Source organism: Labrus mixtus, chromosome 7, assembly GCF_963584025.1.
Source record: "Labrus mixtus chromosome 7, fLabMix1.1, whole genome shotgun sequence".
Taxonomy (NCBI): domain Eukaryota; kingdom Metazoa; phylum Chordata; class Actinopteri; order Labriformes; family Labridae; genus Labrus; species Labrus mixtus.
Window position 1 is genome coordinate 9180400 of NC_083618.1, and position 1143857 is coordinate 10324256.

The 1143857-nt window shown below is 39.5% G+C and overlaps 69 protein-coding genes and 6 long non-coding RNA genes across 138 annotated transcripts in view; 43 read left to right on the top strand and 32 right to left on the bottom strand.

Annotated features, from left to right (window-relative positions):
• The first annotated feature begins 13191 nt into the window (after positions 1-13191).
• On the top strand, positions 13192-20993 carry pfkmb (phosphofructokinase, muscle b). The gene is made up of 22 exons (XM_061042613.1): positions 13192-13418; positions 14684-14757; positions 15181-15258; positions 15551-15740; positions 15864-16029; positions 16118-16162; positions 16543-16651; positions 16749-16844; positions 16927-17019; positions 17462-17587; positions 17743-17807; positions 17894-17957; positions 18063-18209; positions 18332-18402; positions 18506-18593; positions 18714-18866; positions 18955-19119; positions 19205-19266; positions 19354-19465; positions 19596-19695; positions 19803-19908; positions 20740-20993. Exons 1-22 carry the CDS (start codon positions 13334-13336, stop codon positions 20876-20878), a joined length of 2334 nt encoding a protein of 777 aa, XP_060898596.1. The 5' UTR covers positions 13192-13333; the 3' UTR covers positions 20879-20993.
• Positions 20994-21800: 807 nt separating this feature from the next.
• Positions 21801-34897, top strand: espl1 (extra spindle pole bodies like 1, separase). Its single transcript, XM_061042614.1, has 32 exons — positions 21801-21954; positions 22086-22174; positions 22422-22727; positions 22826-23578; positions 23694-23795; positions 23937-24048; positions 24147-24274; positions 24512-24705; positions 24834-25076; positions 25274-25418; positions 25676-25835; positions 26389-26528; positions 26621-26755; positions 26849-26965; positions 27076-27247; positions 27351-27479; positions 27594-27750; positions 28574-28683; positions 28841-29985; positions 30081-30489; positions 30781-30912; positions 31106-31319; positions 31489-31694; positions 31833-31960; positions 32293-32415; positions 32536-32685; positions 32813-32980; positions 33119-33223; positions 33328-33443; positions 33556-33639; positions 34068-34232; positions 34394-34897. Exons 2-32 carry the CDS (start codon positions 22094-22096, stop codon positions 34593-34595), a joined length of 6531 nt encoding a protein of 2176 aa, XP_060898597.1. The 5' UTR covers positions 21801-21954; positions 22086-22093; the 3' UTR covers positions 34596-34897.
• A 958-nt stretch (positions 34898-35855) lies between these two features.
• pfdn5 (prefoldin 5) lies at positions 35856-38200 on the top strand. Its single transcript, XM_061042617.1, has 6 exons — positions 35856-36000; positions 36371-36473; positions 36782-36813; positions 36934-37008; positions 37105-37213; positions 37958-38200. The coding sequence occupies exons 1-6, from the start codon at positions 35935-35937 to the stop codon at positions 38041-38043; spliced, it is 471 nt and encodes a 156-aa protein (XP_060898600.1). The 5' UTR covers positions 35856-35934; the 3' UTR covers positions 38044-38200.
• Positions 38201-39297: 1097 nt separating this feature from the next.
• Positions 39298-50856, top strand: larp4ab (La ribonucleoprotein 4Ab). 2 transcript variants are annotated; one of them, XM_061042616.1, is made up of 15 exons: positions 39298-39683; positions 41402-41540; positions 41858-42095; positions 42446-42582; positions 42981-43084; positions 43282-43392; positions 44019-44072; positions 44744-44956; positions 45180-45283; positions 47096-47323; positions 47473-47524; positions 47640-47804; positions 47914-48041; positions 48130-48304; positions 48535-50856. In XM_061042616.1, exons 1-15 carry the CDS (start codon positions 39681-39683, stop codon positions 48910-48912), a joined length of 2229 nt encoding a protein of 742 aa, XP_060898599.1. In that variant the 5' UTR covers positions 39298-39680; the 3' UTR covers positions 48913-50856. The 2 variants fall into 2 exon arrangements, with proteins under 2 accessions (XP_060898599.1, XP_060898598.1); XM_061042615.1 differs by lacking the exon at positions 39298-39683 and having other exon boundaries at positions 41396-41540.
• A 9703-nt stretch (positions 50857-60559) lies between these two features.
• atf7b (activating transcription factor 7b) lies at positions 60560-70301 on the top strand. 5 transcript variants are annotated; one of them, XM_061042618.1, is made up of 12 exons: positions 60560-60693; positions 61749-61810; positions 62169-62265; positions 62419-62546; positions 62667-62804; positions 62964-63121; positions 65723-65819; positions 65926-66045; positions 66234-66383; positions 67846-68034; positions 68130-68235; positions 68370-70301. In XM_061042618.1, exons 2-12 carry the CDS (start codon positions 61763-61765, stop codon positions 68603-68605), a joined length of 1467 nt encoding a protein of 488 aa, XP_060898601.1. In that variant the 5' UTR covers positions 60560-60693; positions 61749-61762; the 3' UTR covers positions 68606-70301. The 5 variants fall into 5 exon arrangements, with proteins under 5 accessions (XP_060898601.1, XP_060898604.1, XP_060898603.1 ...); XM_061042621.1 differs by having other exon boundaries at positions 66261-66383; XM_061042620.1 differs by having other exon boundaries at positions 62667-62792.
• An 891-nt stretch (positions 70302-71192) lies between these two features.
• Positions 71193-116314, top strand: dip2bb (disco-interacting protein 2 homolog Bb). Of its 2 annotated transcripts, XM_061042624.1 has the most exons (39): positions 71193-71500; positions 88222-88293; positions 89130-89282; positions 92540-92665; positions 92762-93124; positions 94249-94395; positions 95042-95161; positions 96040-96237; positions 96480-96571; positions 98372-98482; positions 98576-98699; positions 99011-99120; positions 99259-99361; positions 99464-99528; positions 100449-100542; positions 100629-100748; positions 100837-100951; positions 101294-101433; positions 102589-102725; positions 102852-102932; positions 103075-103202; positions 103410-103524; positions 103743-103944; positions 104983-105095; positions 105389-105412; positions 105899-105979; positions 106112-106235; positions 106340-106461; positions 107001-107112; positions 109026-109135; positions 110083-110213; positions 110307-110475; positions 110566-110736; positions 110895-110956; positions 111328-111385; positions 111484-111558; positions 111681-111855; positions 112043-112166; positions 113104-116314. In XM_061042624.1, exons 1-39 carry the CDS (start codon positions 71416-71418, stop codon positions 113354-113356), a joined length of 4905 nt encoding a protein of 1634 aa, XP_060898607.1. In that variant the 5' UTR covers positions 71193-71415; the 3' UTR covers positions 113357-116314. The 2 variants fall into 2 exon arrangements, with proteins under 2 accessions (XP_060898607.1, XP_060898608.1); XM_061042625.1 differs by lacking the exon at positions 105389-105412.
• A 707-nt stretch (positions 116315-117021) lies between these two features.
• atf1 (activating transcription factor 1) lies at positions 117022-122703 on the top strand. 3 transcript variants are annotated; one of them, XM_061042626.1, is made up of 8 exons: positions 117022-117200; positions 117954-118057; positions 118806-118928; positions 119065-119165; positions 119248-119381; positions 119568-119750; positions 121228-121366; positions 121852-122703. In XM_061042626.1, the coding sequence occupies exons 2-8, from the start codon at positions 117959-117961 to the stop codon at positions 121994-121996; spliced, it is 924 nt and encodes a 307-aa protein (XP_060898609.1). In that variant the 5' UTR covers positions 117022-117200; positions 117954-117958; the 3' UTR covers positions 121997-122703. The 3 variants fall into 3 exon arrangements, with proteins under 3 accessions (XP_060898609.1, XP_060898610.1, XP_060898611.1); XM_061042627.1 differs by having other exon boundaries at positions 121234-121366; XM_061042628.1 differs by lacking the exon at positions 117954-118057 and having other exon boundaries at positions 117023-117200.
• Positions 122704-122785: 82 nt separating this feature from the next.
• Positions 122786-124359, bottom strand: LOC132977789 (N6-adenosine-methyltransferase TMT1A-like). The gene is made up of 2 exons (XM_061042630.1): positions 123763-124359; positions 122786-123105 (listed from the first exon to the last, which is right to left on the bottom strand). The coding sequence occupies exons 1-2, from the start codon at positions 124258-124260 to the stop codon at positions 122869-122871; spliced, it is 735 nt and encodes a 244-aa protein (XP_060898613.1). The 5' UTR covers positions 124261-124359; the 3' UTR covers positions 122786-122868.
• A 1486-nt stretch (positions 124360-125845) lies between these two features.
• LOC132977790 (N6-adenosine-methyltransferase TMT1A-like) lies at positions 125846-128756 on the bottom strand. The gene is made up of 2 exons (XM_061042631.1): positions 128247-128756; positions 125846-127016 (listed from the first exon to the last, which is right to left on the bottom strand). Exons 1-2 carry the CDS (start codon positions 128739-128741, stop codon positions 126783-126785), a joined length of 729 nt encoding a protein of 242 aa, XP_060898614.1. The 5' UTR covers positions 128742-128756; the 3' UTR covers positions 125846-126782.
• A 3957-nt stretch (positions 128757-132713) lies between these two features.
• Positions 132714-189156, top strand: scn8ab (sodium channel, voltage gated, type VIII, alpha subunit b). 2 transcript variants are annotated; one of them, XM_061042633.1, is made up of 28 exons: positions 132714-132850; positions 136572-136909; positions 147497-147615; positions 147884-147973; positions 148072-148200; positions 149527-149618; positions 154591-154812; positions 154967-155030; positions 156233-156374; positions 158543-158749; positions 158842-159123; positions 161092-161415; positions 163273-163402; positions 163720-163958; positions 166339-166512; positions 166956-167312; positions 167428-167601; positions 167762-168055; positions 169902-170019; positions 170982-171136; positions 172074-172247; positions 176954-177076; positions 178849-179133; positions 179220-179273; positions 179359-179496; positions 179935-180039; positions 180158-180428; positions 181629-189156. In XM_061042633.1, the coding sequence occupies exons 2-28, from the start codon at positions 136628-136630 to the stop codon at positions 182792-182794; spliced, it is 5910 nt and encodes a 1969-aa protein (XP_060898616.1). In that variant the 5' UTR covers positions 132714-132850; positions 136572-136627; the 3' UTR covers positions 182795-189156. The 2 variants fall into 2 exon arrangements, with proteins under 2 accessions (XP_060898616.1, XP_060898615.1); XM_061042632.1 differs by lacking the exons at positions 132714-132850; positions 136572-136909; positions 147497-147615; ... (1 more) ...; positions 148072-148200; positions 149527-149618 and having other exon boundaries at positions 152141-154812; positions 161092-161448.
• Positions 189157-195383: 6227 nt separating this feature from the next.
• Positions 195384-209154, bottom strand: si:dkey-195m11.8 (fidgetin). 2 transcript variants are annotated; one of them, XM_061042634.1, is made up of 3 exons: positions 208960-209154; positions 208014-208211; positions 195384-199315 (listed from the first exon to the last, which is right to left on the bottom strand). In XM_061042634.1, exons 2-3 carry the CDS (start codon positions 208036-208038, stop codon positions 198150-198152), a joined length of 1191 nt encoding a protein of 396 aa, XP_060898617.1. In that variant the 5' UTR covers positions 208039-208211; positions 208960-209154; the 3' UTR covers positions 195384-198149. The 2 variants fall into 2 exon arrangements, with proteins under 2 accessions (XP_060898617.1, XP_060898618.1); XM_061042635.1 differs by lacking the exons at positions 208014-208211; positions 208960-209154 and adding an exon at positions 201966-202177.
• A 10335-nt stretch (positions 209155-219489) lies between these two features.
• Positions 219490-252295, bottom strand: slc4a8 (solute carrier family 4 member 8). The gene is made up of 25 exons (XM_061042636.1): positions 251926-252295; positions 236962-237043; positions 236142-236294; positions 235561-235696; positions 234492-234652; positions 230245-230421; positions 229840-229928; positions 229165-229322; positions 228964-229051; positions 228714-228860; positions 228501-228601; positions 227260-227434; positions 227038-227171; positions 226701-226946; positions 225771-225876; positions 225247-225408; positions 225053-225166; positions 224809-224970; positions 223897-224148; positions 223708-223776; positions 221704-221877; positions 221492-221623; positions 221293-221396; positions 220744-220849; positions 219490-220564 (listed from the first exon to the last, which is right to left on the bottom strand). Exons 1-25 carry the CDS (start codon positions 251962-251964, stop codon positions 220559-220561), a joined length of 3273 nt encoding a protein of 1090 aa, XP_060898619.1. The 5' UTR covers positions 251965-252295; the 3' UTR covers positions 219490-220558.
• A 6513-nt stretch (positions 252296-258808) lies between these two features.
• On the bottom strand, positions 258809-262597 carry LOC132977795 (class E basic helix-loop-helix protein 40-like). The gene is made up of 5 exons (XM_061042637.1): positions 262178-262597; positions 261985-262048; positions 261620-261727; positions 261067-261190; positions 258809-260863 (listed from the first exon to the last, which is right to left on the bottom strand). The coding sequence occupies exons 1-5, from the start codon at positions 262246-262248 to the stop codon at positions 259971-259973; spliced, it is 1260 nt and encodes a 419-aa protein (XP_060898620.1). The 5' UTR covers positions 262249-262597; the 3' UTR covers positions 258809-259970.
• A 2553-nt stretch (positions 262598-265150) lies between these two features.
• Positions 265151-336339, bottom strand: LOC132977796 (inositol 1,4,5-trisphosphate receptor type 1). 4 transcript variants are annotated; one of them, XM_061042639.1, is made up of 60 exons: positions 335905-336339; positions 334854-334966; positions 331901-331971; positions 320926-321035; positions 320262-320348; positions 319526-319684; positions 317785-317883; positions 317042-317125; positions 316285-316431; positions 316036-316131; positions 315768-315812; positions 314562-314716; positions 313014-313113; positions 312512-312672; positions 312278-312419; positions 311970-312128; positions 311213-311385; positions 310487-310606; positions 308829-309023; positions 308459-308710; positions 308202-308343; positions 307941-308094; positions 307664-307854; positions 307409-307541; positions 307269-307323; positions 307010-307175; positions 306567-306740; positions 306329-306403; positions 306055-306192; positions 305842-305967; positions 305543-305743; positions 305197-305448; positions 304834-304959; positions 304613-304741; positions 303088-303208; positions 302797-302981; positions 302560-302708; positions 302346-302457; positions 301556-301591; positions 294843-294887; positions 293097-293229; positions 291093-291280; positions 286201-286384; positions 285786-286039; positions 284675-284875; positions 284475-284585; positions 284086-284181; positions 283826-283969; positions 283621-283728; positions 283301-283493; positions 280486-280608; positions 277427-277602; positions 275781-275945; positions 274952-275141; positions 274753-274845; positions 273158-273297; positions 272159-272324; positions 269400-269560; positions 268269-268430; positions 265151-266501 (listed from the first exon to the last, which is right to left on the bottom strand). In XM_061042639.1, exons 2-60 carry the CDS (start codon positions 334943-334945, stop codon positions 266415-266417), a joined length of 8232 nt encoding a protein of 2743 aa, XP_060898622.1. In that variant the 5' UTR covers positions 334946-334966; positions 335905-336339; the 3' UTR covers positions 265151-266414. The 4 variants fall into 4 exon arrangements, with proteins under 4 accessions (XP_060898622.1, XP_060898621.1, XP_060898623.1 ...); XM_061042638.1 differs by having other exon boundaries at positions 294843-294890; XM_061042640.1 differs by lacking the exon at positions 294843-294887.
• A 264-nt stretch (positions 336340-336603) lies between these two features.
• sumf1 (sulfatase modifying factor 1) lies at positions 336604-342795 on the top strand. The gene is made up of 9 exons (XM_061042644.1): positions 336604-336859; positions 337610-337783; positions 338677-338751; positions 339681-339763; positions 340139-340261; positions 340359-340473; positions 340942-341055; positions 341137-341196; positions 342176-342795. Exons 1-9 carry the CDS (start codon positions 336638-336640, stop codon positions 342275-342277), a joined length of 1068 nt encoding a protein of 355 aa, XP_060898627.1. The 5' UTR covers positions 336604-336637; the 3' UTR covers positions 342278-342795.
• Positions 342796-343238: 443 nt separating this feature from the next.
• On the bottom strand, positions 343239-353721 carry LOC132977797 (leucine-rich repeat neuronal protein 1-like). Its single transcript, XM_061042643.1, has 2 exons — positions 353320-353721; positions 343239-346354 (listed from the first exon to the last, which is right to left on the bottom strand). The coding sequence occupies exon 2, from the start codon at positions 346148-346150 to the stop codon at positions 344003-344005; it is 2148 nt and encodes a 715-aa protein (XP_060898626.1). The 5' UTR covers positions 346151-346354; positions 353320-353721; the 3' UTR covers positions 343239-344002.
• A 31042-nt stretch (positions 353722-384763) lies between these two features.
• Positions 384764-389768, bottom strand: si:dkey-28n18.9 (sorting nexin-6). 2 transcript variants are annotated; one of them, XM_061042646.1, is made up of 14 exons: positions 389536-389768; positions 389149-389259; positions 388881-388988; positions 388210-388270; positions 387928-388052; positions 386716-386799; positions 386554-386628; positions 386413-386443; positions 386110-386197; positions 385940-385979; positions 385736-385822; positions 385536-385625; positions 385258-385323; positions 384764-385141 (listed from the first exon to the last, which is right to left on the bottom strand). In XM_061042646.1, the coding sequence occupies exons 1-14, from the start codon at positions 389539-389541 to the stop codon at positions 385004-385006; spliced, it is 1110 nt and encodes a 369-aa protein (XP_060898629.1). In that variant the 5' UTR covers positions 389542-389768; the 3' UTR covers positions 384764-385003. The 2 variants fall into 2 exon arrangements, with proteins under 2 accessions (XP_060898629.1, XP_060898628.1); XM_061042645.1 differs by lacking the exon at positions 389536-389768 and having other exon boundaries at positions 389149-389268.
• A 245-nt stretch (positions 389769-390013) lies between these two features.
• On the bottom strand, positions 390014-391371 carry zgc:152986 (uncharacterized protein LOC101884054 homolog). The gene is made up of 2 exons (XM_061042647.1): positions 390773-391371; positions 390014-390425 (listed from the first exon to the last, which is right to left on the bottom strand). The coding sequence occupies exons 1-2, from the start codon at positions 391026-391028 to the stop codon at positions 390142-390144; spliced, it is 540 nt and encodes a 179-aa protein (XP_060898630.1). The 5' UTR covers positions 391029-391371; the 3' UTR covers positions 390014-390141.
• Positions 391372-394578: 3207 nt separating this feature from the next.
• Positions 394579-398563, top strand: zc3h10 (zinc finger CCCH-type containing 10). Of its 3 annotated transcripts, none has more exons than XM_061042653.1 (3): positions 394579-394778; positions 395441-396735; positions 397764-398563. In XM_061042653.1, the coding sequence occupies exons 2-3, from the start codon at positions 395581-395583 to the stop codon at positions 398274-398276; spliced, it is 1668 nt and encodes a 555-aa protein (XP_060898636.1). In that variant the 5' UTR covers positions 394579-394778; positions 395441-395580; the 3' UTR covers positions 398277-398563. The 3 variants fall into 3 exon arrangements, with proteins under 3 accessions (XP_060898636.1, XP_060898635.1, XP_060898637.1); XM_061042652.1 differs by having other exon boundaries at positions 394579-394764; XM_061042654.1 differs by lacking the exon at positions 394579-394778 and adding an exon at positions 394785-395140.
• Positions 398564-399358: 795 nt separating this feature from the next.
• On the top strand, positions 399359-416200 carry esyt1b (extended synaptotagmin-like protein 1b). 3 transcript variants are annotated; one of them, XM_061042649.1, is made up of 53 exons: positions 399359-399529; positions 399644-400017; positions 401144-401185; positions 402193-402327; positions 402426-402499; positions 402607-402679; positions 402853-402942; positions 403118-403173; positions 403319-403439; positions 403537-403713; positions 403983-404065; positions 404291-404339; positions 404434-404523; positions 404649-404744; positions 405249-405320; positions 405406-405492; positions 405605-405754; positions 405911-406024; positions 406112-406288; positions 406380-406465; positions 406552-406600; positions 406720-406809; positions 406897-406992; positions 407100-407171; positions 407275-407361; positions 407471-407617; positions 408147-408250; positions 408343-408511; positions 408612-408788; positions 408903-408985; positions 409236-409284; positions 409374-409463; positions 409665-409760; positions 410125-410196; positions 410595-410681; positions 410788-410934; positions 411021-411157; positions 411457-411592; positions 411679-411770; positions 411877-412018; positions 412124-412300; positions 412395-412477; positions 412803-412851; positions 412964-413053; positions 413147-413242; positions 413342-413413; positions 413506-413592; positions 413713-413859; positions 413958-414106; positions 414493-414624; positions 414707-414809; positions 415068-415117; positions 415397-416200. In XM_061042649.1, exons 2-53 carry the CDS (start codon positions 399655-399657, stop codon positions 415422-415424), a joined length of 5520 nt encoding a protein of 1839 aa, XP_060898632.1. In that variant the 5' UTR covers positions 399359-399529; positions 399644-399654; the 3' UTR covers positions 415425-416200. The 3 variants fall into 3 exon arrangements, with proteins under 3 accessions (XP_060898632.1, XP_060898631.1, XP_060898634.1); XM_061042648.1 differs by having other exon boundaries at positions 399647-400017; XM_061042651.1 differs by lacking the exons at positions 411457-411592; positions 411679-411770 and having other exon boundaries at positions 399647-400017.
• A 666-nt stretch (positions 416201-416866) lies between these two features.
• Positions 416867-420901, top strand: LOC132977803 (E3 ubiquitin-protein ligase DTX3L-like). 3 transcript variants are annotated; one of them, XM_061042655.1, is made up of 10 exons: positions 416867-416988; positions 417301-417341; positions 417443-417484; positions 417896-418076; positions 418219-418385; positions 418517-418588; positions 418722-418790; positions 418878-420062; positions 420170-420387; positions 420490-420901. In XM_061042655.1, the coding sequence occupies exons 2-10, from the start codon at positions 417315-417317 to the stop codon at positions 420557-420559; spliced, it is 2031 nt and encodes a 676-aa protein (XP_060898638.1). In that variant the 5' UTR covers positions 416867-416988; positions 417301-417314; the 3' UTR covers positions 420560-420901. The 3 variants fall into 3 exon arrangements, with proteins under 3 accessions (XP_060898638.1, XP_060898640.1, XP_060898639.1); XM_061042657.1 differs by lacking the exon at positions 418517-418588; XM_061042656.1 differs by lacking the exon at positions 417443-417484.
• A 1525-nt stretch (positions 420902-422426) lies between these two features.
• On the top strand, positions 422427-423947 carry LOC132977805 (uncharacterized). Its single transcript, XR_009673849.1, has 3 exons — positions 422427-422523; positions 422622-422770; positions 423781-423947. It is a non-coding gene; the product is annotated as an uncharacterized LOC132977805 (long non-coding RNA).
• A 1086-nt stretch (positions 423948-425033) lies between these two features.
• LOC132977806 (uncharacterized) lies at positions 425034-425588 on the top strand. The gene is made up of 3 exons (XR_009673850.1): positions 425034-425053; positions 425220-425400; positions 425490-425588. It is a non-coding gene; the product is annotated as an uncharacterized LOC132977806 (long non-coding RNA).
• Positions 425589-429893: 4305 nt separating this feature from the next.
• LOC132977804 (E3 ubiquitin-protein ligase DTX3L-like) lies at positions 429894-433065 on the top strand. Its single transcript, XM_061042658.1, has 6 exons — positions 429894-429969; positions 430282-430322; positions 431421-431601; positions 431763-432226; positions 432334-432551; positions 432654-433065. Exons 2-6 carry the CDS (start codon positions 430296-430298, stop codon positions 432721-432723), a joined length of 960 nt encoding a protein of 319 aa, XP_060898641.1. The 5' UTR covers positions 429894-429969; positions 430282-430295; the 3' UTR covers positions 432724-433065.
• A 1513-nt stretch (positions 433066-434578) lies between these two features.
• LOC132977807 (uncharacterized) lies at positions 434579-436068 on the top strand. Its single transcript, XR_009673851.1, has 3 exons — positions 434579-434680; positions 434746-434894; positions 435905-436068. It is a non-coding gene; the product is annotated as an uncharacterized LOC132977807 (long non-coding RNA).
• A 1089-nt stretch (positions 436069-437157) lies between these two features.
• On the top strand, positions 437158-437712 carry LOC132977811 (uncharacterized). Its single transcript, XR_009673852.1, has 3 exons — positions 437158-437177; positions 437344-437524; positions 437614-437712. It is a non-coding gene; the product is annotated as an uncharacterized LOC132977811 (long non-coding RNA).
• A 4228-nt stretch (positions 437713-441940) lies between these two features.
• Positions 441941-445101, top strand: LOC132977810 (E3 ubiquitin-protein ligase DTX3L-like). Its single transcript, XM_061042663.1, has 6 exons — positions 441941-442017; positions 442330-442370; positions 443457-443637; positions 443799-444262; positions 444370-444587; positions 444690-445101. The coding sequence occupies exons 2-6, from the start codon at positions 442344-442346 to the stop codon at positions 444757-444759; spliced, it is 960 nt and encodes a 319-aa protein (XP_060898646.1). The 5' UTR covers positions 441941-442017; positions 442330-442343; the 3' UTR covers positions 444760-445101.
• A 62-nt stretch (positions 445102-445163) lies between these two features.
• Positions 445164-538843, bottom strand: LOC132977808 (low-density lipoprotein receptor-related protein 1-like). 2 transcript variants are annotated; one of them, XM_061042660.1, is made up of 90 exons: positions 538268-538843; positions 522460-522582; positions 509780-509917; positions 505945-506064; positions 505299-505427; positions 504913-505176; positions 497664-497826; positions 496261-496483; positions 494279-494468; positions 494039-494182; positions 491633-491869; positions 491104-491284; positions 489923-490145; positions 489100-489289; positions 488842-488967; positions 488088-488228; positions 487530-487655; positions 487320-487436; positions 487101-487181; positions 485958-486125; positions 484430-484612; positions 484143-484340; positions 483739-483984; positions 482682-482879; positions 481083-481287; positions 480746-480910; positions 480388-480632; positions 480062-480193; positions 478922-479149; positions 477880-478054; positions 474899-474993; positions 474071-474220; positions 473811-473951; positions 473471-473596; positions 473206-473337; positions 472952-473086; positions 472238-472367; positions 471805-471931; positions 471559-471710; positions 471316-471440; positions 470842-471216; positions 466964-467153; positions 466667-466871; positions 466277-466469; positions 463192-463317; positions 462764-462892; positions 462559-462678; positions 462343-462456; positions 462102-462251; positions 461728-461850; positions 461508-461624; positions 460959-461087; positions 460740-460862; positions 460473-460613; positions 459911-460098; positions 459617-459800; positions 459450-459535; positions 459224-459343; positions 458850-459037; positions 458002-458207; positions 457706-457894; positions 457450-457598; positions 457260-457353; positions 457038-457154; positions 456540-456659; positions 455813-455935; positions 455447-455572; positions 455240-455356; positions 454478-454584; positions 454257-454389; positions 454025-454147; positions 453806-453928; positions 453492-453632; positions 453267-453404; positions 453033-453152; positions 452107-452372; positions 451797-451978; positions 451554-451660; positions 451344-451463; positions 450389-450565; positions 450142-450282; positions 449877-450050; positions 449489-449650; positions 449130-449313; positions 448850-448957; positions 448372-448445; positions 448178-448271; positions 448016-448054; positions 447114-447258; positions 445164-447014 (listed from the first exon to the last, which is right to left on the bottom strand). In XM_061042660.1, exons 1-90 carry the CDS (start codon positions 538362-538364, stop codon positions 446874-446876), a joined length of 13710 nt encoding a protein of 4569 aa, XP_060898643.1. In that variant the 5' UTR covers positions 538365-538843; the 3' UTR covers positions 445164-446873. The 2 variants fall into 2 exon arrangements, with proteins under 2 accessions (XP_060898643.1, XP_060898644.1); XM_061042661.1 differs by lacking the exon at positions 448016-448054 and having other exon boundaries at positions 538268-538842.
• Positions 468450-470486, top strand: LOC132977809 (delta-type opioid receptor). Its single transcript, XM_061042662.1, has one exon. It carries the CDS (start codon positions 469288-469290, stop codon positions 470296-470298), a length of 1011 nt encoding a protein of 336 aa, XP_060898645.1. The 5' UTR covers positions 468450-469287; the 3' UTR covers positions 470299-470486.
• A 13574-nt stretch (positions 538844-552417) lies between the features above and the next one.
• Positions 552418-583531, top strand: LOC132977818 (RNA-binding motif, single-stranded-interacting protein 2-like). Of its 3 annotated transcripts, none has more exons than XM_061042698.1 (14): positions 552418-552593; positions 562701-562861; positions 569945-570003; positions 570234-570325; positions 573382-573539; positions 573646-573725; positions 573846-573955; positions 574136-574179; positions 574382-574475; positions 575017-575067; positions 576548-576658; positions 576847-576927; positions 577721-577808; positions 579891-583531. In XM_061042698.1, the coding sequence occupies exons 1-13, from the start codon at positions 552522-552524 to the stop codon at positions 577799-577801; spliced, it is 1194 nt and encodes a 397-aa protein (XP_060898681.1). In that variant the 5' UTR covers positions 552418-552521; the 3' UTR covers positions 577802-577808; positions 579891-583531. The 3 variants fall into 3 exon arrangements, with proteins under 3 accessions (XP_060898681.1, XP_060898679.1, XP_060898680.1); XM_061042696.1 differs by having other exon boundaries at positions 552419-552593; positions 562698-562861; XM_061042697.1 differs by having other exon boundaries at positions 552419-552593; positions 562698-562861; positions 579894-583531.
• A 1027-nt stretch (positions 583532-584558) lies between these two features.
• faim2b (Fas apoptotic inhibitory molecule 2b) lies at positions 584559-588798 on the bottom strand. 2 transcript variants are annotated; one of them, XM_061042700.1, is made up of 12 exons: positions 588598-588798; positions 588050-588095; positions 587654-587721; positions 587508-587572; positions 587349-587402; positions 586431-586481; positions 586201-586240; positions 586063-586100; positions 585882-585969; positions 585670-585765; positions 585373-585426; positions 584559-585270 (listed from the first exon to the last, which is right to left on the bottom strand). In XM_061042700.1, exons 1-12 carry the CDS (start codon positions 588610-588612, stop codon positions 585121-585123), a joined length of 765 nt encoding a protein of 254 aa, XP_060898683.1. In that variant the 5' UTR covers positions 588613-588798; the 3' UTR covers positions 584559-585120. The 2 variants fall into 2 exon arrangements, with proteins under 2 accessions (XP_060898683.1, XP_060898682.1); XM_061042699.1 differs by having other exon boundaries at positions 588050-588098.
• Positions 588799-592846: 4048 nt separating this feature from the next.
• Positions 592847-602784, bottom strand: nr1d4b (nuclear receptor subfamily 1, group D, member 4b). Its single transcript, XM_061042664.1, has 8 exons — positions 602194-602784; positions 597271-597582; positions 597078-597166; positions 596807-596951; positions 594794-595374; positions 594507-594692; positions 594188-594398; positions 592847-594094 (listed from the first exon to the last, which is right to left on the bottom strand). Exons 1-8 carry the CDS (start codon positions 602210-602212, stop codon positions 593898-593900), a joined length of 1740 nt encoding a protein of 579 aa, XP_060898647.1. The 5' UTR covers positions 602213-602784; the 3' UTR covers positions 592847-593897.
• Positions 602785-616876: 14092 nt separating this feature from the next.
• On the top strand, positions 616877-653487 carry LOC132977814 (retinoic acid receptor gamma-A-like). Of its 2 annotated transcripts, XM_061042665.1 has the most exons (9): positions 616877-617099; positions 628650-629044; positions 647710-647858; positions 648727-648868; positions 648998-649161; positions 649289-649465; positions 649634-649838; positions 649956-650114; positions 650511-653487. In XM_061042665.1, the coding sequence occupies exons 2-9, from the start codon at positions 628876-628878 to the stop codon at positions 650828-650830; spliced, it is 1485 nt and encodes a 494-aa protein (XP_060898648.1). In that variant the 5' UTR covers positions 616877-617099; positions 628650-628875; the 3' UTR covers positions 650831-653487. The 2 variants fall into 2 exon arrangements, with proteins under 2 accessions (XP_060898648.1, XP_060898649.1); XM_061042666.1 differs by lacking the exons at positions 616877-617099; positions 628650-629044 and adding an exon at positions 636363-637150.
• Positions 653488-654079: 592 nt separating this feature from the next.
• Positions 654080-663198, bottom strand: calcoco1b (calcium binding and coiled-coil domain 1b). Of its 2 annotated transcripts, XM_061042694.1 has the most exons (13): positions 663047-663198; positions 662249-662397; positions 662055-662157; positions 660384-660586; positions 659549-659761; positions 659294-659442; positions 659139-659208; positions 658076-658330; positions 657870-657995; positions 657454-657549; positions 655684-655771; positions 655027-655596; positions 654080-654718 (listed from the first exon to the last, which is right to left on the bottom strand). In XM_061042694.1, the coding sequence occupies exons 2-12, from the start codon at positions 662378-662380 to the stop codon at positions 655415-655417; spliced, it is 1617 nt and encodes a 538-aa protein (XP_060898677.1). In that variant the 5' UTR covers positions 662381-662397; positions 663047-663198; the 3' UTR covers positions 654080-654718; positions 655027-655414. The 2 variants fall into 2 exon arrangements, with proteins under 2 accessions (XP_060898677.1, XP_060898678.1); XM_061042695.1 differs by lacking the exons at positions 654080-654718; positions 655027-655596; positions 655684-655771 and adding an exon at positions 657658-657772.
• A 953-nt stretch (positions 663199-664151) lies between these two features.
• smug1 (single-strand-selective monofunctional uracil-DNA glycosylase 1) lies at positions 664152-667916 on the bottom strand. Its single transcript, XM_061042667.1, has 2 exons — positions 667458-667916; positions 664152-665910 (listed from the first exon to the last, which is right to left on the bottom strand). Exons 1-2 carry the CDS (start codon positions 667758-667760, stop codon positions 665344-665346), a joined length of 870 nt encoding a protein of 289 aa, XP_060898650.1. The 5' UTR covers positions 667761-667916; the 3' UTR covers positions 664152-665343.
• A 4772-nt stretch (positions 667917-672688) lies between these two features.
• On the top strand, positions 672689-673351 carry LOC132977821 (uncharacterized). The gene is made up of 2 exons (XR_009673853.1): positions 672689-673012; positions 673075-673351. It is a non-coding gene; the product is annotated as an uncharacterized LOC132977821 (long non-coding RNA).
• Positions 673352-673523: 172 nt separating this feature from the next.
• Positions 673524-694237, bottom strand: znf740a (zinc finger protein 740a). 22 transcript variants are annotated; one of them, XM_061042670.1, is made up of 21 exons: positions 694087-694237; positions 691346-691508; positions 690965-691147; positions 690302-690448; positions 689486-689606; positions 689161-689244; positions 687035-687118; positions 684081-684164; positions 683582-683665; positions 683142-683225; positions 682740-682823; positions 682013-682096; positions 680325-680408; positions 679891-679974; positions 679411-679494; positions 678883-678966; positions 677325-677408; positions 676798-676881; positions 675475-675558; positions 674945-675063; positions 673524-673784 (listed from the first exon to the last, which is right to left on the bottom strand). In XM_061042670.1, the coding sequence occupies exons 2-21, from the start codon at positions 691388-691390 to the stop codon at positions 673611-673613; spliced, it is 1965 nt and encodes a 654-aa protein (XP_060898653.1). In that variant the 5' UTR covers positions 691391-691508; positions 694087-694237; the 3' UTR covers positions 673524-673610. The 22 variants fall into 22 exon arrangements, with proteins under 22 accessions (XP_060898653.1, XP_060898655.1, XP_060898652.1 ...); XM_061042672.1 differs by having other exon boundaries at positions 690332-690448; positions 694070-694216; XM_061042669.1 differs by having other exon boundaries at positions 694070-694216.
• Positions 694238-696394: 2157 nt separating this feature from the next.
• LOC132977831 (LIM domain and actin-binding protein 1-like) lies at positions 696395-711652 on the top strand. 3 transcript variants are annotated; one of them, XM_061042711.1, is made up of 10 exons: positions 696395-696531; positions 699304-699443; positions 700306-700351; positions 704033-704449; positions 708198-708252; positions 708854-708948; positions 709273-709351; positions 709499-709530; positions 709633-709766; positions 709913-711652. In XM_061042711.1, exons 2-10 carry the CDS (start codon positions 699325-699327, stop codon positions 710961-710963), a joined length of 2028 nt encoding a protein of 675 aa, XP_060898694.1. In that variant the 5' UTR covers positions 696395-696531; positions 699304-699324; the 3' UTR covers positions 710964-711652. The 3 variants fall into 3 exon arrangements, with proteins under 3 accessions (XP_060898694.1, XP_060898696.1, XP_060898695.1); XM_061042713.1 differs by lacking the exons at positions 696395-696531; positions 699304-699443; positions 700306-700351 and adding an exon at positions 702917-703055; XM_061042712.1 differs by lacking the exons at positions 696395-696531; positions 699304-699443; positions 700306-700351 and adding an exon at positions 702925-703152.
• Positions 711653-712545: 893 nt separating this feature from the next.
• LOC132977832 (SPRY domain-containing protein 3-like) lies at positions 712546-726292 on the bottom strand. The gene is made up of 11 exons (XM_061042714.1): positions 726194-726292; positions 724657-724803; positions 724406-724481; positions 720988-721112; positions 720409-720541; positions 720097-720285; positions 718345-718494; positions 716228-716285; positions 714763-714882; positions 714545-714666; positions 712546-714453 (listed from the first exon to the last, which is right to left on the bottom strand). Exons 2-11 carry the CDS (start codon positions 724782-724784, stop codon positions 714319-714321), a joined length of 1236 nt encoding a protein of 411 aa, XP_060898697.1. The 5' UTR covers positions 724785-724803; positions 726194-726292; the 3' UTR covers positions 712546-714318.
• A 1907-nt stretch (positions 726293-728199) lies between these two features.
• On the top strand, positions 728200-730102 carry LOC132977822 (insulin-like growth factor-binding protein 5). Its single transcript, XM_061042701.1, has 4 exons — positions 728200-728657; positions 728949-728977; positions 729075-729194; positions 729290-730102. The coding sequence occupies exons 1-4, from the start codon at positions 728345-728347 to the stop codon at positions 729389-729391; spliced, it is 564 nt and encodes a 187-aa protein (XP_060898684.1). The 5' UTR covers positions 728200-728344; the 3' UTR covers positions 729392-730102.
• A 1730-nt stretch (positions 730103-731832) lies between these two features.
• LOC132977824 (phosphatidylinositol 5-phosphate 4-kinase type-2 gamma-like) lies at positions 731833-739580 on the top strand. Its single transcript, XM_061042705.1, has 10 exons — positions 731833-732082; positions 732171-732268; positions 733674-733770; positions 734320-734469; positions 736966-737112; positions 737310-737348; positions 738620-738733; positions 738824-739079; positions 739180-739283; positions 739466-739580. Exons 1-10 carry the CDS (start codon positions 731933-731935, stop codon positions 739544-739546), a joined length of 1236 nt encoding a protein of 411 aa, XP_060898688.1. The 5' UTR covers positions 731833-731932; the 3' UTR covers positions 739547-739580.
• A 1765-nt stretch (positions 739581-741345) lies between these two features.
• Positions 741346-761753, bottom strand: LOC132977823 (arf-GAP with GTPase, ANK repeat and PH domain-containing protein 1-like). 2 transcript variants are annotated; one of them, XM_061042702.1, is made up of 20 exons: positions 760915-761753; positions 759167-760403; positions 754008-754066; positions 753813-753900; positions 752976-753061; positions 752720-752861; positions 752506-752640; positions 752302-752423; positions 751950-752225; positions 751174-751257; positions 750797-750901; positions 750528-750696; positions 749483-749611; positions 749259-749396; positions 749029-749088; positions 748323-748474; positions 746617-746707; positions 744922-745144; positions 744416-744719; positions 741346-743045 (listed from the first exon to the last, which is right to left on the bottom strand). In XM_061042702.1, exons 2-20 carry the CDS (start codon positions 760314-760316, stop codon positions 742764-742766), a joined length of 3795 nt encoding a protein of 1264 aa, XP_060898685.1. In that variant the 5' UTR covers positions 760317-760403; positions 760915-761753; the 3' UTR covers positions 741346-742763. The 2 variants fall into 2 exon arrangements, with proteins under 2 accessions (XP_060898685.1, XP_060898687.1); XM_061042704.1 differs by having other exon boundaries at positions 751950-752111; positions 760915-761751.
• A 1700-nt stretch (positions 761754-763453) lies between these two features.
• cdk4 (cyclin dependent kinase 4) lies at positions 763454-776166 on the bottom strand. Its single transcript, XM_061042706.1, has 8 exons — positions 775898-776166; positions 767735-767969; positions 767513-767648; positions 767223-767390; positions 766228-766337; positions 765208-765258; positions 764965-765100; positions 763454-764308 (listed from the first exon to the last, which is right to left on the bottom strand). Exons 2-8 carry the CDS (start codon positions 767950-767952, stop codon positions 764207-764209), a joined length of 921 nt encoding a protein of 306 aa, XP_060898689.1. The 5' UTR covers positions 767953-767969; positions 775898-776166; the 3' UTR covers positions 763454-764206.
• A 3711-nt stretch (positions 776167-779877) lies between these two features.
• LOC132977826 (E3 ubiquitin-protein ligase MARCHF9-like) lies at positions 779878-788432 on the top strand. Its single transcript, XM_061042707.1, has 4 exons — positions 779878-780461; positions 783272-783427; positions 785376-785568; positions 787583-788432. The coding sequence occupies exons 1-4, from the start codon at positions 780096-780098 to the stop codon at positions 787894-787896; spliced, it is 1029 nt and encodes a 342-aa protein (XP_060898690.1). The 5' UTR covers positions 779878-780095; the 3' UTR covers positions 787897-788432.
• A 2682-nt stretch (positions 788433-791114) lies between these two features.
• Positions 791115-793510, bottom strand: LOC132977365 (axonemal dynein light intermediate polypeptide 1-like). Its single transcript, XM_061041889.1, has 7 exons — positions 793482-793510; positions 792646-792736; positions 792261-792400; positions 792014-792183; positions 791652-791830; positions 791258-791422; positions 791115-791150 (listed from the first exon to the last, which is right to left on the bottom strand). Exons 1-7 carry the CDS (start codon positions 793508-793510, stop codon positions 791115-791117), a joined length of 810 nt encoding a protein of 269 aa, XP_060897872.1.
• A 263-nt stretch (positions 793511-793773) lies between these two features.
• Positions 793774-800539, top strand: mettl1 (methyltransferase 1, tRNA methylguanosine). The gene is made up of 6 exons (XM_061042708.1): positions 793774-794000; positions 794285-794412; positions 794524-794708; positions 796680-796793; positions 798679-798780; positions 800022-800539. The coding sequence occupies exons 1-6, from the start codon at positions 793924-793926 to the stop codon at positions 800136-800138; spliced, it is 723 nt and encodes a 240-aa protein (XP_060898691.1). The 5' UTR covers positions 793774-793923; the 3' UTR covers positions 800139-800539.
• A 10334-nt stretch (positions 800540-810873) lies between these two features.
• On the top strand, positions 810874-817814 carry LOC132977828 (25-hydroxyvitamin D-1 alpha hydroxylase, mitochondrial). The gene is made up of 9 exons (XM_061042709.1): positions 810874-811161; positions 811818-812008; positions 812447-812637; positions 814023-814223; positions 815000-815163; positions 815280-815446; positions 815546-815627; positions 815980-816177; positions 816646-817814. The coding sequence occupies exons 1-9, from the start codon at positions 810949-810951 to the stop codon at positions 816757-816759; spliced, it is 1521 nt and encodes a 506-aa protein (XP_060898692.1). The 5' UTR covers positions 810874-810948; the 3' UTR covers positions 816760-817814.
• A 2226-nt stretch (positions 817815-820040) lies between these two features.
• Positions 820041-825890, top strand: mcrs1 (microspherule protein 1). The gene is made up of 14 exons (XM_061042710.1): positions 820041-820222; positions 820837-820991; positions 821130-821268; positions 821369-821533; positions 821654-821763; positions 821866-821974; positions 822370-822508; positions 822973-823048; positions 823144-823172; positions 823318-823410; positions 823501-823583; positions 823680-823767; positions 825251-825378; positions 825468-825890. The coding sequence occupies exons 2-14, from the start codon at positions 820837-820839 to the stop codon at positions 825552-825554; spliced, it is 1401 nt and encodes a 466-aa protein (XP_060898693.1). The 5' UTR covers positions 820041-820222; the 3' UTR covers positions 825555-825890.
• Positions 825891-848641: 22751 nt separating this feature from the next.
• LOC132977321 (axonemal dynein light intermediate polypeptide 1-like) lies at positions 848642-850428 on the bottom strand. 2 transcript variants are annotated; one of them, XM_061041855.1, is made up of 6 exons: positions 850279-850428; positions 849890-850029; positions 849643-849812; positions 849283-849459; positions 848888-849054; positions 848642-848780 (listed from the first exon to the last, which is right to left on the bottom strand). In XM_061041855.1, the coding sequence occupies exons 1-6, from the start codon at positions 850357-850359 to the stop codon at positions 848745-848747; spliced, it is 771 nt and encodes a 256-aa protein (XP_060897838.1). In that variant the 5' UTR covers positions 850360-850428; the 3' UTR covers positions 848642-848744. The 2 variants fall into 2 exon arrangements, with proteins under 2 accessions (XP_060897838.1, XP_060897837.1); XM_061041854.1 differs by having other exon boundaries at positions 848642-849054.
• A 379-nt stretch (positions 850429-850807) lies between these two features.
• Positions 850808-859044, top strand: suox (sulfite oxidase). Its single transcript, XM_061042716.1, has 5 exons — positions 850808-851190; positions 854326-854396; positions 854724-854895; positions 856122-856394; positions 857280-859044. The coding sequence occupies exons 2-5, from the start codon at positions 854338-854340 to the stop codon at positions 858489-858491; spliced, it is 1716 nt and encodes a 571-aa protein (XP_060898699.1). The 5' UTR covers positions 850808-851190; positions 854326-854337; the 3' UTR covers positions 858492-859044.
• Positions 858398-868725, top strand: mmp19 (matrix metallopeptidase 19). 2 transcript variants are annotated; one of them, XM_061042718.1, is made up of 10 exons: positions 858398-858537; positions 863039-863137; positions 863246-863331; positions 863506-863636; positions 864735-864944; positions 865037-865282; positions 866429-866554; positions 867055-867219; positions 867308-867435; positions 867991-868725. In XM_061042718.1, exons 2-10 carry the CDS (start codon positions 863045-863047, stop codon positions 868219-868221), a joined length of 1416 nt encoding a protein of 471 aa, XP_060898701.1. In that variant the 5' UTR covers positions 858398-858537; positions 863039-863044; the 3' UTR covers positions 868222-868725. The 2 variants fall into 2 exon arrangements, with proteins under 2 accessions (XP_060898701.1, XP_060898700.1); XM_061042717.1 differs by lacking the exon at positions 858398-858537 and adding an exon at positions 859738-859778.
• Positions 868726-868983: 258 nt separating this feature from the next.
• Positions 868984-882495, bottom strand: LOC132977835 (transmembrane protein 198-like). 3 transcript variants are annotated; one of them, XM_061042721.1, is made up of 5 exons: positions 882003-882495; positions 871464-871705; positions 870786-871361; positions 870321-870398; positions 868984-870130 (listed from the first exon to the last, which is right to left on the bottom strand). In XM_061042721.1, the coding sequence occupies exons 2-5, from the start codon at positions 871615-871617 to the stop codon at positions 870078-870080; spliced, it is 861 nt and encodes a 286-aa protein (XP_060898704.1). In that variant the 5' UTR covers positions 871618-871705; positions 882003-882495; the 3' UTR covers positions 868984-870077. The 3 variants fall into 3 exon arrangements, with proteins under 3 accessions (XP_060898704.1, XP_060898703.1, XP_060898702.1); XM_061042720.1 differs by having other exon boundaries at positions 870309-870398; XM_061042719.1 differs by having other exon boundaries at positions 870250-870398; positions 882003-882493.
• A 2124-nt stretch (positions 882496-884619) lies between these two features.
• timeless (timeless circadian clock) lies at positions 884620-895569 on the bottom strand. The gene is made up of 30 exons (XM_061042722.1): positions 894625-895569; positions 893729-893859; positions 893493-893646; positions 893237-893351; positions 893032-893094; positions 892848-892949; positions 892554-892709; positions 892340-892473; positions 891735-891822; positions 891453-891629; positions 891081-891298; positions 890884-890987; positions 890031-890200; positions 889821-889943; positions 889517-889668; positions 889336-889433; positions 889121-889256; positions 888800-889001; positions 888566-888705; positions 888308-888387; positions 888059-888182; positions 887850-887932; positions 887560-887714; positions 887170-887398; positions 886906-886974; positions 886668-886786; positions 885846-886101; positions 885492-885531; positions 885340-885386; positions 884620-885188 (listed from the first exon to the last, which is right to left on the bottom strand). Exons 2-30 carry the CDS (start codon positions 893808-893810, stop codon positions 885058-885060), a joined length of 3747 nt encoding a protein of 1248 aa, XP_060898705.1. The 5' UTR covers positions 893811-893859; positions 894625-895569; the 3' UTR covers positions 884620-885057.
• A 139-nt stretch (positions 895570-895708) lies between these two features.
• Positions 895709-902414, bottom strand: prph (peripherin). Its single transcript, XM_061042723.1, has 9 exons — positions 901770-902414; positions 900306-900366; positions 899819-899914; positions 897953-898117; positions 897738-897863; positions 897425-897645; positions 897172-897224; positions 896557-896630; positions 895709-896437 (listed from the first exon to the last, which is right to left on the bottom strand). Exons 1-9 carry the CDS (start codon positions 902312-902314, stop codon positions 896366-896368), a joined length of 1413 nt encoding a protein of 470 aa, XP_060898706.1. The 5' UTR covers positions 902315-902414; the 3' UTR covers positions 895709-896365.
• Positions 902415-910307: 7893 nt separating this feature from the next.
• pmela (premelanosome protein a) lies at positions 910308-918142 on the bottom strand. The gene is made up of 12 exons (XM_061042725.1): positions 918040-918142; positions 916667-916762; positions 916417-916563; positions 915978-916112; positions 914731-914892; positions 914346-914630; positions 913486-914247; positions 913269-913388; positions 913038-913140; positions 911980-912185; positions 911805-911895; positions 910308-910886 (listed from the first exon to the last, which is right to left on the bottom strand). Exons 1-12 carry the CDS (start codon positions 918101-918103, stop codon positions 910742-910744), a joined length of 2316 nt encoding a protein of 771 aa, XP_060898708.1. The 5' UTR covers positions 918104-918142; the 3' UTR covers positions 910308-910741.
• Positions 918143-921982: 3840 nt separating this feature from the next.
• Positions 921983-925939, top strand: cdk2 (cyclin dependent kinase 2). The gene is made up of 7 exons (XM_061042726.1): positions 921983-922244; positions 923354-923431; positions 923526-923646; positions 923758-923928; positions 924026-924127; positions 924223-924426; positions 924915-925939. Exons 1-7 carry the CDS (start codon positions 922129-922131, stop codon positions 925017-925019), a joined length of 897 nt encoding a protein of 298 aa, XP_060898709.1. The 5' UTR covers positions 921983-922128; the 3' UTR covers positions 925020-925939.
• Positions 925940-926474: 535 nt separating this feature from the next.
• Positions 926475-930582, bottom strand: olfml3b (olfactomedin-like 3b). Its single transcript, XM_061042727.1, has 3 exons — positions 930399-930582; positions 929171-929456; positions 926475-928639 (listed from the first exon to the last, which is right to left on the bottom strand). Exons 1-3 carry the CDS (start codon positions 930495-930497, stop codon positions 927855-927857), a joined length of 1170 nt encoding a protein of 389 aa, XP_060898710.1. The 5' UTR covers positions 930498-930582; the 3' UTR covers positions 926475-927854.
• A 3579-nt stretch (positions 930583-934161) lies between these two features.
• Positions 934162-942817, top strand: avil (advillin). Its single transcript, XM_061042728.1, has 20 exons — positions 934162-934315; positions 934514-934619; positions 934773-934847; positions 935073-935269; positions 935349-935457; positions 935698-935808; positions 936836-937041; positions 937142-937220; positions 937418-937516; positions 937766-937919; positions 938044-938144; positions 939022-939159; positions 939268-939426; positions 939538-939717; positions 940308-940465; positions 940566-940710; positions 940948-941136; positions 941229-941297; positions 941701-941808; positions 942166-942817. Exons 2-20 carry the CDS (start codon positions 934560-934562, stop codon positions 942277-942279), a joined length of 2451 nt encoding a protein of 816 aa, XP_060898711.1. The 5' UTR covers positions 934162-934315; positions 934514-934559; the 3' UTR covers positions 942280-942817.
• On the bottom strand, positions 942818-949352 carry si:ch1073-456m8.1 (leucine-rich repeat flightless-interacting protein 1). The gene is made up of 6 exons (XM_061042729.1): positions 949105-949352; positions 948774-948848; positions 946356-946391; positions 945963-946124; positions 945711-945794; positions 942818-945403 (listed from the first exon to the last, which is right to left on the bottom strand). The coding sequence occupies exons 1-6, from the start codon at positions 949195-949197 to the stop codon at positions 944900-944902; spliced, it is 954 nt and encodes a 317-aa protein (XP_060898712.1). The 5' UTR covers positions 949198-949352; the 3' UTR covers positions 942818-944899.
• Positions 949353-952689: 3337 nt separating this feature from the next.
• On the top strand, positions 952690-974925 carry LOC132977843 (growth/differentiation factor 11-like). 2 transcript variants are annotated; one of them, XM_061042730.1, is made up of 3 exons: positions 952690-953535; positions 965741-966114; positions 970563-974925. In XM_061042730.1, the coding sequence occupies exons 1-3, from the start codon at positions 953121-953123 to the stop codon at positions 970941-970943; spliced, it is 1170 nt and encodes a 389-aa protein (XP_060898713.1). In that variant the 5' UTR covers positions 952690-953120; the 3' UTR covers positions 970944-974925. The 2 variants fall into 2 exon arrangements, with proteins under 2 accessions (XP_060898713.1, XP_060898714.1); XM_061042731.1 differs by having other exon boundaries at positions 952691-953535; positions 970566-974925.
• An 18035-nt stretch (positions 974926-992960) lies between these two features.
• On the top strand, positions 992961-996422 carry gpr25 (G protein-coupled receptor 25). The gene has a single exon (XM_061042733.1). The coding sequence runs from the start codon at positions 993070-993072 to the stop codon at positions 994183-994185; it is 1116 nt and encodes a 371-aa protein (XP_060898716.1). The 5' UTR covers positions 992961-993069; the 3' UTR covers positions 994186-996422.
• Positions 996423-1001779: 5357 nt separating this feature from the next.
• Positions 1001780-1017653, top strand: inavab (innate immunity activator b). Of its 4 annotated transcripts, XM_061042737.1 has the most exons (11): positions 1001780-1002048; positions 1003808-1003861; positions 1008907-1009021; positions 1011140-1011273; positions 1012639-1012761; positions 1012859-1013090; positions 1013266-1013319; positions 1013604-1013901; positions 1014560-1014715; positions 1014896-1015595; positions 1016134-1017653. In XM_061042737.1, exons 3-11 carry the CDS (start codon positions 1008967-1008969, stop codon positions 1016224-1016226), a joined length of 1845 nt encoding a protein of 614 aa, XP_060898720.1. In that variant the 5' UTR covers positions 1001780-1002048; positions 1003808-1003861; positions 1008907-1008966; the 3' UTR covers positions 1016227-1017653. The 4 variants fall into 4 exon arrangements, with proteins under 4 accessions (XP_060898720.1, XP_060898717.1, XP_060898719.1 ...); XM_061042734.1 differs by lacking the exon at positions 1003808-1003861; XM_061042736.1 differs by lacking the exon at positions 1003808-1003861 and having other exon boundaries at positions 1001780-1002043.
• Positions 1017654-1018454: 801 nt separating this feature from the next.
• Positions 1018455-1025876, top strand: adipor1a (adiponectin receptor 1a). The gene is made up of 8 exons (XM_061042738.1): positions 1018455-1018560; positions 1020016-1020231; positions 1020315-1020428; positions 1021750-1021921; positions 1022035-1022221; positions 1022849-1023036; positions 1023187-1023380; positions 1024117-1025876. Exons 2-8 carry the CDS (start codon positions 1020085-1020087, stop codon positions 1024243-1024245), a joined length of 1131 nt encoding a protein of 376 aa, XP_060898721.1. The 5' UTR covers positions 1018455-1018560; positions 1020016-1020084; the 3' UTR covers positions 1024246-1025876.
• Positions 1025877-1028253: 2377 nt separating this feature from the next.
• rabif (RAB interacting factor) lies at positions 1028254-1029652 on the top strand. Its single transcript, XM_061042743.1, has 2 exons — positions 1028254-1028453; positions 1029157-1029652. Exons 1-2 carry the CDS (start codon positions 1028304-1028306, stop codon positions 1029406-1029408), a joined length of 402 nt encoding a protein of 133 aa, XP_060898726.1. The 5' UTR covers positions 1028254-1028303; the 3' UTR covers positions 1029409-1029652.
• Positions 1029653-1032120: 2468 nt separating this feature from the next.
• kdm5ba (lysine demethylase 5Ba) lies at positions 1032121-1049038 on the top strand. Its single transcript, XM_061042739.1, has 27 exons — positions 1032121-1032419; positions 1036132-1036209; positions 1036660-1036782; positions 1036888-1037097; positions 1037634-1037759; positions 1037951-1038044; positions 1038135-1038238; positions 1038393-1038551; positions 1038677-1038796; positions 1039459-1039617; positions 1039958-1040139; positions 1040294-1040456; positions 1040806-1040925; positions 1041453-1041647; positions 1041932-1042113; positions 1042480-1042604; positions 1042720-1042870; positions 1043325-1043445; positions 1043605-1043960; positions 1045116-1045254; positions 1045362-1045541; positions 1045633-1045791; positions 1046538-1046957; positions 1047101-1047185; positions 1047282-1047469; positions 1047581-1047844; positions 1047989-1049038. The coding sequence occupies exons 1-27, from the start codon at positions 1032267-1032269 to the stop codon at positions 1048124-1048126; spliced, it is 4494 nt and encodes a 1497-aa protein (XP_060898722.1). The 5' UTR covers positions 1032121-1032266; the 3' UTR covers positions 1048127-1049038.
• A 1499-nt stretch (positions 1049039-1050537) lies between these two features.
• Positions 1050538-1056714, top strand: nelfcd (negative elongation factor complex member C/D). Its single transcript, XM_061042740.1, has 15 exons — positions 1050538-1050755; positions 1051682-1051791; positions 1051954-1052063; positions 1052150-1052259; positions 1052348-1052455; positions 1053124-1053276; positions 1053636-1053766; positions 1053940-1054105; positions 1054202-1054336; positions 1054500-1054639; positions 1055125-1055239; positions 1055322-1055417; positions 1055510-1055650; positions 1055955-1056084; positions 1056302-1056714. Exons 1-15 carry the CDS (start codon positions 1050699-1050701, stop codon positions 1056334-1056336), a joined length of 1737 nt encoding a protein of 578 aa, XP_060898723.1. The 5' UTR covers positions 1050538-1050698; the 3' UTR covers positions 1056337-1056714.
• A 130-nt stretch (positions 1056715-1056844) lies between these two features.
• On the bottom strand, positions 1056845-1063493 carry ctsz (cathepsin Z). Its single transcript, XM_061042742.1, has 6 exons — positions 1063246-1063493; positions 1061448-1061611; positions 1061081-1061260; positions 1060839-1060989; positions 1060258-1060420; positions 1056845-1058152 (listed from the first exon to the last, which is right to left on the bottom strand). Exons 1-6 carry the CDS (start codon positions 1063371-1063373, stop codon positions 1058027-1058029), a joined length of 912 nt encoding a protein of 303 aa, XP_060898725.1. The 5' UTR covers positions 1063374-1063493; the 3' UTR covers positions 1056845-1058026.
• A 1065-nt stretch (positions 1063494-1064558) lies between these two features.
• npepl1 (aminopeptidase like 1) lies at positions 1064559-1073911 on the bottom strand. The gene is made up of 12 exons (XM_061042741.1): positions 1073728-1073911; positions 1072443-1072628; positions 1070942-1071112; positions 1070736-1070825; positions 1070550-1070631; positions 1070066-1070208; positions 1069654-1069731; positions 1069477-1069577; positions 1069177-1069300; positions 1068825-1069001; positions 1067869-1067979; positions 1064559-1064874 (listed from the first exon to the last, which is right to left on the bottom strand). The coding sequence occupies exons 1-12, from the start codon at positions 1073875-1073877 to the stop codon at positions 1064716-1064718; spliced, it is 1572 nt and encodes a 523-aa protein (XP_060898724.1). The 5' UTR covers positions 1073878-1073911; the 3' UTR covers positions 1064559-1064715.
• LOC132977853 (uncharacterized) lies at positions 1065307-1067862 on the bottom strand. The gene is made up of 2 exons (XR_009673854.1): positions 1066573-1067862; positions 1065307-1065886 (listed from the first exon to the last, which is right to left on the bottom strand). It is a non-coding gene; the product is annotated as an uncharacterized LOC132977853 (long non-coding RNA).
• A 2583-nt stretch (positions 1073912-1076494) lies between the features above and the next one.
• Positions 1076495-1090601, bottom strand: LOC132977854 (serine/threonine-protein phosphatase 6 regulatory ankyrin repeat subunit C-like). The gene is made up of 28 exons (XM_061042745.1): positions 1090250-1090601; positions 1089221-1089304; positions 1088972-1089050; positions 1088278-1088348; positions 1087979-1088179; positions 1087611-1087698; positions 1087046-1087188; positions 1086210-1086422; positions 1085983-1086061; positions 1085729-1085843; positions 1085421-1085503; positions 1085219-1085321; positions 1084151-1084219; positions 1083921-1084061; positions 1083752-1083808; positions 1082705-1082816; positions 1082545-1082616; positions 1082234-1082435; positions 1081926-1082013; positions 1081535-1081652; positions 1081190-1081409; positions 1080721-1080808; positions 1080545-1080628; positions 1080076-1080221; positions 1079694-1079776; positions 1079183-1079265; positions 1078567-1078658; positions 1076495-1078452 (listed from the first exon to the last, which is right to left on the bottom strand). Exons 1-28 carry the CDS (start codon positions 1090274-1090276, stop codon positions 1078262-1078264), a joined length of 3132 nt encoding a protein of 1043 aa, XP_060898728.1. The 5' UTR covers positions 1090277-1090601; the 3' UTR covers positions 1076495-1078261.
• A 982-nt stretch (positions 1090602-1091583) lies between these two features.
• LOC132977855 (natural resistance-associated macrophage protein 2-like) lies at positions 1091584-1107898 on the top strand. 2 transcript variants are annotated; one of them, XM_061042746.1, is made up of 17 exons: positions 1091584-1091742; positions 1094999-1095083; positions 1096529-1096665; positions 1096877-1096996; positions 1097242-1097361; positions 1097575-1097681; positions 1097780-1097850; positions 1097936-1098003; positions 1098103-1098258; positions 1098657-1098815; positions 1098979-1099065; positions 1099505-1099624; positions 1099720-1099869; positions 1100017-1100090; positions 1100763-1100916; positions 1101509-1101562; positions 1105275-1107898. In XM_061042746.1, the coding sequence occupies exons 2-17, from the start codon at positions 1095050-1095052 to the stop codon at positions 1105344-1105346; spliced, it is 1683 nt and encodes a 560-aa protein (XP_060898729.1). In that variant the 5' UTR covers positions 1091584-1091742; positions 1094999-1095049; the 3' UTR covers positions 1105347-1107898. The 2 variants fall into 2 exon arrangements, with proteins under 2 accessions (XP_060898729.1, XP_060898730.1); XM_061042747.1 differs by lacking the exons at positions 1091584-1091742; positions 1094999-1095083 and adding an exon at positions 1095476-1095569.
• Positions 1107899-1109066: 1168 nt separating this feature from the next.
• On the top strand, positions 1109067-1112685 carry cnpy2 (canopy FGF signaling regulator 2). Its single transcript, XM_061042749.1, has 6 exons — positions 1109067-1109246; positions 1109453-1109559; positions 1109647-1109762; positions 1110443-1110640; positions 1110869-1110965; positions 1111095-1112685. Exons 1-6 carry the CDS (start codon positions 1109194-1109196, stop codon positions 1111136-1111138), a joined length of 615 nt encoding a protein of 204 aa, XP_060898732.1. The 5' UTR covers positions 1109067-1109193; the 3' UTR covers positions 1111139-1112685.
• A 7101-nt stretch (positions 1112686-1119786) lies between these two features.
• Positions 1119787-1122587, bottom strand: LOC132977856 (EEF1A lysine methyltransferase 3-like). The gene is made up of 3 exons (XM_061042748.1): positions 1122239-1122587; positions 1122034-1122145; positions 1119787-1121218 (listed from the first exon to the last, which is right to left on the bottom strand). The coding sequence occupies exons 1-3, from the start codon at positions 1122398-1122400 to the stop codon at positions 1120830-1120832; spliced, it is 663 nt and encodes a 220-aa protein (XP_060898731.1). The 5' UTR covers positions 1122401-1122587; the 3' UTR covers positions 1119787-1120829.
• A 1848-nt stretch (positions 1122588-1124435) lies between these two features.
• Positions 1124436-1131396, bottom strand: stx16 (syntaxin 16). Of its 4 annotated transcripts, none has more exons than XM_061042752.1 (9): positions 1130955-1131396; positions 1128261-1128272; positions 1128044-1128151; positions 1127731-1127871; positions 1127352-1127514; positions 1127121-1127209; positions 1126643-1126786; positions 1126262-1126342; positions 1124436-1125948 (listed from the first exon to the last, which is right to left on the bottom strand). In XM_061042752.1, exons 1-9 carry the CDS (start codon positions 1131033-1131035, stop codon positions 1125847-1125849), a joined length of 921 nt encoding a protein of 306 aa, XP_060898735.1. In that variant the 5' UTR covers positions 1131036-1131396; the 3' UTR covers positions 1124436-1125846. The 4 variants fall into 4 exon arrangements, with proteins under 4 accessions (XP_060898735.1, XP_060898733.1, XP_060898734.1 ...); XM_061042750.1 differs by having other exon boundaries at positions 1130910-1131396; XM_061042751.1 differs by lacking the exon at positions 1128261-1128272 and having other exon boundaries at positions 1130910-1131396.
• Positions 1131397-1134747: 3351 nt separating this feature from the next.
• Positions 1134748-1143857, top strand: part of dgkab (diacylglycerol kinase, alpha b) — a 10126-nt gene continuing 1016 nt past the window's right edge. The window contains exons 1-24 of one of the 2 annotated variants that reach the window (XM_061042754.1): positions 1134750-1134906; positions 1135676-1135757; positions 1137330-1137406; positions 1137698-1137842; positions 1138198-1138272; positions 1138363-1138412; positions 1138626-1138700; positions 1138951-1139067; positions 1139245-1139362; positions 1139554-1139642; positions 1140118-1140228; positions 1140307-1140405; positions 1140517-1140567; positions 1141190-1141263; positions 1141403-1141477; positions 1141562-1141647; positions 1141728-1141817; positions 1141901-1142061; positions 1142165-1142229; positions 1142323-1142413; positions 1142526-1142706; positions 1142860-1142980; positions 1143263-1143323; positions 1143536-1143857. The exon at positions 1143536-1143857 is cut by the window's right edge and continues 1016 nt beyond it. In XM_061042754.1, the coding sequence (XP_060898737.1) occupies positions 1135685-1135757; positions 1137330-1137406; positions 1137698-1137842; positions 1138198-1138272; positions 1138363-1138412; positions 1138626-1138700; positions 1138951-1139067; positions 1139245-1139362; positions 1139554-1139642; positions 1140118-1140228; positions 1140307-1140405; positions 1140517-1140567; positions 1141190-1141263; positions 1141403-1141477; positions 1141562-1141647; positions 1141728-1141817; positions 1141901-1142061; positions 1142165-1142229; positions 1142323-1142413; positions 1142526-1142706; positions 1142860-1142980; positions 1143263-1143323; positions 1143536-1143616 (2166 nt within the window). In that variant the 5' untranslated portion in view covers positions 1134750-1134906; positions 1135676-1135684 and the 3' untranslated portion in view covers positions 1143617-1143857. Of the gene's footprint in view, positions 1134907-1135675; positions 1135758-1137329; positions 1137407-1137697; positions 1137843-1138197; positions 1138273-1138362; positions 1138413-1138625; positions 1138701-1138950; positions 1139068-1139244; positions 1139363-1139553; positions 1139643-1140117; positions 1140229-1140306; positions 1140406-1140516; positions 1140568-1141189; positions 1141264-1141402; positions 1141478-1141561; positions 1141648-1141727; positions 1141818-1141900; positions 1142062-1142164; positions 1142230-1142322; positions 1142414-1142525; positions 1142707-1142859; positions 1142981-1143262; positions 1143324-1143535 lie in introns of those variants that run through there. The other variant, XR_009673855.1, reaches the window with a different exon arrangement.

The window sequence follows — 1143857 nt, forward strand, 5'->3', positions numbered from 1 at the left end:
TGAAGTGAGGGAGGAGGGCTTGGATGCTGCTCACCACACCACACAGCTCTCTTTCTCTTTCTCTCTTTCCCTTCCTCGCCTAGCATCCTCTCAGTCTGTAGAGACCCCATGTGTGTCAGCCAAGCAGTGGAGCATACCTTCTGTCTGTTTTCACCTATTCTTGTTGTTTCTCTTGCTGTCTCTCTCGTTTCCCCGTTTTCAGTTTGCTCCTTTATGTTTTCCTTATTTGTGTTATATTTTATCTCACGAAAGCAAGTTTTTTGTTTAGTCTGGTTCAGAGCAAGCAAAATCTCGCAGTCCGCAGCTTGCACCATAAAGTAAAGGAGGAAGAGGAGGAGGAAACTGAGTGTTGTAAGGGCACAAAGGTTCTTAAAAGACATGTTATGAAGACATTGCTGGGGATTGAAAAATTTAGAGCGAGTGGAATTTACCAACCAAAAAAACTAAAAATCTATTATTCAATACCATGATTGATTTAGATGTGATTGTTTCACACAGTCATTAACAGGTTGAATTAAGAATAAGTAAGATTGTTGTGGAGAACGAAATTTGGTCCAGTCATGTATGTGTAGATTTGTTGCCTGTTAAACTTCTCCAGAGCAGAGTTAGCTGAAGACGGAGGTTTGTTGCCGGACAAGGTAGAAGAAGGCAATTACTGTTGGGGAGCGTTTTGTTTTGTTTGTGGAAGCAGCACTGTGTGGCCTGCTGCTAATGAGGCCCCGCGAGCTTGTTAATAATGAATTGGGAAAAAGGTGACACAGGGACTGACTGAGTGTGTGTGTGTGTTTGGTAATGATGGTTGGTGTGGTCATCTCACCAGAGAGTGCTGACATTCTCTCTGATAGGCCTCCAGTATCACAGCACTGTTTGATATTGATCTGGCCACACACACACACACACACACACACACACACACACACACACACACACACACACACACACACACACACACACACACACACACACACACACACACACACACACACACACGCGCGCGCGCACACACACACACACACACACACACACTTTTCACACTTTTCTCTGTATCTCATTTTTCCCCCCAGCTTAACCTTGAGCTTTTTCTATCTGTCCATGTCAGCCATGCTCTGATTTACCTTTCTATCAACTGCCTTTACAAAATAAATTCTTTATTAAAGAACATAATGTGAACATACTGTTTGTAGTGAACTCATTCTTCTCAAACTGTTTCTGTTTGTAGTAGAAATCATATTTTGACTTCTAACAAAGATCTCTTATACCAGCTCTATCAATACTTTTAAGTAAGTTTTGTGTGTTTTATGACAATAACCTATTTTTATTCGGTGGTTATGGGGACTACAAGCTCCAAAAAAAGGCTATAGAAAAAGTTTCTAAGACTTCCAGAGTTGCAATGGATCAAGTTTACCAAAGTGGTGAGTCACTGAGACATTTTTGTAAGGATAGCAATAAGTAACAGTTTAATTATAACACCTTATCTTTGCAATACAAACTAATGTGAGTGGACAGCACTTAAACAATCAAGACATCTTAGCTTACAGTCTGCAATGGACATGACATTCTGCAATACGAAGGCAGAAAGGAAAGCCAAAAATCTCCCAGAGGAGCCAATTCAGAGAGACTCTAGGCAAAGATAATATGTGAGTTGAATTGGAGTTTTAAAAACAGACTTCCTTCCTCACCAGCCACATCTCAAATCTCAATACACAAGCATGATGCATGGATGGTGACTCACACTTTCCTGTGATTTGTAAAAAAAGAACCGTAAATGTGATTAGGAAAAACATTTCAGACAAATCTTTTGATATTGTGAGATTGCATGTATGCACTTGATGTAGAAACTGATCAAGGGAGCTAATAAGAGAACAGCAGTATAGCAGCTCTTACTCACAATGATGTTCAGATATATCTTTTTTAAATTGATAAACTATTGTTAATCATTAGGCCTACTAAGGTCGTGTCAAAAAGTATTAGCTCCGGATGGGATGAAATTAACTAGCCTGCATAGACAATGATAAAATCATCCAATATTATTTAGCATATATGTTTGCAATTCATTGTGTTTTTCTTTAAGATATGTGACCACACCCTGCTGGAACAGCTCATGTGATACACTTGCTGACTATCTTTCCCTTTCTCCTGATTTGTCATTGCTACTAGCATAGCAGCTGGTATCTCCAGACTTTGATGGTAAGTTATGTTGGCATTTACATAACATTACTCTCTAGGTTTGATTAAGTGCAGTGTTTCCCCTACCGTTATATTAGGGGGGCGGCCCGGCCCCCCAACGGCCCCTCCCACCCCCCTTGAAGGTCAAGTTATTTTTTATTCTTTTTAGATTTATTATTATAATTATTATTATTATTTATTTAGGCTTTTTGTGGTTTATTGTAGAGATAGGATAGTGGATAGAGTCGGAAATCAGGGAAAGAAGTCATTTAAGGATACCTTTCCGATAGAAAAGCAGCTGTCATTAAAGGGATACTTCACCCATTTGCATTAAGCGTTGTATCATTAGAAACCTGGTAGTATTTTTGAATGGTCGTGCACCCCACCCTCATTTTCCCCTGAGATTGGAAAGCTTTGTATTTCCTAGTCTGAAAAGGAGCTTCCAGTGACGCAAAATGATGATTTTTGCGTCACTGGAAGCTGTTGCGGTTAGCGGGGTGAAACTACAACGCTAGTTCCTCATATTTTCGACCACTGAAGCTACAGACCAATCACAGATCAGTGGGTGGGAACTCACACCCAGAATTGAAACTTAACGTCCACCATATTGCTTGGAAGCTATGCTAACAGGTGTATTGCTGTCACGCTATAGAGGGGGCGGACCTTCCTGCCTGGTCTTACGGCCAATGGCTGGGGAGCCACTGTCTTGATTAGCTGAGGTGGACAGGTGTGCAAGTGGAGGAAAATGTTTGGGACTGTAAGCTACTTCTTTGGAGGTTGGACGAGAGACAATTCATTGCTTCCCCTTTATTCTTTGTCACTCAAGGTAAGGTCACATGTTTTATGTTATAATGCTGAACTGTCATCCAACAGGAGAGAACGGATTCTCAGAAGGAAGTGGGCAGTCACTGTTGAGCTCTTTTGGGCATGGTGCGTGAAAGCCCAAGCCATGCACCTTAGTGGTAGAACACTGCTAATTTACATTTTAGGCTTGACACAAAAACAGCATGTTCTGAGCTGGGTTCAAATTGGCATGCTAAAATAAAGGATTGGATCGGATTTTTAGCAAGAAACTTCACAGACATGTTTTGGGGAGCTCTGAACTTATTTCAACTTCTTGAATAGGAGGATAATATCTGACCTTTGAACACCATTTGTATCAAGGTTTACTCTTGTCTCCGCACGTAACTTTGTTTTTCTTTCATTTAAGGATGGGACTTTTTAACCTCTTCTTTTTAACCTCTTCTTTTAGCAGCTTCCCTCCACATTGCTGCAGTGGAATTCGTCCTGAAATTTATAGTATAGCTGATCATCCTTGTAGCAACACTCTTTGTGATGCATTTAAGTGCGCTTTCTAAAAAGTCACTGTCCCTTACACAGTGAGTTGGGGGGGGGGGGGTCCCTGTCCCAAGGGAGGTTTCACAAATGCAATCTTGAAACTTTCTAGAAAATTTTAGGCAGACATGCCCGTGCCATCTTCCTTACTTGCTTGTTCACACATTCACCTCACAGCGGGAGCCAATCCCTGCATGTCTGAGGGGAGGGGGGAGGGTCTAAGCAGGCAGTACATATTGTAAAAAGAAAGACACTGAAGTGGCTGTCGAAGCAAAAGAGTCAGAAGCTATGATGACAATTTTTGCCTTTATATCCAAGATATCAATGCTATGTGTAGTTTGACATATTCACAAATTAAAGGGGCTATATGTAACTTTCAAAAATACTGCGTTTGTAGCGATACCGCATGGCCGTTAGGCGAACTGCACCAGTAACCTGTTGCCAGCATTCCCTCACGTGCTTGTCATACGTGCTCGTACGTACACAAACGAGCATCATCATCGGCCGTGAAACACTTGATATTTACCAGCATAATGTTTACAGAGGAGGTAAGTGGTCATACACATGTGAACGTCTGTGAAGGAGTCTGTGTGTCTGTATTCATTCTCCATACTACAAACAACAGTCTCGGCAGGCACTGGCTGAGAGCAGGAGTGTGTGATGAGTTTGTACCGTTGATCTCTGTAAGTGGGGCGGAAAATACGGGAAACACAGATAGACAGTGGACATCTACTTTTTCACAGGAGTTAACCGTTCGCTTATTAATGGGCGATTAAAAAATGATTTATACATGTAAAAAGTTACATATAGCAACTTTAAATTCAAATTAAGAGCACAGAAGAACATTACTGACCAACAGAAGACATAATGAAGCAGTCTCAATACGTGCATGGAGACCATGCGGGGCACAGTCAGTGGTCATGCTCCAGTTGCAGGACATCAATGTCAACAGCACCTCCCATTTCATGCTGTGAATTCTCCTGAATATTTCCTGCTGCATGCTCACATCTTCACACAGAAAATATACAAGGGGGCAGGCAGGTAAAATTACAGGTCGGGGTGAAGTTTTCAGGAGTTTTGTGCATGTGTGAAATCACCATAAGTGTGTGTTTAGGTCTGGGCTGGTATGTCTGTGATGAGTTCTAGGGTGGAAAGAGAGAGAGGGAGAATTATTACTCCCCTCACTTTGGTGTCCAAACGAAGACCCTTAGATTCCTCCGGACTAACACCTCCCAGAGGGATAAGGATCAGACAGGCTGCAAGAGCAATAAATCCGTGTGTGTATCTGTGTGTATCCCGCGTGTGTCCCGCGTGTGTGTGTGTCTGTGTAACCAACAGCCATGTTGGGAGGTTTGGGTAGCATAGACCAAAGGATCAAAGACCAATGACAGTTTGGCTACGACTCCTCCATTACATTTCCTCTCCTCTCTTTGCACTCCAGCTCCTCTTCGACGTGCTCCATCTTCATTATAAATACAGCAAGATTCATCCATTTCCCCTTTTAGTCTTTCAGTGTGCTGTCCGACTGTTTATAGCCTCTGTCAACACCAGCAGTCCTTTCTCTGGCTGTCTGTCTGCTGGTTTTTTCAGACTACCTTTTAAAAGGTGAATACTTTCAGCATCCTGCTTTTGTCTATGTAGCTGTCTGTTTTTGACACTTCCTCCCGCTGCTTTATAAACCCGCTCCACTCTCTTGTCTCTCTTGCTCTCAGTGACCAAAATATACAGTCTTCTTCTTAAAAAGCACACTTTGCCTCTCTCCAGTCATTTAGCGCTGTTCTCTTTTCCTATCTCCCTTTTATTTCTCTCCCTTTTCTTTTACTGGTTCCTATCCAGTTGGCAAGAGCAGGAACGTGAGGTGAATTCTCCTCCTACCTTATCACTGGATGTATTTGTCTCTTCCTATCATCCTTTTCCCCATCTTCTATCTCCATCTTTGTCTGCAGACAAATGGATGGACAGATATTTCAGAGACATGTAACTTGTATTGTCTTGTGACATGTTTATTGTGTCTATGTTATTCTATATCTGTGGCTGGCTGCTTGTCAAACAACTTACATGCAGTAACCCGGTGCGCTTCTTGTTATCTCTTTCTCTCTCTAACTGTGTTTTCTCTCTCTCGCCCTCTTTACCAGCCTGTCCCTCTTGGGTGGGGCAGAGGGGAGCCCAGTGGACCACAGCAGCCCTGTCTATTTCCATTCCCCCCCTGCGCCCATCTCAGTCCCCCTCTCAGACGGCACAGGCGGCCCCCGTGGTACCATGGATGACCCCCTCAGTCAGCTCTCCTCAGCTGCATTGACAGCTGTCAATCAAATGTCGGGGCTGTGTCGTGACAAGGGGAAGCATTGACAGGCAGTCGCTATGATTGTGTCTCATCAACAACAGCCTTAGCATTTTAATATCAGAGACTTTAGAAGTAACATTTTCAGTTTATTAAAAAAAAAGTAATAGAGCACACCTTCTATAGGGATGTGCGCCTCAGCCCCTTAACAACATCATCCTGGCCTTTTTAACAATTAATAAAACAAACATATATTTTATGTCCAGTATCTTTCAGTAAAAATCCTTGTCTATTGGCTGATACTGAAGCAAAAGTAAGTTCATACATCAACGCGGTGTGTGATTATAAGGGATGAAACTTTTAGCTAGACAATTCATTAATTTTATTTAGCACAATAATACCTGTTTTTTTGATACATGGATTTTGATTTTCTTAAATAAGAAAGCTCATTAAAGACATGTGAAATTCAGCTCAGTCCCTCTGTTCATTTGAACAGGCTTCCTGTCTTGTATTATGTGTAAGACAAACATTTACAGACCTTTCAATGTTTTGTGTAGCCGGTGGCAAAAGAGCAAAGTAGCGAGGATTTCTCAGCTCGCCTCTCTTTGTTGTGTGGGAGAAGACACACCCATTATTTATCTGTATTATTATTCTCCATCGCCACCAAACCACTAATGACCTAGCATTCACATCAGAGCCCTCTATTTATGGCAGCCAGGTTGGATCTCAAGCCTTTTCTGCAACTGTGTGGACTAAGTAATGGCTGAACTGAGTGACCCCGTCATGTAAAGGAGGCAAGAAAATCACAGTTTGGTTATAATATATCTCTACTAGAGATAAATTGTTGTAAATAAAAACTTGGTTTGATTAAAATTTTGCATTTAAAACTACACACAACATGAAGGGTATGTCTGCTTATATCACATCAGTGTAAAAATGTTGTCTATCCAAGGTAAAATTCAGTAGTTTAAGCATAATAAAAGATACAAAATGGTTTGTATTACAATTATTTTTCTGAAAACAGCTGCCCCCCCCCCCCCCCCCCCCCCCCCCCCCCCCCCCCGCCCATCCCAAAACTGCTGTCCATTCAGACCTCATACCTGTAGCTTTAGGGCAGCTGTAGGGGTGTAGGAAATAAAAAGAAAATGGAGAATTTGAGTCCTTGGAAAATTGACTCCTCCCTTCCTGTTCCTCTTCTCTTGATAGTATTTGGATTTTTTGAGGGTTTTTTTAAGTTTATATTTGGGAGAGGAAGTAATAAAAATGGCTTTTGAATATCCCACCAAGAACAGAAATAAAGTCAGTTTGTATGTGGCTTTGCTCTTTTTCTTCCTGAGCAAACAATTTGTCTTGGTTCGACTCAGCTGGCTTAACAATTCGTCATTATGTGTAATGAAAAAATTATTATCTGAAGGCAGTATACAATTAAGACTGTGATATGACTACAAATTAACATATCAATAAGCCTTATAGGAAATGTCTCATTAATTAGTCATCCCTTAATTGGCCCTGAATGCTATTAGCACGCTGTGTGTAAACCAGGCGTTCATTAATAAAATGACGACCCCGATCTCAGCAGCCGAGTTAAGATTACTTAAACTGTTGTTACCACTTCAGCTGTTGCACTGCAATGTGTGTGTGTGTGTGTGTGTGTGTGTGTGTGTGTGTGTGTGTGTGTGTCTGTGTGTGTCTGTGTGTGTGTGTGTGTGTGTGTGTGTGTGTGTGTGTGTGTGTGTGTTTGCGCGCCTGTGTGTGTGTGTGTGTGTGTGCGTGTGTGTGCGCATGTGTGGGTGTGTGCGCGTGTGTAAGAATGATATGACACCCATGCCCATGCTGAGGCTGGTTCTGCTTTGATCAATGGAGCCTGGCATTGAGGAGTAGGTGGGGGGCTGGAGGTGAGTTGGGGGGGTCTGAACCTCCCACTGGTGCTGATGAAGACGAATGAGCTAACAAGACATGACGGAATTGCTTTTGCAAAGAGGGGGGCCAGCGCTGTATGGTGATATTGTGTTGAGGCCGGCTAAAGGAGCAGGTTGATTTATTGTCCCCGCCGCAGATAGCCACCGTTTTACCTCCCCTCCCTCCATACTTATTCATAGAGACCCCTCTGCTCTTTAATTACAGCCCCCAGCCTCCACCATTCTCTCATCCATGTCCTTATTAGAAGAGTCATACCTCACATCATATATCCAAACTGCCAGTGGACAACAGTATATATGAGACGTAGCCTGAAGGATGGAGGGGGGAGTAGGTACCCAAAATGTCACGGCCGTGTTGATTTTGCATTCCATTACCACTTTATGGTCAGGAAAACAGGCAAGAAATATAGAAAGGGAGGATAGTAATGAAGCTAGGGAAGTGAAGGTCAAAGGGAGACATTGGGGGGGAAAAAGGAAACAGGGAACAGATGAAACCAAGGAGAGAAGGAAAACAGGACGATTAAGATATGTACAGAATGGGAAGGAGGAATGGGGGATGACAAATGGAGAAACAGAGCAATCCTCAGAGAGAGGAGGAGGGTTTAAAGACATGTTAAATGGTGTGGGAGGCCTGAGAATAAGGTGGAGCCCGATAGTCCAATCTGATGAATTCATAAACGAGGCTTTGGAGGAAGGAAGAGGAAAGCGATATGATAAGAAAATGCAGAATTGATCAAAAAGAAAAGTTTGAGCATTAGCAGTCAGAGAAAGCTTGACCAGAGGCACCGACCGCCCTGCAGGTAAATTACAAATTAGTCTGTTTGTTTTGAAATGAATATGGATAATCTAAGTTTATAAGACAAGTCTCCCTTGCATCCACTAAGTGGACAAATAGCTGTGCAGGTCTACATTAGTGATTCTCTGCAGCGAAAAGGCAAGAGAGGGGGAGAGGTAAGGCAGAGGGGGCCAGCTCACCCCATATAATTTATCACTGCACTGCCATTCGCTCTCTGAAATATCAGCCTATTAAAACATTCATTGAGATGATTAAACTGCAATAAAATCTAACAAAATTTGCACTGACACTTTCAGTGCGTGATTTATTAGGCCAAGGCTATGAATGTGCCGATGCAGCCCCGATGAACAGAGATGGGGGGGAAAAAATCAGGTGCTGCTGCCACCTGTTGGCTGACTGGGAGAAGAGTACTACAGTTTTTCTCTATTGCACAAACATAGTTCCTAAAACTGAGGCCCTGTTTGTCAAAACTCCACATACAAACACCAATAAATACAATACATCTTGTGTCTCTTGCACTACATTTAAAACAGTATAAAAATTGTACTTTTCCTTTAAAAAAATTACACACAAATGCCAAATCAATAAATCGTTCCATTGCCAACTGCACATGGCCATGCTAAATCTAAAACATATCTTTTTTACATTTCTACTCTTCTAATTATATACAGTACGATACACTATAGATGTGTCTTCGGCATTTTCATTTGTAGTCTGCTGTAAATATGAACACAATGCAATGTGGAAACAAAATCTCCTTGTTCTCAATACTGAACTGAAGTTGAAAATACAGTAGTAAGTATTGCTATTATTGTTTTTTTTATCATTGCTTTTACACTAAAATAAAAACGTCACCCTAATCCTTTTCCAACATGTTTGCTTTGTGTTGTAAATGTTTCCTGAGTTTATGTTTAGATTAACTTTAGTACAATTTATTGCTTTTGTCATTTATTTATTTCCCTAGGCTTCTTTTTATTTAACGTGTTTAATATTTATATATCAATCAATCAATCAAAACTCAACACACAAAGAGGAAAACATCAACCCAGATCTGCACAACATCATATAGGACTGGATACGCCAATCAAGACGGTACTACCCTCAATGATTGGCCAGAGAGGAAGTCACTTGTGATTTCTGTGGGATCTGATTGGTTACAGGTGTCTTCACATGTGCATTCTCAGTTCAGGTCATTGCTTAATAAGTGTGGTGTTTCAGTGGCAGTGTTTAGCAATAAACACTGACTGTCATTTTTGAATGATGTGTCTTAGAGCAGTGTGTCTGGTAATTCTATATGAGTTTGTCACCTGATTACACATTTTAGCAATATCATGACTCCCCTATTAGTATTTCTTTTACATTTTCATGTAAAATCTAAAAACTTTTATTCAAGACCATTTCATTTGGTCTTACTTCTTGTTCATGTGAATAGGATACACAGATTGACTATAGTTGTTAAAGCTACATTATGTGACTCTTTCAAGGTGTACAATAAATAAAGAAACACTTGGCAAGTACATGTTCACTTTATTACAGCTGCAACCGATGGTTTTTAAAGGTAAACAGAAGGCATGAAAAATGGTTTGGTATAATAATATGTGATATGTAGCTTATGATTTAAATGTCAGAGCTATTATGTTATGCTAATTAGATTAACATACATTTAGAAGACAATTTTCAATCATTGTCAATCGCCTTACCATATTACCGTCATTTTCTTTTAATCCTATTCTATTTAACACAGCGCGATCTAATTACTTCCTGTGAATGTCCCATAATTGGAGACTGTGCAGGGTCAGATTGTAACAATATCCAGTCCACATTTCACTGTATTAGACGTGGTGGAAGTGTTTCATGTTGAACTGTTGTTGTATTGATCCAAATGGTTTATTACAGGCTGTATGAGTGATAATACTATCCCTGAAGAAGGAAGAGGGGGATTACCTGGAAATAGTGCTATCGATTCGGGTTTGCCTCAGGAGAGAGCTACACGTTGTTCAACCCACCAGGGGCACGCAGTGTCAGCAAACAAACTCCTACTGAGACATGTGTTTATGACAAGCTGCCTTTTGTCCACAGTGATGGATCTTCTTTAGACGTCATTCTGCTGGTCTGGGAGGGTCTTGGAGTAAGGAAGGGCTGGAGTCATGGCCTCGACAGAATTCATGAGCTGATAAATCAAAAACATATTATTTATGTACTCCTTTTTTTAATTGCATGATGCCTGTACTTGTATGTGTTCTTGCTTTTGTATATCTTTAAGGCTCCATTTGGTTTTGAATGAGAAGACTTTGAAAGAAGTGAGGGAGGGAACACTTTGGCTTCCTTATAGCAGGGACTAACAATTTATTTTTTGGGGAAAAAAAGTTTTACTATTAAATTCAAGATTCACTTCTTCCAGATACATAATTTATTACTTGATGTGCAACACAAGCAGAACATAGTTTGTGTTTGGCGCCTAGGCGCTTTTATCCAAAGCGACATACATCAGAGAGGAAGTACAACACTAATCCATGCATACACCGCCACCAAAGCAGCGGGAGCAATTCAGGGTAAAGTGTCTTGCCCAAGGACACATCGGATCGAACCTTCGACCTTCTGGTTGAGAGGCGACGACTCTACCAACTGAGCCACAGCCGCCTCTCCTCAAAATAATAATTTACATGCAGAAATTTAAGGAGTGATGGCCAAAACAAGTTAAAACATGTGATTACTGTCATTATCCATCATATTCATCTTGTAGTTATGCAATAATGAGCTATATCAGAAACTCTTAACAGTCCCCTATAAAGATGATGACTTATCTGTATCAACAAAATAGAATATAAAGCAAATACAGGAGTGCAAGGGGCCACCCATCCATTCAGTTACTATCGGGAAGCCTAAGTAAGGCTTATTCAGAGCATTAATAAATGGTTAATTATGGTTAATTAAGGCTTATTCAGAGCATTAATAAATGGTTAATTATGGTTAATTAAGGCTTATTCAGAGCATTAATAAATGGTTAATTATGGTTAAGTAAGGCTTATTCAGAGCATTAATAAATGGTTAATTATGGTTAAGTAATGCTTATTCAGAGCATCTATATATCTATCTATCTATCTATCTATCTATATCTATATATATATCTCTATCTATCTCTATCTATCTATCTATCTATCTATCTATCTATCTATGGGTGTTTTTTAAGATCCACAAGTCCTGCTTCTATTCAAAGTTAAGCCAGCTGCCTGCCATAAATGGTTCCCCTTTATTCACTCTTGTCACTTTAATTATTCAGTTGTTTTTTTCTTTAATCTGAAATCAATGTCTTCAGGTATTGGACATAAGCACATCCTAAACTGTGTTTTTATTTTAATTGCAATAGTGATTATATTGAGCTACTTGGTATGAATGCTTTTTTTGTACTTCTCATATAACATAAAGTGATGTATTTGGTTGTCTTGAACATGAGGATCCATACATTTGGAAAACAAAGTTTTATATACTGTACTCAACTTGAACTAGATTAGCTGTAATAGTCACAAACCCCTCCAGACAGCGTTTTGTTATCCATCTGATTCTTAACTCTGTACATGAAAAGCCATTGAACAAGACTTGTGGAAGAAGAGTCAATAAAAAAGGGACAATAACTGACATACATTATGGGGGTTTTGGGGGTTAGTCTCACAAAGGGAGATTACTTAAATTACAAATGAAAGATTGGAATTAATGGAATTTATATCTTTATTGAAATTGGTTTATTTGACTTGCTGGGTTAATATGATATATTTTGTTTAGAAAGGTATACAAGCTATTTTAATGCACTTCCCTCATACACACTCCTCAGTGACCAGCCTATCAGCTGCAGCTCACAGCCAAAGGCATGATAAGAACAGTGGGTGTAAACCAACCTGTTTGTTACAGATAGAGCATGTTTCACCACAGTGACACATGCTTTCATTAAAAACATGGAGCAGAGAGAAAATCTAAGGAATTATGTCTGAGCATGTCTTTTGCAGAAAAGGTGTACCATGTGAGTGATGAACTTCCTGATTCTTTGGATGAATTATAGGAGGAGTTTCTGTAATACCAGTTTATTAAAAACCTGGTCAACTTGTTTTGGTTGTCTTTCCCCAGTTGGTGATGATGACCTCTCAGCACCTGAATGCAACAGTGAGACAACCTTGACCTCTGATTCAGAAGGGGATGCTGGTGGGGTAAACAATTTAAAGACTGTCACTATGATTTCGGAAAGTGTCCCAAATAGTGCAGCTGTAGAACACAACAGGATACCCAATTTTAGAGATCCCTTCATTATATCCTTCCATAATGTAATGTTGCTATTGGTTGTAAAAAGGATATGATAACAGACTCAGAAACAAGGTATTAAATCTGTTTTCTAAATTCTAAAAGGTCAAAGACAACATAATGGAGACAATAAAAACTTTTAAACAAACATGACGTAAGGAAGCAAAACTGAAAAGAAAACTACAACCAAATGCACATTTGATTATGTTTCTTAAAACAATATTTGATAGGAAATTTAACAGGATTGGCGATCAAATGGGCTGAAAGTATTTGTGTGTGTGTGTGTGTGTGTGTGTGTGTGTGTGTGTGTGTGTGTGTGTGTGTGTGTGTGTGTGTGTGTGTGTGTCTAACTCTAAATCTAAATATGTTACCTATGTGTGCCTCCTTCTCTGCCAAGCAGATAGTTAAGCTGCATACCCCTTCTCCTGCTCTTACTCTGCATAGCAGCAGGCTGTGTTACAGGTGAGAGGCTCCATGCTGTAGCAGGGTTGCAGGCATTTTATTTTTAAAGACCTTTTTCCCTCAGACAGCTCCAGCTCCAGGACCATGGCACAAAAGGCTCCTGTGGACCCAACCAAGATAGGAGAGGGTCGGGCAATCGCTGTGCTGACATCGGGAGGCGATGCCCAGGGTGAGTGGAGGGTCTCTAGGGCATGTGCAAGCGCGGAGTGCCAATGTGAGCATGTATGCTGTTTGTCTTACTCAGCAGGTGTTGAGAGGATCGAATGTGTGAAGTTGCTGCTTAGTGTTAGGGGTTCTTGAATGAGGTAATATTTTAGGGGTTAAGTGAGTCAAATCTGGAATACAAGTTTTGATGACTCTTGAATATAGCCTTGGTTGTTTTTGAGAACTGACTGCACTTTAAGGAGATATTTAAGCTAAAAATGTATCATTAGCATTTCGACACAAAGTAATAATTTAAATGATCAAAAACACCACAAGAAATATTCATTTTCGAAAAAATTAAACATTAAACTTTGTGTTTAATTTCATATTAAATCATGGTTGCACTGATCTTGTCCAGTAAATTTGCCAACTTGTAATTTTCATGACTTTTAATGATACATTCAAGACTTCTCCACTAGACAGATGTATTCATTTTAAAAATCCAGCTTATTAAAAAAAGTGGGGGGGGTTATCACATAGAGCTGCTAGGATCACTGAGTGGGCTGAATCTCCTCTGACCTTTAACTTGATGAGGAATAGCTTCACGGTGACCTTTGGGATGTGTGTCAGAGACCCCACACAACACTGTGTTAGTTTTCCATCTGTCAGTTTTCATGCCTATCTTAACTTCATAGGTCCCCAATCAGGTTTTATATTGTAAAACTGCAAAGCTCACTAACCCTATACCCATAGTCCATACTCCATTCACTCTTCAAATAATAACTGTCTCATTACAAATTCACCTGAGAGTCATCATTAGACCTTTATGTCAAAGTTATTTCTCTCTGATACTTCTTGTTCTCTCTCTAACGCGTTATCTGTTATGAGGGCTAAATTTAGAGGTATGACCTTTCAGTCATGTTAGTAAAGAAGTTTGGTGGAGTGAGATAGCCATCCTGCTCCTCCTGTCTGCCCTTTCGTCTCTTACACTGTAAGCAGAGATACTTTTGGCAGTCTACAAGCTAATCCATATCTTGTCCTTTAGGCGACCTGCTGAGTGTTGAGTGTGGCAGTTCATGGAAAGACTGCATACTCAAATATAAAATCAGGCATAATTCACTCAGAATCCGTGAAAAAAATATTAATACTGCAATCATTTTTGCACAATTATGAACACAGCTACGAAAAATAATATTTCCCAATGCTTTTATAGCAAATCTTTCTGTGTGTGATCACAAGGATCTTGCATAAGGATATTGACTTACTTCTACACACACATTGTTCTTTCAGGTATGAATGCAGCTGTGAGGGCCACAGTTCGAGTAGGACTTTATACTGGAGCCAAGGTGTATTTTGTCCATGAGGTAAAAACTATTTATTTATTCTCACTCGTATTTTACATTTTTGTTCCAACATCTGCAAAATAAATCGGGAAAATTGTCAGCCATTAAATTCACAGGGCTCAATTTAGAGTCTTTTTTTGCAGGTTCATTCTATCCAGTAATTCCAAACACAAATCAAACAACTGAGAACCAGCGAATGTCTGCCGTTTTTCTATGAGATTAACTTAAGTGATAAATCAATAGCAACATTTGCTTTTGAAGGACAATTTCCAGCACTATTTTATTGCCTAAAAACACAAAATCACTATTACCTTTAAGTATATTGTAAACAGAAACCATGTGGAATCAAAGAAATTGCCTATATGTCAAATTAGACGAAGCCTGAAGGTTTTTAGATGACCTTTTCAAGAAGGTGATGTGTGTTGCCGCTCTGTTTGTTGTCAGGGTTACCAGGGTCTGGTGGATGGAGGCGACAACATCCGCCTTGCTACTTGGGAGAGTGTGTCAATGATGTTACAGCTGGTGAGAATAAGCACATAGATGAAAAACCATGTTAACTTGGATGTTTATCATGTCACTGCTGTTTTAAACATTTGTTCAGCTTACCAAGACGGATGGATGATCTGTGTAACTGTAGCAACCCATATGGTCCTATAGTGAAACTCTGAAGGTCAAAAGGTTAATTAAATGCCAAGGTTCTATTACAATAGATTTCATGGATCTTAAACATTTGAAAGCTTATAGGTTACAGGTCATTCTCCTTCTCCTATTCTGCTTCTTCATGATTTGTTGTGTCCCGTTGTCCCGTCATGAGGGTGGGACGGTGATTGGTAGCGCTCGCTGTCAGGATTTCCGCACCAAAGAGGGACGCACCAAAGCTGCTTGCAACTTAGTCAAGCTGGGCATCACCAACCTGTGTGTGATTGGAGGTGACGGCAGTCTGACCGGTGCCAACCAGTTCAGAACAGAGTGGAGTGAGCTGCTGGCTGACCTACTTAAAGCTGGTGAGAGGCAAGACCCTAAAGTTCACTTTTCTGAGAAACATAGTCTAAAATTAAGCGTACGTGGAACAATCAACAATGCAACGAGGGAAATAGAAAATAAATGCGTTGTTTTAATGTGTTCAGGCAAGATCACGTCAAATGAGGCCAAGTGCTCCTCCCATCTCAACATCGTTGGCATGGTGGGCTCCATTGACAATGACTTCTGTGGCACAGACATGACCATTGGCACAGATTCTGCACTGCATCGCATCATAGAGATAGTGGATGCCATCACTACCACAGCTCAGAGGTTTGATGCAACTTTTCATATATTTAATTTATGGAAAGAGCTGTTATGCAGTTTGAAGAATCGTGACATGAAATGTCTTATTTTGCAGTCACCAAAGGACATTCATCCTGGAGGTAATGGGCCGGCACTGTGGGTAAGTAAACTCTTTGTGTCTGCTTATTAAGCACAATTTATGCATGTGGACACATAGTCTATGGTACTGTAATTGGGTGTTTATTAGATTCATTAGAACAAGGTTTTCTGCTGTACTGAAGACCATGAAATGAATTGAGCCCATGCCATTTGACGATGAAGGGTAGATGTTGACTGTTTTATGTAAAACAATTTTTTTATGTAAAAATGTCATCTTCTGCCACCATGGCAACAAGGCTTTTAAAAAATATTCCTGTTTATTTCAAGATTTTAAGACTAACATAGTTTTTTGGGTTTTTTTTTTACATTCAGCTTCAGGTTCTTGACTTAATAGGTTATTAGTTTTGCTAACTAACCTAGCTTGTTATTCTTTATCTACAGATACCTGGCTTTGGTGACAGCTCTGGCCTGTGGAGCAGACTGGGTGTTCATCCCTGAGATGCCTCCAGATGAGGGATGGCAGGAGCATCTTTGCAGAAGACTGGCAGATGTAATTGTCTTGTCCCGCATCATCCTCACGACTAGTTTGAATCTAGCTAAAATAAAGGTCTGCATGCCAGTTTTAATGGTTTCCTTATTCCTCTCAGCAAAGAGTCCGCGGGTCCCGTTTGAATATTATCATTGTTGCAGAGGGAGCGATTGATCGTGATGGTAAACCTATTACATGTGACCTTGTCAAACAGGTCAGCAATGGCAAAACAACAGCACATATATATTGGCTCTTCTTATGATGCAGACTACTACAAATATCACCTTTCTGTCCAGCTGGTTTCAAAGAAGCTCAGCTTTGACACCCGCACCACTATCCTGGGCCATGTACAGAGAGGAGGAACACCTTCGGCCTTCGACAGAATCCTGGTAAATTGCATCCATGTATTTAAAACAAACAAAAGTTCACCTTTGAATATTGTTTCTTTGTTAATTTTTTTCCCCAGAGAGGAGTTTGTTTCTAAATCATGCAGTGGTCTATATGTATATAAACACAAAGAGGCAACAAAGTTAAGCTTGCATTCAGCTCAGCTGCAGGATTTTACTGCAGGGCTGTCTTTTGGGGGTTTCTAACAAGATATGTGCCCTCTGGTGGCCCTACAGGCTTCTGTTCTTTTAAAACATATTTTTATGCAAATTGTTATTTCTTGACAACCTTTTTAACCTCTTAATAATCTTCCTTTTTTAGCTTAACACTTTATGCATTTTTATGAATTATGTACACATTTTTTAACTCTTTACACAAATATTGTGAATAAACATCATGTATCTGCTTTAATAAGTGTCTACTTTTTATATTATCATGATTCAGGCTAGCAGGATGGGGGTAGAGGCAGTGATGGCTCTGCTGGAAGCTACACCAGACACTCCCGCCTGTGTAGTCAGCTTATCTGGAAACATGGCTGTCAGACTGCCTCTCATGGAGTGTGTGCAAGTGGTGAGACAAACCTTATCCTGCAGTCTGTACAAAAAATGAAGAGGACCTTAGCTGCATGTGCTGTTTTTTAGCTTTACCAATAGATGGCAACTATAAGTTTGGCATTTCCCGTAATATTAGGAATCAATCCTCAACCTTACTTTCTTTTTCACCAGACTAAAGATGTCACTACAGCCATGGCTGAAGGGAGGTTTGAAGAGGCTGTGAAGCTCAGGGGAAAGTGAGGCATGCACATTTGTGTTATCCATGTGAAGTTTATGAGTTTTGTGTTCTGTTTTTAATTATATGCATGATGTTTGCCCATAGGAGCTTTGAGAACAACTGGAACACGTACAAAATGCTTGCTCATGTACACATCCCAGATACAAAGGTAAGGAACTTTACAGTCTGACTGTACATCAAACTGTCTCTAACAGTAAATTAGCCCCACCTTGAACCATATTATAGTGACAAATATCTCATGTGCTTGTGCCAGAGTAACATCAACATCGCCATATTGAATGTTGGAGCTCCATGTTCTGGGATGAACGCTGCAGTTCGGTCAGCTGTCAGGATCGGGCTCCTCCAGGGCCACCAGATGCTGGCAGTGCATGACGGCTTCGATGGCTTGGCCAATGGAATGGTGAATTGTAGTTACACACACATTAACAAACAGGAGGGCTTCTTCTTTCATTACAGTAAAGTAGATTTACTAAAAATGCATAGCAAAGCACGTTATGGAGTGAGTCATTTGTCCCCACACAGATTGAGCCTATTGGTTGGTCTGGTGTGGCTGGATTGACAGGAAAAGGGGGCTCCATGCTGGGCACAAAGAGGTGAGCAAACAAATCTTCTGTTTTGTATTGTAATCATAATGCATGTGTAAGATTTGTAAATGGCTGAATATATTTTGATTCAGTGTTTTTCACTTTATTAAAGATCCCTGCCGAATGAGTTCATAGAAGAGATCAGTCTCAACATCACTAAGTTCAACATTCATGCTTTAGTCATTATTGGAGGCTTTGAGGTAAGCAGCTCATTTATGACTACAATAGTCTATCAGGTACTAACACTGAGCGCACTAAGGAAGCATGTTCATGACAAAATCACTCACTTGCATTTTTCCTCCTCCCTTCCTGTCTTCTAGGCATTTGTGGCTGGTTTGCAGATGGAGCAGGCCAGAGAAAAGTATGAGGAACTTTGTATTCCCCTTGTAGTGGTTCCTGCTACTGTCTCCAATAATGTTCCTGGATCTGACTTCAGTATCGGCGCTGATACTGCACTCAACACTATCACTATGGTAAAGTTCTCAAACAAATGTAACAAATGACAGCCCAACTTTGACCGAAAACGAATTCTTTCTCTATCTTTTTTTCATCTTAATTCAGACATGTGACAGAATCAAACAATCTGCTGCTGGCACCAAGAGGAGGGTGTTCATTGTCGAGACCATGGGAGGATACTGCGGATACCTGGCAACCATGGCTGGTTTGGCAACCGGAGCTGATGCTGCTTATATTTATGAGGAGCCTTTTAACATTCATGACCTCAAGGTCTGTCTTTATGAACATTCTTGATAGTGGAAGTAATGACATATATCTGTGATGGATTGAGGGTTTAGAGTTGATTTGTCTTTAGTTGAACGTAGAACATCTGGTGGAGAAGATGAAGACCACAGTGAAGAGAGGACTCATTCTGAGGTTTGCAGGAATCAGTGTAATTGCTTTTCTGAGTACAATTCAATTCACAGCCTGCAGCTCAAGGCAAATATTCTACTTTTGTTCCAGAAATGAGAAATGTAATTCCAACTACACTACAGACTTTATCTTCCAACTGTACTCAGAGGAGGGCAATGGTGTGTTTGACTGCAGGAAAAACGTGCTTGGGCACATGCAGCAGGTGGGCAACTAGCAACTATTTTTATTTTGCACAGCCAACTAATAGATCTTCTTTTTACTTTACACAGACTCATTACACTTGCCATAACATTCAATTGCACACACCTAAGGACAGCTATCTTTTTTATTAGGGTGGAACACCAAGTCCCTTTGACAGGAATTTTGGCACCAAGATGGGGATCAAATCTGTGTTATGGTTGACTGACAAGCTGAAGGAATGCTACCGACATGGTGAGGACATGATCTCCAAGAATACATTAAATATTTCACACGATTGAACTTCTTGTGCTCTTTGTTCTAATATATAGCTGTCATTATTTTTTACCTTAAACCCCCAGGTCGTATCTTTGCCAACTCTCCAGATTCAGCCTGTGTGCTGGGCATGAGGAAGAGGTCTTTGGTCTTCCAGCCTCTTGCAGAACTTAAAGACCACACTGATTTTGAGTAAGATTTCTATACTGTCTAAATATTTTTCATTTCTTCTCTTATGTTAAGTATACACAATTAAACATTTAAGTTAGCTTTTCTAAACTAGATTAAGAATATTATATATTGCATCACCATGGTCACAGCAAGCAAGGAGAGGAAAATTCAAAATTACAGAAACAATTGACCAGAATTATAGGACTTGCAAACTGGAAGGCAGTCCAGTGCACATTTTTTCCGTTGAAAAGACAACTAAAGCCAACAAAAGACATTCATAAGTCGTTCAAATGTGAACATGTTTTTCCCCTACTATTTAAGATGATAGTTTACTGAGAATTCTGCTCCTGTCACAAGATTCATGACACATTCACACACAGGGATTGCCAAACTGCTTCTAATAACTATGGTAACTAATTTGATTGGAAAGTGAGCAGTGCATCACAGTTGCCAACCATTATCAAATTTACAAAACAATAAAGTGTGTTGTGACTATATTCAAGCCAGTTGAAAAATAGTCGAAAAAAAAGGTCTTGAATAGCTTGATCCTATTTCACCCTTTTTTTCAACCAATTTTCAACACTGAAATCCAACTTTAAGTATTTTAACATTGTCACACATTTCGAGCTTCCCAGCATGAGCTTAACTCCAGAGAAAATGGCCTCTGTGTGACCATGGTGGACAGATTCTTCTTGTGGGTTTGATTTGAAGTCGTCTGATCCCTTGTGGTCAAAAGAACTTAACCCAACTTGGATTTGAAATATGTCACTTATATTACTTGGTTACCTGGCACAATTGTTTTGTTGTTGTATTTTTTTTCTTTGTGCACTGGCATTTTTTTGTCCTCCACAGACACCGTATTCCAAAAATACAGTGGTGGCTAAAGTTGAGACCCATCCTGAAAATCCTGGCTAAATACAAGATCAATCTGGACACCACTGAAAGAGCTGCAATGGAACACGTCATTAAGAAGAGGGGATTAGCTCCTTAGTAGACATGAATGTCCTTTTCTTAAAACACTGTGTAAACCATCTCTCTGAAAAGTGCAATATTAATAAAAAAGATGATAATAAAATCTCTGGGAAAAAAAACACTTTCTCTTAAATGTTTGATTTATTCACACTTTGTACATTTGTTTACTCACTCAATCAGCCCTTGGAAGACTGATCTGACATAAGAGCAATGAAACACCTATTGGTGGAGGGGGGCGGGGGGTCATTTCTCTATTAGCTCTGCACATCTTATTCTGAAAGTTTTCCCAATGCTTCTTTGAAAAAACTGTTTAAGCCCTGTCATGGTTAATGGGGAGTGGAAATGAAAAGCACTGTAAGCATTATTTGTCACGCACGTGGTTTGTCCACAGTGAAACATTGAAATACTTTTTTGAGTTTGTCATCACTGGAACAATAATTAACCAACATTGGCCTATCTTGTTGGTCCTTGACCTGTACTTTGGTAAATAATGTATACATTTATTGTGTAATATAAGCCTATAATAAAAATTGCCAGCAGACTCTATACACTCAGATGATCTAGCTGATTGTGGGGTTTGCTTTATTGGATGGGAAAGCTGACGAGTGAGGAAATGTGGGATGAGAGTGTGGGATGACATGCAGCAAAGGGCCAAGACCTCTGTACATGGGGTTCACGCTCTGACCACTGAGCTAAACCCACGCCCCTATTAGCATATCCTTTAATGTCGGCTATCTTTGTGATTATAAAGATTAAGGATTAAGATGACTCAAACCTCCAATCAATATAGCTGTCCATCCAGCTAAGCTTCACTTCTGTCTGCATAGTGGTTCAGGGGTGACAATAAAAACTACAATACCCACAAGTCCCCATTTTTCCGGTTAAACCGGAAGAGCAATCTGATTGGTTAGCAAACACCTTTCAAATGCAGTGCGCGGCGGCGCAGAGTCGATGGTTGTTGAAGATTTGAATATTTTACTTCACAACACAAGTTTAGCAGCGGCCGAAAAGCTGCTTAAATATGATATTATGAACAACGAATCTCCTTTTTATCATTTCTGAATAAAAGTGTTGCTACGGAGCTTTCCTCTGAGAGTAAGTCACAGTTCAATCTTTGCGTTATGAAACGTTAACGTTGCTACGTCATGTTGTGGTTAATGTCGCTAATGTTAGCTAAACTTTTATCTTTTAGTGTCAAAGTAACACGACTTTTGATTTTGTTACAGTTGTCAACATGAAGTGTTTGAAAGCGGAAGAGTACATCAAACGGACTGCCTCTGTGAAAGACACGAAGCTTTTATTTCGTGAACTGCAGGTTAGTATCATTAGTAATATAAATCACGTGTATACCTTTAACGCTTTGAGGGTTTATAGTTTCACCAGAGGACATGGTTAAATGTGAAACTTCAAAAACGTGATTTAAAAAAAAAAACGACATTTCAGTTCTATTTTCTGTATTTAAGTTTGGTGTGTTTTATATATAAACGATATTACAGTGACGTATGAGAAGAGACACTGAATCTGACATGTTTTCTTAATTTTCATATTGTTACATTTTGCAGGAGTTTGTAAAGAGTAACCCAGGCATTCAGGGCCGCACACTGTGTGACAGGGTCATCAGAGCCTGTAACCATCACCTTGGAGCTGGGTCCCCTGACTATGACCATGTTAGTCATTTGGTACAGCTGGTGGAGCTCTCCCTTCAAGGCTATGATATTTCTGCAGCAGCTGTTGCCCAGAGCAGTCCTCTGTACATGGAAAAGATCATTTTCCATATTGTCAAGAATTTAAGCTCCCAAGGACCTCAGAGTTTATGCAGCCATGTAGCTGGGTTACTTTACAACAGGCTTACAGCCCCAGCCCAACAGGTGTGTATCATCTTCTTTTCAACAGAATTCAGTAAAATGTGATTTTTCTATATCGTTAGTTTTGGCACTAACAAAGAAACCTCTTGTCTGGTTCATAGGCTGAGGACTACTGCGTCCTCGTGCGAAGCTGCTTCTCCGTGCTCTGGAACGGACTCTCTGCCTCCAAAGACAAGAAAATATTGAATCCTCGAGACCAACTCCACTGCCACATACAAGCCCTGGGCTTCCTCCTGCTGTTGGACACAGAAAATGCAACTACCTCTATCTCAAAAGCTCCTATTTACACAGAGGATGCCATCAATGAATTTGAGACCAGTTGTGGAGTGATAACAAAGGAAGATGCTTCTTTCCTTCTGCAGGAAATGCACGCACTTTTCAACAACTGCTGGACCAGTACTCAAGACTTTGAGAGGGATAGGCTCAAGCACTCTACTAAGCGATCATGTTTGTATGTGCTTTCTGAAATGGTGCTGGTTATAGTTAAGATGCTTTGTAAGGCCGGACACCACGATCTGGCCTCCACCTTCATGAATGAAATTGAGAGCAAGATCAAAGACCATGTTGACTGTCAATGTACCGCTGTGGTGCTTGGGAAATGGGCACTGAAAATTCATTCAACGATGAAGGCTGGTGGAGAGAGCGGCCAGGCTTTGAAAGAATGTGCAAGAGCCTTGAGGTCTCTTTCATCTGACCTGGGGGACCAAGAAGCCCATGCACTTCAGGAGGGATGCGGACTGGTCATGTGGGCTGTGGAAAGTGGCGATTCTAAGGGGTTAAGTGGGCCTTTGCTTCTGGCTTGGTTTTCATTTCTTGAGGAGTACCAAGAACTCATATTGAAGATGTTAAAGAAGGTGAGAGTAATTACTGACCAGGAGAATAGTTCAGAATATCTGTCAATGTGTCATTCTTTAAAGTCAGAGTTGTACAGGTTACTAAGCCTGTTTTTGTTCCCTTCTTTTTTTACAGGATGGGAAATGCCAGGCAGAGAGCAGCAGACTTCAACAGGCTCTTTGCTTCAGTATTTACCAGGGGTTCGTTTTCGCTTATGAGAGCATGCTCGCATCACAGGTGAGGCTGATTTTCTGTAACGTCAAGTTCCACGATGGCAATGATTCAAAGCTATGCAAGGCAGATGATTCACACAGTAACAACTTGTTTTCAGAGTTCTTGGTTTAGGATTTAGTGTGGAATGTGATTTCTTGTTTACAGCTGGAGGACGGTGACACGCTGGAAAGAGTGCTGCTGTACTGCCAAGCTACTGTTGGACTAATGATGACAGAACTTCGAAAATTGCCCAGTGAAAACCTCCTTATCAAAGCAGGTAACTTGGTAGCTTAGCTTTCATGTAAATTCTAATATTAATGTATATCAATCATAATAATATCAAGTGTCAATGTGTTTATTTAATCTTCCATCTAGTGGTCGCTGTCAGCAACTTGGCTTGTGGATTGTACAACCGGCGTCTCTACAACGAGGGCTTCACCCTGGTTGAGATCCTCTGCAGAGATTTATCCAAGAATGTCCCCGTCTCGCTTTCTGTGGACAGAGTAAGCGATTTAAGTGTTTTGTTTGAATACGTCTAACGTTGTCCCTGTTTGACAAAATACACATTTTCTATCTTATCTGTTCGAAATGACTTTGCTTTGCTGACACAGGATTACCTTATGGTTGTAATTGGGGTTTTGGTTTTAGATGAGCTACATTCTCAATTGATCCCTGAAGAATCAGTTTTACATGAATCTTTTTAGTCATTTATATCATTATCATGTCATTTGATCATTTAGCTGAGCAGACTCTTCATGCTGGCCGTGCAGACGTCTCGGCGGGCCGGACATCTGGCTCGAGCACTGGACTGGGTGATCATGTGGCTGAAGACTCTGGGGGACAAAATCACTACTCATATGGCTGAACCGGTCTCTCTGTGGGTGAAAACAAAGACTGACGCTGCCCGAAATTCTGAGGAAGACATCCGTCTCAGGTACAGACAAAATTAACTTCTTTGTTGTTATTGTTAAAAAAATATATAAAGTTATGAATCAAAGTTAATTAACGGGATAATAATGGAAAAGATCATTCTTACAGTTGTTTTGTCCCATCCCGAAACAGGACTTTACATGACGGTTTTTGTCCTGATGTCCCTGATGAGCGAATAATGCTTTGCCTCTTGGAGGAGGAGCTGCGTGCCTATAAGGAGGTGGCAGGAGACACATCTCAGGAACGTTACAACACTCTGTGTGATCTGTTGGACATCTGCCACGAGGAGAGCTCTCACACTCACCTACGTGCCGTGTACCTCTGTGAAATGGCCCAAGTTGTGTGTTACCAGGATTTCAGTGAGCAGACTGACTGGTAGGAGATTTGAGTTTTCTTTTCTTTTGAGCATTTTTCATTTGTAGATACAAATCTGCTGATTTGTACGAGATTCAAATGTTGTGTTTAGAGTTCTAAGTATAAAACACAACAAATCAAATACTCATTCCTTCTAAGCCAGACTGTGCAGCAATTAACTGTTTTGAGTGTTGATATTCATTAATTTTACTACACAGCTCAGCAGTTGATTTTACCCATGAGGCTTTGCGACTCCTGGAAGAAGAACCAGAAACTCCAGAGAATTCTGATAGACTGAAGGATGACAGAGCCCATGCTTCACTTTGGCTCTTTATCTGCACCCTTGAGAAGAATCTCCAGGAGGTGAGCTTTGTTCAACCTGTCGATACATAATGGACATATTGTGTAGTTTATTCATCTTAATGTAATGAAATACATACAAATATCATAATTCAAGAAAATAAATGACAGCATGTATTCAACATGTAGTATTCATGTTTTATGAACAGCTACAGTAAGAATTAATGACTGTGTAACTTCAAATCAACTATCTGGGATTTAGTATCCATTCCGTGCACTGACCACATTTCTTGTGATTATTGATGCGTGTGTTTTTGCAGGCAATCGAGAGAGACAAAAAACAGCGAGAGTTACGTGAGCAGATCCGATGTGCAGCCAATCCCATAGGAACCAATGACTTTGATTATGAGGACAAGCAGAAAACACAAGAAAGCTTCATGGTCTATGAAGGCCTGCATTTCAACCTGGCTGCAGAGAACAGTAGGAATCTCCTTTTTAAAAATATATTGTTTGAACTTTAGAAACATGTTTGATATGATGATGATACATTGTATCGTTGTGTGTTGTTCAACACTAAGACTACTTTTAAATGTAGATAAAAACATATGCTTTTGTACAGATACTCACCATTATCCGATGAGTCATGCTTTTAGAGGTTGTTTTGTTTTACCCAAATCAAAAAACCACATCAGCTCAAAGTTCATTAACATAGAGGGAAATGCTTTTTATGCTAACACCTCTTATCCTTTAGATATTCTAGATTTCATTGGAGCCTTTGTGACGTCTGTTTCTTGAGTTTTTGTTTTCTTTTTTTCAGTTGTAGATGAGTTGCATGTTGTGTAATGTTGGTGTGTTGTGTTAAATGTTTGTGAATGTGTACATTGCTGTCTAAACTGCAGGAAGAATAGCTTCTTGCTTATGAGGATCAGAACCAAGAGTAACGTTTGTTGGTTGATCAAGAAGAGATGTTGTCCCTTAATGTCTGTTGACACTGTTAGAGATACTGTTAGACATTGTTTTCTTGTCCTTAAAGAGTTGTGCAAGCCTTTGGAAAGAGCCCTGGATGAATGGTCAACACTTCTGCAGAGTGAAGTCCTTCCTTCTGTCAGAAACCCCAAGCAGACCTGCAGCTCCATTGCTTTGACTGCGACTCTCTTCAAGCTTATGGGAAAGGTAACATACACAGAAGCTGGTTAGTGTTGTGTATATATTACGGGTTTGGTGAAGACAGTGTTTTCATTAAACCTCCTCTGTCTCTTGTGTAGCCTCTGAAGGCATTGGAAGCCTACCAACTGACTATTGGACTTTCCCGACAACTTGCTGATGCCCATGGATGTGCCAGCTCCCTCTGTCAATCTGCCAGTATTCTTTTGGATATCGGAACCCCTGAACTGGCTTTGGTAATGCAATTCTGTTATAATTATTTCTAGCAGACTTGCCACCGCTCACATGTAGTAAAGGATTTATTTTAAATCTTTGTGTCGTTTCTTTAGGCACAGCTTGAGCAAGCAGAAACCTTCCTTACCTCGGACTCCACTGCTGATGGACCCTCTTCTCTGTCTATGCTGACCGTTCTATTGAAAGCTCAATACTGCTACATCACAGGACAGGCAGGAAACTCAGCTTATAGCAACATATCTTATTGGATTGTATTTTTATTTTTTGCTTAAAGTGGAGATTCTGTAACAACATTTGTCATTTCTATCTCACCACACAACAGGTTAACCTTGGGGTGCCTTATCTGTGTAAGGTGCTTAAAGAAGTGAATGAGCAGAGGCAGTCAAAGAGTTGGTACCTGCTGCGGGCTCGAGTGCTCCAGACCTGCAGCTCCTATCTTAGTTTGGACACGACTGCACTGCCACAAGCCCAGAGAAGTCTCATCACTCAGCCTGGTTAGCACACAAGCATTTTCTACAGGATTTCCTTCTTGATTTTGCATTTTGAGATTGTAGAAGTGAGGTTTGGAGTCATAACTAAGTATGTTCTTTTTACTAGGTATAAACGGCCCAGACACTGCCTTGTACGAGAGTCTGAAGCTTCTCTGCAGCCTGCTGGTCACTTTAGTGGGGAAAGGCCTTTACGGGACAAACAGCGGCAACGCAGACATGCGCTTTATTGACCAAGGTGCGTTTGTTCAACACTTGTACTGACAACAAAATGAAAGTATTCAAGAGTTTCTAGATGATCCTTTTAGGGCTGTGTGTAATGTAAACCCCATCTCCTTTGGTTTGTGAGCAGGAGATAACCTGGTGCTGAAGTGGCAGCTGCTCTCAGAGCTGTTAAAATGCTCTATGAAGATGGTGGCCGTGAGGAGCAGCTGTGGGGCCATCAATGATGCAAGGCTGCAATGCCTAGAAGCTCTCAAACTTGCCATCAAGCTCCAAGCACTCAGCCAGTGAGTACATTAGCTCTGTGTTGGGTTCAAATGTTGGCAGTGAAGCAAGAAAAGATTGCTCATGACCTAACCTGTGTTGGCCATTCTGAATTGTTGTTTGATGCTAAGCTTCCTGCAGGGTCACTCACAGCCTCTTTTTGTTGCTGTTGAGACATGTTTAGTTAACTAGAAGACTTTATTGGGGGTTCTATGTGCTGGTAAAATGGGATTCGTAAGGATACAGGTCTGTTTTATATCAAATTAAAATACTACAGTCAATGTTAAGCAGAAATACAGTTACTAAACTTTAATTGACCAGTATATTCCACTTTAGTGCTGGGCATTTAATGAAGTTCCAGTTTCAGTAACGATTTAGGCTTCTTACGATCATGAAAACAAGATATTCCAGATTAAAATATTTCTCTGCTGGATGGTGCTAGTTTTGTCATGTGTGATGAATGTTTCAAAGTTTTATATTTTGGCCACATGAGTACATCACCACTACCTCTAAAACATAGTTCATTTATTTACATTTTATTGTGATTAAATATGATTATTTTAAAACATTTTAATTAATTTCACTTTTTTATTACATTCATTGCTTGTGTTCCCAATGTGAAAGTCTTAAAAGTGTTTAAATTCCATAAATTCATGGGGTGCGCATGTTGTCAAATCAATGAGTCATCGTGATCTCAATATTAATCAAAATACTCGTGATTATGATGTTTGCAGCCGTAGTCCACTCCCCTCCCCTCTAACAAATCCTACATTTATTTTTACTTATCTCCCGATTCATTATTTGCTGATCTTATCGTAACTTTTTTTTTGTTTGTGCCATTTCTAGATGTGCTGAGCTGCTTGTGATGAAAGCTGAGTTAGAGCTGATCCAGGGGGAGGAAGAAGAAAGTGGAATTGATTTAGACAAAGTCAGAAACCTTCTAGAGCTTTGCACAGGTCTGTTGATTGTACAGCTCCACCACTTCAGCTTGACATGATTTAATGTTGTTCGTTGTGTTTCAAATACAAACACTTCCAAAAAGTATGTGGTTGTATTCCACTGTTTTCCATTGTTTTATTAGGCTACTCAACTGACTTTTCCTCTATTCCTCAGACTTTTCTGATCAGATACAGAAGTCAGAGGTGAAAATCAAACCACGGAAAGGTCGCCCAAGGAAGAAAGCCGAGTCTTCCCTTCCCAATTTAGAGGATGATGAAGATAAGGGAATCCTGAGCACTAGATGGATTTCCAAGGAACCTATAGTGAGGGATCTGGCCAACTCCCCGCCTCTCAAAACTCGGCCTCGCCGCTGGCTCTCCTCCCTGGACCATGACTCTGACTGCCAGTGTCACTGCTGCTCTGAGCCAAGCCTGGGACGTGTTACTGCTCGGTGGGCAGCTATACAGGCAGATCTAGTTCTGAAAATGGATCCAAATGAAGCCCGTGTCAGTTTGAAACTTCAATGGGCAACATTAGCCCGCTGTCAGAGTGTTTCTGCTAAACTTGGGGAAAAATTGTCTAAACTTTACCCAGCTAGTAGTCCTGCCAAATGCCTCTATAGACCCTCCCTGATGCAGGACATAGTGGGCCGTGTGTACCTGCGCATGGCCCTGTCTTGGCTGGAACCAGGGCTCAACAAGGTCAGTGGTATATGGAAAATACTGGAGGCTGGTTTAGCATTTGTTGATTCCAAGCCCTGTCCAGACCTTAGACCTGTCAAAGCAGGACTAGTGGCGGCGAAGGCTCTAATTTCATTGGTTACCTTTGCTGCCAAGAAGGACTGCACCCCAGAGGAGCTTTTCTCAAATGTTTGGACTTGGAATGCACCAAAAATGGATGAAGAGCTAAAATTGGAACAGAAAACAGTGCCTAACTCATCCTGCATTAAGAAGCCTAAAGAGACTCTTAAAACCCAAGACATGCCTGAAAAAACAAAGGACGCAAAGAAGGTCAAAGTTGTCAAGCCCAAGACTCAAGTGACAAGCTCCTCTACCAAAGGAAAGGGACTGGTTCCCATGACACCTGTACCAGTCAAGTCAAAGTCCTCTAGGAACCTTGGCTCTTTTGACTTTAACACGGTGGTTCCAACTTTGGCCTGTACTCCTGTTCAAAGACTGAAAGCCCCTGCTTCAGTGCAGAAAGCACCAAGGACTGTCCCAAAGCTGCAGTTTCAAGTCTATAAAGAGTTGTCACCGGTTCAAGACAAGGCCCAACCTGTCCCTGCTGCCCCCAGACGCACAAAGAAATCACGCTACAAGGTGAGTGTTTTATTAGAGAAAAATATATTTTTATTTAAAAACAAATTGCTTTAGTGTTTTTGTTAAAAGAAATCTCTTTTCATCTGTAATTACAGATAGAGTTTAGTGACGAAAGTGACTCAGAAACAAATAACCAGGCAGAACCCAAAGAAACTGATATCCCTAAGAAGCGAACCACAGCAAGAAGAGCCACCCAAAGCAGTAAAACATCTTCGGATCCTCCTGCGGAGAAGGTCCAACTCAAGAGGCAGGCAAAGGGTAAGAAGAGCTCTGCAGTAGCTCGGGCCACCTCCTCTGAAGATGACGGGGCCTCACTTTGCCAGTCTGCCCCAACGACAAGAGGAAGAACCAGAAGGGTGCTGTCCAGGGCGGAGGCAGATTCAATGGAAGAGCCGGACACAATGAGGACCATCGATGAGGAATCTACAGAAGTCCTGGACATGAGCATTGAGCAGCTTAGGACATCAGACACTGAAGATAATCCTGCTTCAAGTAAAGATATTGGTAAGTATTTTGTAGACACGTGCAAACCTCCCATTAGTTATGAAAAGTCATGTAATACTTGAACAGCTTCTAATATAATGAGTTAAATTCATACTATCCTTTTCTAACATATTGAAACATTTGATTTATTGGTGACTACACACTTTATCATTGTAGAATAAAAAAAAAACTGAAAAGATTCAAAAGATTGAAGAAAACTTAGACAAAAACGTTGAAGCATAATATTGATCTCAGTGTGCACTGCAACAGCATGATGGTCTGATTGTTAACCCTTTGCTTGACTCTCTGAAGACATCGATTTTGAGGTTTTGAGGCGGGACATGTGTTGTCATCTGGAAAGAGACGACTTGTCTGAACTGAAAAGCAGAGGTCACCTGAGAGAAGGTCCACAAACTCACCTGTCTCATTCAGACACCAGACCAGGTGAGGCTTTACACAAAAAAAAAACCATTGGTCTGCAATGATCATGTTTATTTTATTGTGCAATAGCCTGCTAAAACTAATAATGTAAAAAATCTTCATACGTTAAAGCAAATTGAAATATGATGTGCATACTAACAGTTTCAATCAGCCTTCTTTTTATCCTGTTGTAATTTTTTTTTTCTTCCCCCTTTAGACAATCTTTCTCTGGAGGATGTTCAGACTCTGGTCCGATCAGCCTGGTTGGCCCTTCAGCACTTCCCCAACCCCACCATCTACACCACACTCAGTTCTCTTCTGGCCTTGACCATGGGACAACAGGACCCCATAACTACAGCGATGTTGCACGCCCAGTCCTTGGGCATCACAAGTCGCCATCGCACAATCAGGCATTTAGCTAGTTGTCTCAAGTAAGCACATGCGCTATGTAGTGTCAGGTCAGGATTTCTCTTTTGAACAAAACCTTTTCCACATATTCACACGCGGGACGGATGAGGAAAATGTTATAATTACCAAGTCATTTTGAAAATAATATCTAAAATTCAGGCATGTTTTGACAGTCATGATCATTTCTTACAGAAAGTTGAGAAAGTCGTCTGGTGAGCTGGCGGAGAAGATGGATACTCTGAGTCTTAATGAGCTCAGTCCAAGCAAGACCAAGAACTCAACCGAGCAGAGGCTGTCACAGTTGGAGAACATCTTCTCCTTCCCAACTGCTGATTCCTCCACTTTCCCCAAGAGCCACTGTCAAGAGTTTATGCAACAAATTCAACACCTTCCCCCGGGTAACAGTTAACGCTGTAAAACTTGCCTGTAACTTGCTTAATTATAAATACTTCATACTTTTGTGCTCCGTCAGGTAAGGAAAGAACAATGTGAATTGTCCTCTATGCATATTTTGAACACCTGTTTACCTTTTACAGGAGTGACGGTGTGTGTAATGTCTGTGCTCGGAATCAAAGCTGGTGAGATGGGTGACAGCATCATGCTGTCACGCCTTGAGAAAGGATCTGCCCCTGTCACTGTTCACATCCCAACCTCTAAACAGCAGGTGAGATATGAAAGGGAAAAAAAGAGAGAATGATGGCCACAGGCTGAAAGTAGAGTGCAGGGAATGCATATGGATTTAGCAAAGTTAGAAAAAGGAATAGCTTTGACATAGTGGTCAAATGTTCATATTTACTTTTCATCAATGACTAACTATGTCTTAATCTGTAAATTCAACCATTAAAATCAATAGAATGACTTTATCTGGAAAAACTAATGCCATAGTTTTTATGTTATACTCTGTATAATTCATTTCTCATTTCTCACTAATTTCTCTGAGGTTCAGAAGGCATCATTAACATTACATATTATAACCTTTCTCTTTTTGTTACCCAGCACCCCATTAGTTGGTTGGTTCAGGAAATCGATAGTATACAGGTGGAACAGAAGGCTGTGAGCTGCGTTTCTGAGAAAGCCAAGTGGTGGGAGGGCCGCAGGGCTCTGGACTCTAGAGTTGAGGTAAGTGGTAAAGAACAAAGGGTGTCTTTGGAAAGTCTCTGTGCTTCACAATCTCTGTATTATTGTGTTTGACTCAAATCAATGTCTCATAAAGGTTATACCTTCTTCATCTTTTTTCAGCGACTGCTAAAGGAGATGGAGGGACTGTTGGGATGTTGGAAGAGCTTTTTCCTGCCCCTTTCTTCAGACCCTGAGCTCTCCAAACAAGCCCGGCACCTTCACAAGTCGTTGTCTGCGAGAGGAGTGACAGCGAGTGAGGAGATGCTGAAGGTGGGTGATGTTTTTTTTTTTTTTTTTAACCATTTTGCAGCAGCATCTGATTGAACACTCTGTCTTCGTCTCTTAAGCCGCAGTAAAAGAAACCAAAAAGCACCAACCCTTGTCTCGTGTGTTTCAGGCTCTGCTTTCAGCCTCCCCTGTGCTCTCCGAAGATGACCTTAAGCAATTTTCTCTGGGAGTTTCTCCACAGCTGGATGTGGAGGGTGACCAGCTTCTGCATACATCTGTTTCCCAGCTCGTTGACAGAGAGGAACCCAAAGGTCATGTGGTTCTCATCCTTGACAAGGTTGGCTTCCTTATCTATATGTAATGCTGAATTTTCTAATATTCTGAGGGGGGGAAATCTACAGTTACAATATGTTATTCTGAATTCAGACTGTTCCATAAATTTGAAGTCTCGCCCTCTGGGATTTTTCCTCTGCAGTACCTACAGAAGTTGCCCTGGGAGAGCATCTCCGTCTTAAGATCTTGCTCTGTCAGCCGGATGCCTTCTCTGCACTCTCTCATTGGACTAATCATTCAGAAAGAGGTGTGATTAAGCTCCATTACTGAGCCCAGTGGTGCAGATGTCATTTACTTTCGGAATAGTTTCTGTTGTGGTTTTGTTCATTTGTATTTAAATGTTCCCTTTAGGCTGACTCCAAGTGCATCCTGAAGGATGGGGTGGATACAAGGCAGGTGTTTTATGTGCTGGATCCTGATGCCAATTTGGGGAATTCTCAAGATCGATTTAAGGAATGGTTCAGCAGGTGAGAGCAGTGCACAAACCATTTAATTTGTATGCTGTTGTTTTTTCTTCTTTTGTCATTGCTGTTCCATGTTCCCGTTTAAAAAATAAACAAAAAACTGTTCTTGTTAAAGTAAACTGGATTGGGAGGGTGTGTGTGGAGTTGCCCCTGACTCGGGTCGGCTGGAAGAAGCTGTTGCAACCAAGGATCTATACATGTGAGTCTATGATGATCTTAAGTATCTTTATAGAAAATCATGTTCAGGCTCAAACCTAGACTGGAGCCAAAAAGTAACATTACAATAGAATTAAATATGTTGGTATCAAAGTTTGCGAGTCGTTAGAAATGAGACATACGAGTACAGTAGCTGTGGGTCAGACAACAATTTTGAAGTTGATTACTTGATAAAGACATTTTCAAACTGCTTTTTAAAAGGTCATATTTGCTTGTTTTCTTAGTCTCTACTGCTAGTTTCTGTTTTGCTTTTCTATTGCTATTTTATTGGCAAGAAATGTGCTTATTAAGAAAGTTAAACAATATATTATTAAACAACTATGATACAATGATGGTTATTGTTTAAGCTCTTCGATTAACTTTTTTTTGTGTGTGTCTTATCCATGTCCCTCACATCCTCGGCTGCTTTAGTTTTGTGGGTCATGGTGCAGGCGCACGATTCCTGGACAGCCAGGCGGTCCTGAAACGGCAGATGAGAGCAGCCGCTCTGCTCTTTGGCTGCAGTAGTGCCGCTCTGGCAGTGCGAGGAGATCAGGAAGGACAAGGCATCATCCTCAATTACCTCATAGCAGGATGGTGAGATATCTTTCTTTACTTCCTTTCATTAGCTTTCTTGTTAATACTTGTGTATGTTGTCTTAATGGGACAATTACAGCAGCACAAGGATTACTATTGGATTATAGTACTACAAATAATGGTCCTGAATTTTCCCTGTCCTGACTTTATTTCCACCGTAGCCCATTTGTTTTGGGAAACCTGTGGGATGTGACGGATCGAGACATCGACCGCTTCACAAAAGCTTTGTTAGAGTCCTGGTTTTCTGCCGGCTCTGGAGCGCCCCTCCTGGTTCACATGGGTCCATCACGTCAGGCCACACACCTCAAACACCTCATCGGAGCTGCACCTGTGGTCTACGGCTTACCAGTCCACCTGCAGTAGATCGTCTGAAAAGCCAAGAGTCTTCTAAAAGCAGGATATAAACAATCCCTACAGAATCTAAATGTTATAGTTTCAGCCAAAAACCTGGACAACTTGTATTTAACTTGAAATTTAATACTAGTATTTTTTTTTAAATTTTTGACAGGATTAATTTGTTACTTTTCTTTTATTTATACCAATGTTTCCATTTTAAACCAATGTTTTTATATTGGGAATGATTTTTAATGTGTATATGCTTGAATGCATTTTTTAAATGTTGATTTAACAACATGTTGTGAATAAAAGTCTTTTCATATACAGTCCATTAGTCTCATTTGACTGAAAAGTGGGGTGAAAAAGTGATACTTATTGTAATTGTAAAATGTTGTTGTAATGTTGAAAATGAACAAGTTATTATCATTTGTATTATTATCAGTTAATAATTAGAAACTATTGAATATCTTACACAACCTATAGATATATGCCAATCTTGGCCTCTTTATTCTTATTTCAAGGTGGGAGGGGCCTTAACTCTGAATATCAATAATTACATTTGATTTTGCTTTATAGGTTTTTATATTAATAAATAATTGAAATGTCCATGGTCAGCTGGATTTTAAAGGTGTTTAGAGCCAATATTGATGTGATTGTTTTCATTAGTGCATCACATTGTCATTTAAGACGCAAATAGATTGTCACTCCAAATCATAATTTCTCAAACAAGAGAAAAACATATTTGGAATAAACTTTTTTTGTCCAAGTTTGCATTTAGAATTTGAATTGTTTTCTTCTTTCTGGTAATTTAAGTTGTCAATTTTGATTGGAAAACAAAAATGTGTACTTTTCCTCTTTACTAGTTTAATAGTAAAAAGACATTTACTTACATCTTTTCACATTATGTACCAGTTTAATCTTATAAAGGAGTTTTAACAGGTATGTATAAGGGTATTCACTTTGATTCACAAATGGAGTACAAGTTTCTCTTCAATTTCACATTTGAGGATTACGATAAATTCACAGCATGTGCCGACAACTTCCACACAACATGACTATTGACTAATGCCTGTATTACTTTTACAATACATGCAATGCAAATCAACAAAGTTAAGTTTAACATAATTTATTCTTATTTATTTTAAAAAGGGGCACTGATGCGCTCAAAATAAGCATTTAAAAGAAGGCCTCCCGATGAGAAGGTCTGACCCATAGAAACTATTAGGTTTGGTCCAGGTCTGGTCTGACCGCTGCACGTGCTTTTCCTGTCGTGGCCGCAAGAGGGCGTGTCTCCAGACTGATCCCCGCCCACCTCCACCACCCGGAAACACTGTCTGCTAGGGTCATTCGGCATCACGCTTTCAACATGGCGGTGAATCTCACAGACCTCTCCCTCCCTCAATTAGAGGGACTTAAGACTCAGTTAGATCAGGTAATCTTAAATAGTGGGGTAGTTTTAGACGTGTTTTTGTTCTATGATTTAATTTGGACGAAAATAAAATAATTCAGCAGGGTGTGGTTACTCACTAGCACCCCCAATGCTAACGATACCAACGCTAACATCTGTCTCATACTCTCGCTTGGTACAAAGCAAAGAAACGTCTCATGTTCAGCATTTAATGTTAAAACTGTGTGAAATGTACATTTTAAGATTCAAGTCTTGTTAAATTCGCTCTTCGCGTAGATAGCGACTATATTCCTGTTTGTAATGCCTCTCTGAGCCATGGATGCATTCATGTAGCTCAGGTGAGGTGAACATTTCATATAAAAGATATATATTTATATATATAATTTTTTTCCAGGAGCTAGAGTTCCTGACGTCTTCAATAAGTCAGCTTAAAGTTGCTCAGACCACATATGTTGAAGCAAAGGATAGCTTGAACGTCTTGAACAAAAATAACAAAGGTGGGTAAAATTCTTATTTTATTGCCAAGTTTTAGAAAACCTATTTAAATTATTTAAACAATTATTACGTTTCCCTTTTCCCTAATGTTAAAAAAGGTTAATATTAAATTTTTTTAAAAAAAACAGAGCATCTTCCGTTGTAAGATTGATTGTCTTAGAAGAGCTCAATGTACTTTAATTGATGCACACATTAAAAAGTAAAAGTTTGCATTATTGGCACAAAAGTATATTTTTGTGTGAAACCATCCAGCACATACTAATATGGGACTGATGTTGAATAAACCCACTGTTCTCTTTTTTTCATACAGGAAAAGAACTGCTTGTGCCACTTACCAGCTCTGTATCCTCCAACAGCTCAAAAACAACCTGTGTTTCATGTTCTACTGTTTTTGTTTTAATGTGGTTCAAATGAAAAGTCTCTCTTGAGATATGTCTATATCCTTGACGTTCCTTTTCTCAGATGTATGTTCCTGGATCGTTAAATGACGTGGAGACTTGTTTAGTTGATGTGGGGACCGGATACTATGTTGAAAAGGCAAATATATTTACATTAAATCTCCATACATGATTAAATATAGTACAAATATTGTCAAACATTTTTATAAAAACTAATTTTCGCATGTCTCTGTAGAGCGTTGAAGACTCAAAGGCATTCTTCAAACGCAAAATAGACTTCCTCACAAAGCAGATTGTTGAGAAAATTCAGCCAGCCCTTCAGGAAAAACATGCCATGAAACAAGGTAAGATGTGCTGCATTATTCTCTCCCTCTCACTACATTTATCTATATATCTTAAGTCTCTTTTTCAGTTGATATCATCATGTATTTCAATTTCAAAACCCACATATTTAAATGCTGCAAGTTTCAATTAAAAGATAAAATATACTAAATGTTAAAATAATAATAACAAATGTACCGATACCGCAATAAATAATCATTAGTAAGGTTAAACTGTGCATGTCTACCTTTTTTCTTGAACATTCACATCCGTATTTGGTGATCAATACAAAAAAACACTTCCCCTGCTAACCATACACTCTGCAGTTTATATTACAACATGCTACAATAAGGAAGGAAGTTAGTCTGCTGGTCAAAATGCCCGTGCAAAACATGCTGGAAGAGATCAGAAAGTGGAGTATTTCAACATTATGACTGAGGCCAAACAAACATTTTTTTAAAAACGCTTTTGACTGCCTATTACTCTGCAGACTTAAACAACCCACTGTCACGAACCAGACTAATTGGTTGTCACCTCTCTTCTTTATTTTTTTTGCGGTGTTGGGTGTATAATTAAGAATTTTACAATTTAGAGAGAGACTATTAAATTAAAAGAAATGCAAAAGAAATCAAATTAATTTATCTTTTAGATATAGAAATCTATATTTAGAATTTAAATCGGAACAAATATTCAGTTTTAGAAAAAATCAACAGTAACCTTACATTCTGTTCAGAAAGCATGTTAAACAAATGTGCTCTGTTTTGCAGCTGTGGTTGAAGTCATGAATGTGAAGATCCAACAACTTCAACAGAGCCAGCAGTCATCACAAGCGGTTGGGACCACCAACGCTTAATGGGAACACCTGTTTGAATTCTTCATGACTGGGAGAGGGGCGTTTTAAGTTTGTGTACATCTGCTGCTGTGGGTCAATAAATGCCCTTCACTGATATAAAGCGTCATGTTAAAAGCTGAAGAATAAAGAATGTTTTTGTTTCTGTCTGAAGAAAGTACTCAAACCTTGTTGCCAGTACTTATAAGAAGGCTGTTGTTATGGTAAACCGGTCAGGTGTTATTTCTCAATTTTAAATTTATTTAAATGGGTGTTCAATTAGTTTGTACAATAAAAGAGGTTTTTGTCTGTTCAAAAAAAAAATCCAAGTTTTCTCATGGTTTTGTATCAGCTAAAGTGCCCACCTATATACCTCTATTAACTATAGTTTAACAAATCTAAGTAAACATGTTCTACACAAGTTTTAAGGCACTGCACACATACACAATTGTTTTCAGTTATTCTCGTTATTGCGGCTACAGGTGGGAATAATGAAAATGATAAGAACCACTGGATTCATCCAATCTGTTCACATTTAAACACTCCAGTGAGGAAGTATAATCAGCTACAAGTGAAATCACCTGTGTGGGTTAACTTTAGATGTGAAAGGGCTTCTATGCATACATGATTATAATCCAACATGTTTCTAACATGGTATGTTCATTACCAGGGGGTTTCAATGCACTACTATTTTATTTATCTATCTTTATTTAGTTTAAACAGCTGTTTTCATGAATGAGTACCAAAATTTCAGGGATATTTAAGCAGAATTTCATTCTGTTCGTTTTTTTTAAATATTGAAAAAATTGGCATGTTTTTTAAAATTACATATGGGACTACTATTTACTTAAACTTCTAATTTCCAAAATGTAGTTATGTTTAATTAACAGTCTACAATATCAATGGTATGACTAGCTGAGAACAAGAACTAAACTTAATAAATAACTATTAATAATATCGCCGTTTTAATATTGTATTGATTCACATTTTTAAACTGTTAGACTAGTAAGAAGTAGTCACAGCTGTCCTGGGTGCTTCAGGTCATATTGGCCCTGTGTATTATGCATGGGGTCATTTCATTGCATATCCACGCTGTATGGGAATAATGCCAAACAATGTGCAGAAACTAGTCACTCAGTTTATCTGCAATGAGCTGCATAATACATCATTTATGGAAGAGATCAAGGGCTTGTGCATAAGTGTTTAAAAAAAAAAAGGTCAAGAAATGTCGACCTATAAGTGTCCCCTAGGAGAGCTCTCACAGAGGCTGGTTGTTGTTGCCGTGGAGGCGGAGAGCAGACGGTTACAGACAGAGGACGCAGCTGTCACATGCTGGATGAGCGGTGCCTCGAAGCTGAACTGCGGAATGAGGAATTGAGCAGAGGAGCACATTTCGACAAATAGGAAATAGTCGCTAATGTGACAAATTAAACAGGGTTTTTTTTGGTTTTTTTTAATTGTGGTCCGCGGGAACATAGGGTTTGTGTTGGAGTACGTTCAGCCGTCTGAATTACGTTACCGTGGAGACAGTCGTTCAGCGGAGAAACCAACGAGAGGACACGAGTTCTGCTACTATATCATTAGAGTTCATTTACTCGCAGGACGATTCACCTGCAGTCCGTTAAATTTCCTGGGACTTGAGAAGCGAGGATCGAGGCAGCATGGTGAGTTTTTGGGGCCTGGGAAGGGGCACGACATGCGGCAACCTGTTTGCGTCCTTCCTCCTGCTTGATTCCTGCAGTCTGAAATCCTGACCACGCTGTTTGTGGTAACTTTATACACTTAGTTGGCGTTCATGCGCCGAACCACGAGTTTTGTAATCACCCGGAGAGTTGCTTAGGAGTACCTTTTCTTTTAAGCATGAAAACAAATAGGATGTGGTAAAGAGAGGCCGGTTCTAACTGGTCCGCTAGTAAACTTAAGCTAGTTAGCTTGAGGCAGGTATTTCTGGAGTCGTTTGTTTTAGCATGATAGACAGTGACTCGTTAAACCTTAGTACTTAGCTAACACGGAGAAGCTTAATGGCCTGGATACGTTTGTAACATATTGCTGTAATAACATTTTCAAGATAATAAAACTATATAAAACGCTGCCTGGTTGCAACTACTACACGTGATGAAAGTGTTAGCCCTTACACAACTGTAGCTATCCGGCTAAGAGTTCCTTGATAAAGGTCATGATGGCAGAGAGCCACGGAAACATCAACTTTTACAATTAAATAATGTCTAGAACGATTTAATGTGATATTAATCAAAATCAACCTTTAATTGTCTATCGAATTGGACTTGGCTAACGATATATGATTATTTAAGTTTGCCATGTGCTCTTTATTCCCGACCCCCAAAATGACGCTGCAAGGGCTCACTGCACACCCAGCCGCTGGATTAAGACCGAATTATGGTTGGCAGAAAGGTTGTACCCAAAAGCACAAGATTTCGATACATTTAATTGATAAGCACTGGTCGATACGGAGGCACACACGAGGGTTTGCAGGTCAAAATGCCGTGTTGAAGTCATGCCGCAGCTCGACGGCGGACTTGCGCCATTTACGGAGACATGTGGTCGTTAGACGGGCGGGGTTAGGTGACAGCAGCTCACTCTGTAAGGACTTCGGTTGGGAACCGGGGTAAAGTCCCGGTGCGGAATTATGAAAGTCTGGTTGTTGCTGCAGAGGTGCCAGGTCACCGCCTGAGTACTGGCAGGTGCCCTTGAGCAAGGCACCAAACGCAAACAAGCTCTGGACGTCTCTCCATTAATGCATATTCATAGGTCCTGTTTGTGCATGTGTGTGAGACGCCTATTTCTCAAACCTTAATTTCCCCTCCTGGAATAATGTAAAAACCCAATTGAAGAGACTGAAGTTAAAGGCTTGTACACCCAGCGGGTGTTTTCTAAACTGTAGTACGTTTTTATCTTGTACATAACTAGACTGAAATTAATACTGATTTCTGTAAGTGACATTTCAAATAAATCAAGACCATCAGAAGAATATTAGTTACTTCTGTATTTTAATGCTTGTCTGTCATCACTGCCACTAGATCAATGTCAGATAAAGATTTCATGACACACAACAAAAATGGTCCAGAGCTACCGGTATACCTGGGTAGGCTGCCCACTGGAACAGTTACAAATGAATGCTACATAATTTATTTATTTTCTTTAAAATGATATGTGTTTTTCCAACAAACCTTTTTTTCTCCTCTATTACATACCAATTGCTTCTTAAATCTTATTGTGTATAGTCCTACCAGTTTAAAAAACAGGACTGTGATTGACGCACTGCTTTCTTGCTGTTTTGTGTTTCACTATTGTGTTTTTCAAACAAACTGTAAAGTTCATACACTACTATTCAGTAACTCAACATTTTCTTAAAACTATGCAGGTAACCACCAAGGGAACAGGTCTGAACCCCAATGCCAAAGTGTGGCAGGAGATCCCTGCCCACCAGAGTGACATCCCAGAGGTGACAGAGGACTCTCCTTTGCTGTTGACGGACTCTCATTCTGTTGCGATGACTGGAGGTAAGAGTTGCTTAATTTCTGAGTACATCTTGGATTATATCCTCCCCAAGGCATAATGTAGAGCAGACCCTGTCCCTGCTACACTGATACAACACTTCAGTTTGGGGAAAAACTTTTCTTTCTTTTTTTTTTTTTACTGATACTTAACATCACTGATACTTTGTATTTGACAACATCTAAGCTCTTGTCCTTAGTGTTGTGCAGCAAGGCTTATACATGAAATGCTTGTTTGGAGCATTAGATGATGCTGTCTAAATATGACTCTTATTTAACAATTGTTTTCTTTCTGCTTTCCCTTCATATCTTACGTGACTCAGACATCCCCTCCTCAGGGGTAAAAGGATATGACACTGAATATCCCGACAGCACTGCTGACTTTGCCCATGTACCAGCAGAGGGCATTGTGAATTGCATTGACGATGCTGATCTGAGCTATTTAGTCCTAGACTCACAATGCAATCCAGCAATGGATGGTGATGTTTTGGTGGAACAACCAGTGTCTGAGGAGAGCCTACGAGAGTCATTGAAAAAACGGCTTGAGTTCTGCTTTTCTAGGTGAGTAGTGTTAAAAAAAAAAAAAAAATTCACAACAATGGATAGATTTTATTTTCTATATTTGGATTGGTGTATGTATACATATTAATGAAACTGTTTCAGTTATTTATAATGTAATAGACAGCATCACACTTTGAATTTCTGTCCAAATTCACAGTTGAAGCAATGAAGGGATCGGTAACATCCCTGTTGATAGGACAGTTTTCAACTACTTTAAGTGGTGTATGTTGAGATCAAGTTAGGAGCGGACTCTTTTTCTGCCAGCTTTATCACTACTGAGTTGGTAGAAAAGGGGTAGCTCATTCATTTTGTTCGGGGTTTTCTATAATCCAGTGTTTTGGTATTTGCAGAGAGAACCTGACTAAGGACCTGTACCTGATATCGCAGATGGACAGCGATCAGTTTGTTCCCATCTGGACCATTGCTTGCATGGAAGACATCAAAGCTCTAACCACTGACATGGACCTCATTCTGGATATACTGCGAGGTACAAGTGATTCAGTAACTGCCTATATTTATGAGAAATGCTTGCAGATTCACTGAAACTTTAGCTCACTTACAGAATACATGTCACTGTCTTTCTTATATTTGTTTCAGCTAGAAGTGTTTAAAAGCTTATATTGGCTGATGTCATTTAATGTACTATATTATGTACTTCATGTAATGAAATATCTTGTTTAAACCTGAAGCACTGTCTGCTGCCTTTAAAAATATATATACCGTATATTATTTATTTTGGGGGTATTTTTCAGTTTTGAAGCAGTGAGGCTGATAACTGTTTTTGGTTGAATATAAAACCTGGAATAAACGTAATCCTAAATGCTATATATGAGCAGCTTTCAAGTTGGTGATAAAACGGGTCTCTTTATGATGTTTTTGTTATAGCCTCCCCCATGGTGCAAGTTGATGAAACTGGAGAGAAGGTTCGGCCAAACCACAGTCGCTCCATCATTATTCTGAGAGAGGTACCAGAGACTACACCAGTTGAGGTAATGAGCAACATTCAACATTGCATGGGGGACAACTGGATACTGCGCCACATTGAAGCTTTTTAAAATTGCAATAAGATTGAGATAATGAGGTGTCAATAAGCACCATCAGAGCCTGCTGCTGTGTAAGAGTTGATGTTTTGTGAGATCATTGTGTTAGACTAATGTCTAATAAGTGCTTTGTGTATCTTTCACAGGAAGTGGAGGCTCTTTTTAAGAGTGAGCATTGTCCAAAAGTGTTAAGTGCTGAGTTTGCTCACAACAGCAACTGGTACATAACATTTCAGTCAGACATGGATGCACTACAGGTACGTTTAACCACATGGTCTAATTTTTGACCACCTTGCTGTTTAAAACCACCGTAAGAGAAGTCATACATAACTATAGCTTAGCCTTGAATATTTTGTTATCTACATAAACAAGGTACAAAATAACTAGTTGTCAGAATGATTTGTCATTTTCTTTTGAGTCCTCCATACAACAGCCTGCTCACTGTATTTGATCTAGTCTTGTATACATAGAGGATTGTAAGAATTAGTGCTCATTGTTATTTTAGATTTAAATAAAGCAACATTTATAGTAGGGCTGGGAATCTTTAGGTGTCTCACGATTTGATTCAGAATCTATATTCCATTCAAAACGATTCTGGATTCATTGATCCATGGATTCAAAGTCTATTTATTAATAAGTACATACTTCAGGATCTACTCCAGTCATCTGTTAGACTGGAATTTCTTGTTGCTCTATTTGGTATTCCACTGAGTTAAAGGGCTAGCTTTAGCACTTAGCAGGGAGTGACTGATTAGCCCCCCAAAAAAATATATAGATTTTTGGAAGTTATGAATTGATTTTAAATCTTTGAATAGAAGAATCTTAATATTTTTTTCCACCTCTAATTTTACAGTACTATTTTTTTTTCTTTCTTGCTCCTCAGGCTTACAGATATCTAAGAGAAGAAGTGAAAATGTTTCAGGGAAAGCCAATCATGGTGAGTTCTTTCTTTGTCCATGTATCTCTGGCTGGATTACTGCTTATTATTGGACCTACAGTAGTTTAAAGAGTGTTATGGAACCCAACAAGCCTTGTGTTATGCAAGAACAGTTGTGTTGTCAGCCGTTATATCCCTACCTCTGGGCTGTTTAGCTAAGCCTTAGCCTTGGGAGAGTGACCTTAGAGATTTGTGTGTACAGAGACTTCATAAGGTGTTTGTGTGTGCATCTTATCACAATGTGACATTTGCCTTTTAGCATTTCAGTTCCTTTTTCAGCTGGACTGTTTTGACCTTGTGTGCTTTATTTTGTGATAATTCAAATAAAGCTGTGATGCTTAAACCCCAGTGATGATCAGTATCGCGCTTGGAAGGACCCATAGGCACTGTGGCTGGCTGAGAGGAACTGTTCATTTGTAGCTCTGTAATCTCTGCCTCTCCCCTCTCCTCATCCTTCATAATTCTTCCTGTTCTACCCCCTACCCCACTCTCTCCCCCTTCTTTCCCCTAGTCAGTGCAGTGTTTAATGGCCTAATGACCGTGAGATTATGAGATCTGAGGGGACTAGAGGATGATGCACAGAGCAAGAGTGCTCCTCATCAGATGCAGGTTGTGTCATCTTCACTCCCAGCAAATGTACCTGATCCTCTTTCTCTTTTCTCTCCCTACAGGCCCGAATTAAGGCTATCAACACATTTTTTGGTAAAAACGGCTATCGCAGTGTGGACTCTTCTACGTACAGTCAGCATGCCCAACCACAGGCTCAGTATGGCTCCCCAGTGTACATGCAGCAGTGTTACAGCCCTCAGCAGCAGTACCCTGTTTACCCTGTAGTGTCACCCTCCTGGAACCCTCCAATCATGCCTTACTTTGAAACACCACTGGTAAGAACCTGAATTTGTTGTTCAAAATGACTTTTTGAAAGGAGATAATTAAGTTCACTGTCAAAGTACCACTTTTCAGCTTTACACAGATGTAACAGTTTCATGTGGTCACAACAGTTTCTGTTGCAGTTGAAGTGATATTGTGATTACAGATGTATTGCACCAGACAGATCTTGAAACGACACACCCTTTAATTTATTTTCCCTCTCCTGTTGTTATATAGGCACCTTTCCCTCACAGTGGATTCATCAACGGTCTCGGCGGTGTTGGAAATTACAAAGCAAACTCGAGCTCCATGAACACTCAGCGACCCTTGAGCAGAAACCGGTAAGAACAAGTCATGACACAAAAACAATTTCTTACTGAACATAGTTTCATGAAATGTACATCTCATTTGGAGCACATGTTAGGGATGTGTGTAAGTTGTTTCTTTCTGTCTTGACAAAATTTACAGAGACTGGTGTGTGATGGAATGGTGTTTAAGACATCAAAGTTGAAATTGATCTATTAACATAGTTTGGGTTTGTTTGAAATGGATGAACCTACCAATTTTCATTACAAAATACATGCACATTTTCTTCGTAAAGATTAACTACTCAAGATGCATGCAATAAAAAATGTAAGTATATTCAGTTATATGACATGTCTACCTGAATACTTAAAAACACCATAAGGTTACTAACTGAGCAAACATTGATTTCTATGGGGGTGGACTTTGTATTCAGGGTGAACATGCCTACTTCCCTCCTTGAGGTACAATCACAAATTAAAACCGCAAGCAGTGATGAAGGGCCCTCGCACCCCTGTGCATGGCAGGGTGTGTCGCTACCACAGGAGTGCAGCAGCAGCAGGATTTGGCTAAGCAGCAGGCCGTACAGTTCGATTTTTATTTTTTAAGTCGTAGTACTGGCAAGTTCAAAAATGCGACACTGAGATTCAGAGAATCTGTAAGGGAACAGCTTTTTGACGCAGGCCTTTAAACTTATCGTATGGTCGTATGGCCAAGGTCTTCGGATGGTCAACAGTGATTTTGAGGGAGATAAAAGCAACTGTGTAGCAATGGCTAGTGCAAAGGAAATAGTGCTCAGAGATAGTGATTTCCTGTTATCAACAGGTGGCGCTGTGACTAATTAAAAAATATCCACCACGGATGTGTTCATGGCGGGCTCCTTGTCATGCATGAATTTTTTGGTGATGATTGAACACTGCATAGTAGAGTTATATGCATTTACTGTTTTTGGCGCAATGCCATCACGCCACGTCCACGTCTTATTTTGAAACCTCGTGGTTTGAGCGCAACTTTTATTCTTCAACTTGTCTACTTTCATTTGATACCAAATTTGAATTGATCAGATAAACGCTCTCAGGCAGATGCTTTCAAACAGGTACCCTTTAAACTGAGAAAATATGGCCTTTTTTGACCTGCTGACTTTAGATGATGACTACCACTGACTTTTTTGTAGGTCTCGGCATGCTTAACATGTGCCGAAATTTTCGTGAACGTAAGCAAAAACACCTATTCATAATAATCAAAAGGGGCCGCCATTGAGCCATTTTGTGAAAGTCGTGTACGAAACCACCAAAATATAAAATTTTTCACCAGACCTGATGACCGTGCCAAGATTGGTGAGTTTTAGGGCATGTTCAAGCAGTGCAAAATGCGATTCATTTCGGGCAAGACAGAACAATTTTTGCAACAGGGTTCCAAAAGGGTCCTACGCACTTGTCAGTGCTTCGGGCCCTAATAAATGTTGTGTATAGATCTAAATGGCAGTGACAAGGAAGCACAGACACAAATTAGCCACTGCTAACACAACCTAGAGTGCATTCTTTTCTTTAAACAGAAACACTAGGATACTAAGTACTTAGTCATTTCTGAAACAAACAAAATGTCTGAGAGATTTTACATTGTGAGAAGTGTATTTATCACTGGTTCATTATTAGATTTTATTGGCTTAAATCACGTTGGTGGAGTCCCACTGGTTAACTAAAGAGAAACCTTTTCACAGTCTGTTACACCCACCATCTGCTTGTTTAAAAAAAAAAAAAAAAAGATTGTGCTTGCCAATCCCTAAAGAAGAACATTGTGCTTTTTCAAGACAATTTTCACTTTAGAAACGTGTGTCCTTGTATGTGCAGAAACCATGTCAAGAGTCATCCTTGGCCTGGAGACGTGCCCTCTTCTTCATTGACTCCGGGGACCCACATGGATGGTCTGTCTGGTCACTTAAGTCCACAACCCCTCCTGACATCTGGGACAACAACTGGCACCTCTTCATTAGGCTCTCTGCCATCCTTCAGTCTTAAAGACAGTCCTGCACAGGCCACTATTCACACTGGATATCTCAGTTGGGCTGGACGGGGGAGGTAAGTGAACACATCCTGTCTATATATGCTTTTAATAGAGTTGAACAAAACAAGTATGGCTTGTGCTAAATCATTAACATTTTTTGTTTGTTCTGCTGTGGACAGGAAATTTATTTTTTAACCAACATAAATATTCTTTCTTATTGTAGGAGAGGCAGCCAGAGAGGCATGAGGAGGAAACGAGAAGATGAACATGGCATGGTCAGCAGATTCTTTTCTTTTACAGATTTGTCCAAAAACTTTTTTTCACAAAACAATTATTTTTTTCTCCACATTGTGTTTCTTAGCTTGACTTAAACTGTATTTAAACTTACAGAAGCCTGTCCCTTTGATGGAGGCCAAGGTACCCCCCCCACCTAAGTTTGACCTGGAAGCTTCCAGCTTTCCACCTTTACCGGGATCTGTGGTCGGTATGCGGGAAGAAACTACACCAGAGATGCGCCTGTCTGATGTTGTGCGTGGCCTTAAGGTCACCAACAAGGTACATATCTTGTTCTCTTAAATATCTTATACTCTTGGCATTCCTTTATGAGCACCATTTGTTAGAATTCTATAAATGTTAATTCTTATTTAAAAATTGTTTGTTTTAGTCAGTCAGCCAAGAAGTTAATGACACCAGCCACACAAACATCGCAGAGGATGATGTGAGCAAAGCCGATGTTGTTAGCGCGGATGCTCCTGTGACCCCACACACAGACGTGACACCATTGGTTCCAAGGTAAAATATTTCTTTCAGGATTTTGAAATGTGAAAATTATAGACGGATGGATGGAAAATAACCTATCTTTAAATTTGTGTATGTTTAGTGTCTGCCCATCAGCAAAGGAAGAGGATAAAGCTCAACAGCCTGTTCCAGAGAGGAAAATCTCCTTGTCCTCACCGAGTCCCTCTCCAACCTTTGAACATGCCCCCTCCACCTGCAGCCAGTCTGTTTCTACAGATGCACCTTCTCTATCTTCCCCCACTCCTACGTCAGAGCTGGTAAGACCAGTCTTCTCATCTGGAAAGCCACTTAAGCTCAAAGCGACATCATCTCAATGTTCCCTTTTCTTACATAAGTCATTTCAAGGCCACCTTAGACTGTGCCTTGTTGTACATGTCATATCATTTTGGACGGCCTTGGACAGAGCTGTTCTGTTAAGCACATGTTTGCTAATTAACCTTTTTCTTAATCATTGGTTTTAAATCGTGTTTTTTACCTCTCCAACCAGGGCTCAAGGAAGCTCAGCTATGCAGAGGTGTGCCAGAGGATGGCTAAGGACCCACAACTGGTACCGGCACCGTCTCCCTCTCCTCCAGCCTCTTCAGACAGCCAACCGCTCCAAGAGCTCAAGGTCAACAGGGCTGAGGAGGTTCGACCTAATTCCAGGCGCACTGCAGACAAACCAGAGAAATCCAGACATGGCTGTCCTCCTCGTCAGCCGTTGCGCTCTTTTGCTGGAGCGAATGGCCAATACAGAGCTGGGGATGCAGGAAAGAAGCTTCGGGAGCATCAAAGAGGCCTTAATACTGGCAAACACTTTTCTCCACAGCGAGGAGCCAGACGCAGTGGCAAAGAACAGAACATTCCCCCAAGATCACCAAAATAACTAAGGAAAAGTAAATTATGAAATAGAGCCAAATATATGTGTAAATATGTAATATATGTACATAGACAGATGGATATATTTTGTTTGACAGATGGTATCACTTTTTTGATAAACTTTTTTGGGTCAAAAAATCAAGTAGATACATCTTATAAGAAAAATCATACATTCTGCTTAAGAGTTGCAGACTTGTATGATAAAATATACTCAACCTGAAGTAAATTGTTATGACGTCAAAGACTCATCCATTAATTGGCATGATCTGTAGTGTGTGGTTGTATATATGTTTGACGTGGGAGAAATGGGGATATTGTGACTTTTGAGTTTCAGAGTAACATTTGGTAAGTGTAAAAATCCATAATGTCTGTAAGGCACATAAGATGTCTGTGAGTTTCTTTTGTTGTGGACGCAACTTATGTTGAGCTTTTATGAAGTATTTCTTTTGAATTGACATCAAGAATGCATGACTATAAAATAGAAGCTGTTGGATTAATGGAATATTATAGAAACAATGGTGTAGGCGGATGGTTAATCACATATAGTCTGAAACAGTCCATGTATATTCTTCATGTGGAATCTTCTACAAACGATGCTGGCTAATACTGCTTTATATGTCCTCAGAAAAGGGTGACATGAAATCATTTGTATCCTTCAGTGTTTTGGCAGTAAATGTCTTAGCAATGCATGCAATTAATTAAAACTGCTAACATTACAAGTAAATGCTGAAGTGTTACTGCAGTACGTCACTTCATGATGTTAATGTTCATTTAGAGTATTTGCATAAACAATGTTCAATTAGGTAATCTTGTAAAAGTGGTAGATCATGTCTTGCTTTGAGAAGAGTATTCTCACAGCTTTTCTAGTGTATTTGCAGCATTAAATAGATTTACTTCTGAATAAGATGTTTAACATACACAAGGATTATAAGTTAGATATTCTGCCAGTGTATCAACTTTGTTCTGTGACATAGATGCCTTTTTTGCATAAGTCTTCAAATGAATGTATTTCTTCTGACATAAAACCACTTTGTTTAGAAAATGTCTACGTTAAGGCTTTCCTAGTTTTAATATAAAGGGTATATTTGATTGGGGTTAACTGTAGAAAAGTTTCATTTTTCTATCAAAGGTTTTTTTTTTTCCTACGTGTTTAATGTTTTTAAATGGTTTGCATTCTGAAATTATTTTATTGATGACTGAATTGGAGGCCTACAAATTCTTGGCATAACAATAAAACACGTGTATGTGTAGTGATGTGAACTGAAATGTGTTGTCCCATAATTTTAAGGCTTTTGATTATTTCAGCAGTGAGAATTTGAAAGGTGTTGCAAAAAAAAAAAAAGGTTTTTGCAAATTACTTTTTTTTTTTTTCTTTTTATAGGTGGGATTTTTTTTTTTTTTTGCTTTAGTAATTGTGTTGAGCCGCTCAAATTCTCACATGGTTGCATTTTACAGTTTGGTGTATAGTGTAATCAGTCCAGTTGTCTCCCTACTATGTCTGCCTAACATGGTAAAATTGTTTAATGGGGAAATGCTTCTGCTGAGATTTCATGGAACTATATCTCAACCTGCAATGCCTTAATATATCACTGGAGTGTAAAGGGCAAAAAGTGAGCACATCAGTTGTCACACTGAGTTAGGTTAACTAGTTAGTTCAAATCTGTGAGCTTTTGACACTTGGCAAATTCCTGTCTAATGTAAATATCAATTTATACTAAAACCACTGCAGGGCTTTGGCTGTTTGAGTGGAGCTTATTTTGTGTGCATGCTTGTTTGTTCATTGTGTGGTACAGATTATGTTTTAAACTTGTCAATTCAGTTTCAGTCTTAAAATGTGCTTTAAAACCCACTATCAAACATGAAAAAGTAATATGCAGCAAAGTACACAATGGTTATTTAGTGAATATGTTATTGTTAACCTGATGTATGGAAATAAAGATTTATTTTTGAATATATGTCTTTATATCTTTGCACACTATCATGTTAATGCACATACTGCATTTCATAAAATACAGGAATAATGATCAGCAACGTTACACAATAAAACTTTTGTTATTCATGCTATTTGTTGTATTTCTCTTAACTGACCGGACAGTGGAAAGTTGACAGACATGCGCAATGTCAATAGTGTGCCACAGTATTAAGAAGGAGGGTTGTTACATGTCTGCTATAAAACTGCCAGGATGAATGGAAAAAGTGACTTTAGAGAAGTCATGTATGCTCTTTCATGGTTGATAATCTTCTTATCTATCTTGGTAATGAAACATTTGTTCCATTTACTCTTGTCGTGTCAGCAATCAGAGATATCGGTAAATATGTAATCTTATTATGGGACTATGTTTGGTTTCAGGTGTTCCATGTCTTTAAGTACTTAATGACGAAGAATAAACAAAAAACATGGAGTACAGAAAACTTTCTATAATGTTGATTTAATAAGGAATCACTCTTGATTGCCAACAATTTGTGATTGGAATAATCAAAATGTCTCATTTTAGATCTGACTAGAGACAAGGCATAATGCCATGAGGATCCTTTCTGAATAGAAAGTATTGTATTTAGTGAATTATTTAGAAAAGCATCAATTCTTTAACACGTGAATTAGACTTTGACATATATTTCTAACACATGAGAATAAGAGTCACAACAATACATGTATACCTTTTAATAAAACATCAAAGGAGGCTGCCCACTTATAGAAGACATGCTGGAGTTTACTAGTATTAGCCCGTCCGTTACTTCCTGTTGATGTTTGGTAGCTAACATTAGCTCCAGGCTAATAAGTATCCATCAAGCAGCAACAAGTACAGATTGTAACATCCCGCGAGAGTTAGCGATACAAGGAGATTCTCGCGACGGACGGTGGGGTTACAACGGAAAAGATGGCGGACAGGTTAACACAATTGCAAGGGGTGGTGACGTAGTTCCGGTAAAATCTCAGCCAGCCTCATCATATCCGGTTATTTTCCGGTTTCTGATCACTTCACTGCTGCTTCTAAAATCCGGTAATGTCGGGGAAAAGCTATACATTTCAACGGACTATTAATTGTACAGCCGAACATTGTTGTGTGCCATTATGTACTGCATCCAGTAAATACAATTCAGTTTTCACACGTTTCCAACTCGAAACAAGACGAACATGGATTTCTGCTATTAGGCGAGATCACTTCTCGGTTAACCCCCATACCCGCGTTTGTATGTTCGTGAGCCCCTATCTGAGACAGCAAGAAGATTGCTGAGGAAGGGAGCAGTCCCTGCCTTGTTCGAGTGGAACAATTTCTCTCTTCCACTTTGAAGACAGGCGGGGGTGAGGGAGAGGAGGGAGCGGAGAGGAGAGGAGAGGAGGGAGAGGAGAGGAAGGAGAGGAGAGGAGAGGAGGGAGAGGAGGGAGAGGAGGGAGCGGTCAGTAGAGGAGGACACATCATGTGAGGGAGGAGAGGAGGGAGAGGAGAGGAGGGACAGGAGAGGAGAGGAGGGAGAGGAGGGAGCGGCCAGTAGAGGAGGAGGACACATCATGTGAGGAGGGAGAGGAGAGAGAGGAGGAGGACACATCATGTGAGGGAGGAGAGGAGGAGAGGAGGGAGAGGAGGACACATCATGTGAGGAGGCAGCTAGCATCACAAACGAGCTCTCGATGAAAACAAGGCCCTAAGAAGTGAGATCGACCAGCTGAGAAGTCCAAACACTTCACTTGAAGGTTTGCTGGCCTCGAGACAAATTCACTGAAAAAAAACTGAACGTGCTTGATGTCAGCTGAAAAAGTATGCGATGTCATCTTCAGAAACACTGATTTATTTGAGGAACTCTCTACTGAAGCAGAAAGTTCTGTCAAAACTGTCTTTTTTATGTTCTATGTACAGTTTATGTTTTATATTGAATACGTCTGTTTTTGTGGATATCTTGGAATTAATTTCTCATTTGGAGCATCTTCATCCTCCCAACAATGTTCAACACAGTTTAAAAAACGCTCAGTTTATTGTACATTAATATTAAATAAGTCTTGTTTGTCATAATAAAGCTTGAACAAACTCATTTGGTCCAACCCTTTTGTATCTTTATGTTAGCTGATGTTTAGTTTCACAGAGTTGTTTTTCCTACATCCTTGAATTTTTTTTATGTTATTAGTGAGATGAAGCAATTACAAGTATTTTAATCCTGGAACATGCAGGATGTTTATTGTTGATGTTAGTGGGGGAAAAGCTCATCTGGATACTTCTTTGTAAAAAAAAAAAACAACAACTACTAAACTCATTTAAAATCCATAAAACTTGTGAAGTTCACAAGAAAATGTGAAGGCAACTGGACTAAAGCTAGTTGTAGATTTTGAAGACGTTTCACCTCCTCCGAAAGGCTTCTTCAGTTCTAAACTAACTGGTGGACGGATCTACAAAGTCCCAGTCCCACCTTGGGACATGTGACCCCCAACGACCCACAGATGACCAGGAAGGTTAACATCTCCAGGCGAAAGTCAACGACTCAGCTAAGCCTCTCTGATCATTGGCATGCTAATGATGATGCTAATGAGGCTTTAATGTCTAGCTCCGTCCACCAGTTTGTGTAGGACTGAAGAAGCCTTTCTGAGGAGAGGTGAAACGTTTTCAAGATGTTCAACCAAGTCCAGTTGACTTTGGATAAAGCTTTGAATGTATGAATATTAATTATTTTATTTTCAATCCGACCTCACTTCCGGGTTTAAGGGAAGGACATGTCTCTTTGACCTGCATCATTCTTACTGTTAACTGGTAATTAATGACTTAAAATAAAAGCCCGTCCCAATTTTAGGCCCAGTTTCTCTTTCTAGCCAGAGGCCTCTGTGCATTTAGTGTCAAAATAGTTTGTGGTTCAAAAATGAAGATGAACTATAATATATGTCCAAAAAAGACACAATAATGCTTGTCTATGTGTGAAGGCAATGAAGCAGGTTTACATGCTGTTTTACAAAGCAATAAAAAATTAGTGATTTAATTTGATTATTTATTGTCTCATTTTGTACACAGTTAAGTCGCCTAATCTTTCTGGTGTAAATATACAGTTTTATTGTCTTTCCCATCTTTTCTTTGCACAAGTTTTGTTTGAAAATAGTTCAAAGTCTGTCCCCAAATAAAGGCTAGATAATTTCATAGACTTATGTGAATAAAAGTCTAGGCTATTAGTAGAAGTTTTACACTAAGTTGACACTCTTAAAATGTTTAGGAACTAAACTCTTATTTTTGGGATAAGGGGATTTCATAAGGAATGTCAAAATAGCTAGGGGAAACATTGACGCAAAGCAACAAATTAGGGAAGTGAGTAGCTGAAGACCTAAAGATAAACCTAATGGGAACCTTAGACTAGAAAACTGTAAAGACCAATTACAACTGGATACCAAACACCGTTTCCCAGTGTAGAAACCAGTAAAATAAAAACTAATCATCCATCTGACCTAGAACAATAAAATGTTGTTTCTAGATGAATTCGTCTGTATTTGGCATAGAGTTTCAGGTCGAGTTGTAAAGGCCAGTCTTGTCACTTGACGTTTAGCTGTTTTTTGGGTTGTTTCCTTTCCAGAAGCAGATTTATTCTGCTCAAATTCTGAAAACCTGAGTTTAACCTACATGGTATGTCAGGACACATCCTGCATCCTTAAGTTGCAAAGCACATGCCGACACTATTTCTGAAATATTAAAATGATAAGGAGCTCATCTTCATCTTTTAATAGTATGTGGAAAATGTTGTAACTGTCGTATGTAATACAGTTAAGTGACAATTTTAAGGTTCAAGTAAAAGATTTGGACCAATCAGATGCTCAGCAGGGTTCTTGAGTAAAACTCAAAATACATATAGGCCTACCACTGTTTGGGATTCACTGTTTAGGACAAATTTAGATTCAGTATGAAACATTTGAATATTCTAGATAAAAGGAAAAATCAAAGATGATTTTTTTGGTGAGCGCTTGGGATGTATTTTGTGCTCTTTTGGCCAACCCTGGCACTTAAAAAAAGATTTACTTTCCCAAATGTCTGTTAGCCAAGTAATGTTAGTTTAACTATAAAGATGAGTAAAGGTCTATATTAAAAACATTTAACCTACCGTTAACAATGTGGATGGTAATGGTTGAGCTCCTTGGAGAGCAGCCCGCACACCGGCCAAAACCTCCCGCTCGATTTCTCCTGCTGTGAAGGAAGCGGCCATGCTTGGGTCTTCCCTGGTTTCACCTACTGATCCAAGGTCAGGGGTGTGGGCGTGGCCGTGCGCTGGTCTGAAGCTAATTCAAGGGGCGTGGAATTACATGATTTGCATATTTTCTAAATATTTAGCTTTACACTTGGGGACACATTTAGATATACATTTAGATTTAACATATAGATTTAACATTTAGATATAGATTTAACATTTAGATATAGATTTAACATTTAGATTTAACATTTAGATATAGATATAACATTTAGATATAGATTTAACATTTAGATATAGATTTAACATTTAGATTTAACATTTAGATATAGATATAACATTTAGATATAGATATAACATTTAGATATAGATTTAACATTTAGATATAGATTTAACATTTAGATTTAACATTTAGATTTAACATTTAGATATAGATTTAACATTTAGATATAGATTTAACATTTAGATATAGATTTAACATTTAGATTTAACATTTAGATATAGATATAACATTTAGATATAGATATAACATTTAGATATAGATTTAACATTTAGATTTAACATTTAGATATAGATATAGATATAACATTTAGATTTAGACATAACATTTAGATATAGATTTAACATTTAGATATAGATTTAACATTTAGATTTAACATTTAGATATAGATTTAACATTTAGATATAGATTTAACATTTAGATATAGATTTAACATTTAGATTTAACATTTAGATATAGATTTAACATTTAGATATAGATTTAACATTTAGATATAGATTTAACATTTAGATTTAACATTTAGATATAGATATAACATTTAGATATAGATATAACATTTAGATATAGATTTAACATTTAGATTTAACATTTAGATATAGATATAGATATAACATTTAGATTTAGACATAACATTTAGATATAGATTTAACATTTAGATTTAGATTTAACATTTAGATATAGATATAACATTTAGATGTATTATTAAATATTTCTTCAACACTTCAAAACTTCAATTATTTATGTGTAAAACTAGCTAAATGTGAAGGATATTAACTAAATATATCTAATATATCTAATATATATATATATATATATATAACAACGTTTTTACAATCGGCACCCCATAGTCACATACATTTCTAACACAATATTTCGAATTTCAATACTTTGTACTCAAATGTCGAGATTTGGACTTGAATTGATCCATAACACTACTTAATACTCAAATACAGAGGTTTATAGTTGAAAAAAGTGGTTTTAGGGTTTAGTTACTCTTTAAGAAAGCTGTCTTGAGGGAATTGGCACAGACTTTTCCACTGTTACCCAATTCCCTATTCCAACTTGAAGTGTTCATTATCATATTTTACTCAGTGTTTGCATCACTACCTCTTAAATTAGACTGAAATGTCAAACTGTGATGTAATGTGCTTTGCTTTATTACTGATATCTTTAGGAGCTGAAGGAGGAAATCACAAGGACATTGACTACAAACAACCCACATGCTCCCCAAAATATTGTCCGCTACAGCTTCAAGGTAAGAACATTTTATATAGGCTGATTACTTCACCTCACACTGTTTCATGAAAAGTTTCTAAACTAGTCCTAATGCTTTATTGTTCCAAAAGTTTGTTTCATACCATTAACTACTTGATTACCTTTTTTACAGAACCAATGTTTTCCCACAGAGAGACGGGGTGGGCAGCCCAAGTATTTATTTATCAACAACATTTTTAATCATAAAATTGCTCCGTACGCAGAGAGAGAGAGAGAGAGAGAGAGAGAGAGAGAGAGCGGGGGAGAGAGTGAGAGTGTACGAGAGAGTGCAGGCTTGTGCTCCATGCAACCAGAGCCTATATACGTATTATGAGGCTCTGCGTTCAACATAGAAAAACTCCCGTAAAGAAAAAAGTCCCTCTCGACTCCTGTGGAGATATACGACGCAGCAAAAGACATCACATCAGCTTAAGAGAAAGAGAGAGCGAGAGAGTGATAAGGTCCACTGTCCGTACACCTCTCTTGTAAATGCACCAAAACTGAAGCTTCTCATGGCTCCGTTTTAAAAATGTTAATGTACAGCTGCTTGCTGCTGATGCTGTGGTGAACTCCAAGAAATAACGGAATGTTGAGTGGAACTTTTAAAAACGGGATGCGTACTCTTGGTGTTTATGTCTGTGTCAAATTGAGCAGATTAAAGTTGTTTATTGAAAAAACTAAATTAATTTAGAGGGGAAAACAGATTTGATATAAATATAGACCTAATATTAAAATATACACTGAGATAAGAGTAGGACAAGTACAAAACATTTTTTTAAAAATCACCCCCCACCCACCCAGGGTACAGGTATGTCGTCATTCTGTGGGAAGCACTGACAACATAATGCTGAAAAAGATTCTTGGGGTCTTTTTTAGAAATTGTGGGTTGATGAGATAGTTTGTCCATCAGAGCACATTTTAGGATAAGAACATTCTAATCCTAAACATCTTCGATGTCATAGTGCCGGAACTTTGTTAAAGCCTAGGAGTCCTGTGGATCTTTATATCTGTCTATTCAGTTAGTTGCATATTGACAATAGAAAACCATTTCTGTTTAAAAGGTTAATTTAGGACCTTGACAAAATAAGGGATTTAAAAAAATGTATGTACCTGGGGTGGCAGTGTGTTCGTTGAATTCAGTGAGAAGATTCAATGCACTTCTCTCCTTACTTCTCACAGGGCGGCTGTGGCTCAGTTGGTGTATGAATGGGATTAGTTACTTCTGATGGATGATACTACATAGCAATCACTACCATCAGTGTGTGAATGGGTGGGTGTGACAGGCAGTGAAAAAATGCTTTGAGTAGTCAGAAGACTAGAAAAGCACTATAAAAGCTCAAGTCCATTTACCATTAACTGGCCAGCTTGAGAATATTCTCACTGAATTGCAGTACCCAGGTTTCTGTCAGCCTTGAAGAGGCCTCTGGGTGTAACAGGAGGAAATCTTGGGCAATCTGCAGAATGTAAACAAAAACAACAGGCATGAGTATATTAAATATGAAGTTAAACTTTTTTCTATTGTATAAAAGCAATAAAACACTTGAGCTTCTATGATAAAGCGTAGTACATAACATCATGGTTGTGATGATCTATGGCATGTGGCTCATGCCTATAATCAAAACACGGCCTCTATACTGCCTTAGGGCCACATTTAAGACCTACCATGTCTGGGGTATCCAATAAGCGTGGATACTCTCACAATATTCACTAAGCTTTTGGCCCTGTTGTCTCTTATCCACCTTGCCCAATGAATTGCCGTTTCCTTCATGTATTCATACGCCTGGTTGAGAGGCCAGATGTTCATGTTAACCATGCCACCATTTGCATGGCCCTCTCAGTAGAGATGTCTGACACTGTTGAGAAAAGTGGAACTTTTTATCTCAAGTAGTTTTTCACTTGCATCTTTTAAATTTGCTGGCACATTCATGATCACTATAGGAAGAAGCCTTTTGACTTTGGCGACCCCATGACCTTTCCTCAAGTGCCATGAACAGGCCAATGTTACAGTCCAAAAGTAAGGGAATGATTACTTTTAAGAGCATCCTTTTTTTTAATGTATGCATATTGTTACAGTAAAATCTATAAATAAAAACAAAAACACAAAAAATTGCGAATCTGTTGAACTATTTCATCTCTGTAATTACTCTCCAATTAAAGATTACTCTATTCACTTACAATAGGCACAGTACTGCTTGGACCAACATCTTCAACTGCAGAGCAGTCCCGCTTGCTTGGTCCATGGGCCCGCTTTCTACGGTTCCTTGGCTGTACCAAGCTTCCTGACAAAAATAAATTAAATAATATATTAACTCCTTCCTATGTTAGCAGTTCAATATAGCTAGCAGGGTTCTTCCATTGGATGATATTGGATGGATGAACTGAATGTTACTAAAATCCACCCAAAGAAAAAAAATGTTTAAATCAGCATGCAGGGCTTAAAGTAAAAATATCCTGAGCCCTCTTTTGGGGTGGGGGGCGACGACGATGCTACACATATTCACTTCTCTATTATAGAAGTATATTAGAGAACAGACATTTTTGAGCACTGAACATTTTCTTGTATTCTGATCACTTTTTATGCACCAATATGTGCCTTTTCAGCAGAACTTTATAATCATGATCTAATCTTTTTATAAAGGTTTTAAGTGTTCATCAAACAATAAAGAAAGCAGTCATTTTAATTATTTTATAAACATGTGGTAGTGTTTTTGCACTTTTCCAGCCCTGCAGAATTTCAGAGTGCAGAGTTTTTTATTATACAGTTAGTCTGTGCATAGCTGATGTGTAATTGTTACACACCTGTACAGCGTACTGTAAGGGGAGAAATAAAGAAGAAAGAAACAAACACCTTGTCACTGGCATGAATGACGCTCAGACAACACGCTCCCCCCTGCTGGCGTAAAACCGGAAGTGTAAACCAATCAATTACATTATATGCTTTTAAACTTAACCTTAGCAACATGAATTAACATTAATTTATAACTAGCTTTTTAGCGTTTTTAAAGCATATATAACATGTTAGAAAGACACTAGTTTTAACATGTATTATTAATTTAACTTAGTGTACAATCTTATATCCATTACATACTCCCCTCCAAGACAAATGTCGTCCCGACATCACCAAAATTAACCATTACCACCTTTATCAAGTGCATGAAACAGCTTTCTAAACTATGAACTAGTTCACACCTTTAGTTTAATCACGTGAGCACTCAAGTTTTGTTCAACAGTCCTGTCTGCAAACTCTCTGCTCTTCAAAAGTCCATGAGAATGTTATATGATCACTTTTTAGCACGGCAAGTTTGAAAACGAAAAGGTCTACATAGAGAGCAAAAGTATAATGCAAACTGGATGACTGAATATTCATTTTAAATATAGGTCAAATAATGCACCTATATTCTGAAAGTTAAAACGTGTTTCTTTTACTGTATTTTCATTTTAAAATTAGCTTTTTCATTTGAATTATGATACAGATTTAGCGGGGCATTTTTTTGAGAATGATAAAGCAAATGTAATTTTCTTCCTCATTTTAATTTAGTCAAAGAATGTGCATTTTTAAAGTTGAAAACTAAAATTCAAATTAGATAAATTAATCATCATTTTATTTTTTGAGTCAAATAATTCACCCATATTCTGAAAATTAAAAAGCATTTCTGTTAATGCATTTGAATTTTCAAATTAGCTTTATCATTTTAATTCTGATCACTAATCGCTTCCATAATCTGCCAAGTAACCATCCGGAAATAGCCTTAAATATTATGTAACTGTTGTGGGCGTATGTTGGCTTGAAAACCCTTCTGAATATGTTTAATTAATTACATTGACACTCGAAAAAAGCAAAAAGCAGTGGAATTGGCATAGCTTTGACGTGGAGCACAAAGGACATGAAAATATGTATTACGACGTTTGAGTTTTCCCCTCTTTACAGTTTATGTTTTTTTCCCCTCCTAATCCTGTTACGTAACACTTTGTTACAAGTCGCAAGTCTCGCGTTGTTTCGCTAATGGAAGTGTCAGAGTGTCAACAACGGACAGGCAGCAGCAGCAGCGCGGCAGCACTGTCCGGAGCAGGGAGGGGGGAGTCAAGAGGCTGTTTAATCGTCGAGTGAGTAAAATGACATCTCGGATTACATAACGTTTAATGAGATATATTGTGAAACGTTTTCAGTCATGGTCCCGCGGCATGATATGGCTGCAATGTGACAGGGCTTCGTTTACAAGCAAAGCTTTATTTAGCAGTAGCATGCTAACGTTGAGCTATTTGCTAAGTGTGAACACAGAGCTCGGTTAGCAGCTAGCGTTAGCATGGCTAGCGATGTTGTGACTGGTGGCTTCAGTAACATTTCGGCTTTGTGAGGCGTATCCGTCCGCACTCAGTCTATAATTAGTTTAGTAATGGTAGCCTACACATTCGTTGTAATGACACAGCTGTCACTTTCTCAAAACAGTATTTTTTTTAATGTGACCGCGACAAAGTTTTGCTAGTTAAAGGCCCCTCTGTCTTCATGTCAGAGCTTGACAGACAATTTCCCCTCTTGGTCAACCTGTCCACCATCCTTTACCTAAGACATTTAGCTAGCTACGTAGCCGAATCGACCTCGACCACGGTAGTCAGCCAATGACCTGACACTGTAAGGTAGGTTGCATGGTAGCGTTAGCTTCCTTTGACCCTGCTGCTTCATCATCGCCCCCTTTAAACGCGAGTCCTCGATTATCCTCCACCAAGATCCGTGCAGATGCTTCAAACAGGCCAACATGCCCGTGCCCTTTGAGTCTAACCAGCTGTGTGATGATGATGATTCACCCTATTTTCTACCACATTGGTGATGGTGTTAACATTTTGTTTATGGCGCTAAACGGGTGGTAGTTCTCCACAGACACTTCATGTGGATACTGTACATTACAACACAAGCTAACCTGCGTTAATGATACACATTGAAACTGCAATATTTTGGTGTTGTCTACAAATCAATTGTGTCAGTCATCTAAGCATTTGTAGATCAATAAATAGTTCCTCTGTTAAAACATTAGGCATCAGTAAACTGTTATGAGTAAAATATTTTGTCATTGTAACTTCAGCATCAGCTGTTTAATAGTCTCTTAATGCATAAATGGATAATAACAATAAAAAGATGCTCTGTTCTTTGCTCTCTTTTGCAGCATACTTGTCTGAGATGGGGGATGATCGACCTTTTGTATGCACTGCCCCTGGATGTGGGCAGGTATATTTCCTCAACCTGGTTACTACACATGCGTATCTAGACAACACTCTCCTCCACTCTTCCTTTGACAGCTTTTAGCATCGAGGCCATAAATCAGTAACCTTTATTTACCTTTTTCATTAGAGCTACATTGGCACACTGTTATTCCGCTTACACCCATCTTTAAAGTCAAGGTTCCTTCACATTTGACTTCTTTTGTTGTGCCATATCTTACTGCATCAAGAGCAGGTGTTATTGGTCATCCCACAAGATTTTTTTCGTTTAGTTTTTTTTAATGTTTTTTTGTAACTTAGCAACAGCAGAGTAGACACACTGATACTACACTGTTGTTTGATATTGTATGCTGTTGTTTTTTCAGAGATTCACAAATGAAGACCACCTGTCAGTTCACAAACACAAGCATGAAATGACATTAAAATTTGGCCCTGCCAGAACAGACTCTGTTATCATTGCAGGTAATAACATTGCAATCAGTGTTAGAATGTGTTAAATTAAATTCATTTAAGGAGTCAATACAATTGTAAAATCATGTTATTATGTTCTAATGGGATGTACAGAAATTCTCTGTCCAGTAACCTTTTGGACTTTTTTTTTTTTTTTTTTTACAGATCAGACCCCTACACCCACACGTTTCCTTAAGAATTGTGAGGAGGTTGGTCTGTTCAATGAGCTGGCCACCTCCTTTGAACAGGAGTTTAACAAAGCACACGACGACGAGCAAAAGACAAAACATCCGGTAAAAAAAGGACAAATGTATATGTACAATGAATGTAACACAGTTGTTTTTCCCTGTGTTCAAATACACTTTACAGTACTTTAGCTGCACTGATTTTAATTATCTCATCCATGCTCTTAGGCTGCACCTTTACAAACACCATCTGAAGTAAAAGATGAGGATGAGGGGCCTTTACAAGTCGATTCCTCCTCTCCTGGAAGTCCAGATTCGTCATCCAGCATGTCAGATGACAGCATGGACTCAAGGGTGAGAGGCAAGGTACATGCAGAAAACTTTCTTTGGTCAACAAGCTGGTTTATAGATTGGCTTTTTATATAAACCATGTGCTTCTTGAACATGGAAAATCTGTTTTCTGTTCATGCAGACCAAACACACCCATTGATGGAAAATAAATTTAACTCATTGATTTGTGTACAGGAGATCCCAGCAAAGCCCGTGGCAAGCTCTGCTCCAACTCCAACCATTGTGCGTCCAGTTTCTCTTCCCCTTCACCTGAGTAATGACTCACTTCATCCAACTCTGCCTTCTCCAACATCTGTCATCACGCAAGCTCCACCCTCCAACAGACAGCTCGGGTAAACCACTTAGTGTTTTAGTTGTGTGCATGTTTGTTGGTGGGGGGCGGTAATTGCAAAACATCTCGAAACTCAAGTTTTGTACAAAAAGTTTAAAATAAAAGTCGACCTAGGGGCTTTCACCTTGTCTCCGCAAAATACTACAATGATAAAATACAAAAATAGTATATATTATTCCTGATTAGTATTAGGTTTTGCAAGACCATCTCTCTCTCTTCCCTCTTCAGGAGGTCTCCAGTATTTGTATTTTTTCAGTGTGGTGCTACATTTAACAGTCTGTAAAAGTGACCAATGAAATAAAATAAAAGTAGGGCACCGGAATATTAATGCCACACTCGTCAATATTGGCCTGTAGCTTCAGTACGGCACTCTGCTAGCAGTCATGGCGGAGGTTTCACAAAAGGAGGCTAAAACTTCAAATTTCCGATTGGGAAGAGGAATTTATTTTTTTATTTTGGTGAAAGACAAGTGTGCACGCATGCCACCAAACACAAGCATTTTCAAAAGGAGGACATTTTGAACAGCACGACTACACCAACCCCCTGAAATTCAAAGACTGCTGCCCCCCAAAGGGAAAATTGATGACCCAGCCTAACGTACTGGCACCTGAAACACACAGACGGCACAACCAGAGAAAACAAGCAACTGCTCGGTTCGTCACAGCTAAACAAGGCTCCCACTGAAGCATCTTTTCATATTTGCCAACTTTTAAATTAGCACAAGAAGCCTTTCACAGATGGGGATTTACTCAAAGAAGCAACTGCCATCAGCGCAGAGACAGTTTTCAGTGACTTCAGAATAAAAGACAACATAAACACCGCTCTGTGGTTCACCACAGAGCCCTGCAACTGTGACAAGGAGGGTCGATCCACTGTCGGAGGATGTGGCTCTGTAAGAGGCTTGTCCCTCTGTGAATAATTTTTCTTAACAGTTTGATGAATCCCTGGATGTATTGGACACAGCCCAGCTTGTTGTGTTTGTCAGGATAGCTATAGGATTATACCGCAAAGGTCCTCACTCTTTTTCACGTAAAGGAGAGAACGAGAGGTTTGGATGTTTGCAATGAGTCCAAAAAGTTTGTCCATCAAACTAGTTATCATTGCAACTGATGGGCCCCAACAATGCGCAGTGTGAAGAAAGGTTTCTTAGTGATCTGTTGTAATGACCCAGATTTGTCATGTATTATCACTGTTATACATTGGCAGGCCTTGGTTGGCAAAGTATTGGACTTTTCCCGTGTAATGACACTGGTGGTCAAAGTGATAAACTGTATAAGACCAAAAGCACTTCAGTGCTGCGTATTTAAGGCGTTATTGGATGAGCTTGATGCCGCCTATGGAGGCCTACGTCTTTATGTTGATGTCCGGTGTTTGAGTCGCGGCGAAGTGTTGCAGCAATTGGTTGATTTGCTGCCTGAGATAAAGATTTTTTTTTACAGTTTCACGAGGAACTGTCAGATGATGTGTGGCTACTGGATCCGGGGTTTTTGACCAACTTAACAGCAAAACTTAGTGCACTCGAAAACGAGCTGCCAGGGAAAAGGCCAACACCTGCCACATGGATGCTTTTCACCCGGAAGTAGTAGTGTGCCTGTCTGGACAAAGTGGCAACTGAGTTCATTCAGCATTTTGGTGAGTTAGATGTTGTAGAAGAAATTGCTGCATTTGTGTCAAACCCATTTCTGCCCACTGATATAAAACAGGTAACAGCCAGATTCCGGCAAGTATTTGCTTTGCCAAGTGGAGTTGACATGAAGCTACAAGCTAGATGAAGGGACAGTGACTTTTGTGGACTTGTCAGCGATAGAAGTATCCTCTCCTCGCTGCATGCTGACTGAGGGAGAGTGCTGACTTTGGATCCACTTATCTTTGTGAAATGGCGTTTTCACAAATGAAAATAATCAAAGAAAAAGTACAGGAGCCGCCTTTCTGCAATAGACGTCAGACTGGCTGTGGGTGGCCTGACTGGAACAGTTTTGCCTTTAGGTTGCGTTGTACTATCTTGTCTTGAAAAGGTTGATGAACACTGGTCTGGGAGATCATACAACAGGATTTCTGCGAATCCTTAAAAAGTCTTAAATTAGATTTTTGGAAAAGTAAAAAGTCTTTAATTTTACTTGTGATAGTCTTACATTTTTATGGCACTTTGACTGGGATACTGTCTGAATATATTCTCATTTTTTTCTGTATATTTGCTTGTTCACATGACAATTCACAGCATTTCCTCATGCGCAGGCTGTCAAACAGTAGACTAGTCCCTTAATTACAGCCGGCAGTTTTTTTTCCCTATTGTGGATCTAATGACATTGTTGACTAACAGGAGGCAGCCCGCTTTTCGGTACATTTTAGCAGTACTCGCCTCCATTTCGAATCCCCAAACCCCTGTGCTGGCCACTGTTTTCGGTTCTGTTGTTTTCTGTTGCCGTTTTGTTCAGGAGTTCAGGGTCAAGGAAAAATTTGATATTTGCGAGAGAATCTGTAACAAATAGGCAAATTAAACACTCCTGATCCTGTCCCACACCCTGTCAAAATGGTTGTATTTCCTCAGTGGGAGCAGAATAGAGCAGCAGCCACTTATAAGTGTCTTGATTTTTGTCAACAGTTCCCCAACAAGCTCTTATCCACTGGTGAGGCACCTCCCTAATGGCCAGACAGTCCCTCTTCTTCCTAGTCCTGTGCAGATGACCTCAGTCATATCTGTGAGTAATAAAATGTATTTATACTTGTAAAATTGAAGTGATACTTTTTTACAAGTGTATTTATCATGTCTTTTTTCTGCCTTTGTCTATGTGTTGTGATGTTAAGCTTGCAAGGCCATTGAACTCAGTGCCTAACATCCCTGGAATACCAGGACCTCCATTGGGCGGGGCCAGCAGCGGGTCATCCTCCCCGTCTGGGTATAGTCTGCACTCTGAGACAAAGATGGTGAGATTCTCACTCTTGCTAGCACCATTGTGTTGGCTTCAGACTGAATGGACTAGCTTTTTACACTGTAAATGTGACTTATTAGATGTCATCAAATCTACATTTGTGTTTTTTGACAGCTTATTTTTAGAGCCTGACATTAAACCCCTTTCATGGAGTTTTGTCTGTGTATTATTGTATTATTGTAGCGACTGAAGGCAGCTCTGACTCATCAGGGCCCAGGAGCACAAGATGGGGCTGGTGGGGGGGCAGGATCCATCCCTGCTGTCCCCCAGCGGCAAGAACACAGCCAGCAGTTCTCTCAAAACTCTGATGCACCATCACCTGCCCAACCCCAGGTAGCCCCCCCCCCTCCCCCCCATATATTCTCTTTACCAGAAACAGTTGGATAGATACTGTACCTACAGTGTACAAGAAACCCTTGACGGACATTAGCATCCAACATCACCTTTCAAAAAAGACACTCGTACATTCTCCAAATGAGTGTATCAGTAACATTTCTTAATCATTGTCATCATGGTAACACATTAATGAATAAGGCGTACCCTGGTAAAGTTTTGTCATTTAAGTTCTTATTTATTTTAACATATAAACTTTATACGGGAACACAAATACAAGTGATAGAGATGTGATAAAGAAGGATTCACAAACAACGGAAAAAAGGGCCCAACACCAAAAAAAACCCACAAACTTGAATGCCAACCACAAAATTCCCCTTGAACCTAATTTTCCCCCAAGAAATCTTCATATGTGTCCACACCATCATGCAGAGTTTGTACACCTACACACAAGCTTTGTAAACACTTGCACAAAACTTTTTTCGGGTTGAGCTGCAAGTGTGAATGCAAACGGCTAAATGTTTCACTCAGACTTTATCCAGAGTTTGTCCTGCCAGCCCCGTTTTTTATCTGCATGAAGTCCAAGTGAGCTGATGTGATACGACAGCAGGATATAGTCAGGAGAATTCACCATGAACGGATGAGAGAGGGTGGTTAAGTTTATTCCCTGTAATCACTGAACTACCATAGACTGTATGCACACGACCGGTTGCGATCCCAGTGCACATAATTAAACTGCTGCATTATGTTTTATGTTTGCCCATATGTTCTTCTCTGCTCTTTTATTGACATTGTGATTTACACATAGCATTGATCTGTCATATCTTGCTACCGGTGTCTCGTCTACCCAATCGTCCGTCCATCAGGGATAGTATGATGTATATGTTAACCACCTCAGAAAGATTTCAGGGGAAATCTGCCTGAAATCCTCTAGACATTTTTGTGAGTGGAGTGCACATTCAAATCAATTTTGAAAATGTCTACACACACATTCAAATCCTCTCCACCATTTCTCTTTACCCTCTCTGGGACACCTATAATGTTTGTTTGTCGGTGCGACATCTCAGATGACTTCCAATATTGGCTAGTTTTAGTTTTTATTGGCCACTCTGTGAACTGGTTTATGTGGTCTCTCCGGTTGTGAAATTAAAGTCTGGCTGCTACAATGAAACCCATTATTGTAAGCCCAGGCTGTGCTTTCATGGAAAAGGGTTGTTTGTACCATCCTTAAGGTTGTTCAATACCACCTTGTGTCCTGTTGAGTTACACTTTTAAATTTACTGGGGTTCTTTGTTGGTCTCTGTTCAAAGCTTTGTGTACATTATGCAGTAATTTCAAACTTTTTTTTGCCACGTTGAGATTTTTAAGTGGGGAGAACCACAATTTGAATCTTCTCTATTTTTCTATAATTCCTTATGTAAAACTCTTGCTACATGCATGTAACCCCTTCCTAATTCCCCAGGTGTCCCCAGCTCAGCCGACAGGAGGCAGGCGGCGGCGAGCTACAGAGATGGATCCGGACGAAAGGAGGCAGCGTTTTCTTGAGAGAAACCGTGCAGCCGCCTCACGCTGCAGGCAGAAACGAAAGGTCTGGGTAAACTCTTTGGAAAAGAAGGCTGACGATCTCGCAAACATGAATGTCTCCCTTTCAGTAAGTCTTCCATTTCCCTGTTCACCATAAAAAAATATCAGGGAGGGACATGCTGGGAATAATTTGTGTTCTATATTTTTTTTTGTCATCATCAGAATGAAGTCTCCCTGCTGAGGAATGAGGTGGCACAGTTAAAACAGCTCCTCCTGGCCCACAAAGACTGCCCTGTGACTATCATGCAGAAAAAGGCAGCTTTCTTAGGTAAGGTCATGAACTGACTCTTCCTGTACTGTTCCACCTGTTCTGTCAGGATCCATCCATCACCTCATCCATCTAATGCGTTCTTCTACTCGCTCACCTCTCTTAAGGGTGAATGATTCTTTCTCTGTCCCTAGCTGCAGGAGGAGAAGAAACCTCCAGGGATGCTCCCACCGAACCCACCGGCTCCCCAGCTGCAGTCATTCAGCACGGGCCGTCACCCCCTGCCTCCGCCCCCAGTCCAGGGGCCACCATCAACGGCATGAGTGTCCGTGCTGCAGAGGCAGTCGCTATGTCGGTCTTGGCCGGCATGGGATCTGGCCAGCCAGGAGGGATTGTCATGGTAACACAGCCACAGTCGACTTCGAGATGATGTGCTGATGCAGGTGGAAAGTGTGAACTTGAGTGACCAGACTGGTGCAAAGTGATTGAAAAGAGGAACCCACCCCAGACTAAGATTCCCTCCTCCCATACACAGGCAGTGATAATCACACACAGACACTGCACAGTGCCTCCGTCAACCCTCCAGTCCGCCAGGCTCCCTGCCCAGAGAATCTTAGTCACTCTGTATGTACATATGAATTACACAGCGGAAAACAACTCTGCAGGCTCTGGGGTCATTTCTTGTTCAGTTATGACGGTTGAGAAATGTTTTTCAAGGTATGATACGTATGAATGGAAAATCTTTGTCAGATTTATCCGATTTATTTTCATTTCACCTGAAAATGCAGCTTCAGTCCGACTTTTTCCCACACGCTGGCTGTGATGAGGTTTGTTGCTTTCCAGGCTGACAATTTTATTTGTATTTTGCAGTTGTAAAAAAAAAAAAACAACACATTTTCATGCCTGATACTGGTCGTTCACGTAATGTTCTGCTGATGTAGTGAAAGTATAGTGAGAGATTGGTTCGGAAGATTGCAGTAAAAAGCAACCTGGAAAGCGTTTCTAATGCATCTTTTTTTGCTTATTTTTCAAACTGTCCTTTAGTTTTCTCACATGACGGCTTGGTCAGCTGAGTGTTTTAACAAACCAAATTCTAGATATGTGCACAGTTTACCCTGTGAGTTTGTGCCTGACTTTTTTACCACCATTTTTTAAGCCATTTGGAGTGGATGTCATTACATTAATCATGTATGTATAGAACCCTATTGACTGCATGGATTACTCAAGGCTGAAATATACCACTGTGTGTTAGTGCTTCATCATACTATCACTGTTTATTGATCTGCTTTCCTCCTGTTTTAGAACATGAAATTATAAATGCAAGAATTGTCCTTGTTCTGTAAGGATTCCATCCTCAGTCCTAATGTAAAACACTTGAAATGATTAGCTTGAGAAGGCTTTTAAATGATAATCAAACATACGAGATTTGAAATCCTTTACCCTGGTATTTACGTTGAGGAAATAGTAGTGCAATATATTTTTCTCTGTTTCTGAATTTCAATGTTCTTGCATTTAGCTGACGTGTAGCCCGGGGATGAGAGCGGTTTGGTCTGTTTAAGTCGAAAGCTAAAGTTATGTGGAGACCAGAGAAATGTGAAGAGAATTCTTGAATGAATTAAAGATCAGTGATTAGTGCACATCTGTATAAAATACCAGATGTCCTAGTCTTGGGTGCTTTCCAACATTTGAAAAGCTGTCTTGTTTCATGAAGTAGACTTGTGTAAGGTGCTTCTTTTAAAATTGGAGTTTTTAAACTGCACATTATTTTTACCGCATTGTACTTTCAATACTATCGTGTTGTTTTTTTCCCTTTGTCACTTTGTGTTTTTTTTTTTTTTTAAATAACATGTTGTTCTAAGATGTTATTTTGTCTCTTTGTGCATGTAAGGATTGTTTCTCCATCATGTGACAGTATGTCCTTTTGATTTTGTTTTCGAGAAAAGGTATCTCTTTACTTTTCCGAGGAGATTTAACCACATGACCAAAATGTATCGAAGATCACTGTACGGAGTGTTTGTCAAAAACTCAGGCTTCAAGATGGTAAAAAAAATTACTTGTGTATTGTCTCAACTAATGGATACGTTGTGTCTTGGGCAAATAATAAAGTAAATTAATGTAAAAGAAAAGCCTTTGAACCTCTAAACATGTGCTTACTGTATTCTTATAATATTACAGCCATAGAGCCAATCATCTTTTTTTTTACTGAAAATGAATACCCAGTGATCTTTATAATAATCCCTACATCTTTTAACCCCTGTGCCCTCCTTGGCCATGCAGTGGTCATTTGAGTTTTATTTTCTGCCTTCATTTTGGCTGTGATCATTCCCTAGCCTTCATACTACGTAGAGATGGGTAGTTTTTTTTTATTGAAGTTTGGATTTCTGTGATTAGACCCTTCTACGCTGTGATTAAAAAAACAAACAGTTGAATCCCCTTTGAGATGAAAATTTGACCTTGAAAAAACCCATAATGCATTAAACTCATTTTTGTGGGTTATCATTATCAGACTGGGATAATAATAATCTTAATATCTGTTAGTATGTTGAAAATGATTCATATCGGGTATTTTTAACAAATGCAAATTAGGGGTATATGATACAAACTGACATGTAAAGGGTTAATCTTTAAGTTTATAATGACCAAAATCAATAAAAATTTTTTAGTAAAAGCTTAGAACAATAGCATTCAGCTAGCCTACTACTAGTATTTGATATTTACGTTTGAGAATCAATGAGAGGCTACAACATAAGTCATTCACTATTAATGCTTATCTTGATCACATTCTCATAACCCTCAGGTAATATTTACAGTCTGTGGGTAAAACTCAATGAATGTTTTACTCTAAAAATGTAGCCTATACGCCCAGTCCACCTGAGGAAGGGGATGCTGGCAGGTGAGTTGGATCTTTAATAGGAATGCTGTAAAAACACAACAGCAGAGGGAGCAGAGAGACCGCTTCCCTCCACCATCCTGTCACAGCAATTACCATCAGCTGTGGTCACGTGACTTACAGACTCCTCTGGCGAGTTGTTCCCATCTCCAGCAGTCATGGCGGTGTCACGGACTCGCGAAGATGGAGTAAACACCACCACTGCAACAACATCTACATCTTGATACATATGTTTTTAAACTGTTTGAATCGTACCTTCATGGTGGACTGTACCCACTGTCATCCGAGCTATCACAAACATCCCGCTGGCTGCTCCTGCCGCTGCTGCTGCTGCTGCTGTGCTTCCAACGATGGCCGACCGCGGCGTTGATCTGTCGGCTCTGCCTAAAGAGGTCAGGGACCAGCTGGCGGAGTTGGATCTGGAGCTATCTGAAGGTAATGTTTTTCATAATAACACAGGGCTGTAATAGTTTAGGCTGTAGAGAATTCAAACAAAACTTAAGCGTGGCTCTTGTGCGTGTTTATTGGAAAACAAACACCGCTTCGTCCTGTGTCAGCTGGGTAAAGAGCAGTGCTGCAGTAGATCCGGGCACGACTATAACAAACGATAAAAACACACTGACCTCCTTTTTTTCGAGCTGGCATTTCTCCATCGAGTATCAAGGTTGCCTTTACTTTAGGCTTATGTAGAAGTAGCCTACTTATTAGTTTAAATTGCATTGGAAAAAAACAATGTGAATGTTAAAGTCTGTCGTAGCTTAGTCTATTTTCCTGTGGGCAGTTTTCTTGTTTTAATCCATAGTATATTTCCTCATAGATGTCATATAGCCTACTACTCATCATCTCTTCTAGACAAGCGAATACACTCTAGTCGAGGAAAATGGGTCAAGTTTGTCATCCTTTAGGCTTTGTGTGTGTCTGTGAGAGTGTGCAGCCTCAGACATCACTGGACACTGAATGATGCTGTGGCCCGTCCTCAGCTGTGCTGCTGCTTTATAGAGCCAAAACCCTGAAACTGCTTCAGATATGTTTGTTTTATAAGAATGACTGTGGGAAATGGGAATATGGTGCTGGATGTTATGCAAGTCTCCTCCTCACATTGTGAATCACAGTGCAGCAGCCTGATTGGTGCCAAGCAGTTCCCAGGTGCCCGGGGGTGGATGAGTAATGTTGTGTTTTTCACATGGAGAACAAATCAGAGGTGATATACAGACCTATAATGATGCACTACATGCATAAACACAGATACCTGGAAGTGTCATGCCCATGTTGGATGACAGGTGAAACTGAAGAAACACAGGTGGAAACCACCAGTATGCTGCACTTGTTCAAGTTATTAAGTTTGAGCATGCAGCAGTAGCAAATATAGACAATGAATCTGACATGACAAGTGTTTGATGATTTGAATAGACAAACTGACTGTCAGGCTGTACGTAGATCTCTTTGATTTCCCCCGTCGTTCATCATATTGTCATTTATTAGTCAAATGCACAGAGTGGAGCTGTGATATGCTGTGACCTGAGCTGCTGTGGATTGGAGTGTGTGCTCTGGTTTAATAATAGACACTAATTAACTGTGCAATAATGCAGCTGGATAATAGAGGAGGGGGTGTTCACACTCTGTGTTCAACTCACTTAACATAGGGGTTGATGCAATGGATGATGGGAAGTTGATGTGTAATCATTTGTACAATATGTACTTAAATATAGTAAAACATTGTATATTAATTACAACACATAGATGTATGGCAGATCTTGTGATTTTATTTGTTTAGACTCTCAAGTCTGTCTCAAGTTTTCAAATACAATTTTTATGTAAAGTAACAAATAACCAATCTGCTAAAATTGTTTGCTTTAACTGGATTATGAAAAATAGAGCAATGTGATTTTGTTTAAACATAAAAAATTGAGCTGCAACATATAATTATTTCCAAGTCTCTGTTATTCTGTATGAGGGACAAAAAATGACAAAAGTATAAATGAATAAATAAATGTTGGGAGAAATACATACAATAATGTATAAATAAATAAATAATTAAAGAAATGCATCAATAAATATATAAATAAATGCAACAATTCATATAAAAATTAATATATAAATAAATATATTCATATATTTATTTATGTATTTCTCTCTCCATGTTGTACAAGGAAAAGTAAATATGTAAATTAAGTGGGCCGTCCTAACATTACTGAAGTAGGATTGGTCAATTTTGAAAAGCAGACAGAAGCAAATTTACATATAAATAAATAAATGTAAATGTAAAAATACGGAAATAAATTAATAACTCAATTAATGTGGAAATGTATGCATTGATACATATATAACTGTAGAAATACGCTAATAAATGAATAAATACATACATACATACAAAAATATATAAATAGCCTTTTTCATTAACAAAGTGTATTTATTATTTATTCGTTGATGTATTGTTTTCAGCATTTATATATTTATTTATATATTTATTGATGCATTTATTTAATTATTTATTTATATATTGTTGTATGCATTTCTCCCAACATTTATTTATTTATACTTTAGTCATTTTTTGTCCCTCATAATTCTGTTGATTTTTCTCAATATGGTGAAAAAACATCAAACCAAAGTCCCTAAAGGTTAGCTCTTCAATGTGCATTTAAAAACACTTGTTAAGGTCTGTCGATCAGTTTGTTGTTTGATTATTTTAACAAAACAAATTAGAAACCTGTCGTCAAATCCAAGTTAGGTCCTAAGTAAATCACTTCATGTCAGGTCTTTAGGTAATTGACTCAAATCAGGATTGAGTCGAAGTCATGTGACCTCAGTGTCCTGCTCTTGTATTGACAGTCTTCAGGGTTTCTGCTGTGTCACAGTTTGTGTCGATCAGACTGCAGCAGCTGAAGTCCAGTCAGAGTGTCCTGTGATGGTGTCAGTGTTATAACGCTTAACTGTGAGTGAGTGAGTGAGTAGAAAGGTGATATCCCCACAGTGACTGACCCTCTGCTGGGGACTTGGCCTCAGAGGATGAATGCTCTATCAATTGTAACCTTAGATCAGAGGTGACTCTTTTAGGAATAATAAAGCTCACTGCTATCCAGATGCTACGCTTATGCCCACTTCTGAGGTGCATTTGCAGTCTGCTCAACAACAGTCTGCCTGCACACCGCGAACAGGCGACAGCAGTTGGTCGCCCAATGGGTATAAAACTTTCTCATAGATATCTTTTACACAGCAACAATCACCCCATTGTTGTCCTGATACATGGGACTCCCCGAGCAACAAACTGCAAGATGGCTGAAAATATGCATCGGCAGCTTATTTTAGTTGTGGTTTTCAGTATGTGCATGTGTGTGTATTTGTCTGTGTTTGTGTGAGCATGTGTGTATGTGGGAAAGAGAATGAGAGAAACTCCGCCTCCTTTAACCTACTTGACTGTAAGGGCACAAAGAAAGCCATTGAAGGGATGAAAGACTGAGTAATTGAGCTGGACTGGAATTTAGAGCACTAAACCACAACTGTTTAATCTGCTCAGTGCAGGAGTGTGTGGGCACTGTAGTGTCTGGGCTCTTTTTTGTGTGTTGTGTATGTATGTGTGTGTTAATATTAAAGTGACCAGAGAAAGAGAGTGAAAGGGACCCCAGTAGATCGTCTTTTTACGGATGCTGTTGTTTGCACAAGAGAACAAGCAGTCAATATAAATACAAAATTGTCTTGTTTAATCTGTTTGCCATCTTTCCACTCGACTGTCTTTATGTGTAAGATCTCATAACCTAAAATGCAGTATTTTGCCTATGGAAAAGCCTCTAAACAAATGATCTGTTACTAAAGATGGACTTCCAAGATCATAAATCACTTGCTCAGGTGCCTTACATTACGTCAATATCAGTGCAGCCACCTGCACTTTTTTAACAGTAGGCAGTTTAAGGTCTGAATCTCTGCCAAGACTTGGTGCCATGATAGAGTCATACTCGCAGTTCTGTGGAAATGAATGTGAGTTCAGTGCCTAATGCTAACAATAACAAAGCTAACAAGCTTATTTTTTTTAGCAGGTATAATGTTTACAATGCTCATAATTGTATTTCAGCGTTTTAGCATGCTAACGTTTTGCTAATAAGCGAGGAACACAAAAAACATCTGGCGCTGACCATCGCCTCACCTCCTGTCTGCGTTTTCGCAGAGGAGATGCACGTTTTCATCTCAGCAGCCTGCTTCATACTGAGCGAGCTAGAGAGAGAAGTGACAGATTATGGTCCTGCCTGTGACTCTCAATCTAGGTCACAGAGCATCAGGGGGCAACACGCCTGGCTCATTTAGCCTGTGAGTCACACAGGGCCAAGCATGCTGCTGGGGATGTCTCCCTCTCCCATCCACCATGACACCACAACTGTCACGTTACTTTTACCACTATTACCTTTATTTACGTTTAAATGCCTCAAAGCAAAAACAATGCATAAGCTTCTCTTTAAAAATTAGATCCTAGCCCCTGTGTTTCTCATGATGTTTCCAAATATATAAAATCATACATTGTCATGTAACAGATTTACACTGATGTTTATCTTGTAAACTCAAAGAGGAGTTCACAGGACATTTTTTTGGAACCTTTGTCTGATGTGGATTAGTTTTATACTTTATAAAGTTAAATTTTTGGGGGTGATTTTGCTTCATTTGATTGGACAGTTGAAGAGAGACAGGAAACTTTGGGAGGAGGTTGTGGGGGGTGATTTGAACCTGCGACTGCTGCAGTCTCTGTTCACGGGGCACATGTCATACCCACTTGGCTATCAGGCACCCTTAGATTTATCCTTGTGCACTAGTGACTATTTATGGCAACTGGATTGTGTAAGTTGGATCTATAAAAACAGTCAATTGATTGATCAATATAAAATGAAGTTGATGTTTTTCATAAACTCATGTTATAAACTCAAAATTGTTCAGTGTTTAAAATTTCTAACAACAAACCTTTCGGCCTTTCAATTGTGCAGCTTTGAGGCCCTTAATCTTAAATGTGATAGGGAGATTTAAACTGGAAAAAAATTCTGAAAAAGAAACCGTGTTACATCTCGAAATGGTAAACACAAAGAGAAACGGATTCTTTTGCAACATAGTCTTTATTACATTCTTGCCAAATAGCACATTATTCCATTCCAAATTAAAATATCTGGCTTTGTACTGGGAAATTTGGCAATTTGATAATGATTTTATCACTGTTTTTTGACATTTACATTATACAATATAACATACAATATTTACAATGGAATTCCAGAAAAATAAAGAATAAAAAAACATACATTTTAAAATTCCAAAATTGTAAATGTATGTATGTAAGGAACTGTGAAACGATCCACAGGTTATCAGTAATGAATATAATTTCTAGTTGCAGCCCTAGTGGAAAGTAGGAAAATGGAAAGGAAAGGAAAAGTGAAAAGATGCGACTCACTGATGTGTCTTTAATAGTTTAGCAACAATGGAAGGCTCTGGGAGAGAGGAATGTTATATAACCTTTGGTACACAGACACACCATCTAAGGATAACTTGAGTGCTGTTTTTCTATTTTCATGAAATAGAGGGAAATATATAAGATACATCTCTTGGTGCTGATTTGCTGAAAAGAACACTGAGAGTGTGTGTTAACGTGATTGATCTGCTTATGCGTCCAGTAGTTCTTGCAGTATTGACAGGGACCGGTAGGAAGCGGATTTATCTATTTAAAAAATGATTTACTGTTTCAGAGGAGTCACACGCAGATCTCCGAACACACACTTGGTTTTCTGACAAAAAGGGGAACTCTGCTGCGACACATGTCACACAGAAACACGACAACAGGATTATTTTTTACAATTTTGATTATATAACACCCTTTAATTTTAATTTCATCATGCACCCACTCACACATAAAACAGGGTGCATTGAAGCCTGTGTACAAAAAAAGACTGAATAATTTAGATGAGACTGCAGCACAAACACAATCGGCTGGAGAGCTGAACCATCTCACTTTCATGTCCACAGTGAACTGCAGGTGGTCTCATAACCTCTGCTGACTCTCAAGTTGAGCTTCACTAAACCTGAACCAGCCTGTCTCTCATCTGTTTGTTGTTTGACTTCTGTGTCTAGTATTAAGAAGTAACACAACAGAGAGAAATGTCAGAGAGGAGTAACTATTACTCAGGTCACTGTGCAGTTCACTGAATTATTAAAAAGTGCCAAGTGGAAGGAGCTGCAGTCAGACTGCATGCAGCACATGCTTCAGACACATCAGAGAGTGTGCTGCCATTTAAAGGAAGAATGTGCTCAAAAGTTGAGCAGAAATCAAGTATATTCTATGTATATGTCTCTCTGAGTCATGACTCTCTACACTCAACAGTGTGATCCTTTTATGTTTGAATACAGGACATTACTGTATTATAACGTATTTTTGCAATGCATTTTGGGAAAAAGAAGTTGAGACCACATGGTTGAAAGGACAGTGGAGTTGGCTTTGTCAGATTGTCATCCATCTCCATCCTGACAATTAAGAGGTGAGTGCCTTACTGCTTTGCTAGTTAGAATAGACAAAAACCATCACTTAGTCATTTGTAAGATTAACTTTAGCTAGATTTGGAAATTACACAGAAACACTGCAGGCAGACACACTCGCAGTGAGTGAATTCTTTGCCAGCTAACATTTGCTTGAAATACAGATCTTAACAGTTGCTAAATGGGAAAAAAAACAAAAAAAAAATCTTGTGATGTGGTTAACTAAGTGGGCTATAATAAACTTGACTTGCTTGACTGGTTGTACTAGAATGGTAAGGTTAGCTAACATCAACAGTCACTTTTTCTTTGTTTCAGCTTCAACTGACTATAGATTAAATATTGAATTAGAAATGATGATTAGCTGGGCCTACTAGGCAATATGGCCATAGTTTAAATAGTATAATATTACATTTGAAAATGTATAAAAGGAAATTTTAGTGAGACTGTCAGAATGGACCTGGAGCATGTTTTTTGTTTTTTTACTATTTTAACATATAAAGCTGCTGCCATACATCCTGAATTCATGTACTCAAAGTAATTCCAGGACTTATTTTTAATCATACTAGTTCTACTTCATACTTTTACTTTACTTATTTGTATATGGAGAATATTTAGAATGGATTGTCGATATGATAATGTTCACTGTTCAGCTGGAGCTGCTTTTGTTCTAATGTTGTTTTTTCCCTTTACAGAATCCTTGTGGCAATTTCAGTCTGGAAGGAGAAATCAGAGGGAGGTGCAGGTCCAGGGACCCAGTTTCCCTCCGAGGACAGGTTGTTTATTCAGTTATGAAAGTATAATTTTTTTCACTTCTCTGTTTAAAATGTATCTACCAAAACTCTTTTATGCACTTTTTATACATTGGAAATGGCTTTTGCTAAATGTCTTAATGTAAATATTTCTGAGATTTTTTGCCTATTTAACCTTCATGTTCCTAAAGTGTATTTTCTTTGTTTTTGTCACAGTTTCAATAAAGACAGATGTGGTTTGAGAAGACAGTTTGAAGTTTTATTATTTGTCTTAACATTTTAAGCTGCAATTTTAAAGGCACTGTTTACTTATTATTTTAAAACATGGTGTGTTATAACCTGACATGCAAGGAATCATTTATCAAATCACTAGGTTTAGAAAATAAATATATTGTGTCCATTTTGATAGAAGGAAATTAATCTATAGCTAGGTGTAGTATTTACAATCTGTAAATATACCTCTTGTGAAGAAGTGTAAATAAACAGTATTAAACAGTTAATCCTTTCAACAGTATTTTCCTGTTAACGTTTAAAATAACAGCTTGTTGCTGTATTTACAAAAACGGTAGAAAACTCAGCAACAGCAATATACCGTTAATTTTACAGTAACTTCCTGGCAACCCTACTGCCAGTTGTTTACCGTTTTTTAACAGGGGGGATTTCTAAGAGTGCACAATGAGTGAGAAGAGTCCTGCTGGCTGTATTGTGCTCGGCTCAGTGTTTACATGGACGGGACGGCCGGCTCTTCCCCTGCATATAAAGCTGTTTTAGTCGAGGACTAGGGAAAAGAAGAAGAATATACTCACTGCTTATTTGGATGTCACGTAAGTGTGTTTACATCACGCACATTCAGTGTCAATACACAGTATGTGCAATGTGAAGCTATGAGTTAACCAAAGTTTGCTAACATTAGCCTGCTAACACAACAATGCAGGCTAAAAGAGATTGCAGCTCCAGCAAAGGACAATTTTGTCCGCTGCTTGCAATAACTGGTGCTTAATTATGGTGCGTTCTAATTGACAGAACGCGAGTGGAGGGGGGTTGGAGGTGTGACACTGGAGGAGAGCACAGGCTTCAGAATAGCGGAGATGTCACTGTACAGCAGTTTGTTTTGGTTTAATGCTGGTGCTCAAGGGCTACTGGATGAAAAAGTCTTCCTTTAATCCAACTTTTTTGAGCTGACTTTTCCTTTTCTACTCATTGTCAAAATCTTACTTTGTTCTGTTCGAATAAATTAACAAGGTCCCGATTATTTATGTCTTTTTTACTCTGTATATGAATTATATTCAATGAATCTAATAAATAGATTATGTTATGTTAAGGCTCCTGTGAGGATTTTTTTTAGCTAGATTCTAAACAGACTGACATTAGGATTGATTGACAAAAGCAAACAACAGCTTAAAGCATGAAGATAGATTATTTCTACATAGTTGTTTTTTTAATATGTGAAACCACTGCTGCGGGGTTAGGTGTCAGACAAAGTGATTCACAGCACGCTGAAGACACAAACATCTTTTTACATTTTCCAAAGAATCCTAGTGAGTGATACATTTGCCTGTTAAGAAAAAGCAGGATAAGATTTTCATCAGAGAACAGTACTCTCAAATGCAAAGAATGAAATCAGCACAGTGCTTTGCCCACAGGGGGCGCCAAAATCAACACAAACCAAATGTTTCTCATAGGAGCTTTAAAAGACATCGAAAGACCCCATGTCAACACAGATCGAAACCAATGGTTGACAAAAGAAATATTTTGAACATTTCTTATAAACAAGTCAAACTTTGATTTAATTTTTTTCTGATTAATTAGTTTCCTCATTGATCTCTTAATTATTGTAAATTCTTTCATTTAAAGGCTTTATATGCGATTTTTTGACCCAGTAGATGTCGCCCTTGAGCACCAGCATGAAACCAAAACAACTCGCGGTGCATTGTGGGTTAGCATGCTTATGCTAGCGATCTTTATTATGCTCGTATCTTCACACTGCATGTAAATTTACCCGAAATAAGCGTGATCTAGAAACACAGTTAAGCAGTGAGTACAGTATGTTATTCTTCTTTTCTCTAGTCCCTCAATTAAACAACTTTTATACGTGAGGGGAGGAGTCATCTGTCGGGCCGGCTATGTAAACATACAGAAAAAAAACTCTGAAAACATCACAGACAGTGGGACTCGGGTGTTACACCCATTGTAGACAGTCATTACTCACTCGCATATAAAGCCTATAAGAGAACATAAAAAACATAAATTAAAAGTTAGTAGCTGAATCCATCCATCCATCCGTCAGAGTGTTTTACATGATACAGAATTTCTTGATCTATCCTCTCTAGATTGATACCCCAAATGCAACTCTATAATGAACTAATGCACTCATATTTTATCCCACTCTTGTGTCATGGTTGCTCCCTGATGCATTTCATGTGTCATCAGCCCCCCTCATGGCTGCTCTGTATCATCACCATGGTTTTACCTCTCATATTCCCTCATGCAGTCCCACATGGGCCTGGTTGCTATGGACACAACCCATTTTGTGCCCCCATGCCCTGCCCCCAGTACCCCACTGCTTACACACACACTTTCACTTTGTACATTTTCCATAAACCCTCCCCAGATTAGACGGGCCATATGTTAGCAACACATACAGTAATACAATTGAATGCACTGCTAAGCTGTTGAAACCATCACAGAGGAAAACACGAGGTCTGTGAGAGCATGTCCCAACGTGTCGCCAAGGCTGCTTCAAATGTGCAGCAGTGTGGTTTTTTCTTTTCCCAATATGGAGGGCAAAAATTGTGAATTTTATAATTCACCAAACACTGAAGAAGCAGAGGATTTTCTGGCACAACTTCACCAACTACCAAGGTGCATGAAGAGTGAAAGGCTTAGAAAGGCGTCGGTCTAAATTGTTAATAAAGTTGACCTTACTACAAGTGTTGCTGGAGCTTTTTGACCTCCCATAATTCAGCAAACATTAATGAAAGCATTTCAGGGTTTCCAGGCAGTCTATCTGCATATATCAGTTCAGGTAGTCTTTGTATATCGTAAAGGCCACTAAGGATGTAATCGAATGGAAGTCAGGTATAAACTAAATAGAATAAATATTTATAATAGAAGTAACTTTTTTTTTATTTTAGACTTTAACTTGCACCAATTGTAGATTTAACTGCCGTAATGCTAAACGTTCTCACTTTGGGAGGGGTTGGCAGGTCCTGCTGGACTCTGTGGTCCTGTGTTAAAGTCATTTTTATGGACCACACAGTACATCTTAAGTGGTGCTCCATTCAAAGACCCTGACAGCATACTGGACTCCTCAAACAGATATAAAAAAACAAATCCATTAAGTTTTCTAGTGGACTTATTCCAGTTGTATTTTTTTCACTATATCCATTTCCTAGACTTATTTGATTGCCGTTCCTGTTTTAGATTAAATGCATTATTGATAGAATGTACTGTTACACCTTTCCATTCACTTTTGTGAATGTCTTTTTGTGTCTCTTTTATGTTCTCTCAATTTTTTTAATAATTTCTGTTGCATTATTGACTGTCTTTCTAAAGTGGCTGGGCTGGGTCTGCTGGTATTGTAGACCTGTCTGCAAGGCGCTCTGTTGTATTGAAAGTGGACGTTGGCTGCTCAAAACCTGACTTGACTCGACTTGACTGCAGCATCTGCTCACCAGATAACCTTCAGAGGCAGTGCCAAGAAATTAAAGTCTAGTCAACTTTCAGGCGGAAATATACACCTTTTTTTATGTTAACATGTAATTTGATGTTTAGAAATGGAAAAAATGTCATTTAAAAAAAACTCGATGTTGGCAACGGCCTGCATTATGTCATAGTTATAATGGCTTATTCACGGTATACCTGAGCATAAATCCCACAGGACATGCTCTTGTTTGGTGTTAATATAACAGCGTTTCCCCTAAGTGTTGAAGTGTGTGAAGAGTAGTGTGTCAGGTGTGTCAGCTCTCAGCAACACTCTCCTCTTTCGTTCTTGTGCCATGTGCACACAGAAAAAAAGTTGAGGTTGAAACAGGAGGTGGAAATGATCCCCAAACGTCCTTCTTTTGTGTTAACTCGCTGCTCTCCTTTGCTCATCTGCTTTGTAACCCCTGTAATTACTTCTCTTGGCCCTTAAGGGTTTGTGTGTGTGTGTGTGTGTGTGTGTGTGTGTGTGTGTGTGTGTGTGTGTGTGTGTGTGTGTGTGTGTGTGTGTGTGTGTGTGTGTGTGTGTGTGTGTGTGTGTGTGTGTGTGTGTGTGTGTGTGTGTGTGTGTGCGTGTCACTCCCTGTTGGAGTTCAGTTTAACTGTGTAGTGAAACGTGATTCACTCTGTTACCTGAGTTGCCACACCCTGCCTGCTCTGCCAGCGAGCAAGATTTGAGACCTGCACAAAAACATGTGCAGGTGTGTGTGTGTGTGTGTGTGTGTGTGTGTGTGTGTGTGTGTGTTTGTGTACTACCCAATGCCTGTTATACCTGATTCATTGTCTGAGTCAACGTATGTGTACGTATGGCGGAAGCAGAATGTGTACTGTCAGTAGTTAATAGTTAAAATGAGTTTTTTGAGACGTTTGCTTCTGCAGATCTTTTACTTTCACAAAGCAGACTCAATTGAATAATAAGATTGGGATATCATCTACTGTATATACATATCTATATAGAAGGTATTCAGAAAAATGCGTTGTCATATTCAACATCAAAGCTTGAATAAAGAGCTGGAACAAACTAATCCTTAATCCTTATGAAGAATCTTGGTACAAGTACAAGATAAGTGGAGCCTCAGGGATATATCAACGGGGAGAAGTGATCGGCCGATAGATGGACTTCACAAATGTAGCAGATTCAGCATCACTTATTTTCTAATTATATCTTTTAGTTTGTCCTATCATAGTTTGTCCTGCGAAGTGTGTTTCCGCTACAAACATGCAAGCCCTTTTTTAGATTGAAATTCTGCAACACCGTAACCAAGTTCAGCCAATAACATATGCCTTCTCCTAAGAAATAATATTTGTGTCCCAGTGTGTGATTTCAAATTGCTTCACGGTGTTGCGGAGGCGTGAGAGGAAGGGCGTGTAAACACACAGTGGGGGCTTCACAAACACACACACACACACACAGCTCTGTTCTGTCTTGCGAGCTCCGAGGTGATGCATTGCCATTGTCTCCCCCCATTATCCCTCTATTACTACCTTCGATAGCATCAGCGAAGGGATGACCATTCCACCTCAGTGTGTTACATATTGCACATGATGTGTAACAGGGGCGTAAATAGTGTGGCTATAATTTACTTCACTTGACACTCAGCACTGTCTGCAGGACATGTAGCAGAGAATCACAGCACAGCACAGTATTACATTTTCTTTAGTAAAGTTGTTTGTATTTAGAACACTCCTCTCTAAATTGTCATGTCAAAAAATGTTATCTGCCATCATACCAGTAGTCAGTGATTTGTTTTATTACTAAAATTGGCATCTTCACAAACTTTGTGAAGTGGTAGAAATAAGACACCATTCCCAATCTAAAGTTACCTCAGAGGATATTAGAGTTAAGATTGCATATGTTTTGATAACGGTCTCTTCTGCTACGTTTTATTGTTCTAAGCACAATCAACCTGCGTTCTCCTGTTGTTTCCTCACTTGCAGTCGTGTGTGCACTTTGAACTGTTAGCTCCACCAAACAGCAAGTACAAACACGCTTCAAAACCCACTTTTCACGATGCCACATAGATACAGTACTACGTTTTACTTGTCAAACTCTATTAAAAATGAGCATCGGCTTTTATTTCAGAACAGCCTGTTATACTGAAAATGTAATACACAACAAACTTTAGCTCATATCAGCTAATGCACAAATGGAACAATACCACACAGAAGGGGCCACATGTCTTTCAGTAGCCTACCTAATGTAAGCCTGTTGCTCTACCAAAGTCTACATTTGAACTGCCTTGGTTTATTACAATGTGAAGATCTGATAAAAAAAAAGTCTTATGTGGTGTTGTCACAGTGCCCTACATTCCAGTGTCTTATCTTCAAACCACCTTTGGAGTTGCCTGTTTTCAGTGAAATAACAGATGGAAGCCCCTGTTGACCCTACAATATTTTTATGTGTTTGGGATCCTTTTCAGTCAGCAGGTGTTTGACATGTGTTTACGGTGTTTTCCCTGAGCAGTCGAGCGAGAAAGATGAGATGAGGAAGAGGAACAGAAAAGTAGGGAAAGAGAATAGAGGTCGGTAGCTAATTACTATTCAGCCTGTGGGGTAGAAGGAGAAAGTAGTCTTGCTGCAATTCAAATAATCCAGCCAGCGAGAGTGAGAGTGTATGAGGAGGCAGGGCTTTGATGTATCCGTTGCCAGGTTGTGAGAATAAAACACACACCTTTTGAAATGAAGGAGGTGAGCTTGTGCAGCTTTGTGTAGAGAACTGGTCAACGTAATGGTTTGATGGTGACCACCTCCATTTCATCAGACATGACTTGGGTCACTGTGAGAAAGTGGATTAATTGTGAGGCACTCATCACCTCAGCAGAGCTGTATCCTGCCTCTTAAACAGATATCTTTGAATGTTTACATTGTAAACACCTCTGGAAGGGCTTGGACTGTCTTGCACCATGCCCAACTGTTTACAGTCAGAGGGCAGAACAAACACCTAGCTGCAGGAGTGTCACCCGCCTGGGGGAGGGGTTACTTCCCTTTGTGATGTCACAAGGGGAAAATCTCCAAACGGCCTGTTTGAACACTTATTTTCTCAGAAGTGGAGCAGGCTAAAGAGGAAGAGGATGGACTTTTATCATAATTGGGGGTTTGTGGACAGGCTAGGGACACATATTAGTGTTAGAAAACTATGTTAAAGTGTATTGTAAGTGTACCTTTAAGGTTTTTGGTGAATAACAGTAAACATGGTAATATAGTAAAAAAAACAGTAGAAGCCTACTACTATTGTTGAACTCAGATAGAATTACATAAAGAGTGGAAATGTAAAAGAAATTCACATATGTATTTGTACAGGAATATGCAATGTGATAGTTTCGACTTTTTCAAATATAGCTTTTAACTATTCAGCTTCCACTGCTGAACGTTGAGTCTGTTGATTTAAGTATGAGAAAACCTAAACAGATGAGTTTAAAATCATCCAGATGGAAGAGTGATTACTTGGACTTTCATTTAATGCCACGCCAGCCCCTCCCCCACAGCTGACTCCATTCCTCTCTTGCATTTGCTCCCTCTCTGTGTTTTCTGCAGAGAAACAGCCTGTTCACATGAGCTAAAAATAAATCATGTGACTGAGCCAGGCCAACTGTACCGTTCATGCATTACTTATGGACGTGTTTGCCTTTCTTCCATTTTTTTCCTCTGTAGCAGAAAGAAAAATAGAGCTCTCCCTCGGAGTTGATATTGTGTTCGAGTGAGCTCTCAGGGGATGTCCTCTGAACGTGAGCTCTATCACTTTAGTTAGCTATAGATGTTAACTTGTCAACCCTACTGTGGTGATTGTGCATAATGGTGCATTTTGATGAATACAGCTGGTTTGTTATAGCTTGTCATTGAACTGTGATGTATGCAAAGATGTTTAGGTTTAAACGTAGCTGTTTGATCAGTACAAATGTAGAATTGGATCTGTGCACTGAGTATGGAGATGATACTCCTGCATTATCAGAGTAATGATTCAACATTGATTTTTAAATATTAGAGATTGAGACTTTGGGTTTATCCTGGTTAAGTAGTTGTACAAGGGCCAAAAACTGTAAACACACTACAGCAGCCCAAAACAAAATAAATCTCTGCAAAATGGTGTTCTTAAAATGTACCAGAGAAACAGTGATAATCAGACATTATTAGAGTCTATCCAGGCCTCTCCAAGATATGCAACAAACAGGTTTGTTTGTTTAAGCACTAAGCATTGTTATACGTGCAGAGAATCTCAGAGAAAGTTGCTGCACCTTTCAGCAACTGTTCTGTGGCAGTTTCTGCATGTTTGCCTTTTAAGCCATACAGTGATGAATTCATTGAATAATGACATTGTTCATCTCACAAATCTTATTTCAACGTGTCATAGTTTTTAAAATCATAACCATTCATAGTCCTAACAGGGGTATTGACTTAGTTTGAATGTATTGCTGAGATCCGGGAATATGGCAGAGCTACAAGGAGGTTTAACACAGTCAGTAATCTGAAAGGTTTTACGTATAAAGTGGTTTAAAATATAAACTGTTGAGGTTAAAGATTAAATCTTGTCCTGGGAAACAGAAGTTTGTCCCGAAGCAGGGGTTCCCAAACTTTTCAGCTCACCACCCCCAAAATAAGGGTGCCAGAGACTAAGGACCCCCACTGTCACTGGAGGTGGTTAAGGCATATAACGCACAGCCACACACACACACACACACACACACACACACACACACACACACACACACACACACACACACACACACACACTAACAAACCTACCCAAACACTGGCAACTGTCTGTCCTGTGCATACTTACATTTAAAGCATTTTTACTGATGATGATTTTATTTGAAATTTTACGATTGTGGCTAAAATATACAAGTTTCAAGTTTAAGGTGTGATAATATCCCAAAATATGGCTTACACTTAATCAAATCTCGTTTCTCGTAACCACACTTGAAAAGTGAACTTTTTGCCCTAACTGTTGTTTTATTTACAAATTGCTGCGATCGTCTGACTGTTGGTTAGTGCAGCCTTATAAGAGATTTTTCCCTATAGGGCACCAGGAGACAAATCACCTGCATAGTACTTGGACAACCTGTCCCTGTTACTACACAGACTTTGACGAATCCTTTTACTTTTCTGTATATATTTTATTTTCAGTATCCCACTTTATTTCCTGATGTAAGTCTGTGTGATTAGAAAAAACAGATAACCAGTCACACAGAGGTTAGAAAGGGACTTATTGAATGAATCACCACAGCTTGACCACACTAACTAGAATAACAAATGCAGTTTTAGGGTGTATTTTTATGTCTGAAAATCAGGCTGCTTTTTCCCACAGAGAAAGTTGTGTGAGGAAGTCAGTGCGTTGCTTGAGGGCCAGCAGGGAGCTTCGTCAGCCTGTGTTGTGTCTGGTGGAATAGAGGGAGATGCAGATGGGCTTTCGGCGCGGGGATAGGAGGTTTTTCAAAGGGACATTTTGCTGTTCCTCCGCTTGTGACTCAAGACTCCTTTCTTATGTGCTCTGGATGCACGGTCACTCACCTTTGCCATCCCTCCCTCTCTTTATCTTTCTCATTTTCATGCATCTGTGTTTCTCTCCGCAGCTCTCTGAATCATCTCTGAAATCTCTCACCCACGCTTCCTTATGTTTCCAAATTTAGTCCTGTTAGTTATGTTTTTCCCTTCGTGTCATCTCGAAGCTGGAACTGAGCCACATCTTCTACGCCCTCAGCCATCTCTGGAGATTACTGCAGCACTGTGTGCATCCATCTGTGTCCCTATCTTCTCCTTTTACTTGTCTCTATCTTTTCCTTTCTTCTTTCATCCTTTAGTGTTGGCAGAATGGGAAAGACCCCAAACACACATGGTTCAGAAATGCACAATCCATTACTAAACAATCTAGAGTTGACACCGTCTTGTTACTGTGTCCACTTTGACCAGAACATCAGAGTCATTTAGGTGGGGTGGAAAATGGCCTAGCGGTAAGATTGCTGCCCATGTGCAGAGGCTGGAGTTTTCCAAGCAGCCAGCCCGGGTTTGAGTCCGATCCTTGGTACCTTTCCCCCATTTCCCACTCTAGTCCCTCTCTCTTCTTATAAAGGGACAAAAGCCGAACATACTTTTTAAAAAGAGTCATTTAGTTGGGTGTTTTGCCACTTGAGGAAAATGTTTGCTGTTTAATTACATTATCAGTTATCATGCTTGGATTTTGATTGAAGTCCCTCATTCCTTTATCTCTTCCAGGTGATATTACACAGAAGGGCTATGAGAAGAAAAGGACCAAACTTCTGGCTCCTTACATCATCCATACTCCAGGTAATAATCCATCATTCCTTTTATTGAACAACACAAACACAAGGGCATATCCCCTGACTCGCAGAACATAATCTTTGTGTTATGAAAATATGATTTGGATTGATTTTCTGTCTTGCAAACAGTGACCTCCTTTCTTTCACTTTCACAGATGTTTTATACATTTTATTTCCACATGTTCTTGTATTGTGGTTTATTTCCCAAAATGTCGATAACATAACTGCATTGTAGCATAACTGAGTAGTGAAAAAAAAAAGTGATGTCAAATGCATCAAAAGTTTTTTTCTGTAGATGCAACTTGCTTGAAAATACCCAACACTGCCTCCTAGTGGCACCATCTTTCTGCTAATCTCCATTTGTCCCACTGACAGTGGAGAACAGATTGTAAATTGTAAACTGTAGGCCTATAGAAAAAAAGTATTTAACAGAAAGTGATTCAGCTTATGGAGAAATGGATAGCTGATCAACCAAGAGTTAGTGAAAGTTATTAAAAACATTTTGATGGTGTGAAAATGTTTCCTGTTACTCATCGTGTGACACTGAATGTAAATGTGACAATGTCATTGGGAAGAATTTCACTTGTCCACAATAGCTGTTGATTTTGATATTTGTTTATATTACTCTTAGCTGACAGGAGGGTACATGTTGGCCTGTTAAATATTAAGTAGGTTAAATATGATTTTATTTGTTATTGTTCTGATATTTCGCACATGCTATCATAATAGTCAACTTTCATCTTCTCTCTGAAAATTAGGTTAAAATGTTAAGAAGATAATAAACAAGACTTCGATTTTAAAAATTACATTTATGAATGCATGTTTGTTGTGTTTATTTGACAGTGGAGCCGCCCCGTCAGAATGACGTGCTGCCTCCCGCTCCCAGTTCCTCCTCTAGCCACGCCCCTCCCCCCTCCAGCTCATCCCGTTACCGGGAACGCCGCTCCCGCAGGACACATCGGGGCGGAGGAACCAGGGATGACCGCTACAGATCAGGTAAGAAGAACTCCAAAACAGAAAAACAAAGAAAACCATATCAGGGAAAGATACTGCATTCACCTTTAATGCACTAATCACTCAGTTTCATCTTCTATCTCTGCAGCTCATTCATTAGCTTACATGAGTTTCACTTGTTAAGCTCCAACACTGAGCTGTTTCAAAGGGACCAATTAAGTAAAAGTGTGTGTGTGTGTGTGTGTGTGTGTGTGTGTGTGTGTGTGTGTGTGTGTGTGTGTGTGTGTGTGTGTGTGTGTGTGTGTGTGTGTGTGTGTGTGTGTGTGTGTGTGTGTGTGTGTGTGTGTGTGTGTGTGTGTGTGTGTGGGGTGCTGAGACAGACGACTGTGCAGTCCTGCAGCTGGGGAGCCCCTCAGTGAGGACCCCTGCTCTGTGAAAGCAGAGTGATGTCACTGACTGGCTATGTGTGAGGAGAACAGGGGGAACAGTGATGTGGAGGGAAAAAGGCGAGCATAAAAAAAAAGAAAACAGAGCAGTAGAGGAGGAAAAGTGCAGAGCATGTGCGGAGAGAGTCAGACTGTCTCTTCATGAACGTCTTTTCAAAATTCTTGCCTCTCATATGAAACACCCTCACCCTCCAGCAAGCTAAATATCAGGCTGACTCATGTAAAGTCAGGCATTTTGGCTGGAGTTTGCTAGAATGCACATCATTATCATAGAAAATCTGTCTGGAAACAGAATATTTTTATCAGATTGAAGGATGATTCAGAAGGAGATTGAGGAGGAGGATTCAACACAGAGAGGATTAGAGCTGTAAAAATAGAGTCAAGGCAAAATTGAGATTGAGAAATCCAAAGGAAATGAATGCAAATGAAATGGACTGAGGGAAAGTAGCCCTTAATTGTCTTCTGGTTTGAACAAAGAAGTGCAGAAAAGAAGTTCTGTATTCAATGATGAGTGTGCAGCCTATTGTATTCTGTTAAACATACTTGAGGATGTAGCTAATATGTGTCTGATATTCTCCCTCTTCTCTGATATTATTCTAAATACCATGAATACTTACAGTACTGTGTGTCAGTCTAAGCAGGATGATGAGATTTCATTTCAGACACACAGAATTGTCTTACTTCTGACATTCTCCATGTTAAAACTGAGCAGGGTGTACCAAACAAACGGACTAATAAGTATCAGACACCCAAATAATATCAGTGAATGTAGTATTTTAGGTAAACAACCACTAGCTGAATTTAAACACATGAAGGGCAACGACACTAAATGTTGTGCTAACCCTAAAAATGCTACAGCGCTAACTCTGACAATGCTAACTGCATGTGTTATGCAGATAAAAAATGTTTACCTCGTTTGAAATAAGCTTTGCTAAGCTCAAAGACTGTAGGTGAAGTGTTTTAGCATGCTAACATTTGCTTATAAGCACTAAACAAAAGCTCTGAGTGATGGCAGCGTCTTTACAGTCGCAGCTAATTAATCATAAACTGAAGAATCCGACGTGTCGTTGCTGATGAAGGCACTAGAGCGAGGACCTTGGATCGCTATAAACTAAAAGATTCTTCTTCTTGGATTCATATATAATAGTATATATATATTGTAATATAATAGTTGAAGAGATATTTTAGTCATGAGCGACAAACAGACAGTGACATCCCTAGAGCGTCTGGCACTGCTTAAAAACAGATAGTTGAGTTTAAAAATAAAAATAGAGGCACTGCATTGACAAATAATTGATTAATAGAAAAACAAATATAAAACACAGCAGCAATGAGACCAGAAGCATTTTAAGTGATTATTCATGCGCTGCAGAAAAAGCAGAGAACAACCTCAATGTAATGCTTCCATCTCCTCTCGCTTCATGTAACCATTACTTCCTTTAAACACCTTCATGTGTACCGCTTTCACCAGAACACAAGAGTGACTGTTTTCTCATGAGGCTGCTGTCTCTTTAGGAACACATGCACAGGGTTCTTTGTAAATTATTCCTCTACTTCAGATTTGTAATGCTAAACCAAGTGGTGTGTATGAAGGATTATACTGTATTAAAGTCTTTAGCTGTCCGTACACATCAATGCTAATTTAAGCCGGTGTAAATCACACCGCTAACCTCCACACACCCCAGTGTGCTTATCGCCACAGAGACAGCCCTCATCCTCCCAGACATGTGTAAGGAGTCATCCTCTCCTGACGCTCCTGTGTGAGGGTGGACATTGGCACACTATGAGAGAAGATGATTTAGCTGAGAGCAGTCTGTTCAACAAAATGTCAGTTATGTAATAATGGTCCCCGCTGCTGCGTCTGCTGCTGCTGCGTCTGCTGCTGCTGTGTAATGAGCCGTGCTGATGATTTTAATAAACGTGTTAATGTTTGAACGGAAATTGTGTCCCCTGACTTTATGGATGTGATTTGTCAGCGAGTGGGCTTTTTGTTGCTCATGTTTTCTTTGTAGGACTGAATGTGTGGCTGTTATCGTGGTCCTTTGAATTGCATCTGTGGGTGTCATCAAGTGAAAGTGTCTCTGCATGTATTACCAATGTGCATGTGTGTAGGCAACTGTGTGGGCTAACACACAGCTCGGCTCTCTCCTTCCGTCATGGATTTCTGTGTCCGTGGGAATACACAGTCATTTTCTTTTGATTCTCTCCTGACTTCTTTATTATTTTTTTAACATCCTTCTATCCTTAAAAGCCTCACAGAAACAAAATCTAAAGAGTTGCTATTAAGAACGAGTGACACGAATGAAGCAGTTACTAAACTTATAATTTACGGAGAAGAGATTTGTCCTTTCATCTTTCATACACATGCAGCCTGCAAAGTAAAATCTATTTTCATCTTTCATTGTTTCATTTTTTTAAAAAGAGCAATTTAATGTATTTCTTTGTTTGTTATATGTATTTTCTGTTCCTCTAATCTTCCAAACCTTTCAAAGTAAACCTGCTCTGTGTAAAGGTGCACCAGATGAGTTTTTTCTTGAATTTAAAAAGAACATTTACGTAGTTCACCTCACTACATTTCACTTAACACCTCTTACCACTTTTGGATAACAGTAACTTAATAGGAACCTTTTTTTTTACCTGCCTTTTTACTCGACGACAACAAATACATTTAAGTATGAGTAGGAAAAACTGTTAACTCTGGAAAAATAAACTGTAAAGGAGGAATAAAACCTATACCTGTATAAAGACCTACATATAGAAATGAGTTGTAATATGAGTATTATTGCATTCTCTGTTTGAATCAGATCCAAAGCTGCCACGCTTAACTCAAAGTGTCTTCTTCTGTTCATCCAGATATTCACACTGAAGCAGTGCAGGCCGCTCTGGCTAAGCATAAGGAGGAGAAGATGGCCCTCCCCATGCCTACCAAGCGACGCTCCACCTATGTTCAGTCTCCCATCGAAACTCGCACACCACCAGGTAAGATGTAAAGAAAATCAATCCTGCTTCTCTGTTGTAAACTTAAACCGACATGTAGACTGGTAGAAAAGATCTTCCTTTTTCTCTGTTGTTCAGACTCTTCATCAGGTTCTGAAGACGAGTCCGCTGTACGCAGGCAGTCATCAGTGGTCGCTCCTCCACCTGTGGTCCATCCTAACCTACAAAGTCCAGACGCTTGGATCAACCGCACCGTCCAGGGCTCCTCCACCTCTTCCTCAGCCTCCTCCACCCTATCCCATGAGAGGGAGGCCAAGCCGCAGCATAAGAGCCAGGCCCAGCCCCAGCCACAGTACAAACCTCAGTACCAGCCTATGTTTCAGCCTCACCATCAGCCACAGCCCCAGCCACATCCCCAGCCCCAGCCCCAGCCCCAGTACAAACCACACGAACAGCCGCGCACTGCAGCGCTGACTGACATGATGGCTAACAGTCGTATTGGTGAGCCACTCCAATGATTTTTAACAGACTTTTTAAAGTACTTATGGACACCACTGACAGTTATCATTTAGAAGAACATATGAGAACTTTTTAAGTGTTATTTCATTTTCCAACATTAATAACTTCTCCCATGAAGCTGGTGTTAAAGGTGCACTATGTAGTTTTAGTAGAGAAATTTGAAAGTTAGAGAAGTGTACAGATTCTATGGTATATGTCCATAACTCTATACACAAACTGTCCTCAGAGGAAAATGAGGTCCCTGTAACACTGTTTGAAGATAGAAATGATACATGAGAAGTAATGGTGGGGGGGTCTGCAATAGTGAAACCGTAACTCTCCTGGTAGCATTTAAGCTCTAAACAGTGTTCTATGCACCCATTTTTCCTTTGAGTAAAGTTTGTGTATTCAGTTCAGAAAATTTCACCACCAAAACGCCATAGTGGGCCTTTAAAGAGGACATATAATACCCATTTTCCACCTTTTCAAACAGTCCCCCTGTGGTCTAAATGAAACATCTGTGCTGTGCTTTGGTCAAAATATAACATGAATCAAGCACCAGAGGAGGTTTGTGACCCTGTATAAACCAGGTCTCCCATAACGCTTCGTTTTGGTGTGTGTGTCTTTAAATATAATGACCCCCCCAAAGGCTTGCCTATATGCTGTGTCTGATATTGTTATTGCTAAGCTATATAAAGCATCAGTGTTAAGAAGGGTTCAAAGTTGAGGTACTATCACCATGGGGCATCGGGTCAGGATGCAGGAATCCAACAAGATTTGAGTTTAGGTAACAGGTTTATTCCTTCAAATTAGGTAAATCATGAGGGTAACAGAAGACACACATGGGATTGAACATCCATGCATTGCTGAACTGCCGCCCCATGTGAGGATGAAAACATGAGTGCAAGGGAGTGCAGTCTTAAATAAGGAGTAGGCAGGTGAATTCAATCTAATTAATTCGTGACAGAGTGCAAACAACAACCAATCAAGGGGGAGAGGAGAGAGTGAGAAACCAGGAAGTGTACTAAAGGAGGTGCAGTAGGAAAAGAGAGGAAGTGAAAGGAAACAAAGAGTGATCTTTACTGCAATCAGTGTGTTCAGACTGTCATCCCTTTCTCCTCCTGCAGCTCCCTCAGAGAACCACGCCCCGCCTCCAGATGTAACGACTATAGCCCCTTCATCCCGGGGTCCACGGGTGGACCTGCCCTCCAATGTGGCGGTCCGAGGGATGAGCCGGGGGCAGAGTCGCTCAAGCATGATGGAGACCGCGGACGGTAACAACTACATCATGATACATAGATCTGATAGCTTTTAAATGTGTTTGTGTGTCTCCGTGGGGAGCTGACTCCATTCACAGATCTTTTCTCTTTACAAAAAAAAATGTCCACTTCCAGCCATGACATTTCATTAATCAGACTTTACTGCTTTCTTTTCTTCTTGACCTTTCTCTGACACATTTTGATTTGACTGGCTGATAGGAAGAGGTAATTTCCAGAGTAAGGAAACTCCTTCATTTATTATGTCCCCGAGCCTTCCGTGTTTGCTGTTGTTCCCTTATTCTCCCTCCTGTTTGTTATGTATGATTAAAGAAGTAAATGCAACCAAAACGTCCACACACAGAATGAGTCCTCACGTGTGATCCCAAACCAACAAAAACAACATTGACCCCAGTTCTCACTGTGTTTTCCTCGTGTTGTTTCCACCTACCTATGCTGCTTTTCACTCTCAAAAGATATCCCAATCGGTTGTATACTTAGCTTCAAATACGTTTTCTTGTGTTTTGGGATGGAGAGCAGCATGGTCAGAAAATGGGCAGAAGTTTTAGCATTTTGCGTTTTGACACTATATGTACGATGCATGGTGAGTGTGACAGTATGTTTGTCCTGCCACCGCCTCTCTCCACCTTCATTCTACGTGTAGGAGTTCCTGTGAACAGCAGAGTGTCCACAAAGATTCAGCAGCTGCTCAACACCCTGAAGAGGCCAAAGAGGCCGCCACTCAGCGAGTTCTTCACTGACGACTCTGAGGAGATCGTAGAAGGTAGGCAGCTAAATGAAACAGTTCAACCCTACTTCATGAACCTTCCCTTAAACGACACTGAAACAGCTGGAGGTTTTTATTTGAATTTTTTTTAATTTTTGTAAACCACATGAACTAATACAGTTTAGGCTGAGTGTGCATGCTTAAGCATTTTATAGCTGATTAGATGACCCCAGCACATTTAAATGTTTAATATGCTATTTGTACATTACATTATTAAATCAAACAACAACAAAAAATTATAATATGTGTTTTTTATGTCACATTGCTACGGAGCCCCAGAAGTCCCAAAAAGTAAAAAAATATATCTTTGGCTCACAAGATATATATTTTACTTTTTTGGACTTCACTGCGGTTGTTGTTTTTTTTTTTTTATCTAAAATTATTGTTAAATTTCTGATAATCATTTTAGGTTTAACTCAGGGAGTGCCATGGCTATGTCATTGTATTGTTGTCTTGTACAGCCACTATAATGAGAATAAAGCTTTATATAAGATTCATCATTTATAAAGTGATTACACAGTGTAATAGTTTTATGGATGATAGTAAATATATAGATGTTTAATATACAACCTGATAAGAAGTGATATTTGTGCCACATATTTTGTAAAGTTGCAGCAGTTTACAGACAAAGGTGTCTCTCTTTTCTCATGCGGAAAGGCTCGTGTTCCTCAGTAACTCATTTAAGATATTCAGGCAATCAAAAGAGCAGAGAAGAAGACACAGGAAAGGGAGAGGCAACCCACAGTTGACACCAGTGAATACAACATGCAATGAAGTCCAGCAGTGATGTATTGGCGTCAGTTGTTGTAAAAAAATAAACACTACTATTCGGTTATACACCTGACAGTGTTCTGTTGTGTGTCTGTCTCTCACAGTGCCCACGCCGGACCCCAACACACCAAAGCCTGAGGGCCGTCAGATCATCCCTGTCAAAGGAGAGCCTTTAGGAGTTGTCAGTAACTGGCCACCAGCTCTGCAGGCAGCGCTGGCACGTTGGGGGGCCACTCAGGGGAAGAGCCCCGCCCTCACTGCTCTTGACATCACAGGCAAACCGCTCTACACCCTGACGTATGGTGAGATACTAGACTGTTGATATTCATGCATTAACTGTGGAATCAGAAGCAGTCAAATACGCCTGCTGGGAGTTGTAACTGAAAGTTGGTTTGTCATGTTTAGAGTTAAGTTTTAAGTTCAAGAGTTTATCTGGATAGTAGACTTATGCTTGCACTGTGTTACATGAGGCTTTTCTGGCAGTAATCAGACATATAACCCACTCTCCTACACCCTCCTCCCACCTTCACCTTCTGTCTGTCAGGGAAGCTGTGGAGTCGCAGCGTGAAGCTGGCGTACACACTCCTGAACAAGCTCGGCGCCAAGAATGAGCAAATCCTCAAACCTGGAGACAGGGTGAGAGAGCTGGCACACAAATACACAAACAACAACAATCTGTATGTATCATGTGATGTCATCCTGTGGAGGAAAACCTGTGCATTTTCCAACCTCCACCCCTTTGATGTGCCTTTGTGCAAAGCACCTGATTCCAAAGCAGTTCCATTAGATATTGATTATAACTAGAGAAGAAAAAAATATCACAACATTTTCAGCTGTGTCAGCGACATCAGAATATGTGTTTCGCTCTTTGGTTAAGACTGTGTCAGCAACTGGAATAGATTGAAAGTGACAGAACTAGAAACATTCCTGTCATCCTCAGTTGTACTTTCTGTTCAGTTGCAATTACATGTTACACTTACATGGGCAGCACATGTAAGCATGCTACTATGGGAAACTTGAAACACATGGCAATATACCATAGACTGTATGAACATGGACTTAGCCTCGGTAACATCATCCCTTGGTTTCTGAAAAGGTGTTGTAGGCCCAAAGATGGCAGTCACCGTATTGGAAATGCTGACCCCAACTAACTTCCAGCCAATCGAGAAGCAGACAAAGAGGCGGAGTTGTGACGGGCTGAATGAATATTTTGGTTGATGAAACACGCCCATCTAGCTCATCATCTAGCTAGCATATTCCAAAAGATGAAACAACCCGAACAAAGCCAACAGTTTAAGGTCAGTAATGGGATTTAGCTAAACTGAAGCCCAGCCTCCTGGAAAACAGGTACAATGCGCCGGCCTGTCAGTCAAATCATTTACGCCCATTATCACGCCTGATTATACCTAACTCATAGCCTTAATTTAATGAGAACGGAGCCTTAATTTAATGAGCTCTAGAAAAAGTCCATATTTATCCAGGCTGTTAACATGATTTGTCCGTAAAAATGGGCATTTTAAAAGGACTCTCATGGGATTTTTTTTAGCAAGCTTCAAGTGGACACTCGAGTAAAAGCCAATTTTTTGCACTTTTGCATCGGCTTTATTTTCACAACGGAGGTTGCTGCTTATATAAAATATCTTAACACATTAGCAGCTTTGTTGTAAATAATGGCATGCTAATCTTCAGGCATTCAGCTCTAAAGTCCTCAATGTCTTGGTACTGCTGCACAGGGCCACTACACTAGTACTCTTGTTATTAATAGAGATGGGACAGAATCAATCTAATATGGCTATAGGGTCCGATATTGACATAATTTAAAAAAAAAAACGATATCGGGCTGACGGCGCCGATCCACAGCACCGATCAGGACAGATCGTTGGCTTCTTTAAACATTCTCATTCTCCCTCTCGCTTTAAAGACATTCAGGCTAAACTTCAAGCGTCTCTTTCAACACGTTCAGATGAGATTTAACAGCTCCCTCTAGATGATAAAAAAGTAAAATTCTTGCACTTCAGTTGAATATATTTAATTTGAAAACCTGACAGTTGTTGCTGCTACCTGTGTGTATGTGCACCCAGCTCAAAGTTCAAATTCATTTCTTTGGAATGATTCTATTTGTATGAATTTTTCAATGAGAGATGCAATGCTACGTTTACTACAACTTTGTGTAGCCTTACACATAATACCAACAACAACAATAACACTTTTATTATGATCATATATATCGGAATCAGTATGGGTATCTGCACACACAGTATGTAACGGAATCGGATTGAAACTGAAAAAAAGTGGATCAGTGTATCTCTAGTTTTCATTCAAACTAAACATGTTACATTTTACCAACAGCATTTATTTTTTTTATTAAATCATGTTTGTCTTTTTTGTTTTTCCTATTTGAAATGTCGCTTATTTCTGAGTTTTATGTTTTGGTAGGTAGCGCTGGTTTACCCTAACAGTGACCCCGGGATGTTCTGGGTAGCTTTCTATGGCTGCCTCCTGGCTGAAGTGATACCTGTACCTATAGAAGTACCACTGTCCCGCAAGGTAAGCAAACACTCACACGTGCATTTTGCAAGAACATATCGTTTTGTGGGGGTTTCTGAGCTATGAATGTGTTTTGTTTGTGTGTTGTTTTAGGATGCCGGTATCAGTCAGGTGGGTTTTCTGCTTGGTAGCTGTGGTGTCGGTCTTGCTCTAACCAGCGAGATCTGTCTGAAGGGTTTACCAAAGACACCCACGGGAGAAATACTGCAGTTTAAAGGTTGGTAAGCTCTTTCTGAAAGTATTGAATTGTATTCATAACTAGACTTGCTGTTTACCTTGATCAACAACAATGCTTAGTCTTTTATAAAATAGTGCTAGAGTAAAGAAAATAGAGTATTGGCTAAATCCCACGTCCCCTTACTCTGTTAAGCAGTTAGGATACAGTGTATTCTGTTATGAAGAAGAGACTATGGATTCAGGTTATAACTCCTCAACATCTGTGTATAGAAATGTATCCTTTTGATCAGTTTATCTTATGTCCCCTTTATTTTTTTAAACTTTACTGTCAATGATGCCTCTCTCTGATAGGCTGGCCTCGAATGAAATGGGTGGTGACAGACTCCAAATACCTGACCAAGCCTTCCAAAGACTGGCAGCCGCACATCCCCACCGCCAACACCGACCCTGCTTACATAGAGGTAACCTTCTCCTTATCTGCTGACAACTCATTTTTCAGGAAACTTAACTTGCTTGCCAGAATTACAAGAATATATATTATTTTGAAAAGTTTGCCATGGTTCACGTACATTTCGGTCCCTTGTTTTCTCTGTGTGTAGTACAAGGCAAGCAAAGACGGCACGGTGGTGGGCGTGGCTGTCTCTAAAGTAGCCATGTTGACCCACTGCCAAGCTCTGACCCAGGCCTGCAACTACTGTGAGGGTGAGTAAAAACGTGCAGTGTGATAACCCCCCCTCTGAAGGTGTCTTCATCAGTGCTGTTGTTATTCAAACTGAACTCACTCCTGTCTCTCTTCTCTTCAAGGCGAGACTTTAGTGAATGTTCTGGACTTTAAGAAGGATATGGGCCTTTGGCATGGAGTTCTCACAGTAAGTGTATTTGGATGTGTGCAGGGATGTGTTTGCACATAATAATAATAAAGAGTGAGGTCAAGTCCTGCTCTTTTTGTAAAGTGTCTTGAGATAACATATGTTATAACATTGATTGATGGATTGATGATTTGATGCACATGCACGCTAAAACAAGAATCTGACCAAAGCTTCAATTGACTTCCAGTGTTGTCCATTAAGTCGGCAGTGTTTTTGTTTTCTTGCCTTTGTGCTTTCTAAAAATGCTTTTAAAGTGATTTCACATCATCTTAATCGCATCAGATCACTTAAGCAGAACAGTAAAGTGGATAGAGTGTGTTCTCATCGAGTATCTGGTAAACTGATCAATTATCCAAATGGATTCAATAAAAGACAGAGGAGTCCTGTGGTTATATGAGACTAAGATACGTTTTTGTGGAGAGAGCTGTTCGAATTTATTTCCGTTGCTCCTGTATGTATTATTAACAAGGTGGATTTATTCCTCTCATATCCAGCCAAGCTCTTTTCTGTCATTTAATTTAAATCTTTGGGTGATTTCTTTTAAAAGTCTTTGTTTTTTAAATTGTGTTAATCCCTTAAAATGTTTTTAAAGGCCATTTAATTATTTATGTATTTTTTTATCTATAGTTTTTTATTATTGTTATTTATCTATTTTGGTTGATCACATTTGCATTATGTCTGCATTTCTGCTATTTAGTTCATTAACATTTTAAGGCAGTAATTATGGTTGTTCATCAAACTAAACAAAAACAAAATCATTTGACTGGGAAAGTACCTTTCATCCATTAGGACTTTTGGATGTACGGGACAATGTTTTAACATTATCTGTCCAAATATACAAATGTGTTTTTTTTTGTTGTGATGGAAAAATAGATATTATCCTGTATCAGATATTTTATCGGGGTTTCTTGCCTTTCCAGGCTGTGATGAACAGGATACACACTATCAGTGTTCCTTATGCTGTGATGAAGGCTTGTCCTCTCTCCTGGGTGCAGAGGGTCCACATAAACAAAGGTACATTTTACACTCTGTCAACTTGACTAAAGTCCCACAGAAAATTTGAATGCCCAACATGACATGTTGTGTTTTTTCACCTGCAGCTCGTGTAGGTTTGGTGAAGTGTCGTGATCTACACTGGGCCATGATGGCTCACCGGGATCAGAGAGACACCAGTCTGGCTTCACTACGGATGCTGATTGTTGCTGATGGTGCTAACCCCTGTGGGTACTCTATAACCCCTCCTAGCTTAATAAACTATAGCTATACAATGTAGATGTAGTAGTTGAAATAAAATCTCTTGCCCTCCAGGGTCGGTGTCTTCATGTGATGCCTTCCTGAACGTGTTTCAGTCACACGGGCTGAAACCAGAAGTTATCTGTCCCTGTGCCACGTCGCCTGAGGCCATGACAGTCGCTATACGCAGGTATGTAACCGACAGATCATTACTTTTTTAAATATTACACAAAATGAAACGAAACACACAAAAACTAAAACAATTTCTCCTAACAGTATCTATTACTATATTTTGTGCTAAATAATCAACAAAAGCTGACAAAGAGTAAATCACAACACGCTGCCTCCCTCACTTTCGTTGTTACTGGTTGTTACTGGTTGTTACTGGTTGTTACTAGCAGGTAGGATGTAGATCTAGGCTATATTTTCTGAATGTGGCAGTGTACATGGGTGAGTGGGCAGATGGCTTACTGTAAGAACAGATGGGATGAGCTAAGGTGTCCATGTTTGATCGAATCCCTCTCCTGTGTAGACCGGGAGTTCCTGGCGCACCCCTCCCCGCCCGCGCCATCCTCTCTATGGGCGGCCTAAGTCACGGAGTCATCAGGGTCAACACTGAAGACAAGAACTCCGCCCTGACTGTACAGGATGTGGGCCACGTCATGCCTGGAGGTGAGCAAAGAAGGAAGGCCGGATGAGTCAAGAGGAAAGCATGAAGACAAATGACAGATAGGTGCTTGTGGGGAAAGTCTTGACATAGAACATTTGAGTGTCGGGTGCAAAAAAAAGCACTCATGACCTATATTATGTTTTCAGACAGAGAAGCCCATTAGGAAAGAAATTATGATTTGGAAAGGGCTGATTTGAAACATGTTGGTGTTTACACAAGAAACAGCGGTGTTATCTCCACATCTCTTCCTGCAAACACCAAAACACAACAAGAATATTCTATCAACTACATTGACACAGAAAACTGTAGGATATGTTTCATCAGCAACATTATGTTTATGTTTTCAAAGAAACAATGATCTTTTCACGACTAATGCCCCGGATATGACAAGCCAGAATTTAAATTCTACTATATTTTTAAAGCTTTAATTTTTTGTATTTTTTAGCCTTTACCTATTGTATTTCCTCTATTTTAAATTTGTCAAAATCTTCCTGTGGACAGATGTTGCAAAAAAAACTGTTTCACTACGAACACTTTATAAAGTGCGTCTGGTTATGTGCAGAATTCTTTGTTGCAGTTGTACTGCTACTACTATGGCCAATTGTCTAAGCTATAATTAATCAGTTAAACAAACAACAACTCTGCAAGTTCATTTTTATTTGACACAAACTATCTTAATTGTTGCTCCAAAAGCATGCTTTTGAAAGGTCTTGTGGTATGTAATATGTACGTATATGGATTACAGAGTTTAATATCGAGAAACCACAAATGAATGATAAACAAAACCTTTAATTATAGGTATATTATAAAAATGTGTATTACGGTTTCATCTTTTCTCAGTTTTCACCTAAATTATCAACATCTAAAGTAAATAACTACATTTTTGTTTGTAGCTACAACAATATATTTCAGGGTTTTGTCAAACCTTTGTAGTAAATACTAATACTCTCATGTATTTAAAATATCTACAATACAAAAGAAAGTGAGCCTATTTCCATGTATCCAAAATCACAATGCTCACAAAATCTCTCTGATTTTATCTGCCAAACTCAACAGTTGCAAAGTGCTGCTGTATATGTTTTCCTACTGATCATGCTCGATGTACCTCTTGTGTTATGAAGTCCATGTTTTTTAATGTCCCCTTAATGTGTCTCCAGCTCTGATGTGCATAGTAAAACCAGATGGGCCTCCTCAGCTGTGTAAAACAGACGAGATAGGAGAGATAATAGTGAACTCTCGTGCTGGAGGCAACATGTACTACGGTCTGCCTGGAGTCACTAAAAACACCTTTGAGGTAAGAAAGCAGAGTTAGCTCAACTTACTTACTTAATAGAATCTCATCAAGTAGGAAATGTAATAAGTAGTCTTTTTTTCGTGGTAAACCGCTGTCCATTCTGACTATTTGTCCATCTTGTTTCAGGTGATACCAGTAAACGCTAACGGAGTTCCCATCGGAGAGATTCCATTTGTGCGCTCAGGACTGTTGGGATTTGTTGGCCCAGTAAGTCTGACTGCTTCATTACAGTATAACATATTTAGTAACTCAAGTCTACCTGGAAACCTTCCTCCTCTCTCTGTCTTTGAATTGATCTTAATAAAGGCGGTATCTTGACCCCACTGTGTGTGTCCTCCACTCTGTGCAGGGCAGTCTGATCTTTGTGGTGGGGAAGATCGAGGGTCTGCTCATGGTGAGCGGGAGGAGACACAATGCTGATGACCTGGTGGCCACTGCTCTTGCGGTAGAGCCGGTCAAAACCGTGTACCGTGGGAGGTGAGGAGACAAATACATTTAGTCTTGAAAGAAATTTGTTTATAAAAAGGATGAACTTCTCTGTGGTTCAAGTGCTGACATCTGGTGGTACAAAGGAAGCACAGCAGTACTGAAACATGGCTGGGGTGCAACAAAATGGTGCATTATAACAGCTAGTGTCAAGATTTTCAATATATATTCCTGTGTTTCTGTATGTGTCTGCATCAGGATTGCTGTGTTTTCAGTCACGGTGTTTTATGATGAGAGGGTCGTGATTGTGGCGGAGCAAAGACCAGACGCCAGCGAGGAGGACAGCTTCCAGTGGATGAGCCGAGTGCTTCAGGTAAATCTTTATTTTTATTTAAGGTTCCTATCAAATCACACGTCACAGTGTACATTGTACTTCTTTTTTTTAAACAATAAAAATAATTCTAGTGTTGTTAGTCTTCTTTTTTCCAAGACTAGTGAACTGCGATGATAACGCTCTCCATTCAGCACACCTCTTACAAAGTGTCAAAATTTGTGAATGGAGGGTACGTTCATTTTTGGTATTCTGTGTAGGCTATCGACAGCATCCATCAGGTGGGCCTCTACTGTCTGGCTCTGGTCCCGGCTAACACGTTACCTAAAACCCCCCTGGGTGGCATCCATATATCTGACACCAAGCAGTTCTTCTTAGACGGCACCCTGCATCCTTGTAACATCCTAATGTGTCCCCACACGTGCGTCACCAACCTGCCCAAACCCCGGCAGAAGCAGCCAGGTAAGTGGCACATATCTTTAAATCAGGCATGTGAGGTGTGTATTAAGCTCTTTTCTAAATGGTTACGGCAACAACCCATTATATCTGCAAGGATGAGGGAAATTGCTGTTTGTTGTGCATGTAATACAGTCATGGTTTAAGGTGTTTGCAAAATAAGTTTTTAGTGTTAAACATGTAACAGTTGCTGCATTCAGGAGATTGATTTACCTTCCATGTTTGCCCTGGCTGTGGAGGTTTTATTAATGTCATGGAACCATCTACACATTACCACTTTCTAAATATTCACTCAAACAGAAATGTACCCAACATGAGCGAATAGACACACAGAACAGCCCATAAACAGCACAGACACAATCAATCAATCAATCTTTATTTTTATAGCGTTAATTCATAACAGATGTTATCTCAAGACACTTTACAAAAGCAGGTTAAAGACCTTACCTCATTTTTATATTATCTACAAAGACCCAAAATGAATCCCTCATGAGCATTAAGCAAAGTTACAGTGACAAGGAAAATCTGTCTTATAAGAGGCAGAACCAGACTCATACCGAACTGTGCTGCGCTTGAAAAATGGGATAGAGGGAGATGCAGAAAGAAGGAAAGTGACAAGCAACAATGAATAAGATAGATTTATAGCTACAATGCTAGTAATAGACGTGAATGTTGGTGTGGTATTAGCAGTAACGACTAAGTATGGTAATTATAGAGGTTGAAGTTGAGCAGCTCTTTGCAAAGCAAAATGTGTCCACAAGATATTCCAATATATGTTTACCACTCATTTCCATGCTGTCCTTGCGTTTTCTGTAACCATTGTAAAACTGCTGATGGCACAGCTATGTTTTTTTTATGTACGTGAAAGTTGTAACATGCAGGTATAACACAGCAAAAAAAATAACTTGTTATATGTTAATATTAATTATATTCACTTCTTTATCATCTTTCCATAATCTTCTTACCACAGCAGAGCCATGTTTATATTTTGGTAGACTTCTGCATTCTTCCAAGCTGTTTTATGTACACTGCTTTCTCTCGTAGTTGGCGTTGGCCCAGCGTCTGTGATGGTCGGCAACCTGGTGGCAGGGAAGAGAATTGCCCAAGCTGCAGGGAGGGACCTGGGCATGATCGAGGATCAGGATCTTGTCAGAAAGGTAGTTTTGACCACAAACTTTCACTTGTTTTCCATCAAGCCAAAAACTCTGTGTGGGAGTACCTTTTAACCACGCTGCTGTTTTCAAAAGAGCCGCACACAAGTTGTTTAAAATCAGGAGGAAAGTGATGCATTTGCTCTTTATGTCTCCGATAATGGCAAACAGTTTAGTAAAGACTTTCCATGTTGCCTGTGTTGTACTGGCCCATGCTCATTTTAGGCTTAGATTTCTAGATTTTAAGAAAAATCTGGACTCTTCTCTTTTTCTGCTCTCCTCTCTCTCTCTGGATGTAGCTCTGTATGTGGCCAACTGTGATGGTAAGAATTATGGCCCCCTTCTGGCATCTTCCCCACACTTTTGTTTATTTTTGTCATGCTCTTATCTGTATCTGGTTTTAATTTTGTGTGCTTGTCTAAAAATGTGGCATGAGCAAAAGTGTGCATGGTTTATTTAATTTGTACTTAATCACCTTCTGTAGCCTTTGTACCACATTACTACTATATAAGTTACTGTTCATTATTTTAAGAGCTGGATTGGCACAGAGTCTATGGAATAAATAGTTTGCACGTTGGCAAGAAATACATTATTCCTGACAGCTTCATACTGAGACACACATTGTCTGAGAACCACTTGAGTTAGCTTAATTTAGGTAATTTAAATAAAGTTCTTCCATCAGCAAAACCTCCTCCTGTACAACCCCTCCATGGTTGTGTTTGGAACCATGTTTAGATGTGTGTGTGTGTGTGTGTGTGTTAATAAAGCACGTCCTCAGTACATCTTACATTTTTGTCTTTTTGTTTCAGCATCAGTATTTGTCAGAGGCTCTACACTGGAGGGCACAGACAGACCCAGACCATGTCCTCTTTGTCCTTCTTAATGCCAAGGTATCAAACTGATCTAGATACAAAATAAGTACACTTTGGCTGTAATATAAGACCTTCATGATGAGTTTTTGCTCCATTTGTTTCTGGTGACCTTGTGACTTAATGCCTCTCTGCCTTATCCTTGACCTTCAGGGTGTGACAGTGGGCACTGCAACCTGCGTCCAGCTTCACAAACGTGCAGAGAAGATTGCTGCGGCGCTCACTGAGAAAGGAAGCATCAACACAGGAGAGAACGTCGTGCTGCTATATCCTCCTGGTGGGTTCTGCCTCCAGCTTCCTGTCTGTGTCTATGCATTTCTCCTATTGAGCTAAATTATTCATTCTCTTCTATTTTTTTATATAACCCACCTCTGTTTCCAGGCATTGATTTGATAGCTGCCTTCTACGGCTGTCTCTATGCTGGATGTGTTCCTGTTAACGTCCGACCTCCACACCCTCAGAATCTGGCAGCAACGCTGCCTACTGTCCGCATGATTATTGATGTAAGTGTGTGTACTCTTTTTGTACATGTAAGTGTTTTATTGCATGCTCATTGGTTAGTGTTTACATAGTATATGTCTTCTTCTTAACAGGGTAAACAGGGTCTTTTTTGTGGCCTGTATGTAAAAACATTTATAAGTAACCTGGTGACGTTAGGATGAAGGATTTCATTTTTATCCCTGAGGGGCATTTTGCTTTACGGACAGCAGTACCACACAAATCATCACACAAACTGCAGAAAGACAATTAAAGGAAAGTGGGATACATCAGGAAAAAAAACACTTTATTGACTAAAAGGGAACCTCAGAGGATTTCTTTATATGGTAAGTAAGCACAAAGTATTATAGAGTCCTTCCATAGACAAGGAAGTCTATGAAGATGAAGAGTTGAGATGAAGCACCCTAAAAATCCAGAGTCAGTTGGTTGGCTGGATGTGTTATGTGAACACAGTTATGTGTGCTTATGACTGTTTTTTGACTCACTTAATGTTTTACTATTTGAAGCTGCTTTCAGTTAATTGACTTGTGTTTTTTCTTTGCAGGTCAGTAAAGCTGCATGTATCCTTACCACTCAAAACCTTATGAGGACTCTGCGCTCCAAAGAGGCTGCTGCCTCTGTCAACATTAAAACTTGGCCAACAATTATTGACACAGGTAGGATAACTCAATGTCAGCCTTTTTATGGCAGGCTTTTTGCCTTGTCACACTGGGAAAAGGACAGGTGTTATTTACAGCAGCTGCTGAGTAGAACTCCCCTGTCATCAGGTTTTGTTTTTTTTACTTACACCAGGGCACTGTTTCAGAAAGCAGTATTAGTGAAAACAGAAAGGGAAGTCAGTCAAACCCAAAAAAGAGGGGTAACTGAAGCCCACTTCAGAACGAGAGGTAACTCAAGCTCTGATTGGGTTACTTTGGTAACTGAGTGTGTGAAGCTAACCTGGTCAGGAGCAGGTTTTCTTCAATCAACCCCGGGTTTCTCTCTGTCTCCTCCCTACAGAGCCAGAAAAGCGGTTTCATTTCCTCATTCATTCATTCAGTCCACATCACACGTGTGTTAGTGGATATTTACTATTCGTCTGAATGAAAATCCAAATAATATTACATTATCTGTGAGGCATATTATATAAAAGATACTTTTAGTATAACATGTCTTGTCATTTACTCGAGGAGCCTCTTGATGAAGGGGCTTCTTAGGGAGTTACATTTTAATTTGATCAGTTCTAATTAACGAACAGCATATAAAGGTGATAGGACATTTATGTATGTGAAGCCAGCGTTATGTTGGGGATAAAGCTAATGCATATTGAAATGATGCCACTGAATGATTTTTTCTTTAATATGTCAAATATTATTACAGTGAGATATCACCATGAGCCTTTTACACCTTAGCCTTACCTGTTTGAACTCTTATGTTTCATTTTGAGCTCCTTCCAAGTCTGCTTTTCTCCCTAATTAAAAATAAATTTGATACCATATACTCATGCCATTCCACCAGTTTTCACCAGTAATATTATAGTTGTGATTAAATATTAAATGCATAGAGTACATTTACATTTCTGCATTAATTCAAGCAGCAATTTTCTCCTTTATAGCTTCTCCCTGCATGCTGCTGCAGCAGTGTTACTTTTTTTCCCCTAAAAACATGTCCATATTCGTTTTATGTTCGCAAGAACAAAGAGCTCTTTTTGTCACCTGCTGCCATGGTGAATCGTAGCATCGGGGCCCAATTAATGATTGAACTAACTCAAATCAGCTGTTCTGGAACTAAAAAATTCAAGAGTCCCCCAGCTCAGACTCAATCAACTCAGAGGTCCGGATAGGGCTCAGACTTTGTTGAGCCTGCTTTCTGACATAGGGAATCCCTGTGCTTTTTACCCACTGTGACAAGTCAAAATGTCTCTGTTACATTTATTTATATTTAATTATCAGAACATTTACTTATGTGATGACAACATGAAATGTCTACTTCATAGACTTGCAAAAGCTTTTGCTCCAGTGACATAACAAGTATAGCAAATAAAGAAACAGTGTACATTCTCATTTACTCTTTTTATGCGAGTGTTCACAATAATAACAAAATGTTTTTTTGGAGTTACATTACACACATAGTTTAAAGTTAACAGTTGCTGACTTTCTCATAATAATATCAGACAAATGTGAGCAGATCACAGTGCGTGTAAAGTTAGTGGTGTATAAAGTTGTCAGTTGTGTCAGAAACACTTGTGTCAGTTACTGTGCTACTCTTTGCTGTGACAAGGTTCGCAGCATTAAAACAAACAGGAAGTAGGACATTTGTCCAATTACACAAATCACTCAGTGGGTGGACAAGTGCTTGGTGCACTTTATTTTGTTGTTGCTGCTTGCAGCTGTATATCTATTTTCCTTTTACTTAACTTAATAAATACAAAACTCTTCCTATCAACCTTTGAATGTATAACAAACAATAAATAATAAATAAATCCATTATCTGATGGGAATAGTTCACTGTGTAGATTGCATTATAATCAATTTGATCATCAGTTAATATTGCTTGATATATTTTAATGATTCATTTATTTTTTTTGCAGATGACCTTCCTCGCCGCCGGCCTCCACAGATCTATAAGCCGCCCACAGCAGAGATGATAGCTTATCTGGACTTCAGTGTGTCCACCACGGGCATGCTCACCGGCGTCAAGGTTAGTTATAAAAGTGTCCTCTTGGTTCCTCTTGAAGTTACGAGGTATGCAGCGGCTGAGCTCTTGAATGTCTTTGTATTTATGTATTGCATTTTTATATGAATGATGTGTTGAATCACAAAGTGAAAATGAGAGAGCTCCTGCTCATTTTGATGAATCTACAGAAATAAAGCTCTTAAAACCCATTGTACTCCTCCTCAGCATCAAACATCACAGAGATAAATTAAGAAGTCAACATTTTTTCATGAACAGTAAAATAGTCGGATAGTTATTTAAAGAGTTGCTTGAGCCAAAAGACTGTGCCAAAAGTGAGCAAATACTGGAATGAGGGGGGGTCAGACACAGTATTACAAGAATTGTGTGGCTCTGAAACTTCCTGTGTTTATAAAAGATGAATTTTTTTACACTATATGAATTGAAAAGGCGGTGAAATGTCTGTTTCGTTAACGTCTTTCTCTGCTGCCCCCAAGTGGCCAAGGTACACTATTTGAACTATGAGACCATGAATCATGCTGCAACACCAAGACACAAAATAAACACTCTGTTGATCACAGTTCTTGTTCAAAGGGCAATAAAACTTTACAAAACTACCACAAAGAGACACACAACAACCTAAAAGATAAACAAGCAACCACACAGAGACACAGAAAAACCACAAGGGGAAAAGGACAACGACAGGAAGATACAAAACAACCACATGGAGACACACAAAAATAAAAAACAGAAGCAAAAAAAAAACACACACAAAGAGACACAAACTTCTACAAAAACAAGCAATAAGATCTAGAATGGAAACAAACAACAGAGATGCAAGTATTTCTCTGATGTAGTTGTGTGGGCCGTCTAACATGTCAGTGCATCTGAGGTCTGAGTGACAGGAAACATGTAGAACAACCTCGGAAAGATGTTGCAGTTGGGATTCTTATGTGTATTCTTGTTTGTTACAGATCTCCCATGCAGCAGTCAGTGCAATTTGTCGCTCTGTGAAGCTTCAGTGTGAACTATACTCCTCTCGCCAAATAGCCATCTGCCTGGATCCTTACTGCGGACTGGGCTTTGTCTTGTGGTGCCTCGCAAGGTACCATAAACCATCACCCATACAACATACAGCCTATATACCACAGTTCTCCTGTATTGTGATGTTCATTCTCCTTTATATCTTGTCCTTCAGTGTTTACTCAGGTCATCAGTCCATCCTGATTCCTCCCTTTGAGTTGGAGAGCTGCTTGCCTCTGTGGCTGAGCACACTCAGTCAGTACCGCATCAGAGACACCTTCTGCTCCTACTCCGTCATGGAGCTCTGCACTAAAGGGTTAGGGACTCAGACCGAGTTGCTCAAGGTGAGGAATCTATGTATAAAAGGAAAATCATCAATGACTAAGAGAGATTATTTTTCAAGGATTTGATGAAAATACATGGGTGTGTTTTAGGCCCGCGGAGTGAACCTGTCTTGTGTGAGGAGCTGCGTGGTGATAGCAGAGGAGCGTCCTCGCCTCGCTCTCACACACTCCTTCTCCAAGTTGTTTAAAGACGTGGGGCTGTCCACCAGAGCTGTCAGCACTGCTTTTGGGTCCAGGGTTAACCTGGCAATCTGCCTGCAGGTACACCAACCAAATTATCCTGATTACATGTTTTAAATACAATTGTAACTTTGATATTAGCAGGAAGATACACTATCTCCTTTACAATGGAGTTCACTTTGTATATTACCTGGAAAAGAACTGGACAGACTGTATGACCCTCTTCTTCTGTGTTACAGGGCACCACTGGTCCTGATCCCTGTACCGTTTATGTGGACATGAAGTCCCTCCGCCATGACAGGTAAGAACACAGAAGTTACATTATATTGTTTTTTTTTTTTTTCAATTACACTGCATGAAGCAACACAGGACGTATATTTGAATAATTATGTGTGTTCTGTGTGGATTTGTGGACTGATCATTTATTTATTTCACATTTTGTAGGCATCATTGATGGATTTAAAAAAAAAAAAAAGCATGATATTGTTTTATTAATAGATTCTGTAAACCTTTGTCTCTCCTAAACTTAAAATGATTTATATTGTGAAGCGGTGAATGAAATGATAAACTAAATAGACATCCCTTAGATCTCAAGTACTCTGAAAAAAGAAAAAGAAAATGTTATCTTTTCTATCTTGATTATTGTGTATGTCTGCTTGTGTGACTTTGCAGAGTGAGGCTAGTGGAGCGAGGAGCACCTCAGAGTCTTCCTCTAATGGAGTCTGGCAAGGTGAGTTGATACATTTTGCACGTAGCATTTGGTATTGTTCGATCAGTAAGTGTTTTGCTTAAAATAGTGCATACTGACAGCTTTTGTTTCTTCTGCAGATACTTCCGGGTGTTCGGGTAATAATCGTAAATCCTGAGACCAGAGGTCCTCTCGGAGATTCTCATCTAGGCGAGGTGAGAGAAAGCCATAATTAGGCCCCCTTGTGATGTGATGACAGCATGAAAGTGTTGTGTTAAGCATTCTTCCCTCTGAAACTAGCAGTGACCGTGTGTGTGCGCTTCTCTATCTCTCCTAGATCTGGGTGAACAGCCCTCACAGTGCCAGCGGCTACTACACCATCTACGGAGAGGAGAGTCTGCAGGCTAACCACTTCAACACCAAGCTCAGCTTTGGAGACCCGCAGACCTTATGGGCCAGGACAGGATACCTGGGTTTTGTGAAGAGGACTGAGCTGCTGGATGCTAGTGGGGGTAAATAGACCCTGATAGAGCTTTAGTTTGGATTTAATTGCATTTTAATGAGTTAATTATAAAATAGTTATAGTATAATGAATGAAATTAAATTAAAGTAAACACATTCCTCTCTGCTTCCACTTGTTTCTCTACTTTGGCCGCACACTTTTCTTGGTGAATAATGTTGTTGTGTGTCTGTGCTCAGATCGACATGATGCTATGTTTGTGGTGGGCTCTCTGGATGAGACCTTGGAGCTCAGAGGCCTGCGCTACCACCCAATCGACATTGAAACTTCAGTGTCCCGGGCTCACCGCAGTATTGCTGAAAGGTGAGATGAATCACACAATTATTAATGGTGTAAGGTAAAAATTTAAATGGACCGGTAATATCCAACACAAAATGTAAGCTCTTCCCATGGCAAAAGAGAGCATATTGAACATTTTTTTAGAAACTTGAAGTTAGTCATGGGTGCAGAGAGAAGTCATTCTACAACATCATACTTTCTGCTATGGAAATTCTTCTTTTATTATTTCATTTGAATGTTCAAGATTATAAGCGTTTTAACAGCAGCCCAAACTGCTTACACTTACAAGAATAATCAACTTAAACTCCAAATTTGAGAGAAAGATGTAGTTATGCTGCTCTGTCTGACAGGATGACCAGATGTCCTTGATTCCTTTGATTATGTTGAAAACTCCTCTAAAACACCTTGAGGTATGCGCAACAATGGAAAAGCTCCAACCTGCTGCAAGTCGTATCACTCTTTACAGGAAGAATTATAAACAAGCTACTGACTACTATAGTAAACTAATCACAAGTCACAAGTCTGCGTGTGCTACATCTGCATGTCCAATGAAAAGTGGTATACAGAAGTTAAAACATTTTTAAAAGTTGATCGTTGTAATTCTGCCTGATTTAAGGAGGGGTTACAGCGCCCTCGTCAACCCTACTTCCTGGGCAAAAGAGTTAGCATGTCTCTGTTTGAATGTAAAAAATACACCTGCCAGGACCTAGAAAGCCCAATTACTAACAATGTTCCATTGTTTGTTTAAAACCATGCCTTATCATTTTTGGACTTCAGTTCTTTTAAGGATTAAAGGGAGCTTAGCTGACAGTCTGCTGGGGTATACAAACATTAGAGTGTGATTAACCTTCTCATCTAACTCTCAGAGAAAGAAAGCTAACGAGTAATTGCTAAATGATCCGTTTACCATTGCTTTAGGTGACCACTATATTCTCAGTTGCCCTAATCTTGTTCCTCACAGTGCTGTGTTTACGTGGACCAACCTGCTGGTCGTGGTGTCGGAGTTGTGTGGTTCAGAGCAGGACGCGCTGGACCTGGTGCCTCTGATAACCAACGTGGTCCTGGAGGAGCACCACCTAATTGTGGGTGTCGTGGTGATCGTGGACCCCGGGGTCATACCCATTAACTCCAGGGGGGAGAAGCAACGCATGCACCTTCGTGACTCTTTCCTTGCCGATCAGCTGGATCCCATCTATGTTGCTTACAACATGTGAGGTGCTCGTGGTGCTCTAGGCTTGTTTAGCCATCATCCGCAGTGTGGATGCTTCTCCGCCATCATCCCTGCATTTGATCACAGCTTAGCTGATGTTGGAAAGGAAAAGCATGAGCCACATGTTCTGCCACCCAGCCCTGTGCAACACCAGCATATCTCGGCTATTGCATGTCTGTGATTGGACCTTCCATGTTTGGAGTTGTTCACTGTGTTTTTTTAGATAGAATTTTGCAAATGGGATAGAAACAATGCACTGCATACAACAAAGAGGAAAAAAAAACCCTGGTTGCACTTTTCTGGGTAGAGGGCAAAACGACTCATTCAACAGAAACACTTTTTTTCAATTAATTCCATATTAATGTCTTTGTGAAAATCCATCATCTTATTCTGTGCCCATCACAAACCTGTAGAAAGACTTTCCTTTGTGTTTGACTAGACAGACTCCAAGAGCTACTAAACCTATACCAACAACTTGAAATTTTACTTTTTACATGCAGCTTTTAAACAAGCACATAAAGTCATGATCAGAGCCTTTGTCATTCCTCACTAACATGGATGGTTTAAAGGGGGCAGAGGAAAGCAAACTATTACATAAGTAATAAAACAGCCATTTTTTTGTGCATTATTTAGAAAGCATATTTTGTCTCATGATAAAGAAGCCAAATAGAAATCAACAACGTTTCTGCCCAAATATATTTCCTGCCTTATAAAACTTCAGCCATACATTCCTAACTTATTTTTTAATGAACCTGTTACTAATGGCTGTTTATTCTTCTTTGTTTTTGACTCAAAGTCAAAATCCTGCAATCAATAGGGATCAAAATAGAAGAGGAAAGAGGCCATATTCTATACTGTATCTATAAAGGCCTGTTGTATTTTAGATACTGTACGCTACTGTATAAATATTTTTAATTGTACAAATGTATAAATGCTTGATGTGTCTCCCTCAGTTGTTGTTTAATGGAGGCAGCTGAGAGATGATAATAGTAGCAGAGAGAAGATTGTAAATAAGATTTTAACAGTACTTTTGAAGCTGACTATTAACTCTATGATGGAGGGTGAGGATGAATAACTTTAAAGCGTTGTTAGTCAGGATAGATTAAAACAATGCACTTTCTCAAAAAGTGTCTATTTTATTATAGCAATGAGGCATTATAAGAAATGGACAAGGAGCATACATTATTTTGTCAAAATAATTGGAGGAGGTGTGAGAGTTTACAGGGAGGGCTAAAGCTGTTAATGCCAGGGACCTTTCCTGTCAAAAAAAAAATACAGGTGTGAGAAGAAGTGACTGTTTTCATGCGACCAAGTGTTTCATTTTCATTTTTGTAAAATGTATAAGAAAGGCCCACAATCTTGTCACATCTAATATTAATTACTATTGTACTTTGTATTACTTAACACTCATACAATCCCGGTTTGCTATTGCACTAATCAGTAGAGCAAGTGCTTGAGAGGGTTTGGCCCTTTCCTTTTCCTCTCCACACTCAACTGTGTTTTGTCTTTTTGCAACTTTGTAAAAAAAAAAACAAAAAAAAAAAACGACTTTGAATTCAGACTGGACCTTTGTTGCCACTGAAGTCTGTAGGCAATAGAGGCAAGTCATCATTTATCTGGATTCTTTTCTGTCTTCAGTCACTGGATTTTTTTTAGCACTTGTTAATGCAGTTGCAGAGCTGAGCCACGTTGGAAACATTCTTTAAGGGCGAGAAAAGTAGTCATTTGAAAAAAAAAAGAAAAGGGTTGGGGGGGCATCACAATGCATTTTGCATTTGGTTTTCTGAAATCTTGTGCTCTCCTTTGTGTTCCTTGCCATGATGTATAGGTTCTTTGTACTGGATTATACTGTAATTCATTGATGAACCCTTATTGTCACCATGTAAATACTTGTGGTTTTTTTGTTTGTTTGTTTTTTATTTTATTTTGAAATTGTCCCATTATAGCACTCATGACAACGGCAATATGAAAAAGATATATAATACTTTCAAGTTAAACAGAAATATGATCTATTCAATGACTGCACTTTGCACTAGTGGGACTACAAGTAGGTTTATACTGTGTGGACTGATTGATTTATAAACCCTCACTTCATGGCACATTAAAAGTGGCAATCATTTAAGAAAAATGTATTTGACATTTAATTTTATCCAGGGTTTGTGCCCACCTTGAAGATCACTATAAGCAATTCATATTTGCTTTAACATTGCATCCTATGTTTGCATAGAATGTTTGCATGACTCAGCCAACCACAGAAGAAATCGGCTTGAGGAACCTCTCATCTCCAGGCACAAGTGGGTGAGACGTATGTGTATGATATAGTATATTCAGGGAACAAAACTTTCAACACAGGGATGGACCAGATGGTCCCTTGGTGCAATCTGTGAATATTACCCACAAAATGTACATGTTTTTTCAATAACATTCTTCTTGAAATTAAGGCAGACCCTGCAAACCTAATGAGCAAACCGAGAGGTTCCTGAGAACCATCCACCATCTGCCTGCTTTGCTGGGAAGTCTACAAGGGCTTCCTTTGGTTTCTGCTCCTTTTCACTGTCAGAGTTCTTACACACTATGCAATCCCAATGACAGTGCTATTTAATTTCAAAGCTTTCACAGTCTGGTGAAATATACGTGATGCTTATACATTTTGTACTAACTAAGATCAGAGGACTGACACTACTAGTGTACTTAAGACTGCATTGATCTCTCTTCAGTTTTTCTTTCAATAATTTGTGTATGACCCTGGTATGTTGTATATTAATGATTTGGTTAACTCTTAACTGCTCCTCGAGGGCATGATTAATCTTCAATGTTAGGGAGGTGTTTTATCTTATATAGTAAAGAATTCAAAGTGGTACACCCTTTCCCATTATTTTCTCATTTATTTTCTATTTGGTTTGTTGTACTTTGTTTTATACTTTATGTAAAAGTAATACAGAATAAAAATGCATTTAATCAATTCAGATGTCTTGATATTTTTTAGTATTGCTTTTAAAATAAATAAAATTCAGATGTTTTTGTGTAACAAGAATGTGTTTCTACTATAAATACATTTTAATAAAAAAAAAAAAATATATATATATATATATCTACATGGTACTAAAGTATGACATTTTGTACATCTCTGGTTTCAAGAAGAGAAGTCCAAACACAAGAGGTCTGAATCCTGAAAATCTGAAAAAAGGGCTATCATTATTAAGTAGGCTACCTTACAAAATTGAATGGCCCTAGGAATTAATCAATATTGATATAATCAATATGGTTAATAACAATACTATATCATCAATACTATATCATCAATATGGTAGATGCATAGCTGATTTAAGAGTATTGTTTACTGTTAGGAAGTCTTATCTCAAATAGTGCCATTTGATTTTTAAGAGACCCACAGATCAACCAATAATTATCTATTTGAATCAAAGTACTAGCTATCAAGTAATTACAAAAAGTAAAACCTATCGTATTGATTAATTTCAACAACGAGATGTAAATGTGAATTTAAGGTAAAGTAAAGTAGTAAAAATAAAAAAGTTATTGAGTAAAGTATGCTTAATGTAACAGATATGACTGTTTACTGTCTATGGTTTGAATCTACCAGTTGCTCAACTCTCTTAACCAATCACAACCCAGAGTATTAATTACGTAATGCGTCTTTGCTGAGCAGCCCCGCCCATTTCCTTTGGGAAAAAAAGTACTCAGCTATTTTTTAGCTGACATCTTTGTATTTTTAGCTGTTAGCCACTGCTACTTGGTAACTTTCCAACACCTCTCTTGTGTATAAGTATAAACACGAATTTCACCAAGTCTTCGCTGTGAACAAGAGCAGTTACGCGGTCTTTGAAAAGGTAAAAATTGGCTTGCTGGGCAGTACTCCGCGGTGACGGTAATGGCGGCTGCTGCTTCGTCAACTCGTCGCTGTTAGACGAAAAGGGAAGGTGTAGTTAGCTTAATGGCTCCCCGTATCGCTGACGTCTATTGACGCGGTAACTTGCGTGTCAGTGACAGAGTTACACATATTTGCTCATTGAAACAAAAGCTCGTCCATCCCGTGAACCAGAGTAACAAAACGCGTCTCGTTGGTAGTTCTTAAATAATTGTTTTTAATGGTTTAAACAGGTAAACATCCGTTTAACTGAACGTTAAGCTACAGGTAGCAGCAGTGTTAGCTGTGACTCAACAAACAACTTTGTGTTTCATGTCGAAACATTTGACTGAATTGGATCATGAAACTTTGTGTGTTTTTTTATTTATTGAAGTTAATAGTATTGACTGTCGGGCCTAGCTTTGTTCCGTGACCTTTCTAACGCTGGTTGTATTTTAACGAAACCAAAGAGGAAGTCGATCCTCATTCACCAGAAAGTGTCTCCTTTAACTTTCAAACTTTCTTTTACCTAAAGTAAGATACTGTGATTTGATGTCTCCTTTGCTGGACCCACATTGGTCCGGGAGAGTAATAAACTAACTTATATTCACACAAAAAGAAACTTGCTGCCCAAAGTGGTGTACATCTGTGTCCAGACATTGAACCCCGCTACAGACAGGTGATGTGCTACATTAGAGCCATTGTAAAACAGTAATATTTATTTATTTGTTCCCAGTTACTATGGAAGAAGTACACCAAGGCAGCAATGGCACTGATTCACAGACTGCCATTATTCCCACATCCATCACAACCTCTCAGTTCTCACAGATAGCCCAACAGGTAACTAATAGATCCCTTTAAAAAAGTATCTCATAAATACTGACTTTTTATATTGCCTCAGTTGCTTTTGCACTGCAAATACTTGTCCACTTTGTATATGAATGTCATGAAGACAGATCACTTAATATTGATTTATGAGATATTAAGCAAGTATCTTTTGATCCTCAACATATAAGTAGAATCTAAAAAGAAAGTCAAAAGACTTATGAATCTGAAACCTCATCTTAAGAAAATGAATTGACAAAATCCTTGTTGTTTTTTTATATTGTAATAATGAAAGTCACAAGTGTGTCCTGGGATAAGACAGATACGTTTACTCAATGGGGGTTTGCTCCTTTGTGGCTGTGTAACCTGATCCACATTGATGGTGACAGTAGAAACATGTATAGTGCTGTAAAATCTGGTATCTGATTTATCACTGTTTTAAAACTGTTAATGAACACATACCTACATATATAGAAACAAGAACCAATATACAGTATGTATACTCATCCCTGGGGATGCTTTGTCGCAAAGATTTGGTTATATACGTTATCTGATTCAAAGACACCAGCCCCCTATATTTATGGATAATTGAATTACACCCAAGTTGTTAAAAGAATGCGTTTCGTTTTAGCTATAGTGATTTTCATTTTTAAAATCGGGGTGATCCAAATTGTCCACACACAGTTTGAAAGCTATTACTATAATTAAACATACTTTGCTTTTTTGGATTTTAAATTCTGTGTTTTTTTTATTTTTTTTATAGATGTCGCTAGCTGGTTCTTCAGTGGCTCTTGTACAGATGCCAGGGGGTCAGTTTCAGGTCCAAGGAGTGATCCAGTCTGCACAATCTTCGGTCATTCAGTCCCCTCAGGGTCAGACTGCGCAGGTGAGACTACCTAACTTTCTTCGTATGGTTAACTTTGACTCTGAATGCTGGCCTCTGTTAATTAAGTTTTAATGCAGCTTTTTTGTTTTCATATTGTTTATACATTCATATTGTTTATACATCTCCCTTTTCAAAGATCAGGGACTCAGATAGTGAAGATTCACAGGACTCATCAGACAGTGGAGGAGTCACTGCCCAAAAGACCCGAGAAATTCTAGCAAGGCGGCCTTCATACAGGTTAAGAGAAAATTAAATTGATACATATCACACAAATTATAATTATAAGTTAATTACTAACCCTCCTCTTTCCATCTTGTAGAAAAATTCTGAATGAACTTTCTTCAGAAGAAGTGACGCACATTGAAGTGAAGGATAACAGCCCGGCATCCACAGGAGTGACAGGTGTTACAGTACCCACCACCCCAATCTACCAGACCAGCAGCGGCCAGTACAGTAAGAACTTTATCCTCCTATAGTTCTTGCCTGTAAGAGCTCTTAAGTGGAGTAGAATGGCCTTTGAAATTGGCGGTGTGTGTAAAGGTTTTATGTTTCTGTAGGCCACCAAAATGACTAGCAATTTGGATGATGTGTTTCATAATGTATGTCTGTATTATAATGCCATATTTATGATTATTCTAGTTACCATATCAGCTAATGGCACAATCCAGTTGGCGACTCCAGGGTCTGAAGGCATTCAGGGACTACAGGCTGTTGCCATGGCAAACTCAGGTGGAGCCCAGCAGGGTACTACCATCCTTCAGTATGCCCAGACACCTGACGGCCAGCAAATACTAGTGCCTAGCAACCAAGTTGTGGTACAAGGTGAGGATAACATGGCATGTTTTTGCTTAGTTTCAGAGACAGTTTTTTATTTTAATATAGTTACCTTTGGATTCCAGTATGAAATACAATTTACCCTAAAGAGCTGGGGTATTTGGTCAGCAAATAACAAAGTTTGAATCAGTAGAATATCAGTCAAAACTTAACAAGTGATTGCTTATGCTGGCTTTACACCTAACAACTTTTCAAGCAATTTCAAAGTCAAAACAAATTCCAAAGTTAGAATAAAATAATGAGAGTTTTGCTAGAGTCTGGGCGTTTGGTGTAAGGTGGTCATTAAATTCAATCTGAGGTGTTTTAAGGAAAAAAAAATTCACGTCTAAGTGTTATTGCAACTACTCAATGCCTCTCCACTTCTCATTCACTGGATCTACAATTTCCTCTGCAACAGACCACATGCCGTAAAAAGTAGGGACAGCAACATCATCAAAAATCAATATAAACAACGGAGCCCGCCAAGGTTGTGTTCTTAGTCCCTTCCTGTATACCACATACACAAATGACTGTATCAGTCCCTTACTTGTTAGAACATACTGCAAATACACAGATGACACCGCCATCTGATTTCAAGGCCAATCCAATGTCCAAGCCAATCCTGTCCACCCTTTTCCCTTCTCCACTCTGTTGTGGTACAAAGAGGAGGACATGTCAGAGAGACATTCTTGCTCTCTCCACAACACCACCAGTCTCCCCTCTTCAGTTTTAAGCTCTTGTGGTTTTTGGAAATACAGTTTCAGTCTGATGCAAATGTAAACAACATAAAAATTTGTCAACAAGGCCAACATGACAAAAAAACTGTAACACAACAAGGGAGAAGAAAGGCAAAAAAACTAAAAGGGAATTTTATAAATAAAGAAACATAATAAAGATGAAATTGTATTTCAATTGCTGTTTGGGGTCTGGTTAAGTGAAAGACTAGGAGGGCAATCATGAAAGTATCAGGGATACCTTAAAATTGTGGGGTCACTTTTAAGAATTTCATTCGTACAAAAAATACTTGGCAAGTATGAACAAGTTATTACATTTTTAAGAAATCCAACATTCTGTCCTCCATTACAAAACCGAGTCTGATATAAATATAAATCAAGGTTGGCATTATCATATTATTACGCAAAAACCAGCTTTGAAATTCACCCCAAATAAACTAGACACTTCTCTGCTCAAAACTATTACCGGTAGTTGTAAATTGTTAACAAGTGCATGATGGGAAATAATCGGAAGGAAGGAATATAGTTGTAGTCTTGCAGTTAGTGACCCTTCAAGATCCCAGTCTTTGCAAAATCTAAGCCTGTGACTAAAAACTCTGCTGACACATAGTCTGCAGATGTTAGTCTTTTAAAAGTCTTTCTTTAGTTTTTACAAAGTCCTCTAGTGTATGGAAGGCATTAGGTGATGCATGCTGTGTGTTACACCTGTTATAAGCCCTGTTGTCATATTTATACCGTTGTGTTCCTGTAAGGAGCAGGAGGTGAGATGCAAGCATACCAGATCCGAACAGCCCCATCCAGCTCGCTGCCTCAGACTGTAGTTATGACCTCTCCTGTGGGCAAATCTGATGATCCAACAATGAAGAGGGAAATCAGGCTTGCAAAAAACAGGTTTGTGTGCAATTGTTTTCTGCAAAAGCAAAATCCTAGACCTCCTTGACTTATAATAAGGATGTTTAACATGGCTCTGCCTTGGGCGTGGCCTTTGATGTTTGGTTGACATGTTATTAATGCTCAAGCTGAACCAATTGCAAATATCTTAACAATTCAGAGATTACAGGAGAGACAAACTGGGCATGGGAATAAAAGAGGGTTTGTGAGGCAGTGCCTGTATTTCTGGTATTTGCAGGGTACAGAAAGACATTTTTCCTCATATATTGTAAATAGTCTTTTTTTTTTTTTTTTTTTTTAAATCTACATGTTTTACTTGCATATATTTAACTCTGATACACCTAGATCTTTACAAATAGGGATGCAAATAGTCCACTATTTGTAACTTTCTTTTGAACCAGAGACAATGTTGTACTGTGATTTTGTATTCACACTTATTGTTATACCTTTCAGTTTGACTAACTGTACTTTTCCCCCTCTTTTAGAGAGGCAGCTCGTGAATGTCGACGGAAGAAAAAAGAATATGTTAAATGCCTGGAAAACCGCGTCGCTGTTCTCGAAAACCAAAACAAGACCCTTATTGAAGAACTCAAAACATTAAAGGACCTTTATTGTGTTAAAACAGGATAAGTCTTTGAATAGAGGTTGAGGATCGATACAGAATGTGGGAGCGTCACAGCTCAGCCATTGGGACACGAACAGGGTTTCTGGGAACACTTCCATTTCAGGCTGAGATCCTGCTCTTTTTTTTTACTGTTTGATATAAAAGTGACCAGTGACGGCAATACGATATACTCAGCAAACGAAAATTAAATCGGCCACTTTTCCACCTGCTTTTTTTAAATCGCTAATGCTATAACATTTATAGTTGTGTACATTTTTAATACTGGGAGGTTTGAAATTGTGAGCTTTAACTTTGAGTCTCAGTTTCTAAATGTGTCCCTTTCCTCTTTTTTTCTTGTGTTCTTAAAAATGTTACCATTTAATTTTTTTTTATCTTCCAACAGCATCTGCAGGATTTTGAATATTAAATTACCAAGCAGACATAATCCCTCCTTATTTTGTGAACCAGCATTTCCCATCATTTCCCTTCAAAGGAGATGTTACAACTGTCATTCCTTATTTTTGTGCAATGGAATATAAAGGGTAAGAGAAAGGCACACATTGAGTGTGCTTTGTTTGGTTGTTTCTTGGCAGTTACTTAGACAATCAGGGAAAAAAAAAGAAGCACAGTGTCCAGGTAATATTTATTATGTACATCTTGGGAGGGTTGGGGAAGAAGAACAATGTATGAAATGTTGCTGATTCTGTAAGTAAATAAATATATTTTCACTCAATGAATTGCTGCTGATGTATTTTTGTTCAGTGTATGTGAATGTGTAAGCAGATAGTGTACACTTAACAAGGGTTTAGGCAAAATCTTTTTTCTTTTACTGACAGCTTGAATGCAAATATACTTTATGAAACCCATCAAGCAACTTCAAGTTGTTGCTTTTTCCCAGTCATTTTATGGAGTATCCCATGATATGTGGTCTTATCATCAGAGTCACTTCTGGGGCCTCTATGTGTTTCAGGTTAAGTTCAGAGAAACCTGCTGCTTCTAGTTCCTTCCATGTTTCTCTGGTAATCCTGCACCCGTCCCCAAGATAATACCAGAAAGGCTCTAGCACATGCTGGAAGAAGTACGTCCAAGAGGAGGGATTAGAGATGACATGTTCCAAAAAGAAGAAGCCTCCACCCTGAGATGGAAGAGGCAACAAAAGCAGATTATTACGTCAAATCAGGTTTTGCAACTTCAGTAGTGATGCATGTTTTAGTTGAAAGTGAATGAAGAAGAGAAGCAACTTTAACTACCAACTTTGACCAGAGGTTATATGTATGTTTTTTAACTTTAAAATGTAACAGACACAGCAGAGTGGCAACATTTACATTTTCTTATCTTCATTCCTTAATGACTCAGAATGAAGATGCATGACCATATTCACTATACTAGCAAAAGAAAATGATGTGTTACAGTTCAGAATTTCATGTTTGCCACTTGGGTGGCCAATCAGATTTCTAGGATGGCCCTGACCAACCCTTACCTCCGTCCCTGTTCAATATATTTTAAACATTTCATTTATATTAAGCAATACCCTTACGTTTTGACTAATAAACTCTAAATATATTGAATTGATTTTTCAGTTGCTACACTTCAGTGCATATAAAAAACGAATGCCCATTATTTATCAAGCAAAATTGCCTGGCGGATTTTGTCAAATTGTGTTTTGTGCCCAAAGGCACCCTTAAATTTTAATCTTGATCAGCTCCTGTGGCCGGTAGTTAAGTTATTCATGTGCCTGAAGCCACAAATAGAATATTCCCTGGAGCACTTGAAGTAGGCATTTTGAACTTACTGGTTTGAGGACGCGCCGCACCTCGTGCAGCACCTGCAGCGCGTTGTTAACAGAGCACAGTACCAAGGTGCAGACTACCACGTCCACGGACTCGTCCTTTACTTCCTTCATGTCCTCCCCACGCGCCACTATAAACTCGTCATACGTCAGGTGCGTGTTTGAGCCCATGCTCAACCGCAGGTATTTCTCAAAGTGCGGGTTGGGGTCAGTGCAGATCACCGTGCATCCGTAAGGGTAAAACTTGAAGTTTGCTCCGCTGCCACAGCCGATCTCCAGCAGCCGAAGAGTACCATCGGTGTTTGCAAATTTAGCTACGTTTCGAAAAAGCTCTCTCTTCATTTCGTTCATTTTGTCGTTGTACGAAAATGTTATGTTATAGGCCAGCAAGGGGAATACGCGCTTGTACATACCGTACAGACCTGCGATCTCGAGCAGATGTAAGGGTAAAGTCATCACTAAACAAAGTAATCTGCATAATTTCATGAAGCAGGAGCTCATTTTGTTGTTTACTTATAGTAGGCCTAGACCGAGCTGTCCAGCAGGCATCTAAAGAGAGGCACCTTAGAAGATCAAAAGATTACTCCCCTAATACCTGAGGGGAAATGTCAGTGTTGCACTGTAACCACAAGGTGACGCTAACATTCTGCAGTACCTGAGGTGAAAACAAGCCAGGTCCAACTTTCCTGTCAAGATCATCTCTTCGATCATTGCACAGAGAAATAAAACATGCAACAAAATGAAACTATTTTATGAACTAGCCTATCATGGACAGCTTTATTACGATAAAGATGTGTTATGTGCTTTTTATTGATACAGTTGTCGAGTTATAAAATATACAAATAGGTCATATGCTAGCACAGAGATGGACAGAGGTTAACAATAGACAAAAAATCCTGATGATGGCATTGTTTTGAAAAAAAACAAAACATTGCTATATATTTTTCATTTACAACTGCAAGATCACAGTAAGGATTGTAGGCTTTGTCATCTATGTTAAAGTTTGATATAATGATAGATCGCTAGATAGATAGATACTTTATTGATCCCGAGGGAAATTCAAAGCATCCAGTAGCAGGTTACAAAGACGTACATGACATGAAACATTTGTTACAAATTAAACCACAAAACCGACGCCCCCCTCCCATACATATATATTAACCCGAAAAAAAGATTTAAAGAATACCCCTAGATGAATCAAACTTAAACTGTGCAATTAAAAATAGACTTATACAAGAAATGTTATTAAAGAGCCCATATTATGCCCTTTTTGGGGTTCGTATATTTAATCTATGTACCTACTAAAGTATGTTTACAATAGCTAAAGTTCGAAAAAAGTGTCTGTTTTCATTTACTGCTGCTCCATGCACCGGCTCGCTTCTGACTCTCTCTCTAAGGCTCTGATGTGCCCACGTTCAGAGTCCCCACGTGTGCCAAGTCTGATCTGATTGGTCGGCCTGTCGGCTCTGCCGTAATTGGTCAGTCGCTCGCGGTTCTCGGAAATGTCAAGCCCCTTTCACCGTATTGGGAATGCAGCCACTTTGGCTCCGAGGGGAGCAAAAACATTAGCACCTTAGCACTACTGTGCTACCGCAGGCTACGGCATATCGTGGGCGTGCTACAGAAGTTAATGGGCCTGCAACATGAGCTGCTGGGCATGCCACAACGAGCCAATGGACTTAGATCAGTGATCTCACACTGACAAGACGTCACACTGGCAAATCTTTTTTGAGGGGGGCTAGAGCCGAGCGTTACATGCGGCTAATGCTGCAGCTAACAGGAGGACGTAGGAGAAGCCGCGTTTACGTGGACTTTGAACTTGGAAAACACACTAAAGAGCATATAAAACCATAAAAAGCATAATATGACCCCTTTAAGTCAAGTCACTAGTCTACACTTAACATAGATTTTTTTTAGTAGCAGCCATATTGGATCTGAACTGGGGCTACTTTTTTTTCTCAGAGTCGTAATTACGACTTCAGGGTGCGTTAGAGTTGACACTTCCGAATGGGAACTGGGAATTTCCCACTTATGAGATCAACTGGAACGACCCAAAAATAGTAGCCCAAGTTCATATCCAATATGGCTGCTACTATTTTCGGTCAGAAACGTGCATCGAAAGGGATGTTTAAGATGCAACTGTTGAGTTTATTAGCAGCTTAGTCGTCTTTTTGTGTAATTAAATCAATTAAAGTTCTCTCTGTGGAGGTGTGTCACCAGTGGACAAAACTATTTCATTGGAAATGTATAATGACTTTTTATGTGCTGGTGCCCAACCACATAAAGCAGGTTCCATTTTTATTATTTTCACCCCTGCCCCTCAAACATCCTGAGTTTGCCACTGGTTTCATATGCCTCCCACGATAAACCCAACACTTTGCTCCCAGTGTCCAACCTTTGCATTAAGCAAAGTGAACGCTTTTCTGACTTCATACAGGTTAAAAAATACATACAATAATGACAATTAAAAGAAGCATTGTTATTTACCCAACCTCCCGCTCTCACCTTGTAGAAAAAAACTATGCTTTCAGTCAAGGAAGTATCACAAACAGTCTCACGGATCATAGGGACATGGCAATGAAGTGACAGCAACATCACCACTTTGGGATCTCAGCGCATGTTGGTAGACCCAGCAAATTCAAAAAAATGTCAGTGTTGCACTTTCGTGACAAGTTGACGCAAATAGCCTACAAAGCTCCAGGTGAGATACTGCTAGATGAAATCATGAGGCCCTGGACCAGCTTTTCTGTTTGTGTAATCTCAAAGGTCACTAAAAAGTAAATTTAAACATGGAATAGAATTCAATAATTTTACAATGATCACAATCAGCAGTAAGGCAGCCAAAATGTGTCTCTTTATTGGTTTAATTGTCAAGTGACGTACTGTATAATAGTAAAGTATATCAAAGGAAAAGGTGTTATCTCAATCAGTCTGGATCAATCTTATTGCAAAGAAAGACACACTAATGCAGCACAAATTCACACTCTGGTTTTTGCTCACTAATACAGTTAACCATATAGAATCTATTTGACAGCAAAGCCCATGATGTGCGGTTTGATGATGAAGATGAGAGGTGCTTCCACATGTCTAAGTTTGAGATCAGAGAATCCAGCTGACTCCAGATACTTCCAAGTCTCACGGACGACTTCACATCCGTCACCAAAGTAGTACCACGCAGGCTGGAGAACATGCTGGAAGAAGTATGCCCAGGTGGAGGGGTCTGCCACAACATGCTCCAAGAAAAAGAAGGCTCCACCCTGCAGAGAAAAGATACAAGATTTGTTGCATGACTCAAGATGTCACTTATTTAAAAAAAATACAAATCAAGTCAAACCTAAGATTCTGGATGGTGCATGTACGTATTTAAGTGTCTCCATTTATGCTAGAAGGCGGGCCGTGTCATATTTTCATTAGCCAAACAATTAATAAAACACCAAGAATATGAGTTAATGACAAATCCCCTGGTACCAATTTAAAGATAAGAATTCCTAGTTTGATGCCACCTTTAGTTAGTGAGGGACTGGGTGTAGTAGGGCTACAGTGTGCGAATCACTGAGGCTGCACGCATCTTCTAAAAGCTGTGACACTGTGTGGCAGGTATTGCTGATTACTTCCTGACTCTACGGGAGACTCCATGCTCATGCCCCACAGGGGGGTCTCATCACCAATCTGGCTGAGATAAGTAAACTATATTTTTTTATGTTTATGTTTATGTATTGTGTTGTGTTGTTAGTTTAGTCCTGAGTGATGGACGCTGTGCTGTGCATTGATTGCAGTGTGTTAGTGTGGAGTGTTTCCTAAGGGTGTGTTTATTTTACTCACTTGCTCTTTTTAAGGGTTGTCAGGTGGCCACCTTGGCCAGATTAGGTTTATCTCAGTTGGCCCCTTTTATACCAGGGTTTACATATTGTTTTAATGAAAAAATATTGTTTATAAAGTCTATATTTCTGTAACGTAAAGTGTGCTGTGAATTGATCTTGCATCTGACACTTCTACAATCTGACTATTATCTACAGCATGCAGCTTATCAAAAAGTCCATTGAAAGAAATTATTAATCGTTAAGTGTGGAAAATCACATAAAATGATGAAAATCTTCATTGAATATCACACAGCCTAAAAAAATCATCTTAAAACTATTTCCTAACTCACAAGTCCAAAGTCCCAAAGATCCTTTTTGAACTTTAAGAAATGAAAAAGTCATCATCTTTAAATTGAAGAAGCTAGGACCTGCAAATTTTGGACACACTCACTCTAGGAAAATATTTTTGAACAACTAAATCAAACAGTATTAAGACCATTACTTACTGTCAAAAATGGTTTTGTAAAACATATGGAACAATCGATGCAGCTGTAAGCCTAGGCTATTTATTGTGCAACTTTAACTGTTGCAGAACAGTAGCAGTGTTATTATAATAGTAGCCTCAATAACATTAAAGATGACTGCGAAACAGCGTTATATAAAATACGGAAGAAAGAAAGGACTTACTGGTCTCAGTATGCGGTAAACCTCTCGCAGAGTTTGCGGGATGTCGTTGACAGAGCAGAGCACCAGGGTGCAAACAACAACGTCTATCGATTCGTCCTCCACTGCCCCCATGTATTCCCCCGATGCCACAACAAACTTCTCGTACGTCAGCTGGTCGTTCTCGGCCATGCTGGTCTTCAGATATTTCTGAAAATGGGGGTTTGGATCTGTGCAGACCACCTTGCAACCAGGCGGATAATACTCAAAATTCGCGCCTGTGCCGCAGCCAATCTCTAAAACAGTGAGCTGCTTTCCAGGTCTTTTGAACTCTGAGAGACTGCGAAACAGCTCTGCCTTCTTGTCGTGCATTTTCTTGTTGTACGATATACAAAGTCGATATAGACAAATCGGGAAGACTCGCTTGTATAATTTGTATAAACCGACCGCTTCGATCAGGTGGAGAGGCAAGCATAAGACGTTTACCAGCAGAGTGCAGATTCGCATTATAAGAGCCATTCCTGCAAACTTACACGACTGGCTGTCAACAACAAACTGTCAAGTTAGCTGACAAGTTATTAATTCAAGGAGCTTGGAAAGGACGTCCGGCTATACTTTCAAAATAAAAGCAGACAACAGTTAACGCACATAGAGAAGTGGTCTATTACACTGTGTTGACACCATAGACTGTAAAAAGAAAGTTGACACTAGTACATTTTTCGCTTATTACAAGCTGTCATTGCAAATAAACTACTTATTGTTGGCCTACTCATATTATAGGTAGCCCTACTTTTTCATGACTTCATATGCTGTCATCGGAAAAAGCCTTTGACACAAAAGCCATTGGACAAAATGGTAAACTTCAAGTGTTGCAGTAGCTAATAGTACAATTGGTGGAATTAAATGTTTTAGGCCAGTTCCTAAATGTATCAGTGGCAAGCGTTATGTGTTATAGCTTAACTAGCCTATGTCTAAATTTCCCATATAGTCTGTAGCAGTCCTACTTCTTAATCTTCCTTGGGTTGCGCAAAGGCAAAAACACCCAGTTCCAGGTTAGCTCTTTAGTCATTTATTCTGCAAGCACCAACAGCTTCCACTTCGAGGGGGGATTGTCCCCCTTTGTGTCCTTATGTTCGAAAGAAACACTGCGAAAGTGCCCTCTTAGATGCACCTGTGGTATGTAAGATATGAATAAGAGCCCTCCAGTGTGCCCTTCCAGTGGACAAATCATGGTGGTGATCCCTCTTAGTGGACAAAACATGATTAAGCACTCTCCAGGGTGCCCATCCAGTGGATAAATCATGGGGGCGTGTCCTCCAGGGTGCTAGTCCCGTGGACCAAAAGTTGTAACGGCCCTCCAGTTGACAAAACTATTTAATTGGAAATGTATAACGACTTTTTATGTGCTGGTGCCCAACCACATAAAGCAGGTTCCATTTTTACTAAAAAGTAAATGTAAACATGGAATAGAATTCAATAATTTTACAATGATCACAATCAGCAGTAAGGCAGCCAAAATGTGTCTCTCTATTGGTTTAATTGTCAAGTGACGTACTGCATAATAGTAAAGTATATCAAAGGAAAAGGTGTTATCTCAATCAGTCTGGATCAATCTTATTGCAAAGAAAGACACACTAATGCAGCACAAATTCACACTCTGGTTTTTGCTCACTAATACAGTTAACCATATAGAATCTATTTGACAGCAAAGCCCATGATGTGCGGTTTTGATGATGAAGACGAGAGGTGCTTCCACATGTCTAAGTTTGAGATCAGAGAATCCAGCTGACTCCAGATACTTCCAAGTCTCACGGACGACGTCACATCCGTCACTAAAGTAGTACCACGCAGGCTGGAGAACATGCTGGAAGAAGTATGGTCTAGGAGGGGTCTACATCTGTTGATGATGAAACTGAGGAGCCTAGTCCCAGTGATGTGGTTTCTTGGGCTTTGACTGCTTCTAAGATCGTTTGGCTTGCAACCCCATTGGAAATCCCAAGCTCACCAGAAGGGGTCTGGGCAGGTATTTTGGCCCCGGAGGTAGTGTGATAAGACAGACTGTTTACGCCCTTCAATTCAGATGCTTGTGCAGCTCAAGCAGGAAATGCTTTTGCTAAGCTGTTAGCAGCTATAAGAAAGACTGCTAACATGTGCAAAGAGATGATGCCTTTTCCCCTTACTCCCAACTTACCCAAGACGTTGGGGCAGCTTTGCTAAGAAAGAAGAGGCCAATGTCAGAGTCAGACAGGGTCAAATTCATAAATCTGTAATCCAGGTTTTATTGATGCAATGCTGTATTCAAGTAGTCTAAAGTTCAAGGTACTGCATCTGAACTGGAATGTAGCTAAATGACTTAATGTGTAATCACAAACTGGGTTAACGTGATACTGTGTTGAGAGTACTTAGGCACTGGCTTAACCTGTCAGAAGAATACTGTAAATGTATTGTCCAGTACCCAAACATGACCATTTTCAACCAGAGTGCAGTCCAAGAGCCAAAGAATTGTGTCCTCTTAAAAACAATCTTAATGAGTATGATTGTAAGAAAATATTTTTGCTTTGCTTTGACAGGACAGCTGAAGATAACAGAGATGTGTTGAGAGAGAGAGTGGGTGGATGACGTGCACCACACAACGTCGAAACCTGGAATTGAACCTGGACCAGTGCAGGGACTACCATGTGTGAGGGGAACTGCAGCCTTTGGTATCTGCTCTACCATCTAAACTAAACCAGCACGCCTTGACTTTTCCTTAAAGCTGAATACTTATCGGCTTCAAATGTTGCTTTTTCCGTCTATTTTCCTGTAAGAAAAGATGTTCCGGTGGATTATTGTTTTGTGCTAAAAACACACAAAACAAGGGGGAAGGAGTTAGTCACCTACTGAAAATATTTCCAGCTGAGTCTTATTATGGCTGTAAATGACCAAATAATCTAGTCCTTGACCTTATTCTTTTTAACATCAAGCTCAATAGATTTGTTATGCCTAGTTGACCACACTGAGTATCTTTTAGTGTTGCGAACCATTTGAATTCCTGAACAACAAAGCTGCAGGTCCTAAAATGTCCACAAGATAGAGACATTGTTGAGTCTTTTTCAAAATACTGTGTTAGTTCCCCTAACCTAGTAATATGAACGTTAAAGGCTTTGAAATAAGGGTCACAACACAAGTCCATGTTTGTTCCCACTGCACAAAAGTTGTTCCTGCATTAGACAGTATTTAACATTTACAGTAAAACATTAACACTTTTAAAAATGGAAACATAAAATGACTCCCTGTTTGGAGAGTAACCCATATCCAATTCTTTATTATGTCTTTTATGTCTCTTATAAGTAAGTAATATTGTTTTTTAAGACATCATCTTGTAAAATGATCTGTATTGATTAAGTCATGAAGATTCACTTGATCCAGTTTCAAATACCACTTCCTCCTGAGTGAACAGTAAGGGTAGATTTTCCCTTTTTAGTAAGAAAATAACTATCACATACTACAGGAGCCATAGGAATGCCACAATATAACCAATACATTTGACTAATTTAGGATCATGATCTATTTAAAAAAAGGTTTAACAGAAAATGCTTTGCCTTGCATGCTTTTGAATAATAATTGCATGATTCCATGCAGTTTTGCCCACAAATGTAATTACAATTACAACAGTGGTATTATGCAATATCAGAGATTTTTATGGGAAATACAAGATCATGGCTCTTGATGACATCAAATCTGTTGTCAGCAGGAAGTATAATGTGGATCTAGTTACAGAATTACTGAGGTTTACACTTGAATTCAGAGACATTTGAAACTTTGTTCAGAAGGTTTATTGGGGTGGATTTCAGTCATCTAAATAGACTGTTTTTCTTTACATTTAGACAATTACAATTTGTACAGCACATATTAGGTAAATTTAATTCAGCTGCTTCAGTTTCAGGGTCCTGTTCATGTTTGCTTATACCTCAAATTATACACAAGTTTTTGATTAATGTCCGTTTAACCAGGCAGGTGCAACTCAACAAAAATCCAAGAACTGAATTAACTTTTAAATAACATATGATTTTTAGTCATGCATATAGACCATCATAGCCAACACTAAAGTTCAATTATTTTTTCTGTTGCACAAATAAAGTGCACATTCTTAAGGCATTGTAAGCATGGGTTAAGAGTGAGTGTTGGTGTCCTTTTACATTATATATTACAGGTTACATAAACTCTTATTATTAGCTCAAATGGTCCTAAATGTGTCTTATTATGGTCTTATTAGACATAAATATCAGATTATTTAAATTAATATGTAGGCTAGTTATACACAGGTTTAGGACACATCTAGATGAACAAAAAATATTTTGCCAAATGTAATACCAATCCCATCTCGAATATCAATGACTGCTGTTAGCCTACATGAACAGTGTTTTTTCTGCTTACGATGCTGCGGTCTCTTGTCCGTTATTGAAACTAAAGGCATTTACCGACACTCCCTAACAATTTGCTGAGAGTCATCAATTATGCAGGGTAGCCGCACGCACTGGGAAGGAAGATAGCAGCAACAATATGGCGACAGCCGCAGTTACTCTCTTCTCTTTTCTACATCTGCAGTTCAGAAACGGCTGTCTGGATTTCTGTTAATGCGAGAAAAAGTAAGTAGACAATCTGTTTTCTTTTTTGCCATGGATTTTATGTCGTGGGATGGATCGCAGTCCTACTTTGTCGACTGACTGCATCCGACTGCCGCAGAGCGGTCCCTCTCAGCATCTTTTCCGTGCTCTCGATGGAGGGCTCAATGCCAGTACATAATATGTATGCGAGAAAATACTAAGAAGTAGGTAGGATGTGATTTTCAGAGAGAAAACATGCAATTTAGGTGTGTTATGACAGAAACCAGTCAGACAGCTTGTTATTTTGGGTGTTGGCCTGCCGCTGGATGGGATGACATTTCAGTGTGTCAGTATGGGAAACATACGCATACGGGATGGGGAAGAAGTTAAATCACGTCAAACTTCTCTGAGTGGTGACAATAACTCGCCGACATGTTCCGAATGCGTGAATAATGCGTCGCTGTCAAAGTATTTAATGTAGCGATTTTTGTCGCTACCATTATTTTTTATAACTATGGTAGTTTTACACCCCCTCACCCGCCCCCATTCTCCACCTCTTCGCCCCCCCTCCTCCCTTCCTTCCCCTTGGAGACTGAATTGCGTGAGGAGGAAGGTGCGTCTTTACTTTGGCAGTCCTCAAAGGGGCCGTGGCACCCATTTCTGGTATTTTCTAGCAGTATCCCCATAAAAAATCCCTTTGTATGTGGTGACTTTGTAAACCCGCATTATATGGAACCCTTGGATCTTTGCTGCTTAATGATAATACATTGCTATAGGGGTGTGGTATAGCTTTAAGGCCATTTTAGTTTCTTTTTTTTCCTTTTCTTTTTCGCTGTAAATCATTGAACCCGGTTTATTGTAATAGTATGCATTGTATGGAATTGCTGCTTTGCGTTAAGGCTAAGGATTAGTTGTCAGTACACGGCTTGTGCATTCTTTTGACCTAGTAGTTTGTTAGCTTGAGAAGCTAGAGCCCATAGCAGCAATAAACCACACTGCAGTATTTCAGGCTTTGGCCCTATAGCACACCAGCGCCTCGCTATTATTCACTGGACTATTCTAAGGTTGAATGTCTGTTTGGCCTGCATGATACAAAGTTATTTTTAGCTTTACATGTGTTCACCTCTAAATTGGCCGTATGTCCCATGTTTCATCATTTCCCCATTTTCTCTTCTAACCAAATCGTGTTTTAAAGATATGCCATAACTCATCAACATTTCCAGTCACTAAATCACAAGTTTGCTGAAATTGACTCAGCTCAGACATGAAGTACGTGGCATCCACCCCAATATGATATGCGGGGTTATTTGAGGCCTCTTTAATATTTGCTCTCTCTGAGAGGAGCTGCATTCAAGGGCCTGTACGGCTCACGTAACATCAGTGATGCTGTGGAGTTGCACAGGACATACAGTTAAAGACAGGCACTCGCCTGTTTAGACCACGCTGCAGGAAATAAGGGATCTTACAAAAACGGATTTTCGACTCTGATGTAAGTTCCCTAGACTCCATCACCTCCTCACCGCGGTGTCTGCTTAGCTCCATCAGTTGTCAGGGTGCATATGAGCAGAATAGAAGATTTATCCAGTGACGGGACGGAAGCCGTGGTGCGTTTGGATGCCTTTTCTTCGTCACAGAGGACGCAGCATACAGGAGCATTTCTGCCACTCGCTGCTGATCAGAACCGGACAGCGACAAGCAGTTTTTTTTTTTTTGCCGAGGGCAAACGAGGCTGTCTGATGTGTTAGTTTTCTCTGTCATTCTTCAATTTGTTGTTATTTAATTTCCAGATTCACTTGATTCATCGCGGATTTAGGCTAAAAGAAAACGTGGGCGGTTATATGTTTCGCGCTTTTATTACCGTTTAGCCTACGTGCAAAGGCTTTCTAGAAATTGTTTTAAGCCTGAAGCAGGATAAGCTGTATATTTTTTTTTTTTTTAGCCTACATGTGTTTACGAGCCCACGTTTAAGGTCTTATAAAGTGTGATTTCATTTGACCTACTGAGTTAGTGGACATCGAAAGCATCATCTGCAAAATATCAGGTTATTCCCCTTTGGTCGCCTTTAAGTGTATCTTTTTTAAGGATCTACCCAATGTTATTCGTAAAGTCTACATGTAACCTACTGCTGGCGATGCTGTTGCACCCTGCTTTGAATCACCTTGACGGTCCAGTTGGTGTAGCATCGGCGGAAGGAGACTTGGAGGTTGTGCCGAGCTTCGGTTACGTGCATCGGACTTAGAACCTCTTCTGGTCGGCTGAGCTGCTTGTTATTATCGGAGATACTGTCTGAGCTCATTCATTCATTTTCAGGTCTGTAACACTGTCGTCAAGTCATGAATGTTGCACACACTGCCTCCTTTTTGAGAGCCCGAGTAGACAGTCTAATACAGTGTTATCGAACAGAAAACTAGGGGAAGGAATTCATTCGTAGGAGCCTGGAGAGATGCATCTGATAACGTTATTACAGCCCTTCTGTTTAAACAACGAGTCAGAGGTTAAATAATTAGCAGTAATATTTTATCGGCTAACCTTTTTTTAAACCACTTTAGCAGTCAATGTCTCTTAATTAGCAGTGTATAAATAATTATTTTCCCTGTCATTGTTTTGTATTCATACAGTAGGATAACCTACCTTGGAGAGCAGATTGGATGTCACTGTAGGCTAAAACATGGGCCAGCTGACTTCTGTAAAGGTTCAACATTTTCCCAATCCATAAAAGGAACATGGATGGGTTTGTTGCACAACTAAAAATAACAAATTTACAAGTTAATACGCCTTTAACTCTGCTCAGCATCTTCAACATATGTAGGCTACTGTCGATATTTGGTCAATTCTAATCCAATAACCCAATCCATACTTTACAGGGTGAACAATTGTTTTTTTAACATATATCAATTGATTTGATTTGTAGATGGCAGAAAGTATCTCAACATCAAAACAAAGTCATAGCAATGACTTGTTGTTTAATAGCTATGCAGCACTTGACTCTTGTCTAACTAACAGCTTTTGGGAGATACTTCTGACTTTCTAATTTGTTGTTTTACTCTCAACCAAAGAGACTTCTGTCCAAGACAATGAGCTGCAGAAATGTTGAAGGAGACCACCAACATAGTCCCATCACATTTGTTTTTTGTTGATTGAACATTCCCTGTATACATTTTCATTCGCCATTGTTAGTTACAAAGCGCCTGCAAGTAATGCAGGATGTTGTGTGATATAGTTGTGAAATGGCAGACAGAGGAGTTCCTGATAGGATGAAAAGCAAATGACGTGTGATTATATCCACAAGAAGAGACATGTTTTCGTGCTGTTAGGTTAACAAATTTGAAGAAATCAGTTATGTCTGCAGTATGTTTTTGATACCGGAGTACAGCTTTTGGTGCCACAGGATCAGAGCTAAAGTCATTAAGGCTGATGGACAGATATCATGCTTACTGGCCCATGTTCCAATTGTTTGCACTTTTCCAGCTTTACTTAGCTTTGTTTGCTTTCTGTAGCAGAACTAGGAAATTCCATCTGCGAAGCTTTGTGCAACACTAATACAGAAAAGGGTTGCAAAGCCTCTGGTTAGGTATTAAAACACCCCATCTATTTGATCATCATTTTTTGTCACTGGCTTTCATGGCAAGATTATTATTCTTGAAGAATGATATTTTCCCTTCTTTCTCCATCTTGGTTCACTTATGACTTATCTCTTTGCTCAGCACCTTACATCTTCTCTTGCTCACTTCCTTACTCTGTGTCCCTTCTTCTCCTCTCTCAGAGCTGGATGTCTGGGATGGAAAACCAATAAAAAGGCAATAGCTGCAGGATGAAAACATGGCCGCACCCCTTTTTGCACCCCCAGGACCTGACAGCTTCAAGAAATTCACCCCAGAGTCACTCGCTAACATCGAGAAGCGCATCCAAGAAGAGAAGAACAAGAAACCACCCAAGCCAAGGTCGGACAGCAGTCACCGTGACACGTCTGACGAAAATGAGCTCAAGCCCAACAGTGACCTGGAGGCTGGGAAGAGCGTGCCCTTCATCTACGGCGATCCTCCTCCTGGCATGATTGCCATACCGCTGCAGGACTTAGATCCATACTATCAGAACGAGAAAGTGAGTTTGCACACAGGCCCAATACACCCCCCCCCCCACACACACACACACACACACACACACACACACACACACACAATCTATCAGTAACACTTAAATAGGGAAGCATTTTCTCAATGTATTAAAGACCCATGTGAATTTGCCAGCAGTGTAAACATATCAAATGATAAACAAAAGTATTGACAAATTATTATTATTTAGGTTTATATCATTTATTTTAATCCTAACGTACACGGGTGCATGGGAAAGCCTCTTTTTTTTTTTTAGTTCATCTGTTCAATTAAAGCACAACTGAGTTGCAGTGAAGTAGTCAACACTTCAGGCCTGCTGTGGAATGAAAATCTTGTGCAGTGGTAACATTCATAAAGGATTTTGCCACGTTGATTTCTTATCTGTTTGATGATTAACTGTGAAGAGGATGTAACAGCAGCAGGAAATGACAGATTCACCTCTGTCATCGCAGGCTATCATTTAAATTACAAATTGTATTATTTGTGACGAAAGACACTAGTGACACACGCACAACCTAAATGTAAATTGGATTTGATGTGTGCAGTTGAGTGGAACAGTCATAGTTTAGCTATTATTGTGCTTTATGGCTGTTCCTGTTTCATTTAGCATCTGACTAGTTTAGCTTAGCTTATATTTTAGTTCAGCTTAAAAAGAACTCAAAGAATAACAGCTCTGTTCTGAAACTCGACATTATTACCCTGTGTCATTCATGCACTAGGTCAATTAACTCATCATCATCGGTACTATAGGCTCTTTATGTTACTGTGCTCTTGTTGTTGTTGTTGTGGTCTGCATCCTGATCTGCAGTGTTGCCATTGTTGCTCATATTTCCACATTGTTGTATGATTAATCAATACGACTAAATGCAAGTGATGTTTCATGCACCATTATTGAGATCAATACATTATACATTTATGATTATTTGCTTCTTATACATTACCAGCACACCGACCACATGTCCTTCTTTGCATGCACTGGACTTGTGGCAGTGCATAGATTAACACTGTTATGTTTGTCAGATAATCAGTAACTCCGTTTCTAGATTTGAGCAAAACTGACTGCGTTGATTGTGTGCCACTTGTAACAGGGTTTCCTTCCAAAGAACTTAAGTCCAAGATTTGAGTTTTTAGGAACGGAAGGGATGATGTGACCCAGACAACAAAAGGGTAGACCCATCATTAATCTAAAATAAAATAAAAAAGGTCTTTAGATAACAACAGAGGACAGCGTTTATGTCCATGTTTGGATGTAAAAGAAATAGAGTTCTAAAAGTGTATTTTTCTCCCTTTTTGAGACATTATTCCATTGTTTACTTGAATATTTTAAAGTGGCAGCCATTTTCATCTGACATCTCGCTCAGGGTGGGAAGCTCAGGTGGTGATTATAATGGCATACTCCTTGCTTCAGGTTGTAAGTCCTTTAAATGAATTAATGATTTATATTTATGACCAATAGCAAAAAAAAAAAGAAATGAACAGCCTAGTGAAAGTCAGGAGGGACATTTTGACCATGTTTTAAATTTAAACAACATTTGATAACCCATGATCTACCAGCAGACAACAGCTAATGTTCAAATTCAACCCCTTTTCAGCTAGTCAGTGGCTAAAGGCTAACATTGACTAATATTAACTTTTAATGTTCTTAGGAGGTAATACAAAATACAGATATGAAAACATGAAATAAACTTAAATCTGTTTCAATAACTTATTTAAAAACCAGTTGATTTCATTAGAGACACAGCTAAAGTAAGCATTTAACCACTTCCAAGCTAACATTACCAATGGTAAATTACATCTTTCCTAGCATTTGGGGTGAGTACAAGTCCCAATAGGGGCACCTTACCCTGGTTTTACTTTACCCGTCCTCTTTTTAAGATCTCTCTTCTCCCTCATTTTTGTTTTCTCTTGTGATCTCTCCCTGTGTAATGTTGGAAACAGGAATAGTTGCATTTTATTCATAGGGGCCATTTGGGTCCGCATCTTCCCATTCACTACCTAGAGCTTGCATGCACCGAGCCTGGGTCTGTTGAAGGTGGCGATGCTGTTGGGTTGTGATGGCATTGCGCTAAAGTAGGTTAAGCTATAGATGTTCTGTGTGTGGGTATGGTGGGGGTTGAGAGCTAGCGTGGAGAGGCGTGGTGGCTCTGGGAGCTCACTGTCAGGCCTTCCTGAGGTGTCATGCGACTAATCGGACAAAAGACTTTCCCACTCGACAACCCCCGGTGATGTCCTGGCTCTTTCTGCCCATTAGTCTACACGTTTGAGTTTTGGGGGCCAGATGGGGTCATGTGGTAGGATAGGTAGTTTCGGCACTGTCACTACCTATCCAGCAACAATAAACGGGGCCTGGGTCCATTGAAGGTGTTAATGCTGTTTTGATTGCGGTGGCAACTAAGGGCCATAAGGTAGTTTATGTAACTTATCAGCAGGGCATAATTGGAATGAGGGGCGTCTTCACTGAGTGCTTATCCTTGCATTAGGGCACAAGAACCTTGTGTGTATTTAAAAGAAAAAAGTAAGGGAGAAAATTATGACTAGAAATGAAGATAAAGCGATATGTACAAACACACCCATAGATCACTGTATTATATATCATTGTTGAAGGTCAACTAGCTATCATTCAAGATCATGTTGAAAACCAAATCGTTTTTGCACCTATCTTTGTTGTAATTAATGTAAAGCAGGTGCAGATGGCACAATCCCTCCTATTTTACTCTCTTAATGATATTCCATTTTATTATTTGGAGAGTTCAAGGTATTTTATTCTTTTGTCCCACATCACTTTAGCTCTAGCTTGGCTGTGGCCTGGCTGTGGCTTTTCATAAGCAAAATAGGAACGAGTTAAAGCAGAAGATGGCAGGAGAGCACAGGAAGTGGAGAGAAAAGGGCAGGAGCGTGTTGTTAAACCTTCAGCTGTGCAGACATGTGGAGCAGCCAGTCTCCTGTGTGGTGGCAGTGGTGATATAATGTGAAAGAGAATCTGAGGCCTGTGCAGCAGCAAGAAGCCCAGTCAGCAGGACGTGCATTCTCAGGCAGCAGCACTTCCTCATAGGGCAGATGAAACTATCAAGTGTACGTGCCTTTTATGATCTATTGATCCACGATCCTAGTTCAGTGGTGGCCACAGGAAAGAATGCATCCCTTTCCCATTATCTGTCCCGGCTTTGCTAATTGAGCAGTGGGACTTTATCTACATCTCCATACTTTCCTCTGTGATTATAGAGCATTTGCAACATAGTTGTTTTTGGCCACATACATTTGAGCCATTTATGTATGTGGATGGTAGTTTGGAGCAGAACAGCCAAACAGCTCAGTCTCATTATGCAAAAATAATATAATGAAACCAGGTGAATAAAAAACAGAGTGAACGATGTTTGAGAGTCACAAAGTTTCAAACTCTTTAGTGCGATATATTTCTTTTGAAGTTGTTCTTTTTAATTACAGTTAGTGAAAGAGAACAGTGCTAAAACATTCTAAATGATAGAAATGTTCAGATGTTCTAAATGCTCATTTCCATCACACCCATATCATTTGGAAGACAGTAATACAGTCTTCAAACAATGTCTAGTTTCTTTTCTCACTGCGGCCTCTGTGATGAATACTTTGATGCCCACATTATCTCCATGAAGGCAGAATGAATACTTCAAAGCCTATATTGGATTATGAATTAATTGATGTTAGAATACTTTAAAAAGAAGGTTAAACGAGCTAATGGCTGAATTTGTATATTTAGATTTCACATGTAAAAAATTTATAACCTGAACTCAAAATTGTTTAAACAAGCATGTTGCGTTTGGTTTTGAAATAGTAATTATATTGTACAAAAGTCCTATCATTGCGTTCATGCTGTACCATCCAGTTCTCTTAACACATGCAAATAGATTCTAGTTCTTCATTTCTCCTCAAGCTGTTCCTGATAACAGTTTTGATTTATTGCATGTACATCATTGTCAGTTTTGCGCTCCAAATTAAGCAGCTCTGCATAATTGAGAAAATTTAAATCATTAGCAAAATATTTTTTGCCGAGAATTGGTTGCCCATCTTAGAGTTTTAAAGGTCCAATATGTAAGATATCTTCTTAATGAAATCATAAAATGACCTGACTATGTCACCAGACATTAAGGAAACATGCTATGTTGAAGTGCTGGATTCTCTTGTCAACAGAGCAGCAGCCAGTTTGTCCTTCTAAGTAATTAGAATTAGATTCCGCTGCGAGAGAATGTAGCCGATTTTTAGACGCCTCTAGGTTTTTCAGGCAAACCAACGGGTGTTGCAGGGATGAAAGTGGGCAAGCCAACTGGTTCAGATATAACTGATTTTACCTGACCTTCAAAGCCTCTGCATTTTCTAATAAGCTCCACTACAAGAAACGTGGTAAAACCAGGGTAAATATTGGATATACTTAAATATAGACCGAAGCAGAGCTGGTTTAATACAGAACTTCAGTGTCCGCGACATAGCAACCAGTCGTTTTCAACTCTATGGAGGAGGGAGCGGGGGGGATACAGCTCTCTTCAATGTTTAGAATTTTGACTGCAGTACCAATTGAAAATGCTAGGTGTCAGAGTTACAATTGCTTGTGTAAGAGTATTCAATTTGCTAAAAAATCGAAAGATTTGTACGATAATGGGTAAATGCTGGTTTCTGCCAGCGTGCATATGTAATTGGGGTAAATTTGAGATCTGTTATGAAGTATGAAAACTGACTTTCCTTGCATTTGACCTTTACCATTATTGGTATTATGAAATTGTGTTAATGTTTTAAAAGATACCTGTATAGTGTATGAGCATAGACCAGATATGGTTCTCATCACAGACTCTATATTGTACTTGTAATTGTTTAATAGTTCTGGTGCTGCAGTGGGTTATGTATTCATGTCTGTGTGGACATGTATTTTTAAAGAAATATAAAAGGACCCTATGCTTTTAGACTGTCTGAAATATCTCATCTCACTGTTAGGCTATAGCAAATGCTCCCTATATGTGTTGCATATGTCATAGTGTGGGACCTCCCTTCATTCTGCCTAGTCAAGATCTGCTTACTCCATCATAACCATTCATATGTCGAGTCAGCAAGTTCAGTCAGAGTCACAGGCTACGACCTCACCTCTCCTCTCCATCTTACTATTATTCATCTCAATCATTATCCTAATCCACTAATGCCTTTGTCCTTTATCCCACCTGATGAGGTGCCTCTGAGTATGTTCACAGTTAGCATCCATTCCTGCTCTGCTGCCTCTGTCCTCACCTTCCAAGGCTGCTCGTCTCCTCTACTCCACCCACAGTCATCCTATCGCTCACCATTGCGCTCTATGTCAATGAGTGTGTCTAAGTGTTTGTGTGTGTGTGTGTGTGTGTGTGTGTGTGTGTGTGTGTGTGTGTGTGTTACCGTCAGCTGCAGGAAACCTGATCACAGCACTCATGCATCAAAAAGAGGAAGAGGGGGTAGTGGCGAGGAAGAGAAATGCAGCGTTGCAGTTCTTGTTTTCCCCTGTGATGGTCAGAGGACTGCCTTGGCTTTTCAAATGTCCGTTGTGATTAGGGAAATGTTAAAGCTGCTGTGGTCATACAAGAGGAGCAGGACAGGAAAGATGCAGGGCGTTTCACTATTCTATCTTTCGTTTTTTTTTTTGTCATGTAAACATGTTTGTGTTTGGAGAGAAGACTCCATGTGCAAACATGAAGATGATTCAGCATGAATTGGTTGCTGTGCAGTTTGGACAAGAAGTCGTTTGAACAGCTTTATGTTTAAACTTATTTAAGCGTGTGTTTTAGATACATTTTAAGGATGCATTTTTAACGCATATGTTCTATATTTCAGTCAAGTCATTTCTGTTCAGGCTTCTGCAGGGCAGCACATAAAAATGAGTGCTGCATTTAGCTTCCAGCTGAAGCAGCATTAGCCTCTGAATCTCAGCATGTAGCACTGTACACACCATTACATTATGCTCCCAACATCTCTGTCTCTCTCTCTATCTCTCTGTGTCTCTGTCCATTACACTCCTTTCCCCCTCTGTCTTTCCTTCTGCTGCCTCCTCACTGGCGCTCTCTTTTTCTTTTTTTTTTCTTCTCAGGGTGTAGTAAATTAGAGCGAGGGCCAGGCTTTAGTGCTCTGTCTGAGTCCTCAGTCTCTGATGACACAGCATCCTCCTGCGCTGGGCTGAGTGAAGCAGGGAGGGGAGGGGAGGGGTGGTTGCCTTCAATGCTAGCCAGGTTTGTATAAAGAAGGAGGGTGGGGTAAGGAGGGGAAAATGGGGTTTTGCAGCACAGCAGACACATGAAGCAGAGGGATGACGCATTTTTTGATATGGTAGAACATGCAGGAATGTTACAGCTTGTAGTTGTAGTTTGCTATAGCTTGAGGTCATATTTATTCAGTTTCTGACATGAACCAGTTATCTTGTCCTCACTGCAGTAAGCTGAAACAGAGTAGTACATGTTGAAGGCGGCTGCACTGATATTAAATTCAATCTCATCGCGAGATCTGTTCTGTTTAGTCATAAATTTCAAGTGGACTAACTGTAGATATATATGCATCCCTCTAGATTTAATCAAGAGGCTAAAGATTTGGTGTGTTTAGTTTATCTCTTCTTTCCAGTTTCGCAAAGAAGCTTAGAAAATTCAGATATGTTTTTACTAATCTTTTGTGAGAGTTCCTATTTCAGTATGTTTAGTGTTTATGAAGGTCACAACACATACTTTTCTGCTCTCTGTTAAAATGATACAAAAGCGATGAAGTCATCATGTTTATTAACTCTACATGCTGTTTTGCAATTCATGCAAATAACAGAGGGCTTTGTCGAACAAAAAAAACCTAAAGACCCTTATTAAAATCCTTATTGTGAAAACCCCTCCTGATACCACCCAACATGGAAAAGAAGCGAAACATTCAAAGAGAAGCTGAAGCAGGAGAGGGTTGCTTAAAAGTGTAATAAATGATTGATTTATTGTCAAATCTGCAAGTTTTAATGTTTAATTGATTTTTTTTTTTTTGCTAATGTTTTGATGCTAAATTAACAGCCATTTGTGAAGCCATCAGCTTGGTCAGTTTTGTGAGTTAATAGACCCGTTTGTGTCAGTCTGGGGTCCTAGGATTATTAAGAGCAGTACAGCATGCTGTCTCCATGATGTAGTCTCTATTGCTACCTTTGTCTAGATCTCACTCTGCTCTCTCTGGCCACCCTAACGTCTTCATTTCATTCTCAGTTTCTCTCTGCTGCATGCCTACCCAGTCCTCTTCCTCCTCCTCCTCCCTCTGTCTACCCATCATCCATCTCAGGTTTGGCTCTCTCCCCTCTGCAGCTCTATGGCTTTCTGTTTCTGCATCACTCCTCCTCCACCTCCTCATTTCTCTCTCTCGCTCTCGCTCTCTCTCTCTCTCTCTCTCTCTCTCTCTCTCTCTCTCTCTCTCTCTCTCTCTCTCTCTCTGTCTCTCTCTCTCTCTCTCTGTCTCTCTGGCCTCTCTTTCTCTCTATCTTTCGCGGCTGTCCCGTACCCCTGCAAGCCCCTTTCCGTATCCTGCTCCACTATTCCCCCTCCTCACTCACACACACACACACATGCGCACACACACACACACACACACACACACACACACACACACACACACACACACACACACACACACACACACACACACACACACACACACACAGGCTGTCCTTGCAGCTGCAGTCTCCTCTCCTTCTGGTTTCTTGCATATGTGCCTTTTTTTAACGCTCGGCAGAGTACAAGGAACATCAGCTTCGCAGCAAATACGTCTATCTCACAGTGCAGCTAGCTCTGCTGAGCTTTTATTTTTCCAAACGTGTATGGCCAAGTACAAATGTTTTTAACTATGGGTGCAGATTTAGTTTGCATTGTGATACATATGCACTATTTTGAGTTCCATTTGTCTGTTTGCTACCATAGCTGCTTTGTTTATGTCCATATGAATAGATGTTTGCCAGTGCATTTACTTGAAATTTCCAGTTTGTCAAGCCCCCAATACCCCTTTTTCTTGAATGTGTTGACCTTCTATCACGTGTTCTCTATGCCTTATAATTCAGTTATGAAATTGATATATTTAAAGGTCCATAATTTCGATGCTAACCCTTACCCTGAATGGACAATAAGCAATGAAGCTCTCATTGAGAAAAAGCACACATCTAGTATTGTAGAAGCTTCAATGGTTGATAAGCTATCGATTAATGTGTCTGAAGATCAATTAGGGAAGTTGCCTGACATTTGCATCCCTTGTTGAAGTTGTGCCAGGTCGCCAAGTTTGCGTCAACAGCAGATTTTCCTGCTTTCAAATTGTCACAGTCGGATGCATAACAGATGCCTCTGTTAAGCTCAGATTAAACAGAAGTGAAAGCAGCCATGTTTTCTATAAGATGGTGTCTTCATAGCTACACTTTACAAAATCTTTCATATTACCATGCTTACATTGATCTCTCATTCCTATCATAGTTATGCATGCAGGTCATCTCCAAACTGCTAATGAGCCTTTACTAATTTCACAACCTCTGCTTCCCTCTACTTGCTGTATTCGCTGGATCAGCAGAACTTCACTTGACCTCCAGGAGAAAGCTTTAACCTTTAAACATGACTCTACTTCCTGTGTTTAGGACAGGAAGTGGCATCGGGCTGATTAGCTATAGATAAGTGTTCTCTGCATGTGACAGGAATAATAAATAGGATATTTTAAGTAGTGCAGATGCTCGGTAGACAAAAAGGACCCTGAGAGGGGAGAGGAAGGGAGAGTCTTCTGATGCAGAGAATTCATTTTGTCTTTCCCCAGACTGCAGCCGCTATTTATAATTTAATTAGATTTCAGGACACCACTTGTCTTGGGACGCTTCTCGACGCTTCAACGTTTTCTTTCAGTGTTTCCTGTGATGTGAACCGTGAACTCATTATGTGTGCGCGTTTGTTTGTTTATCAGTTCAGGTACCATTATGCATAGTGACCAAATGCCTCTATCATACATGTGTGCACTCCACCAATGTGTCATTATTTGTGGATGCAGGGATTATTACAGCTGAACACAGAGACTTTGTAAGTGATATATGGTCAGCTTTTTCACCTGCTGCTTTTTAATGCATGTATTCTGCTGAATAGTTTTTTGATAGCAAGATGTAAATTGAAGTGCTGTTTGGTCAATTTGAATTCTTCTTTTATAGTTCCGAGTTTCTCAAAGCTGTAAACTGCAGTGAGCTATAAGTTTCAATCTAAGACCCAAACACTGTTAGTTCTGTTTCCTAAACTGGGTGTGGTAATGCTTGAGTATTCATAAGGCTAAATACAATATTTAGTTTTGTAGTAAGGACAAATGGTAAATTGTACACTGTGCGTTAGCATTGTTGATGGGACAGGGTTTTGGTTCTGGCTCTGGATGATGTATAAAAACATGAGCTTCATAAATGAACAGCAATTTTTTTTTTAAAGGGGTATTTTTGTTTCACATTACCCACACCTAAATTCTTCAAAAGGATAAAAACAATCTAAAGGTAAAATGAGGTCTTCATTATTCTTCATTACTAGGAACACAGCAAGCAGTATGTTCTCTTTAAAGACATGTCAGTGTTGTCATAAATACACACGAGGGGATGTGGTGAAAAAAGGAGAAAAACATTCTGCTAACTCACAGGTATTCATCCAAACCAACTCTATGTTTTGCCTAAAAAACAGGAACAATTCAATTCCCCGAAACCCAATTTGTTTGTAAAATATTGCTCATCTGTCTCACTGTGACTTTACATTGTCTACACAAACCCCTCACAGGTACAAAAAAAACAAACACACACACACAGTGCTGCCTCACCCCAGTGCCTCAGCCCCACTTGGCCTGGGTGCTGTTTATGGGTGGGGAGTGGTTGTTGAGAGCCTGGAGTCAGCAGTATCTGGCCCTGATCGATGACAGCATTTGCGGTTCTCTTCCAGTAAGAGCTTTAAACTTGGGCTAAGAGAGTCGTTTGGCCACGACGAGGGGAGAGCTTCCCCATGCACCTGTCTGCTGTCTCGGAGGGGGGAGGGGGGGGGGGGCTGGGGGTTATACAACTACTGTCATGGTTTCTGTCTGATGTAACCGAGATGGGAGGGGGGGTAACAAATAGACCTGGTTCTCATTTTGCTGGACACAGAGGGAGTGTTGTCAGTGTAGAAAAGCACATCTTACATCCTGTGTCTGTTTTTAAACCTTTATCTGTTTTCTTAAACTAATTCATATTTTGTCCTTTCTTTGTGTTGCATAAGAATATTACATCTGATATTCTGTACGCACCTTTCTCTCCGTGCTAGTCGGGTAAAGACTTCAACATGTGTTAAGTGTCAACACAGTAACTTATCAAAATGCCCCATGTAAGTAGATTTTAGTATCGTTTCTTGTGGCCGAGTAAAAACGGAGGCTGTGTTGTCCCATGACTCAGAGGTAAGCTGAGGACTCACATCAGCTCGTCAGTGAAGCTGCAGTCGTCCTGCACTCTTCCTGTTTTTTTAGAGACAATCTTCTGAATATCTTGTGACTTATAATTAGCTCTGATTATGTCCTAACTGTTTTGTTATCTTTCCCTCTCTCTTTTTCTCTCTCTCCACAGACATTTATAGTCATAAACAAAGGGAAAACAATCTTCCGCTTCAGTGCCACGCCCTCCTTGTACATCATAAGCCCTTTTAATTTATTTAGGCGAATAGCTATTAAGATTTTGATACATTCATATCCTTTCAAGAGATTCAGTTTCTGTTCTTTGCAGTAAATATTTAAACAGAAGTGTCAGTGCTTTAAACATGTGTCTTTTCTCTGGCTCTAAGATAGTAAGTGAAGCTAATGCACTGAAAGCTTTAAATAACTGTCTTCTTTCCTTTCTCTGCGCTCTTCCTCCTGCTTAGCTTCAACTCTAAAGTTTGATTTCAGTTAGGTATTTCAATACATGAAATGTTTCGGATGCCTCTGTTCAAATTTTTCCTTAACTCCTGTCTTGCACTTTATTCAGCATGATCATCATGTGTACCATTTTGACCAACTGTATATTCATGACATTTAGTGACCCCCCAGAGTGGTCCAAACAAGTAGAGTAAGTACAAGTTCATAAAGTTTTCACAGTTTTTTTTTTCACATCCTTTAATGTTCTGGCATAGTTGAACTCCCTCTCTCTCTTTCGTTTGGTACAAGGTATACCTTCACAGGTATCTACACGTTTGAGTCGCTCACAAAAATTGTTGCCAGAGGCTTCGCCATAGATGGCTTCACCTTCCTCAGAGACCCGTGGAACTGGTTAGATTTCATGGTCATCTCTATGGCGTAAGTATTTCACCTCATAGTCTTTCACAACAGACACATTGCAGAACAGTTACTTAAAGCTCCTGTGAGGACTCCTTAGCTGGTTACAGTAATACTGATGCCTTCTATATGCCTTACAATAGCAAACATGACCGTCATTGACAAGATTGGTTATGTCATGTTTTAACGTTTGGAACCAGTGCCGCAGGGTATATCTTCCATCGAAGTGAGTTACGGAAGGTTGCTATGGAAACAGCCTTTGTTTACATTTTCCACAGCAAAGATTTACAGTGCATGATTTGTTTGACTGTTAAAAGAAACCAGCAGAAGATTTTTCATAAAGACAAACACATTCAGGACAAGATAAGCAATAACATAAGAAGCGCCACAGGGGGGCATCAAAATGAATGGACACTGAACGTTCCTCACAGGAGCTTTAAAGTAAGTGTTGTCAAATGTTAAAAAAAAAAAAAATCTAATCACCGCAAACGAGGCCAAAAGGTTTGATTTCAGTGTGATAAATAGTGATATTACACTGCAACAGTTTTGCATAAGGATGTGAGACAGCAGGTTGAAAGGATTTAAATTCATTGACTCTTTAACTCTAGTGCAACAAAAATGAAAACCTTATGTATGTAAAAAACACAACATTTATATTTATCTAGAATTTCATCTTGAACTTAGCTTAACATTACTCCACATGACAATAAGCTGCTGCGTTTGAGTCATTTTAGACATGAGCACTATAGAGGCAGCTTAATGTTGACTCATTGGCATTGACAGTGCTGCCCTCAACAATGAGGACAGACATTTGTATAAGCAATATAACCAAAACCTGAAACAGTAGATTTAGTTTGTATTATATTCTGTCACAGACACAAACACAATTTGACTAAATCTTAACGTAACAGGTCACATGTTATATAAAATAATGTATTTTGTAAGCACTAGGAAAACGAATTCCATCATTCATTAACGGTACTTGTTTTTGAGAACTCTCTAAATGTTAATGAATGTATCTCCCTAAAAATGTAGTTGCCTGAAACTACTTCTGAATTTGGGTTTTGAGAATCGTGTCATGACTTTAAAATCCAGTGTTTCTACTGTTTGCAGTCCTATAAAGGATACACTTAGTTATACGTGTTTGATGATTATGGTAATAAGTTATTTCGACGTTTGGGGAAGGTGAACTTGAGTAGGTACAGAGAAAACCCCACAGCATCTTCAATCTACACTAGTCCATCCCACCGCACTGAAAATGTTGATTCAAATATTCTGTAACCATCTATTCTCTTTCTCCTGTGTGTGGGACGGCTGCTGAGTAACTGTATCTGATCCACCTTGCAGGTATATAACAGAGTTTGTAAACCTAGGCAATGTGTCAGCCCTGCGTACGTTCAGGGTTCTGAGGGCTTTGAAAACAATTTCAGTTATCCCAGGTAAGACAGTCCAGATGTTTGTGTTTGCGGGGAGGGCGAGTCCCGGGGTTGATGTTAGGTGTGGTTTTGTTTCAGTTCCTCTTCCTCTTCCTCTTCCTCCTTCGTTCTCTTCCCACTGGTCGGACAGGCGTACTCTCTCACCATGGTTTCCCCTCCTGGTCTTCGATGGTGGTGCTGGTGCTGGTGTCGTGCTCTTTCGCGTACATGCGTGCGTGTGTGTTGTGTTATCATGTGTGTGTTGTGTGTCATGGGGTTCTGTTCTGTGTGTCATCCTACCTTGTTACAGATATATAACAGAGTTTGTGGACCTTGGGAATGTCTCGGCGCTGAGAACGTTCAGGGTTCTCCGAGCATTGAAAACTATTTCTGTCATTCCAGGTGAGACTCCCATTTAAACACTAAGGCTGACCTTACTTTATCTAGTACCTGTCTTTATTTATACACTTATATTTTTCTACTTTTAAAAGCAGGACGTTTTAGATTTTCTTTTTTCTTTGTGTTACTTTTGTTTTTATGAAAATCAAAAATGGTAGCAATACATTTTTGATAGGCTTAGCAGTCTACTGGCAGTCTTGTGGGATCACATGTCTCATGATGACAGCTGGGTTTATGTAGCACCTAAAGGTCCACTACAGCTACCTGTCTGAGCATTTCTACCCAAAGGGAAATTTCTGAAACAGTTTGATAAGGGAAGGGAGACTTCACATATTTAACCAAGGAGTTGACTTTCAGGATGTTACCATGAGGGGATACAATTCCAAATAAGGAAAGAACCATTTATCAACACCTCTATGCACATCCGGTTTATGTAGAGTTTTAGTTTCCTTAAATGTATCCAAATTCCCACAATCTGTGCGGGCTATTTGATTCCCAAAGACTGCCAAGCCTAATTTGACAACATATGGACGCTGCATGAAGCTTTGAGACACATGCTTTAACGAGTTTGGCTTTGAGGCTTTTTGGTTTGATTTTATTGTCTCTTAGTTGAAAGTAATTATATTCAATCTTCAGAATATTTTTATTTTTTATTTTTTATTTTCAAGATCTTTGACCATCCTGGGAGTGAGAAGGAAACATGAATAGTAAAGAAACATACATAAGCAGAAATCTGTTTACATTTGTCCAATTCAACAGGATTGTAGTCTGAGGGGACAGTCACAGTACAGTATTTACTGTGTGTATTTGTTCATATGTGATGAACATATTTACGCTTTTAAAAAGATTAGACAGACACCATTACGTTTTTGTATTATAGTTCATGCACACACACACACACACACACACACACACACACACACACACACACACACACACACACACACAGAGGACACTTTAAATAAGATCATTCAGACACTTTAAACTTGCTGTATTTCAGTAAAAGTACACACACACACATTCACACACACATTCACGCACACACAAGCACACACTCTACATTCAGTCAGATACATTCAGTCTGGCCTCTAGCATACAAAGCTCAGCTGTACTCTGAGCTTACGAAGCCTTAGGGCTCATCCATCTCCAAGAGAGTGAAAGAAAAGGGAAGCTAAGGATGGTGACGGTTCTTCAGTTGAACTAAGGTCCCCTTCACAGTTTACAGACAGGTGATGCTGACATAGCGTCAATCCCTTCAGCCTTGGAGTTTAAATGACCTGCATGCCACCTCTCATTGCCCCGCCCCCCCTGAGCCGCCAACGTCTCCTCGCCTGTCCTTTCTTTCTGCTTTTCACTGCCTGCTTCCTTTGACTGATCCTGGTTGTGTTTGCTGTTTGTGAAGCTGACGTGTGTTATAACTGCAGTTTGTTAGAAATGTTCCCATTGATTGACACAAAAGATAAATGGAAATACTGTATTATTCGCCATGATACAATATCTCTTCTCCAAATAAATATCAAATCCAGCTGCTTCCTGAGTGAATTAAAAAATTCAGCTTTTTTTAATAAAAAAAAGGTTGTTACCGTATAAGGGAAGTAGTGTTTGTGTTCTTCTGATGGGAACATTCCACAAAGATGCATTGTTTGTTGTGGTAAATAATGCTGTATAAAACATGTAGATCTGTGGTTCAACATGAATGCACTGTTATATCAGAATCTGTGTCATGTTTTTATGCTTATTCTTTTTATTAAAGAATATATCTAGAAAAACGCTCTTTTCAATAACCAGCAGAAGTTAAGACTAAATGAATCAACTTGAACAAAGGTGTATCTTTAAAAGTGACAAACATCTGCTCAAACATGCCTCTAAGTGTTTCTATAACTTAGTGTAGGCTTTTTTATTTATTTTCTTCAATATTTATGCCAATATTTTTCACACACAGGCTTTTTCTGCATAAAAGATTATTAATATGAAATGAAATGTTCCTGAATTGAATGTCACGTATAAGGATTTATGAATGACACTTTAAGCATAAAAAAAGTGGATTTAAAAAAAAAACTTGACTTCTAATCCTTCAATATGTTTTTAATAATACATAGTCATGGCTTAAAGTGACACTTAAGACTTTCATATCAAGGATAAAACATTTCAAATGTCCGTCGACCTCCTCAGGTTTGTTTGCAGGTTTGCATAGCCTGTTTTCTAACTGACGCCCACCCACTTCAAACCACCAGAAGGAGAACAGGCAAAAAACACTGATACAAACATCTTGAGAGAAATAAAAAGTTACAAACATTAAAATAAAATGACGGAGCCCCTGAAGTCCCAAAAAGTAAAAAAAAACTAAAAAAAAAAAAAAGTGTGTGTGCACAAGTCAATATCTTGTGTGCAGAGTATCATTTCATTTTTTTTTTTTTGGACTTCAGGTGCGGCGTGAAAAAAAGTGTGTTTGACCAAAACATTTTAATTAGGCGTTGTTTCAAAAAGGGCTTCCAGGGCTTTGAATAGGGCAAGAAAAAAAATCGATTTATGTAAAAATCTAGCTTCTTATCTTCTGAGTATTTAAATAGATTCATAACTTCCAAAGTGCTAAGTGCTAAGGCTAGCTCTTTAACTCAGTAGAATACTAAATAGAGCAGCAAGAAATTCAGCCAGTCTCACAGATGACTGGAGTAGATCCTGAAGTATGTACTAATTCAAAAATAGACTTTGAATCCATGGATCAATGAATCCAGAATCGCTTTACATCGAAAATAGATTCTGAATCGAATCGTGACCACAAGAATTTAAATCAAATCGAATCGTGAGACACCAAAAGATTCCCAGCCCTTGCTCTGAATATGCAATATTTACTTCTAAAGGGTATCTTAATTGATAACAGGGTTGTTTAAGCTGATCTCTATGCACTGTTTATGTTATGAGACACACATTGCACACATAATGATGCAAAAAGACAGACACTTTTAATTTGACCAGCAGCAGGTTTTTAACTAAATTTGATTGCAAAAACATTCTACATGTAAATCTGATTCTGGCTGTGAAATCAGGGAGGGTTCAGGTTGCCTGCTTGTGACTGGTCTGTAAGTGCTTCTTCAGTGATTTATAAGGGGGTAATGACAAATGTGGTGCCACTAACCATTGTAGCTGATGATTATACTAAAAACAGTCAAGTGTTGCTTAAAAGGAAAGGGAGATAGAAGCATTGCTAATAATTGACTATTTCTCATTTAAATCCATAGTTTACACATTTACATGTGAAATCTTATGTTATTCTTTTATCCACTATATTATTTATTATATCCAAATATTAATAAAAAGTACAACTCACATCAGGCAGTAGTAGTGTAAGCACAGAAAGACACAAATGAAGTCAATAGGCAGAAAATTATCTTAAAAAACAGAGAGGGTTTCTCCTCTCAGGAGAGTTTTACCTGCAGACACTGACTGGAGATATAAAGCCCCTACAGCAACCCACAAAAAGGGTACCTTATTTTTTTTATTTCAGTATCACTGTGCTTACATTATTTATGTTTGGATATCAGAGGATTTATTTCTTTGCTCTAAATCATTCACAGCCAAGCGAGTTTTTCCACGTCCTTCTGCTAATTTCCTCTTTTATACTCTCTTTATACTCTCTTGTGTCTTGTGTATCTCGTGTTTTGACGTAGCAGCACCATTTTATTAAGCAATAAAAGATTCTGTATAAATGCCCTTTTTTAACTCGCCATAGATAATGAGATCAACTTTTTACATGTAAATTTAACTGAAAACGAGTTTTAAAAAAAAATCAGATAAAGCTTGAAATATTTAAGAAAACAGCGAAACAACCAACCACCCATACCTTTGAGTTTACTTTAATCATATAACTATTTTTCCAAACAGAAAGTTTGACATTAACTTTCCTCCAAATAGAGCCTATATGGCAATTTGAATCATTTTCAAACGCTGTTGAGGCTTTAAAATTACAATCTCTGTAAATGCTTATAAATATATTATAGGTCAAGCAGTATAGCAAATACTTAAATTATTAACAAAACAGAGACTTCACCCTTAAACTTTAGATTTCCTTTAAGTTGTAAGTGGCAGGAAGAACAACAGACATCTTAACACCAGTATTATATGTTAAAGGAATGCACAATAAAACCACCGAAATTCAATTTCTGGTCCAGAGGCTGACAGTATGGGCGTAGGTGTTGAGGAATATTTCTAATGCCTGCCAAGTTTATGTTTATGTAAGAGCCAGCACAGCACAGGGTTAAATACAGGATTAGATATATGTTACCTAACCTAACTATTTTTGTTTGTGACCTCAGCCAGCTCTGAAGTTCAGCTATAAAAATCAGCATGTGCTTTTTCAGTGACAAAAAAGTTTCAATTATTTTATTTCTGTCTATCTCGGTGTTTGTGTGAATGCTTGTGTGCATTTGAATTTGCACACTTGGGTGTGCACGTGTTTGTGTGAATGCATTTGAATTTGTACACTTCTGTGTTTGTGTTTGTGTGTGTGTGTATGTGTGTGTGTGTGTTTTTGTGTGTGTGTGTGTGTGTGTGTGTGTGTGTGTGCGTGTGTGTTTGTTTATCATCTATTAATTGACAGGCCTGAAGACCATTGTGGGTGCGCTGATCCAGTCTGTGAAGAAGCTGTCGGATGTGATGATCCTGACAGTCTTCTGTCTCAGCGTCTTCGCTCTGATTGGCCTACAGCTCTTTATGGGGAACCTGCGGAATAAGTGTGTATTCTGGCCAATCAACGTAACGCAGTGGATACTTTCAAATGGCAACAGGAGTTTAGACTGGGATGAGTACATCATGAATGACAGTGAGTGATGACCTTTACACTCAGCTGCACATTTCATACGTGAAATACAACAGAAACTGCATCTTTGTAATTATTTTGTCTATATGTTTTTGCATGTTTTTACACATATTGTCCCAGTGACTAATGCATCTGACTGTTGTCTTTTTTTTCTTAGCTAATTTCTACTTCCTCCCAAATCAGCTTGATGCTCTACTGTGTGGAAATAGTTCTGACTCAGGGTAAGTTAGTGCCCCCCCCCCCCCCCCCCCCCCCCACACACACACACACACACACACACACACACACACACTATTCCAAATTTGATGGACAGACTTGCTTGCTTGAAAAGAAATAAGGTAAGGTAATATATACTGGACCATAGAACGTCCATCTTGTTTGCACATTTAATCAAAAGGATCCAAGAGCCATTAAACCATTTATTGAGTTAGGCAGGAGTCAGATCAATGAATAGAGAAATTGATGTTTTTTTTTTTTTGGGAACACTTAAAGGGATACTTCACACATTTGCATTAAGCTTTGTATCATTAGAAACCTGGTAGTATTTTTGAATGTTCGTGCATCCCGCCCTCATTTTCCCCTGAGACGGGAAATCTCCTCCGATGAAGCAAAAATCTTCATTTTGCGTCATCGGAGGCTACTCTGCTTAGAGGGGGTGAAACTACATCGCTAGTTCCTCATGTTTTCAACAGGGGGGGGGGGGGGAAGCTATAGACCTATTACATTTCAGTGGGTGGGACCTCACTCCCAGAATCGAAACTCAACGTCCGCCATCTTACTTGGAAGCTATGCTAACAGGCTCTGTGGAGAAAGTTGAGAAGAACGAAAGTATGATGAAAGTATGTTTCAACATCAAACTGATATGGATGAAGGGGATTTTGAAGGTCTTGTGCTCGTATCGGATGTTCGTGGCTATCTCTACGATCCGCAATATGGCACAAGACCTGCCTGTCAGTGGCGCTGAAGACGAGGAGCCCGGGGGCGGCTCGAGCTGGGGCGGACTGGTGGTGTCGGTGCTCTCACTGTTTGCCTATGGACACGGACATAGAGTCTGTTTTCTGCCAGGAATTTCCAAGATGCCAATTCCTTTTGGAAGACATCTCGGAATCAGTTGAGGAAACAGCCGTATGTGTTGTAGAGAATGTAAATGTAAATAGAGCACCCTAGCTTCAGTGGGAGTGGCCTGCAGTGCTGTGCATTCTGGGAGTTGTTGTCTTTCTTCCACATGAGTCAAAAATACACTTTCTGCCTTTTCTCAAGAAGGCATCAACTTCAAAATGTATTGTTCATTACTGTTCACATTTCCACTACATATATGACCCAATGTCAATACAGATTCATGTTTCAACGGGTGAAGTCTCCCTTTAATATACCATGGCTCTCATAACTTTGATGCTGAGTCATTCTTCTGTTTTCCTTTCAGACGTTGTCCAGAGGGCTTTACATGTATGAAAGCTGGAAGGAACCCGAACTATGGTTACACAAGCTTTGACAGCTTTGGATGGGCTTTCCTCACCCTCTTCCGACTTATGACTCAAGACTTTTGGGAAAATCTCTACATGCTGGTAAAGAAAGCATTGTTGTTTTAATTCCTCCGTCTCTTCTCTGTTGTGTCAAATTGGCTCATTAATGTCCACATGAAGTTAAAAGCAGGGTCGTATATTCTGTTAAGGTATGACCAGTGGGTGTGGTATTTGACCCTTGAAAACACCATTTAGAGAGCTGTATTAGAGCCTCTACTCATCCTTTTACCTCAATGAATCAGCAAAAGTGCATCAGCAGCTCCTCCTTCTGTTCATTTGCCCTCAGAATAAAATGAAAGGAAGGACAGCTGATCAGATAAACTGGAGGTAGGAGTGTGTGACGAGCCACCAGAATCCAATCTGTCCATCATGCAGGAATAAAAAGAAATCTTGAATTCTGAAATATTTTATTTATGTTTTCACAGAAACAAAGTGAATTCCATTTTGTTATATGACCTTGTACAAGGATCACTCTCTCATTTCTGTCTCTCTTAGGCCCTGTTTACACGACAACCATTTCATCCAAAAATGTCAATCTTTTGATGCGTTTTGGCTGTTCGTCTACACAATGACGGTGTTATGGGCGACTGAAGTTTTTCAAAATGGGTTCCGGAGTGCAAAGTTTTGAAAACGGCATCGTGCAATCACCTTGCAGACTGCTAAAACGCCGTTCCTTCTTAAAACCAGATGTGCATTACGCTTCAAGTCAATTGCAATGCTCGAGTACATGGACGACTCCAACAATGAGGACCCAAGAGTTCTGTTTGTGCTGCTCACTTACATTCGATATTTCATTGAAATTGACTCTCTTTGTAGTTTAGGGTTACTTGGAATGCCAACCCCACCTCATTGTGCGTCCACATTAATGTTAGCTGGTTTTGTATGTTTACACCTCACCGCTCTGTGGAAGGAATGGTATATGCACATGCATGTGCTGTTTCTTTACAAAGTCACTGAAGATTAGCATTTCTTTGGTCCTCTTTCAGACCTGATATAATAGTGAACTTGTCCGTACTGCAAACCTTACGAGATGCACACAAAAAAATGCACAATAGGGAAAAAGTCTCTACAATACTGGCCTATACAAATTCCCTCCATTTATATCTTACTAATTGAACAATATGTCTGTTAAAAACAATTAATTTGGGTTTTTCTTTTGGATAGACTTTTTTGAAGTTCTTTTCAGGCAATCATTAAATTAAATGCTTTGAGAAAAGCCTCTTGTTGTAGGACCATTGCTAGACCACTCTGTTAGATAATTTCATTCAGACTAATGTAATGAATGCCTGCCTCTCTACCAGGGGCAGGACTAGATTTTCTCGACCTTGGTGTCCTGCCTCTGACAAGGCAAATAACCAATCATTGTTTAGGAGTTTGGGGTGACCACTGGGGTGGCCAATCAGGTTTCAAAGAATCCACCCACCTTCCTTCCTAGCGACCTGCTTAATTATTTACTCTCACTTGTGCCCTGTGCACTTATTGCATGAGCAGAGTCTTCCACAGGCCTACGCTTAAAAACATAGTTTTACAAGGCTGGAAGGGAAAGTTAGTTATATCTGGTTATCAAAATGCGCTGCACTGTTCTCCCCAACCTTGTCGACCCTTTCTTCACATTTAAGCCCCTTTAAGGAGTTTTAGCTGGTTCTAAAACAGACTGACATTAATATTGAAGCTTCTTTATGAGATATGAAATCAAATGAGACCATCAGTGACAACATGGTGTATTTCTTTATTATTATTATTATTATTATTATTATTATTATTAATGCCTGAAACCACTGTCACATGGGTGGCGTTTAATAAATTGAATCACAGCAAGCTTCAGAAACAGCATGTTTTATAGTTTTCACTGCAAAGATCCTCAATGAGTGATACACTTGGTTGCTTGCAGGGTTAGGGTGCCAGTTTAGCTCAGTCAGTAGAGCAGGTGCCACATGTATATGGAGGCTACTTTCCTTGTTACACTAGTTCCAAAACTCTTAAACATGTAGAGTACAAGATCAGGAAAGAGTTAAGAGTCAACACTTTGTCCACGGAGGTCGCACAAAACTGAAAGTTTCTAAGAGGAGCTTGAAGTTTGGCAGAGCACTTTCTATGTTTGGGGAAGCAGCTTAAACATGTCTGATCACATTTTTTTTTCAAAGTGACTGTCCACAGTTTTAAGTCACCCTATTTTTGTTCTCATTGCTTTTTGTGTGTTTTTCTGCCAGACTCTGCGTGCTGCAGGAAAGACCTACATGATTTTCTTCGTGCTAGTCATCTTCGTTGGTTCTTTCTATCTGGTGAATCTCATCTTGGCTGTGGTGGCCATGGCCTATGAGGAGCAGAACCAGGCCACCATTGAGGAGGCGGAGCAGAAAGAGGCAGAATTCAAAGCCATGCTGGAGCAGATCAAGAGGCAGCAGGAGGAAACACAGGTTGGTCTCGTTCCCTCTCAAAAACATTACACTTCTAACCATCTTTCATTCAGTTTATGGTTATCATGTGTCTTGCTTTTTTTTTTTTCTAGGCTGCTGCCATGGCGACTTCTGCAGGTACAGTGTCTGAGGCTGCATTAGAGGACGAAGGAGGAGGGCACCTGTCCCGCAGCTCCTCTGAGGTCTCTAAACTGAGCTCAAAGAGTGCCAAGGAACGCCGCAATCGCAAGAAGAAATGGCGTCAGAAAGAGCAGGAGAAAGAAAAAGGAGATAGTGAAAAGGTTGTTAAGTCCGAGTCAGACGATGGCAGCAAGAAAAGTACAATACGTTTCCCAGGAAGCCGGCTGGGGAGGAAGACATCAATCATGAACCAGGTAAAGTTAGACAGAAACATCTAACAGCATAGGAAGCCCTGTGTTTGATTAAGCATGTGCAAATACAAATAGTGATATTTCTGGACACATTATTGGTGACGTTCTAATTAGTGGTGGTAGTCTTTCTCAATGCTACGGCTCCCTCAAGGGGACCAGAAGGTCTCTTTTTTCTTGAGCTGGATCTTATCTTGAGGCACTCGTACTTCTTTCTTATCAAGGAGGGCCTTTTACACCTCTCTCTTGATGTAAGGTCTTGCCAGGGATGTGACTGCTGTAGTCAGGTTTATGGAGGTTATTCTTGTTGGCTGTTACCAGTTCCAATGGTTATGGTGATGGTTCTCCTACTTGAGATGGTCATCTAGATCTGTTATTGGGGGACATTGTGCCAGCAGAATTGCCCTTCTTCCCTGGAGAAGCAGCACAAGAAGATTTCCCTCTTTCCAAGCATAGCATACATCAACATTTGGGTTACACTTCTTTGCCCAGTAGTGAAAATTTGATAGATTTTAAACTACAATAAACATAGACAGATTCCCCAATGGGCGCTGACATCTTTCACCTGTGATGTTGTGTGGACACAGAGTCAAGGCAGGTTAATTACCCAAAAAAGGGTGAAGATCCCTCAGGTTTGTTCTGTCCTCAGCAGAGCAGATTCATGTTTCAGTTTGGGAGCAGTCATTCATGTAAAGTTCAAATACTCTTGTGTTAGGGTTTGCTACATCTCCCCTTCCTTTCCTTTTCTACTCTGCTCATCTGGTGCGCAGATCTGTAAACAGAGCCGTCAGTCATGGTTTTGTACCCTTTTTATATAGCATCAAATAACTCATTCAAGCTAATCTCCTCACAAAAAGCAGAGGTATCTCTGGTTATGTGTCATAACAGTGTGTGTCACATCAGTGTGAACTGGAGGACCTTTTGAGGTGTTGAGCCAAAATGCATTCACATTCTCAAGTGTCATGTGACTCCTCTGGTAGGTGTTCCCTGGTTTTCAAGTGTCTAGTCTCGACCCTCCTGTGGTTTGGTCCATTTGAGTGGTGTTCTTGATACTTCCCAAGTTCTTGCGCATAGGATGTAGATCAAATGGCCATACCATTCCTCCTTGTTTTTTTTCCTCTGGCTGTCACTGCCATAGGTTTCAACCAGCCGTTCCTTGCCATCACTGCAAAGTCTCTCTAAAACATCTTTTCCCGCTTCTCCATTCTTGAGCAACAGCCATTTTGGGTGTCCTCTTGCCTCGTCACTAGTATTGTGTATGGCTCTTCCATACTCTTTAGCTTGTTTAGAATAGAGATGGACCTTCACTTTGAGAAAACTTGCTCTCCAACTGCAATTCCTTCTGACTCACTGACCACTTGGTCATCTGATGCAAATGTAGTTGCTAAGACCCTCTACAAATGGTCTTCCTTGGTGACTGTTTGCTTCTGCAAGATGATTGGTTTTGTGGCTTTTGATAAAGAAACAATGGCAATCAAATTCACATCATAAAATGAATACATTAATTAGTAGGTTTGTACGTGGTTAGTGTTTTGTGTGTAACCAAATTGAGTTTTCACACAGAACTGTTCCAGAATGTTCCTGCAACCTGGGATTATACATAGCTGTTTATAATAGTGTTGTGACTCATTTTGTATTAAACAAGGTTTTGAGAAAATAGCTGTGACAGCATGGTACAGGAGGTGTATGTAAGTATGTGACATCAAAGCTAATGAACAGTTTGGGTGCGGGCCATTTTGACAAATTATAGTTTTAATATTTGTATTCCTCAAAAGCAAGAAACATGGTGTTCAACCTCTTTTCTCCATCCGTATGAAGTAATTCATTTATTTTTCTTCTGGTCCTTTGGTTTATTCTTCTCAGCTATGTGCTTAACTTGTTATTTTCACCTTTTTTTACACATCAACCAAGTCCAGCTGTTTTTTTTTATATCTGCCCCTCTCTCCCTTTCTGCATCTGTCTCTCAATCCCCAGTCACTACTCAGCATCCCGGGCTCTCCCTTCATGTCGCGCCACAACAGCCGGAGCAGCATCTTCAGCTTTAAAGGCCGCTCCAAGGACATGGGCTCAGAGAACGAGTTTGCAGATGACGAGCACAGTACAGTAGAGGAGAGCGAAGACCGCCGAGGCTCCCTTTTTATCCCTTACCGCCGCAACAGTTACAGTGGCTACAGCCAGGGCTCATCCCGCATCCACCCGCTGGCACCCCACTCTGGAGGGAAGAGGAACAGCACAGTGGACTGCAATGGCGTGGTGTCTCTCATCGGCCCTGGGCCCGGCAGACGGCTTCTGCCTGAGGTGAAAATAGATAAGGCAGCCACTGATGACAGTGTAAGGACGTCCATGGGACACCAATACAGTTTAGGCATGATGGTGGTGGCCCCGGTCTCTGCAGCTTCTCCTTTACCACCTCTTCCCCTTTGGCTCTTGTTCTAGCTCCCTTTCCTTCCCTGAATATCTAGAGTCTGTCTTTTTATTTCAGCCTACCACTGCCACTGACAGTTTTGCCCTAATCTTATAACCATTTTCAGCTGGTAATTTTTTTTACAGCTCTTAAGTACTAATACACTAAAAATAACAGTTTCCATAAACCAACAGCCTCTCAAGAACCACCATTACCGTAAAATCCGGTGTATAAGACACACTTTTAATACCTTCTTTTTCATCTTAAATGCTGGCCGCGTCTTATACACCGGTGTGACCAACATACCAGTATAATATGCTTACACAAGCGCCATATTTACTTCAGGTGCAGCAGCCACTATCACTGACGTGATTAAAAATACATCCCCATTCCTTGTGTGTTGAAAGCTGATTGCAGGCTGTGCTGGGGAAGGCTGCCACACAGACCAGTCTATGCGACATCTTGTCTTCCTCACTAGGTCATGCAATCATCACGCAATTACAGAAAGCGGTGGTAAATTGCTATGTTAAAGTTCAAGAGTGACCAGCGGAGCCAGGCAGAGAGGTCACAAGCTACGGGTCTGTGCTTCACAACTTTCACTGCAGGCTGAGAGCTCAACTACCGTACTGTAGCAAACTCCACAAAGTGAAAACAGAAGGAACTAAAAGAGCGACACAGCTGCACAGAATCTGCACTTTGTAGACTTCACCGAACACAATAGAGATTGTCACGCAGGAAGGCAATTTAAACTTTTTTTCTCTCTGAGAGACATTCAAAAACAGAGTGCGTCTTATATACCGGTGCGATTTATATTCCAGATTTTACGGTATATATTCACTGATTGAGATCTCACAAGAAGGACAAATGATATCAGCCTCCCTTTGTTCACCTAACCATTTCATAACCAGTCTTAAACATATCAGTCATTTAGAATCAAACATGACTATCAAAACTATTTACTGGGGGAAAAATTCCCTTCCTTTTAATTCTTTCCTTTTTAAAGGCTCCAGGCCCACCGATTCACTTCCGCCTTCCATTTCTATCACTTCCACAGTCTATTGGACTACCTCTCTCTCTCCTCCAGTCATAATTTATCCTCTGCTCCTGAGCCGCTGGATGGTGCAAGAACAAATCTCAAACTTCTTTTCTTTAACAATATTTCTCCTCATTCAAGGTAGCATGGTAGCCTCCTCTTTTATTCTCAACCAATATACCTGCTTTTGTCTTTGACCTCTCTTAATATGTCTGAATCCCCCTCTGTTCGTGACATGCATGCGATTGCATGCAGCTTAATGCTGTTGAACCAGGGATTGTAGATATTCAGTGCACAATAAACAACGGAGGGCTGAGAGAGTATACTGTAAATTCTCAAATAAAATCCAGTAACATAATGCCCACATACTATAATACAAAAGGAAATGGGAAAAATTTGAACAAAAGTCGTGGCTCACATACCTGTTCAAGAAAGGAACATGTTCTCCCCTCACTTCTGTTTATCACGGCAACTATTTGAGAATTTACTGTACTAATTTTAAGTGTGCCACGGGATATTTTTAGTTTGAACAGATCTGGTTATTTTGGGGAGTCATACATTGCATCACAGTAGATTTTTGTCTTAAGATCAGACGGTCGTCCTACAGTGTTATGAAACCCGGATGAGACTAAAGAGCATGATTTCAAAATGATGTCTGTTGCTCTGCAGCCATGCTAGTGCTGTCTCTGACTTGTATTACTCCTTTCTCTGAGTACAGACTACTGACGTGGACATTAAGAAGAAGCACTCCGGCTCGCTCATGGTATCTGTGGATCAGCTCAACTCCTTCAAAGGAAAGGACCGGGCCAACAGTCAGATGAGCGTGGTCACCAACACACTGTTAGAGGGTACAGACAATGCACATTCCTCTTGACTCCATTTAACCCTTTTTCCATCAAAAGTCTAATTATCTACTAGCAACACTATAGGATAAGTGTATTTACATGGAACAAACATGTCTAATGAGCCTTGCATTTACACACTTGAGTTAAATATGTTTTCTTTTTATGTAAATGCTGCCTGTGAATGTAAATGTGTCTGCACACGTTGTTTTGTGCTTGTCAGGAACTCGATGGTAGAAAAAGTACAGTTTCAAAATACTGTTTTGCATTTGTAGCGTTGTTGTTTTTCTGACCGTTTCTGTTTTTCACATCCCTTGGTGCAGAACTGGAGGAGTCTCAGAGAAAGTGTCCTCCCTGCTGGTACAAGTTTTCCAACACGTTTCTCATCTGGGAGTGCTGTCCCATGTGGCTAAAGATCAAACACATAGTCTATTGTATTGTCATGGACCCGTTTGTTGACCTGGCCATCACTATCTGCATTGTCCTCAACACCCTCTTCATGGCCATGGAGCACTACCCAATGACCCCACAATTTGAGGGGGTCCTGACGACTGGCAACCTGGTAAGAAACTGCAGCTCTTTTTACCTTTCTCATACCGCTAGTATTTATCTGTGTAACATTTTATGCCTGCATGTACTACATTATCTCTACCAAAGCTTTCCAAGTTCAGTTTGCCCCACCTACATAACCTCAAACCGATACATCAATGCATCATTTGGTATGTGCACTTAAGAATACACACGGCCAAGTGAATATGGGACTCTGATGGGGTCTCATTAAAGATTTAGTTCCATTTAATGCAGCCGGCCAGCCTACTCCCCAAACTCCCCCACCCCCACTCAGGTCACTCTTCTGCTTTTGCTGCACCCTGCTTACCTTGGCTCTACTGAACTCTGTCGAACTCACTCTCTTTCTTTACTCAAACACATGCAGACACATACAAAAGTGCAGGACTGGTTAGGCCTAGTACATATTAACGAAATGTGCAGCGGGCGTTTTGACTTGACTTGTGTTCTGCACTTGCTGTCCGTTCTAAACATTGCACAGCTGTCTGAGGGCAGCAGTATTGGCTTACAACCAATATTAAGACAGGAAATGAGGTCATATGGATTGGCGTCCTTTCAGGAATAGAACAGGAACTGAAGTCAGAGGAATCAGTCTAATGGACGGTGCAGCATGAATCATTGGGTGTTGCACTGCAGCACTGATTGGGCACAAGATAAGCTGTTGGGTGGACAATAGGGTAACAGTCAGAAAACTACAGCGCCCTACAAAGCTGACACATGGGAACTGTATGACCTTGCCCTGTCAGAAGGGTCCTCAATCTAAGCCAATCCATTTTTAATCAGCACCACATCAAATAAAATGCAATGTAAGCTAAGCCGTTTTTCCCGCTGCACTCAGTACCCCTACTAGAATAAGAAGCAAAATCGAGCTTTGAAGTGACATTGTGACATCGATTCAGGACATTAAAGAGAACTTTCAGATATTTAATTATTTCTGTCTCAGAGGCGGGCGGTGGTTGTATTTAGATTTTACAAAGTAACAGTCTAATGAAACAAAAATATGATCATGATACTGAAGGTTCCCTTTAAGCAACTAGCAGAGTGCTTTTTTGATTTGGTGTAATTCTGATTGTCTTTCGAGCTAGGGAGGGACTTTTCATATGTATTGATTAGCATTTACAGTTGTCCATAACGATAAATGTGAGCACTTTCAAAGGCTAACTCCCAAACTGCACACTCACAGACTCACAGACTTTGAGGCATATTCCTGGTCAGTGAAGGAATAAGGCGTGTCCCTAAGGATTTACACAGTTGAACCTGATTCGTCAGATTTTGCCTATTGTCGACTGACAGTCAAAAGTTTTGTAGTCATTTTTTTGTGCTCATTGTTCAATTTTCTCATTCGCGTTTATCCACATCATTAAACTTTTTGTCTTCTAGACTCAGATTATCAATTTGTTGATATGATAGTTTGTTAAAAATAAATTATTACTAAATAATTACAGGCAACTTGGAAAAAATGTAAGTTTAACTCCAAAAGTGCAGCATGAGTAATCGAGATTTACTTGATGTTTTTCAGAGAATGACAGACTCTTCAATAAAACATGGAATACCTCAATAAACACATTTTTTGTTGCCTTTTTATCGAGAAACGTGCATCAAAGAGGACATATTATACCACTTTTCCACCTTTTCAAACAGTCCCCCTGTGGTCTAAATGAAACATCTGTGCTGTGATTTGGTCCAAATAAAACATGAATCAAGCACAAGAGGAGGTTTGTGACCCCGTATAAACCAGCTCTCTCAGAACACTCCGTTCTCCGAATGCGATGAGCCCCTGAGTTTTCCCGGTAGACATCACTTTTCTGTAGCGAGAATAAAGATGGCAGACCTACGCAAAAGTTTTAGTTCTAGGCTGGTTCGAGGTGGAGTCCATGGGTGGAGATATCAGGGGAGGGGAGGGGATTCTTTTTTACCAGAATCCAGCTTGTGACATCACAAACTGAATTTTTTTTTTGAAACGGAGCACTTTTCTCTGTGTTGTAAGACTTATGCAGACTACAAACAAAGGACTGGATGGATTTATTTCACATTTTGTGGGTCGGTAGACACTCAGGTTACCCAAATATATGTTCAAAAACACTGTAAAAGTGGATTTTTCATAATATGTCCCCTTTAAAGTAAAAATCAGTGCACTGATCAGTCACTTAAAAAACTTTTATTCTAATGTCTGTGGAAATTTTACCAGTAGACAAGTAGCTGACATATTTGAACACAACTTGAATTACACTTAAGTCGTTTAATACTGACGTGGCAAGTGGACATTTAGTCCATTTACCATTCCATAAGATAAATTGTGTTTTGCGTCTACTTAAAAAAAGGCAGCAACAAAAACAACAACAACAACTGAACTTTGTATAATAATCTTTTTCCAGGTCTTCACTGGTATCTTTGCTGCTGAGATGTTTGCAAAGCTGGTTGCCATGGATCCCTACTACTACTTCCAGGAAGGCTGGAACTGCTTTGATGGCTTCATTGTGACTCTGAGTTTAGTTGAGCTGGGACTGTCTGATGTAGAGGGTCTGTCAGTGCTCAGGTCATTCCGATTGGTAAGTAGATTGTGTCTGCATTTGTTTACCCCCTTTTGCCCTCTTTTGCCCTCTTTTGCCCTCTTTTGCCCTCTTTTGCTCTCATGTCCAGGTGGTGAGGCAGAGTAGATATTCTCAAGATACATATTTATCTTTTAACAGTCCCATTTTGTGTCATGTAGAGGTCCCTTTATTATAAACAACTCAGAAAGTACAGAAATAAGGATGGGTTTGTAGCTTTAAAAAGGTCTTTAAGTAATCAACAATCATAATAGTGTGTATTTGATTAGACTGTAAACCCTCTAATTGTCTGTGTTATGTTCTTCATCAAACCAAATAGCAGACAGCTCTCAGTCAATCAGTTAAATGAATTTAAACTATGAGTATTTTAAAATGTAACCACTGATCATTGTCCTAATATAGATAACTATGAAATAATCCTCTTTTTTTTTCTTCTATTGTAGTTGAGAGTGTTCAAACTGGCCAAATCCTGGCCCACCCTGAACATGCTGATCAAGATTATCGGTAATTCGGTTGGAGCTCTGGGTAATCTGACTCTTGTGCTGGCCATCATTGTCTTCATCTTTGCCGTGGTGGGAATGCAGCTGTTTGGCAAAAGCTACAAGGACTGTGTGTGTAAAATTGCCCAGGACTGTGTGCTGCCTCGCTGGCACATGCATGACTTCTTCCACTCCTTCCTGATCGTGTTCAGAGTGTTGTGCGGGGAGTGGATTGAGACCATGTGGGACTGTATGGAGGTGGCGGGACAGACCATGTGCCTCACGGTCTTCATGATGGTCATGGTCATTGGAAACCTGGTGGTAAGACTAAGACACAGATAACATTCGAGATGCTATTGGAAACTAGTAGTAGCCTGCTGTGGTTGGCCACTTGTGAACCATCCATTTAGTGCTTTTGTGGTGTTTTTTTTGTGAGGTGCTGAACCTGTTCCTGGCCTTGCTGCTGAGCTCATTCAGTGCTGATAACCTGGCAGCCACTGATGATGATGGTGAACCCAACAACCTCCAGCTGGCAGTCGCCCGCATTAAGATAGGGATTGCCTGGTTCAAGGTTAACATGCGGCTGTTGGTAGCCACAGTGCTCAAGAAGGTATCATATAATTCCACATCTATATGCAATGATACTTGTTTGTTGTATATATTTGACAATAACAGTTATGTACGGTATGAATGCATATTTCAGACACTTTTATGATGACCTTCTTTTTACCTTTTTTTTTTTATTATTATTTTGTCACCCCGACATGCAGCCTATAGAGGATGAACAGAAGCCTCTGGACGAAATGTACGAGAAGAAGCTGAACTGCATTGCAAACCATACAGTGGACATCAACCGTGAGCTGGACTATGCTAAAAATGGCAATGGAACTACCAGTGGTATTGGGAGCAGTGTGGGAAAGTATATGATTGATGAGGATTACATGTCCTTCATCCACAACCCCAACCTCACTGTATGTGTTCCTATCGCTGTTGGCGAGTCGGACTTTGAAAACCTCAACACGGAAGATTTCAGCAGTGAATCGGATGTGGAGAACAGTAAAGATGTGAGTAAGAGGGAGTGGTCGGAGAGGGAGATGAAAGAGAGATGCTGAGCGAGTGGCTTGATTAGTGTGGGTACATGAATGATTGATTGAGGAAGATTATTTGCTTATTTTGGCTTAAGAATCTTCAGAGGAGAACTTGAAGAAGTCCAAGATATTTTGTGTATCTTTAAAAGCCATATTTAGAAAATGATATATTAAACCTTTTGATTATGACTCTCAGAACAATAACATGATATAGCTATGCTTCCCCAAAAATGACTTGATGACTTGAGAAATGATCTCTTAAGATACAAGGTGATGTAAGAAGGCTTTGTGCACATGTGTGAAGTGTGTTTGTTTGTGCCCTTGCAGCATATTTTGATGCATTAAGCAGAACGGGCTTGAGCTGCAGCACTGAAGACAGAGTTTATTTGACATTTTAAAAAATCCATTTAGACATGAGAGCTGTAACAATGAGTCTGAGTGCTGACTCTCGAGGGACTGATACAAAGGAAGTCCTGACCAGGCAACAGACAGAGAAACATGCCGTCAACTGTAAAGTACTAATGAGTGAGAAGGATAAGTCAGACCCAAAGCTTGTGGAGAAGTTGTGATTTATGGGTCACCTTGACCTGGTTTGTAGTAGGAAGAGAGGAGATAATGCAGCAGCATCACTACTGTACCTGCCTGCACCAGGTTTCTATTCCACTGGGCTCCCTCCACCAACCACACACCAATCCTCCCTGCACCACTGTCAGCCACAGGGTACCCTGCAGGGAGCGGACACAGACAAAGCTGCTGACAGCCAATCAGAGGAGCAGGAATCCACCCGGCTGTTTGGTAGAAAGAGAGAAGAAAGAGGGAGAGAGAGAGAGAGAGCAGAGAGGAATGTGAAGCGGCCTTTGCTGACGACATGATTATAAAGTGCAACATCATTCTCTAGTGAATTGAATCCAAGCGGCAACCTCCGGTCTTATAAAAATAAAGCCAAGTGCAAAATCCTGCAGTTCATCGAGTGTCCGCTTGAGGCTGGCTGCAGGAACACCGGAGGTCACATACACATGACTGGCAAAAAATATGTTTTTACAGCATGCATAAACGCGTAGCTGACATGATTGACAGATGGGTGCAATGTAATGGTTCATCAAGAGGCTTAAACACCGCCTCAGCTTCGGCTCTAAGCCTGTAGTTAGGTTGACTGAAAGCTAGGCTTAGACAGCATTGCCAACATGGCAGCGGCAGCTGCCGATGAGCCTTTGGAACACCCTACCGTAACAGAGGGCTGACGTCACTCAGACTTCATCCATTAATATTTACAGTCTATGATTGAAAAGTCAGAGTGTTTCTGCAGAGTGTGTGTGTGTGTGTGTGTGTGTATGTGTGTGTGTGTGTGTGTGTGTGTGTGTGTGTGTGTGTGTGTGTATGTGTGTGTGTGTGTGTGTGTGTGTGTAGTTAATTGCAATAAGGCTGCTGTTCTGCTGTACGACTTGATGTATTTGTACAGGTGAACTTTACCAAGACATTTAGAGAAAGGTTTTTCATTGTGCAAAATTATGATGACATATTTTTTATCTATACCTAAAAAAGGTAAATAAATAAACAATAGCTGACTACAGTAATAAAGGAGTTTAATTACCTCCTTGTGAATCTTACAACAGCACTGCAGAGTAGGTTGGGGATGTAGCTGCACAACACGGCTACAACATGTTTACCTTCAGTAATAAATCATGTCATGCATGTAAACCCAAAGGGGAATTAATGTTATGGCTGCACTGGTGCTGTGCTGTCTCCACATGCTTCAGCCTCTCACTGCTCGGCTGAAAGTCAAGAGGGAGAACTGATCTGTTTGCTGCTTTGTTTGTCCTAGCTGGATGACACCAGTTCGTCTGAGGGCAGCACGATAGACATAAAGCCTGATGTGGAGGAAGTAGCAGTGGTGGAGGTCGTGGAGGAGTACGTTGACCCTGATGCCTGCTGGACAGATGGTAGGTGGCGTTTACAGTTTTTTCACTATTGCATAAACACACTTCCTGAAAGCAGGACCCTCTTTAATGAACACAAAGGCAATGAGGAAACAACAAGTCTTTATTCTCAGTACTGACCTGAAGATTACATGTACCATGACCTGTATGACAGAACCTTCACAGACAAGATAATACAGTATGCAGTATTGTAATGACTGTAATACTTTTCATTTTAGTGTTAAAGCAATATTATATATTTCTTCCTACTCCTTTTAGAGGAGTAGTATCTATGTATTTGCTTTGTTTTGATAATGTTAGCTGAATATAATGTTTAAGTTCACTTTAGTATCATCTATTGCTTTTGTCAGTTATTTATTTTAATTAACTGGGCTTCTTTTTATTCAACATGTTTAAAATAAAGATATTATTTTATCAATCCAACTTTGGCACGCAAGAAGCGAAACATCAGCTCAGATTTGCAAAACTACTGTACACGCAGGACTGGATCAGCCACTCAGGACGATACTTCCCCCAATGATCGGCCAGTGAGGACGATCTGATTGGTTCAAGGCGTCTTCACATGAGCATTCTGAGTTCATGCGATTGCTAATTGAGTGTGATGTTTCGGTGCTAGTGTTTAGAAATGAGCACACACAGGCTGTCCGTTTTGAATGATGTGTCTTAAATTAGGAGAAGTGTGTCGGGTGTGTCCCGAAAATGTGCGTTTAATTGTGCAAATCTGATCTGACATGTTGCTCCTTGTGTGTTGAGTTTCCATAACTGTGAATCGCTTTTAATTTCAGAGCGTTGGCAATCATCAAAAATCATCAAAAAAATGTAATAACTGAATTTAAAACCGATAACAACGAACATTCATGAATGTTAACATCGTGCTTACACTAGTTAAAGCCCCTGTGAAGCATTTAGGTGGTACTATGCATCTGTCTCCTATTTTAGCATATGTGTTTGTAATTATCATGCAGAGTGTGTGGCCAAATACAAGTGCTGCGATGTTCCCATCACTCATGGCTGGGGGAAAAACTGGTGGTTCCTGAGGAAGACGTGTTACCTGATTGTAGAACACAACTGGTTTGAAACCCTCATCATCTTCATGATCCTGCTCAGCAGTGGAGCCTTGGTAAGAGCACAGTATGGGTGTTTGCACTTTTTTGATTTAGACCCATAAATACTCTGATTCTGCTACTTCTGGTTATAATTCTATAGAACTTTCTAAACAAAGGTGTCCAGTTATTTCCCAGAATAGCATAATACATGTAAGGAAAACCATGTGAACACAGAGTGAAACATTATTTCACATTCCTTTAGAGAAAGAGAATCTCATAAGGCTAGCCGCACATGAAATTCATCTCTTGGTTTTCCTCTGCAACCACTCTTGATATTATTGTTGCTAATGGACAGCAAAGTGCTGTAATGCACCAACCTTTTCAATCCGCAGAATCCAGCTTAGGTTTGCAGCTTTGTGGAAGGGGAGGCCTGTGGCTAACTCCAAACATGATTGCTGAAGAAAGCACACAGCCTACAGAGAATAGTAAAGATGAGGGAATGATCAGTTGACTTTAACTTGGCGGCGCGTGTCCATTCCAATTAGTTTTCCTATACGTCGTACAAAGACTATTCACAAAAAAAGGTAAACAAAGCCTACACACTGCCGTATTGAATATTACACAAGAAAGGGCGTTATTGGATAATAAAACGTATTCACACATTTATCAGTGAATTGAAGAAAGCACCTTGGTATACGTTATTGTTGACTTTTTTTGGAGTATTGCAGAAATCAAACATTTGGTAAAACACTGTAACATGTCTTACCACACAGTTTTAAAGGATCACAGGTATTGTGCTGCATCTTAAAAAGTTTGTCCTCTTCCCTGGTGCCATTGTCAGGAACAAACATACAGTATAGGAAGGACTGGCACACAAAGAACAAAAGTACAGTCTATTTTCGAGTACAGATCGAAAATATTCTCTTTTGCGACATGTGTAATGTTCAAATGACGAATGTTGAGAGAGATTAGTGATGCACTTGTCCACATGATGACTCTGTTGTTCTTTAGGCCTTTGAGGATGTTTACATTGAGCAGAGGAAGACGGTCAAAATCATTCTGGAGTATGCTGATCGTGTTTTCACCTACATCTTCATCCTGGAGATGTTGCTGAAATGGGTGGCTTATGGCTTTGTCAAGTACTTCACTAATGCCTGGTGCTGGTTGGACTTCTTCATTGTGGATGTAAGTATATTTGCAAACCAATTCTCACTTTCCTTTGTGCAGCAATGTTACTTACACCAGTAGATTTATGAAGATGCCTCATTGGTCAACTCAAACTGAAGCCCATGCATGAACATTTAAAGAGTCTTTCCTTTATTCTAAAAACAACTTTGTATCTCTGTAATTTCCAAAGCCTCTTTTTTCACCTGACAAAGCAATGAAAGTTAGTTCAGTGTTTTGGGCATGCTTGGTTAACACTTGCATATAGGAAAGGTTGGAGACATTTGAGCCCACAAAATAGATACCATATGCAGAGGTGGACAGTAACAAAGTACATTTACTTGAGTACTGTGTTTAAGTAAATGTTTTGAGTATCTCCACTTTATATACTTTGCTCCACTACATTTCAAAAATAATAAAGTATATAGCACACACTTGCTTTTATAGGTAACAGGAGTAGCAGCTTGAAAAAGGCTTTTCTAACATTGTGATTTAAAAAGCTTTGCTGCTGAACTTTTTGACCACATTCACAGTCAGCAAAATCCTGAAATGTAAATCTCTTATGTTATGAAGTCAGTGTAGCGTAATAAAACCGAAAAAATTTAACTATGCTCCTGACACTGAGTGAAAAGACTTGACTGAACTGTGGTATGTTTAAGAGCTCTTTGTCTCTCTGGACTGCTTTATCATTCAGTGTATATCTTCCTGATGATCACTATTACACATCTGGTTTATTTGTTCCTGTCATTTGTGCATGAAGTGTTATTTCTTGAATGCTATTTATAGGTCTGAATTTTAAAAGGAAAGTATATGTTACATCATTTGCACAAAGCTCCCATAAAACTGAGCACTGCAAGCAAGCAAAGTGACAGAAAACTCAGCGTGTGAAAGATGACATGCAGTGAGAGAGGCAGACGATATGGCAGACTAATCAATGATTTGATGAACAAGTCATGATGCAGTGACCTCTCTCACATGTCCCTATCATTACATACAGCTTGTTATTTGGCTGTCCAGCTTAAACTAATAGATATTGCCTTTTCTGATTTGTGTCATCTGTGAAACTTTACAATAAAATCTAGTGCAGCAAATATGTAGTTTTTGGTTTGAAACATTGTAGAACTTTTCACAAGCTGCTAATAATTGAAGGGTTCATTGGTGTCCAGCAGCCTTGCCTGTTCAGTCATACCCTTAATGTGATGTAAAGGACATTGAGATAGAACAACATCAGCATACATGAATTATTCTTGCAAGCCAAGGCTTTATCTGTTAAGATGGCAGCTTTATTTAATAGGCACAGTAACTTGATGTCTAATTCATTGCTGTAATTCTGAAGTATTCACTACTTTTCAGTGAGCTACACATTTTTAAATCTGACCGTTGTCACTTAATAATGACTTTAAAGGTCACATATTATGCAATATACACTTTACCATGTTTTTCTAACAGTAACAGTAACGCCTCTGTCAGGTGGTTGACACTCCCACAGCTAGGTGTTTGTTCTGCCCTCTGAGACTGCCTTCTCACAGAAAACACTGCAACTTTGTGCAAGAAAGAACAAGCCACCCAAGCTCTTCTGGTGGGGCGTGGTCAAACACAGCTTACTTGCATTTAAAGCACACAGAAACAGCCTGTTCTGAGCAGAGCTGATATGAGGGGTTTGTTGGCATGATCAAATACAGGATCAGAGTGGATTTTTGACTTATTTAAACTGGTTAAAAAAGGAGTATAATATGTGACCTTTAAATATTGCTATTGGAATAGGGCTGTGTTAATAAAAAGTTCTGAACTTTATCCCCAAAATCTAGAGAGAAAAGAGTCTGGTAAGTGGCAATTATAAACAGCATAATTGACTTTTGAGTTGAACCACTAGACAGTAGATTCAAATCAAGACACTATGCAACAAGTAAAACAGTAAAAAAAATGTATGGCTACCGACACTTACACATTACTCATACTAATTAAGAAGCAACATTGAACAACTTAAAAAGCGTCCACATTTTCTTACATATTATTTCCCTATACAGTATTGTAAACTATTTGAAATACAGCTTCTGGCTTTTTCTCTTAACTCAGAAATAGAAATAAATCAGAACTGACTTTATTTTTTGTCATCCTTAAAGTCTAACATGTAATTGACATGTTTTATGTTGTGCTGAGTCAGCTATGGGTTTGTAAGTCTTCCGTTATCCCTTGACCACTGTCCTTAACTGTGTGGAGCCAATCTTTCCAATATTCCCAGCATGTAGTAATATAAAATGTCTTTTTTTGTTGTGTTTTCTGAACTTGTCTTTGGGTCTGTGCCACTATCCACACTTGTGCTATCTGGGGATAGTATAGTGTCTACTGTGTGTTATTGGTGACTCCCACATTGTCCCCAACCTTGTTTTTTCCGGTACACAATGGATCGAAGGTTGAATGTTTCTTGATTTTATTTAATTTTCAAATAATGCACCTGAAGGTAGAATTAACCATGCAGGGACGCCGGATGGCCTCGCCCTAGCGGTTATGCTACGCGCCCCATGTACAAGGATATGATCCTCGTTACAGCGGCCGTGGGTTTGAAGACGACCATGGTCCTTCGCTCCATGTCATCACCCACTCTCTTCTCTCAACATTTCCTGTCTCTCTTCAGCTGTCTCATAAAGGCAAAAAGACCCAACTATAACTTCAAATAAAAAAGGATTATCCTTGCAGTATTTCAGTCTGATTCAGACTGATCTAAGAGTAATAATACAATGCATAATTCAATGTAATAAAGTTGCATAGAAGCAGGAAAGGTCAGGTCACAAAATACCATACAATAATGAATGTTTCCTACATGCTCACATTTTTATACGTTTCTCAAAAATATTGATGATTAATAAGCCTATATCAATATCAAGCACATCCCGAACATAAACTTTTCTTGATGTGTGATTATTGTTTGTCTTAAATTAATGTTATAGGCACATTTCTAACAACAACTGGACCGATGTTCAACAGAAAATCAAAAGCTTATGGTAACGCTAACTTTTCTTCCCTCCATTATTCATGGAAGAAGATTCTGGTGGTGTGGTATTCATTTGAGATGATAATTTGCCTTGCAAAAAGAAAGCTTTAAACTGAATTTGACTCAAATATACTTAGAATGTCTTTTGATATGACTGAATCTTCCTCATCTTATGCCCTTTTTGTCCGTATTGACCACAGACACTGAAATGTCCATGAAACGATATGAAAATGTCAATGAAAAAGCAAACCTATGACAGGAAAGCTTGTGAATCCCTGGAAATTGAAAAGGTTAATCCTGTTGGTTTGTGAATGCGCCCAGCAGAATTGACCACAACTGTCCGGTAGACTTCAGTGTTTCTTGAGCCCAAATCAAAACTTTGACTTTCTGGAACCTTTGTAGGGATGTGCATGTCTGAAAACATCTGGATTCATCCATAGGGGTCCTTAAAGTCCAAAGTTTCATGGAAAATCTGGACATTAGTTTTTCAGAGATTTTAGTAAACCAAATATATTAGCCATGGCCAACATGCTACTCAAAAGTCTGAATAGTCACAAATCAAAAGGAATTATTGTCTTGTGAAATGTATATATCAATAGATACCACTTCTAAGATTTTCCATGATCCTGCTCTGGATCCAGTTGTGTGTGACCCTGACCCCAGTTAAAACGTCATCCTCAGACCCTGGCAATAGAAAGGCAAAATAATTTCTTTGCCCAATTGTGCGTGTGTATTTGAAATTTCAGCAGATGTAGTAGTGCACTCAGAAAAGCAATAGAACTTGAAATTGTCCACGTCGTACCTGTGTAATTGGGTTCTCTCTTCTGAAATAGTATTGAAGGCAGCATCTTATTTCCCCGATGTATTGTTGGAAGCCTCATTTATGGATGTTCTCGGGTTATTGGTGCTTCTCAGTCCCCTGACAAATTCTCAAAAGCACACAATAATTATGCAGATGTTGGCCTATGTGTTGACTTTTCCATGCCAAATCTTCACCCTAATATCAACCTTTCCTCTCTCTCACAGCAGGGACCTCTAACTTTGTCTCTCTTTAAGCTAAGAGAGATGCTGTGCAGCAGTCGACAGGGCCCGAGGGGTCGGTGTGTGAGGGTGCAGGGTAAGGTTTATGTGCTATGTTGGGACTCCTACTTTCACAGGTTATCCTCTCTCTTCTAACCCTGAAAGTTGTCCTCAACCTTCTGCGTTTTTCTCTCCCCTCTTTAAGTGCAATGCTCTCTGGTGTGGAAACTGTACTGTTGTGTACTGTGTACCGTGTGTATATTATTGTGTCACATTGAGTTAGTGTTTGTGAATACATCTCTCCTCTAATTTTTTCCCTTTGTTTGACTCTTTATCTTCTCTCCCTCTCACTGTGTCAACCACAAGTTTCTTTCCAGGTGTGCTCACTGTGCTGTTAAGCTGGTTTTCACGCCAGACTGGCTTGCCAAACTAAACCAAACACAAACAGAAGCAAACAAATACAAAAAGAGAAAAAGAAAACTTGTGTCATGTGCACTTTATTGACCTTTGTCATTTGTAATCACCCCTGTTTAACCATATGTTACCGAGATTTACATACACTAATACAACAATACCTGTGCGGAAACACATCTGTATATAACCATTTAGCCAGTATATACAGGGCCCACCTTTCTCTTGATATCCCCTCTAACTTTGTGGGTCCTCTCTTCCTTTGCCTCTGTCTGTCCCTCTCCTTCTGTCCCTATCTGTGTAGGTGTCTATAGTCAGCCTTATAGCTAATGCATTGGGCTACTCCGATCTAGGCCCAATTAAATCACTCAGGACACTGAGGGCCTTGAGACCCCTCAGGGCCCTGTCACGTTTTGAAGGGATGAGGGTAAGACCCAAGTTACCAGGCAGCTGGTCCTTCTGCATGACGATTAAATATAAGCACCGAAGCATGCTAGAGATGGCAATATAGCAAATTTCAAAATGATCTCTTAAGAGAGTTTTAGAGGTAAAGCTTTTTTTCAGTGAGAAGCTTTTTTGCATGGATGCAGATCATCTCAGATGGTCAAAATACATCTGATTTGATTGATCATGTTTTCATTTCATATTTTATAAATTTAGTGCTAGAAGACATTTTTTTTGCAGTGACTTTTTTAACAACAGAAAATCAGCTAAAAAAATCAGTCCCATGCTTTATGAAACACTTAAAACACAACAGGGATTTTAAACTGGAGCAATGCCACACTTTATAATAAAAATCCACGTCTGAAACGTTCAGTCCCAGCTGAGAGAACAACTAGAGGTTTGTATGAGCCATCACACGAAACCTTTTTATACTCAATCAAAATGCTGGTTATGCAAGCAAAATCATAAGCTCTAAACTGACAGAAAAATTTATCTAAATTTTGTGCATACTGTAAACTTTCTGTACACTTGATAGTATCTGTACAGCTTGGATGTCTATTCATTCTGATCCAGCAGGGTGCTGTTCTGAGCTTACCCTGTTGAAAGACAGATTCTCTTATTTGGCTCTGTGGTAATTATTGGAATGTGTGATGGTTTGATCAGCCTCTCGTTGTTGCTGGGCAGAACAAAAACGAATCTTGTTGGTGTCTAAGCTCAGCATCCTCTGACTGTTGCGCTGCCTCTAGTGTTCTGATCCTATCACAGTTTGGCTTTGGCATTGTCACACTGGAAGAACAACAAACTTCTGGTTGCATACCCCCTTTACCCCTCGCCATCCTCGCTCATCACTCCTCAGTGAATGTCATTACCATGATTGTCATGATCACCATTTTGCAGTAGATGCTTTATATAAGCCTATCATGTGAATGCTTTGTCTCTTTACTATGAGGCAGCTTGTTAAAATGAGTAGAAAAAACCTAGAGAGTTTTGACATAATGCAGTTTGTTGTTTTGGTTTATTTGGCTTTTTGTTACCATGGCACCTGTGTGTTTAGAAATGCACATTCTTAAGAAGCTTAAAGCTTTCCGTCCCCCATATAACCACACTGCTGCTGTGCAACTGAAATATTTGGCAATATCAAAAGTATATATTTTACTTGATAGAGTATTTGAATACCTTGGTAAACAATAGTTTTGGGGGTGCAACAATATACTCTGATACAAAGGTTGTCATAGCTGAAAGTGGATTTCAATATCATCAGCTATAAATGAATGCCATATGTACTTTCAAGTTATACATATTAACACCAAATTAGCTGAGGTTTAAACTGTAAAATTCATATTGATAAAGCTATATTCTTAAAGAATGTCAGTTTCTTATTCCAGATATCTTATGTAATGATGATTAAATCATGAAAAATGGTAAACAAAGCTGGAAATCTTTTCATCCAAAAAGTGCTCTTATGGTCCATGAGCCAAATGTCATCAAACTATCTTATTGGGAAACTTTTTTGTTTAAAAGAAACATTATTACATCTAGCCACTATATTAAGCATATTGTCACACCTCCCTAGTTTTTTTCTATGAGATCATCCTGTGCCAGAAATCAGGAAACACACCTAGAGCTTTAATGGGGAGAGGGAATGTGCATTTCAATCTTAAGTGTGTGTTGATGTTCTTCTGAATGAACAACACAATGCACTTGGTGTGTGAATGCTAAGTTACAGCGGCTCCGTTTCCTTGCTGTTCTCCTCAGGTTGTGGTGAACGCCTTGGTGGGTGCGATCCCCTCCATCATGAATGTGTTGCTGGTGTGTCTCATCTTCTGGCTCATCTTCAGCATCATGGGAGTCAACCTGTTTGCCGGAAAGTATTACTATTGTTACAATGAGACTGCTGAGGAAAATTTCCTGAAAGACGATGTCAACAACAAATCACAGTGTTTTGAACTCATTAATCAAAACAATACTGAAGTCAGATGGAAAAATGTCAAGATTAATTTTGACAATGTGGGTTCGGGATACCTGGCTCTTCTACAAGTGGTGAGCAACATTTTCTGTCACGTCTCTCTCTCCTCTGAAATCAAGTGTGTAACTTCTTTTCTAACACAATGTGTCTGTCTGGTTAGGCAACATTCAAAGGCTGGATGGACATCATGTATGCTGCGATAGATTCCAGAAAGGTGAGCTTTATTTCAGTTCAAGTCTTACTTTGAGATTGATGTGCAGTTTTGATCGACTTTTAACTTCTTACCCCCAATTTTCCAGGTGGGAGACCAGCCGGTCTATGAAGACAACTTATATATGTACATCTACTTTGTCATCTTCATCATCTTTGGATCGTTCTTCACCTTAAATCTCTTCATTGGTGTCATCATTGATAACTTCAACCAACAAAAGAAAAAGATAAGATTGATGTTCCTTACTTTCATGTTCTCTAAACAAGTTGCTTCATGTATGATTTAGTTTTGGAAATTTTTTTAAAAAGGAGGTAGATGATGAACATTTTACAGCTCTTACTTCTGTGCATTAAATATGAAGCTACTGCAAGCATCCAGGTAGCTTAGCTTAGCAACAAAACCAGCGAGAGTTAATGTCAGTGTTAGTTTCATGGGTGGATTTTGTAAGTCTCAGTATAATCAAGCAGGCTATATAGCTTTATATTTACATTACACATGAGAGTTATGAGTGGTCTTACTGTTGGCAAGGCAGAAAGAATGTATGTAAGAAAGTGTTTCCTAAAAGCTTGTAAATATCTAACAATAATTAAATAAACAAACCCAATGTTTGGTATTAGAGGTCTAAATAATGCAGATTGTAACTAAATTGTTTTTGGTCCTGCACTTTGGAGGTCAGGATATCTTCATGACAGAAGAGCAGAAGAAATACTACAATGCCATGAAGAAACTAGGGTCAAAGAAGCCACAGAAGCCAATTCCAAGGCCTCAGGTTAATGTTGTTTAGAACTTTATCTTCACCACCAAATATGTTTTTTTTTTTTTTACTGTACCTTAGAGTTAATAAATGACTCCAAATACCTTCTCCCTTTCCCTCTCTTTCTCCTCAGAACAAATTCCAGGGCATGGTGTTTGACTTTGTGACGCAGCAGGTGTTTGACATCTCCATCATGATCCTCATCTGCCTCAACATGGTCACCATGATGGTGGAGACGGACGATCAGTCAAAGGAGACAGAGGAAGTGCTGTACTGGGTCAACTTCTTCTTCATTGTGGTCTTCACTTGCGAGTTTGTATTGAAGCTCTTTGCACTGCGTCACTACTACTTCACCAATGGATGGAACATCTTTGATGTGGTTGTGGTCATCCTTTCCATTGTGGGCAAGTATTCAAAGCAAAGTATTCACATGGCCTAACTGGGAGTAACTTAGATATTCTTCGATAATCTTAAACTATGCAATGTAATTTCATCAGATATCCACTAAAAAGTATTTTCTGCCACCAATATACAATGCATTTGCCACAGCATTGATAAATTACATTGGACATTTTTGAAACTGAAAATAGGTATTGGAAATGAAAAACCTCTTTACAAAAATAAACCATTTGTTATGACCAATAAATAAAGTACAATTCACAGCAAGAATTGTATGAGTTAGAGAAAACTGGAAGTAACACAAAAAAAGGCTTTAAACTATATTCTGCTTTTATGCTAATTTTTGAAATCCATGAACAAGTTTAAACAAAAGCATTATCCTCCATTGAATGCAGGGTTGGTAATTTTCTCCATATACACTTTTTAAGATTTTGGTTGGAATTGTCTTTAGGTCCTGACAGAAATGAATAACTCAGGTGCTCTGAAAAAGGAACGAAGAAAATCTGTCATCTGTAGCAGACATTGGTCAAAGATTTTACAGGCTTACCACTGCCACGAGGTACCAATGTGCTGAACCAATCACGCCTCCCTGTCTCCCTGCTCGATCTTTACCCCTTGCGGGCACTAGCCCATACTCAAAGTGTGTCACAGATGACGGATTTTATACTGTGAGTTTGTCGTTGGCCGTTGTGAGTAGTAAAATACTCAAAAAAACAAACATGTATTATGATAAAGTTTAGTGTTTATTCACCGCTGAATGAGACAGGAAAACATTGTTTCTAAACAATGCAAGCGTTGAGCTGAGGTGTGCTTCTGGAGCAATAGTGTTAATGTGTGTAAGTAAGGGGCGTGGCTTTTGAGGGAGCACAGAGGGGAGGGGGTGGGTGTAGATGGAGCACTGAGGGAATGCTACTTTCAAAATCCTGCTAGATTTTGAAAATTACCAACCCTACCTTTAATCTCAGCAATCAGTTTACCTGACTGCAATTTATTAACCATTCAAATACACTTGACATGAAATTATTTATTATTTCCTCTAAAACTGTTGATATTCTATTTCCTTGCCTGGTTTCTTACATTCTGGTCATACTTGTAGGCAGAGTTGTCTAAAGTGTATTTCATAAGATATTATGTGGTCAGAATATACGGTACTACATTTTTAAACCAAACATATGTTGTGTCCCTTTTTGTTTCTTCTACTTCAGGAATGTTCCTGGCTGACTTGATCGAGAAGTATTTTGTGTCTCCGACGCTCTTCAGGGTGATCCGTTTGGCTCGTATCGGCAGAATCTTGCGTCTCATCAAAGGGGCCAAGGGAATCAGAACTCTACTGTTTGCCCTGATGATGTCACTTCCTGCCTTGTTCAACATCGGCTTACTGCTTTTCCTGGTTATGTTCATTTTCTCCATCTTTGGCATGTCCAACTTTGGCTATGTAAAACATGGGGCTGGAATTGATGATATGTACAACTTCGAGACCTTCGGTAACAGCATGATCATCCTCTTTATGATCACAACGTCAGCTGGCTGGGACGGCCTGCTGTTGCCAATCCTGAACTACCCTCCAGACTGTGACCCCTTACTGGAGAATAGTGGAACCCCAAACACAGGAGACTGCGGCAACCCGTCAGTGGGCATCTTCTTCTTTGTCATGTACATTATCATTTCTTTCCTTATTGTGGTCAACATGTACATTGCCATCATCCTGGAGAACTTCAGTGTGGCCACAGAGGAAAGCGCCGACCCACTCAGTGAGGACGACTTTGAGACCTTTTATGAGATTTGGGAGAAGTTTGACCCTGATGCCTCACAGTTCATCACCTATTCCAAGCTTTCTGACTTTGCTGATGCACTTGAACACCCACTCCGAGTCCCCAAGCCCAACACCATTGAACTGATTGCCATGGACATGCCTATGGTTAGTGGCGACCGCATCCACTGCCTGGACATTCTGTTTGCATTCACTAAGCGTGTGCTGGGAGACAGTGGCGAGTTGGACATGTTGAGACAACAAATGGAGGAGCGTTTTGTGGCGGCGAATCCCTCCAAGGTGTCTTACGAGCCAATCACCACCACTTTGAGGCGCAAACAGGAGGAAGTGTCAGTCAGAGTCATTCAAAGGGCCTATCGTTCTTACCTGGCCAGGCGGGGTTTTGTCTGTAAGCGCAAACCAGCCCATAACAAAGTGGAGAATGGTGGGAACAATCAGGAACAGGAGAAGAAGGAGGGCACTCCCTCAACTGCCTCCCTGCCTTCCTATGACAGTGTAACCAAACCTGACAAGGAGAAAGAGGATGACAACAACGAGGACAAGGGAGGAAGGAAAGAGAAAGGAAGAAACCAAAAAGACATCAGGGAATCTAAATGTTAGAGCGTTGGAATACTAATCACAGTAATAACAATAAAAAATATAATAATGTAACTTCAAGCAAGGCGAGAGGAAACTCACCCACACAGATGTACAGATTATTTCATTTGCAAGTCAGAAAAAAATAGTATTCAATAATTTTGTTTACAGACTTCATTCTTATATTGATGCAGAGGGATGCAGCTTGGTCTGTTACAGCTTGAAGACTCTTGAACTTCAGTCAAACCAAACATAATCAGCATACTGTGTGACTTTGTTTTATCTAGACTACTGATCTTCACAAAAGGGAATGAAAAACAGACATGGTGTGTGTCTGCTGAGAGGCAGATTGCTCACTTAACACTGGTCTACAGATAAAACGAGTAACTCTACACCAAGAGCCAGAATCAAAGCAAGGATTTTGCACCTGGATGCAAATAATGGATTCCTATGGAAGACTGTGTTGTAAGAGAAAAACAAGGATGCCGCTTGATGCTGAAGAATTTTTCTCTTAGTGCAGCAAATGAGTGTTTCTGAGTCATTTAGTGCTGAAATTTATAGAGGAGCAAAATGACACACTCACTCTATAAGAAGGATGACTGGTGAGTGTAAGACACAAGTGACAGAGCGTTGGAAATACTTCTGTTTTATTAAAGCTAGAAAATGTTCATTTGAGCAGCAAAAATGCAAACAGAAGAAAAAAAACAACACAATATTCAACATTTTGCCCATGTCACTTAACTCTTCTAGTCATATTATCTTTGTTATACCCACATCAAAATGCTTTTTTTTTACATGGGCTTTCACACCAATTGGTTAAGGGTCTGTTTATTATGGGGTCAACTCGGGCCAAGGGCTTACATTTACTCAGAAAGATTTCCAAACAAATACATAAATAATTGTGCTTGTTCAATGCATAGAAATGACTTGCATGATGGCATGTTTTGATCAGAAATCTTGCATGAATTATCATAGTCCACAAGACACTAATACTCAGAGCACAACAGTGGCTCGACTGTAAGATTGAGAAGATTTGAAAGCTCAGAGTTCAGAGTAATATGTTTAACAAAGATAAGTGATGTTGGGGTTGATCATGTGAAAAAAAGGTTCTGAATTTGTATCTCATTACACAACACATTTCAAGTGACTATATGTTTGAATAGTTGCCTCTACAGACAGAAGAATGCAATATGAGGGTAAATGATACCACTGTAGTGGATCCGTTGGTAAAAATCCAAACAATGATATGCTGCTGAGGAGATTTTGAGTGTGGAAGATGTGGAAACGGATGGCTGTGTGTTTCATGGGACTGACATGTTTTTTCATTTGAACTGAAATGTTTTAAAACACGCAAAACTTTAATTCTAGAAAGCTTATATTTATAATTTGTATGCACCTATGTATCTTCCATACCATCTGCCTTTAGTTTTGTGTGAGCGGGCATTTGGGAGTCCTACTGTCGGTTCTAAGTGGTTTGTGGGGATTTCACAGGTTTGGCAAACTCCCTCTTACTTCTGATGTTTCTCTGTGGGTGGTTAGAGCTTTCTGAAAAGGGCTGAGAAGTCTTTTTATTATTTCGTTTACATCATTTAATGTTATGTAGCTTCTCTACGTGTGTATGTGTTTTTTTAATTCCCTGACGTAATATTTATATTTTGATTGTTGATTAGTCTTACTTTAAGCACTTTTAATAAGCCACATCGAAGATGATGTCGAGGGAACTGGTCTTGTGCTGGAACACATACTTTCGGGATTAAATATTATCCTCTTTTAATGAGAAACAGAAAATTATGAATGGGGGACAGAAACATTGTGTGTGGAGAAGCCAAAGAGATCTGCCTTGTTATCCCTTGTTGCCCTTTGTCCATGGAGTGGGATTGGGTGAAGTATGCCCTGCCCATTCAATTTTTTCGCTGTCATTACTCGACAGAGAGACCCTAGAAATGTATGCAATGCTTGAAAAATTCATCCCTTTTCTCAGGAGATATTATAGATGTACTATTATGAGCTCTGCAACAAAATGCAAGTGAATGTGATGGGAGTATTTATGAAATCACGTTTTAATCTTTTATGTTTTATGCCATGTTGATGGACAATGATCTCGGCTTGCTGCCCTATTTTGGCGGCCGCCTGGTCCGGAGCCAGTGTGGCACCTTCTGCTTACGACGCTTAGATTTATAGGGCTAGAAGCATCTCAGTGAAACAACTACATTTCGCTCGCTTGTATTGGCAGCGTTTCTATTGATAGCGGATTACATTTGTGGTTAAGTCATTTCAGTAAACACACTAGTAATGTTCACCCTGATAGCAATCAGACACAGGAAACACTGTGAGGAGATGTCATGAGAGTAAATTGGGATGTTTTGGTTTGAGCAGCAAACATAACTTTGTGGCTGCTCAGTTTGACAGGCCCGTTTTTTCAGTGTTTTACAACAGGTGCTCTGAGCCTCTCATTTGCCAGTTTTCTTCATCTTGCGCTACTGCATAACAAATACCAAATAACCAACAGAGCACTTGATGCATCCTTCTGGTACTATGAGCCTAAGCACCACAACACAGCTTTTGCACTTCCTGTTGTGCAGTGATGTCACTTACTATTAATGAATAACTCCCTCATCAGTTCTCAAAGTTTTATGGTCCAGCTGCTGCATGAGATCTCCAAAATCAGTGTGGGTGTTAACTTGAACCAAATAAAACTCTGAATGATAAGAATAAAAGCTACTGCCGTCCATTTTCTCCAGGATCACCATGGAAATACAAATGTGTATAATAGGAAGAAACCTAAAAATAGACACACATTCAGTAAAAGAAAAAAAAAGGAAAAAGAAGGAAATAACCACAGTTCAGGCTATGTTCTATATGGCACAAGCTGAAAAAGCTAAGAATGGACTTTTTAAGACACTATAAATAATGTAATATATTATTTTCTTTTAACGGCATGTGTAGTTTTCTGTAAATACAGGATTACTTAAAAAAAACTACAGCTATTAATCTAACACTAAATATTAATAACCTTAATAGAATGGCTTCCAGCTGACACCCTTTGTCACACTTGTTAGGCTGTGACACCTTTGTTAGATGAAGTAGATTTTTTTGAGTCACTTTTCACAAAAAAAGAGGGAAGTAAGCTAAAAGAATCTATATTAAAAGCAGATATTGTATTTAAAAGTGTATAGGTCAATACATACATATACAGATCTATATTACATATATTACATATATATATATATATTCTATCATATATATATATTTATATATATGTATATATAGAGAGAGAGAGTCTCCTGTCCAGTCCTTGCATTGAGGGGAAACCAGAACCACAGAGTGTAACTGATAACGCTTCTTTCTTTGTGTGGTACGTTCAGAGAAAAACCAAAACACTGCAAACTTCTGCATATTGGGTACCAGCGTACAATGCATGGTGTTGTACTGGCTGCTTGCTGAGAATTGTGGAGCCTGCCTTGGTGAGAGGATTGCACTACCAGCATACCCTTTTATACATGTGTGAAAATGTCTTGCCCCATAGATTCATATCATGTGCAAACAAAAACACACAATCACAGACAGACACATACACATGCACACACTCACAGCCTTATGCAGGTGACTTCCGGCTTATCAGTGTGCCCCAGTAAGAGCCACCGCTCACTCTTTGTGTAATTTTGCTTGTTTCAGCTCTAACCCTCCTCCATGTCTCCCCCCCCCCCCCCTCAAAAAACACACTGCTGCAGTTTGGAGTTGACCTTTAATTTGGCTGTCACTTTCACTATAAATAACTACTGATTTAAGGGTTAGCTGTCTTAACTGTCTATGTGTTTGTTTATGGTGCAATATCTCTTAACGGCACGTGCCTTTTTTAGCTTCCTATTTAGTCTGTCAATAAAAACCTGCAACAAGGATCTCAAAAACACTAGGGAGTTTTACAAAACGGAACACGAAAGAAATTGTGTACTGAGTTCAAAATTAACTTGTAAACTGAAAACACACCACCTAGATTAGACTGTCTGGACTAACATCTTGTAAAGTCATGTAGTACAAGTGCTCTCTCTGTGTGTTCTGCTTACTGGTTCATGGGCTAGTAAGAGAACAGCTTGCCTTTTGTTTTAACACGTTTGTTCATTTTCAAATGTTGGTTTAACGATCAGTATATGAGGCCATTTCTTTTGTAGCATGACTGAGATAAATTTCATTTTCTTTCCTGAAAATAGGCTAACTGAAAAAAATCCTTTTGACTGTCATTTTCTCTTGGCACTAATGCAGTCGGAGGGAGGATGTGTGTTGCACAACCACATGGGACAATTTAATGAGAACCAGTGAAAGAATATCATCATTTGAGCATGAATCTATTTCCAAACAATAAAGCAGCCTTCCAGTTACACCTCTGGCTGGTGTCGTCTTTATCATACAGTACATGTTCCACCATGTCTGGCAATGGATGTCTCCCCCCCTCCCCTTAAAATACAAATGGTTCAGCCTTTAAAGCCGTGTGCACTATGACACTGGAGATATTTTTGTTTGTGTGTGTTTCTTAGGTAATAATCAATGGGACTGCTTGTATAAGTTGCATAAAATGGCAGAGAAAATGTTCAAAGCCACACAGGACAGTGAGACTACTGTCTGTTGAAAACACGATGAAAATAATAACCCAAAATTACCTAAATACAATGTTTAAATAGTATTTGAATACATTAATGCTCTTGAATGGGTGTGTCATGGTGCAACAACACTGAAATGGTTGTAAAAGCAGGTGTGTGTTTGCGTGTGTGCATGCATGTTTGTGTTTCTTTCCTGCCTCCCCCCCCCCTCCCGTGTGAGTGTGTGTGAGTAAGGTGGCGCACTGAAAGAGGGAAGGAGAGGGGAGGAGGAGGAGGAGGAGGAGGGGGGGGGGGGGGAGGGGGGGATTAAGCAGAGACAGCACTGCAGTGCAGATAGATGAATGCAGTGGCCTGGGCTGAGTCAGCAGCATGTTCCCAATAGGCTCAGACTGTACAGTGCACTGTGTAGCACCTCCTTACCCACAGCAAGGAAGCAGAGGGAGAGCCAGCTACAGCAAGAAGATGAAAAGTAAAGGAGAACAATGAAAGGAGGCACACACAAAAAAAAAAGCTAGTCTGCTGCTATGGCTTTTTCCTTCACCTCCTCCCTGCAGTGCTGCATGTTGGGATTGCATCACTTATTTGGTATAGTTTGATGCTGTATCTTGCAGCTATCAACAGAAAAGAGGGATGATTTAATATTGATACATAGCTATTTAGTTATAATGGATGATTTTCGACAATTTAAACAGTGTAGAAAAAAACTCTTGTGAGGCTATCTTTATGGACATTGACAAATGGTCTATGCTACATTATTTATTTCCTTTGTTACCTGTTTGTTTCTGTCCTCGCTTCAGTTCTGGTTTGGTTTCAGAGGTGGGACATGGATTAAGAAAGACGTCGGTGAGATATGTCGGGCTGTGGTTGGTCAATCTGGTTTGAAGGAGAGGGGCGAGACTGGAGGACAGATAATAGTGTGAAAGGGGTATTACAGAGACAGGGAGATTTTATGTCTTTAAGGAATCAATGACATGTTGACTACAATACTACCCCTAATATTGGGTAAGATTGTGGTTTACAGTCTTTCTTTGTCTTTGTCAAGTAGGTTCTTCCATCTATACGTTAAGTGGGTTTGGATGGGTAGATCAAATAAATCAAATTCACTCAAAGATTAACCAGTCAACAGAGGAGAAGGGCCTGACATTGCATCATTATTTCAATAGCTTTTGGAGCAGCACCTTATATCTTTTTGACATTTTATATTTTGCCAATAGAGGCAAGGAATGATTTGGATTTAATTTGGACAAAATGGATTAACAACATGTGACAGAGATATGCCTCGCTTCCCCTTTTGGTCAAGAGTGCCTGCAGAGGTCACATCATTCCGCTTTTGTTTATTACTGTAGAGTAGACCCTCAAACAGAAGCTCTTCAAATGGCTTTCTGCAACTATCTTACACCCTCTAGTGGGATCTGGAGGAAACAACTCTAGACCACTGTGTCACCTCATCAGGTTAAAAAGACTGTTCAGATGGTATGAATGACTCATTGGTGTGGTGGTTAAAAAATAAACTGGACATAATCTTCCAGCAGATTTATCCTAGGTTAGAAGGGTGTAGATATTGCAGCATATCAGCAGCATGAGAAACAAAAGGGGCTTCGAATTAGACAAAATCCAACATGTATTTCTCTTTCCATCATTAGTGTGTATTATTTCAGTGTATTGTGTAACAAGATGTTCAGAGCCAGAGTAAGTGACATCATCAAAATGGTCAGATTGCAAACTCGCATTCCCTTTTTTTATTTTGTGTAATGACATTGTTCTTATGAAATAAAAGAAATTGAAACTCAATTGAGCATCAAATAAAGTATTGGTTTATATTATATGCTGTATTACAATCATAATCTTCAATGTTAGTTTGTAGCCTGACTACTGACAACATGGAGTAGCCTATTAGCCTATTAGAAGAATAGGTAAAGACACTAAACAATTGGTAAAGGTAGGCCTACAGAACTTGATTACATTTATTTAAATCATTAACTGAACGAATTGTAAACGCAGTTACGTTATCGTTTAGCAAACTTTAAAAAATAATAACCCTAAAACAAATCACAGTGAATGAATAAGAAAACCATTTTTACTGGTTAGCCTGAAAGACAAATTTGAGGGCCGACAGCCGCAACATTTTTAAAAAGGGCACGCCATCAAGGTTTAGACTGCTGGCTTGCTGTCGGTGTGTTAGTATTAAGTTCCTTTACAAGACCTTAAGACGATAATAGTTACATTCACAGTTCACCCTCTGCTGGTCTGTTCCTGAGGACACCGCCGTCCCCCAGTCCTCAGGTAGCGTACTTGACGTCACTGAGTTGTCAAACCCAGGTGTTCCTGGTTCAGACCGTGGAGTCCCCAAGTCTTTGCAATAGTTTAAGCTAACATCCATAGCTCCCCTGTATGCGGTAGGTTTGCTAACAATTGTGAAGTGTTGCTTACAAAACTAGTTAAAAGTGAGTGGGATAAATGAGAAGTGTTTTTTAAACACATGAAAGCATTCTTAACCTTACCCCATGTCTGGTGAGATGAGCTTCAAGCAATGGTGAACCAAAGGTGAAAATAAAAGTTAAGGTAATTTTTATTTTATATGAGGGAATGTTTGGTTTTAACTGAAACTACCCACAGAAAGCGCTGCCAGCTGTTTAAAGGTAGCCTTCATGAGGTCATCCAACTCTCCATAGCCTATTGAATGCTTTCATACTGAAGGGCTTAGGCTGCACTTGCACACAAGTGTTTTGAGGCAGGCTACTTGTAATGTAGTATTCACACAAGATACATTTGAATCTAGTTCACAACACTTATATTTGGTTTTACCAGTCGTGACTTTACTTTATTTAAAATACACAAAGTATGTGTCGTATTTGATTTATATTGTGCTTTAATGAAGTCATTTACCAATTATATCTTAAGTATAAAATCATGTGTACCTGTACACATTAATGCAGAAGTTATAATTTGCCAATATTGTGAAAGAAAACGGTATAAAAAACAAAAAAGTGATAGGAGTTGTTCAGTCAGGGTATAGGCCTACATCTGTCTAACTGAACTTTTAAATATCTTTCAGTTTCTGTTTTGATGAGTATCAATACATCAGTCGCTGCTGCCTTTATTCTCCCAAGTCTCACCCTCACAGTTGATACACATTCGACACAAGGACATTCGTGAACAAATGCTACTGTATTATTTTACAGCCTTTGTTGTCCCAGCCACCTCAGTGCTGGAAACACTGAAGAAGATCCTCAGCCTGAAGGAGGAGCCGCGCAAACCAGCCACCTGCAGTACGGACTCTTCTCTTGGTAAGATCCTGAAATGTGAACCAGGCGACTTAAAAATTAAAATGGCCATTAAGGTTGTGTAATGCAAAGTGTACAATATATATTTTTTCGTAACTAAAAGTTACCAAGTTACCAATTGTGCTATTCCTTTATATCCTTAAACCATACAAACACCTAAAGTACAAACTGCCTACATATAAATATCAGGAGACCTTTTGGAGAGAAAAGACACTTTTAAAAGAGAACCTTAACCAAACATTGAAATGTAGAGGAAAAAGGGAGCCAATAACAGCATGGTGAAAGTGAAAAGTAAAGACACAAACTGATCCTGAAAGCTCTTTGTCTTCTCATATCAAACATGTTATAATTTTGTGTTTCACCAGCATCTTTGCTGACATATACCTATTTTGTAATCATAATAACGCCTGCAACATCATTTCATCATGATCTTGATGTCAGTTGCATCAGGAAAATCAGGTAAATTCAAACAAAGAGTCTGCAATCTAAACTCAATTACCATGGGGAAGCTGGCATGATTCGTCTGCTTGGTTTATTTTTCGTCAAGTCTTACCTCAAAAGACCAGCCTACCTGTCTGACAGGAAAAGTCTCCCACTGTGAGGTGCATATGTGAACAGGCAGGTCAGGAGAGTATCTGGAGCAGTCCTGCTGAAATGATCTAGATATTTTCAGGAGTGCATACGTTAAAATGGCTTAAGTATCATATCTCTAGGAATGGTCCAGGCGCCACAACTTGAGGTTGGTTAACCTCCTGTAGGGGTCAGAGGGGGGCGACCCCTGCTCTATTCTCGAGATTTGGATTCCGGCGACACTGGGCCTAAAGCTATTCCAGAAGGAGTCCATGGTGTCGACCCAAGACGGGAACCCACTGCACCCCTGAGAACAATGAAGATTCTGAACGGCATGGGCAAGGTGGCTGTGTTAAGAGCAGTCAAAGCCAAAAAAACAAGTTCTCTACAAGGATAAACCAGAACGTTTCTACCCACACTTGACGGCAGGAGTGCACAAAAAGCAGAAGAAATACGAGTGTGAAACAGAAGCTCTGTGACATCAAACATGGCATACTCATTCATGCCAGACTGCTGGTTACCTACAATGACAAACACAAACTTTACGTACAACGTCAAATAATTTTATCAAATTTAAGGGACTAAAAGCTTAGAATACTTCTACGCCATGGTGTATTGATAATGACCCTAACCCCAAAAGAAGTACATTCAAAATGTGTGTGTTTCTGATGATTTATTTGGCAAAAAGCAAGCAAACGAAAGAAATCATAGATTCTGCTGCCTCTCCTGCACTGGTAAAAAAAAAAACATAGGCCCACCCAGGTGCATGCTGGACCTCTGCCTGCCTTCTTACCTATATAACCCAGAGTGTGACCCAAATACCTAAGAAAAAACAACAACTATATATATGTGTGTGTGTGTGTGTGTGTGTGTGTGTGTGTGTGTGTGTGTGTGTGTGTGTGTGTGTGTGTGTGTGTGTGTGTGTGTGTGTGTGTGTGTGTGTGTGTGTGTGTAAAACTAAATGTACTCAACAAATAACTAGCAAAAGAAAATGTTATTTTTTATGTATTGAGTTTTTGACTTGTCTTTTTGGGTACATCAATGCCTTAAGGTGTAACAAACTCATAATTATAATAATGTATTTCCAGTGCATTAGAGATTAAATTTGCTTCTTGGGATTGTAGGGGGTAGCAAAAATAAAATAAAAAAGGGTTATGCAGCAGATTATAGGAAGGTTTTAAAAAGTATTATTATTTCAAAACATTTTTCTTCAAGAAACCAACCTTTCATTAGATGACGACATCAGGATTAGGAGGAGGTGGCTAGGTAGCGTACTGCTCAGGCAAGAGGGGTCATGACTCTCATCCACAATTCTATTCCTTTAGCCTCAATGTTATGAAGGTAATTGATGATAAGGTGAGAGCTTATATTTCAAGGCACACTTAGGACATAATTACTTGAACTGGTTAACATCTATGCGTCAAATTACAATGACCCCAAATTCAATTTGTTTTTTAATTTATCATCCCTGAAAAATCAATACAAAATAGCAGGAGATTCCAATCGTACATTGGACTTCCATTAAAGATATATCATTGTATATAGAAAGGACCAATGATAAAGCAGATAAATAATGCATCCATTTATTCAGGGGCTTCATTCACGTGATGAATGGAGAGACAGACACCTCAAAGTTTTATTCTATTAATGTCTTTCTAATACACAAAATGGGTATGTTGTGGGACAACAAGGGTTTCACAATGTACAGAGAATTATTTCATATGGGGGAGTGAACATACTTGTTTGAACTACTTGATCGGGTTGGGCTTGGAGAAAATTTAAGCAAATGGGTGAAACTTTCACATTAAAGAACTAATGCTGATATAGTCACTAAAAGCAATTTATCCAATCCATTAAAATAAATAGAGGTTGCAGACAAGGTTGCCCACTATCACCTCTCTTATTTACAATCGCAATCGAGCCTATACTGCAATTGCAGTAAGACATCACGTTTCGATTTCAGGCATATTTGAAGGTCAATTTTAACATCCCATACCTGCGTATGCGTGTTATGTGATCCTTTTTCTCATACATCTGGATACTGGGTACGGACAGCCTAGCGGTTTGGTTGTGCCCCATGTTTGGAGGCTGTAGTCCCTCAAGCCAGCAGCCTTGGTTCAAGCCCGGCCTGTCGCTTCTTTCCCAGATGTCATTCTCCCATTCTCTCTCCTTTCTATCCACTATCCTCTTAAATAAAGACTTTTAAGCCGGAAACAAATCTTCTAAAAAAAGATTTCTGGATATATCTTATTCATCCCTTATGGATCTTACTAAAATGTTTGGCATTATCTCCCAATATTCCAGACCTATGTAATAGATGTAGGAAAGACAAAGGAACATTTTTCCATTATATATTGAAATTTAAAAAAAAAAAAGGAATTTTGGGAGGAAGTTGGACGCGTAATGCAGGATGTCATTCCAAATAAAAGTAGAACCAAAGGTTTTTGTTTCAAGAATCTAACCAAAAAGGACAATTTTCTAATAGCTACTGTACACAGATGTTGAATGTAGTTTGTTTCTCTCTTAACACTAATACTGTTGCAAAATTTAGTATTTGGAGAATTCTTATAATTATTTATTCTTTTATTACTTTCTTCCCCCCCCCCCCCCCAGTTTTTTTCTTGTAAATGTAATTTCTTTTTTACTAATTGTTTAACAAATGCTTTATGCACATTGCTATTTGTTTAAAATGTATGTTGACAGCGTTTCAATACTTATTTAACTATTGTTTCTGTAAATATTTAATTTAGCTTTAAATGTACTTTAAAATTATTTGTGTATTGTGTATACAATGTCTAAAACTCAATAAACATATTTACATACAAAAATATATGTTTATATTTGTATATTTATAACCAATGAAACCATAGTTTAATTTTTATTTGCGGTCTTGATAGAAGCCATTTTCCCAGTGTTTTGTATAATGAGTACCTTCTCTTTAGGGCCCTGTAGGTGTCACTGTAACCTTTATATCAGGCTCCTGCTCAGCTGCTTCAGCTACTGTAGCTGTTAAGAATTGAGAAAGTAGTTTGACAGGCATTGACACAGAACATTATGTGCATTTCACAGGTCAGATAGATGACCTTAAAAATACTCTTTCGATTTAACATGTTTATCTTGAGATGTTGATGCTTTTCTTTAATCATGTCATTTAAAAATCTGCAATAGAAAAAAGAACCTGATAGTTGCTCACAATGACAACTAAACCTGAGTCTGGGGGCGCTTGTGGCGCAGTGGTTGGTGCATGCGCCCCATGTATGGAGGCTGTAGTCCTCAAAGCGGGTGGCCCAGGTTCGGGTCCCACTTGTGGCTCCTTTCCTGCATGTCGTTCCCCACTCTCTATCCTAGATTTCTGACTCTATCCACTGTCCTATCTCTACATTAAAGGCACAAAAAGGCCAAAAATAAATCTTAAAAAAAAAATGAGTCTGAGCTGATGTTCAAAAATACTTAGCCAAAAATTTAGAATGGCAGGTTTGTAGGACTGTGGATCTGTGGCATGTTATAGCTGTTAATGTCAGGAATGTGCTTGATTTAAGATGCAGCATCATAATAGTTAAGACCAGTTGTTTTTATAAAAACAGAGTTGAGCAGAGAGTCTTTTTTTGTTGTGAAAAACTCAAATGTCACAGCAGGGTTAATTTATTCAGGATGGAAGGACAAGAGTTTCAGACATCTGTCACACGCCAGCGCATGCCCTCCGCCCTCGAGACAATAAAGCTGTGGAAGGGGGTGGTGTCTAATGGAAGAGGGTCAGGATCTTCTTCATTCGTCCTTTCCTTTTATTTTATGCTTTCTTGAGCTTGTTATCTGATCTTTACAAGACACAAATGGCCCTGTGGATTCTGACCAGTTGTATCTCCTTGGAATAAAATCTAAAAACAACTAAATGATGCAAACCAAAATAGAAATAAAGAAGTGAGGAATTTCTCTTTTCCATTATTTCTAAATCATTTGCCGTAAAGTTATTTTAAAATAGATTTCCTACCTTAACTTAAGTATTTAAACTGACAACAGCAATATAAAGTTGGACCTGGTTATTCAGTTTATAAGGAGAAAATATTGAGAGGGGAACAAATGTTAGGTTCTCGTCAAAGTATATTTTAGTAAAGGAATTGGACACTCAAACCTTTTTTTGTTTCAAACACAAAAACACAAGGCACGTTTTGTTTTTGGTGTGATATCTTCATTTCCATGACACAACAACCCTTTAGTGAGGTAGACTATTACAGGTCAAGAATTAGAAACATTGCTCCTTAAACCAGCATGTAAAATGACATGAAATAAATATTTCCATGTACGATGTCAAAATGAGGTAGAAATGGTTACAGAGAATGTACAAGAAACGAGAAAAGTACAACTGAAGTACAGAAATAACACTGACATGCCATTTTCCATGTGTTGGACATCTTCAACTCCACCTAATTTAATGAATCGGAGTAACACCAAGAAAAAGCAAACACTTTCCTTTCTTGCAGTACATCTGTTTAAAGTAGAGCGCATTCTTTGTGCACGCTGAAGAGCATTCAATTGTTGTAGATAAGCGCTTACATACTTAAAAAGTCTGGGGGTAAGAATACATTCTTATTGTATTAACTCCTACTCATTATCTGTATGTGCTCTTCAGCATCAAGGTGTTTTTTTCCATACTCAACAACATTCTGAGTACGTTTAATTATATGAATGTGCTTATATTTATTTATAAGGAGGCATCAATAAAATTGTTAATCATAGAATTTCAGAAATCTGAAGCTGCATTTCAGTCTAAATCTGACTACTAAAGGGGACGTGCTCCCTGGGCAAGTTTTTAGGCAAGTTTTATTATTATTATTTGTTTAATTCCCCAAAGGGATAATTTGCTGAAATGCGTCAGTATGGCAAAACTAAGAAGGGATGGCATATAAGTCACTCAAAGTTACAACTCAGTAGAAGGTTTAGAGTTGTAACTCTTCATGTTTTCTGACAGTGCACATACTTGTTTGAACTTCTTCCTCTTTCATGATGCCAATACATGTTGGAGTTCATTTCAACATTATAGACTGGTGCCACTGGGTCAGGAGGATTCAAAATACTGATACGAAAGATGGAAGTTGGACTATTAAGACATTTACTAAACAAACTTAGAACAGAGCAAAAACTGCAGTTTGTGTATATTTTGATATGTCACATCAAAAGTTGTATATCAGGAGTGCTTTGTTTGACAGTTTGTCCACAAAACCGTTTCCCCACTAACTACTCTAACACTTAACATGTCATTCATTCTTCACCGAAACCTATAAGTGAATTACATCTATACATGAAGAAAATAGGTTTCATATATCTAAAACATCATTGATGTACATTATGGCATGTATTGTCCTTTTAAAAAAAATATCTGAATTACATTCAACATTTCAGGCCTTAGTACAAAAACCTCAAGTTTAAGTCCCCAGAGCGAAGAAGCAGTGTGTGTGTGTGTGTGTGTGTGTGTGTGTGTGTGTGTGTGTGTGTGTGTGTATATGTGTTCTTATGTGTGTGCGTGTGTGGTTGCTTGCATGTGTACATGTTTATGTATGTCTTTTGTTTGTATTGAAGGCCTTTTAAGTTCTTTGTTTCCCTGAAGCGTTCAGAGTGTGTCTTGCTCTTAATAAAGCCATGGCTCCATATTTATCTTGCTCCATAAAGCTCCCTAAAAACACCCTAAGGTAATAACATACATTCTTTTTATCATTCTGAGGTAACGATATTCTTCCTGAGTATTCAATAACACTATAACTATTTATCTCACTTTTAGAGGCAAATGAAAATTGAATGCATAAAAAACAAGAAAAAAACAAGTAAAACCTATCAGACAAGCAAGCATATCTTCATAAAACTTAATCCTCCACTGCAACCTGCTTGCTTCTCAGTCTGGTTTGTGCATCCAACAGAAGCAACAATCTTGCCAACCCTATTGTTTGCTCTGAGTGAGTATTATCAGTATGAAGAGTAAAGCTTTTAACTTTCTTTTTGGTTGTTTTGTAGACTTGTGTAGTCACTATTTCTTGTAATACGTTGATTAGAAAAGACAAGACAAAGGCTTGACCAGCAACACTATTGCAGATTCTTCAGAAAAGATACCTGCTTGTGTGTGGAGTATAGCAGAAGCCTATGTAAACAACATTTGTCAAAACACTTTAAAGGGTTGCTTCAAAGATGCTGTGTAAAAATGTTACTTGATTAGCAGCTTAGTATGTGTAAACTGGACGAAAAGGTTGTTCATCCATAAAAAAAAAAGCAAAAACCGTGATAGAATTGGATAGAGAACATGAAACAAGGGGGGGTAAAGGAAAATGAATATAAAGCACAGAGTTAAGGCAGAGGGAAAATGTTGGATAAGCAGGAAATGTATCATTCCCAAAGGCCAAGTATTGCACGAAGCCTAGGAATCAGCTGTGAAAAGTAGCAGTGATTGTTCTGGAGGAGTGGCAGTCGCACAATGTCAGTTATTGCTCTACTTACTTTTTGGTCAGTAATGATTTTTGTAGATATGCATATTGCAGTCAAGGGCCTTTAACACACACATTGGCTACAAGTAATTACACCAACCTCCAAACCAGCTACAGTATGTTGCAGTGCGTCTGCCAAAGTAGCCAGAAGGAAATAAATAGGATCCTGAGATTGGCATTCATCCATTTTGACATTTTTAACACTGTCTCTGTACAGAATGCCTTAACCTCATCCCTAAGATTTACCTTAACCTTCCAGGGCATAATGCTCCCGTGAATCTTTGGAAAAACAACAATAATGATCATGTTAAAAATGCACAAGAAAGCTCTCTAGTGCCTCTGATGCTCAGAAGTAAAATTAAACCTTGCATTGACAAATCTTTTTCCCCTTTGGTTTGTCTTGGATAAGACCCTGATTGGTTTAAAAGAGTGAGAGAATTTCCGCGGATGCTGGTCAGGGTTGTCAGTGACCTCCACTCGGGTCCTCAGATCGTGTGTGAGATGCAGGTATCTTCATAGGCATTCTCTGTTGCTGAGAAAAGTTGTGCTCCGCTGACACACTCTCTCCTGCTAGGCCAGACGGTGGGCTGTAGTCCCTCGCCCCACCATAAGGGGGTGACATCAGGGGCTTTCCAGGTTTGTAGGACTGTGGATCTGTGGCAGGGCTGCTCATATCGAAACCATTGCTGTTCCCGTTACCGTGACCTTTGCTATGACTATTTCCATGGCCATTGCTATACTTTCTATAGCGTGATCCCTCCACCTCTGCTCCCTCCTGTCCTTCCTCTGCCATCTCAAAGGCCTTGCGTTTCAGTGGCACCCCAGCTTCAGAGCTTCCTCCAAGACTGTGAGATGGGTAGCTATAACTGCCCCCCACCATGGTAGGCCTTGGGGCCAGAGGCGTGGGTGCACTAATCCCAGGGGGCAGGTAAGAGGCACTGGGATGGCTGTATCCTGAGGATAGGGTGGCTTGTGGGTAGCACCCTGGAGGGTAGTTGTATACAGGACTGCTAGCGCTGTAGCTGGGCACTAAAGTGGGTGCGGCCTGCAAAGGGTGCAGAGGGCCAGGGGGAAGTGCTGCACTTGGCTGAGGGCAGTATCCTGAGGACAGGTATGTAGTGTTGTAGGCAGGAGGGTATTCCTGAGATGACGGGGTACTGCAGGAGCCAGCACCACTGTAGCCCTGCTCAGTGGCCAAGTTACTACTTACTACTGTAACACTTCCTGTGGCCGGGATGCCAACAGATGCAGTGCCCACCTTGTTGCCAGTCAATGCTTCCAGTCCAGGGTAACACTCCATGCCCTGACCCAGAGCCCATGGCTCAGATTCAGTTTTCAAGAATGTCCCAGGCTCTGAGTAAGCCCCTGCAGCAGGGCGATCATAGGACAACTCCAAGCCTGAGTACTTCTCAGCATATCGTTTGAGCAGAGAAGAAGCCGTTAGGGCTGATATGTCATCACTAGCCCATGGATAACCACCAGGGGCAAAGCTGCGGCGACCAGCTGTAGAATAGGGCTCGTGTTTATGGGCAGACGGTGGCGAGGTGGTAGAGGTGACATCTAGGTGCTGCTCAGGCCACTGAGATAAGGGGGCAGCATGCTCCGGAGACCAGTGCATCTTCAACAGACCTGAAAAAAACAAGACCAGAGTAGAATTAGTCCAACCAATAATAGTATTGGGTTTCAATTTTTTTTATATAGAAATACATATTTATCATTGGACAATAAAGATCGGTCCAACTAATTTAAGGAGTTTTGCCTCCCATATCTTAACGGCAAGCCAAGAGTTTGCCCTTTTATGAATATCTGCCCTCATAATCGGCTTGGCTAACTGACCCTTTACCAGAACCATGTCAATACTTACTCTGTGCTATTTAACACACTCTCATCTAAGCAGGAGACCATAGTTCTAATCTTTATGTGAAGCTGGCAACATAGCCTCCAGCCTGGTCTCCACGGCGATAAGCCTCTATCAGCCTACGCACTGCTTTCTGCCTTTGCTTCTCTCACATTGGGGCCATTGTTGCCTCTCTGTGACTCTCAGTCCACAGAGCAACCCCCACCGAGCGTGTGATCTAATATCGCCTAAACCTCAGGGGTCTGTTGAATAGGGAGGGGTTAGTGTGTAGAGGATGATCAGTAGTTTTTCATCACATTTCAAAAAGACCTTTACCAGTACATCTATGCACACTGTATCAAGTTTACAGATTGGTTGAGTGTTTAAAAAGAGACTGGTTTTCATGTGCCATGCACATTTACAGAAACAAAGTAATCCTCTGGTTTAGTGGTTGTTGGCTTTGATTGGCTTTTGCAGGCCTTGTCTTTTTGAACAGGCTTTAGGCTGACATTCCAGGCATTTCAGAGTATTATTAAACTGTCGTGACCCAAAGCCTAGGCCAGAGAGGCTTCCCTACAACAGCAGTGGACAGAGGAAGAAGCCAACAATTCATATTCACAAACAGAAGTAAACAATAAATTGTTATGCCACTATGGTTCTTAACTGAAATAGTAAAAAATTGGCAACATATTACATCAAATATCATGCTTTGTTGAGTGTATTTGAGCATGAATGTTTATATATATATATAAGTTTATGCTTTGCATTCATTATGGAGGTTATCCAATTCAGCAATAGTGAAGAAGGCCATGTAGCATAGGTGATAGTTTTTCCATAATCTGCCTGCAAATACTTTTCAAACCATGGCAAGTCTAGGTGCTGTAAAGAACAGACCTGTTTTTAACATTCATAAGGATATAAATGAAGGTGTTTGTGATTTTTTCCAGTATCTCACTCAAAACATCATCACTTGCGTGACTTGTCTGAAACTGTATACATGTTGACTTCGCCTTGTTGTGTCACATGTCCACAAGACCACCAGATGGGTCTCAAACAGTCCACATGTTGATCCCCAAATGAAATGATCCTTCAGCCCAATAATCCCACTCATCCAATCCAGGGATTGCAGTGCTCTTGTCCAGCATAAACTCCACCTAGGGTCAGAGAAACCCCCTTTCCTTCTGGGGATCCTGACTGGTTTTGTACACAGTCATTGCACAGAAAAAGTAAAGTAAAAGTAAAAGTAAAGATTTTAAGATTTCGAGTGCGTTGTTACAAAGCAGAGGTGTAGATGCAAGGGGAGCAGATTACAGGAAAGACAAAGACAGAGTGCAGTTATTCTGGGAGAGCGATGAACAACATAAATAGTGCAACTAACATGATGAAGCACATAAATGGAACTACACTGCAAAGCTTGAGACACCAAAACATATTAATAACATATGCTGAGAAGCAGATTTGAGCCCACGCTTGCCCAAACAGGAGCAAGCGCCAAAGAGATTACTACGTGCATTGGTGTTTTCAGGATTTGGGCTGATGGTTCACACCTTAGAGCAAGTTGTTATGACCCAACTTGATAAAACCTTTTAGAAATTGAGACAAAGTTAAGTAAATCAAGTGTCTTCTAAAAGCTACCAGTGCTCCACTTTCTTGTATTCTAAAAAAAAGTTTGAAAAGGTTGTTTTGGAGTCACCTTTTATAAAGTCAAAATATGCATTATTTTGAAAAACATACTACTAAATACTCATACATACTAAATGTATTAGGAAAATAAGGATAAGGGATATTTTACAGTTTTTATTCCCAGAGAAATTAAATGAAACATATATTATATATTATAAATTGACTTCAATCACATGTCTTTATAAAAATGACACCTTGAGAAGGATGAATGATGCTGAACATGAGAGGTAATGTCAGGGAGCAGATTTTAGCTGCACCTGCATGCAAAAATACCTGTATTCAGAAATTTAAAAAAGTATAAACCTCATCAAATTTAAGCATATTTGAATAGGATTACATAACAACTGAGGCATATTTCCTCATTTGCTTTACACAGGGACTGCTTTCTTGTCTATAGCTAATACCAGCTGAAACCCTAGTGCATGATGACATTCAAATTACAGAGACCAGATTGCTTCCAAACACCAAATATCCTGCCAAATGCCAAATGAATCTACACTTCCTTCAAAAGTATTTCTATAGAGGTTACTGTCAGTGTAAATAATATAACTGTTGCAAGGAGTTCACTGGGGACAGAGTAATTCATGATTTCCTGTTTTAACTTCCTCCTTTGTAGTTTTAGGATGAATAAAAACATTTTTGAAGTTACATGAGAAAAGCACCAGGTTACAGAGCTATTAACGTCACAACAACTTAATTAAATTTAATCTGGCATCAGGCATAAAATACACATGCACAGTTCTTCAGTTTCATACTCACTGGTCATGTTGATTGCAGGCATGACCCATTCGTTTGATGCGTTCCATTAATCAACTCCTTCTGCCCTGTCTTTACCAAATGGTCATTAATTTATCAGACATATTCAGCCTCATTAATCTGCTGGTGCCTGGAATACTCCTTAGAATTCAGTGGAGGAAAGTTTAAAAAACACAGCAAAAAACAAGGATCCCTGAGATCAGACCGATTGATGAGCCAACTGGAGGGTCGGCATGTATTAACGACCAGACTGTGGAAACCAGACTAATGAAGGATTAGATCATAGGGGGCTTATAGGAGTGTCAGTGCTTGGTCACAATCTGACCATCATGGACAAGACCTAAAGAAGAATAACCTCCGGGGAGCTTACTTCTTATCCTTGCAGTAAGCTTGAAACTTACAGCAAAGCATTACTCTGTGGTCATGTCCCATATATGTTTCCTCTTTGATGATTAAACGTATTGCAGCAACAATTCAAATATCCAGGAAGTTAATAAATGACATTTTGCATTTGCAGATTACCAATGTTGTGTATGTGGTTATGTGCACATTACTTTCACTTTAGCAAAAGTTTAAATTCACCTTTCCTGCACAGTAAAATTTAGACTTTGCCCTGATTTTACAGATACCGCCAAAATTAATTTAAATTCATATGACTTCCTTTCTTTCTTAGGAACTTTATTGGTGTTATAAATGACAACTGAAAAGTCAAAAGTTGTTTATATTCCTTAAAACAGTTTAAAATGTCATTAAAAGAAAGTATGCCTAAAAATGTACATATATAGTAATAAATTGGGTCACTAAGACTTGCTCAAGAATTTGTTACTCCGCATGTGTTTTTACATTGTAAGATAAAAAAAAAAAAATGTTTTGCCTCCCAGTTAGAGTGAATTTCAGCTTCAGATTAAAATGTCTTATTGCTCACGAGTGCTGTAGCATCAGACATCTGTGCTAAAGAGAGGATATTAGGACGCAGGTTTTAGGCATTAGAAGGGATGAGCGAAGGAGCCCCTTACGTTAATCTAGCACCTCATGTTGGCTTGGGGCTTGGAAACACCCACCCATTCTTTGCCATGCTTGGCTTACCAAGAGACAAAGATGAGTACTAAGCTGGCTTGGTGCTATGACAGCTTCCCTTAATCATTGTGATCATCATACTGATGACCATCATTTGTGTTTCCTCTTAGTCCTGCAGGAGTTTGGACACTGGACACATAAAATAAATACTAAGCTCTCAGGGGTTGGAAACAGGGATATGAAATAAGCTTTACTCTTTTGGAACAGTCTTTATATATCAACAATTGAGCATAAAAAAATGTTATTACTGCTCCTATGGTTTGCCTGAATCACATCAAGATGTTTGACATTTTACAGAGAGTCAGTCCTCTTCCTGGATTTTTGTGTTTTGTGTTCTTCTGGTGACTCGGGACGTTTCTGGGTGAGGAGCAGGTGGATTTCCCCCAGCCAATGAAATTAGCAGTTGAGTTTGGGAGTGGATACAATTGATCCATTGGATGCAAACCGGCGAATATGACAGACACCGTCTTAGCGGCAAAGAAGGGAAAATATCATCAATTGGCTTCTTTTTTTCAACACCTCAGGTTGCCACATGCTCAGAATATGTTGTCTTTCTGGTTTGAATTTAAGAGAGCATTCTTACTACTCACACTCAAGAACTATCTTCGGATTTTCCAGTCATACACTTCCTGAAGGCTTGATATGAGTCACAAAGGTTTTAGTCCTAAATGGGGTATGGTCAAAGAATTTCTAACCAATCCCTCAACATAACACAAGTCTCTGATGTTTTTGCATGGGCTAATTGTTTAAATTTAACCAAAATATTTTTCATAATTAGTTGAGCCCTAAACTCCCTTCCAATCAGATAATAATTGACCTGGTCTGTATCTGGCGGAAATTCATCATAATAAATCACATCATAATACAGTAAGTAAAGTTTCAGTCATGTTTTCATTTAAATTATGCTGACTATGAGACCGCACTTCTTGTAAACAAAGTGTCATACTGCGACGTGATGAAGTATGTACAAGAGGTAACTGTGCTCGGTTGAGCCTGGAGCAATATGAGTGCAGGTCATCGGGGGACGGGGGACACTCATGCTTCAGCACAGTACAGCGCTACTGAGCCCTGTCTGAATGCGCCCGAACAAAATTGATGCATCTAGGCACTTTTTGGTGGCAGCAGGCTTATTGAGTCTGTTCTTTGGTTGGTCTGAATTTTATGTAACCATCATGATTCATGAAAAAAAAAAAACGTAGAAACCCATCAAGAGAAAATCAACTATGATACAGATGTATACATCTTTCTGAAATTATGAAATAGAGAGACGAAAATTGTCCACAGCACAAACCCTTCACTATGTTGTCTGCAATTGGTTGTAACTGCTCAGATACTGTTAGTTCTGTCCCAACTCAGTTAAAGCAAAGCTTGAATACTTTTGCATTATAAAAATAGTAAAGTTTTGGGTAGATAGCAGTGCCATTTGTAGTAGTATTATGTGTGCTACAGTGGATAATAATTAATCAATTTGCTTGCAATATTGAGAAGAACAAGAAGAGGAGATTACCTAAGAGAAATTAACATGTCATGAGGCAAAGAAGCAGAACTAGTTTAGAAGGACGAGCTTACATCAGTAGAAAAAACAATCTTCTCTAGTATATTCAGTTTTGTAGTTTAATAGGCAGAAGCAAAAAAAAACACCACGGTAAGGTACAGTTTAGCTACCATGAAACATAAAGTTGTAGGCAATAATTTGCCTCAGAACAAGCAAGTAAAGTTGTTTTCATATAAATTCAGCACTTCATACAAAGAATTAGACCCTGACTTTGCCCAGACTTGCCCAACATAAAACACAAAGCCAGAGATTGTCTCTTAACAGACACATTCTCAACTACTGGAAGTGCTGCATTTGGTTAAGGCGAGGAATGGCACCTTGGTTAGGGGGAGGAGGATCAAGAGTCATCAAGAGTTATGACCCTTGTTTTTGATCATATACCCTACACACTTTAAATGAACGACTGAAAAGCAATATACAGAAAAGAAAAAATGAGAAGGAAGAACTCTGTGGCGAGTTGTCAACATGTTCAACCTTGTTGGTGCCCTGGACAGTGACCTGCTCCTTTCACACATCTTGTCAATTTGACATTTTAGAAACTTCCAAATAGGTTATGTCTTTGTTTCAGTACATGAAGCAGGGAATATGGTGCGTTTAAAGAGAAGACTGATCTGTCTAATAATTGCATTCATTTATTGTAACTCTCCCAGCTCTCTTTTTAGCTGGTAACATTTTGCATCAGTGCTCAAACTGTAACTTCCTGTTTAGCGTTATCATCCATAAGCCACACAGCAAACTCTTGAAATTAACATTCATGATTCATTTTCAAGGAACAAGCGAGTCATGGGTGTTTTTTCTTTGAATTGAGACTACTTCAACTTGTGGTCCACTGCATGGTCAGTATGAGTAATTAGGGGTTAATTAGATGAAAGTACGAGTGGGGGAAGGGGCTGACTGGAATGGGATTTGGAGGTTGTGGAGAATCAGAGGTGGCTGGCTGGACGGGGAGTGGATTCAAAAATCGCCCCTCTGTAGCTGAAAGGTCCTCTGTGCTTTTAGTGCACTCATAAACAAAGACTTACATTTCCTGAGGATGGAAAGACACTCAGAAACACCATACACATCAAGATGCACATACCAAGGCACTCGTATATTGTGCGTTCAGTGTGGCTCTTAGCTTCAGCTGGCCAACAGGCAGAAGATCTATTCGATGAGTCAGGCTGCTGGAATGCCAGGAATCTAACCTGAGATCTATTTACAAAGCACATATCCTCTCCACTGGCTCAACACACACTGTCCACTCCCATGCCAAAGCAAGCAGAGAGAACATGCTTACTTGCAGTGCTGATAAATGGCTGGATCAGCTGTTTGCCCATGACCAGGTGATTTATTTTAGTTCAAACTAATTCACACCCCTTCTTTAAGAATCAATACAGAGCTCATCAGAGGATATAATTGTGGCAAAGCACGAACGTCGAACTTCGATTGTCAATGGTCTTCTCACACATATTACCCAGCTACCTTTGTCAAGAGTTAATATGGGCTAGCTTGTTATGTAAGACATGACTATAGTCCCAGAACACTAAGCATAAAGCCAGTAGTAAGAAGGATCTGCTGAGGAGAGAACCCTCCCTCTACCTTCCTCTTTCCCCTTCCCCCTTTTCTCCAGGCTTGCACAGTCCACCAAACCACTGCTGTCAGCCAATCAACTACTTTACCATATCTCATACAGGTTTTACACGTCTCTAACCTCAAGTCATTTCCACAAACAAATCACATGACATTTAAAGCCAGATTATGCCTTTTCCCGCTAAAATACACATCCACAATTGCACTGATTTATCCAGTGAAAAACCAGTTTCCTCTAATCAATTTGTATCCTCCTTTTCTTTTATCTCTTCAGTAATTTATATCTTTCACTCTGTTTTTGCCTTTAACTTCTTCTTCTGTCCTTGAGCCCCCCTGGGTTTTTGTAAGGCAGGACCATGTGTCCGAGCCTGTGTGGTCAGTTTTTCCCCTCCCCCAATCCTTTAGCTTGAGCACACACACACACACACACACACACACACACACACACACACACATGTGGTAGAGGCTGGACTGGCCCCTCTTTGCTTATTGTGTCCACTCATATATCAGGCTGCAGCTGACCAGTCCCTCCTCGCGTCCTCCCCATCTGCCCTTCACTTTGCTCTTTCTGTGTCTCTGCTCATTTTACCAGCAGAAGCACGTCTTTACTACAACACCTAATGAGGAGCTAACGTGCGCTCCGGTTTACTTAACAAGCTTTCATGACTTCTATGGAGAACTAATGTGTGTGAGAGTGTGTGTGGAGGCGGAGGGCAATGTTTATTTGTCCCTCTATGCAGGACTAATGAGAAGCTCTTGACACCAGGTTACTAACGATCTGGCTTTATTCACACAATAACTTCACCCTGGTAACTGGTAGCTAAAACAGGGCTAAAACTACTCATTACTCTATTGATGGCACACCATCATCATTGTGGAAAAGAGCCCTTAATGGGCTGTGGGGGACTGGGATTGTATCTTTGCATGTTTTTCAAGCATAGAATCCTGTGCAGTCAAAGTTTCTGTGGAAAGACTTCTATTGTGACAATGCCAGTCCTTCTGAGGGAGGAATGTGACATTCATACGTTACAAAAAGCTCCAAAGAAGCCCCTCCTTCTCACAAAATGAGTTTTCTGTTTTGCACAGTTTGTCCCAAATTTCAGTCTAACTCTTAAGAATCTAAAACCCAAAATGTGAATCCCTGTTGCATTATTCCAATCAGGTTAGCGTTGTAATCCTGTTAAAGCTCAGTCTAATCAATAGCCCAGTCAATCAATATGAGCATATTCATCAGCCTGGATAGCAACCTCTTGTGATTAGCACATGTGCAAGCCAGGACTATACTGTGATGTGTCACTGGGATTTATGGGATTTCATTTGCTTTTGCGTTCTAAAGTGACAAAAAACAAATATATATATCGGTCAATTGTTATAAAAATTGTAACAAAATGACAGCAGAACCTTTTATACTTGAGATAAGGGTTAATCTGAACTGTTTCAATGACCTCTTGCATAGACAAATTGGTGTTTTGATACTAGATACCATGATAACACTTTTACATTGAAACACAATCACTTCACTATATGTTCATTCTGCCTCTTGGAAAACCCAGACATCGGTGTCTTGGCTGCTCTCTGTTAAAACAAATTGTTTCTAAATTCACATGGAGGGGCTGAAAAAAAGTGACTGAACACTTTCTGTGAAATTCCTCAATGCAAAGCCCGGAGACTCAGCTGGCAAAGCCATTAACATATCTGCGTTCTCAAAATTACTTCTCTGAGACTCCCCCAGCCCCTTTTTCCCCCCCTCAACTGAGCCAGATGAAACAATATCGGGACAAAAAGAGGAGCCATATGAAGAAATGGTGAAGGAAAATACTATATACATTTGTAAAAATGTAAAGACTTACTGTAAGGGGTGACAGGACTGAGCATTCTGCAGCCCTGGCCCCAAGGTGAAGAGGAGAGGACCAGGTCCACTTGGTGCTAGTGAGGGCCCAGCTGCATGCTGCGGGGCCTCCCTGGGCTGCTGGCTCGGCTAGTGACGGGCCTCCTGCACCCCTCCATGGTTCATTTCACAGTTCAATACTGGTACAGCACACTGCCACCTGAAGAGTACACAGAATAAGAGCCAAAACACATTAAGAAAGGAGAAAGTGTATTACTGTCTAACTTAATGCCTTCATGCAGATTTAGATTCCGGGACATGTTTTGAGTAGTAAATTGTAGAGGTTATTAAGAATGTCCTGACTTGACTGCATTTTGAACATATTCAGTTAAATATTTTAAAAACATGTTTTAGAAAGGAAACAACTGATATTGATTGATTCTTACCTACTTGTCTGTTTATGTTTTGCTCATACACGTGCACATGTTGAGACTAAACGATTAACACAGAATTCAAATGTTAAATGCCCTGACAGAGGGGCTTTTACCCTCTGACCACAAAACCGCACAGCCAGCGGAGACAAGTTTCTAATTATTTCAAGCCCCCCATGTATCAACACTTTAGCCACAAGTCACAACAGCATGAGGACCTTTGTACCCTCTGCAAAGCAAGGACACTACCCTGTCTAACGTAATACACAAGGACAAAATTAAGAGTGTAGAATTGGTGCAAAGTGTGTCACCTGGGTTGACACATAGAGGACAGACTAATGAGACTGCCATACAGGATTATTAAAAAATAAGCATTTACATAAAAAGCTAGTCAAAACCAAAAAAAGGTTATCACAGCATGAGAACAGAGAGGAGTTCAAATGACAGGAATGCGCAAGAAGCAGCAGAAACATCATCAACTCCTAAAGCTGACAAAAAAGAAATCAGTTTCAACAAGTGAGTAAATGTTTTACTGACCTGATCATGCCTGAATTTAGTCGATGAGAGTTTCAATTTGGAAAATAATCCACATCCCAAAAAAAGGAAGGATATCAGGAGCCAGCATAAATCTGTATGTGCGCTTGTGTGTGTGTGTGTGTGTGTGTGCTCTCTTCTGGGACCCTATCCTTCTCTCCTACACTCCCTCGCTCGCCCTCCAGCTCCCTTCTCCCTCCCCCATCTCTTGCTCTCCCTTCAACCAGTGACAAGAGCAGAACATACATCCCCTCCCCCCACCCACGCCACCCCTCCCCCTCCTTCTCCCTCTCTTTTGTTAAAACTATTTCAGCAGGAAGGGAGAGAGAGGGAAAAAGTGACCAATCATGCCGTGTCAGAGTAAAGCCTGTTTCCCCCCTCTGTGTGTGTGCGCGTGTGTCCATGAATTTCTGTTTGTGTGCATGTGTGCATGATCTTATTTGCATGTGTGTATAAGTGTGCTCTTTTTCATTTTAGACTTTCACAGATGAGCATGCACAACACACGCTACTGAAAAATAGTATTTTCTTCTTCACTGATCACATGAGAAGTTCAGTTATTGTCAATGACTTCTATTGATCTGGTACATTGATCTGAGTAGTGTTTGGAGGGTGGGGTTGAGTCAACCATGTCAATATTACCTAATTCCTATGGTACACCATCCCCCCCCTTACACATACACAAACCATCCGGGACACATGCATGGAGCAAATGACCTCCACATTGGCCTCAAATCTTTGACTAAAGAAGTGGTTGTTATTTCTTCCCAGTATATTTTATAAATCAGGTATCCAAAGTGCACACACTATTTTATATCATTATCTGCCCAGGGGCTAAAATAACTCTTGCACTATGGTCCTAAGGGGTTTTTGCTTAAACGCGGTCCCTCATAGAAACACAGCTGTGGTTCTGCATTTAGAGTTATGGGAGTGGGAGGGACAAGCTGGTCCACTCCTCATGTTACTCTGCTGTAAACACTCAAGTCCCTGCAGGACTTGCACTCCTTTTGCCTTTTGCTGCATCCAACACCAATATCTTTAACACACACAAGCCCTATAAATATTGCCAGTTCAAGGCTGTATATTCACGCCCCTGTTGCATAGGTAAGATTGGCTCAGCGGAGCCAGCGGGGAGAAGTGTGTTTGTGTGTGTGGATGGCTTTCATGTCGGTGTGTGTATGTGGATGTGGAGCTCCCGCTGGTTGTTCAACCTCTGTGCTGCTGCACATTGCTGTAACGATGTAACGCAATGTAAAATCGCTTGCCCTTTTCATAGTGCAACTCTGCAACAGCGCCTTAGCAAAGCTCTGCCATCATTACGACTTAAGAGATTTATTCTGCAATGGAATGATTTAGGTGTCATAGTCTGTAAATTCATTTTCTGTTTTCCAATATTTTTATTGTTTTCAAATGTTGTACAACAATACAATACCAGACAATAAATGATATAGAACAATGCCCAGCAAGGGCAACACTATCATTGCACATTTTCTTTGTTTACTAAGCGCGAGGGACATGCACACACACACACACACACACACACACACACACACACACACACACACACACACTGTCCATGTATCACCCCAGTAATGCCTCTGCTACTTCCTTCACCGGCAGTACAGAGGGGGATCACTTTGTCTCTCAACAATGCCTCCGCAACATTCATATTGAAGACCTTGAAACAGCAGTCTGAATAGGACTACTAATTCACCCTTTTCAGATTGCAATTCCGCAACTGTGCCGTAACAGAGCCGTCTTTGTAGTTTCATATGAATTCCACAACAGCATGATATTGGTGTCCCAGACTTTGATTTGGCATTATGCTTCTCTGTGAAATGTATATATGAGGAGAGACACCAAACGGCTGTAAATATCATCCATTGAACTGGCAGTCTGACTTGGGCTACTGCTGGTCGACTTTCGGGTCAAAAACCAATTAAAGAATCTTTGGGAGCATGAAAAACGCTGAACGATTTCAGTCGGACTAAAATGTTGACATGCATTTTAAAAGTCCTAAAAGACTATTGCTAACGGACACTTTGTGCTAACACAGTGGCATGGAGAATCTCAACACTTTCTGCAGATGCAAGGGGGCAGCTGGAGAGGGACATGACACAGTGCAAGTTGTTGTTGGGATAAGTTGGTGGATCTTCCAATTGGCCCAATTTGTGGGCTGGTGTTGGTGTGGTCTTTATTGGCTCTACATACATTTCAGAACCAGCTCTTTCTGACAAGAATGTCATGAGATTGAGAGATGAACATTTAAATGACTTTTAGAATAATCCTAAATGGGTTCACTCCAGCATACACATATTTTCTGGACTCAATGCAGTGCCAGTTTTTTTGATCTTGGAGATGATTTCATACAGTGATATGAGGACACAGAAAATATGTGATTAACTTTCCGATTGAATTGAGGTACAGAATACATTGAGGTGATACAGAAAAGAAAATAAGTTATTAAATTAAAATATAAATGTTTTCTTGGACCGTTACGTAAATGGAGGAAATGTGACAAGCTGATGTGAGAAGTAACTCTCGTCCACTTGGATTTTTTCAAAGTAACTCAGATTTAAAAAACAGATTGGAGATCCCTGAGCTACACAAACACACACACGCACACAGTCCGGCACATGTTTGACATGTGTGAGTCGTGTTTCAAAAGGTGGTTTCTCAAAGCCAAACTATAACTTTCAACTATAATCACATAGCTATGATTATAAAGTCAAGTTTTCATTCAAACAAGTTCTAGTTTATGAACTCAAGCCTCCTTTTTAAAGCAACCTTAAAGTAGGCTACTGGGCCACTTGAATTTTGGAGTTAGCAAAAAACCATGCTAATGTTTGTGAGTATTTTTCTGACTTAAATTGCTGCCAATAATAGCAGTGGAGGTGAAGGCATGATACAAGACCTTCCATCAGGTGACTCAGAGGACTAATGGCGTGTGCAACGCTCAGCTCTTTCTACCTTACCTGCTTTGCTGACAAACACTGAAAAAAAAAAGCCAGGCTGTTGTTTTGCAGGCAAGGAAACAATACATCTAAACAATCCCGAATGTGCTGCAGGGGCTGTTCTTTTCACTACGGATAAGGTGGGCTGTTTGATACATTCTCACTGCCGAGTCAAAGACCCCAGATGTGGTCTCTTGTTACATCAGGAACACCTCCATATGTAGCATGTGTGGCTCTAACCAGGTCACTGGGACAAGCCAAGGGACAAAAGGGCAGAGCGAGTGCTTATGACAGTAGCACAGAAAGGTGTGGCTATCAGCAGATTAGAGGACAAGGTTACTGGCAGGGACAGATCCCTTTTGAACTGAAATACTGGATACAATAAAAATGCACACATAAAGACAGATTTCTCCCATACATACATACACACAAATACACATCCACACGTGACGGCTATGCTGGAAATTGGACCCTTTGGCCCCGTGGGTGGGATAGGTCACATGATAGCACCCCAGAGAAGCTCAGCTGTTTGCCACTCTAATTTTGTCTCAAGCAGCTGAGCACCGGCCCATTGCTTCACGGAACTGTCCCAGTAATGATAATAGTGAGTGTGTGTGTGTGTGTGTGTGTGTGTGTGTGTGTGTGTGAAAAGAAAGATTGGGGTTGATCCTGAATATAGGTTCAGACTAGATATACTGTATATATCGCCTATATAAAGAGAGCGAGAGAGAGAGAGAGAGAGAGAGAAAAACAGGAACAGGAAATCTATGGGAAAAGAACAGGAAATGTGTGTATTGTCTCCCACAGGCCGGCTGAGGGCTGGTCTTGTATTGAATGTAAAATTCTGATGATTTTTTTTAGAGTTCTTATCAACAATGCGCTTTTGAGGGCCATGAATGAAGGTCAGCAAAAACACGATTTATTCTATGTTGAGGTGAAACCTCGTTTTAATTTAAACCTATAAACACAACAATGATAATTGCTTGTTTCAAAATTGAAACCCTGTATTTTAAATTTGTAATTTCAAAATCACCTACTCGTCTCCCTGCTCCTTTCCGAACATGGATTGGATAAAATTGTGTAAAAACTTTGTGTGTTTTGACGTGCGGAACAACAACAAAAAAATAAAAATGATATAAGCCGTTTTGTTAATGTCAGGGCCGGGCAACTTAAACTTTTAGGCCAGTAATATCAGACAGTGTTTAATCATGCCAGGACCTGCACAAAAGTTGGCATGCAAAAAAAAAGTTGAAGAAGCTTTTCAAATCCCGAAGGCAATGTGAATTGAAAAACTAAAATAATAATGGCCTGTAGAGACAAAGCCTGATCAATCTTAAATGCTTTACCAAAGAGCTTTATTGTTGCCCCCCCCCCCCCCCCCCCCCCCCCCCCCAACAATAATAATTTCACAGTTGCAGTGTTTACTTTTCATTCTTATAGTCATCTATTGCCTTGATCCACCTAAAACACCTCCTTCAGAAAGGAAGGAGGATGGATAAGCCAAATTAACATTAAAAGTTATCACTCAAAGATTTCCAATCACAGCACTACAGCAAAGGCCTTAACTGCACCTGAAGCCTTAAGTGGTGTGTAATATTCTGTAATTTACTAAATCAGTCAAGGCTGACACCAAGCGTTCAGTAAAACTACAGAAAAACAGAAATTGAGGATTTTGATTCACATTGTATCAAAAAACAACAGTCAGTTGAGACATTAACCAAGGAAGCTGACTGCATGTCCGCGCACATACAAACGCTCTCACACTCTCACACACATGACTGCACTTCACACACACACATGCAGGGTAGTGCTCTATGTTAGAGTGGCTTATTGTTCTCTGGTATAGAGAACACAATATCCAAGTCTAGTAATAGAGGTTAGATTAATTGCTGACAAATCTGTATTCAGCAGTTCCCTTTCTCCCCGCTTGACAGATTTATGACAGAGATTGATGGGGGGGAGGAACGAGCCGAGGGCCGCCACTGTTTAGTGAGAACAGAGAACCACCGCTCAGAGGCAACGGAAACAAGTAAAAGAAGAAACAGAATTGTTTCTATATCTTACAGACAACACTCACTTTTGTATTTAAGCTTGTAAAATCATGAGACTTCAGAGTTAAATTTAAGAGAAAATATTTCTGCAGAACACAAGGAGTAGAAACATAGACAAAGCCTTCTTTACAGCAGACATTTAAAGTAGCCCTTTTCATACTAAATTACCAAAAAGTGCTGTAAATAACCCTAGCCGTCATTACGTCTTTGTACATTCATATTTCCACAACCGCGAAATATTGGTGTCCCAGTCAGTGAATTCGGTTTTTGGCATTTGGGAAGCACAGCACAGCAGGAGGAATGTCTTGGGCTAGCTGTTTTTTTATTTATGTCACTGTTCTTAATGCTAGCTTAGCCAAGCTAACAGGCTGCCGATGGTAGCGCTCTTGCATTCAACACTTTAAATCTAAGATCACTGAAGTATTGCATTAGTAACTGAATAACAGAGTTGTGGAATTTGAGATCATAATAGGTGGTACTATACAGATAATCTATAACGTAATAATAAATTAAAATATGTCTTTATATGCATAATATTATTACTTTATCATTAAAGGCCCCATGAAATGAAAAATACATTATCTCTGTTTTGATCCAGCATTCCGTGTTAAATGTTCATTTATCTGCCACATATATTTCATCATAAATCATCATCTGAGTATTTTTACATCAGGATAACTGTATTTTCCTGTAAAACGTTTCAAATGGCTGATGACTCATTCTGCACTAAAGGGCGTTTACTAATTTTTGGACCAATAGAAAATCTTTGTAGAAGCTGGTGATCCAATCAAATACAGTGTTATGTCCCACTTTCTGTATTGTGATTGGTTCTATCCCGTTTCAGTTGATAATACTGTACGTCACATCACGGCTGTAAGATCCTCTCAAAGTTCTATTTCAATTGGGACTTTGAATACTTTCCGGCACCTAATGCTTATGAAGTTTTTTTTGGTGATTAAGAGACCATTACCTATTTCTTTGCTCCCTAAAGTAGTCATCTTCAGTTGTCACTAAAAAGCTAGAAGAAAGTGTTACTGATTTTCTGCGCCATTAATCTGCTCTTTAAGTCCTCATCTCACAGACTAACTCAAGAACCCAACAATGGATCAGCTCAGATACTTGATGTTAAATTAAACACATTGCAGATGACTGGGAATTCACTAATACCCAACATTGACTGCCAATAATTAAGCATTTTGCGTCAGTGCAGAAGAAAAAACATACAGTCCAGCCTGGAAACCAGCTCCATTGGGCTCCTCGGCTTTCCTTCACAAAAAACACAGGACATTCACATGAGCACAAAGGATTTCTTTGACTACTTAAGTCTAAGAAAAGAGACAATAGGGCCTCAGCTGGTTGGTCCTGTGCTGACCATGCGCCATTGTGGACCCACACGATGATAATAATCAATGCAATGCACAAACAGAAAGCAGATATTGAATAAAAATGTTGACAACATTTAAAACTCATTGTAGGGAAATACACTAAGCTAAATAATTCTAATAATAAACCATCAACCATTCCACTCCACCTCATCCCTGTCTCCTGATGTTACAGCAAACATCATCTCTGATTGGCTTCAGCCACAGCCTGTCAGCTTTTGTAATCAGGATCATTTGGGAATCGGTATCACATGACACCCTCAAGCCACACATTCACCCATATACACAGGGCACAGAGCATCTTTAACCTCACAGGCTACCTCTTTGCTGTCAGGATGACCTCCGAGCATGCTGTGTTCTCACCTGTGTTCTTGTTATACAAGACAATAGGGGACAGTCGGGGGGGAATGGAAAGATTCCAAGTGGTTGGAAAGAAAGGTTTGAACATCTCCTGTTGGTAATCATGTGTAAATACAATAGTCCTGAATTTAAATTAATATAAGAAGGACTGTCCAAGTAGGGAGAATCCAATTGAGAGGATTGGGACTATGCTGCCCTCTAGAGGACCAACTCATTAAATACATTAAATCCTTATTTTAAACATGTGAACATTACCTCTTGGTAATTTCAAATATTTTCTTACTGACAAAAAAGAAAGACTCAATAACTGTTATAGAAAATGTCATTTCAGCTGCATGTTTTTATTTTTCCATAATCAAAAATTAAATGACATATATAAAACATGTAGAATTACTTAAAATGTATCATTCATGGTGAAAGAGACAAGGCATCACTTTTTCTATGGCTCCAAGACTTGAAGATTGAGGGTACTGTAGTATGGGTGCTCTTCTCCCTGAAAGTCTTCTGCTTTCTGACATCGCATTCTTTCATCCGCCTCCTCTTTTGTTGAACTAGCATTGTCTTTGAAACAGACACAAGCTTTTTTCCTCAAATTCATTTGAAGGAAACAATTTGTATGGTTTTCACTTTTACGCACATAGAAATGAAGAACAGATTCTAACAGCCTGTTACTCATTATTGGCTTAACAATGTCTGTTATTTGGGCACATGTGATGTGGTCTAACATGAAAAATGACCAGCACTACAGGAAGAAGGTATGTATTCTATGACAGGCACATACATATAGCACGATTATTTATACTCACATCCATCAAAATGTGTGACTCTTCTTGGCCACATGTATATGTAGTCGCCTACAGTTTACTGAAGGCGTTTTACTGTATGCTTACCATAAATTCACATTTACATGAATGAGTTCAAATCAAGTTTAAGACACATAATGGTCATATATAGAACTCAGTTACTAAATATTTATCTTCTACAGTCATAGAACTCTGGATGGTTAAAAGCATTTTGAGTAGTTTTTCTTTACACAGCATTTTTGCACTCAATCAAGAGATTTTGAATAAATATTTACACAATGAATAATATTTAGTCATGCCAGTAATTCAAAGTTTCAGGTCCTCAGACACAAAAAGACTATTCACATTCAAAAGTCTGACCATCGAATCAGTAGTACATGACAGCAAATACAGTGTACAAAACGTTTGTACGCGTTTCTAAGAAGATATTACTGTATGAGATGTTAGAGTGGTTCATCACTGTACTTGTACACTTTGCTTGAAAGTCATTTAACAGATGACAGGGACTGTGGAGGACGTAACCTTGAAAGTATTTATAAATCAAGTTTTTAATTCAAATTTAACTGGACCCCAAAAAAGGTTTTCAATCAAGATATTTAACACAACCTCAGCATTCTTTACATAGATCATGTTATATGGATTCATTTATCAGTTTAGATTAGCCTGAGAGTAAACATACATCTTCAAGATGGCCCTCCAGATTATCTCTGTTCACTGTCTTTGCAGTTACTGCACAAACGAGATGAGGTGAGATGTTCATTTGACAGAAACCCTAAATTCAGACGAAATCAAACCTTGGAACAAAGCAGAATAGCATTATTACAGCTTCAACACTTCCCCACATGAGTATGACATCAGAGAGCAATGGCTGCTATGTGAATATGGTCAGTTGTGTGTATGTTAGACCCTTTACATTTCCCTTGAGGATTAATAGTGTATATATTAAAACATAGATTTATGAGTAGATTCAAGGCTCTTCCATCAAGGACAAAGGATGTAACAATGATGGTTTATGAAACATGGTCTCCTTCTGGAGTTCATCGCTCTCTTTCTAATAACCTCTGAAGGAGTTGTTTTCTTTAAATGTATTCTTTTATTTCTCATGTGCATTTTTTAATTCCAACATAACTTATCTCCTTTTGTACAGTAGACTATTTACAGAAAGCATAGAGAGCTTTTTTTTAAATTTTATCTAAAAATATTGTCATAAATAATTAATAAATAATACATTTTTAAATTATTAATTTCGTAATAGATCTCATGAAAATAAAATATTTCACAAACTCTTTATCTACAGAAAGTGCAACTACAAATAAAATATTAGTGAGGAAAAATCTTGCACACCATCATGTCTCATTCCTTTGGCTCCCCAAACCTTAAGGTGACCCTCATGTCTGAGACATAAGAAGGATCATCCAATTTAGGTTAATTTATGACAACTGCCACATGCAAGTCTTACAATAGAAAATGAACTTAAGAACAATACAGTACAATCTTGTTTATCCTAACTGACATGTCCCCCGAATCAACTAAATGAATTAAAGTGTGGCTATGTCTTTTTTTGCTCGATGTGTGTTATTATTATTATTATTATTATTATTATTATTATTATTATTAATAATAAAATGTCATTTTTGGCACAAAAAGTGTCTTTTATGCTTTCACTTAAGGATCAACAAAAAGATTGTACTGGTACAAAGTTATCCTGATAAATAAAAAGAAGCTGTACGTCAAAAAGGATTTGCTTTTTGGTTAAATTATTGCTGAAAGTAAGCCCCCCCATAAACTAATAGGCATTATTTTCCTAATCGTCAAATGGACACACAAATGCCCATCTCACCCGCAATGTAACACACACACTCACAGCGCTTTTCTGCTCCGTTCTCCCCTGACCTAACATCTTCCAAAGTGCCTTAAAAGAGCGTTAATGAACTTGTCTGAGGTAAAGAAATAAGACACTATCAATTGACTCTGTGGAACAATCTCCCTTCTACACAATCATTAGCACAAACATCCAATAATGGAAAAGATTGCATTTTACATTTTTTGTGCCACTGCTGTGGGTCTTCTCACATTTTCATTTTACATCACCACGCAAAACTGACACCAAGTTTGATGCTCCCCCAAGAGGAGAAGTCTATGTTTAACTGAACCTGCAATGTAGTTCTACAATCTACTAACTTATTGACCATTTCATCACTATTACAAAAAATAAACAGTCATGGCATATTAAATAAAAAGACACACTAGTAGATTTAAGGATCAATGACAGAAAAAAAACTATTCAGATAAATAAAAAGGACCTGTGTTGTTTTTTAAAAGGAGGATTTCCACTCCCATCAATGTACAGTGTAGGCAGGAAACCTTCATGTTGTGTCTGATGCAAAGGTGAAGAGGTGGAGTGTTGAGGTTTTAAATAGTTATTTAATTCTGCATATGCTCTCCTATCCTGATGAGGACCCAAGTCTGTCAATGGATCATAAATGTATCAGTTTTATTCACAGTAGACCTTACTAAAAAGGTTAATTTTGTTGAAGAGCTGAAATAGTATTATTAATCATATTCTGAGGTTTACCTTTGGTTTACAATGTTTTAGATTTGAACTCAGCTCTATATTTAGCTGCCTACTGATTTACTGCTTCTGAAATACACCTGATTTAGGCCTGTGCAGAACAGCTGCAGGCAAAGGGAGCGATTAGCCGGTTAAGCTAATGGAGTATCTAGCAATAATAAAGACAGAAATGTCCTCCATGTATCGTTAGAGGCCAAAGGCAGAGCTAAATGGAGGGTAGATTTTGAGCTTACATTCATTGGGAGGTAACAGACAATTATTGTTATGTGGCCCCAGATCTTCTTGATGTGTTAAGAAAAGGAAGTGTTTGCTAACAAGTTATAACATGTACTTTGTTTTATGGTGTCCAAATAGGAAAAATCTCTCCTTCTGCATTTGAACGGTGAGACAAACTTATAGAAGAACCAAATGTAACAGTGCCAAAAGCTACATTCTCCGAAAGTTAAATCAATACCTTCCTTAAGGATCAGAAAACAGTGGCCATTGTAAGCTTTTTGACGGAATAATTTTTCCCTGGCCTGTTATTTTAGAATGCTTTAGTATGATCTTATTATCTGTGCTAGATCAAGTCTATAGCCATGGTAAGCTCTGGCATTAACCTAAGGAATACAAAATAATTTACGATGGACTGTTTCATTGATGTTGGGCAGTAAAGACTATATTTATAGACCAACAGCAGCTGTGTCCCTGAGAGCTAAAAACAAACCAGCCACACTTTTTGGTTGACACTTTGGGAATAGACGGGTGACAGAGTTTGGCAGATTGAGATGTTACCTCCCAATGGGTATTAAATAAATGCAGGGCTTTCAGCTGTGAATCAACAAATGTCCCCATATCTAAGTGAATCACTGTGGCTGCCAGCAGTTGTCACAGTGTCCTCCATTATTTACTGCCAATGTAGGCGGATAAAATCCAGGATCTGTCGCTAGATTACATTACCAAAGCCTGTCCCATTGCTCTACACAATTTAACTCAAACTGAGCCATTCAAATACTATTTCATTTTTTACCAGCCACAGGGGAAAGTTTCCCCCTTTGTATCATCATTCAACCTCACATCTTAGATGGAAAGCCAAAGGCAGTGTACAAGCCAGAACTCATCACCAAAGGCTTTCTGAACATAGAAGATGAGGACAGTTAAGATGAAGGTTTTCCACTTTTTTACATGGCTGTTGTGTTTGGTTTAAAAGGTTGGTGCAATTAGTGTCTGCTCAAAGGGTCAGAATTACGGTCAGAGTTTTGGTTTTGGGAAGTGAGTCCTCACAAAGATAGAAGAGCATGCAGGTACGTCTTTTGTGTTATCAGTATTATGTGTTGCGTGTAGCTGGTAGAAATCATCAAGACTTTTATCTTAAGCACTGAAGTGGCTGACAGTCAAAGCCTCCAGATCACAGTGTCCCGTGGTCCAGAGCTGCAGTCATGTGACACAGCTGAGCCTGCCAGGCTGTGGATATCCTTTATTCGTCTATGAACTCCATCCCTTCAATCCTGCAGGGTAGCACAAACGAACCCAGAATTAACACAGCACAAATAGTAGTTTGACTGATGACATTTAGAAATCACCAGCTGGTGCTATTTCAAAGCACAAAAGGAGCAAGCGACCAAAATGTGTGGCAGGAGAATTTCTAGATGGCAGGGGTGAGGAAAAAAAGAGGGTATGGCCTTGCCTTCTTAGCAGCCACAGGACGAGTGTCCCTTTGATTGGAGGTTAGGGATTTCCACACGGTGGTTTTAGACATTTCATCAGATATATTAATATCAGAGGGGTCACACCTGAGGATCAGGGAGAGGAAAAGGAAGGACAGAGAGAAGATAGTTTTGGCAGTTTTTTTAGGTGTTAGGGAGAGGGTATCCGTGTGTTAGTATTGACTGGGTGCAACGCAAATCCCCACAACCAAACAAGACAAGTGTAAGCTTTATCAGTCAAGTAAATTCAAATATATATACATATTACATGTTTAACAATTTTAGTAGCATCTAGTAAATGTGACCAAAAAATATTGAATCTACCTCTGTGGTTGTCATAAATTTTGCCTTGAGTTCCATACTCCTAGCCTCTGATTGGCTAACTGACTGATATGTGTGGAGTAACAAGGAAGTGTTGTTGTGAAGCACATGCAACCATGCAACCCTCACGTTACACAAGCATTCAGATAGGCGTCTTTCAGCTCTGATAATCTGATGACCTGTCTGTGTAAGTGTGTCTGTGTTCTAACCTGGGGTCATGTGCTTTTGGAGTCTGAGCTGGCTTGCTGCTCTCCATGGAAATCTGAACAGAAGTTGTATCATCCGTCTTGGCACTGAGCATAACCTGTGATTCCTCAAAGAAAACCCCGCCCGCCACAAACAGATAGAGTAAATTCATGAATGTTTGTTTACTTTCATGTGTGCATTTCATAATGCCACTCAGACTACCTCATCTGTCTTTTTGGAGGCATCATCGAGGGTTTTTTTCTTCCACTCAGGCATCAAATCATCCAGGTAACTTAGCTCTCGTTTAGAGAAGCACAAGTCCAACAGCTTGCGGATAAAAACAAGAGCCAACACCTGCAGGACACAAGAGAAAAATAATTGTTTAAGCTGAAGACTAATGAAGAGGGAGGGGGATTTGGTGATGGTCAGCTCACCATCATGGGGAAAACGATAGCAGCAGGGGAAGTCTTGATGACCCAGAGCAGCACCAGACAGGTGAGCTGGGTGACAGTGAACAGGTGCACTTTCCTCAAAGGCACATGACGCAGGTAGATGAAGTCTGGCTGATGCTTGGCTGGCATGCCGAACAACTTCAGACGGTCAAAAAACTGAGGAGATCAAGGTGGGTGGTGGAGAAAGTTAGAGAGGTTAAAGAATGAATGAGAATAGAGCCGGGACACAGATGGTTATAAAGGCAACAGAAAGGAAGTGATTATGAAATACAAATTCAGTTAGATTAACTGTCGGGCCTCATTGAATTAATAACAAATTAATTAGATTAGGAGAGGGCAAAGACGGGACAGCCAAATTAATAACAGGCTGAGATCAAGGGAGCAAGAGAACAGTTTGGCACATTTTACATTTGAATTATTACAAGTTGCATTATAATATTAAAGTAAAGCTATTGGAAGACTTAAAAACTGTATCTCTGCACTTACAAATGTAATTAATTAGGAATGGGTATGATTTTGAGTACTTGTTGTTCGAGTACAAAAATACTAGTTGAATGCCTAAACATAAGGGCAGCTGTGGGTCAGTGGTAGTCAGTCATCTCTCCCTCTTTCCTTCTTTTTTCTCTTTTTGTTGACCCTCAACTTTTTCAGGTAAGCCTGTTATACAGATGTTGTTGCGCCTCGACCTATTTTCCAGGTCGTCCGTCTTAAATTTGAGAGTCTCGTTTTCTTTGGACAGGGTTAAGCAGGTGGACTCCCGTGTTGTTAATCTGGCCTCCAAGCGATGTTTCCATTTCTTGAATTGTCTGGTCATGTCGGTCAATGGTTGCTTGGTCAGCGGAGAGTTGGGCTGATAGCTTTTCAATGATGCGGTCTTCCATGGACTTGATTAGTTTTTCCATGTCTGCAAGTGTCAGTGGCGCGTTGCTAGCAGCGTGTTCAGTGTTTTGGCTAGCTAGCGTTCCCTCGTGTTGGTCATCTTCGTTAGACTGCTCCTCTGAATGTTGGTTTTGCTTTCTTGTAGGTTTTCTCATGTTGTCAAATGTTTGTGCACGCTTGCACAGTAAACTGAAAAGTAATTGAGTAGGTGTGGTATAATTTAAAGCAGAATCTTAACAGAGCTCTCCTGGTCTGCAGCCTACTCCGTCATCGCTCAAACCGGAAGTCGTCGGTCATCTCTCAGCTGGAAGATCAGGGGTTTGATCCCCAGCTCCAGCAGCCACTGTTGATGTGTCCTTGGGCAAGACACTTAACCCCAAGTTGCTCCAGCTGCTTCGTCGGCAGCGTGTGAATGTGTATAAATACAATTTGCTAATACTGATGGAAATTTTACATAGCAGCCTCTGCCATCAGTGTGTGAATGGGTAGCTGTGACCTGCGGTGTAAAAGCACTTTGAGTAGTCAGAAGACCAGAAAAGCGCTATACAAGCTACAAGTCCATTTATCAATTCACCATTTAACACATGCGCTGAAAGCAAAAGGAGCAACCTGAGCTGATGGCGTTTGTCGAGCCAGAATACAAGCTACCATTCCAGCGAACAACAGCTACAAGAGTGGAAAAGATGTATTTGGAAAGCGCGACAGAATTGAGGGCTGATTTGCGATGTGTTGGCAAAGTGTCTGTTACTGCGGACTCGTGGACAGCTCTCACCACAGTGTCATACTGTATGTTACAATGACATTCACTTGCCATTTTATTCAGAAGTGGGATTTAAAGACACTATCCTACAGACACAGTACTAATGAGCGGCACACGGCAGCGGACCACCGGGAGGCCCATGTGTGACATATTTACTTTACAGTAAAAATGTATATATTGCAAGTACTCAATCAATCGTTCATAAGCTAATGAGACTACTCATATATTGAAATTACTTTAAAGTCCCATCCCTAATTATTATGTCATCTTGCTAGTCAGTTAATCAGAAATTATTCTTTGCCATAAGGAAATGTTGTAACATTCATGAATGTCTGATTGCATGTTACCTGGATCCCTTTCAATGAAGAGGCTCCCATGTAAAGGAACACACCATACAACACTGGCATAGGAATGAACTAGAAAAAGAAACACACATTAATGAGCTTTAGTCACATGTTCTTCATGTTCTACCCTCACACCTTTGACTAAATGTTCCAGCCAGAGGGTAGCATTATTGCATAGCTTGTCTGACTAACCTGCAGGGCTCCAGTCATGAAAACAGAGCAGCCCATGAGCAAGAAGATGACCAGGCCTGTTAATCTCTGCTCTCTGATGCCCAGAAAGCGTGGCTGTTCTCCAGGTGCCGAGCTCCCTGATTCCAGCTTCAGGCTGTTGACGTGTGAGATGGATAGGACGGTGGCTGCTACGAACCAGGGCAGGCCCATGATGGAGCACACAGCCAGCATCACCCCCACCATCAGCAGGTCGAGATGGTACCCACAACCTTTCTGCACAAGAGAGAGAAGGACTGATAGATACAGAACTAAGCCTAGAGGGGAGGCAAGATTGCAGCGATAGAACTTCATAGATGGTAAATGGACCAAACATATACAGTATAATTCCAGTGGAATTCTGGTCTTTCAACCACTCCAAGCACTTTACAGTATTTTTTAATCATTCACCAATGAATACACACAATTAAATACTGATAGCAAAGGCAGCTTTGCAAGGTGCTCACCGGGGTCAAATCTAATGCCTAATTACACACTCTCACGCACCTATGTGTAACTGATGGATAACATTCTATGGCTAAGTATCTTCAGTGGTGTCTCTGGACTTTTTTAACTGGGATGGTCCAACTGCTGCACTGAAGGGTTGACAGGAAGCACACAAACGTCTGTTAAGTATATGTTTACCATTTCAGTTTCCTCTCCTTATCTATTTTTACTGCTAACATGAAGGTATCATAGAGGTGTTAAATTCCTGTGTCACCCCTGAAACACCTATGATAACCATGCCTGAGGACAGTTGGACATGCAAACCAGAGGCGCTAGTCGTAGAACCATAAATCTTCAAATTAGTGGAGGATGCTCTTTATCTTGCTTTATCTTGAGTTGCAGCCATCTCAAGTGCAACTGTATGATCTGGATTTCAAGTTGTAGTCTTACCAGTAGCTTGTGCTCTTTGCGGTTTATGATGACAGCAGTGATCTGTTGGTCCATGAAGATGAGGATGGTGCAGAGAACTGCAGGAATAGCTGCAGCCAGGACCGTCCACCATGGGTTGCGCCCAATTGGACTGATAAGCCAACCTCTATCATCTCTGGTGGGCTGACAGATCAAATCAGAGAGGAGTAAAGTCATGATTCAACCATAACCATCCAGGTCGATTTTGATGTAATTTCCTACATACCTGGAATTTGCTGGGAACCTTCAGCTTCTGGGAGGGAACGCCAATTGCATAGTCAAGCAGAACCATGACAGCAATGGTGAGGAACACTGCAAAGTCACTGATCATGGACCGCACCTGGACATGAGAGACAACAATTTAGGTGGTAACTAATGTGGCAGGCCTTTGTTAAGAGAGAAGTCATACTGATTATTTACCTTGGTGGGGAAATAACGACTTGTCTTAAATTGTTTAAGGAAGGCAGACATGAAGAAGGTTGAGAAGAACAAAATGGTGGACCAGAAGAGAACGTCTGGGGTGTAGGGGCCATGGTGGCCACAAGCTGTCCCAACGAACTGGCCTTGCAGATTTACACACTCCTGTAGACATTCACAGAGTGAGATTGAAACATAATGATATCTGATGATCCAAGAGAAAATAGACCAGAAGTGAGTTTTATCTAAAACATCTAATAGGCAAAAATGATCTACAACACACAAAAGATAAAATCACATAATATAAGAATGGAGGCAAGCCTTTGGTGTGCTCAGTGACCCACCAAGCAGTAAAAGTTAATCAATTGAATGTTCCCTTCAGTGTTTGCAAAGGTGCTTAAGATAGGTTCGCTGCTCCAGGGAAGGTGAGGGGGTTAGTAAACACGTTGGAGCAAAGGCAGCATGTGCTATCATGTGAAAGTTACAATGACATAATGAGTCAGCATGTTCCTGCATATTTACGTTACCTTCACAGTGAGGTTGGCCCAGGGTACGGTAAAGGCTGTGATATTTCTTTTACTCCACAGTTCTAAGGTTTTATTACTGGGATTATCAGGCTCTGTACATCGGCAGCTACAGAGAGAGAGAGAGAGAGAAAGAGGGAGAGAGAGAGAGAGAGAGAGAGGAGGTAACACCGAAGAAATATCAGTGGTCGACTATTTAAGGATGAGTTCACAGTCAAATTAGGCCAGACTTAAAGGGAACTGCTTAGAGACTGTTATTTGAATGCTTCAGAAGGAAAACTGGAACAAAGAGATAACAAGGAAAATGTAGATGCTCATAGAAAGTGAATGACTTCTATTCTTTGACATAACTATGAAAAAAATGTCCATGAACAATACAAATTTACTTTAAAAATACCACACAAGTTCAGAGTTTTCTCCTCAAAATAATTATCTTACGGCCCTCAAAGGATTGTTTTCAGACCGTTGCATAGTACCAACTCAACTGGGATTTTTTAGAGGAAAAACAAGAGAAATCATTGTGCCATGTTTTGATTGACTATTGAAAACTTTTATACAGTTGATCATTTCCTTCTCATTCAGACACTGCAATAACAGGTTTGACTCCAGTGCTTGTTAATGGTTTACAAAGTGTGTCAAGTCTGGATATATCCAATCAATCAATATATCCACCACTTAAATAAGTTGTTCCAAAAAATCCTTTCTGGGCCCTGAGTTATTTACATTTTGTATTCATTACACTCTGTTGGTTAACTTTAATTTGCACCTTTCTGCTGATGACACCATTCTGTATTGGTTTGCTGACTCTGTAGGACTCCCTGTTGAGCACCTACAACTTTCCTTTAATTCTCCTTATAATTAACTTATTAACCTCAAACTAGTAAAGCACTTCACACCAGCGATGCTGTCAGTGTGATCATTTTGTATACTTACTAAGCCAGAGTGAGTTTGTCCAGATCACTGTGTGCATTAAAGGGGTACACTTCTCCAAGATGAATAAGCTTCTCCAAGGCTTCGTAGATAAAGATTAGGCAGATGAGGGCGGCAAAGGCTTCCTCTGTGAACCGTGTGATGTAGCACACCAAAGAGCTAGCATCTGTGGCTACAAGCAGCAAACACAGCAGGGCCGTCCACAGGCCAATGCAAGTCCTCAGCGAGAGATAGCACAGGTCGAAGTCTCTGTGATGAGAGAAGGATACAAAACCAGTTTACAAAACAAATCTGAGGATGGTGATGGTAAAACTGCCAGAGTGGTTGTTGCGATACCTACTTGCAGAACTTGAAGAGGATTTTCTCAAAAACAAGCACAGGACCTGTGCTGCCGAGAATGGTGAGAGGTTGCCCAGCAAACAAAGAGTAGGCCACTCCAGTCATAGAAGCACCCAGTAAGGACTCTATGGCACTCTGCAATTATTGAGAGAAGGTCTTGGTTAAGCTGAATTGAGCGATTGCCTCAGTTTGAATGTCTGTCTTTGTGTGTTCATCCTCTTACAATGCGTCCCTCAGTTGCTTCCCCCAGCAGTCCTCCAAACGTGATGACAGGAGACATGCAGGCACAGTAAAGGAAGAGGAAGGAGGCCACACACTGTAGGCTCATGCCGTCCTTAAAGTCACTCAGATAGAACGGAGCTTTCCTTTTTATGTCCAGGATCAGACCGCCAAATAACCTGAATACACACACAACAAAAGCAGAGAGATGATGAGGTTGTTTGTTTGAAACGTTAAGGTTATAACATGATCATGTGAACACAAACATTTTGTTTACCTTTTTAAGAATAGGAATATTTGCTTATAAAACATAACTATGATTTATGGTTCACTTTGAGTCATACCTCCATTTGAGTTGAGGTAAAATTACCTTTTGGGCTTAAGCCAAGTGATAACAATCCCTTCATCTAACTTAAAGCTAAAGCTTGTAAAGCCTTTGCCATGAGAGTCCAACTCTTACATTTCAAAATAAACAACTAAAACGGTTTGATTTTGTGTTATCTCTGTAAAAAAAAAAGAAGGTAAACAACAACAAAAAGAACACAATTATCAAACTACCTCTAGTTTTCTAACATCCAATTTTAGAGAACTAATTCAAGCAACCTATCTAATGTGTTTAAAGGTGGAACTTTTCACTTTTTAGGTAACTTTTCAAATTGAAGGATAATTAAATGCCTCACTCTTCTGAGGGCTCCTCTCAAAATCTCTGTTATTGCTATGCTATATTTGGAGAAGTCATGTAAGTCATGTCAGAAGATTTTCCCTCATTCAACCTGTGGAGAAACACCTGCGAGGAAACACAGAGCTGATAAAAGATTTCAAGAAATTCACGTCTGACTACAACTAGGAACCATTCTGATGGGTTTTCTTATTAGTATCTGGCCGTACACTTTAACATCATTGCACTACTGCACGAAATTAAACATCTATTAGACATTAAATATGAAATTATCTTGTGTTGATTGTCTTTTTGGTCATTGTGTTTGTCACTTGATTATCTCACCTCAGCTTCACACAAATCTATTTTCAGATTTTGTGCCTCAAGAAACTGTCAAACATGGTGCAGAGTGTTAAACCCCTCACCAGGCTCTCCCACACATCCTTTGTTGGCACCTAATCCACAGGTAAATTTTACAACAGTATACCCTGATATGAAACACTTTTTGATGGGTGAATTGATTACAGCAACAATCTCAGAAACACCAAGTCTGTGTTGTCTGAACAGGATTGATATCAAAAGAATACCTTCCAGTTCTCTGCAGCTCTGGCCCGTGGTGCTCAGCATGTAGCTCTTCCTCCACCTGGCAGGCTGTGCCATTAGGGACTCCAGGCATCTTCCTCTTCTCCTGCAGACCCCAAGTGACAATCAGGATCAAACAAAAATCCAAACTTTACCAATAAAGGCAGTGTTACTCCTATCACAAAATCCAAACTTGTAAGTAAAGTCAAGCTGTGTACCTGAGAGGGGATCATCTTTGGGGGCTCGATACGGATGGAGGGGTCCCACTCTCCCGGAGGCAAGACCGTCACCTGATCCAGGAACTCGTCTATCCCAGCAAGTAGGTCACTTCTGTCCTTTGCCTTGTACGCTACATCGTGGAAGATCTGATTGAGACAAAAGTGAAGTACAGTGGAAGTGAACTGCCCTCTTTGCAAGAGCCAACATTTCATTTGTTCTGAATCCTGTAGCCAAATTGAGCATTCATACTTCATCTGTCATGATGGTGGCCATGGAGCGTCCAATCTCGTGGTATTGCTGAGCCTTTCCATCGGGGCCCAGGAGAATGAAGAGGAACCTGAAATATGTCAGCAGTACATAATCCTGGATTACTGAATAAGCAAGATTTTATTTTTTATTTTTTATTTGGACACATTATTTTGTATCAGCAAGGAGAGAAGTGTCTTCTACCTGGTAGGTATGGGGACCTCAGTAAGCCCTGTGAGAAGCACAGCGGGGGAGAGGCGCACAAACGCAACAATGGGATTCTCCAGGAAGTCCAGTTCTCCCACCAGGACATTAGAGGCCTCAGCCCCCTCTGGAATCTTCTTCATGAAGTGCATGTCCACCTGGTGAGACAAGGCAGAGGTTTGTATCAGTTAAGAATGCAAATGAATACCTACTTTAGTATTTATTTGTCAGGAATATCACTCCATCCTTTCACTTAGAATCAACAGGGAAAATAGAAATGAGGACAGCCTGAAGCCGGACAACCTTTCCTTGACTTATTGAATTAGGGATAATAAAACGTATAGATACTAACTAAAATATCAGGTGCAAACAAATGGCTAAATGTACCCTTTTATCTGTGTCCTATGGGGCTGTAACATTTTGCAGTGATGGTCCTAAGCTGCTGGATGCAATTTGATCAGATGTAGTTCTCCTGTTGTTTCCTAGGGGGCACTATGTGACCTATTTGATGTGTTGACAGCTCACCAAACAATGATTACAGATCTTACATAAATAGAACTGATATATGAAGAAATGTCTAAGACTGATGACGTTAGATGTGTCACCATGTTCAATGTCGACTCTTCTTTCCTACATTATCTTGTGGCTTTCTCAGAATACATCCGTACACATTACCTTACTGAGGTCCACCTGGTTGCTGTCCTGTCCGCCTCCATTTTTAGCTGACTCTGTGGCTGGAGGAGGTACGGGAGATGTGGCTGACCCTGCTCAGTAGTAAGGCATGTGTGTTTGAGAGAGACAGAGAGAAAGAGTTACAACATACAGGATATCCATTGGCAGCCAAAGTGAATTATTTTGTAGCTGAATCTTAAGTTGTCCTATTTCTTTTCTTCTAAAGTTTTATTTTATTCCCTTGTTGTTTTGCTTTCATCATTCTCTATATCTTTTATCTTAACTTAATAAACTCCATGACAATTCACGCTCATAGGACTTCAATCATAATTTTAGCCAGATGTGCAAAGTCAACATCAAGTCTATTTTGTGCCCTCATTTATTTGTGCCAGCACTTCAGGAAACCACCTGTCAGATGGGTCTCGGACTGTTTGCGTGTTCCCTCTGCAATGGAGCGTACAATGGGCATCAGGTTCTTCTTCTTCTCGTTTTGGTGGTGGTGTCTCTTCAGAAGAGCTTCACGCACCTTTACCCTCACACTGTCGTCCAGCTCATGGGACGCCTCCTGGTGGTCCAGCACCATGTCTGCAGCACACAGACAAACACATACACTTCTCAAATGATTGGAATCAGGCAACTTTTATCAGCTTTTTATCTGTATCTACTGTATGGATGTTTACCCCCCTGCTTTGACGGGACCTTTGATGCATTTCTTACAAATAAGCTGTGCACATAAAAAAGGAATTAAAAAAAATCTTGATGCTCCAAATATAGAGCCTTTCTTAAAATACCAGATAGAGCGTTTTTTCCCTTTTAACTGGTAGTTCTAATGTGAAATTCTCTTATAATAATAATTAGATCTGTCGATATATGAAGGCACAGTGTTGAACAGACCGTGACCGTTGGAAGGGGGAGGTCAATATGTGTTAGACATGTGTGGTCATGTGGGAACAGAGAGGATAATTAGCATCTCTCCATCCCTCTCTCTCCTTTCATTTTCATGCTGACTTGCTGAGTCAGAACAGGATCTTTCCTTCTGTCCTTTTCCTCCAGTCAATCAAACTGTAACACACACACACACATACACACACACACACAGACACACACACACGCACGCACACAGAGACACACACACACACACACACACACACACACACACACACACACACACACACACACACACACACACACACACACACACACACACACACACTGCAGTGGCTGGATTTATTCTTAGCACACTTCAAGGCCAGTGCTAATGTGTCAAGCTTAGCAGCAGCATAATCAGCCATGGACAGTGACAAGAGATCTGCACAAAAGGAGCCTACATTTAAGTCAAAAGTCACAATTAGTTAGTCTAACACAGCCCCCCCTTCTCACATTGAGTTCTTTCTCATTTGAGAGTACAGCTTCCACAAGCTTGTCTCTTGAAGAATGAGGAAGTTACTCATTTAACAAAAACAGTGATATCTAGTTTTAAAGGTGCATGCAGCATCCTTTATAGTACTTATCTCATAATTTGTTCATGTAAACTAAAAGTCCCTGGTACTGTTAATTAAGAAAGCTACATCTCAATTAAATTTGAGAGTCATTAGTCAAAATGTCAGACTTTTTAAATCCGCTCTTTGGTTTGATTAGTGCATGCTGACTGATAAGGGCATGCTGACTTCCAAAGCACAGTTTGCATCATTAATTTAGCTTTTTGAATTCTACTTAATTATCAGCTTAATGCTTTAAACATTGACGTTTGAATCCCTGAATATTCAGTAATGTTATGTTTAAATCACTGAATCAAGTAATCTCACCAGAACTATTTGTGCTCCAGAGAAGTGTTCATTTGTTTCAACTGAGTCTTTTTAAAAGTATGCTGTTGATAGCAACATTCCTTTATACTCCTTGGTCTCAGTTTGCCACTCTTCCAAAAATAAATGACTAAGTAAAGAAGTATGTCTCTTCTACCGTCTTGTCTGTGGAATTGAGTCCAGGTGCAGCTGGTAAAAGTCACATGGTGAAGAAGAGAGGGAGGCGTGAGGAGCAGTGGAGTGTTGGAGAAGAGGATTGGCTGCAGGCAGCAAGGCCGTTCAGGCTGTAAACTTGAAACACTGACAGTGAGGAGGGCTGATTGAACCCTGAGCCTTGAACCCTGCATATATTTATTTGTGTGTATGAATGTATGAGTTAAATGACCTCAAATAGGTCCCCACTCCTCCCACACACAAAGTAGACAATTCTCTAGATTTCATTTGGACTTGCTCCACAGCAAATCTGACTGTCACACCTCTACACATATCATGTCTACTGGAACTCCATCAGGCCCCACCAAAAATGCTTTTATAATACCAAAACATCCAGTTAGCTTTTTAATGAGGTCTAATGAAACAATCTCTGCTCCTTACTAGCCTCACCTCAAAACAAACTCTGCTCAGGGCATGAGAGAGAAAACGGCGTAAATCCAGAAAGTCCACTGACCTAAGCGATAATGAGTTACGACTTGCATCATTCTCCTCCAGTTTAAAAACTGCTAAGACCAAATATTATCTAAACAAGATGATGCCACAGATGCACATATATATTTTTTTTAATTTTAAATGAGTCCTCCATCCACCTCCTCCTCCACTCTCCTCATACCAGACATGTTTGCCTTGTACTTTACTGATAAGGTTTCTACCATCAATATCCTGAAAACAACAATTAATAACAACAGCATTCTTTGCCAACTTAAAAAAAAAAAACGCTATAGATTATTATTAATAATCATTTAGGTGTGCCTTGTCAATATCTCTAAATTGATGAAAGAACGCCACCTTCAATTCAACCTACTGAGCTCCTTGTCATTCCAGCCATGCAACCACAGATTAATATCCAGCTTGGACAACTGAACTCATGCCCACAGAGTCTGCCTGGAACCTAGTCGTCATAATTGATGACCAGCTAACCTTTGAGGTCTTGATTGTTTGTTTGTGTCAATATGCCCTATACAACAATAGAAAGATCAGATCCTACTTGTCAGAACATGGAACACAGCTTCTGCTACATCCTCTTGTTATGTCACACATTGACAATTGCAACTCCTTAGTGGTAAGTCTCCCTGCACTCACATTCACACTTCTGCAGATGATCCAGAACACAGCCGCACGACTGGTCTTCAACCAACCCAAACAGCTGCTGCTCCCATCTAATTCAAAATCCTGTTGAACACTTACAAAACAGCAATGAAAAGGGCTCTTCAATACCTCAACATCCCTCATCCAGGTCTACAATGCCTTCAGTGTACTAGCTCTGCCACTGAGGGGACCCTCATTCTACCTTCACTACAGCCCAAAGTCTCTAGCTAGACTTTTGTCCTCTGTGGCGCCCCCTGGTGGTGGAATGAGTTACCAAACTCCATTCGCTTGGCAGAGTCCCTTTGTCTCTTTAATAAACAGCTAAAGACCCAGCTCTTTCATGAACACCCATGCACATAATGATATTGATGCTACTGATGATGTTGATGATGATGATGAAGATGAAGATGATATTAATGATAATATTGAGGATGGTGTTGATATTAATAAGAATAGTCATTGATGATGTTACTGATATTGAAGCTTTTCATGTTGTTGCTGGTGATGATACACATTTCTACACACCCTTTGCACTCTGCTCTGCCTGTCAGAACCGGTGTTCAATTGGACTTAAAGCTCTTTGTCAGCACTTACTGACGTTGTTTCCTCCTTTCTAGATCCTTACTTGTGTTGTTATTGCTCTCAATTGAACGTCACTTTGGACAAAAAAGTCTGCTTGATGAAAATGTGACATCGTAGCATTGTTTTAACATTTAACTGCTGAATACAATTTAGCTGTAGTAAAAGGGAAATTTTGCATGTTAATATAGCGATTTCAACATAAATCGCTGAAATAACCGTGCAGCCTTATTTAGACACTCACGGACCTGGATGTTCAGTTCTTATCCAGTCGTGTGCCTGCATGCAAAATACAGGCGCATAGTTAATTGCACAAAGGTATGCTAATAAACCTGAACTGTGTGTGATACCTTTCTGAATATACATTTTGCAAATTTGTTTCAACAAAGGTTCAGCTGCATATTCAAGTTAAAACATCTACTCGGCAACAAAACCATTCAGCTTTATGTCACAGAGCGTCTGCAGCCACGGCTGAACAGAGAGCATGAAATTCTCCTTGACAATTTGATGCTTGTTTATGTTAACATACGGAGTAATTTTAAGTATCTCTAGACTTTTTCAGGTCAGATAATGTGTCTCTGTTTTGTGTTTTCCTGCATCCAGCATGATGACGATGCTTCCCTTTCCCCCGCCTGTACTGTGTGTGGATGTGTGTGTGACTCTGTCTCTCTATCTTAGAGCATAAATCACATGTAGCACAAATCCTGTCGGCATCTCATCTGAGAGATAGAGCCTGTTTTATGTCAATGACTGTAAAATATCTATTCAAGGACATGAGCAAGAAGTGGTGGTAGACAGCAGGCGAGCGCTAGACCAAATATAGTGTGAAACCATATATGTATTTGACAAAGTGACACCAGCCACTAACACATATTATAAAAAAGTTTTTTTTACACATTCTTGTAAAAAAAAGATCAGAAAAATGGCCTCTTTACTGAGGATAGGTAGCACTGTGGTACTGAAATGTCTTACCTGCGATCTCTTCGATGCTGTCAGCGTGCATATCGAGCAACACGCTGCCGTTGATGAGGCAGCTGCGGAGCTCAAACAGGCTGTGAAGGGAGAGAGTAGCAACATACGGCTTGCTCCACCTCTCCCCGCCATCCTCTACGTCCTCCTCAAACTTCAGCCACCTATGAGGTTAAGAAAGGCAAGACATAAGGGCTGTGATTTTTCAAATTTTTTTTTTTTTTACTTATATTATACTTTTATAATCCTAAGAGAGCTTTAGGGTTTTCTTCAGTTGATTAAGAGTAAATCCTTATCTGACCGCAGTGCAGACACAGAGAGGGGACAATATAATGATAAACAATACAAAGGTACATTACAATATTGATCAGGATGAATCCTACACTGTATAAAGAAGTACATATTATTCCAAATACCCAGTTTTGGCCTGTCCTCTGTAATTTATTTAATTGGATTATAGGGATGTAGAACATTGCTAAAAACAAGAATAAAGCTAACATTGATTTTGGTTCCATCTCTACCAATGTATTGTCAATACAAAACCACATTTTCTTTATAATATAGACTGGCCTCTGAAATACCATCTTTATTTATTCTGTATTTTATTCCTTTTTTTATACTAGGATTAACAATTAGTCATTTTACAGAATGCAAGGGAAATATGGATCTCTCTATTTCGTAATGCTTTAAACTGTTAAGTTGCGTTTTTGAAGAATAATCTATCACTGAGTACACCTTAGGATTTAAAAATAAAATATGACAGCTACTGCAAAACTAAACGAATTGTCATGTGATCATTAGAAACATGCTCTTAACTCAACTAGGTCTTAATTTTACCCAGCACTTCATATTTATTAAAGATCCTTTTATCATTTACAGAACATCATGTGGCTTTGACATGAGCATGTAAAAGGCAGACGGCAGTAATGCCCTCTCCTTGGAACAACTTCTCTATAGAAAAGAATGATCCACTAAGCTTCATATGGAACCAGCACTTGTGATGTAACAGTACAGGAGTAGAGCTGCCGGCTTGTCAGAGGCTTTATTAACGACTCCCAGGAGAGACCCTGACCTGGCTGTTTCCTTCCACTCAGCATCCTTGCCATCCTTCACACAGATCTCGTCCAGCTCAGTGAAAAGCTCGTGGGCCACATGTTCAGCGTCTTCCTCTGTGCCCAGAATGAACTGGACCCGCTGGGACGGTGTGTCTGATGAAGGGAGAGGATGTGAGGGAAGAATAAGAGGGAAACTGGTTGACTAAAGCATCACAAAGACGTACTTCACACCATGCTTTGTATTAACAAACCATTTAATAGTATACTGGCATACATACATATTCATATACATCCACATAAAAATCTACCACGGCATATGCAAACACACGCAACATGCTGATGTTCCTGTTCTGTGGTAGCTAATTACCAGGCCAGTCAATTTTAGCCCAGAGCACTGTGTGTGTTTTGTGCAAGGATGTGAGGTGCCCACAGAATCGATAGGCTTTGCTTTACAACCCTTTGCCTCTATGCTGGGAGGTACATTTTCGACACCAAGCATGACCTTTTTTTTTTTTTTCTCACACTGTCTGACGTGAATAAACAAAGTCACAGTTTCCAATGCAGCAGCCTAAGGAAAGGTTTTGTGTTTGTGTGTTACCGTGACTGGAGGCATTTGTCTCAGCTTCCTCGCTTTGTTGTGTCGCATGGCTTCCAGCCCGTCTGTCTCTCTTGCGATGGCGCGAGCCGTGGGCCTTGGAGTGACGGTGGCTCTGCCGGGGCATCCGGACCCCCACAAACAGGGTCCTGTGGCCTGAAAAGAAGGAGCAATAGTTTTACACAAGTACATGGTGTCATTATTCATTGAAAAATACACATGTTGACATAGTATTAGCCCTTCTGTGTTTGGTAAAGCTTTATAGAGTCTTTGTATTAAGCATGAGGCCACCTCTTACAAGAATAAGCCCTAATGAGTTCTTTCAAGATGTTTATTATACATTAAGAAAACTTTTTTTTTTTAAAACACATTATAAATATGTTAATTGTTATATTCAAATGGATTTACAGCTCTTAGAAGTAACTGGTTCTTAGCTACAAAAATCATGTTATCAATAATAAGTGCATAGTTAATTGCTAATAAATATATAATCAGGTGTAATCTTAAGCCTTGTTTCCACCAAACGGTCCGGTTCAGTTCGGTTTGGTATGGTACGCATTTATTGGTGTTTTCATTGTCGAAAGTTGGGAATGGTACCAAAATAACCGATCCCTACCATCCTACTTTTTTGCTACCCTTCTGTTGAGGTGCCAAGCGTACCGATCCGGCCATAAAGGGTAGAGCTAGAAACCCTGCAGTCCGTTGATTGGTGAGCATAAGAAACCAAAAATGTGCGCTAAAAACATTCCCTGTGAATGCAGGATTGATTTCTGATACAGGCGATATATATTATGAAGGACTAGTTTTCATGCACGTTACTCACCTTCTAGTTCCTCTTTCTCATAGTGGATGTTCAGTACTGAGCTGGTCCCTCCCTGGTCCACCACCACCTCCTCATCTGGCCTCTGACAAACAGACAAACCCACCAAACCCATGATAGTATAATGTGAAATCCATTGCTGTGCACATGAAGTGTATATTAAAAGGCCCTCTTTCCATACAGTTCTTTAGGAAAAGATGAACTTTGTAGACCACCTTCAGCCTCTCAGAAAACTTAAAAGGTCATTGTGTGCAGCAGTTTCCTTTTAAGACAAACAAGTGACGCTGTAACTGAGACACTAATTGGCCAAACTGGCAAGCACTTTTCAACCACTGGCATCAAATTCCAGACAGGCTATTCTCAGTCTGTCTTACACACACACACAAAGGGAGAAGGGCATGCAGGCACTTACACACACATATCCATTAAAATACACTCATGCCAGGCAAACAGCTGGAGAATGTGCAAGACTTTACTATCGAGGGGTAATCAAATCAAATGAGCAGATTGCCATATCCATCCGCAGTGTTGGCAGACTGATGCAGGATGGTTCTATGTTTTAATACCACAGTATATTAAAACACAGGGTAGGGAAGTTGAACAGTACTGACCAAAAACACTGTAGAACACAGACAGTGTGTGCCACTACACTGAAGTTTTAAAAAACTTCAATCAACCTCCCTGATCTGGGGTCACAAATGTAACCGTTGTCACATATAGGATTGTGCATGTACATGATCATGGCATGTGAAAGCTCGCTAAAGCTGTTACAAATCAATAGTTTGAATCTATAACTAAATGCGAAGTGTTTGAGGGATGTCAAGCACACACACACACACACACACACACACACACACACACACACACACACACACACACACACACACACACACACACACACACACACACACATGCAAACACTGCTATACAATTCCCTACTTCATGGATGTTTCAAACCACTCAATATGAACACAGGATCTGTATGGACCTAATGTGTATGGTCTGATGTGAATACAGAATTTGATGGTAAAGAAGATGATTTGGAAGAACGTTCATTTGGTAAACTGAAGCCCATCCTCCAAAATGCATAATGGTGAAGAGTTTTGAACTTCTTGGAAAATTGAATCAGTCTGAAAATAAACCGAAAGATGTAAGAGAGTTACCCGTGAAACTCAGGGAAGAGCTGTTGTAATTGAGGAAGTTAGTTAGTAATCCAGTTAAATCTTTCCTTGATTTAATTTAGCTAATGTACCTGCAACCACAGTGCAGACCTCCAATCAGCAGAATTGAATAAAATAAAAGTCTCATTTTAGAGTACACGTTGTTTATTTGCCTTTAGCTCAAAACATTGCAACTGACATACATATTTTGTGTGTCTCTGTGGGACGCATGGAAACGCTATCAAAAGATACAGTATATATAACAGTCCATTCAATATGTCTTCCTTTCAGAGTGGACTGAGGACTAACAGCCTGAGTCAGGCAGTCTTTTACAGTAATTGGTCTGTTCAGAATCCAGTGAGGGGCAAACGTAGCACGCACTGCGGACCGGGCTGTGACACAAAGCCCAGAGAAGCAAAAATCATTTCAATTTGTCTTCCTGAAGTGTGACCAGAAGAGTTGAGATTTTTTATTTTACTGGGGTGACATGAACATGTCTTGGCCTGTCAGAGAAGCATGAAAGAGCAGGATCCTCTTTTATTCTGGTGAAAATCAAACAGATTTAAGGAACTCAATATATGCTTATCATCTGTTAATGAGAAGTATTGATCTCTTAATTCACACTACAATTGCTCACCCTGTGTGTGTAGGACATGTTTTTATTTGCACTCTCCCTGAGTAGTTTTTTTTTTTTCAATCTTCTGTCTCTTTGCTTTACCCTCCCCATGGAGCTACACACTAAAGCACTAAGCATATTAACACAAGATTGTGATAAGTATAAACTAATTAACATGCAGAGCAGACAGTTGAATGTCTTACCTGATAAAAAGCAAAAATTTAAATCCACGTTCTAAAGTTTGTTGCTATATTTTTAAGCCCACAGCTCTTAAAGCAGACAGCCACTTATAATTCAAAACAGCTATGTGATCCCAAGACATCCACTTATACTCACAGGTGTGTGCGTGTGTGTGTGTGTGTGTGTGTGTGTGTGTGTGTGTGTGTGTGTGTGTATGTGTGCCTCCCTGCTTCCAGTCACACCCTCTTCTTGGGTGAAGTGCTGTGGGATTTCTTTAATTTTCCATGACTGAGCACTTCTTTGTCCCATGATATTTCTGTCCTCTGAAAGATTTAGGCCAGTTAATTGGGAAGTCATGCTTTGGCTAAACAATGAATGTGACTCTCATGGTTTTATAATGATGTTTATGCAATGGGTAGGTGTGATATGTCATCAGCTAGAAAAGTGTGTTGAAAAATGGGAAAGGAAGTTGAACACAAACAGAAAAGCCTTACAGTTGCCAGGCATGTCACATTGTCCTCAATTCGTTATCATAAATATCAATAACAGCTGCTTAAAGCAAACTATTAGGTACATACACACACCCACTGGCTGAATTTTTCTCTGCTCTCATACCCATACTTTGATTCACAGAAATACACTTTCACATAGTCTTTCATAGTGTTATCAGTAAGTGCAGCTGTGGCTGTCTCTTTGCACTGTGTTGGTTTGGGCTATTGCTGGAGGCTGTTGGCTTCGTTAGAGTTGGAGCTTTATCAAAGACAGACAGTAAGAGAGAATGGATGAGATAGAGAGAGAGAGAGACACTAAAAGCTCTTGTCCTAGAAAGGACAGTACACCATCAGAACATCAATTAGCATGGATCCATTTGATGCACACAGACACACACACAAATATATAAAAACACAAACAGAAATGGAGAGAAATCATTATCCTGAGACTCAATCAATTACTGTTACCGTGACTACAACATGACAACAGAAATATCAGGATGTATTTTGTGTGCTTGACCATATCACACAGCTGTATGTCCTTGTGACAGCGCCGTGTGACTCACAGCCTGTGGTCATCCCGGTCACAGTTCACTTAAAGCACCTTCTTAATGTGAAATTAATGCAGTATGTGTTTTTTCAACAGGTAATGGTTCCCTGTCAATCCCTCGTGTCACATTAAGTGCTTCAGCTAATTAAAAGCTCACATGGCACTTAAAGTTTTGTTTGCTGCCGCTCACTGTGGTAGAGCACATCTGCGACCCTCAGAGCATGCACGTGAGCGTGATTTTCCACTGACGTGGTGAATAATTTGTGTTTTTTGCTGCCTGTTTCTATCTCTTGGCAACCGTCCCCCTTTTTCTTCACTCTTGTCCTCCAGCTCTGTATCAGTCACAGTGCTCAGGAGGGTTTATGACTCGAAAATAATTTCCACACAGATTACCGCCTATGCACCAGAGAGGCGGTCTACAGCTAGGCCCCAAAATGGCTGATGTCCTTGAGGTTTTGTCCTTTGCAAGAATGTGATTTATAACACCGCTTTTGAAATAAATACTGGCGCTTCCGCTTGTTACATGAGAGTTTTTCATTTGGCTGCAAATACCAAGTGTTTGCAGGCAAAAATATTTGGTTTGGTTCTCTAGATGGTTCCAAATTGATGGTAATGGAAGGGTTTTGATATGATGTAAGACTGTCATATAATAGTATTGAATACCATTTCAGCAGGTCACAGTTTTGCCATGATTTACTACATCCTTAGCCCTTCTGATGATTGAAAGATGCCTTTCTTATACTGGGCTGGGAACAAATCCACTATACTTCCACTATATAAAATCCACAAGTACACAGCTAATATGAGGCTTCAAATCATGTGATATCTTACAAAGTTACAAGCTGAGAACCAGTAACAAAAAAGGAGGATTTTTATTCTGTAAAGACTATCTGTGAGAATCACACTTTATTTCTCTAACTTGGATTACTGAAGCCTCATAAGCTCTAGAGAAAATTTGGGAGGTGAAATCTACCAAGCAGATGGCCCAGGTTCGTATCCAACCTGTGGCTCCTTTCCCACATGTCAGTCACCTATCTCTCCATGATTTCTGGCTCTATCCACTGCCCTATCTCTAAATAAAGGCATAAAAAGCCACCCCAAAAAAACAGGTGCACTCAGTTCACCCAATTAGTAGTACAAGCGCCCCATGTTAAAAGGCTAGTCATGTCACACTGGGTGCAGGTTTGACTCCAAGTCCTGATGCTATTTGGTACATGTCATGATTCTACCCTTATAAAATTTTGACTACTTGATTTTGTAATTGATTAACATAAACAAACTATCTTCAATGCATTTGTCACAGATTCTCATGATAAAGCCTGTAGGCACTCTAGTTTAATGTCACAGCATGTACGGGCCAAAAATAGAGATATGCTTGCACTCTCATATGTCTCATAGCTTAACAAATAATGGATATATTTTCTGGCGGGGCAGTGGTACTCCCAGAACAGAACAACAAAACAGAACAGTGCAGAGAAATGTCAAACAGTGTGCTACTGCAGATGATGATTAACCTCAAATTGATTCAGAAATGGAAAAACACCCTGGTAAAACCTCATCTAATCAACCTGTCAATTACTAGTGGGAGTTTCCCCTGTAAATAGAATCAAGCAAGAGTAATGCCTTTTTTTTTAATCAGGAGAAGCTGACAAGGCATGTAACTACAGGACACTTAGTATCCTAACTGTATTTCCAAGATGCTTCAGACAGTGTTTGCTCAACAATTTGTAAATCAGTCTACCCCCACTACAGTTAGGATTCCGTCAGCATTACTCCAGAGAGAATGCAAATTGTTTTTTTATAGAGCAGCTTAAAGAGCCCATATTATGCCCTTTTTGGGGTTCGTATATTTAATCTATGTACCTACTAAAGTATGTTTACAATAGCTAAAGTTCGAAAAAAGTGTCTGTTTTCATTTACTGCTGCTCCATGCACCGGCTCGCTTCTGACTCTCTCTCTAAGGCTCTGATGTGCCCACGTTCAGAGTCCCCACGTGTGCCAAGTCTGATCTGATTGGTCGGCCTGTTGGCTCTGCCGTAATTGGTCAGTCGCTCAGCACGGTTCTCGGAGATGTCCCGCCCCTTTTACCATATTGGGAATGCAGCCACTTTGGCTCTGTCCGAGGGAGCATAATCATTAGCACTACAATGTTACAATTCATTTAGCAGATGCTTTTATCCAAAGTGACGTACATCAGAGAGTAAGTACAACACTAACCCATTCGTACACTGCAACAGCGGTGCAGTGTACGCTGCAACAGTTAATGGGCGTGCAACATGAACTGCAGGGCTTGCCACAACGAGCCAATGGAGTTAGATCAGTGATCTCACACTGACAAGACGTCACACTGGCAAAAATTTTTCGAAGGGGGCTAGAACCGAGCGTTACATGCAGCTAATGCTGCAGCTAACAGGAGGACGTAGGAGAAGCCGCGTTTACGTGGACTTTGAATTTTTGCAAATAGATGTGCCTAAATATGCACAGGATATATGGAAAACACACTAAAGAGCATATAAAATCAGAAAAAGCATAATATGGGCCCTTTAAATCTAGCTGGACAGAGGTGAAATATTAGGGGATGTTTTACTAGATCTCAACAAGGCATTTCATACATTAAATCATGAAATTCTTATCCATAAACCTGCCAAAGCGGTAGCAGTGGTTTACATTAATAACGAGATGTGTTGACTTTATGATGAGAAATCTTATTTTCTAGTGACTAAAACAGGAGTCCCACAGGGTTCTGTCCTTGGGACACTACTTTTCTGTGCTGGAGCAGGTTTTCAGATGTATACAGACGATACAGTCCTGTTTATATCTGGGAAAACCACTTCATCGGTCTCTACACAGATTTCCCATCATTTATAGTGGATAACAGCTTGGTTTGAGAGCTCATGTCTCACATTCAACATGAAGAAAAATGTGTCTGTCTGCTTATCTTTCAGGGTCCGGTCCTCTATAGAGGCCAATGAGTTAAATCCAAAGATTAATGGGCAATTTATTGAACACGTTCAGGAAATAAAGTATCACCTTAAATATGAGAAGCACGTGACAATGGAGATTGTAGGATTGAAAAAGCAAACTTACATTTAGGCTTATTAGAGACTGTTTACCATGTCATGCTGCAAATGCTGCAAATGCACTATGGTTTATTTCACATATCAGCTAATGTGTAACCTCCTGGTCACAAGCAGCACTTAAAACAATCAAGCCTCTGATGATAATATACAACAGAGCAATTAAAATCTTAGACAGAAAGCCGATAAGGTTACGTCATTGTGACCATCATTGTAAAAAAACAACAAACAATTTGATTAAATTTGCTACTCAACTTCTCCACAAATGTTTAAATCATCAAGCTCCTCAGATGTTTTGTGACCTTGTGGTCCCACTTAGATTGTCAGGCTCTGTAACACATAGCGTGTCTGATAGAGACAATAAATTGACATTTTGTAAACAGTGACTTGGAAAAACAGCCTTTTCTGTTCATGGGATTAACATGTGGAATACTTTACCTTCAGAGCTCAAACTGGATCCAGGTTGGACAGTTAAGACAATTCTTAAAAAGTTTTCAGTCTTTACTGATACGGTTTACTAATATTACCAGATTTTGCTCTGCAAGCATCTTCAGCCTGTTGTTTGCATTCTGTTTGCATGTGGAGTATGTGGCCATGTATTCAACTGTTACCATGATATCTATTGGCCGTGGCTATATGGCTACATTGGCTACATTGCAGAGGGTAATTAATTATACCAGTAGAGAAAGGTTTGTAAGGTTCAAAACTTAAAAAAGCTTACTTGAAGATTGACATGAAAGGGACAACTTTAGATAGATTTATTTATTTGTATGCAAACCTGAGACATAACTTGGTCAAAATCTGTTATAAATAATATCTGCAGGGATGTACACACCACTTCTTGCTGGGTCACTCTCTCTTTTCCTCTTCTTAGTTTCATCCCTCACCGTCTTTCTTTCTCTTAGCCTCAGCCATAGTATCAAACTGTACAGCGATGGGCTAACTAGCTTGTTTTTATGAGTAAAATAGTGTCGTAAAGCTGTACGTACTTCTCACCAAATGACCTCAGCCTACTGCCAGTTATGTACTGCAGTAAACGGGAAAATGGGCCATGCTGTGGACATATAGAAGAGACACCATTCTCCCTGTTGAAAGTTATTGTGCTGTTAATCTGACCTTTGAAACTACTATTTAAAGGTGGAAAAGCTACATATTGCTGCTTTAAGTTGTTGTATAATATATAACAGTAATTTGTTTCGCTATTCAAAGTTTTTGAGATAATTTTTTTTTTTTTTTAACAACTTGAAACAAAAATCACAGCTTTTATCATCAGTGCATTAGAGTGAAACACATTGTACTGATCATCGCCCTGAACAAATAGAGCAGCAATGATTCTTCTGACAGATAGAGGTAATCAATGTTCTGGGCCAAAGTGCCCTTTCACTCCATTAGAAATGTGACGGAGCAGCTGAAATGGAGCCAACTTTAGAGGAGTGAGGTCTGCTGGTGAATGTATTAAGAGTCTGGAAATCCAGAGGAATAACTGACAACAGATACATAGCAGACACAGTCTAGTTCCTCAAAAGAAAGACATGATACTTACGTGAGCACAGGTATCTGTTTCAAGATTGAGATAGTTATATTGTATGAATAGAATATTTACATCAGGAGTAAGGAGAACAGCCCTGCATGACAGTTAATCTTAGATTCCTAAAGTGCATCCATGATTCAAAAACACAGTTTGAGCTGTCAAACCTTTGAGATGTCTGTCACCAACGAGCACACTGACCTCTTTTCCTTTAACAAAATACTTGATCAATTCACTTGAGACTTCTTCCACTACTCCTCCTGATTGTGTTTCTATGCCTTCTATTTTTATCTGACCATGCCAACACCCCCACTCTCTCTTCCTTTTCCAGTAGCACTCTGAACTGACAGCAGGGACACAGATCCTGAATCAGACAACTGGGCCTGTCACTTCCAGACCGTGCTTTGTGTCTGATGTTGTTGCTACAGCCACGGGCTGACACAAACCATCATAGCAATGCATCACAGCTCATCATGTTGCAGAGACACAAGGCAGAGACTTCTGCAGAGGATGGGTTAACATGAATGGTTGAAAAGGAATATGTAATGAAACTAAGTGAGACAGGAAAGCAAAGAGCAGAAGCAGATAGGATTGGAGGGGTGGCTGTTTTGACTGCTTCAGCCCACACGCAGCATGAGTCATACACACCTTTTTCAATGCCACACATACAATTCTGCCTCCCAAAGGCTCTCACTCTCTAATTTTTTTCATTACAGAATGACTAAAGCAGCCTTGGACAAGTTCACTGTTGAAACAGGTGGTAACACACAGGATTATTTAAACGATAGCAGAGTTTTAACATTCTGTATCAGAAATGTTAGTTTGAAGAAGTTTTTGAGGGATATGGGTGATTGTGACTTATAATGTCTTTAAAACTCTGTAGATTTTTACTCATGAGTCTGCTTTCAAATTAAATTAATGCAATTGTGCCATGGGTATGCTGTAGTACAGTTATGGATTTCAAATATTATTAAGTGTACTTTTTAAACATTTTATTTGAATTATTGTGACACTCTTTACATACTCCAATATGCTCTAGTTCGGCTATAGACACTGTCTCTTTTTTTCTTCATAGCTGAATCCATCACTGTTCTCTTCTGTCTCTGTCAGCCATTGTATCAAAGAGTACTGAGCTGGGCTAACTAGCTTCTTTTTAGCTTAAGGCTGGTGTGTGAGCTAGTGCCGTGAAGCCATACGCACTTCTCGCTAGAGTGACGAAAGCAGGTGACTGGGGTGCTCTGTGGAAATGGGATAGACACCATTCTTCTCTAAAAGATATTGTACTATTAGATAGATCTTCAAACTATTTCCAGTTAGAAAAGCTACATTTATTCTTTTATTTATTAACATTGGATCCCCATTTATTTCTGCAATAACTATTATTCTATGACTCCATACAAAAGAAAACAAGACAAAAAACAATACAATCAAATACCCAACATGGTATAATAAAAAATAAAAATCCATCACATACAAGGGACTTAACGGGCTTTCAGATAGGATGCACTGCGCAATGTGCCCGCCGCGGGGATATGGTGCAAGGGAGGAGCGTGCAAATCACGTCCATCATCTGCAAAAGTCGCTAGGCGACCAAAACAATTGTTTGGAAAATGGCTACTCTTTGGATGAACAGTGAATCTGTCCATTATTAAGAAAAAAGCCATGGCCTTTCTTCTGCTTAGGAGGATGAGACGAGCATCAAAGAAGAAGAGGGTGCCACAGAGAGCGACACCCATGTTGACATTTTTTTACATTTCCATGCAGCAAGCACGAATGGCATGTGGGACCTTTGGCTGTGCTCAGCTCTGCGTGGCTCAGATACTCTCTTGCGTCGGGCAACACGTGAACAATGAACGGGTTCCACAGCAGTGCACAGCCCCCGCAGCATGCTGTCTTAAATCCCCTTAATGCAATTCAAAGGGTCATGAGCAAATAGATGGTTAAAATGGTAGTTTACCTAAAAGTATTAAAACTTGAATTTTTCTACCTAAATCAAATATAATTCATATTCTCATACTCTTTTTAAATCTCAAACTTACAAGTGATCTAGGTTAATTGTAGTGGCAGATCATTCCAGTTTAACATCGTCCTGTACATCTTTAAAGCATTGGATTTAGGCAGAGGTAATGTGAAGTGCCCAATAAAGGCTTGTCTCGTGTCATAATTATGTCTATGGTTTATTTAGGTAAACTGGGAGTATAACTATGCTGCTTTGCATGATATAAATGTTTCAGGCTCCTGTCACTCATTGAGCGGTGCAGAGCCAGACAGGCAGCTCTGTTCTGAGAGAGCTGGATCTTACTAAGCTTTTGTTTTTGAAGCATTAGACCAAACTCTTGTACAGTAATCAAAGTGGTATAAGACTAAAGATTGTATCACTTGGTTTATTGTTTTCTCTTAGACAATAGACGTACTTTCTGATGATTGAAATGTCTCTGCTTATTTTTATACCCATTCATAATGTGAGTTTCTTGAAAGTTTTTCCTCAATTGTTCCACCTAACAGTTTGGCCTCTTTAACCTGCTCAATGGTTTTTCCTTGTAAAGAGATGCACAGCTGTTGATCTGTCCGCAGAGCATGTCTAGAACCAAATATAATACTCTTTGTTTTTGAGATGTTAAACTTTAGCCTGTTTTCCAAAACACAATCAAAAACCAGCATCAATTATTGCTGAAGCATTTTGTTTAGATCCTGGCTCTTTTCTGCAGATATATATAATGTACAATCATCTGCATACAAAGCAACGCCTGCCTTTTCTATGCTTTTATGTCTTTTAAGTTTAACATACTTTCATTGCTGAGATAGGCTACCATGGATCACGCTCACTGAATGGACTCTGTGGCACCAAACTGATTAAAATGAAAGCTTGGGAGGGATGCCAAATAGCTATGTGCATAAAAGGACTGAAAAGGGAACATTGCAATTATGTGGAGTACCATGAGTTATTGTGAAGCATAACTAGTGTCACAGTAATACAGTGTAAAGGTAGGGTAGGTTTATAATAAATTCTTAAAAAGTAAAAGAATGCTCTTATCTGTAATGCGGTGGCACATACTGGTGGCAGTACTACAACTGGGTCTTAACACAGCCTGGTTTTAATGTTTGTTTTATGACAGCTTGTTGATTTCCAAGTGTCGCTGTATGGTTATGTATACAGAACAAGTCTTGAAAAATTAAGTCAATGCGGAAATCCTGTGGTTCATCGAGTGTCCGCTTAAGGCTGCCTCATTGATAAATAACTTGCTCAATTACCACTGAAAATGTTTGTCATATGTCTGTGTACCTGTAGTACAGTGTTATCTGGATCATTAGATTAGGATTATCTAAATAACAATTAATCTCATCAGTAGGAGTAATCAGTGGACATTGTATGACATTAACAGAATCACTTCTCAACATAATTAAGGCATTCCCCTGGCAGCTGAGAAGCAGCAAAATGGCGCTTATTGTATTTGCATTTACAATACATCTCTTTGACTTCACTTTTTGTACTTCAATTTATTTATTTATTTCAAAATAAGGTAAACAAAAGTGTGAGTGGAACTAAATGCTCAATAAATGTTACTCAATCATTCAAGAACTATATAGTACACGATGATGTTTTTCTAGTGAATAAATCTTGAATTTCTGAACTATTCGTTTTGATTAGCTCATATGTCAATCAACATGCCGACCATTTTCTTCATGAGTCGTGATCGGTTGTCTGTGAATGAGCCACTGAGCAGCACAAAACTAATGATTACTTAATCATAACCAGAATCATGTGTCCTCTGCCTGTAAATACATCTAACATTTACTCAACTCAGGACTGAACACTTTCTTTTAAACCACTGTTTAAAGGTACTTTTGTTTGCATCATATCATAATAATAATAAGAAAAAACAAAGATTTTGTCCAAGAAATTCTTTAAAAATATATTGCTAAATTATATTGTGTTTTTTTTACTGAAGTTCTTTCCACAGATTGATGTTATCTAATGGGCTCCTGAAATAAGTTGGATCAGAACTGCATCAGTAGCAACAGGCAGTTTTTCACATTAGCAGTCAGCGCTAAAAGAATTACATAAACATACTATAGACTGCTATAACTGACCAATCAGAATTAAGTGTTCAAAACAGCTGAGTATTAACATGATTAAATGCTAAATAGAAATGAACCATTGTTAGCTAAGGCAGGTGGTTAGAAAAACATTGCTACAGTTGATGCTGCTTGATGACACAGAATAATGTTAACAGTAACAAGGAGATTTAAAGCGAGTCCGGCCTGGACTTTGACAACGGGCATGAGGTCAGAAGTGCCATTTCTCACAGCTGCGTGGGTTTTTGTTCATGTAATGAAGTTGTGTTTATGCACAATAGACAGTGGGAGAAACACTGCTCCAGTGGTGTTTATCAGTATGTGGTTTAATTAAAAAAATGTACTTCCCCGTCTCCCTCACACATCTGTCAGTCCATCTCCAGAAACCTGAGCAGGGGTCAGTGAGAGCAGCCCCACGATACATAGAGCCAAACGATGTGCGTCCATCCCCCCTGGAGTCAAACTGAATGTCCACCGCTCGTAATGAGATTTACGATCATGAACAGTTTTTGAAATGTAACTCTCCCTCTTGGAGATACAAACGTTTTTTCTTTTCTTGGGGATTTTTGTGCCTATAATGGAGACAATGGATAGAGTCAGAAACCAGGGAGAGAGACAATGTGGAATGACATGCAGGAAAGGAGCCACAAGTCGGATTCGAATCTGGGCCACTAGGACGGGCCACTACAGCCTCCGTACATGGGGCATGTTTATCAGGGTGCTGGTTTAAGTTACCAGCACCCCTGTATATCATTTTTTAAATTATCAAGGGAAATATATAGTGTTTTGCCAAAATAAGAACAGTTCCCCCACCTTGGATTTTATGTGTCTCTACGTTATGTCCATTATAACTAATAGGAATAATTGGGGAAGAATAAATCATCTAGAATTCAATAAAAATGTAATTACTTGGAATAATAATACAAGCAACATAAAATGACTGTTTATGAGGTAATGTTAATTTCACAGCAGCTGTTAAGAAGCCAGAATTAACCTGAATGTGTTTGCAAAGTTTAGGGAATAAAAGATTTGTCCGATCACGTCTGTGTGAGATTTTTATAATTAATGTGTGTTTCTGATGTCATGAAAATAAGCGGATAACTGATGATGTACGTCGCTTTGGATATGTGTCTGCTAAATGAATTGTAGAATTGTAGGATAAAACTGAAATCTGCGATCAACATTTTCATACAGTGGCCTGAGTGTGTTCAGGTGCACAATATCTTCATTCAGTTTTGGTTGTGTTTTTATGGTTGCAGCCTGTTAACAATCATTTCTCATCACTGATCTACCCCCAGAAAAATTAAATTAAATGAAATGAAATTGCACATTGTCGTAAATTGTATTACAACGAGCGGCGCACGTTCCGTTTGACTCCAGGGAAGACCGTAGCACGGGGCTGGGTTTGGCTTCACGCCTCCCGAACTCTCACTGCTTCCCCGCTCAGGTATCTGGAGATGGACGCTAACAGATGCAGGAGGGAGACAGGGAAGTGAAATTATTATCAAACCACATACCAATAACTTTATGACATGTATAAAAAAAACCAACACAGGTTTAAGAAATAGTGTATTTGACAGGTAGTGTGGCTAAGTAAGCTGCCCAGCTACTGGTACAGGATTTAAGACCACCAGGAGATTGAAGCTGTCAGGTGGATAGCCAAGAGATCAATAGCGAGTTCAACCTGGACACCTGGGGTGAAAAGTGAAAAACCTAACAGACTGGTAATCTAATAGGAAAATATTTACTAAATACTCATTATCACCTTAGTATAGTTAATATGATAGCCACTTGTATCACCTACAAAAAAATGCTGCAAAATGTAGATTAAGAATGAACAAATTCATAATGCATAAAATCTGAACAGCAATCCTCCTGCATGGATGCCTGTCCCAAAGTATCAACAGCTGTACTTCTGCTATTCATACATTTCTTCTTCTACATTTCTATTTTATTATAAAGTATGGTTCAATTTAGTGTGGGCTAACTGTGCATTTATAGTAGACCTATTTTGTGTTTGTTTCTCAGGCATATTATCTGAATACCTTTTCAACTACACCTCAACATTTTTTGGCAAACATATAAACACGTTTCTGGAGAATGGCTCTGATCCCAGTCCGTGCTGATTGACCAGGACATCAGAAATGATGCAGAGACACACGACATGTTTTCTGGTAACATCGAACTGGCATAAGTTTGGAGCGAGAAGCTTGTAAGCAGTTTCTCCTCCCTACCTGAAAGCTATTTAATCATATCAGAGGCTCCCCAGCTCACCTCTGGTCCTTCTCCATCTGTCTGCTGGTCTGCCATGTGATCATGATTCACCATATTGGGGTATAAGCTACATTAAGTTATTTAAACCGTGCAGCTTGAATAAACATCCCTGAGCACTGGCGTGTTCCTTGGTCCATTTTTTCCTTCCTGTTTCCTTCTGTACCAGTCTCATCAGCTGACCTGGTATCTGATAATGGATCACACATCAACAGGACATTAAGGATCATCCCCCCCCCCCCTTTCAAACAGGCTGTCCTCCCCCTGCCGTCAGGATGGTCTTATATCGATCATATGGAAGTAGACACTGAGCACTGTATGGTGTAGGGATGGCGTCAAGGTCATTTGAGGGTAACTGAGAAAATAACACGTCTTCGTAGCAGGAGCCGTCTGAAACCACATTAAACTGTACTGTTTGTTCCTCACACACAGGGAGAGCCTTTACGTTTTCATTAAGGGCTAGCTGTGTTTAAACATGCATCGATAGGCTTTCTAATCGATAACCTGCTGCAATCTAACAACGATAGAGCCAATAGTTTTTTCCGAAACAGTACGTGTGCTCGAATAGAGTCAGAATAACTCTGAGTGCAGAGCGATGTGATACGCTCTCCGGATTACAGCACGTGTTAGCACCTCCGAATAACAAGAATAACAATGTCAACAACATCCTCCGCATACAGCATCACTCTGCAGAGAAGGAACCCCAATACAAATGGGCATCCTGGGATAACATTTATAGTCAATTTACACATAAAATGTGCAACAGAAAAAGAAAAAAAAATGAAAAAGATTGCAGCCTGCATGGACATGTATGGGGAAAAGCAACAGTAACAAAGGCAGGGTGATGTTGTGGTTGTTAATAGTTCTACAGCGGGCAACATTTCCAGTGAATTTCTTGGTAGCTGAGTATTTCAAACTAGGGTAACAGTTGATGGAGCTTGTGTACAGTCTGCACTTTACCATCATGTAGTGTCAAAGCAACACGCAATGCATTTATACAAATAAAGGGCATTTTACCTGGTAGCTCAGTATGCTTTCTGGATCGTTGATAGGCATGCTGGTGGCCTCTGGGTTAACCTGCTCACAGTTCCCGGGGTGTAAAGGTGAGACTTTCTAAGAGCTGATCAGCCTCTCAGCGCGTAGGACGTGTTGTTCCAGCAGTCACGAGTTGGTAACAGCAGCTACTTCTGTTTCTGCAGACATGTTTAGTTGAGTGTCAGTTTCTCTACCAAATGAGGAGAACGGTATAATGGATAATTAACCCCCCCCCCTGTGTTGTGATGATTTTCCCGACCGCGCTTCCAGCTTCCCTCCCTCCTGCCCTGTCGACGGTGGGAGCAGGATGCAGAGAGCATCACTGCAGCGTCAGCCAATCAGAGCACAGAGGCGCACAATGGGCTGCGACGCACTGCTGCTACCCAGCACAATGAAGCCAAGACTATTGCAGGCTTCTAGAGATACGTCACTTTGTACACTGTGGAGTTGAGCAGCTTCTTAACTTTCAGCTGTTAAGACTTGGTGGACTAAATGAACGCTGTGCAAATAAATGAAGTGGATCTGTTGGTCTCGTTTGTCAGTAGGCTAATACGTTTGCATGCTGTAATGCTTCAGATAAAACTTTGGTTGAATTTAGATTTAGGAAAAAGTATCAACGTAAGTGCAGCAAAAGCTCATCAGATTCCAAAAACAGTAACCTAACCAATAACAAATTCTGAATTCAGATCTGATCGGTTTCTTGAATGAGAGAACGGCTATATGATAGCAAAATATACTTAGACGTAAATATGACAAACTATAGGGTTATGTGTTTATTTAGCAAACTAATCGAATGTAAGTAAAGTGGTTACTTTCTGTGGCTGTGTTATTGCAGGCTTAAACATTTCCCATTGCCCATTGCCTACTCTATCATTAACCAAACAAGAAGAAATGATGAAATACTTCAGTATTCAAACACAAATGCAAAAGTGAGCTGTGTGCACATCGTATAGGCTAAATGAGAAGAAAAAAACATGAGCCACGTTATGGCATAGTAGACTAGATCCTGTAATCTGTAATATCCTGTAATATTCAGTAATATTTACAGTCTATGATCCTGTCACAATAAGCAGTAGAAGTCACTCGAAAGCCTACGATGCCCCCTTGTGGTGATGAAAAGAACTGGTATTCATGTGAACACCATAACATCGTGTGTTCATGTAGCCTATGGCATGTGACCGTGACAGATGCTTATTATTGAAGATGGAAGACAGTCAGATTTTCAAAGCTGATCAACAATACATCTGAACCTGACCAACAGTAAATTGCCTCAGCATTTACGATTACATTCCAAACAATTAGCCTGTAAAGTATTTTACCTGCTCCATTAACACTTGCTCAGATTGACCCTCCTCAAATAGTCAACTTCCTGTAACGCATGACTAAAAGGTTAAGATGGTAGATTTTGTCCTGTTCCTCCCGGGTACTGTTGCCATGGTAAACATAAACATGGAGTTGGAGCATGTACAGTTGAGCGAGACTACTTTACACTGGGGAGATTTGTACATTAATGTCTAACACAGGCTAAAATCTCTCCTGTTTTTGATCTGTATGTAGGCATAGGCTATTCTGAAGTCGTGTTTATTCATGTCTGACAGCTGTCATAAATTCAGAAAGTTTTTCGTTTGTTGTGTTTAGGATTTTTGATTTAAGTTTAAGTGCATCTGGGTAGGCTATGTAAATATGAAGCTATGATAACCTGCTCTGTCCAGCCTAAATTTCCATCCCTACTTTTTCTCTCAATCTCTCTCTCACTAATGTATCCCAGTTCAATAATCCACAGTGGATCCAGTGGAGGGAACCGCTAAAATGCTGGTGGAGAAAGCAGTGACTGAATCTTCAAGATTTAAATGTTAGAGGGTCCGAACCGGTCTGAACACCTATTCGAAGGTTCTGAGAGAGACTACAGGAGCTCTTAGGTATTGTGTAAAGAGTTGTATTATATATTTTTAAAAATGTTGATAAAAATGTAACATGTTGTTCAGCCAGTTGACAGAAATGTAAACATCCCTGTGGAAAGGGAAAGTGGTATATTCCAATTAGTGGAAAGATTTAAAAGGCTGCTTAATGCTATATGGGGTTGTTGCTGCTTGTGGGAACCACACTGTTTCTGCTATGCTGTTACACCAATAAATTCTAGCAGTTGATTTGCACCATTTTTTGCATCATGCCTTCATCACTAATATCCAGCTGTACAGTGGTCATTCCTCACAACAGTATGTATAGGGTGAATAAAGTGAGACACTTTCTGAAATGTTTCCTTCTGTGTCAGTTATAATTATGATTTAATTGCCAAATCCCCTCATATTATACTATTCTAAATAGCTTAAGGGCTATATATAGAAGAAAAAAGAGAGAAATAGTAAACACAGGACGGAAGGCTCTTCCATAAACACATATTGATCCAAAACTAAAATTTCCCTGTGTTTGCATTTAATTGCAAACACAGGCAGAAACAAGCGTTTAGCTGGACGCTCTTAGTCCACACTTAGTAACTCACTTTCTAACAGCATCCCAACCATAGACCCTAAATAGAAAGATCCCACGACCAGGGTCACACCTCTAGCAGTTTTATCATGATTGGCATGAAGCATGCGAAATTGCTCACTTTACTCATATGGTAAACCTGCGCTTTCTGTCTTGTACATGTGTGTTTTTATTTCTACCAGTCTATAGTTTGAACTTGTGTATGCATTCATCAGCTTCATGTCTCTATTAAAGCCAGAAATAGATGCAGGGTTGTGTGTGGGTAAAATGTACTTTATTTATAAGAAGGTTTTTTTTAGGGATCTTATAACATAAAACAAACCAAACAACGGAGCCATTTTTGTTTTAAATTTTTGTGTTCAATATATGTGTTCTCGGTTGTAATTCTCTTCTTGTCACAGTAGGTGGCATACCTACGGTGTATGGTGAAGGCTAGAGGAAGAGGTAATCAATAGCAGGTGAGCAGTCTACCGTGGGAAGTAGCCTACATAGTTTTTTTTTACCCCGTTGTAGCAGAAGGCTAGGACCAAAAAAGTTTCTCTGAGGTAAAGGCTGCAGGACAGGCCATGATTCGAAGAGTAAAAATTACTCTGATACAACTGCAACTCTTTGATGGACTTTGGTGATGGACATCCTCACTCTGTTGATTCAGGAGTAATCAACTTGGCTCTACGCTTGCATGAAGACTTTGTTTTGAGAGCACTGTGACATTGTTGTAAGTGGGCATCAAGAATAATCTCTCCTGTCATGTCACATAAAATGCATCTACATCAATGACAATCCAAGTCAGCTTGTCAAACTGATATAGGCCTATATGAAAGCTAAGTCAGATATATCTTATAGACAACAAGGTCGGAGAGATTTAGGCCAATGTCAAGTGTTTTACATACTTCGTGTCTCCAATTAGGTTTTCTGAATATTATGTAGATGCTACATCAGGACTCAGGTCTGGGTTTATTATAGAGTCAGTTATGTCTAGAGTTTGCAGTTTGGAGGGGTCACAGAAAGGCAGGATGATCCATTTTCCCACTGCTGTTGCTGTATAGACAAACACATAAGATATGATACCGTATGCCAGTATTTATGGTTAAAAAATGTGGTTATTGGTGCACAGGAAATATACAGCCAAAGTAATTTCTCCTTGTGCAGATGTAGAACAAATATTTTTCACATTCTAAATATTGTGGTTGACCTGTGGTATTTTAATGTTAACATTGCTTCCTTTTTCAAAATGTATTCTTAAACAGAAAATAAATGTTGCTTACATTTCCTTTTAGCCTTAGTATGATAGTAAAAGAAATATTTAAATCCACATCACATCAACCATTTGTGTATTATGTGTATGAATTGCCTGGATGAGATTTGAGCCCTGTGAGTGTTTCCTGCTGTGCAGCTGGACACACAAACGGTTACATCAAGCCTAAATGTCAATATCGTAGGGTTACATTTTAACTTTGTTCTCTGAGTGAGGAGAATCTCTCTCCACCCGTTACATTAAGTGTACGGGATATGATCCCAAGCTCGTCAGAGCCTGTGGATATTCATTAATACACTCCGGTTTTCCCGGTCATGCTCATCTATAAAGCCACTGTGCTGGCAAGCAATCACTGATAGTTTGATTGGAACATGTCACAGAGCAGCATAGAGTCTGGAGAGATAGTCTCTTCAGTCAAATAACCAAGGTTACAATGTAACCCTACTTTCTCTATCGTCTCGAGACTATCTCTCCACCTTGTTACATTACTTGTACGGGGTAACTCTTTAAGACATCCCACGAGGAAACAGTGCAGCCCAAAATCCAATACACACATGTGCACTGTTGACATGCCAACCACGGTAAGGCCCTGCAGGATGCAAGTACCACGCCCGATAGGCAGACGAGCAAGGCTTATCAGAACACAGGTAAAGGACCGAGAAAGCCAATGAACAGAGAGGCCACTTTGGGCAACCCGCAGTCACCAGACTGACCAAGGGGCCCCCCATGTCTACCAATGAGGTACACACAGCACCCCTCCACAAGGGAGGGGCTACGTCGAGATGATAAAGCTCGGAAAGTGTGGACTTAGATACACATAGGCAGCAAGTGAAGCTCCTTACCACAAGGCCCATGAGGTAGTGACACTTATAAGTCAAGTGTGCCGGAATCCTGGATGGGGCAGGCACACCACATTCATGCTCTTTGAAACATGCTGGATAGCATCAACAACCCTTTGAGACTTTATCAAGGGTCCACCAGGTACACCAGGTGTACTCTGTTAAGGCCCTAGCTGGGGACAAGACAAACTGGCACTACTGAACGTCATGGCCACCATCACAAGAGAGGACCATAGCTCTACTGGGACAGGAGGCCCTCAGACAAGACCTTAGGCAGGACTGTTAGATCGTGCAGAAGGACTAAGCTTGACCCCTCTGGGCGAATCTGCAGCAGTCACTGTAAACAGCCATGCATGTAGTTTGTATCCCCACGAGGCATCAGTGTTTCCTCTGCTCTGAGAGGTAAAGCATGGCCAATATACAGGCAGAACAGGAACACTATCAGTGTTATGTGTAAATATAATGGAAAGGAAATGGCAGAAAGCACTGAAGAGTTTTTAACACAGGAGTAATACATGTACAAAATGTGCAGAATTTTGTGTGATTGTAGAATCACTTGAACTATTAGGCTGGTATTGGATTTGTTTGTAGACAACTCACGACGATCTTGGTGGTGTCATATCATTTGAATTGAAATAACATCAAGGCTCAACAGCTATTATCGTCCTACATTAGATGTAAATTTTTTACTAAATATGTTTAATTTATTATAAATGTACCCATAATAAAGACTGTTTTGAAATGGATTTATGTGAAAACCAAAATACATGGAGATTCAAATCTCTCAATTGTGGCAGATATACCAAGGGGACTGGTAGAAGATAATATTTGGACATGTTCGTTGTTTTCGTGTTTAAAAAAAAAAAGAAATCATGTGTATTTGTTACCAAGAGACTTCTGTTGTTTTAAATGACCACCAGGTGGCAATAAATGCTCAAAGACTGCACCCCATGTTCATGCATACACGTTTACTGGAGAGAGAATTTGGAAGGAAGGGATCTGCAATCAGTCGTCAGATGTTGGTGTATCCTCAGAAACACCTTTTCAGACTTCTTATAAGCAGGGAGACCAAATGTAGTGTGAAGAAGTGCTGGGAAAGAGCTTTAGCAGTGTTAATGCTAATGACTCATTTGACGACTGCTTGATTAACCTGCTAAGACTTTTATGATTTAGACCCTATACACATTTATTTACATAACATATTTGACCAAATAGTCCGTTTTCAAAGAACAAATATCTCCAAGCATTCGCCTGATCTCCCATGTCTAATATAATAAATAACTGCTTTAGTCAAAAACAGATCGTCTTTCTAATGAGGGGAAATTGTATCCTGCTTATTGCTAAAATAGAAGCTGGAAGATAACATTGATGGTATGACATGAAGGGAAAAAAAGGCAATCTTAAGATGTCTGATACTGTAAATGGTATGCAGATGAATCACAGGCCTTTAAGTTCAAAAACGCTGACATTTGTTTAAAATGCATTATTTCAATCTTGTAGTACTTGCTGATATAAGGAGTCAGTTGTTTTAATTCTAATGACAGCAATAAAATGTAATTTCTCCTTATAAAAAAAGAAAATAATGCTCTTCATAACATTCATGCACGGCCTGCTCCGAACTCCACCTCACCTCATCAAGGAAGTGTGGACAACAGGAACACAAAGGAGAAATCCTTCCCGCATCTTATCCCATTTCCCCCATCTCATTTTTCTTAACAATGAGTATGGTCTTTTACATGCTCTTTTGGAAAGTGTCTCCAGATAACACTAGTTATGAATTGGCGCTTAACAAATAATGATCGATTGATTGATTGAATAACAAAGCAGATACAGTAGCACGCTGATGATGGTTACATGTAGCAGTTTAACTTGATATGCTGGGCCTTGACATTGGTAATTAGCATCTATTGTGACATTTTGCATCCATATGATATCCACATGATTCTCTGTAAATGTAGATGCACAATATTTAGTCACATCATCTCATGTCGAGTCAGTCATACAGCTTGTAAAAACATGTCTTCCTTTCAGGGCTGTTGACAAGAAACAGATGGACTATGATTGCTGCCTCATGTGATTTACAGAAACTGTTTATCCTCGTGCGGATTCACTTGTTGTTCTATTAGTGGGCACAGACGTTTAAGCAGCAGGGGAGCCCGGCTGCAGAGCCATCATTACATAAGTGTTCCCTATGACACGAGTGCAGGAACTAAAACTGGACAGATTGCATTTAATTGATAGATATTTCCACCCACACACACATTCACAGAAACAGTCAAAGCCATTTTCCACAGGAAAAAAAATACTTTATTTTTACACTTATATAATGTATATCAACATTTATAGACAAAATATGTACATCAAACATCTTTCATGTAGGTCCCAAAATATAAAATCTTAAGTACCTCTTTCTATAGAAAACTAGTCTTCTGGTAAAACGTTTTACATTCACTTCTCTTCACCTCGCTCCTTTGAATCCAGTATTCATAAGCAGTACAGAGAATAAACATCTGAGATTTATCAGCTTTTCACACGTAAAAGGCAACAGCAAGAACAAACACCAGGTTTGACTTGAGCAGAAACAGGTGCATGATGAGTATGCAGACCAGGTCCAGCACAGTGCTACAGTATGTACACAGTTTCTGAGTACACAACGTACAAATGTCCACTTTGTATCTCTCCGGACGGACAGACTGCAAGAACAGGTATCAAAAATAGAAATGTACAAGAAGTCTATGAACAATAATTACAGAAAAATCCATCTTAACTGTCTGTTTTTGTCAATGAAAAACAAGACTTCTCATTCAGTGTGGTCATGTGCTGGCCAATTCCGTCATTCGTGCATCAGGTGTACCCTTTACTATTGTCTGTACACACTTGAGGAAACCCTTGAACTTTATGGTTACCGGTTTAAATGGCGTTTTCAGTAATGACAATAGTGACCTAAAGGACATAGGCGACAAACTCTGGGTGAATTATTAACTCTAACATTTGGTGCAACACTTTTCTTAAGTACAAAGATGCCGTGTCTTGCAGCTACAAGTGAGTGCATCAGTGTCATCTGCATTTATACTTTTAACAGCAGCATCTAAAATCTTTCTTTACATTCAACCGAGTGTGTGTGTGTGTGTGTGTGTGTGTGTGTGTGTGTGTGTGTGTGTGTGTGTGTGTGTGTGTGTGTGTGTGTGTTTGCGCAGGGCAGGTCCAGTCTATATGATACATTTGCATTGAATAAAACAACTGAGCTTTAAACATTCAACCAGAGCTTTGTATCCTCTCCTTTCCACCTCCTCTTGATCATTTCTACAAGTCTTCTTGTTTTGTGAGGAACAGAGGTCAGGAAAAAGGAGGGATTATGGAAAGGCTCAGTCATGTTCTCTTTCCTACTATCGTCTTTGATCCTGGGTACTAGAACAGGATAGTCTCTTCACCCTTTATCTTATCACTCAGTCTTTGGTTTCCAGGTTGAGGGGTGGTACCTGCTTTAGTGCCTGAAGGAGGGCAGGGGAGTCCATGGGGGTCTGAGATATGGATGGTGCTGGAGAGCCTCCTCTTGGAGACAACACAAGCTGAGGTGGAGGTGGCCTTTCGCTGGATATGGCAGATGCAGAGCCTCCCATCCCAGAGTAGAGCATGGGCACTGCTCCAGGGTACCAGCACTTTTCCAGCATGGGCAGGTAGGCTGCAGCCGAGGGTGGAATGAGGTAGAAAGGCATACAGAGGGGATGTGGAGGAGGGGGTGGATGATTGGGAGATACACTCATGTAGCTACCGAAGCCACTTGAGGACGATGAAGATTCCCCACCTGAGAGCTGCTCATCCTCAGACGACTCCACCCGGGCTCGTTTGTGGCGGAGCTCATCATCCTCTCGCTTCAGCGCTCGCTTCAGATGGCTCTCGTGCCCGTAGTAATCTGGACGAGCCTGCTGAGCCCCCGAGTCGTTCTTCTCCAGCTCCCCTCCATAGCCGCTGTCTGTGTCTGTATCACTGCCACTCTGCTCACTGCTGGTTGGAGCGTAGGCCCGCTGAATGACGGGCACGCAGTTCCTCCTGTAGCCCTCACTGGGTTTGGGCGGGAGGCTTGTGGCCATCTCCTTGTTGGGTTGGTGCTGGTGGTAGGCGGGGATCTCCTCCGGGCGGGGGCTTGCAGGAGTGCGCGGTCGGACTGGGCCTTGCAGCACCTCTGCAGCCACCTTGTGGAGGTGACTGATGACATGGGATGGCGAGAAGTCTTCATCAGTCTCATGATTGGCAAGATACTGAAGAATTTCCTTGGCACACATATGGAAGCCAGAGCGGAACATCTCTTCAGACTTCTCTTGGCTGACAGCAGGCTGCTCTGTAAACACAAAAGAGGAACCACACAGTGCATCAGATACAGTCGTAGGTAAAAATCTTATTTTTTCAGATTTTTTGGACTAATTAACTTGCAGTTGTATATAATCCTGTCATTGTGCTTTCAACTAAGTTATCTGCATTCCGTCCAATAACACTATCCTGTTCCACATGCATTTTGATATGTGTGCAGGATCTTCGGCTCACCAATTTGCATGCCGTTCTGCAGGGCGAGGATCTTCTGCTGCTGCTGCTCCAGAAGAGAGTTGAGCGCTTTCACATGCTTGAGCGTCAGCTCTAAAACCACGGCCTTCTCCAGGTGTCCCAGAGTCTGTAGGAAACACACAGCGTCAGCATATCCTCTCCTCTTATATAACAGAGACTACACTGTACAATTCATGTATGCAGGATTTTGGCTGTTCTAAAATCACAGCACTACAGAAGCAAACATAGAGGCAAAACTAACCAAAAACTCATGTATTTCATATAATATTAGTCCATATAAAGTCCATAAATAATAAATGTCCTGTATGAGAAGTAATCATATTATAATTGCATGTTATTGTTAATAGATTAAAGGTTTTTTTTTAACCCTCCAGTTTAAACAATGACACACGTCCTCATTAGTTGTTAGTCAGATTGCTGACGCACTCAGCACAGATGGTGTAATACCCGGAAACAGCCACAAGGTGGCGCATGCCGCATAATGCAGTGAATCATATTCTCCCTCCCTGCAGCGACTCCAACAACATGAACTCACCGTAAGTTTCAGGTGCTCTGGTAATAAATCTTTCAACTGAGCGATGCACTCGTTTATCCTGTCACGCCTTTTCTTCTCAATAAGTCGATGAGGCAGCTTGTAGGTTTCCTGCAGCAAAAACACAAAAGAGCATTCGATGGGTTAATTTAGCGGATCTGTGAAAGCACAAGCAGCCCTCTGTGACCACAGGCAGACACACCGACATGGACGACTCTAAGAGTTATGTCATGGCAGGAATTAGGTCTGCCATTTCTGGGACTACGGGACTACTGCCAGCACATCCCCCCTTTAAGTTTACACCTTTTCATGAAACATCTGGTAACTGGCAACCAAAGAAGTATACAATACACAAAATAAGTACGAACCTTGCTCTCATCTCCTCTCTTCATTCCCCGCCTGGGTTTATACACATACATCGGGTAATCCATCCTATAAAAAAAAAGAAGAAGCGAACAGTGAGATATGGGTCGTCCAAGAAGCGGAAATAAAAATCAAGAAGAAATCTTTTCAAGCTACACAGAGCCGTTCCGTCAAAAGACTTTTCAAAGTAGAACTTACCCGTGCACGTCTGACAGATCAGCCTGGTGTTTGGACAGGGGAGGTGGTTGTGCGCTTGGAATTCGCTCCATTCTTTTACTCCAGTCACGCAGTTAAAGTCGGCGTACTTTTCCAATACAGTCACAAATAGCCTAAATTCGCATTTATTTACCCTTGTAGAGCAAGAGGTAGAAAAATGCACCAAAATGCTTTTTTTTTAAAAAACAGGTGAAATTTTCAGTAAATTTTCTCCTTATTCATTACTAATCTATTCAGGTCGTTTTGGTGAAGTTGGTCCCGGCGATCTCCACCCGTGATCAGTCCGCAGGAGGAAGGCAAGCCCTCTTTGGTGGCGCGATGGGAAAATGGGGGAGGACAGAGCGACGAGTTAAATAAACCCTCTGACTCTCCGCTTAGCATGACCTACCTCTGTCACATGAGGCTCACGTGTTAAACGGCGCTGTATCCTCGGCGGGAGGGACCGCCCACTTTGTAGCGATAAGGAGCCTCAGTGGGCGGAAGGCTGCGGACGTCAGAGTGGGGGCGGCGCGGTTCGGATCCCGTGTACCACCATGCTGAAGTGTATGGAAACAAGCCTGAGCTAGCCACGGCTCGGGCAACGTGCACAGATCCAGAGCAGGAGTTCAACAGGCCCGTGGCACGGGACCAGTGCGTATGGTACCGATGGTCCTGCCAATAAAAACAGACAATAACACAATTCAAACTCTGTGGTAGCCATAGGCGTATAGCTACATGATCCCGTGTTGTTATTGTGCAGAAATGATGTCATTCAGTGTCATGAAGTCAACATTTTACGGAGTGCTTTAAGAGTGGTAAATTAAGTTTTTTTTTTTTTTACTCCTTCATGAATGAAATTGTACTGCTTTTAATGTACTTATGACAAGTAAGCTTTATCTTTTTCCTTAGTAAACTACGATGTTATGCCTATAGGCTTACAGTCCGTGCAGCCCATGCAGTGTTTCTGTTCTGAAATATCGAAAAAATTGGAAAGAAAGTGTTCGATTATGAAGGGAGGTCTCAAAAATACAAAAAATAAATCAGACATTTATAATTTTGAGATATAATTTTTTTTTTTTTTGTAGGAATAGACGCTGCGTTAGCCTTTTTACTTCCAGTTAGATTTTAATTTCTTGCACAAATAGCCCTAAATCTACTTGCCAAATACTGCCTTAGCCCATACAATACTCATGCTACAAATAATAATGAAACAGTCGGCTTCATTCAGTAGTCTATATATTGATTTAATTGTCAGCAGAATGCAGGTGAGCTTTATATCGACAGTGCTGCCCCAGCACAAACACCACGTGCGTGGATGAGTGCGTGGAGATCTCGTTTGTTGTCATGAGGCGGTGCCGGCTGTCACGTTGATCTCCTCATGGACCCGGGAGCCTGCTGAGCATGCAGGGCACATCCAGCAGGTCAGTACATCCAGCACACAGCGGCTGCACCTGTCTGCTGCAGCCTGGGAGCACGTTCACATCACACCAGGGCTTACCCTTTAGAGACGCAGGTAAACATGAAGTCATTTTACTGTATCAAATAAAAGAGGCCTGTAAGGACCAGTTAACTGAAATTTACATGGACTTTACCATGACTCCTTTAATATTGAAATTCTAAGAAAATATATAGCCTACTATTATTTATTTTATAGAGTTTTGAAAGATGTAAATTTAGTAAACAGATGCCTTCAAACCTCTTAATATCAATTCAATATTCACAAGAAAGACTTAAGTGTCTAAAAAGATTAGACATCTCTAGCTTAATGATCTATAATCAGGATAATAACCCTAACACATCAAAAGTGCGTTTTTTTTTTTTAAAACTGTAGGTGATCAAAACAGAAAGTACAAGATTATAAGAGAATAATTGTGAGGTTTCAATTTTTCTTATTTAACAAATGTCTCATTATTTTTGCCAGGTAATCACTTTTAGCACAATCGCTGCAGTAGCTGAATCATAAAGTATTTACTCACTATTCTTAGTGTAATGGGACAATTAATTGATTTCAATGATAAGAACGAAAAATCCAGCTCTGCAAGCCTGATAAAACTCACCAGGTCACACAAACAAGCACCACTAACCTTTCTGCATGTATAAAATTTGGAAAGCAGATCCTGCATTCATGTGGATAGATTAAGTTTCACCAACTCTTTTAAGATTATTTTAACTATCTACACACAATTTACGGGTGTTGAATGTTGTATTTAAAATGATTAGTAAAGAAGTGACAACTGCCATATGACAATCTTTTTAGTTTTGGAAAATGATTCTCTTTCAGAGTAACAAGTGGCATCCTTCATTCTTAATAAGAGCATCCAAAGACTCACATGCTATGACCACTTAAATAGGTTAACTAAATTCCTAGAGTGTAGTGAATTTAATGCAATTGGGATGGGCTCCAGGACTCAGAAATTGCAATATGGGTGAAACACAGGTCTCAGTGATTTAACTGTAATTAGATAATAAACAATGATGGAAAGCCCCCTTGAAGATGATCCGTAGAACGATTCAGACAATGCTGCCCCTTTTTAGTTCAAGTATATACCTTAAACATTCACAGGGAGCATTGTGGAAACCCCCTGTTTGTATATGATGTTAATAATAAGAGAATACTGCACATAGTCTTCCCGTGCTGTGAAAAGAATTTAAAAAAGTCACATTAAAGTATCTGAAAATCCAGTTAGTTCTCAACATGCTAACACATTTACTCATTTAACTCGGTGATGAGATAAATGAACTTACTCATTTGTGACAGACAACAGATTAGATTTCAAAGTTCATCCGTCTTAAATTCTCAAACTGACTTCTCTGTCTGAGGCTCTTCATCTAATAGCAGCGCATCAGAGGGATGGCACCACACAAGTTGTCAATAAACAAGTGGTTACACAGACAAAGTACACTTCAGGAATAATAACAACATCCCTTTGACCATTAGTCCCACATGTTTTCAAAAACCACCCCAAAAAAAAAATCTTTTTACACACTTCTTTATTTAAATAGACTCCAGGAATGGAATGTACAATCAGACACAAACCATTTTATAATATAAAGTTCAGTTTGGTCAAGCAGCACGCCAACAAAAAAACAACAACTTTATCTTCTTTCTTTCTCCCTCACATGCACCCAATCGCTCAAACAGTCATTCTCTTGTGGATCTTTTACACATTTACCAACCTAAACAAAACTATGTGTGCGTGCTACAAAAAAAGAAATCAGTGCTTTAAGGACTAAATGTATGAAAGGAAGATTAAATAATTCAGTGCAGAGAAAACTATTCAACCTCATTTAAGTTTCTCCCAAAATCCTCTAATCCACTCCTTGGAGCTACAGTACTATTCCTATGTGACTTCACATCATGACTATAACAAAGCACACCATGAAACTGGCTTGGAAGTGAAGCAGTCATATGAATTCCTTCTGTTTCTCTGTAGGTTTTTTTTGTGATTTTATTATTACTCAAAATAATAGTAATGGAAAAAGTTCTATGAGCTCAAAATGATTTCACAATGTTCGAGTATAACCTTCATCTGAGATAACAAAGACTTACAAAAGACATACTTGCCCAAAAAGTTAATTCAAAAACACTGTTCAGATTTTTTCACAGTTGCCGTTTGTCTCCACATTTTAAATAAAGATAATATAATTTGAAATATAAAACCAAACAGTTACCAACAACAGTTTTTATCTTCATAAGATATTGCATATCATTGAACCTTCCTATTGCTGTCAGAAAAATGCTAAATATTGAATGTGTTTTAGAGTTCAAACAAACCTTGAAATCCACATGTGACCTGAGTTTGCTGGTGCAACACTGAGGGTTGAAACCTCAAATATTCAAGGCCACTTGAGAGGAACTGTCCCTCAGAAGAATGGCTGAGCTTTGGCATGTTGTTAGTGTGGTAAAACACAGAAAAGGCATTCTGGGTAGTAAAGCTGAAGTCAGTCTTATTAATCTCTGAAAACTTACAGGACTGGCTTCTCAGGTCCTGAGGCACTTGGTGCACACTCCACCCACACAGACACATCCTCACTACAGGCTGTGAGTAACACACTCACATAGCTCTCACTTCAGACACACACTCAGAGGCAAACATGTTGTAGGAGTGTCTGGACAAGTGTACAGTCAGACGCTGACTTAAATACAAACTGGGTGGATATGTTTTGGCTTTCTCCTGACTAACATGGGTTACACTGTCAGGAGTGTTCAGGCACTGGTGAAACTGGACCCCCGAGGCCTTCAGGCAGGCTGCTGGGGATTAATGTTCATATGAGGTGGATGACCAAGAAGACCAATTCTTTGTTTCTGTTTCCTCTGCTCTGTCATCTGCACAGAAAAACAAAAAGAACAGTGTTAAGTATCCAGCTGCAATGCAATGTATTATCCTTCGGTCTCTTCTGATTCATACTGTAGGAAAAGGGATCGTGTGAGGATTTTAGGACCACTAGCAGTGCTTAAGAGCAATATTTTTAGGACTGGGTCCCTGTGTTTGAATTTAATGGGGGTTACAGTATACACACTAAATCCTACAGTATCATACTGCTCTGTGGTATTAACAAGTTAGTAAATATGCATCTAAACAACGCATGATTTTTTACTAGAGGAAACCTCACATAGAGTTGATAAATTGTTAACTTAAGGGGAAAGCTATGTTATTCTTTACCTCCAGTCGATACATAGTCTGGTATGTAACCCCATATCTAAAACACAGATTAACATTTCGTTTTTTTTAAAATGACACCAACAAAATATAAAGTATGTATTAGAAGCAACAACCTCCTTGGCTGCCAGCCTTCACATGCATGTAAAACTGTAGATCCTCATTTGGCTACTTGAGGCTGGCTCCCCGTGAGTCAATTGAAATAAAGGCCACACTATATTGCTCAACTCAATAGAAGAATGAAACATGTTAACAGCATTCTACAACAAAAGTTAAAGTCTCTGCAGCTCAGTTCTTCCCTTCACAGTAGTGTACGCAGTTCAATAAAACTTTGATAGATTTGGGTCAGCGACTAGGGAGTTCACTGCATTCCACCAGCTATCTTAACTATTTGAGTCGAATGAATTAACAACCCCAGTCACCTAACATCACAAATTGAATCTCATCTGCTGTGTTTATTGGCCAGCTAATGAGTCTGCATTGAGCATCTACTGGATTACAGTATAACTTTAATAACTTAGTTGCTTGCTTAACTCCTACTCTTACCCCTCTTTGAAATATACGCACTCTTAGCTTAAAACAAACAAAATGGCAACCTCCATTATGCCACGTTCAAGGCTTCAAAACGGTCTTTCCCAAAACCGGTTCACCCCGGTTCCAATCTGTAGGCTAAGCTAGGCTAACTGGCTGCTGATAGCTTTATATTTAACTTTACATAACTGAGAGTGGTAACGACCTTATTATCTAACTTTTAGAAAGAAAGCAAGGAAGTTTGACGTGTGCTGCTGCCCTCTTGGTCAAGTCACCCTTGTGAAAGAGATCTTGATCTCAATGGGTTAACTACCTGGTTAAATAATAAAATAATTAAGTGTCTTACCCAGATGAGAGTTTAACCCCTTTCAACATTGAATTGTTCATTTTGAACTATTTGAAGAAGAAAGTCATTCAAGGCTAATGAAGAACAACAAAATAGACATTCAAATGTTGTTGGTACCTTGTGTTGTCTGGGTACAATGATGATGGTTGAACAACACTTCAAATCCCTTAACAATATTTTTGTTTTGTTTGCTTGTTTGGTTTGATAATGATGATTTGAAGATGGTTTTGATGCTGATTAGAGCTCTGAAGAACAGCTGTCGATGTTGTTCTGTGCCTCTGTTTTGCCCTTACTGACATTGTTCCTCCTTTCTAGATCCTTGCTTGTGTTATATTTACTCTCTGATGAACGTCGCTTTGGATAAAAGCGTCTGCTAAATTAATTGTAGACTTTCAGATTGTTGTTCAATAAAAACGTTGTGATCTAAAGGAAAAACTTTAGTGAAGAAAGTCTATAACCTCTTTACGACTGAACAGTTTTAGTAGGAAAAAAAATGAAACAAAAGAAAAATAAATAAAGACTGAGGTAATGTCTGATCTACTATCACATGACACACCTGCTCTTTGAGCTCAGTCAGCTGTCCGGACAGGTTCGCTACCAGCCTCATGGTGGACTCCAGTTTTTCCTGCAGATTCCTGATTTCATTTTGCTCCCCCTCTGCATCGCTGCTCACCAGAGACATGGCACGCATCCGTGGGAACCAGTCCAGGTTGTGCTCCTGTGGTCAAACAAGCATACCAGCCACTGACTTTTTTTTGTTTGTTACAGAAATGTTTACTGTATACACTAAGCTAGAAGTTAATCAAGCTGGATTTATGTCCCAAGACAATGTGATATTTTAGCAGGAAGTTGCTACTGTTTGGTAATCAGGAGCTTAAATGTGAACTATAAAGGAGAGGGGTCTGCAATCGCTTTTAAAAGGAACAGGCCTGATTTGTATGCGGGAAATCAATGAGAGGTTAATGTCCTGAAACTCTTACTAAGACCTTCTTCCATGGAAATCCCAGTGATATGACCAACATCAGTTTTTGGTTAAAACTCATGTGCTGTCTTGTTCCACTGTTTGTGTTCACAAGTGTGTTTGTGTCATTAAATGTGCATGACTGCTATGTTTATCAGTTTAGAAAAGAGGAACACACATTACTGTACTAAGGTGTGTGTGTGTGTGTGTGTGTGTGTGTGTGTGTGTGTGTGTGTGTGTGTGTGTGTGTGTGTGTGTGTGTGTGTGTCTGTACTAGTTAACCAGACTGACTCAGTAGTATAATCTGATGAACTCTATCTGGCCAGCAGTGATAAAAAAAAAAAAAATAACACAAAGGGAGAAAAAAATCAGGATTGGTACACAACATCATAGTCTATGAAAATGAAATTAACAAAGACAGACAATAATTGCACGGCTTTGGTGAATGGAAGGAAACCGTATAGAAGTCATCAAGCAGAGAGAAAAAACCCCAGAAAAGACCTCTTTAAAAAAAATATAATCCCTGTGAACTCTATGAACACTTCAGCTCCTCATCTCATTAAGCACGGTGGATTATTATTTAATCTAAAAAAAGTGCAGTCAATACCTTAATGAAACCCATTTAATAGGACAAATAAATCCCAAACAATGAACCGTGAAGGTAGATATGTGTTTTCAGGGTGTGTCTGTGTTTTTTATCAGAATCAGAATCGTGTCCTTATTTACCTTGATCATCTCAGCCACGTAGCTCTCGGGCCCTGTGTATTCAGTGGAATCCTTCACTTTTACCAGCACGATGAAGAAGAGGTAGTGCCACATGTTGTGCTCCTCTTTGATGTGCTCCTCGAAAGTCACGGTCTTGTTGTCAAACTTGTCCCGCTCCAGGCCTGCAGAGGGGCAATTACAGACTCTATAAATTGTACAAAGTTGTTGTTTTTCAGAAAAACAGAGGTTAATGTTTTATTACAAAGTACAGCTCTTTTTCTAAAGTGTCCTGGGAAAACTTTGGTTCCGAATATGCAGTTTACAAATAAAAAAATAGATACATTTAAACAGTTTATGTTTCAACATAACTTGGAGAAGGGAACGTTTCCACTTGTTGGAATAATGTCATAAAAGGTGAGAAAGTGAGGAGAAGTTAATTATGTGCTGTCAGGATATTTAATTGATTTAAAAGTATCTAACGTGGAGAAACATGAGAACATAATTATATTTCTAAAAGGACGAAATGAGTCATTTAAACTCAGAGGAATCATTATCTGTAGCTGCAGTATGTGTGAGAGTTTTCCTCCAGGATTAGAAGTTGCACACTTCTTCAGAACCACAGTTAGTGTTTCGTTCTGCACTTATTGGACTTTTTACTCTTGCCTTTGCTGTGAAATCAATTTGATCAATAAAATTCTCTATTATCTCTCTATTAATGCTGAGTAAAAACATCTATAAAAGGTATGCACCTAATATTCAAGACTGTGCATTTCCTCCACTCAATGAAAATAAAGGCTATTTAAGTGCACAAAAAAAAAAGAAATAAAAGGAAAAAGCACATTAGACAGTGCTGGTAGAGAAGTAGAATACAGACACCTTAATGGAACTTCTTACAAAAACAAGAGTATAAACACCAAATCATGGGTTTAAGTTCTGAGAAAATGTAGAACACCCTTATCAGGCGGATAAAGGGGATTGGTGTTGTGTCCTTTAATGAGATTGAACAGCATTTTCTCTTTTATGGTTCATTGTATTTAACCAGAAAAGAGGGGAAGACAAAGGATGATTTATTTTAAAATATTCTTAGACTGAATTGACGAGCAAAGTGTGAGCTACAGGTGGACTGTCTGCTACAGTTCAAGAATGTTCAAAATGGCACAAATCTGCATTTCAGTCTTGGTTGTTTTTTTCCCCTCTACATTTAGATTTTCTCATTTACAGCACGTAAATAACTGGACTGACTTTGGGCCTTTACATTCAGATACTAAGATGTTTGAAACAGAATTTGCTTACTTTATAAGTGAGTACATTGAAAGATGAGACTTTAGGGGGCTAGATTTATACAAACAGGGGTTATTATGTATGTATGTGTATTCATTCTCTATTTAATATAAAACCTGACTTCCAGGGATCTGGTTTCAATGTTTTTTCTGGAAATCTGTTTAAAAAAACAATTAAAGGGTTGTAGAAGGCCAAAGATTAAAAAAATATAGTGAAGGTGAGTTGTTTGGAACAACTCTCCAGAATGTCAAACACAGTCTGACAGTGGTTATAATGACTAAACAGAACTTATACTAATGTTCATTGCAGGTCTTTCGAGATATGGAGTCAATTATAACCAGTTGTTTACAGGAAACCTGTTGACTCCTGTTGAGTTCCTCTTCCCCTTTTCTATGCAAAATGGAGAGTGCATTTTTAAAGGTTAAGCCTAATTCATTTTTAAAAAATAATTTCATGTGCAGGTAAAAATCATCCAACCTGAACAGATAGCTCTGGACGTAGATCAATCTAAAAGCTAATACAAAACTGAGCGAGAGATCAATGGCTTATAAAGCCAAGCAGGAGGATGTAGAGCCACTTAAGCCCACGGAGGTCAGCTCCTAATCTCTGCATCTCCTGTTCCCTTGAGGTCTTTGTGGAAACCATGGAGACGGCAGCTCCCCCTGTGGCCTGGCCTTCTTTAACATGAGTGAGTCACAGCTGAAGGCTGCATGGTGACATAATACTGTTCTCCTTCCATATGTTTACCACTTGTCCTCACTGCCTGATCCAACATGCACACATCCTCACGTACAGCAAGTGTTGCTGGGCTCACACCAGTATACTGTAACTATACACACATCTGCACTATGTGCTTATATATGCACACACAAACATCATTTATATAAAGGGACATGCAGTTTCGGAAGTCAGCAAAAAAAATACCATAAAAAATATGGTATTACAGTTAAGTTTGTGTTTTTGAAAGTGTGGGAGAAAATGTGTGTTTGTGTGCGTGTGAGACAGACATGAATTATGGAGGCGAGCAGAGCAGCGGCAGGAAGCTCAACATGACTCAGCCTTCTTTGGAACGACAGCGAAGTGAAAAAAAGGGGAGAGAAGTGGGGTGGGGGAGATTGCAACAAACTTCTTAGACTTCCTACAGATGCTAGCAGAAACCACAAATAAAAAAAAAGACATTAACAAAGATATGAAACATTGGAGAGGGAGAACTTGGGAGGCAAGCAGGTGACCTGAGATGGATTTGTCAAGGGTAAGAAGGACGCACAGCCTTTGAACAACAGAGCTCTTCATACGCAGACTGCAGCCCTGGAGGACTGACCTGATGATTACAAATGTAATCCTTTCACTGCAAAGTTGGAGGTTTGATTCCCATGACAGAATTATTAGAAAAATATGCCACCATGGGCCACAGGCAAAGTTCATCCACAGAAGATTAAGGATAGAAGTAACACACAACCTTTTGAAGAATGAACAGCACTGTAGCTTAGTAGTCTCACCACAGATGAAGCAGGTCGTCTTCAGGACTTCCTCTTTCTTCTGTTTTTCACTCCTCAGGTCAGCGAAGGTGTCGATGATGACACCGAAGATGAGGTTGAGGACGATGATGATGACCATGAAGAAGAACAGCAAGTCGTATATCACTCTGGCTGCAAACAGAGGCTCCTGAGAATGGAATACAAACAGGGTTCAATGGAAATTTACTTCTACCACGGATCAAATTAATCATTTACTTATTTTGGCAAAGTGTCACTTTATACAAGTTGTGTATCATTGAGGATGAGTCTTTAAAGATTGCCCCATTTAAATGTGTGACCTAAAGGGCGGCTCTTTATGTTAACATGTGTTGGGGATGATGTTATGAGTTTCAAACCAGGTTAACCTTCGCCATCATGGATGTTAATGGTAACACAAGACCGCAGATGTAATTTGCCAGATGCTACAGTAACAGAGACGACAGCAGGACGGTAAACCTGCTGTAGCCTCGCTCTGTCTCTAGGTACTAGGACACAGTTTGAAAAGCTCCACAGCATCATAAAAATAAACACACCCTAACTGACACACTTAGTTAAAACGCTCATCTTTCAAAACAACAAACTCTGACAAATCCTGTCCCTCATGTGAGCAATGTCTGGCTGTCCGCTGTTTTTCTTCAGAATTTCACCTCAGCAGTTAGCAACACTTTATTGCTAAAGTGTTGCTGACTGTGTTGTGAGTATGTGAGGAATACATTCACATCCGCTTTTGACATCATTAGTGGTTGAGCCTGAATTCGGTGGAAATCTATTCAGAGGTTCAATTCTCAAAACGAGGTGGAGGCAGTGCAGCTGGGTGGAAACGTTGTGAAACCGCTGTGAGACAAAAACAACTTCAGCACACAATGGGCTCACAGCCAACTCTAATGACCCGTGCTGCAGCTGTGGGCTCTTAACACTCTCATCTCGTACACACAGGCACAGTACAGTACAGTCAGGGGGCTTTTATCCGAGTCGTCGTACCTCCTTGGAAGGCTTTCGGAGGACGTCCCCTACACCCCCTCCACTCCTCAGACCATGACTAAGCACAGTGACGATGCACATGAGAAGAGAGTCACAGGTCCTCTCCATGTCGCTGTCCTCCTCACCGTCATCCCCAGAAACTGACAGAGCAGAAAGGAAAGCTTTAGTTCAACAACTTCAGATGGTGTTAAGGCAGGAGAAAGCACATTTGTTTTTTATTTGATTTTATGAGCAGGCTTTTATCTGTTCATGGACTGTCAAAATGACTCCATCAACTTAGCATATGTACATAGCCATAACGGATGTCTGGAGGTACACCCGATAATTCCATATCTATGCATCTATCTGCTTAAATTTGTTTAAACTCACACTGATAGCTCTGTAAGATTTAGTTCATCATATTTCTTCTTAAAGATTGGGGTAAAATGCAAGGCAATCCAATTTTTTTTTTCATTATGAGTAGATCTTTAGCCACATTTATGACAAAGTGAGTTTATTATGATGTTGTGTATGCATTTTGACATGATGCTATCTGTGTTCACACATACAAAATTTACTCTAATGAATAATCTTCTGTGGTTTTTTGTTCATATCTGTCCTTGGCTCAGTTGCAGAACTTGATATCTGTTGCAACCTTGTTTGCATGTTTTGGTTCACAGTGTGAAGGCATCTAGCCTAAACAAAAGTGTTCTTTATGAGATGACATTTGACAACAGCTTTGGTTTAACTTGATCTGAGGCAAACAGAAACAAATAATCAGCATAGGTGCATTAGTTCTCGCAGCTAGCTGCGTTCTTCATTGACGCACGACCCGAGTGATCCACCGCTAAGAGTTGTCTAGGTTTTTTTGTTTGGATTTCATGGAGCGCCACAGTTCGGAGTTTGGATTTATGGGTTGGACAATATTTATAGTGAGTATGATTTTACTCGCCTGTACCCTGACATACATGGGCCTTTTCGAGGGTCGTATATTTAAAAGTCCTTCAAACCACGATTCTTTAGGGTGGTTTGAAGTGTAATTGAGTCACAGATAAGTGTATTTTCTGGTCTAATTATAAAGACACCACACATCCGGAGACCACAGACTTACCAGGCATGTAAACATTTTTTGGACTCCACATGCTGATGTCATGTGTGGAATGAAGAGGTCACATGTCAGTTGTTAGGTCAAATGGCAGTCATGTGATAGTCTGCAAACCATTTCTACTTGAACACAACTCTAGGTTGTTTTTTTGCACTCTTTCTCAAAAATGTCTTTGGGGACATGGCTACGAGTCTAGCAACTTGAATGATGTACGTGCTCAGTGTGTCGGTACCTTCAGGCTTCAGATTATCTTTACAGTCAGTTTAGGCAGCGAGTGATCCCAAATGTGTGTCCACTCCCCTATTCTCAAAAGTTAAATCTCTGACCTCACAACTAAATTGAACCATATCATAAAATGAGCTTCTTGCTAGAAATTGTCCAAACATTTTAAACATAAAAAAACAATTGGCACAACAACGCCTGCCATTATTTAAAAATTAACTCATTTTCAAGGAGTAAAACTTTTGGCTAAAGTCTTCATGCAATACAAAATGATTGCAGTGTGTATTACCTTCCTGCAGGGCTCCTGTGGTGCAGTTCTCATCAATTCCTCCCTGACACATTCCTGCACTCAGAAACTCACCGGCCAGACTGGCTCCATTTTCTAGAAAGTGTGAAAGGAGAGTGCATCCTTTTTAAAAGTGTTTTCTAAATAAGAAAGCTGGGGGGGGGGGGGGGGGAAGAAAAAGTTGACAGAAGTTTGTCCTCACTCAATGTTGTGTTTGGGATGCGATCAACCTCCAGGATGAAGTCATCTTTGAAGAAAATGTAGCCGACGATGGAGAAGAGGTAGACCAAGATGAGAGCAAGCACAGCAGTGAGCACAATAGAGCGTCCGTTACGGGTCACACTCTTGATCACATTCAGCAACGTCTCCTCTCTGTATACCAGGTCGAACAGCTACAGGGCCAGAGCACGCATTCCAAAAAGATATGCAAATATAAACAAGGTTATTAAATCATAAAAAATTCAGGTTCCATATTACTTTACATACTGTTTTACTTTGTAGCAAGGTGAAGGTGAAGTAATACAATCATGGTAAAGTCTTTGATTGGATATCTTTCCATTATGTAACTTTAATAGCCTTTTTCTTCCTCTGAATTCGAAATGTCTGAAATGAATCCCATATGTTTACAGCATCCTGTTATTACAGTTAAAAAGTATGGAAATATGTTTTGCTCCATCTTCAGGAGAGCAGCCCAGGCCTGTGTGAATGGAAAGCAGTCTAAATATTACTGTATCCAGTCTGACACTTTATAAAACAGACCTGAGGATCCTCTAAACACCCTAACAACTACAACAACAAAAGAAACATAACAACATCACCAAATAAGGCAAAATCAAGCATGCAAATAGGATATGTCCTTGAATGCACCATGATAAAAGGTATAAGGCTATATTCAAAAAGAGAGGGATTTTATTTTTACTCATGGTTTAATTCAGAATTTGCTGCATTTATATTAATTATTTCTCTCACCTGCCTGTCATCCCCTCTAAGTATGTGTGTACCCAAAGGATGTGTCTGTGTGTTTCTCTTACCAACAGACTGTAGAAAAAGACGTGGACAAACACCCCCAGACTGCAGATGATCAGGTAAAGGAGGTGGTAGAGGAACTCAAAGTCCAGCACCATGGCTTTGTAGCCACGTGTGAAGGTTCCTCTGTTCCCCACGAAACTCATCAAGAAGATGATTTTATTACAGACCTACAAGAAAAACAGTTTGGTTCCTTTAATAAGTAGAATCCTGGATAATTTGTTTATTTTAACGTAGAAAAATCCACCTGGGACACAAAACAGCTTTTTTTACAGCAAGATGATGAAGGTTGCTTTGAAGAGTACCCGAGTGTTTTTACATGTGTTTGTTGTCTTTCCGCAGAAACATTATTTCTTAAACCTCAAACAAGACACCAGGGGAAGAGATTAACGACAACTCGGGTTACCACAGCACGGTAGAAAAAAAACATGACTTTTTAGTTGTCTGTGTAAACAGCTTTCTAACAGGGTTTTTCCCTGTGTGGTGAAAGAAATCATGACAGGGCAAGTGTCAGTGTGACAGAGGTGGGGCAGGATGAAGTGAGAGGTTATGAGCAGAGCATTTTTATTGGAATAATGAAGTTAAAGCCCTACCAAGAATGGAAAGGATGCTAAATAACACTTATTTAGTCTCTAGTGCTGAGTTAGAAAAACAAGCCTTAATGATATAGCCTCAAACGTAATGAGAAAAACTAACAAGGTGATATGTGACCACTGAACAGCTGCATGTAAACTATATTTGAAAGCGACCAGGTTACTGCAGGCCATGGTAACGTGTTCTCTGATCTCCTGCTCTAACCTGCTCTCCTTTAATAACCCGGTTTCTTGTGCTTATGTAAACTGAACAAATAAGAGGAGTGATGATAGCTAAACGTTATTTCCCGTGTGTGTGTGTGTTTGTGTTTAAGAGCACATCAAGAAAATCTCTGGCGGGTGCTAGGGTGGTGTCACACTCTCTAGAGTCCAGTGACGCACTTCGCACCCAATAACACAGTGCACGAAAGGACTTCAGGGGCAGAGGGGGGCAGGAGTGGGGGGTAACACCATAAGTAGATGTGCAAGTGGGCATGGGTGTGAGAGAACTGGAACTGGCGTAAAACAGGTTCCAATTACTTAACGAAGCATGAATGTGTACTTGTGGTAAAATACTGTACAAGTTGAGTTTTTGGTGGTTCTTTGGAAAAAAATTCTGACATCACACTCAAACAGGAGAGATATTTGACTTGAATTCATTTGATCTGCTCACATCCTGCTCGAAGCTTCTGAGAAACACCGTTGTGTAAAAAATAGTTCCAGTGAAACAGTCAATAGCAAAGTCTCTAGATCATCCAGGAATACAGCATTGTGTCATAAAACACTTCACTGTTGATACTTTCCATTACTTTGTCAGATGCTTTCAGAGCCAATTGTCAGCTAACCTGCATTTTTTATTGTTCCACCCATAACACTTTGAGAAATAATGATTATTTCTATAGTTTTTCTTAGAGCCCAAGCTGACATTGTCAATTCCTTATGGGTTCTTATAAACAATCCAAAACTACAAAGTACTACCTGTGTAATTATGTCTTAATACCTTTAATAATAATAATAATAATAATAATAATAATAATAATAATAATAATGATCTGACCCTTACAAACATGTTTACTCACATTAAAAGAACCAAGGAGGAAGAGGGTTGGCTCCAGGCCAACGGAAAAGATGAGACGGAGGATGGTGATGATGACGAGGGCACGGATGCCCAGTGGTTGAGGCATAATAATAACGATGGCCAGCGTTGCCATGACTCCCATCCAAAGCAGAGCAGACAGGTGGGGGTCAAGCACAACTACAGGAGAGAAATTTCCATACACAAATGACGACATCAACTTTATTAACGAAAATATGAGCAAAAAATAAAATACAGTCAATACGTATTTGACCTCCTGTGAATTTAAAACGACATGTGGAGGATTAGAGTTGTGAGGATGACTTTGCAGTTTGCAGCTTAAATGAAGCCTTTCTCCGGATCAACAGATTTTTCATGGGCTTCAGCTCTGTTCTGCCTCTCAGGCAGGCCCCAGGCCTTCATTAGGGAGACTTTGAACTCAAAAACAGCCACTTACATAACACCCAAAAGTATATGACATACTTTTTTGTATGCATGCAATGTGTGCTAGACTCTAGTTAGAGACTCCCTGAAGCTCTCCTTGATCCTTAAAATCCAGGATTAGTCAGGAGTTTCATGTTGCAAGGAATCACTTAGGCTAAAACCTTCTACCAAGTTTGACCAAGCTAAAAACAAGGCCACACCTAACAAACCTGCTGATCTGTATCTGATCCCTCTTTGTTTAAACACATCATGCACAAGTATGTGTGTTGGATAGGGCTGTAGCTGTATCAGCACTTGGGACAGTCCTACCTCAGAGAACAGAAAAAAAAAGATAATCAGAAAACTATGTGGATGTTAAAATGGTAGAAAAAGAAAGCAAGAAGGAAAATGGGGCAGGACTGTGAGAATTAAAAAAAACAAAAAACAGAGTTCCTGTGGATTAGAAAGCAGAGCAAGAGTAATGTTGGCGAGGGAGCCTTCCTCTCCTTCCCTTCCCCTAGATTCTCCCCCCTCCCAATCCGTGTGGAGATCACATGACAGGTGCCACTTACATAACAGCAGTCTCTAAAAATACCTCTGCTGAAAGATTTATGAGGAGTGAGGAGGGAGCCGCACACAGCTCCAGTGATGTGGCAGCCTAAAAGAGGGGCGCTTACGTGCACTCACAAACCCTGCACTTATACCTCACACTTTAATGTGCAGGAGGATTATTGTGCGCTAAGTAAAATCAACAGTAGTGAAAGCTTTAAACACGGATGTCAGCATGTTTAATGACGTGAATTTAGGATTTTCATCCAAATGCGGTTAGTGATGCATGAAGAAAGAACACACTGACCCAGATCTCCTGCTCTCACCTCATTGTATAGCCCCGAGCAGAGGAGGACGAGCTAGCTAAGTGTAAATGCGTAAGTTAGAGAAAGGAGGGTGCCTGTTACAGCAGGCCAAAGGTATGCTCACGTGACGATGTCTTCAACGCAGAGCAAGAAACATCGAAGAGGAGAAAAGAAGACTTACTCCTATTGTGTCTTCTGTTTGTTGCAAATATGCATTTTTTTATGAATGAGTTGTAGTTTTGTCATAAGGTTTGCATTTTTACTGTACGACTTATTTAAAGTTGTACTTGGTGGTACAGTAGCTGTTCTTCTCTGCCTGCACTAATGACATATTGTTGTCATTCATAAAGTACACTCACACATTCACATTCACTACATCCCAATGTACTCAGTCTTTTTGTTTTTTACATTTTAGTTTTGCACAATGTTGGTTTTGAAATCTTTAACTTTCTTGAAGATGTTATTAGTAATAAGAGATATATGAAATGGTTGTAAAAGCTTGATGTCATATTCTCTCACTCTCATTTCGGCAGTCCCTCAGTCTGTAGGGACTTGGGTTTGGAAACCCCATTAGTACATGTCCATAGGATCCTGCTTGTGCATGTGTGTGTGCAGCATGACTCAACAACTTTAATAATGGATAATTTCTTCTTCTTTCTCTTTATGTACTCAATGTTTAATTAATTGAAAAAAACTTTGTCATATGATCACTACTTTTTTATATGAATAAATGTAGGATGGGAACCATTCAAATGGAAAACTGAACCAACTAAAATGAAATAGACAAACCTTAAACGAGGAGGATCCGGCAGCTGAATAGAAAGCCTTGTTCAAAGTCTTTGACATGATGAATTACTTTCTGTTTTTGATGATTTGACATGTTTGTTTGTTGCTACCTGAGTGATTGTAAGTTGTGTTTATGGAAGACTAAATTATAGTGGCCGCTCCTGTGTTTACTGTGGTCGCCATAGTAATGACAGACAAATATGAGCTCAAAGCCTCGACAACATGAGCTGTGGTTAGCCCATGTATTTGTGTGTGTTGGTGGTTGGATGTGGGGATCTTAAACGAAAGTAGAGGGCTTCTAAGGTCCTGCTTTTAATCTTAGGTCAGGTGATTTGAAGTCAGCAGGTCTGAACTTTGCAGTAAAAGGAGATCAGTAGGTCAATCGGAGCCTGAGTCAGATCTCTATCAGTGTCGCTCGCTGCACCATGTCACCTGCCTTTTCACATAGGTCCTTAAACCTAAGTGTGACGGAAATGTCAAAATCTAAATAGTGAGTACAGGCCTATTTTGGTGACGTGATATAGTAATATTGTCAAGGCTTTTTGTACATCAAGGCTTTTTTTGCTTGCTGCAGAATTTAGTGCTATACATTCAATACAGCCACTCTAATCACAGTGATATCATTCTATCCCAACCTATCCAATATTCCATAATAGTGTAGGCCATATAAGGTAATAAGAGCAGCTCGAGACTGAAAGCATTTCAGCAAGTCTCCTCCTTCCTGTTTGCATCATTAAGGGCTTAACCTTTCTTTGACTCTGTTTCTGAAGAAGTTGAAAAAAAAGCAGCACACATAAATATGCCTCTGTAGAGCTGCAGTAAATGTCTGACATGCACAAAAGCATCTCATCAGACACTTTTCAAACATCTTATTATGATTCAAAGTAGCTTTCGAGAGTATCAGATATTGAAAAGCACAAAATGATTCTCTGTTTGAAATGACTGAGCAACCAGATTTTTAAACTGATATTAGAATTAGGGTGTAACAGGATGCACTGACCTCCTTGTACCCCCTCCAGTGGGTAGAAGAAACAGACGAGCAGGTTCATGAGCACAGCCAGGTTGAAGGAAACATTACTCCACACTGTCATGTTTCTGGAGCACCAGTACAACACCTGCTGGGCTGGAGAGGAGGTGGACACAATGAAACAGAAGAATTCATTTCATAATTTGACTTTATAGTCATTTAGGTAGATTTATATATTTTTGAGAAGAACTGTAAATTTCAAGTCTTCTGACAGGATGTTGTTGTCCAACCAATAGGCTATAGGCTTAAGAAATGTAATTAAAATGGTATTAAAACAAAGAGTAAATAAGCAGTTATCACAAATGCAAATATGAACTGGTCCTAGTATCTTAATTGTGATAAGGGACCAATAATAAATCTTGCTTTTAACATACTATTTCTCAAGCAACTAGGATTTATTCCCCCAATAATCTTAGAGCATAAAAACGTTTGGGTTAATCTCAAAATAGACAAAAGACTAAATCTGCTTCTTTATAAGTCATCATTTTATATAAAGTAATACAAGGATGGAGTTTTAATGAAAGAAATGACAGCGGCCGAAAACTTCATTTTTAATGTATTTTAAAGGTAGAGCCAGTAACTTTTATCTAAAGAATTAAGTATAGACTTATACAAAGGTAATGCCGCTCAGTTATCACTTATGGGCCTCCATACATGTGTGGTGGTGACTGTGTCTGCAGAGACCCTGTCCTCTGCTTGGATTTGGATGTTTTATGTGTCTTGTTTGACTCGGGACATTTCTGGGTGGGGAGTGGGTGTGTTTCCCTCAGTCAATGACATTGGCAGGTGAGTTTGGGATCGTTACGATATCATGAATATTAGCACCCGGACATATCGGCAAAGAAGAAATAAACAAAACTTTAAAAAAGTGAAAACAGACACTGAAACACACTGCTACAGATGTACAATATTAATGTTATATTTCCTGTCGTGTAGTTTTGCTGAAAGCGGTAAGAGGGACTTTCCTCTGTCCATCTAATCCTTTGAGTGAGAGACATAATATGGCTGTGGGTGGGTATGCAGACATATTCTTGGGTTCGAAGTGTGACTGATTGTGGGTGCGGGTCAGTATGTATGTGTGTGTGTATGTGTTTGCATGCGTGAGCAACAGAGCTCTCAGTTGTGATTCATAAGGTTACAGGATAAATGTTTCACGGCTCAGAGAATGTGGAAATCCCCAGTCTGCTTTTAGGCTGTGGAAACATGCACATACGCAACTTGAGCACAGACAATGAGATAGTTAGCTGTGACCTGTTGTCAGTTTGTAATACACATCCATGTTTCCTTCTATTTTCCATCTCGATTATCCTGTTGAGGTGCACAGGTCTACCCTAAAATGGATAATGCACTGGATATGATATGCGTAGACATGTCGCCAAGTCTGTCACTGGCAAACCTAATCACACAACATTCATCACTGTGGTAGATTTGGGGTTCCAGTCCAGCCAACATCCCCCTCAGGAGTAGTAATCACACACTTGTTAAGCACTTTCAAGATACTTTGACCAAAGATTTTCCAGATGATCTAGGTTTTTATGTTCACCAGTATTGTTGATCCATTTTCAGTGTCCCTGGAACCCAAGGGTGGTGATTTGAGTGGGTCCTTGGAAAACTGAATGGGTCCCAAATTACATTTTCATTTGTCTCTATCATTCATATAATAGTATGAAAGACACAAAGACACTTTTTTTGAGTTGATCTACAGACATGTGATTTCTTTCAAAACAATCCCGAGACCTGAAAAAACATGTTTTGTTGATATGATAAAAGCCAAAGTCTGGAGCTGTATGGCTAAGATGAGGTGCTTCCCTATGGACTGTGAGTTTATTGTGTCCTTTTAGATTTTGATGCAGGGATGCAAGACGTGCAACAAAACTGAATACAATCGCAAAAAAAAAAAACTAATAATAATTTACTGGATTTTTTAAAGCCCACAACTTAATCAAAGATTGACATTTCTTTTGGTGGCTTTTCATAAAAAAATGGTTATATGTTTTGATTATGATTATTGACAATTTTCATTGGGAACATGTGGTTTGTGTCAATTCTGGCAACCCCCCCTGTTGGAAAATGTAAACAAATGCTGTTTCATTTAGTCTGAAACCCGCATCAGAAGTTTGGGGAATTAAAAATCACAAGATAGAAATCCCCAATCTTGTCAAATATGGTCTAAGTTTGCTTTTGCAAGTAACATAGAGGCATCAGTATTCGTTTCAGTCGGTTTCATAGCCATTTATAAACTCCACAAACAGGAACTTTAATACTCAATAATTTCCAGCTGAAGAAAAGACCAGAGGCCTTGCTAGTTATGAATGTGTGAACACGAGAAAATAACTCTGCTTATTTCAATTTCATTTTAAAGAACCCCCTGTTCATCACTTTGAGGGATGAAAAAATGAACAATTTAGCATGCTGTAATAGAGTGTCGGATATTCATCACAGTAATGAAGCATGAAGCTTTTCCTAGAGAAATAGACTCTGCAGTTGGTCAAAACATCAGCTGATCCTCATGAGGGGCCTCTTAAAATAAACAGTCGCAGTAAGTATGAAGTCGATGAAGAAGTCCTCATAACCAAACTGGCTCACTAAGTCGTGTTGCTTTTCCTTGATTTGTATGCTTCACTCTGACTTGTTGCGACTTTGCAAACTGTGTGTACTGACACCTCCTCAAGTGAATTGAAACATTATTGAATAACAAACAGCGGTTCTCTATCATCTGATGTAACGGTAATATTGACGTGTGTATTTGACCTCTTCATTCACCACACATGCTACATCCTGCTCCTACCTCTGAGCTTTTTCTGCCAGTTCATCTCGTTGAAGAGGTCCTCTGCGCTCAGGAAGAAGTCGTTGATCTTGCTGCCCTGCTCATCTCTCTCAGTGGTGTAGTACACTCGCAGCTTGGACTCCGAGGTCAGGAACTCACAGATGTTCGGCACGGGGAAAACTATCTCCTCCATTGTGCGATCGTGGCGCACAATCTGAACACAAAGACACACTGTCACTCAAAAGAAGCAGAATACCTATTGTTTCGTTGCATATATACAGTTAGTATGCTGGGTAATTAGCTCGCTTTGTGACATGCAAGAAGGGGTTTTGTATTTAAACCTCTATCTGAGCCGTGTGTTTAGCGTAGAACTCCAAGGCCTCATCCCCCTCTCCACAGGCCCCTCCAGGCTTTAGCATCATGGATAGCTCCTTATTGTGGCGCGCCAACTATATGAAGGAAGTACGGCCAAGAAGTACGTTTATTTTGATGATTTCATAAAACTGTATTATATTTAGATTCTGCAAAAAGAAAAAAACAGCCGACCTGATGAGCTAAAATGTAGATGTTATGTCCAACGTTTCGTGGTGAAGCAGCATCATGCTCCTCCTCTTCCCCGTCTTCCTCCTCCTCCTTTGTGTCCTCAAACTCCACCTCTCCCTGCAGGTAGGCCTTCTTTATCACCTCCACCTGTGGATGGACACACACACACACACACACACACTGTAGTTTCACAGTATATGTGACACCTAGAAAACTATCCAGATAGCTATGTAGCTTTTTGAGAAAAGGTGAAGTGTTATTACCAGCTCTTTGGGCCTCATATTGTAAAGGATCCTCTCAGCGTTCTCGCTGTCATGGCGGCTCTCCATGATGGCGAGCAGCAGCTTTGATGCATTGTTCTGAGATTTCAAAGGAAAAGAGGGAGAGAGCACTGAAATCTTAATCTCGGGCTTCATCCAAGAGAAACAGACAGGAACCCTGCTCACGTTTAGCTGTTTATCTTCCCCTGCGGGAGCTAATCTACATCAGAACCATGAATGTCCAACCACATGCTTCCATCCGGCTACTAGAGGAAGGTAAATGTTTTTTTTTTACATTGTAAGACCCAAATCCAGAACTAACCCATATCCTAATTTCTGAAGAAAGTGTAGCTCTTTCCTCCACATACTTACAACACTCTTAGACAACTCACCTTAAGCTCCAACACCAAGTCCATTCTCTTTTTACCAAGTGGATTGATGTCATTAAGGATCAGCGCTATTATGATATCTATTCCGTTGGACTCGTGGGTGGCAATGCAGTTCTGAAAGAAAAAATGAACAATGTCTAAAAAGCACACACTACTGCATTGCTACAGTCCAAGCAAAGCCATGACATGGTCTCTTTCTGTACCTGGTTTTCGTGGCAGGGGCCCTGGCAGTATTCTGTGAGGCTCTCCAGAGTTTGGTTGATAAGGGCCACGTTCTTCTCGTTGATGTAGAGCCCCAGCAGGCCCAGACCTCCTGTGGTGCTGCCACAGATACAGTCCAAGAACTGCAGAGTCTCACACACCAAGTTGTAGTTGTTCTTGTTGTTTTGACAGCGAAGGAAGTTCTAAGGAGATCAAATTGGTTGGTTTGGTAAGACATAGTATGTCTGTATTAACTAAAACGGATTAAAACCAATAATAAACCATTGGTGACCAAATGGAAACAAAACAGTAAAATAAAGGTTTAGCTACATATTAAAATTTGATTTGGTTACACAGAGCTTAAAGGAAGTTCAGGAAGACAAAATGCAGTGAATAACCACATTTCTATTTTAGAAGTGGACTTTCCCTTCTGAAGCATGCTGCTCTCCAGTCACAACACTAAAAGTAGAGCTCAGCAGACTGCTGTGATGTTCATCTTTTGTATTGCAGAAAATGAAAATTCCTTTAGGGTTTGCTCACCAACAGGAACACAACTTTTACATTCCAGAAAAAGCTACGTTATCACTTAGTAGGGGTCCAAAATAATGAGGTAAAACTTTAACATCTACATTATGATATTTATGTTGTATACATTATACTTCAGATCAACAAGAGTGTACAGCTTTCGGGTTGTCTTTTAGACTTGTTGACTTCTGATTAGACGTAATTAAGAGGACTGTTTGGTCAAGCCTTACTGCAAGAATTAAAGGAGCTTTTCCACTCACACATTCATCATTCTTGTAGAGGGGAGCACAAGAGGTACAGTAAAGTTTACAGTAAACAAAGACCAGCTGAGATGTTCCCTACTGTGTAGTAAAAACATGAAATAATATCTATACCTGCTGTATTCTTTCTGTAATAGATAAATGGCTAAATGGAAAAGAGGCCTTCTGCATTTCATAAAGAAGTCTGTCCTGACCTTCCACACATGGCGCAGGTGATGAAAGGATTTGCCATTAGTTATTAAACTGTGAGGCAAGTGTCTAAAGCCTGCAGTGAAGAATAAGAAACTGTGATCCACTCTAATCTGAGCCTGAAGCTCGATATGCCCACCTGCAGGTCTCGGTTGTGATTCTCACAGAGAAGCTGCAGGAAGCGAAGGATGGGTTGCATGATGACGATCACAAAACTCATTTCTCCCTCATCCTGGTTCTTGTCCCCAGAGCTTGACTGGCCGTCAGCAGAGTTAAAGTGCTCCTCTGGGTCTGCCTCTCGCCGGTAGGAGTTAAAGGCTTTCTTGGTTGCAGACGAGGCCTCTAACAGTTGCTCTCTCACGTCCTCTGTCATGGCCACTGCTGAGTCTCTTGCTGCATGGACAAAGGCAGCAAAGGCTAAGATTTAGTATACATACATTCTAAAACAAATAAATCTCTATGTATAAGAAACATCTTATTATCAAGTTTGTAAATTGTAGCAAGCCCTCTCATCTTTTGTCAGTAATTTCATATTTCAGAGAGAGATCTCTGACCTTTTTTGCGAACAGGAACATCTTTGTCCTGGCTGTCATCGTCTCTCTTCCTGTTTCCCAGGTCGCTGGTGTTAACTGTCACTGTGGCTTTGATCTCTAGCTGCGCCAGCTTCATGCGGTCATAGAAGACTCGAAAGAACTTTTCAGATTTCTTGTCGTCTGTCAGGCGGCAAAAGAATGAACGCTGGAGACAAAAGCAAACAAAAAGAAATCTTAAGGAGCTTATTGTCCGATCAATTCTGTAATTTTACAAGCAAAGTTGTTGAAGTCCCCTTAAGATCAAACTTCTCACGATTAAAGATTTCCTTCTTTTTTCATTTTTTAAGTATAAAAGGTTTCTGTCTATATAAGTAATGTGAAGATGTTACCGTGGAATTTGTGAGCAGTTTTTTCAGACACTTTCTAGATAAATCTTGTTACACTCTTAGTCTTCATAGTCGACATTATTTTTCTCTTCAAGTTTATATTATGCAACTACTCAGCGATTCAAAGTGCAGTGAACTTAGGTTAAATGACCATGCTACTCAAATCGTGGATTGGCTATGTTGCCATGATGTAGATCTGGTGTGGTTTATGTTCTTTAAATTTGCTCCATTATGTCATTAAAAAATAAATAAATTGCTGAATATGAGCAATATGGTCTTGACTTGACCCTCACAAAACAGAATCCACAGTGCAGAAAGTCTGGATTTACTGCCACGCCAAGGCTTTAACGCTGCAGTTCTTACTGTGGAATGGGGTCACGCAGAATTAGAACACTTTGGAGCCTGCGAGCACACCGTGTCCCAACCCACAGGGCTGTTGTTTTGGTTATGTAAGATCGGTTATCTGCTGCTGCTGCCGCCTATGGAAAGGCTTCGGCGAGCAGAAGCTGCCTCACCACACTAGCTGGGTGAAAAACGACACGAGACGAAGAAGCCTGGCCTACTTACACAGACAGAGAATCAGGGAGATGGCGGGGAGTGGAAAGAAGAGATGCTGGGGGGCGAGTAGCGGATACTAAAAGAGGGAATGAGGGAGCAAAAAGTAGGGAAAAAAACAGACGAAACTGGAGAGGGGGAAACAAGAGCAAATAGTAGGGTGGAAGGGAATGTTATCTGGCGGTATCTAGGCCAGTCCTCAAATTTGTTACATAACCGTCAGTCTTTCCAGGTTAGATGTAAAACCAGGCTACTGGAGGAAACAAATAGATAACAGTCATAAGTATAATATTAGGCAAACAGCCTTTTATTTCCTGCTCTTAGGTCATTACCTTAAGGTGTTTCCGCGAACATAATTACATGCGCTGGAATTTCTTGTTACACAATGCTTTATCTTTCCATACAACATTTAAAACACTGACCAACAAAGCGACGGTGTGTGCAGCTCGTTAACATGACACAGAGCTGGGCTGACCCAGATATGTGGCCAAGTTTCTTCCAAAGAATCATTTACATAACTGTGAGCTTGTGCCACAACGCAAATTCCAGAGCCTTATTGTGCCCCACCCCGGCCCTCCTCCACCACTGAGCAGTAGCTCTCCTGCACGTACGCACTGCCAACGCTCAGGGACGAGGAGATGGGAGGGGGGGGGGGGAATGTCCATGCAAGGCCATCATGCAAAAAAACAACTTGATGACAGAGAGGACAGTGCAGAGGGGGGGATTAGATGCACTGCCGGCAATTCACTTCAGCTAACAGCATGGACGGAGGATAGTGTGTGGAGGGGGAGTGATGGTCAGTCTCTGTGCTCACATAACTCTAGGTGTGAGGAGGGGTGAGGAAGACGAAGGTGAGGCATCAGGCAAAGGGCCAGGATAACACACATTGATTCTAGCCGAGCAAACAGAGAGAAAAGCACTCGACGTCACTACTCCTCCCCCCTCCCTTTACCATTACATAAGAAGCACAGATACACACACACATACACACACAACCGTACAGTATGAGCACACCCGAGCTGGAGAGTGCAAGAGCGCATAAGCTAATCCGCCCACTGACTTTTACACTTGAAAACTATGTCAGCTGTCTCCGACTGAGGCACATGCCAATTTGGCGGGGACACGCCACATATCATACGTGCTCCGCAATACAGTATTCTCTAGCAATCACAGCAAACTTTGTTGTCATGTAATCACATTCATTTTGCACTGCCTATCAATTTGATTAAACCTCGCAGCTCTCAGCTGCATGATGTGGTGTGTTAGAAAGGCTGCGTTCAATGTGAGCGTGCAGGATGAGCATCACGCCAGCGGGCCTGTTTCGTGTTAAACACGCGGGTTAGCTGAGCTATTATATTTCACTATGTTAGCGGCAAGTTTTTTTGATTAATGTTGGCCAGGAGGGGGTACATGTTGGTCATGCAAGAGTTATGAACTGCTAAGATCCAGCAGTGGAAGTTTTCAGCCTACAGCAGCAGACAGAGCTATTTTTTAAAAGGCCTGTTTCCAAGAACTGAGCTGAGTTCAGTGGATGGAGTGAGTCACTGAAACAAAGACAAAACCTTTACTTTGAAAGGGAACACCACAGCGAAGGAAAAACACCATAGCAAACTTTTATGTAATGGGTTCTCTAGAAATGATGTGATGTGTAAAACCAGAAGAGAAAACCTGAACTATCTCACTAACTATGGCTAACCAGTATCTGCCTCTGAAGAATGTCCTGCATCTTTATACACTCGACGAGAAAAAACCTGTGCTCTGGATCAAGACACTGTACACGTTTTTAAAGTACCCGAAAAAGCAAAGACAAGAGGGGTATAATGGAGGGATGATGTAATGTGTGGTGGCCATCGAGAGAATAGATTGATAGTAACAGAGGAGGATGAAGGAGAGAGAGATGGATGATCATCTCAGGGGCCCCCTGTAGTTTGGGTAAACACAGAGAATGTCTGTAGCCATGGTGACAAACCCTGAGTGGTATGAGACGGAGGAGAGCAGGGTGAGGTGGGGGCGGACAACACTGAAAAACAAGGTCAGAGCGCTTTCCCTTCTCTCCTTCCGTTCTGCCACTTGGCATCAACAAAGGGATGTTATACAACATCTATTTATACGCGCGCTCCCTCTGCTCCTCGCCCTCCCTCCCGCTCTAACAGGCAGCACCGCATGCAAACCAAGTGAAACAGCAAATGTGTTCTACAAGTCCTTTTTCCTCCTCTCCTTTGATCCTTCCTTATTCCCTCAAATCAGGCTCCTCTCATGTAGTTTTCCGCTTAAAAACGTTTCAGTACTCCATTGTTTTTTTTTAAATTCAAATTAAATACACCCTCATTGATTGATTGTGAGACGAAAACAGAACAGCATGCCATGGTGTTCCACTCCAGATGTCTAATAATTTAAATGTCATAGGTCGCTATGTGAGAACATCATTTACAGCTGAGATCTCTCCAAGCATTGCAAAGCAGGAATATGACTTAGATGTGATAGAAAAAAAAGGTTAACGCCAAGAAGTCTAGAAAGCAAAGGATAAAATGCATGTTAAATATCAGAAGTTCCTTGGACATCTTCACATCAGCTTTGCACGACAGCAGAACAAGTGTGTTTGTACATGACTAAGCACATAACCTTTGTGTGTACTTTTATAGGTCACGAGTAAATAGTTAACTGTGTTACATAAGAACAAGATAGTCAGGAACTAACAGGTGCTCATCCGAGCATTTCAAACGAAGACACTGACAACAGAAAAATAAAGTATTTTTAGCTTTAGTGTGCTTCTTCAAATAATGCAGAGAGAAGGTTGTGTTATTATGAAATGTAGCTACCAGTATAATGTCAAACCATTTTAATAACTATTTTTAAAAAAGGGCAGTAGGTGAGTTCCTGCAATAAAAACCAGGCGTCCCCTTAAATGTTTATGACATGATTCAATAGCCTAAGAAAATGAATATTTGTACTTTAGGGTATACAGTATTTGTGCATACAGGAGAAACCGCCCTTTGCAGAACACACTTGGGTAAGAGAAGCTCCGGCTTCTCTTCAATCCCCTCTGTGTTCCCCTGTCCCCCCCACCCACCTGCCCTCTCTCCCCACTGCCCCAGTTCCGGAGGCCCAGCATGACCCAGTTTGGGCCGGCAAGAGAGAGCGAGGGAGAGGCTGGAATGTTTTGAAGGCTGAGACATTCCTCATTGTTCATTCACACAGGCCTTATGTAACGCAGACTGATCACGTGATGCAGCTCTGCAGCAGTCGTGGGAAGGCAAAGCATTATCTCCACCACGGCGGCTTCCTCGCTCTAACCTGATTATGCAAGCAGAGCGGTTACACAACAGCGTGCATAGGGAAGGACAGACGGATGAAAAAGACAAGGACATCAACAGAAAGAGCAGCAGACATGGAGGGAAATACAAAAAGGGGAGAAGAAAGGACAACATGGAGGTAGAGGAGTCTCTTTTGTCAAAGCAAATAGGGAGAAAACAACCCCTTTATACTGCCTTAAGATAAGATAAACAGTACAAAGTGATAGAAAATAAAAAAAGATTCAATTACATACTAATCTTCAAACTCCTGTCATTATTAGCAGCTGGCTTGGCCTTTGAGCTACAAGATATAATTGCTAGATATGAGGCGGAGGAGAGATGCTTCAGTAATGTATATGAGCAGCTATGGTGGCACACTGACCCGCATCCTGCAGATCCTCTAGTAATGAAAAGACCCATCCATGACACACTAGTGTGTTTTTCCCCCTGACCTGATCTGGGGCAGATCCTTTGCAGATGCACTGTGGGATAAACTAAGCCTTAATGCAGATAACAGCAAATGACATTAAAACACTGTAGATCAGTTTACAGTTTATGGCCAGGTCAGTAGGTAAGTGAATTAGTTTTTTTCTTGTTGGATCATCCAACTCAGAAATCCAGACATGCTGGATATCTCTTTAGCTTCCTGATGAATGACAGATATCTGATGTAAACTGACCTGGATGGTTGTGTTTCCACCTTCCAGCAGTGCGATAGCAAGCAGGATGCTTTCTTGGAAGACCCGGTCACTTGTGGTGTTCATGATGAGGTCGATGACCAGGTCAGAAGCTCCTTCTTTGTCCAGGTGACACTGAACCTCAGCCAGGCTCATTTCCCCATGATTCAGGCCCCCCGGACCCCCCAACGCTGCAGGACAGAGACAGTGAGGCAGGCCAGATCAGAGTCACATGTATGAGGTATACAGCCTCGGAAATACTTCCTCCGATTAATACGATTATTTATCAAATCTAACCAAAAAGCTTCAGCTCCTATTAGTCCCTGCATTTGATTTGACAAGATTAAACGTGTCACTATTTAGCAACAAATAAAGTAGTGGCCAGAATGAGAAAGAATCCTCCCCAAAATGCATGCCTATGAAATAACTGACACGATTTTTTTTACCATCAACATATTGTAAAATGGACTCCTTATATCAGCATGATAACCATCACCAACTAACATACAAGTATTTGAAAAATCTCTGGTGTTTGGTTATTGTCGATTCATATTATTCTTTCAACGTTTTTTAAATACTGTTTCATCAATACAATTTTCTGCATTTACAAAAAGTCCTAAGAATATTTTACATCTAATGTTGAAGGTATTTGACAGACAAAATATCTCCAAAGACAAAAGCCAAAGAATAAACTGATACAGTTTAGTTCTTACTTTACCTGACCCCTAAGAATACTTTACAAAACATAAGCACACAATATAATGAATTAATCCAAAAAGGTGTTATTGGGGTTTGTGCTTGTTTAAGTTTGGTGTGTTTGAAACATTAGGAGTCAACCAATACTTTAGACAAACAGGCCACAACCTCTGTCATGTTTTCTAACCTCTGTGAAGCGATCCCTGCTGTACTGACCCCTGACTATCTTTACATTGTGTACAGTATGAGTCTGCTGCACATTTCCCCTCTGAGGCCTCATCCTAAGGCTCAACATGGAATCTCAGCTCGACTCATGTTTCTGCAACAGGTGCAAAGGCTGTTTTCACAGAAAGTAGCCCCCTGTAACCTAGTAACAGTAAAAAAAAAAAAAAAAAAAAAAAAAAAAAAAAAGGATCGCACTGGGGAGATGGTGACGGGTCGGGGGTGTTCTTGGGGTGTTCTACTTTCTGTACCAACATCTCAGTACCAACAGACAGGACAGAGATGGTAAACTGGGAAGCATGAAGATTTCAGTTCAAAATCAAACAACATCTGTGTGATGTACACAACCTCCTCACATTACAGTTTCACACTCATGTCACACTGAATGTTAAAGTGTACATGAAGCCGTTCTTGTTACTAAGTCAATATGATTGCACTGAATATTAAATGACCACCAGACTCGCATCACATTCATTGGCACCAATATGTCCTCCAGAATCTGTCTCCAGATAAAACGTTACCTTATGCACGCTACATTTCAAGACACAGAACTCAAATAAAAGCAGAAACACTGAATAGATATGCAAAGCTGCAGTATTTTGACTGCAGACAGCAACACAATGACCGTGTTATCATTTACAGATAAGAGTATTGTGCTCTGCGTGCTCAAAGGGCAGCTCACAGCACAACTGTGCAGCTGATAACGTGCTCAGGGCCAGACACACACACACACACACACACACACACACACACACACACACAGTCATATCCTTGTATAACATTATTAAAAGAAGCTTGCTTTACAACAACTACAGGGGCAGAAAACATTTTGGCTAACCAAAAAACCAAAAAGGTTTATCAGGACTTTGCTCCCTGATAGTATCCGCTGTCTTTACAGGCAGCAAAGTCAAAGCTCTCTCTGGCAGGGGCCTTTGGTTAATGCATTACAGACACATCAGCTCGGAGGGTGGAGATGTCAAAATTAGTTTTATCATGGATATGAATGCACTGACCAAGAAGAACTTTTCCCAGCTGTAAAGAATAAGTGGTGATATGAAAGCGATTGAAAACAACAACAACTGTGCCCACCTGATTGGTTTTTGCTGGGTCCTACCGGACTGAGGGGACCATTGCTAAATGACGTCAGGCTTTCCCTCCGCCCACCACTTTGATGAAAGTTGCCATAGTAACGGTTCACCAGAATCTGTCTGAGCGCCTCGCCCTACAGGAGGAAAAAGAAAGGGGAGGATGTAATAACATGATGTCAGCAATGAGGAGAGAAGCTCTTGTATAACAGGGGTAACACGCAGCATCAGTTATATCTTGTATATTTTGATGCATTCAAAGAGCCTAAAACACCCACAGACCACAGGAAATGAGAGCCTGCCTGTCTTTACGACCACGCTCTTTTATTTATACTTATGTAGAACTACAAACTTCAATATTTCATTTGCAGAATTCCTGGATGTCAATGTCCGTAACAGGACAACTTAGGTCATTAACACATTTCTGTGATCATTATTAGCATTGCGTTGACCCTGTAGTAACAATGAGAGGTCCTGGTTTTAACTCAGACAGACCTGCAGCCAGCCCTCCCACACCATGACTCATTCTCCGCTCAGCAGCCACTGCACGACTTTGTCGTCGTTATGGCAACTGAGGCCCAGAGCTACCTGACAGACCTCCCATGGGATAAAGTGAAGGAAATGAAAGAGAGGGGATGTGTTTTTTGTGTGTTTGTGCTTAAATATGTGCAAATCATTGTCAGCTGTAGGCGGTCCTTGACAGATGACAGCGATGTTATGTAAGCTGTGCTGCCATCATTCTACTCCGGAGGTCAGGATTCTAACAATACTCTCATCTTTCCCCGGCAAGAGACTCATCAGCTGTATGCAGTGTGTTGAACAACACAGCATCATGGGGAGATGATTCTATTGTCTCATAGGGAAACACTGCCCTTCAGATAGAGATAAGTATTGAGTCACAAATCCTCATGGTGTCTGAGCATCATCTAAACTGTCGGCACAAACCTGGTGTGTATCGAGCAATATCAATTAAATGAAACTTTAACGCAAATAAGTTATGACGCTTCAATCAAAGCTGGCTCCAACGACTTGTTATCTCTGCTGGTGAGGTCAACATGATCGTTGCACCTGTAATGGTACAAAAATTATATGTTTTGATTCTTAAGTTGAAGACAGGAAAAGTGTCACATCGATGGAGGTGTGGCTCAGAAAGGTTATTGTGTTTATATTCCTGTTTTTCTGCCTCTTCCGTTTAAAGAAAATTGTAATTTTAAGGGAATAGTTGTGTGTGTGTGTGTGTGTGTGTGTGTAAGTAAAAAATTAAATTGTTGGCACAAAATAAAAAATATTCCAAATTGAATGTTCACAAAAAAAGTTTTAGATAGGTTAAGTCCTCTCGTTAGGGACATCATTCATTGAATCTATGTATATGTTAAATAAAGTTCTTTCTGGAGATTATTCTAAAGTAATGAACTTTAATCAGCGTTTCATTCTGGATAACAAAGATAGAAAATGACTTCTAGATGGAAACATTTAAAGCTCTACAAAGTAGCATAAATACAACAGTAAAGAGACGGGTTGGGGGGGAGGGTGTGGAAGGGTTTGAATGAGAGTTACAAAAAACAAGTTCCTTCCTTCATTCTTCCCTTCCTTCTTTGTATTATGCAGCTTTAACGAGCAGTTAGATGTTGCTTAAAGAATTGAATCAGGTGATCAAAGCAGAAAACGTCACTAAAGGTTTACTTTTCATTGAAGTTGCATAACCGCTGCTTGTGTTGAGTTGTGCTGCCATGCTGCTGTGAGTACCTACCCTCTTCTGGTCCTCCAACAGCTTCTCAGGCTGGTTCTGATCCAGCTGCTGGGTTCAGTGAGGAGTGTGAACAAAGTGATCAACAGATAAATGCACAGGGTTAGTATTCATGCAGCACAGAATAAGTTAAATTTCAGGATAAGAAAAAACACCATTCAGAGGCCATTCAGCTGTTTTTAGTGACCATGCAAAGATTTGTCCAGTGTGAGCGGCCATGCATTCATCGCTGTGTTAGACACCAGGGAAGCAGGCAGGCTGAGACAGGAGATGAGCACACGTTGACTGCCTGTAGTTTAAGTATCAGTCTCTGCATTCACTCAAAAGCAATGCAAATGACTATTTATGTTGTTGTTGTTGTTGTTGTTGTTTTTTGACACATTACTTCCTATTAAGCTTATTTTTAATTTTAGGTTAAGAGAATTTTAGAGAAATTACTCTTAAATTGGAATATTGTTAAAACTGCCATTTCAGACGAAGCTAAATAAAGCAGGAGCTAATGAAGTAGCAGCCATTAACCTTAACTTAGCTAAGCTTAGTTAAGCTTGGCCCAAAGACTGGAAACATGGGGATGGTGGCGATGCTAGCTTAGCTCCAGCCAAACCTTAAAAAAAATAAAAATCTGCCATCTTTACAATAAATGCTTATTCTGTACAAAAAAAACCCCTGAGGAATAAAAAAGGACTCATTTGGAAGAGTGTGGGTATTTTTTAGCCAGGTGCACTTCCTTGAGTCTCTGCTGGTTACAGTGATTGAGACATTTTTTCCCCAAAAATGTCAAGTTATTTTTACAATATGTAAGTGAAAAATGAGTAAATACAGTTATTACACTGGCACAGTCATTTAAAGTGATGGATGAGTAAACACAAGCTGAGGGATTCTCACTTTGAGTGAAAGTCTAAGTTAGATGAAACACACTGTCATCACATTTATTCTATTGGGATCCCGTGCTTTTGTCTAGCTTCCTCAATAGTTTACACAGACAGGAATTTAGCTGAGACCCCTTTACCTACAGTGCCTTTTCACTGACGGTGGAGAGGAAACTGGTAAAAGGCAACGCTCCACATAAACTGTTATGTAAAAAGACACACTCAGAGGGGCGGGCGAGAGGAGAGGAGAGGGGGCGATGGGGTTAGAGTTACATAACCACTCCAAAAGGAACCAGGCCACTGATCTAGTGACACGGAGCTGCTTACTGTGGCCATCTGTCACCAAAAAAAAAACACACAGAGAGCAAGAGGCAGGGTGAGTGACGGACAGGAAGAGAGAGGGAGAGAGAGAAAGAAAAACGCAGAGTTTGACAGGTGAACTAGTCGCTCTTTGTTAGTCGAGGTCAGGGCCACGTTGTACTGCACAGTGTTTAACAGAGGCGTGGAGCCCTTCCTGGCACAGTTTCTACATGTTTCTGAACACAACACGATTCTTCCAAAATATTTTCCCTCATTTGGTGTTTTGGTAATGGATGTGGAAAGAGCTACGTCACATCCATTAAACCAAAGCACCCAAAAGTAATCCACAGGTGTTCTGAGATCTGAGGGGATTTAAATCCTTTCCATAAAAATCATTTCTTCATTCATTATCCATCTCTCCTTCACTGAATGGAAGCATTGGTTCGGTTTCTACATTTTTTTTATTAAGTGAATCATCCAATTCAAACCGACTACTTGTGTCACCAAAAGATGAAATGTGTTAACCAAAAAAAAAGGTTACTGACTTAGTGAATTCACTGGTTTACCTCAGTGGTTAAATTGCATGTCCCATGTACAGAGATTAAAGCCCTTGAAGCAGTGGTCTCAGGTTCGTTTCTACCTTTTATTGCATGTCATTTCCCACTCTCTCATCCCTGTTTCTGACTCTATTCTCTCTCCAGTCCTCTCAATAAAGGCATGAAAAGCCAAAAATTCAGTCGAAAAACAAATTCACTGGATCAATTAATCAAATCAGAGACAAACTAATGCTCAAATGCAACACATGGTTCTCTGAAGTTGTAGTTCTTCCACCCAGACATCCATAGGGTTTGCAAAGAAGACCACTGACCCCCATCTGAAAGGATATGTTTTAAGATGTTTCTCATTTGTATGTTTGTTTAAACCCATGATCAAAACAGTCACACTGTACTTTCCTTATGTGTGTTACACATGGATGGAATTAGAGTGAAAAGAAAACCCTGATCCCACTTTGAGAGCCACTGCCTGAAAGAGTACACTCTGGACCTTGTGTAGCTTAACGCTAAGGCTTCTTTATTTATAATGTAAAGCTGCCCTGACAGGAAACATCTGTGCAGAATCCCCTGCTCAAAAATGATATTACAGTGTCATGCTCAACACACAACATCCTTATCTCTAGGCTGAAGGCTTTAAGAACCATGTACACCGGAAACATCCCATTTTTTCAGAGTTAAAAAAACACATCCTCTTTTCAGATACTCTTAAGTTCCCTGAGAACTACACACCGTCCGGCCATGGTGATGGCTCACATGAAACTTAAAGTGACCTAGGCCAGCCAACAGTGATTTATTTTTTGTTTCAGTTTCTTCATCTTCTCACTGCACTGCTTGGCTGTGTGGTGGATACCCAATGTAGCAAGCTGGCAGGAAATACTTCAAAATATTTTTATACTCCGCTTTGACCTGTCAAATTTGTGTTCCTCTGTCGCATAAACACTCAATAATGCCTGGTGTTGGTTTATTTGTGTTTTAATCACTTTAAGAGTCTTGACCGACTGTTATTTTCTGCCATCCGCTAACGTTTACAGTGGGATTTTAAAACGGTGGTGGGTGGTACTGGATTGACTCTAGTTTATGACCAATCAACATTTATTTAGGTCACTCTATGTCCCTCTTGTGCTGGGAGAGTACCTACTCTGAAGCAGGAGCTACTGAGATTCCTCTAAACAGGGTTTTAGGAACTAAATTAGTTCATAGTTCCTGCATTGTGGAATTCATAAAAAAGGGTTCCTAGAAATATGAATATGTTCCTGTGGACTACAAACACCTATCGTCGGTGTTGCATAGCATTTCTAAAAGATTAATGGTGAAACAGAGAGATTGAGTTGTTTTTCTTAGAGCGTAGGTGCAGTGGGTGGGCAAAGTTGTAGTGAGATAGACTGAGAAAGTGAAAGAAGAAAGGGAAACACAGAATTTACTGCATTCACAAAACGCCAATAGTTCATTCATTCATTATTTTATTGATTTGAATGTCTTCTTTTCTCACCAGTCCCTTTGTTAAAAAGCTCAACTTAAAGGTGCACTCTGTAGTTTTGGTAGAGAAATGTGAACACTGTTTGAGGATAAATTGCGATGTGAGAAGTTGTGGTGGGGGGCCCGCAACAGTGAAAGCGTAAATCTCATGGTAGCTTTTAAGCCCTAAACAGTGTTCCAGGGACACATTTTGTTCTTTGAATACAGTTTGTGTATTCAGCTCAGAAAATAAAGCATTAAAATTGTTTTAATTCTCCAACTTTCAAATTTCACTTCTAAATGTACATAGTGCACCGTTAAAGTTTGAGTTGGTGTTGAACTCCTCGGTCTTCACATCATTTGGATATTCAAATTTTACTCTTGATGTGAAAAACACTTTTCCTCCCAACTGAACACAGAGTATATACTGGGACCGAGCTCAGCAGAGAGTCAGTGAGGTGCTCATGCTTACTGCTGCAGCGGCAACTTTCTTCTGGTGTCACCACATCAATGTGATATGCAGAGCAGAGCAGATACTGTATGTGCTGTTGAGCTTTCCCCAACCTGACCAGAGAGACCACAGCGTAACCTCTCACCGACGCCCCACAACAGTGCATCCCTGCACACTGGAAACTCCCCGGGACAAAACCCCCAACCAGTTTCACACCTTTCGGGCTGATACATTGAACAAACACACACACACACACACACACACACACACACACACACACACACACACACACACACACACACACACACACACACACACACACACACACACACACACACACACACACACACACACACACACACACACACACACACACACACACACACACACACCGTTAATTGTACTTTAATGTGTGGGTAAAAGGTGTACTGTAGGTGTGTGTGTGTGTGTGTGTGTGTGTGTGTGTGTGTGTGTGTGTGTGTGTGTGTGTGTGTGTGGGTGTGTGTGTGTAAATAAACATGTCTTTACAGGCTGACTCATGTTTAAACCACTCGGCAGTTTGTTATACGCAGACAGAAAAGTAGACTAAATTAAAAGACGCTAGTCTGACATTTTCCTAGCAGCTGACCTACTTTTAGACCGGCGCTGTAAAATGAATTTAACACTCAGACCGGAACAAGCAATGTCAGTGTTAAATACAATGTACTTAGAAGATTTAGACATGAACTAGATACTATCTTCAAACTGAAAGGCTTAAATAGAGGATTATCATTGTACATTCATCTGGCGACGAGAAGAAACAGAGCTAGAAACAGCTAGAGACGTGGAAGGGATGAAACATAACTTATTCCAAGTTCTTGCATAACACTCTGACTAGACCACACGCACATGAGGCCAGGTGAAGAGGGGGAGTCTGTGAGTGAAAAGCCCAACACTGTGTATCCTGCACTCCTCTGGCTCTTACATAAGACTGACAGTCAAAGAGCGATGGGTTATGCTGATAATCACCTCCCTTACATTTAGCAACACTGTGCTGTGTACACACTGAGGAAGTAAAAAACATATCTTCTGCTCTCTGGACTCCAAAATATGCCTTGATTAATCACACCTAATACTTCCTTCTGTTTCTCTCATATCATATGCTCAAAACCACATCAAGTATGAATCTTTATGTTACTGTCATTGAGGAAACGTTTTACTACAAAAGCAACATATAGGTTTGTTAAAGCAGTGAGTCTAAAATGATCACAGATTAAATCAAAGCACCCAAAAATGTATTGAAAATCTTTATTCCAAAATAAGGCTTGTTACTGACTTATTTTGCTTAACACTGCTTCATGTGGCCAAAATAATCCATGATTCCTGTTCAACGGGTTCACACCCTGTTGCTGTTGTATTATATAATAAGCTAGTACTGCTTTACACAAAGGTCACCAGAGGAGACAGGAGCCAAAGGCGTGTTTTTTTTATATAACACCTACACAAACACTAGCAGACTACTTCATTAGGTTGACACTGAAAGGGTGTTTGTTTGCAGTACTTGTGGTGCAGAAGAGGAACTGTGCCACAACGGTTTATTGGGGAAATAAATGGAAAAAAGAGGAATATGAAGATTAGCATGTGGGGGGAAGAAAGGAGCAGCTTTCCATTCAACTGCCTCATCTATATCAGAGCTTTTTGTGTGCAGACAGACAGACAGACAGACGGAATCAAACAGGTGTGTGCAAGGATCATCTTTCTCATTCTCACACTCTCATGTATAACCCCTCTTCTCTCCCCTTCTCCCCAAACTAGCGTTGATACACACAGGAGTGCACGCAGACAAGCACACATGCACGCACACGCACACGCACACACACGCACACATTGTGGGTAAATAGCTCCTCCACACTTTTATTGGCAATTACTGCTGAAGGTCACACATCAGCGGAGGGGCTGAGTTCCAGGAAGAAAAAAAAAAGCCAGGTTCTTATGTAACCTCGGCCCGGACTTGGCAGGGGCCCAGGAATCGTGCAGCTCCCAGGCAAGGAAAACTAGGACACAGCCTGAATGACTGCCACAGCCCTGCACATTCATTAATTCACACGCAGTCGCAGCACGCACAGTCACAGTGCCCCCTATTGGCGCCTATAGGAGATGCAGGGGAAACACCCTGTAAAATGTCCAACAGCTTTGTAGACAGTAAAACAAATCTATAAAAAGAAATAAAGAAGGCGAAGAAGAGATAGAAGTTTATGGCTTTACTATCTTCATCTATTTGTTAAACCAGACCTCATACAGATATGGAGTACAGATCTACATTATTATTACTATTATTATTATTATTATTATTATTATTAACATTTTAAAGCTTAGAAAAGACATCCCTATGAATTTCATTCATGAATTGTGTCATAATTTGCCTAAAGCTTCATGATACATCCGACTTTTTGTGTAAGAGTCAAATATAGAACTGTGATAATGCTAAGATAATGTTATATACAAACTGTGATAATGTTAAATGATCAGGCATATATGTCCCCAAAGGGTTCCTTCACACCTTGTAAGATCCAGTGCTTATAGTGGCAGGAAGTAGAGCATGTTCAATGCACCATATGAGGACAATGTGCAGACAGAGAATGCAGACCTGGAAATAATGTCACAATGTACAGCAAACATGTCCCAAAATGACTTTCCATGCGTGGTGCTTATATTGGCAGAAGGTAGGGCATGTTTAATACCCCGTGTGAGGACATTGTGCAGACATAAATGCAGCACTGGCAGGTTGCCAAGCCAGCAAGTTCTTCACCTTGGAATAACATCGAGCCTGTTGAGTAACACGCAGTCACTCCACAGCACTCATCTCCGCACACTACACTATCTCTTTTGTCTCTTAGGCAGCGTTTTCAGTTAAATTGACGTTAGTAATTCTAGCTGAATGTGCAGCAGGTGACACAGAATCAGTGACCCCTGCTTGTTACCAGCTGTGCCTCTACAACCTACAACACAAAGCAGCTACTATGGTACAGTTACAGAACAAACTAGTACACAAAACAGACAGCAGCTAGGGAAAATAAGGGCACGAATAAAAGAAAAAGAAGAAACAACCTTAGGCATATCCATCTCATCATCAAAGGCCCTGAGCTGAAAGAGAACACAGGTTTGACTGGGTTAGATAACATCACAGAAAGGAGGAAGCTGGAGAAGAGGTGGGTCATGTTAGTTAATGTGAGTTAAGACTGCAGAGATACTTCAGCAGCATAGAAAAATGTGTCTCTATGAATGGCTGTTACCCAGTGTGAGTAGAGTTAGTGCACTCTCAAACAGAGGTGAGTGTGGCTGAAAGCATTTCTGACACGTGCTCAGTGACTGCAGAGGTGAACTCAGGGGGACGTGCCAATTGTCTTTAAAATAGTGTTCCTTTTTTATTTTTGTGCTAAATCTGTGTGTGTTGTGTTTCTATCCATCTGATCCTGTTAATTATTAACAGAGCTTGATATATGATTTATTGAAATCAAAACATAATAATGATCTTTTATTGTTGTTTTATTATCGACTTATTTTTCTTTGCAACTGATTTTTTTTTAGCATCAATTTATTTTCCACTGAAATTAAAGTGAAATTCTATGAAATCGTGAGAAATAGAACACAAATTCATAACATTATAATGCAACAAAAATACAAAGCTCTATTATTTGTCAATAAAAATATATTGTATATTTTTGCATGAACATCCAGTTACTTTTGAGAAAACAAAATTAAGGAAAACAATTTAAGGAAAACTTTCTACAGCCGTAATAACTCATTAAACACAGTGCAGTCGAGAGTATAAGCTAAATCCTGGCATGTTCCTAAAGTGTATCTCTCTACTTTTTCTGTGCTTTGCAGCTCATCCTACCTTCTCTCCGTATCCTCGGTCTTTTGTCATCATTTCTCGTAGCGTCTGCAGAACTTTGATGCACAGTCTCTCCTCATTCTCCTCCAGCAGCTGCTTTGTATGTTTGATCAGCCTGCAGATTAGATAAAAGGTCTTAAAATATAATGCATACTCTTATTCATAAGTCTTTGATACAAAAAAAAAGTTAGAGGAGGATGATATTTGCAGTGCTTACTTGCATATGAAACCTCCACTCTCACACTTCTTGCGTGAGTCTGTGTTTTCAGGGAAAAGCAGCTCAGGCCGGTGAAGCACGTCCACCAGAACGGACAACTCGGCCTGGACCAACGGGCGCAGACGGTCCTCGAGAGCTGACACAATGTCCTTAAGTCAGGACAAAGGAAATGTAATTACTACTTGAAAGGAGTTAGCACACATATGTAAGCAAACAAAACAAGGAGAAATACTGCACCTGCAGCCTCTCAATGATGTTCCTGTAGTCCCGTGAAGCAGTCACCACAGAGTCTCTGCGGGTGGCATTACGGGCAGAAAGTCTCCAGCTCATGGCTGTCTTCTGGACGATGTTATTGGATTTCACAAACAGGTTGTTCACCTGGTTGTCCAGGTCCACGGGGATGGCTATAGCTCTACCTTTGGCTGTGTAGATAAATCAGATCATGGCTTGAAACTGTTAAACTTGGACTAGTCATAGACAACATTTATTTTAAGTTGATGTGAGTGTTGAGAAGAATCTTGGCCTTACCGACATCAGAGAGCACCTTGATACAGTTCTCAACAGAGCCTTTCTGCACCGGGATCAACCAGTTACAGTGGTAGACCCTGAACACAGCCTGCAGCAGCTGCACAAAGACTGGCTGTCTGGTCTGGAAACATTAGACAGGAAAAATAGCACAAAGGTTAAAATTATAGTATTTATATAACTTTTCTGGTACTTTGAGGAAAGATGTGTTCCTAGACAACATGAAAGATACCTATCTGTTATCTATAGCACCAACATCTGGACCTTATGCTTTGCCTTTACATTTTTAAAAACAGGCACATATTTCCACACAGTGATGCAGAGAGAGAGAGAGAGAGAGAGAGAGAGAGTGTGACTACACCTGTAGTCAGAACAGCTCGCTGACCCAGTGACTGTTTCTTACTTCCCCAGGAAAACCACAAATCCCTGAGCAGACATTTGTCCAACATAGCCCAGTTTCACCACAAAATATCACACTAACATACATTTTTAACAAGGCTTGTTGAAAATGTGTATCAGAGTAAGCACCCAACTCTGTGTTCCCCTGCTGAATTAAAGGACAGCAAATACCTGGAATATTTTCCCCAAGAGAGAGGCCTGCAGCAGAGGATACAAGCAGTGAAGACATAAAGTATGCATGCAAAATAACCAAGATGCATTACAAAGTTATCTACAAATACATTACTCTACATTTAAGAATCACATTAACATTCCTAGGTGACATGTTAAGTGCTCTGATGTGCACTTTTTTATGAATGTAAAACTATGTGAACCTGTTTGTAAAAAGTCTGATATCATAAGCCAAAATGTTTTTTCTTTGTGTGTGTTTGCACAGAATCAATTATACAAACAAATCTGATAATACCGGACAAATAGTTTCTAACTGAGCAGAGGAAATATTTTGTTTAACATTTATTTGTGTACATTTATTTCATTGTTTATGTAAAACACAAAAAAACGCTATTTTTGACTCCTTAAAGGAAGTGACTGATCAGAAAAAAAAGGCTTTCAACAATCTCGATACCTAATCTACACTGAAATTGTCTGAGCAGCTCGACAGGACTATGACTAAAGTAACTCTGATTAACACTTACTGGGGGGAAAGGGTAGTGATGTTAATCAGAGTAAACAATTCTCAGAAATTAAAAAGTCACTGATTTCATCACTCCAGGATGCACTCAGGGAAAAGGAGGGCTCTGTTCAGGTCTTAGTGGAAGGATTTTGTACGGGGAAAACAGCTATTTGGTTTGACGTCACATGGTGAAGCTGGTACATTCTTTATCTGTACTTACATTCTGTCTGACGGCCACCTAGAGCACAACACATAGTGAACATTACCACGCTGATTATCTGTTTGTCAACAAAGATCGAGCAACGTATCATGTTCCCTCAGCCACTGTTGTTCAAAACAACAATAAAATCAACGATTTGTCCTCGTCTTGTTAAAGACATATTTCCTTCAGCACGAAGTGATCATATTATTCCAAACTTGCTACTGTAGATTCTGTCAAACTTTGTGTAAACATACCTGCAGGCTGGTGCTCTGGTCAGAGAAGGGGGAGCTGAAAAAAGTCGTTATGATGCTCATGACCGTCTCCGTGACGTAGCGCTCCAGGATGATGTCGGCATGCTTGCGGTCACTGGTATTGTTACACACCTGTAAAATGCCGAAACGTGAGAAAATGACTCCTTATCTAACAATCCTCATATCTTCAGTGAAGTTTAAAATGTGCGCCTGGTATTCCTTACTCTACAAATGTCAACCAGGAAGTTCTCGAAGAGTTTCCACATGTGGTTGGAGGTGTAGATCTCCTTCATCTCCACCTCAGTATCCACATAGCAGTGGTTCAGGAAGTTGATGTAGGCGATCTTCACCTGAAAAGTTGAGACAACGCAAGAGCAGTTGACCTTACATGAAGAGATCGCTTGACTGTCAACATAATTCTGTTGCTTTTATACGTGAAAATGAAAGAAAATTAACCCAATTGTTTAATTTAACTTGTAATGATCCTTTCAATTTGATCATGTGTTTGCTCATGATGAATTAGAAATCGCTTTGTAAGCATCTGCATGTACAGAGTGTCAACCAAGCCTGCTTCATAGGGCTCTCACCTCAGGGATGCAGTCTTCATGGGTCACCACCCGCACAATGTCATCAAGCGGCAACAGCGAGTTACACTTGATCTCTGTGTAGACATTCTTGCCCTCAGTACAGACTGCCAGGAGCTCCACCAGGTGTATGTGGTACATCAGAGGACTGTTCTCATCCATGCGGTCTCGCTCGGATCGCATCATCTGCACCAGGGTTTGGAAGGAGGCTCGGTCGTTGTAGAAGACCAAAACATCCTCTCCAGCATTCACCAGCTGTAGGAGGACAGAAATGTGTATCAATATATCCGGGGGGAAAGGAAATGGTAGCCAAGTTCAAACATTAAATAGGAAGGTAATGATGCATGACCTCTGCCATGACGATGTCTTGACACTTTTTGATGAATTTATTCTCTGCTTTGACGATTGTCTGAAGGAACTTGAGGTACTGCACGTTGCGGCCGTGTGTTTCTATGCAGTGAACAAAGTGCTGGACCACACGCTCGTTGATCTCACTGCACAGCTGGAAGTTGTTCATGAAGATGTGCTGCATGGTAACGGCCTCTAAAATCTTTACAGGAGGAGCAAAAGAACAGAACCGCTGTGTCAGTGAGCTCAGTGGTAACACTGTGTGTTTTGAGTGATGCTTTGTGTGTCAGTATTGCTTACCCCTGGGTTTAAAAACAGGTTGATGTGCTTGTGCAACAGTGCTTGGTTCTGCTGGTTTCCTGCACAGAAGTTTTGTAGAAACTGGTGAGCCAGCTTCATGATATCCTGCATACGCAAATCTTCTCCCTAAAGCGTAAAAAATACTAAATTGAGAGTTCACCCACTTTTTATAGACAAGAATTAGGTCATTAAGCAATGTTTTTCTGATGAAACCTTCTCATAGGGGATCTGTAGGAGCTCCAGGACGACAGCATGAGCCCCCATGTTCCTCAGAAGCCTCTGCTGCTGTTTCTTGCTCTTCCTGCCTGACAGACCTTCCTGGACACACAGCCTGCTGAGCCGCAGCAGGATCTGATACACAACAGAGAGAAATGAAAAAATGAAAAAAGTGAGCGGATGAGTTGTTTGGAAATTTTTTATAAAGAAATGCAGAACAAAAAAAATGCAAGATAGGCAGATCCAGACTTGTTAATAATAAGAAAGTTACCTCTTTTACCACCCTGTAGTTGTAGCTGCTGGTGCTTTCTGCTTTCTTTGGTTTGTCAGTTCCCCCTGAGTCCCCCTGCAGAATGCATGAGAATCAAAAACAGATTGTAAAACTATTAATAGCAACAGGCTCAATGTGTGTGTGTGTGTGTGTGTGTGTGTGTGTGTGTGTGTGTGTGTGTGTGTGTGTGTGTGTGTGTGTGTGTGTGTGTTTTCTTTTGACGTTCTATGTAACTAACCCTATTATGCTCTGGCTCAGCAGAGAGCCCCTCTCCTGCATCCATGCCTTCATCTGGCCCCTGCCTCTTGTACACCCACAGCTCAGACTTCTCCACAATGGAGCGCAGCTGGTCCAGGTCGAACTTTATCTGCTTGTAATTTTCCACATCCTGACTGGTGACGAGCAGCTGGACCTGCAAACACATTCAATGTAAATGTATTTAAGAATGCATGCATGCATATGTATAAAATTATTTTGGAATTTCCCTCAGGATCAATCAATCAATCAATCAATCTATATATATATATATATATATATATATATATATACATATATATGTATATATATATATATATACATATGTATATATTATCTATGTGGAACAAAAAGTTAAAAAACCTAATGAAAATCACATTTCGCTTCAAAATGTTATTAATTGAATTGCATGAGATGGTAGGATACCTGCTTAAAAGCCTGTAAGACTTCCTGTCTCTGGCTGAAGTGCCTAAAGAGCAGGTGGAGCGCTCTGGACACCAGAGGAGGATAGTCATGCATAGTTAAGTGGAGAAGAACCCTCAAAAAGGTACGGCCTCCATGATCGTCTAGGTCCAGAGGGGTGTTCTCTTCGCTAGACACACAGAGAACACACAAACACACTTCAAGGAAAACATCCACCATCTCTGTCATTTTGTGACTCTTTCTTTACTAAAGCTGGGATTACCTTCCACCAAATATTCCCTCGGCCTGTTCTTCTATGTGCTCAAAATCCAAAGCCCCTGGAATCCAAAAGAAAAGTTATTCTTCACAAAAGAACTCAGTTATATCGTCCAGACATTTTCAAAAAACACAGCCGTTTCTGACCTGGCATATTGTTTGGCCCTTCCACCGCTCCAGTTATGGATAAATCAGTCTGGGAGTTACTCTCATCAAACTCCCTCTTGAATATAGACAGCAAACAGGAAATCCTGTAGTCCAGGCGAACATTTAAGATGAACTGCAGGGCAACACAATACAAAAACGTTGTTTGTTTTGTAGACTAGGAGGAAGAAGAGACTTTGTCTTTGATATTCTGTTTGCCTGTATATGTATTAAGGTGTAATAGTTCTTGTCTTTCACCTGCAGGATCTCAATAATCTTGAGCTTGGTGTCCATCACCAGTATGTCCTGTTTCTCAGGTTCTGTCTGGGTCTTGACCGTTTCTCCATTTGAGCTGTTGCTTAAAGTTGTGGGAAGGAAGCCCCCTCCTCTCAGGACCACTTGGGACATCAGCTCTCCTACTCCATGAATGGACCTCATCACATTACTGCCTGGAAACAAGCAAACACATTTGCAAATCAACTCTTTGTCCATGATGGATTTTTGCTCCTTCTCTGGCCATGCATTGTGCTCATACCTTTACTCTCGTCCTCTTTTACCAGATTGTTGAACGGGAAAATGTTGCTCACGTGGACGCAGTCAAGAATCGCCAACAGGATCTTTGTCAGTCTCAGCAGGTCGCTGAAGTTGTAGAAGCCGAAATAAATCAGGTTCCTGGCAAGATTAACCACCTGAACATGGAAGATATAGTAGATGTAAGATGCACGATTTTTTACCATCCAAACGTAACAAATAAGTCATTCATTCAATTTTTTTATCCAGAATAAGTCTGACTGACCTCAAAAGTGAGCTTGTTCTTCTCCTTATCTGCAAAGGGAAAGCTCTGACACACCACATCTCTCAGGTAGTTCTCTACAAACTCCATCGTCTGACAGAAACGCTCCTTAATTTCATCTTTAGATGTTCCATCATTGTCATAACTAATGAGACAACAAAAAGAGGTCAAATTAATTTACAACAATAAAAATATCAGCTCTCTGCATTACAGAAATGATCAACACTAACACAATCCACTATGTTTGTCTATGTACTCACTCCTCAATGTCAATCTCTGAGGGGATCTCAGACCAGAGTCGGGCGTATTTGACAGGTGTGACCTGCTCTTGAGGGTCACGGTCAACATGCATGTGCAGCATCATGCGGCAGAAGGAGGCTCGCAGGTCGTACGGCAGGTCTTCATCTGACATGCAGCGTAAGATCAGGTCCACATCCAGCTGGCCTGAGATCTTGTTGATGGCCAGGTACTGTCGGTCCAGACACATCCTGGCAAACAAATTCAGCTGGTACCTGAAGACACAGATACATACAAATAAAGTGACTGGGACTGTGCAGTGGCTTATATCAGATTGGACAACAGCATCATCTCCTTCAACACATTAAACCACAAGGAAAGTACAGTAACTACCTGTAATAGCTGATCACATCCTGGTCCTCCTTCTGGCCCTCTTTTGCATCCTGGGCCAGCTCCTTGATGCTTTTACTCCGGATCTCTTTATTGCTGTCTTTCCAAAACAACCACACCTCCTCCTCGTCCTCCTCCGATTCCACAGAGTTCTCCCCGAGCGGTGCTCCCTCGATCTCAAATCTTGACAGCACAAGTCTGCAGGAAGAGGGAATGTTTCTTAGGGCGCGGTCTCACTGGCCATCCGTACCGTGCCCAAGCACGCTTCAACCCTAAAGTCCAGTTCGTTTGACCAGTGTGACCGCTCCGTATCGTGCTCAGGCACGGTACACTTCCTTGGCTTTGGCACACTTTGGAGAGGTGTGCTTCAGCACGGTACACTTCATGCACGAGCACAAGCACGCGGGCACACAGCGCTGACAGCCTTCATTATGGAGAAATCCAGAGTTTCATGTCTGTATCTGACTAACATGACACAATATAAGCCACAAAGTAGCTGTCATGTTCTCTGTGTTGTTCTTCGATGTGCGGCTGCGGACTCGGCCGCGCGTCTATTTTTTAAATTTTTTTATTTATGGCTGTGTCTGATTAAAATGGCTTAAAATAAGCTGCAAAGTCAATAAAGTAGCTGTCATGCTCTGTGTTTTTCTTTGATGTGCAGACACGGACTCGACTGCGCGTCTCTTTTTTTCTCTCTCTCTCTCTCGTCCGCTTGTTTGTAAACTGAGCACGCTTCATAATAACATAAAGCGTGCATGTGTTGTATTAAGACGTTATGTACAAGAGGTAATCGCGCTTAGGCACGGATAGTCCTGACCAGTATGACCGCGGGCTGGGCCGGTCAGCGTGGGAGTGGCGCAGCGGGGGGGCAATCATGCTTGGGTACAGTACGGTACAGATGACCAGTGTGACCGCGCCCTTAATGTAACCACCAATGGAAATAAAAAGAACGCATTTGTAACAAATTTTGAAAAACAGATCAATATGTCATCACTTTTGCACACTTCTGTATTGCTTTACAATGAGCAACTTTTCATCTTTATTTGATCAGACTAAGGATGCAGCTTTTTATAAATTGATAATTTTCTCAAATTGCATTTATTGGCGGATGAAAATAAGTTAAACTAAAATAATAAAACACCCAATGGAAGAAATTCAGCATCCACGATAAGTTTATTGATTTATCAAACTAGCTGGTGTTCAAATTGTTTGTCAATCAACCAATTGTTTAAACTAGAAATGAGCTAGAAATGAGTTCCTTAAAAACCTGTTTAAACAGAATTATTGCCTTTATAAGAAGGTAAGGCAAAATTATTTGTATAGTATATTTCAGCAACAAGACAATTCAAAGTGATTGACACATGATAGAGCAAAATCAGGAAAAAAGGATATAAAGACACACACGTAAGCATTTAAAAAATATTAAAACAAGATATTAACAAAAGATGAGAAAATAAAATCAAAACAGCTAACACAAGTTAAAACACATCATAAAGTTGTAAAAGATTAAAGAAAAAGTTACAGTGCGATGTTATAAATAAGGAATAGTTTACTGTTGATAGAAAATAATGGTTTGATAATGATAACATATTTATATAACACATTTCTGTAAATGATAAAAACAGATATTTGTGTGAGAAGATCATCGTGACCTTACTCACTTCGTTTCTATGAGGATGTCTGCGTTCGCTGGATCAAGCACTGCGTTACAGATGAGCTCCTGAGTCACAGGGATAGACTTATTCATTGACACACACAGGTCTGACAGATAATCCAGGAACCTGGACAAAAAAACACACAAACACAAACACAAACACACAAGGTCTGCAAAATTCAATCGAACCCAGAGGTCAACCTCAAAAGTATCAAATCCTTTCAAACTGCATAGGTCTCATGTCTTAGGTCTGCTGACTTATTGACAGACTTTACTTTGACCCCCACACACATTTTATATGACTTTTAAGCATAAAACTGACTCTACACGTATGTTAAATTCTTCAAGTTTAATGACTAAATGTTGAATGTCCTTACTTGTCCACTCTGCCAAGAAAGTGAACTAACTGTGTTTAAACATGTACTTCGTTGTGATAATATGCAGATAATAGTCAGAATACTGGGGCGCAGATGGCCTAGCGGTTAGGTCGCGCCCTAGCCCTCCAAGCGAGCGACCCTGGTTCAAGTCCGACACCTGGCTCCTTTCCTGCATGTCATTCTCCACTCTCTCCCAAGTTTCCTACTCCATTCACTGTCCTATCTAAGTAAAGCCCGCCTCAAAAAGTACAAAAAAATACAGATATAATACTTTCTCTGAAAATGATTCTGTTTCTAATTGTAACCCAGATCATCGTGTTTATGGTGTTCACACAGACAGACGGAGTGACACAAACCTGGGCTCCCGGTTCTTGCGGACCAGGCTAACAAACGTGTCGATCTCTGCCGCAGTGATGTGTTTCTCCAACAGCTTGCGGTTGTTGTGGAGCAGGGCTGTGATTGTGTCCTCAGCCAAGACATCATAGCCAATCTGTTTCTGCATGAAGCGGAACTGTTTGGCTATATACTCCTATAGGGCAGAGGGATAAACAGTCTGAGCATATAGACAGCAAAATAGGAAAGCACAGACACACTATGAAAAAATGTCTTGTTTCCCTATCTACTTATTCTTTATCTTTGACCTTGAATTGACATTATCTGTTCCTGAAATCAATGGACATGGGCCAATTTGGCCCTTTTTCATCTTTGTTCAGAAAACAGAGCATGTTCACACAGACCATAATGCCTTCTACGTATATAATGAAATGAACCGTGTACCAATTACACTGTAACGAGATTAAGAGAAATCGACTCTTCTTGGAAAATGGGAATGTTGTCTTCTACATTCTACAGAGTGAGCTTGTTTTATGCTGCTATGACACTAACAGGAAATTTGATTAAGAACAGTGACCCTTGAGGAAAAGCATGGGACATTTTGCAACACATTTGTGGATTCTGTACTTTTGTTGTTTCACTAATGATGTTAGGGCAGCTACAGAGCAAAGGCCTCTTTCGTCAATGTTTTTTGAAATTCACTTTTTTTTACCAATTTGAATTTTTTGTCCACCCAGTACTAACGCTCATCAGGCAGGCTTTTAGACGGACAAACTGCACCTGGTTCTTGCGGTAGTCCTGCTGAGAGTGACGTAAAACCCGGTAACACAGGCGGCAGATATGTCTGAAAGGGGCATGACGCTGGTCAGCCAGCTCCTCCAGTCGGAGCATCGGCCCATCCCCGCTGTCTGTGAATGGAGCCTGCAGCAGCTTAAAGATCTGAGCACAGGGAGAAGGATGTAAAAGTTGAAACTACAGTAAAGTTTAAGCCAAGAAAGCATGCTAATAAAAAAAAGGAGGAGATTGTTTGGTAATGTTGAAACAAGTTCACATTCAATGAAAAAAAAGATCTAGTGCTAAGGATTGACCTGTTTGAGAATATTCTGCTCTCTCATGAGTTTCTGCCGTTCCCTGTTAGGTTTGTTGACCATGATCTCCAGAACATCCTGTCCATTATTGGGAATATCCACCACGAAGAACACCAGGTCCTCCAGCAGCTTAGTGACCGCTCTGATCGCACATTTGAAAGAAACAGATGAAACAATAACGACTTCATAAACCTGTTAGAAATGTAAACTCTGACACCATCAGGCCTTTCTTACCTTCTCTCATTCTGTGTGATTGTGCCTTTTTCCAGCTTTCCAGCGATGGAGGCCAGCACTTTACTGGCATCATTGGCAAAGTCGAGGTCTCTCACTTCAGCCGGAGAGACAGGGACGATGGCAAACGCCTCTTTGTCTTCCTTCATCGCTGACGTGCCAATCTTCAGTCATAAGGGAAATACACAATGTTGTCAACTATCAGAGCTTTTTTTTTTTTTTTTTTTTTTTTTAAAGATTTATTTTTGGCCATTTTGTGCCTTTATTGGAGAGATAGGAAAGTGGATAGAGTCGGAAATCAGGGAGAAAGAGAGTAGGGAATGACATGCGGGAAAGGAGCCACAGGTCGGATTCGAACCCAGGCTGCCCGCTTGGAGCTTTTTATGATACTTTTAAGTATTAAACATTTGTACTTTGGCCAACTTATTCCAATCCTTTCTTTGAATACTCTAACAAGCCATAATGTAAGCAGCCATTGGACATTTTCTTTTTTTAAACCACTTACACGTAGCATGACAGGTTTTTCCTCCTCCTTGTCGATTGGTTGGTTGGTGCTGTGGACCCATGTGTTTGTGCACAGGTGTCTCAGGCGCACATACGAGTTCCTGAAACACAAATTAACATTTTGACTACTCCTGATATGATTTGTGAATCAGAAATACTTGAAAGATACAAGAGGACATATTGAATATGAAAACGTTTGACTTGACAGTCAGCATCCTAAACCAACGGTTGCCAATTACAGCAAACACAGAGAAGTGTTTTTTTCTGAGGTCCACCTTAAAATTACAAGTTCAGATATAGAGCAAAGTAAAAACACAAGGAGTCAGTACTCGCTGGTAGTCCAATGTTAATAACCATGCTGCAAAAGGGCCCTCTTGTCTTTTATGGTAAATACAACATGAAAAAGTGCTTGAATACCCTAGTGTGCAAGAACACTGAATAGAGTGCTCTTTAGGGTGCCCTTAAAATGTGTATTTTTTTTGTACTTCTCTGCCTCTCAGACAGCCTGCATTTGCTGCTGCATGCACTCATAACCATGTTGCAACTAGGAGACACACATGTGACAAAACTGTCTGGCTCCATCTTAAATGAGCCTCATTACTTACTTCTTGTTTATCTCTGCAAAGAGCTAGATTTATAGACCAGGTAATCAAAGAGTTTACTCATTTTGGTTTGTCTTATGTCAAAATATCCAGAATTGTAATGCTAAATATGTAAACAATGTCCACAAGCAGCATCAGCTAGATACAAGCAAAATATGCTTACATGTCGGTGCTGCTTTGTGTTGCAACTTTAGAGGATAAAGTTTACAAAAGAAAAAAAAAACTGCTGTGTCCAATTCAACACTCATCACACACCTCTTCAGCTGACCTCAAGATCACCTCACAAAGCTGTTTACTGATAAACAACAAGCACAACTGGACCTTTGTACGTGCTCACATGAACACATCACAACACGTAGATCTATACAGCTTCCTCCTTCCTAAGAAATTCTGTTAAATTTCATAGTATTTCTCAAGAAATTACGTTATTTACACACACACACACACACACACACACACACACACACACACACACACACACACACACACACACACACACACACACACACACACACACACACACACACACACACACACACACACACACACACACACACACGCTTGAGTGTAATTTGTAACATGTGGAGAAGGAAACTTTCTCTACCACAAAAGTAACATCATGCCAGAAACATCATCTGTTTGCTTCCAGTTTATTAGAGTGAAAATTCTTATTCATCTGTGCAACTCCATGAAGAGAAAATCTACCAGTATAACCAGGATGATATATATTATCAAGAGAAACAGACGGTCACACACATCTTATGTTAACACACACACACTCTATCCTTGTTTTATAACCATTAAGATGACTTCATATCCCGTGGAATTCCCGGACTTCTGAAAGTTTGGATTTCAGTGGCAAGAGTGACGGTTAGTGATTAGACAGTGCTTTTATCTTTATCACAGGCCTGAAACACTTCCCCGCCTTCACATTACGGCCTTCCTACCTGGGTACTAGTGAGTCTCCACCTCTCAATGTGGTGGGGTCGAGCTCAAATATAGAAGAGATATCATTTCCATCCGGCACAGACACAAGTGTGTACATGACTTTGTCCTGAACATTCCTCAAACGGGCCCGTAAAGCTTCATGCTCTGTGTCCAGCTGGGGGAGGAAGTAATTACATAAATCAGCCAGAATAACAGATCATCTACATGAAAAAACTACATGATTCAAATTGTAAGCATGTCACTGCCTAGGTCAGATCAAGATCAATAAATGTCAGTGAAAAAATGAACTGTTACTCCTGAAAGATTTCTAGGAATTGACTTAAGTTTTCAAATGTGACATGCAGGATAAAATCGAATCCCTGATCAAAGTCCCTCTTCCTCAAAAGAGCACAATGTGCATTATCTTTTTGCACATGTCTAAGTTAGATAACAATGTTTTCACAAATTGACATATAATGGTTAACAGAAAAGACTCGGTCAAATTAGGGAGAGCTCTAAATTTGTGCATCGAGAGGAACATTTGAAAAAAGTTCTTCATTTATTTTTGGCCTTTAAAAGTTAAATTTAACTGAAAATTAAGAGCGATTTTTAAGTCCAATTTACAACAAAGCTTAGCTGTAATGAAAACAGAAAAGTGAGATGGTATTTTTCCCTCAAACGTCTACCACATTTTTAGCTTTTTGATTCTTATTATAGCTTTAAAAGCTACACAGTAAACTCACAGTCTGTGAGATGATTCACTTCCTGGTCAGCAAATGCAAAAATCTTTGCGCTTACAGCAGTCACAGTGAACTGCAGCAAAAACACCATGGCAGCAACACAGAAACAAGTATTACAAGTCAACTGCTGCCATCTGCTGGTTCAAGATGGTGCTGCTGCAACACCAGCTTCGCTGGAATATCAAGCAATCCACTGAAATAGTCCCTAATAATACCTTTAATGCACCTTTAGCCATGGACTGTTGATTTTTAGCAGACATTAACACTATAGACACTAACCAGAGCTGTAAATGTGTCATGAAAAAATGTAAAAGTGTGGCTACTGCCAGCCAATTAGAAATAAGTATCACTCATTGTGCCATAGTATCACTCCCAACCAGTCATGTTTTGTAATCCATTAGAATATAAATAGTAATAGTGTTGGTAGTTTCTTGCATATAAATGTTAGCCACTATAAACACAAGTCTCTCTGTTTGGCTCACTTACTGAGGAGCGAGACTCCAGGCACTCCTCTTCATACTCTGGATTCACCTGCAATGTTACATCATGATTCAACGGTCAGAATTATTGCTGAGAGCCAGCACTGCATTCAAGTTTTACACTTAATTAAAGACTAATGTATTAAAAAAAAAGAAAGCTTCAAAGAAGTTGTTGTTGGTGTTATACCATAAAGATAATTAAGATGTATAGAGATACAGAATCCTGCCACAGAGATAAATACAGCAGATACATGAACTGTCCATGGTGCACCAACCTCTGCAGCCAGGTAGTGTCCCGTGGCCAGGTGTTTGAACCTGAACAGGCTGTTCCAGTAGCCGGCTCCACCTCGACATGGATCATGCTGCACAACCTGATACCAGAGCATACACAGAATGTTTGACTCAACAGCACACCATTTATTTTAACATGTTCTTTGACTTAAATGACCTTAATGATATTACTACAACACTGTAACATCATCAGACCAAAATCAGCAAAGGAAAAATACACATTTCTTGCCCACCTCTATCTCCCATAAGGCTTTGCTGCTGGTTGCCGAGGTAGCTGACTGACGTCCAGTAGTGCGCAGAAAAACATATTGTTTTTTTCTGTGGTCATCACATGTTAGGAATTTCTCCTGCTCAGCATGAAACAGCCGTACCACGTCGCCCTAGAGAGAGGGAAGATATTTGCTACCATCAAAGACATTCAGTTTTATTATAAGTAAATATGAAATACATTTTTTCTCTCTATATTTATATAAACTTCACTCTAATGTGATCGACCCGACTTACGCTGGTTTAACTTCTTCATATCATCTGAAAAATCCCCTAAACAATTATTTTATTATTCTCAATTTTTATTATTTTTCAAACCAAAATATTTAGTATAAAACACGGACCTGCTGTTTTCAAACCCTTTTTAATAACTGTCAAAAATAAAATGCATTTGTTTGCATGTACAGTAGACAGATTAATTCTTATGAGTTCTGGAAAATAGCAAAGCCAGCTGCCCACTGAGGTCTGATAAGGGATGTTACACAACACCTCTGATAAGACAATAAGATAATGTAAAGGAGTTTAATACATTATGTAAACATTGTATTGATTATCTCAAGGATGTATTTGAACTTCTTCACTGAAACAATGTTCTGTTGACTGCTGGTCGTATGTTATTAAAGTCTCTACCTGCTGCTGTAGGTATAAGAATGTATTTGTGTCATAATCCCTCAATAAACAGATTGTAAAAACTGTTTGTCTGAGAGGTATTATTAGACAAACCCCTTTAAGGATGATCTCCTGATTGTCGCTCCATTTCATGAACAGGACTATCTTCCAGCTAGTGTTACAGTTGACAGAGTTCACCTGAAACACAAACAATCAGAGATGTGACTGTAGGTACAATCTCCTGGCAGCGGTCCAACACAGTGGGAGCACACAACAACTATGTTGATGTTAATGGGATAGTTCAGTGCTTGTGGAGTTTAATCTTTTCCTCATTACACAGAATCAGCCAAAGGCACAAAGATTATCTAAAGAAAGGATAGACAGACATATTTCATGGTCTTGGGGATAAATGCTTTTTTAAATAAACAAACAGTGACTCAAAATCACATTATATTTTAAAAATAGTAGTAGTTTGATAAGTCATTATAAACTTAATGAAAATAATAGTATATAGTAATAGAATAATTTCTTCATTGCTGATTTGTTCTCATATATAAATTGACTACCTCAAAACTGAGCAAACCCTTTAAGTACCCTCTGTGCTTTTGTAAGACAGCTGTAAGGCTCTCTGATATAATAACTGAGGTAATATGTTAAAGTAACTCAGAGCACTCTAGTGTTATGGGGAGAGACTACTCTAGTGTTAGCTACACTTGGATGACAAGAAAACAATCATGATGTGTTGGACATCAAGGAGCTAATAACCAAGAAGCAGTTCTGAGAAAAACAGCTATAATAAGGTTTTGCAGACACTCCCACACAAACATGTGAGGAGTGATGATGAGTTGCAGCCAAACCTCATTGCAGCCTGGATTATCCACGAGCTGGTGTGTGCTTGCATGGAGAGGCTGACCGGCATTGACTGGGTTAAGGACCACTTTGTCTCCAATCACAACCTGCAATAAGACAATAAGATGCAAGGATGAGAAATAAAGGATAAAAAGTTTAGCATTGCCATGTAGCATAAGCAGAGCTACCAAAGAGGCAGTGAAGGATGAGAAGTTAACTATAAGTAAGAAAGGGTAAAGTTATCAGCCCGTGATGTTTCTGAAAATCTATTTCATAATAGACATACTGAACCGTATTAGCAATGTTTACTAGAGTTTTTTTTCTCAGTCTATACGATAAGATATGCCTTCAACTGAGGAAATGCTGTTTTTTATTCACAAGGCAGTCAGATAAGTAGATGATTGTACACCAAAAAATTTAATGTTTCTTCTTCACCTAAACAAAACATGTAGCCTAATGCTTTTTTGTGACGTGTGCTGCTGCCCTCTTCAGGTTCAGGTCACCCTTGTGAAAGAAATCCTGATCTCGATGGGTTACTTACCTGGTTAAATAAAGGTTAAATAAATAAATAAAACCCTGCAAAGCAATAACATGCATTATTGCATGGCTAGCAACTACTCTTTAAAAGCAGAGCAGCAAAGGATAAGAGTGTGCTGACTCTCAGGCTAGCAAAATGTCAGAAATACTGTAAGTGTTTTTCAATCACTTGTTCTAGAGAGGATTTTTAAATGAATCTAAAAATGTGTAACTATAACTGGTAGAACTACAGAGTTAATAAGCTTTCTGATAAAACTTGTATTTTTGCATTTTTGCATTTTTTAGCTAACAGGATGTCAGAGGGCTGCTAGCCACGCTGACGCTAATGTTAGCTTGGCTTTTTTCAATGTGCTCAGCTTGGTTTTAGGTTAGCATTTCTCCACTGTACTGAGCCAGCTAAACCAAACCATTTTTTCACTTCAATACAGGCTAGTCGTACTACTAGTTTTTGATGGTACTCCTTTACTAATACCACAAAACAAATAATTAGCTAATACCAAGTATTGGGGCTGGATCCGTATCAAGAAGGTAAATGGTATTGAGACACCTCTAAATCAAACAAACTATGCACACATAATTTATATATATAGTAGAGTGCAACTCAAATGCAGTATGAACTTAACATTGACTCTAACATGCATACAGGTGACAGTGGAAGTGTCTTGTATCTTTCTTGGTACAAGTCCTGCTGCTTCGCCCATGTGCCATGCCTAATCTAAGAAGAGCTTAGTAGAGAAGCCCTTTTCCCTGCCCAGTTTATTCAGTCCTTTGGCACTAGCACATAGCTTCTTGCTGCAGGGTGGACAAGCTGGTGCCAACAAGAGCTTTGTAATCAGGAAAAGACCAATTGGGTGTTGGCACACTTCCATTCAGGGATAGATGTAATCAGATAGATCCCTAACACGGAGTCTAAGAATGGTAAAGAAGACCTGTGCCCTCAAGGTCTGAACCTTTATTCTGCGGTCTTAACCTTATAATACTGATTCACAACAGTAGACCTATATCAACTTGAAGCTCAATATTAAAGAATGAGACCGTCCATTAAGATACACATCTGCTACCTGTATTATTAAACGCACACAACTTAAAATGTTAAACACACATCATCCCAGGCACGATTCAGTCCTTTGCTTTGCCTGATGTTGAGTGACATACAGATCGTTGTTCCCACAATGCACCATGTCAACCGACATATGACACAAGATGACTCACGCTATCCCCGATTGAGCGTAGCTTGTAGAAGGGCTGGATGTAAAACCAGGAGCCTTCGTTCCCTGCAGTGTCCAGCATCACTCTCATGGCGTTCTTCTCTAAGAGAGCGGGCAGACGCTTGTTCACTGTCAGGTATTTGTTGCTTTTCAGGTGGAGGAGCTGAGCAGAAAGAAGACACAGCGTTACACAATACAGACAAATGCTGAAAACTGAAGTGAGGAGAGAGTGCTCCTAAGTACACTGACCACAGGATTGATGATTTTTAACAGCACAAGAACCCATATTCCTAACTAATGAATTGCAAATTACTTTTTAATAACTTCTGTGGCATACATTAGGAAGTGTGTTTGGTTTATTATTTAAAAATCTATATCCATTTATTTCCCCCCACATTTCTGCTTTGCTCAGGATGCATTTGTATATTAGTGTTGAATAAATTTGTTGTTTGACTATGACTGCTGCAAAAATGTTTTCACCTCCTTCTTTATCAATGGAACTTTGCCAAAATTCACAACACTGCAATATAAGAACATGCAACTTTTTAGTTTTTTTTATTTTCATTTTTGCACATGCTTTCAGTTTGATTTGTAGTCAGCCCTGATTTTATATTTAAGATTACAATTGTTAAAAAATGTGTGAGATTAAATCCCTTTCTGTGATGCCATGTCAGACCCATTTCAGTTAAAGCGATAGAATATTTTTTGACTTAATACCAAGCAGAAAATTAGGAACAAACCTGTATGACATTCCCGTATTGAATTACTGAGCCGAGCAGTTTTTTGTTTTCAGAGTCATTTTGCTTCTTTTCCAGGTCAGCTGCACTCTGGAAGTAAAGAATGAGATTAAAACTGGCTGCAACATTGTTCATAACACCAGTTAAACACGATAATGTGATCAAAGTAATCTGACTGGTTAGCTGCTAAATAGAGCATAGATGCAACAAACTTTTTCAGACAAAACGTGATGCTTAAACAGAAAGGGCTTTGCCAAAAACTCTGGCTCACATCTCCATGGAAACGTAGTAGAGATCGCTTTCATTTTATGGTCAGAAAGCAGATTGCTTTAAATGGTATTGTATCCAAGCAGATAAAGAGAAAAGGAGTGTAGAGGGCAGAAAGGTGGGACAGTAGGAGTAAAAGCCTTCAGAAATGTCTATAAAAGGACCTCAGCAGATATACATACTAACTCTACATTGCTCTTAAACACAAGGAACATTTGTGCTCCGTGCTTTGCATTCAGTTTCAACCAAAGCTATCTTGACTAAAACCACTACTTCTTGAAAAGTAATGCAACCCTGTGCCTTCTCTGGATCCTTTGAGGCATGAGGGCATGTCTGTATGTGCCATGCTGCTCTGTGGTGACTGCAGGCACTTGTTGTTACATGTTGTTACTTCACTCACATGGAGTTTGTTGAGCAACACCGTGTCCGTGTTCCCTCCGGGCTTTGCTGCTTTCCAGAACTGCTTCTGGGCCGAATAGCGGTTCATGGGACACAGTCTGAACAGACAGTCTGGACAGAAAGACAGAGACAATAAATAAAGATATACAAGATGCATTGATAGAGGGAGGAAAATACAGACATGGAGTCACAGAGATAAATTCATATTAATTTGTGTACACAAGGTGGGGGGGAAAAAAACAATAACATATAAACAGACAAAAACACATGCTGATAATCGAGTGTAATATCAGTTTATAGTTAAGAATGGTACATGGGTTTAAAGCTAAAAAGGAAATAAAAATAACTCAAGAAAAGTAGACAGAACATGTTGATGCACTTTGTAAAGGTCACTTCTACAGTGTGGGAGATGGGTCACTGCAACAACTTAGCATAAACCAACACACACTGAAGGACAGAGCAAACAAGATGATACAAGATATTCACCCATACAGAATGGACAAAAAAAGACATAGTCGTATGTCGATATGTCACTGAAAAAATCTTATACCTTATAATATAGACCTATGAGCTTAACGCACTACTCTGTCTTTGCTTGTATCTCTGTATGTGTTTGTGTGTGTGTGTGTGTGTGTGTGTGTGTGTGTGTGTGTGTGTGTGTGTGTGTGTGTGCGCGTGTGTATATGCACTTACACATTCATTATTCTCCTTCAAAGAGATCAAAGGGCGTTGTGTGTTTTAGGGAGCAGAGATGAGGTGCAGGGAAGCATGTGTGGATTTGTGTGTGTGTGTGTGTGTGTGTGTGTGTGTGTGTGTGGGTGGTTGTGTGTTTGTGTGTGTCTGTGTATGTGTGTCTTGTGTTATACAACTGAAGCAATATGTGGTTACATCCTGCGGTCAGGACAGGGCTATTGAAAGTAACTTCTATGTGTATGTGTGTTGTTGCCGGTCAGAGTTTGCAACCACAGCACCAATGAGATTCTGCAGACGTCACCGATCTTATTGTGCTGCTCATTTTCATAGATACAGTAGAAACATGCTGGGGGGGAGGGGGGGGGGGGGGGGATTCAGTCCGTTAATTTGCATATGGAAACAGTTTTAGCATCGCACAGTTCCTCTTCTGTCCCAGGAGAGTTCCTCCTTTGTGTCAAGCGCACACATGTGTTTTAAACCAGCTAATAGTAGTAAATGTGGTTTAGCCGCTAAAAGTTTACCAGAACAGAAACATGACAATTTTCCCCCAACTCCTGCACATCAGCGACTCCTCCCTCCGAGGCCTGGCTTTCCTCTGACTTCGCCTCTCATCAGACTAAATCCTCTGTTCTGAGAGAGCAAAAGAGCTGAGAAAAAGAACAATCCGTCCATCCTTCCCATTTCTCTCTCTCCTTCTTTCCTTCTGCTATCGCTGCAGTAACATGACCAAATAAGGCCAGCCAAGAGAAGGGGAGTGGGATGAGAGAAGTAGAGGGTTGGGACTCCCCTATCTTCCCCCCTCAATGTTCTGTCATCCCTCCTTCTCCCTCCTGAATTCCTCAACCCTTTCACACACTGCTCTCCCCGGCTCTCTATCTCGCTGATCTTCCTCCTAACCCCCACCCCTCCATAAGATATGGTTTACTTTAGTTTGACCCAAATTGCAGCAAGAATACCACAGAAAAGGGAAGTGAAAGAAAAATTAGGAAGACAGGAAGAGAGTAAAAGAATGAGAAACAGAGAGGGAGCAGTATAGAGAACTGAGGCTGTTTCATGCAGAGGGAGATGCCCTTTAAGTTGACACAAACATGTATCCCTCTCACACACAATCACAGAATCACAGCTGCTGTATTGGTGACAGAGGATCAGAGAACCCACTTAAGGCTAGCCTTTAATCATAAACAGCTTGAAGAAACAGCATGTCAGCTCAGAAATCTGGAGTGAGAATTCCTTCTGGGGTCACTGGGCAAGATGGGGAAGGGGGAAGATGTTGGGCGAGTCCAGAAGGCAGAAAAACTGCAATGATTCATTAAAATTCCTCCAGTTTAAAACGATCTTTACAACAACAACAACACCACCCCATGAACTATAATTTAAGAAGCACACAAAATATCCTGTTGAGTCGTCTTAGAAATGACCAAATCCTGCTTTATGGGTGCCAAGGAATCTAACAGTTTTGGTACTTGACCAATAAGAAATATATTTGAAATGAAACATTATTAAATGCTGTCCAATCTTGCCCGGATTTAGACCCTTTTTTTTACTACCATGTCTTATGAGCTGTCCAAAATTGGATGTGAAGTGCAGTTCTCTTAAACTAAAAAGAGAGAAAAGAAAAGAGAAGAGTTTTTTCCCCCACAGAGAGGAAGATAAGGAGATGAATTTCACTCTCACTTCTGTCTGTTAAATATAAGGCTTGACCTGCAGCCTCTTAGCTTGGCACAAGGAATGAAGTGTTACGTCTCAGGACAACTCAAATGAGGTTGCCGAGGTTTTCTCATTTAGGTGTCTCACTGTAACCAAAGACTATTGAGGGAAAATTAATTAAATTCTATCAGTCAAGAATTCTGGGAAATGGTCTGTGTTTATCCTCCAGTGTGTCAATGCCTCTGCTGACGGGCATACCTGTGCACCCTGCAGTGATGTTAGCTTGTTTGTGGCTGTCACATTAGTGTTTGTGTTGCTGTGGGCATGGCATGAAAAAGTTGAGAAAGTTGGCTGTATTTGTAAGGATGGGCCAATCACAGATCAGGTTCAAACAGGAGGAAAGAAGTCGATTCTGGTCACTAGCCGGTCAATCAGTGCATCACCGAGCTGTCAAACTTAAAGCATCTCAGTTTTTCCATCCATACAAAAGTCTAAAAGCTGCAATATCTACATGTTATACATCTTTGTAATGTCTGAATAAAAGTCAGGAGGGTTCAAGGATTCAATGAGGTTGATTGTCAAAATCTAAATCTAAATCTGGATTTTGAATATGTATAAAAATAAAAATAAAAATAGAGAACACTTGGCTAAGTACAGTATAGTACAGTTGACTTGGCAGATGCTTTTATCCAAAGTGACGTACATCAGAGAGTAAGTACAACACTAATCCATTCATACACTGCCACGGAAGCAGCGGGAGCAATGCGGGGGCCAAGTGACACATCGGTTCGAACCCTCTACCTTTTGGTTGAGAGGCGACGACTCAACCAACTGAGCCACAGCCGCCCCTAAGTAACCTCAGCAGTACATTTCAAACATTTAGCAATAGCAAAATAAAAAGAGAAAATAAAGAAATGAAAAAGAAATAAAGGTTTAGAAAAATGGGTAGCTTCTGAGCCCCTGAAAGCTCAGGTCAAATAACAATATATTTGCAGATCGAGTCCCGGAGTTTACCTAAGGGTGTTCACGGACTTGTAAATTGTGCACACAAATTTCAAAACCATGGGGATGGATTTACAAACCAGTTTTTTGTTTTTTATCTTATGTGAAACTTGTGCGACTCCTGAGTAACAGCACTGATTTGAAAAAAAGTCAATGTGGTCAGTAATCAGCGATTACACTATTTATTTGTTTTTCAACACTACTTCATAATTTGTCATGTCTGATTTTCATTGTATGTATTTAAATTGATGTAAGTAGTCCCTCCTCTTGAAATTTCTATGGAACATGTCTCACAAACTCCAATCTTTCACAGAGACGGTGTAAGACGCCATCACTGCCGAGGTTTTCCCTCACTTGATCATAAAAACAAATCAGAGTTCATCCAACAGGTGACTTCCTCTGCCCAATAAAAAATAAACTCTTCTCTGAATCAGCAGTTATACTAGCCTGTCAAACTTAAACTGATTTATGGTATAATTATACATTTTTTGTTACTTAAATCTATATGTTATACAGTATGAAGTCTCACACTATAGCTACCATTGTTGCTACGTCTATTACCATGTGAATGTACAGTAAGTCAAAGGACTCTGGACTAGGACTTTGTCAGTATGCTGGAAATTCTGTGAGAATAAAATACCTTAAATTAAACCGTATATACGAATGAGGAGTAGAATAAGGAAAATTTAAAAAAAAAGATACCATGAGCACACACGTTAAAACAAGCATGTCCTCATAATAATTCTCCTTCTTTAAGCAGCTCTTGACAGCCCTGCTCCTTCTCTCTCTCACATCATGTTAGTCTCAGATTCTGACGCTGCATTTTAGCATTAGCTGTGACTTACAGAAAACTACAGCGGCTTAGTGTTAATGACATGCGGGGAAAGTGTGAACACTTTAGCAAGTAACACCACAGATTTGATCTTTTGTGTGTGAATGTTGTGGAGACACAAAGAGCTTAAACACCACATTGATATGTGATAAACTGGTAGAGGAGAATAACTGAACTAAATATCACCATGATGTGTGTGAGTTAAGACAATAAACAACTGAATATTGCTTCAATGAGGAAACTTTTACATAGCAAAGATTGTATTAAATCACATTTGAGATACGACGATCTGATGATTGCGTCAAATAGTCATTTTTTCATTTTTAGATGTTTTTCTTAGAATTTTTCAAGAAATTCAAACAACATTTAAATGTAAATTAAGTAAATATAATGTCACATTTTCCCAAGCATGCGTAAACAAGCATGTTTTTAAGGTTAAAAAAAAAAAAAAGCAGGGCCAGTTCTGGTTTCAGTATAAAGTGTAATATTGAAGGAAAATCTGAAGGTTTATTTTTGTAGAGGACCTGTTGATGATGAATATTTACATACAAATATGTCAGATTCTGGACTTGTTGGCAGGAGAGAAAGGAATATTTTGTTTAACTAAAAATGTAACTTGTTTTTTTAGCTTTCAGACAAAAAGAGACAACTTATTAAAACAAGCAGAGTACATGTATACACTTTAAAACAAGGCGTCATGCATTACTGCTTCGAGTAGTTTTGCACAAGGGGCAACAGATGAGTCACAGAGATCTCTTATAGGCATGCAAAGAGCAAAAAAGTAGCAATAAAAAAATCCTGCAGTCACTGAGCTAAGCACCACATTTAAGAGGATCAGAGATGCTTGTAGCCGTGGCGACCTTAAAAACTACTGAGGGAATCTTAAATCCACAGAGATGATGAGAAAGTTTGATCGGAAAGCAGCAAATATTCTTTTCTCACTGTACTGTAAAATATATTTGTGACAGAAAATAAATAGCTGCATATTTCACAATTGTAACTCCAAATGGTCGTGGTTTTGCCTTGTAGAATTCAAGTTCCCCATAATAATGTCTGCCGCCATGTGATAATAGTAGCTGAATTACAAGAATCCCGACTTTTCTAAACACAAGAACAAAGGCCGGCTGTACCTCTGTGACAGACCTGAGCTGCTATTCCCTGCTGTAATTAAACCACATAAGCCTTAAGGAGGGCCTGGAGAGACACACATTGCACAATACTACGTCTTTGCTGTGCTAAATCAACAATATCCTCAATGGTGTGTCTTGTATAAACTGCTACGTATGTGTGCCAAGGTTCTTATCCTGTTGGAGATATTATAGAGGAAGCGATCAAACACGTGTAGCGCATCTGAGACAATAAATGGGTCTTGAGACAACAGCTTCACCTCACTGTTTCCTGCAAGACCTCTCCTCTCTGAAGACAGGAAAGAAGTATATGTGGATATTAGGAGAGGAAGGGACTAAAGACAGAAGTGTTTCTGGTGTTTATCTCACATGTACCACCCAACTAGTCTGCAGTGTGTCTCTGAAAGTAACGCTGACAGCAGATTGTTAGAGGCAGGTTAGTGCTACATAGCATGTTTGATTGTCTGATGTTTAAATGTTTCAATAATTCAAGATTAGATATGAAACCAATTTAAAAATGGAGAACCGGTGCATTTTTGTTTTTTATTATTTTTATATTGTCATTCTAATGTTCCTGTGTATGTTACCTAACATTGGATTATGGCTTTAAATCAGCATTCTTGCTAACTCAGAAATGACCCCATCTTGTATTTTTATACTGGAGTGTATCAGGGGCCGTGACACGTCCAGACTTTTCTGGATGGGGTTGCCCAGCCGGGGCACTGAGTAATGCAGGGATGAAGTTTAACAGAAAGCATTAATTTACCCGTTCTGTCACAACTAATCATATCTATTTAAACTAACTCTACAGTATCCTATAGTTGTTTTATCCTGTGTGTATTTTTCAAGTCCTGCCTCTGACAAATAATGTAATAAACAAATCATAGCCAATAATACTGAAGGATGTCAGTATTATCAGTTGGCACCAGAGCCTCCCTCCTGGACACACTTCATGATGTGCCAAGTCTCTATCAAATAAACGACACGTCAGGGGCGCAGATGGCCTAGCGGTGAGGTCATGCCCCATGTCTGGAGTCAAAAGCCCTCAAAGCCAGATGCCCAGGTTCAAGTGCGGCCTGTGGCTGCTTTCCCGCATGACATTCCTGTCCACCATGGGGTCCAGGGCCTTCAGCCGCTCTGCCCCCCCACCTCTGGAACTCCCTCCCACCACAAATCCGTAATATCGACTCTATCTCCATTTGCAAATCTCATCTCAAAACAGATCTTTTGAAACTGGCTTATTCAGTCTGATCATTCTCCACCTGTTCTCATAACTCCTTTTACATCCTGTACATTTCTGTTTTTTGTGTTTTTAATGTTAATTTTATCGTTGTGTTGTTACCTTGAGAGTTTTGAAAGGTGCCTTTAAATAAAATGTATTATTATTATTCCCCAATGTCTCTCCCTGATTTCCGACACTATCCACTGTCCTATCGAATAAAGGACAAAAGCCCCCAAAAGAAATATATATTTTTTTTAAACAACAAGTCAAACAAATGTAGTAACAACATGACTTTTTTTTCAAAGGAACACTCAACTAAAGGGTTAGCTTGAACAATAGGAAACAAGTCACAGTAATGGTCTTCACATGCTGATGGCTTAGTGATGAAATGTCAGGCTGATAACAAACTAGCATATGTCATTGTTTCAACATCTTTCTCTGAACACAGCGGACAATACGGTACCTTCATCTTTGTGTTTTGTTTCAGACATTATTGTAGCTCTAATCAAAGGCGTACAGCTCCATTGTACATTTATGAATGTCCTTTATAACTGCTAGGCCTTAAGAAAAAAGACAGTTTAAAACATTTTGAAACATTGAACCAATTAAAGTCTTTTAAATCATAATGATTCAGTGAAAAGCAAAAGCAGACCATTTGGAACAATTCCTTCAATGACTTCGACACCAAACAAAAACAGCAGCTGTCACAAGCAACTTCATGACACATGTTCAACACTTCAACAAAGTCCTCAATAATCCAATGTAGAATTATTTCTAATACAACAAGTGCAGCTGCAGTGCTTCCTCTGCTGACTGCTGAAGAGTATGCTCATCTGAACTCTGAGTGTGTGTAGGTGGATGTACGTGTTGTTACATCAAATAAAGATTAACTGAGATACAAAGTTCCTCAGTGTGTGCATGCAGGAAAGATGAGCAAGACTGTGATTGTGAGGAGGGTGCTTATGTTTACATTAAGAGGAAATGTTGAGCATACCTCAGCAGTGACAGTAAAAGGTCCTGACTGTGGACACATCTAGTCTGGCCCTGCGTGTGCCCTTAGTGTCCATAAAGAAGGATTATCAGTGCCTGATTGTGTCCCTCTCCAGCAGCTGAGGAGCCTCCTGAATGCGTAGGAACTGAAGATATATATACTTACTATATACAATATACTCTGCCATGTTAACGCTGAGGACTCAGATTTGAAGTGGCTACAAAAATGTAAAGAAAATAATTACAGATGTGTACACACACAAAGCAGTGCTGTGTTTGAGAAGGTAAAACCTGTTTCTTATACATGTGTTTGTTTTTTAAGATTACTTTTTGGGCTTTTCCGCTTTTAGTGACTGAACAGCTTTAGAGAAACAGGAAATTCAGGGACAGAGTTTGGGGGATGATATAGACCAAACAACATCGAGGATCGTGAGTCGACCCTGTCACCAGTGTGATGAGGACTATAGCCTAACCCAACTGAGCTAAACAAGCCCCCCAGGAGTGGTTTTAAAAGAAAAAAAAAGATTTTCTCCAAGCACGCGTCTGTATTTATACAAAAAAATAAATGTTGGTAGATTTGGAAAAAAAACATGTTTTCCAGAAGAATAAAACTCTGCCACAAAGAAATAATTGCAAATCCATAACCGCAGAATTTGATGTAATTTGCACAACTTTAGAGAGTATATTTCGTCACATGACCTCCGAAATTGAAAGTGATACAAAAAAATCAGTGCACTGTCCCTGGCATGGGTCAACACTGAAGCCTACATTTCCCATAATGCAACCACAAGTTATTTTTTATTAAAACCCCCTGTGTTTTAGAAGATACATATTTTTACCATAACGCCTCCACCTTACTTTTCAAAAATCTGTAGTCTCAACACCAAGGTTGACAACAGGCATCATCATTTTGTCACACTAGATCAAAAGGTCTACAGAACTACAGACAATCTCCACATGCTGAGTATACTAACTCACTATACTCACTTGCCACTGTTAGTTTGCTCAATAATGCCAAATGCTTTTCTCATGGTGGATTAATGTTAGGTCTCAGTCAATAATATGACAAAGATAGTTCCATAATATATGTTGTGAATTGACTCTATACAAATAAATCTGATGGATTGATTGATTTAACTATGAGTAGGCCTAAATGTTGAAAACAATTAATTGTCTTCATTGCCAAGCTAATGTGACAACAAGGTTACTGTCTCTTTAATATTTCAGAATGGCCATTTTCCATATTATCTTTCAGTGCCTATATTGACCTCTTTGTGCCTTCTGGTAGACATCCAGAGGCCTCTCACAGTGACATGAGGGCCTCTTCAGGTCAAAACCAGCTGACATGGTTACGGAGTTACCAAAGCCCCTTACACAACACGTATAGCTTACAGTATGTGAACGTGTGTTTATAAGAGTATACATTTACCAAAAAAAGGATCTTTAACAACCAGTTCAGCCAGTTTCCTTTTATTACCCAAAAGTATTATTGCACAGTGTCTAACAGAAAAAGTTAATGAAAAACAGCCGCTCAAAAACATAAGCACATATCTATCACGTAGAAATAATTTAACATTTTTCATGGAGATATACTGATCTGGGTCACGTTTAGAACAAGACTTTTCCTTTGAGTGCTCTAATCTCGTGATGAGTTTAATAAGTGCGTCAAGGAAAAACTAAGAGTGGGAGGCTTGAAGATTAAATACGGCATACTGATTAGAGATAGGCTTCTTGTATAAGTGAGCCATTAGACAGTTCCTACAGATACATGCTTAATGCTAAAAAATACAACCCATTTTTATTAGACTACAAAAAAAAACGTTTTAATGCTGCATATTTTAAACTTAGTTAAAATTGTGTTTTCATTCTCTAATCCTGGCCATTAGATAAACTCAATCCAAACTTGGCTTAATCTCTAGTGATGCTGCTATACCAATTCATCTTCTCATTTTAGAGCCTGATTGCAGCAGAGAGAGACCAATATGATGAATTAAACTTCAAATGTCGTGGGTGGAGGGATGGATGTAAATTAACATTCCAACCTCTCTCAGCAGGTCTATTACATTAAGTGGACCGTTGTTGAAACACACAAAGCAACAAACACAGGGAGTGTGAGACTCATCTTTCACGATGCCGCAGTAGGGGACGTATCAGTCGGCAGTTTGTGTTCATCTCAAAGACTGGGATTGTCTCTAGAGGGGAGATAACCTTGTCCCCGAAACATGAGAGAGCCCATTGAAGAGATGAGCTGTGTGAGCGCCACTCAGATCAAACCTTTCTATTTTCTAAATATAGTGCAATTATCGTTATGCTCATGAGACGGCCGATAGCATCTTAAATGCAAAGTGGGGGCATGTGAATGGGGAAACACTCATTATAGAACTGAAACAAACTGCTTTACCTTAAAATACCTCATATTGCACATAGTGCCTTACATTATTACTCAACCCTCCCTCAATATTCACAGAGCCTGCAGAGCCTGGCCCCCTTCTTTAATGTAACTTAAAAGTATCTTTTTCTATTATTATTATCATTATTATTATTATGCATATGTTTTTTACATTCACCTTGTCTAAATGTGTTGCCTTGTGTTTTACTCGCACCCGCGATCAATAACTGATCCATCAAATCTCCAAACCACAACAAAAGTGATCTCATGACACCTTAAATAAAGAGCAGGTACACATCATACTCTTTAGTTATTATCAATTAGTAGTTCTTACTCATTGGTTGAATAATACTGGGTGTCTCTACTAGAACAACTTCCTTTAACAGGCAGAAGCCAGACTGATTGTCCCCATTGTCTAGAGAACGTTAGAAGGGGAGAGGCAGAAGAAACAACATGTGTAGAAACAAACACACAAACAAAGAAGCAGACAGAAAAAAGAGAGCAGTACTGATGCAAAATCATTTCTCCATCAAGTTTTTCTTCAGTACTGAACAAGAAAACATCAGTTTTCAAATGTATTTTTGTACCATAACCTGTAAGCTATACAACACAAGCCTTCAATACACTCATACTCTTTGTACTATAATGGACCAGGCCTCTCCCCAGAGAATTAACCCTCCAGCCTGAGAACTGAGGGTCATGAGTTCTACTTCCTGTATGGGAGCTAATAATAGCGGGTTCACCCAAAGAGGCATCTCAAAAAGAAGCTCTTCAACTGTGTTGTTTTCCAGCAACTCTACATTAGAGCTCCCTCTCTCTCGCTCATCTTCCTTTACATCCACAAACAGGCAAGCACACACAGCTATCAACCCATGCATGCACACACACACACACACACACACACTCCATTAACATTGTCAAAGGCAGGCCTGTTTGAAGTCCTGTGGGCAGAGATATTGTGGTTGTCACCAAAGAAACACAGCATAACACATTCAGCAGAGCCTCTCAGTATAAACACACAGCAGTTAGTGTGGTGATGTCAGGCCTCAGGAGTCCGCTCTGTGTGTCTCTTACCTCTGAACTTCTTGGGAGGGTTGTTGAGGTCCCCTGCGTCAGGCTGGACCACACAGCGGTCATCCACCAATCTATGGATACACACATTCAAAAAGTATTAGATACAGGACACACACACCTGCAGTTAGTGTACTTTGGCAGGTACACTATGTATTGTTCTATTGATCACTGATGGCACAGTCAGCTGCAAGGTTTTTTTTTTTTTTTAAACTGAAATAGTCTAAGATCCGATATCTTTATCATGGAAACAAAGCATGAATTGTTTTAGAACAGCATTTGTTTTTACAAGCAACTTATCTTCAAAGACGTTTTCTTCAGCAAAACTTCAGTTTGACTGGAATTCTTGGAGTTTTTTACGTGTTGGTCGACCAAAACAAGACTTTTAAACAGTTAATTTTGACTCTATGTTGGGCATTAGGTTTAACAATGTTGTTGCCGGATATGGGACAAAAATATGAATCGGCTGCACACACAAAATAATCAGGAAACTATCCAGAGATAAAAATAGGTTTAAGCTGTAGCCTTTATTTATGATTTTTTTTTAAAGTTGAATGCAGTACTTTTTGTGTCAACAAATTGTAAAAATTGCCCTTTTAAAATATTCAAACTACAACATTATTTCATTTGTAGTAACACAAGATTTATTAAAGATAGAGATGCACTGATCTGCTCTTTTTCAGTTTTGATCTGATACATAATATGATGTACATTGATTCTGATGTTTCTTTTTGATCATGATTAAAAGTGTTTTGGATGTTGTTAGTATTATATGTAAGACTACACAAAGCTATAGGAAACCCAGCATTGCATTTCTTATTGGAAGAGCAAAAATAAATAAATAATAATACATAAAAATGCATGAAAATAAAATCAATCCAAAGAAATGTATTTAAACTTTGAGCTGGCTGCACAAACAAGCAGGTAGCAGCAACAACTGTCAGGTTTTCATATTCAATCTTCTTAAACTGAAGTGCAAAAATGATACTTTTTTTTTATAATTTCGTCTGAACGTCCTGCTGGAGACAATTTGTGAGCGCTCACAGTTCAGTCTGAATGTCTTCAAAGCGAGAATGAGAATTTTAAAGTGCCCAAAGATCTTTCTTGATCAGTGACGTGGATGTGCACCGTCAGTCTGTGATCTTAACATTTGGAAAGCTGGAAGCATTTCATGTTTGTTATATTTGCTTGATAAAGTACCAAACTGTTTTGATTTATGGAAATGTATTGCTAGTTTACCTTATGTATCTAAACGAGGGGTATGTATCTCTCTGAGCCCTGAGAGTGTGTTAAGTAGTAGCCGCCATCCAAGGTGTTACCAAAAAAACAGCTGAATACACAATACCTTGACATATCCCATTCATATTGAGAGCTCTCACATTTTTGTCCCCCACCCTCCACAATAATGAAATCATTCTGGATTAGATGACCTGCATGTGGGCAGGCTGGACTCTCTGGTGACATGCTTAGCTTTTACAAGTTAAAATAACACTTGTCTGGACACAAGCCAAATCCCACATCCATTTCAGTCCTTTTCCTGGGGAATGTGTACAGTTGTCCAAACAGACCTGTCTGCTTGTCCAGTCTGGACACCTCAAGGAAAGACTTAGAATAAGAAAACAAATTCACTATTTGTATGTGTTTAGTAGATACTACACAGTGTGTGTGTATAATCATTTGCATGTTTGAAAAATACACACATAACTTGTTGATCATTGCAGGACAGGTCATTCATTAACACTAGTTAGTAGTTACACATTTGAGCAAACAGGACAGTTCCTGCTGAAGTGCAAAGGAAGCATTTTTCACATTGTTAACCTTTGATTTGCTAATGGACCCCATCTCCTGTTACCAAACAGTGGAAGGGAATGCTGCTCAGCTGGAGATGTTATAATGCTCAAAGAGTTTCTCTCCCCTCAATATTCTCAGTATAGTTTCTTCCTCTGAGGGTCAGAGGATCTGGAGAAGGCTGCTGAGTTGTAGGTTGTGCGTGGAGAATATGGCTTCCTCCCAAAACTGTCATGACAGTTTAGTGAATACATGCACTTGTATGTTCGTGTGTGAGTGTGAATGCATGTGTGTGTCTGTGTATGTGTGTGGTGCGTGTGTGTGTGTGTGTGTGTGTGTGGGAAGCACTGGAACTCGAGAAAAGGCCACAATGTCTGTACAGTGACTCAGTCTTTGCTGCAGGTCATTCCATTTTTTATGAGCAGGGGTGGAGGTCCTGGACAGTGACAGTACTGACAGCATTACTGATGCTAGATACCTTCTTGTGACAACAAAACATTCATGTACGATTTCTCTTTTGCTCTCTACGTTTTGAGCATTTTGATTTTCAAAGGTCAAATGCAACAAGCTTCTTCTGTGATATGAAAGCCAACACATCAATTCCTAGGGCTATTTTTCAATCCCTACACAAAGAGTATAGGATCATTTTACTCCTAAAAATCAGCTCATACTTGACTCCAAATATGAGGTACAACTGATGAAGAAATACAACAAAATATAACTGTGCCTGTGTGGGTGAATGAGACGGTGTAAGCAGTTTAACCAATATTGTTGTTGAGCACTCCACACCCACTCCTGCCACACTCTCACAAACATACACACTTGTCATTATCTGTGCGTTTCCCTGCCCCTACATTTCCATTTCTTCCGGCACTATCAGTGGTAGGGTCAGCCATGGCCACAGGAGGACCAGTTCAAAAGGCCTCAAACTGTTCCCAGAGCTTTGATGTTTCAGATAAACTGCAAGGATGTTGTTGTTTTCCGCTTCATTACTTTAGTCCCAATTTGCCATGAATTCATGGAAACTTTGGAAAAATGGTTACAAAAAGTTGCCAGTACTAGTGTGACCCCCCCCCCCCCCTTCTAAATTCTTCCCAACTTGTGGTAGATAGAAGTGTGAAGCAGGAAAACACACGATACGTTCAGCCAATGAGATGGATGCACGTACCCCAGGGTGCTGATGAAACCGTTGGTGGATCCCTCTGCATACAGGGAGCAGATGTCCCCAATATGCAGGAAGCTGGACATCTTATCCGACATGTTGACACACGAAGAGGACACCTGCAGCAGAGAAAAGGGTTCAAACTGAGTTGCTTATACGAAAAAATAAATGTAATCGGACATGCGATAATGCCTAACGTTTAAAGAGGGTATGAAGAACCCTAATTTGAATTATCATGTTTAACTTAATCTATAAAATAATTATTTGGGGATTCATCTGGCACTTAATGTGAAATTCTTGCAGCTACAGAGTACCCAGTTATGTGAAGTGTCACTTTTTTTTTGTAAAAGCCCGGCTTCCCCCTCCCCTGAGAGGACTACACTACACTGATACTATACCTGTCTGTTACCTTGGATTTGCATACAAGCAGCAGGGAAATATTTTGGTTGATGACACTGTAACCTGTTTGTTTTGTAGCTTTCGACTGGACAGTTAATGATTCAGCTACAAGGAAGGTTTGTGCACCTGCAACAGGTCATCTGTGCCAAGGCTGGGTCTGTGTGTAAGCAACGCTGGTCCACTTCACTCAGTTTATCTGCCTGCTTTTGAAGCACTGCCTCTCACTTAGGTCGATTAATGATGGAAAATAAACTAACGGGCTTTGACTGAATATTGTTAGTGGGAAGCCTAATCCAAAGACATACATGAAGACTTTTCTTCTGTTGTAGTCTAAACTGCCTACATGGACGCTTTTCTGGACACTTTTAGCACATGTAACTTGAGTAAACGAGTCGAAAACTGTCATTTTCAGTCGCCATCCGCAATCACACTGTTTCACCGCAAACCGAAATAATCATCATGCTCACTGTCTTGCCGGGTTTTTTTTTTTTGGGTCGTAGAGTGTCACTGAAGGCATCACAAGCTCTGCTCATGAACAATACGCGTTTTTCTGAACTATTAAAGACGAGCAAAGCAAACATTTTTTCTCCCTTGTGAGAAGATAGAAAAGGGAAAAGAGGAGGATGGTGAAGTGAACAAGTTGTGCGCGCAACTTTACCTCGACTGTGATAAACGCTGGGGTGTTCAGCTCTCTCTGCAGCAGCTAGGAGAGCATGACTGCGGCTTTTCTCCTTCCGACGGGCCGAGGGCGAGCTTCAGCCGTCAGCGACTCTTAATAATCCTGTTTATGTCTCTTTTTTTTTTTGACAGCTGTCGCACCTCTCTGCGCCTCTTGGTGCTCCGCGGCTGCGTTCACTGAGGCAGGCAGCACACTGGTTGGTTGAGCTGCCTGGCTCACTGCCACTTCTTCCTCGTCTTCTTCTTCTTCTTCTTCTTCTTCTTCTTCGTCTTCGTCTCAGGCGGTGGTAGTGATGAAAGCTGGTAAATGATGTCCATGTAGTCACATCCCTCCAGTAAGGAAAATCTGAATTATATTATCTCGCCCACTGTTAATACTTGACTGATAAGGTGAGCAAAAAAATATTTTTTATCTGACAAAAGCTGCCAACAGCACCCCCTTCTTTTGTGTAGGCCTGTTAGGCTACTTTTTCAGTTTTCGAGTGAATAATTCCATTGGCTGTAAAAAGGTAATCCAATGTAGGCTAATTTAAATCACTTTATTGTCATTATTTAAGTAGCCTATATTTTATTTTAAAAAAAAAAATGCAGTAGGCTAGTCGGGCACGAAAGAGTCAACTTTTGTTACAGTGCACCCAGCTGACTGACCACGTGACATTGCGGAAGTGAAAGTGACAACAACATGAGCGGAAAGTAAGCCGTGTACCGCGAGAATGGTGCGTAGTTTGGCGTTTCTCTTCGCTTTTGGTTGTGTGTGTTTGTGTGAACCTGCAGCCCAGCAGGCAGGGTCGAGCTGCGGCTGTGACAAGCTGAGCAGAGCAGCTACTGAGCGGCCGGCGGAGGAGGAGACGGAGGCAGCAGCCCACAAATACTCCCAAGGCGCCAATGAGAGACTGTATGAGGCACGGGGGAATGGGAAGACAATTCAAAGTCAGGTAAAGATATCGCTGCTCTCATTGTTCAATCTATTGTACCGTCCAAACAGTACTGAATACATGGGAATAGAAGCAAAGCGATTAAATGCCCAGTTTTCCTCTTATTCGAGCTGAAAGTATGAGTGGATGTGACGATACCATTCAAACAATATCAGATAAAGTAAACATGAGTGGTTGTATTTTTGTGTTGTAAAGTTTGATAAAGGATGTTTGGATACCTGATCGCCCACTCTAAATGCTTTTTTTTGGGGTCTAATTTGTAATTCAGTCTGACAGCAGGTTACGTGTCCTTCTGAAACTGAAACTTTCTCGGGTACTGCGCAGTTTCCCTTCAGCTCATAGGAAGGTACAAGAGGGAAGTTTGATAAAATGATAAGACCACTCTTTACTACAGGTTGGTTTGGCTATATTGTCTGAGAGAGATACTGAACCTGTAGGCTATCTGTCTATTTGAAGAAAACGTGTGATTCTAGTACTTCGACTAGTACGAGCAAATCAGTGATCATTTTTGTTTGGTTATTTAAAAAAAATTCAGTGAAGTTAACTCCTGTACCTGGTTTCTGTTTATAATATGATATGTTGGATCTATAATTATTTGTGCCTTTTATTGCTGTAGGTTTTTCCCTTGTGTTTGTGGAGTTAATTGAAGCTTGTTCAGCCTACCCAAATCTATCTCTGTACTTAGAATAAGTCATTCTGGGACCTGATCAAAAGTAACTGGGCTGCTTGTCTGTTATACCTTTCATACAGATGGTGCTGATTCCTGGAGGAGAGTTCCTGATGGGAACAGACGACCCAGGCATTCCTGCTGATGGTGAGGGCCCTCAGAGACTGGTGTATGTGGACTCCTTCTACATGGACATCCATGAAGTCACTAACAGACACTTTCAGAACTTTGTTGAGGCCAGTGAATACAAAACTCAGGTATGAATGATCACTTCATCTTTTTTCTTTTTTTTAAAGATTAATTTGTGGGCTTTTTATGCCTTTATTTGAGATAGGACAGTGGATAGAGTCAGAAACCAGGGTGAGAGAGAGAGTGGTGAACGACATGCAGGAAAGGAGCCACACTAAGGCCTCTCACTTGGTGGACCACAGCCTCCTTACATGGGGCACGTACAGTCGCGCACTAACCCCTAGCCTACCGGCGTCCCCAGAATAATCACTTTATCTTAGCTAAAATACTAATACAACATGTAACATTATCATAAAGTCTCCACATTATATTGTAATAACACACGTGTTAAGGAATATATCATCTGTCAATTCTGTAGTGAACTTTTTACACATCCTTTGGTTAATAGCTACAACTCTGACATCAATTTGTACCTGTTTCTTATTCAGAAATGGCATGTTACACACACACACACACACACACATATATATATATATATATTTTTTTTTTTTAAATAATCTTTCTGTTTTTTAAATTCATGTTATTAGGCTCTTGTAGAATTTGTTCGTGCTGTATTGTTTTCTGTATCTTTATTGTCCTGCAATAATATGACCATGCCCTTTTGACATTAAGACTCTGTGCCTCTTTAAGATTATTTGTCCAAATTATGGTGAAAATGATCAAATCTATATATATATTTTTTAAATATCTAGGCCAATCCCTTAAATGATATAATTAAAATGTCCTGGTTGAGAATCAATTGAACACATGTATATCATAAGCTGTTTTTAATTTGTTAAAATTGCATTGAATATATCACTTCCATAAAAACCCAGTATAAAAAGCAAATCTTTGCCAATGGTTATTTAAATGTTGTGTGTCTGTTAAATGTTTTTACTTCCTCATGTTTTCATTCTTAAAGGCAGAGATATTTAAAGACTCGTTTGTATTCGAGGGACTTTTGAGTGACAGTGTCAAAGACCAAATTGCCCAAGCAGTAAGTATGACTTTTCAATCGTTAAATGACCTTTACACCTCAGTTTCTAATGCTAAATGAGTATGTAGCATTGGTAGTGTCACGTCTATTTAATAAATACAAATTACACATGTCTGGGGAAAAATACTGACTGCTAGTTCTGACAACTATATACTGCATTTAAAAATGTTTCCTGTAACAGGTTCATGTAGTGAACGATCTTCACATCGTCTTATAGACTGCCAGAAGTGTTTTATTCAAAACAGTTATTTTTAATACTATGGTTTGTTTAATTATATCACACATTTTCAAGTATTAGCACTGAAGAAATTGGAGTTATGTCAGATTTGCTCTGTTGCAGAAGTGCTTAAAGCACAATGTTATGTTTCCTGCCTATTGGAAAATATGTAAACATGGCAGTGATTTTCCAAAAAAAGAAGAAAGAACATGTTTTATTGTTCATTAAAATTATAATGTGAAATAAAATGTTAAATCTCTATAATGTCATAATATTTTGGTGTTTTTCCAACTATAATGCTCCTGAATATATCAAGATGTGCACTAAGCCTCAACCTGGAGGGCTTTCAAAGTACCCGCCCTGGGTTGCACATATTTTGGCTTCAGGCTCTTATTTAAGAGTTTTGAGAAGGTTCACAGATTGGTTAGAAGAGGCCTGAGCACAGCAGGCCTCCTGTAGACGAAAGCCAGACAGCAAGGAATTAGCTGCTTCATCTCAGCTGTCATGTGCAGCCTGATCCTACGGCTGAGGAGGTGCTCTGTACCCATTAGGTCAGCAACACTGGAGAACGTTAGAGCAATACAATTCTGTACAAAAATTAAGATTCTAGATAGGCATTGAAGTGTGATTGTTAGAGAAAAGAAAACAACAATTATAACAGAGATAATACTATATCAGTCACAAACCACTGCTGCTATCACTTTTGAACTAGGTTGCTGCTGCCCCCTGGTGGCTACCAGTCAAAGGAGCTGACTGGAAGCACCCAGAAGGTCCAGACTCAACTTCAGCTGACAGGTCAGAAGATGCTCTTTCTACACAGGAAACCCCATGATATTTTCAAGAATATATTTGAATAAAAAGCTAACATTATTTAACTTGTCTTAAAATATGAACACATTTCCTATGTGAGTGACGGAGTAAAATTCACTTTTTTTCTTTGTTATACCTTATTCACTTGAAGCATGTTTGAGGTTTCAGTCATCTTTGTCCCTAATCACTTGCACCATGGTGAGATAGATCTCTACTTCTAGACACAATTAAAACAAAATGAAAGAATTATTATTTTACAGACTTGCAAACATTTAATCCTATTTTTGAATCCAAAAGGAGGATTTCTGTCAGAAAAAAAATCAAGCCGAGTAATAATTTAAAAACCTGTTTTGTTAGTAGGCTGGACCATCCTGTGGTCCATGTGTCCTGGGAGGATGCTGTTGCCTACTGCTCCTGGGCCAACAAGAGGCTTCCCACAGAGGCAGAGTGGGAGTACGCCTGCAGGGGCGGCCTCAAAGACAGGTAAGATACATGTATGATATGCCACTATAAAAGAATTCTCTGTGCTTGTGGCCTTCATCGCATGTGGAATATCATGATGTACTTCCTCTTCATGTAGACTATACCCCTGGGGAAACAAGTTGTACCCGAAAGGAGAACACTATGCCAACCTCTGGCAGGGAGATTTCCCCAACAACAACTCTGGGGATGATGGATACAACAAAACCTCACCGGTAGGACCCAGAGGGAAAGACGTAGACTTACTTCAGTTGTTGCAATAAAGACCTTTCAGCTATTCTTGAGCCATTGATGTGAAACTGGAAACTGAATTATAATCAAGCTGCTGTCTACAGAGTCTACAGGAAATGAAAGGTGCCTGAGATAAAAGCTTGCCTCTGAAGTTGATAAAGTCACAACTGCAGCTACCAGATATCAGATGAATAATAATTGGATGGTATTAATTTTGTTCTGTACAATGGTGGACGTTAAGAGCAAATATAGAATTATCAATCAGGAGCGTATGCACATAATTCTTGAATGTGTGAGCTGTTGAGGGAAATTGTATTTTTGTGATTCTGCCAGCTAAAATAACACCAACTCCCATTCTTCTATATATCTATTTGAGCAAAAACTGGTTTGTATCAATATAGTTCTTTATCAGAACAGTTTTTATGTGACACCATTCCCACTGTACCCTGCAGGTGATGTCCTTTCCTGCTAATAGTTTTGGTCTCTATGACATGGTGGGTAACGTGTGGGAATGGACCTCAGACTGGTGGACTGTGATTCATACCACTGACCACCAACAAAACCCAGTAAGAAGACATTATCTTTAAGCTTTTGTGTTTAATTAGGTTTATTTTTTTCCCTGATGTTTCATCATATTTCTCTTTCAGACTGGTCCTCCATCAGGCACAGACAAGGTGAAGAAGGGAGGATCATACATGTGTCACAAGGTAAATGAGACCCCTGCTACTACATTGTAATTGTTATTATTGCTGTATTGAATCAATTGGTTGAAACCTTGAAAAAAAATTGCAGTCTGAATTTTTTGTGACATATTTTTTTTAGTTGTTTTCATTATTGTAATTATTTATTAATAATATGCCTAAAACAGGCTGACAAGACACCATTATTTAGCACACAAAAAAAGAATAGAAACCAAATAATACGCAGTTTAAAACCCTAGACAGAATATTGAGAATTAAATCAATGACAGTTTCTTTTCAATCTCTTGCAGAAAAAAAAGTGGCCATCTTTTAAGCCATTCCGTTCTGACATCCTCATTGTAGCAAACATTTCAGGCTAAAATAGCTCACTTGGCAAGCAGTGAGACTATTGTGTGCATATAGGTCTTTTGTGCAACAATTTAAATGAAACGGTTCTGACTAAATTGAAACATTTTTGTAGTATGTATTGAACCAAAGCAACAAAAGGCAACACACGCTCTGACAAAAACATTTACAAAGGATGCAGTAGAGCTTGTTGTTACTTTCCACCTGTTATTAGTGCAGGCACAGCAGCCTGACACAGTATAGTGCTCATACTAATGCATGTGGTGCATTTACTTTATGTGCTACACTGTTTTTACCGCCCACTGGTGACCATTTCAGTTTGCCTGCCACCAGCATTTGTTGCCATGGGAATGTGACCGAATGCATGCTGTACAAGTCCTGAGCACAGAGATTTGCTTGTTTCATTTGAATAACCCATGTGATTGGAGGGAGGATGACAGTTAGAAATGCTTAATGAATGCATCCAAACATGCTCAGTACAGAATGAGCAAAAAAAGAAACTGAAATAAAGTTGTGACTACAATAGGAAGTTACTGAGTATTAGTCTTTATACTTTTTGATTATTTTTATGCTTTCAAGCACAGTCAAGACAATAGATGTATTAACAGTATGTTCCCCCCTTCTTCTTCCTCTTCTCCAGTCTTACTGTTACAGATACAGGTGTGCAGCCCGAAGCCAAAACACTCCGGACAGCTCTGCCTCTAATCTTGGTTTCCGTTGTGTCTCTAAGGAACAACAGTGACCTCAGCTGTGTGTCCGAAACACTGTGTCCTTTATTTAAGCTTATCTCTGGCCTCAATGTTGGATGTGGAGTAAAAAAAAAAAAAGTGTGAAAGTGGATTCCTAAATGCCATCTCATTAATGTGCAGTTGAAGATGAGAACGACAGAGGACTGGCCTGAGGTGTAAAGAATGTCTTACATTCTAGCAGATCATCTCAGAAGAAGGGATTTTATAATGGTATTATTTTTGTATTTTTTTAAAGGAACAAACAGAAGACATAAAACATGTTTTTTTTAATAAAACAATTGTATTGATTATCAGCAAGGACTTGCTGAGATTTAGACTGAAAGTCCATGAGAACTTTTTTTCATTTACTGTGGGATTTCTGTTGTCCAAAAAGAAACACTTTTTTATTGAGCCTTGAGTCTTGAATAACAAGACAAATGTGGCTCTTTTTGGCATAATATGACTCAGAATGGTAATTTTTGCACTTGTATGGGAGACTTTAAGTTTATTAAAAGTAATGCCTTACCTCACCTATACTTTGTTATCAAAGTCACTAGCATTGTATATGTATACCAACTACAGCGTTGTAGGATAAAAAGGTGTAATATATAGTTGTAGTGACATCCAGCAGAGGGCAGCACATGCTTAAATATCTATCTTATCTTTCTAACAATCTGTCTCTGATTCATCCATCTGTCTGTTTGCCTGATGGTCAATCAAATATATGAGCATATTTGAGAAGTTAAGCTGACACAGTATGAGTTCTGTCTGTGAAGATGGTTCAGGGCAGTCTGGGCCGTGACAGTGAAAAGCTGATTCAGGCAGTTTTGGACTGAGCACAGCTTAAGTTCCTCTAAGTAAGAAGATTAAGAATCCAAATGAAACCATGTGCATGTATCCTCAGGGAGTACCGGTAAGTGTGCCTGTCAAAACGGAAAGATTAAGAATAGAGCAGGATTTTAAAAAAGACTACACTTCTTGAAAAAAGGCCAAAAAGTTATTTATTTGTAACTTCTTTAGTAGGCTATACATATTGCATGTGAAAATAATAAACTAAGCAGACAGCAAATAATTCTAGCAAAATTGGATGATTAAACAGGGAAAGGGAAAAAAGGATACTAGTGCACCATAAAAATAAGTAACTAAAAGTTTTTTAACAAGCATTTGTATTTCTAGCATTAATATCACAATATAATCAAACTAAAATCCTATTCTTGTAATTTAAATCAAATCTCAAAGGTATAGTTGATACAACATTACTGCACAATTGCTAACATTCAGTTGACAGTTTAAAAAGTCTAAACCCTGCTGTCAGCGTTAAATTGAAGTTCAGACAAACTTCATTACCTATCAGTGCACAACAGATTACCTGTCTTACAAAGAAACACTGATTCCACTAGTGCGACACGAGTTCCTTCAGTCCCCGCTGCTGTATAATTAACTCAAAAAAAAGTGAGTCAGAAATGCACCACATGGACAAAATGTTAGCAACTAAGAGACAACCTGCAGGCTAAATACAGCTGCTATCTTCAAGAGTTCAAAACCATTAAAGAGATAGAAAGAATCAAATAAATGCGATACGCTATACTAATAAAAATCATGTCCTTGATCACTCTGCCTCTGTAGCAAAGCTGAGAATACAAAAAAACTTTGCAATTTTACTTGACTTTTGCACCAAAATGGCAAAAGTGTGTCTTTTTGTGCTGCTGGAGAGGCAGCAAGGCCTCCTTACTCAATCATCACCACATGTAATAACTACGTGTTGTATCAACAGGAGAGGGTTTTCCCTCTGTGCCGCCGTCTTTGTCCTTCTCACTTTCAGCCTCCCACAGGTTGATGAGAGGAGGGTAGAGCTCATTCAGGGGGATGGAGGAAGTCTTCAGCATGTATTTCTTTAGAGAGTGGTGGTAGTTTTTTCTCTTCCACCTACGGGCCATGTAGACACCCACAGTGCCCAGACTGAGAAAGGCTAGCATGGTTGCCATGACAGCTAGCACAGCTACACTTGGATGCTGGTCAGAGAGGTCCAAGGCAAATGTAGTGCTACGTGTTGTGACGTTAACACAAGACTTGTGTGTCTGCAGGTGTACGTTGGAGACCGTGAGACACACCTCGTACTCAGTAGCAGGTTGAAGGTGTGTTAGGTTGTACTCATGAACGTCTACAGGCACGCGAGCTGTGTAGGTGATGTGTGGGTTGTCAATCTTCATGGTGGCTGAAGCCCATTTCAGGTCTGAAGACAAGACATTAGAGTTGACTTTCCAGGAGACCAGGATGGAGTGTGACTCAGTCTGCTTGACATAGATCTTCATCACCTGGGCACTGTCAAGAAGGGTTCCATTTACGCGGACAGTGACAACTCGGGTGTCCGCTCCTTCCGTGTTCTGCGCCACACAGGTGTAACGACCAGAATCCTCCACCTGAACGTGGGACAGCCGAAGGGTTCCCTCACTGCTCAAGTGATGCCGCTCTGACACAGTGTCGACTGTGATTTTGGACCCAAGAGGAGTCACCCAGTAGATCTCCGGCTCGGGCTCAGACATGGCCCTGCAGTCGAGACTGATGCTCATGCCCAGCTCGAGGTTCAAGTGGCTTGGGAAGGTATTGTGGGATATTAGGGGGAGGCATTGCTCAGGGGAATCCAGCAGCTTTAGCCCTCGAACGTGCTGGCCTCTGAGTTCTGGTGGAGAGCTGCACAACATGGCCAGAGGCTCCATGAAGCGTACTGTGGTCCTGTTGGAACTCATCCACTGAATTACACAGTCACAGCGCAATGGATTGCTATGTAGACTGATCTCTCGCAAATTAGGTAGCACTTCCACTGTGTGCTGGTAAAGGGCAGTGAGGGCATTATTGTTGAGCATCAGGCTCTCCAATGAGGGCATGTCCCTGAAGGCCAATTTATGCACATATGACAGTTTAGGATTGTTTGTTGCCTCCAGCTTAGTCAGTTCTGGTAGGTTGTCCATAGCATAGCGGTCAATCGAAACTAACTCCATCATGTTATTGATACCCAGCTCCTTGAGACGTAACATGTTCCTGAAATCTCCCTCCTGGATTTTGTTGACTGGATTTTTGTTTAAATCCAAGAATTTCAGATTTGGAACTTTCTGAAGAGCCAGTTGAGGGATTCTGACCAGTTTGTTGTCATAGAAAGAAATGCTTTCAAGGGTATCCAAACCAACAAATGCATTTGCTGGAACAACAGTGAGGTCCATTCCAGCCAGAACAAGACTCCTGAGGCTTCCAAGTGGCTTAAAGTTCATGTCTAGAAGGCCGATAACTGGGTTTTCCCCAATCATCAGGATCTCCAGGTTGGGTGTTTCTTCAAACCAGCGGCTGTCTATGACATGGAGCTTGTTGGAGTTAAGATGAAGGCGCAGCAGGTTGTGCAGGCCTGCAAATGCTCTAGGCGAGATGGAACTTATCTGGTTGTGGTTGATGTAGAGTTCCTGGAGACTGGAGAGGTTTCCAAGGCAGTGGTCTGGCAGCTGGCTGATATGGTTCTCTTCTAGATGCAGGGTGGTCAGGTGCTTCATGCCTGTGAGGCCTACAGCTTCCACTGTGCTGAAGTTGTTCTGGGATACATCCAGCTCTGTCAGGTTGAACAGCGCCTCCAGTTCTCCGCTGGTGTAAGAAATGGCATTACTTTGGAGTAGTAACACCTGCGTATCAGTTGACAGATTTGTAGGGATGCGAGTTAGCCTCAAGTCATTGCAATCCACTGTGGTTGCCTCCTTGTAGGTGGACTGGGGTGTGAACCAAGGGCGGACCTCGCAGACACACAAATGGGGACATTCTTTGCTGAGTATAGGCGACAAAGAGGAAAGAAGCAATCCCATGCACAGCCATAGCAGAGGAGGCCAGGGCTTTGAGCTCACTGCCATGTTGCTCTCTCTGCTCAGACAAAGCCTAGACAAGAGGCAGGGTTCTGGGGAAAGGCTTGCAGGTAAGGTTCATGAGCATTAGTCTTCTTTACTGCTTGCAAGATGCTGTAGGCACTCTCCAAAGCGGTGATCTCTTATCCAGGAGAAAGTTATTTGCTAAAGTCAGGGCAGAGGATCATCTGGTCCAAACGTCACTTGTTAAGCCTAAAAAAACACAAAAAAAACAGAAATGTTAAAGCCTGCAATTTGAATATGAGGTTTTTTTTTTATAATCTGCATGCCAACAGTTAGTCAAACACATAACAGCAAGGAAATGAAACTGCACAAAATGATGCTAGACAGTCACAGCGTCATATTTGGTTTCCTTGTTCAAGGGAGTTATTTGATGTGTCTGACGGGGCAGAATGACTCTTTCAAATGTACTATTTGTCCTGCAGTCATGTCATTATTTACAACCAATTAATGACCTCTTACACAGCCAGCCACGATTTGTGAATTGATAAATTAAAAAAAGAAGACAGATTTAAATGACATTGAGACCATACATGCTAAACGACTACTTAAGACTAGGGTCAGGGTTAGACTTTTTATTGTTCCACAAATGAAAATTAGAGGTTCTGTTTCTTTACATGATGGATAGAAACTAGTCTCAACAATGGCCTGAAATGTATAACTCCCCATATTAGCGTTATGAGAACGATGTAAAGTTTTGGTGAAATACGCTCTGTATTTATCAGTATCATGAATAGTTTGATTTAAGCACTGCCTCCCTGATGTGTTGCTGGCTGTCTCTTTAGAGATTACCAACATGTATTTCTCTATGCCCCGGGTAGATTATCTGCATATCAGCTTGGTATCAGTGATCCTCTTGAGCGAGTGTGGGGTGGGCACAGCCGGCAGCTCTGGCTGTGAGCCCATTACACAACAGGTTTAATAATCATGGAGTATGTGCTCTTCACTGTTAATCACTTACTACTCATGATACAGGCCAGTGGATAACAGTTGTACACATTTTAAGGGCAAGTGTTGAGGATGTACTGTGATGGGAGAATTCCATGACTGATATAAGACAAGCAGAGATAGACTGGAGTGCTCAGACAGACTTCATACCCATATGAATTGCACTATTTTATGCCTTCACTATCATTTGTGACATTATTTTACAAAAAAATACACAACTATATCTGACTCAATCATTTGTGTGTGTGTGTGTGTGTGTGTGTGTGTGTGTGTGTGTGTGTGTGTGTGTGTGTGTGTGTGTGTGTGTGTGTGTGTGTGTGTGTGTGTGTGTCAGTTATTGACTGTATGTATGTATGTATGAGAGATTTGGCAAAAGTGGTAATTATTCAACAACCAAAAAAATAGGCAGTTTCTGTGTTAGTTTAATTTGTCAAGGGGGACAGAAAAAGACACTCGTGGCTTTCTCTCACTCAATAAAACTAAGCACCACAGTGTCAGCTTGTAGTGAAACTCAGATTTATCCTCACAAATAAACTGAGGCTTTGCATTAATTTGGGTGTGTGTTTATGTAAGAGTGTGTGTGTGTGTGTGTGTGTGTGTGTGTGTGTGTGTGTGTGTGTGTGTGTGTGTGTGTGTGTGTGTGTGTGTGTGTGTGTGTGTGTGTGTGTGTGTGTGTGTGTGTGTGTGAGACAGGGAGAGATTATTTTTGTTTTACATGAAAACCGACAAGTTTCTCTTATATTAACATACAGATTGTTTTCTTTCCCTTTTCGGTTCTGTCAGTTCATGTCCTGCAATGTGTTGACATTTTTTTTTTTTTTTAACCAATGCAACTCTACACTATAGAGTGCAAGACTATGGTGTGGCAAAAATGGCATCAACAGATTCATCTGAAAATGTGAACATGTCAGAAGTGTGTCACTCACTGCATGGTCGAAGCAGCTTCGACCATGCAGTAGAAAGATAAAGCATCACAGCTTGTTCATGTTTGTTTCCCTCGGAGTGAAGACACATTTGATGCGTGATAAAAGGTGGCTACAGGGCCTTCAATGACTTGGTCACACTCAGGCTGATCTAATTGATTTCTTCAGTGTGACTAAAGTTTGGCAACGGCCCTGCATCAGTTCCTCAGGGCCGTAGCTTAGTATCTACACTGTGCTATGATAACTGCTAATCACGTGGCAACTCTTTCTGCTTTTAATTGTCCATCATTTAGTTTCTTCAGCGATACAACCAAATGTATTTTAAATGAAGCTCCCTGCCCGTTAATACACTTTGATTCATAGACATTTATGTATTCATATCCGTCTGTCTCTGTCTTTCTCCATGCTCAGGTATGAAATAGGAAGAGGCAGGCAGAGTAATCGCTGATTTCATACTGAGGCCATAAAACTCAGACACCTGGCACTAAGTTTCTGGCAGACTGGCAGCACTGTGGGGATCTGCATCCGTTCCCACCTACCTCTCACTGTGCGTACGTGTTGACCTTAGTGACCCAAGGAGGCTCTGCTGAGCACATATGCTCTTTTGATGGCCCACTTCATTATTAATACAGAACACTAATCCATATTTACAGGCACAAGCATACTTCAGGTACCTATTGTTTGGCACAGAGCAGCTCTACTGATGGTTGGAGTTAAGCATCATACTTTAGGATACCTTAAAGCCAAGCTATGCTGGCCGGATATGAGATCCCTCACTTTACACATAACCCATATTACCTGACTCCTGATAGTCTAGGGTTTACATAAAGTCTCCTGCTCTGCTTCCCTGGATTAAGTACTTAAAACAGAAATTGTTGACATTGTGAAGATAATAGCTTTCATTTGATGGCATACAACAAACTAAACTTCACAGCTCTATCACCAACATTTTCCTCAAAGCATCTATCGAATAAGTGGCATAACCTTCACACTTATTTTTTTTATTATTTTATTTTTTTTAAATACTTTATTGCAGGCTGTTTTACTACATTACAAGTTGTCATATTTCATCACATTTTGTTCATCCTGGCACATTTTTATATAGAATTATTTAAACATACAAGAATACATACAACATGAAATAAAAGAAAAATAAAGAAAAATCCAAAGAAAAGGTACGAAGAACCTTCATACAAGAATAACTTTCTTATTTAGATCAAATAAAACTAAAGCTGACTTTCATTATAAGGGCAAATATTACACAAATTATAGTTTTATCGAATTACTTAGCCCTATGTTTGGCTACACATGATAACTGTTGATGTTCACAATCTTTTACAACTCATCAAACACTTCCAAGTTTGCTACTATGTAAATCATATTGTTTGTGTTTGTTTGTTTTCTTTCTCACCAGGATACAAATAGGATTTATATTCTGTTCAGTTTTTTTCTATTTTGATCGAAGTCTATGGTAGTCTTGCGATGACTCTTCTCTCCATACAAGACAGTAATTACACCAGAGAAGAAGTGTATTCCTACAGGATCATATTGAAGAGGGACTGAGATGATGCTGTACGGAGTCACTTTGTTGAAATAACAATGTTGTTCTCTGGGATGTGAAACAGATTATGATTAATTCTCTCACTATCAAAGCACGATCTGACCAGTTGTGCACCAGGCACCAGCAACTGTATCCTGAAACTCTACCGCTAATCTCTTGGCCAGAGCTATGAAGAGCAATTACACTGCAGGATTCACATTAAAAATGCATGCATATACATATGTATATCTGCAGTGCATCCATCTCCAAACTGCCACAAAACACACACCGTTTGTTTTCCCACTCGTATTTGACATGCATGCATACACAAAGCACTGGAAGGAAACAGAAAAATCCCTCAACAGCTCGGCATTATCCAGTTGACTGTCTGATCTGACGCCTCCAGCAGGAGGGATTTACTGTCTTTACCCACCCAATCCTTATGAGGTTTTTAATCCATGCACACATTGCACATTAAACACACACGCATGCACACACACACACATACACAGAACACACACACAACCATACATCTACAGTATCTGTTATTTTAACTAAGTTTGCATTTATCCTCAGAGCATCACAGGCCTGGAGGATCAAAGTGAGACGGCGAGATGTAATTGTGGGACATAATGAGCTCAGTCTGCTTGATACTGCGGCCTCATGAATGTATTTATATGCCAGGATCTCTGGGAAAACACCGAGAGCAATAAACTTAAACAGAGAAACACGGTCCTGCAGTTAAATGCGGAGCGCATTTCTCTTTAAATCTGTGAACTCTTTGGTCTTTGTGTGCAGGCGGCAGTGTTTGTTTTCAGTCGAAGAAGCCAAAAAAGATTCCCTGTTTTGCAGGGCCTTAAATCAAATCTCTTTGGTAGGTTTCAAGAAATTGTCTTTAACTAAATGTAGTTTCAAACTTTCTCAGAATTCACATGTAACGCTGCTAATAAACACCTCAGCATGTGCCACTGGTGCAGCCAGGAGGAACCTCACTTGAGAGCAGATTGCATCTTTTTTTATAGGACTCTGTGCTTTGCTCCCCCTTTTAGTCCTCAGGCCCTTTTCATCGGGTGCAAAATGTAAGCAGTGTTTCTGAATCAGCAGCCCCTCAACAGGCTCACAGACATGCCGTCACCATAGCAACAGCTATGCCACTGGCATGTTTGTTTCATAACCACAGGAAGACAGCTATTAGTGGCATCAGGAAGCTAAAGGCAGTGCTTAATGTCCAAGAAGGTGACTACAGGATACGGCACCTTTGTAATAAGAGTTTTCGCTAAGTTTTTTCACCAAAGCTATCAGATTTTAAATACAACTTTCAAACCAGAGCTATGATGCAGGGCCTGAAAGCTAAGTACTCCTGCCTGATGTTTTCTCCATGTCCTTACTGCGCTGGCCTGCCTGTGAGATGTCCTGTTCTGCTCCATTAGTATGCAAGCATCTCCCTCCACATCACACAGAGCTTTGGTGCAGCTGCTGATGGCAGAGGTGTGGAGCCGAGGAGGAGGAGGAGGAGGAGGAGGAGAAGAAGGATGAGTGTCCACTCAGTCAGAGAAGAGAGAGAGAGTAAAGAGGGAGAGGATGGGGAGCTCTGTTTCAATTAGAAGGCCACAGGAGGAAACCGCTGAGCTGAAAACATAACAGGCCTGAAGGTAAAATGAGTAAAATCTGAAAACCACATATGGATTTAAAGAAGGCTAAGTTATGCATTGTGTCTTCAGACTCTATTAAGGTTTAAAAAGACAGAATAAGAATGCACTATTTAATTTTTCTCCTCTGGCTCTCTTTTTTCTCGTTTTCTCCCCTGACCCTCACCCCTCCCACACACACACACACACACACACACACACACTTCATCCGTCTTTACAGTTGCACTGCTGGTGAAAAGCCAATTTGTCATCACTGGAGAATCAATCAATAAAGCTGACAGTGCCAAGGTTACTAATCTCAGGGGAATCCCTTTTTGAAACAATGCAGGTTCGAGAGAAGAGAAACTCACACAATGAAAATTGACCTCCACCACCACAAAGGATCAAACTAAACCAGATTTTCATAAATGTTTCTCTGCTTGATCTGCTTCACAGTTTAGTGTACTAGTTTTTCAGCTTTAATCTCATATGAGTTCAGTGGGATTCTATTTCAAAATAGTTTTCTTTAAGCAGTGAGTCAAAGTATTTTTCTAACCCTTTCCATCTAGATTAATTTTTCATTTCATTGCTTAGAAAAACAAAGGATGAAAAAACAGCTGACTCAGTTTTCTTTTTTTCTTTTTTTTATGAAACTTCTAAATGCCCCCTCTTATTCCCATGTTCCCCCATTCAGATCACGCACACAAAAGGCTGAAGGTCAAGCTGTTGCACCATCGCCTCCGCCTCGATGGAAACCTCAGTACCAGCACATGCTTAGTAAGTAAGGCTTGATGACACAATGGCTCTTGCCCAAACACACACAAACACACAGTCTTTGTTTGTGGAGGTTCTCACACTCACTCACTACCAGCTGAGGAGATACGTCACTGTGTATTGTGAAGATTGGGGGAAGGTGCCATGGCCCTTTAAACTCCCTGGCTCATTGGGTGACATATGTATCAATTATCTGCGTTACTCCCAAGACAAAGAAGTCTACGTTTATTTGTAAGGTAGAAAACAGGAAATGAATAATATGCACCATGTCTTTACTGTTTTTGATATAACTTGATGAAACTAACTCCTATGTGAGTTCTTTGTGATATAACCTCAGTAACAGGTGCCGGTTTAATGCAGCAGCTGAAACAACAGAGCCCACTTGACAAAGGTGACCCCAACAATACCACCACACTCCCCCGATGTCTCAAACTTCTGAGTAGAAAACACTGGATTGCCTTTTTCTTTCTCCTCAGTGTCTTCACTTCAGACATCTGCCAATTTCCTGACCCTTAGACATGCAAATAGGCTCTATGGAGCAACTGAGCCCAGAGCTGCTGTTTCAGCTGCTGTCTGCACTGTGAGTGATGCTGCACTTTGTGTAAATGTTAGGTGAACCCTGTGTCACAGAGCGGTGAAATGTCAGGGCTGCAGGTTTAATTATGAGCACCTTAGAGAGCCACAAATCACACTGAAGTTTGGATTTTATAGCAAAAAAAAAAAGTATTAAAATAAAGTAAATAAAATAAAATAAAATCCAAACTTAATGAGTGCGGTGCAAATATTTATCTAGTCCTTTTTTTTCTTTGATTCCCTTAATCTGATATCTGACTAAATCATGTTTATCACTTGTCTAGAGCTGAAAAATACTGTAACACTCACGAGTTTAGTATCATGCAGAGGCGTGTGTCCTTGCAAATCATTATGTTCAATTGTCAATTTCTGATTCGCATCGCAGTTAAATGATGATTTGACATCGATTAACATGAATAAACTTGTATGGATCAATTTTCTATCCAAATGAAATCTTTCTTAGTTTATGCTTTAAAAAACACTGTAAGTCCTCTCTGCGGTATAAACACGCGGTGCACGAGGACCCACGCCATGAGGAGGAACGCGTTATTATTTCATTTTTGTTGATCTATGCATTTCCAAAAAGAAAAGAAAGAAATCATGAGAATGAAGACTTTTTTTTTTTATCTATCAGGACTGAATTTTCATCATTTTATCATCATTCTCTACTCAGCATCAATAAAGGTCACCATCCAAAATAAATAAAAGGGATAGACTATGTATCACAATTTCAGAAGCCTGTATGCATAACCCACGAAGACGTGTTCTCACCTTTAGAGCTCCGTATCCTCTCTGCGCGAAGCTGCTGCAGGCTACTGTGTTTGACCCATGCGGTATCCGCATCTCCAGGATTATGCGCGATGGGAGAAGAGTAGCCTTTATTTCAGAATAAAAATAATCAGCCGTAAGAACGACAATGAAACACATCGGTGGGGGGAAAAAAAGAAACCTTTCCCCGGTGCTGCTGGAGACACACTGACACTTCAGCAGTCGAAGCGCTGCAGCGGTGCACCGTGACGAGCAGCTGCCTGGCGCAGGTCAGCTGGACTCAAACGACTCTGACTTCGACAAAACAGGCAACCCTCACCATCTGTTCTGTCATCAACATGCACCATGGGAACCAGAGTCCCACCCTGCTGAACATCAGCTTCGAGGTGCGAATATTATGCTGTCAGTGATTGTGGAGCCAATGACATCAGACTGCACAGAGCTGATCTCATTGTTTGAATGTTTTTAATGTTGTTGATGACAGAAATGAGCTTTACACTGATTTTATTTTCATATTTAGAAAGGGAAAACCTTGTTTCCAAAGTTATTCTTCACTAAATGATTTGCTTATTAATAACGCATAGACTTTAAAAATGATCTTGTAAATCCCCCTCCTCTCTTTCCTCCCTCCTCCCACACACACATGCACAAGATGAGAGATAAATATTTTCTTTCAGACATGTCCCTTGTTTGCACCCTCCCCCCCCCCCCCCCCCCCCCCCCCCCCCCCCCCACCCTTCTCCAAGGGGAGCAGTGAAAATGACAGTGTTTCATCACTTGCTGTTTGACGAGCTGCTTTGGGAGCTGTCTACTTCTGCTTCTTCATCCGCTCTGTAAAGCTACAAAGAAGGAGTGTGATTGTCTCAGTGTCAGAACAGGAAAGTGCACCAGACAAGTTGTCACCTACAAGCTATATCACAAAGCAAGATGTATTTAAATGGTGAGGTTCCATTATAAGCCCTCCTCATGTTTTTTTTACCTCACCACCACAAGCCTGTCTCCTCTCTGTTGTATTTTATGTGTTGGACTATTGCATGTATTTTGTGCAAACAAACAAATAAATATTCGTATAGGAAATCTACATTTCTTTTCATTATATTCCATAGAACACATATTTGTAGCATATGGAGGTTCGACTTCCTCCATCTCTGCTGAATAATCTTTAAGCAGAATATTGGATATCTACATGAACCAAGATTATAGTCTTGGTGTGTTTTTTAGGGCGTAAAAGAATCCAGAGAAGCATGTTTGACACGTCTATGCCTTATTAATGAAATGCATGAATAGTAAATGCAGTTTGATGCATTTATCCTAAAGCTTTATCCGCAACACAAACAGGTTCAGCAAAGCTGACATCTTTTTGGGCATCTTGGGTCATTGGTTTTTATAACAAAACATTCAAATACTCAATGAACTTTTCCAGTTTTTAACTCTGGAACACATTACCAGCCAAGGTAAATTTAATCCCATATAAAATAATTCTTAATAAAGGTTAAATGTTCGCTTAAAGCTTACCAGAGCTGTACTCATGTAGAGTTTGTTCTCGTTTTAATTTGAGTATGGAATTTGTTTATTGTTACTGCCTGTAATGCAGGCATGGACACAGTAAACCTTTAGCACTGGTAAATAAATCATCGAGTTGCCTCAGCGTCAGTTGCAAAACAGGCAAAGTGCACCCTGTAAAATTACTCTCTTTAAATAATAGGAAAGAATACACAAACCATTGGGCTCATAGACATGAGACATAAAGTAAATCTTAACAAACACAACTCTAATCTTACAATCCTGAAATCTTTTTTTTCTTGAAGCAATAGCCAAATGAGGGGAAAGAGTTAAAAAAATAGCAAAAGCTTTCAACTCTTGGAGCAACACATCAGTTTCACACTCTGTATTGGCACAGAGTTAAAGTGCATCACCTTGTTGAAGAAGTTCTGTAGGTTTAAAGATGACAAAAGCTCGAGACGCTGGATATCATAAGCAGATAGGATCTACGTCTGTCATGTCAAACCTACTCGTTATTTGGTCATGCTATAGGCTACAATGTGTTACACACTCAATTATTCATATTTAAAGTCAAAGAAAAGTATTGTTTGAACAGCATCATTTTTTGTTTATGAAGACTTGAAGTATGCATTGACGTAGTAAGAGAAAATGGTGCTTTGTGGGTGGAATCCTCTCCCATCTTAGTGTAAGCCTGATTTATACTTCTGTGGAATCTACGCCAAAGCTATGTTGTAGTAGCCTACACCGTCGTGAGCACTGCATGTGCATGTCTGCGTAGCACTTTCTACCTAACGCTAGTGGGCAGCGTGAGAGTCCATGTTGCAAACTGTCACCTTAAGATGTCAGAAGAAATGAATTTTAGAAACTAAACGTTTAAGCTGTTCTTTCATACATAAACTATTTCACTCTTTCATTTCAAAAATATGTTTTATTCCATCTTTTTGGCAATGAACCTTCTTTCAGTTTTGGCAAGAGATATGACAAGACATGTAGGCTACATAAAAAGAAAGCTATAATCAGGAGAATCTTAACTTAGCTTAGCACCAAGACCAAGAGGTTATGTCATGGGCAAAGGGTTATTCATAACAAGGGCTGTCCGCATTAACTAGTTAATAGCGATTGATTAAGGTCTGAAATGAATGCATACATTTTTTAGAATCGCGATTGATCCCATGTTTTTTTGTCCCAAAGGCGCACCGTGGATAGTCACAGTGATGAAAAAGATCAACACTTCTGCATCTTTGAATAGCTCATTACCCTTTAAAAAAAACTTTCAGACAGCTCAGGGAACGAGTCAGAAGTAATATCCACTTCTTGACATCAAACATTTCACTTTTTACCATTCCTTTAAGATGTTTTCATTAAGTTTTTGATCCATAATGAGTTCCCTTTTCAGTGGTTTAATGTTGTAACCTTCTATCTACCAGAAGGGCCTTACTTTATTTCAAAATAAAAGCAGGGTTGAATTCAAACAGCAATTAACGTTGGCTACTCTCTGCTTAAGACAGTACAAAAATTCAATATTAAAGCCTAACAATTTATTTCTAAATGTGAAATAATGGAATTTCAAACATGCGATTTAGAATGTGATTAGTCGCAATTAACCATTGAAACTTAGCGAAAAATATCATATTGTTTGACAGCCCTATAAGTTAATAACTTTGTAAATATGACGAGTCTTTGTTTAAGAGCTATTTATATGTGCCTGAATATATCCTCGCTTGGAACAGCTCCTCTCCTTTCCAGTGTTCCTGTTAATCTAAGCTTACTGACTGCTGATGCCATGCATAAAATGGAAGGGATCTCAGTTTACTCATAGCAAGAAATCGAATGAGGCTTTATTTAAAAACAAGCCAAACTGTTTCTTTAATAAAGAGACTCATGCTTGGAGGACTTCAACCTCTCTCTAGGCTGCCGAATCGATATTCCATCCCTGTTGCTATGATGACTCATGCTACAGCGCTATTAAACTACAAATGTTATTGCAACCAGCAACCAATTGTGATCTTAAACTTCTACATAACTCAGTACACCAAAGTGCTTTTCTGTAAGCTTCAGTCATCCTTAGGATTAGAAACCACTAATAGGATAGCTCTTTGAAAGATTCAATCTGAGTACATAGCAAATAAAGATTACAAATCTTAGTAAAAACAAACCCCTGAGTGAAATTGAATTCATTTGGCTGGGAGACTAACTGGAACTTTTTCAAAGAGTCTGGTGGTGTCCAAAAACGGCTCTGTGGGGGCCGCTCGTATCACTCTGCCTCCCCCAGGAAGGCTCAAAGTGGATTCAGCAGTCACACTGTGTGCTAGTTGCAACCAGCAAATCATAATTTCCCACCATTAACCTGCAGCGCTTGTGGTATGGTTGCTATGGTAACAGCTCCCTCCCAGGAAAGGCGCTGCAGCATATCCACGGGTTTATTAGATCTCTGATCACACAGCTCCCTCCACATGGCCATCTGGGAAAAACAGTCGCACAGAAACGTATGCCCCCTGTTTTACCTCTCCTAAGTCTTCTCATCATTTTGCCGCATTACACTCTGCTTAGACAGGGTGTCAACTCTCCTGTCAGGGCTCTGTTTCAGTTGTTGATGTGGCATATATTAAGCTTTAAGTGTTGAAGAGATGCATGTTAGAGGAAAATAAAAAAGGCTGCTTAGAAGTAGTCAAAAACCCACACACTGTTAGTGAACTGGTTACACTTCTATCTTTATCAGAAGAGTTCACCGACAGCTTATTTGGGCTATGTTAAATATATCTTTATTTTAACTTAGGGAAAATAAGTTACTGCTAAGATATGGAGTACTTTTGATTAGATGGTCTTGAATAAATTGTTTTTGATTGGCGTTAGAAACAACATGCTGTCGTGAGCTGTAACCAGAGCAGGTGCAACATTTAGCAAATCTACCACCTTTTGAAATGATTTCACAATAACACTATTCTTGTTATCATCACCACCTTCTGCAAGATACAGCAAATACAGCTGATAAACAGCAGGCGTTGATCCAATCTCTGGCACACACTCACACACATACGCTTTCATGTAGGCCAAACGTACACAACAAACATTCCATCTGTGTCGGTTTCTCTTCACCTGCAGGATGACAGTATGCACAGTGCTTCTGTGAGCTGGACACAACAATGGCGTACAACAGGCAGTCTAAAACAACAATAACACAAATTATAGCCTGAGAAAATCCCCTCTGAGTTGTGTCAGCACCTCTGAGTCTCAGGACAAATTGAACATTATGAGCCTCACTGAGGTGGAATTTATTGTAAGGCTGTTGTATTTTATTGCTACAGAGTGTACAGGTGGGGTTTATAGTGTTTCTCATGTCGGCCGATGTGGTACATATATTTAACATCATATACACTGTATGATCACAAACTACTCATTCACTAAAAGGAAATGTTTTGGTAAATTCCTTGCTCTAATGTCTAAAGGCTTACTTCGAAGCCAGGAGACTATTAGCTTAGCTTAGCATAAAGACAGGAAACAGAGGAACCATTAACCTGGATGTGTTCAAAGATAGCAAAACATTTTACCATCTCATCTGAGTTCACTTATATATCACTTATATAAGATATGCTATATCTCATTTGTTCAACAGCACATTGTGGTTATTTATGGACCATGGGCTGGCATCACTGCTATGTGACAACCAGAGGAGACACCAGGGAGTTACCACCATAAAGATTTGTTAACATGTTGTTTGTACAGCTATTCAATTTTTGAATAGATTAAAATAAACAACTTATAACTTCTTCATTATTTTAAAAGATGCATTTTGTTAACTTTGAATAGAGCCAGGCTGTTTTCCCTTCACGTCCAGACTTTATGCTTAGCTAAGCTGGGCCAGAAGGAAGCAGTTTGATTTTGTTTTGACCTATTGGTGGAAGTAATGTTTGGTTTTGAACATTTTATGTGATTCTTGGATAGACTGATTAATTAATACATTTTTTTAGCACTATTTTTTTGGGCCTTTTTTGCCTTTACTCGATAGGACAGCTGAAGAGAGATCGGAAACTCAGGGAGGACAGGGGGACAACATGCAGCAAAGAGCTGAGGTCAGACCTGAACCCACTGCCACTGTGACAAGGACCACAGCCTCAGCACATCACATAACTGCTTGGCAGCCCTCAGTTGATTACTTTACTAAGACGGTGTGTAAAGTTATTTTAAAGATATATTTGTCAGTCATTATCTATCAATTATAAATGCAGGGCAGAGCTCCTCCATTGCTGTTGGCTAAGACTATTTACATCCATCCGTAAAGCCAAGGCTCAGATGAGAGTCTTAATAGCCACAGAGGTGATGAGGTCCTGACTCCTGTTACACATGTCACTTTGCATTAGTGTCCATATTAGAGCCTGCCAATCCACAACCAATCAGAGCCACTTCACAACAAAATCAACAGATCCTTTTATAATTGCTCCTGAGCAAAGCAATTTAGGGAGGCTCTAGGGACTGAGTTTCATTTGGGTTCGACAAACACAGGCCCTGCCTGATTTGTTTTGACCCAGTTCAAGATGAAAATAGTTTCTGAAGCATGTGTGTATGACTTTGTGAAGAGGTTGTCTGTACTCATTTGCCATATAAAAAAATAAATACAACTAAATGTTATTTGGATGTGGGACCCTGTGATACAATAAAAAAGGAAAATACATTTTATTTACCCATCTTAATGTTTCCTTTCAGTTCATCCTGACAAAACAAGCACATCATTTATATTTAGAGGATATTGCATCAGCAGATTTTACTTCACTGAGGTTTCTGCAAAAGAAGAGAAGAGTACACATTTTACTGCCCCCACTTATTAACAGTAACAAAAGCAAAGAGTAAGATAAGTCTTAACTATCTCTGTCTCATCATTCATTTATTTTCAATACTTTTAGACCATAAAACAAGACGGGCTTCTTGAGGCGCTGCAGGCATAGGGGCTAGGCTGCGCCCCATGTATGGAGGTTATGGTCCTCTAAGCAGACGGTCCTGGTTCAAGACAGACCTGTGGCTCTTTTCCTGCATGTCATTCCCCGCTCTCTCTCCTTGATTTCCTACTCTATTGCCTGTCCTGTCTAAATAACGGCAAAAGCCTAAAAGTAAATCCAGAAAAAAAAACACAAAAATGTTTGGAGTTAATAATGAAATAAGTTAACTTTGATTTTTCTATAGGTCAGATCAACACAGTCTGTCTCTGAACTTCATGCTGAGAACCTACACGTTTATAGATGTTGTTTGATGGGTTTGTTATTTACATTATAATGTTAAAAGTCAAAGATGTGTTTTCTTGTTTACTAAGGTTAAAACCATCCATACCAATGGATGAACCCAGGGATAAGCAATGTCAGTCTGTTTAAGTTAACTCATCTAATAAGTCCAGACTGACACATTTCAACACCAGACAGTGTTTCCCAATGATTCTGTTAATCACATGAATGTTTCCTTGCTTTATAGTCCGGTTGACATTTGCAGTTTAGGGGGAATGTCTCCAGAAGTTTTCAATTTTCACAAGCCATGAGAAATATGTATATCTCATTAATTTGAGTTATTTTGCTGATCCCCTGACTTTTCATGTGGCACCACTATCAGGTCGAAATTTATATTTGATCATTACCTTTGTTTATGACTAAATATCTGCCAGACTTTCTTATTAGCCTAAGCTGTTATTGTGTCTAATGCTAGTGCATTACAACAAATACTGGCATTGATAACACACTAAACTTACTGCTAAACATGACCATTTTATCAGTTTGGCATCAGCATGTAGATATTGTAATGAAGAATATATTTGCATGCTAGTGTAACTTTTAGCTCAAAGCTCGGCTGTGGCTGAGAAGAACAGAGTTGCCAACATGGCAATAAACTAATCTAAATTCTCTTCAAAGCATAAACTCTTTGTAAAAGCAATACAATACATATTATATTTAATTAAAGTGTTTTTCATGGTCAGTGCAGAATTTCCCTTGTTTTCGGAGAGACCCCAACTATCACTAATTTAACCGCCCGTGTATTCTACACAACCTTTCGGTGTTCTTCGATCATAGCCTCTTTCCCACCAATTTGACATTTGAACCTAGAATCCCAACTTTAATTTACTAAGCGGTTTAATTGAAAAAAAAATATATATATATAAAGCCTTGTAAAATCGCAACATGAACTGCAAATTTTTCAAAGGCTGCCATGAATTAAAGCGTCTTAGGTTGCACAATAATGTTCAAGAGCATGCAACTCAGGTTTCTGGGTCTTAACAGGTAGAATTATGTTCTGTATGTTGTGATGATGATGATGAGTGGATTTTGCTTTTCTGCTCTTTTTTGGGCTCCAGTAGAAAAGGGGAAATCAGAATCTCCCCCATCCTCCATCGTTATCCCCCCTTATTCCCCCTCCCTTTCCTGCTCCAGCTGAACAAAGACAACTCCTCTTTGTTAGCTACTTGCTCTGTATGATACATGAATATGTCTTTTTCGCTGATGCTGGTGGCAGATATTGAACCTGCTGCTCATGCGTGTCAATGGGAGGCAGAGATGGGGGGAGGAAATAATCCTGAAGATAATGTCAGGCCTCTTACCCACTTGGTTTTTTCTTTAGAGCATCCGTTTTTTTTTTCCAGGTATCTTCAATAGAAGATAGAGAGATAGATAGAGAATAGACACAGGGTGAAGAGCTGTCTCTTTAAAAGTGCTATAACCAGCACCTATTTCTTGTTCAAAACACTTCACCTTTTGTTTTGCTGCTCTTGGTGTTTCTACTTTAAAATATCTCAGATCTTCTGAAGAAAGCACAGCAGTTTTCCTGTCAGGGGGATGATTTGTTGTCAAAGGAACAGTAGCTTACACACACAGCAATTTTCTTTTCCCATCACCACACAAGCACTTAATCTTTGCAACTCGCCAGTGTTTTTCTGCATAACAAAATGCCCAGTGCTAATTAGGCTTTGGGTTAATGACAGGCTTGGTTGTCAAGCAAGGTGAATACATATTTTATTTTATTAATACAGGGGGGGGGGAGGGGGGGAAGGGATTTGCAAGAGAGAGTGAAGGAATTCCGATTCTTCCTGCCCCACCCGTTTCCCTCCGTATATGGCAGTGCTAATTTGCTGGGGGCTGGTGACGTGGTTTACCAGTCTGTTTTCTGGGGGTATTTGGGTTAGGGTGTAGAAGGGGGTTGGGTGTCCTCCTTTGCTAGTCTAGTCTAGACTGTTCTCCTTTGAAAATCTTCTTTGTCTGTGTTTCCTCTTTTTTTCACCTCGTCTTGAGATTGCCTTTTTTTTTTGCTATTTTTTAAGGCTGCTTATTTATACTGTACTACAATGTTGAAATAAAAAACCTTGCACTTTAAAAAGAATATTTCTAGGACATGATGATATTGTATGCATATTTAAACTGTTATGCACATAAGTAGATGTCAGTGGGTAAAGATGTGTATGTGCACTGCAAGAATGTAATAGCGTAGGAGAGTCCCATTTAGAGGTTAAATTCTATGGACTGTTAAGGTCAGCTGGTGAATGGGACGATTTAGCTCCATTTCCTGGAAGGCTAATATCAATAGATGGAGAGTTAAAGAGCATGAAGAGTGTGGGCGGCTATTAGCCCCTATAAATCACAATGATTCTAGAGTAAAGATAGAAGTGGAGACAGGGAGAAAGTAGTAAGTAGGAGTGAAGGATGTCAAAGGTAGAAAAAACTTCTTTGAATCTACATGAAAGAGAGTTTTATAGTCCAACAATATGACCAACCTTCTTTACATATAAAAGGAGATGCACGACAAGCTGTAAAACTGTCATTTTATTCAGTGGTTGCCTCAGTACTGCGCTCTTTTGTACTTGTCATGTTTGTGTTTCTTTGTGTAGTTTTCTGCTTCCCTTCTCTCCTTTACCAGATAAGGATTTCTTAACATTTGGCTACCTTCCACAAAACTTTTTTTTATTAAATTTTTTGTTTGTTTATTTATTATTATTAAATATTTTATTATGCTTTATTATTGTGCTATGCACAGTCTACAATTTCCTTGTATGTAGAAGCATACTTCTGATTCTAATTCTTAAAGATCAACCTTGGGCCTGGATATGCTTCCATATGAGCACATTACATACACAGATCAGTTGCATTATCTCTATTTACTCTTTTCAGCAGTGTTCGACAACTGAGGCATACAGGATCACAAAAATCTAAAATTGTAATTTTTATGTTGAGCATGTGTTTCTGTGGTAGGTAGAGATCCACTTATACTGGACATCACTGCACATCCCCACAGCCCTCCAAAAGCTCTTGCACGTATAGCTTCAGGATTCTTTGCAGTAATTGGAATGATTTGGTATTTCTTAAAAGAATACTTTTAACTGGAGGAATGGTAAAAGTAACATAACAAATAATTACACACGAGTCATTGAACTCTACATAAGAGTGTTTGCTTCAAATAGAAAGCTGTGGACTGTGCCAATCTGAGGGATCTTTGCTATTTAATTGGTAAGTCAAATGTGTGCTTTGGTTAGCGGAAAGGCTCTGATGTAAAATTCCATTGCTCAACCAGCCAGACCCCTTTTTAAAGACATCACCAGCACAATATGTCAGCATCACACACACACACACACACACACACACACACACAAAACTATCTACCTATAGTTATTAAGACATTTCTTTGTTCCAGACTCTGAAACTGTGTTGTCAATCTCTGACCAGACACTCGCTGCGTGTTTCCCTGCCACAGTCTTTGTTGTGACATCCCACAGTCAACGTCTGCTCCAGTGGAACTGATTTTCTCTGTCAATGCTGTCACATGGAGTTTATTTGTTGTCAGTTATTGTCTCACACCGGCAACTGTGTGATTCACATTAATCAAAACGAAAAAGCCGAACAGCCCACGGATCAGCTGTGATCCGTTTCTCCACTGCCACACTAACAATTTCAAAGTGTGTGTGTGTGTGTGTGGGGGGGGGGGGGGGGGGGGGGGGGGTGTACTGATATTACATTAAAGTTTTCACCTTGAAGAGAGATTCTGTCACTTTTTAATGTCATGAGATCTGAGGATATTGTCCAGGAGGTGAATGATGAAAGTTTATTGTTATTAAGGAGAATACAGCAGAGAGCTTTGGAAAGATAATTAAACAGTTTAGGGCTACTTTTGCACCCACAAGTGAGACAAACTTCACAGTAAAAGAAGCCTTTCCAGGAAACCCCAAAGAAGTAATGGTGAATGGGCAGGACTTTGAATTATTACAATTACTGGTTTAGGCAGCAGGAAGCCGTATCAGAGAGACTGAATCAGTTAAATGGTGTGCATGATGGTAGTGTATAATGCATGGGAAAAAGAGTATTTTCTGGTGGTGATGTGGACCGATAGAATGGATGGGGAAAGGTGGTGTGGTGAATGGACTGACATGAAATCATCCTCTACTTCTTTGGTGAGGATCCTGTCCAGTGCATCAGGTGCAACGAGGGCAGACTGGTGATTATTGCAGATGAAGCCGATGCCAAAGGTGTAACTGAGGCTGTGAAGAATTGGAAGAGTCTGGCTTCATTATTGTTTCGATAGAATTGGATATTCTTTTCTTTGAGGACATGCTGAAGGCATCCATTGTACAGTCAAAATGGATGTATTAGCCAAAACCGGCGGGTTTGTGTTGGCAGCTGTTTGGGTGCCTGAACGTTCAGAGGCGTAATGTTTTGGAGAGGGATGTCCTCTGGGTGTCAGGTGTTCTCAAATATCATAAAGTGACTGAGTCAGTCCAGTATGTCCAATTCTGAGATGGGTGATGACTCCCTCTTGTTTGGGGTTCCTGGCTATAGCCTTCATCCAAAACCCAATGGTTTGGTTGCTGTATTAGCAACCATATTATTTGTGTCACAGTATTCTTACCACTGTTTTCCTATTTGTTTTTGGATGATTGATTTACCTTCTGCTTAACTTAACAGAATTATCATGTTTACTGTTTGTTATTTAAGTGGTTGTTTAGCCATAATGTCATCAGCCTCGTTCCCTTCTGCCCCAAGATGAGTAAAACTTGAAAAGAAACATTTTGCTCCATGCCAGTCTTATTGCTGAAAAATGGTTGTGAGACCTGAGACAAACGAGAGAGAAAAGGGTTAGGTTGGCTTATATACACGCAGGTAATGACACATTTGAAAGAAATGATGTGCACAGTTGGGTGAATTTGTGAGGGAGGTGTGGTCCTGTTATGGAACTTGTATAATAATGTCCTTATATGGCAACTGTCATAAATTCTGAACCTGCTCACTAAAACACAAACCAGTGACTGACATCACAATTAGGGCCCAACCGATATAAAATATTTGGAGCCGATACTGATACTGATATTGGGGAGAGAAAAATCTGATACACATACAGTATATTGTCTGATTTCTTTCTTTGATGTAAATTTGATCAGTTTGGAAAAAAAGCATTACGTCGATCACTCAAATGCAGTTATCAACCACCTGTGGTAAAGATATGTAATGAGGACAAGATGTTCACTAAACTGGAAAGTAAGTGTGCATGTATGTGCTTCAACGCTTGACACTCTGGAGATTGATGATGCCTGTTGTAATCCATATAACACACTCTGCTGGTGAAAGAGAACTGCTAGTGTAATTCAACGATACTTAAATAAAATTCCTTTTGACTGGTGAATAAATCTACTAATATCGGCGTATATCTAAGACAGATTTAGCAGATACCGATAGTCACTTGATAAGTTAATATCGGCCAATATTATCGGCTGGCCGATTAATTGGTCGGGCTCTAATCACAATGGCAGCATCCACTTCTTTAATACATTGAACAGACTCTGGGAGGGAACCACTTGTAGCCCACAGCAAAAACAATGATCTCAGTCTCATATGAGTGAGACCTTCTGACTCATCCCTGACCCACCTGGAACAGCTGTGTTACCCCTCTCTTCTTTACCATCCCAGTGCTGTGGTTCTGGCACTCATCACAACATGAAATTTAAATATTAACCACCTCCTCCGACAAGAACTGACATACTCTCTGGGATGTTACAGATGGTGGTCGTGGTGGAAGCAGGTTGAAATGAGTTCAAGAAGTAGATCTGTAGATCTTCAATGGTTGAACCAAAGCCATCTCATTAGAAATGAATACTCCATTATCGTTGGAGTCATGTGACATGAATTGGCCTATCAGAAATCTCTCCTCTAGAGAAGAGTTAATATCATCTCTGTTGTTATGTTAAAAAAAGTGGTGAATGTAGGCCTACATACTGACCTGAAAAATTCATGATCTTTTAAATTCAGAGTGCTCTAGTTGGCTTATGTATGAGCCTAGTTTCACCAGTAAATTAACTTCACTATCAATCAGAGACTGAGGGCAATGCTGTGGTGCATGAGAAAGCTAAGTGACAAAATAAAGGCATGACTGACATCTGTCTTTCAGCAGCTGCAGCTGAGAGATGTTGAGTTAACATCAGGTTTAAGGTTTCATTAGATTACTGAGCTATCTTGACCTTATGCTAAAGTCAGTGACATGTTTGTTTATTCAACCTAAGGCAAAGGCAATGCACTCATGCCAGGGGTCTACTTTTTCGACAGCTGCGATATAGTATGACACCACAGTCGCACTGTCTTCCTGTGGCTTCCTGCTTTCTTCATGGAAATGAGGAAGTGTGTTCAAGCATGCCTGTTGTTCCCCAGTGGAGAGTGAGGTTCCATTTGGTATTTAAATGGGTCAAACTGTGGTGATTTATTCATGCTCTGAGTCTTTAGTGCCACTCAGCCTGAAAGCAAAGCTTTAGGCTCACAGACTGAAACATAAACTCTACATATACACATCAACTCTATGGAAAATATATTTACAATATAGTGTATCTGTTTAGGGTAGTTTAAAATGTATTTCCATGTCTTAACACAACTATACCTGATAACAAAGTATTGTTGTAGAATCTCAGCAATGTCAGTAAACGTATATTACAGAACAGTTGAAATGTAATTGTTATGGCATTGCACAATACCTGAGAGTAATTGAATTAATCTGTGCCCAACTTGTGGCTAATGAGCCACAAACTCATGTCGAATGATATTAAATGACTTTGAACAACTGGAAATAAAAAGGAAATACTCAAAATTCATTGTTTTGTAACTTTACAAATGAAAATATTAGCTTCTTTTCTTTAGTAAATTATCCTTTGTTTGGGACTGTTGGAGACACAAGATGTCACCTTGACATTTTCTAAATACTATTTCAAGTCATTGTAAAGATGACTCGTTTTATTAATCAATCAATCAGAAAGCTTTTGGTTGGTTGAGAATGAACATATTTTGTTGTTGTTGTTGTTGTTGTAGCACTAACCAAGGAGTGAATTTGCCACCAAAATGACAACAAAGAAAATATGATATTTGGATAATACTGTGTCTGTATGAGTCTTACAAGAATAGGACCCTTGGATACTACACTCACAACAACAGAGTCCATTTTGTCTCTTGTTTGTATTTCCTCCATCAACAAGCTCTCAGACGATACTGTCAGATGTGAAAGTAACAATGACCCCTCTCAATCTTGCTTTGAAATCTGCAGGCTGGCGCTTTCATTGACTCCAGGTAACCTGTATCAGTGAGTACTACAAACGAATGGGAGCATTGTTGAACGCACTCAAACATGAAGAAATACTCCAGAGACAAACATATACCCTGACAGCCACTGAGACACAAAGTTGCATAGTGTTTTTCCACTCCTGGGAGAGGGAAATGATGGAAAGAAAGAGAGAGGGGAGCAGAAGGATGGCAAGAGGTCGACCCCTGACTCGCCTACGGTGAGAGTCCTCACAAAGACTCCCAGTGTGACCGACAGAATGTGATTCTTATCAAGGTCACCAGACAGCTGGGTGTAAATCCATTTCTAACATTTATATAGCCTATAGAAAGGTCAACTCTCTTCGGTGAATGATACATGCAATTGTCCTGTATCATAACCTTCAGCATATCCACTCATTTTTAATGAGCTTTGTTTTGGCCTCTTCAACACAATGCCTCCGTTAAGTATGCAAATTTGAGTCCCTGAGTCCATGAGTTATTACTTTACCATGCTCAATGCTTTTACTGCAAACGAGGTTAAAAAATGTCTTTTAAAAAATAGATAGAGACTTGACTTGGTGCAAAAAAAAGGTCCACAATGGTTTAAAATCAGGGTTGTTGCGTTCATATGGGATGTACCTTAAAGGACATGATCAACGGGATTCCCAAGGAGATATATTCACAAATATGTTTAATAAAAATAATATATGAAGACTTATAAATGAATAGGAAAACTAGAAAACCCCTAGTGGTATTCACTGTTAAACAAATCCCCATCAGTCTTTCCACTGATTACATTTTATTAGTCACAGAACACATGACTCACAATCTCATTAAGATCCAACTCAGCAGAAGCCCAATTAAGTAAAACTAGAGGCAGGGTATACAAATGAATAAACTTGTAACAATTCCTGAATTTTCTGTTCATGAAGGTTTGGACATGTTTTTTTTTGTGTCAGTTAAGTCTCATCCACCTACAGATTCCCAGTGTAAAAGGGAAACCAGCATGTACTGAGGCTGTTGTTATTTAACTGTTTTAATTGATCTCAGTGGTTTTTGTCACAGATTCTGAGTGTTTGTTGTGTTTTTGCTTGTTTTACTGTGCTTGTAATCTCGACGGCATTGGAAATGAGGGAAACCTCAGTGTCCTTTCGAGAATAAATAAAGGTTTGAAATGTAGTCCTGGGAAATCCACAGTAGTTCCACTAATACTTTACCCTCTCAGCAGGCTCATTTGTTGAGCCTCCAATGGAGCCGGCCAGATGGTCCCCTGAGCCCGGCAGTCGTCCATATTCATGAGACAGAGTTTGACCCTGCCATCTCTGAGGGGCTGACCTCTAACCTGGACCCTTTACGACATCAATAGGATATGGAAGAGGGCAGAGGGAGAGGAACGGCACCAGGCACAACAACCCCCAACCACAGTCCCTTGGGTGAGCACCCCACCCATCTGACTGAAGGCATGGGATACATGTGAACGCCAGAGCAAGCCAAGCCGGGCGAGCCTTCACATGAGTTCCCAGGCTCTGAACATCTGTCCCAACAAACTGAGGAGTGGGTTGAGGTTTTGAGTGCAAAGACAATGCCAGGGAATCACACTAATGATGTCAGACCATGTCAGTCTTGTTCAAGAGCATGGCACTGACCTTTGAGCTCCCAGGATGTTGTCATGAGCTAACCCAACCTTTAGGACCCTTCAGTGAGTTTATCTAGTGTTTAAAAACTGTTATATGATCCTATTTCCACTCTTTGTTTACATGGTTCATGGTGGAATGATGTAATACTCCAAACAACAACAAAGGATGTTATTATTTATGGGAATAACAAATATGTCAAAATCTGAGCAATACTCTTCAAGGGAAATAATTAAAGTGAAAATACTAATCTCACATACTGTAGTTTAATAACAAACCTTACAGTGTCTAAAGAAGATATGTTTATTTTTGTGTGATAGATCATTCTTGCTCATTCATCAAGTGTAATGTCTTCTGTGAATAAGTTTGACAAAAAGGTAGATCAAATTGTTCTACACAAAGAGATGGACTGGAAAACTAGCTAAAATCTCCTAATTAAAAATCAAATTGATAGAATACATTAAGTTCCTGTAATCCTTAAACACTACAGAGAATAAAAAAAACATTATTAAGGAAGCTGCACTGTAACATTAAGTCAGCCAAAATCAACCCACACAGACATATTGTGCGGTGGAGCTCCTGCTGTGTGGAGGCAATGATCTGTTGACATAAATGTATAAGAAATACATGCAGCTTCTGTTTTTCATTCTGAAAGCACAGCCTGAAGCCAGATCTAATGACTACGTCTGTTTACTGGCAGCGACTCGGCTGTTACTCACTCACAGACGTTTTTGGCATTTTCTGTGTGCGAGCATCAGAGACTGTAGTAACCTTACTATTGTTAACAATCAGACGAGATGTTAAGAGAGTGAAATCCCAAAATAAACCACATCTTTAAATGACAGCCATTTATCAGTTTGTAGTTTCTTAGAGGCTTTTCTTGTTTCCTTTATGTGGATTGAGTCCTGCGACTATTGCATAAAGTCTTCTGAGGTTCTTGTCAAGATTTGTCAAATATCTCTGGTAATGTCATAGTGATGTAAGTGTTATATGGCTGACCTAATGAAGTGTTGTTTAGACCTTGGGAACCTTGGGACACCAAACAGATTGTGCAACCAGTGTTATTATGTCACAAAAAGCTTGTGTACAAGCTGTATTGACATTTGCTAAAAGCTAGTTAGCAGCTAGCAGAAACACTTCTGTTGTCTGTTTATTCTCACGTCCTTTCTCTGCAGCATTTCCCCCAGTCTCTCCTTTTCCCCTCATCTCCATCTCCACATTTATAAATCAGGTTATTAAAGCCCCAGGATAAGGGTGAGTCTTTCTGTTCAAAATAGATCATCACTCCTCTTCATTGAATTTGTGCTTACAAGGATGTGTCCGCCATAAAAGCTATTTATCGTCCATTCAGCAATGTTCCAGCTCTGAACGGTGTTATGATAAGGTTAGAGTATTTATGGCAACACATGCTGGTAACCTCTGTTATTTATTTTAGGGAAGCTGCTGTGATGGCAGAAATATTAACGTTGTGATTCTTTATTACTGATTTTATCTGGGCCTGTTCGGTCACAGTAGTTTACCGAGCTGTGTGTGGCTGCATGGTGGAGATGAGCCAGAATGCAGATAACACTGCACATCAATCTGACTAATTAGCTCAACAATGCACGCAGAGGTTAAAAAAAACAAACTCTGATTGATAGAGCTGGCGAATGCATTTTCTTGCTTTAAACATAACTATCCTCTATCCTCTTGTTCTCACGACTGACTTTATGGCCAATCAACCAATTAAAAATGTGGTCAATGATCTCATTCAAGACCTTCTGTCTGCAATGCAGGTTTATTGTATGCCTTTAATAGAGACTTGTAATGCTCTATGTCATTGTAGCTGCTTATTGAATGCTTATTGAATGTGAAAAAACACAAATGTGCAAAGCGGTGCCTCCTCTGGCAGGCTAAAAGCCTACAGAGACAGGATGTACAAAAGAGATTCATGCATATAAGCAGATTATGCACCTCCTGGAGATGATCATGTCACACTTTATTTTTTCAGTGGCCAAAGATGCTCTGCAAATTATAGGCACAAAGGGATCTAATTAACTATTCAGTCATAATTTGAGACCCTTCACTGTTATTGTCCTCATGCTCTAACAGCAACACTGCAGGCTTAAGCGCCTTTTTCACACATACTATACCCCCGGGGGGTTTCACACACAGTGCCGACATGCTATCTAATGACATAAGATAGACAAACTGTCCAGGCCTGTCACCATGAAATGCATGCAACTTTTTCCAACATCACACTTGTCACGGGGATTCCTGCCGCTGTCGATACAGTCACTGTCACAGCTGGTATAGGAAGTGACAGCAGGGGAGTTTGTGGAAAGTGAGAATTTGACATCAGTGATGTGACAGTATCAAGGATTTATCATATGTCATATTCATTCCAACAGAAACATGTATGTTTTAGATCTAATTTATTTTTTTCAAACAACAATTTTAAATGTTTTTATTGGATATTAATGTTTGCCACATTCTTGCTGCGTCTCACGACTCTTTCACTAAATTCAAATTGTTTGTTTTCAAATTTACTATGGATACAACAAATGAGCTAAATCATTGGCTAAATATTATAGTTAAAAATATTCATCTGGCTAGCATAACCTAGATGGTCTGATCAAGTATCAGGCCAGGATTGGAAAAAATCCATATCCCTCAGGAGCAAATATGTATACCTCAGTCGTCTAATAAAGAGCCCTTGAACTCACTGTGACTCTCCAGTGAAGCAATAATGTGAAGGTGTCCATGCTGTCACCCCAGCTCTGACTAAGACCCACTCTTCTCTCTTGCAGGAATCAAGGGCTGCACAGTCGATATCCCACAGATGGTGGCGGGAACAATGTGATCCACGCAAGCCATTGGTGCCACTTGACTCATTACTGTGAATGGGCAGCCTGGGGTAAATGGGGAAAAGCACAAGGTAAGGAGGTGGTAAATGATCCCACAGCTGTAGGAACAGGAGACGGCGCATTAGGCCAGTAATGAAGCACTGAGAGGCAACAGACGGCGGGAAGCTTTTCATTTCTGAGGGGAGTGATTGCTGTGTGACACAAAGTAATGTTAGGTATCCACTATTACCAATATTCTACTCTAGGGTCCTTGAATCAGCGGGTCAATAAGAAAATTGAACCATTGACCTCGGCCTATGACATTAATCAATTCATCTGCCATCGGACTTCCATGCTTCATTAACTCCGGAGTTGGTTTAATCAGTTTAATGACAATGAAACCATTAGGGAAAATGTATGAGCTTGTTTTGCATGTAATTTATCATCTTAACAATCCTAGTGCTGTTAGTTTTCAGGGGTAAATATTTTCACTAAAATATGTTTACAACAGCACAACATGTACCATGAAACAACAGATGCTTATTGATTAAAGAGGCTGCAAAGACATCTGTACACAGTAACAATAAAGTGTTAAAAAGGCAACTCTTTATAATGCAATCCAAAGGTCAGCTTGGATGACAAAATGATTCTGCTTTTACATCAACTGGCCTATTTCTTTGCCAACACTTCTTCACACCCAACCCAAGGTGATACCCTTTATACTAAAAAGAGTGACTGACCTGTCTGCCAATCATGTGCTCTCTCGGATGATTGATTGGTTCCACTCTGTGACCGCACACCATCAGTCAGAGGGAGGAGAAACACTCATCAATATTAATTCTTTGTCTTCTCATCTATATTCATATCCTCATTCATATGTATCACTGCTTACACAGAGCAGATTAGGGGGCTTTGTGTTCATGTCTTCAGATCATTGTTTGAGATGAAGAGGTGGAGAACCACCATGGTCTTCTTACTGACACCGACACAGCTCTGTGTCTGCAGGTTGAAATCAACTTTGACCTGAAAGGGAACCCTGCAGGAAATGAAAAGTTTGAGTTATAGATACCCTACACAAATAATTTTTTCTAGTCAGCTAAGTTTTGAAAAATATCCTACATTTACAATCATATCCTCACGACACGATTGTAAATGTCTACACACAATTTTAATATAATCCTGCAAGTTATGGATTGATGAAAGTGTTTTGCTGGGGACAAAAAGTGTCTCTACCAATTTTAATAAAAGTCCATCCAGTCCACTGCTAAGCACTAAGCCAGGTTTTCAGAATACTGTAAATTAATGTTCGAGAGTTCTTCCTGCTTAATCTCACTGGTACCTCTGATTTGCAAAATAGACGTAAACAATATCACACAAGTGGGAGTGATGATATAGGCTACTGAACATCAGGACTGCTGTGATTTTGGTCTTAGACACCATGCCTCAGGCTGAATGCCGCTTATCACAGTTATCATCTGTGGACGATATTTTCCACCACAGCTTTGTTCTTTCTTCTTCTCATACCTTGCCTTCTTCTGCCTTTCAACATTTGATGTTTATTTCCCCCAATCTGAATCTATAGTTGGCTGATACACATGAAAAAGGCAAAGCTAGAACAGTCTTACACACTCACACAAACATAGCCTATACTGAAAGGACGTGTTAATAGCGGAGAGGAAACAGAGGCAAAGCTGCTACAGATTGTTCCTCTCTTCCTGTGCTTAATATTATAATGCCTTTTGCAAAACGTTTCAACGACCAAATTATAAAGTAATAAAGTTTTAAAAATAAATCTTACCTAAAACTGAACGGTTGCTTAGCAACCCAAACACTCTGCCTCACTGTTGCTACTTTGCTTGTGTCAATGGTTACCACTGATCAGCTACTTAGTTTGATGAATATTTATTTGAATGTTTTCATTTATCATGCAGCGAGTTAAATAAGCGTGTGTTTGCCATTCAGAGATACCAGCTAGATTAAGCAGGACAAACTCTGTCTGCTGTGTAGTATACAGTATTCAGAACACATGCTTAGGTGGAGTGATGCACATTGTGAAAACTCCCAGTGATGTTATATTCTTTTAAATATCCCTCTTGTGACCCACACAAGCACTGTGGAGAGAGCTTTCTGTTTTTATGCTCCTAAATTGAACTCACTGCCCCTGGACAGCAGAACAGAAAGCTCTCTGGGTGTTTTTAAAACATAAACTGAAGACTGACTTTTACTTTATTCTTTATCATTGTCTTTACATTTCTTTTATGTAGGCTGATGTTTTTTTATTTCGTCAGTTTTTTATCAGTCAACTTTTTGCTTTGTGTTTTTAATTAACTGATATTTTCTCCATGTTATATTGATTTAATTGATTTATGTTTTATTTCACTGATCTCTTTTTAAATTCATTTGATCCTTTTTATTATTTTATTACTTTTTCTTATTGTTTTTATCTCTTTCAGGTAAATAAAGCTGAGTTGAGATGAGTTATATAAGCCCTTGTGAAATGCCTCTCGTCCAATCAGAATACCTGGTCGACACGAACTGTTGTATCTTATAGTTTACCATGTGCATTACTGAATAAACAGCTTGATCCACTGAGAGGTTTTTTTTAAATGTACCGTTCCTGCAACCAGAACCCTCCTTTTCTGTTTTCTGCATTGCTTTTGTTGCAGAGAAGGCTTAATGTTGACATTTTAAGGCCAAGTGTCATTTTCAGACTATAGATTTAGTGTTGTTCTTTTCTTTGTTTCAGCATGTATTGTAGCTGCTGCAATCAGCAGAAAATTGTTTTTCATCCTGTACAGTAAAAAAAAAGCTCTTTGTCTCTCCTACGCTCAGCTGAGTGAGGCAGAATCTCTGCCCATACAGCAGGTGGGAGAAACAGCGTGGTCTCTCAGGACACAGGACAAGTACAGGACAGAGAACTGTGAACAGACTCCTCCGCTGAGTCTTAAATACACATCACAAATGTACTTTCATGTCCCCTTCTCTGGCTTAATTTGTCCTGACCTCAATAAAAAAAAAAGAGTCCTGATTTGATTAATATTCCTCAGTCCTGAAGCATTGGCTCTAATGTGAGGACTGATTTTAAAAATGCTGGTCCCAGAGTACAGAAAAGCACATAGTCTTGCTCTGTCATATTCAACAAACCTCTAAACCTCTTTAAGATCTCAGCAGACAGACCTCCAGGTTCAAACGAAGTAAGAAAAATCCTCATGAAATACATCCCTTTCCTACCTTGCCCCCATCGCTTTAGCTTAAACTCACAGCTGCTGTCAGACAGCAGCACTTTTTCTGTGTGATTTTTAAATCCCGACCTAAATCCTATATATTCTCCCTGTCTTCAGACTGCTCATATCTGTCTACATTTGAAGGGATTAAACAGTCTCTGTGCAGTTCAGGCTTGTTAAGGCATATGCAGGAGCTGTTTTACAGTAACTGGGGTGAATATTTTCAACAGTAGTTTAGAGTATTGGGCGCAGAGTACAGCCCATGGGTCTTCTTTACACGACCTCTGCCTCTTCAATCCATCTCTCTTTTCAAGAAGAGACAAGGACTGCTTGAACTGAGTCTGAATATGCTCTTGTCTCCTGGACAGTTTGAAATGTCTGCTTGCAATTTTCTACATCCTTTTTTTCATTTCATTGGAAATAATTCTGACCTCTATTGATCAATCCATATTTATACTTAATAAAGCTTTTTTCTTTCTTTTTCTTTCTTTCTTTACCCCCTCTAGTCTTATCTCAGAATTGGTCCATCAGAGGTTTCTTCCATGTTTCTATGCTGAGGTACTTTGCTGTTAAGTTTTCTACAGAGCTCTTAAAACTTAGACACCATGGTGACTTAGACACCATGATTAGCCATTGTTAATATTCCTTTTAAAATCCAGTTTCACATTGTGTGGAATAATAAGCAAAATAAACCCACTAAAATTATCTTTGCTGAGAGAATGCTTTGCTTATAATGCTGGATGGCGGATGATAAATCACAGAATCTGATCATGCAAGAAGCACACAGACAGCAGCAGCAGATGTTTTAAAAAGTCAAGCTAGGAAAAACAGTTTATATATAAATATGAATGTCAAGACTGCCAGCATTCTCTGTGGGAGCTAAACACATATTCTACTGAAGACCTTTCAAACTGTAAACATCTCTCTTCCTATCTGAATCAGATGATCTGTGCATTTTAGTGTAACCCCATCTTTTCATTCTCACATGCTTGCACACTTAGTTGAGTGACCTTTATTTGTTTCTGAGACGCTTAGCCACAAAAAGCCATCAGTGGAATCAGGTTTGATTACAGTTTGTGTATCTAAGGTGTACCTGTGTTCATTACAGGCAGACTTAAAATAGTTTAAATACATTCCTGTTTAAAGGTTAAACTACTTTGCATTGTGTCATAATGTAAGTCATGTTATGCAAGTCACATACAGACTATAAATACATCTATTGGACAAATTGAGACACTAGCTTACCTAAAACGGTGCTACTGAAATGATAAACCAGATGAAGGACGAGCCCAGAAACTAAAGCCTTATGTTTTCTAAGACTTTAGGGACCCAAATATTCAATTTTGCCTAAAAGATTGATAGATTTGAACAGTAGAGATTAAACCAATATAATTTGTTTCCCCCCCACATTGTTTTTGTTCCATCAAATCAATAATTTCTGCAGCCACACAATAACAATGGGAAAGGATTATGTTAAAATCAACGCTCATGTACTTTCATTATGCCACAAACAATACACAACATTCCTCATTCGTCCTTGGAGAAACAAGAAATTGTTACTGCTTGCTCAGCCTCTTTTGCTTTGTTCCTCTTTCACCCCCCCCTCCTCTCGGCTCATGTTTGCTCTGCGGCAGGAAGTATCTGATTAAAAAGACTATCAGCACGACCGGAGGCCCCGTGCCTTCTAATCAAACCATAATGGGAGTTTACCATGTATTATCTCTGACGGGGATTTAATGAGACTTTAGCATGCATTATCTCAAAGTGAAATTTAACAGCAGTATCCTGGGGGTTTTGCGGTCCCATCTGTATCTGTTTGCCAAGTCTGAGTCAGAGGAAACAACAGCAGGAAAGGTGAGGCGAGGCTTGTCTTGGGAGCTTGGATACATCCCTGCAACAGATGCTCTACCTCTGTTTGCTGTCGGTGCTGGTTTGACTTTCCATCTGGTTGCTTTGCCCTTGTATGTTTGTTTGGAACATGAAGGTGGCACAGTGAGCAAAGAGGCTGTCCTTCAGCTACCAGAAGGCTTTAGTTTGAGCCCCCTTTGCAGCCAGAATCATCCTGCTGAGGTGTCCTTGAACAAAACTGTGAATTCTGTGCAGTTTCAGGGGGGCAAAGTAAAGAAGCTGACAGGTTAAAACAAATGAAAAGGTTTTCTTTGAAAACTTTTTCATCAAATCTTTGACAAACAAATTAAGCAAGCTGAAGAGATTTCCTTTTGTTCTGCAGATGAGTGAAGTTGGTGCAGTGCTTTGCGAGTATTACCCGCCCATGGACTTTCCACATGTTACAGTGTTACATCGATGAACATATAGCCTAGTTGTTGTTATTTTACTGAAACAAGAGTTGTCCTGAAGCAGACATCTGAGCAGGCATTGCTTGAATGCAATAGTTAACCTGAATGCACCTGAAGTGTTTGGGCCTGATCTTATGTAGACATTTGTTAATCTATATATAGGCCTACAGATTCTGCATTTTTTTTAAACAGAGCCTGGGGGCATTGGTTTATCTCAGTTGTTAGAGCATGTGCTTCCTTTACTGAGGTTGACGCCCTCTACGGCTCAGCACAAGATTCAGCTCATCACCTTGGCCTCGGCCTACAATCCATGTCTACAGGCTGTCCTGTCAATAGCGGCAAAAGGCCAGGAAATTAATCCAAATAAAAAAACAGAACTTGAAGTTGTGGGAACAGAATTTTGTTGTTTTTGGCTGTATCCAGGAATACAGTGAGTGTGATGAGCAAACGGGTCAGAACGCATTCATTCATAATGCAGGCCCAGAAGTCATTATCAGTCATATAAATTAGCTTTAGCTTGTGTTTCGTAACAGACATCGTCATGCAAGTGCAGCTAACAATCAGCTTTTAGACGTCATTTCTAAACATCAACCTCAATCGTGTTTCTAAAGTTGCAGTTCAGACTGTAATCAATGTCAACTAGCAAAGTCAAAGTCATTTTAAGTCATCTATCACTACCTGAGATCTGAAGCAGGAGCCCCAAAAGTAGGCCGTTGCTCCCAGATGTTGTATATTGTTTTCAGCTAATAACTGTTGGGATTTCATCTACAGTAGTCTCACGAAGCTTCAAAGCTTTTCATATTATATGTTAATCATTTTGTATACCATACATTATCTCGCTGAATTCAACTATTTTGTGTTTTCAATTATACAACCCAAATAAAAAAAACAAAAAATCAAATACAGTTTTAAAATGAAAAAATATGGCAAAGGTCAATGGGACTGAGCATTTATGTAAGGGAATGTACAAAGCTCTCCTGCCCAGTTCATTACATTTTTATAGTTAATGGCAGCAATTAGAATGTAAAGATGGGAGCATCTGCTTGGATCTCACTTAATTTTATGAATCTTTCCTTTTAAGTTGTGGAACAAACACTTGGAAATGTTTCATGGGTGAAATAATTTCAGCTCTTCCATGTTGCAGCAGCAAACAGCAGCTACAGTAATATTAACAGTAAGAGCATGTCACTGTGCAGCAGCACACAGTGTGCTGTAGGACACACTCTGACTGAAAGAAGGCCACATGCTCAAGCCATGTGACTGTGTGACCTCTGCCTGATTGTGTGTTTGTGTGTGGGTGTTTGCCCTGCTACTCTGGTCAAGCTGTGATGGAAACAATTGATGAATAATTGATTTGACTCTAATGGATGCATTTGTATTTGTGTGTGTGAGTGTATATGCACTATAAATTTGTTTATATTCACTGTACTGTACCTTTGCGTGACCAAACATCATCAGGAGTTGGTTTTTTTTAGTGTTAACCTTTAGTTGTAACTGGAGGCATTATAAATGAAAGATCATAATATGAGAATGGGCTGATGGACAGTTCTTCCTCCACGCAGCATGTCTCCTGTTAGTCTTTTCCCCATGTTGTGAATCAAGAAGTCATCACCTCAGCATGTCAGCCTGTCCACAGGTTCGCTGCTGGCATTATTCTTGCAAACCTAATTAACAATATCATACCATCAGCTGCAATCTCTTGAAGGCATGACAAGCAGCCAGGAGGGGAGTGTGAAAGTATTAATATTTATGGCTCCATTCAGTTGTGAACAGAGAACTGGACTAAATTAGCAAGTCTAATGCTTTTCAATGCTGTAATGCCCTGCAAGGGAAGGGGAAATTGATACAGTATAGGCTCTCCAAATCACAGGTGGAGTGCTGCCATCAGGGTTGATTTCAGACTAAGAGGCTCTATATTGTGGTATTTACTTCTAGCCATGCCGCACATTCAGAATGGGATTTTCCTTATGGTGCTGTATAAACTACAGATGGTTAGGGCATCTGCATTATGGCATTAATCTCGCTCTCTCTTTTCTTCTCTCTCTCTCCCCCCTCCTGTCTCATTCTCAGTCCAACAAACTTTTAATGAGTCATAATCTGTGTAGGCAGTGATTAGATTTAATGAGGTGCCAGTAACCTTGGGTTGACTCAACTCCGCCGCAACACAAATTTTTGATCGAGCACAAGCGAGCCGTGGACTTCATGACAGCAGCACCATGCAAGCGAATTCAGGATTACGTCTCAGAAGATGGTTGGGTTTTTTTTTTTTTTTCATTTCTGCATCTGTAGTAATTGGTAGCGATGTCAAACCTCGATTGAAGAGTTTGCAAAGGAAGGAGAAACTTTCATATTAGCATTCTGTAGTCTAATTCTGTTCCCACAGCAGCCCCAGAGTGGGAGATCCTCAAAGACTGCTGTGAAGATGGAGACGAGCAATGTTGACTTCTGAGGGAGGAAACAAGTCAGGGAAGAAAAGACAGAATTTCTGATCTATCACCACCATCATATCTCAGGGTTGTATTCAGCAAATTTATTTGTTTCACATTATTTTGCATTAAATCTAGTAGGCTATATAACCTAGAATTGTCATATAAATTTGAAATGGTAGTTTCATGGACTGCCATGAAATAACTCAGAAAATGCATAAATTACCTTTATGCCAACTTAAGTACAACATATACAAATCACCTAGCGCAGATTAATGACACAAGACACCAAAGAATGAGTGTAGATCATGAAACGCCTCCTGTGTTAACACTTATTAAGAAGTGCCAATCATCTGTGGCCTGCCTTCACATTATTTTAAGATCCAACAAGTTGTCATCCTCTTCAAACTGGTGAAGTGTAGCTTTGATGGGCTGGCTGAGTCATAAGGCGCTGTCATGCTGCGTATGCAGATAAACTGCCTTCACTTCAAACTTCACAAAGCGATCTCTGTCAGGCCAAAGGGCTCTGTGCTGAATGTTGCCTTTCCACCAGTAATGAGCTACTTTAGCAAATCAGCTCTGAGTGCACGTTTTCAATGGGATACACACACTCTCTCACACTCTCTCACAGACACACACACACAGTTGAGCGCACAGAGCGTTGCAACGAGCTCCACGTCCTTGATCTGGGTCACGCTCTCAGCAGTTGAGAAGTGATCTTATTTGTGTTTGTGCGTGTGTGTGTGTGTTTGTGCCCATGTGCACTCACCCTGTGAGGTAGCTGGCTGCTGCAGTAAGAGAATAAAAAATGTGGCTCCCCTGTTGTGGAATTCTCTGCTCTATTATAGTGACAGGGAATCTTGACCAATAATAATGACATGCAAGAAAGAATGCCATAATTATATATAATTACATTTTATGTTTGTATTGGCTACTGTAAGTACAGTATAATTAATTTTATTCAATATCCCACATTTTCACAGATAATCTTTTTTTCCAAGTAAATTGAAGCACTCTGAATAGGAAGTAAAACCATGCTCCATAAACTTCTAACATTTAATTTTTACTGCACCTCTTTAAAATCAATAAACCACAAAAATGAACACAAACTTCTAGCGGTGAAATTGTTGGATTTAATGACAAACAAATGTGAGTACTGTATTGAGAGCCAATGTCTTCTGTTACAAGCTCAACAATTTAAGATTCAGTATAAACAGCTACATGGCGATCAGGGATGGCGTGTCATAAACATACTGTAAATGTTTCTCTCCATTAGATTAGGAGGTATACAAGGGAAACAATTGCATGCTGTTAAAAAAAAAAACAGGTTTATACTGAGATTCAATTCGTTAGGCACAGTTAGGTTAGGTCACGCCCCATGTAAAGAGGCAATAGTCCTTCAAACGGGCATACCGGGTTCAACTCTGACCTGCTGCTCCTTTCCCGCATGTCATTCCACACTCTTTCCTGATTTCCTACTCTATCCACTGTATCAAAAAGCCCCAAAATACATTCTTTAAAAGTGACTTCTTACAAGCTGATTTTCATTTTTAAATTAAGTAGATTTAAAAAGCCCTTTTAGAAGATCTTGTGGTCATTTGACACTTCACACATTTGAAGTGTAGGCTTTATATTGTAACTGTTGTGTATCAGTAGGTCTGTGACTGAATTATCTTAACAGTCAGATAGAAGATATGACATACAGAGCAGACAAGATTACCATCCATGGATTGATATAAATATTTTTGGTGCCCAAATGACAAATCTGTCTTGGTTGATCCCCTGACTTTACATGGGAGTCTCCTGCAGGTCAACCTTTCGCAAAGATACTGAGGTTTGTGATTATTTGCTTTCTAACTATTTTCACCTCAGCCGTAAAGGTAAAGGCTATCATGCTTACAAGCTACACATGGTTGTACTCTGCTGCACTTAAGCCTGTTAGTGCATGTGGTAAGGGCAGTAGGGGTGTTTAATCAACTCTAAACCAGAATCTAACTTACTCAGCAATGCCACCTGAGGGCTTTCACCCCAGGAATATTTAACACACTTGATCATAAAGGCAACAACACTTCAATAACTGAAGCAAGAAAGACCAGTTTCCAAAGGAAATGCAAATGTATTAATAATTATTTGATAACTGATGACGAAAGTGCTGGTGAGAATAGAATTGTTACATAATGAAAGTCAAATATTTTATGAAAAGTATCAAAAGGTTTATTTACCATAAGTTCTTCAGCAATGTAGTTTATTTTGTGTGTGTCTCTAGTTAGAAATAATTCATTCATAACTGGCCACCAGTTCCACTGAAGGGAAAAACTAAAATATTGAAGAAAAAACTATCAGTCAGATAAAATCAGTCAGGCAGTTACGGAATTCAACATGTTATTAGTATATTTACACTACCTTAGAATTTGACTTACCTCCAAATAATTACATACTTATCATGAAGTAAATGCAAAATCACTTAACTAACCTTAATCAAAACCTTGAAACAATCTTTTGACCTCATTACCTACCACAGAGTCACAGACAGGGAACCCCATATGTCTACCTAGAGGCAGAGACAAATGAAGAGACAGCCATGTTGCCACAGGTGCTTTAAATAAGCTCAGGCAATTTTATGGAGCTGGACTACGGAAGGACTTGACCTACTTCTATGGGGATGCATTCAAAGCCAATAGGGAAAAATACATTGACCTAAACGACTGTTCTTACTACCACGAACCTGATAAAGCCATGCGGGCAAAACGTGCCGTTTGTTTGAGTATGTATTTAAATCAAAATAACTAATTCAGCCTTCTTGTGTGCGGTGAATCTCTTCTCATTTACTAGCACCATTTTAAACATGTCAGCACTGGGCTCAAAATATAGCAATGCCTAAATATATTTCTGAAGAGATGCTCCCATTGCTAAATACTATTGGTCTCTCACACTCTCCACACTTATTTTGGGTAATGATTAGCCTGACCGTCATGTCTTTTTTATTTTTGGAGGATTTCAAAAAATACTTTCCATTAACCCACATATACACATGCATGATCATCACAAAAAGGCCCTAACCAACCAGGAACTTCAAACCCACAACTTTCTTATAACAAGGCGACAGTGCTACCCTGTACACTACTGGGTAGTATCTAAAGTATTTTTTCTGCTTCAGTATCTATTTTGTTGCATTGTATTTTTTTATTTATTATTCTGCTACCTTTAACACCTCCAATCTACCGTGCAAGTAGATATTTTCCATTACATAATGATCTTTTTTAAAAAAGGCCCCAGCTGGGGGATTGGAGCACAGAACAATCACGCTGTGAGGCAGCAGTGCTACCCACCACACCACTTATCCTCTGTAAGTGCAAAGTAAGAGGGTCTCCACACTCTTGATGAACGCTCGGGGAGAACCTGCATGCTCTTCGCAGAAAAACCTCCTAGATAGTCAGCAGTTTCAAACCCTACAACCTTCTGAGGAAGAGACAGTCTTACACCTTGACCACCTTAGCACACTGTGGCATTTTCTTAAAAAAGTACATTTTGTTATAACTTTTAAGAAATGTTCCAGCCCCAGGGTTTCACACCCACAACATTTCTGCTGAAAGGTGCATTGCTAACCTTTACACCAACATGCTGTTGAAGTTTTTCCATTACATTATGATATTTCCTAAGAACCATAAGCAGTGGATCTGAACCAACAACCTGCTTAATGTTAGCAGTGGTGTTTCCCTTACACGACCCTGCAGTGCTTTCCTATAAAAGTTTTTTTTATTTTTAGCATTTCTTAAAGTTATGCAATCTTTGCTATCTTTTGGGGAAGTAGAGTGTGAAGCCTATCACAACAGGGGTGAGCTCTAGTAAACACGTTTCTTGCTCTGGCTCTGCCTCCCCTTTGCTCCTTCTAACATCTCTCTGCAGACTCTCCTTTCTGTATCCCTTTCCACTTTTTGTGGGGTTTCTTCACCGGGCTGATTTGTCCTTTGAATGTGCGCAGGTTCACTTATGTCTTATATAATGTAATATCAATTATTTTTGCCTTTATGTTTTTTTCCTTATTATTTGGTTTATTATTTGTCAATTTGTGTTCGTGTTTACTTTTTGTTGCAAGTTTTAATTTTATTGTTAAGTGTTACGTAACTGATTTTTGAGTGCATTTAAAGTGCTTTATAAATAAAAGTTATTGTTACTTTTATCTGGGCTGAGAAATGGTATAAAGCCAGTTACTATGGAGGAATATAGATGTTATATCAGAGTGTAAAAAAATGTAGGAAGCTTTATCCCAACCAAGAATATACCAAATATTCCAAAATATTCAGTTTAGGTGGATAGCAAACACACTGTGGGCCCTCAACGGCACGATTGCCCTTTATCTACTCCTACAATGTGTCAAATGAACGAGACCTCCTCTCTGCAGCTCTTCTTATGAGACCTGCCATCGATCTCTCTCTGACTCATTTCCTGAAATGGGAACCACTCCTCCTTATTCACCCAACGGAGAGATTACAGGCTGGAACAGATGAGATGAAGAGCTCAGCAGGGCTGAGATATGGACCTTCAGTCTATAGCAGACAGAGAAGGGGAGGATGACATTGGGCTTATGTGCTAGAAATCTCAGTTAATCATGTCGTAGTTTTGGACGAGACATCACACTTACAGGTTTTAGACTTTAAGGAAAAATAGAGCAACTGTATGTAAGATAATTAATAGATATTCACAAAGCTAAAATAGTTTTCTGAACTAAAAGGCAGTGCAGAGTGTCCTTGCTGCCACGTCCTTGAAGGAGCAGTCAAACAAACTGATTAATGCTCCAGGAGTGAGAAACACACACAAAGGCTAGCAGGTACTTTGGGAATCAATTCATCACACTTTATTTTGTGTGACCCTGGCTGGTGTAGTGGCTAGAGAGCTGCACAATACCACTCTCAGCACAAATGTATGAGCGTAGAAAAGCCCACATGCACACTCAGTCACACACCTGCAATGGCCTTAGAAAAGTCCAAGGCTGAGAAATCCAAACCATCACTTCAACTCAGGCTTTATTGGAACGAGTGCAAACACAGAACAAATATGGTTTTATTATCACAAAGGTTTCAATTCCTCTTCGTGACATGTTTTTTTTTTAACTGATTTTAAAGATTTTAAAAAGAAAAAAAAACCGCCTACAACAAGCAGGCCAAAACAAGCTGAAGGAAACTGTTTAGGTCATAGCCAATGCTACATTTAGACACACTGAGGATTAGGAGGGAGGGAGTCAGTGGGGTCACTAGGCCATCTCTTTAAAGGCCTGCAGGTGCTGGTTGAACAGGTCAGCATTTTCTTTGGCTGTAAGAAGCTGCTTTTCACACCACTGAACCAGAGCCTGCTGGAAAATCTCCACACGCACGTTCTGGAAGTGTTTAATCTTGGGGGGACCAAAAAAAAAAAGCATGTCAAAACAAATACTATATATAGATGTAAACAAACAGGGGGTTACACAACTCACTTGAGACACTGTGGAAAATAATTGTGACGTTTTACCTCATTTCTAGCCATTTCACAAATCTGAGCAAAGTCCGCCTCTGCTGCTTCCTTCGCCTCCTCCATCTGATTAATATGAAGAGCATGTCATCATCAGTATACAAGTTGTCCTAATCACAGTAAATTTACGAGCTATACTCAATTCTTACGTCTTCTTATCAGATTTGGTCTAATCTTTCCTCTTGCACAGAATTTTAGTAGAACAATACTGACACCTGCTGGTCACATGATAGTATTTACAAATTGTAATGCATTGGTTTGGACCATGGGACACTCACAGCAGCTTTCTTGGCAGGTTTGGCCTTCTCTGCATTCCTTCTTGCATTCTCCATCTCCACCAGTTTACAGGTTCTCCTAAAGAGCATTTCCTGTTTGAGAAATTATAGCCATGTGAAGTTTTAGAAATGACAAATGATCGTATTCAAAAGAGCTGCATGTAAAGAAAGCATACATTTAAAGAGAACTATAGCAGACGAACCTTTTCGGCCTCCTGGTAGCGTGAATCCAGGTCCAGGCCTAGACCGACAGTGTTGAAGTTGTTCTCAGCAACACTTGTCATATTTTTCTGCACACACACACACACACACACACACACACACACAAGCACATGACTTGCAAACCTCCTCTGCAGATGAGTATTTCATCATATTTATTTTTATTTTATTAAAGAGAATAAACTTACCTGTAAAGAATTAAAGACCTCGGATAATTTCACACAAGCCCTATAAGAAGAACGTGTTGTTAATTTTCTCTACTCATACTCATATATTTCATTTTGTATGCAGATTTCAGACGCATTTACTTTTACTTCATGTGATGTTTGCATGTGACTGATGCTACTATTTGTCTCACTTTGTGAAAGCCTGTTTGGCTGGGTCGTCCCCTGGTTCCACAAAGAGTTGCAAGGCAGCGGCGAAGTGCCCACAGGCCACCGCTATTTCTGCAAACAAAGAAAACAGGAGCTAAAAACTAACATGAGACCTGGGACAAATACAATTTGCGTTGTTGTTTTGGGTCACACTAATGAGCTACCTGTCCTACAACAAATATCAACCGCTAAATCTGTACAAAAATAAATCCAATATAACACAAACTGGTGAGCACTTCATGTTTGTCTTTTTAAACCTTCAAACTAAAAAGCAAAAGTCTCCTTACTTTGCTCAGTCAGCACCACATCCAGGAATTTCTGTATGAAGAACAAAGCCTTATTTGTATAAAACACAATCTGGTCTGCTTGTATAAGGGGGGAAAAGGGGAGGGGGGCAAGAAAATAATAAATAAAGTTGTCTGGCTCACCTCAGCTGCAGTCTTGGCGCAGCCAGTCAGAAGAATGTTATGATCACGCTCAGTTTGAAAGAACTCATCCACGTCCTGCGGACACACACAGTGTCACAATAAAAACCTAACATACAGGTGTAGAGGCTGCATCATTGGTTTGTTTGAGTGCCTGTTGCGTACCTTATGGCCATTTTTCCTCTTTTCCTCCACAGCATGGCTCAGCCGGTTGAAAATGCCTTTCCTTGCTTTCTGTTTGCCTGGAGGCTGCACACAAGATCAAAAATAAACAAGCAACGTTTGTTCAAGTAAATACTGCTTCTTTTGCAAAGTAAACAAGGTGCATGAAAGCTTCCTCACATGGGAGGATGCCTACAGGCCACAGAACGAGATGCTAACAACAACATGAAACTAATAATTAACATTTTTTTTTTTTTTTTTAGATTTATTTTTGGGCTTTTTGTGAAAGTTCTCTTTATTGGAGAACCAGGACAGTGGATAGAATTGGAAATCAGGGACAGAGAGAGTGGGGAAATACATGAGGAAAAGGAGCCACGGGTCGGATTTGAACCCTGGATTTGAAGCCCCCTTTGAGGACTATAGCCTCTGTACATGGGACGCGCACCCTAACCACTCGGCCAACAGCGCCCCCAAACGAATTAACATTAAGCATAAAACTTAATTCTTATTGAGTTCAAAAGTCTCAGGATGAGCACTGACAGACAAAAACTCTGACTTTTAAATAGTAAACTATAACTCTATGGACTCGTTCCTGCTTTCATAATGCATACATCTGTTTATAATAGACTCTATGAAGAATTAATTATATGTATTGCTTAAAAAAAAGTTACTTTAAGCTGATCATTCTATTTAGTCAGAATCCTGCATCTGATTAAAGCTGTTAACTTTATACGTGCACTTAAGAACAAAGTCATGTCTTTTTGCACGCTCTCTGTAATATTTGCAGGCACAGCACGCTTGTGTTTATTCAGTGAACCTAACTTCCCTTTGAAACATTTCAGTGCTCTCTTTTCATGACATTTCACCAGCCTGTTTGATATTTCTCTATCCAACAGTGGCACTGTATCTGTGTCCTAACCACTCTCTTCTAAGTTCACATTACAGCTGATAACAGACAAGCATGCATACAATAGGTATGTCCAAGTGTGGACATGAGGACACAACTGTTGTGTCACGTTGCTATTTTGTCTCTTATTTTCCCTACTGAAACAAAGTTAGTGAAAGTTCAGCCATTTATTGCTGGTCTTTTTCATAAAAAGGCATCACGTTGCACCTTTTTGCAATATAAAATGATTCCTTTTACCTGAGTTTAGTGTTAAAACATATATGAAAAAACAACAACTGATAAATAGCTGTTCATTTGTGTTCACTTACATCTGCGCTTGTAAGGAATATTTCCAGAGCTATATTTTTGCTGAGTGTGCTGTGTGCAGCAACCTGCCGGATGAAGGTTTCCAGAGCTTTACAGTACGGCTGCCACTCTCCCAAACCAAGGAGGCCTGCAGGAAAACCATCAACATTTTCAACACCTTGAACACCTCATATCACATTGACTCTTAAAAAGAGAAAACACACAGGAATGAAAAATATAGTCCGTTAATTTATCTTTTTGATCTTTCACATTTTTTTGTGGAGGTGGTTATCAGATGTACTCACCAAGCTGTTTCATCGCCTTGGCAGATGGGTTCACCTGGGCCTTCGGAGGAAGAGGAGGAAACTTCAAGAAAGAAGAGAGTAGACTTTTATTATTTCGTATACTGATGTTCAAAGTAAGATTTATCTATTGATTTCTTCATAATTGTTTGTCCCATTAGGTTCTTAGCCTGATAGATGAACCAAATGGCCAGGACTCCCTTGAAAAAGAGGTTTTTAATCTCAATGTGACTTTCCTGGATAAATAAAGGTTAAATAAAAAAATATATAAGGTTAGTACTTTTTTAAATGTAAAGTGCATGGATAATAATAAAAAATAACAATAACAGGCACAGAGCTTCTACCTATTTTTTGAACAGAAACTAGGGCAGCTGGCACAATGACTGAATGAATCAGTTTCCACACCATTAATAATAGGAGGAGGTAAAGAAGGCAGATGGAAGCCTTCAGATACTTGGTCTGTGTTACAGGACAACTTCATTTCAAGTTAGAACGTTAAGTAAATAAAGCTTCAAATTAAGAGCCTAAAAATACAACATAACAAAGCCTGACTCTAAACTGACAAGAGTGAGTGACAGACATGTTTCAGCTCTAACAAACCATCAGGGCGGAAATTTGTGCAAAGGTTTACAAAGGGGTCTGCTTGCAAAAAAGAAAAGAAAAAAAGAACTGACTATGATTCCCTGCAACCCGGGCACATCCTCTTGGGAGAAAAAATGCTGCTGCAGCCACTCAAAGTCATCGTAGATCCGAACCACATGGAACTCTCCAGTCCCCGACAGCTGCCACACAAAAGAGACGTCATGACACCCCAAACTTTCTGTGTTGACAACATTGTCATTCAAATAAATAAAACAGACTTGTCCCTCTGGTTTTACACATGTACACAGATCTAGTGTAAACAAAGTTGGCAGCAAACAAGTAAAAACAAGGTTTTCTTACTTTTTGAGATATAACAAGGAAGGTGAGAGTGTCCCCGTCTTTCAACAACTCTGTAACCTTGATGTTGTGACTATGGACACTCAGAGCTGATGTAGCCTCTTTAACCTCTTCCTGTAACATTGAACATGCAACATTAAGCAAGATGATATTTTGAGTAAGGTAAAACCACATTAGTATGCAAGCTAATTACTACATGTCAAGGAAAACAGCCTAAACAAACTTAGTTTGATTCAAAACACAACTCCTCTTACTTTTTTTTTTATTATGCAAACTGAGAATAAAGGAAATTAAAAACTTCCCTTAGCAACAATATATGTCTGCATGGAGTAAAAAGCTGTCACATGATTGTCAGAGGTTGGCAGAGAGAGCATTTGAAGGCATACTTACCATCATTGTATAACTTGAGTTATTCTTTCCAGTACGTCCTTCTCTGCTTTGTAAAATTCTTCAATCCCACTTTATCTTCCTAAAAACAGCAATAAGCTGTGAAGATCTTTTGTCTAAATGTTGGCTTTAGAGAGCTCACTCTCCAACCGCTGAGCAGGCACAGGATTTCCTTTCGGTCAAAGTGCACGCTGGCCCTGTATGAAATGAAGTCAAACAGAGCCAAATGTAAAGTGCTGGCTCAGAGAAAAAGATGTGTAACTTCTATGTTAGTCAGTAACTCAGGAGCTTGGACACACCCACTCAGTAAAACTAGCAAACTGATCCAATAAGTTCCCCCCAAGCTGTCAACTTTCCAGCCTAAAAACAAACAAACAGTAAACATCCACTGAACATACATTTTCCTATAAGATAAACACAGGTACTCAGAGGTTTGTTAACCTCAATTTCTACATCCTCAATGCAAGACACAGACACCGAGTTAACCATTTCAAATGAAAACTTTATTATGATCAACAAAAGACAATGCATTAAACCATAACAGGCTTTCTGTATACAGGACAACGATGCACGGCAGCTGGTAGCTGGTAGTGGTGCTGTTCTTCAAATTCATTCCCCATCACCAAAATAAAAGCTGAAGTCAGGCTCCTCGAAACTGTAATGTTCATAGGGACTGCCATCATCGTCCTCCACATCCTGACTGAAACTCCAGTGGAAGACCTGCTCCTCTGCAAAGGAACTCTCATCAAAGTCATGAAAGAAGTCTGCAAAACTGAAGCTTGACTCATGTCCGCCCTCAGGGTTATAGGAGGTCTCCTCATCATTTAGGTCAGCTTCATGGCCCACATTGTCATACAGCCACCTCTTCTCCTTGGTGGAAAGCACCTTGTAGGCTAGAAGAGTAGACCCCAGAGTTGAGATGTTTGGATTGAGAAATGAAAGTACAGTTAGCTGTAAGTTCATTACGTGCATTCAATTGTGCTATAAAATACGTTTATTTTTTTTTATCAATCATTCATTTTGGGCCACTATTGTTGTTTTGAAGGGCTGTGGTGCTGATAAACTGAAAAGCCTAATTTCACTTCATCAGCACCACAACCCTTCAAAACAACAATATAGTTGATCCATAAATAGCAGACAATGTATTGTAAAGCTTAAACCTATTAAGAAATCATCTAGAAATCAACGGTTGTAACTTAAACACATAAGTTTCAGCCATTGCAGGCATGTTTTAGCCTACCTTCAGCAATCTCTCTGAAAGTCTTCTCTGCATCGATGCTCTTGTTCTTATCAGGGTGGTATTGCACTGCCAGCTTGCGGAAAGCCTTCTTTATCTCGCTGTCACTTGCTGTGGGCTCAACTCTGAGAACATTGTAGTAATTTCTGCTTGCCTCCGAGGCACAAGCAGGCAGGATTTGAGATAAGCAGAGCTGCAGGACCACGCAGGCTTGCATCCAGTGGAAAACACCTTGCACTGCCATGTTGGGCGACTTCATGGATGAGGAACTCAGACAGTTTCACAATAAAGAAGTTATCGTTACCTTGTGGTTTGACAGCTCATCTCCATATGCACTGACAGTTATCTCTACACGTCAGCGCTCTCTAGAGCTGTAGGCTGAAATACTGCAGCTAGAGGAACTAGCTTACTCAAATGACCGCTTTGAGACTCGAGTTGTTTCGCCTGTTTCAACTGAACTAAACACAAAACGTGTTCGACTTGGGGAAATGTTAATGCATCAAATATTACCTCTTTTAATAAATACTTTGTGCGACTAAGCGATATGGCTGTAATCTTAAATCTGTGAAACTTTTAAACCAGTGAAAAAGCAAGCACGGTGAAGGCCACAGCCTACAGGTGAAAAGGTGATCACCTACCTGTTTAAGCGCAACTCGCCATTGGGACCACTAGAGGGAGACATTAACACTGACAAGAGCAGAAAACTGTGGAACATGTTATTGTCCTATTTAGTCTATGATTATTCTACACTGTCAGAAATATGAGGTAGAAAGAAGACGGCCTATTCAAAACCAGGGGAGGATAATGTGCGTATGGATTTAATAGACATTCTACAAAAGAACTATTGCATTTTATTTCATCAGCTTATACAAAGTAAGTTGATTGGAAATATATTATTTTTTTGTAAATTGTTTAATCTTTTTTTGTTTATAAAAAAGTAGTAACATAGACTTTAAATATTAAGAGTAGTACACATTAGATATTTTTATCCACACTCCATACCAGTAGGTGACGGAAATGAACCAAGTTGTTGTTTGCCAACCTCCATAAACCTCGAAGAACAAGAAGCACCGGTGCTGTTGTCTTCTTCTTTGTCGGATCATGTGGCAAACAGGAAATTCCAACAAAATGGAAGCAATCTGTTATTGTGCCTATCTTAAAACCAGGGAAAGTGTAATCATCACCATCAAACTACAGAACAATTGCATTGACATCTCAATTAGTCAAAACAATGGAAAGGATAAACTTCTAATTCATTTCTACAAAGTAAACATTTGTTTTCCCCATATCAGAGTGGATTCTGTAAAGGAAGAAATACAACTACAGAAATACAACAAGATTCCATTTTATGTAGACCTGTAGCTCAACAGCTACTTGTAGCTGTCTTTTTTGATGTAGAAAAAGCCTGCATGTGACATGTTATGGAAAGAAGGACTAGATAAATTAGGTGTAGGACGGTTATTGTGGGTGTCTGATTTTTTATTTGCGAGAACAATAGAAGTAAGGGTAGGTTCTGAGTACTCCAGCATGTACACAATAGAACATGGCACCCCACAGGGCAGTGTTTGTAGCCCTATATTTTTCACTATAATTATTAATTATACGTTTTGAACAGGTGGAACATAGTATAGCCTAGGCAAGTTGCTTTATGCTGATGATGGCCCTCTGGATCTGGGCTCAGAATATATTTTACATACAAAAGAAAATGCAGAAAGCTATTATGACAGTAGAACAATGGGCGAACAAATGGGATTTTAAACCATCCATAACAACATGTCAGGTTGTGAGTTTCTCTAGCAGCATAAATCCCTTTCTCTTAAGTTATATAATGAAGCACTACAACAAGTAAGGGTTGTCAGATTGTTATTGGTATTTAATGAAAGACTGATATGGGTACAACACAAAAAAGTAAAGACTAAATGTATGAAACTCAGTAATCTTTTACGTTGTAAATCAGGACAGGAAAGGACTTTGCTTCTTTATACCTTTTCGTTTTTGGATCCAGCACCAACTTAGGGATGTGCGTGTCTTTTTTGATTTTCCCGTATGAGAGCAGCCTTGGTTTATGGTAGTATTGTTTACATGTCAGCAGCAGAGAGTCCTGTAAAAAAAAAAAAAAAAAAAAGAACATGTGCAGGCCTTGTTTTAACTAATGCATGCAAAGGACCCGGACACCTGGCGTGCAGGTGTAGCATTTTCTATCCCACAGAACAACACAAACATAGAACACAGAAATAGAGCAACTGATCGGCCATCAGTTTACACTGCAGAGCTTTTAGCCATAGTACTGGGATTACAATGGATTGAGGCAAACAATACACTGATTGCATCAGGTAGCCAGTCAGCACTAATCAGCATTAAGTCAGGAAAATAATGCAGACAAGATGTCATCTATGAAATATACTGCATAATACATACATACAACAAAAGGGTTAATCATGTCAGCATTTGGGTTCCTGCCCAATAGGGTGTAGAAGAAATGAGGGTGCAGACATGTTAACCAAACAATCACTCAAATCACAAACAATGGAACTACAGATTAAAGATCACATATTATACATTACTCCCTTTCAAAAAGTTTAAATAAGTATCAGAGTTCCCCAAACCATGTCTGTGAAGTTTTTTTTTTTGTGCCAAAAATCCTTGTTGATCCTGTATTTGATCATGCCTATAAACTCTTCCATTTCAGCCCTGCTCCGAACAGGCTGTTTCTGTGTCTACAGCTTTAAATCTAAATTAGCTGTGTTCAACCTTGGGCTTGGGTCTCTTGGGCTTTCTCGTTCCATGCCCTATTGTTTATTGTGAGAAGACAGACTCAGAGTTAGGATCAAAAACCTATGGCTGTGGGAGTTCCACCCACCTAAGGTATGGGTTACTTACTTCCATTTGGGATGTCATAAAGGGAAAATCTGCAAACAGCCTGTTTGAACAAACATTTTCTGAAAAGTGGAGCAGGCAAAGAGGGAGAGGATTGACTTTTCTCATAATTGGGAGGTTTGTAGACTGACTAGGGACAAATATTAATGTTAGAAAACCATGGTAAAGTGTATTTTGCATAATATGTGACCTTTGAACCATGAGGCTAGGACTCAACAATACACTTTTCACATTATAGGAAAACACACAACCGGATTATTTACCTACATTTGTCAGCCAGAATCAATAAAGCATGTTTTAAGGAACTGCAGTTTTTATGAGGGGAGAGGAGGAAGTTAAGGGGAAAATTCAAACAATTCAAGATTCAAGATTCAAGATTTTTTTTTGTCACATGCTCATACAGATGTACAGTGAAATGTAAAGACTGTTCCGCAAGGCCATGCAATAACACTCAAATTACTAATACACATATATACAGTAAAATAGAATATAATGTAAAATTTAAAAAATAAATATTTGAATATACAAAATATAAAATAATGTAAACAGTGTAAAGTGTCCAGGGTGTCAAAGTGCAATGTGCAGATTGGAATGTGTGGTGTGTGTGCATCATGTAGTTACAGTTCTGTTTTGTTTAGTTCTGTTTATGTTTTTAACTGAGGAGAGTGGAGTTAACAGTCCGGACAGCCTGAGGAAAGAAGCTCGCCTTGATGTGTCGAAGCGAATTAATGATTGACTAATGACTACACAGTACATAATATTCTGGGAACTGGATCTTGTAAACTATACAATAAATTCATGATATTTGTAAAAATAAATCCCAATAAAAGACAGAAATTAAGGGGCTTATTAACCTCTTTTTTTCTCGTTTAGTTTTTACTGCCTCTCTACCAGTAGGTGGCGGTAATGCACCTTTACGCAGGTCGCCAAGAGCCATCTAACCGAAAAGAAGAAGAAACAGAAGAAGTGGTAAACAGGATTGTAAGAAATAGCTCACGTCTCTTGACAGTTTCAAGAGGGAGAATCAGAAGACGTTGTATGTTTCTGTGTGGGACTCACTCGGTTCTTATCCTGGACCCTGCTCCTCGCGTCAATTGTGGTCGTCTCACATTTAGCCAGTAAGCCAGAAAAGGTTCGCTAATCGCTAGCCAAACAAGCTAAAGTGGTGCTACGAGCAAGACAGGCTCGCTGCACCATTTCTGCTTTAATGTTACATATTCAGATATATGAGACAGCACAGGGGGCTTGTTTACCAGCGGATAACATGTGTAGTCGTGTAGGCTTAACACGACATGCATCTAATTGTTAGTATTTCTGTAATTTTAACCAAACATTGGCTGCTGCTCTTCATGAGTGATGAAAACGACACCTACTGCTTGTTGTAGAGAAAGTGTTGTTTACAATGACTAGTCTACTCTGGACGTACTGTGTTGAATTAAAAACATGTTGCTCGATTTGCAGTACACGAAAATGAGCATCAAAATATACTGAAAGGTAAAGAACGTATACAGAATATCAGAAGAACGTATACCCTTACATTGTTTTTTATTTGTTTGTTTTTTAAATAAATCATTTGACTTGGCAGAGTGACTTAAAAGTATGAAAGTAAAAAGTGCATCAACATTGTTCTGAAGTGCAGCACCTAAGTAAATGTTCTCAAATACTTTCCACCACTTTGATATGTAAGAATACTAAAAACTTGGTGTATTCAGTGTACTGTTCCCATCAGGTAATTTTCATATCATAGTTTTCCTGATTTCAAAGCTCAACTTTGGTTTATATTTTTTTCCACAGATCTTCGAACGGGAGATTGCACTTCTCCAAGGAAAAGGCTATCCTCCACTCGTCTGTCTGTGTATGATAACATTCGCCTGGTCACATCAGCCCCATCATACACATGAGTGCTGTTTTCTCCTCAAGCTGGGCCAAGTGCCATGCCTGACCGGGACAGTTCCTACCTATCAGGTGGTGGTGGGAGTGCTGTTGGTCTGGGTGAAGAAGGAGGGCCTGGGTCTGGTCTGGTAGGGGGCTTGGCGGAGGGCAGAGGGGGTTCAGGAGGAAGCGTTGGAGGCAACTTATCTGGCTCTGGCAGCATGGGGGGAGGAGGGGCGCTTGGAAATGGTAACAGTTGCGGGAACGGTGGAAGTGGAGGGCAAGGGGCAGGACTGGCGTTAGATGGTGTCTGCAGGGACTTCATACGCAATGTGTGCAAGAGGGGGAAGCGCTGCCGCTTCAGACACCCAGACTTTAACGAGGTGCCAGACTTGGGAGTGCAAAAAAACGAATTCATCTTCTGTCATGACCACCAGAATAAAGAGTGTATGCGCTCCAACTGCCGCTTTGTTCACGGATCTAAAGAGGACGAAGACTATTACAAGAAAACAGGAGAGCTACCCCTCAGACTCAGAGGGAAAGTTGCAGCACGACTGGGTCTGTCGCCAATGGATCTCCCCCACAGCCGTGGGGAGGTCCCTATCTGCAGAGACTTCCTGAAAGGCGAGTGCCAGAGGGGCAATAAATGTAAATTTCGCCATGTCAAAAAGGACTTTGAATATGAGCCTGCCAGGGTTGGAGTGGGTGGTGTGGTAGGGCCCGGTGCCAGCGGAATGGTGAACACAGGGGTAGGGATAGGAGGTGGAGGAGGAGGTACTTGTGGAGGAATGCAAGGACTCGTAGGAGGTGGAGGCGGAGTTGGCAGTAACATGATGGGGATGGGTTGCCCCAGCCTGGGTGGATGTAGAGATCCAGTTATCTCTGGAGTTGGTGGAATGGGTGGAGGTGGGATGAGTGGTTGTCTGTCTATAAATTCTGCAGGTCAGCGGCGGTATGACAGGAGCTCGTGCTCTGTGTATGACCCTCTGCTGGAGAGTGGACTGTTTGATGCTGGTTCTCTGGAGGCTTCAATGGACCACACTGCTCTCCAGCTGAAGAGGCGGCGGTTAGAGGGGCTGCGCTTTGCAGATGGGTTAGGAGGAGGCCACTACGAGCTGGGTGTTCAGGCCACCTTGCAACCCCGGCCCCTTGAGTTCAGGTTCTTGGAGGAGGAGAATTCCTTGCTGAGGAAGAGGGTGGAAGAGTTGAAGAAGCAGGTAAATAAGATTAAGATAAGATATACTTTATTCATCCCAGCAGGGAAATGTAGGTGTGCGCACAACACAACAGATATATACATACATATCCCACCCATACAAAAAAACATGAGCCCACAATACAGTTTGATATATGATATATGCAACTCAGGCTAAAGTTTAAAAGTTTAAATGTCTTCTGTCCTTACTTAAATGGGAGTCTAAAGTGCAATTGCAGTAGGTAAAAAAGTATTTTTAAATCTGTCCTTTTTGCAGCTTAGCTGCCGTAGCCTCCCACTAAAAACACTCTTTTGTTCACACGAGATTGTGTAAGGGATGCATGTTATTGTCCATAATGTTCAACAGTTTCTGTATCATCCTTCTCCCCATCACCACCTCCAGGGGCTCCACAGCGAGTCCCCAGCACAGAGCCAGCCCTCCTAATCAGCTTGTTAAGCTTTTTAGAGTCACAAGCCCTGATGCTGCTGCCCCAACAGACGGCTGCAAAGAAAATGACACTTGCCACAACAGTCTGATAAAACATGGATAACATTTTGCTACACACATTGTAGATACAAATCTATGTAAGATAAAAATGAGTAGAGTAGAGTATATCTCATTGTAAAATGACAGATGAGGTAAGGTTTCTCAGGCTTTACATAGAAGATTTTACATAAGCAATTTATTTTTTATCCAAACAGAGATATTACATCTTCATCTTCAGGCTGGTATGTCAGTCAAATAATTAAACTGGTTACACTGGTTGTTTAAAATGTTTGCCTGACATTTTTTTTTGAGTAAATCTTAAAAATAACAATTTACAACAATGGATGATTTCAACTTGTCTAATGTGACATTTTTATGCTGTTTTTTTTACACTCATGACAATTACAGTACTTGGTTTTTTTTTTTGTTGAGAAAATGTGATCTAAATTGTTTAATTTCTTGAGACATCCTATTTACAAAATGATCAATGGATTAAAAGAGAATTGTCCAGGTCAAGAACTCAGTCGATAGCTTTTCTAATCCATGTCTCGTGTGTTCCTCAGGTTTCTAATCTTATTGCCACAAATGAGGTTCTTCTGGAACAAAACGCCCAGTTCCGGGGCCAAGCCAAGGTGATGACGCTGTCCTCCACTCCTGCACCCTCTGAACAGAGTATGGCGCCCCCTGTTGGTGCTGTAAGTTCCTACAATCATGGCATCGCTCAGACCCACACCACCCTGAGCAGCGCAGGACTGCAGCCTCGGCCTGTCACGCAGCAAGACCTTGTTGTTTCCACTGGAGCTCCTTCAGCTCCCCCATCAAATGCTGCCCCACCTACAGCCCCTCCGCCCCACCTCAACCCTGAGATCACCCCCCTCTCTGCTGCCCTTGCACAGACCATCGCTCAAGGGATGGCGCCACCTGTTTCTATGGCACCGGTTGCTGTTTCTGTGGCACCAGTGGCAGTGTCCATGACGCAGCCTCTGCCAGGCATTACCATGAGTCACGCCACCACCCCAATGGTGTCGTACCCTATTGCAAGTCAAAGCATGAGGATCACCACACTGCCTCACTAACTGATAAGGTGCAAGACTGTAGTACCCACGAGTCAGACTGTAGCATCCTCAACAGGGATTTTTAGATGCTTTTCTTTTATGTGTCTGAAAATGACATGAAAAAAACATTGCCCATGTTAAGGGTTAAACAATACTTCTCCAGCAGAGGGCAGGAAAGACTTTTATGCTCAGCCCCCCACCCCCCACCCCCTGCCTGTGGGCTTTTTGTGCTTTTCAGCCACCATATGAAAGGTATCTGCTCTCACATAGATGCAAATAAAGCCCCAACTGGCTCATCTGTAAGGTCACCAATGGTGTTTGAACCATTTCTGAAAAACTGCTGTGCTGTCTTTATGGCTACATGAAGACTTTGAGCAGCTTGTGTTTATATGTTTGTGGATTGCTTTGGTGTAAATTAACTTTGGTACTTTGCACATTTAGAAAAAAAAGAATAACATCTCAAATATAAATTCTTGTGTTGTCCTTAGCTTTATTTACACTTGTCTTCATATTCACTGTTGACAGAGGTAAGGAAAACAAACCATGCCAAGGCATACAGGTTCTTGAGACTGGCATGACGTTATAGTGTCATTACTTGACTTGGTTGGGTGGAGTCACATTGTGTAAACTTTAATATTATACCCTCTGCCCTCTTCAGTAGCCTCACATCCGTGTGGCTGTTTAAACAAGAGAAATATGTGATGTTTGTGTGAGAGCAGCCTGGGAATCATGGCTCTGGCATGTGAGCTCCGGGGGATTTAGGGATTGAGAAAAATGCCCTGTCTGCTGTTTTAAAACAAAACGGGGATGCAGCAGAAACCAATTGATGGATTAAGAATTTGACACTAAGAGGTGTTCATATGACAAAATATTACCCTTGAAAATTGAGCTCTTGTAAAATCCACCGGACAGGTACAGTTACATTTCAAGTTACTATGAAAGTAGCATTTGTATGTATACATTGCCTTGGAAAATCTTAGAAGACGCCAACCTAATGCCGCAGTAATAACGATGATTACTTCAAGTTTGATGATTGTGGTGCCACAGCAGCGAAAGAGTCAAAGATGCGTTCAATGCTTCAGCCAGTGGGCGTGTTTTCATCCACATAACGGTACTCGTTGCGAAGAGCAAAACTTGTCGTCGGCCACTTCTCCCGAGCCTGCGCTTAGGACTTATCCAAATCAGCTACAGAATCAAAGTCGATACCGTAAGATGCGACATGGACAAACGGTGAACTAAAGGTGACGTTGCAGTAGCCTACATTTGTTCAGACGGTGAGTTAGATAGCCGACATTGGAAATGGGACATTAGAAAAACTGTCCGAACACACAGGAAGCTTAATAATTGTTTTTATCAAAGGAAACTTACTTATTATCTATTGATTTAAGAAGATACCACTATGCAAAACGACAAGTCGGAACCAAGTGAACCCAAGGGCGCCGTGTGTCCGAGCTCAGGCGAGACCGAGAAGAAAGCGTTGGTCCCCGCGGAGACAGAGGCTCCTCAACCCAAAGGGATCAGTGCGGTCGCGGTGCTCTGGACCTTCGGGAAATGCCTGGGAGCCCTGCTGCCTGTTTACCTGGCCGGCTACTATCGGGTCAGCACCAGCCTGCTGGTGTGTGGGATGATGGTCTACACTGGATGGAAACATGCCCGAGAAGCCAAAGAGGCACGACTGCAATCAGCCATCCAATTTCTCAGCAACGAGGAGGAGTACACATCCTCTAAAGTGTCCAAGATCAGACGAGATCTTCCTGCATGGGTAAGAAAAACACCCTACAACTGTTGGCGAGTGTCCGCTAAAGTAAATTTTCCTATCCTACCTGAACCTCTTTGACCTAGAGTAACCCCATAAATCACAACTACAGGATGTGATAGAGAGTTTGTTTTCCTGTAGTTAAATAAGCATAATCATAGTTCTCCACTTGTTGTCTTAAGTGCAAGAGGCGTCACTCCAACAGTTTGTGATTTTCTTGGGGGGGGGGGTTACAATCGTTCACTTTCGCATATTTAATAAAAGCCAAACACTGCTGTTGTAATTAGTATAATTTACTTGAAAGGGGATTTAATTTACTTGATGACTTTGATGTCATGCTTGCAACGGTCTGTGCCTGAAGTCCTTTTTTTCTTTTTTTTAAGAGTAACACTGTTCCTACTTTTATTTCCCCTTAGGCACTTGCTAAATCTGCTTCGAGTTTGATTCTGCAGTATGTCATGACTAAACTTGTTTGAAAGAATAATGGAGCATTGCTGAATGCACTGCAGCAAGTACAACAACACACTTAAACCGTTTAATCGCTGTGCAATCTCAGTCAAGGGTGTTTGCAACATTTGATTGAGATTTCCCAAATGTTGCATGGAGTATAACACTGCTTTGCATGTCATAAATCCTGAGAGTTTACTATGTACCTAAAATGGAAATGTTGTTTACCACATGGGGCTGTTTTGACTCGTGTAGCCACACCCTGAAGAGGTTCCTGTTTGTTATACTTTAATGCAGTGAGTGATTTCAGGGATTGCTTGCATATCTACCCAGCATGCATACTTCTCTTCTAACTCAAAAAAGGAGCATCTTCATGCCGCTCTCAAGCATGCATATCAAATGTCTTGTTAATGCAAGGATAAACAACATAATAACCAGCTAAAACATTTTTAAATGATCGTTGAATGGACATTAGCTGCACTTATCTGCCTTTCTTCTATTCTTTTAGAATGATTAGCCCCGTCTATGGCCCAGAGCAGAAAACACTGGGATGATATCAACAGTGATATTGATTATATTGAGAGACCTGCATCAGCTATGGCTTAATCACTTCCTTATCCTGCTGTGTCTATTTCGGGCTCTGTTTACAAGCTAACTGTGCCTACATTGTCTTTCTTTCTCCCAGGTCAACTTCCCAGATGTTGAGAAGGTTGAGTGGCTAAATAAGGTAAATATCAATGGATACTATTTAGCTTCTGCTTTGCATTATGTCCCCACACAAAGGGAACAGTTCTTCATCCTCTATGTTCTGTCTCCCAGCTGCTCTGCCGATTGACACTTCACTTGAGTATGCTCTTCATTAGCTTGTGTTAGCTGATAGATGGTAGCACTGCTGCTGTTTCAGAGAAGGCCACACCTCCCACTAGTGTATGCACTGTGTCTGTACCGCAGAGAGCAGGCCCAGTGCCAGGCAAGCCTCTCAACATTTCCATTTTATTACAGGCTCGCTCATAGGAAGGGGGAGGAGCTGCCCAATTCCCCCAAACTAAATACAACTGTGGCCATTGTCTCTGTGCCTTCCTTCTAGCCCTGAGATTCTACTGTAGGGCTTGTAATTTAGACACACTGTAATACAATTATTCCTGCAGGCAAAAACCATGAGATGAATTCGCCAGGGAAAGGAACAAGAAGAGGTTTGAGACTCTCTCATGGAGAGGGGGTCAGCAGATTGCCTTGTTGTTCAGGCTGCAAGCGGCTGATGACTCACGCTCCACTTATGCCAGACTGAAACCAACTCTAGGGATTTTTTTCCACCACAGTCTCACAAGCACACAACCAGACTGAGCTGCTGCTTTTTGTCTCCTTCCCCTATATGGATAAAAAACGTTTACTCGTTTATGTGGCGAATTTCCCGTTTGTTCAAACCGTAAATGTAGAACATAGAATTATGTAAGGACCTGAAGTAGCAAAGGAACAGCTGATAAGACTGAGCTGGTTACAGCTGTCTCTGCCAGTCCTCTTCTGCTGCTGCTAAAGGAAGCTGTGGAATTTAACAGATAGTTTCATTGCTATGTGGCCTAAATGACAACATTACTTTAAGCTGTAGTCTCTGGTTGCAGGCATGTGCATATGGTATTGTACATTGTATACTGTATGGTATTGTACGTTGTATATGGTATTGTGAGTCTTATTAAGATTCAAAGCTTATAACCATGTTGTTTTTGGCTTACATAGGTGCTGCAGCAGGTGTGGCCATTTGTGGGCCAGTACCTTGAGAAGCTGCTTGTGGAGACCATTGCTCCATCCATCCGAGCCTCCAGCACTCACCTCCAGACCCTTAGCTTCACTAAAGTGGACATGGGAACCAAGGTTAGGCCAGAAATAGCTCAGTCAGAGCACACCTATGTTAACTGATGCATGTCGATCATATTGTGTAAAAAAACAAATATTCTTTCTGTTTGCTCCAGGCCATGAAGGTTGTCGGGATCAAGGCACACACAGAGAACGATAAAGGACAAGTCCTGCTAGATTTGTATATAAGGTGAATCCATTTGTATCTGCTCTTTGGATTTAAAAGCCACCCTCCACACTTTTCGAATGTAAAGAAAGGATTGTTGAAAATCACATTTTTGGTTTTTACATTTTCAGCTATGTTGGCAATGTAGAGATCAATGTCGAGGTGAAGAGGTACTTCTGCAAAGCTGGAGTCAAAGGAATACAGGTATGTCTTCTTTAGAGTTCAAAGTGTTGTTTGACTTTGTTGCAGAGTAAAAAAAAAAGACATTCATACAGATATGTTGCCTTACTAAAGAGATAACTGAAAACATTGACAACAACTTGCCATTCTGTAAACATGTATCCATATTTTTTAACAAACATCCCTTCTTTCTTCAGCTACATGGGATGATGCGCGTGATCCTGGAGCCTCTGATTGGAGATGTGCCCATAGTGGGAGCAGTCACCATGTTTTTCATCCGTCGGCCTGTATGTCCATTTAAACTCACCTCTATATGTCCTTTTATTGTTGCTCCTCTACCCCCATCCCTGCGACTATCATGTATCTCAATATGGACTCGCCTGCTTTTCATTCTATTGATTTCTCATCAGTCCAGGCTGTTCTGCTACACACACAACATTCCTGTGTCTTATCTTCTTCCAGAAACTAGACATCAATTGGACTGGACTGACTAATTTGTTGGACGTTCCTGGACTGAAGTGAGTCGTACTGAAATAACCCTTCATAGATTTACACAGCAACAACCTTATTATTATAAACACCATTTTATTCATGTGTGGGTTTTATCAGACCATAGACCGGGCCGAAGATTTTCATTGAAATGCGTCCTCTCTTTTCTCTCAGTGTCATGTCTGACAGCATGATTATGGATGCCATCGCGTCCTTCTTGGTTCTGCCAAACCGCCTAGTTGTCCCTCTGGTTGCAGGCCTGCATGTGGCTCAACTACGCTCCCCTTTGCCCAGGGTGAATACACATGGATGTAGAGAATCATTTGATTTCATGTCTCAGTCAATACTGTTCTATTACATTTTTTCCCCTTTTTTTAATTTTTTTTTTTAAGGGAATGGTACGCATTCATCTACTGGAGGCGCAGAATCTAGCAGCAAAGGACAGCTATGTGAAAGGGGTTATGGCTGGCTTGTCTGACCCCTATGCCATATTGAGGGTTGGCCCCCAGACCTTCACCTCCAAACACGTTGACAACACAGACTCCCCTAAGTGGGAAGAGATGTATGAGGTAGGACCAAAGGGGGGTTATAAATAAAACTTTGATCACAAAAAACGACCAATGGGAGTTTTGAATTGTTGTCATCATTTCTCTGCATATAAAGGTGTGAGAAGAATTTAATCATTTATCATTTCATATTGTTCTGTGTTTGAGGGATTAAACTGTTACAGATAGTGCTGCGAATTTTCATATCATTCATGGTCATATGAGGCCACAGCCAGCTTCCATATGAATCGTCCTGTCAGTCCTCATGTCCCTGTGTGTGTCTGGTACATCAGGTCATTGTCCATGAAGTGCCTGGTCAAGAATTGGAGGTGGAGGTATATGACAAAGACCCAGACCAGGATGATTTCCTGGGCAGGTACATAATGCATAGTTCATGTATCTTGTGTGCATATGTTAAATCAAGCATTGTCACCTTTCATCTGCCACCTATTATGACCAAGATGAAAAAATAATGTTACCTTTTATTTTCAAGTTTTGAAAGTGAGTGTCTTCGCTTTCAGTGCTGAATCCTTTAATCAAACGTAAACATATGCTCTTACAACTTTTTACTTTCTCTGTTTTGCACTTTTCCTCCTTGTAGGACCAAATTGGATTTGGGCATTGTGAAAAAATCCATAGTTGTTGATGATGTAAGTAGAAAGCAGTTTTTGTTGTAGTCACCATGCTAATAAAGAAAAGTCTGAACTTTGAATAGTTAATGTACGCCTGTTGCTGTCTCTCCAGTGGTTCACTTTAAAAGACACAACATCAGGAAAGGTTCATTTCCGACTCGAGTGGTTGACTTTACTGCCAAACACAGATCGACTTGAGCAGGTTTGAAGCACCTATTTCCACTAATGCATCACAGATGACTTTAGAGTGTTTTACATTTTCATGTGGCATTCAGGGCAATTTATTACTTTGATAAATTATTCAAACTATTTGCAATTCTCCCACAGGTGATGAAGAGGAATGAAAGCATTAGAAGTAAGGCTGGTGATCCGCCTTCTTCTGCCATCTTGGTGGTGTATCTAGACAAGGCTGAGGCACTTCCTGTGAGTCAAATATCTCTACCCTCTCTGTGCCCACGATTGTGTCTGCTAAGTGCTGTTTCCTGCGTGCGGTCGAACTGAGGCAGAACTGTGACTACCACCTGTCTAACATTCCTCAAAGCTGTTGTCTTGGCCTATAACCCTGTTCACACCATTTGCATCTGCTCCAGTGAGGCTTTCTTTATCTAAGGCTATTAAACACTGATTTCTGCTGTCACATCATTCATAAAAGGGAACATTAGTGGCAGACTCTTTGAAAGGAAACTCAGTTGTTGTGGTTTAATACAATGCAGATTCATACTTCCTGATTATGCCATGTGCTCTGGTACTTCCTGTTGGTTATTTTTGCTGTTGCTATGGTAGCCTCGTACACACTATAATTCACGGCGACCACATGTTTTCAACATGGAAGATAAGTCTATTTTTGCTCTGCACTTGGTTACAGAGCATCATTGTCTACATGCCTAACTGTGTATTCATATTTATCTTTAACTCTGTGTCTTTTAGATGAAAAAGGGAAATAAAGAGCCCAATCCCATGGTTCAGTTGTCTGTGGAGGACGTCACAAGAGAGAGCAGGGTATACAAAGTGGGCATTTTCATTACAATACTGTAGAATCTGTTTTCACTTGTTTTTAAAGGATACTCTTTGTTCTTGCATGTAGACTTGTTACACAACCGTTGACCCAGATTGGGAGGAAGCCTTTACCTTCTTCATTCACAATCCTCACAAGCAGAACATTGACATTCAGGTAATAGCTCAGAAGATTCAACTCTGCACTGGACTTTGTGTTTGGGATTCTGATAACTGAAATAATTGTGGTCTTTTTTTTTTTGGTTTTCCTTCACATTAAAAAAAATTAGGTGAAGGACGCTGACCGTGTGCAGACATTGGGCAGTCTAACCATCCCTTTGTCCCGCCTGCTGTCCAATTCGAATCTTTCGCTCGACCAGTGGTTCCAATTGGACAACTCTGGGTCAGCCAGTCGCATCTACATCAACACAATTCTCAGGGTAAAAAGGCACCAAGATCATTTCACTCCTTCTGCACTACATAACAACAATTAGTGGCTAAAAGAACAGAATTGTTTTTAATAGCAATTTCATGATAATAAATTGTTGGATATTAATTTTTTTCTCTCTACGTCTCCTTAATTCTTTTGCACATAGGTCCTGTATTTAGATGAGGAGCGTATTCCATCTGATGTGTCATCTAATCTGGAGGGTGGACTGTACAAACAGCTGCCCCAACAGACCTCCCCACATCCTAGCTTTGCCACTGAGGTAACAAAGAGCCATGCTATTTTGATTCTGACTAATGGCTTTCTTTGCGAATTGGTAATTTAAATTAGTTTGTGATCTATTTTCCAGGGACTACTCAGAATTCACCTGTTGGAGGGGCAGAATCTTGTTCCAAAAGATAACATGATGGGGGGCATGGTGAAAGGCAAAAGTGACCCCTACGTGAAGATCAACATCGGGGGTGAAACATTCACAAGTCAGGTGATCAAGAGTAACCTCAACCCCACATGGAATGAGATGTATGAGGTAAGTAGAATAAGGATGTTCATTGGAAGATTGTTGTGAAATGAAGCGAGGAAGCTGAGTTTTGATAGTTGCTGTCTTGTTCACCCCTCAGGTTGTTCTCACCCAGCTGCCTGGCCAGGAGATGCATGTGGAGATGTTTGATAAAGACATGGACATGAAGGATGATTTCATGGGCAGGTACAGTACTTATCAATAGTTTGATTATCAAACATGATGACTTCATTCATCTAAACTACATTATACCCCCATTTCCTGACATGCAGACTGAAGATCAATCTGAAGGACATCATTGATTCTCAGTACACTGACCAGGTGGGATCTTCCTTGACAAACACAGTGCTGCATGATTGGCTTTAAAGGGTTTGGTCAAATGAAGTAATGTGATCTAACCCACATGCATGTTGCATTCATGTTTCTGTTTCTGTTCTCAGTGGTACACTCTCAATGATGTGAAGTCAGGTCGGGTTCACCTGGTGCTGGAATGGGTTCCAACATCCTCAGAGTCGGAGAGAGTTGACCAGGTGAGTATTCTCCAGATAAGTCATGGACCAATGGCCCTGTGCTGGTTAGCTACATCTATACTCACATGTTCTTTCCTGCGTTTTCAGGTTCTTCAGTTCTATTCCAGAAAGTCCTACCAAAACAAGGCGGTCCCTTCAGCGGGCCTGCTATTCCTCTTTGTTGAGCAAGCGGATGGCTTACCAGTAAGTCTTTTAGATTATTGATGCTAGGGATGATGTCATGATATGCAGTTCATGTTTATTATACTTATGCTTTTATTCTAATGGTTTATCTCTCTCTCTCTCTGCAGGTTAAAAAGAGCGGCAAGGAGCCAAAAGTGGGAGCTGATATTACTCTTGGAGAAATGTCCCGTAAAACTACTGTAAGACTTTAAACTGTTCTTTTGGCAGTGTTTTGTCTGATATTTCCAATTTACAGATCGTAATATTGTAAGTGTGTCACTATATCTGTCACTGTATCATCAGGTGTGTGATCGTACCACATCACCCCGGTGGAATGAGGCTTTCTGCTTCATGGTTAAAGACCCCAGAAAAGATATGCTTGTAGTTAAGGTAAGCAGACTTCAGTGCATATTAAAGATGACCAGAAAGAGTTTCACTAATTCAGATGAAACAATGCACAATCATACCTGTGCTAACAGCCTACAATACATTCCTTCAGCTTTCACACAGCTGGACTTTGCCCATTGGTTCCCTGGTGTTTCCCATCAGAGAGCTGCTCTCTGAACCAGAACTGGTCCTGGACCAGTGGTTCCATCTGGACGGAGCCACACCTGAGAGTCAGTTTCTTCTGAGGGCTGAGCTCAAAGTGAGAGAACTCATTGTCTGATGCTTTGTCTTGTTCTTTGTTTGTATTTAAGTTTCCTTCTCACCATCACTCTCACTTTATAGCCCTGATCACACATGCACCCAAACCTCTCAACACTTCCCAAAATGTCGAGCTGAGAACAAAAGATTTTCACCTCCAAGTACGTGTAGCATTGATATTAAGGCAAAAACGGTCATCATGGTAACAGACTGTGATGCTTCTCAGCCACCTTGAAGCATTCTTTATTTTATTTAATGCCCCCCCCCCCCCTTGTGAATAAAGAACTCAGGAAGATTTCAGAGGCAGGCTGTCTGACATTTTCTAGAAATTTTCAGAAGTACATGTGTGAGAGCAGCTCATATTTGTGTCTCTTCCCTCTGCTGTTGTATCTGTTTCTTTTAGTCTGTCTTAAATGTTGTTTGGCTGTAACATCTCTTTGAGACTTATTCTGTATTTCCTTTCATCTTTTTAACAATGTCTAATATTTATTTTGATGTTTTTTCCTTGTTCCTTTGTTTCTAAACTACAGATGCTGATTCCTAGCAAATGCCCAGTTGCCACTGATAAGGCTAAGGTCATTTCAGTGCCAGAACCTCCTGCTGCACCTGAAAAGGAAACAGAAACAGTTCTGAGGTTAGATAGTTTTATCTGAAAGTTTTTGCTGACTTACCGGTAAATATTTTTATTTTGTTTCCTGTAATTATTGCTTCTTTTACTGATTTTAGGTCAAGTTCAGTGGACGCTCCTCCTGTGGAGACTATAGTCTCCTCACATGAGGATGTTGACGTTAAGGAAACAGCAGCAGATGTGATTGAGGAAAAGGTTGAAGAATCAGCCAGCTCTGCCATAGCACTGCCTCCTCACACGTCTCCAGACCTCAGCTTCGCCAGTGAGGTATGATTAACACATAGTGGTGGATATATTCTACAGGACATCTCTCCTTTAAATGTAAAAAAGAGACAAAATGATTTTAAAGTTTGATATCCTCCTGTAGGGGCTGCTGAGGATCATCCTGTTGCAGGCCCAGAGCCTGGTTGCCAAAGACAACATGATGGGGGGGATGGTAAAGGGTAAGAGTGACCCCTATGCAAAGATAAGTGTCGGAGAGGTCGCGTTCAAGAGCAAAGTGATCAAGGAGAATCTGAACCCAGTCTGGAATGAGATGTATGAGGTTTGTAGGAATACGGGAATTTAGAGTTTTAGCATTACTTCAAATCAAGATGATTATGAAAACAAATCATGTAAACCACCTTAACAGAGATTGAACTGTTCTGTGCTCCCTCAGGTAGTGCTGAGGCCCCAGTCAGGACAGGAGGTGCAGGTAGAGCTGTTTGACAAAGACATGGACAAAGATGACTTCCTTGGCAGGTAATGGACAACAGCAAAGTTTTAGCTGTCCTACTATGTGGGCCCGTTTTAAAGGCCCAAACTGTAGTAACACCAAAAATAAATAGACAGCCAAATGACCATGTGGTGTATTTTTAAAGAGGTTGAATCTGCTTTGTGTTTTTTTCTTTAGCCATGATAACACCGTTTTAATAGTGTAGATGAAATGTAACAGATCATTGTCAGGACGGATGATGTGTAAAATGTGCTTAAATGTTTTCATTGTGAGCAGATTCCAAATCAGTGTGGCAGACGTCATCAGTTCCCAGTACACAGACCAGGTTAGTATTACATGCTTTACTGGATCTTATAATTACTGCTGCTGTGTAATTATAGTCTTTAATTCAATGAGTGTACGTCTCTGCTTCAGTGGCACACCCTGAATGATGTAAAGTCCGGATGCATTCGCCTCATACTGGAGTGGGTACCAGCAGTGTCCCACAGTGCAACCCTCGACCAAGTTAGTGACATTTTTTATCATCATTTGTTTATATTCCTTCTCATATTCGTGCAGAAATGAATGATCTTTGTATATACAGTATATATACTGTATATATATTGTAATTTTCAACGATTTGCTCAACTCTAAGCCTCATTCCCTGATGAGTCCACTGTGCATATCAGTACCAAGCCCTTCAAATGGTTTCATTCTGTGCTGCAGGTGATGCATTTGCAGTCGCTGCAGTCTTTCCAGAACAAGTCCGTTTTCACTGCAGCGCTGCTCTTCGTTTATGTGGACAGAGCACACTCATTGCCTGTAAGTTCTTTAGTAGTCTGGTGAATTGGTAACAAAATACAATGACGTGTGTACTTCCTGTTGGTTACAACCACAATTTAGCTGTCTCTGAATTTTATATAGAGTTTAGAAAGCACATGTAAATAAAAGAGGTTATGTTGCATTTACCAGTAAGTTAAAAAAAAAACACTCCTAAGATATTTTTTGAAATTTAACACTGGATTAAATGCAGCATGCTTTGCTACAAAATTCATATTGTTGGAAAGTGTAATGCTGCAGTTTGAGTCACGAATGTTTATTGCTTTAAAGAAAGAGAGGTGTTGCCTAGATTCTAATTACAAACTATTTCTATATGGTCATTTGTTCTGTGTCTTTCCGTGTCCAGTTTAAGAAAAGTGGAAAGGAGCCCAAGGCCGGGGTTGAGCTTGTTCTTGGTGACACAAGCTACAAAACCAAGGTATGTAACAGACAATGACAAAACTGAACAAACACACTTCAGCTTTCCCTGCTTCGGATGAAACCATTAAATATTTGTATTAATATTAACAATCAATAAATCATTTAGGTTATAAATCACGATGAACTCCTCATCACAAACTGGTGAGCTGGTAAATGGTTTAAAATCGAATTAATGGTCTACATGAAGTAAAGTTACTTCTACTTTGCTGCCCCCAACTGGTGCCACTCAAAAAGACACAGGGATTTATATACAGACAGCTAGAACATCATTACGCCCTTCAGATAACCTTTTGAAAATATAAAATGAAGATCAACTTGAGTAAAGATAATTTATCATTTGTTATTGTTATTTCCAGTTCAAAAGAAAACTTTCCCCTCCTCTTTTTCTATCTGAAGGTATGTGATCGCTCCAAATCACCTCAGTGGAGTGAAGCCTTTTACTTCTTGGTCCGTGACCCCAGAGAGGAGATGCTCATAATGAAGGTGAGTTTCTCACAACTCTGTATGCAAGCTGTATGTGAAGACTGTTGCCAGCGTCAGGGAAATCTCAGCCTCTGACCGACATTGTTCATGGTCCTTACCTCTGCAGCTGTCGAGTGCATGGGATAAGCCTCTGGGATCTCTTGTAGTCCCTGTGAGAGAGCTGCTCTCTGAACCCCAGCTCGTCCTGGATCAGTGGATGCCTCTCGATGGAGCTTTACCTGAGAGTGAGATCCTTCTGAGGGCTGAACTCAAGGCAAGGGAATACACACACACATACACACTAATATTACAAGTTATGGATTCACCAAATAACCAATTGTACATCAACATTGTTGGCAGATCCTCAGCTCAAGGATGAATGAAGTGCCACAGCCCTCTGTGGCTGGTTCAGAGAAAGAAGAGACGCTCGTTTCAACCGAACAGACATTTGAAGCAGCCAGTGAGGACAAGAAAAGCTCCGAGCTGCCAGCAGATGAGTGAGTGTTATGTGCCCAATTTGATAATACATCAAACTCTGCAGACTTAACATTTGAATTATTCAAAACTTCCAAACCACAAAATGAAGTATTTCTCCAAATCAAGTAAACACTACATTAAAAGTGCAGTACCTGTAGACTAGATTAGGAACAGAAGGATGATATGTGTAAGAAAAAGGCCCCGATAACACACTCCTCCTAACCCAAGTGAGACTAATCAAAGGTAACATTACCTCATTTTAGTCCCACTCAGAATGGTTCAGTTTTCAGTGTTTTGTGACAGCAGTGTGTATTTTCAGAGCTGTTTGTGCACCTAGCCAGTTCAAACACTTTGAAGCAGTAACAGCAGAAGAAGAAGAAGAAGAAGAAGAAGATGCTCCTCCTGCTGAACCTGCAGACATTCACAGCACTTCTGATACATTCCCTGTTGCCATAGTGAGTCATAGCACACGGTAGTCCCTCATTACTATGTTCAACCTGTCTGCTGTCACCATCATAACCTTCATGTTATTCCCCTGCATGTCGAGGAACCAGCTGATATAGAGGAGCCTTCCTCTCATTCAGACTTAGCAGCTAAAGGAGACTTTGAACCGCAGAAAATACAAACAGAGGGGTGGGTTTCACATTAAGGCAAATTAAACATGTTTTCCTTTTATTTCAGAGATAAAGAAGAAGAAAGATACCTAACAGGAAATCTTGCTCTGTGTTTTTGTGTGTAGAACTGGTTTGGGAAACCTTGCTCAGGCAACTGTGACTGGTCTTCCTGATAACACTGTGGGTCCAGCAGACGTCCCACAAATCCCAAAAGCCGGGAAAGTTCTTCCACCAAACACCAACCCCAGCCAGGACTTTGCAAAAGAGGTGGGGTTAGTTCCCACACTGCTAAGCAGAGTGGAAGTTGAATATAAGCCTTGTGCTTGGCAGACTCACTGTATAGTTTCAGCACTTACAATCTTCATCCTGTAGGGGCTACTGAGGATCCACCTGCTGGAGGCACAGAGTCTGGTTGCCAAGGACAACCTGATGGGGGGCATGGTGAAGGGCAAGAGTGACCCCTATGTGAAGATCAAGATAGGGGATGTTGCATTCAAGAGTCATGTTATCAAGGAGAATCTCAACCCAACGTGGAATGAGATGTATGAGGTAAGAAGAGGCCTAAGTGTTCAAATGTGTCCATATGTCACTGTGGGGTCAGTATCCCGTAAAAACATGGCCTTTTATTTTTATTTTTTAACAGGTTGTTCTTAAGGGAAACAGTTCCCAGGAGATCAAGTTTGAAGCATTCGATAAAGATTTCGATTCTGACGACTTCCTTGGCAGGTGTGTTTCCTAACCTTGTTTAATAAGTTGCTTATATCACTGCTCAAGAAATGTTGTCACGTGTTTACAGATATGCATGTGAGTAATTGAAACAAAGATAAACCAGGGATTCTAAAGAAGTCAGCACGTTCATCCATAAGTGCAGACAAAGAAATTCCCCCTTTGTTTTCCTCTACTTCATTTCTTTCTGCTTCATATAGTTTGTTTGTTTTTTAAATCAAGAAACAGACTAGGAGAGATTTGTTGTGCTGTTTTTCATTGTTTGTTTGTTTCTGGAAGTTAGACACTGAAGTAATTAAACAGAGTTGTGTTTTGTCGCTCCAAGGTTCAGTGTCAAACTTAATGAGGTCATGCGATCCCAGTACACGGATAAGGTTAGTCAACATTTCATAATCTGAGTCTTGTGATTTCTAAACTCTGTTCCTTTTCATTTCCTTATTTAAATGTTGTTCACTCGTTCTTTAACTGACTCCGTCCCTGTTGCAGTGGTTCACTCTGAATGATGTGAAATCTGGTCGGGTTCACTTGATACTGGAATGGGTTCCTGCTGTGGCAAATCCAGACAGACTGGACCAGGTAAATATTTACCTGTAAACACGCCCCAGTCCCCCGCCCCCCAGTCCCAACACCATGATAATCACACCTGACTCGCTGTGCTCTTCGTCACAGGTACTGCAGCTTCAATCTCTCCAGACTTATCAGAACAAAGCTGTCCCCACTGCCGCGCTGCTCTTTGTCCACATGGAGAGTGCTCATTCACTACCTGTAAGACCCCTGCTCTCTATTTTCATACTGTGCAGAAGTAAAACAAAAAGAATAGTTGGTCGTATAATGAAATGTGTATGCTGCTTTCTCTCTTGACAGTTGAAAAAGAGTGGAAAAGAGCCAAAAGCAGGAGCGGAGCTTATTCTCGGAGAAACAACCTACAAAACGAATGTAAGACTTGTGATGCACAGTCATGTGTAGTGAGTCAGATAGAAGAATTATCATTGTAATACTTTTTTTCCCCCTTAAAAATCTCTCTGAAGCTGTGTGACCGCAGTACCAGCCCTCAGTGGACTGAGTCTTTCTACTTCCTGGTTCATGATCCAAAACGTCAGATGCTTGTAGTTAAGGTAATAGGACATTTATTTACGGTACATATTTTTGTTCAAGTATCTGCACATAGACAGCAGTAATAATGAGGAGGTTTTTTTCCCCTTTTCTATTCTATCTCACTCTTTCTCCCGTTGCAGTTGTCCAGTGGTTGGGACCAGCCAATGGGATCGCTGGTTGTGCCTGTCAAGGAGCTGCTTGGAGAGCCACAGCTGGTTCTGGATCAGTGGTTCTATCTGGATGGAGCTTTACCTGAGAGTCAGATCCTGCTGAGGGCTGAACTCAAGGTTAGAATCAGAAACATCTCTGTTTACGTTTTGTTTTGTTTTATTAAGTTGATCAAAAACGATGACTGTTTTTTGTGTTCTACATTTATTGTCAATAGATTCTTGAATCCAAAATGGTGGATATGATCAGTGAAGGGACTCTGCCCTGCTCTGCCTTAAGATCATTATCTGGAAACGGGCAGGTGAAGCTGTCTCTATCATACGCCTTGCAGGAGAGAAAGCTCAGCGTCATCGTTCATGGCTGCAGGTGTGCTGATTAAACTTTGATCAGATAGATAGATCGTTGTCATTTACACACTTCAAACATAAGCTTTAACTTGTGACGCTTGCCTTCCTGCTGCAACATTTAATATGGCTGATGTGAAGTCCAGAGGAGGACTAATAAGAACGTTTGAAAACCTGACCTGTACATCTCAGAGTAAAATATGTCCATATGTTCTACTAAAAGGTTTATTTTACTTTGTATTTCTTTATGCAGCTGATAAAGTCATAAACCTTATAGGCTCATAAATAAATGTTTATTTATTAAATAAATGAACCTGTTTGTTGAATTATACTTAGGAATGTGATATACATGTATGCCTTAACATGTAAAATGATCTAATAAGAAAGGTTTTGTTTTTCTGTGTACAGGGGTCTGACATCTCAAAGTAAGGAGGGGGTAGACAGCTATGTCTCCCTCATGCTGCTGCCCGACAGAAACAAGGCCAGCAAGAGGAAGACAGCAGTGAAGAAAAGAGATCTCAACCCAGAATATAACGAAAGGTAATTCATAATCTTACTGGCTATTTGATTTTTGTTTTTTTCTCCAATTTTATAGCAAATTGTGTTTGTCAATGTCTTTAAGGTTTGAGTATGAGCTCCCTGTGGATGAGACGAGATTCAGACGCCTCAGTGTATCGGTGAAGAATAACTCCGCCTCCTTTAGGAGTCGTGACGTCATTGGACAGGTCAGTCTGAAGCTGAACTCCACCTGTGACTCTAATATGGCTTAAAAGATCCACATCACAAACATCCACACCTAACATAAAGATAATTTGAACTTGAACAGCTGCTAGCTGAGCCGGTTCACTTACATTCAGGACATGATTGTTTTCAAGATTGTCTATTTTTTTGTTGTATTTCTTTCACTCTGAGGTGCACTGACTACAATCAGTGAAATACTCTTTGTACTGTACAGTCTCTAATTTTTCATTTCTGCTCTTTAGGTGCAGGTTGAGTTGGCCCAGATGGACCTGACTTCTGGTCTTACAGAATGGTGAGCAGGCTGGTTTCCTCAAATGATTGCTATGTTCATTTCTTCAAGAGAAGCATTGAGGAAGCTGAAGCGGGGTTTTACTACTTCTAAGAAACATGGACTTTTTGTAAAACATTAAATATAGAGAACATACATCAGAGAAATTATTTATCCCTCAAGCTTAGAATGACAAGTTTCTGTGGACATTTGGAGCAGAGTATCACTTAAAATCACCTTAAAATGCAAATTGATTTAATCCACTGTTTTCTTTTACTAATTCTATCTCTTTATTTACTCCAGGTTCAATCTAAAAGATGAAGATGAATAATCGTTTTGCTCCCTGATCTCAAAGTAAAATGTCGATGATGATGCTGATGATGATGATGTCGTCCCTCTGCTCAATAATGTTCCACTGCTGCAGCTCACACAGATGCCTTCTCCTTCCCTCCTCTGCATACACAACCACTGTGACAGCCTTACCTGCATCCACCCAGATCTCTGTATTAGTACACAGTATAGTGCAGAAATCACTGCACTGTATATTCACACACATCAGTACTCTCACCAAAGATACAGTCAGTATGCTGAAGTAGCTTCATCATAAGAGTAAAGTGCAAATTCTCATAAATTTAAGATCACTGTATATGAAGACATGATGATTTTAAAATTGGGTTCAGTAAGTGAAAGATGGAAAAGTCAAGAAAGAACAATGACTTATTTTGTGGCTTTGTTTGCTGTATTTTTTATTATTTTTTGCTGCATGAATGTTTTTAATGTCTGCATATCTTGTTTGAAGTGCTGTAACATTCTTAGTGTTTTTATGTATTGATCATGATTGATCATGAAAGCTAATGCCATATCAGTATTTTGTTTACATTTGGAGTTATTTTATTTTCACCGCACTTTGCTTTGTTTGTTTGAGAATTATTTTAAAGGTGAACTTTTATTATGTTTCTTTTATACGAGGCATGTATAAGTTATGCCTTTGTCAAAGATAGATTTTTTTTTTCTTGTTTGATTGTGTGTATATTATGACAGATTATGGATCCAATCAAATGTGGCTGTTGAAAGATGATGACAAAAATAAACAGATTTTGCACAGCTAATTTTCTATAGTATTGTATTAAGTTTTTACTAATCATTTTTTAAAATCCTTCCTGCAGGGACTAACCCCGTTAATCTTTAATCTGCTGTGATAAATAATGTCTGTGCGTGGTAATATATATATATATATACTTTATGTGAAATATGGATGAATGATAGACTTTATTTCGGACAAAAAATTAAAACAGATTAAAAACTAACAAAACCAAAGTAACAGTGTCTGAAAAGGATTAAGTAGAAGTAAAACTTATAAATACCTATCCCTTTCTATTACTTTATATATTATTCCAACAAATCAAATGTCACATCTATTTAAAACGCGTATATTCTAAACACCCTTTGACTTTTCTGCATTATCGGCACAAGAAGCCTACTCAGATGTTTACATGAAGTAACAGTACTAATGACCATATCACTCACAGTATAGATGTGTATATGTTATGTAGATGTGTTATATTAGTGGGTAATGGTGGTTGATGCATAAATGTGACAAAATCTTTTCAATGTTTCTCTGTTTAATTTAAGACTTGTATACTGCCTGTAGCTTCATTTTCTTGAATCAGAAACTTTGTTGTTGATCATATTCGTAATAATAATGATAGCTGTAAATTAACCGAAGTGTTCAAATTGTTGCTTAGAACATAAGATATAGTTTTAATTCTCTTAAGACCACAAACACTTTTCATTAGTAATAGTGCAAGCCTTCAATGTGACGTCACATGTCTCGCGCAGCTTTCGCTTTCATTTAACAGGAAGAGTCAGCGTTTGAAGCGTGAAGCCTGGTGAAGGTAAGACAAATACGACAATTCAAGTTAAACCATCTTATGTATTTTCAATAAGTTGACAACACATTTGTGGCGCATTCCTTTGTTTAAATTGCGTGATACAAGAAAATGAAAGGCAAAGTTAGCCTTTAAAAGTTGGCATTCGCCTTTCGTAACAGAAAGTACAGTCGAGCTGTGACGTATATTTTTTTGTGTGGAAATCCGAAAGTTTCAGAGAATAGTCTTTATAGAATTAAACCAAACAACTGTTATACTTTGATGTGGCTGCTACAAACATTGCTACCATCGTTGTCACATATGTTATGTGTGTTCCAGGAAAAGGACTCAAAATGTCAGAAACAGAGGAACAAATGGACGTGAGTTGAACTTTGAAACAGTATGAAAGATTACAGTTCCTAGGTATCATTAGGTTAAGTGTTTTTATTGATTTGAATGTCTTATCTCATGGTTGGTACAGTGGAGTTCACAGGCTTCGACGTCTTGCGCCAATTGTGACGTGGTAAGTAGGCTATTTGTGTGTGTGTGTGTGTGTGTGTGTGTGTGTGTGTGTGTGTGTGTGTGTGTGTGTGTGTGTGTGTGCGCGCGCGTCTGTTGGTTGCCATTTTGGTCATTTTCCAGCTGGCTAAAAACCATAAAAATGTTGCATGTTTGTTGTCAGTTTCCTGTAGTGTGAAAGTCAAATTCTTTCTCTCTGCTGCACTGTGTAGCTCTTTACTTTCTCTATCTGCCTCTTCATATTCCTTTTTACTGGGTCCTATACTCAGAGCACATACAATTTTCTATCTTTACAAAACTAAAATGCATTTAAAAAAGATAGTTTAACTGAATGTCATAGAGTTTGTATGTGTTAGCTTTCTTATAATACATTGTCATTAACTGTAACTTGTATGCTTCCTCTGTTAAACTACAGGATGAAGCTCAAGTCACTCTATCTGTCCAGTGGTCAGAGGGACGTCAGCCACTGAGGAGTGATAAAAAACTAGAGAAGGCTCTCCAGACATGGGTCAATAAAAACAAAATGAATGTAAACTACTCAGTTTCCAAAGTCTCAGAAGATGGGAGAGCTGTGATTAAGATTAAACCAAGACCAGGTGCTGTATGAATAATTATTAAAGCTAAAGCTACATCTATTTAAACAACACTGTGTTCACTCTAACAGCATTCATTTTAAGAAGTATATACTATTATACCTGCTTTAAAAATTATCTCTTTTTTATTATTTCTTTTTTTTAGCCCTGAGTGACCTTGAGAAACTTTGTGGACAAACACTGAATGTCAAAGATGGCAAACAAGTGAAAGTCATGTATATTATACTGACACCACCAGGGCTGGAGACACAAATATCAGACAACACTTCAACAACCTCTGCGCCTCCCCAATCCAAGTCAGAGCCCCAAGATGTATGTACTGTGTGTAAATGAATCACATTCAATTCAGTTTAAATCATTTGTTATTTATGTCCCGGTAGCAGGACAACTAGGGGAACAAAGTTATGACCTGACTACCTCTACTTGTAATATCCCTCCAACAGATCGAGAAACAAATAGCAGAGGCGGCTTCAGACATCGCTCCTCCTCCCCACTGCAAGTCAGAGCCCCAAGATGTATGTACTGTGTGTAAATTAATCACTTTTAATTCAGTTTAAATAGTTTGTGGTATTTATGTCCAGGTAGCAGGACAACCACGGAAACAAAGTTATGACCTGACTACCTCTACTTGTAATATCCCTCCAACAGATCGAGAAACAAATAGCAGAGGCGGCTTCAGACACCGCTCCTCCTTCATCTGGGTCAAAGCCACAAACTGTATGTACTGTGTGGAGAATCATTGGGTATTAATAATAGTTTAAATGTAAGCCTTTCATGAGTTGAGTGCATTGTATTTTCATCCAGGAGCAACCTGTGGAACAAAGTAATACCAGCAGTCCAGAAGCAGTTTCCCCAGCAGATGAAGTGACGTGTATTCTCGCATTGGGCTTTTTCTGGTACTTGAACCACATCTACAACAAGGAAGTTGAACATATAATGACAAAGAATCAGGTTTCAATAACTTCAAATGTACATGTGACATTTAAAGCACAGGAAAATGGAAGCTTTCAAAACGCCTATTCTGACTTCCAAATCCTTGTCAACAAGTGTTTGAATGAATCCAGTGGCGCAGCGTTTTCTCTCAAGAACACAGATTCAAAACAGTTAATGCACGTACTGAAAAACGTCCAGGAGAAGGAGAGCAAGCTTCTTCTTACTTTATCCTCTGAACAAGTGAGCGTGTACGGGCCAGACCAGACTGTTAATGCTCTCCAGAATTATTTGAGTCCATCAACATATATGAATCCTTCTGTTGAAGAGTCTACAGAGGTGCATCAATACACATCATCAAGCATCCATATGAGCACCAAAGACCCTCTCCTCGACTCTGGGCTCAGCATTGAGGAAAACAACTGGAAGCTTATTGAAACTTCCTTTGGTGAGAAATTAGCAAAGATTAAAGATAAGTTTGGTGTCGACATTCAAGAATCAGTCATCAGTCAAGGCCAAGTACAAGTCAAAGCTCACTACAAGAGAAGTGGAGGAAATGCATCAATGGAAAGCCATGCTCTCAGAGCTCTTCTCCAACTTTACCAGAAGATTGCCACTTCCCCCTTCAACCAGCCCCATGGTGCCACGGTGCTCAATGGCTCGCTGAAGAACTCTGGTGCTGTTCATGCGTCAGAAGAGGCATCCAGTGGACCTGAATTAAACAGAAAATCAGGATACAACACACACAACACTGAGGAACCTAAAGGAGAGGGAGCCACAGCTGGAGACACCAAAGAAGAAAACTGTTCGATATGCATGGACCCATTCAAAAAGAAGAAACAGCTGAAGTGCAAACATGAGTTTTGTGAGGCATGCCTGGAACAATCAAAGAAAAGTTTGGGACCCTGTTGCCCTTTGTGCAAAGATGTCTTTGGTAAGATGGAGGGAGACCAGCCGTATGGAAAAATGACATGGAGATCAGGTCCCACGTCCCTCTCTGGATACTCACAGTGTGGCTGTATAATCATCAACTATTGGATTCCAGGTGGACTACAGACGGTAAATGCCTGATTTGGCTTATTTGGAAGTGTAGTGTACATTTTAAACTGTTCAGTTATTTTCTTGCACAGATGTCAGTTTTCGGGTATTTAACTCTCATTTTGCAGGAAAAGCATCCGAATCCTGGAAAGCGCTATGAGGGCATCTCCAGAGAAGCATATCTGCCGGACAATAAAGAGGGCAATGAAGTGCTGCGCCTGTTGCAGAAAGCTTTTGATCAGAAGCTCATTTTCACTGTCGGGATGTCAAGGACAACCGGGAAGGAGAACCAGGTGACTTGGAACGATATTCACCACAAAACTTCAACCTCAGGAGGACCACAATGGTAAGCTAGTGAAATCTTCATTCTCTCTATTCTATCTTTATTCTGTTAATAATGTCAAGTTTACCAAAATGTTAAATTAACCTTAGTGTTCTTTTTCCACAGTTTTGGGTATCCTGATCCTGGTTACCTGAGCAGAGTCCGAGACGAGCTGAAAGCTAAAGGCATCGTGTGACGGGGAAAAGTCTGATTAAACGAAGAAAAGCTAAAATGAATGAAGATATTACAATTCTATAAGTGAACTGTTTCTAATCTTCAAAATGTTCTTAAAAAGTAGGAGATGATTTAAGGTGCAGCGGGCCGCATTTACAGCTTTAAGAGTTTGTGTTGAAGCAAAATGTTGAATCTTTCATTTTAAATGTACTTTTCTTCATGAAGTATATCCATTTATTGCAGTTGATTGATAACGTTTGGTTGAGATTATAATGGTAGAAGAATATATGTTGAATATATAGATTGAACACGTAATATGATATCATGTTTGCCTTTTAATGATCATTAAACAAACCCACGCAGACCCATCTGTGTTCTTCTTTTCATCAGCACATATTGTGAGAAAATAACACAAAACCCACAGAATTGTTTTCTGTACAATTTTTTAAAATTTTATTTATAACAATATCTGTTACTTAGTTTGTAAAGTACTCCAGCAAAAATTAAACATTATTCTCTTTCCAGAAGAAAGACTGAGCCTCCATGCATTGTGTACTATAAAAGCTATGTGTCATTTTTCATTAAAAAACAAAAACAAGACTAATCAGAAGAAAAAAAAACAATTTTGAAAATGCATGTATGATTTTGCATTTTTATACACTATACCGTAAAGTTTGTATCCTGTGCAAGGAAGACAACACAATCATTTCATGAAAATTGTTCTCCAAGAAAAAATGTGGAAAATACTGTAGTTGCCATCTGGTATCAACATTGTACATGTGCTATACACAAATGGTGCTATCACAACTCTGTCTCGCACAATCTCGCGAAAGAAACCCAGCAAGACAACATATGTACCAATTTAGAAAACTTTGAGTCACCTTTCAGATAAGATAAGATAATACTTTATTGCTCCCAAGAGGGGAAATTGAGATAAATACAGATAGAAACAATAATAGGATGTATATACAAAATAACATAAATAGCTGAGCAATTCAGGAAAATTACGAATTATGTGTAGTGGATGGCAAGTTAAAGTGACCACTGATGATACAAAGTGACTTGTGTGATCAAAACGTTTAGGGTTGGGGCGCTGGTGGCGCAGTGGTTGGTGCGCGCGCCCCATGTATGGAGGCTGTGGTCCTCCAGGCGGGCGGCCTAGGTTCGGGTCCGGCCTGTGGCTCCTTTCCCACATGTCATTCCCCACTCTCTCTCCCTGATTTCCAACTCTATCCACTGTCCTATTTCTCCATTAAAGGCACAAAAAGCCCAAAAAGAAATCTTTAAAAACATCTTTATGTAAACAGCAGTATAAGAGCAGTATGATGTGACGATCTAAAGAATAACAGTGCAGTTATACAAAATTAAATATAACATAGTATAATATAATGTAGTGCAATAAGATACAGTATTCTGTTATATACATTGTATTGTATAGAATAGAATAGAAGATAATACTATATAAATTATTTCCTGCTCAAAGTCAACACAAACAACAAACAGTTGGCACTGGTGAAACAATGTTTTTTTCTTTTCTATACAATTCATACAAAAATAAAAAAATTAAATTGCTCAAATGATAGCATCTTTTCTTCTGATTTTTCTTGTTTCCATTTCATTTTGCACAGAGGTAGTGGCTATTTAGGTAAAGGGTAAGGGACAAAGTGTAAATTAAAAATCTCTCATAGAAAATGTTATTCATTTTTGACCAGAGGAATCTCAAAAGAACAAAATATAATACTGCAATCACATACAAAAGTAGTCCTTCATTTTTGTACATTTATACAGTGTATTTATACAGTACACTTTTTTATCAATTTTCTCTCACACTTATTAAAGTTTTTTTTTTTCTTTCTATTTTTGTTAAAGGCAAGAAGAGGGTTGTGTTTGGAATGGAAAAGAAGCTGACAGCTGGTTCTGGATCAGTGGTTCTATCTGGATGGAGCTTTACCTGAGAGTCAGATCCTGCTGAGGGCTGAACTCAAGGTTAGAATCAGAAACATCTCTGTTTACGTTTTGTTTTGTTTTATTAAGTTGATCAAAAACGATGACTGTTTTTTGTGTTCTACATTTATTGTCAATAGATTCTTGAATCCAAAATGGTGGATATGATCAGTGAAGGGACTCTGCCCTGCTCTGCCTTAAGATCATTATCTGGAAACGGGCAGGTGAAGCTGTCTCTATCATACGCCTTGCAGGAGAGAAAGCTCAGCGTCATCGTTCATGGCTGCAGGTGTGCTGATTAAACTTTGATCAGATAGATAGATCGTTGTCATTTACACACTTCAAACATAAGCTTTAACTTGTGACGCTTACCTTCCTGCTGCAACATTTAATATGGCTGATGTGAAGTCCAGAGGAGGACTAATAAGAACGTTTGAAAACCTGACCTGTACATCTCAGAGTAAAATATGTCCATATGTTCTACTAAAAGGTTTATTTTACTTTGTATTTCTTTCTGCAGCTGATGAAGTCATAAATGGATATTCAGTTAAAGTTGTTGAAATTTCATGAATTGGTTAATTACAGTATTCCACAAATGATGTGTAAAGCTAATCAGAAAACATTGCCAAAAAAACATCCAAAACAGATTTGAAAAAAGGGAAAGCCGTTATAATTTAAAAGAAACAGAGATCTTTAATAAACTGAGATTCAGAAATAAATTGAGAGAACGTTGTTTTACTATAAAAGGAATCGGTTTATGGAACAATCTCAACAGAGAAACTAAAGAATTAAAATCAAACATAATATTTAAAATTAAAATTAAAGCCAGTTTGTTGAAGAAATATGTGTAAATATGTCAATGAGATGTATTGTTCTGTTTCGTGATGCTGTGACAAAAATGTATTGTGATATGTTTTGTACGGTGTAAAATTAATTGTAAACGAGGACCTATGATGTGGCTGTGTTTGCCTGCAGCCAATTTATTTTATTTTGAATTGTTTTTGAATTAAGTGTTTTGTTTTGTTTTAATTAATGCTTTGTGAAAGAGGGGCAGATATTATAAGATTAGTCTTCTTTCTGCTTTCTTAAGATTTTAAGTTTTTTGTTTTTCTTGTTTTTTCTTGTTTGTTTGAATTAAATAACATTTACAAAAAAATAAACTTTATAGGCTCATGGATAAATGTTTCTTAATTAAATAAATGAACCTGTTTGTTGAATTATACTTAGGAATGTGATATACATGTATGCCTTAACATGTAAAATGATCTAATAAGAAAGGTTTTGTTTTTCTGTGTACAGGGGTCTGACATCTCAAAGTAAGGAGGGGGTAGACAGCTATGTCTCCCTCATGCTGCTGCCCGACAGAAACAAAGCCAGCAAGAGGAAGACAGCAGTGAAGAAAAGAGATCTCAACCCAGAATATAACGAAAGGTAATTCATAATCTTACTGGCTATTTGATTTTTGTTTTTTTCTCCAATTTTATAGCAAATTGTGTTTGTCAATGTCTTTAAGGTTCAATCTAAAAGATGAAGATGAATAATCGTTTTGCTCACTGATCTCACAGTAAAATGCTGATGATGATGTCGTCCCTTCCTGAAGTAGCTTCATCATAAGAGTAAAGTGCAAATTCTCATAAATTTAAGATCACTGTATATGAAGACATGATGATTTTAAAATTGGGTTCATTAAGTGAAAGATGGAAAAGTCAAGAAAGAACAATGACTTATTTTGTGGCTTTGTTTGCTGTATTATTATTATTTCTTGCTGCATGAATGTTTTTAATGTCTGCATATCTTGTTGAAGTGCTGTAACATTCTTAGTGTTTTTATGTATTGATCATGATTGATCATTTCAGTATTTTGGATCTGTTTACATTTGGAGTTATTTTATTTTCACCGCACTTTGCTTTGTTTGTTTGAGAATTATTTTAAAGGTGAACTTTTATTATGTTTCTTTTATACGAGGCATGTATAAGTTATGCCTTTGTCAAAGAAATTTTTTTTTTCTTGTTTGAGTGTGTGTTTATTATGACAGATTATGGATCCAATCCAATATGGTTGTTGAAAGATCATGAGAAAATTTTGAAGGAACGCCAAATTCTCAGGATTGTTCTAGTCTCAAATTATCACAGGATCATCTTTCTCTCTGCTGCACGGTGTGGCTCTTGACTTTCTCTATCTATTTTGGTCATAATCATTTTTATTGGGTCCTTTACTCAGAGCACATATGTTATTGTTATGGGTTGTGTTGTGTTCTGTGTTGTGTCTCCCCTCCCTCTTTGTTTCCTGGTGTCTGACAGGTTGGTGCTCCGCCCCTCTCTGGGGGAGATGGGAGAATTGGAATCACCTGAGTCAATCAGGCTGCATGCATCAGGAGAATAAAAGGCACTGTGGGCAGTGTTTACGAAGAGGAGTTCATTTTGTATGCTGGGATGCAGGCTGTAGGAGTGCCAGATTATCTAATTATCCATTCGGCTTCTCAATTGTGTACCTTTTGATGCAGTTAAAGCTTGTTTGCTGTTAGTAGTTTACGTGTGTAATTAAATCCATCCTCTCCACCTCTTCATTCCGGGTAATTATAATAACGTAACAGTTATTTATAATTTTCTATCTTTACAAAACTAAAATGCATTTAAAAAAGATAGTTTCACTGAATGTCATAGAGTTTGTATGTGCTAGCTTTCTTATAATACATTGTCATTAACTGTAACTTGTATGCTTCCTCTGTTAAACTACAGGATGAAGCTCAAGTCACTCTATCTGTCCAGTGGTCAGAGGGACGTCAGCCACTGAGGAGTAATAAAATACTAGAGAAGGCTCTTCAGACATGGGTCAATAAAAAACAAATGAATGGAAACTACTCAGTTTCCAAAGTCTCAGAAGATGGGAGAGCTGTGATTAAGATTAAACCAAGACCAGGTGCTGTATGAATAATTATTAAAGCTAAAGCTACATCTATTTAAACAACACTGTGTTCACTCTTAACAGCATTCATTTTAATGTCACAGGTATAAAACAAGACATGACCGAGGGATTTCATAACCCAGCACCTAGCTGCTGTTTTTAACTGTCTCAAAGATATTAAATGTTGGATGGCCCAAAGTTTTCTACAGTTAAATGACTCAAAATCATTCTACTCAACTACTAACCCAACTCCCATATCAACCACATATAAAGTTCCCTTGGTCCTATCTCCTCTAACATAACACCCACAGCAAGAACTCTACGGGTTATTTTTGATTCAGAACTCATCTTTGATTATCATATAAAAAAAGTTGTCCAGACATGCTTCATTCATCTCAGATCTATTTCCAAAATCAAAACCATTCTGCCGAGATGTTGACCCCCTATGTTCCGTTGCATGACCTCAGATCCTCGGGTGATGCCCTTCTGGTTGTTTCAGATTCGAGGCTCAAGTCTAAAGGAGACAGAGCCTTTGCAATCTGGGCCCCTCGACTTTGGAACGACCTGCCTGAGGAGAGAAGAGTCAGTAACGTCTTTTAAATCGCTTCTTAAAACTCATTTTTATAGACTTGCTTTGAAGTGATTTCACCTTTAATCATTTCTATTAATCTATCCCTTCCTTTTCCTTAATTTATTGCCTTTAACCTTCATATCCATCTCTTCTCTAAATGTCTTAGCCTTTAAATTTATCCCGTCCTGTATTCATTTTACTGCTCTTAGTCTTTATTGATTCCTACTCCTTTTAATGTTTAACTCTTCAGCCCTCTGTTGCTTTACTCATTTAACCATCTCTTGCTTATTCCTTCTGTTTTTAGAGCATGTGATGTGATGTCATCTCCTTCAATTTTAATTTTGTTCTCTCCTGGTTGACTTAAAACTAATTTGCCTTCACTGTATTATTTTATAACATTCACTGCCTCTTCTTACCTGCCTGTTATATCGCTCTTATTCCTGTTATTTGTATTATTTTTATACTCTCTGTTTGGCCCGTCTGTGGATGTCTGTTTTGTTGTTGCCCTGTCTGTTGATGTATTTGTTTTGTCTGTCAAAGCACTTTGTAAACATTTGCTTTTAAAGGTGCTATACAAATAAAGTTATTATTATTATGTTACAAAAAGCAGAGGGGCAGGGCCTGTTAGCTGAAGGCTCTACCTCCCATAGTACATTTAGAGACTGTACCAGGCCTACATTTTGTGAGTGTAATGTTCTCGAAGGATAATATGACACTTTTAGCTCTTTAAGATAAGATAGTGCCTGACCATTTAGAGCTTTGAAAGTGATAAGAAAGGATCATAAAATGATGTTCTAGATTTTATAGGGAGCAGGTGCAGAGAAGCCAATAGGCTACAGGGTTAATGTAGTCTAGCTTAAGGTACTGGCAGATCTTTCTTTCAGGGCCGGGTTGGAGTAAAGTCTACAGCTTTGGAGGTGTTCATGCACGGCTATTTCAGCCCATCGCTGGGTCATGTCCTTATCATCAGCGAGTGGATCAGGAAAAAACTCTTGCAAAATTTCAACTCGAGGCAAGCTTGATGGCCAGTTCAAATTAGCTTAAGTTATGAAAATTGCGTTCCAAAAATGATGAAAATAACTTGGAAAAAAAACCAAGCAAGTCCAAGTGGGCTGATGTGAGAACGCGGCAGGATATTCTCCGGAGAATTGACCTCGAGGAGATTGTGGTGACGTTTATACTGTGACTGCTGCACGGTGCATAGACTGTCTGCACACGACCACTACGATCTCCGTTCACGTTATTTAACAGCTGCTTTACGTTTTCTGTTCACCAGTATGATGTTGTTCTCCGCTCATTTGTTGATATTGTCATTCCGTTGGACTACAAATTGCATTGATAAAAGCAAATATTGTTATTATAGTGTTGTGTACCGGACTCTGACTGTTGCTCCGCCCGCTACTTCTGTGTCGTTTTTTTTACAAGATGAAACAGAAGTCGTCCAGTCTCTTCAAAACATCTGTAACAGAGTCGAGAGGCGACTCGGCTGCAGTTGGGGACAGGAGGGTCTTACCTAAGTTAACCCCCCTGCCCCCCTCCCCCCTCTCCCCTCTGACAGGGATGGTCTCCAGCTGTGAGGAGCATATGTGAACGACCAGGTCAGAAGATTCTCGGGAGCAGTCCTCCCAAAATGATCTAGATATTTTCCGTGCATATGTGAGAATGGCTTTAGAGGTGTTCTGGTTTTTCGGGTTGTTTAGTCGAAGTGTTTTTAAAAGTGACATCCCTTTGATCCTCTGTGAAAGGGGGGTCGTTGTCACCCTTTTGGCTGGTTCATGTCACAAGCCAGGGTGTGATTCACACACACAGGCTACACAACTCAGATGTTTACCTTAAGTAAAAGTACTAATAACCATATCACTCATCATATAGAAGTGTACTATATTAGTGGATAATAGTGATTGATGCATTAATGTGAAAAAAATCTCTTCAATGTTGCTGTTGATAAAGGCTCTGTGTAATTTAAGGTTTTTATACTGCTTGTAGCTTCATTTTCTTGAATCAAAATTATTGTTGTTGATCATATTTGTAAAATAATCATAGCTGTAAATTAACCAATGTTGCTTAGTTTAGGTATAAAAGGAGATGTAGTTTTAATTCTTTCAACCCTCCTGTTATGTTCGTTTGTCAGGTTCAGCAATAATGTTACTGGGTCAATTTGACCTGGTGCATGTTTACTCATCAAAAAGTTGTTTCAAGCTCATTACTAACACCATTACTAACTATGCAATGAATATTTAGTGCAAAGTTGTTGTTCCTTCTATAAGGATATTTCACTCGTTTTTCATACAAAAATACATGTTCAAACTATATTGTATGTATATTGGAAAATCCTTAATATAAAATACATAAGTTTTACGTAATATTTATTCCTTTAAAAAAAAACATTTGTTTCAAACTTTTTTTTTCATGGGGTGATAAAAAGAAATGAGACACATTTTCCTGTTCAGGGTCAAATTGAACCGTTTACTTAAAAGCAAGCGAGTCATAAGGATTAGAAGTGAAGGTAAACCTTATCTATGCAATGTTAAAAATGTTTAGAACAAGAAATGAAAAAATAAACAAGATATGACTTATATGACTTGTATGAACAAGTTGTGTATGTATGTGTGTGACATGATCAAATCACAAGCAATGAGCAATATATCTATCTATTTATCTAATTAATATAAACAAGGTGTTTGTGTGTCTACACAGCAAATACTAATAGACTTATAGACCCCAGCCAGGATGAGGAGCCCTAAATAATGCTTGTCATCCAGCTCCTTCCTCTTCAGCCCCAAAACACGCCTCCCTTCAAGATGAGTCATTTCTAGTATGATTTTCTGTATTGAATTGGGAATGAGGAGCTCAAAAGCTGACGTGTTGTCTGTGACACGAGTCACTGCCATCCTGGTGGGCCCTGGCACTGTCTTTATTATGTATTCTGCAGACAGTGTTGCCTGACATATATTTGTGGACGTCACAAGGTCCACTGTATTTCACCAATTTTCGACATGAATGTCTCACACATAATTTACTCATCTGAGCTCTGACAGTGAGTATAGGCTGCTGTATGCTGTATGTAGCTGCAGAGTGTAAGGTTCGTGGGACTCCCTTGCAGGGACCCTTTTATATGTTTCGCCCCTTGTGTGGGTGGAGTCTTCCCGTGGGAAAATAAAAGGTTCCCGTCAAAGTCATAATAATATCTGCAATTTCTGGCACGTTACAGGTGAGGAGAATAGGGAGATAGATGTGTGTTTGATTGGGGTGAAATATGGTGTGTGTGTGTACAAAGAAAGAAATGGTGAATTTGACACTTCTTCTTTAAGGTGGTCCTAAAGTGCAAAGCACAATGACAAATCACAAAACACGTCAGAATAAGAAAACACAATGACGTTAACTTCTAACGTAAAAGGTAGGTTCCTGCGTTCTACAAGGATCGTCGTTGATTGTAAGAACACACTGTCTGTCTTTTTAACCAGAAGGAAATGCTGCTTTTGCGTGTTTATTTCAAAACATGGGCACAATCAGTGATTCAGACTTAGTCTCTATACGTTTCTTATTTCTTGTGTGTTTGCCTATTTGTTGTTGTGTTTTGTGATATGTCGTTGTGTTTGCCTATTTGTTGTTGTGTTTTGTGATATGTCGTTGTGTTTTCTTGTTTCTTGTGTGTTTTCTTATTTGCTGTTGTGTTTTGTGGTTTGTTGGTCTGTTTTATGATTTGTCATTGTGCTTAGCACTTCAGGGCCACCTTACATTTAGCCTCAACTTTCATTGCCGGCTCAAATTGACCCGAACAGTGTGTTATAAACATGCAGGGGAGGGTTGGAAAAATACTTACACATTTTTTTCCTGGATTTTCAAACTTTAAGAAGGGTCAATTTGACCCGTAACATAGCAGGAGAGTTAAGACCACAAACACTTTTCATTAGTAATAGTGCAAGCCTTCAATGTGACGTCACATGTCTCGCGCAGCTTTCGCTTTCATTTAACAGGAAGAGTCAGCGTTTGAAGCGTGAAGCCTGGTGAAGGTAAGACAAATACGACAATTCAAGTTAAACCATCTTATGTATTTTCAATAAGTTGACAACACATTTGTGGCGCATTCCTTTGTTTAAATTGCGTGATACAAGAAAATGAAAGGCAAAGTTAGCCTTTAAAAGTTGGCATTCGCCTTTCGTAACAGAAAGTACAGTCGAGCTGTGACGTATATTTTTTTGTGTGGAAATCCGAAAGTTTCAGAGAATAGTCTTTATAGAATTAAACCAAACAACTGTTATTCTTTGATGTGGCTGCTACAAACATTGCTACCATCGTTGTCACATATGTTATGTGTGTTCCAGGAAAAGGACTCAAAATGTCAGAAACAGAGGAACAAATGGACGTGAGTTGAACTTTGAAACAGTATGAAAGATTACAGTTCCTAGGTATCATTAGGTTAAGTGTTTTTATTGATTTGAATGTCTTATCTCATGGTTGGTACAGTGGAGTTCACAGGCTTCATATCTGTGTAAAGGTTAGCAGAGGAACACAGTCAATGGTAGATAATTCAAATATGTCCATCAAGCGGCTTTGTCTTTTAAATTGTTAAAGCCAAATAGACTTTAAACTAGCTAGCAGAAGGGCGCCAGTTTAGCTCAGTTGGTACAGCAGTGGCTCCATACACAGGCGATGTAGTCCATTCACATGACTCCAGGTTCTGATGCTGTTTGGTGCATGTCAAACCTCACTCTCACTCCCCATATATCCTGTCCTATAAAGTCCTAATAAAGGCATAAAAGCCCCCCAACACATACACACACACTCACACACACACACACACACACACACACACACACACACACACACACACACACACACACACACACAAACCCCAACAACAACAGAACAACAAGAAACTAGCATCACTACTGCAGCACCAAGAATGTGTAACCTGATGTTTGTTTTATCTGTTTCATAACCTTGATTTGTCTAAATGACTATTTTGATAATAGTCATCCCCACACTTCATATCTCACCTTCTGCTCCATCAAAGTCTTACAAATGATATTGTTTTTGAAACATAGTAAAACAAAAAATAATACTTATTATTCTATGTGGAGGCTCTGATAATTAAATTGGCCTGGTTTGTGCATTCGTCTCTTCTATATCTGATATTTTTCACCACTACACCTTGAGTGGGGATGAAATATTTATTAAAGAAACATGGAGCGAGGCATGGAAGAGGACATCAACATTTCATGAACTTTCAAGCCACGCGCGTGCGTGCGTGTTTGGGTGTGTGTGCGCGCGCGTATGGGTGTTGCCATTTTGGTCATTTTCCAGCTGGCTAAAAACCTATATACAATTTTCTATCTTGACAAAACTAAAATGCATTTAAAAAAGATAGTTTAACTCAATGTCATGGAGTCTGTATGTGCTAGCTTTCTTATAATACATTGTCATTAACTGTAACTTGTATGCTTCCTCTGTTAAACTACAGGATGAAGCTCAAGTCACTCTATCTGTCCAGTGGTCAGAGGGACGTCAGCCACTGAGGAGTGATAGAAAACTAGAGCTGGCTCTTCAGACATGGGTCAATAAAAACAAAATGAATGGAAACTACTCAGTTTCCAAAGTCTTAGAAGATGGGAGAGCTGTGATTAAGATTAAACCAAGTCCAGGTGCTGTATGAATAATTATTAAAGCTAAAGCTACATCTATTTAAACAACACTGTGTTCACTCTTAACAACATTCATTTTAAGAAGCATATACTATTATACCTGCTTTAAAAATTATCTTTTCTTTTTAACATTTGGCAAATTCTTTGTTTTTCTTTTTTAGCCCTGAGTGACCTTCAGAAACTTTGTGGACAAACACTGAATGTCAAAGATGGCAAACCAGTGAAAGTTATGTATATTATACTGACACCACCAGGGCTGGAAGAGGCATCCAGTGGACCTGAATTAAACAGAAAATCAGGATACAACACACACAACACTGAGGAACCTAAAGGAGAGGGAGCCACAGCAGGAGACACCAAAGAAGAAAACTGTTCGATATGCATGGACACATTCAGAAAGAAGAAACAGCTGAAGTGCAAACATGAGTTTTGTGAGGCATGCCTGGAACATTCAAAGAAAATTTTTGGACCCTGCTGCCCTTTGTGCAAAGATGTCTTTGGTAAGATGGAGGGAGACCAGCCGGATGGAAAAATGACATGGAGATCAGGTCCCACGCCCCTCCCTGGATACTCACAGTGTGGCTGTATAATCATCAACTATTGGATTCCAGGTGGAATACAGACGGTAAATGCCTGATTTGGCTTATTTGGAAGTGTAGTGTACATTTTAAACTGTTCAGTTATTTTCTTGCACAGATGTCAGTTTTCGGGTATTTAACTCTCATTTTGCAGGAAAAGCATCCGAATCCTGGAAAGCGCTATGAGGGCATCTCCAGAGAAGCATATCTGCCGGACAATAAAGAGGGCAATGAAGTGCTGCGCCTGTTGCAGAAAGCTTTTGATCAGAAGCTCATTTTCACTGTCGGGATGTCAAGGACAACCGGGAAGGAGAACCAGGTGACTTGGAACGATATTCACCACAAAACTTCAACCTCAGGAGGACCACAATGGTAAGCTAGTGAAATCTTCATTCTCTCTATTCTATCTTTATTCTGTTAATAATGTCAAGTTTACCAAAATGTTAAATTAACCTTAGTGTTCTTTTTCCACAGTTTTGGGTATCCTGATCCTGGTTACCTGAGCAGAGTCCGAGACGAGCTGAAAGTTAAAGGCATCGTGTGACGGGGAAAAGTCTGATTAAACGAAGAAAAGCTAAAATGAATGAAGATATTACAATTCTATAAGTGAACTGTTTCTAATCTTCAAAATGTTCTTAAAAAGTAGGAGATGATTTAAGGTGCAGCGGGCCGCATTTACAGCTTTAAGAGTTTGTGTTGAAGCAAAATGTTGAATCTTTCATTTTAAATGTACTTTTCTTCATGAAGTATATCCATTTATTGCAGTTGATTGATAACGTTTGGTTGAGATTATAATGGTAGAAGAATATATGTTGAATATATAGATTGAACACGTAATATGATATCATGTTTGCCTTTTAATGATCATTAAACAAACCCACGCAGACCCATCTGTGTTCTTCTTTTCATCAGCACATATTGTGAGAAAATAACACAAAACCCACAGAATTGTTTTCTGTACAATTTTTTAAAATTTTATTTATAACAATATCTGTTACTTAGTTTGTAAAGTACTCCAGCAAAAATTAAACATTATTCTCTTTCCAGAAGAAAGACTGAGCCTCCATGCATTGTGTACTATAAAAGCTATGTGTCATTTTTCATTAAAAAACAAAAACAAGACTAATCAGAAGAAAAAAAATCAATTTTGAAAATGCATGTATGATTTTGCATTTTTATACACTATACCGTAAAGTTTGTATCCTGTGCAAGGAAGACAACACAATCATTTCATGAAAATTGTTCTCCAAGAAAAAATGTGGAAAATACTGTAGTTGCCATCTGGTATCAACATTGTACATGTGCTATACACAAATGGTGCTATCACAACTCTGTCTCGCACAATCTCGCGAAAGAAACCCAGCAAGACAACATATGTACCAATTTAGAAAACTTTGAGTCACCTTTCAGATAAGATAAGATAATACTTTATTGAAGAGGGGAAATTGAGATAAATACAGATAGAAACAATAATAGGATGTATATACAAAATAACATAAATAGCTGAGCAATTCAGGAAAATTACGAATTATGTGTAGTGGATGGCAAGTTAAAGTGACCACTGATGATACAAAGTGACTTGTGTGATCAAAACGTTTAGGGTTGGGGCGCTGGTGGCGCAGTGGTTGGTGCGCGCGCCCCATGTATGGAGGCTGTGGTCCTCCAGGCGGGCGGCCTAGGTTCGGGTCCGGCCTGTGGCTCCTTTCCCACATGTCATTCCCCACTCTCTCTCCCTGATTTCCAACTCTATCCACTGTCCTATTTCTCCATTAAAGGCACAAAAAGCCCAAAAAGAAATCTTTAAAAACATCTTTATGTAAACAGCAGTATAAGAGCAGTATGATGTGACGATCTAAAGAATAACAGTGCAGTTATACAAAATTAAATATAACATAGTATAATATAATGTAGTGCAATAAGATACAGTATTCTGTTATATACATTGTATTGTATAGAATAGAATAGAAGATAATACTATATAAATTATTTCCTGCTCAAAGTCAACACAAACAACAAACAGTTGGCACTGGTGAAACAATGTTTTTTTCTTTTCTATACAATTCATACAAAAATAAAAAATTAAAATTGCTCAAATGATAGCATCTTTTCTTCTGATTTTTCTTGTTTCCATTTCATTTTGCACAGAGGTAGTGGCTATTTAGGTAAAGGGTAAGGGACAAAGTGTAAATTAAAAATCTCTCATAGAAAATGTTATTCATTTTTGACCAGAGGAATCTCAAAAGAACAAAATATAATACTGCAATCACATACAAAAGTAGTCCTTCATTTTTGTACATTTATAGTGTATTTATACAGTACACTTTTTTATCAATTTTCTCTCACACTTATTAAAGTTTTTTTTTTTCTTTCTATTTTTGTTAAAGGCAAGAAGAGGGTTGTGTTTGGAATGGAAAAGAAGCTGACAGCTGGTTCTGGATCAGTGGTTCTATCTGGATGGAGCTTTACCTGAGAGTCAGATCCTGCTGAGGGCTGAACTCAAGGTTAGAATCAGAAACATCTCTGTTTACGATGACTGTTTTTTGTGTTCTACATTTATTGTCAATAGATTCTTGAATCCAAAATGGTGGATATGATCAGTGAAGGGACTCTGCCCTGCTCTGCCTTAAGATCATTATCTGGAAACGGGCAGGTGAAGCTGTCTCTATCATACGCCTTGCAGGAGAGAAAGCTCAGCGTCATCGTTCATGGCTGCAGGTGTGCTGATTAAACTTTGATCAGATAGATAGATCATTGTCATTTACACACTTCAAACATAAGCTTTAACTTGTGACGCTTGCCTTCCTGCTGCAACATTTAATATGGCTGATGTGAAGTCCAGAGGAGGACTAATAAGAACGTTTGAAAACCTGACCTGTACATCTCAGAGTAAAATATGTCCATATGTTCTACTAAAAGGTTTATTTTACTTTGTATTTCTTTCTGCAGCTGATGAAGTCATAAATGGATATTCAGTTAAAGTTGTTGAAATTTCATGAATTGGTTAATTACAGTATTCCACAAATGATGTGTAAAGCTAATCAGAAAACATTGCCAAAAAAACATCCAAAACAGATTTGAAAAAAGGGAAAGCCGTTATAATTTAAAAGAAACAGAGATCTTTAATAAACTGAGATTCAGAAATAAATTGAGAGAACGTTGTTTTACTATAAAAGGAATCGGTTTATGGAACAATCTCAACAGAGAAACTAAAGAATTAAAATCAAACATAATATTTAAAATTAAAATTAAAGCCAGTTTGTTGAAGAAATATGTGTAAATATGTCAATGAGATGTATTGTTCTGTTTCGTGATGCTGTGACAAAAATGTATTGTGATATGTTTTGTACGGTGTAAAATTAATTGTAAACGAGGACCTATGATGTGGCTGTGTTTGCCTGCAGCCAATTTATTTTATTTTGAATTGTTTTTGAATTAAGTGTTTTGTTTTGTTTTAATTAATGCTTTGTGAAAGAGGGGCAGATATTATAAGATTAGTCTTCTTTCTGCTTTCTTAAGATTTTAAGTTTTTTGTTTTTCTTGTTTTTTCTTGTTTGTTTGAATTAAATAACATTTACAAAAAAATAAACTTTATAGGCTCATGGATAAATGTTTCTTAATTAAATAAATGAACCTGTTTGTTGAATTATACTTAGGAATGTGATATACATGTATGCCTTAACATGTAAAATGATCTAATAAGAAAGGTTTTGTTTTTCTGTGTACAGGGGTCTGACATCTCAAAGTAAGGAGGGGGTAGACAGCTATGTCTCCCTCATGCTGCTGCCCGACAGAAACAAAGCCAGCAAGAGGAAGACAGCAGTGAAGAAAAGAGATCTCAACCCAGAATATAACGAAAGGTAATTCATAATCTTACTGGCTATTTGATTTTTGTTTTTTTCTCCAATTTTATAGCAAATTGTGTTTGTCAATGTCTTTAAGGTTCAATCTAAAAGATGAAGATGAATAATCGTTTTGCTCACTGATCTCACAGTAAAATGCTGATGATGATGTCGTCCCTTCCTGAAGTAGCTTCATCATAAGAGTAAAGTGCAAATTCTCATAAATTTAAGATCACTGTATATGAAGACATGATGATTTTAAAATTGGGTTCATTAAGTGAAAGATGGAAAAGTCAAGAAAGAACAATGACTTATTTTGTGGCTTTGTTTGCTGTATTATTATTATTTCTTGCTGCATGAATGTTTTTAATGTCTGCATATCTTGTTGAAGTGCTGTAACATTCTTAGTGTTTTTATGTATTGATCATGATTGATCATTTCAGTATTTTGGATCTGTTTACATTTGGAGTTATTTTATTTTCACCGCACTTTGCTTTGTTTGTTTGAGAATTATTTTAAAGGTGAACTTTTATTATGTTTCTTTTATACGAGGCATGTATAAGTTATGCCTTTGTCAAAGAAATTTTTTTTTTCTTGTTTGAGTGTGTGTTTATTATGACAGATTATGGATCCAATCCAATATGGTTGTTGAAAGATCATGAGAAAATTTTGAAGGAACGCCAAATTCTCAGGATTGTTCTAGTCTCAAATTATCACAGGATCATCTTTCTCTCTGCTGCACGGTGTGGCTCTTGACTTTCTCTATCTATTTTGGTCATAATCATTTTTATTGGGTCATTTACTCAGAGCACATATGTTATTGTTATGGGTTGTGTTGTGTTCTGTGTTGTGTCTCCCCTCCCTCTTTGTTTCCTGGTGTCTGACAGGTTGGTGCTCCGCCCCTCTCTGGGGGAGATGGGAGAATTGGAATCACCTGAGTCAATCAGGCTGCATGCATCAGGAGAATAAAAGGCACTGTGGGCAGTGTTTACGAAGAGGAGTTCATTTTGTATGCTGGGATGCAGGCTGTAGGAGTGCCAGATTATCTAATTATCCATTCGGCTTCTCAATTGTGTACCTTTTGATGCAGTTAAAGCTTGTTTGCTGTTAGTAGTTTACGTGTGTAATTAAATCCATCCTCTCCACCTCTTCATTCCGGGTAATTATAATAACGTAACAGTTATTTATAATTTTCTATCTTTACAAAACTAAAATGCATTTAAAAAAGATAGTTTAACTCAATGTCATAGAGTTTGTATGTGCTAGCTTTCTTATAATACATTGTCATTAACTGTAACTTGTATGCTTCCTCTGTTAAACTACAGGATGAAGCTCAAGTCACTCTATCTGTCCAGTGGTCAGAGGGACGTCAGCCACTGAGGAGTAATAAAATACTAGAGAAGGCTCTTCAGACATGGGTCAATAAAAAACAAATGAATGGAAACTACTCAGTTTCCAAAGTCTCAGAAGATGGGAGAGCTGTGATTAAGATTAAACCAAGACCAGGTGCTGTATGAATAATTATTAAAGCTAAAGCTACATCTATTTAAACAACACTGTGTTCACTCTTAACAGCATTCATTTTAATGTCACAGGTATAAAACAAGACATGACCGAGGGATTTCATAACCCAGCACCTAGCTGCTGTTTTTAACTGTCTCAAAGATATTAAATGTTGGATGGCCCAAAGTTTTCTACAGTTAAATGACTCAAAATCATTCTACTCAACTACTAACCCAACTCCCATATCAACCACATATAAAGTTCCCTTGGTCCTATCTCCTCTAACATAACACCCACAGCAAGAACTCTACGGGTTATTTTTGATTCAGAACTCATCTTTGATTATCATATAAAAAAAGTTGTCCAGACATGCTTCATTCATCTCAGATCTATTTCCAAAATCAAAACCATTCTGCCGAGATGTTGACCCCCTATGTTCCGTTGCATGACCTCAGATCCTCGGGTGATGCCCTTCTGGTTGTTTCAAATTCGAGGCTCAAGTCTAAAGGAGACAGAGCCTTTGCAATCTGGGCCCCTCGACTTTGGAACGACCTGCCTGAGGAGAGAAGAGTCAGTAACGTCTTTTAAATCGCTTCTTAAAACTAATTTTTATAGACTTGCTTTGAAGTGATTTCACCTTTAATCATTTCTATTAATCTATCCCTTCCTTTTCCTTAATTTATTGCCTTTAACCTTCATATCCATCTCTTCTCTAAATGTCTTAGCCTTTAAATTTATCCCGTCCTGTATTCATTTTACTGCTCTTAGTCTTTATTGATTCCTACTCCTTTTAATGTTTAACTCTTCAGCCCTCTGTTGCTTTACTCATTTAACCATCTCTTGCTTATTCCTTCTGTTTTTAGAGCATGTGATGTGATGTCATCTCCTTCAATTTTAATTTTGTTCTCTCCTGGTTGACTTAAAACTAATTTGCCTTCACTGTATTATTTTATAACATTCACTGCCTCTTCTTACCTGCCTGTTATATCGCTCTTATTCCTGTTATTTGTATTATTTTTATACTCTCTGTTTGGCCCGTCTGTGGATGTCTGTTTTGTTGTTGCCCTGTCTGTTGATGTATTTGTTTTGTCTGTCAAAGCACTTTGTAAACATTTGCTTTTAAAGGTGCTATACAAATAAAGTTATTATTATTATGTTACAAAAAGCAGAGGGGCGGGGCCTGTTAGCTGAAGGCTCTACCTCCCATAGTACATTTAGAGACTGTACCAGGCCTACATTTTGTGAGTGTAATGTTCTCGAAGGATAATATGACACTTTTAGCTCTTTAAGATAAGATAGTGCCTGACCATTTAGAGCTTTGAAAGTGATAAGAAAGGATCATAAAATGATGTTCTAGATTTTATAGGGAGCAGGTGCAGAGAAGCCAATAGGCTACAGGGTTAATGTAGTCTAGCTTAAGGTACTGGCAGATCTTTCTTTCAGGGCCGGGTTGGAGTAAAGTCTACAGCTTTGGAGGTGTTCATGCACGGCTATTTCAGCCCATCGCTGGGTCATGTCCTTATCATCAGCGAGTGGCTCAGGAAAAAACTCTTGCAAAATTTCAACTCGAGGCAAGCTTGATGGCCAGTTCAAATTAGCTTAAGTTATGAAAATTGCGTTCCAAAAATGATGAAAATAACTTGGGAAAAAAAACCAAGCAAGTCCAAGTGGGCTGATGTGAGAACGCGGCAGGATATTCTCCGGAGAATTGACCTCGAGGAGATTGTGGTGACGTTTATACTGTGACTGCTGCACGGTGCATAGACTGTCTGCACACGACCACTACGATCTCCGTTCACGTTATTTAACAGCTGCTTTACGTTTTCTGTTCACCAGTATGATGTTGTTCTCCGCTCATTTGTTGATATTGTCATTCCGTTGGACTACAAATTGCATTGATAAAGGCAAATATTGTTATTATAGTGTTGTGTACCGGACTCTGACTGTTGCTCCGCCCGCTACTTCTGTGTCGTTTTTTTTACGTCACGTCTTACCTAAGTTAACCCCCCTGCCCCCCTCCCCCCTCTCCCCTCTGACAGGGATGGTCTCCAGCTGTGAGGAGCATATGTGAACGACCAGGTCAGAAGATTCTCGGGAGCAGTCCTCCCAAAATGATCTAGATATTTTCCGTGCATATGTGAGAATGGCTTTAGAGGTGTTCTGGTTTTTCGGGTTGTTTAGTCGAAGTGTTTTTAAAAGTGACATCCCTTTGATCCTCTGTGAAAGGGGGGTCGTTGTCACCCTTTTGGCTGGTTCATGTCACAAGCCAGGGTGTGATTCACACACACAGGCTACACAACTCAGATGTTTACCTTAAGTAAAAGTACTAATAACCATATCACTCATCATATAGAAGTGTACTATATTAGTGGATAATAGTGATTGATGCATTAATGTGAAAAAAATCTCTTCAATGTTGCTGTTGATAAAGGCTCTGTGTAATTTAAGGTTTTTATACTGCTTGTAGCTTCATTTTCTTGAATCAAAATTATTGTTGTTGATCATATTTGTAAAATAATCATAGCTGTAAATTAACCAATGTTGCTTAGTTTAGGTATAAAAGGAGATGTAGTTTTAATTCTTTCAACCCTCCTGTTATGTTCGTTTGTCAGGTTCAGCAATAATGTTACTGGGTCAATTTGACCTGGTGCATGTTTACTCATCAAAAAGTTGTTTCAAGCTCATTACTAACACCATTACTAACTATGCAATGAATATTTAGTGCAAAGTTGTTGTTCCTTCTATAAGGATATTTCACTCGTTTTTCATACAAAAATACATGTTCAAACTATATTGTATGTATATTGGAAAATCCTTAATATAAAATACATAAGTTTTACGTAATATTTATTCCTTTAAAAAAAAACATTTGTTTCAAACTTTTTTTTTCATGGGGTGATAAAAAGAAATGAGACACATTTTCCTGTTCAGGGTCAAATTGAACCGTTTACTTAAAAGCAAGCGAGTCATAAGGATTAGAAGTGAAGGTAAACCTTATCTATGCAATGTTAAAAATGTTTAGAACAAGAAATGAAAAAATAAACAAGATATGACTTATATGACTTGTATGAACAAGTTGTGTATGTATGTGTGTGACATGATCAAATCACAAGCAATGAGCAATATATCTATCTATTTATCTAATTAATATAAACAAGGTGTTTGTGTGTCTACACAGCAAATACTAATAGACTTATAGACCCCAGCCAGGATGAGGAGCCCTAAATAATGCTTGTCATCCAGCTCCTTCCTCTTCAGCCCCAAAACACGCCTCCCTTCAAGATGAGTCATTTCTAGTATGATTTTCTGTATTGAATTGGGAATGAGGAGCTCAAAAGCTGACGTGTTGTCTGTGACACGAGTCACTGCCATCCTGGTGGGCCCTGGCACTGTCTTTATTATGTATTCTGCAGACAGTGTTGCCTGACATATATTTGTGGACGTCACAAGGTCCACTGTATTTCACCAATTTTCGACATGAATGTCTCACACATAATTTACTCATCTGAGCTCTGACAGTGAGTATAGGCTGCTGTATGCTGTATGTAGCTGCAGAGTGTAAGGTTCGTGGGACTCCCTTGCAGGGACCCTTTTATATGTTTCGCCCCTTGTGTGGGTGGAGTCTTCCCGTGGGAAAATAAAAGGTTCCCGTCAAAGTCATAATAATATCTGCAATTTCTGGCACGTTACAGGTGAGGAGAATAGGGAGATAGATGTTTGTTTGATTGGGGTGAAATATGGTGTGTGTGTGTGTACAAAGAAAGAAATGGTGAATTTGACACTTCTTCTTTAAGGTGGTCCTAAAGTGCAAAGCACAATGACAAATCACAAAACACGTAAGAATAAGAAAACACAATGATGTTAACTTCTAACGTAAAAGGTAGGTTCCTGCGTTCTACAAGGATCGTCGTTGATTGTAAGAACACACTGTCTGTCTTTTTAACCAGAAGGAAATGCTGCTTTTGCGTGTTTATTTCAAAACATGGGCACAATCAGTGATTCAGACTTAGTCTCTATACGTTTCTTATTTCTTGTGTGTTTGCCTATTTGTTGTTGTGTTTTGTGATATGTCGTTGTGTTTGCCTATTTGTTGTTGTGTTTTGTGATATGTCGTTGTGTTTTCTTGTTTCTTGTGTGTTTTCTTATTTGCTGTTGTGTTTTGTGGTTTGTTGGTCTGTTTTATGATTTGTCATTGTGCTTAGCACTTCAGGGCCACCTTACATTTAGCCTCAACTTTCATTGCCGGCTCAAATTGACCCGAACAGTGTGTTATAAACATGCAGGGGAGGGTTGGAAAAATACTTACACATTTTTTTCCTGGATTTTCAAACTTTAAGAAGGGTCAATTTGACCCGTAACATAGCAGGAGAGTTAAGACCACAAACACTTTTCATTAGTAATAGTGCAAGCCTTCAATGTGACGTCACATGTCTCGCGCAGCTTTCGCTTTCATTTAACAGGAAGAGTCAGCGTTTGAAGCGTGAAGCCTGGTGAAGGTAAGACAAATACGACAATTCAAGTTAAACCATCTTATGTATTTTCAATAAGTTGACAACACATTTGTGGCGCATTCCTTTGTTTAAATTGCGTGATACAAGAAAATGAAAGGCAAAGTTAGCCTTTAAAAGTTGGCATTCGCCTTTCGTAACAGAAAGTACAGTCGAGCTGTGACGTATATTTTTTTGTGTGGAAATCCGAAAGTTTCAGAGAATAGTCTTTATAGAATTAAACCAAACAACTGTTATTCTTTGATGTGGCTGCTACAAACATTGCTACCATCGTTGTCACATATGTTATGTGTATTCCAGGAAAAGGACTCAAAATGTCAGAAACAGAGGAACAAATGGACGTGAGTTGAACTTTGAAACAGTATGAAAGATTACAGTTCCTAGGTATCATTAGGTTAAGTGTTTTTATTGATTTGAATGTCTTATCTCATGGTTGGTACAGTGGAGTTCACAGGCTTCATATCTGTGTAAAGGTTAGCAGAGGAACACAGTCAATGGTAGATAATTCAAATATGTCCATCAAGCGGCTTTGTCTTTTAAATTGTTAAAGCCAAATAGACTTTAAACTAGCTAGCAGAAGGGCGCCAGTTTAGCTCAGTTGGTACAGCAGTGGCTCCATACACAGGCGATGTAGTCCATTTACATGACTCCAGGTTCTGATGCTGTTTGGTGCATGTCAAACCTCACTCTCACTCCCCATATATCCTGTCCTATAAAGTCCTAATAAAGGCATAAAAGCCCCCCAACACATACACATACACTCACACACACACACACACACACACACACACACACACACACACACACACACACAAACCCCAACAACAACAGAACAACAAGAAACTAGCATCACTACTGCAGCACCAAGAATGTGTAACCTGATGTTTGTTTTATCTGTTTCATAACCTTGATTTGTCTAAATGACTATTTTGATAATAGTCATCCCCACACTTCATATCTCACCTTCTGCTCCATCAAAGTCTTACAAATGATATTGTTTTTGAAACATAGTAAAACAAAAAATAATACTTATTATTCTATGTGGAGGCTCTGATAATTAAATTGGCCTGGTTTGTGCATTCGTCTCTTCTATATCTGATATTTTTCACCACTACACCTTGAGTGGGGATGAAATATTTATTAAAGAAACATGGAGCGAGGCATGGAAGAGGACATCAACATTTCATGAACTTTCAAGCCACGCGCGTGCGTGCGTGTTTGGGTGTGTGTGCGCGCGCGTATGGGTGTTGCCATTTTGGTCATTTTCCAGCTGGCTAAAAACCTATATACAATTTTCTATCTTGACAAAACTAAAATGCATTTAAAAAAGATAGTTTAACTCAATGTCATGGAGTCTGTATGTGCTAGCTTTCTTATAATACATTGTCATTAACTGTAACTTGTATGCTTCCTCTGTTAAACTACAGGATGAAGCTCAAGTCACTCTATCTGTCCAGTGGTCAGAGGGACGTCAGCCACTGAGGAGTGATAGAAAACTAGAGCTGGCTCTTCAGACATGGGTCAATAAAAACAAAATGAATGGAAACTACTCAGTTTCCAAAGTCTTAGAAGATGGGAGAGCTGTGATTAAGATTAAACCAAGTCCAGGTGCTGTATGAATAATTATTAAAGCTAAAGCTACATCTATTTAAACAACACTGTGTTCACTCTTAACAACATTCATTTTAAGAAGCATATACTATTATACCTGCTTTAAAAATTATCTTTTCTTTTTAACATTTGGCAAATTCTTTGTTTTTCTTTTTTAGCCCTGAGTGACCTTCAGAAACTTTGTGGACAAACACTGAATGTCAAAGATGGCAAACCAGTGAAAGTTATGTATATTATACTGACACCACCAGGGCTGGAAGAGGCATCCAGTGGACCTGAATTAAACAGAAAATCAGGATACAACACACACAACACCAAGGAACCTAAAGGAGAGGGAGCCACAGCAGGAGACACCAAAGAAGAAAACTGTTCGATATGCATGGACACATTCAGAAAGAAGAAACAGCTGAAGTGCAAACATGAGTTTTGTGAGGCATGCCTGGAACAATCAAAGAAAATTTTTGGACCCTGCTGCCCTTTGTGCAAAGATGTCTTTGGTAAGATGGAGGGAGACCAGCCGGATGGAAAAATGACATGGAGATCAGGTCCCACGCCCCTCCCTGGATACTCACAGTGTGGCTGTATAATCATCAACTATTGGATTCCAGGTGGAATACAGACGGTAAATGCCTGATTTGGCTTATTTGGAAGTGTAGTGTACATTTTAAACTGTTCAGTTATTTTCTTGCACAGATGTCAGTTTTCGGGTATTTAACTCTCATTTTGCAGGAAAAGCATCCGAATCCTGGAAAGCGCTATGAGGGCATCTCCAGAGAAGCATATCTGCCGGACAATAAAGAGGGCAATGAAGTGCTGCGCCTGTTGCAGAAAGCTTTTGATCAGAAGCTCATTTTCACTGTCGGGATGTCAAGGACAACCGGGAAGGAGAACCAGGTGACTTGGAACGATATTCACCACAAAACTTCAACCTCAGGAGGACCACAATAGTAAGCTAGTGAAATCTTCATTCTCTCTATTCTATCTTTATTCTGTTAATAATGTCAAGTTTACCAAAATGTTAAATTAACCTTAGTGTTCTTTTTCCACAGTTTTGGGTATCCTGATCCTGGTTACCTGAGCAGAGTCCGAGACGAGCTGAAAGTTAAAGGTATCGTGTGACGGGGAAAAGTCTGATTAAACGAAGAAAAGCTAAAATGAATGAAGATATTACAATTCTATAAGTGAACTGTTTCTAATCTTCAAAATGTTCTTAAAAAGTAGGAGATGATTTAAGGTGCAGCGGGCCGCATTTACAGCTTTAAGAGTTTGTGTTGAAGCAAAATGTTGAATCTTTCATTTTAAATGTACTTTTCTTCATGAAGTATATCCATTTATTGCAGTTGATTGATAACGTTTGGTTGAGATTATAATGGTAGAAGAATATATGTTGAATATATAGATTGAACACGTAATATGATATCATGTTTGCCTTTTAATGATCATTAAACAAACCCACGCAGACCCATCTGTGTTCTTCTTTTCATCAGCACATATTGTGAGAAAATAACACAAAACCCACAGAATTGTTTTCTGTACAATTTTTTAAAATTTTATTTATAACAATATCTGTTACTTAGTTTGTAAAGTACTCCAGCAAAAATTAAACATTATTCTCTTTCCAGAAGAAAGACTGAGCCTCCATGCATTGTGTACTATAAAAGCTATGTGTCATTTTTCATTAAAAAACAAAAACAAGACTAATCAGAAGAAAAAAAAACAATTTTGAAAATGCATGTATGATTTTGCAAAAATGTCCTTTAGGTAAAATGATTGTACTTATCTCTCCATTAAAGACAAACATAACAGCATAAAATAACACTCGCTGGCAAGTAAGCAAAATAAAAACTTGTTATTGTTGTTACATTAAGAGATTGGTGTTACTTTTCACATGCATTAAGATATGGCTGACACATTTCTGACAGAAGCAGCATTTTGGGACAGAGGCTGAGCGTGAGGACGTGCCAGAGCGACCAGAATGGTAGCATTAGCAGCAGCAGGGCGAAAGAGAGATAAGAAAGAGTAGAGAAATGCCAGAGAACACATGAATGGACATAATGCACTTAAGACTGAGTCTATACAAAACTGTGAACATACAGACATCACTCCTGTAAAGGTAAAAGATAAATGTAGACACAAATGCAGATGCTATCTGGTTTTTACAAAGGAACTGGACAGAAGAAAAAAAAGAACCTTCTGGGTCACCTTTTTTCCTTCAGTTTTACTGTAATTGCAGCCTCTTTCTTTCAGAGGAAGACCCCTTTAAAAGACAACAAACTGCAGACTAGAGAGGATCCATTAGAGTTCTGTATCTGCTGCAGACCTCCGATTATCAGCCACCTATGAAGTCATCCACCCTTACCATCTCTACACGTCTGTGATCTCCACCAACCACTCTGCCTGGAATGTTTAACACATTAACCAACCTCCTCAATCTCCATCATCTCAAATCAAAACACCACTCATCCAGCAACACGAGCTCCAAACGATCACACAATGTCATAAAAACAAACATACCTGTTTGACATCTTAAGGTATAAAGCCTACAGTATACACTATACCGTAAAGTTTGTATCCTGTGCAAGGAAGACAACACAATCATTTCATGAAAATTGTTCTCCAAGAAAAAATGTGGAAAATACTGTAGTTGCCATCTGGTATCAACATTGTACATGTGCTATACACAAATGGTGCTATCACAACTCTGTCTCGCACAATCTCGCTAAAGAAACCCAGCAAGACAACATATGTACCAATTTAGAAAACTTTGAGTTTTACCTTTCCCGCTCAAAGTCAACACAAACAACAAACAGTTGGCACTGGTGAAATGGAACAATGTTTTTTTCTTTTCTATACAATTCATACAAAAATAAAAAATTAAAATTGCTCCAATGATAGCATCTTTTCTTCGGATTTTTCTTGTTTCCATTTCATTTTGCACAGAGGTAGTGGCTATTTAGGTAAAGGGTAAGGGACAAAGTGTAAATTAAAAATCTCTCATAGAAAATGTTATTCATTTTTGACCAGAGGAATCTCAAAAGAACAAAATATAATACTGCAATCACATACAAAAGTAGTCCTTCATTTTTGTACATTTATACAGTGTTCACACTTTTTATCAATTTTCTCTCACACTTTTTAAAGATTTTTTTTTCTTTCGTTTTTTTCTTTCTTTTTTTGTTAAAGGCAAGAAGAGGGGTGTGTTTGGAATATCATGATTCAGGCCTATAAACAGTCTATGCCAGCGGGTCCACAAGGGGCTCCTCGTCTCCACGGGATAACAACTCCTTCTTCTCGTCTGTGCTGGCAAGAGAGTTGCGACTGTTCTGAGCCCCCATGTACAGAGTGGCATATACTGGGTTTGTGAAGTTTGTGGGCTGGAGGGTCAAAAAGAAACATATATTTGATATTACTTTAATGTGCAAAGGCTTTAATGATTGTGTATTTAAAATGAATACCTGGTGTCTTTCCCTTACCTTGTCAGGGTCAAGTGTGAAGTCTACGTCTAGGAGCTCCCCTGCGTCGTCATCAGGCTCACCCTCGTAGATCTTGTAGGCAGGGTTACCAATCTCGACATTCATGGCCCCGTTTGTCATCCTTTGGTGCTGGAAGCCTTTAGCCCTGCAAGAAAATATAAAGCACACTGTCACACCTTTGTGTCCTAATCGAGGTTAAATGATCCTACATGGAGCAAGCAGGGACACAGCCACATTATGTAGGGAGGGGCGAGGCATCACATGACTCTCATCATCATCCAGGCTGAGGGAACTAAGCCACAGCACAGGACACAGTACCAGCAGTCATGTAGCACACAAAATATCCACAAACAGTGAGCCTGAATACCACAATGTCAATGTAACGCATTTAAGATAACAACAACACATAGATACAACAGATGATCTAAAATGCTGGATTTTTCACATTGCATTTTCCAATCTGAGCTTGGAAGATGGCTGTTACCATTTCTGCCACACTGCCACAATACAAACCAAAGCACAAAACAGGAAGTACAATATGGAACAACTTTATGGTCAACACTAAGGCGTCTATCTACACAACTGGTAAGTGCAAAAACAGATCTATTCAATGCATATATTCAATAGATCCACACTGCAGCTGCTCTGATGCGGGCTGTCAAACAGAACTACAGCTCCCATGATCATCAAAGAGAATGGTGCAACATTCACCACAGGACCAAACACTGTACAGCAACCAAGACTTATGGGTAAGATAGAAACAGAGAGAGAGAGAGAGAGAGAGAGAGAGAGAGAGAGAGAGAGAGAGAGAGAGAGAGAGAGAGAGAGAGAGAGAGAGAGTATCAAGATGCAGAATTGAATGAGATTGTGGAAAGAAAGCGTGGAACCCTGGCAAAAGTTACCGCAAGCGCCTGGAGCCGGTTTTGCCGGGCCGGCTAGACCTGAGGAGCAGAAGACATGCCATTACAGGGAGGAGAGGAAAAGAGTAGACGAGAGGGAGGAAAGCAAGGAAGAAAAAGAGGTCTTCATCGTTGCTTGTTTTTAGATGTGTTGCTGTAACTCACCCTCTGATTCTTCTTCTGTACCAGAACAGAGCTCCTGCAGCCAGCAGAACCAGCAGCAACAGCAGCAGCACTGGGATCACTATGGAGGCCGTTCCTATAAGCACACATACATAAAATAATTGAATCAGTCATCCTCGATGATTTCAAATGAAGGAACTTCTGTTTTTGATGCAGTAATATCAAAGTCAACTTACGTCCACCTGTACCAGGCTCAACATCAATGCTGGCCACCGACTCACAGCGATGCCCCGCCCAGCCAGGAGAACATCTAAACACACAAACACACAGAAGAGAGACTTTACCACTTTTCTTCTTCACCTACCGTATCCATATTGATTTTAACAGCAGCTAAAAACTCCCTGAATAAGCATTATTTTCTTTTGGACGAGTGTTTCTGATTATACTAACTGTTTTAAGTTCTAATGCCGCTTTTTTTATGTCTTTCAAATGAAAAAACTAATCTTTCTTTTGCTCATCTCTTACTTCCTTCAGTATGTTTTCTATCTGTAGTCTTTTGAACACTGATATTTAGGTTTTTTTAGGTGATTTACAGGATCCACCGCACAAACACATGCTTTAATATCTTTCTGTGTGTTGTTGTTTTTGTGTGTGTGTGAAAAAAACAACAACAACCAACCCTAAACAGTCACGGTTGGAAACATTTCTCCTCACCTGCACTCTGGCAGCCGGGTCAGTGGGTTGATGGAGCACTGACCATTTGCACAATACTCATTTGTATCACATGTGTAACAGCTGGGTTGGATTCTACCATTGGAGCAGCTTTATTGGAGAAAGAAAATAAAATGTGAGTTTCCATGAAAAAAAAATAGCATGCTTTAGATTAGTTTGATTGTTTGTGTGTGTGTGTGTGTGCGTGTGCGTGTGCGTGTGCGTGTGCGTGTGCGTGTGCGTGTGCGTGTGCGTGTGCGCGCGCGTGCGTGTGTGTTCTTACCGGCAGGTGAAGTCTCCTGTAGATGTAAAACTGTTGCTGGGGATACATTCTCCGTCTCGACAGTAGTGACACTTGTCAACCTCGCACATGCCGCCAGTGTACTGAGGCAGACAGCGGCACAGTTTGGAGCCGTTTTCCCTCTGCAGACAGGTACCTTTGTTCAGGCAGTAGCCTTCACAGCTCCCTGCACACACAAACACACATACACGTATATACACGGGAAATGCTTACTGTACCAGCTACATTAAAAAATAGTTGTATCGCATATCTAACTGCATTGTTTTCTTTGAAAGGGGTTGGGGACGTTTTTCGACAATGTTTAAAAAAAACAATATTAGCAAGACAGTTGGAACACTGACTGTATTGACACTGGTCGCCCTGGAAGTCAGCGGGGCATCGGCAGGTTGGCTGGTTTCCCGCACTGACTGTGCAGTTGCCTCCATTTTTGCAGTAATCCTTACAGGTGTGTAGGTTACAGTTTGGTCCTGTAAATCCTATCAGGCATCGGCAGGTAGGAGAGCCTGTTGATGAACAGAAAATGTAGAGGTTAAATAGATGGAAGACTCAACAGAGAGGATGACAAAGAAACAATATACTACCACTAGGCAAAAAAACAAAACATTTTGGTGGCCTGCAAAGCCATATTTTAGCCGACATCGCGTTATTTTAACTTCCAATTTCACTACAGTACCATTTAACACATTACTAGCACAAGATGAAAAAAAGGTTGCAATGTCCTCGTCTTACCTGTAGGGGAGGGTGTACATGTGCCTCCATTCTTGCAGTAGTCCCTGCATTGATCAATCTCACACCGATCCCCTCCGTAGTTCGGCTGGCAGCGACACTTCGGCTGCTTATGAGCGTTCAGGAAACAGCTGCCCCCGTTCATACACTGAACCAAGCAGGGACCACTGGGGGGTGCTGTGGATAACGAAGTGTTTTAGTCTTAGAGGGTTTAGATACTAGTAACTGGGTGTGTCTGTACAGTAAGTGGAAATGTGTGTCAACTCACAGATAGGAGATAGAGTGGGAGGGGGCAGCTCCACACATGTTCCGTTGTCCAGCGTGCGTCCATTGGGACAGATGCAGACGGGACCACTGGGGCTCAGAAGACACAGCCATTCACATTTCTTCCTGTCGCATGGATTAGTCACTGAAAAAGACAGGAAGTGAGATTAAAAATAAGGAAAAAACAACTTCTTGCTGTTAAGAGGTCTCTGTTAAGTGAGAATTCCTGCTGCTGAATGTTTTCTACTCACTCTCAGGTTGCTTATAGCGGTGGTACAAAACTATATCTGTGGCGTGGTTCATTCCAGTTGTCAGGTTCTCAATAGGGCCTTTACCAAACTTATTCACCCTGAAAACATAGTTGTTGGTGTAGGTGACACCGTAGATGAAGTCCTCAAACACATCGATGCTGAACGGGTGATGGAGCTCTGAGTAGAAACAGAGAGGACACGTTAAAGGAGCTTCACATGTATCCTCACATTTCTTCTGCTATGTCTGCCTTCGTTTCATTGCAGCTCAGTCCATGAAATCAGTCTTGGAAAACTCTTTTAAAATCTTAAAGCTCCTGTGTGGGAGCTTCCAGATTGTATCGATTTTGGTGAACTTCCTGGACCAGGTGGTAACCTTTTTCTCAATGCTGTTCTTGTGCTCTACATTCTTTTTGTGTTTTCTAAGTAGCATGCTGTTAATGCCCTCTTCTTAGACCTACCTGGTAGGCAGAGGTGACAGGCTTACAAATGACTATACAAAATGCAAATGTAAGCTCATCAACCAAGTTTTACAATCCATTTTCTTACTTTGAATGACTTCGAACTGACTCAATATTCAACTATGGCAACCAGTTGACTCACTTTCAAGTGTGTTCCAATTTCTTATGTGGCCTTCATTTGAATGAAGCCAGTTTTGATATTAAATCAAATATGAAAATAAAGGAAATGTTGTTTCTTGTGTGAAATTTGAATAGCGCGCATAAAGAAAGAAATGAAAACACAATACAAGATACAAGGAAATCTTAGGAAGATTATGTCTTGGTGCTCTTTTAAACCCCTCAGCAGGCTTTGTGTTATTTGTTTTAGGTAGAAATGTTTTGGCCACTGATTAGGAGGGTCTGGCGGAAAAATATTTTAAAGGAGGTACATCTTAAAAAGTGTTTGAGGACCCTTTGATTGCACCACAAATGTCACCAATGAAAGTGTGCCACTCAACTGTTTTTAATGCTGTTTACAGCCACAGCGGCATCGCTTCCATTCAGCCTCACACTGCAGATCAGGGAGAGTTTAGCATCGGCCCAGTACAGACGCTCGTTAAAGTAGTCCACTGCTAGACCTTTATAAAGAGAGAGCAGCATGAGAAAAGGTTTGAACGATTATAAAATTACATTTAGTATGTTTTGTGTACAGTATGTGCATGTTTTACCAGTCGGCCACTGAATGTTTTCCTCTACCAGCGTCTCTCTCATGGTTCCGTCCATAGCAGCTGTTTCAATCTTTGGGTGGTTCCCCCAGTCTGCCCAGTACATTTTTCTTAAGAGGCACAAGTGAACCCTTCATGAATCACTGCTCTTATAACCATTTTATCAACACTCACATTCTTTTTGTTTTCTGTAAGTAACTACATTTGCTGCTGTTATCAGCTTTCAGTCTCTGTAGAACCACTTACCCTCTCGGGGGGTCGACTACAATGGCGTAAGGCTCATCGATCATGCCTGAGATGAGAGTTTTACGGTGGCGTCCCCCGTTGAGCTGGGCCACCTCGATGACATCTCGACCAGAGTCAGTCCAGTACAAGTTCCCCGCCACCCAGTCCACAGCAATGCCCCGGGGCATCTTCAGGTCAGGGATCTAAAAAACAGAAAAAGAGAACGAGAACTTAGACCCTCCACATTTAGAAACATAACCTCTCCCTATCTTGAATTATTTACATCATATACATACATAAGCAACATTGCATTCAGTGTTTACACACTCACCTCCACGTTGTTAACCCTGGAGTCACTTTGGCGGCGGTTTCGGTTGCTATTTGGTGACAAGGAGGACGAAGGCAAATCATAAGAAGAAATACGCCCTGTGTGCCAGTTTGTCCAGTAAATACGATTGGTCTTGACGTGCAGGTCCATGGCATCAATGCGCACGTTGGCGTCGCCCTGGAAGATCTGCTCATAGCGCCAATTTGGCATAGAAGGGTCGAGGCTACGTATCTCATTGTCGTCAGCGATATAGAGCACTTGCCTGGGAGCTGGGGATGTAAAGCAGGGAAAAGAGAAAATTATAGCTGGAAAAAAATGTCTTTGTCTGAGATCCCCTTAATATTTTCTACAGGCCATTTGGTTGAAATTCCCCCATTTGCCTGCTTTGTCTGGATGAGTCTTTTATTTAGGTTCCATCATGTTACATCTGTTTTGCATGATATGCACTGGTGGAGAAGAGCAACAAATCTTTCTTTCTATCAGCCATTGTTTCATCCATTTTGGCTTAAATAGGAGGTACAAAGGCTACAGTCCTCAACACATTGGCCGCAGGTTTCACTCCCTTTAGCACATGTCTTACAACATCTCTCCTTCCCTCATTTCCTGTTTTGTTTGGTTAAATCAGTCGTGATGTCAGTGTTGATGTTGGCCAGTAAATGTGCAATGAGCCAAACAATCAAAATAAAAAATGCTTTAAAGCTCAAATACACATCCTGTTTGTATAGTGTAAGGAGTAGAAGGAGAGTTATTGCAGTAAAAGAAAGGGAATATAGTGAAACATTTTAAGAAAATGAAAGTTAAGGCACAGATACTTGAAAACTACGCTTAAATACAGTGCTAACGTATAAGTTCTTTGTGACTTCCCGCCTCAGGTAAATACATAGAGAAACGTGTTTGAATCATGGGTTACATGTGGTAGAAGTACCCACCATCAGCCTTGCAGGTGTCATTGATTCTGATGAAGTACTTGTGGCAGCTGCACTTGTGGGAACCTTTGGTGTTGTTACAGATGTGGGAACAGATTCCAAACTGCTTACACTCGTTCTTATCTGTAAAACACCCCGAAGGCCACATGATTCACATTATCTCATCATTTCCAGTCCTCAAAAGCAGATATTAACAATCGCAATCAAAAGCATGTGAAAACTGGATGAAGACTGCACCTTCACATCTGTTACGCCCATTGGACTGGAAGCCCGGTTTGCAGGAGCAGAAAGAGTCGGTGCCGTTCACCACACAGTGAGCTTCATCCCCATCTCCACACACTGTCCTGTTACTGCGGCAGTCATTCAGCACCGTGTCTGCAAGCGAAAAGATAAACAGGCTGTCACCCTCGTCATCGTGTGCGTCAACTATTATGAAGACAATCATCGTGTGGGAGAACACACCTTTCTTATTGCAGTTGATTTCATCAGAACCGTAGTCCTCACAGTCGTTGAAGTAGTTACAGCGAAGCACGGAGCTGATGCAACGGCCATTGGAGCACTGGAACTCGTCCTTTTGACATATCGGTGTGGAAGGAGGCAGTACTGAAGGAGAAAAGGGAGTCAGAGAGGTTAGGACCCGGTTTATCAAGTCAACACAAGCTTATATTAGGAGTTATATCCCTTTGCAGTTCAAATAAAAAATATATTCTGTAACTATAAATATGACTTTTCTCAACTCTCTTTTTTAAATGTCAAACATGTGCAAACAAACTCACAGCAGTTGACTTCATCGCTGCTATCTCCACAGTTGTTGACCCCATCGCAGCGTTTTGATAATGGCAGACACACACGATCATTATGACAGCGGAACTGTCTTGTTGGCGGGCACTGGAATTTGGCTGAAAGGACAGAAGCAGAGAAACATTTAGAGACGACTTCATTCAAACAAGGTGCAAAAGAAGACTTAAGGACATGTAAAAATCACAAATTCTCACCACACTCCTCTGGATTCTCATCTGAGTTGTCTCCACAGTCGTCCTCACCGTCACACTTCCAGCCGAGTGGTTTACAAAGAGTGTTGTTGCACTGGAACTCATCCAGGGGGCAGTGTCTACCCACTGAAACACAACAGCAAGAGAAGCTATAATAGAGAGCGACTGATACATTGTAATCAGATGCTACATTCATCCTCTTCTACACCTGTTTGGCTTCACATGTGTTTCTTACCACCACTGTCACATTTCTCCTCATCACTGCCATCCACACAGTCAGCATCAGCATCACACCTCCAGCGGATGGGGATGCAGTGGCCGTTTTTGCACTGGAACTGATCGCTGTCACACTTTACATCACAGCCATTCTGGACCAAAGACACATCATTATTCTGTTATTGCCTGCAACCAGTCACATTCTTAAAAGCAGATTGTTCATGAATGGTTGAGGAATACCTCATCTGACCCATCGGCACAATCGTGGTCCCCATCACACTTCCAGCGGCCTGCAATGCAACGGCCATTTGTGCAGGAAAACTCGCTCTCTGAGCACTGACGAGGCACTGAGGACGGAGAGAAAACTACTTAGAAGAGGATTCTTTAGAACAGACAGAGAGTATAGGCAGGGAGCGAGGACAGGTGGAAGGGAAAGGAAAAGAGAAGAGAAAGGTGGGAAAAGAGCTGACAGCTAAAAGAACAATCAGTGCTCTGCTGAAACCAGATACACATGAAAAAAACAAGGCTGATAATTCATATCACAGGATTGACTCATGGGGCACAGAGGTGGGGATGGTACAACAGTCTGGGCTTTAATTAGCGGAGGAGCTAAAGGAGCTAAAGGAGCTAAAGGAGCTAGTGGGATTATAGTTTAGAGAAAAGGAACACAGAACAAAAGACAAGCCGGGGGAACAGGAAGGACTGGGTAAGCGGAGGTTGTGGATGGTGGAGCTGAAACTGTGAAAACACCTACCTCTGGCTCACATCAACAGGCCAGTGTGAAATGCAAAATAGACATGAGATGATGTGAGATGTGCAGATGGGCAGAACCAATTAACGCAAAAAAGAAATCAAAGTTTAACCCGACAAACACACAGTGAAATGTGATACAGTGCTTACCGCACTGCTTTGCATGTGAACATTCTGCACATAGATTTTTTCAAAAATTGTTTTCATGCAGACATTGGTTGATTAATATGAGAAAAAACTGAGAGATCTTACCACACTTGTCTTCATCAGAGTTGTCCCCACAGTCATTGTCGTAGTCACACTGCCAGCGGCCAGGTACGCAGCGGTTATTCTTACAGCGGAACTGGTACGGCTCACAAGTGCGCTCATCTGGGGATCAAATCAGAATAGTAAAGCACCAGCTTGGCTCCGTTTTCCAACTTCCTTTCATTTTTCCTTCACAATCCATTCACGCCTTACCACACTCCTCTTTGGGTTCATCTGACGCGTCTCCGCAGTCGTCTTCTCCGTCACACTTCCAGCGTGCTGGTATGCAGCGGCCCGAGTCCTTACAGCGGAACTCGTCGACTCCACATGTCATTTGAGCTGCGATAGAAAGGAAAAGAAATGTTGACACTGGATAGAGGAAAACAGACTTATTAACTCTGTTTCTGTCTGTCTGCATAAACACCAGTGTACTTTTCCTCTAAATGTATTTTTTTATCGAGCCTCCCATCAATACACACAGTGAGGTCATATAAGAGAACTATTTTCATGCTGTAAAGGAGAGAGACGTGTTTCTAAAGCAGAGGTGTTTCCTACAGTAACACAGAGGCTGTGTCTTACTGCAGTTGGCAGGCTCATCAGATCCATCCACACAGTCGTTGTCCCTGTCACACACCCACACCCGTGGGATACAGCGCTTGGTGATAGCACACTGGAACTGGTTTGGGGCACATGTCACTTCAGCTACACAAAAGACAGACAGACACTCAACTTAATATTGAAAAATCCAAAATTAAAGTGAATACAATGGAAAAAGGCCCTGAAGGCTACAGTCTTTATGAGATAATAACTGGTGCTGATTTTGCTCTTCTTATAGCCTTGTGGTCGAAGGTGCTAAAATGTAAATTTTGACTTTAGGATGGTGTGGGAAAACAGATGATTTAATATTCCCCTCTGTGCAGGATGAATGTGCTTAGCAAATGTCATGGCAATTATATTATGCAACATCATTTGGCTGGAGGATGTCCCTAAAGGAAAGGTCAGAATGGACAGACATCCTCTGGGGAGAATGACAGGGTTCATCTTTTTCCTATCTGCTCAGTGTATTTTAAGATTTAGCACGAGTGGAAACTTTTGCTTAAGGGAGGTGATAGGGGATAGGCTAAGAAGTCACTGTAAGCCACAGGGTTAATCCTGTTGGCACAAAATGAAGCCAAGATTTAAGTACAAGATATACAGTATATTTGCTCTAAACAAGTGTTTCATACTGTTCTAAGTTCATCATTGTGAAACTGACTCAAGAACTGAAAAGTTAACAGAGGGCCCAAAGGAGGGCACAGAAACTCACGGCAGTCCTTCTCATCCTCTCCCTCTCCACAGTTGTCCTGTCCATTGCAGCGGAAGATGCCAGGGATGCAGCGACTCGGGTGGCTGCATTTGAACTGACTTGGCAGGCACACATGGATGTCTGGAGAAAGAGAGACAACAGGAGATGAGTTGCAGTGCATATTGGTTATTCTGGATACACATAAGAACAGGGGTCTCCAATACATCGCTCAGAGCTACTGGTAGCTCATGGCTCATGGCTGTGCTTCAGTAGCTCACCAAGAACTTCACAGACTGCGAGCAAAAAATACATAGACAATAAAAGCATTTAAAGCCTCTTCCCACTTCAATTTGAACAAATACTCAGATTATCATTATGCTACATTATGTGACTTATTGTAAGTGATGTCGGCAAGAAGCTATTGGCCACATTAATCTTTTCAAAATAGCTCTCAGAAGAAGGGAGACCCCTGCCCATGAAGCAGTTTTAAACCATGTAAGAATGTCTAGGTGTGAGTACCGCAGTTGGCCTCATCAGAGTTGTCCTGGCAGTCATTGTCTCCATCACAGATGTAGGCAGGGTTGGTGCAGATGCCTGTACCACACTGGAACTGACCCGGTCTGCACTTAAACTCAGCTACATAGACGACACACACAGCTCATCATCAACCAAATTAAACAAAATCATTCTGCAAAGTCATGGTATCAGGACTATGATCGTCAGAATGCAATCATCACTCACGGCACTCTGCAGGCTCATCTGATCGGTCCCCACAGTCATCCTCTGTGTCACACTTCCACCAGAAAGGAATGCATTTGTCATTTTTGCAGACAAACTGAAAGAAGAGATAAGCATGTATTCATTCAGTTAGATCATGTTTTTCTACAGGCAAATGTCTAAATCAAGAGCATCGACATAATCTCTATCTCACCTGACTTGCAGTGCAGTTAGACAAGCACTGTCTGCCATCAGCTGCTAAATAGAAGTTAGTGGGGCAGGCACACTTATAGCCACCTCCAGGTGAGAGCAGACACAGGTTACTGCAGCCTCCATTGTTGGTTTGACAGGGATGCCCATCCACTGAGGCAAAGGGAAAAGACACAAGTAGAATTCAGAGAAGATCACACAAAAGTTGCAGTAGAAAAAGACTTACATGTGCTCTTGAAATAAAGGGGGTTAGGTGTTACCTTGAGGCTGGCGGTACGGGTGGTAAATGTGGACGTCCATGGGTCTGTGTAAGGTGCTTATCAGCACGGTCTTGTTGACTCCCTGAGTTTTGTGAGCTCTGTTGATTGACTTTGTCTCCCAGTCTGTCCAGTAGATGTACTCCTCAAACAGGGTCATAGCAAAGATGTGGGGGATATCCTGAACCATAACTACAGGAGCACAAAGCACATCAGCCAAAAAATGAGTAACAACACAAAAAAATAAAAAAATAATAATAATAATAATGGGAAAATAATAAATTGTGTTTTTTTTTTACGTGTGTGTCTGTTGGTTCCATCAAGGCTGGCGAATGCGATGTAGTCCTCTCTAGCATCAGCCCAGTAGATCCGATCGTTGACAAAGTCCAGAGTTAGACCATTAGGCCAGGTGATCTTATCTTCAACAATGACACTTCTGTTGGTGCCATCCATCCCAACCCTGCCAATGTGGGGGCTGTCACCCCAGTCTGACCAGTACAAGTACCTGTGGTGATGTGCTGAATTAGTTTGGTTTGATGGTCTCAACAGAGCAGAATTCTTTACATCCACTAGTTTACAATATATATATATATTTTTTAACTTAACAATACGTTTTAAACATATTTACTAAATCAGAACAAGTGCATGACTTACAAACAGTCTAACTCAGGCTGTATATAAAATGTGGCCAACGCCAGAGTGCCCTAAACTGCATCCTTTTGAAAGACCAGCATCGGATCGACTCCATCGTTTGCAAAAAAGGTCAGATTTTATAAAACCAGATGAGAAAATGAACCTACTTCTCAGTTGAATTATCACCCAAGCAAACATTTTCCTAAAAATGTTTTGGCCTCTGTCACTATTTCAAAGTCTTAAAATAGTATGATGGTATATGGACCTACTGTATATTAAGTGTAAAATCAACCATAAAGCAGGGAATGCTTTGCAAGGTGGCTACATCTACTTCTTTTATACACTCTTTGATTCAACTATATAGCTAACTCTGTTAGCAGTTTCTGAATTGACAGTGTTAATGAACTGAACCGACATGACATACAAAAAGTATGAAACAAAATCAGCTAGCTTAAAGGAACATTTCTTTCTACTTTTGACCCACATCTGTAAAGTCTCCCTGTGTTACTCTTACCCGTAGCGTACGTCCAAAGCCACCGCACGTGGCTCCCTCAGGCCGCTGTTGACCAGAACCGTCCGGTATGCTCCATTCAGCTTAGAAACCTCGATGGTGTCCCGTCCTTTATCACACCAGTACAGGTTTCCTCCCACCCAGTCAACTGCCAGACCATCTGGGTTGCTGAGTGATGTGCGATGAAGGACCTAACAAAAAAAGGCAAGCAGAATAATCTTTATGAATCTTAACCCTAACATTTTTATAGATTGTCGAACAACACCAACATAAGCATGAAGATAAATGAATAATTTTTAAATTGGTCTCTAACACTAACAAGGTACTTTCAGCACATGAACTGTTTACTGCTTTAGTCAAGATCCTCTAACACTGACCTGAACATCGCTGCCGTTGATGTGCATGCGTCGGATCATGCTGCCTTGTGTGGTCACATCGGTCCAATAAATCATCTGCTGGCGATAGTCAAAGTCCAGAGCCACAGCATTGTTCAATCCCTGTCAAAGGAAAGGAGCTGCATCAGTCCGGGCCAAAGATAAGCCTCTGCAATGTCATTTGCAGGATTCCTAAGCGCTTCTACAGAATTCTATCTGCTGGTCTGACCTGTTTGAGCAGAGTGTAATTGGAGCCGTCTAGGTTGAGCTTTCTCAGGTAGTAGCGGTTGGCAAAGATCAGGAAGGGTTCTTCATCTGCAGGGAGAGAGGCATAACATTTGAGTGAATTTACCTCTAACTTCTCCTTGGAGCCATTCATCTTGTCATGTTCCTTACCAGAGGTGGATTTGCATATGGTGGGGTTTTCAGGGCTAAGCTGGAAACCCTCCACGCACAGACAGTGGAAGCTTCCGTGAGTGTTGATGCAGCGCTGCGTGCAGGGATAGGTGGTTGTGCACTCGTCTATGTCCACACACGTCTTCCCGTCGTCCTTCAGACGGAAGCCAGGGTGGCATCTGCACTGTGAGAAGGCAAAGTGCAGACAGAGCAGATAAAGCAAACTGTGCATGCTTATTTAACGTCTCTCTATTACAACGGAACCCACGTCAGAATTCCACGCTGTTCTTTTACCTTGAAGCCGATCTTGAGGTCTTCACAGAGCTGAGAGCAGCCGCTCAGTTTGCTGTTCAGACATTCGTTAATAAAGCAGTTCAGCTCGTCTGAGCCATCGCCACAGTCGTCTTTATGATCACAGAGCAGTGTCTCATTGATGCAGTTTCCATTATTGCAGGCGTAAGCTGTGTCGTTACATTTCTTCTCTGTTTGATGGCAAAATGAAACAAAATGAGAAACAAATGAAGTGTAAATGTCAACCTGTGCAGCTTATATCATTTCAGTGTGTTAGTATTGACAGAACTTTCTTGTTGCCCAAAAGATAAAACCAAATAATGGTGTTATATATCTTATTGGATGTCTGTTTTCTGTATTAGCAATAATGTAGTTTATCCTCATTTGGCTGCAACTTTCTTGTTTACATCATCAAGCTCAAAGGTGACAGATCAAAATAGGAAACAGCAATTTGATGCAACCACATCTAATTCACTCTAATGTCAATGACTAACCAAATGCTGTAAATACAAAAAGATAAAGTAGGAAAAAGTTTTGTGAGTCTGGAGAGGCTATGTTGACTAACCTGAACCGGTGCAGCGAGGGTTCTTTGGGGCTTCATCTGAGCGGTCATGGCAGTCAAAGTCTCCATCACACTCCCATGAACTCTGGATGAGGCAGCGGCCATTGGCACAACGGAACTCGTTTGCTCCACATGTTGGATATTCTGCATCGGGGGGGGAAAAAAAAGGACAAAAGAAAGAAGGAGAGTTGTTAAAAGCATGGATGATGGGGTGAGAGCTTTTTTTTTATAATGGCCCCATCAGAACTGAGAGGTCATGGTTCCACTCACCGCACTCCTGAGACTCGTCTGAGCCATCGCTGCAGTCGTTGTCATGGTCACACACAAAGTGTTTGGGGATACACTGGCGGTTCTGGCACATGAACTCATTGCTGCTGCACGTGTTGTTGAACACTGAAATACAAATATTCGGTGAGGAAAATACATTTTACAACCCCTCCGATGAAGAACATTGAATAAACGTTTTTAGATGATGACCCTTGCACTCACTACAGCCAGCTTTGACGCTCTCGTCAGCCCCGTCAGGACAGTCTTTGTCTCCATCGCACTTCCAGCGCTGAGGGATACACAAATGTGACCCTGGACACTGGAAGGCCTCAGGACTGCAGGTTTTGGCTTCTGTGACGGAGAGAAGTTCATAAGATACCCTTTAAAGTCCCCATAGGGAAGTTAGTAGAGATTTTATTAAAGATCATTTTGAATCTTTTCTGTATCCTAGGTAACCAAAAGGCTATGAGCTCCAAAAGCAACCACATAGTTCTATCACCGCAACATTTCAGGGACAGAAAAGGCACTCCTAAGTTTTCATACTTTTTTTTTAGAATTACTTTTTGCCAAATTTTTGGTGCAGAGTATAATGCAGTATTCACCTGAAGAAGTGGCAAGAAGTAAGAAAACATTAGAATAAAAATGTCCACCAATGAGGAGATTCCTTTTAGTTTGAGAATAAAACGCAAATACATATATTTTTCTATTATAGGTAAATATGTTTACAGCGTTTGTATTTTTATTCACACACGCTTTGTGCACAACACTCACTGCACTTGCTGTCCTCATCACTGCTGTCCCCACAGTCGTCAGCTCCGTCACACACCCAGCGGTTGGGGATGCAGCGGTGGTTCCCACACTCGAACTGAGAGGCCGAGCAGAATTTATCTATAGGTGCGAAAAAAAGAATGAATGCAAAATAGAAGCAACAAAACAAAATAATCGTCCACCGCAGCTCTGCTTTGTTTAGGAGTTTTGAGTCTCGACTTACCACAGTGAGCCTCGTCTGCACCGTTCTCACAGTCATTCTCCTTATCACAGGTCCAGCTCATGGGGATACAACGCCCACTAGGACAGGCGAAGAAGGGCGTGGGGCACTTTGTTTTCCCGCTCCCTGGCAGAAAGACCGAAAAGTTAAAGTAGGAAACCTCTCAAACTTAAGCTAAGATGGAGAGGGATAATACTGAATTTCCTTTTTCCCCCTCTCAAACCACAATCTAAGGGATAGAAAAGTTCTTAGTTTTTTCCATTTAAATGAATTTCTCCTATAATTCTGTGAAACCCATCATTTCAATGATTTTCTTGACTATTGCATGTACATTAAGAAAAAACAAGTCATGTGTATTCCAGGAGGGGATAAAATACCTGGGCAGTTTCTTTCATCTGAGAAGTCTCCACAGTCGTTAGCTCCATCACACAGCCATGAGGGAGCATAGCAGAGTGTGGTGAACTCACACTTCTGAAATGTCACTCCCTTCACTCCCAGGTGGAAGTAGCTGGAACAGTCCGTGGCAGCTTAACAAAGAGAGCAGCGTGACTTTTTATTTTACTGAAGTCTGGAAGAAGGTTATAATAGTGAAAAAAAGGCAGATCATTTTGAACTTACTGCAGTTCATCTCATCACTGGCATCTGCACAGTCCACTTTCTGGTCACATTTGCTGGAGTTGGAGATGCAGCCTCCGTCTCTGCACTGGAACTGATCAGCTGAGCACAGTGTGGCTGTTAAACAGAAACAAAGGAGTCATTTAGGAGGATCTTCTTTAGAAAATATCACAAGACCTCAGGTGTGAGGAACCTGTTTAATCATTACACTTGACTCACAGTTACAGAAGACTTCATCTGAATTGTCTCCACAGTCGTCCTGCCCGTTGCACCAGGAGCTGTGCCCCACACAGCGGCTGTTCACACACCGCCTGTAACCCTTCTTACACACACGGTTTGCTGAGAACCACACATGAAGAGATACAGAGTCAATTAACAAGTGTCAACAAAACAAACATTACTGACACTGTTTATTAAAACTCACCACAGTAGGACTGTTTCTCATCAGACTTGTCCTTGCAGTGGGCCATGCCGTCACAAGTCAGTGTGTAGTTAACGCAGTCTCCATTTCCACACTCAAACTCATCAATGTTGTTGCATGTTGTGTTGAGAGCTGTGAGACACAAACAGAATAGTTTCCTTCAACGAGGCAATCGGCATGGAAAATTGGCAGTACTCCTAATCCATTCCACACCTAATCTTAGTTCTATCTTTTAACTCTAGTAGATTGTGATCAGCTTAACAAAAAGTTCATTTACACACACCAGTATCTGCATATTCAATTAAAAAACTTTAATACAATATTTTCATTAAATGCTGTGCTTGGGAAAACTTTTTAAAGCATCTGTGTGGTGTCACATCTGCTCCCTCTGAAGACATTTTTTTTTTAAATTCCCTGCCTTGTATTATTACCTATGCATGTATTGTCTTCCAAAAGCTTCCTGTCGCCACGGCAACTGCAGTTGACCCTTCCCTCAGAGGTCAGCAAACACAGGTCCTGACATCCGCCGTTGTTGACACGGCACAGAGAGAACTCACCTATGCAGAGATGAGGAGAGTTAGGGGAGGTTAGCCACATGCACACGCGCACACGCGCACACGCACACACGCACACACACACACACACACACACACACACACACACACACACACGTGTATCCACATCAGCAGACGGACAGATACACTTATGTGCCTCTGCTCAATGCATAATTCAATATGACTCAATCTAAATGGGATTTGCAGCTATGACTGCAGACTCTCAGCTTGTATGGTTGCTCTGGGTATTGGAGCGTAAGCGAGTACGAAGGAGGCAACTTGAGGGAGAAGATGGCTGTCGATATGGAAGAAAATAAAACGCAGGGTAGAATACAAATACTAAGCTGTGAACAAGATGAGGTGAAGAAAGAAAGTTTGGAGTGTATACAGTGCATCTGCTATATCACTCCTGTTCATTATCTGCTCTGTCAGGTCAGAAAAGCTGCTTTGTTCATGTGTTTTCAGTTTGTGATTGTTTCAGTGCAACTCTCAACTGAAACGGAGGCTATTTAAAAACTTTTCTGTGAAAGGGTACGATTTTTAATTTCATGTTACTACCAAGGAATGGCGATTTGTATTGTTACAGTTCACTAAACAGAACACATTATAAACATTAAAAAAATGTGTCCAATCTATAAGCTCCATAGTGATGTTGGTACATTTTAAGTTATATGAGATAACATAATGTTTTACATTTAAAATTGACAATACATTAATTGTTAATTTTTGATTAATTATTTTTTTCAATATGATCTTTTTAAGTGTTTTTTGGCACATGTGAAAATAAATGCTTCCACTTTGTCTTTTACTCCCTTCAATATTTCATAATAGATTTTTGACCGTAAATTAATTCTTTTTAAAGTTTTAAAATTAATTTAACATTCATGCAAGATGTCAATATTCATAAATGCAAACTGGTCACCTGTCATTTTAGTTGATCTTTTAATTAAATTTCATGTAGTGGAACTTTTTTAAATGTATTTATAAAACATTGAAGTCCATTTTATTGATCTATACATCCCATTTTTATATCTTATTCTTCTAGATCAGGGATGTCAAAGTTCTATTGGGTCGGGGGCCGGATTTGTTCAAATGAGACCTCAAGTGGGCCGGACTAATTTTGCCAACATCACTATAACTCAACACATGGATATATAGGCTAATGTATGATTGTATAGAAAACTTTAACATTAAGCAGAGGGGTTAACTGTCATTGCAAACTGCATGTTGGCATATGGAAATATTTCAATGTACACCATAACAGAAGAAAAAATCAATAATTATGTTTTGTTTGAGATTATTATATTATATTTAAATATTGCTGTTCAAGGTTATACAAACTTTGACACAGTGCATTAGAGAGAGAGAGAGAGAGAGAGAGAGAGAGAGAGAGAGAGAGAGAGAGAGAGAGAGAGAGACTTTAGATCTGTGTGTTTTCAGGCCACAGCACAGTTTGCACTCGTTAAGGTTCATTACAGATAAAACCTGCTCACATTAATAAGTTGTCACAAACACACAGAGTGCATTTGATGTAAGACCGAAGTCATCTTCAGGTATTTTAGTGTGAGGCATTATAAAATGATAACATGTTTCCAAACCAACAGACTTGAATTGATCCTTCAGCGTTGTGCACTGCAGTCTGATCAGCTCCGTGTGGAGTGCACGTTTTTCAACTAAGTAAACTCAGTTAAAAGACTTTTTATATGAGTCTGGCAGTCCGTTCTTCTACGTGTCCGCAATATTGTAATCTAACTCTGTCACTGACTTTTTATGCGCCATGAATCTGTGCCATCTCCGTGCGCAATTCGAGAAAGCATTTTAGCGATGCTCCTCGGTTAAACCAGCGGACGATGTATGATCGGGCAGCCTGTGCGTGATATCGTTTTTGGATAAGAATGAACTGTTCAGTAATAGTTATATTTTTACAGTCTGATGAAAGCTGGTGATAAAGTCGCATTTAGAAGTGATGTCGCGCTGAAACTTTTAGGTGATTAACACAACACGTTCACCTCTGGGTGACCTAAAAATGAACCATCTGTAAATAAAATCAGTTAATATTAATTTTAAATGTACTGTTTTTTACAATAACCAGAGGTAAAACTAGTCGGGAGATGCGTCAGGCTCAACGTCTGGATGTGTGGATACGGTCTGGGCCGGATTTTTTTTTTATTTGCACAAGCTGCTCTTTGTGGCTCACTCCATAGGAAGCTTTGTTATTATCAGCCAAAACTTTTGTTTTACATCAGTGAAGACAGGAGAAACTGGAAAGAAGTGTGCACAGAACTGAAGACCGTCAGGATGCGTGCGCAGTGCAGCGGTGTGCCTGCGGTTAAGTCCCGTAGCTTTGATGAAATTCTGGCAACTTGTGAGCAAATAAAACTAAAAGAAATATCGCTCCTTCGATCTCTCTTGAAAACCTGCATTCTGTGTCACCTCTCTCAGGTGTTCAGCCTGTTTGCTGATGTAATGTATTACCAGGGTAATGCAGGAGCAGCTTGTGATACTCCCTGCTGAGAAGATAGTTCAAAGTGCCCCGTTTCATTAATATTCGTATCATGATATCAACCTTTACGTTGCTCATTTTACATAGGTTTTAATACAATTCGGGGAAAATACGAGCCCACGGGCCGTATGTCTGACATCCCTGTTCTAGATGATCTTTTTGTGTTTTACTATATAATGTATGACCTCCCTTTGATTATCTTCTTATTTCGCTATCTTACATTTTTACATTCAACCTTAAGATCTGTTGTTTATGTAAAGCATTTTGTGTTACTTTAATGTTCTTTGAAAAGTGCTATACAAGTCTGAAACAGTGCTGTAATGAAGGATTTTATCATTCCCGCCAACAATACACTTTTTTAGTCACAACATTTCTTAGACAATAGTTATACTAATAGTTATGACACACACACACACAGGCGCATACACGCGCACCAGATTATCAAAAACTGCTACTCACAGCTGTTGGTGTCGTTGGCCACAGCAACAATGCCCATTGGCTGCTGGGGAATATCGGCTCGCAGCACCTTCATATCTCCTCCTGTGTATTTGTCGGCCCGGAGCACAGCCCTCCTCACCCAGTCTGTCCAGAAGATGTAGTCCCCGTACACAGACAGGCCAAACGGGTGAACTGGCTCATTCTTCAACACCACCTGCAGGGGGAGACACAAGCACAGACATGATCTCATATATTCAGAATATTACATATTTGCAACAAACTTTTAAGAATAAACACAACTCATAGCAGTTATTAGGCAACATCATATTACAATCATGCTGCAGAAGAAGTATTTCTCTGCAGCTTGATATGCGTGCCAACCACGTGTGTCTGCATGGGAGCATCACTCACATAGCGCCTGGTTCCGTCATACTCGCAGCGTTCTATCTTGTCCAGCGTGGCGTCAGAGAAATACAATTTTTCTGCACGGTGGTCAATAGCGAGGCCATTGGGGGTTCTGATGTCATTGCCTATGATGACCAGAACATTGGAACCAGTGAGGGTGGCACGCATGATACTGGGAGACTGCTCGTTCCAGTTGGTCCAGAACATGAGGCTGCAGAAGAGAATGCAGATCAGTGATGTGCACATGTTGAGATGTTGTGAATGAAAGGTAGGTGTGCTCTGATTTAATGTATTTATTCTAACCTCTGACACTCATCAAGGACAAAAGCTCTGGGGTGGTCGTCTCCAGACATGGTGACCACGGTGTGCCGGTCTACGGCGCCCCAGTGGCTCTGATCCACCGTGTGCCGGGTGATGGTGGAGGTAGTGTAGCTGGTCCAGTACAGCATATCCCAGCCCCTGTGGTAGGCCAAGCCCTCCACCGAGCCCACATCTGAAAAAGAGGCAGGGGAGAAAGATAGCGATGAATACAGATAAAAAAGGAACAGAGGGAGAAGACAGGAGAGAAAAGAGTGAAGGAAAAAAGCACGTCAGTCTCAGCGCTGTGTTAAAAGGCCAAGTGTGGATTCTCTCTCAGCAGCTCAGTGCTGGCAGACTGTTATGTTTCAGCACAGAGTCAGTGCTGCGGACATGACAGCTTGGTATTAATGACCAAGAACACAGTGTGATTCAAGGCTTTTATCCAGCAAATAGCTCACTAAAAAGGTCACATTAACAGTTGCTGGCTATCGCATTATTTTCCATCGCACTACCTCATTAACAGATGAGAAGTATAAAAGTCATTCTTTCTGCTCCTTCAGTGTTGAACTAAGCTCCCTGCCTGCATAGAGGCCAGAGGACAGACAACAGTCAGCCAAAATGGGGGGGACATAAAGTTCTGTAGCGGAGGAAAGAAACAGCTGCTGGAATTTAGAGAAACAATACTTGCACACACTAAGACTTCATTTGAAAACACATCAGTCTAATACTTGCCTTTTGACACTGTGATTGCAAAGGAACAGTGAAGGTCCACAGATTAGCAGCTTTCAAGGCATGAATGTGATCTCACTCTATCACAGCTGAGGCCGCAGGATCAGTGAGGTTCACTGCCAGGTGGGACACTTAACACTACACCTCAAAAACTCAAGTGCGAAGCAGGCCGGCAGACATGAATCAACATTTGTCTGGCTCGTGCTAAGAGGCTGTGAATGAAGCAAAGCATCTGGCGAGCCGAGCGAAGGCATGCAGTGCAAAACAACAACCACGTCTCTGCTTTTTGCACTCGTAAATCAATGCCCTGAAAACCAATGAGAAGACCCATGAAATCCATTCTCTCCTATTTCCTCTTTCTTCGGAGCTGTTAATGAATTGTAAATCTCCGGCTTCAAGCACTCTCCACTCAAGTTATTGCTTTTCACTTCTGTTTGCCTTCACTTTGTTGACCAAAGCCTATCTTGGTGCATGTACATTTTTGGCTTGTTGTTTACAGCTAACTAACACATGAGCTGAATTACAGCTCTCGAGCTCAGCTGGTTTTACTGACACTTACTTTTTTATTGCCTTTATGTGCAGTGGGAGTGATAGCAGTTCAGTGTTTCGCTATCAGTCAGGCAGTCAATAATTACCCTGATTTCTGAAGGCAAACAGTATTCCACTCAGCTTGTCTCTCATCGGTAAACTCTATCTGTGTATGTTCTGTTTTTTTTGTGTTGTGTGCACAGACACAACTTTTAGAAAACATAGGTATCCTTTCAGAGTGTGAATATAAACATTGGACCCTGGGAAATTAAAAACTATGTTTGGCTTTAATAGGCCCTCCCACAGAGAGAAGGCCAGCCCATCTCCTGCCGGCAAGCTGATAATCAGTCCAGAGTTCACCTGCCGCTTTGCTCAGTGTTATCGTCTCCTACTGTCGAGGTATTTGCCTCTCGTTTCTCTCTCTGCAACAATTGCATTTCTCGGTAGGTCTGTCCCTCAGAGGCTGATTGTGGATCGCTGAGCACAGGCCTGATTGAGATGTCGTGTGGAGTAACTGCCTGCTCTGAGGTGACAGGAAATCGCACGATCGGGGGGCATTTAGCCCTCAACGCTTGTGTCCTGGGAGAGGGCTGAAATCACCAGCAGCAGAGAAATCAGAAGAGGTCTTGACTTCCACAGAGACATCTAATGTTATTTCAGCCTCGTTACCACCCTCAGCCAATCAGAGGCGGGCCTGATTGCAAGGTCAGGAATGGATTCACATACAGAATATTTTCAGCGGCTTGAACAATGAAAAACAATTACAGGAGTGAACGAAACCTTATTCTATATGTTCACAATATAAGAAGCAAAGTGAATGTATGCTTTTTAAGTATTTATTAATGTACTTTAGTACTTATTCTTTATTTTTAACATCATCAAGGGAAAAAGTGACATCAGTGTGATGGAATGTCTGTGTAAAACTGCTAATGAAGCCCTGTATGAGTTATTATTCCCACATGTACTATCAGCAGTTTTATGACCTGCTTGGGCATATTTGACCCAACCCAAAGCAAACTGTGTTAACAGTGGCAGCTTGAGTGGGAGACATATCCATTACTAAACACAGGATGCTGCTGAGAAACTCTACACGTGCAGAGGATCTTGGGAACAGCAGTGGCTCTGGACAGAACAATGTGGAGCAGGTCCTTGTCCCGATATTAGATGTTCTGATTCTTCTGCTGGGAGTTGGAGGACACATGATGGTGATGGTGATCCTGTGTGGGAGGCGGAGACGCAGGGCTGGACAGTCTTCTCAGAGTTCCCTTACAGGCACAGGAACAGACGCCCTCCTGCTCGCTCTGAGTGCTGCAGACCTGCTCCTGCTCTCTATGCTTCCCTTCCACACCGTTGCCATAGTGATGCAGCAATGGCCGTTCGGGGACGTCATGTGTCGTCTGGTGGGCTTCTTGGGATCGGCCTGCTCCTCTGCCAGCGTCTTCACTCTGGCAACGCTGGCTGTGTCTCGCTACCTGACTGTGGTGCACCCTACCAGAGCGTACAGCCTGCTCTCCCCTCGGCGGGTGTCTGTAGCTGCTGTGATCCTTTGGGTGCCCGCCTGCTGCCTGGCTGCTCCACAGCTAGTTTTTCGCTTTGTTACCCAAAAAACCAACGGTCTTGCTTGCCTTTCTTTCATTTGCCACCGAGACCAGCTGATCTATGGATTGTTTCACTTCATCGTGGCCTTCTTGCTTCCACTGGTTACCATTGCAGCTGCATACGGCAGAATCTACATATTTCTGTGGCTCAGTCAGCAGGCCGGCAGAGCCCCTCAAGTCGAGCGCTACCAGAACAAAGTGACCCACACGTCGGCCATGTTAGTGCTGGCTTTCACAGTGTGCTGGCTGCCGTCCTACGGCCTGACGCTGGCATTATTGGCGAATGAAAGCTCAGGGGCCACAGGCGCCTCACCACGTTATGGACCCTTCACTGTTTTCGCACGCCTCATGGCTAATTCTTCTACAGTGATGAACCCAATCCTTTATGTTCTGATGTCCCAAAGATTCAGACAAGATCTACTGGGGCTCTTTAAGAGAAGAGGGCAAAGGGCCAGCGGGGCTGTGGCCATGGCTCCTGCATGACAGTAAAACTATGAACTATACTCTTATTTAACTGAACACTTGACACAGGAACTGATTAAATCACAATAAAACTATTACAAGCTGTAGCCCTGGAATGTGCTTCTCCACAGAGACCATGGGACAAACAGTTTTGAATCACGCATCTCTTGTAAACAGTTTAAAGTAAAGGCACTTTGGTAAAACATTAACAGTGCACTTGTGTGTTCTTGTGCTGAGATAGGAGGAATGAATGTGTTCTCCGAGCACTGATAAAAAAGGTTGTTTTTTTTTGTTGTTTTTTGTGGTTTGGCAACAGCTTCAGAATAGGGTCTTCTTGTTTCTGTTTAGATCAGTGGGAGTGTTATGGGTGCCTGTTTACAACGAAAGTTCTTTGTTATGACAAAAAAAGTAAAGAAACAAAAAATGACTAATGACAGGCCCACTATCAACTATGGGAGTGGGAATACAGTGAATATATTGTTTGTAATAAATCATGTGGAGGTGGATGGATGAAGAAAGACTATTATAAAAGCTTAACACGGCGTTATGTGTGGGAATACTCACTCTCTACGACAGTTTTTCGGTCTGATCCGTCATCACTGATCCGCTGGATGTTGCCGAAGTGAATATCACTGAAGAATATTCGATTAGCACCCTTTCCTCCCCCTCCTCGGTAATCAAAGGTGAGCGCTATGACATTCTTCATGTGCTCTGGGTCCTCGAAAGGTTTTATCGGCGCATTGAGGTTGTTTTCATCCGACAGATGGACACTCTTTAGTATGGTGCGTTCCGAGTAGAGCAGGTAACCGTCATAGTCGCGGCAGCCACAGCCGTCTTCTGCCAGCATGCCATGGGCGCAGGCACACGTGCGCTGTGCGTTGCCACGGTAAAGACAGAGCTGCTGGCACCCGCCATTTTTGTCTTTACAAACGTTTGTTCCTGGAGATGACATTAAATAATTATCGAACCTGTAGAATTTAGGAAGTGAAATGTTTTAAGTGACTTTTGATGAAGTGACCGTTACGCTCATGTGCTTACCTTGCTGTCTGGCCCTGTTGAAAACCTTGATATCTTTAAGCTGCACTCCAATACCGGTCCTCAGGGACACAGAGTCTGTGGCGTTGTCCTTGCTGCCTCTCTTTATGGAACCGTTAGCATGAGTCCTGGTTAAAAGAAGAGAGACAAAAATGTAAACAGAGAAGAGATAAATATTAAGACTACAGATGAATACCATTCACAAATAGTTCAATAGTTCACAAAGAGTATTTATCAGTGTCTGACCTGTCACTCCAGTAGATGTAGCTTTCAAACACAGACACAGAGAACATGTCCATGTTGTTGTTGGCCAGCACCACCTCCCTGTTCTCTCCCGTCTCCAGGTTGATTCGCTCAATCTTGTCCGTTCTGGCGTCACACCAGTACAGCAGACTCTCCTTCATGCACACAAACAGTTGTGGTTCAGATAACGCCCACTGTTTGCGCTTTAATACAGAGATAGAAATGCTTGGATGGTCTGTTATACTGCACCTCGTAGTCAATGGAGATGCCGTTGGGCCAGCTGATACTAGCATTGACCAGGACGGCCCTCTGAGTTCCATCCAGACGAGAGCGTTCGATACGGGGGTATTGGCCCCACTCTGTCCAGAACAGATAGCTGCACACACACACACACACACACACACACACACACACACACACACACACACACACACACACACACACACACACACACACACACACACACACACACACACACACACACACACACACACACACACACACACACACACACACACACACACACACACACACACACACACACACACACACACACACACACACACACACACACACACACACACACACACACACACACACACACACAGCCAATAGATAACTCTGTTAGTAATTGAAAAAAAAGAACAGAGGCAGATTAAGGAAAGCTAGAGTTTCCTCTTACCCTTTCTCAGGGTGAACAGTGATGGCTCGAGGTTTGTCCAGGCCCTGTGATATCACCACATAACGGAAGGAGCCATTCAGTCTGGCCACCTCAATCACATCGAAGCCTTGGTCTGTCCAGTAGATGTTTCCTGTATTGGATAGACGAGAAACGCTGATGATCTCATGGCAGATTCTTTGCATTTTTTTCATATAGATATTAAAAATAGAAAAAGGCTTCACACATCTATTTCATAAGACAGGAGAGCGTAGGAGAGCAACGTGTCCCATCAAAAACTCATGCACACTGTCTAACTTGCAAACAAACATTACGGTACTAGAACTTTGTCAGTGAATGTTTGTTTGCAATTAAGACACTGTGCAGGAGTTTACCTTTAAGCAAATAGATATTAACCTGCTTGGCATCCACTATAACAAATATCGTGACCTTAAAAATAAAGAAAGTCCTCATCATCGTTCAGGTGTCCCCTTGATCTTTTTTTCCTACTGGGTCTGTTTATGTTTCTCTTTACTGTTGTTAACAGTTGGCACAAAAAGTCCTTTTTTATTGCTTCTGATTCATCTTCCTTCGCTCTCTCCTCCTCTGGTTAATGATTATAGATACTCTGACAGTATGCGAAGTGAAGCACAGCTCATCTTTATGTATGAGTGACACTGTTTGGGTTGCACAGTTTTGATCGGGTGTGTTTATGCCACGTCTCGGGGAATCTCTTACCTGCTATCCAGTCGACGGCGATGCCCTCCACCCTACCGATGCCATTCGTGACCACGTCCTCTCTCCAGGTTTGGTCCCTCTTGGCCCTGCTTATAGTGCTCAGGCCCATGTCCACCCAGTAGATAGTGTCGTTGTCTGTGAAATTTGCATAAATGATTAAATATATAAGAGGTATTTTTTTTAAACATTAAGATAAAACTTGGGTACCTTCATGCTAGGGTAAAAAAAATTCACAAATGAGGGAAAAAATGTACCAGCATGGAAATCTATGCCCACAGCCAGCGATGTGCCGGACACTGGTACCAGAGCGTCCGACTTATCTGATGGGTCCAAAGGAATTCCACGTATGCCTTCATGCACAGAGTACAGCAGGAAAGAGCCAACACCTGCAGAAAACAAATAGAAATAAATCCCATGTTCTGAGCAGTTTCGAGGTTGTGTTGCATTACATATTTCTAGTTTCCATCAATTCTTTTGATTCCAAATTTTGCTAATTCAAGAAGGTAGTATGTGACTTACCCTCACAGGACTGTTGCCCCGTGCGCAAGCTGTATCCTGCAGTGCACATGCAGGCTCTGGTGGTCGGGGAGGTGGGGAGACACAGCTGGGAACAGTCTCCATTGTTATTGCTGCATAGGTTTGTGCCTGGGAACACAAAAGCACAAGAAAAAAAAATAAACAAAGCAAATCAAAGAGGAGTTAAAGAGACATTAACAGATGTGCTTTGAAATAGATAGACAGGCTAGGCTACACGCAGCAAGCGAAGTCATCCTTCAGTGATGCAATGAAACACATTTATTCTTTGGCTTAGTTATTTAACAAAAAACAAATGTTGCATAGGCTCACAAAAAAAGCCAACCTCTCTGTACAGTTTCGTTGTAGATTTTCATGTGCATCATGGGGGATGTGCTATTCCTCAGGACTTTCCAGCTGCCACCATCCTCCTTGTCACAGGTTCCAATCTGGTCAGTTCCTTGGTCCGCCCACCACAACTTGTCCCCTAAAGAATACAACACAAGGCAGGATGGCAAACATTTGAAGGCACATAGGAAACAAAACCGGTTGTAATTTGTCATGGCTGAACTCACTGGTTAAATTTAAGATTTTCTGGAGGCTTACCCATGATTGCCAGAGCAGTAGCTTTGGTCAGCTTGCCCTTTACCCCCTCAAGCACCTCCAGTGCAGAGCCGTCCAGTTTGCAGCGGTTTATGGTGCTGTTTCCTGAGCTAATCCAGTAAAGCTGCTCTGTGTCGAAGTCAATGGAGAGACCTGGAAAAAAGCAAAGTGATGAAGTGTAGTGGCTAGGGGTGAGCCCACATCGAATATTCTATGATTCGTTTGAAAGAGCTTCGAATCTCACAGTCGAACACCTGCTAATGAAACAAGGGTCATTCTAATCCAGCTAAACACACATTACAAAAAAGACATCTGCAGATAACAACTACCAGTAGTTGGTTTCCACAAATATTTCTATTTGGTGTTTGTAAAGTTGATGTCCTTGATGGAGGGCGTAACAAATACTGTTTTTAAAATGATACAGTTGTTTGTATTACAGTCTGTTGTGCTGAGATTTTAAAAGCCCTTACAAAATAAAGAGGGAGTTCAAGTTTTTCTAACTGTTTCAGTTATTGTTGTTGGATTACAGCAACATGTATAGCCTATTTTGAACGAAAAATCTGTGATTCTATCTGTACAGTGGGATTTGTGATCTGTGACACCACTATAAACAAATACATGTTTTCTATCCAGCTACTCTGTTTTCCTTTTTAACTTGAAGCTAACAACCTTCTTCTGTCACCTTAATGCAGACTTAATGAGTGTGAACGAGGATGGATGAAGTCAAAATCACCAAACAGATTTGCTGCATGTAACTCCTTAGTAGGGGACACCCAGAGTAGTGCCCTTTCACTAGGGTGTGGTCACACAGAGTTGGAGAATATAACTCACCAACAGGGCCTTTCTGGTTGCTGAAGAGGACGCTGCGGTTGCTGCCGTCAGTGTTGGCCATGTTGATGGTGTCCCCATCGGTCCAGTAGAGTTTCCTGAAGGATGTGAGGAGAAAGAGAGTCAGCTAAAATCACAGCACACTTCAGCATGAGATTTTTTTTCGATAATTCATGGTGACTTGATCACTAAATTCCCACCACAGGCCGTCTGATTCCACATAAAGGCCTCACAACACGGCCTGACTATGTGACTAAAGGTAAAACAAACTCATTATTTGGAGTTCCTGTTGCACTGAAGCCAACCCATCTCACACCTTTTGCCTATTTTAATCTCAAGTAAATCTACGAGACATCCCATGTTCTGGATTATATTATGTCATGGTTACATAAGTAAGTATTGTTGAAAGATCAGAAAGAGTTATGCAATTGTTGAATTTTATTTATTTATTTATTTTTTCATTATCATTTAATTCTTTCATCATTTAATACATAGGTCATAAAGTCATAACCTTTTTCTGCTTTCAACATTTCCTGTTAAACTTACACACACTCGTAGTGCCTACACTCCTGTGAGGTCAAGATAAGTGTGCCATACATTGAAGCAAGGCCACATAGGAGCTCGTAGGCGTATAGCGTTTCTGAGTATCAGCTCTTCTGTGTATCTGCTCGGTTCACGGTCTTCGAGCTGAAACCACATATGAACTTGGTATTACCTGTGGATGCATCACGTTTCTGCGAACGTGCATTGTTGAGGTGTTACAGGATCTTGAAAAAAAGAGAGACTTTTTGGCTATAAAAACCCTGCAGAAAATCTGATCGAGGTTCCTTTTGGCTTTGCTAAACGAATCCACGTCACTCTGACTTTTGAAATCCCATTTTGGGACTTAGTCTCTGAGCCAAGATCTTTTAAAACCTCAAGTGTCCACACTCACAGGTTTAGACTTTGGTCTTTGAGTTTTCATTCATTTCTTTTCCATTTTTTATATTTTCCTTTACTGTTTTGTATTTGCATTTGGAATATCATTTGAATTTTTTTTTTTTATACATTTTCGGAAACTTTTTGAAATCATTTTCTGACTGAAATCATTTACACCACAAAGACTGGAAGTTCCCCTTAAGGACCCTATGTACCTCGGAAGGTAAGTTTTGAGCAGTCACACCACGGCACACTTGTCTTACTGATTTATATTACACACTTCATACACACCAAATATCCTAGCGAGGGGAGTTCACAGTTATTCCCTCTCTGGGGGGTAATCTAGAGTCCTATACCAGGGGTTATCCTTGAATCTAATTATTCTAGAAATGAATGTTAGGCAGATAATCCTGGGGCTGTGATTATAACTTGTTCATCTGTCCTCCAAAGGGTGTTAGAGGAGTAATTTTACATAGCTCCTTCCACTAGGAAAGAGTAGACTAGCAGGTTGGTAGGGAGTGAGCTCTCATTTAGTTCAATAATTAGTTAACTAATGTGTGGTGAGCTTCCGTTAGCTATAGTAAAGTTATTCACCCCTTTTTGTATGTCCAGGACATGCTAAAGTATGAACAGTAATTCTAGAAACAAAACAGGAACAGTCTGTGTGGCATCTGGTCTGTTAATCACAACAAACTGAGTGACTTTAGTAGGAATGTTTTTACAATACAAGATGTGCTCTCAATTTAAGGCTGAAAATAGTTTAAACAAAAGTATAGCTAAGGTTGCACACTGGACTCAATTAACCCACTGAAAACCTTTTTAAACCAATCATTGAGGAGCTGAAATATGATACATGACTGGTCGTGGATGTCTAACATCCAAACCCTCAAATCTCTCACATACACCTTTTTTTAGCCTCAGGTTTTTATTCTCCTCATACTATTTTAACCCCTCGCACCCACAAGAGGAGGATACAAGACAATGTGAGTGTGCTTCTCTTTTTATAGACCATAATGTAGCGTATGTTTAAAGGGCATCTATCCTCTGCCCCCCTCACCCACTTCCTTTTACCACATCCACCACACCCTTCATGTGTTTGCTAACATGCCTTTAAATAAAGTTTCAGGCGCATTTAAACACCCACATGCTCGTGTTTTTTTTTTTTTTTTGTGCTCCCTGACTCTCTTTGCCCCCACCCACTCCTGGACATCATCTGGGCTGTGTGTTTGTGTGCTAGACAGAGGAGATGGCCCCAGCATGTGGATCCAGCATCTGCTTCTCATCTTTCCCCCACGCCAACTATGCTCGAATCGGAAACATTCCTCTGCACAAGTAGACTTGCTCTTTGAAAAAGAGGAAGGAGTACACAAAGAGGCAGAGACATTTCTTAAGGAAATATCCCATCTTCTTCCACCACAAATCCTCCAAGAACAAATACTCCTGCAGGACAGAAGTCAATCTATATATACAGATCAGATGGTCTGTTTTTGCTCTTTGAGGACAGGCTGATGTCCAGGTTCTGTTTGGGGAGCTGAGGGGGGGATGAAGTTTCCAGAAGGGCAAGGGGAGGGAAGAATGGACATTTGCTAAACAAGATAGGAGTGGAGAGGGGGAGCAGGATGTAAGATAAACACAGGCACAGAAATAGTGACAGAAAGCGACAGAGACACTGACTGTGAATAATTCATAGATAGTCTAAGAGCAGAAGCTTTCTTTCAGAATAAAAAGTGGAGGGAGATACAGAGTGAGAGTGACAGAGAAGAAAGATGGCATGAGAGGGGAAAAATTGGAAGCACTTCCTGAGTGAAAAACTGTCAGAGGTCAGCGACCATCAATAGCACACTACTCAGCCTGTCATCGCAAAACCGTTAAGCCAGACAGCCACACTTCATTTTTGAGTGTGTATGAGTGTTTGGGCACTACTATTTGTGTTTGTGTGTGTTTGAGTTTAAAATGGATATCAGGAGGTTGTCTCAGGGAAGTTTGTAAAAGCTTCATTTTTACTAAAAGTATTGACGAGAAGTAGTGAGTGTTTAGTGTTTTTTTGGGGGGGGCGGGGGGCTTACCCAAGTATTGGATGAAGCACGAGACAGTGTGGTTTGTCCAGGCCCTGGATGACCGCATTTTTGAAGGAGCCATCAAGTCTGGCAACATTAATCTGTTTCTTATTGGCATCATAACTGGTCCAGAACAGGTTCCTGGACACCCAGTCCACCGCCAGGCCATGAGCGTTTGGCAGATCTGAAAAAAGATAAACATATAAAGCCTTTCAACATATTTCTAACTCGCGTTGTTTGATATTCTAATACATAACATCAAAGCTAGAGGGGGGGAAGATCTGCATCAAAAGATATTGCAATTTACCCTTTGATAAGTCCCTTATGGACGATACTAACATTGTAGCTAATTAACTAATAAACGCTAACTCTGTGGGTTGTTTAACAAGTTAGCTGATGGCAGATGTTTAATGTTTTCAGAAGCATGGTGTGAAACATAACATTACGCAAGATGGTCTCAGGTACTTGATCATTACACTCTGCATGATGCCATGGTAAAAACTGATACTAAAGCTAAATGCCCAGAGAAAAAAAGCCTGTGCATAGTTTAGCTCTTACTTAGCTTAGGCATGTGGACTGCTTTAGTGAGAACAAAGGTCAGAGCTACAGAGATGTGGTCGGATACAGGAACTCTTGACAAAAACGCACAAAATAAAAAGATTTGAAAAATTCCGTTTTCAAATGAATCTGAGAATTTCTGAATTTCCTTTGAATTTCAGAAAGCTGAAAACTTTCTTCTCTACAAGAGGTTAACCTGAATGAAATTCTGATGTTAACAACCATACATTCCCTAAATATATTAGCACAACTGTGAGGAAGAACCCCTTGAAAATCAATTGCACTTGATGTTTTTCTTTCACTTTCTTTCTTTGGAGTTAAGAACAATGTCCAATAGGAGCAGGCCATCCAGCTTTTAAAAGCATCATTTGTTAGTTAAAGCTGTTAACTCATCTCTGCCTGTCTTAAAAATATTTTATTTTCATACAAAAAATCTGAGAATAAGCCTAAGTGCATATGGTGTGTTCTATTATGTCCTTGTGTTGTTCCGTACCAGCAGAAACGACTGTCTCGACTCCGGTGCCGTTGATGAAAGCTCTCTTGATGGTCTGTGTGCGGACATCTGACCAGTAGATACGGTGCTCCAGAGCGTCGTAGTCCACCACAGTCACGTTGTCGATGTCCGGCACAGTAAAGGAAATTATGTAGTTGTAGTAGGGGTTGTCGATGTCCACCCCTCTGATCTCGATCTGGCGAGCGTAAAGCAGGAACTGACGGGATTCTACGGGGAGGGGAGGGGAGGGGAGGGGGACACATATTGACATGCATCCTTCAGTAATTCACCAAAACTTCAGCGTTCAATGGGAGTAATCAGGAGTTAAATGCAGCTTCGAGTCAAACGTCAAATGCTTGAGCGCACTAATGCCAGAGTTTGTAGGGAAAGGTCTTTGCAGCATGGTTGGGTGCATGTGTGTATTGTTCCTGCCCACTTGAACAAACAGTTAATCCAATTGCATCGTTGACTCTAATGATTGTGTCTGGCCGGCTAACTCAATAGCGCAACCATGACAGCGAGAGTGAATTCAATCAGTGCTGATGCATTACAAATGCATTGGTCTCAACAGTCCCATCATCATTTAACCATGTGCAGCTTAAATGATAGACAGGCAGAACAGCAGAGAGACAGAGAGGGGAGGAGAGTAATGACAGAGTTGGGTTGCAGCGGCCGGGCCAGACTAGGTGGTGGATGTGGAGAGTCGTGGCTGATGCCTGCATCAGACAGAGTGGGGTTCTCTATTTCATTACCCCCCGAGATAATAGAAAGTGATGCCCTGAATACTAAACTCTTAACTGAATAAACAAGCCCGCTCTTTCGCTTCACAGACGGACACTTCAATGTGCTCCTAAGCTGTCACGGCAATAGCAAGTCAAAGTGAAAAAAAGTCTACATTGTTTCATCTGTTCTTTTCTCTCCCCTCTCTCTAACACACACACACACACTCTCACTCACAGACAGACACACATACAAATGGAAATATAGGATTCTGCATGTACAGGCTGAGACATAAATATGACAACGTTGCTGAAGCAGGCAGAGGGGAGCATTGTCTGCTGGTTAAAAAGATTATCTAAGAGTATCTTTTCAGATACTGCATGGAAGTACAGTGTGTGAACACTGTGTGTTCTTGCTTACCATAGCATGTGCGTCTGTCAGGGCCGAGCTTCATGAGGTGAGGGCAGGCACACGAGAAAGTCTGATTGTAGTTTATGAGGCAGAGATGTGAGCAGGGATCCTTGCCATCTTTAGCAGCACATGGGTTAGGAGCTATAGGGAAATAAGAACAGAAAAATATTACAGAGGAAAGGACACTCAAACATCTCATAAATCAGTGTCTACCATCATAATTCATGTATTTCTTTAATTTCTTATGTTTTAGGCTATATTGAAAAGCTGCACAAAGTCTACATTTAGACACTATAGTTTGACAGGATGTTTGTTCACGAGTGTTTGTTTCTCACCCTGCGGCTGTCTGGATGGATGGTACACCTGCAGGTCAAAAGGTTGTGTGTTGGTTCTCTGAACAACAGTGACGTTGCTTCCTGTCCACTTGTTTGCTTTAGCCAGCGTGTTGGTCCTCCAGTCCGTCCAGTAAACCTCTCCTCCGTACATCGTGACTGCGAAGGGATGTGACAGATACTCGTGCCCCCTTAGAACCTCAATCAGTCCAGAACCATCGTATTTGGCTGAATAAATGGCATCAGACCTGCGCACAACACAATTTTTCAGTTAGAATCTGGGCCTACCTTAAATATTTTGTACATGCATGAATTAATCGTGTGATTGTGTTCATGTCTGTGCCCTTTTTTTTTTTGTTACCTGGCGTCAATCCAGAGGATGCGGCGCTCTAGATAGTCCACAGTGAGTCCATTTGGCCAGCCTCCGTTGCCCGTTTCTTTATGGATGGTCTTCCTTCCTTCTCCACTCATTGAGGCGGCTTCAATCCTGGGCAAGCTGGCATCCCAGTCTGTCCAGAAGAGGATCCTGCAAACATTGATATGCAGATATTAAAACATTACGATACAACAAAGCATGTTCAAGATCTGTAGATAGACAACCCAGAAGTCATTCAAACTTTATAAAACACTGTGGTTCTTTAATGAAATGCTTTCTGTTTGATATCAGCTGGAGATAGAGCATGCAGTGTTGAAGTTACCCATCGCGAGGATCCAAGGCGATGGCTCGGGGGTGCTCCACCTCTCCAGCCAGTAGAGTGGTCCTCATGGTGCCGTCCAACTTGGCCACCTCTATCTGATCCAGGTTGCTTTCCACCCAGTAAATGTTTCCAGCTATCCAGTCCACAGCCAGGCCCTCGGGGGTCGCCAGCCCGTACTGGATTACGACATCGAAACTGGTTAAAGCTACAAGGATGGGAAAAAAAACAAGGAGAGAAATGGTCAGTTATAGTTTCTTTAAACTGCTTTACCTTCTTTAAAGGTAGGTCAACTTACATTTTCCCTATTATTAATAAGACAAAAGTAGAAACTGCATAATCATTTTATTGTGTCTACCTAATTATCTACTGTAGAAATGTTAGAACGAGCTGGTTCAAATCTGTGGGGTTTTTTCATTCTCTTCCTTTTGAAATAATTGGATCTCATCTAAATATCTTATTACTCAACAAAAAAAACCATTCCTCTGAGGCTCTTAACTTTATTAATGAATTAACAAAATATTTCAATATGTACGCATAAAGGCATCAACCATGCAATTGGCTGAAGGCGGTGTTTCAGATTGTACTGCGCTGATCTACTTTGCCTCTCAGTATTTAAAATTCATGAAAATGTGATCAAGCTATTTGGATTCATGGTGAATGTTGCAAAACAAACTGAGATTTCCTTGAAGCAAAAGGTTAGATGATAGGTTCAGGATAAAACAACATGTCAGTACAGTGAATAGGAACATAAACAAATACAGTAGAGGCTCAGCAGGGGGGTGTTAAGACTACAATTACACCGTGAGCTTTAAAAAAACTAAACATGTGGCGTACTGCAGGGCTGAAGAGACATTTCATCCAGCCTCTTCCTGTCTCTTTTATTTTCCGGTGGGACCCTAATCAGAGGGAAATGTCTAATTATTCCAGATGAGTCATTATCCTGTCTGGAGCAATGAAAACACACACACACACAACCACATGTACACACAAACACACACACCATTTTTCAAACTTAAGTTCAGACCTGTACACATAATGTTGTTTTTATTACTGCTTCAGTGATGATGTCATCATCTGACACTCTGCTCACATGAAGCCACGATAACACGACCAACACTGCTGACATTTGACATGCTGTGCTGGATATTTTCAACAATAGGGCCATGTCACAGATATTCTAGGCATAATAATATTGTCAAAACTGAACTCTTGAAAAGTCCAAATGGTTTACCTCAACAGAAATAAATATTAAACCCTGGTGTGCAATATCGTATTTAGAGATTAAAATGTTATGACTCATAAATGTCTCTAAGCCTGTAAAATTCAATATGGTAAATTGCCCCTGACACTCTGAGGGGCTTAATTTTTTTAGTAGAAAGTCACTTTTAATGCAAGTCTTGCATTCTAAATGTCCATCTTTTACAAAATGTGATGGTTCTGCATTTATTTCTAAATGTAAATGCCCTGTGATGTGAACTGATTTAATGCTATCTCAATCTATGAAGACCATGTCATGTGTCAGTGGAAACCATGTAAGTGGATCTTCATTTTATGTCATACTATCCAAAAGATCTGGTGATTGTGTTTAAAACGTCTCACCTCCATTCTCGGACAGCTTCCCGCGATATATCTTGTCCTCCACCACGTCCGTCCAGTAGAGGGCGCTCTCACTGAGATGGAAGTCGAGAGCGATGGTGTTTCTCAGTCCTGGTACCAAAACACTAAACTCTCCTTTATTCAGATCAATACGTCGGATCTCGTGGCGGTTTGAGAAAATAATAAAGGGTTTGAAGGGATCTGTGGGTATAAACCAGAGAGATCAGTGGCCAGGTGGTAAAGGGTTAAAATCCTCGGCTTAGTGACCATTGATTATCAGTGAAAATACTGCAGAGCAGCTTCGCTTCATGGCGTGGAAACCCTCACATCCACGCTCCACTGCGGACCAGGGAGAGAGGAGCTGTGTTCAAAGTGGCTCTAATCCCCGGTAATTAAAACACAGTGTAAATAAGACAGGAGTTATCACTAGCTAACAGGCAGCCAGACAGGCAGCAGGATGAATGACGGGGTGTTAGTGGCTGGTCTTTAAGACCTAGCAGTGCAGCACACAATCAGTATTTCATGTTTCCTATTGGCTAGTAGCTGCAGGCAGATATAATACTAAGATGAAATGTGACTGAGCAGTTTCCTCTTTCTTATACTTTTCCCCCAGACCACTCTAATGGAGCGCATATCTGCTCACCAGTTTTGATGTTTTTTCATAAAATAATAACAGCAAACAGCTAAAACATTTCCAATGTATTTTAATGTTTCCTTTGTGGACCTCTTCCCTCCATCTTATTCCTGTTTGAGAGGTATTCAAGCTAATCCTCTGTTTTTGTCTGCAGTGCTCTGTCTATTGTCCAAACGAGTATCGCATTTTGGCAGAGTGAGCCTTCTCCAACCACACCGTTTCCTGCTTGGGCGGTCTCTCCTCTGCTTGAACCCACACTACACTTCTTGATTCTGCAGACTTGAACTCTGACAAAGCCCAGAACACAGCCACTTCTATAGCTTCCTCCCTTACTGTAGCATTAGTATCAATCAAACTTCGAAATTCCTCACTGAACCTCCATTTTCATCCATTTGCCACTCTGGTGCTGCTTTCTCTTTTCCTTACCAGTGCTCTTGCAGTTCTCCATGTCAGGCTCCAGCTCCCAGCCCTCGTAACAGGAACATTTCACACTGAACTTGTCTTGTTCACAGCGCTGACTGCACTTCAGGTGTTTGGCGCAGAAGCTCTGGATATGACAGGTCTTGTTGTCGGCCCCTAACTCCATGCCCAGTGGACAGGAACAGATCACCCCCTCGCCAGGGGCCACTGTGCAGTTATGGCTGCAGTCACCATTGTCGAGTGAGCACAGGTCTGTAAAAGAGGGAAAATTAAAGAAGCAATGACACAAGTGATAAATACAAAGAACTGTTATGTTTCCACTGAGGACACGGTTTTAAGATGCAGAGTTTTGCTTGCTGTTTTTGGCATCCCCTGTACTAAAACCCAGCCTGTTCTCTGTTGTCTCTTACCGCAGAGCTTCTCATCAGAGCCATCTGGGCAGTCATCAGTGCCATCACAAAGTTTCTCTGCAGGCAGGCAGATGGTGGAGTCGTTGGCACACACATGGTGGGACAGCTTACACACCAGCGCCTCGCAGTTGTCCTCATCCGAGTTGTCCTCACAGTCACTGTCGCCGTCACACACCCAGGCTTTGCTGATACAGCGAGCTGTGGACAGACGGCGGCAATTACTTTAAGAATAGGTAATCAAGCTGAATCTAAGTAAACTGTATTAACTTGGAGTGCGGTATCCTCACCAGAGTCCCTGCAGCCGAACTTCACAGCTGGATCGCACATGTGTGTGACGCCCTCACAGTTCTTCTCGTCGCTCAGGTCCATGCAGTCGGTGTCACCGTCACAGCGCCAGCGCAGAGGGATGCACAGGCCATCCATTCGACACTGAAACTCATCTGTGTGACAACCTCCGGGTGGACGGGTGGCTGTGGAGAGAGAGAGACGTCATCAGACTCTGACAGGACCATCTTCTTCAGTCCCTTCAGGACACAAAGTTGTGCAACATCAACAGACACAAAACTAATGAGTTGTCTGTTAGAAACGTGGACGGCAAACAGTGTTTGTCACAGGAAAAGGATACCGATTCAAGTATGCATTCACACAGAGTCATTGTTATCATAAACACAGCTGCCAATGACTCATTTTGTTATTCTTTCAATGTTGCTATTAACCAGAGATAAATGACTCATAAAATTACAAGAAGGTTTATCAAAATCTGCCTTGTGTCTTAATCTAAAAGACAACAGTTATTATATCACTTACTAAATGAGATGTATTATGTGCTAGTAGCTAGGTTGTACCCATAAGACTGGTTTGTGCCTGTGTGACTAATAGCAGCCAGGGACCTCTTAAATCTACTGACTTAAATAAAAACACTCACCGTGTTTGTAGTGCACGGTGCACTTCAGGGAACAAATGACAGAACAGTGCACAGATGCAACCATCCAGCATGATAATAACAACCACCTGTCACAGCTGTGTTCAATCAATAAGGCCGATACAAAGAGGTACAGGTTTCCCTATGTGTTTCTTTTTGTGAATAAGGCCTTTCAACATCAGCTTTAGTTTTTATATTGTCAATATGTGATTGTTTGCTATGGTTGGAAGTTGTGGTTTATTGAACCCATCAAAGAACACCAGGTAGAGTTGCATGTTGCAACACCAGTGTAAAAAAAACCCACAACATCCTGTTACAACCAAACAGCTGTTAACTACTAACTCTGTACTGATCTGATATGACAGCTGTATGCTCTGGCTCAGTGCTCCGAACCAATACGAAGCATGGCTGACATTCTGCTGAACTTAAGACATTCAGAAAGAGCCACCAACGCCTTGATGAAAATCCTTTAATTTGTGTTTCTGCAGGCTTGCATGTCTTTACTTAAAATATTTAAAGAGATACCACTTTGAAATGTTTGATTGAAACACTTAAATTTTGCAACATATGACTTGTGTTGCTTTTGCAGCTCAGATCCCAAAATTCTTCTTTACAGCAATTAAAACCGTAGATGTTGGTTGTAGAGATACATATTTTATTGTTGCTATGTAGGCTAAGAGTTTCAAGAAGAATACAGAATGAGATTATGTAAGGATCTTAAAAATGTAGTATTGTTTCGAGTGCATGGAGCGGCTTACTCCAAAACGCCTGATACTGATTTTTAGGCTGTATTGGAGCCATTCCAGTTACTGATACTCGATTTCATCTTTCTTATATAATTTCTTTTTCAATTAAGGTAGGGAACTCTGCCTAATCCTCGGGCTAACACTCACCCTGATTGGTGCAGTTAGCATGGGTCTCGTCACTGTAGTCCCCACAGTCATTATCTCCGTCACAGGTCCAGTAATCGGGGATGCAGCGGCCGCTGTTACACTTGAACTGAGCGCTGGAGCACGAGTGACTACAGCCTGCCTCGTCGCTGTTGTCCCCACAGTCATTATCTGAAAAAACAAGCAGTCAGACAACACTCACTCTCTCACATTATGAGGCGCCCGCTGCCTCAAAGGAAACATATCAATAAAAATATGCAAACAGCATAACACAGAGACAGTGAAAACAATGGAATACAAATGGAACAGAATATGAGAGGGTAAATAATGGCAGAAACTGCATAGATCACACCATGCACCATGAGGGAATGTACCGAGCGCTGATACATTGAGCTTGGCAGCAGAGCATCATAAGCACATTATGCCCATACTAATGTTAAAGAAAACTTAAAGTATTACCTTAGCACTTTTTAAAGCAGTTGATTTCATATTCATTGGGGACAGGAAAATCTATCCTGTGGTTTCACTTTTTCCCCTAATTCAAGAATTGATTGCTTACACAACAACTACACCTTCACTTTCCCTGTGAATTTGGTTGCTCTAATAAAGTATTTACATTTAATTTTTATAAGCTTCAAACCCCTCTTGCAGAAACCTACAGGTAATTAATGGCAGCAGTTTTTTGGCCTCAGCTTGTGGCCGTCTTCAATTAGCAGAGAGAAGCAGCCCTAACAGTTTATTAGCCAGCCTAACTGGACGCTCCTAGAGCTCGGCTAGCATCACGGCTGTTTTGGTGCATGTTGATCTATGCACTAACCGGTCAGGTTCGGACAATTCAACTCATCAGAGCCGTCCCCACAATCCTTTTCTGAAAGACATAACCAACGGAAGACAGCAGAGTGGGCAAACACGGGACAACAAAAAAAAAAAACAACATAGAATAACAGAAGACAGGCAAGAAAGTAAAAAGACACAACAACAACAACAACAACAACAACAACAACAACAACAACAACAAGAAGGTGGCAAAAAAGTAAAGTGTTTAAATAACATGCACAGCAAACTGTGACAAAGGAAAGCAAGGGTGTTGCCACTTTAACAGGAACACAGAGAGAGAAGAGGACAGAAGAAAGAGCAGACACTAACCATTATCACAACGCCAGTTTATGTTGATGCAGCGGCCGTTGTTGCAGGTAAACTGAGTGAGGGGGAAACATGTGGGGTAGGCTGTGGACAAAACAAGAGTTTCAACATGTTGCTATTAAAAACTGCTCACTTCATATCAAAATAGCACCTACAGTAAGAGAACTACAAATCATTAAAAAACCTGAGACCAAACCAGACTACAAGAATAAGTAGACCAACCGCATGAGGCAGGTTCATCTGAGCGATCGCCGCAGTCATCGTCCAGGTCACAGGTCCAGGAGATAGGGATGCAGCGCCCACTAGCGCATGAGTACTGATTAGGAGGGCAGGTACGAGCTAAAGGACAACACAGAGGGGATCATGAGGAAAAGGAAAACAAGAAACAAACACCACGAAGATTTCAGTATGGGGATGTGTTTGTTTGTTTACCTGAGCAGGTGGTGTTTGATTCATCCTCGTCGTTCCCGCAGTCATTGTCCCCGTCACACAGCCAGCGCAGAGGGATGCAGCGGTTGTTCTTGCACTTAAACCTGTCTGTGGGGCAGGTGTGCTGGTCTGGAGAGAAGAAAGGATGCATTGAAGAGCAAGACGGACACGGGGGGGCAAAAAAATGTGAGAAGAAGGTGAGAAAGTGGAGGGATGTGAGGTGCAAATGAGTGAAAGATAAGAGTTATTTTATTTCATTTTCTGAGCCGTTTTTCTTTCTGGACGGGTCTTTATTATGTCTGGGAGAGGAACTTGTCTGCACCACAACCACAGGCAGACACACAGAGAGCTTTTCCAGATTTCATGTGCTCACACATACACAAAATGAGATGGCTTAAACACACACTCACTCGATTTCAGCTCTCTCATTTCATTCTGGCATCACCAGACTGTAAAATTCAGCTTCTCGGGAATCACATGACTCAGTACCAACAAGAGGAGAGCTGTTTTTTTCCAAAGAATTGATACATGAGATGAACGAATGCGTTTGTGTAAACTCACGGCACAGATCAAGAGCCTCGTCGCTGTTGTCCAGACAGTCGTTGTCTCCGTCGCACTTCCAGCGCTCCTGGATGCAGCGGTTGTTCTTGCAAGCGAACTCCCCGGGCTGGCACTGGGGAGGGGGCACATAGGACGGGTTGGCTGTGGAAGAAGGAGTTGAGAGAAAAAAAAAGGGATTAAAGAAATGTGAAAGACAGTTACAACATTTTGAGTTACAAAATCCTGCAAAAGTTCAAAAACCAAACTTATTGAAAAGAGCAATTAAAGGATGAGAAAAAAGCCTGTTGGTTGAAACCACCTATCTCGTATCTTAGACTTGAATATAAGTTCAAACATTCAAGAGGGGACAGAATAACAGATAAACACTGTGTAATATAGAGTCTAATCGATTCATTGAGACTTTGTCAGAGGTGATTAATTTGTGCAGTTTTTTAGTTTATAATCTGAACACAATCGAGGCTTTAAAAGGGACCTACTTACTGCAGGGGATTTTATTGGACTGAATTACATAACGCAGCTGCTTTTGTTATTTTGCCCACCTCTATGTGTTCATTATTTTTTGTCAAACACTTCCAACAAAAACCCACAGTCACACAGCCTGACTCATCCTCTCCAACATACCAAAAATAAAAGCTTGATGTTGAGAAAATGAAGTGCCATGAGAAACAACCTTTTAGTCTCACACACACATGCACACACACACACACACACACACACACACACACACACATGAAGCATCCATGTTTGCACTCACCTTTGCAGCTGGTGTTATCTGCTGGGTCGAGTATTTGGTCTTCTGCACAGGCACACTGCCGGCCGCCTGGAATGGCCAGACACAAACTGCTGCAGCCGCCGTTGTACACACGGCACGCGTTTGAGCCTGTAAATGAAGAAACATCCGCAGATGTGTAAGGAGGAATGCAAACACAAACTGGTTTTATGAATGCCTCGTGTACTGTATTTATAGAGCCATCATTTATGCTTGGATGGACAGAACAATAATCCCTTGTACCTTGCTGCTGTTGGGGGTCGTACATTCGGATCTCAAAGATGGGCGGTCTCTCGTTGCGCAGCAGAGTGGCGACGCCAGTGGTGGTGTCCAACTTGTAAATGCTGCCACTGCGATACTCGTTCCAGAACAAGAAGTTTTTATAGTGGCAGAGACCAAAGGCGTGGTTCAGCTCCTGACCTTCGTACACAGTCTGGTGATGTGGGAAAAGTTGGTCAAATATTCAAATATTCTTCCAAAACAGACTGCTGACCTCTGTGCCCAGAATGACAGTTCCAAACATGTTCATACAAATAAAGATAGAAGAGAGTATACACAACTTAAGATGAAGTGTGATGTTTTTTGTTTTCTCCCTTTGACATTTCAATCAATTATGCTAAAACTCTAAATCTCTTTGACTACCTTAGAGCAGAGATAGATTTGATAAAATAAATTAAAAAAAGGTCATGGATCTCTCTGGTAATAAAATACATTCTTCAGTATGTAAGTAACATTTTTGATTTTAGTTTTTAAGCATGAACTGTTAAATTCCACACACTGGATAATACATTGAAAATGCTTGAAACCCTGCCCATTAAAAAAAACAGCACAGAGACCCATTAAAACAACAAAATGCTGAGGAATGAGCAGTATTAAAAAGGCTAAAGCCCACAGTCTTCAGCCTGAAGGACCACACACAGTCCTCCACTGCTTTAAAATACATTCTTTATGAGCTCCCTCAGCAAATGCCAGACCCCGTCAAAATAATCCCCTGCCTCCATTCCCGTGCACCACTTCGTCTGTTTACTGCATGAAATAATCCTGGTGATGGCGAGCGAGTGCTGACCTTGCGTTCTGAGCTGTTGAGGTAGACCATCTCGATGCGGTCGTAGTAGGCATCCACCCAGTAGAGGACTCCCTGTGGGATGTCCAGACTCAGACCATTGGGCCACAGCACCGTCTTACTGGTCAGGAACACGTTTCTGTTGGAGCCGTCCATCCAAGCCCGCTCGATTTTGCCCCTTTTGCTCTCCTTAGGGTCCTCCTCCCAGTCCGTCCAGTACATCCACCTGAGGACACACAAAGGGGAGTGTAATGACTGACGTGGTAGAAAAAAATTTGGAATATATATTCAGTCATTTTGAAGAATATCTGGGCATTAACAGAGCCGATTGCATATTGGTAAATCTCTAGCTACCCTAAAGCGCAAAACAGTCATCAGAGCATCCAGGTAGCTCCACAGTTTTTCTCATCTGATCACCCAGAGGCAAACCAGGAACTTAAATACCTGTCAATCTTCTCCACTGATCTCAGCTCAGCCTGTGAGCCTCAGCTGTCAGGAATATTCCGCAAAACTAGACACAATCCCCCATACTGGAAGATGACTGGCATTAGCATTAACATTTCATATTCCCTTTTCCTTTCTTTTCTGCAGATTTCCCCCTCCTCCTCCTCTCTTCTCCCTGAGCCTGACTGATTACAGGCATTAGTGGAGGCGAGTGCCTTTCCCCTGGGGAGTGTGTGGACACACATCACCCTGTCACTAGCAATCCAAATAGCGTGTGTGTGTATGCCTATGAGAGCGTTTATTTTTTTTATAAGAGAGAGTAAGGTCAGGTCGATGATACTTATCCATAAAAAGCAAGATTAAGAGCTATTTGAAATAGTGCGAGAGATATGCCTGTGTGTTGCTTTTGGAGCTTTGGAGGAAATCTATCATTTAACACTGAAAATTATCAACATGTTTATTAAATAGTGTGTGATGATGAGTGTAGTATATAGTCACATTTTTAAAAGCCTAGGTGATCATGATTTACAACGGATACTGCAGAACATTGTGAAGAGACATGACAAACACCCCTTCACTGCAAAACAGCTATCTCAGAACTGGCATCTTTGAACTGCTGCCTAAATCTCTACCTGGCAGAGCGGCTCTTACTCTTGATCCTTCTCAGTGACCTTTATGTACTATCTCTGGACTAAAAACATCAAACTCCATCACTCCCTCCACCTCTTTGTCCTCCTTACCCGTTGACGGGATCCACTACGATGGCTCGAGGGTGAGTCATTTTTCCCTCGATGAGGGTTTTGCGAGTCTGTGAAGCCTTTTCCAGCCGAGCCACACTGATGGTTTTCTTAGGCCCATCATCTGTCCAGTACAAGTTGTCAGCCATCCAGTCGACGGCTATGCCCTCTACTGTGTGAATGCCTGTCAGAAAAATATACTGTTTTTTTAGAACACACATTAAAGCAATACTGACTGCAAAATCACTTACACCTTACACCTTAGTACACAATAAGCATGTATTTATTAGTATTTTCATCATTTAGGCTTTTAAAAGTCTAAATTTGTGTCTTCTCCTTATAGGGATCATGTGGACAAAAAGAACCCAAACCTTTTTTTTTAAGAATTTTAAGGCCTATGGTTGATTATCACTCAATGTTAACCTGTTTATAAACCTTACATGATTTCAGAAAATACACACTGGCCCTTGTACTGTATTTTCTATCCAGATTTTGTTTCCATCATTTTTGTTAGGCTAACTATATATCCTACCTTCCTTCACAATAGTATCTCTCTCCGTTCCATCAATCTTCTGTCGTCCGATGATATAGCTGGTGGCGTCGGCAAAGTAAATGAACTCGCTCTCTGAATGAAAGTCCAGAGCTCTGGGGTTCATCAGATTCTCAATTGGGATCATGTACTCGTCTGGCACCTTGGCATTCAAATCCATGCCCCTGATGACCCCTGGCCGACCTTTCCCATACACCAAGAAGAGTTCATGTTCGGGTTCTGCAGAAAAAACAATAAATCAGAGAGAAAAAAAAGACTGTAGGGTAGACCTGGATTTATGTGTACAGAATAAAACAGACATCTTTCAACTTCTTTCACCTGCCTATAGCCTGCTCTTTACAGATTTCTGTTGACAAAGAATCAAAAAACTAGCTGCTGACTCATGGTTTCCTCTTTTCCAAATAATGCGTATTGATTAAACAAGCAAATAGCATGCAAGACCAGCAAAAGGCCTAAATGAAAATTAAGTGATTTTCAATCATGGCAGAGAAAGATTAGCCGGAGGAGAGGGCTGCCTATAGTTGAATCAATTGTGTTTTTCTCAAGGACAGTTTATTCTCAGCAGGCAGATCGATGTGATTTCATTATTGGTTGATAGAATATGAAAACACCTCTCAGAACAAGCTGAATCAGCCTGACAGCTTTATGTGGAGGTCAGTTCAGAGGTAGAGAGTAAGACCTAGTTCTCTGCTCTTCTTTTTTTTTTGCATAGCTTTCTCCCAGCCCCCCGGCCCAGGGGAGAACCACATCCCTGATCCAACCTTGGCTGCCCTTGTCTTCAGGTCAGTAGAGCTGAATCACTGCAGCCCCTGACTTAATACTTACAGTTAGGCTGGGAGCACGCAGATATCAGCTCTGGATGTGCTGAGTCTACACTACAGTGCAGTAGTTCCCTTCTTTATCAGATATTCACCCATAGTCCTGTTAGATGAGCTTCTTCGCAGCTAAAGTGATAATGTGAATTTATTCTAAACTTATTTTTCTTGAAAAAATTAAAATACCAATGTTGATGTTACATCTTTTTTTTTTATCACAATTAAACTGTCAATGTTATTTATCAATAGTTTCACCAATGTATCCAAAATGAAGTTAGCTATTTTTAACCGCCATAATTTCCACTACTTTTAGCTAACCATGACGAATTAAACCATTAATGCATACAGCTACTTTACAGAACTATAACAAGCTAAAGTAGCCTTCAGCTACATGTTTTTCATTTTCATTTTGTTAATTTATACATTAGAAAATAAGGAACTTAAACGTTTGTTTTTGTGTGTTGTTTTCTTGTTAAATCTTAACCATAAAGCCAGCATTTTAAGCTAACTGTTAGCTTGATAGCTAGTTTACCAGATGTCACCAATGGTCTCCATAAGGCTCAGTGCATACTTTTTCAATTTCTTTCAATTCAAGGAAGTAAAAAGAAGGCAGGCATGAGACTAGTTGAACATAAAGATAACAAGTGTTTAGCTCTTCGTAACTTTAGCTAGTTATCTATTTCAACTATTGGGTCATTTAGCACCTTTAGGTCACTTCACGTTTTTTACTTTAAGTAGAATTCAACCAATAATTCATAACTTTATTATGCTAACAATGTTTTACCAGTGTGTTTTATCAAACAATAAATGTACATATTTTTTACGAGTGTTTTACCTTACTCTTAGGTCTGAGACTGGGTTCATTCTGCATCTTTTGAAAAATACTTCTAGGAAAAAAAAGGCCAACCAAAATACTACTTTTATAAAAACTGTTAAGCTAGTCATTACTTTGGTTAGCTAGTTATCTATTTTAAAAATGCAGCCACTTAGCCACTAAGGTACTTCTAATCAGATTTGTTTCATTTAAAACACTATTTAACCATCTGTTTTAGCTAACTGTTTTGCTAGTTTACTTGCTAATCGGTTACACAATTGGCATTAGCGCCAACAAAACATTAACAAATGTCTGCACCTTCACCCTCTGCATACTTCTGAAAGTAGTAAAGTAGTAAAAGAATAATGGGATAGGGCCTGGGGACAGGTTGGTTTTAAAATTTCAAATTGTGAAGTTTGGTTTTATTTTAAATATTAGGTGGCTAGTTAAGCCATTTATTAACTAATAAAGTGCCAATTTTTAAGTTATTTCAAAAACGTAAATAAGCGTAAGCCTTGATATGTTTCATCTATTAACTGATATTGATCTATATTTATATTCCAAACAATTCTGGAGCTTTTTACTCCCCTAAACTTTCTATATTCCCTTTAGGAAACTGCAGCAGTACCCTCAGAGATACCGGTATCTGAATAAATGTTCCCACTGATGTGTGAAAGAGTATTTTGACAGCTATCTCACAGTAACAACTGAAGTCTCTTTGTAGTCATCATTATTTCATTTCTCTGTAGTCCCACTTACTTTTGCAGGATTTGCCATCACTGCCTAGGCTGAATCCAGAGCGACAGCGGCAGGTTCTGGTTTTGTGGCCGTTTCCCAGCAGACAGATGTCAGAGCAGCCTCCGGCCTTCCCATTCTGGTCCACCTCACATGCATGGCTACGTACTACACACCACAGAGATCGGAAATTAACACCAAAGAACCAGAAGCACAAATACAGTTTTTACAAGTGAATAAAATAAAAAAAACATTTGAGTCTACCTGGCGGCTGGCGTCTCTGGTGGTAGACGTGCAGTGCTCCTCCTTTGTCTACCCTGGTCACCACTTGGTAGTCTGTGCTGTTGAAGCGGTTAACTCTGATCACGCTGGTTTTCGGCTGCATGTTAGCGTTGTCTGAGTTGGTGGCGTACAGATAGTTTTCAAACACAGTCAGCCCGTAAAGGTGCTCGATCTTTAAGTCGGGAAAATGGAAAGTCAGAATACAAAGGCAGTTAAGGGAGACTGTAACAGAGAGGAAGATGGTATTTGTACTAATGTTTTTTACTTGGTAAGCATAAAATATGTGTTGTGGATAAAAGACAGTTCTACACCCACTGATTTTCACTCTGGATGTTTGTTTCCGGATGTACTATGCCCTTATATAAACATATTGGACCATGATGGATAAAAATCTCATTATTCAATGTGATATTCACTCCGGTTAGTCTGGTGAGTCCATCCTATTTCTTATATGGAAAAAAATCTCAGTCCATTACTGCCATTATACCATGGCCACTTACCACAAAAATATAATTTATCCTCTATGTTCAAAAGAAATCTTTTTAGTAACTTTTTCCCCATGGTTAGTTATATTTTACAAGTGACTGTAAAATAGTAATGTAGCAACAAGATGTATCGTTGCCATGGTTTCTTTTAATTTAAAAACCTGCTGTGTTGTGGTGCACTGTTAACTGTTTACCAGAAGTCTTTTAGAGGTGTCCTGTTACACATCTCTGGCAGCTCTCTGGCTTTGGTTCTTCTATATTTATTTTTTGCTTAATGGTACACAATAGTGTTATATGGTGATGTAAAGGGTAGAACTGTGAGGAACCAGAATAGCTTCCTCTTCTCCAAAAGAAGGAAAATCACTGACAAATCAGTCCTCTATCTGACAAAATGAGGAAGAAAAGCAGGACTAGGACTTGATCTGACCAAACATAGTCAGTGACTCAGTGTCCCATGAGGCCGTGTCTGCAGCGGCAGTAAACCTGAGGTGTCATTGTGGTAGGCTGCAAGGAGCTCGCTGGACCAAAGAGAGACACGCAGAGGGACACGGACAGTGAGTTAGATAAAAATGTTACTATCATAGGCTGAAGTGCAAAGCTCTGCTGAGGTGACACTCTCTATGGAGACCTGCTGAGCTATCACACTGTCCAAAAAACACGATATTGGTGGGTGGCAGATGTCCTAGAGGTTAGGTTTGAGTCCAGCCTGTGGCTCCTTTCCTGCATGCCATTCCCCCCCATCCCTGGTTTTCTACTCTAACCACTGTTCTATCTAATAAAGGCAACAAGGCCAAAATAATTTTTTTTAAAAACAACACATTAGTTATAGGGTACTAGTTCAGCTCAGTTGGTGGAGCAGGACTAACATTTACAGAGGCTACAGTCCTCTTAGCATTGGTCGCATGTTCAACTTTTGAAGTTTCACCTTAACAAGAGAGTATGTCAGGCCTTTGTAAAGATAAACATTCTTAATAAAACCGCCCACACTAAGCCCCATCAATAACAACCTCCCTTTTAACCTTTACTTGAAGGATGAGCAAGTTCTAATGTCCTATAACAGGTGCTAACACACACACACACAGAGCAAGAGAAGTAGTTTGTTTGTCTTTGTTCCCTCAGGCTGGGTGAGTAAATGAAGCCATTACTTCTTTACAAATCACAGTTAAAGCCATGGCAACACGTTTAAGACCCTCTGTGCTTCACCAGCGCTGCAACATCTAAACAACAGCTTCAGTATTAGACAGAATTAATCAGCCACTTGAATGAAAAGGCAAATGTCCACCATCTTTTCTCTGCTCATTAATCAGTGTGCAAGAAGACATCATGGGAGCACACAGGATAAACATCAGGTGTGTTATAAATGTAAAGGGAGCAATAAAGCACACTTTATAGTTCTTCAAACATTATAAAGGATTCACAAGACAGCAGATTTAAGATAGATTATTCGATGCTAATGTTATGAACAGTAGCTGTTCTTACCAGCAGGCCTTGGATGATGGTGTGTCGGTTCTTGCCTTCGTAGTCCACGACCTCGATGTAGTCCAGATATGCATCAGCCCAGTACACCAGCCTGCTGACCAGGTCCAGCGTGATGCCATGCGGAAACACAATCTTACTGTCCACTAGCTTGGTTCTGTTCTGGCCGTCCATGTCGCAACGCTCTACTTTTGGGATCTGACCGTAGTCTGTGAAGAAAACCTTCCTGTGGACAACAAAGGATCAGACCTGATCAGGACACATGGACAAGATTCCATATTTGGCTCATTTATCTTTGTTATAATTGATTGCTTAGCCTCTGCGCAAGGAGACAATAATAATTAGGATTTTCAGTAGGAGACATGTCTCATGGTAGATAGTGGGAGTTATATTTTAAATCCAGTTTAGGAGTAATGATGAGGATTGGCTGAGTATCCCTAGTTATTTCAAGGCTCTGGAGCTTCTGGAGTGTATTTGTGAACATTTGTAGTTTTTCAGTCAGGGAATATTTTGAAGGAAAACATTTACACTGGAAACCAGATTTATCAAGTAAAGTTTGTCAGAGCATAATCTTTATTTTCCTAAGTTTAACACTGCTGCTAAAAACAAAAACATAATTATACTTATCAAATATCTTGGGATTTCCTGTCAAAACGAAACCTAAAAAAAACTTTGCGAGTCATTCCTAAACCAGTAACCAGCAAACAAAGAACAGTAGAAACTTCATTTTACTTCTTTTTTTTTACAGAAAAAAATGTCTATGTAAGAAGTGGTCATTGATCTTTTAGAACAACAAAGGATTTTATTTTCTGTTATTCGTTCTTATTGCTGTTTTTCTCCCCCTCTAATGACCCTGCAGACCTAACAAAAGAAAACAGCTCCTGGGAATCCACCTAACCTTGTTACTGGGAGAACCAACTACAGCCAAGGATATGTGCAGGAACGCACGCAGCTCCGAGCAACTTAGCGCACACACACAGATGTTCTCATTTTCCTTCGCTCAGACATATGTACACTCACAAAAACATGCACCACAGTTATACAAACACTTTGAGGAACTCAGTGATAAAGGCTGGTACCAAACAACATAGCTGTTACAAAATCATGGGGTTTTTTTCAAACTCAAAATCTACCATCAGCATACCACAGAGGAACAGAACATCTGTACTCAATTACTCCAATGTCAAAGCCTCCGTTTGGCCTCCCCCCGTTTCAACTTGTTTAAAAGTTTGGTAACAATGACAGATTGAAAAAACGGACTCTTCTTGCTCTCATGTAACTGTTAGTTTGCAAGGTTTACTTAGAGGGAATTTTAAGGTATGTGCACATTTATAGTATATTTCCTTTCATGTCATGTGTGTGTGCCTTTGTTATGCATTAGACAGATAGAAAGTGGTCTAACTGACCCCATGGTGGGGTCCAGGGCGATGCCTTTGGGGTTGTACAGCTCCTGGTCCAGAAGGGTGACACATGTCTGCCCGTCCTTGTCACACACGAAGATCCTGTCGTCCACGTCATCCACAAAGTAGAAGTTTCCGGTGAGCCAGTCAATGGCCATCTGTTCCACATCTGGAGAGAGAGAGAGAGGGGGTCCCAAGATGAGAGGAGAGGAGAGGAGGGGGTTCGACGTGGACACAGGAGATACAGGAAGAAGGTATACAATTTCAGTGTGTGATGTTTTTGTACACACTTGCACAGATGAGTAAGAGGTTTGACTCATAGTCATGTGATGAAGTACATTTGTCAGCAATACTGTGTAGAAGCTACTTCAAGAGCTGCAAAAACAAGCACACATTCATACACAGTCCAGAGTTTTAGGTTTGTATTTAGTGTAGTTTTCCTGACTGACAAATGAGATGACATACAACACAACTTAGCATATGTCTAAGTATCATGTCTATCATTCAAAGTTGCACAGATGGACAGATAGTGAGACAGACTGTTTGGTGCCTCAAGGTGTCAGATGTTGCAGAGATGTAGCTAAGCCATGACGATTGTGCTTTTTTTTGGTTATATTTCTTTTCCAAACTCTCAGCTCAAGGGGCAGGCTGGGCATGCATGAAAATCAAACATTTAGACTCATTACATGGCTTCACACACATTTTATGGAAAATTTACAGTCTACAGAATTTCAACAGAGACTAGCCTGTAAAAGAGAAAAAAAACCACTAGAATACCCCCGCTTCGTCGGAACTGTTCTCAATGCGGTTCAGGACCACATAGGAGGGTATGGAAGAAGAGAAAATAGTAAAAAAAAAAAAAAAAAAAAAAGGAATGACATGAGACATTAATATACCCCTCTCTGTCTCATCCCCTGCTCTTCCTTCCTTTCGTCAAACACCAGCTCAGCCACAGTGAGCTCGAGCCAAGGATCAGAGACAGAAAGCTATTGTTAAAGCTGAATGAAAGGAGATGTGAGGGAATTAAAGGTCCAGGATGATCAATTTACTGCAGCAAGTAAGTGGTGGAGAGCAACAAAGTCCGCCTTAACATTGTATTTGACGTGAGATTCTTGCTCTTTTCTGAAGTTGTATTCATTTATTCAACTCCATATTTTTACTCAAAGTATTTCACAGCTAGAGTAAGCGATTTCATGGCAAACTTAATGTAATTCATATATTTAAATAAATATGTAAGCAGTATATTAAATGTCATGCACTGCTGAAAAAAAAAATCAAACTACCAAACAGTATAAAAACTGTAAGAATAAGCTCTACAGGGGCTCAGTGTAGACTAGTGGTCATGTAAAGCGCCCCGTGTGCGGAGGCTATTGTCTTCTAAGTCGGCAGCCAGGGTTCAACTACAACCCCCTGCTCCTTCCCTGCATGTCATTCCTTACTCTCTCATCCCTGTTTCCAACTCTATCCACTGACTTATTGATACAGACATAAAAGTCCAAAGATAAACTTAATAAAAGAGTAAGCTCCTCAATTAAGCTAGCACAATGCTTTTCAATAATTTAAAATACGATGACAGGTACAGAGGTCTGCCTGCGTAGTTGATACTGTCAATACAAATGTAGTAATAAAAACAGATGGTTTTGGCCCCTTGAGCTCAATGAAAACATGCAGCATTGCACAAACAGACATCTTGTTGAAAAGTTGTCATTAGGCAACAGTTCATTTCCATTTCATTTCTGACTGTGGTTGTGCAAAGGGACTGACTCATACTTCATCAAGCACAGACTTTTTTTATTTAAATAAAGAAATCTTAAAAAGTGAAATGAAACTATACATGGACATTTGAATGGGCAAGAGAGTGAGTGAAGAGAGGGAGGAAAGAAGGAATGGGGAGGAGGGCTTTACAAACCACAGGATTTGTATTTTCACAGCTGCCACAAGCTCTGCTCTCCACATCCACACACAATAACATACTGACTCTCACACAACCTCTCAGACACCGGGTGAAAGTCGTGCTGCGGGGGGCCATGGTCGTGCAGTGGGAGGTGCTAAGGGTGGAGGTCTAATAAGGTGGTATGTTTACTGAGGCGACTGGGTCACTGTGATGATTTGGGGGAACTCAAGGATCAATTTTCTCCAGCCGGAAAGGAAAAGCTTACATTGGGGAAATGACGAAGCAGATTCCTCACCATAAGAGCACATTCAAAATAATTCAGAGAAATTCCAGAGGAGAACTCAAGGTTCCGAAAAACTGACACGCTTCTCTGCAGTGTGAAAAGCAAAGGGGGGGGGGGGGGGGGGGGGGGGGGCACTCAGAAACTTTTAGTCTGAGTCAAAGTGGAAAACAGATAAAAGAAAAATGCAGAGAAAAGAAGAAAAAAGAGAGAAGAAAGAGGGAAGGGGTGATCCGATTTCCACTCGGGCAAACTTGGTCGTTGTGTAAAAGCATTTCTGAGGTTTAGGGGAAAGGGGGGGGGGGGGGGGCGTATTCCCAAAGGTGTTCTCAATTCTTCAACTCCGAGTTCTCCATTTAAATGCTTCCAGCTGCCCAACAACATGCTCATTCACTGATTAAGCAACAGATAAACAAAAAAAAAAGGGGGGGGGGATTGTGCAATATTCTAAAAGTTTACTGAAGACTGAAAAAAGTTCATCGCCTGCTTTCCATTTTCCAAAATGGCTCCAGTGAGGTCAAAGACGTTTTCTATCTCCTCCCATTCTCCTTTTCTCTCTCTCTCTCTCTCCTCCTCCATGCATCATCCCCCTATCCCTCCCCTTTGTCTGTTCCCCAGAGGTGGAAAAACAGTCTGGATTCATTAACTGCAGCTCTGTCTGTCTGAAACTAGGCTATAAAAAACAACACGGCATTATTGAAAAAACAGAACCGACTGCCTTCTTCATTTTTTCCCCCAGCTTTCTCTAAACAACTTGTTGTCCGCATGTTTTCTTATTCATCCCTGTTGGTCCAAGGAAAACAACAGGCGAGTGAGTGGATGTCTAGATTATGTATTCAAAATGTAGCAACGGTAGTCAGAGTTTGTGAGAGAACAAGTGAGGGGCATACATTTTTACAGAGACGTGCTTGTACTTTGCCTCAAACACTGGGTATCCATAGTGTAGTGAGATCACTCGTATTACGTTTAAAGCACGATATTTTTAATCGTGTCGTTTTTTTAAACTGTGATTGAAGCATTAACCCTAACTGCCCAAGCACCCCAACCCCCACTACACCTCGCCAAACTCCCGCAGTCCAAAACACTCCCTAAAGCATCTGGAGAAGGCGTCACAGCAGAAACACACAGATGGGGGGGGGGGGGGGGGAGCATGACAAAAAAAAAAAACAACGCAAATTTAGTGTGTGGTTTTGTTCAGACCCAGAAGAAATACAAAGCTAGACAGGAAAAATTGGATAACTTGAAGCACTGAAATGTATTTCCTAGCTCAGAGGGGGAATGGTTTAAAGCCGAATAAAGTGTTGAATTGAGAGAAGATTTGAAAATGTGCTGACCGGCCTTGCCTTTTAACAGCACATGACCTCTTAAGGAGATTTCAGGCCAGTGTCTGTGCTAAGGAGACCGCTGTGGCTCGCTGAGCAGGTACTGGAGCTCTTTCAGTACAAGCAGAGAGAGAGGCGGCTTAGTGACAGCTCTGGAATCAGCCCTTCTGTGCATAGCTTGACATATAATACTTAATGTTGAGCTGTTTCACTTACACAGGGAGCCTTCTCAGCCCCCCTATGTTAGAATAACTGATTAAACTTAATGTCACCTTGACAAGCATATGCATGCAAAAGTTGCTTCATATAAATAATGTCCAAAGCATAGTCATGCAATTTACAATGAATTGCCAAGTTGTGAGGAAATGTTAATTAGATGCACCAGAGTCCCTGAAAGTAATCAACAAACAACAACAAATGTTTAAAATGCGCTGTGTGTGCTCTGCAAATGGTATTGTTTATGCAGTCTGGCTGTTCTTACATTTTTACTGTCACATGGGCCTAACATCACTCCTTTTTTTTTTCACGACTGACAATGACTTGTATAATTAGAAATGGCAAGTTAGAGACGGGGACAAATATAGAATGAGACTACGTGGATGTGTCATGTAATTTGGCAGAAGAAAGTGAGACTGAAAAAACAGCCAAAGGGAATGTAATGAAAGTAAGGGAGAGGGAGGGAGAGAGAGAGAGAGAGAGAGAGAGAGAGAGCGAGGGAGAGCAGCGGGGGGCAGGGACACATCTGGACAACTCATCGTGGCATACTGGGGTCATGAGTCACTCCAACCACAAGCACATCATTTGATGCATGTTTACCCCTGCCATTAGTTGCTTTGGGCTTCCTCTATGTTGACTGTGGGTAGAAACTTGCTCCTCCTATTCTGTCACACTCACGCCAGCGGCCGGTCAAAGAGACCCACTCTGCTGTCTCGACAGTCACTCCAGATTATTGACTGGGACAGACGACAAAATCCTGCACTTTTGTGTTTTGTATTTTCTTTCTGCTGACATGGGTTATGCTGTTTTTTTAGACATAAGACCTAAGACCTTTAGACATAATAGCTACAGTCATCATTAACATGAAGATTCATACCTGGGTACGCCTGAGATTTGGTTGCTTTTCTTCTGCATATATTTGTTTTTTAGTTTGTATCTTCCATTTAGATTAGAATTTTGTAATATTGTCAATTTGACACAAGACGATCCCTTCAGTTGTTTGTTTACATCATCAGTTCTGCTCTAATCGTTCATTATTAATGATTAGCATCCCGCCAATGCTCTTTAAGGCAGCCCCGTTTTGTCTGTCTGTGTGCACATTCTGTCTTTGAGTTTTGTGTTCAAGAAGGCTTTGCTGCAGTGTGTGTGGGAGTTTGCATGTGTGGGGGACAGCCGTGGAGAACCCAGCTAAAGCTGCTGGAATTTCCTGCAGATTTTTCTGCTTCTTAAATAGTCGAGTCCAATGTGAGCCAAGGTTTGGGTAAAGCTGCACCATTATAGCACAGCAACAAACCCTTGTTTTTCAATTACTCTGATCATTATTACTTTTAATAAACTCTGTATAATGACAGAATATTTAATTTTAAAACAGTCGGTTATGGAGCCTGATTGATTACAGTCTGTTCTGTATGATATGCTAATAACAAAAGTTCCATTAGCAAGGCTCAGAATAAACAGAGAGGTACTGCAGGCTCGATCTTCATGTTAATTCTGTGAGGGACACAGCCGCCTCATGCATAATTCTTATAGTTTGGAGCTTGTCATCATCTGATGTGAAACAAACATATTTCCACATGACAGCTCGACCACATTGTGCGTGCGTATGGAGGACAGAGCAGCTCGACTGTCATCATTCGGTGGTTTCATTTTCTCTGATGGTCAGCACTGAGAAAGTCATTTCTGCGATGTTAAAGCAATCGCTGTCCTTGTGGAAAAGAGATTTGAACGGAGACAAGCCACTGCACACTATGCTCCTAATTCTTGTACGCAAGTAAAAAAAAACGAAGAGCAAGAGAGAAGCGTAATAAATCTAAGGTGTTACTCCATGTCATTTGAATATGTCTGCAGTAAACCCTCTGGAAATTTGGCTTTAAATAATAAAATGATATCAAAGTTAACCACTCACATCTTAGAACATAGTGTCTTTCTAACTATTAAGAAACCTTAGTTAATAAAGAGGTCATTGAACTTTTTAGATCATTATAAAGACTGTGCAGGTGTGGCAGACATCCTCTCCCTAGCTCCCTGTTAGCATGAGCTGCTAACTGCGCACTTTGATATTTTATTAGAAAGTAAGTACAGTAGATGGTCACAAATGACATAGCTGTAAGTACTGACAGTTCCATTGGCTTTTGTACTATTTAGCAGCAGAAGCACAAAATACAATAATGACAGTGGACAGAAATGCATAAAGTATAAATTCCTTTAACTGATGTTTGCAGATAACTATGATAATGCCGACCATGTCAAACCATACGCAACCAACTTCCGAGAAGACACTGTAGGACAATCATGACGCAATTGTTTGTATAAATGTGTTGTTTCTGTTGCTGCTTTGCCTCTGAATCACCAAGACGACAAGCTGCCCAAAACTCAGGCCAACACACGGCCAGAAGCTCGGGGCCTTGAATGATGAAAGGATAAAGGAAGGGCAGAGAAGCTGGCAGGTTGTCTACGCTCAGTACACGCATGTATACTCATCTGTGTACATTCACGCCCCTTAAGATCGCCAGAGGCCAACTTTTAGTTTCAATTCTCCAGGAAAAAAGAACAAAATGTTTTCTGAAGAAACTGAAGTCATGGAAAAGCACAGCTGCCTTTAATGTGCAGCCACAACAATATGTCTGACTCACAGGCACAAGAGAAGAGATGTTGAGGACACGTCTATTCCACAGGTATTTATGCTCCATTCAGTCTGGCTACATTTTCCTGGAAATATATTTTTGAAAATCTGACAAACATTAGCATCCAGAGGTAGGATTATCGAAGGCCTGTTCCCGGGGACGGGCTCTATAACACCCTTTCCTGATGGGTAAGAAAGAATATCCAAGAACAAAAACCCAGCTGAATCACAATTACCTAAAAGTCTAACTCCTTGGTTGTATTTTAGAAAGACGGAGACACATTACAGATAGCAACAGGGACAAAGAAAACATCTGATTCCACCTAGTTTTACTGTTTTTAACAAACAGAAATAAAACATATTTCATGCTTATTCAATACATTCATGTTTAACTTTCTCCAGCTTGAAACGTATTACAGTTTACATTTCATCCATGCTTCATTTTTTGTCAGACCACAGACAAGAATAATGGAAGTATGGAACATGTTTTTTTTTTTTTTTTTTTGAGAGCATGCTGATACAGAGCTCTTCCTCTTCCTTATATATGAAATATAAATGTTCCTGCGTCTTCCACAGGATCAAATCAAGCAAAAACATGACTTGTGATGTGGCGATCAGTAATGTTTTTCATTTTAAATACAGAAGGTCTGTGTTTTTGAACTGTGTGGAACACTGACAATAGCAAACCCTACAGCCAGGACTAGAATATGTGGCATTATTACATCATGAGATGACATGTCACTATCTGCTCCTGGTACATGTGGCCGCCAGAACTAAAATAACCACACACAAATAAACACACGCTCACATGCAATCACTCAAATACACATTACTTGACTTGTTGCCGTTTCAGTCACCTTTTCTACTGTTGTGTGAATATATGAAGAACTACTTCATAAATATGTCCTAGGTTTACTTACGGTGCAGACTGAGCGATATGTTGATGACTCTCTCCTCTGTAAAGCTCTTCAGATTGGGGATCTTGGCACATTTGAGGTGCGTGGATGAGGGGGAGTCACCCACATGGATCCAGCAGACCGTCTCCTCTGCGTAGAGGAAGTCCATGGCAGTGGTCTGTTTGGTGCTGGTGGACAGCAGACTGTGGACCGTGGTGCCGCTCAGGGAGGTGGCCTGGATGTTCTGGGAGTTAGCGATCAACAGGACAGGCAGCCGGTCTACTGGCACTGAAAATAACATCGACATGACTTCAAGCTTGACTGAAGGAACATCTACAGAAAATCCCCACAGGCTCTGTCAAGACTGTTTTGTATTCAGTCCTGCTGCTGTCTGCTGGTACAGTACTCACCATTCTTGGCCTTGCAGGAGCGATTGTCTGGCTGGGACAGGTAGCCCTCCACACAGGAGCAGGTGTAGGATCCTTCAGTGTTGGTACAGGACTGACTGCAGGTCCCATACACACTGCACTCATCGAAATCTGAATCAAGTAACAAGTGATGGTTTTACTGCTCAGGTAGAGCAAATAAAAAAAGTCTACTTCTGGAAATGGACTGAAAACATGACAAATGACTAAAAATGAAAACACAATGATGCCACACTGTTAAAAACAAGTTACATTTTGGCATGTTTGACATTATTTCAACTATATCTGCCAAATGAATCATTTTATTTTAATTTAAAGGTTGCTAAGCTTTTAAGGTTTCTAATTGCGGGGGATGCTCCAATCTCCCAGGCGCCCTGAACTACCCACTGCATGCTCTCTACTTGATTCAGTTTGGAAAAAACCTGGGTAAACACTGCTGCAGCTTTGGGCTCACAGAAACTTCAGCAGCCAGAGGAGTTACCTGACAGGTTACCGAGGCTTACAGGATAGAGTTAGTTATTGATGAATTTTACATATATAAAGTGATGAACAAAAATGCAAAGACATATATTTGCAGCACATGCCTAACCACAGGTTTCATGGAGCGTGGCTATTGCATAAAGGAACTCACCTTTGCATGTCTTTCCATCCTGACTGATCTCATAGCCGCTCTTACAGTAACAAGCAGGTCCTGCTGGTGTTACCGCACAGCTTTCCTGACAACCCGCGAGAGAGCAGTTGGATATAAACTCTGAAAAGACAAAGAAAAGGAAGGGGGAGGAGGGAGAAGACAGGAGTGAGCTTTTAGGTAGCACATTGTGATTTCTGGCAGATGAGAGGTGTGCCTGTAGGTAAAAGGAGCAGGTGCTGCTCAAGCTATCACAGTAAACGCTTTACGGGGAATATTTACAGCTCAGCGTGGTGATGAAGTGCATAAATATTTGATGTAGGTGGCTAAATTGTTGACCTACACTCTCTGAGGCCTCTTTCTTGCCAATGAGGCACACACACACAAATAACAAACAGACAGCTTGAAGACACATCAGCTCATCATCAATCAGCATTAGATGAGATCCACACTGAGTCATGATGAATGTTGTTTAAATTCACGTCAGCACTTTAGACAAAACAACACAATATTCTACCAGGCAGAGCCACAGATGAGAGAAAAGAGTTCAGCATCAGAGCTCATTAACCAGACACAGACACAAGGAGTTAAACATATTAGTGATTTTAAAAGTTAACCCTTCGAGGTCACAGTATTATGTCACATTGTTTTGACATCTCTACCTGAAAACACAACACATTCTTAAATCTATATGACACCTACATTACTGGCTGGTCCTGAGTGACATGGGGGGAAATCTAACCGCTAGTCCATCGGCACCCAGTCTAGGCAATGGGTGACCCAGAATTTCCACTCATATTGGTAAAATCAATAAACTACTAAGGCCTTTTTAAGAGAGAGGATTTTCCCCCCAAAGTTTAACCCACATTAAACTTTAAATGGAAGAGACTATTCTGACAATGGAAATCTTTCTGTACCTCAACCACAATCAGTTCCTCTGCTCTAACCCTGACATCTCCAAAACTGCACACACATCAAATGAGGAAAAAGGCACAAGCACACAATGCTACTATTGTCACACCTTCCAGTCAGCTAACCGTCTCATAATTGAATCTCAGCAGAGTTTTCAACAGTGCAGTGCGCATCCTGTGAGATACAGTGAGTCATAGTCAAACAAACACAGTCGTGTCAACCCAGGCTGAGATCTATCAGTCACAAGTGATTCACTTTGCCCAGAAACAGGGGAGGAAGATTCACACTAACGCAACACCTCCGGAGAGAGAGAGAGAAACGGGACCAACAATCTCACCACACTTTGAGGATGAAGGAAACAAACACCCACAGTTTGGTGTTATACTTGACTGCACTATACCTACTGTACTCCTGCGGTACAGAAAATACATTCCCTTAAATCGATTGTGAAGTTATACTGCAGCCTGAAAAGTTTCAAACTGTTTTAAGTGCTGAAACAAGGAAAAAAGAAACCACAAGGCTCAGCAGATTTTCATTGTTTTGTGCAATTTTACCTTTTGTTATCCCAGACTTTTGGTTTCCTAATTTGCTCTACTTTTTTTTTTGCATATAACCAGCGCCCTGATTGTAGCTGAATCTGTGTCCATCGGGTAGGTAAGGTTATTTAATCAGGGACTTCAAAGCACTAAAAACACTGTTAGGCACACAGAGCAGATGAATGACCATTACCAGTATGTTATTTTTTTTTAAATATAATTTGTATCTTAAGTTCTTATTTGTGCCTAAAGTCACATTTGTTATATCTTTTATTTAATATATTTGATCTTTTAATGTCTTATCTTTTAATATTCTTAATGTTGTGTTTTTAACGTTGTAAAGCAATTTGAGTTTCTCTATGGATGAATGTTGCTCTATAAAAATAAACTTGCCTTGCATTGCATTGATACTAATCCATGTACAGTTCATTGAATAATGTAGAAAGTTAAAAAAGACTCTGCACACTAGAGTCTTGGCGAGACAACCACAGGTCAAATTACAGACCGGAATTTTCCAAAACAAGTCTGAGCACCCAACAACTGAGATGTGTTTACAGAACCAACATGGGCAACTATGTAAACAACCTAAAGTGACACATACCACACTAAATATTTGATCATTGGACCAAACTAAACTACATGAAATGACGCCTTAGAAAACAAACCAAAATCAACAAGAGGAATGTGACTGACACATATATACATTTACACACACACATAATAATTTATACGATTTCAACATACTCTGACATTTACCCTCAACCAAAGTTTAAACCATGAAAAACAGCCACACACGCACGCACACACACACACACACACACACACACACACACACACACACACACACACACACACACACACACACACACACACACACACACACACACACACACACACACACACACACACACACACACACACACACACACACACACACACACACACACACACACACACACACACACACACACACACACACACGGCCTGAAAGTTCATGAAATGTTGATGTCCTCTTCCATGCCTCGCTCCATGTTTCTTTAATAAATATTTCATCCCCACTCAAGGTGTACTGGTGAAAAATATCAGATATAGAAGAGACGAATGCACAAACCAGGCCAATTTAATTATCAGAGCCTCCACATAGAATAATAAGTATTATTTTTTGTTTTACTATGTTTCAAAAACAATATAATTTGTAAGACTTTGATGGAGCAGAAGGTGAGATATGAAATGTGGGGATGACTATTATCAAAATATTCATTTAGACAAATCAAGGTTATGAAACAGATAAAACAAACATCAGGTTACACATTCTTGGTGCTGCAGTAGTGATGCTAGATTCTTGTTGTTCTGTTATTGTTGTTGTTGGGGTTTGTGTGTGTGTGTGTGTGTGTGTGTGTGTGTGAGTGTATGTGTATGTGTTGGGGGGCTTTTATGCCTTTATTAGGACTTTATAGGACAGGATATATGGGGAGTGAGAGTGAGGTTTGACATGCACCAAACAGCATCAGAACCTGCAGTCATGTAAATGGACTACATCGCCTGTGTATGGAGCCACTGCTGTACCAACTGAGCTAAACTGGCGCCCTTCTGCTAGCTAGTTTAAAGTCTATTTGGCTTTAACAATTTAAAAGACAAAGCCGCTTGATGGACATATTTGAATTATCTACCATTGACTGTGTTCCTCTGCTAACCTTTACACAGATATGACTTCATGCAGAAAAGTTTTACTTCCCTTTAGACCTTCACTCTTTCCTGTAACAGCTCATCTCTCCGACACAGACACACTATATACGTACTGTTTTGCACAATCAAGATCTATTTTCTCTCATTATGTTCAACAAGATCAGCACATTTTTATAAAGGGCATTATATTCATCGGCCTCATCATAAATGTCTTTGTGGTTTCAAAATGACCACTTCCCTTATTTAATGCGTTAACAGAATTATGTAATGACAGCTTGCTTCACATATATCCACATACAGGATGTCACATATTACAGACTCATCATTAGGTCGAGTCTAAAGAGAGAGTGGAGAATGCGTGTGGCTTGATAAAAACCACACACACACACACACACACACACACACACACACAGAATTCTATAACACATAACAAAGCACAATCCAGTGTTGTTTCCATAGATCTGATAGACCAGTCTGTTGCTGTCACTTCACTGATACTTCACACAGTGTGAAGATTTCAGAGGTGAGAACTGTACGATAAGCAAGCCATAAATATAACAGGAAACCAGCCAGACACTCTCACTTTCTCCCATTTCTTTCACACAGACATGATCCACACTAACACAAGAGCTGTATCACTAACCTGCACGTCTGCTAAAAACAGATATGTGTATTTGTAGTTGTGTATTGTGTGACAGTGATACCTCTGCAGTGTGGTCCCTCATCCCAGCCATCGGTGCAGTCTGGAGCCCCGTTGCACAGTTTGCTCATGTGGATGCAGAGTTCAGTTCCTCCACACTGGTACTCGTTGGTAGGGCAGCGGGAGATGGTGCTGTGTGGACCTGAGAGAGACAAACACCAAAACGGATTACTGAAAAGGTCAGGACAGAATAAGTAGTGCTGTTGCATTTAAAAATGTGAACTTTTTTAAACACGCGTGTAGCCTTTTATAGTAATAATCTTACAAATAATAAGTAGTCCGTATCCTGTTAGATTAGCCTCTAAAGTAGAGCCAGATCAATTAATCGCCTATCAGAGATAATATCAGCCGGATATCATGGGAATCGGCTGATTTTATCTCTGATATGTGCTGATACAACTAGGTTTATTCAGTTAAGTTTATTTTTTTTTTTTTATATAGGCTAGATTCTTAATTATAGTTGTTAGTTTCTTAATAAAAAATAGTGTTTCAGTGCACTATTGTTATTCTGGCCAATAAAAGTTTTTGTTCACCCTGTAAAAAATACAAATAAAATAAAAAAGGTCTTCTTTACATATCTTGCTTGATTACAGCATTTGAGGGATCCACACAAGTGTGTGTCTATCTATCTAACTATCTATCTATCAATAAAGTCAAAGATAGATCTAAGAAAGATATCAGAGATTCATTGAAATCAGATATTATGACTTCTTAAAAAAATACATGTTACCTTCAATCCTTAAAAAATGCTTCAATCCTTGATATCTTTTTCATTAATTGATAAGTTTACCACTTATCCAAGTTGTTTACATATCACATATTGTCATCTCCTTTTTTTATATATATTATATATATACTGTATATAAATGTTGAACTTTCTCTAATGTATACATTAACGTTGTCCAGCAGCAAACTCTGGTTGGATTTTGGGGATATCTGTGAGCAACTCTTAACTAGATTTACTAGACTTGTTCTTTCTGCATGAGCTTGCAATAAGAGCTGCTCAGTCAGCAGGCAGAAACATAAGCAAAATGTCATGTCAAAAAAAAAAAATCAAAACTCAATAAACCCCCGAAAATGTTCACCCAGATCCAGCTGTGCCTCCTCTGTCACACACAGTTTGCGTGAAGCTTTGTAGTACCCACGTGCAGAACCATGAAGCTATGATTCCCTCTGATTGATCTCACCCTGGGATCCTTGTCAAGTGCCTACTCTCTTTGTCTCTTTCATCCATTTGGTTTTGACTATAATCTGTTCGGTAAAGCAGAAAAGCTTTAATATCAGTCTTTTATAAAATGCTCCCCTTTCATTCTGCCGATGGATGACAGACTTTCTGACAGACACTGGCCTCTCTGTGTGGCTGACAACATATTTATCAGAGGGAACAGACACAGAAATCTTTCTCCACCATCTCCCCCCCAGTGAGCGCACATCGAGCTATCATCACTGTGACGGGTCTCCTCACAAACCTTCATACACACAGACACACAACAACCTGTGGTGTGTGGGCTATGAAAACAAAACAGAGAAGATGTCGACTGACTGAGAACACTCACGTTCACCCTCGCTGGACATCGATAGGCCAGCTCGATCCCTTCATATAACCCGCTATTTCCCTTAAATATTATCACAAAAATATAAGAAATGTCACTTTGTAGCAATCCATCATGCTCATGGTCTTACAGCCACTTCTGATGAACAGAAGGGAACAAAAGGGAACAATCGATATTAGTCCTGTTCTAAGCACAAGATCAGGTCTGTAACCATCATCATCTGTCAGCACACCCCTCATCAGATCAGGAAATACACAACAGAAAGAGCAAAAAACAACATGCATCAAATATCTTCTCCAATCTGATCTGAAAACTCCAGTTAGATACTAATGTATCTAATGATACATTCTTAACAAACTGAGTGTCTGAGCTACACATCAGTCATTCAAATGTCTTCAGATGACTGCAAATTAGAAAACAGTCAGTCAAAGCTTTCAAACTCTTCATTTGAAAGCCTGTGGTACGCTCTCATACACAGACGTACAGAAATACATGCTTGTATGTGGAGATAACATATTCAGTTGTTGTTCATATAAACCCAATTCATAATGATATATCATACACTATAGGATCTATCTGAGTCAGCGAAGATCAATTATTTATCACTCCATGAGCACTTTGCTGTTATTAATCCAAGTTGCGTATAAAAACACGGGGAAAACAGACAAATTCCTGTGTTTCCAAAGTAGGGAAACCCTGTAGACAATTTGACATCCTCTTCTTGTACTTTGAGTTCTGACAAATGTTCATAAACGTCTTTGCTTTCATTGACTCTCTCTGCAAGAACACCACAAAGGCAAATTCATTTTCATGTTAGAGTGAAGAAACCCTAAATTGATTTCTTCAAGAACTGTACCTTTCTCATCCAGCATGAATTTAAATTCATCTTTTGTTTCCTGCCAAATAAGCAGGCAGAGCCAGCAAGGCACAAATTCAAAAGAACCAATGTGGCAGCAAAAGATGGCCACTAGAGAAAACTAGCTGGTACTACAAACACCCTATTATCCAAGCAGAGCCGAGCCAAATGACTACCTTCACTGCATCTGCAGCGTACACACAGCCATGCCAGAGGCACAACACCAACACTCCTGCCAGTGGAGTGGGACACATTTGGTATTGTAGTAAAGTTCTGAGAAAGGACTTTGGGATCCCTGGAGAAGAAAAATATTTATCTTGGATGAATCTGCGTTTGGCCAAAACTTTTCCCTCCATGACACTAAATCTATGCAGCTAGACACAAAAGCAAAGGCTTTTCTCCTTAATGAACTTATTACTGAACTTCCATCCACATAAACACCAATGACTCAGCACAATTCTTGAGTCCAACTAGCCAATGTGTTGCCCACAACTCTGTGCTGTACATCTAAACTGCTGCGCCACTTTCCCAAGTTTCTCTTGTTTAGTTGGTTGATGACCAACAGACCAATCAGAGACAGTGTTTGAATTTTGCTTCAATAACAACAAATATATCCCAATTAAGAACTCCTTATCTATAGCCTACTGTTTATGTTTTTAAATAATGTTTTCGTTAGGGCTATTTAAAAAGGATAGAATGATATTTGAAACATGGTAGACAAAAATGCTTTGACTTTTTGTGAAACACTGTTTCACTCTCTCACGAGTGAGATGAGAAGATTGATTTCACTGGCTATGATTAGCTTAGCTTAGCTTAACTTAACTTAACATTAAGTCTGAAAACAGAGGGAGTAGCTCTGTTCAATAATGATCTTTTTTCGGGTTATGCTTACTATTATTATGTTAAAAAAGATAACTTAATAAGGCAATTTAATGTTGTGCGTTTAACAAATGTTTCCTGTTTTAGGGAGGGTTTCTTGGCAAACAGTTTCTGAGCTAACTGATAAGTACGGAAATTTGGATTTATCTCTCAGCAAGAAAGCAACAAACAAGCGTTCCAAATTTTGTATGTATTCCTTTACATTCTAAATAAATATGTAAGTAAGAAGCATGGACGTCTTGCTTTCTTCTTTTTCATTTAAGGCATGAACTTTATTTGAAACCAATCACTCCTCTACAGAGTTCATCTCGCTCGGCCCATGTGGAAAGTCTGTCCCTCCTCCTCCTCCTCTTCACTCTCTCACATTTTTTTTTATCTCCTCCCAACATTTTTTTCCTCCAACATCTGTTGACCCATTTATAGTTTAAGTGTACAAGAGGAGGAGGGTGATATGTAGGAGAAAAACACGGAAAGAAATAGATCGAGAGAAAGAGAAGTGAGAGTGGCCGAGAGAGAGAGAGAGAGAGAGAGAGAGAGAGAAGACCAAGTGGAACACCTCAACCACAGGAAGTGGACGGTGCCCCACAAGGCCTCATTCTTGTGCGAGCTGGCAGCAGTCGGCAGGGCCGCAGTGGAAAAGGCATTGCTAATTTGAATTAAACAGGGTCTTTTATTTAACATTCCTTTAGTGTGAGTGAGCCAGTTTAGCTGGCCCAAACTTTGGGAAGTTTCTATTTGCTCTATTTCTTTTAGATCTACACAGGCTGGCCTGTACAGCGTCAACTGTTCTGTTTGGCATCCAGAGAGAAAGGGGAAAAAAAGTCCTGGTGTCTCCATCATCAACCCGTACCTTGTGACAGAGCTAGTGGCTAAAAAACTGAGGCTGAAGATTTGACTATTCTTTTCCGACAGAGAATTTGTTCCAAGTCTTGATTTCTCTGCTACGGACGTCACATAGACGTAACCAGATACCACAAGAGATTTCATTTCTTCCATAGGTCTAAATGACTCAACAAAATCACCTGAGGACATGCAAACAACTTCAACCTCCATGCAGTGCGATCACATGAACGTAGAATCCCCATTTCTATAGGCAACAAAGTAAGCATTAGACCCAAACAAAGGCTTTCTTCACTTAGCATATGTCAAAAGTTGATTGCAGCGTGCCGGATTCCAGACACCTTGCACGAGTCTTTAAGCTGCTGCACATAGATCACATGCACTTTTTCAGTCCGAGGGTGTGAGGGCAGAGGGGGTGGCAAAGGGAGGGAGAGGTGGGGGCTGACAAGAGAACTGCAGCCATTGTTTGGATCACACAAATCCGCTGTGGCCCCCTACAAAGCAGGCTGAGCTGCAGTCCCGTAAGCAGCGTCACGTGCCAAGCCTGATCTGAACTGTGGCACGGCCAGCGGCAGGAGGGAGTGCTGGGGAAACTGTGAGGGTCAGGGGCCGGTGATGGAAGAGGGAGCTGACCCTTTCTTGTTATGTGCTGTTTTAGGATTAATACTCGAAGATATATTTTGCTAAGTCCATGCTAGGACCTTTCATAGAGGGTTTTTTACTTTCACAAGAGACGTTTTTGCAGAGTTACTCATCTTGGAAAGCATATCTTGATCCGTGTCTCCTTTCCAGTAGTGAAAGGAGTCCAGATCTGGGTCTGGTTTTCCTGAGCCGAGAGCTTGTTAGGCTGTGGGGATTTTCCATTTACTTGTTCAAGTTTCCCCCTCCGCATGCCGGTCAACCCAATGCTTATTCACCCAACAACAAACGCACAAACAAATAACAAGATGCTGCCAGTGATGGAGCGAAACATAAAAGGGACTTTATGGGGCCCAGAATGAGGCCAACTGTAATGAGCAACAAGGCTGCTCGCTGCCTTCAGTTTATTTGTAACATGTGAAAAAATGTTAGAAGTACACATAAACATCCAGAGTATTAACTCACATTCTACCAACAAGTACTTGATGATTAAAAATAATCCTGCTACTTTTCCCAGACATCAACCATCCAGATCGAGTTGAATAATTTAAAATGTTGATCCACAAATACACCTCATGAATAAATAGTGCTGCACCAGTTTGCTGCCAGCACCTCTTAATGACACTCTAATACAGGGTTTTTCTGACCATCAATGACGGCATACTCATAAACCAGCTGGCCCTTCTCAACCCACATGACACGCTCTTGGACGAAGCAACTGAATCCTGACCAAGCAGCCCCGAGGTACCCCCCTTTGCCCCCACTTCTACCCCCTCCTTCTCCGCTGCCCTGCCAAAGAAACAAACTTCACACAACTAGGACACAGCACAACCACAAAAAAGAAACATTAACACACAACAACAGCAGAGCTTCATTGAGGCTAAGAGAGGACACGGTGGGAGGCAGGAGAGTTTGTGTTTGAAATTTTACACAGTCTTAACAAAATCACATGAAGCAGTCGAACGGCAAGCAGCAGAATAAGAAGTGGACAATGACTGCACTTCTCTGCTGTTTATTTGTGACCTATCCTCGAAATACTTCCTCAAACAACACATTAACCTGCAACTCCAACTCCTCCTCTGGATGCCTCGTAAATACTATGGGTTTTATTTAGGGCGCCACAACAAAATGCAATTTCATGGTTGTTGTGTTGGGAGAAAAATGCAATAAATACATCCCAAAATACTGTGTAATGAATAAAAAAAAATTATATCCAACATTTGACTTTTCAGATACATTTGCCAAGCAATCACTCCATACAGGTCACAAAAAGGTAGATAGCCTGCCAGATCCCTAAAAGTGAAGCCAAAGCAAGTCAGTTTCCCCCTAGTGGCTGCCTTTAGTATTGACCATAAAGCCTGCCTCCTCCATGTTAACAGATGGGTCACAGGTCTTACTGAAAATCTAAAATACTCTGCAAACAAACGTATCTCGTGCATTCTGTGTCAACCTCAGGGTTCTTTGTGTTTTATCGGTAAGTTTAAAAGAAAGTAACATCAACACCTCAGCTCAACCAGCCAATCTCTACTGCGACTATTGGGGTCCAAATGATGTAACCAGCAACAAGATGTCAGTGTCAATATTTAAAAAAGATTTTTCCCTTCCTTTTGTACAATGATACGGATTGGAGACACACTGTCCATTTTTATACACAGTCATTGATTCACACTATTTTAGCATAAGCTAGCATTCCGCTACACTCTGTGCCACCGAGATTTAACCTCGGAGAAAAACGGTGTCCTCTGCGCCAACCCTTGGTGGATGTTGGGTTTCATGCTCCCTACTCATCTCTTTCCTTCATAGTTATCAACGCCACATTTCCATGTCTTCCTGGGGGGCTTCTGGGGTGGCTGGCAGGGTGACAAGCAAAGCAGGAAGGCTAAATCCAGCTCTAGCAAGCACAACAAACTAAGCGTTCTCCAAACACTGCTCCCCAGGGCAGAGAAACCACAAAGCAAACAGTTCTATCAGCAGAGTAAATTGCAAGATTCATGCAGGACAACACCGCCAGATACTCTGAACAAATAAACAGATTGAGCATATATCAGTATTGCTTATGAAACGAGAAAAGTAAAGGAATATGCACACAAAGGAAATCAAAAAGTTGTGTTATTCACTTCGCGCACATATTTCCTTAAGAAAAACAAAATAAGACTCATTGCTGACTGAATAAGGCTCTTTCATAGCGACCCTTTTCAGATATGGAGGAGACTCACTATTTTATTCGTTCGCCTCTTATTTCCTCACAATAAACTGAGGATTAGCTTAAAACTATTAGTATTGTATAAGTGTTGTTTTTTTTTCTTGAAAGGGGACTATACAGCTGCCCCAGAATGGCTAAAAATATGACAGAGTCTGTTTTGGCTTATAGAGTTATTCACCCAGAGAGCAAGAGATTCACTTTAATCGTCACAAATTAAACACCAAGCCATCTCTCCTGACAGTCATCCTCGTTTGTTACAGAGTTGTTTGTCCTTTGAATTCGTTTTTTAATTATCACATAGATTAAAAAAAAGGCAGCTATGCTAATAACAGGAAAGGCCCAAGGGGGTCAGAGAGGAGAATGAGAGTAATCGTCTTTGTGAGTGCCAAGAAACCCGAGGAGACCCGAGTCAGACAACCACTGCAGCAGACAAGCTGTGTATTCAATAATGCAACCTCTCAAAGAGGATGTAGTCATTCATTACAGCTACTCGTCAGACACAAGTTAGTTTGCCATACGGAGAGAAAGATTAGGCACGCGCTACAGCCAGGTCTTTTGTTACTGCTTCCGTTAGCCAAACGATCATATCGATATTGTTGATGTCCCTCATTCTTCTGCTTCATAAACCTCCCTTTTTTAATCTTCTCTTAGTCTCAGTCTTGCTCCCCGTCCTCCCTCTTGGGTGCCTCCAGTCGGCCCCACCCCCTACTGGGGAGACAGCCCTGCTGTGATTACATAATGCTCTTTTTAAAATTTAAACCCCTGACACGCTTTTCTTGGCTGAACACTCTCGTCTGCTTCAAGGGGCCAGCTTTGCCCTCTTCTGCCCCAGCCTCAACTCCTCGGCTAAAAATGTCACACTGGTGGCCAGCGGATCACATCCGCCTCACCACACCCATAAATAGACCCTGTATACACATATTAAGTTTATATGTTGTCCGTCTGTCGTTCATACATCTTAACTGTAGCAGCAGCCCAAATTCCGTCTGAAATAACTCATTTTGAGAGCCTTATGAATCTTTTGCATACTTGAGTTTGAATATAACTTTATTCTTAATGTAAAAACTTAAGCTACAATATGTACGATTTTGGTTTGGTGTGCCTTGGCACCCAACAAAGGTCTCTGCCTGCAACTGCACTGCGGTAAAGACACAAGTGCATCTGTTGACAAGCAGAGGATGGGAAGGCTGGCAGACATTGTGAAAAGCCTAACAACCATGTAGACTGACAAAATACAGTAATATTACCAGACTTTGCCCAAATATGACTCTCATAGCGTCTTCAGTCTGTTGTTTGGAGTATGTGGCTGTGTATTTAACTGTTACCATGACGTCTATGGGCCTTGGCTACATGGCTAACATTAAAGAGGATAATTCATTTCTGTTCCAAACTTAAAAATCTAACTTGAAAATAGAGAAAGGGAAGACCATTTATTTGGTGTGAGATGTATTTATTGCATTTGTATGCAAACCTTAGACATAACTTGGGTTAGATGACTGTCTGCACCCGGTACAACTGCTAAATCAAGACAACGATGACACAGATATTGAAACAGCCTAACGCATAAAAATCTGTTATAAATAAATCTGCAGGGATGTACACACCACACACCTCTCTTTTTCTCTTCTAAGCCTCATCCATCACCATCCCTTTCCTCTTAGCCTCAGAACATTGTATCAAACTGCACTGGCTAATGGGGTACACAATTTTTAATTGTTTAAACTCTTATTTAAAGAAAGACAAATATTGCCTCTACTGTATGTAGAGCCAAAAAAAGAGAGGAGAAGGTAGAGATCGGATTGGCGCTCATGCTCTGACACCTGCAGCATGTTCTTGCAGGAACAAGGTGCTGCAGGGTGACAGACTCTTTCATGTTGAGCTGAGCTTGTTTTCTTTGACATATTGATAGCTATCTGGACTGGGTGGAGGCTGCCTTCAGGAGACAGTAACAGGATCAAACAGGTCACTTCCTCTTCTACATCTGAACAGTATAACCACTGACTGTGGGTCAACTGTCCGCTAAATGACACCACTGATCAAAACAAACACCAAACAATAAAGCCCCATGTCTCATCACAACTTCTGTGGGTCTGACTTCTGAGCAAGTAGATCAAAGAAAAAACATATTTCATTTCCACTTATTAGTCTTTGATTTCTATAGATAGGAGTCAGTGAGACTCGCATTACATCATGAACGATGAGCTTCTCCACTCTGAAAGTGGCTGTTACAAAAGTGCTTCATCTCCTAAAAGCTAATTGCAGCCTAGGTGAGAACTGTCTTTAAACTGCCCCTTAAACAGGCCAGACGCAGGGGACGTCATTGCAACGTTACACACTTCCTGTTTGCACTTACTGTACGTATTTATTATTTCACAACCCCAATAAAGTCTGCAGCCTGAGGAGGTGGAGCTCAGGAGCCTCTGCCCTACCTGCAGGCTATGGAGCAGACTCTTTATCTCCCCATGTAACGCCACTGCACTGTTTTCAATTATTCATTCATTAGGAATGCAGATCAAAGTACTATATAAAAGGTCATTTGCCCAGACAACCATTTTGTTTTTGTTTTACTCTTTCAGCATCCCTCTATGCCAGTCTGACCCAGCACCCAGGGGTACAAAGAACTGCATTGTGGGGGTGACACAGCAAGGCAAAGCAGCTGCACTGGACAGTGGCTGACTTCCCTGGCAATAGCCAAAGCGCTGACAAAGGCCACTGTGAAGCCCTGTCCACATGAGTGAATAAATAAACCTCTCTCATGCATGGTTCAATCAGCAGCATCTGCAAAAGTGACCTCCCAGAGAGCACTTTTATTAAACAATCAAAGTCAAAAAGTCAAAATGTTCATCAATATATTGGTGTTGTACATACAGTTTTTAGGGACATGTTCATACAACTCTCTTGTATGAGAAAGTTGCATTTCAATGAATTTTCAATCTCACTGTGAGTCCAGCTCAGAAAAGTGGATCTGGAATTGTGTATATTTGTATTTAAAAGTATATTTACAGTACATATGAGCAGGGTAAATGCAAATCAACCATATTTCACTAGGTTGAGATTTATTCAGTATCTCGGTACTTCAGCCCCAAACACCCGCTCTGCACCACACATCGTGTTTCTAAGCTTTTACTCAAAGTCGCATCTGATTTGATTTGACTGATAATTGACAGTACAGAGCATCGGTACACATGTGGAGGGAGGGCGATACACTTGAGACAAGGCTCTGAATGACATAATGGATGCTGTGGTGGCACAGTTTTCCTCCAAGTGCATGTCAGCGAACAAGATGCACACAAGAAAACTAATTTAATAATGCTGGAAACATGCTTTTCAGTTCTCAACAAATAACAGATTTGGACCCAAATTAACAAGTTAGTCAACTTCTCATTACTCTTCAATTGTCCTGTCTCTAACTCTCAGCCCAGAGTCTTTTGGCTTCAACTGAAGAAGCCAATCTTTAAGGTCACAAATATGTACCTTTATTTGATTTGATTTAAGTGTTACTGAAAGTAATAAAAACGTCATTAGTTTTGGACTATCTAAACCATTTATTCTGTGCATTAGAGTATGGAGTGTATGACTGATTCACAAAGTGAGTCATTGTCCAGGAAACGCCTGACCAACTTACAATATAATTATAATATAATTAGTCTCTCAGTTTAGTTGCAGTGGGGTGTTATCAAGAGGTGCAGCCCAAAATGTCTCTGGACACTACAATCAATCACAGCAACATAACATGCTGCATAGCCATATCTGCTAGACTATTGCTAGCATCAACCACAAATTCATCATAAGGCATAAACATGAATCAGTAGCCAACACATGCGATTTATAGGTAACATGAATTCATGTCAAGCCTGTGGATGGTTGTACTTGGCTGGTAAACAAACTGCCTCAAAAGCTATGAACACATCTCATAGTAGATCGATGGTGCTGATTTTCCCTACCAGTAAAAAGGTTGAATGGAAATCTCTCTGAACAGGAGGACAATATGGTATATACATGGAGTGCAAAATAAGTTAGTTTGAAGATTTGACTCCTTAAAGTTACAATTGTATGGTAATGAAACCTGTCACACAGTGCAGGTCACTGACCGCTTTGACAAAGTGGCAACCTCCGGTGTTGAAAAAATAAAGCCATTGAGGAAGTGCAAAAATCTGCAGATCCTTGAGGCTGACCGCAAAAGAGCCTGTTTACAGCCTGGTTCAAACACAGAATTTGGTCTGAGCAGATCATTTCTGCACACACTGATCAGGGTTTTTTTTTTTTTTTTTTTTTAAATCTGTTTTGATATGAAGGATAGGAGTTATTCATAAGTAGAAGCGTGTTTGTTTGCCCCGAGGCAAAAAAAATTGAGATATCATTTCCAATATGGCGACCTCCATCAAAGGGGCTTCAAAAATCCACTAGACGTCACTGAGACTACGTCCATGTTTTATCCTGTCTGAATAGACCTGTGTTTGCCACAAGCCTGAAAAACAATGTCAACAATCTTCACCTCAAATCAACAACAGCATTTAGAGAAAGTGAAGGACAATAAGGACTAGCATCTCTATTGTCTCCCTAAATTGTTTTTTTTGGGGATTTCCAACCACAAACTGTGAAACGCCCAAAACAGCAATGAGTCTTTTAGTGTTTAGGAATAACCTTGAGTGAGTACCAATAGATAAATCTTTGAGTTACTGTTGTTTCTGTCCCAGATAGAGACAGGGAAGGAGGCTGGCTCACAGATGACTGGGTAAAGAGCAGGTTGTGAAAAACAGCAGGTTTCTCCATTGCCTTGGGCGAGTCTCAAATGACTTCCAGACCTCCTCTCTGACAGTCTGTCGGCGTCTAGACTGCAGCACCAGCACTCTGCCCTGCCCTCCAAGTCGCTCGCTAACTCTCTCCCAAACCGACTTCACACTCACACACACACACACAGACACAGACACACACAGACACACAGACACACAGACACACACACACACACACACACACACACAGTGCCCCCCATCCACCCGAAGCCCTCTGTCCTCTTAAAAAACTACAGGCGTTTTGAGAGCCAACCAAAAAGACACTGTTGCTTTCATTCCCTCCCCAGGGTTTCTGCTCTGAAGTATCTCAACTCAATGAAGACTTTAAAACGACAGATGGATGTCTTTTTATAGAAAGGCTTTCTGCTTGTTTTTTTTTTTTCTGAAAAATGTAGCCACTTTGATTTCAAAATCACAGAAAGAAATCACATGAATCTAACAAGATAAACTTTGTACATTTCCTTAATGAGCATGAAATGACTGTGTAAATGCAGAATGACCTCTATCACTCGCTGATAAAACATCCCATTGTTTTCTTCAGCCTTGCTGTGGTTAGCCAAACAAATCTAATAGGTTTCAGTCTGTTAGCTCAAGACGGTTTTCAAGTCAATACAATCGAAAACATTTACACAATGCCAAAACCACCTTGTGCTCGGACTGGCTGAAGATGTTACATGATTTTTGTGACGACAAAAATCAAAGGTTTGGCACATATGGCACATAGATTTGTAGAACTAGTTTCTCTTGACCTGCTGTAACAGCTTCTATTATGAAAATGTACTTTTTTTTTTTAATGGGAGGGAATAGGAGATGTCACAGACCGTATGTAGTGGTTTGTATTATCTCTGTAGACTCCAATGTTAACCCTGTATGGTTACATTTCAACCAGGCTTCACTCTGTTTTATTTTTCAAACACTTACAAACATCAGGCTCCTCATCAGAGCCGTCTGGACAGTCCTTCTCTCGATCACAGCGCCAGCCCTTCGAGATGCACGTCACCCCGTCTTTACACACAAACTGCTTGGGGCTGCAGGTCTTTGGGGCTGAAAAGAGACAAAGAAAAAAGGTGATTTAATTAAAAGATTCTGAGATGAAAACCGCTCCTTTTGTGTCACTGACTTTGATTGCAGAGGTCTCATTAGCAAGCAGGGTCTGTTGTGTTCTGAGTCAATAGTGGCCCTCACTGGCCCTAATTAGGCCCTGGAAAACTGTTATTTGGCATAGAGGGAAGAGAATGGATTCACAAAACACACTCACTAACACACACACACACTAATGCAGGAATGGAAGAGCTTTACATAAACCTTCTGCACTTCAGTATCCAGGTCAACCTCCCCAAGCCAACTCCAGTGATGAAAAACGTCCGTAGGATATCAAAAGAACATCTTGTTCAGTAACCCCCCCCTCCCTCACCAATCATCCATTTATCTTTCAATCAAAAGCTTCCAGAAAAAGAAAGACTGCCCACTTCAGCCAAAGCCAGAAGGAGGAGGGAGGGGTAAGTATTCAAACCCACGTTAATTGAAGTCTTCTATGATTGGCATATAAACATTTTGACAAAACACACTCACAGGCAACCGAGCTGAGTCACCCTGAGGAATTCAGTTGAAGCTCTTGATGAGGGAGTCTGATAAAGCCTACAACAGCTTGAAAAAGCCAGTGTTGATCTTGACTTTTTTATGATGTAGTTAAAGATGCAATAGACCAAGGAAAAAATAAAATAAAAATATAGAAGACTTACACCTGTTACACCATTTATAATATTTGTTATTATACAGCAGTTAGTTTTGAATGAGTAGGCCTACTCCGATTAGACAAGCACCGAGGCAGTCCATGACCACTGGTATAAAGATCAACATCACTGGGACTTTTCACAATCTGTATCACTCCGCCTCAGCCAGGTGTTCTGAATACAGTAAGTTTACATTAAACATGAGTTTTAATTGGTAACTCCCTGCATGATAGGTTAAAACAAACAGATTAATGTCCAAAAATCTGATGTCTGGTCTGTGGTAACCATTGACACAAACAGTGAAGTCTTGCAACGGTGCAATAGAATGTTTGAGTTGCTTGGTAACACGTCAATCCCAGTTTAAATGTAGAACTAGTTGAATTGTTGGAGTGAAGAATTATAATCTTCTGCTTTCTACTGTTTTTCTTCTATGCTGGTTATTAACCTGTTGTATAAATTACATATTGTTTAATTACTTGATTCTGATTGGCCAATTACACATAGCAACGGTGTGCTATTCCTTGATAACAGACTGTTGTTAAAAATAAATAACTGATACTCTGAGGAGCAGACGGTTGCTAGGGAAGTGGCTCTAATAACAGACTCTGGAGGATCTGTTATCAAATCAATCCTCGGACAGAAGTCCCGTTAATTTGATATTGGTCTGTTTACTATGAGAAAAGGAGACGATAACAGCAAAAGCAAAAGATTATAAGCCACAAAAACTGCAAGAAATGAGAGAAAAATCGATAAAACTGAAGACTGGCACATCAGGAAAGCTGGGCCAATCGAAGTCAAATGTGAAAAATGGAATTCATGGTGATTTTAAAAAAAAAATTGTCAAGCTTTCACTCACGTCTAAAAAAAATTTCTTGAAGATTTTGCAGCAATCAGACCGTATGATTTAAGTTGCATGGCCCTTAGCTGGCAATCTGATCAAAACAGAAGCTTAAACTTTCACTTATGTACTTTCCACAATGTAGCGAGTTACTGATACTATACGATTCTATGCTGCTATTTTTGTGTTTTTTTATTTCTTGTTAACAGACTGAAACAAATGCCTACCTCAACACGTTAAGAAAAGTTAAGGCTATTAAGGTTGGCACTAAGGTTTAACACATTAGGAAACGTGCAAACACTTACGAGTTAGAAACGAGTGTTCTTCTTATTCTAACACCGATACATACTCAAAAATTAACATTAGCGTCAACTGTCAACAGCTAGCTTAAAATGAGCCTTGATTTTAAGTCTTAATTAAAGTACCTTTATAACTAAAAGTTGAGTTAACTTTGCTAGCCAGCTTAGCCACGATATTGAGACTGTTTTGGTGATATTAAAATTAATTCCCAGCTGGTAGGAGGGGTGGTAAGCTAGAATATGTAAAAAAACATGTGTAACTTCCAAACAAAGATTATTTCTGAGGCACATTAGATATCATGCAGGTAACAGACAATATGGCAAAGTGGTTTTAAAAAGACCTCTTAATATCATGTTGCACAGCATGTCACAATACTTTTTTTTTATTTCATTGAAATTTCTGATTGTAATTTATGGCGCCATCTGGAACCTTGTCACAATGTGTTTTGTAGCAGTAGAGGACATGGGGACTCTAAAGGACATGTTGATAAGGCACTTGTTGATAAAGTGTTTGTCTTTGTGTGCTGCTTTCATCAAGCGTTTCTTTATTCCAGAACTTTTCATCTGTTTAAACCACAGATCTAACCAGCTGACATTAAAATACAGCAACCAGCAATCCCAACCTATAACTGGATTTCAGTTTTCCATAGTTCAGAGTGTGAAGATCTCTCTTACATAGAGCTTTTTTTGTAGTTATTACCTTTTGAATATCAGTGGTCTGAGACCGCCTTTCAAATATTTTACACATTTTAATGTTTTATTTTTTTTTACAAAGTTTGATGTCTGGGGAAAGTTTACATTTCTCTTTCGAACCAACCGAATTTCTAACATTAGTCTGTTACTTCACCGATTGGAGATGGAAATGTTATGGTAACTTTAACATTCTGAAGGCATGTAGCATGACGAATAGGACAGGAGGAAGAAAGTGGTAGAAAAGGGGTGGATGATGGGATAAAGCAGGATAAACTGGCTTGCTGTATTTACATTATAACCTAGCCGCCAACTCCAGCAGTGAGGGGGATGGAGCTCAACCTAAATACCATGAATTCAACCTGACATATTGCCGCACACATGGACACACTCTCCACTTATCCCCCTCTATGTACTGCTGTGATCTGTGCGTGTGTGTGTGTGTGTGTGTGTGTGTGTGTGTGTGTGTGTAAATGTGTGAGTGTGTGCGGGCTAGTGAATGTGTGTGAAGTCCTAAGGATTTGAATTATTCATAAAATGCAACCAGGCATGTGTAAAAGATTTTTCTCTTTGCCCATCATCTCCTCATATTTTGTGCTTGTGTGCATGTTTATCTGTTTGTTTGTTTATTTGTTTGGTGTTGTCAACAACGGATATTGCAGGCAGCTAGATTGGGTGCATCTGTCTAGTGTTAATTGTTTATTTAGATGCTGATATGCTAGAACTTGACATGTCCGTAACCTGTGTGTGTGTGGGGGAGCTCACACCCGCCTCAGACTCAACCACAAGATGAAGCTGACAGAAACATATCAGGGAGCATAGGAAGTAGGTCAGGAGGTTAGCTAGCTGAAGGTGAAGGCAGGCAATCATAAGGGAAAGGTGCAACTGCCAAATCAGCTTTCTGCGATGGTTATTGAGTAGGAAAGTCAGGATACACAAAGAGACCGTGTACAGAAGTACCATTACAGTCAGTCTGAGGTCATCCAAAATGGAAGTACCACATACAGTACAGAAGTTAGATGTTGTGATTTTTAAAATTGGCTCACTTCCTTAGCACAGGACACTGGGGGTCCTCATATTTCTATATGTTATCTATCGGGAGATATCATCTGCTCTAATTGTTAGAGCTGCTGAAACTAATTCACACAACTGGTGATTTAAAATTGTGTAGGTATAATATAGTTCTTACTGTATTTTAATTGTGTTGATTTAAGAGTAAGCTGTAACTCTTATCCAGCCAAAGATACAGTATTTTCCCCTCATTTGTCTGTTTCAAGGTTTTTCAACGATTTTTCAACCGTTTTACTGACAGCAGGTATCACTTGTGTCTTTTGTTTGCAAAGGAAATGATAAATGGCCAAACGGATGAAGCCAAAAATTGTAAACATATACAGATATAACTTGGGATGACATAACAGAACCCTCTGGATGAACTGCAGCTATGAGAACAAATGTAGAGGGCGAAGTGAGGGGGAAGGGCTCCCACAGCTGGGTTCAGGGCCTTAAGATCTGAGAACCGACCAGGCTGGGCTGGGATACTAAGATGGGATGGAGGAATGTCACACATGGTATCAATGAGCTGCCTGTGTGTTTACCAAAGTGGTGGCTGCATGAAAATACTTTGGGTCATCGCCATTTTGGACAAATTACAAAACGCACTGCCCTCTGCCCCCACCGCTGTCTGTGAGTCCTCCAGGATGAGCTCAGTCTGGTTCGGAGGAAGAGTGCAAACACAAGCCTCGCCCCCAGCCACAGCCCCATTTCCTCCGACACCCACATCAGGGCTATAAATAAGCTGGAGGCCTGCCCTCTGAGATCAACCAGGGAACTACAGAGCTCAAGTGGGCACCAGCACCTCATCACACATCACTCAACAGAAGTTGACGTAAAGGTGGACTTAAAGTAGTGTCAACAGAGGTGCTGAAAGGGAGCCTGAGCAGTATGGAATCCAGCTTTCAAAGCTGTGTAAGGTATCCTATTGAGAGACTGTCCGTTAACTGGACAACAACAATTCAGGTCCCCGAAAGAAAGACAATGTCCAAGCTACACTGCTGTTTTTTCTGTTATTGACCAAGAGCTCTGACCTCAAAATAGAGGTGTATAAAACGCCTTTATTTAAGGGAATGTTTACCAACTGAAAACACAATAGATGAGACACTCAAAAAGAATTCAAAGGTCTCCTTCACACACGCAAAATCCAAAGAAAGTACTGGAGCACACAAATCACTTACAGCAAATGTATTAAGGTTCAAAGGACACCTTCCTCAGACTCAAACCTAGATAGAGACGCTCATTTGAAAACCAATTAGCTGCCATGAGACCAAGGCTAACTCAAGAATTACTAAGAGAAACAAAACAATATTATCTAGAACGTTTTAGTTAGCATAGCCTTCATAGTTAACAAGCTAACATGTTAAAGGCAGAATGTGCTCCAGATTTTCACTTTTTATTGTGTTGTCAGTTTCTGGTCAAATAGGAATTGGTTAAAATAACCGATTTCTTTCATTCTCCATTTTATATGATTAGTAACCTAGCACTTGTAGGCCGTTCAATGTTATAATTACTATTAAAAGGCACCCATGTGTATGGCTAACACACTGCTTTGAGCAAAGTTTAGCAAGCTACCCTGAAAAAGTGGCAATGCAAACATATTGATGCTAAGCATGTAAAGTAAAGAGCATCTTCATCCTCTTGCTTACATTACTAATTAGTGCAATTATCATTTTTTGCAGGTATTTACAGCATCAGACAATCTTCATATTTTTGTCCTTTAGAAAACATTTACATCTGTACTCATTTTCACAACAATCCATCAAAATTGTGTTAATATATCTTACTCAAAGCTTTAATTTTCAAGCACATGATGACCTTAGATAAAATACAACGGATCATAAGTACCATGGATTAATCCTCTGGGAATCATTCAAAAATCTACGATTATTCACCAAATCTTTGATCAAATAATTCAGTAAATTAGAATGGCAGTTAGACCAATTCATAGAGATATGCTGCAAGAGCATTGCTAATTCTTCAATACTCTTTTACACTGTGGATGATTAGTTTTGGGTTATGTTTGTTACACAAGTCTCATTTCTTAATCCTGGAATCTACCCATCTCTGTGCAATAACAAGAGTCTGGTTTTTCCTGAATGTTACAAGTAGGCTACATCAGGAAGAACAGATGTAATACAAAGCAGTCAGCAGTATGCCAAGGCTGAAAAAAACACCTCCTGAAAGTCTGTGTCCACACAGATCAGAGAAGGTGATCCTTTTTGGTTTTTAAACCTCTAGAACTGATTCATCCAAAACTGTTGAAAATAATACAACTGGCAAGCTGCACAAAAAGCACCAGGTGGGTGTGCTGGATGAAGGTTTTCGAAATGGCAACAGAGACTGCTGCAATGTCTGCTGGGAAAAAAAAGGAGTTTAGTCTACTGAAGATAATTTGTACTCACAATAATAAAACACTTCAACAGTTTCTCAAGGGTTGAGGATTTTCCTGCTATCCCAAATACTCCTGACTTTTGACATGATAAAGCCGCATTATCTTTTTAAATATTTAACAAAGGGAGGTTTATATGAGACAAAGAAAAACAATGTAGGATTCTGTGTGCTGTAAACCATTTTGAACAATGACGCCACTTGGCAAAACATTGAGTTTAACATGGACTCAGAGCTGGACATTTTGAAACAATGTGAGATAAATAACCAGCAGCAATGCAGCAGAAAATGAATGCTAAACAAGTTGAACCAGAGCACCAAAAATATGAAGGGTTAATGATAATTTGGTTCCAGTATTACTGGAGCCGCCTGCAGATAATGGCGCTATGATCTCCTTTTTAGATTTAAATGACACAAGGTGAAATCTGGCCAGTAATTAAACTGCAAAAAAAAAAATCCAGGGAAAAGATATAGGAAGAGACTGTAAGGGGGGCGTTAGGGTCTATTTTGCCAACCTTTGGGCTGACCTGAGGGGTTCTCTTAACCCCTGTCACCTCCTCATCCTTCTCCACAAACAAGCAAGGAACACTAAAGGACTTTGTATTGGAAGAGAGTGAGGAGAAGGAAGAGAAAAAAAGTTTTCCCATTTGTCATGTAACAAAAAAGCTAATGCACCCCAGCTGTGCCTCTTAAATAAACCCTTGAGGCAGGGTTTGAAGAAACTATGGAGGTCTAGTTAGCAGTTCAAGTTGAAAAGTTTTGAAAAAATAAGACATGATCATGTCAGCGAATGGACAACATAACCTTTCTATGTTTCAATAGCAGAAATTTGGTTTACAACTTATTTTGAAAGAAGATGTAGACGTTTGTGGGTGTTTCTGTTTGACTGAATCATGTTGTAAGATACATTATGTGTTTTTTAACACTCGTGTTTGTAGGACTACATAAGTTTGTGTTATGCATGAATTTACAGCTGAGCAGAATTAACATTAGGAATGTGCTCATGTCTGGTGCTAGTTGCCAAGTAAAATGGAGTGCTGGCTAGCAGGATAGCATAGTCCTGCCGTGACTGTTATATTTTACAGGTCAAAACTGAGTACAAACTCCTCCAGCCTTTGTGGTACTGAGAGGCAAAAGCCATTGAGTGAAGTAGAGTAATCAAATGTGAACTTCATTAAGAGCTATTTGGAAGTCTGGCTGAGAATTCACCATGTCTCAACCCCGGGGTGATAATCAGCCATGACTGCTATTTGGCTATAGTCAGTGTTAGGGCTCAGAGGGAGGAGGCTATGGCCTCCTTCACTTCCACATAAGGATTAAATCAAATCTGGCAGCGGAGTGGGGACAAAGACAAAAAACACAAGGTGTGATCCACCTATCAAGTTAGTCAGTTTAGACAAATCCCTTTGCTACACTAACACCACAGCACACACTGTTCATAGCTGCGCAGGGAGAAAAATGACAATTAAGCCTACTTAGCATGTTGCTGAGGGAAACATATTAAAGAAGATTATATGAAATTCTTTAGTGCCTTTTCATAAGACCCGGGCAAGTTTCAAGTCTCAGAGTGACGCACAAGCTCCACTTCACTCTCTAGAATGTTCTCTCAGATTCAGGATTCCAGTGCTTAAGAAACCTGAGCACCATTGACTGCACATAGCACCTACAGCTAACAAAAAGTGGTCAATACCGTACGTTTGTGATTATGAAACACTGAATTGGAAAATTTAATACAGTAAATGTAGTGGAAAATGTTATACAGACTTACATTTAGCACGTTAGAGGTTTGATTCCAGATTTATGAAGCCTTACATTTCAAAGCAGCAGACGTAAAAGAACACACTTTCAACTCTTAACTACAAGAGTTTGACTATCCAGAGAACACACCTATTTTCTCTTTAGCATAGTGTATTACGAGAAAACTGATGTCAGTGTCTTGTCTGTCCAATACATTTTAGGCAGCAGCTTAGCTTAACTTAGCTTGGCTAAGTTTTTTTTAAGCTAGCTCAGAGACTTGAAGGGGAAAAACATGTAGCCTAGCCAAAGATAAAACAATCTGCCAACAATAACCAAAGACACTGCAGTTTAAGAACAATTATTTCTTTTTGCTGAGGGTTCTGGAGACTAAACTCTAAAAACTTAAAAAAAGAAAAGAAAACAGAAAGTAACTGCTCCCAGCAAAGAAATAGTCAGTCATAACTTCCTGTCAACAACTCACGTAGGACAAATGTGACTTAACAGACAAAACCTCTTAATTAGGGAACTTTAAATGAGCTGGTGAACCAGATTTTCTCAATATTCAATTGACTAAGCAAACTTTTAATCCTTGATTCCAGTTTTTGTTTTAAGCTAAGAAAATAGAGGCTGCTTTAAAATGAATTGATATAGATGTATCTGTACAAGAAGCCACTATTTCATTAGGGGAAGTGCACATTTCATATGCTATATGAAAATTAAACAAACAGGAGAAAACATTACAATTTAAGAACTATATAGGTACTGGTAGGGCTAGTTTATAACCATTAAATCGACCAAGGCTGTTAACATTTGTTTCAAGTATTTGTGATAAGCTCAGCTAACCAGCATGTCTTACACTTTAATAGACATAGGAATGTGGCATATCTTCTGGTCTTACATTCAAAGAAACTCAACATCTCAAAGCTACAAACAAAGATGTTGAGGGACACATGCAAAACACATTCAATTTGCAGACAGTGTGTGAAGTCTTATAACAGTAGAGCATATTCTTTTCATAGAAACTGAAACTGCACAAGCACAGGGTATGCCCACATACATGCAGATGAGTGTGGAATAACCTCCACAGTACATGGTGCCATGGTGTACAATATTCAGAATTGCATTCATAGATTTATTGGATGTGATACACCCACGTGGCTTTTGTTCAGGCGGAGGTCAGAAATAACTATTGTGTGTCCACTACAGCCCATGTGAGGAGATTTCTGCCACAGAGTGAAGGGCGAATGCCTGCTTGAGGGATTATCGTTACAATTAGGCTTATGTTAAGGTTATGGTTGAGTACTTTGTGTTAAGGATTAAAAGTTTGAAAATAATTCTAAATCACAGTTGCATGAGTCGTGATCTTTATGCTGATGTGACTGAGCATGTGTGTCGCTATGCGCTGTCTGTAATGTAACTGAAAACAGAGTTTTGGGCACGGTCACACTGGCCAACCGTACCGTGCCGTACTCAAGCACGATTGGCCCCCCGCTGCGCTATTCGCATAACGTCGTTATACAACACATGCATGCTTTATGTTATTATGAAGTGTGCTCAGTTGACAAACAGGCGGACTCGATCGAGAGAGAGAGCGGTCACACTGGCCAAACGAAATGGACTTTAGGGTTGAAGCGTGCTAGGGCACGGTACGGATGGCCAGTGTGACCGCGCCCTTAAGGCTGGAAAAGGGGGTAGGGAATCTTTTTAGGGTTGTTAAATTGATCCCGGAAGAATGGATGTCAGTAACTACGTTTACATGATGATGATTAAAAAGTGAAGTTATTTTTTTAGTCCAACTAAAACTGGACTTTTAAAATACATGTTAACATGTTTCTCTGACTGAAATCAGTTTACTCTTGCATGTATGCACTTCCATTAGCCCCGAACTGTCATGGGAATTTTGCGCATCACCTACAGTTCCCACACCAGGTTTCAACCCAGAAGTCTAACAGCACAAAGAAAACAAGATGAAGATGTGAAATTGGTGAGTGCAGAGTGACAACCTACAAAATGTACAGAGCTAAAGTTGACTGCGTTTTCGCCATTTGACATAGTTATCAGCTGAAAAGGGGCATACTGTACCACCGCCTACCATAGCTTCAGTCAATTAATCGATTCACCTAGCAGCTTGTATACTAGGACAAGGACAGTAGCCCAATTAATTGGCCTAACCGAGCTAAAACCATAGCTCAACTTGACAGTGCATATAAATGTACTGAGGGGCTTAAAGGGTTTGAATGAGTTTATTTGTTGTGTGGGTTCAACTATTTCATTCTGTAACTGGACTAGAAACTCAACAACAAAAAAGGATAACGACTGTTGGAATAGTACATCTAATAGAGTCATTGATATGTTCAATGTCCTGCAACACATTAAGCGATATAGACTTATTTGTGCATTCCACTCCTTCAGTGTAGTACCAATACAACATAACATCTGTCAGAAAGCCATCCTATTTTAAAGTTTACTACTCAATATCCCAGCTTTGATGGTGATATGAACAGCAATGAACTTGCTAACTGAACTATTGTGAGATATTGATGCTAACAGGTTATTTGTGACTACTTTGTCATTAAAGTTGGTAATACGCAGGCTGACCAAAGGTTCACTTCCTGTATCATATTGATCTGTTGAACCAGTGTTAAGTTTAATTCTGACAAATACTACTTTGTCTGTCTTACACACATTCTTACTAATGAAGACAAGGTGTATTTACAAATTATTAAGAGAGTATGATCTCTAAAGCAGAGTGTTCCCTGACCAATGATTGTGAATGCTACTAGCACCAAGGAGTGACATTTGGCATGATTGGTCTATCAAGTGAATGGGTTCAGTAACTAAGTGTTTTTGACACTAAACTAAAGAAAGATATGGTAACAGTATCAAAGCAAATGTTTTATTTGCACGACTTACAATAACGTATGTTTTAGACATGAGATCTATGGCTGTTATTATCAATATATTTTGATTGCTAACAATGGATTACATGGGTGTATGTGAGTGTGTCAAAGGGGTCCCTTACATTGATTAGTTACCTGTCATTTGATTCTCTGAGCTCAGCTGAAGTATATTTAAGCTTGTTGTTTTGGTTTTTCACCCAACTGATTTACCTTTACTCTCACTGCTTTACAGAGTTTTACAGAGCTCTATAAACCCATAGTTTGACACTCAGATACAACGTATGTCCCCTCCTCATCTGCTTGATGCATTCATATACAACTGTTTGCAAAAAAGTTTTCCATATACATAAAAGGTTAGAATATGTCAGAGTAGCAACCACAACTGGTTTCGCAATTGGTGGGCAACCAATGATAACAAAAAGATCTGATATATTCTAAGTTTTAAGATGAACTTATGTTATCGTTATCATAAGTATACTTTTCTTTTGTGTATCAAATGGTTGTTGTTGGTGGTACACAATGAAAATGTTACTGACTTGAGCAGTTGACTTGTTTGATAAAACTAAGGAAGAGTGTGCACTCTAAACACAACTTGACAACATTTACAAATGCAGCAAAAATAGTGACCCAAAAACTTGTTTAGCATTTTGAAAAGATGGATGTTCTTGTTGGTGTTTTACCTCAACACTGCACTGTACCGACAGATACTGTATACCAACTTTAATACAGTGAGGTCCTTAAAATGATAATCTCTCTAGCCAATAGAATTCCTAATGTACGCCAAAACAAAAAAGTATTCTTAGTTTTAACTAATTTTGAAATTTTAATCATGCTGAACAGATTTCTTTTTTTTTCCAAATAAATGTAATACATCAGATTGTCCTGGCAGTACGGCTTCCCCTTAAGCATTTGATCAAAGCTATGAATGGAAGCAACTGCCAGAGAGGCCTTTGCATTTTACTCAGCCTTCCTTTTCCAAAGATTTTAATCTTTTCTTTCTTCCGGCATTGATAGCCTTGTGTCAACAGCTGTCTGTTTAATAAATTGTGAATACACATGATATACCCTAACAAGTTTCTGTTCATATATTCTTTCAGAGGGTTTCCTGAGACTGTCTTCTATCTCCAATCCTTAAATAGCCTTATCTTGATGGTGTATCTCAATCAGTGGGTCAAGACTGTAAAGTGGGTCACAGGGCTGGACTGCATATCCTCGCCACAAAGCACTTAGCAGTAAAAGACGTCAGCTTTTATAAGACTTCACCAGTGTTTTCAGATTATTAAAGATTATAGGGTACATTTAATTTCTGATTTGAATTGAACAAAGAAATTTGAAGGCATCTAATATTTATGTATACAATAGCTGGAGCCAGGAGATTGTCAGCGTAACTTAACTTTTGGACTCTTCTCTAGTTGCCTTAAACCTGCAGGTAGGTGAATTTAAACCTTTTACAATAGGTCTATGTAGTCAAAATTCTAAGCTAAGCTAACCAAACTGCTGACGGGCTACATACTGATCACAAATGATTGTGGTATCAATCTTCTCAACTAACTCTTGGCAAGAGGGTGGACGTTTATTTTGCTAAATGTGTAACCATTACTTTCAGGATCATAATACAGTATTTCTTTCATGACAGAACAAGACAAATGGAGGAACTTATAGTGATGTAAGTGTTTTCACAGATGGACAGAACTACTGTGGCCATTAGAAACAGAAACCTCCAGGACACTATGGTTTCAGATCTAGGTTAACGTACTTCTATTGACAATTGTTGTTATTAAGGCTTGTCAGTGGAATCTGTATCTCCAGAAGCGCAGCATTTCACATAACAATCAGTGTACTAATGTGATTGAACTTAACTTCGCCTCTGAGTTGTTTTTCCTGAGGGAAATGCTGCTGACCAAAGTACTAGATTTTATATCTGCTCAGATATGCAGCCGTGGCTGGTTTTCAGAGTGTCATAGAAGCTATTTAGCCAGCAACTGACATTCTTTCGATAATGCTCTTATTTAAAACCACATATTCATAGCAGTTTTAAATATACTTGTCTCCTGTTAAGTGCTTTTCCGCTTTTAAATCTTGCTAGCATGACAAACATTCAAGCGCAAAGAGGGACTGACAAAAGTACTCTCTTTTCCGTATCCCCCTTCGATGTCAGTAAACAGCTTAGTGGAAACCTTTTGGCCATGTGGATGCCGTTGTAAAGGCAGTGTTGCATCAACAAAAGCCAAATGCTGCGCCAGTTAAAGGACTTCCACCAAATGCTGCAGCAGAGGAGTCCACAGGGGGAGAGTGTCAGTAAGTGGAAGCACTGAATGGTGGGTTAATTAGGAGGAACTGTACCATCAAGTTAGGATGTGTTTTAAGTGAATCAGACAGGTACATTTCAGGCTTAGAAAACATGGATTGGAGAAACAGGTATATAAGATAGATACAACTTAATGCAAGTAAAAGGTTTGTTTTTAAAAGGGCAATTTTTTTTTTTTTTGTGATGTTTTTAAGGTCTTTACCACCATTTTTGCGTTGAAATGATCTCTTTTTGCAATGACATTACAGTACTTTCATGCAGTGGAACAATGCAAATTCTTTCATTAAGGTCTTTTTCCATCGGTCCCCCAATTAGTGGCGTCTTCTGAACAATTTGAGACTGTTAATGGAGGTCCCCTCTGGGAAACAAAGAGCAGTTTGGACCCAATTAAAGTCAGGGTTTGTTGGTGGCCTGAGGACTTTGCTCTGGCTACAGTACTAACATACAGTGAGAGAAAATCTTCAGAGGTTTGGAGAACGGAAAAAGAAGAGTTCAAGGCAAGAATGAAAACTTTACAAGTAACATATGTGGTTCAAAGGGGCTCTATGGATTAAAGAGGAAATTAAAGAGGTTACAAAAGCGATGTAGCCATGCTTGGGAGGAGGTAGCGTGCTCTGTAGCTTCCTCTACAAGTTACATGTTCAAGAAATAGGTGTTAAGATTACAAGCACCCAATAAAAATCCAAGTTATTGGTTAAATCTCCTTTTCAGTTTCAATGATTCATACGAACGAGTCAACTGTTGACAATTTCTCTGTGTTTCATATGTTTCCTCAGTCAAGCACAGCTGCATCTCAGAAGCTTTTCCAGTAAAGCAAAGGATTGAAAATCTGTTACACTGCACAGGGCTGACTCACCCTATGAAGGCATGATTACTGACAGAGGGGAAAATTTCACGAAAACAATAACAGTGAGTTGAGGGAGAAACTGTCTGATGGCGTGATGATTTCTCTGCTTTTGCTGTTAGACTGAGGAGGAGGGTGAAACTGCAGGTGATTGTAGGCTATCTAAGTCTATCTTCAAGGTGGTAATTTATGTGGATTTTGCTCCCCAAGAACCTCACAACACTGGATTGCCAAGTCGATGAGACGACTTCAAAGGCAGAGGCAGAAGCTTTTATAGCCTGACACATCTCCAAAACGCAGCTCAGTGGTTGAATTCAGTCATGCATGCAGAGTCTTACTGAATTTAATGAAATGTTAAATTTAGAACCCTGATTAGCTTTACAGCAACCATTCCATAATGGAAACATTTTCTTACCAGTAAAACTCGTCTAAACACTTTCCTAGACCATACATTCCCAAGATGAATGGTAGGCATTATGTGTCTTTTAAAAACAGAGTCCCTTCTTTTTTTTCACCTGTAAAGAATTCAACAAATCTGTGTGCAATCAGTCTTCTGTGATAACGCCCTTTTCCTTTTCTTACCAAACAGAGAAGTGTGTGAGTGCAGACTGCGCAGCTTAATAGTTTCCAGAAGTTGTTCTGGTCTATGAAGGTGCGTGTTAGCAAGGTGGTATAGGGGGGGAGCTGTTTTCAACTGTTCCCTATCTGTCTGCAGATCACAATCTGAGTGTTGGCATTCAGGGGGTCCTATAGCCCACACAGCTCACTGACTAATCAATCTGATACACAACAATGACACAGTGCAACACATGCCTGTTTATGGCAGCACTGAACATCTGAGCTTGCATGTGAGAGAGAAAACCATGGGGATCCATATAATGGACATAAATTGATATAGTGATGTGTAAAAAAAAAAAAGTTTTATTCAGCCCAAGTGTGAAAATCACTCTCCAACAACAAATAAGAAACTAGAGTTGTTTGTATCAGTTTTACCTACCAGGTAGGCCTACTGATCGTAATGTAGGCTACAGATACATTACTCTCTACTTTAGTATTACACTGTTGTTTGTTTGTTTGTTTGTTTGTTTGTTTGTTAGGCTACATGATACAACCTGTTGATTTTTGATGAGGCTAAAATATTGTGGTATCAGATCGTAGCATTGCCTGGCTTATAGCAGTTGTAAGATAGGTCAACCACATTCCAGGCAGTATCAGAGGATGACACTGCTACAGGTATCATATCATATGGTATCAGACAGTGTAGTGGAAGAACTCTAAAAAAAATAAAAAACAACCACAAACACACTTTCATTTCTCATCTGGGTATAACTAATATGGTATTGTAAGATTGAGCAATGGCACTGCTGTCAACCCATCAAGCCACTCATTAAAATCCTATCAATATGAACTGATAAAACTACAGCCCAATTTCAAAAAATATATATATATAACGCTGATATTTGTTAAGATATGAAGCCAGGCATGGGTTTGCCTCTCTGTCACTTAAGCAATCAAAACTATAGTAGTAGTGAGAAATAAAAGCATCGATCTGCATACCGGGGCCTTTGCTACAGTTCCATCACTGACTGTCAGTGGTGAATGTGAGATCAAGTGGGGGGGGGGGGCTTGCGGGAATGTGCGATCACTGCTGTGACATTGCAATATTCACATGTGGCAGTGGGGGGGGGGGGGGGGGGGGGGGGGGAGTGGAGAAACAAAAGAGCGCTTTAATTGTCTCGCCTCGGTTTCATCCCCTCCACGTAGCTTCACTCAAACGAGCAGTGAGTCCTTCAAGGTACAGACTTCTCTACTTGCACGCAGATACAAAACATAGTAAGTCTTACGATAATCCCCATGACCACAGTTATAGTTATGAGCAATTTTTTTTTTTTTTTTTTTTACAAGACTCTTTATTTATGGGCGAATCAGTGTTGCTTACCATCAATAGCCCTCCCTGGAGCGATTACTTCCAAACTGTGCAACAATCCCAAGAAAAGCAATCCAGTTGCCAACATGTTGGCCGTGGCGCGCAACATTGTAGCCTATCTTAAAGAAAATTAGTCATCAATCGCCTCTTAGTCCTGTCAAGCTGGAGGTTGCAGACAGGCGACGACGTGTAACCAACCGAGCCCGGGCTATGATGCTCCTCTGTGGAAATCCGCTTTCTGGGTGCGCAATGAAGCTGACAAGGATGCTGCTGTGTGTCCACTCGGGGTGGGGGGGTGGGGGGAATTTTCGCAGACTGTCAAGGCAGGAAAAAAAGCCGAGGCTTCTCCCAGCCCGGGGTTTCTTTAGGGGCTCCACGGATGCATGGACAGCCTTGCCACAAAGGCTGCTAGCAGGCTGAACCGAGCATCAAGCTAGCCCGGCGTGCAGTCGAGATGAAGGGGAGCTGGCGCCTCTGGTCGGGCAGTGCTCTGTCTTTTGTTCTCACAGTGTAGAAGCCGCAGGAGGGAATATAAGAAGTGGATATAATGTTGCTCTCCTCCCCACCAGCTCCACCACCGCTGCTGCTGCTGCTGCTGCTGCTGGCTGCAGATTGAGCCTGAAGCCTGCTGAGGCTCAGTCAGTCAGTCAGCTCTGAGTGACGTCGCAGCAGCAGCAGCTCGCGGGCCCTCCCCTCTATCCCTCTCTCTCCCCCAGCACCCAACAACCCCCATAAGGACCCATCCAACTCCCTCAAATCACACTCCTTCACCTGGGTCTGCAACAATGCTCTGTGTCGTGTGTCAGTCCCATTTCTTCTATATTTTTGTCATTTCGATTTAAGCTTCTTTTAACTTGCACCCAAACTTTTTGTGTTTGTGGTGCCAATAATGATGATGATTAATTGTATTGCTGATATGTTTATTAAAACAACTGCGACAGTAGTGAAACGTGATGGTAGGTTCTCTTTCTGTTTCTTTTTTTTTTTTTTATTTCGAATGAGCAACAAATAATTTGCACAAGCTCATTTTGTTCAACAAAGTATTTTTCCTCATTTGGAATCGTTAGCCAAAAATAATATGTTTTCAACCTTGGAATTAAATATGAACACAATTATTTTGAATCCTGGTCCATTTTTTCCCCTCAGAAGTTAAGTACGGAGGAGCTCCAGAACCTTGCAAATATGAACAACCAAACAATTATAATCAGTATTAAATTAATCACTAAAAAGAAGAAATAATTAAAGTTCTCAATAGAATGATAAAGCTATTCATAACTTCTCACTATTATAAAGTGTAATACAAAGCAACAGGTGTACAACACTGATTTTTGACCTTTTGAATGGAAGTCAAGAAACATCTTCAAATCAAATGCACCAGGGTTTTCATTGACCCAGGCTTAAGAGATTCTTTTTGCATTTCTAGCATTTATCAGGGTAGTTGGGTTAGATGAAGAGGATACTGATTTTAAATGACAATCGATAAACACTGAATACACTGCAGCTGATATTTGATTGATTTTGTATGAACTTATCTGGAACCTTTAATGGATGGTCGAGGGTTCGACCCCCAGCTCCTGCTGCGATGTGTCCTTAGGCAAGACACTTAACCCCAAGTTGCTCCTGCTGCTTCGTTTGCGGCGTATGAATGTGTATGAATGTAATTAGTTACTTCTGATGGTCACTTTACATAGCAGCCTTTTCAATCAGTGTGTGACTGGGTGGTGTAAAAACACTTTGAGTAACCAGAAGAATGGAAAAGAGAAAGAGAGAGAGAGACAGACAGACAGACAGACAGACAGACAAAGAGGTAGGTAGGTAGGTAGGTAGGTAGGTGGGTGGGTGGGTAGTTAGGTAGGTAGGTAGGTAGGTAGGTAGGTAGGTGGGTAGGTAGGTAGGTAGGTGGGTGGGTGGGTAATTAGGTAGGTAGGTAGGTAGGTAGGTAGGTGGGTAGGTGGGTAGGTAGGTAGGTTGGTAGGTGGGTGGGTGGGTAGGTAGGTAGGTAGGTAGGTAGGTAGGTGGGTAGGTAGGTAGGTTGGTAGGTGGGTGGGTGGGTAGGTAGGTAGGTAGGTAGGTAGGTAGGTAGGTGGGTAGTTAGGTAGGTAGGTGGGTGGGTGGGTAGGTAGGTAGGTTGGTAGGTGGGTGGGAGGGTAGGTAGGTAGGTAGGTAGGTAGGTAGGTGGGTGGATAGTTAGGTAGGTAGGTAGGTAGGTGGGTGGGTGGATAGTTAGGTAGGTAGGTAGGTAGGTAGGTAGGTAGGTGGGTGGGTAGTTAGGTAGGTAGGTAGGTAGGTGGGTGGGTGGGTAGGTAGGTAGGTAGGTAGGTGGGTGGGTAGTTAGGTAGGTAGGTAGGTAGGTAGGTGGGTGGGTAGTTAGGTAGGTAGGTAGGTAGGTAGGTAGGTAGGTGGGTGGGTAGTTAGGTAGGTAGGTGGGTGGGTGGGTAGGTAGGTAGGTAGGTGGGTGGGTGGGTAGGTAGGTAGGTAGGTAGGTAGGTGGGTGGATAGTTAGGTAGGTAGGTAGGTAGAAGGAAGAAAGATATTTGTATTATAATTTATCCTGGGAAATCTTTTACCATAGTTAACATAGGACATTGTCACTACCCAGTGGACGGGTTGACTTTAAATATTGAATAAAAAACAATAGTATCCTATTGGAAAACCTTAACCTAATTTTAAAAGATTATTATGACATGAATAATTTAAAGGTATACACTTAATCCCTGATGTGTTTTGTTTAGTCCAACTGCACTCCCATTCATTTTTCTATTTGGTAATATCTTATGTAGATTGTGGATCCATGAATTTTCTTAATATGAGAGTTTGAATCTGTATTCAGTAGGCTTCTATCTCAAGGATTGTCTTCTTTCAAAGATCCAGCCATTATGTGGCCTTCAAGTCGGACTGAATGTATGCCTCTATTGACATGACACAACAGAGGATTGTTACGTCATCAGATAATCCTGCTTGCAGTCACAGGAGGACCGGAACAGGGACCAGCATGCAAATTAATTTCAGAGTGGTTGGTGGCCAGTTGTGTCATTCAAATTCTAGCAAAAAAAAAGGCTACATTATGAGACCTTTGAATGAGTCTTTCAGATGGCCTTCTTGTCTCTAGCTCCTACTTGTAAGTCAGATATTCAAAGCAACTAAACTGTAAGAAGGAGCCAAATACACAAAGGTTTTCAAAAAAGAAAAAGAGTAAACCTTAGCAAGACAAGGAAAGCAGGTTTGTTTGTAAAGCCCCCTTTGAACAACAATGGGATTCAAAGGGTTTTACATAAGATTTAAAGAAAGGGAATAAAATAAACTCAAGACAAACATTGTCATAAGTATGTGCTACTTCAATGACACATGCTGTCTTGGCTCCATTTGTCCTACATGTGTTGAGTTTCATATAAGGCATCACGAGCAAGGGGTTCAAATAGTCCCTCTCAACTAAATCCCACTCACAAAAATGCCAAATTTTGTGTTATGGAATAAATGGTTTATAAATAAGTCAGGGGTAGTAATGCCATGGGGCAATCCGTGGATTTTAATCTAATTTAGATCTACACTGGTCAGGATCGGAAAAAGCAGGAGTAAAAGAATCCCATCTCTTGTTATTTCTTTTAATCCACATGACATTCCACTCTCCTTATTCTTCGGCAATGACTTGACATTTTATAGCTCTGAGACATAACAACTTTCTTGATTTCCTTCTGGCAGATTTATCCCAACAGACATAATTTATGGCTCTTATGATATGCTCACAACACCCAACTGTATGCATGTATGTACTGACCAATCCAATTTCAGTCGTATCAATTGTCTTCCCATTTGAAGGGTTATAAGGTTCAGACACTTCCAACCAAAAACACTGAAGATTGAGGCTCCGTATAGTAAAAGACATTACATCCCACAACCCATATTCGTGGTTCTCCAAAACTGTCATAAATCCTGGCCTAAGATTTGTCTTTCTACTAGCCTTTGTAAAACTCACTAAGCAGAGAAGCTTCATGAAGCCATAATGAGTAAGAGGTTCACAAAGTCCCTCTGAGATCCCCCCCCCCCTTAACATTCTTGTGACATCACCAACCTGTTTGGATCACATGTGCAGCAAAAATCATTTGATCCCTCACCAGATTCCAAACTACTTATACTGAAAACTGCGTCTTTTGGAATTGATTCTTGGACAGTGATACCAATACCATGGTGATTAAGATATCCCTTCATTGCTTTTCTATCTTGAAAAAACCCAATTTTACATATAAACTGAGAAACCCAACTTTAGCAATGTGAGATGTATCTCCCTTTAAGAAGTAATGAGCTACAGAGTCTTCCAACCAAACATCTCATAGATTCAGGTTCCATCGTTTGTATAATTCAATACTCAATCATCCACATAGCCTTTTGTGGTGACATAAGGTTTGGCTTGTTACTTTGGAAACCATGCTGGAAAAAAATTGCAAAACTCTTTGTCAGAATAAACATTTCCATTGAAAAAAAACCAGAAGATCTTTTTATTTAATTTTTTACAACTTTATTGCTTTCGTTGCTGTGATGAACGTCAGAAGACTCTGCATACCCTTCAGAATAGCATTCTTTTTCAGAAGAACACGTTGAAAGCTTAAACTATAGTTTAAAGGGAAGAACATAACGGCTAACAGTAAGATTGTGGTCCTCTACAGCAGGTCATCTCAATGGGGAATGGATAAAGGAAGTGAATCTGCAATATTTCCATGGCATTGTGGTTTGTTTTGTTTTCCACAACAAAGATTGATGCCTTGTCACCCAAGGTCAGGTCCATATTCTGAAATTGTAAAGATACTAGCATGAGTTTTTTTTCTGTGAGAAAGGTCTTTTCCAGATATAAAACATTTACAAAGTAATTTTAAAGAGTATAATCAAATCAGAAGAAGGTTATATAAAGGTTAAATGTTTTCAGCTAAACTTTTTACATCACTTTAAAAAATAACAAGGTTTCTCTATTAAGTTTCACATTCAGAAAGTCTCTTGTGCAAGAACAAATGAAACCAGATTTGTTCTGGTATTAAACAACACAAAAGCAAACAGCACTCAACAATTAAAGCCATGTATTACCAATATAGGCAGGCTTTACCCTTTCCTGTTACTTAAGGACATGGACATAAAACAATCCTGTTGTTTAGTTCAAATCAGTCACTCTGAAACACAACAAGTGTAACTGACCTTCAGCCTTCAAACACTGGCCTGATGTCTGCTCTCAATATGTTTTTATAGTCTGCTCTGAGGTTTGGATGAGTATGAAATCCTTAGGGACAAGTCCAAAGCTAGTCACAGGTTAATTGCTCTAAATGTAAGTTGGGAAATGTCATTTACCTTTAAGATATCACAGCTCCTCTTTTATTGGTTAGTTTTCACACCTATTTGTAATTTTACATGTGCCATTCCAGTGGAAAAACACAGTCAGGAAACATCTGGCATAGCACATAAGAAGAGAAAGAAATGTGTCGACGTGTCTCGAAAAAAACAGACTTTTCAATCCAATAACGTTGACATCTTCAATATGTTTCGAGAAGAGGAAGATTCAGTAATTCTGTACCTGAATAAATTCAGGCCAAGGCATTCTTTTGATACAGTTTTTAAGTAGTCTCCAGCTGTTTTGCGTTTCTAATTTTTCTGATGAAGTTAAGGAGGCTTATACCAACTGGTTTGGTTTACGTTAACCACCACTAACGGATCTCGTCTGTGAAAAGTTACACAGCACTGACCCCTAGTGGGTCTGCATTGGCTGTATGACATTTTAAAGAACAATAGATCCTTTGTGTCCTTTTTATTTATTTTTAAAGTAATAATAAGAGAAAAATCAGTTATCCCATAAAGAGTCCATCAAAACACATTACAGAGCTGTATGGAAGAGTGTAATCCAAACCATCTTCTCTTGATTTTAGGGCCTTGTTTTCATTGTATTTATTGAGCTCTTTCCTGCCAGGCTGCTGGAAGGGAAACAGCTCTTTTTGAGCAAACTACTTCATTATCTGAAATGAGGCTGTTATGCTTCCAGAGACAGACAAAGTGCCACTTTAAACGAGCTTTGTCGTGTGATATGACAGTTATTTTACTGATTCACTCTTCCTGATGTGTTTTTAGTTTCCCTTAGTTGTTTAGCTAGATTCTAGGTGCTTCATTTTGTTTTCTTTCAGTGTGGCATACAAAGTCACAGTTGCACAACGCTGATTCTCAACCTTGGAATTAAAAAATAAACCCTCAAAATAAATGGACAGGGTTTTCATTAAATTTTTGTTGTTGCATTTTTTGCATTTTAAGCTTTTATCAGGGTAGTTGGGTAAGATGTAAGAGGATACAGATGTAAGATAACACCCAATAAAGATTGAATTTAGCATCTGTTATACAAATTCCAAATGCTGGTTGTGTAGTTACTTAATTCTGAGACAAGTCTGCTTGTACTTTGATCATTGTCAGGATCTGAAAGAGAAAATTCATTTTCTTTTACGTTTCAACTTTTCCAAAAATGATGTCCCTAAGTGACCACTCCTCCATTAAAGACACAATAACTCATAGACATGTGACCTGTATGGAGGATTCACAAGAACATGACTTCATATTGAGATGTCACAGTTAGAAAATAAGTGTGGAATTTCAAAGCTTTGCTTGATTAAGGGAAGACATAAAACACACATTGAGCTGGATCTGAGCACATGAATAACTCTGCTGCTTACACAGACATTTCCTTTGGCTCATAGAAGAAGAAATGTGATCTTTCTTAGTCTGAAATGCAGTTGTGTTTCACACAAACTGCCAGCAGATGGAAGTATAACACAGATAACAGATATCCCAATGAACAGCAGTCCAAAATTCGTTTTTATTTTGATCTTAACTTCAAAGTCCAACCACAGATTTTTTTTTTCAAAGTGGAAGGTAAATTAGCATCTGTGTTCGAAATAATCTCAAAATCAGTTTCCAACAAGTTGTGTGTGTGTGTGTGTGTGTGTGTGTGTGTGTGTGTGTGTGTGTGCGTGCGTGTGTGTGTGTGTGCGTGTGTGTAAGAGAGGCACAGAAAGAGGAGTTGAGCTGTAGTTGCTCATGCTGATATTTGACCCTTCAGTCGATAGAAAGTGACTCACTGATACTATATATATGTGCGCATCATTCATTAATCTAGCACTGTGCCCTCCATTATTCAACTCATTTATCTCAGCTATTTGCTCCTCCATCTGCAGCTCATGTTTATTGATCTATTCTTCTGCAGAATCATGTCGTAACATCATCTGTCACATGACTCATGCGTTGCATGAGAAGGATTCATTCATAACAAAATTATATCCCTTAGTTACAGATTTGCCTTTTGATTTTCAGATTTCCCTCAAGTAACCTTCAAAATAAAGTATAAGAGTTGTATTTTAACATTTATATTAAAAGCGTAACAGGTGTTGGTAGTCCCCAATATGTAGAAAAACAAGACAAACGTATCAAAGTGAAGTATCAGTGAGTGTGAGACTGTCACCATGATGCAGTAGGACAACAGCTTTCACTTTCTCTTCACAGGATTACAAACTGGTAAACATCAGTTTCAGTAGACCGACAGCGAATGAGTGATTCCTCTCCCAGCAAGATTGATTTTCACACCTTCACTGTTACATTTCAGCAAAGTGCAGGTTATTAGTCTCCTGCTAAAAGAGCTCCCCTGCTCTGCGGGCGAGTTTCTATCCAGGGCGATTTTATTGACGGAGTAAATGAAAACACCATTCATCTGGTTTGTGTCACGACTGGAGCAACTATTTCATGCGTCATTCTTTCATCCACAGCTCGGGCCCATGATGCACCTCCGCCCATGCTCACTGCAGCTGTGATGGAAGCCAGGCTGGAGTAACAGAGAAACAGGTCACACTGCGTTAGTGTTAAGATACACGGCATTTCTAATTATCCAAGCAATCAAGGATAGACGGCTTAAAGATGTAATGTAAAAATGTATTTTCATCTGACCACGGACAAAACAGGCCCTCATATGCACAAAACACATCTGCCCACACACACATCCATAAATCTGTAGACTGCATCATGATTTGGGCCTATACATCATCACTCATCCTCTACACTCCCTCTCTCCCTCCCTCTCCTCTCCCTTCGTCAGTGCTCTCGTCCTCTCCTCCCTCGCTTCAGAGCCAGATGGATTACCTCATCAATCAAAGTTCCCAGAATCACATCCTGTGCGTGTGTGTCCCACCAGCATAGTCTCAATTCTGGAGGAAAATAGAGCAGGGAATTTACTGCAGCCATTTTGAAACAAAAACAAAAAAAGAAATGTATTTTGATTCTTTCATTTTTTTTTTTTACATCATGCTTCTCTTTTCAACTACTCATTCTGAAGATGACTCACAGAACACTGCTAATCTTGCCAGTGCATGAATTCCTCTTTTGCAGCTGTTGGAGTAACGGGCATTGGTTTGACACATAACAGACGTCAGTCTTGTGTAAAGGAGAAACTAGAGGACACTTCCTATTTTGTTTCTGGTGCATGTGTTTTAATTTGCTGTTATTGAAGCTTAGTTTGCGTATAAAATAAATGTTGAACATTTTTCCCCCTTCTATTAATAAGGACATGAAATGTTTAAGAGTCTTACCAAAGTGAGATGCTTTCTTAAGTGTTAAAGTAAAATGAATAACTATGATGTTATAAAATAAAACTCATTTCCAAACAAAAGAAGTTCTTACAAGTCTGCTGAGCTACAAGACGCTGAAAACACAAAATATTTCATAGACTTATTTAACAGAGGGAACATTTGAACATTTGAGTCACAACTTGATTGCAATCTAGAACAGTAGGTTATTAGGAAGCTTTTATCATCAATAACAGGGAGAAAGGGCAGAATTATTCTTTAATCTAAATCTTGAACATTGTAAGAAGAGAAAGGTTCAAAGGAGACATTTCAAAGATTAAAGTTACAGAGGCCCCGTCTTTAGGACTTCCAACAGAGACAGAGCTTTACTGGGTTTTACAGTCAGTAGTTTTTTTTTCCCTCTTCCGAAGGAACAATTATGGACCAGGCAATGCTGATAACACCTTAGGAATTCAAGGCATGCACAAACAGCCCTTCCCCCAAGAGCTTTGCCTCCCCCTCCCCCACCTCACCTCCCCCCCATCCCTCACCCCCTTCCCTCCTTCTCTCCTTCCCTTGCTCCATCACCAGACTTTCTCTATTTCTGCCTCTTTACACTCGAATCTGTTGCTCAGATTATTTCCAGCTGCAACCAGAATCTAACAGCGAGCTTCAGGAAAAGCTGGAAACCTCATTTGCCAAAAGAAAACAAAAACAAATGCTGGACAAATTAAGGTGAAACTTTGAGTTTAGCAATGTTGTGCCATAAAAGATATGGCTATGATCCAGTTTTTAGTTTTGTTTTCAATTATTACACAATTTCTTCAATAAAACTTGTTATTCATTCTCTGTGGTGGTTCGATTGCACATGTGAGGTATAATAACTGCATCCAAGAGTAGTGACGGAATTTCTATCATCAGAGTTTGGATAATCCAGTAAAAAAACAAAGCGTTAAGGCAGAAAAGCAAACACGATGTAAACCAGTTGACTACCTAATTGGATTAGACTTACATGAGCATCTAAAAATAGATATGGCTTTAAATCAAGTGTGAAATGTTTATTTGATTTGAACCTTGAAGTTTGTTGGAACTAATGTCAATGTAACAAGATGTGACCATTAAGTTTTGAATGTTTAAAAAAATGTCTGTTGAGAACCTATCACCATGTAAAATCATTTCATGGTGAGTGATTGTGTTTGCAGATGATGTTAGACATTAAAATTAATTTATTATTAGTCCTTATTTTTTGGTTTTGCAGGCCGAGGGTTCAATGTCTTAACTGCTAAGGGCACCAAACTTTGATCAATCTGCAATCAAGTTTCTCTTAAAAGGAAACAAATGAAATAAGACAGATCTCGCTTCAGATCTTGTTTTGCTAAATGTGCTTAAATAAAGAAAAACAATCACTGGGCGTACACCATGTACATTTTTACCACGCCATTTAACACATAATAAAACATTCTGCTATTTTCTGAACAGGGGAATTTTGACGTGTTTCCCCCACATACATACACATACATACATACAAAGTCACATTCACAAATGAAACAGACCTTTGTCTACACGCACAGTGTTTGTTTTGTTTATGTTCAACCATTCCCCTCAAGCCTTCCTCACCAAAACTTCTCTCTCTCACACTCTCCCTCACAAACACATTCCAACCACAATGCTTGACGGATTGTCTGCCGTCTGAGTGTGTGTGTGTGGTCTGCTCAGTGGACGTGTAAAAAAAAACAAAAAACTCTCTCACGTGAAGCATTCATACACATCCATCTGTTTGCCTGAAGCTGTCTTACATATCATTTCACTGTTTCGACTTTACAACAACACTGATGTAAGTAACGGCAAAACAGGCTGATTTTTTTATGTTTACAACTTTAATATGTGGTATTGCATGTTTTATAGTATAATTAAAAAGCTCTATTTTTAATATTACAACATTATTTCAGACATTAAACAGTGGACCAAAGGTTTATGTCTGATGATAACAATTACGGATAAACACTGATAAAAAGCAGTTTAACTTGAGCTCCACATGTTTGCGAAAATTCCCTCTAGGTTTTTAAGGTAAAGTGTGCTTAAAGATGAATTTAGAGTGTGTGTTTTTCTTCTTTCAGTGTGAAAAAGTGTGACTCCTTTCCTTACACAACTTTCAAAAGTGAACTTTTCCTTTTCCCCACCTTCTGTGTGTTCACCTACTGTTTGCTGTCTCTCCCCCTCTGTTAGCCACTGTGACCTTGAACCCCACACTGACAGTCTCAATGACCGAGTCCCTCACTCACACATGAACTCCCTGAACCCTTCCACACCATTCACATCCACTCACACACACACACACACACACACACACACACACACACACACACATGCACACAATCAGCCTCTATAGCGTGGGGGTTGAACCTCTGTCATCAAAGTGGGCTGTTGTTTGGGAGGAAGGGAGCCTGTCTGTGTGTGTGTGTGTGTGTGTGTGTGTGTGTTTGTGTGTGTTGCAGGCAAAGGGTGGAAAGGTGGTATTTCCTCAACTTGTGCTGTTGTCCTTAAATAGGTTGTGTTAAGGCTGCATGGTATTTGTGACTGTTTTGCTGTAGTGTTTTGTGCAAAATTGAAAACTAAGAACTTTTCTTTCAGATTATGTTTTTTTATTATTGTTATTTAAGATAAAGAAAAAAAAGAAAGAAGCATTTTTACCGGTAAAGATAGACCACGAAGCTCAGATTTATCGAATAACCTTTGATCTGTGTTTTGAAACCCACAAATGTTACGTCTAGGTCATATTGAATTCAAGCTGGAAAAAGGCGCAATGCAGCATCTCCTCTATCCTCATTAAACACCATTAGGCAATTCAGCGACTTTCACTCCCACATTTACACTTATGGGCAGTCAAACGCAGACGGCTTAGCTACCCTAGAGGTAATAAGGCCAGAACACTTGGGATGGAGGGGGCTGGGTTACTTAGCAACCAGCCTGTTGACGTCCAAACAATGTTCATGTCGTCAAAGTGGCGGGTCGTGCCAGACTGAGGTTCTGCTGAGTGCAACAATGTCACTGGTGTGTTCCTGAACGCAGCCCACAGACAGGCAGTCTGAGACTGAATGAAGCAGCGCTAATTTAATGAAATACTGTTTCCACCACTAAATTTGTCCAAAAAGTCAGAAGAAAATGAACAGATACACTGGAGGAGGAAAATGCAGATTCAATAAATTCAAAGTCATGTTTTTATCAAACAAAAAAAGAAGCTGATAATTGTACAAGAGAAAATCAAGAGATCTCTTTACTTTTTACAACATTTTTAGTATACTATTCAAAATATAAAATGTATTTGAATTTTTTTTGGAGCCACAGTCAAACTTTAGTTTTGAGGATTGGCAAGGTCGTCCAGCTCAGCTCTCTCATTTGAATAACAGACGCACACATTCTGAGGGAAAGTCAATTCTGCCCACCAGTTGTACAAAAAAATCAAAGTGCAGTGTGAGAATCATCCAGCCTGCTTGCTCTTAAAGAAACTGTGTTTTGTATCACCTCTATGTTTGAAGAAGATATGTGCTTAGTTTTGTGCATACTGGACTAAAAATGTATGCTTCTCCTCTACATTTTGCATTTTTTTGCATACCTCACCATATATGCCCTTTCATAAAATGTGCAAAAAAAACCCAACTTTGAACAACTGCTGCTTCGTAGTGTAACCAGTTGTGATAACTTTGAAAGCCACAGCATTTGAAGAATCAGGTTTCAGCAGCAGCCTGCAACAAGAGAAAGTGAAAAGGTTTTTAAATATAGCAGAAGTGGATAACAAGCCCGAGTCTCTGAGTAGTCTGCCTTGGATAGGATGTGAAAGGTAATGTCAGGACAGTGCTCATTCACACTCTGATGGCAAATGTTTAGGTTTAGTGCTCTGTGTGTATGTGTGTCTGCTGTTTAACAGCTTTATTAGTCTGTGACCTTCAGAGGAAACTGCAGGACAACGTTAGCGCGGGAACCAGATGGAGTGGACTTGCTGCATTATAAACCATGACTAGTCCACATCTTCTGATCACATGTTTACTTTACACCATTTGGAAGACATTACCTTTGTAGAGGTTCCCTCTGGCAAAATACCTCCAGAGTTTTCACTTCGTCTGATAAAGTGTTTTGCTGCATATTTTATAATCATGTTAATGAGAGGACTAATGTCTTCCATTTCAGGAAATCAGCAGAATCATCAGCATTTTCACGGATAGGGCAGCACCCAAACACATGATTAACTCTTGATTATAAAACAAGATGAGGCAAAAATATTTTGACTGGAAGTCAGAGCTAAAAAAAAACAAAATTATGAGAGAGAAAAAACACACAAAATCAGCTATATATTCGTTTTTGCAGAACTGAAAGGTTTAGTAACTGCATTAGACTGGAAAGCAGTATCCATACATTTGTATATCGAACATGGTTTATTAATGATACCAACATGGAACCTGGTGGAAAATATTTTGTATCGCTCACTCGTAGGATTCACTTTAAATAAAGGAAAATGTAAGGGAATAAGTGAGACGATCTTTATAAATCTTTTTTATGGCACTGATTAAACAGTTTAGTAGTATGTAATGAAACTGCATAGTGTGTGTGTTTTAAAGGTGCTCATTAAGGAGTTTAAAGACTTTTCTTGCTTCTACATGAACTGAATCTGAACTTCTATAATTTATAATAAATTCACCAAGGGAACCTGCAGAGATCTTTAACTAGGGCTGTGTTTTAACATTACTTGGGCAATTTTGTTTGGAGGGCAAATTTCTACTACAGAGGTTAAAGAGTGCTGAGCAATCAATACAAACAAACACAGAGAGAAGGTTAGACAAGCAAAGAAAAGGACAGTCGGAGAATCAAAGAGCACACACACAAACACGCACACACACACTCACACACTCCGGTCAAGTGTTGGAGTCCTTTTATGTTTCATTTTACCTTATCACAGATAGTCTCAAAAACAACAATGTTTGGCTTTATGAACCTGCTGATTGTCTCAATATTGTTGAAGTGGGGGCATATAAGCTATCATAAAGGCATGATTCTTGGTTATCCACGCTGATATACATTTTTTATGTTACTAACGTAGGTATGTAGGCTATAGGCCTAGAAAATCATGAAAAATGTTCAATTCAGTTTAAAAGTTGAAAGTGATGTCTTTAGATGTTTTTTTTGTCCGTCAAAAACATTTTTTTGTTTTTGTTTTAATATTGAAATGAAAAGAAATAATCAGGAAATACTTTTGTTTTACTGGAGTTAAATCATTGTTGCAAAATGGACATCACTTTTGAGAATACATTGATATCTTTAATTAAGTAAAGGAGCGTTTTACGGACCCCCAGCTCCACATATGCACCCGAAAAACTGACAAAACAAGTCTTCTGTTTTAATAGTCACAGTTGTGAGAGGCTTCTTTTTTTTTTTTTTTAGTAGGCCTAATTCTTTCTCAGTCTGTTCCGGAAATCTAAAATACAAGGGGCGGTGATTAAAGCCAATGCTAACCCCCTCGTCTCTGTGTGGACCCCTGAAGTAGCCTGGGGGCCAGCAGTGGGGGCCCCTGCCTGCCTGTCCTGCCGCAGCAGCAGCACCACTCGCAGTCAGTCAGCGGGACTCCAGGCTCTCACTTCCCCAGCTGCTGACGTCAGCTGGCAGCCTGGGCTGAGCTCACGGCTCCGGACATAGCGCCGAGAAAAATGCTGCTCTCCGTACCGCCAAGGGCAGGAATCAACCCTTACAACGGCTATAACAACAGAAACAGCAAAAAGGTAAACGCTTTGGGGATTTCCCCGTGTTTTTGTCTTGTTCGCCCAGCAGGACAAGTCGCCCGCGTCTGTCGCCACATTAAAAGGCTTGTGACAGTAAGCTGCAGTGTCCTTGAAAGCGTAACGTACTGAATTTAACTTAGGACTTGGTGGAGTGAAAACACAGCGTATGGCAGTCGTGCTCAGTGTGTGTGCGTGTGTGTTTGTGTGTGTGTGCGTGTGTGTGTAAGTGGGAAATTCGCTCGCGCTCGGTCCTGTCATGTTTGCCGCCTGTTATATTTAGTGTTTGTGCTTGAGCTTGTGTCTGTGTAGTACAGTGAAGGATGTCGATACGGCTCTGCTCACTCATTTGGAAAAAGTCAATGGTGGAGAGCAACTTTTATGGGTAACTGTGCCGCGTCGGGATAGCGCGTCCCTGCCGAGTCTGGATGTGTTTGTGGAAGTGGGGGTAGGGTGAGAGGCAGGACAAGAGCAAAAGATGGAACAAAATAAATTCGGCATCTTTTCTCCCGCGAGCCCCGGAGACACTCATATCTGATGTTAAATCAGGTCTTCATTGTCTCCGCTGCCGCGTAAGTTTGCAAAGTTTTTTTTTTTTTCCTTGTTTCCCATCTGAAAGCGGGATATGCCCCACCCCTCGAAAAACCCCACCAGACCTTCAGGACTACATTCTGGGAATTATGATTCGCGCTTTCGTGGTTGGATTCAATGTTGACTTTGTCACTTTTGGACCCATTAGACCCTCTGTCAGGGAAGGATAGGCTTCTTCTCTTTAAATCTACACCAAACCAGGTTTGATGGAAATAGGAAAACACATAAAATGCCTATAGCCTACGTTACAATCAGATTTAAATGTTATATTATTTAGCTAAACGATGCCTGAGCTGCCTTTTCCCTTTTTTAAAATAACTGTTGTGAATCTATTTTCCTAATTTTGCATTTAAAATGGGACATTCTGAGGATGCATGTAGCCTATCACGTGTATGCTCTCAATGGACCACAATGTCTCAGGGGTGATATTATGTGATGTTACATGCACTGGATTCCCAGCAGCTCTATCTGCTTTCACAGTGTGTGTTGCTGCCTCTGAATGGCGTTTTGAAAATGTAGGCTATATGTCTTCCTGTGATCTTGGGCACCGCCTGGCTGCTCATCCTCCCAGATAGGATGTCAACACTCGTGTCTGTCTGAGGAGAACAGCATTGTTTGAATAGTTTGCTCTACACACACACACACACACACACACACACACACACACACACACACACACGCGCGCGCGCACACACACTGCAATTTATTTTTATGAAATGATATCGCATTTTCTTCACTATACATTGAAAGACAGTTCTTCATCCGGGTATCAACTATAGGCTTGTCCTTGTTTCATTGCTATGAGAAAAGCATTTGAAAACCAGTTCTTTCCCTAAACTATCAAAGAGAACCATTTTTAGCTCATATGGGACAAATAAAGAACTTTGAACTTTTTAAAAGGAAGTTCTGTAGGAGCAGTCAGAAGAAGAGTCTGGTGAGTGTCAGCAATTCCTCTTTCATAGTTTTAATTTGGTCTCTGTCATTTCTGGAAGTCTTTCTAATAGATGTATAATACTTAAAGATGATACATGTATACTAATCTATGATTAGAAATGGTTTGCTTAAAATGAGCTGTCCTCATTTTGAACAAGGTTTTCTTTCTGTACTTGGTTAAATAATAGTTCTTCTACAATGAAAACATTAATTAATACTTTACATTTTTTTTCAGTTCAACAAGTAATTTGATGATCAAATTTCAGGTTGTATGAAGATGCGGTTGCCATCTTTCTAAATGGAGTCTTTAAAAAAAGTTACATTTAATAACCCTCATAAGCCTTGTGTCACTCAGGGCAGCATACTCCCTCTGACCATATATCCTGTGTCGACTGAACAAGACTCGGCCCTATTCCATCTCTGAACAGTTAACAATCCCAGGGCTGCTGTTGTGGATATTTCACAAGTTGAATCAAACATTTAACATTTCTGGAAATAGGCTTGCTTTGTTTAACTTCAAAATTCACCTATAAGAATTGAAAAATCAAGAACGATAAAGAGGGTATGAGGAAAGAAGTTGTTGCAGTGTATACTTAAAGCATTTTGGGGCCATTTGACTTGACTAATAGCCTATATTATTATGAAGAATTAGGGCCATAAAAAAGGACGTAAAGATGTCTCCTCCCTTTTTTTTAGTGGTCCCAGGCTCCTCTAAAGTTCACAAAGAGGTCAAGTTCCTGTGTTGTGATTTTTACGGTTTCCTCCTCCCATTTCCCCCACCTCCTCCCAACTCTGTGTTATCTCTTGCATGCAGTCTGCAATACCTGAGCTGCATGAGTACAGAAAAATAGTCTCATCACTAATTTGCTCTAAAGTGCTCTTTGGGTATGCCAGGTGATTACCGACCACGGCGATGACAAAAGGGTGTTTCGGTTTCTGTTGTGCTTTAAGCCAGCTGCTCCTACCCTAACTCGGGAACTCGTTTCCTCCTGAAACTAGAATCAATGTTCTCAAATCAAATTTGGTTGGTATAGGCTATGTGTTATGCTTCAGGAGGGTGGCGGGAGTCTTTTCAATAAATGGCCCATACAGCTGCGATTTAAAGATCTAATGCCTTAGCACACAATGTATAGATTCAAACAGATTCTAGTTCCAAAAGAAATACAAACGGGTGCTGTGAGATGTTACATGATGCAAAGGGCCTCACTTCTTTACCACCTTCAGAAGCTCTCAAACATCACCAGTGCTTCATAATTCTGGCCCCATGTGAACCACAAGTTTTTTTTTAGTTTTTTTTTTTTACATATGGGTCTTTACTCTTTAAAAACACACAGAAGCCATTTTCCACAACAGCTCCCCAACAAAGCTCCCCAACAAAGCTCCACAACAAAGCTCCACCGTCATTATGACTTAAGAAATTCATATTGATTATGCATTGGTGTAATATTGGTGTCCCAGTCTGTGAACTCACATCGCCTTACGGTGTTGTGGAAGTGCAAGAGAGCATAGCGCAGCAGGAGCTCCACATACACAAACAGCACTGCTCCGCTGATCCTGTCTCGCCCCTGTAACACCTTTGTAGATGGCACAGAGGGGTAATCAATTTGTCCCCCCATTATGCCTCTGCGACATTCATATGGAAGGCAAAACGCGTAGGGATGTTAAATATTACGCCTTGAAACGGCTGTCTGAAAAGGGCTAGAGTTTGAGTGCTGTGTATGACAGCAGTTGGATGGGAAACAGTGTGAAATAAAATAAGCTTGTTGAAAATATCCCATACCAAACCAAAGAAATAAGTGAAATAAGGAGAGCACCTAAAGGCTCAAATGTATGATTTGTGTTTAGCCTAAAATGAAGGTGTCAAATTGACAGCAGTTAGCCATATTAGCTGCTTGACTGTGCAGCATGTTCTTCATAGTATGATATGGCACCAGCTAATGGCACTGGGATGTAGGAGTTCTCTAACTGATGCCCATGCCATCACCACAGGTTGTTAATGCCTTCATGCTCTAATCCAACCTGATCACATGCTAAAAGCGCAGACAGTCTTTCTTGAAGATGTGATTTCAGAAACAAATCTGATTGCCTGATGTATGAACAAAGCCGTGAGAATGAGACATAATGTCTGTACCATTCTGAGATATATGATAAGCTAAATCCCACCCATATTTGATTTATATTCCACAAACACAGGTTTATAAATGTGTTGTGTGTCTGTTGGTGATTGCCAATTGCGAACATTGTTGCTGTATTAATCATATGGCTGTGAACTTTGAGTCTGTTTGGAGTCTGGTTTGTTTTGGGACTGTTGTTCCTGTGGTGATCAATAAACACAGTCAAAGTCAATAATTACAGGTTAAAGCTAGGAGCAAAGCACAGTAGATCTGACTACCACTCTTATGCTGTTATTTCGCATCGCCTTCGCCTATCTATATAACAGATATAGAGGCAGAGTAGGAGAAGTATGATGTTTAATGCCTTGAAGATAGGTGTGTACTGTCACACCTCTTCTGCTCCCATAATGTTGTAACCCTGAGTTAAATCTCACGCTGTGACACCAACATGATAGTGTTAGTTGGTTCAGTGTAGAAAAACGACAACCAGTTGCCAAGGGATTGAATAGCACTGTCATATAGAGTTAGAGCAACAACTAGTCCTACGAGGTACAAAACAGTGCAGAACAGAAATTCCAATCATATGATTTTTTTTTTACGGTAACATTTTCTGCAAAGTATGAATCTTGATCCCAAAAAAACAAAACATAAAAGGGGATGTGTATCAGGACTAAAACGTCTCTTTTGCTTTGTTTTAAAAGTCGAACCACGTTTAGCATGATACATGACATCTATAAGTCCTTTCCACCAACTTGTCTACTCTTGCACATGTGTATTCAACCAGCTGTTCCACTGCAGTGAATATATCCTTACTGGACTCTTCTGTACAGTCACCTTTGTCCCTATGGCCCCAAACCAGGTATGTGTTTATCTATCCCTTTGTTTAATGTGTCAGATGTTTTGGATTTGGACCCCAACGCCAGTGCCAGCCAAATGCACCAGCCAAGGTGAACAGGTAGAGAGGGAGATCAAGTCCTTGGAGAAAGCACAGCTGTCAGAAATCTGACGCCAGGTACTGCAGTGATGCCAGACAGTGTGCCTCATGGTTTGTTGGATCTCTAGCTCAGCCGAGGGCCGCTGTTTGTACATATCTGATTCCAACCTCCTGAGCTCTGGACACCTGACCTCATTTGCATTTGCACCATGCATTAAGTCGTGGTCAACATTAAGAGGCAGGCAGTTTGAAGATTAAATGGTGGATATAGAAAGACAAAAGAAAGGGGAGAGTTGCAGACAGAAAGGAAGGAAGGAGGATTCAGGAGCGAGTTTGGGCGTGTTTTTGGTGTCCCTGTCACCTGGTTGGAATGCAGAGCTCCTCATTCAGATGGCTGTGTGATAACATCAGGAGCAGACACAGAGGATTTCCTGTCTGCCTCTATACTGCAGCTTTACTGGACACACATGAGCCCTTTTCACATATGCACTCCTGAAAATATCTAGATTTCAGGAGGACTTCTCCGCAGATTCTCCTGACCTTGCTGTTCACATATGCTCCTCACAGCGGGAGACTATCCCTGTCAGATGGGAGGGGGGAAAGGGTCTCTTGAGCTAAGATGTGACGTAAAAATAACAACGCAGAAGTAGCGGACGAAGCAACAGAGTCCGCTATACGACGCTATAATGACAGTAACAAAAGATTAGTTTGGCAAATTATTCACTTCCTCCGGAACTTTGAAGCTTTTTAAAAATGTGCAATATAAAATGCTGTGTTTTAACTGTTTTCAAACCATAAAAATGTCAGTAACACTAGAACCTTGTTTTAAAGGAGAATCTTCTTGTTTTTACATTTACGCTGATGTACTTTTTTTATACGATTGATTAGAGAAGGGGGTCACCTGAAAATTGCATTCATAGGAGATAATAATTGTAAATGTTTGTTGATGCCTCTGAGGTGAGCTCAGCAGCTGAATCCTCATTCAGCAAGCCAAGCTTTACATCTGTGCATTAGCAGGTAAAGTCGTTTCTAGAGAATTTAGAGAAAGATTTGACCTGAAAAGGACGAAGTGGAAGTGGCAGACATAGCAACAGAGTCGGCTATTCAGCGCTATAATGAGACTATTTCCCTGTATATCGAAGCTATATGTAGTTAGACAGAATCAGTTCTGCCGAACAGAAAACATAATGCAGTAGTTTAATTACGTACAGTACATTGAGATCGTACCGGTTGCGTGCATATAGTCTATGGCCGTACACCGATCGCATGGAATAAACTTTACCTCCCCCTCCCACTCAATCCACTTCTCCTGATTATATTCTGCTGCGTTCTTACTTCAGCTCCCTCGGACCTTCTGCGGAAAAATTACCAAGGGGGCTGGCGGGGGAAACTCCGGATAAAGTCAGAGTGAAACATTTTGGCTGTTTGCATTCACACATGCAGCTAGTCAGTCAGCTGGACAGACTAGCATGGCTCTTTGCTGCCTGAAGAGAAGACGTGCGCAGCAGTGGGGAGCAGGCAGTCAGACCCCCCAGCAGCCAGGAAATCCATGGAATTCAGGGGGTCAAACTAGGGTTGACTGGAGAAACCCCACAGGAAGACACAGGCTGTTTTTAAAACAACCCTATACATACTGCTCTCAAACGTAGTGTGCAGTACATATTGCATACTACATCCGACATTAGTAGTATGACTGCCAGTCTGTGGTTATTTTGCAGTATGCCAGTCATAAGCTTATCTGGTTTCCAGTCTTGGAATGCGGACATAAACAAAAAACAAGCTAAGGGCAACACTGCTACAGTGTAGCATCCACTTATGGTCTGAACAAAACTGACAAGTGATGCTTTTTTCATGATTTTGTGAATTGATTGTATCTTTGTGTAGTTTGGTCTGATTGGGATTATTTCCCCTGTGACAATGACCTTCCCTGTCCGTCATCTCTGACCTATCGCTTTGAATTGTGGGAAACGGTATCTGCAAGGAAGACTGGTCTGGTGCATACTGAATGTATTTCCGAACCAGTATGACATTTGCGTATGTTTGGCATACTGCGGATCTCGCATTTGATCGCATACTGCATACAGCCAAATAAGTACGTACCACTAGTATAGATGTCAGTATCTTAAACGGCCACAGAGATTAAAACAGAGGTGGAGAGAGACTAAAAGGAAGGTGGAACATTGAAAGACAGAATCCTGTAAATCGACAGCATCTGGAAAAATAAAATGAAGTCATGACGTCATTCACAAGAGCCTTTTTAAACATGAATTATCATGTTTGATGTATTAAGAGATTAAAGTCAGTCAGTAACAGCTTGCAGTATTTATGTATCGGTGTTAATTTGGATAAAGAAAATATTTTATTTATAGAAGTTATTATTTATCTTAAGATGGGCCTAAAAATATCCTGAGATATTTTTGAGCCTTTTGTCGTGCATTTGAAGTGGCTCAGCAAAGGAAGATAAATAAAGCATCGACAGTGTTTATATCTGGACAAGTCATCAGAATTGTGTGAGACACTTCAATCTTAAAGTGATCTCTGAGAGTTAAAATTGGTTCATTGTAATTTTGTGTTGTCATAATCTCATAAAAAGTTCCCATGCCTTCTCCTCAGGTTTAGGTTTCAAATGCTTCGGGTGTCACGTCAACAGTTTGACACATGAGACTGATGCTGACACTGTCATGTCCCACACAGGATGTCCCAAATTAGCTGTCAGAAAACATACAATAACAAGAAGGAATTAGATTTCCTTACTTTCATGCACTTTAATCAATTTTGAAGTCAGCTAAAATCCATTTCTGGAACATTATTAAAAGAGACCGGGCTTCTTTCTGTCACAGCATGGACTGCATGTTGGAGTAAATTATGTCAGTCAATTATCAGGCAAAGATACCAAAATGTTTTACAAAAGTGTTCTATTAGGGCTTTCACACTTGCAGAAAACTCCTGGTAATTGCCGGAGGAACTGTATAGTGTGAACCTTATTTACAGTCTATGGTGTGAACACAAACAACCACATTTTTCGTTTGGACTCCACCTGGAGTTTCTCCCGCCAGACCCCTAGTTTCTTTTCCACAGCAAGTCGGAGTGAGCTGATGTGAGAACGCAGCAGGATATTCTTCAGAAATTCACCCAATGGGAGGGGGAGTGGCGTTTTAAAAGGCTCCATTAAGTCGCCTGTTCATCAGTATTTTGTTAACTCTGTTCGTCTTCAGGAGAGCAAGGTCCACTTTTAGCTTTATTACTTAAACTTGCTGTTTGTTTGGGATGTGGTTAATCATATTTCATAAGCGATTTAAAAGACGTATCATAATGTCAGCCAAGGTTTTATAATGTAATTTAGCTCTTAATACATTTTTAGACAGCTGACAGAGGGAGCAAAAGCTTGGGTTCTTCACTTTAGGATGGGTAAGCCTACTTGAACCTTTCTTCTCTTCCTGTTTGTACTACACTAAATTGAGCTTTAAAGTGTCTGTTTACATGCACATGCTTTTCTTCAATGGTGATACATTTGTTATTAAGCTGGATAAGTTAATGAGGTCTATGCAAAATCAAGTTCATTCATTAATTACTAAAGAAATAAAGAGTTTTAAGATTTGTTGTCGTAATCAAGGTCCGATGCACAATATTTTGATCTAAGATCTTATGCAGCTTTTAAAGCTTGTACAACAAGACTGGAGTGGTTTCCATTAGTGTTATTAGGCGAATGCTTGTGAGTGCATGAATGCATGTGCTGGTTACAGAGTGGTCATTTAAGGGGTGCTGCTGCAAAGATCTTCTCCTGCTATGGACTAAAGCTTGATTGGGAAATGGCACTTTGGTAAAGAGTGCTTGAATGAGATTATAGCTCTCTGCTGTTCTGTTCTTTCAGTCACAAATTAGCTGTCTTCAAGAACGTACTCATCATGACTTACACTGGAACGAGACAGATTAACACACATTTTCCCAAGCTGGGTTGTGCTGTTTTTCCCTGGCCTTCAGCATTGTGTTTGTTGTGATACCAAAATTTAAATAAAAGATTCAAATGTATAGTGGATGGAAAGATGAGACAGAAGAAAATTGACAGGATATTGTAGCTAAATTCAGTAGGTATGCAAACAATGATTTCTTTGACAAGCTAATTTGGGTCACTTAATTTCTTGAATCCATAAAAATATCAAATTGAATCTTTCAAATCAGGGTTCAGATCCATTTAACAAATAACAAAAAGTACTATTTATAAACACAGGTTGACAATGCATGTCGCTGCTTCTGTCCTTTTTCTCATTGACTAATGACTATGTAAATATAAAAGCAAAGGAAAAAACATGCCTTTTATACCTGCAAACTTTGCAGGTTTGCTCAGCAGTAGAGGAAGAGAGAGGCCCGTTGTTGAAGGGCGGCCATGCTGCTGGCAGAGTAGAGGTCAGAGGGGCCTAATGGGTGGTGTCTAATTAGCAGGATTGGTTGATGTTGCTGGTGGTCCTGGTGTGACAGATGCTTCCTGCTGGGCTTTTCCTAAACACCACTGGTCTGATCAGTGACCCTTTCTTTGCTGAAATTAACCCATTGTCCTCTTGTCGTCTCTGTCCAATCGCTCTTTTAAATGAGACGGCCTCACTGCACCAAGCTCAGGCAGCAACCACATTTTTTCTCATTCCTTTGTATCCAACATGGAATTAAAACCTTTGCCTGTTGGATTAAGAATATGTAAGCCATTTTCTCAAAGCAAACTAAACATTTGCCAGTTCAGGCATGTCTGGTCTGCACTCAAGTGCTACTATTTATTGCCTGAGTCTTGTTTGGAAAACGGCCAATAGAGCTATTCCTGGAAAGATTGCACTTTTAATGTGACTTCTGTGATAATGAAATCACTTTTATCCCAGACTGGTTACGGAGGTATCCTATCAGAACAGACATTCAAAACACAGGCATGTGGCAATGAATTGTCCTTTTACCTTTGATGTCTTCTTACTTATCTCTTCCTATTGTCCTCCTGTTACATTTTGATGAATTGACTTCTATAGTGTGTGGACTGTACTGAACAATACTTTTACATCTTGAACTCAGGATCTTGTTAACCTTAGACAAAGCTTTAGATGGGAATAATTTCATTGTGATCATTATTTATCCTGTCAGACTGACATCATGTTAGTTTTAGAGCTGTAGTTTGGAAATCCACCGCATGATTTTTTTTTAGTTCCAAAAGTAAAACAGAAGTTACTCAACACAGAGAAAGCATAAGAGGCCCCTTTTCACTATATAAGGTAGGCCGCCAAGAGGCCCCGCATTCCCCTCAGAAAGCAGTATTGGTGAGTGTTGACATGAGGGCTGTGTGATATTATTTTTCACAGCTCCCACATAATCAACTGCCTCTTGCAGGATTACCTTCAGATGCTCAATAACACTCCTTGAGTTTTTCCACGGTTTAAATTGAATATAAAATTGCTGTACTTGTCCAATGTTTGTTCATGTTTTATATACTTTTTTTTGGGCAATGCCTTTCAAGTGTCTTCATGCACATCAACTAATTCAAATGTTTCTTTTCTGTTGCAGCAGGCCTATGTGTCCTCCAGCCACCAGATGGCGCCCCCCAGTCCCAACACCAACAGTAGTAGCAACAGCAGTGGGGGAGGGGAACAGTTGAGTAAAACTAACCTGTATATTCGTGGCCTTCATCCTGGGACCACGGACCAAGATCTGGTCAAGCTCTGCCAACCGTGAGTTATAATCTAAACAAATTGTTTTTATTAAATTGTCTTTCTTTTTGGAAGCTGCACTGCAAGGTAAAATGAAAAACCAGACGTTCTGTTGTATTGATTAAACCTAAGATATTCAACATAAAGAAATGGATTCATAAAGAAGTGCTGCATTTTGGGAACTTGATTATATACTTTTAGGTCAATACTTAATATCAAGCTAGATCAAGGACACAATTATCTTAACAAAAAGGATGAGCTCCGAGAAAAACAGTTAGCCTTGCTCCATCCAAAAGTCAAAAATACACCCGGAAAATCTTTTAAGCTCTGAAGATAATGTACTATTTCTAGTTTATTTTTATGAGTTTACATAAAAAGGATAACTAATGATTTGACAGGAAGCTATTTCTTGACAAACACAACCTCATGGCAACCAACCCATTTCTGGAAGTCACTGCTTATGGATGTTACTCTTAAAAACGTCACTGTCTCAGACTCTGCCAGGCTAACAAGCATAAATCAGAATTTGGTTACTGAGTGCAGCATGCCGCCCCGCTGCACCTTCAGCCCCCTTTGAATGATTTGTAGTGGTCACATACATGTTCAAAGTCTTTCAGCCCATAGCTCCTCAATGTGCTGTAAGCGTCCATATAGGGAGGCACATGCAGTAGCCTACAGTGTTGCGGTTAGTGATAATTCCTACATGCTCTGAGGGGAATCTTTTTTTGATAGAGTTGACCTCTACAATATACAGCCGGTATGTGTGCAAACTGGAAAAGATCTGCGCACCTGCGTGAGTGTGACGCCCCACTGGATCGCCCTCAGTATTCTAGTTGGTCAAAATCATGCACAGCCTTCACAATTATCAGTCGTTGTTCAAAAAATGACGTCAAAGATGTAAGATATTCGTTTGACACTGCTTGTATCAACAGTAAGAAAAGATGAGTCCCCCACACCCAGGACCCACTAGAAAAAAATGTACACAGTCAAATGTGACATCAATTTCACATTCATTGTTTTCATTCAAATCTTTACCATTGACAAATGTCTCTTTTCTGGTAAAATATGAGATGGAAGTAAATAAAGGAAGATATAAAACAAAAGCATGGTCTTTATTAGAGATTAAGATTTAAAAGATTAAGTCTTATTAGAGCTTTAAATAAGCAATGAAAACATACATTAAAGTCCACGTCAACTGGTACAAGTTTATCTGATAATACTCATCTTAGGTGCTTCATGCATTCCTTACATACCTGCCAACATCAGGGTTTCAGACTACGTGAGGGTACATGGGGGTGCTGTGCTAAAGTTGAGGCACCAGTGCTGAAGTTTGTGTTGTTTACCCTTTCCAATGTAAAATTTTCAACTGATATGAGCAGTAAATGGTTCAGTTTAAACAACACTTGTTTCGGTCAGCTTTGAAATCTTCCCCTATAGCTTCACAACAATAACAGGGATCCTGGCTCTATGAATGTGACCTCTTACCTGTCAGTTTGTCTCTCTCTACCTCGACACTTCAGCCTGTCAGAGATGATTAATCACACACTAACACATTGTTACCAAGACGTGAGGGCGCTTAATGTTAAATAAAAGTGTAAAAATGTAAAAGTATTGTAATGATGCAGAAGACGAGAGACACAGACTGCCGGCAGACAAGAAACAAAAACTTAATGCTGTCCTCTCCCTACATTTTCAGCGAGCATCCGCCTTCATTCAGTTTTCCTCTCTCCTCTCTGCTTGCACAGAGTGCAGCTGCACACACACCCTCTTAATCAGGTTGTGGGTTGCCAGGTCGTAGGGACAGAGGGGTTGAAATATCATGAAGTTGTTGATTGTGTATGTGTGTATCATGAGTCATAGATGATTTGGCAACTTTGGTATACTCAGATAAGCATACAAAACCTATTGATCAATGCATAGGGACTTTTTGTAATAAGGTTGTAGTCGCTTGAAAATCACAGGAGTTACCTGTGAGAAAATATAAAACGGATGGGGCCGAGAGATTACCTTAAAATACGGGAGAAACCTGGGAAAAACGGGAGTGTTGGCAGGTAAGGCTATAGAAAGAATCATGTAGAAACCAACTTCATGTGAGTGGATAACATCTGTTCTGTCTGAAGCTTTGCTATTCATCTGTTAGACACATGAAATTAAACTGTTTAAAACCGTTAATGGATTTTCAGAAAAAGGAGCTGTTTAGGCAGGAAGGAAGCAAAAGTGGTTTACGAATAGACCACAACAAATGTTTGATTGATTCAATCTTGACAACCATGGGAAAACAAGATTTTTGCAGCAAAAGGGTTGTGCCTTAGAGGGAAATAGACCAAAGATGGAACAAATAAGAGTCCAGAGTTTTGGATTGGGATGAAGAAGAAGAGAAGAGGCCGGAGAAGGGTTCAGTGTGCTGCCTTCTCATGTCCTGATCTAAACTTCAGCTTTTGTGAGGCGGACTTGGCTCCAACAGCTGTGAATGTACACACCCCTAGACAAACTTGACTCTATAGTATGTCAGCTTTACAGACACACACACACACACACACACACACACACACACACACACACACACACACACACACACACACACACACACACACACACACACGCACAGATAAAACCTGGTAAAAAAGCACCCAAACTGGTTTTGACTGTTGCAGGTCAGGGCTGTGCATGTGTGTCAGAGACATTTTTTAACTTTAGCCATGCATCCGTCATCATTGTGGGTCAATCACAGGTACAACATACCTCCCTGAACAATCACTGGCAATAACTAATAGAATCTATCAGACTTTCATGACTTAATTATACCAACAACTGAACCCCTGCCTGACTAATAATTAATATTATATACCTATATACTTGTATATAGTTTTAGTTTTAATTCTCCAGTTTAAACATTCTGACCTTAAAAGTCGGCCTCAAAATCTATACAGCAAATTGACACATCTGAGTTAAGAATTAAGTTAATATTTGAGGTGCTCTATAAAGACACACATGGTCAAAGCTGGAACAGTCAAAGAGAACCTAACATCTGCGGTTGAAATGTGAAACACACGGAGTCCACAGGATCAACAGAGATGTCATTGTGGAGAGGAGACACCGGCTTTGGAGGCAGGAGTGGGGGGCCTCCCCTTGAAAGGGAAACTTAAACGAGTGGGAAAAGAGTTACACGGCCTGCTGGGAAAGAATGTTAGACGGCCATATGTGGGTCAGATGTGTCATTCAAGTCCCTGTTTGCTCCACAGTGAGGTGGGCTGATGTTGTGCTGCAGAGGGTGTGAGGTAAACAAATTGTTCACAATACCTTTTGAACCAGTTGAGTCGAGCTACAGTTAAAGCTCGATTAGGTCATTTAACTGGACTACGGTCCTTGTCCTGGAATACAAGCACCGGGTGAGAGTTGATACAGAAGTATGTCAACTCTGCTACAGTAGATGTCCATTTCAGCTAGTTACTTTTTCAACTTTCCTCCAGCAAGCAGCAAACTGATTATGTCGAACCAGGACAACATGGCCAACTTTACAGCTCAGTACATTACATTAGGAGTGTAAATTTCCCCACATTTTGAAGCCAATGTGGAAGTGCAAAGTCGTGCAGTTTGTTGAGTGTCTGCTTGAGGCTGGCTCTAAGAGCCCCGGAAGTCACATACACACTATAGCCAAAAAAGGAAAAAATACAGTTTTTACAGCATAAATTAACATGTTTACAGCCTGGTAATAAAAATAATTACAGTCTATGGTATCTGCCGATACAAATCTGACTAGGGTAAGATTAATAACCTGTATTCCTCATTGTGAGGCTTGGACTGGGAATCATGTATGTGTAAGGCAGCATCAGGTTTTCGTCTTTGTAGAACAACTATAAATAAATAACACACATAAAAACGGACTAAATTACTGCCACAGTCTCACCCGCAGTCTGTGTACCACTTGAAAAAGCATCACTCACCCTCTGCTGTCACAGTGAATCGTTGAGGAGCTTCTCTGTAAGTGCAAAAGCAGCTGAAGCTATGCACTACTTAGTTTGTTGTCCATGGCTTTTTTCATGTTGCTAGTGTTGTCTCTTGAAATGTCATGCACTTTAGTAAACTGATAAAGTTGATGCCTTGATGGCTGTTGAAATTCCGTTAATGGTGTGGTTTTTAACCCTAGCCTGTAGCACTGCACTGTGCGGTATAGCTGCAGGTATCTGCAGTGAAGCTGTAAGCTTTTATATCCTTTTACTCTGCTGATCAGGGAGGGGTTGACATTAAGAAAATATGTTTTTTTTTCCTTCCGGGCCACTGGCTTTTCAAGATCACTGGTCCAAAACATCTGACCCTGGAACATTTTTTTGATAGGGAAAAATGTGTAATTATTATTATTGACTATGCTGTACTAAAATGATAAGCTTTATCTACATACTTTTCAAGAAATACCGCAAAACTTTGGCCAGCTACTGAAAATTGATAGTGGTGGTCGAACAACTGTTTTAATTGGCCTAAACTCCCAGTAGGTGAACTCATGCTCGTACGTTTACACATTCGCCAGCAGCAGGGACCTCGTAGGCATCAAGGATTAGACTGTGATGTTAGCTGGCGTCTTCTACTTATCCTTAGTAGTTTGATTTTGGACCGTGACAGAGCACTACACTGCGCTTCAACTCTGTTGTGTTGGACGCTACTGCACTACTTCATCGATAAAACAGCTCAGAAAACAGCGGCGCTAACACAAAGCTGCTGAGAATTAAGTTTAACGACTTACTCCTTAAACCTTATCCTCTGTTGATTTCCTTTTCTTTTCTCTCTAAATGTTGATTTTTGGTCAACTTTTGATTAAGAAGCAGCATTTTTTTAAACTGTTATTAGTTTATTAGAGGAAACAATCCAAACTCAAGTGTTCTGTCTTTCTTAGTTTTTAATTGAACGTGTCGTTGTAACCACCGCCCCTTGAAACATGCACAGATATTGCATGTAGTAGTAGAAGTTGTTGCCGTGAAATACATCCAAACTGCATAGCCTTTGATGTCGGCATCCTCCAAGCTGACTCCGTCTAGCAAAATGCAACAGGCCCACCAGCGCACTGATGACAGTCAGTGTGACGTGGCACGCTACGTGCTTGCTGTAAACACAGAATAGCATATAACTCAGTTGTATAAATCGGGCTTGAGGATCAGCCCAATGGATCCGCCCATTGTCACGATACCCGATCCTGCTCTTTGAGTCAGGATCAGACAGATATCAGATATCTGATACCGGGACCGGATCAGTGCCATCCCTTCATTTCATACATACTCTAGTCTATGCTTTACTTTTGGTACAAATTAGACGCTGGCTTTCCCTTTAGTTTTTGGTGAGTTTCAAATGCAGATGATAACACAAGTTATTCTATGCTTTGCATTTATGCTGTTCAACTTCCTTGTCAAAGCATTGAGCAGAAACTTTGGAGCATGTGAAGAAAGTCCAGGCCAATTTGGGTCGGTTTGAGGTGTATACATGCAAGAGAAAATCAATCCCTTATCGCATTATCTAAGTGGGTTAGGTCGACTTCACAAGATTTCAGGTCGGACTAACATGTTGACATGCATTTTAAAAGTCCTGTTTTGGTTGGGCAATTGCAATAATAGACTTTTTCTAACTGTATGTAAATGTACTGCCAGTTCAGGAGTGCATGAAACTGCTTTTTTTTTGTCATGCTTTGAATGAAAGTTCAATGTGTTAAATGTGACATTTTTGCATCATATTCTGTCAACCTTTATGGTCAGACAAAAATATGCATGTCATGTATGATTCCCGAATTTTCTTCAAAACTGTTTTGATGTTTTATATATTGAAGTGTTAAGACAATTAAATGACCTTTATTCCATACAACAATAATCATTGACATGTACTGTACATAGAAACAAACAAACAAACATGTTTTGTCATCAAACTGTGTCTCAAAGGAACTCTGTCTCTGAGAGACAGAGATTGGCTTGAAATTTGTCTGATATGCAGAGTCTATGAAGTCAATGCATCCTGGGCAGTGAAGTGACGTTTCCTGAAAATAAAAAGTTGCATTTTTAAAAGGTGGGATACTGTTCAAGTCACTTGCACTTACCGGTATTTAATTTTAAATTTAAGTAAGGGAAGAACTGTGATGATCTAAGATCTCACAATAAATGGGTCATTTGATCAATCTTTTGTGTATTTATGCTAAAGGATGACTTTGCATCTCTGAGATGACAGTGAGAAACTATAGACATAGCCTATGCAAAGGTCATTCAGCCATTTAGCTACTGCTGATGAATCATTCATTCCTGCAGAAGTTTGCTCTATACTGTTTCTATTCTTTTAATCATTCACAATAACTAGGATGAATGACTCCTATGTTGACGGCCTATAATATGTAATGTTGAGATTATAAGGTGAAATAATCAATCATCTGCTGTCTTCTACTGGGTAAGATGAATGTGTGTATGAAGATTCTGATAGCTTGAATGATATTTTAACTTAAAAGTCTGGTTCTCTGTATGTCCATCTAATCTGAGTCATCTGGGCAAATGTCCAGTAAAAATTGGTGGGAGTATAGGACCCAGCGGCAGACTATAATGCAAGGGTGGAAAAACAGAGTGAGGGAGAGGGAGGTGGTGGGAAGGAAGGCCAACCGGAGGGGTGAAGCATCAGGTTACAGTGTACATTCCTCCCAGACGCCATGTCGCCCAAACAGAAGAGCACCAGCCACCCTCGTTTGCTGAATTTACCATCACACGCACAGCCTTATAACACTGTCATCCATTAGTCTCTCAATATTATATAAAACTCTTAATTTACTGCCTTAAGGGTGATTTTCAAAACCATGAATATTTTATGCTTGTGAACCAATTCATGGCATGATTTTTCTCTTTTTCTGATTGTCCTTTTCTCATGTTTTTCTTTTGATGGTTAAAATAAGATAAAGTTTTCTGTGACACTTGATTGACACAAGTGATTGCACGAAAGAGTTGGTATTCATGTTTACACCTGTAGTCAGCCGGAGGAAGTGTGACAGGATTGGTATGTGTATGGTAGGAGCGGATTCCTCCTGTTGGCCCAAAAGTCACCTCAATCATCACTGATCCTGTTTTTCTCTCTTCCTGTGTTTCCCTGAAGGTATGGCAAGATTGTGTCGACCAAGGCAATCTTAGATAAAACCACCAACAAATGCAAAGGTAAGTTGCTCCCTGTTTTAATGTTTGAATTGTATGCTAATTTAAGATTTTCTCCCTTGCTTTCAGTCTTTATGCCAAGCTGAGCTAACCTTTGCTGGTGTTGCATGGCTTTGGCTAAAAAGAGAGAAATTAAAGTAGTATTGATCTGTTTATTCAGCTTTGCAAGAAAGATAACTTTAAAAACTAAAAAGCTTTACTGCAATTTTGATATGTCTGTTTCTGTCTAACAGGCTATGGCTTTGTGGACTTTGACAGTCCAGCAGCAGCACAGAAAGCTGTTACAGCCCTGAAGTCCAGCGGGGTCCAGGCTCAGATGGCTAAAGTAAGAAAAAGACCATTTTTGATAGGTTACCACCATATTTACCGTAACATTCAACGATCACCCATCGGTTCAACGTCAATTTACTCTTTTCTGTCAATCTCTAAAATGACGCTCCTCAAAGGGCCAACTGATAATCTCTGACACCCCCAAGAGTCCTAGTCCCCTGACTCACAAGTATACACTCCCCCTCTGTCATGTAAAAGATGAACTGATGCATGGAGTAGTCTGATTGGCTGCAAAATGTCCTGTTGGCACGAGTTCAAGTAGGCATGTGCTTGGATATACTTCATTGGGCGAATCTTGGCCTATAATGGACAGTTTAAGAATGTGCCTTAATGCAGCTTGTACTTCCTATCCTTTCATCCTCATGCCGTTTCTTTTTTTTTTTCTTTATAGCCACCCCTCCCAACTACCCTGACCCACCAACCCACCCACGCTCAACCCTCATCTCTCTGCTTGTGTATGTTGCTAACCTGCTCCTGTCGTAGCACTTGTTCTAAGCTCTTTGTCCAAGTGTTTGCAGTCAAAGCAACTCTTGTCGGCCCATTAAGCTGATCCCTCTGGCTCTCAGGATCCCCATTGAGGGAACCCAAGGGAGGGTGCCGCTACACCCACTGTCAATGGGACCGGCACAATGGGCTGGCATTGTCCATGGTCTGGGCCCAGGCCTTGGGCTGACACCAACACTTAATACACTCCACCCTGGTGTCTCTAGTCCCCTCCCCTCTTGTTGTGCACCCAAACAGACATACTGCAATGTAACACCAGGGTCTCCCTAAGCCTAGCCGTGGAAAGGTGCAACAGATCCACGCTGCCAGCTTACCTGAACCGGTCCAGTGCAACTAAACCCGGAGTCTAAGTTCACTGCAGCTCCTCTGTAAGAGGGCCAACACAATCCTAAGTGCAACTGGACACCAAGACTTGACTCACCCAGACAGCATGTGCTTAGTCAGAGGTGTTGATCGCCACTATAAAAACTTAAATATACACTGCCGCTTCAGAGTCACCGTGTCACTTCAGGTCAGAAAAAACAACCTACATTCCTAAATCAGTTCAATATCAAACCCTTCACCTGCAGTTTCCCGTGTTTGTACATTCTCCATGGCTGCTGCACATTGTTGTTCACAAACACGACAAGCCACACCTTGTACTCCCTGTCCTCAGAGTATGCTTGGTCCTCAAACAGGCCACCTGTCCCCCAGGTTGCTGGCCCAGAGGAGCAGTATGCATAAGGAGCAAGGGAACTATGGCAAAGTTTAAAAATAGATCCCTTTCTTACTTCCCAGCAACTCCCTGTTCAAACTCAGACGTCAGCATGCAAGCGCTGTTTGACACCAAGCAGGCAAATCCGACAAAGACAGAGACACACCTTAAGAGACAGGGCTCACCTAGGGCCAGGCAAAAAAAAAAAAAAAAAAAAAGCACTATGACGCATCAGCCCATTCACATGTGCCTGGCCTGGCCTGAGTCCAACTACATTGTTATAGCTGCAGCAGGGTGGATATTTGTTTGAATATGATATTGGATATTATGTGTGCAAACAGAGTTAAATGGTAAATATGAAGTACGGTATGATTGGATATAAAAGGTCCTTTGTCATTAAGACTTGAACTCCATTAATGTCATCTGCAGTGGTCCCCCGTGTTACATTATAGTCGTATTGCCACACCCAGGATGACGACAATCACAGAAAAATAGGTTACCTCCACAGCAGGTGGCTGGACGCTGAGAAAAGAGGCACGTCATACAGGCAGTAAATCGTCAGTAATAATAGCTGTTGAATCACTTTGATACCATGCACCCTCAATTTCATTTTTCTGGATCAACAAACACGTTGAGCACCTATCAAATCTGTCTGACGAGCTGTGATAGCATCTTGGTTCTGGCTGTTCTCTTCTGTGTAAAGTAAAAATCTATCTTATCAGTTTCTTCCCCTTAACAAAACTTTGCAGGCAGCAGAACTATCTGACAGCACTGTGTGTTCGGAAGAGGGGACATGTTAAAAGATAGAGATGAAAGATATTTTGATGAAAGAGAAGAGCCAGTTAATCAGCAAGCTCTCATTTATCTTTTTCCTTCTTTCCTCTTCTCTGTCATCCTCCTCTTTCATTACCCAAATTACTCAAGACTCCCACCACTTCCAATCATGTCAGTTCCCTCCTTCTGTACAGAATATCAGCCTTTTAAGCCACTCACTTCTCCCTCCCTTCCTCTGCTCTTTGCTCTTCCTTTGCTCTCTTGTTTTCCCTTCCCCTCTTTTTTAAGCCAGGCCTCTTTCCTCCTGGTTGCCAGGCTCCTGTTGCTCTCTGTACTCTTTAACTTCATGCCTGACTTCCTGTCTGCTTCGGCACAGTCACACAAGGTTTCACTGTCAAGCTGGTTCTGCAAAATACGTCTCTGAATAATCTCTTTCCACTCTAATTTTCTTGAAGCTATCAAGATCTCTTAATTAGACTTACCCTCCTCAGGAATGTGCGACTTAATCTTTGCAGACAAATTAATATCTGCACGTGTCAGTGAATTCATGTGTGCCTTTGGAAAAATCTGTCTGGTTTTGAGGCACCACAGGGTTCACAGATTATTCACAGATTCAGTTCATTCTTCAGGCAATAATTACCTGAAAACATTTTATCTGTATCGTGTCCTATTTAAACTGATGCTTAACATGGATCACGGATATGATGAAGCATTAATCTGTTGGGAGTGATAGCAGGTGTTGATGGAAAGACAGGTCACACTGCAGCCTACACAGGAATTTCTGCGGTGTGAAAAATATTTTGAAAGTGGCAAAGAAAATTTTCCATTTGCAAATGCAATCGCATAGATGTTTGGAAGTGTACTGCTAAAAAAAGATACCTTTTTTAATTAAGTACTCTTTAATTAAGATCTATCAGTGAAACACCTAAAAGTGGAGATGTAGTTAACAAGAAGAGGTACTTCTATTCAACCTCTGCATCAACATATTGTGCCATTGTAATGTAATGTAATCATTTACTTTTTAAGTCCCAAAAAAGTAAACACTAGCAAACACATTTTTTTGTCTACTAACTTTACAGCAACAAGAGCAGGACCCCACCAACCTCTACATCTCCAACCTGCCAGTATCTATGGACGAGCAAGAGCTGGAGAGCATGCTCAAGTCCTTTGGCCAGGTCATCTCCACACGCATCCTGCGAGATGCTAGCGGGACCAGTCGCGGCGTAGGATTTGCAAGGTAAGACTTTAACACCTCGACATAATGCACTACTCTGTGATGTCGTATGATGGTGATATATTTGTGCTTTAAATACTTTTGAGGAATAAAGTTGACTGTTTTTCAGAATGGAGTCCACAGAGAAGTGCGAGGCCATAATTCAGCATTTCAATGGCAAGTTCATCAAGACTCCACCTGGAGTGCCTGGTGCGTGGAATCTTTGTTTTGTGTTATTGGAACCCGTTATTGTTGATTGTTGCCGCATATGTGTGCTCCTCACTGTGATCATTCAAATCTGTCTTCTTGTTTAATTTTTTGCTTTCGCAGTGCCCACAGAGCCCTTATTATGTAAGTTTGCAGACGGGGGTCAGAAGAAGAGGCAAAACCAGGGAAAGTACCTGCAGAATGGTAGGCCCTGGGCTAGAGACGGTGATACAGTAAGTTGGTCGTTTTTGACTCAGGATACTTAAAATGATCTTCCCATGTTCTCTTGTTACATTCCTTGTAAAAGAAAGCAAGAACATTCTATTGACTGTGCTATTTGACTGTTGCAGCTCAAACTGCACCAGTGTTTGCATGACCTCACTGGTTGTGAATCCTGTGTATTGTTTTCCCAGGGAGGAATGACGCTTGCGTATGACCCCACAGCCTTACAAAATGGGTGAGTGGTATGCACGGACTGACTGGAAACAGCCCCAGCCCTACAGGAAAATAAGTGTAGTTTTCAAACTGTGGTAAAATACTGCCCTCTGCTGGGCATTGCAGGAACACAACAATGTTGTTAATGTGATTGAACACATACTGTAGATTGTTGTCATTGTGATATTATTTTAAATTGTTACTCTGCCCTGTCTGTTTGCCAGCTTCTACTCCTCGCCCTACAGTCTGGCACCAAACCGAATGATCGCCCAGACTTCCCTCTCACCCTACATGCATTCTCCTGTCTCATCCTACCAGGTGGGACTTTCTTTGTATTTAGAATGAAAATATATCTGTTTTAAGATCTCATCTTAAATAATTTCTGTTCCTTTCTTTGCCATACTTAATATGTCCATGTTATTTAAATATACTGAGAGTGGTTTTAAACTGGTTGTGAAACAGTCAAATTCATATGGATGCTTCATTATGAACTACGAAAGCAAACAGGATCTTCATCTTATAAGACTAATTTAATGCAGTTATTATTAATGCATGTTACTACTGCTGCCACAGTGTTTTTGTGTAGCATGTAAGCTAATTAAATGGAATCAAGAGATTTCTGGGGGGAAAAAATGACACACTCACATGTACAGGAAACGACCAGCAAAGACATAAGAGGTACAGCATTGTTCTCAGGGGTTGCCAAAATTGACAAAATGAAAGTTCCTCACAGCTACTGTAAGCTATCATATACTTAGGGAAGATATTATTTTTGACATATTGACAGTTGACTGTAAAAAAAAACAAAAAACAGATGAATATTTCTGGTGGATTTGAAAGTTGTCTTTTTGCTCTGTAGGTACACAGCCCATCCTGGATGCACCATCAGTCATACCTCATGCAGCCAGCTGTGAGTATCCCTCTTTCATCACCTCCTCCTTCTCCTCATGGACCACATTTACACCCAGCCACTTTAAGCAACCTTGGCGGATTGAATTGCTGTCTCGTAGCATGAAGCTAAGTGTGAATACAAGCAATAGTCATTGAAGCTGGATGGAATTCAGTTGCTAAAAAAATAAATTGGGAAGCTTAGCTCAAGTACCAGTACAATTACCAGAAGTGTTATCATTTGACATGTTTGTATATCTTTAATGACTTGACTATTGTTACTCCCTGTGTACCGGTTATCCTTTCCCCAACTGCAACTAGTACAAAATGCTGCAGCCGGGCTTCTGGCTGGATCCAGGGAGAGGGATATCAGCCCAGTTTTAGCTTGTATTCACTGGCTCCCAGTCTGCAAACAATCCCAGTTTGTTTTTAAAGCCCTGAATGGCTTAGCCCCCTTCTTACGTAACTGACCTCCTGAGCCCTTACACTACCTCCAGGCACCTCAGATCTTCCAATTTGGACCTCCTGGCTGTCCCTCGTTCTAACCTTAAACTTAGAGGTGGCCAAGCTTTTGCAGTCAAGGCCCCTAAATCAGGGTTGATGTCGGTATTTACAGGCTTTTGGCCCAGGTATCATGTGCAGTTGTCCGGCAGATGTAAGATGGATAAGATAGATGTATCTTAAGTGTCATTGCATGTTATACAACGAAACTTCGTTGAAGCAATCCTGTTTGCAGCATATAAAATAAAAAAATAAATAAAATATGTACACATACACCAGCACACATATCAACGGCCAAAATGTCCAGCTGGAAAATACGCCAAATAGACAAATAATATGCCAACTAAACAATAAAAAAAATAAACAAGTATGTTTCCCCCACACAGCCTACATACCCAGACCATTGAAGCATTTCCCCCCTTTTTTATGTAAAAGATTGCCTATCACTATTGATACATTAATGTACAGCCCCCTCCCCCTTGCTCTCCAACCCTCGCTGACGTGGCTCGTTATGTTTGACAACCTCCTCCGCTGATCAGAGGGTGACAGATGTCCGCTTGTTTGTCCCTGATTGAGCTGCAAGTCTCGTATTAAAGATGAACCTTCTGATGCTGTTGTTTTAATAGTTATCTCTATTTTTCTCTGCATTCTTTGGATCAGGACGTTATGTTGCACCATAAACTAACCTCCATGTGAATGACCTTTAATTAGAATGGAATATCCAATGGAACATTTCAAAACTCGAAGGGGGTTAATTGGACGCCTCTATAAAACACGCTGCTGATGAATAGGCTACCGTTAAAATAGCCAAAAGAGGAAAAGAGAAATGGAAAGAGAAAAAGTTGATCAAACTTCTGTAAATGTGCTTTATTAATACATTTGATTGATTTTAAATACATTTTATTGACAATCGTCCTACTTTGTGATGGATATGAACACGTTCATGATTCCGTTGGTGATCACTTACCTTTGTGTTTGTGTGTGTTTCTATGCACTCACAGGGTACAGTTCTTACCCCAACAATGGAACACGCCATGTCCATCCAGCCCACCTCCATGATGGGACCTCTCACCCAGCAGCTGACCCACCTTTCCCTGGGCAGCACAGGCACAGTCAGTACTACACACACACACACACACACACACACACACACACACACACACTATATTCACAATAGACACAAGCTAGATGCATAAGGAAATTAACTGTCCCTTAGCTAAATGTCCTGAAATGAACAAGATCAATAGTTAATGTCATATTCTACGCACTATTTGTGTTTTCCTCTCTGCCTTCCCTACAGTATATTCCGGCCAACACATCTATGCAGGGGACCTACCTCCCCCAGTACACCCAAGTGCCTCCCTCCAGTGTCCCAGTGGAGGTATGAAGTTAGCCTCGACCTCAGCTGCCTACATTGAACATTTCCATGAAGAGAAAGAGTGACAATTGAAATAGGACATATTTGCTAAAACCTGAGGCATCCATGTGCTTAAAAATGGTTTTGAGACCAGGAGTGAGTTTTTGAGTACAGACGTAGAAAGCTTGCATTTTAACTTTTTTAAAATACATTAAGACCTGGGGGTTTATTGAAAATTGCTATAAAATCGGTTTCTTTCTCTGATTCATACCGCTGAAGTACGCCAGAGTGAAGCCTTTGGGTAACTTACTATTGACAGCCAAACTGAGACTCAGCAGAAATGGATAAACTGGCAGTACTTGGGGGTATCTCAAGTTTCCAAAATAACTGTTAATGTCTTTGCTGGAAGCATAGACTGTGGACTAAATTGTGGATGCAGTCTCTGTGACATCACCCATTGGATTCTTAAGCTGACTTTTGAAGACCACTGATGGGGGTGGTCATATTGAATATGCTGTCTCAAACTAACTTTTCAAGAGGGAGGTAGAAAAATTAGACTGAACGCAGAATGACATGTGGCATGAACTTCAGCCACTGCTTGATTTTAAAAAAGCCTCTTAGCAAATATGTCCTGGTTAACAGATTTCCCCTGTGAGATCTGACTGTTTTTTGATGAATCTGCAAAAAGGCTAATCATGTCGTTTTGATGGGGAGGGCAGTGGGAGAATACAGCCTATTTATTAATGAAACCTGTTTAATTTTCACAAATTGTAAGCAATTATCAAGTTGCCTTAAAATCACCAATCCTCTTTTTCAGGAGAATGGTGGTCAACAGCAACAGGTTTCCATGGAGACCCCTGCCGAACACACAAACTACTCATACCAACACAACAAGTGAAACAAAGGTAAGACAATGAAAGCTCCATCGATCCGTACAGCAAATCATCAATCAATCCATCAATTTTCATATATATACTGAATAGTGTCTAATCACAACTACAGCTATCTCATGACAGAATACATACAAAGCAGGTCTACACTTTGCTCTTTGTAAAGTAGTATTAATCAGGCTGAGGTTTTTACTTTAAGGATACGATCAAGTAAATGGTACAATAATCATTTCATCATTTTTTAAAAAGACTGGTTATGTCATTGATAATAATTCAAATCAACTCTTGTCTGATTGGGGAGTTACAATAAAAGGAAGCTTAACTTTGCTCATGACTCAAAATATATTTGAAAAAGATGTTTGCATTAATTATCGCCAGTTTTAGGCCAAACTATGACAAACTATGATGTTGTTGTTTTTCCTTTTGATATAAGTTTGTCTTAAAAATATTTGAAGATGCATCCTGTGTTCTGAGGGTTCATTCATTTTGCTTCTAATGAAATGCTATCTTACCATTTGATTAAATGACTTAATATTCAGCACTGCTGATTTTTATAAACTAAATGTATCAAAATCCACAACACATGTCATCCTTACTCACTGTTTTAGTTCAGGAAACAAAAAAATATGCAGATTGAGCGAGCATCCTGTAAGCTGATTCATGAGAACTTTCAGCTTATTGAAGTGATGAAGGACTTCTGGCAAAGTCATCCGTTTCCTTGAGTTGTCATCATTTACAGAACAAATACAAGTTAGGAAGTGAGATCTGAGTTGGTGTTGTGAAGGAACATCTAAGAGGGGAATAATAGCTCCACAGCAAACAGATATCTATTTGTAGATATTTATTAAATCTAAAACACAATCAGTTGACCGACATTGTGCTCCAGGATTGCGTTACTCTCTTTTGCACTCAGCATTGACTGTTTTTTAAAGCATACAGCCAATTCCTATGTCATGGTCACTGACGGATTATTTTTAAAGCACATATTTGTTCATGCTGAAAAGCACAAAAAGTCACAATTCATAATTATTAAATCAAGTATATATTGACTTTGGAGCTGGCACCCCACTTACATAATAATAATAATAATAATAATAATAATACATTTTATTTATAAGCGCCTTTTAAAAACACAAAGACACTTTACAATAGTTAAAAACAGAAAGAACAGAACAGTAAGGACAGACTAACAGACATTGCAACATGACACACAAATCATAAAGATAACAACAATAAAGGTAAACTACATAAAACAGAAAATACATCACAATCATAGAGCTACATGAGCTATATGAGCTACATAAGCTATATGAGCTATATGAGCTACATGAGCTACATGAGCTACATGAGTTACATGAGCTACATGAGCTATATGAGCTATATGAGCTACATGAGCTACATGAGCTACATGAGCTATATGAGCTATATGAGCTACATAAGCTATATGAGCTATATGAGCTACATGAGCTACATGAGCTATATGAGCTACATAAGCTATATGAGCTACATGAGCTATATGAGCTACATAAGCTATATGAGCTACATAAGCTATATGAGCTACATGAGCTACATGAGCTACATGAGCTACATGAGCTATATGAGCTACATAAGCTATATGAGCTACATAAGCTATATGAGCTACATGAGCTACATGAGCTACATGAGCTATATGAGCTACATAAGCTATATGAGCTACATGAGCTATATGAGCTACATAAGCTATATGAGCTACATAAGCTATATGAGCTACATGAGCTACATGAGCTACATGAGCTATATGAGCTACATAAGCTATATGAGCTACATGAGCTACATAAGCTATATGAGCTACATGAGCTACATGAGCTACATGAGCTACATGAGCTACATGAGCTACATGAGCTACATGAGCTACATGAGCTACATGAGCTATAGTCCTCAGAGCAGGTGGCCCGGTCTCGACCCTCAGCACTTGTTGCATGTCTTTCCTCGCTCTCTCATGCCAGTTTTCGATTCTATCCACTGTCCTCTCTCCTATAGAAGCATGAAAGCCAAATAGATAAATAAATACCAATAGTGTGTGTGTGTGTGTGTTTGTGTATGTTTTGTTGCTTCCAGCAGGGTGGGGCCTAGAGCAGGAGAAAAATCCAACCACAGGATTCTGCTGAAAGACAACTGTGCTCCGCACCTAGCACCCGGACTTGAACATGGATAACAAAAGGAACATGTGTGAGTGTTTTTGTGTTGGTGTGTTTGTGGGTGCGTGTGTGTTTGTATGTGTGTATGTCTGTTTTTTCGTTCGTTTTTTAAGAAAAAGGACAACACCCAAAATATCTGACTTTCCTGCTCACAATCCTCAAGAGTTTTTCAACCAAAGGTTGGGATTCTATCTCACAGAAGCTAAGCTCTATTTTGATTACTGAAAAAGGAACATAACAAGAAGCTGAACAAAAAAGAAAATTAAGAGAGGAGGAAAAGACAGAGCATTATTTTTGTGCACGCAATGTAACAAATTCTTATTTTTTAAAAAGCATTCTGGATGTTTCAGGGTGATTCAAGAAAGAGTTGAAACACAATGTGTCTTTTATTTTTTTGTAAAATATGCAAACTTGTATGTTTGTCTTTCCTGATGTCTGTTGTTTGACGTTCTATTTGCAGCAGCATGGACAACGATTTGTACAGATTTCAGAACTTACACACACTTTGTTGGCCTGGTGTCATTAACCGTTTAAAGCTACTTCCACTCTTACAGACCATGTTAGACCATAGTTTAACTTTGTGTTAGTGTTTAACTTTCAACCATTCTTTCATATGTGAACAAAAGACAATCAATTATTTCTATTTATATTGAATTATAGGTCTATTTTGAAGAGTTTTTAGATCATTTAAACATACATTTATAGAAAAGAAGTTATTCAATACTTAAGTTTTTACAGTCAAGATGAAGTGGACTCTAAAGGATGTGTACCCAACATTCATAATTACATTTGGCCGATGACTTCACATCAAAATGGCTTCATAAGACATGTTCATACTAAAAGTAGTTCCCTTTTTGTCATAGAGTATTTGTTGTTGCATCCGTGTCCATAAGAAGTGGTTTTAAGCGGTTCTATTATGACTCTCCATAAGGCATCATTGATTTCATCCTGCTTCAGATTTGATTGGTTACTGAGAGAGTATGTGTACTAAGAGCAATGCAGTTACTAAATTAAGATGTAGTTTTGCAAAAGCAATGAGGGAAATCAAATAGAGAACTAATACAAATGCCTGAGAGAGAGTAATTTGTGTGATAGGAAAGGGAACTGTAAATCTGTTTTTTTTTCAATGCTGCTGCTGAGTTTGATTTTTCTTCCAGTGATGTTTAGTTTGTAGGAAGTTCATTGTATTCTTTTTGTCTGTCACTTGAAAACCTTTTGAGCTACTTTACCTTATTTTTGATGAATATATCTTTGAAGTAGATTGGATTTTAGTTTTAGAATTACCTTCTTTTTTTTTTTTTTAAATAGAAAGTAGATGTTAGTTTTGTTTTTCTCCACCTTGGGATTGACGCTGTTTTCTTATGCACATACATTTTTCTCTTGCTTCGTTTCCACACGGAAGAAGAGAACAATCGTTCTTAACCTCGTGTCTTCTGTCCTCATATTGCGTGACCTGTGTGTAGAAAGCCTTTTGAAGAGGAGTGCTGAACCAAACCATGACTTTGTTTAGTGCTGATCCAAAAGATTCATACTGAGGCTGCATCTGTGTTGTGGCTCAAAGAGGCTTCATACGTACAAGCCCAGGTATGCTTCGACAGTCCATCCAAATATGTTGAACTTTAATTTATACAGACATCATAAACTGTAGATATGTAGATAATAGAAATCATGGTTTTACAAAAGTACCGCTCACGAGACCGTGGAAGTGCCATTAAAGACGATTCTTATAGCCTTTAGTGAGACAGTTTGTCTGAATGAATTTGTGAGTGATCCAAAACTCTGCAAAAACTATTTGAAGCTAAGCCTTAATGTTTTCTCTTTGGAAGAACTGCCTTGTGTCTCATAGGATCAAAACGTAGTTGTAAATACTATGGTAATGATGACAGGCTTATTTGAATGCCATTCAGTTGGTCGTCGCGTCAGTCAAGTTAGCTGTACGGTTGCGAGGTGCTTTTTCCTTCCTTGCTCCTCAAACCATCCATAATCAATCCAGTGGGGGGGAAAAAACAGTGTGATCATGACTTTCTCAAAGCTTGCAGTTTGATGATTCTGTTTTTGTCTTCACGTTTTTGTGTGTTTCTATTCATTTCCACAACCAAAGATGTTGTCGCCACCAATCTTATTAGCTCGTTGTCACTGAATAAAAAGCTATTTTCTGGTTCTGATGGTTGGAAACAGGCACAGAATTTTCTAAATTTTTTACGTTTATTTCCTTTTAATGCAATTGTTCCGAGAATACCCGAGACAAAACGAAATATTTAGGCTGATTTGAAATAAACGTCTAAAGATTGAAATGATTTTTATCATCCTGTGTTAAACAGTTTTCCTCATACCTCATGGATTATTTGAGAGAACGCATACTCTTAGTTTTCTGCAAACACCCGTGAGGAATACAGAACCTTTTTCAGACATGAGCTGACGTTGTATAAAGTCCTTTTTCTCTCCTTCCATTTCTCTTCACATAATTTGTGTCCTTTTCTTCTTCTGTGTTTTGTGATCTTTTTTATGATTTATGTCATGTCCAGAAAACACAGTGATAACCAATTGTTCAGATTCAGTGCACCATGAAGGAAAATGTCATGGATATTGTTTATATGTTCAGAGAAATGATATTCCATGTGTTAGCCATTACTTTTAATACAAAAACAGGTTTTTGAAACTATGAAATGACCACTTGTTGCAATGCAGCGTTTATTTATTTTGTTTTTTTGTTCTGTTTTTTTATTTTAATTTTAGATTTTATAAAAGGATATTTTGGTGCTCCAAATTGAAAAAGCATCAGGAAAATCATTGAATCTTAAAATCGGATGAAATTTTAGGACTGCTTTGATTAATGGTGTGCGGTATAAAGAGCACACAATATTTGACACAAAACATTTTTGCTTGCACTTATTATTCAGTTGACACTAATTTAATATGCTCTATTTGTCAGTAATGTCCATTTAATGGCTTATTTCATAGATTCAAAATGTTTTGCTGCTAAAACAGGATTTCCAAGCAGATGCTAAGATGTTGCCCAGTCTGGATTTTTAAAATGTGCGTATTTACTTTGATTTGGTTACTTCAGAATATCCATCAGTTTTATGTTTGCAACAAACGGCATCATGATACACATGTACAGAATATAGAATAAGAGGTTCCCTGTTATTTTTTATTCTTAAATGATTTAAAGACGACAATGTTTTCTTATGTTGACATTTTTCAACCTGAAATAAAAAATGGCCTTGTTGCTCCTCACTTTGGAAACCAAATTTGCGTGAATTCCAGACATTTTGGAAATCCTTCGGGCTCGTCTCACGCTCCTGCTTGAGAACAGTTTTCTTATTTATACAAGAACTCATTTTGTACAGTTTTGTTAGAGGAAAGAGGTTTTGATATTTGGTTATTTTGCAAAGCCACTTGGCTACTTTTGTCTTCCTGTGCCAGAGATGCTAAAATTGTCTGTAACTTGTGTTTTTTTTATTGATTGAGATAAGATTGTCTTTTTTCTTGGTTTTATCTTTGAATTTGACTATGTCAATTTTTTTCCTTTTTTAAAAATAAAAGCCTTGTTTCAATGAACGTGTGAACTGTGCTTTATGTTTTGTGGTCATTATTAGATTCCAGAGGCTCCATACTTTGCAGCATCTGAGTCTTGGCTGTGGCTCAGTGGTCGAGTCGGTGGTCTCTCAATCGGAAGGTCGGGAGTTTTGATCCGCAGCTCCTGCAATAACATGTTGATGTGTCCTTGGGCAAGATGCTTAACCCAAAGGTGCTCCTGCTGTTTCGTCAGCGGCGTATGAATGTGTATGAATGGATGAGTTAATATTGATACCTTACATTGCAGCCCCTACCATCAGTGTGTGAATGTGTGTGAATGGGTAAGTGTGACATGCAGTGTCAAAGTGGCTTCAACATGATGTCACTGTTTCAGGTTGTGGGGGACATGACCCCTCACTATTAAAAAATTAAAACTGAAAAATAAAATATTCATAGTATGTGATGAATGAGCAGCAGTACTTTTGCACAAGTCTATTTTTTTAAAAGAAAAAGCTACTGACTCTCTTTAATTTAGCCACAATTTACTTATATTTTATTTTTAAGAAAACCTACTTTGTGCTTACCGAGATCGTATAATAAATTAAAAGAAAAATCTTACTCTGAAACAAAACCTACACCCTTGTTGTGAACAACATAATTGTGTTACCAAGTGTTTGAATACCTCAATCTAAGTACTCATTTCCACCTTACACATTTAAGACACTGTTCATTGCTTGTGGTAATTTTATTGATTTATTGATGATTATGTCAGCATTAAATAGACGCAACTCATTTTCTTTTAAAAAGTTTAAATGCTATGTGATTTCACTCTACAGTTGAGATATTTCTAGTAACAGTCATGATTCTATATCATGTCGCAAAGGCCACATTAAAGTTTCAATAGAAATGGCAACTGATCTAATAACCACATGTAGTTATAGGAGGTTACTTCATGTTGTTGGTGTTGTTTTTTAGCTTTCAGATTTCACATAAACAGTGTTTTCCATAAAAACACACAGACTCAAACTGAACTTATTTATATGAAAATATGTTTACACAAATACCATAAACTATTAAAAGTGTCATCGTGTATTAGAAAGGAGTATAAAACAATCTGCGCCTTGTCTACAAGAGTTTTCAAATAGTCCCTGCTGAAATGAATAGATTTCTGGAATCTTCCCATTTTTGGTCCCATAAGTGAAACTGATTACATCTGTCACACTACAACTGTCTTTGGTGGGTTATTTACTTATGGGTCTGGTGAGTGTTTTGCGTGTGTGTTTGAACACACTGGTTTGGGGGCGGGATCACAGTAGTGTCTCCTGAACATTATGAAAACAGACCATCAGTATATTTGAGAGTAAAATGAACACTTACATTGCGGTATCAGAGGAGTGTACACTAAGTCAGAGGTCAGTGTCAGACCCAGCAGCAGGATTATATGGGTGTGATTACCAGAACAAAAGCCAAGAACAAACAGTCGGTTCTTACTTAAGGAAAACGGAAAAAACCTTCAATACAGTGATGCAGTGAATTTGAAATCCCCGATGTCATCTTGTTTATGAGGGGAAAAATCTAAGTTGTGATCCTAAGAGTCCTGACATTGCAGCTGAGGGGCAAAAATACATGTTTTAATCGCGACCTCCTCCCATGATCTGTAATAAGAAGCTAAACAGGTAGATAATGTCCAGGTAGATGCTGAGTGTTGCAAAGACGTACTCCTCTGGACTGATAGTGTAGCGTTTGTTCCCGAGCAGCAGCTGAGTGTCAAAAGCCAGGAACTGTAACAGCAAGAGAGACAGATGGAGGAAAACAAGGAGGTTGATGATTTAAAAAAGAAAAACAATTGATAATTTGGTTTTGATGGTGTATCTGATTCTCACCAGAGTAAAGAGGATGGCTCCTATCACAGCATAAATAGCATGTAACCATGGAACCTGTGGTGCAACACAAACACAGCATTACAAAACACAGATAAGAAGGATAGAAGGATGCTAATTGAAGAAAGACAGTACAGAACACAGCTAGATTATCCATGAGGCTAATCCCTCCTCACACACCCAAATATGGCCAACAGCACCAGAGGCATTAAGCTGTGAATGCAGTTTAGATAACTGCTTTACACTGTTTCTAGAAAGGTGTGTGTACACGTACACTCAAAGGGTAAGGGAGTGACTTACATATCCAAACGGGACAGCAATGGAGATGGTGATGGCGCAGAGGAGCATGACCATACACAAAGAAAACAGGACACCTTGACAGGATGTGACGTCAATCTGTGACAGGACACACACAAAAAAAGACAGTTGATGAAATTATTTTACTTTTACTTTGTACGTCTGTTTTGCTATTTGGATTCAGTTTGAAGTTTGGTTAAAGCTCTTCTTTTCACCTTGCTCTGGAAGCTGAAGATGGTGACAGAAAGACACACTATGGATGTGATTCCCAGACACAGAACCACTGACTTAGTGTTGTAAAAGCTGGAGAGGAAAGAAGACAGTCATGTTTTTATTGAGAGTTTTATTCTGAAAAGGCTTTGATAAGTTGTCTCAAATCACAACATGAATATTTACCTTGACATAAATCCCATCATGAAGGCCATGCTCAAAGTCTGATGGGAAAAGTAAAGTTACAAAAGTTATCATGTGTACTGAGCGTATAAGTAAAGCACATTATATTGAGCTGTTATTATGTAGAAGAAGAATACTCACAAAGAGAACTAGCAAGATAATATTCCAAGGGAACTGCCTCCTGTTAAGATAGAAACAAAAAACTTATAGTTGCACATATATTTGTATTTTTGTGACACCCAATTAACTTTTTCGTTTGTTTTTGTCTATTTGTTTCAATTGTCTTGATGTCATTCAATGAGAGCATGCACTCAGTGATTTCCTTAAGATGTAATAAAGGTTGAAGGAATGAATGAATGAAAAAAGCTTACCTCAGCTCTCCGCAGCAGGACAGTGCGATGTAAGTGGCAAAGAACATTAAACTAATGAAAAAAGGGGAAAAGAAATGTATCAGTGTATTTTGTAAGGCCTCTGAACTTTGACCCTTCCCTAACTTCCCAGGCTACTAAGCAAGCCTTGGTGAGAGATCAGAGCATATCTATGGATGACGCAGACCAGCAGGAACTATGGATCAAGGCCACAGAGATTTCTATCTGTAACTGTACCAGATCCACTCAGTTAAGACTTGTACATTGTATTTACATATCACCTGCTCTTAAAGACTAAATGAATAATAATGTATCTTCCTGTAAGTGCAATTAGAAGTACAGGTCATTATTTTCATTGTTTCTGGCCATGATTTGAGTTGCAAAGATACTGGTCTGACATGTGACTGACAATGGACTTAAACCGGATGTGCTCCTCCTTGGTCTTCTTGATGTTCATATTGGAAAAGCCAAATTCAAACGACTATTTGGTCTATTTACTTTTGCCAACAGAAGAAATGTTTGCTTTTCTGGAGCAAAGACTCTATACCTAAAAGAAAAAGTCCTAGCACAACTTATAATGTAACATATTCCAGTGAATATATTACATGAATGCATTAATACATTTCTATATGGTATGGGACCCGTATTACCTACTGGTCCTGTAATACCAGCCTTCCTATAACCTTGCCTTCTCTTTACCTTGTTGACGCTACATTTCCTAGAGATGGTTGGACTGTTGGGTGACTTAGATTGGTTATATATATTTTAATGTATTTTTTTTCTTTAATTTTTGTGATAATCTTTATATTTTTGTTCCTTGTTATTTCTGCACGTACATTCAAAAAATGAGGAACATTATGAAAAAAATCTAATAAATAAAGTAACAGAACAAAAGTTCCAAATTCAAGTGTGTTCACTTACTAAGATGCCATGTACAATCCAGGATGAGTCTGAATATAAAACCTCACGGGTGCACTGTATGGGGAAAATAAAAAAAAAATAATTCATGTTTCAATCGAAGTTTTAAAAACACATACTTTCATTTCTAATGGTGATATAGAAAAGCAAAAGAGTACATACCAAAATGAGAATAAAGCCACAATTGCCACTGTGACAAGCAGCTGGACCATGAGGATGGCATAGACCTGCAGGAAGACAAACACCATGTCAGAGTATTAGAAGTGTCACCATGATGGGGATTTGGTTTGAAATAAATGCTCTCGTACCTTCCTGATGAAGGTCCGCCTGATGGTCTTGTCATCCCAGACAAACTGGGCCTCCATCTCACTGTAGCCTTGAGGAGGTGATAAAGCAGGAAACATCTTACTTCTCATGAAGTCATTTTCAACATGTGATGTCCACTCACAACTTAACACTCGATTAAAGAGCTATATGAATCATTATCAAGAGTGAAAATTGAAAAGATTTCCTTTTTCACTTATTCCTATGTATATTATTTACCAGTATTTCTATTCAAACGTTGAAACATGATTGAACAACCATTTGCTGTGTGCAGTCCAGACATCAACACGGAGCTTAATGACATCAGTAAGCCAACACATCTTTAGTTTAATAGAATGTATAATGGTCAACCAAAAAGAGTTAGAGAGAGAGTTATTTACCTGCTGTCGCCTCCTGATATGTTGGGGGCTCATTGTCATCAATCACCTGCTGGGTTAAAACCAGTATCTAATCAGTCATCAAAAGCATAATTCTTTCCATTCCATAAAAAAAAAAAACAACTTAGAAACAAATCATGTTTCACACAAGAAATAGCCGACTGGTGGTTTCCCTTTCACCAAAATGTACTGCTGTTAAAGCTGCCTATACACACTGGCAGATTTTTGTTTCATTAGTTCTAAGGATTAGGATGGATGTGATGGTCCTCCATCTTTTCGTAGTTACTGCAGATAAATACGATCCAGAGAAACCGATGTTTATTAAATATGATTCTTCACATTTATTGAAAAGAAAAAATGTAATTGCCATCTTTCGTTTGATGATTTTGCCCTTCTGTTATGAGATAGTCTGTGTGGCTCTTTAATCTTTTTAAATTCATTTTGTATTCAAGTTCAAGGAACAGACAGAAAATAAAACATGAAATTGTATGAATCTTTTAAAACGATCAATACAAAAGTGAAACCACAAAGCAGGAAAGTAAAAAACATACCTTTCCCTTTTTCATGATTATTCCCTTTTTTTTCCCACTTGTGACGTTGACGATGAAGAAGACTCTTCTTCAATCACAGGTCAAATATAACCTTGTAGTTCTGTAAATCCAGTGTTTATAGGACAAAATGAGCTAGTCTTCTCTTGTTAAACAGGGTTCTGGGGGTAGGAAGCACTGCGAGCAGAAATGTTGTCTGTAGCATAGATGTTGTTCTGAATTTATCTCCCGCATGCGGATTACTTTGAAGCTTTAAAGGCCTCCATGTGGTTAATCTCTTTCTAACCCTGATCCCAGGCCACCCCTATCATTGGTCTAACAAGGACATTCCAGCAAAGTCCAGGTAGTCTAAAAGACTGAGATGAAACCAGACCATACCACTGCTGCTGCTAAACGTGGGTGTTGTTCATGTCTCTCTTGAATGGCGCAGACCCCTTCAACAGTGTTTCAGGACAGTTAATCATATTAGTACCAACTAGAATGACTCAATGCACTTACATACCTGAATTACATGTGCATTACACAAGTGTTTCGCTCCACTTCGGGGGGGCTAAGACATATAAAGGATATTTAATAATCAGCATTTCTCTATTAATATTGTGACGTTTTCCATTACAAATATAAAAACAAACAAACTCTGCACATGTTCACTGACAACGTGGCTTCATAGTATTATCAAAAGAGCCTATGGTGGTTAACTTTGTCATCACATTTTTTTTGCCTTTGACCATTCTCGTAAATATTCATAAGAATAAACTGAAACAAAACAACATTGGACTTGAATTGTATTCATTTGTACTTGAATAATGTGGCTACACCACAGTAATCTGATGAATGTATGACATCATGTTTTTATTTTTTGTGTAAGAGACTGGCTTTGTAACAGGTGAATCAGACTAATGAGATTAAAGTTAAGAACATTACAGAGCACAACACATAACCTGAAATAATGAGATTTACTGACAGCACCCACCTTTGATCTACATATTCATTTAAGTGTTCTCTGCTGGACCAAGAGGTCAATTGGGGAAATGGGACTCTAAGGAAACCGGATTCATTTGTCTCAATACAGAGTTTAAAATATGGGTCCAAATAGAAAAACACTGTCCACATTTCAGGGTTCTAATAAGCTTCTTCATCATTCTGAGACCATAAACAACACGATTAGGATGAATGACATCATGTCAGGTTAGGAATGTGGTGCAAACATGACAGTTTGCCAGAGGGTGTTAATGGCTAAATATAAAGCTTCTGACCAGAGCGCTTCAATGGCAACGCACGCAACTGGGAAATAATCGACTACCACATCAAAGAACATTTTCTACATTTGATAATTATTAATGACGTTCACATAAGCCCTTAATGGAATTTAAAGTTTAGACAAAGTAAAATGGAGAGAACCTGTCCAGTTGCTTATATCCCTGTAAGATGTTTTACCCCAGTATAAGCCATAGCGGGTTGTTTCCATGTTTGGCTAGTTGTGCTTTTGATATTATTTAGCTGCTACAATACAGCATGTTATTATTATCAATGCAGATTCTAAATATTGGCCTTTCTGAAGTCATTTACTTGAATACCCAATTTAAATCAGTATAGGCTACTAATACTTCAAGTTTGAAGCAGCATGCCTGCAGATTTGCTTTGATCGACAGATTGCTGCTGCTAGCTGACTGACAGGTGTATCCTCAGTTCGGTCACTTTAACTTCACTTCTTTGCCATGTTTGTGTTGAAAGAGATGGAACGAGAAATTAGAATGAGATCCAGGAGAAGACACAAACATGAAGTTACAAAGAAAGTAAAAGATCCAGCGAACAGGGGAAATAATTCAATTTCTAAGCATGATGAGTACTGTTTCTGTAAGGATGAGATTAATTCTTATAAGTGACTGTGCTGCTGAGGCAGAAAGTCAGTCTGAAAAGATTTCAAATGGTTGTGGATGCTGTGAAAGCGTTTTTAGACATTGTGTATAACTGGAGAGGAAGTGCAGGGGCTGCTGAAAGAGGCCTTCAGGCTTTCTCAGAGTCTAAACTGAGGAGCAATGTTGGAGAATGGATTGAGGAGTAGAGGGATTGTTTTTAAACTTTTAAATATATTTTATTTCAGTTATTGTTTTATAAGTTTAAAAAAAACTGTAGTGTTACAGTAAATCCTGATGTAGGCGGTAATGCAACTCTTTGGATGCGAACTGCCTTTAAAAGCCAACGAAGAAGAAGAAGTAACCTAGATATGTTTGTATTAGACTGTGCCTTTTGGAGTGTCTTTTATGAACGTATTGAACAGATCATGTGATAGTAGTCGGCCCAAGAGGCATGTGTTTCAGTTTTTCGGTGAGTTATCATCGAGTATCATTTATTTTAGCACCAATAAGCATGTAGCCTAGATCTGTGTCCGTGCCCAACTCTGCAGAAAGTTTTGAAAGGTTCCCAGAACATCCTCTCCTACGATGACCGCAGGGAGAAGCAACTCAATGATTAATATGACAGCCATGTTCTTTTCCAGGTCCTATGTCACCGCGCCTATTTAGGACTATAGGTCATACAAACCAACAAGGAAGAAAATAATGACCCAAAAAAATGTACACTTACTATTTCAACGATTGAAGGTAGACAACAACATTTAAAGGGTCCGATTTTAGATTCAATAAATGTTAGTTTTAAATCCGAGTTACTGTTCTACGCAGTACCATCACCTCAGTGCTTCACGCTTGTCGCCACAAGGTGGCATCAGCAGATAAGAATACATTGTTAAGATTATGACTCAAAGGGAATTTGTGCCAGACATATAATGTTGTCACTTACCTTAATTATTTGCCTTTGTTCTTAGGGAGGTATAGTAGACATTTGCCATTTGCAGCACAGCGAAAAGACTATAGCAACTTACAATATAACACTTTGACTTGTGATAGTGGAGTGAGATGATGGTTTGCCACAACACTTTAGTTACACGTAGGCTACTTCCAAATTCCAACTTTACACTCTCGTCCACCATTTTAATAAGGTAGACATAAAGAATGTTACACCTTTTTTATTTATTACTTATCTGCTGTAGCCTAAATGTGACATGGCCGAATGTCTCAGACCAGCTGCTTTTAGAGATGTGAGCTGATATTATGTTTCTCATACAGTGATTTCAATTTCATTGGTCCTTGTCGAAGTCCTTTTTTGATGTGATTGAATGCACCACAGAGGTACAGGCATTTGTCTGTGTTGTTTTTAGTCATAGGTGGTATCAGTGATTTTTGCGGGCATTTTTGTCTTTCTGTCTACTTAAACATAATGTCATGGCAAAAGTGGGTTCTTGTTGTTATATTTATGTCCAGCAGGTGGCACGTAAAGACCACTGCACATTTTATAGAAATTACTAGAACACTGGTTGAGTCGCATCTACTGCAGAGACTGTTTTTCTTCTTTACTTAGTTTGAAAAAAAAAAAAAAAAGAGGGCAGGGGGCTTTTGGTTGATACTAATTTACATCCCTAAAAAAAATCCCAAAAAACATTTGCCTTATGCGAGGGCTTTTTTTTTCTTTTTTAAACTTTTAAGCGAATTCTGAATTAAAGCATACACAGCCTATAATTTTAAATATGCGAGAATAATCTCCTGAATTTTTTAAGTCAAAATATAGAAGGGGCAGGGGTCAATCACTACAGTATAACCTTTAAGAGAGTATTCATTTTAGCTTGAATCCTTACTTTCTTCTGTACATTTTAGACTAAATATTCTCTGCTGGTAGCATTTATTTAAAGAATACCAGTGTATGAATAAAAACAGATTTATGAAGAGTCAGAGTCAGAGTTGCTTTTTATGGAAAATGTTCCTAAACATTAGAACAAGTTTGTCTCCCCAGATCGTAGCCTGAAGTGATAACAGTGGTGGTGGCTTCCCCTTGTGTCGCCTTGAATACTGACTATTCATCTCTGCTACGTCTCTAAATAACCTTCAGTTCATGTGTGTTTCACTGAACATATTTCACGAAACAGAGCCCATCTTAGTCCAACGTGTTCTTCTCAATGGCTGCTTTGTTGGCTTCATTCTGGAGTTGTAAAGAACATAACCTTCTTGAGTGATTCTCATTGAAATTACATGTATTTGCTAGCACACACTCAAAAATCAAGTGGTGTTTGTTATGAAGCATCCGATTGTTCTCCACCCTGGAGCACTATTGACTGATAGCTGCTGTTGCTAAGCTACAGCAATACTGTTGGTAGAATCACATTAGGAGGAAAGCTTAAAAAAATGGAGCACAAGGAAAATGCTTTATGATGTTATTTAATAATAGTACTCTATGGTGTCACCATAAAACATTTACAAAATATTCACAAGGTGATACACTCAGTTGACAATACATATATCTCAATTATATATCTTCAAATAAAAAGTTTGTACTTGGAGCGCACAATTCAAATGCTGCTTTCTCTTTGCAGTCTGTATAGCAGTCTATTAGTCAAGATATTATACAATGTATCAACACAAACTTCATTTACATATTTTATAATCTGTAAACTAACAAGAACAATAAAAGTAATGTACAAAATTTACAATATCACACCTTAACACATAACCCCTCATACATGGTCTAAAATGACCAATAATTTCTCCCTGATTATCGCATACAAATACAATGCAGCTTACTCTCATTTCTTAAAAATGTTATTCACTTCTCAATCACGTATGATTTTTATAAAGATTTCCCACATGGTGACATTTTGTGAGAATAGCTTATATCATTTTAACAGGGCATACACATCCTCCCAACTGCTTGTCATACATTTCTATTGCTATGTATATATGGACTTAAGAGGTATGGAAAAAGTGCCCTTTGCACAATATAGCATGGATTTAGTTTTTATAAATGGTAGTTGGTGAATGTTTGTACATGTTCCTGTTTCTCTGGGCAGGCATATGTGCTTCCCACTATTAGCCCTTGTGAGCCGGGAGAGGAGTATAAAGTCTGGTGAGGAACAGCAGGCTCTTTCTTCTTTTTGGTCTCCAGAACAAAAATACTGACAACTATGACTTGGTGGTCTCATGTTCACTTGAGAAACCCGAGGAAGAACACAGTCCAGGTTGTTGTTAGGCAATCCTGAAGGAAGAATCAGTTTGAGTTCAGGAGCCCGCACCATCCTGCCGTCCTTCACCGATTTCTTTATCAAGATGATCGCTCTCTTTTGTAGCATCGGACTTAGCATGGCCCCCGCAACAACTGTCCATCATGCATAGGCCAGTGTGCTCGATGTGGCAGGCCAGGCTTGCATGGGGAGGTCCCCAAAACAAGATACCTCAGTTAGCTTAAGCTCTTTGAGCTCAAGGATCTATGCGGAAAGCTAAAAGCTTGTCAGAGTGGTGGTTGTTCAAGGTGCGCAGGTCTGGCAGACGTAGCAGCAGCTTTGGGAAGAGAGTGCTGTCATCTGGGCGACGACTGGTGATGAGAGAGCGAAGAGCTTTTATGAGATTCTCCTGCAACTGCTCCACTGCTCCAACCTCGACTATACCAGAGCGATCTGGAGAAAGGAAGGGGAAATTCAAGTTAGGCACAAGGCATAGCGTGACTACTGTATTTGCTTGTTTGTTACATGTATGATTATGTGTCTTACCAGCAGAAACGAGCACGACGGCCATGAAAAGGGCCATCTCATCTGGCTCCAAACACATTGATCCGAGCTTCTCGCTGAATTCAAACATGGCGTCCAATAAGGAGCCCATTCCAAGAGCCCTCAGTGATGCCAGGGAGTATGTCTGCCCGTTGAGGAATGTCACTGTCCTCTCCTTGGGATCAAATAGTGAGCAGAACCTCACCATCAAAACCTGTGGACACAACAAGAGTCAAGTCAAGATCATGTCATACATACTGTAACAGGATAAAAAGTAAAGAAAATCTCCCAAGTTCCCACCAACAAATTGAACTGGTCGTACCTGGAAAGTGCCGGATTTGAGTAGCATGACCTGATCATGCTGGCTTAGGTTCTGGAAGCCTGGGATGCTCTTTGCAAACTCCACAACCTCTTTAACAGCAGGAGTGAAGCATTGGGAGAAAGACTCCCACACCTCTTGACTTGAGCGACTGGCTGGGGCCACTGGACAGGAATTGAGTGGACACGCCTGAAGAGGAGGGGGAGAGAAAATAAGTAAGAATGTGTCATGGACTTTTCATTGACAGCCAATAGATGTTCAGGTTCTGGATATGGAAAAAAAGGTCTCACCAGCACTTTGGCTCCTCCGTTCAGCTTCCAGGGGCAGGGACTTTGGTTCTGGGAATCTCTGGAAATGTAGCTGCTGTGATTGGCTGAGTAGGCCTGAGATGATTGACTGCCACTGAAGGGGCACTGGTTCTGATTGGAAGAGAAGTTGTACTTGGAGTTGTCCATATTGGTGTTGTTGGAGTTTCTGTTGTTGCTGGGTGCGATGGGGCAGGTTGTGGCGACGTGGTAGCTTGATGTGATGTTGGCCTGCTCTGCCCGAGCTGTGTGGTGCGTCTGGGTTGTCGAGTGCGACATGGAAGCTTCTTGCACCTGACTGTTGTGAAATGAGGAAATGCCTACGTTGCTGCTGACAGCTGCCATCTTGGGTGGGTCATCTTCACTTTTAATGAAGTGATTGCGGTAAGACTGTGATATGGAGCCTGCTCCTTCATTTGTCTGATTTTGCGGACTGCAGGGGGCGTCGGACGGAGATGACACCTCCATGTCCATGGAAGCTGATTCGTTGAGACTGTTCATGTAGCTTTGCATCTCATCCAAGAGTCGCTGCTTCTCCCGTTTGGGAATACGCCCAAAACGCACAGCTGAGGGACAACAGAAGAGAGAATCCTCTGTTAGCAATTGATGGCACTGAGCTTTGATATCACTGCCAGAGATACAGAATAACACTCAGACATTTCAACAATCCAGAGAAACAACCACCTCTTTTATATTGTTACAACTGACAATCGAGCAGTAATCTCTATGAGGATTACTAATCCAGAGACCTCTATACTGTCTCTGACTATATTCTGTCCATCACAGTTTCAACTCGATACAGACACTCTAGCCTTCATCTCATCTGATGGCCTCATCCTCCTCTTCTCTAACCTTTACAATCCTCCCTTCCCCCCTTTCAATACTGCACCTCCACCGACAGCGCTATTTATAGTCCGCTGTATGCTACACCTCCTCCCCCATCTCTCTCTCTCTCTCTCTCTTTCTGTCTTCATGTTGAGAGCTCGCTTTCTCTCTTTTCAGTGAAAGTAGGTCACTGGGTCGACAGCATGTCATTAGAAAAGTAACAAAGTGAGAAGTGGAAAGGTCAAAAAGAAAAGAGAGGCAGGTGGGAGAGATGAAAGGAAGGGAAAAGATTGGATGATACAAGATGTACCCGTGCTCACCGACCATGTTGTCAAATCAAAATATGTGAATATAAAAAGTGGCTTTCTGAGTTTATATCAGTTTTATTGTCGGCTTAGATAGAACATTCCTTTTATAGCCTTACTTTCATTTTGTGCACATTCAGAAAATTAAAACATGAAAAAGTAGGCCTCCTGTGATCATATGAATTAGCAGGTGATTTTTCATTCCCATATTTTGGCTTTTTTGGGTCAGCTAAAAGTGTTTGCTCCATAAAACCCATGATTTATTATCACCTAGTTTAGTCACATCCCGAGAGATGAGAGTCCTGCAGTGAACAAAAGCAGTAGAGCTGATTAAGTGTAGCAATTATATTTACATTTTCAGCTCAAGCTCTCTAGGTTTTGGTTATTAACATGACGGAATAACATTTTTGTTTGTTAATGTCAGCACTGACAAAAAATAGTAAGGGCAGTACGTCACATCTTGGTGAGCACATGGGGTAATCAACAACTTGCTGTGCCCCAATTTCCTAAAATAAACTATTTTTGTCGCAGTTTCTCCATGACTGATGACTGCTGGGATTTCAAATGTGCTCTTCCCATAAATCAGACTGCGTGCATGGAGGGAGGGAGATGGAAGGGACAAAAAGACGAAAGGAGGAGAATGCAAACAGAAGGATGAAAGATAATTTTAAGATAAGGTAAGAGACCGGAGTAGGAAATGTTTGTATTATAAACATGCAATAGATATAATTAAATGTATGTTAAATAATAACTACTCTTAAAAACCCTGTTTATGTGGCCCCATGAAAACCCTAACTCTTCACTATAAAAAAAAATCATTCAGTTGTAGTCATATGAGTAAATATTTTGTTAGGAAATAGTCTCTCACCATCTCTGGACATGCCCACGGAGAGACACTTCTTAAAGCGGCAGTGCTGGCAACGGTTTCGGTTCATGCGCATGATTATGCACTTCTCATTCTTCACACACATCTTGTAGTGGATATTCTGCTGAATGCTGCGTCGGAAGAAACCCTGGAGGAGGCACAAAAGAAAAAAAAGAGTTTGAAGAGTGTCTTAAGTGTCAATGTGTATGTTCTTGAAGCTACTGAGACATGATATTTTGACACTTAGAGACATGATAATGCTTTGTTTGCTCACCTTGCAGCCTTCGCACGCATGCACACCGTAGTGGAACCCAGATGCAATGTCTCCACACACCTTGCACAGAAGCACCATACCTCCGGTTTCTATGAAAGAAGCATATAATCATCATCAGAGAGGAATACAATAAGAAAGTACCTGCAGGTAAACATGGAGGGTAACAGGACAGAAGGAAGTGAGGGGTACTTACTGGTAAACGTGCCGGTGAAACCACAAGGTCTTTTGGCCACTGTGGGATGGCTGTAGGTTGCAGACGATACGGTGGTTACTTGGGCAACAGGGGCATTGTTTACTTCAGGAAACTGGAAGACCATTCTTGGGGAAGGACTTCCTCCGTCCTGTTCCCCTCTCCTCTTCAGGGGCCCGATCTCCTGAAAGGAGTTGCTCTCTGGCGATGAAGGCTGCGAGTGGGAGGAGGGCGATTGAGTTTGGTATCCACTTGAAGGGCTGCCAGGGCTAGGGCTGGCACTGCCGGATGAGCCAGCATACAAGATAACACCACCTGGAGAAACAGAGAGGGGCAAGAACTTAGTTTTCCATCTCCATGTAGGTCAGTGCTCACATGTGAGTAAGAGTGTTGAGCAATGCTCTACTTTGATTCAGTGAGCCTACTTGGCAGACGTTAACGAACACACACATAACCCTGATCATGTTTGGATAACAGATATTTGAGCTGATGAATTATTTAGAAAAAAATGCCAGCTACAGAAACAAAAGCTCTGACCTGGATAACTGGATACAGGCTTTGTATGCCAGTGGGCTAGTTGCCAGTTGAAGAGTTCTAAGTGAATGAAAAAGCTAAAAACACAAAGACCAGGCAAGATGCACCTACAGTACACCAAGGATTGTATAAATTTTATGATCTGATAATAGACTGTCTGAAATCTGAAATACAAACCTCTAATATTGCATTGTTACATAAAGTATTTCTGGATAATTATTAATGCCTATCATAATATGTCAGTGAGTCAGGCAATAACAAGCCTTTGTTTAGGGCTGTCACATCAAGTCGGAAATGCCTTATTACCCCGCAACACACCGCCCACTCCCCCCTTGTTTTGATGACAGTATTCTTCCCTTTCAAAATGAAAGACTGCCCCTCACGTGCAGGCAGAGCCAGCCAGCTGCCTCCCTGTTTGCTTTCAGCATCGAGATTTTACTCCTCTCCCTCCTCCCCTTCTTTTCTATCCTCCTCCCCTCCTACCTCTACTTCCCTCCCTCCCTCCCTCCCTCCCCTCTCTGGCTGCGGGCCTGCAGACCCATCTATCCGCCAGCCACCTGACCGGGAGCTCACATGGACTCTTGACACAGTTCCCGCCCGGCTCACAAGGCTCTTTGCGCAGTCCCGTGTAGACAACAGCAGCAGTACAATAACAAGCGCTGGGGCTGATCACGTTTGGACTAGAGAGCTGCTTTAATGCTGTGACTACAGATCTAGAGGAAAGCAAGCAGCACACAGTTACCTCTGCATTCCACAATAGAACTGTCTAGAGGGTCACAGTTATTTGTTGTTAGCATTTTTATGTATTTGTTTTATATAATTAAAAAATATTTAAAATGAATTTTTCCACTTTTTTTGCAATTGCAAGCCATATTCATGACACATTAATATATTTCTGCTTATTTAGGTCCCCTCGTCTTCATTTTAAAATATGCCCTCCTTTTATTTGCTATCAGATCACTGTGTCAGGTATCCAAATACTGGAGCACAATTGCCTGCCAACCAAGATGATTCCCTTAAGAAGAAACTGTCTGCAAGCATCACTATCTTCATTTAGAACCTGGGCTTGTAACACAATGATAACAACTGCCCCTTTAGGGTTTCTATTTGACAGATAACTCATTTTCATTGAGCAGTTAACCTTGGTTACACGGCTGCACTAAGTAAAGTAAATGAACTGTAGTTTCATATCTCCAACAATACCCTTGAACTTCTCACTCTGTCATTCTGTGCACTTTTCCTCTAGAGGACCTTGACTCATCTAAGAAAAAAGCCTCCCTTGGCTCTTGTGCTTTCTCTCCTTGAGAAAACACGTGCTGTCTGACTGATTAGCTGTAAGTGCCTCCTTAATTCCACTGCTCACACGTGTCAACACTGAATGCAAGGTACTCTAAGTTGAGCTTGTGTGTGGTGGCAGCTTCAGTGTCAGACAGTGACTTCAGTTGACATACAAATGTTGCATGTGCAAGTTTCTGGTGTGTTTCTTGGAGGAAGATAAAGCTCTATGTGCACATGTGCATCACCTGCAGAGGGAAAGGGTCACACCCTACTTGCCACATGAACTCCACACCCACTGTCTAGTTTAACATGCTCCGCCCCCGTGGCATAAAAACATTCCATGTTATTTCTCTAGTAACCATTTCCTGGAATCTGGTGTGACTGGTTGCCAGAATGAGCACAGGTTATAACATGTGACCTGTGGATACTCACAGGGCCATAAGAGCCCCAGCATAAACAAAACACTCCTACGCTCCTCCTTTTTTGCCATGATGCCTTTATGTCTCTGCAGGCATGCATGGCAAGGAAACTATAGACAACATGCTCAAATAATCTCTGGGGCGGAGACAGTCCTCTGAACTCCAGTTAGTCTGCACTCTTTCACTGTACATACACGTGAAACAGCTGGACGCATGTCATGTGTATTTTCTAAAGGGCTTTTCAGGAGCAATTTATGTCACATGAATTCTTGCTAAACATTAATGATTCCATTGCATGTTGTTCCACTTTGGACTTGTGTTTCAAAGGTTTACAAACAGGTATTGTAGGTTCACCAATCCATGAAAGACTAGATGAAGAAGACAATTATACTCAATCCTTGGATAGTAACGCTATCTGTCACAGAATCTACATCAGCTTTTAATATGAATTAACTATGTGTGTGGGAATCTGGTTTCAGGATTGACACAAGAGCCCAACATTAAGCTCAGTGTTTCTGTTGGCAAGAAGGACATGTGACACACTGATCTACTTGAACAAACTTAATATTTTATACACAAATATAAATGGTACAGGGGATTCAATTCTGGATAAATGAAAACGCAGTGTTCTGATGATCTTTTGATCATTTCTGGTCAGGCCATAATTTTAGGTCACAAGGTCAACTCTGAAAACTGTAGGTTATATTAGACTTTCTTCATGAATGTATGTACAATGTACACTAATCATACTTTACAATGACTCCAAATGTTTTTTTTGGGACCTGGCATGAAACCATAAAAAACTTGAGCCAATCCTTCCAAAAACATGTTCAAGAATAAAATAAAACTTCAACTTTACCACCCCTTACAGAAACTGTGGTGGTCTATGAGCACAATAAACTAGTGTTATCCCACAGAACAGTTTGCCATATGTAGGTTATTTCGTGGCCCACGCACCAAACCGTAATAGTTCAAGCTTAAAAAAGCCAAATTAAGCATTTTAAACCTGTTCTAGTTACCAGAACAAGGTGAAATACTGCTAAACCTCTCTGACCCACTGACCATCTATCCACAAATAAAGAGGAATCCCCGTGCGAGCTCAGATCGAGCGGAGTACACGCGGCGGAGGGGAGCGGGCGCGCGGGGCGGGGTTGCTAGGGAATCAAGCGCAGCACGTGGAAACAGAGGCAGTGTACACGTGCTGTCAGCTCGAGGCGGGGTAACTGCGTATTAAAAATCAGGCGCATGATTCATCACGACGGATACTACCCAGGGTGCACTGGGTGGGAAACAGATGAAAAGATCTGACAATCACACTACAGTAACTCGCAGTTCAAGGACATTTTAATGTCTCGACCATCCGAATATAGGCTAATTTAATTGTAAGATATATAAAGTGTTGGCCTCTTGTAGTCTATGTATTATATCTACATATTGCACCAAATTACACGCTATAATATGGAAGCCTATTCATTTCAAATGTTCATCGCTGTTGACCTTTGAGACTATGCTACCCTACTTTAAATAGGCCTAAAGTGGGCTATTGTATGACTGGTTCGGTTGTAGGAAAACATTAACATAAATTCATACATGTAAAGATTCACTGCCACACCTGTAAGCAACAGCATGTAATCTGTAACTGAGCCACTAAATTATCTGTAAATGTTTCTCCTTCTTTTTTTGTGTGCCTACAACGTGCTGGACTAGAAGTGGATGTTTAATCAGAACACTGTTTCTTCCGGTCATTGCCAGTAGTCATGGATGAATAACTTGGCACAGGTGACTTCCTTTGACCTAGTGGGCGTTGACTGCTCCTTGACATAGCTGCTCACATGTGTTTGAGCAAGGAAGAAAAAACAAGTTGCCCCTCAGCCAACGATATTATAAACTGCCAAGTGAAGTGACTCACACTACAAAAAGGAAACTACACCGCACAACTTCCCGTACATGCCTCAGTCCCGTACGATTCAAGGGAACAGCTGCCTCTGAATTTGAGCACATTATTAAGAGTGACATTCAATAACACAAGAATAAGGGCCATAAAAGACAGGTTAAGTGGGCCTCAAGACAACGTGCCCGGTCATGGGGAGTTTGTTTACATGCGGGGAATCGGAAGTCCACGACAAAGATTGACGAGAGAGGACTTCCCCCCTCCGTGCTCAGCTCCACTCACTCCAAAACTCTCCCTTGTCTGAATCCCAAAAGCTTTTTGGCAACACGCCAGATGTTACACAGCAGACTTACTCTTAATAGCATGTCATTTTATACCCCAAATTATAGGATCACATCTAAGCTGGGAACTAACAGAGAGGCTACCCAAAGCAGCACATTACGTTGAAAACACAGCATCTTCAGCACTTTATTTATGATAAATGTCATGCCAAGGTGCATAGGCTAAATGTGTTCTTTCTACTATTTAAATACATTATTGTTTTTATTCATTCATTGAAACAAGAAGCAATCTAAAAAAAAAAATCTCAAGGCACTCATTTCTATAAAACAATTGATATATCTGTTATAACATGTTGAATTAATACATTTGAATTAAACTATTTATGCTTTGTCTATTGTTCAGTTAGTCAATGTAGAGAGATGCAATATCATATCTCTTGTCATAATGCACCATTGTCTGCATTTTTTTTTTACATGACCGTAATTTGAAACATAATTCAAGAAAAAATTAAATCTTACTCACCACCAGGACTGTGCTCCATGATTCCTAGAAGATCGTTGTTGTTCTGTTGTTCCGTGCTGTTTAATTCTGGAAGCTTAACCCTGGAATGATTGCCTTTGCTTGACACCTAGGAGTTTCGTTGATATAGGTGAAAGAATCGCGAACTGCCAAGGCATGAAGAGTGTATCCAAAAACTTAAACAAGCAGGAGTGTGCACAGGGCATTTGGGGGTCTTGAGATAACCCAGTAAACGAAAGAAGAACAATATATTTTTTTTAAGGAATTGGAACAGGTCTCGGTTTGATCCAAATATCTTCCAAGGGTGAGTAGATGCGCAGGGCAGATCAGCTCTCCGTCAATGCTCCGAAAGATGCCTAATGTTCAGATATCACTGAGCAGGGGTTCTCTAAATTACAAGAGGTCCCAAAGCATCCAACTGCTTGCCATGTACAGTCAACATTAAATCATGAACAGAGTGGAAGTACTTTAAACACTCCCCACTCATCAATAAGCAACACGCGTCTCGAAATAGCCAGCACGTTTTCAGGTGCCTGAGAAATGTGACCAGGTTTTTTTCTGCTCTCTTTTTGTGTGTCCCGTCAACCGCCTGTTTGTTGATGTGTGTTAGGGATGTCTCCCGCCCTCTCTCCCCCCCCCCCCCCCTCCTTCTCTCTTTCTGTCACGCTCTCTGAAAACATTTCACCCACCTCCTTTCTTCATGCCCCCACTCTTTTTACTCTTTCGCACTTTTTCATTGGCTGAGAGCCCCGCGTGGAGAGGGCACATTGGAATGCTGGTTAAAGCTCTACAGCATGTGCGCATGGCATGTGAGCTCACGCTGCCCTACTGACACACATTTTATGCTAATGAGCTGCCTGGGCTTGGCGATAACACAAAGAGGAAGGAGAGAGAGGAGGGAGGTCTCACTCCTGCCTTGTTTTCCCGTGTTCACTTCATGTTGATGCAGTTATTTTCGATTCGGTTCAAACTGGCTTTATTGGCAAGGGAAACATCCGTTTACATTGCCAAAAGCATGTGGAAATAAACACAAGTTTATTTATAGGCTATAGCACATTTCAGCAACAAGGCCATTCAAAGTGCTTCATACAAGACATCAGAAGCACCATGTCAAAGGGAAAAATAAAAGTTAAAATAGACAAGTAAAAAAAATCACTAAAACATACCATTTACAATCACAGAGAATATTGAATATGGAAATATGTGAAATCAAATAAACAAAATAAGATCTAGAAGAAATAAATAAATATGACATTAAGGGAAATAAGAAATCAAAATATATATACACTAATTTGTTATAGAGAATTGTGTTATGTCTATACAATAACATAATACGAGAAAATTTAACTTTAAAAACAGAGCTGCGCAGGATTGCAGTATTATAATAGTAAATGTTCATAAAAACAGTTGGTGTTAAACTAATGAATATAAAATGAAAATGGTTAGTTTGCTCTTAAAATGTATACTTGTAAGTATTGAACTTAAGATTAAAATACAAAAATGTAAAAAGAAAGTATTTTTACAAGCCCATGTTGTTTGTATTCAGAGATTAATAGTGTAGCTGATCGGTGTAGTACCCAGATGATTAGACAGTATTGTTCATCATGGTGGTTTTGTGCGATGGGAGTACATAATGTGCTGCACATTGCTGTGCTTCATCCAGCAGGTATGGACATTTTGGTCATTGCTCATGTTGTCTAACTCTTTTTCTATGTTTGTGATTAGTGTGACGTATAGGTCTCTGCTGTCCTGGTACAGTGGACAGGTTATTAAAAAAGTATAGCTCTATTTCCACCTCCTGTTGAGCACAGTGGGCGCTCAGTCTGTCCTCTTTAGGAAGCCAGATCTGTTTTGAAGCAGCCTCTCTAAATGGTAAGGCTGTTCTCATAAAAAGTCTGTAAGTATTCAAAGATTTCATCTGTGTTTAATCAGTCACAGTGCTCAAATATTCTGCCACTGTATAATCTCAATTTAGGGACAAATAACAATCTAATTTGATTTTTTTGGTTGATTCTTTCCAGTGTGTTAAATAGTTTGCTTTTTTTGTAGTTTTATCATTTGGTTTAGTCTATGCTGTTTTTTGTCTGGGGCAGAACCAGCTAGCTGAGGGCAGAGCTCTCTACAGTCTGTCTGGAGGTGAGGGCTTTGGTATGGAGTATGGCGGGGTCACTGTCTTTTAGATGGGTATAAAAATGTAATCGTCTCTATTGGATTTTGATAAGTGAAATATTCTATCTTGATTCTGCTCTGCATGTATTATTTGGTGTTTCCTGTTTGAAACAGAGAACAGCCCATGTCTGGGAGAAACTGTGCAGAAGATCCAGGTGCAGTTATAGCACTTCCTTGACTGGAGATAGGTGCACCAGATCATCTGTGAACAGCAGGCGTTTGACTTCAGTGTCTAAAAGGGGGACGCCAGGTGCTGCAGACTGTCCTTATGCCCTTGCCGACTCGTTGATGTAAATGTTTTAAGAGCATTGGACTGAAGTGCATCCCTGTCTAACTTTGGGGGAAGAAGTCTGTGTGTTTTTGGTAAGCTTTATAGCAAACTTTTTTGCACATTTAATTAATATTATAAATTATTAATTATTCATATAAATTAATAAGTTAATATGATGTCCTATGTTTTTCCTCCAATTCCACCTCCTAACAGTTTAAAAAGGAGACCCTCGAGCCAAATAGTATATTTGGTTTTGTTGGATTAGCACTAGTGACTTTGGGCTTTATTGTCATAAATAAATAACTACTGATAATAAAGCCAACCATTTTCTTTAAGGCAGGTTGTACAACATCCATTTTTTTCAAGATTTTTTAGCGAAATTATCTATAGTAATGGGTAGGTATATAGGCTATAGTTTAAGTCTTGTTTCTGAAGATAAATCTGATATTTTGAGTTTAACAATAATTTGTTCCATCATTCTGATTAATGTCATTGTCAGGCCTTTATGCTTACATTTAAACCATGAGGACAACCCCCTTTTAATGTGTCTGCATCTGTTACATTTTACATCAGAAGTAAGTCGGGGGTAATGCCAATAAGTAAAAATAAGATAATCAACTCAATACTGTATCAATCATTGTTATTATATGAGATTAAACCTTTACTGATCCCCAACAGGCAAATTTAAAATAACATGTATAAGATACAGATCAGAGAGGGAGGCAGAAATGAAAATGGTGTAGATAGATTAAAAAAAAGAAAAAGAAGAATATTCTTAAATTAAATGAATTGAATAAGCCTTGTGTCGTTATCTAGCATATCATTAAGCAGTTAAAGGCACGTGAACAGGCTTTGACTTTGACCCACACCTCCATTGTAGTAAAAAAAAAAAAAAATCACGTTTTTGTTTTCTTACTTTCTGTTCATTCAAACCAATTAATTTGAAGACCAGATTAAAATGTAAAAAATAAAACGTCTTCACATTAAAAAAAAAAACCATGCAGATAAAATCAGAAAACGCAACAATAAAGTAATGTGAGGGGGTTCTGTCAAAAGCCTATGCACGTGCCTTACCTTCTCAGCTTTAAGCTGCATGAGCAGAGCGCATATGCCGAGGCTTACGCCCACTCTCTGAAACCGGAAGCTGGTGCAGTATTTCGACGAACGAGTAGCTGTATTTCCAGACATAGACGATCTTTGCACGGAAGAACTGGCCGGAGCTGGCACGTGCGGGCAGGGCGGTGCTCACCGTGACTCCCGCAGTCCCTCCTACTCCCCATCACGTTGCCTTTTCTCGTTACAGATTGTGTTTGCTGAAAGCCAAAGTATCGCTGGAGATTGGCTGGGACCGAGAGAATGTAGGTCAGGAGCTGCTTGTGCAAACATGAGCATCGTAAAATAGCCCAAATGTGCCTGAAACCGCAGTGTCCTCACAGAACTGCTCAAAAGACCGCCTGTTACTAACAGGCACATGCCTTCAGAATTATATGGAGGTCACTAAACTATGGGGGTTGGGTGGGATGTTTTTATTCAAAACCTCTTCCTTATCCTCGATAGGTGAGCTGAATGAGACACTCCTCACTGCAGCCTCAACGTGTTGGGAATTAGGCTATGGGGTCACTGTGTGTTTGATATAAAACTCGTCACCTGCTTTGGACTTCACTGTCACCTGCTAGGAGCTGTTATTTCCATTTACAACCAGGGATATCACACACACATATTTAAGTTATATTAGTTAGCCTAATGTATTTTTACTATTATAATACCACAAATATTTAATGTAAGAGTGACTACATATATGAATACACATATTATCATTATTCTAGACATCAAGTCTCTGTATACCCTGAGCAAACACAAGATTGGTAACATGTGACTTGCTATGACGGACACTTTTAACCTAGGCGTTAGTGTCTTGCACAAGAGAGTAGGTTTGTCTTCATTGTACAATCAAAGTACGTCATTGATCATTTTTTCTTTATTAGGCCATACTACATAAACTGCCTTACATATTCTCTTGCTGATACCTAAATCTCTCAGCAGCTGTAGCCTTCAATCTCAGGGACTCACCATGTACGTCATTCTCCAAACTCGCTGCGTCTTTGGTGAAAGTGCGTTGAGTGTGTTTGCTCCATCATCATCATGGTCTGAGTTACAAAGTCACCTTAAACTAGAGAACTAAGTTGGATTGGAAGATTTTAACACCAGGATAAAGGATCATTTGAACATTGAATGCACATGTTTCTCTTCTTACAGCTTCTGATTTGTTGATGGATGTAATATTATTTTATTGTCTGTCTTTGTTCTCCGTCTTAAACTTTTACGACAGATCTTATATATTATATATAATATTTTCCTGCTCATTTTTTTTAAATGATTCCAGAGAACGATTGGGAAGTGGTTTCCATTAAAACCTTTTTTTTGTAGACTAGCCAATGATCAATGAATGATTAGTTTATTCTGAAAAACTGATACACTTTTAGGAGGTTACTTGAATGATGTTGAAACCTGATCAGTTTTTCTCATAATTTCTTACTGAGGACTATATAGTTTACAGAATAGTAGATGGTATATCTCCTATAACATGAATCATTTTCTGATTAGTTTGTACAAATGTTGTTCATACCTAATTATAAAATGTGAGTTGTATCCCTTATTTGAAGGACCAGGTATGAAAACAAAAACAAATATAGAGGAGGAGAATAAATTAAAAGTGTTGGGAACACACAGTACACAGAAGAAAAGACGACCTGTCCTCTGTCTTTTGTATCATTTTGTCCAGCCATAATACTGCTGTGTACAACTCTAGATAAGGATGAATGGTTAAATTCTAAACAACTTATTTATCTCATAAAATGCAATAAATAGGCATCATCGTACCATTTGTGTCCTCTTGTGACATTTGATTTCTGACCTCTGGCATTCAACTTTAAATGGTGGGCACATCACTGATTTAAAAGTGAATTAAATTAGTTTTCTGATGCACATGCCAGAGGTCACAGTGTAACATTACCTCCAAGGAACTTTCATATTCACAACTAGAAGTGGTGGGACTAACTGGAGTTTTTCAACTTCTCACTCGTTGCCTAATTAAACAATAATAAATTAACTATTATTTACTTTCTTACATTTAATTAGAGTTACCTCATGAACTAACATAACCCCCCCCCCCCGTTCCTACTAAATATTTACTACCCCACAGACGACTGGGGGTGCTATAACAACTCTAAGTGAAACTAGGTTAACGACTCTGATGTGAGTCATCCTTGAACATTAGCATGCTGATCCACAGAGGCTTACATGTCTAGCTGCGTGCACCAGATAGTTTAGAACTCAACCAGTCCAGTTACCTCAAGCCTTGAATAGTGTTAACACGTTTCTTTATGTTATACCTATTGATACATCTTCAATACATTTCATATAGCCTAGAGAATTCTCATTTAGACCATTACATGAATTAACAGCTTTACAACAATTTGTACAATTCATTTAGCAGACACTTTTGTCTAAAGCAAAGTACATCAGAGAGTTAGTACAACACAAGCAAGGATCTAGACAGGATATATCCTGTCCCCATCAATATCATGAAGTGCATATGCATTCTTAAAAGAGCTGAAGTAAACTTATTGACTTAATATAACGCAAATAAAAAAGACAGTACTGGAAGCTCAACCATAATAAATCACATCATAAGGCTGCTGGTTACATATTGCTTAATAAATGTTTAGATATATCATCATCATCAATATTATTAAAGCATGCAGGTAAATTATTTTCTCAATATTCATCTCTTTTATTATAATGATTTTAATAACAACAAATGTCTATTTTTAATTTTGTATTTATTCTTTCTTATAATTTGACAGTCCAAGAATGTTACAATATTGTTGATTAAACTTAATTTGCTTGAGTTCAACCTCATACTGTATCAGCCACATAATAACACCTGATTTAGTTATTAAATAATTTAAGATTTTTTTATTACATTCCTATCAAAATGGTACCACTGATACTGTTCAGGTTTGTGCTTCCACTGCCTTTCATTTGAACAAAACAAGGATATGAAAAAGTGTTTTGAATTGCTCATTGTAAATATTTTTTTATTATTTGGCCTATTGTTGCCTTCATTGGATAGCTGAAGAGAGACAGTACATGTTAAGAGGAGAGCGTGTGGGATGACATGCAGCAAAGGGCCACGAGGTCGGATTCAAACCTATGGACCCTGCAACAAGGACTTTTGCCTCTGTACATTGGGCACGCGTCATTACCGCTAGGCTATATGGCGCCCCCATTACAAAGAATTTGAATCATATGAATGAATGTTCTTTAACAGCCAAGTCGTGTCCCATACCTGGTTTGACCCTCTCTTAGAAACATAACCCCCTACAGGGAGCTCACCCTGAGAAAAGGCAAAGTTCAGGTGTTACACAAACTTTTTCTGGGAACCTGACAAGCAACTGCAGTGGATCTTTTAAATGATAGTTTGGCGCCTCTTAGTGGTTTAAATTGGCAGTGCTGCTGCCTTCTATTGAAAAAGGCAGATATGATAAATCAGGTCACATGACAAGTTATTTGGGGCATGCACTTGGTGAGCTGACTTTCAAGTGTTGCATTGCAGCATAGTAAAATTGTGAGGGTACAAAGTAGTTTGAACATGAAACAGTAAACATTTTATTCTATACTTTTTCATTTTTTGTAAAATATACTTGTTTGTAAAGCAACATAGTTCCGCTCTAGGTTTGGGATCATATGGATATGTCTTGAAATAATTAGTCTAAAGGTGCGCACCGCAAACTTACTCTTATGGACAGCCTTCCTCAGCCTCCTCCCGTTGAACAGGATGAAGCCATAATATCCCTGTGACGGATATTGACATATTGTGAATTAGCAACCAGAGTCTGCTCAGTAGGGATCAGCTGGAAGAGCCATACGGTATTGTCATCATGCCACGTCCACTAACGCAAAACACACATTTAACTTGCTGATTAAAATATCAAAGATTCCCCAGTGGCATTCAACAGAGGGTGTGACACGTGTCAACTGCCTCTCCTGTTGATGCGCAGAGAATGAAACTTAAGTGCACAGCCCAAACAAAGACTGACAACGATCCAATATCAATCTCTACTCAAAGCAAGTTTCGTTTCACCCACCTAAGCTGACTAGACCTTCCTAGTTTTCAGATCAGAGCTTGTTCTCATGATTAAACCTGGACTGTGTATGAAGCTGCATGCTTTCGTCAGGGCCTTTAAATAATAATAATAATAAATTGTATTTGTAGGCTACTTTATAGTTTTTTAAGAAAAGAAATCTCAAAGTGCTACAGAGATTTAAAATAAATTTAGATAAACAATAAAGATGGCACTAAACAATTTAGATGGCACTGGCTTTCATATTCATACCCAATATGACCTACTACTGAGTAGTCTGTGTAGGCCTAGTAGGCGATGTCGTGAAATCCCAGTAGGCTATAAGCACTTTTGCATATATAGGCCTATGGCAGAAATACCTGGATGTATAGTAGGCTACTAGATTCTCCATATCGTTTAAAAATATGAGCACATTGGTTATACTAGAATGACTGTAACATTGAAAAAGAACAAGCATCATGCCTTCACTGTAAGAGTAACCATTTTACAGGTTCAGTGGTGTCCAAAAGGAGTTGAGAAAGGGAAACTGAATATAATAAAATGGTCATGTGCATGGAAAGAATTAAGAGGTCACTGTGCCTGAAACTGACAAAAACAATACCTATGTGGATGAAAAAACAAAGGTTTCTAAGCGTTTTTCTCCATGGTGATCAACTGCACAGCTGACATTCAGGGAAAGTCTGAAAGAATGAAAATGGTGCTGGATGCTGAAAATAGGTTCTTGGACATTGTGTGGACATTATTGGGGAGGAGTTGGGTACAGCTTGAAGGGCAGTGCTGGCGCAAAAAAAACCACTTTTTAGTCACGAATATTAATCACTTTTGGTGGACACTGTAAATACTTTGCACCGACCATGTTAGCCTACAAGCTTATATAATCCTGTAGGTGGCGGCAATGCAACAATCATGGATGCCAACTTCCATTAAACCCCACGGATGAAGAAAGTGCTCACACTCAACCTGGTGAAACCATAGACTGTAAATATTAATTTTCTACTGAAACGTGTGGTGTTAGCATGACCTTTGCATTCTATGTAATGGCTGTGAGTGAGTAAGTTAGCTTGTTTTTAGCCATTAGTCACCGAATTCAATATGGAATCAAGTGGTGAGAAAAGATGGGAAGAAGTCAAGTCATTTAGCCTCCTTAACCTTAACTTAGTTACGTCACACAGTGATACAGTATTCAGTATTCACAACAAATAGACCCTGCATTTAAAACTTTGTTTGAGAAATAGTACAAACAAACTGGCATCAAAACAAGCTAATGCTGATTGAAGTGTTACATCTGATAAAGGTCTAGGTAACTATTCTGATAAACATCTGGATATTAATACACTCATGTAACAATATAAGGCCTTTAAAAACTCTGCCCAAACACTTTATCAGAGGTGTTTGTGTACATCATCAAAGCAGAAGAGAGAACACCTTCAAACGTACAGTCTATACGTAACATTATGGTGTTTTAATAAAGGGCCATTAAAGTGAACACTCCATCCTCGGAAACTGTTCGTATAATATGCACACACTGCATGGTTCAAAACATATTTTGACTTTTTGAATTTACTAATTTCTTCATAGGCTTTTGCTGTGTTGTTACTGCTCGCACTGACTCATGGAAGAATGTATACATCTGTATCAGGGGCTATTATCCATCACCTCCCAACTCCTCCATGACACATTCACTACTGGCTGTTACATCACGCTAATGGCACATTGTGAGTGTCTAAAAGAATGATGACTTTAGAGGGAAAGTCATGTAAGCAGGGCTTTTTTCCCCTCAATAACTTAAATGATCTTCATGGAGAGTATGACTTTGCCTCTGGAAACACTGCAGTGTTTCACTCTATTGCCGGGCACTGGTTCCCTTCTGTATGGGTAAGCTCTGTTGTAGGAGGAATCAATACACACAGTAAATGCAGAGCCCATGTTTAAATGTTTAGCCCCAGCCTCTTCGTTACACTACAGTGAATTCATGTATGCAAAAATTAACTCCTTGTGTATTCATTGACCAGCCTTCTCTCGCTTTCTCTCGACAGCTGATGTGCAGAAACAGACTGATTCCCTCGAGGATGCTGAAGAGGACTTTCTTCATCAAGGATGGAGATCTGTTTCCTCTGCATGCCAGCAGAAGTGAGTTGGAACAAAAACAAAATGCAACATTAATGTGATGACATTTAACACAGACGGGAGAACAATAAATATTTATTAAGTTGTGAATGCTACGGTACCACCTCCGTAATGCAGACATAAGACTTTAGACAGAATCACAAGCTAGTCATGTGAAATGTAATGCAAGTTTTAAAATGAAAAACAGGTTTTGTTTCAAATCTGTCTTCCGAGCAGATCGGAGAGGGTTAAAAAGCCATCTTAACACACCTTACACCACAGGAACACCTCCCAAGACAATCTTTGGAACCATCAGATAATCGGGCCATTTCTGACTTTGGTCGGAAAGGGGGGAATCGGGCCCAAAATTGGCCTGGACCCCAGGTTGGGAACACATGGCTTAGGGAAAATACACTAAAATACACTTCAAGAAATCTTAAATCTTGTAATCTTTAGTGAAAAATATATTTGTGCCCAGGTTGTCATCAGTCATTGATTAATACTCCAAACCATGAATTAGAGTCTGTGTATGAAGTGTAGTTTAATATCTTCACTATGGTTTATAGTGCCAATGACCCTTATTGTATTATATGTCAATATCATTTGTCTAAGTTGGAGCATGCAGACATTGTTTGAGGTCTCCCTTGTTGTCTACTCATCCGGCAAAATACATGAGCTGAATGCTGTTTGTCAAACTAAACCGTTACTACGTAGTTAACAAAAAACACACCTGCACCTGCATCTCTGAAGCTAATGCTGAAGCCGTTACTCATTGATAAGTTAGGTATTGTTTAAATGAGGGCACAGGGGTTGTATTGTGAATATTTCTAGGCCTCAACATATCTTACATAGTTTCTAGGAATAGCACATGCAAATTTTCATTTGTACAGTCCAGTTTTGTTTTTACTGAAAAGGATAAACAACTAAGAAGTGTATTTTTGTCAACACTTTTACATGTTATCTGAAGATCAGCTGAAGCAGGCCTTTGTAAGAAGTGTTAAAAAAATTACTGATAATCCACACATTTTCTGATAATTTGAGTTAATGATGAGCTTGTTTTTGTAGTGCCTCTCATTCCAAAAGACTTAGTCTGCCGTTCAGATCCACTGAAAAAGCTGTTGTGATGGGCAGTCACTGAATTGAAAAAAAAAAATGGTGTCGTAGGCCAAAAAATGAAAGCAGAGGGAACCACCATAGCAAATTTTCTACGTCTTGTTGTCCTCCTTCTCGTATTATCCGTCTTGATTTCTCACTCGTCCAATCATTGCATTTTCTCTTTGCTGCGCCCTCCAATCACCATGTGTCCTGCAGGCAGCAACACTTATACATATCTGTCGTAATTAGACAATCATTCCCACATGTGGATCAAACTCCTTCAACCACTCAACCCCTACCTCACCCTCCCATCCACCCACTGTCTCCTTTTTCCTCCCTCTGTTTTTCTTATTTCCCCGTCTCACACTCCACTACCCTCCGTGTGCCCCTTTTTCGCTTTTGCTCCCCCCCCCCCCCCCCCTCTTTCTTTCTGATTGAATTACCATAAGTGCAGGTCTTGGCCAAAATATGCCAGCTTGTTCTGATTAAAACTGTCCTTGTTATACCAGAGACTTTCCAAATGGCTGTGAGCAGTTTGTGTGTGTGTTTGAGGGCTGGGTTTAGGGAGGAGGAGGAGGAGGAGGAGGAGGAGGAGGAGGAGGAGGAGGAGGAGGAGGAGGGGGCAAAAAAGCAGTTTGTGTTGAAAAGAAAAATGCTGCCAGACAACATCATATGGCGAAAGATAAAGAATGGAAGCTCCAAAAAAACAAGATGTGGGCTGAGTGGAAGGAGATGGAGAGGCAGTGGAGGGGGACCGGAGAGGGAATAAGACGGTAATGGTAGTTGACAGAGTTGGGTTCACAACAGGTTCATGGTGACATCATGGTTGAATTTTAGGGAACATTTATATAGGAAAAACTATCGCTGTTCATTGGATGCACATGTACCCCCCAACCTCTTTTTTCTTTCCTTTCTTTCCCTCTTTTTTTTCACCCCCTTCTTTCTCCACTTGGCCACAAACCCTTATCATCACCAACAACACCAAATATGCTAATTAGCTTTGGCACTTTCAAATGTTCTTTAGCCCGCAGTGAAGTGAACTTGTGTCTCTTCGTGTACGCATATGGTTCCCTCATCCCTCAGGTTGTGTGATAAACTTTAGAACCCCAAAACTGACAACTGCTACCCAGAGTGTCATTCTTTTTCTCGCTTTCTTGCTTTCTCTCACTCCTTTTTCTTCCCTTACTCCTCGTTTTTCTCTGCCCCTGTTTTTTTTTTTGCCCGTAAGTCTAGCCAACCCTCAGCACTGGTACAGTATGTTCTTTGTGTGCATGTTTATCTGTTTTTCAGAGACAGAAAAGACTTAAAGGAGCTTCGGGGACCTGAAACGTGTTTATGGTGAATGTGTGGGTGTAAGTATATTTGTGTCAGCTCTTTTTCTCGCTTGGAGAAAATTAACAGCAGGGAGTTGTGGCGTATTAAAGGCTCTTTGTGTCTTGTGCATATGTTTTTTTTTTTTCGGTTTGCAAGTGTTTATTAGTGTGTGGGTATTCGCCAGGCGTAATGTGAGTGTAGCTCTGTCTTTGCTTTCCTGTATATATGCTTGTATGTTTGTGTGTGCCCGAGCGAGCTTGTCATGCATGCCTGTCATCCTCTGCATGCCTCTCCGTGCACCACAAAGCTTCACATGACATCAATCTGAGAGCAGAGGGATAGTGATCTCATTACCAACAGCCTGTTGCTGATTAAAACCTGCCGTCTGCACCCTTCTTTCTTTTCTTCTCCCTCCTCTCCTGCTTCCTTGTCCTTTTCTTGCCCCCCCCCACCCCCCTTCATGCCTCCTCCACCCCTAAAAACTCCACAGTCGCACCATTCTGCGGTTTTCTCCGCTGCTGACTGCCAAAAAGGGCCCCATTTTGAGTTCTGCAGAAAGTTATATGCTCCCCTTTTTTTCCTCTTTACTTTTTTTTCCCCCTTTTTTATTTCTTGTTCTTTCTCCTTTCTGTACATCTTTGGTCTGTTTTTATCAGAGGCCTCCACCATCCTTCCTACCTGCACGCCTCTACGAGTCCCTTCTCATGTTCCTAATCTTCTTTCTGAGTCAATCTGCTTTGACACCCAGTGACACCAAACAAGAACAAAGGTTTGGGGGGGGGGACAAAGTAATTGTCTGTGTATGCGTCTTCTGAGAGTGTGCATGTATCAACATGTGGATGTATATGCTTATTAGCTTGGTAGATTTACAGTCAGAAATACACAAACGCCTCTTTTACACTCAGCCAGGCCTCAAACACTCCCTTCCTCTAAGCTGATTTCAGTGACATAGAAACACATACAGCACTAACCTTTAACCCCCCTCGCGCTCACACAGTTACTGAGACGTTTGTCCAAATGACAAATGGTTAAAAAAGTGGACTTGTGATTGGATGGTTCATTCCAAAAACATGATAGAAGCCTCACTGAAGAAAAGCCAGGCTATGTTATGAACTCACAAACTTATCCCAGATCACTGATGATTAAAAACACACATTTTTATTTATTCATAAATTCCAGCTTCAGCTTGTGGCTTTGATCTATTGTTTCCATTTCTTGTTTGAAGGGACCCATGAACACATTTCCACAGAAATCCTGATAGTTATTGTGATAGAAATTTCTCAGAAGTGTCAAGAAAACAAAAATGGATTCAAACAATGTGAATAAAAGCTAAGTTCTAAAGTAAACAAAAATATAAAGTAATGAGGGCAGACATGAACCATCAAGAAATATTAGCCCTTCCCCATTGTACCGATTTACATTAGCTGTCTAGTAAGGCTCATTAAAGAGGCATTATAGTGGGCTGCCTCTCTGCGTAGTCCACACAGTCAGGCAGTAGCAGACGGTTTTATCTCTGACATGAAGAGGCAGGTAGCTCTGCCCCTCAGGGGCTGACCGGCTGGGTTTGATCTCCTCACAGATCATATGTATCTCCATTAAATGCTTCCTTACCAGAAAAACCAAGGGGCTGATTTGCTTAGGAAAATCCTGTAGGAGGAGAAGAGTTCACTTGAACTGATTTAAAGGTGCAGAAACCGCTGGGAGAATGGCTCTTTGTACTTCTCAGGCTGGGAAACAGCTCATGCTAGTTTGCATTTTGGAGATGTAATGAGGTCATCTAACATATATACCAGGCTCTGAAGGGTTTTTTAGAAGGAGAACGCTGTAGGATTGTTTTATACACACAAGTTTTTGGACACTGTTTTGATTTGGAGCATGATAATATATTATATAGTATATCAGTGTTTGATTTGCCATCATTCATTCATAAGCATTGCTTTTCAAGTAATGTTTCGATTGTCTTCAGCCTTCAGGAAACTGATGTTGAGAGGGCGTATATTTCTTTCCCATGTCACAATAAAACACAGAGTGGCCCTTGACTGGCCCCAGGCTTCTGGACTCCCACATTGGCTGGCCCCGATCCTAAAGTCAAGGCATTGTAAACATAAAGTGCAGGCCAAGAGCTGATATTGATATCCCCAAAGGTGTGCAGCCCCCCCCCCCCCCCCCCTGCAGCATGTGTGTTTGTATATGTCTGCGAGTTAATGACTGTTTCATTAGTGCAAGTGTGTTTACGTGTGTGTGTGTGTGTGTGTGTGTGTGTGTGTGTGTGTGTGTGCGTCTTAGTGTGTAAGACCTATATTTGATATGTGAGCAGAGGAACAAATTTAGAAATCTAACAATCAAACAAAAGACTGGCAGCACAGTTAAGGAGTGGAGGTAGAGAGAGACAAAGAAAGAACGAGAGGAGGGACAGGGGGAGGAGGGGGGGGGGGGGGCAGCGAGTTGAAACCTAAGCTTTCTGGACCCTGTTTTCCCTTCCTTCGGGCATTCTGTGGCTGGTTAAAAAATGTGCTGTATATTTGAAGTGTTGGATCACGTGACAAAGGCAGGGTTTGTGAATCAAAGTACACAATGATTTCAGGAGGGGAGAGAAGAAGAGAGTGGAAGAAAGAGGGTGTGTGTTAGAGAAAGAGAGAGAGAGAGAGAGTGGGACGGGAAAAGAAGAGGGAGGCGGAATGCAACAGGCTGAGCTCAATCGTCACTGCCAGAGGGACTTCTGACTGACAAACACAACTACTACACTCCTTTTTCAGCCCCTCACTAACATCCAGACTGTGTGCCGCTTTCAAAACTCACCCGATCTGGTAAGTCTGCCTTTCAACCCCATTTTCAAGATCTCCTTTTTCCTCATAACTTTCTCGGGCTGTTGGCTGTTTGTGAGAAAAGAAGACAGAGGACATGTCAGAGCATGAGTGAGATGTGTGTTTCTCTTGTCTCTCTCCCTCTGTGTGTGTGTGTGTGTGTGTGTGTGTGTGTGTGTGTGTGTGTGTGTGTGTGTGTGTGTGTGTGTGTCTGAGATGTTTCGGGACAGCGTGAGCGGAGATTGAGTTTCCTGAGGACAGCTTTAATTGAGTACAGAGATTTCGAGAGGGAGAAAGAACAACAGAAGCAGCAAAGGAGGGAAATGAAAGCTGAACGGCACTTGCATGTGCTCCGAGGCCACTCCATGTGAGGACATGAACGCTTGTGGACATTTGTGTGTGTGTGTGTGTGTGTGTGTGTGTGTGTGTGTGTGTCATCATATGTCTGCACCGCTGATGGATGCAGATCTTGTTACTCCTAACTTTTTAAACTGATTCCCAGTTGCTGAACGATTTTTGACTTCTAAGGTTGAATAGGAATACAAAAAGGAAGGCGGGTGGGTTATGATACAACAACAACACATTACAAACCGTTCCTTATTGTTTGATGTAGCTCTATCGGTCAGTCCGAGTGCTACAGGTGAGCGTAACCATTTCGGGCCATTTAGGTGCAGCAGACAGAGTGGCTGCTTTAGCCTGCAGGCTCTGAGCCAACAGACGGGCTGTCAGACTTGATGGATCACTCCATCAACACCAAAATGGCTGAGTAAGTCTGCTCTACCTGAGTATGTACACACTCATCCCCCCCCCCTGAGGGTTATGTAAACAGGTTTCCATCCACACAATTACATAAGTGCGATGGAAACACTGAAATAGGCTACTCCGGATATCACAAGACAGTCTGCAGTGTGTCTGATAACTGCAGCTTTGATTATGTTTGCGCGTGTGTGTGTGTTTGTCTGTGTGTGTGTGTGTGTGTGTGTGTGTGTGTGTGTGTTTGTCTGTGTGTGTGTGTGTGTCTGTGTGTGTATAAAAACGTACTGACCCCCTCATGTTTTAACACAAGCCCTTTTTATGCAATGTGAATCCGCTCAAATAGCATCCTTTGTACGACATGTGCTATATAAAGACAGACGTATTGGGTGATTAATGGCCCTGACATTTATCTGCTAAGTGCTGTTTCCCAGCTGATCCGAGGTGTCTGCATCCGTCCACTAACACCATGCTGCTGACCATGCCACTCTCTCTATACCACACACTCTAACGCAAGGGCCGTTTATTCTAGCAAAGGCTCGATAAATCTATTCCAGATTAATTTTCCTTAATGTCTGGAGGAATGTTCATCAGCACGTCTGCAGGGATAGGTGGACAAGTCTATAAGCAGACTTATAAACTGCTGGGTGTAAACAATTCGCAGTGTAATACGAATTTGAAGGACTCACTAAATATAGCTCTTTTGATTTGTCTTCTTTGTCGTCTTTCATCACTTGCTCATTTTCTCTGTCAGTGGACGTCCGCAGTGTATGGACTACTGAGCGACCTCTTTCACTCTGATCCCAGGTCAGACTTTTTCAGCTTCTAAAATGAAACATTTAGGGTGGAAACATCTGCTTTGGTTAAGTTGTCTTCTATCATCATTTGGAAATGATTTCAATTTCGAAACTTCTAGAAAAAGACAGTTCGTGTGTGTGTGCGCATGGGTTTGCTGAATACGACTTCTTTAACTGCATTGCATTCTCATCTTTGTTCGCTACACTTTTCAAGAATGGCACCCCCTCAGGCTGAGGAGGCTGTCTGGCTCCTTTCCCTCTTTCTCTCTGTCTCACTGACTTCTTTCTTCTTCATTTCCTCAATGTGGAAAAAAAACCCTCCATCTTCTTTGCTGGAACGTGTCAGCTGAGTTTGATTTTCTACAGGGTTGCTGTCATGGTCGCTACATATAAATGGACACTTGGAACTTCCAAAACAAAGAAGCAAGCGTTTGCCACTTGTTTTTGAGCGACAGAGACACGAATGTTTTGCTGTTCTGCCGAGAACAGTGTTGTCCACGGAGTTATTTTGAGAGATTTTGTTGCAAGCCACTGGCTGATTGTGGTTCAGCTTGACGTTCTCAACTAGCTTCAGAGATTTTTGGTGTCACTTGCAAAATTCATCGTTGCACTCTTTCAAAACTCAAGGCTGAGTGTGTCTCAGTGTGTCAGAAAAGTATCTCCATGTGTTTAATCATGGCCACGAAGCTCCTCAGCAAGTCGTTAAATATCTTCTAATCCTCTCTGCAGAGGAACAATAGGGCAAAGGCTTGGATGTGTGTGTGTCTGTGTCTGTGTGTGTGAGACAGGTGGTGGGGGTTTCAGGCAGTCTTTGGAGTCACTTTTCACTTTAATACTAAATGAAAAGCTGCCTACCAAATGCCTCAATTAGGCTTGACCCATGGCCAGGCCACTGAGCCTGAAGCGACAGGAGCTGACCCCGTCTCTGACCTGCGGACCCCCAGCAGCCCACAGGGGTGGCTCCACATAATGACAACATTGTGTGTTATATGAAACATTGCTATCACACACATCATAACCATTTGCTCTGCTTACATAGAAGTCATTCTATTACAAGTATAAGACAACAAGTTTAAATCACTGCACAAAAGTAAAGTTAGTGGAATGACAGGTGACACTTGGTTGTAAAGATTGACCCAGGTTGAGGCTGCAACTGGAAGCTTTCAGGTCCGGTTCTTGTATATGGAGATGTTTTTATGATTGCTGACACTATATCATGTACTTAAGTATTGTGTGAATATTTATTGATTGTAAAGATTTAACATTAACCAAAGAAAGCACAGTTGCTGGGCAGGTCACAACTTGTCCACCATAGAATTAGTTTTCATTTTGTAAACTTTTTAAATGTTTCCAAACGTTGCATTCAGTATTGAATAATTACAAAGTTGATATATTTACAGAGCTCAAGCTTACATCTACAAGTTGCTTGTTTCCCCCCCAAATCAATAGAAGTATGGCTATTTGGCATTTTACTCTAAAAAATAAAAAAAAAAGGTAAATGGTAATTGATAAAAATTGTCGAATAATTGTTTTGTCAATTGGCTGATCAATAAACAAGTTTATCTTCCCATAGGTCTTACTTAAAGAACATTAGTCTGGATATTCAAAGAATACTTTCATACCAAAAAGAGAAACAAGACAACTTAAAGTCATTACAGTTAAAGCTCATATTTATCTACATATGTCATTGAAACCTTACTAGCTTTGTTTGTAAGGTGTAAAAAATTCAGTTTCAGTTTCCACTGATATTTTACTTTTTTTTTTTACAGTGAAGCATTTCGGGTCTCTTTGTCTCAAACTAAGCAAACACCGTTTTTAGTTTGAATTTCCATTGATGGTTTATAAAAATTTATTTTTGTTTTCAAATCTGCACATTAAAGAGGTTTCTGAGTCCATGTTCAGGTAGTAAGGTTAATGCTTAGTTCAACATGTTTTGGGAAAAAGTTCACCGGCTTGATGAGAAATTGACAACAGTATTTAGCAAATAGCTTAGCATAACAATATTTGTTTACTGGGTGATTTTATTGAAAGGAAGGCTGGCAATCATTCTGAAGGATGTTTCTGCATAATGCTTGGAAAATAGAAATCCAATGTGTTGTGCAGGCATATATCGTCTATACATCTGTGTGTACATTATTGACAGGATAACGACATAATAGCTAGCATAAATCGAAACTATGTGTCCGCCACAGCCAGAAACATTTTGCGGTCATATGATGGCTGTCAGACACTGAGGGGTTTTCAGCCCAGCGATAATTTAATTCCTCAAAACACATTTTTACATGTCAGTTTGACATAAAATATAGTACAGTTCAGTCATTTGTTGGAAAATCTAATTATGTTGTTTGTGTGTGATGGTGCATGTGTTTTTTGTCAGGGTTTTTTTTTGGTGCGCATTTTCCTCTCGGTGTGTTCAGAACAGCTCATCTGTGGCTGCTTTCTCTCAGAATCTGCCAGATTTGATTTTGGGTTTCATGGTTTGCTGCTAATTGTTCCAGCTAAAGGCATGTTTTCCCTGCAATTGGCCATTTTTCGGGGAGTTTTTAGCAGTTTTTCCACTCAGGCGCTGTATTTGAGTTGACTTTATACACACAAACTTAGTGGTTTGAAACTCAGAGTCTATTCAAGTTTGACATCAGCGTTTTCTTCCCACTATCTCACACTAATTCTACCACTGATGCATCCACAAGCTGAATAAAAAACATAACTTTTTTTAAACTGATGTGTTAGTTAAAATATGCTGTATACAATTATGTTCAACATTAAACCATGAACTGATTTCTGAATAAAAACAGCAGATACAAAAGCTTAGTCATCCACCAAAAAACACAAATGAGTTAATGAAATAGTTCAAGACCAGCTTGCACCGGTTTTCTATTAATCCTTGCCTATTTTTCTCCTGACTCGCATCGCTCTTCAATTAACCCACAAGTGGGAAGTTCGGACGTTTCTTTCTACCTACTGGCAGGAGAGGAAAAAGAGAAAAAGTGAAAAGGATCATATTTAACATTTTTCAGTCCAGAGGATCCAAGTGTGGTTATTATCAGAACCACTTTTTTTCACACTCACTGAGGTCAAAATCAATAGAAGAAAAATCATATAACCATGTAATCCATCAGATATGCTAACAGTGAGGAGTAATCAGCCACATGGTTACACTGAACAAAGGACATCATTATGTGATGGAGAGCAGAGCATTTATACCCTCTGGTTCCTGTTTGCAGCTACTTAACTAACACTGTTCTTGTTAAATGGGACATTTAACATTTTTATTTGAGATGTTCATTATGTCTAATTTTGTGTTTTTTGTACCTGACAGTTCTGACTGAAATCATAAAACTTGGCACTTTGCTTGTTTAAAACACCAGATTTCAAAAAGAAAGCTTTGCCCATTAATAACCAATGCTAACTGTCAGTAGTACTAAGTATGTGAGTCTGAGTCATGAAAAACTATTAACACTACAGAAAACAGGAGTTTGATTGATGTTGGCCTTACACCACAAAAGTATAAAAAACCGTTGACATGAGGTGAAAATAGAAAAGTAAGTGACAAGCAACAAATGGGTTAAGAATGATTAACGTTACAAGGTGTGCCTCTGATTCTTGTGTAAATAAAACAAAATTACAGGTCTACTGATCATGGCTCTGTTGGATGCTACAAGTGAAGAACAACACAAAGTAATTATATGAAGCAAGACAGGTTCAAAACTCATAAAACTAAGTACATGTTGACACAAAACTTAAGTCCTACATAAAAACCAGCATGATACCAACCAGAAAAATAGAGTCACAAAATTAAAGAATAGCATTTGTCCTTCACAAAGTTCAGCCCTCATCAAAAACAGTTTGTCGTCCTGATAATACATACATATGTACTTTCAGATTCAGTTTAGAATACAGTTGACAACCTTACACGAGATAATCAGCAACATATTCACTAGTTTTTTCTTCACAAGGAGAATTCCCTTCTTTCTTTCTTTGACTTTTTCAGAGTGAGACTGAATCATCAAGTGATGCCAGTAAAAATAGAGGCAGATAATCTCTGAAGCACGCAGGGATTCAGAGTGCTTACAGAGTCATAGTTGTAATTGAATATTTAAGTCATCCTTTGTTTTATTCCAAAGCAAATACCAGCCTAAACTGAGATGTGGTTGGATGTGATGACCACCATGTAAGAGTATTTGTTTCTGCCAGTGCAAAGTCTGTCCCAACAATAAGAGCAGGACAGAAACCTGATGGTAATATTATTTTTAATACATATAGAAGAGAGAACACTTTCTCATTTGTATATTATGTTTAAATTCCAATATTTAACAAACTGCCTTCAACTCTGCTCCAGATTTTTGTGCTCGTTGGGAATCCAAAAAATTACTTTACAATTAAGTCTCCGTTTTCTAAACCCTTTATTGCTGAAAACTTGTACATTCATTCACTGTTACCAAATGACACTTAAACCTATCACCAAACATCTCTCAGCCCTTGAAATTATACTGAAGATTAACTTAAATTCTTCCACCATGTTATCACCACACCAGCAGGACATTTTTTCATAATGTGCCGAAACACAACAAACCAATGTAACCAAAATGTCCAACATACCAAAGATTGATTGATTTCTCACCAAGTTGTTTACAGCCATGATTTCATTCAAGCTCTCTACTATGTGCAGTACATAAATACAAACTACAGAGTAAGAAAAAAGGCTACAACAAGAAGTCCTTTAGCAGTTAATTACACAAAAACCTGATAAAGTCATATAGGTAAGGACCCAGTTCATAATATGTCCACACTATTTAAGAAAAATAACCTTGAAGTTGAACTTGAGACATGCAACTCTTTTTTAACGGCTGACAAACATGTTGTTATTGTTTTTTAGGATAGATGTAAAAAATGATGATCGTGCGTAGAGTTACTTTCTCCAGTTTTTAGGGTGATTTTTCAATAAATTTATTTGGACTTTTTCCTGCCAGCCCCCTTATACATGTTCCGTGTGAAGTCGGGGTGAGCTGATGTAAGAACACAGCATGAATTATTCAGGAAAGTTCGCCATAAGTGAGCGGGAAGGGGTGGTGACTGTCTTTTACATCCTGCAACCAGCAAACGACCATAGACTGTACGCGCCACCGCTACGATCCCCGTGCATATAATGAAACTGCTTTATTATGTTTTCTGTTTGCCAGTTTGTAGTATGTTCTTCTCTAATCTTTCGTTGACATTGTGATTGTGTCCAACTACACAGAAGCATTGATAAAAATGCTAAAATTCTAATTTTAGCATTGCATAGCGGACTCTGTTGTCTGACAGGGATATTCGCCTGCCGTGCGGTGTATGAACAACCAACTCAGGAGCATTTCAGGTGCAGACTACCTGAAATTGTCTAGACGTTTTCAGGAGTGAAGATGTCAAAACGGCTGAAGATTGGTTGTAACTTTACGTTAGCCGATTAGTAATTTGTTTTTAGGAGAATTCTAATTTACTACTCAGATCAGCCTCATCATCTTGGCTCAATTAGACGACTAATTCCAACTCAGAAAGTGGGAAACTAGCAACATAAATTAGCTAACAGTTTGTCCACATCAGCGAGAACATCAGCTAAGATCAGACTAAGGTGCCCCCATGAATCCAATAACCTGCCAATGTTGATCCTATACTTTATCCCCTGTTTCAGTCACATTCCCATTTTGCCAGAGGTTTCTGTAGACAAAAATATATCCTTTGCTATTAACAGGTTCAGTTGTCTTGTGATAGAAACAAAACTGTATTTGTTAATGATAACTATCAAGAGGCCGGTTCTATTAACACGGGAGGGGTCAAGATGTGTTTTTAACCAGCTGAGACTCAGCAGAGTAACGGGCTGCGTTTTTCCCACTTTAGAGCCGATGTTGTCTGTCACTGTTTCTTATTTTCCAACCAAAATAAAAAGAAATGGAAGAGATTCAACGAATTTAATTTTGGTCATGTATTTCATTACACACAGAGATCTTTATGAAAACAACCTGGGGCCATTTTCCAAGGACTGCTTACATGTACAGTACAAATGATTGCAGTGACACCTTTCACAAATGATTGTTGCCCACAAATTGCAAGTCCTACAGGGCTGTTGCAAGCTCATGCAGGGTTTGCAAGTATGCCGTTTGTTTGGATTTGTCAAACGTGCCAAAGTACGCAAAGATAAATGATTTAATGAGGCTTGCATGTTGATGGGCTGGGCAACTCTAATGCCTGTTGGACCCAGTTTGGTTGTTTGGTTTGGTTTATGAAAATTATATTTTTTCAAATTAGCCAGCTTTGTGTCGACTTGCTCTCAGTAATGACATTGTGTGTGTCTGTGAAGGTTTGAAACTTCAACCTCAAGTTGATAGGGGCTGGAAAAACCATAAAGTTCAGTTGCATTTACACCCAGAATAACCAGAACCAGATGATGCTCTTAATAAGGCCTTAAAACATGTTGCTGAAAAAATTGTTTTTGTCATTTCATCTGTTTACAGCTAAACCATGTTTACAACTGTTGCAACAATGCACTGAACACAATGACGTAGCTCCCAGGAGTGTCATTCGATGGAAGTTAATTGAAAAATAGCTTAGTTGACAGTATACAGCGGCTTTTTGGAACAGATAGACACATGGAAAGCCCCCGTCGCTTATGCACTGAAGCTGTTTTTAATTCCAAGTCTGGGAAAAGTGAACGTCAGTTTTGTGTTGTGTGTGTGTGTGTGTGTGTGTGTGTGTGTATGCATGTGTGTCGGTGTGTTTGTGTGTCAGCAGGACCAGAACCTGGTGACCCAGTCTGACCTGCCCAGCCAGGTCTCATAAAAGCAGCATTGAGGCCTGCAGGCCTGGAGGCCCAGAGACACAGCACTGCTTTTGTTGCCCTAACCAAGGTGTATTCCCCCTGGAGGGAGAGTGAGAAGGCGGGTGAAGGCAGTGGGGGTGTTTCTCATTAAAGAGAAAGAAACCATTCCTCGGCCTGTGTGCACATTATTTCATAGTTTATTAGTAGAAATGAAACCGTTTCCCTTTTTTGTTTTTTTGTGTTGTCTGCAACCATTCTGCCATTTTTCTGCCCTCCTCCCATGCTGCTTTACGACAGTCCGTTCTTTCTTTTATTAATCCAGTTTTCCAGTATGGCTCTAATTAATAGGACTCAGTGCACTTCTTACACATGGCTTGCCAGATGCTTGGAACTCCTTCTTGTGAGCTCCCCCTCCCTTTCTTTTCGTCTGTTACCCTCCATCTTTTTCCATCTTTTTTTTTTTTTCAGCTTTCAACACTCGTTTTTTTCTTCATCCCGATCCTTTTATACATCTGGCTTTCTTACTCCTCATTTCGTTCTTTGCATTTGATTGGTTAAAGAGTCAACTTAGACAACTCAAAGGCTCTGCATCTGTGGAAGGATCCTTCGACCTATTTACTCCGTCATTCTTCAAGGTCAATTGCAGCTTTCAATGGGGCTTCAGCATGTGTGAACGCAGTGTGTTTTCCACTGATTGCTTGCCCATGAACATGATTAAAGTCACAGAACATCTGTGTGTGTTCACTTCTGCAGCACTACATGTCTGTGCTTGTGTGTGTCTGTGTTCTGCATTTAGCGGGGCTTGTGTATGCGTATGTTTTGTAAAATGTGACCATTCCACACCACGTATGTAATCGCTTTTATAATCACAGCACACTTTGTCCAACATGTGTTTGACAGTCTTTGATCGTCAAACACAAAAGTTCTTTGTGAAAATAGTTGCAGGGACTCTCCCCGACTGGCCCTCGCAGTGAAGAAAAAAACGCAGCAGAGCCAGGCAGCTACAGAAAATATGTCAATATGGGAAATATGACTTTAAAAACAACACTCGCTGCACTGACTGTGTGGCTTTGTGTCTGAATGTGTAGTTTGCACTGCATGGGCATGTGTGTGTGGGAGGAAATAACTGCTTTTACTCAAAATGATGAAGGAGATTTGACGTCCAACCATAGCGGAACTGAACGGGCATGTTGATAAATTTAATGGTTTGCCCATTCAATTTAAATCAATCATGGTACATAATAATGTGGAAACACAACTCAATATATGGAAAACAATTCAACAGTCAACTTCAGTCCCCAAGTTTAAACTTTTTTTTTGATGTCTCAACAGAATCTGATCAGTTTATTTTTCATGCAGGTAGGTTTTCTTTCAGTGCTGGGATCATGTTAGGGGTCCCTCTTAGGGCTGGGCAGTATATTGAGTTTTAAAAGAGATATAGTAAGAAAATGTTATTCATATCGATAGATAGTTTATGTTGCATTGAAATAATGTTACATGTCTCTTCAGAAGAGTCGCCAGCAAGCCTATTTCTCTTCTCGTTGTCTTCCCGCTTCACTTTGCTCCGCCTCTCGCCCTCTCTGAGCAAAACTCAAAAACCACATGACAAGATACAGAGCTGTGTGTGTCTTGTTATGCAGGAAATTATCTTTTAATTTCTTATTTAAGTAGCATTTTTATTCAATGTTATTTTTCATTTCACAAAGAGGTATTTCATTTTTTCATGGCTGTGTTGACTCTGTGCAGCTTTGCCATATTTAGAGTTGACTTCTAACTGAAGTTGTAATTGTTATTTCATACAGATTTTTTTTTTATTGAGATATATATTGAGTATTGCCATTCAACTAAAAAATATGGACGTACAGTATGATTTTTGGTCCACATTCCTAGCCCCTAATAAACCTTATGGTATATTTTACTACTTATTATCTCACACATGTTTTATCAAACTCTACCTTTGTATCCAGAAACAAATGGCGTTTTTTTATTCACACAAGGGTAAAAAAACCTAAAAAAATAGATAGATAAAACAATGTTAAGTGTCCATGTCTCTTTTTTTCTAGCCAGTTTTTTCCTTCAGTGATGTGGAACATTTTATTTTACATGATGTGTGGGGCTGAAAGCTGCAGGCTTCTTTTTTTTTTTCTAAAGATTTATTTTTGGGCTTTTTGTGCCTTTAATGGAGACAGTGGATAGAGCTGGAAATCAGGGAGAGAGAGTTGGGAATGACATGTGGGAAAGGCGCCACAGGCTGGATTTGAACCTGAACCGCCCGCTTAGGGGACCATGGCCTCCATACATAGGGCGCACGCACAAACCACTGTGCCACCAGTGCCCCAAAAGCTGCAGGCTTTTGAGTGTGTCTGAAGATTTTCACATACAATGTTACTGTATTTGTACTCCAGAAAGTCTGGGTAATTTTTATTATTCACTTTGTTTTTTAGCTGAGTCTGTGTATTCCAGGATTTTCTAAATCCATAATTCTCTCACTCTACCTCTCACCCACCCTGGGTGTTTGATCCCTGTGCCGAAGCAGGCCCAAAACAACAAGACATTCTTTGGCAGAGCTCTATTTACCACAGCTCTACCACATAGAGTTAAGCCCTCTCCACTCATGAAATCACTGAAGGGGATGAGTTTGTCATACAGATATCAGAGAGACGATGACTGCCCTCATTTAACGCACGGGCAGGGTGACAGATCCACAAGGTAAAGCATTGTGATCCTAACAAACCCTCAGCTGTGTGTGCAGCGTGCATTTTTTTCGCTTCCACTCAGGACCGTCTGGTTTACTGTGTAGGTTCAGAGAGAATGAGTGGGCTATGTGTGCCTTAAGCTGTAAAGGGTTTATTGTACCCATGTTGTGGCTGGCCGTTTTCTGGCAAGCTGGCAGAAGAAACAGAGAGCTCCTTATACTACAGTGGTGATTGAAATCATATGGCACTAACTGAAATCTAGGCACTACTTTGAAGACAGACAAAAAAGTGTTGTACAAAATCTGCTTCCCAGCTTTGTCAACTGTTTTTCACCACTCTATCTCTTGGTTTTTCATCTTCCTTTCTTTTACATGTATGCTTTTGAGTGAATTCAGGTTTAGTTTTGGTTAAAAAAAGAAATCTGACTCACATTCTTCTTTGATTTTAGGCAACTTTATTCTCTGGGAAAAAAAACAACTCACCCCTCTTTCTTCTCTCTCTCTTTCTTTTACAGAGAGCCTGGACCTGGTCCAGGTGACTTGGTGCCACTCTTCCTCCCTCCTCATCATCCCTCTCACCTCCTTGCAGCCTGACATTTGTGGAGCCAGCAGCTGTGGAGGGGCTGGATGGCACCATCCTATGTCAAACTCTGTATAAGCTCTTGAGAAGACAAAGAAGGGAGAGGGGACAATCAGACAATCGGACAAAAGTCACCTGAATCACCAGCAGCACTTCTAAAGATGGCAACCAACAGGGAGCACCAACTGCGTCACATCACTGGCTTCCCCCGTGCCATGTACCCCTTCACCTTCAACTCCATGCGGAGCCACTCCCCCTTCGACCTGCTGGCCAGTAGCCACCTCTTTGGCAGGTTTGGGGCGGACCTTCCTAAAGAAATGGCTGCGTTGTGTGAGTAATATAAACCACTTTATAACTTAGAACAGATTGTCCATTTGATGCGTGCGAAATAGTGTTTAAACCTTTGGGCAATTATTTTAGTTTGGGTTGGCAGATCTGGAAGGATTCTGGTCAGAGAATCCGGACAGGAGATGGGATTCAAAGCTCAAGGGGTTTTATTCTGTGAAGACGGGCAGACAAACATAGGCAGCTTTGAACAAGGGAGCTTGGCTTTTCCATGACTTTGTTTCGTGTGGGTATTTGTGGTTTTATGTAGATGTGAGTCTCTGTCTATGTACGTGTGTGTGTTTCTAAAGGAAGAAAAGAAAGAAAGAATATGTATGCACATCATAACAAATATAATATATGATGCCCCTTTTGCAACAGCAAGGAATCTTTACAAATGTTTCAAACAAGAACTCAATGGAATTTAGCTGGAACTCAAATGGAACGTATCAACTTAAATACGTATGTAAATATGAAAAATAAACGTTCTCTTCTCTTCATTAATGCACAAACTTAGAAGAATAATGTCCAGGCCGCTCCTGGTGCTGCTTTGCCTAGCTTGTGCTCTGCTGCATTGAATAGTTGCCCTTGATCTTTAAGACGCCCGAGCCCGTTAACTCTGAGCAGGGCTCGTTAAATCCAGGTAGGCTTTCACACAGTATGTATTTATATTGTCACCATATATACTTATATTAGGCACATGGATGATTATATAACCTTCAGAGCCAAATAAACCATGATTGAGACATTTTTTTCAAAAATACGAAATATAATCATGAGTTTCAGCTGGTCCAAGGTTCAATCAGGAGGCAAGAAATCTTAATCTGACACCCTTTCACATGACACGATAGAGGGCCAAATATCAGTTCCCTGTCCTGTTTTGTGTAGAACAGCGTGGGCTCTCCACAATTTTGAAATAGCCTTCAGGGAAATTTTTAAGATTTTAATCAGGCTTTAAATCATGCATTGAGAAGGGGAGAGGAGAAGAAGGGGAGTAGAAAACATGGGAGGAGCGGAGAAAAGAAGAGGGCTTTTTTTTTCCATGTGGTTAACCAGAAGGATGGCATAAAGGGCAGCATGGAAAAACAGCAAACATTACATTTCCTCATGACTAATTTGTTGCTTTCCACAGACTCTTCTGAACAGCCAGAATCAGTTTTCTTAAAAAAGAAAAAAAGATGGGGAGTAAGGGAAAATGAATGAGCGTCTCACTTGAACTGTGTTGTACAGAGACTTTTTGAGTCACAGGGGGCACTGTTGCACTTCACAGTGACAGATACAGTCAGCAAGACCACAGAGAGAGTCATGGCAATGTTTTAAACACACACCGGCAACATTATGAATTAAGAAAATTGATTTGAAGAGTTGAAAAAAATCAATCTAGGTTCAGATAAAAATAACTACACACTTTTAACTAAAATATCCAAACTCACTGAGTTACAGTTATCAAGAGGTATGTGTAAAGCACAAATCAAAAAGCTTTATGCAAAACTTAAAAGAGTTGTCCAATAGGCCATGTTGGTGATTGTTTTTCCATTCTCCAAATTAATGGAAACGTGCAACATCAGTGAAAAGAGAATGTGAAAAAGTGGAAGAAATGTAGCATTTTGTGCTAATAGCAAAGATGAGGCAGCTCTTTTATTAGCCTCATATACAGCAGGAGCGACACTTCCACTGTTTTACAACAAATTAATAGTTGCAGCAGTATAAAACTATTTGTATTTTTATCCATAAGTTAATCAAAGTTTCCTACTTTTTACTACTACATGTATTTATGTGGTAGTAGTCCCATCCTTTTGATCCATATTTATCCATATTTATTATTGATTTTCTGGTAACAGTGCAGTTGTAATCCCACTCTTCACACAGAAACACGTTTGATGAATCTATTATCCTGTAAGTCTCACTTGAGGCAGGGGGAGAGATATTCTGTTGAGCACTCCTGTCAGTCACGGTGTGTGTGTGTGTCATTGTGTGCACACATAGTGATGTGTTCAGTGAGCAGCACTTATCTGTTTATCTAAGGTCTTTTTGTGGAGACTCAGCCCAACATCTAGGCTAGTAGCGCTCAGTATGTCATTACATCTTTTGACATGCTGCCTCTGGGCCTTATATACTCGTCCAGAGAGAGAGATAGAGAGATATGAGGGGCGGCTGTGAGTTTGTCAGGACAGACGTGACGAAACAGGAACACTGACAAACATTTATCTATGACATTTCTACCTCATTTCTAACCCCACAAAGGGTTCAGTGCTTACCCTACCATTCATTTTGGGTGGCGGCCCACCACTCCAAATGAAAAACAAAAAAAAATGTATTTCAAGGAATATACATAATTGATTTGCTCTCAGGTTATTTCAGCAGAGCATGAACACATTTCACTGTACTGTTCACCCAATTTAGAACTACGGTACATTTCCAGAATGCCGGTACAACTTGTGATTGGGTTGGCAGCTTTAACGCAGCATGTACGGTACGTTTGCCGCGAGCCCACCTCTTGTTGACTTCATTTTTCGCACACAGACCAAGTGCTCTGATGTACAAGCTAAACAAACAAGCCCTTATGAGTAAATCAACGTTTTTTCTGAGCTGTGAACACCGGGGTGCACATTACAAACAGACCAAACTCAATTCTAAATGTTTTCCTGTGAGTTCTCCAAGTTTTGTGATAAGCAGAGTCTGACTGGGAGTCTGTGATTCTGCCTCTTGGAGTCAGATTACACACACGAGGGCTGTGCATTGCACAGATGGTAACAGCAAACAAGGACTCTCACACATAAAAAAATCACTTACTTATACTACATTTATCATAATGAAGGAAATAGTGTTCAGATATTTAAAGTTTGATTAAGATTGTGTTCAAAAAACATTAACTTTGTCCAAATTGAATGATTCTCTGAAAGCTACTTTACTTTTAAATATGATTAACTTAATATTCAGTCCCCTCATGTTTACAGCATGTGAGCAAAGCCCAAACTGCTGACGACGTATTGTATTGTAAAATATCTAAAATACATTAAGCACATAACCCGCCTGATCAGATACACAGCTCGCTTGAGACAACAGACAACATTTAGGTTTAGCTTTGGGGAAATACTGGGTGTGGTTAATAGTTAGCCTTTCATAGGACTTAAGCTGTACAATCTGCCTTACAGTCCTATCAGAAAATACTAATTGCACTGGGTTGTGTTGTTCACTCTAGGTCAGGCAAATTCTGAGTCTGATTCCCAGATAGTAAGCAGAGACCTTCAAAACTGTTGATGATTCGTCTCCTCTGTGTTTGGAGAAACAACACATGGAGAAAGTACCTGTTAGCAGAGATTATCCAACATGAATTCTCCTTCTAGTTACCTTTCAGAGCTTTCACACATGCTTTAGAGTGAGCTACATTTGTGAACACAAATAGCTGCATTTGTACCCCGTATATATCCTACCAGCCAGGTGAGCAGGTTTAAGAACGCAGCAGAAAATAATGAGGAGTGGGAGGAGATGATGACATTTATATCCTGACTGGCACGTTTCCTGTTCGCCACAATGCTCTTCTCCTCCGCTCTGTTGTTGATATTGTGTTAGTGTGAAACAACAAGAAACATTTATATAGAAGAAAAACAACTTTCAGGACAGCGTCGTACTCTGTTGTTTCGTAGGCCACCTCCCTGTCTTTCTTTTAACGTTATGTCTTGCCTCCTGAGGATCCCCCTCCCCCCTGCCCCCATGTCGACAGGGATAGTCTCTCATTGTGAAGGACATGTGTGAACAACCAACTCAGGATCAATTTAGGGGCAACCTACTTGAAATTTTTCTAGAAGATTTCGGGAGCGCACACACACGATACAGCTCCTTTCTGATAATCAACTTGTGAATCGCCCGACACCCAGTACCCGTAAGAATCTTGTATAACCACTAAGGGCCTGATTTACTCAGGTCCCAAGTAAAGAGTACTAAATTGCGTGTTCACTCCAGAAATGTGCACGTTTGGTTGGTGGGCGTTTTGCGGGTGATCTACTAGGAAAATTTGTGTGAATGCTCTGAGTGGTATTATCCACCTCTAGCACCACACTGTTGTTGTTGGCTATCATCATGGGCTACATTACCTGAAAGGTATGAGGAGGGGGGACCACTGGGCCTAGTGTGAGTGTGCCCTAACTCTACTTGCCTGAGTTGGTCAGTTTGTCCGTCCATCTACTTCAACCTACAGGCTTTGAACTCCATAGAAAAAAACAGTAGTTTATTTATCATGTTCAGAACTTGTTTATCCATTGGTTAGATTTGATGTAATTATTTTAATAACTCTGTAGACATGCCTTCTGTAATCTGATAGTTTGTCGTGGCATCTGGCCAACAAGAGTTTTCGGCTCTGATTATTTTCAAGGCCACTAATGACACACACAGTTTGGCCCATTCTGTAGCTTGAAGAGAAGCTACAATCATGACTTATCTCTCATTGGAGCAAAGTGAACAATGTGATACCAAATTACAGTTGAGGCTTAAGTTGGATTTGCAAATTAATTCAAACCAGGTCCTAATCAGTGTGTGGGGAAGACGGGACTTTATTCCATGAGATGGAACTCGAAACATCCCTGGACTTGAAATGAGATGATATGAACATCAAAAGCTCCCTTAGCTCCCTGAGTATTCAGTCATACAGTAAGTCCACTGCTTGTTCTAATAACACAGGGGAAATGGGAATTACACCCAAGGAGCTCCTTTTTTTCCAACCAGTTCTTCTTGGACTCGGTGTTAATACATGATACAATCTCTGGGTTTTCTCAGGATTCAGTAAATATTTCTCTCAAAGTGTTTTTTTCTGACATCAAAATCAGAACTGTGCAGCTATTTGAATCTTTGTTATTGTTGTGAAAGATGAAAAAAGGGATTTGAGTGATCATGAGGAAAATAAGTGAATTTTCCACACTGAACACGATGTCCTCTTGTAATTTCTGTTCTAGTAACATCTTGTACTCGTGTGTGTGTGTGTGTGTGTGTGTGTGTGTGTGTGTGTGTGTGTGTGTGTGTGTGTGTGTGTGGGTGTGGGTGTGTGTGTGTGTGTGTGTGTGTGTGTGTGTGTGTGTGTGTGTGTGCTTGCGTGCGTGCGTGCACTGTGTTAAACACTCACACACACAATTGTTTGTGCAGCCAAACCATCCAAGCACATTTACACACACACACACACACACACACACACACACACACACACACACACACACACACACACACACACACACACACACACACACTTTACCTGCCACAACATAGCCTTCATTTCAACACTGATGAATATCACAAACCAGCAGTATTGTACTCCTTTGCTTCACATTTGTGACTACATTTGAGGGAGACTTTGTGCAAATATCTCTGCGGCTGAGCTGGAGGAGCCCTAACACAGAGACAGAGAGAGAGAAGTCATTGTTTGTTAAAAGATAAATAAAATGGTAACAAAATATTTGTCATGTCTTCACATTGGCCGTGCGTTTTTTTATGTAATCTGTGCCCTCGAAGCTGCGACAGGGGGCAGGGTTCTGTGAGGCGGGGGGGTTAATTGTCTCAAGGTGTGGAGAGCGCTCATCAGACTGATATCGAGCAACTCTATGCCCTGCTGTGTGACATTGTTCTGCGGGTGAGTGTGTGTGTGACTTCTGGCTGTGATGGTAAAATACAGTTTAAATAAAAACTCTACTCACAAAGCCCCAGAAGAGGAGGCTTGTAAAATAAATGATAAAAGTAAAGAGAAAAACTGCAGAGAGGCAGGGTCTGATTTTCTTTAAAGTAATTAGAGAGAAATTGATTCTGGGGTTCGGATAAGTCAAAACAAACAAAAAAACATTAAAAAAAACAAAGAATGCATAAAATTTCAACTCACAAAAGCAGAATAAAACATACATACGAAGCCACAGGCAGGACTATTTGGGAAGTGTGTGTGTGTGTGTGTGTGTGTGTGTGTGTGTGTGTGTGTGTGTGTGTGTGTGTGTGTGTGTGTGTCTGTGTGTGTGTGTGTGTGTGTGTGTGTGTGTGTGTCTGTGTGTGTGTGTGTGTGTGTCTGTGTGTGTGTGTGTGTGTGTGTCTGTGTGTGTGTGTCTGTGTGTGTGTGTGTCTGTGTGTGTGTGTGTGTGTGTGTCTGTGTGTGTGTGTATGTGTCTGTCTGTGTGTGTGTGTCTGTGTGTGTGTGTGTGTGTGTGTGTGTGTGTGTGTGTGTGTGTGTGTGTGAAGGGAGGTGTTAGAGCCCCAGTGGGGGTTTCTTTCAAAGTTCATCCCTCTTGAACGAGGGAAGGAAAAGGGGGGAGAGAGGGGGGGAGGCCGTCTCGTATACAAACTCTCCCCACTCAGGGCCAGTGTTGTTCGCCTGCAGCGGAGTCACACTTCACTGTGACTGAAGTATCCAATAAGCTCCAGGAGAGAACGTAACTGAATCCACTTGAACTGAATTGGAGGAGTTTAATGAGGTTTGTGCTCAGGCTGAGAGCAAATGGATAGTGGAGAGGAGAAGATAAATGCTTCTCCTTAGAATATGGACATGGAAATAGATGAGCATTCAGAAGGAAAAGACACAGATTTTGTATTGAAACAGATCAGACTTCTGCCCTTACTTTGAGCTGGAAAACGTCATTATTTCCATCCCCTGGCTTTCTCCTTTATAACACTATATTTTCTTAGTACTTTTTATCAGTGTTCGGTAAGCCAGAACTTCATAAAACAGTACTAATATTAGAAAATACAGACTGTGCTCGCTTCTTAAGTCTCAATGAATATGATCCAGTTAGTGGCCGATGCAGCGGGTAAGATTAAATCTGTCTCGATACAAGGATGTCATTCTGCAAACAAAATATGAATTATTACCACTCAAACAATGACGAAAAGTAGTGACATTTTCAAGTATTATTTAAAGTTTATTCCCATATAAAAAAAATGTCCTATTCACACATCACAACTGTTAAATTATCTTGTTTTTAAATTGTCAGTATTGCATTATTTTCATAGTATTAATGAATATACCGTAGTATTAATAGTATTGACATTTTTCATTTATGTAGCCTATTTGTTTTGCCTTTTATTGAGATCTTGGACACCTATGATTAAACAATACATATACATATAAAAGAGTATATATATATATATATCAAGTTAATAATACTACACAATACTCTACTTTTTTAATTCAAGAAAATAGATAAACTGAATATTTTCTTGACCTCAGCAAAGAATTTAATCAAATGTTTCACTGTGCAGAAACAGGAGAGCGTTCAGTTTAAAGTGAAACCTGGAAAACAAAAACTGGCAGAGGACATCCTCACTTCCATTGCCCTTTTCTCTGAACCTTTCAAGGAGAAGTCATGCAGAAACAAAAAGATTAAAGTGTGAAGAAGTTTGCAGGAGGAGAGAGTTGATATGAGGAGTGTTTGTTTTCATTTGCAGATTATGAAATATGACGAGGTGAGTTTAAAAAACTTGAAGGAGAAAGAAAAAAGAGAGGGAGGAGGGAGAGAAAGTTTGGTAAACATCCAATCAGACAGCAGGTTAACACCCCTTCAGGCAACTACATCCCGCCCATGTCTTCATCCTGGACCCCGCCTCTTTTCCCCCTGTGCTGGGAGAGAGCATGCAGATAGTTGGATGGTGTGTGGTGAAGTGTGAGGCCCACAGAGCTGCAGAGAGGGGAGTTCAGATCAGTTACAGCAGGCAAAGAAAGAAGGCAGACAAGTGATACGAGAGGTCGAAAGTGGGTTTGTAGAGCAGAAATAGAGTTGGACAGACAGAGTTTTGTCCCATCTAGAGGACTTTAGGCGAGCGGTCAGTGGGAGAGACAGCGACAACACGAGACGGACAGACAGACAGGGAACACCTGGAACAAGCAGAGTGTTGGGTTACCTTCAGTCTCAGGAAGCGTTCTGTTAGTTTTTACAGCTCAGCTCTCTGAATTTGGCTGGAGAAAAAAAAAAGTAGTTTGCTTCTTTTTTTTTTGAGAAAGGAGAATGTTTGATTGCATGGAGGCCCTTGGTCTGGCCCCGCGGCCCCTCTTTGATGTGTCCGCACAAGGATCCTGCATGCTCAGCAAGGCCACCCCTTACTTTTCTGCCATGGACCCCTTCGGCTGGGCCGGGACCGGCAGCATTCAGTGTGAGTACTCCGTCCTGTCCATCAGACTGTAAAAGAGCAGCTGTGTGTGTGTGTGTGTGTGTGTGTGTGTGTGTGTGTGTGTGTTTGTGTGTGTGTGTGTGTGTTTGGGGGTTGTGTGTGTGTGTTCTTATCACAGTCCTGGTTTTGTTATCATTGAGCTCTCTCTACAGGAAGAGTCAGATTCCTTTCGATTCTCTGTACCCATTCTCACCCGGCGTTCTGTTTGTTTATGCGCTCGGCGTGCTTTGTGAGAGTGAGTGAGTGAGCTGGAGAGTGCATATTTATACATCGTGGTGTTTGTTTTCTTTATGAATGACTTCACCTGATTGACAGCTCTTTTAAACAATTCTGGGGACCTGACCCCAGGGAAGTGTCCAGAAAACAACAACGGCTGACGTCCAAACAGAAACAGCTCTGACAGATGGGCAAATGGGCCCTGAAATAACCTGGATTTGGAATACACGCTCACACTCAGTGAAGTGATATGTGCAATCTATCTCTTCATTTATATTTTCATCATGTTCCAGTTCAATGTGGAGGAAGTTACACCGATCTTAACTTAACTTTTGCATTATTTTTTAACAGAATAATGACTGCATTAAGTCAATCCAATCCTTAAACAGATTAACATTCACCTGCTGCATAGCTCCACGTGCTAAAAATTCTGAATATGAGTTCTCTAAAGACCTGAGCAGACAAGCTGCAGATTGTATTTGATACAGTGTTAAATAAAACGAGCTACCACTCAGGAACATTCACACAGACAAACACTGCAAAGATAAACGTGGTAAATATCTCCAGTCTTGCTGTCGAAATAATAAGCAGACCTTATGTTATCATCATGGAGACTACTTTCACACTCTTTGATTACACTCGACTTTGTGGCTTAGAGAGTCAAACATTGACTCTAGCTTTCTTTAGAAACTGACACGCTGAAGTCTATTCAAGAGTGTCACTCCATGCTGAGAACACTTGTTTCTTTCTTCTTTTTTTCAATTTTGAAAATGTTTCCAGTGTTTGGGATGTCCCCTCAGAGCACCTTGGGTCCATTCATCTTCAGTCATTATTTAGATACCAGGCATCAGGCGCTGTCAGCTCCTCAGTGCTGCTAATGATGATGGATGAGCAGGCAGGATGACAAACACCACAGCAGGGCCTGTTCCAACTCGCTAAGGAGTCACACCAGATGCCATCCTGACAGACAAATGTCCACAAATGTTCATTAATCATCTCTTATTTGAATTAAACTCCGGTTTAGTTTCTATTTATAGCTGTGAAGGTGGCAGGTCTAGTGTCAGCAAAGAAACTGCATGTGTACAGATATTTTTCTGCGTCCACTGAAGGAACTGGTCCCCAGAGATTCAACCCTTTTGAAATAACTGTTTAATCCAAACACATTAAAGAGCTGTTTTACACAAAGAGGTGTTACTCAGGTCTGAAAATCATACACTTACTTCTTTTCTTAACATAATCTTCATCTTTTGAACACGACTGAACTATCTATCAGATCTATCTTCTCTGAAGTCGAGCTGGAACAATATTTCGAGTCATTTTTAAGTCCATCAACAACAAAACACGTTTCGATCATTTATCAATCCTTTAATTCATTTTTCAAACGCATAACATCTTGCTGCAGCTTCTCTGACATCATGATGTTTATTTTTCTCTTTTCTATATGAGTGACAGTAAGTCATTGAAGGTTTAATGGACAGTGTTTGAACGAATCCAGATTATGAAGACTAGGAAAACCGAAAAAAGCATTTTATAAAACTCTACAGTATATTTCCATAGGTTCAAAGTATTTATTTTTAGATTAACCAAATAGCAATCTTTATGAGAATATCATTTTTAGTTATTGCTCATTTATTTCTGTTTTAATGTAAAACATTCAGTGTCTTCTGGTTAGTTATCAAATGTTGTGCCTGTGGTGCTCTAATGTATTTCTTTGACCTTCACTGAACGCCTTTGACACTGATCATCGCTCATGTCAACATTTGGATTTTTTTTTTGTTAATTCAGTCTATTTTGAACCTACATCAATGAAGTGCTACACAGATGACCCTCGGCAAAGTTTGTTTTTCAGTGATGTGTTGAACAAGTTATGTTGGACACTGGCTATAAATTCCTGAGAACATTTTGGCCACAGTATCTCTCCTCTGTGTGTGTGTGTGTGTGTGTGTGTGTGTGTGTGTGTGTGTGTGTGTGTGTGTGTGTGTGTGTGTGTGTGTGTGTGAGTGAGAGAAGGGGGTGCATCTTTTCCTGTGTTTTTTTTATGTGAGGCAGTTCAGCACCTCTCTGCCTTCCTTTGTTTCAACGTCAGGAGGCATTAAGAGGACTGGGGGGGGGGGGGGTCTTGCCAGAGTCTGTCCTCTCTGTCACTGGTCCCTGTGCAGTGTGTGTTTGTGTGTGGTGTGAAGGTGGCTTCTCCTCAATAGTGACATTTGTTTTTCTCTTCTTTTGAAGTCTTCTACTTTGGGTCTTTTCCTCTACCGCTCTTCATTGTGTGTGAGGGTTTTCTCTTTTAGATACAATGAGCGTGTATTCTTTACTCATGGCTTGCATGCCTTGGGTTGGCTAACTGAGAGCCTTTAATGATTGAATTACAATTACAAAGGCTCAATTAAGAGATTAGGTGCTGGGCATGGGGCACCGGCGGTTGAAAGAGGGCTGAAGTTGGATTCGGGATTAAGCCGCCCCCCCAACTGTGTGTGTGTGTGTGTGTGTGTGTGTGTGTGTGTGTGTGTGTGTGTGTGTGTGTGTGTGATGGTGTTTCAGGCCTGAAGGGAAATGCTCTCCTCTTCATTCAGTAATAATCTCCATTTACTCTGCCACCCTCATCCCTTTAAAAGACTCTTCAAAGCTCCTCAGATCAACACCAGATCATCACAGGGGACAACAGATAATGCAGTAAAGATGCTGTCACTGGAAGTGGCTTTAGAGACAGAATATAATGTGCCTGACTTTAACAAAGAGCTGTGTGTTTGTTGTATTTCTTGGACTTTAAAGGGGCTCAGATCATAATTTTGGCTGTACTTGCGGCAGTCACGGTATCCTTTTTTTAAAATCTGTGTCACTGGGTCATGAAAGTCTGGCCTACACTCTCGTTCTCTTGATGCCTGTGGGTTTTCTCTCCCTAACAGTGTCGATATCTAAACACTGGAGAGAATGTAAATGACTCTGTGGAGCCTGAACAACCTCTGAGAGCGTCCAAATTCAAGTTCAGTCAGTGTGTGTCAGAAGAGGTGCTGAGTGTGAACTCCTTTACATGCGTTTCTTCTCCCTTATAATTATGATTGTAATAAAGAAAGTAATAAGGAAATAAAAACAGTATTAAATCATGAGAACAGCTTAAATTGGTTTGCTATGAGTTAATATTACACTGAGTTCAGTCAGTTTATTGTTTATGTTTAATTGGCAATTTGATGCAGTTTAATTGTATTGATACATTTTAATTATTTGATGAACTTTTTTCCCCACAATATTAATCTGACTCTAATTAGTCTTGTAAAATGTTTCTTGCATTAAAAAAATAACTCAATACTTTAAAAAAACAACACAGAAACACTCTGATTGTGACCCTCAACAAGTCATCTTACTTTGAAGAAGAATGTATTTAAAAGTATTGCTAATATTTGAAAAGATGCACCTTGAAGGGAAAATGAGTATAAGTCTGTAAAAGAATTTATTTTTGCGATGACAAACCTGAGAATAAACTGGAGAAGTTGCAGACAGAGCAAAGCAGATTTTCAGGACAATAACAGAGGAGCGACTGTTCAGAAAAAAGAAAGTGTCAGGTTACAAGCAGACTGCAAGTTAGGAAACTATCATCACAGTGCTTTGTTTCTTTGTTTCTTTCTTTTTCTTTCTTTTTGTCCTTCTTTCTTTCTTTTTCTTTCTTTCTCTTTCTTTTTCTTTCTTTGTTCCTTTCTTTTTTTCTGTCCTTTCTTTTTATATCTTTGTTGTCTTTCTTTCTCGTCTTTTGTGAAATCTTACCGCCATCCTTCTCTCTAATCAGAAAGTCGATGATGAAACAAATCATCTCATGTCAGATTATTTAGTTTCTGTAATAGTTGCAAACACTGATCCAATGCTTCCTCTGATGATCTGGTTGTTCACAGTAATCGGGTTCTCTTTAATGACGACAGACTCATCAGTGTGTGTTTAGCACATATGACATACTGCAGCTATTCAGGACGGTAGATGAACCGTATTTGAATCAAAACCCTTTCAGGATTGCGTTGCTTCTATTGTATTGCAGGTTTTTAAAATAACAGAAGTATTCCCAAGTGAAACATCTTGAACGTCTTGTGAGGTTCAGTGAGTTGTGTTCAAACTTGCCTGTGATTTTTTTTGTGTCGCAGCTTCCAGCCCCGTCTGCACCACATCGTGTTTATTTTGGCTGAGATTGAACCTTTGATTTAATCTGAGTTATAGATTATAGGTCTCATATGTCAACTCAGCTATTCATCAAATGTCTTTTAATGTGCCAAAAGTGTAGACGCATAAAAAAAAAAAACATGTGTTTAAGATTTTTAACCCTGTTTTAAAGGAGTAGAAAGTAAAACTGGATACAAATACAGAACTGGATCATGATTAAAGAATAAGGATCAAAATGAAACTTTGAATGGACGATATTAGGAGGGAAGAACTCAAATTCAACCATAGTTCCCCATGAATGAACCCTGAACTCAAACTTTGCAGACAACCATGAAAAAACTGAAACAACATGAAAGTTGTTTTCTAGGTTCATCTTAAACTTCACCCTGAGGTTTTGTCTTCCAGGTAAACTGAACTTAAACCTTGACTTTCTGAAACCATGCAACTGTGTGTCTGAGTTTTCAGGTTGTCTGTTTTTGTTAGTGAGCTCCTCCAAATGTGTGTGCCTCCCTTTGTGCACTCTCATTTGTTTGTGTGTGTCTGTGTGTGTGTGTGTGTGTGTGTGTGTGTGTGTGTGTGTGTGTGTGTGTGTGTGTGTGTGTGTGTGTGTGTGTGTGCCTACTTTTTAAGTGTTTGCTGCTGTTTTTATTGAGCCATCTCCTGGACAGTAGCCTGGTTTTCACAGCCTTTCCTTTACAAGGCGCTGCCAATGACAGGAAGGACTCCTCCTCCCACCCGGGCAGGAAGACAGGAGGGGACAGAGGAGGGGAAGAGGGTTATTAGTGAGTGCCTAGCTGGGGGGGTGGAGGACGGGAGGAGAAGAGGGGGGGGGGCGGGGGGGGGGGGGGCACTGGTATTGAACTTAAAACAGCTGATGAAAGGGATTGTGAGTCAAATCTCCCGCATCTCCTCCCTGCTGCCATGGTAATTACTCACTCAGCATATTTGAGCCTGTAGTTGTTCCCCATGGTTTATCTGCTCATGAATTACAACATGATACATTACAATACAGTGACAGTACAGTCATTTTAATGAGGAAGCATAAATATTTTAATTAAAGAAGAGATCGTCACAGAATCAGAATTTAATTATAAGTTGCACTAACTGTGTCATTTGGTGATCTTGAACTCATCATTTTTTAACAATCAATGACATTAATGCAACACTTTTTTCTCCCTCTCCCTCCTCCCACTGTTTCTGTTGTCACACTGAAGCCCCTCACACACAGTAAAGCTGACCCGTGGCCCTCAGCAGCCCACACACACACACACACACACACACACACACACACACACACACACACACTCACATCACATGTTTACGCACATTCCTCAGTGTGCTGCTGAACCCTTTGTGAGATGAGGAGGGGTTACGTAAAACTAGATTTGCTCTCTAAATTCACATTTTGAATATCTTGAGATCTTGAAAATAAATGATTTAACTGCACTTTCGCACTTGTATTAATCATGCATTCACAAAACAAAGAAAGCTGATAAAGGGTCAAACAATTGAAAAACGAGTCCTTAAAAAACGACTATAGACCAGTTTAGTCCTGATAAAAGTCTTTATAGTGAAACAAATCCTTAGTGTAATCCCTCTGTCTCCTCAGTGTGAAGCTCTTTGGAGCCTAAGGCCAAAGTCTAGTTCAATGAGATGTGGGATGTTGGCAGCTAGAGTCATGCTGCAGGCCCTATAGGTCATATGTAACACTGTGTCCAGCACACAGCCACTCATAGAGGAGGAAACAGGTTCAATAATCCTGTTTGAAAAACAGAACTCTCACTATCTCTGCTTCTTTTTTTTACTCCTGATTTCAGGGTGGAGAGTTTATAAAACTGCAGCTCTTTGGCACCATTCTGTTTTCATTCTTAAGCACTAGTAGAAAGTAAATGACAGATCATCTTCTTAAATCACTGCAGATCAGTTTGAATTGTCTGTGCTTCTTATACATTTTAAAGTAAAAATAAAGACAAAGTCTATTTGTATATGACTTGCTTCCATCAGAATTTCAAGAAATGAAAAGAACATAGTTGAAGCGGTATCTGTGAAACATATAGCTAGTATTTTTAAAGAAATTGCATTTCTTAAAGTTAGAAGGAAAGAAATATAACGGTAAATTATTAGATTTTGTTTTTAAGAAACCTGTCCGTTTGCAGACTAAAATAAGTTTCCCTATTTTCCGATAATGCATTGCACTCATGATTTGATTTTTGTAAAATAGCTGAAAGAAGTCGTTGGAAAACAAATAAAACCCAAAAGGAATTTATTCTTTGTTGGGGTTAAATGTCATTGTCACTCGAATGTGTCTCTATGACACTGATATTATTTAATTTATATATTATTTATATATTATTTGATTTCTCATCTACCACCTGCATCAATAGGACACTATAGGTTTTTTTTTTCATGAAGTATACTGTATACTTTTATTAGGTACTGTGGTTTTAGGACAAAGCACTACCTAGGAGTGAATAGTCATTCCTGAGCTTCAAAGCTGATAAGAAGGTGTCTGCTTTCAGAGGAGCTTCTGTTGTCTAAACAAAGATGTGTTGATCTGACAACAAACACTGAGTGAATGGGAGAGGCGGGAGGTGGGGAAGACACCGAAACACAAGAGTAGTAAAGTTGAGGGATACTATTGTACCAACACTTATGTGATAGAAGGATGACGTAGTTACATTTTGGGGGGAAAATAACCAAAAACTGAATACTGCAGTGATTTCCTGTTTTTTATAGTTTGAGGCATGCATGTGAAGCGCCGAATGTTTCCAGCTATCTGATTAGACGGATTTGCCAGAGTCATCTAGTCTCTTCTGCGTCTCACAGAGGTGTGCTGATTGATGTTGTGACACGCTGAGGGGTGACTTGTAGGTGAAAACTGAGAGGTTTTTTTTTGCTCAAACTCAGGCTCTGAGGCTGAGCTCAGTTCAGGTTGATGACAGCCGCTGACAGTTTTTGGCTCCTCTCCTTCTTTCTCTACGCGAAGTAAAGTCCCTCCTACTCCTCCAGCTCAACCCCTCCTGTCTCACGCTGCCTTCAGCCCTGCGTCTCTCACCCTGTCTCTCCCCATCATGTCCCCTCCTCACCCAATCTCAGCACCCTCAGACGCTGTCAGTCACTACCTCTCTGCTGGCGCCAGATGCAGTGTCTCCATTTCAATGGGAGCTATTTTTTCCACTTTTACATTTTCAGTGCTACTATATAAACAGAAAATAGGGCTCAGGTTACAGTGCCTTTCATTCACCTCCACCTCCTGCACCTACCTGGGCTCCTGATGCCTCCAAACTGAAGTATATCTCCATTACAACACAAGTTGATTTAACTCCTGTATTATTGGAGCACCCTGAATGTTAATTACAGTTTTGTCTTGACAAAGTAAGCAGACAACATAATCTCACTCTGGTTCTCAGCCTGATCAGATAAATCAGACTCAGAAAAGAGATTTGTTGCCGAGTCAATGAAACAGTCAAAGAATATGTCTCTGTGATTTTGGTGCAAAGCATAAAACATATAAATAGGTTAGAAAGTGGGAACAAAGTAAACAGGGTTATCTGCACTTTTGGAGAAACTTAATATATATGGATGGATGGATGGATGTTGTACTTTACTATATAGTTAAATTACTACTGGCAGTGCTGTTGCTTACAGTTATTTTCAATAACTTTCTTAATAATTAAGTAAATATTCAAATCTATCACATCAGAAAATAATGGAAAATGCTCCTCGTGCATTTTTAGGTCGTAATCGATGTCTGTGATGAATGTCTACTCAAATGTATTGACAATTGACTGCAAATCCAGAGGGAGAACTTGAGGCTCAGTGGCTTCTTAAATCATTTATTCACATGAAAGAGAAAATGAATGCAAATTATAGATAAGTGTTTTTATTGTAAGTGCTGTTAGATCTGTTTCGGGGATTGTTTTTTTTCTGACTTTTGGGAAATACTGTATGTAAAGGTTTTCTTGACGTGGCTGATAACTAATTAGTCTCAAAGTACAAAGCAACAATGACGTGTTCAGGCACTTCGCCGGAAAGACACTTTGGCCGATCAGATAAATGTCTGAAACCATATTTACAGAGTCTCAAAACAAAGATCACACTGTTTGAGTTAGAGAGGCTACCTGATTTTGTTCATGCTACATAAAAACTAATTTAAGATTTATATTAACCATTTATATATTAACAGTCAGAAAATGTCACACTTTTCTTTCGTGGCATTTTAGGAGATGTACATTTAACTAACTGTTAAAACACAAATACTGAGAAACAACACAAAGTAACAATCAGTTTACACACACAGACAGTTGTTTGCTGTAGTTTGGTTAATGAGAGGAGATCACAGATTTAAATAACTGTGTGTTCCAGATATTTTTTGTATAAAAGACAAAAATCTCATCAATGTTTTTAAAGCCTTCCTCGGGGATTTCAAGACAACAACAATTGTCTAAAGTTTATGTGCACATGTCATCAAAACATGAAAGGCCAGCAGTGAGATGTAATCCCAGTAGATTTCAGATTATTCTCACTATGAGCTCCAGTCTCCCCAGTGATAATATGCACTCTGCTCACAGAGTCAAGTCCAGCTGAGTCTTTAAAGGTCAATGTTAAATGCTCCAGTTAAAAACAAGGCTCTGTTTCTTTATCCCTTAAACATGTTGTGATGTATTGTTTGGAAAACAGCTGTAACTGTTGCACAATACTCATCATTCATTTTGTGTCATATTGGATCACATTTTGAACTTTGAAGGAAGCTGCCGCTCATGTACTTAGTAATGGCCTTCTTCAGTCAAGGTCAAAGTTAAATGGTCCGATTTTATATCACCTCACAGACACTGGGAAGTTTGTGTCCTCGGACTCACCTCCTTCTCCTCCTTTTCTTTCTCTGTTTATTTCTCCCTCTCTGTTTTTATTAGATTATTCCTTTGTGCCTCTGCCCCTCTGTTTTTTGAAACCTTACCACTCTTGTTAATGACAAGCTGCCGGTTCAGGTTGGGGTTGCTGCGGTGGGGTTGGGTGAGGGGGGTGCACATTTGGTTCAGTCCTGTGCTTTCCATTGAAGGTGACAGGAGGGGCTGTGACTTTCGGTTTTTGACCCCTGAATTCTTTATTTTTTACTAGGAGGGATCCAAGGATGAAGCTGTTGATGTGAATAGCTGCTCAAGGTGACTGGATCCCAATAAAGAGGCCGTCACCCTGGCCGGGGGGGCCTCCTTCCCATCCCAGACACAACCTTTATAGGGCCGCTTATGAGCCTGGGCCACTATTAAACCCTGTCCAGCCTGCGCTGAGGAATTTAGGGCCAGGAAACAAGGGAGTGGGGGTGGGAGAGGGACGAAAGAGGTGAAGTTGGGGTGATTGAAGGTGAAAGTTGAAAGGCATGTTCGAAGGAATCTGGTTGTTCTTTAGTCATCACCTTCAAATGTGCACCAGCCGTTTAGCTGATTCTATCTTTCTGTGCTTTTAACAGACGTTAGCAGCTAGCAGCTTTTCAGTATTTCTGCGCGTCTCTTTCACATTGTTTGTTTTGCACGTTTTTTTATTAGCAGCAGTTTGCCTGTGGCCAGCAAATGGTGTTACACAGTGTGCCATTTTCTTTAGCGAGACAGTGAGAAGGCACAGAGGGAGACAGCCGACTCTCATAAACATCCCACCTCTGTTTGTTCACATGGGGCTCGAGGTATATAGGCAGCTCTGGTTGGACGGGCCTTTCAAATAAAAATGTGAGCCTGCGCATGTGCGTGCGTGCACACAAACACACACAGATGCAAAATTCAAGATGTCAGTCAAAAAGTCAACAGAGGTATGCCTGCTCCCCCCAACTCAGCAGTAAAAAGAGAAGTCAATCAAATCTCAGCTGCCAATCAGCATTTTATCAGCGGGGCCATCTGGCCATCAGCTAATTGTGTCTCTTTTAAGTCCCTGTCAATCAGCAGTGCCCCCTCCTCCTCCCTTTTCTCTTAAAAATGTCTGCCTTTGAGCTTGCCTTCTGGCTCCGAGGGGTGGCCTGCATGGGGTAGGGGGTTGTTTGTTGACCACTCTCTCTTAATCAGTGGTTGTATTAGCTTTCATCATGGTTTCAAAGACTTTAAGAACTTATGTAAACAAGATGCTCTGATATAATAAAAGACTCTAAATGTTTCTGTTTTTTTTCCCTCTCTCTCTCTCTCTCCCTTTCTTCACAGCGGTGGAGACGCAAAGCACTAGCTCAGAGGAGATGGTGCCCAGCTCTCCTTCCCCTCCTCCCCCTCCTCGGGTCTACAAGCCGTGCTTTGTGTGCCAGGACAAGTCCTCTGGTTATCACTACGGAGTGAGCTCTTGTGAGGGCTGCAAGGTAAATGAAGCCGGAGACCCATGAAGAGTTTACTTGTGAAGTGGACAGCTGATGTCGACTAAGAGAAGAGCAGAGTGAGAACCTGATGTTCAGCTGGACTGATGTCAGCTCTGAGTGTCTGTCATGTTGTTTTAGGAAGCTGCCCTCTAGAGTTTTCTTACTAATACTACATCTTATCAATCTAGCAAATGGTAACTCTTTATTTAGCTAATATAAACTGTAAATAGATTCAGAGCAGTTTTAAATGAAAGACAAATATGTGAATTGTAAAAGATCATTTTTGTCTGTAGATTATGTGAAGAGAAAAATATCCAACTTTATTTGTTTAGCTCTTTAAAACAACCACAGTTGACCAAAGTGCTGTACAAAGTAATGTACACATACAGATAATAGTAGCCACGTTCTCACAATGTCAACACTAGATTGCTGATATGTCAAAAATGTTACCAATTTAAATAACATTTTGTTTTAATTTGCCAATTAGACAAAAACACCTATTACAGATAAAATAATGTGAATTGCATATGATGTGCTGCTTTTTTTATCCCACAAATTATCAAGCAATGACATTTAGAGATGATAATCTACAATGTAAAAAGCAATGTATCTACTTGTCTCTGAGATGTTTACAATCATCAAATGCTAATAATGGTTGCGTCAGGAAAAAGTCAGGGGAAAACCACATTTATTACAATTCTTTATCTAGGAATTATATAAATCTGTTTGTTGGACATTTTAAACCACTGGACCAACAAACATTGCCCTCCCTACGGCCATAATGCTAACATGGACTGTAACTTTCTCCCTCACGGTGAGCATTTCTTTCTGTCATGAAACAACATAAATATTTTATTTTCATTCGTTTCAGGGTTTCTTTCGGCGAAGTATCCAAAAGAACATGGTGTATACCTGCCACCGAGAAAAGAACTGTCAGATCAACAAAGTCACCCGCAACCGCTGCCAGTACTGCCGGCTGCAGAAATGCTTTGAGGTCGGCATGTCCAAAGAAGGTGAGAAGAAAACATGGACCTGTGGGATTTCTTTGCAAAAATAAAACTTAACTAATATAAGGGGGAGGGGAAGCTTATTAGGAGTCAAGGCTTTTCAAGTGAGTCATCTTCTGCCTGTGTTTCCTGTAGCGGTTCGTAATGACAGAAACAAAAAGAAGAAAGACGTGAAGGAGGAGTTGGTGCTGCCAGAGAACTACGAGCTGAGTGGAGAACTGGAGGAGCTTGTTAATAAAGTCAGCAAAGCTCACCAAGAGACCTTTCCATCTCTGTGCCAGCTAGGAAAATACACCACAGTGAGTTTTTTTTAGTTCATATCCACATGTAAACACTCCAACCAAGCAATAGCTCACCACTTTCCTGAAAGAACAAACACAGTGTCGAAGCAACACACATAAAATTCTCCCTCTTGCTCTCTCCCAGAATTCAAGTTCGGACCACAGAGTACAGCTGGACTTGGGCCTGTGGGATAAGTTCAGTGAGCTGTCCACTAAGTGCATTATAAAGATTGTGGAGTTTGCAAAGCGGCTACCAGGCTTTACCACGCTCACCATCGCTGACCAGATCACCCTCCTCAAATCTGCATGTCTGGATATCCTGGTACAAACCGAATGCTCTTTTACTCCTCTTTAACCCCCCACCTCTTCCACCTTCCCAACACTTTCCCATTTGTCACGCAGCCTAACATGTAGCGATGCGATCTTTAACAGCTTCCATCAATTCTTTAGGCTGATTTTTAATCAATATTTATTTTTGTCTTGTTTTCAGATGCTGAGAATATGCACCCGATACACACCAGAACAGGACACCATGACCTTCTCAGATGGCCTGACTCTTAACAGAACTCAGATGCATAACGCCGGTTTCGGCCCGCTCACAGATCTGGTGTTTGCCTTTGCCGGACAGCTGCTGCCTTTGGAGATGGATGACACAGAGACGGGACTTCTCAGTGCCATCTGCCTTATATGCGGAGGTAAGATTGTACCTACCAGTGTTCTTCTTCCAATGATGCAACATCCTGAAAAATTTGTTTTGGTCACATTTATTACATGCTACCAATTCCTTACATCCGTGTCTGCTATTATTTTAGACCGTATGGACCTAGAGGAGCCACAGAAGGTGGACAAGCTGCAGGAGCCTCTACTAGAGGCTCTGAAGATCTACACCCGCCGCCGACGCCCCAACAAACCTCACATGTTTCCTCGCATGCTGATGAAAGTCACAGACCTCCGAGGAATCAGTACCAAAGGTCAGTTGAGGTTATACATATCCGAACTCAACATTAGAAGTAGGGCTGGGTATGAAGCCTACATTCTATTTGGTTCCTACCAAAATAAGTCTACAATTAACAATATCAACAAGTACTTAAGGTTAGAATTCAATATCTGGTATGGATACCCACTTGAACATTTACAGAAGTTTTAGTTTCACAACCAAAATTAAGTATCATATTTGCCCCTTTGTCAGTGATTTGGGAAATTCTACATACAAATAGGCTTTTTCAAACAGAAAAGAACATCATCTGCATTTATAGAGTACATGATAAAGAATAAAGGTGTTTTTTTTCCTCCAGCCTGTGACTTAGTGATTACATTTGAATAGTGTAACATCCTAACAATCAGTCAACCTGCTTCTGTGCCTGTAGGTGCAGAAAGAGCCATCACATTGAAGACAGAGATCCCTGGACCCATGCCTCCACTGATCAGGGAGATGCTGGAAAACCCTGAAGCCTTCGAGGACAGTAGTGACTCAGGGGACAGCACTGCAGCTGCTCCCCCCGCCATTCAAGCCATCAAAAAAGAGGAGAAGGCAGCGGACGAGTCGCCCGCTGAGGAGGAAGAGGAGGAGGAGGAGGACGACTACTGGGATGAGGAGAAGGAGAGAGGTGCGGACAGTGATGGGGAGGCTTGGGGCGAGGCAGCAGCCGGAGGGCAGAAGAAAGGTGTGACTGGAAAACCACAGTGAGAGACTCAACGATTGCTGATTCCCTGTTGCCAAACAATATCTCCTTTTCGAACCCAATACTTTTAGGCTCTTAGACAACACTCGTACAGCAAGTTTTTACATATCGTGTATGTTTCAACTGAATGGAAATGTGTTAAATTCAGCATGGGAAGCAAAAGGCGAGAGAAGAAAAAGCACTAAAAGTCAGTGGGCCGAGGAGACCGCCATGCAAAATCACTGTGCCAAAATGAGACTGTATAAAAGATATTTCAAAAAGTGTTTGGTCCACCCAAAGAGGAACAATATGTGGTGGATTGAAGAAAATGCACTCCTCTGCTATCTATAAGGGCTATACTTTGTATAAAATTGATGGTAAAATACATTGCTGCAACAGTACTCAATGTGGTGCTCATTTGCCGCATATGTCTTTCGCAGAATTCCTTTTCTTGAGATATGCTACTTATTTTTGTTATTGTATGGTTTTTGTAAGCATGTACACATTTCTTCTCTTTCTGAAAGCCTGTTTGTGGGATTTTATGTTGCTTTATTTTTGTATATTATTTCACTCAGTCCTTCTCACATTTTTTACTGGACATATGAGGTTTATTTTTTTTAAGTGTGTCTTTAATTGTATGCGTTTCCGCTTTATTGGATAAAAACATAAGCAATCATCAAAATAGTAACAACAGCAACAGCAAAGAGACACCAGGTCATGAGCAGGACTCAAACTCACAATTTGACAAGCACATGGTATATTGGTAGGCAACTATAACCTTACTATGAGTTCCGGTGCTTGTGATCCAAATAAGACTCCAACAAAGAATGCAAAACAAATAAAGCAATATATCATCTTCACCTCTCAGCAAATCAACACACATACAAACAAGAAAAACTAAGACTAAAGAATCTGCAGGGTAGATTTCATGTCGTAAAACAGTCTCAGGTTGATGGTCAATACAGTATTTTAAGAAACCTTAAGGTGTGTCTGCTCCAATGTCAATACCTGACATCCATATGGATTTTTTTATAGCTTTCATTTTGATCAAGTTGTACATGCCCTTGGTACAGCATCCAGGTACTGAAAAGCCATAATATTTTCATTTGGAAAGCAAAGAATCCTCCAAACATAAAAGCAGTTTACGTCACAGGAAACCTCAGGTGTGTATGTGTGCGTGTGTGTGTGTGTGTGTGTGCATGAGTGTGTAACTGAGAGCATTTAGCAAATTAAGAATGTTGTTCTTAATGTCATTGCTGCCATAATATAGAGTGAACTATTAGCTTGCTTAAAAGAATGCACATAAAACAGGTTTTGTAGCAAAGACATTTTTCAGATTTCCACAGCTCAATCAAAGGCAGCCGGACATGTAAGCTGAACCAGGATGAGTTTGTAACCGTCCAAAATGACTAACAAATTAAAAAGCTTACATCTTATGGCCTTTCATGTCAAGTGTGTTCATGTGTACTGTATCTCTTGAGTGAGGCAAACATACATCTTGTAAAATATATTCTTAATTCTTTTGTCTTTACATTGAAACTATACAGCTTCTTTTTTTTAACATGGCAGATGTATACAATTTTCAAAGACAATGTGACTCTCACTCAGCTCGTTAAGGGAAAAGATTATCCATCAGCATGTTGAAACGCTGCAGCAGTAGCAGCAACAAGGCTGTAGCATATTTGTTCTCAAAATGAGGGAAACAATTAGTTTAAATGATGAAGTTGAAAAAAGGACTGCATGTTTCTGATCATCAAATATGGAGATGTTCACTCCTCTGAATGAAACAAAATGTTGAGCTGATCATATTTGAAGCATTTACATTTCATACAAGTTTGATTATTCTTTAGCCCCAGAAGTACAGCTAAGAGAAAATGTTGATTTATTGATAAACAACACTGATGTCAAAATTGATTTTAGACTGTTAAATGGAGATATTTGGTACTACAAAGGAGCTTAATGACCATACAAAAAGACACACAGAGTTAATATTTGCACTGTCAGCCAACTCTACTATGCTATATTGTTCTGCATAATATAATATTTCTACTTCTCATAACCATAATATTTCATAATTAGTTGTTTTCCTGTTTAATTTTTTGTTTTTGTTTTCTTGAATTTGAGCTCGTGCAATAGAAAAGCCATGATAGAGGTCTGAGGCCTCAGCTCTGTGTGGATGTCTGCATGTGACCACAACAACAACAAAAAGACCAAAGACAGATATGTAGTCACATTTTGACAAAACATTAACTGATAATAAAATTGAGTTCATCTATGTGAAATATATTAACTTTGTATTATGGGAGAATCTTTTTTGATCGTGTTACTTTTGAAGCTGGAACCATTGTATCTCTGTTGAATTGTATTGTTGTTTTTGACTTTTTATATTTACAATGTTTGTCATTTTCAAATAACTTCATGTTCAGGGATTTGGACACCTCATGAGTTTGTATTTCAATCGTTCCACAATATCTCTGTTACACACAAATGGTAAAAAAAAGAAAAGAAAAAAAGACTGGGCTGATATGTCCTTGTTACATTTTTATTTGTTGCTTCTTGTTTGCTGTTTTGTTTTATGTTTTGTCTTTCTTGTATTCGATAAAGGCGCTTTTTGTCCTCAGAGTCTCTGTGTCCACTTGTCATTTATCTGCCATCTCTTAACAAACTGATTCTTAGCATGAAACATATTATAGGACATATGAAAAATCCACTTTTACAGTGTTTTTGAAAATATATTTAGGTAACCTGAGTGTCTACCGACCCACAAAATGTGAAGTAAACCCATCCAGTCCTTTGTTTGTGGTCTGCATAAGTCTTACAACACAGAGAAAAGAGCTCTGTTTCAAATTTTCTCTCTCTCTTCTCTTGTGACGTCACAGTGGGATTTTGGAAAATACCCTCCCCTCCCCTGGTAATTACACCCATGGACTCCACCCCCAGCCAAGAGCAAAACTTTTGCGAGGGTTGCACCATTTTAATTCTCGCTAGCGAAGGAGTGATGTCTAGGCAGGGGCTCATTGCATTTAAAGAGACACACACCAAAATGGAGCGTTCTGAGAGAGCTGGTTTATTCAGGGTCACAAACCTCCTCTGCTGCTTGATTGATGTTATATTTTGACCCAAGCACAGCACAGATGTTTCATTTAGACCACAGGGGACTGAAAAGGTGGAAAAGGGGTATAATATATCCTCTTCAACTTAAATTTATAGTAATTCTTCACTGAAAGGTGGCACATATCCTACATATGTTCAACATCTCACATGTCAACACATACTTATCATCACAGTTTATTATTAAAGAGACCAGTGTCTCCAGTCAATACACTAAAATGACATAAACAGACTCTTATATTCTCCAAGTCTGACACAGTGCTCAACAAGCAGCAGCAGAACATTTAACACTCATCTGTTACACACACCCACGCTTTTCACTCAGATTCATGATTCACACTCACATGCAGAGGTTTTTGAGATGATGTGCGATCAAAAACAAGATGTCATGTAATACATTTTAAGCTATATGCAGCATCATTTGACACTTTTCTTCAAATAGTTGAAGACAAGACTGCAGAAAAAGATACAAAATGTAGAGATAAAAATCAAGAGTCTAGAATACACTGAACTGTTTCCTCGGGCAAGTGTTAAAAGTCTTCTCATAGAGCAGTAATCAAACTATCAACCTATCTATTCAAACAAACTTAAGACCTACAAATTGTGCCATGTGTTCTTTGAATACAGGCATCATTAGGTGAGAGGTTCACACAACAATAGGACATTTTTCCAAGGCTATTTTCTACACATACAGCTACAAACAGTAAAATGATAATAATCAAAAATAAGTTGAACTTTTGCATAAGTTTACAATGATCTTCCATTCTTCTCTGTGTTACCACATGGGGGCGTGAGCGAGTTCACTGCAGAATGAAAAAGAGAAAATTAGTTAATTACATTTTTCTTCTTCTGTTGGTTTATTTCATGTTTTGTTGCTGCTATTTTTACCCTCATAATAATATAACAGTTGTATTCCTCAGCTCTAGTGCACCGTCTAACTCTTTCCACAAGACAACAAAGTGCCAAGCAAGCAGACCGCCTGCTATTATAAACCCGTCTTCCAGGGAAGAGAGTGTGAATGAAGTCATGCCATTATATCTAGGGAGTGGTGGTTCATGGAAATAAAACTGGTTTGGGCATGTGTGACCTGTTAGGAAGACAGTGCAGTCACCTCAGGACGGGGCTGATGAGTTCAGGCAGAATCAGCTGCCTCCCTTCACCGGCTCGGGGATCACGTTCCTTCTTCATCACATCCTGATAAAAGACAGAAGCAGAGATGGATGGAAAACAACAAAGCTAGTCGTGGCCTAAGACTTTTTACAATACTTTATAGTCCTTGACCCTGCCCTATAGTCTGTGACCAGTGTGCAAACCTAATCTAAAGATAGTGACCCTTTCTATAGCCTGGAAGCCTTTTTTTATACCAACAGTACAGATGTCTTGGACATTCTGGACCAAAGTATAAACTATGGTGTAAAAGAAACCTGCAGGTTGAGCTGGGGGAACATAAAGACTGGATAGAGAAACTCGACAAATATTTGCACTTTGCAGGAGGTGTTTCACCTTGTCAGGTTTTGAGTAGGATGACATACCTGAGTGTCTGCTGTGTCCTCTCTGCTCTGAGTGTTCGTCTCAGCTCTGTCAGGTCGTTCCAGGTGAGCTGGCTGGAAAAGAGGTGAACACACTGAACCGGGGGGAGCTGAGGAAAATTCCCCGTCGTCCTCAGAGGAGTAGTCAGGAGCTGTTTGAATCAGTGTACACTCTTTATTCTGATAGTCATGTCTGCTGCTTTAGAATAGCTGTGCTGTAAAAAGACTTCATTACTCACTGATACATGCAGGTATTTCTACATTTGATTTATTTTCTGGTACAATCTCCAACTTCTGCTCCAGCTGATGGATGTAATTCAACAGGTCCTGTGAGCGTGGAAATTCGAACGAAGTAGAAGAATTGAAAAAGAGGAGGAAGACAAATATAAACATCAGAATGGATTAAGTGCAAATCAAAGTAAACAGTTCAAATGGTACTGTTTGTTTAAACTAGGTTTCATAGTGACCATTAAAGGTGACAGAACAAGTACACTGAACTTTTATTTTAGTAAAATACCAAATGGTCAGTTTAGAAATGCAGAATTACAAGTTCACGTCCTTAACTCAACTTTATATTTCATTAAATTAATTCACAAAGCTTCTAAATATTTCATATTATTATAACTCTTTTAACTATTGATGCATGTTTGTTTACAAAGTCTTATTGAATCTATAATAAAGATGGATAATAACATATTTACTAATGACATTTTTATACCATCAAGCTGAAACTGTAAATTAAAAAAAACTTAGGATAGAGTTCAACATTTACTTTAAAATGTGGTTGATGCAAAATGAATTCACAGAAAATGTATATACTAAAGGGATGTTGAAGTAACTTACTTAAGTTACTTTCCACCTCTGACTGTAAATCTGAGATGGAAATCTGGAAAATTGTGATTAACAATCTGATTTCTTCTGTAAAGCACATTCACACCTGCGTGCAGGTCTAGTTATCTATTCTTCTTATAAATCCTCAGCGTCATGAATGGCATATTCTGTTTTCTTTGACGATATTTTAGAAAAAATAATATTTTTTTTAGGACAACAGTTGATATTAAAGAGCTCTGTTTGAAGATGTCAGGGTCCATGGTTGTTCAACTCCACATAATCTGCCTACAGAAGATAACCCATTTGGTCCAAAGTTCAATAAAAATATCTTTCTCAAGATGCAAACAGAAAGTGATCCTATCTATAACATCAACTCAATTTATTATATCAATCCATTCCTGTATTGTGGGGGGTTCAGGAAGTATCTTGCGCCTAGTAATGGCTTTTTGTACAAGCAGAAATCAAAAATGCCAGCCTGGTATTTCTTCCCTGCCTGAAAAATCTACATTTTCTTGGTAAACTGCTGGTAAAGCTCAATAGTATGAATGCTTTGAAATGCTTTATGAAACTCTGCCTAGAAGGGTTTTTATCACTGGGCACTCCCAGAAAACATGCCTGTGGTAGGCTTCTTGACATCCTCACTGCTCCTTACATTTAGCATCTCTTCCTTCATAATGTGCTTTTGTCTTCAGTGTGACATAAAAACAAAAGAAACACTTCCACCCAGAGTCATGCCACATGTGAGAGTCTGCATATTTCCACTGAAGTTTCCACATGTCTAATCAGCTTTCACTTGATATGAAAAGCTAACCTTCTTTCTCCCATTGTTCCTAAACATAAGGCCTTTATAAAGTTTCGAGATTGCTCCCTTATTTGAATCATTTTGGTATAGTCACCTATAAATAATCTCGGTATTGTATCATCAAAGTCTGTTTTATTTCTATTGTTCAAAATAATTGCACACCTGGAGACATATGGAAAAAAAGTGATTACGTTTTTATCATCAGATTGGTCTTCACAATGAGAAGGAGAAAATTAGCTTTACACACTTGAGATGATAATCATGAATAAAGTTGTTGTATTGATTAACAAAATTGGCATAAATACCATTAACTTAAAAAAAACCTGTATAATTAAGACACATGTTTTTAACCAATAAGCTGCTGCTAAGTCATTGCCTGTTTGTCCAGCTGCTGCTCCTCACTCTCTCTCTGGGCTCTCCTCACACCGGCCTTCAGCTCCTGCAGCTCCTGCTTGGCATCACTCAGCTGCACCTGCAGGGGGCAGCACAGTATACACCCTGTGAACTCCCACTCATGTGACCTGGCTTGTCCTCAGTCCTGCAGTTGCTCACACGAGGGTGAGAAGAAATGTTTACTCACTGTTCATGGAAGCCTTTCTATTTGTGAAGTTGTGTGACTTATTAGAGAACCACGCTGAACTCTGCCATCATTCTCCTGTTTCCAAAATGTAATCTGAGCGACTGATGATGCAGATCTGGGGCATGCAAGGGGTTATTTTTGATACCTGAATGTGTTTTCGTGGTGGACATTATGTTCAAATGTACATTTCAATTTTTGAAATGTTTACTTACTCGATTGCAATCTCTCTCTCTTGTGAGCTCTACTTCAAGTTTCTCCCTCTCTATCCTTTCCTCCTGTAGCCACTCCTCCTTCCTCTGCACTTCACCGCTCAGTTCTTGTAATTTCTTTATATCAGCCTACATGAAAACAAAAAAAAAATGATGTCAGATTGACATGTGGGCTGTGCATGTTCGGCATCAGACTGCTGCATTCTCACCTCTGCTGCATGTTTGTAGGCTTCTCTTTCTAGGGCCCAGTTGGCGCGCTCCTCCCTGAGCAGCAGGTTGTCCTCAGACAGCTGCAGGGTGAGCTGGGCCACCTGCAGCCGGGCTTGGTGCAGCTCGGTGTTGGTGTGGCCCTGATGGGTGCCAAGCTCCCTCAACTCCCTGCGCAGGCTCTCAGCTACATGCTCTGCAGCCTCCAGACGCTCCTGCAGACCTCGAACCTCCACCAGAGCTGCCTCATTTTCCACCTTTAGAGGGAGATATACATTTGAAAGTAATTATGTTTATGGTTTTCTTTCTTTTGTGTTACCTAGAAGAAAAGAAGAAGCATGGACCAAAAGACCACATTCACAAGGTGGCCATTTTTACATGTCGACATGCTTAAGGGGAGGGCCTCAAATGATGCTTTGACATACTGTTGTATTTAAGCTCGTGAGAATTATAAATGTAAATCTGACACATTTTTCAACACTTCCAGATTGATCAGAAGTTTAGGTTAATCCATCAGCCGATTTTTTCCACTTAAAAAATATGTTTGATTACTCTTAAGCTACCATTACACAACAAAGCATTGAACCACATACATTTCTTATGATACGCTTTATACTGATTACTGTGATCACTGTTTCATAGTGTTTTACAAAATGTTTTTTTTAAAGGAGCTTATTCCCAGCTAGTGTTATAATTCCATTTACAGCAGCATTTAACCACAGACTACATCAAAGTATCTATTGTTAAGGTTAGCTTAAGGTTAGCTATTTGATAGTTTTACAAATGAAAAATCAAAGTTGTGAAATACTAGCTAACCCCTTCTCATGTAAAGCTAGGATTTTATTAATTCTTTTTATTGTTTTGTGTGACACTATCAAGCATACCATTTAGTCTCCTCAAGGCTAACTGTAACAGTAGCTAATATGTTGTTGAAGCTAACATTAACTGTTGTCTGGTAGCTAATCTGTTATCTTATACAGTGTTTAAAAAATATGGTGCAATGAACGCCCAGATGAACACTTTCTGTTTTATTTTCAGGTGCTTATCTATCTTGAATATAAATACCTGCAGAGACTTTCTCTTCTCCTCGTCATGTGTCATTTGACTGGACATTTTTTTCACTCTTTCCTTGAGTCTGTGGGACAAAAACAATATAGGTTTAGGCCTAGGGAAATACATATACCAAGATGTTTGAGCTAATGTGTGTCTGAAACCCTTGCCTTTCCAGTTCCATGTTTCCCTCTTTGTCACTGTCAGTCAGGACCTTCATGTCCTCCTCCAGGTCTCTGACTCGCTGCTCACTCTCGGCTTTCTCAGCCATAAGTTTACTCAGTACATAGGTCAGATTTTCCTGACTGTATTTCACGTCCTTTTAATGTTGAGGAGAAAAGACAAATGAATGAAACAAATTGTATGTTTTTGATCCAAAACATGTTATTCTGTAAAAGTGAAATACCCCAAAACTTTGGATGTACCTTGTGTTTACCCTCTACCTTCTTCAGTGTGTCACTGTTGTGTCTCAAGTTGTCTCTGAGCTCTGTGATCTCCCCCTTCATAGCTTCCCTTTCAAGCTCCCACTCCATCTTTCCTAGTTTGCTGTTTTCTCTCTCCTGCTCTCTCTCCTTTTTGGCCTCGTCCAGAGCATGCTGTATACCTACTTGTTTTTGTAAGCACTCCTCCAGCTGACTCTGCTCACAACATGGGGAGAAGGAGGGTTTTTTTTTATATACATTTAAATGCAAAAAGGATGAATTTTCATCTCATCTTAGCATAACTGCCAATTTATTATACTACAAACCCCAATTCTTAAAAAGTTGGTAGGTAACCTGCACATTTGTTAAGGCACTTTTAATATTAAACCATATATAGAGGTTTTAGAGCAACATATATTCTGTCAAATAGAAAACTTATTTTTCAGGATAGGCCTCGCTTACTTCTGTAAGACAATGTCAAATCACATTGTGGACGTATTAAAACAGCATGGCGTCGTAGTAAAAGAGACCAGCTGGTAATACGGCCTTCCTGCGGTCTCAACTTGTCACACATTGAAAATGTTTGGCACATTATGAAGCATGTACTAATACATACTCAAAAATATGTTGCAACAAATTCTTAAACATGACCCTGTGACAACTTTTTTTGAAGCCTGTTGCTGGTATCAATTTCAAAATGTGAATACAATTTTCCAAAATAACAACATTTCTCATATTGTGTTTAAGGGATTTTGCAACCGACTATTTAGGAATTGGGGTTGTAGTGGTACTGCATTGCCCTGTGATGGAAAAGTGTTATCCTTTTCATTTGACCGACCTGAAGTAGCTGGGCCCTGGGGATGACTAGGAGCAGCTCCTCCTCTCCATCCTCTTCCTCGCGCTCTTCTTTCAGAGTCTCTAGCTCCTCCAGTGGCTTTGGAGCACAGAAAGTGAAGGGCCGACTGCGGGCACACACCTCTCCTTTCTCATCCACATACACAAACTCATACTCCACAGGACTCGGTTGAGGCAGGTAGAAGGCTGTATGAAATTGACACAATAATGTGTAAATTTGTTGTTTTTGTTTGGGTTGCAAGTTACACTTAGGGTTGACCATAATGCGTTTAATACATAAAACAACTATAGCAGCTATTAAATTGGCTTTTGCTGACCTCTGGTGGTTTAACCTCTCATCCCGCTGAAGGGATTTGGCAGTACCATGAGGGCAGAGTAAACTGACCACAACCAATCTTCAGTGATGTGTACACGTATTCATCAAGACTGCTATTTCCCTCTGTCATCATGCTAAAGGTGGCATGTTCAAATTCTGTTATCATGATGCACTGCTGTGTTTCAGGATTGTAAATCATGTAAACCTTCATTTGTTAAGATCAGAGAATAAACTCTGATGTTGAACATAGGAAGGTAGCGATCAGCTTAGGTAAGTGAAACCTGCACTATTGGGTCACAATCAGGCTTTGTTAGGGCTGAGAACTTAAGTTTCATCCTCTGTGCAACAATAAGAGAGGTCAGCTGACACGGGTCACACCCTGTTTTGCTTGCTTTTCAAAATCAAACAGGGGCGGGATTTCCGCATGCCTCGCTGATATCTCCAAATGGATGAAAGAACGCCACGTTCAACTCAACCTATTATAGACTTTGCTCCTTGTCATTCAAGCCAGTCCCTGTATGCAACCACATGTTGATATCCAGCTTGGACAACCGAACTCGTGCCCACAGAGTTCCCCCGGAACTTAGGTGTCATGATTAATGACAAGCTAACCTTTAAGGTCAACGTGGCCTTGATAGCTTAGTCGTGTTTATTTGCCCTGTAACACAAGAACACATCCTACCTGTCAGAGCATGCAAACCAGCTCCTGGTACACCCTCTTGTAATATCATGCATTGACAATTGTAAACTCCTTCCTGTCAGGTCTCCCTGAATACTCATTCAGGGAGACTCAGAAGCGTGACTGGTCTTCAACCAATTCAACTGTTAGGCTGTGTCGGAGGCCAGTGCTGATAGAAGGGGTAAATAATGCTTCTCATTTGTGTCTGTCCAAAAAAAACTGCATAAGCCAGTGGCCCCATTTTGGCATCCCCAGTCAAGAAAGTCTGCCACTACCCTGGTCCTACCTTCACAACAGCCCGAGTTCTCTATAGCTAGACTCTTCTCCTCTGTTGTTCCTGGTGGTGGAATGAGTTGCCAAACTACATTTGGCCCAGAGTCCCTTTCCACCTTTAATAAACAGCTAATGACCCAACTCTTTCATGAAAAAACATATACATAATGGTATTGAATCTACTGGTGATGTTGATGAAATGATGATGACGGTGATAATGACTGAGTCAGAGGGAAATTGCTGCCATGTGAATATGGTGAATGGTCATTAAGAAATAACACTGATCTATTGACTGGTGTTAAGTGACTTTTAAGCTGAGAATTTTGGGAGGTACAACTGAAATATTAATTGTCATGTTTTTTTTTATCGTTTGGCTGGATTCTTACCATGGAAAAGTGCACAGGAGTTGACATCTGTGCACTCAGTGTAGCCTTCAGGAACAAGAGCCCATGTGTAGGTGTAATACTGTTTCACTGAAGACCAGCCCACCTTTGAAAAAATGTTTTTAAATCAGCTTATTTCCAAATGGAGATGTTTTCAGTTATAGCATGTATGAAGGGTGTTAAAGGGGGCAAAGTACCTCAAAAATGCCAATCCAGTCGCTGCTGCTCCACCTGTGCTCAGAGGTCAGGCTATAGTGACACTCCACTCTGGTTTCGGGGAAGTAAAGTTGCCCCACATTTCGAAACACCACAGTGCTTTGTTTATCCATGGTAATAGGAAGCTGTGCTGTTTAGGATGAAAACATAAGCGGATCCAATGAAACGTGCTCCAGTTTCAGCCTGGAGGAGGACAGCTGATGAAAGGTGATAGCAGAGACAGGAATGCAGCCTGGTCATAATTACGCTGGCTGCCTGTGGACTTCTAATATGTTTATCAACAACAAGATAACCTACAGGACTGTTTGTGGATCAGAAAACTCTAACATTGCACACTTTTGTGGGGATGCATCTTCTAGTCACTTATCTCAACAATACAACCTGCCAGCAGCCTTCATCATAAATTAAATCAAAACTGTAATGTGAGAGTTCCTAGAACTAGTTATGGATGACAACACTTTCCAAACCAGTTTTCGGCTAGATATTCCAAAACTGAATCTAATATCTTATAATTTATTGACATTACAGCATTTAGGAATAAGTACAACATTGAAGTAACCACAAGTAAAGAGGACAGATGTGATGTTACATTTGAATGTGTCCATCTTTTAAAAGGCATAACATATTCATCTCTTGTCCTACTTGTGAAGTTAGCAGATGAGTGTGTTTCCTTTTGTTGTCATAGTCGTTACTAACATAACATATTTATTTTTAAAGAAGATAACAGTATTGTTAAATGTAATAAATCAATGAATCGTGTGTTGTCAGTGTTTTCTTACCTTATTCTGCTGAGAGATGTGACTTTTTTTTCCTGCTGCCTCATGAAGGACAGATCTGTGCGTGAGTCTGTAGAAAGTGATAAACAATCCTGTCAGGTGCAGGAGTTTCACAACATCTTATCAACCATGTGGACCCCCCCCCCCCAGTAAACTTTGTAGTGCTTGCAGGCATCATGGGAGTTGCAGTTCAAGAGCACACAGCTTGTCAAAAGGCAAAGCGGGGCTGCAGACTTCAACTCCCATCACAGGCTACTGTTAGAAGAAACGGGATCTGCTGCTGGTTGTTGCTCATTGCAATTCTCAGTAGAGGCAGATAAGGGGGGTGGAGGGGGGCTAAAAACCTAAACAGCAAAATCTCAGAAAGTTAACTGTCCTGAAGTCAGTGAAAGACATAACAAGGAGCATGATCCTCCAAACACTTGACAATATGAGAGACCCCCATTTACTAAACTAGACTGAACGTTTTATTCAGAATATCAGAAATGTTTTGATTTTTTCCCAAATTGCTCTTTAATTTTTTATCAGGTTTAAATTGTCCTGGGTTTAAACGACATTGAGTGAAAGTCTTATTACCTAATGTTTTAGTAGTTTTTACTAAGTTTACAACTGCATTAGGACTTAAGTTTTACTTGTATTCTTTGTGATTGCTTAATATTTGTAGTACCTTGTAAAAACACTTGATGGCAGTCTAGTACAAAATAAACTAAAACATGCACGAAGACTAATTTATTTGATGTGTAAGCAGGATTCAAGAAAAAACTAAAATAACAGTTTGGGCGCTCAAGATGATCGTGGTCTTCATGTGCAAGTGGTGCAAACTAGGAGGTAGGTTTCTTTATGCACTCATAGTCGCTACCTTACGCATGTTAGTATTTATTTGTAACCGTGCCATGTTAAAACACTAAATATGAGCATTCAGTGGAGCAGCAGAATAAAAAAATGACATAATCTTGTATTACCTGATTTTTATTGAAACTTGAAATTCAATTTAAGTTCATTTCAAGAAAACTGATCAGACAGACATGCTGTGGTAAAACTTTGGGAAAATGTATAAACAATGCGTAAACATATAAAACGTATTTACAAAAAAAGGCAATAAAAAAAAAAAAGTAAGTTATAAAAAGTAATAAGTAATATTATTGTAGAGCTTCCATCATGAAAAACACTTTTTTCTACAAAATATTTGTATAAGAGTAATTCTGAATACTGCAATGTTTCCATCAGAAAAAGCTACAGCAGGTCCTAAAGTGTACTCTTCATGAATAGTTTTTCTTATAATTGATCCAGTAAAGATTTAGTAAAGAATTAATACAGTTTGCATTTAGATAAAAATGTCCAATACGTGCATAACAGTAACATACTCTCAATCACATTTTTGCAGTAATATTTAGAGGTATGTGTGTGTGTCCTTGTATGCATCATAATTAGTTCAAACATACTAGGAGAGGCATTCACTCATACGCAAATATCTGGCCTTTCCCTGAAAACAACAGTTTCAAGAAGTTCAATGAACGTATAAAAAAAATATAACACTAACACTTACAAACACCCTGAGCATAGGTTCTCAGCATTCAAGTACACACGGAAAGCAGTTTTAACCCAATATGAAAAGGCAGACATGAATCAGAAGATTAGTGTATAGCAAGTAGAGCCCCACCCATTTATTAGGCAGCCAATAATATCAGCTGGTAATAGCATATCCAGTGACTAACGGGCATGGCTAATTTTATTGCAGATATGTGCCGATATTCCTAGAATTACTAACCAGTCAAAAAGCATTTCATTTGAGTTCAATAGTGTTAAACTAGCAGTTCTCTTTCACCAGCAGAGTGTGTGATATGGATTACAACAAGCATCACTCTTCAGAGCGTCAATCAAGCGCTGATGCATGTACACGCACAGCATGTACGTCTCCAGTTAAATTACCTTCTTGTCTTCCTTATACTGTATATCTTTTTTTACACAAGTGTTTGATAACTGCATTTGAGGGATCAAAGCAATAAGTGTGTATATCTATATCTCGACAGATCGAACACAGCTCTATCAAAGATATCGACCAAAATATTGGTATCCGATTTTTTTCTATCCCCAATTTCGATATCAGCCCCAGAAATCCTCTATCCGTCGGGCCCTATTTTTTTTCTGCTGTTGTTACTGAAGGTGAAAGCATTTACTAAAACACACAAACACTTTTGTGAGTTTAAATGTGAGTCTGCACTTTAAAGCAGCAAATCATACTGTAAAAGAATGCCACAATAGCAAGCTTCTTACTCTGGCTCCTCACATCTTGGTCGAGCTCACTCCTTGCTGCTGGGGATAAGAAGACTGTCAGATAACTTGTTGGCCAGCAGTGACATGACTCCAAGTTCTGTCAGTTTAGCTTTGGCTTCTTCCTCCCAGCCCTTGTTAGCCTTTGGGTTTCTGGGTGATGGATGCATGATGCCCTCCACTCGCACACTGACACCTGCAGCAGTCAGAGCTCGCCGTGCCCGCTGCTCTGCCACCCTCCCAATCCCGATCACCATGGAAACGCCCAGCGCCTTCACAACCTGGCACAGTGCAATGTCACACAGGACGAGGAGCTTCTCCCGTTCGCCCACAAGCAGCTCAGGTGGGGTTAAATTCTTCCCACTGGCACTCATAAAGATGAGTGGGCATAGATTGTGCACAAAGCAGTGCTGGAAGAACCGAGCTGGTTCACCACAAAGTTTCCTGAAGAAGCCCCAGAAACGAGCGCCGCTCACTTCCCTCTGAGTGCAGGCGAGTCCTGTGATCTGTCGCTTTGGATGCTCGTCAGGAGGATGACCCACCTCCCCGGTGATCTTAAGCCAATCAACAACAGACCTGACTTCACCAAAGGGGACCTGTGGCAGGAAAAGTTGATCACTTTAGCTTTTGTGAACACATAACGGAAAAAAAATAACAGCACATTTTGTATGTATTTAAACTAGATTCAAAGAATTTGAAATAGAATTTTGTTTTAAGTAATCAGCACACAAACATCTAGTGAGGAGAACAGGGGTCCCGCTAGGAACAGCTGTTCCAAAAATGCCTGAGCACATCTGGGGGGAACAGCTGGGAGCACCCTGTGGAGTGTGGCTGCCTGTGCATGCAGTGTGAAAAAATTCAAGAACACATAAGGCTCTCGTTGTTGTTTTGCTCCTAGACGAGTAGGCTGAAAAATGAAATAAAAAGCTGAGTTCTTTGGTACATGGCTTTAGATTTATGATCACATTTTTTTTTTTTTTTTAAATCGCTGGGAGATGTCAGCTCATAAAAACATTACAAATATTAAAGATGCATTATCTTGAAGACATTTCATTGAGCATTTCAGTGTAAAATAACAATTTGCAGCTTCTTAGTGAACAGCAGACTGAAATTGACCTAGAAATGTTAATTTGTAACATATAGTGACTGTATTGTCAATCAGATTTGAATCAAAATTTTAGTTTAGATCAAATTACGACCCCAAGAACCAAAACCAAATCATGAGATACCAAAAGACTGACCTCTGGGGTTCTAACAAAATTCAAAGATGAAAAGGAAGACAAACACTTGTTGTTTTTTGCCAGTAGATGTCAAAAATTTAGTAGAAATTATATTTAAAAAATGTGTAATGTTACCGGGAAAGCAAGTTTCTCATTATTAGCAGTGACTCTTGACTGTTAAGCATTTAGTGAACACAGAATAATATAAAAATATTAAATAAGACAAATACAAACATATACAAGGTGCCTCTTTAAATGTCTAATGCATCAATAATATTCATATTTTTGGTTTATGTTTGTGTGTGTGTGTGTTGAATTCAGTATTCTTATCTGCCATTACACTACTACAGGGATGGGCAACTTTGGTCACAGCCAGGGCCACATTCATTTAATTCTCACTGCCAGAGGGCCACATTAAACGATTACAGTCGATCATGTCTCAAATTTATCTCAACACATACCAGTGATCAGATATTATTATGGACATATTTCTGGTTTTCATGATTTCATGGCAGATTTCATCCATGTTTTCTTCATGTTTCCAATTAATTGATGTGTAAAAAATTAACCTGAGGGGCCACATTTAAGGTTGATGGGGGCCGCCAGTTGCCCACCCCTGCACTACTAGGTGTCATATTATAGCTTGTAAAACGTGTTTGTGTGAGGTATCACACCAGAAAGTACAGCTATAGAGACTGGAAAAAAAACAAGTGACATTTAAATCTATGTTTTCACTAAATAAGAGACAGCAAAACAAATTGTAGCTAGAATCACGGCTTGTTATTGTTTTGGTAAACTTCGCATTCATAGCCAACCAATGAGTAAAGACCACCTGTGCGTAGTAAATGAGTTAATAGCTACTATATTATTATCATTAAGTTGAACACGAACAAAATGCGGATATACTTTAATGCTGCGCTCACCCCTGTCTGTGCCATGCCGAAGGGTCCTGGGTTCATCCCCAGAAACAGAATCTTTTGTCCAGCCTGACAGTACCTCTCCACGTAGCAGCGGTGTGTGTCCCAGGCGTACTCCAGCGGGTTGTAGATGTACCGGACGGGCTCGCTGAAGGTGAGCTGGCGAAGGTGTGCGTTCAACTCCAGTTCAGCCCGCAGAAACCTGGAGGAAGGGGTCAGCTGAGCGGATTCACACAAAGGCTTCTGCCCATCATCTCCACGCGCGACCTCCTCACCCGTTTCACCTGCAGCCGTAGCGTCATCTGACATGTCGTGAGCGTCTTAAGGTTGTACCCGTTTGTCCGATAAACACGCATTAACTTTACGCTTTGACGGCTTCTTTCAAGTTAAATAAATGTAAAAAATAGTTGTATAGGAGGCGTTCAGTCGTGTTTTCTTCCTCTGCTCTATGCTGCGTTTCCTTCGTCGTCATCTGGTCGCGGTCGAAGTGGCTGCTGCCCCCTATCGCATCACTGGTGTCATTACAGCAACCAGCATTGGCCAACCTTCACAGTCAAGGGTCAAATACAAAGATTTGATACAACGCAGTCAGATGACAAATCAAATTATTACAGTCAGATGACATATCAGAACCACATGCATAACAAATTATCCAGACAACATGTATAATAACACAGTCACGCAACACACCAAGACGAAATGTATAACAAAGTCAGACAACGCATCAAGAACACATTATAACTCAATTGGTAAACATATAAGGATGACAGCTATAACGACACAGTTAGACAACACGTAGGAACAACAGGTATAACAACACAGTCAGACAAACCAATAAGACAACAGATCTAGTCTACATGTATAACAAGACATCAAGACAACAGAACAACACAGACAGAAAACAGATGAAGATTATATGTTACAAACATGATCATATATTAATCAGGATGAAGTATAACAACATTGTTAGAGGACATGTACAACAGCACAGTCATATAAAGGCTGCCTTCCTGTACCCTCCCCTGAGTCCTCAGAACGTCTCACACGACACAGAAGGTGAGACACAGGTGATCACCTGAGACTCAACACTTTCTCTGCCATGGAAACACTCTCATTCAGGTTGTCCTTAATCATGCTTTTTTTTTGGAAGTCCTGGTTTAGAGTAAGATCTTTTTTTTTAACAAACACTCAAAGTTACTCAGATTTCTTTTTGATTTCACTGAAACAGAGGCAACAAACTGTATTGAAAGCATTTCTAGTTTTCTGTGTAGGTCGATTTATATGCACAGGCATATCAGTATGAAAGGTTATACATTTCGACATATTCAGATGACAGGTATTACAACAAAGACATGTGCCAGGTATAACAACACAGTAAGACAACACATCAGCACGACAGGTATAACTCACAGTCACATGATAGGTATAACATTACAGTCAGAAGACAAGTCTTACGAGTACAACACAGTCTGACATTACATCAGCATGATGGATAAAAATTACGGTCAGAAAACAGGGATAACAACGCTGTCAATTGGCACATCAGGGAGACAACAACGCAGTCACACAACAGGCATTAACAACACAGAGATAGACGACAGGTTTAACACCAATGTCTAAGATGTTGAGACAAAAGCTTTATCAACACAGTAAGACAACACATCAAGACGACCATGTGTAACAAACCAGTCGGACCACACAGCAAGACAAACGGTATATCAACACAGTCAGATAACACATCAGAGCTCTGTTTCAGAAATCAGGTTAAGTTCAAACACTCTGTCATTTAAGCCTGAACTGAGGGGAAACACTGTGGGTGTGTTCCGCTGTTATGCCACCACACATTATGCTGCTTCGTTATTTCGTGGCGGGCCAGTTCGACAGCAACATGGCTCAATACATTTTGTTGCATCTGCGTTTTCCGGTGGCCTGCCGGCAGAATTATACATGTGATTGTGATACTACTCGTGAGCACTGCAATGCATGAAAAGTTATAGGAACAGTGAAAAGGGCCAAGCTACAAAGCCACCAAGCGGAGCACCCCTTGCCCGTCTCCATTTAGATATCTTTGGCCTGTTTCTAATATTGAGTTCTAGAAACTAGTTAATTCTTGTCATAATAGACCAGTTTACCCGATGGATAAAATCCATTCCTGTTCCTGACTAAGGGGCTGAAACAACAGCAAGGAAGCTTGTGTACTACTTCATAGTTTGATTTGGAGCCTGACTTGGGTCACAGCTGTGAGAGTTACCAGTTTCAGAATGTATGCTAGCTTATCCAGATCACGAAGACCCAGACTACTCCTTACCATCCGGCCTCTAACAGACAGGTGGAACAGATTAACCAAAACCTAAACTCCAGATGATCCGGTGCTACGTGAACGAGAACCAAAGGAACTGGGAAAAGCATCTGCAACTTATCACCGTAGCCTTTAAAGATCCAAACATAGCTTCTGCCACTGTTATTGTGCTAAATGTTGCCAAGTGCTTTGCTCATGGTGGATTAATGTTAAGTCCGGTCTAGACATGCTGTTTCTGTAAAGTACCTTGAGTTAGCATTTTGTATGAATTTGCCCTATACTGTACAATTAAAAATTGATTGATTGGTTAACTGAGACAACACATTAAGACAACAGATATAACAATGCAGTCAGATGATGCATCCAGAGCGTCTGCCCTTTATTTGCATTCATGCTAAGATTGAGAGCAAATAAGTCCACATACATATTGGGTTAAAATACATTTTGAAAAGGGACAAATGTTGTTTTTTAAAGAGCATTCTTTTAGTCACTTTTTGCCTTTGTTAAAGAGGACAGTGGATAGAGTAAGAATGTGAGAGAGTTGGGAATGACTTGCAGCAGGCCACCTCTAGGCCATTGGTTCCTAACCTGGAGCCCAGGAGGCGCTGCAAAGATCTCAGGAGGGGTGCAAGGCTTTGTCTGCTCTGAGGTTCACAAAATTAAGTTTGCATATACCAAATTTTTACATTTAACATAGGAGTTAAACGTAAGACAGAAAATGACATCATCCTCATCTTGTGATTTCAATGAAACACCAAAATAAAATAAACAGTCAGCAAACAGACATTCTTTTCCAATTTTTTTTTTTATTTCAGCATTATAGTAAGAAGCCTCTCCTCTGATTTTCATATACTTGAAACTAATTGGATCACAAGGGTACATATTAGTAAGCCCATTTTACAATAATCATTGTAACATTATTTAGAAAGTTATTCTTATGCACTCATTTTCCTACACAAAATAATTATCAAGATCCTATCTTAACTGAGGACCATAACTCTGCATGCAAGACTTACAAAGAAAACTAATCTGTGATAGCTACTGTTATGCTGTTGTTCATCTAATACCATTATCAATATAATTTACTACAATTACCAGGGACTTCGTATAAGAAAGAAACATTTTCTTGTGGTAATATTGCCTCTAATGTCAAAATTAGCAAACATTGTGGCCTCTCAACTGTACTGATACAAATTGTTCTGTTTGCCGTCTGTGTGAAGTTGAGGAGAAATAGGCTTTGTCTAAAACCTAAAAATCTACTAGTACAGTCTGAAGGAAAAAAAAAAAAATCTGTCTTTTTTTGTGTTTTTTCCCTTCCACTCCAGTGTTTACAATTTCATCAGATTAAAAAAATGGTCCTTGGAACAAACCTTAAAAATGGGATGAGATAATTCTCAGACAAAGCAATCCTTGTCTGTCAGAAAAACAAAAAGATTAAACCTCAATCTTAGAAACAAATGATCTGAGACTCAAGGATACTATTGCATTTTAAACAATGAGATTGATAATACCATAAACAATAAATGACTAAATGGATTAACAAGCGACGTAATCTATATACTGTATTGCCCTTTAGATTTTTCAATATGTACTCGAGCCTTCAGCATCCCTTCCACTGATTAGGAATAATGTTCCTAGAGCAAATAAACACATTTCTCAAACTTGACCCTTTTCCTGCCACTGGGTTTGACTTGATCTTAAATTCAGGTAAAACCGACGACATCTCTGTACACACTTATATCGTAACATAACTTTGCCTTGATATCAGTAGACCATCTAAAGAAATCTTCCCAATAATACTTTAGGTATAACATCACATAACTCAGTACTAAGCTGTATTTTTGCACCCAACACAAAAAAGGACCACTTAGAAACAGGATAATGCAACCTGGAATTCCACTTCCACATTTTGTCTACAGCTTCAAATAAAAAAGGGATGGTTTCAGATATCCTTTTCCTTCTGCAGCACAGAAGAACAGCTGTAAAATCTCGATATATACATGTGTTCAATCTAGCAGACATCCTCCGACCCAGCACTGATAGAACACCAACATACCACCAAGAAAGAATCGAGTTTGAGAAATTTCCCCAACAGGCAGTGAAGTGGCCCTGATCAACCGTCTGACTGTCAAAAGACCTTCACACAGTACAACCAAAGGTCATCATAGGTAAAGAAATCATTTGTTACGATATCATTTAGTACTACATGATTATTTGTGTGTCCGCAATTACTTAAGGCTAAACCCAATGACATGACAGACATCCATCGTTACACACCAACCACACAATATTTGGAGAAAAAAGGCAATTGTTAGTGTGTAGTACAGTCAAGAAAGTATTGATTCTGCTCAGGCTACCATCAGCCAAAGCACTGCAGTAGGAAACAGTTTAGCACGACTGAGGGGCTCCCTTTGGGACTAACTGTGTTACAAATCAGTAACAATGACCAAAATATTCATTTTCATCAAAACACAACCTCCCACAACAGTCGGACATGTTGGACTGTTTAGGCGCCAATGAAGCTGTCAACATTCTGTAACCATGACAACTTTCAGACAGAAAAAAAAAAACATACAATGATGATGAAAGGTTGTCTCATCTTAGTAAATACATCTGATCCACAATAACAAACAGCTGAGAAAAAGGCAAAGAAAACAGAAACACACTAAGGCCACAAGATTTTGTATACCCCCGCTAACCTCACACAGAATGTGAGTCTGTACAAACAACATAATGGGACATCAAGTGGGATATCTGCACCGCTGACCAGGACGTAATGACAGAGCACTGATCTGCCTAGGAGATTGCGAGTGTGAACCGTATTTACACACACGGCTGAACGCACGTCAGCCCGACTCTCAGTCAGTGTGGGAGGATGACCTGCTAAGGCTGCCTTCCTGTACCCTCCCCCGAGTCCTCAGAACGTCTCACACGACACAGAAGGTGAGACACAGGTGATCACCTGAGACTCAACACTTTCTCTGCCATGGAAACACTCTCATTCAGGTTGTCCTTAATCATGCTTTTTTTTGGGAAGTCCTTTATAGTAAGATCTTTTTTTTAACAAACACTCAGTTACTCAGATTTCTTTTTGATTTCACTGAAACAGAGGCAACAAACTGTATTGAAAGCATTTCTAGTTTTCTGTGTAGGTCGATTTTGTGCATAAAAGTCACCACTAATCAAAAATAAACATTTCTGATTATTTAAGAATATAGTCAATGACCGTCTCCTGTGTTGAAAAGCTCAGTGATATCTTACAGTTTGAAATTATATTCAAACTACAAGACCACGTCTCAAAGCTTAACACTATTTTAGCTTCAGATTCAACCGGGATCTGGTCAAAACTAGAGGTCAACGAGTGATTTCTTTGCTCTATAAAAGGAAATTCCTGCTTTAAAGTAACAATCCTTTAAACTCAAAATGGGCCACACAAGATAACATTAGAAACAAGCTCGAATATGTTTTCTTACCACTTCATCCCATTTTGTTGCCAACACATCAGGATAAACAATACCCACTGCCCCGCAGAGTACCAAATGGAGATATATTTGAACAACAATAAAAACCTTTTTTTTTTTTCTTTTTTGCAAAAATCAAATAGATCAAGTACAAAACAGGACCACTGTTCATCACAGAAAAGTCTCATCTTTAAAAAAAAAACGGGAGAAAAAGAAACACAGTAAAAAGTCAACAAAACAAGAAGACAAATGTCCCTCAGTCATAAGTAATCCCGAGAGCGGAGCTGCAAGATTCCCCTGTGCTAGAGTGTGATGTCACTCTGTCCAGAGCTGAGAAGAAGAAACCCTGTTGCTTGTTCCGACTCTGGCGGTGTTGTGGCTGTAGAAGAAGGTGGAATGTCAGACCGCCAGCCGGCCCGGAGGGGGATGCAGGGGACTCCAGGTTGGGGGTGCGGGAGGGGGTTCTTGGGGGTATGGGCGTGGGTCGCAGCATGGCTGGTTCTCTACTTTGGCTACGCCGCGACCCTGGCACAGCCTCCGATGCCGCAACAGCCGGTCTGTCCGTGAAAAGTTCTTCAAAACACAAAGTGGACATGATTCAATGAATAACTGAATTCAATGTTGTTAATTAAAATATTCAAAGGACATTTATTATGCTCATTTTCAGGTCTAGAATTCAACTATGGGACTCTACTAGAGTTTCAAATGATCCCAAAAAGAAAGATTATTTGTAGTTCTGGATATCGAACATAGAAACATCTCAAATCAAAGAGTGCAGAACCGATCCACACTAATAAATATTAAAGAATGTGTTACATTAGCCAGATGCCTCTGTTAAAGTAAATATATTTCAATAAACACCTCTTAATAGTTGTATTTTGGAAATGCCAAACATCAGAAAAAAAAACATGTAACTGTTTAATACAAATTACAAGTCACTGGATGAATTCCAGTTTGATGAGTGCAAGTGCCAAATTAATTCTTTGTGTATCTCTGCATAGTGTTAAATCTCCTGAATACATCCAGGGACTTCTCATTTTACTAGACAGCAACACAGTAGCTGGTTAGGGGTTTAGAACCAGGTAACTTCTTACTGTGAGGAAACAGCACTAACCAAAGCATCACTGTGCAGCCCCACCTACACATACATTTACTTTATCATTTGAAGCTTTGGTCATCTTTGATGAGCATTTGATGATTATATTCATGACAGAAAATATAGAAAAGCATAAAAGGTTCCCTTACTACTTAGAGAGGACATACTCATTTTCCATCTTTTCAAACAGTCCCCTGTGGTCTAAATGAAACATCTGTGCTTTGCTTTGGTCAAAATATAAAATGAAACAAGCACCAGAGGAGGTTTGTGACCCTGTATAAACCAGCTCTCTCAGAACGCTCCGTTTTTGTGTGTGTCTCTTTAAATGAAATGAGGCTGGGGGTGTAGCCCATGGTTTGGAGATACCAGGGGAGGGGATTTTTTTTTTACCAGAGCAAATTTGTCACAAGCAGAACAAATTTGAAACGGAGCACTTTTCTCTCTATGTTAAGACTTATGCAGACCACAAACAATCGACTGGGTGGGTTTATTTCTCATTTTGTGGGTCGGTAGGCAATAAGGTTACCCAAATATATGTTCAAAAACACAGTCAAAGTGGATTTTTCACAATATGTCCACCTTTAATACTTAAAGTATTTAATCATGGTCATTTTCATTTGTTGACATCGGTACATACCTGCTGGCAACGTTCACACTGGTAAGGCTTCTCCCCACTATGGACACGCTTGTGTCTCTCAAGGTGGTAGCGTTGGATAAACCTCATATCACACATGTCACAAGCAAATGGCTTCTCTCCTAAAAGAGCACACAGATACAGAGTCAATGCATCAATTTTAGCGTCTCATACAAACACATTGTGACAATTTATAGTTATAATCTTTATTTGCAGACTGTATTTCCAACACTGACAAATAGTTGGAAACAAACCTTCCCTAGCATGTATTGCTACAGTGTTCTGTTATCTGAAGATGATATTCTTAAAGGCCTCGTCATCAACTCATTATGTGCCGATCAGAGTGGAATTTCTTGTTTTGTGGCCCAGATCTATGCAGCATGTTGGCCCAAAAAAAATCTGGGACGAGTATTTTGAGGCTGGTTCAACATCCCATCAAATGACTTGACAATCTAAGCTCGAGTTTGTTGTTATCCCAAAGCACCAGAGCCTCTCTCGGCGATAAGGGTATGCAGTAATAAAGGATCGCGTACCCGTATGAGTGAGGCTGTGTCTCTCCAGGTGGTTACGCTGAATAAACCTCATGTCACACATGGAACAAGCATACGGCTTCACCCCTACACACACAGAGCAATATATTAGCCCTGCCGCCGACAGGTACAAGAAATACAACTTTCAAGCTCAATCTAACACTGAGTTAACAGCTCATCATTTCTGAATGTATGAATGTAAAGTGCATTGTGCTTTTTGAGAAAACATGTTGAAATGTTGTCATGCAACCATTATTTTAACTATGAATATAGTTAAGATATTAACACATCTAGGAGCTAAGTGATGACTGACATTATAAGGAAAAAACCCAGGTCTGTTAAATGTGCAGTATGTGAATTACAGTTTTTGTCCCAATACATATAATTTATATCCTCACTGTACAAAGCAAAAACAAGACTATTTCAGCATCCTCTCTATAAATTATGCTTATATTTACATCAAAAAAGAAATAAGCAATAACCTTTTTACACGAGCAAAAACGCAACCAACCTAATTTTTCATTGGACTTTCTCTGGATTTTTTTCAGATCTTTCTCTGGATCAGTTTGATCTGCACATAATGAAGCTACTTCATACTCTATTCTGCTTGCTTGTTTATACTTACACTTAGCATTGATTTAAAGGGGAAAACTGAAAGTCTTTAAAGATTAAAATCTGTAATGCCACTTTAAATGACAAATGGTTTAATGCAATCAAATGCCATTACATATGCATTATAGGGGTATTTAAGGTGTAATTGTGATTTTCTTGGGGAAGTTCTGTGTCCTTTAGATTGACTGATATGTAAAACGAGGTAAAAAAAAAAAAAGTTTTTTGATGCTGTTAGATATTTGACTTTTTTTGCACTCTAGCATTTAACATATTTATATACATATACATATAATGAGAACACCAAAAATCCAAACTTAAGGCCTGCACGCTCACAAAATAAATAAATGTAACTCATGTAACAGATGTTTTGAGAAAGTGTAATGCACAAATGTTATTTATGTATTGGTTTTTGACTTGTGATATCTAACACTTCACACAACCTGTCAGCTATTCTGGAAGGAGAGAGAGAGAGAGAGAGAGAGAGAGAGAGAGAGATTTTAACAGATATCCTCAACTAGTTTCCTATAACAATGATGTTGAACTTTAATATAAAAACTGTTGTGTAAAGCTAAAAGTAACTCACTTAAACACTTACGAAAGCATACATTACACTTATTAGGGCAAACACACAAAAGAATCGCTAATACTAGCTCAACAAAAAAAGTATATTGTGCTCTATTTAATGTGAGAGGGGCAGGTGCACGGACCCATTACCCGTATGAGTGAGGCTGTGTCTCGCCAGGTGGTAACGCTGAACAAACCTCATGTCACACATGGTGCAAGCAAAAGGTTTCACACCTAAACGCAGAGCATCCATACATTATTTCAGGACTATCAAGATCTGCGTCACAATCCATCAATCAGTTATGAACTACCTATCTACTATGTACTGTAAATATCTCTTCAGAATTGATGGGTTGTTAACCATTTCTCACTTTCTATAAGAGTTTTTCAAAGTCCAATTAGCAAAATAAAAAACTGTCAATCAAATTTCAGATCCACCACTAAACACATCACATGAGCTGATGATGTCACAGTCCTGTACTCATTGACATGTGAAGACTTTAATGTGACGTTTTTTACACACATAGTACACTCTAGCCTTGAACAAGAAATGATGTACTAAACTGTTACATTCACAGAGAAGTTACGATAACTGCCTGTTACAGCAGACCCTGAATCTGTCATCATGTAAGTACAGTCTGATCTCAGTGACGTGGGTACGGTGGGCGGACGCATACCCATATGAGTGAGGCTGTGTCTCGCCAGGTGGTAGCGCTGAAAAAACCTCTTGTCACACATGGTGCAAGCATAAGGTTTCACACCTAAATGCAAAGTAGCAATATTGTGTTACTTTACCTTGACTTTTCAAATCAAAACCTAAGCTATTGGTTATTAACCACACATAGGCCAATTCATGCAGAAACCAGAAGATGTGTAAAATGTTTCCTGTATGTAACTCTAACTTTTAAAAGTAGACAAAACTACACAACAGGCAGTTTTAGCATGAAAACCAATCAGAATCATTTATTAAAGCCATTAATAGTCAGTAATTACTTTCAGTAAAGGAGTAATGCAGCCAATGCCCTAACGTTTGCGTGCCTCATGTTAAAAGCTGTTTGTACTTAAGAAGGAGTTTCTTATGTTCATGGCTTTATGAGAATGTTTAAAAGTATATTTCAATGTAATTCACAGTCATTAAGTCATTCTACCACTAGCAGTGTTTCCCACAGATGACAATGTGCACATGTTGGTGGAGGAGGAGGAAACAGAGGGTGTTTATATTACCATGATTACATGGTAATATAAACAATAACATGTTTTAATTACAGTAGATTATTTATATAGGGTTACATTACATATTAATTGTGCCTTGTTCTCCCATTTATTCTTGTGCTTGTTCACAAATGACATAAATCTGCTCACCCTACTTTCAGACACACGCACGCACGCCTGTCCTCTATTAAAACACAGTGGCTTGTCCCGCCGTGCCTCCTACCATTTCTCTATACCTTTATTTGTCTGATCTTTCTCATTGGGCTACTCATCAGCAGTACGTTTTATAAAGATGCCCAGATAACACTGCTTCACTGGTTATTCTGTTAACGCAACACGGTAGCCGAGACTATTTAATGAAGTTACGTATCAAAACGATCTATAACTAAGAGTGCAGAATGACATAAGCAGACAACATCCCACTATTAAAACAGTGGGATGACAGTTTTCATATGAGACGTCGCACCTCAAACAAAGCATTACTGGGAGGGGCATAGGAGAAGATGTCTCCCTCTCTCTCTCTCTCTTTGATCATCCACAGTGCATGTGTCAGGTGCTCAGGGTTATCAGAAGCAAGACTGAGAAGGAGAGTTTTTCAATACTTCATTGAACGCAGATGGCAATCTTATTGGGATACTCAATGCTAAAGGTTTGGCCATAAATATACCTAGGCGGCCTGTCCAGGTATCGTCTATATGTGGGAAACACTGCATTAGTGTTAAAATTATTTTTAAAAGGTTTACAAAATTATGTAATTTTTTGAGAAGCCAGTTTAGAGAACTGAACTAAAGAAAAATGACATTTTCTATTAACCAACTATAATGATTGATTGTTAGTGCCTGAATGTGCTAAGGTTATAGGACTTTAACACAAATGGCTCAACTGTTTTATACACTACTTCTGATTTGCCATGCCTGAAAATAAAGCATCTCTTTTTAACAGTCTGTGTTTCTAATATAACAAAAAAAGGCTATAAAATAATGAAGTTCACAATATGAGAAGGGCAGGTGCACTGACCCATACCCGTATGAGTGAGGCTGTGTCTCGCCAGGTGGTAACGCTGAACAAACCTCATGTCACACATGGTGCAAGCAAAAGGTTTCACACCTAAACGCAGAACATTGAGGTATTATTTTCAGTCTTTGTATTTGTTTGTGTTCACAACCCATCATCCTGATCAAATAGAAATCAATTGTCCATATTGATGGGTTGTTCACCACTGTTTATAATCACTTAGATTTTTCTGTTGAAACAAATGACTATTTGTCCTCAATTATTGTTTATAACCAAAGTCCCCCCAAAAAATTGTGCAAACCAATTCTCAAATCCACAACTTAAACACCACACATGAGCTGATGATGTTGCAGTCCTGTTTGGCTTCACATATAAATAATTTACAGACATAATGAAGAGTAGGCTTGACGAAGAAAGCTTTAAACTGACTAGTTCAAGAGAAAAGTGAAAAATCCCAAAGGGGGGTGGGCTCTGTAAAAGCATTATGTTAAGTACAGTCTGATCATGGTGGAAGAGGTACGGTGGGCGGGCGCCTACCCATATGAGTGAGGCTGTGTCTCGCCAGGTGGTAGCGCTGAAAAAACCTCTTGTCACACATGGTGCAAGCATAAGGTTTCACACCTAAATGCAAAGTAGCAATATTTTAATACTTTGCCTCGATTTCCATTTTTCTCATTTAGAAATTATTATCTACCTTATTGATTATCAACCACACAAATGCCAATTCATGCAAAAACACAACAAACCTTTTTTCCACCAAATAATTATTCATAATTCCTTTAAGATGTTTATGTATTAATGTGATAACCAACAACCAAAAAAAACAAGATAATGATTTCCACTATCCTGTTCAACTGATGTAGATTATTGTAAGTAGCCTTGGAAATATGGTTTAATACTCCGAAGTGACATTTCCTTACATTAAGCAGGCGTATGACTGAAGTGAACTAAGAAAACTGTAATATGCACACTGATTTCTAACACTGAATGTCATGGGCACGGTGCACGGACCCATACCCGTATGAGTGAGGCTGTGTCTCGCCAGGTGGTAACGCTGAAAAAACTTCATGTCACACATGGTGCAAGCATAAGGTTTCACACCTAAACGCAGAGCAGCAAGACAATTATTTTTGTGTCTCTGCAACCAAGAAAAAAAAAACAGATAAATCTGTTCAAAAATATCATGGGTCCTAATCTGGGCTAAATTGATAACTGTGGTTAATAACCAATGTCATACCTCTAAATTGAAGTGGACAATATGAATGAGATACTTGTTTCAAATACCAAATTCGAGATGGGATCTTAAAATCCATTTACACAACACATGAGATGATGATGTTATCCATTTGTATTACACTTCAATGATATGTGTATAAATACAGACTAAATTAAGCAGACAGATGATGCAACATCCTAATCATGTGACTGGGTTAAGATTGGCAGACGCATACCCATATGAGTGAGGCTGTGTCTCGCCAGGTGGTAGCGCTGAAAAAACCTCTTGTCACACATGGTGCAAGCGTACGGCTTCACCCCTATACAGACAAAGTACCAACTTTAGCACAAAAACACTCAACTGCCAAAAATGATCGATGTTAAACTTTACTAATTTCTTAGTAAAGTTTGGTCGCACTAGTCAGCGCTCTGATTCAACTGGAAATTCCAGGAATGTTTCCAAGATATCTGCTTTTCCAATTTGAAAAGTCATCTGATTCACATCTGATTCCAATGGAGACGTAACTGCTAAAGTTCTAATGCTGAACATTAAATAGGGACATTTTTAGGGATAATGAAAATGTCTTGAGTAAAAGGCAAAATGACCTAGTCATCAAACCTGCAATTATCTGAGGCCAAAGTCCCAGTTAGCATGTTCCTACTATCACAATAGAAATATTTTCTGGGCCCGATAGTGATTTGTGTTTTCATGATTTCGACTATATTGATTTCTGGGATAAGTTGGTGATCTGACGACTTGAATTTTTGTAACGCTGATCAAAGGGGTCAGACTATTTTAGGCAGTTGGTTGACATTATGGTTGTACATTTGTTTGCAGAGCATCTTTTGAGATTTAATTCAATTCAATATACGTATTACAGTACAGAAAATATTCTAAAAATCATCACATAGAATCTAGCTTGTGAGTGAAGCAAAAATAAATCATTAACCTTGTTTTAAAGTTTATAACTTTTTTGTAAAAGCAGACTGACATTATAATGACTATCCTCACACAGAATCTGTTTTCCAATATGAAAGCCATTGAGATGAAAATATCCATTACAGCACGTAACATGATATTTCCTCACCATAACTTTGAATGTGAAATGACCCAAATATAACATTGTGAAGTCAGCTCTTAACGACTGTTTTCTCGTTTTCATGGAGGAAAAAAAAACACTACGTCAATTTGAGCCTAAACTAAATAACTGCAACTAAACCATCAATCCTTTGGACATTTACCAAGACTCTTCAGCAGGTTACATAACCAACAGACCAACTTTCTAACAGAAGCTACAGCTCATCTGGTAACATCGTCTTTTGTTGCACAAACATTGAATTGATCAGCTCTGGGTTTACACAAACCTGCAGCTACTTCTCTCTAAATGTCTCATCCCAGAATCTCCATTCTACCATTTGACATATCTAGTTGATAATCTGTTTAGACACAGTCTGATCTTTTATTACACAGCTCTGATGTGTTTTATAATGTGATATATCCAAACTGGGAAAGAGACGTTTTTATGTTAACCTATATATAAGGTCTTTAAGTAAAATATGCTAATTAAATGGTGTTAATTTCTTTAAAAAAGTTTGTAAGTAATACAAAATTTTGTTTTTCTGTAATACATATTTTTACCATGATGATGATGATAATAATGTGCTGACCCACGTTTGAATTTGCCAGGGTATGATTTCTATTAATACCTGAGTTGTCATTTCAAATACAAAGTATGGGCGGAGCGTTGTTATGCAAGCACGTATGACGGTCTCTACAGAAGCTACAAAAACATTAGCACTTTTAACAAGGGACAGAAAGCAATCTGAACTCAGGTTTGCAGCAGCCGTATAAGCATGAATGTAAAGCGCATGCATGATTATAGTCAGTGATAGAGAGGGGAAAGGTTAAAAAAATGAAACATACCTGTATGAGTAAGACTGTGTCTCTCCAGTTGGTAACGCTGTATGAACCTCATGTCACACATGGTACAAGCATATGGCTTCACTCCTAAACAGAGCACAACAATGTTAGACGCATTTCAACACGCAGATGAAGTTCAGTTCATCAAGATTTAAATGTTTACCATTGTTGCATGCATTAGCTCTGTCAGACATCAATTAAGACACATTACACAAAAAGAGTCTAAACTAGCAGATGTCAAAAGTCATGGTGCATCACACACAAATATCTTCAGGGATTACACACTGCAGTTCAGAATATATTGCTAACACTGTGGTTATACAGCCAACCAATTGTTGAAGTTGGTGAAAAGCTGATCTTTATTTCCTATTTTAGCCAGGGGAAACATTCTTTTATGTGCCTTAGAAAACACCAAGTAGCCCCTTGTTGTCCTCATATAGGACTATTGAGGCCTGCATTTGAACTCTTTTTATTGTACTGTGCCTTTTCATAGAGCATTTTATATAGTACCCAACAATACACATGCAAAAGTACCATTACAATGTAAATCACAAAAAAGGTAACTGACAGTGAGAGTCACTTTTTCAGTGGACAGTTTTCCAACAAAGCCTACAAATTTCTATTTAAACATTTTAGAAGGGGAATTGACAATAATAAGAAAAGGAAAAATGTGTAGGGTGTCCATATGAAAGGTGTCGTGGGGAAAGGGGAACAGTTAATTCAAGCATACCAGTATGAGTGAGGCTGTGTCTTGCCAAATGGTAACGCTGGAAGAACCTCATGTCACACATGGAGCAAGCGTATGGCTTCACCCCTAAATGCATACAGTATCAAACTTTAGAAAAGTGTTCTCATCAGCTATGTACACAAATATGTCATTTTACAAACAGAAGTAGTGTTCAATTTTATAATTAACTAGTCAATATTCAAACAAGACAGAAAATGTTTAACTGTAACCCTAAAAATAGTCAACAAATACATTGAGTACACCAGAAAAGAAAACAAGAAGAGGGGCTGAGTAGCAGAAGTTGTATATTTATGTATATTTTTATATCAAAGTACTCTAAAAGTAAAGGGTGAGCATGTTCAACGCCTGATGCTGTCAGGTGAGAGGGATAAGTAAAAGTTATACCCGTATGAGTGAGAGTGTGTCTTGCCAGGTGGTAGCGTTGGAAAAATCTCATGTCACACATGGAGCAAGCATATGGCTTCACCCCTGCACACAGAGCAGAATACTTTGTAAAAACGACACAATGAACTGAACAGGACTCACTTAAATTATGTATCCAGACATGCCAAAAGCAGGGACATGACATAACACTTTATACATTTGCTTACATTTTTTGATCTTTTAACATGTTTGATAAAGGGACCTAAATAAAAACAACATCTGGTTGAACTAAGTACAGTTTTTTAATGCTGGAAGTGATAGGAACCATCTAAAATATCTTATGATCAAAGTTAAGGTTTTATTTACAGGCACTGCAGTGAGGTAAAAATAAAGGGGCATATCATTGTAAGTAAAACAGGGTATTTGGGCTCTTGTGGAGTAAATAAAGGGGGAACCTGTACCCGTGTGAGTGAGGCTGTGTCTTGCCAAGTGGTAGCGTTGGAAAAACCTCATGTCACACATGGAGCAAGCGTATGGCTTCACCCCTGCACAAATAAAAAGTCTTTAAATATAAGCTTGAAACAGGACAAAAATTAACACAGTACTGCAATTCTTTATGTTATCTAATCATCCTGGGACACAAAGTATTGTTTGTATAGTACATGGTTTAGCATGAGACGAAAAATTCAAGCACCTCAAATGATATACCTCTAAGCAAAGAGCAAAAGTTGTGTACATCCAAGTGCCCCACTATGTATGCAGTATGTGCTCACGAGATATGGTTTTTACTTTTAAATATTACTAACCTAATACATGTCTGGATACCTCTCAACTCTGAATAAGAGTATTTCAATGTTTTAGTCACTGTAGACATCAATCAATTATAGTTAACACTTATATTAGTTCAAAAGTTAAGACACTTCTTAAAACCCTAATGAGCTCAGGTAATCAGACGCCTACCAGTATGAGTGAGGCTGTGTCTTGCCAGATGGTAACGTTGGAAGAACCTCATGTCACACATGGAGCAAGCGTACGGCTTCACCCCTACATACACAAAGTTTCAACAGGTTAGCTAAGATGTTCCTTAAGCATCAAAGGAAAGCAGGGTTCACAGACAGTTATTCACTGGGACCTGGCAAACATTACACATTCCACTCAAGCTTCATGTCAAAAGGGGGATTTGTTCTACTTTAACTAAAGTGTCTTTTGTCATGTAGAGAATTAATTTACAAATGATCAAGAGCTTCTTGAAACAAAAGCAGCAACAACATAGAAGCCAAGCATGTATGAAACAATACATAAATGTAAGCAGCAATAGAAAAATATCTACAACGGTGATCACACTGGCCAGCTGAAGCTGAAACGTTAGCAACTTCTCAAACCCCTTAGCTATTACAGTTCTGGACAACATGTTGTAGCATTTTGAAAATCATATGTGATGTAACTTACTGCAAGTTGATGTTGATGTGTCATCAACTTAGTGCATGTCAGTGTATGTTGCTTTGTAGTGTTACAGGTGTTTCCTGTTCCCTAGCACTCCACAATGAAGATCTGCCTCAACTATCTAGAAGCTACCAGTCTGATCTCCGCCATACACTTTACAGCAGGAACTTCTTCACAAGCGACCGTGCAACAGTATAATGGAGAAAATTCATTTTGAAAAGCCAGACAATTATAGCTTATACACTGAGCTTGGCAGCCATAAATAGTGATGACAAATGTACGTGTGGACATCAAAGGACTATTCCATTTTATACCATGGCCTACAACAACTTCTGTAAGGCTGGACCCGGCAGGAGGGCCGTATGTCAAACTGTTTACCACTGTAAACGACAGAACTTTTAATAATGAATCTGAATGCAGATTTTAGCCTTCAATAAAAGCGACTGACTAACAAGCACATTTTCTAGGAGTGTATTTGTAAGGCAACATGTTTTTTCCTTATTACATAGTGACCAATCTACCCATCGCTTACAGATCATCGATAACACTATGTCACTTTAATCGAAAGTAGCTATGTTTACATGTTCAAAATTTTAGTTGCACTGTTCACATGGACTCTAAATAAAGTGATCCCAACGTGTGTTGCATGCCTCTATCATTTAATCCGAGTATTCAAACGAGAATTTTGACACGGGCAGAGATGTCCTATCGGTCTAGTTTAGCTGTTTCTTCCTGTTAACAGGACTGACAGGACAAAAAACTGTGCGCTGACTTGTGAGAACTTGATCTCTGTTCTTTGGAACGTCAGGTACATGTTTCTGTCACGAGGTGTGTGTCCATCATTCTCCGGAGTGAGATCCGTTTCAAGAAGAACTCAAGCACTGTTGTGTTTATTTCCCGTTATTATTTCTGGTCTAGTTCTGGATAAGTACTCCTGAGTCACTGAGCAAGTTGACTCCACCTGTGCTGTAAATAAACACGGCTGTCACTACACACTACACACTACACTACGCTCCTCCACTCTTCCCCCTTCCTGTGCGATAAGAGATTTAAGTCTCTTATCTCACGTCTGTGACTTTAGATGTCTGTTTTTTATTTGACCCTTTTCTTACTTTCTTTCTTCCTAATTAAGCTGCAAGCTCAGCAGTTAACAACTGCCCTGCAAATGATAAACAGGGGGAGAGTGCAGGTCTGCAGGAGGAGCTGTTGTTCAACATGCACCGTTGAAGAGATGGGCAGACATGGGCAGTAAGAATACTTTTGCCCCAACCAGTAAGACACAATCGTAGTGTGTACAACGATCAACGACTGACATAAACCACTCCTCTCGTTCAGATGGAAATTTCTCTCCAATGAGCCGTATCCGATCACTCTTTTCAGATTGTCATGTTTACATGAAGCATTTTTATTCTGATCAAGCTTTTATTACGATCATTTGTGTCCATGTAAACATAGCTAGTGATCGCACCTCCTTTAATACAACACTAGTTTCAAAAAATGACAAATTTCCACATGATAAGTACCAGTGGAAAAAATACAAAATAGATTCATATAAAGCCAGTTGTTTTTGAGCGGCAATGATAGAAAAGAGATCAAATACTTTGAGTGGTCCACAGGAGCTTTGTGACTGTAACTTAAGCACTATTCACTCCTGAAAACTTTATGACATTTTTAGGTCGAGCTGCATGTGTGAACACCAACAGCTGAATTTTTCACTTCTAATTCACTCTGAATTTTTCCTGTCTGCCCCCTAGTAAAATGTTCTATGTGAAGTTGTGGTGAGCTGATGTGTGAATGCAGCAGTTACTATTCAGGAAATTAACTACCAGCGGGAGGGGATGAAGACTTATATCCTGCGACCACAGATTGTGTAGTGCATGACTGGTGGGATCTCTGTACATGTAATGCCTGCTTCTTTATACTTTTGTTCCCTGTATGATTTTCTCTGACATGTTCACAGTATCAGAAAAGAGAAAACTACTCGTGGCATTAATAATAAAGCATAAAAAACTGTCCCCCCAACTTCCACCTGACAAGATAGTCTGGAGGTGCATGTATTCAGAATCAGGTCAGAGAGATTGAGTCAGGGGTAGCCTACCTGAAAATTTCTAGAGATTTTCAGAAGTGCATATGTGAAAACAGCGACACATTGTCTATTTTCTTATGATGTGTCATTGTGTACAACTGCAAAAATATATTTATATATAAGATCAGTGCTTTTATTGCTATGTATGAACTCCAACAGTCAAAACCCTTGATGAATCAGTGTTGTGTTTCTGTTCACTCTGAACTCATCCTACAGTAGTGGCCCCTTGGCATCCTTTAATGAAATGATAAATATAATACTAAAGGATTATTTAAACATTCTGTTTTTTCAAGCTTTGATTGCATAAGACAAATTCCTGTCAATGAGACTACTTGATCATTTATGGTTTCTTTACTTGAACTGGGTACGGTAAAAGGACGCATACCCGTATGAGTGAGTCTGTGTCTCTCCAAGTGGTAACGCTGGAAAAACCTCATGTCACACATGGAACAAGCGTACGGCTTCACTCCTACACACACAGAGCACACAATTATTAGCTATTCAGGTCTGTCAAAATAAAATGTGGATAACAACAACAACAAAATATAGATCTAGTGTTGCCACAGTAGCAACAGCTTATAATTGATGTAGAAATTGGATTGATTCATAATTGATATCCAAATTTGTATGTATGAACCATGCTTACAGGGCTTATTAGACTTGGTCATCATTAGTTTGGTGTTTTTCTTTCGGTGAATACTGACTTGGAAATGTATTTCGGTGGAAGTTAACTTACCCACAGCATACTTCTTAAAACAATGAAAAACAAAGAGATATATGTAAAAAGTTGAAACACAAATGTTTTAAATGTAGTCCTCCATTTTCTGTTTGTATGCTGTATAATCAATTAAAAGCATAGTCCTTTGATGTCCATGCAGTTACTTTCTACTTATTTAGTAATAATTATATACAAACAATATTTTTTAACAAGAAACAAATCATGCATGTCTTTTGCTGCCTGTGCATGGAGGCTTCCTCATTCTTACACTGGGGTCCAGAAGCCTGAGTCCACTTTCAAAAAGTCTTGTTCACAGAACTGGTTACAGTCATCTTAAGCGAGATATTTTTATGTTGATACTTATAGTTTAGCACAATTGATTGCATTTTTAATTGCCAGTACATGTTCAAAGTTCCATTTTGTTGCACTCTCATGTGCCATGTTTTTATTTTGCATTTTTGTACTGCCTTGAGCTAACAGTTCTTTACATCTCCTTTGGATACAAAGTCAAACCTACCTTTAGGTTGAAAGGATATAAGGAACTTAAGGTAGACCAAAAGCTTTAACCATAAAAAAGGAACTTGTTCTGGATCGAGAAGTAAAGGTAAACGGCTGAAGAGGACTGAAAAAAGTGATATGTTTGATGTCAAAAGGAGGACATTACTACATTCACTGTGCCCACAGGGAGATGCTGCTGTCTGTATACACCAGTGAGTAGCATATGAATTTTAATTTGCTATACATAGCAAAATGCTATTTATTATTATTATGATGTTATATTTTATCTTGTAATTGTTTAAGTAAGCCATTATAAATGATACAATTGGTGTTGCTGTATAGCTGAAAAGTTCCCCTGCATTTATCCACTTCTAAACTGAGGTTGTACAAGAGCTACACACTGCTGAGAGTTGCTCAAGTCAAACAATCCAAAACACAACAGCTTTGGTCAAACACTTTATGTCTTCAGATTGGGTCTGCTTCACCTGTGCCCATTACTGAATGTGTTAATGCAATGCCCAATTGTGCAATGTGACGTGTTGATTTGCATGAGACTTAGAAACATGCAGCGACTGCTCGACTGCGGGACACAGGAGGATTTGGTTTAGGAGAAAATTATACTTTTGAGTGACCGCACCCTGTAAAGACCAGTATATCAAGCTGACATCCTTGCAGGAAACAACAGCATTTGCATCAACATGACACATTCAAATAAACAAAGAACAAGAATCTTATTTGACTTGACTTATTTGACTTGTTTAACAAGTCAAAACAATCAGCCCCAAACTGAGACTGTACCAAACAAGATCCAAGAAAAAACAAAAGTCAGGAATGAGCTGGTTTAACAGATAAATCAAAGTAGGAACTTGCGATAACAATTCATCCCAGTCACATGAGGTACTTTTTCTGTCCATAAGCACCAGGCTCTAAAGCCAACAATTCTACAACTGATGCCAGTTAAATGTAAGCGTTCATTTAGGCCAATAATGGCTGTCCAAAGCAGAACATATCTATATTTGATCTTTGAAGTTTAAACAACACTTTTCAATAGTGGACTCAGGACCATTGGACCGCACTGTATTATATAATCCTCCATTAGAATTTCCTGGTGTTGGGGATCAATATGCATGAGACAAATACTGTGCTTTATTTTGGGGGCTGGTGAACAGATTTAGGGGTTGGCTTTGTTGGAAATTACTGTCCACAGACAAAAATGAACCCTCAGATTGATCCAAGTGGCAGACTACAGATGTAGTCCCGTTTATGTAATATGGGTACGGTTAAAGGACGCATACCCGTGTGAATGAGGCTGTGTCTCTCCAGGTGGTAACGCTGAATAAACCTCATGTCACATACGGCACAAGCATACGGCTTCTCCCCTAAACCGAAGAGCACCAGTTTTAGTTCAAGTCCCCACAGATACCACCAATTAGCTGTGAGGCAAAAGCTATTACCAAACATATTTTTTAAGCAGGCCATAGCAAAACCTTACAATTGCTGCATACTCCTAAGATTCAGTCCAACTCAAGCGTTCTGTGCCTCTATCAACACGATTCATATAATCAAGCATAACATGGTGGCTTAAATGTGAACGTCAGTTGTTCTAAGCGTGACCCATACCTGTATGAATGAGGATATGTCTCTTCAGGTGGTATCCACTCCTAAATGCTCCATAACAGTGATCACAAATAAAGTTTTTCTGCACTTTGGATGATGGGCCATTTTCATCTCCTCCAGTGCCCTAATGAGAATGATAGAAAAGTATGGTTCAACATTTGTGTCAAATATCACACTAAGGGTGCAAAAATGATACAAACTGAGCTACACAGAAACAATGTGTCAAACATACCCACCCACAACCGCTGATGAAACGCTAGAACTCAGGTGAAATTTCAGTAAATGCAAGCCATAACGTGTCAATCACACACTGAATACTTAGCCTATAATCCTAATCCTTTGCATATCTTTGAGATTTTTTCCTCCTCTTAAACCCAAATGATCTTTCATGTGAACACACAATAAAGGTTGTTTTTTTTGGGGGCTTTTTTGTTTACATCAGCGTATTTAACATCTGAAGTGAGAAACACTGCACAATCTCTTTTGATGGCCTAATGCCCTCATGTTACTGCTCCCCCCCCCCCCGTTATGCACACAACCGCAGTTATTGTGCTCGGCTTCACTCTGCTCCCCTCCCCCCTCTTTCCTCTTCAGAGATCCTCCACCCCCTCCACATCTTCCCTGAACTCCTCCCCCCACCCCCACACAAACAAAAAGTGCACACATGAAGGCTCCAAGTCAGGCGCACTTGGATAAAGTGTTTTTACAAAAACGTGTTAGCAGCTCGCAACACTTTTTGTTGTGATGAGAGAAAAAAAGGGGGGAAAATTAACATGCATAGCAGAGACCAATCCCTTTTTAGCGACCACAGCCACTGACCTTCCCTCCCCTTCCCTCTTGTTCTCTCACTTTACAGGGCGTTACTGATTTCCTGTTCTTTTTTTTCTGCTGCATGTCCTCATTGGCTCTCATCTCCTTCTCGTCCAGCAGGCGGGGAGCTTGGTATTCACCTTCCTTCCGGATAAGCTTCAGAGACAAAAAAAAGTCAATTATTTCCTGATATAAGAAATTCATCTATCCATCTATTTAAAAATTATCTGGACACGACTTGAATGATCGTCTTTCATTTGTATTTTTGACAGCTTGATATAAAGTGTTTAATATTGTTGATAAACAAATTTTGCGCCTGTATTTAATGGAAACCAACATGATCTGAAGCGATATATATATATATTTATTTTTTTTTTAATCGTATTATGCGGGGATAACATCCACGTTTTGTTCTCTCTGGAACAAATGTGTTTTTTAATACATAGGAAAATGGTGACAGATGGAGGTTTGGGGATAATGGCATATGTGGAGTTTCTTAAACTGTTACTTTCAGTTACAGATAACCTGTTCTTTATCATATTCATTTTTGACATGACATCAACTTGCATTTTGGGCTAGATGTTCAAAGCTAGAGATGTTCAAAAATAATAAAAGACAACTGAGTTGGTCATTCAATAGGTTAAAGCATCATGACTTGCTAAGGGTCCTCACCAGGGGCGGACAGCTCATTCCAGACGGGAGGATCATGTGACTCTGGGGAGCACGATCAGGTCCGTCTCTCTGCGGTGGTCCATGGCCAAGTGGAGCCATCATTTTTTTGGGTGGAGCAGCCATGGAGCTGGCCTGCATCAAAGCCATGCTGGAGAGGACAGCTTCGCAGCCAAGCAGCCCCGCCTGTGAAGAGAGAGAATAGAGTACAACAATTTACTCACTATGTCAAAGATATAGAAAACGCTTACAATGTTAAATTATCTGCAACTTTAGTTGACAAGTTGGCATTCGCCAAACTAGCCTTCAACGACAACATCCTGAGTGACACAAGACTGCAAGTAAATTTTTTTATAACCACTTTGGTGGTCTTAAAAAACAAACCCATTTCATATGGTCGCGGACTGAGCTGCTGGGCAGATGTGACATTGCTGTGGTGTATGTGAGCGCAGGGACAGGGGTTGGGACAAGGTCATCCAGAGATCCGTCAGTCAGGATGGTCGGGCTGGTGGGAAGCCACACCCACCTCACTCATCTAGCATTAAAACTGAGGAAGGGGAGGACGTGGATGAAACAGACAAACATTAAAATTACCACAGCATCCCTTGCTGCCGTTATAGGTAAATAGTCAATCGTTTCCACTTAGGATTGTCTTTTTTCTTTCAAAACAACATTTACATATCTAAAAACATGACACACAAAGATATGACTGTATAATGGTTCTGCATAAGCTACAATTGAGAATCCAGTACTTAAGCAGCTAAATAAATTGAACAACACAAAAAAAACAGCCAATAAACATAAATAAAGGTATAACGAATAGCATGTCTATGTTACGCTTGTTACTTTTGGACACCAGGGTTTAACTTGAAGTCTTTTTTAACACATACATTTTATTTCTCTTTGTTATCTTATGTTTCAGAAATCAGGTAATTATTTTTTTTAGTTCACACAGACACAATGAGACTTTTGATCGGCATAACTTCAAAAGCTACAGCTCCTAATTGGAATCAGGGGTACTTATGTCTTGAATCAGAAACCAGTTTGGATTTAGAACCAGTACTGTATAACTAATACAAAGAGTAACAGATAACTATTTTCCTACGAGCCCTACAAATTTAGCAAATACTGTATTGATCACTGGTTTCAGTATCAGTAAACTGCATGCTAGCAATCCAGCCATTTGAGCACACCTGCATGTTCTAAATTAAACTTTATCTAAAGCCGTTTTCACATATGCACTCCAGATAGTATCTAGATAATTACAGGAAGAATGCTCCGGAGATTCTCCCGACCTAGTCATTCACATATGCTCCTCACAGCGGGGGACTATCCCTGTCAGAGGGGAGGGGGATCAGGGGATTTCCTGAAGTGAGACGTGATGTAAATGAACAACGCGGAAGTAGCGGACGTTATAATGAGAATATTTGCCTTTATATCAATGCCATGTGTAATCCAATGGAATGACAACATTCACAAAAGAGAGGAGAACAACATACTGATGAACAGAAAACATAATGCAGCCGTTTAATTACGTGCACTGAGGTTGCAGTGGTCTCGTGCAGACACTTTAGACAGTCACTGTATATAAACGTCATTCTCTTTCTATTGGCTCGAGTTGAAATCTCTGGAGTATATGCTGCCGCGTTCAGACATCAGCTCACTTGGACTTTCTGCGGATAAAATACTAGGGGTCTGGCCGGAGAAACTCCGGGTAGCCAAGTCTCCGGAGTTTTTCAGGAGATTTCTGTATGTGTGAAGGGTTTAACTGTATTTTTGAATATACAGCTTTCAATGTTGTCTCAACTGATATTTATGCAACTGTTTTATGATTAAGTGGAAATGTGAAGACAAAAAGAGACTGAGAAAAACTTAGAAAGAGAAAATAATCTTGAGAGACAAACCTGTACAGCCCTGCCAGGTGAACTACATTAAGTATGGTGGATAAGAAAAATAGTATTTTTTGGTAAATATATAATTTTTATTTGTCATCGTATAAAATCTTCCTACTATTTTGACTGTGGAATTGATTTGAATCCAATGCCTTGTAAAAGATCAAGTATGAAAATAAAGTGATGGAAGAGTTATTTTTTTATCTACTTTAATTCTGCTCAGTTTATTTTCAAGAAAGAACAAAAGCTTCACTCCTGGTAACCAAAATCTTATAGTAATTCAGTTAAAGCCTAACTAGAGTAAAAGTGTAAAGGTATTACAGAAGGGAAGTAAACCATGGACAATAAAATACATGAAAGTTTTCACAATATAAAAGAATCTGGTCTGCATTCAAAGGTTTCCTGTAACAACAAATACGTTTTGAATTTGTCGTGAGCGTTTGATTGAAGTGTTACCTAGAGGCCAGGAATTTACTCAAAGAAACACTGTCCCCTCTTGTAATTGCTCTGTCGTGATTTTAACGTAGTCCATATTCAAAGGTTTGCTCCAAAAGGCAGAGATATATTTAAACACTTGCAGGCTAATGCTGCTAGGAAAATAGACAGTTAGCGCGAAGCTAACAATTGCTAATGCTTACTAAAACCTACATTTCTAGTTGGTTGCTATTCATTTGATGTCGTTGTTTTAGCTGCAAGCAAGGCAAACTCCTAAACTTTTAATTGATGTTGCTCTAAAAATGTTAACATATTTCAGCAGAGACTGAACTGGCCTTCGCACTACCACCAAACCAAACGAGAGTTGAACCAGCAGGCTAACATCAGCTAACCAGCAGCTAGCTGCTAGCTGGCGCCCTCGCCCACTAACATGTTAGAAATCGAGATTTGCCCACCAGGTCGTAGATTTGATACAATAGTTTTACAAGAGTATCTTCTTTGCACATCTGACCTCCCGTTATTTTATTGTTAATATAATAAAACGCTTAAGATTGAACGACAGACCTCCGTGATGGCCGTCGTTTCAGTGCCTCCCCCTCCCGATGATGAAGCTAACGTTTGTTAGCGGGTTAGCGGTGGCTAACACTGACGCTGAAATATTAAGTAAAATCCATTAGCTACCATTTCTGAGCATGCATATTTGTAAAGTAAACAGCAGACCACTGAATGCATTGCGTGAATTCACCGAGAATCAAAGGAAATTGAAAGGATATTTCTGTACCTTTCAGCCTCACTCACCCGACGTTTTCCAGAGCGTCTAGTTTACAAACACAGGAAACGCCACAGGATGTAACCCACCCCCCCACACAGCACACACTCCTCACGCCAAGAGGAAAAGCTCATCTTCTTCCAGCGAAGCCTCTTAGTTGGCAAGAAATGGGTTTAGAAATACCTTTTAGAATAATACTAAGATAAAAAACATGTTTACAACGTGATGTAAGCTAACTGGCCTCTCACGATCAGATTCAGACGAAAAGAAGCAGTGGACTCAAACAGCGACGTGCAGACATGGACTGGATCAGTCCGCTACTGCCCGAAGCATCAAATAAATTATAATCAATAATACCTAATACACAATCTGTTTTTGTGCCGTCGTCTAATCTTTAAACTTAAAATGATATAAAGCAGGGGTGGGCAACTGGCGGCCCGGGGGCCACATGCGGCCCCCATTAACTCTCAACGTGGCCCCTCAGGTCAATTTTTGAAAACCAGAAATATGTCCATAATAATAATTGATCACTGGTATGTGTTTTTTATTTTTTTTTATTTAACCTTTATTTATCCAGGAAAGTCCCATTGAGATTAAAAACCTCTTTTACAAGGCAGTCCTGGCCAAGAGGCAGCAAAAGTTACACAGTCACACTCACAACATACAGACAGCAATTAAAATGATAAAAAACAGTTACAAGTAAAGGAGGTCGACTCAAGTGCTCTCAGCCTGGATTTAAAAGCATTCAAAGAAATCAGTTCAGTTATTTTCCAGTCTTTTTGCAGCATGTTCCTGTAGAAGGAGCAGAGTAGACGAAAGTCTGTTGAGTTCAATTTGAGACATAATCGTCTGTTATCGTTTTTGTGTACTACAATTTGGCCCTCTGGCAGTGAGAATCAAATGAATGTGGCCCTTGCTGTGACCAAAGTTGCCCCCCCCCCCCATCCCAACTGCTCATATCGTCATCATAAATTGTGTCAACTTGATTTATTTTATTGAGTTTTCTGTTTTCTGTTTTCTGCATAACGTTTTTGCTTTAGGCCATATCTTATCATTTTCAGGCCCCTGATTTGATGTCTGAAAAGTCACTTGACTTGATATCTTATCCTGAAACAAATCATTTATTACATCAGAATTCTCTTCGATAAAAACAATCAATTAGGTTTTATCCATCTCGTTTTAAGTATTTTGATATATTAGTTTCCGTTTTCATCAGCCATTGATTATTCAGTGTGCTTTTCATCATATTGGCTACAGGCCTACTGACCCTCCATGGCATTTATTTATTTTTTATTTTACCTTTATTTTACCAGGCAAGAATTGCTTGAGATCAAATGACCTCTTTTTCAAGCAAGGCCTGGCCAAAATGGCAGCAGCAAAAAAGAAATATAAGACAAACCCAAAAAGAAAGCACAGACATGAGAAAAAGAGACAAATACAGTCCAGAAGGTGAAGAAGGAGGAGGAGGAGGAGGAGGAGGAGGAGAAGGACGACGAGATCATGTTCAACAAAAACAAAATACAACACCACAATACACACTAAAAGAACAATTATGTGATGATGATAAAATACTATGCAGTGAAACATTTACACACTCCAACATTAGCCATTAAACTGTCAGAAGACTACTGCTAATAATAATGTAACATTCAACTCCTTAATTCTATGTTTTAAAAGGCAGTTAACAGCCTCATATCAGCTGATGGTTTATTATGCCTATGTGTTTCCATACTGTTTGACCTGCTCAGAGTTATAGGCTACAAAGACCGAGCTGTGATGTTGCCATACTTAGTCTGCATCATAAAAGAGCTACCATTACTGCAGTTCTCAGATTAAAGTTCATTATTATTAGACAGTCTAAAAATGTTGTTCCATGTTTTAAATACATATGCCTATAGTAGGCTACATAATATGCACATGTCAACTTTGGTTTTTATTTTAATTCTTTGTAAAAAAAAAAAAAAAATTGTGTAGCCTAGATATGCTAAAGGCTATATACCAACATCGAGTTGATCAGTAATCATAATGTTTTTCTCATTATTAGTATATCTTATTATTCATCATAATGTAAATAACTTATTGCATCTAAGTGTATTTCACTGCACTGCCAGCCTAAGGGAATCAATAGCGCAGTATACAGCATGTCTGCTTCCTTTCTTGCCTTCCTCGTCTCTTGAAAAATGAACGAGGACAGCTCATGGTTCTCAGGAATGTTTGGGTGGGAGGTGGGCTATGGGTGGTATGCATGCTGGAAAAGCTCTCGCGCTCACACAAATGCAACAGGTAGGGGTAGTGCAATACCCGAGGTCATTGGTTGTACAGGAACCACATGACCCAGCTCTTCCACTCCCAGGACACCTTTCTGTTCACTCTACCTCACGGGTGCACACCGGGCGGTGACGCAGTGGCAGCAGCGAGTGTCAGGTGTCTCACCTTTCTTTCACATAAAGAGTCAGTCAACGGAAGTTCGCAAGGTAAGACCAAACTCAAAGCGAGGACATGGAAACATGTAAATAACTCTAGTTAGGACTATTGTTAAATTACTACAGTGTGTATAATGAAAGTCGAATGACTTTGCGTGTTTTTAGATTTTCGTTGTATTCTTAAGCACCAGATAGCTTTGCTTTAAAAAAAAGAGCTCAGCGTCGTTTGGGAAAATCTAACCAGTCCAGCTCCTGTTCTTTTTTGCTTTTCTCGTTATATTCTACAGTCTTATTAATTATTAATTATCTAAAAAGCTTTATCAGCCTATGTTTACTGTAGCCTATAGTTTGTGTTTTCGCCGAAGTGACAAACGTTCAGTGCAAATTGTTTGCCGTGTAACACACCTGACGTTACAGCTCTTCTCAGAACATGTTGGCCCTGTGAACTGGGAAGCCACTTTGTATCATGAGTCATATCTGTTTACGTCGCCTCACTACTGATTCTTCAGGTTGAACTCAGTTGAGTAACATCATTTGTGCTTTTGTTTTTGTTTTCTAAAAATAATATCTTCTAAGGGCAATCATGTGTTCAGAAATGCGGACTCCTCCTTATACATGTGTCATACTGTATAACTGTGTTTTGGTTAGCCTACTAGTTGTCAAGGAGAACTGGACTATATTGTGAGGGGTTAAGGGTCAGTATCCACCTTTAGCAGATAACAAGTGATGGGGATGAAGCTTAATGCTGGAGTTTAGATGATCAGTCTTCAAAAGGTCATACATCAGATAGTCTGTAAAGGTGCTCGCTGCTCTTTCTGAACAGAGAGGCATTTGTAACTCAGGCTTTGTTTATGTTCTGATGCCTTTTTTATACCTCTGATTAGAGACGATTTAGTCAATGTTCTTAAAATGCAGAGTATCCGCATGTAAAGGCGTTAAGGTCGTGTTCACATACAGATAAAGCTTGCCATGACCTCACCCTATTCTTAATTTAAATCATAAATGATGACAGCTCTGTTCAGCTCTTCTCTTTGTGCACTTATGGGAGAATAACTTGAGTACGATTCACAACCCATGTTGTTTTTGTTGGAAGGTTATTTGTTTTACCTGTTTTTCTAGACTGATGATTTGGTCTGCTTTAATAGTTTAAGGATATGCAAATGAGGTGACTGGCGACTCTAAACTCAGTCCACCTGTGTTGTCCTTGGGAAGGACTTGTGATCTTTCTGGGGTGTGTCCCTGCCTGTCATCCATTGCATGCTACATGCACAGCCTCCAACTGTGTTAAAAGGAAGAATGGGAAAAAGTTAACTAATGAGCACATTTTTAACATGGCTGTCAGACTGAAATGTTTATATGCTTAGGTCCACTGAACTACTCAATAATAACTAAACCCAGCAGCACAACTTCTAACAATTTATCAACCTAATCTAACCTGCCCATCAGGACTGGAAACCTGTAGCAACAGTAAACACCCCCTAGCCATTTAGACATATGAACCCATTCATTGTACCTGAGCAGAGGAAAACCATGCCTTTCATGTGTTAATCCTTTCCTCTGCCCATTTACTAACAATAGTCTGACAATTTATGAAATGCAATTCATTCAATTATATTTAGTCATAAAGTAGCAATGTCATACAATTAGCTATTGCTACTTTCTAAATGTGTTTCTCTTTAGGTGATACAGTCAGAAGGATACTTGGATTTAATTGTTTCTGAGAGTTCAGATTCATATTGAAGTCCAGTCCAAAGTTCTCTCACTACTTGTCACCAGTGTTGCTTTCATCTGGGTGGTGATGTAATAGGTGCACCATGGTGAAAAAGTCCCAGACAGTAAGAGATTATTAACTCTATCGTTTGTGGTGATTATACACGGTTGTAACATACTGTCTGAGCACTAAAAAGGGATTCAACATGGCCTGTATTTAGAGCAATCTATGGAGACGAAGCGTGCGTCTGAGACTCGTCATCTGTCTGTGGTACTTATTTGCTAGGTGTTTGTTTGTTGGAGTGAAGTTAAAGAAAGATTTTTATTTTTTATTTAACCTTTATTTAACCAGGTATTTAGCCCATTGAGATCAAGATCTCTTTCACAAGAGTGACCTGGCCAAGAGGGCAGCGAACAAGTCTTAGTTTTTTGCAGATAAAGTGCAGAGTCGTGATGACAGATTACAATTCAGAAACACAGGCACTGTGGTATCACGTTTTATATCTTTTAGCAAAGATCTAGCAAAAGGCTTGCAGGGAAATGAGATTGAAGGTATTACAAAGTGCATTGTGTACATATTTATGTATACGCCTCCCTTCTCTCATAATGATAATGTGCTCATGCTGAAGTTAGCTGCTTGTAGTTTGTTTCTTCCATCTTGGCGATCAAGCGGCCCATGCTGAAATTCAAGTTTGAACATGTTGATCTGTTTGTTTAAAATACCTGGCTGTCTGAGCACAACACTGTCCAAGCACTCTTTGGTATGTAGACTCTGTCAGGTGGAGTGTTGGGGGGGGGGGATTACAGGAGGTAAACTGATGGAGAGGATGGCACAAACATGCAAAACAAGAGTGTGTACTCATCAAGTTAGATTTTACCCTTGTTTATTTTTTTTAAAAAACAGCTGTTTTGTCTATGAATGTTCAGTTTTTTAATGTTCTTAAACACAAAACTTGTAAGTGGGGGACTAATACAAAAAAAGTAGAATTAGCAATTTCTGGTGAATGGTTCTTGTATTATTTAAGTTGGGTTTTTTTCCAGTAAAGGTTTAGGATATTATAAAGAGTGAGGAGTTGCATTACTTGTTAAATGGTGGTTGTATTTGTATTTCAGGTAATCTCATCGCTGCCAGAGATGGAAAGTGGTCCCTTTAATCGACGTTCCTGGGCAACACAGTCCTTGCGTGTAACCGCGAATGAGCTGTCACTGACTAGCCGAGGGAAAAACAATGCCATCGCTGAACGCTTCTCCAAGTAAGTAATACCTTGTTTTTTGTGACTTCTCTGTTGTTGTTTTTTTCGCATTTACAGTTGTTACTTTGTAACAGAAAAAAAAAAAAAATTCCCTTAAAGACATTTCCCCAGTTTCCACCTGTGGAAGTATTTTTGATTGTGATTCCAGTTCCATTCGAACATTAATGCTAAATTAAACATTTCAGTAATTTATGATTTAATGTTGTGTATTATGGTGTTTTGTTTTTTAAAGCAGGGGTAGGTAACTTTTGGCTAACCAACAACAGTGAGAAAGATATCAAAATTATGGATCTAAAAAAAATACTTAAACCACTCATGCAAAAAATGCTCGAACTGACTTATGGTGAAGGACATTATAGATGGTGACCATCTATAGCTCCTGTCTCCTGTCATTTGCAATCAATCCATGGGCAGAGTAGGTAAACAGGTAGTTAAACAATCTGAAGTTCCATTCAGTCAGAATGAAGAAAATGGACTGGATTATTACAGACTTGTGAAGACCACAGACACATGATATTTTCAAATTGTTAAAATGTTCCTGACAATTTCATTTAGTCGTTGTGTCAGGGTATTAAGAGAATTACAAAAATTATTAACAAAAAATATTTCTAATATAATGTGCCTACTCTTGGTCAGGTACAAATTTATAAAACATTTTTCAGTGTAAGCACCAAATTTAAAATGTATCACCCCTCAAACCACAACAAGGTAAACTGAACTGAATAGAAATGATATCTAAAAAACCTTACGTATTGCCAAGTTCATGAAAGAGGGTATCATTTTTTTGTAAGAACTATATTTTGTAAGTTGTATTTTTGTGTGGAGTCAGCAGAGGTCAGTGTTGTGTCTGTCTCTCTCTCAGGTACCAACGAGCTGCTGGGGAGGCCAGTGCAGAGAAGAAAAAAGGAGTAAGTATGTCTAGAATGCTTGAGGATATTTTATTTCTGTCATGAGACACTTATTCACAGTTATGTAATATAAGTTCACTGCTTAAACTGTTATTCATTAATCTAAATCAATGATACATCTTGTTTCAAGAAATTTGATACGCCTCTCTTAACAAACCACATGCTTATTGAGTGTGTGTTTGCTGCTTGTCTTGCTTCATTTGCTCAGTAGCTGCTGCTGGTGCTGAGCTAATTATTGTATGACTAGATGACGGGTACACACACATACATGCACACACTCACCATGCCAACACACTGTCTGGGCCACATGTCTTGTCTACACTGACCTCTCATTGGCCACTTGTTGCGATGGGCAGGCTATCAAACCCATAATCCTACTACAGTATAATCCCCAGCAGGCCTCTTTGTAGTTCCCTCCTTTGTCACTCTGACTCACTCATAAACAAATCTGGACTGGGATTATATGAGTTACTGATTTGCTAATACCATGATGAGGAAATACAAGGTATTGTTGCTGTTTATATACCTGAAAAACTGGTGATTGTTTATCAGTTTGTTTGTGTGAATATGTGTAGGAGCCAGCTGCACTAAATCTTGTCATCTTCTTTAGTCTTTGTTTAATGATCTTCCTGGTATTGATAGTGCTGGGGTGGCTTGTTTTTTACTCTTAAAGTCCATTGTATATGAGAGCTATTTTCCTGCATTATTTATCTAACTGCAGTATAAAAAACACAGAACTTATACAATTTTGTAAAGACAAAATTATTTTCCAAATGCTGGTTGTATACTTATATACTTATCAGATCAAATACATTTAATTTGTTAAACTTTTCAGGAACCAAACATGTGTATTAATAAGCTTATAGCACTATTACAAGGATGTGGAGGTCCAGTCAAGATTTTTTGTGGATAACATTGTGCCCTGATGAGTCTGAGGCAGGTTTGAATAAGTGGTGTAAAAGACCATCTGTTTGTGTGTGTGTGTGTGTGTGTGTGTGTGTGTGTGTGTGTGTGTGTGTGTGTGTGTGTGTGTGTGTGTGTGTGTGTGTGTGTGTGTGTGTGTGTGTGTGTGTGTGTGTGTGTGTGTGTGTGTGTGTGTGTGTGTGTGTGTGTGTGTGTGTGTGTGTGTGTGTGTGTGTGTGTGTGTGTGTGTGTGTGTGTGTGTGTGTGTGTGTGTGTGTGTGTGTGTGTGTGTGTGTGTGTGTGTGTGTGTGTGTGTGTGTGTGTGTGTGTGTGTGTGTGTGTGTGTGTGTGTGTGTCTGTGTGTGTGTGTGTGTGTGTGTGTGTCTGTGTGTGTGTCTGTGTGACACTCAGGGAACGGGGGATGAAGGGGGGTTTCCTTACAGAATGATGAAAAACAGTATACAAAAATAAGTGGCATTAATGAGCCATTCTTAGTCAACTGCTTCACAGACACACGTTTTACTGCCTTCCTTTGCTTGATGTCATTTATTTTTGCATTCTTAGACATTTTTTTAGGCTGTTCGAAGTTACTGATAAAAAAAAAAACAGTGGTTGCAGGCATTAAAGGGAATCTTGCAGGTTGGAGACCACAGTGATTCAAATCAAAGACAGACAACAGGATGTGACGTAACACGCGGTAGTGCCACAGTTATATTTAACATTAATGTCCCCTGTTCTTAATGAGCGCCTGATTCCTCTACATTTTTCTGACCCACTTCTACCTTTTTTCCTATTAATAAAAATCGGTTTTAATTGCAAGTCTTGTCCATGAAGAGGAAAAAACTGTCTATTTATATGTAGACAATGGATCTTAGGCTTTTAATCATGAGCCTGTTACTTATCAAAGAGACCAGGAACAGTTCAGAATAAGGAGACAAAACAGACACACTGAATTAATTGAGTTGTGGTGTGACAAGAATCAGGGGAGAACAGTGACGGTGTCGGAGTGAGTTACAAATGTTACCTGGGGATATCTAATGCTGTGTTCATAAAACAGTTTTACAAAGTTTGTTATCACATATCAAAGGCTATAACTCATCATGAGGAGTGGTTAGTGGGAGATGAATACTACTAGAGATAAATACTACTCTATAACCGTTAATCTGTACTACGTTTAATGGTGCCAAACAAAAAAACAGACATGAAGAACCGTCTGATTGTCAAACAGATCTCCATTAAACATCTGTAATCAGCTGTAATGCATGAAGAGAGAAATAGGAGGAGAGACACAGAGGAGTGAGAAGAAGGATAGTTTCCTGATACACTTACAATTGCAAGTTGAGCTAAAACAGAGTCGTAGAATACTAGTCCGTTCTGTTTGATATTACCTGATGAGGACTTCTTATGACGCCGATCTTGCCACAAGTATAAAAACTTAGCATCTGTCATAAGCTGCTCCTGATTTTTGGACAAGTGGTATGAAGTTATTTTAATTTTGAGTGTACAATGTCAGTGACAGTGAATAAAGAGTTAACTTTCCCTGAATGTATCATTTCCTGCTCTGGTTTCCTGGGTATCTGACCCTCTCTCTCTCTCTCTCCCATTCACTCTCCTGGAGTTAAAGGGGCTGGACTCGTTCTCATGAACAGTATTTGACTAGCTGCTAACATCTGAGAGAGCTCTGCCTCTCGTTGTCCCGGCACACTGAACCTGTAGAGAAGGAACAACTAAATGACTAATTTTCTTTAGTGCCTGTTTGTGCTTCAACTCGTCTGGCCACTCCAGGACATTTACAGCAGAGGTTTCTTCTTTCTTTTTTGCTTTTTGCTCAAAAAAACGGGCACAATCTTGCCACTGTCTAGTTCTCTCCATTCAACCGGACTTGCATCACAAAGAGAGTAATTGTGTGGTTTTTGTCCTCTCTTCTGGGGGGGGGGACTGTTCCTTTTTGTTCAGGCTTTTTACTTTATACTTTTTCTTTTTCTGTGAGGATTGGTTTTCAGTTTATCTATCTGTCTAAATGTAGTTGCACTGATACGCTAGGCTAGAAAATTATTTTGGATACTTAAAGTTACAGTATGTTTGTAAAATCTGAAAAGTCTAGAATTGACAAGTAGTTTTTATGATTTGTGAGATTTAATTTGTGTCAGTGTGTTCATGTTTCTTATTGACCTGCTTTCTTACCAAGGCTTACTCGTCTTTGTATCTATTTATTGGTGTATTAGTTTACTTATAAGAGTTTGATTATATGCATGTCCACATCCTCTTTCTTCAACTTACCATTCCTCTTTTTATAATTAAGGAAGTTTCTGGTGTTACACATCAGCAGCAGTGTGCCTCCTGTTGCTCTGTTTACTGCTCCACATGTTGTGTGGACATGAGTGGCTGAGTGTTGAACATAGCCCTCCTCAGGGGTCTTTAGGAAAGGTGAAGTTGTGGTGTGGAGAAGAATGCAGCTGGAGAGAAAAAAAGGCATGCTGAGCCCTGCTATCTACATCTTGAGCCAGTCGTTTTTCTTTCAGCAGCCGCAGCATAACATCTACTTCCTTGTCCAACTTTGAACAGCTGTTCCTCTCATCTGTCAGAAGCCAAGTTCATATCCTGGCATTTCCTTTCTTCCATGGTGCTGAGCTGTACGCTTAGCACTGTACAAGCTGGGTTGCCAACAGAAAATACTTCAATAATTCTTCAGTGACATTAGCAGAGTGTGCCCTTTTGATTTTGATTGATGTTTTTACTTGAAGTTTGGCCTTAAAGTGCCTATTGTCTTCTTCACAGGTCTCTGAGAGTGCATCGCCCTCCCTGCGGTCAACCAACCTGAGTGCTCTGAAGAAGCGCTGGGAGCAGAGAGGGAGCAGCGATAGGGACAAATCTGCTTCAGTCCCACCTCCAATCCAGTCTAGCATCCGACGCAGACCTTCTGCTCTGGCCAGAACCCCGTCTATCACTGAGCAATCTCCTCCGATGAAGAGCCCCACCGTGCGGACCGATCAAGGAGGTCCACTCACAGATCTGAAAGCAAACAGAGGTGAAGAAGAGAGAGGGATGGACAAGGATGAGCTGACACACAGTGACAGACCTGAAAAGCTGGAAGAGCAAGTTCCAACCAGCCCCCGTGCCTCTTATGAGAAAGCCCAAGTGCCACTGAACAACCTGAAGATGAAGTTTGAGAGGGGAGAGGACGCTAAGGGAAAGGTACTTACATACACGTATACTTTATAAGAGTCTTCTGCTGTTCTGCAGCCTTATTTCTCATCATCATCCTCATTTATTTTATTTAAATCCTCACAAACACATTGAGGATGAACCCTCATTTGCAATGGTGCCGAGGTACAAGATACAGAAAAAACAAGAGAACAGCAATAGTAAAACAGGAAGTACATGCAGTTAAAAGGCAAGAAAATACAATGAAAATAGAGTCAAAATCATAGTAAGTAATAACAATTTTAGATGTTAAAAGCAAAAACAGTTAAAATCAATCAAATCAGAAATCAAAACTTAGAATTGTCTCAGTGTTAATAATGATAATGAAATAATGAAAACTGCGTTGATTTTAACAGTTTTGAAACAGATTCTGAGTGTTTGGTGCGTAATAACTAAAAGCAGACCTTCCTAACTCTGTTTGGATTCTAGGATTCTATTTTGGACACATAACGAAAACTTCTTCTGAATCGAGGCAATCCTCCTTAATAATCATTGATGTACCAGCAAAAGTTCTCAGTTTGTGCATACATTCTTGTCTTAGTCCTTTCTTTATTGACAGCGTTGACAGCTGAGCATCTATTGGCCCTGCTTTTCATGCATTAACTGCAACCACAATGTTGATCAGTGGGATTTACTGTACTGAGGATATGGTTCAAATTTGCCAACTCTTGCATAACCTCAAGCTGCTTTCTCAACTACTGTATAATTACTTTACATTTTTGAAGGAACTCCTACTATTAAGAGCCAAATCTACAAGACCTATATGGTTACTGGTCACTATGCCTTACAGCAAATCAAAAGTGACCATGAACAAACTAAACTAAACGCAAGTAATGTAATTTTACTGTGAATTTGGGGCTATTTAATAGAGTACGATACCAGCTCATATTTTATACCCTAGCTGACTGAAGCTGAAGAATAGGGGCTGAAACATTAAGCAGATAATATCATATATATATTTTGTCCAGTACATTTTCAAGTGTGTTTTAACAGTTTTAGTCCTACAATATTTATAGTCCACAAAACCCAAAAGACTTAAATTGTATTAATAAACACAAAAAGTCCATTTAATTCTTAAAGGTTGATGTTTTTACTTGTCTTTGTCTTAGTGTTGTAAAAAAAAAAAATATATAAAGACACATGGCAAGTGGAAAATCATATAATTAAAAAGGATTTCATAGTGGAGATAAAATGTAAGAAGACCCCTGCTGTTAAAAGTACTTAAGTTTGAACATATTGCAATAGTATCCGATTCCTTTAGTCCTTTTTAAAAACTATCTCTCAAGTGTAAGACAAATGACTTTCAGGAGTTGGAGATATATAAGAAGTCACCTGTTACTGACCATATAAACAACAAACTGTTTCCCTTCTTTTCTTTTCAAATGTTTTCTTACTTGTTTCCTTCTCTGTTTTATGAGTGGTCTTGTTCCACCTGAGTTTTTCCCGTCCCCCCACCCGTCTCTATCCTTCCCACTGCCTCTCCCTCTCTAAGCGTCTCTCTTCCTCTCAGCACAAAACAACAAGTCCTCCGCTCTTCACCTTCCTCAGTAGAGGAATGCAGGAACATTCCTGACCTACGGCAGTTTCAGTTTTCAGACAGTCACCTCGAAGGAGCAAACTCTTGATCTCCCTTTTCATTTTAGGCACAGGGTTTTTACTGAATATCAAACAGTCCTGGGCATCTGATCTGCTTTCCAGTTTTAAGATCATATTGCAAATTGATCATATTGATTCAGAGGTATTCACAGCGGCTATGCCCACAAGTGCCTCAGACACTTGCAGGCTCTTAAAAAATGCTTGTATGTGTGACTGACAGTTTGGTATTATCGCTAAGAAAGGAGAAGTGAAAAAATTCAGAGGGTAGACAAGGAGCATGGCAACACCATGCTTTTTTAGATTTACTCTTCAGCCTTGTTCACACTTGCACAAAACTCCTGAAAAACTACAGAGTGAACGCAAACAGCTGAATTTTCAGACTCTACGTCACTCTGACTTAATCCGAAATTTCTCCTGCAAACCTGCAAGCCTCCTAGTATATTTGCACATCAAGTCCGAGTGAGCTGATGTGAGAACGCAGCAGGATATAATCAACGGAATTCATAGGGAGCGAGTGAGAGGTGCACGCAACTGTTGCGATCTTTGTGAAGAAAATCAAACAGCTGCATTATGTTTTCTGTTCCTGAGTATCCTTTTCTCAGCTGCAGAAAAGCAGTTGATATAATTGATATAAAGGTCAATATTCTTAGTATAGCGATGATAGCGGACTCTGTTGCTTTGGCCGCCACTTTCACATCATTCCTTTTTATGTCATGTATTGCCTCAGAAAAACCTCCATTAACATACCTAAAAAACATCTAGAGCAATAACATGTGACATACATATTAATACAATCATAAAACACTTACAGGGAACATATTACTGCACTATCAATACGCACTACAACACCATACTGGTGACAATGCTGAGTAGTGGAGTACTTTTCTTTAATGCTGTTAGCTCATTAACGCTCATTATCACGCCGGCCTCTGTCTCTCTTTTTCAAGACGACATGCTCTCCTCCTGCTTTCTGCCTGTCAGCACACACACACACACACCACTCCTTGTAAAATGACCAGTGGATAAGATGCAGAGTGGGGGAAAGTATAAAGGATTTTGAGTGTCCCATAGCCCGCAGTAAACATTTTAGTCACGTTTTGTCTCGCTAACGAAAAACAAAACATACTTGTCAGAATTGTATCTACAATTATCTTATTTTTTGCTCATCAACCATTTTTTTTGTTCACAAAATTTACACTGCTACTAGGTCAGTACTGTCTCAAACGTTTAAATTTCTTCTTCAGTTAACACAATTAGGCTGCTGCCAGTTACTGCAGTTTGCTGCTGTCTAACTGAAGAGGTACGTTCGCAGACTGAAGGAAAAGGCTGATTTAACTGACTAGAACGTTTCCACTCAGGGTGTAGGATAACTGCTGAGAGAAACTCTGGTTAAGCTATTATTGGTGACACATGCTACAACAAGAAAAACATAAACACTTCGGCGGGGTAGCTGTGGTTCTCTGGACTTCAGGTCGAAGACATGTTGGTGGCTGTCTTTGCAGATACCTTTTTACATTTTTCTGTCTGATTGCAGTGCTGCATGTAGTCTGTAGTTTGGTGTTTGGAAAGTATATTCAAACAACATTCTTATGACAGGAAAGGTCAAACAGGGGACAGATATAGGTACTGTACATGGTCCTCGAAGGCTTTCTTTTAAAGCTTCAAATCTGTTAAGAAAAAGTCAGAACAATACAGGAAAATTCTGGTAAAGGTTTATTTTTTTACTTTTCTGTGATGGATGCTTTAAGATGTGATCGTCTGTATGGGGAAAAAGGTTACTTAGTTCTACTTTTATAAAAGTATTATTTTTTGTGTTCTTCGCATCACAGCAGTGTGCTGACCATTGTAAGCAAATTCAAAGGTTTATGAATCTGTGTTTTTGTGTATAAAAATAGACTAGGGCATGTTCAAAAAAGATCTGATACAAATCTTAAAGCCAACACTCTGTGTTTCATGAGAATGAAAGATTGATGATGTTTGTTTGGCTGAAAGACAGGAAGGCAGTAAAACATTGTCCATTAAAAATGTCTTTAAAAAAAATCACTTTACGTAGAGGGCGAACAGTGTTGGAGTTTGTACAAGTTTAAAGCAGCAGTTTTTGTCAGCTGGACTTCTAATGCCACCAATCATTTAACTCTGCCAGGTTGCCAGGACAACTCTACGCAGTTCTTCCTCAGAGGACATGGACCAACATGGAGGTAAAGACAAAAAACACACAAATACAAAAACATGCAGTGCTTTGAATAAACCAAGGTTTGGAACTGATATACACAGAGTTAATGAATTAGACTTGAACAGCGTCAAGTCTTCTGACTACTCAAAGCACTTTTATACTGTATGTCACATTCACCCATCCATCCTCATTCACACACTGGTGGCAGAGGCTGCTATCTGAAGCGTGACCAACGATGAACTAATCCCATTCATACACATTCCCACACAGCTGATGTAGCATCGGTAGAAATTGTGGTGTCAGTGTCTTGCTCAAGGACACTTCAACATGTGACTGCAAGAGCAGGGAATCGAACCCCAACCTCAAGAGACGACCAACTCTACCACTGAACCACAGCCACCCTTTGTGATCTCATTACTGCCAATCTTCCATCCAAAACTACTTGTCTAAACTTTACCTTAAAAGACACTAAATTCAAACCTGTGTACATTTGTAGTGTTTTTTTAGGAAACAGCACTTTATGACACAACGCGATTATGAAAATACTTTTAACATTGTTGTCTTACTGAAATGTGTACACGTTTCATGTGAATTCTCTGTTCAAAGGTTTATGTGTTGTTCTTTAGGTGTGTCTCCATCTAAACGGGTTGAAGGGACATCTATGAAGGAGAAGATGGCAAAATACCAGGCCTCTGTTTCTAAACAAGGAACCAGTCCCTCTGTGAGTTAAATCAGTTAAAGACATGTTCAACATATAAAACTAAACGATATTATCCAACCAAAATACAATGTAAAGGCCAATCTTATCACGTTTGTTAACAAGCCAAAGGTTAAGTTTACTTTTAGTCATTATGGACGCCGTGTTGTTTTTTGGTGATTTATGATATACTGTACCTCCTACTGTTACTGTAGGCACATTGTATTCTTTCTTCCTTCCTGCCTGCACCGGATATAGGGACAAATCCACAACAGTCCTTTATGTAACTGCCAGTTTGCAATAGTGATTGTTTTCCTCTTTCTTTTCATTCTGTGTTTTTCCGTGCAGGGTGTGGCTGCAGAGCTGCCTGCTCCGAAAACTTCTGCAGCAGTAAAAGAGAAACACAATGCTGCACGTGAGTGCAATGGTGAGTCTTACTAATATTAAATACGGAGTAGAGCATTACCGACAATATTGCTTTATCCTATTACATTGAATACTGTTAGGTTTTATTCCCTTTTCTAATTTTCCAAAGTGCAAAGTAACAACTTTTTGTGTGTTCTGTCCGTTTCAGGGGAGACCAGCGAACAACCCAAAGCATTACGGGTGAGTTCAACATCACATCAGGAAACATGAATGAATAATAATAAATTTGATTTCAATCTCTTTTAATCATGGTTATTTGTGCAATAACTATTGTGTTTTTAGAAGTTCTGCCCCCCTGTGAAGGAGACATGCAACGCATGTTCAAAGACTGTGTATCCTCTGGAGAGACTGGTGGTTCTGAAGCATGTCTACCACAAAAGTTGCTTCTGCTGTGTGCACTGCAGCATGAAACTCGGGTAACAAATATTTTTTTCTTTTTTTTAAATGTCTTTTAATGTAAGGAGTAAACAAACTTGATATCTATTTGCAAAGGCTGATTTTTCACGAGACACAAATGAAAAAACAAGCAGCAAAATAATAAATTTTTTCCTGTCCTTGGTAGTCTTGGGAACTACGCCTCTCTACATGGTAACGTCTACTGCAAGCCCCATTTTAACCAGCTGTTTAAAGCTAAAGGAAACTATGACGAGGGCTTTGGCCACCGGCCTCACAAGGAGCTTTGGGCGCCACGAGCTGATGGACAGGAGGTTGAAGAAGGGATGAAGCCAAAAGAACAAGAGGAACCAGCAGCTGCAGAGCTTTGTCCAGCTGAGAGTGTCTCAGAAAAAACACCAACCCCACCTGAGGAAACTTCCCCGCAGGTAAAAGTCACAGACCTGACAGCCGCACTGGAGACACGTGTGCAGACACACAGCAGTGAAAAACCTCAGGCTACAGAGAAGCTGGCTGAGAAACGCAGGCTGAGGGTTGCCTGGCCTCCACAAGGTGGTGAGGGCAAATCTGAGTCAGCAGCCCTCAGTCCGGTCACAGAGGGGGCTTCGTCAGGCCGACCATGGAGGGCCAAGTGGCCCCCAGAGGATGAGGTGCAGTCATCTTTCCAGAGCACAGAGCGGGTCGAGCTGAAGAGCCTGAGAAGGAGCTCTTCTCTAAAGGAGCGCTGTCGGCCTTTTACCATTGCAGCCAGACCCATCCCCGCAGCAAGTGTAGGCCCCAGGGAGCCTCGTCGCCCGCTCAAATCCCTGCTGGAGTGGAGAGCATCATTCGAGGAAAAATCTGAAGAAGCACCCGTAAAAAGCGACCCGGAACCTCTGGAGGTGAAGCCGGAGGAAAAGAAAGAGCAAAGCAAGTGCGTGAGTCTAAGAGAGTCTGTCACTGAGGAGGTTGTGGAGACTCCAAGACAGGAAGACCAAGCAGAGGGAGTCAAAGCAGCGGCAGACAACATGGCAGCAGAAGAGGGCTCTCTAAGAAGCACCTCACACAGTATTTCACCATCCAGCTCTCCACCTGCACAGCCAAAGCAGAACCGTGCCTCCCAGGATGTGGGCTTCTGGGAAGAGGACAAAGAAGGAAGTGAAACTGAGGAGCTGAGTGCAGAGGACATAATTAAGAGGAACCGCTACTATGACGAGGAGGATGACAACTCTGACTCATAGGAACACTAAAAGTGCCACGCCCATTCAGTTTTAGAATTTCACTCAGTTATGTCATCTCAGTTGATTAGTTATCTCAAATATAGCTTCGCCAGGTTTGATAGTTTATAGGACCAAAATATATGATGTATTTGCATATAAATTGCATTAACTGCCTTTAATTGTAAAGTTCAAATATGTTACTATACCCTTTGAAAATGTTTGATAGAGCTTTAATAGGACTCCTGATTTTACTGGATGTTTGGCCTCTTTTAAACGTTGTTATTGCCTGTTGGACCCTCTTCAATAGAAGCACATTTTATTTAATGCTATTTTTAAGTGCTTTTAATGACAGCTTTAACCCCTCTGCATCAATAACAACAGTCATTATGTTTATTTGTGCTTTTCCTATAATAAAGAAAAGACCTTAAAATACTTTACCAAAAAATACCACAGCCTGAAAATCTGGGCATTTTATAGTAAAATATAGTTTTGTCCTCTCCAACCTTGTTCATCTCTCTTCTTCTCTCAGGGATAAGACTCTGAGAGTGCCAGTGCTTACAGGTACTGGATCTTTTTTTTAATGGACTTCAATTTCTTATATTGCAAATTTATGGTATGTTATTTCCAAAGCTTTAAAATGACTAAAGAGCAGTCTTTTTGATTGATGTTGAGTTATTAGGCTCTCGCAGCTCCTGATAAGTCATAAATAACAGCACTGTCCTCTAGGGGGCGCTCTGGATTTGTAAATTACAACTTGGGCACTACAGTAAGGGCAAACTGTAAAGAGCATCTTCGTCATGCTGTGACTGTTTGGAGTAGCCTTGAAATAGCATCTGAAGTCAGGAGAGCATTTATTTTATAAATCAAAAATCAAATGATTTTTCAAGTTTTCTTCTGTTGACAATCTAAAAGCTTAATCATTGCTGGGCCCTCTGGACTCGTAACATTTTCAAGTGTGATCCATTTTATTTGGCATGTAAATCCCTTTCTATTTTAAGTGTACTTTGGAATATGTTTGCACTGCAGAAGATTTTATAATGATTTGTATAATGCGACAATGGGCACAATTACTGAACTGTTGTAAAAAAAACTATTAAAATCTATCAACTAGAAAACCTGTTTTTTTTTGACAAACTGACAACCTCTTAAAAGAAACGTCTTTACTAAATAGTTTTAATACATTAAAGACACTGACACTGGATTTGCAATCTGAACAACTTCTTCAAATCCTCTCGATGCATCACGAGCTTCAAAAGAAGCTGAAAGCCTTTTTTTTCTTTATATTTCACTAGTTGCTACGAAACAACTGTGGAGAGAGTATTAATAAATCATAATAAATCCATTATTTAGTTATCAAATATTAGATCAGCATTGTAAAAGTAATTAAACTCCGCAGACAGACATGAATGTTTTTTTTATATTGATGCAACAAGAGAAAAACAAGATCAATGATGAATTGAAGGCAAATACTTTTATTCTACTAACATCATATTTGGCATGTATGTCTGATTGCTTTATGTGAAAAGACAGAGAAAAGTCAACTATAAACACACATGACAGGATGTACACAGAGACAAAGATTTTCCTATTGTGTTAAACTTCATTGATTACTTTAAGAAAAACAGGTTTAATCTTAAAAATGTCAGGCACCATATAAGTACACTTTGTCTACAGTACAGGCTGATGTGACCATGTGCAGAGTTTCCCCAGCACAGAATTAGCAGCACAATTAGCATCACATGAACACAAAAGTCTTAACACTTGTTGTCAAACAGGAAGGCAATTCATGGACGCATCAAACTTTTTTTCCCCCAAACAAAACTCCAAAAATAGACGTATTAAGTATTTGTAAGATCTTCTGAGTGACCAGCACAGTCTAGTGATGGTTGGCTCCTCCAATATCCAGGTGAATCATTTCCAACATCTCAACCTGAATCCTACAACCTGCTGTATTCAGTGCAGGGTCCAGATTGGATGTAATCGCAGAGGCACTTTGCTGATTAGTTGAAATATGTCAAAGCAGTTTGGTTGCAAAGCGTCCTTTCAAAGTTCTCGTATCTGTCAAACTTCTGAAGGATTTAAAAAAAAAAAAAGAAAACAATGACATACAGTATCACAGGTCAAATCTATATCTATTATGTAGATAAGTACAGTAAGTGTTGTGTGCAGGATTTGGTGCTGCAAAAAGAAATCAATTCTTTCTGTTGTAAATATTACTTTCCCATTGACTGAAGAACCAGGAGGGAAAAACATCAAATCTTCTACTTTGACAGTCGAATAAAAAAATAGATTCATTATGAAAACCATGACTTGATTTTGAGTCACCAAACAAAAAACATTTAAAAAAAAAAGGCAGAACATGTTTGTGGCAATCAATGGTTGTCTTTAAATTACAGCAATATCACAAAAATAACCCCAGAAAAGAGAGTTTCATTTGATTATCAAACACACCTGAGAGCAGAAAACATCAGGATGGCTTCGTTTTCATCATTCAGATTTATGAGAAATATTCAAATTCATGGTAGTAACAAATTCACTGAGACGCCATTTTAATCCTCAGTTATTGCTGTCTTTACAGTTATTTCTCTTGCTCTAGATAGTTTCCCTTCTTGTCACATTTGGAATCATTGTGGTCGAAAGAACCTCAAATGCACAGAAAATACAAATGACATTTTTTCTTTCTATGAAGTTCCAGGACGATCATGGAGAGCCAAGTGGCCCCAGAGGAGTTTGGCATTACTTTAATTGACTTTACTTTTATTATTGTGTGTGCTTAATGTGAACAATATGGTACACACCTGAAGAACCTGTATGCAGTTACATGTCAGAACAAGCAGAAATACTTGAACAGAACCACAGCGATAAAGCAGCTTTCTATAAAGACCTTGCCCCAAACACAGCACTGGGTTTTGGTTTTGTTTTGTCAGCATTGTACTTGAGGATATCAGTCTCACCACTGGGTGTCAGTAACATACCATCAGCGGGAAGCAGCACAGCAGAGCACCAGGTATGAACACTAGATCTACGGTACATCTCTGCTTATTATCTGCTCCACTGGTGAACTGGGGAGATGTTTACATTCATTATTCTGGTGAGAGTCTCTCTTTTTTGGCATTTAATGTTACATTACAAGTTTTTCTCTCACAAAACCATTTTGTTCAGTCAAAATGGTTCATTATAAAGCACTTCATTGAGCCAAATGTATAAAAATAGGTTTTGATCATTCCTGATGAAGATTTCTGCCAGAACGTCATTTTTTTTTTTTTTAAAGCATTAGGAAACCATTTTCACCACTGGAGTGACTTTTCAAGTAACATCTTGCAGCCTGATGATCTTTCAGAGGTATTACAGTATGTATTTGCTGCTTCCCCTCTGCTCAGCCACTGAGGGGGTGCAGGTCCACCCTCACCTTCTCCCCAGTGCTCATCATGCCGATTGTGGGGAACAAGCCTCCTACAGGTAAGGATACATCCCTCTTGCCCACCACCTTCCCATTTCTAGTGAAGAACACCTGAAGGACACAGCAAAGACAGTTTAAGAAGATTTGCACTGTATGTTTTAAATTGAATTTTAGTATTTCCTACATTTTGACAACATCTCACCATGACTTTCTTCCCATCCAAATCTTCTCCCTCATCCTCCTCATCTTCATTGTTTACATACATGTCGTTCTGAACCTCACTGGGCTTTTGAAAAACCTCAAGGTCCCAGTCATCAACATCATCTGAAAAGAACAGAAAATATAGCAACAAAGATGATTAGTGATTGTCCATGAGGATGCAAGAAAGTGTCCTATGGAAACAATATAAAATGTGTTCACCTCCAGCCTCCTGGCTGTAGTCACGTGGAAACATAATCCCACAGCCCATAATGTCCCCTTCAAAGCAGCGCGGTCCAAACGGGTCCCCGACCCCACTGCCCTGGAACAATTTTCCATCGTCTACAAGGAACAACAAAGAGATTGATCAGTGCTGTAAGAGTAACCAATGAGAGAGTGGAATGCAATCCAGACAGATGTTAACTCTGTCAAAACACAAAACAACATCTGCTGACAATTCCATCAACCTTTCTGATTGGCAGAGCAGTGTGAAGCAACAAGCATCTATTCATCTATTAAACAACGGAACTGTTCAGCCAATCAAATCTGTACAGACACAAAGTCATCCCCTCTCATTCTAAAGGCTGTTTATGGTTTCCATCTTATTCAGAGAAACCAGAGAAAACCCTGTGAATGTCAAATAATACAGTAGAAACAATAATACTCCCAGCTTTATTTGTTAGTACTTAAACTATTCACTGATCTGGCTGTTACAGGCTGCTGGAAACAAGAAGAAAGCAATAAATAAAATCCCTTTTTTTCTATCAGTGGAAGAATAGAGATATCATTTGTTGCCATTACCAGTGTAAATATGGTGACAAAATAAAAACAGTTCACTACAATCTCTGGCTTTGCCGTCAGTGGCAGTGATGCTGTAATTTGGATTTACGGTAAAACCTCAAATAAAAGCCCCTCCCCAATTTAAGGCCCAGTCTCTTCTACCAGCCTGGTGTAGCAGCAGGTTTTGACAAATATAGGCAGGTCAGGCCCCTGTACATTTAGTGTAGAAATATTTTGACGGTCGAAAATAACGAGAAAAAGATTGAATTCAACATTTGTCCAAGAAAGTAAAATAACAAAAATAATGCTGGTATGTATGAGAAAGAAGGTTAAAGATCAGCTGAAGATTTGTGTGTGTGCATCCACAGAATGTGAGCACTTCCTCTCAGAGTCTCCTGCACGCTGATCTGGAGAAAGACTAATGAAATATAACTTCAGGTTGTCACAGGAGGGACGGGGACCCCCTTGCTGCTTGTGCTGGTTGTAGAGATGGAAATAGATGTTCAAATTATGAAACACATTTTCCATCTCTCATGTGAAATTTTAACACCAAACATCTGCTCTTAACAACTTAAGACATTCTGATATGTTGTCCATACGCCAGCACAGCACTCGTTAGTGATTATATGCACAGGGGTCTCTCTCTCTCTCCCCCACAGTGCAACGGTTTGCAGAAAATGGCAAGATCGGTTTAGTGATTTGTCATTTGTTTATTGATATTCTAATTCAGTTCACAGTTTAATACTATTTCTGGCTTTAATTGAAAACTGTACAGTCTTTCCCATCTCTGCTGTGAATGAGTTTTGTTTGAAAATAATGAAAGGGTTATTGATTGAAGTTTTAACAGTGATATGAATATAAATGTTTATTGACACATCACAAGGCACCATTATCAACCAATACACACCTGCATGATAGGCTATGGACCCTCTGCTCCAACCTGGATGTCTGTTTTTAGGATAATCCTGTAAAACAAAAGATAAAGTGACCTCATTAGCCGCTTAACTTCTCTTAAAAATACTTTTTTTGTACGTCAAAATGATTTAGGGGAGATTTGCTCCATGCTCCAGTTTTGACACTCAGTTGAAGGATCTCACACAGGTGAAGACAGAAGTCACAAAAAAATCTACAGTGATAAAAGTCAGGGATATTTTGACTTCATTTAACAAAACGTGTTTTAGCTTTCAACAAAGAAAAAAAAAACAGTATAATTATGACTGCACTTTATCTTGAAAAGCTTTCCCTTAATACATGTAGGGTTGAATGTAAAAAAGAAATGACAGGCTGCTTGAAAAACTCTGTTATACATGCATTATATGATCAATAAATATGAATTTAGAGGATTAATATGTTATTTCCAATGATTAAGTATTTGCTTCTTGCTTCACGCATTTTGTGTGAAGCTTTGAGAATTCTTAAGTATTCTTATAAAGACGTTTAAAGGAAAAACAGCAAACATCATTTTCCTCAAAGCAACGTGAGCCTGATCAGCTAAATCATCTCTTAACTGGAGTGACTTTTTTTAAACTGTGAGGGATCTTTGAGTTGGATGGACTGATCTGTTGAAGTTGTAACAATGCTGAGTTCTCGACATCATGATAGACTTAGAAACAGGCAGAAAACTGTGCAATGGAAGGTGAAGGCCTGAGAAGGAAAGACTTAAGGAACAAAACAGAGTCAAAAAGATAAGTTTGACTGTAGTAACTTGTTCATAGACGACAAGACTCTTCCCCGAAGCTACAAAAGAGAAAAGGAATTCACCATAAACAACTGTTCATTTATCCAATATCAACAACCATTGAGCAACCTGTAACTGTTCAGCATGTTACCCTGAGCTGAGGCAGAGAGAGAGAGAGAGAGAGAGAGAGAGAGAGGCAGAGAGAGAGAGAGAAAGAGAGAGAGAGAGAGAGATATTTTGATTCAAAATTTATTTTTTTAATAGGGACAATGCAATTTAACATAGTTTCAATACTGAGTTTGTAGCTATTGCTAATTCCCAACTCTTGTCCCTAGTAATAGAGTGGCTTCTTTGTTAAGATCTTTGTAGCGAGAGCTAATGCTTTGGATCAGCAGACTGATGACAAGGGATAGAAGAAAACCTCAGGAATGACCAATTGATGGATTTATAACACTCAAGCAAAACCGCAGACATGTTGAGAAAAACAATTCCTGGAAAACAATCAGCAAAATGACAGAGCTCTATTCTCCTCACAGTCTGACCCGAGGGCGCGAAGTGCCCACACACAGTAAGTGACGGCAGAGGAGTAGTGGGGGAGTTTAATGTCAAGGGCAAGTATTACGATGATCCATCACCTCCCAGGCTGTGGACGCCATAACAGCTGCAAAAACAACTAGGTGAACAACAACCAATTAGCCTCCAATAAGAATTTTCTAATGAGCCAATAAAGGAAATGAAAGATGATTGTATCTCTGATGTGTAAACACTCAACAAGTCCTCTCTCACACCCTATTTATTTCCAAAATACTGATCTTCACTTGCTGTCATCATTTCAGATTAAAGCACCTTACAGAGCCAAATTAATTAGGATATTAAACCTAGATTGTTTAGCCTGAGGATGTCCTGCATACTTTTGATTCTTTCTTTTGCCCTTGCATACTTTTACTAGGTGCATGGAAAGAGGAAGTTAAACACAAAAGCTGAGACAAATACAACAGTTTCATCTTATCAAACAGCTTACATTCATATATCTGGCTGCAGTATTTTGGTTAGCATGGTTATTTAACATGTAAATGGAAAAATCTGCTCTCTCTGGAAATCCAGATGTGGGGGTAAAATGAGACAATATTTATTTTGTTGTTAGCTTTTCCTCTGTCGGTCATCAATCACTCTGACTGGAAACAGTGAGAGCAGTGGAGAGCGATTACGGGACACGAGTAGGGTAAAAGGGGGTTTTCTTCACAGACAAATAACCACAGTGTGTGTTACACTAAGTTACACGTTTTGTTGGCGATAATGACATTGGATCATCATTATGATGATGACTAAAACGAGGAGGCTCTTACCCTGCGTGCCAGCCCCAGGGCGATGTAACACTTCTCTCCTGCGTCTGTGATCTCCAGCTCATAGTAGTGGAAACGTGTACTGAGAGGCCGCCGCGCCTGAGCCAAGCCAACATCCACGATGCTCTTCCCTTTACCCACGTACTCCAGCAGCTGTGGAAATAATGCAGACACATACAGATTACACGTTAACATGGAAACTGGATTAATGTCTCTAAACAATTGTTCGGGTTTTAACATCTTGCATTTTGATCCATATTCATGAATAAACACAAATCTATTTATTTTGCTAATTATTATCATAAGTGAAGAGTGACTCAAAGATAATACCAAGGTTTATACAGGAGTCAGTAATGGTAAATGGAAGAGGACCAAGATTAGCTGAAATATTATTTTCAATCACAGATTGTTGTGAGTTTAATTATAGAAAATTAGCTGCCATCCAATTATTTATATCTGCAATGCACTTGTGGAGCTTGTATAGATGATTGGTGTCTTCGCTGTCAAAGGAGAGCTGTAACTGTGTGTGGTAAGCATAGAAATGATCATTGATATTGTGGTTGTTCATGATATGGTCAAGTGGTAGCATGTTAATTGAAAACAGTGAGGGTCCAAGAACAGAACCCTGTGGAACTCCATATATTAGAGGTACTGAAGTTGATTTAAAATGTCCTAATTCCACGAAAGTGATCTCTCTGAGAGGTAAGACTGAAGCCAATCTCATCCCTGAAATGCCCACCAAATTTTTAAGATGTTTGATTAAAATACGGACATACTGAACACAAAAAAATTAATGACAAGAGAACCTTTATAAAAAAATATGTTTAATGTTACTTTTACGGTTGACTAATTTTAAGACAGAAATGATAAAAGACTGTTGACTAAAAAACATTGAGTAAAAAGAATGAATTATGGGATTATTCATTGTTGATAAAAGCAAGGAAAAGTATGAAGTTGTTCTGTTTTTTGATATTTGCCATCTTCATGCACAAGGAATATCAGAAATCTGCCACAAGTAATGTCATATGGGGGTCATTGGCATGGCAAAGTTTGGGAACCACAACAGAGAAGTCTAATAAACTGATGCATTATTAATCTACAAAATATGCTGTAAGGGATGTTTGAAGATAAGATGAAAATTAGGCTGCACCGTCATGCAAGTCTTTCTTTCTGAGAAAAATGAGGGAAGGTTTTTGCCCTAAACTGCACTGGTATTAAAAGGGAGCGACGGCGACAGAGACAACATAACTAATTCCTTGTGCAGTATTAGCACCTAGTAAACAATGTTACATAAGCTGAATCCTGTTCCACAGTGACCTCTTTTCAAAGCAAATGTCAACACAAATATTAAACACAGGACATAACTCCAACTGTCAGAGGATAACTACATCAGTGAAAGCGAAAGCAATCTTACTACAGTTTTCAAGACCTTACATTACTGACAATGTTTTCTTCTATCCCCGTGAAATTCACTCTTCTTTAATTTACAAACAGCAGTTTAGACGGCATGTACTGCTTTGAAGGAACTAGAAATCTCTTTTACCATAAAAAATATGTTATTAATTTGTTTTCATTATGCTCTAGTAATTTTTTTAGCACCAGTAAACTTTTTGAACAATCTGTGAAGTTCTCATTAAAATCACGATTTTCACGATCAAGATTTCCGACTAAATATGAGTAAGTATTAGGGTAAAACAGTGAAATGATCGAATCATAAAAAAATGTCTTAATCTTTTTTTCTGAAAGGAGTCTTACCGTGCCAGTAACCTTGACATCATGGAGACGGTTCCAGTCCTCTTCATGACTGTCCACTATCATCTGTCCATCATCTTCCTCCATCCCCCATTCAGCGTTCAGGTCCAGCAACACTTCTTCTCCGAGAGAGTGCATCCCCACAGCTGGATACAGAGCTTCAGGAGATCCCGGTACTTCCACAGCGCCGACCTGGACGCATAGATACAGAGTTGGTGAGGAAAAGGTCATTGATGTTTTGGGATATGTTTTCTTGTTAATAGATACTGGCTGAAAAATGATGTGCAAGGTAAAGAGGGGCTATGGTGAACGTACTTCTTTGCCATTCTTGGTAAAAAACACTGTTAACTGTCCATCATCAGAATCCAGAGATATCCCACAGCCGATTCTGTCACCTCTACAGCATTTTGGACCAAACTGCTGTCCTACAGTGTTTCCATTATACAGCCTGTGGAGAGAAAAGTAGGTGAGGTTAAGGGACTAATCTTCCTGTTGACATTCACCACAACGTTAAGAGGCTTGTAGGTATTGGCATGGCTAACATGAAAAAATTAATTTGTGCATATAGATTAAACCGTAGCGAGGGGCTGAATGTTTGACATTTTTAAGGGGGGCGCTGTTCAGACATTTTTCGGCATTTGTTTACGAAAACACCAAAACATCAAATTTTTCGCAAGACCTGATGACCATATCTATTTTGGTGAGTTTACATGCATGTTCAGGCCCCAAAAATGCATTTGAATTGCTTGAAAAAAATAATAATAATAATTCCTTGCATTCCAACAGGGTTTTCGCTCTGAGGTCGGTGCTCCCTAATAAAGTCATTTTCCAAAATCATCTTGGGCCCACTACATTTCATTTCTTTGGGACCAGAAAGTCTTTACTGTCACATACTTTCCGTCATCTGCATGAAAAGCCACAGACTGTGGGAGCCAGCCCGGCTGGTGGTCCAGCTTGTATAACTGTGGCACCAAACCAACAGCAATCATCCCCCTCACCCCTGTATCGATGATGGTCACCTGCAAAGAGCCCAAGATGAATTCATAATAAAAACAGGAGGGAAAGTATCACTACAGTAGAAAACCACTTCCTTTATATTAATATTTACAAAAACAAGAACCCAATTTTTCTAGATAATTTAAAACAGTTTTGCTTACAAAATAAGTATTTTGTAATTGAAAGGGTGTCATTACATTCTTCAAACTACTGATTTTCAGAGACTTGAGTATTTAAATAAAGCCAGTAGCTGTAGATATTGTTTTAATTGTATCCTCAAATTAAAACAAGATGTATTTTTTCAGCTGTCACAAAAAGAGGACACAAACCTTGAATTATAAAGACGCTGTTACCACTAAGGAACTACTAATTTCACTGGATATGCTAATATCGGCGGATATTATCAGCTGGCCAATAATATCGGTCAGGCTCTAAGTTATTGGGTTGATGTCGTCAGAGAAGGGTGATTTAGCCACAGAGATAACTGAAGTAAGATAGAAATGACAAATATGTTGTGTTAAAAAGAAACAGCCAGCCATGCTAGCTTTTTTTTTTTTTTTTTTTTACCAAGCTAATGATTGGCTATTATATAGTTTGTTTGCCATTTTTCTTCAGTATGTATGCTAATATTTGCTAATTGCTACTACTAACACAAAGTAGGGCTGAGACTGGAGGCAATGTCATACGTGGGTTATTGTCATTAGACTGAAGAATGGAAGAATTTCATTTTTGATGCTGGTACTGCTACAGGAATCAGAGTTAACTAGAGTCAGAAAGGGATTCATTTAATGCAGACCATTTAAGGTAAACCTTCTAAAGGTTGTTGATGTATTTCATTGGCGGATTGCATTCTATTTCCTAGTTAATTATTTGATTGATTTTATGGTAGTGAAATCTTACAAACAGGACATAAAAGGGTTCAAATTCCCACAAAAGGGCTTTTGGTTTATCTATTCCTTCAGGCTACATGCCATTACACTTTTATATGGGCACTGCTTATCTTTTCACTTCAAGAAACACCAACATAAAACTATACAGTTTATATCTGTACGGCACTGTGTTGGTTCAAAGTGAACTCAAGTCTTCATGAAACAGAACTTTGAGAGTAGCTAAATGCAGCGCCATGACGTATTTCCAACTGGAACGAGATAGAACCAATCACAAGATAGAAGGCAGGACATAACGTTGGGATGAATTTGATTGGATCATTAGCTTCAACAAAGCTGTTTTTTTATTTGTTGAAAAATTGTCCTGAGTGCAGGATGAGTCATCAGACATTTGAAATGTTTTACAGGAAAAGAAAATACAGTTATTCTGATGAAAAAATACTCAGATGATGCTTTATTGAAATAAATGTGGCAGATATTTGCAGATAAATGAACATTTAACGCAGGAAATCTGCATTCAAACCAGGAAAACTTAATTTTCATTTCATGGGGACTTTAAGTAAAGCACTGGCTTCACCATTGTTATGATAACTGAATTCTGACCACATGACATCATCCCAGGGGAAACCTACATGGAAGTACTGCAATAAGAGCACTGCTGCCAAATCTAGGACAAGGAGCAGAAGAAAAACTTTTAAGTGATTTCCCATGACGTCATCCCTGGTCTCCTGAGAGTGAGAAGTAATACAACCCTTTTTCAGAGTCAAACATAAAGATGAACCCTGAAATCTTCAATAAGTATCCCCTTTGCCATCGTTTAAAAGCTTTTATGTCCTTTAAAGGCAAATGGCTACCTCTCTCCTCCTACGTGTTTCCCACAAAGTGAGTCACAATCATGAAGCACACGAAAGTGCAAAGGTTGAGAGGGTTAGATACTGTTTCACGTCACAACAGACAGGATGTGTGTTTAAGGCAGGTTTGAACATGGTTTATTCTGAATAACAGTCACCGTCTTTGGTTGTTGGAGCAGTGAAATAAACAATCTAGCACATGATTTTTTTACGAGCTGTGACAGATGTGAAACCAATTTGTCAGTACTGAGACAGGATAAGCTCTTGATTCAGATTAAGTCTGCACACCCATTTCCTCATTTATTTCAATGTATGAAGTACTGATACTTCTTTCTGGCTGTCAGTTTCACTGGGTTCAGGCTGTTTACGAATCGATTCTGACTCTGCTGGTGTCATTTGCCTTTCAGTAGAGAAAACATGATCGATAGCATATAGGAGAAAAATTGTTCTGCCTTCTGGATCGCTGCAAGTAGCTGGTGCCCTACTAGTAGAAATCAATTTGTGTTGATTTAACAGACTGTCATTTAAACAAATAATGTCTTTTTATTGATGGTGTTTGCAACAAAGCTTAATTGTAAACCATCGTTGTGACTATTCTGATCGCCCCTATATTGTATTAAAAGTACAAACTGGCGGTTTCTGTTAAGACAAGCTCATCAACAGAGCCGCAGTGCCCCACTCTCTCTCTCTCTCTCTCCCCTGTTAGCTCGCCAACTGATAATCTATCTCCCTCCATTATAAATATACACCAATAATAATCCATGCACAGCATCAGAAAGAAGGGACTTTCTTTAACACAATAATAATCTCTGTGTTGTGAAAAATGTATTGATTGGTCAACACCTACCATAGTGTTTTTTTGCACTTAAAGAGAATCTTACTTAAGTGCGTTTTTCAATTTAAATAATAAAAGTTAGCAGGGGAGCAGAAGCTGTCTCAGTATCTTAAGCGTTCAGAGAAATATCTTCGATAGATTATGGTTTAAGAAAGGGAATCAGTTGTAATTCATTCAGGCTTGGCCAAACTTGTTAAAACAGTACTCAGTAATGGACCTTATTCACACTCTCTAACTATTCAATGAACTGCTCAAGTTAAGAAATTACTTTGATAAATGTCAAAAATATGAGCATCAAGAGCTTGGCGCAACTTCAAGCCAAGAGCTATTCCATTTGTTTAACAAAATAAGACTTATATCAGGTTAACCAGCAATGAAGCTACCAGTTTACTTTGGGATTGTTTTTGACTTTTTTAAATTTATTTTTTGGGGGCTTTTTGTGCCTTTAATGGAGAGATAGGACAGTGGATAGAGTCGGAAATCAGGGAGAGAGAGTGGGGAATGACATGCGGGAAGGAGGCCACAGGTGGGAGGCGAATCCGGGCCACCCGCTTGAGACGACAGCCTCCATACATGGGGCGCGCGCACTAACCACTGCGCCACCAGCGCCCCACTTGTATTTTTTGACTTTTTAACAAGTATAGATTTTTGTTAATGTTTCTTATTTAAAATGTATGTCACAGTACCAGGATGGCCCTCATACTGCATTCATTGTGGTTTGCAAGAAAACTTTCAACTCTTACTTCATAATAGCGATTTCTCTTCGACAACGGCCTGGCAGCAACAAAACAGCCAACTTCATCTGAATTCCCATGATACCTATAAGAAGAAAAAACTAATTGAATTATCATCATCACTTCTGTTGAAAGCAAGCAAAGGGATGATTAAACAAAATGAAAAAGTGCACTGAAGCATTGCAGGAGGCACTTAACCCACATGACAAATCTGTGTCTACAGGTCATACTCTAATTGAGCCATTACTCATCACTGATACCTGAGTATGTCTCCATCTCTAAGCATCTTTTTCAGACGTTCCCGGTATCGCACTGCTCGCACTTCACGAATTTCTCTGATTCTCCTTCTCCAGTTCAGAAAGCGGTAATGGAGGTTTATGTCGTCCATGCCGGAAAACCATTACAATCTAAGACACAGAGAAACAAAACATTTCATTCTTGGTTTATCATCAAAATAAAGATGTTTTTTATGTTCATTTATGTACTTAACTAGTGCATGATAATTTTTTCTATTAACAATTTTACACGCCCTCATTTAGTAAATTATCACAATAGTACAGCTGGTGAAGTTACACCTTTACAGTGACATAATGGATCCATCTTAAAAACACAGCAAACAACTTTGACCTCAACATGATCACTAGTGTTGCCTGACAACAAGAGGGACCTGCCTTTGACGCTCAGGCCAAACCCTTCCTGTAAGGGAGTCAATGCGTAGGTTTGTTTTTTTCCATTTAAATTCAATCCCACATTCCAAAGACAAGCAAAGGCCTGGACAGTGACTGTACACTGCCAGCAGGCATGAATGTGAGTCCCCTATTCTTTTCAGTCCTGTGATGGTCAGGTGTGTCCCTTGGGTGTCCTCCACCCAAACTGAACTGTGACTGACTCAATACAGACTGGATATTATTTGTTTGTCTGAGACTTTGGGATTTATTGACGTGTGTCTGGCCTCTTTATGTGATGATTGTTTTCATCATTGACTAATCTGACAATGATGTGTTTAGTCTGTAAAATTACTGAGCAATTGGGGTGATAAAAGCAAAATGATAATGTCATCAAGTTGTTTGCTTGACCTACTGGCAAACAAGCAAACTTAAAATACAGGAGCAAAATAATCGATTGTCAAAATATATTTTGTTTTTATTTTCTGTAAAAAATAATGGATTGATTAGTTCAATTCAGCACTATCGATAGGCTATATGTAATAATGCCTTTAAGGTTATGTCATCACAACCGTGGACATACTTTCAAACACATATGCCAGGTGTCAATCGTCCACCTTTGACAATGTTCATCAGTATTTTACAAAGTGGATTCCTTATCATACGACCCTTTTACCCGATTGAACTTCATAGTTTATTTGGGAATACCCTGAAATTGTTTTCTGTTCCAATGGCATGAAAGTTTGGGCGACTTTATTTTTTTAAATTGATAATTAAACATTTAACCAGCCAAAACAGAAGTAAAAAGTTGGGGATCTACATAATAATATGTTTGAAAAAGTACACCAATTTGAGGACAATCACCTCGTTTAGCCTAATAATCATAGACTGCGAAATGTGCGTATATTAATGATTAGTTCCGCGTTGGTTTCTCGGATGTATCTATTTACGAGCCTTCCGTAAACGCAGCATTCATTTTACCAAACTACAGCAGGACTCCGTTGGCCGGGCTAGCTGCTTTCAGCGATACAACATAATCGCGCTGGAAGTTTAAACTGTACTATAAACATGACTATACCTCATGTAATCTACAAACTAATAAACGTTTACGTGTCTCGTCTAAGTTTCTTACTGTTTCTATGCTTGTAACGCGTCGTCCTTCGGGTTTTCTTCCAAATTTAAGGAGATGAAGTCTGTCAGTTTATGTCCAACCTGCGCTACCGGAAGTCCCGCCTCCACAACCAATCAGATCACAGGATAAATACAGCGTGTACTTTTTAACCCGTGTATGCTCGTGCATGTTTAATTGTCTTAGTAAATTTCCGCGGTACAAACAAATTGAGAACTTCGTATTTACAGATTAAATATTTTATTTAACACCTTCGTTTTTTGTAAAAGTAAATTTAAATAAGCATGTAGCTTAAAAAAACCCATCATATTTGATCAAATATTATTTATTTTACTTTTGAACCAGCGAGAGTTAGCCTACATATTAGCTCAATATGTGCTTTTTCTTTTATAATAAGAATGAGAGTTCATTTAAGTTAACTTTGGATATTTTATTCAACTTAATTTAAATTCAGTTTTAACTCAATAAAACAAAAAAATCGATTTATTTTTCCTATATTAAGTACAATGTGCAGTCCATAGAATGAAATGCATGTTGCCCTCACCCGTCCCTGCCATCCCTGGAAACCAATAGTATTACAAATAAATAAATGTGAAATAAGTGGCACCATAAGAATAGAAGACAGCAAATAAAACATTCTTAAATACAATAAAAATCTACAATAAATGATAGAGACACACTGACACTGAGTGCTGCTCTTCACATCTTTTCTCTGGGAAGGTAAATTTGTGGGAAGCATAAAGAGAAAGAAAGACATTGTTTTTTTGGTACATCGCAGACGCGCTTCTGGGAGTGATGCAATGTGGCACTTTTATTTGCAATATAAGTCCTTTCTTTGTTTAGTATTCATAGCTTTTAATTTAATTCTTTTTTTAAAAACGTTTTTCTTTTTCCCTTTAAGCTAATATGTTTTCATGATATTTCTTATCTCAGCTTAATTGGTATTAAAGTCAAGTAAATACTTTTCTGAAATATTTTCATGCCTCCATAGCTGTAAAGTAATTGTATCCGAGACAAAGTGGTCACAAGCTGAATATTAATATATCATGTTAGAGGACAGGCTGTCAGATTTTGAGATCCTGTCTTCTAATTTAATCTGTTTGTGACTCACAGATGGTGGAATTTGCTGGGTGGGACTCTTTGCTCATGGCTATTAATGTCTTAGTCATCCAACCTTGAGTGGCACTCCTTCAGCCTCTCCGTGTCGGCTGTTTCCTCTCAATCTTTAGCCCTGCAGTTACAGACTATGAAAACACGCTTACAGAACAAAGTGTTTGTTTAGTGGTTGCTATTTAAAGAAAAGTCATAGCAATGACCCAAACAAGCTGTAAACTGATTTAATACTTTTAGTCCTGTTACTGTAAATGTGTGTAAATTTCACAAAACCTGTGTTATTTATGAGTAATGAAAAAGACCATTAACGTTATAAGATTTTTTTTTTTTTTACTGAACAGATGCTCTTGTTTAAATTATGCTCAGAGTACTATAATCTGTTGTACACTATCAACATCAGCTGCACAAAAAAATAACATAATGATGTTTGCGATAGAGCCATTAGTGGACTGATTATAAGACACAAAGTCGAATAAATTCTTTGTAAAATATTTCACAGTTCAAATTGAAGTTACTCTTACATGAAGTGCAGTCATTCTAAACGTAGGATGGTGAATTGTGTGTTCTCTGCCATGATTGGTCAGTTACATGAAATTGTCACCTCTGTAAGTGAATGACCCCTCTCAGTGGGGGAAAAAGCAGAGCAATGGAGCAGCAATCATTTATGTCAGACTGTGTTCAGAAAACATTACTAACCTGCAACCAAGATGAAAGACAAAAGATGTTATGAGCATGCGTGAGAGTTTGTATGTGCATGTGTGGGGAAAATGGGGTGTGCTCGGTTGTGTGGAAATGTGCAGGAAAACAAACACTCTTCATCATGTACCCTCCCATACCTTTCCCCACTTGTTTGGACTCTTTAAAAGCTGCTGCCAGTGGTGTCTGTCAGCCAAATGATCACTGTCTTGGCTTCAGGGAATCACATCCACCTTTCAATACCTTGACATACTGCAGTAGGAGGATCTAAGAGAAAACGTCCTGACAGAAGATTTTTGGAGACTTAGCTGCAACTATCTGTTAGTGGCCGACTTTTAGAGAGAAATGCTTCTGTACTTAAACATCCTGGTGCTGATCCTCCTACAGCCAGCTCTATCAACCCCAAGACCACAGACCACACAGTCCAGAGGATGTCCCACCTGTAACTCAAAGCCCACACCAAGTCTTGAATCTGCAGACTCAAACTCCACTGCTCTGGATGCTGGAGAACCATGTGGGGTCTACACCAGGACCTGTGCCAATGGTCTACGCTGTGCGCCTCGAGAGGACGAGCTGAGGCCACTCCGAGCCCTGCTAGAAGGCAGGGGAGTCTGCAGCAACACCAGCAGCATCAGCCCGACTGAGAAGAGCCAGACAGGTAGGAATAATACTGTGTGTTTGTGAATTAATGAATAAGAGTCATTCAAGATTTTGTTTATGGATGGAGAGATTATGGTGAAAAACCACCCCTGCTTGCAAGAATTATTTTTTTTTATGCCTTAGTGATCACTATAAACAGTGATTTGTTTCTTTTAGATGGATTCTAAGAAGCCTTTATAGTGCTTTAGTATTATTTTGAAAAATTAAATAAACATTTTCTCTAGTTTGACAGGTTTTGGCATAGTAATAGCAGATCAATTCTAAAAATGTTTTCTTTGAATGTCCCTAGACTCAGCACCTACTGAGGATCCAAATGAGGTAGAAACCCTTGTTATCCAAAGAGAAATTGTACACGAATGACATAAACACAGGCTTGCACTAAGTTGTATCTGTCCATTTCTGTCTCTTCCTGCAGGCTCCGTGTCGTAAACTTCTAACTACACTTATCAACGGTCTTAATGCCCATTTGTTTGACCCACAACATGACATCTACATGCCCAACTGTGACAAGCGAGGTTTCTTCAGAAAGAAGCAGGTGAGTTTGCAGATGCTGCAACCTATAGCTTTAAGAATGATTGCAGACATGTGTTTGTATTCCCAGCTGTGAATGTGTTTGTTCTGTGTGTGCAGTGCTGGTCCTCTCGAGGGAAGAAACGTGGTAAGTGCTGGTGCGTGAATCAGAACGGCATGCCAGTCTCAACCACCAAGCACAAGGGCCATCTGAGTTGTTAGAAAAGTTTGGAGCCTGGACCGAAGCAGAGGAAGCTTTGTGACCAACATGAGATAAAGATGAAGGAACAACACACAGAGTCTCGAGGAGCTCAGCCCGGTCTTTTACATTTCATTTTCCAGAAGCCAAAAACTCTCCACCAATAAGACGCTGCATCAAAACCAGTGTATGAGTAATGTTGTCTCCTTGCGCCCTCTACTGAACATTTCAGGACCATAGTACTTAGACGTTTATTTTACATTCACTTTTGTTGTTCATCTTATAGTTTCAGCATTTCATCTCTTTGAAAACAAATATTTCATATCATCAGCCAGGTATCAGGAGACGGTTTGGATCAATGTATGTACCAAAAAGACTTTTCTCAGTATTTTTTCAACCACTGTAATTGTTTTACTATAATGGCTGTACATAATCTCTGTTCATCCTATTTATGCTACTTCTATAATGTATTACTGTATATTTATGCTAATATTCATTTTAATAAGTAATTTATCATTGTTTACTGATGAGAACAGGTAGTCCTACGAGGTATTTTTCAATTAGTTTGTAATGCAGAATCAAAGGGGGGCTTTAGTTTTATGATTTTCGTTTTGGGGAGTTTCATTCAGAAATTTTGCCTTCCAAAATTAAATATTAAGATAAAGACTGGCACTGATTGTTAATGGATGCATATTTTGTTAAATGTTTTTCCAATAAAAAAAAAGTCTTGTTTATCTTGTTTACCTTAAGATTTCCCTACACATATTCATTTTTGTTGTCTATTCACTTCCCTTTCCATCTGGGAAGCAATTTGCAAACCTGAATCACTGCAGAATATCAGCATTTGAGCTTTCCACTCTGAGCATGATGTCAGAGAAAATGTTGATTAGGTGAAAAGGGTCCAAAGATAGCTGTTAGGGTCAATAAGGAAAATGTAACCCCAGGCCTAAAAAGTCCCTAAAATATGAATATAAGAATAGCCTGACTGTTCAACTTCAAATGAGTAATATAGAAGTGTATAGTTAAGCCATATAACATGTGAGGTGGGGTGTCACCTTCATAAGAAAAAGCGAAGAGCAGGACCCACATGCAGAAACCAAAACTATGTTGAAATGAAAGGCACCAAAAAAATTACTTTAAATTACAAAGAATGTCCACCAAAATCCAACAAAAAAAATCCACAAGGAGATAACTAGGAGTCACAAGGAAACACTGGTGAATGTGGGTAGGAAGAATGAACTGACACAGAAGGGAAGAAACACTGAAACTGAATAGACCGGGGTGAAACTAACAAGACACAGGCGAGGACAATGAGGGCAATCAAAAGTGGAGGGAAACACACCGAGGCAGGACGAAACACTATCGACATGATACAGGGGTAAAAAAAACAACTACAAGATAGAACAGGAAACAGTGTAAACGTAACTCAAGATAATTACTGAAAAATACACAGGAAACAGAGAAACACAGTGATACAAATGACAAAATAAAACAGGAAATCACAACAAGGAACAAACAAACTAAACAGAAGTAAATCATGACATATGGGGTAGATGCTACATCACAAGCAAACAGTAAGATCCACTACCAGGAAAATGTCTTCATACACAAATACAACTTTAGTAGTAGCCTAATATAACTTTAATAATAATAATAACAACTGCATTATTGTTATTATTATTAGCAGTAAAAGTGTATTCATAAAGTAGTAGTAGTAGGCCTATTGGCTAATTGAAGTAGACCTAGTCGTTTTTATGACTATTATAACTGGCTAACAGGCAAAAGCAAACTGTTATCCCTATAAAACTCAGTCCAGCAGCATATAGTCTTGCTGCTCTGTTGTTTCATCATCATATTCAATTCAATTCAAAAACCTTTATTTGTCCCCGGGGGGAAATTCAAAGGCACACAGAGCAGTAAATTAACAACAGTGCAAATACGAAACATTTTAACCTAAATATAAAGTGTCAATTTAAATACAACTTAAAGCTTAACTTAACTTAAAAATACTAAATATAAAGGAGTAGATATAAGTGGACAGTGATCGGACTAACACATGTAAACAGATGTAAACATAACTATATGCAGTAGGCTAAACGAGAAATAAATATATGTATACAGAGCTATGTGCAAGTAGACTAAATACTAAATACTAAATGATAAGTTATAAGGTGCATGGTGAATAATGGAACAACATAACTAATATAAACAATATAACTGTAAGGGTAAAAATGAGATAAATAAAGTGACCGTAGTGCAGAGCTGGATAAGAAACATCAGGAATAAGTAACCAGAACTGTATGAATACTGATATTATCATATGACTGTATTGCTGAATTTGACCCAAGCTCGTCGGTGTTGCCTTCAGGGCTCTGCTGCACCTGTTGTATTTCTGTGCTAGTGAGTTGGATCGACGTAAAACCTCCAAAGTGTGAGTGTGGAGCAGGAGGAGGAGGAGGAGGTGCTGCTGTACTGCATTGCCTCTACTCGACAGTACACAGGAGGGTGCCACGGATGACAACCAGAGCCCTGAGGCACGGACAAGAGTTTAAAGAAAAAGTGCCATGTCTTCCCCAAGTGCCACTTCTAACCCCCTGAGCATCCTGGCGCCTAAGAGGAAGACTAAGAAGAAGCACTTTGTCCAGCAGAAAGTGGAGGTTTTTCGAGCCAGTGATCCCGTGTTGAGCGTGTTGATGTGGGGAGTCAATCATTCGGTGGGTATGTGTGCTGAGTCTAACCTGTTTACATTGATTCGTCTGTGAATTTATTTATATAAATGATTTATTCATTGATCATGCGCAGATTAACGACCTGAGCGAGGTGCCCGTACCTGTCATGCTGCTGCCAGACGATTTCAAAGCCAGCACGAAGATCAAAGTGAACAATCACTTCTTCAACAAGTAGGCCTACTGTGCTCCTCTGCTTACATGCTGGGACCTTTACCCTGCAACACCCTGTCACTTTAACACATGGCTTTTTCTTTTCCTATGATTTGTTTGCCCTTCTTTGCTTATTTGCAGCCCCCTTTTCAGAAACAACAGCCTTGCTACCCAAACAATATCCTAAAGTTGATACTAACACAGCTATACAACGACAATGACATTAAGCCAAAGAGATGAAAGCAACCCTAGTTTGGTGCAAGGTCAAGTTTAAGAATGATTGCAGAGTTGTGAATGCAGCATGTTTTATTTCGAGTTGTTTCAGTGTGTTTCAGACAAACAATAGCCTAGAGAACATATAGCTCAGCAGATGAATCAGACAACGTTATGGGTCAAAGTGAATTATTTAATCATTATTTTCTCAAAGTATACTCTGTCTGCCTTGAGGTTCATTTTCTATACGGATGGAGTCTAGAAAACTTGAGTGGCTCTCAATAATCCTTTAATCCATTGAGGAATCCAGGTCGTGTAGGGACTTATAAACAGAGGTCTGGAGAACAATAAAATATGTTTTCTCACGTTACAGTGCTTTCACCTTGATGAGGTTTCACTCAAGTGTTGTTTCATTTCGCTTGATATAAAAACCTTTCAAGACACACCGCAGGATGTAACTCATAACCAGTGATGCTGTTATGAGTTGTGATTATTAAAAAACTGGCAGATTTGAAAACACTGAAATTAAACATACGCGCAAATATTTAACTGTTGGTGTCGTCAGTGTAGGATAGAAACACATTATTAGTTGATAATGGATAATTATGAGTTCTAGCTGGTTTCTATATTTCTTTATTTTATTCAAGCCCACACTGATTTGGGGTTTTTGAGACTGTTACCTTCATGAGTGGTTTAAAAAGTACTGATTACAGCAAATACTTTTTTGGCTTTTGGAGTTTTTGAGTTGTTGGATGGATGTTGACTTTGCATTTTGTGTGTGGACCCATCACATTGGCTGTTCAGGTTCTGCTACATGTTCTGCCGTCAGTACTGAGAATATACCGTAACTATAGAGACTGCATAAAACTACTTAATGGAATAATTTGTCAATTAATCCAATCATTGTTTTCTGCATAATATGTTCAGTAAAGGTAAAACATTACACCAGACATAATGTAAAATGTGTTCATAGATACAGATTTATCAGTAATAAACCTTTATTGGTCCCATAGTCTTTGCCTACTTATACATCGGTTAGGCTCAACATAACGGGAAGGTTTGAATAGTGTTAGCCTATTGATATCTTGATTTAAAGATTTTACCTTCATCTATGCATATTTGACACAGTTACAGGTTCGATTAGATGCTCTTTGAGTATTAAATGAAATTGCATTATTCTTATTTGATGTGTTAAAATGTGTGTGTTCCTCAGAGAAAACCTCCCAGGACAATTCAAATTCAAAGACTACTGTCCGCAGGTGTTCAGAAACCTGCGAGAACACTTTGGAATTGAGGACCAAGACTACCAGGTATGGTTTTATAAAATATTCTTCAAAGCAGCTTTTTATTAGAAAAAAACAACTCCATTTTCACAAGGTTAGGAAGGGAGAAAGATGTTTGCCTGACAAGAGAAACTGACTTTTGAAAATACAAAACAGCCAAGGTTTTCCATTGTGTTTTTCTTTCTTTTCTTCTTTCAAACCAGACACGTGAATTGATCTGCTCCCTTTAAAATTTGCATTTTTTTGTGTAATTTTTGCATGGGCCAGGTGGCACACAAAGTCATCATCAGCTCTGCTCTGTGCACATTTGCTTAGCACACAATCACTTAATGTAAGGCAGAGTGCATATCCACTTTTGTGCAAAAAAAAAAAAAGTTAAAGAAATAAACATTGAGCATCAGGACAAAATGCAGCTTTTTCTCTTCAACAGTAATAATCATAACAACAAAAAAACCTTTGGATTTCCTGTTTGCCTGATAAATTATATGTGAAAAGGTTATAAAAAGGATACCAGTGTAATGAATGTCAGAGGTTGTCACCTGTACTCAGAGATGTATTCCTCCATCTTGCCAACAGGCGTCTCTTGCCCGCAGTCCTCTGTTTAAAGACGAGGAGGGGCAGTGTGTGGGGCTGCTGCTCATATCATACGACCGCACCTTGGTAGTTAAGGAAATCTCAAGCGAGGAGGTGGAAGAAATGCACAACATCCTCTCTGAGTATCACCAGGTAAGACCAACACAGTGTGGAAAGCGTCTATTAGATGTCCAAAAAGTCTTTTGTCATTGATAAAAAATAATTTCACCTTGACGGTTCATCTATTTTCTAGTTTGTGATTAACCCCTTTCATCAAAAAATTGTGAGCATAGATCCTCTGAGTCTCACTTTTCCCTCTCTTTTTGTCTTGTTAATTTTTTATATTGTGAGAGAAATTTTGCTCCTTTCGTGAAAACCCTGGTTGCCATGGCAAAGGCTTTCCAACATCAAAGAGTGTTTGAATTTTAAACAGAGTTTTCCCACTACAATTAATCACAGCCAGAGCTCTTCTTTTAACATGAAAATTAGAGTCTATATTAATAACGAATACACACACAGTGTCATAAATGTATATGTATTTAATGAAAAAGGGTAGACAGAAGGGAAGTAGACGTAAGAGCAAGGTGCACTTTCTATAGAGATTAAACTTAACAGAGAATAATACATGTTCACACATAGAAGAAACAGATTTCCACATCTGTTCTGGGATTGTAGTAAAGGAAATTGTCATCCTTAGTGATCATTTGTAGCAGCAGATATTTAACTCCCCATAATGAAAAAAGCACAGTGTTGCTAATTACTATAATGATGGCTCAGTTCCATTTAAGTGTCCCAGTAAGCAATAACAGTGAGTCAGCAGATACAACACAATAACTTGCAGCTGAATGGAATCCAGCCAATCACTAATTTATTATACACAACAGTTTTTTCTCACTGTAACATGTTAAAGTCTTCAATGTAAAAGGTCTACAGCCAATTTAAAACATTTGCATTTGAAAACATGACAAACCCAAACCCTTTCCCATACGATCTACAGATTTAACAAAAGGAAAAACAACCTCTGAATTAACGGTCCAGTCCACTTTTTTAGAAACACCTCGCTCGAAGGAACTTGAGATGTATAAAAATCAATTAAGTGCACTTTGTGTGTCACTTACCAAAACACAGTGTTGATCCTCTTGAGGTCCACCAAATATGTTGTATGCATTATTTTTAAAATAAACATTAGCTTAAACAAGATTGGATCAAGGCGCATTGTTTACATCCTAAGCAGCAACCTTCGCTGTTGAAAAATGAAGCCAATGTTAAACTGCAAAGTTCCTCTAGTGTCTACTTTAGGCCGGCTGCAAAAAGCAGAACTTTGCCAACAGAAATAAAAATGTTTACAGCCTGGTTCAAAAAACTCATTTGGTCTGAATAGCAGATTTTATTACACTTATTATTATTTTACAAGTATTTTATTTATAACTAACTGGTTTTGATTATTATAGGGTTAGAGTTATTTACAATAAGGGGGACAGGGGGGCCTGTTGAAGCTGTTTTCCAGGAGGTAATTGGCCCGCTTCAGCTCTGCTTCCTGTTCCTAAGTTGACTGAAAGCTTGTTGGAGAAAGCAATTCCTATAAAGCGACTGCCATTGTTGGTCTTCAAAGCTGTTTAACCAATGGGTGATGTCACTGAGACTATGTCCATGTTTAATGCGGTCTGTTACATCCATGTTATCGTGCTAGTACAGTAGTCCTCCTCTTCCCTCTCGATTCTGCCATTCTTTGCGTTCTTTGGCACATTACTGCCACCTACAGATGATTGAAATATAGGAAAACCGTTGACAGTCCTGTTCTGTGTAAGAGGCCTCCCTGTTTTGCATGCTCAAACAAGAAAAAATGGTGGGCCCCCTCCCTCCACACATTCCTCCATTGTGCTGCTATATGTCAAAAACTTAACAGGAAAGTGTTAAACTTTGATTACTGGTTCAAACCATAGACAGTATAAATTATTTACAGTCTATGGTTCAAACATATATTTCAAAGTTCAAGAATTTGTCACTCTGTCATGTGTTCTGCTTTTGATTTGTTAACAACTGAGCATATTGACACAGCAGCCATTTTTCTCTGCTATCACACACAGATTAGAAATCTTACATGCTTTTACTTGTGTTGTACAAATAGAGCTAACAGCTAATGTTTAACATACTAGCTAGCTAATACAGGAGCCTGGGAAGTTTGATATTGGATTGCATGAATCATAAATCATAAATTGCTCTCTGGTTTCATGTACAGCACTTTGGGTCAGCTGTTGCTGTTTTTAAATGTGCTTTATAAATAAATGTGAATGATTTATTGATTGATAAAAGGGTTAGGCTAAATTGTTAATACTAAATCAGTTAGTTAGTTCTACTGTTTGCTTGGAAGTTTTGCTTTTCCTTCTGTTTTTGGACAAAACACAAAACGGTAAGGTTAGCCGGAAATCAGTTTAATGCTTAAATAAACTGTGGTCTGAGGGTGGCTAATGGGTTGTTAAATATGCTGGGTTTCATTCAAATAACTAGGCACGATGTCCTTTCATTGTTTTTTGTATTTTCAGTTGCTGACGAATGATGATGATTCAAATTGTCGTTTTGCCACTGGGTTTATGAATGTCCTTTATTTTTTTATTAATTCATTGACTTTTTACTGTTGTTGTCCTGTAGCATATTGTCACCTGTCACGGAAGCACGCTGCTCCCTCAGTTCCTGGCTATGTACAGAGTCACTGTGGAGAGCGAGGACACCTACCTGTTAGTGATGAGGAACATGTTCAGCCACCGACTGCATGTACACCGGAAGTATGACCTCAAGGTAATGGTGCAGGAGGCCTGAGGCTACTTTAGATGAGCAATCACAACTGTTTGAGTCTTGTGAAGAAGCAAATGTGGATAAGAGGGTGCGCTAAAATATTAAAAGTCTTTTACTATATAGAAGAAAATTATCCTTTTGTATGAAAGTTAGAGTCAGCATCTTTGAAGACACTGACAACCTCATTTTTCTTTGCACAGGGCTCTGGGATGTCTCGTGAAGCCAGTTTTAAAGAGAAGGTGAGGAATAAAGGTGGTATAGTGTCTGAGAGAGTTTTAAATATGGTACACAGTGAAGAGAACACATTTAATATATTTAGGTCATCAGTCACATTTACCTATCCTTTTAGCTAATTGAGATTCACTTCGGACTCATTAAAGAATTGCTAAATATTTTACTGTAAGGACAGCTGAGTTTGCATTTACCTCCATACTTTTGATTAAGTTGTGACCAGGTTAGATGTTACATAACAAATCTAAATAATACATCAAGCATGTGAGACACATATTTCTTTTTTAATGTTTCTGTGACAAAATAATGCTATATATGTCATAAAAAAAGAAACTTTAACAACCTGGTAATATAATTAATATGAGGACTATAAGTGTATTCAGACATTGTGAAATGAAGTCCATGGGTGCATTTTATGAGCCTTTTAGTTCCCTTCATAGTAGACTTTTCATGTAACGTATGTTTTAAATTGTGGGAAGCAAAAAAAGGACAATTTAAAAAAAAAAAAAGGTAAGTGTGCAGGGAACAACAGTTTATCATTTATTGGATGTTGACATGCAGGATTACCTGTAAATCATTGCACTTAGTTTACTTTTCACTTATCAATAATGAATAATACTTTCATAATAATAACCTTTAAATCAATGACTCATAAGAAATAGCCTGTATACTGTTCATACAATAACTGACCCCAGGAGCAGAGACAGGCAACTAAGGTGCGGAAGTTGCCATGGTAACGTACTTAGTGGGGATGTCTGTGCTTGTGACATTACAAGGTTTTTTTTAATGGAGGAATTTTGTCAAGGGAAGTTCTCTTACCCAGAATTCAAGGAAAAGTGAGTCATTTTTATGAACCTGGAGGAACTCAGCGTCGCTTATCTCTTTGTGCTGTTCTCTCAACAAGGACCACTTAACGAGTTTCAGTTAGCTGCAGCTGTGCCAACACTCAGAGTCATCCAATCACATTGACCATATTGTATTTAACTGCTGTTTGAGCATTGCGGCAAATTCGGAAATTACATTCTCAGAACAGTTATAAAATAAAAATCGCTAAGCAACCCCTCTGGAGTGATTCTGACTCAAACGAAGCTGAATAACTGCAGAAATGCCTTTAATCCCTCCAGCTGTGTTGATTTGGAATACAATATTTGGGGCAATATAAATGGACTTTTGTGAATCTAGAAATTGGATGGCTGGTTGTGTTTGAATGCTTTTGAATAATTTAGTTTCCATCCTATATGCACATTCACAGTAGCTGAGCTTCACTTTGTGTCTCCAGGTGAAGGAGTTGCCTACATACAAAGACGTCGATTTCAGGAATAACATGCAAAAAGTTTATGTGAGTGATGAGGAGAAGGAGAAGATTATGGACAAACTCAACAGAGATATTGAAGTAAGGAAACCACCACACAGGAAACCCCCTTAATGAAGCATGTGGCTATTGTTTTGTTTGGGATGTAATGTTTGTGTCATCTTGCTTCAGTTTCTGGTGCGTATGAGGATCATGGACTACAGCCTGCTGCTCGGCATTCATGACGTCGAGCGGGCTGAGAGGGAGGAGGAGGAGGAAGACATGGAGTCAACTGACGAAGATGAAGAAGAAGATGAAAATGGCCTGGTTCCAGCTTCAGGCTCCACCTCTCCTGAGGGCATCAGCGGCTACATGAACTCCTTTAAACCCATGGGTCCTGGGGAGTTTGACCCTTACATCGATGTGTATGCTATCCAGTGTGCTCTAGGTGAGTCCATCTGTTGTAAAACACCCAAACACCATGTCATGCAAGATACCATCATAGGCCCGGATTAATATCACTCATATGGTGCTGTGAATCCCTCCAGGTGCCCCCCACAGGGAGGTGTATTTTATGGGCCTGATTGATGTGCTAACACAGTACGACACCAAGAAGAAAGCCGCTCACGCTGCCAAAGCTGTCAAACATGGGGTAAGAGACCGGCGCTCTATAAAGGGATTGTTAGCATATGCTGTCTTTAGATCTCTATTGTTCAAAGTGTATTGGGGCGCTTTCATTTTCTGTTCAGTTATCTCTCATCCACTGTGTGTGTGTGTGTGTGTGTGTGTGTGTGTCTGTGTATGTGTGTGTGTGCATGTGTATGTGTGTTGCAGGGAGGAGCAGAAATCTCAACAGTTCACCCTGAGCAGTATGCCAAACGTTTCCGTGAGTTCATCACAAAGATCTTTGCCTAATCAAAGGATTCGACCCAGGTCATTATTTGAATATTTACCAGAAAACTCTGGTGTCATCTCAAATCAACATTGACAAGCATTGAAATGTTACTGTTAATTTAAGAATGATCAGAATTAAATTTAAACGCCTGTTCCGGTTTATTGACGGATGAACAGTTGATTTATCCTGAATGAAGAATTGGAATTTGCATATTAAGGAAAGTCTTCTTTGCAAACTGTTGTTATAGTTGTTTTCTTCAGCTTTACCTTTGAGTAGAGGCACAAGATACAGGACTAAATGAGGTGACGTCAGCAAACATCTTGACATAATATTCTCTCCCTCTTTTCCTGACAGTGAAGATACTTCCCTATGATAAACAAATTTAGGAAAAAAACGTGTTTCAATCTGACCAAAAATCAGATCAACAATAAATAGAAAAAATATAGATATGTGAATGAGAACCAGCTGATAAATACTACCTCCACGCTAACAGCTGCTTGTGTGTTTTAGAATTAAAATGAAACATATAAAAAAATCAAGCATGTAATAAAACTTAAACCAGGTTTATCACTGACTGTATATACTGTATATTGTAATGTTCTATTAAACTTATTTTCACAAAGAGTAAACAAATTGACTGGCTAGTTTAATGGAGAGACTGCTGTCTGTCAACAGTTTAACAATTTGTTTTCCTCACCAGCACAGACGTGCTTTGATCTGTAAATACGTGTGTAAAATAGTCCTCCTGTTTATGTATCTCTCTCTGCTGAAGAGCAACACCTGTCTTTGGGTGTTTAGTTTTTGTTGTTTTTCTTCTACATTTAGCGTTGCAGTGATTCGTGAGCTCCGGTGGATGCTACACAAGCTTGCATCATCTGAAAGGCACCAAAGCTCAATCAATATTAAACAGTGAGTTCTTTAAAAAGCTTTCATGATGAGTGTTTAAGCATGGATCCAGCCTCATGTAGTTTATCACTTGTCAAGCCTCTGAATGGTATGAATCACATACAAATATTATGTACCTTTAAGAAAGAAACTAAATATTGACAAAGATCAGAGTGTTAAAGCATATTTAATATTTGTCCTTATTTAGCCCCTGTCTTGTGTCCCAGCCATCCTGGCACAAATTCCTGACTCCCTAAGATTATCATGAGGATTTTGATTTTAATAGCTGAGTGAACAAACAGGCAAAGAAGGGGACACGAAAACACTTTGTGTATAAAGTCTAAAACTACGACAAGCCACTGAGATCAGCCTTTTTGGAAGCATAGATATCTTTTAAAACAACAAAGAAATGTTTGCCTTGTGGGGTTTATGGATGTCCTGTTGCTATATCCTGATACCTACTTTTTATTTTTTGAGATTTAGCTCTATAAATCTAAAACATTCCCATATTAGCATCAGTGTGTAGGTTGTCTTTTAATATTGTTTTGTGTCTTTTGTCTCTTCAAAAAACATGTGAATCCATGAAACTTGAACCACCTCAACAGTGGTTGAATGGATAAAAAACATGTATTACTTCAACCTAGAAAGAACTAGGTCAAAGCTAGAAGGGGCTGTTGACAAAAACTGTTCTGATCCAGAAGATCTCACAATGGTACGCTCGTCGAGTGTTAAGTGACGGTACTGCCTGCAGGATCCACCTTGAAACATAAAGCCTCTGTGCACCAACATATGTGATGCAACTATGCGCTGCATGCTGAGGTCTCGCTCACCCTCATGAACTATTGTTCAAATAACAAATCGTAATAATGAACTCTTCCACATTTTGAATTAAGGTCTGCCGTGGGTTCAGAAAGAGAAAAGCACACTCAGAACATAATGGCACAGCGTGGACAGTAGCCTCAGTGTATTGATAATGAATGCTCTATGAATCATTGCATGAGTAAAAAAATACAAATGGAGAGAGATGTTTACATCACAGACATGTACACTCAGCGGAGTTATAAGATTAACACAAAAATACATACATTACTGCAGGAGGGTTGTTTTTTAAGACTTTTTTCTCAAAGGCCCCGTTTTATAGCTCAGAACCTATGCCAAGTTTTAACTTCTTTAACCATACTATTTAATTAGTCACAGGAGGGATAAAATTAGTAAAAAAAAAAATCCCCAACAGTTCATCAAACCAGAATATATCTCTAAAATACATTAGTATCTGACATAAAGAGATCAAACCATCTGTTTTTTGTATACATTCAATCAAAATCAAGGCATTGCACTTGTTCTGTTGCACATCTAGTATTACACTCGCCTTGATCATGAGCTGCTGCTGCTGCTGGACGCCTCATGTACAGTGTTCATGTCACACACAGAGAAACAAACATAGAAATCTCCGTCCTGGATGTCAGAGTTAAACAGGCAGTTATTAAAGGAAACCGAGAGGCTGCACAGCTCATGAGTACCTCTTTGAGTTTTATACACAGAAACAGCTGTACAAATCATACAATAACAATCTTTAAAATGAAGCACTTTTAAAGTTTTAGAATTATATTTTATCATACCATTTCTATACAGTTATTCTGATTATCTTTAAAACAGACCCTCTTTTTTTAGCCACTGTAAAGGTTTTTTTTTTCTCTCAACACACACAACATAACTGAAGCACTGAACGACCAGCTGTGCTGAGCCTAACACAGTATATGCACTCTGAATGTTAAACTGACATTCACTGTCCGTAGAATAAGGAAGTGTGGACGGGTTTTTTTTTTTTATGTCCAAATTTTTAGGCAGATAGAGACGGACTTGAAAGTTTAATTTGTAAACTTATCGCAGTTCTTTTCTTCTGACCCAGGGATGTTCAGCTATGCTGTTTGAGGCCGAAAGCAAAGTCCTGTTCTTAAATGAGAGGAGACTGAAGAAGACTGCATGATGAAATATAAATCATACCAGCTGGTATACAGTGCAATACATTCCTTTCAAATCTGAATGCAGAGGCATCTGGATGTAATGTTTCTTTTCTCTTTGTCTCTGTATAGAAAGTGTATTCAGGAAAACTATTTTTTTTTTTGGTTCAATCATTCTCAAGCAGCGATACACACACTTACTCAGACACACACACACACACACACACACACACACACACACACACACACACACACACACACACACACACACACACACACACACACACACACACACACACACACACACACACACACACACACACACACACACACACACACACACACACACACACACACACACACACACACACTTCACCACCCTGCATCCTCATTATGACACCGCTCTTCTAGTGGTGCTGTAGCTCAAGCTGGTGCCACCGCTCCTGTGCGAGATCCTCAGTGTAGTGGCAACTGTCAGGCTCGGTGTCATGGCAACAGGGAAGCTGGATGTTGTAGCAGCTGCAAAGCTGACCGCTGAGGCGACAGAGGGGGAGAGTTCATTAGGACATCCATGCTGCAGCAAGATGTCGACACACTCCTGACTGCCGGCGCCGCGAGCATGAACCAGCGCCGTCTGCCCCTGAGCGTCCCGGTATCGAACATCACAGCCGTACTGAGGTAAAATAAAACCAGATTAGATTTCTGTTTAAAAGAAAACTGTGAGTAATGATACAAACATGGAGCCAAGTGGGATAATACAATGAACTGTGCAAGCAAAATGTGGTGGTCCTCAAACCATCATTTCAAAAGTTTACCTACAAGGGAATCGAACAATTAGAGAAATGATCACAATTAAAACAGTTCAAATCATTTGTGAGCTAAACAATCTTTGCTGCTAAGATTGAGAAATAATTCAAGATAGACATGGCGAGGGTGTTTGTAGAAATAAAAACCTTGTTTGGTGGCTCAACCTGCTCATTCTCAATATATAAAATGTAATTTTCCTTTCTTATGCTGTACACTCAATTGTGGAGACGTGAGTACAAAATAAGTAGTACTGCATAGAGTAAAGTTCCTCTGATACATAATATATACTTTGAGGTATTTGAATATTGTAAATGTCCAGAGGTTTTTTTTTTGCTTCTTTTTTTGTCATAAATGATCTGGTTAAATCTAAGATTGTTTTAAAACAACATATTTGATTATCTCTGAACATTTTAAAAAGGTTTAATCCACCATAACACTTCAAATAAAATCCCATCCCATTTTTAAGGCCCATTGCCTTTCACTAGCCTGGTGTTGCTTCAAGTTTTGATGAATAAATGCAGGTCTCAATTAGAGGCCTGTTTGCAGGTATTGCTGAAATAGTTTGCAGATCAAATAGAAAAAGAAAAACAAGTACGGCCGGTTGTCATAGATGCTATCTTCTAAAGCAAGATCAATAGAGTGATTTCAAATTTCATGTTTAACAATATTCCAATTGTGTACACTTCAATATTCTTTCTGGTTTACATTTAAAAAACATTATACTCCTCCCAATCTTTACTGTGCATGATTTTGGTTTGAAAATAATTAAAGGCCTGTCTGGAATTGATGCGTGTCCTAAATAAATGCAGGGTCATTCCATATACTGAATTAAATCAAAGCCTGGGTTATAATTTGAAGTTTTACACTATGTCAGAAAAAAAACATTTACCTGATAGGACTGAAAATCATCCCAACAAAGTGTGAGCTTTAGTGCTTTTCACACATAGATAAACATTGATTTGTATGCTGAGTCATCACTTTTTAACATTTTTTGTTATTTGCTAAGGTAATAACTAAGACGTCCTTGCAGGGTGAAATGATTGTTTGCAGGTTTTGCAGCATAAACATGATATTGGATATTTAAGGATTAATTTCACACCTTGTCTACACTGCACTTTTACTCTAACATCATCTTTACTCCTAATTTGAATGTATTCGCTGATATGAAGCCAGCCTCCTTAACAAAAGTTTGAATAATTTCTACATCAGAGACAGTAAAAAAAAAAAAAAACACACCCAAACTAGCAGCTGTGTCATCACCACTTCACCCTGCTGACAGGCTGCATGCAGAGCCGAGGCGGGCAGTCGCAGCGCCATGAGCGACCTGGAAGAGATGGCCAGGCTGAGGGGGGCGTTCATGTCCTCCTTAGTGCAGTGGGCCAAAAGGAGCAGCAGCTTGGGGAGGTTGTGCTCCATCACTGCCAAAAGAAGACGGCCCGAGAGTGTGATGTCTGGGCCCTCACCAGGAGTGGGAGGAGGCAACGACGCCACAAAGAGTTTCTGCTCATATTTGGCCCTGATCCAAGACTCCCGCTCCTCACTGAGCAAGCAGAGAAAGCAGAGAGACATGATGAATATTCAGTCAAGCACATTTGAAGTTTGTAGTCTTTCATCTTGACAAAAATACAACAACTTTTTTTTACTCCTGAACATTTTAAAGTTATGCAAAAAAAAATTAAAAATCTGCATCTTATTTGTATCAACCATTAACTTGAGCCTTGTTTCTATTTGTCACAAACTACCGTGTGGCATCGGGTGCAGGTTTACGATGGCCCAGTGTGCGTGCCTCCCATATACTGTTCACCATGTGGTTGCCGATGGCACTGAGAACAAGCGTGAGCTCTCGTGGCAGATCATCGAGGTCCAGCGAGCGGACACGTGACAGGTGAGTCCCCAAGTTTCTGTGGATCCCTGAGCACTCGATGCATATGAGAGCACCCAGGTTCAGACTGGCCCATGTTGGATCTTTGAGAAGAACACAATTAATCAGGCTATGTGCATTATGGTTGATAGATTTGAACAATTTGTAAATATTTTATGCCATTTAATATTTCCAGTTTGGTGCATTAAGGCAAAGCTGTTAAATCTGTAGCCAGACAGTCTCTTCTTCTTCAACTCTGTACCTTTAAAGGGTTCCAACATTTGAGGAATATTCAGTACTTTTTTTGGTTTGGTTTAAAGATTTCTAAGACACTGATTTTGCTGACCTCATGTCTGAGAACAAGGTTTCATTATGTTTATCTTTGCAGCCCATTGCTCGATATGTGAGAAAGTCTCTAATTGGTTCATTTGGCTTGTAATGAACAGGGACAGTGGCTTGTCAGATTTTTCAGGTTATGGAAATGAAACAAGTTTTTTCAATGCAACATGAATCAGATTCAGTAAAACATTTATGTGAGTTCGTCTTGTTTGTAGACTTGTAGTCTGTGACTAACTTCAACTTGAGCTGCACACTATCAATATCAATAACACAACATTAAAACAATGAACGTTCAAGTGACATTCCTTTTTTCCACGCTAGAAATGTCCTCAAACTCATGAGACACCAAAAAAATTATATTTATTTTGCCACTCTTATTTCAGTGATATGACTCATGAATTTTCAGCATATTACTAACAACAAAAAATGTTTTATGTTCTGCAATAAAGTACAACATCTGCAACTAAAGTGTAAATTGTGGCCATTGGTTTTTTAACCATCTTAAAAGGAATGTTCTTAAAGGTATAGTGTGTGACGACATCTACAAAAGGTTCCTATAGGCTGCTCTATCCAAAGAAATCAAAACAGTAAGAGGAGAGCTGCCGTTAACAGACGTGGCCGACTACAGTATCTGATTCAGGGCTATTCAATCAGGTGCCGTATTGTTGTCAAGCAGGGTAGGCGTCTGGATGAAGGCAGTTAGAAGCTAGGTGTGTCTGTTTGTCATGAGCTTAAACAGTTACCATTTGGCCTTGACTGGGTTACCACGGCAAGGAATTGGTAACCAGACCCTTTGACGGAGAGCTGGCACCAGTACCTCCTGTACAGTGGAAACTCAGGATCTAACAATTGTCATCATAATGTCAAAGGAAGTCTTCTTTGGACAGTTAAAGATATACATGTTAATAAATGTTAAATGAGTGAGGTGTGTCAGAATTCATGAGTGCATCTATTCAACTCAGTTTCTTGCCATACCTAGAAAAACATCTTAACATAACCAAATCTCGTTTTCTAATGAAACCTGGGTGATAATATTAGAACATCACAGACTTTGAAATGGAAAAAGAAAAAGAGAGAGCAAGGAGCAAATGACAAGTGTGCGGGGGTGGAGTGGTGATGACACATGTACTTCACACATGTAGGCTTCAAATGAGACGAGATGAGTAATCAGCCAAAACCAGACTTGGATCTGCACATGCACAAAGAGCTAAAGAAGAGATGGTTGTGTGTCACTAACTCGGAGCGTCGCAGTCAACACAGAAGTTGTTGCCCTTTGCGTTGCGGATCGCTTGCAGTGCCACCGCTTCACTCTGGCTGTTTTTGCGCGCCTGTTGAAAACACACACAGAGAGTGCACGGTTAAAACAAGAGAAACACCAGCAAACTAACACTGTGATATTATCGCTTCCAGCTGCTCTCATTGATAACTATTATTATGATTCCAGTGAACAGCCTGTGGTAGATGGGTATAATTAGTATGACCATTTAAATCTTTCAATTATTGGTTTGGCCTCTGTAGACGCACAATTAACACTCATAAAGCAATGCATCATGTGATTAAAGTTATCATTTAGAATCATTATATTAATTGAACATATTATTTTTGGGGTATAATTGAAGTAATTCCACACAACGAACAGAAACTAGCACAGCCTATTTTTAGACAGCCTTGACAGTACAAGTCTGGAGATGTGGCAGGTTTTTGGTAATGGTCGGTCTAATAATTGAAGCAGCAGCAGGATCTGTTTTCTAATGAGATGAGAAGTGAGTCAATGTCAACTTTTCCTAAGAGAAAACGGCTCTTACACTGGAGTCCCACGATGCAAATACACATCACAAAAATATGATTATACAGCCCTCTAAATGTACTACCAAGGGAAGATAATGTCCCCTTTTAATTTGAAAATCCATTTCAGTAAATTATGCCCAGTGGTTACTATCTTTTTCCTGTACTTTCTTTACTAAAATAAGTTAAATTCCCTTCAAGTAATCATAGTTTCTTATATCCACACATGTAAAGTGCAGCCCTTTCCACTAAACTGAGTACAGCAACAATCAGTTCCAGCAGTTCACAAGTCGAACAGAAGAAATATTGTGTTCGATATTTTGCTTTAATCTCGGACGTGCTTCATCTCATTCTGCAGACAGTGTTCTGTGAACTATACAAACAATCTCACTGCATTGCTTTCTCTGATTCCCCGCCAACAAAAGTCCTAAGAATTGTTCTGTAACTAATATCAGCAGGTGAAAACACAAATGTTGTTTCAGTCCAGTATTGTGCAACACCACCTGATCTGTAGTAAACACGCAAACATGCAGCTGTATTAGTGCTTTGGTAAAAAAAAGAAAAGAAAAAAGGCCTGTTATGTTCTTTGAGATGAAGTGAGACAGAACTTCATTATAATATTCATATGGTTTTGTCTTTTGTCAGTTAAATTATAGCTGCATAAAAGGAATATAACACCATTGCTTCACACAGAGAATGAGCTTAGAAGATACAGATTTAGAATTTTATTACAGAAAATAAATATGCTAAATATGAATTGTCTGCGTCTTCTTAATGCTGAAATATAAGATGTGAAGCATTAAAATCATATTGTTTTTCTTTTGGTGGCTTTATTATATTTACAAAAAAAAAGACAGCTCTTTTGTCTTCAATGACTAGTCGTCAGTGTAAGATCTCACAGGGCCTTTTTGTATTAGTGATACACTCATTCAATGCTTTTTGCTTTTCCTTTTCTCTAATACAAATAGATTCTTGTCATGGTTAACGCTCATTCTATGGCAGCAGTGGCAGCTAAACATGATGAATTAGGGCATTACAAACCCAGTACAGACATAATTAAAGTCAGTCATTTAGAGCAAAAGATGAAAAATGACTGATCATTGCTAAATGCTGTATATAAAGAATACTGTGTGGTGTTTTTTTTTCTTTCATTCTTGCCTTGTTTTTGTTGCTCTCACACAGCTGCAGGCTAGCCAGGATCTGGCTCTCGATGGCTTGGACCCAGGAGTCTCTCTCCTCTACACTCTGGGCTTCAAAGTGCCACGTTTGGCCAGTGCTCGACACCACAAGGAAATCATAGTTATCCTCATCTGACACAGGAACAAAATGAAGAATTTTTGTGTTTCATTGGATCACACTCTGTCCACTTTAAAAGTTCAAGCAGGAGGAGCTGCTTTAGCACAGTTGGCTGAGGAGGAGCCCCATGCACAGAGGTTACAGTCCTCAACACACTGATCGCTGCTGTTAACTACAAGCCGTGAACATGCTATCCACCCACACTCTTTCCACATCATTCCTGTCTTTTTTCTAAAAGCAAACAGTAGCAGAAATGTTCCGCTCAGCAATACATCAGCAATATTCTGTTAACGTGAATGTCTTCATTTGCAAGCGTCAGAGCAGAATGACATCAAAGCCTGAACATGTTGGATATCAGTTGTATTATAACCACAAATTTGACCTTCATGCTTTGTTTAACGAACATGTAGGTAAAAAATACAGCTTTATGGAATGAGTATAATAAGAAAAGTTTCAAGTAAACCCTTTTTCAACAACATTTTGACAAAGTCAAGTGTCCTTTGGGAAAGCACAGGAAAAGTAGCTCAGATAGATTTGAATTGAAAGCAATGTGAAAGATCAACATTACCTGTTTTGCTCACGTTTCTTAAGCTACCAAGGCTTTTAAGTTTCCACATTTTGCGCTTGGCTGTATGAGAAGACAGAAAACATCCAAGAGAAGCATTACATTTTGAAACAATTGTTAACCCTGATATAACAATTTTAAATAATGAAAAATAATGAAAAAAAACTATCAAATGACTGTTGATTTTATTATTGTTAAAAATAAAACCAGAAAATAGAGAGTTTAGTGTTTACCGTCTGCTTGCCCAAGTGTTGCATCTCCTTTCATGTTCATACTCTTCTTTCTGCGGTGCTTCTTTCTGTCTGTCACTGGGGAGGAGGAGCCAAAGTCTTTGGTGGAGGAGGAGCTGGAGACACCCTCGACTGCAGAGTCTGATAACAAAAGAAAAGGTCAAATTTAGTTTTGCTTTAATGAGTTATAAGATAAATATATGCACTACTAAAGGTTCCTTCCTCACCAACACTTTGAGCGTGGTTGGACAGTGTAGAGGGGCATCGCTGCACTCCTCTGTTACTCCTCAGGAACAGTGCACCCCCCAGCCCTTCCATCTCCTCCACCTGCAGTAGACTGCTGGCACATACAGGCACTAAAGAGATGATAGCAAGTGTAAAGTTATTAATGGATAAACATGGAATGTAAAACAGAGCTATAGATATTTTTGAAAACAGAATCAGCATGAACACCAGAGGAAACTAAAGATGCAGAGTCTGACTGAAGAAGTCCTGAAGTCTTTCACAAGCTCTTGTAAAACTTGTAAAATCCCTTAGGATGCTCTTTTGTTCTCTTGCAGAGATTTGCTTCTCTTGCAACTTTTTGTCCTCTGTGGTGCAGATACTTGACCCCTCTGATTTTTTAACTCTTAGAATAAAAGAATCAGTGCATCAACTGCAGTAATGCTTCCCCAGCTCAACTCCACTCCATAGTATTTTGCTATTCCTTAAGTTTAAGAAATACAACTCAGATTATATTTTGTATCATTATTATGCAAACATACATAATTGGGGTAAGGTTTCACTTAAAGGCTTAATATGTGATTTTTCACACTAAAATGTAATATAAATCAAGTATATCCTCTGAAAATAACTCTGAGTCCTGACTGTCTACAATGGGTGTAACACCCGAGTCCCACTGTCTGTGATGCTTTCAGAGTTTTCCAAGTCCTATCTTCACTTTGTTTACATCGCCTGGACGGCCGGCCAGCTCATCCCCTCACATATAAAAGTTGTTTAATTGAGGGACTAGAGAAAAGAAGAATAACATACTGTACTCACTGCTTAATTGAATGTCACGTAAGCGTTTCTAGATCACGGTCATTTCGGGTAAATGTACATGCAGTGTGAAGATATGAGCATAATAAAGATCGCTAGCATTAGCATGCTAACACAACAATGCACCGCGAGTTGTTTTGGTTTCATGCTGATGCTCAAGGGCGACATCTGCTGGATCAAAAAAATTGCATATAAAGCCTTTAAATTCAAAACAAAAATGTTTTTTTATTTGACCTGGGCTGAGGCCATCTGGTCCTGGCACATCTTTAACCCGCCCGTTGAGCCCGACTTGGAGGCCACCGGTGGGTGCAGCGGGTACGGCACGAGGCGGTCTCTTTCCTGGTACCTTTACTGTTACTCGCAGCAGGTCCATCTCTTTCCCTGGGGTGTTCAGCATGTAGTCCTGCCAAGAAAAAAACATCAGCTGTAACAATCCACCTCTCCATCAGCAGTGATTCCAGCAGCATTCTGCTCCACAGCTCTGTGCTAACACACTGACTCACATTGACACTGGAGTGATAGGACAGTATGCCATCGTTGGACAGCGTCACATACTTCCTCTTCCACTCTTTGTTGAGCGAGTTCCCACTGCGCTTCAGCAAGATGCCCTGATGAAGATGATAAAGCATGAAGAGTGAGAATTTATTGTAAATGTCTGGCGTGTTCATCTTGCACATTTCAGCAGCATGATGACTGAAAAAAAAACGCCCACTCTCCTTTTCATCAGGCCAATATGAGAGATCGAAACACTTCATCTCTCCACAGGATGTAACAGCCTTTACAAATTTGATTTCAAGAGACTACTGATGTGATGTCCTCTGCACAGGGTTATTTCCTACATCATATTTGTTTCTACATTATGTTTAAACCTGCATATTACCTGTTTGATGGGAATGCAGCGCCCACTGCCAAGATCGCCCTTAAAGTCTGCACTCCTTCTGTTTGAGTCGCTGCCTCTGCGACCCTAGACAGTTGAAAAAAACAATGGCAAAATTTGTATATGAAGATATCATTTAGGTACAATCAAATGATTTAAAAAGCCATTAAAATGACTGAGGAATGATTTTTGCCTACTGTAAAAGTAAACGAGTAGTAAAAAGAAGTTTATTACTTTTATGTTCAGCCTGCCTTATATTACAGCTCTTTATAAAGCATTCAATATTTTTTCCCATAACACATCCTGTTGGCATCAGCAGTTCCACTTACATGCCAAACCATATAATGGTCAAATTATTCATACATATGGTTGTTTAATGCTTCAGGTTTTAGGGTTTTCAAACACTGAAGAGATTCTAGTTACTGTATCTTAAAAACATTCAGGATAAAAAGCATCTACCCAACACAAGCTTACCTTAAAGAAAATGTTTTTACTTTCCTGACGAATGAAGTCAAACCCAAATTATAGTGCACAGGGAATGGCCATAAAATTGAGTGAAGAAGTAACAATTTATACTTATACTATAGTGCTACCCTGGGGTTTCTTACAGTAGACCATAGTTTGTCTTTAAGTGCCTATAATCCTGACAAGTACTTCAAGTTTTATGACTTTAAAAAAAAAACAGAAAAAGAGGAAAAGCTAAAAGTATAAAAAAATAAAAGGGTTCATAAACAGGTTTGCTTGAGTTGCTTCATATGGATAACTTGACCAGTATGTACCGCAAATCTGGGCGTGCGTCTCCGTGTGGTGCTGCGGACTGACCCAGGCGTGGCACCTTCCTGTCTTTCGCCTCTGGCTGCCTTGCCGATGTCTTTATGGCTGATCACAGGAGTGGAGGGAAGTGATGAGGAGTAATCACTGCTCTGACCACCGTTACTGGCCTGACGAGAGGAAGGAGCCGGAGAGAGAGGGGGCGATGAAGCGATAATTGAGCAGAAAAGGGAGATAATTGAGTTTGTTCCAACTGTATTCTCGAAAATAGCCTGACAGCAACCCTGAAATAAACAATACATTCAACACATGAAGTGGTGCAGCTCAGTACCATTTTTAGACAGTTTGGAACAGTTTTACCTGTCCTGGAAACACACCAGACACTGGGGTGGAGCCTCCAGAGTGACTTGGAGAGTTAGGGAGAGATTTACAGGAAGCCAGTAGAGCAGCTTGCTTCTTGGCTGCCATGATTTTCTGAGCAGCTGTGGAACAAAAACAACAAACATAAGCAGGCACATATCATTCTTATTCCTGAAACTTCATCAGAAGCATCCTGATACATACCGTCGGTAAAGACTCTGTTCACGTTGAGCCCGTATGTGGCGCAGGTTTCATAGTATGTGCAGCGCCTAACATCTGAGCAGAGCTGCCGGGCCCTGGCATCATCGATTACTCTGGGGTTGGTGCTGCTGATCTTATCTGGAAAATACACAAAACAATACAAGTCTACCGCTGCTATTATTTGACTCACAGTTCATCTTGTGTGCGTGAGTCTTACCCTGAGTGCCAACTACTATGAAAGCTATCTCCGATACAGGTCGGTGGATGGCAAGCTGGTGGTAGATTTTGTAAACTTCCTGGAAGCTGGACTCGTTTTCCAAACTGAAGACTAATATTACTGCATCCACCCAAGTTGCAAACTGTACAGAAGAGGAGAAGCAGCAATCAAAAGACAAAGCAAAGCGCTGATAGCAATTAGTTAGTTAATTCAAATATGAAGCATAACGAGTTGTCAACATCAGTTTTCAACCAACCTGAGCATCTGGGAGTTCTGTTTCTTCTCTGATAATCAGCAAGTGGCTCTGTCCATCTACCAGGACGTCCTTGATGTACTGGCGCCCTGTATGTACACACAGTATACCACATGAATTGTTATTTATAACGTTTAAGGTATGACCTGGCTCTTCATTATCTTTTAGTCAATATTAAAGTTGATCATTGAACCAGCATATGGCGGCCATCTTCCTTTGACATCACACGCAAGGTAAACTCAAATGCTCCACTCCCTGACCTGACCAGTTTTTATAATTTTATAGCTTCCCATTGATGAACATCGGAAACACATAGTTAGCTAAATCCACAGCATCATCAGGCTATATTTCAATGTGAAACAACATATTTAATTTATAGCCCGTTATGTAAGTGATAACAGCTAATATAAGAATTCAACCAATTAGCTAGCCCTTATTTCTGACTGTAAGGCATGTATGCATTTATGAATGTTGGCTATGATATTGCATCGTTCCTATTGTTTCCTCTAGTAGGCTACTATCAAATTGTAATGTTACATGGAAGTTATTGAATGCTAACATTAGCTATGGATTTATACAGTAGTACATTCGTTATCAATTATGTTGATGGGACTTTAAATATGAAAAGCTCTCCCTGAAGTTTTCACTTTCCATGGTGTTCAGTTGCTTATCAATCAGAAAGCAGATACATTTGTCAGAATCCCTGTGTCCACACAGTATTACAAAACAGCTTCCCAAACTTAGCTTACACAAAAGAAAAAGGTCCGTCTTGTGAATTGACAGTTGCGTATCATGAAAAAAAACATGTAAAGGTTGTAGGTGAGAACATATAAAACAAACCCTCAGCGTTCTCCAGCTGCAGGTAACTTCCTGTTAAATGTCTGTGAACCAGAGCAGACTTCCCACTGCACAGACCTCCCAAAACACCCTGAAGAGCATACACAGAGAGAAAGAGACACACACATTAGAAACCCCCAAACAAACATGAAATCACACATGCAGGTTTGTGAAATAAACATTCGTCCTAATGCTCACCAGGTGAAGCTCTTGTATCGTTTGGCTCATGGTCCATTCTTGACTGCTTGTGCACACAGCTGCAGGGGAGAGTATTAAAAACAAAACAGGAGGAGAAGAGGTTTATTCATCAAACTTGAGAAATATACTTAGACAGTAAAGATTTAAAGTATAGAGATAGTAACTATTGTGGGGGGGGGGGGGGGGGGGGGGGGGACAGGATAGAAACAGCTAAGCATCATTTGAGTATTTAAACAATTATCATCATAATTATTATCTTACTTTTAGATAGACAGCTAGCTATGACAACAAAAGTGGTTAGCAAGCGAAACGTTATCAACCCTGAAACTGTTCTTTTTAACATGATATATCCAAATTAGTCACCAAACTATAAATGAATTCATGTTTAGAGTGTATGTTAGTCGGCATCTTCACAACACTGAGCATAGCCTAAACGGGTCTCTTACTTAGGGAAGCTAACTAGGCTAACAGTACTCCTGCTTTAAGTGTTTCTGCTATACTAATCTGAAAAGGCCTAGCCTACACCTATTTTTGAAAATAAACATGCGTTGAAGTTGATATAGCACTAATTGTCTACATTTGGCGATTTTAATGACTTTGTTTTTTAAAAGTACCCTATTAATAATGTTGGTTGTGTTCTTCTAAAAGTGTAGCCTCATACTGATAGCCAAATTTAGTCAGACTGACTGTGGATCATAGCTGTGGACACAGTGAGCGGAGTGAGACTGTATAGAGCACCCTGATATTCATCGTGGCGTACAATTATGCAACTTCTAAACAGTTTTATAACCATGCCAGCTAGCTTTAGTTTAGCATAATAGTGTTAGACAATCCACACGTGTACCTGTTATTTGCAGTAGTCTCCTAGCAAGTCATTCATTTATTTCTGTATTGTATAAATCTGTTAAAAAAAAGGTTTCAACCGACTGCATTGAGGTAGTTGATCTGTTTTCAAACCAGTGTTTCTAATTTCATAGATTGTAGGGTAAGTGCCAACTGAAAGAAGGACATATGATTCTTGTGGCTTTGTGGTATCAAGAAGGTAAAATCAGATTGAAAGACTTTTGAAAGGGCCTGATTCACATCAGAGAGTTCAAATCTGCAAAAAAAAAATGCTTTTGCTTGTCTTTTGTTACTTTAATGTGCAATTTATTTCTGATAAGCTATAATAGAATTTACTTTTTCAGAAATTATTGAAAAAAAATGCAGTCAAGTGACTCGACATCTTATGTAGGTAGAGGCAGACATCAGCATCCCCACGGATTAGAAAGACTAATTCCTCAGAGGGTATAGTCTTTGACTAAAATATCACTATCAAGACAAATGCTTTCATTAAAACAAAGACAAGGGTGATGGATCTGTTGTAAATGTCTTCTTCTTAAAAAGCCTCAATAATAAGAGTTGTGTTTGTCTTTGATTTCTGTCTTTGGTGATAAGGACTTACATTTGTCAGTGACTAAAAGATGACAGATTGTTAATAATAAAAACCTAGATTATGCTCCAAGTGACACAGTGATACATAGTTGAAGATTAAGACCAAATATATCTCCTTCACTGCAGTACTGTGATCACAATGATTTGCTAGCTGTGCTTGTTTGTTGTGCAGCAGTCAAGTCGAGTCAAACATTATTTATATAGCGCACACAAGGCAACACAATGTGCTTCACATTAAGTGAAACAATCACAAGTCCTAAAGTGCAAATAGAGCAAAGAGTTATAAAAGATACAGAGCTCGTACCTGCATACATGTACACACACCCAGATGCACATTCACATACATATTAATATCAAGTGTCAAGATAAGTACAACACACTGGCAGTGTAGAAAGTCAAGCTTTATCAGATTTGGCGCTGATGAATGTGGTACACAGGGTTAGCTTTATTTATGCTGCTCTTTACTGGGGTCACAGTGATGGACTCACGTCACTGTAACAACTGTTTAAAACTATCATTAAGCCTGTTCTTGTTATATTTCTTAGCTAACTCACTCACAAGTTGAATTCTGAGGTCAGCTATATATTTCAACTCTACAAATTACAGTTAATATTCATCAGAAGCCAAATGATCTCATATTTAGCCAGAAAGAAATATTCAACCAGTGCTTTGTCATCAAACATCTCCTCTCTTTCAGGGCTTCAAACAAGTATTTTGAAACAACTTGTAATAAAACAGATCAAACAAGTCCAGCCAAATGAGAAAAACCTTAAAACATGAGATTTCCTCTATCAAAGATAAAATTTAAATTCAAAGGATTATTGAATGACTCGCTCAGAAGATCTTTGCCAGGCTGCACTTAACATTCTGCTTTGAGAGCCTTAGCTCTAACCTCAGTAGAATTGCAGCTGAGGGGCCTCTGCGAATGGAGATTCAATAAACACACACACACACACACACACAGCTATGAAGGACACCATACACACACACACACACACCTGCAGATATACTGACTGCCAGTGAGGATTCATGCACACAAAAACACTCAATAATTCTGTCAAAGAGATGAAAATCTGTGCAGGAATCATGATCAGACGGACACTGTTTTATTCACACACACACACACACACACTCTGAAGTTGCTGGGTCACGTTGTGTTCGGGCGGAGACACAGACGTCGGCCGGCTCTCTGGGGACACAGATTCTAACTTTAAAAAATCCCCTTCATCCCCATGTTTGGGCAATCCCCACGCCCCTTCACTCCCCTCAATCAAGAGCGTCACTGCACAGACCAAATAGCATCTCTCACTGCTTGCTGTTGCCATGGCAACTCAGTTTTCCAGAAGCCTCTAGCCAGGGTCTCTATACAATAAATGGTCTCTCATGGATCCAGCAGCGAGTATGAGCTGCACAGAGACACGATGTCCACCTGTGCACACATGAACTGGAATAATGTACCTGTGTTTTGATAATACACATTCATATTTTCTTTAAAAATGTGATCAGTTATGTTATTGATATTTGTGGTACAAAAATACTTAGAATACTGTTTGCAAACACTTTAACACAATATAGCTTTAACGAATGAATAGGCTCTATTTGAAGGCTGATTAACTCCACACACAGAGCAGGAAGTGACATGTTCCCGCTCTCTTCACCATGAACACAGCTCTGTGTATCCCCAACCTTAATTATTCATGTCCCACTTACTACTGACAAATTATTCAGAGCCGTCTCCGTTACCACAGTCTCCATTAAAGATGATTTTTATTAGATATCAATAAAGATTAAAGATTGAGTAGTTTCCTTTATTTCAAAGAGACATGACTGAATGTGTCATAAAGTGTTTTTCAGGTTTTTGTTTTTAAGCTGAACTAATTTCTGTTTGTTTTTTATTTCAGCGCTTGAAAGAGAGTGAGCACATTAATTAGACATCATAATATACCATACATTTTGGAGCATTCTCTTTCACAACAAAGTAGTAGTGATGCTTAAAAGAACAAGCTGTTCTTTCCGTGCAAACTTTGTCTGAAACATTCAGAAGGTTTGACTCTTTTTTTAATTTGGTTTGAGGTTAGTTTGATATATTATGGTCTTCCAAAAAAAAACCCATTCATATAGGCCTATTAACCATCATTTCTTAACAGATCTTTTTTAGGACTGTGAGATTTCTTGAAAAAGAAAACAACTAATTGACCTTTAGATACCTTAAGCAGCATTTTCATTGTAAATCTATCAATTATGTTTGGCCTGAATTTATTATCTATTATATCATGAATCTGAGAATTTGTGGCATTGATTTTTTTTGGTCCTTAAATTATCAGAAAAGAAAAGAAACAAAAATGTCCAAGACAAGTTCCTGAAATGCAATATGAGGTTTTCAAAGACCTGTTCTTGTCTGAACATCCCAATAACTCTGAGAACCGTAACAGATACCAAAGATAAGCTGCAAAATGTTTCTTTTTGAGACGCTTATAAAAGTTTTATTTTACCTAAGTAATGACTGAATGATTAATGGATGATAATAATACTTCTTCATCTTTTTTCTGTCATCTGATAGAATCTTCAGCAAATTGTTTCCTTTTGTTTTGATGTCATCGATGAAACTGAGTCAATGTTCAAAAATGAGTCTTTGGTGGAGTGAAATATGACCGATCACATATAACATATGACTCATCTTTTAATGGTTTATAATTAATATTAACATTCTGCATACAGTATATAGATGTAATTATATTTTTTATATATATATTTTTTTTATGATAGTTTTTTATGCTAGTCTTCTTTTTGCAGCCTCGTTGTTAGACTTACTGTATAAATATTCAAATATTTTCAACATTCGTCATATTCAATTGTTTTTCAGCTTTAATATGACATTTAAGGAACAATGAGAGCTGAGGTTGGTGATGAGACAACAGAATTGTTTCAACAATTTCAAACAATCTTACCTAGACCTGATCTCAGACAACCTGCAGATACACCAGCTGCTTGATCTTCACATGAAGTTTAAACCAGCCTCTTGTACACTAATGCTTTTCATTAAAGGTTTTAAATTAACATGCATCCATGTTTACATGTGCACTTCTCCCAAAAGCCAGGAATGGGCATACACAGAAAGAGACATCCTACTATATCCAACTATCGAATTTCCCTCTGGGATTAATAACGTATTTCTGATTCTGAACAGCTGATTTTTTAGCTTTTTTTTTTCTAGGTTTTACTTTAGCCAAATTTAGATCCACTTTGCATCTAAATAATCACCCTATAGATGAACATTTGCTTGATAGTTAGGTATAACAACTGTGTAATCTAAAGCACAATACAATGAATTTGAGGAGCTTTAGGGCCATACTGGGACATTAAGTGTGAGCAAGACTTTGCTTCAGGTCCACACAACTCTAGACAGTAATCATAATGACAATAAAAATAGTATCACAATAAAACAAGACAGTACTTGTAGTTGTTTAGTTTCTAGCCTGTAAAGGGAAACACTAGAAGGGACAGTATTTCTCATCAAAGAGTAGTTTTCTATCTATTCCACAGAGTTGTGTGAATGTTGATCTGTCAGTTCATGAGACAAACTGCTTCTTTAATGACTGTCTTCCTCTTTATTTTGTTTAATTAAGTGCAGCACTGCAGGTCTTTCAATTAATAGATAAATTATGAGGCAGAAATGTTGAGAATATGGCAACACCACTTGTTTTCAGGTTAAGAGGAGGCCTTACCTTCCTCCTCACTCGAGCCTCTCTCCATAGCTGGATAGAGGGGCGGTGCAGCGTTGACACTGGGCGGTGCAGCTGCACTTTTGGTGAAAATGCCACTGATGAACTTGAGCATCTTCCTGTCTCGAGGCGGAGCTCTCTGGATGGTTCCTCCCTGAGCCTCCTTCCCCCTCCTCGGGTCGTCAGAGGGGGAATGTAGGTCGCTGTTATCCAGAGTACGACTTGTACCTTTCCTCTGAGGCCTGGATGTGTCAGTGGCAGGAGGTGCAGGGAAGGAAACAGAAACTGTCTTAAATCTCTCCGCCTGAGGGCTGTCCCTGGTCATGATCCCAGAAAACCCCCCGCTCATGGGTGCTCCTGGGCGAATCAGTGTCCCCCTGCCGTCACTGTCGGCCCAGGACGCCCTGTAGGGACCCAGAGTCGTCCCTGGCACTATGGGGGACTGGTCCCCAAAACGGTTATCTCTTCGATCCAGAGTCTTAGCAGAATGATAGAGGCTCGTGTTAGCCTCTCTGAGGTCCCTCCAGCCACCAGAGTTTCCACCTGCTCCTGTATGTGACCTCATGAGGACTTCAGGTCTCTGGCTGACCGGCTGCTGAACAGAGAAAGGGAGGCTGCAACGTGAGCGACTGTTCAGGTCTGCTCCATTTTCTCCCTTAAGATACAACATGGGGGGCTCCCTGTAGATCTCTGTCTTTGGGCGCATGGCGTCCGAGCGAGGCCCCTCCCTGCGAAAGGTCCCCTCAGAGGTAGTTCCTCCGTACACTTTGACCATCTGCCTAACAGGTGGGTGCACAAAAAAAGTGTCTTTGCTCTTGCCAACTGATACGTCCTTTTGTTGCCCACGTGTTTCCCTCCTCTCAGGCTTTCCCCAGCTTTCAATGGGGCTGCCATACTTAACCTGCACCTGCTCCAACAATTCCTCTTCCTCCACCAGCTTGGTATCTTTTTCCTCTTGTGTACACACAGGTCCTTCTTCCTTTTCAGGGACATCCTTCACGACCTGCTCCTCCTCCTTCTCGGGGCTCCCTTCCCCCTCTGCAAGAGCCTCCTTCTGGTTCTCAGCTACATCGTCTGGCACAGCCTCAACCTTCACCAGAGTGAGGGAGATGAGATAGGTGGTGCGTTTCTGCGGGTTGATTTCCTTGCTCATTGGGGCAGCAGACTTCAGCACAGTGGCAGCCACTTTCTTACTCTAGCCAGATCTGCTCGCCTCAGTCACAACAACATGGACCAAAGACTGGAGAAGAGGAGACAAAATATCAATCACAGACGTCTAATATAACCTCGTTTAGCTGATTGTGTCTCATATCAGGCCTCAAAGCGTGAGTTCTTTCTCAACAAAAACATGGAAGAGTCAACGATAGAAGAGAGATGTTTTGGGTTGGAAATGTCAAGAATATATTCAAAATGCTGACCCAGAGGTGGAACAAGTCTAGACCAATTTTTTTAATGCCTCCATTAATCCTCCTCAATGCACACCGCTACTACTTCTCTTTATCACTGATTCATTCATAATCCTCCCCTCTCTCTCTCAGCTATCCTTTTAATAATCGTTGATTCTGTTTTGATCTAACATGCAGACTCGAAATAAGCAGACATTTATTTTTTTCTCCTGTGTTGATGCCAGGCTGAAATTATGCAACAGTCAATACATTAGCTTGATCCATCTTTTGACAAGGACTACAATGAATATTGGCAGATTAATCCCACTTAACTCCACTGTGTCTTTGCTTTAGCTCATATCGTACCTTCATTTTTCCAAAAGGATATCCATCACACAGTCCCTTGTACATTTGATTTGTGGTGAGGATTATCTCACCATCAGATTACCATTCATATCCAACAAGGCTGAGGGAGCCTCCAGATGATGAGTCCAAGAAGGGGGGAAAAAAACGGGTGAAAGAGAACAGGTTGCAAAAATACACTGAAATGGAAATCATTCACTTGTCACGAAGCGTCTAGCAGCTGGAGCCTCCATTCGACAATGTCATGCATAAAATTATGTATGAACGGTGCGAGGGTCACAGGAAGATGCAGGAAAAAACATCTGTTGTTATGTCTCCAGAATTTTTGGGGTAAAAAAAAAAAAGAAAAGATGATGAAGTAGCCAGATTTCAATGCCTCCTTGTGCCTGTATCCTTCCTCTGGGGAGCAGCTTCTCTCGTTCACCGCATCCTCTTCTTGGAGCGCCTGATCCAATTAGCAAGTCAATAAAATGTGTCTGTGAGGCAGAGGAAGCCCACCAGCTCACTACAGCCCCTCCTCCTCCTCTCTCCTTTTTTTTTTTACCTCCTCTCCTTGCTGCCTCAGAGCCTTGCAGCCCCCCTGCTAGCCCGCTGCTGTTAGCCTGTCTCACAACCAGCTCCGCATCCGATCCAGACTAAGGATGAGGCTCACAATGAGGTGGTGGTGATGCTGCTGACGGTCAACCTTGCAAGGGTTTATCAGGTTTTTATCTGTGCCGACACAACAAAAGAGACAGGAGGTGGGGGGAAAAAAGCCTCTCCTGCCAATGCATCTGCTCTGTCTCCAGCTCTCCTCTCTCCCTTTTTTTTTTTTCAAAGCAATTTATGAGCAGCTTCAGCTTCCTCCTCCTGCCACACTGCCTGTCCCCTCTGAGGGGGAGAGCAAGCTGGAAGGAGGAACCTGGACATCTGTGGGTCATTGTTACAGGGGAGAAAGCAGAAGCAGCTTGATGCAAAGAGGATACAATGGTTGCCGATGTAACAGTGTTGATGATTCCACTTGCCATCACTTAGTATGTCATTAAATTACACAGAGAACAAACTGAAACTCATTTGGGTTTTGATGAAAAGGCTGTAGAACATGATGAGAGGGAGGAAAACATCTTGCTGCTAAAACATGCACAAAATATCTCCTCACTAAGAAACGGCTTCTCCCTCTTCTCTCCGTGTCTCCTCATCTTTAACCTGCCTGAAAAGGATTCAAAAGATCAAGTTAATTGGCATTTTTTAGCCACTCTTTCAGATAAATATGAGTTTGTATATCCTTTACAAATGACATGAATATTTTGCAGCAATCAAACCACATCAAACAAGATTAGACTAAACCTCAGAGGGTGGAGACGCTACGCAAAAATAGAAGATGTGAATATCTGCTTTGGAAAATGGATAAAGATTATGTGTGCACATGAATATTTTACATTGCAAGTTTTTTTGATTTAAGACAAGACTGTGGTTCTTTTTAGGTCAGAAACATGGAAGAAATAAGAGGTTACATTTTTAGATCCCAAACTCAGCATGGGGAAGATTATCTGCACCATCTATTTTATTTCAAAATACACATAATATTAATAAATGGGTGTGTTATATTGATGTGATTGTGCCAACAAATAGTCTATTTTGAAGGAAAGTGTGACATTCATAACAGTTTAAGCTTGAGTTTTGATAAAGTCAATTTCTGCTGGTTGAGTATTTCACTTCTTAAGAGACATGTTACGGCAATTATGTTTTCAATGTCGAGCTAAATATGTAGCTGGGGCGGCCCATTAACAAAGCCTTGTATCAATTCTGGAAACAGGGACAAACAGCCAGTCTAGCTCTGTTGAAGTGTTGTATAAAGAACCCATCTACAAGCTCATCAAAGTTCACAAACAAATATGTATGACATACATACATTGCCATTGAAGAACTTAAAATATGAAAAGGGAATATAGCAGGAATGGCACATAAGAACACGACAAGACATGTTTTACATCATGGTTTGTGTGGATTAAACAAATAAGATAAAGTATAACATGTAAGATGACATTAGCAAGGCTTGAAGGTGGATGTTTTTCAATCTATCTTTAAGATAGAGAGCGGGTTAGCATGTTCCCCGAATATTAAACTTATTCTTCAACATCAGTCAGCCTAAGTCATGGTCAAGTCAATGTTAAAATATAGTTTAATGTTGGCCAATGATTTTGCAAAAAAATGATATGGAAGGATATTTGATTATTAATAAGATTTATGATCGTGAATATTTTTGAATGATTCAAACATTGAATAAGTATTAACATACAACTGATCACAGATCTAGTTTTTAAGATATTTTTGGGGCCATTTTTGGATAGGACAGATCAAGAGAGACAGGAAATGTTGGGGGTGGAGAGCGGAGGCATGACATGACATTATATTGGGGGGGGGGGCGAGCCGCCCCCCCCAATATAATGGTAGGGGAAACACTGGGTCAGTGTAGTCACCATTAGAGTAAGAAACAGATTAGTGAGTTTATCTGGTTAGTATTTCTTATCATTCTTTGAAATAAACACAATCTTATGTAGTCTTCATGTTATCACAATTCCATTTAATGTGGATTTCAATCTTCATAATAAAACACAAGTGAAGTTTGTGATTAAAAATGTTGTCTTTTAATCGTTTTTGATGTTGTTGCAGAGCTGGGCGATTTCAGGAAAACCATTTCTTTCACTTTGTGAGAGTATTTAAGGGGAACACCAGTATTTTTTCTCTTTACTATTCTCTATTTTTTCTCATGATTTTGGTGCAGCTCCGTTTCTGTCACAGGTTCATGGTCTTAAATATTAACACAAATACAGTGAGATCACTAACAACTGGCTCTTATAAACCCGAGGTGTCATCTGTCACACTTTGTTCAGCCTTTTACAAGATAAAATGACGTCTGTGCTTCTTTCTGTCTAAACTCGGTACAAAAAAACAACAAGAGCAGCATTTGAGAGGAGATGACAAGCGTTTCTGTGCATCTGTCCTAACTGACGAGACCCAAACAGATATTCAACATCAAAAGCACTGGTTACTGTCCTCGAAGACACGACATGTTTACACCATTAGTTGTGACATTTACATGTTGGGAAGCATGCCAGTGATCCTTTCCTCTTATTTTTATTCCATCTCTCACAGACTTTAATCCTTTATGATGCAGGGGTGACAAAAATAAAATATCCCAAAGCAACAACCCAGAAGTCTTGAAAGGCATGGAATGAAACTTAAATCCTTTATGGTTAGGCCAGGTCTAAACGTAGACACTGTTACCTCTCGCTGAAGATTTCACTGCATCTTTTCAGCTTTTTGTCTGAGTCAATGTCTCCTCCTCTCGGAAATATGGATGTTCTAGAGCATTCAGGGCAGAGATTCGTTTAAAGGGGTCGAAGGTCAGCATCTCCTGTGGAAGAAAGAATAAGAGGATATTAGTATAAGTTACTGTGTCACTGTCCGGTCTACACGGTCAAGTTCATTTTGAGTAGTACTTTTTGCTTTCTTTAAGACAGTTATAAAAAAGGTTGATACCACTCTCATGTCTGTATGGCATCAATCTCTACATAGCAGATAAACCAAAAATGCTCTGTGTGTTGACATTGATGGATGTCTCTACACTGACAATTAGTTATTTAATTTGATTAATTCAATAAATTCTTCAATCACGTCTCTTATATTTCATTGAATAAAGTCAAGTAGAGAGGTACACAGGACTCTGTGCCAATCTGTTAAAAGTCATATTGTAATTGCTTCTAGCACTGAACATCCAAATAGAGAGAGAAACTTTTTTCTTCAGAATAGCTGTGCTGTAATTCCTTCTCTCTGCTCTAGTTTAAACATCTGTATTAGTGACATGAGTCTTTGGAATTTCTCACATTGCTTCTGTGAAATTCTTGTGGCTTCAGTTGATCATCAGCAGACTATGAGTATATGAAATTCTTCTGGGGCAAAGGTTGCTTATCTGTATGACTCCTGCTTTTAACTCTGTAAACATCTGAATCATGAATCATGCTCATGCAGGCTGGACCTCGACTTCCATTTGTATTCATGGTGAAGTCGTACCTGCATTAGTTTTGCCCCCTGCTCATTTATCTCTGGAACAAAGTCAGTGATTGGTCGAGGTAAGAATACAGGGAAGTTTTTCCTAGAGAGTGTAACATCAGTCGGCCACTCCTCCTCTGGTGCCAAGCCGATCATTCTGAAATAACAAAATTACATAATTATTCCATTAGATAATATCAATATGAGTCAACTGAAAATACAGCTCCTAATCAGAGGAATATCATAGGAATTGTTGGTACTCACTGAAAGATTTTCCCAAGTTGGTCCACTTCTGATTCCCCGCAGAACAAGGGTCTATAAAACAGATGATTGGAACCAAAGTTAATAGATTAAAGCAGATGACATTTCATCAGTTTGCATATCTTTGTAACATCTGTCAGTGCAGAAGAGCAAACAGAAGTGTGATGTTTTTCAGAAGCAGAAATACTAATCCCCAGGGGGAAATTCTGTGATTTTCAGATAAGCAGTTTGGCATACCAGGTCAAAGTCAATGAAGCTACTGTTTGTACAACGTCTGATCTGATCAACTTCTTCTAAGTCCATGATATCCTGAGCTGTAACTGTGCCTCTGGACCTTCTAATGCATCATTGCAGTACATAATCAGTACCAATTATACCAACTGTCTCCAAGGCAACTATTTTGAGGCATGAAACTCTTCAAGTTGACCACTGTCTTCATGCAATGTGTCTTTTTTACCACTAGATGATGCTGCTGTTGGTGTCACTGTACTGGCTCTAAGCTGATCTGGGATCTGACAGCCCTATCACATGAACGTCTGCAGAGTCCAAGCAGAATCCTTTGACTTACACTCACATAACGACTCTCAAAACTGTCAGAGGATATGCAAATGTGAATACTTTTTGGATGTACAGTATATCTGGAAACTGTTCACTGTGTGTTTTATTTTCTACAAATCCCTTTGATTTCACACAAATCAGGTAGGGAACACCACGTGCTTACGTTGTTGTTGAGGCGAGGGAAAGATCTGATCTTAGTCAAATTCAAAGTCACTGCCTACTTTGAAACATCAGAAGGGACAAGACCTTTGTCAATATTTAATCACAAAGTGTTTTAGTAAAGTAAACCTCACAACGAATAAGGGGCTGAACATTGGCCTTGGACCTTTGCTTTGCCCTGTTACATCCTAGCCTCCCTTACATGATAGATGTGCAGAATAAAGATTCACAATTTCTGGATTAGAATGAAAAACATACATATAGAGGGGTCATTGGTGTTTTTCTGACATGATTCTGCTGACTTACTTGCGCCTGAACATTTCTGCAAAGATGCAGCCGGTGCTCCATATGTCAACAGGCGTGGCATAACTGGACTGCAGCAGAACCTCAGGAGGTCGGTACCACAGCGTGACCACCTGAGAGACACAAACATGGAGTCCGTCAACAGGGGAGGGAAGAAATGATTGACACGCAAGTGAAGGAACAATCAGTGACTGAAAGGATACTGAGAGGGATAAAGGACACGGGAACATAAATACAGAACCACACTGGCGTACAGATTACAAGAAATTAAGACAATAGGTCATTCTTGCATGATTGAACCTGTTAACAAAACAAATATATGTGCATGAGCTGCATTTCTGCTGACCATTTCCAAAAGCAAACCATAGATTTTCAAATGTGCTTAATTTAAAAATCAAGTTATTTGAAAATGCTAACATGCTAACAGGCTAAACCAGATTGATGAACCTAGCAAATAAAATAAACTTCAAATCCAAAAAAAACTTGATTTGTCCCCTGAAGTTAAGTAGCTAAAGAGCTGCTCCTCAGAGCAGCTAGCATGGGGGTGAACAAATCTTACACTTGTTTAAAATTGTTAATATGAATAATATAAAGTTTGCACTAAGCTTCTAAAGAAAAAAGAAGCTATATAAAAATGCTATACTGTCAGAGAATTAAACACAGAATACAGGTGATAAGCTAACACGGACACTAGTGTTAAATAAAGAGTCATTTGAAGTAGTTAGTGTCTTCTACTCAGAATGATATCTGGTAGCAGATTAGAAATTGAATGCATCATCATTGAGGAATTTAAGTGCATAACCCTGTATGATAATTTAAATATCTAAAACCAATTTACAGGTGCAAATGTTTGGTATTTTAGGTAAGAACTTGTGTGATAAAATCCAGCAGCCGACTTTAAACTTCAAACATATTGACAGTACACTCTTGAAAACACTTTAAACACTTGACGACATCTGTTTCTTTTGTTGTTGTTGTTGCACCAGGTGAGTTCTTACCACAGGAGTGAGGGCCATGTGGCAGCTGTGGATCCTGGCCAGACCAAAGTCAGCAAGCTTCACTTGACCCTGGCTGGTCACCAGGATATTCTCTGGTTTCAGGTCTCGATGCATCACACGGTTAGAATGCAGGAATGCAACACCGCACAGCAGCTGCCTCATCAGGTCCTGAAAAACACACAGGTAAGTTTAAACTGAAACTAAATATTTTTTAAAAACACATGCTTCGAAACAGATTAAAAAAAAACAACTAGAGCTTTGTTTAAGATATTATTTCAGTAAGTTCTCACTTTAATGTGCCCAGGTGACAGTCCTGAGGCTGGGGCTTTCTCAAGGTACGTCTTGAGGTCTTGGTCCACATGTTCAAACACCAGAGTGACTTTAGTTTCCCGATCTGACCTCTGGGTGGCACATACGTCCATTAACCTGTCATGATTACCAAAAAAGAAAACTTCAGCAGGAGGTGATAATATAAAAGACAAAAGCTTTAAAAACACATGATTTCTACTTACCGGACCACATTGGGGTGGTCAAACTGCTCCAGTCTTTTCAGCAGAGCCACCTCTCTGACTGTGGAGAGCGGGAGGCCGTTTTGGTCAGTCTGGACACGGACGCTTTTCAAAGCCACAAACTGTCCGCTCTCCGTGTCTCGGGCCTTATAAACCGTCCCGTAAGCGCCTCCTCCAATCTCTGCCACTGGCTCATACTGGAGACTGGCGGCATTAGCCATGGCAAAGATCAAACAGACTGAGAGACAAAGCAGGAGAAATGGTCCACAAATATTTGACATTAGAATAACGAGGGGATGAAAGGTAATCATGCATATATAATGACAATCCATTACACTGGTACACTGATATCTCCAAAAGTAAAAAGCAAACATTAGGGGGAAAGCATTTTGAAAAATAAAAGTCTGGCACACTTTCACAGAAACTACTAGTAGTTATTTCTTTATACAAATTACAGTATAACAGAAAGTCAGTTAACTTGCAATACAACTATTCGACTGCTACTGTAACCACTTTTTTTAACGTGCTATCAAAGAGAAGTGATTACATCATCTGTTAAATTGGGCTAACTTTTGTCGCAGTCATACATTTCTTACATGCCATTTCTTATTAGTTTGTGTGCAGACTTAGCAAAGGTTCAGCAATGTTTGTACTTTTTAAAGTTGCATATGAGGACTGAAAGGGTTTTTTTTTTTTGCATCTAAAATTGACCTCAGCTTGTTAGCACTGAGTTTAATTCAAAGAGATCTGCAGTGAGATGTATGCATCAGTATGAGGAGGTGGAGGAGGAGTGTTGGAGCGAGGAGCAGAAAAGTTCATTTTGTGATCACTTAAAGCAGTGTAGTGGTGATGTAGGGATCAGTAAACCACTGACCCTTCTCTGGAAAATGTCATGTAAGTTCTCAGTAGCAGTATTACAGTACAGTAAACAACAAGACAAAGTGCTTTAACACTTAACTCAACAGAGTTTGAAAGAGCTGTTTTTCACTGCAGTGTATCCCCTGTGGGGCAGATTGTTTTATGTGTATAAAGTGGTCAGAGTAATGGTGTTTACACAATCAAATAACAGCACACTTTACAGATCGACAACCTACCTACAAAGCTGACAGGGCCTAAGTAGTTGTACATCGAAAGTAAAAACTGTTTCAGCTATAAGTAGTGGGTGATATACACATATTTCTCTTTATTAATCCCCCAGCACCCCCTTCATCCCCGATTTCCAAGAATGACCTAACACTATAAAAACAACATACTGTGTTGTGATTAAAGCCTCAGAAAAGTTGGTTCAATATCATCTGTTTGGGTCAAGTTCAGCTAATCATCATCATCATCATCAGGAACATGCTGCTCCTTGATGAAAAACCAACTCCAACTTCAAAAAAACTACACTGATGTCTTTATACAATATTTATTATACCCTTCCAGCAGACACAGTTTGTTTTCTGGCCACATGGCGATGACAGTCTCATAATCGCTCTTCTTTTAGCTCTGTTTTGGTTTCCACTGACATGTAATGATTCACTCAACTCACGATACGTTTCACAGTACTGGGTTCACATTACAATTTAGTTTACAAAATGAGACTGTGGACAGATTATGACTGAAAAAGATTCCTTTAGGGGCTTGCAAACCCACGTCAGTGTGGTCTGGCCTTTTAATGTTTTTTTCTTCTCGCAACAAGGGGAGCTTCTCATTGAGGTGTCGGTTAAATGCTGCATCGTGTTGGTTGTGCTATTTGTGTAGTTCCCTGTCTTCTTGCAATATTCGCACACAGTTTTTGTCTTGTCTGCTATCTTCTCACCTCTTTCATTTTCTGTCTCGGGGAAGCCGAAATGCTTCCACACCTTCGATTTAAAAGACGGTGGTGCGTCCTCAATTGCTCTGCAGCTGCTTGACGATATTATTGCAATTCATTTTTCAGAGTACCGATGTTAATCTTGACACCTTTGAATCGATTTATCACAATTTTATGATTAAGCTTTACAGCCCTAATTTCCACCGACTCCTTAGGGTAGTTTCTTGAGGCTGATAAATGTTCCACCAATCTTCAGGGATTCTCGCATTTGTTGGAGAATGGTGGTAAACTCCCCAGTTTCCCCAGCCCACATGTCGAGGTGCCCTTGTGCAAGACCACATCACTCCCATGAGTTTAGCCTCTGGTGTTTGAGTGTTTGTATGATTGGGTATGTATGCTGAAGGCTTTAAAGCAGTAAAAATACTTCTAAAGAAGCTATTTATACTATTTTATAGTGTTTACCAGCTAGGAGATTTTCTTTACTTGGATTAAATCTCTCTGGTCCAGGTGATTGTGACTCATGATATCAGTGAGGGTGAAAGTAGTGACGTGTAAAACCATAACAGTGAACAGAAAAATGACATGACCTATTGTTAATTAAAAAGTTTTAAACATTACATTGAACTAATGAATAAATGACACTCCTCTTTATATTTTTAGAAGCAGGAGTTAACTATACTTGGAGCTAAGTGCACAACATTTTACTGCTGCTTGTGCTGGCCTTTATTAGAGTGCAGCCTCTTAACAGCTGTCCAGGTACTTTGGGGGCAAAGTCCTCAAATATAGGACACATTTTTATTCAGAGTGGAATTCATCAATGCTCTTCTGCATTATCCAAAATGCTTTCTAATTCAGAAGCATCAGGACAAAGTGTCTGACCTCCTGAGAGGAGTCAATTGACTCAATGAATGAGCTGCCATTCTAAAGCAAATTCACTTAACACAAAACTTCTGGCAGCCAATCCTGCAGCACAGGAAGCACCGTTAACCATACAACCCGGACAACTGTCCTCCCCATCATCACCATCCATCCATCCATCCATCAAACCTTGTGGCAGGCAGAAGACACAACCAGAGAGAGCATCAAGAACTCTGTGTTCCCTGTGTTCAAGTCTCAGCCTTTACTTTGGTCCCAACACCTGTTATGTCATCCCACTCAACATTAATACCTGTCATTTTGACACTTCATATAATGTATGCTTCCTCCTACCTCTGCTGCCTTCAGGCCAGGGTTTTCCCAGAGTGGGTTCAGAACATGCTGTTCATAACTTCTTCACAACCCCACTCCCCCTGATCCCAGGGTGTTTTTATTTCCTGTTTTCTGGTGTATTTTTAGGCCCTCATTTTTCATGAAATTGGTTTAATATGTGTCAAATTAAACACAGATCAATGTATTCACCTTATTTTATTTACCAAATACTTCTTGAATTTTGCTGAATTCTGGCTTGTACTTCCCACATGAATTTCTCTTTTGTGCCATCACTCACATGGTAGTCTAATTACGTATCATGATGCCCACAGAAAAATGACTTGTTTAAAAATGGACTTTCTTGTAATTATCCAGAATTTACCTTAACAGAGGGATTCATTTAAAATTTGTAGGTTTCTCTAAGACCTTTTGGGGGCTTTTTGGCCTTTGTTTTATTTTAGAGAAACATGAGACAAACAGCATCAGGATCTGGAGTAGAACCTGTGTAGAGTGTGAGCAGGACTGTAGCCTCTGGACGTGGGACGCCTGCTCTACCAACTGAGCTAAACCAGCGCCTCTAATTTGTATGTTTAATGGATGCACGTTATTTTTTAGATTTCTTTTTTTAGCACATTAGAAAATACTCTCATAATCTTCATTTGTTCAGTATAGACATATTCCTTTTTTTTTTTCCTTTGTCATGATGATTTTTGTGTGAAGCACTTTGAATTGCCTCGTTGTTGAAATGTTTCTATATAAATAAACTTGGCTTGCCTACCATGACCACAAGGGTTGAGTTGTTTTGTTAAAAAGTAACAAAATGACCTTTAACAAAATCATTTGGTACATGTCACCTAGATCAATAAATGAATTTGTCCGTTGTCATAGTGTTAATATGCATATGAGCGGTAAATGGTTCTGTTTAAACAACACCCACTTTGATCATCATTGAAGCTGTACCTACACAACAACAATAACAACAACAACAATAACAACAACTGGAATCCTGACTGTATGTGTATGAACTCTTACCTGTCTCTCTTCACATCACAGATTTGGATTTTTGGCCATAAAGATTTTGTGCATGTTTTTTTTTTTCATTGTTGATCAATATTCTTCTACAACCCTCCTGTAATACTTCAGTGTGTCAGAGGTTGTTTTTTTTTATTCAAGATTAATTTTTGGCCTTTTAGATTATTTTTGGTAGGACAATGGAGTAGTAGGAAATCGAGGCGAGAATGACATGAAGGAACGAAGACACAGGTCGGATTGGAACCCGAACCGCCCTCTATGTGGCTGATAGCCTCCAATAATTGGGGGTAGCCTAACCACTAGGCCATCTGAGCTCCATGTGTGTCAGAGCTTTTTAATCACAAGCTAACGCTGTAGCCAACACGCTGTAGCCAACACGCTGTAGCCAACACATGAACGTGCTAAATATTATTATTAGCACGTTATTATTATTATAAGTATTATGTGGATGCAGAAAGAGACAGAGAGAGAGAGAAGGAGCATTTGCGTACAGACTGAAGTGCAGACAGGAAACCAAATGGAACATGATTATGGAGCCTGTTGTTGCTCTGTATAACTCTCAGGTCCATCTGTGAAGTATAATGAAATCCAGAATGCAGTCTGGAGTCTGTCAACAAAGACAAACAGTGACAGCTCTATCGTGAGAGCACTCCTCTGCAGGTTAAAGGTGCATGCTTAGATTAGTCTAGTATATTTTACATTTCTGACAAATAGGTGGGAAGATTTCAGCGGTAGGTCAACCATGTGCTGTAGCTATTTCTTTTTTTTTTTTTTTTTAATAATGCTTTAATGAAAACAAGACAACAACTTTCAATTCGATTATCTGTAACTTTAATTTTGTTTATGCGTTTAACGTGCTTGTACTGAAACATTTTCATAATACCTTTCCAACAATCCTCCTTATGTGACGTGTCAAAACTGAAATGGGATTTTTCTGAATGTGAAACTCAGGTTGATGTCAGTTTCCTTCAGCACAGACACAACAATCACAAATCTGAATGTGACTTGAGCTGAAACTATTTGAGTTGTTTTCTTAAAAAACTATTTTGGGGCTTTTTGCCTTCATTTGAAAAGACAGTGAAGAGAGTATGAAAGCGGGGGGAGAGAGAGGGGAATGACATATATTTGTCAGAAATGTTTAAGATGTAATAAATCCTTTGAATCCTTTTTTAAGCAGTAAAATAATTAAAGGTTTCTAAAATGGTAAAATGTGATGCCTATTACATAAATGTTGGCAAACTAAATATTTTTATGTGACTACCATTCAGAAATGATTTGGTTTATAAAGCTATTAAACTAAATATTGCTGATACTGGAATAAAATGGCGGATTAGATACTGAACAAAGTGAACATGACACTGACCGCCTACACATGACTGCATGCTTTGAGTTTTCACACGCAGCCAAAACCACAATTCTAGAAGAGGTATATAGTCATAATAAGAGGTGGAACATTGCATAATTCATGTCAAAAACACACCACATTTCTTCTTCTCACACAAAAAAAAGTTGAGTCAGAGTGTCTGCAGACAAGAGCAGTGTACAATCCTGTGAGTCGGCAAGAAAAAACACATTACTCAAACAATGATCAGAGCAAAACTGAACCAGGAAATAAACTGTAGATAAAACCTTAACAATCTTTGCTGTAAAAAAAACAACAAAAAACTCCATCAGCAAAACATAAACATACCACCAACGCTTGTGCAACACCCGACTGTTTGATTTTGACATCTCCTTTATGCGGCCTCTACAATGAGCCACCATTAGTTTCATTTCTTAAGATGTGTAGCCTGATTTAAAATGTATTACTACATGTATAACTACTTCATAATTATTATAGTTATCAAACAGATTGTTATTTTACTTTTAGTGGTAGCCTTTATTCATTTTCTATTAAAATCTCTCAAATGTTACAGAGAAAGATCTCTGTTGTCAAACGATTTTGTTTTAAAGCTAGATGTGGGAAGAAAAAAAAATCGAGATTCTTCTCTTCTGAGATTCTACATCAATCTATTTGTTTTTTTTTTTGGCTAATCAGTCCCTCCCTGCTAAGTGCTAAGGCTAGCTCTTTAACTCAACAAGACGCAACAAGAAATTCAGCCAGTCTCTCAGATGACTGGAGTAGATCCTGAAGTATGTACTAATTCAAAAAATAGACTTTGAATCATGAATCAATTAATCCAGAATCGTTTTGAATGGAATATAGATTCTAAATCGAATCGTGACCACAAGAATTGAAATCGAATGGTACTTAAAATTAACTGAATAAAAAAATTAAAACTTCTGTAAGTATGGTCTTTCTTCTATGCCTGGAGTTTGTTTTTATGTGAGAAAGAAAGAGGGAGTGTGAGAAGTTAGAGCAATATCTCGTTATTAATGTACCAAGATTAAATACCTTTGATATTTTGAAGACATGAAAATCCAGGGATAAAAAAAACACAGTTTCCTGTCCTCCATCCTGATGCAGATTGTTCTGTTCACGTCTACCAATGAAAGCTTCACCGAGAAAAAATACTGTTAGCAATAATGTATGATCTATCTGATGTATAATTTCTGCTTTACTGAATAAAAGATCCAGATTAATCATTTCCCAAGTATTCAAACAGTATAAAACTATCTTTAGCTTGTGTTGTAAGTCAAATCTCTATACTTTATGGTTTTAAATTAACATACTGTAATAAAGTCAAACTCAATACGCCACTGTTGTTGCATTTAAGTTATTCAGACAGCTTTGATCCCAGATTTAATACGGAACAAGAAACAGTGAACTTCAACAGCTTAAACAAGCTTTTAATAGTGATTATATGGATTTAAATACAACCGACAGGAACCAATTAATTCACATTTTTCGATAACAATTTATAACTAATACAATTAATTCACAATAAATAGTTGTTGCCCTTAATAAAAATTATTCTCTAAAAGTTCAGATACAAAAAAAAACCTAATTTTGATAAGATGTAATTTTATTTTATTCTGAGAGAAAATCCATCCATGTGTTTGTTGTTATATTTTGGCCACAAGAGTACAAAACCACTACGTCAAAAACACAGTCAATTTATTTTTCTTTATTTATTTTGATATATATTTATATGTGCTTCAAAGTGTTCTCAATGTTAAAGAGTTAAAGAGTGTTTAAGTTCGATAAACGCATGTGATGCTAATGTTGTAGAGTCAATTAGTAATCGTGTTTAATAATGATGATCTCAATATCAATTTAAAATATATTTGAGAGTAGGATTTTTTTGCCATAATGTGAGCAGTCCTACTATGAGTACCATCGCTCACACACAAGATGTGATTGTGCAACTTTTCGCTCAGTCCAACTGTGTCTACATGCTGTGGGAAAGAGAACAGCCACAACATCAAACAGGTTTCAGAATCACAGACACAGCCTGAAGAGAAACACAGAAATCTGTTTTAATCTTTTTTAAATCTTGTACTTAATTTGACATTTTAATTGTTTGAATTCCAAAATTATTGTGTTTCATCATTTTCGAATAACATAACAACTTTTTAGTATAACATTTGGTAAATTATGACCAACAGTGGATACAGTTTGGATGACATAATAATCTGTAATTTTGCATATTCAATGATCGGGTCTGATGTGGTGTTTACTGTTTTCCTTCTTAGCTCAACATCTGGAAGATCCCCTGCTGTCTCCCAACACTGCCGTCACTAACCTGACCCACCTTTCACTCTTGATTTAAACCACAGACTGTATAATAAAATGGTATGATACAGTCTATGAAGTCAACACAGATTGAAGCTAAAATGTATCTCCCATTCTCCCACATTGTGCAGGCCGGTGGGCGGAGGCAGAGAGAAACAGGCCAGCAGCACATACGGAAAGGAGAGCCCTCTCTATGCAACACGTGGTGCTCCTCCATGGCGCTACTTTGTTCATTAAAAACGGCTCAAAAAGTGAAGCAACAACTTTCCTACTCATAAATAACTCGTAGTGAGGAAAGGGGAGAAAAGGCGTAAAAGTAGGCCCAGCCTACAACAGGAGCGGATGAGACGAATCACCACCAGCTAACTTTGCATTTCAACATCTAGTCACATTAGCCTACATTAAGCTGACACTGTGTGACACGCATGAATCTCAATCACTTTCATGTAACACCCAGTTTTCATACTGTTCTTACCTCGTCTGTTTCTTCTGAGAGGCAGGTGAAGCTTTCTTTAGCTCTAAGAGGAGGACATACTCATGAATGTGCCACGTCTTAACTCTCTCAGACCCGGGTTCGGGAGGGGCAGGTCGGGTCCAGACTGAGGTTGGTACAGACCTACAGACCGGCAGTGGATCTGATGTAAAGTGACCAATTTATTTTTTTTGCCCCGTTTGATTTCGGCCTCCTCTGTTTCTTCCTCCAGTCTTCCTGCAATAGTTTTGGGTTTGTCGCTTCCTGTTGCTTCTAGCAACTCGAGGGCGGAGCTTAAATCTGTTCAGAACATTGTCATGTCTGAGACCTGAAACTGCTCAAAGTGTCAATAATGATTGAATCCAGATTACATGCAATTAATCGGAAAACAGTTATGTTATAAGCTTCTATCATATAGACATTTATTACATCTGAACTTTGATTTTATAGGTGCTGAAAATAGTCCTAATTAGATCTATTTGTCTAGGACACATTCATTATTCCTTAGTTCAATTCATCTTAAGTACCATCCATATACCAACCATATATAGGCCTACAGTCACAAAATTCAGTAAACAATACTTAAGTAAGGCCGGATTGATGAGGGGATTGAAAACACAGAGACAAACGAATTGGGAAATTGAGATACAGTGACAAATAGTCCCAAAACAATGGAAGCCTTGCTATTAAAGCCTTTTAATAAAGCATAACAATTTGATTTGATTTGTAATTTTCACTAATGTAACTTCTCCAAAAAAAGAGCAAAATATTTGAACCATTGTCCTGTTTACATCTAATTAATTTGACTTTAATCATGTCATTGATGAGTTCAAACCCCCAAAGTAAAACAAAATCAACAAAATAACTCTGTTAAAATAAACATGATTTGTAATACAAGAAAGGAATGGTAACACAAAACGAAACCTGGTGAACATTTCCTCAAAGGTTCACCAACGCAATTCAATTCAATTTAAAGTGCCGTTATTTTTCCCCGGGGGATTCAAAAAATGTCTTAAATAGAAAACAAGATGATTTATAAAAATACAAATCTATTGTACAATAAATTTAATAAAGACATCTCCTTATACCATATCAAGTGTATCCGCTCTAATAAAAGAGATAAGACTTTAATTATTCTTCAACATTTTTCATATTTGGGTAATAGTTTAATTCATAAAAAATATTGATTAAATTCTAAATGTATAAAAAAAAACATTGGGGATAAAGTGTAAATAAAACAAATGGAGCTCATACATCTGTAGTGGTCACTCTTTGGATTAATGAATTAAGGAATGTTTTTTGCAGACTTTTGTTGTTTCATATCTTTAAGAAATCTCATTAAATCATGAAAGCTACACAAGCAAATTCAGATGATTCATTTTTCAGTTCTTGAAATAAAACAATCCTTTGTCATTGGTTAGGTTGGTATTCTTATGACTCTTTATATAATGTGAACCATTATTATCAGTTTAATATGTTTATAAGTAATCAATCAAATATCTGACAAGTAGCAGACCAAACCAGAAAAAGGACAAATGGACTGATATTCACACACTTATTTATTCATCCACAAAAGGTTGATTTCTGTTCCTCTGTAGATGTTCTTTAGTTAAACAAGTGCAAGATGTCTACTTTCTTGAATTCAGCATGTCAAAGCAGAAAATCGTGACTGGTGGGCTTGTGGACTGGCGTGTCTCACGAAACAGAATCAGTTTGACTCATTTTTTTATTAGTTATCTTCAGGTCATATCAGGAAAAGATGTTACTCATTACATCAGGGGTTCTGATATACTAAAGTGTGTGTCTCTGTAGATCCAGAGGTCCTAGTTGCTGTAGTTTTAACATTTCTCTCTTCTTCTTTCGCTTCTTTCTCATCCAAACAAAACATCCTCTTCCTCGTCCCTCTAGCTCCTGTCAAAAATAAACTCCTCCACTGAGCGCCCCTACAGACAATGAGCATTTCCCTTGAAGTCTGAATTTTCAGTTTTTCTCTTAATGCAGATATTTCTTTCTGAATATTTCTTTTTGATCGTGTATCAGTTATGTAGGCTATTTGAAGAGCGTTTGATGTTAATGCGATTGTTTTGGCTCTTTGCAGGACTTTTCAGTCGTTGCATTTGTTTGGGACTTTTGCATTTGTTTTTGATTTCTGAATTTGCTGCACATTTTTCCTAATGTATGTTGTTTTGGCAGGTGAGTTGTCCTTCTCACCGCCATATTTTCATCTTGCTGCTTCCACTAAACACAAAACGCAAGTGTAACTTCCACTCTGTATTAAAAAGTTAACACATGTGCTCATCATCCTTTTTGTTTGGATGTTTCTGTATTAGACACTAAACAGCATCAATTAATGAATCACTATCAGTTACCTATTTAGTTTTATTTCTTTGGCTATTTTGTTCATGAGCTTGTTTTTTACTGTCTTATTGGCCTTTGACACATATAAAGACCGATTAGATTTTAAAAAACAAGCCATCAAATCAACATACGACGAAGACTTTGGATTTCTGGAGAAAAAAAGCTGTATGTACATCAAAGTTTTACTTTTACACCCTTTATAACAATCAGTTAAAAGTTACCTTCATGTTCTCAAGCACTTGAGTTTAGATGTTACATAGGCTATTTAGAACTGAAATAAATGTTTTGAAAAGCCTATAGCCTAAATGTATACTTGCAGAATTAATGTTTACTGTAACTTGTATTGAAAGAAGACAGGACTTGGTAAGTATAGAACTGTCACTCAATAATCAACTACAGTCATGTGCTTGAATGAAGAGAAAGTATAAATTACTTACAGGCTGTCGACTATCTCATGGTGGAACAGGTCTGTGTTTATTTAAAAATCCCCTACAAACAAACCTGTGTTTTATGACACATTAAATACACACACATACTCACACCCAATGTTTCTTACTATAATGGTTTTCTTTTCTCCAGAAGCATATACTGTACCTGCACGTGGCATCCACGTCACGTGATTATCAGCACCTTGGACAGCAGCCTCTGTCAGCTCGCTGCTTCAGACTGTGTGGGGATGGGGTTCGTTTCTGCTCCTCTCAGCAGCACAGAGGGAGGTTGCTGCTTCAATGTTATTCTTCAGCCTGTAAATATACAGATACAGAAGTCAGTGTTGGAGCTCACGCACCCAAAACAACAACGAGTGAAAATCAACTTTACGCGTCCTGGAGATCCTGCAGTCTTTGCTTCGCGACAGTCTGCCATGACGTGAAGTATTAGTGAAGATGTGATGATGACTATGATGACGACGATGGTGATAACGACGATGAAGTGTGGCTGTATTTAAAAATCCCGAAGGCATGGACATTTTATCACACTGTCGGCACATTTTCTTCAGGAAACCACATCAGTCCCTCTTCCTGATTTATGGCGCAAAGGTGGTCGGGAAAAAAAGAAAAATGAGACTTCGCTAGTTGTCGTGGAATATATGTATTTTGGAGCTCATTATAATATTTTTAATTTTTCCTAGCCATCTCGTAAATTTAATGTTGCTGATTTTGTTTGACTTTTGGCGAGGTTATCGGACCTTCTTCTGGCGGGAAGGGGTGGGACGAAATCCGTCTGATCTACCTTCTTGACGAAGTAGAAGAATCAGAAACTGGCGAAAACTGATGGCTGCCACTGTAAGACTACAAGGGATGCTTGCTTTTCACAACGAGAAATTCCACTTTCCTTTTAAGGTAAATAAGAAACTCAAGTAGCCTAAAAAACCTTCTGGACTGATTGTCAATCCCCTCCTCAGGTAGCCTACCTACAGCGTCTGTTTTACCCCAAAGAAGAAAGGACACACTCGAAAGAAAATGTTGGCATGTTGAGATTTCTGTTGGACACCTGAGACTTTAATGTTTATGATTCACAGCCTCCATTAAATTCCGATAGAAAAGTCTCTATGAAAAATAAACCCTCCCTATTGGCTGGACGGAGCTGCACATGCTATAACGACAGGATATGCAAAGGTACCTATCATGGTACTCGCATGCTTTGTTGACCGATACCTGCAAATCATTTATTATACTATATGAACTGGAGGGAAATGGTTCAGGGGCCATGCAACATAAAAAAAATAAATAAATGAAAAAACGTAATAAACGTCATTAACATTAAAATGATTAATGATGGACCTGATACAGTCAAGTTGAAGGCTGTCTCTTGGAGAAGTTGTTCCCATGTAAGCTGCTAAAGAATGTTTAAGTATCAGATCCGGATGTTTTTCAATGAAATCAAAGTGCTGGTACTGTTGCAATCCGGATCTACAAGGAGGACTGACACAGGCACAGACCCGGACACACAGACCAGGATGAGAGGGCTAGCTGTGGGGAGCTGTGGTTGTTCCCCCCTGAACTGCTCTCGACTGGACGATGAGGAAGAGTACTATGGCTCTGAGCCCCGGCCACACAGCTTGGCTTTTGAGGAAGGAACCACATCTCAGGGACCAGGAGAAGGAACGGGAGGAGGAGGAGGAGGCCTGGAAGCAGCTTCCCTCCCCAGTCTGTCAGAGTGTGGGATGCGATCCTTGCAGTGCCGGATCTGCTTCCAGGGGCCAGAGAAGGTAGGGTTAAATTCTTCAGGTGTGTTTTTGTGGATTGTTGATATTTAACAAGGGGTGCAGCTACTCAGTTTCAGCCTGGTCTCCATCGTAAACTCGCAGACACCTCAAGAGTTCAGGTTATCACTGGTTCATGAAGTTTCAAACCACTAATGCTCAGCTTAGGGAAGTCAGCTCAAGCAGGCCAACACAGGCCACGTTCACTACTCCACTACTCTGTGATGTATGTATTAATGCCTGCTAGCAAGATTTAAATAGGACTACTTAAATTGGTGAATGTCTGAAAAAAACGACTTTTTACAAGATTTGAGAAATTATACCTACAAAAAGGGGATTGTTGCCAACTGAGAGATTAGAACCAGTTGTTTAGCCTTAAAAGGCAACTCCAGCAATTTAGTTTTGCACTACCATAATGTTGAGGAACTTTAAGATTTTTTTAACAGGAATCATAAGAGTTGAAGCAGCAGAGGCTAAGATATATTGACTGTAAGTCCCAAATTTGGGTCACACTCCCCAGAAACCTGGAACCTAGACAACATCTAATTTGATACTTTGGTAATGCACTCGATCACACCACTGTTTTAAAAAAGTCATAATGAAGATGTATAAGATAATAGTTATAAATATCTCTGTGCAAAAAGGAAAAGAAGTACATCCAGTCTGAGTAAGTAAAAAAAAGAATCAACCTAGTGATGGTCTTAAAATAGCAGTGAGCAGATGGAGGACATCAGTTAATAATAGGCTGGGGAAAGCAGGAGTAGCTTTTTATTTATGTGTGAACAAGTGAAGTCTTACTCATTGTAACAGATTCAGCATCTGATGTAAAAAAAAAAAAAAAAAAGATTACTCGACATAAAAGACATCTGTACTCATTGTTAAAGAGAGAGTTTTGTAAGGGAGGCAGAACAAGTTGATAGTGACTGCTATCATCATTCATTTAGGTCAAACAAAGTGTCTCACATAAAGGTGATCAAAAGACTTCTGAAGTTAAGTTTAAATGTTTATTATCATGTCACGTTATTATTACCAAGACGTGGAGGTCTGAGCACATGAAAACTTGCGGATGAAATAACCTTGAAGAGACAGACTTTGCTGGACGTCAGGCCAAAAAAATATTTTTCTCCCCCCTCCAGATATCCATCTAATGAAAGACCTAGCGCATCACCTAGAGTCAGACGGGAAATAAAGTTAAATGTGTGAGCGTGTTGTCAGTCTGAGGGCTTCTGGGAGTCTTACGCTGACAACAAAACCGGAGCCAGATGTCCTTTGATTTCTTTTGAGGCTGCAGGAAAGTGACAGGAGTGAAGCAGAAGTGTTTCCAGATTAAGGCTGTCAGTGGCCCATTTGTACCTGAACCAAAACAAGAAGGGCATACACTCTTATTTTATTACATTTTGTTTTGAATGTCTGCAGCTCAAGATATACATTATTTTACGGGATATACAGTCATGGCTAGATGATAATACAAGGAGAGATAATTGAATTATCATCCTAACAATGAGGTGAGTTTTTAGTTTATTCTCTAATTAGCCATAAAAATGGTGGATAAACTGCAAAAAGCTTTATTTTCATTGACTCTTGTTATTTCTGAAAGAGCGAATCATTGCTCCAAATGTTCATATGTTGAGTTGACAAGTTACAATTTCTTCCTGTCAGGAGTCAAGAAACAGTGGAAACAAACGTCCTCCTTCCGTCCATGGAGGATCTGCTGTAACAGAAATCAAGAACAACTTAAGATCAAGGCCTAAGGCTAGATAAACTGCTGACAGAGACATTTTAACACTGTCTGGTCACCTCTACAGGCAGAGAGTGGCTCATATTCATGAATGACAGATTATTTGCCAGTGTGATTTTTTCCAATTACTTGTACCAATCAGAGCAGTTATATGAAAGATATTTATGAAAGCAATTTTTGCTGACATGCCGTATGATATAAAATATATACTGTGTGAAACTGATGGATGTCCCACATTCCTGCCAAAATGGGACAGAGAGGAACAACAGTGTCTGGAGACCACCTATAACTGTATCACATTTCAACTGAAACAAAACCAGATCACATTTTGACTGAATGAAGACACAGACACTGAAGATCTGTAAACACAGCCGTGGTTATGTTTAGCAAAGCTAGAAAGCTGTACGAGAGCAATGACCAACCTTAAAGGCATGGGAGCATCTCTCTGAGTGTATTAATGGTAAACCTGTTTGCAAAGACTGAATAGCATCAGTCTTAAAGTGACACTTTGCTTCAACAAAGTAGCTTTTATTAGTTTAAACTCGTATTTTGTCTTCATCTGTCACTAGTCCCAGTACAAACCTTCAGGTTTCTTCCCAAAAAAACACCAAATACGATCCAACTTTGTTGTTACTTAAACCTCCCCATTTAGATAGATAGATAGATAGATACTTTATTGATCCCGACGGAAATTCAAATAACTGTAGACCTGACTTCAATGATTGCACTCTTTTAAAACTTTCTATTGCAGTTGCATGCATAAGTACACTTTCATATCCATTTTTATGTCTTGGTGCACATGCTATTAAGTATAGTTTTTAATACCTTCCCAGTTTAAGGGCAGAAACAACAGAGATTAGCACACCGTAAAAAACAAACAACAATGCTGTCCCTTCAGAAGATATATTCTGACAGTTATAGTGTTAGGCCTAGGGAACTTTTCATGTCAGGGTTTGAATCGTAATGATCTTCATCTTTGTTTTTACTGTCATCTTCATCAAATCAAGGTTTGTGGCAGGCTTTTCTAGGAAACTGTATCACATCAGTGTCTAATGCAGAGGCATTTTGTGTCCTGCAGGGGGAGCTGTTGAGCCCTTGTCGCTGTGACGGCTCTGTGCGCTGCACTCACCAGTCCTGCCTTATTCGCTGGATCAGTGAGAGAGGCTCCTGGAGCTGTGAGCTCTGCTTCTTCAATTATCATGTCCTGGCCATCAGCACCAAAAACCCCCTGCAGGTACAGTCACACTCTCCCTCCCTCTCACTGTCTCCATTTTTAAAACTTCACTTTGGAAACCACTCTTAATTTGATGAAAATATTCACAGGTTCAATGTGAAAAAAGGACACATTTATGACAACAAGCACAAGTCTCATAATAGGTAATTGATCATAAGGTAAATATGTAACCCACAAACACTGTGAAGACATGTAGGTCTAGTTCTGTTCAGTCTACATGCACTCAGTCCTAACAGGAAAGTAATTAGCTCCACGGTGCTGTTGGCAGATGGAGAGCCATTGGCCCATTTGCAAAATTATTTAAACAGTTTTATATGAACAAAAAGAGAGGGAGAAAGCGATAAGGACTTATAGGAAGATGCTAAGAACAGATAGAGTCACTGCACATTTCAAAGAGCTGGCACATGATTGAAAGTGTGGCACATGGACAACAGATGAACAGAGAGTGTGGAAATGAATCCAGCATCTGAATGCTGGAGCCCAGATATTATCAGACAAAATTATCATTCTCTTTGTTGCCAGACAATCTCTGAATAAACATTGTGAATAGAATATTTTTTGGAAAATTGATGTCACACATTATTAACCAATGACTCAATTCATGATAGGTTTTATTATTCCTGTTAAAGTCAAAGCAGTGGAGGCTAAGTGAGGCTTTAAGATAACTGCATACTGTTTGTTAGTGACATATCACTCTAGCTTCATCTCAATGAAGGTGAAATGATCCAGAAAACCAGGAGCCAAGAGGGAACAGGAGCCATTAAAAGTGATTTTATCATTTGGAAACAAAGTTATAAAAATCCTAAACATATACTGAGGCTAAATAACATGTAACCTCACACACACCAGAGGAGACTCACCACTCTAAAGAGCATATGGTGGTTACTCTAAATCCATTTTTTTGATATCCTTTATTAATCCCTGAGAGAAACAACAAAGATACTTCATGGTTAAGTAAGTGATGGCTTTCTATGTCAGTGGAACCTTGCTGCTTTAGCATTATTTTGTCTTTTGTAATGAAATATTCCTAATAGAAACTGCTTGTTTCAAATGAAACCACAGAGATTTTAAGACATGTTATCCTGATGTACCATTCAATACCATAATATTCCACACCATATATACACCATATACCTTACAAAACCCTACCAAATCATATGATACCATACCATACCATGATACAAACACCCAATGTGCAGGGGCTGTTGTCCTCCAGGTGGGCGGCCCAGGTTTATGTTGTCCCACATGTCGTTCCCCGCTCTCTCGCCCAGATTTCATGCTCTGTCCACTGTCCTATCTCTAAATGGAGGCATAGAAAGCCCAAAAGAAAAATAAATTAAAAAACACTCACAACCAAGGATTTATCATAAAGACACAAACATATCTAAATCATTAAACAATAACGAACTAAGAACTTAACTAACACACCACAAAACACACCATAAGCACAAAATGAATGTTGGAGAGGCTGCAAGGCAACAGTCCCTACTCCAAACGGGTCTGCCCTCACAATTCAGTGCAGGGGCTTTAAAAATATTGATCCAAGGTCCAGGTTCTCCTGATTGACAACTACTTAGATCCACCTGGAAAGAGATGGGAAGACACAACAGAAAGTGAAGGGGACAGAGAACAGAAAACATACAGCTGTAACACCATACTATACCGTACCACTTTGTACCATACCCCGTACCATACCATACAATACCATACCATACCACACAATATATATTTATATGAATGCCAGACCCACAGAGTTAATCTGAAACCATAGAAAACATTGGAACAAGGGGTCCGTTTAAACATGGCTATGTGGAGGTGATTTCTTGAGCAACAACCGGATTCATATCTTGTCACAAAAAGGATATTCTCTTGCATAATTAGGAAAGCATGTTTTATAATTAAAGCATACAGAGTAAGGTTTCAGTGCATTTGTGTATGTCATTTCTAGTGGCAGGCCATTTCTCTGACTGGGATTGAGAAGGTTCAGATTGCAGCCATCATCCTGGGCTCTTTGTTCCTCATGGCCAGTGTCTCCTGGTTCGTGTGGTCGTCCCTCAGTCCTTCAGCCAAATGGCAGCACCAGGACCTTCTCTTCCAGATCTGCTATGGCATGTACGGCTTCATGGACATAGTTTGCATAGGTGAGACATACTGTGACTTTTAACACGTGGTAATTGTTGAACATGAATGAGTCGTATCACCATTTTAAGTGATTTGGGGGAGCACTTTACACAGCCACAATAATATAATCATTACATATAAGTATGGGTATGATGCTATCAGTCATTTAGTTTTATTTTTTTGATTTTTCAGTGAATAATTCCAATTACCGTAATTAATGTCTAGAGAGTATTTGGTCAGTATGCATCAGTTCAGCAGGAGCACAATACTGGTATATATACAATAAACATACACAAAAAAATATGATTCAGAAAATGTATAATTGTGTTTTAATATAACATGGATTCCATTACAGCAGTTCTGTCAAATAAATCCTTTGAGATATTTTCCTTTCATAAGTACCATGGGCCAGTGGGTGGCTGTGGCTCAGTTGGTAGTGTCATCACCTCTCAACCACAGGGTCAAGGGTTCAATCCCCAGCTGGGCCACATGTCCGATGTGTCACCTAACCCTGCATTGCTCCTGCTGCTTCAATGGCAGTGTATGCTATCAATGGATTAGTGTTATACTTACTCTCTGATGTATGTTGCTTTGGATAAAAGTCCACCAAGTGAATTGTAACAAAAACCAAACTACATAATTTCCAGGAAACTACCCTGTAAATATAAACCCCTTAATAAAGTGTTCCTAATTCGTAGAGGTGGGAAAAAAATCTATTTATGTAAATATCAAGATTCTTCTCTTCTAAGATTTAAAATAAAATCTATTATTATTTTTTGGGGGATAAACAGTCACTCCCAGCTAAGTGCTAAGGCTAGCTCTTTAACTCAGTAGAATACCAAATAGAGCAACAAGAAATTAAGCCAGTCTCACAGATGACTGGAGTAGATCCTGAAGTATGTACTAATTCATAAATAGACTTTGAATCCATGGATCAATGAATCCAGAATCGTTTTGAATCGAAAATCGATTCTGAATCGAATCGTGACCACAAGAATCGAAATTGAATCAGGAGACACCCAAAGACTCCCAGCCCTACCAATTTGGCTTTCAACTAACTCACTTTACTCACCTTTTTAACATGATTAACAGGCTGCAGCCCTACAGGCAGCTCTCTGAGGCTACACTTTGGCACAGCAGTGCTTTGAGCTAAATTTCAGCATGCTAACATGTTCACTGTCGCATTATTAACATGCTGATGTTAAGAAAGTGGTATATATACAGTCTATATATATTCCATGTTCACCATATATGCATTTTCATATAAGCATTGCATAAGAATGCTCACACTTGCTTCCGTAATTCTCATTAAACACAAAACACAGTTGAGGCTGACAGGAAAGCATTCACAGGTAGAAGTCTTTGTAATCCAAGCATTAACAACTGATCCTTATGCCGAACTCAATTTAAGTGGCTATTTCATTAAAAATGACAAATTTCAACCATGAAAAACCAGGCGATAAACAAAGACAGCAGTTTTTTTTTTATTACAGACTCTATTTCGCTGACAATGCCAGGGTTCCTGAGGTGATATAAAAAAAAGGGTCGGATTGTTAATCATATCTTATGGGTTCATGTTCTCGACACTGTGACTGTTAAAAATTGTTGATAAATTGTAGTCTGGACCATAGTCTTCTACTGACTGACAGAAGTTCCAACAAACTGAAAGGGCTTTGACTGGAACCATGCAGTATGCAATTAAAAATACCTTCATTAAAGAGCCACTTATATATTTGTTTATGGTTAGCACACTGACACAAACAAAAAAGTACATCTGTTCTGCAAGAGGGTTTTTGTTTTTGTTTTTTCTGTTGTGGAGAGATTTTAACAAACACGTGTTTCTCTGAAAACATGAGTCCAAAACATAAACACATCTTGTACGTGTAATCTTTTTATTTTCTGGAACATTTACTTCTTATTTACTCTGTACCTCTTGTTCCTTTTCCAGATATTTATTGAAACAAACAAGTGTTTGTCTATATGTAACCCTGTTTCCTGCCCCCCACCTCCCCACCCTTTGTCCTTTATGCCCAGGCCTTATAATCCATGAAGGATCGTCTGTTTTCCGGATCTTTAAGCGCTGGCAGGCAGTGAACCAGCAGTGGAAAGTGCTGAATTATGAGAAAGCGAAGGACTTAGGTGACCCAGTCAGCTCCAGCAGTCCAACAGGTGCTGGTGGTGTTGAGAGAAACAGCGTCACAGACAGCAGCCAGAGGACGAGTCGACATGTCAGGACTATTCTCAATCACCACTGTGGCTACACTATTCTGCACATCCTCAGCCAGTTAAGACCCAACAACCTGCACAGTGCCAACCAAGAGGTGGTCATGAGGGTAACCACTGTATGAGGCCACCTTACACAGACAAAAGTACTCCAACACAAAAGAAGGGGATCAAAGTGTTGATTGGGATTTATTAAAAAATAATCCTAATCTGCCACATTAACACTGCCAATACACTTCTAGTCTCAATTGTTTTTTGCATAATATCCCTGAACTATAAGTGGACAATAAAAAAATGTTTGCTGGGATTTGGGTAAAGGTAGAACTCTGTTGTTTTTAAAGACAGACTGTGAAAACATGACAATGAGGAAAAAAAACACTTTAATTTTAAGATTTTGTTATTTGACTGTTTTTTTTTTACCACCAAGAAAAGTTTTACAAAATGTGATGAGCTGTTGTCAATCCTTGTCATGTTGCACCAGAAATCTGGTGTTTTTTTTACTTTAATATTTACTTCTATATATTACACTGTTGCTTAAAATATACCCTTTGGTTTCATGTTTTGTATTAAAGATAGTGTTGATATCAAAGGGAGACTTGGTGCTTAATTTTGTTTCTCATTTTTAGAGTGAGGTAGAAATGAGGGAGAAATAAATGTTATATCTTTTACACATCCTGGTTTGATTTTTTTGTTGTGGTTCAAAACATCCTCAGAAAGCTGCTGAATGAATGACATGATATTCATATTGGTCCCCCCAAAAAAAATATCTCACATGGTCAAACAACTGACCTCAGTGGCAGATGTTAGGATACCATTTTGTCATTCTTAAGAGGCTACCCCGGTCTTGAAGTGAGTAGAGGATATTAGATTTGACTCAGGAGACAGCCAGAGGGTTCTACAGATTCTTCATGTCATCAGTGTTGCCAGGTCCGCTTGTTATAAGCGACTTTGGGCTTGTTTTTCTGTAAAGTCGTTTGCAAATATCGTCAGTCGCGGGCTGTGGGTTTTTAGGCTTGTTTTCTAAAGTGCAGTTGCTTGTTTGGGCTTGCTTTGCTCCCTGTATGAACCCCTACCCCCTATTTTTTTTACCCTTGTTGTTTGATAAAGACAGGACATTTAGTAACATATGAGCATGCATGCAAATATTATGATGATGTAAATTAATAACCTATAATAAGATATGATAAGATGAAGAACTTTGTCAACCCTGAAGTATTAATGCCAGATTGCTCCAAAATAACTGCACAACAGTAAGAGTAGCACGACAGTGCTGTGAATATAAAGCAGCCTATAAGGGCTAAATGAAAAGAAGCAGTAGCAAATAAAATAAACATTGAAGCACAGTAAGTTCAACCCTAAAAAGGCTCTATCAGTAATGTTAAAAATGGTTAACTGCTCCCAATATTCAAAAGTATTACTGCACATGATAATGGGTTATGGTTAAAATTGCTTATTTTCAAAATTGCTATATGGCTTCATGGCATCTGTGTTTTAGTCCATGTGGGGTAATAATCTATGGGGTATTTGTTTTTCTCAGTATTTTCCAATTAGGATCCCTTTATGTGCGCTCATATATTTATTAATTTTTAAATTTTACTTTATTTATTTATTATATTTTATTTCACAGGGACAGTGCATATTAATCAACAATTCACACCAGAGTTAGCCAAAAGGCTAGTTTCCATCAATAGTCCCTCTCCAGATTTTGGAATAGGCTCCCTAAAAATAACAAAATAAAACAAGAAGGGTTGGTATTAAATATGTATTCAGTGTCTTTTTGTATTTATTCAAATCAACCTGACTAAAATCACAAATCGTTTAAAGTTACTTGTAGTTTCCTGAACAATTGTGAAACTACTCAACAAACCCAGTCTGGTGTCACATAGCATTCAAGATATAATATTTTTCTTTTGGTCTTTGATTTGTTTTGTTTTGCTTGTTTGTTAAATTAGCTCTAAGCTCACAGAATAGAAACGTGGTTTCCCTTTTTTTTTCAAGGACCAACATTCAGGGTTTTGCATGAATTGTTTGACACATATTAAATGAATGCGCATAGATTAAGTGGCTGCAGAGAATGCATTTAAACACATGAAGGCTTTCTGAAAAATAATCTATTAAGTAAATTCTTTTAATTTTTGGGAAAAATGTTGATGGTTCCATTTTCACAAAAATTATGGATGAAGCTCTGTTTTTTCTAATGCTGTTATTCCTCCTTTTCCCCTTTAGAGCTCAATGTTCTTCCAGTGGTGAAATTTAGAGCCACGCTTCTCATGAAAGTGTGTGTGTGTGTGTGTGTGTGTGTGTGTGTTTTATGTTGAAAATCTAATCAACTGATAGAAGACTGATCCAGAAAGTTTAGACTGATGAGATACACATGTATGAAGGCTCCAAAATGCACTATAGTCTGTGATAAACATGGGTCAGTGGCTCAGTGTGCCACCAGTACTGTACAGCCAAGGTGCTTCATCAATAACACAATTAAAGAAAGTTTCACACACACACACACACACACACACACACACACACACAAACACACGCACACAAACACGCACACACACACACACACACACACACACACACACACACACACACACAAACACACGCACACAAACACGCACACACACACACACACACACACACACACACACACACACACACAAACACACACACACACACACACACACACACACACACACACACACACACAGCTTGTTATATTTTAGATCTAGTGTATTTTTTTCACTGTTTGGGAGACTCCAACTTTGATATGTTCTTCAGGAGTTACAGTAACACTGGCTAGAAGAAATGCATTTTTTTCAATTAATATATTTACTGTATTATGTTGTCTATTAACTGATGAGATACGTATCTCAGTACATGTCTAATACTTTTAACTAAGGCGAAAAAAACCTGGATGATTGTATTTCCACATTTGCATTGAGACTAATATATTCTAGAGTTGGGTGTATAGGCTCAGGTTCTTAAAGATAAAATAATCTGTGTTTTACTCTTGAATTCATCAATAAAGCCTTCACATCACATGCAATAAGGTTTCTTAAAATATCCCTTTACTCTACATCCTTTAGTAAAGCCTTATATTTAGTTAAGCCGATATTTGATCAATAAAATACTGATAAGGACACTCATTGGATGATAATTCCTTAACTTGGGAGAACCCTGTCAAATTGGAGGAGAAAAACAAAGTACTCAAGAACAGTAAATCTACTTCAAAATGGTACCTGGAGCGCATTTTTCATTACACTATTGACAAATATGACAGTCAAGGCAACATGTAATGATTCTTTTATTTAAAGTCAAACGGCCACTCTCATTGATGGTGGTGTTACTTCTTTGGTGTGAGGATCATTTGCAGTTGGGTCTAAAGAGGAAAACAAAATAAGAATATTAACATCATAACCACATCCACTACAGGAACAAGTGCAGGGGGAAGATATATTTCTGTGGTATGAAGCCTTGAAACGTCACCTTGAGCTGCAGGTTGCTTCTCTTGAGGAACTGGATCTCTTCCTCGTGCGTCTTTTCTTCAATCTGTCCGCTTTCAGTGTCTTGTTTTTCAATGGCATCACATTGAGACTTGAGTTCATTCAGTTGCTTCTTCAGCTCCAGTTTCTCATCGTCAAGATCAGTAATCTAGGTGTTTGAAGTTTATTAAAATACAGGATCAGTGATGTTAAGACCAAACATTATTTTAGAGGAATGCTGCCCTCTGCTGGATACTAAACCGAATAGCATTCGATAGTTATTCCTTCAGTGGCAAATACTGTATATTCTCTATCGATGGATGCCAATATTGGCAAACATTCCACATTTGTATGCTATCTATTGTTGCTAAATATAACAAAAAAGTGAATGTCCTTACTTTTTTCTCCATGTCAACCTTTCCCTGCTCTGACTGAAGGGCTTTCCTCATACCAAAGGCCACACCGCTTTCATACAGAGTCTGGCAGACAGGAATAGTCATTTGAATCTCATCTCTGACCCGCGAGAGCAGCCGGCCGCTCTCAGCACACCTGATGGTCACCTGTCTGATGAGCTCATCTTAAAGAAACAGAAAATGAGTAAAATGTGCTTTCAGTGGTATACAAAATGCTTCAGAAGAAAGCTGTATGGCAATGAAATTTAAGCCATGTGTACACAAAAAACTGGTTCAAATTCTTGTTCTTTGATCCTCAATCCTTGTCAACACAATAATGATCACAAATATCAGAGCCTCCTTCTCACCAAAGCACTGAGAATAGAGCTCCCTGCGGACAGGGCAGATTCCTGTCTGTCTGGCCTGCCTTTGGTACAGCTTTATGTCCAGGAGCTCCTCTAGGTCAATAACATCTGTTCTTGTACAAGGTGCACTGGACACTTTCTGCACCCACAGCTGGGTTCCTTCAGTCCATTCCCTGCAATAACAGAAGTTTAGATAAACTGAGTGGACTGAACTTAATGAATGACACACTGTAGATGGATGCAACTGTACCTGGGTGGAAGGATGGCGTTTAGGATCTCCTGAGCTTCCTGCTTGGTGGTGTCAGTAGAGGTGGGTTTGGATTTTGGAGGTGGTGGAACAGGGGTAGACTGTTCCCCCACCTGCTGTGGACTCACTTTTAAAGGGCGCCCCTGTTGTGAAAAGTATTTCATGTTACACAATGAATCAATTTTCTTAGCCTGAAATACATGATACAGTATATTCATCATCATTTAATAACTTTAAAAAGCTTTGCGGATTGAAAGATGTTGGTAAAAAACATAGAAACAGCAGCCATTATAGCAGGAATATCTGTACGGTCAAAACTATTTTCTCCATCATGCCTAACTTTGACCACTAAACGTCGACTAAACTCGGCTGGTGTTACTAAACTTACCTTTGGTGATTTTCTGTCAGTGCTTTTCCTGATCAAAACTGGATGATCGTATTTGAGGAGAGATTCATCTTTTTCAATCTGATAATTTGAACTAAATAAAAGCAGAAACTCTTTGGTCTGTGATTCAGCTACAGGGATATCGCTGCTGTTTTGAGGTTAGATTAATATTTAGTAAGTGGTTTTGTATCTTCTTTTTTTTTGTCAATGCGCCACACATGCATGCTTGTCAGCTCATTTTTCGAGTATTATGTTGCATCGTTAATTTTTTTGGTATAATAATATTTTTTTTTTTAAAAAGCACTACAAAAGATTTTTTATTTATTTGAGGAGCCAGGTCGCTTGTTTTGGGCTTGTTTCCTTAGAGCTGGTTGCTTGTTTCTCTCGTGAGATCTGGCAACACTGCATGTTATAGACCAGGGGTTCCCAAACTTTTCAGCTTGCGACCCCCATTATGACGGTGATAGATACTTGGGACCCCACATTTGACGCACTAGGTCAAAACACTGGCATTAAAACAGCAAACAATAGCCCAAACACCATCATATTATTTTTGTAATTTATTATAAGAAACTACTTTTTTTTTTACCTACTGTATTTTCAAATGAATGGGTGAAATATCCAATTTTAAACCATTTTCCATTTTTACATGTTTTTGAAAGGAATCTCGCGACCCCCCTAACAGTGTTCCCCCACTTTGGGAACCACTGTTATACACAACATCGGGGTTTTTTTACACTGAAAACCAGCAGGTGAAGTTCACTCAACACAGAGCAAAACAAACGTGACTTCAACACATGAAATGTATCACAACAACCCTTCATCAGAGATCAACATACTTTTGTCCAGCACCCAGTAGCCTACTCATGTTTGATATTTATTTTATTAATTTCTCAGTATAGGTGGCTTTGTCTTTTTGCATTAATGACACCTTTTACACAGTTTAACGAAGACATCACGATTTGAACTTAGAGTGAAAGTAGTAGGCAATGACTCCACACTCCAGTTCAGCAGGTGGAGGTAATGTACCACTAAGCTCGTTTTCCAACAGACGAAGAAACTCCGCAGAAGAAGAAGATCGCCCGTGTCTTCTTTATGACCGCTCACTTTTAAAAAAAAACTCACAACATGCTTTCTGATGACGTAAATATTCCGCGACTCGCCTCCGGTAGCAAGTTCATTTCAAACAAGCGTGACTCCCTGCGAGTCGATGTTCAGATGTAGATACTTGTTTTTTTGATGTATCAAAGACTTTAGTGCTTTAGTGTATTTCATACCAAGATGACGTCACTGCCGCAGAAGCGTTACTACCGACAGCGAGCTCATTCAAACCCGATGGCATACCACTCGTTCGAGTAGTGAGTGATGTCCATGTGTCTGACTTCTATACATTACACACTTATCTTCTTTAACTTGTCATTCCCAAATGTGTTTGTATGAATATAGAAGTGGATATAGAAGTTGAACTTTTTTTGTAGTGGTTCAGGGTATTTGTTTCAAGCGGATTTGAAGATGTTTGACCTAAGAAATCTGCAGTAGCCTGCAATCATTCTGTAGAATCTACTGTGAATCATACACATAATAACACACTGTCAGCTGCTTTCTTGTTTCGACTATTAACAATTCCCTTTATCCTCCTCAGTCCAGTGTGTCCTGAGGAGATGAACTGGTCTGAGCTGTATCCAGACGTCTTCACTGGAAACCCTTCTGAGATTGAGTCCCCCAGGGTTGAGTTTGCAGACATTGGATGTGGATACGGGGGGCTTTTAGGTACTGATGTGACCCTATGCAGAGGTTTTCAAATGTATAATTATTTTTCTATGTGGACCTCTTGTCCCCTTTATTCACATCACTGATGTCGTTCTCTTCACTTTTCTCCAGTGGAGCTATCTCAACTTTTCCCAGACAAGCTCATGCTAGGCCTGGAGATCCGAGTGAAAGTGTCTGATTATGTTCAGGATCGCATCCAGTCACTCCGTGCCTCTGAGCCAGGAAAGTACCAGAACATTGCCTGCCTTCGCAGTAATGCTATGAAATACCTCCCCAACTTCTTTTCCAAAGGACAGGTAGGTTGTGATCTTTGTGATATTGCTGCATAAAAATAAAATGAACTGTGACAGTGCTGTTATAAATGTTATTTTTCAGCCTTAAAAGCCCCACAAGCTTAAAAAAAACACTAGTTTCTCTCTTTTTAGGTTAGAACATCTGTAAATATTCACTATGCACTTTTATGTATGTATGTATTGAAATATTACCACAATGAAGTTCAAATGTCTTTTCACAGCCCTGATTGACTCAAAGCTAATGAAGGAAGAAATCATTTAAATAGTTTTGTTCCTTGACTTCACACAGTCGATCACTTTATTCCCTTTATTGTCAGTGTTATGTCTTTTATTGCCCCATCCAACCCATGTGTACAGTCTTAAAGCTAGGAGTTCGCACATGTCAGTCATGTTAAAAGAATACTTTTTCTTGCACATTAACACTCAGAGCCCAGTAACTAATCACACCTCAGTTTGTTGACAAGCTTATGTTAGCATTGCAAATTCATGCAATAGCACCAGCAGTTATCACGATTATTCCTTGTGTTCCGTTCTGGTATGTTGTAGTGCAAAGGCCTCTCTCAAACTAAATCTTTTGGCCTTATAAAAAACAGAGGTACATTTATATAAATTGCAGCTTACGTACAAATAAGGCCTGTGGTGGTAGCTCATCTGCGGTGGCCTGTAATGACCTTCAATGAAAACTTGACAGTCTGTCCTCACACAGCCAGGGCTATAAGAATAACAGCCCAAGCGTTTCTGACTGAAAAGTAATTACTTTCCTCATGTTTAACATATGGACTGAATTAATTTATACGGATTGCTCAATAAATCCAGGATTTCCCAACAATGGGGTCATTGACTGACCCGCAAGGCATCGCGTCAGCTGAGTGTAGAGCAGTGCATTCATCCGTTCCAATTAGCTGCGGTAATCTATGACTTGTTAAAACTCGCATTAGATTACACAGTGGGCTTAGTGTACCAGGGTAAATTTAGGTACCCTGGATAAAAAAACCTTGACCTTAAATGCCCTGAGTGAGTTTAAATTGAAAACTGAACTAGGGCAACACTCTGTGACATATAGAATATAAATGCTACAGGAGTTTACTGTAAAAACCCATGCCCCGATTGGATGTTGTTTTTGTAATCTAATATAATGTCTCAGATTATTTCTTGTAAAGCCAAACTTCAGGCCTGTTGCCAGGCTGAGATTGAAAATGTTGACATCAAAACAGAACATTTGAAAGAGTAGGTTAGCTTGGTTTTCTTGGGGCTTTAACTGCAGCTATTGACTGTGAATAATTTTACCAGGGAGGAACATTTTCCAACTTTTCTAATAGTTGACTCTTGCTCACGATCGGCGAAAAACTGTCTTCAGCCATATTTTCAAAGCAGAAACATGAGAAGCGACCACCTAGACAAGTGCTCAAAATCTAGTCCAAATCCTTCTCACATGCATGATGTGTTTCAATTGTTCAAGCAGCAAATTCTGAAGGCCCGTAATTCTTTTTCTTTTTTTTCCCCTCTTTGTATCTTTTGTAACATTAAACAAAGTCGGAGGTGTGAAGGTTTTTCCACCTTCCATCAGCACTGACAAGGCCCCCGGGGCTGCGGCAGTCCCCACTGATTAAACCCACATCTTTCTGTCTCTACCTGACATTATTTATTTGAACTAATAAAAATGACTTGGATGGTTTTTAATGTATCAGTCAGACTAATATCAATGGAGCCTTCACTCCAACTCCTGTCAAAGACAGAGACACAGGGGCACTTTATGGGAGGGGAATTCCAGTTTTGCAATCCTTACTTTTTTTTTTAAATACCACAAACTATAATGAGGGCCACTTTTGATTGATGGCAATAATACATTTTACCATGGAAGTATCAAAGTAGATACACAAACTTTTTATCATTTGATCTATTACGTGGGCAGTAATAACTAGAGAGTTTTTGCTTATTCTCTGCTAACTTTACTGTTTTTTTTTTGTCATGTAGCTCAGTAAGATGTTCTTCCTCTTCCCTGACCCTCACTTTAAAAAGACCAAGCACAAATGGAGGATCATCAGTTCCACATTGTTGGCGGAGTACGCCTACACACTTAGAGTCGGGGTATGTGCATCATTAACATTTACTGCATGTGTGCTGAAATGATTACACAATCGACAGATATTTTATCAGCCACCATATTGTTACCACTTTGAGTCAGTCAGTCAACATTTACTGTTTTCAGCTTCTCAAATGTGAGGTCAATGTTTAAAGATTATTTATACTGATGTTAGAGTACAGCCTTTATGGGACTTTTCACAAAGTGTATCACTCCGCCTCAGCCGGGTGTTTCGGAATAGTGTTAACAAAGTTTATGTTTATTAATCTAGCTGGTACTGTTGAATCAAAAAATAGACCATTATTTAACAGCCTCATGATAAATAACAACAAACAAATGTACATTACACTTAGTAGCTGGTCTGTGGTAGCCATGGACACAAACTGCACAAAAGACTTTCATACTGTAAGATGGTGTACTCACAAAATTGGAAAAGTACTTATGCAGAAAAAAATTCACATTTAAAAAGAAAAACGTGCATACACCTGTTCCTGCACACCTTTACTTTACACATCCCAATAAACGTGTCCCAGAGAGGCTCGGATCCACTACGCCCCGGGCCTCGACTGCTGAGGGGCGCCAATCTGGCCGCGTCCTCATCAGCGCTGTGCTGGATCACAGAAGGAGATGGAAAGAAGAATACAATGACAGATATTTGCAGTGAATTCAAAAGAATGAACAACGTTCTCTGTGAAAATAGTTGCACATTAAAAGATCGTGTTAACCTCAACTTACCGCATCGTTTCACATTCTAAGTATGACATCCGAATTGCTGTATAGCTGCTGCGTTTTGCTTATTGCACGCTATTTGCTTGCACAATGCGACACCATATTCAGCATGTAAGTTGTTAGCTCATTGGTTGTTTTTGTTTCAAATGAATACAATTGTTTCAAATAGCAAGTTAGCTCAAATTTGAGAGGTTAATTCTTCTGCTACCACTCAAACAAGAAGGAGACTTGTTTCATGGACCAAATAGCACTGAAAATCTCCAAACTTTTGTTAGCATTACAGCAATTTACCTCAACCGCAATATTTAACCTGTACAGAAATCTAACAATCCAGATGAATGAAAATGACCAAATAGTGTTTCCCTCAGATGGTTGACTTTTGCACACACCCAGCTGCCGCCTGTCAGAGCAACCAAGGGACACTGGAACAGGGCGTGAGCCCCAATGGAGGTTTTTGGGAACAATGGAAGGCTTGTGTCTAAATTTGGCTTCATCGTTTTTCCTCTGGTGTGTGCATTGATGCATGTTTGAGCGACTGTGTGTATATGCTCTACAAGGCCTTAAGCATTGGCACTCAGCCATACCTGTGCTGGTGGGTGGAGAGGCTGTCAAAAAACGCTCATTTACAGAGGCACCTACTTCCAAAAATGAATCTCAGTCCATCGCTTATTAGGTAATGTCTTTTAAATCAGACCACACCTGAACGAGACATCAGACGACCTGTCTCTGTTAGCCTGCCTTCTCTAAGCGGAAAAAAACAAACATATTTGCAGTTTTGCAATGCTGTAGAAATCGGTGCCATTGCTGAATTTTCAAAGAAATCCTTTTTCTAGTGATGTTATCTGCAAAGTAAACTAAAGGGACATAGGTGATTACCCTCTGTGTTGTCTCAGGTTATTTTCATCTTGACCATTGCTCTGCAAAAGTGATGCAATAAACCATTTTACTCCGAAGCTGAGAAGATAAAAAAGAAATATTAGAAAAGAAAATGATCTTTTTCTGTTATTATTTTTTATATATCCTGTATTTATAAATGCAGCGGGTTTGGTTTGGTCAATACATTGATCAAGGTTATGCCAACAATGAAGCTTTGTTAACTTTTTTTTTTCTTTTTCCTAGAACTGTGTTAATAACCTCTCTGCGTGTGTCTGCTCATGTCAGGGTTTGGTGTACACCATTACAGATGTGGACGAAGTGCACCTCTGGATGGTGAAGCATTTCACTGAACATCCTCTTTTTGCACGTGTGCCTGATGAAGAACTGGTGCGTTCACATGCAGCTTTTAATGCCTGCTTTTGCAGTTCATCAACAATATGTGATTTTTTAAATCTGCATTCTGTATGAAAATGAGGTCAAACTCACAATTTGAAAATAGTTTTACATTTTTATAGGAATTATGTTTTTACTTTAACTCATAAGTAAATAATTTGGATGAATGGTTTGCCCCACTGTTAACCTTTGTAGGCACACCAGATAAATTACCTCAATAAGCTAACTTACTTACTATTTGAAACTCTAAAGAGTGTCTCCCCAACAAAAATGTACTTTCCTTTAAAAATATTTTCATGTGTTAATTTATGAGAGCATAAAAGCAGTAATGGTAGGTAAACTATACTCCAGAGGCCGTATTCATAAAGTACAAAGACTTGCTCTTAGTTATGAAATTCTTAAAGCATTTTTAGAATTTTGACATTTTCTAAGATTTCCTCTTGAAGGTAGGACTAGATCCCGGTAAAGATCAGAGTTATTCAAAATGCCCTAAAGACAGCTCCTAAAGTAAGAAACTGTTAGGTGAGTGAGGAGGACTTTTAACAGGCTTAAGAGTTTCATAAGCAGAGGACGAAGTGGCGAGAAGGACAGAAAGAACAATCACAGCTCTGTCACAGCCTCATATTAATATCAAATAAATGAAGTACTAAAATGACTTAAAGCAAATACATATAAGGAAGCAGTCGCACACAGAGAACAAAGGGAGTACAGACGTGAGTCTTGACTGAGAAATCACTTTGTATTAAGTATTAGTATCTAAGGGTGCACTCACACTAGACCCAGTTGCCCTGTACTGTACCAAGCATGATTGTCCTTTCTCCCCAGCTGACTGGTTTTATGTCATTTTTAGCACCCCCTATGGAAAAAGCAATAACTCATCTCTTTTCTGGTTTTATCCTGAACATGTAAAATGAGTGTTTTTCATTTAAAAAAAAATCTCTCCATGCTTTCTTTAAACTGGTTTCAGACATTTAAATTAACTCTATAAAAAAATAACTCTGATGGTTAACTATGCTTTTGTAGGTCATAATGGGGTATCAGCATTAATGTCAATCTGATTCATATACAGAGAAAAGACTCCTCACATGAGCTTTAAACAAATGAACGATTCAACAACGAGGACTGTTTTGGTGTTTATTGTTTTAATTGATTTTTATTTTTAATAAACTATCCAAGTGAGTTTTAAATGCCACTGAACTCCTTAATGTAATTATGTTATTACTTTTTTTTGACAGGATGGTGATGTCATCATTAGTCGTTTGGGCACCTGCACAGAGGAAGGAAAGAAAGTACAGAGGAATGGAGGGAAGAATTTCCTCGCAGTTTTCCGGAGGGTTGAGGATTCAGTTTAAGACCAAACAGTTTGGACATGTGGTGAACTGAAATAATGGTCTAATGGTCAAATACAGCTGTGGAGGGAAGGTGCTGCTCTGTGGAGCTGGAGGCTGTAGCTTCTTCCCCAAGCAGATCAAAAATGTTTTCTGGATTTAACAGGCCAACATGACATCATTAGCCTACAGAGGATGTTTTTTTTTTTTTTTATTAATGTTTCTATTGTATTCTTCAGCTAACTAAATACAGCAGAGAGGAAGTCAATCATGAATGGATCTTTAGATCTCAAGACAAACTGATATTGTTAAGACTGTTTATTTTTTCTGTACATTTTTTGGATCTTTTTTGGTTTCTTCTACAAACTCCAAAGTGCTAATAAGGTTTATCTATAAAGCTGAAAAGGATTTTAGTAAAAGAAAAAGTCAGTCATGTATTTTTTTCAATTGTGCCATGTGCTTTGTTTTGCAGTGTTTGGGGTTTTACAACAGAGTCCGATAGAGCTGCACTAAATCAAACAGCAGCGTCTATTTCCTGCACAGTTATGTAGTTATGCAATCTTTTCTAATCCATCTTCAAAATGCAGGGCCTTGGTATTCAGGAATAATTTGAAACCTTTTTGGAATTACTCAAACTTACACTCGATGATATAATGGAGTGTTGGCTTCATGCTGGTTATTCAGGATATTGGCAGCCGAATCTAAAGTGGATTAGACTGAAATGTTTGCCAACAATTTACATCTGGCTTGTTTGCTGTGGGCCATTTTGTGCCTTAAAAAAACCTGTTGGACATTTAAGTTCTCTCTCAGGTTTCTCTCATGCAATTGAAATGTTATTCCCATATTTGATTTCACAAGTTGATTGTTGTTACTTTCACGTTTAATGTTATCCAAATCCGTTAGTTTCAGCCATTAGCCGTCTCTGCTGAAACCAGTGAAACTGTTTTCCTGTGCTGGTTTTATGATTGAAGCTGTATATTACAGGTTGGTGTTTCTGTGTGTATATATATATATATATATATATATATATATATGCCTCTTGCCCTCTTCTCAAAGTGTTAACTGTATTTATTTAACTGTTTTCTAACAGAAACAAGGGCAGCTGGAAGCTAACTCATAAGCACTTAGTTTACATGACTGTGTAGACTGGTGATCTTGATCTTGATTTGCAAGCACAGTGATAGCAGACGCTGCCATCACTGTGTGTGGGTAAAAGTGTAGCTTTAGGTCAGTGATTCTCAACCCGAGGCTCTTGAGCCACATGTGGCTCATTTGGGACTAGTTGTGGCTCTTCTCATACTCAACGTGGCTCTTAAGTCTAACAAGGCTGAGTACCACTGCTTTAGGTGCTGTTGATGGTCAAAAAACTAGAAAAGTGCTATATAAGTGTATCTTCATCCAGTGTAGTCCACAGTTAAAACAACGACTTAAGCTTGATAAAGTCCCAGTGTGTTACAAGTTACACCAGTGGACACCTGCCTCTATAAACACAGTCACAAACTGTTCCAGCTTTCAATTCAATTCGGACACCAGATGCAAAGAATTCTTTGTGTATGAAGCCACATCCTCATTGCCTTGCTGGAGTTGCCAAATGCTAATCGTTAATTTTCTCTTTCTTTGGTTTCCCAGCAGCTCATTTAGTTAAATCTTTGGTTTGATGACCTGGTGGTACTAAAATGTGAAATGATGTACTCTGGCTGACTTGAATGGCTTTGTCCTCACATGGTTATAATCAGTGAAAACAGAACAGCGGCGCTCCGTCAACATCAACATTCATCAATTTAATGAACTAGACTGTTGAACATTTTAACACCATGAAAACAGTCGAATACTTCCTTCCTGTAGTTACCAAAGAATATATGTAGACTTCAGGGAAAGTAGTCGGATACTTGAGCTTGAAAGTTCATTCTTGACAGAGCAGTCGGCAAAATAATCCTCGGCTCAAGGTTCAATTACTTTGAGTTTTAGAGCTTTCGACCACATGTCTGAAGTACTCCTCAGCAAATAGGGCTTTACCATTTAAGGCTGCTTTGTTGTTAGTCTAAGTGACTCGACACTATCTCCCTTCATGACCTATGAACAAACGTCTGGCCCATCCAAGACCAGAAAATGTGGTTTATTTAAGAATAAATAATTTATCCTTTGAATCCGAGAATGTACTTATCATGGGTACAGATGACCATAGAGTGAGGTTGACTAACTATCAAAACTTTAATTATTTCATCATAACCTGGAATTGTTTAAATGGAGCAGAACAATTCAGAGTAAGGAAAACCGAACAAATGCTGCTGCATGAGTGAGCATGTATTTTACATTTTCATCGTAAGCTATGTAGATGGACTTATGCCTCCAGGCACAAGTAGACTAACTCTGTTTTGTACTGTACCTTTAGGTGTATTGAAAGACGAGAAAATTAAACAAACTGTCAGAATCCTGAAAAACTAACCGCCAAAAGGTGGCTGCATAATGGCAGAGTGCCAATAACGCCGGCTAAGTATGCAGCAGTAAAACATTTTCAAACATTTTAGATACTTTTATGAGTTCTTCAATTCCTTTTTGACATTAACTAAAGTTTTCCAGAGTCTGGGTTTTTCTATCACTGAGGCATGTGCAGTCCTGCTTTTAACCACCATCCCCTGCAGCAGCACGAGGCCTTCAAACCTGCAGTGTCCCATTTCCACACTTATAATAACAATAATAATAATACATTTTATTTAAAGGCGCCTTTCAAAACTCTCAAGGTCACCTTACAGAGCAGAGATAAAAACAACAAATTAACATTAAAAACACAAAAAACACAAATGTACAGGATGTAAAAGGAGTTATGAGAACAGGTGGAGAATGATCAGACTGAATAAGCCAGTTTCAAAAGATCTGTTTTGAGATGAGATTTGCAAATGGAGAGAGAGTCGATATTACGGATTTGTGGTGGGAGGGAGTTCCAGAGGTGGGGGGGCAGAGCGGCTGAAGGCCCTGGACCCCATGGTGGACAGGCGGGCGGTTGGTGCAGTGAGTTGTATGGAAGAAGAAGACCCGAGAGTGTGAGTAGGTGTGTTGATGTGCAGGAGTTCAGAGAGGTAAAGCGGAGCAAGGTTGTGGATGGCCTTGAAGGTGAGGAGCAGAATTTTGAAGGTGATGCGATGTTTAACCGGGAGCCAATGAAGCTGCTATAGGACAGGGGTGATGTGATTCATAGAGGGCGTTCTGGTGATGATGCGAGCGGCAGAGTTCTGGACCAGTTGAAGCTTGTGGATGGACTTGAGAGGGAGACCAAAGAGAAGGGAGTTGCAGTAGTCAATGCGGGATGTAACCAGGATGTTGACGAGGATGGCAGTACTGCTGGGAGTGAGGGACGGGCGGAGGCGATTAATATTACGAAGATGGAAATAAGAAGACCGGGTGACATTATTGATGTGAGCTTGGAATGATAGTGTGCTATCTAGGATGACACCCAGACTCTTAACATGAGGGGAGGGAGATAAAATGTAAATAAAATAAATAAAATGTATTATATATAAAGGTGAGGTGAGCTGTCTCCCACTGTGTAAAGTCTTTGTGCTAAGCTAAGTTAGCAAGCTGCATGCATACATTCACTGTACAAACATACAGTAGGGCTTCAAGCAGGAAGCTAAATAAGAAAATATACATAAATGTAATTAATAATGAACTATTAGGCCTTCTTTAAATGTCTTATCTTCCCCAGTCTTTCTTTATCTCCCAGACTTTTTCAAAGCCTTTAATACTCTTCCAGGCAACACCCCTCAACACAAATTGACAAAGGGATCTCTAGCTGTTGACACTCACTGTTTCTAACTGAGAAGACTCGTCATTTATCATGGGGTATGGTCTCAGGTTTGATCCTTTTCTACATTCATAAACAGATGGCACAACATTAAATACTTCTTGGGAAGTCACAGGCACTTAACTCAATTTCTCTTTCTGATACTCAGGTTGAGGCGTGCATCTCTGCTCCCTGGTTAACATATCTAGCTGTGCCTAAAATAAAAACCCCATCCTCTAACTAAACTCAACCCAGCTTGGGAACTTCCAGAGAAAATCCTGACTCCCACATCATTAAAAATCATGAGAGAATCTCCACAGCCACAACAGTGCAAATCTGCCATTCTGCAGGCTAAGATCCTTCCTCACTTGGGAGTCTTGGGTCTGGACTAATGAGAAACTTCCTCTGACTTGAGTTTAATCTTTTTCAACTCAAAGAAAAATGTTTCTCTTGGCCTCCAGTCTATTCATATGTTCACCATATACTGCATGGCTTACTGTGGCAACAAGGAAAAGTATGTCCCTTTGTGCTAGAGCCTGTGTTAAAAAAGCTCCTCAACCACAAACCATCATCAAAAACCTGCTGGCTCCACTCTGGCTGAAATTACTTTCTACTGGAGGCAAAACTGAAGAGCTTTTTCAGACTCATTCAGTCAAAAAGTGCTGACTCATCCTTCCAAAAAAACATCTCCCTGAAAAAGCAGAGTAGGATTTCCTGGCACAACTTCACCAACTACCGAAGTGCATGAAGAGTGAGAGGCTTGGAGAAGTCAAAAAGCTCTAGCAACACTTGTAGTATGAAGATCAACTTTATTAACAAATTAGACGGACGTGTTTCAACTTGTGGCCTTCATCAGGGTCAAAAACCATCTTCAATCACTTTTTTGTCCCTGATCAAATTGCTTTTCTTTTATTTGCCTTGTGGCTATCAAACCTCTAATAGCCTGGTGGCAAACCACACCCTTTGAGGAAATAATTTCTAGTATATTAAAATGATTGTTAGTGGGGTCATACTAAACACTACAGTTTTCTGTATTGGTTGTCTTTTTTTTGTCCCGCTGACACAAGTAAATGATTAACAGGAAATAAGATTCTTCCAAGCTTCGAGTAAGCGTTGCTGCTGATGGACTCCAGAAATGATGTTTCAGTGTTTAGCAGCTGCAGCTCTCTAACCGTTTACACCTGTTTCTTATGACATCACGACTGATCATTATTCAAACCAGCTTACATCAGATGACCAAGCTATGACAGTGCCAAGTATTTACCTGTGATGTCTAGACTGCTGCAAGATGGCTTATAGGTTAGTCTGAATCTGAACTTTGTCCTCATGATAATAGAGTCAATAAGTAAAGTGAGAGCAGTACTTGTTACATTTCCTCACAGAAAACAATATATGATTGTCATTCCTTTATATTAAGTCAGTGTTAATTCTTACTTCTGATATATTTTGTCACTAAGAAACAGTTACAGTCATAACTATCAAACTTGTTGAAAGGAAATTCTACACGAGAGTCTCCTGTTGTTAAGAAGCCAGTACTAGAGATAAGACTGCAGACTGAAAACAAACTTCAGAAGGAAAATATCTAAAGCAAAGAGACATGTATGATAAAGAAAAACAGCAAAGATTCTGCCGTCAGGGTTTTATACCCATACAAAGGTCAGCCACTTGTACCTAAACTTGCAGGGCCACAGCTGCAAAACGTAAACAAGACTGTGATTGAACAATGATAATTAAATTGTATGTTTCATCAGTCAATGTATATACTACATTAGGCCTGCACCTGTTGCAGACATCCCATGAACGAAGACAGCCACTCTTTGAATGCTGTCATAGTGGTGGACACATATCATATACACCTACAATGAAAACATCTCACTCGTCTGATAGAGAACATTTGGTATCCAGATGTGCTCTTAATTTATCAGGTGCCATTTACCACACCTTAAACACTTTTTACGTTATTAACATGAAAGTGTTTTCTGCAGTCTTACTCAATTACCGTGTACGGCAATAAAAATCATTATTAAGTAATTGAATTGCTCTATTTTTTTCTTCATCACCACGTTCTCATATCCTGTGTGCTCACAAGCAGCTGTTGGGCTTTTGGCCAGTGTTTTTAGTAACACAGTGCGCACCTCAACTCTTTTGTTTATTTGTGTAGTGTATCTGGATACATCTAAAGCATCATAAATGTGTCTAAGTGGTATGTTGAACTATGAACACTGCTCATACTCACTCACTCATTGTAAGTAGCCGGCTCAGAAAATACGCTACTAGTAGTAGAGTACCCTGAGCCAGTCTCACCAACCCAAGTTACAGACATAGTTGTAACACTTTGAGTGTGCTTAATGCAGTAATTCTAAAATGCAGATTGTTGACCCGAGAGAACGGAACTATTATTAGGTGAAAACTCTTGAATTTTTTGAACAGGCTACTCATATTTATGTCAGGGAACAACCAAATAGGTTCATTGCTGCAACCCTGAAGTCTAAATAGATTTCCCATACATGTTTAAATAAATAGTTAAAAGCATTGGATAAACTGTTGAAAGAGTGAAGCTAGAGTGAAGTATTTGAGCATAAAATAATGTAGAAAAAGTTAAGATATTGTAAGTTAAAAGGAACTTCAAATAGGTACGTATGTGTGCCTTTGTCAATATTAAGATTCATTTGGAGGTAGTAATGTAAAAAAAACTTTACCAAAGCTACAGAAACAGAAAAGGAAACAATTCAATGTTTGGGGGAAATTGATTTAATGTTCAATGCATTTAATTAATCCTCCATAATAAGAACAGCAAGGATATACAGTAAGCAGAAAGATTTCATACCAATGACTTGATGCACATATGGTTGACCATGTAACACAGTCATCCAATCACCATAGAAAGCCAAAACTAAACCATCCTCACCAGCCTGCTGAGTGAGGGAAAACACACTTGCTCATTCATCTGCACCTCTGTGTGTGTGTGTGTGTGTGTGTGTGTGTGTGTGTGTGTGTGTGTGTGTGTGTGTGTGTGTGTGTGTGTGTTTCTGTGTAGTATATGTAAAGGCACGTTGATACCACCCAGACCGGCAGACTGAAGCCATGAACTTTAACACACTAGTCTGGGAATATAGCTGCCTCTGGGCACTGGGCCAATACACAAAGGGGGAAATACCTCTCAGGCTACCCTGCTTCACTGTATAGCATGATCTACAACTGGGCCACATCAGTTCACACTGTGACACAGCAGCACAAAGAAGTCATTCTTTCTTTCTCTCTTTTTTCACAATCAATATTAATCCCTCATTACTCAGGAAAGGCCAGATTAATTTGAAGAAGGAGTTCAATTTGTGTCAGCTTCTTGTGTGGTCGTCAGCCTGCCTAACAAGAGCCTAAACATGAGCATCTGAGCCACCGTGCCAGAGGAAAATGTGAAAATATTTGCATCTTTCTTGAGAAAACAAAGACTAACAAGACAAGAAAATCTGATTGACATATTTTAGATTACCATGCCAGATAAATGTGCAATTCTGAAAAGACAGATGGAAAAAAAAAAAAAAAAAAAGATCCCATCAGCATTTTGCAAAAGCAATTTGCCTTGATTTGTTTGCGGTGTATTGAGTCAGACTTCTCAAGACACAGGTCACCTTGTTTAAAAGTTGTTTATGTGTTCATGTAAATTTCAGAGGTCAGTGTTTATCTCCCCCTGGAAGGTCACTGTTTATCTCACCCTTAAAGATAACTCTCCATCTTCCACTTAAGAAGTCGCGTGTACATGTACGTGTACTTGTACTCTCGTGTATGGACGTTTTCTGACCGGCCAGGATTGATCTTTGCTCCATGCTGCTCTTTAATCCTCATAACTCAGCATCAAGTCATCATTTTTCTTATTTGAAGCACAAGTCTGATTCACATGTCCTGGTCAAATATGATGAGTTCATATGTAGTGATTGCTAAGGCGTTTTATAACTCTTCCAATATAACCCGATTCACCTCTAGGGTGTAGGGTTATATAAGAAGACCACTGGAGGTGAGTGTGATCTGTACGATTTATTTTTGGTTGATTTATTTTGGTAGGATCATCTCTGTGCAACCTTACCTGGTTTAGTTATGTCACAGTCTTAACGCTGCTTTTCATGTTAGTCATATTTTGTCAAATATTCAGTTTTATATTTCAGTTTTCAGACCTCTGTGTTAGTCTGCATCAAGAGCGCTGTAAGGCTGGGTTGAAGCAAGATTGTACCTGTTTTACTTTCTTTCTTTTTTTTTTGAGAAATATTTCCACTTTAATGGATAAGACCCCTGAAGAGAGGAATGCAGCAAAGGACTTAGGTCAGATTCAAACCAGTGGCCACTGCGACGCGGACTGCAGCCTCCGTACTTTTGGAGCGTGACATAACCACTAGGCACCTGAATCCTCTTCCCACACCAAGCCTGACTCAGAAAATAAAACCATGCCCCAAAAGGGGCAGAGGTTTAAATCTTCTTCACCATATCCCATCCACTAGCTCCTTCAAATCAAAATGTCTTGAATCATTTCAGGAGTGATCCTTTGACCCAGCATTAGGCTTGTCATAATGATCATGATATTATGATCAAATCTTTTTCACATCATACGAATATAGAAAAACACAACAATGTATTTTTTTTTCTTCAAGAAATTGTTGTAAGCTGCAGGCGCCAACTCATATTTCTTTACCCTCCAGGCTGCACATTTCTATACCTGTAAGGGCACTAAGGGAACATCTGAGTATTTGTTTTCCATTGCCAGTCTCTAAATATAACTTAGGATGCTGGGAAGTTGTGTTGCTACTCCAGCCTTTTGGGTTCACTGTTAAGTCCTCCCTGGCAATCTTTGCTTTTTGTTAAGTGTTTTCTAGGTCTAGGTTTAGTTTTGAGTCAGTCACTTGGCAGCAGTAGCTAAGTTCATCTTTATGGTGCATTATTTAGTTAAGGAAACTTGTTTTGGCTCTATACTATTTCTTTGCTTTTCACCTCCCCAATCTATTGCTTGCAATTTTTCGGTTATCCTTCTTGGATAATTTTAAGACGCTCCTGGGTCCACACCTGCAACCTACTCCCCCCTTCTCCTGACAGCAGTGGTGTAGTGCAGGGTATACGCAGGTATACGTATAACCACTTATTTTTCAGTCTCCATAGGGTAAACCCACTTCTAAATCTCCTCTGATTTACACCACTGATTGATTGACAATACTAGTATGCTGCAAAAAATGTTCCCTGATGGTGAAGGGATGACTCTCCTTACTCCAATTTGCTAGCACACACAAACTAAATATGTTGGAGTAGTCTTATGACACTGTTTATAACAGAGGCTGTTTATCCTCTGCTGGACGGACCACTTAAAAAAAAACATTTTGGGGAAAAATTAAGACTATATCCACTTTTTTAGGCACTACTACACCATTGCCTGACAATACCTGCTACTGTAGGCATTGGTATCTGGTTACAGACCTTTTATTAATTTCTATTCTTATCATAACTTATGATTTATAATGGTACTTGCCCGATATATTTTTAGAGGTTTACCCTCAACGATGAATGTAAAACTACAGTTTAAAGCCAACAGGAAGTGGTACTCTGACATTGCTGTAGTGACCATACTGAGGAGCTCTCTGACAGTGCCTGGGTTCTGTATGAGGTGTCATTAGGTGACAGCACTCCCCCTGCCTTTGCTGTAATTGCAATGCAACAATTAATTACTGTTATTGATATCATGTTACTTATATGGTGATGATGATGATGATGTTGGTCTTGGATGATTTTTACAGTTTTCTTATTTTCTTTTCCTCTTTCTTTTGTTTCTCTCTCCACCCATCTCACCCATCCCCCCCTCACAAAGCATGCACCACCAGAGAGCCGATCAAAATATTCACACACATCCACACTCAAGCATCCTACCAACACAACACACTTTTTTACTCTCATATACCTCAGTCTCCCAGGTCTCTGGGTCTCTGTGTTGATTTTGAAAGATAATTTTCCTATAAGACTTCCTCTGGTTTTGTTTATCTGTCACATATTCCATCTAGAATTAACTAAATTAAACTTATTTGTTGTATTAGTTTTCAGAATTATAACAATGATTGAAGTGTAAATTCAAAGCTGCAGGTCAAACTCACTCTACCATCAGGCTTCAGTATTTTACAGATTAGTTTGTCTGTCAATTATCTGTGTTTCTCTGAATCTTGGTGATCTAATATTTCGAGTAAGTGTATAAAATACAGGAATAAATGTCAGAGCAGGTTCTGAGTACGGCCCAGGGTTGTTACTTCATAGTCCAAACACATGGTGCTTTGGACAAGTTCCACTTCAAATGAAATCAGGTCAGGATTTTCTCCCTCACCAGGAAACCTACTCAGTCAGCAAAAGAACTGGTGGGTAAACAAAGAACCAGTAAGTCTGACAAAGACTCCGACTGTCGTCCTCGATTTCTCCAGGTTGAAATAATGTTCCACTGTCTCTGTTAATACAGGCCCCCTAAAAACGATTCCATCATAATGAGGCTGTTTATGATGCTTTGGCTAAATGGTCATTTGTGGTACTTTTTGGTTGTTTATTCAGCTGTCTGCTTGGGGTTTTGACTGGCCTACATTCAAGAGATCTATAATAACATTAGGCTTGGGGGTAAGTGATCCTTTAAGCACACAAGAAACCATCTCCACAAGTGCGTGATCTCTCTAAACAGTCAGAGAGCAAAGTGCTGCACAAAGAGCACAGATAAGCCCAAGAGAGCAGAAGAAAAGTTATATAGGCTATTATTTATTCAGGATCTCCACGTGTACTGGCCGGCTGGGATGGTCTAAAATCTGCACTCTGATTGGACACACCTTACTCTGTAGCCTACTCACGCCCTTCCCAGTCCCGATCCATGGGAGGGGGAGGGGCCTGGTCTGCATTAACATCCATGATTGGCCCAGGATAAGAAAATGTACAGCTTTATCCCCGCGGGTTCGAGAAGCAGGTCGTGTGCATTATAAATACAGCCTCCAGCCCGGGACAGCGAAATGAGAACGGATCGTTCAGCGCTCCATACTCATCACTGCGAGGAGGATGCTGCAGCAAGCTCTCAGAGTGTCCGGCCGAAGCGCCTTCCCCCTGGTCAAGTGGATGGAGAGGTGGGCTGAGGGCACAACAGCCGCTGAGGGGGGCAAAACCAAGGTGCAGACGGTGAGGACGCTGGACGAGATGCCCGGACCATCAGTCATCAGCTGCGCCTGGGACCTGTTCGCCAAAAGGGGGTTGTCACGGCTGCACGAGCTACAGGTAGACATGAATGAGACTTCAAAACATCTTGATATGATACATATATTTTGCTCCCCCTAATATAAATAATACATGTGCATCGAATAGACGATCAATAAAATATTGATGCGGGGTCGCCAGAGAGTGCCAGGGGGGTCGTGAAAACTTGGAGGGAAGAAAGTAAAATGGAACAAGAATAAAAACCGTATCACAGTATCTGTGACAATACAATAGTAAGGTTTCTTTTTAGATGTTATTAATGCATATTTAAATATACATCAATTTTTATGACAATCTTTCAGTAAAAAAGAACAACAGTGTTAGTTCAAGGAATTTAAGAAATGTTGGGGGGGGGGGGGGGTTAATGCTATGAGGTTAATGCTATATAGGGGTCATGTCAGGGTAAAGTTTGGGAACCACTGCATTAGGCTACTGATAACATAAGCCTAATTGATGACTGGTGGCTGCAGAAAAAAATCTAAAAGTTATAATAAGTTAGAACAGTTCTGACTTTATAGATTACTTTCTCTGCCCAGCAGATGAGTCTGGTTCTCCTCCAGGTTTTTGTCTATCAGTGTCTTCATTTTAAGCAGTGTGCATCCAGACATGATGACAGTCCTCTATAGTGTGAAGGTTTTTTTTCCCTTGAGGTTAATGTTGTTTCTTTTATGTCCCAGCTGGAAGGATTGCAAAAGTATGGATCCATGTGGAAGGCGCGCTTTGGCCACATCCTGACAGTTCATGTTGCCGATCCAGAACTCATAGAGCAGGTCCTGAGGCAGGAGGGCCACCACCCAATGCGTTCTGAACTCTCCTCCTGGAAGGACTACAGGAAGGTCCGAGGACACCACTATGGACTCCTGACGTCGTGAGTGTCTTTCTGCTATCACAGCATTTCTTCGTTTCGTATTTTGTACTCTCTCTTCCTCTTAACATACAGCTTAAATGATGCAATGTGGAAGAGAAAAAAAGTCACAACTTGCTTATTCAAATAATAAACGATACATTTCATTCCTTGGTGTTCATTTTATACGGAAGTTACCGTAAAAAGAGGGAACTGTACAACTACAGTCTTAGATTTCACAAAGTGATAATGTAATGTGATGTACATTACAATGTAATGCTGAGAAGTGTTAAAGGACTTAATTATTTACCTGCCAGTTGTAAACAATTGGCAGGTAAATCACTTAAAGTCTCAAGTTGTTTGCCGATTGACCAAAGTTAAGTATAAATCCTTGAAGCAGTACAACTGATATCACTCTAACACAAATATTTTCATTTTTTTTCTCTTTGTGTATGTGGCTAGTGAGGGGCAGGAGTGGCAGACAGTGAGAAGTCTCTTGGGAAAGCACATGCTGCCGCCGAAGGCTGTCGAGGCGTACGACAAGACTCTGAACTGCGTGGTCAGTGACCTCATCACCAAACTCCGGCTTAGCAGGACTTCTCAAGGCCTCGTCCCTGACATATCTCAAGAGTTCTACCGCTTCGGCCTGGAGGGTAAGGTTTCATATGTAGTCTGAGGATCAGAAAGGTCATGCATCACCACATGCATGTACCTCACAATGTCCCATGCAGGAGGCAATGCAATGCGATGACTGTGTCATTTTAAACATAACATGACCGTCAGTGCTAGCAGATGAATAATGAAACAGACCTGCCTAAAAGTGATGAAATATTAAGTGATGGAAAAATTGTTCAAAAAGTTAACTAAAAGTTTTGATCAAATAGGCAAAATAACTGATATTTTCAAAAGTTGGAGTTTGTTTTAATGAATGGTTAGAATTCAAGGCAAAAATATTAAGCCTGTATAAGCGGACAAAATTGTTTGCTTAACATGCTGAATTAATAGCTGAAATATTTCGCTTTAAAGAACGATTAAACATTTGAAACAGTTAGATAAAACTATTGGCTAAGTCCAGAATTAAAGAATACGCAGTTAAAAAAGTTTGCTCTAAGATTTAAGTAAGTTGGAATAATTCTCTAAATGAATATGAAACAGTTTATATAGTTAGCTAAACGTGTCGGCTAAGATGAAAGAGTCAGGTAACAGTAGAGTATAAACAGGTAAAAGAATTAGTTTGAAGTAGGCTAATGATTAGTTTGAATAGTGAACAAATAGTAATCAATAAATAGATGAAATAGTTCTCTTTAAGTGGTCAATAAACAATTAATTTTTTTATGAATGAACTTAATCTACAAGTCTTTTAGCAGGGAAATATTGTTAAAAATGTTCTGTTCTGTACTTTCCTTAATGGTTTACAGTTTTCATGAGTCAAAAAACTTTCTTATTTTCACATTTCATCCATGCAATTTATTGCATACTTAATTTTACAAAACCCCTTCAAAGACAAACTATTTGAGGAGGTGCATTTCATAATTAAAATGTAAAAAATATATTGCAACTATTCCTGAACAGTTGTTCTTGTTGGAAGAGAGAGAGAGAGAGGGGTTCATTCATTCATTCATTCATTCATTTTCCTCCCCTATATTTCCCCAGGCTAAACACAGTTTCAGTCCAGTGACTGTGTGGTCACAGCAGCGTTTTTTTTAACAGAAACTCTTCCACAGTTAAAAAGATGGTATTGTTGAGTCGAGGCTGGGCTGTGACTGCCCTGCTGACGTATATATTGCCAATAAACACACTCAACTGAACCTATGATTTGAAAACACTCAATCTTGCAAAGACCAGCTCTACATATTACATAATGTATCGTATATGCAAAGAGTTTAGTACTTTTTATAATACAGGTAAATGGCAGTGAGAGACATTTTACAAGTTGCCAGTTATTTCATTCCTTTAACATTCAAAGCAAAGTCGTTGTTTTTCTGTCAACCTCTATGCCATGTGTTTCTCACCACCACATTTCTTTTTATTCTGACAGGTATCTCCTCAGTGTTGTTTGAATCCAGAATCGGTTGCCTGGATGAGGTCGTTCCTGAAGACACAGAGCGTTTTATCCAGTCAATTAACACCATGTTTGTGAAGACACTTCTCACCATGGCCATGCCCAGCTGGTTGCACCATCTGTTTCCAAAACCCTTGAAAGTCTTTCGTCAGTGCTGGGACTACTTGTTTGACTTTGGTACGTCACATTTCTTGGTGTCAAAAATGTTTGAAAGCTCGTGCCTTCCTAGTAATCTGACAGTGATCATTTTCTCAAACATCGTATTTGATAGGCATTATTTTGAAAAGTAAAAAAACATGAAGATAACGGTAGAAACAATAAAAATCTGTAAAGACGGAACAAAAGATATTTTTTGCAAAGACTTACATGGATATTATAAGGAAGCATCATTCTATACTCAAACTGGAGATGTAGTTCAAGCTAGCAAAAAAAAAACATGGAGGTTGTACATACTGTATGCCTTCCATACTTCATGTGATTATTTTCAATCAGCCTGTCCTGATTTGACCTTTTGGTTTCAACTCAACACTGGTTTATCGCTCACTCACTCTGGCAGTACATTAAGACTTATCCTGATCTGAGACGTTTATATAGAACATGTTTAAAATAATCACGCTGGTGCAAACTGGAACAGGAAGCAGGAGATTAAAGTCTTTAACCCTCACGCACTACAAAATCATCTGCAAGCAAGAAGTCATGATGATTAAACTGAGGTTAAAATCAGACTAAAAGTAAAATGTTTTTTTAACCCAAATTAGGGAATCAGAGATCAGAAGTGTGTAAAGGAAGTCTATTTTCTTATCATCAGGAAATGAATGCATGGTTAAAAGCACCTAATAAGATGGATAATTTGATGTCCAACCATATGGAGATACACTAGCTCAGGACTGGACTGAAGCATCTATGTTCTGTAAGCTCACTGTGTTAACAGCCTCATATCTCTGTTCCACCAGCTAAAAGTCACATCGACCAGCGTCTGCAGGCTGAAGCAGAGAAGGTCAGCTGCGGAGAGAAGGTGGAGGGACGTTATCTCACCTACTATTTGTCTCAGACTGGGGTGCCCATGAAGACCGTCTACAGCAACATCACAGAGCTGCTCCTGGCAGGGGTTGACACGGTAACCATCAGCTTAGATTTTTCTGTCCCTTTTTTTTTTTTAACAAGGATCTGTCGTCAATCCTTCAGATTTATCAACCGTGATGTGTCCATTTATTTGTAAATTTGCCTTTCCAGATCTCCAGCACCCTGTCCTGGTCGCTGTATGAGCTGTCGCGTCACTCTGAGGTGCAGGCCTCACTACGGGACGAGGTGTTGAGCGTGATGGGAGGTCGAAGAATACCCGTAGCAGCAGATGTGGCCCGCATGCCTCTCCTTAAGGCCATAGTGAAAGAAGTTCTCAGGTATAAGACTCTTTACTGTGTCTGTTTACTTCTAGGACTCATCTAGTTTTGTATCTGCAGGTTTAATTGGACTAACATTGTTTAACTTGTGTTTTTCAGGCTGTACCCTGTCATTCCTGCCAATGCAAGAGTCATCGCAAACAAAGACATCACGATTGGAGGATACCAAATACCTAAAAATGTGAGTGTTTTGATAAAACTAGACCAACTTAAAATCTTTGATACGGTGTCACAGTAGATACAGGCAGCACAGTGCTAGGCTAAATCTGAATGTTATGGGGCGCAGGATAGCCCCATTTACAGTATATGTGAGCTATCGTCCTACAAGCGGATGTCCCGGGTTCAACTCCAACCTGTGGATCCATGTCATTTCCCACTCCCTCATTCCCGTCTCCTACTCGATCCAATTTCCTATCAATGGAGACATAAAGGCCCAAAATTAAACAAAAAAAAAGAAAAAGAAAGATATGCTTTAGTTTTATCTCTTTGAAATGCATCACATACTCTATCTGATGGTTTAAATCTCTGTGCAGACTCTGATCACCCTTTGCCAATATGCAACATCACGGGATCCGGCAGTGTTTCAAAATCCGGATAAGTTCCAGCCTCACCGATGGCTGAGCAAGGACCCAACCCATCACCCATATGCCTCTTTGCCGTTCGGGGTGGGAAAACGCAGCTGCATAGGTCGACGTATCGCTGAGCTGGAGCTCTACCTTGCTCTTACCAGGGTGAGTAAGCTGGATTTGAACCGTTTCTTTAAACTTTAGTATACATATCAACTTGTTTGTGGCTGGGATAAGTGACTGGAAAGTGGGGTTGTATTCATGGCTGAGTCAGCAGTTTGGTCATCCAAGGAAGAAGGCACTAAATGCACAATATAAATATCTTATTTTAATTATGTAACTCATTGTTTTGATTGTTTACCAGCAAATCCACTTTATCAGCTTTTCCCACAAATCCCTTTTCTTCATTTCCTCCTGGAATAATGAAAGAAACTAAAGGAAGGGGGATTTATTTAAACTGTTGTGCAAATCCAGTTATTTGAATCAGGGATTTCAGTAAAGAGTCACTTCTCTGCACTTAGCACCTGAAGAACACTTTATTTCGTCCTATTTCCTCTGGGATTAATAAAGTATTTCTGATTCTGATTCTTGCAGTATTAATCTTTTTTTTTTCTCTGTTTCTTGTTACATCAGATCCTCTTAGAGTTCGACGTGAAGCCAGACCCTAAGGGGATTTCCGTGAAGCCCATGACACGGACGCTTCTAGTTCCTGAAAATGTCATTAGCCTCCAGTTTATTGATCGATGACCTATTCTTCTGTTACGAGAACGTGAGCCTCTCTGCAGCAGGGAGCACCAGCAGGCGGAGTTATCATAGACACTGTGCGGCTGTTTGCAGGCAGCGGATCAAGTTCAAGAGCACACCTTAAACCTTTCACACTGTTGGCGGCCAAAAACGCTTTGTGTGTGTCACCCAGCATGCCAAGGTTGATATGTGGAGAATGACAAATTGGTGAAAAAAAAAAAAAAAAAAAGGGGGCTATGGCAACTCAGCACTGAGGCTTTCCACTGGGAGTGGTGTTTCTCAACCTTTAATTGTGTTTTTTTTTTTTTCTTATAAACTCACCATCATGCACTTATTTGCACTAGAAGCCTGGAGCAAACCAGTGAAATTCCTCAGTACTTTTCAACAGACAATCTTAAAAATTATTTTACTCTTGAAATGTTGAATTTTATGATATTTGTAAGCTCAATTGAAGCTCATGTTTTTCTGAATCTGGAAAGCTCCTCCCCCTTAACCAGATTAGAAACTGTGATCTTCTGCACTCTTAACTCAGCAATATCAGCAATTTCCTGTGTGTCCTGTACGTACAAATATTTAATTTGAAGAGCATTTCTGTAAATGTTCTCCTAGTATCCTAAGATGCACATGACATTTATCTTTAAGTAAATAAATCAGAGAATTAGGAGAATCTTAGGCTGGAACATGGGCATACAGTTTCTAATATCTCCAGCTCATACTGAGCCACTGTTAGAGATTTGTACCGTGTTCAATTTAGTGATCAAGGTCTATTTTTGAGTTGCTTATGGTGAAGTAATGTTTACTGATTGTCTCTTTATAAAAGGCAGCTCTTGAAATTATTTCTGTGTGGGAATGCATTTAAAATCCCGATCTGTCTGTTTGTCCTGAAAATGTATGCAACAATTCAACAGTGCAGCCCAATGCAAGTTTGTAAACCTACTGTAGTGCTATTACCCAGATTTTTAAATGTAAAACGCTTCAGTACCTGAGCTTTGTATTTATTATAATTTAACATATTTTGAAATTGTTACTGTAAATGTCATTAAAATGTTCAAGTTAAACTTTTTCCTGCCTAACTGATTTTCTTTGTCCTAGCCAAAAAACAATCCGGTTAAAATCAAATAGTGTCCCACTTTTGACGTGTTAATGTGAAGCCCACATGTATGTTTAAGAAATGAGATCCCCTCTTTCACAATTCTCTATTTACTTAAAGATTGCATGCTATCGTCTGCTTCAGATTAGGTTTTACTGATCAAACATGCTTGTAACAGTTGTAGGTCTGATGCAATTGCAAAGACACAAGGTACTTAGGCAGTATTTCAAAGAAATACTCACTGCACAGTTCCTGTGTGACATGACCTCATGGACTCTTATAGAGCAGCATCTGAAGGTCAATAGTTTGGAGAAAAAAAAAAACTCCATTGCTGTGCACATCACTTCTACATCAGGGGAAATAATGATGTTTCACCTTAAACTTCAGATCCCTTAATAAAAAAAAGAGCTCTTGACTTTATGCTCTTTCATGGTGTAAAATTAGGTCTAAAATCTACAATTCAAATTACAATCCTTTAATTCAAATTCAAATTCAAACCCTTAATCCCTCTTGAGGTAATTAGTGTGGAGCAGTCCGTACACATGAGGAAAAAAACACCAAAAAAGACAAGTTTAGTACAAACAATAGATTACACAAGGAGTTAAAACATGGAAAGGACCTAAAGGAGACAGGCTGATGTCCACATAGGCTCCTCCTCACTATATAGGCTTCAGCTTTTGATACAGCATTCACACATACAAGTATTAGATATGTTTATTGCATGTAGAGTGAAGCTGAGGACTATATATGATCATTGCTAAATAAATGAACAAAAAGGCAATAAACCAATACCGTATCAGGTCTAAAAACAACTTTCAAGTGCTTACGAGTGATAGTTATGTTATTCCTATACATTTCTAGGCAAAAGCTTGCAATCATATCACAAGAACTCACATCACAACTGCATCTGAAAGTCATAGATAATGAATGGCATCTTAAATTAAGATGGTTAAATTAATTTGTCATGCAGAAAAACATATTTTGGGTTTGCATTCCTTTGGTTGTTTTCAAATTTTTAATTAAAGATTTGACTATGTTTAGATTTTTGTTAAGACGTGACTATGATTGGCACAAATTACCTGTAAAACTCTCAGATTTTCACCAGCAAGTGCTCCTCCATTGGAACCTCAACATAACTTACTTTACTTACATTACTTACTCCACACAATACTCCTCTGTTGAACAACAGGTATACCCTGAGCAATCGAAAGTCGTTGTTATAGGAATATGGGCTGTATCCAATTTAATGGATGAAACATTTTGTAAAAAATTCTGTTTTCAATTCCCAATAGGAGAATATAAGAAAGTGTAAAGAGCCATGCTATTTCCATTTAAGATAATGAGTACACATATCTCGGTGCATTCAAATATTGTATTTGAAATGAGGCCATTAAGAATTAAAGGTGTCAACTTCAGGGGCAAACAGTTCTCAAACAAGTTCATCAGAAATAGTCCAACAGTAGGCCTACAGTATTACCCTAATCAAACAAGAAGAAAATATGTCCCGCAAGATTAAACTAACGAAGAAGCTATGAAAATATGACAACGTTTTCCATATTCCTTCCCAGTGTTGCCAAAAGCTATAAAGTTGCCTCGACTCACCGTCTAAATTGTCAAGGACATCTATCCATCCAATTACTTTACTAACTACTATGAGATTTAACTTGAATAATAACTTGTGTTGGATTTCGTGAGGGGGATATTGAGGTTTTTTTTCTATTTCAGAGCTCCAACGAAATCCTTTTGCACCCTCTCAAGGTTCTTTTGGAGTCTTTATTGAGAAGAAAAGCTGAGTTTATTCATTGATTAATAATAATATTTTGATATGAACACATTTAATTCACAGGCTTGATAGCTGTAGCCTAAATATTTAAAAATCAAACCCCACATCAATGGATGGAAGAATGAACTTGAGCTTTTTGCGAAATCTCTTCAAAATGAATAACTAAAACCCACTGGCTGCCTTACTGGATTGATTTGTGTTAGATGAGACTCTCACACATTAGTCTGTTTGTACTTTTTGTGTTTGTGTGTTTTGTTTTTGCCAGCCATAATGTGAACTGTTGGAATTGTTCCTTAATTTGTGTATCTGAAAGGTGAAAAAAAGAGAGAAGATAGAAAACAGCGCCTGCACTCCGCTTCAGCAGGTGGCAGTAATGCGCCGTCGTGCTGCTTCCCCAGCGCGCTGAAACCTAGCAGCAAGAAAACACACTAGCATAGCAGTAATAGCATAGCACATAATGCCAACAAACACAAATTCATGTAGCCTGTTAGCCATGTAGCTAGGCAACGAAGTGTTAAAAAACGGAATAAATTGACGGCACAGACACCAATTGGAGGAATAGATACAGAAACGAAGTAAAACAGCGAGGAAAGGTGAGTCATAAGACGATGTAGCTTTTTGTATTAGCTCGCTAGTTAACTAACGCTAGCGCTCGAAGGGACGTTGTGACAGCTAAGCTAATGCTAAGTAGCCAGTACAGAAGCGTTATTTTGATCAAATTAGGTTAGTTAACAAAACAGGCTGTTGTAAAAATGTTGGCTGTGTTTATTGTGTTACTTGCTACGGCTATTAATTTCACAGTTGCTGTTCTATTTTGACGAGGACATGAAGTAATTTGGCTTACACAACATGTAAACAAAGACATCTCTTAATTGATCCAGTCCTCAGCCCCCGAGGTTGATACAGTTACATGGTTATTACTTCATTGTTGCTGTTTTGTTTGCTGTATATATTGTTATCACTCATTGGTGTTGAGATATATTTACTGTGTAAAAATAACATGAGTTGTTGAAAAGGGGAACAGCAGCTCAACATACTCATAGTTTATTTGTTGAGTGAACTAGGACCCAATAAAAGTGCCTGTCAAAGGAAGAAGCACTACATCTCACAGACTTTCTACTAACCTCAAAACTCTTAAAACTTTACAGTCTGCTGTTATTTTAAAGATCCATTTTTCTTTGATGTGTTTAATTCTGTGACTCTACAGATGCAAGCTGGTGACCCTGTTGTTGGTGCACCGATGGCAGTAGCTGGTGCCCAAAGCCGGTCAGAGGATGAAGAGCCACTTGGAGTAAAAGATGTAAAAAGGACAGCAACTCAGGCATTTGGCAGTGGGGTTCCCAAGCGCAGGAGTTCCTCAAGGTTTGACTTATATTGTGCGTTTAAACATAAATGTGTGGTTTCTAATGTTGCAAAAAAATCAAAAATAAACATGTTTTGTTCTATATCACCACATTTTAAAAAATTGTGGTTTGCATTTCTACACTGAAATTATCATAGGTCAATAAAGAGGAAGAAGTTTGACGATGAGCTAGTTGAAAGCAGTCTTGTGAAGTCGTCCAGTCGAGTCAAAGGCCCTCCTGTCATAGAGCCTGTCCGCTGTTCAGGGAGTGAACCTTCATCCAGCGAGAAAAAAAAGGTAAAACATAACCACAAATTGTGTTGATAGGATATCATTGTAAACGTGATACATTAACATGAGTTTGGATATTTTTTGTACTTTTATGCAAATCTGTAAGGTGACTAAGTCAGGAACAGCTCTCACACCACCTCTCACTATGGTAATGAACCCTGCACCAATCACTAAAAGAGTAAAGAAGAGCAAGCAACCCCTTCATATAACTAAAGACCTGGGACGATGGAAACCCACTGATGACCTGCTACTAATAAATGCAGTATTGCAGGTGAGTAGTAAATTGCTTTAATTATTGCCTGAAAGGATGTATCATTTAACAGTTAATGGTACTGATTTGTCTTTGTGACATGGTAACTGTATGATTAAATTAGTCTGTGTTTGTCTCCAGACCACAGACCTAACCTCTGTTCATCTGGGAGTCAAGTTCAGCTGTCGTTTCACATTACGGGAAATCAAAGAGAGGTGGTATTCTCTCCTCTACGATCCTGTCATCTCAAAGTAAGAAACTTACCCAGCAGCAGCTGACCTTCCCTACCATGTCTGTGCATCAGCTAGCTGTTAAAAAGGTAATTAAATCCTCTCTGTTGTCTCTCTGTCTAGGTTGGCATGGCAGGCCATGCGTCAGCTTCACCCGGAAGCCATTGCAGCAATCCAAAGCAAAGCTCTCTTCAGCCAAGCTGAGGAGGCGCTGCTGGCTAAGATTGGTTCTGTAAGTGAGATTTTTTCAGAGATGGGATTCTCACGGGTTTATGCAGAATTTCGTTTTTTCCGACCCGTAGTTTTGATTCACAAGAACTTAAATAGTGAATGACAGTGTTACCCACACAAAGGCTTTATTAGTGACTTATATTGTTATATTTACGACCGCCTGAGTTTACTTGCCGATCGGTATCATAAATTGATGAAGTAGCAGACAATCTCCCCTCTCTCTCCCTCTTGCGTTTGTGTTGCAAGTAGCAACACTAACGCTCTGCAGGAGAGGTGAAATGATTTTTGCTAGTCACATCTCTGGTTTAGTTTAGTTTGTTCTAGTATAGTTCTAAAATGTACAACTTTAACTGTTTTATTCACAAGTGATTTTTGTGTTACGTTGTCATTGAACAGACCAGTCAGCCCAAACTGGATGTGTTCCAGGAGCTTCTGAGCAAACACCCCTGTGTCTTTCACCCGTCTCGCAGCCCCAAGAGCCTGCTGGTGCACTGGCAGCTGCTAAAGCAATACTACCTATTGGACGACCAGAGTGGTAAGTTGAGTTACACAATTGTTCAGTTATTACTTCAGTGCATTTGGCAAATTATGGTTATTATGGTTTTGCTGGGCCTTTTTCAATCAGATTCAGTCATGTTATGATTGAAATCCAAAGTCTTGTGGCCCAGTAAAGCCCAGAAAAGGTTGTGATATGCTCTGTGGATTTTTGTCTAATAACTTAGTTATCCATAAATTTCAGAGATGAGCCTCATTTTGAGTTAAGTATTTATTTTTTGCAATTTTTTATGAAAATCTACATAGAAGCTGTCTGTTTTGAAAATACAGCACTGTTTACCGCCATCTGTAACACTGACAGTTGTATAAAACACGTAATTGAATAGTCACATAATATAAATAATTGAATAACTTGCATGTGAAAAAAGTACCTTGACCTTTAGTAAAGTTTTTAGTAACAGTTCTGCTTGTAATTGTAAACTTCCCTTTGGTTGTGTGTTGCAGTCCAGCCTCTCCCTAAAGGTGACCAGGTCCTTAACTTCTCTGATGCCGAGCAGATGGTCGATGATGTTAAACTAAAGTAAGACAGACTTTTATTTTGAAACATTAGTTTTCATCTTTTCACATTGAGTATTGTGTGTGTGAAGTTTCAAAGCTGTGCGTCTTTTCTCGCAGTGAGAGCAGAGATGAGGTGTTGGAACATGGTAAGAAATTAAAATAAGGAACTACACTAATTTGTAATTCCATATAAAAATATCAGTCTTATTACAATAATATGAAATGGATGTCAATCTTGGATCACCTTTATATTAATTAGATACATTTTCTTTCTGTGGGTTTATCTTTCAGAGCTGATGATTTCTGATCGTCACCAGAAGAGGGAGATCCGACAATTAGAGCAGGAGTTGCCTCGTTGGCAGGTCCTCGTAGACAGTATCACAGGTATGTAAGCTTTCGCTCACTTCACCTTTTACCTTAAACTATCTGCTCTGATAATGAACTCCTTTGTGTACATGTGTGTGTGGTTACCAGGGATGAGCATGCCCGACTTCGACAACCAGACACTGGCAGCATTACGAGGAAGAATGGTTCGCTACCTCATGAGGTCGAGAGAGGTAAGAACAAAAAAAAGAATCAATGAATGTCATGTTTGAGGGAAGAAAAGAGGGGGCCACTTAATGCTTACTATTTTGTTATTCATGATAACACAGATCACATTGGGCAGGGCGACCAAGGACAAACCTATAGATGTAGATCTATCACTGGAGGGACCAGCCTGGAAAATATCCAGGAAACAAGGTGAATAAACTTGTTCAATGTTCTGATGTAAAACCTCTGTGTGAAAAAACTCAGAGAATGAAAAGAGAACACTAAAAAAATCCACAAATTATAATTATTGTTTATTACTGGATATAATTTCACCTGTAAAAAGTAAATGGACTCGAGCTTCTATAGGGCTTTCTAGTCTTCTGATACTCAGAGTGTTTTTAGACCGCAGGTCACACTTTCACACCACATTCACACACTGGTGGCGGAGGTTAAGTGTTAATTCACCTGACTTTTGTGTTTTCTATGCTTTAAATTTGACCTTGCTTCAGTCACACAAAATCATGTTCCACTCCTGCAGGACCCTTTTAGTACCGCTGGAGTCATAACTGATTTTTCAGCCAAAAGAACTCTGGTCTTTATTTTCATTCTCCTGTAATTCCTGACCCATAAACATACTCTTTAGGAACTGGGTTAATTCACAGAATTGATGTTAGTGAAAAATAAAAATGTATCGTGCAGTGTTTCATCTTAGAGATAACAGATAAGCCGCTGCTTTGGCCTCAAGCAGTCAAGAAAACAAACAACAAACAATCCATTGAAGTTCCATAAATTTGGAGGGTCACAAATAGGGCCAGACCGATATAGATCTTTTGGGGCCGATACCGATCTTGGGAGGGAAACACCCGATACAGATATGTTGTCCAATGTCTTTCTTAGATCAATGAAATAGATGGATAGAAACATACTCATGTATTGCATTGATCTCAAATGCAGTTACAAAACACTTGTAACAAAGAAAGATGGTCACTCAACTCTATAGTAATTGTGCATGTATGTGCGTCACCGCTTGACACTCTGGAGAGTGATAATGCTTGTTGTAATCCATATTGCACACTCCGCTGGTGAAAGAGAACTGCTAGTGTAATCCAACAATACTCAAATGAAATGCTGTTTGACTGGCGAACAAATCTAGTAATATCGGCACATATGAGATATAATTGGCCGATACCAATAGTCACTTGATTAGCTAATATTATCGGCCTGCCGATTAATCGGTCGGGCTCTAGTCACAAAGATCAGAAATTGCACAGATTTGAGCTAGGACTTTGTGCCCCAAATTGTCACGGTGTGGAAAAATATTGAGTAAACAACTGATACATTTTTTTAAAGTTATCTTTTGAGTAATTTCTGCCTTTAATGACGAGGACAGCTGAAGACTGTCAAGGGAATTCACATGTTTCCATTTAGTTTGTTCTTTTTAAAGATTTAATTAGAGGCTTTTTGAGCTTTTATTTGAGAGACAGGGCAGTAGATGGAGTCAGAAATCGGGGAGAGAGGATGGGGGAATGACATGCAGGAAAGGAGAGCCACAAGTCAGATTTGAACCTGGGCGGCCAGCTTCAAGTAATACAGCCTCTGTACATGGGGCGTGCAAACTTACCACTCGGCCATTGGTGCTCGTACATTTTTTTTTTTTTTTTAAAGCAATGTTTATCTGTATCGATGTCTACAGGAATTATCAAACTGAAGAATAACGGAGACTTCTTCATCGCTAACGAGGGAAGACGACCAATCTACATAGACGGCAGACCGGTCCTGTCAGGCAACAAGTGGAAACTTAACAACAACTCAGTGGTGGAGGTGAGTGTAGGGTGCCAGTTATATATGAATCATACTGAAGGTGCTGAGTGAAACATGGAGCTAACGTCACACTGTATCTGTGTATTCAGATTGCAGGTCTTCGCTTTGTGTTTCTGATTAACCTGGAGCTCATCTCGCTCATTAAAGCGGAAGCAGCAAAGATGACACAGCAGTGAACGTTGGCCTGCAAGCTGAGAAATAAACATACAGGACTTACTGCACCCAGCCAGTGCTTCTGTGTCCGACACTGGATATCAGCTTTTCTCATGGACAACAGTAGTGCTACCAAGAATCTGACCAACAACAGACATTTTTATCTGAAATGTCAATCTTTGCAGACTATGGCTTATCTCCGGAGCTAGATGATAACAGGTTTTACTCACCTCAACATTTCCCACGTTGTAATTGAGACACTCTCTTCATAAAGCCTTGTTTTTTTTTCAATTTTGCATAATATTGTATTTAAATTCTGTAGGAAAGCTTTAAAAAGTATTAAACTTCAATACACAGGATTGTGGTGTTTTCTTGTTTTTCTAATTTACTATTGAAGATGTGAGTTGCATGTTTTCACAAAAATAATTGCTGTGAAAAACAACTAACCCTTCAATAGTGACAAAGACTCCCATTTGTCAAGCTGTATGCAGTCAACTCAAAAAAAGTCTGAATAATTAGGACTCTATGTTCGATAAAGACTAGGCTGTTGCCTATTCAAAGTTAAGTTAAAAAACACACATTTTGCTTCCTACACTCATAGTTAAAAAGCTAATCACGTCAGGGGACTCACAAAAGTCCTACATTGATTTTTTACCAACCCTTAAATGTAATAGATAATATTGTGAAATTTAAGAAAATGTTTTAAATAACCTTAAAGAACCAAAGAAGTGTTATGAATAACTTCATGTAGCTCAACACCGCTGCAGTGTTTATTTTGTTATTTATCAGATGGAGCTAGAGAGAGTAGCAGTGGAAGTCAACATGGGTGATAGTCTAGGGGTTCTTAAACAATATGTGACAGTAACAATAGAAGCAATTATTCTTCAGAGGTCCTCTCGGAATATTTTTCATTCTTCTGGTCAGGCTGAAACACTGATAAATCTGCAAAAATTATTTAAAAAAATAAATGAATGATACCGACATTAAGAATCATGTTGTACTATGTATTTAACACTCCACAGGAGTCGAGAGGGATTTTTTTTTAAAAGGCAGTTTTGCTATGTTGAACCATAGACTGTAAAAGTAATGGACGGGACAAGGTCCCCGGTCTAGTGAAGCTTTTATTTTTAGAGCTCCCCCTCCCTGGCTGCAGTATAGGTCATAAACCCCGCCTCCTCAATGATAACAGATGGGATGTGGGTCAAACTGTAAAGCTAAAATACTCGTCACATAATTTTTTTCCAAACCTAAACTCTGCTGTGATCATTAGTTATTATCACCCTACATTGTGTTCAAGTGCTCATTTTTCTGTGAAGTTTGTTTTAAATAAGTTATTTGAGGTTGAAAACGGGATTTTATGACGATGATTGACAGCCGCCGATCTTGTGTAGCTCTGTTTGTGAATAGCAAAAGTTACGTAGTGAAGGAAAGCCGAGACGGCATTGAATTTTTCCATTCAGTTTTTTCGTCTTTTTTGAGCTGGCAAAATTAGTTGTTCTGTAGTAAACTGTTCTAACCGACCTGTTGGATCTAAGGGATCTTTGCAGTTTTTTCGGTAAGTAAAAAAGTGTGATTTATGTGTCATTGGTTGGTTAAAGTCGTTATCTAGCTAGCTAACACATAAGCAGTCTAAGGTTAGCTGAAATGTTGTAAAGCTAGGTTACTTATCCGGCATGATTTATCTTTTTATTTTATTTTTTAAATGAGCAAACCTAATAACTGACATGCTATGTTTCTTGATATTTTTATATCGTTATTGTGATTGAAATTGTATTTAAAACCAAGAATCGTAATAAAAATCCGCTCATAGATGAGGTTCATTGACTGTACAGTTATTTTACAGCAAAAATAAATACGTCTGGGAAGGTCTCAAAAAAGTATCTCGGGCAAAAACAAAGCCAAATAATTGTAATCTGGCCTGCATCATTACTAATGTGTACATGCACAGCAGACCCAGCTGCAGTCAGAGAGCAGAGAGGAGACCCACACCACTCTGCATCCAGACTGCAATGAATGCAATAAGCTTTAGTTTTGTATTTATTTGCTTTGATTACATTGTTTAAGTTGAGAAGTACATTTACAATAAAAGTGCGCTATACACTACTTTTGAATTCATTATTGGATTTTGTGTATAACAATGCGATTAATCACAGGAACTCATGCGATTAACGCGATTAAAACATCATAATCATAGTCCAGCCCTACTTTTAAGTGATTAGGTCACATATGGCCAAAGCTGCTGTCCAATCCTTACAGTCAAAAAGGTTGGGGACCACTGCATTATAGAAATGGTTACAATGTCTTCAGGGCATCCAATTTTCCAAAATACTACATGCATTTCTGGAATATACTTCTGTCCATATCAAGAATGTATTTGGTGTTTTATATTTAACAGAAAAGGTTACATAATTTGAAAACAACATTTTAACATGATTACAGGTAGAACAAACAAGCCTGATTTTAAACAAATATTAAAGTGTTAGGTATTCTTTTATTAATCAGAGTGTGAACTAAATGTCATATTAGCTGGATACATACTTTTGAATTTCCTCTGCAGCACATTTTGAAACATCTTCCACCCTGGAAGGCATTTCCTCCACACTGTCAAGTAAATGATGAACATTACAAAAAAGTGTCTGTTAAGTTGTTGCATTACATAAGGTAATGCCCTTAAAAATCAGGACTTTCTATTAGAAGAGTGCTTAATTATCTGTGGACAAACAAAAAACAAACTTATCCTTAACCTTTAATTACCTTGTCCTTAATTATTCAGTATTTCACACCTAACACACATGTTCATCTCTCAAAGAAAAAAGGGGTCTATTTTTTACCTGTCTCCACATGCGCTTGCATGGACTTCTAAATAGTCCATTGGAAATTCCACCTGACATACTGGACAGGCAGCCTAAATGCAAACACAGTCAAACAGAATGACAAGAAAATGATTTAAGTTAATTTATAACTTACACTGGTTGTATAACAATTTGATCTTTATAGGGTTGGTATTCAATATTTTTGTTTTATTGTATTCAGTGTCATGGTTGTGCTTGTCCCTGGTGTAGATTCTTTCGGAATTGACTCAACCATCATTATATCAGGGGAACCCTAAAAAAGACATTTGAGTTACACTTAAATCTTAATGTGAAATAATCTGAGATATCCAAAAACTGTGCAAAGTTTGAAATACTTCTCCACGGAGATCATAGTCGTCCCCCGACGATTGCTGTTCTACACAGGACTTTATGTGAACAGCCAAAACTTGCAAAGGCATGCCAGAAACGCATACTTTGCAAGTGGCCTTGAGCATCTTATGGAACTCATGCGCATCTGCTGGAAGAGGGGATGAATCCAATTCATCCTGGAGTGGCACAATATAAATGGTGTTCTTCCCTCCTCCAGTCTGTATTTAAAAAAAAAGCTGCATTGTACCCCTCAGCTTCTAACAGGAGTCTTGAAATCTGTTCAAAGCACAATTTGCCACATTATATCAAGGCAGTTCATCTTTCACTGTTCTTTCAAATACTTACATTGTATATTTTCATTTGTCACTGTTAAAAAGGTTAAATACAGCTTTGCTTAATTTACCTCTAAGTGGTCAGCAGACTCAGGCAACGTGACGCTTCGCTGTCCCAAACCGACAAGCAGCAATGTTAGTTCCCTGCTTCCGGATGGTGTCCTGTCTGTATTTTTTTCCATCATGTAGAACTGCAGCGTCACAGTCCTGCCACTGATGTTCTTACATAGAGGTAGAAAACGTTTTCTACCCCTAGCCGAGGCTCTTGAAAAAAAGCCTGGGAATGATCTGTGGATTCAAATAAAGTCATATTCACCAGGCCAAATCTTAATTCTAAGGAATAATTCATTTTGATGTTACGTATCACACTAATTGATTTAACATGCTAATACACCTCAATAGTGCATGACATTCAAACTCTTTGAGGGTGCTCAGGTATACCTAATTTAATCAAAGCAACTCCAGAATGATCATTACTATGAAGAGGAGGCGGTTGCTTTTGTCACATACTCTGGAAGACTAACTATAATCATACCAATCTGCAGTAAAAAAGCAACCATGAAGATCTAAACCTGGAATGCCCTTGAAAGAAACTACACAAATAATTTCTAAAAATATTCAGAACCTGGCCATGTCTTGGTTAACCCCTGATGGCCTTTGGGATGTGGTTGGTATAATTGTTTGTTGTTGTTGCTGAGGGGTCGTTTGATCTCCTGACTGCCCCTCTCTGTCCAGCAAGGAAATCAAAGTCCTTGCCATTTCACGAATGGCGTTTCTCTGTAGGTGTAGGTGGAAGGTTAATGTTCATCTTTTACTTAGCCACAATGATTTAACTCTGACAGGAGATTTTCTACACCCATAAAAGGAAAATCTACATAGGGCACAGAAGTTGCCAAGAACACAGAAAATACATTATTTATTGTCTATTTGAAACATAAAAATAGATAAATTATAATATTACCCAGGCAAAGGTAGAATAAGCAGGAAAATATCCCCCCAACACACAACATACCAGAGCAGCACAAAAAGTAGAAACACTTAAAAAAAAAAAAAAAAAAAAATTTAATTGCACAAAAAAATTGTGTCAAAAAGATTGATTATTTGTGAAGTTTGTCACATTTGTTTTTGTGAATAAAAATGTGAGATAATTTCATTGGCAAATATAAATGTTAAATATTATATCGAAATGTTAAAAATACATGTCTTGATTATAAGTATTTAGGGTCTTAGTTAAATATTTAGACATTTTTTATATAGCCTACCTAAATATTAGACATTTACCACCGGTGGTACGCGTACCATAGTTTGAGAACCACTGCTCTAATCAGTATAGCGAACTCCCCAGCAATAGGGCGGAAAACATTTAGAGCAAAAACAGAGAAAATTTAAGCACAAGCAGTAACTATTTAAGTACAAAGAGAGAAAGAATGAAAACATCTGAATGTAAAATCAATAAGTATTGCTCTCAAAACTTAAAAACCCATTCTTAAGAAAAAAAACATGCTCTTGAATAAAGATAGTATATTAATCCCATATCCCTACGGCGGCTGCCGATGACCCCCAGTAGCCCCCTGCCGTAACAGATGGCTGTTGCCATTAAAGAGTAACTAAACCCTAAAACCACTTTTTTTCAACTATAAACCTCTGTATTTGAGTATTAAGTAGTGTTATGGATCAATCCAAGTCCCAATCTCAACATTTGAGTACAAAGTATTGAAATTTGAAATATTGTGTTAGAAATGTGCATAGTGTCTGCCCTTCTGTTTGAAAAACTCTAACGGCTGTGTGGAGTACAGTATTACGTAGGAGTGCATCCCCACGTCACCAAACCTATAAAAGCCTCGTCACCCGACTCGGCGAACTGTGGGGAGTCAAGTGTGTGTGTGTATTTGTGTGTGTGGGGCAAACGTTGTATCATGTAGTGACTGATAACGGTGTGAAAGGAGTGAGTGGGCGAGTTGATACATTGACATTCTAAATGCATTTTTTGAAATTCCAGGGTAGAGCACTACAACTGAAAATATGGGGGTTAGTAACCTAGGTAACCGAGGCCTAAAAGAATGATTTAAAGAATGCCTTTATATTATGACATCATAGATCAAAGGACTTGATGATGTCATCAGATTCTGTACACAGGTCTTAAAGGCTGAACAGAGACAAACTGAGACACCGAGACGACACTACTACACGGACTCAGGCAACATCAGCATCAAGAAACAGGTAAGGCAATATTTATCTAATACTGAGAGTAATATTGTCAAACAGTAAAAATGTCAAAACGACAAGTCAACAACATGCCTGAACCAACAGCTCAAACAGTACAGAAAGTGCTCAAACAGACTTACAATCACATTGAGAAAATGAAGCAGAAACAAATGTTGAGGCTAAAAGAAATACAGTCTGATAAAGAAGAGAGAGAGAAACTCCGTGCTCGTGATGATTTACATATGCAGGGGCAGAAACATCAGGCCATAAAAACAGCAGAGTTAAAGAAAATTCATCACAAAGAGCGACTTGAGGAAATCTCTCAGAAAAAACTGTACAGAGGAAGGGAGGAACAAAAGTCAAATTTGGAGGATTTGAAAACAGAACGTAGTGAACTTAAGAAAGTTGCAGACACTGGACGGTTTGCCATACTCAATGGCAAAAATGGTAAGAATGATCTGCAGCAGCTGTGCATCCCACCTATTTCCAAAAAGGAACCGCCTGCAGGAATGTGGTGCTCTTTTGGAGTGGAGTATTCCTCATATTGTACCACTGGTACCGGAGAAGACCTGCCGAGATTTGGGAATGAGATAACCCGCTCGATCAAACAGAAGCATGAACAGAACAAGCTGCAATTAACATACAAGGAAAACCTTGACCTTCGGCAAAAACCCTGCCCCCCACCCAGTAAGAGTAGAGAAAGACCTGCAAGAAAACATATCCTTCCTTCTGGGGTAGAGCGTTCCTCATATTGTGATGCTCTTACCGGAGAAGTCCTGCCGAGATTTGGGAATGAGATAACCCGTGCCATCAAACGGAAGCATGAACAGAACAAGCTGCAATTAACATACAAGGAAAACGTTGACCTTCGGCAAAAACCCTGCCTCCCACCCATTAAGAGTAGAGAAAGACCTGCAGGAATACTTTACCCTCCTCCTGGGGTAGAGTGTTCCTCATATTGTGACGCTCTTACCGGAGAAGTCCTGCCGAGATTTGGGAATGAGATAACCCGCGCCATCAAACAGAAGCATGAACAGAACAAGCTGCAATTAACATACAAGGAAAACGTTGACGTTCGGCAAAAATCCTGCCTCCCACCCATTAAGAGTAGAGAAAGACCTGCAGGAATACTTTACCCTCCACCTGGGGTAGAGCGTTCCTCATATTGTGACGCTCTTACTGGAGAAGAGCTGCCGAGATTTGGGAATGAGATAACCCGCGCCATCAAACAGAAGCATGAACAGAACAAGCTGCAATTAACATACAAGGAAAACGTTGACCTTCGGCAAAAACCCTGCCTCCCACCCATTAAGAGTAGAGAAAGACCTGCAGGAATACTTTACCCTCCTCCTGGGGTAGAGCGTTCCTCATATTGTGACGCTCTTACCGGAGAAGTCCTGCCGAGATTTGGGAATGAGATAACCCGCGCCATCAAACAGAAGCATGAACAGAACAAGCTGCAATTAACATACAAGGAAAACGTTGACCTTCGGCAAAAACCCTGCCTCCCGCCCATTAAGAGTAGAGAAAGACCTGCAGGAATACTTTACCCTCCTCCTGGGGTAGAGCGTTCCTCATATTGTGACGCTCTTACCGGAGAAGTCCTGCCGAGATTTGGGAATGAGATAACCCGCGCCATCAAACAGAAGCATGAACAGAACAAGCTGCAATTAACATACAAGGAAAACGTTGACCTTCGGCAAAAACCCTGCCTCCCGCCCATTAAGAGTAGAGAAAGACCTGCAGGAATACTTTACCCTCCTCCTGGGGTAGAGCGTTCCTCATATTGTGACGCTCTTACCGGAGAAGTCCTGCCGAGATTTGGGAATGAGATAACCCGCGCCATCAAACAGAAGCATGAACAGAACAAGCTGCAATTAACATACAAGGAAAACGTTGACCGTCGGCAAAAACCCTGCCTCCCACCCATTAAGAGTAGAGAAAGACCTGCAGAAAAACAACGCCCTCCTCCTGGGGTAGAGCGTTCCTCATATTGTGATGCTCTTACCGGAGAAGTCCTGCCGAGATTTGGGAATAAGGTAACCCGCTCCATCAAACGGAAGCATGAACAGAACAAGTTGTGGTAGCATCATTTTGTATATTCACAATGCCTTATGCCAATGCCTCCACATACACACAGTCAGACATGCACACACATAGCGCTGTGTTCCCCCGCCAACTCAGCTGATCCAGCTCACCCCTGTAACACCTCTGTCGCTACCTCTGAAGACCGTAAGGCAGGTTCACTTCATCCCCCCATTATGCCTCTGCGACAATCTTCTTGAAGGCGAAACGTCACAGTGCCTTGAAGTGGCAGTCTGAATAGGACTCTGAAAGGCCAATCCTAAACAACATTGTGTGTATGGGTTTTCTCCTGGTGCTCAGGTTTATCCCTCAATACAATTAAACAATAAAAAAAAAAATTAAAAAAAAGTTTTCTTGTGTTTTTCTAATGAGTCTTTTTTATGACTTTGATGTCTTGTAAAAACAAAATCTTCCATAAGTACATTTAGGTACTTTTACTGTGTACTTTCTGAGATAATACAGCACAATAATGAGCCTGTTATTTTCTCAAACCGAGGCCCTTTTCAAAAAACTGTTAATTCATCAAAAATTGTTCTACACATTTATATAGGCCTACCTTTAACTTCATAAATACATGTCCTTTAACCTATTATTTGCCATCATAACCCACAACATTCCAATGTGTATTAATTATAACGATTTTATGTTTTAACAATAATTAAACTTATAAATAGACATTAGTTTTACCCTATATGTTCTGTTTAGCTTTTGAGTGTGAGTTTGTTTTTACACTTATTTTACCTTGACCCTTATTTTTACCTTGAAAATCAGAAAGCGTTAAACTCATAAACCCGCCTCTTCCTCTCCTTGACGCGTTGAGGAGGTGATTTGCGCCGAGGACTTGACGGACGGAGAGGACTTCGTGTGCACAATTCGGCGGAGAGTTATTTTCTCAACAAGTTTGTAGAATATTTGTGTATAGGCTACCGGGCTTTTTCAAAGACCAACGTGGAACCAATGATGACAAATCGTCAAGGGTAGGTTTATTCTAAATAGTTGATGTTAATGTTCAACAGAGAAGCAGATGACAGTTGTATGCTAACGCTTTTTTCACTTTTCAAAAACCAATGCTGACATATTTCTTGTCTTTTTGTATCCTATAGAGGCAACATAACATATTAATGAAAAGTTTTGTTGTATAACTGATAAACTTATTTTAATCATATTCAATCTAACGCATCTAAACACACTACAGCCTCTGAAAATGAGTTCACAAAATGCAGCTTTTCATAGTCCCCAGAATCATTGATTTCTTAATCTTAATCAATCATTGATTTCTGTATGCATGGAAGCTGATGGGAAACTGAGTGACAGACAGATGGCTAGGAGCAGGGGGAGTCTGAGGCTATCTGCTGAGTGGATAGGATGATCAGAGTTAAATTGTGGCATCATCAGAATTGTTTTTCATCACTGTGTATGTATTTACAAATAAAATGTTTTCAATTGTGTTTGTCAGATGACAGTACAAATAAATAATATCAGAAATATGAAAAGAATATGCATTTCTGCTATTGTAGAAAAAAAGATTTGCAATAATTGGGAGAATAGAAATCAGGCTTGTTGTAGACTGTTTCTCGCAGTTATTTGTGATGAGTATACAGTATGTCAATACTAAGTCTTCAGATAGGTCCTAGATACCGCTGCACAATGCACATTGAGTACTTTGGAGTTGATTTAGTCAGTCCAATGGATATTGACAACTGAATATCTCTGCAATTCATAAATAAAAAGAAAACCAACATTGAAGATGTTCCTTGCTCTCTCAAGACCGAAGCCTTAACGCTGTTTCAATGTCCTCTCTCCTTTGAATCCATGGATTTAGTGTTGATTGTTTCAATAAAAACTTTGCCTGATTTAGCTTAAGTACACTCAATCTGCAGTTGAGCTCATTGTTTGCTTCATATTGACTTTTATTTGAGCTACTATCGTGAAACTTTCAGTTTTAAAAAGGGTTAAAAATGTAATGGCAGCCAGACAAATTTTAAGGAGCCATTTAAAGTTCTTATATGTGTTTACATGTTAAAAAAAAGTTTCAATCTGGTGTATAAACTAGCTTCACCAGTATTAGCATTAATATTATTGTCCAAGTAGCAAATGATCTTAATCCTGATCCAGTTAACAAGCTACATATAATTTTACAGAAACAAAGCTACCAATAAACTTAAAAATGTACACATTATGTGACTGAATATCATTTTATTTTCTGCCAGTGTTTGACATGGACAACCACTGTGCTATGTGCTTGACCTCAAAGCCCCCAGGATCAGGGCCTGAAATGAATACTCAAATGTATGTTGACTTCTTTTAAGAGTTAATTTTTATAGTGTTTAATAAAAGTTTATACAGTGACAATAAGAGGGTTATGAGAGGATTCTAGATTTAAGTTTAGTCAGTAAGAGGACAAAGGATTTCCAAACTGGTTATGGTTTTCCACCTTGAAACAGGGTTATTGACTCTTCAGAATCAGAATAAAAGCACAAGATCTCCTGCTGACAGCTTAAAAAGAATGAGATAAAAATATAAAAAGCAACGTGCACGTAGTCTAGGAAGTACTAAGTCCAACCATATCAGAATCATTTTCTACTTATGGAAGAATTTCTTTTTACAAGACATCAAAGTCATAAAAAAGACTCATTATAGTGATTTATAAGGGACTTTGTCAATGGATTTCTCAAAAAGTACACAGTAAAAGTACTTCATATTACTTGTGCACGTAGTCTAGGAAGTACTAAGTTCACCCATATCACAATCATTGTCTACTTATGGAAGAACATATATTTTTATATTTTTTTCCCAGGAAAACACCTTATTTTGAAAAACGGAAGTTATCGCAGACTCGCAGTATTATTCTCAAACTAATTTCACCGACCTCCGAAACTATCTGTTTAAATAAAAACTTTGTATGTAGCGTTTTCAACCTACTACACTCTCCTCTGCTTTCAGAGATGTCTCCGGACATCTAGAACTAAACTAACAAAAGAAAAGTCTAGAAAGTTGAAAAGTCAAAGTACAGTCTGATGTATTTGTCAGTTAATGTCTTAAGTCAAGTCTTGTCTTGTTACTGGTCTAGTTCGTCCATACTGGTGTAGGGTAGTAACAGGAACCAGGAACAGTTGGGTAGAATTGCAGAGGGTAAGGGACACAGGCAAACATCAAGTTTGCTCCAGGCCTCCAGGGCTGGTATGAAGGTTGTCCAAGATGGTCATATGTGAGCACTTCTCGAGGTTTCATTGCTCTTGCTGACCTCCTCACAGATGGCAACTCCTCTTCTGATGAAACTGCGTCAGGCTCACGATCGTTTGTTTTATGTTGTTCTGGACCTGCTTCACCCACTATGTGTTCCTCCTGCAGTTGCTCAGTAGCTGTTGTAGCCGTTCGATCCACAATCGGTACTGCATCTGACACTGCAACTGGATCAGGTTCATGTGGCTGCTGCATTTGAATGGTTTCTCTTTCTTGTCTCATTGGCTGGAATTCTGGGGCTTTAGCACAGAGTTCACGGTGTGGTGTAAGCTTTGGCACTAGAGGTCGGGTGCACCTCTTGTTGTACACAGGTAAGGTCCTGAGAGAATATGTGTACTCCTCCTCATCAGAATAATCAGATTCCTCCTCTGTTGTGTCCCTGCTCTGTTTGTTACTGCCACTCTGTTTCTGCTTTCTCTTGTGTGCATGAGAACTCTGCTCATCATGTTCCAAAGGCAACTCATTCACAGGTAACAGAAGGTTACGATGCAGGACACGAAGGGTTCGATCTCCTGTCTCCGTCTGAACTTTGTACACAGGTCCATCACCTATCTTCTCAACAACACGATGAACTCTCTTTTCCCAGTAAGCTCGGAGTTTGCCTGGGCCACCTCTCTCTGACAGATTTCTGACTAACACCCTATCTCCAGGCTGCAGAATCATGCCTTTAACGCCACGATCATAGTATCTCTTCCCTTTAGCTGAGGACTTTCCACTGTTCTCTAAAGCGATCTTGTATGCCTCCTGCATGCGAGAAGCCCATTTCTGTGCAAACTCTTGTCTGGACTGTGGCTCTTGTTCAGGTTTTAGGTCAAAGAGCAAATCAACAGGCAAACCTGGCGCTCTTCCATACAGGAGAAAGAACGGTGAATAGCCTGTGGACTCGTGTCTCGTACAGTTATATGCATGGACTATGTGTGACAGATGGTCTTTCCACTCAGTTTTCTTCTCCTCCTTCAGCGTGCGAAGCATCTGTAGAAGTGTTCTGTTTAGTCGTTCAGTGGGATTCCCCTGTGGGTGATAAGGGGTGGTTTGAGAGTGGCCTATTCCTGCTAGCTGCTGGAGTCTCTGAAAAAGGTTGTTCTCGAAATCCCTGCCCTGGTCATGATGTAGCTTTTCGTGGAATAAAGTCATAGAATATCTTTTCAGCTGCAGTTCTACCTGACTTATTCTTGGTTGGATACGCTTGCGCAAAGTGAGTAAAGTGGTCTACCAAAACTAAAATGTACTCATAACCGCCTTTACTCTGTTCAAGATGGAGATAGTCAATGGAGATGAGTTCAAAAGGAGAGCTTGTTGTTATTGAATAAAAAGCCAATAAAACCTCTCTCTTGCCAGGTGAATGACTTTGTCGGCGCCTACATGCCCCATATCATCATGCAGGTGTTTGAGTAGTTTGTTTCATTTTACTGGGTAGAACCAACTGTTTACGTCGTCCTGTCTGCCGAAACAGTATTCCTTTGTCAAGTGTGAGTCTGTTCCATTCATGTATTAGTCTGCGTGTCTCACGTCCCATTTGTCTTTCTCATTTACATTCCATCCTCTTTTTTTCAAGTTAATCACCTCGCAGATGGGAGCATCTTCCTTCTGAGCAGCTCGTACACATTCTGGAGTGATAACTGGAATACTTTTCCATGGAGTTTCCTCTGCATCCGAACGCAGCTGCAGTGCGGCAACCCATGGTACATCACTGTCTCTCATTGCTTTATCCCCCTGCCAGATGGCGGAAACAACATCTGGGGGCATTGTCTCTGTGAACTCTGTTAGGTGGTTGTGAAGTTGCACTGGGTATCGAGAAAGGGTGTCAGCGTCTGCATTGGACTTGCCTGGCCGATATTTGATGGTGAAATGAAAATCAGCTAACTCACCCACCCACCGATGTCCAACTGCATTCAACTTGGTCGTGCTCAAAACATAAGTAAGGGGATTATTATCTGTGTAAACAGTGAAGGTGGGTGCGTAATAGAGGTAGTCTCTGAATTTCTCGCAGATCGCCCACTTTAATGCTCTCTGTTTTTCAACAGCTGAACTGCCTCGAGGTCTTTAGGATCTATCTGGACACCTTCGCTAGTCACTAGGCGGCCTACATATCTAATCTGATGTTTGAATAGTTCACATTTCTTTGGGCGTAGTTTGACACCATGCTCTCGCAGGCGGCAGACTACTTGCCTCAGGTCCTCAACGTGGTCATCAAAAGTCTTTGAATAACACAGCACATCGTCCAAATATGGAGAGCAGCACTCGTCTCGGAGACCTTCAAGCACTCCCTCCATGCACCTCTGAAATGCTGCTGGGGCGTTGGTAAGGCCAAACAGGATGCAAACCCACTCATAAAGCCCCCAAGGCGTGCTGAAAGCAGTCATGTGTCCTGAGCTCTCGTCGACAAAGCCCTGGTGGTAAGCACTGCCTTGGTCAAGAATTGAGAACCAAGAGTAGCCTCCTAGATTATCCAACAAGTCTTGGATGCGTGGGAGAGGGTGGCGGTCAGCAATGGTTTTGCGATTTAAACCCCGAAAGTCAACACATAGACGCAAACTCTTGTCTTTTTTCTGAACACAGACCACAGGAGACGAGTAGGGTGAAGTAGACTTTTTGACCCAGCCTTGTTCGAGCAGGTTCTGTACATATTCCTTAACCTCTTTATACAAGGGCTTTGGAACTGAATTGTATGATGCTTGGACTGGTGTATCATCTTTGAGGTGGATCTTTAGCTTCAAGTCAGGGATGCACCCAATATCAGAATCGTCCTTAGCAAACACATCTGACTCTTGATACAACATGTCTTTGACCATTTGCTGTTGATCCTCTTCCAGATGTGAGACATCGACAGGTGGATGCCACTTCTCTTTTGACACGTGTTTTGTCTTATTATCACTTGTTTCTCTCTGCATGTCTGTTCTAACTTGAGCTGAGTGTGCATTCACAGAGGGATGAAGATCTGGCTCTGAAACACTGGGAAGACAGCTGACTGGTTTCACTTCAGTGACTTCTTCTAATGTTCCCAGGACCGTTTTCTTTGTGAGGTAGATTTCATGTTTACTAGAGTTCTGAATGGGGATTTTAACAATTTTGCTGGACCCACTTGGAACATCTATTAAAGCTGGAAACAGATCTAACCCTTCTGGATAGTTATTGGTTAGACTGGGTTGAAAAAGCATTGTCCCACCCTGTGGCCATTCCCTGATCCTACACCTGACCTCGAAAATCTGTCCTGCAGGTATAGAAACTCCTTTCTTCCCTGTTCTCACACTACACTCAAAGGCTATCTCATCAGGGGTTTCAGCCTGTACAGCAGAAACTATAGCTTCTACTGTACTGTCACTAACACTCAAAGCTTCTTTAAGTAAAGCCGAAATATCAACCTCACCTCTCTGTTCTTTGTTTGATTAGATTACCTCAGCAATGACATTACTGCCTAAAATAGGAGAGTTAAGACAGTTTTGACTGATTAAAGTAGGCACTTGAATGGTGACATGTCCATGGTTTTTAATACGAATCTGAAGGTCAACATCTGCCCATCCGTCAAAAGGAACATTTGTGCCATTTGCTGCAGAAATCTCCAACGGCTGGTCTGTAACAAGAGTTTCCAGAGGCTGAATTTTGACTTGGGGGAGTGCCTTTTCCATCCATGCTTTCCCGACCAACGTCACCTGAGCTCCGGAATCAAGCAGCATTTGTAGTGGAACTCCGTTGATAGCACGAGACCATACATTGTTTTCCGATGAGACTTGCCAAGAGTTTTTTTTGTGGTTGTTGACTTTGTGTGTTTGCTTTCACAGGACTTACTGTCTTTGAGTGGCTGGTCTTTACTGGGGTCTCCACATTTGTCAAGGTCACTGGCTGCCCCTCACCAGCGACCTCGGCCCGTTTCCCGACGTCTGTCTTTGAAGACAGCCAACAGTGCAATGTCCAGCTTGGCCACAGACAAAGCAGTGAGGACATTTAATCTTGCTCTGTCTGACACAGACAGGCATCTACCTCTGGTCTCAGATGTGGGTGCTTGAGGACAGGTTGCTGTTGGGCAGGGGTACTCAGGTTTCACACAGTCAGTAGGTTTCACCATCTGAGACAGATGTTTTGTCAGTGAGGACACCTGTGCAGTCAGTTCTTTAATAGCAGCACGATTAGCCTGTAACTCAGTGTCAACTGTGGTCTGTTTAGATGAGTCACTACTGTCAAGCTGAGCTGAGCTTACAGTCACTGGCCGGTTTTTAGCACCAGTACCAAGGCGTTTCAGTCTCTCTGCCTCCTCACTGGTAGACTTAGTGATTTGATCTAAGAGAAAGTCATCACTAACCTGCAAGTCAGTGAGAAGGGGTTTGAGGTCATGTCTGACATGGTTGTTTTTCTCATTTAAACCTTGATAAAGTGTGTGCAGAAAGGTACCCTGAACAAGCTTTCTGTCATAGCTAAACTCTGCACCAGGCTGCTGTGACTCAAATAAAACACGCTGCTTTAAACCCATTATTTTGTACAAAAACTGTTGTGGGCTTTCTTTGTCTTGTTGTTTAGTATTACTTAACTCTTGAAAAAGCTCGGTACTGCTTTTATCTCTAATGTGTGAGCGCAGAAAGCGTTTTAGCTCATCAATAGTTAAGTCACCTTTGTTAATTAACATCTCTCTGAACGTACCCGGCTTTATTATTTTCAACACAGTACGAATTACCTCTGCTTCAGAAAAACCTTCTTGAAAACCTTGGTCTATTTGTTTACAAAGGCTACTGTATGACATATCAGAACCGACATCAGAAATTTGACCTCCATGAAGTTTAAACTCTCTACGTGGGAGCAGAGCTGCAACATCATTGAACCTCAATACCTGATCTCCCATACTGGAAGATGGACTCATCCTACCAAGGGGAGCAGCACCAACACCTGCTGTGGGCGATCTGGGTAAGGTTGGAATGGTGGGGTTCCTGGTCGACTCACCACCGTCTCTGTCCATGGGTGATGAAAGTCTGTTCGTGTCTGAGTTAACGTGTGGGGTGGTTAAGGGTGTTATTACGTTGCGGCTCTCAACATCTGCAGCCTGGCTAGCTCCAGTCCCTTCAGTGTCTGCAGCCAGCAGGTCACTCAGCAAGTCATCAAGGAGGGGGAGTTGGGCCATGCCTTCATCTTCCAGGCCGCTCAGTTTCTCACCTCTTAAGAACTTAAGAACTCAACAATCAGGTCATACAGTTCTGGTTCACTTAGTTCATCAACTTTACTAGTAGTACTGCCGTCATCAATAGAACTAGCAAGTTGGAATAGCTGACTTGAACTATGCTCGGACAGTCTCTTCTGGATCTTGATGACCAGTATCCGGCGTGGGGAGACAGTTGCCATTATGACGTTACACAGGTGACTTCGGCTCTCTAGATGACGCACAGGATTGCAGTCTTCCCTGAAGCTTTGCACACAGCTCACATTGTCTTGGCTCTGACTTTACCAGGCAGCGATACTAGATCATCCCGGACGAGCCCCCAATTGTTACCGGCACCAGACCTAGGGGAAATCTGGACCGGCAGCAAAGGTTACACAGGCTAGGAAGCACTGCGTAGCCTAAAATAAATCTCTGTGGAATGATAAGAGGACAACTTTTTAGTGTCTTGCTCATGCCAGCTCGTTTATTGTCTGACACATTAACTTTTCCATTAACCAACACATTTCATCAAATAATAAAGTTTGACAATACAAATTAAAATAAAATACTGTTTAACATAATACACATTCACATACTTCAAAATAGTTTTAAATGAAATACATGTAGACAGATATACAATTCACAATACAAATATATCAAAATAAAATAACATTACACACATTTACTTAGACTTCTGCTCCTAGTCTCACAGTTAACTAAGCTTTTACACATACAGCTTCATAAACATGAAATTACAAACAACACACTTTCCCGCGTCTCTGTACACAACCATTGTGCAAGAAAATGGCGCCGCTGCGTCACAGTAGCGTTCAACAATCACGTGAATCATGTCATGTGAAACAGAACGTAAAATCATATCATTATCACCATTACTTTTACTAACAGACTATTGAAGCAAATACTTTTAACAATGTACAAAACATATATTCCTCTTGTTCGGAACGTTTGCTTTACATTTACTTGAGTTACACTGACGAAACTACTCCCATCTCACCCGGCTCGCGAGGCTAAACTTAGCTACATGCTACACGTCATGACAAACAGCTACAAACTGATCTTACAAACATAAAACTGTAGCTCATGTTACAACAAGACAGCGAAATTAAACTGCATGTTCATTAGATACATAAACAGCTTAAAGTTAAGATATAAAGATTCATATTACCTGTGGAATGATAAGAGGACAACTTTTTAGCGTCTTGCTCATGCCAGCTCGTTTATTGTCTGAACTGCGCATGTGCAGAACTAAATGATAAAGTCTCTCTAGGGAATCCACAGTGGCATAATAGCGCCATCTCCTGGGTAAACTGAATATTACCATGTGAAATCTGTCATTACCATTAGAATAGCTCATAAAATATTACAAAAAATTAGGGGGGTGTCTGTTTAAATAAAAACTTTGTATGTAGCGTTTTCAACCTACTACAGAGGCTTAAGTGTCGTTTTGATAACCTTTCTGGCGACGAATGTACATTGTATCTTCATAATCTTTGTTCGGTTTATGTTTATGATCTTTAGTTTGTTCGTTTCTACGAAGATTCTTTCAGGTCTCGCTAGAGAAACGTTGGGAAGAAACAGTGGTGTTGTGAAGAGAATTAAGGAGGCAGCTGGAAACGACATTGTCTGGAACCATTGTTTCATTCACAGACATGCACTGGCATGCAAAGGAATGCCTGCAGGTCTCGAAAGGGTATTGAAAGAAGTTGTTCGCGTTGTGAACTTTATTAAAGGCAGCGCGCTCAAAAACCGGCTTTTTGACCAGATGTGCATTGACATGGGAGCGGAACACACGCACTTACTGTATCACACAGAAGCGCGCTGGCTCTCCAAAGAAAGAGTTCTTATAAGAGTGTATGAACTAAGAAACGAAATTCATGCTTTCCTCAACCAGAAGAAGTCGCCGATTTGTTCACTGATGATTGGCTTCTCACACTGTCATATCTGGCGGACATGTTTTCATCTCTCAACGAGCTGAATCTGAAGCTGCAGGGACACCACGACGATGTTTTCCGTAACTGGAAACATGTAATTGCTTTTCAAAAGTCACTGAAGCTGTGGCTTGCGCGATTTCAAACAACCAAAGCCAAGCTCCTATATGTTTCCTACTGTTTTACAGCACTCAGAGGAAAACGATTACGTAATTAAAATCTATGGTTTACAGTCTGAGTGATAAGTGGGCTATACCGAGAGTAACAGGTTTTACTTTCACCGTGCAGGCTGAAATTCATAGTACTATATACGAGGGTAGAATATTTCTCTATGTATCTAGATAAAACTAAAGGTAAGCTCTGATTCAATATAACTGTTACTGATTTAAGAGACTAACCGAAACGTGAACGCAAACATCAACAACCTGCGGCGGTGTAATGTAATATTAACCGAGCATCATGCTGCTTAAACGTGATAAATATTCTGCATTGGCTTCCACACACTACCAATTCAACAGTCACAAGTTGATCATATTGTAAATTTAATGACGCTCATTGAGAATTTGTACTAAAAATTGACAAAACCTGCGGTGATTGTGACTGTGTCTGTGTTTTAACACCTTTGAAAGGAAGGTGTTAATGCACGAGACCAGTGTTACACACAACATGCTGCTGTTATGTTAGTTAGGAGGAGACATGGGCACAATAAAATAAGACATAAAGATCGCGTTTTTCCCCACATATGTTAATATGTTTGTTGTACTTACACATTTCTTCATAAGACTCGTAGACCGGCAGAGCGCTTTCGGCGTAGCTGGGCTGCGTAAGTCATCAGGGCAGTACGCTAAGTGGGCGGGGCGTGTTACCAGGGCTCCTGCCCCCGGACCCTACTGCGCAGACTCTGGCTCCAAATGACGTCAAAATCGCAAGATGGAAGCGCCCCTAAGCGGCATATTTTGGCTTCAAGAACGTTGAGTGGGAACAGCTACTGTGCGCGCCCACTGTGTTGAACGCAGAGACTTATAATACAGAGGCTCTGGTTGCACAGAGCCTGCGGAGCGCGCGCCTGCACTCTCTCTCACGCGCTCTCTCGCTAGTAGCTGTTGACAAAAAAAAGTCGCCAAGAGGGTTTGGAAAGTCGCCAGATTTAGCGAGAAAGTCGCCAAGTTGGCAACACTGGTGATTAGTGTATGCTGGCACTGGCTGGCACCCGTGGGTGCTCGGGCCCCGAAGCACCCACGGAATCGGCGCCTATGCTCTGAGGGTAGGCCTTCATTGCCCTGCTGTACGTGAGAGGAGCTTACAACAAGAACATCGAGTTGGAGAGCTTTTGGTCCGAGGAATGGGGACTGGCTTTCTTCGGAGGTGGCCTGTCGCTGTGTTCCATAACATTCTGGACATGGCTGCGATAAACCCATGTCCTATTTAACGCATGCACCTCGACCACCATCCCCAGAAGAGCCTTCATTCTTGAGCTGGCAAGCGCCCTGTGTGTGGGAAGTGCACCGTAAAGGTTGCGTGCGTATGTGTGTTGTTCAAATTTCCTCAATGACGGGGAAACAAATCCATATCCAGAGGAGGAGGAGCTTCAATAAAAAAATAAAAAAGTTTCCTCTCATTATTTTGGTGTTTATCTCTTTTTTTTAAAGTGTTTTTATTAAAATGCGTAGCCTAATATAACCAAAAATATAATAGACTAAAAGTTATGTATGTTTCATTATTGTAGAATGTGTTTTAGCAACGGGAGCAGCAGTAAAAAACGGCGCACTAAAAAAGCCGACAAATATTGTAAATTGACATGCGACATTTAAAAGGTTACCAATCCTGCCTTATGCTGTGATATTTGGTTTGTACATAAAAGTAAGTTGTATTTATCATTATTTCTCGTAAATTCATCAAAAAAATGCATTATTTGGGTGTTTCTGTGGGCACAAACAATTAAATTACATATGCCGTCAAAATGACGGCTGTGGCGCTTGGAGGGGGTTCTAGAATGTTGGCGGTCCCAAAGGGATAAACATTCAGCTAAGGGAAAATGTATATCTTTTCAGCACAATCATTTATGAAATGTACAGCTTTGACATGAACAGATTTAATGTAACTGCACAGCATTCCTCTTAAACCAATATGTGTTTAAGGTGTGTATGTGTAAAGTCTGACTGCCACTGGAATGCTGGCTCTCTATGTGTGGAAATGTCACACAGATCTGCCCCTCACCTTTGAGCTTATGGGATTGTTTTGTCTGAAAATATTTAAATGCTCAACATGATGTTCATAAAGGTAACAGAGGGCAGCAAGGCAAGAAGAAAACACAACACATAACTCAGAAAACTATATTCACTAATCATTAACATATTCCAGAAACATAGCTTTACTGTAAATACTCATTTAAATGTGTGCAAAAACATATTGTTATAAAATCACAGACCGTACAGTCAAGTGACTGTGAAACAAAGAAGAAACAAACCTACTCAACGTGTGTTTTCACCAACATGGCACGGCTCACACTGGCCAAACTTTAACAAGGGAAACCCTGAGTTACAGGGGAGAGGTACAGTAGGCTACATCAACACTGGCCACAAACAGGGTCTTAAGGAAAATATAGTCCTAATTTTTAAGAAACAAGAAAACTGTTCTACCTATTGTAATTATGCAATAATTCCCGGCACCTATTCTTGCCGACCAAAGATTCCAGTCAGCAATAATATTTTTCTTTACCTCAACAAATCGTTTAATGCAGAACAACAATCTCAAGCCAGATGGGCCTCTGTATTTAATACAAGATAATTCCTTATCTGTTGATCTATGTAAACTTGCAGGGAACTTTCATCTTCCCCTATGCATGTTTGGCATGTATATTGAAGTGCATAGTTTTACTCAGAGTTTAAATATAAGAGACAGAGAGCTAGGGAAATGTTTTTTGGAGTACGATAGGATTTGAGAAACGTGTTGTTCTTATTTAATTTAGCTCAAAACAGATTAAAACAAATAACTACATGGCAACTTACATATGCTTAATTGTGTGGTAGACAACATCAAACTTAGAGCCCTTGAATGCAGGCTCACTAATCAGGTGAGCTTATTTAAGGCACCTGGATGCCTGATACATGGCTCGTGCTTTTGCGCCTGAGTAAAGCATGTTCTCTGTCGTGAACACATCCAGCACTGAGCTGATGTGAAGGCAAAAATAGCTATACAAAAGATTATATTCATCAACATTGATATCCATCAAGACAAAAAAAATGTCCAGAAACAGGCCTCATGCAAATGACTTAATCTATTAACACTGCTACTGTTTCAAAATGACTTAAGTCGTTGCAATGATTGACAGCGAAACTATAATGTACTCAAACATGGTACATCTATTAAAGTTGTTTTTTGTTCTACTTGTCATGGATTATAACAAGTTGTTGTGTAAGCAATGAAGTGTTGGGAGTTAACTGTTTAATTTAGTTCACATGCTGACTAAAGACATGCCAGTTGTACAGTGCTCACTGGTGTGTGTGTGTGTGTGTGTGTGTGTGTGTGTGTGTGTGTGTGTGTGTGTGTGTGTGTGTGTGTGTGTGTGTGTGTGTGTGTGTGTGTGTGTGTGTTTTGGTTGAAGAATAAGTCATTGTGTGACAAGCCAGCTGTCACGTGTCTCTCCTTCTTGACTGGACCACAGCACCTGCAACTGTCCTCTCCTTACTCTCTCTTCTGCTTCCTGGTGTCTGCATTATGTTTGTCCTCATCCAGAAGTGGGACGGACACCCTACCCTCCTCACTTTATGTGGTTGTATCACTGCTGCTATCTTATGCAGAAATAATGCAGCTATGTTTCCCCCCAGGGTGTTTTTAAGAGAATGACAACTCATTAGGGAATATTCCTGGAGTGGGGAAAGTCCCTGTCAACTTCTCCACCATCTTAAACCATTCAAGCATCTTGAACAGCTCGGACAGACATTTACATAATGTAAGAAAAACAGTCTTACTAATAAGAGCCAAAGTGTTTCAAAAGTTTGTGGAAGTATCAGTTTAAATCAAAGTGTTTACAGAGGCCATTTGTAAAAACAAGCTAGCACCCCTGTTGGATGAGATTTGAGTTCTTTTAGTTAAGTACAGATAAGAGCCCATTACAAATGTCAACTCAGTTAGAGTACTTGTGTATTACCAGTAAAATAAAAGTATTGCTTGTTTAAAAAAAAAAAAAAAAAGCCTTTCCTTTATATACTTTAATATCATTTTGATAACCATTTGTCATTTAACTGTTAACTGTTGAACGGTTTATTATCAATGATTTTTTTGGTTAATTAATCTACTGAGGTTTATATATTTTTATTTTCTGCTTGTTAAAATTCAAATACAATGAAACATATCTAAACAATGGTCCAAACCTCTGAATTATTTTATTTGCAGTATTATTCATTTTTACCAGAAGATCTGAATTCCCACATTTTGAGAGACTGACTGATATTATTGCATGAAAAATTCAACAACTTATCAGGATACCAATAAAACATTTTTTTTTTAAAGATTCAGCTTTGATTTCACTTTCTGTGAAGTTCTATCAACAGTTATTATCAGGTTTTTATCAAGAGTATTTTTAAACACCCCTAGATGTAATTCCTTAACTTGGGAGAACCCTGTCAAATTGGAGGAGAAAAACAAAGTACTCAAGAACAGTAAATCTACTTAGAAATGGTACCTGGAGCGCATTTTTCATTACACTATTGACAAATATGACAGTCAAGGCAAAAAATGACATATTAATGGAATCAAGGAGTTGAAATACGGTGAACTTATAACAGGTGTGTATAAAGGGTTTTATCAAGTAGCCACTTGATGCCTTATCCTGAACTGCCTTCTCAACTTTTTCTCCCCTTTAACCAAGAACTGTGTTTGAATGACTTTTCATTCATCATAAACATGTGTGATGCTCTCTTGATGTTCAAGAGATGTGTACAATACTTGAGCTGTACTTGTCATGTCATGCTGTTGGAATAAATGAAACTCTTTCTGATTACACTGTGGGGAATTTACTTTGATAGATATTTAGAAACAAGAAAAATGTCACATTGTGTGCAGTCAAACGGCCACTCTGTTATTGATGGTGGTGTTACTTCTTTGGTGTGAGGATCATTTGCAGTTGGGTCTAAAGAGGAAAACAAAATAAGAATATTAACATCATAACCACATCCACTACAGGAACAAGTGCAGGGGGAAGATATATTTCTGTGGTATGAAGTCTTGAAACGTCACCTTGAGCTCCAGGTTGCTTCTCTTGAGGAACTGGATCTCTTCCTCGTGCATCTTTTCTTCAATCTGTCCGCTTTCAGTGTCTTGTTTTTCAATGGCATCACATTGAGACTTGAGTTCGTTCAGTTGCTTCTTCAGCTCCAGTTTCTCATCGTCAAGATCAGTAATCTAGGTGTTTGAAGTTTATTAAAATGCAGGATCAGTGATGTTAAGACCAAACATTATTTTAGAGGAATGCTGCCCTCTGCTGGATACTAAACCGAATAGCATTCGATAGTTATTCCTTCAGTGGCAAATACTGTATATTCTCTATCGGTGGATGCCAATATTGGCAAACATTCCACATTTGTATGCTATCTATTGTTGCTAAATATAACAAAAAAGTGAATGTCCTTATTTTTTCTCCATGTCAACCTTTCCCTGCTCTGACTGAAGGGCTTTCCTCATACCAAAGGCCACACCGCTTTCATACAGAGTCTGGCAGACAGGAATAGTCATTTGAATCTCATCTCTGACCCGCGAGAGCAGCTGGCCGCTCTCAGCACACCTGATGGTCACCTGTCTGATGAGCTCATCTTAAAGAAACAGAAAATGAGTAAAATGTGCTTTCAGTGGTATACAAAATGCTTCAGAAGAAAGCTGTATGGCAATGAAATTTAAGCCATGTGTACACAAAAAACTGGTTCAAATTCTTGTTCTTTGATCCTCAATCCTTGTCAACACAATAATGATCACAAATATCAGAGCCTCCTTCTCACCAAAGCACTGAGAATAGAGCTCCCTGCAGACAGGGCAGATTCCTGTCTGTCTGGCCTGCCTTTGGTACAGCTTTGTGTCCAGGAGCTCCTCTAGGTCAATAACATCTGTTCTTGTACAAGGTGCACTGGACACTTTCTGCACCCACAGCTGGGTTCCTTCAGTCCATTCCCTGCAATAACAGAAGTTTAGATAAACTGAGTGGACTGAACTTAATGAATGACACACTGTAGATGGATGCAACTGTACCTGGGTGGAAGGATGGCGTTTAGGATCTCCTCATCTTCCTGCTTGGTGGTGTCAGTAGAGGTGGGTTTGGATTTTGGAGGTGGTGGAACAGGGGTAGACCATTCCCCCACCTGCTGTGGACTCACTTTTAAAGGGCGCCCCTGTTGTGAAAAGTATTTCATGTTACACAATGAATCAACTTTCTTTGCCTGAAATACATGATACAGTATATTCATCATCATTTAATAACTTTAAAAAGCTTTGGGGATTGAAAGATGTTGGTAAAAAAAAAACATAGAAACAGCAGCCATTATAGCAGGAATATCTGTACGGTCAAAACTATTTTCTCCATCATGCCTAACTTTGACCACTAAACGTCGACTAAACTCGGCTGGTGTTACTAAACTTACCTTTGGTGATTTTCTGTCAGTGCTTTTCCTGATCAAAACTGGACGATCGTATTTGAGGAGAGATTCGGCTGGTGGATTCATCTTTTTGAATCTGATAATTTGAACTAAATAAAAGCAGAAACTCTTTGGTCTGTGATTCAGCTACAGGGATATCGCTGCTGTTTTGAAGGATGCCAGACGTTTGACCGTCTGGGATCAGAGGTTAGATTAATATTTAGTAAGTGGTTTTGTATCTTTTTTTTTTTTTTTTTTTTTTTGTCAATGCGCCACACATGCATGCTTGTCAGCTCATTTTTCGAGTATTATGTTGCATCGTTTATTTTTTTGGTATAATAATATATATATTTTTTTTTTTTAAAAACGCACTACAAAAGATTTTTATTTATTTGAGGAGCCAGGTCGCTTGTTTTGGGCTTGTTTCCATAGAGCTGGTTGCTTGTTTCTCTCGCGAGATCTGGCAACACTGCTGGCAACCCTGAAGTTGTTCTACGTGGTTTATACCTAATCTGTAAGGCTTTCCTAATATCATTAACATTAATCAATTAATTAGGCCTAGTTAGAAGAAAATATTAGCAGAGACTGCAGGCGCAGAGAGTGGTAACACTGCCAAGACAACTATTGTGTTGCGTTTGAGAAGCCAATGTTTATTATCCATACATTGTTTCATTGCAGCACAGCTCATTCAAACATTTATTTCAAAATGACATAAAAATTGACACTTTTTTATGAACAGGCGATATTATCATCGCCTGGTCTGAAGAGACGGCTGTGAGGGTTTTAAACAGGAAGCAGAGGTAAATGAAACGCTAGTTGTCTTGAACGTAACTCGCTCGGTGCTCGGAGTTGTGCAACGTATTTGTTTCATAAATCGTGGGAGTTTCTGAGTTCAAGCAGGGGACCAACAACACAGAAGTGAGTATTTTGGTTTATATTAGATGAAGTAGCAGACTCTTACTTTGAATTATCCTCTGTGTCTAGACATGTGATAATGTCTGTGTGAAGTGAAGGATGGCTATCAGTCACAGGCTAGCTTATTTGAATGTTAGCTTACTAAGTTAGCCTTGAGGATGATGATGATAATGGTGATGGTGATAACAGCCTTTAATGACGTATTTAAACTTGCAGAACAAAGTTTCATTTTGTTTAATCTAACGTAAAGCCACAAAGGCGATACGTTTTGCTATTTAAGTAATGTAAATAAAGGTGTTTACTTTGGAGCTGCGCTGAGTGTGGCTAACAAGAAGTATCTAAAGATGCCATTTAATTGTTGAGTTTCCCTCAGAGGCTGAACATGTTAATCCAACAGTTTTTAAAAAGTGTGTACGGACAAATAACCTTTAACTTTCACCAGGTAGGTCAATAATTTAACTGGAATTCATGAAAAGCTATTTTGTTTTTTGTATGCTTAAAGGTACTTCCTTTTAACTCTTTACATTTACACACACACACACACACACACACACACACACACACACACACACACACACACACACACACACACACACACACACACACCTCCTGACTCACTTACAATTTAGGAAGTCCAACTTCCCATTGCTCTAAAGCACTTTCTAGTCTATTCGTTAAAACATGAAGCAATGTGAAACTAACGGGTTGGACAAAAGGAAAAAGGCAGAAAAAAATCCGATTAGGTGGGATGCCTGTCTTTAAAAAAAAAAAAAAAAAAAAAAAGTCATGATCATTATATCCTTTAAAAATTAAGTACCTCATTTAAGAACAACTCTTGCTGCCTCCAATGACTGCTTTAAACTTTGAACCCCCCCCCCCCCCCCCCCCCCCCCCCCCCGTGCAGGTCTTACTATGACTTTCTTTGTTAACAGAACATGCAGTCGGCTAAAACATGGTTTCATCAATTTCACTGAGATACCAATTGTTTCCCCTCATCAAAAGTGTAGCTTTAATAAAAGTAGTAGTCAAACATTTGACCCTCTGACCCTTTTAGTTAAAGCACTCTGGCTACTGTGGAAGCTGGTTGAAGTTAACCCAGCGCAATCATAATGACCTCTGCTCAGGGTGATAACAGAGTTGTAAGCGATTAATAAAGAGCTACTGCTCGTGCTGTCTTGTTTAATCTGTCACTTATCATTATTCTTTTCACCATGCTTTTTCAACAATGGTGTTGTTTACTATCTCTATTTCAGTGACAGTATTCCCCCCCCCCCCCCCCCCCCCTCAGTCGTCATCTGTTCACTCCCCCTGAGCTGGTTGGCTGTTTTAGAAGATTGAAGAGACTGCTGGTTGGTCGGTTTAGGAGGAGTTTAAATTAGGTCTTTTTAAAAGGAACACATGTTAGCTGTAAAAAGAGAAAGCAGGTATGGTGATCCTTGCTGACATCATGCATAGATAAGCCTATTTGTTTGTATGTTAGGCTCACTGTGTCCTTACACATCACTCATACAGGTCTTTTATTATACAGTTTGCACATTGGTCTTGTTTGTTCAAATGTTTAAACACGAAATTTTGGCATATTGTCACAGGCATAATCTGCTGAAGGCTTAGAGATGTGAGAAAAGTAGAGAGTAATCTAAATGGGAAATGTTTTTGTTATGGCTGGATTATTTCCAGCCATAAAAATAAAAAAAAAAGCCATATTTATTTATTGTTCATGAGCAGTGATCCCCAACTTTGAGCTAAATCATAAGTCATTAGGGACTCAAGTGAAATAATCAGAGGAGCGAAGATTTGTTTTTAGACGACATGTTAACTGCTAAAAAATAACTTGTTACGAGATGTCATGTGAGTACTTGCCGTCATTATAAGGGATCAAATGTTCTATTGAGTTACATCTCTACAATGGACATTTTCTGTTCATAATTAAGACTGACGTGCACACAAATCATTCAACTGCCTGCCACTGCAGACTGTGGAGAATTGTCAAGTGGAGCGCAAAGCCAACGTTATGAAGACAAAAGTCAAATGGAGGTACGATAGCTGGTGCAGTATGTGGCAACTTGTAGAGAGCATGATAAGGAACTGCTGCTCTTCTTTGAAAAGGTGCTGCAACATATTGGATTTACAATTCTTGGTATGGGTCCACATCGTTTAGGACTGTCATTTTTGTTAACGACATAATCTGACCTTTGACCTTACAGCCCTAATTAGCTGTCAGGTACCCTCATATGAAAGGGTGTCAGTTTGTTGTGTACGATCTATGAGGTTGACTGCAATGCTGGCTGAGAACAGCACTTCTGCTATTTGGAGTTATTTTACCTAGTCAGAATAATATAGGTTTATTTAATGCACATTGCGTCGCCTTTGCAATAATAGAAATATAATTACCATTTTGATTACACATTCTTGCTGATCATGCAGGCCTGATGCTTGAGTAGAAAGCAGATAATGAAGCCGTCATATTTACAGTCTTTGAATGTAGAACTGTTCTATATAGACATGCCACTTCCCTCACACTCAGTCATACATTTCAGTTCATCTTTCACTCTATTTTTATTAGCAAAGTGACAGTTATTGTACTCATCATTGCATCCTGTATGAGAAGTTTGTTGGGCATCACAGGCTAACAGTAACACACGACAGGCATTGTTTTCTGTTTATTTATAGATATACCACTTCCCTATTAAACTGCCCAACAGTCGTTTTCATGGATAAACTGCTGGTCGGGGTTTAATTAAACGTGCCACTGTTCATGTTCATTCACAGTCTGCTCAACAAAATGAAAATTGTGTTAAATAGACTCATCTGGTCTATCCTGAGGACCCACCACCAACTCCTTAATGAGAAACTGTGACCCAAATTTCTAATATTATTCAACCAATCAGATTTATTAAATGAAAAATTGTGCAGTACAAAACATGTGACGGAACAAAGAAACAGAAGAAAACAAATATGTGTAAGAAGCACCTTATCGACTTTTTGACACCTTTTCTTCTGCAAGGCACACATTCACGACCCACTGAAAATTGCTCTTGGAACAACTTTTGGTACAGATGGAACTTCATTATGTTGTTCATATAAATCACGCTAGATGCCATGTGTAGTTTTCCTGATAATACTTTTTTGTCATCTCAGATCATCAGTGCAATGCTGCTTCTCAGACGCTGTCGCAGCCTAACTCGATTTGGCCCGCTCAACACTCAAAGGTAACGCACTGTTATCAAATGGTCTTTTCACATCACTGGTCTTTACTTGACCCGATACTAACAGTCTAGTTAAAATGAATCTAATCTTCACCCAGCAAGAGGTGTTTGTGAAATGATTACCCTTAATTATATAATTGAAGCTGATTTTTAAACAATTAAATTTATATTTTTAAATTAAGCAATTTTCTTAATGACGTAATCTGACAAATTATTTTCATCGATGTAACATTTTTTATTCACATTTGATAATATTTCATTTGTGACATCTTTCGGAAAAATTTGTGTTAAATGTGTTGTGCATTTTTTTTTTTCTTTTCAATTTCAAAGGAATCCAGTAGGACCTGCAGTTGCATCATGTGCTGTTCGCCTTTGGAGCAGCGGTAGCAGTGAGGAGCAGAGATCGTACAGACATGCACACAGGCCCAGGTGGAGACATGCTCTGGCAGGACTGCTAGCTGGGACAGGTGCTGTTCTGGCCTACGGCCTCCACCACCACCAGGTCAGGACCATGGACAAATGAAGAATGAAATGATCTTTCATTTGTTTTTAAAGTTCCAAGTTTATATTATTGCAGTAAAACATGTATTTTAACCGTTTTATAATGAACAAATATGGAGGCATTTACTTTACTTTGGCCAACTTAAAATGGTCACTCGTATTTTAAATCTTTCAGATAAAATAAAGATTGTTTAAGATCAAATGTATTCTCAGCCTAGTTACACATTTGTTTACTCTTAGTTACACCCTTTTATGGTCTTTTAGCTCTTTACTGTTAGGACAGTGTTCACAAAGTCAGCTCGTTTGTAGATTTAATATGCACATGTCATGTGACTCAAGGTGCAAACACATTATGAGCTCAATGTTTAACTTCTGAGAAAAGAAATTAGGAAGTTTAAAACAGGATTTCAATGACCAATTGGGACATCTGCTCCCAAAACTGACAAGAAATAAAAATGTGTCAACGGCTTTATAAATGACTCATATTCATGGTTGTACTATTTGTTTTGTTTTATTAAGTCTTAAATTCAAAAACTTAAGCTGTAAAGTTATTTACAACTCCTAAGTATTTCTTTAAAACATTTTGAATTGCAACAGACATGTCATTTGTCTTCTACAATAATGGAAAACATTTGAAATGGTGTTAACTGATCCATCAAGCTGTCACATGCACAGCGAACAAAGACTAACCAGCCCAGCTGCTGCTTGACCTAGTGTGAATGATTAACACAGTGATACTGCAGAATGTCTGGTCAGCAGGCTGCAGCTGCTTTTATTGGTGAAGTGAAACAAGTAGTATAGTAGTAGTAGTGGAGGTAACAGAACTATCATTATATGAAACATTTCAAAGAGTGTTCAAAAGTCTTTAAGAGTTCAGAAACATATTACTGTTTGACAAACTAAAGCCATCTGAAAACCTTCTGATTCTGTTCTTGCTTAGCAGCAACGGTTTAGTCCTTTCACAACAGGGAGAATATCTGCAGCTTTTAGCTTTAATGTCACATTTGTGTGTCATTGTTATATTTTGCTGCCTGTCAGAGATTGTATGAGATTATAATCAGTTCGCTTGCCTCTTTAGTATTATTCTGAAGAAGTCAGTTCATTTCAAAATTGTTTTATACAATCTCTATCTTCACTATCATCACGAATAGTTGGACAATATGGCTTTGATTAGTGTTCCTCTCTTTTTATCGATCACCAAACAGATGTCTCCTCTCTCCGCTGCAGGCTGAACAGTCAGACTCCACCAGTTTGCAGACCATAGAGAAGATCTCAACTCCTCCCATCTTCACCCAAGAGGAGGTCAACAGTCACCGCTCTCTGGAAGATGGTGTGTGGGTCACCTACAAAGGTGGAGTCTATGACATCACAGAGTTCGTGGCCATGCACCCTGGTGGGGAAAAAATCTTGCTGGCGGCAGGAGGAGCTCTTGAACCCTTTTGGGCGTTGTACGCTGTCCACAACCAGGAACATGTGCTGGAAATCCTCTCAGAGTATAAGGTGAGCGGCTTTCGGTTTGTATCGATAATTTCACTTAATGGTGATAAGATAAAATGAAGGAGGAGTTTCACTGTATATCTAACCAAATAAAAAACAATAATAAAACTATAGCTGACAAGAATAGGCTGCATGTATCAAACATTGTAGCCAATCTTATGTGTAGATGTTTAAAATTGAAATATACTGCAGATTTTAAGTCTGTCTACTGCCTAGTGTCAATCATTACTGAATTCCATTTGTAACTTAACTGTGTAACACACCCACTGTGTGCACAGCCCTGCACCTCTGAGTTACACTCTGCCTGAAAAATAAAACAGAAATAATAAAATAAAAGAGAAAAACAGAAAGATGCACATTACAATGATTGCTCTCTGTTGTTTCTTTTTACATCCATCACACACTTTGGTTCAACATTGTCCTGTCATACTAGCCATAGATTTGTCAACACTGTTCACCTTTATTTCACACAAACACTTAAATCTCAGCCACTTCTGTGGTAAGTACAACAAAAACAACTACACACTTTGTTTCTAAGTTTTTGTTCTTTCTTGTAATGTACTCTAATTCAGCAACATTACCCGGTGCAACTCCTCCCCCATAAGGATCTAGTTAACATAAATCTAACTGAAATATTTACTGTATATGTGAGAAAACCAAACTGAAATGAATGAATATGACATTTATTTTGTTCACTATGCATGTAGTCTAACTGTTGTAGACTAAATACTGGCACCTACTAGTGAGTAAACTCTTCACTGATATTTTTACTGAAATGTTTCCTATAAAAAATACAGTTTTATTGTTTGGCCTTTTAAATGAACAAAAGAAAATTGAAATTTTCCTTTGTGATCATAAAAACCCCATTGTGTCTGTGCTTTACTGAAGGTTGGTGAGCTGAGTGCAGAGGACCAAAAGAAGCAGCAGACTGTTAAATCATCTGATCCCTATTCCTCTGATCCTGTGCGTCACCCCGCCCTGAGAATCAACAGCCTCAAGCCTTTCAACGCTGAGCCGCCTCCTGAAATCCTCTCTGACAGCTACATTACCCCTTCTGCTATCTTCTTCAAGAGAAACCACCTACCTGTTCCTCAGGTAGACCCGGATTCTTATCAGCTGCGGGTGGAGGGACTATCTGAGGGAGTGCTGACGTTGTCTTTAAAAGATCTGAAAACTAAGTTCAAGAAACACACTATCACGGCCACGCTGCAGTGCGCTGGAAACCGCCGCTCTGAAATGAACAAGGTGAAGCAAGTGAAAGGGCTGAACTGGGGCATTGCTGCCATCAGTAATGCTACATGGAGCGGTGCAAGGCTCAGGGATGTTCTGATGGATGCTGGGTATTATCCTGATGTTTCTCAGTGGGCGCGTCACGTTCAGTTTGAAGGACTGGACAAAGACGTTACCGGGACAACCTACGGTGCTTCCATCCCCCTGAACAAAGCCATTAGTGAGGATGGTGATGTGCTCCTCGCTTATGAAATGAACGGTGAGGATCTCCCTGCTGATCATGGCTATCCTGTACGTGTCATCGTACCGGGCACGGTGGGTGCACGTAATGTTAAATGGCTGGGGAAGATCATAGTGAGTGCAGAGGAAAGCCACAGCCACTGGCAGCAGAACGACTACAAGGGCTTCTCCCCCGGGACCGACTGGGACACGGTGGACTTCAAGTCTGCTCCGGCCATCCAGGAGCTTCCTATCCAGTCAGCGATAACCATGCCAGCTGATGGTGCTGTTGTGGATCGCAGTGATGAGGAGGTGACGGTTAAAGGTTACGCCTGGAGTGGTGGGGGAAGAGAGGTGGTGCGTGTGGACGTCTCTGTGGATGGAGGAAAGACGTGGCAGGTAGCCCAGCTGAGGAGCAGCGAGAAGGAACAAGCACCCGCACCCTCGCCGCCACCAGGACAAGCGTGGGCGTGGAAGCTGTGGGAAGTGACGGCTCCTCTTCCTCAAGAGGCTCAGGAGCTGGAGATAGTTTGCAAAGCAGTGGACAACAGTTACAACATGCAGCCGGACACGGTTTCTCCCATCTGGAACCTGCGGGGCGTGCTGAGTAACGCCTGGCACAGAGTGAAGGTGAAGGTCAGGGAGGATTAAAGCGAGGAACAGACTCGGTGCATTGATCGACATTCAGAATCCAAAGGTAGGTTACTGACACAGAGTGGTTGGAGTGGAAGTTGTTAAATATATCACTCAGAGGGGGAAAAATGTTTTATAGAGACTTTTGAAGTGTGACCAGAAATACAGCATCTTTTTTTTTTTTTTTTTAAGTATTCATCAAAACTTGGGCCCCTGCCTGAGAGATTGAATGTATTTTCAGCGCTAACTAAGCTAAAGGCTGTAAAAGACAAAACCAAAACACGACCAGTTTTATCTCATGAAGATTCACTTAGAATGAAATGTGCCAATACCTGTGTTATAAACATGCATCCTGATTTAAAACCTTGTTTTAAGCAAATGTACGAATCTCATTCAAGTGTAAATGAGTATTAGATTTATTATAGTGTCATAACTATACATGAAGGCTACTAGACTGAAATGGAGTGTTTGGCGAACTCTGAAGTTTAAAACCTTTGGTGCATCTGTTGAGCTACAACTTTGGCTTTTGCTTCTTCAGGAGACAATAAAGTCACTTTTTCAAGGAAAATAATCAGGGGCAGCTGTAAGTGGTTATATCATCAATGCTTGTTTTTATTTAGTTTGCAATTAAGAGTTGAGCTGTTAACCTTCCTTCTGAAATGTAGTTTTTTGACCTTCTGTTTCAACGTGGTATGGTGCACCACCATACATTACTGAGCTCAAACTTTAGTGCTCCTCTCCAGCACAGATTTGACCCGATGTGTGCTTTTTAAGAAGAAGAGTAAATAAGAGTTGCATTTTGGCTCCTAACAAACAGAGAATGAGCAGGATAATAATAATGTGTGTTCAACTAAATATCTTTTCTTTTTAGAGCTGGTTTGAATTGCTCAGCTTGTCCAAAATAAAACTTTTCTTTTTGCTACAATCTAATATTTCAGAACTGCTGAATTCATGTCATGCCAAGCATCACTGTTATATGTTGCATATCTTTAAATGTGTAACTTATATTTAAAGATGGTTAATAAAGAGATCTAATTTTACACCAATGCATCTTTGTCTCTGAACATCTATATTTATTTAACACGATTCTGTTGGTTTAACGGATAACTCTGCACACACTGATCTTAATATATTAGATAGAGAACTTACATGCATGAGGAACATTTTACAATATGATCCTTGGACTGTATAACCATTTGTGTCTTATCCCCCTGTATTAAAACTGTCCGGAGCTGCTCTAAGGACTTAATCTTTCACCAACAAGGAGGAAAGAGTCATGAAATAAAAATGGATGGTACAAATTTGGTGAGATAAAAGATGACATTTCTGATTTACAGTAATGGACAGCTGCAGCCAGATTTCTCTATGCTCCCACATGATTTTATGCACTGAAATTGGATTTTTGCTAAATGAATAGAGCAGTAATTTGTTGGTGCTCTAAATTCTAAGAGTGCAAGAAAAAAAAATAAAGTTTCAGCATATGTGATTGATAATGCATATCGTAACAGTTACTGTTAATGATATGTTGGGTCATCTGCTGAATTTAGCTTTTTTATGCTTCAGCATCAAAATCCATTTGAGTAACAAAAACTTGGCTGCAGGTTTTCATTAAACGTGTCCTGCTTTAAGTCAGTGATTCCTAAATGTGGAAACAGGATATGAAGTGACTCAGACTGCATCCTATGAGCAAACATGCAGCAGCTGGCAGGAAGATGGACGGGAAGAAAGAAGGGAGGATGAATTAATATAAAAGATGAGTTGTCATTTCATGTAAATACAAACAGTGATTGCGGAAATAGCAGAATGCAATAAGTTTGCTTAGGTTGGGGTTTTGGTGCATGATGGATTGTATTCATTGTTTTTTTTTTTGGTAAATCCAGGGTAGTGACCTAGCTGGGAAGTTGTTTGGTAATCATGTTTGTTTAAAGCTTTTCATTGTGATCCATCTTTGAGTCACAAATGACTAAAACTGCGGTAAGAAGAGTTGCACAAAATAGATCAAATAAAACATATTTTGTAAGATGTTAGAGATCACTTGGTTTATGAAACGTGATAACATGGCGTCAACCCCAGTACAATAGTCAGTTAAGATGTTTCTGTGTGAATATCTGGTTACTCCTCAGCTAAATTTAGACCTTACTAGACCTTTTATTAGTTGTTCCTTTTCTCAGTTCCTTCATTTGATGTCCGTAAGAATGATTGTGTCACATATTACATATACGATAGATAGGAAGTAGAAAAAGCTGACTCGGGTTTTGTTCCATCCTTCGTGCGCTACTACAGAGAATTGTGTCATGCCGGTGGTGAATACAAACTCTGTGGTTTAATTTATCTGCATGCTAAGTTGTTACACAGTGAGGAATGTGTAGAAAATATCTGTTAGAGGACTCTGCGAAGAAAATAGAAAAGTAACAAAAAAAGAGGTCTCTAATTTGCATTATGGGTAATTTAGAGTCCAATAACACTGTAGCTCTATCCAGAGGCGCTGCTTGTCAACAGGCAAGGCAGACAACTACTTGGGGCCCCAGACCAGAAGGAGGCCCCTCAGGTTCTCACAATCTTAAACCAAAGCAGTGGCCCAAATGTGCAAATTTTGCAATGACAGAAGGAAATCTCCCTAAGGGGGCCCCATTGGACAGCACTCACTCTCATTGCCCACTTAAAGCGTTGCACCCTTTATTGCTGTGAAAACCAAATTTCATTGATGAAAGTCAACAAAGAAAGGTGAAGAGCAATTATCCGTCTATAGGAGAGAAAAAAGGAAGATGAGTAAGTGTCGGGACACTGGCAGAAATGGTGGTGATGAACGCTGGTTGGAGGGCCCCCTAATTGATTTTTGCCTAGGGCCACAGCAGACTCTAGAATCGTACACCCCATCAGACACTGTCTCAAGTGTTAAGTTCCCCAATAATATACAGTTTAACAAAAAGTATCTCTTTCCTACTAGATGATTTAGACTAAGGTATTGTCAATAGATGTACACCTTTAGACCAGCTGTTTGTCAGCTCGTGCTTCTGTACCATCTGTACCACTCCTGTACATACCAGACTGCTGGAATCCCATTTAACTGGCGATAGAATAGGTGAGACTTTTGCATCACTTTGAGTTAATTAGTTGATTTATATGCAATCAACACAACTGCAAATCATTTAATAAAAGTATGACTCTCAGGTGTCCCGTTTGTTTTCGGAACAGTACATATATATATTTTTCAGAGACAAAACATGAAAGCAAAGTTCATGATGGGTGTTACCGTCACCAAACTCCCCCACAAAGTTACAACTAATGCATGAGCACCCTCGGCCAGTAACTGCATGACTTCCCCCCACTGTCCCTTCTTCTGAATAAAGGCATGAACACCCCCCCCCCCCCCCCCCCAAAAAAAAACAACAACTACTCCCCAAATAGCTTAGACAAAATTGTTTGTTCAATATATTTGAGCGTGCCTTTCTAACATACCATAACAACAAGCTCACAAACAGCCCTCTCACATAGTATCGTCTTCGTCAATTACTTGGGGAGGGGGGTGGGGTGGGGTGGGGGGGTGCTATATGCTCAACTTCAAAAGCTAGCTTACTTATCTGACCTGTGCAGCAGATGTCTCTGGCTGTAAGCCTAAAACTGCTTCAACTGACCAATAGTGTTAACACTGAACCACATACAGGATAACTGTGCCCTGTGAAACCAAAACAACAACTTAAAAGAGATTCTAAGGATACATGTGTGAGACTTAAAAGGGTGTATGTACAGTTTCTATTCTTTCAGAAGTGTATAATCAGCTGATAATAAGAATCATTGTGTCACCTTTGAAAGAACACTTTAAATCTAGAATGGGAGCAGTTTCTGTCCACAGAGTCCATCAAGTTGCACCGCCATGTTTCTACAGCAGCCCAGAATGGACAAATGATAAACAGACTCTTAAGTGGGCCGTTCATATTTTCACATGAATTTAAGATTGCTGCCTTAAAACTTTTTAGATTACATTTCCTTTTAACACAAAATGAGATGTTGTTGTTGATACCATAACTACATTCCAAACCTATGTCTCATCTCTCCTTTTTTTTACCTGCAAGCATGGATATGCCTAATAATGGATTAAGTTGTGTTTGAGTAATTTGTAACAGGTGAGACTGGTAGTTTGGACACATAATGACATGTAATACATGCTGTAGGAGTGTAGGACATTCAGGTTTAACAACAAGAACGCTTTGACTTTGAGAGAGTAATATTTAAATGTTCTCAGGATAGTTTTGTTCAGGATGAGTAAGTTTACGCGGTACCTTAACCCCGTAGAGTTTTCCACTGTGCAAACCCCTGCTGGTCCTCTGCGAGCAGCTGTACACATCAGACGTGTTGGCTTGTGGTCAGCTGGCTGTTTGTGTCATCCTCATTCTTCAGAGGTGGATCATCGTAGCCACAGGACTGACTCATGTGCCCCGGGCCGAGTTAAAAGCTGCTGCAGCGCTGTGAGAACAAACAGAGTCTGCTGTGGGACTTCTCTGAGCTCTCCTTAGACTTTGAGCGTCTGCCCGGGATATTTCTGACAAAAAACTTTTTATTCATAGTTAAACATGGCGACCACAGGGTGCCTGCTGCTGCTTCTTCTTAACCTCAGTGGAGCCTTTTGTGCAGCAGTGCAGTGGACAGAACTAAATGAAGCAAAGGTAAGATGATGGTTTGCTTTGTAAGATACTTTGTTTCTATAATTAATTCATGTAAAAATCAGGCTTAATAAGTGTAAAGAGTTTTGTTATCTGCCTATGCACTCACAGGCCTACCTGAAGCAGTATGGCTACCTGACTGACTACGCTGATGCACAGGACCCTGAAAACCTCGAGCAGGTCATAGAAGCTCTCAGGTTAAGAAGACTTATTTGATTATATGGGGGAAATAGTTAAATTGAAGCACATGCTTTGTTTGTATGGGGTTTGTTTGGACTCCCACATATACAGAGGAGAAGGATTTGAGCAGCCCGCCTTGTTTTTAAAAATCCAGTTGCAGATGTTAAAGTTTTGTTTTTTTTTGTCTGCAGGGTTTTCCAGAGAGCGAATGATCTGCCACCTACAGGAGAAATAGATGAAGCTACTCTGACTGTGATGAGAGAGCCTCGCTGTGGGATGGAGGACAACTTCAACAAGAAGCATCATAGATACAGAGTGAATGGTGAGTCAAGGAAACAGAATCTGAACTTAGTGAAGGTGTTTGTGTTTTTACTTCCTATACAATTTGATGTCAGTTATGAAACTTTCTATGAAGAAACTGTCAACCAAACGGTCCTGCTTTGTGAATAACATTTCAAGTGTTTTTATCTCTCAAGGTCTAGATTAATGACCAGTATATTTCTAATATATTGTGAGTTTTAATGTTAAACTTTAAGTATAAGAAAGACTATGCTCTACTGATAAAACACAACCACTATAAACTATAATGAAATGTTATGGTTTTGGATTTTCCCATTAGCAAACTGACCGACTGAATACTGCTTGCTATTCAAACTTGCTATTTGAATTCAAACCTGCTTTTATTTTTTCTTCTAACAGTCAGGACTCTGGTAGTTCAAAGGTTACAACATTAACTTAACCACAACAAGTGGAACTGGTTACAGATCAGAAACTAAATGAAAACAGCTCAAAGGAACGGTAAAAAGTGAAATGTTTGATGTCATGAGGAGGATATTACTTCTGACTCGTCAACTGAGCTGAGAGTTTTTCTATGGAGAGCGCTCCTAAAACAACATTTTATTATTTCATGAAAATTGCTACAGTTTTTTGTGTTTTCTTTCCCCCACTTTAAACTTAACCAATTACAGATCACCTCCTAAAGCTCTGAAATTGTAAGAGATTTTCTTCTGTATTGAAAAGTTTAAAATTAAAGTAAAAAAGTAAAAATTGGAATTTCCTCATTCTGTATCAGTCACATAAAGTCCAAACGAACGTTTTTTCATTGCAATATTTTAGACTGTGCTGTAGTTGAGAAAGTAATGCACAGGAGAAATTTTTATTAAAGTGGTTATCTTTGGGCTTTTGATAAGGGAATTCTCACATGATCTTGAGCTTAACTTTGGAATGTATTTCTACACAGAAAGGCCCCTAACACTGGAGCTTTATATGTAAGGAGTGTTTAAAGCGGTTTTACTTTTTTTGTAGTTTTTGTACACAACTCTTGAAGTAGTCTGAATGACAAACTTAGAAAACCTTAAGTGAGATCCACAGATTTAGTATGGTGACTCAGAAAGAAAAAAAAACACATCTTCTCTTCCAGTTGGTTGGAGAAAGAAGAGTCTGACATATCGCATCTACAACTACACACCTGACATGAAGAAGGCGGACGTGGACACAGCCATCCGCTCTGCATTCAAGTACTGGAGCGATGTGACTCCTTTGACCTTTAGAGAGGTCAGCTTTGGACGAGCAGACATTAAGATCTCCTTCCATACGAGAGATGGCTGCGGTGTCCCGTTTGATGGCCCTGGTTAGTCTTCTTTTTTTTTCTTTAGATTTATTTTTTTGACCTTTGAAACCCAAACTAATGCAGCTTTAATTGTTTATTTGCTCCTCGTACAGGTCATGTGCTGGCCCACGCTGAGCTACCAGAGTCAGGTATTGTCCACTTTGATGACGACGAGTTCTGGACTGAGGGGACGTATTATGGCTCTAATCTACGCATTGTTGCCACCCATGAGATCGGACACGCCCTCGGCCTCTCTCACTCTGAGTATAGAAGAGCTCTGATGTCTCCAGTCTACAACGGGTACAAGGCGAACTTTAGGCTGCATTTTGATGACATCGAAGGCATCCAGGCAATATACGGTGAGTGGAGGCCAATCTTAGTTCAGAGCTGGCCATTCAGTGTAGTGCTGATTGTGTTGTATTTTGTAGTAATGGGGTGTGTGATTAGAGCCTGGCAGCGGGCTGTTATCAGCTTCTCTCAGATAGGCCTACGTGTTGGTATAACTGATAAAGGTATGTAGATTAGGGCTGTCAAACGATTAAAGGTTTTTATCTTTCTATTTTCTTTCTAAATCTATTTTTAATCACTTGTTTGAAATTCCGTTATTTCGGCTTTTACTTAGAATTTCTGTGCTTTCTTAAGCTGATAATATTTAACTTGCTATTTGAATTCAAACCTGCTTTTATTTTTTTTCTAACAGTCAGGACTCTGGTAGTTCAAAGGTTACAACATTAACTTAACCACAGCAAGTGGAACTGGTTACAGATCAGAAACTAAATGAAAACAGCTCAAAGGAATGGTAAAAAGTGAAATGTTTGATGTCATGAGGAGGATATTACTTCTGACTCGTCAACTGAGCTGAGAGTTTTTCTCAACTGATATGACAAATTGAAGGATGCAGCAGCGTCGTTCTTCACATCACTGTGACTACAGGGAGACAATGCGGGGGCTTATCCAAATAGCATGCGATTAATCTTGATTTAGAAAAAATGAATGCATTAATTTCAGACCTTAATGAATCGCGTTTAACTAGTTAATGCTGACAGTGCTAATGTAGATCGATAAATCTAAAGAGAGAGCATTTCAAATATCCCAAAGGTATGTTTGAGGTTTTTATATTTGTGACTGATAGATTGTGTGTGCATTTTCAAAACTAATATATAGTCATCTTTGTCACCCTTTTAAATCCTGCATCAGTTGTGCTATCAGAAACTAATGTATTCTTTATCTTTTATTGTTTATGGGTTTCTGATGCTGACATGGTTGAATAGGTTTATAATTTTTTTACTTTTGCTTTTCAATGCTTTGTCATGAGAAAGTTCTGCTGTACCACATCATCTGAAAATACCTTTAATTCTAACATGACAAAGACTAAGTTTATTTAAATTTAAATTCAGTATTTTCCACCTCATCACCCTTTGAACCCATGGGGTATCGTGTGATAGCCAGACTATTTCAAGTAAAAGTCATTGTATCCTTAAACTTTGTAAATTTCTGTTTAACAGGCGACCGCATGACCACCCCTTTAGCAGGCCCGACACACACGGACAGTCTGATTCCTACAGAGAGCAGCCGTGAGACTGAGACCATACCTGACCCCTGCACTGCTGATCTGGATGCCATCATGTTAGGTGAGTAAAACGAGGGACTTTTCTCCATGTAATACCAGGAGCAGACCCATATTTTTTGCTCAAACCTGACTTTACATTTGACTTAAACACACTGAATAAAAACATCATAATACCAGTTTATCCACAGTGGCCGCAATAATCATGACAAGTCACATGATCTTGTCAACCTCCTTATGTGTGAGGTTATGGAAGCAGTGGTCATGCATCAATACATTTTATTTACTCCATTTTCCTGAGAAATGTACCGTTCTCGAGACCTCGAGTTGCCTAAGCACAAAATAATCACCGAATTTGGCTGATCGGGAAAATGACAAGAATGAAAAGCATGCTAGGACTTTTCTAGTTATTAACAAGTTATTATAGAAATCTTTTGAAATAGGCATCAGAATATCAATATGTTCCATTCAATCACGAAAAGACTATACGTATTAGGATAATATAAAGTATGTTGACCAAATGTATCACAAACAGTTTTAGTAGCTCACTGTTTGTTAAATCAGGTCCATGGAGGAAAACCTATGCATTTAGTGGTGATTATGTATGGACCATCTCTGATCTGGGACACAACCCACCAATCAAGATCACTCAGCTTTGGACCACACTTCCTGGAAACCTGAATGCTGCTGTACACTCTCCAAGAACCAACAAGACCTACTTTTTCAAAGGTACAGTAGTTGTCCTTATTTAACCTGCTGTCTTGTGTTCACCTTCTGTGAGTCCAGATAAAAATGGTTGTATTGAATCTGGTCACAGGCAGCAGAGTGTGGCGATACACCAAGTTCAGTCTTGACTGGGGCTACCCTAAAGATGTCAAAAGGATCCCTCACAGTATTGATACTGCCCTGTACCTGGAGAAGAACAAGAAGCTGGTCTTTATTAAGGTATGAGAATATGAGCAGCAGAACACATTGTGAATGTGAACACTACTGTGTTCATATGTATTGCCCTTCTGTAAACCTTCTGTTGTTTGTTTTGTCTTTTTATTTCCTTTTCTTGAGTTCAGCCGCATATGTTAATATTTATCAGTACATAGTTCATATTTACTAGAATGAAAAGTGTAATTTTTCCAAATACAAAAAAGGAAGAAAAAAACAAGAATCAAGAATTAGAATATAAACATCTAACTAACGGAATAAAATAATGTGAATAACTACATTGAAAAAATTAATATTCATTGTTTGTCATTTTTCATATAAGTAAAGTATACTACTTAGTTGCCAAACAGATTTATTTTCTAATGGTAACCTTGCAGCTCATTTTTATTAACTTCTTGTTGTTATCTTCCACATTTTCTGGAAAAAGTCTTAAAATAACGAGAGATAAATTGAATGGAACTTCCTAATCTAAATATTTAGAAAGTCTTTATCTATGTTTTTACCAATGTTCTAAATAAACCTTGTCTTCTCATCTCTCTCTCGTTGCTGCATGCTGTGCAGGGTTCAGATCACTGGCAATGGGACGAGCTGAAGTACAATGACTTATCCCACTATCCAAAACCGCTGTCCATGCTCTTCTCGGGGGTGCCCTCCAGTCCAGATGCAGCCTTCACCTGGACAAACGGAAAGGTGTTCTTCTTTAAGGGAGACGAGTATTGGCGCATGAATGACATGCTTAGGGCCGACAGAGGATACCCACTGAGCAAGAAGGCGCGCTGGATGCAATGCTAGGGGTCCACCACCAGGAGGCAACAGGTGCCAAGAGATGATCAGCCAGCAGGGGTCGCTGGTTCCATTCCAGGGGCATTGACAACTGTGCAACCTCAACAGCAGTGATTCATTGTAGAACTGATTTTATTTCACTGGATCCATGACTCCCTGCCCTCCAGAGCAGGAAGTTTTTTTTTTTAGTTCTTGAGCTTTATTGTTTGTGTTTTTGTGACTGGGTGTCTTATGTAAGCTTTTGTATGATCTCAGGGAGAAATCGAGGAACGCCTTCTGTTTTTCTCTCAAGCATGTGTGTTTGATTATGTGTCTTAATACCTTCTGGCAGATGTAATATGACGGTCGGAGTGTGCACTTTCTACTCAGCCTTTATTATGTAACACTTTTACATTTTATCAAACACATCCATTATCTCAATAATCACACAGGTCTGTGAGAAATCATGTAGCAAAAATGTGTCCTGAGTGAATAATTTCTGCAATTAAACGACACATTATATCAACTGTAAAATCGACTTCTTCATTTCATTTCCTCGCACTAGAAAAGAGGTTTAAAAGCAAAATGCTCACTATGATCAAGGCCAGGCTGTCCTGTACTGAGTCGCCTGCAACACAAAAAACCTTGGAAGCACCATGGCAACCTAAACCACTCGCTGAGTAGGAAATCCTTCCTATGTCCTCGGAAATCTGATGAGTAATTCAGCCAGTGTTGCTAAGAGCTCACAGAAACAATGGTGTAATTTATTCAACTCGACCAAGGACTAGAAACTGTTTTTTTTTTTTATCAAACACTTTTATTTATTCCTATTTGAAATTTCTATCAACAGGTATGTACAAATTCAGGTAACAAAGCACATTGTCCCTGCAAATAAAAACAACATAAAGGGGGTAATTATTTAAAAATCTACAAATTAACAACAGGCGTGCTTTTTTTGTCCTTTTTTTCAACATTACCATGTTCTGTACTTTGTTCATTGTATAAATTAAATAATAAAAGTTTACTCCACAAGCATACACAAGTCTTCACCATGTTCTGACAAAACAAAAACACAAAAAAAGGTCACAGAATTAAGAGTGCTGCTGGAAAAGATCCCGCTAAAAGCTCTGGCTAAGAGCTTTTAAACAACAACTGTATAATGACTGTATCATGTAATTTTTGCCTCACTTTCATTCTTCCATGTTTCCATCTACATGTCATATTTTACTCTCACACTACACTCCCATCTAAAAAAAAAAATAATTAATCAAAAAATTAAAGTAATTTTAACACAACTTTCACAAAATTCTACAACCACACATTTGAACCGTTCTCGTGTCGTCATAACACAACACTTCATGGCAATGACTAACTTTTTAAGTACAGTACATTTCAAACAAATTGCTTTGTCACATTCACAACCAAAACAGTAACACACTCACTCTTGAGGCTCGTACTTGCTTTTTATGTATTTCATACATAATGAGAGGAAATCAAGGACCCTACAATGTATATCAACTTTTTTTAAGTATTTCTCTGAGAAACAGGGGGGGGGGGTTGTAGTGGTTATGGCTTACACCAAAAAGGGGCTTCACAAGTCTTACTTCTAAATAGACAGTATTCTCTTCCACTGAACACAGGCATACACACGTCCTTGCTTTAGCTCATTTCGAAGGCAGATTAAAACCCTTCACTGAGGGTCACAGTTTATTTGTTCTACTCTACTTCAGGAAGACACAGCCGGAGAACCAGAGAAGCACCAAACAGTCCCTTCTAGTCCTTGTTAAACTCAGATCCTGATGACCGGGGTTGTAGCAGTGAGGGGTGCTGTGGACCCGGTCTCAAAGTCCAGGTCGATCATGGTGTGGTTGGCAGTTCCCAGGCTGCTAAGGGAAGTGCCGGTGCCCATCTGTCTGTCCCGCAGACTTTGCAGGTAGCTCTGAGAACAAAAAACAGAAGGAGAGATGAGTGAGGTACACAAAAAGTGATGACATGTTTTTTTTGTTTTTTTTAAATGGCATCAGTTTTATAGCACACGCCATGTTGGGAGACACTGACCGGTGCCAGTAGATCCCCAGCGTAACGTTTCACTGGGGTGGGTTTACGGCGGTACATGCCTTCCTGCCCACCTGCCTGCTGTCGCTTCTTGGCGTCCTTCTCTCGTATCCGCATCAGCTGGACTCTCTTCTGTCTCCGACTGATCACAACTATGAGAAGGGGGGATTTAAGGGCAACTTTTAAGATGACTCAATAATAAAACACAATCCAGGATTTCTGTAAGGATTACAGAGTTGAAAAAAAGGAATATGATATTTATTCCAAATATTATTTGCTAGCAGATTTATAAGGAACTTAAAACTTTAGAAAACATTTAAAGCATTTAATGTTTTTGCAGAAAGAAATCTGTTCCTACTATGTACATTTTAGTGATCAATCGTGTGCTAACATAGCAGTTGTTTTTACACATTAACCTTACAGTGAACTTTTCTATTAGAGGGGTTAACTGCTTTTGAACTAAGAATTACCTTTTGACTTATTCTGATTTGTAACCCTACAGAGTTAACAGACAAAGTGTCATGATATTTCCTCCTCACCCTCAGTGTGCGAGAAGCTGTCATCTGTAAGTTTCCATTGGACCAGAACTCCTATAAGGCTGAGGGCGGGCCAGATGCCCAGAATGACCCAGCTGTACCAGCAGAGAGGGGGTCCGGGTGTGAGTCTCAGGCAGTCATACACATGTGTACCCAAAGCCAGCATCTCCACAAAATAATCAGCGCACACTGTCATGATGGCTGCCCCGAACACAGCAGTGGACAGCATGGTGAAGAGCTTCTGCCACTGCAGCGTCAGCACAGCAAACAACATGCCTGTTCCCAAGAGAGTACCCAGTGGGACCCAGACTGTGGTAGGAGTGTAGAACTGGTGAGTGACCAGCAGGGCGGACAGAGCCAAGAGGAGGCCCAGCAGCAAGCCGGTCATGAAGAGGCCGACGCTTCTTACCAGCATGGTGACCAGGCCGCACAGCAGGCCTATACCTAGTCCAATACCTGCGCTGGCCTCTACACTCAGCTGAGTGTCCAGCACATGCTCCTTGTGACAGAGCAAGAAGATGATGACTGAGCCGAACATCAGACCCGACAGGAACATGACAGCCTTGAAACAGCGGTAACCTGAAAGAAGGAAAAACAGATGATAATAATTAGAAATCAGTGGTCTGATGTTATGCAAAGCTTTATGTTTCAGTTTTCTCATTGTCAAAGTCTGGGCCTCACCAAAGAAGCAGTAGATGATGCCAAACAGGCAACACATGGAGCAGATGACAGCGGGGATGACATCATACTTCCTTTCTATCTCCAAACTGCACACGTCAACTTCAGACAAACCTTCCCCGGCCCCTTCAGAGCTCAGCCCGGTGGGATCTGCCATTCTCGATGAATGTGGGAGGCTGAAGTTCAGGACAAGTTTAGGAACTTCTTGTGGCTCTATCTTAAGTCCATTTGAAAAGATTTGGCAGCTGCAAAAGAAAAAAACATTGTAATGCAAAAGATGAGCGAGGCTTTTAAAAATCCCATATCTGTGAATAGAGAAATCCACGAACTCCATTGTTAATTGTTAAGTGAGAAATCTTAAGGTCAACTGTGACTTCATGTCTGCGTTGTGTGTGCAGCTGTCGCAGATTCAACACAGCGTGCAATACAGCTAAGCGCAATCCTGTGTGCCCTGGCACGCAGCTCATTTACTCATTACAGTCCATGAGCCAGGATAACTCATGAATACTGACTGAGTGGTTTGTGGTCTAACAGATGTAATTAACTTTCCTTGATCATTTTTACCCAGTTAACATAACTACTTGTAATGTTCCTTCAAGTATTAAACAGGAAAACTTAAGTTCCTGTAAGTTTGTTACTGTGCTTCATGTTAAATGAGCTGTTTTTAATTGAGAACATTTTCACAACATATTAGAATCTACTCAATTGATCACTTTGTTAAGAGTACAAGCAGACATGGTCACTTTCTCCCTATAACTTTGAAAACTTGATTTACCTTTTAAAGCTCTGTGCGTACATTTAAAGCTTTTCAAATGTTGTATCTAGCCTAGACAGAGGAACAATATGCCCAATTCATAAAGAAACACATAATCCCTTGATTTATGTGAAGACAAAGATCAGATGAGAAAAGACTGTCAGTGCATAGCAGGTATATATCTACCCATTTGCATCACTGAACTTACATTTCACCTCCACCTACTTCCCAGACTAGTACTCGACATGATATTTAAGCCAGCAGGCCTGTGGAGATCCTCAGAGTGCTGTAGCAGGATAAAGGATCATGGGTGGACTGCTCTCTCTCTGAGGCTGCTGGCAGGCCTCCTGCATGATCTCACCACAGCTGAGATCCGATTACAGCAAACTCACGTTTTCTACTTGAACAAACAGTTGGGAACAGTCGGCCCTGCCTTTACTCTGTGCTTTTTTTCCCCAGATCTTTCTCTTTCCACTCCGTCTATCTCCTCCTTCACCTGGAACTTTCCTTCAGTCTAATTTCTCTCTTACACTGGAAGGAGCCTCATATGTTTGGCATTTCTCTCAGACTCAGGGCTCTGTCATTTTGTGTCTCCTGCCTATGAATGACTTTACATGGAAAAAATGAGAACTTGTTGGAACATTTTCTTTTCTTCTTTAGTCACTAGCAGTTCTCCAGTACCTTCATATCTGTCTGTCTCTATTTCTGTTTTACATCAGTAAAAACTGCTATTTCTTATTTTTTTTAAGACAGCCTTTAGGAAAGTCTCCAATAAGTGTATGGTTCCAGTTGAAGTTTGAAGGCTCTGTGTTGCTGTAGTGTACATTATTTTAAGCATTAGAATTTTTATGAGAAGCATTTAATACTGAAATTTAGATAAAATGTACAATGTGACTTTATATGGTTGAAGGTATCTGGTTCAAATAGCCTATAATACATGTATACAAATTTGGATAACTGTCCATTATTATGTTTTAACACTGAAGCAAATGTAAAATGGTTGCCTATAAAACAACCATCCTAATACAGCTAAAGTAAGGGTATGAAAAAGTACCTAAACTTAATAAGATAAGATAATCCTTTATTGATCCCCAGTGGGGAAATTCAAGTGCTGCAGCAGTAAAAGACAACAGGAAGAACATGCATATGAGTATTAATCAAATTAGAATTAATAAATCAAAATAAAGATACTACGTATTTACAACTATTATAAGCAAGATGTCTGTCAGTGATTTAGAAAACAGACTTCAGGACCCACTGCTGTTTTACAGCAGTACAACAGTAACTGTACAGCTGTTGTACACTTAATGTGAGGTAAACTAACTTATTAATCATTTTTTAAAAAGGAGACTTGATTTAATAACTAAACCTTTCTAACCAAATGGGTATTTCATATGAGCACCAACCAATTTCTAAACTTAAAAACAAACACTACCGTGGGATATTATATCTACACAGTGGGTCTGGGCTGAGTGATGGCTCATTGGTTTCCTCTGTAGCCTTGAGGTAACCAGAATCTCATTTAGACTGGCTGACAGAGGGTTTTTTGTGTATTGTTGTCTGTATCTCACTATCTGTAAGGGTTATGACTTCAGACACAGGCAACAATTTCTTAGGGATGCAAATAGAAGTGTTTTAGATCTGTTTTATAAAGAGATCCAGCAACAGGCCGACAAGAAGCCCCACCATTACGAGTGATTTGCTTTCTACGCTTAAACAAACAACGCTCACACGCCGCTTACCCAGTTTGTGACACCGGGGGGAGGAATAATAGCACCACATAGCCACCTTCAACAGATTGTGAAGAAGGGGTGAATGCATTTGTTTTTAATGTTCTTAGACTGGCTACTCTTGCCCAATAATCCAGGACTCCAGGCTGCTTGTGACACAGAAACAGGGGTTAGAAAATGGACTGACACAGACACACACAGGAACCTCATTGTTTTGGTCTAGAGATTGTCTTGCTCTTTGATCTTTTAACTTTGTCTGCCCCTCCATGTTGGTTAGAGGTTACAATGTTGAACTGTTCCGAAAAAGAACGAACAGACTTTGCTAGATAGAGTTTACTCCTAAATTGAAGTGTACTAGTTAAACTGTCATTGATTGAGCCAATGGTTTGCCTTGAAGAATTCTGCCTGAGCTGGTCTCAGCTGGTCAGCTTGGATATGAAACCCTTTCTCCTTGCTCAGAGACCATCTACTGCTCTTCTTATGTCATACAGTTGTTGTTTTTTCAAGATTTTGTTTTGTGCCTTTAATTGAGAGATAGGATAGAGTCAGAAATCAGGGAGAGAGAGAGTGGGGAATGACATGCGGGAAAGGAGCCACAGGTTGGATTCGAACCCGGGCTGCCCGCATGGAAGACGATAGCCTCCATACATGGGGAGCGCACACAAACCACTGCGCCACCAGTGCCCCAGTTGTTGTTTTTTTTACACAAACTTGACTCTGTCTTTGCAAATCGATGCCATTTGAATTAAAGGGCGGCCTACTTTAAGCTCACATAGTTCTTCTTAAGTTTAAGCAACATTGATGCACTCTGGCTCAAATTGAAGTTTTGTCGTAAAATGAACTTAGTGCTAGTTGGTCCCCCCTTCGTTGGGATTGTGTATTTGTTGAGGAGCAGAGGGTGCTGAAGCTAAGCTTTCCTTTATCAGGAAATCTTCCTCTAAAATCTTGGATAAAAGTTTTATTATAGAGTATCAAACATGCGTCCTGTTTCCTTACAATGCAAATGCAGTAAGTTATTGTGTTTTAAAGTGAATCTGCACTGGGAGCATTGTGGATATGGGACATATGAGACAAATCTCGACAACGGCAAAGATGTTGTGAGAATCCAAAGTACCATGTCAACTGGCAAGGTCCAATATTTACTCTAGTCTGACTTCTTTCTCAGTCACTCTCTCTTTTTCTCTTCTTCATCTGTTACCATCCTTTTCCATCAGCCATTGTGTCAAAGAGTACAGACGGTCTAACAAGCTGCCAAAGAAAGCTGGTGAGTTAACTAGTGTCGTAAAGCTGTATGCACATCTCAAGAGAGAACTGCGGTACACTGCCCAAGTGCTGTAAACCAGGTGCTAAGTGGAAATGGTAGAGACGCCATTCTCCCTGTTGAAAGTTAGTTTTAACATTAGATCAACCTTGATATAACTATTTTACTATTTTAGGACGGAAAAATTACATATTGTTGCTTTAATCTTCGAAAGGGCCAGAAAAAAATGGATGTGCATATACAGCTCTGTACAAAACTAGTAGATACAATAGTCAATGTAATACATCATATATGCTAGTCAGAATAGAAGTCCTGCCTTTCCATGTTAACGGCTATTTTAAATCCAACTGGTAAAACATTTTTATTTGGTTTGCCAGTAGGGCTATTACTGTGAGTATGAACTACTTCATATTCAACCACCATTTTAACTGATTTAACTCTAAACACACGCCCATTTACACTCCCATATCTTTGTAAATCTGCCTCATGTTTCCCCTTAAAGGGTCTCAATGGTGTCCTATGTCCAGCAGGCTTGGAAGTCCTCGCTGCTGTGGGAGAATAGAGCCATTATGAGGCAAGACAAAGACTCTGAGGCCCTTGCTGTGACCTCTAGTGGCACTCAGAGGAAACGATGCTAACAGAACAGGAGACCACAGAGAGAAGGCTGAGAGCACCAAGGAAACTGGTAGATCCCAGAGTGTTTGCTTTTAGATGGGTGCCAAGTATTTGCCTTCAGGGCTCTGGTGAGTGATGGAGGGAGGGGTCCAAACTGGACCCAGGGCAGTTTATCTTAGTGACTGGACTTCGGGAGGCCCCAAAAGATCCCCAAAAGTTACCCTCCTAGCTGAAATTCTACCAGCTAAGTTTGCCTGGCAACTAAATCGACAACACTAAAGGAATGCAGCCATGCTAGCAGCCCTGTATGCTAATGCAAGTAATATCTTACCAACTTGGGCCTTTTTGTGTGCTACAATTAGCTTATAGGTTCTCAAAGCACTATGTCAAACAGAAATGAGATCTATTAAAGTATTTTAGACTGGACCAAAGTCTAGGACTGGCCAGCCGCTTTATGCACAGAGGCTGAAGTTTAGTAACGATTATTTATGGCAAGAGTGTCAAACACCCTTAATTTGTACTTGAGAAGAAAGCACACATAATGGCTTCCAGAAGTATCACTTAAATTACTGAAGAGTTACAGTTTGAGAATGTGTATTAACAGAATGTGTATTAACAAACAATAAGGATCAGCTGCAAATGACCTTTTGGAATATCATGTTGCCCTTGGAAGAAAAACTTACCAAAGAGTTTACTCCCACTGAATAAACACAGGGGGGTTGAATGATGCAGATTTGAGTTCTCAGCTGCTGAGAAACAGGCCGGGCCGACTATGAGTTCCCCAAATAGCTAATTTGGGTGTGTTTGAAGAAGGGGTGGCCGTGTGTGATCACAGCCAGGAACTCTACGTTCTCGTCCGACTTGACGACCAGGGACAGCTGAGAGCCTGAAAACCTGCAGTGTTAAAATGACTTGGTGGTCTGACGACTTCAATTGGAAGACTCTTTCAAGAATGAGGGATGCACTGTGCCCTGCGCTTTGCAGTCAAAAATCATATCATCTACCTTCAGCCAAACACCCAGATCATCTGAAAGACTGATCAAGCTCAGACAAGACAAGGAGTTACATAAAGAGTGCCCATATTGAACTAAGGATAAAACAGAATCTACATGGATAAATGCATGCTTATTATTACAACAACATCTGCTTTCAGGTTCTCAGGATTATATTGAGCAAGACATCATATAGGCTGCTATTGAGTATCCTGCCCCTCCGTAACAGGAAGGGGAAGCTTATGACCAGATGAGGAAGTGGAACATCAGGTTTCAGCAGGAACTGGCCCTTGTGTTTGCAGACACAGACACAAAGATCATGAACACTTCAGCTCAACAACTACAACACTTCTTTGTAGAGAAATACAATTTCGATAATCAGGGCAGACACAAATAATGAGATTAACGATTTATCCGATTGCTAGTTCTGATAACGATGATTTTACGGTATGAATAGTTTCTACTAGTCCCTCCTCTTGAAATGTCTCTTTAACATGTCTTACAAACCGCATGTCACTAATCTTTCCCAGAGATGCATAAGATTTCCACACTGACAACATTTTCTATCACATTTGACCAGGAGAGCAAATCAGTTTTTAAAAAACGTCTTCTCTGAATCAGATGTTAGGCATACTAGCTTGCCAGCTTAAAATGTATACGACACAACTGATAAACATCGGTTACCGACATCAATGCAGGCCACATTATTTGCAAATGGGTCGATGTCTGTCAACAGGGCAGATATCGACTAATACTGTGATGTTGATCAGTGCATCCCTACTCATTTATCAACTGACAATCTGGGTCTGGAAAACATAAAGCAGCTAGCTAGAACTCTGTGCTGCTCAATAAAAATCAGCAGGGTCAATAACACCCACTGAGAAATCTGGACAGCCAAGGATACAGACGGAATAGAAGCCTTGAAATGTGATGGAAATCATCTTGTATTGCGTCTGAATTGCAACTTATTCCACATATAACACAGCACACTGTGTCACAAAGTGCCTCTGTGTGATTAAAAATGTTTACAATGTATTTTTTTACTGATGCTATATTGCTGTTTTGAATCTTATCCATTCGATCTTGGTCTGATAAAACTCAAAACACGATGAGTCACTGATTCGACTAATTCATTTTACACCGACAAGTCAAACCCTGTCAGTGCATCACATCTTTACTATGAGGTACACACGCTGTTACTGTAGTTAGGCAGAAGCTGCCAGATCTGAACTCTTTTCAGACCTTTTTATCCAGATGTATCTTTCTTTACTCAGCCCTTCTTGCATTTTAAAAACTAATCTCATACACAAAAAGACAGAGGATATTCAAAGTGACACATGGGATTCATTTGCATGCACAATACTCACATGGCCATGTGTGCCTGGCAACTTTCTAGCACGTGGCTTGCATTCATGACTCGTATAAACAGCTTTCAACACAGCGTTTAGGTATTACATCACTAAATTGCCATTTCAGGGTCGCATGTGATCAGAAACATCAACAGGGCTTCTTTTTCTCCTGAGCAGATTGAGATGTCACTAACTATCATTTTGTTATTCTTATTCAGGTTGACTCTCTTTTAAGCTGTCTTCTTCTTTCTAACACCCGTTTACCCAAAACCAGCTCTGTCAGATGAAGTATTGTTCTAAACACAACCAACCCTCGATAAAATCCAAATCAATAATGTTTTGAGTATGCAATGGATCGTACTTAAACCAAATATTTTTCTGCACATCTTTTGCCTATAGTAGCAGACTTGATTCATCAAACCAACTTTATTTTTCACAGAGCACAATCTGGATTGTCCTTAAGATAAGGTCACCACCTGAGTTTATAAATGTCACATTATTTTTGCAATACTTTTCTGAACTTAATAGCTTTTTTGTAATTGGCAGCTGTTCAAGTGAATATTTCAGTTAAAATTCAGAGCCACAAAAACCTAAACTAAATACTTTCCAAGCACCAATTAAAGATAATCTAAAGCAATGCAATGACTTAGTTAATACTTTTAAAAAGCCAACCAATTGCCATCATCACAGACCCTATTCACTTTATGATATTTAATTAGTAGCATCCTATACTTTGGTCCTCATAATCCCTCAAGCTCATTACTGCCTGACTTAAGTGTAAACAATAGAGGCCTTTTAACTAAAGCCTGCAGAAAGCTACTTATACTATGGCATGAAAAGATCAGAAAAACTATGTGAACCACTTTGAAGAGTGTCACATGTTGATGGTGCATAATGTACATCCGTACACACATGGTCATTAACATGATTAAAATCCATGCTAAGGACTTCAATCCATGCTGCAGTAAGTTAAAGCTGTGATCCAGCAGCAAAGGAAGGAGTTTACAGTGTGTGCAGCAAGCAAGGAGGGGCACTCCCACAACGCTCTATTAGGGGTTTGTGGTAGAGAGCAGCTTTTTGTAGGTTCAGTGGTGGAGTCTCTATGTGCATATGTCAGTGAGAACATGATAGTGTAGCAGTGGATGAGATAATAATGCTGCTGATGAACACTATGGTGCAGCGAACTCAAAAGTAAGCGCCCATCAGGCTGAAGTGTCCTTGAGAAGATACTCATGCTCAAACAGTCACAGGGCGGTGCTGACCTCTGTATCAAATGTTCAACATGGTGTAGTACCATATATTACAACTTTTTTAAGCTCCCGTCAAATGATTGAACAAGTAAAGGAATTGCTGAGGCAGACTACCAGGGTATAATCAAATAGGCCTGTGATGGAATTGGGATAATTCTCAGATAGAACTGCTTTAGCAGCAAAGGGGGAGTTAAAGCACGATGGTGGTTCAGACCTCCGTGCAGTGCCTATATACTGTATGTCTGCTGCTCTGTCATTTAAAGCAGCCATTTAACCCTCTTTGTCAAATTCCAGTCGACAATAAATGTACCTCCTAGAGCGATCTCACAATCCTAAAATATCATGCTTGGGCTTCCTTTGCTAAGCCAACTCAAAGCTGCTCTCATGTCTCAACTATAACCAGTGTTTAAGTTCTATAAGTAGCATTTGGGTGGATGTTTGAAAATGACTGGTATCAGTTTTTATGTGTTTTCCATATGACAATGGGGCTTCTCTTGCATAAACTACGGTTGGCACTATACCATGTTAGTTTTCCTTTTTGCATTGGACGAGGAAAGCAATTGTACCAATGTCTGGTTCATTTTGAAAAAAGTATGCAATTAATTACCCTTAAACAACAACAACAACCTCAAAATGTAAGGCATCACATCAGGCCCCATTTGATTGGTCTTTTTAGGATTTTCTCCCTTACTTTCAAAGGTTCTTTAAGGTGCCTTGTAAGACTGCTCCACTTCGCCGCATTCATGAAGAAAAAAGATATTAGAACTTAGTCCTCATAATCCACGTGTCCAGAAAATACTTTTAGTGATTATATTCACCCAATGCAAGTTTTTCCTAGAAAAGTATAAAGTCACCACTGGTATCGAGCACAGTAGTCTCCTTAAATAAAAAAAATAACCTCAGCTCTGAGTCTTGCACAGATTACAACAGCAGATATCCTCCTTAACACAGCGCTTATTCATAACGAAGAACCAAGAGACACTCGTCAGTGTAGAGATTTGTGCCATGTGCTGTGCATATGGACAGATGCAGCAGGCCTGAGCATGTGGCCTGACATGGTTGGACTACTTACTCAACAATTAGGAAGTCTTCTGTGGTAAACTCATCTTAATGACCAGAACACGCCAGGGTCACCGTGAAACTGCATTTGTGGGAACTTCAATTGTCCATAACTGTATACAGCCCAACGAGAACAATTGACAACAGAGGAGAAGCTTAGTAACCTGATTCTCATTGGTTCCAAGTGAATACTGATAATAATGTACTATACTGTACAGCTGAAAGTAAAACGTATAAATCGTCAAATGTCTTTGTGTTTAAGACAGCTTTAGCGCAATACATTTGTTTATTAAAGTAAACTATTAAGTAAGACTTCCCCTTTAGAATTTTTTTTTAAAACAAGGGTAAGTAACTGATAGCCAGCCAATAGTTTACTTGAATAACCTCTTGCCTACGGCTAGTAAGTTTGTCAAACTGTTCAATTCAAAAGTCTTTTATCTTTGAAGACAAGTAAGCCTAGTGTTAGTATTATAACACAGAGAGACAAATATTAGACCCTTGTGTTCACGCTAATTAAAAGGTACCAGCAAAACAACATGTGCAGTCTAACTTTCATCACCCTCTGCTCTTCATGCCTTCCTGCTCTCTTCCCCCCCCCCCCCCCCCCCCCAAAGCAGGGGGGGCTTCCTCTCTGCCTTTTCAAAGGGGCAAAACCATCTGGTGCAGTCTGACAGAGTATAGGTCAAGTAGATGGGGGGGGGGGGGGGGGGGGGGGGGGGGGGTTGAGGGGATGTAACTACAGAGTGAACCCTTCTAAGTCAGGACCTGTAGGCTGTCATCACACTGCCCAGAGAACCGAGACGTATCCCCAACTTGGTTCATGCAGGGCTGTTTCCACGCTGCATGGCTACCAGATGGACATGGAAAAAATGCTTTAAAAAAATATTTAAATTAACTTCTACTATACTAACCTACTATAGATGGTAATGAAGAATTCAGAAAATGGACTTCTGTTCAACAAAGCGGTCACATTTGACAGCCATGTAGTTAACATCACATGAAACAGGATTTAAATTAAAGACATTGCATAGATTATTTGTTGTTTTTGTGAAGGACTGTGGTAATACCACATCCCAGTAGCACAACTTCTGCAGACCTAAGCAAAAAGCCTGGAGACATACACCAGAATCAGAGAAATGTTTGGTTCAGTGCACACAAATAAAGACACTATTATACTGAATCATTTTGTCTTTGTCCTAAAAGGCTGAAGGAGGACTTAAAGTGTTTTTCTCCAGTGTCAAATGATTTAAATGGGATGAAGCCATGGAAGTAGACTTGGTTGCTACGTGTTACTACAAACATTTCAGCTCTTAATACAGGCACTGATCAGTCAGGATCTGAGGATTAATCGCACAGATATAATCAGTCAAAGTCGGCAATCATGTATTCAACTACTGTAAACATGATAAACGTGAAGGAACTCCAATGGTCACTGGCAGAGAATAACAGTCACACAACTGCACTGGGAAAAGTAGTCAAGTGATGTAAACTTGTAGGCCTATATAGCCCATAAAGTTATTTTAAAAACTTACCGATTAGCCTGTGTTTTCGGCAGCTGTATGTTAACTTGACAATCGGCTCTGTCAAACAGGAAAAACACCCCACCACCATTCACAGGCACAAAAGCGGCGCTAGGGTACCAGGGAAAACCGGTTTCTCCCAACTTCTCCCCTTTGAAACGTAAAGGCTAAACTAAACTACGAATACAAAACAAAAAAAGGTCATAGTTCTGCTCCTAACCATGTCTAAGCTAGCAAGCTGACGGACTACAGATGTGAGGAGATAGTTTCCATTCTCCGTGTCCCCACTTTACTTTGTTTTACCCTGCAAGTTTCTCGTCTGTGACTCCACTCCGAAAAACTCCACCTCCCTCGGAAAATCTTAACACACCTCCCCTCTCTCTTTCTCTGCTCTGAAGTAAATGGTACTTTAAAATACAAAAGGAGGAAAAGTGTTTCCCTCTCTCCCTCTGAGGCAATCCTCTCTTTATCTCCATCCAGGAGAGTCGGCAGTTAGACCGTTGGAAAGGACCGGGGGGGGGAGGGGGGCTGGGGGGGGGGGGGGGGGGGGGGGTATGGGGGCACCCTCTGTTTATCACTGTACAATGAATACAAGACATTTACATTCAGTATTCATTCCTTTTATTGGGCGTCCTGTACATTTTTTTTTTTCAATCCATTGGATTTTTTTTTTTTACATTTCTGCAGATTATTTCCTGTATTTCAGTTTTTTTTTAAATTCTCTTTATCCTTTTCTATTCATCCAGTTAATCTCTGATGTGGGAATTTTGAAAAAAATGCCTGGTCAAGAGTCTTACAGCAGATAACACAGGGTAACACAGAACCCTGTGCCTTGTGCTGAGGGACAGAGCTACAGCTGTGAGTGCTAAAACTGTTGAAGCACCTCGTTCTCACAACAGGGAGGGAAGGTCTTGTTTCTATGTTTATAAAGTGTGTACCAGGGACAGGGCCTTTTTGATTTAAAGCCACAACACCCATAGTTTAACAACTACCTTAATAAGTACCTACAGGGTTTCACAGTCTGCATTTACATTTGGAGATCATTTTATGATCTGTTCAGTCAGGTTTGATTAGACTAAGAAGTTAATTTAGATTTAAGACTAAACGTGGTTTATTTAAATGGTATTACGTTATTCTATAAACACATCTCACAAAGGTCTGAAACTAAACTTTAAAAATCCTTAAGGAAAATCTAGAACCAGATTACTTCAAATGTCATTACAGTTTGGACGCAGATGGCCTAGCGGATAGGTTGTGTCCATTGTACAGAGGCTATAGTCGTCCAAGCAGGCAGACTGACCTGTGGCTTCTTTCATGCATCTCATTCCCCACTCTCTCTCCCAGGCGTTCTACTCTATCCACTGTCCTATCACATAAAGGCATACAAGAATAAACCCAAAAAAGTATTATTACAATATCATTATGGAGCCAACACTAGATTGCTTCAAAATAGGAAATAAAAAGACTTGGTTTAAAACACTTGTCTTAGTAGTCCACAAATACACAAAAGCAAATGAAGGAAGGAGTAAAGGCTGTCTTGGGCTTCAGATACATTTTTTTGTGAACCAAAAGGTGAGCTACAGTACAAAGCATTAAAAAATTTTTTTGTTGTTTTTTACCCCTGAACTGAACACATTAGTCTATTTTACTAAGAATGTTCCTAAGCATTAGACTGTGACCTAAGGTAACCTAGAGCCAGAGAAACCTGGATTAAACTATTAATGTGGATAACCAGTGGAATTAGTTCTGTTCATGGCTGATTTTCTGTGAGGTTTGAAAGTCATTTCAACTGATAAAAAATGCAACATGCAAAGTAGTTTTTCTCTGGATTTTTCAAATGTAATGGCAGATCTTAATTTTTACTAACGAACATGCGGTTTTTATTTTCTGAAAGTTTGTAATTTTTAAATGATGGTGTAAGGCATTTGTTCCAAACAATGCAATACAGCCTCCAAGTGTTTGCTTTCAAGTTCTGGTTGCAAAACAATGAGTCATCACTGTATATTTAAGACACTGTCAACGCCTGCAGTAAACTGATGCATGGAGACATGAGGCTTTTCTCTCTATAGACAAAGTGACAGACCTTTAACCTTCCAGATTTATTCACTACACTAACCCAACACTGTGCTCACATGCTTAACCCACAGCATTATCTGTGGACTGTCGTGTCCGCTGCTCTCTCTGCAAGAAGGGGGCTGAGCAGATGCTGTGACAGGAAGTAACTAACATGGTCCAGATGTAAGGACAAGAGACCACCCCCGACACAGCATGGTCGACTATAGGCAGTGGAGGCAGGCATAAATAGGATCCCTGTGTGGAACAATGCTCAATCAGAAGAAAGATGTTTGGTTAATTTCTGCAGTGCTGTACAGAAATCCTACTAAGGTGTATTTTTGTTGCAGTTTTCAAGGAGTCTGATACTGATAGAGTCTAACTGACAATAGAAATGGAATATCTATTAAAGCTGTGTTCAAAAAGTGCTATTTGTGTGACTTTTTATATAGACAAGAGTTCAAAGGTAAATCCACATATTGAAGTTACAGTTTGACTTATCTCCAAAGGTAATAGTTCAATAGTGCCCCCTAGTGTTTCAAATGATGTAGTGCAACAAAAGCCACCACAAGCCCACAACAGTGCCTCTTTTTTTAATCAATACCAACCAGAAGCTGTTTTCTGTAAAGAAAAAAGAAAAGTCAACTGAGAAATGATCAGCTGGTAAAAATTATTGTATGGATATCATTTTACCAAAACAGTGGTATGATTAACCAACAGCTTTCAGAACAATGAAATTATTGAGTTATAATAGAAGATGTGAGTTGTAAACGTGATCAAACAGCAATATGTACATAATGACCATTCTGGAAATGCTTGGAGAAGAACTTGTAACAAAAACATGAAAACATCAATCTACTGCTCTCGAAACGGATGTCAAAAGAAAATTGCTTAATAGGATCTATTTATCCATGGGGGCCAATGTGGTTTTCCATTAACAGTTTCCTCCAGAGGGCTGCATGCACTTTTTATGTCTCCCCTGTCTGCAGTTTTAATAGTCCATTAAAGGAATTCACTAATCCTCATCTTCCTCGTCATCGATTAAGACCATCTTGCGTCTGCGCTTGACAGGAACAGAGACATCCTCCCCGTCTGATTCTGCAGCGCCATTGGTCTCTGTATCCATTGCATCAGAGGAGTCATCTTCTGTAAGACAGCAATGTGCGTGAGCCCAATCAGACTGTGGTTTTTAAACTTATTGTGAAATCAGGAGTGAACATGTTTAACATATGCTGGGTGCATACACGGCCATTTTCAAACTAACAAACAAACAATAAATGAATACTAATCTCCTCACCATTGTCCAAAACTCGGCTTCTTTTAGTTGAGGTCTTCTCCTGGGATCTAATGGTAACAGGAATAGATTAAGCATGGAAAGTATTCAGAACTTAAAATAGACATTTTCTCTGCTGGGTTTTGGATTAACCAAAATATAGTGCAATCCCTTACCTCTCAGGTGTACTTTGTGCATCCTCAACAGGAGTGGATTCTGACAAAAGAAAAGAAAAAGATAGTTTTTAAATTGCTAATCTTATGCTTGTGGCAAGGTGTTACTGCTTTTTTATTTTCTTTCTATCCAGCATTTTGAGATGCAATAAAAAAATTAAATTCTTCTTTCCCAATTCCAAGCTTACACACTTAATAGGATGTGACCAAAATAATATTCTTGAGGAAACATAAATTCTTGGAAGTTAAGCCACAGCAGGCTATTTGAGGCACCATGTAACTTAACACTCAGCTACCAGACAAAGCTGTAATTAACTGCTGTCATCTGAGACAGGAAAAGGACGCTCCCACACATACCTGTCTGCTCGGAGGTGTGGTGTTTCCTCTTGCGTGTGAGCAGCAGAGCTCTCAGAGCCTGAGCTCTGCGTTCCCCTGAGACCTCATCCTCATCCTCCTCCAGCCCCTGCCCCTCCTCGTGAGTTTCTTCAGTTGGCGTCTGTGAATTGTTTTGCTCCTCGTCTCCTCTGGGTTCTTCTTCTTTTGGACTCAGGGCTGCAGCTGCACTTCTGAGCTGTGAATCACTTATTGTTTCAGGGATCCTCCAAAAGGACTCCTGTTAATAGAAAAGTGAAAAATAACTTATATTACATTTTACTACTGGCTGTTCAATCCATTATTTAGTTATTGTATTTGTAATCAAAATCCCAATAGGATCATCTCTCCATGATGGATTACAATAAATAATAATAAGTGTAAAGACATGGTGACTTTGTTGTACAAATTTGAAGATATTCCCTAAAGGAAATCAGTAATAAAAATGGAACTGAAACAATGGCTTAAAATTTTTTTCCCAGGACATTGTGAAGTGGAGTTTGCCTTTGTTCAGACAGGTAACAACCAAATTATTAGTTCATCCTTGACTCCTTATGGACATCTGAATCTGAGGCTGCTATGAAAATATTCCCCCTAGGGGAGCAGGATAGCCTAGCAGTCATGTTGCACGCCCATATGTACAGAAGCTATGGACCACGTTGCAGCAGCCATGGGTTTCATAAAAAAATAAAATATTCCTTCCAGGGGCATGAATGCGAAGGGAAAACTGAAAACCTCCGTAATCTCTTAAACCACGTCTGCCACTGGCGTAAGAAAAAAAAAAAAAAAAAAAGAAACCACACACACCTGTTCATTTGCAGGTGCTCGCATTCCCAGTTTGCGCAACAGCTTCCTGAAGCGCTTGTTGTCCATGGCGTCTTCGTTTTCCTCAGTAAGAGGAACAATTGCCACAGGCTGTGGCAAACCTGGGGAATAGTTCATTACATTTAAATTAACAGACCAAATTATATCAATAAAAATGGCCACCTGGAACAAAGCTGAAATAAAAAAAAATTATTTAAATACTTTTCTTTTTCTAACTTACCATCTTTTTTACGGTCACCTGCTGTTCTGTTCAGACAATTCTGCAGCCACAACATGGGCCCAGACATCCCTGTTTGAAAAAGACAACACCATGAAACCTTCAAAGGGTTCCCAATGTAAGAATGGTTTATGGTTGGAGTTGAAATTATATTTTTTGAACACTCTATAACAGCAATGTCTTTGTTCATCTCATGAAGCAAAATGGACGTTAAGTATTAATATTTTATACAATCAGGTTCAAGAACATACGGCAGCTAGGCCTCACCTTCCTGTTGCAGAGCCCACACCATGTTGCCTACGTCAGCTCTCTTTCCTACTGGCGAGTGCAGGGTTTGAGTCCGTCGTCCTTCATTTAGTGACGTTTCTCTTTTTTCTTCTTCCTCCTCATCTTCCTCACTCTCCTCAGACTCATCCTCTCCATCATCTTCATTATCTCTTTCCACGGGATCATCCGGGAAACCCTGTGTTAGACTGTCGAGGAACTCTTCTTCAGTCTGCAGCAGAAAACGTTCAGTTTATCTCCTGGCAGCAAATTCTTCAAATATTCTAAAAGACCACATTTTTTTAATGACATCATTTACCTTGTATTAATCATTTTTCCACATCTTAATGTGATTTATTGTAAAAGATGGAAGTACATCTGAATCAACTCTACCATTGCTGCTCCAGATCTCTTCCCTTGAGCGCTGCGGCTCCTCTTCTTATAAAGTTCTCGTCTCTCAGACACCAAACCCAAACTGAGCAGTTTGTCAACCACACGTGCGCGAGACCGCTTAGCTGTGAGCTTCTTCAGGATGTTACCCAACACATCTGTTAAAATACAGGTGTTATCACCAGAGAGTCATTACACAGTCTATGAAGTGTTTCAGAGTAAGTACTGGAGCTGAGGATAGAGGTACAGTATCAGGCTATTACTGTACACAATGATAATATTGTGTCTTGTACCGTCAGAGTCTTTGTACTCCTCAAAGAGCATTTGAAGCTCTTGCTCCTGCTCCTCGGTCCAAAGAACAATCCGGGTACCTATCCTGTTGTAAAATAGATTTTAAAATGTCATCAGCAAGTGGTTAAGATTTGCAATGTTTAAAACGTTGTCAATACACTCTTCTCAACTTTAACATCAATATGTAACTCATCCTGTCACGGGTGCATACTTCTGTTTCTTCAGTTCTTTAGCATTGTCCACCAGTCCCATATGCACCAGCTGTGTCACTACCTGGCGTCGAGTGCGGCTGCTGTTGCTGAGTAATGGCAATAGGGTCTCCACTATATCTGGCACTAAACACAAGAACCAACAGTAAATAAAGGAATGCTAAGGCTGAGAACCGTATGTGCAACTACATCTTGTAACTAATAATACGACAAACAGAAAAGCTGTGGAAACAAAGAGGAAGAAAGCAGACCCTCAGAATGACGATGCTCCTCGTAGAGCTTCCTCAACTCCTCTTCCTCCTCTTCGGTCCATGATGGTTTCTTTCCCTCTCTGACATATTTAGGAGATTAAGAGACACATTTCAAACTGCAGAACTCAAGACATTATGTTGTAAAAGAAAATCATTGTCGACAATGTCTTCAACTTTTACACAGGTGCATCTTTAGCCTGTAGGTTCATAAAAAACGGCCAGATTAATATGACGAATACAGTACAAACAAACACAAACCCATCGTGGCTGTAGCCTTCGGTCATCTCTCGTACGGCCCCGACATTCTTCCAGAAGAGAATTTCAACATATGCCTTGTTGTTTTTCGCTGCCACTGCAAAGAACCTGTTCAGCACAAACTTGGCAAAGGTCATCAGCTCCTGAAAAACAGAGAAAGTGGAACTCGTTGTTTTTGACCTTGCTTCCTGTGCTCCCTGCCCGTAGTATGAGTTTTTCCTCATGTCATAACTTTACCTTGTAAGCAGCTGCGGCGGGGTCACTGAGGATCTTGTTGAAAAGGTTGAATACTGACAGCTGGAAAAGCAGGGCGTCCATTCTCAGGTCGACGGCCAGGCGGTGCAGCATGCGAGCGATGCAGTGGTTTGTGTGAGGTGTGTTTTTTGAGTAGGATTTCAATAAGAGGAGGTATGGACGCACAATACCAGGACTGGCAAACCTGAAAGAGGTACAAGAAAGAAGACATGTCCCATTAGGAAGTTCACAAAAATATATTTTGCATGCAGTGAAAAGTGTTGCATGTTGTTTTTTTAGAATCCCCCTAACTGCTTTTCTTACCTCTTGATAAAGTCTAGAAAGTTAAACTCCTTTTCAGAAACCTGAATATTCTCCAACTCTTCCTCCTCTAACTCAACTGCATCATCATCATCATCATCATCCTCCTCCTCTGCTGCAGGCTCAAGAGGAGACGACCCTAAAATGAAATAAAAAGTCAAAGTTTGAATTCCGCACAGAAAAAAGAATCATGCAAACATACATTTGAAAAGTCTTACTTGGCAGGTTGGCATGCAGGATTTGCTTAAGGAGCTCCAGTTCCTCTTCAGGTTCCACATCGACAGAGCCAAACACATCACCCTCTGGCCACACCTCCCTGAGTGAGACAAGATGATGAATGCTCAAACTGAACTAATGTGATTAATCTGAGGGGTCGATAGCATGTTGAGACTTGCTGACCTGGCAGCACGCAGCAGTCCCAGCGCTTCTGGTCCCAGTCGAGCCAGGAGGGCATCCTGCACCCGCACCATGGCCTCAGTCCTCTGCTCCTCAAGTGGAGTTTCAGATGTGGCATCGAATGGCACGATGCTTTCTGTCAACAACCCTGACAGCTGCACACAGAAAGAAATGTACATCAAGCAACGAGAATTTGGCCTTAAAAGAGATATATCATCCATCTTTAAAGCCATAGACTCTTGTACAGAATCTTGCATTGAACAGTATCCACACTCTGCTAACCCTTTAGCTTGATTTTCACACTGACCTGATAACTGGCGGCCTTCAGCTCCTCCTCTACAATCTTCCAGGTCTCTTCGAGGGCTTCTGGACTAGTTTCTGTAGCTGGCTTTTTTCCACGCTGAGACCTTTTGCGCCTCACCTTTTTCCTCTGCAGAGTTAAGAGGGCCAGATATTCATTTTGAAAGATGGTGCTAATGGTAAGAAGTTGCACCAGATACGTAGCCCAAAAGCTTACCTGAACCATCAGGTTTCTGCGACCTTTGCAGAAGCGCTCTAACATGCGCAAGAAGAGATGAGTTGACTCTACCAAATCTTTGAGGTAGGACTGAGGCTGTCTGGTTTCGTCATACTTCCTCAGGAGAGTCAGGAAAATCTCCCTGTATTCCATCAGGTAAAATATGTTACCTAGAGAGAGAGTGAAGAACAAATAGATAAGGCTTCTAGCACTACAGTTACATGCAAACCCTTTTATATTTTAGAGGGAAAATATGTAAAATGATAGGTAATACATCTTCACACTTTGCAACATGTGAAAACACATCATCATTTAGTCTTAGGATAGCGCCGATTTTTTGAACTGGGGTTGTATGCTTAAACTGTATTAAACATGGACATAGTCTCAGTGACGTCATCCATTGGTTAAAGCCGGTTGAAGCTCAACCCTGGCAGTTGCAACGTTTATTAGCTTTTGAAATTGCAGAACTGAACAGCTGATCTTAGCATTGCTGGCAGAGGAAAACGTATGCGTGTCACGAGATAGTGCTTAAACAAAGCGGCTTGCTGACGGCTAAGTAAAGCACTAGAAATGTTCTAATTAAAGTGTAGATTTGCATGGTCGTTGATTTTGAGGTTGCTTTTGATTAAAATCAGCTAAAGTTGAGGTACAAATGTCTCTTTCTGCAGCGACATACATCCTCGCTTCCATGCTGGAAACATGGAACTCTGGTTTCTTAACAAAGGGGTAGAGCTGACTGGCATCTCTGGCGGCTCAAAACCCTCAAAGCCACGCCTTAACATCCTAAACGCTGTCATTAAAATGTATGGCTGGAACCAGTATTCCTTTTGAACAAGTGCTGTTAGCATATTACTTTTTATAACGTTGGCACTCTGACGGATGCTTCCATCCTGGGAGCGGTCCATCTCGTTCACAGTCAGCAGCAGTTCCTGGTATGCCTTTAGTGCCAGGTGCATCCTTGAGAGAACAAGTGATATCATCAGACCGAAAACAAAACAAAACAGATAATGCATTGCTTTTTCTAAAACCTGTCCTTCAGAATCTCCTTACCTGCGTGACCAGGATGTCGCCTCTTTGCGATCTGTGAGAATCATCTCATAATAGTTGGTGATGTTTCGCTCCATAAAATGAAACGCACGGATGGACACTGTCTCAGAGACTAAGTCAGCCCGAAAACCGTTGCCACGATTGAAGGCCATGAAAAAGCTGAGCGCCCAGAGGTAGTACGTTTCATCGTGTTGCTGAGTTTGCTCTCGAATGAGACTTTCCTGTAGATGAGTCAAAAAGTAGTATAGTCATGTATCAGACATTCTCATTAAAATATGTGATTTTATTGTTATGTATGGTAAAGGCTGGTTGTGGGATTTGGTCTGTAAGCCTATGATAAAAAAAATATTTGTCACTCATGTTACAGCAGCCGACCTTGACAAGGTACATGAGATGATTGTAGCAGTTCTCCAAGAAGTCCACACAAAACTCTCGCAGGAGGAGTCGAACATTCAAGGCTGAACGGCGTTTGTCTTTACCCTCCTGAGCCTGTCGATTCCTCTTAGGAACACGTCTTACTGCTTTGCCTGTGTCGTGAGTGTAATTTTTGAACTAAAAAAAGAAAGGAAGACATATTCAGAAATTGATACCAATATTGTTTAGAAAAGCACAAACACATCTTACCACATACTGTGTTTTATGGAGTTGATGACTCACATTATGAAGATTTCTGTGATAAATCACATCTTTGTCCCCAATTGACTTCAGCCCTCGAACAACATACGAGCCTCCAAAGCGAGAGTGTCTAAAAGTTAAAATATACATCAACATACACATGAACAGAACAAAGCGTATTTTCTGTTTGAACACAAGTAAATCAAACAAGCCATTTAATGGTTGAGTGTTCCCCCTCAATTAATATCTTCTTTAAAAACCTCTCACATACAGAATTTGGTGGTCTTAGGAGTTAAGTCTTGCCTCATGTACAGAGGCTATACTGTAGTTATCCAAGCAGACGGGCCCGTCCGACCCGCGGCTTCTTCACCACATGTCATAGCCCACTTTCTCTCCTGATTTTTTTACTATATCCACTGTCCTATCTAAATAAAGGTGAAAGCCCAAATATAAGTATTCAGAATATTTATGACAAGATAAAATAAAACATTAGATTGTAGAGGTGTGATACATATTCTTATGAGGTGGAGCGCACAACTCTTGAAATTCTGCTACTCGCTTGTGTTGCTAGATCAAAGTATAAATGTATTCTTATCCGTATTAGTGCAGCTGAACAGTGAAACTGTTTGGCATCAGCGGAACTGTACCTGGTTCCTCTTTGTAAGGTACGAGAGTGTTTCTCCGCGAGCTCCTTCTGCCTCAATGCCTCCAGCTCCTGAGAGTCTCTATGTTTCTCTTCTGCTGAACGAGCCTGACCGGCGCTCACCAAAGCTTCTGGCGTCTGTAGGACATCAATAAAAGATCAGGCACAAAACAGCAAAAGATCTATACGAGTCCTTACTAGAGGTTCGTCACACTGACCTGGTCTCTAAACATGAGGGAAATGATCTCCAATACGTGCATACTCCACTGCTGCTCACTCTGAGCCGACGCCAGGAACTTGACCAAGTCATCGAAGCCGCTCATGTGAATGGCCCACAGCAGCCGATCATGAACGCTTGCATCATCGTCCACTTTCTACAGGAGAAACAGAGGGGTTGCTGATGGATAGAGGTACATTTAAGTGAAAATAAAAGATCTGCCTGTCTTTTGAGTCAACTTTAAGATACATTAAGCAGTGTTACGTATCGGTTCACATTGATGTTAAAATCAGACCTTCTCTTCACAGGGGTCTGCTGGTACATGAAGCACGTTCCTAACCAGCAGCAGGATCCTCTCTATCAGCAGGTTATCCTCCTCCTGCCTCTGGTCCCAGTCCTTAAAGAGACACAAAAATGTCACTTTCACATACATAATGTAGGAGACTAAAATTAGTTATTTTGACCAGAGAAACACTCACCAGTTGTAGAAGGTTGTATAATATTTCACTTAAAATGCCAAAAACTTTCTCACTGGAAAACGCCTATAAATGAACACAAATTCATTGAGACAAAAAATACTCATTGTTATACAAAAATATACATTTAAAATATGTAGAAATCTTTGGATAGTAATGGCAGCCCTGTATCCAAAATTAAAGTGCCATAATTCGAAGAACACAATACCTCTTTATAGGCCTGCAAATGAGATGTCACTTGCAAAAAGTGATGCCTAAACACGGGGTCATCTGGGACTTTCCCAAAGCAAAGCATGGCAGGCTGAGTGAGGTTGACCATGAGCCTACAAAAAAAAAAGACTTTTTCGTATTCACAATCTTCTACAGCTATTTATAATAACATATTATTACGTATTTATGCACTGATTGATTGTTCTAGTCATCTTAAAAAATTATTGAGCTCATAAGTCGAGCAGATTGTTTACCTAATGCAGGCATCAAATAAGGCCTTATCTTGTCCATGTTGAATAATAATTGGCAGGATGTCATTTTGTACAATCTGGCCGGCTCCCAGCTGCTGACGGACGTCACGGGTGTCATCTTCATGCCGTAGATACCTGATCAAGTCTTTGACACTCTCTACAACACAGAGAGAACCGTTTGAGGACGACAGGTGCAAACGTTTTTTGTTGTTGTTATTTATCCATATAAAATCACTCACCTAAGCAATCAGCTTCCTTGTGATAGGTGTCTCCTTCCAGATAACCAAGAGCACTGCACGTTGCCAAAAGTTCGCAATTCATTCTGAGCAAGCCAATGCACCATCAGACAGCTTACAGGTGAAGGGTCGGTCTAGTAATAGAAATATGAACAGAGCTTAACCTCAAATATCTCTGCTCACTATAGCGTTTCAAATTCAAATTCAAATTCAAAAAAACTTTATTTGTCCCTGGGGGGCAATTCAAAGGCACACAGAGTAGTAAATTAACAACAGTGCAAGTACGAAACATTTTAACCTAAATATAAAGTGTCAATTTAAATACAACTTAAAGCTTAAACTTAACTTAAAAATACTAAATATAAAGGAGTAGCTATAAGTGGACAGTGATCGGACTGACAGATGTAAACAGAACTATGTGCAGTAAACGAGAAATACATATATGCGTTTGATTTGTATTAAAATAAGAAATATTTGATAATGGGCGTCAGTCTGCACATGAAAGGTTATGTGTTAATCAAAGAGTTTTTCTTTCTTTAATTAATTAAAGAAAAACAAACCCAAACGAGGTTCCTCCGTCACTCGTCGACTTACTACTGTCAGCTCTGACTGGTTAGTAAGGCTGCTCATACATCTGTTGACTTCATGCAGTTTAAGTATGCTACTTCAACTTAAGGTATTTATAGTTGTTATCTACAACTTCACAACATGTGTCGACTTGTATTATGACGTAGAATATTCTATGTTGATATCAGCGACAGTGTAAAAGAGGGTTATGTACAAAGGAAGGATCCTCCTCTCTACATAATGGTGATGTTATGCAGCAGGAGTAGTTAGCTTCACTTTACACAATGATTCGACTTTTGTTTTAGCAGCAATAAAAAAAATTGCCAACTTACCCAAATGTTCAAATATGGCTACTCTGCTTGTATCGTGTTCAGCAACTGGTGTTGTTAAGTTAAGAACTCTTCTATAAGCAAAGTAAGATGTTTGTTTCAGAAAGTAGTTTCTCAAACTCCTCGGACAAATCTACAAGTAGCGCGCCAAGATCTCGGAGAGAAGACTCAAAGCGGATGTAGAATGTCGTCACATCCACGTGAACTTTTTGCCAAGAATTCTGTATTTCAGGAATGGTTGCTTCCTAGTTTCACCTACTCAATACAGTCCAGAATAACCAAAATCAATATATGTTTGTTTCGGATGAGATGAGGAATACGAATTCAGGGCTACAACCAATGGTAGGCAGTTATATGCGCCAGATTGTAGTGAAATACTTGCAGTTATAACTCCTGTGTTGCCTGAGAGGCTGTACTTAGGGTATAGGCAACACACGTTCACGAATACCTGTCATCGTTTGCTTTTCGAAATTCAGTGACATCGTCGATTGAACGCCACTATACATTTGGTGATTCTGGATAAAATGTGATATTTGTTGACATTGTTGGTGTTATGTCAGCACACAAGCCCCACAAGATTAAGTCATTAACACTGACAAACACCTCTAGAAGTGACAGCAATCTGCTTGACATCGCAATTCAAAAGGACTGGCATTCCTAGGAGTAGAAGGTACTGTTTAATTTCACTCAAAACACATAGCTTTCTGCACTAACTAGGTGATGAATTGATTAAAGGTGTTGACAGGTAACAGGAATTACACGATGGGTTGTTGTGATTTGAATACCTGCCTGCCTTAAACAGGCTTCTGTGCGTTTGAGAAATCACAGGCCTATGTGCTGTTCAGGTGATACCATAGGTGGGAAAGATTTTCACCCAAAGCGTGAAAGGGGTCTGACAAATGAAAATAATTGCATCCCTCAATTTTTTAAAACTACAAAACTCACTCCCCTTTTCCCCTCTTCTGAGCTTGTTGTGTGACACGCACTATGCCACTTATTAAAAGAAGTAGGCCTCGCACAAGATAGAAAAAACAAACACTTGATTCGTTCGTTGTTCGTTTACGAATAATTTCATGGACAAACAATATCTGCTTCAATTAGGTTTATTAGCACTTACATTTTCATTCATCGATCTGCCAGGTACACACAGCATTGCAAAGCACATTCAGCAAGTTACTTGGTGGCTGTCATATTTCAGTGTCAACATTTTTTTTTGTTTCTTATTTATTAATCACATTGGTCATTTGTCTGAAATAAGTTAATAGCAAAGCGTTGTGAACAAATGCAGGTAGCTCAACTAATTCTCTTTCTTTGTTTTAATGTGTATTGACCAAAGGGCAGTGTCTGATGTTTTGTTAGTTAGTCATATGACTCAAACTACTAAATTTCGGCATTTATTTATTCCTATATTAGCCTGTAGTGTAATACTATATAAACATGTGGACTTCTAAGAATTGCACAGGATTGCACTGAAAATCAAGGCCTCAAGTGGTATGTAAATAAAGGGGTTTTGCTCAGCCCTACAGATGATAACAATTGTTCAGCAAAAGTTGGGTGGCTTAAATAGCACCAGAGTGACACTCTCTAAAGGGACTTTTTCAACATTGCACCTATACTGCACTGGGAGACTTTCTGCTAGATAATACAACTCATAACTAGTGGGAATGCTCAGATCAGAATTTGGTCTTTACATTGTTTCTCCTTTTTTTCTGATGGCTCTGGCTTTCACATTTTTTAATTGACTCTACTCGTCGTCATCATCCTTGTCAATACGGCCTGAGTCCCTGTCCTTCTCCCTCCTGGATTCCTTCACAACCTGATGAAAAAGAAGACAGCATTGTTAAATATAGTTCCAATATCAACAACAATTTCCATTGTGCAAATAGCATAAAGGTAGACTTTTGCATTTTGTCATATTCCTATAAATGATTGTACCTCTCCATCTCTGGTCTCGACTGTCTTTATCACCACAGTCCTCTTGCTGTGGGTGTCCAGAGTTGGTTCATAATCTGTAACATGTCACACAAGGCTTTTGTTAAATCTTACATTCACATTCAAGAGTCACTTCCAGTGTTGAATTAGAAAGAATTACTGGGTCTCTATGTTGTGTTAGATGTAAGAGTAGTTTTAAGGAAATACTTGTAATAACTTAAATCTTTTTAGTTGTTGTTAAATTCTGAAAGAATTAGGTATTATCTCAACTGCAACTTGCAGATAAAAGAGAACTTCTTAGAAAGTAAGTTAAAATGAATCAAGCAGCTGTTGTATCAATTTCTTTGGCCCTTTGCAAAGCAGTAAATCTTTACTCTTTGATGATCCTGCCTTGTATTTTTTTTTTTTTTTAGTATTACCTAAAGGAAAATCTCCCCCTGCTGCTATTCGATTGTCTTACTACTCGCTATGAAATGAAGGCATTTAAGGTCTGCAGAAATACAGAGAAAACACTTAAACAAGAACAAATGACTCGTCTGACTTCGCAACTCTGTTTTAGTTAGGAAACCCTGGCGCTTATAACATATTTGATGTTGGGTAAAAGGAAGCTTTACTTACCTCGGTCACCAAAGTGATTGCTCATGCCAATATTCATCATGGGAACAGTAATCCTAGACAGAGAATATCAAATGTTGGTGTTATAAACTAATCTGTTATGAAAAGTTAGATCAGAGTTACTCTAAAGGTTGAAATGGAAAATAGAACGTAAACTGGAAACTGTATGTTTTTCATCTAATCAAGAAACAAATATAACTAAAATACAGTAAAGATAGATCAATTTAGACTTGAGCCAAGGTTCATTTCCCCTTACCTGCTCTCCTCACCCTCCAGCAGTTTACGGTAAGTAGCAATCTCAATGTCCAGAGCCATTTTGACATTGAGGAGGTCCTGGTACTCGCGAAGGTGGCGAGCCATCTCCTCCTTCAGGTGGCGGATCTCATCCTCCAGCCTTCCTACGTTGTCTTGGTAGTTGTTAATTTCGCCGCTAAACTGGTCCTCCATTTCACGCATTTGCCTCAGCAGGGCTTCATTCTGAAAACATTTAATGCAATGGAGAGTTGGAATTTTAAATATGAAAGAGTGTTTATTGATATAGACACAAGACATTTGGTGGTTAGCATCACCGTGTTCTTCAGAGCATCGATTTCACAGTTGAGAGACTGAATCTGCCTCCTGGACTCGTTGGAATCCTGCTTGGCCTGCCTCAGAGCATCAGTGTTGCGCTTTGCAGACTCAGTTAAATCAGCAAACTGCAGAAGCAAAAAGAAAAAGCACACAAATGTTAATACGGGTTTGTGGGTGGGTGTATGTCTCTTTCTATGTGTATCTGTCTGCTGACCTTGGACTTGTACCAATCCTCAGATTCCTGCATGTTCTTTGTGGCAATGTTCTCATACTGGGCCCTGATGTCCCTCAGAGCACCAGTAAGGTCGGGCCTGGCACTGCTGTCCACCTCCATCTTCAGCTGATGGGTTTGGACACTCACTTGGACATCCTGGATTTCCTGATAACACCAGAACATGCTTAAACAGTTAAAACATATCATGGAAACACAAGACCCTTGTATCAAGTAATTATGCACAGATGCATTGTTTTCGCATCGGTATCGCCCAATATCGGCCCTGACAGACATCAGCCCATCAGCAAATAATGTGGCATGAACCAATGTTTTTTTCTCTTGTGTCATATCATTTAATGATGGCATCTAGTAAACCTAATTACTGATTCAAAGAAGAGTTTTGGACAGACTGTCATCTGTTCTCATGGTCAAACAAGAGAAAATGTTGGCAATATGAGAGTCTTGCACCAAAAGAGTTGACAAAAAAAAAAACATTAGTATACGCAATTCCCTAAATTGTTATTTGTAAACATCGGTATCAGACCTGATTTTTACAATTGGTACGTCTCTCGTAACAAGAGCTTGCCAACAGTTGTTCTTTCTCTTGAAGCTGAAACAGTGACATGGTGTAAAGAACCAGTCAAGCCTTCTACATCCCATTATCAGATTCCTCCAAGGAGCTGCTTTTGAACTCTTTCTACATACATTTCTACATTTCTACAAATATCTACAATCAGAGAATATATGGGTTTACCATGGATTCTAAGAAGTCAGATGCTTGGTTTTATTTGCACATGCAAAATGTAAGTATTGCCGCATAAATTATGTACTACACCAGCATAAAGACCCCTATACGTTATAAAGCTGCCTTTTTGAAACCGTCCAGTTTGATATCATGTTGGTTTTGGGACAAAAATTGGCCATATTTGAACAGGTTGTAGCTGGAGAGGAGCAAAGGGTTGAAAAAGGCTAAGCTATCAAGATTTATTCATCAGCTGGCATATAAACTAGATAATCATCAAATGTCCGATTTAATGCAGTTCTCCATTTGGTGGTTACTAATCTGAGTGTATGTAAGTCTGTGGATCAGGGTTGGAATGTTGCTCACTGGTTGGTAGGCGCACATCGGCCTTCTAATGACTATAGCTGGCCTTTTTCTCTAAAGGAAATAGTGGCCTTTTAAGTGACTCCAAATCCATTTTGGGTACCAGCTTATCACTGTTTATTTCTCCAGTTAATGTGGATATAATAAGCCTTTTATATGCCATTTCATCTGTTTCTCCATTGGGATTAGCTCACTTTTGGAGCCAGCCTCAAGTGGCAATTTAAGGAACTGCAGTCTTTTGCACTTGTGAATTTCAGGTGGCCTCGCCTCTGCGACTTTCAGAGCAGATTTTCATGGACGAAGTCTCAGTGACATCACACATTGGTCTCTGAACAGCTCTTTGGAAACCCATTCATGGCGGTTATGAAATTAGAAGTGTTTGCTCAATCAAACTTTGAGTCAACTTAACAACAGGCAAAGAACTAGAGCTGACATTTTTACATAGGGACGTATGGGACTTCCAGGTTTGTTTGAGTCAGCCTCAAGCAGATACTCAAGGAACTGCATAGTTTAAATTAGCTTTTGTTAAAAGTTTTTACTCTATAACATATTAATATAGGCAATATTTTATTTTTGCCATATTGATATTCACAGTGTTGCATATTATGCCTTAAGTTTCTTATCCTTTGAGGTTGATATACTTGATGTTGCTATTGAAGATATCCAGATAACATATTGTGATAGGAGACCCCTGAGAAAAAAAAGGACGTATCTGTTATAGAATCACAGTGGAATTGTTCAGAGGATGAAACATCACTTACTTCATCATGGAGTTTCTTAAGGAATTCAATCTCATCCATCAGAGACTCAATTTTCCTCTCAAGTTCCAGACGGGACAGCGTGGCATCATCCACATCCTGGTTGTTGAATTAGACAAACATCATTTATGTTGCAATATGTCGTCCACTGCTAAATGTAAAACATGAATAGCTTTTTAAGATATATAATACATGTATTTAATGTAAAAAAAACCAAAAAAAACATAAAACTCCAGGCTATATTTATATTTAACAAAGATTGTTTAAGCATAAAAATAGTTGAGAAAATCATTAAAGAAGGGAAGTGCATGAAAGTGCCATGGCAAAAAAGTCTCCTTACAGTGTAATAACAATTGTGTTTCAGACCCCGCTCTGTTAAATTATTTTGACACAATTGTGTTTGCGTTAAAGACGGCAGAAATCCTGTTATCTAAGCCTGAAGACATGGTGACCAATATATCAATCGTGATCCATCAAGCTGAGTGTTTACCTTCCTGAAGGCAGCCAGGTTACCCTCAGCATCCGCCCTCTTCTGGGCTTCTTCATCCAGCCTTAAAGAACAAATAAGTGACACAAAATATTTAAACCATGAAAAGATACCGTATAGACCACTTTATTTACGCATCACTTATTTTTTTTTACAAAGTGGGGAGAGGGGATGAGGTAATGAATTTATCCAAGAATACCCTTCCTTGCTGGGGGTTGCAGCAAAGGCATCAGCTGGCGAAAAGCTTTTAGGATCAATTTGCTAATTCACTGTCCTGTCAAAAAAGGGTTTGGGGGTGCGCCTAGTGGGATCAACAGCTGCTTCTTTCGGCTAATTTGGTTCTCTAGTTCAATAAGGTCATCTGAACAAACACAAGGTTAAAGACACACACTTCTTTCAAAGATAATGTGGCTCGTATAAAGTGATGAGTAAAACCGTGGCATACAGAGAGTGAGAGTGATATTCTCTATGTAACTGTAGAAACTAGAAAATTAGAAATGACACGTTATAATGCTCTAGAAAACATAATTACAATTCATGGGGTTCCTTGATGGTCTGTTCAATCTGTTCTGTCAAACACAAGCTGTGCCCGGACTGGACATTAAATGGATTAGTCAGGGAAAGAATCATAGTGGGCCCTGCTTCCTCATCTTTTATTCATGTTGCATTACAGGGGTCCTTTTGTCCTAATGGGGTCTCTGGCATCCTCCCATCAGCACAGAGGGACACTGCAAACACACCTAATGGAGTCATTGAGTCACATTGATTTTTCCTGATGCTATTCTCACCACGCCTGATACCCAACCTCTCCTCCTCTGGTTTCCTCTCCCTCTCTGTCCTCCCTGCTCCTCGGCCGGCCCCACCCTGTTAGTGGTCCACCCATCCACCTCCTCCTAACTCAGTGTGTGCACATGTTTCTGATCTTTCAAAAAGAAAACATTATTTAAGGGAATTATTGATTACCTAACACTTCATTAAGCAACTTGCATTGAATGTCATAGTTTTCTGTGGGTCCCTTTATCTTCTCCTTTCTTGTCCAATATTGCGAGTATACACAATATTAAATCAACAAATACAGTCATAGGTAGATGCACACTCACGCACATCGTGCAGTGCAGTGTCCTGCATCCCGCTGCTACTGGTGTCAAGTGTGCTCAAGTGCCACGCCCTACACCACCATCATCACTGGGCTCAAGTGACAAACCCCTAAGGGACTCTCTGTGCTTAAAGTGGACAATGCAGAGTGTGTCGTCACATACAGTATGTAACATAGTAAATCACAACAGGGAAATATTAAACTAAAGAGGAGACAAAACTTGAATTGTATGGGAAAATATTGTTTTAAAAGATGCAACTGTCAGGAGAACAGTATTTTTTCTTTTTTGAGACTAAATTAATTGTTGAACAACTAACTATTTTGCATCTGTGCATTATACTTTTCTTACTTCCTCTTTGTGTTGTACCTACCTCTGTTTGAGCAGAGTGAGGTCCTCAGCCAGGTTGTCCCTCTCCAGCAGGTACTGGTCCCTCTCTTTTCCGATGTCATCCATCTGGCGCCTCATCTCTCTCAGCTCCTCCTGGAAGATCTCGGAGGCGCGGTTGGGCTGGCCGTGCTGCTGCTGGCCCTTGAACACGTTGAGCTCCTGCTGCAGAGTGCCGTTCTGCTGCTCCAGGTAGCGCACCTTCTCGATGAAGCTGGCAAAGCGGTCATTGAGATCCTGGAGCTCGGCCTTCTCGTTGCTGCGGGTGGTGAGGAACTCCTGGTTGATGGCTTCAGCCAGGGTGAAGTCCACCTTGTCGTAGGAGAGGCGGGCGGGCTGGGCGCTGGGGCGGGAGCGCTGTTGGTGGTAGGTGGTGGAGCGGGATGCAACCGCAGGAGACATTGAACGCATGTAGCGTCCTGAAGAAACAGGCATACGGGAGGACACAGGTGAGTAGGAGGACATAGAGATGGGATGGGGGCTCCCGAAGGTGCGCCTGTAGGAGGTGGAGGTTTGCATAGAAGAGCTCATGGTCGGTCTTGTTTAGTTCTGTTTAAGAGAAGATGCAGAGCTGGAGGCTGGAGATGCTCGTGAGGCAACAGGACATCAGACTGAAGAGTGCAGGGGGCTTTTTATGCTCTAAGTCAGCTGTCCCACCACCCTCACGCCTCTCTCCACCCCACCCACACGTATCCTCTCTCCATCACTCATCAGCATTCGAGCTTTGGCCACTCCCTACCCTTCAAAGATAAAAGCTGCCTCTCTCCATGCACTGTCTTCCTCCCTGTCTGGACAGCTCCACCCTTTTAACCAGAGCACTTGGCATGAGGCCAGACAAGCTTCCACATCACATCACTCCTTTGATTACTAAAGATATCGCCCCACCGTTCCTCACTGCTCTGATTCATGCACCCGTTGACTCTTTGCACCAGTTTGTAGTCACTCAGTCAGGTTTTATTGTCATTTCTCGACATGATTCTGATACATGATTTCTCTCTTACGTGCACAACCTTCCATCAAACATTTCAAAAAATATATTTTGTTCCTGGTTCTAAAATGAAACTGTGAAATGTAGGATTTTTTTGGATCTAAATCGAATAACGTGCACACATTGATCTGATTTTTTCTTCATCTGTCTCCTACCCTCTCTCATCTGTCTCTCTCTCCTTTTACAGTAATGGAAGACTTTATTGATGTTCTGGGCGTCTGGGACAGAACTATGACTCGACAGTTATTCTATTTCCTTGAAATGCATATCCAGTAATCCATGTTTGAGTGCGAGTTGTCAAATAACTTTTAAAACATCTCTGGTGACCAGGGAGTTTTTGGTCAAGTCATATGGATTCTATACGAGGAGTCAGAGGAGACTTATAGAATAGTGACAGTTGTTATCAGGGTTGTTGTGCATTGCTTCAATAATTTACTCTCAGAAGAAAATGTTATTAAGTCTTATCATTTTTGAATTTTCACCAGTTTAATGTTTATTATTTAGCAGCTAACTGACTGAGTACTGGCCCTCTTCTAATTGGTGAATGGTAGTTTACACTATCAGACAAGCACTTTTTTTTTTTTAGCTGCTTAACAGGGGAATAAATGTTTGCTGACACATGACAAGGATTGAAAGCTTCATCGTTTCAGTGTACAATTATACAACTTCATACTGCTGAATCAACTACAGAGGGAAAGATTAAGCCTTAATTCAAAATGACAAGGCAAGCATGCAACAGCATGTTACACCTGCATACTTATTACCCTTTTGTTTGTTTGTTTTTTTTAGACAGAAATGAACAAAACCTTTAAATGTTGGGTAAAAATGTAACATAAATGTTGGATGTATTCTGTGCAGCAACACTTTCATATCTTTCTGCAGAGAGAGGGAGAAAGAGAGTGTGTTTTCTCCTGTGTGTGTAGTCATTTTAATTGTGGTCTGCAGAGAAGCTGCAAATCTCATATAAGGTTGACGTAATTCTGAGCATGCTCCGTGGCATTTGGGTGTGGCACTTTCTCCTATGTGTTATCTTTGTAGCTCGGTACCTTTTATCCATCTCATGCACTATTGTGGGAAATACAACACACTTGTCTAACATATTGTCTCATGCTCTTTTTCTTCAAAACATGCACACACTTATGTTTCATAACAGTAAACAGCCTTTATTTTAACCTGCACCCAGCATTTGTTGTGATCATACAGTATCTAACTTGGGGATTCCTCTTCCTAATGTAGCATCTGGAGCACATCATTTAAGATGTAGTAATTCTTTTTTTCATTCACAAACACACTTAAATTACCTCCTTGTGTGGCTGCATGGCTTCTACTGCAGAGGTCTGGCTCTTTGTGTAATAAACGGCCCATGTAGGTCTTAGCTGTGTAATCTAATCAACCTGCTTTATGGTCAGTTACTCTCTCCCTTCCTCCTATCTGTCTCCCTCTCTCTTTGCTCCGAACACGTTTCACTTTCCATTCTCACACCAGATCCGGCTTCAATCCGCCTACATGTTGCTGTTGCTTATTATGTGCAAATATTAAATCTGCACTTTCTACTCTATAGTTAGCATTGTGCATTTAATTTAGACACACACACTCACTCCCACATGCAGAGGTTCTGATTTTAAAGTGAACCGTGTCAGCAAAACTAACCATCAGCCAGATGTTACCATTAGAAATTGACCCTTCTGGTTTCTTGGAGGATTCCCGGGGGAGCAGGAATTCAATAAAACGCCATGAAAGTATCAGGATAGAATATCTGTTCCTGTCTCCACATATTGAACTCCCAGTATGTGTGTCAGGTTTCAAATGTAAACAGACGTTTAGATATCTCACTCTTGTGGGATAAAAAGGGTAAAACTAACTAACTGTTTTTATTTATTTTTTGTATGGATAGGATACACAGCAGTAACAGCAGTCAGCAGTCAGCAGTGGGAACAGCACAGAACATTACTGCATAGAAATCAAAGTGTACAACAACAGCTGTCCTTCACAGCAGTCCCCGTCGTCTCCCATTCATCGTTTAACTCCCTTTGTGAAACAACTCTGCAAATCACCATGATTTGAGTTATGGTTGGTACACTGTTTTAACTGGTGGCTGCTGAATAAACTGGTGGTCAAGTAGATGGTTTTAATCTCGCTTTGGTTGGGTTTTATTTCAAGATTTCGAAAGTTGCCTATAAAGTTGAGTGTACTGTGTATGAACATCTATTACAAGAAGAGCATTAATTAAAACTGTTAAAAGATTTAGGGTTCTACATAACAAGCCCAAACTGTCAAGACATTTCAAAAATACTATTTTACATGTCGGAAGTCCTTTTAAATACTTCATGAAGAAGAATTAAATAAAAGTTTAAAAAAAAAAAAAAAAAATCTTGGATTAGAGATTAGATTAGATTTCGTCTACTCTATTGTCAGGACGGAAATTTGCCTTTGCCTAGCAAAACTGGCATCAGTTGAGGCTCACTTAAAAAGAGGGTATAAGAAAGGGGAAAGTGGTTGAATTTCTCCTTCAAGAGATTCTGTGCTCAAAAGTGATGAAAGTATTTATCAAGTATGAATCCAGAGCCCGAGAGGAGAACTCTCTATAGTGTGACTGTTGGATTGTTGGTGCCTATAAATTACAACAATTATTGAACACAACCACCCAAATTCAAATACTAAAAAGCTGTAGGCCTATGGAGGTTGGGGGTTGGTGCTGCACTGTGTTATGTACAGACAAGCACTTCATTTGCAGTCAATTGACTCCTTTTGTGTTTTGTAGTAGTCGTTTTTGGTGCCAATATGGATTAATGAGCAGTATATTGAATGTACTATAGTGCTGATTGTGGTCTGCAGCCAGTCTCACGGCTGTATCATGACTGTGGTCATTCTGAAGCGTGGAGGACTATTAAAGGAAGCAGCTTCCTATTTGAGATCAGTTGCTAGGGAGTGGTGAGCAATAGAGAGGCAATGAAATGAATCAGAGATGTGGAGCTGCACTGACGGTGTCACCTCAGGCTCATTGTCCAGGAAAGACTTAAGGAAGTGTTCAAGTCTGATCTGGTTCTCCATTACAAGTCCCTCTGGGTTTATTTGGCTCCTTCAGCACATTTCTTTCAAAATGTATATTTTGTTAATTAACTAATCATTATGTACTTTCTGTTTTTCCATTGATCTATTATGTTTGTTGTTGTTGTTTTTGTTTTTTTGCTTTTTAAGTGCAATAAAATAAATGAAAATAAATAAAAAATATTTCAGTCATGCTGGTTTGCTTTGACTGGGACAAGTGGACTACAATCTGCAGGCCTGCTGTAGGATCTGCTGGAGCGGTTGGTACAAGATAGAGTTCATTTGTGAAAAATGATGGCTTTACTGTGGTGGAGTTGTACTTGGCTGCAGTGCACGTCTGGAGTGAACAGGGTTGGAGGAACAACATTTTACATGTGAGTCAGTGACATGTTAATGGGGAACATGATTTACAGCAGAGTTTGGTAATTACCATAATGGAGTACTGCGGTGCTACAAGTCCGTTATAGGGGTATTCATTTGGAATACGTATGTATGTAAATAAAGAGAAACATGGAGGAGCAGTCCATGCATGAGTAAAACAATACAATTTCCATTCTAATATCCTAAAAAGTTGTTAAAAGGGTGCACAGATATTTGCCTGTTTTATTTCTTATCCCCTCCCCCCCCCAGAAAAAAAAAGATCATTGTTAAATTATCCAATAAAAATGCACTTAGGAAATCCACCTGCTGCATGGAACAAGACATTGTTACTATGAACTCTCACATTAATTTAGAAACACAAAGATGTACTCGTATCATTAATATGGACTTCCTATCACGCTACAGCATTTTTTCTGCTGTCGACTAGGCCATATCTTCTTCCATTAAACATTTTGCTGCAGTGACGTCAGCCTTTTTCCCTGCACTGCAGTGGGTCATATGATGTACATGTTACTGTCTGCAGCTCCGCACACTCAATGCATTAAAGTATCCTGCGACATCTTGATAGATCATTTTAATTGAGCAGAGAGAAGAACATGATGGCCGCTATTTTTTTTTTTTTTTGCGCACTAAGCTGTACTGGTCGTATAACTTAGCTTTTGAAATGCATTTTTTACTCAATGCAGAGAGCATGTCGAGTGTCACTGATATGACTGTCTATGGTTTGTACAGCTGCGGTCTGCTGCAGTCTAAACAAGCCATCTTGTTATTTTTCAATGATATTCTATAGTTTAGATTTTGCATAGATAGCACAACTTTTAAAGCGCTAAATGTTGATCTTTTATCTGCATATTCTCTCCCTGCAACTACTATAAGTTGTTGCTCAGTGCTAATGTCTATTATACAGTTCTACTATTTTCCATGTGTTCCTCTGACAGCCATGATCATGCAGCTTCTGGCCGATGAGGTATCCTAAAATACAAAAGTTAAGGAAACAATATGGTATGCTGCTGGGGGTTTCTCATTTAAAAAAAAAGACAAACTATGAGCTGTATCATGGAAGTTGTTGTCCTCACTGTTCAACAAACACCATAATCTTTCAAATTTGTCTGACTTGTCTCATTTTCACAGACGAGGTGATGCATTCAAGTTAACTCACAATCATTTCCATTTCAATGACTGTCTTCTTCACTCTATGATAATTCATCTGGTGTTTCCACACCAGACAGGTGACCAATCACAGAGTTTCCTGTTTAAATTCTTGTTGTAAATATTGTAAGTAAACAGCTCAACAAAAGCATAACTGGGCCATTCTGCAGAATTGGTTCAAAGTCAGGTTGGAAATATAAAGTTTTATTCCAAAAACATTTCCCCTATATATATAGTACCATATCTGAAGTACACATATCTAGTTAAAGAATCGTCAAATTTGATATTGTATTTTTAGACTGTTTTGGACTGTATTTCCTCTCCCCAAATGTGTCACTACCGAACATAGTATTAAACTATGATAAAAACAATATTATGTTAACCTGTTCGTATTATGTTTACTTCCTTTATGTAAAGATTATTTTTACACAATAAAATAAGGTTTTCACAATAAAATCAATAAAAATTATACAGTTAACCAATCAGTATTATAACATTTTAGTTGATAACTCAATATACATATATATATATTTTTAAAAACAACCAGTGTTTCGGTAGTGACCAGTATTTTCTTTGTAGTGTTTTATCATATTCCCTCAACTTTATTGCTTAATTTTAACTCATAACATGTCTGATGTTGGGAATATTACAAGCACGTATGTTTAGTAGTCAATAAAATAAATTATTTTTGAAGAAAAATGTTCATCCATGACCATATAGTACAAACATTACTTATCAATTGCTTATTTGCTGTAAATAGATGATTGAAATGATGATGCTTATAGAAACTCACTGATTCTTTGGAACACATTTATTTCAAACTGATGAGATTTAACTACTTTACCATTACATTTTGTCACTACCGAAATGATAATGTCACTACCAAACTTGACCATATGATTCGCTAGTGACTGTTTCGGTAGTAATAATAATAATAATAAAGTTTATTTATAAAGCACTTATCAAAACCAACGTCACAAAGTGCTTTACAGAAAAAAGAAAAAATCCCAACAAATACACAACAATAAAATCCTATTAAAAGCATGAAAAATAAAACAACTGTGCAGCAATCATTCAATTAACAGAGAAAAGAGAAACAACCGAGACAAAGTAAAACAAATAAAACATCCTGGATGAAACAAGGATTATAAGAAGGCCTTACGATAAAAATGTGTTTTTAAAAGTGATTTAAAAGAAGATACTGATGTAGCTAGTCTGAGATCCTCAGGCAGGTCGTTCCACAGCCGAGGAGCCCGAGCTACAAATGCTCGATCTCCTTCAGTTTTCAAGTTTGAGGTGTGAACAGTAAGGAGGTTCCTGCCTGAGGATCTCAGGTTACGCACTGGCTGGTAAGGGGACAGCAGTTCAGAAATATATTCTGGGGCCAAACTGTGACAATTCTAGCTAATTTTGAGCATAATTAAAGAATGCTAGCAAACACATCTTTGAAGAGGTGTACACCCATAGAAACATAATCATTTGCATAAAACCCCAAAAAGTTTACATAATTGAAGAGAATATGTGTTTGGTAGTGACAATTTTTAAAGTAACACACTGATTTTCATACTATGGAACACATTTATTTAAAAAATTATGGGATTTAGCTGCTTATCATTCAGTCATGGGGGACAGGGATGCAATGTCACTTCCTGGTCAAAAATTCAGGGGTGTGGCTTAAATCTAGGCTCAGCCAAGCCACTAAAACTCGTGTGTTTCAGTAGTGACATAAAACAAGGGACATGATTTTTTGAGCATAGTTTTTTAATTTAAAAATTAAACCCACAATAAATCTGAGTCTTTCAACCTTTGTTTAAACTTAATCATAAAGATCTTTTAAATTACACAGTTGAAACAAATCTAAAAAATGTTTTAAGTGGTATTTACATAAATTGAAATTTAGGGGTCAGGATTGGGGACAGCTACTTCTCAATAGAAAGTACCCTATAAATGATATTTGATTAATTATTTATTTATTTAGCTTATCACTATCTCATTTAATGCCCTGGGTTTAAATAGATCATAATATAATCTCAGTAAATATTCATGTCTGAATACTTAATTGTTTTGTTAAACCTTTTCTTTTTGTAATGGGACTGCACTTTGAACTAATTCGGTAAAATGCCCCAACTAGGTTGATTCCCTTTGAGATATCTTGATGCAAATGTTAGAACAATTGTTTTTTTTTTTATAGTAGTGGGTTTTTAACAAAGCTTTATTAAGTTAGTTCATACCTGCAGTATTTGTCAGTCATTTTTCAGCTAACCTAACAAACTTTCAGGTCATACAACTGATCAAGTGAATGAGATTTAGCACAAAAATGTTTTATTTACATATACAGCAGATTGGAAGCAACATTAACAGACAATATAATATGTATATATGTATGTCTGACGACCTGATTCATATTTCCATTAAGTCCAATATTACATGTCGTGTAAGCTTAGGTTTAGTCCCCAGTAGGCCGTGTTGGACCTGTCTAATTCCTAAGAAGGTAGTGCATGGTTGGTTTATTAAAGCTTTTTGTTTTGTTTGGAAACAGCTGCCTGTCATCTGAAAAGGCTTGTGATATTAATGAGAGTGAAAAAATAATTAAATATGTCCAGGAAAACACCAAAACCCTCTGTAGAGCTGAGGGGAATCGTAGAATTGTGTTATAATTCCTCTCCCTGTGAGAGACCCTTTGTTGTTACGCAGCTATTTTATCAATTGTTTTATTTCAAACTAATAATTAATGCATCAAAGACTCAGATTATGTTCAAATCAAAAATGTTGCAAAGCTGAATGGATAAATTCTGCCACAGTGTTTCATTGGCCTTGATCATTTGAAAACTTACCAAATGATGCTATTGTTGATTAGTTTGAAAATTGTTCCCACTTTAATTTGTTTGTTATCAGTCTATGACATAAGATACTGTTAGCAAATGAATGGGAAACAAAAGTAGAAAAATAACAAACATGTTTTCTATAGAGTTTGTTTTTATTAATTTCAGAGTAGCAAACATAACTCTCTGTGATGTGAGTGATTACAATACATTGTAAAGATAGTGTGTCATCGTTCATTTTCCATAGGGTAAATATAAGTAAGCCACAAGTAAGAGACTAACGAATGGCTTCTATAAACTATCAGTGCCAATTAATAAAAAATACTGTTGGTCAAAATAAATATTATGTTCCTCTTCAAGCATTTCAACATTTGTATCACACCGTGCTCTCTTCTAGAACAACATATTTAGTTGTTTAAGGAGCTGGTGAACGTAGCTTGGTTCATTTAAATGGTTCTGGGATAAACATGAACCGAGAGTAAAAATAACATGACAGTGAGAGTATGAAGTGTTAAAGGAGATATTTAAGCAGATGTTGTAAATGTTGAATGCACAAGTCGATAATGATATTTAAACAACCCTCCCATGAAGCAGTGGGCGGCTCTCTCCCGCTGACTGTCTGCTCAACAAGTTCCACAACAACATAGGCACCGATGTTACCCCTGGGCTGCCTCCATTATTGTCTTCTCTGAGTGGCTGGTACTGCTTGAACCGCCTGTGAAGAAACGTGGAACATGTGTAAGTAAGGTCAGGAAAAACTCAGTAATCACTGAGTTAAACCAAATATTTGGTTAACCAAAGTGAAATGTGCTTAAGCTGCAATCATCATTTTACAAAGTAAAGAAGAATTTAAAACTGTTAACAAGCAGCTGGCTCGCTTTCAGATTAACTGGGACAGATTTTCTATTTGGATACGTTTAGAAATGACTGGTTTTAGTTTGAATCAGCAGATACATTATGTTTTGTTATATTCCATTATGCTCTATAAGCTACGCTAAGTTGCATGGTGTTATATTACTTTACTTAATGTTGCCTTGAATGCCTTTCAGCAAGTCAGGTAAAATTATCATTGACTTTCAGTGGTTGACCTTTTTGCATGCCGACATTAAAGTAAAGTAGTATAGTCCGGACATTGGGAAATATTAAAACTATTAGAACTATTTTCAAGTGACCTATCTATTTAATATATGCACCTACAAACGAGTCATAGGGTAGTACTTTTTGTTCAGTGAATATAAATAATTGCTGACATGCTTACAGCTGTACTTACAATGTAAACATGTTCATTCTAACCTGCTGAACAGCAGCCAGCATGTTTTCAGTTTAATAGTGAGCATGTTAGCATGCTGGCATTAGCTCAAAGAATTGTTGTATAGAGTCTCATCAGTAAGCGGTCTATTTTGGTACCCAACAGGGATCAAACCCCTGAACCCTTACACTTTATAATACTATATGCTCAATTTATACGCCTTTGTTGATTGTGTTTTCTGCTCACTTTAAGAAATATTTTGACATTACAGGATTACTGAGAGACTAAAATTAAACAAGCTAAGACAATTTTATATATTTACAGTACCTTTGCTTTAAAAAATGTTATATCAAAGAAGTAAACAGTTAAAAATGTCAAACTCACCTGTACATCAAACCTAAACAACAGACCACACAGGCTAGAACCATCACACCAAGGACTGTGACGGCAGTTCCAGCTGGGGAACCAGTGGAGGCTGAAAGAGATGCACATTGTAAATGAGAGCCAAATCAATGGACTCTGAACTTTAGTGCCAATCAGGAATTTTTCATCCACCCACCTAGTGACACGCTGACTCTGGCACTTGCTTCAGCAAAACTGACATCATTAGTCAAAGAGACATTGATGCAAAACACTCCAGTGTCATTGAAGAAAGAACGAATGATCATTTGACAGTCTGGAGAAGGTCTGGCTTCAGTACAGATGGTTTCCATCGGCGTTACACAGTCAGCATCTGAAATGACTGTGCACACCTCACTTGGCAAGCTATAGGAAATATAATAAAGATGCAGAGAACAAATTATGCCTATTTCTGGACAACAGACATGGCAAATTCATGTTTTTCAGCAGGAGAAAGCAATAATATCTTGGAGTTTTCTGATGCTGTCTTTGTGTGTCGGTAGAATGATTATTGAAGAAGCTTCTAAAACCAGAATTTCATACTTTAAAGGTCACATCTTTTGCAAAATACACTTTACCATGGTTTTATAACCCTAATATGTGACCCTAGCTGGTCTACAAACCCCCAATTGTGAGGAAGTTCGTCCTCTCAGTCTTTTGACTGCTCCACTTTTTAGAATGTGTTCAAACAGGCCATTTGGAGATATTCCCTTCATGACATCACAAAGGGCAGTAACCCCTCCCCCCGGTGGATGACACTCTCACAGCTAGGTGTTGTTCTGCCCTCTGAGTCTGCCTGTCCACCTTAAACAATAGGACATGGAGCGAGAAAGCCCAAACGACCCAGAGAGGGGGCGTGGTCAGACACAGCTAATCTGCATTTAAAGCTATAGACACAGAAACAACCTCTTTTGAGCAGGGCTGAAACAGAGGGGTTTATAGGCATGATAAATTACATGATCAGAATGGATTTTTAACAGGAAACTTCACAGACATGTTTTGGGGAGCTGTCAGACCTATTTAAAAAAGGATAATATGTGACCTTCAAGACATTCGTCAAAGGAAGTCATGTTGTTACATGCAACCTTACAGAATCTTTCTTGATTTGAGTAATATTTGTAATATGTCTGATTGATTCTCGATAGGTTCTAGAGTCTAATTTAACAACCAACTCAACAACTCTAGTACCTTGTGTGATTGAATAATGTCATTACTCACCTTCCCTGACAGATAACAGTGACGTCCACAGCATTCTGATCCAACTCAGTCGCCAGTGACAAAACACCCGACATCTGTACAATCTCTACACTTTCAATAGCCTCTGCAGGATGAAAAGAGGTGAAAAGAAAATGTTATGAATTTCACAGATATCATATTATTTATTATCAAGAATATTATTATACAAGCATGTTTTTAAATGCCATTATTACAAAAACTTTACAGACTTACGGATAACATCTAAAGAGGTGGCAATGGAGCCATAACGGTAGACATTACAGTCATTTATCAGCTCTGATACGTCTCTCTTAGCCACAATCAGGGCGACCTGTGATGGATCTACAGCAACAGCTGTTTGTGGAAAAACAAAAGGCATATTTCATCACACTTACATTGCAAAAACTTTATCTTTGTTTTTCAAGAATACTTATTTGGAGGCACTATTCACCTGTAGGAGCTGCAGTAGCTGCAACGGCATTCTCCGTGGCTGCTATTTCAGCCTCGGCATCAGTTGGTGCTGGGTCTTCAACAGCCGTGTCCTCAGTGGCAACAGTGACTACAATGTCATCAACAGGGGCTTCTGTTTCGTCCTGGACAACCTCTGCAGCAACATCATCAGCAGCATTAATGACCTCAACCTCTGCCTCAGGAGCAGCAGTAGCAGGAGAAGCAGCAACATCTGTAACTACTGCTGCGACGGGCGCAACCGTGACAACGGCAGCAATCTCAACTGCAACTTCTTCTCCCTCTGCAACAGGGGCAACAGTAGCAGTATCAACAATTACAGGCACAATTTCTTCAGCTGCATCTGCAACCACAACAGTTTCAACTGGAGCAGCTGTTGCAGCGTCTGTCAGCTCTACAGTTTCAGCTGCAGCATCGACAACCTCACCAACTGCTGTTGCAACTGTGACCGCGGCTGCAGTATCTGCTCCTGCAGCAGGGACAACAGTGTTGGCGGGATCTGGTACAATAGCTGCATTGACTTCAGGAGCTACTGAAGCAACAATAACTACTGCTGTTCCTGCATCTACTGTGTTTTGGTCTTCTGCTGCAGGAGGCTGCAAGGAGGCAGCAAGTGCAGGAACATCAGATGCAGGGAGATCTTGAGCTATTGTGTCTCCTTCTTCAGCCGGCGCAGTTGGGATAGCTGCAGCAGTGGGGGTAACCACAACCTCTGCTGAAGCAGCAGAGGCATCAATGGGAACAACTGAAAGACAATTTCAAACAGAGCAAACTGTAGTTAAAAATTTTTTTTATTTGTATTTGTGTAAATCCTAAAAAAAGAAATGACATTTTATATCTCACCAACAGTGGGACTTCCACACGTCTGGGGGATGGTTGCCATTAGGACCACCTGGGGTCTAAACGTCCCAATGTCAAGATATGTGTGTGTGACGGAGAGCTCTCTGGAGATCAGAGTACCGCTGCTGTCACCAAAGTCCCAGCTGAAGCTGATGTCGGCATTGTCAAGATACTGGCTGGGATCGTGGAGCTTGACACCGAAAGCGATGGCTCGCTTCTGGATGAAGCTCTGGTCCGCCTGGTTAACATCATTGACTTGGGAGAGGGACATTATGAAGGGAACCTGGTCTGATTTGGGGGAGAAATACGTAGAGATGTTATGATACAGATCAGCTTTAGGTACAAATAATAAAAGAAGAGTTTTCTTCAAGTAGGTACGATAGGATACCTGTGACTGTGAAGACAGTGGAGGCATAGCCGAGAGGGATGAACTTGTCTTTGTTGCGGCAGTGATAGATGACAACCTCCATGTTGTAGGAGCCCAGGGGAGTATCACGTGTGTTGAGACTGAGGGAGGACGATGGTCCATCTGCAACCTGCCAGTAACGCCCTGGAATAGAGCAACATTTTAAATATTAAGAGTGGTCATCCTTGTAAATCACCCTCATTATACTTGACATGCTGTTATCAGCAGATTGTAGGATATAGAAGACCAGAAAGAATTCACTCATATTTTTGGTCTGAGTTTTAGAGGATAGGAGGGCTTTTAACCTTCAAAATATAAGGGACCAAACATAAAAATCACTTGGGGTTTGTGGGCCACACAGAATAGGCCTATAGAGGATTACAATTAACTTCTACCCCATAATGTAATCAGTATTTATGAAACGATGTGCATTCATTTTCTATAATATAAAATTAATTCCATTCTATATAATTATTTAAAAAAACAATAGATAACTTGATTTATCACTTGTGTTGTTGTCAAAGTAAATTAATACTTTTCACAATCAGCTTCACGTCCATTCAGCAGAGACATTTAAAGCTAAAAGTGAGCTCATGTGAGTTTCTATGGAAACTGATAGCTCAGAGTTCAGATTCAGACTTCACTGAGCAAATGGCAGGTGACTGGTGTATGTAATCCTGTTGTTGTTAATCAGGGCATTTTGACCATACATACTCAGCTATTGGTTTAGAACATTAAGTCTATGCTTTACATATCTCACAGTAGCTTGGCCTGATGTACAGCAGCATGTGTTGGCGGCCTTTAAAAGGCCATAGTTAATCCAAAAGGGTCAATGGTCAAATCGGTTTGTTGGGTAGCTTCAGAATTGCTTACCTAATTATGATGTAAAATAATATAACTGTAAATTAGGTCGATCATGCCAATAAAAACCATGACAAACTATTATTCAATCTTATTCTGTTACATTTGGTCTTCAGATGTGGAAGAGCATGATAGTTTCCTTTGTCAGACATAAAGGGTGTTTACATCACAGTCATGCTGTTCAGGGAAAAGACCTTAGGACAGTCACCACTGATTTTTAAGGATATTTGTGTCCTGATTATTGAAGGTTTTCAGTCACAAGGGGGTACCATAGCTGACCCAGATTGTTACTGCTGCAGCATATTTTGCAGTAGAGGAGCAGCCTAGTTCTGAAACAGACTGATTATTATTTAAACAAACATATTTACCCCATGCTTTCCACACATAAACATAGCGGTTCTTCTTGTCCTTGCCCTTCTTGAACGATACACCATTTGGGAAAACTCCAGTCCAGTCATTGTCATGGTTGGGATACACAGGCTGACCTTCATGATATTGGTTCCCTGAATAACACAAAAACCAAATCAGAATCAATAACAGACATATAAACTATATCTAAACATATAAATATGAGACCAAAGATCTTGTTAATAACAAAAGAATATGGCTTTTTAAATTATCATCTATAAATTAAAAACCCTTTTCATTATTCATATGCTCATTGTTAAATAATGTTAAAATGGGGCTTTGAGCATTTATGAAAAAGAAACAACAAAAACTAAAAAAAAGATCCCAACAGGTTGCATATCAAATTTTCGTACCTCCCCCCCTGCAGTGTTACATCTATTACAAGAGAGGTTATCTCACCATCGATGGTGCAGTTGCGTGCCCAGACCACCTGACCATTAGGGAGCATGGTCTGGTTCTTTGGGAAGTTTAGATTAATAGTAAAGGTTGCTTTGGCTCCAGTGAGGGTGGGTGAATCATTTGACACATCAAAAGTTACTTCACCACCTGGAAAGAAGAAGAAGAAAAAAAAAACGTTTTCAGTTTGAGTTGCAGATTGTTTTTTTTTTTTCATCATTTCTGTTTTTCTAAACAGATGAATGAGCCTTACCAGTCCAGGAGTTCCTAAACCTCTGGTCTCCATCTTTCCACATTGGATACATCCGCGTGTTCCATGGGCGGTAACGTGTGAACTGATATTTAGACTCTGGAAGAAATGAGAAAACTATTAGTAATGGAAGACATTTGTGTTGTGTCAAACACCAAAACCAATCAAATGATGTATTGTAGCAAACTTTGAAAAACATGACAAATAATTTAAAAAAAAGCTTTTTAACCTCAAAAATGTTCTTTATTGCTTTATTCAGTGTATTCAGTTTGCATTTATATCATTCCCCCTGCCAAATTGTGTGGTTATATCATGTACTTCATATTGAGTAAAGAGTATAAAGAGTTGAAGTTATAGACTTACAGCACCTTACACAAAGTAATGATAGAGATGCTTATGTAAATGAGGCCAGATCAGTGTTCTTGGTGTCGTTGAGGGGTAAGGCGCATCGGGGTTCTTAGCAGTGGGAGTCACACGGTCTGCACCCCCCCCAATCCCTTTCATGTGACTATCAGCTGAGCTGCAGCATCAGTAATCCCAGTGAGAGGAATGTAGGATCCCAAGCATTGACTCACAGGTTGTGTTTTCTCAGCTAGTGATGCGTATGTGTATGAACGTGTGTGTGCGGGTTTGTGTGTGTGTGTGTGTGTGTGTGTGTGTATATGATGTATGATTAAACTTAATCACCACACAAAAACATGAACAATGATTTTCTAAATATCCAAGTATGGAAATAAATGGTTATAATTTACAGCCTTCTGGATTATCACCCTTACATCACAAATTAAAGAGCGTCAGTAATGGTTGTAAGAGTTAGTTACTGTGTTAAAATGTTATTTAAATGATTGTTTATCTTATTATCTTGAACAGAATGCAGACTACGCTGGCATGAAATTAGCTTTCATCACAGATCATTACATAGAAATTTCAATTGGATACGCCAGTTCAAGGAATCAGTGTGTAATTGGAGGGAAAGCAGAAATGTGTTGACATGAATTAGGCACAGACATTAAAATCAAACAGTTGCCTGTTATCTGAACTGTGTTATAAAGGTGGTTACATCACACATGGGAAAATCCACCTAAGGACATGGTTTAGACTCATTTTTGAGCTTCTAATCTTTGTGTTGCCCAGTTTAATGAAAGAATTGAGCAAAATAATTCCACTTTATTTCTCTCCATGTTTTCGTGCTTTGGGTTTTTTTTTGTAAGTGTGAAAATGAGAGAAAACACACTTCAGTGTAGTTGCACTGAGACATACATATTAGTTTTCTGAAGTTGTAACACTTTTTAAATAAAAAAGACATTGAGTTATAACTTCCACATTTGTTTTATACTTATTGCATACAGAGCTTACAGATAGTAAAAATCACTCACTTGACCCAGATGCAGATACAAATGCAAAAGCCGAAACCAACAGCGCCAGTACCAGCATCCTCATCCTGTAGGTGTGTGTGTGTGTGTGTGTGTCCTCTTTCTGAGCCCAAACACAACTTCCCGAGAGACTTAACTTAAGTCTCCTCACTCACTATAAGAGGGGCTCAAACATGAATTACCATAAAGTTTCTCTCTGGCCTCTGACATCACTGGAACTCTACAAACTGGCACCACCCCTTCTTATAAACTTAAGCACGGACAGGTTTGATAAGTGATGATTTGTTAACTTTTGAACAGATTGTTGTGTTTGTTTGCAGCCTGATCCTGTACATACCATCTTTATTATATTATTATATTTTATTTCCATACCTGAGCTAAAAGTGTTTCCACTTCTACTTTTTTATTTTTTTGTATTTTACTGTGAATAACATTTAAGCGGTTTTCATTCTTTCATGTCTGAAATAAAATATCTCCAAAAAAGCACTCAGGAGCTTGTGCACAACTTTCAAGGCGCTGAAGATCTAGTAGTTAAGAACTTTTTAATAATTAAAATGAACACACTTGAGGGAACAGATATCCCTCAAGCAGGACAATATTTTCTAAGTGCATTGTTGGAAAATCAATGGCTGCTTGGCACGGTGTAAATGAAAATGTTGTACTCTATGTCTGCTTAAGGACAGAGAGAACGGTGAGAAATGTGAGCAAAGCTCGAGTCATGCCTGCCTTTGACGTATGACCTTAGAGCTATGAGTGCATGGGCGTCACAAGATGAGTGTGTGGCCAGTAAATCAATAGCATCCCTTTATTTCCTCAGCCTGTTCCTCGGCTTCCTGCTGTCCACCTCAGGCTGGTGCAGTGCAAACGATCTGCAGACACACCCGTGCTCCATTTATGAGACATATACCCTCCTTTATGATCATAAAGAGGAATGCATTTACAGGAAAGAGCTGATCGAATCTAGAATTAGTAATAGGCTACAAAAAAATCTACTTTCTCAAAGTCACAAGCTATTGAATATAAAACATTTTAAACAATCCACACAACTGACTTTTCTTTCTTCTTTTTTGTATTCTTTGCAAAAAGAGTCACATCATGTCAAATGGAGCATCTCACGTTTAGCATCTGCATGTAAGACAAAAGTCATCAATAAATCCTGTAAAAAGATATCAGTGACATCACGCTGAATTATTTATGTTATCCTCATTCCCTTGGTTTTTCTATGTGATGTTAGTTGTATAAAAACAAAAGAGGTGATGTATCTCTCCAGTTCTCTGTAGTGCTGAAGGATGCTGTTGATGTGCACTTTTTGTTTAAAAAATGTGCGTTTTTCACAAGAGCACCAAAAGTAGCATGAAACTAAAACAGTTACTAAACAGAGGGCTGAGCATTGATGATCTAGAGATGTCTCATTCTAATTCACAAATTTATATCCAATTTTCTTTAACTGTGAATAATAGGAATAACTTGTATGAATCACAAGATAGAAATTATTGATATAAAGGAATGTTAGGTGAAATCAAAGTTGTCAAACTCACAATTCAAATAGACATTTCTGGGTAAATTATTCTTCTTTGCCTTCACTCTGAATGCTGACAACATGGAAACACAAAGTGTTAGAAGTGAAAATGTAAATTAAATATATAAGTTACAATAAAAAACAATAAATAAGTATCAAATGTCAGCTCAATGTGCAGTACATGATACAGAAAAAAATTAAATGATGTAAATATTACTGTTACAGTAAAGTTACAAAAGATAAGGAAACATTTTAAAGTGAAGAGTTTCATATTTGTTTGTAATTCTCACTCTTGTTTTCCTTCTTTCTTAATTAAATAAGCACGCTTTTTTTGTTCTTTGTGTGTAAAGTTGATTTCTAGAGATGAAGAGAACAACAGAAATAAGAGTAAGAAAAAAGATATTCACTGTAAAGACAGAGTCATTAAGAGTTCTGTAACAACAGTGTTTGGCTGGTTTTTTTTCAAACAGTGTTGTCTCATGGCTGTGAGACTGTTTGGTCTGCACTACATGTGACCCCTCATGTGCTGCAGCAGAGTTCAGGAGGAAACAAATCCCTCCCAGAGAGCACCTGACCCAACATACCATGAATAGTCAACCATTAGCTTATTTTCTCTTAGTCTCCATGATGCTGTATCTTAATTACACTGTTACTGAAGTTCAAGAACTTACTGAATATCATTTTAGACAGACGGACGGCTTCTGAAAGAAAGGAAGGCCATGTCTGAATAAATTTGGAGTTACCGTTGGTTGCTGTAAAAGCAGATTCTAAACAAATGTTAGTACATTTTTGTGGTTTCATTATTAATGTGGAGTGAAAATTGTGCGCTACGTAGCCAAATTTAGAGCTGTTTATTATAATACTATTAAACCTCCTCTTAATGGAGTGATCATCACCACTGTAGCCCTGAACCCTCTGTAGCCGCTATAATGTAATTAATCTATGAAGGGCTGAATATTTAGGGAAACTTACACTAAAATTATAAAGAATTTGAAAATTTGAATTATCTGTACATTTCAGTGTCTTGATAATCTAAACGTTTAAATAGATTTACCACACCACCTGCAAATAAAAGAGAAGAGGTTGAATGACTTCCGTTATAACAAAGTTACATTCATTTTGAGGTTTTAAAAAGACTAGCAAAGAAGAATAATTCACAAAATGAATTATGTGGTACATTTTGATGTTTGAAAGGGAATTTTTACTGAAAGTATGAATGAATAAGGGTTGAGAAAAAAAAGAAAAGAATATTCTGTCTTATGGAAGATTGTTGAATATTCTGACAGTATAAAAGGCATGAAAGAGATAGGCAACAGCACTTAAACATTTGATTTTCATTTCAGCTACTTTAGAGGGACATAATGACTGCAACAGATTGAAACCCAGCGAGGAACAACTACAGGCCTACTTATTACCACTAGAGGGAGCAACTGTGTTTCTAATATTTAATATTTACAGTCTATGGTTTCTCCCCTCTGTCCTGTTCAATGCACCCTCTCCCACACAACTGACCCACCAAACCACACGATTTAAGGTTATACAAAGACAATAAATCGAAAGAGCATATTGGACACCTCCCTGACGTAAGAGTTTCGTGTGTTTTAGAAATTGATGTATGAAGTTGAGTGCTATGTTTTTTTTTTGTCATTTTGTATATTTTGTTGTTTTCTTTTTCCATTTCTGTTTCGTTTAGTGTTTACACGTAAAATGTGTATTTTCTTTTTTTTTCAATAGGCCTCCATGCTAAATCTGGTTTATCAACTTAACTGATTTAAAAACGTATAATAACTCACATCTTACCTAAATTACTGGCTGTGTTTGTACATAGTGTAAATTGTAGTGTACCATCGTTAAATGAATCCAAAACTATTTTACCGCCAGTAAAAAAAAAATTAAAACAAAAAGTGTTATTTTTATTTTTTGCGTTTACTTCCGGCTTTGACGCTGATTACGTACCACGTCATTTTACCGTATGACATGTTGGGTGTGTTTGTCGTGCTCTTCTTTCTCATCCCGAAATACACGGTGCACCTGCGACCACTGACGTTTAAACTAAAATTTTAAATGTATTTTAAGGCCTTTTACCTTACCGTCGGTACCTTTCTGGCACACATCCATTTCCAAGAAGAAGAGTTTTAAGGAGTCGATTTGAAAGACTCTGAAATACCACCCGGCTCCAGTGGTCGGGGTGTCCTGAACGCAAAAAGAAACGCTCCCAGAGTAACGCGGGAAACACCGCTCTGTTGGTTGAGTGTTTTCCACGGAGAAGTAGCAAGTAATCGCCAGGCTAATCCACACATTTTCCGACATTATCTCTATCTGGCCAAGCAAATGACCGGGGCCCGCATTCTTGAGCTGTGTGGTTCTGACTTGAAACAGTTTTCCCGCGACAGGAGCGCTGCCACCGGGCTGTGCTTTGTCCGGACCGCCTGAACGAGCCCAGTGGAGCTGATAGTTACATGTCGGTGCTGCCGCTGCTCCTCCTCTGTTTCTGAGGCCACCGAGCACACACACAAAGAGAGCCTCGCTCACTAGATATACAACATAAGTACTAAAGTTTCTTTCATTTTGAAATGGAGACGTTTCAGAAGGTGGAAAAGATAGGAGAGGGGACATATGGAGTTGTTTACAAAGCCAAGAACAAAGTCACCGGAGAAACTGTTGCCCTCAAGAAAATCAGGCTTGACACGTAAGTTAACAATTAGTGTTGTTATCATCTAGGGGACGAAGAGAGGTCGAGTTCACATTGTTTGGAGCTCATTGATGATTTAACTTTGCTTTCAGTGTGCTTACACTGTTTTATAAAAAGTATGTCTCCATCAGGGTATGACACTGACATTTGTTTTTAGAACAACCACCCTTCAAGACTTAAAGGTTTAGATGCAGAAAATAGATATTTATCACTATAAGTAGCAATCAGTTAATTTACTGTAGTCTGACGTTTCCACAACTCTAAAAATAATCCCCTGAAAATTAAAATCTATTTTAAAAATTCCATCTTTATTCACACTTCATTGCAGCCAATTAACTCAATATATAAAATGTATTTATAATCCGAGGGGTAACAGACTGCTTATTGGTTTTAATGTTTTACTTTTTCACTTAGTTTTCTTGTAAAAAAATAAAAAAATAATAATAATTGCAGGCAATCTTTAATCCCACTGGGTAAATAGTGTGAAAAGGAAGTTCACATGTTGAGTGAATGGCTGAGATTATATGCCAGCACTTGTATGTTTGAGGAAACAAGTCTTCATTATAAGGGCTCACAGGCAACAATCCATAAATGTTAGGGACCACTGAATACATTTCAATAAAATGCATTTTCGCCCTATAGTTGGTTGAATGCATTGTGCCCAACAACCCATGCTCTGTGTTGTTATATGGAAATCAGATAATACTTTTCTGAGACGTACCAAGACACATTATTTCCCAGGCTACAGCAGTTTGCATCAGTGATTCGAATCCTTCAATAAATGTTGACCTTTATGTCAGACACAGGAAAGTGAAATCACTGCTGTGTTTATCTTTCTGATATGTCTGATATGTATGCTCTTGTGGCAGACTGGCAGAGATATATTCTAAGACTACAAGCAGTGCCACCTCAGAGGGTCTGCTGATTGTACTGATGGACTGCAGTTATTTTGTCTCTGAAGTTACTGTTGTTTTAATAAGTTACTTTGATTACTCTGTTGTGATGCACCAGAGAAAGAAAGGAAACAAAAAAAACACAACAACATTTTTGTCAACCTGGAACAATTTTTTAAGCCACATAACGACTTGGTTGTCAATGTATTTCAGGGAAACCGAGGGAGTACCAAGCACTGCAATCAGGGAGATTTCACTTCTCAAAGAACTCAGCCATCCAAACATTGTCAAGTAAGTGACTAATGCCCGAGCTAAACCCTTCTTGCTTTCTAGTTTTACGTTTTCAGCTTGTTTTAAAGTCAACCGTGCTTTTTTTTTTTTTCAGATTGCGAGATGTCATCCACACCGAGAACAAGCTGTACCTTGTTTTTGAGTTCCTTCATCAGGATCTGAAAAAGTTCATGGATTCCTCCTCGGTTACTGGTATCCCTCTTCCACTGGTCAAGGTAAACCTCAGAACCTCAGCTAGATTTACAAAGCAGATCTGTCTTCATCCTTTCAAGAAAGTAAATTCAAGTTTCTGAGTAGACCTAACTAATGCTTGTCTGTGTGTGTAGAGTTATCTTTTCCAGCTGCTGCAGGGCCTAGCCTTCTGCCACTCTCACAGGGTCCTTCACAGAGACTTGAAGCCCCAGAATCTCCTCATCAACGCCCAGGGGGAAATCAAGCTCGCTGACTTTGGTTTGGCAAGAGCCTTCGGGGTACCTGTCCGCCCATACACACACGAGGTAATGTGTTCAGCTACCCAATTTGTCCTACTCATAAAGCATCTGATTTCTTTTGTTTGTTATTCATTGGTAATATGGTTTCTGTGACATTTTCTAGGTTGTAACACTTTGGTACAGAGCACCAGAAATCCTCCTTGGCTGTAAATATTACTCCACAGCTGTCGACATCTGGAGCCTGGGGTGCATCTTTGCTGAAATGGTGATTTGTTTTTTTCAATGATGAGCTCCAATGTAGATAATTGAAGCTGGATCAAATGCAAACATCTAACCAGATGAACTGCCCACTGTTTACAGATCACAAGACGGGCCTTATTTCCTGGCGACTCAGAGATCGATCAGTTATTCCGAATCTTCCGTACCCTGGGCACGCCCGATGAGACGGTGTGGCCAGGAGTCACATCAATGCCAGACTACAAACCGTCTTTCCCAAAGTGGGCTCTGCAGGAACTATCGAAAGTGGTGCCTCTTCTCGACGAGGATGGAAGAGAACTGCTCGGAGTGAGAACATGTCTTGTATTCACAGATTTATCACTTACCTCTGCAAACCAAGGTCCACAAAAAAGGATGTAAAAAAAAAAAAAAAATTAGCCTGCTTACACAACAATGCAGACCACAGGCAATCATCTCGAGCAAAGGACAATTTTGTCCGCTGCTTGTGCTTAATTATAGTGCGTTCTAATTCATAACTCCTTCATGCGAACGCAACAGGAGAGGGGTTGGAGGTGTGACGCTGGAGGAGAGCAGAGGCTTCTGAATAGCGTAGCAGTCGGCAAAGAGCTGTTTTTTTTCATGCTCAAGGGCGACATCTATTGTATCAAAAAGTCACACATTCTTCCTTTAACGAACACTATCTGTAATAGAATTTGGGCTAAAAACAATTCATTTATTAATAAAAACAACCAAACAGATTATCAAAACTGACAATAACATTTTGAAGACATGTTGTTTGACTGTATGTCTCCTTTTCTGCCTTTTTGAAATTGCAGGAAATGCTGAAATATGATCCAAACAAAAGGTTATCTGCCAAAAACGCCCTCGTACATCGATTCTTCCGAGACGTCACCATGCCGGTTCCTCATCTGAGACTCTGAGCCAAAGTAAGAAATCAGGCCATTTTAATGCCACCATGTTAAAGCAATAAGGACCTCCTCGTTGTGTTCACGCTGAAATGGACAGAAAATTTGGACACTACAGGATATGTTGGATCCTGTGATGGATATGTGTTTGAACCTAAAACCAGCATTTTAGACCATGGATGCCCTGAGAGTTCTGCTGTTTCTCTCAGCTGTGATGTTGTCATAGTTGAGACACGTTAACTGTTTCAATATCATTATTTTGCATATTTATGTGCTGCGGCAATTTTGTTTCTGTGATTTTTTAAATTGGGATTGTCTCCTGACTGAGTGCAGGTCAGACAGACACTTGTAGTTATATGCCATTACATTTCCAAAACTTATAAGGTATGATGGCTTTAGGATGTCCACATTTAGTCAATTAGTTAGAGTTAAATATGATTGAATATGTTTGTGGGATAGTGCAAATAAGAAATGTCATGCTTTTAAGACCATGCAGCAGCTGCAGATAAAGATTGTGAGACTACTGTCGCCACCAGGTGTCTCACAAATCCCTCGCCATCTGATGTCAAACACTTTGTGCTTAAAGAACACAGGAAGAAAATAGTGTTCTTTTAGGTTCCATTTTTCCAGAAGTTCCATTCATTTTATGGGTCTAAAGGATCACAAAGTAATTTTAAAACAGCACCTTTGTTAAGCAAACAAAAATGTTTAGAAGTGGTTCAGGTTTTCTGTCAGGATTTCTCACCAAACTGAAGATCTCAGCTGTGTACATAGAGTAGTTCTACACAAATGTTCTTTGTTGTAATTCAGATTTTACAGAATTTAATGTGCTTTTGCATCTTTCTTACTCTAGATTTTATTCAAACCTAATGAACTGTTTTTAAGGATGATGTTTATTTCTAGTTTGCAAAAATAAACTTGTTTCAATAACTGTTCCTGTTCGTTTATGTGAGGATCATTTGGGTACTTCCTCTGGTTCATTTGAAGGTGCAGCGGGGTCTGTCACAGTGGGGGTGTAGGAGGGGATAATAGATGTCTTTCTTCAGGTCTGGAGCAAATTGAAATAGTTTGTGAAATAGCAGAGTCACCTGCTGTCTCACATTGTTACATTACTGCTACACTCCATTCATCTTTGGCTGGACGGATACACAGGTCACATCATCAGACATCAGCTGCAACAAACCCTCATGAAAATCAAAACCAGTCATTCAACAAATATCATACTGAATGGGTTTATTACGCATGCCATGATATACGCCATGTGGGCCAATAGTTGAGCTTAAAAAAAGCGGGTAAAATCAAAATGATTGTAAAGAAATCCCACAGTATTAGAAAAACAGCAGTCCTACATGGTGTGTTTGTAAAGACAGGCTGTTTGGCCTACAGGTGTTATTTTCTTAATTTAAGTTAACGGAAAGCAGAAATAGGAATAGATGAATGGAGGAAATGAAAAACACCAAACAGTAAGTCAAAGATGTTAAGATATACATTTATTTAATATTGCATTACACCAAAGGCACAATTCAAAGAGTATAGCTTTTTTTAATTTGTTGACTTGTTCTTGTAAAAAATTTACACAAAACATGTATGTGCTTAACCTGTGGAATACGAACAAAGCATCAGGAGAGAACTATGACAGAGCTAGACAGCAAAAAGTTTCTTACACAAGATCAGACATTGTTTGGTTAAATATTTTCTAACAGAGCAGCAGAGAGTTGAATGAAATCTTTTAATGAATCCAAACGCATTTCAAAAGACTGATGAATTAAAAACTGTGGCATTAGTATGAAAAAGTTTAACCTAATATTATCTCTGAACATGGCATAGCCTTGGGCAGATTAAATACTGAGTAGTTCAGCAACATGAATGCCTGTTTAAAAACGGATTATTATACATTCTGCACATAATGTTTTAATCTTTGTGATGTCTTGTAAAAGACATCACAAAAGCATCAAAAGCAAAGGCCTCATCACACCAAATCACAGGCAAGAGTGTTGTCATGTCCTCAGCAATGCTACCAGGATTTATGAAGATGACGAACTGATGTGAAGTGTTGGAGATGGACAGATTTTGTTGAGTTAAAATTTGAATCAAACTAATTTGTAGAGAGAAGTTCAGTACGATGTACTCTGTCCTGTAATGGCATTTTAAAGAAAAAGAAACAAGTGCTTAACACAACAAAGTGTCCTAGCCTGGGAAACCTTCAGAAACGTAAACACAGTGTACAGCAAGAGGCCACAGGTAAGTACAGAAATCCTCTACACTGGTAGATACAAAAATCATTATTCAAACATACATGCAGTGCAGTCTAATTAAAAATATGATTTAACACTGAACTAGACAAACTTTAAGAACTTATGTAGATGCATTTTCTACAATCTAGCTAACAATATAACTTTTGCTCATTTTTTTTAAGTGTGTTTCAGTAGAATGACATGTCAAACCCACGATCTCTTTGTGTCATGAATCTGAACACTGATGCTATTTTTTATTTTTATTTCTGTACTGTGAAAATAAGAGGCATACTCTTGAAACTTGCTTGAGTTGTGAAGTATTTTCAAATGAGTCCGACCTTATAATGTCATGACATCATACCATGATTAGAAATTAGAATTAGAAAAAAAGACTGCAGATTTCACACGTCAAGAAAGTTCTATCAGTGTCAAGTTGATTTCTGAAACGTTACAGAAACCACTGGCTACGAAATCAGGTTTATCTTGAAATTCTGAAATTTAACAGAATTCCCTAAAAAGCTTGACACTAACTCAAAGTATTGATTTGTATTGAAGGAGATCAGACTTTGTTCATGATACTTAAAGAGTGTTTGGGTTCACTTATGAACATTTTGGGTCAGATTTCTAGTTTCTTCTTCATGATAAGTTTGTACAGGATCTGGTAGCCATCGTCCCAGGCGTAGAGCAGCTGCTCCTGCGGGTTGTACTTCAGACTTGAGTGGGCTCCATAACGCTTTGGAAAGTAAACCAGCGGTGCTTCTTCGTTGGTCACCATGTCGTTGACATCGAACACACATTGGACGCGAGAGCGACCAGGCTGCTTGGTGTTGTACACTACATACAAAGTGCCACAGATGACGAAAGCCGCCTCTGCGTTTTCTCTAGGACAGTTTGTGTCCCACATTTGCTCGATGTCCAGAGAGTTGGCGTCCATTTTTGCCAGAGAGATGTGCTTATCATTCTGTCGTGTGGAGTAAATGGCCCACAGGCCTTCCTCGTCCACAGCCAGGTCCATCACTGTCTCAGGAGTCAGGCCGTAAACAGGCATGTGGTCCTGCACCGGGAACACTGCGCTGTCTGTCACAGAGCCGTTTTTAATGTTATACTTCACCACCATCATCTCCTCTTCCTGATTTATGTAATAGGCATGGTTGTTGAAGACGACGTGTCCCGTTCCCCTCCAGGCGGATGGCAGCTTCAGGTTCTGGGAAAGAGACAAGCCCTGCGAGCGGGTGAAGTCCTGCACAGATGCAAACTCATGGATGGTGTCGTCATCTGTCCCATTAAAGACGTAGATTTTCCCCGAGCCTCTGTTGGTGTCTTTGGTCCACGTGCCCTTTGGCCCCCCTGCTCGCTTCAAGATCTTCATGGCTTTAATGCTGGAGATCATGTCACTGCAGTCTGCAAATAAGACAGCAACAGGCTTTACATTTTTCTTTGGAGCTGGTGTCTGTTTTCTAAGATGAAGTTCACATTTAGTATAAACATGTATTTATCTTCTTGTCAAGAGTTAGAAAAGATCAAAAACACTTTCAATATCTCCCCGATCATTGCCAGACAGGAGACATTTAGCTCAGCGTTTGGATACTTATTGTCAGTGTGAGGTTTTCAAATAGGCAGCAGACTCTTGGGAGGTCACTGCACCCTGCCACATAAATCCACATAAAATCCACCTTTTGTTTTTTGGTACAGATTAAACTAAAAACATACGACTAGTTAACTAGCTTGCTTTAGAAGTGCTGGTAGGTAGATTCTGTTCCAGTTGGTCTTTTTACTAAGCTATGCTAACTGACTGCTGGTTCAACTTTATAATCAGTGGTTGAGTGGTTTGAAGAAATCTCAGCAGGAAAGTGAATATCTCAATTAAAAAAGTATCTAATCAGAACAAAAGGTCATACTGGCCAAGTGCAGTTTTAGCACATCATATCTTACCTGATAGTTTTGAATACTTGGCCCTCTGTTTTTCCTTTACAAGCGTCACCTCCTGTTCAATCAGCTTGTCGTCCACGTCCACACACGGCTGAGCTCCGTTCTGGGTCTCGAGGTAGTCCATCTCACGCTCAACTCGGTCCACCCGAGTCCCCACACTGTCCAGATTCATCCTCAGTGTCTCTTTCTCTTTGTCCAGGGTCTCCAGCTGGGAGACCATCTGTTGCTTCAGCTCCCGCAGCTCCGAGGCGTACCGAGTGGTCTGCTCATGCCACAGTGAGATCCGGTCCTGGTTTGTTAAAAAAACAAGGTGATCAAGATTAGTTACGCCTGATTTTAACAAACTGAAGTGGTCACATCAAGGATAACTGTTTTATGGGAACCGTCACTGCATTTCTCAAAAACTCTGACAAGCCCATAATTTCATGTTATTTAAAGGCTGAGTGAGCAGACTGGGACAGCGGGCCATAATAAGTAGGACACTCATCCTTCAAATAACCAGGTTCAGGCCACACGTGGCAAGTAAACACCCTGCTCAAACGTCTTCTAAAAAACATTAGGTCCCAACAGTGGGCTCTGTGGCAGACTCTGACCTCGGACCTCGCTCTGGAGTTGACAAATGAAAGTAGATGTTCTCTGCATGTGAGCAGGAGAGTCTGAAACCTCATTAGAGAGCAGCATAGAAACGGAGAGATTAAATTAATCATATTGAAGGGAGCTTTTTTAAATAGATTCTGTTTAAATTACTTTAGACCTGGCATTAAAGTGTACAACATGCTTTATATTTAATCTTTTATTTGTTCAAAATACTTGAGCTATATTTGAACAATTCGTGAGATATGTATTTCTATTCTGAAGGAGAAAAGTCGTAATGCCAGAAGACATTCCTCACAAAGACGCATCTCCCCCACTTTGTTTGTAAACCTAATTAGTTAAAAAAAATCTATTCAGTTATATAATTTTCTATTATATAACTTACAAACTGTAGTTTTCTGCATAATTCTTTCACATTTCTAGACTGATCAACATTTAAATTGCATTTTTTTTCTCTCACTCTCTTCACCCAGACAAGAAACTCATTATTTCAATTTCAGAGAGCTGTATTTCCCAGCATTTTCCACAGGATTTGCCCACATCTGCGTTCCATTGCCTTTGCCCGGTCCCTGTAAGTTTCCTCTCCCAGGGACTCTGGAGCTCAGGGCTCAACAGGGAGGTTAAGTTAGTCTCTTACCTCTATAGCAAGCAGCCTCCGCTCCAAATAGTCAATCAGTGCCTGGTGCTGTGCGCTGGCAAGACAGGCCAAAGTAACCAAGACAACAAGTCCTCTCATTTTGTGTCACTTCAGTCTCTCAGGCTCCTGTACAGATTTTTTTGGACTGGAGTGTGGAGGAGGCAGCAGATTCCCAGAGGTGGGCTGGAATGTTTTACTAAGCTGTCGGGGAGGAGCCAAAAACATCTGGAGTAGATGGTCTAAGAGGGACTGTGCAGGTTTTATTTTTACCTCACATTTTATTTCATTGATGAATTAAAAAGCCATGAAGCACTCAGTCTGTTGATTATATGTATCTACAGCTTCAAAGAGGTTGGTGAGATTTTTTTATTTTTTTTTCAAACAGGATATTAATGAGGGACCAAATATTACAGGAAGAGGAGGTGTAACGACAGTGGAAGTCAGGAGGCAGTGTGGCACCGTGCTCCTCCAGACCATGAACTGATCGATTTAAACCAACTTTATTTATAAGAGTACTCATGTAAAGCACAATTTGAACTACTCCACATATGATTTTATTAAATGTGGTCCTGAGCTCTAATCCAAACAGGTGTCTTTATTTTTGGATGACTGAAACAACAAATGAGCCTCAACTAGCAGGACATGAAAACTCCAACAGGACATGACAAATGTTACAGATGGATCTAGAGGTTTGACGATATTCATTTATATTAGAGTAATAATCCCACAAAGGGAGACTGTGGAGCTTAAAACCTATAAAGACGCAAGAATGGTGCAAAAACCTTAGTTGCTAACACATATTCCATCATGACATAAGTATTCAAGACTGAAGAATTTCAATAGAAAAACAATATATTTGATAAAATATGTCATTTAATCACATAATGAGCAAAACAAACTAGCAATAACTATACATGTCTGACCACACTTCACAGCTGATGCCCTCAGGAAGTGCTTCAGGTTGCTGCCCATATAGTCATCTCATCTTTAAAAGTGCAGGTAACTGAAAATGTGTGACTTACTTTGTGCCAGCACTTAAATCTCAAGTGCAGATCCTTTAAATACTGTCTGTGTTATTCTTGTCCTGTTGCTGCCTGTGAGCGTTGTGTGTTGTGTTTAGTCAGCTTGCCTTTCATAAAATTCATTCAGTTTTTTCCACACTGGTGAAAACATCATGCTGTACCAAAAGCAAAGATCAATGATCTCGAAATCTAGGTGTGCATATGTCCTGTAATGCAACAGCTGTGTCTGCAGTGTGTCTGCAGCATTACCAAAGCAGTAGTTATGTTGGCTGGTGATGAATGACAGTGAGGAAGTAGGAAATATTGTTCAACCTGTGCCTGGTCTTCATTATAAGATCACCTACCTATAATAAAGTCAGAGCGCACCCTTTCCTTTGACTGTATTTATACAAAGCTCAAAAACTCTCATAGGCTTTAACTAATTGCATGATGTCCATCCTGGACTGTTGAGTTTTACAGGATTGTGCCTCATTTTCTTTGGGCTATTTTTAACCACACGGTATAATTTCTGGTAGATGAATGTTTGTGGGGGACAGACAAGAAGTAGCCTGTAGTTTTCTGTAGCAACTGCAGTCTGTCTTTCATTTCTGTTATTCATTAAATGGCATTATGTAAATATTACCCTTGTGCACCCAGAGGGGTAAATCAATTTTGCAAATCAAAACAGTATTACTTTCATGCCATAAAAACAACAATGGCATTGCTTTGTATTTTCATATTTTCAGCACCACCACAGTATGTCTGCCCACACAGGCTCACTTTGCCCTAACCACAGACAGCAAGGTGACTTTTATCTCTATTTAATCAAACCAGGAAGTGGGATAGATGGCATCTACTGTACACTGCTCGCTTGTACTCTGTACACTCATGTACAATTTAAGCTTTAAACTAAGGGTTCTTTTTATATTATATTTTATATATATGTAAATATATATTAAAAGCACTAATATAACTGTTCTAAAACTCTAGTTCTATATACATTTAATAAAAAAAGAGTGAAGCCCTCAAATAGAATGAACAGTTGCCTGTGCTTGGAAACACTACAGCCCACAGAAGAAAAGGGCAGAAAAGCAGAATAATGAATTAAGAAAATCATTAAAGGAATAAGAAGATGTTGCAGGGTCAGAGGTATATAAAACATGGACACAGTCTCAGTGACGTCACTCATTGGTCACTGAAGGGTCATTTTGTTGCCCAACAATGGTGGATGCCATATTGAAAATGCCATCTCAACCAAAAGTTAGGTCAACTTAGTAACAGACAATTAGGTGAAGTCGAGGTAGGCCTTTTACCTCCTGACAAAAATGCTACAATAAGCCTGCCCTGCATGTTACTTTCAGGGCATTTAAAGCCAACCTCAAGTGGACAGTTGAAAAACTGCACTTTATTTGCACTTTCACTTTGGCTTCATTTTGAGATTGCCACCTGGTCACAGGATTACATTCACTATCGATAAATTCAAAGACGGCAATGCATTTCTCTCAGCCTTGGGTACATTATGTGGTCTGTTTTTATACATTTAAATATTTCTACACAGCAATTAAGTTCTCCAACAGTTTACCAATAGTTTCTCAACCAAAAACAGAATGCCACATTTCTAGACCGCCCTCCATAAAATATAGACGTATAGGTTGTCAATGTAAGGAGATTGATTTCAGGTAAATACATGTCTTAAGAAATTCTCCCAGTAGACCAGGCTTTGTTTCCTACGTCTTTCTTTGTATTGTTCTTTCTTATGGTAATTGTAAATGATTGTAATGCCCTGTAAATTTATGACTTTCTAGTACCACAGCACATCTCCACTGGACAAGGCTTGTTTGCTTAAAGATATGTTCATTTGAATAAGAATCCTCTTTTTCATTATTTATTTGGTTAAGCCCTGAATCAGACAGGGCAGACACGTAGCTATAACAACCTGGAGAGACTACCGTGTGAATGTATTCATGTGCTGTGTAAATATAATGTAAATATTTCTGTAATGTGACTCTGAGTTACATAAAAAGCTGAACTTACTGGTAGAAGATGCCTTTGTTAGCTCAGAGACAGATCCCACTGTGCTTTATTTACCATTACAAACCTGTTTTTAGCTTCCTATTATAAGGAATTTGACAGAAAGGTAACAATGGTGTTTTAAAAGGCGAATTGTTCTTTTTTCTTATTATTTTTCATCAAACAGGAACTTTGATGTTGGAGTCCAGTCTAATTTATTTAACAAAATAAGAGTAGCATACTGATTTTTGTTATTGCACTCCTGTCAGGGTATCTATTGACAGTTTCAAGACAGGTTCAAATGAATGCAGCAGAATCAGAGGTATTATCGTTTTCCTTGTGAATGCTTCTTTTCCTTGTCAAGATTAGATGTCATAATGCAAATTCCACATAAAACAGTTCAATCACTGATTCGGGTGTTTTATGCTAGCAGTGCCTAAAGTATGCTTGAGTCAATTTTTGTCAATTGTTTCCTTATAGTTAGCTCTAACACATGTTTGTAATTGTGATAGTTTGCTATTCTTCTGAAAGTTAATTTACTCTTGTGTGTTTTAATTCATTTTCAGCCAATCAATAGCTGTATACAGATGCCCTTATATGGTGTGGAAGTTGTGGTACAGGGTGGAGTGGGCTGTACAACGAATGTCAGCCATGATGACGCTCAGTGATAGTGTGTAAGTGTACATTCATTTGAATGTGTCAATCTTTTTTTTCTTTCACATTTGCCTAGAGGAGTTTGTTTCTTCCTCCGTGATTGGTCAAAACTCAGTGAACAGCCCAGAAATATGCAAACACATGCAAATCTCGCAGGGCCTAGGGGGCCACAAGAGGATTCAGGATCTTTTGTTATCAGATAGAGAATCAGCTGTTAGAGACCTACAGAGAGTCTGCAAACAAGAGAACCAGGTAGGTTCTGCTCAATCATATTATAGAGTTTGCTTGCTGTATTTCAGTCGTCTATCTTAAATCGTATTGTGTTCAACTTATTAAAAAAAGAGAAAGTTAAGTTCAACATTTTTAAATGTAAAGTCAACATTTGTGTTGTAGGTCTGTATTTAATGTTTCAAATTTAGATATTATGATCATAATAATTTCCTCTTTTAGGAGCAGACAAATAAAAAAGAGCTGAAGCCAACTGCACTTGAGCAACATGGAGTACACATTCAAAGCAGTAACTCAAAGCCCGGGAGTAATTATCTGGAGAATTGAGGTAAATTGATTTTACATCTTGTGCTGTGGTGAAGTGATTTGTTTTTTGAATCAGCCGTTGAGTTTGATGTTGAAAAGAAAAGTTTGCATCTCCAGGATAAATGACAAAAACAGCAGTGATGAAGAAAAAAAAAGTGTTCTCTTTGTGCAACAGAAAATGGAGCTGGCCCAACTCCCAGAAAAATCTTATGGAAACTTTTTTGAGGGTGACTGCTACCTACTTCTGTCTGTAAGTCTGAGATGGTGGCTGATGGATGTTAACAGTATGGGATGCTAGTTTGTCTTATTTGCTATCCAGTTCTCATGGCTGTATTTGTAGTTTTTGCTCTGTACATGTATTTTCTTTGTATTATGAAGAAAGGACAAAAGATTCTGTCGTTAGACTTTTAGCGTGGACAGTTGCATCCTAGTTGCACAAACACACTTTTTTTCTCTGCTTCTTATATTTCTGCAGACACAGAAGGTGAGCAACTCTCTGAGTTATGACATTCACTACTGGATTGGCTCTCAGTCTTCTCAGGACGAACAAGGTGCAGCAGCTATTTACGCTATCCAGCTGGATGAGTTTTTGGGCTCCTCTCCAGTCCAGCACCGCGAGGTTCAAAACCACGAGTCCGATGAGTTCAGGGGCTACTTCAAACAGGGAATAATGTGAGTGAGAATAATGATACAGAAGGCAGACATTTAAAGACAAAGATGAGTCATGTAATCATCATCTGGTCTCGTGCAGCTATAAGAAAGGTGGAGTGGCATCAGGAATGAGGCATGTTGAAACCAACATGTATGATGTTAAGAGACTGCTTCATGTCAAAGGGAAGAAACGAGTGACTGCTAAAGAGGTGAGCAATGCTTCATGGTCGTATCAGACAAATACAGTAAAATGTATCTTAACATACCCTATTGTGTCGTATTGTATCATTTTGTTGCATCATATAATATCACTGTATCGTGTCATATTGTTTCTTAATTGTTTTTCAATGTATTGCATGCTATCATTTATCATATCATTATTGTATCATTAACTAATGTATCATATCATGTTATATAGAAAGAGGGCTTTATGTTTTGATTTGTTTCAGGTAGAGATAAGCTGGAAGAGCTTCAACCTCAGTGATGTGTTTTTGTTAGACATTGGCAAGACCATCGTTCAGTGGAATGGACCCAAGAGTAACAGACAGGAAAAGCTCAAAGTAAGGCTTTTTGTGACCATAAATGATCCTGTGTCAAACATATGATCGACAGTAGCATACTAGAAAGAAAATAAGCTTGAATGACTTCTCTTAGAAACTAATCTGGACCTATGTTCATCCCAGTCACTCCTCGTTGTTTCATTCCTCTAGGATATGTGGTTGTTTGCCACTGTTCAAAAAGAACACCAAACTCTTCCCTTTGTTTATTATTCTGATAGTAGGACATTTTATGATCATATGAACTCAAAAGTAACATAAAAGACATGTGAGTTGTGTTGAGGTACTCTAATCCTTCTGTTCTGTGTCTATGACGTCATTTTGAAGCCCAATCCTGAAATATTTTGTTGAAAAAAACATTGGGTCCTTTCATTGCAGCCGTCATTAGACGTAAAATATCTGGCAGTTCACAACAATTCAGTGTGACCTTAAACTTTTAAGCTAACCTTATTCCTTTTGTTGGTGTTTACATCATTATGTCTTCCCAAGCTTAATCTATTTCTTAGATATTGTTTTATGTTACAGATTTCATTTTAATAACTGGATATTTAACATATTGAGATGTAAAGTTTGAAGGGAGTAAAACTCTTAATATAAATTAACATGTGAATAAAAGTGACTTATTGAAATGTCTCTTACAGTGATTAAATATTGAGCTTTGTTAATCTTCCAACCACTCTGAGTCAAGCATGTAAAGCACTGGATCCTTTAACGTTTCAGTAATCCCTTGCTTTCTTCATATAAGTTCACGTTACTGTTTAAAATCCCAAAGCCTGAAGCCCTAACTGGGCTATAATAGGCCAAATGACATAAACAAGTTTTGTTCTCAGTTGTAAGAAATCTCCCCCTATAGGAAATTAAACAGCAGTGATGATAGTTCTGCTTATAAGGAAACTAGTAAAACTGAACTTCCTGTTCGGTTAAGTTAAATATCTGTGTGAGAACTAAGTGGCACACTTAGTTTTAAAAAGCTCACAGTCCAACATTTCTGGATTCTATAATTTTTCTCTCCTGTACCTCTGACTCTCAGGGCATGTTGTTGGCCAAAGACATCCGAGACAGAGAGAGAGGTGGTCGTGCAGAGATCACAGTAATCGAGGGTGATGCAGAGAGCAACTATCCTCAGAGTATGGAGATCCTGAATGATGCTCTCGGAGACAGAACCTCTGCGCTGACAGACGGGCTTCCGGATGAAATTGCTGACCAGGAACAGAAGTCAAAACTCACGCTTTACCAGTGAGCATATCCCAGACAGTGAAATCTAGTTTTTTTAGTAGTGAACAAGGATTCATGGATTTCCAGTTTATGGGTTTTATTTCTTCTTCCTTTATTTCAGTGTGTCAGATGCTGATGGCCAGATGAAGGTCACAGAAGTTGCTAGCAGACCGCTGGTTCAGGATCTCCTCAACCATGATGTGAGTTTGTGAAATACAATTCAAATAATGGACAGATTTACTCAATATTATATAAGCAAAGGAGACAATTCACCATTTTTGTACAGCTTAAAGCTTCTAACGTTGTATCTTGGGCCTCTGGAGGACAATTGAAGATTTTAATAACTGATGGTATGGAATAATTTTGAAATGTATACATAATTCTGTTATCTATTTAGGACTGCTTCTTCCTGGATCAGGGAGGAATAAAAGTCTTTGTGTGGAAGGGGAAAAAAGCAAACAAAGCTGAAAGACAGGCCGCTATGAGCAGAGCTTTGGTGGGTAACTCTACATCAGAGCTACACATTTATCCTAATTTTCTGTTTGTGGCACTTACATGCTGTTTTTACACTCAACTCACACTTATAAATACCAATGAGTGATAAACTGCTGGTAAACAATCCTGAAGAACTTCATAAAGGAAGGCTTTATAGTGTGATGGTTGCAACAAACGGGTTTTAGCTAGATGTACTTAATAAACTTGTAACTGATTGTATGTCCTCATCTTTTCTGGCTGGCTGTTATAGGAGTTCATCAAAGCCAAAAACTATCCCATCTCGACAAATGTGGAGACCGTAAATGACGGGGCAGAGTCAGCTCTGTTCAAGCAGCTGTTCCAAAGGTGGTCTGTGAAGGACCAGACTCAGGGTCTGGGTAAAGCGCATACAAGAGGAAAAGTGGGTATGTATGTTCCTTAATAAAAAACATCAAACACAGGCTGTGTCCAAAACACCCTTCTCTTCTAAAAAGAAAAATACTGTGTTATTGTTTAATGATTTTCTTTTGTCACAATATCCTGTCTTAGCTCATATCACACAGGAAAAATTTGATGCCAATCTGATGCACTTGATGCCAGAAGTTGCTGCACAGGAGCGTATGGTGGACAATGGTACTGGAGAAGTTGAGGTAACTGTGACAATTTTTTATATTTAATATTTTTATTTGCATTTTCATTTAGTAACACAGTAACACACACACACAAAAAAGACAAACATATAGACATAACTGTTAACTGTGACAAATTAACATTCACTTTCAAGGAGGATCCATTTGTCATACTAGGTATCATCAGCAGGTCATTAAATGACCAGCTCCAGTTATTAATGATATCAATGCTAACACATTGTGCTATTGAATTTACTTTCAGCATTCTTATATGTTAAACAAAAGAATGTTACATTACATTTAACATTATATTTGATTACCATGTTAACTGCTGCATGCTTCATACTCCTTGCTCATTTTAGTATGCTAACATGCTAGCAAACTCCAGTACTAAAATGTGAGGAATTTTGATGGATTAACATTAAATGGCAACAAACAATATTCTTCTTTAAGTGCAGCTTAAGCTGTACAGTAGGTTGGTTTGGCAATAACTCTAGATGCATTTAAACAGAAACCATTTTGACTCATCACAGCAGGAAAAGCAAAAGTGTTACTAATGGATCTAAAGCATTAGCCTTGATACAGTGAGCCAACATACACATTATTTAGATCCTGAATCTGAGGCAGCTAAATGGAACACATTCATAATTAAATTTACTGTTTGAAAAAAATCCAGCTTCATTTCGTGCTTTAGTATGTGTGAGCATAATTACAACCAAATGTGAGGCTAGCATAGGCCTACCTAGACTTCATAAGCAACAAGTAAACACTAAATAAAAACGATGCTGACGCTCCACCATACTGCATGTTCTCTTTTTTACTTGTAGCATTCTGCAGCAAAGTGGTGGCTTATTGCCTTAAGTGATTCAGTGTTAATTAAAGTTTTCTATCCGTCCAGGTGTGGAGGATTGAGAATGTGGAGCTTGTGCCTGTGGACCCTGAATGGTATGGATACTTTTATGGAGGAGACTGCTACCTGATCCTCTACACCTACCAGGTTAACAGCAAAAGGTGTTACCTGCTCTACATGTGGCAGGTGATAACAACTGATGTCTTACACATTATTGATAATTCAGGATTATACACTAAAACAGTGAATTACAAAAAAACATTGTGACACACTACTTAACAATTATTGTTTCAGGGTCGTAATGCGACACAGGATGAATTGGCAGCCTCTGCATTTCAGGCTGTGGATCTGGATCAAAAGTTGGGGGGTGAGCCAGTTCAAGTGAGAGTAACAATGGGCAAAGAACCGAGACACTTTATGGCGATTTTCAAGGGGAAAATGGTCATCTTTGAGGTACGGCAGGTGGCTGATCATGTACAGTCTTATCAAGTTGACATTCATCTGAGCCCTACTCATATTCTTGACACAGTTTTTATAACAGGCATTTTCTCATTTTTTTGTTAGGGGGGCACATCTCGGAAAGGTGCTACTGACCCAGAGCCACCAATACGGTTGTTCCAGGTCTGTGGTTCTGACCAGTCCAACACAAAAGCCATTGAGGTTCCTGTCCTGGCGTCCTCACTGAACTCCAATGATGTGTTTCTTCTGAGGAGCCAATCAGGGATTTATCTTTGGTGTGGGAAGGTAAGGGAGATAGTGTTTGAAAAATCACCAAATAGTTTACAGTAGAGTAACAATACGATATGATACATTTTGCTTTGGTTTATAAATATTTAGAACATGGGGGACAGTTATATTTGACAAAAGTGTGCTTCCAGTTTGGAAATGATAATGCTACTGTGCATAAAGCCAGGACCACAGAGAAATTGGTGTCAAATTGGTGTTGAAGGGGCTCAGTTTGTTTTAGATACAAGTAGTAGGGCTCCAAGGTGGACAGGTTGGGAACCACTGGTCTACACAATGAGTCTCTTAGAGTCTGCTGAAAACCGAAGAACAGCCTGATCCCTCTTGATCAGGTCTGCCCCCTTTGTTGACTCTTTAAAGAGCCACCTCAGAACACATATATACATTTTTGCTCACAGTACATTTAACTATGTCAGTGGAAGATGAGGATCAAAAATATATATTTTCTTGGGTAAAACTCTATTGGGTCTAAACTCTATTGGTCTAGTTCACTTTAATCAAATCAGATAATTATCATACATCGTCATAACAAAATATCTGACCGTAATACTTCAAGTTTTAAAAGGATGTTACTGTCTTTTTGTGGGCAGGGGTCGAGTGGAGACGAGAGAGCCATGGCTAAGGAGGTCAGCACTGCGATTGGTCAGAACTCACAGAGAGGCTCTGAGGAGTTGGTGGCAGAGGGTCAGGAGCCCATTGAATTCTGGGAGTTACTTGGAGGGAAAGCTCCCTATGCGAGTGACAAGAGGTGATGATGACACACAAATAAATAATAAGAATCTCTGAAGTGAGCGTCATGGCTGACACAGAGAAGGTAAAACACACTCATCATATGTTGTTGGCTACAGATTACAGCAGGTGGTTTTAGATCATCAGCCGCGCCTCTTTGAGTGCTCCAATAAGACGGGCCGTTTCATCGTGACAGAGGTGACTCAGTTCACTCAGGAAGACCTCAATGAGGATGATGTCATGCTGCTGGATACATGGGACCAGGTATGAGGGTGTAAAGCAAAATCACAAAGTTATATGTTTATATTTTTCTTATCATTGCCTATTCTATTCTATTATTTCACTCTTGAATTTGACTATCTGTCTGTCTGTCTGTCTGCCTGTCTATCTATCTGTCTGTCTGTCTATCTATCTGTCTGTCTGTCTGTCTGTCTGTCTGTCCTTCCGTCCGTCTGTCTATCTGTCTATCTGTCTATCTGTCTTCTCTTACTTTTGTCTTAGGTGTTTCTGTGGATTGGTAAAGAGGCCAATGAGATTGAGCGGAAAGAATCAGTGGTAACAAGTCAGGAGTATCTGCGCACCCACCCGGGAGACAGAGACCCAGACACCCCAATTGTCCTGATCAAGCAGGGATTTGAGCCGCCCACCTTCACTGGGTGGTTCACAGCCTGGGACCCCTCCAAATGGAGTGTGAGTGGTTTGGGTTCGAACTAAAAGAACAACAACAAGTATTTGATGAGTAAACGATCAAATGCTGACAGTTATTTGTTCTTTTCCTTCAGGGAGGAAAGAGCTACGAGGAGTTAAAGAAGGAGCTGGGAGATGTAGCATCACCTTTGCAAGTTTCAACTGTATGTACATTTAATATTGATTTATCAAGCTTTTAGGGCAACAGAAACAATAACTTGTCTGACACAGTGCTTACTTCTTCATGCACATATCATGAAGGTTCTCACAGTGTTGCACTGTATGCACTTATGAAGAGATGTTAAAGGATTCAGGGTTACTTTTGGGACAGGATGATGTCAGAAGTTATTCTTTATAATAAATGTAAAACATTACAATATTTTTTTTAATGATTTTTAAGTTTTATAGTTTTAAAACTATGTAGCTACTGGGCTCTTATCAAACATAATAATAAGCCTATTTCAAAGAGCCAGTTCAAAGCCAAAACAGTATGTCATGTACACACAAATATAGATTTATATTATGTATTGGAATTGTAACCTGAATCTTAAGTGTAACTTCTTTTAGGAGCACTGTACTGAGAGTGAGAAAACCTTGCAGTCGTTTCCACCTGACACGTTGTGCAACAAGCTGGCAACCGAGCTGCCTGAAGGTGTTGACCCAACCCAGAAAGAGGTGTGTGTGTGTGTGTGTGTGTGTGTGTGTGTGTGTGTGTGTGTGTGTGTGTGTGTGTGTGTGTGTGTGTGTGTGTGTGTGTGTGTGTGTGTGTGTGTGTGTGTGTGTGTGTGTGTGTGTGTGTGTGTGTGTGTGTGTGTGTGTGTGTGTGTGTGTGTGTGTGTGTGTGTGTGTGCGCGTGCATGCACTTCTCTCCTGGAATAGTTGAATATTTTAAAGTATGTTTTGTACAATTTAATTTAAACACAATTTATCCCTACAGTTATTTAATACATTATATTGATAGATGTCAGAGGAGTGTGTGCTTTTTGATTAAAAGACACCAGAGTTATCAGTTGCGTTTTTTCTTGCTTTCAGAAATATCTTTCTGACTCGGACTTCAACGATGTGTTTGGAATCACCAAAGACGACTTTGTGAGCATGCCACGTTGGAAACAGGTCAACATGAAGAAAGAGAAGGGGATGTTTTAATCATGTTTATCTGTATTATAATTAGCTACTAGCATTATGAAGCAGTTATAACATTACATGTTTTATTAACAGTCATAGATTTGTTTTAAATAACTGTCATACAAGTCTTAATAATTCCTATAACCTTTTTTTTTTTTTTACCTGTGTTGATTTTCCTTTCTTTGCTCGTTATGTTATAACTATATTAAACACCTGTATGGGTAATTCTTCTGTTTAAGAGAATTAAAATACTCAGGTAAAGTGCTGGTTCTTAATGATTTTTTACATTTAACTAACCCTGAACTCCCTCATGAACAGCAGATCAAATGCAAGTAAGCAAAAAATTGGTCTACAATGCCATCTGTTGGTCAAATAATATCACACATAGTATCTGGTATAATTACAGGTCTGTCTGCAGTAAAAAGATTCAGTTGATCCTCTTCCATACATTTTTCATTCTAACTTGAAAACTACAACCACATTTATTTTTTTTAAGTTGTTGAGAAGTCTTTCAATGTAGTTTCAAAGATGTAAATAAAAACAAAAAACCATCAGCATCTACATGATTCACGTTTTTATTTAGATATGTCTGGAATGTCATTTAAATTACAAGTATAAATCTGTGTCATTACATGTGAACATTTCATACAACAATCAGGACGTTCAAAATATGCAGACTCTTTAAAAGGCATTGAACTACAGTAAAAACTTCTTTTTTTTGCATTGTTGATCAACAAGTAAAATGCAAAAATAAAATCATTTAAAAAATGGAATGCTGTGTGTTTAAATCCACCAAAAAACAGCATCAGTGATGTGTTCAAAGAACAAAGTCTGAAAACAATGTGTAAAATATGACCTGAATAGAAAGATAAAATGAACAAGTGACGCAAATGACATCTGACCAGCGTCGGTGTAAATGACCTGAATGTTCAAGCCCTGAATACAGAGACGACACACAGCACTTCAGTAGAAGTCACCTCATGTAATAAAAATAACATAAAATCAATATAAAAATGTACATTCTGAACCCACAAAATGACATGCAACTAACTGCTATCTTTTATATTTCATGACTGCTTTAGTATATTTCCCCTTTAGTTTTCATTTTCCATTAAAAAAAATGTCACATGATATATGTAACTTCAAATATGTATTAAAGCCTGTCAAAGTTCACCCTTAAAAACAAGGAATGGCAGTATATCCAAACACTTTTTGCATGCCAAAGTACTAAAAAAAAGACCGACATTGACTTATTTGGAGATTGAATATGTGATACATTCTAAGGTGCTCATGCAAACTGTTCAAATGAGGTGAGAGGGTCGGATTCTTGCTTCTAGCTTAAAAAAGGGAATGTAACATTGCAAAAATAACCATCAAATGTTGTGGTTAAATACAAAGCGAGTACAGCATTCAGAGACCAACAAAGAGACTCATTGGAAAAAGTTTCACTTGTAATGTGCAAACACACAGTTTATACTGTGCAGGCAGAGGGCATACAGCCTGCAACAGGTCGGCTGATCAGTTATCCTCAACATGTTTGGTTGTAAGGGGAATGTTGTTTCTGATGTAATCTGACTTATTTGTGCCAGGATATAAGATCTTTAAAAAGTGCAAATGCAGCCAAATCAATTCTCCGAAATTCAAAATAAAAAAAAAAACAGGAAAAGGGCTGTATATGAAAGATAAAAAAATAAAATCTTCAGGCAGCAAAGAAATGGCATTTTCCCTTACTTAAAAAAATCTGATTTTATACATTTAAAAAAAAGCAACATTTGAAAATCTGTATCTGAACTTCCCAAGGTGGTTGTCCCATATGTTCTGAACTTTCTTCACAGATGGATCGAATATCTTTAAATACAGCTGTGAGTGTCAGAAGCTTTCAAACTGACTCTCAATCTCTAACTTTCTTTTGTATTGTTTTGATTTGAGGTCAAAGTGCAACAGTCCAAATCCTTCTACAGCTCACTGTGTTTTGTATACAGGAAATCCTGATTAGTGTCCTGGCAGCTGTGAGTGTATAAAACAAACTTCTTAAAAAAAGCTAAGCAAAGAGGTAACGGATCAAAGAAACATAAGAGTATTGTTTCTGTTGATCTATGCATTCAAAGAAAAGAAAGATATTAAGACGGACATTAAAGAGGAATTATTGGCAAATTAATTTGAAGTAGTCTTGAGTTAAAGGACAGATAGTAAATCACCTGGATCCTGAGTTCCTTAGTTGTGAACTTAAACTTACTATTACAGTGAATGATGACAAGATCTAAAACTTACCCTCATTTTCATTATCAATTACGCTGCCCATCGTTTTCACCTTTCAGTACTTAGTTGTAAAAATGTTGAGAAGTATTGTCTCAATTCCAAGACCTAAACACATTTCTTTGACTCTCATAAAACAAAGAAAGGCTAAGTTTGGATTTGAATTGAAAAAGGACTGACGATAAGTTGATTGTCTAAATGATTATTGTTTGTTTTTTTGGCTAATCAATCAACAGAGTAAACCTCAGATCTATAATTACAGCTGTGAATGTTACTTTTGGCCCACCCTAATTTTAAGACGTGTCAACTGCAAATTAAAGCGCTTATACAAAATGATCTGTAGTTACCTTCCACCTCGTTCCCAGTGGTAGATAAAACAGATCAGTTAAGACACGATACAGCTTTCAGGGCTTTTGGGGTCACTGGGCTGGCAGCTGTCTCCCTCACTATTCTCTGAATCATGAGGAAGCTCCAAATTTTCACCTGGAAACATCCCTTCCTGTTCCGGAGTCTCCGCTGAAGCATCTTCATAGGCACTTATGCTGTCGGAGTCGTTCCTTTCTGGAGAAGGATCTCGTCCGTCCGCCACACTGTTTTCGTAAGGCCTCCTCAGGACTCCATCTTCAGAGAACGGGTTGTCCAAAGCAAGAGAGGGCATTTGGGCCAAAGGCTTATTGACCATCTTCATCCTTATCAGGACATTACCTTTGTCCTCTGCTGCTTCTCCTTTTCCCTCTTCCTCTGATGCTCCACAAATGGAGGGATCTTTTTCTTCTCTGCGAGTGGCCTCCATCAGGTCCTCGGCTTTATTTTCCATCTGGTGTCCGTTTGTTGGCTCATCTTCACATCCCTGTGTGTTCACTGGAGCAGACAGTTGGTCATTTCCTGCCTGCAAAGATTTGCATTTGAAAAACAAACTGAACAAATAAAAGATGACAGAATTCCTTTGTTCAGAACTCTCTGTACCAAAGTCCTGAACCCAACCAACACCTATATATATATATACACATATACACAAACATTTGCATAGTAAGTTTAAGGCTAGCCTAGAAAAACTCAACTAAACATGCATATCTCCATTTTTCACATTCCTGACAAACTGTTATGTAACTTGTTCAGTACTAATGTACCTCTTAATATGTTCAAAAACCCTGTGCCTCTCGTATGTTATGTAATGGCTCTAAATATCACATTACCTCCTTTAATCTCTCCACCTCCTGCATCAGAGAGCACATCAGGCGCTCCATTTTCCTCTTGGCCTCCCGCTCTTGCTCCAACTCCTACAGATGCAGAGAGAAAGATGGCATAAAGGGAGGACCAGCCTGTTAGAGTCGTACTTAGTTACAACAAGAAATTAAAGACAAGCTCCTCGTGAGAAAGGATGAAGACTAAAGGAAGTCACTATGAGACTGAAGTATTGTTTTAGTTTTGGTGAGCTGTGGTTGTACCATGTTAGCCTGTCCAGCTTCCCTTTGCGCCTCGGCCAGCAGTTCCTCCACACCCTCCAGTGTGTCCTGCAGGACATCCACCTGGAACAATAGAGTCTCCCGCTCAACCTCCAGCCCACGCAGCTCCTGCACCACCTCGTCATAGCTGGCCTGCAGCTCCAGCTACAACACAAGCACAGTTGAAAATCAGCGTGGGAAACTTTAGAGGTACCAAGGCAAGCCAGTCAGTGGGTGAGCAAGTTTTTTTTACTCTCAGAGGCATCAGTGGGAGGCATTATCTGAAAGCATGACAATCCCTTCATGTGCAAAGAAATAGGTATCACTGCAGTAATCGTAATACTTAAAAAACTGTGTACAAGACAGAAATTTGTCAGAAAAGTAGAACATACTCACCATTTCTGGGAGGCCCATGAAGAGGTCCTGTTCAGTCTGTTTAAAAATGGCAAGACTTAAATTAGATAAACCAAGAGCACCATTTTCTTCAAGGCTGTATAGGATCCTGTGTCATTCTCACCTCTCATTTACTCAAAATAACTACAAGATAATAAAACTAATCACAACATGAAACATACAATTTTAGTTTTTAAAAAAAAAGTATAATTGAGGTATTTCACAAATGTAATCATATAGGAAGCTTTATATGTGTTGCATGACTGTGAAATTGGATTGTTCAAGAGTATTGAGATAGAAATATAAATTAAGATAAATGTAGCAATATGATCTGATGATACATCGATGAATCTATGTTTTTGAAATACTAGCTAATGTAAATAAGTGTCCTAAAAATAAGAAGCTGTGGCAGCCGAATGTTCAAGATATAGAACTGTTCAAAGAGCACCAACAAATCAGCTGGTTGACCTTTTGTTTCTTATTTCACCTTAAAGCAGTTCATCTTGCAGTGTCACAGAATCTGACGAGTCACAGACTTTGGTACACAATATTGACAGCTCACAGATAAATTACCTTATGTAAATACAGTACAGTGGAGCCAGAGATAACAGCTCTCAAAACACAAATAGGGATTAAATATGATAGAAACATTTATACATGCAACACACCTGACATTCCCGATAAGGTTACAGAATTTGGTGCAGTTTGAAAAGAATTTAATGAATCGGATCTTTGTCTCTCCATGTTTTTTTATCCCAGTAAAGCAAAGTCTTAAAAACTATGCATAACAGAGAAACAGTGAAAATGAGTCCAATTTAAATAGTCTATATCACATGGTCTGAAGTAAAGAGTGTATTTAGGATGAGTCCAGTCCCTCTATTACAAATAAGCATAATTTTAAATAAAATGGATTAATTGATTTTTATTGTGATGCACAGTCTGAAATGTGTTTTTCATCACAGCAGTTCCATTTACAACATAAAATCAAATGATATGAAAACATGTGACACAACACTCAAACACCATCAAATATTCAGAGGCCTACAACAAACTTTTAAACCTGGATTAAGCTCCAAATCCACTTTTAGGATTGGCTGGTGTTAAAAGGTTATTCAGACAAAACAGAGCAAATTTTATTTTCTCATGTGAATGCAATATGCTTCTGTACAAGAGTGCTTCAGTCCGATCTTGTTTAAACGTGGGACCCTGTTTCTCAGGTTGAATGGTCAGTGTTTCCCTCAGTGCTTGGTAGTTAAGCTGACCGCCTTATCAACACGCACACTTTGTCTTTACTACTGCTGTAGAAAAAACCCAAATCGATTAAAATCCTCCTTCGTCTCTATGCCTGCAATCATTAACGCTCAATTCAGATTTTTTTGCTCAAATCTGATTTATTTTTGTCTGGCTGTTCACATTGCTTTTTAAATGTGGCCTGGACAAGACACACATGAAAGTGGGCAACATCTGATTTGAACATATGACTTGTGCTGTTCACATTGTCGTGACAAAAATATAAGTCACACTCGAGCAAAAAAATTAGATTCAGGGCACTGCTGCAGTGTGAACGAAGCCTTTGTAAGATCCAACAGCAGCTCCAGATGACTCTGAATGCCTTGTTAGGATCAGAACATCACACTCGATTTTTATACATTTCTTCTCACCATGTTTTTGTATCTATCATGCCGGTCTCAGCTAATGGTTACGGATGATAACAATCAGATCAGACAGCATGCTGTAGTCTAAAGCTGCAAACTACAATGATCTGGAGGCAGAAATATCTGATTGTAGATGTTTTAGCTAACTCGTATTGTCCTTTTTGATCGCTTTGTTGCTCATGACTTATGACAGATTCTGATGAACTGGTTCTTTTTGTGATTCCTGTATTTATGTTCATTGTTGTTAAGTGTTTTATGTCTGAAATCCTGTAATTGTGCTGCTGCCTTTCTTGGCCAGGACACTCTTGCAAAAGAGATTTTTAATCTCAATGAGACTTTTTCCTGGTTAAATTAAAAAAAAATACAAACTAACTCCCTTTACAGACTGCTTGGGGGGCCAGGCCAGAGTGGCCCCTGAGGGCTGACAAACTGTAAACCACAGCAGTGGCTCAAAATTTAAGTAGGCCTGCTTAAAACTTCATAGACACAGGCTGAAAGATTTGAGTTTGAGTTTCTTTATGTAAAATGTTTATCTGTAAACAGCTGTATTTTTTTTATTGAAAAACTAGTATTAGAAAATCCTAAAACTCAAACTGTAAACACAATAGACTATATTGCTTTTGATTGTTTGTGTGTAAGTATTTAACCCGTCAGATACTGAACATAATCGGTATCATTAACGAAACGGATTAACCGTGGGTGATTGTAATGTACAGGTGTTCCTGTGTTCCGGTTTGCTCGGGGCTCAGGCTCGTCTGGCTCCTACCTGACTGTCAGTCTTCCTCTTCAGGGTGCCTGCTCGACTGTCGCTCCGTGCCAGACGCCTGGATGTGCTCTCGGACTAATTAAAGAGACAAAACAACAGAGGTGTCTAGAATCATATTTACATGAAGCTAACAAGCTAATAATAAGGGGGAAGTAACCTGACGCTCCAAATGTCCTTTTGAACAGTCTTAAATTGTAAACAAAAAGGCTTAACTTTACATTGACTATCATTTTAAACTTGTTTAATAAATCCAATACTGAGCTTTTACACAACAGACCTTTAGCTTTAGCTCTGAACGACAAAAACACTACGCCGTGATTTTAGTACCCACGTCTTTGATGAGGCTGCGGAGAGACTCGTCCTCGCTTATTCCCCGAGATAGCGTCCGCTTCTTGGGCGAACCGTCCAGAGTGACTGAATGCATTTTTAATGTTAAATATGAAGTTTTCCTTTATGTAAGTGCCACCTCCGCGCTCTCTGGTGAAGTGGTGTTCGGGTGTTTATTTCCTACGCAGAGGCAGCAGTGACTGGACTGCCGACGCCCAGGCCGGAATCTACGGAAAGCCTCGGGGACCAAACTGCCTTTTAACAACGCCCTCACTCCGCCCACTCTTACAGAGGAGTTAAAGATCAGCCACGGGACGCGAGTCATTTCTGAGAGTGTGCCGGGTTTAATATGAAATATTTCTACTTTGTTTTAACGTTTAAATGGCGCACATTAAGTCCCTGGCCCTGAAACTAGAACTCGTAGGAGACGACAAGACCAACCAGGTGTTTTCAGGTGAGCTTGATGGCTTGTTTATTTTACAGTGATGGAAAGTAAAACATACTGTAGGCTTCATGTCCTGTGATTTAGGGCAATTTTAAGGCCATTTTATTTGACTTGAGTATTTCTATTGTTTTATTTTCTCTACTTGTAGTCAACTTCCTCTGAGAGGCAAATTTTTTGTTTTTCATTTAAACTAATTTTAGGCTATCAGACTGTTTAGCTGGTTCACTAGGCAAGTTACATATAGCCTACCACACATTTTAAAGTTAATTGGTATAACATTTAGTAAAAACAATATGTTGCAGATATATATGTCCCTAAATGTAGCCTACTTAAACCTAATCCTAACTTCACTTTTAAATTCAATTTATTAATGAATTTTAATATGTGAACGTAGGCCTATACTGTTCACTTTGCCTCCTGTCTTATAGGCCTTTTTTAAAGCTGACATTATGAAATACACAGGTGTTAATAATAATATTAATGGGGATTGGGTACTATCTCAAGAAGTCCTGATAGTGAGACAGGGAGCCAGCCTGAAACTGAGGCAGCTAAATGGGACTTAGCCATTATAAGTGTTATCATTTACATCTATGATTTTTCTATTGAACATGTCAACATGTCTTCAGAGGAAAATCACTTTGACTGAGGCAGTCCAGAGTCAAGTTAGTAGAGTTGAATCTATATAATATAAAGCCTGGAGCCTGACCCTACATTATTCTCCTTCTTCAATAGCAGCCTCATCACATCTCAAACAGGTGGACCACTGAATCGTGGCAAGATCACAACTCACCAACACAATGTTGATATCAAGGTAAAAATGTCCACCAATTCCTGAAGCCTTCAACTCAACTCAAAATGTGACTTTCCTCTCTGGGAAGAAGATGATGAAGACAATGTAAATAGGTGTTTCCCTGTTTGTAAATCATACTTATATCATACAGAAAGGGCCAAGTTCTGTTCCACAGATAAGTCAATACAAATCTGACTTCAAACAGAGCATTTATACAGACCCCTTGCAAATTTTGACCAGTTTATTGTGTGCATCAACGAGACAGACATCAGGATGATATGGTCTGACACAGTTTAATGTAGGGTTAATAAAGCATGTCACACAAAGCATGTAAATAGAACAATTTATTTATTTGCTCTACAAACTGTATTGGTGGATAACAGTGCAAAAACAAAAACAGTATTAAATATGAGCATGTATTTTAATAGTATGGATCAAGTTCTCTCAACTGCGACTGTTAAACGATAAGGAAGAGTACTAAGACTTACTGTATATGAAAAGATTGATGCCGCTTGGCATATTAAATACAAACGTATTGCTCAATAATAACTGGTTAGCTTAGCATAAAGACAGACATAAGAGGCCGTGGCTGTAAGTCATGATAAAAAAAACTTCTGCAAGCACCTGAAGCTAGTAAAACCTACACAATTGTATAACTGAAGAAAAACAAGATGTCATTTTATTATTGTTATATTATTTATTATATATTATAATTATTACATTTTAAAGGAGCTGGTTGCTTTTGTTATTTGAACAGCACTAGATGCTGTATCAAGTCTAATAAGCTTACTTTTGACTGGTTCTAGCTTTATATTCAAAAGGACAGACATACTGTAAGGATGATGATTCTGATTTTCTTGGATGTAGTTTATTTGAGCGGTTTTGTTGGTCAGTAAATGTTTCCTTTTCATCTGCATATAAATTGAAAAAGCCTACAAACACTTAGCAGGAAAGGATATCTCTCTTGTTGGTTTGCTCTTGGAGTATACAGCAGTGATGAGAACCTTGATTGTTGTAGCTTAAACATGGTGTCTTGTGGTTTAGAGAATAAATATACTAGAGCTGATGCTGACAATTATTGTTGACAAGAGAACAAAAGTAAGGAAGTGTGAGAAACAGAAGCAACAACAAGACGTTAACTTCTGTGGAACTACACCTGATGACATGAAAATAAAACAATAAGTAGAATTCATTTCAGATTCACTGATGCATAATCCTCATATACTTTTATTTAATGAAGTATTTGAACAACAGATTTCATGCTGTTTTATACCTAAACTATTCAACCCAGGTGGCCTGGTTTTACAAGGACATGCTGCAATAAGGAGTGAATGATGTATTAACACATTAAATCTAGTAACTGTTGTGTTCAGCAGCTGCAGCTGTGTTTTCCTCCAGCAGAGTACACTGGTGAGTCAATTACGCCTGAGAGATTACTGAGAGTAGAAAACTAATTTATCTATAAAGTACAATGTGTTCATGTACATATCTGTACCATGGACATCACACATTTAATTGAACACACTCACAGCAATCAAAACAGTGTCTGTTCATGGTTGTTAGTTTGGCTATATATTCTTTAATCAAATCACAGTCTGCCTTAATGTGGGCTCAGTGATGAAACGTTTCAACAAAAGTCAACAAAATTGGTAATTCATAAAGACACAACTTCAAATGCATAATGTTGTCCTAAGGTTATGCTGCATTTAGTACAATGAAGTTTGGCCTATAAGCATTCAAACTGATTAAAAGGGTTTGTATACATAAAATCAGAGTATGGAGAGGTGCTTCAGCTGCATGACTTTAATAAATCTTTCAGGATATAGTCTAAAACTAATTTCACATTAATACAATTGTATGAAGGCTCTATTAAACCACGTGTTCTTTTTTAGCCATGTACTGTCAAGAAAAGGTCAGTATATATGTTACTGGTTCACACAGATACTTCTGCAACTTCTATAATCCACATGTAACCATGTGGTAGCTTTATATGAACACTATTAAGTGGCTTTATTGCTAAAAACGTATCACAGATATATTTAAGATGTGTTTTTTTTATTTTTGAAATGATGTAGGGAACTCGATAGCAATCTTAAAAGCTTTTTCTACTTAATAATAGATACATAATAAAGGAGTCATAAAATATGCGCAGAGTCGTAGCTACTGTATGTCATCATCATAGTAACCTAATTAGGCTTCATGTGATATGAGACATTGCTTGTGCACTGTAAAAACAATTATACTCTCATAACAGCGCGCGCACCCTCCCTCCGCTCTGTCCCTTTTGACTTGGTGACAGACCTAAAAGCCTTTTGTTGCAATCTTAGCCAATGGAGACGGATTACGACACCGGGCAGCTGAGATATATAAAGAGCCCCTTTTTGACCGCACTTGCACATTTTTCAGTGACACTTCTGAACACTCACACACCTCTATGGACTAAATTGTACAGAAGAACCCCCAAAGCAACCATTATATTACATGTGATCGGACTATGCATGCTACACACAGATAATTTGTTAACCTTCAGTCAAAAACAGCCTGCACCGAGACACACTGGGACCTACTTTTTCTTTTTGAAAATTTATTGCAAAATCTACTTCTGCAACAAGGCAAAAACGGGGTGATCGTATTGGATTAGATGCATGTCAATGATTGCGTACCTTTTGTAGGATAACTCAAGAAGCGAAGCATATCCGAGAGAGGGGATATAACAGGATAAAGCGAAAACAGAGAGAGGCAAAAGAAACAAAAAAGTTGCATTGCCTGTTTTCCACGCGCCGTAATGCCGAGGTACAACTTCTTATTGTGCTTGATGGTGCTCGTGTCTCTGGGACAGTCGGGGAGCGATGAGCCCAATCTGCTGCTGCCCTCTCCCAGCGAGACACCCACGGATGCCGGGCTGTCCCTGCTGGACGAGGACGCCGGTTCCCACGAGTGCTCTGCCTGCGTTTGGAGGGAGCAGAGCAAAGTGCTGAGGCTGGAGACCATAAAGTCACAGATCCTGAGCAAGTTGCGTCTGAAGCAAGCGCCCAACATCAGCCGGGAGGTGGTCAATCAGCTGCTCCCCAAGGCGCCTCCGCTCCAGCAGCTGCTGGACCATCACGACTTCCAAGGGGACGCGTCGTCCCAGGATGAGTTCATGGAGGAGGATGAGTACCACGCCACCACGGAGTCCGTGATCACCATGGCCTCTGAGCGTGAGTAATAGTTTTTACAACCCAACAATATTGGCTCCAAATGCGTCATGCGCGTAATTGCTTGAGTAGAGAGGTTCGAGTGACACAGGCCTTTACTGCGTGCATGGTCAGTGACTTAACCTAGTATTTACATTGAGATCGGGGGTCCACAGTGTGCGTCTGAAGCGGACTGATAATATTACACAGATGAGTGTGGTCACCTGCGGCTGTCAAAATAGGCAAGGGATAACGCGTTAAGCTGGTAAATCAATGATCAGCTGCTCAAAGAGGCTCGTCACTGGGAAAGACAGCTTCAATATGGCCTGATGAACTTTTGTTTTCATGATGATGATGATGATGATGATGAGGGAGGGTTGCTGCTGAACTGCCCAGTCCACCTGCTGTCAAACTTTCCGTCTTTCAGATGATTTTGTGTGTTTGACAGAAAGTTAATGAATTCGAATACCAATGTGCATTATTAATGCTAATGCAGCTGCATCACTTTAGTTTTTTGTTTTTTTTAGATTTGTATCATTTTTATTTTATTTTTTTTGCTTGAAGGCCCTGCATTGTGTTGTTATTCTTTCTCTGATTATTGTCCCCAACAATTTGCTCCATCTTATATCCTAGTTCCTCATAAATCCGTTGATAGGCCTAAACCACAGGCAGGCCCCCTCAGAGACATTTTACAAAATTACTGTTCAACCCCAGCAGCTGTGCTCTATCGCTCTTTTATAGGAGCCTTTACCGGTTTCCCTGCTGTTCAACGCAGTGAGAAAAAGTGTGTCCAAAAAGCTGCTATTGTTCCCCTCATGCAGCGGCCCCCTCGGCCGCACTTGCCTTTTAAATGCGAAGTTTATGGGCGCAGCTCGTTTTTTTTCCACCACGAGTTACACAAAGACCCCGAATCACTTAGGGTCGAGGGGAGTGTGTGACCTTCTCCTCGCGAATCGCGGGGTTCAACAACATTTACACACGTAATATATTCTGCACAAGGCAGATAAAACACACTCCAAATAATCAGTTTTCCCCATGAGGGAACAAAGATAAGCCTGTGTGCAGGAGACTGACAGCATTCATTCTTTATTATAATATCTATCTACCTATCTATCTATCTATCTATCTATCTATCTACCTTTCTATCTATCTATCGATCTCTATATCTATCCATCTATCTATCTATCTATCTATCTATCTATCCATCTATCTATCTATCTATCTATCTATCTATCTATCTATCTATCTATCTATCCATCCATCCATCCATCATCTCCACAGCAAAACGTTTATAAAAAAGTGATTATAAACATGATTTACACTTCATTCTTCACCTGTCCTATCACCTGACCTGAAATGATAGAAAACCAAGATTCATTTTCATTTACCTTCATTCTTTCTTCTTCACCACTCCATTTAAGTTTTTTTTTATTTCCACTTGAAAAGTTTCATATTTATGTGAACAGCTTCCTCTGAGAACGGTGTTCTGTGTTTTTTTTTCCCCTGTGGGAGCATTGAGTTCAGTTTATTCTGAAGGAGAATGATGCACAGCTGATGTCGTATGTTGTTGTAGGAGAAGTAAAGAGGTGTGGCGGTAAAACATTCACTTTATGTGGTAGTTATGTTTAGAAACTGTTGCACTAAATAACCATGTTGATGCTTTAAATTATTTCCTGATCTTTTCTTTCATAATCGACTGTACCAGTCTCTGCCTCCCTCTGTGTCGACCTTTATTCCTTGAACAAAACTACAAACATGGACTGAACAGGTTTCCATTAACAGGTTTTCTGTAATACCTCACTGGCATTTCTCTTATGTGCCGATCAATCTTAGATAATATTATTTCTTCTTAAATACAGGCACGATATTGTCTATATTCACAGAAAACATTAAAAGGGAAATCAACAATAACCTTTTGATTCCCATGCATGGACACAACCACTGAGATACATATTCACAGCATGCAAAGTGATTTGATACCTCCTAAAGCTAGAAAAAGCAATTATGCCTGATGTTAGCTTATTATTTGTACGAACCTCAGAGGAGCTAATGACTGACATTTCCACTGTACACTGTCTGTCATGTTACAGCACTTCCTCCTCCTTGTGTTTGCCTCCTCTGCCTACGTCAGCTGCAGATTTTTATCATCTGCTCGTTCCCACTCTCACTCTCTCCCTCCATCCCCACTCGTTAGCCCCCTCTTCTCTCCTCTCCTTCATCATCTTTTTCTCCAGTACTCATAGAAGAGTTGAGAGAATGAGTACATCTCTTTTTTGCCTGTGGCGCCTTGGTGATCCCACAGGATTAAAAGTCCCTTTTTTCTGTCTGTGATAGAAGGAGGACTTCAAACACTATTCCCTGCGCACCTCGAACCCGATCACCCTTTTCACGATGGTGCACACTGCCTTTGATGGGCCATGTGGGTTCACACAGTACATACTGAACTGGACCTGTGCCAGAGTTGCTTCTTAGTATTCACTCAAGGTACGTGGGTGCCGCAGTGGGGGTTGAGAGGGTCCATGCTTCCTGGTCTCTAATTACTATGAAATTTCATGGAAAAGTACAGCTATTTATATCAGAGTGCGGCACTAAAGCATCTCCCACAATGCCATGTGTTGTGAAGGTAACTGCTCCGCTCGCTGTTCAGGCATTAAAATATGAGTCAGTTTGGCGCAGTTTATCAGGGTCATTTGGTAGTGAAGCTTTCTGAATGAGATTTTATCAATAAATCTAGTTGCATTAACGTATAAGTTAAACTGTGAGTGTATTGTTTAGTTCATGTTTGTAAGTGTATGTGCTAAGTGTGTTTTTTGGACCTTAGATTGTTTTGCCAAGATGGGGTGAGGATTTGCCCCCACTATTTTCCCATTTGTCACCTGTCCAAGATATTTAGAGCAGACCTTCCTCTGCCATCACAGACCTCCTTTCCTTCTCTCTGTGTCTCTGTTTATGTTTTGATGCAGACTATTCATCTGTTTGATTATGTAATCCAGCAATATCTGATACTGAAAACAGTTTCTTCCAGAACATGTCAACGGTAAAAAGATAAAAAAGTAGCACCTCTGTTGACTGTGGTCTAGGTAGGTTTTGTGTCCAAAGTTTTGGTATTTATAACCATCTTGTCCTTTGAATGAGCTTATTTTCAGTGACATTTAAGTACTTTAGAGATTTTCCAATAACAGAGACTACAACAGAGAGCAGCACTTACTCACCCTCCCTTCAAGCCTTTATTCAAGGTTAAAATTTATTCAGGTAAACACACAAAGCGGTGTGTCCAAAACAATGCAGAATTAGTGGCTATCTGCAAGAAAAACACGGCCTGAGAAGTGGAAACTCAGCTTTAGACTTAAACGGAATCAAACTTGAATCCTTTCTCAAGGCCACTCAGCTATTCTCCAAACTTTCATCCCTTACAAATCCCTTACGAACTGTTTATACCATTGTTTCATCCTGTCAATTATGAATGAGTGAGTTAAGATTTGGAAGTTCAATGAAGCTATTGATATGTGATCCTGTAATGGTGAAACACATTCAGTTAAAGCAGGGGCTAACACAACTCTTTAGTACATAAAAATACACACACATGTATACAGTCTACAAAAGAATTCCACATGTGCACACTTGTGTAGACACTTGAGGATGATGGCACACACACAGTCACACACAGTCACACACACTCCAGAAAAAAGTTCTCCTATTGACAAAAAGGGTCACAGAGTTCACAGCTATGTGATATATTGGAAGGGGAGACTATTAACCTCATCGGGTCTCTTTCTTTGACAGCAAAGACGGACCGGTAGTAACTTGAACACTTATCCCCCACAACACACACACGCTCACACACACTCATCCAACAACCACTCCCACAAAAAAACAAGGCTTTTATAGTGTTGACCCTATAAAAGGGTCATTTCCTGAAGCTGCAGGAACCATAAAAATTAAGAGGGAGAGCGCTAAAAGGACAGAGAAGCAGAAGTTGGACTGTCTTCAGCTCAGTGGCTAGTGTTTGCTGGAAGTTGATGACTATGTGAGGTTTTTATAGATTTATTTATTCCATGGAGGTCTCAGTTTGACGATGACACCTGCTCTCCCTGTGTAGTTGCCTGCATCAGTTAAGGGAAAGGTAAACTTTGGTGTTGATTTGTTTGGACGCCATGGGGCACGACTGGTTTGTTTAAAAAGGAGTAAAAATGTAAGAAAGAAAGGTCTGTCGAAAATGCACAACGTACTGTCAACTTTATGGCTAATAAAATTTCAAAGGGACCAAGTCTATTAATACTGGGACAAAATTTCCCCAGGACCTCAGGAATCTCACTCCTTCCCCTGTTCCCACGCTCCCATTCACCGGTCCCTGCAGTTGTTGCTCTGTTCTTCTCTTATTTGGGAATATGATGCTTTGGAATTAAATGCATGCTTTGCCAAAAATACAACACTGCAAATACAAGACTGCATTAATGTCAATAGGGAGGCATGGCTTGCAGTCATATTTTAGTGTCTTAAAAAAATGATTATTTGTTTTGATCCTCCTCGTTACTCTTCTTTTTTTTTTCAAAGAGTGTGATGGAGTTGGGTACATGGTGGCTCAGGCTGCAGATATGGAGGGGGTGGAGGGGATGAAGGGAGTGAGCCCGCAGGGAGCAACAAGCAGCTTGTTCATATCCTAAAGGGACAGAAATCATGGAAGGGTTTTATAGGTACAATTAAAAAGGCCTGAAACAGATGTTACGTTTCACTAATAAAGGAAATAATTACTTCACACCAGTAATTAAGCCCTGTGTAGTGACATGAGTGAGAAGGAGGAGGAGTGAGAAGATAAAATGGAGATCATTGAGGGGATTATTGTTGATGGATGCATTCAGGCTCTGTGTGGTCGTGTGTGAGGAGCTGCCGAGGATCAGTTTATGGAGGAGTCCATTAAATCTAAGAGGCATTTAGGCAAAGGAAATGCTGCATGGGCATAATGCCGGATCCCAGGAGAGAGCCACTGTGTCGGAAAGAAGCACAATTAACAGTGGATTACCTCACGACTATCTGCATTAAAATTTAATAAGCCTCCTCTATGCCGCATAGGAGAGCATCTTCTTGCTGTATTTATCACCTGTGGTTGTATATCTGCCTGCTGTACCCACATCAGCCCAGGAAGTTAATTATGGAAGTGATAAAAATGCATAGTCAACATTATTTCTTTGGGGGAAAGCTTGATTAATATAATATACAACACAGATGGATGCAGAGACGCTCACGGAGAGAACTATAGATATTTTTTATGCTGCTTCGAGATTCTAATCAAGAACAAGGACTCAGTTATGCTGAAAAGCTTCCTGGAGGTAGAGTTGGAACAATGTGCTCACACAAACTTTATCTTCAGTGAAAACTTTTGGCTGAGATTCTGAATGGTTTCAGGGGCTTCAGGGTTTTTTTTTTCTCTGTGTGATCAAAGAGAGAGACATATGTCACATTTTATGAGCATTTAAGGTAATGAAGCGAATCACTGGTCATTATCTGTGTGAAGGAAAGTGTATGCTGATACGACATCTAGAGACTGGATTCAGTTTTCACAACTCATTTTGGGATTGATTACGGAGTCTGTACATCACTAGATGTCCATGAAATGGGTTTTAAATACATCAAATTGAGGTCATTCATTTGAACCTGCTTTTAGAGACAAAGTGAACGGTCTTCTGCATCCCGGAAGTTATAATGGTTGTTGGTAGAATGGTAGTCAAACTGCTACCAGAGATTCCTGCATGCTATGTAGCCTATGATTCAAGAAGGATAGAGAGTAATCAAAGTGATATCTGGGCAGTATCACATGGTCGTATGTGTACCTGCATAATAAAATGGTTGTTGAGATATGGGAAGTTGTTGTACAATATGCTTGGCTCTACAGTGGTTATTTCTCGACAAAGGCAGTTTTGCTAGGCAATGATAACATGGACACCAAATCAATGTTGTTGTTGGTGTCTAGAGTCACAGAGGCTAACAATTAAGCTAGCTATCGAGCGGTCATAGTAATTCAGGAAAATAGAAGGTATAATGATAGGGAAATAGAAGACAGATACAGCTGTTTAGATCACAAAGAAACACTATGTATGACTACAATAACTATGTATTTACTTCTCATACACAGAAAGATGACATTCGAGGAGGTTTACCACATTTGAAAGTCAAAAGTGTGTCTTGAGAATGTCGATTGCCATGCAGTAATGTTGACTCTCATGCTCATGGCTGAACACAGAAGCATTTAAAGGCATCAAAGGTTTGTTTTATTTATCCAATAATTTAAAAGACATCCTGAAAAAACTAACTGTGGGCAAAAAGACAATTGTTTTTGCACTATTCAAGCAAACAATGTAATGCTCCTTCTTCTTCTACTCAGCAAGTTGTGATGTACTGGTTACTTTTGGTATGTGATAGTTAAGAGGAGGTTTATTCATTGATAAGTTTGTAGAAAAAACAGATATTTGTCTAACTGAGTGGTGTTGAACAACACATGCACTAAACCAAACTTTGTCCAAGTTTCTTTCATAAGTTTATACTTCTTCCCTATACTTCTTCCCACTCAATCAATCCCACATGTAAATTGACAAAGAAAGTATTTAAGAGCTTCTTTTGTATGATGTCGTTCATTGTTTGTACATGTTGCTTTTTTTTCACTTTTTTTCTGTCTCCTTTTTTGAAGTTTTCTTTTCTTCTCTCTTTTTTTTATTATGTCCAAAATAAACTTAACTAAATAATTTAGTATTTTAGAAATGTTCCTATAGGGGTTTATATTTTGGGTTCATGTATTTATTAAATAGACAATTAGTAAGGATGCAATTAGTAAAAGACCTAAATTGTTGTTGAAACCATAGCTGTCAGCTGGTCAGCCTGATAATCAGATTCAAGATTTATGTTACAACTGCATGAGCTCTCAGCGTATATCATCAAAGTAATAATTATTGAATTGCAGACCATTTAAATAATCAATCACTTTTCAAGTGTTGTTTTTCTTACTTCATTTTACTTCCTTTAACACTCTGCCAAGTCCCTGCAGATGTCTCTTGGCCTCAGGGCTTCTGCATTTTCTGAAATCTCACAAGAGGTTCACTGCTAAGTTGAATGCCATACACAATCAGGTAAACAAAAATGAACAGTCAAGATGCAGCACTATTTTTTATTATGCCTCAGACTTAGAAATACAAATAGTTTCCAATAACTGAATATTCAATAGGCCATATTTTTGGGCTGTGCAAGTGATGCATGTCCAGCCTGATCTTCATCTTGTTTTGTTGCTTCTGACTACTTCTCTTCCAAAAAGCTTTGGTAAACTTTAATTTATCTTGCTTTTACAAGTATAACAGGTATATGATCATTATGATTAGTTGATTTAATCTAATGGGTACAAAATAAGAGTATTACACTTTTGATTTTAAATTACAAAAGAATCTAGTAATACTGAGTTCAGATATATTTGAAGAGATACTTAATTTGGGTTCTGACTTCTGAAAACACAGCATCACATTGTCCCCTGACATTAACGTCTTGCATGTGTGGATGCACACAAACACAAGCAGTGAGACCCCAGCATGCTTCCTGCTGTCCAGCTGTCCACCTTATTGCAGTTCAGTGCATGCTCGCTCTTTTCATACTCTGGGCTGCTGGAGAAGTCCCGAAGACTTCCCTCTTGTTTTACAAACGCATACAACCCGAACACTGAGAAGAATGAGCTGTGAGTGTGTTGGCTGAAGACTTTCAGTTCTGAGCTCATGGATGTTGTGTGTTTACGTGTGGTTGCATGTTTCCATGTGTTCACCGAGCTAGAACAGGGAGCATTAGGAGATGTCTTTTGTTGCTCCTGGGGGGCTACTGTGCTCAGTCCTAATAGGAGTCTTGTGCCTGCCTAGTCCCAGGGGAGGGCTTCTGAATGAGGGGGTCTAACTTCACACACACACCCCCTCCTCCTCCTCCATCCCAGCTCGAGCCAGGCCTCCCCCACCACCCTTCTCCTGTCCCTTGGGACTGGCCGAGAGACAAAGAGGGAGCGGGGCTGGGGTGGGATGGGATGTTTGAGGGGGTGCACTGTGGCCCCTGTCTTATTAGAAGGGTCGTGAACGTGTCACGATGATTAATATGCCAAGGTGCATGGGGATACCCTAGAGTCACATTTATTCAACATGAAGGATCCCAAACACATACTAACCACAAAATGGCACATTTGCATTTCCCATTAAGTAAAGAAAATATAGATATATATGCAAATGCAACTCGTATCTGGGTTTATACTATGATACATTTGGACATTAACAATAAGTGACCATTTCTCTCTCAATCATACTTTAGCTGCAGGATTTTCACCTGATTGGGAGAACCATGTTTACAAGAGTTTGGCTTAAGAAGTGGAGAACGTAGTGTGATTTATTTTTTTTACCGTCAGAAGCATATTGTAAAAATGTTCTTGTAAGCTTTGTTATGTATTTTATCCAATTGATACTATATGTTTGGATCTTAAAAAAATCTGGATAGGAACTTTGTTATTCATTGCTAAAGCTGGCAGCGTGAGTATCAACAGCACAGCAATCATAGTTTTTTTTACAAAAAGAGTCAAAGCCTTTTCTTCAAATTCTATGTCTACACTTCTTGTGGAAATCGAAGGTTCTTCAGTTTGTACCATATTGCTTACATTAAAGCACCCTCACAGGTAACACATGTTAACTATTCATTGCATAACTACACCTTAACTCCCCCTCTCCATCTGTTTTCAATAGTTTAAGGAGCTCATTGTCCTTCACCCTTCAGTAACATTTCTGCATTCGGTTATTAAGAGCATTAAACTTTTAAACAGGCTACGGTCATATTAAAATGGACAGATGGCAGTGTGAATAAACCATTATATTCTATAGTTCTCCTCGCACCTACACATACAGGAAACTCTGGGCTAACTATGGGACACAGGTACCCAGGGAGTCCACCAGATGTTTGATAGGCTCACCTGCAAGCCTGCTGTGCGCTGGCAGTAAAATTCATGTGCTGCATATGCTGCAATTATACCACAGGGAAATAAGCTGCTGTAATAATGAAGTAGGCTAGAAACATGAGGAGGGAAAGCAAACAAGCCTGTTTCCTTTGGAAAAACACAGCCTCTGTCTGTACAGCTAAGGGTTTTACCTTGGTTTGACTTCTTTTTTTTTTTATAAAAGGAAGACTTTACTATCAAGGATCTACTTTCTTACTTCATCATCTGTTTGGTCGAGCAGAGACATGTTATTGCTCCAGTAGGTGGTGCTGATGCAAAATCAGAATTGTGTGTAGGATTGAAACACTTAACTGAAATATAACTGTGCAAATTGTCCAGGAAATTAAACCATAAAAACAAGTCTTGCAGTAAAAACTGTGAGCATACTTTGCTCACGAAGTTAGAAGGATTAAATGTCCCATTGGGTTTTTGATCTTTACAAGCTAGCTTTGCCCTTTTTACACAGAGCACTTTGCCAAGATGGGGGCTGTAATTAAGGTGCAGGCACTTACAGGATCTATAAAGGCACAAATTGATTTCACCTATCAATGCAGTCATTGTTTAACATGACGCAGCTCATATGTTGTGCATGTGTGTCTAATAAACGTGGTCCAGAACTGCCTCTGCTTCTCAGATTACTCCTCAAGAAAAAAAAACTCTTGCCTAGAAACTGAACCAATTTAAGCTCTGCTGTTGTTTTTTCTTTTAATTGTTTTGTTTGTTTTCCCAAGAACTCAAACAAAGTGATAACAAAAAGACTGCAAAGGAAGAGCTGGTGTGTGTCCTCCATCTGCAGGACACAACAAAAAGTAGTTATCACAAGTAAACCCGAAGCAAACTGCAGAATCATTCTTTCCCAGTTTTGTGCTGATGAGCAAACACAACACTACCCACGTTAATTGCTGTGACCTCAGCAACCCACCAAAAGGAACATTGACATATTGTTTGTCCAGCGTGAGACACTATATAATTTACACTCGCTAATGACTGGGCCTGGAAATACAGGCTGAAGGACCACGTCTGTCCCTAGTTTGGCCCTTATTCAATGTTCACCCTGGACTCTTCTAATGGATAGTCCATCTGTACCTCGGTGAATTCATATCCCTCTAGCCATGACCATAATTAAATTACAACACTTGTTTGGTGTAAAAAGAAAAAAAGGAAGAAAAACAGCCCGTTGCAGTGTGTTCTTCTGGTCAATGGAGTTTTGATAAACAAAACACGATTGGCTGGAGAATCTCCTCCCTAATCAAAACCAAAACAAACGGTAGCTGTTGTGTGGCTGAGATTTGAAATGATTATCTGCTTATAAAAAAGGCATGTTGTGAAGAAAGACATATTACCATGGCCATAGGATCGACCTTGACCTTCAAACTCAATCTGGCTATAAGGGCAGCCCCTCCCCAGCACCCCTGAGATGTAAAGGGGCTGACAGTTTTGACCCCTGATCCCATTTCTTAACTAGGCTGAGGTGCAAAATAACCTTTTGACCCAGGAAGCATTTTGAGGTTGCCTGAGCAACCCCAGATTTAGGAATGATTGACAGGTGCATCCTACACTTTTTTATCTGCCTTTTTATAGAGGAGAAACAACAATCATCCTCTTCATAAGATAAATGACAGAAAACGACAGTTTATTTGCTACAATCATGTCAAATTTGCTGCGAGAAAATGGGTAGATTAGATATTCTATTGTACTGGGTCTCGCATTATTATGCCAGATAGATGCAGAATAAATTTCCCTTAATAAATGAACACTTTAGATGGAAATGAATGTATGAATGCAATGGATGGATGTCATTATATAAGAGGGAGGTCTATGTAAATGAACCATGTGCAGATTTGACATGTGGCGCAAATCACAGAAACAGCACAGCCAAAAATCATGGCAGGAATAAATCTGAGTGTTTTAAGGAACACCTTGTGTTTATTTGAAACAACCCTTAATCTACACCCAAAATCTATTTTCCATCAAGGGGGAGCCACCAAAAAAACTTCAGATTTTTTTAATGTTGCAAGTTGTAATGCAGAGGTAAGACCATTTCATTATGGTTGACCCAGGGGGATCTAAGGTTACCATCTGGCCACTGGCCACCATTACTGATCCTTATTTTAATATGCAAATGTATCTGTTTGTCCAACCTTGATGTAATCACAAATTTATCCTGATAGAAAGACGTGTGTGCACATATGATAACTAACAGCCATCATTCAGCTGTGGCTACATTTAGCAGAAATACAAAAAACAAGCAATGCTCTGAGTCAGTTTAACTACTGTTCTTTTTAAAATATAATGTTGTAAAAAAAAACTATGTTTATTACTCTGTTTGGTTCATTCATTTTCACCATGAACATACAACTTGGACTTGCATCTAGAAAATAAGCATCACTGAGCCACAAAATGTGTGTAATCCTCCATGGTTTATTCAGCAGCTTTTTATCAGAATATAGCAGCATGTTATCAGAAGATGTGAATTTCTGTTGGAATCCCTGGCAGGATGATTTCTGTAAAAAAAAAAAAAAAAAACACCTTCAAAGGCCTTCTTAGTTAAATCACACTATCCAGCGGTATAGGGCCATGTTCAAATGTTTGATGCTGAATCAAAGCAAAAAATAATCCCAAAGATCTGTGTGTGTGTGTGTGTGTGTGTGTGTGTGTGTGTGTGTGTGTGCGTGTGTGTGTGTGTGTGTGTGTGTGTGTGTGTGTGTGTGTGTGTGTGTGTGTGTGTGTGTGTGTGTGTGTGTTTTGCGTTCATACTTTCAACAACTGTACCTAACTTCATAGCTGTCTTACTTCTTACAGTAGTATTTGTTGTTTGTATATATAAGAGAAAGAACTTTGTGTCAAACAGTATGTGTTTGATAGACAACTTAAAATAGTTGCAAAGCGAAATGGTTTCGATTCTGTGGTTCTTAGGGAGCATATTTATGGATTATCTTTTAAAGTCCTCGCTTTGATCTATAGAGAGGATCCCTCTCAGTTATAGGGGCAAAGTTTGTACTTAATAACAATACATCAATCATGATCTGTTTCATTGGTGGATTTTGTTTTTCTTTTTTATTTGTGTTCATATTTCTGAAGCCTGCAGTCTGATTCAGGGTTGCTTGTGGTTCTAGAGGTGTGAAAGCCACATTTATGCCTTTATGTATTTGGACAATAATAATCTCAATGACAATTATACAGTATTCTTCCTTTGAGTAACAAATATAAATGTAACTGTTCTCTTTCCAACAGCGGAGCCCCTGGTGCAGGTCAACGGGAAGCCGAGCTGTTGCTTCTTCAAGTTCAGCCCTAAATTGATGTTCACCAAGGTGCTGAAGGCCCAGCTGTGGGTGTACCTGCGGCCGCTGCAGCAGACCTCTACCGTCTACCTGCAGATCCTGCGGTTGAAGCCCGTCACGGAGCAAGGCAGCCGCCACATCCGCATCCGCTCTCTGAAGATCGAGTTAAACTCCCGGGTGGGCCACTGGCAGAGTATTGACTTTAAGCATGTGTTGCAGAACTGGTTCAAACAGCCTCACACCAACTGGGGAATCGACATCAACGCCTTCGACGAGAGCGGCAATGACCTGGCTGTTACCTCGCTGCGACCTGGGGAGGAGGGGCTGGTAAGGACCCTCAGACCTGTCCCTGGGGTGGAAGGGGGTTGCAGGGGTTAGGGTGGGGGGTGGGGGGGCACTTTCATTAAAGATCAAATCTATGCAAATGCAAATTCATATTTAAAAGTAGGTCAGCCAAAATTATGATAATGAAAAAATTTAAGATAAATGTGGATTTTTATTAAGAACTGAACTAAATTTCACTTAAACAAATAGTCACTCAAAAAAAAAAATCTGATTGCATTGTTCCTAAATGGCATTGAATACTAAAAATCTGTAAATACTATGCTGAAGTGTTCATATAAATAGTGACAGATAATGCATCACCATAAAGCTAAGACCAAAAACCAAAATACCAAAAGCCAGGGTCAGCTCGGCTCGCAGCTACACAAGTGTTAAACCACAAATGCTTTCATCTGTCTCCAAAGCTTCATCCATTCTCACAGCCTGAACCACAAAGTTACGTCACTTCACAATAGAACACATAAAGGCATGATTTGAAGCCTACAAGCATGAAAAAGAGGTGAGCTTTTGAAAGCTGGAATTCCATTCTTCAAGATATACTTTATGTTAAAAAAAGTCAAATATTTAGCATTAAGAAATGCTTTTCCAAGTGATTATTGAAGACTTTAAGGAACAAAAAGAGTTAATCCTTGCCAGTAAATATAGTCAGTGAGTTACTTATTTGCAAACAATTGGTATTACAAAAAGTAAACTTACAAAATAAATATTTTGTTTGTAAACCAGCCAACGCACACATTTATTTTAAACACTTAAGTCTGTCATGTCAGCAATCTTTCTGAACATGTCACTTATTCTATGTTTGGTTTGGTCCAGATAAATACAGTGACTTTGTTTGAACCAGCCTTCACCAAAGTTATCAATACATCTCATTTAACGTCACAGCATTTAAAAAAAATATTATTGATAGGTTAGATAAACGATAAAGCAGACATTTATCAGAAGTCCCAGAGTCACTGGGAACGACTCTTACATACAGCATCTTTGTTGAATTATGTAAGCACGTCCTTCGGGAGGTTAAGCAACACTAAATATTTACAAAGTGGTCATTTGGGTCAGATCTTCACAACACATTTCACAGGTCAGCTCTGGTGTCTTGGCCAATAAATTGCTGCCCTCTGAGCACACAGCAGTGTGCAATATTATCATTGAAGAAAACAAATTAAAGATAAAAAAACAGGCCAGTGTATCAAAATAAATAAAACACTAAAAGCATGGACAGAACAAAACTCTGCTTCTTCCTGATCCTCTGCGTTTTTTTTCTACAACAAAAGCCCTAAAGGCTGAGTTGACGTGGTCTCTTTCCAACGGCCTTTCAGCTTATTTCCTCTTTTGAATGCGTCACAAAAACTGTGCTCTAGCCCAGCTGGAATCACTGTGGGGAGAGGAAGGCTTTGTAAAACAAACATGATGGAGTAAAATATTTGATCTGCTTGCTTTGCCCCCAAAGGTCAAGGTTATGGCAGGCTGAAGATGACCTCCAGGGTCAGAGATCAAGCTGAGAATACAGAGTGAGCCATGACTTTGGAAAATCCAGTTTCTGTCACTCTCTTGGAACCATGCTCACAATCCATATTATGTTCGTACTTTAAAGTTATCCATCCATCAATATGTTTTAGTGAAATATCAAATAAGCAGCTCTTAATCATAAGCAGTTAATATATATATACTGTATATATATATTTTAGCTGGGACCTTTGTGGTCTTTCAATTAAAAGATACAAAATATCTAAACGACAGTATCCATGTTAAGAGAAACAAAAAAAGCAAGTGTCTGCTGTGTCAAAAACGGGTTCAAAACAACAGAATTTGAAAAGCCTTGCGCTCACATCCAAAATATCATGTCAAAACTCACAAAAGTTTTGTGTTTCAGGCCTTGCGTTTTCAGTAGGTTTTACTAACAAAAATGCACATTTATTTATGTTTTTATTCTTTTTATGCCAAACGTATACATGACAATAGGTTTTAAATGCCTTCCGTCGATTCTTTCTGTATCAGCCAGTATCGTTGCCAGTATAGATCTAAGACCTAAGATGAAGGTCTATGTTTATTGAAACACTTGGAATCGTAGTGTTACAGTTGTGATGTCACAGAAGCAATCCATGTGTTACAGTAACACATACGTATACTGTAAATATCACATCATGGAGCCTGTGCATTCAGCAAGTACAACCAATATGATCCACCACTTCAGTTTGTCTGCTCTCATTGTACCTGTTTATTTCAGGTCAAATTCATGTTTTTAACTTCAGCACTTCACATTAAAAGGCAGATAAGGGCATAGCATCTTAAAAAACGTGTGTTTTTAAGTTTCGTTCTAACACTTGGAAAGTTAAACACAGCTGGTTTAACAAAAAAAAAGGGTTATTAAAATGTTATTTTTAGGGAACATCAAGTATTCATTCAACTTTGTCTGACAGACAAAATTACAGTTACTGGTCATACTGCTGAAATCCTGAGTAACTTTGTTCAGATTTAATAGTTCTACTGTGTAGATGTCACATTAAATATAAACATGAGTCAAAGTCAGTTTGTCAGACAGTGAAGTCAACTAATTAATCAACAAATTAACACAACACTGTTCTGCTGTGTCCTTCTCCTTCTCTGTAGCAGCAGTGTTTTTATTTTTAATGCAAAAACTTTAATGTATTCATCTCAGCGTCTTTTCTTCTCACTATATCAGTCTGACAGTAGCAAACAGCAGGCGATCCGTCCTTTTAGTGCAGGAGAAGCTTCAACTTCATGTGTACAGAGGCAAAGGAGCTCAGGCTCTTGTCAAGAGAGTTAAGAGAAACAGTTGATAATCACCTTTGTGATACCTCATATCTCTTGCTGTAACTTCAGGCTTTGTCAAGCCAGCTTACTCACAGAAAGCGTGGGTATATTGAACTCGCTTCGAGGTATATCCCTCTAGAGTTTTGATAAAAATTAGACCTTCATGCTATCACGATATTTTGTCATATCAAATAATTGAAGCTGTGAGTTCCCAGGGTCATAATGTTACCATGAAGGTGTTCATTTTGTGTCCAAATAAAAAAATAAAACGCAACACGTTTATTAGTTGGTGCTGGGGGACCTGAGGAAGCTACATGCGAAACGCATTGTTCGCTCTCAAAATATAGTTAATTTATTTTCAGTGTGCCATGGATTATTGCTTTATTTTTCACATTTATTAGTTGGCTTTGAGGTATAGGTGGGATCATTTCTAAATTTTGGATAGAGCCAGGTTAGCTGTTTCCTGTTGTTGCTGTTGTTTAGCTTAATTCTTACACCTAGCTCCCAGTAGGTGTAAAGTCCTTTGGAAAATATGGTTGTCATGGTGTATCGTATTGAAAGTCGGGGTTACTTGGATAATGAGAAGGATGAGAAGGATGGGGAAGTGTCTCTTTAATGCAATGGGTCCCCCAGTTTTCCCGGTAGACATCACTCCTCTGTAGCAAGAATAAGAATAAGAATGGCAGACCTGGGCAAAAGTTTTGTTCTAGGCTGGGGATGGAGTCCATAGGTGGAGATACCAGGGGAGGGGAGGGGATTATTTTACCAGAATCCAACTTGTGACATCACAAGTTGAGCAAATTTGAAAAGGAGCACTTTTCTCTGTGTTGTAAGACTTATGCAGACCACAAACAAAGGACTGGATGGATTTATTTCACATTTTGTGGGTCGGTAGACACTCAGGTTACCCAAATATATGTTCAAAACACTGTAAAATTGAATTTTTCATAATATGTCCCCTTTAAGGCTGTAGCTGTTGTTATCACCTAATCATGATGCTTTATCATATATTTTTAAAAACAAACCATTTTCATTGCTGTTTGTGGATGATCGGCAGTTAACAGAAGTTATTCTAAGCTACTATTCTTTTCAGACAATTAGGCATGAGAGGTGGCACTGTAATGAACATGCTTTTCACTGATTAGCTGCAGGAGTTAAACGTCATATCTGTGACAATATTTTGGTTAGTCTGAATGCAGGGAAATAGTCCATGTTGTGTGAACATTAGTGAATTGCAATTGCCCCCAGACGCTCTATCATTGCGACATCATCAGGCGACAGCAAATGGGTTCAAAGATTAGGTTTAAAGTATATACTACTAAGAAGGTTATGTTGTCACAAAACTCTCTTAAACACATTCATAACTAAGGTATGTTACCTACAAAAAAGTGTTATTAACTTAAAATAAGGACACTGTCCAGATGATACTAAATAAACCATCTTGTTTGAGGTGTTGGACCATTGTAAAAGCTGCAGTATGTAAAAATGGGAGTGACAATGGGCTGGGATATCATGTTCTATTGATGTTTTCTTTGGGGATTAATTGGCAGAAACGTTTAACTTCTTGTCTAATCATTTCCTTGACTGATGTATCAGCCATGTTGTTGTTCTCTTATAACCACCTCTTTCTCTTTGTCCTGCCCTCCCCCCCCTGATTCTAGCAGCCGTTCTTGGAAGTGAAGGTTCTTGAGACGACCAAACGTTCTCGGAGAAACCTCGGCCTGGACTGTGACGAGCACTCCACCGAGTCCCGCTGTTGTCGCTACCCCTTGACTGTGGACTTTGAAGCTTTCGGCTGGGACTGGATCATTGCACCCAAACGCTACAAAGCCAACTACTGCTCGGGCCAGTGCGAGTACATGTTCATGCAGAAATATCCACACACCCACCTGGTGCAGCATGCAAACCCTCGAGGCTCCGCAGGACCGTGCTGTACCCCGACCAAGATGTCCCCGATTAACATGCTTTACTTCAATGACAAGCAGCAGATAATTCACGGCAAAATCCCAGGGATGGTGGTGGATAGATGTGGCTGCTCTTAGGTCCTGGGGAGACACACACTTGTGTATAGCCACCATCGCATCAAAACCACCGAAAACCCTTAAGGAGCCCACCCCTGGCACCAGAACCCACTCCTCTGCACCAGATTTCACTTTTGCTCAGCCACAAAATCATCCCACTGAATTTCCATTTTCCAGTAATTGAATTGATTCTAACTGTAAAAAAAAAAGAAGCTATAAATGAAACAGGAATCAAAAGCAGACTGAGTGATGGAAAATCAGTACTTTGAATGATAAAAAGAGGATGTCCTTGTGGAGCAGCTTCAGAAAACAGTAAATGAGCTAAAACTGTTTTCGAGTGCGTTTTAGTTTCGTGGATTTTAAAGATATTGTTTTCTTTTTAATGGCATCTTTGTGAAATGTCCAGGTCTGTGGAATAAGATGACAGGAGACAGAAGCATTTACAATATTTTCGAAACTATTTCAATCCTAAGTTGAGTTTGAAATACTGAATTTCTTGGAGACACTGACTTAAGGACGAGATCTGATCCAGAAAATGTTTCTAAAGGGGGCATTTGAAGAATTATTTTTGCAATCCATCACTTTAAAAAAGGAACAAAGTCCATGCTAATGTGAGGAGGGTTATATATACCCTAAGTATAATTCCAAAATGTTGTTTACAGATGTTTAGAGATGTGCTTTAGTGATGTAAGGAGATGAAAGATCCAAAACCAAACCTAAACCCTCTATTAATGTATAACACCCCAGTGTGATATTCTCGAGTATCCACGAAACCTTTCACTGTTACTTTGATCTTTTTTATGTGTAGTCTCGTAGAACTCAAAAAGGAAAAAGGAGAAAAGAAGTAATACTATTTTAATTATTTATCTGAAAGAGGACAGATTAAGCTATTTCTGCCATTCCATAACGAGATGATACAGATTTAGGTTTTATTTTGCACACCTCAGTCTACAACAGTACTGTAATGGAGATGCACTCCTGGGAAAGGAGGAGGAGCAGACATGACAAAAACCTGACAAAGGTCCTTTCTTCTCTATATCAAAGGAAAATACGCTCTACCACCTTCAGGTTTTGCATTCAATGTAACAGAGTTCATAAAGCACTGTCCTTGGACTGAGCATGGTATTACAAACAGAGAGCAAAATTCATACCCTCAAATAAAACTATGTAGAGGAGTGATTGTAGAGGTGCAACGGATCACAAATCCCACCGTTCAGATTAGGTCACGGATTTGTGTCACAGATCTTCTTTTCTTCTGACACATTAAATAAAAATGCAATTTCCATGCATCTCAATGCATTACATCCTCAATTTTCTTCACTATATACAAATTGCTATGATCCCGATAATAATATAACAAGCAGGCAGATAAACCAGAACTCCCTTTTTATTTAGAAAGTGCTTTTAAAAAATGAGTCTATAATATAAAACTTCATCGTTTAAATACCAATAGTTGTTTCAACCTAACTAAGGACATCAGTATTACAAACTTAAAAAACAGAAATCCTTGTGTATTAACAAGTTTGCTATTATCTTCAGAAACACATGTTTTCATATATGAGCTTTGACAATGTTGATAAGTAACATTTACACACAATTCATTTAGTGGATGTGTGTGTATCAGTGCACTGGCTGCTTCTGCAGCACACATGCTGTGTGAGTTAGAAGAAACAACGGATGGAGAGCATGCATTAAGGGACTCTATCTTCAGTTTTTGGACTGAACGTGGCGCTGTCTAACAGAGTTTGTTCAGCTAACTTACAGCCACACATTACAGTAGGCTGCAGGAGAACATTACTAACGTTAAGTTACTGCTTGTTGTCACGCACAGCCATGCTCTGATGCTTGGCTGAATAAATGAAGACACTGTGAGAGTAAACTGAGAAAAGTCCAAGCACTGTTTGATACAAAGTTACCATGCAGACTTAAATATCAACCCTTAATGACCCTTCTCTGTGTGAAAGCTTGTGCAAAGCTCTTGTAAAAATATAAAAAAGAACACTGAATTGTCTTCATATTTGCCAATATTGGCCTACACGCTGCTTACTTTTCACTGCACAGGGATTTAGTGGCTGTAAATGTGTTTTATATCAGGATGATAAATGTACTATCGATCCATGGACCACATGCGATCCGAACAGTAGGGGATCATCTGTGATCTGTTGCACCACCAGATATAAGTATGCTAAAGGTTTCTCTCTTCTGTAACCTAGTTAATGGTTGAGCTGAAAACACGCTAACAGTAAACTGCTGCACACTCATCTTTACAGCAGCATTCACATCTGACTAAAAAATACACATAAATTAAGAAAGAGCAGTAGCTTCTGCACTCATGTTACCACAGTTCACCTTTTCAATATAGTAGTTTCAGTCAGGAAAATAACAATGCAAAATCCTTTAGCAGTTCTTCACCTGGAAATAAAACACCTTAAAAACAAGAGAATGTTACTCAACCACTGACTTTAGATTAGAAACCCTATTTAATTGCATTTTCTAAATGACCCCATGCACCTCCACCTCAACTGTAACAATGATATCATGGTGAAAGTATTGTTAGTGCTTAAATATTGAGTAGATTAGCGTGCTTGAAGTCTGTCTTTGTCTCCTGGATGTCAAAGCAAAGATATCCATTTGTTGTAAACGAAAGCACTATGCTGTTGGATAAAGGGAGAGTCTTCTGACATTATATATAAATGATTTATGTATATATTAAAAAAGGGGAACAAAAACCTTTTTTGGGGCACTCTACCTTACCAACAATAAATTTTGCACTATGGGACGTTCATGGCGTGAGGAGGTTAAGTGTTGTTTGTGTTTTACTAAGCACAACAGAGCTTGTACAGTGTAGGGGAAAAAACTATTCAAGCTTCTGGTGATAAACCATAAACTAGAAAGGATATCACTTCTTTTTTGATATCATCATGCTTTCCTGACTTTTGTCTGAAGCGGGGGCCTGTCCATACACCCACACACTGCTCTCCAATCTGGATTATAGACTTACTGTACCAGCGGCCTGAAAGGCCTCCTTGCCCACTTTGGGTGATAAGTAATGTGTATTATAGGTGTCTGGATCAATGAACATAGAATGCTTTAACTGGAAATGGCCCATCCACCAACTTTAACCTTTTACCATTTTAGAGAGACTACGTCCTTCTGACCTATAACAATGTGTTGACTGTCTTTAATGGACACGTTTTTGCCTTGTGTTTGTATTTTGAGTGAAAGCACCCATGTAAGAATGGGTGAAGTAGCCAGGGATTGTTCGCCAAAGTAGAGGATGGCATGCCATGTGCTGTAACTATTGTGATTGCAGGAAAATGCTAGAACATTTCAAAGGGAGGAAAAAGCTGATTTAGGGGCAGTGGTTGGAAATAATTCAACTGGTAAAATTTTTTATTTATTAATATTAATTTCAATGCATTTCAAAGTCTGTCTACCTCACTGAAGCCTCCTAAAAACCTTGCTTTTGTTAAATTTGTCATCCACTAATCTGTGCAAAAATTTAACCCATAAAACTGCTTTCCCCACCAAAACCACCCCCAAAAAGCGTAGATGTAAACCACAGGGTCCCTTTGCTCTCAGGTTCAGATTGAGTTATTGAAAGAGTGGCAGATGGTAGCGGCTCTGGTAATGTGTGGTCAAAAAAAAATATTTAGCTGTGCCCACATTTATGGCTTGTCAAGAAGTTGCATTTTGAATTTTTAGTGTTTGTATACTGGTATGTGTGAGAGTGTTTTCATATATATATATGAGAGTGAGAAATCTCTATGTAAATATCTACCCAAATGTTGACGTTTATGATGTTTTGGACAGGTTCACCGCTTCTAATGTTTTACTCACTTCCCCCCTTCATTCCTCTTTTCTTTGTGTAGTTTAATAAAATCACCTCAACTTTGTAGTTTAATGGTTGTGCATATGAATAACTGTTCAATTGTTATTTTTTGTCTTTGTTGTTTATTTACTGTCATTTTTCTTTTGTACAATAAATCATTTATTTAGCTTATGGGGTCTCTTGCTTGTTTCTTACTGAGTATAGTTCATTTGTTCATTAGTTCAAGTCACCCTGCTCTCAACAAAAAAACTGCACTTGCCAGATATTGATCCATCCCTTTGAGTTTTAAGTCCCTCGTAAATCTCAAATTCTAGCTTATTAAGCTAGAGAATCCCTGAATCAAAAAAGCTCTGATAACCAGCTGTTGACCTATACTCAGTGCCAAACAGATGACACATTAGGCAACTAGCTTATATCCTTAGCGACTAATTATACCCAACTAAGTCTCATTATAATTGAAATGGGTGACACAAAGAAATCCTCTGTAAAGTTGTCGTAAATTACTAATTTAGGTTTGAAGACCCAAAAAAAGTTTAATTTCTGTATTTATCCTAAAAGTTACAATATATGATTTACAGCGGTATGTCCAGTAGATGTTGCACTTAGCACCAGTCCCTCAGACCAAAACAACATTTAAAATTCCTCTGTCCCACCTACGCAGCTGTTAGTAGGACTGATCTACATTCTGATATGGAGCCCAAATATGATTTGGTTCTTATTTTGGACCAAGTAAAATCCTTTCTTTGGTTATAAAAGTCTGTTGTTTCTCATTCAGTTGTACTTGACTCTCCATTGTGCCTCAACAAACAACATCCCTGAGTGGGCGGTGACATCTTTCTTCCTCCATGTGGTGGTAAGGCTAATGGTTGGAGAATGAGTGGTTCACAAGAGAGAAAAAAACATGTATGAAACATGTTTGAGGCTCTGAGTGAAACAAGCTGAAGAGTGTGCCATCCCATTAGTGTGGACACAGAGCTGGGAACAACAAACTCAGAGGTATATGACTTGACTTTGAGGTATACTATACTGTATCAATGTTTAAAATGTTGCACATTATACCTTATGCATGTCTAATTTAACTGTAGAGTTGGACATTTTGCTCTGGGCCTCAAAGGGAATGTACCCCCTTTTGGAGTAGGTCCAAGAGGCCATTCGAGAAACTGCAGTTTTGGGCTTTTTCACTTTGGAACCTTTTTTTGAAAGATTACTTTTGGGCTTTTGCATTAAGTTGGATAGGAAAGTTATAAAGTGGCAGAAGATCTAAGGAACCACGAGTCAAACCTACAACAAGTTTGGCGCCTGCTCTACCAACTGAGCTAAACCAGCGCCCTTCTGCACCATTTTTTAGCCTCAGAGGTTGCTGCTTGTTGATAATATGTCACAGTTTCATTCAACAGTTTTGGGCAATAACTGTGCTAACGATTAGTAATTAGAAATTTGACTACATTTTATCTCCTATCTCTTATGTATTTGTGTCCTTACATGTATAAGTCAAATGTATCAATTTTTGAGAATTTTATCTTGAGTGTGCTTTTAAACACATTGTCCCCTATCCCCTAGAAGTGGTTTCAGGCATAAAAAAAAGTATCTTTATGCTGATGGTCCTGTATGCCTTGTAATTTTATTGAAATAAAGCTTACTAAATCTATAACGTATATCACAAGGAAAATGTATAAGGTAAAAATGAAGAAATCAGAAGAAAAAAATTAATTTGAGAAAGCAATTTTCAAAAGAAAAATACACAAATTGAAAATTAATACAAATAAAAGCAAATAAACAAACAATAATGAAACACATTTGTCAATACAAAGGGAGGAAGAGTATACAAAAAAAACAATGTTGAAGAAAAAGCAAGCCAATAAAAGTGAGTTTTAAGAAGTGATTTAAAAGAGGACTATGAGTTTTCCTGTCTGAGATCTGCAGGCATATTGTTCCACAGCTGTGGGGCGTGAACTGCAAAGGCTTGGTCACCTTTTGACCAGTCCAGTTTTGGGAACCGCCCGTAAGGCCCTCCTGGAAGATCTGAGGCTGCGGTCTGGCACACAGGGAGTTAGTAGATCACAGGAGGAAACCTTCCATTTCATTCTTTGAAAACAAGCAATAAGTTCTTAAAATCAATTCTTAAACTCACAGGTAGCCAGTGAAGGGCAACAAGGACAGGTGTAATGTGGTCACTTCTCTTGATACACGTTCAAATCCTGGCAGCAGCATTTTGAATCAATTCCAGACTTTGGAAGTTACTCTTGCTGATGCCAGAATAATGTGCATTACAATAGTCGACTCTGGAAGAAATAAATGCATGGATGACTTTTTTTAAGTCAGCAGGAGAAAGGAATTACCTGGTTTTGTTTAATTGTCTCATTTGAGCAAAGCAGGTCTGCAAAACTTTCATAGTAGGCCTCTTTGAAAACATTCTTAGATGTAAATATACGCCTTTGCAATGTTTCTATATGTATTATTATATATCAAGACCCTTCTAGCACCTCCCCAAGGTTTCTATAACACCTTGAAAATTCCCCACACACACACACACACACACACACACACACACATACATACACACACACAGATAAACACACACACACACACACACACACACACACACGTCATAAGAATGATTCTTGGAAAACAGTAAGAGCAGCAAAGGTGACAAGAAGCAGATTCACGGCGAGGCTAATTGGTGACAGAGAGCGTCCAGAGGACAAAGGTTTAGTGTTGGAGTTTGGGTTGCCATTATTTGGATGTCATATAAGATCCAGCCTGACCCAATTAATATGCCACCTGATAGGAGGGCCTCTCATCAACCTAATTTAGGGAATCAATAGGGAACAAATGAGAGTGAACACGAAGCTCTTTACGGACACAAACAGACAAAGACCACCCAGTACAAGCTCCAGGAGACTGATGCCAGGAATGACATAAACCTTTTGACAAATCCTCACTTGACATAAACAAACATTCACACAGTCCCCTGCCCCTAAAGTGCATCAATGTGCCGTACCCCTCGTCAGTCATACCAGCCCTGCATAGACAAGGGAGGACATTGATGGATGTTTTTATTGTTTGCCACATAAGGAGTAGTTGTACAAGTTTGGCATAAAGTGTTAAAGGCTGAATGCCGCACCCAAAGCCTTAAAACTACTAACATGATGAACTCTGACCCAGCTTCATTAAATAAAGACTTAACTACTCCACAGAGGCACTCGTGGAAGAGAAAAAAGTTACATTACAATGGGAATATTTAACATTTTAAAAAGGCCCCCAGAAGGGCCAATGGGGGCTGGGAGGTTTTGGGAGGAGCTTTATGGCAATTATGGCAATAAAGTTAAGAAAGAAGGTGAATTGGGGGCAGCTTTAATAGCTTCAATTGCTGGACACAGTCTTCAGTAACACCTTTTTGTCTGGCTCACTGGCTGCCCAGTGTTTAGAGAGGATGAATTGTTGAGAGAAGATCACACATGCACTTGTATGGGATGAAAGAATCTCACATGACAATGAAATAAACTGTGGAGACACAAGATTTGAGTCCCAATGAGTACACCAGACAAAGCTGATGAAGTGTAAACACAGTGTAGAAATAAACCTAGGCATGTGTGGTTTTAAATTACTTTTACACATTGAATATGAGTTGGACTCTATAGTACCATGCAGATATATATTTTTTAATATTTTGGAGAGATAATCTAACCCCAACTCCACATAACATGTCTTTATTCCTGCTGTGGTAGCTCTACTATCTTAAACTCTAGAAGTAGGGTTTACTTTGTTATATTTGCAGAATGTGCTTTTAATTGATATTACTATTGATTTCAAATTAAGTAGCAGAAAATAGTTTAAAATATGCAACACTCTTGAAGAGACTTTTTTTGATACTGTGAAACTTTTGGCCATAAAATCAGTTTCAATCCCCTGTGCTGCAGAGTTTCCGAGTCTCAGAATGACACCAGACCCTGTTACGTGCTCCCAGCAAACCATCTGGTTTGAAGCTGAGGACTACCAGCTCTGACATAACGGTAGCTGGAGGTGAGGTGCAGGCCGGTGGGCCTGACTGAAACACTACATGGCTTGCTGAGGCATGTAACTTAACCGGCCCCAAGAGTCCTGGGGACAAGATCACCAGCCCTACCCTAGAGGATTTCCTCTCTAACAGTAGGCATAAAAGAGAAGACACAAAGGTCTAAAATATCCCAACATTTGTACATCCTTTTTTCAAATTCATAACTCCTTTATGCTGTGTGGCATTTGAATCTGAATAATGCCAAATAATAATGATGGAACAGTATTTTAACCTATATCATGCTAGATGGACAATAATCTCAAGGGTCAGTGATATATCGTCTTCTAAGTTCTATTTTAATGTGAGATTTATGTCTAAAAACAGATAATAATGCAAATATGCATATCATGGCATACGCTTCTGTTTCATTGCCACATGGGAGAACGATTAATTTAAAAAGTCAGTCTTACTAAACATGTGTATACACAGTACATCCCAATAAAAACAGTTTTAAAAAAACTCTTAAAAATAACAACTATGAGTAAAGTATAAAGAGTGTAAGAGAGTCAAAAACTGTTTAATGCTTTTTCTGGTGCACACAGGTACACCTTCCCAATGAAAAACTTCTCCTCTGCTAATATACAGCAATCTAAATATTCCTCCACTTATTTTGAATGCTTCTCACAGCGGTGTGTGATTACTTGAAAGTCAGTCAGACATCTCTCTTTTGGCAACAACAGGAACCACTCCAGAGCTAAAAACAAAACGTTTTGTCCCATTCTGTCGTCCTGTACTCCTCGCTGCTAATTCTCCTACATCTGACTTTGTTTTTGAAAACATTTTTAAACTGTATGTCAACTATAACGGTATAATAAAACACAGAATGATCTCATGGGATGTTTCTATATAATTGATGCTGTATAGTAAACTATGGCATGAGGGAAAAACAAACAAATGCAAAGAAAGGTAACGGAAACAAGCACTAAAATGCATTTTTTCTGTAACAAACAAAGCTGTTTGTCAAGTTCTTTAGTTGTTTCAGGTTAGATATAATAAAGAATGGGAAGGTTATATAAGGACACAGCTGCACTCTCTCTCTGATGTGGAAGAGCTGAAAAATTCCAGGTCACTGATCAAACCTCCAAAAACACAACCCTTGATCAAGTCTGTCTCAACCCTCTTTCGACATACATCCCCATTCAAAGTGAACGGAAATAACCAAACAAACATGAAAAACTATATTCTGTTTGTTATAATATTCATACACTCTCCCCCATACATATAATACGACATGGTGATCTAATATCACACTGAAAATACATTCTGTAACTGTATTAGATTCATAAAAGTTCTTATTCCTTTTTTTTTTCAATACTCGAGACCCAAAAGCTTGTACTATTTACATTATCAGTACATTCTGCAAAAGCCACTCACAAATGAAAATATTTTCATGTAAACACTAAATTTAATTTCACTTAAGTATATATTTTTCTTCCATTTACCCAAAAAAGTCCTTTTGAAATTGTTAAATCATGGCATGAAGGCATATTTGCATTTATGCAAGTGTCATGGGTCAGTAGTTATGAGGATGAAGAGGATATGAGTTTAAAGCAGAAAGGGAGTAATACTCACCGCACATTAATTAAGTTTAGATTTTGTTCACTAATCACTGTAGATTGAAATTTCAGCATTGCATGTTTAGAAAATGAATTAAAAATTTCATCAAAAAAAAGCAAAAAGGAGATGCCAAAACATAGAGAAACTTAGGGCAGAGATGCAGTGGGTTACAGTGCTGGCCAATAAAAAGGGGGCTGTGGACTTCTTTGAGGCCTGTGCAGTCAGTGAAAGGCACTGTGGGGTCTCCATAGTTCACATGGCAAACTCTCAAACACCCACGGGGGGTTGCCCTCCCTCCCTCTCCTGTCATGCCTTAACTGTGGCTAGTGTTGACACAGTGCTGGCCAATCTAATTTTGATTGTCAGGAGCAAGGAATGGTGATCCTCCCCCCGCCCCCCTGAGATCATCAAGTTCATTTCTCCGGCTGCATAAGGATTTTTTTTCCTTTCGGCCCCCCCTCCACCTCCCCATCTCCCCACCACTAGAACAATATTCAGCCGTTCCTGGGCCTCTCAGAGTGAGCTCACTGGAGTTAATCTCTCAGGCCTCTCTCTTCTCAATTGCTGCCTCTCTCTCCCTTGCACTCCCTCGCTCTCTCTCTATTCAAAAAGCCATTGGAGAACAGCTTGAATTAGTGACAGTTATTATTCAGACTAATGAGTAAAATCTCAAAGGCAACAAAAGTGGACTGTGACATCAGCTATAACAGCATTCATAAATCATTCATTCTTGGCAAGAGGGATTTATTAATACGTGGGTAAAAAATTGTTTCTGCCACTTATTGAAATTTTTAATTATTGAAGACGACAGTGTTGACAAAAAAAAGCACCCCACGATTTAGAGAAAAATATGCTTAATATCACGAGGCTTTCATTGTATTCCCAGATCTGTACAATCAGAGAAGACAGATGGCCCTCTGCACCTTTGTTTGTGTGCGTGTGTGTGCAAATGTGTGTGTGCATTTGTGTGTGTGTGTGTGTGTGTGTGTGTGTGTGTGTGTGTGTGTGTCTGTGTGTGTGTGTGTGTGCACACATGTGCCTACACATCTCACAGGCCAGGGGAGTGCAGAAGGTCAGGTTTATTGACACAATTATTAATATTCAAATTATTTTCTATTTTAACAACAACTTTGTGTTTAAATAATACAATCCTAGACCATTGCCCCCCCCCCCCCACACACACACACACACACACACTCACACACACACACACACAAAGTTTGCTTATTGAATGATAACTGACCATATCTGTTAATTAAGAGACAATCATTATTCATGCATTTAATAACCCAGTAATTTAGTTCAATGTTTTTTTGACGTATGCATGAAGAGTTAATGCAGTGGGGTGACTTATTGTCTTTTGTTTGGTGCAGAGGGGTGTGGGTGGGGGTGTGGGGTGTGTGTGGGGTGTGTGTGTGTGTGTGTGTGTGGGGGGGGGGGGGGGGGGGGGGGGGGGGGGGGCAGTGACAAACTATAACATTTGGTGAACGCCTTGGTGAGACACTGTTTTTTTTATTCAAGCAGATGCACACATGAAGACAGACATTAATTCAGCCAATAAGACACAGTGACGGTCAGGCAGTGTGTGGCTTTGTTGTGTAATTAAAACTAAGAATTAGGAATTAGCAAATCAGGGCACCAGTCAATTAAAGATTAATGGAGAATATTAATTTAACTCTCTGTAACTATTGTCTATGTTGTATTTATTTTAAAAGTGATGTGAAAATAATGTCCTCATTAGCTATTAAAAAAACACTTCAAGATAACACTGCATTGACGTTTGTCTTGTTTTACCACAACTGTATCCTGCATCCTGAAAAATGTTGCACATAGCTGAGATTCAATTTTCAATATTGCATGAACAAGTTAAACAGTTTGCCAGCAGGACATGCAGTGTAACAAGTTGGCCAGATGGGGGCACTTTAACTAAAGGTCAAAGTTTGAACGAGTCTCAAACACTTCAGTTTTCCATCCTGCCATCACTCTGCCTCTGATAGTTTAACTTAAAAAACAAACAGACTTTATTGTTGATGCATGCTATACAGCTACAAAACCTCTACAAACACCATGGAAGCCCAACTGTCTGATCATCTGTGCAATGTGTGCACTGTTTTTTCCTGCTTTGCTCTGCGTCATTATTTCTTTTGCTGCCATTAACACAGATAATTGGCCCGCTGTGGGATCAATAAAGGTTTATCTTACCTTATGTCAAGTAAGAAATTCACACTTTAATGTCTGAATAGTTATTTTTATACATTATGTATAGGTGTCATTATTCACAGTGACAAGAGTATAGCACAGTTTAAATAATGTTAACTTTATTCAAATCCATTGCCTTTTGATCTTAAAAATGAATTCCAATGAAACATATCACCTGAAATAATGTCAGTCTGTTCTTAAATGTTAAATGCAAACCATCTATAAAATTACTAAATGTTACTTATCTAACTGGAAATCATTTTTAAGAGAAAAAGTAATATTAATGAGTAACGACAGCTTGACATTGACTTAAAAAAACTGTCATTTGTAATGTGTCATTATTAATCAAACATTTTTTATCCAAAGTTTATCAGACAGAATACCCAGAAATAAACCACAAGCCTCTCATTCTAAACATAATGAAACGCAGTTTGCACTTGAGCTGAGGCACAACTGCAGCTTGTCAGATGTAATCTTGACATTACGGAAAACATTTTCAAATCGAAAGATCAAAAGTCAAAGGTCAAAATTATTCTGTCAGGGGTGTTGGGTTCACTGAGGGGGAGAACTGACCAAAGCAGAGACCCCACCTTTTAAAGAAAAACTAAATTGAGTAGCACATTTATATTTCCTGGAAACAGTTACACACAACTCTTTGTGGTTAAAGAAATGCATTTTTACAAATTCGATAGACATGGTGACACTTAAAATTAAAGGGGGGGAGGGTGGTGTGTCTTTGGCATAGGTGCATGATTTGCAAGCTGTCAGATGACTGCCTTGCCGATGAAGAGCAGTAGGGCCCCCATTCTCTGTCCGGTGCTCCCCACCCCCCTCACCCAAACGCCTCTCCATACCCCATGGGAGGAGGTCTGTTGCGCTGTGGCCACACTAAATCAACATCGTCCTAATGAGGTGTCACACTTGACCCCCAGCAGCCTAAGCCCCTCACATGGGTGTCAGAGCCACAAGGAGCGGCTCTCCATCTCCAGCGCCTGCCTAACACATTTTGATTCATGAGAGAGCCTGGGCCCTGTCAGGTCAAAATTACCCCTATCAAAATGCCACCATCAACACATTCATCAAGTATAACTCCAAATGTATCTTCTTCAAAATAATAATTCAAATATCAACTATACTTCCTCACTTGTTCTCCAAGTGTGCTCTCCCCATGACTTCATAAAAACAGTTCACATTTGCACATAATCACACCTCTGAACACCTTTCACAGAATTTCATGTTCTCACTGATTGTCTCTTATTGCAGTTGTCTGTCAGTGGTCAGGGTCCAGCCTCCTGCTCTTAATGGTTCTTTGAGCGATGAACTCAGTGTCCCCCAGGTGTGGGGGAGCCTGTCCTCTGACCTACTGACCCAAAACACTCCTAATGTGAACAGGTCCACAGCTAATAACAAACCTGGGAATGAATACTGATTGACCAATTCAATCTGCTTGTCAGTGACAGGTTCAAACTTTAATATGGTGTGCAAAGTGACGTAAATAAAGAGAAAAACACATCCAGCCATTACACACATAAAACTATGAAGAGAAGGACTTTAGAGGGAGCCTGCTCTGTCCTTTTCCCCTGGAGATGATCGCCTTTCTTTGGAACACAGCTGAGACTTTCCCCTTCTGGGACAAGATCATTTTTACAAAAACTGTGACCTGATTTTGGTGAAAAACTAAACAATTCAGGTAATTCCTTCTTCCTGGCGACTCAGAAAACGTCATCCAGCATTTGTTTTTCACAGACTCAGTTTTAGTAATTCGCTTAATCCCATAATCAGCAAACACAAAATCCAAAGACTGGAATTAATTCAAAACACTGCTGTCTGGCTTTTAACCCATAGCAAGAGAAGTGTCATATTACACCTGTCCTTGCTGCCCTTCACTGGCTATTTGTGAGTTTTAGAATAGATTTTAAGATCTTATTAATGTTTTTTAAGGCCCCACTATATATCTGTGATTTGCAAACTTCCTATGAGCGCTAAACCTCACCCGCTGCCTGAGATCCTCCTGCTGGGCCAAGCGGTTCCTAAAACTCGGTTCCTAATACAGTACAAGCCCCCCCAGCTGTGGAACTCCCTGCCTGCAGATCCCAGGCAAACACAATATCCTCTTTTAAATCACTTCTTAAAACTCTTTTTAATTGTTGGCTTCATTCTGTATGTCTTTGCTGTTAATTCATTTATCTTATTATTGGTTGATTTAGGTATTTGTTTATACTCTCTAGCCTTTCAACTTTTTAAAGCACTTCGTAATGTGTTTTTGAAAAGTGCTATATAAAAAAAGTTATTGTTATACATATGATCTCCTTAATAACTCAGCCCAGCAGCAACAGCAGCAGAGGCATTGCTTAAATCATATGAGAAGGGTCAATGTCATCAAACCATCTTCACCCACTTTTGTGGATCAATAATGAAAAGAACAGTCACATCCTCCGCTACAGTTTGATACAACCTTGTTCTCAGCTTTACAAGGACGAGCTATACAGACATGGTGGCCTCTCGCTGAGATCATTTACTGTCAGCTGACACTAAACTCTGCCCACTGAGGCAGCCATCTGCTCCCAAAACTTTCCCCTGGGAGTCAAGGGCAGCCCAGTATGACCAGTACACCCATCAACTGACTGGTCTAGTCTTCAGCCCTACAAATGTCTATGATTATCATCCAAGATGAGAAACTGTCACTATGTATTACCTAAACTATCATCTATACACATGCAGTCTTGCCATGATGTCCTTGTTAAATGTCTATGATTTGTACAGCCATAAGCCACATTTCAGTTCACATGATCTTTATGACTCATGAACGGAAACTGCTTCATCTCTACGATATAAAACAATAAGATAAATGTATGTTGACCCCTTAAACAAAACACAACAACACTAGTTTTTGGATGAAACATACGTAATGAAGCTTGTTGTGAATGGGTCATAAACTGGAATTCAGAGAAAATATGAATGAAAGTCATAAACTGTAAATTTTACGAGAGAACACTAATAATTTTAACATAGCAAAGCAAACATCTGCCTCAATTGTGTCCAGATTTAAGTATATAATTGTACTGACATGACATTAAAGTATGTAGGCTATTACACTATTGAATGTAAAAAAAAAAATCATAAGTGTGTTTTTGTGTGTTTTATGTGAACATATGTTTGATACCTGTTGCTGACTATTCTCCAAGCAAAAAGCAAAAAAACACAGTTTCAAACAGTGTCCAGCACATTTCTAAGAAATTAATCCATTAATAAAGATAAAGACTGTGATAATGTGATGATCACTAATGTCTGCATTGAGGCCAAATAATCTCAGAAAATTCTCAGAGGAAGTACGCACATTGACATCAACAAAGGCCTGCAAGACAGTTCTGTTCAAATGTATGAGGACTTATTTTGAAAGTCTCTAAGATTGCTATATAAACCATAAAAGCCATAAGACAAAGTTGTAACTTTGAAAATGTAATATATCAACTTATAAGGTCAATCTGTCTTAAATGTGTTTTATTCTTTCTTAGATCTTTGCTTTGCAGGATTCATACAATGTGTTTTCAACTTCTTCTCTGTAAAAAACTCTTTCATGAGTTTGTTTTTCCCACATGTGCCCTGCCCAGTAACAGCACCAGGGACTTGCAAAGGCATACAGCAGGTGCTTATGATGTATAACAACAATTAATATAAACTACTGAAGAAAAAACATTCCTTTTTCACAGATATTGTTAACAGATATGTACACTACTTCAAAATGATTGTGTGCAATGCTAGTGAACAAAAAAGAATATAGGCCTACATGATATAAATCAACAACCACATACATCAAAATCATGGTCGTTGAAAAAATGTGGCTATCTGTTTATGAAATCCATTGTCAGCAATAAAGACTTTAGAATGAAACACTTGAGAGTTAGTCAGATTTTTCTGTGATATAAGGAAACAGCGCTGCTATGTCCAGATAGCTAGCGGCTACATATCAACTGTAGCTAACATTAGCACACACAACAGAAGTCACTTAACTTCTTTAGATAGCTAACTGACAGTATTTATGCCGTTCTTCAGACATCACTCTTCACAAACGTCATCTTTAAGGTCCTCATCATTATTAGATGTCTGCGATCGATGTTTTCCACCTTCATTTGCAATAGCATCCTAATTTATCTAATTAGCAGCCTGTGGTTGTTGCCATCGAAATGATACACTGCCCCTCATTCCCAAGCGATAAGTAAAGAAGTATTGTCCATTATAGTTGATAAGACTTGAACACACACACTTATAATTTTAACTGAATAGATTCAACTCTCATAGGAACTCCAAGCGACTTCAACGCTATGAACAAACCAATCAAATAGCAGAACAAAGCAAAGCGTCTTCATCACTTGTGTTACTGAAGCATCAATACTGAAATGAAAAAAATAAGTTAATTGTTTTTTAATTTGAAGGCTAAAAATAAGCCAAATAGATCCCTCTTATGCTCAAATTCTATATTCTAATAATTAGGCTATATAAACATTGTTACAATAATTACTGGGATAGGGCATTATTGGGTGGGCTCAACCTTTCTTACGGGTGTTTAAGAGCCTAGCTCCCCCACCCCACATTTGTTCTTCCTGCCACCAGCTGCCAGTCGCTTCAGCAATAATGAATTTCCTTTTAAATCAATTAATCATCAACTCCCACCACAAACACCTGCAGGGTGAGAATGAACTTGCTTCTTTGTATTTTCTCAGAGCTGCTCAAGTATTGATGTGGATTCAGCAGCAGATGAAACATAACTCCTCTCTAAGCAGTTAGGGCTTTTGTTTATTACATTTTACGAGATGGGAAGATAACCCGCACTCGGAAAAGAAATAAATGGAACCCAGAATCAATAAGTCAGTAAAGCATTAGAAAGCAATAATGCTTTGCAATAATAATGCATTATACTTTCCAAATTAAGCTCATGCTGGACTAGCAAAAGGACCTCAGATAAGCATGGCTGGTTTCAATCTTATCACTGTTCCATGAACATGACATAAAATAGGCTGTAGTCCTGGATTACTGTGCATTCTTCTTCTATAATAAGTTATAGTGATCAAGGTTTTGCATACATATATTGAGTTATTCAGGTAATATGTCAATGATGCAAAAATATGAAAGTGCTGAAGATTTTTTTTTCTTAACAAAAGGATAAAGTTAACAGCCCCTGACCACTTTAAATGACACAGACTGGAGGGCTGAGTCTGTGCAGTCCTTTGTGTTAAAGGAACTTCTGATTTAGTTAAACAGCTAACCTTCACACCCAAACAAAGGAGTCCTTTTCTGAAAGTTAGCACTTGACAAGTGAGGAGCAAAGAGCAAATTGTACATTTTGTGTGTGTGTGTGTGTGTGTGTGTGTGTGTGTGTGTGTGCGTGCGCGTGTGTGTGTGTGTGTGTGTGTGTGTGTGGTGAGTATGTGAGTGTGTGCACGTGACCTATGTCTAACAATCACCCTGACGCGTACCACCCTTTCTCCCTTCAAATAAAAACGGAGTAAAAGGAAGAGAAATCATCCACTGTTGAAGTACTTTACGAGATCCTCCTCTTAACAGAAAACGACTGAGTATCCATGGGAATCTTAGCACGTTAGGGAGGCCTTTCTCTTTTCCTCTCATCCGCTCTCCCCCGCTGCACCCATGGACCAATGCAATTGTTTATTTTCTCCCATTGAGGCTGCTCCATTCAGTGGCTCTCACATTTACTCTGCTCAATTGGAGTGAGACAGCACTTATTTGAGGAGAGGAATGTAGCGTTCCACTGACAGGGCAGCAAGAATGCAGAAGAAATAATTAGACATTTTTAAAGGAAAAGGTACAGCTGAGCATGAAGTAGAAACATCAAATCCAACAATGCATGCTGACAGGATTTTCTGCTGTGATGAGTACATCCACACATCACCTTGACACAAAGTAAAGGAGTGTTTGAATAAAGACCGATGATAGAAAGTGGAGCAGGGATCCTAGAAGAAGGTCATTCATTCGCTGAGCTTTCTTAGCAGAACTCCATGCGGAACAATGAGGCGTCCTCCAACCTCTCTCCTTGAGGCCCCAGCACAATCGACCAATTTCACACAGCCACCATTTTCCTCTGACGTCACTATCTTGTTGGGAAGCTGAAATGCTGTGATAATGTCCAACTTTTGTGTTCCAGGTTATATATCGTATCAATTTAAGAAATCAGACAAATCATTGAAATTCTGCCGCTTCACGATTGAGCTGAAGAGACAAAGGACAGTGATATAGCCATATTTCTTTTAAACTAACATATTTGATAACTCATCAGCAAGAAAACAGTTCATCGTTAGCATTGAACCATTTCTTGGCCGTGTCATATAACACTATAAAACTAACATTTATATTTAGCCACTCCTAGCTAAAGTAAGTACCAGCTAGTGAGTGGCTTAGCGAATATATTAGCAGGTGTGTACTGGTAGCTTGTGGTTTATTTAATATGTTGTTTTGGGTTGAAATAATCCAGATTTTCCCTGCCAATAGTTGCCATACCTTAAAAATTAGCTAGAACCACCGGGACAAAATTATTGCATTTGAGCTTTCCACCCTGAGTGTGATATCAGAGATATCAAAAAATATGGTCAGAAACTGCTAGCTGGAGCAAAGAGATCTTTTCTTCAAAAGGCCTGCTGTAGTCATGATGACAGTTCCCTTCAGTCAGTGCTGCAAAATCCTCTTCTGTCCTGTCTGTCTCTGGTAATTATGACAGGAAATCGAGGTCTCGAGGTAATGTGCTGACGTCTAAGGTGACTGAATATAGAGCTGAGGAAATGAGTCAAATCAAACCCTCCGAGCAGACAGTGTCACTTGATTTGTGGCAAAGATTAGCTGATGATGCACACCGTAGCAGTGTCAGGCAGTTTCATGTTGTTTTCATTGTGGTTTACTTGTTTTTGAGCCTTTTACACAATGCATTTAAGACACTTTATAAAGATATTCAGCTTTATCGCGTCACATTTGCATTTATATGGTCTGCTTCCCTTACAAAGATATTTAATGTGGACTATTTCTACTTGGTAGGAAGTTATGTTTGTCTATTGTTCTTTTTAGTTTCAGCTCTCCCATTTTAGTAAAGCTTTAAGTAGTTTGTACTCAAGCTAGGTCAGCTTTTTTCTTGGATATTAAGTCACTAAATGACTAAAATGTACTTGTGTTGCACTTTCACAGGCATTGTTCAACAAAATCTTTTTCAGGGTTAATTATGGAACTATTTTAAAAGCAAAAAGAAATGTTGACCACCCGAATGGTGCGTTTAAAAACATGTAAAAAAAAAAGACATGTAAAAAAAACATAAAAATATAATTAAACAATACAAGCATGTGATGCTGGTTGAGTGGTTAGTTCGCATTCCCAATGAGCAGCGGCTGAAGTCCTCCAGGCGGACAGCCAGAGTTCAAATCGAACCTGTGGCTACTTTTCCATCTGGCATTCCCCTCTCTTTCTCTCTTGCCCCATTTGTCTGAATCTGTCTGCTGTCCTGTTGCTACAATAAAGGCCCCAAAAGCCCCACAATAAATCTTTAAAAAAAATAAAATAAACAAAACAAGAAAAAGTACAAAACAAGAAAAAAATATTTTCACCTGACCTCTTTAACATTTTGATCAAATCCACAAAGTAGAAGGATATGGATCCATGAGTTAGGGCTGGGAGCGTTCCATTATTTTGGTGGAAAAGCTTTTAAACCAGAAATCACAGGCTGTTGCTTTAGAGCAGTGCTTCCCAACCTTTTTTTCCTGCACACTGCCCCCCCCCCCCCCCCCCCCCCCCACCACACACACACACACACACACACACACACTCACACACGCGCGCACTCAAACACACACACACCACCAACTCTTGATTGCTGAGCCCATCCAGGATAGCTGTCAAAAACATATTTGTTGGTTTTTCATCGATATCCCAACAGAGTAGGCACACACACTCTTTTATTTACCCAAAGAAATGAAAGAGAAATTAAGAAAGGAAAAGTTCACATTTGATGTTTGAAATCTTTTCTGCTTTGCTTTTAGGTGCTTCAGTGTTCTGTCACTGTGTGTGAGTTGCCATGGGGCAGCAGGTGAATATTTGTTGAATATTTGTACTACAACACATCAACCTGAATATATTTAAATAATATAATATTGACATTAAAGAAAAAGAAAACTCACTTTGTAACTTGCATTTCTATCTGTACATCCTTGAGATGAGAATGTTTCTTTAATGAGGACAAATATTATAAAATGAACCAACAAAATAATGAATTATTGAGGACAAAACTAACTTTTCCAGCAAATACTTCTGTATGGGAAAGTGCTGAAAGAGTTAGAGACTGCACCTTAAAATGTGTTTAGAATTTAGAGCTTTTTAAGAACTGTACAAACTTGATTTGAAGAAAGAATGGGCAAACAGAAAAATAAGGGAAGATTTAATGGTTTTGATGAACAAAAATGTGATTGGATGAAACGGTGAAACTGACATGTTTCCACTTATGTTTGGGAAACCCACAGCAGTTATTTTAAACTTACATTTACTCTTCTATACATTTTAGTGTTTCTAAGTATACAGGTGAGATACTAGGTACTTTCATTGCATGAATTAAAGGAAAGCGTTTCAACAATCACACACTATTGACCTGCTAAAAGTTCCTCTGATGCTCCAACACTCTGTCTGGTGTCTCCTTTGTCATATCTGTCATTTTCATTCAGGTATGTTTACGCAGCCTAGAAAAAATACCATATGGGCCAAAGTGATTTATTTACTATCTGCTTTCTTTTGCAGATCGAGATAAGTGAGATTTGCTCCAGAGCCTCAGTTAGCATGATTTCAGGCAAGAAGTCACTACATGTAAAACTCAAGTGAATCGTATCTGCCCTCTACTGGTCATACTGATACAATACACGTTTACACCCTATTCAAGGTAAGAATCTGTCTCCTTTTTTAACTGTTTATTGTGACAATTTCTGTGAGCAAATATGTATCTATCTTTCTCAAACCTGTCCTTTTAAAAGAATAGGTGAAATAGTTTAGTCTTTAAATGTTCTTTCTTTTTCAGTTGTGTGTGTGTTTATTTGATAGGAAAGATATAGTCACAGTAAATGTGGAGAGAAAAGAGTGGGGTAACATACACCATAAACCTACGAGAGCTCAGGAGCTCCCAGGAAAAGATGTGGTTAGTAACTGAGATTTACAGATAGTGACATGCAGTAATATGATGTGAATGAGAGAGAGAGAGAGAGAGGGAGAGGGAGAGATGGGAGCTCAAGGTTGCCAGTAGTCTAGGCCTATAGCAGCATAACTAGGAGCTGGTCTATACCTGCGCCAGCCTTAACTATAAGCTTTATAAAAACTGAATGTTTTAAATCTATTCTTAAAAGTACAGAGTGTGTCTGCCTCCCGGAACATGACAGGTAGATGATTCAAAAAGAGAGGGGCCTGATAACTGAAGGCTTTACCTCCAATGGTACGCTTAGAGACTGTACCACGAGCAGGCCTGCATTCTAGGAGCGTGATACTCACGAAGGATAATACGGCACTATAAGCTCTTTAAGATAACATGGTGCCTGACCATTAAGAGCTTTGTAAGTGAGAAGAAGGATTTGAAATTCTATTCTAAATTTTAAAGGGAGCCAGTGCAGAGCAGTACAGGACTAATGTGGTCCCTTTTCTTAGTCAGTGCATGAGCCGCAGCATTTTGGACTAGTTGAAGAGTCTTTAGAGACTTACTTCACTTGATTATTTCCATTGATATAACTTTCTGCTTTAACCACAATTCAGAAGAGATATAACTTATAGATGAGTTACATTCTACAAAACATATAGTTAATACATGTATTAAGTACCTTTAATAATACATATTTAGATTAAATCAGATGAATAATACAAAAATGTAATCAACAAATCCATTATGAATCATTATCATTTCTTAGGATCAGACATTAATAATTGCTTTTGTTAGTATCACATGCCACCAAAGAGTACATTTCTTTAAAACAGTAACAATAAATTCTAGCTTTTATTGTGCAATATTAGAGTAGAGAACAAATGATTGCATTCAAACATAGAATTCAATACAGCTTTCTATATTTGCCATTCTACATAACAACATCTTCTTGTTTTTCTTACCATGTTCTTTTAATGATTTCGGATGCCTGAGTGCCTCTTAACTGCTTATCTGTAAATGTTTTCAAACAGTGCAAAAGTTTGTCTTGACTCCATCTTATACAGCCTACTGTGCCAATAACGTTTTCTATTGATAATTAACCTTTAAAATCATGAAATAATTTCAAACCAATGAAGAAATAAATGTAGTGTCTCTGCCTGACTTAAATCAGACCTGAAAGGACAACAAGAGTCCAAGAAAGACAGTGGTGCTGCAGAGTGAGAAACAGAGGGCAGAAGAAGGACCTATTTTTCTGTGTGGTTTCGTGTGTAACATCAAGCTCTTAACCACCCTGCCTAACCACCAACTGCACTGCAGATCCTTTCTGTGATCTATCAGCATGGATGCCTACACTGATTATACACAATATGACTACTTTTACAATGAGAACTTTACAGACAATGGATCATATCCTTACAGTGTCACCTTGGACTGTCCAGGCTCTCCCCTCCATGGCGCCAACATCTTTCTGCCTGTACTCTATTACCTCATATTTTTCACAGGCTTTTTTGGCAACCTCTTTGTGATCTCCGTCATGGGCAGAAAAAGTCAGAGAGGAGGGCGTCTGGTGGACACGTTTGTTGTCAACCTGGCCCTGGCTGATCTGGTCTTCGTCCTCACGCTGCCCCTATGGGCTGTCTCTGCCAGTCAGAATGGTTACTGGAATTTTGGAGCGAGTGGGAACCTGCTGTGCAAACTGAGCAGCTATATCATCGCCGTGAACCGCTTCTCTAACATCCTCTTTCTCACCTGCATGAGTTTTGACCGCTACCTGGCTGTGGTGAAACTGATGGATTCCAGGTACCTGAGGAGCAGCAGTTGCATTCAGGCAACCTGTGCTACAGTCTGGGTGAGCTCACTGGTGCTTGGCATCCCATCGTGGGTCTACAGAAGCGTGCAGCACTTCAGTGATGGTCCTTCATGTGTGGAAGACAACAGCTCATACTTTTTCCTGAGCATGAGTCTTATGATGGCTTTACTCACCTTTGTATTTCCCGTGTTGATCATTCTGATCTGCTACAGCACCATCATCATGCACCTCAACAAGCACTTTGCTGCTGCCAATCCTCGAGCCGAAGCCCGCCGCAGACACTCCCTAAAGATGGTCCTCTCCATCATCGTGGCCTTTATGGTGTCTTGGCTCCCTTTCAACCTCTTTAAAGTCATTATCATTATCTCACAGCTTTCAAATGCTGAACTCAGTTGTGAGTCACAGACGTGGCAAAGAAACGGACTCCTGGTCTCGTGCTGCATGGCCTTCCTCAACAGCTGCATCAATCCAGCCATCTATTTTTTCCTGGACCATCACTTCAGAAGACGGGCTGAGATCCTGTTCAAGACCTGCAGAGGAAAGCCTCTGCAGAGCTTCAACTCCTCCGCTTCATTTGCCAATGCTGGCACTACTGAGAGCTTTGGAACAACTGGAGGGAGATCTCAGATTCAGATATCTGAGTGAGACTCAAATCTTATATTTAAATATGAAGTGGGTGAAGTTATTGTTCTGTTATTGTTTCCAACCTGGGGTTAACATCTCAAAGGGGGTTCAAGGCTTTGTCTGCTTGAAGATGTCATAATAAGATTTGTTTCCATCAAGTAAAATCATGATAAACCACTTACTTGATAGTTCTATCAATAGTCTTTTGGTGAGAACAAGTGTATAGGCGTATTCTGTTGGGATTCTACCAATTAAAACAATTAAAACTGACAAAAAGACTGGGAACCACTGCTTTAAAATCTATGTGACAACATTTCCTGTTCACCTTAAAAGACTTCCTACACAATTCTCTATATGTTTAAAATTGAAGATTAGATCCTTGTAATGACAATGTAACTGAGAATGATCTAATGTTTTGTTTATAAAAAATCCTTCACAGTTGTCCAGGATAAATCAAGTGACAGAGAATAATTTTACTGGTGTAAATACCATTTTACAAAATAATCGATACACCTGAAAAGTTGCATTTTTTTCCTTTTCAAAATATTCTATTATGTTGTTTATAGAAAATGTTTGTTACATTAATTATATTTCAGAGAATGTGTGTATTGCTTTGATAAAATTGTATTTTTTATTTTTGAATTGTACAAATGTTAAATAGCAGCAATATTGGACTTGTTTTACTGTGACTTCTCAACACTGACATTCCTGGGCTTAAAAAACATGTTAATTTCTTACTGTCAGGTGTTGTTTTTGAAATGTCAAATATTACAGTAGAGGGTCTTGCAAAAATGCATTAAGTTTTCTAATGTATAGCTGCTCAGTGTTGATCTGTAAGTATTGTGTTTAATATGTAAATGTGAGTTTTAGAGCAATGGTTTACAGAATAAGCAATAACATGTGTTTGTGTGATAGTGTAACAATATATATTTTTTAATTTGCATTGGCTATCCAAAGTTAATTGGTTTACTTAAAAAATGTGATAATACAGAATTATACAGTTACATGGCATCTGAGTATTTCTTAAGGAGTTAACTGGATACGTCTGCTCTCTTATGGCACACATACAGTACATATAATAAGTGGACAGGATACGGCTCTTTACCATTTATACAGTCAAACGTTTAGTTGCTGTTGTTTTTTAATCTGCACCAAACCAGGTTTGCCAGTTGATGTTTTTACACACAACGCCCGTGTGACTTCTGTCTGACCCACACCTTTACCATCTTCTGTCAAGTCAAAGTCATTCTCACGTGTTATGTGAAAGTTCAAATGTTCATGTGTGCCCACTTGTTTTTCAGTTCTCTCTGTGTTAGGAATTGGGTGTATTCAAAGTTGAAAAGTAGGTCAGAGTGCCAGTGTCAGGGGGTAAGGAGTTTCCAAACAGTCATTTCAGAGACACACTGCACAATAGTCACCAGCCCACATTTTTTACAAACAGTGAGTTGTTTTTTGGTATCACGTGTAAAATAAACAGGGGTAAGTGAACAGCATTTCCACGTCTGTAAGCATCTTGCATGAGCAGTAAACAGAGATAAGATGTTCTTCTTATTTTGACTTTATTCCAACTCATATAAGTCAACATTACAGGAAAAAAAGAAGGTGAAATCAATATATTCCAGATATGCATGAATGAGTTTCCTTTTTTACCTTAAGGTTTACAAATTAGATCACTTTAGAAAATTACATTTTTATTTGTTTAGCTTCTTTTCATATTCATGCAAAGTTTGCCATATTCTTACTTTTTTTGTGTTGTAGGTCAAGTTTACGCTGTCATGTAGTCCCATGTGAGAAACCTTCAGTTCACATGCTTCTTCATAGTAAAACATACTGATGTTAGGGGAAGTGTGATGCCTGCTGCAGGTTGAGCTTCAGTAAATTGCTCAAAGACACTGAGTCATGGTCAAGCCTGGGTTCAAACCACAGAAGCTGCCATTACAGCAACGGACAACAGCTTCTCATTTTAGAGAATAGATCAAATGAAATAGTGTTTCCACAGAAATATGTACAGTATGACATTGACATTAGTGTTTGATTGCAAAATGCTCAGCTTATAGTTCAGAAGTTAACTCTTCAGTGTCCTCTGTCACTTATGTTCTTCAGTGTTGATGTGACGGTAATGTATAGGACAATAGGTGTTTGCAAATGTTGACAGTGCATGTTTTTCTAAGAAGAAATTCAAGTCTTTATGTTAAACTGTATCAGCCTTGTATTGTATTTATCCTCTTGATGGATTAATAAAAGTGCTGTTGATCTAGGCTGACTGGTTGAATTGTTTAAAAAAATGAATTTGCTGTGAATCATAAACTCCTTCAGAAAAACAGAACTTGTGTTACCAGCCTTGGTACAGTAAAGCAGTTAATGGTGAAACTTTTGCAGTTCCTTCTTCGGTGGCCTCTCATAGCAAAACTGAGTTTTTTAGAACTATATCAGACACGCTCCTCAATACCTGAACTTAACTTAGAATTTGAGTAAACTAACCATTCATGATTACTTTTCACTTTTCTTTTAATATGAATTAATCTAACAATGGAAATTAAATAATTAAAGTTTATATTGATTGACAAGTGTGATTGGATCTATGAAATAAATTCATGAATGTTGTAATTTTAAAGGTCAATAAGGGACTTTGCTAAAATTTTGAACTTGATAATTCAATGGGAAGATTTTTTTGGTTATCTGGTGTTTGAAGTCACATAAATAACTTTTGTGAGGAGAGTAATGTATTCTTTCGTTTTCAAATTAAAAACAAGGAACTCTTAACTAAATAAAGGGAACCCATACACATTTAAGCATATTTATGACATAAGCATGATTGTTCCTTCAGTCAAAATAGCTTGGATCACAACTACACTATCTTCAAAGACAAGGTAGAAGAGCAAATGTGGTGTAGTCAATGTTAACATCACTGTTCACCCAGTAAGATTCAAAACGTTAACACAGAAATACTGCTCATGCTGCAACTCTCAAATCAGGTGATAGGCTGTGGTTTCCTTGTTCCTTAGAGACTGAAGTCTACATGAGGTTCATTTGATTTTTTCAAAGGCAATAAAAAGCCTATGTTATTTCTTGTTGTCCTGTGAGCAAACATGACATTTACATATACCTTCCATAACATGTCAAACAAATGACATTTCTCCCCCCTAAAAGTTGCATTGTCTCATTTACCCTTGCGCAGGATTATAATACAATATGCATACCCCACCCACAAACACACACACACACACACACACACACACACATAACATTGCACCCTACATTTAGAAAGTCATAAAAGATGTTAATTTTGTGCCCGATTAGTTTACTGACTGTGATAAGTAAACATTGAGACTGATGTGGTGATCTTTTTTCAAAAGGGGACTTTTCAATCAAAGAAAAAAGGAATTTGGCTAAGTAATGAATACTAGGATATGTTTCACCTAAAGAAGTAGATGAGAACATTTTTCCTGAGCATGAGTCTTATGATGGCTTTACTCACCTTTGTATTTCCCGTGTTGATCATTCTGGAGGGAGATCTCAGATTCAGATATCTGAGTGAGACTCAAATCTTATATTTAAATAAGGAGTGGGTGAAGTTATTGTTCTGTTATTGTTTCCAACCTGGGGTTAACATCTCAAAGGGGGTTCAAGGCTTTGTCTGCTTGAAGATGTCATAATAAGATTTGTTTCCATCAAGTAAAATCATGATAAACCACTTACTTGATAGTTCTATCAATAGTCTTTTGGTGAGAACAAGTGTATAGGCGTATTCTGTTGGGATTCTACCAATTAAAACAATTAAAACTGACAAAAAGACTGGGAACTACTGCTTTAAAATCTATGTGACAACATTTCCTGTTCACCTTAAAAGACTTCCTACACAATTCTCTATATGTTTAAAATTGAAGATTAGATCCTTGTAATGACAATGTAACTGAGAATGATCTAATGTTTTGTTTATAAGAAAATCCTTCACAGTTGTCCAGGATAAATCAAGTGACAGAGAATAATTTTACTGGTGTAAATACCATTTTACAAAATAATCGATACACCTGAAAAGTTGCATTTTTTTCCTTTTCAAAATATTCTATTATGTTGTTTATAGAAAATGTTTGTTACATTAATTATGTTTCAGAGAATGTGTGTATTGCTTTGATAAAATTGTATTTTTTAATTGTACAAATGTTAAATAGCAGCAATATTAGACTTGTTTTACTGTGACTTCTTAACACTGACATTCCTGGGCTTAAAAAACATGTTAATTTTTTACTGTCAGGTGTTGTTTTTGAAATGTCAAATATTACAGTAGAGGGTCTTGCAAAAATGCATTAAGTTTTCTAATGTATAGCTGCTCAGTGTTGATCTGTAAGTATTGTGTTTAATATGTAAATGTGAGTTTTAGAGCAATGGTTTACAGAATAAGCAATAACATGTGTTTGTGTGATAGTGTAACAATATATATTTTTTAATTTGCATTGGCTATCCAAAGTTAATTGGTTTACTTAAAAAATGTGATAATACAGAATTATACAGTTACATGGCATCTGAGTATTTCTTAAGGAGTTAACTGGATACGTCTGCTCTCTTATGGCACACATACAGTACATATAATAAGTGGACAGGATACGGCTCTTTACCATTTATACAGTCAAACGTTTAGTTGCTGTTGTTTTTTAATCTGCACCAAACCAGGTTTGCCAGTTGATGTTTTTACACACAACGCCCGTGTGACTTCTGTCTGACCCACACCTTTACCATCTTCTGTCAAGTCAAAGTCATTCTCACGTGTTATGTGAAAGTTCAAATGTTCATGTGTGCCCACTTGTTTTTCAGTTCTCTCATGTAGTCATGTAGTCCCATGTGAGAAACCTTCAGTTCACATGCTTCTTCATAGTAAAACATACTGATGTTAGGGGAAGTGTGATGCCTGCTGCAGGTTGAGCTTCAGTAAATTGCTCAAAGACACTGAGTCATGGTCAAGCCTGGGTTCAAACCACAGAAGCTGCCATTACAGCAACGGACAAAAGCTTCTCATTTTAGAGAATAGATCAAATGAAATAGTGTTTCCACAGAAATATGTACAGTATGACATTGACATTAGTGTTTGATTGCAAAATGCTCAGCTTATAGTTCAGAAGTTAACTCTTCAGTGTCCTCTGTCACTTATGTTCTTCAGTGGTGATGTGACGGTAATGTATAGGACAATAGGTGTTTGCAAATGTTGACAGTGCATGTTTTTCTAAGAAGAAATTCAAGTCTTTATGTTAAACTGTATCAGCCTTGTATTGTATTTATCCTCTTGATGGATTAATAAAAGTGCTGTTGATCTAGGCTGACTGGTTGAATTGTTTAAAAAAATGAATTTGCTGTGAATCATAAACTCCTTCAGAAAAACAGAACTTGTGTTACCAGCCTTGGTACAGTAAAGCAGTTAATGGTGAAACTTTTGCAGTTCCTTCTTCGGTGGCCTCTCATAGCAAAACTGAGTTTTTTAGAACTATATCAGACACGCTCCTCAATACCTGAACTTAACTTAGAATTTGAGTAAACTAACCATTCATGATTACTTTTCACTTTTCTTTTAATATGAATTAATCTAACAATGGAAATTAAATAATTAAAGTTTATATTGATTGACAAGTGTGATTGGATGTATGAAATAAATTCATGAATGTTGTAATTTTAAAGGTCAATAAGGGACTTTGCTAAAATTTTGAACTTGATAATTCAATGGCAAGATTTTTAAAGAACTTTTGTGAGGAGGAGTATTCTTTCTTTTTCAAATTAAAAACAAGGAACTCTTAACTAAATAAAGGGAACCCATACACATTTAAGCATATTTATGACATAAGCATGATTGTTCCTTCAGTCAAAATAGCTTGGATCACAACTACACTATCTTCAAAGACAAGGTAGAAGAGCAAATGTGGTGTAGTCAATGTTAACATCACTGTTCACCCAGTAAGATTCAAAACGTTAACACAGAAATACTGCTCACGCTGCAACTCTCAAATCAGGTGATAGGCTGTGGTTTCCTTGTTCCTTAGAGACTGAAGTCTACATGAGGTTCATTTGATTTTTTCAAAGGCAATAAAAAGCCTATGTTATTTCTTGTTGTCCTGTGAGCAAACATGACATTTACATATACCTTCCATAACATGTCAAACAAATGACATTTCTCCCAACTAAAAGTTGCATTGTCTCATTTACCCTTGTGCAGGATTATAATACAATATGCATACCCCACCCACAAACACACACACACACACACACATAACATTGCACCCTACATTTAGAAAGTCATAAAAGATGTTAATTTTGTGCCCGATTAGTTTACTGACTGTGATAAGTAAACATTGAGACTGATGTGGTGATCTTTTTTCAAAAGGGGACTTTTCAATCAAAGAAAAAAGGAATTTGGCTAAGTAATGAATACTAGGATATGTTTCACCTAAAGAAGTAGATGAGAAAATGTTAATTAGAGGACAGTTTAAAATATGTTTGAAAAGTTCAAACAGCCACATTTTGAAATAAGAAAGCTAAACACCAATGTGTTTTTTTTATATTTCAGCTCATCATTGCAAATGTATTAAAAATTCTAATCTGCGGAGTTAATGCGTTGTACCTTTTCAAAAACAATCAATTTAATATCACCAGTTACATATTCTAAAACAATAGGGAGAGCATACCATTGAGCACAGAACATAACCTCGTTTGGCCTATTAGGTTATTGTTGTTTTATTTTAATCAGGATGGATATCATTTAAATGATTAATAATTTAATTTATTTAACATTACGTTTATTTATCTGTTACCAGGGCTACCCAATTAACTTGTCAGTCATTGCTTCATTTTTAAAAACAAGTCTTTGGTCACATCAAGTGAGAAATCGGCAAGTTTTAAAAGTTAGTGCGAATGGGGGAAGATGACGTCACGTGGTTTGAAGGATATAAAGATCTCACGCAGCGCACTGCTGCCGCCTAGTGGGTGAAACGAACTGAATGTAACCCAGACACCAGGGACATTTCAAGAAATGTTGTCATGTCTGATTGTAAAAACACAAACAATTTTGGCGAGGGCAAGGAATAAAACAAAGTGGTTAAATATTGGACTGGGTTGGGTTAAATGACCGGAGATCAAGGCCCGTAAACCGCCCACCCAGCGTAGTCACCGTAATATTTACAGTCTATCACACAGCAGCGGAAAAGTGCTGAAAAGTGGGTGATCTGTGCGGCATTCACAAACACCTCGTATTCGCTACTTCTGTACCTATTGCGATATACCTAAATATACCACGGAAATTATTTAGAGCCATTTTAAGTTTTACAAGATGAAAAATAATGGTAAGAAGCACGTCAAGTGATTGCGCTGCACACTGGTAGTTATTCAATTTTAGCAATGAAGTAAAACTCATGTAGCAGCCGTGACAGAGTAGACATGCAAGAACGATCTTAGCCATCGATAATTCCTCGTTTATATCTCTAAATGAGACAAACTGAACAATAGTAGCTTGGTGTTATCGACTCTGACTACCCCACTTAACGTATACGCCACGTGTCGGAAACGCGGTTACCATGGTAAAGACTCGATGTTTGTTAGTTTCCTCATGTTATCGACTGCACGTGAACGCAACACTGAATTGCTTTACTTTTACTGGGCTGAAAATACACCCTCTGTAAAAATACAACATTTGGGGAGTTGTTCCTTATTTTGATGTGCTGTGATTTTACACTCCTCTGGACCACATAGACGTGACTTATGGACTTTGTTTTGTTTTCGTCAGCTCGTCAACTTAAGTAAGGACAAACTTTCAGCTCGGATCTGGGAGGCTGCGGTGAGCCACTGGAAAACAGATTGTATGGATGCAGATGAGGCACGATGCTAACTAGCTAACTAGCTAGTCAGGTTAGTTTTTAAGCATTTGCATACAAGTTTTGTTGGACTTACTTTGTGTGCATGTAAAGAATGGGTTTATTTTAGTGCTACTAAAGTAGTTTTTCCTTTGGAAATTTGTGTTTGGGAGCACATCGTTTAAGGTTTGGGGAAAGCATTCAACTGGAAAGAGTTTCTTTAGTTTGTGAAACTCTTCACTGCTGAGGCCAACAGCAGCTCTGCAAAGCTGAGAGGGTTTCATGCAATGCATTCAAAAATACTAATAAAATGTGTATCATTTATTAGATATGCGTTTTCCAACAGTTAACTTTGACGTTATTTGACTGGAGTCTTGAGCCACCTTTTGTAGATTCCTGTGTAGTTCTCACTTTGATGCACAGGTAAACTACTGAAACACCTTTTGTTTTCATTTGTTTTGTCACTAGGACGCTAAAGTCTGACTCATATCCCATCTTTTAAAGTTTTTCTGTGGCTTCATGCAAAGTCCTTTGCTTTTTCATAGACAATTTTACTTGTTTGCAAAAGATAACCAACTTTGAAAGGTGTATCATAAACTACACATGTATGAGAAGTTATGAGCTATGCAACATCCTATTTCATCTTATTCACAACACTTTTTTTTAACTTTATCTCTTAATAGTTTCTGCAGTGCAATAGTACCATTAGTTAGTTTGTGATTTCCGTGCATTGAAATATTTCTGCAGTCTACACATTCCTCACCATTGACCCAGAGGGCAAAAGGACAGAAGCAGCTTAACCCCTGAAACCCCCCTGACATGCCAGCAGGACAGTAATTACAAAAACTGCCCTGCAGCCAAAATGTATTCAAACACACAAACTTTCATTTGAAATTCTAGTAGAGACTTCCTGAAGGGAAAACAATAATATGTGAATATGATTTAATTTACAGCCTTAAAAAACATAAACTCAATGGCATCACAAGACAAGCTTTAAATGTGTCCCAGTGATATGACATGGGTGGGTGAAGACTTGATTTGTATTGTGGTACACACACTTCTAATTAGGTGATCCACATAAAATAAAACCAGTAGCCTATGTTTTTTTTAACATCCTCAGTTGACCTAATCGCAGCTTTAAGGCAAAACGATGCTTAAAACTGCTTGACTGCAGGCACATAGGAGGGAACTCAGCGCCCCAAGACTTGCTTTGTTTGCCTTTTAGTATTGGTAACACATTAGTGGAATTTTATTGCCCCTATTTATGACACCAGCTTGAGTTAAGCATCATTCAAGCTACATGATATGATTGGACCTGGTGGAAGAACTCAGCTGCCACAAATTTAGGGGAAAATGGGTGATCCCCTGGCAGCTGACGTCTCTTACGAGGCGGCAGCAGTAGTCTAGCCGTACAGCATAAGAGACTTGAGAATATTTAAAGAATTTGGTTAGCCAGCTGCTGTGTCGCCTACACAAAGCTGTCTCTCTGTCCCTTTGGGACCGCTGGTTTATAAAAACTATCCATGACATCCACCAACTGTCTTCTTAGATACTGGAAGAGTGTGTGTGTCTGTTGCAGATATGTTTTGTGGGCAGTTGTTTCCATCCTCTTTACATCAAGCATTTATCTGCACTGTAGTTGAAGCTGCTAATATACTGTCGCTATCAGTGTTTGTTTAACCTCTTAACTGTTGTTTCCCCAGAAGAGAGTGCAGTTCATCGGCATGACTGCACTTTCCTTCTATCTGATTTAAGTTATCAAAATGATTGGTATGCTTCTTTCTTTACTCTGCTTTGTTATTCTTTTAACATAGAGGAACTGGAAGTGATACACCTCTGGTCACCAACACTCAGTTTATCAGCTACAGGTAGCTAAACCTAATTTACCAGTCCTGCAATAAATCCTGTTTTCATGATGAACATCAGTGTGTTCAGTTTTTGTGAGCCATGTGACTGAGATGTGTTGATTCGGGTCTATAACAATTGTGTAGCTGTTTAGTTTAAAGTGCTGTTTAAATTCTGTTGCATTTTATTGAGAGCAGTTTCTATTATCTAGCGTATCCTGGTTTTTATGTCATGGTTTCAGTGAAAAATATCAGAAACACCAGTCAGAATTAAGAATTACTAAAGCACTACAAACTAAATCGCCCACAATCACTTTACAATTGACTCAATACCAAGCTGCCTGTTATATATTACACCACACTAGGTTCCCCTGTTTATGTCCATGGAGGTCATATCCACTTCATGATGTTATACAATGTGATTTAAAAAAAAATCAGAATACACAATACAGCATCATTTTTACTTTGAAAACTACTTTCAATGTGACTTTGGGAGCTGCACCTCAAGGTACCTCTCGTTTAAACTGACTAGCCGGTTAATGCCCATCCAATTGAATGGTTCCGTTCCAAATGACAGGGATGTGACTAAAAAAATCACAGATAGTCATCAGCTGGAAGTAAGTAAAAAATGTCTCGAGTCTTTATATGACACTTGTGTCGGCTGATATAGTAATTTGTTGTGGAATTGAACTGAAAAAAGCAACTAAGTCTAAACTACGGCCCGGGGGTTAGGGTTGATATTATGGAGGAGAAAAACTCTGATACCGATATATCAGTCGATAAACACTTAAAATGATTTACTATAGAATAATGACACAATTTCAAAATGCATGATTTGGTTTTCTGTACATTTGGAGTCAGTTATTAGCTGAAACTGATCAGTCTATCAGTCGGCTGATTCACTGGTCAAACTTTAATGTTGGCAGCAGCTGGTATTTTAAGGTGGGCTGCGAGTGCCTACAAATATGTTATTAACTTGTCTAATGTCAACTAAACAGCATATGAGACAAAATATTTGACAGTATTTGAATGCCAAACATAAAGGAATGAAACCTAAATGTGGAGGTTACTTCACCAAATATCTACTGCCCTGTTTATCACTATAGCTGCTGCTGCTTTCTCGGTGCCATGTCATCTGAGATCTGATTCTTGAGTGTCTGGGAATTGCTGGACCGTTTTCTTTCTCAGAGTGCTGGAGCACCAACATTCCTGGAAAGTCAAAATGAATATTGGGATTCAGAGTGAATGTGAGCCATGCAGTCACAGAGCAGGTGCTGCTACCAAGTCTCTGTAAATCAAGTGGACGATCCCACCACTGAATGTTGGCCTTTTTTTGGATTTTTTTTTTTTTACTGGTGGCATTAATGAAGTCCTGGCTTTGGTATTCTCTAAGAAGACAGAAACAAGATGAAGTTAAGAAAGGTGTTAGGAAATCCAAGCTAATACTTTAGTGTGTGCATGATTGCTTGTCCAGTTTTACTTTTGACGAACGACCAGAAGATGGCAGCAGGAATGCAGTGGCCAGATATTTGATCTTTGTACTCTCAGAGCTGAAGTGTCTCACTCAGTTTACTGTTTTCATTGTAATCACAGGAGGCCATTGAGATCATGAGAAAGTCATCATCAGGCAGATATATAGTGTGATGAACGCATGGTGTTAAATTAAGCTTTGTATATTTATAAGTTAAAGCTTCTCTGAGGAGTTTTTTTTTTTTTTTACTTTTTATTGAAACAAAGTAAAAAAAAACTCATCTTTTGTTAAAAAAATAAACACCACTAACCCATATAAAAGACATCATCAGCAAGGCATAAGACATACTGCTTAATTCACAGGGGGAACAGAAAATGACACAAACCAGAAGTTACTCACAGGAGCTTTAACACACAAACCCAAGCCCAGAAATGATTGACAAAGCCAAACAATAAAATCACTTTGACTGCTTGAATGACCAAATAACTTTGTGAATAAATGACTCCGGTAATATCTAATGTGTATTTTCTTTTTGATCCATCTGTCAAAAATCTTGGCAAATCAATTGTTTAGTCAATAAAATCCAGGCCCTTTTTTACGAGGAAAAGTCTAAAATAAAGTATCCACATTCGATGAGACTGTTAATTTGATCTTTTTTGTCCTAAAATATTTTCACTTTACTTTTTAAAAAATCATGAACTCTTCATATTAGAGAACCTTGGATCCATTCAAATGTCTTCTATGCCTAAAAATTCCCAAAATGTGCTAAATAAATCCAAATTGTTGCCAGTTATTGTTCTGACAATCCACTCGTCAGAACTCGTCGTTTTAGCACTCAAATGATGATGATGATGGTGATTTAACCTGTTGCACACATCTCTTTGTCATACATCTCAGTCTAGTTGGCAGCTCCTATCTATCACAACAGATAAAGGATGAAGTGAAGCGTCATTTTCAGTATCTTTTGTTGATGATGACAGTTTCACAGACAGACGGTGACACAGAGTTATATGATCCTGACTCAAGTGTTCAGCTCTCTGTTTGGGGCCACTCCTCTTGAGCAGGCAGCAGAGCGATTCTCTCATTCCTGTCCACACTCTTCACAGCTACGCTTTCTGACGGAGTTCAGTGGCTCATTGGATTTTGACACTTTGTAGAATTCTCTTGAAGTAAGTCATTTTATTTAGACTTCCATCCTGCAGTGTTTTATCATTTTCATTAACCTGGTTTCGTCTGAGTGTGTTTGGCTTAATGTGGAATGATGGTTTTTGTGTTTTGCTTGTGATTTGAATGTCTTCTGTCAGTGTGTTTCAAAGGTCAGTAAAGTTTCTCAGCACCTTCAGGGGAGGGCACAACTCCTCACCCGGCTTTGTATGAATGTTTTGTATCTCTGAACCCAAACAAGTGCCCTTAACAATGTTTTTTTGTTGTTGTAAGAAGCTCCCCAAACCTACAATGCTTTTAACCACATCACTAGTTTTGATTCCTTCACTTAAAAGCTCTGCCAATATTTGTTGAGGGTGGTTGAAAGAATTCTCCTTCAGTGTTTTGAAGCACTGTTGTTGGGTTTTAGTCTTGAAAAAGGTTGGTTGTTTGATCAGTAAGGTAATCAACATGGCCGAAATGAACAGAATACTGAAACCAGCGACCACTTTTATATTTGTTCAGAAAAATATCAAGGAAAACTGGCAAACATATTTAGTTCCATCCTCTGAGATATTTACTTTTGCTGCCACTGTACTAGTTCGTATTGTTTCGACTGCAAACAGTTGTGGTTTTTGCCTGATGGTCTGTTAAAAAGAAAAGCTCTTTTAGGTCGTCTCCCTATCACAACCTGGGGATAATATTCAAATGGATTAGTGATGGGATCAATCGACACTTTATTTTATTTTGTAGCCTTACTGAAACTGGTTTCTCTTAGTTGGATATGTTGGCTTAGCCATCTGACCATCATGTATATCTGCCTAATTAATTAAGGTCATTTAATTGTTTTAGTATTAATGGCTGTAAAACTAGTGGTCTAACATGTGTTTTAGTTTGTTTTTCAGCACAGCAGCTTGTTGTTTGACTGTGCTGCACAGAGGCTTTTTTCACCTTAATTTTGCAAACACAGCAGCCAATTATCAGTGAGTTAGGGGTGTGAATGCACCAGTCACTGTCATATGAGCTGTGTGGAGGATGTGTCATGTTAGGGATGGTGATGTGGTATTTGTTGTTGATGCCTGTACTCCTTCAAATTTGGCAACAACAACAACAACAACAAGCAACTCTTGCTAGTTGCTACGGATAACTGCAGGTCATTTAGTCGTGTCCCCAAACAACGGCTGCTGGGAAGCTTTCTACTAACAACTGAGAAAAACTTCCCTCAATGTCTTTGTGCAATCACTGCGACATTCCTGAGACCTCCTAGTTAATAATCAAGCCAACAAGTTTCACAGTTTTTATTTGACACCAGCACATACACATATACCTATATGGCAGCTCATAAATATACTGACAATAAGGGCTCAGCTCCTGCAGCCTGAGCCTCTTATCTGAAGGAACACGATAATGACGATCATATGACATCAGAGGCAAACAAACAGGCAGGCACAGGAAACACTCCAGACATGGCAACGTGTGTGTACTCATTCTGTGAGAGGCTATGACTACACCTCACTGTAGGTCACACCTGAATCACTACAGCAACATGATGTGGTAATTGGCCGGCTTTGGAAAGCTTTTGCTAATGCTGTTTCAACTAAGATTTAGTTTCGGAATTAGACTTATCGTCAGCTGTAACATAAATACTTGTTTGTAATCCTGAATTAACCGTTGTTTTTTAAGTTTCACAAACCCTGAATTGACTCATGGAAACTTCAGGCTTCACCCCAGTGTTTTGATTTTTTTTTTTACTCTCGTTTTTTTACTGACAGATGGAGAATTATCACTGCCTTAGTCCCAGTAGTTGGTGTCAAAGGCTGCTCAGTTTGGAGCATGAGCCGGTGAAATGTATATTTTTAACTTGGGTGGGAATTGCGGGGTAACTCGAGATACTATACGGTACACAATACATGGCCCAGGATACATCACAATATCTGATAAACTAAAGAATACAAAATGTCCGTAAAAAGGTCAAGTGCAGGATTAATGTTAAATAATTGTATCACATTAATTAGGGCAACAACATATGACATTATCAATATTTTGTCAAGCTCCTAATGATCAATGTTTTGTATTCTTTAGAATTTTGCACTGTATTAATAACATGACCAAATTTGTAACATTCAGCCCTGGAACTTAAACCATTTGTTAGATGTCCCAAAACTATATTCTTATGTTGATTTCATAAATTTACAGCTGGTCGGCTAATAACTCAAACTTACAACAACTTATTGACAAGGCATCTCAGTTGAGTCCAGCCTTAAACTTTTATTGTATTCAAATATTTGTAAGCTTTTCACAAACAGGACAAAATGGACAAGTTTAACCTTTGTTTTATTAAATAAATGCTCTTGTTTGGGGATTGTTTTACAGACAGGTGTTTAGATATGTATTCTGTTTTAAGAGTGCCACAGATGACAGATGCTTTTGCTAACACTTACATTATACTTTCCAGGAAATGGTGAGAGTCGACACTTCCCTCTAAAGAACAGAAACGCAAAGTCGATTCATTTACATGGAGTTCAACGGAGAGATCAGTGACACTGACAGCGGCATTATCCTTCATTCAGGTAAGCATTTTTGTGTATCACTTAGAGACATTTTAGTATCTTGTAGAAGGAGAGCTGTCCCAGTCTCAGTCATCTTTGTGTTGAATCAGTGCTTCCCAAACTATTTTTGCCGGTCTCCCTTGACACCCTCAAATAAAATTATATTTTCAAAATGCCAAACCAAATACCAGCATTTGTAAAAAATTCTCCTCCATTCATTTAGTGTCAGGAATCACAGCTTGTAGGAGGGCACATGCATCGATGCTATCATTTATAATCCACACAGTTCATCAAAAGTTTGTTGTTCACAGTTTTTAAATCTTGATTCCTTGAAATCTACATCAGCCACGATGGCCAGCATCATGAGACTTGAAGTTACCAGAAAACAAGCTGGACTGCAGATGGTCTGGGTTGGTAATCCAAATGTTTCAAAAGCACAATGAGAGAGATTATGAGAAACAAAGTACATTTACAGGAATTAAGTTATGAACAATTGATTAAAAAATATTCTTTGATTTTTAAGAATCTGAATAGTTTAAAATATACACCTTTGGTGAAAAATGTAATTTTGGTTTAAGGGCCAAGTATCAAGCTCAACATTGTTCAGTCAACCTTCCGCTTCTCCACATGAAGTAGTCCTGCCATGTTGCATGTGTTTGGGGAAGTAGTTGAAAACAAACACACGTACTTGTTAAAGAAAACAAGTTGTCATGTGAAGTCTCAGGCAGGAACTACAATGCATGTGCTTCATTGTGACTTGTTTGCCAATCATTGTGATGTCAACTGTTGGTTTTTGACCTAGAGTTTTGTATCTTTGCCAAAATCCATCTTGGTTATTAGCAGTAGTAAGAAGTGACCATATGGATGAGAGATTCAAGCTGCTTCTTTATTCAGGTTGGGAGGGGTCTGTTGTAGCACTTTGTCTGTGACAGGTACCGGTAGTTGTGCCATAAAGCCTTCCACTTCGTTTTCTCCTATATTACCCTAAACAGCACCAGCATTTATATAAAAAGAGAGTAGATATAATGCATTTTAAAAGCCCTTCAGTATTGGCTTTGAAAAAAGAGGTTTTACACTTCTTTTTTTACAGGCTGTGGATTTATCATCACTCTTTCTTGAGAGGATTAAAAAAAAGTTCTTATGATGGTTTAACATATTTATTGAACAAAAGGGCTGATGCATAATGTATTTAAAGTGATAAGTTTATAACTAAATAAATATTAGCAATTATTTACATCATCTTAGGTTCTGAAATAAATATTTTATGGAAAGTTTTCTCTCTTTTCTGGCATGTTATCGATAAAATCATACATTTAATTGATATAATCATTAATGAATTGAAACTTGAGTGAATTTTTTGCTTTTTGTATTTTAGATGTTAGTTCCAATTTTGTTAAAGTAAAGTCAATAAATGTTGGTCCTAAATATTGTTCACTCCGTCCTACATGCTAATAGTAGTTATTCTGGTAGATGTGTTTTCTCTTCACTCAGCAGTGTCTACTGATTCGTTCTGCTCTTTCTGACATTCTTTGCGCCTAATTGAGCCACGTGATGTCTTCTTCATACAATGAAAAGTTAAGGTCCTGAATGAATGGGGGGATTGTCACTCTTGGAAGATGAATTCTTTGTTCTATTATAGTGCTGTCACACTTCTTCCTGTCGCACCTCAGCTGTTTGTAAGTACCTGCAGGAGTTCAGTTAATAATCTCTGAAGGTATGTGGCGGTCAATGCATGTCGCCTGAAGCCACTCCCACTGGCCTAATCTTAATGTCATTAGTCACCACGGCTACAGACTGCGCCAGTCCAACACTCACATAGTTATGAAGATCCTCACACTCATTTTTGAATGCCAGTAATGAAAACAAAGGTAGCAACAACAGGTAGGTTCTTTTAAATACAGCCATTGTGTTTGCTATAGAGGCTATGAGAGTTAATCTGAAGTAATGTAGTGCAGATGTACTTTCTGAATAAAATAATGGATGTGCTCCAGTAGTGGAAAAATACTTTGGAAATGTATTTCACTGTCAAGTTGTATTAAGTACTTCACACTTTGTTCTCACATGTTTAGGACTGAATAAAAAAGTGTAACTGTAGAAGTCACATAATCTTAAAGGCCTGTGTTTTGTTCTGTTTTGTAGGCTCAGACAGCCCAACAACACACACGAAGGATGTGACCACGCACACGCGAGCCATGAAGCTCAAACATCGAGATCTCCAAGACAGCCTGGAGATCTGCATACTGGAGCTGAAGAAACTCTGCATCAGAGAAGCTGTGAGTAGAAGGAATCAACAAGCCACTGAGTGTGCATACTAAAATTCAAATCACATCAAAAAGAAATGAGTCACATAATTATTATAATCTAAGTTCATTAAAGGCTTATTTAGTAGACTTTGTTAAAAACAATTGTTACATAATCAGACAAGCTGCAACTAAATGTTCCCAATAGTGCGTGTGATTCAGCAGCTTTTTTGTTAGATGAAGTAGGTGGGGTAGTTTAGGACAGGATGTTCGATGACGCATTTTCCGCAGGTTAATGCAGTAAGCTAAACCAGGTTGATGAGTTTAAAAGACGTAGACATTTCACAAAATGTTTGCATTTTTAGTTTGTTTTAATTGGCTTCAAAATGGATTTATTGTTGCATTGTTTTTCTCTGCTCACTAACTCCACTGAGAGGAAAGGATAGGTGTCTGTCCCTCTGTGTTGATATTATTGTGGCTTACCAGAGCCAACCATGGGGCCAACATACAAATATTCTCCCTTTTCTAGAAGACCCACAATGTAGTGAAATCAGATCAAGTAATGTTGCTGCAGTTGACTTTTTTATGCATCATTGCTTTGGGAGAAGTTCAGTCAGTCAATGTGTTTTTTATGTTCCAGTAACAGCTTGGATTTGAATCCAGCATGAGACCTTTATCAAATATCAACCCTTCATTTCTAATCTTTTCTGTTTCTTTTTGTGATGCGTAAAATCAAAATGAAACCTAAAAATTCCCACAGTCATTTCAAAACTGGACACACTTCTTTGAGAGTCTCATGCGTCAGTGCTCCTGGGTTAAAATCCCAGGACTGATCATTCTTTCCTGTTGACACTCGGGCAGGGCACTCCTGTTGGGACACGCTCAGGTGAACTGCTAGGAGGCATAATACCTCTCCCTGCTCTGAGTGTCAAAAGAACAAGTAATCTGATTGGTAAAGGTGGCTGGACAGGAGTGACTCAAAGTAACAGTGTTCTTATGATGGTTTAGTGAAGCCAGTAACCGTGCACTGTCATGCTTTGGGTCTTTTTCTGACATGGATACTCGATACAGTGATAGTGATACCCAAAGAATGTGTTCAGAAAGGAAATATCTGCAAAAGCAAAATTATGCAACAAATTCCTTACTCGTATTTGCCTCAACATGTAAGAAGTGCAGGAAAAGATACTTGTATACTGCCTCAGACGATGAAAAAACTCTCTTCAAAGCTGTTTTTGTTCATTTTAACATCAAAATTGTTTTTTTCTGTGTTTGAAGTGATATCTTTATTTAGTCTGTGCCACAAAACCAGAATCTGACTTCAGCAATAAGACTTTTGAGAATGTTCACATGTTTCTTTGTGCATGGTTTGATTTGTGTGTTTTTTAATAAATTTTGTAGGAGTTGACAGGCCGGCTGTCAGATGATTACCCTCTGCTGCCAGGAGAGAAGCCTCCGCAGATCCGCAGACGTATAGGAGCTGCGTTTAAACTGGATGAGCAAAGCATCCCTCAAGGAGCAGAGGTAAAAGCAGCATCTCCAGATTTAGATGCTCAATTGTGTCCTTTTTTTAAAAAAACATTGTTTCAGAAGTCACACTGTTGTCTGTCTCTTTTTTCAGGAGTCAGAGCTGAGTTTAGTGGATGCTGAATTGGCGCTTCAGATGAAGATATATGAAGCGGCACGAAAGATCTGTGATCAACATCACATAAGTAAAGCTGTCAGAAAAAGCCGCTTACAGCAATGCAAGAGAGAGGAGAAAAAACTCAAACGGCTACAAGAGATGGCTTTTCAGCTGCGAATGGAGCACGGACGATCATCACCACTTCCTGCTTTTAATATTGCACAACATGGTAAGAGGCGTCCAGACAGTAGAGGTGATAGCGTCGTGTCAAATCCTTTACAATCTTCCTGCTTTTTTTGCTTCATAAATTAGTTGATCTTAACCAAAGAGTCCAGAGCTTTTTATAGATTCTTCTAAATGTATTATTTAATAATCAAAGCATTTGGTCTGTTTCCATTTCTCAGATCTGGGTACATCTGACGACAGCTCACTATCTGATTCTGTAGTTCAAGATGAAGGTAAGAGTTACCTTGACATTATTACCACAAAGTCGAAATGTGTTGTCTTCTAATAATTGATGAGTTCTACATTCAGAAGTTGCAGTTTAAAAGCAGAAAAATGTTGTCATGCAACCTTTTGACTTTGAAACATGTGGAGATGTGAGCCAGTAAGAACAGAGTTCTCTATTGTCTCGAATAATGCAGTACTCTTGGTCTTCTTGATCAAATATTTCTTCTCAAATGATACCTGGAGAGTCTATAAACAATTTACCAACTTTTTCAAATGACTTATTTTTCTCTAGAAGTGACGAGCCAGTCATCACAGCAGTCCACAGGACCAGGAGACACGGAACCCCCCCAGCCTCTCCCTGTGTCCTCACACTCCTTTGTGGACGGCTCCTACATACCTCCATCTACAGCTCCGCAGTCAGTGCCGCTGACCCCGAACCAGTCTCCCCATCCGAGCCTTGAGTCTATGCCAAGTTTGAACTCAAGCCCTGCGTATGACCTTCCTCCCATCCAGCATAGCCCGTGGTCGGAGTCGAGTCTTGACCAACCGTACCAGAAGAGCAAGAAATCACGCTCATCCAGCAAGACAAGGTATCAGAGCATTTATCATGACTCCTTTCCTGCTCAGCCAGTTTTTAAATGTAAAATAGCTAAGTTTGAGTCACTTTGTGAATGCTGAAAAACAAATTTAAACAGAATCATTTCTGTGTGCACTCCTTCAAAGATTATTTTACCTGTCAAGATGTTGTAGAAACATGTTTTTTTTTTGTACATTAGCTGCTTTTAATGTCATTGTTGGTTGTGTTTTTTTTTTTTTATAGTTGTGTGATCATGGAGCAGGATGAAAACACATTTGCTTTGAAGTTATGTTGGGAAAAAAGATCAGAAGAAGATCAGCTTAGAGAAAAGTCATTTCCGGTTAAAATCCTGTTTCTGCCCCGTGTTATAGTTAAGTTGATTTCAGAGATGTTCATGAATGTGCAACAGTGCCATCTGGATTTACAACTGTGTTACCACAGTGCCAGCACAGAGCTGTTAATCATGCTCAAAGTGATATTATGACTTCAAGGTTAGACACAGGTATATTTATTGCTCAGTAGTCAGTAGCTGCAATAAAAACTGTAATAATTTGTTTCTTTTTGTAAGATGAGGTTGAGTTTACATAAATCCCTTGCACTAAGTATGTCAGTTATTCTAACTAGGCAAGCACAAACTGTAAACTAAATGTAATATGTATGTTTGTTTTCAGTACTCCAACCAAAACTGAGTTGCTGCCACCCTTGGAGGCCTGCTTAGCACAATCATCTCTGCCCGTGCAACTCTCCCATCTAAAACTGAGCCGCACCCAGTCCAACAGCACACCCTCAACACCGGAGATGCGTGTGCACAGACAGCTCTCCCTCAGGTAGCCACACCTAAAAAAAAACACTCTTACTACTGTATGTGCAATTCCCAGTGATATCATTTACCTGCACATATTGGGTTTTTAAAAGAAGAGAGATATATATTTCAAAATGAAGTTAGTCTGCTATGTAGCCATACTAATGTGTTTGGTATGTAACAGAATGTCTTGTGATTTGCACAGGTTATCCAACCCTCAATCTCCTCTAGAAAAAGACCGTGGTCGCATCAGAGGTCCAAGGCGGCGACTTACAGAATACACGATAACTTTACCAGAGACTATGCCCCCTGCAGTGAACTATGGGAACCTTGCGAGCTCTGAGGACAGCAATTCTGAACACTCATTTACGTCTTACACCAGCTCACCGTGTCAGGACTTTCCCTGCAATTCACCCCATCAATATCAGCCTGCAGTCCTGCACTCTAGCCCAGTTAGCAGCTATGGGCCCCAAGTCTACCAACGCGCTGTCTTTTACAATAATCCCAGGCACCAATCCAGTCCCAGTTTTCCGAAAGCCTATTACAATGAAGAAATGGTCTACCCTCCTGATCTGGACTTGGCACGGAGTTATTACACCAAGCCAGCTCCCTCTCCTCCCAACAGATACGAGTATCGGTATAAAGACACTGCCTTAGCACAACAGAGAGCACAGAGGCCTACCGATATAAGACTGTCCCCCTCCCCGACACAATGGGACCATCCACAGTACCGTTCTGCCGGTCTCCCACAAAAAGTAGTCAACGAGCAGCTCAAGTCCTGGCACCGCCGCAGTCAGCTGAAAGACCCCAGGTCCCGTTCTCTTGACAGACAGGGAGCAGTCAGAGTAAAAAACATGGCTGCTCGGGAGTCAGCCGGCTACATAAATCAGAGGTGCCATGAGCAGGTAAGCAGAGAAAAAAAATAATTGTTGCTTGAATTTATTCAGACCCATCTCACTTCATAATTTGTCAATGCATTGAGTAAGTTAAAAGTACGCAGCATGACTGCTTTTGTCTTTTTTATATACAATCAGAGCAAACTGCTAAAGATAAATATGAATTCAAAGACTTTTGTATGTAAGTTGTTATTTACTTTGTTAATAATATAACAGGGTAAGGTATTTAACCTGCTCTTTTTGTATAGTGTCTTGAGATAACATTTGTTATGAATTCGTCACATACAAATGAAGATAGATTGATACTTACATCAAGAAAAGGTCTGGTAGATTTTAGCATTGGAATCCTGACGTGTTTGTCTCGCAGCAGAATAGGTCAAAGATATATGTATAAAAAGAGACATGTGCTAAGTCTTCCTGTAATTAAGAGAATAAGTAGCAGAGTCATTTACATCCAACCAAATAAAGTGCATGTGTGTCATCATACACCTTCACCTCTTATCATGATTCTAAAATTACAGTTGCTTTTTCTGTTTTTAACTTTAAGCTTATCCAGAGACGACCTCTCCAGAGATCTGCAGATGACTCTCAAGCACACTGGGTTGTAGATGACAGCTCTCACTACATGAGTCAACTGTGAACCAACGCCACGTGGACTTTTTTCAACATGCCATCCTTACAAAAAGAAGATATTCTAACAATATAGTGCAGTGTAGAAAAACCAGTACACAAACTGCAGCCTCTGGGGTTACTGTAAAGCTCTATCTAACACCTCTGACTCTGTCACAGTAAAGTTGAGTGCAGAGTGGTTGTATTGGATTTTGGGGTACAACTGCTGTTTGAGTGGCAAATTAGGTGTCACAGGTAAAACTTGTTTAATGAATTAAGTGAATTTGAAGAGATAAAATACTTGCTAAAACTTAGCACTGTTTGAGTTATGACTGTTTCTTGAGAACTAGATGTCTAAGTCTGACACGATATATCAGTTGTCAGCTCTGCACTGGTTGAAAAAGTCATTAATACAGAGAATCTGTGTCATTAATAACATGTTCATTTTGATATGTAGAGCTGTTAAACAAATATTAACATGAGCAGTGGTTGGAGACAGCTGCAGCTCTCGAGACAGATGTGCACAATGTAGGAAGATGGAAAGAAATGTGAATGTTTATTAAACATGTTTTATTCTTTGAACTAACTCTTAGGTTATTGTTTATGAAATTCTAGACGTATAAGGATATCATTATTATCATTTCCAAAAGCTAACATCTAAGGCTGTTTGGTAAACTGCTTTTGGTACCTAACTTTACAACATGTTCTACATTAGACACTCTTTTATGTAGCCAGAAAATCACTGCCAAACTATTTGTTTGAGGATGGGCTTTAACTTTTTGTATTTTGTTTAGGGATGATCATAGTCTTCTTCTCCTTTCTCACCAAGCTGTTTGGAGAATAGAAAATCATTGTAATATAACGTAAACATGCAATGTGTCCTCTTTTTTTTAAAACCTAAATTTTTGTTTATTATGTTGATTTTTGTCACCACTATTATGAAATTGAGCTGCTTAAATTTAAGATTTGTCAAACTTGTCTTGTTTCCATACATGTACACGTGTATGGCTGTGCCGATTAACTTGAATTAATAATCAACGTAATCAACTAGTTGAAACTAGATATGAACTAATCACCGGATATAAAGTGTAGCAAATTAAAACAAAAGCAGAGTCTTGATGCTTGGCAGCTATTAAGGTGTTAAATTGAGATGAAAATGTATTGAGCTTTAACACAATCTTTAACACTGTCTGTGTGCACAGGTGTTTGATACAGCGGATCACCAAACATGAACCTTTTATTAGAACCACTACAAGTCGTCATGACCCTGAGTTTATTTAAACCAGCATCGTGAAAGACTGCCTAGTCGAACAATCATGTAACCTTGCGTGCCTCTTTTTTACTGTCTTTTTTAAAATATTTATATTGTAGTTTAGGTGGACCTGATTATGTGTTCTGTTGCTGAAAAAAATCTGTGAATACATGTTTCTTTGTGGAAGAAAATAAAGAGTAATTTTTTGCAACGTGCTGAGTTTCCTTTACTTACAATGAAGGTTTTTTTTAATCGGATATTCTGACATGATCTGTGAAAAATCAAGAGGGGTATATAATTAAATTAATGATAGCTATATATCATTAAGCACTTCAGGGTCCTGGTACACTTAAATTATTGATCTGTCTTTAATCTTATAAATAACATGTGCTTTATCTTCAATGAAAATATACCTGCTGTGAAAAAGGCCTGTTTAAGCTCTCTGTTTACATTTAAATCTACCTAGTGTTTCTGTGAACACACCTGACAGGTAACTATCTCATGAAGTGGATTACGAATTTTAGAAAGTGCTTGATGTTGATGTTAATATAACAGCTTGTTATGTAACAAATACGCTTTTTAGCTGACCCGGTTAAAGTCCTAAGAAAATGTTTGATGTGTTAATAATACTTGTGTGCTTTTCTCCAGAAAATGATACGAGTTTTTTTTTTTATCAAAGCATTAATCAATAATTATTAGCTGTGAGAATGAAGACTTTTATCCACTCGCTCAGTCACAGTTCATCATTGTATCTCAAATTAAAACTTGGATTATTTAATAAACAATACTCTGGAAACAGGAGTTGTTAATTATATTTTTTTAATGAAATCTGTGAATTTTAGAATCTTCACCAAAACGCAGTACGGCAATATAATTTATATAACTCTTCCTCGTGTTTGTTTTTGCATATTTTTCCAAATATAAATAAATTAATCAAAAGTAGACTTTTAAAGATCAAATATATATTTATTTTTTTAGGGTGAGCTTTATTTTGAAAGAGGGTGTGGATCAGGTTTACAGTCTGGCAGAGATCTCAACTTCCGGACGGGATTGTGTTGGTTTTCGCATAACGATAAATAATTCACCTTCCTGGTTTCAAGTCTTCCTTGTAAGGTAACTTATTTCTGTTTGATAAGAATGTTTAAGTAAACGTCAGCTCAGTAAGTTAGCTACATAATGTTATATGTCGTCGAAAAGAGCTTTGTCTTGCTGTTGGTGGATTAATTCACAAACCAGTCTCCTGCTCTACTGGTTCTTGTTAGCGATAGCTCAGCTAGCTTAAAGGTAACATTAAAGCTAGCAAGCAGATGTGCGAGCGATCCGTGACCAGTAAACTAAAACATACATTTTCTAGTTGCATTTTAATTCAGCTTTGGACTCTTAATGGTAATAAACCGCATAGACACGATGAATCTAGGTTATATCATCGGTATCTTGCGGTTGTTTACATGTTGTACTCCATGTTCCCTCTGGCGCTGTGCTAATCAACATCCGTCTGCTTTGGCTTTGCTGAACAATAACTTGGTTTAACGTTTTGTTTGTGTTGTCAGCCATCCATGTAACGAATCTTTCTCTACTATGTCTTTATTATATTGCTTCAGGATGATTGTCGTCTAATAATAATGGCTGGTGACATAAATCTCAACAAGTTCAGCCGCTTCTTTGTTCTCTTGTTGTGAATCGATGTAACAGATTTCATACGAGACACAACAAAACAAAGGCGATTTAGATTTGAGTGTTAGTAATCTGAAATAATACTCCCCTCCTGTGCGATATGTTACCTTATCATTGTTCAATTGCATGCAAACATCCTTTACATTTTATGTGCAATGTAATGTCGACTGATAGTACCGTATCTTCACCGCCACTAACACAATATGCCACAAAACATCCCTGTCACGATGCATTGCTGCATTGGTTATCATTGATGCATTAACATGAATTGTCCGGACTTAAAGAAATATTGTGGGTATCATTTGTCTAAATTCCAAATTTTTGTACCTAAGAATCAGCTGACGTTTCATTATCGAGATATGATTTATTGTATTTCTTTAATATGTAATGGTCGTCTGTAAACTATCTAAGGATATACTATTAATTAAAATAATATCAAAACAGCAAAAAGCCAAATTGTAAAAATCAAATTGAAGAAGCTGTAATTGTTTGATAAAGTTCAAATGTATGACAAAACAGCATTGCACTGGAGGACTGTGGTCCAGATGTAAGAAGACATGCTTGTTTGGTAGTGAGCTCAACAAATGACACATTTTCATGATTTTTATGGTTTTCCATGAAAAACTAAAATGTTTCAAGCATAGCTTGTCATTCGCACTAAGTGTGAGTTGTACTGTATTTGTATTATCTTTTCATATAATCCCAATATTATCATGGTCATTTTTATGATTATTTATCTTTGTTTGGTTGATGTCTTTGTTACGCTCTATGTGTATAATTGCATCTTCATTTCAATTTGTTCTCAGCAGCATAATGTTTATTGAGATTAACTGCAATCTGGTGTACATTATCTGAGGTTAACCATTAAAGTTGTTTGTGATATTTGTTGCTCAGGAGGAAATTGAAGTGTACCACCCAGAGCCGAATACAAGGACTGTGAGTGGGTCATCAGGCATACTCCCTATGTCAGGCAGAAACGGGTCTGCAAGTGATGCAGACTGCCGGATCTCTGAGGACTGCCGTGTCCCAGATGCTGAGCTGATGGAGCTGGGGCCGCTGCTGAAGGAGGGAGGGGGGCGACAGGCAGCGTCTAAAGGCTTGCATTCAGAGGTACAGCTGTTTCAGAAAATGCACGTACATAGCTCTTATGGCTCAGAAGCTTCAGTTTTTTCTTTCTTGTGATCTCTTTCAAGGGAGCGGCAGTGCTTGCTGATGAGGAAGAGGAGGATGAGGAGGTGGGAGAGGTGCTGACTTTACCACTTCAAGCTCACCACGCCATGGAGAAGATGGAGGAGTTTGTACACAAAGTAAATCTCTCATCCTAACTTAATTAAAAGACACAAAACTTGCATTTGTAACAATAGGGGATGTAATTATCCATATATATAGTTCATCCAATGACCATTAAATCACTAACATTGATTCAGATTACTTTTTTTCACGTTAAGATCTTTGTTTGAGATTTCCCAGGCATATCTGTGTCATAGTTTCTATACAAATGCAACCTCACACACCAGGTAATTATTAGCAAACAGCGGAGAGAAAAAAGAGTCAAATGAACTGAACCAAATAGTATTTTGTTTATTAAGTGGGCCCCTACATTGTCTCATATCCTGAATTTAATTCAATCAAACTCATATTGTGGCAGTCCTCACCCAAATTTAACTTGTTTGAGTTAAGTGTGAGAAGGTCAGTGCACAATATCCAATCTGACTTCTCTTTGCTGCTTTCAGATCCAGTGTGCAAGGATGAGCACGTTTCCATGGCAATAACACATAGTAGTAATGTCTGGTTCTCTCAACGACAAACTCAGTCATTCTCAGTCCCTCAAAGTAGATCCTGATTGTTGAAAATCAGTTGGGAAACATTCTGTTGGGGCGTGTCGTGGAAAATAAAAGGCCTTTACACAGCACATGCATAAATGTTGCATCAGCAGGTTAACTGAGCTGAAACTCAACACTCTGCTCATCTCAAAGGTGTTACCTGCTCCAGTACAGCTCTGGTTAAATGACGTACAGCTCCAGTTTTGTGTGAACAACAACAACAAGGGGTTAACTTAGTATTGATGAGTAGTTTGACTGATTTATACATGTTTAATTTTTCAGGCAGGCAACTGATGAATGTATGCTGTATTAAATAAGCAGAGCACAATGGGAGACAAATATCAGCTAACAGAGGAACCAGTTGTCAGTGAAGTAGCATCAGAACACATAGATACAGAGAAGAACCTTGAGCAGAAAATCCGGCTTAAAGACTTTATTTACTGTATACTTTATGTGGTTATTGAGATCTACCATAAGGAAAATGTAAACAATAAATAAATGCAGACACAAACATTTCTGATGTCACATGTGCCCCCTTCCGATTTATTACAAAATCAAATTAGTTGTTCCTTCTTCGCTGCTGTGACATTCACAGAATTACTGTAAAGGTTCTTTAAAAAAGTCTGACTGGCAGATTTGGTATTACCAGTGTTTAACCCTTCTACTTTCAAACTGCATGTAGAGTAGTTCTTTGTTGCAAATGTAAGTATTTTCATCAGCTGCATAGGTTACATGTTTGAGAGACAGCTACTGTACTTCATATGACTGTATGCATCTTGGAATTCAAGCTATTCTTGTGTTTCAGGTTTGGGAGGGCCGCTGGAGGGTCATTCCTTTTCATGTCCTGCCAGAGTGGCTGAAGGATAACGATTACCTCCTGCATGGACATCGCCCTCCTATGCCCTCATTCAGGGCCTGTTTTGGAAGCATCTTCAGAATTCACACTGAGACAGGAAACATCTGGACTCACCTGTTAGGTAAGGATGATACCCTTACACATCATTTCAAACATTTCTTAGACTTCGGTTTCAGTCACGTATTTTTCTCGTTTGTTGGATAGTGAAACTGGTCTTTCCCCCTCCCCCCTCAGGGCTGATTCTATTCATCTGCCTGGGCACGTTAACCATGCTGCGGCCCAACATGTACTTTATGGCTCCTCTGCAAGAGAAAGTGGTGTTCGGGATGTTCTTCCTGGGAGCTGTACTCTGCCTCAGCTTCTCCTGGCTTTTTCATACCGTCTACTGCCACTCTGAGAAAGTGTCTCGCACCTTCTCCAAGTAAGCCCTCCTACTGACAAACACTGTTTCTCAACTACATGCAGCTCACGCTGCAATCTAGAGTTCAGTGCAATTAAAGAGGTATACGCCCAGAATGATTATTCAAGGACAAAATGATCCATAGTGCAGCCAAAACTAACCTGAAATCAGCATGTCATTTTCCAATATGAGGTGCTGTCTCTCCTTTCTCTCTCAACATTTGACTCTTTCAGTGTATTCCATTTCATGATTGTTCGTTAATAAAATGTCAGTTAAAGTTAAAAGTTCTACATTTTTAATATATAAATTGTTTGTGGCTTCAGAAAGTAGGGCACTGTGTTTCTTCAACCACAGGGTTTGGGGTTTGACCCCTTAATCTTTTGTGTCAAATGTCCTTGAGCTAGAAACTGACCCCTGACCTTCTACTGTTGAGCCTGGCAGGCCTTTGCAGAGTTACTTACTGGGAGTGAACTTAATGCTACTGTGTCTCCCTGTAGTATATGTTGTGTTACTCAAATGCATCTTCATCATTTAAAACCCATCATTGACAGTGAGTGTTAAATATGGAAAGTGTTTAGAATCATGAGAAGGCATACCTGTTTCAGCTTTTCATCCCCCTGTGATCTCTCTGTCACTCCCTCTCTTCAGGCTTGACTACTCGGGCATTGCCCTCCTGATCATGGGCTCCTTCGTGCCCTGGCTGTACTACTCCTTCTACTGCTCCCCTCAGCCTCGACTTATCTACCTCACCATTGTATGTGTCCTCGGCATTGCTGCCATCATAGTGGCTCAATGGGACCGGTTCTCTACACCTCGTCACAGACCTACAAGAGCAGGTACATTTTGATACCATCTTTTCAGTGTTACTTTATGCAACTGTTTGCTTTGGTTTCTAACTGTAGCGTAATCACATAGCTGTTGTTTTTTTTCCAATGATCACCATTTTTTTTCTTGAAATGTGCAACTGAGGTCTTTGCTTTTCTTAGGTGTTTTCATGGGACTTGGTCTGAGCGGCATTGTTCCTACCATGCACTTCACCATTGAGGAAGGCTTTGTGAAGGCCACCACAGTCGGACAAATGGGTTGGTTCTACCTGATGGGGGCCATGTATATCACTGGTGCTGGTCTATATGCAGCCAGGATCCCTGAGCGGTATTTTCCTGGCAAGTGTGACATCTGGGTAAGTACTTGATGTATTTACATGACATAAAAGAACTTAAGAAAGTCAGGTGGTTTCTTTAGGACATCATTTATGTTTTCAAAGCAGAGAAGCTTTATTTATAGAGCACTTTTTAAACACGGAAGCCGCTCAAAGTATTCTACATAGGCAACCAAAGGGATAAAACTACCAATGGGATAGGTCTGCTATGTTTGGGCATATTTCCTGATTAAATGCTTCATAATTGCCTCTTAGACAACAAATGTGTATCTTACTGTTGTTTGAGATACTTCTACTCTGGTATATATAGTATTATCCAAGTATAATGAAAAACATAAACTTCATGAAAAAGGCCGAATTCCACAAATGTTACAAGCTGCCTAAATCTATGAAGAATCAGATTAGGTTCAAAAAATAAATTAACATCAATCCTTTATGAACCAAACATGATTCAGAATTAGGGCAAACATTGAGTGCTATCATTGCTAAGAAGAAAATCATGTTGAATGGGCTTTGTTTTGAATAGTTACACTTGTAAAAATGATGAGGATAATAAAATGATAATGATAATTCATAAGAGACTGACGTCTAAAGTTATAGCTCACTATAGACGACAGATGCTTTTTACCATGTAGAAGATAACAGAAAGGTAGAGACAGCAATAGCAAAAGCATTTATCATTACTTCACAGGCAAATTACTTTCTTGAATGGACTGATGTATGAAATTTGACGATGATAACTTTTTTCTCCCTCCAGTTCCATTCTCATCAGATTTTTCACGTGCTAGTCGTGGCAGCAGCGTTCATCCACTTCTACGGGGTTTCCAATCTGCAGGAGTTCCGCTATGGCCTCGAGGGAGGATGCACAGATGACACTCTACTCTGAGAGGCCTGACTGTGACTTACTCATAATTTTCTTTGTTACCCCACCCTTGTTACCCCCCCCCCCCCCCCCCCCCACATACACACACCGAAACACACCAAACACACACTTAAAATGCTGCTAGAATTCAATATAGTCACTTATTGCTCCTTCTGTACTTCTGATTTGATAATTTGGTGTTATTTCTGTTTGGCTCTGTTTTGCTCCAATAGAGTAGCACTAACTAGCCATTGAACTACGGAGGGAATCAACAACAATCACTACTTGTTCAATAATTATGAAACTTGAAGTCTGCATTTCAGATCAAAATGAGGTTCAAACCAATATCACAGATTCAGTCAACTGATGGTCACTTATGAGTAGCTAGCTCTTCTAGTTCCCCGACCTCTCCATTGTGTGTTTCCATTACATAAAGGACACAGAGAGTTTTATTTGTGCTGTAGCAGAGGGCCAATGCTGTAAACCATTCCTTTCTTCCCCGCAGTATCCATGCAGGTTAGAGGATGAATGTACTATTGTCCAGGAGTGAGATGTAGAGGGATCCAGGACTTTATAGGTAGCTTGAGGGCCTGCACACAAACTTGTACAAGAAAGACACATGTATACACATAAAACCTGAATAAATGATTGTTTGATTGAAATCTTAAAAAAACACAGGGCAACCAGGCCCATGCCTGCTCTGCAATAAATATGAAATTGACTCTGAAGGCCAACCCTAAAAACCCAATGGCACATTATCATTAAAGAACACAGGATTTTAATACAAAAATATGATCAATAGATTTGTCTAAGAAAAACTATTTGTGTTGATCGTCAAAAATCCCTCCCTAAACTAAGAGGTTGAATACCTCATGTAAATCCCTGTAAACTTTTATACTGTTTTTTTTGTTGTTCCTATTTTGTTAAATGATTTGTTAAACTGAAAAAAGTCTCAAACCTTGTCGAAATGAAAGCGAAAACTGAAACTATTTGGGTTAAAATAAGATGCTTAAAATGATGAATTAGAAAGAACTCCCTTTAGTGATTTTTTTCAGTTAAACAACACATTGATTATTCCTCTAGTAACAGTTCCTGGGCTACGCACAATGCACAGGTCTGGATAGGTCAAAATGTGCTTTCCTTGTGTGGAAAACTTTCTTTTGTGCTAGATTTCAGATGCAATGAGAAGTGTAAATTTCAGATGCACCTTAGTGTATACTATAAAATTCTAAACTTTAAATCACCATATAGGGTTTCAAAGGTGTTATGTATGATTGATATAAACTTTTAGTATTCCTGTGCCTTAGGCCAACGGAAGTGTTTTTAAATAAAACGGCCTATCTTCACAGTCAAGGGAGCTTCAAGGATTTCCAGATCTTGACTTTTCTTGTTTTCCTTGCCATATATACAATCAAATCATTATTGAACTTTCAACTCCATTGATAGGTTGTATCAACTGCTGTTTAAGACTCCTTTTTCTAGATCAACTTATTCAAGCTTTATTACAAAGACTAAAACAATGTGTATTCTTGACTTTGTGTAATGTCCTGTGTGGAAAGTGATAAATCATACATTTCACTGAAATGTAAACATAAATATTTATTAATGGTAATCTTGGAAAATTATTGTAATAAATTTTTTTCCACATGTCAAAACACAGTGTCTAGTTGTCTCTTATGTGTTTTCAAGATCCAGGCGAACCCGGGTAGACCTGCTTTCTACCGTTTAGTACCATGTCACCCATTCTAAACCCTCATCACTATAAACATCAGAGATGCACCATAGACTGTGTCAAATTTACAAGATTAGCACACCATGTCCAAGACCAAGAGAAACCAAAATGAAGGCAGAAGGACAATGAGGACTGTGGTTGGTTAGTTGATATCATAGTCTCTTTGACAGAACATACATCAACGGTAAAACAGTCTCTCTAAGTGCAGGGAGGAATGGCTGTTTCAGACAGCAATTGCAGATGGTGATGACTCTGTGATAGAAGCCGTCCCATGCATTATGGAGGCTGACTTTGAAAAGCAAGAAGACATAACTGAACTTCTTAAACTGCATTGCAACAAATTATATACATTGAAACTAACTAACTAAATAAATGATCAAACTTCACCCGTTGAAACATGAATCTGTATTGACATTGGGTCATATATGTAGTAGAAATGTGAAATAAATTCTGAAGTTGGTGCCTTAAAAAAGGCAGAAAGGCAGAAAGTGTCCTTTTGGCTCATGTGGATGAAAGACACCAATTCCCAGAATGCACAGCACCGCAGGCCACTCCCACTAAGGTCAGATTTACAAACATATTTAGCCTACTTCAACACATACGGCCGTTTCCTCAACTGATTCTAGAGTTCTTCCAGAAGGAATTGGCATCTTGGAAATTCCTGGCAGAAAACAGACTCTATGTCTGTGTCCATAGGCAAACAGTGAGAGCACCGACACTACCAGTCCGCCCGAGCTCGAGCCGGCCCCGGCTCCTCATCCTCACCGCCGCCGACAGGCAGGCCTTATGTCTCTGCCCCGGCGGCCGGCGGTCAGCGGCGGCCACAGCAGCCAAGACACAAGACCGGCCTGTCGGCAGCAGCCATCTCGACGCTATATTTATATTTTTTCGCCATTATCAGCTTTCTCCATAGAGCATGTTAGCATAGCTTCCAAGCAATATGGCGGACGTTAAGTTTAGATTCTGGGAGTGAGTTCCCACCCACTGATCTGTGATTGGTCTGTAGCTTCAGTGGTCAAAAATATGAGGAACTAGAGTTGTAGTTTCACACAGCTTCCAATGACGCAAAATTACGATTTTTGCGTCACTGGAAGCTCCTTTTAAGACTTAAATATACAAAAATTTCCCATCTCAGGGGAAAATGAGGGCGGGGTGCACGACCATTCAAAAATACTACCAGGTTTCTAATGATACAAAGCTTAATACAAATAGGTGAAGTATCCCTTTAATTTTAAATGAATGTTTTTGGGTGATTCTGCACACTTTAATCACAGATACTGACACTATATGTGCCACACTGTCTCCAAACACAGTAATGTTGTATTCAACATTTTGCTTGTATAGAAAAGCTGTTTTTCAGACATTTCATTACAGATTTAATGTCAGTAAACGACTCATAGAATACCTAGATAGACGAATGCCAAATCCAGTGGATTTATTTTTTGATAAGAATGCTGCATCACCCAGGAAAAAAGATGCTGGCTTGAAATAATACTATTAATGTGATAGACAGAAGAGCAGTAAGTACTTTTCTGCTGTTACCTTAATATTTAGTCTGTGGCTGTTACCAAGATAACGGATTAAAGAAGGACTTTTACTCGTGACATGTTTTTATATTAAGGTTATACGTCAAAAAAAACATTAGGGGAAAAAAAATCTGAATCTTTCGTCCAAGTATTCTTTTTATACCTGAAAAATATTTTAGTGATAATGAGGAACAAAATACCAGCCATGTCGTGTTTCCAACGAGAGCATTTGTAGGCTGGTAAACGTCAGGAGCAGCAAGTATGTTAGCATAGCTTACAGGGCCATCTTCCGAATTCTTGTCCTGTTCATCCTTGCTTTTTCTTCCACATTTCGGTACGTCGTATTTTAACTCATTTCAAAAGTGTGTTTCAAATTATTTCAATTTTCGGGATGTAGGTATTTGTCGTATCTTCTGTCAAGTTGAATCCGTGTTAGCATAGATGCTAGCATGTATGCATTGGGCAGGGCTTGCGTTTTGATGATTAACCATTTATTTTTAAATAGACGTTGTCATTAGTTTGGCTTAAACAATACACTCAGGTTATGGCCTGTTGTAGTGATTGACACCATTTATGGTTAATGGATTATGAAAAATATAAACTTGAGTGATTTTCTTTGTCACTGACTTCCGGACTACAAATATTCGGAAGACTCGTAGTTCCGTTCCACTCTCTGTGCGCCACATCTTTCTTTTCGTTGTAATGTCGCTTCAATATTTAGCATAAAGTGTTTGACACTGAACAGACTATATGACGTACTGGTGACTCGTGAAGGATATTGTGTCACACGTCTTCTCTGCATGTAAATCTGTGGTTCGTCAGGAATGGAAATGGACAACAATCAGCAGTCAAAAGACTTCATAGTTGAGCCCGGCCTGGTTTCTGAGGATGGTAAGAACGTCAAGACTGTCGTGTGCCAACGCTGTGGATCCAAGGTGCTGTGCCCTGGGATGGCTGTGTTTGCAGAGAAGGAGGTATGATATTTAACAAGAATATCAAGAGAGTGATATGTCAGAGTCCTGCCTTCAAATTGTAAATATTGGTTGAGATGCTGTCTTGCTTCAGTACAATGTCAATTCTTTGTGATCTCGTGCGTGATTTTACGTACAGAAATGTTACTACTATTAAAGGATCTTAAATCTTACTTTTACACTAAATAATACAATTTCTAGAAAGGCTCATCACAGACATGCATTACTAGTACACATTTCAACAAAGCTATGGTTATTTCAAGTTAGGTCTTTAAAGTTTTTGATTTATTTAATGAGCATTAAATATCGGCAGGAAAACTAAGTTTTATTTGTGCATATGAGAGGTAAATGCAAATGTCAAGAAACTTTTGGAAAGTTGAAAGAATATTGCTCAATTATAACCTTAAAAATATGCCACTTTATAAAATATGCAAATTATAAACAAAGGAAAGAAGCCATTTGGATAACTATCGCGCGGGCAGGATTATAAAGTGCCTTCAGAAAGCAACAGGTAGCCAGGGGAGGTTTCTGTAAGTGTTGAATTCAGACTTTTTTAATGTCTTTTCTAAGATGGTATTAATATATGTAGAGAAAGTACACAATATTAGATTTGGGTAGATTGCAACCCCTCCATTCACATACTGAGTACAAATCTGGTGAGTTCTTCTGTTTTTATGTCATCTGAGGCTTTGTTTTCTCCCACTAGCTGTTCCTACCATCCATGCGGAAAAAGAGTGGCCTCAGCAGCACGGCAGAAGGCTCAGTGGATGGGGACACTCTGACTGCTCACTGGTTCGTGGACGACATGTACACTTTTGAGAACGTGGGCTTTACAAAGGACGTTGGGAGAATCAAATATCTCATCTGTGCAGATTGTGAAATTGGACCAATCGGCTGGCACTGTTTGGATGACAAGAAAAGTTTCTACGTGGCAGTGGAAAGGGTAAAACATGATTAGCTTGAATGCAAAAGTTAGTCCCCAAGAACTTAAAAAATGTGTTGGCAGGATTTTCATCTTTTGTTCCCAGAGTTGACCCCAGCCTAAAGGGCAGCGCATCCTGTCTGAAAGGCCCTTAATCCACCACACTCAATTTTACATTAACTGTTATGTGTACAATGTTTATGATAATTAGACTGCGTCTCTTTCATCCTGACAGCAGTGTGACCATCCTGTTCTAATAAAGATGTTTTTTGGAAGATGATTTTCAAATTCATCCTTCAGCTGTTTAATGGGTCATTTCGGTGTGGAAGTTCCTTCATCCCAGTGTATCTTAACCTTCAAAAAATCTAGTCCCATTAGTCATTTGAAAATGTCTGTTTTTAAGCCATGAGTGGAAGAAATAATTACACAAGTACTATTTTATAATAGGTGCTAAAATGATCAGACTGATCATTTGTTGGTGAAAAAAATTACAATTTTAACAAGCTTTAAATTAGTGTTGTGTTGAGAAAATGAAAAACAAAGCTTTGTTTTTTTTTTCAGCATCGCAAATATTTGCTGTTTTATTTTTCATCTCAAAAACCTGAAAAGTTTTGTACTTTGGTCAAATTGGTTAGAAGATCATTCAGTTGGGGTCTATGTACTTGTGATAGCATTTGTCACATTTCTTTAAACATTTGCACATTCAGCTCTAGTGTCTGCATGTATAGGCTGTACAACATTATTCAAGACAGTTTTATTTTTCCTGGTAAGCTTCTCATAACGATATAATCTACGGAGACACATTTTAAAGCTTGTTAAAAACAGGAATTAACTTTTTGTTGCAGCCCTCAAAAAGCAATTCAATATTGAAAAGTGTTTGCCCTTCACACAGAAATGCACTTCCTTTATTTGTTGAAATGAGCAATATAGCCTGATATTCAGCCTGTTATGTTTATATAGGTCTAATGATAGAAAGTATTAATTGTATTTTTGTTTTTTTACATTTTCGGTTCTGAAATTGTCATGAAGTCACACACGTTTACACAAGTCTAAAATAGGCCTAGAGTATGAAGAAAATCCAAATCATGTTAAAACATAAATAACAGACAAATATACTTCAAATGTTCATGGGACTTTATTTAATTAAATTAATGTTGCTTGGTTAGGTTAAAGATGGCAATTCACATTTGAATAGAAATTAGATTGCCTTTTTCCTTTTTATTTTTAAATATTCTTTGAGATAAATAAAATACAACAGCTTCTTTAAGATGGTGTTCCTTATACCCTATCTCATCTACAGACATCACAGGAACAGGTTACAGGATGATCTGTGAATTCTTCAGGAAAGAAAATGTCAGGGTTGGTTTCGAAGATGAGTGGACCAGTCCATAAGCCCAAATAATTCATTATATCAGGGTGTAGTTCTACTGTCTGCCACTAGATGTCATGGTTTCAATATTTTAACTCATTATTTGAGGCTTCCCTTAAATGTAATGTGCACCTGTCAGCTACAGACGCTTCCCCCACACTTTCATTTGAAACCCAATAAATAATTGCTTTTTGTTTGCCTTTCAGTGTTCTTAAATATAGAGACCATTATGGATGCAGAGTGATTTATTCATATTTTTAAAAGGTCTTTTGACAATAAATGTTTTACAGAAGTTATACATTTGGAGGCCAATGCTATTTAAGCGTTTAGGCATTTAACTGATGTTATCTATTATTAAAATGCTAAGAATATAGCCTAGTGTGTCTCAAACTTTTTCTTCCCGGCCTCTGTTTGGCACACACACACACACACACACACACACACACACACACACACACACACACACACACACACACACACACACACACTAATACACTAATCACACGGCTAGTCCTTCAGTCCTTTTCTAACAAATAATATATATATTTATATGTTTTTTTTTATTTTACTCTAACTGAAGTGCCAAAACTGAAGAATAACAACTACAGTGGGACAGCAAACTAACAAGCGCTTATCATATTACCTTTTTATAGGGGTATATCTGTTGCCGAGTCGGAACTAAGGAACTGTTTAGGCCTAATTTTAAAACCAAATATGAATAGATAAAAAACGAAATTGTGAACATATGACTTCAGTCTCTACCAATCAACGAGCTCCTCTCTTGACCATTTAAAAAAGAAGTCCCGGTCAGCGCGCATAGATCTAGTAGGTGTGTTCGATTACAAAGCCCAACGTTCCGTCTGATACGTCTATTATTTCGGTCGGGCCGGGCGGGGCGAATGAAGAGCCGTGTCCAACTAATCCCGTCATTTCAAAGCGAATTTTGCAAATGCGCGTGTCTAGAAGGTGAGAAAATCGAACTCATCCAGTAAGGGGAGAGATCATCTGAGATAAAAACCATAGAGCCAATAATCGGGTTTATTTAACTAGTGAGTATTGTTCCAAAAAAGCCTTGACTGTTAGAGGGGAAATTGTATTGTGGGACAAAAGCACATTATTGTAAAGGCTGTTACTCAGCTACAATACACTTCTACATGCATATAACTCCTGGCAAGAGGCCTACTACGTGGACGTATCTGTGTAGTAAATAGAAAAATAATAAACACGCCATAATTACTTGTAAAACGAGCATGTAACAGTGTTTTGTCGCATAATGACGCCACAAATAGGATGTAAAATGCCCCTTTCATGAAAACATAGCTAGGGTCTACTTTTTGAAGCGGAGGCACACGGTCTCTGACTGTCCCCCCTCTCGTCTCCAACTAGATAATTCGTCTTTGAGTTCAATGAGTGAAGAGTGGACATGAACTGAACGGATAGAAGTTGAAATAGCTTACTGAGCATATTCCGCTCGAGGAAGCCCCTCAGAAACATTTCCAGCTGCAGTCATACCGAAGATGAAACGATGACTCAACCACAACTGAATGAGTTCATTCCCCCGCCGGAGTGCCCTGTTTTTGAGCCCAGCTGGGAGGAATTTGCCGACCCCTTTGCGTACATCAACAAAATAAGACCCATAGCAGAGAGAACTGGCATCTGCAAAGTCCGTCCGCCACCGGTAAGTGTTTCTTAAATCAACACCGTTGTTAAATGACAAATGAATACGGGGTTTGCTTCAGCTGCTGCTCGGTATTTAGCTTGCAAAGTTGTGTTTGTAGACAGATTTCAACATGGCGGATTGCGGCTGCTGAGTTGAATTGTCAGCTCGTAGTCAAGGCTCGGAGAGTGTTGTGTTTGCATCAACGTTAGTAAAGCTAAAGAGGAATTGTGTCAAGTTTAAGGACTACCATGTCTTTATTACAGAAACTATTTTAAAAGACCGACATTTATAGAAAATAACCCAAACGAAGAAGTTAGCCTCTACAGAAATTTAAAAAAGAAATTGTTTACGTTTGCGCAGAATTAAATGCTTCCTGGACTTTGAGGACGGAAATAGCTCACAGAGATTTAAACTAGTCATTAGACCACGACTTTAAGACATTTTGTCAACAACATATAAGATTAACTTTCCGAGCAGGATTTGACAGATTTAGTTTTTGTGAGGTAGCCAAACTAATGTAAATTATGTAATGTAAATTAGGCCTTTTTAAAAAAAATGTTATGGCTGCAGAGTTCTGACATCTTTCTGAACGCTGGCTGTCGTTACGTACGTGCTCGGTGACCGACTGTTTATGGAGACATCGGACTCGGTTTCTGTTTTATATCTGCTTTTATTATTTATTTCTGTTTTAATTAGTTAATCCGACGATACTGAGTCCAACGTTTGTTAGCTGTATAAATTAATTCGTTTAAAAAAAAAAAACTCATCCTTGTATTATGAGAAACTCTCGGGACAGTGTCACGTCTTATATAATATTGTTATTTTTATTTTTTTAATTGGAGCATTTTTAGTCCCTAACGAAACATGCCTTAAATATACAATATTTTAGGGCGAAAAGATAGGAAAAAGTTATATCTAAAATGGTTGTTTTAAAATGAATCTCACCTTTTTAATGATTCATTGTGAAGACAGAGGGCTGATAACCTTATTCAAGGGTGTGTCCAAGCATCCATACAAAGTCCATGAACCCCATTTTCTACTGAATTAAACTATTTTAATGTTTTATTCCGTAAAGTAGCTAGTCAGTGCGTCAGTGTATATATACAGTCTATGGTATAAACACATTAAGCTACCGCATGGAAATTGTTTTCAGCAGACAACGAGGCAAACCTGAAGTAGCAATGAGGAAGCTGTAAAAGTCCATTTTGCTAGGTTAAACAGGGTGAGTAGGGTGGGCTGTAATATTACCATTTGGGGTCTGGTTGGTGTTTGGTACTCCAAAAGGAAAACCTCATTTAAAGGCTAAGACTAAAAAATGTGCAACCATTGTAAGCAAAAGAAAGTCATACATCTAAAATGTTTTTATCAATGATTTAAAAAAATAAAAAAAAGTTCTGCATGCCCCTAAACAGCTACCATATCTCATTACAAGGTTGTTTATGTTTAGCATGGCCATGACAAGTTTTAAGATTTAAGACAAACCAAACGCCATATACCAAGAAGTAGCATGTGAAAGACTTCACAAGCAATTTTTGGGTCAAATTGCATCATTTGTTCTGAATTCTGTAAGCACCATTGTCTGGCGGCCTGTGATATTCACCAGCCGTTTCCGAAATTCAGACCAAAATTTTGCATTTGAGGTTCGTGTGTGGGCCAAACAATCCCCTAAAATAAAATCCTAAATCCTTCAGCAATGTTTATCTAAGCTCTTGTGGGTGTATTTCTGGTGGTAACTGTGTGTAACTGTTGTGTTTGGTATTCTTTGAACTAATAGGACAGCATTGAGCCACACAGGCCTATATCTATCAGGCGACCTTTTTGTTTTTGTTTGTTTTTCTCCTCTCTTCTTTTTTGTAAACGGAAAAGAAAAAATCATTGCACCAAAACCTGTTTTTGTTCAGTGATTTCTAGGTGCACAGCTTGTGGTCAGAGTTTCCTCAGAGGTTTTGTGCAAGTCGTACTTTGACTGTGTTAGCAGCAAATGCAAATATTTTTCAATGATATCTTAAGACTGTTTTTGGTTGACTCCTCTCTGTTAGTATTGTCATCTATAGTACTTGTTATAAGGCTAGTAGTGTTCAGACCAAACTTTCTGTTTTAATCCCACTGCTGTAGTCACACTGGTCAGACTTGTTGTGGAAGGATGTTATATTTCCATACGTTTCAGAGTAATTTGTGTGAAGACATGTGTGGTTGTTCTAGTCTGGCTTTGTGAACAGATGATACAGTGATGCTAATGCTACTATTGTTGTCCCTACTCTGACAGCATTTCCGTCATTCTAAAACAATAAAAGCACATCCAGCCTCAGCTTTAGCCTTATTTCCAGACCCCACTGAGTTCACATGATCAGTAACATATTTTGGCACATTCCCTTTTTATTGCTATCAGTTAAAGTCTGGTGGATTTCAAACAAAACTTAGACCCTGTATAAGTACATAAAACAATACACAAAATCCCTCTATGCTAAGAGTGAAAGTTGTTGAAATATGTAAAATTAATGAAATTTAAATATTTTAAAGCCTGAAGATCTGGGTTGTAGTTTTGGCCTTGGAGCAGTAATCCAGTTTGGTATAAAAACATGTTTATATACGTTTATGATTATGAATTTGTAAATAAGTAAAGGCATGTTCATGTTTCCTGAGAACATTTAATTGTGTGATGTTTGAAAAGCAAAGTTGTATCTCTCTCTCTCTCTCTCTCTTTTTGAAATGAATGTATGAATTCGTAAATTTGGAAGAAATAGCTAGAATAGCTCAACTCCACTTGTTCAGAGGTAGCTCCATCACCAGCATGACAGTTTAACCAAGTGTTTTCAGGTTCATGAATATAAGGATTACGCACACTAAAGGACACAAACAGACACGTTCTTTGTCTCTCATTTGTAAACAGGCACACTCATGATGACAAACCAGTAGGAGTGTGGTTTTGCTTTGTTAATTATGTTAAACGGAGATCTTTTTGCTGACTCTCTCACCACACTGATATAATATTCTTCAGTGTTGCAGGGAGTAGTGTAGTCTGTTGTGAATTTGTTTGTTTTAATGCACAGCCTGCACATTTGTATCAGACAGTTGGTGTGTTTGATCAAGCTGTAACTCAGCTTGTTTGGTTACTCCCAGGACAGGCAGGACTCTGATGTTTTTGTGTTTGCTAAATGTTATTTGATCAAATGTAAGGTTATTTTGTTGACAGGCGATTGCAAACAAATGTTTTAGAACTGAACTAGTTTCACATTCTCATTTAGATTTATTTTATTTTTCTTAGGAATTGACACTCATAGTGTGGTTTGACATTCGTTCCATGATGCTTATGTTTATGCTGATGTTTATTTGAGGGCTAATCTCTGACGCTAAGCCTGTTCAGAAAATAACATACAGTAGTTTAAAAAGTAGTATATAGTCGTTGCCTGTTTTTTTATCATCTAATTTTTCAGTAAAAACCTTTGGAGCTTAATAAAACAACTTGTCTCATTTTTTGGCATTAATTGTGATTTGTCAACAAAAACAAACAAACCCTAACACCAGTCACGGAAGGGAGATAGTTGTTGTTGTTTGACTAAAGTTGTGCATCTTTCACAGGGGGCCTCATCTGCACCATGTACGCTTTGTTGAAGATTAACTAATGTGCAAGAACAATATTCTGTGTAAAAGATTTGGTTTCAGTGTGAGCATCAAAGATCTGCCGTCAATTTGTTGATACAAATGTTTTTGTTTTGTTTTTTTCTCTCAGGACTGGCAGCCCCCGTTTGCCTGTGATGTTGACAGACTGAAGTTCACACCACGGATACAAAGACTTAATGAGCTAGAGGTACATTCTGTTATGTGTTTATTCCTTTTGATTTAAAACAGTGTCACTGATGTATTACTAAGAAAAAGATCCTGTCTCTTAAAGATTTAATGCTGGTATTGCCTTTTTTATATATATTGCAATGGTCTTGTCTTTTTTTTCACTTGGAAAATGAAAACATTGAATAGATTAAAAAATGTAAATCTGATTACTTTACTCAGTCATATTTATACATATATAAACACATTGCTAATAGTTTGGCCTGAGTAGTACAGTCTTTGTCATTAAAACTAACATTAGCCATGTTAGAAGATTGCAAGATCCATTCAAGTTTTTTTCTTCTAAAATGGTCTTAGAGCAGTTTATAATAGGATAGTGGTTACTGGTCCTTTTTTAGTTTTCATACTTTTTGCCATTTCAAAACTATTATATGTTGAATGTTCAAAATTAACTTTGTCCCTTTATGTTCAGGCTCAGACCAGAGTGAAGCTCAACTTTTTGGATCAAATTGCAAAATTCTGGGAGCTTCAAGGATGCACTCTGAAAATTCCTCACATGGAGAGAAAGATTTTGGACCTCTACCAGCTGAATAAGGTAAAAGATGCAAATCCTGGCAGTTTTCATATCAGGACCCAGATTTTATTTTTTAATAGTAAATCAACACATTCAAACCTAATGCATACTTCCTCTCTTTGTCAGCTGGTGAATGAAGAGGGAGGTTTCGATGCAGTGTGCAGAGAGAGGCGCTGGACAAAGATATCAGTTAAGATGGGCTTTGCTCCTGGCAAAGCCATTGGCTCACATCTGAGGGCGCACTATGAAAGGATCCTCTACCCATACAACGTGTTTCAGACTGGAGACAATCTGCCAGTACATCCTGAAGCTCACTTTAAGTCTTCAACAGGAGAGGTGCACAAACTACTTAAACTAAACTAAAAAACTAAGACTTTGGTATTTGTTTATATTTAACCACTTAAATGTTTATAATATTCTTAGATGTCCTCTTACTGTGACATTTGAGGCGGATAACATAATAATCTTGTTTTTATAACGATGGTTAGTGTTTCTGCCTCAAATTGATTAAAATGCGACCTTGCTGCCCCCACTGTCAGAAAATATATAATTAACATCTATTGGCACCGTGTTGAAATGTAAGGAGCAAATCTTTTTCTGAAATGGTCATGATGGTGGAAAGCGCTACACTCTCACTGATATCCCACATGGTGTCTTTTAAAAAAAAAAAAAATGTTTGTCATAAAGCAGACAGTTGTTTGTTTTGCATTGTCTTGCTCTATATACATTGGAGCATTGCATTGATTCTTTTACTTTTAAGTTAATGCTGTAAATAAAATGGAAAACGTTTTGGATTTTTGTTGACCTTTCTATCCCAGGTTATTCTGTGCCTTGTGTCATTTTTCATCACATTAACTTGCTTCTCTTTGCAGAGAGCCACCTTGACCAATGACACTAAAGATAGGGAGTACACCCCTCATGACCTGCCGCAGAGACAGTCTGTCCAACCTCAGGAGACCTGCAGTATCGCTCGCAGAGCAAAGCGGATGAGATCAGAAGTGAGAATTATCATTCACTCTGTTTAATGCATTCTGGGTTTGATTTGCAAATGTATTTTCTTATAGCCAGATGTGCGTATCAAAAAAATGTTGTACTCGTATGGCAGATGGTAGATAAGCTGAATCTTAATACATATTATGTAAAAATACAACTTGTGTTCCCTTTCTGACTTTCACTGTGCCTCTGACAGAGAGGATGTGTTAAAACTGAGCCTGGGGAAGTCCGTGAGAATCGTCCCAATCTCAGGAGGAGGATGGGAACATATGCTGCCAAACATGAACCAGGTAAAACAAAGCAAGCTATTCTGTTTGTGAATGTTTTGGTTAAAATGACTTGTACTTACAGAAAATCTTCACTTTGTCCTTACTTTTCAGTGAGGATGGCGATCACTGAGGTGAAAAAGGAGCCAATAGAGCAGGTGGATTGCACAGATCATGAAGAAACTGTGTTAAATAAAATAAACAAACCCACTAGTAAAGTAAGTATAATTTTTGGTACTGAAATTTTTGTCTATGTTTATTTAGTTTCAATGTGCAAACAAAGATTGTTTAGCCATGTTATATACAGCACAGTACGACACTATAACACATATCACAGAAGGACAGCGGCATTTAAATCTGTTGTCTGCTCAGGTGGACCAGTACATGTGCCTTGTGTGCGGCTGTGGGACTGCAGAGGACCGCCTGCTGCTGTGTGATGGCTGTGACGACAGCTATCACATCTTCTGTTTGATCCCCCCCCTCCATGATGTTCCCAAAGGAGACTGGAGGTGTCCCAAGTGCCTGGCTCAGGTGAGCTGCACAGTCTCTGCTTGTAGTGATCTACATCCTGGCAGAATTATAGTGGGGGAGAACAATTATAATCACACAAGTTAAAAGTATTTTAAATTATATATTTCATGTTTGATTTGTTACAGGAATGTGGCAAACCTCCTGTCGCTTTTGGCTTCGAGCAGGCGGGCAGGAGCTATAACCTCCAATCTTTTGGCGACATGGCCGATTCCTTCAAGTCTGATTATTTCAACATGCCAGTTCATGTAAGTTTACATCAGCTGTAATATGTCTGTGTGTTTCCACTTCAGTTAGTTACTACACTACCCGAGTCACTGGTTAAGGTCTGATGTGTTGACATCAGTTTAAACGGATGTTTTAAGGTCATTGGGTTGGAAATATATGGATATAAGTTTCTTTTTCTCTCGTGAAGGGATAAAAGAACAGTTATAACAGAAATAAATGCAGAGATTTGTATAAAGATACATTTGGCACATTGTATGCAGAAGTTGTTTGTTGTTGTTGTTTCTGGTGTAATAAAGGGTTGTCGTTTCAAGCCCTGACCCCTAAAGCTTTTCAATAAATTAAATGATTCTTTTTGTTTTCGTCGTGTTTTGGAAAAATATGTTGAGAAAAACAAAGCTGGACTGTGTGTGATATCAGTTTTTGACTGGTCTCTAACAAAAAATGCTTTGATAAAACACTTGCAGAGAGGGTTCTGTTTGTCTTATCAAAACTGTTCACGCCCTCTTTAGCATAAATGCTGATTCCCAGAAAAAACACACAATGTGCTTGTTGTGTTGCAGTTATGTCAAAAATACTGAAGTTTATTTGTCTCAATTTGTAACAAAACTATCTTTGGTTCCTAGATGCGTGTTAATGCAGCACATAATCACAACATGCCTTCTCCTTCTTTTGTGCATTTTAGATGGTTCCTACTGAGCTGGTGGAGAAGGAGTTCTGGCGTCTAGTCAGCACCATCGAGGAAGACGTCACTGTGGAGTACGGAGCAGACATTGCCTCCAAGGAGTTTGGGAGTGGTTTCCCTGTAAAGAACAGTCATTTTGAAGTCGCTCCTGAGGACGAGGTACTATCTGTCAGATGTTAATTTGGGTTTTGAACTTAAATTACTGAACTTGAATGTTACTTGAAACTATATAAACCCTTATCTCTCACTAACACTGTATGTAAACACAAGTAGCTACAGGATTATAAAAGTCTGTTTTGTCTTATCACATATCTAAAAACATACCCAGTCTTAATATAAAAGTATTTAGTAAAGCATAATAGGTGTGCTGGTACTTTGTAAAAGTATTTCTAGATACTGCTCAGGTGTCCTCCTGGATAACTTAAAATATGCCAGAGTGACAGGGATGTATTTTAGTGAAAAGTTTGGTGGAGTTTTGAGACCTGTCTCTGACCTGCAGCATTACCTGAGCAGCGGCTGGAACCTGAACAACATGCCGGTGCTCGATTCTTCAGTGCTGACTCACATTACAGCTGACATCTGTGGGATGAAGTTACCCTGGCTCTATGTGGGCATGTGCTTTTCCTCCTTCTGCTGGCATATCGAGGACCACTGGAGCTACTCCATTAACTACCTTCACTGGTAGAGTGTACTCTCCAAATGCTATTGTGTATCTGTCTATAATAGGACATTTAAATGTACACCTTTACACACTAGAATCAATCTGGTATATTCACAAGAAATGCAGTGAAGTATTATGTTTTTTTTTTACTGAGAGTTTTGACCTCATGTGCAGGGGGGAGCCAAAGACGTGGTACGGTGTTCCTGGTTATGCTGCAGAGCACCTTGAGTCTGTCATGAAGAATCTGGCACCTGAGCTGTTTGAGTCCCAGCCAGACCTCCTTCACCAGCTGGTCACCATCATGAACCCCAACACACTGATGAACAATGGCGTCCCGGTAAGCTGCTGCTGCACTCATTCATAAATCATCACATTAAAATGTCTAAAACAAAGCAGGAACTTTATCCACTTAGTGAATATGAAGTGCAATACGAAGATGTGGAGCATCCACTTACTGCAGAGAGCACACCAGTAAATTTAAATGGAATTCAATGCTCAGCTGGCCTAAACAAACTAGATTTCTATTTAAAATGTTGCATTTTTAAAAATGAAAATAAATATAAATCCAGACTACAGATGACTTTCTTGTAAGGGGGATACTAACTAGCAAACAGTTATGGTAAAACTGAGGCATTTTAATACACGCAACTTGTAACTTTTCTGTCGTATTTCTGATTTATAACTAGATCTATCGGACCAACCAGTGTGCAGGCGAGTTTGTCATCACTTTCCCTAGAGCTTACCACAGTGGATTTAACCAGGGTTTCAACTTTGCTGAAGCAGTCAACTTTTGCACCATGGACTGGGTAAGAACATCTGTTTGCATCTGTTTTCCTTCACATGTTTTTTTTACTCAGAATGTTGTGCTTTCACACCAGCCCCTAAAATAATTTTTGTATAATCAGAAAAAAAAGAGTGAAATATTGTATGATTGCTTTTAATAAGCTTATTTGTAAAGCACTTTTTATGTACTTATGCTGCCCAGAGAGATTTACAACAGGAATATCAACAGTCTGACATACAGCTAGTCTGCCTCGTAAGTTCATACCAAGCGACAACCTCTGGTTCATAACTCACCCATTTAAATTTGATAATGGATACAGCTTATGCATAATTAGGGATTTGACTGAAATGACTGCAAGCAGCCGCCTTGTAGCGTTTTGTCAGGCGACTTGAACACGCCTCAGCTCCATCTCTTTGCCTGTTAGGTTGAAAGTTCCCTCCAGAAACCAATGGCTGACTTCATTCAGGCTTTGTCCATGTTTATTGACAGTCTATGGTTCCTTCTGGCCAATCTCTTCTTAAAAATGTATCTCCAAATATTTTCCGACAGATGCCCATTGGCCGAAACTGTATAAGCCATTATCGCCAGCTGAGCAGGTACTGTGTCTTCTCCCATGATGAGATGGTTTGTAACATGGCCTACAAAGCTGACACGATGGACGTGGAATTGGCGTCTGCAGTGCAGAAGGAGATGACAGTCATGGTCCAAGAGGAGGAAGAACTCAGAGAGAAGATTAAGAAGATGGTAAGATGGTCTTATCTAAATGTTCCATTGTGTCGTTTTGTAAAAGATTAGTGGATAAAGCTCAGAAACAGCAGGGTAAATGTTTAATTTTATTGGCACTCAAGAGTTATTTGCCACAAAATATGCCGCTGGCTGAAAATCCGGTCACATGCTGCTCTATCAGTGCACCTTTAATCATGATAGATGCTTTAGAGTAGTAGACTATTTATGTCTGGTGCACATCTGTCTCATTAAGGTCCTCTGTGGCACCCGAGCTTCTAATAACTGTGAATGTTTATCCCAAGGGTGTGGTGCAATCTCGACAAGTTGATTATGAAGTGCTCCCAGACGAGGAGCGGCAGTGCTGCAAGTGTCGGACCACCTGCTACCTGTCTGGCATCACCTGTGCCTGCAGTCCTGGCAAGACAGTTTGTCTGTACCACACCCAGAACCTCTGTTCCTGTCCTTATAACAACCTTACACTCCAGTGAGTCTTCAGTAACCACAACAACTAAACACAATCCTGTTATTATGAATCACGCAACTGTGGATAATGTTCCTTTTTTGGTTGTGCAATGCTACCTACAGTATATCATGTTTTTTTCCCAAAAGTAATTAAAATGAAAAATGTTCTTTTTTTTTTTTTTTTTTTTTTTTTTTTTTGAATAGCTAGAATCAAACATGCAGAATTGTCATTCTTCTTAAGTTTGGAAATTGCTCTAGGCCTTCCTTCCCATCCAGAGCATATTGAAATGGAAATGTTATTTTTAATTACCGGTTTATGACATTCGGAAGGAATAAAAATAATTTTCTCTGAGCCTTGTCAAATTCCTTGTTGTGTCTGTTCCTGCAGTTATAAGTTTACACTGGATGAGCTGTATCCCATGAGGGCAGCGGTGAAGCTGCGCGCAGAGTCCTATAAAGACTGGGTCTTTAATGTGAAGGAAATCCTGGAGAACAAAGGAAGCAAGAAAAGAGGTCAGAATATTAAAAGGGAAAATTCTGTACTGCAAAACTGAGAGATTCCAAAAAATCCCTTTACCTATGCTGTTTTATAATCTAATATCTAATCATTTGTACTGTAATTTGTCAGGTTTGGATGAGCTGCACAGTCTGGTGGAGCAGGGAGAAACAAAGGCCTTTCCACAGACCAGCCTCCTGGATCAGCTACGTGTAGTCACCTCTGAGGCTGATAAAGTTGCTGTGATGGCACAACAGCTTCTCAACGGAAAGAGGCAGACAAGGTACAGTACTACAAAAAGAGATTTCAAGTTCATCTCTTAGTGTGATAATATTGTGCCACATAACTTCTTAATTTTATTATGAATAAAAAACACACCGTAGCACAGTCAATATCCTATCCATTTAAATAAGTACATGTTTAGATGCGCAGATGGCCTAACAGTAAGGTTGCACCCCATGTATGGAAGCTATTGTTTTTCAATCAGATGACCCGGGTTCAAGTCCGACCTGTGGCTCCTTTCCTGCATGTCATTACCCACTCTCTCTCTCCCTGTTTTCCTGTTATATCCACTGTCCAATCAAATAAAGGCAAAAAGTCCCAAAATAAATAATTAAAAATACATCAATAATTACATGTCTGCTTATATTCAACATTATATAATTGTATAATGATGGATCAGTCAAGTTGTCTTTGCTTTTTTTAGATAATTTTAGGAGTTTTTGTGTTTATTTTAGGTATCGTTCTGGTGGAGGAAAATCTCAAAACCAGAATGAGTTGACTGTGGAGGAGCTGAGGTCGTTTGTACGACAGTTTGACAGCCTGCCGTGTAACATCAGACAGGCTCCTTTACTAAAGGTTAGTTTTGATAAGATGCACCATCTTTGATTGTTCTACTTTTCTATATTCCTTAATCTTTAAATTCAAGTAATATAATTAATAATTGTTATTCATTTGAGTGAACCTGACTTTGTTTTTGAATTAAATCCATAAATTCTGGTTTGATTTGATCTCCAGGACCTTTTGACCCGTGTCGATGACTTCAAGCAGCGCAGCGAACGTCTCCTCTCTGACGAGTCTCCCAGCCCACAGGAGCTGCAGGAGCTGCTGGACGTGAGTCTTGGTCTGGACGTGGAGCTGCCCCAGCTGCCACTGCTTAGAGAGAGACTGGAGCAGGCTCGCTGGCTGGAGGCTGTGCAGCAGGCCAACAGCCGTCCAGAGAGCCTCTGTCTGGACACCATGAGGAGGCTGATAGACCAGGGCGTAGGCCTGGTCCCACATAGCTCTGTGGAAAGAGCCATGGCTCGCCTGCAGGAGCTGCTGACTGTATCAGAGCAGTGGGAGGAGCGGGTACTTGGCCTCATGGAATCCAGGTGAGGACGCAGACCACTGGTTTACCGATTCAAAATGTTTTTCACTACTTTGATGTCTTCATGTAACAACCTGACTAAGATGGAGAAAAAGAGTAGACAATCCCTCTGGGTTCCTGCGGATCCTTATAGTCTTTAATTAGGTTTTTGAAATGTAAGGTCTTAAATGTCTTATTTTTTAACCTATGAGAGGTCTGAGACATTTCTGAATACATTATCAAATCTTCACTGTCTATATTACATTAATGGATTTTTCAATATCCCTTAATTACAGCCAGCTACATTCTATTGTGTTTTCTAATGAAATAGTTACAAGTTGCGACTCGCTGCTCTTTAGAAGCACTTGCCTCTGCTCCAAACCAGTATGTGTGTGAGAATAAATATCTGTTTGACTGTGTCAACCGTCACCTGCAGGCTGTGTGAGTGTGGAGAGGCGGGCGTGCTCACCTGAAAGAAGCCTTCAGTGTTTGATAGATATGAGCAAAATAGTTAAAGACTAGAAGAAGTAGTCTCCTAGTAGACTTGAAGTGATTATTCAGCACCCTGATGCGTTTGGTAGGCCTATCAATAAATCGACGTTCTCACTTTAACAGATCAGCATTTTAGTCTGTGATACACATCCCCAACGTACTGTGAGGTAATCACCTTATTGTTGTGAAATCTGCAAACACATATTTCATGTTTGTTATTTAAAGAAAGTGAGTTCACTTTAATGCTCTCCAGTCTTAAACTGGGTTGTTTTATGTTAAAGACAAATCTCATTAAAGGATTGATTGAGTTTACTGCTTTAACATTAAACTACCAAGTTTTAGATAGTAAATATTGATGTGATTTCCTTTTTCATAATTGGTGAATACTTCTGCAACAATTTGTGATGAATATTCAGACTGCAAGTATAGAAGTGTAGTGAAATATCTATAGACCCGGCTGGCAGCGCTAGTTTTTAACATCTCCTATTAGGTCATAATCATGCAACAGTGCTTTTTTGTTAAGTAAATAAACCCTGTGGATTGCTCTATTGGTTGAAAAACTTCTTTATTAAAGTCAGCGAGTAGCAAGTGGCGGTGGGCAGCGTTAGTAGAAGACAGACCTTCATTTTTAATCATTTTATTGAGAACAAAAATGGCTTACATTTTCTTGGTTTGGGTCCCTTCACAGGCCACATCACAGCATAGAGACACTAGAAGCTGCTCTACTGGAAGTAGAAAATATCCCTGCCTATCTGCCCAACTGCCTGCAGCTGAAGGACGTCGTCACCAAGGCCAGGGAGTGGCTGCATGAAGCCGAAGCACTCCAGGTGAAAAATTATTCAACTTAGACCACACTGAATGTTTTCAGCCCTTAACACAGCCGCCTTCCACCACCTCAAACCAAGTGCTAAGTGTTATGTGTGTATGCTTGCAGCTCGGGGGGCGTATTCCTGTGCTGGACAGCCTCTCTGAGCTGGTTCTCGGAGCAGAAAGTATCCCAGTGAGACTCGACCCACTGAATAGACTGGAGGCACTCGTGAGTGATATCCAGACTTGGAAGGAGACCGCGGCAAAGACATTCCTACTGAAAAACTCTCCTTTCTCTCTCCTTGAGGTAAACAAATATTAGTAAGGTTGCTCATTTCAAAGCTGTGTTCCAAATATTTTAGGACAAATAACTACAAATGTTTTCTTTGGATTTACAGGTGCTGTGTCCGAGATGTGACGTAGGAGCTGGGTATCAGAAGTCAAGATCTAAGAAATCAAAAGAAGCTGCACAAATCTGTAAAAAATCTTCAACAAAGCTTGATTCTCTGATTGATGTGGAGAGAGCTCTCTCTGAGAGCAAGGACTCTGCCTCTGCAGTGAGTGTTGCAGAACAATTTCACTTTTTACTACACAAACAAGGATAATTGTGCTGCAGTATTCAGGGCAGTAAAATTGTCATTATTGTCATTTTCATAACTGAAACTACCGGTACATGTTCACCTTTTTTCAACGGATAAAGCTTCTTTTTTTTTTTTTTTGCACTCAGCCAGACTATCCTTAAATCTAGCTCTGAGTCAACGTTTAACATTTTATGCTTTAAATTCTGCCAAACGACAACTTTTAACTTCAATAAGTGTAGGCCACCTTGAGCCTGCTCTTTGAAATGCACTTTGCAGTGTATTAAGATCATAACACGTAATGCAGAGACTCAACATGTAAAAAAAAATATCCCTAAAGAATATAAATTCCCTCATTACATGACACCTTCACTACATGGCAGGTTTCTCCCACAGTGTTTATGGATACAACATTCCAGGTTATCTTTGGAACTCCTGTTTCTTTGTACTGTCACACAACCAACGGCAAATGTGATTCTAACCATCATTAAAGGAGAAAACACAATTTAATCAACATTGACTTGTAAACATCTGACAGAAATATTTTAGAAATGCAAAGTCTAATTTTAAAATGAATAATGAAAAGATTGATGTTGTTTTTACTGCGCTGTGCTGCTTCTGAGCAGCATGTTGTGTATTCACAAGAAGCTGAGGGCTTTCAGTATGTTCTGTCTGAGAGACGGATGTATTCTCACTTTAAATCATTTTATTTTTCTCCTTCACAGATGGCCACTCTCGCTGAGGTCCACCAGAGGGAGATGGAAATCTTGATGGCTCTTCGGGTTTCAAATGAGTCCAAGCTTCTTTCTGCTGAGAACTGTTGTGCACATAGTGTTTGTGTTTGCCAAAAGGCCCCTTTGGGTGCCATGGTCCAGTGTGAGCTCTGTCGAGAAGTTTTCCACAGCAGCTGCATTACGACAACCACAGAGCTTGAATACAGCCAAGCCTGGCTCTGCCCACTTTGCCAGCGGTCGAGGAAACCTCCTCTAGACAAGGTTCTTCCCCTGTTGGCTTCGCTACAAAGGATTCGGGTTCGACTGCCAGAAGGAGATGCGCTGCGGTTCCTCATCGAGAGGACAGTGCAATGGCAGCACAGAGTTCAGCAGGCCTGCTCAGAGGGAGTGCTGGAGAAAGTGTCAAAGACGGTTAGTGGAAAACATGATGAATAAAATGACCTAGAGAAGGACTCTAAAATTGTCTGATAGCTTTGTTTGTGACGGTATTTAAACGCTGTTTTAGAAATGCTGATCTTTAAAAGAATGCTGAAGCTGACTATTCTTTATTTCAGGGGAAAATCCGGTCGTCTTCTCATCTGCCTCAGGAAAGAAATGGTTCCATTTTTTACACGGAGCAGCAGTGTGTTCCTCTCCAGGGTCTGTTTGAAACCTTAAAACAATTCATATTTATGAATACCTTTATTTTTTATTTATCCTCTGAACTTTTTTTTTTGTCTACCATATTTGTCACAGGCCTCGGTCCTGAGCTGGAGGAGCTGATTGTGGAGGGTTTCCTCCTGCAGGTCACTTTGCCTGAAACCGAGCAGCTGTACAGATACCTGCTGTACAAACTGGCCCCCCTGCCGTCAAACAGCCCCCCCTGTGAGAACGACACAGATGAAGAGCAACAGTCCAATAAAGGGAGCCCCAACCACAAAAAGGTTTCAACAAATCATGTCTTATTTTCTTTCTTGAGGATCATATGCTCAATAACACTTGATATATTGAATCACTGCTCTTCGGTATATTAACTGTTTTTTGTTCTGACACAGAATGGAGTCTCAAGTCTTAAAAAGGAGTTGGTGAACGGACAAAGCAAAAGAACCAAGCGGCGAAAGGACAGCTCAGACTCTCAGCACAGCGAGAAGGCCAAGAAGAGCCGCAAGAAGAAGTCAAAGAAAAGCAAAGAGAGGAGTGAAGAAACCAAGAGGACTTGTTCTCCCACACACACAGTGTCAGACCACACTCCTTCAGACTCAGAGGAGGACTTCTCACTGTGTGCTGCACCATGGTGCAGAGAGCCAGAGGGTGACGAGGTGTGTTTTTTTATCACTACACTATAATCAGGGTTATAATGATTAATTGATGTCTATGTTTAGATTTACAATGTACAGATTATGATGCTGTGAGAGAAATGAAAAAGATTTTTTAGAAAAGTGTCTCCTCTTACTTCCTTTTAGGTAAACTGGGTCCAATGCGACGGCAGCTGCAATCAGTGGTTCCACCAGGTCTGTGTAGGACTATCTGCTGAGCGAGCAGAGAAGGAGGACTATATCTGTATAAGCTGCACACAGCCGGACTATGACCGAGGAGAATGAAGACCAAAAAAGGGACTTTGAAGGACCAGCAGTTTTTGCTGCAGGCCACAGCACTTAAGCCCACACCTGAACTCTGTGGCTCCTCCCCTTTACCTTCTGGCTTGCCCCTAGTGAACATGGTGCTATTTACTGTTATTTCCAGTCTTACAGAAGACTTCTGTCACTGTTTTTCCTAATGGCTGGTTTTCTCAGCCAATCAACTAATCCTGAAACTTTCCAAGACTTGCTGCAGGTGTAAAATATGGCAAACTGTTTAAAGAACAGTGCAGGGATTTTTCAACCAAAAAAAAAAAAAAGTCAATTTGACATCACATTTTAGAACTGCTTTTTTTACATGCATCTGAACAATGTGAAACTTATCTTTCTCTTGTAGAGTAAAATGTATTTATCGAAGCAATAACTGAACTGATTAATTGAGGTTCAGTTTTCACCTGAGCTATATTTGTGTTTAGAAATTCTTTGATAGAAGCAAAAAACTCAGAATTAACTTTATGAATCCTTTGGCATTACACAGTTCAATTAAATATTTGTGAACAGAAATAACTTAATATCGAGAAAGCAACAACTGAACTCTGAATTTAGCTTGACATAACTCATCCTTTAACAAATCACTGACTTTGAAATCAATCATCTGCACTTTCTGCAAATGGTCCTGAAACCGTTGTTACTGGCATTGGGTGTGGATAGGTTTTGTTCACAAACTAAGTTTGAACTGTCTGACATCAAAGGAATGTACATTTTGAGTGGATTTTCCCTTTATGGTTTAGGATGAGAATATCGTGTTGGACTTAGATTTAACACATGCCGTGTGAATTTTGCCTCTGGTATATATGACTTTTTCTGCTCCTTTGGGTAAATAATATAATTCATATGTTGCGGTTTGCATTATAAAATAAAAAAAGTCTCTTCCCATATGTGTTTGAGATTTGTTTTTGAATTACTTTTCAAATAATTTAACATTTCATCCCCAACATAGAGGGCTGCACGGTTGAAGCTGTCACCGTGGACCGTCACTAACCATGAGCATTTTTTCTTTAATTCTTTTGCTAAAAATCGAAGCATCTCGGACCTGAAGTTTACTCAATAGTTTTCTTCTAACTGTCTGATAATATATATAAAAAACAGTCTAGCAAGTTGACAGCTCCAAAGATACCGGAGTTTACTGAAGATATGGCAGCAGTGTACGTCCCTGAATGTAACTGCCTCACATTGTTACTTCGTACAACCCTTCATTATTTAAGTGTTGGCTCATTCTATAATGGTGTTTAGAAACAAATATTACAAAGCTAGGTTAGAGTTGCTGTTCAGTTTGTGTTGGCAGGATCATTGCAGAAGTCACTCAGCTGTGCATAAGTAAAGAGTCTCACTTGTGCACACAGTGAGTCAGGTTGTGATTTTATTTGTAAAAGGGGAACAGTGAAATTCAAATTGACTAAGAGTAACAGAAAACTGTGTTGGTTAACAGTTTAGTATGTATCAGTAAGTACAATTGTTAACATACATTTAAACTAAGAAATACTTTCAGATATTTTGTTTCTTCAAGGGGAGAATAAAGGTTACGAGTATATAATTGACTATATTACAAAATGTAAGGTCCCTGTGGTTTTCAACAAACAAATAATACGTTTTGTGTTACAACCAACCAAAGTGCAGGGTTTGTAAAAATAAGTGTTGATGCAAAATGATTCAGAAACTCCAAATGAGTTTCTGAATCATTTTGCATTAGATGTATTAATCAGGTTTTCAGCCATAAAAATTGTCATATGTCTTCAACACACCACTACATGAGTCTAGGTATCATTAAAAATGCCTTTAGAAATATTGAAGTTGCATCTCTTTTACCCACATGGATTTTTAACTGTGATTGGTTAATAACTTAAACTTAAATTATATTGTTGGAACAGATTTGAATGCAAAATGTCTTAGTTGTCCCAAAATAGACTCACTTTCTTTTAACATGAGTAGCTTTAAATGTAGACCTACTCACAGAAGCAAATAGATGTGAAGCAATTTCACAACCTGAACAGCCTCACCACTCACCAGCTGCAGCTTCTGTCAAGTTGTAACTTAGATTCAAGAAGTTGTCTACTCTACATTATCTGTTATCTTTTATGAATACATGATAGTGAGAACATATTAAATACATTTTTGGTCAACACTGCCCAATCTTTATTAGTTTTGTATTTGTTTAATTGATTGTGTGTAAATAATGTATTGAGAAAGTAAAGCTCTAAATGGATTTATTCTTGATTTCGATGAGACTTCATATGAGTTCGACACACGACAAATTGAACCTAAACTTATTAAACTGTGTTGAGGCTGGTGTGCCTTACAGACTGAACACTGGGGGGGGAATACTCTACGTTATGTATTGGGGGCGTGGTCTGTTGTGGGGGGCGTGGTCTGTTGTTCCCAGTCTCGCCATTTTCCGCCACTTGATGGTAGCTTGCTAGCTAAACAAGCTAGCTGCATCCCAACTCAGCATCACTAGCGTTAAAATAAGTCATATTTAGAACTAAAACTCACATTTAGGACATTGCAGATAATTTAATGTCAATTCCCTCCCGTCATCATGGACGAGGAATATTACAGCACCGCGGGAGACTGGGAAGGCACGGACGGTAACTTGGTGAGACTTGTTGCTGTTTGTCATGTGCACACACAGAGTTAGCTGTGCTGCTTTACCTCAGCTACATGAGCTGCTCCTTTTCATCTGACAACACACTTTGAACGCTTAGCGAAGACGTGTGTGAAGTGCAGAGATAGATGTGTCTACAAAGCTGTAAGTAGAGAGATGTTTGTTGCTTTGTAGCCATTAGCCAGCTACATGCTAATAGGTAGACGTCCAGGTAAAAGCGGCACAATGACAGTAACATGGCTCACCTTAATTTACTAATGAAGGTTTTATTCTCAGTCATCACCTTTTATTTTGGTTTTATTTATTATATTGAATACTTAAAAAAGTGCAGTAGACTGTTCTCATTCAAAACATATATCTAAATGTAATGTTATTTTTATTTTGTTTAATATTTCTGCAATATTTTACATTTCATACTGTGCAATATTTATTTTATATTTCTGCAATATCTAGTTATATTCTGTTATGCTACTACCTGTAAATAACTCCTACCATACATTGTCCATCTTACCTGAATGAGAGTTCCTTTTTTTTCTTCTTCTTTTGTTGTTTTTAGCTGTGGATGCTTGTATATGTGTGCACTTTAAGGTGAAGCCAAATCATTTCGTTGTACAATGACAATAAAGACATTCTCACACTGTTTTAATATTTGACAACAAAAAGACAGAAAGGTCTTTTTACATTTACTAATGTAATGTCTCTACAGACGTTTGGTTAATTAAAACTCATCTACATTTAATATACTTACATTTACTGATGAAGACTGATGAAGATTTAATGACATACTTTAACCTAAACATGCAGGTTTCTTATTTGAAAGAGCTCATTAACATAAAGAATGACTACTTTACTGTGGCAGTAGTTACTCTTCCTTAAGCAAACACAAATCAAAGGCATTATAAATATTTGTCTCTCAGGAGGATTATGTGGAAGGGGAAAATGACGGAAAAACACAGGAAGATTGTCTGCAGAATTTCTCCAGCCGGGATTACATCATGGAGCCAGCCATCTTTAACACCCTCAAAACGTAAGCAGCTGTTGTCTCAATCAAAATGAATATAAGGGGAATTCTATCTATTTTATGTAAGGGAGAAAATAACTAAAAACTGAACCGAATAATTCTTATTTTGACCAAAAAGTGAGGTCACATGAATCTTAAAGACCCACTGAGAACAATATTTTCCCACAGGTATTTCCAGGCAGGTGGCTCTCCAGAACACGTCATCCAGCTTCTCTCAGAAAACTATTCTGCTGTGGCTCAGACTGTCAATCTGCTGGCAGAGTGGCTGATCCAGATGGGTATGTAAAATAATGTATATTATAACAGCTGTCTTTTGTGGGATCCATTCTAACTACTCATTAAAAAAAAACCATCTTGATTGCAGGTGTAGAGCCTGCTCAGGTCCAAGAAAGAGTAGAGAATCATCTCAAGAGTCTCCTCATAAAGCATTTTGACCCTCAGAAAGCAGACTCCATCTTTACAGTTGAGGGAGAGGTGAGAACTCTGAACACTGAGTTGTAATTTTACCTTCTTTTTTTTTTTACGGAATCACAGTGATCAAGTCTCTTCTGTGTGTTTTCAGACTCCTGCCTGGCTGGAGCAGATGATAGCACACACTACGTGGAGAGATCTTTTCTATAAGCTGGCAGAGGCTCACCCAGACTGCCTGATGCTCAACTTCACTGTAAAGGTACACAGCAGCACTAGTAATTGTACTAGCACTTGTAATTCAGTTCCTAACCCAGGATTAAGACATGTTATTATGCTTGAGCCTGGAGAGAGTCAATTTGGAGTCATCAGAACATGATTTCTTATTTTTATTGACATTAAAGTCAACAGCAATACAATATGAATCATTATCCATCAATCCTGTTCTGGCCCTGGGTCACAGTGAATAATAATTATTAACATAATGACTATAATTGTGATTGTTTTTATTGGGAATTTCTTATAGTTTGTGTAAAGGGAGTTTTTGATTTTATTTACCTCCCTAACCACATACATGAAACAAACTTGAGGGCTGGAACAACAAACAGCAAACTTATTATAATCTTTTTTATATATATATATATATATATATATATATATATATATATATATATATAATGCAAATTCATGACATTGGTTTTGGTTATTCATTTTAACATCTTGACAATAATTTATTAATTAAAATCAAATGTAATTCAATTCAATAACAGACTGATATGAAGACCTTTCAATGTCCCTTTTTGTGTTTTGTGAAGTTGAGCATTTCTTTGTGTTATTTTTCACATTATAGTGCCTGAAAGACAGAAGGTTATTATTTATGTCTTTACGTTATTTATGGGCCCATCTATATACTCTGTGTGTTGTTTTTAGCTCATTTCAGATGCAGGTTATCAGGGTGAGATCACCAGTGTGTCTACAGCGTGTCAGCAGCTGGAGGTTTTCTCTCGGGTGCTGAGGACGTCTTTGGCCACGCTGCTGGATGGAGGAGAAGAGAACCTGGAGAAGAATCTGCCAGAATTTGCTGTGAGCTTTTCTTTTCCATAAACCATAGTCCTTTGATAGTCCTGCTTTAATCACATTCTGTCAGGACCAGTACTTGGTTGTTTTTTTAGCAGGTTTGATGATGCTCCTTTAATACATGGTTGACAATTTCAAAACATTACAGTAGTGCTGACGAATCAATTGAAGGGTAAGTCTCTTGGAAAAGAAATCTATTTTGGTAATAAATTCATCTTATTGTAGTTGATTTTGAAGCAACACTGGTTGATCCTGACATTTGATGAATTGCATATTTTCCTTGTTTTGAATAGCAATCTGTGTTATATTTCTGTTTGCTGATTGTTGAGTTCTTTAGCTGAGTGGTTTTCTTCTGTCTCCTGCAGAAGATGGTGTGTCACGGTGAGCATACATACCTCTTTGCCCAGGCAATGATGTCCATCCTCGCTCAGGAGGAACAGGGCGGATCAGCAGTTCGGAGGATCGGCCAGGAGGTGCAGAAGTCAGCGCACCAGAGGTAACTTTTGTTTCTATGTAATACAATTCAACCACAACACCCCCCTAGCCTTTCAGGGGCAAAGTTAAAAGAGTGGTTAGACTTTTAACAGGCCGCAGGACTTAAAGTTAGCTTTTTTGTATGAAAAACAAACTACTGATTTTTTTTATCTGCTGTTGGGATTCATAACACAGAGGCCATGATGCCAGTCAGATAACACTAGCCCTCGGCACTGCAGCCGCCTACCCTCGAGCCTGCCAGGCACTGGGTGCCATGTTGTCCAAAGGAGCCCTGAACCCTGCAGATATCACTGTTCTGTTCAAGATGTTCAGCAGCATGGACCCGCCTCCTGTAGAGCTGGTGAGGAAATAATATCATCAACCCTGTTAAGTTTCTACACATGCAAGTTAAGATGCAGTCAACTGAAATGTTTTCTTCTTTTTTTTTTGTCTTAAGATCCGAGTGCCAGCATTTCTGGATCTGTTCATGCAGTCACTGTTTAAACCGGGATCCAAGATCAACCAAGACCATAAACACAAATACATCCACATCCTGGCCTATGCAGCGAGTGTGGTTGAGACCTGGAAAAAGGTACACAGGAGAAAGGGAAACACTTTACTGATGATGTAATAACATCTGGAAAACTGATTAAATGGTGATATAAGCTAGAGTATATTAATAACATTGCATCATTTATGTTTGATTTGTGTTAATTGTTGCTAAAATAACACGTTATTTTTCTTATTGTTTCCAGAATAAGCGAGTAAACATCAATAAAGATGAGCTGAAGTCGACCTCCAAAGCCATAGAGACAGTTCACAATCTGTGCTGCAACGAGAACAAAGGAGCCACAGAGCTGGTGGCCGAACTCGGCACTCTGTACCAGTGCATCAGGTGAATGATTAAGTTGCTTCATTGTTGTCGAATAGAAAACATTTAATCATGTAATTAAATGTCACTTAAAGATCGTCAAAGCCCTGTGCATACTATTTCAAATTTTCTGATACCCAGACTGACATGATAGAGCTTAGATTCCAATACTGAAACTTTCCTTTTACAATTCTTTACTCTAAGTATTTACACATTTGCTTTAATTCATTTTCCAGACATAATACTTGATCAATGAGAAAAATGTAAACATACAGTATCTAGAAATCAATCCGCTGTACAGGCCTAAATAAAAGTCTGAAGTTGATTCATGAGAGGGACAGAAACATGGTTCAAATCAGGATACACGTTCTCTTTTTAAAGATTGAAAACTAAACTTCATGTGAGGAGTTGTTCTACCTGGTGTTGACACTTCGGTTGTTCTCAAAAAGAACTGAGGCGTCCAGCCACTTTAAATGATCCCTCCTTGCTGCCTTCTTGTTTGTGTTCAGGTTCCCGGTCGTTGCGATGGGCGTTTTGAAATGGGTGGACTGGACAGTGTCTGAACCGCGGTATTTCCAGCTGCAGACTGACCACACTCCTGTACATTTAGCTCTACTGGATGAGGTATGGCATGTTTATCAGGGGGGGGGATATTTTATTGTTTTATGAACCAGCAGCTAAAATCAAAAATAATTTCTGCACACAGATCTGTACGTGTCACCAGCTGCTGCACCCACAGGTCCTCCAGCTGCTCATCAAGCTGTTTGAGACGGAGCACTCTCAGCTGGACGTCATGGAGCAGGTCTGTGTGTTTGTGTGTGTCCTTCTAAGTTGTGTTTGTTGTAAGTGTGTGACCTCTCAGCTGACAGAGTGGTGGTTTTTCTTCCCTCTTAGCTGGAGCTGAAGAAGACTCTGCTTGACAGGATGGTTCATCTGCTGAGTCGTGGCTACGTGCTGCCAGTAGTCAGCTACATTCGCAGATGTCTGGAGAAACTCAACACAGACATCTCCCTCATCAGATATTTTGTCACTGAGGTAACAGAAGATTCTTATCTTTTTAAGTGGTGAAGCGATAAATCATGAAAAAGGAAGTGACCTCTGGTTGGAATGTGTATTTCTCAGTCACTGAAGTAACAGTCTGCAGGCCTAAAAATGCTGCTTCAGTAGGAATCTTAAAATGTAACATAAATGCATTTAGGGATTTTGATAAAGTGGACCAAGGTTTTTTATTGTTCACAAAAACTAATAAAATAAAAATAAACATGACTGTCAAAAACATTTTCATTAACTGAATTTAAAATGGTTTAAAGTGAATGAACTCTAATATTTGTCTTTCTAGGTGCTGGATGTGATTGCACCGCCCTACACATCAGACTTTGTTCAGCTCTTCCTGCCCATCCTAGAGAACGACAGCATCGCAGGAACCATCCGCACAGAAGGAGAGCACGATCCAGTCGCAGAGTTCATTGGTAAGTGATGTACTTATATCTTAGGCCTGAACCCTTTTCTACACTGATGGAGAAAAAAAATCAAGTTTCAGGTTAATGGCAATCCGTGTATATGTAAGAGCTTTGGAAAAAAAACAACAAAGGGAGAGATTTAGGGGTGTGAACAAACACAGGAAAAGTTTGTCTCATCATCTCTTCATTACATTAATATGTTGGTCTTTATTTATCTCTCTTCCAGCTCATTGCAAGTCAAACTTCATCATGATAAACTAAAGTGGAGAGACCACTGAAATGTTGTTGGGGATTGTACCAAGAAGACCCAAGAGTGACAGCAGATACGTTATCTCCATGGTAACTTGATTGTTCTGCACCATGTTGGAGCACACAGCTCTAAGACTTGACTCTTAAGTTTGACAAAGTGAACGATTAGTTTCAAGGAAAAGGAAGATGTCAGCGAGCTGAAGGAAGAAAACTGAAACAAGAAGGCTGGAGCCTCTGAAGAAGCAGCTAAATGTTTCCCTTTTTTTCACCTGTATATTTAATTTTTCTATATTCTATGTTGGTTTAAACTGTTTTAAAGCAACTTTTGATGTATTTTTTATTCTTGATGGCATTAAAAAAAATACAGAAATAAAAGAGAGAAAACATAAAGTTCCAGTTCCAGGATTGCAAGCAGCCAGATGATCAAATTCATGTTAACTTATAAACTAGTTTTTTAAGTTAACATTAAGAGCAGATAAACTCTCTGATTTGTCCTCAAGACTTCACACATGGGAATCAAAACATTCAAAGTCATTTAATTTCAGTTGTATCAAGTGTGGACAGTTAAATGCTACATGTATCAGTGAATAATGAAGACAGACCTCACATTAAGGGTATTTAAAAAAAAAAAGAACGGCCTGAGACTATGCGCATTTTTTGCGTGAGAGATTGCGAAGAATCATAACAAATATTTCACGATGGGCCGGTTGAGAGATTTCTAGAGGCTGTGTAACACACGGCAATTCCAAACATCATTTTTCCTCAAGGCTGCATGTGAGAATGAAAAGGTCTGACTCGGTTGATTACCCAGAATTTTGCAGCGCTGTGGTCCAGAGTCTGTGTAATATCTAATCGAGCCAACATGACTGGTGTAGAGAATTCACAGTGAGAAGTTTCTTACGACACAAGTTTTAAAAACAGAACGACACAGGGTGAAGAAGTGTCATTTACATAAATATACTTACTATAATGAGAAACTGTCACCATAGGAACATATGAGCCAGAAAATTAACGTTTACTGCCAATTAGTAGAACAGAGTGACATCAGGGGGCCGATGTTGTTTGTGAGAAGCACTTCAAGTGTTTTTATTGAAGTTTGAAAACAGATGAACATTTTTGCACAGTGAATGATGTGTAGATGGTTCATTTTAAAAACAGTAAATTGATAAAGATATGCTCGAGTGAAAGTCATATAAGGCACACTTAAAAGTTGATTATTTTAAAATCCTTGATCCCAGCGTAGTGCAAAACTTAAAACATTTACATAATGCACTGAAAACATCCAGTCTCCATCAGTGCAGAACAAATTATAGTATCATCTAAACACTGTTCTTTGGGTGAGTCTATTCATTGAAAAATAAACTATACAAACTACTAAAACCTCTTTACCCTCTCAATCATATAAAATGAAGCTTTTGCGTTACTCTGTAATTTCTCTTCAGTGCTTGAATAACTGCCACACAAACTGCTTGATGTGTTTCTCAAACTAAATCATGACGTTCACCAGCCTTCAATGTGATACAAATCAGACAACCTGCATTTAATCAAGCAGGTCTAGTATCCAGCTTGAGTGTCCTAAAACCACTCACAAGATCTCTACAAAGACATCCCATTCCCTTTTTTATCATTGTGCATAAAGTTCTCCCTGACAGATATAGGACGACACATGAAGGTGAGCAGCAACACTGTGGGGTGCTGGTCCCTACACGTAGGATTTGGGGACAACTGGGTCTCCATACATGCAGTCCTCCTCCAACGCCAGGTTGTATTTGCTGCCACTTCCTCCCTTGTAGGCGCTGGTCACGATCCTCAGCCAGCCTTTCTCACCCTGAGAAGAGGGAAATTGGTCATCGATTAATTGTCAAAAAAAATCCTTTTAATTCTATTTCCACTTTCTCACTGAGGATGATTTTCTAGTTTTCTTTTTTAATATGCAGTAAATAAAACCCTTGGTTGACTTCAATCATGGGACCCCAAAAGGCCTCAATTGGCAAATACAAAAAAATAAAACATTGATGGAAAATAAGAATCAAATGACAGGTATATAAATATTGAAAGGCTTAAAACATTTTTTAAAACCTTAAAACAAAAACAATGTAATCCTCATCATCCTTAAAAACAGGTACAGACTTAATAAGGTAAAATAAACACCAAGGAAATGGTGACTAATCGTTGACTAGGCACTCTTTCAGATGACAAATCGTCAAGATATTTTGAAAGTGATAATGAAATCTTGTAACATGAAAACTAATTTTCACAGGGCTTTAACAAACGTACCAGGGATGTGCAGAGGATTTTAAGGGACAGGGGCCCAAATTCACAAAAGGGCATTTCTGTCCAAAATAATAAAAAAAATGTACATACAGTGGGTACGGAAAGTATTCAGACCCCTTTACATTTTTCACTCTTTGTTTCATTGCAGCCATTTGCTAAAATCAAAAAAGTTCATTTTATTTCTCATTAATGTACACTCAGCAACCCATCTTGACAGAAAAAAAACAGAAATGTAGAAATTTTTGCAAATTTATTAAAAAAGAAAAACTGAAATATCACATGGTCATAAGTATTCAGACCCTTTGCTGTGACACTCATATTTAACTCACATGCTGTCCATTTCTTCTGATCCTCCTTGAGGTGGTTCTGCTCCTTCATTGGAGTCCAGCTGTGTTTAATTAAACTGATTGGACTTGATTAGGAAAGGCACACACCTGTCTATATAAGACCTTACAGCTCACAGTGCATGTCAGAGCAAATGAGAATCATGAGGTCGAAGGAACTGCCCAAGGAGCTCAGAGACAGAATTGTGGAGAGGCACAGATCTGGCCAAGGTTACAAAATAATTTCTGCAACACTCAAGGTTCCTAAGAGCACAGTGGCCTCCATAATCCTTAAATGGAAGAAGTTTGGGACGACCAGAACTCTTCCTAGACCTGGCCGTCCAGCCAAACTGAGCAATCGTGGGAGAAGAGCCTTGGTGAGAGAGGTAAAGAAGAACCCAAAGATCACTGTGGCTGAGCTCCAGAGATGCAGTAGGGAGATGGGAGAAAGTTCCACAAAGTGAACTATCACTGCAGCCCTCCACCAGTCGGGGCTTTATGGCAGAGTGGCCCGACGGAAGCCTCTCCTCAGTGCAAGACATATGAAAGCCTGCATAGAGTTTGCCAAAAAACACATGAAGGACTCCCAGACTATGAGAAAGATGATTCTCTGGTCTGATGAGACCAAGATTGAACTTTTTGGCTTTAATTCTAAGCTATTCTATTTCAGTTTTTCTTTTTTAATAAATTTGCAAAAATTTCTACATTTCTGTTTTTTTTCTGTCAAGATGGAGTGCTGAGTGTACATTAATGAGAAATAAAATGAACTTTTTTGATTTTAGCAAATGGCTGCAATGAAACAAAGAGTGAAAAATGTAAAGGGGTCTGAATACTTTCCGTACCCACTGTATATATGCCTGAAATCACAACTTTTTGACACTTCAGACATTAAAATATAGATATGTAAAAACAAACAATGACAAAGGATAGGCTCAAAAGGGGGACAATGTTGTATCATTTAGGGCTTTTGACCAAATGAAAAAGGAGAGCCAGCTAATTTGGGTGAGGCAATTTGTAAAAATCTGCCAAAAAGATCCCTGTGAAACAAAGAAATGCATCAAATTTAAGGTCTCACACCTAACCGAATAACCGCGGTGGGATTTCCTTTACTGCGTCACGTGCTGATCCCTTTCTCTTTCTTTCTCTCTTCTGTTCATCATCGGCATTACTCTGTCTGTCCGTCTTAATGGTGTGCATTAAAGCACGCCTTGTGATCTCACAGCAATGACACTCTAATTAAGCAGTAGCGCCTGCAATCAGTACTTTCTCTTTAGAGGGCAAAACGAGAGGTGCTCATGCCCCTTTTTTGGTCTGTGTGCATGTGTCTGAAACTTACCCATGGTTCTCCCCAAGAGTTACGTACAATCCAGTACTCAACGCCGCCCTCGACTCCCCACCCCGCCACTGACACGATGTGGTTGATGTAAGGATCTTCCTGATATTCAGAGTAGATACCTCCAGTGTAGGCATCGAGTTTATCTGTGGCCATGATCCCACAGCTGGAGGAAACAAACACCACATCATGTAAAAATAATAATAATAATAATTAATAATAATAACAATAATAATAACAAAAGCCTAAATGAAGAATGCAGGAAGCATAAAACTGAAGCAGCTGAGTGGAACTCAATAATCAAATATATTTTTATCATATTATTTTTAAAATGAGATGATTATCTGATCCTGTGCTTTCTTCAGTCACATCTTAAAATGTTTTTTTAGGGATTCATCTTTCACAGGCTTGTTTAAGTTACTGTATGTTTTTGTCTAAACAAATGTGTTGGTCTATGCTCGCTGGGGTTCATTTATTTAATGTGGAATTGTCCCAGTATTTTCATCTTAATGCAAAGAACAGTAATGTAGTAAAAGGAACTGAGTGGACTGCTTAATGCAGCTGCTCATAAATATGATGCTGACCTGATTGGCCCTCCTTTGTAGAGCTCTGCCATCATCTTCTCCCTCCCACTGACGGAGCCAAAATCTCCCACTTTCCACAAGGTGTAGTTCTTAACAATGTTGCACACGCCAAAGGTGGTGCAGGTGCCACATTCGTTGAAAGGCTTGCACTCTTTAGAGAGAGAGACAGAACATGCACAGCTCAAACTCAGACAGTGTGAGTTATTACAACAAATATGTTCTTCCCTGAAGGACACACTTACTCTGGTCTTTAGCCTGGTAGTTGTTGCAGGTCTCGTCAGGAATCCCATGTGTGTTAGCGTACTGCCAAACTCCATTGTGATCCCCTCCATGGCAACTGCCGGCGTCACCACAGTCGATCACGTGCTGGACGGACAGATAAGCAGATGGCCATGCTCCTTTGCGCTTAATGTTGATGCGGTCTGTTGAGAAAGGGAACGTAAAAAACTATGAATCAGACGACCAGTTCCAGTTATTGCTGTGTAAAGAGGAAGTGAAGCTTTAAAATAAGTGAGTGGTCATGTGAAGCACTACTGTTCCACGCCTCATCAAACCTCAGTGACTCAGCAGGTTAAGTTCCCCACTTGTTAACCATTTCTTCATTCATACCTGCCATGGCACTGGTGCTGCCGTGGGCCCAGCAGGAGCCACAGTACTGTGGAATGTGCTGGTTGCGGGTCGTGCTCACATAATTTGTACCATCGATGTTCCTCCAGTCCCAGGATTTTGGCAGATCAGAAATGTTTAGATACTCATGAGGTCGAGGAGCAGTCCTGAAGTCAGACAAGACATCATATGCATTAGTTCTGCTGCAGCAAAAAACTCAATAACACAAAAGTGTGAAGAAGACATCAGCAATGATTAAAAATGGATATTACATTTTTAGCAAAAAATGATGAAGATACCAGCTTCTAAAAACAGACATAAAGATAAATATAAACTTTATTGATCCCCCATGGGGGAAATTTGTCACATCAGCTCAAGAAACAGGAATATAATTATCAAAAATAAAAATAAGTTAAAAATCAAACATATGTACATCAGTTAAATAAAAGGGAGAAAAAATACAAGAATAATATAGAATAATACTAGGTATGTACACTTCTACTTGTGGAAAGAGTTATTATTATTAGAAACACACAGAGTGTGTAGCATTATTTATATGAGTCGTGAGGTGCTGATGCTGTTAAAGAGTCTAATTTTATTTATTTATTTTTTCTAATATTAACAGTTAGTGTATTATAAGACTATTTTGAGAAAACCTCTCTTATGGTTTTGACTTATTTCTCCCGATTTAAAAATCTTTAAAAATACAAGATAAAAACAACAAAGGAAGAATACACATTCAAACACCTTAAGGAAACACATTTTTAGAGGCCAAATGAAAATAAAAACCAACAACAACCTCATACATTCATTTTTTAAAGGTAAGAGCACTGAGATCATGTAATGTATTTTACTTTAGAGAAATAGAGGAGTTAATATTTCCAGGAGGGCAACTTTACTATTTGTGACATTCAGTTAATGTGTTTCTTTCTTTCTCCAAAGCTAAACTAAAACTTATCAAACGGATGCATAAGCTAATGTAAACTTATTGCATAAATAATTGTCAGTATGTCTACAGAAACACATATGTTTGACATAATTTAATTCATAAGTGGAGTTGTTGTTCCAAAGTTGACAACAGACAAAGAGCGCTGACAAGAGCATTTGGATAAGTGTCCAACACAAGATTTATAAATATTGGAATTGCCTTTACACATTTATTAAAGGTCATAAATATCCATATGACATTTGTATTTATATTGAAAACATTCAATATCCAAAGTAAACCCTTACACAGCACTGAAGGAATAATGCAGCATTAGATGATTATTAAACACCAAACGTAACCAGAAGCCTGTGGTATTGGACTCTTTTTGTTTTGTTTTTACAGTTTTTAATGACAGAAACTTTTCTGATTTGAAACCTAATCTATGGAGAAGTTAAAGATCTGATAACTTCCTCAACCACAACAGAACTCGTGATTTAAAGCGATGACACAAACCTTCAGGTTCAGCCAAGTTTCGTTTTGTTTGGTAACAAGTATTTTAAAAACCAAGTTAAAGAAGAAAACAGGGAAACTAAAGCTGAACTGACCTCTTGGTCTTCTTTGAAAGCTAAAATACGGTTACATATAATTTCCACATTTTCTTTCATGCAGAATAAAAACAATGTATTTCACATAAGGGTATATTTTCTACACATTTAGATGAACTCTGCTGCACCTCCTCCTAAAAACAAACAACAGCTAACGTTGGCTAGCTAGTTAGCTAAAATGTAAAATTCATCCAGTTCTTCCAGACAGTCTCCGTCAGTCTTGAAGAACTTTATTTAAGTAAAAAATATATATATATATTCGACTTACTTCAGCCCAACCTCGTTTCTCGTCGGTGAGCGGACATAGCACGGCTGCTTCTGGTTAAAAAACACTCCGGCAAACACACCGGACAACACGACTGATAACACAGCAATGACCAAAGCTGACCGAGCCATGTTATCACCCAGCTCAAGACAGTCTGTGGATTAAAAAAAAAAGCAGCTTTGACGAGGAAAGACGAGGAGAAATTGAAGGCTGGTGTCGTTTGTATGGATTTGCCTTCCTACTGGTCTTTTCTTTGAGTAAACCAAGTGCTAATAAACCGGGACGTAAACTCCAGTCATGTGACCTGTGTATCACATCCGAGCACACAGACATGTGTTACTTCAAGAGTCACAAGCCCTGATCATTACATCTAAACACAGCGCGCCTAACAAAGACAACACATTATACAAGGGTTTGAGCTTTAAAAGGTTACACATTTACATCTATAACCACCAAACCTTTTTTTTTATTTTTTACATCAAATGTAACAAAACACATACATAAAGTCTCTCGTAATGCAAATCAAAGCACCATTGTTGTAGTTAATCACTATATTCTGTTTAGTTTGCCAGCTGCTTTGTGCTGTTTCTCCTCTCACTGTAGTACCTGCTGAAAAAGGGAAAAATATCCCTTTACTATCTAATAAATGTTTTTTTTTTTAACCCTGGCTGTAAAAAGCTGAGCCAACTTTTAACCCCATTGTCACGAGGTGCAATGCAGCTCTGAAAAACTTTGTCTAACATGTCCAAAGTTGCTTTAAGAAAATATTGAAAATCTACAAATTTCATCTTTGCTGTAAAGTATCAATATCCATTTTTTATGTTGTGTATTACTGAACATACACAGAGAGATCTAATGGAACTGCCTTTATTGAGACAAAATGATTGTCACGAGGTTGGAAAATCATCGTTCTTGAGCTGTCCAACACTTACCACCGGGCTTTGTCCTGACAAAACTGTATGGCGCTGCTTGTCCATGATTTATCTGACAACATTGTGAAACTGTTAAAAACTGCTGTTAACTCTCATTCTTCAGTCACACAATCCAACCATACACAGTGACTACAAATTGCAGTGGTTTACAAAAAAGACACCTCTAATCCAGTATATTCTTGAATGACAGAATAATTGATTTGCAATAATTGTACAACAGCAGCTGCTGATGTAAAATATAAACAATTAAAAATATCACCCATTTTATTTGTTTATCTGTTAATAAGATATATGTTTTAGATAGAATAATGCATCTATAGCAAAAACATCTAAATATGAAAGGAAATTGACAACCTTTGTTAAATCATAATCATGTACAACATCTGGTTTACTGATGATTATCCATTTTTATTCACTGAAGTCAAATTTGAACACAGAGGTCACAATTACAATTTCAAATGTTTGGAGCTCTTGCCTCAACAGCGTGGGTGTGTGGTGGCAGCGGAGCGTTCTGGGTAAGTAACCGTGCATGTTTTAACTTCTACACCAGCCTTCGTCTCTTGCAGTCACGCTCCATCTGATCTTCAGGTACGCTTGTGGATGCACCCAGAGGAGACACCTGGTTCAGCATTGAGTCATCTGATGCCTGACCGAACAGGGCCATTAGCAGAGCAACACCAAATCCTGTGGCACGCTCCCCCTGCAGAGACAATAAAACACAACAAGGGTCAGATTCCAGCATTGTTACTGTAGAGTTAGCCTGCTGTTAACTTTTTATGGCTACCTGTACAGTTCATTTGGAGTGAATGTTACTGAAATGCAAGACTTTGTTTGGTCTATAAAACCTAACAAATGTTATTGGAAGTATCATGTGACTAACAGAACGAGGAACAGCTAGCTCTAACCTCCATCACTCTCCACCCTGCCATAGCTGTTGGAGATGGAGAACATTAAATGTTACAGATTAAGGTCCATCAATCCATGTCTACTAAAGCTCGTCACGATTGACACATGAATTTGGGACAATTTCCATACTTTCAGGTCCAGACATTTAGCAGACGTGTCCTTTTTTTAACAAATAACTCGAAGAGTCTGACACTTGGCCTCATTCAACAACCGCTCTTAAAACACACAAAAATATTCTGACATTGGTTATTCTGTTTTTCTTAACTTTGTCATCATAACTGACATTAATAAAGATATGATTTACATGTAGTAAACTTTCATTTTAACCATGAAATGTTCCGTCTAAACTGCAAAATGTTACATTGTGAATACAAACTAAGCACTGACCTGAACTGAATCTAATTTACTCATTCCCAAGTCCCAACATCTAACTACTTTCTTTTCAATATTGTGTGGCTTCTACATATAACCATTTCCCTGCTGTCTCATGCCCTTATATGGGCATTAGGAGTTACTTTTTTAATGCTAAGTCAGAAAAACAGGCATTAGATTTGATCTTAGGAGGACATGGTATTCTTCAATTTAGGAACACCTGTGCAAACAACTGAGCTGTGTGAGAACAGCTTCATGAATCTGCTGCGGGCTTTTCTTAGGATCTTCATAACAACAAATTTCAGAGAAAACTTTGGAAGATACCGGTAAACGAGTCCCAGTGGGTTTATCAGACTCATCCTCACAATTCAAAATGCCCCCTGTGGTTTAGTTGCAGTGGTGGGGAAAGACTCCTCCTCCTGACTAGAAAAAGTCTGCTTAGGGCGCGGTCTCACTGGCCATCCGTACCGTGCCCAAGCACGCTTCAACCCTAAAGTCCAGTTTGTTTGACCAGTGACCGCTCCATATCGTGCTCAGGCACGGTACACTTCCTTGGCTTTGGCACACTTCGGAGAGGTGTGCTTCAGCACGGTACACTTCATGCACGAGCACGCGAGCACACAGCGCTGACAGCCTTCATTATGGAGAAATCCAGAGTTTCATGTCTGTATCTGACTAACATGACACAATATAAGTCACAAAGTAGCTGTCATGTTCTCTGTGTTGTTCTCCGATGCGCGGGCGGCCGCGCGGACTCGGCCGCACGTCTATTTTATTTTTTAAATTTATTTATTGTTGTGTCTGATTAAAATGGCTTAAAATAAGCTGCACAGTCAATAAAGTAGCTGACGTGCTCTGTGTTTTTCTTTGATGTGCAGACTACTCGACTGCACGTCTCTTTTTCTCTCTCTCTCTCTCGCCTGTTTGTAAACTGAGCACGCTTCATAATAACATAAAGCGTGCATGTGTTGTATTAAGACGTTATGTACAAGAGGTAATCGTGCTTAGGCACGGATAGTCCTGTGTAGTGTGACCACAGGCCGCACCGGCCAGCGGGGGAATGGCGCTGCGGGGGGGCAATCGTGCTTGGGTACAGCACGGTACGGATGGCAAGTGTGACCGCGCCCTTAAACTCTGGGTTAAGTGAGTTTGGTTCACACATTGCAACCCACCCTGACAACCTCAGGAAGTTTTCAGGATTGCAGTGCATGTGTGAAAGAGGATAGAGTGTGGTATCAGTCACAGCAATGCTTAACAGATATGATTTTGATGAGAGAAATTACTTTTTTTTTTAGACTTTTATACAGTACCTCTTCATAAAACTTTTTTTCCGATACGTTTATTTTGATATACTATCTGGATCTTGAATCTGTAATAAAATGGAATTTTCACTTTACCCTAACCCCTCGTATCCTCCCACAGTCTCACTCTGTCATCCTAACTGTTTATGCAGATAAAACTTTACATCCTGTTACTCAAACAGTTACTTTAACATGATAAAATAACTTTGATTATTATTTATTTATGTATTTTGCAATTTCTTACTACTAGTCTGTCATAAAACACGTCAGGGGTCAACATTAACACTCAAACAGGTTTTTGTGAATGATTCCTGTTGTCTCCATACTGGCCTGAAGAAATCCCTGTATTTTCTTGTGAATACAATTATCTGGTAAAACAACACAAATCAAGTGACACAATTTAAAATCTTTAAGTAATAATTGAAGTCCCAGCAGAATAAACCATTTCAGAAAATGAACAAGCAAGGAATTTAGACTGAAAAAACAAACAAACAATGAATCCAGGAATATACCATCTTTGGGGTATTTTGCTAACAGTTAACTGGAGCTACAAAAGTTAGTTTTTAGCATATTATACGTGCACAGAACAATGACTGTGGAGGGATATTCCCTTGCGGATCTACATTGTTTTTTTGTCAAACAATGATGACATGTTAGGTTTCACAGCCTGTTTTTACCAACTTCGTTAAAAAACATCTGCTGACTATCTCTTTTTCATGTTCCAGACTCTCAAAATATCAACAATACCGTCAGAAAATGATTTTCATCAAAGCAGAAAAACATGTTCCTCAGCTGAACATGTTAAAAGTCAGTATTTAGATACAAATATTTTGTAATTTATGATAATGTAGTCATCATTTACACAGCAGTACACAGCAAGGTCAAATTAAATATGGTGCAAACATCAATCATTTCTTACACCACACTTTCCCTGCACAATCTAATGTGTGAAGACAAGTTCTGCTAGTGGCATTTCTAATCAAGCTAGCTGTGGCAGCATTCAAAAAACAAACAAATGCACCCGTGAAAAAAATATTAACCAAGTGATTTTTATCAGCTTATCTACTCCAGGGTAAAATCAGAACATGAACAGATTGCAGAGTATCTGTACTCACAGCATGGACAGGGGAGGCAATGTCAACATGGACCCACACACCAGGCCAATCAAAGCCCAAGTGGGAACCAATGAACAGGCCGGCACAGGAGCTTTGGGCGTTCTCACGGTCCTGTTAGAACACACACAGAGAAAAAAAGACAATACTAAATAACTCCACCGAATTGCCAGACATTCGTACTTAAGATTTCATTTTTATCTAAATCAACACTTTGACAACTTGTGGTTTGACAAGAGAAAAGGAATAACCTACAAGAACCACCAAATCCATACAATATCATCGTACACATAATGTGTACACTAGTTAATGGTATGTTATTGAAATGTCTGGATAACAACTGATTCTTGTATAAACACAGTTAATGTCAAGATGTGATGTTATACTGATGTGTAAAAGTAGAAGTGTATGAAAGTCTCATGTTTGATTCATCTTCACTCAGTGTCAATCAGGGTTAACAATAGCCAGAATCTGCAGGCTTCTGGCCAGTATAGTGTGCAGATGCCCAGCAGATACAAGAATGACAGTGATTAGAGAGAGTGAGTCACACGTCAGGCAGAGTGGGGCTGTACACAGAGGCCTACTGAGAGGACTTTTTAGAGATTCAACTCTTGTTTTGGTGCGTTTTATTGCTGTTAAATTAAATGTATTCAAAGCATACGACCAGTAGTTGTTCTATGTGATCAGAATTTGGAGATTTTTTGTCAAATTGGCCGTCAAAAATAGAGAATTGGCTGTTTGAGGAGCCTCCAATAGGCTCCTATGTGAACATAGAAACATACCTTAAGGGATACAATCAGCTCATGCTCCCTACAAGCATAAAACACAAAACTTTGCCTCCACATTTTACATTTATTTACAAATGTTTGTTTGTCTACTCACAAATGTGCCACATTCCCCTGATCTGTATTTCTATTTTAAAAAAAATTATTTTATTGAACGTGTGGTTCTTCACTTACTGCTACAGAGTTCTTCATGTCAGCCATGGCAGAGGTAAACTCGCTGAAGTGCAACTCGGGGCAGTAGACCAAAGGATGAGCGAGATCTCCGCTGCTGCGGCCGGCGTGCACACACGCAACCTCCCACTGCTCGTTGTTAGTCATCACAGCTGCGTGGTACTTTCCTGTAGAGATCCCCTGACCATAAAGAAACAAAAAGGTATTTAGAGACACAGAATACCTGCTGGAGGGCCACAGTCATAGTTGGCTGTGGTCTCTTTAGTGGATGGTTTGATAATCAGAAGAAGATAACATTGCTGAAAGTCCTCCAGGTCAACAGTTTAACAACAGTTTGTGAGAGGCTTTCACCCACCTGTGCCCCAGTCAGAGTGGCCATGTCCAGAATAATATCAGCTGACAGGTCTTTGCTGGCATACACCACTCCATCAGCCAGCACCAGCCTGCCCTCTGCATCAGTGTTGTTGATCTCCACTGTTCTTAAATTAAATTAAATCACACGAGGAAGATGAAATTCTTCAACCTAAGGTATTGTTTATCCCTTTTGATTGTAAAATCATATCAGAGAGCAAAAATACAAAACAAATGAGGTTATTTGAAACTCTCTCCTCTACAAGTCAAATGAAATATAGATTATAAAGACAAAGAGTCTTACTTTCCAGAGTAGAGAGTGTGGATGTCATCAGGCCGTGTGGCCAAAGGTCCAACTGAATTCTCTGCTAGGCAAAACACTGCATGGAGGTTATCCTTAAAGCCCTGAAGCAAAGAAAGGAAACAGTCAGATTTAAGCAGGAACATAAGGAGCAAGCTGACAACTGCTGTGGGACCTCACCTGCTTGACAGTGGCTTTGAAAGCTCCCAAAATGGCAGCAGCTCCACCACAATCTCTCTTCATGCCTGGCATTGTAGTCTATTAAAAAAAGAAAAAAGATAGTTAAATATGATGAAACCTGATGAAGCTCTAATGCTGCACCTCTAGCAGGTGACCAAGTAGACTCCTAACAAAAGCTTTACCAGCTAATCTATACACCTAAGTGAAGTGAGACATTATTAAATGGTACATATACCATGATGGGACAGAGTACTTAGACATGGCTTGAAACTTAAAAGATCAGAAGTGTCAGGGATGACTGCAGACTTCCATTAAATACTGCATGTACAGTAAGATTCACTAGCAATGACACAGACTGTGATCTCCATGAAATACAATAGTTACTATCACTGCTCCAGAGGACAAGTAGTACCTTTCCCTTGATGCTGAGTCCTCCAGTGTCATACACGATGCCCTTGCCCACCCATGCGATGGTTTGGGTTGCACCCTCTGGTTTGTGGCTCAACACGGCTAATGCAGGAAAATGCTCCGCAGCTTTTCCAACTCCATATATACCTGACGGGGGGGAAGGGTAAAGTTAAACATGATTACACTTTATAGAGCCAAGTAGTTTCCAGGTATATTGGGAGTTAATTATTTGAAGAAGTGAGCAATTGGCAAAGTAAAAGAGAAATGAAAGGAATTCTTTTTACATAGTCATTGAAAGCAAAGATCATTCATTTCCTATTTTTCAATTATTGCTCACAAATTACTCCAAACTATTCACTGAATTAACCAGAAATGTGGACTTATTTTAAGTTTAAATTACTGTAGGGGTTTTCAACAAAAAGGTACTCATAAAATAAATATACGTGTTTCTGTTAGGCTATTAAACATTTTGAATGGGTTTAACACACCGCCAAATCCTCTTTGTTTTAGCTCCTCTCCACGAATGATCACTGGAGTAATTCCGAGTTCAGTTCCCACAGACTTGATTTCCTGCAACAGAAATGTTTGGAAACCACATCCGGGTTAACATAAAGAGAATTTAGCATGACATTTATAACACCAACTACATTTCCCAGGGAGAAAGTTTCACCTACATCCAAGAAGTGATCTGTATTCATCTCATTGCATGGCGTGTCCACAATGCGAGCTGCCAGCCTCACGCCATCAGCAGCGTTGGAGAGGCACTGAACAGAAAAGTAAAACTGAAGTTAACAAGCACCACGTGCATGGATATTCTGGTACTATCATCCTAAATAGACTGAATTAAAACGATGAAGGAAAGAGCATAAAAATACTCTACCTGGAGTTCTAAGGCGTCCAGATGACTGCTGTCTTGCCCAATAATCACAAACTCTACAGTGACGTGCTTCTTCTCAGCCCTGCGGGACGATGTTGAGCGTCGAGAGAAGATGGGGAAGGCCCTGGCGATGGCACAGGAAGACGCAAACACATCTGAACGCTCACAAACCATCTGAAGAGGAAACAGTGACTTTGTCAGAAAAGACTGCAGCAAGGACAAGCCTAATAAAGGTAGTGGTATCTCACCGTGCCACATCCCGTAATTACTGGAACTTACACGAATTTAATTGAAAGCCTTTAATGTCCCCTTGGGGAAATTTGGGTCCAAGACAAAATTCCCCACGGAGACAATAAAGTGTATCGTATAACAAGATACAAAGAGATGAAGAGCGCCACCCCTGGTTGGTGCATAGAAGTTTAAAGGTCACACGTTTATATAGTGTTAAAAACTTTTAAACAGACAAAGTGCTGGAGAAGTAATAAATGGTAGATCTAAAGAGCAGAAGTCATAAGAAATCACAGTCCATAGTTATCGAATTTCCCTCTGGGTATAATAAAGTATTTCAGATTCTGATAAGAGCACAATCCCAGGTAGTTATTGTTGAGTAGAAACGATGTCAAGAAGGTTTTGTGTGAGACAGTAATACAGCTGCATTTATGCTGATAAGGAGTGTGACTGGCCTCTGGGAAAAAAAACTTGTTCTAGTGACCTGTGGCGCCTGAGAGCAGGGGGTCAAACAGGTGGTATCCAGGGTGAGGGAAATCTTTAATGTTTGTAGCTCTGGAGAGTAAGCGGGTATTTGCAATGTCTTGGAGTGAGGGAAGGGGGCAGCTGATGATTTTTTGTGCTGTGTCAATGACCTTCTGTAAAGTTTTTTTTTTTTTTTTTTTTAAATCAGCTGACGAGTAGCCTACATACCACACAGTAAGGAAGTACATGTCAGCACACCCTCTATAGTGAAGCAGTTAAAGGTTACAAAGAGCTTTTAATTGAGGTTGTTTCTCCTGAGGACACTCAGGAAGTTCAGTGCTGCTGTGCCTTTTTGAGTTTTTGTAGTCACGGCAGGTACAGACACCTGCTGTGGCAACTCAGGTAGCTCCCCAACTATCACTAGTTTTATAGTAAGCCATTGATCAATTTTATTAATATTTATTATTGTTGTATCTCCATTGATAACCTGCTTTGTGTTAGTGACCAGGAAACACTTAAAGTAAGGTTGTTAACTGGTAGCTGCAGATAGTTATGGGATGTGTCACAGAAAGCTACTGCTGCTTGCTTATTGAGCTTACCCTCTTTCAAAACTGTCTCTCCACTGGATGAGCCAGATTTAAATGCAAAAGGACTCTTGGAAGTAGTCACACAATTATCAATTATCAAATAGCTGGTCTGTTCTGTCACTAAAGACGTCTCTGAACTGTGAGAGAGAAAATGACCCCATGAGAGGATGCTTAACTTCAATGTGAAATAAAAGAACACACTAAATTCTGAAGGGGACACCGACCACAATGCAGCGGTTGTTTCCTCCAGGCAGGCAGGAACGGACCAGTCGGGACACAAAGTGGGCAGAAGACGGGCTGTTGTGCCGGCTAACCCGAGAAGGAAGTGCGGCCACTGCAGCATGGTTGAGGTACAGAGGGCAGCTGTCTGTGGGGTTTGGCTTCAAAGCACCGAGAGCCGCCTGCCAGACCTGAGAAAACACGAGAGCCATTAGTGGATGGATTAGTTTATTTGACAAAAAAAAAAGTTTATCAGATTCTGTTAGAATAAAAGTCATTTATCAAGCAAAATTGCCATTACAAGCAAGATGAAGTTGTTACATAGAGTTTTCAAAAGTTTGAGGGCCATTTTTTTTTTTTTTTTTACCAATTGTTTGACATCTTGTAGATTAAACAAATAATTTTATGTTATATTAAAAGATGATCAAATAATCCTAAATTCAAATCCTAGTATTATCTACAGTGTTTGCATACCTGAATATTAGCAAGTTTTTCTCATCTGCTGCCCATACTCCAGGAACATCTTTCAAACTATATTATCGTTACACACAGACTTCTGACTACCAAATGCAGGATGAAGTTTGAAGTTATATTTAAATGAATATATTAAAAAAACAATCATGTTGGGTAATCATTGCCAGAGAATATTGAGGACCTGTTGAAACCCCTTCCTTCTCTCTCTCCAGACTCTCTTAATATAAAGGCTGACAGCATTGCACAATTATTAAGGAGGACTTTGCACGACAGTCCAGCACACTGCTATCATCTGCATCATGTACCCTGACAGTGTGTTAGGCTGGGCGTGACCACTGAAGCATGAACAACATAAAACACAGTTTGAGTTTAAGTACTTCCACGGCAAACACATTATTTATTTCTAATTATTTTATTTTTAATTTTTAAAAAATATTAACCTACTATTAGAACCAGGAAATCGACCACAGTGACTGAATTCAAACATATTTCATTGCTTTGTGTTGATTAATGTAACAACAGCCTGAATAGAACAGCTTGTTCCAGACAGCTTTTTAACTTGGCGCATGAGAAAATGTTATTTCATCCAACAAAATCGGCCTTATAATTTACCTTTCTTACCGACTAATACAAACAAAAACACCTCTTCATTTACATGCGCGTAGATTAATTGTAAAACTATGTGATGTACCTCGTCGCTCGGTGCTTGAGAGCTTATTCTTCGTGTTGTGATTCAGCTAGCAGTGTTAGCTCACCGAGGTTAACGAAGCGGAAACCTTACATTCATCCAACTATCATTTTCATTCATAATTTTACCTCTTTGCTCACGGCTGGCTGCAGTTTTCCTTTGATTTGGCTCCAGTTGACTTGCTGTAGGCTAGTCTGCTGTCCAATAATCAGAACAGGGCGACTCTGTGGGTCGGAGTCCCCGGCAGAAGCCCTGTACTCCAGCACCACGTTCGCCATTTTTCACTACACAGATAATAACTCTGCACCGTGGATGTCTGCACGGTTATGTTGAAGGCGGACCAGCAATTCACCGGTGCAGCCTGGACCAGATACAGCAACCGAGAGAGGACAAAAAGGCTTGCAGTCGCAGCAAGTAATCTTACATCTTTATCAGCCTCTACAGGCTACCTGCAGATACTACATGAACTACCTCATATCTGGTAACAGGGTTTACTCTTGATGTAAACTTATCGAGAGGAATTTCTATTAAAAAGAAACATTCAAATATATGCATAATTACTTTCATCATGTATTATTGTGTGTCATTGTTAAATTGTGACATTTTATAGAGAGTCTTATAGAATCAGGACATGTATTTTTAACATTTATATATAACATTTAACATTTAGATAAAACATTCAACATCTATATATAATATTTAACATTTATATTTGCCAATGAAATTATCTTACATTTTTATTCACAAAAGTAAATATGACAAAGTTCACAAATATTTCTCTAAATGTGAATAAAAAGTGATTTTTTTAGGTGATTTTTTAAAATATAGGCTCCTATTGAAAAGAGACCAAATAACATTATTGAAGGTTTTATCATTATTAGAAGAATCCTCTTAACCCGTGGTCTCTTTTCATGTTTTTCCCTGTTGTTGTTTGGTTATGTACATTTTATACACAAATGAGAACAGAGTTGCTCCTCTTGAGTCAGTGATCTTTGTCCTTTCATCATGGAAAGAAGATATAGGCAGAGACGCAAGGTGAGACTGTTTTTTCAGACAATTGCATTTTTTTGGCAACATTTTATTCAGCATCGAGTTTTAACAGAAGCCATATTACTATTTTATTCTTGAATTTTGGTTTGAATAAGTTTGTCTAAACAAAATAAACGAGTTCATAATCAGGGAATTCATTTAGCCTCCAAACTGTTTGAATGAATCTGTCAAAAATTAATTCTTCTTTTAGATGTTCAAAAAGTCAGCAATAGGCTTATATATATTCAAAATATAACAGACTTAATTATTAGTGAAGTGATTAAAGTATCTTCAATAGTTAAAACTGAGGATGGATAGAGGTTGGAAATAAACTTTGTACCCTTACTCAAGTGCTGTATTGAAGTACAATGACAGTTCTTTGTAGAGTGTCATTTCATGTTATGCTGTCTACACCACTAGGCTACTTATATGTATTCAATAAATAACACTGGACTTAATTACCAATAGTTCATAAGGTATTTATAAAGTCACCCAAAATGCCAATTCCAGTAGCTTTTCTGTCAATGTGATATATTTGACTTACTGTATAACCCTTCGATAAATTCCATGAAAATCTATTTTGAATACAGGATTTTGATTGGAATATTGTGATAATTTGGTGTTGCTGCTTAGAAAATCTGAATGTTTTACAAATGAGGTTAGGACTTGTTTAAGGACTTTAGGTTTTAGCTAAAATGTATATTTTTTTCTTAAAGGTGTTGAGTCCGGCTCAAACTAACAGAACCAAGAGTACTAATGGAGCACACAGAAGAGAGCCTTACAGCATGGATAAGGAATCTCTCATAAAAGCTCTTTATGCTGCTGATGAAGATAATCTGAGTCTATCCTCTGAAAATAGCCACCTGGTGCTGCAGATGAATAAACTGAAAAAAGAAAACATAAAACTGGTGACAAAAACCAGCATTTTAAATATGATTCTGGACGGGAAGATTCACCTGGCTAATAAAATCTTTGAAGATTTGAAAACAGCTTTAAAGGCTACAGAGACAGAGGCAAGCCAGGATGAGAACAACATGAGAAAGGAAAATATCCTGCAGAGGGATAACAAATTTTCTTCACTCAGAAAATCTTCATGCACAGAAGTTGGAGAGAGAAAAATAAATTGGATTCTGGATGAAAGAACTGGAAAAGACAAAAACTGCCTTTGATAACCAACTGAAAATGTTCAGGGCAGAGTGCAACCCCCAGCAAGATTTTGACTTGCAGCAAATTCATGCTGGGTGTCGGAGGAAGGTGTCCCTTAAAGTAAGGCACACTAATTAGTTTTTTTGTTTTTTCAGATTTGTGAGTTTGTTTTTGAACTATTCCTTACTTTTTAAGGAGCTTCGACAGAAAATGGAGAAGCAAGGCTTCTGGGGCAAAAAGATGCAAAAATGCAGCATTGAGGTGGAAGAGGCTGCAGGACAGGTAGAGAAAAAGGAGGAGTAGGAGGCTGCAGGGAGTTCAGCTCAGGCAGAACAGGGAGAGGAGAAAAGGGAGACAGGCGGCTTCTGGAACTGGATTCACAAGAAAATAAGCAGCAACTGTGACAAGAGACAGGAGGAGGGTGCAGCTTGTCAAGAGGCTGGGCAGTGGTAAACCTTCCATTCACGCCTCCCACACTTCTCCCCGCCTTTAGCCCTACCCTACTCTCACATTCACTTAGTACCTCTTTTACCCCTACACAACACCATACATCTATCTACACCACTCCACCATGTCACATCCACTTGTCGTCTCCTTTCTTAAAAATATTGTAAATGCCTCATTAATAATAAAACAGTTGAATTCAACATTTTTATGCTTACTGTCTATGAGATGATAAGTTTACACAACAGGAGATGGAAAGAAAGAAACAAATGAAAGGACTCTTTAAATGGAGATCATTTATTTATCTTCTGTCGTACAGAATATTCAAGTTGTGAGTATCATCCTGAAATCTGAGTTAAGACGAACAGAAGATCCTCAGTTAGTTCACATGACAATCTTCAGAGCGAATTCTGCAAACATTGTTCAAAGGATTTCACGTCTAATTGTGTTCAGAAATGAAAAACCTCACTTTAAAACTTGATTCATCAAAAGGAACCATTGAAATGCTTAAAATTAAATGGTGTCTTTCACTTGTCTGAAAGTTGCATTCTTTGAATGGACTAGAAGGTTTATCATTTATTTGCATAAGCCAAAGGAGATCCTACCGTAAAATGTAAACTTCAATGTCAGAGTGCAAATCTTTAAAGCCACTTTAGGAAATACAACAGGTATTACTGGGAGAACACATTAAAGTCTGTGTGTATACAGCTCGAAGATAAAACACTTAATGTACAATTCCATTTATAAAAGCTTTATATTAAAAGAGAGAGAGAGAGAGTGACAGCTTTGTACCAAGAAAGGCATATTGTGCTTATTTTGATAACAAGTAAAACAACGATTAAAGGAAACCTTATTTTGCAGGCACTGCCAACTTTTTCACCATCTGAAAAAGGAAAGATATTATCTGGTTACAGCTTCTTAAATATTAGAGATTTGAGGATTTCATTAGTCTTGTATCTGTATACATTAAAAAGGGTTTGGTTTTGAACTGCTAAAAAAACAGCTTCTTAAAGACATCACTTTGGGCTATCATGACAAGAAAAAGAATCAAGCAGTCAGACATTAAATGAATCTGTAGTTGCAGACTTACAGAAAAGTAACATGTACCAAGAACAGAGCTCAAAGCTGGGGAGATTTTCCCTTTGCATCTTCACTGTTCATATCAATACATATTCATTTATTTAAACCCCTTTCCTCATTTCTGGCTTATTTCACTCAAACATAACTTTCATTTGTAGCATAATGTCAAGCTCAAATTGTGCTTGTTATTGCATCCACAGTGGCCTGAGGTAAGTTCTCAATCATTTGGGATTCAAGATAATACAAGTAAAAGAACAACTTCATTTGAAAAACAATTTACACTAGACTCTGTTTCTTCTCTTACTTCAAATATACCCATGCTTGTAACTGCTCCTTTAGCTGAACTGAAATGCGACCAAGGTAAAAGGTGATAATGTAAGTAAAATAAGGTTATTTATATCTTTGTAGTGTCTGCTACTCTCAGAACGGGATAAGAAAATCAGAGTCTCATTATTGCATAAAAGGTTTACAGCACCTGTAAGAGTACGTAAATACATTAAGAAGCTTCGTCTATAATGCACAGCAGCACTTGCAGACACACTCAAACGTATTAAACATGCCATCATCTGAGTATATTTGCACTCGTCACGTTCAAGTGTAGAGAGGCTTTTTGTAGTGTGCCTATAATAAAACTTTCACATCTCATGGTTAGTACTTCATTTAGATAACAAATATATGTGCTAAACTAAACTCACATGAAAAATAGGATAATCTTAGAGGTATGCTACTATTTATGACGTGTAAGACTAGGTTTTAAAGAAGCAATCAATGCTACTGGTGCAAGAGTATATTGAGTACATGCAGACACACATGTACAAATGCCATAGTGCTATGCATGTCCACACGTGTCCCTGGAGACTTCTACTTGTGTGTGGTATATGTGTGAGGGTTTAAGGTACACTAGGATGAAATTTCACTCCGTCAAACACCCCATCAGCCATCAGTGCCCGCTTGGCACTCGACTCAGGCATGACACATGTTACCATTGGACCCACAGGTGGCAGTGATGCCGCAGTTCTTCAGGATGGAGTTGTAGTGGGAGACTGCACCCGCGCTGGCCTCTTTTGGGGGGAAAGGCTTCATGGTGGAGAGGATCAGGGCCAGGCAGTCTGCCACGTTCTTGTTCGGGGCACAGGCCAACGCCGGTGTGTGGCCTGCAGAGGGTCAAAAGGCAAACAGTTACCTTTAAGGTGTTGTTCAGAAACAGTTTTTTCCTTTTGGCAATAATACTCTTTGTCTTTGTATCATATTGAACAATCATGATTTACCTTCCTCGTCGACAGCCATGACTGCTGCTCCTCTGCTCAGTAACACCTGCACTACAGTTGCCAGGCCTTTCCTCGCTGCAATGTGAAGGGGCCTGTATGACGGAGACAGACATGATCTATTACAGAACACTCAGAGGGAATACAATCATATTAAATATCCATATGCCGGTTTACTGGGGCCGATGATGACAGAGCCAATAATGAAAGATGCTCAGCATGTTCATGTCAGGGAGGCTTGTTGAGGTACAAAACATACAGCTGATCCACTCTTAGTAAATAAATATTCACCTGCATTTTCACAATGCATTTCCTTTTTATACTCCATTTTTGAAAATAAACTAGAAAACACAGGACTAAGACTCAGTGGCATCTTGGATGGCCTGCAGCTCCAATCACAACGACCTTAAAGACATGCTCCGCAGTCCCACTAAACAATGAGAGTCGGGAGTTCAATGAAAGAATAATGACTTTTTCCTTAAGAATAATTATTTTATTTTCATTCCTTTCATTTAATTGTCTTATTTTTCAACTCAACGCTCATTATTTCAAACTTCAAGAGTTTTTTTCCCCAATGGACAGCATGAATGTAGCAGCCAAGGCTGAAGAGAAAACTCACATTTGAAGAGTGCTGTTTGTTGCATTAATGAGGGAAGAGTCGCTGATCTCTCCCAGGATCAACAGGGCACACATCTCATGACCCTGCAGAATCAAACACATTGTTAGAAGTCAAGACGTGTAAAGCACTATTTTTATAATCTTACTTAAGATGACACATGTTCTCAATGGAGTGTATCGAGACTACAAATGTAATCAAATCTGCCCTTTTAATCTGAATTAATAAAGTGAATTCCACAAGGACTCAGTGTAATAACACCAAATTATCACATTTTAACTGGTAAAATTATTGCATAGTTGGTAACTGTTGATAATATTACAGGTTCAATCACATATTTTTAAGTAAACATGACTGATGTCATTTTGAACCACTTTATCAACGACGATGTTAGCATACTTCGGTAGGTTATCACATTATTTGGCAGCTGTCACATTACTGCTGCTACACACATGCTACAGTTGTTGTACTCTTGCATGCATGCAGCACATGCATGTGTATAAGTGTATGTGACCTTGATGCAGGCTAAGTGAAGGGCAGTGTTATGATTGACATCCACCAGGGTCAGGTCTGGCTTTGCTTTGTGCAGCAGGAACTCTGAAATGCAGAAAATAATACATTCATAGCAAACACAGGCCTATAGATTTAAAACATTTAAGTTGTGTTTTCAGTTGGAGTAACTTCAAGTCAATGCAATAGAGGAACAGAAAAGTGAGGAGTGTGAGGGTCAGAACAACAATACCCACCTGTAGGAAGAAGACATTTAAAAAATAAATAACTTAATGTTCAGTCTCAGATATTTGTTTTCCTCTTCTTGAGCTAAAAAGTATCCAACGTTGTCGTCAATCAAAGAAACACATTTTAAGACGAAGAGCACAGTAGTTACAGCAACTTACCGACAGCCCTCGTCTGTCCACAGTCTGCCGCAACCATCAGAGCAGAGCATCCGCTATGGTCCACAACATTGACATCTACTGTCTGGGCCAGGACCAGCTCAAGCCCAGCGACATTTCCTGAATAAGCAGCTGCATGCAACGGCGTCCTGAATCCATACAACAAACAAAACAGAAATACAGAATGTGCAGGACCTCTCAACATGAAAATACTGTTCTGTCAGAATCATTCTTCCAGCTATGAAAGGTGTATACATTTGTATTCCTGCAACATGTCACTGTCATTATGGTTTCTTGTATTATTCAAGACATCAAAAATTACAGTTAAGTTAAAAAAAAGTTAGCAACAATTCAATTAAAAAAAAAAAAAAAAAAAAGTCATTACCTTATCTAGACTTAAGTGTGAATAAAGATAAAAAAACAGTCACATGACATAAAGCTTTTATGAAAAACTATTAAGTGCTTAACCCACCTTCCTTTGGCATCACTAACATGGACAATTTGGGGACCAATCGTCTTCAATAGATGTCCAACAGCAACGTCATGTCCATTAACTCTGTGCAGGAGGAACAGGGTTGTTACATTTTGAAAAGCTAAAATGATGTTACTTGATTAACATATACAAAATGAGCATTTCAATCTACTCACAGAGCACAGTGCATGGGAGTGAAAAGGTTTCCTTCCTGGGTGCTTAAAAGTTTGTGTTCAAGTAAAATGTGTAAACATCCCTCATGTCCTGCAAGAACAATCCAGTGGACAAATGGTTAATATGAAACCTTTGGAAAATTATGGTTACAGTATTTTTTTACGTCACAAAGTGTTTAACAGAGAGAAAGTTCTCAATTGCTAAAATGATGCGGAGGATAAAAGACGGTTAGACAGACTGAGCTGCTGTCATTCTACGAGTACACTCTACACAACTACTCATACAAGTTTAGGGCGCGGTCACACTGGCCATCCGTACCTTGCCCAAGCACGCTTCAACCCTAAAGTCCAGTTCCTTTGGCCAGTGTGACCGCGCCCTTAGACAACTTGTCTTAATTTATTTCCATGTGTGCTTCATTCAACAACAAAAAAAACTATGTGGTTGACTTGAACTCTTGCAGTGATTCCTCACCATGGTATGCAGCCCAATGTGTGGGCATGAAGCCTCTGAAGTCCAACATGGAGTCCAGCGGGTCAGCTTTAATAGCAGCTTTTAGCAAAGTTTTGAGAAGCTCTGTGTGACCGAGTGAAGCTGCGAGGTGCAGCGGGGTCCTTCCCTGAGAGTCTCTACAGAGCGCTGAGGCCCCGTGTTCCAGCAGAGCAGAAACACAGTCCTCACTCCCCAACATGGCCTGCACAGGGGAGGACACATGATATGATATGAGAGGGAAACACACATATAGACCCACATCCATCCAGCACTGTGCTAAATTGACATCAGGTCATGTTTAACCATAAGAAGAGCAAATACACTTACAGCTCTGTGTAATGCTGTGAAGCCCTTTTTGTCTGCAGCATCAGCCTTTGCTTCTTTCTCCAACAGGATGTGGACGCAGTCAGTGTGGCGTCCCAGAGCTGCCAGCATGAGAGCGGTCCTTCAAATGACAGAGAACAAACTTGTGTTACCACTCAGAGAAGGATTTTATGTTCAAGTCAGACTTTCATGGGGTAACTTGGCTGCATTCGACATTTCTGGAAGTAATTTTAAATTTGCGATCACATCTCTACAATATGTTGACTTAAAGATACAATACATGGATTCCTCCACCAGGGGGCTCTCAATCAATACTACAATAACGTCAAGGCTCCCCGCTAGCCTTGGGAGTTCTCTCTGCTTAACAAATCAAATAATACAAAATATGACTCACTGTCCCTGAGTATCTGGACTGCTGATGATGTCAGCACTTTGTTCTCTGTTGACCAATAAAAGCAGACAGTCCATTTGGCCCTCAGCAGCTGCACATGAGGAAGGGAAAAGGAGAAACATCAAGATAAAAATATCAGTTACACAGACATTGGCTCAACATCTCATTAAAGCACCCTTCCAAAGCATCCATCAGCCATCAGTCAAAACTAAAACCAAATATTTACTGTATATTTTAAAGTTCTTTCTTAAGTTGGTTCCTCAAACCTATCGGGCTTCAACACACACATATACACACACACAAACACACACCTGCAGCATGGAGAGCAGTCCACTTGTGCCTGCGCTCCTTCAGCGTGTAGGAGGCTTGATGCTCCAGCAGCACCTCCACACAGGTGGCATAACCTCGCTGAGCGGCCAGGTGAAGGGCGGTTCTTCCTTCAATGTCCCGCACATCCAGACTAACTAAGGTCTCAGACAGCAAACGTAGCGCCTCACAGTGGCCATAATATGCCTGGAAGAGCAGAATTCATCACAATAGAAGAATCAACTGTCTGCAAAACATGTTATCTTAATGAAGTCATGCCTTTACTGTGCATTAATTGTGACCACATGCTACTCACAGCTAAGTGCAAAGGACTGACTGGAATATTACTTTCAACCTCTTCCAGGCAGTTGAAGGAAATCTCCAGGAGCTGCAAAAGTGAGAGAATAAAACACCTCAAAATCGGAACATGAAATGGTATTTCTTTTACTGCATATAAAAAAAAATAAAAGTCTGACCAGTTCCAAGTGCTGTTTGTTCCCATAAGCAGCTGCATAGTGGACGGCACTGTAACCCTTACTGTTCTTCAGAGTCGGGTTCGCCCCATTATCAAGCAAGTAGTCCAAACACCTGAACACAGAGAAGAGGACCAAGAATTCTGTCAGGGTTTTATTTGTCTTCTAGCAACCAAGGGTTGTCAAAGTAGTATTTTTTTTTCTAATTTACTCCCATTTTTTTCTGGGAAATAAACTTAAAGGTCTGTTCATTAATTTGTCTGTGTAATGTCCTTGCATCTGTTTCATACGAGTACCAAATAATTTACCATATTGGTATGAATAAAAGACAGGGTTTCCCTTGAAAGAAATGGTAAGTGTGAAACAGCAGGATGGAGTTAAGAGAGAGAGAGAGAGAAAGAGAGAGAGAGAGAGTCAGGTGACAACTAAAATATAATGCAAAGGCTGCTTCCGTTTCCCCACATTTATTGCAGTCGAATCCACAATGATTTTACTAAAGAAAAGTGTATTAATTAGCTTTTTATTAAATGTGGATTTCTTCCCAGACAGCAAAGAGGAGGAAGAGAGGAGGATGGAGAGAGAAGACAGAACCAGAGAAAAATAGGAGAAAGAAAGTAAGCGAATTACAAGATTTGCTCTTAAAAAAAGTATTTTTTCTAAAAAGAAAAAGTCTTGAAAAGGGGGTTGTCCTAGAATTAGGGTCGTCTTACATTCAGACTGATGCGGTAATTTTAAAAGTATTTCATGTAAATATTTTATTCTAAACTATTAACAAAGAGTCTTACATATTTTGTTATCTTCTAAAGTAATGAAAGTATACATTTTACCTTTCTTGTTAGGTCTGATAGTTGCACAGATTTAAATGATGTCGTCTTTTGTGGTCTCTGATTTCACTTTTAATAACTCTGCAGTTTTACCAACACATATTCCAACATGACCTCTACATTTTGATAACTACTGATTACAGTGGATCTTATAACTAAAATATAAAGACACATTTGATCCTAAATAAAATGATACAATTTTTCACATGATAAATATGGGACTTACAGAGAGGCTTCGTGATCACTTTCCTTGCTGTAATCAGGCCCTGAGTTTGTTTCCCCTCTGTGAAAGAAAGAAATCAAACGTATAAAACTCCCTGGAATCAGTTAAGAAATGTCCTCTGGATGCCGCCCTGTTAAACTGATAGTAAAAAGAGTCAAAGGCAAATACTCACCCACAAAAAGTGTGTGAAGCAGCAGCGTAGTGTAGAGCGCTGCAGCCCGTCAGGTCCAGCTCATTGACCTCAGCACTGGCTCTCACCAGAGAGATTGTGCACTGGCTGTTCCTGTTAGCTGCAGCGTAGTGCAAAGGAGATCTACCAGGTGCAACAGGAGACAGAAAGCTGTGATATCAGGTACAAAAGCAGAGAGGAATTCTTAGCTCCACATATTCACCACTGCTTACCTTCCCAAATTATCTTTGACATCCAGGTCAGCTGCACTACTCAACAGCAAGTTCAGACACTCAATGTTCCTATTACACATAAAGACATGAAGAAGTACAGATTTTAGGGCTGCAACAAACAGTTACTTTCATTTTCAATAAATGTGTTCAACATTTTTCCATTAATTTATTTCTGTTGGATGAATTAAGACTCAGACTGTTGTGCGTTATGCTGATCAGTTTTCTCAAACACAAACGTCATTCTTAAATCTCGTTTGATCAACCGACAGGTATTCTGTTTAATGTCATAAGGGAGTAAGTAAGTAAGATAAAAAAAAATATATATATATATATATATATATGTATTTATACACACTGTATATTAAAGGTTTCAAACCCACTAGGCATTGCCTGTTGTAGAGTAAGCTTTAAATAAGCAGCTGATTTACATCTGTAACAGCAGGATTATGAACAGTGGGGATTTTACATGTTAGATTTAAGTTTTCACCTTTCTTAACAGGGCAAAAAACAGTGATGCATAATGAATTATACCAGACATGAAGTGGAGTTTAACAAGATTAAAAACTTTTAACAATTTGAAATTATAAAACTGTTGTAATATCAACTATTGCAGAACTTTATAGAATACAATTATTTTTTATTGTTCATGTTTAATAAATAACTTAAAAGGATACCTACATGAAGAAAACACAAACATTCATACAGCCTTATAGGCTATTAAATATTAGTCTATATTAATATAAATAAACTATGATAAATAGTTACATATATCAGTTTACTGATAAAAATATGTTTTCTCTATGTAAAGTGAAGCAATGAAGCTCAGCGTGAGCTCAAGCACAAAGTTTGTTTTTTACTCCTATCATTCATTCATTCATTCATGTTACTCTCTCTCTTCCTCTTCCCCATCTCTCCCTGCTCCAGTGATCATCTGGTGTTTAATCTCTAAATACTAAAACAAGTTAACCAATCAGATATAGCCACCACCTCAATGTGGGGGTGACAGTGGCTCAATCTGTAAGGACCAAATATGGAAACTGAAATATGTGTGTTTGTGTTTAAACTCACCCTCCAGAAGCAGCAGCATGCAGGCAGGTCCTCCCATGTTCGTCCACCGTATTAATATCAAAGCCAGCCGATGATGTCTGAGAAGGCATGATGTAAAACTGGCCTGAAGGATCAGAACAATAATGCTTTTAAAATCGGAACACCTCGCTTTGTGTCAGTTACCAAAGTGTAAAAAAAGAAAGAACAGATCGAGGGTTCTCACCATTGGACAGTAACTTCCGACAACAGTCTGGAAACCCGTAGAGTGCTGCCAAATGTAGCGGTAGCATCCCATTAACTCCCTGTCTTTAGAGAGCATAACAAGAACATTTAACTTTCAGAGTTGGAAATATCTGTATTTAGTTGGACATTAAGTGTGAAAACAAAAAAAAGAAATTTTCTTGATGCATTTTGACAATCAAGGGACTTCCTTGGTGTTTTAAAGTTTCTATGTACAGCTAACATGCTATATTAATATTGAATGAACATTCAGCAAGGAAACTTCACAGTCTCGGGTTTAGACAGACATACCTGGTCTTGTCAGCACCATTTGTCAGCAGAGTGCTTATCAGTAACTCCTGGCCATATCTGGCAGCCAAATGAAGAGGAGTGTTTCCAAATATATCAGAACAGTCAATCTCCCCACCTGTGTAAAGAGGGTAAAAATAGATGCAATGTCATTGAGAGCATGCTCTGATGTAAACAGTCAGAGTCTTATGAGCAATAAATAATATGTTCAAGAGGATCCTGTGGATAGTTTAAACTTGTTTTGTAATTTATCTTACCGTTTTGGATTACAATCTGGGAGCCTGTGAAGCGCCCATGCATAGCAGCCATATGCAAAGGGCTCTTCCCTTCTTTATTCTGTAAACAAAGAAAATGGAAACAAATTAGGTTAAAAAGTAGGCAAAGTTATTATGTGTAGATAACACCATTGAGACTTCACTCTTTAAATACAGGTTTATTTTATTTGCTTTTATTTGAACCACTTAATAAGAAACAAACTCATAACCTGCACGTTCACGTCAGCACCGTTGTTGATCAGCAGCTCTAGACACAGCACCCCGCTGGCAGAGGCGGCGGCCAGATGCAGTGGCGTGCTGCCGTAGTGGTTCGGTTGGTTGATGTCGGAGCCGGAATTCACCAGCTCAGTGGCCACGGCATCTTGCCCCGTGTGACAGGCCATGTGGAGCGCTGTGTTCCCAAACACGTTGGGTTCATCAGTCTGAGACAGAGGAGGAAAAAAAAAACAACAGGTGAAAATAAAATCAAGCATGTCTGCAAATTTGAAAGCATGGGGAGCCTCATTGATCAGCTAACGATAATAACGATGTTAAGAGATGAGTGACTTTGCTGATGACACACGGGCAGGAAAGGAGAAGCAGATAGGCTTGTAAGTTTTGGCTTTCTCAAAATCAAGAGGAAGGTATATGATGTGTTTTTGAGACTGTGTATAAGAAGTGGATAGAACTCAACTCAATAGCCTTTAACCTGCATTCTTTCTGATGATCAACAGAAGGTGACTCCACCTTTTGCAAAAAATGAGTCTGATTGTACAGAAGGAGAGGAGAAAATGTCCCTATTTCTCTTATAGCCTAGATAGGTAGTTTCAAGGCTGTGGTAATACAGCATTATGTTCACTTTGTAAATCGTGGTTCCATTAAGAGTCAAATCAGTAGATAAGGACAGGGTATCTTGGACATGGATCTTCTTTGATTCTCTGACCAACCCTCTGCAGCAAGAACAAGCACATTTAATACAATAGCCCCAAATGGAAGGCACACTGCATTAAAAACAATGCAGCTATAATCATTCATTATAATGATATTATTATTTTAGCCACATTACCTCCACCATCAGCTTCAACAGATATTTGACCGCATCCAACTGTCCACCAGCAGCTGCAGCATGGAGTGGAGTGTAACCTTGTTTGTCCTTGCACATCACATCCGCGCCATGTGACAACAGCAGCTTCACGACTCCAACATGTCCTGAAAGAAAAGAAATGTCCTTCAACCATCTTCTAGCCACAACATATCCAAGGAGACCAGTCTTTCTTGCTGGCCTGTATGCAAAGTGTTCAGAGTGTTCAGGCTTTTCGTGGCAGTGACCTGTTTAATAAAACATCAAATTATGTGATTTCTATACCTAAAAGATTGTTTTTAGTCCACAAAAAGTATAAACGGCCCCAGCAATACACATACATATATCGTTGTTCTATCCCTTGAACAGTATCCCCCAAAAAAGTGTCAACTTGTATGTTCTGACAGTAATGACCACCTATACTTTTCAGAGTCCGTTTTCTCTTGGTTGTATCTTGTTAGCCTTTTGCTGATGTTATACATTTATGCTTTATGACATCTGCTCATTGTATCATTCATCAAAAAGACTGACAACATAAAACACCCCTTACCAAGGTATGCAGCCCAGTGGATGGCCTGCCTTTCCTTCTTGTCTTTGGCATTCACATTGGCACCTTTGCTCAGGAGCAAGCCCACCATCTGCACAAAACATTGGTGGAAAGCAACATTTTGTGTAAAAATCTATCAAGAAAACATATTTACTTTTATCATTGGAGGACAAGATATTGTTTAAAACTATCAATTCATAATAAGACCCAATCCTTTATCCATGCTGCCGCAACAACTGTGAATGCCCCGAAATATCCCCGTCATCATCAATTTCTAAAGCAAATTTAATTTCATATTTTCTTATGTAAGAAATGTTGTGTTGTAAAAACTATCATTAGCTTGTTTTAATAGAAAATAAAATGATATTTACCTCTGCGTGGCCGCTGTGGGCTGCATGATGCAGTGGTGTCCTTCCTGATCTGTCGGCAACATCCAGGCTGCACACATGTGGTATCAGAGCTGAGGCGCAGCCTGTAGCCCAGTTTGCAGCTGCCATGTGTAAAGGTGTGTGCCAAAACTTGTCCCGAATGTTGACCTCTGCTCCGTGCTTTAGTAGCAGCTCCACAGCTCTCTGAAGGAAATGACAAAATTCAAAGGGTTGAAGTTAATTCTGGAGGTCAATCCCTAAAAGAACAAAGTCTATCTTTGTTATTTTCAAAGGGTAAATACTTCATTTCTTGAGGCAGCAGCCCGATGTAAAGGAGTCAGCAATCCCTGATCCTTAGCGTTGAGATATGCACCTGTAGAAGTAAGCAAATATAGGCTTTACTTATTCAGTGTCTTGGGTAAATTTCAGTTTCTCTATCTATGTAGCCCTCTTTCATGTATTGTACTTATTAAGCTGAGCGTACACTGTGTGATTTCAGTCCAATTTAGACCCATACATTTTTGACTCGTAAGACGAATTTTGAAGTTGGGTCAAATTTCAGTCCGATCGTCCGGCGTCAGTGCAGTGTACACTGAGGTATGACAACGGATCACGGCCCGATCTGCTGCTCACGACCGATTGGATGAATTCTGACACAACTGAACAGTGAGAGCAGAGCTACGAGTCAATTTCCCGACTCTGAAACTTTTTTTTTTCCAGATCGTACTTGCACAAAATAACTCTCAGCGTCTGAAATCACCATGGCAACAACAGGCATGCCTGTTAAATCTGTTTTACCCCCCTATCATGAAAGAAACTACGGCAGAAATCAGTGAGCTGACCTTCTGCCATGAATTTTAAACAATCGTATTTAAACAGTGTATGCCAGGCTTTAGTTTAAAGGCTGACCTGTAAAAATAAAAAAGCATAAAGTGGATAATAGGCTTCATTCTTATTTTTGAAAAATGACAAAGGTTATTTCAAATGATTTTCTACCTGAAGTAATAAGTAGGTCCATAATGTGGACATCACCCAAATAAGCAGCAGCATGAAGTGGTGTGGTTTGTTCCTGGTCCTAAAAGAAAATAAATTGATGACAGTTATTACAGTTGTAGGTCAAAGTTAAAACACGGACAGGAGGGATTAATGGCTGAATCCTTTGTACAAGTACAATGCAAGTCTGCATTTAAGTTTCCTCCACACATCCACCAAAATGATGACAGAATTATTAAGGGGTACTATTACCAGTGAATTGACATCTTCGTTATGGTTCAACAGAAATGTCACTTCTTCTGCATTTCGGCTGAATATAGCCTGGACCAATGGAGACTGAAAGATAGATTTGATGGATTTAGTTCTATAACACATAATGACTCTGAAATCATCCATACTATAAACTCAAGTATTAAACCTAGTTGATGGTGCAACCTGCTTCACTTAAGTTAAGGGCATCACGTTAAACATAAACCCTAATGCACTGGCATTTATTTGACTTAAGAAATAAACTATCTTAGGAATACATTTCATTTATGTTTGTATGTATATATGTGTTGTGTGTTTGTATGTATGCTGGCTGCTGGAACACCTAAATTTCCCTGCTGGGATGAATAAAGTATATCTTATCTTATCTTATCTTCAAATTCAGAAAAGACTGGCCAAGGTTTACTCTTTTCTTTACTTCAGACCCATATGTTTATATTAGCATGAACAAGTTTAAGAAGTATACATATAAATACAACACAGTGACAAAAGGATATAAAACACTACAGATCACAATAATCAAAACTCAAAGAGACATTTAATCCGAAAGAGGAAAGTCTTGTCACTTAGTGTGGACTGAGTAAACACCATTAAGATTTCAGAATCAATGTATCGACGCATTTATAACATTCACAGTACAGCATTACATTAGTACACTTGTCTTGGTAATTTGAGAAAGCCACATGCATGTAGTGATGATTGGTCGGATGCAAACAGCGTTCAGCTTTGCCACAGAGATGAGCTATTTAAATCTGAATGTTAAAAGTGTTTCTAAGTTAGGGTTTGGACTTGATCCAATACGCAGCACAATGTCCACTATAGCAGGGTCTACATGCATAAAACAAATCATTTTTTTAACATAAAGCTGAGTCTTTAGTCTATTTTGTCATAACAAGTGATATGTATCATTAATTAGCCCTGTAGCAAACTTTGCACAACATTTTGCTAACACCATCTGGTGCTGGGACAAACAGTCAGTTTTATAACGCTAAGTTGCACAGCTTTATTTATTACCTGGTCCTTGATATTCCTTAAATCCATGTTTGAATCACTCTGCAATCGTCTTCATTTAAACTTGAGTGTAGAGTTGACTACATGACACTCTTCGCAGCTAGTTAGCTTAGCTTGTAGCTTAGTTGGCGACTGAGATATGTGATGTGTAGTTACGGTACTTATGCTGCATTCAAGTTCTCCTCGGATGTTCCCAGTTTCCGAGTTGTGAAGTCTTTCTTCCGACTTCAGTGCGTTCACGTGATTTCAGTTCGGAAAGTTCGACTGTTGTAATAACTTAAAAAAAAAGTCGTGGATAGTCCGAAGAAGATGTGTGAATATCTGTTGTCGGTTATATTTTTAGAAAATAGTTTATGTGCAATACGTAAATTAATAAAAAAGTATCTTAACATTAACAACATATATTGCCCCCCCATGTGATGACAAATATGACGTCAAGTCGGGTACCTAGTGTTTTCCCGAGTTTACGAGTTGTCGTTCCGACACGAGCAGGCGTTCAAGTACATTTTACATTCGGAAACTCGTTTTCCCGATGTGTCCGATACCACATGAATGCAACACACAGAGTGACCAGGATATCGCGAGGGAACGCACAGCAACGTGATTTAGTGGAACTTTTTTTTATCGCATCAGAAATAAACTTATCGGACTTTTCTTCTTTTCGTTTTTTTTTTCTTCCCTAAAGTAATATTATTATTATCTCAATAAAGGTTTTATGAATGTAATTACAGTTAAATTATTAATTTATTGTGTTTCTTAATTGTGAATATAAAAAAAATGGCATCTTCATAAAGGTACATTTAAAAAATAATGTATAAAATTGTTCCCGGGGCTTCATTGGAAAAGCTTTGGAAAAGAAAACAAGTTAAATTTTAAAAAGCCAATGATAAAAGTGGTAAAGTACATACTGTACTTAAGTGCACTCTTGTGAATTGGGAATGAATTGTATCATTCTAGTTACTTACTTTGCATTAGGAGAGGATATGTATAAAGCCCATCATAATTATATAAAATATCATACATTTCTTGCTATAGATTAAATGAGAGTGGTTTAGTTTACAAAAAAAACCTGTCAACTACACGAGTAGACATCCCTGCACCATTAATAATACTTGATGGTTATACATAGTTTCACATTCAATGAGCTATGTCAATGAGCCATATTTCTGCATTGAATATACTTTCTTCTTTTGATGCCCTAACATTAACGGGTTAACATTTGTTTAACACTACCTGACGAACAAAACCCAGGGCTTCAATGGCGTCATGACATAAACACGTGACATATCTCCACTACTGACCAATCACATCAGTTCAGTTTTCATGCACATGCGCACTCGTTGTTGTACTTACCTTTGACATGGACAGACTTCACCAGAATTTAACCCGATAACGTGTTATTAAGCTATTTTCTCAATGACACGTGTCGACAGTTTCATAAGAGCTTTTATCGTTTAACCCAAATCTTGTTTTGTCCTCCTGTAACATATTCGCAGGTAAGAGTGTTTTCACATTTTGTATGACTGACGCTGACGTATCCAGACAGCAGACATCATGGAAACTTGTTAGCTTGATCACACATAGGAGCAGTAATGTTCAATGTTAGCCAGGGCCCCCCGGGTTTAAATGTTCCTATTTGATCCAAGTGGTGTTAGTGTGTCTTTGGTAAACTCATTAACTGTGTTTATCGCTTGCTTGGTTTGTGTTTAAGTGGTTAAACAGCAGTAGCATCAGTAGCTCAGTTACTGGGACGAGAGGTCAAAAGTTTAAAGTTGTAGTTTATTTCTTAAAACTACTGTCTATTTGCTTGGGGACCTTTTTACATTTTATTTACAGCATTCGTTATTCATTTAAGACTTTGACTGTTGTCCAACATCATTCTGATATTACAACAATGTGTTGAAACTTAAAAGCAACATATGAGCAGAAATGACTCTCTTACTCCACTAATTGTGAAATGTAAAGTCAACTTGCGGATTCATGTGTCATAGCAGGAAATGTAATCAGTGCATCAACTCGCAAGGTGATTAAATGATCCTCATTCACCATTAAAAAAACGAGCTTTATAGTAATCACACAACTAATATGTAAACTTAATGATACGATATTACATATTTCCGGTTAGCAGACAGTCATGCAAAGACAATTTATCAGACATTCAGAAGTAATGTTGGTTCATTGTCACTGTTGCTGTAAGATATGGCAAATGATTTGCAGAGTTGGCATGTTGAACTTCTGTCACGGTGAAAAGTTCATCAGAATCACACAAAATAGAGCAAGAGTTAATCTGCATATTGTGCATAAGACACCAGCGATGAACATTACCTTCCTTCAGTTCATACCTGATATAAAATAAAATCATTTTGACATTTGCAATAGGAATGGTTTTTTGACACGTATGATCGATGCATTATGAATTAGGGATCGGAGTCTGTACTAGCCTTAAGTCACAGTAGGGATTCTAGTATTTTCTTTTTGACTTTTGAAATCACTTAAGTCAGGCTGGGTAGCACAGCAAGCCCATGGCTATATGTAAAAAGACAGGTAGGCATTAAAGCATTGGTTATACGATGATCTGTTTGACATGTGCATATGAGTTGTACAATTGTTGATTGACCAGTTTTTACGCTAGAGTATTTTATGATGGATTGCCTCATTGAACAGAGTGAGAGATTACTGTTCATTGTCAGAGTAGCTGCATGTTTGCGGGGTTGCTAAGAGCTGTGCTGGATTTTACAAGTCTGATGTCTTGCTGATGCTGCTGCTGAGTCCTCATGTGAAAGTAGTAACTCAAATGAAATCAGGTTTTTTTTTTATCATATAGGTTTTGTTACTGAAATAAAACATTATAAGCTAAGGCTGTGTATTTAAGTTTGCATGGCATTTAAAAAAAAATTCTTTTGGCATGATTATGTTCAGATCTATTTACAGTCCTTGGTTCTGATGCTTTTTTTCAGTTAGGGAGTTGTCATAGATTGAATGATTGTAAAAGCTGTCCTGTTAAGATTAGGCTGGAGGTTTATGTTGAGGCCAATGCTTTGGGGAAAGTCAGTAGATCGGCTGCTTCTGGTTTCTTCTTATTAGGCTTATAACTTTTTAATTTAAATCAAGTTGATTTACTTGACTGAATGTTTTCCAAATCTTAATCATACTGGTATTTTTATCGCAAAGTGTTAAACATCCTTTGTGGACCAGATCACATTCGTAGCTAGTGGGAACCTTGGTCAGTCTAATTCTCTTTTATCAGCACATAAACTTTATTTGTTCCTAGAATTTGACAAGATCAGTGCTGCTGATGCAATAAAGACAGTAAAGATATTCTCAACTGGAACCAATGGTCACAATTAATACATTCTGACAAACCAGTGCAAAGCATACCTAAATCAGATTCAGTGATCATTCTAGTGATAGTAGACTCTACCTGCTCAGATTGTTCCTTATCTATATGAGGTCATAGTTGTATAGTGGATTGTGAATGTGTGGGGGTGAAGCAGTTCAAGACCTAACTGAGACACCTGGTGGCTCAAAACAGAGGGACGGGGTATGTTCAATATCATTAGACTTATCAAGAAGCAGAACAGACTTAAAGAAAGCATCAAAGTCTACAATCTCAAGTCACAGAAATAGTCTGACACATACTTTTATGCTTTTTCAAGGAAAATGAATAAATCAAAATCGAGTTAAAATCTAAAGCGTCCTCTCGTAAAGGCCCTCACCATACTCATTGTTTCTGTATTAGTTTAAAATGTATAATATGTACTTTATTCATATGTAGTTATGGTCAATTCCTTAAAGCTGCCGATCATTCATAGTATTTTGAAGTGTATCTTAATGCTAGCAGCTTCTTAGTTTTGCCTGCAGTGTAAAAGCTGCCTAGTAACGGCCTTCGTCTGGAATACAGTGCCCAGTTGTAAGCAGACTGTTAACAGTAGAGAGCGATTTGTTACATTCTAAGGAGAGGAGAGGGAAATGGGCAACACTTGCTTCAACATCAGAGTGTTTCACTTCAAGCCCCCTCCTTTAACAAAACACCAATCGTTGCCAAAAAAGTCAAACTTATTTTATGTTGAACTTTAAATTCATTTTGACATTATGTTTAAAGTTATTTTTGGTTGTTTTGTTGCACAGGGAACATGTCACATTTTGCCAGTCAAATCTATTGTTGCTCAAATTCTTATGTTATTAAACCAATTGTTGCTACTCAGCAAAGTGCCTTGAACCTTATCACTTTGATAATTCTTATTACTCTGAGCGTGAGGAAGTGGCACTCTGATGGAAACCTTGACCTGTTGAAAACACATGACTGTGGGATCATGAGTCTGCAGACAAAGTGGGGGCCTCTCTCTGTGTCAGAGCACAGTGTGTACTTGAATGTTCCGCTAGTGTGATGTTTTTTTTATTTTTAAATCTTTTGGGTTAAGCGCTAAGGAGGCTAAGGTTGGTGAGACTAGAGGAAGAGGAAGGATGCATATTGTTGAAGTGAAACTTATACGTCAGTAGTTGACTCAAGCTTTCTGTAAGAGTTTCTCATCAAAGTAGTGACCTTGCCACATACTTATATGGACAATTCATTAGTATGACTAGTCAATATGAATGTTGTTGACCTTTTGTTAAAAGGAGAAAGTTGAACACAATTTTGCACAGTCATGCCTCAACTTTGTTCCTTCTGAACTTGATACTTAGCCTTATTGTTTACATTTCACTCTCTTTCATGCTTTTTCAGATTATATAACTGTTATTGTCTTATTCCAGGGGAGCTGATATTCATCCCTCAAGTTCCCAGGGATCCTTCAGCTTGCCCTGATGGAAGCTGAGCAAGACGGAGACCTCCTTGAAGGTAACTTCTTAAAATAATAGAAATATCCTGAAATGCCCCCTGATGGGTGTTTTTAGTAAAGGCTGGGGTTCACATTCTGTGACTGTGTTTAAAAAGTATTTGATAGCATATTTACAAAAATGTAGATTTGAGGAGAATCTGAATGTTGTAATGCTTGTTGCTTCCTTTGTGATTTTATTACTGTGTTTGATGCTGTATGGTTAGTTCAAGTGTTAAGGCAGTCGGTTGTTGTGCTTTATTGTCTAAGGTGTTAGTCAGTTGAGTAAGTGAGCAGTGGTGTGCATTCATTACTTCCGCCTTGTCGGGATAAATTTAGGTGACATGATGCCAGAATGTTGTTGTGACATCTGTCGACGAGAAAAAAAAAGAAGAGATTATAAAGTGCTGAGTCATATCAAAAGGAGAGTTGTTATTAGGGAGCTGTGGACTATAGGACCTGCAGTCAATCTGAGATGAAGGAAGTAAAGAACGAGTGGTCCAAACTGAGTGAGTAGTGCACATTGTTTAATAGTAAACTTTCAATTCTTTTTTTTGTCTTTTATTGACTGGTCTTTATATGTTATCCTTTTCATGTCATTTTGTTAACTTCAAAAATTGTCAACGTAGACATCTGGTTTCAGATTTGAGAACGGCACCTCTAATAACAGGTTATTATTTAAGGCTGATTAAAGAGATTTTATTAAAATTCTTGAACTTAATCACTTCTGCGGCACTTTCCTAATTGAGGTTGAATTGCTTCTAGAACATCAGCATCAGGGTTTGTTTTCCTGTGTATTCAAATGGAAAATTGGCTTAATCTTTAAGTTTGTGCGGTTTTCTTAATAAAGCTCCTGTACCCTGAGTGTTAGAGACTCAGAATAAAAGATTTTCTTAAGGAAATAAACTAATAAATATATGTTTTCTGTTATTTTGAAATAATAATAATTAAAAATGTTGTAAAAGTTCTTTATAAAGCAATGAACTAAAAAAAGGTCTGAAAAAAACAAAACACACTTATTTGTTCAATCAGGTCTGAACCTGGACTGCTGTGTCTGTCCCTGTGTGGCTTTAGTTGGAAGTGGACAGTTTGGTTTAGGACTTGTTTTCTAGAAATTAAATTTGAATTACCGGTAGATGAGTTCAAAGCATTATGTTTTATATTTTTTCTGCAACTCTTGTCAGGGGATCTCATTCAGCTGTCCATACATTCAATATGCAGTACTACAGAATAAACCACATCATGTTGAATGGCCTACAGCAACCTGTTATATTTATTATGTCCCATCCCGAAACTCAGTAGTCTCTAACAGATATATGAAAGGTTATCATAACCAATCAGAATGACAAGAAGATCATTTCCCTTATTGGTACCTCATGATACTATTTGTTCGGCAAGAGGGAAAGCAAACTTTTCAGACTCGTCTCCTGTCACTAATTACCGCTTCCATTCTCTGTGGCTTTGTCAGAGGACTCCACTCAGGAGAATGTCCAGACAAACAAGTACAGCTCCATCACTCCTCCTGCCTCACCCGAGGACTATGGCGACAACTTAACCAGCACATACTTTGAAGAGAAGGTTCCCATTCCTGGGAACATTGACCAGGTACTCATCAGGTCTCGTAGAAAATAAGCAGCAAACCTGTAGATAATGCATCTTATTTCAAGTACAAAGCTATACTCTTGTTTGACACTAATCAGAATTGGTAAGATTTTTTGAAACACAAAACATATTTTTGTTATAAATAAAGAATTCAACTTTCAATATAAAAAACACAACATTAGTTGTATTTATAAAGCTCTGGTTTTCTTTTTAGGTGTTCAGTTTCCGTAAGCTCTGGGCCTTCACTGGACCAGGGTTTTTGATGAGCATTGCATACTTGGATCCAGGGAACATCGAGTCTGACCTTCAGTCAGGAGCTAAAGCTGGCTTTAAGGTGATCCATTAAAGTTTGTTCTGCAATGTCCTCGCCGTTCGTCTTGTTCGTCAAATTTGAAGCACAATATTGTATCTTCTATTTTTTTGTATTTTCCCGTTTCACAATGAAGGATTCCAGAGGTTTTTTTGTGGTTTTATTCACTCAGAGACATCTTGTCAATATGTAGTTATAGAAAAACAAAGGTTTGTATTGACTGAAAGCTGTGAAATTTACCCTGTCTTGTCTGGCTTTTCTTTTCTAAGCTCCTATGGGTGCTCCTTGGAGCCACCATCATTGGGCTTCTGTTGCAGAGGTTAGCTGCACGCCTCGGCGTTGTCACGGGGATGCACTTGGCTGAAGTCTGCAACCGCCAATATCCAACAGTGAGCTTTCCCAACTGTCATCACTCACATTAGCTTTCTTTGTTTTGTTAAACATTAACCTTTGAAGCACAGCACTATATTAACAAAAAACTATGTCCTTAAATGTCCTCAACCTAAATATTGTACAGTAACAGTAAGTAGCGATGATAGAACGCTGATCACTGGTTTAATCTGCAGTCCTCTGAATTTTTCTTCTCTGTTTTTCTCTGTCAGGTTCCTCGTATCATTCTTTGGTTAATGGTGGAACTGGCGATTATTGGCTCAGACATGCAGGAGGTCATCGGCTGTGCCATAGCGTTCAACCTTCTCTCTGTGGGCCGGTACGTTTTTGCTTCCTGTCTCTGAAAAGTGAATGCAACACTTACATTTAAATAAAAATACTTATAATTGTCGACATTTTCTCCTGTTTGTCTCACAGTATCCCACTGTGGGCAGGAGTCCTCATCACTATCACAGACACATTTGTGTTCCTCTTTCTAGACAAATATGGTATGGATATACTTTTCATTACTGATCAGTCAGTTTCTAAAATGTGTGCACTCCCAGTGTTGATGCAGTTTGTATGTCATTGTAGGTCTAAGGAAACTTGAAGCTTTCTTTGGCATACTCATCACCATAATGGCTCTCAGCTTCGGTTACGAGGTAACGTCCTCCATAATTTCCTAATCAATTCAATTGTTTCTTTACACCTGAAGTTTTTTTTTTGAGGTATCATGATGACCTTGTGTTGCCTGTGTGTAGTACGTTTTAGTAAAGCCCGACCAGGGTGAGCTGCTGAAGGGGATGTTTGTGCCGTATTGCGCAGGCTGTGGGCAGGTGCAGTTGTTACAGGCTGTGGGAATCGTTGGCGCTGTCATCATGCCGCACAACATCTACTTACACTCTGCACTGGTCAAGGTGAGAAGCCTATTTATTTTCAGGAAAAGGAAAAAGTCTCAAATAAGCCACGTTTGATGGAGTTTTTTTCTAACAATATTTTTGTATTAGCTAAATAGTAATTTCATGACTAAGTTAAAACTTTGTTGCACTATGTTGATTGTTTTTCTTTTCAGGACTTTCATGCAATCACAGAATCAAAATCCATTTTAATGTAGATACGAGAAAGGCCTGCAGAATGTTACTGTGTTAATGTTACTACTTATTGTCACAATCATTATTGAATGAATTTATTCATTTTCTCAGTCGAGTTCTTATTTTTTATGAATTGACTCAGTGTTACAGCCATTCATCGCCAACCAATAACAGCTGTGTTAATGAAAGTTGGGTGTTATCCTGTTTATTTCCTCATGTACCAGTCACGGGATGTTGATCGCAAAAATAAGAATGAAGTGAAGGAGGCCAACAAGTACTACTTCATCGAGTCAACCATAGCTCTCTTTGTGTCCTTCCTCATCAACGTCTTTGTGGTTGCAGTCTTTGCTCAGGCCTTCTACAATAAAACCAACATGCAAGTGGTGGGTTTTAAGTGTTCAAAATTCTCATTATAGTGTACTACTCAAGCTTGTGGTGATCAAATTCAAACTGGTGTTACTGTTCTGTGATGAGTGCTGTTAGCAAACAGACAGCATGTAGCGCTCTAAGATGTGGGTCAATATGTGTTTGTGTCCCTGGTTGCAGAATGAAGAGTGCAATGCAACTGGCAGCCCTCACACGGATCTCTTCCCTTTAAACAACGGCACACTGGAGGTGGACATTTACAAAGGGGTATGTCTCAACACATTTACATCTTCAACACGTGTCACTGTGGAATCGTTAATCTGCTGATATACTTATGTATGTTTGGCTGAAAGGAGTACATTATTGTCAGATAACACAAGTTAGAAAAAAAAAATATAGTGAGTGACGATAGAAGAACCTTTTTTTTGCATTTCTTGCTGGGCAACAATTGTTACAAACACAGTTTGCAACATGAAGTCTGTTTTTATAGATTCTGCACAACACACAGGTATTTAGTATTTTTAGGTTCTTCTAGCTGATTTCATTTGGTGTAAATTGAAGTTAGGCTACTAACTAAGTACTCAAATGTTGTGTACGTGGTGTGTGTTTGTGTAATTTGAACAACTCTTTGTCAAAAGTATAGCTCTTAATGCATAGATTAGTGGAAAGAGAGAGAGAGGCTAACTTTTTGATTATCTTTGATCAGGGGGTGGTCCTTGGCTGTTTCTTTGGATCTGCTGCCCTTTACATCTGGGCAATCGGGATCCTGGCAGCTGGACAGAGTTCCACCATGACGGGCACTTACGCTGGGCAGTTTGTAATGGAGGTGTGAATAAGTATTTGTTATATTCCTCTAAGTTATTAAAAAAAAAAAAAAAAAAATGATGAGTGTGCTCAGATTTTTACTTCATGCTTGATCAGGGTTTCCTGAACCTTCAGTGGTCCCGGTTTGCACGGGTGCTGCTTACGCGCTCCATCGCCATCACGCCTACTCTCCTGGTGGCCATTTTTCAGGATGTTCAGCACTTGACGGGGATGAACGACTTCCTCAATGTTCTACAAAGCATGCAGGTCAGGAAGAACCATTTTACCATGAAGTCACAATCATAAGAAAAGTACTAATAAGCTCTTCTTAAACGAGCCATAAACTGACAGTTCTTGTTGTTGTGTAGTGAATTGCCTATTGAATAATTAGTGTGACTTCTTTGTGGTCAACAGCTTCCATTTGCTTTGATCCCAATCCTGACCTTCACCAGTATGACCTCCATAATGAGCGACTTTGCTAATGGATTGTGAGTGAACGTATACTTTTATCTCTACCCACCCCCCTCATCCCTTTTTTTATTATTATTTGATTTCTCATACTTGACTTTATCATGCCTCTGGAATACATGATTGGGTTGTTAGCTGTATTCTTCAGGTTGTTAGTATTACATTGTTCATTAAAAGGATTCATTGTGAGATTTAGACCTTGCAGGTTAAAAAAAAAGACATAAATATCTCAAAATGTCAAGCAGAGAGATATTTGTATTACTGATGATTTCATCTACAGCACATCCCTAAAAGCCATAGCTTCTGCTTCAATTCCAAAAAATCAAAACAGCTAGAGACTAGGGCTTATAGATTGGAGATCCTTCATCACAAACTATCCAAAGCCAAATATTGAAGCGCACAGACAAAATTTAGTCTCTATGTTTTCAGGATATTTATTAGGATAAAAAGTCAAATCTACTGAAAAGAGAAGGGAAATGGCACGGTCTTTTTATGTGTCATTGTCAGCTGAGTGTACTGGATGTTTCTCCAACATGAAGACAGATAAAGTCTTGTGGTGAGTTGTTAAAGGAAATAGACTTGATGCAGTTGATTTGCCAAGAATAAAATATGCAAACTAGGTACTTACGCAGTGGTAAACAGTTGGGAAAAAACATTCTGTCTCAATGGTCTTATAATCTCTGTGTCATTAGGGTGTGGAAGATTTCCGGAAGCGTCATCATCCTGGTGGTTTGTGCAATCAACACATACTTTGTGGTGGTTTACGTCACAACACTGAACAGTACGCTGCTCTACGTTGTCGCTGCCCTCCTCTCAGTTGCCTATCTGTGTTTTGTCGCCTACCTGGTAAGTAAGAACATTTAAACATTATGTTATCGCCTATAAATGAATCATCTCAAGTACAGTTGTCTGTTAATATAATGAAGCTTTTTTCAATGAATACATAACTAATCTTCATACTTAAAGTTCATACTGGTCTGCAGTTTGCTGTGCATACAAGCATTAGCACAGAAATCATGACATTAAATATATCAAATCAAACAGATCACTTGGCCAATACATTAAATAAAGTAAATATACAGATACATTTTTTTTTTAAAGATTTATTTTTGTGCTTTTTGATCTTTTAATGGAGAGATAGGACAGTGGATAGAGTTGGAAATCAGGGAGATTGAGTGGGGAATGACATGCAGGAAGGGAGCCACAGGCTGGATTTGAACCTGGGCCGCCCCCTTCGATATTACAGCTGCCATACATGGGGCGCGTGCACTAACCTTTGCGCCACCAGCGCCCCACAGATATATTTTTATTTTAAAATAAAAATGATATTTATGTGCATTGTTTCAGATTTCAGATTTTATTTTGAAAATAATTCCAAATCTCTTCTACACAAACACTGTTGTGTCTTGACTTTTCTCCCCTCTGTCATTGTCCGTAGGCTTGGTACTGTTTGATTGCCTTGGGGGTTTCCTGCCTGGACTTTGGCAGCCGGGTAAGCAAGAGACGTGCTGTGTTAATAGAGGAGCGGTCTGAGTCCGACTCCTAGAACTGAACAGGACACTACCAGGCAGCCTTCCTCTTTCCTCTCGGAGACTCTGAGCCATGTATTGAACAGGATTCTGCAAGATCATGTAGGATCTTGAGAGCACAATACCTGCTTATGTCTGGTGTACTTGTTTGTAGGATTGGGGGTCTCAATGTGGTGCTTTAAAGGTACCTAGTAGACAGTCAGATAAAACCACACCAGCATAGAAGATTTAATGCCAGTGTTTGGTGTTTAAGACTCGAAACGTATCAGGAGATTTAAATACATCAGCCGACACATCAAAAACCATCAAGGCAACCCATAAATACTATCGCTATCTAGAATTAATGTTTGTCAACTATACTATAAAAAGAACCTCAGCATCTTAGCAATTGCCAACAGTCTCTGTTTTGTCGCACACTTTGGTCATCTTTGGGAGAAAAAGGCAGGATATAAACTGAAGTTCATGCATAGAGTTTCAAATGATTATTGATAATGCATTAGCAATCCTGACTGTTGCAAATTCATTAAACAGGCAGAGTAGAACAAAGAACACATGTAAGCCACAGTAAAGTTCATATTCATCAGGATTGCAAAACTTCCAATTGTATTTTTTTAAATGTTCTGGCCAGCATTGAGATCAAGAGAAAAAAATATAAATGATATGAATGATCCGTTTCTGTAAAATGTTCATGGTTCATGCATTCCTGCTGAAAAACGAAACAAGGATACGTTTATATTCAGTAAAGGCCGATCTTAAAATCTACCTAATCTTTTCAGTTTTGATAAATTAACATGTATACATTCTAGCTGCAATACACCATCTTCAGTCTACCTCAACATCCTCTTATTATCTATTCTATAAAGCAGTTTGACTCACTGCATATTACCATCTGACAGTTATTCATTTTAAAAGAGTTAAGTTGTTATCAATTGACATGAAACTACTTTTTAGTCCAACTATCTTTTACCAAAATCACCAAATAATGTTCAGCTTTCATCGTTTAAAAAAAACTTCTGGTCAGGGGTTTTGATGTTGCGACCTGATTCCTGTCTAAAGTTTCAAGAAGCAAAACTGCAAAGTTCAAGTATCACTTCACCAAGCTGCAGTCCTTTTTTTTTATTAACAAGTATATGAAAGAAGCCTAACCCTTAAATCTGAGCTTGAATGACTGGCTTGAATAAATGATCATAACTGTCGGAGAGCTGAATGTAAAAATGTATATATATATATATCTAAATGATGAGGCTGCTCTGATGAAGACTGCTACTTTGATGTGATCGTGACCCCACTAGCTCGTTACATGAACTAAACTTTAGCAAACAACCTCATACTCAGAGCTTCTGAGGGTGACTCAGGTTGAACTGCAGCAAGTGAGCAAAGGTGTTCACAGTGAACTTTTCAGTATAAAAGGAAAAAGAGAGAAAATGAGAAAAGCGTGTTGCACTTTCTTGTTTCAGTTGTTGGATAAAAAAATAATCTGTATAAATATTGATTTGTTTGTTTGCATTTCTTAAGTGAAAGAAGAAAAGTACTTCTTTCATTTAAGAAACCCTTTAAGCTAAAGGATGAAGGGATGACAGAAAGGAATTGTAATATTACAGAGTTGTTTCAAGAAATCTTGTGATAGCTGGCTTATGAAGATAGCTATGCTGCTATGCAGAGAAGGAGAGGAGCTGCCTGTTAGGCAATCCGGGTTTTAAAGGAGGACTGGAAACAAAAGTCAATAAAAGCTCAAATAATTCAAGTACCAAGGAAGTCAAGTAGAGCCCTAAATCTTAAGTTTCTCGCCATATTAAGAGCCCAGAATGCAGTCCTTTTTTAAATGAAATCCCAAAAATACCACTGATCTGTGAAGAAACCCTGTTCAGATGAATTGAAATGAAGAAAATTTCTTTGCTATTTCTTGTATATTGCTTGTGTTAATGAAGCTGCAGCATGTCCAGCATTCTGAAACGACTCCCTTTAGACCTAACAGGAATAGTTGTTCTCCCCTTTAACATTTTTACTCTACTTTAGGATACATATATTTATTGTAGATACATTGTCTGTTTAACTTACACAACAAACATACATGTTTGTTAAGGGATTTTGTTTTTCATATTTATATTATAAGAAAAGCCAAGTGCCGATGTTTCCACACTCAGCGTGTTACCTCTGAGAATGAATTCTGCACCTTCAGCCCTCACACAGCCTAGCCCAACTAACTATGGTGAAACATGGTGTAACATGTGAGCAGCTGTAAGGCAGCAAAGCTATGTTGAAATGTGGAATCAAATCTCAGAATGATTAAATATTATCAAGCTTGTGAAATAAATTAAGATAAAAAATATTGGGAATAGACTGTGTTTACTGTACTTAAGCACCAAGTGTAGCAATATCCAAGCAAGATGTACATACAGTACCAACCAGCACACCCATACGTTCATACAGTGATCACTGCAAAGATCTCTGGTTCATTGTATTTAATGTTAACTGCATTGTTCAGTACAGCTGCAGGTCTTTGGTTCAGAGTTTTCAGAAACTCCTCAACTTTTTCATACTGGTGATAGAAATGTAACTTGATGTTATTTGACTTACTGTGACTTCATGAAGGGTCCTAAGAATACCTCTCCAGCAGTAAATAAAAAAAAAACATGGCTAAAGCACATTTGTACTGTTACAGAGGAACGTGTATAGTGTGCACTGAAGTAATCACTCATTTCTGCTCTTTATGATCAAATGATTCATGTCTGTTGTTGCTACTGGATAAAGCACAAAATGTGTTCAAAATAAATGGGAAATAATGCGTGGACATTGTTTGGCGTCTGCTGTATGAATGTCTGTAGAAAGATTATGAGTTTGTAGTTGTGAAAATAGTATAGCATGAATGTGAAGGTGTTAAACAGACCTTACATTTAAAAAATCAAAAATGAGAACTACAGAGCTAAATCTTTGGATGACTCATGTTTTGTAGCAAGATGTAAATCTAGTTAAAAAATGGGTTTCACACATTGTGTAATCTAGAAAATTACATAGAGTTAAAGGGTGAAATTTCAATGGAATTTCATTTCACATGAATCTAACCAGGGATGATAGAAAACCATGGTAGGCAGTAGAATTCTCTTTTGCAGGACTTTCCTGGATTTAAATGAGGAGAGTTGAGTTTGGAAAATATCACTTTGACCCAAGGTGAGCACCCTTAATAAAGCTATAATTACAGAAACAATCATACTCAAATTGTGAACATATTTCCCTCTGATTAAAATAGCATTCATTGTGCTTTTTCCTGCTTCACATGTTTTTATTTCAATTTCAATCAATCAATCAATCAATTTTTATTTGTATAGCATCAACTTTAGCACATTACCGTCTGACAAAAAAGAAAATGACCACTTAGACTTGATACTCTGCTGTCTATGTGTACATATATTTCAATGAAAAAAAACATACAAGACGGATACTTTCACAAATCATAAAAAAATGACCTAGCAGGTATCTTATGTTTTAAAACAGTATTTTCTTGATTATGACATTTTCATGATCAGTTTTCTATTGAAAATCTTAAATCAGTTGACAAAATCAAAATTGTGGCAAAATCAAGCAAATGAATATTCTTTGACAAATCAAATTGTCCTGATGAACATTAAAAACTCACATTGATGACACATCTGTCTCTTCTCTCTGTTTCAAATGCAGTTGGGGATGTCGCGGCACACAGACATTTACTTACTAAACGACATGGACGCTGACACAATGGTTGAGAGATAGGAAGACTTGCAGTGATGTGCTGCCTCCAACGTGGGACCATCAGAGCTCGGCCAGTATGTGTCTGTCTCATAGACTGTAAATATTAGGTCTGTCTTCACCTCTCTGTGCCTTACATATGAAGTGTCCTTACAGCACAGATAATGCACACACTGATGTCTGGTATGCTGATTAAAACAATAAGGGTAGTTTGATCTCTGCAACCTAAGCTAAGTAAGAATCCTGCAAATAATGGGACATGTTTCACCGAATAATGTTTCTGTAACTTTGACACTTAACTTATTATGGTTCAGAAAAAAAAAACAGATCTTGAGGTTCAATGCGTCCTGTTTTCCTTTGATTGCATCTATAATCACATATCTTTAACGACACCATAACTTTGGTTAATAGGTGCCAACCAGGTTGTTCCTTCTACTCTGCATTTAGAAGTTGCAAAATTATAAACACAAGTTTCTACATCATCAAAAGACTGGAGTCTTGAGTTCAGAGAAACAGTCTGCTGTTTTTTTTTAGGCAAGTGTTGCACTTAAGCTGCTTTGGACCTCTAATATGGCCTCAGGGGTTCAGCATTGACAGACATGTGTTTAATTAAGTTGTTTTTAAACATTCAGTTGCTCCCTGGTTTAGCTTGTGACAAAGTAAATCCGATTTGTCACACGTCATCTCAAAGTGAGAATGTGTTTTTGTGTTTGGTCGGTACCAAACCGCAGCCCTGGTTAAGATAAAATCTTAACTGTTTAAAAAAATCATAATGTTGAAATTTGACCAATCCATTGTGATAACTGACACTAGAATAACAATGTAAAAGTAGAAAACTATACCTAGTACTTAAATTAAATAATACACAGTTTTCCCTGTGTTTTGTAGATGAAATGACAGATTCATAATTTCTCCTCACTGATCAACCCACATGAAGAAAAGTATATTGTTTTCGAGCTGTGCCATAAATCTCATGAGCTGTGTAAGCTCTGGTGAGGTGCATGCAATTCCCAGCATGCTTTTCTTGGTAAAACACAACAAAATAGGACAAATTAAATATTAAAATGGAAATTTTGCCATGGCCTGTTTTTTCATTTACTTTTTTAGATCGATCAAAAATTACGAAATTCAAACTATTACTTGTTTTTTGGTATTAGATTAAATTATAAATAATAGAATCTAGAATCTTTATTCCTATTTAATAATAATTTATTGATTTTGGATTCTCCAGTGAATTTTAAAATGCATTTTACGCAGGTTTTTCAGTGATCACCTTCAGTTTCAGTTGTAGTAGCAAATAAGACAGCAGCACATGTCTGTAAGCACACCAGTATGGATTACTATTTAAAGTAGATGAAACTAAATGTTAATACTTGAAGTATGTTCAGTCCAGTGTCTCTCAGCCTGTTTCCTATCAGTATTCTCCATGAGAATATAATCGTTTGGTATCTCCAATTTTTTTAATTAAATTTTTTATTATGTTCTTCACTGTTAAGCGTAGGTCTGTTCACTTCAAGATTTGTATATTCATGTGTAGTTTCTATTTTGTATTAAATGCTACTTTGACTTAAATGCAGTTTAAGTGAACATCTAGTTTAGTTTGTTTTTAATTGAATTTAGCTTCAGCTTTCTGTGAACTGTCTACCTGATTATGCCAAATTTGTGCAGATGTGTAATAAAGTGCACTCTGTTACAGAAAATGAGAGCTTTTAATATCTGAGATAAGTGTGTGTGTGGGGGGGGACTGAGGGGTGAGCTGAGCAGACCACCACAGTGCCTCCTGTGCTCACCCTGTGCCTATTCATTATTCAGTTAGAAACGATAACAAGCTTTTTCAAATAACTCGTGTTGTTTTAGGTGCAACAATTCCAACTTTCACTACCTTTATTGAAAGTCTATTACATTTTCTAATTGGCCTTCTGGGGGCTTCACTGTGTTCTGCACTTGCCATCATACTTTCTGGAAGACCAAAATTTGTCATTGGAAAAAAATATTTTATGTTTGCCTAAAAGTATTTTCTCATGTGAAAAGCCACGTTTTTAAACAACAATTCTTTTTAGTAGCACTTTTTAATCATTACAAACCAGCATTGAATTACAAAAGAAATGGTTCAAGTTGTAATTTAAAGCAACAAAAATAAATGAAATGACTCAACAATCTTTTAACTTATTTTTCTGCAGGATAAAGGCATTTTGTTATTCACGAGTTCATCTACATATGAACCTCAGGTTGTGTTTCAAACTTGTTTCCAGTGAATTCTATGGAAAAAATACCTCAGATATATCTTCTTTTGATTACAACATCATTTGTCGTAAGATCAAGTATTAGAAAGTGTCTGAGTTTGAAAACACTTGTTTGTACTGATTTCAAAGACCAGACAGGAACATGCCATACTGTATTGTAAGTGAGGTTCATGTTGATCTGATGAAGTTGTACTTTATGATTAAGTGTTTCTAAAGACCAAGAGGGTAGTGATGTCATCAGATGTGTTGTTTTAAATTATGTCATAAACGTCATATTTTGACAATGTTTTTTTCTTGTGTAAAAAAATGAATCATTAAAAAAGTATCTTTAAACCTTTTTACCCTAAAAATCTTTATGGTTTTTGAATGTGTATAATTTGTTCTTTTAATTAATATTATTAGACAGTCAATTGTTCTCTGGTTGAATATTGAGTCTTATTCATTAATAGCAAAAAAAGGAGCACACTCGACAGTAAACCCAGTTTCAGGTGCTCGACTGCAACAAGACTAAAACGAGACAGAAAGTCAGCAGCACACTAAATGTTCTTTAAGTTTCCTTTATCTGGGTAAGAGCAGCAAAACATGAGCGCTGATGAAGGCCTAGTGCTGAAACGTGTCCGTTGTTGTGTTGCTGCTCTTACTCAGATAAAGGAAACTTAAAGGACATTTAGTGTCTCTTCTTATTCATAAATATATAAAAAACAGTATAGGTTTGATTATACATATTTTCTACTTTGTAATGGCTTCAGTGTTCTTAGAATATCTATTGAATTGCCTGCAAAGTTTTATCATCACATTAAGTGTTTATTGTCATATCAGTATTTGTATAATACAGCAGTAGTTCAAACACATTTTCAACATATTTTAAAGATAATTGAGTTTGAATCAGCTGCTTCAGACAGTGTCTCACTGTCAGACTATGATGGATAACAAGTTGAATTTGAATAGAGCAGAACCATAGTTAATTTTATCTGTACCATCATGTGCTTTTCTTGCTGAGTGCTTTGAAATTCACCTGTGAAATAATCATTATGTAATACGGTAGCCCCAGAGTGATTGTTGAAGATGCCATGTTGCCCCCTGAACACATGATAAGCATGATACGATTCAACAGCAGGAGGTAGCAGCACACTTCATGAGTAGTTCCTCTCTCACACACTCAGTTTTACTCACACATCACTGTGTTTGTATTCAGTTTGTTGTTCGTATTTGTGTAAACGTTTTTTTTTTATAGTTTCATACAAAATAGTTACTTAGGTTGAAGCTTCAAAAAGCAGCAGCCGCAGTAATGTCGACTTTACAGTAAAGTAAGATGTAGTTTAGCTAATTACATGTTACATGTTGCTCTTTCTTTTAAAATTTGGAGAACATTTGACATTTCCTTTCTCATGTCACTTTCTCAAGTTCTTCTTCAGATTGTATTTCTTAATGTCACTTGTTGTATCCCCACCCCCTGTGGCTTCAATTTAAACATAGCTTTTAAACAAGCAGCCCACCTTCAACAGGTTTGAGGGTTGCCTTGGTAACGGCAAATCGGATGCAGCTTCCTGGTCACGCGAGGGCGCTGTCTCAAGCACGGCTCCATCCTGTCCAGCAGCTCCGTTACCTACGTCACCACATTTCACCGAATGCTATGGAACAGCGTGGAAAAGCGTGACGTCGAAAACACGGCAAGAAACTTGTAAGTAAAACGAAAAGTTTGCAAAACGGTGTCTTTTTTTGTGTCTGAATCATTCTCTTGTTCCATAGTAGTCGAACATGATGATTGTTTAAGCGAGAGGTGTACGAAGAGATAAATAATTTATCCGATACCGGATTACTGACACTTGAACGAGTCTGTGGCCGGTCGATGTGTCAGCTTGAATTGTGATGGAACCTGTGTTTCAGATGCAAGATGAGAGAAGTGACTCTTGTGCTCGCATCGTGTGTGTTTCTGTGTTTCCTCCCGAGCTGCAGCCAAGCAGCCAGACAGGGACAGGACATCAGATGTGGAGGTACTTGTTGTTATCTCAGCCTCACTCTATGTTCAGTTCTCAAAGACAGAAAAACAAGCCCTAAGGTGTCTTCTTTGCTTCCCGCAGCGTGCAGGGCTGTCGTAGATGAGATGGAGTGGGCCATTTCCCAGATAGATCCAAAGAAAATGATTCAGACGGGGTCCTTCAGGATCAACCCCGACGGAAGCCAGTCGATCAGGGAGGTAATGCAGAAACACGGCCACGTAGTAATCTGTGTCCAACACACACCCACTACTGTACACATGAATGTACTTCTGAAAACAAACACCCTCATCCGACCAAGGTCTTTTAAAGATGAATGTTTCAAAGATAGGAGGTGTTGCTGCTGTTCTCTCTCTTATATTGTAGTAAACGAAAAAGATGTCTCAGTTTTGGACTGTTATTTTTTTAAGAAACAAGACACTCAATAATTTGTTATGATCAATTATCAATGCTTCTTATGTTTATTAAATACATATAACATTTAAAAAAAAAATAGAGAAACAAGTCTGCAGATTAGATAACAGTCAACATTATCCTGAATAAGATCAGATCAGATGTACTTTATTTTCCCCAAAGGGAAATTTCTCTTGGACTCTGTCCTGCAGATAAATATACCAACCTGTTGCTAATATCTGATAGTGAGATGACCACTATTTGAGCATGTTGTCTGGCTTAACCTCAATGTATGTATATTGATTTTGTAAGTAGCTACCTGGGTCAGACTGTGACATTTGTGTTATTATTCTTTGATCAGATACTGGCACATGAATTAATTAATTATTTGTTGCTTGTACTTATACAACTTTAAACCTATTTGTTTATGAATTTAATACTTTACCCTGACGTCTTCTTTAATTCAGATTTTTTGTTATGCCACCAGGTTCCTCTGGCTCGCTCAGAAAGAAACCTCCTTGAGCTGATGGAAAATGTGTGCGAGAGGATGGAAGACTATGGGGAGCACAAAGATTCTCTCACAAACAGACATTCCTACTTAAGGATAAAATCTCGGAGTGGTGAAGCCATGGACCTGTCGGAGGCCACGCTAGATTCAAGAGTTACATCCAGTCTAAAATTTGCAGTGAGTAGATTTTTTGCCCTCCAAGAAATTCTGCTTGATTACTTTTTGAGGCATCATCTTATGTTTGGATTTCAATTATTCTGGTTCTATTGTTGCTGTGAAGGGAAGTGAACAGGTTGTCTGAACTAGAATACTTTTTATACTACCCACATACCTAGATCTTGTGGCTTCTTATGCGAGTTGTGCAGCCTCTTACATTGTTTTGTTTTTTAAAACTTATTTCTCCAGTGTGAAACGATTGTCGAGCAGAATGAGGATGAAATCATAGAATTCTTTGCTCATGAGACAGATAATGTCAAAGACAAACTCTGCAGCAAGAGGACAGGTATGTTTTTTTATGTTTAATGCAGTTTTACTGTCTTTTGTAAATTCATCTTACTGTTTTCCACTGCAACATCTGTGTTTAAACTCACTGTGTTTCTTTCACTGTATTTCTGTCTTGTGTTCTCTACAGACCTCTGTGACCACGCTTTGAAAATACCCCATGACGAACTTTGATATTGTCTTACCATTCCTGTCGTCTCTCCTCTGCCCCTCAGATGTTAGGTGCTGTAATATTTTCAGTTATTCCTTCTCACTTGTGAACACTAGTTGTGGAGAAAGATGTAAAAACATGTAAAATAATAAAAGATAGACCTGGAGATGGGAAAATCTGAGGACCAGTTCACCATTTATTACCTTTATCTCTTCAAATTTTTCTTGTCACATGTTTACGTACTAAGTTATTTTACTTATGAATATTTTGCTTTATTTAAAGACTCTTGTTTAGAAGGGTTCTTCACATGATCAACTCTTAACTGTGAATGGGTGAAATCAGACTTAGAGGATTTCTTACAGGATGCATTGTGTATACATGGTTACTTTAATTTAAGACAAGAACTCAGAGATCAGGTAGCATTTGGTCAAATGGTCCTTCAGTCTTTATTTGTATCTCCAAATATACGTTTAATTCAAATAGCACATTTGGTTTAGACATGAACTCCAGTGCATAGCAAGACCGTGGTGGTTTCTGCTAATTATTTAATGATTGGGCATCTACACTGACTTTTTCACCAATGAAAGTGGCATTCGATAAAAAGATTATTTCTGGCTTCAGTTGAGAGTTTTGAATGCTGACTTATATTTATTGATCAGTTGAAATGGTTTCAGCTCTGCCTTCTTGTTTAGGTAAATATCCCTTGTTAAAAAAAGTAGTGGTAACCGTAACTACGGTAGTTACACATTTTCAGTTACTTGTCCATCAGTGAAAAGCACACTCTTGAAAAAGATGAATCAAGTTTACCAATCAGCCTCCAATATTGTTACTGTTTAAGTGAAATGTATTAAAATTACAAGTAGGTGAAATGTTGCTGCTGAGGAGGTGTGTGGATGCTATATGCATATTTTTCATGAACAATGATCCCACTTGAGAAATGCACAGCTGAAGATTCAGCAAGCAAAAAGGACAATCAAGGACAATTGTTAGACTTCAACCACTGCTTGGTGCAAAACTTTGAATACAACCTTAAATGTGTTGCCTCCAGTGGTACATGATTTCAAGCCAAATAAAAATATATTAAGTTAGTAATAACCTGAAAAAAAGCTTAATAGTAGGGGTCAGTGCCAACACAAATTATGATTGAAAAAAAAAATCAACTTTCTCCTCACGATAACCTTTAAATTGAGAGTAGAAAAATATACTTTTAGAAGAAATGTTACAAATCTTCTTTTCATTGAACACTTTGAAACCTAGCTGCAATACCCTTAAATTGTGAAATATAAAGGGTTATTTATTAGTTTGGTAAGAACAGTTTTATATGGCAACACTAAAGACTGGTCAAACTATTCTAATGTAACTCCACTAGAGTGTGCCAGCACACCACAACCACCCAATGATATAACACCTACTTAGTTAAACACAGTGTTGTACTGTCAACGACAAAGGTCTGGAAGTGTTTTTGGTATCATTTATTTTTTTCAATGTGTGAAAAAATTGACCTTGCTGTCTCATGTGAACATTCTCCTGTAATTCTTTTTTTATATATAAATTTTGTACGTTTTCTGCATCTGTCTTGTCTTTAATAGATCGTAGCATACTTTTCCAACGACAACACAACTTGACATTCTAATTGTAAACTGTTATTCACAGAGCCTCAATCATAAATCTGTTCAATCATTAATTGATGCCTTTGAATAATAAGGATCTGTGTATTCTGAGGTTTAGAAGTCCTAATTTATACTCACAGAAAGTCATAACCAGAAATGAGCTGACACATTTGCCTGAGGATATTTAGAGTTTTTGAAGTGAATTCAGTTATCATGAAATAATAAATTACCACTTTTTCGAAACCTTCAAAGCAGGTGAGTCAGATGACACAAACTAAATGACACTGAGAGACATAATACACAGCTGCAATGATTATTTGTTAATCCACTTGTTTTTAGATTTTTGGAATGAGATATAACCCCATCGTGACATATTTTCAAAAAAACAAATGTTTTATTAAAACCACTTCCATAATTGCACACCAGCTATATTACCTTACATTCCTAGAAATAGCAGACACATACAAATGAATGTTTTGAGAAAGGGTATGACTACATCTGCTCCAAAATAATCAATTTGTCACACAGAGTTGGTGTGGATATGTTGGATTTCTCTTATCACCACTTATCCATCTGAAATGAAACGTCTAGTATAACACTGGAACTAAAACATTAATCTTTGTTAGAAAAGCACCTATGAATACGATAGAAAAAATAGCTGACACTCACCAGGCACAATAAAAAATGGAGATGGCACACAGTTGTTAGATGCCAAATTAAATACATTGGGTCAGTGTTAATGCATTAAATTACTAATTCACTAATTCACTTTCAGTCATCCCTTCTGAAGCTGTGTCCATTGAAGGCACAGAAACCTCATCTTTTTGCTTTGTTTCTGTAATTTCCATTGCTTCGGTGGTTTTATTTTCCTCAACAAATGGACAGTCATCACTACATATAGATAGAATTTTTACGCTCTCCTCTTCATCCTTATCCATCTCATTCTTAGCTGCGGTCTCGTCTTTTTCTTCACAGGAAAAACATTGCTCTTCCTCTGCATTCTGAAACTTTTCATATTCCTTTTGGTTGATTTCTGTCCCAGCATCAGGCTCTGATTCTTCAACCTCATCCTCATCTGCTACTAAAACAGTGTCCCCAGAGCCATGGCTACTTGTGCTACTGCAGGACAGAGTGTCTTCTTCAGGATGTCCACATGTCTCGGGACTCTGCTCCATTTGTCCCTCCTTAACTTCATCAACACTTCCTTCTGTAAAAACATGTTGCCCTGCATTATCAATGACTTTCTTCTTAGACGTAATGTTCTCTACCCCGTCTGGATTACCTAAGGTTTCAGCCCTGCTTTCTGGATCCCACAGCTCACTTACATCCTCCTCCTCGTTCTCAGAGTCGGGTGCTGTATGTTTCCTTATGCGATTGACTGCATCCCGCAGCAACCTAGGATACTGGGGCTGTTCTTTCAGGGTTATGTCAGGGGAATCCCGTCCCGATCCTTCTTTTGGTAAAGGGGGTGAAGAGCTGAGATGCAGGACTGTGGGTATGAATGAGGAAGATGACGGCTGAAGATACTCTTCACACGACTCCTGATAAAGAGGAGGAGGGAAAGTTTCTAGGATGCCCTCAGCAGGATCAGCATCCAAATCAGAATCAAGAGCTGATGAACAGACTGAGTCCACTTCCAAAAGAGAAACTAACTCTTTGACAGGCTTGTTTGATTCATCTGATGAAAAACTTGAGAGCAACTCCAAATGTGATGGAGATAAAGAACGGGGTGAGGGAGGACAGGAGTCAGGGGCTTCAGACAGTGGTTCACTGTCCTGTACAATTGAGGTCTCCATTTGAGTTTGAGTGTCTATTGCATTGCCTATGGATAATGTATTTTGCAAAACACCTGTAAGATCCTCAGTGACTTCTTTAGGTTGTTGCTCTTCAGTCATGTAAGAATCTATGGCACAAGCAACATCCTCTGATTGGACACATTCAAATTGTGGAAAATTGAACTCAACATCATCTTCCATAATATGGCCTGTGAGATCTTTATCAGCTTGGTTTGTTTGTTGTTCATCGGTGACAATGCTCTCTTTTACACAAGAAGCATTATCTGATAGGCAAAAAGTCTTCTTTGTCACCCACTCATCTGTCATGTCTTTGGCAAGCGCATTGTTGATCTCATCATTTATTGGCTGTGATAGTTCACCCCATTGATCTTGGTCCTCTGCTCCATTGGAAAATGCTTCCGCAGCTTGATCAATTACATCAAGAGAAGGAATGGGACATTTGTCTGTTTGGGGAGTTGAGCTCTGGGAAAATACATTTGATTGAAGTGGAGGTGGCAGTTGCTCTGATGGGGTGTTAGTACAACATACGATTTCTGGATGAGGAGCTTGGTTTTCTGTGGAGTTGAGGTCAGGTAAGTCTGGCTGTTGAGTAAGGGTATCAATTTCTAAAGGCAGATTTTTGTCATGACCCTGCTCGGTCGTATTGTCTTCCTCAGTAGATTCAAGCGGATGATCATCAGTCGTTTCATTTTCAAGTGAACATTTAATGTCATTTTCGAGGTGGGAGACAATTGTATTCTCTTCAGACCTATTAGACACATGCTTCTGTATTCCTGGAAAGTCCTGACTGTCTTCACATTCTTTCTCAATTTTGACATCATTATCCTCTTGCAAACAAACTGCATCCTCAGTTTGGCTAACAACCTCTGTTGGATTCTTTGACTGCGTCTCCTCTATTGTGTCCTCTTGGATTTGATCCACTGCATCAGAATGGTTGTCATCTTCAGTTGGAGAAGGGCAACCTTCTTGGTTTTCCATGAATGAGTCCAAAAGTGACACAGGGTCTTCAGGTTTCTGTTCAGTGATGCAGTCTTGTAAAGGGATTCCGAGTATTCTTTCAGCGCGCTCCACCATGGTTTCCCCATCAGAAACTAAAGATGATGAAGTGCAGGGGAAGAGTTCAATTTCCCCCTCTGGTTCCTTTTTCTCTCCAAGATCTGATTCTTGTTGAGTCTCAAGCCCTTCAATAAGGTTCAAGGGGGTTGAGTCTGAGTTTTGGTCTGATGCCACTTCTTGATTCAGCTGACTGTTTGATTGGTCAACTTCAGGAGAGACTGTGGAGAGAATATCAAGGGGACTCTCTTCTGTGTGTGGCGTGGAGTTTAAATAGTGAACATGCTCTTTCTTTGGTGATGGAATCAGCTCCATTTTGACAAGTACACAGGTTGTGTCTATAACCAGGAGGCCATTGCTGTCCTCAGATTCAGTGTCTTCTGTGATATCCAGTCTCCTTACTTCAATGTCAATCGGATGAACTTTTACAGAGTCCATTTTGTTTTCTAAAATATCTGACTCCCCTTCCTTGCTGATTACCTTTGAGAATTCAGATGAACTGTCAGTTTCAGGTCTGCTTGTTGAACTAGGCTCCCTCCACAAAGGGTACTTGACTGACATAGGCTGCACCGACTGAGAAACCTCACTCCCAAATGAAGAATTGGCATAACTTTCTACACAACTTGGTATATCCTTGTGTTTGGCTTGGAGGCTTCTTGAATCTGAAGTATTCGACTGCTCTTTCGTTGCTGGTGCTCTGAAGTCTACCTCATCTGCCAGTTTGTCACCATTGTCCCTGAGATTTTTAGAAAGCCCTGCTGATTCTGTGTTTTCAGTGTTTGCTTGGGAGGTACAAAGTGGCAAAGAACTGGTTTCTGTTGTGCCCGCTATACGGGAGACCAAGCAGAATATGGTCATACCTCCCTTCTTTTTATTTAAACTGAACTTCCTGCCTTCAATGACTTTTGAGGACGAGTCCTCATTTATCTTTTTATTCTGAACAGCTTGTAATACCTGTGGCTTTTGTAGAGACAACATAATCTTGTGCTGTATGTTTGTTGTCTGGATACTATCGTGACTGCTTTCCTGTAAAGCATCTATTTCCTGTTGTCTATGCTTAAGTCTGTCAAGCTCTAGAAAGGTTTCAAGGTTTCCGTCTGGTTGCGCAATCTCCTCTTTTTCAATTTTTCTTTGACAAAGCAGATCTGCAGAGACATCCTGCTTTTGGAGTTTGGGCTGTGACCAGTATGATTGTATATTACCTTCGTTCTCTAAACTAGCGTCACATTGTTTCAATGCAGGTGAACTTTTGTGTGGGCTGTTGTAGGGAGGAGGAGCAATATAGCCAGGAGGCTGGCTGAACGTCCTCCTTTGGTTGCTGGTGTTTTCTTTCATGTCCCACATGTGGCTTGTGTCCCCGGCTGAAGTTTGTGAAGCATAATGTGTTGGACCTTGCTGTCTCGCTCCTCTATCCCACTGTCCTGATTCTCTGATGTTTGCAGATTGTACAACTTGTTGCAGCATTGCTACTTGAGGATCTGTCGCTCTCCTGCTGTTGTCTCTCTCTGGTGCCCTTCTCTCTAACAGCCCCTGAGAGGCACCCCTCAACTCTGCTTCTATGCGTTTCCTTCTTGGAAGTGAATGGCTGTATCGTGCTGCCCAGGCTTCCAGCTCTCTGTAGCTGTTGTCGCTCCTCTTAGTTAAAACCTCCTGGTTGTGGCGGATGGGACTACAGGACTCCCACCTCCTGTGCCACCCTTCCCTTTGATATCCTCTATCGTATTCCCTCGCAGCTTGTTGAGCTGCTGGCCACTCTCTGTCTCTGGCTTCATGCAGCTGATATTCTCCAATGTCCGGGTGCTGCTGATGATAACTGTCAAGAATGAAAGGGAATTGAGATGAAGTAGAACTGGTCAAATCTTGGTCTGTCCAGTTAAAATACCCATGTGGAGCCCCTCCTGTTCTTGATCCTGGTGCAGTCCAGTAACTGGGCTCCCTGCCTTGATCTTGCTGTGCCCTGTAGTACAATGGAATTTGGGTTGCCTGATGTCTGTCATGGTAGCTGCAGGTAAAGTGGTTGAAAGATTGCTAAGTAAACAAAAATTATTTCAAAAAGCAATTATAAATGTCACATTTGATTATCTGATGTATTGATACTTAGTATCAAGCTGGATAACAAATTAAGTTTTTCGTTCGTCAAACAAGCATAAATATTGTCAAAAAAATAACTGATTGAAAATGTTTTCATAGCACTCAACTCACTTATGTGCACAGTTTCTCCCAGGAACTGTACCATATTTGGAGTAAAGAGGCAGTTGCCCTTGATTCTCAGTCCAGAACTCCATCCTTGAGTCCGATACACAGATCTAAAACAGTAAATTAAGGAAAAATATCTGAGTGTTTCACTATGATGTAGAGGTGTATTAAATGAAAATATTTTTTTTTTATGATAAAACTTGGAAACGACACGATTTGTTAAATTAAAAAAGCTGATTTAAAAATTCCTCGCATGCAGTTGAGATATCATATCATGTAAAAAGTGAATAAGGAAAGCACACATATTACATACCTTATTTCAGATTATAATCCTCGCTACCCATGAGATGATGTGAGGTCTAGTGAAATCCAAACTGGACAACTTGTTTTTAAAGGATGGTTGGTTTTCAGTCCCCCTCCCACTTCACACTCTGTAAGCCCATCCTCCTCTAATCAAACCATCACACCCACTTCAAATACCACTTACGAATTATTTAATCATGTTTTTAGAAATTCTATCTGAAGATGCATCATTGCTTACAACAGACATACAAAACTAAAATCATAGGATACAACATAACACTAATTAAACGAAATATTAATGCAGATGGATAACACAACTGTACCATACCTGCTACGATAAGAGATGTTATAGAATCAGCTAAAACGTTTTTGTTTTTTTTACATTGTTGCATAGGGATTTATGGAAAATTTGTTATCACACTAGTACTGTAAAAGAAAACTTCACACTGAAGTTATAATTGGAACACTTCTCAAACAGATGCACTACTCCGTTTTACATTTAAAAAACTATTATTTATAAAACTTAGTTTTTGTTGTTTCCTTTTGGCTCAAATAGCACTTCAAGGCTTTGTAAAGTTTTCATAAATGTGTCCAATGATAAGGTATGACAACAAAGCCAATGATCCACGCTTTGACAGGCATGTGGTTGGTGCTCAGCTTGATGGTGAGCAGACTCTGCATGGAGATAGGATCTGTTGTTTTGTCGGCTCAATTGTTGCAGACAGAGAGACGGACAGCGGATGCGCTGTGTCCCTTTCTTTGTAACTCTCCAGCGTAACAAACAGGCTTTCCTTCTCTGAACAGAAAGGCTGTACATCAGCAGTGATCAGGAGAGAGGGGATGAAGTGCACACAGACAGCAGGCTGCGTGAGGGCAATCTGTTGATGTTGACAGAATAGATGGGGATGGGGTGTACCTTGTTTTGGGTTTTTTTTATATCTCAAAGAAATACTACTGTATTGGATATCAACAGCTTATACCAACATATTATAAGCAATTATTTCCATACCAGCTTGGCTTTATATGTAGGAAAATATGTTTAATTGAAAGCAGGTTCCAGGTTAGAAAGCACTGTAAAAAATAAGTGAGGAACTAAAATATATCTCATCCAAAACCCAATGTGATTTTTTTATTGTTGAAGTAGAGTGAGTGCTTTGAAGTGTTAATTCATATTATTCTTATTGTCCTGAAATGTGGCCTAACCCTGGTCAAAGCCTGTAGTGAGTGTGATGTCACTTTTTTCAGTAGAGTTTCCCCCACCTCAAATCAGTCAGAAGCCCAAAAGAAAAAACAAAGATAAAATAAAAACAGCTGAGGAAACAATGTCAGTAAGTGCAAATGCACAGCTTTAAGTGCAATCAGACAGGTGTTGACAGGAGGTGCACAGAGGCAAAGCACAGTTTGTTTTTAATGAAGTCTCATAATAAAACAAACTGTTTGAACTTCGACAGAAATGTAATTTCATTAGGAAACAATCACTCGTCGCACGAAGAATTGGTTACCAAGCATTTACCTGTTTAACAGGATGGTAAAGGTAAAAATTGTTTTTTTACAATTAAATAAAAAAAAAATCAATTTGTCATTTTGTTTGGTTCCTTTTTTTAACTAATCACACTTGAGACACGTTTGTAAGACAATTGCCTCATCATCAGAGTATTAGAAACATATGTTTTTTCCCCTTGTAATAGGTAGGACTTATTTTTGTTGTATCGAGTGAAATATAAACAAGATATTACAGATTACTTTCAAGACAAATAAGCATAAGAAAGACTTTATTTAAACAACATTAATCATCTAAGTACAACCAAAGTAATTGTTCATCAGCATTCCACTTTTTAGTGCATCACAAATGTAAACTCAATTCTGACCTGAGTGGAAACCAAACCTTTAAAGGTAGAGTCATTAACTTCTCCTAAAAAAATAAATGACAGATTTATACAAAAGTAATGCTGCTCAATCATCACTTATGGGCATCCATAGATGTGTGGGGGTGACTTTGTCTGCAGAGACCCTGTCCTCTGCTTCGGTTTTCATATTTTGTTTTGTTTTGGTTGACTCGGGACGTTTCTGGGCGGGGAGCTGGTGTGTTTCCTCCAGCCAACAACAGCCTGCAGGTGAGTGGATACAATTTAGCTATGAGATTCAAACCACTGAATATGCCAGATGTGGCATAGGGGTAAAGAATAGAAAATATTATCATGGTAAGGTGAAAACCACGCGGATAAAGCTCTTCTCGAACAAGGGTGAATCTTTGGTAAGCTATAACCAGGGAACGTGGAGTTGGCCTGCTTTCTTTTAGACAGGCAGGTGCCAATCAACGTGCATGGAGTGTGTGATTCTGGTAGCGCTGATCCCAGGAGGAGGGGTGCAGTTTGAATGTTGTATTTACAAGGTGCATTGACAATGCTACTGACTACCTTTAGGTTCTAGACCAGCAATTAGTTGACTGAATCTCAATACAGGGGAAGCCATTTTTTGTGTTTGAAAATGTGTGCAAATGTTTGACAAGTTGTAATTACATTATAAAATATAAATGTTGATCTTCAATTTAAAAAAACAAACGAAACCGTAGTGTTCTTTGGAATCTAAGCCCCTTCATATAGATGTCAAATAAACAGTTGTGCCTTTTGCAAATTGCAATTGCCTCTTAGGTTTGTTTAATTGTAAGCATTCAATTAAAATAGTCATAACTTGTGTCAGTACAGAAATCCATTAAGTACAAGGTCTATAGCAGGTAGCCCCTGTGGTCACTGGTTTTACTTTAGAGATGCCCTGTATATGTTAATGTTTTGATTTTCCTCATGCTTCAAAAGCTCCACATTAAATCTGCCTGGCAGATATTCCTCATAGAAATGTTGAGTCCCGTGCTCTTTACGCATTTTAGAAGATAGATATACCAGGCCTCTGCTCTTGCACAAATGAGCTAATGTTTCTACAAGCAGTGGGTAAGTCTCTGGGAGGTAAATGATGTCTGCACAAAGCACCAGATCCCAGTCAGAGGGAAACTTCATTTGGTCCTCACCCCAGGACAGAGGGAGGACGGTAGGAAGGGAGACGGGCCAACCACCGAGTGGAATGTTAGCAGACACGTTTGCCTGAAGTTGTGGCAGAGCCAAAGGAAGATCTGTGAGTGTCACTGCTGCACCTGAAAGGTAAATCAATCTGATTAGAAAGTTACGCTCTTATATCATTAAGTTTTAGATTTGGACATATCTTATTTCCAGATGGCAGCAGCTCAGAAAAATCATCAAACTGATATTTTGGCATTGCTTAAAGGGGCTATATGTAACTTTCAAAAATACTGCGTTTGTGGCGATACCGCATGGCCATTAGGTGAACTGCACCAGTAACCTGTTGCTCGCTCTCCCTCACGTGCTCGTCATACGTGCTCGTACGTACACAAACGAGCATCATCATCAGCTGCGAAACACTGGATATTTACCAGCATAATGTTTACAGAGGAGGTAAGTGGTCATACACACGTGAAAGTCTGTGAAGGAGTCTGTGTGTCTGTATTCATTCTCCATCCTACAAACGACAGTCTCAGCAGGCACTGGCTGAGAGCGGGAGTGTGTGATGAGTTTGTCCGCCTTTGAGCGCTTCTAGGGCGGATTGAAGTGTGTGGAAGTCGGCCTCTGGCTGTAGCGGGAGTGTGTGATGACTTTGTACTGTTGATCTAGTAAGATGTAATTAGTGAACATATACTCTTTCACATCAGTTAATTGTTCGCTCATTAATGGGCGATTAAAAAAACGATTTATAGGCCTACATGTAAAAAGTTACATATAGCCCCTTTTAATGAGTTAGACATTAACAACACTGACACAGCAGGAACAACTCCTGCTCTGACAGCTGCAGTCATAGACTGAAAATAAACAGAATATTGACATGTTTGTATAAGAGGTTGGTTGACATGAGAACAACTTTTTACTGATCAATAACATGAAAACATAAGCCTACCCATGCGTGCGGCCAAAATACCAACCACACCGGTCCCTGCTCCCAGCTCAATGATGCGCTTTCCTCTCAAATCCACCGACTCATCCTCAAAGAAACAACACAGCTGTATCGCCTGTGCCAACATACAAATACAGTGTCAGACAAAAGTCACACTGGCAAAACGGATATGTTCACAACTTCAACATTGAACCGGGCTGGTTCTTACTGCCTCCCAGACCGGGGCAGCCACGCCGAGGTTTGCACCGAACACCTGTCTTATCTTCAGGTCCTGCCCGCATAAAGTGTAAACAGTATCTTGAGAAAAAGTATCGGCAAAAAGACAGTCGTCAACAGGAAATGGGTCGTCTTCATCCCCATCAGAAATCATGACTGGTAAAATTCAATTAGTTTCGTCGATTTAAAGTCAGTAACTACGTGTGTTAGTTAAAACCTAACATACACAACTAACATGCTGTGTGCAAGATGACGTTTAGACGCCTTCCAGGTCAGTCAATAGTAGCATAAACAGACTAATAAACACTAAGCTGCATGACAAAGATATACAAATAATTACGAGAGAACATTCAAAAAATGTGTGTATACCTACTCCTTAATAATGTACGACGTTATTAGGCCATATGCTTGTTCACATCTGATGTCGTGCGCAGTTTCGACCATAGACTATACTGTATTAATTAGAGACTGTTAATATTTGAGACCGCATTTTTCCAGCTGGGGAGAGACACGACCTTGACATATTACCGATATGTATTATTTCTGTTGACTGAAACTGCACTTTGAATTACACAAATACAGTGGTGTAAATAAATATACGGTTATACGATGCTTTTACTTTGAAAGAAAACCAATAATTTCCGGGTTACTGGACCTCTGGCTGCACTTCACCATCCATGCACTACCCTAAATATTTACAGTGTGTGTGCGCACTACACTCGTGAACAGTGAGGTCAATTCTTGTAGCCTTAAAATAATCAGCCTTTATTCGAAGCCTTGGTACATTTAATCCCTTATTATATTTCAAACTCTGGTTTTGTTATTTAGGCATTGCTGTTAATTTGAAACTTCATGGACCTCCTGCATTCACATCAGGCAAAATCAGAGCAATTAACTGCATCTCTCGTTATTTATTGTATTTATTTGATCTCATGGTCACCCACTTGTGAGTATACATACTAAAATTAAGATTTCATTTTTGGTCAATTTACTAATTGTTTTCCAATTAAATTCATTTCGTGTATTAATCATTGGCAGTGCTAAAAACTTTTATTGATTATTTTGTTATCAAAAGTAGAAAACTGGACTAATTTGATAAACGATGACAAAGAAAAGGAGCAAATCTAATTGTGAAGCAGAAAATAACTAGATGTTTGCTATTATTGCTGAATAGACTTAAAGGGATACTTCACCTATTTGCATTAAGCTTTGTATCTATTAGAAACCTGGTAGTATTTTTGAATGGTCGTGCATCCCGCCCTCATTTTCCCCTGAGATGGGAAATCTTTGTATTTCTGAGTCTTAAAAGGAGCTTCCAGTGACGCAAAAATCGTCATTTTGCGTCATCGGAAGCTGTTGCTGTTAGCAGGGTGAAACTTCAACGCTAGTTCCTCATATTTTCGACCACTGAAGCTACAGACCAATCACAGATCAGTGGGTGGGAACTCACTCCCAGAATCAAAACTTAACGTCCGCCATATTGCTTGGAAACTATGCTAACATGCTCTATGGAGAAAGCTGATAATGGTGAAAAAATATAAATATAGCGGCGAGATGGGGGGGTCACCGGTTCAAGTCCCGGCACGGACCAAGTCCGGAAATTGGTCTGGTAGCTGGAGAGGTGCCAGGCCACTTCCTGAGCACTGCTGAGGTGCCCTTGAGCAAGGCACCTAACCCCCCCCCCACCAGCTCAGGAGCGCCTGCTGTGGGCAGCCCCCTCACTCTGAGACCTCTTCATTAGTGCATGTCCATAGCATCCTGTTTGTGCATGTGTGTGTATTTCAGCCTATGTTTGTGTAGCATGTTAACTAGACAGAGTGTAAAAATGAATTTCCCCTCGCAGGATTAATAAAGTATAAATTATAAATTATTATTATTGTAAACGGCCTTATGTGTTGAAGTAAATATGTCTGTAAACCTGACCTTAGTGGGAGTGGCTTTGGCTCATGTGTCTTTCATCCACGAGCCAAAAAGACACTTTCTGCCTTTTCTCAGCCAAGTCACCAACTTCATAATTTATTATTCACATTTCTACATATATGACCCAATGTCAATACAGATTCATGTTTCAACGGGTGAAGTATCCCTTTAAATATCAAATACTTCATGTCATTTGTGGACAATCTTTTTTTTGTTTTCTTTTAGCTGTAATCCTATGTGAGGGCTGAAACTCCAAACAAGAAACACCATCATGTTCAAGGTTTATTTAAAAAAACAAAAACAAGTTGTCTCCTCATTCATTTTGTTTTCAAAACAAAACTTAAGAGTACCACAAGGAAATGATTTGTTTTCACACGCACAACTTCACATCAGTGACAAAGATGATTGAACAACAGAAGATTTGAGAATGGATATGTTTAAGAAAGCTCTTCTTTATAGAACACAAGAACATGTCAATCATTTCTGACACAGCCGACTAAAACCTACTGTATCTGATTTGGAGAAGAAAAAAAATACATATATATCATAATGCTGTCTTCATATGTCTGCTTGAGTTGGACTACATCACAGTTTTCTATGTGGAAAGGACAATACCATTAAGTTTGTACTACAGACACTCTTTACTCATCATACAGTAATTCTGTCTGATGCAGGACATCTCTGCACCTCTTGATTATTTGACGTTATTAAAAAATAAATAAATCTTTTCATCATACAGATGACAGTAGTATTACATCCATAACACAGCCACCTTCACCCTCAGGCCTTAATGTGCAAACTGCAAGAGTTTAAAAAGGTAGCACTTTATGCAAGGACCATGTGACACAAAACAACGTAGTTTTTTTTTTTTAAAGGAGCACTTGATGAAAAGTGCAGCAGATGTGACATTATTTTAAATGAAGAATAAGATAAGTGTTTACATCCTCCCCAGGCCAACAGTGGAGTTACAACAATCAATAAATACATTTGGGGGAGTTAAATCATAAAAAAAGAAATATGTGGTCCTCTATCTGAAGGAATATATTTGGTACTGAATGACGGTTCTATTTCTATCTGGGACTGTCCTTGTTTAAAAGTTTTACTCTTTCAAGGTAAAATACTGAGCCAGGACATAAATGTAATGTTAAGATGCATATTTCTGTTTCACAAACATTTGTTCTTGTCACAGCTTCCTCACAATAAAAACAAGATGTTTGGGATGATAGGGGACAGAAACGAGGCATTTTCACACGATTAATGTTACAGTTAGTGCTTAGAGTTCAAGCAGATAGAGCTCTGCTTTAGCATTTAAACATAGTGAGTGCATGTTTTATACACTACCAAGTTTTTTTTTCCTTTTGTTAAGACACCGTGTCAACATACTGTAAGTACAGTCCTACAAACTTCTGCCGCAGTCTCTTTGCAATTTGGTGTTTCAACTTTATAAAATAGCCAATAGATCAAACTGATTTTTTTTTTCATTTAAATAAACCACATAAGACCTCCACACAAACCAAAGTGCACCAGTAAAGAGATGTAGATTTCATATTATTCATTTCCAAGTGGGTATGAAAGGCAGATAGCTTTTTTTTTTCTCAGTAGAACAGAGAGCAAGTCCAAGTCCACACAGATGCACAACAAACACCCACACAGACAAACAAAAGCCAGAGGAATGCATCATTAAAACTTTGTTCCAAAAAGGATAATAATTAGAACAATGACTATGACAAAGAGAATCAAAATGACCAGCATCTTTCTGTTTTTCTTCTGATACTGTTCCGCCTGTAAAGGAACCAAAAAAAAAAGTTATTTACTGCATTTGACTTGCTCTCAATTTCATGCACAAAACATTAAGTGTCTAATTAACTTGCATAGTAATTCTTTGGTAACTAAGCGTTTGTGGATCCTGTTTCTTGTCTTGTATGGTATCATAATTGTGTGTGTTCAGCATGCTCAAAGTAACCTAGAAATTACACCACACATTTAATAATAATAATAACCAATCGAAACTGGAAATTGATTCCACTAAAAAGGTCCCCGTCACTGATTCAAACGAGTCCAAATCTGAATGTGAACATGAGCAATGTGTGTTTACCTTTTGTAACTGTTTAAGTCCATCTTCTGTTTTAACACAAGCCTGCTCCACATTGAAGTCAATTCTGTCAAGAACTGTGCCCTTGATGAGAAAAAGAAGAAAGTTCAGTAAGCAGATAAAGCTTTAATATGTAGATTTTAAACAACGGTAACATTAACCTTTGTATGCAGCAGTTTGCTGAAGTGTGACTCGTGACAATCTTTTGAGACTTAAATTGTTCTTATTTGTGAAATGAACGAGTCAGAAAGCTCTACATTCTGAAGTAATTGGGGATATGGAGACAAGTGTACTCTTGTAGGAGGAGGATAATTGGAGTCATACAGTGATTAGGAATCTATTATTTAATTCAGTGTGTGAGCAGGTCAGGGCAGCTTTAGATACCTGCTCCACCACCATTCCAGCCAAGTCTCGGAAAATCTCATTCAGATCCGAGATAGACTGCACTATTTGTCGGATCTCCTTCTCTCTTTCTTCAACCATAACCGAGTTCTCCTCGACCAGCATCAGCTGATCATCTGTGAAGCCCTGAAGGGAAGAAATAAAAAGTAGTTACTTTATACTTACACAAGTAATACTCTAAATGCTGAAACAGACCTAATTTAGCAGACACTGCTCAAAAACATTTTGCTGTTGTTGAATTAAAAAACAGTCAAAGTGGATACATTAACCCTAACACAATCATCCTGTGTTGCTCTTAGAAAGTATAAGCACTGAAACCATTTGTAGAGTTTCTTGCACATACTATTTCAGTGGTAAAGTTTGAAATGAGCATCATGTTTACCACTATTTAAACCACAGTTATATATCCTAAAATGCTCTTACTACACATGCTGATTTTTTTATGTAAACAATCAGATACCTTGTCATATATAGCTAAATCTTCATCTTCTTCCATAAGGGGCCCAGAGTCAAAAAAGTGCTTTGATCTCTCTTCACGATTCTTCATACCTGGAATGTAAACATAATTCATGCTTAGATAACATGAAAAAACTGGAATAGAAGAGCGTTGTGAGCTACTATCTTGATGGTACAAACATGAGAATCAAAGGAAGTGACTTTTTAGGAGGTACCACTTTGCTGTAGGTCTTACGTTTTAGGTAACCGGACTGTGTGTATCTGAAATTTGTGGACAGCTCCTGCAGACTTTGGGCTAGCGATGAGACCACGTTTCTCAAAAGCCTCTCCTCCTGCTCGGTGCAGTGACCACAACGAGACTGCAGACCCGTCACGGCTCTCTGGCATCGATGAAACATCTGCAAGAAAGAAAAAACAAAATGACATCATCAAGCAAAGACAAACCAAACGTTTCATTTTAAACTCTTCGACATGAAATATAGAGGTCCATAGACAGACAATCAGACGATGAGAAAACAGATACTTTATAATGACATTTGGAATCTTTGCTCAAGCAGGAACATCTTTCTACACACTGTTTATTGTTCTGTCTGTACACTGACAAATAACTGTACCTGTGTGATCTCCTGAGTAGTTATTTCTATTGCATGCTCCTCTTCAGTACTGTCATCAAGCGTAGGACGATTCATGTGCTTGTCATGAAGTATCGCCAGCTCCTTCATCTTCTGCCGAACCCGTGTGATTTCATATTGGATCTGGAGGGAAATATTGGCAATCAGAAGCTTCATGACTGTGTACAGATCTTACCAGGGTCATATATAAAAAATGGTACTAGTTAAAGAGTAGAGGAATTCAAATTGATGCCCTTCTAAGGTTTAAGTCTGGTAAGCAGAAATAATACACAACTGTATTCAAAGTGTTTGTTACCTCATCCACCCCCTCTATCCATTTTGGGGGCAGTTTCTTGGTGACTCCAATGGCAGCTTCAGGATCCAGACTGATCCCTGACACCAGGGCCATCCGATCATCAGCCAACTGAAAAACAAATGATTCTATTAAAACATTTTAAATGACGCTTTAATATGATGCTTAAAATATTTAATGCATCCCAAGTAATTGTACATCAAAAGGAAAGCAACAGTACCTCATCAAGCTCCTAATATGATTGGCAGAGAGCAGAGTGGTCCCATCCAACAGAGAACAAAGAAAAGAAGAGAGAGACAAAAGTAGCAGGAAGTGAGCCCCAGAAAACCAGCAACTGATACCAACATAAAAGTGCTTGTGAATCCAATCCCACCAATGATTACGGATTTTGAAGTGATAGTGGATATAAAATAAAGCATTGTTTAAAAAGAAATAATTCTCAGTTCATTTATCATTGTCCTATATTCACATTTGACCCTACCTACAACCTAATAATACTCATATGATGTAAGAAGCCATTAGAGTAAAGAGAGAGAGTAGATATGGTTGAGTCTCATGATCACCTACGACATATAAGTTTAACAAAAGGAAATGACGGCGTTCAGAAAATGTAAAGACAATGAAGTTGTCATGTCAGAGAATATTCAAAAGGCGAACATTTATAATGTTTTTTTATCTGTCAATAACCTTTATGTTGTATCTGTATCCTGATTAGCAGACAAATTATTTTAAACCTGAGTGTAGCAGCTTAAGTAAGCTGAATATTTTTCCTTCCAGTGGCAAACAAAATATATCTTTTTCATCCATTTTCTAACACTGCAGGTATATTACAGCCTGGTCATGTGTTTTTCATAGTGATTGCTCTGCTGTTGACTTAAATCAGAGTGATATCCTACGCTACAAAAAACCACGTTCATTATTTTAGTCTTCACTTTTTTTTAGCTTGACTGCTCTGAAAATACTCCTTGAATTCAAATTCATACATCAATTTTCAACCAATAAGTGAACCAATTTCTTCTCAGGGATATTGGTGGAATGTGCACAGATGTTTACATCAGCAGTGAATCACAGCACTGATCGAGAAAGCCTGACACAAAGACAACAGTAACAAATATTCTCTGAACACAAACTGTGCAATACAGGTAAGACATTAAGACATCAATCATTTTGCATGTAACATGTTATATTTATATTTAAACTGCATGACACACAATATGGTTTGTACTTGGAACGCTGTAAGAAATGTCCTGAAGGTGCTTTTTAGAATGCTGATTTATTCTGGTAAAAGGAGATTGTTTGCAAAAGCAGATTTTTTTTTCAAGTATTTTTTTCAAATAACTTTTAATTATTATCTTTAGGCCACTGAGCTCTGAACAAACTCTGCAGTATGATGGAGGTCTATTAGGTAAACATCTCTAAATCTGTGCAGTTACAGATGATGAGGCCTGCGATATATACAGAGCTAAAATTGAAGACAAAAAACCTCAGGTTACTGAGTGATGAATGAGTCTTGTGTTTGCGCTCAGAAGGTCAATTAGCAGACATTGTTTGAGCAGTTCATCAGCTGAAGACAGCAGCTGCTCTCTCAAAGCATGAGTCACTTGTTGAAAAAAAAAAGTTCTCAGCTCTGGAGTACCAGACCACAAAGCTGGCTTGTCTTAATCATACAGTGGATGCTGATACTCCGGATGTGAACCACAGCACTACCAATCTACAATATGTGTCACTCACAGAGATAAACTAAAAGTTTGTGTTCTTCCAGGAGTTAAGGTCGTTTAAAGGTCTACACCTGGTAAGTTATGGTTGTGATCTGTTAGTGGCATTTAAAGATCAGCGTTCCCTAGAGGGAAGTTTATCAGGAAAACATTCTAAGATTTAGGACAAGTTTTTGTTCACTTTGCTCAGTTGAAGAAATCAATATTTTCTTGTTCAAATGTTCACATGTGGGTGTGAATGGTCACACACAGCCTTCACCTGCTTGTCCAGCTGTGTATCCTGCACCTCGTCTGAAAACTTAGAAGTGTCACAGAGTTGGAGGAATCTATTTTGAATTTCTTCTGCTTTAGGAGGCTAAAAAGGAAATCTCTAATGTGAATATTCATATAAAAGGGTGAATGCATCCTATTTAATATACTAGAAATAAATCATTTTTTGGGTACAATTAGATACTCAGTCACAGAGGACAGTCTGCTCAGTTAGAGTTAAGATACTGACATGTGTATCAGGGAATTAAAAGTGAGTGAAGAGGGGTCTTTTGTTAAAATTAGATGTTTCACAGGAAAAACTTGCAGATTTGCATTCTTGGTTTTCATGTCTTTACAAGAGACAAACCCCTTAAGGATCATACGTCTTTCTGAATGGCAGGGAAACTTCTCAATGAACTACTCTCCTCTGTTTGTGACAAACAAATGAAACCATGTATTGGATGTCCTACAGTGCCAAACCAGCTAATTGGAAGAATCAACTACTGGTTTAAAAACAAAAACAGCTTGACTAGATGAACTTCCTCCATAAAGTCACTGCAAGGGAAAACAAACTGGAGTGTGAACACAAAACACCACTGACTTTAATCTAATTAATTGTATACAGTTATCTGAGAAAAGAGGAAGAGCAGACTATTATGTAGAAATATTGAACTAACTACAATTATCTATTAAGAGTTCAAAAATAACATGACAGCACATCCCCTTTTGACCCTCCTCCATCACCTCAGAGTCACATGAACCAGTCCTGTGGTGTACATAGAAAAGACTAAGAGAGATCTCCTGAGTAATGACTAACAGCTACTTAAACACACTTTTATCTAGCTAACACTGGCTATATGCAAACAAACACACAGTAAAATGTCAAAACGATGCAGACCACTCACCGCAGCATTGCTACGTGTACTCAGACGGGGGTCGTATGTACTCACTTGCTCAGCCAATATCTGCCGGTTTTGGATCGCATTGTTCCGCATTAACAAGAAGGCATCGGTCAGTCGCCTAGTGGCCATGACTGCCTTGTTAGAGATCTAAATTAGCGCTGGACTAAATGCGGATCAGGCAACGATTTGTCAAATTCTGTCCACTGCCACTGACCCGCAGCTAACACACCGCCAGCTTTAGCTTTAGCTTTGCCTGCGATGGTGACTGATGAGGAAAACTCACGACACAGCGCCTACAGTGGACAGCAAACGACCTTACTGATATTTATCTGCCAATCATCTCTTATGCTTATGTTAGAAAAGTGAAACATGACCGAGTGTTTCTTCTCAAATTATTGGATTAAACTGTAGATGAGTGACGTTTTTTTCGCTTTGGATAGCTACGGAAGTAGGAGAACGTAAACACCAGCGTAGCACTCTTCTTCTTCTTCCTCTACCCTTTTACTGCATCCGTCACCTGTAGCTCTTTATCGCCACCTACTGCCTCGGCATAAAGTCAGACCAATAAAGGATAGGATAGGATAATACTTTATTGATCCCCAGAGGGGAAATTCGGGCGTTGCAGCAGCACAGACAAGTAGCTCAAAATACACATTAAACAGAATAGATAAGATAAATAAAAATAAAAACAGGGGGTATATACAAGTACAAAATGAATGATGAAGTTAACTATGCAGGGAATTGAGACAGTATTTGCAGAGAATGACAAGATAAAGTGACAAGTGATGATTAAAGTGACTTGGTATGATAAACAGCAGCAAGTAATGTAAAACAGCAGAGAAGAGAGGCAGTGTTGTACCACAGTAATGCAGAGTGCCGTTATATAATATAATGTAGTATAATATAATATAATATAATATAATACAGTGCACAATATAGTGTAATATAATGAAATGTTATATAATATAGACTAATATAATAATAATATAATACAAAATATGTAGAATGTACAGTATATATGTATATATATATTGATGATAAATAATAATAATAATACAATAATACAATGTTAGTAATGATAATAATGAAGCAGGTCATGTGGTTAGTGTTTTATGGGGGTGAAGTTTAGTGTCCAGGACGTACTGTTATTGTTGTCATAGGCTGCTGTTATACAGTCTTATGGCAGTGGGCACAAAGGAGCGCCTGAAGCGCTCTGTTTTGCACCTGGGGGGGATGAGGCGTTGGCTGAAGGAGCTGCCCATCTGCCACAGCTCACCATGTAGAGGGTGAGAGGAGTTATCCAGGATGGATAAGATTTTGTCCTTCATCCTCCTCTCAGCCACTGACTCCAAAGTGTCCAGATCAAGACCCACTACAGAGCGGGCCTTCCTCACCAGCTTGTTCAGATTAAAATAGATTAAGAAATAGATTGCATTAGATTAAAATATTGTCTCCAAATATACATGTAGAAATACACTTATGATGACGTATGTTATATGCTAGCATATAGCCTATGAAATGACTTATTACTTAACTAAATACAGTTTCTTTTATTTACAAACCAAGTCGACGTTGGTGTTGTCAAGGACTCCAAGCGCTCTTGTAATCTCTTGCTATAGGCCTACTTAAATGCTGTCTTGTTTGTTATCATGTTTTTGTTTTTGTTCTTGTAAAGCCAAAGAAAATTATCCAAGTTGTGGAAAAATAAAGTCATATTCTATTCTTTTCAATTATATGTTTTTTCCACATTTGACATTTCAGGCAGTCCACAGTGAATGGTCATGCTCACAAACATTGTTGTACAAAATATTTTAACAATTTGCACTTTGATTAAACAAGATTATTCAATACAGAATATAAAATAGTATGGCTGTGAACAAGAACTGATAATGCATTTTTCAATAAAGAAGACTTTGAAGAATTATTACAATGCCTTGTATTTATCATTTGATTATTTGCAAAATATTTATCCATTGCATAAGGGTCAATTGGTCTTTTATCTACTCAATAGCCCTGCATCTTCATGGTCAATATTTTTCTTATTTATTTATTTATTTATTAGCACACATATAAGAATACATCTAATAGGATTAACAAAAAATATAAAAGATGTGTCAGGAGACATGTATGCATACACACACTCTTACACACATACATATAATAGAAAGATTGAAAATTTAACCCGCTATCAGCTAAACGAAACAGGCATTAATCTGTTAAGGTAGAGTGAATGAGTGAGTTGATAAATATATATATTCTTATGTTCTGTATATTTTTCCTAATTTCCTTGGATTAAGAGGTGTTCATTAAACTTTTGTTTTAGTTTACTGCTCGAGGGTTATTTATAGTACGCTATGTAAATGCAGCCCAAAGGTGCTTGACACGCATTAAAAGGTATCCAACGCTTTCAACACATAATCTTGGCTTTTGATTATTGAACCTTGAATTATAAAGCAGACAGACAGGCACTCATGCCTGAATCATGGTATGAACTGTTCTTAATGTGTAAACATTGCTGCTATGTTTTCTGTGTTATTGATTGCCTGAATGTTTTACACTGTTTTATGTATCTGGAGAGCATGAGGCCAATTTCCACCGCTGGTGGACAAGATTTATTATATTCTATCCTGTTACCTCCTCTGAATTAAACCTTTGAACTGCCAACCAGCCTGCGATTTGCAGTTGGAATTTTATCTCCTGTATATTTACACTCATTACCCAAGCACCTCTTATCTATATTGATTTATACTTTATGGTTCTTCACCCTCCCTTAAAGTAATACTTCACCCATTTGCTTTTAGCTTTGTATCATTAGAAACCTGGTAGTATTTTTGAATGGTCGTGCATCCCGCCCTCATTTTCCCCTGAGATGGGAAATCTTTGTATTTCTAAGTCTGAAAAGGAGCTTCCAGTGACGCAAAAATCGTCATTTTGCGTCATCGGAAGCTGTTGCGGTTAGCGGTGTGAAACTACAATGCTAGTTCCTCATATTTTCGACCACTGAAGCTACAGACCAATCACAGATCAGTGGGTGGGAACTCACTCCCAGAATCGAAACTGAACGGTCTTGTGTCTTGATTCTGGAAGAAATCTCGGAATCAGTTGAGGAACAGGCTTTATGTGTTGAAGTAAATATGTCTGTTAATGTTTTACTATATTTCTACTGCTATATTGTATATTTTGGAGAAACTGTAACGATCAAATTTCCCTCTGTATTTCTGATTCTGATTCTGATTCTGAACTAGAGGACCTTAGTGGGAGTAGCCGGCGGTGCTGTGCATTCTGGGATTTGGTGTCTTTCATCCACATGAGCCAAAAAGACACTTTCTGCCTTTTCTCGGCCAAGAAGGCACCAACATCAAAATTTATTTCACATTTCCACTACATATAAGACCCAATGTCAATACAGATTCATGTTTCAACAGGTGAAGTATCCCTTTAATTACATGTAATTGCCCCTGCTAGCTTGTTCAAGGTGTGTCAAACTATCCACCATGTTGTGTACACTTTGCTAATCTTACTAATGTCAATTTGCAAAAGTACTTCATTTTGAATTGAGAGCATCAGTGAAGACTTCTAGGAAGGACCGCCAAAAATGTTTTTTAAATAATGCTTTTCAGATCTTATAAACTCTTAAGTAATGTAGCCTAAATCAGTCATCCATCGCTTCATTCACATCAAGACTGGGAACCAGGAAGTCTAAAAGTCATTGACGTTTGGGGGTTTAAAGTAGTATTTAGTAGTGCTGATTTGTTGCTATCATAAATCCCACAGGTTCGCGTGCATGTATGTGTGTTTGAGTGCACACGCGCGAGGCAGTGCCACTTAAAGCTCCTCCTCCGCCCCTTCTTAATCCCTTCTATCCTCTAATACCGCGCGGCACACATTTACCCACAACCTCCAGCTGCTGTCATACAACATCAAAAAGTTCCGTATTGCAGAGCTCCGATTTGGGGACAGTTGAATGTTTACTCCTACTGAGGTCTGAGAAGACAGAAAGGTAAGTAAGGGTTCATATACTTCTTCCTGTCTGGACGAATGAACACCTGTCTGGCAACTACAGAGATAATGGGAGTGCAGTTCAGTTCAGTTTTACAGCTTAGTCGCCTTTTTAAAAGCTTGTGACATTATTGATGATTTCTGATCAGCTTGAGCTAAACTAAACATGATAAACTGATAATACTGATTGGAAATTACCATATTTAATTTGGGATTGCAGACTGGTAGAGCAAAGGTTTATTTGTATTTTATGTATTTCTCCACACAATCTATAGACCCATCTCTCCATGTATTTTATTATTTTTTGATGGTGGCAGGTTATTTTCAATTATTTGATCATCAAACTCTGTAGTCTCTTATGTTATTACAAGCAGCTCTATATTCATACTAGGCATTTCCATTTTAGAAACAACCACAACATTTCCACAAGTCTTTAAATGCAGCACACAAGGTGTAATTTCAACAGTGATTCCTAATTTCCTAGCATTTAACAGGTAAAGTGAAGTCCCAGACAGTCTAAAAACCTTGAAACAGACACTGTGCTTGATCAGTATCTATGGAGAGAAGAGTGTTTGACTTACTACTAGCATGTACAAGCCAAAGAATGAAGGCTAACCAGTTGTGAGTCACTGCCAAAACAGTGGCTGACCTGACACCCAATACACAAAGATATCTCCTTGTTGCTGGAGAATCTCTGGAGGTGAGCATCTCATCATGTGGTCTGCTCCTTCCTGACCTCTTGGTTGTGTGTCCTTTTTTTTTCCACTCAGCTGACTGGCATGGCCTCCTCTGATGACACTGAAGGGTCACTGACTGCTGTGGATTTCATCCAGCTGCAGCAGTACATGGAATGTAAGTTCCAGTTTTCACCCATTCACTTAATATAACAGTAGCTATCAGTGATATTACTGGCAGGTTGACAATGTGTGCAAATCATGAAAAGACCAGCTGAAGAGATGTTTTATGACGCTCATCCTTTCTCTAAGGGGTGCCTTTATATAAAATTAGAACTAAATAGCTTGACGATTTGTTGGAATGTAAATAAAGTTTTTTTTATTAAGTACATATTACACTTGTTAGTAGAGCCTGACTGATTAATCGACCAGCTGATAATATTGGCCAATATTCGCACATCGAGTGACTATCGGTATCGGCTAATTTTATTGCAGATATTTCTAGATTTATGTTCACCAGTCAATAGCATTTCATTTGAGTTTCATTTTATTAAACTATGAGAACTGTTTCACCAGCAGAGTGTGTTATATAGATTACAACAAGCAGTACTCTGTCAAGCGGTGATGCACTTACATGCACAGTTGCTTTCCACTTGAGTGACCATCTTGTCTACGTCGTACTCTATATATTTTCCACAAGTGTTTGATAACTGCATTTGAGGGATCAATGCAATAAATGTGTATATCTAAATCTATCTATCTCTACAGATCAAAGAAAGATATCGGCCGATATATCGGTATCAGATTTTTTTCTCTACCCAATATCAATATCGACCCAAAAACTCCATATCATTTGGGCCCTACATGTTACAATATTCTAATAATTTACTGTAATATAAAACAACCATGGTCAGATCTAACTTCTTCATTTTTTTAGAGGTACTGCATATTTTGAAAGCCATTAACTTGTTCATATTATTGCTCTGTGATTAAAAAAACATCAATACTAGTGTGAATATTGACATTTCTTACCAGATTTTTATAAATCCACATTTAATGGTTGAAAATGGCACAAAAGAGGAACAGTAGACAGCATCTCCTTTTTTTGAAAGTTAGCTCTGAATGTGATCAATTTCTTATATCTGACTGACTTTTATGTGTTTCCTGTCACTCTCAAACTTTAAAAGTTTCAAAATTCTCATAAAAGTGAAAGTAGTCACTAATCATTGTACACTGAGGCTGAGGGAGTTTGAAACGAGTGTTTCTCTGGAGGCTCATTCAGCGTCAACACGAAAACACAAACAACATCTCCTGATTGTAAGTGCATTTTTGCACCAGGGGATTTGAGCTGTGCAGTTTTTGATAGACTTGTTGACAGGAAACAAAAAGTACAGGGATCGGGCTAAAAATATTGCTGGGTACACTTAAAAGCTTTGAAAGGAATGAAATGGGTGTGTAAGCTTTTAGTGTTGGTGGGGGGAGAGACTTTGCACTGTTTGATAATGGACAGATGGATAATTACGCCTGCTTCTCTCCGGACCTGAACATTGCTGTGTGTTTCATCTGAAAGCAGATTTAATACCCTTTACGTCCATTTCAACAATTAGTGTTTGTCTCCTGTTTTTAGCACTCAGGACACATGTAATAAATGATCAAAGAAAATACACAAAGAACTGAATGGGTTACTAAGTTTAGATATTATTCTTTATCCATGTGCCACTCACTAGCCTCTTTTTCCCCCTCTTTGCAGACAGCAGTTTGAGGGTGAAAGATGTGATCAAGGAGTTCCATCCTGGGGGTCGACTGGCACAGCACAGCTTTAGAGAGGTAAGTTTTCTGGACAGGGGAACATGAGGTAACATTTGATTTATGAGGAGAGTAATTTCCTATTTCTTATGGAAGTGAAGTTTGATTATATGTCTCTTCTTTCCTGTAATTAGCTACAAATGACATAGTTTCTCTGGGAATCTGATTGTGATGATGTATTATCATTAAAAAAAAACTGTCCAGACATTACAGCTTCAGTGAAATAAAAGATCACCATAAATGCAAATGTTACCTCTTTCACTCAACTGACCTTTAGTCTGTTCTGATAATAGGTTTATTTTTTCTCCACAGTGCGTCGATGCAGTGGGCTTCTGTCTTTTTCTAAAGACCTACCTGGAAGTGGATGATTTACCTGCACATTTCTGCCAGCGCCTGTATCGGTATTTTCAACATGTAGATCTGGATGGGTCCTTAAAGAGCCCCCCCTATAAAGGAGGTACTTCAACTTTAAAGGTCCAATATACAAGTTTGGAGAATGTTTAGAGGAAAAACCCAGAGTTCTGCAGTCACAATCATCTTTGGGTGGGAATATACAACAGAATTTGGAAAAGAATAAGTGACAAGAAGAATTCCACAGAGTATTCCCCTTTGGACAATTTGTTTTATTGTTGATGTTTAACCTCATAGTTCTATATAAAATGAAAGAGGACCCTTCAAGAAGAGCGTTTGAGTTTAGTGCCACTGTTGCAATAACCAATCTGTTAAAAAAATACATGATTTTAGGTTTTAATGTTTGACTTTAGAAGTGAAATAAAGTTTCCTGGTTTGCTCAGAGTTTCCATTTCCTTCAGGTGGGGTCTTTCTTCGTGATGTGTCCTGTTACTTCACAGTGCTGGAGGAGGGACAGCCCCGGGAGAAGCTTGAATGTTGGTGTCATTACTTTTGAATATTTGTTGACATGTTAAATACATTGAAATTGCATTTAATGAACATTCATTAATGATTTATCTTTGTAGTTACTTTCAAGCTTTACGACAAAGATTGCAACAAGCTCCTGGACAGCTCTGTAAGTGAATCTGCGTCATCGACAAGTTGTTCTTATTGATCTCTTTGTTTCTGTCAAATCTGGGTTAATGGACTTGTATAGCTATTTTAACTGAGTGGTTGGTTTTGAATGTATTTTAAATAGTCAGCATTCACACTATTTTGCACATTTATAAAGACAGATAAGGTCTTATCAAATCCGCTGAGCGTGTAATCCATGTTGTCTCTCCTCTAGGAGGTGGATCGTATTATCACCCAGATGATGCGAGCCGCTAATTACCTAGGCTGGGATGTGACTGAACTCAGACCAGTATGAAAAGTCTCATTTGATATCTTTTTTCAGATGGTTATGCGTGTGCATTTATTAGATTTTTTATTCTACCATGAAATTATTTGCTCCTGTAAAAAACGAAAGTCTTCATGTGGTGTGTGATTTATCGATAGTTTGGAAAAGTATTGCAGCTTGTTTGAAATTGACAGATAGCTTCATAACAGCAGCTGAGAGTTATAAAAGAAGTAAGATGATAAAAGCTGAGTCAGTGTTTTTTGTAATTGGACAGGTGCTGAAAGACATGATGACAGCCATAGATGTGGATGACAGTGGGACTGTCACTCTGGAGGAGTGGGTGAAGGGGGGCATGAACAATGTACCTCTACTGGTTCTACTTGGACTGAAGGTGACACAGCAAACATTCAACACTAAACCACACTGCAATTTCTCTCATCATCTTCTGTTTTGTTTATGTTTTAACCCAACTGCAAATGTTACCTCAAAGTCAAAGTGTAGCATTTATAGTGTGATCATAATTTTTTCTTGTATTTAGTAATTATTTTAGTTGTGCCCTCACTCACAGATGACAGAGAGGGACGGGCAGCATATCTGGAGGATGAAGCACTTTAACAAGCCGACATACTGCAGCGTGTGTCAGAACATGCTGCTCGGCGTCGGGAAGCAGGGACTCTGCTGCACCTGTAAGAGCTCACAGCTGCCAGCAGGGGGCAGCCAAGCACCTCACACAGTACAAATATAGATATAGATTTTTACCGTCCATTATTTTCAGTGACACCGCACAAATGATGAAGACATGTCTATTCATTGCAACAGAATAAAGTGACTTAGGGGAAAGAGGCTTTGTCTTGACCCTCCTGTTTTTTCTTTGCAGGTTGCAAGTACACCGTCCACAGTCAGTGTGCAAACAAAAATCCTGAACCCTGCGCGCGGACATTTGTCAAATCTAAACAAGAGATTAATGTAAGGAGTACATCAACCCGTTTAATTTAATTTTCTTTCATTTGTTGTTCTGTTTTTCTTCAAACTAATAGTTACATTTATAAGGAGCCATTGAGTTTTATATTAATAATGGATGACTGGTGATCTAATAAATCACAGAAAAAGTCCATAACAAACCATGCATAATTCCATACCATGCCTCACAATACCTAACTTTCCTTACTCTGTCCTAAGCAGCCTGCTGGAGACCTCACTTATTGAAACTTAAGATTGTAACTTTTAAAATCATGCAACAAATATACATACAAATGTTTTGAAAAGGCTCGGGAATTTCCTGAAACAGTTAAGCCCAAAATTGTGTCTTTGTTTTTAAGTTATGGATCACGGTCTGCTCTGTACATCTTCTCTATTTCCAAGATTTGCATTAGTGTAAACAAGATAATGTTGCATCACACCTTTTCCTCCACCTCTTTGTGTCTGCTCTTCTGTTTCTCAGGTACCTTCTCATGACTGGATCCGAGCAGACTGCAACTCCACAAAGTGTCAGGTCTGCCACAAGAAGATCAAAACTTTAGCCGGGAGGCGTTGTGTGTGGTGCCATGATATGGTGAGGACTGTTTTTTTCTTAACTCTAATACAGAGAAGATCTTTTTCCTGTGCTCACAGAGTCTTGTCTCGTTTGAAGCGTCACGATGACTGTGTTTTCACTGGTACATCGTCCTGTGACTGTGGACCACAGAGGGATCACATACTGCCTCCATGGGCTATATACGCCGTCTCAAAAGTAAAAAATAAACAATATACAGCCAACACTATTTACACAAACAATATACATTTGGCTTTTTAAAGATTATAATTTGTTAATGGTCGGTTTGTTTTGTTTTTTATCCTGCAGGAGGAGGACAGCAACTTGTTGAACGTCACCCCTGACGGTCACGTCCTGCAGGTTTGTTTTCATCAAATCCTCCCAACACTTCATTCTTCAGCTGTCCCATTCATGTTTTCTCTGCAATGTCCTGTCTGCTCCAGCTACCATATTCATACCATTAGAATCTCCAATTTGAGTGATTCTTCATGACTTTCATGCAATGACAATAAAACCTGTAGCTTACTGAATTTATACACAAGATGTACATTAAAGCGCTGCTGCTCGTTTCCTGTTATCTAATGAATGAATGAAGAAGAATATTTGATAAATATTCACTGCACTTATTTTTCAGTTATATATTTCTGAAATCTAGAAAATTCTTCAGTAACTATTTGTTTTCTATCAGTGTTGAAATAAAAGAAAAATACATGTTGCAAGAAATGAAACACACCTGAATCTTTTATGGTAATGTGTAAACAAAGACTATTTTCTTTCAAATAAAACGGGTAAAAAGAAGCTAAATCTTCTGTTTTACGGCAGCAGATGTTTGTAGGATGCCTCCTCATAAATGGTTGTCATTTAAACCTGCAGATTAGCTTGACTGACAGCTTGATCCATATACTGTATCTTTACATATCTTTTTTCTGATACATGACACATAATCCATCAGATCTTAATCTGTTTTTGAATCTTTCTTCAGATTCATCCAATTCCTGACACCCACCCACTGCTGGTGTTTGTAAACCCAAAAAGTGGAGGGAAGCAGGGTGAACGGTAGGAAACCAAAGCACTAGATATGTTTGTGTCTTTATTACTACCACTATTGAAAGAGTACTCTATTTTAGAATTTGACTTTTGCTTGTTTCACTTGTTATCTGGATTTTTAACTGGCGTTTCTCTGTGTTTTTCACAGAGTACTCAGGAAGTTCCAGTACCTGCTGAATCCACGTCAGGTGTACAACCTGTCCAATGGAGGCCCTACACCAGGGTACAGTCTACTTAAAACACTTAGGGACATACTGTCTTGGTTTTGTTTGAGTTCTTCACATTAATGTTGTCTTTGTTTCTTCAGACTCCACTTCTTTCGCAATCTACACGAGTACAGGATCCTGGTGTGTGGAGGAGACGGCACGGTCGGGTGGCTGCTGGATGCTATAGGTGCTGTATGTCTCTCGAGGTTTCTGAAAAGTAAATTGTGACAAATAATCTCTAAAGCTATATTGTTGCTGTGGTTTCAGACAAAGCAGACCTGCAGGTGCATCCTCCTGTAGCTGTCCTGCCTCTGGGCACAGGGAATGATATGGCTCGCTGCCTACGCTGGGGAGGAGGTAACACCTTACCTCTACTAAAACTGAAGCATCAGAGCCGTATGTTTTACACATTTTCACCAACTTTTGTTATCCTATGAAAGGCTACGAGGGCTCAGACCTGAGAGAAACCCTGAAGGAGATCGAAGCCAGCCAGTTGATTCAAATGGACCGCTGGAGCATCCAGGTGATACCAGATGACCCCCAGGAGGCCGGAGACCCTGTGCCCTACGAGATCATCAACAACTACTTCTCTATTGGAGTGGTGAATCACTGTCATATCAACAGGATTATGCACAACGCGACATTGTTTTTTATAATCTTTCCTAAATAACTTTATATGATTGTGTTTCTTTTCATGCGAGTAGGACGCCTCTATTGCTCATCGTTTCCACTCCATGAGAGAGAAACACCCCCAGAGGTTCAACAGCAGGTGAGGATTTGCAGAACTGTTTGAATGAAAGGTGAGAAAGTGAAACATCTATTTTTGTCTCCATTAAGTTTCTTGTTCTCTGATGTTTTTAAGAATGAAGAACAAACTTTGGTATTTTGAGTTTGCTACCTCTGAGACCATCTCTTCCTCCTGCAAGAGGCTGAAGGACTGTCTCACAATTGAGGTAACAGATTCTAACACGGTCCTGTAGCTGTGGTATCAAAACTAACCATATTTCATCAGTAAATTTGCTTAGGTCCAGTTCTTTATATGGCTTGTTTCTTATCCTCCACCAGTGCAGTGGGAGAAGTTTGGACCTGAGCAGCATGTCTCTGGAGGGCATAGCTGTCCTCAACATACCCAGCATGCATGGTGGCTCCAACCTGTGGGGCGAGTCCAAGAAGCCTGACAGTGGGACAGAGGTGGAGCACAGTGACGTCATCACTGACCATGAACTTCTTAAAACTATCCCACAAGGTGAGACTGGATGGATGAGTTTTCATTTATACATTACAACACAATACAAAATATATTCTCTAGCTGCCATCATCCTTCTCCTGTTTGTTGTTTTTATCTTTTAAAAACTCGTTGAACTTGATCTATGTGTAAGTGCATGTTGTCACTCTGCAGATATGAGTGATAAGCGTTTGGAGGTGGTGGGGCTGGAAGGAGTAATCGAGATGGGACAGATCTACACTGGACTGAAAAGTGCTGGACACAGACTGGCACAGACTTCACAAATCACCATCAGGTGTTTATTCTCACCTGAAGAAATAACAACAGATGATATAATAGAGCTGAAGATAACAACAACACATAATACAAGATCAAAAACAAACGTCAAAAATGTTGGCTTAGCTAAAAAGTATTATGTAAAATGTTTGGCTTTTGTTTTGTATTGATCCTCTTGTTAAGAGACCCTTTGTATTTGGTCTCCCTCCATGCTGTTGTGTTTAAACAAATACAATCCGTACAAAACAGTATGATTAGTACTTTACAATTACATATAATTTACTCTCTTCCCTGTTTGCAGGACAATCAAAGCCCTGCCCATGCAAATCGATGGGGAGCCCTGGATGCAGCCTCCATGTACTGTAAGTGTCATTGACCAAACAAATTCAGTTCTAATAATCACGACATGACATATTCAAATAGAACACCCTATTACCTTTTGTTGAACAGACTGATGTTTTTGGGGATCTTGTAAATGGCAGTTATAAATGTAGACATTTAATTTTCTATCTTTTTAACACAAATTCACTCATGTTTTTTTTTTTTTTTTTTTTTTTTTTTTTTTAAATCATAGATCCACATAACCCACAAGAACCAAGCTCAAATGCTGATGGCTGCACCAGCGAAATCGTCTGGCTTCTTTCACCTCAAATAGATTTACATTTCCACTTCATCCTTCAGTTTGCTGAGCATCCCAACAGACCAGGCGGACTCTATTGTTAAAAATGCTGCAGTATTACAAACAGGAAGTCCATCATGCAGTGTTCAACTCTGTGCTTACACCATAAGGTGTTTTTATGTATGTCTATTTTTTGCTCCTGTTCCCTTACAAAGTACAGACAGCTTGCACTTGTGCAGAGAACAAATTAAAAGTGCAACTGATTGCTGTGTGCCAA

Bases quoted from the DNA above. Each gene is read 5' to 3' on its own strand.
- LOC132977790 (XM_061042631.1), bottom strand. From the start codon at position 128,741: ATGGCTCTTATAATGCGAATCTGCACTCTGCTGGTAAACGTCTTATGC. The intron at 127,017-128,246 runs GTAAGTCCTTTC...TTTTCTCTGCAG, and splicing joins TTTACCGCATACTGAGACCA to GGTGGAGCCTTCTTTTTCTT.
- LOC132977826 (XM_061042707.1), top strand. From the start codon at position 780,096: ATGTTTAAGTATCAGATCCGGATGTTTTTCAATGAAATCAAAGTGCTG. The intron at 783,428-785,375 runs GTACAGTCACAC...TGTCATTTCTAG, and splicing joins GCACCAAAAACCCCCTGCAG to TGGCAGGCCATTTCTCTGAC. The intron at 785,569-787,582 runs GTGAGACATACT...CTTTATGCCCAG, and splicing joins CATGGACATAGTTTGCATAG to GCCTTATAATCCATGAAGGA.
- LOC132977828 (XM_061042709.1), top strand. From the start codon at position 810,949: ATGCTGCAGCAAGCTCTCAGAGTGTCCGGCCGAAGCGCCTTCCCCCTG. The intron at 815,447-815,545 runs GTATAAGACTCT...TGTGTTTTTCAG, and splicing joins ATAGTGAAAGAAGTTCTCAG to GCTGTACCCTGTCATTCCTG. The intron at 815,628-815,979 runs GTGAGTGTTTTG...ATCTCTGTGCAG, and splicing joins GATACCAAATACCTAAAAAT to ACTCTGATCACCCTTTGCCA.
- zgc:152986 (XM_061042647.1), bottom strand. From the start codon at position 391,028: ATGAAGTCGCCCAACATGGCAGTGCAAGGTGTTTTCCACTGGATGCAA. The intron at 390,426-390,772 runs GTAGGCTAAAAC...CTACTCTTCTAG, and splicing joins TTTCAGAGAGATTGCTGAAG to CCTACAAGGTGCTTTCCACC.
- smug1 (XM_061042667.1), bottom strand. From the start codon at position 667,760: ATGTCAGATGACGCTACGGCTGCAGGTGAAACGGGTGAGGAGGTCGCG. The intron at 665,911-667,457 runs GTGAGCGCAGCA...TTCCTGCCACAG, and splicing joins TCGGCATGGCACAGACAGGG to GTCCCCTTTGGTGAAGTCAG.
- atf1 (XM_061042626.1), top strand. From the start codon at position 117,959: ATGGAAGAAGTACACCAAGGCAGCAATGGCACTGATTCACAGACTGCC. The intron at 118,058-118,805 runs GTAACTAATAGA...TTTTTTTTATAG, and splicing joins TCTCACAGATAGCCCAACAG to ATGTCGCTAGCTGGTTCTTC. The intron at 119,751-121,227 runs GTGAGGATAACA...TGTTCCTGTAAG, and splicing joins CAACCAAGTTGTGGTACAAG to GAGCAGGAGGTGAGATGCAA.
- LOC132977810 (XM_061042663.1), top strand. From the start codon at position 442,344: ATGTCAGAAACAGAGGAACAAATGGAC. The intron at 442,371-443,456 runs GTGAGTTGAACT...GTTAAACTACAG, and splicing joins AAACAGAGGAACAAATGGAC to GATGAAGCTCAAGTCACTCT. The intron at 443,638-443,798 runs GTGCTGTATGAA...TTTCTTTTTTAG, and splicing joins TAAGATTAAACCAAGTCCAG to CCCTGAGTGACCTTCAGAAA.
- LOC132977824 (XM_061042705.1), top strand. From the start codon at position 731,933: ATGTCTTCCCCAAGTGCCACTTCTAACCCCCTGAGCATCCTGGCGCCT. The intron at 733,771-734,319 runs GTATGGTTTTAT...TCTTGCCAACAG, and splicing joins TTGAGGACCAAGACTACCAG to GCGTCTCTTGCCCGCAGTCC. The intron at 739,284-739,465 runs GTAAGAGACCGG...TGTGTGTTGCAG, and splicing joins CCAAAGCTGTCAAACATGGG to GGAGGAGCAGAAATCTCAAC.
- LOC132977856 (XM_061042748.1), bottom strand. From the start codon at position 1,122,400: ATGATTTCTGATGGGGATGAAGACGACCCATTTCCTGTTGACGACTGT. The intron at 1,122,146-1,122,238 runs GTAAGAACCAGC...ATGTTGGCACAG, and splicing joins CTGCCCCGGTCTGGGAGGCA to GCGATACAGCTGTGTTGTTT. The intron at 1,121,219-1,122,033 runs GTAGGCTTATGT...TTTACCTTTCAG, and splicing joins TATTTTGGCCGCACGCATGG to GTGCAGCAGTGACACTCACA.
- nr1d4b (XM_061042664.1), bottom strand. The intron at 597,167-597,270 runs GTAAGTACCCCT...CTTCTTTCATAG, and splicing joins TTTCACCGGCACGTTTACCA to AAACCGGAGGTATGGTGCTT. The intron at 594,693-594,793 runs GTGAGACCTTTT...CCTCCTCTTCAG, and splicing joins ACGGAGGAGCCAAAGTGCTG to GCGTGTCCACTCAATTCCTG.
- si:dkey-195m11.8 (XM_061042634.1), bottom strand. From the start codon at position 208,038: ATGCTCAGTCCTGTCACCCCTTACA. The intron at 199,316-208,013 runs GTAAGTCTTTAC...TGTTTTTTTCAG, and splicing joins CAGTCCTGTCACCCCTTACA to GTCTGTTGAAGATGCACTGG.
- LOC132977854 (XM_061042745.1), bottom strand. From the start codon at position 1,090,276: ATGGATTTAAGGAATATCAAGGACCAG. The intron at 1,088,349-1,088,971 runs GTAGAAAATCAT...TTACTTCTACAG, and splicing joins GGACCTACTTATTACTTCAG to GTGCATATCTCAACGCTAAG. The intron at 1,078,453-1,078,566 runs GTAAATCATGAT...GACCCTCTGCAG, and splicing joins CATGGCTGTCGACGAGGAAG to GCCACACACCGGCGTTGGCC.
- cdk4 (XM_061042706.1), bottom strand. From the start codon at position 767,952: ATGGCTAATGCCGCCAGTCTCCAGTATGAGCCAGTGGCAGAGATTGGA. The intron at 765,259-766,227 runs GTAAGTCAGCAG...TCTGTTTTATAG, and splicing joins GCAGAAATGTTCAGGCGCAA to ACCCTTGTTCTGCGGGGAAT. The intron at 765,101-765,207 runs GTGAGTACCAAC...TTGTTATTTCAG, and splicing joins CAACTTGGGAAAATCTTTCA to AATGATCGGCTTGGCACCAG.
- LOC132977822 (XM_061042701.1), top strand. From the start codon at position 728,345: ATGCTTCTGTACTTAAACATCCTGGTGCTGATCCTCCTACAGCCAGCT. The intron at 728,658-728,948 runs GTAGGAATAATA...GAATGTCCCTAG, and splicing joins GACTGAGAAGAGCCAGACAG to ACTCAGCACCTACTGAGGAT. The intron at 728,978-729,074 runs GTAGAAACCCTT...CTCTTCCTGCAG, and splicing joins CTACTGAGGATCCAAATGAG to GCTCCGTGTCGTAAACTTCT.
- LOC132977803 (XM_061042655.1), top strand. From the start codon at position 417,315: ATGTCAGAAACAGAGGAACAAATGGAC. The intron at 417,342-417,442 runs GTGAGTTGAACT...TGGTTGGTACAG, and splicing joins AAACAGAGGAACAAATGGAC to TGGAGTTCACAGGCTTCGAC. The intron at 420,388-420,489 runs GTAAGCTAGTGA...CTTTTTCCACAG, and splicing joins ACCTCAGGAGGACCACAATG to TTTTGGGTATCCTGATCCTG.
- si:dkey-28n18.9 (XM_061042645.1), bottom strand. From the start codon at position 389,268: ATGTTACAGGAAGAGGTTAAAGAGGCTACATCAGCTCTGAGTGTCCAT. The intron at 388,271-388,880 runs GTCAGTTCTTTT...TCTTTCTTGAAG, and splicing joins CCGGGTTGCAGGGAATCATA to TTTCCTCCTCTTCCTCCGAA. The intron at 385,980-386,109 runs GTGAGACAAATA...TTCTTCTTATAG, and splicing joins GCCAAACAGGCTTTCACAAA to GGCTTGTGTGAAATTATCCG.
- stx16 (XM_061042750.1), bottom strand. From the start codon at position 1,131,035: ATGGCCACTAGGCGACTGACCGATGCCTTCTTGTTAATGCGGAACAAT. The intron at 1,127,872-1,128,043 runs GTAACAAACACT...ATTTCCCTCCAG, and splicing joins GGATAGAGGGGGTGGATGAG to ATCCAATATGAAATCACACG. The intron at 1,127,210-1,127,351 runs GTAAGACCTACA...TTTACATTCCAG, and splicing joins ACAGTCCGGTTACCTAAAAC to GTATGAAGAATCGTGAAGAG.
- scn8ab (XM_061042633.1), top strand. From the start codon at position 136,628: ATGGCCGCACCCCTTTTTGCACCCCCAGGACCTGACAGCTTCAAGAAA. The intron at 147,616-147,883 runs ATATCCTTTCAA...CCTGTCTTGCAC, and splicing joins ATTAAGATTTTGATACATTC to TTTATTCAGCATGATCATCA. The intron at 167,602-167,761 runs GTATCATATAAT...CCCGACATGCAG, and splicing joins TAGCCACAGTGCTCAAGAAG to CCTATAGAGGATGAACAGAA.
- LOC132977835 (XM_061042719.1), bottom strand. From the start codon at position 871,617: ATGGCAGATCCCACCGGGCTGAGCTCTGAAGGGGCCGGGGAAGGTTTG. The intron at 870,399-870,785 runs GTGAGGAGGAAA...CCCTTCTCATAG, and splicing joins CAGCTTCTCGCACACTGAGG to TTGTGATCAGTCGGAGACAG. The intron at 870,131-870,249 runs GTCAGTGTCTCC...TTTTGTTCTCAG, and splicing joins CTGGGGATCTACTGGCACCG to AGCTACCTGCAAAGTCTGCG.
- LOC132977789 (XM_061042630.1), bottom strand. From the start codon at position 124,260: ATGAGCTCCTGCTTCATGAAATTATGCAGATTACTTTGTTTAGTGATG. The intron at 123,106-123,762 runs GTAAGTTCAAAA...CTTCCATCTCAG, and splicing joins TGCGGCGCGTCCTCAAACCA to GGTGGAGGCTTCTTCTTTTT.
- LOC132977795 (XM_061042637.1), bottom strand. From the start codon at position 262,248: ATGGAGCGAATTCCAAGCGCACAACCACCTCCCCTGTCCAAACACCAG. The intron at 261,728-261,984 runs GTTCGTACTTAT...TTTTTGCTGCAG, and splicing joins AGAGAGGAGATGAGAGCAAG to GAAACCTACAAGCTGCCTCA. The intron at 261,191-261,619 runs GTGAGTTCATGT...TGTTTCCTACAG, and splicing joins CAGAGCACCTGAAACTTACG to ACTCTGGGACACCTGGAGAA.
- kdm5ba (XM_061042739.1), top strand. From the start codon at position 1,032,267: ATGACTCAACCACAACTGAATGAGTTCATTCCCCCGCCGGAGTGCCCT. The intron at 1,037,098-1,037,633 runs GTGCACAAACTA...TTCTCTTTGCAG, and splicing joins TTAAGTCTTCAACAGGAGAG to AGAGCCACCTTGACCAATGA. The intron at 1,042,871-1,043,324 runs GTACAGTACTAC...TGTTTATTTTAG, and splicing joins AACGGAAAGAGGCAGACAAG to GTATCGTTCTGGTGGAGGAA.
- prph (XM_061042723.1), bottom strand. From the start codon at position 902,314: ATGAGCTCTTCTATGCAAACCTCCACCTCCTACAGGCGCACCTTCGGG. The intron at 898,118-899,818 runs GTAAGTGATGTT...TGGTGTTATCAG, and splicing joins TTAAGAAACTCCATGATGAA to GAAATCCAGGATGTCCAAGT. The intron at 896,631-897,171 runs GTAAGTAAAGCT...GACATGTTACAG, and splicing joins CAATCACTTTGGTGACCGAG to ATTATGAACCAACTCTGGAC.
- LOC132977804 (XM_061042658.1), top strand. From the start codon at position 430,296: ATGTCAGAAACAGAGGAACAAATGGAC. The intron at 430,323-431,420 runs GTGAGTTGAACT...GTTAAACTACAG, and splicing joins AAACAGAGGAACAAATGGAC to GATGAAGCTCAAGTCACTCT. The intron at 432,227-432,333 runs GTAAATGCCTGA...CTCATTTTGCAG, and splicing joins TTCCAGGTGGAATACAGACG to GAAAAGCATCCGAATCCTGG.
- larp4ab (XM_061042615.1), top strand. From the start codon at position 41,396: ATGCAGGTAACCACCAAGGGAACAGGTCTGAACCCCAATGCCAAAGTG. The intron at 42,583-42,980 runs GTACAAGTGATT...TTTTTGTTATAG, and splicing joins CATTCTGGATATACTGCGAG to CCTCCCCCATGGTGCAAGTT. The intron at 47,805-47,913 runs GTACATATCTTG...TGTTTGTTTTAG, and splicing joins GCCTTAAGGTCACCAACAAG to TCAGTCAGCCAAGAAGTTAA.
- atf7b (XM_061042618.1), top strand. From the start codon at position 61,763: ATGGGGGATGATCGACCTTTTGTATGCACTGCCCCTGGATGTGGGCAG. The intron at 62,547-62,666 runs GTAAAAAAAGGA...CCATGCTCTTAG, and splicing joins AGCAAAAGACAAAACATCCG to GCTGCACCTTTACAAACACC. The intron at 68,236-68,369 runs GTAAGGTCATGA...CTCTGTCCCTAG, and splicing joins GAAAAAGGCAGCTTTCTTAG to CTGCAGGAGGAGAAGAAACC.
- znf740a (XM_061042670.1), bottom strand. From the start codon at position 691,390: ATGTCACATCTGCCCAGCAGCTCAGTCCGCGACCATATGAAATGG. The intron at 689,245-689,485 runs GTATGGGTCACG...TCTTCGGTTTAG, and splicing joins ACATATCCTCATTCATACAG to GGGAGAAGCCGTATGCTTGT. The intron at 683,666-684,080 runs GTAGGCGTCTGA...TTATTTGTGCAG, and splicing joins ACACAGCCTCACTCATACTG to GGGTGAAGCCATACGCTTGC.
- LOC132977843 (XM_061042730.1), top strand. From the start codon at position 953,121: ATGCCGAGGTACAACTTCTTATTGTGCTTGATGGTGCTCGTGTCTCTG. The intron at 953,536-965,740 runs GTGAGTAATAGT...TCTTTCCAACAG, and splicing joins GATCACCATGGCCTCTGAGC to CGGAGCCCCTGGTGCAGGTC. The intron at 966,115-970,562 runs GTAAGGACCCTC...CCCTGATTCTAG, and splicing joins GACCTGGGGAGGAGGGGCTG to CAGCCGTTCTTGGAAGTGAA.
- espl1 (XM_061042614.1), top strand. From the start codon at position 22,094: ATGAAGTGTTTGAAAGCGGAAGAGTACATCAAACGGACTGCCTCTGTG. The intron at 28,684-28,840 runs GTCTGTTGATTG...TCTATTCCTCAG, and splicing joins CCTTCTAGAGCTTTGCACAG to ACTTTTCTGATCAGATACAG. The intron at 32,981-33,118 runs GTTGGCTTCCTT...TTTCCTCTGCAG, and splicing joins TGGTTCTCATCCTTGACAAG to TACCTACAGAAGTTGCCCTG.
- pmela (XM_061042725.1), bottom strand. From the start codon at position 918,103: ATGAGGATGCTGGTACTGGCGCTGTTGGTTTCGGCTTTTGCATTTGTA. The intron at 914,248-914,345 runs GTGAGATATAAA...ATTGTCTTTCAG, and splicing joins GTGTGGAAGTCCCACTGTTG to TTGTTCCCATTGATGCCTCT. The intron at 913,141-913,268 runs GTAAGTCTGTAA...TTCATCCTGCAG, and splicing joins CACCTCTTTAGATGTTATCC to AGGCTATTGAAAGTGTAGAG.
- dip2bb (XM_061042624.1), top strand. From the start codon at position 71,416: ATGGCCGACCGCGGCGTTGATCTGTCGGCTCTGCCTAAAGAGGTCAGG. The intron at 99,362-99,463 runs GTGAGTAAAAAC...CTTCTCTTCAAG, and splicing joins GGCCTGCAACTACTGTGAGG to GCGAGACTTTAGTGAATGTT. The intron at 109,136-110,082 runs GTTAGTTATAAA...TGTTTGTTACAG, and splicing joins GCATGCTCACCGGCGTCAAG to ATCTCCCATGCAGCAGTCAG.
- esyt1b (XM_061042649.1), top strand. From the start codon at position 399,655: ATGCAAAACGACAAGTCGGAACCAAGTGAACCCAAGGGCGCCGTGTGT. The intron at 412,852-412,963 runs GTTAGTCAACAT...TCCCTGTTGCAG, and splicing joins GATCCCAGTACACGGATAAG to TGGTTCACTCTGAATGATGT. The intron at 413,243-413,341 runs GTAAGACCCCTG...CTCTCTTGACAG, and splicing joins AGAGTGCTCATTCACTACCT to TTGAAAAAGAGTGGAAAAGA.
- LOC132977797 (XM_061042643.1), bottom strand. From the start codon at position 346,150: ATGGCAGTGAGCTCAAAGCCCTGGCCTCCTCTGCTATGGCTGTGCATG.
- gpr25 (XM_061042733.1), top strand. From the start codon at position 993,070: ATGGATGCCTACACTGATTATACACAATATGACTACTTTTACAATGAG.
- zc3h10 (XM_061042653.1), top strand. From the start codon at position 395,581: ATGCCTGACCGGGACAGTTCCTACCTATCAGGTGGTGGTGGGAGTGCT. The intron at 396,736-397,763 runs GTAAATAAGATT...TGTGTTCCTCAG, and splicing joins TGGAAGAGTTGAAGAAGCAG to GTTTCTAATCTTATTGCCAC.
- slc4a8 (XM_061042636.1), bottom strand. From the start codon at position 251,964: ATGCCTATCAACGATCCAGAAAGCATACTGAGCTACCAG. The intron at 230,422-234,491 runs GTAAGACATTTC...TGTGTGCTGCAG, and splicing joins CAGCATCGAAGAGATCGCAG to ACATGGTGCTGGACCACCAG. The intron at 225,877-226,700 runs GTAAGTATACAA...CTCTCTCTGTAG, and splicing joins GACAAACTCACTCTGGCTTA to CTGCCGATGTACAGAGCCTG.
- si:ch1073-456m8.1 (XM_061042729.1), bottom strand. From the start codon at position 949,197: ATGCATTCAGTCACTCTGGACGGTTCGCCCAAGAAGCGGACGCTATCT. The intron at 948,849-949,104 runs GTGGGTACTAAA...CTCTTTAATTAG, and splicing joins TCCGCAGCCTCATCAAAGAC to TCCGAGAGCACATCCAGGCG. The intron at 946,392-948,773 runs GTAGGAGCCAGA...ATTTTTAAACAG, and splicing joins AGAGGAAGACTGACAGTCAG to ACTGAACAGGACCTCTTCAT.
- LOC132977321 (XM_061041854.1), bottom strand. From the start codon at position 850,359: ATGAATCCACCAGCCGAATCTCTCCTCAAATACGATCGTCCAGTTTTG. The intron at 849,813-849,889 runs GTACAGTTGCAT...CTGTTATTGCAG, and splicing joins AACGCCATCCTTCCACCCAG to GGAATGGACTGAAGGAACCC. The intron at 849,055-849,282 runs AATAAGGACATT...CTTCAAACACCT, and splicing joins AAAGGTTGACATGGAGAAAA to AGATTACTGATCTTGACGAT.
- LOC132977832 (XM_061042714.1), bottom strand. From the start codon at position 724,784: ATGGACGACATAAACCTCCATTACCGCTTTCTGAACTGGAGAAGGAGA. The intron at 721,113-724,405 runs GTAAGAGTTGAA...GGCTCTTTGCAG, and splicing joins AGAGAAATCGCTATTATGAA to GTGACCATCATCGATACAGG. The intron at 720,542-720,987 runs GTATGTGACAGT...TTCTCTCCACAG, and splicing joins TTTCATGCAGATGACGGAAA to GCTGTATAATGGAAACACTG.
- LOC132977818 (XM_061042696.1), top strand. From the start codon at position 552,522: ATGCTGCTCTCCGTACCGCCAAGGGCAGGAATCAACCCTTACAACGGC. The intron at 573,726-573,845 runs GTGCGTGGAATC...TTGCTTTCGCAG, and splicing joins GACTCCACCTGGAGTGCCTG to TGCCCACAGAGCCCTTATTA. The intron at 573,956-574,135 runs GTAAGTTGGTCG...TTGTTTTCCCAG, and splicing joins GGGCTAGAGACGGTGATACA to GGAGGAATGACGCTTGCGTA.
- olfml3b (XM_061042727.1), bottom strand. From the start codon at position 930,497: ATGAGAGGACTTGTTGTCTTGGTTACTTTGGCCTGTCTTGCCAGCGCA. The intron at 929,457-930,398 runs GTAAGAGACTAA...TTAACAAACCAG, and splicing joins GGAGGCTGCTTGCTATAGAG to GACCGGATCTCACTGTGGCA. The intron at 928,640-929,170 runs GTAAGATATGAT...TCTTATTTGCAG, and splicing joins CAAGTATTCAAAACTATCAG to ACTGCAGTGACATGATCTCC.
- LOC132977855 (XM_061042746.1), top strand. From the start codon at position 1,095,050: ATGGAAGCTGAGCAAGACGGAGACCTCCTTGAAG. The intron at 1,097,362-1,097,574 runs GTGAGCTTTCCC...TTTCTCTGTCAG, and splicing joins GCAACCGCCAATATCCAACA to GTTCCTCGTATCATTCTTTG. The intron at 1,099,066-1,099,504 runs GTATGTCTCAAC...ATCTTTGATCAG, and splicing joins AGGTGGACATTTACAAAGGG to GGGGTGGTCCTTGGCTGTTT.
- LOC132977823 (XM_061042702.1), bottom strand. From the start codon at position 760,316: ATGAGCAAGGAAATCAACCCGCAGAAACGCACCACCTATCTCATCTCC. The intron at 752,226-752,301 runs GTAAAACTGTTC...TGTTTATTTCAG, and splicing joins CTGGTGTGTTTCCAGGACAG to GGTTGCTGTCAGGCTATTTT. The intron at 751,258-751,949 runs GTACATACTGGT...TCAACTGTCTAG, and splicing joins GACGCACGCCCAGATTTGCG to GGTCGCAGAGGCAGCGACTC.
- suox (XM_061042716.1), top strand. From the start codon at position 854,338: ATGCTGCTTCTCAGACGCTGTCGCAGCCTAACTCGATTTGGCCCGCTC. The intron at 854,896-856,121 runs GTCAGGACCATG...TCTCCGCTGCAG, and splicing joins ACGGCCTCCACCACCACCAG to GCTGAACAGTCAGACTCCAC. The intron at 856,395-857,279 runs GTGAGCGGCTTT...GCTTTACTGAAG, and splicing joins AAATCCTCTCAGAGTATAAG to GTTGGTGAGCTGAGTGCAGA.
- mcrs1 (XM_061042710.1), top strand. From the start codon at position 820,837: ATGCAAGCTGGTGACCCTGTTGTTGGTGCACCGATGGCAGTAGCTGGT. The intron at 821,975-822,369 runs GTAAGTGAGATT...GTCATTGAACAG, and splicing joins TGCTGGCTAAGATTGGTTCT to ACCAGTCAGCCCAAACTGGA. The intron at 822,509-822,972 runs GTAAGTTGAGTT...TGTGTGTTGCAG, and splicing joins CCTATTGGACGACCAGAGTG to TCCAGCCTCTCCCTAAAGGT.
- adipor1a (XM_061042738.1), top strand. From the start codon at position 1,020,085: ATGTCAGGCAGAAACGGGTCTGCAAGTGATGCAGACTGCCGGATCTCT. The intron at 1,020,232-1,020,314 runs GTACAGCTGTTT...ATCTCTTTCAAG, and splicing joins CTAAAGGCTTGCATTCAGAG to GGAGCGGCAGTGCTTGCTGA. The intron at 1,023,381-1,024,116 runs GTAAGTACTTGA...TTCTCCCTCCAG, and splicing joins CTGGCAAGTGTGACATCTGG to TTCCATTCTCATCAGATTTT.
- cnpy2 (XM_061042749.1), top strand. From the start codon at position 1,109,194: ATGCTATGGAACAGCGTGGAAAAGCGTGACGTCGAAAACACGGCAAGA. The intron at 1,109,247-1,109,452 runs GTAAGTAAAACG...CCTGTGTTTCAG, and splicing joins GAAAACACGGCAAGAAACTT to ATGCAAGATGAGAGAAGTGA. The intron at 1,110,641-1,110,868 runs GTGAGTAGATTT...TTATTTCTCCAG, and splicing joins CATCCAGTCTAAAATTTGCA to TGTGAAACGATTGTCGAGCA.
- rabif (XM_061042743.1), top strand. From the start codon at position 1,028,304: ATGGAAATGGACAACAATCAGCAGTCAAAAGACTTCATAGTTGAGCCC. The intron at 1,028,454-1,029,156 runs GTATGATATTTA...TTCTCCCACTAG, and splicing joins CTGTGTTTGCAGAGAAGGAG to CTGTTCCTACCATCCATGCG.
- avil (XM_061042728.1), top strand. From the start codon at position 934,560: ATGGAGTACACATTCAAAGCAGTAACTCAAAGCCCGGGAGTAATTATC. The intron at 937,221-937,417 runs GTGAGTTTGTGA...TTATCTATTTAG, and splicing joins AGGATCTCCTCAACCATGAT to GACTGCTTCTTCCTGGATCA. The intron at 941,298-941,700 runs GTATGTACATTT...AACTTCTTTTAG, and splicing joins CACCTTTGCAAGTTTCAACT to GAGCACTGTACTGAGAGTGA.
- LOC132977365 (XM_061041889.1), bottom strand. From the start codon at position 793,510: ATGAGTAGGCTACTGGGTGCTGGACAAAA. The intron at 792,401-792,645 runs GTAAGTTTAGTA...TTTTCACAACAG, and splicing joins CTGACAGAAAATCACCAAAG to GGGCGCCCTTTAAAAGTGAG. The intron at 791,831-792,013 runs GTGAGAAGGAGG...TGTTTCTTTAAG, and splicing joins GCTCTATTCTCAGTGCTTTG to ATGAGCTCATCAGACAGGTG.
- timeless (XM_061042722.1), bottom strand. From the start codon at position 893,810: ATGAATTGCGAACTTTTGGCAACGTGCAGTGCTCTTGGTTATCTGGAA. The intron at 892,710-892,847 runs GTCTGATTTTAA...TTTCTCCTGTAG, and splicing joins CAGACCCCTGTGAAGAGAAG to AAAGTGGACGATGATGCAAG. The intron at 891,630-891,734 runs GTGAGTCATCAA...TTCTTTTTTTAG, and splicing joins ATCACAGAAATCTTCATAAT to TTCAAAAATTACACTCACGA.
- LOC132977814 (XM_061042665.1), top strand. From the start codon at position 628,876: ATGGCAACCAACAGGGAGCACCAACTGCGTCACATCACTGGCTTCCCC. The intron at 629,045-647,709 runs GTGAGTAATATA...CTTTCTTCACAG, and splicing joins TAAAGAAATGGCTGCGTTGT to CGGTGGAGACGCAAAGCACT. The intron at 650,115-650,510 runs GTCAGTTGAGGT...CTGTGCCTGTAG, and splicing joins CCGAGGAATCAGTACCAAAG to GTGCAGAAAGAGCCATCACA.
- cdk2 (XM_061042726.1), top strand. From the start codon at position 922,129: ATGGAGACGTTTCAGAAGGTGGAAAAGATAGGAGAGGGGACATATGGA. The intron at 923,432-923,525 runs GTAAGTGACTAA...TTTTTTTTTCAG, and splicing joins AGCCATCCAAACATTGTCAA to ATTGCGAGATGTCATCCACA. The intron at 923,647-923,757 runs GTAAACCTCAGA...CTGTGTGTGTAG, and splicing joins TCCCTCTTCCACTGGTCAAG to AGTTATCTTTTCCAGCTGCT.
- npepl1 (XM_061042741.1), bottom strand. From the start codon at position 1,073,877: ATGGCGAACGTGGTGCTGGAGTACAGGGCTTCTGCCGGGGACTCCGAC. The intron at 1,069,002-1,069,176 runs GTGGGTGAAAGC...CTTTATGGTCAG, and splicing joins CCACTCTGACTGGGGCACAG to GGGATCTCTACAGGAAAGTA. The intron at 1,067,980-1,068,824 runs GTAAGTGAAGAA...GTGTTCTAACAG, and splicing joins ACATGAAGAACTCTGTAGCA to GACCGTGAGAACGCCCAAAG.
- ctsz (XM_061042742.1), bottom strand. From the start codon at position 1,063,373: ATGGCTCGGTCAGCTTTGGTCATTGCTGTGTTATCAGTCGTGTTGTCC. The intron at 1,061,261-1,061,447 runs GTATGAATGAAG...CTTTCTCAACAG, and splicing joins CAGCACCAGTGCCATGGCAG to ACCGCATCAACATTAAGCGC. The intron at 1,060,990-1,061,080 runs GTAAGTGTGTCC...CTCTCTCTAAAG, and splicing joins CTACCAGGCTAAAGACCAGA to AGTGCAAGCCTTTCAACGAA.
- pfdn5 (XM_061042617.1), top strand. From the start codon at position 35,935: ATGGCGGTGAATCTCACAGACCTCTCCCTCCCTCAATTAGAGGGACTT. The intron at 36,474-36,781 runs GTGGGTAAAATT...TTTTTCATACAG, and splicing joins CTTGAACAAAAATAACAAAG to GAAAAGAACTGCTTGTGCCA. The intron at 37,214-37,957 runs GTAAGATGTGCT...TCTGTTTTGCAG, and splicing joins AAAACATGCCATGAAACAAG to CTGTGGTTGAAGTCATGAAT.
- LOC132977796 (XM_061042638.1), bottom strand. From the start codon at position 334,945: ATGTCGGATAAGATGTCCAGCTTCCTGCATATTGGGGACATCTGCTCC. The intron at 272,325-273,157 runs GTACGACGACTC...TTCCATTCTCAG, and splicing joins TCCGAAAGCCTTCCAAGGAG to GAGCCTCTGTTTGCAGCCAG. The intron at 269,561-272,158 runs GTGAGACTACTA...GCCCCTCTGCAG, and splicing joins GACGACCTGCTTCATCTGTG to GCCTGGAGCGGGACAAGTTT.
- sumf1 (XM_061042644.1), top strand. From the start codon at position 336,638: ATGGTGCGTAGTTTGGCGTTTCTCTTCGCTTTTGGTTGTGTGTGTTTG. The intron at 339,764-340,138 runs GTCAGAAGATGC...TTTTGTTAGTAG, and splicing joins GACTCAACTTCAGCTGACAG to GCTGGACCATCCTGTGGTCC. The intron at 341,197-342,175 runs GTAAATGAGACC...CCTCTTCTCCAG, and splicing joins GATCATACATGTGTCACAAG to TCTTACTGTTACAGATACAG.
- LOC132977831 (XM_061042711.1), top strand. From the start codon at position 699,325: ATGGAAAGTGGTCCCTTTAATCGACGTTCCTGGGCAACACAGTCCTTG. The intron at 708,253-708,853 runs GTAAAGACAAAA...GTTGTTCTTTAG, and splicing joins GGACATGGACCAACATGGAG to GTGTGTCTCCATCTAAACGG. The intron at 709,767-709,912 runs GTAACAAATATT...TGTCCTTGGTAG, and splicing joins CACTGCAGCATGAAACTCGG to TCTTGGGAACTACGCCTCTC.
- pfkmb (XM_061042613.1), top strand. From the start codon at position 13,334: ATGGCACAAAAGGCTCCTGTGGACCCAACCAAGATAGGAGAGGGTCGG. The intron at 17,588-17,742 runs GTGAGACAAACC...CTTTTTCACCAG, and splicing joins TCATGGAGTGTGTGCAAGTG to ACTAAAGATGTCACTACAGC. The intron at 19,267-19,353 runs GTTTGCAGGAAT...CTTTTGTTCCAG, and splicing joins AAGAGAGGACTCATTCTGAG to AAATGAGAAATGTAATTCCA.
- LOC132977808 (XM_061042660.1), bottom strand. From the start codon at position 538,364: ATGTTGCGCGCCACGGCCAACATGTTGGCAACTGGATTGCTTTTCTTG. The intron at 481,288-482,681 runs GTGAGACGTTTT...CCATCCTTGTAG, and splicing joins GAAGCTGTCCGAGAATGGAG to CTTTAACCAGTTTCGATGTC. The intron at 462,679-462,763 runs GTGAGTTTTAAT...TGTGGTTCTCAG, and splicing joins TGAGAAACAGTCCTACTGTG to CAAACCGTGTGTGTAAGAAG.
- LOC132977809 (XM_061042662.1), top strand. From the start codon at position 469,288: ATGCTGCTGAGAAACTCTACACGTGCAGAGGATCTTGGGAACAGCAGT.
- calcoco1b (XM_061042694.1), bottom strand. From the start codon at position 662,380: ATGGATAAACAAAGCACTGTGGTGTTTCGAAATGTGGGGCAACTTTAC. The intron at 662,158-662,248 runs GTACTTTGCCCC...ATTTTTTCAAAG, and splicing joins ACTGGATTGGCATTTTTGAG to GTGGGCTGGTCTTCAGTGAA. The intron at 659,443-659,548 runs GTACATCCAAAG...CAACATTAAAAG, and splicing joins AGGTAGAGGGTAAACACAAG to GACGTGAAATACAGTCAGGA.
- mettl1 (XM_061042708.1), top strand. From the start codon at position 793,924: ATGACGTCACTGCCGCAGAAGCGTTACTACCGACAGCGAGCTCATTCA. The intron at 794,001-794,284 runs GTGAGTGATGTC...TATCCTCCTCAG, and splicing joins GCATACCACTCGTTCGAGTA to TCCAGTGTGTCCTGAGGAGA. The intron at 798,781-800,021 runs GTGCGTTCACAT...TTTTTTTGACAG, and splicing joins GTGTGCCTGATGAAGAACTG to GATGGTGATGTCATCATTAG.
- nelfcd (XM_061042740.1), top strand. From the start codon at position 1,050,699: ATGGACGAGGAATATTACAGCACCGCGGGAGACTGGGAAGGCACGGAC. The intron at 1,053,767-1,053,939 runs GTAACTTTTGTT...TTCATAACACAG, and splicing joins CAGAAGTCAGCGCACCAGAG to AGGCCATGATGCCAGTCAGA. The intron at 1,055,418-1,055,509 runs GTCTGTGTGTTT...CTTCCCTCTTAG, and splicing joins AGCTGGACGTCATGGAGCAG to CTGGAGCTGAAGAAGACTCT.
- inavab (XM_061042737.1), top strand. From the start codon at position 1,008,967: ATGGAGTTCAACGGAGAGATCAGTGACACTGACAGCGGCATTATCCTT. The intron at 1,013,091-1,013,265 runs GTAAGAGGCGTC...TCCATTTCTCAG, and splicing joins TTTTAATATTGCACAACATG to ATCTGGGTACATCTGACGAC. The intron at 1,013,902-1,014,559 runs GTATCAGAGCAT...GTTTGTTTTCAG, and splicing joins CGCTCATCCAGCAAGACAAG to TACTCCAACCAAAACTGAGT.
- mmp19 (XM_061042717.1), top strand. The intron at 864,945-865,036 runs GTTAGTCTTCTT...CTCCTCGTACAG, and splicing joins TGTCCCGTTTGATGGCCCTG to GTCATGTGCTGGCCCACGCT. The intron at 867,436-867,990 runs GTATGAGAATAT...CATGCTGTGCAG, and splicing joins AGAAGCTGGTCTTTATTAAG to GGTTCAGATCACTGGCAATG.
- faim2b (XM_061042699.1), bottom strand. The intron at 587,722-588,049 runs GTAAATAACTCT...CACCTCCTCAAG, and splicing joins ATATCAGGAGGCGACAGCAG to GCTACAGTGAGATGGAGGCC. The intron at 585,427-585,669 runs GTAAGTCACTCC...GTTGCACCACAG, and splicing joins TTGCTGTCCCGTTTGGATAT to GTTCCATGGTTACATGCTAT.